The sequence below is a fragment of the Stegostoma tigrinum genome, chromosome 9 (assembly GCF_030684315.1).
Source record: "Stegostoma tigrinum isolate sSteTig4 chromosome 9, sSteTig4.hap1, whole genome shotgun sequence".
NCBI classification, from domain to species: domain Eukaryota; kingdom Metazoa; phylum Chordata; class Chondrichthyes; order Orectolobiformes; family Stegostomatidae; genus Stegostoma; species Stegostoma tigrinum.
The window spans coordinates 59,337,106-60,449,297 of NC_081362.1; the positions used below are offsets into that span (position 1 = coordinate 59,337,106).

Below are 1,112,192 nucleotides of genomic sequence, written 5' to 3' on the forward strand. Positions count from 1 at the left end.
CATTGGATGACCAATGTAGTGTTGATCTTGTTTGGAGTAGCACTCTTGGATATGCTTCCATGATAAAAGTACAGGGGAAAGTGTTCCCACTTTTCTGCAATTCATGGGTATGCTGTTCTAAAACTACAATTGATAATGTAAATAAAAAGCAAAAGAACTGGGCATGCTGTAAATTGGGAACAGACACTGGAAAATCTCAGCAGGTCTGTCACCGCCTGTGAAGAGAAAATCAGAGTTAATGTTTCGGGTGCGGTAAACCTTCCTCAGAACTCTTCTGATGAAGTGTCACTAGTTCTGTTTTGGTAGTGTTCCAGCGTAATGAGCAGTTATATATCTTCAGGGAAAAATGTTTATTCTATAGAAACTTTTTTTTGGTTAAATCAATTTTGCTTTTTAAATCACTGTGGTACTGTAGGTCTAGATCATCTCGCATAATTAAGTATATACGGTTTGAGCTCTTTGCTGTACTGTCACATTTGCTGAAATTTGAATACTAATATATGTCACTAAATTGAGAAAATAGCCTTGAGCTCTTTATCTTTTCTATCTTTCAGATACACACATGTTCATGTTTTGGTCCTGGGACATACCACACTTGATTGCTCAAACTGAGCATTAATACTAGTTTACTGGGCGCAATCGTACTTCCAATTTAATCTGCAATTTCGGTGGTACAACAATGGTCACCCATTATGGAAAACTGCAAGCTGAACGCAAGTTCTCTAAATGTATTTGATGTAAGATTACCTGACTATAAAATGGGTATTTTCAGTTATGTTATCTCAGAGCTTCCGTTTCAATATTATAGCAATATCATGTAGGGTGGAAAATTTTCTGCACTCAATTTTGGGCTTAGAATCAATACTGCGCAACGCCAAGTGAGTGGTATGTGGTCAGTACAAAACTGGATCTTAGGCCTGAGTATGAACTCTGCATGATCTACCAGCAGCTGTCATTTATCCATGTGTTGGTCATGCATTTGCCACTTTCTTCACTGGCAGCAGCCCAAATTTAAGTCACAGGAGAACATTCTTAGTGAACAATTGAGAAAATGCATTAGCAAAAACTGCACAGTCACTGAGTAAACCTTTTTTTCTCTAATATACAGGAAGGTTGTCAAAGTTTTCTTTAAATTGACCGTCAGCTGCTGACCACTGCTTAGGGTACATTGGGCATTGTAGAATCCCTTGCACAGCAGATGTGACGACTGCCTCGATACATTGCTCATTTACAATGGAAGTAATCCAACAGCAGTTATAGCTGGCTGGCTTTAGGCATACCTAACGAATAGTCTACATCCAGGTTGGACATTTTCTGATGTCCTTGGGATATTGGGATATTACTTCTCAATATATAGCTGAATTGTGAGAGATAATGGGAACTGCAGATGCTGGAGAATTCCAAGATAATAAAATGTGAGGCTGGATGAACACAGCAGGCCAAGCAGCATCTCAGGAGCACAAAAGCTGACGTTTCGGGCCTAGACCCTTCATCAGAGATGGGGTTGGGGAGAGGGAACTGGAATAAATAGGGAGAGAGGGGGAGGCGGACCGAAGATGGAGAGTAAAGAAGATAGGTGGAGAGAGTATAGGTGGGGAGGTAGGGAGGGGATAGGTCAGTCCAGGGAAGATGGACAGGTCAAGGAGGTGGGATGAGGTTAGTAGGTAGATGGGGGTGCGGCTTGGGGTGGGAGGAAGGGATGGGTGAGAGGAAGAACAGGTTAGGGAGGCAGAGACAGGTTGGACTGGTTTTGGGATGCAGTTGGTGGGGGGAGAAGCTGGGCTGGTTGTGTGGTGCAGTGGGGGGAGGGGACGAACTGGGCTGGTTTAGGGATGCAGTAGGGGAAGGGGAGATTTTGAAACTGGTGAAGTCCACATTGATACCATATGGCTGCAGGGTTCCCAAGCGGAATATGAGTTGCTGTTCCTGCAACCTTCGGGTGGCATCATTGTGGCAGTGCAGGAGGCCCATGATGGACATGTCATCTAGAGAATGGGAGGGGGAGTGGAAATGGTTTGCGACTGGGAGGTGCAGTTGTTTGTTGCGAACTGAGCGGAGGTGTTCTGCAAAGCGGTCCCCAAGCCTGCGCTTGGTTTCCCCAATGTAGAGGAAGCCACACCGGATACAGTGGATGCAGTATACCACATTGGCAGATGTGCAGGTGAACCTCTGCTTAATGTGGAATGTCATCTTGGGGCCTGGGATAAGGGTGAGGGAGGAGGTGTGGGGACAAGTCCCCAGAGGAGCTCGAAAAGTTCATCCACTTCACCAACACCTTCCACCCCAACCTTCAGTTCACCTGGGCCATCTCCAGCACATCCCTCACCTTCCTGGACCTCTCAGTCTCCATCTCAGGCAACCAGCTTGTAACTGATGTCCATTTCAAGCCCACCGACTCCCACAGCTACCTAGAATACACCTCCTCCCACCCACCCTCCTGCAAATATTCCATCCCATATTCCCAATTCCTCCGCCTCCGCCGCATCTGCTCCCACGATAAGACATTCCACTCCCGCACATCCCAGATGTCCAAGTTCTTTAAGGACTGCAACTTTCCCCCCACAGTGATCGAGAACACCCTTGACCGCGTCTCCCGTATTTCCCGCAACACATCCCTCACACCCCGCCCCCGCCACAACCGCCCTAAGAGGATCCCCCTTGTTCTCACACACCACCCTACCAACCTCCGGATACAACGCATCATCCTCCGACACTTCCGCCATTTACAATCCGACCCCACCACCCAAGACATTTTTCCATCCCCTCCCCTGTCTGCTTTCCGGAGAGACCACTCTCTCCGTGATTCCCTTGTTCGCTCCACACTACCCTCCAACCCCACTACACCCGGCACCTTCCCCTGCAACCGCAGGAAATGCTACACTTGTCCCCACACCTCCTCCCTCACCCCCATCCCAGGCCCCAAGATGACATTCCACATTAAGCAGCGGTTCACCTGCACATCTGCCAATGTGGTATACTGCATCCACTGTACCCGGTGCGGCTTCCTCTACATTGGGGAAACCAAGCGCAGGCTTGGGGACCGCTTTGCAGAACACCTCCGCTCAGTTCGCAACAAACAACTGCACCTCCCAGTCGCAAACCATTTCCACTCCCCCTCCCATTCTTTAGATGGCATGTCCATCATGGGCCTCCTGCAGTGCCACAATGATGCCACCCGAAGGTTGCAGGAACAGCAACTCATATTCCGCCTGGGAACCCTGCAGCCATATGGTATCAATGTGGACTTCACCAGTTTCAAAATCTCCCCTTCCCCTACTGCATCCCTAAACCAGCCTAGTTCGTCCCCTCCCCCCACTGCACCACACAACCAGCCCAGCTCTTCCCCCCCACCCACTGCATCCCAAAACCAGTCCAACCAGTCTCTGCCTCCCTAACCGGTTCTTCCTCTCACCCATCCCTTCCTCCCACCCCAAGCCGCACCCCCAGCTACCTACTAACCTCATCCCACCTCCTTGACCTGTCCGTCTTCCCTGGACTGACCTATCACCTCCCCACCTATACTCTCTCCACCTATCTTCTTTACTCTCCATCTTCGGTCCGCCTCCCCCTCTCTCCCTATTTATTCCAGTTCCCTCTCCCCATCCCCCTGTCTGATGAAGGGTCTAGGCCCGAAACGTCAGCTTTTGTGCTCCTGAGATGCTGCTTGGCCTGCTGTGTTCATCCAGCCTCACATTTTATTATCTATAGCTGAATTGTGTCTACTTCATGTCTGTTGATTTGGTGCAACATGGACAATTCCTATCCCTATTCTTTTCATTTGAGAATACATGAGAATGATTGAAATTAATACAGATCAATTCCCAAATCAGATTTTACTAGCAATATCTCCATATCTGTTGCCTTCTTTAATGTAGAAGGTTTCGTATTTTGTAAAGCTACAAATATACAAGCTGCACGTGAATCTTTAATTGTAGATTAGCAGTCATATTGACTGGTTTACAGAAACCTACTTTCAATGTTGAGTTAATTCATAAATTTCAACCTAATTATAGGTAGAACAAAATTTGACTCCACATCTTTCTCATAATATTATGGCTTCTGTCAATAATTTTATTGTCACATTGCATGAGTAATTAGGAAAGCCAACCCATCGATTTTTTTCCCCTGAAAAATCAGATTAATTCCATTTAAATCCTAATGTTTTCAGGCCCGCTGTCTACTATGTCAATGTTATTTTCTTTTCATTCAGATATATTATACTTATTTATCGATTTTTCTTAACATTGATTCTAACTCATCGTACATCACCTATTAACTGCACACATGCTCATCACCCCATATATGATACTGTGATTCCATGCCTCCCCACAGCTTTCATTTCTTCTATTCATCATCCAATCTCATCTGCAAGTAATTCCACTCTGCATTACTCAAATTTAAATTCCTGCACTGTTAGCTCTCACAAGCACTTTTCTTCTCATATTGCTAAATCAGAATTTCTGCTAATTCTCTGTACTCTTCATTGTCTCAATGAATTTGCTTCTTTTCTTCTTCCCAGAAGTGTTCATATCCCTCACAAATCAGGCCAAAAATAAACATTTCTTACCTCTGATATAACAAGGTGTAGAGCTGGATGAACACAGCAGGCCAAGCAGCATCAGAGGAGCAGGAAGGCTGACGTTTCGGGCCTGGGCCCTTCTTCAGAAATGGGCATTTCTGAAGAAGAAGGGTCTAGGCCCGAAATGTCAGCCTTCCTGCTCCTCTGATGCTGCTCGGCCTGCTGTGTTCATTCAGTTCTACACCTTGTTACTTCAGATTCTCTAGCATCTGCAGTTCCGACTATCTCTGAAACATATTTCTTATCTCTGATTGTTTAATTAATGGTCGTGCATTTATCAACATTATTGACTTCATGCTTTTTCCCATATTTATTCACTTCATAAAACTACTTCCAAAATGCTTAATTTCCTGAAAGCATGACAATCACTTCCTCTGCCTCCAGTTCTGAACTCTTTGCAAAGATCACAACTGACCAGTTTTGAATATTGTTATTAATTGTTAGGACTTTTCTAACTCTATCTTTGCATATATTATAATAAAAATTACCATATCTATACATGATTCCTTTCACTTCCAGATCTTCCAACAAATGTTGAATATTTTGTGTTTTTCTCAGTTTCATTCGTACACCCATGCCCAGTACTACTTCCCTCTGATTTAACCTTAGCTCCAAATATGCATATTAAATCTGTTTCCTTCACACTACATCCTGATCAATTTAACTCATTCTTTGGAATTAGTCAAAAATTCCTCATCATTGTCAATGTTAAGGCTGTTAAACTGAGCTTTATAGCACAGAATCACTAGTTCTCAATTTGCTTGTCTTCTCTTTACTCTTTTCAACCTTGGTGGTGTCTTGGTATCTTGTCTTGATTTCTTAATTAAAACAAAACACTTAACCCATAAACCATGATTACTCCATAAATCATTCTGTAATATTATATAGCCCCCTTTCACCCCATGCATGTTTCTTTCATACTATAAATTGTTAACTAAATCTATACACTCCTCTCTAACTTCATAAACCACTGCCTATCCCACACACCTCTCTTTAACCCTGTGTAACTTTTTTTATTCTCATATATCATTCTTCATTCCCATACAGCACTCCCTAAACATATTAAACACCCTAACACTGTATACTAATACAACTTTCATCACTCATCACTAACTTAACACAGCATTTCCTGGATCAATTTAAATCTATCACAGCAAATCAGTTTCCCTGCATTATCTGAGCTGCATTTTCTAATATATACAATTTTACACTTGTAGGACCAATATAAAAAGGGTTGTATTCTTCTCAACAATGAGTTTATAGTCAACCACATCACAGACATTATTGTTTTGAAGCGATAGGATTATCACAGGAGATCACTTAACTGAAGCCTTCATATTACTAATAAATATCATAAGTCCTCAGTGAAAATTGGCTCATAAACATATTGGCATCATACCAATTCTGGATAGAATTAGTCAGTTGGCCTCAGGAGATGTCAATAGTGGATACTTGGGACCAGAGTTGGGTTGGACGCTGCAGAGATCTGTGAAGTCTACATTGCGGAGACTCCAGAACACATCTGGTCTGACAACTACACCCACCATGGAAATATGGGTGCCCCCTGGCCAGTGGCAATAATACAATCAGGTTACAACTTATGCATTTTAAGTAAGCACCTTCTCCCTTGAGCACAAAATCTAGGCTGATAATCCAGTGAAGTACTGAGTGACTGTGATACTGTTGAAGGTGTTATCTCTGCAGAGAAGACCTGAAACTAAGGTCCCATTGAACTTTTCAGAGGGACATTAAAGATCCTATTGCTCTATCTTGAAGAATAAATTTGAGTACTCTCTGATAGACTGAAAAAGTATTTGTCCGTTAATTAAGATCACAAGAGAATAGCTAACCTGGTCACTTGAAATTGTTGTTTGAAGGAGAATTTTTTAAATTCAGCCATGAATAGGCAATGCTGGCTGGCCAGCACTTACTGCCTGTTCCTAGTTGCCCTTGAGAAGGTAGTGGTGAGCTGCATTCTCGAACTGCTGCAAGTTGGCACACAATGCCCATAAAGAAGGATTCCAGGATTTCGGCCCAGCGACGTCAAAGTATTACAAATTCTTTCCAAGTCAGGATAGTGAGTGGCTTGGAGGCAAACTTGCAGGGGGTGATGTTCCATATATCTTCTGTCCTTGTCCTTCGAGATGTAATTGGTTGTCAGGTTGAAAGGTGCTGTCTAAGGATCTTTGATGAGTTTTAGTGTATCTATGTGTGCAAATTGACTGCCACATTTCCTACATCACAAGAATAAGTGAGGTTTATTTGCTGTGAAACAGTTTGGAGCATCCAGTGGCAATGGAAAATGTTACGCAAATACACATTCCTTTTATTTTATAGCCATAGGTTATTGTCAGCCTGAAGTACAGTGGCTAATGTTATGGGCAAGTTGGAAGTAAAATAATGGTTTTCAAGATTGTATCCTCTTCCCCTATCCTTTCATAGCTGAGGGGAGCAAGTTGAGACAAAACTTAGGAATCCAAGAAAAAGAAGAAGCTGAAAACATCCTCTTACAGATAAATGCTTGGAAGATGAGGTTTAAGAAGTCTGTGATATTGGCTGGATGTTACAAATTTATTATGATTACTTTGGTCTGTTGTTTGACTAACAAATCTCCCAGTTTGGTCAAAATCTTCAAAAGTGCTGATGAAGATTTTGGTGGTCAAATGAGCTGTAATTTGATGAGGCTTGGTCTGATTTGATGTCTCAATTGTTTCAGACATAGCCATTAAACATATATCTCACTCTGTTTTATAGCTGTTATTGTACGTGTGACTCCAGACCCACAACAATGTGGTTGACTCTTTACTCCCATGTGAACAATTAAGGATGGGAAATACATGTAAGCCTGCCCATTGATGCCTGTGTCCCATGGGCAAATATGAAAAAAAAGTATACAAACAAAATTTTAAACCTTCATGTAACTGTATGGTTATATATACCAGACTCTGTCCTCACACATCAGCCATCACGTGAACGATCATGCATGTGTCACTTGTCTTGCCTCATGTAACCATTACAGCTCCATGCATTTTTCACTCACTGAGTGGTCTCAATGTATAGAAGCAGGCTTGTCAAAAAATGGTTATGAATTAGCAGCAAGCCAACAGGATTCTTTTGTTATTGAGTGCTAAATGAATAATAAGCTAATCTACTCATTATAATTAATTATTTTCAGTTTATACTAATTACCTGTCCTGTAATGAGAAAATATATCAGAATTTTAATAATAGCACATGTTCAACCAAAAAGGCATATTTTTGGCATACAATTCAAAAAGTCTCACTTGCTAGTAAATATTTAGATTTAATAGCAGCTGGTTAGTAAATGTAGAAATTATCTTGGGGCCCTTTGAAATGCATAACTTCAGTTTTATTTTTGTAATAAATTGTGTGATATGATGCTTCTGCAGGTTGATAAACTTTATTGTTCCCTCTGTAATAGACTAAATGAAGCCTGTGAAACGTGATGTTCTGCTAGACAATGCACTGAATCTCATTATAGTATGTTAAAGACCTCTCACTTAAACTTAAATGGAATGAAGAATAAGGTGAAATTGTCATTGTGGGTGTTAGGAAGAAAATACATTGCAGACAATCATCATTTAATATCCAGTGCTGACTTTTTGAACATGTGCTTTCTCTAAATGATAAATCGGATGACTTACCTCCAACAATAATGTCTAGAATACAAATGAGGGAGCAAGTGTATTGTTAAGACACAAACCAGAGGCATTCTCATTGTAAATTGTCTCAGTACTAATTAAAACATTTTGAAACATAAAGCCTTAGCTGTACAAGCTAGAAAAGCTGTATTTAAAGGGATGGTATTAATTTAATTAGGCAGAGAAGGGATACTTCTTAAAAAAAAATCAGGAATCAAATCTGCAGACCCTTCTCTTTTACATATTCCAACCTTGTCATGAGGAGAAGGGTACTTTGAGCAGATTGTCAAAGAAGATAACAGCTGTATCACATAGAATAACTCACATTATCATTTGAAGCCCAGCAAAACCTGCCTTTGCTGCATTAAACAGTTTTTTTTAGGTGTAGGGAAGCCTTGTGGCACTGCTTGTAACACCAGAGACTTGCGTCTAGAGGGTTGTCAGTTTTAATTCAACCTTCAAGAAAAATTGGGAATCAACTGTATTAGGGCTAGTTGGGACAAGAAAGTTATGCCACTATCCTTATATCGCTAAGAACTGAATTATAACCTATAAATAGACTAAATAGATGTTCGTTTTAAGGTGAAAAGCTCATAGATTCAGCATAACAGTTATTGAGCCATAGAGTTGTACAGCGCAGAAACAGACCCTTCGATCCAACTGGCCCATGCTGACCAGATATCCAGGTAAATCTAGTCGCATTTGCCAGCATTTGGCCCATGTCTCTCTAAATACTTCCTATTTCTGTACCCATCCAGACGCCTTTTAAATGTTGTAATTGTACCAGCCTCCATCACTTCCTCTGCCAGCGCATTCCATGCATACACCATCCTCTTCATGAAAAACCTGCCCCTTTCGGTCCATTTTAAATCTTTCACCTTTTGTTTCAACTCTTTGCCGTCTAGATTTGGACTTGTCCATCCCTGGGAGGAGACCTTGTCTACTTACCCTATCCATGCCCCTCATGATTTTATAAACATCTCTAAGGTCACCTATAACCGTCAATACTCCAGGGAAAATAGTGGCAGCCTATTCAGCCTCCCCCTGTAGCTTAACCCCTCCAATCCTGGCAACATCCCAATAAATCTCCTCTGAACCCTTTCAAGTTTCATGACATCCTTCCTCTAGTAGGTTGAACAGAATTGCACACAGCATTCCAAAAAGTGGCCTAAACAATGCCCTGTACAACCGCAACATGACCTCCCAACTCCAATACTCAATACAATGCCAAATAAAGGCAAGCACACAAAATGCCTTCTTCACTATCCTATCTACCTGGTACTGTATTTTCAAGGAGCTATGAACTTGCAGTCCAACGTCTCTTTGTTCAGCATCAGTCCCCAGGAAGTTTTCATTAAGTGTTTAAGCCCTGCCCTGACTTGCCTTTCCAAAATGCAGCACCTCACTTTTATCTAAATTAAACTTTATCTGATCAAGGTCTCATTGTCCTCAGAGGTAAACTTCTTCACTGTCCACTAGACCTCTGATTTTGAAGTTATCTGCAAACATACTAACCATATCTCTGATGTTCCCATCCAAATCATCCAAAACAATTATTAAGGTCCTTTTCACAAAACCATTGGCTACCTTTTTGAGTTCCTAAGTTCTGATGTCAAAAATACAGTGAAATCAATCAAAATATTAGTCATAATGTGGAATGTGAAAATGTAATACTCTTCTTTGATAAATGGTTAATCTCACTTCAATTGTTGGTAATCTCTTATGGAAACTTCACTGTCAAGACGTAAAAGATTCAGATACACAATTACTCAGAATTACTCTGTGCACAGGTGAATGCCATGCAAACTTATAAAAACACCCCTCTGAAACCCATGGACAGGATGGAGAACATTTAATTTTAAAAGAAATTAGCAAGTGTGTAGGTGGAGGAAAAATGGTAACTGTTGCATATGTGAATTTTCAGAAATCATTTGATACGATGACATATTTGGTAGAAAAATTAAGGCAATATATGAATAAAAGGTAAAGATAAAGTAACTATGCTCTTATCAGCCCATAGGCCATTCTCTCTAATGAGGGAGATGACTGGTAGTGGTTTAATCAGTAGTTCGCCACACCTCAGGCAAACGGAGAAGTTGGGAAAGAAAGTTCTTCATGATAATATCAGCTGGTATAGGAATTGAACCAACACTGGTGCTACTCTGTATTGCAAACCAAACATTCAGTCAAATGAACTAACCAACGCATTTATTAAAAATGACCAGATGCCATAAATTGGTGTGCCCTAGACCGCTTAAAATTTGGGTGCTTATAAAGATAATAAAACAACATAATGCAAAAACTAGAAGCAGAAGTGAGCAATTCAACCCCTGAATCCTGCTCCATCATTCAACACGATCAAGTCTGATTTAATCTTGGCCTCAACCCCACTTTCTGCTTGCTCTCCACAACGCTTCATCCTGTTACTAGCTTTTATCTATCTCCTTAAATTTACTTAATGTCCCAGCATTGACCACACTCTGGAGTAAATGAATTCCATAGATTCACAATCCTTTTGGAGAATTAATTTCTCCTCATTTCTGTTTTAAATCTGCTATTCTTTTTCAAAAACTATGACCTTATGTATAGATTGTCTACCAGAGGAAACATCCTTTCTACACCTATTTCCCTTAAGCATCTTATATACCTCTGTTAGATTTCCTCTCATTCTTCTAAATTCTAGAGAATATAGGCCTAAACTGCTCAATACCTCTTCCTAAGTCAAACTGTCATCTCTGGAATCAATTTAGTGAATCTCCTCTGACTGCATCTAATGTGCTTACACCCCTCCTCAAAAAGAATAGGAAGTAAACTTGTACCTGATAGTCCAGGTGCAGTCTCATTAATGCCTTGTCCATATGCAGCAACACTTCCCTATTTTTATGCTCTATTCCTTTGGTAATAAATGCCAAAATTACATTTGGCTTGCATTTGCTGTACCTGTGGACTAGTTTTCTGTGATTCATGCAGAAGACATCCAGATCCATCTGCACCAACACAATATGAAGTTTGTCTTCATTTAGATAAAAAGGTACCTTTCTATTCTTACAATCAAAATGGATAACCTCATAAATGGTATCCATTTTAAATTCCACCTGCCAAATGTTGGACCATTCATTTCCATTTCTTGTTTCTTTATTCTAACTGACTTTCTTACCTATTTTAGTGTCATCTGCAAATTTGACTATAGTACCTTCTATCCCTGCATTGAAGTCATTAATATAGATTGTAAGTAGTTTCAATTCATGGATAGAACCCTGTGGCACCCCATTAATTGCATCTTTCCAAATAGAAAAAAGATCCATTTATCATCACTCTCTGCTTTCTATTGGTTAGTTGTCTATCCAAGATAATAAATTATCCCTAACCCCATGAGATCTTATCTTCCATATTAACTTCTGTATGGTATCTGATCAATTACCTTCTGGAAGTCCAGATATACTACATCTACATGATCCCGATTATCCGTTTTGCTTGTTACATCTTCAAGAACTCTAGTAAATTAGTCCAACATGGTTTATCATCCATAAAACGATGCTGACTGATGGATTGCATTTTGACTTTCCAAACATCCAGTTATTACTTCCTTAATGATGGATTCTAAAAATTTCCCAATGACAGATGTTAAACTAACTGATCCTATAGTTTCCTACTTTCTGCCTCCCTTCCAGTTTGGAATAAATGCAATACATTAGCTGTTTTCCAATCCACTGGAACATTTCTGTATCAAGAGTATTTTGAAATATTATAACTAGTGGATCCATAATTTCTGCTGCAACTTTTTTTTTGACCCTAGGATGTAGACCATCAGGCCCTGTGAATTTGTCTGCCTTCAATTCCAATAGTTTGCTCAGTAATTTTTCCTCAGTGATGATGTTTGTTCTAAGCTCCAGTCCTCCTAAAACCTCTGCAATACCTGCTTATGCTGTGAGTATTAATGTTTCCCCACTGTTAAAAATGAGGCAAAATATTGATTTAATGTCTCCACTATTAACTATTATCATTCTCCAAGGGCCAACATTCTCTTGAGCTACTCTCTTCATTTCTTACATGCTTGTAGATGCTTTTGCTATGCATTTTTAAATTTTGCATTAGTTTTTTTATAACTTATTTTGCTCTTTTTATTACTTTCTTGGGACTTTTTGTTGATCTGCAAAAGTCTTCCAATCTTCTAGACTGCTGCTGCCCTTTCCAATAAAAGACAAATGATATCCAGATTACTGATTATAATAAATTACTAGGCAACAACAAACTGTTAGGCAAACAGTTCTATTAACAAAATATATAGAGATCTTGCATATACAGTTTAGTACAAATAAATGAGTAGTTTATTTTTGACAAAGCTGCTAAACAGATTAACCAGTAAAACTCTCGAAGATTCAATGAGAAGAGAGTTCTATACTGCAAATCCAAAGATAGACAAGGATGTCATATGAAAGACCAAAAAAGTAACTTTGTGTCATTGGATGTAAAGGAAGGAGCAAAATATTGATTAATTCATATTCTGAGTTCCTCCGTACTGTTTGGGCATCCTATTATATAAAATATATCAAAGCAATGGAGAGTGTACAGTGAAGTTTCATTAGAACAATATCTGAAAAGTTCTATTCTTAAAGAATGGTTTGAAAACTTCCTTTCCACACCAGATTAGTAAAGGTTCTGAGTGAAAGCTAACAAAAGTTTAACTATCATGGAAGGTTTTGAAAGGGAAAAAATAAAGTGTTAAGCTGTGTGCATTCATTGATGACTCAGTCTTCAGGGGTAATAGACTAAAGGGAAGAACAATAGTGGGGTTAAGCAACTTTAAGCATCCACAAGGTTTTCTGCAAATAGAATGTTTTGCTACAAGTGGGTACTGGAGCAGAAACTATTACATGAATTGAAAAGGAATTGGATATATATCTGAAGAAGGAAAAAAATTAAAAGGGCATAGGAAAATTGAATTAGAGTGAATTGAGTTGGAGCCAGTTGAAAGACATAACCAGCAAAAGTATGGTAGGCTCCACTTCTGTGTTGCAATTTCTCTGATTCTATCAGCTCGCCACAATTCAAATCAAATTGTCAATTTTCTTTGTGTTAAGTCACTAGACGGTGGATATGGGTAAAGCATGGGAATGAAAATTAAATGCAGCATGTTCTGTGATTTAACTTGCTGAGTTGGTTAACAATGGCGAACTTGTTACTTGTAACAGCACTGAGGCTAACCTCTGTTTGGTAATTGCAGTATGTTGCATTCTGCACAATATGGAAAGTGACATATGCAAGGAATGTGTGTGTGGTTAATGGGGTGATTTGAATATTGTCCCATTTCTTACAGAAAATTTAAATATTTCTGAGCTAGTTATAGTAAAGCCAGATTCAGAGTAAAGCTATCACTTCACAATGGATATTAACACCAACCCCAGAAGGCTGGTCCTCTACCACATTGGCATGAATATTTTTGTTTGTCATAACTACCTCCAATGATTTCTCTGAGTAAGTTCTCCAATTTTAATAATGGGCAATTTTGTTCTAAAGGTCTACAACTTACTGAGAACTCAGATAAAATTGACCATATTTATTTTCATTTGGGTTCATTAGTGCACAGTATGAAGTAGTCTGCATGATCATTTTTTCTAAAAGCAGTCACCTGTACTAGCATTGTTGAAACCTGAGCAAAGATTTGACAACAGCCATAAGAAATCAGGCACTAAACTTTTTACTGGGATGTAAGAAGCAGATCCTGGGGGAGGTTGAAAATGAACAAGCCTTGAGTGAGATTAGGGATAAATTTTACTATTTAGTATTGTTGTACTTTCACCTTGCCTAATGGGAGCACATATCCATGGTGCACCGAAAATCATACTTTCACCTCCCTGCCCCAATTCTTGATATATTCTGCTATCACATGAAGCACTGCATTGAGACTACTAAATCATAACATATGCCCCTGAAGAGGTTATCTTTCAGAGAATAGTGGATGTCGAGAGCAGATTCAAAGCAAGAACGGATTAAACAGTAGAATTGTTGGGATAGCCAGATCATCTGCAGTTCAGTTCATTAGCCTTGGCAATCAGATATTTCTCATAGGAAGTTAAGTGAAGGATTAGAAACTGTGATGGGATAGATTACAAAATAAATGGACTTGTTGGGGCAAGTGGCATTTCTTACTTCATTGATTTTTTTTAATGTTCCAGTGAATGGCGAAAGCTACAGAACACGCAGCTAAAGAGAGTGAATACTGAAGCAGATAATGCTAAACCCATTTATGATCTCCATCCAGAATGTTAATCTTTAAAAAGAAATTTCAATTTTCAGTTAATAGCTGAAGGGAAGACACAACAAAATTTCATATTTTAAGACTTTTCTGCAACAAGCAAACTAAAATCACCATTGACTAAAGATAACAAAGTGTGGGTCTGGATGAACACAGCAGGCCAAGCCGCATCTCAGGAGCACAAAAGCTGACGTTTCGGGCCTAGACCCTTCATCATCGCCTAGGCCCGAAATGTCAGCTTTTGTGCTCCTGAGATGCTGCTTGGCCTGCTGTGTTCATCCAGCTCCACACTTTGTTATCTTGGATTCTCCAGCATCTGCAGTTCCCATTATCTCTGATCACAATTGACTAAACGCTATTTTGTTGGCATACTTTAAAATTACATGGCCAAACATTCCTCTACTACATTTAACACAACTGAAAAACATGTTTCACATTTATACTTATTATTTTTCCTAATCTACTGGACCCAATCCTCAGTGATTCTAAACTCTCAAAAGTTGACTTTAGTTTCTTTCTCTTCTTAACCTAGTAACTCTTAACTCCAGAGTTGCCTTTCACAGAGAAGGTTCATTTTCTGGAGAGTTTCCTTCTAATACAAAGTAAATTGCCCAGCCCTTGTTTCAAATCCTCATGAACTGATCTTTTCAAACTGAGCACAATGTCATAATTGTAATAAATCACTGAATATAGATTTTCTACAGATTTTGTTAGGGTCCAAGGCAGCTGAATGGTTTGGGTGGAAAAAAATCAGGGATCTACTTTTCCTGATTTATTGCAATGTTCAGGATTTTCTACCAAAAGAAAATGTAAGCTAAAACTTTGTGACAAACTGATTAAAGTTTGTGCTAATGAGCAGAAAGTGAATTGGATGGTTTTCCTAATGGAGCTATGTAGAAGTATAAATAAATAAGGTAGGCTAGAGGAGATTGATGTTAGTAAAGAAGATGTGCAAGGAATTCTGAGGAAGTTGAAGATTTGCAGCTCAGGTTGAGGTTCTGGATGTGAGTTTGCTCGCTGAGCTGGAAGGTTAGTTTTCAGACATTTCGTCACTTTTTTTTATTTGAGAAAATATACTTTATTCGTAAGATGTACAAAAAAAACCATATTTACACACCTACCCAGTCATGCAAGCTGCTCCGGGTTACCCAGGGGGTACGTACACCAACTAAAGGAAAAACAAAAGGAAAAAATAGCAGAGCAAAGAAAACACCCCGGCAGTCGTCACCCTGCACAGTCCCAGTTGGCCCCCTGACCAGTTGGGGAAGGCGCCAGCTGGGCCCAGTTACCAGAAAGGGTTCTTTTCTCTATTCTGGACAAGGGGTTTCATACGGTGGTCTTTCCCCACCGTGCCTTGGCGGTGGCTGCCCCAAGCTTTAGCGCGTCCCACAGCACGTAGTCCTGGACCTTGGAGTGCACCAGTCTGCAACACTCGGTCGGGGTCAGTTCTTTCAGCTGGCAGACCAGCAAGTTGCGGGCAGACCAAAGAGCGTCTTTCACCGCATTGATGGTCCTCCAAGCGCAGTTGATGTTGGTCTTGGTGTGCGTCCCGTGTCACGGAGCTGCTCGGGACATACCTCAACAAATACCACTGCATCCCCCTCCAGACCTCCTGCGCATAGGCACGCTCCAGAAGGAGGTGATCGACAGTCTCGTCCCCCCCGCAGCCACCTCGAGGGCAGCGTGCGGTGGTGCAGAGATTCCGGGCATGCATAAAGGATCTCACTGGCAGAGCCCCTCTCACCGCCAGCCAAGCAATGTCCTTGTGCTTGTTTGAACGTTCTGGTGATGAGGCATTCTGCCAAATGACTTTGGCAGTCTGCGTGGGGAACCACACGACGGGATCCACCCTCTCCTTTTCCCGAAGGGTCCCGAGGATACTACGTGCTGACCACTGCCTGACGGCCTTGTGGTCAAAGGTGTTTCCTTTCAAAAATTTCTCCACGAAGGACAGGTGGTACGGGACGGTCCAACTACTCGGAGCGTTCTGCGGCAACGAGGCCAGGCCCATCCTTCGCAACACCGGGGACAGGTAGAACCTCAGTAAGTAGTGACACTTGGTGTTCGCGTACTGAGGATCTACGCACAGCTTGATGCAGCCGCACACAAAGGTAGCCATCAGGGCGAGGGTGGCGTTCGGTATTCCCTTTCCCCCATTTTCCAGATCTTTGTACATGGTGTCCCTGCGGACCCGGTCCATCCTCGACCCCCAAATGAAGTGGAAGATGGCCTGGGTGACTGCAGCGGCGCAGGCCCAGGGAATAGGCCAGGCCTGCACCACATACAACAGTACCGAAAGCCCCTCGCACCTGACAACCAGGTTCTTACCCGCGATGGAGAGGGACCGGAGCATCCACCTGCCCAGCTTCTGCTTCAATTTGGTGATACGCTCCTCCCAAGTCTTAGTGCACGCCCCAGCTCCACCTAACCAAACACCCAGCACCTTCAGGTAGTCTGTCCTGATGGTGAAGGGGATGAAGGAGCGGTCATCCCAGTTCCCAAAGAACATGACCTCGCTCTTACCCCTATTGACTTTGGCACCCGAGGCCAGTTCAAACTGGCCGCAGATGTCCAATAGTCTACTCACCGACCGACTATCGGTGCAAAAGTCGGCGACATCGTCCATGAACAGGGAGGTCTTGACCTGAAGGCCTCCGCTGCCTGGGATAGTCACTCCCTTCAGGGTCACGTCCTTCCTGATGGATGCGGTGAAGGGCTCCACACAGCACACGAACAACGCAGGAGAGAGCGGGCAGCCCTGCCTGACTCCAGATCTAACAGGAAAACTGTCTGATTCCCACCCATTGATCAAGACTGCGCTAACGATGTTGGCGTAGTGCAGCCGGATCCAATTGCGGATGCCCTCCCCGAACCCCAATTTGGAGAGGACGTCCCTCATGTAAGCATGAGAGACCCTGTCGAAGGCCTTCTCCTGGTCCAGGCTGACGAGGCAGGTGTCCACCCGCCTGTCCTGTATGTAGGCGATCGTATCCCTGATGAGCGCGAGGCTCTCAGCGATCTTCCTGCCCGGCACAGCACAGGTTTGGTCAGGGTGAATCACCGACTCCAGGACAGACCTGACCCAGTTGGCTATGACCTTGGCCAGGATTTTGTAGTCCACGTTCAATGGTGAAATGGGACGCCAATTCTTAATTTCTTCCCTCTCCCCCTTCCTCTTGTAAATGAGGGTGATGATGCCCTTCCTCATGGACTTGCACATTTCCCCTGCCCGAAGCGCACTATCATACACCTCCAGCAGGTCCTAGCCGACCAGGTCCCACAGAGCGGAATACAGCTCGACCGGTAAGCCGTCGCTTCCGGGAGTCCTATTCCTCTTCAAGGACTTGAGGGCTCTGGTCAGCTCGTCCAGGGATATCGGCCGGTCCAGCCACTCCCTCGTGCCGTCGTCTAAGACCTCCGTGATAGACGACAGGAATGACTCGGAGGCCGTGCTGTCCGTGGGCTTCCTGTCGTACAGTCCGGCATAGAAGGATCTGCTGATCCTCAAAATGTCGGGCCGAGACGACGTCACCGAGCCGTCATCCTCCTTCAGCCGGATAAGCACAGAGCTCTCTTTGTGCACCTTCTGAAAGATGAAACGCGAGCACGTCTCGTCCTGCTCCACGGAGCAGACCCTGGACTGGAAGATTATCCTGGAGGCCTCCGCGGCGAAGAGCGAGGCTTGCTGGCCCCTCAGCTCGCGGAGGTCCTCCGTGACATCGACCCCCATCAACTGCAGAAGGAGCAGGTTCTGCACCCTTTTCTGGAGTCGCGACAGCTTTCCCCGCCTCTCTCGCCTTCCGAACACCCTTGAGGACAAAGAACGTCTTGATGTTCTCCTTCACCGTCTCCCACCAGTCGCCCGGAGACTCAAAGAGGGGTTTCACGGTTCTCCAACGGGCGTACTCCCTCTTAAGCTCCTCGACGTTCTCTGGGGTCAACAGAGTCATGTTGAGTTTCCACGTCCCCTTGCCGGCCGGCTGGTCATCCTGTAAGTGACAGTCGGCCAGCAGGAGGCAGAGGTCAGAGAAGAACACCGGCTCGACGCCGGTGGACCTGACCGAGAACGCCTGTGACACAAACAGGAAGCCTATCCTTGAGCGGATAGACCAGTCTGGCCGCGACCAGGTGTACCTCCGCTGCGCTCTGTTAAGGTATTTTGCAAGAACTGTGACAAACACTACATTGGACAAACAGGCAGAAAGCTAGCCACCAGGATACATGAACATCAACTAGCCTCAAAATGACATGACCCACTATCACTCGTATCCTTACATACAGATGAGGAAGGACACCACTTTGATTGGGACAACACATCCATCCTCGGACAAGCCAAACAGAGAAACGCACGAGAATCCCTGGAAGCATGGTATTCCAACCGGAACTCCATCAACAAACACATTGATTTGGAGCCAATCTACCATCCGCTGAGAAAAAGAACAGGAAATGACATCACCAACCCAAGGAAACCTAAACATATAAATAGAAAGCGGGACATAACATCAGCGCTTCGTCAGAAGCTCACTGTTGATGTTACCTAGAATGGTGACGAAACGTCTGAAAACTAACCTTCCAGCTCAGCGAGCAAACTCACATCCAGAAGTTGAAGATCACCCGGGCCTGATGGGATTTATCCAAGGATTCTTTGGGAAGTGAGGGATGAGATTGCTGGGCCTTTGGCGATGATCTTTTCGTCCTCACTGTCCATGGATATAGTGCTGGAAGATTGGAAAAAGGCAAACATCATTCTCTTGTTCAAAAACAGGAACAGGGATAACCCTTGGAAATTACAGGCCGGTTCGTCTTACTTCAGTTATAGACAAATTATTGGAAAGGGCTCTGAGAGATAGGATTCATGATCACTTGGAAAGGCACAGTTTGATTCATGATAGTCACAATGGATTTGTGTGGGTTAGATCATGCCTCATAAACCTTTTTGAATTCTTTGAAGAGGTGGCCAAACACGTGGATGAAAGTGGAGCAGTGGATGTGATATACATGGATCTAAATAAGGTGTTTGATAAGGTTCCCCATGGTAGGCTCATGCAAAGGGTAAGGAGGCATGGCATTGGGGGTAACGTGGCAGACTGGATTCAGAATTGGCTGACCCTTAGAAGACAAAGGATGGTGGTGAATGGAAAATATTCAACATGGTGCTCAGTTATGAGCGGTGTACCACAAGGATCTGTTCTGAGTTCTCTTCTATTTGTGATTTTTGTAAATGATTTGGATGAAGGAGTGCAAGGGTGGATTAGCAAGTTCGCAGATGATACGAAGGTGAGTCATGTTATGGACAGTGCGGAAGGCTGTTCTAGGTTACAAAGGGACATTGATAGAATGCAGAGCTGGGCTAAGAAGTGGCAGATGGAGCTTAACCCTGAAAAGTGTGAGGTGATTCATTTTGGGAGGACAAACTTAAAAACAGAATACAGGGTTAACAGAAAGATTCTTGGCAGTGTGGAGGAGCAGAGGGATCTTGGGGTTCATGTTCAAAGTTCCCTGAGAGCTGCCACCCAGGTGGATAGAGATGTAGTAGATACTAAAAAAGTAGAAAAGTAGATAATTTTCCTGGGACTTCAGTGCCACCTAAAGTATAGATTATATAATAATTCAGTGAATCTTCAGCAAATTCTTAACTAATCTAATCCACACCATAAAAGGCTAGAACGTACTCAATACTGTTTCTGGGTGTGAAGAAAATGTATGTTTAAATGATCTAATAATTGAGTGAATCTGCCTATTCACTGCTCAGAACCTCAGCACATCAACAACATTTGAACTAAGTTTCCAGAAATTTTGATGTTCACCACGAGCAAAGTAAAATAGAAAGATGAAAAGTGCCATTGCAAAACTAGTCTAAAACCACAACAAAACCTTATCAAATCTGTTTTTATTATCTGATTTTTAAAAAAAGACACAAAACATGACAGTTTCTGTAAAGTAAACACATATGCGTTGATGTACACATGCACCTTATTGTTGGTTTGTGGAAATTTATTTCAAATTTATGACATTACTTACTGTCCCTCTTCAGGAAATGGGCTCATGTTTGTGCATTTCCATGCAATGTTGCCGTGAGTTTATGGCAGAACATTGAAGGAGCAGTTTCACTCAATCCTCAACTTCTGAAATTGGGTTCAAACCAATCTCCCTCAGTCACTATCCTTCAAAGATGAAACATAATGTTTTTTGGAATAGAAAACTCAAATAAACAGTAAAATCTAAGATTATTTTCTTCGTTTTATAAGCAGGCTAACCAATTGAAAGGGTCACAAGAGATAACAATGAAAAAGGCAATTTAACCTACCTTAACTCATTCATTCAGAAGACTGCAGTCTTGCCATCATGGCATCCAATTGTTCTTACATTATTCATTGGGCTTTTGCTATCTGGAATTCTATTCTATCTGGAATTTCTTCCAACAACTGGTCATGCTTAAAATGAAGACCATTCTAAGCTATAATGCTGTTACATATTGTTGATATGGTACATTTTGTAAAGATTCATTGTTCAATTTTGAGACTGTTTACGACAGTGCAAGCTGTCCATTTACTAGGTCTAATATTGATTTGCATCAATGCACAAAATAAATATTATTTCCGCAATTTGAAACAGATCCAAAAATAATAAATTGCATTTGAAGTGATATAGAAGAATGTTCAGTCTAAATATTAGCTCTTTACTATAACTTAATGCTTTGGGAATCTGCAACCCATTACTTTTTTTTTCTAAAGTCTGCTTCTTGAATGTTGTAGCTTCAGTGTTTGGAAGGTTTTCTTAAACGGAAAGAAAATTAACTTGAAAGATAATCTACAATTATAGCCGAATTTTAGACCTATTTGTGCAAAATCTCCCATTGGATTATTCATAAAATAATTGGCAGAATTCTCATGTAGTGAATGCATTATTAGGTGTGATAAATAAGTTGTATAATCAGCCTTACGCTGTGACAATTTATCTAGGATGCCTCAACTAATCTCATTGGGCCAATACTTGCGTCACCTCCTCTGGTGAAGGCTCTTCAAAACTGAGCAAACCAGTCAGATAAGAGACTAATGGTGGGCCTTTAGATAGGTTCAGGAACCCAGGACCAGAGGTTCCACTGCTGAGTGCTGTTGGTTAATCAGAGTCCAGCAATCTTTATTCTCAGCAATATCATGAGGTAGGTGTACCTGCTGCCAGAATGATAGCCATCAGAGGCCCAGGATCGTGCAGGATGGTTTGAGCAGTAGGTAGTGCAGGAGAGTTGGCAAGGGTGAGTAGAAAGGGAAGGTAGTGTTGACTGTCTGTGGGACCTCCCATCTTTCCAATGCTAGGTCCATCCATTGAGCACTGCTGGGTTTTGAAAGAGGAATGCACTGCTGTCCCTTGGGAGCCAACATATAGCCTACACTGGTTTACTAGTTGTACACAGCACATGGTCATTTCCTCAACAGGTGGCAATGCAGGAAGGACAACCATGGCCTTCCCATCCAGAATGTTATTTAGTGGAGTTTGGAAGGTGGGAGTGGATGTGTACCTATCATGCTCAGAAGTGATTAAGTGCACTCTATATCTCAATAGAGCATTAGGGAGAATAAAAGATTCTGCTCATCATCTCCAACAAGGAATTGCTACACAGTAATTCCTTATTTGAAGCCATTAGGTCAACTTTATAACTGGCCTTATCCATGATGGCATTTGTCGTCTAATAGCCTTAAATTAACAATTGGCTAGGTTCACATATGAAGAAGTGAAAAGAGGATTGTGGATAATTGATGGTTCCCATGTGTACCTCAGAAAAACATAAGAACATGAGAAATAAGAGCAGGAGGAGGCCAATTGTCTCTTAAGCTTGCCTGACATTCAGCAGAATTGTGGTTGATCTGCCCCAATTTGTAACTTCTGTTTTGTGTCAGCTCATCATAGCCCTCAATTTCCACATCTTTCAAAAATCTATCTAGCTTCTTTTAAAATTCTTTCAGCTTTCTAGATTCCATAACTCCTTGGGATAAGGAATTCCACACATTCTTCATTCCTCTGGGTGAAGAAATTCCATCACATCTCCATTTTAAATGAGTGCCTCAGTTTGTAACTATGACCCCTAGTTTGAGATTTCCCTGCTGGTGGAAACATTTCAACATGTAACCTGTCAGGAACCCTCAGAAACTTACATGTTTCAACAGGCTCACCCCTCACTCTTCTAAACTCTAATGAAAAAAGGCCTAACCTGCTTAGCTGTCTTTGACAAGTCAAGCCCTTCATCCCTCAGTGGAACCTTTTTTGAATTGCCCCTAATGCCAGTGTATCCTATCTTTTAGAAAGGAACCAAAGCTGTACATGAAATTCCATATGTGGCTTAACTAACATAATGTAAGCTTGTAACAAGATTTTTTAAAAATTTAATAACCAACTCCCAAGCAATTAAGGGCAAAATTCCATTTGCCATCTTAATTACTTACTGTATCTGCATGTTAACGTTTTGTGTTTCCTGTGCAAGAGCACTCAGATCCTGCTGTATTGCATTTTTTTGGAATCTCTCTACATTTAGGTAGCAATATCCCTCACTAAAGTGCACATCTCACACTTTCCTGCATGAAACTTCGCCAGCCAAGATTTTTGTCCACCTGCTGAACCTATCTATATCCCCTCGTAGATTCTTTGTGCTCTCATGCCACGTGCCCTCCCAACTACATTTGCATGCTCACATAAATTTAGATGCATTACACTCAGTCCCCTCTTTCAAGTTACTGATATAGATAGTAAATAATTGAGGCCCTAGAACTGACCCTTGTGGAATTCCACCAGTTACGTATTTCCAACCTGGTTAGATTCTCACTTAGATCATAAGATCATTAAAAGTAGGAAGAGGAGCAGGCCATTTGGCCCCTTGAGCCTGCTCCACCATTTGATAGGGTCACGGCTAATCCGACACTCCTCATGAAAACTTACCTGTCTTTTCCCCATAACCCTTAATTTCACCTTTGCTCAAGAATCTCAGCCTTAATCATACACAAGAACTCCACCCCCATAGCTCTCTGCAGCAAAGAATTCCAGAGATTCATATCCCTCTCAGAGAAGACATTTCTCCTCATCTCAGTATTAAGTTTTTAATTTTTAGTTGGAGATGGTCATTTCCTGGAACTTGTGTGCCACCGATATTACTTGCCATTTGTCAGCCCAAGCCTAGACAATGTCCAGGTTATGGTCCATTTGGTAAAGTCACACATTGTGCCAATCTGTCATTTTGCCAATCACAAACTGGTAATCACGCTAGTATAATCACAGAATGGGACATTAATGGACTCATACAGTGACAGACTTGTACAGTCACAAACTGGTGCCGTCACAGATTGCATGCTTGATTCCTCAAATACAAACTTCCCAATCATTCACATAATCACTATAATAGGTAAAAATGGCATTGACATAGACAGAGAAAGAGAATGAGGTCTTCTTGTACTTAAGTTAATGCATTTAACTGGATGTTTGGAGATCTGCAAACATTCTGCGTTGAATTGCCATTTGATTTTGCAGCTCTTCTGTCCCCATGGGATGTGCTATGTCTCCACTTGATCCCTGACTGATTTAATTTCACAGTGCTGCTTTTATTTATGCCCTGCTCCTAATGTATTTCAAACTATTTATTATTACTGTTTATTTTGGCAATATGTCTGCTTCCTAATAAGAGTAATTACAGTATAATTATAAAGAAATGCTATATTAGTGGTTGTACTTGTTAGCTGAAAATTACTAGGAGTAAGTCAAAACAGAGGCCACAGGGTTAATAGACCAATTCACATTTACCTGACCCAATGCGACCTATGGCATTGCAATAGCACATAAGGGAACAGCAAATAGACACCTTCTATTTATCTAAATTAGAAAAAAAAAGGACATGTAAATTGCATGACAGTTATAAAAGATATTGCTTACCTTGGTCCAATCATTTTATAAAATATTAAGTTAGAATATATTAAATCTTCAAATTTGCCGGTACCCTGTATATGACTTTACATACTAAATTCTTTGCATTTTTGATTTTGATCAACATATCTATTTGGGATAGCTACAGTATAAAGCAAAGCTATATAAAATACATTACACATTCTAATAAGAAACTGTAAAAATATAAATTAAAGAACTTGGTTAGCTAAGTAAACAAATAGATATTTGTCACTTAGACACATAGGACACACTGATGTTAAGGGCAACAAAAAGTTAATTAATTACAAATAAGTTTTTGAAAATGCTTAAGTGCTTTGTTCTTGGTGTTAGAAACTTGTCTTATATTTTAACCGTTCATTCGGAATATACTGCTTAATTGAGGTTTGAAGTGCTACACAAAAAAAAAGCCAGATACATTACCTCAAAATGGCTGAGCAATAAAGTTTAGCATTTCTGTTTTATTTAAAAATTTAAATTCCTATTTCAAGACCTAGAACGGATGTCCAGAGGCAAGGTTCCGAATAGCCAATAACTGCAAATGAATATATTTTAATAGGGGTCATGCTTCGCTCAATCTCAACAAATGCATTGGGCTATGCCACTGGTAAACTCTCCCTGTGTGATTTAAAAGATCTGTTTACACAAGAGGAATAGCGTGAGTTAAGAACAACAATGTCAGAATTTGCCAGCTCGATTTTGATTCTATGTTTGTTCAAATGCAGAGTTGGTTTAGTGCAGTAATGTTATATAAGGAAAGCTTTGCATGTTTCATTGGCCTGGATGTTGTTGTCAGTGGTCAAGTGATAACACTCATGGTCAATCTTGACGAAAGCTGCCCATAATGATTGAATGATCTACTTGACATGAATTTTCCTTTTCTGCTATTCCTTTGACTCTAGAACTAAGTCAACAGGATCACCAGGCATACAGCAACTGTGTTATTTAAACAGCGTACACAGCCAATTGTCACAAAGTACTTCCATTGACAGCAAACCAGGTTGGAAAATACACTGAATTTTTCACTTTTAATGGAAATGTCACAGAAAATTAAATGAATGATTAAACTCCACAGCTATAAGATTATGGTAGATGCAGGTATATCATAAACAATGTTTTAAAGAAATATGTTATCTTTAAAATGTGTCTTTTTTCCACTGTAATGAAGAAATTTTATATTCCATAAACAAAAAATAAGTCACATTTTTTCAGGACCAATGAGGCAGTTCAGTCGCATTTCAGCATTTATTAGGCTGTTAAACTACCACTACACATGACTCAACAAAATAACAAAGCCAACTGTTGAAGAGAGAATGTTCTCATCGGTTCAATGATTTTCAATTAAAAGCAGCTTGGGCCGGCCTCAATACCGAATCCTATGGAGAAGTGTAGAATCTCTTTGCCTATCTTTACTGGAATTTTACCAGCAGTGGGGTCAATGTCAGACAGTGCAGCCATTGACCAACTGTGGCCTGATTAATGGCTACTTAAAAGTTTGCTCCTGCCACTGCTAACATGGTATTTTACCAGTACTATGTTCACACCATACAAAGAGCAGGTAAATCCTGGTAATCTGACAGTGAATTTGGGTTTGGTTGCCCTGCTCAGGACCAATAGAGACCTTCCCAATGACAATCTCACTGTGTTTGTTCCTCCCATATCTGGTAAGCCAGTGGCAGAACCCCACCGCTCACCTGCCTGCCTGGCATCAGTGAAATTTCCCTGCTTACCTTGACCTCCAATAATGAACCTAATGGGGTACTGGCTGCATTCCAAACAGTATCCTCCATCCCCAGTGGTGCTGCTAGGTCTAGAAAGCAGCAATCATCCAATGGATCAATATCTTACAAAGGTAAGGCTTTATCCCAGGCAGGGAAATTGGCTAATCAACAAGTCAGTTGCTGCAATACAAGGTTAAGTCTCCTCTGTCAGGCAAGGATGGGCTCACAACTTACTTTAATGGACACTAGAAACAGCTTGGAAGTCTTGTGCCAGCATCCTTCTTTGATCAATATAAGGGTGATACAAATGCACCTAACTGTGTTGGATGTCATTCAACAATTGCATGGCGAGTAAAGAGATTGTAAAAAGGAAGAAATAGTGGGGATTGAAGATGAATGCTCAATTACAACACGCATAGATCATTGAAACCAATTATCCTAGATGGAATCTTACCAGAAATTGGCAATTATCATTTTCGTCGAGATTTATAGAAAGGTGCACTCTGTAAGCCCTAATGTGTTTTCTGGCACTCTCAATCCAAAATCATGTCATTGATTATTTACCATGCCCCTTTCAGCCAAGGTTAGCCCATTCCCTCACTCACTTCTGGCAAAAGTATTTGCCATAGCCAGGAAATTCTGGGAACTTTGGCACTGACTCCATATTTAAGTGACCATTACATAACTGGTCAAGTGCTTACAGTCCCAAGCTGCCCTGTACAGGTGCAGACATTTGCCTGCAGTGTGGCAGACAAGGGGAAATTTCTGCCCTACTTGGCAGACAAGGACCTGGAGGTCCTGATGAATTGGGTGGGGCAGAGGAAGGATGTTTACTTGCTTCATAAACGATAGAGGAGGCCAACAAACCAGGCTGTTCTAATCTCGTCCAATGTTGCCTGCTGAGTCAAGGCAGTCTCGAATGTCTGAAGGAATGCCCAGCAATGTTGTAGCATGGTGCCAGACAGCTACATGTGTAACACCTGAATCATGTCCAGCCATTTACATGCCAAAGGCATTGCACATGCTTCAAACAAACAGCCACGTCTCAAAGTCTAAGAGGAGCCATCCTCAGTCAAGTCAGAACGTCAAGACACAGAGAGTTAAGGGCAGCCTCCTACAAGCCCAGCATGGTTAGGCTGCCACATGGGACTTTGAGGGTCAGTGGTCTATCCCTCTACAGCCCAGAATGGCCATGCCAGTTTCATGAGTCTAGTATTAATCAGTCAGTTGAGCATCATCAAAGAGCTGTAAGGGCATCAGAAGGGATCTGGTCACTCATCATTCAGGGCTTTGCAGCTAAGTTGCTCAAGGGAATGGGTCACAGTCAGTCCTGTAGCTCCATCTACTAAAAGTTAAAGGAGTTATTAGGAACCTTTGCTTTTGGCAGGAAGCTTAAGAATATAGTTGTAGGGATTGGAGTCAGAATGCTGAAATGGAGAGGAGATTACAATAGGCAAGAGGGGGACAACTGAATATAAAAGTGGGGGAAATAATTGAGCATGAAAGTGAAAGCAGTAATGTGGAAATCAATTGTAAGTAACACTCTGGCTTTTACAAGGAGACAACGGATAACTAGATCTGGCTGTTTACTCTATGTACCTGTTACTGGGGGGTAAAGTGGGCACAGAAAGATTTAGATAGGCAAGTTGGCCATGTTCAAATCTGACTGTTGAACGTCTGGGAAAATTCTTTTGCATGCCTTTGTTTTCACCAATTTCTTTTGCGGATGCATGGCAAGTAAAATAAGAAAGCGGAGTGATTGTTTCATCAGCTGCACACTGTACATTCAACCAAAAGTAATAGTGGCTTTTACCTATTTCCACCAAAAATTAAGTGAACATATTAATATGTGTAGTGATGAAAGGAATACTTCATTCATGATGTTGGAACACTGGACAATAGGAATGCCCAATATTTTATGCACATTGTAGTTATGAATTAGCACAAACAATTTTATTTTAACACGCAAAGGAGACATATATTACACGATATGAAGGCATGCTACAGCTCTTGGTCTTTTTATACAAATGGTGGATGAAGTCTGTTTCAGTAATTTTTACCTCCCACTAAGGTGCACTGTCCAGGGGAGGTAGAAGTTCTCCAAGTGCTTGGCAGAAATGCTTAAACTGATCCTGATCCAGGAATTCAGTAGGGACTAGTGGACATAAATCCAAAAGCATTCTGCTTTTGGGGGAAGGTTTGTTCTCTGGGACTATGCTGACTTTCACTTATTGGCCACCTCCAAAGAAACTAATAGTGTTGAACGACTGCAGCTAATTTCATGCAGGTACACCCACAGTGGTGCAAAATTGGAGTTTGAGAATTTTGTAATTGTGATTATGAAGGAGTGGCAATGTAGTTCCAAGTCAGAATGGTGTGTTACTTTGTGAGAAACTTAAAGTTGTTAGGGTTCCCATTTCATCTGCTGCCTTTGTCCTTCTAGTTGAGGTCTGGGCTTGGAAGGTGCTGTTGGGGAGCATTGGTGAGTTGCTGAAGAGCATTTTGTAGATGATAAATACTGCTGCCACTGAACATCAGTGGTGGCACAAGTGAATCGTTAAGGTGGTGAAATAGGTGCCTATCAAATAGGCTATTTTTTTCCTGAATGGTGTTAAACATCAACAGTGCTGTTGGAGCTGCATTCATCCATGTAAGTAGTGACTGATCTATCACACTCCTAACCTGAGCCTCGTAGATGATAGAGAGTTATTGGAGCATCATGAGGTGTGTTATTCACCTCAGAATTCTCAGCCTCTGATATGTTCTTGTAGCCAAGTATATATTTATGGCCAGTCCTTTTCAGTTTCTGGTTAATAGTAACACCCAGGATGTTGATTGCACATGATTCAAAGATGGTAATATTATTAAATGTCATGGAGAAATGGTTAGTTTGTCGCTTGTTTGAGATAATCATTGCTTGGAACATGAGTGGCATGAGTGGTACTTGCCATATAATAACCCAGAAAGGTTTACAAAGCTTGCTTTATATTACCAGGGACTGCTTCAGTATCTGGGAAGTTGCAAATGGTACAAGACATTGCACAGTCACCTCTGAACATCCTCACTTCTTAACTTCTGATGGCAGGAAGGTCACTGCTACAGCAGCTGAAGAAAATTGGCCCTAGGATAGGACAATGAAGAACATTTGCAACAATGTTGTGGAGCTAAGATGACTGGCCTTTACTAGCCACAGCCATTTTCTTTTGTGCAAAGAATGATTCCAGCCAGAGGAAAGTTTTCTTCTGACTATCTTCGAATTCAATTTTGCTAGGAGCGAACCCAGCGTGGGGGAAGGCGAGCCCAGTGTGGGGTAGAGCAAGCCCAGCGCTGGGGAGAGTGAGCTCTGACGCAACTTTGGCAAGGAAGGGCCAGTGGAGAAAGATGGTGTCTGAAGATTGGTGACTTTATAGTTTTTGGACCTGGTGCTGGAAGGGTTGAAAGAGCATCACGGCAACATTGCTGTGGTGGGCCATGGTGAGGGACTCTGATGGTGATGGGTACAGAGCAGGCGATGGCAGAGGTGAATCGACCTAATGGCAAAAAATGGTGCCTGAGGACCGCAACTTCAGCATAGGTTGGGTCTGGCAAAGCGTTGGTTGTCCTGGGCTAGAACTTGAACATAGATGGACTTTTCTTTAAATATACCATTTCATTTTTCTCTTAATCTTAAGCTATCAAAATGGCACCATATTGTGGTGATGAAATGACTGTATTTCACTGTATTTTATTGTATTCTTTGCTACAAAATACACGTGACAATAAAATCATTCATTCATTCATGTCGTACTCAGTCAAATGTTGGCATTATGAGAGAAACTGTTTCTGTTTTCACCTCTAGAGTTCAGCTCTTTTGCCCTGGTTTAGGCCAAAGTTGTGGTTTCAGGTGATTCTAGTGGACTTCAGGCTGAGTATCAGTGTTCCAGTTATTATTGTGTGAGTGCTGCTTGCTATTACTATAAATGTGATCTGCCTCATTCACTTATGATCAAGATAGACTTGTTTCCTTTATGTTAATGCAGTGACTCTCTAATCTATAACCTAAAAAAAAATCTGAAAAGGAGAATGAGCTACCAGTGAGTAACAAAGATGGTGAGAGTGTCCAGGTCAAAAACTAAGACATGCAAAGCAGCAAAAACTAGTGGAAGGACACAAGATTGTGTGTGTTTTTTAGGCGCAGGAAGTGAATGACTAAAGAGGCAGATAATGACTATCAGGGCAGAAAAATGATTATGCAAGTAAATTGGTAAAAGTTATAGAAATAAACAGCAAGGGTTTCTTCGGGTTTATAAAGCAAATGGGAATGACCAAATTAAGTGTGTGACCCTTGGAAGATGCAACAGTGTAATTAATAGCAGGGAACAGGGAAATGGCAGATACATTAAGCCTATATCTTCTGTCACTCTTCAGTGGACAGCATCGCTGTAAGTAGCTCAAAGGTATCAGATAATCATGTTACTCACAGGAGGCCTTGATTGAGAGGTGTAAAGTATTTGACAAACTATAGAGGTTGAAGGGCCCAGTGTTGATCCTTGTGGAACACAGGCCTTCTGTCTGTGGAGTGACCCTCCGCCTCCACCTTCCGTCTCCAATTGGCACGCTCACCCTGAATCCCTCGTGATATAATTTTACTAATTACTCCACCGTGTGGAACCTTGTCAAAGGCTTTACTGAAGTCCAAGTAAACTCCTACCTCTCTGCCCTCATCAATCTTCTTGGCATCACATGCATGTAAATCTTATCTTTCAGAAACACCTCCAACAGCTTACCCATCACCAAATTCAGACTCACTAGTCTATAATTTTCCGGCTTCTCCTTATAGTCTTTTTTTAAATGAAGGCACAACATTAGCCAACTTCTAAACCTCCAGCACCTCACTTGTAGCCGTAGATGATTCAAATATTTCTGCTAGGGACCTCACAATTTCTTCCCTGACTTCCCACAATGTCCTGGGATAGACTTGATCAGACCCAGCGATTTATCCACGTTTATGTTTTTTAAGGCCTCCAGCACGTCTTCTGTAATGTGAACTGTTTTTAAAACTTCACCATTTATTTCACTGCATTCTTGAGCCACCATTTCTTTCTCCACTTTCAAAACTGACTCAAACTATCCATTTAGTATCTCTCTCATCCCCTGAGGTTCAAGACATGGACAACCTTGTTGATCTTTAAGGGGCCCTACTCTTGCTGTAGTTGCTCTTTTGCCCTCAATGTACTTGTAGAATCTGTCTGGATTATCCTTAACTTTATCTGTCAAGGCTATCTCATACCCCTTCCTGATTTTCCTCTTAAGAATGTTCCTGCATTCTTTATTTTACATTTGATCCATGTTGGCTATATCTAATACATAATTCTTTCCTTTTCTTGACTCGAACCTCAATATCTTTCTTCATACATTCCTTACTCTTACCAGCCTTACCTTCACTCTAATAAGAACGTAATGCCTCTGAACTCTTGTTATCACTTTTTTAAAGCCTTCCAGTTGTCAGTCATCTTGTAACCTGTGAATAGGCTATTCCAATAAACTTTTGAAAGTTCTTGTCTCATACCATTAAAATGAGTCTTACTCCCATTAAGAATTTTTTTTATGAAAGGCTTATCCTTTTCGATAGCTATTTTAAAACTAATAGAATTATGATCACTAATCCCAAAGTGTTCCCTTACTAACACTTCAGTCACTTGCCCTGCTTTATTTCCAAAGAGAAGATCATATTTTTCTCCTTCTCTAGTTGGCACATTGATATATTAATAAATAAATTTTTCAGGAACACATTTAACAAATTCCTCATCATCCAAGCTTTATCTGGCAATACCAGATAATGTTTGGAGAACTAAAATCCCCTAATTTATAACACTATTGTTCTTTCATATATCTGAGATCTCGCTACACATTTGGTCCTCAATTTCTCTCTGACAATTAGGGGGGCCTATAATATGATCCATTCAAGATGATTGTCCATTTCTTATTTCTAAATCCTATCCATGTAGTTTCACTGCATGATCCTCAGAAATATCCTGTCCAGTTACAGCAGTAATGATTTGTCAATTAAAACACCACTCCCCCTCCTCTCTTGCTTCTGTTTCTATCCTTCCGTTAGCATCTAAAACCTGGAATTTTGAATTGTCAGTCCTGTCCTTCCCTCAAACAAGTTTCTCGAATAGTTATGACACCCCAGTTCCATGGTCAGACACATGCCCTGAGTTCATCAGCCTTACCTGTAAAACACTTTACACTGAAATAAATGCAATTTAATTCTACAGAGTTATGTCATTCTTGTCTGCCTTTTCTAATTAACTTTCCCTTTTTTTGACTCAGAACCATTTTCATCCGCCTTTTTATTTTCCATGCTACTTAGGAGCTTATCCACCACAATCCCCATTAATTTACAGGCTCCTGAAATTGAACTAGCAAATCTCTCCAGCAGGATATTGGTCCCTTTCCAGTTCAGGTGAAATTCAACCCTTTTGAACAGGTCTTTTTTGCCCCAGAAGAGATCCCAATGATCCAAAAATCTGAAATTTTACACATTGCGCCATCTGTTCCACCTTGATTTATCTGCTGTATTTTTTTATTCCTGGCGTCACATTCTAATGAGAGTAGGAAGAAACCAGCAATTGCTACCTTTAAGGTCTTACTTTTTAATTTTCTTCTTAATGTCATATATTCACTTAGTAGAGCCTTAACCCGTTCCCTAACTATGTTGATCCTACCAATGGGGTAGGTTCCCAACAACTTCCGACTTCTCACTCTCCCCCTTAACAATATGCTTCAAGCATTTTGAGATGTTGTTAGCCCTGGCACCAGGAAGGCAACATACTATCCCGGATTCATAGTCTCGGTCGCAGAACCTCCCGCCTATGCCGCTGTTGGGAGAGTCTGCTGTGACAATTGTTCTTTTAAGTCTTGACAAACCCCACGTAACTTAAGGTTCTTTCTTAGTTCCCACAATCTGATTGCCACTTTCAGTTTTCTCTGAGAGACTATCACTTTCAAAAGTACCCAAAACAGCATATCTGTTTGAGAGAGGAATGGCCACAGGAGCTTTCTGAACTACTTTCTTACTTTTCCTGACAGACACCCATCTATCAGACTGATCCTGCTCTGTAATCAACTATCTAAATCTACTTACCATCACGTTCTGTGTCTCTTGAATGTCCTCAGTGTCATTAAGCCTAAATTAAACAGCCAAGGGTCTTTTCCTAAGGGTGAGAAGTTCAAAACTAGGAGACATAATTCTCAGATGAGAGGAGAAAGTTTTAAAAGGGCATGAGGACAACCTTTTTACATAGCAAATGGTTCATGTGGAATGAACTGCTAGAGGAAGCGATAGATGCAGGTACGGTTACAACGTTCAAAAGACTTTTGGATAAGTACCAGAATAGGAGGGATATAGGTCAAATGCTGGCATGTGGGACTAGTTTGGTTTGGGAACATGACTGGCATGGACTAGTTAAACTGAATGGTCTGTTTCCATGCTGTATGACTCTATGACTCTATGAAAGACGCCAAATCAATTCACCAGGAGCTGGTGGCCTGTGCTTAAGGGTTTTAAAGGAAACGCTGCAGAGATTGTGGAAGTATTATTCAAAATATTCCAGAACTCACTGGATTCTGAGATGGTCCAGTACATTGAGAAACCATAAATGTGACATTCCTGTTCAAGAGAGAGAGAAAGCAGTAAACTATAGGCCATTTAGCCTACCATCAGTCATTGAGGGAATGTCATAGTCCATTATTGATGAAGAAATAGCAGGACATTTGGAACAGCTTAATGCAATCAAACAAAGTCAATATCATTTTGTGATAGGAAAGTCATGTTTGACAGATTTTCTAGAGACCTTTGTTATAAACTCCTCTACAGCATATAATAAGCGGAGTTGATAAAAGGAAAGTAATACTATATATTTGGGTCTCCAAAAGGCAGCTGATACGATGCTATTTAAATTTTATTACATGTTAGGAGCTCACCGTATTGGGGGTAATGTATTAGTGTGGACCAAGGAATGGTTAACACAGAGAAGATAGAGAGTTAGGTTTGTGTGTCTTTTTCAGATTGGGAATATATAACTGGTAGAATGCCAAATATTCAGTCTGAGGGCGTCAATAATTGCTCTCGATATTAACAACTGGGGGGAAGGGGCAGAATTCAATGAGCCCAAATTTGCTGACAATACTAAAATAGGCTGGAAGCCATTTTCTGATGACAACATAAAGAATCTACAAAGGGGATATTAACAGATTGAGAGAGTGGCCAAAACTTTGGCAGATGGAGTTTAATATAAGAAAGTATAACTTTGCGCACTTTGGTAAGACAAATGAAAAGGCAGTGTATAATTTAAATATAGAGAGACTCCAATAAAGTGCAACACAAAGGGATCTGAGTGCTCCTGTGCACAAAACACAAAATGTTAAGATGCAAGCGCTGCAAACAATTAGTGAAGGAAATGAAATTTTGGCATTTTAATGTTTGGTTCCTAAAGTCCAAAAATATTTATATGTTATTACAAGTGCACAGTGTGGTAGTGAAGCCAAAACTGGAGTACTGTGTACAATTTGGTCTCCATATTTAAGAAAATATATTGGCATTGTAAATGATTCAAAAGATATTCACTAGGTTGATTCTTGGTAGGAATGCATTGACTTATCAAAGTCAGCTAAACAGATCACCCTTTATTCATTAAAGTTTAGAAGAATGAAGCTGATTGTATTAACACATTTTAGATATTGATGTGGCTTTACAGGGTGAATGTTGAGAAGGTAGTTCCACGTGTTGGTGGCGGGCTGGGGGGGCAGGTGGGTTTTCTCCAACTACAGATCATGGTTACTGAATAAGGGGACATCCATTTAAAACTGAGATATGAAGGAACTTATTCTCTCAGAGGGTAGTGACTGTGTGGAATTCTTTAATCCATTGAGCTGTGAGGGCTAGATCATTGGAAGCATTTGAAAAGGAAGTGGACAGATCCTTTGAAATATCAAGAGCCAAGGCTTAGAAAGAGCTGGCATGAAAGAGGAATGAAGGCTTGGGGCAAATCAGACAGGATGTTACAGAATGGCAAGGTAGGCTTGAGAGACCAAATGCTCTGCCCCTATTTCTAATGTTTCAGGACATGCCCAAGCATTTTTTTTATACTGGGATAATGGGAACTGCAGATGCTGGAGATTCCAAGATAACAAAGTGTGGAGCTGGATGAACACAGCAGGCCAAGCAGCATCTCAGGAGCACAAAAGCTGACGTTTCGGGCCTAGACCCTTCATCAGAGAGGGGGATGCGGAGAGGGTTCTGGAATAAATAGGGAGAGAGGGGGAGGCAGAAAGAAGATGGAGAGAAAAGAAGGTAGGTGGAGAGGAGAGTATAGGTGGGGAGGGGATAGGTCAGTCCAGGCTCTTCTTTTCTCTCCATCTTTGGTCCGCCTTCCCCTCTCTCCCTATTTATTCCAGAACCCTCTCCTCATCCCCCTCTCTGATGAAAGGTCTAGGCCCGAAACGTCAGCTTTTGTGCTCCTGAGATGCTGCTTGGCCTGCTGTGTTCATCCAGCTCCACACTTTGTTTTGTTTTTACACTGTCAGATTTAGAGTTGTACTGCTTGTCTAGCGGTACAGCTTGTATAGGAGCACTAGTCTCTAGCACTATTTCGGGAATGTTGTCAGGGCCTATAATCTTTGTAGTTTCCAAAGCCTTCCATTGTTTCTTGATATCATGTGGAGTGAATTGAATTGGCTGAAAACTGATATCTGCAATGGTGGGATCCTCAGAGGTGGCTGAGATGGATTGCTGTCCTGGTATTTCAAGCTGAAGATGATTAGAAATATTTCAGTCTTGTCTTTTGCACTGATGTGCGGAGCTCATCCATCATTGTGGATGAGATATTCGTGGAACCTTTTCCTGCCATTGTTAGTTGTTTGACTGTCCACCTCCATTCAGGCCTGGATGTAGCAGGATTGCAGAGCTTAGATCTGATCCATTGGTTGTGATATTGCTTTGATCTGACCATTGTATGCTGTTTGGTATGCGAGTAAACTTATTTTGTGGCATTGTCAGGTGGACAGCGTTTTTTTAGTATGTGCCTGGTGCTGCTCTTTACAAACTGCTGCTGAGGCAAGCTTGATGGTAATGGTCGAGTGGATAATATGCTAGGCCATGAGGTTACAGATTGTGGATGAATACAATTTCATAGCTACTGATTGCCAACAGCACCTCATGAATGAAGTTTTCTGAAGAAGGGTCAAGGCCCGAAACGTAACCTTCCTGCTCCTATGATGCTGCTTGGCCTGCTGTGTTCATCCAGCTTTACATCTTGTTCTCTCAGATTCTCCAGCATCTGCAGTTCCTACTATCTCTGAAACAGATTTAGTTCTCGTAATATTTTAGGTCATTTGTTCTGAATTCCTCTCTTGTTACTGTCAATTGTATTCATCAGAATCCCCATTACTCCACTTAAATGCAAGGGAGGTGATGGCCTGATGGCATTATTGCTGTGCTGTTAATCCAGAGACCCAGATAATATTCTGGGGATCCAGATTCAAATCCTGCCACAGCAGATGGTAGTATTTGATTTCAATAAATATCTGGAATTACAAATCCAATGATGACCATGAATCCGTTGCTGATTGTCAGGAAAAGCCCATCTGGTTCACTTTAGGGAAGGAAACCACCATCCTTACCTAATCTGGCCTACATGTGACTCCAGGCCCATAGCAATGTGGTTGACTCTCTACTACCCTCTGGGCAATTAGGGATGGACAATAAATGCTGCCTTAGCCAGTGACGTTCTCATCCCGTTAATGAATAAGGGAAAAAATGTGAATTAATTTCAGTTTTTTAAAATTCTCATATCTGCTATGGACTTTCTGTAAGTGGGACTGAACGTGACAGCTAAGATTTCTAACAGCACAAAGCCCTAAGACAAAAGAAACCAAGAGGTTAATGTTTTAAGACAATCACGTTTCTGAGTAACAATTCCTCTATTTACAGCTGCTCTGCTATTCAAAATGAAAATTAATCTTTCAGGCACTAGTATTTTTAAATGGGTATTTGTCAGGATTAGAGGATTTTGCAGTCCATCTGAATATAAACCAAAATTTATTTTTTCCCTGCATGCTATGTAATTACCAAGCCACAATAACAAAAGTGACATGTTTGAGGAACAGATAAAAAGCTGTAAATTGGTCAGTAATGGTGATATTTCCTCATCTTCCTAAAAACCCATTTATACAGCCTTTCAGCAAATCAAGCCACTGTCATCCTCTACTCATCTCCTGGCCAGAGGGGGCTTAACAATTTATATGTGTAAGTGAATAGAAGAATGTAGATGAGGTCTTGCATCTAAAGCTTTGAACACAAGCAGCTGGTACTTTGCTTGCCTGAATTTCTAAATCATCCGTAATGGGGCCAAGACCTCGAAGCACTAAAAAGAAGGAGATGACATGCTGGACAAACTGTTAATTTTTCCTGAAGAAGCTGCTATATTACACATCTGTCACTGCTGTGCAGACAATCACTCACACAGTGGAAAAAAAATCTGCTTCTTCTGCTAGCGCAGTGGTTAACAAAGCAGCCCAGGAAACTAGAGAGTTCCAGCTCAAAGAAAGTGCCTTAAGTTGCATGCTGTTTCCTGCATGCTCCCAAATCCAGCTTTTAACCAAGTACATGTACGACAGCAATACTCCTGGGCTTAAGCCTTATAGGTCAGAACATCATTAAAAAGCAATAATCACCCTTCATGGGAATTTTTAAATCTTCTGTCCACTTGCCTGGAAGCAAAGCAGTGCCTCTGTTATACTGTGTGGCTCTGATTCAGTTTCTTTCCCCATGAATTCATATTAGAGTGAGTTGGAAGATTAATGAAATTGAAGCATTTGGCTGTGTCACATGATGCTATCAAGACAAGACCTTGTAATTCCTCTCTCTTTTGTTGTGTACATAATTATGATTAAACAAAAGAATACTAGGACATACAGGGTGTACAATCAGACCTGAATGCTGGAAGCCAAATTTTCCATGTTGAACCACCTTACAAGCTCTGATATTCTAAACCTGCACAAAATGAAATCCTTTAGTATCATAAATGTTTTATTAATCTAATGATCATAAGATAGTTCTTATCTAATGTAAGTAGATGTTTGTAGCATCTCATGCATCGGTCTAGTGAATTTTATACTTCTGATTTACAGTGTATTTTTGATGGAAATGAACAATTTACCATTACATTTTCACCCACATTGCCTTCACCATTAGCAAACCACCTCAGACCTGTCCCATCTTAGTAGCATTATCAGGATAGGGAAAAACAAATGCACAGGAACTCCCAGCTCCAAGATGTAGCTTAATATTTATAAAACACACTTCCTGTAACTAGTTCTTTGCATTAATTAACTTTTAATATTTCACCGTTCATCAGTATAAACAACGTTTTCCACTTAAGGGAGAGCCGCCTTGGATTACATTGGGGAGAGATCATTAGTAGCCTTTTGTCACCAAGTCATGATGACATACTGCGTGCTGCTGGCTGAAATTAAATGGAAATCTTCTTCTGTATGTTTTACATCCCATTTACCATCCAAGGCTGCCTTTGATGGTGAGCTCGCCATTTGAAACAACCCTCTAGTGCAAACAATGGGGAATATGTGAACATGATGCACCAAAATCCTACTCCCCAGAGGATTTGCTGCCTGTCTTTGGAGGCAGAATTACTGTCAGAGGAAGGTAAGTGTCACTTCTGTCAAGTTTGCTGTGTTCTATTTCGAAAGGTTATTTAATAATATTAATGAAACATTAATTTCAATTGTTTTGTTACAGTGCAATACGGTCAATCATAAATAAAAATCTTCTTTTGTGACTAATGAATATTAAAAGCCTGATTTTGTGAAATCACCAAATTAAAATGCACTGTTTTATTAGTATTTATTGTTTCCTAATGCATTTTTGTTAATAGTAGCAAGTCAAGTGACATCATCAGCTTTTCACGGCACAGTTAACTTAATACTGCTGGTGATCCATCATTTTCAGCCTGTATGAGTACCTGTATATCTTTTCTCCTCAGTATTCCAAACACTGACAATGTATCTAGATTGAATTTAATTGAATTTTGGTCAGCTTCAAACAACGGGTTTACCTTCCTTTCTGATTAGCACATACCCCGATCTGTCAGACTCATAGATTGAGTTCCATTGTTTAGGGTTCAAAATGCAACCTGTTAAATGGCAGATTTTAATCTGTATCTTGTATGGTGACTCATGGCCTCTCTTTAGATACTAGCTTAGGATCTATTGTACTAGCATAAATCTTAAATGCTTAGAATTCAATTCAAGAAACAAGAGAGTCTGAATAACAACCAACATAATAGCATCAACTTGTAACCCTAGAGACTTTGCTGATGAGATGAAATGTACTAGTTTTGCGCTTATTGGTGACCTGCTGACATGATGAGGGGTGAGTGAACATCCAACATGATAATAATATTGGGGAGTTTAGTGTGAAAAGTTCAAGGTTACTTTTGCAACAATCTCATTATATAATCTCTTCAAAAAAATTTGGAAACATAAATGTCTCTCACACAAATAGGCAGAACTCTGCACATTTGCAGGTTTTGGACTCAGCTTCAATTTTTGAGCTCTTAATATCTCAAACATGAATATTATTCTGTGGTTAACAACTGCACCATACTCCAGTTGAATAGGTGTCCAAATTGTCCACTATTCCACACCTAGAGCAATCTGTTACCAGCTGAAGAGGGGAACTTGATTTTTTTTGTTTTACTTCATTTTCTTCCATATGCTGGTTTACATGTTGAAATTTCAACTGCTAAGAGGCTGCCACTTTAGACCCCAGATACAAACCAAAACATATCAGTCCAGACAAGTCAGTATTTGACATGCAAAAGCAATTGCACTTCATGACCTACTTCTTTATGAAATGAAAAAGAAACAGAAAATGTTGCAAGTAGACAACAGACCAATTGGTATCTAAAAAGGAAAATTGGATTAATATTTTAATCTTCATGACTGGCATGGTCAGTATAGCTAAGTCCTCTTTGTAGAATTGACAAGGACATCTCAATAGACACCCAGGAGAACAAAGAATGGAGGAAAGAACAACAGGTAGAGGTCAAAAGTTCAAATCTACTAACTACTTTTGCAGAGAGGCAGCTAATGGATTTTATAGCCTATTAACAGATTTTAAAATGCTGTACACTATCTGAAGGTCATCTCAAATGGGGGTTAGATACTGAGGCATTTGAAAGACAGAGCCAAGAACGACCATTTCTTCCTGCTTTCTCAGAGTTCTAGTTTCAACAAAATTGAATAATAATGTTGCCTTTTTAAGGATACAGTTTGATAAAATGTTTCCAGAGAGAATAATGGAGACTTATTTCACACTTCAGATGTGTTCATCATGTGTAAAATACAATAAACTGGGTCTCAGAACCTAACAAATCAAAAATCTAATGATCCAGATTATAACTAATCATCTGGCCTGAATGCCTTATTCTCCCTTTTAAAATCAATTCAAATTTTCCCCATGTATTACTGCCCAGAATGATATCTGTAGTTGCTCATCTGACTTGCTTGACTTCAGTCATTGCATGAAATTGCAAAAGAGACATCCAATGTCCTGTGATTGCTGTTTTGGGTCTGACATTGGATCTAATGAATACACTGGAGTTCAATACAAAACAAGGTACAGGGTGCACAGAAAATACTGCAGATTTCGTTCAACCTCATTTTTAGTGTCTCACTGTCGCTTTCAAAGTGAATGATTGAAGAGCTCCATAACAAACACGTATGACTAGATTTCATTCTATCTGGTAACAATAAATTATTGTCCAAAATTTAAATGATCATCCCTTGACATTGCTATGTAAAATAACAGAAATGTATAGGCATGGCTGTTGTTTTCCATGCAAAGTGAAACAATTTATGGTGTTGAAAAATACAGAAACAGATAATATTATTTTTTGTTGTTTGATGTTTTCGATTAAAAAAGAAATGAATGGCTGTGATCCTGTCTTATGGTTAATAACTGCAAATAGTCAAATAGAAACAGGAAAAAGTTCTTCAGCCCTTTGAGCCTATAGGTTAGCATGTGTGGGTAAAATCTGCTTCCAGCTAGTTTCATCTTTCACATGTTAAGGATGAAAATTGGAAGTTGATGTTTAGGAACTGTTGGATGTTCCTTTTCATATATTTCAACTAATTTTCAGCAGATTCAGGCATCGATGGTCTACTAGTGGAGGAAAGATAGTTGAATTTTCTCACTGTTGGACTTGTTTTACTGCTGACTGTTGCAACTTAAGCCAGCAGTGAAATCCAGATGAAAAGATAATAATAATAGAATTGATCAAACAGGGAAAGGAGTTAATGGAAACATCAGGAGATAGCTAATCCAATCCCTCCTAGTAGAACAGAAATTTGTGTAGGAAATTTGTTTTCTCTTATGTAAAGACATGGCTGATTCATCGTGATGATATATTGACCACAGAGTTTTCTTTTGCCTGTCTATAAATTATTTTTGATAAACATGCAATAGGACATTGTGAAGGTGATCCTGTGGTGTGAAACTCACCACACACCAACAGCAAAGCCAAGGAAATTCACCTCCCTCATGTCTTTAAGGACTGCTTAGATTGGCAGTGACATTAAAGAGTGATTCTGTGATCCAAAATTAATAGGGATTGTACACAACAAGACCTAACAAACTCTCACCCTGTAATATTCCATCCATTATATATTGGAGGACGTATGCTACAACTACAACTGTCCAACATGTCTCCCTATGGATGCTGCCCTCAGAGCATCTGATAATTGAATAAAGTCTGAAAAGCTTAAGACAACATTCAAATGAATTCACTTACATTTGAAATGTCTGACATTAACAAATCTCAATCTGCTAAGCAAAGGACTACTGACATTTAATTAACTTGTGCTCCACTTGCCATATTGAATGCTTTGTTACTGAGTTTGTGTTTGAAGAATGGACACAGAACTATCCAAATGATACATGAATTAGTTTTGGACCTATTGCAGTCATAACAGGCACGAAAAAATGTTGTGAAATCCTTCAGACAATTACACCATTCCCTCTTTGGCATAAATGTATAGTAGGATTTACATTGATATTTTCTTTCTTTTTAAATAAATGGAAAATACCTTAAATTGGATCAGGCATTATATGAATTTTTATGAGAAATAGATAAGGCTCAGTGAAAGTAGACAGAAATAGATTTTCTTTTCTTCCCTTTGGAGAAATAACATTTGTCAGCATTTAAGACTTGATTCCATTAGAAACTTAACATTTTATGTTGCTATTTTCTGACAATAAAGCACATTTCTAATTTTAGTCTTCAGTCTTGTTTTGTGTAATGCCAATGCTAATCATATTTCATAATTGGCAATGAGAAATGGTTAAAATCAGCGGGTCGTGCAGTCAAAGATTAAACCTTGGACTTTTCGACAGTGTATAGATCAGTTAGACAATACTCATAACAGCTGAACCACAGACAAAGAATATTCTTGCTTCCTTTTGTAGTTATTTGAATGCAGATGTCACTCCAAAGTCCCATCATTAGCAGCACTGGCATTCAATCTCATATGTCTCACAGTCAGTATTAATGCATGGAATTTGTTTTGCCCCTGCATTTAAGCATTTAACATTTTCAGGCTCAGGCTTGACACTGTGCAAGTCTCACTGAAGCCCAAAGATTAATGGAAATTCACCTCAACAGTCAGTGTATTTGAAGTGTATTTGCCAGTACTGCCTGAAATGTGAAAAGCAACTTACCCGAGGAAAGGTGAGAGAGCCAGGCTGTCTGATTCTGGCAATCATTCTAGTTTGAATTCTCGGAGAGGCGAGGGAGAAGCAAGGGTGTTGGTGTGAGATATGGAGATTGGAGAGAATTGGGAACATTCTGGCTTCTCCTCACTTTGCAGACATGATTGTTTCTGTTATTCATGCAGAATGCCAGAAGAAGGCCCACACAAATTTAGCTAAATATGGTCTCCCAATGAAATAACTCAATGGAGGCGGAGGCTCCACAAATAGCCCCATCCTCAATGCTGGGAGAGGCCAATACCTCAGTGCAGAAGATAAGGCTGAAGCATTTACAACAACATCCAGCCAGAAGTACTAGATGCATAATTTCTCTTGACCTCTTCCAAAAGGGCCCAACATCGGATGCCAGTCTTCAGTCCATTCAATTCTCTGTACGGTGTCTTAAGAAATGGCTGGAGGGACTGGTTATTGTAAAGGCAATGAGCCTTAAAAGCATTCCAGCAATAGTCCTGAAGATTTGTACTCCACAATTCTCCACACCGTGAGCCAAGCTCTTCCAGTACAGTTACAACAACTGCATTTACCATGTAGAAAGTTTTCCAGATATGTCCTGTCCATTAAAAGCAGGATAAATTCAACCTACCAATTGCTGCCCCCTCAATCTACTGTTGATTATCAGTAAAGTGATGAAAGGTGTCATCAATATTGCTATCAAGCAGCAAATGTCTAACAACAACCTTTGCAGTGATGTCCAGTTTGGGTTCTGCCAGGGCCACTTAGCTCCTGACCTCATTGCAGCCTTGGTTCAAACATGGACAAAAGAACTGAATTCCAGAGGGAGATCAGAGTGACAAGCTTTGACATTAAGGCTGTATCCAACTGACTGTGGCATGAAGGATCCCTAACAAAACTAGAACAATGGGAATTTGGAGGCAAGCTGGTTGGAATCAGCCAGGCAAATGAGAAGTTGGCAGTCATTGTTGGAGGTCAGTCATTTTAGCTTGAGGATAAATTTGCAGGAGTTCCTCTAGGGTAGTGCCCTAGGTCTAACCATCTTAAGCTGCTTCATCATGATGTCAGAAAGGGGATGTTCGTCAATTATTGCATGATGTTTAGCACTGTTTGTGACTCCTTACATACTGATACTGTCCATGTCCAATGAAAAGGATTGGACAATATCAAGTTTGGGCTGACAAATGGCAAATAACATTTGTGTCACATAATTGACAGACAATTACTACATCGAATAAAAGATAATCTAACCACTGCCCCTTGATATTCATTGGCATTACCATCACTGAATTCCCCGATATCAACATTCTTGGGGTTACTATTGATCAGATATTCAACTGAACTCACCACATAAATATCAGAGATAATGGGAACTGCAGATGCTCGAGAATCCAAGATAACAAAGTGGGAAGCTGGATGAACACAGCAGGCCAAGCAGCATCTCAGGAGCACAAAAGCTGACGTTTCGGGCCTAGAACCTTCATCAGAGAGGGGGATGGGGTGAGGGTTCTGGAATAAATAGGGAGAGAGGGAGAGGCGGACCGAAGGTGGAGAGAAAAGAAGGTAGGTGGAGAGGAGAGTATAGGTGGGGAGGTAGGGACGGGATAGCTCAGTCCAGGGAAGACGGACAGGTCAAGGAGGTGGGATGAGGTTAGTACGTAGGAAATGGAGGTGCGGCTTGAGGTGGGAGTAAGGGATGGGTGAGAGGAAGAACAGGTTAGGGAGGCAGAGACAGGCTGGGCTGGTTTTGGGATGCAGTGGGGGGAGGGGATGAGCTGGGCTGGTTGTGTGATGCAGTGGGGGGAGGGGACGAACTGGGCTGGTTTTGGGATGCGGTGGGGGAAGAGGAGATTTTGAAGCTGGTGAAGTCCACATTGATACCATCGGGCTGCAGGGTTCCCAAGCGGAATATGAGTTGCTGTTCCTGCAACCTTCGGGTGGCATCATTGTGGCACTGCAGGAGGCCCATGATGGACATGTCATCTAAAGAATGGGAAGGGGAGCCTCAAGCCCCAAGCCCCAAGCCCCAAGATGACTTTCCACATTAAGCAGAGGTTCACCTGCACATCTGCCAATGTGGTACACTGTATCCATTGTACCCGGTGTGGCATCCTCTACATTGGGGAAACCAAGTGGAGGCTTGGGGACTGCTTTGCAGAACACCTCTGCTCGGTTCGCAATAAACAACTGCACCTCCTTGTCGCAAACCATTTCCACTCCCCCTCCCATTCTTTAGATGATCTGCTTAATATGGCAAGTCATCTTGGGGCCTGGGATGGGGGTGAGGGAGGAGGTGTGGGGGCAAGTGTGGTCTCTCCGGATGGCAGACAAGGGTGGGGATGGAAAAATGTCTTGGGTGGTGGGGTCGGATTGTAGATGGCAGAAGTGTCAGAGGATGATGCCTTGTGTCTGGAGGTTGGTGGGGTGGTATGTAAGAATGAGGGGGATCCTCTTGGGGCAGTTGTGGTGGGGGCGGGGTGTGAGGGATGTGTTGCGGGAAATGCGGGAGACACAGTCAAGGGCGTTCTCGACCACTGCGGGGGGAAAGTTGCAGTCCTTGAAGAACTTGGACATCTGAGATGTGTGGGAGTGGAATGCCTCATCCTGGGAGCAGATGCGGTGGAAGCGGAGGAATTGGGAATAGGGGATGGAATTTTTGCAGGAGGGTGGGTGGGAGGAGGTGTATTCTGGGTAGTGGAAGTCAGTGGGCTTGAAATGGACATCAGTTTCTAGCTTGTTACCTGAGATTGAGACTGAGAGGTCCAGGAAAGTAAGGGATGTATTGGAGATGGCTGAGGTGAACTTGAGGTTGGGGTGGAAGGTGTTGGTGAAGTGGATGAGCTGTTCGAGCTCCTCTGGGGAGCAAGAGGCGGCGCCGATACAGTCATCAATGTAACGGAGGAAGAGGTGGGGTTTGGGGCCAGTGTAGGTGCGGAAGCGGGACGTAACCTACAAAGAGGCAGGCATAGCTTGGGCCCATGTGGGTACCCATGGCCACCCCCTTTGTCTGTAGGAAGTGGAAGGAATCGAAAGAGAGGGTGAGGGTGAGGGTGAGGACGAGTTCGGCTAGGCGGTTGAGAGTATCGGTGGAGGGGGACTGGTCGGGCCTGCGGGACAGGAAGAAGCGGAGGGCCTTGAGGCCATCTGCATGAGGAGTACAGGTGTATAGGGACTGGACGTCCATGGTGAAAATGAGGTGTTGGAGGCCAGGGAATTGGAAGTTCTGGAGGAGATGGAGGGCGTGGGTGGTGTCACGGACGTAGGTAGGGAGTTCCCGGACCAAAGGGGAGAAAATGGAGTCCAGATAGGTGGAGATGAGTTCGGTGGGGCAGGAACAGGCTGAGACAATGGGTCAGCCAGGTCAGGCAGGCTTGTACCAATCTTTCCCACAGAGGAAATGGAGTTTCAGATCCATTTGATGGTTTAGCAAATTAACATATGTGGAAAACACAATTCCTAAGCTTTCAAGCAACTTCAGAATTGGACACCAAATCAAATGCAGAACTGTTTAACACATTTTCCCGCTACATGGGAAGAGCATCAGTTCACATGTTACGCAGACAAGAGATTGATGAGAAAGAAATCACATTTGGCAATCTTATAACAACATTTGTTCAATATTTCTTGGAATTTCACAGAAGCTAGTAGAGAAAAAGGAAATTCACCAACTTCAACCCCATGTGTTTCCGTACCCCATTACAGATTTTCGTTGCCCACTATCAACACAAATGAATGAAGTCAATTGATGATGAGGAGCTTGAACAGTTCATCCATTTTACTAACACCTTCCACCACAACCTTAAATTCACGGATTATCTTCGATACCTCTCTCTCCGTCCTGGACATCTCTGTTTCCATCTCTGGCAACCACCTGGAAATTGATACCTATTTCAAGCCTGACGACTCCCACAGCTACCTAGATTATACCTCCTCTCACCCACCTTCCTGCAAGAATGCCATCCCCTATTCCCAATTCCTTCGCCTCTGCCACATCTGCTCCCGAGATGAAGCATTCCACTCCCGGACGTCCCAGATGTCCTCCTATTTCAAGGACCGCAACTTCCCCTCCACCGTGGTCGAAAACACCCTCGACCGCATCTCTTGCGTTTGCTGAAACTCATCCCTCACATCCCCTTCCCGCATTAAGAACAAAGACAGAATTCACCTCATCCTCACGTATCACCCAACCAACCTTCGGATTCAATGCATCATTCTCCACCACTTCCGCCACCTGCAATCTGACTCCACTGCCAAAGACATTTTTCCCTCCCTACCCTTATCTGCTTTCCAGAAGGACCACTCTCTCCAGGACTCCCTTGTCCGCTCCACACACCCCACCAACCCCACCACTCATGGCACTTTTCCCTGCAACCACAGGAGGTGCTACAACTGGTCCTACATCTCCCGCCTCACCCCCATCCCATGCCCCAAGAAAACCTTCCACATTAAACAGATGTTCACCTGCGCATCTACTAATGTGATATACGGTATCCGCTGTTCCTGATGTGGCCTCCTCTACATTGGGGAAACCAAGCAGAGGCTTGGAGACCACTTTGTGGAACCCCTCGGTTTGGGACAAATGATTGCACATCCTAGTCACAAACCACTTCAACTACCCCTCCAGCTCCTTGAGTGACATATCCATCCTAGGCCTCCTCCAGTGCCACTACAATGCTACCAGAAGGCTGGAGGAACAGCACCTCATATTACGCTTGGGAACCCCGCACCCCAATGATCTCAATGTGGACTTCACAAGCTTCACAACCTCTCCATCCCTGACCTCATCCCAAGACCAGCCCAGCTCGTCCCGCCTCCTTGACCTATCTGTCTTTTCTCCCACCTATTTGCTTCTCCCAAACACTGACCAACCTCCACCCCAACTTCCTATCTACTTGCCTCATTCCCGTCTCCTTGACCTGTCTGTCTTCCCTCCCACCTCACTGACCAACCCCCATCACAACTCCCTATCGACACTCACCTTTACTGGCTTCATCCCTGCCTCCTTGACCCATCCGCCTTCTCTCCACCTATCTGCTCCTCTATCCACCTTCCATCATCGCCTCCCCCCTCTCTATTTATTTCAGATTCCCCTTCCCTGCGCATCCCCTCCCCACCTTTTCTGAAGAAGGGTCCAGACCTAAAACCTCAGCTTTCCTGCTCCTCTGATGCTGCCTGGCCTGCTGTGTTCATCTAGCTCTATACCTTGTTATCTATGAATGAACAAAATGACCTGGCAAACAGTTGAAGATATATGTGAGAAAAAAGCATAGTTTTAATTTAAGTCACTCAATTGTAAATGCATATAACTGGTAACCCACATGTATGACATAGGGGAGCTGGGGGAAAGTTTGGCAAGGAATGTTTTATATAAGGGCTTTAAGACCCTGGAGAAATATTGTGATGATATAAAAGGGCTGCTCCCACTGACCATAAATATCACAGTGTAGGTAGAGAAGGAGAGTGATTGGAAGAGTGGAGACAGAGGAACACAGGGAAAATAATAATAGTCAGATTCCAATGACTATATTTCAGATTACCATATATTGCAGTAGATAAGATGCATACGTAATTACCACAATTCGAAAGAAGCCTGAGCCTGAAGATAGCTTTTCACCTTCCCTTCTCCTAAACCAACCTGTTTTGAACACAAACTCTCAGATGTGGGTATAAACTCACACACAGAAGATGTATGGACGGCTAGCACTGGCATGAATCTGGAAGGTCTTGGTCATGGACAGCAGCTTTTCTGCTTATTGGTAGAGGACCTGTAATAGGGTTTTGATTAATATTGATATTTTATTTCATACTTACTTCACTGTTTTTTCTCCTCATCAGTTCTGAAAGCATGGCCTTCATGGGCACTAGGTTATCTCTTGAATTTCAAATTTGCGTTCTGAATTGCTGCAACACGGGATGAGGCCAAGGATGGGCATGTCGGAGGGGGCGTTATGGAAATGAAATGGGCAGTGACCGGGAAGTTAAGCTGGCCATTACGGGCCAGGCAAAAATGCTTGACAAAACTGTCACTTCGCCGATGTTTTGTTTCACCAATGTAGAGAAGACCACATTGGGAGAGCAGATGCAGTGAATTAGGTTGGAGGAGATGCAAGTGAAGTTGTATCCCACCTGGAAGGGCTGTTTAGGGCCCTGGATGGAGGTGAGGCAGGTGTTGCATCTTTTACAGGAACAGGGGAGGGTATCGGATGGGTTGGAGTGATAGGTGGGGAGGATGGTGGTAACCAAGGAGTGGTGCAGGGAATGATCCTTGCGGAAGGAGACAGGGGTGGGGAGTGGAAGATGTTCTGGGTGGTGTGTCTAATGGAGTTGGCAGAAGTGTTTGTGGATGATATGTTGGATACAAAGATGGTGGGCTGGAAAGTGAGGACAAGAGATCCCTAACTTTATTGTGTTTGGAAGGGGGGCTGTGAATTAGAGCTGTAGAGCAGGGAATGGAAGAGGTATGGTGGCGGCTGCCTGGATGACAGATGGGAGAGAAGGATGTTGTTTGAAAAAGGAGGGCACCTGGGATGCTTGGGAATGGAATGTCCCTTGTCAGAGCAGATGCAATGGAGATGGAGGAAATTGGAAAATGGGATGGAGTTTTTGCAGGATACAGGGCAGGAGGAAGTGTAGTCTAGGTAGCTGTGGGAGTCTGTTGGTTTATAGTAAATGTCGGTCAGTAAACTGTTTCCAGAAATGGATACAGAGAGGTCAAGACCTTTCCATTTCCATTTCAGGACCCTACCACCCAAAATATCTTCCACTTCCCACCCCTGTCTACCTTCTGCAAGGATCATTCCCTTCGCCACTCCTTCGTTTGCACTATACTCCCCACCTGCCACTCCAAATCCACCGCGCCCACCACCACTCCCACCAACCCCCCCCCCCACCCCACCCCTGCCCTGGTACCTTCCCCTGTAACCGTAAAAGATGCAACACCTGCCCACATACCACCTTCCTCACCTCCACGCAGGGCTGTAAACAGTCCTTCCAGATGAGACAGATTTTGCAGGATACTGGGTAAGAGGGGGTGTAGCCTAGGTAGCTATGGAAGTCTGTGGGTTTATAGTAAATGTCTGTCCGTAAACTGTTGCAAGAAATGGAACAGACCTGCATCTCTTCCAACCTAGTCTATTGCATCCGCCGCTCACAATGTAGTTTTCACTACGTTGGTGAGACCAAACATTGACAGGTGACTGTTTCGCTGAGCATTTCAGCTGGCCCTTAAGGATAAACCTAACCTCCTGGTGACTGCCTATTTCAACTCCCCCTCTGACTACTCTCCCCACTTCCCCTCTGACTAGTCCGTCCTCGGCCTCCTCCAGTTTCGCAGTGACTTGGAATGCAATTTTGAGGAAGAACACCTTATCTGCCGCCTGGGCACCCTACAGCCTGGAAGACTCAACATTGAGTTCTCTAACTTCAAATAAACTTCCCACTCATCCCCCTGCTCCCTTTCCAGCCCAGCCTCTTGCCTTCCATTCTCTCCACTGAACCTCCTTTCCAGCTACTAACCAGATTCATCTCTTCCATTGACCAACCAGGTCATATCTACTACTGGTCTCCACATATCATCGCCATTCCTCTACTCCCTTCCCCCCGCTTTATCTGCAGCTTCCCCTACCTCTACATCCTATCCTGAAGAAGGGTCATACCTGAAACATTGTCTTCTCCTTTCCTCCAGGTGCTGCCTGGCTTTCTGCCTTCTTCCAGCCTCCTGTTTATCTACCTTGGATGCCAGCAACTGCAGTTTGTTTTTGTCTCTATCTCTTGTTTCTGCTTTTAGAAACACCTATCCATGATTGGGCCTTTACAGCAATCTGCGTATCAGTCAGCTTTGAGTGTGTTCATTCCCAAGACGAGTTGTGTCTTCAATCAATTTGTACTTCCAATAGGGGACATCAGAAAGTGTTCAAGAAAGGAAAGCAATGGCTGATTTTCCTCCTCCTAACCCAGGGACACTGAAGATTACTGTAGCACTCGACAGGTTTAGCTCAGCCCAACTACCTCAGCGGAGACTATTGATTGAAAATGCTAACTGATTGCACAGTGGAGCTCACTACCCAGTGAATAAACTTGATGGGAATGCACAATATCAATTTTCTCTTTGTTGCATATTATTGGTTAGCCTCCTTCCTTAGCTTTAATACTAGGAATTGAGGTATTAGTCCATGAAATGTTTTGAAATAAATTTGATAAATAATGATTAGTATGTAGTAAATATAGGTTATCCACAAATTAAACCAAATACAAACTTTAAATCACGAGTGAAGTTGAGCCTTTATCAATGCAGCAACCCGTCAGTGGCTCTGAAAGGGTTAATGATATATGTAGTGGATTTATAAAGTGCGTGAACTGCCAAAGGCATCACAATATTTTCCCTATTATGTTCAGGCCTAACCTGGTCGGCTATCAGTTTGTTCAGATGCATACTTGCCATATTTTGGCAACAGCTAGCACTGTCAAATATGATTATTTATGAAGGAACACCCCCCTCTTTATAATAGTTCACAGATAATTTATATCATGATGAGTTCCTTCACTGTAGTTCAAACACATACTCTTAATGTTCTCATAGCCCTGAACAGTTGTCCAGAGTGATCAGACTGCAACTATCTTTAGCACCATTTGCTGGTCCTGTCATAAAGTTCATTATTTGTTTTGGAAACAAATTATAAATGTAGCAAATTTTCTGGAATATATCTGGCAGGGAAAGCAACAGCTATATAACACAGCAGGCAGCCGGCATTCACACTTTTCAATGCTACTTGCCATTAAAGGAAGGGTCCCATGTAAAGCATTTTTGATGTTTTGAATAGGATTAGATACATAATACATACTTGATCTTTAATTAATTGTTTAGTTTGCATTCTACACCCTTACATTTCCACTGGGATCAGTGACACTGTATTTAGGGATGCTTTCACTAGTAACCTGATATTACTGAGTCGATGACATTCAGTACACATTCTAGTCTAAATGATAATCAAGCTTGTTAGTATGTATCTGGTTGTACTTATAAAAAGAATTCCCCTTCCTTTACTCTAATCCTATCCCTGTAATAAAGCAGTAGTAATAAGTTGTTGTACATTACTGTCTTCTCACATCCATATTGTCTTCCTTCACCAAGAATCACAGACAAGCTTGTAGACTTCTTCATGTTATCCTGTACAGTCTGGTAGATTTCAGAGTTCAGCCATCTCGGAGATTGTCCTGAATTTACACCTTCTTCTCCTGTGAGTGACTGCATTCCATAGCCTAAGTCAAATCTCTCCCACTGGACTCATCCAAATTCCAATGAGACTAAGATGATATTTTAAAATTCAATCACCAGTATTAATCTATCACTCTTTCACCACGATTGTTGCTCCCTGCTAGGGCTAATAATGTATGTGTACTTCTACTGTAAATTTATATATTCCAGAAGTCTTGTAATAACACATTCATATCACATTTAGTTTCATAATTCAGGATATTTTTTCATGAAATCATGAAAATAAAATGTTCCTACAAAATACCAGCTTTCTAAGATGAAGTTTGGGCAGAATCTTACAGATCTCTGAGTAAAGTGGGTACGGCTGAGATGAGCGGCAAAATCAGGCAAGAATTTTGCTGAGGAGTAGCTCACGCTTTATAGAGTTTCATGTGTGGCGAGGTGAGGTACTTGCTAGGCAGCGGTGAGGGGTTACTACTTCTTAAATGCCCTACTGGTGGCACAACTTGTCTCATTAAAATTTGCCCTCCCATCTTTTCAAATAAGCTAAACATCAGGAAAATCAACATGGAAACCAGAGCATGTATCTGGCAGATTCAGCTTGCTGCTCGCTCAGTCCATACTACAGCTCACAGCGTAATGCCACATGCAATTTTCATCCACAGACATTTTTCATCCCCTCATGATGCACTGCCAGTGATGTCTGCAAGCACAGACTTGCATTGCACTGACACTTGACATTGAAAGGCTACAGTGGGCACAGGTCATCAGCTCATAGACTGGACTGAGCTGCATCTCAGAGCAGCTTGCTTGCTCTTTTGCCCCACTCGCTAATTAATGCCTACCTGCATGCCAGCATCTTCCATGTCTTTTCTTGCTTTGCCATTGCCAATTAGCACTGTCACACAACTGGGCAGCTGGTCTTGCTTCCAAGCTGTCCTCAGTGTCAGGGATGGGCATCTTGCTGTACAGCAATGTACTTTATAAAACTCACATTTGCACCATGTGCTAGCAGCTTACATGGCAAACAAACTGCAAGTGCAGCAATTAGGCAACAATGTATCAACCTCTTAGTGGAATAGTCCTTGGTGTGGTCCATGGAGCCAGTCAGGTGATCCTGGCACAGTAAGTGAAGGCAGCCTCCCACTGTCAGCTGTCTGGTCGAGGTCATATTGGTTGGGAGTATATGCTTTTGCAGTCTGGGGAGTGAATCATGGTCCGTCCTGTGGCTCCATAGTTGTCCTGCCAGAGATTAGGGCAATCGTATATAGGGATATGTGCCTTCTGTCACGACACAACTCAAAAGTGTTTAATGGGAAAGGAAATGGCTGTGACCACATATGAGTGGGAAAGATAAGTGAATTAAACTGTGAGGGAAGTGCTGCAGGAATCACCAACCAGAGGATTTCAAAAGTGAAGGAACATTAGGTATATGCCTGTGAAGGGTAGGACAGATACAAAGGAACCTAGGGTGCCTATTCCTGGGAAATCCTACAGCATTGGCTCCCTCTGTACGTTTTACCACCCTGGCACTGTCACTGCCAGGAATTCCATCAATTCTACACCTTTGTGCACAGAGGGAGCTAAACATCAGAGATTCGGGTAAGGAGGACTAAAGGTCTCAACATGATCCAATACCATGTCTGTGCATTGTGCTCACTGCTCTAGATGCTGAAGACACCTCTCAGCACAGTCCTCTATCCACCAAGTCTTGAATGTGGCTACGATTTGACGTCAGATGGTGTAACAATGAGTTTCAAACCTAGACAGTGAGATTGATAGTAGCACGTATAGATTAAAGGAGAAATGTTTCTCTGTAAGCTGAGAGACACGTACAAATCATTGTAACCCAAATGACCAAAGTGTCTTCGCAAAGTTTTCTTCATCTTCTCTCTCCCTTTATAAATGCTAGAACTCCAGTGTATGAGTTGATACTTACTATTTTCTGGAGCATAATAAATTATAAAGGCTATTTAAAAAAACAGCAGAATTTAATTCTCCTGGGAACAGTATTCGATTGGGTGAAAGAGTGCAGAGCCATCTTCCACCTGATGAAGTCTGGGCTGAGACAGCTTGTGGATTGGATCCCTTTCCAGATGCTACTTGTCCACATCATGGCCTCATTCAACAAGCAGGGGACAAACCAAAGACTGTAGCCTCCCAGCAGGAAGTCTCCCGCCCCCCACTTTTGGAAGCACCCTGTGCCTGGTTGAAGGACTTGGCATAGAGGCAGTAGGGGCTGAAAGCCACAATTCCTGTTATCCTTAGGAGGCAACCACAATCCATTGTTGCCCATCCCACCTTCACTCAGCTGTGACCTTGGCAACCCTGGGCCACTTCTGAGAGATGTTTTAGCAATTGCAGTCACTGTTCCTGGTGTTGCTGCTGGCAATTAAGACCTGTTGACCACTGACTGGCAGGAATAAATTCTGCCTTTATTTCCAAACTGCAAATGCGATGGAATCAATTATTCATTAATTACAGAGGTCTTTGTACTTACAGGTCTTTTAAATACAGAGTAATAAATAGCTTAACATTTCCTTGCTGGAGAACAGGGTGGAATACCAGGAATTACAGGAAAAACTGAATTTGTATGGAAAATACATTTAAATGTGGCTTGTGACCTTAGGAAGTACCTAGAATGATAAGTATGAATTCCTCTCAACATTGCTAAATATTAATTCATATGACACCATGACATGAGTCTGGAATAGGACTTTTATTCCACCCTCCCCCCAACACAATCTGTTCAGTTCCGAAAATTGCACTCATGACTGGTGAGCTAAGTCGCTAGCTCTATTTGAACCCAAGACCATTTTCTCAGAGGCAGGATAAAGGCTTGATTTCTTACCCATAAGCAGTGGATAGCCAATTTGAAACCTATTTTAAGAGGAGAGTAGGATATTCCAAGTCCTTGTAGATTGTAAGGGACAGCTTCCCTGTTTGGAAGTGGCTTCCCATTGGAAAACTGCTTTGGTACAATGGGGGAGGCAAAGCATGGAGGTACAATATTTCAGGCAAACTGAGCATTCCTGCCTTGCCAAGTAGGCACGACGAGGTACCATGAGACCATTAGATGTGGGTACAAAAGAGGGCAATTTGACTCATCAAATTTATTCCACCATTCAATGAAACCATGGCTGATCTGATAATCCTCAATTCTGCTTTCCTGCCTTATTCCCACAACCTTTGATTCCCTTACTCATTAAACATCTGTCTATTTCAGCTTTGAATATGCTTAACGACCAAACATCTACAACCGTCATACAATTACAATAAGGGAGATCAAGGGTCACAGAAACAATTTAGAACAAGGTCATCTAATTAGAAGCTTAAGGAGACAAAATCTAATGGAAAAAGAAAATTAGGAGATGATTGAGGTTACAGAAATTACAAGAGATCTATTAGTTAAATTGTAGTAAAGATGGGAAGAATTTGTTCAAATCACAGACTGCAGGATTCATCCAGGAAATAAAAATGAAGCAATACGGATTATTAGTATCACCATAGGAAATGGGAATCATCTATGGAAAGAACTAGGAAGAGCAGTTTTCATCTAGTAAAGTCATTAAAAGCATGGGAATCATTTAGCAAAGCCACAGGTAGTGGAATTAGTTCAGTAATGCTGTTAAAAGATGGGAGTCATTTGTTAAGGGCATGATTGGAAGGGTTCATTGAGAGAAGCTACAGAAAAGATGGGACTGACCATTATACTCATAAAAGGCAGGAATCGTTCATTTTGACACACAAGTGCACATGTAACAGTTCACAATATAAGCATTGTTACATTGCAGATGTAGAAGTCATTAAAGCAAGGAAAATAAATAATCAGATTAAGAAGATATGGTGGCAGAAATGATGTTGTCAGGAAGATTTAGCTTCAGAGATGGACCAAATAGAATAAATGATTTGACACCTTAGAGAAATATACTTAAGACATATAATTTCTTCCAAACTCGCTACTAAGTCAGAAAGTGAACATGTAAATACATGTGTGATAATGGGAACTGCAGATGCTGGAGAATCCAAGATAATAAAGTGTGAAGCTGGATGAACACAGCAGGCCCAGCACCATCTCAGGAGCACAAAAGCTGACTTTTCGGGCCTAGACCCTTCATCAGAGAGGGGGATGGGGTGAGGGTTCTGGAATAAATAGGGAGAGAGGGGGAAGCGGACCGAAGATGGAGAGAAAAGAAGATAGGTGGGGAGGAGAGTATAGGTGGGGAGGTAGGGAGGGGATAGGTCAGTCCAGGGAAGACGGACAGGTGAAGGAGGTGGGATGAGGTTAGTAGGTAGGAGTTGGAGGTGCGGCTTGGGGTGGGAGGAAGGGATGGGTGAGAGGAAGAACAGGTTAGGGAGGCAGAGACTGGTTGGACTGGTTTTGGGATGCAGTGGGTGGAGGGGAAGATCTGGGCTGGTTGTGTGGTGCAGTGGGGGGAGGGGACGAACTGGGCTGGTTTTGGGATGTGGTGGGGGAAGGGGAGATTTTGAAGCTGGTGAAGTCCACATTGACACCATTGGGCTGCAGGGTTCCCAAGCGGAATATGAGTTGCTGTTCCTGCAACCTTCGGGTGGCATCATTGTGGCACTGCAGGAGGCCCATGATGGACATGTCATCTAAAGAATGGGAGGGGGAGTGGAAATGGTTTGCGACTGGGAGGTGCAGTTGTTTATTGCGAACCGAGCGGAGGTGTTCTGCAAAGTGGTCCCCAAGCCTCCGCTTGGTTTTCCCAATGTAGAGGAAGCCACACCGCGTACAGTGGATGCAGTATACCACATTGGCAGATGTGCAGGTGAACCTCTGCTTAAGGGGTGAGCAGTGTAAATTGTGTGAGATAGAACTCACAGCCAGCAACCCTCCGTGGAACTCCCCTGAAATTGACATGTCGGCAATTTTTAGTAAAATTCCCTCCTCCGTTTAAATACCGATCTGACCTGACATTCCATCAGCATAGACTTTTGGACAGATTTTCAGATAAGTGAAGCAGAGGAATCTGATCTATCTTTCCAATGTAATCCATTGGCATTGAAGTTAATTGTAGGATTAAAATTTGTTGTGAACCAGATTACCATTGTATTCGATATAGTGCTGGGTCGAGAACGTCCTTGACCGCGTCTCCTGCATTTCCCGCAACACATCCCTCATACCCCACCCCCGCCACACCCGCCCAAAGAGGATCCCCCTCGTTCTCACACACCATCCCACCAACCTCTGGATACAACGCATCATCCTCCGACACTTCCGCCAACTACAATCCGACCCCACCACCCAAGACATTTTCCCATCCCCACCCCTGTCTGCTTTCCGGAGAGACCACTCTCTCCGTGACTCCCTTGTTCGCTCCACACTGCCCTCCAACCCCACCACACCCGGCACCTTCCCCTGCAACCACAGGAAATGCTACCCTTGCCCCCACACCTCCTCCCTCACCCCTATCCCAGGCCCCAAGATGACTTTCCACATTAAGCAGAGGTTCACCTGCACATCTGCCAATGTGGTATACTGCATCCACTGTACGCGGTGTGGCTTCCTCTACATTGGGGAAACCAAGCGGAGGCTTGGGGACCACTTTGCAGAACACCTCCGCTCGGTTCGCAATAAACAACTGCACCTCCCAGTCGTAAACCATTTCCACTCCCCCTCCCATTCTTTAGATGACATGTCCATCATGGGCCTCCTGCAGTGCCACAATGATGCCACCCGAAGGTTGCAGGAACAGCAACTCATATTCCGCTTGGGAACCCTGCAGCCCAATGGTGTCAATGTGGACTTCACCAGCTTCAAAATCTCCCCTTCCCCCACCACATCCCAAAACCAGCCCAGTTCGTCCCCTCCCCCCACTGCACCACACAACCAGCCCAGATCTTCCCCTCCACCCACTGCATCCCAAAACCAGTCCAACCAGTCTCTGCCTCCCTAACCTGTTCTTCCTCTCACCCATCCCTTCCTCCCACCCCAAGCCGCACCTCCAACTCCTACCTACTAACCTCATCCCACCTCCTTCACCTGTCCGTCTTCCCTGGACTGACCTATCCCCTCCCTACCTCCCCACCTATACTCTCCTCCCCACCTATCTTCTTTTCTCTCCATCTTCGGTCCGCTTCCCCCTCTCTCCCTATTTATTCCAGAACCCTCACCCCATCCCCCTCTCTGATGAAGGGTCTAGGCCCGAAAAGTCAGCTTTTGTGCTCCTGAGATGCTGCTGGGCCTGCTGTGTTCATCCAGCCTCACATTTTATTATCATGTAAATACATGCTTGTATTTGATTTGCAGTACAGTCGACATTAATACTTGCCAAGCTGTAAAAGAAGCAGAAGATACTTCAGTACTCAGGATACAAAACCACTAAAGACTCAAGTTGGACACCAATCATAGAATAAGACAGGCATCAGATACTAAATGTCAGTGTTAGAATTGTGGAGAAAAGAAACCTCATGGGCACAAGCAGTGCCCAGCTATTAAAAAAATCCTTTAAGAGGAACATAATATGCCACATTGAGAAAATATGCTGACGTAGGACATAGGGCAGCAAGAAACCAAATAGCTACTCACAAAGAAATTCATGAGCTAGAACCCTTTACAACAAACATTAAGCCAAAGGTATTCCAAATGGAAATATGTGAAGCAGATCTGTTTTTGTTGGAAAAGAGAATATTAATGTCAATGGGTATCTTATAATTTTAACTTTAAGCTCGATACAGTGGCAAGTGTCAGTATATTATCAGATTGTGCTTGAACAAATCTAGTTTATAGCCTACAGCAGTGTAACATCATTATTCACGATGTACAAGGGGCTTTGCTATAATGTGATAGTTGCATCCAGCATAACATTGCGTTGCAGAAAATCATGCTATACAAATAATGGGACCTATGGGAAAAGTAGGGTTTGGGGCACAAAGGACTCATAACAATTACATTTTCCAAAATTACTTCTCACCTGCGTAGCTTCATTCTTATAGCAGCAGTTATAACGACAGCTTATTAGACAGATGAGGGTGCAAAGAGGCAATACATTAATACATTTACAAATCTGACCTTGTATTTGCAATGAAGTGACAGCTGGGCTTTCAATGGAGTTCCGCCACTGGAAATCCCAGCAATGGTCAGTACTGCCTGACAGTATAAGCATGATCCAAAAGAGGTGAGCAGTGTAAAATTGTGTGAGATAGAACTCACAGCCAGCAACCCTCCGTGGAACTCCCCTGAAATTGACATGTCGGCAATTTTTAGTAAAATTCCCTCCTCCATTTAAATACCGATCTGACCTGACATTCCATCAGCATAGACTTTTGGACAGATTTTCAGATAAGTGAAGCAGAGGAATCTGATCTATCTTTCCAATGTAATCCATTGGCATTGAAGTTAATTGTAGGATTAAAATTTGTTGTGAACCAGATTACCATTGTATTCGATATAGTGCTGGGAAAGAGCAGGTTGTAACACAGATAACTTTTGGTACAAATGGTTTACATGAACAAGTTCAAATATTAAATATGTAACAAAATCTAGGCAAATAATACGATACACAGAGGTGCATGTTTGAACAGCACTCATCATTTTAAATTATAATTCAATTTTTTACTAATACCACCTATTTAGCATTGGAGTCCATTCTTCTAATTAAATGAGTTGCATTTTAAAATAATACTGAATCGTGTTATAGGCGACACAAGTTTGCATTTTAGAAATAGTGTTCCCCTATTCATCAATCACGTTACAGCCAATTTGTTTTGCTGGAACACATGTTATAGGAGAATCCCCTCTATAGCACTTAAGGCTAAAGGAGTGCTAAAAGCAACACTAAAACAGTCAAAAAAGTAGAAAACTTACACTTTTGAGCATGAATGCATGTTTTCACCTGAATCATATCCATATGGCAGAAGGTGTCAAATTAGTTAAAATCAAGAAACCACTGGACAAGAAATGGCCAATTTTTTGATTAAATGTTCAAGCAAGAGCCAATCAGGCAAAAATAGGTCAAAGAAATTTCAGTTCCTGAACAACTAGATAAAGGATAACTGGTAAAAGATTCATAGGGCTTCCTAGACTCGTAGCTGAACTCAACTAAAGCATAGAATCCATTGAGATGAACTGTATTGGCATAAGGATATGTTTTATACAGTCAGCAAAACTGTACGGCCTTACATGCTGTGACTATATAGGGTTGGCAGAAGCGTTTTACATTTCGAATAACTCTGGAAAGAGTTCAGATCATCAGACTCAGAAGAAATGTTTGCACAAAACAGATAACCGAGGTACAGCAAACTTCACTTGAACCAATTAACACATCTTTAACTGACATAATTCAGATTGCAATAAGGCTTGGTGAATAATCAATAATGAAAGAGTTGAGCCTGATGATCAGTGCCGAGAAGATATAAATTCAAGCAGAATGTTTTATTTCTGTTCCTTCCTAGGAATCCAGAGAACCTGTGAGTGAGACCATGCCAAGGGGATAAAAGAAACCTTAACAAGTATAATTGAGGAAGTGGCCATGTTGTGTTTCCTCAACAGTGCTATCAGTGTAGATGAATTAATGCATCCAACCAAGTAGATAAATTGAAGTAAATCATCTACACTTTTTGTATGGACTTGTTGGTAGATTGAGAATGAAAATCTACTCACATAGATTGAGCATGTGGTATACAGAACATTGTCGAGGCCAGAACTGAGATGGAACAAATACTGTTTACAGTTTCAGAACATGGTCAAAATAATTTATGGGTAAAGAGCAGAGTTAATATTTCAGATCCAGTGACCCTTCTTCAGAATGGAAGCAGATACTGTCAGACCTGCTGAGTTTCTCCAGCAACTGCTGCTTTTGCTTCTCATTTCCAGCATCTGAAATTCTTTGGTTGTTTTGCCAAGGAGTATTTGCCTGGCTCAATGATCCAGCTGAAACTAATGAGGCTAATGCCATTGAATATCAAGGAATGATATATATGCTCTCTTTTTAAAGACAGCACTTGTGTGGCATGTATGTTACTTGGCACTTCTCAGCGGATATTGTCCAGGTTTGCTGAATTTGGAGATGGACTGCTTCAGTATCTGAAGAGTTGCGATTGGTGCTAAACAATGTGAAAACATTGGCAAGCGTCCCCACTTCTGATCTCATCATGGAGGTCATTGAAGTAGTAACTGAAATTGGTTGGGCATCGGATATTACACTGAGGAACTCCTGCAGAGATGTCCTGGAGCTGAGTTAACTGACCTTAAACAACCACAACCATCTTCCTTTGTGTCATGCATGAGTCCAACCAGCAGAAAGTTCACCCCATGTTGATTGAAGTGACTTTGACAGGCATCTTCTGGGCACTCCAGGTCTAAAAGGCTTCATGCTGCTCCAGACACATCTGTTGGTAAAGCACTTGATTTGACTACAATAGATAAGATAAAACAAGTACAGTTGAGCATCTTTGCTGTGCTAGTGAACTGAATAATAGTAAAATTCTCCAACTGCCAACATATTATGATCTGAACTGCCACTAGTCATAGTTTCCACATCTGAAGAGTTCAATTATTTAACTGACCCACTCCTGTTCACACTAAACATCAGAAGCTGTTTTTTCAAAAGCAGTCACATATGATACTGTCCTAATCCCTCTACAAGTCATGAAAGAATTGTTGGAATAGTTAGTCTGTGATTTCATGTGACTCTGTATTTTTGCTCTGAGACAGCATTAAAGATGGAAAGCATTGAAACTTTAGTACCATCAACAAGTCTGATGAAAAAAAGGCACTGAAATAGCAGTTGGAAGGGACAATTCAGGAATCTGTTACACTGGCAGCTTCTTTTAACATTTCACATTTCTGCAGAGTACAAAGAACAAAGAACAACACAGCATAGGAACAGGTCCTTCAGCCCTCCATGCCTGCACTGACACATTTTGCCCTTCCATCTTAAAATTATCTTCACTTACAGGATCTGTATCCCTCTCTTTCCTTCCCATTTATGTATTCATCCAGGTGTTTCTTGTATGCTGCTATTGTCTGGTTCTACTACCCCCTCTGGATGCATGGACTTATTTACCTGGATAGTTATTAGGAAAGACAACACCTCTTCCTTTTTAATAGCAATTTGGCTTAGAAATTCAACACTCCCTTCCCTGAGATCATTCTCTACTAATTCCTTCTCTTAGGTGAATACTGACACAAAGTATTCAATTAGGTACTCACCTATCTCGTCTGGCTCCACACATATATTCCCTCCTTTGCCTTTGAATGAACCAACCCTTTTCTTGGCTACTTTCTTGCTTTTTAAATGTACGTACAAAAAAACTTTAGGATTTTTCTTAACCCTATTTGTTAATGTCTTTTCATGACCCCTTTTAGCCTTCTAATTCATTGTTTAAGTTTTTTCCCATTTCCTTTATATACTTCAAGGGCTACATCAGTTCACATCCTCCTACACCTTACAAATGCTTCCTTTTTCTTTCTGACCATGGTTAAAGCATCCTTGGACATCCAAGGTTCACCTAACTTGCCATACCTATCCTTCATTCTTACAGGAATGTGCTGCTCCTGAGCTCTTATCAACTGCCATTTGAAATACTCCACACGTCTGGCAATAGATTTACCCCCAAACAGCCACTCCCAATCAAAGCTCTCCAGTTCCTGCCTAGTACTATTGTAGTTCACCTTCCTTCAATTTAACACAACCACCCAAGGACTACTGTTATCTCAATCCATAAGTATGTTAAAACTCATGGTATTGTGTTCACTACTCCCAAAATGCTCCCCCACTGAATCTTTACTTATCTGGCCTGGTTTATTTCACAAAATCAGGCCCAGCATAATCCATTCTCTGGTTGGACTGTTTACATGTTGAGTCAAGAATCCATAAATAATCTTTACAAATTCTGCCTCATTCAAGACCCTAGTAATGAGTCCCAGTTAACATAGGGGAAGTTAAGATCACCCATCACAATTTACATCTTTCCAAAATCTGCCTACACATTCTCTCCGCTATCTCCCACAGGCTGTTGGGATGCCTATAGTATACCCCCAGCATTATGATTTCACTTTTAATATTCCCGAGTTTGAACCATACTGCCTCACTGCATGAGTCCTCTGATGTATCATCCCTCAGTACAGCTATGTGATATTCCTTTACCAGTAATGCATCTCCCGCATCCCATTTACCTCCCATTCTATCACACCTGAAACATCTAAATCCTGGGAAATTCAGCTGCCAGCCCTGTCTCTCTTTCAGCTAAGTCTCTGTAATCTCAGTAATTTATAGATCCAAGTACTAACCGAAGCTCTAAGTTCATCTACTTGGCATATTATACTTCTCACATTGAAACACATGCGTTTCAGACCATCTCCCCTGCTCTTTTCAGCAAAGTTTCCCTGCCTGTGCTTGTTCTTAATAATGTTTCTACCTCCCCCTCAATTTCTGCATCTACTGCCCTACTCTCTGGTTCCCTGCCACACTAGTTTAAACCTTCTGCAATCATTCTACCAAGTATCCACCCCCACCCCCTCACCCCACCAAGGCCATCAGTCTGGTCCTGACCAGGTGTAACCCGTCCAGTTTGTACAGGTTCCACTCCCCCAGAACCAGTTATAATGCCCCCATGAATCTGAAACTCTCCCCCTTGCACCAACTTTTCAGCCATATCTTCATCCAATATGTTTCTGTCTAGCTTGTGGCACTGGTAGTAATCCAGAGATAACTATCTTTGAGCTGCAACATTTCAATTTTCTTCCTAGTTCTCTATATTCTGCTTTGAGAACTTCATCCCATCATTTTTTGCCTGTGTCGTTAGTGACATTGTGTAATAGAACTACTGGCTATTTGTCCTCCCCCTCCAGAATGACCGGAAGCCACTCCAACACATCCAGGACCCCAGCACCAGGGAGGCAACACACCATCCTGGACTCCTATTTGTGGCCACGGAAATGCCTTTCCATTCCGCTTACAATTGAATACTCTATAATTATAGCATTTCTATGCCTATCTCTCTCTCCCCCTGCAGCAGAGCTAACCATGGTGCAACAAACTTGGCTCCTGCTGTTATTCCCTGAGGGGCCATTCCCCTTAACAGTATCTAAAATGGTATATCTGTTTTGCAGGGGAATAGCCACAGGAGATTCATGTACTGAATGGTTAGCCCTCCTGCTCTGCGTGGTGGTCACCCACTCCCTTCCTGCCTGTGGAGTCTGAATCTGTGGTGTGACCACATTTCTATATATGCTATCCATTGGATAGGCCAGCATCTTCACTGTCCTTGAAAAAGTGGTTATGAGCTTCCTACTTCAATTGTTGCCATTCTTTGGGAGAAGTGGCACACACAATGTTCTTAGGAAGTGACTTCCAGGATTTTGACTCAGTGACTTGGTGACATAGTTCCAAGTCAGAGTGGTTTTGTGGCATGGGGGGGATTATCAGGTGTTCTCATACATTTGCTGCCCTTGTCCATCTAGGTGGTAGAGGTCATGGGTGTGTAAAGTGTTGTTGGAGAACACTTGATGAGTTACTGCAATGCATCTTTGAGATGGAGCACACTGTTATTACTGTGCATAGATGGTAAAAGGAATGAATGCTGAAGGTAGTGGATGGTTGCCAATCAAATGAGCTACTTGTCCTGGACAGTGTCAAGTGTCTTGAGTGTTTTTGAAGCTGTACATTCAGGCAAGTTCAGTGTATTCCTTTATGGCCCTGACTTGTTCCTTGGGGATGGTAGTCAGGCATGGGAAGTCAGAAGTTGAGTTGCTTGCTACAGCATTCCCTTGCATCTAACCTATTCTTGAGGCCACAACATCTATAAGGCTGGTCCAAGTCAGTTTCCTGTCAATAATAGCCTTTGAGACAGGGATAGTGTATCTACATAATTTAATTATGTATCATGTCCACAATACAACCTCAATGGAGGCGAAGAATGCATTTTTAGTTGATGGACAGATTTCTATACGATGATGAGTTTTGTTTTTTGAGAAGCTATGAAATAGACAGCAACAACTAACTATACCACACTTACAAACTGTTTAATCGTTTTAACTTTACATGGAACATAAAAAGTTTGAGATGAAGTATTGTTTATTATGTGTACTCCTATTCTGGGTTATGTTTAGTTGGTAATGATTGCTGTTTTTTAGATTGGGGAATGTGTTGGTGAGGTTAATGTATGTTGCCCTGGGTGTACTGTTGCTATGCGATGTAGGAATAGAAAGCAGGGATAAATGTGTATTTGCTATTAGTCTCATAAACTGACTATTTATTTCAGTTTGTGACTAATCTAAATGATACCTGCTAAAGTTGATAAAATGCTGTGCAGAACAGATCAGACAGTAATTATTACACTTCTTTTCATGTTTATGTTTTATGTTTAAGGAAAGGCTAAGAATGAGTGTTGAATATTTCGAGATGAATGTTTAATATTCTCATCTGACATTCCTTTGGCTATTATTTTAATAAAAGAGCTTGCCCATTTATGTGGTGTTCAAGAATTCCTTTATATTGTCAGTATTCTACAAATTTCTTCCCCAAACTCCTTCAGCAGTCCTCCATCGGATTAAAAAGGTAAGAAATCTTGTAAATGTCTGTCTGCCAATGTGATATATTGTATCCATTGTATCCCACGTGGCCTCCTCTACATTGGGGAAACCAAGCGGAGGCTTGGAGACCGCTTTCCAGAACACCTCCGCTCGGTTCGCAACAAACAACCTCACCTCCCGGTCGCGAACCATTTTAACTCCCCCTCCCATCCCTCAGATGACATGTCCATCATGGGCCTCCTGCAGTGCCACAATGATGCCACCCGAAGGTTGCAGGAACAGCAACTCATATTCCGCTTGGGAACCCTGCAGTCCAATGGTATCAATGTGGATTTCACAGGCTTCAAAATCTCCCCTCCCCCCACTGCATCCCAAAACCGGCCCAGCCTGGCTCCGCTTCCCTAACCTGTTCTTCCTCTCAGCCATCCCTTCCTCCCACCTCAAGCCACACCACCATTTCCTACCTACCACCTCAACCCGCCTCCTTGATCTGTGTGTCTTCCCTGGACTGACCGATCCCCTCCCTACTTCCTCACCTATACTCTCCTCTCCACCTATCTTCTTTTCTCTCCATCTTCGGTCCGCCTCCCCCTCTCCCCCTATTTATTCCAGTTCCCTCTCCCCATCCCCCTCTCTGATGAAGGTCTAGGCCTGAAACGTCAGCTTTTGTGTTCCTGAGATGCTGCTTGGCCTGCTGTGTTCATCCAGCTCCACACTTTGTTAACCAAGAAATCTTGTAAATCTGTTTTGCAAACCTCCTGTGAAAATAATGTTTCAAAGATGGGGAGGCAACATGACCAAGGAAGAACAACATTATGGATTGGAGAATGTTATGGAGCAACTTACCATTTTTCCCAGGGACTTTATTATTCCCATGTCTTTTTAATTTATGAAAAATCTCTACCATTCCAGCATAGACAAGATTGGGTCTTGAGTATTCTTCGCTTCAGTGAATGATTCCATAAAATATCCATTTGGTATCATTCAGTTTTATTCGGACAGAAAATCCTGCTGCAGAAGACTCTGCCAATTTTGCTTTCAACTTGGTCAATAGGAGATGCTTTGTATTGAAATCAGCTGCTTGTGACAGCTCACTCCTTGTAGATAGAGCATTCAGCCATAATAGGCCCCTACTTTTGCCAACCAAGCAGAAAACTGACAAAATGTATTTTGACAAGTAACAGGACAGGGTAGGGGTGGGTTGGTGTGGTTGGGAAGGGGGATGGTGAGTGAGCTCAAATGGCAGAACTCCTGGATTTGAGCACTTGGCATTCTGTTTAGCAGAGACGCTACACTGCCTGCAGATGAGTGCCACTTGTTAGTTTTGGTGCACTCGAGGTTCATCCCAGAAAGTGAACACAGTTAATACTAAAACTCAGTGTTACAGATGCTGTATTGTCAGAGGTGCCGCTCTTCAGACAAGAAATTAAACAAAAACCCCAACGTCTATCCTAATGGCTCACGTACATGCAAAGATTCCATGCCTTTGTGAAAAGGAAAGAGAGCTGATTTGTTCTCTAACCAGCTCTGTTTCCTTTATTAACTCTTACAAAATTATCACCACCAAAAATAGTTTTCTGTTAACTATTTATCTATCCCAACACCATTTGTCAGATATAGACGTGTTCAAATTTTATTAACAATTATTTCTATACAAACTACATATACTAATGTTTTTCTTTGAGATGTTTCAGAAAAGGTGTGACAAGCTGCTTTATAATTGCAAACCTTTCTTCCTATGCACCCTGGTATTTGACTTCATACAGTGTTGATGGACTGCCATGGGAGAGCAACTGGTGATAATTTGAAAGTTTAATTTTGACTGTTCTTGAACTCTAAATAATCTGAAATTCATTCTTGACTTTTTGTTTCTATTAATCCAACACTTCAGTGAATTTCGCTGATGCAGCTGATATATTACTACTGCCATTGATCACAATGACAGACAGTGATGCTCAAACTGATAGTCAAGGAGCTGCATCCACGCACCTGCTTTCAGAATTCTCTAAAAATCATACAACGCGCTCGCTGCTTCTGTCATTGTCTCATCTTGACTATAAAATAATTTAACTCCAACTATAATTTAATCCTTCTCAATGATCATGAAATTTGAGTGGTTGCTTAATTTCTCATGAAAGAAGACATCCTAAAGATCTGTCGCTTTAGTTTCTATGTTTACCACAGGTGAAATATAAAGAGACACTATAGCTTTGGAATGGCACATATGTGAAGTCTAACTTAAGATGCACCGCTGATAATATTAATAGAACACCAGTATGATTTATCTCATCTGGAAATTTAAAAATGGATGCAAAGACTCAGAGGAATGAGCTGCAAGTATGGAAAAGGCCAAGTGCTGCAATACTAGATCATAGAAATGGAGAACTGGCATTTAGTGTTGCTGACTGTGAAGAATGGAAGCCAGGACAACTCAAAATGTCAGGTGCGTCTGTGCTTCATAGGAGACTAGCAGAAGGGGCCTTCATGGTCCAGTTGACAATTGCATATCAACTGCAGCAAAAAAGCACAGCAAAAGAAATGGGTATTTAAAATGAGATGCCGCTTCCAGCGCAGAAAGCACTTAAAACAAACCCTTTGGTCTCATGAGTCACCAGCGTGTAAATATATAGCATGATTCACAGGGCTCACAACTTGATATGTTTGTGACACAGTGTGGCCCAAGCATGCTTTTAATGGTACTTGTTTGTCTAGTTAGAGGGTAAGAGGTGATAGGCAGGTGGTCTATATCCAGTTGTGAAAAACATCGTCCATCTTGAAGACATAGATAATGTAATTAAATTGGCTGCCAGGCAGCCATTATTCAAACTTACATTCTAAGACTGTCATTTTAACAGTAATAGCCACTAAATTCCAGGAATTGACTCTGGATTCAAGCTGGCAGCGTGTGCATTGTAATAAATGTATCTACTAATTGCTATAGTGCCTGAATGAGCAAACTGATTAATTAGGCCTTTGTCACCTATTCCAGTAGAGAACTCTAGCTTTAGACATTTGAGACAAGTGAATGCTTTGTTTTAGAAGTGCTTTTTAACTGGTGCCCCAATCTTGCAACTAAAGCTATGCAGAATAACAGGGGGAAAATAATTAATCTTTTAAAACAAAGCTTAAAAATTCAGTTAAAGCATGGACAAAATGTCCTAATTAACTGTATTGAAATGTCAGTGTCTTGTTATGGATAGTCAAACGTAAACTCGGGCTTTAAGTTATTTGCCTGTTTTGCACCAGGGCAGATTCTGTGACTGCTGAGAAGGTTTCACTATTAGTAACTGTAAACTTCATTTCCATGAAACACTTTTTTAGATCAAGTAAACAATTACATTTTTTTATCTTCACCTGTACTATTGCCACAATGGTCATTTTACCTTTAAAAAATGAGTGCATGACTGAACAACAGCTCTTACCTGTTTTAGAGTTGATCCTATTAAAGGTAGTCAGTTGGTTGGCCATGAGAGATTGGAAAATTGCTTCTTTTGCGACTTAAGAGTTCAGCAAATGTCCATTTTGTACATACTACTTTCATAATTGTGCTTTACAAATGTTGGAAAGCTAATTGTTTTGTACGCAGGCATTTTTCATTGCTGCTGTGTATAACTTGCAGTATATAAAGCATAGGAATTGTGAATCTTTTGGAGCTTTCTGCTGCTTTAAGTAGATGAAGTGGACACTTTGTTAAGCAATCATCTCATGCATGTGTGATGACTTTTCCGAGAATATGTACACACCTTGGCTCTGGCAAATTATACTTGAGCATGTCTTGAGAAATTTGTCCTCACCTTCAACTCACTAAAAACAGCCTGTGAGAGGAATGGGGCTAAATGTTTGATTCCCATTATTGGCAGAATGAGAGGAAACAGTGTGACTAGTTGGTTTGTGGTCATGTTCCTGCCTCAAGCCCATTTTAGTAGGGATAGCTTCAAGTGGGTAGAAGTTGCCTCCCTGCAAACAAACAGTAGTCTATTAAGGCAATTAAAGAACAATTTGAGGCCGGGGTTCTGAGGCCAAATAGCATTGGACTCAATGGCAGCAGAATCCTAGCCAATGTATTGAGATGAACTCCTGGGGGCAGACTGCAAGGGGCACGGAAAGCAGAAGGGCAAATGAGCTGGCAGCATTTTAAGCTCCAGTCCTTGGCCCTTACATATCAGGGTGACTGCAGCAACAATGACAGACAGCTCTGTGGGGCCAGGTAACGTTTTCCACAGAGACAATCAGGCAGCTTTACTTTAGCTTTACAAAATGTCTTCAGAGTGTGCCTCAAGATGGTGCTGTCCTCTTGCACATACATACAGCAGTAACTCCCATCTCTCACAGTGGGGGGGTGGTCAATTTCCCAGCGGGTCCTGTTGGCCCTCCAGCCTCGGAACCTGCCTACCATCCTTCATTGACAGTGAGCCCCGCACCCAGGCTCCCGATTGCCAATTTCTTAAAAGGAGACTTGTGCTGGGATGTGGAGGTGTGCTCAACATCACGGTCACTTCCCCAGGACTAGAATCTGGTTCATTGTATTTGTTTCAGACACATATTCAGGCAATCCAACAGCTGGGACAGTTCTTCATTCGCTGTAAATTTCATCGGTATATTCACCTGCTATAGTACTGCATTCTGCCCGACTACTACAGGAGACATCCATGAAGATAGCCAGTGTGCTATCCCTCAATGCGTGAAATGAATGACAAGATACTCAGGGTGATTTCCCCAGCTACGGTTCCAAATAATGCCTGAAAAATATATGCAAATATCTTTGTTCACATTTTACTTCTAAGTAGCACACAAACTTCCTCAAAGGTTTATTTAGTGTCTGTACCTGACTGTTCCTGAAGAGGGTGCAACAATAAAGATTACATGCAACTAAGTATCAGAGATCTTGCTCAGAAATTTCCCCTCCCTGTGCATAGCAATACTACAAAAGCTGGCCCTATTGCTTACTGTGCTGGAATTTAGCTACTATTTCAGTTAGCGGGACAGCCAGTTAGACTCTCGTAATGCTGAGTTTTGGTAAACTGCTTTCAAATGCATTTTGCTGTTATTTGAATGTGTCAGGAGTGGCTGCAATGATGCTTTTTGTATATAAGAAAGTTTATTTTACAGCTGCCCAGAGGTAAAAATAAGGTAAACCATTTGGAGATAGCAGGAACTGCAGATGCTGGAGAATCTGAGATAACAAGGTATAGGGCTGGATGAACACAGCAGGCCAAGCAGCATCAGAGGAGCAGGAAAGCTGACGTTTCAGGCCTAGACCCTTCTTCAGTATAGGGGAAGGGAAGGGGGTTCCGAAATAAATAGGGAGAGAGGGGGAGGTGGATAGAAGATGGATAGAGGAGAAGATAGGTGGAGACGAGACAGACAGGTCAAAGAGGAGGGGATGGAGCCAGTAGAGGTGAGTGTACGTGGGGAGGTAGGGACAAGATAGGTCAGTCCAGGGAGGACGAATGGTTCAAGGGGGCAGGATGAGGTTAGTAGGTAGGAGATGGGGGTGGGGTTTGGGGTGGGAGGAGGGGATAGTTAGAAGGAAGGACAGGTTAGGGAGGCAGGGACGAGCTGGGCTGGCTTTGGGATATGGTAGGAGGAGGGGAGATTTTGAAGTGCGTGAAGTCCACATTGCTACCATTGGGCTGCGGAGTCCCCAAGCAGAATATGAGTTGCTCTTCCTGTAACCTTCAGGTAGCATCGTTGTGGCACTGCAGGAGGCCCAGGATGGACATGTCATCTGAGGGATAGGAGGGGGACTTGAATAGGACGGTGCACCTCCCGGTCACAAACCATTTCAACTCCCCCGCCCATTCCTCATCGGTTTGCACCAAACAACTGCACCTTGCACCTATCCCCTCCTCCCACCCAAAGCCCCGCCCCCATATCCTACCTACCAACCTCATCTTGCCCCATTAACCTGTCTGTCCTCCCTGGACTGACCTATCTCCTCAGTACCTCCCCACCTATACTAACCTCTACAGGCTCCATCCCCACCTCTTTGACCTGTCTGTCTCCTCTCCACCTATCTACTCCTCGATCTATCTTCTATCCACCTCCCCCTCTCTCCCTATTTATTTCAGAACCCCTTCCCCTCCCCCATTTCTGAAGAAGGGTCTAGGCCTGAAACGTCAGCCTTCCTGCTCCTCTGATGCTGTTGGTCTGCTGTGTTCATCCAGCCCTATACCTTGTTAAACCATTTGGGGTATCTTTGACAATCCCTCAAGATCAAGGATGATTTGCTTCCAATTCATTGAAGGGACTGGAAGGTCCAATATGTGATCTGCAGACTCTGCTACACGTGGGGCCGATGATACTGAAAGTGTTGGCCGGATCAGTTGTTCAAATGTTTGGGCACTCCCTGCCTCAAGCTTGTCTCTCAATTTGTTCAATGTCTTCCTGAATAAGCATTCTCCATTTTGTTGGCCAGAAGTCAGAGTTTCCCATGAATTGGTGGGTATGCTTGACACCTTGAAGGTTGCTTTCAAGACATCCCGAGAAAATTTCTGCTGGTTTTCCAATAGACTTCCAGCATGACCGAGTTCTGAGTCGAATTGTTGTCCAGGCCAAGTAACAATGCATGGCTGTGGGCATTGCATGCATCCCAGCCACGTCTGTCCTGCCTAGCTGAGCTTGTTCTCAATTTTCACTATTTCTCTCTAACTCATCCCACTTTATCCAAGTAAAAGGTGTGAGCATGCTTACCTGAATGGATCTCAGTCATGCCTGTGGCTTTGTGGGATTTGTGTAACAGTCTTTGCTTCAGATCCTACTTGGGGGCCTTACCTCAATGAGACCTTTGATACAATGACAACATTGTTAGTGCTGTGTCTTGTTCTTATCTGGAATTAGAAAAATTAGTCAATTTTCCAACCAATTTCTATCCTTTCTTATCTTTGTCTGGTCTATAATTAATCCTTTACCTTCATTGACTTTTCTATTTCTGAAGGCAGACTGTCCACCAATATCCATTACCATCCCAGTGACACCCACAGTTACCTCAACTACACCTTCACACTGTCTACTTCCAGTAAGGGCTGCAATCCAGCCCTCAGTTTTTCCCATCATATCTTCCACAGCAGTGCTTCTGACATGTACTCACTTTCTTCTCAAAGGAGGATCCCCTCCACTGTGGTGGACCGGGTTCCTAGCCTTTTCCAATATTTATCCTGCATTTTTGTCTTCACCCCATCCCTTTCTTCCATAACAATGATAGGATCATCCTCATTTCCTAACTCAAGAACTTGTACCTTGATAGGAACACCCTTCACCATTTCCACCGCTTCTGTATTCCAAAGAGACCATGCTCTCTGCAAGGTTTCAGGTGCGTCTTCTGTCACTCCCAACATCTCTTTACACCTATGGCCAATTCCAATGCAATAACAAAATATGTAACAATTACTCTGTTACCCCTTTTCTCTTCACTGTTGAAGGTCCCAAACACAATTTACCTGTACTTCTTGCAATTCAATCTATTATATTCACTGCTCACAATGCAGTCTCCTCTGCATTTGGTAAGACAAAACACAGACTGGGTAATCACTTTGTAGAAGATAGCAAGAACTGCAGATGCTGGAATCAGAGTTGAAACAGTGTGGAGCTGGGGGAACACAGCAGGTCAGGCAGCATCAGAGGAGCAGGAGAGTCAACGTTTTAGGTCTAGACCCTTCATCAGGACTGGTGAAAGAAGGGTCTAAGTCCAAACCATTGACTCTGCTGTTCCTTTGATGCTGCCTGACCTGCAGTGTTCCTCCATCTCCACACTGTATCAAATTGTTTTGTAGAACAGTTCTGCTTTTGTCCACATGAGGTGATCCTAATCTTCTGGGCACCTGCCACTTCAATACACGATCCTGTTCTTACATGCCCTCTGTAATGTTCCATTGAAGCCCAATGCAAGCTAGAGAAACAACATTTCATTTCCTACCTAAATTCTTTACAGCCTTCAGGATCTACATTGACTTCAAGTTCAGACCATGAATTCTGTCCTCCATTTAGATTACACCACTTCTGCATCACTCCAAAGTGTTTTGTTTGCATGTGTTCTCCCACCAAAGTTGGCTAATTTTCTGCTTTTAAGACTGACTCTTCAGATATATAGAACTCTTCTTAATACCATTAGCACTTATTTTGTCCTTTGCTCTGGGGTATCTTTCCCATCTTTTTCATCTATTCCATTTGTTCCTTCTCCCCACTGCTCTAGCCTCCTTAGTTCTGGAAAAAAGCCTCACATTGAGGTGAAACCATTAAAACGCGTCTTCTCTCTCCGTAGATGCTGCCAGAACTATTGAGTTTCTCCAGCAATACTTCTGTTTTTATTTGGGATTTCTAACATATACAAGACTTTTCTTTTATCTGAATGCCTTGTCCAGTCCAATGGAGCTGGCTCTGTATAATTTATGATTTGACGCTGGGAGATTTGGCTTGGGAGAGGATGCTGTGCATCGGACAGCTTTTCTTGCTGCAAGAATTGGAGGATCTTTTGTCGGCACTGCTGGCAGTACTTCCCCAGGGCTTTGAAATGTCTGTTAGAGGTAATTTAAGGCTCCAAAATAGGAACCCAGTGATCACTGCTGCCTGTAACCCAGATCCTTTGTCTCAGGTTTAAGATGCTGATACTTGAATATTCTTTATCCTCAGTTGGCTAAAGCCTGAGTTAGCTGCTTAAATAAGACAGGAGGATCTAAAGATACACAAAACAATCCAGATTTTATCAGTTCAAACTTGGGTTATATCTTGCTCTGGGAGCCCAATGGAAGGGGACCATAGTTACTTATGTTTAGTACGAGGCACATTTTCTCATATGCTTCAGAGAAGCTATCAACAATAACCTAGAGCTCATCTTTGGAGTGAGCACATGCTCAAATGTCACCTGCATATTGAAGTTCAAAAGCTGAAGCTGCTGTAATTTTGGACCGTAAGCAGCATAGGCTGAACAGTTTCCCATCTGTCCTACAAATTATCTCCAAGCTTGTAGTAATTAGCTGGAGGCCAGGTACAGAATTGCAATAAGAAAAATGGAAAAGTTGTTTAGTGCAATGGCACAGTCTTGTTTGGCCTCAGTTTCCATTTATACATTGATACAGCTGTACCCACCTAGGAATATGGACAGTGACTGTCAACTTCCAGAGTTTCTAGGTGGTAGAAAGACGTTAAAGAACTACATGATGTAAAATTCCCTGTCACTGACCTGCTATTTTAGCCAAAGTTTCCACAAAGGTAGGGTCTGTAATGGTTCCAGTGATAAAGAGCATGGCATATATGTCGTGGTAAAATGACAGAGAACAGTGACAAATTTCTGATTGCTGCTAAATTTGAGGAGCATTCTCTATAAGCGAAATGGCTGAAAGATTGAGGACACTTCTAGATACGGAACACCTAGAACTTGTGAATGAAGACGGAGTGGCTGAAATGGCAGATATTGTGGGTGCCGATCTTCTTCAAGTTGGTCACTAGATTTTATAAAAAAAAACTTTGTAATTTATATTTTTCTTCATTCACACTATAGGATTTGAGTTTCTTTGACAAGTCCAACATTTATTGTCCATTATTAAATGCTCTTGATAAGGTAGTGGTGAGAGTATTTATTCACTGCAATGCTTAGAGTAAAAGGACTCCAATTTTGTACAGTTAAAAAGGATGCTCCAGGTTACTCACCCAGTGACAAAGAAGATAAGTCATGCTTCCAAGGTAACTACTACACTAGGTTAAAGGTAGTGATCTCCCATGTTGTTATTTTGCTATTCTTTTAGGAAATAGAAAAGACTGGTTTGGAAAGCTATGCTGAAAATGGTTTGGCAAATTGCTGCAGTGCATCCTGTAGATGGTACAGATATTGCACTGTGAATGCAAGAGGGAGTGAAGATTTAAGGTAGTGGATAGAATACCAATAAAGCAGGTTGCTTTCTCCTCGATGGTTTTACGCCTCTTATATATTGATACAGCTGTACCCACCTAGGAATATGGACAGTGACTGTCAACTTCCAGAGTTTCTAGGTGGTAGAAAGACTTTAAAAGGACTACATGATGTAGAATTCCCTGTCACTGACCTGCTATTTTAGCCATAGTTTTGGGATGACTTGGCCAGTGATTTTATTTATTTCTGCTCAATGATGACACGCCAGGGTGTTTGTGGGGAAATATCAGTATTGATAGCAGTATTATTGTGACACAGGGACAGCAAGCCAAATCAAATCAGCCTCACTCACACTGGATTCATAACACAATGATCATCAACCATTCAATGGGCCTCAAAATGTTCATTTGTTCCTAACCAGACTTTGCAAATAACAAATCACCAAGATTATAACTTAGACAAAAGTTATTAATGATGTAACTTTAGCAGAATATAGACAAATACCAAAGCAATGTAATTAAATATCAATGATCTAAACTCAACATCCTTTGATTACACACCTTCATTCTCAAAAAAAAACTGACTGACAGAGTTAAGGGATGAGCTTCTGTTGAATATAAAGGATAGTAATTTGCCACTTTAATAACAGACTCGATAATCAATGCCAGGCCTTCATGAAATCCTTGGACAATGGGTTGTCTTACAGCCATATAGGAATGAATATCTTGCTTGAATTCCAAAGTCATTGATCAATGGAAAAAGCTTCCATAGATTTCTGGAGATATTTACTTATTTATTCCAGACTGGGGTTATTTTCAATAAATCAGTAACTGAAGAATAACTGGTCAGAGCAAAACCAAAAATTAGCCTGCCCAAACCTAATGAGAGCCAGTTCACTCTTTGCTTACTCTTTTTCAACATTCTTTGTGTTTGGCTGGCCAGCACCAGTCCTCCCTGGATTGACCAATTCAACATTCAACTAGCAGCCAGACCCTGGGCCTAACAACATTTCGGCGCTAAATTGTCTATAGTGTTCTTAGAGCAGTTATTAACCTATGTTATCTTTCCAGGCCAGTTCCCAACAAATTTTTTTCTTTATTTTATTCTTTATCTTTTATTCTCCTTTTTTGAAAACAAACTGCTGTTCAAAGTTCAATTCTCAACTGCAAACCAAACAGTTCCAAACCAAAAATGGGAAGAAAGCAAAACCCTTCTGATGAAGAATCTAGGCCCGAAATGTCAGTTTTTGTGCTCCTAAGATGCTGCTTGGCCTGCTGTATTCATCCAGCTCCACATTTTGTTATCTTAAAAGGAACATAGAGATGGTCTTAACAGTGAGAAAATCAAGGGGTAAGATGGTCTAAATCTGTCTTGTTGGAAATATTCATTGACTGACCCCAATGAGGCATGAACATTTCTTGCTACTTCTTGGCCAAAGATTGAATTTTGTCCAAATCTTACCATGGGTGAGTAAATGCCTCTTGTTTCCGAGGAAGTACAAATGGAACTGAGAGATCATCGGCGAACATTTTACCTCTGAGTCGATGATGAAGGAAAGGTTATTGGCAGAGCAGCTGAAGATTTTTAGACCTAGGACACCATCCTGAGGAAGCCTATGTCAAGGACTTGGGATTGAGATGATTGGTCATGAACAAACTAAAATATTTGTTTTTTCGTTCAGTGTGACTCCATCCAGTGAGAGCTTTATCTTAACTTGCAATGATTTTCAGTATTCGCTGAGTTCCTTGGTGCCAAAGTTCAAAGCTGCATGGAAGTGAAGAACAGTCGCTCCAGTGTCACCTCTGAAACATAGCTCTTTCATCTATAAAATAAAACAAAGACCTGCAGATGCAGGAAATCAGAAACAAAAATAGTCATTGCTGCAGAAATTAAACAGATCTGACACCATCTGTGGAGAGAGAACAGAGACAATGCCTCGAGTCCAGTGACCAGAGTACAGTTCCGAAGAAGGCTCAATGGACTCGAAGCATTGCCTGTGTTCTCTCTCCACACATGCTGCTAGATCGGCTCAGTTTTGCTGACAATTTCAGTTTTTGCTCCTTCATCTGAGTTTAAAATAAGGGTCTAGTGAGACCTGCAGTCAAGAGATACTAATGTAACCTCTTAAACATAGTGCAATGCCAACCACCATGAGTTTGTTATCGGGATATCTTGCTGCCAACCCCTCTTTATTTGACTGAGTTTTCTGCAGTAGAAGAAAATAACTAGAGTCTTAATAAGAAGAGGCACTTTCCTTCACCAAGGTGAAATTTATTGTCTGACAGCAATCAGATGCTAGTCACATTGGTAAGTGCGAGCTCGTGTGATGCAGTGGTGGTGCTGCTGTACCTGTGCCAGAAAGTCCATGTTCAAGGTCCACCAGTCCCGAAGGTGTGTCACAACATGCTCAAACAAGCAAGTTACACTGACAGTGGTGCAATCTAGGATACACGCCTTCACATTTTAAGAGCTTAAGCTATTCTGGTTTTTCCCCAAACAAGTCCTTATGAAATCATCAGATTGGGTGTATTTTAACGCAGTATCTAAAATTAACTCTTTTAAGAACAATTACCTGACACACACAAGCTTGGGCCTTGATTAGCACATGGCATAGGCAGTCTCTGGGAGGGGTGGGGGGAGATTATGGCCATCAGAACTTCTCAGTCATCTTTTCTGTGGTGAAGGTGTAGAACAATTTTGCATTAAAGATACATTGTAGGCATGATTAAAGGGAAGTTTCATGGAAATTGAAATTCTGGTCTCATTACTGAGGTCTTATCAAACAAGAGGGTATTGATTATGCTTTACAATTGCATGAGAGACTTTGGCACATGTTATGATGCCCACTGAGATAGCACAAATTATTCCATTCCCTATTATCCAGACTTCAAGCAGTAATCCCATTTTACCTCTGCATCAACTTGGACTAACTGGCATTATCCACGCAAATACAATGGAGCTAGCATTCTTGTTCACTCAATTACAGTGTTCACAGTTGCCTTAGCATGAAAAGTATTTTGAACTAAAATGTAGCCCAATAAGACTGTTTTGGATCATTTGCATCAATGCAAATACATTTTTTTTTACTGTGATGGCCAAAGCCCTACGGAGTATAGGATGTAGCACAGAGTCAGTCAATTGAGGTAAAAGGTACATAAACTTGAGGCAGAGGATTAAAACTAGTTGCAGAAATAGGTTGGGTTGAGCTCACCAATGAATGTGTGAAAAAAAACTTGTTAAAGCAATGTTATTGGGAACTAGGTCAATAAAGATAGACATAATAGACTAGCAGAACATTTTCTGTAGAATGAAGGGGTGGAAGATGAGTATAAAAATGGAGCTGCGGTTATTTTAGGTGAAGGGTGAAACTAGCAAGCCCTATGTTGGAGAGTTTGATTCAGAAATAATGAAGCTATCTATGAGATTCAATGGTGTTAGGGAAAACATATAATAAAAACGTAAAGATGACATTACTAAAATGGAAATATGAAACTTGGTTCAAGGATAAAAACACCAAGGTTACTACCATTGGCTTCCAACTGGAAACCAACCTGGGAAGGGGAGAAACTTGCAGAGGGAGCCTGTGGGGTCCACTCTGGGAAAATATACAGGTAATTTTAATTTTAATTATGAATGTTATGTTGTGGAAAACTCTGCTTTAACTATAGCCTATTCTAAACCAGCAATGGAAGTGAAAAGATTGACTACACAGAGGTAGAGCTCGATATTATCAGTGTACATATGGCAGTTTGTTATTTCCTTATAGATAATCATCGCTGAAGGCGGACTATTGATAAAAATAGGTGATTGAGGATGAAAAAGTAAATTATTATCTTTCATTGTCCATTCCAACACATCTTCCTCCCTTGCAAAAGAATAGCCCTGCAGATGTCTGTTATGTTCAAGTTAAGTGGGATTGTAAGATGAAAAAAAAAACTGGGCATCAAACCAACTGCTTGCAGTCTTTTGTAGCATAATTTTTGAGAGTCACAGACCACCTGCACATTCAAAGAACAGAAACCTTTACCACTGAAGTGTGGAATCAGGTTAATGGACGGTGTGAGTATCTCAATTTGGGTTCAGTCCACTGGGCTCAGCTGTGAAAGGCTGCAATAGCTTAAAATCTTCAGTCTGAGGCCAGCTGTTTGCTTTTAGAAAAGAAAATGAACCTCACAGCATTTCCAAATACAGTGCACAGAAGTGTCTGGCTAATTCTATTGGAAGTCACTCCGGCTTTCTGGAATGATTGCCCAGAACCGATGAATGCTGTCAATTTCATAGTCAAAGGTAAAATACGTAAACTCTTCGCATCAGATGTTTCAACTTAACATAGCTCAGCAATAACCTCCCTGCTGCTTGTCTGGTATATCTAGGTTGTGTAAACAAAGTTGGGGCATTCAAATTCACAGGGAAATAGGATCTTTTTAGCTTTTTGACACTACTGCCATAGCACTCTTACACCAGCTGCTTCTTTAAACAAAACCAGGATGAAGATAAGCATTAAGGTGAAGGGTCCTGACCCGAAACGTCAACTTTCCTGCTCCTCTGATGCTGCCTGGGCTGCTGTGTTCCTCCAGCTCCACACTGAGTTATCTCTGACTCCAGCACCTGCAGTTCTTGCCATTGCTGTAGTTTAACATGACCAGATCTGTCACAGTTGCAGTTGAACTGACAACTTACGGACCAGTTACAGCAGCTGAGTGTTATTTACTACCAGATGGCCTAAAAGTTAGAATAAAAATGAAATTGTACTATACCTCATTCCTTCATTGTTTGGTCTAGTACTTGTACATTTAGGTAACTGTATTGCTGGCAGTGGCCTGCAGGTGGATTTTGGCTGGGCAATGGTGGGGGGTGGGGATAGGTGATCAAGAGGGAGGGGTGACTGCAAGGAATTGGTCAGGATTCAAGGGTGTGACTGGGACAATAACAGAAAACAATTGTGGGAGTTGCTGACTAGAAGAAAGAATGGCCTTGGAGAGTGCAGATATAATTGAGAGGGAGCGACCAAGTAAATGGAAGGTATATTCAACAGGGAGACAAGTAAAGGAGAGAAGCGGGTGGGTGGGGGGCAAAATGACTGGAGATAGGAGTATGAACATGAGAGGGAGTGCCCTGAAAAGCAGAAGAAATGAACTCGGAGAATGGAAGTGTGTAGGAGACGATATGAAGGTGAATGGGACTGAAGTGGCTTGGCAATTAGCGCATATGATTTGGGTGGGACAGACTGGGAGACAAAGGGCAAGTGCTCTGGATGGAGTGGCCAACTGGATAATGGTGAAAGCGATCAGAAGGGCAAGGTTACCCAGCACAGTAGGAGATTCCAGTCTGGGCAAAAAAGAGGAAGGAGCGAGCGAAGAGCAGACTTGGAGGCAGCAATAGTCTACTTTGGCAGCCCAAGCTTGCAAAATGGGTCTCAAACATTACTTTCACAAATAGAATAGGCAGCAGGCTAATTAATGCTATCAAAAGAAATGTTCACAAATTTGTCAAATTTAAAGATATGTTAGGGTTGAATTTCTCCATTAGTACAATTGGCAATCTGTAAGTAAATTGCACTCAAAATTACAATAATTTTCAATGTGTGCTCTTTTTGCTCAAATTCCTGTCATGAACCACCATAATTAGGCACTGTATTAGGACATGTCTTTTTTTGCATTGAATCAATATTCCTTTATATATTGTTACAACTGGGTGAGGAGGGTATGATGGCTCCCCTCTTAAAATGGCTTTGGAATTTACACTGGATAATTTTACAAATATTCAGCCATTTTAGATGTTGACATTTCAAGTCACTGGAGCGCTGCTTCAGTAATTTTTATTAAGAAAAATGCATTTTCTTTTCAATAGAGCTTTGCTTTGCAACAATAGTTAAGGACAGTAATCTGGTGCACTTCTATTAACGCAGCTAAAAATCACAAATAAGGAAGTGTGCTTAATCAGTGTTTAGTCTACCACTTACTTGTGAGTAACTAGATCTCAAATAACTAAACATGGCATAAAATTATGTACAGGATCATTCGCTGCTTCCACGGAGATCCAAGAATCAATTTCTTATAAATTATTATTTTTTTAAAATTGAAATCATTTTCAAGGCAGACATTCCTGTGCCTCAGAAAAAAGAAACACAACTTAACTTTTACATATCTTTAAGGTGCACTAATCAACACAACTGATGGAAATGCACCCTTGTGACTAACTTGATCTGGGGACTGGCTTGTTGGGCCAGTTAGTTTCCATCATGGAGTTTTTTGAACAAGACGCAAAAATAGAGGACATTCAATTCACATCGTACATTATTAGTGCTTAACTCTCTCTACCATTTGCTCTGATTTGGCTAATTATGACTGAATTTTCTTAAAACAGCAATATAATCTAATGGCAACTCAAGACCAATTTGTTTTTACAGTGAATTAGGAAAGTAAATTAGAAAACTAAGAGATGTTTAATATGAAGAATAAGAATACTAATTTATAAATGGGAATAATCACACAAATGGGAGGTGGAAGTCCATTTATTTATTTGTCAAACGCCAGATGAGAATTAGCCCATTTCATATGGTATTTTTACAGTTTTAAGTTATTGGGTAATTTATTTAATCCAAGAACAGCTATATTCTCTTAAACATTTCGTGCAGAGAAATAATGCTAATTCTTAACACTGTTATGTGAATATGATATTCTTACGGAGAAATTTGAGGGTTTACACATCATATTGCAGTAAGCACAAGACATTTCACTAGATGCACATTTAAAGCAAGAACAAGCACAAAATACGTAAAATATAAAAGATAAATCAATTTATATGCAATTATGATATCCAATTGAAACCATTATTAGAATTTGAAGCAATAGTACGATGTGAGAGAATTTCCCTATTCAAGAGAGAAAACACCTTGAACTTCATTCCTGACTCTGAATGTTTGATGCCATCATCAGAATTGTTAGACTGAAGGAAAAAGCTCAAACTGCATAATTACAAGTTTTCTTTCCAATATAACGTTGCTAACAAAACAGGGTCTGGCTTTAAAGACACATGCAAGATAGGCTGGAAACTTGGCCTGTTGCCTTTTCATTCATAAGATGCTTCAGTACTTAAAAAAAAAATCAGTTATACCATTTCAACAACAGATAACTATCCTGTTATGGGTAAATTATCCCAATCATCCTTCCAGATAATAGTTATTAACATAATACTGTTTTTTATATATTGGTTTTAAGCAGTTTTTGTCAATTCAGATCTATTGCACACCATAATGTCCCAATGTTATGTCATTTCTTTGCATTAGAATTGCTTGTGATTTACTCCATTACTTCTCACAGAATGCAAAATGACTGCCTCTGGAGCAATAACAATATGCCTATAATTGGGCTCATTTATAACAGAGGGCAGATTTTCTTTTATCGCTCATATCACATGTTTCAGCCCGATGATCCTGTAGCTCTGTTTTTTTAAAGATATGTCACGAAGCAGAGTTGTCCAATTAAGGCATTTGACATAGATAGGCCTGCTCTGTTCTTAAGCTAATACTCTGTGGAATGTAAGATAACAAAAATCACCTTTCAAACAATAACTGCACATTCTAGGGAACATCAAACTGGCTTTTCCCTTCTTGGTCCATTAAAGGGCTCTCATATCATTCTCTCATTAAGAATTAGAAAAGTGTTAAACCGTCAACAGGGTAGTGCAATTTAGATGCAAACAGCTAGAATTAAGAAAAGGGGAAAAACTTCAAAACTAAATTAGCCCAGGAATGAAATGGGAAGAAAGATTGAAAATTAGAACAGAATTGTCAGTCCCTTTCACTGTAGTTCTTTCACATGAGCTTAAATTCACTTTTACTTGCGAAATCAAGAAGCATGAATTTCAATTTAATTAGCTACTGCATTAAGTAAATCCCAAACCTCACGTAAATTTCTATTTATACATATGATCTCAGAAATCCCTGCAAATACTGCATGTTTTCTGAATCTACTGTCTTTGCACAAACTGCGCATGGGGTGGGGGGGGTATAGATCTTACCTTTGTAATCCTTTCATCATTATGCAACATTTTACATAGCTTGTCTTGATTTGCAACTGCACAAAAATTACACAAATTATGACACTGCTAAAAGTATATCACAGTTTTGACTGTAGAATATGCTTTTTGGCGTGACATCTGAAGTATGTTTCAGACACATGTTCAGAACCTTGGCTGTTGTATTGAGATAAGTGTTGGTACTGTGGCCTTATGCGATAGAACAAAATGACAAGAAAGCACTACAAAATCTGTGAAAGAAATATAACTCTAGATCAGACATTTAAAACTGTTTTCTGTTTAATAAAACAGATTTTTGAAAAATTTAATATCATTTACGACATTAAATTTGGTAATTTCTCGGAAACTGTAGTACAGATTAATGGGTGAATTAGCTAAATCAAGAGATCTGATTTGAGACAGCAGCCATTAAATAGGTTATATTTCTAAAATGCACAGCATGTTCAGAAACTGGACTGTGTAAGGATTTTAAAAAGGCTGTTAGCTGCTGAAATCTGAGAAGAAATCTAAAACCAGTTCTATTTACTAGAATTTAGTACATTAAACTGATTAAAGAACAAGATAGGGTCAAGTTCAGTAATCAGCTGTCTGGTGGCTCTCCTTTTCCAGACTGAAATACTCGAATGCTCAGTATAATCACACTGATCACCATCCAATATGGCAGAGCAACTAAAACCTTACCAAAGTAGGTCATTGTAACACATGGTTTCTATTTGACATGTGTAAAAGTTCTGGCAAGATAGAACATTCAACAGACAAGACGAAATTAACTGAAATTTAAGTAAATATTCTGCAGTGAATAGCATATTAAACAATTCAGGCTCTCTTCACTTTTTTGTCATGCAAATAAAACCCTTTTATTTTCAAGTAATGAACATAATTTTGTTTGAGATGAAAGAAACACAACATGGAATTTGAAAGAAATTCACTTCAACAAAAACAAAAAGGTTTCCAGATATTAAGGAATCACTAGAACTATTTCTGAACTGCCTGAACAGGTTGTGTTTAGTCTGAGTCTCTTTGCAGCAGTGTTATTGCCATTCAAAACATCTATCTCTATCTTTTCAATACAGCAGTGGCAATATAATGACAAACTTGCCAATCATTCAGAGATATTCATGTTATGGGGATTGGAAGAGTCAGACCATTGCCATATTTCATAATAAATTTACATCTGCAGCCTCAGCCAACTTGCAGACACATTTTGGATAGAATGGCATTATGGCTGCTAAAACCTTTGACCTTGTGTATCAGTGTACAGCAATTAAATTCACTTCCTAATATCTAGAAACCTCCGTAACAATTAATACAGTAAATCAGCATTGACAACTGCTCAAAAATAAGCACATGTGCTGAATTCAAAACACAAATTAAGGATAATTTTAGAAGGACGTAGTTTTGTGGCCACAAATACCATTGTCTTCACATTCTTTTGAGTTAGGGCTGGAGTTCTTTCCATTGAGCTGAGTATTTTCCTGTCAGCAAAAGCCAAGTCCAACCCCTTTTGGTCGCCGTAAAGCTCTAATGGGTTCAGCAAGCCCTTTGCCGTCTGGTCCGAGACCGGTGCCAGGAATCCAGCCCATGCTTTGCAGCATCTGGTTGCCAATGTTGGTTTCTGGGATAGGCTGGGCATTTTCACCAACAATCCCTAGGATTAAGACACAGAGGGATTTAATCATCATAGTCATGTGGAAAAGAACAGGATAATCTGAATAATAGTCTAAAACCATTAATTATTTTAATTTATTTGATGAATTGCTAAAACATTCAATCTTATCCTGTAATGACCTGATGATATCACACCTAGACTCACAAAATGACGGTGTGGTTTCTCAACGTTTAAAAACTGATTTGGAACTGGTAAGAGGTTGCATTGCATGCAAAAATAATATACACTGTTAACTTCCTAGTCTCAAGTGTACTCTCCTTTGAAAACAGAAGGAAAAAAGATTTTGATGGATTGCTTGAAGGATTGCTGATCTACCTGAACATAAAGGATCAAAATTGCAGTGTTGAAACAAAGAAAGAAGACAAAGACTTGCATTTATATATAATCTTTCACTCCCATGATGATCCAAAGCAACCTATAGCCAATGAAATGCTTTTAAATTATAACCACTGTTGTAACATAGGGAACAGAAACCAAAGGATTTGAAGCTAATGCTTCATTTCTCTCATAGAACAACGGATGAGAGGAACACTGCTGCCAAAAACCCCAAGGTTTGTAGATAATAAAGTGAATATGGAGTAAGTATAATTGTTATTCGTTACCTTGGAGCATTTCTCTTTTTCAAAATTAGGTAGGTAAATATACCAAACAAATTACTACAAATTCCAACAAAATGGTAATTAATGGGAGGCATAATAGAAATTATTAAACAGGAATAAATTCTTTCTGAACTAGGAATGGCTACATCACAGAAAGGGGCCATTTGGTTGGTTGTATCCACACCAACTCCCTGCAAAAACAACCCATTCAGGCTCATTCCTGTCCGTTTTCTTGCAGCACTGCAAATTTCTCTTCTCCTATCCTCCTGCCTCCACGCAGATTTCCCCTTGCAATCCACAATCAAAACTGCCTCCTCACCATTTCCAGGCAGTGCTCTTCAGATCTCAAATGCTGTGCAAAGTCTCTTCACGTGTTGTTGTTGCTTCTTTTACCAAGCACCATAAATCAAATTCCTCTGGTCTCAATACTGCTCAGGCCCCTCACAATTCTAAACACTCTAAGCTCATATTCAGTAAAATGAGCCAGGGATTATTCAAAGTTACATGGTTTAATGCCATCAAAGGAACCTCTCATGTAGTTACATATGCCAAAGAACCTTTTGCAGACAATTTTGATTCTGGTCATTCAAGAAGTTTATTTTATGTATCAAGAAGTACTGTAGGGATTCTATAGGAGAAGTTCAAGTTAAAAATTCAAAAGACCGAATTTTAAATGATATCTGCAAGTACAAATAATTTCTATAATAAAACAAAGAACTGCAGATGCTGACAATCTGACACAAAAATAGAAATTGCTGGTGAAACTCAGCAGGTCTGGCAGTACCTGTGGGGAGAAAGCAGAATTAACATTTCAAAGTCCAGAGAGTCTTCATCAGAACAAACAAGTTTGAAAACCTTCATTCCCCTCTCTCCTACCAAATTATGTTTACTCACATCCAGTCTCAGTTAAGTTCAACAGGAATGCAAAATTCCTACACAAAACTGGCTGCCAACATTTCTTTTGCTGAGTCTGGGTGCTTCATTACTCGAAGCAGTCTCAGCACAGTCTGACCAATTGAAGAAACTTCTCATCAAAGTAACTTATAACTGAGAGTGTGCTGCAGATATGAATTTTGAATCTATGACTTTGAGGTTTTGAAGCAGGTAACCAGCATGTACTTTTCCAGGTACTGTATATTAATATTCAAGCATTTCTAAAATTAATTTCTAAGCAGCACTGGTAGTAAACCTTCAAATAACAAATAGCCTTACAGTGTAGCATTGTTGCACTAAATATTGCAACTGCCAGAATATTGTGACATTTAAGATAAATATTAACAGCAAAAATTTCATTTGAACAAAATATAGTTAGGCAATATTTCAGTTATATATAATAAATTTATTTGAAATGCTGAATATTTGCTCAAAATGAATCAGACCTGTATATATGCATAAAGCAGGTTGGTTAAAGATAAACCTAAACACAACCATTTAGTTATGTCTTCTAGACTACCACAGTTCACATTTTTCTCCAACAGACTATAAACTGAATGCCAGATCATAGGTCTACAGCTTCCAGAAGCTAGAGATCTGCTTAATCACCCTCTGATGTTATAACAGCTTAATGGATGGATGAAACACAGTTATTAAACAATATCCTATCAGACGGAAAATTATTCTAATGGTTTTGTTTTTATCTCTGTCACAGTTACTGCTATGAAAACCTGTTTCAGGTAAGCCCAGATACCTGCCATTCTAACATCAAATAGGCCATAAAATTTCTGGCAACGTTTTATAAAGATCTGTGACTGTATGATGAAATGAATTCTGTCAAGGTTTTACATTGAATAAATACAAACTAGCCTTTAACCAAACTATACCTTTAGGACAATTCGATACATTAAAATGCAGGTAAGGGCTTAGATATCAAATATAAATGACAGACTGCATTGATTTTCACTGAGCATTTCATCATGGATTTCCTTACAAGGCAGAAGAGTAAATTCCCAGAAAATCCATTTGAAAGTATAATACTGGTCATTCAGCAAGCACTCTAGTTTCTAGGCAATAGGGGAAAATAAATGTTCATACAAACAGCACACTAGATCCCTTATCCCCTGTGGCTGCAAAACAAATGAAGTTTGCTTCAGTTCTGAAGACACAGCTGTATAAAGTAGACAGATATTGAAACAATAACATCAATGATCTTCACATATATGCATATTGTACATTCTATTTAATATAAAATTAGTTGAATTGTTTTCCATATGTTGGTCTAAAAGTCAACACTAATCAATGCAAAAGCCCAATTTGAATAATCTCAGATGCCTTTGTAGATGGAATCAATAAAGTATTTTTCTGTCTTCTATATCAATCCTTGTTTGTTGGCTTGTTCTGCTTTTAGACTTAACTAAATGCTCTTAAAGTGAGGTAACATTCACTACTACATATTAATGGAATTTCTTATAATTACAGGTTTATGAAATGTAGATAACTGAATTTAAATTAAAATGGATGCCTAGTAGTAAAATTATGGTGCAATTCGCTTGTTAGCAAGAAAAAAGTTAAACGCTCCAATTTGAAATTACCTACTTGCAGCTTTCAAATAAACAATGTGGCAGGAGACAGCATTTGTCCAGACCACCACCTGATGACTTAAACAAACAAAACAGAAATTGCTCAAGAAACTCAGCATGCCTGGCTACAGCCCAGTGACTCTTCATTTCTGAAACAAGGATTCAAAATGTTCCCCACCCCCGGCCTCATCCCAAGACCAGCCCATCTCGTCCCCGCCTCATTGACCTGTCCATCTTTTCTCCCAACTATCCACTCGCCCTGCCTCACTGATGAACATCCACCCCCACTTCCTACCTACTAACCTCATCCCTGCCTCCTTGGCCTGTCAGTCTTCCCTCCTACCTAAATCACCTCTCCCTCCTCACTGACCAACTCTCATCCCAACTTCCTACCTACACTCACCTTTACTGGCCTCATCCCCACCTCCTTGACCTGTACATCTTCTCTCCACCTAGCTGCTCCTCTCTCCTCTTCTATCATCACCTCCCCCTCTCTATTTATTTCAGAGCCCCCTTCCCCTCCCTCATTTCTGAAGAAGGGTCCAGACCCTAAACGTCAGCTTTTCTGCTCCTCTGATGCTGCCTGGCTTGGTATGATTATCCAGCTCTACACTTTGTTTCTCAGACTCCAGCATTGTCAGTTCCTACTGTATCCTCCAAAACGTTAAGTCTGTTTTCTCCCCACAGATGCTCCCACACCTGTTAAGCTTCTCCAGCAATCTCAGAGACAGTAAGAACTGCTGATGCTGGAGTCTGAGATAACAGTGTGGAGCTGGAGGAACACAGCAGGCCAGGCAGCATCAGAGGAGCAGGAGAGGTGATGATTCGGATCAGGACCGTTCTGAAGGGTCCCGACCCGAAACATCAGCTTTCCTGCTCCTACGATGCTGCCTAGCCTGCTGTTTTCCTCCAGCTCCAGCAATCTGTTTTTGCTTGTTTCAGATCATCAGCATCTGAGATCTTTGTTTAATATCACCCAAAGACCTATTTCAAGATGATTTACAGCCATTTCTTCCAAAGGGCCATTCTTGGCCTGTGTCTGTAAAAGCAATTGTTTATACCATCTGTGAAGCTGGATGAACACAGCAGGCCAGGCAGCATCTCAGGAGCATAAAAGCTGACGTTTCGGGCCTAGGCCCTTCATCAGAGGGTCTCGGCCTGAAATGTCAGCTTTTGTGCTCCTGAGATGCTGCTTGGCCTGCTGTGTTCATCCAGCTTCACACTTTGTTATCTTGGATTCTCCAGCATCTGCTGTTCCCATTATCTCTGTTTATACCATCTGTTTATTTCAAGCTTCATTTGGGAACATCTAACTGTGCATGTGTCATCACAGCGAACTTGCACTCAATGGTAGCACTGAATACGTCATGGATATCCTTTTTGCCAAGGCACACAATTATGGATGGCTCTGGCAAATGAGAAATGGGATTTTGTTGCAATCGTACTAGGTACCAGCAGACACTGATACAGAAAGTTGCAAAGGAGTTCTAGTATTTTACATATTAGTTAACATAAGAAAAAGTAGCAAAGCAGATCATTTGGCTCCTCAAACCTGCCGGTGATCGTGGATCGAATAAATTAGGAAGGGGTGATAATTAACATCATAAGCTGTGATTTAACATTGCTACTGATTTTAGGTCAGCTGTGGAAAACAGTTTAATTAACTCCGCATTGAGGTATACGGATTCTATACATATGTGTGAAGCAATACACACTTTTCATTGTCTCTTTATTTGAGATAAAGATTTTTTTTGTGCCACAGTACTCCAGTAGAAAGCATAGTCTTAAAGAAAAAAAGGGGATAATTTGAGTGCAGTTAAGAGAAAAGAAATATAATACATTTTTATATAAACACAATGAAATTAAATAAATACATGCATTCAAAAGCACCTTTCATTCTTTCATGATCTTGGAAGTACCAAAGCATGTTGCTGATAGTTACACTGAAGTGCAGTCACTGTTGCAATTCAGAGAAAAGGTTATCTGTGCAGAGCATGGTTACACAAATAGCAATGTGATAAATGACCAGATAATCTATTCTGCACTATACCACATGAGGAATATATATTGACCTCTGAACACTAGGAAAACTCCTACACATCTTCCAATAACAGCTTTGAGATCTCTTACATTCACCTAATGGGGCACACAGGACCTCGGCTTGAAACTTCTTCCAAAATTTGGTACCTCTGACAGTGCAGTGTTCCCACAGTCTTGCTTCTCTACCTGTATAAAGCATTCTAAGTGCTGGATTAGATTAAGGGCTTTAGTCTCTGCAGTAGTGTAGACACAAGCCATGACTATCTAACTCAAAGGTGGGAGTCAGATTGCTAATTCCTGTGTTGTTCATCAAATAAATAATCATAAACTAAAATAATCATACCAGTCTTCTCCTTCTCTCCCAAAATACTTCAGCTAGATGGTCTTAGAATTCTTTGAAATGGATTTGAATTCCTATGCATACATAAGTATTGTCCCATCAAATGACTGGAATCACAACGATGATGTGACAGATCAATTTCTTTTGGGAGTGAAGCCTGCAAGGTTTGCTTAGTCATTAAAATAATCAACCTGTAAAACAAATACTTAATATTAGTGTCAGAAACTGTGAGGGAAAGAAGATAGGAACTGTGTATGAGGAGAATGAGCTATAGTTGTAACAACCTCTCTAATCCCTCAAAGGAAACATCAGACCACAAAATTGGCCTCTATACAAATGTAGTTTAAATGCTAATGGTGCATTTTGATGTCAAAATAGAATCCACACCACGTACATACATCTACAGTCATCTTGCTGAGATCATAAGCGTGTGTGGTAGGAATGTGTAACAGAAGGATGCAGAATAGGGATGCCAATCATACCTTCTCAGCCAATAAAACTGAGTGTCAACAGCACTATTGTTTTTTTTAAGCTCATTGCTGTGCCTGATGTACTTTTAATAACAGAAACCTGAACATGTGTGTAACAACTGGAAACCAGCCTATTTAATTGAATCAACAGAAACTTGCAGGTTAGTCCGCCTGGCATTTGCTCAGATTGTGAAACTGCTTGGTGCTTTGAAGAGATTAGTTAAAGTTACTGAAGTCAACACTGCAGATGGAGAAATCCTTAGCTGTGAACAAGTATTCTGATCAGATCATTTTCTCCAAATCACTGGTGTTTAAGTAGCAAAACATTTTGGAGTGCAGCATGAGGAAGATGGAGCAGCAGCAGCAGCAACAAATAGGCAGTCACAGGAACATTTCTTGTTCATCGTGCCTCTGCAAGTGTCAGGATCTGAAGAACAGGTGCAAGCATGGGTCAGAGTGCTGGCATTTCTGGGTATTTCAAAGGTAAAAAAAATAGGTTTGCATTAAGATGAGGAAAGTAGGGGGAAAGAAGAAAAGAATCTTCACGCCATTTGAAGCCTGTACATGACAGGATATAGTGCAACTGGGGAGATGTGAGAAAGTGTCTTTGAACGGAACACACTATCAACCTTTATGGTTTTACCTCAGTTACTGACCGCAACCTCAATCATACCTTCACCACGAGATTAAAGGCCTACAATCCTGTTTGTACTTTGTCGGTCAGCTGCTGTTACCTTTGAATACAGGCTACCTCATCTTATGAGAGAGACGTGTCATAGTAAGTGCAAAGAAATATGATTTTCTATTGCCTGCAAATTAAATAGCTGGAAAAGGAAGTGATGAATGGAGTGGTGTGTGGTTAGTATGTTAGGACACAGGCATGTAAAGATGCACCTACTAACCTTAGTTACTCCAGAGACATAATCAAACAATTTTGCGGCACTATGCCCAGATCCTCAGAGTTAGGCCATCATTGGACCCCAACAGTTATTTGCTCTCATTGTTTTCATAATGCCTGTCTGCAGGGCCTTTTTGCCCCACAGACAGAAAAAGAATTTTCTCCTTCAGCACTAAGACTTTTAATGATACTGAAAGAGTGTGGGGGTTCCCTTTAATGCCTATCCGGCCATTTCCATTTTGCTTTCTGCTCAAAGACATTTTTTTTTGACCTGTTCTGGCAGCTGCTCTCAGCAACATGCACCTTTCTTTTAAGATGTTTGAGCTGGCTTTAAGTAGTGTAAGCTACTTTTAAGTGGTGCTGGCATTGTATAATGGTGGGTCCAAATGCTGCGTTGTGTCCCAAATACCACAGTAGGGCAGGAAAGGGAAAAGATAGAATAATTTCTGAAAGGGGTGAGAAGTTAGCCAGAACTCATAGTACAAGGAGGAACCAATGGCATGGGAAAGTCAAATACGGAGGTTTGGAAGGAACAGATAATTGCAGTACAAGGCATTAACAGTAACCATCCGAGAATCACTTTCACTAGGTTACAGAGGTATTGATCAGGAAATGACAGGTTCAAATTTTTGAAAAAATGTGATGAGTTTCCTTAAAGGAGGAGCTTCTACAGGTTGATAGACTTCATCCATACTAAACTGATATGAAGGTCTTTTGAAATATGGTGAATGGAGTCGTATGGAAAGAAATAAACTAATAAAGACTAGTCTAGGAATACATGGAAGAAAAAAGAAAAAAATGTCTATTGGTTCAAAATGGTTTATGACAGCACATATCTAAGGGAAAATATGAATAAAAACAGCAGGTCTGGCAGCACCTGTGACGAGAAATCAAAGTTAACGTTTCAGATCCAGTGACAGGCTCAAAATGTTAACTCTGATTTCTGTTCACAGATGCTGCCAGACCTGCTAAGCTTTTCCAGCAACTTCTATTTTTGTTTCTGATTTACAGCATCTGCAGGTGTTTCAGTTTACATAAGGGAAAATAGGAATGGGGTATGGAGAGGGATAGAGAAGGAAAGAATAAATTATAGAAAGGGAAAAAAATGTATACAAAAATTAAAATGGATCTTGGAGCTGCCCTTGTACAGTAATGTGCAAAGTCTTGGAAATAAAGCTCGGAGCCAGAGGCATTTACCAGAATGGAGGAGCATAATGATACAAGTGTGATGGATTGCAGGTTTCAGTAACAGTATGATTTTAAATATTCCTGGTTTATAAAAACAGATGCAAAGAAAGTTACAGTAATGATTTTATTCATCAAGGACTCAATTACAGACACAGAAATACTATGTTTTGGGTTTCATAAATGGCAGTGAGGTAAGTGACCAGATAATGCTTTTTAGTATTGCTTTCCGGGGATAAATACTGATCAAAATATCAGAGTCATTGCAACCCAAACTGGCTTTTCTTTCAATAACGTCATGGGATCAGTTACATTTACCTGAAATGGCAGGTGAAGTCTTGGTTTTACATCTCAACAGAAAGATTACATTTCCAACAGTGCAGAACTCAGTTCTGACTCAGTGGCAACAGTGTTCCCACTGATCCGAGACTGACATCTGAGATGATTTAAGGTTTGCATTATCTGATGGTAATGGATCTCTTTCACAGCTATTTATACCATCTTTTTATGCCATACAAATCCCCATTTGACCTAGAGAATTTCCACATCCAGGTGGAGAGATATAATTTGAACAATCTCAAAATGACTTGAGTCCTGAGTAATACTGCAAAATGAATTTCCCATTTTTGTGAGTAGTTTAACTTCTGTAGTCTACTCTATTCACTTCTATAATAAAAATGGATAGGAGGAGAAACATTTATGGATGGACTCGGAATAGTTCTCGCCACCTGTTCAAAAATATGAATTAATATTGTTGACAAATTGGGCCATTTTTGACCTTTCCTAACAGAACAGCCAGTACCTTATTAAACATAAACATTTTAATAATAATGCATGCAATTAGAGCTTCATATTTCTGGAGTTGACATTGTCTAAACTACTGAGTTCTCATGTATTATGGGATGTCTTGGAATTTCTGATGTATTAAAATTATAGTACAATTGGGGCATTGGTTGTAACCTGTTACAGGATAGGGTCACTGATTAACTACTTTGAAAAGATGTGTTCATATAGTGAAAGTTGAGCCCAGTCGATGAAAAAAGGTTCAATGCAGTCTTAAAACATTGTCTTTCAAATGCAAAACAACACAAATGCAATTTAACCATAACAATTGGAGTAAATATTGGTCATAATGTGGGAACATGAATCCCTAAGGGCATAATCTTCCCAGTCCCTGCACAATGTGGGCAATAATGAGAAATGTAGAAAATCAAATGTGATATCCAGGGAACCCCTTCTCGATGTTGAGACCAAGTGTTGGACAATGACGCAAGATTCTCTCTAGTGAATGACAACAGGCCAATTAGCAGGGATTATCGCTCATTTAGCCCCCTCATCATTACTTAATCTCACTTCATTAATATGCAGTCTCCCATTCTACTACTCACCAGATAGAAACTAGATGCAGAGAATTCCCGGCATGAAAATCAGAGTGATGCATGTTGACTCCAGCTCATTGTTTCTTTCTCTGACCCCCAGTGAGTACATCCAGCATCAAATCATGGGGCACAATTCTCAGACAGTGACTGCATGCAACCCATGTCCATGGACATTATCATCTGAAATGTATCACTTCTCCACGTTCAGACTGGGATTCATATGCATCCTGCATTGCCTTCCGTAATCTCTCAATTCACAACTACAATCTAAGAATGGAAAGAATGGCTGGGACAACACCCGGAGAATATGGAGTTAGAATCTGATTCTGCTCCAAAATATGGGTTTCATTTCTGAGAAACTGGAGACTCTTCAAGGGACAATTGCATCAATCACACGCATGCAGAGTACAGTTTGATGTTATTTGTCTAACTGTAGGGGTGTAAATGCTGTTCACAAACAATGTTGAACATATCATACAGATCGATTGTGAAACAGTAGTCATGTATGAGCCACGAAGCCCGAAACTCATGCGACAGCTCATAGATTGTACAGGGATAATTCCCTTCCAACTTGAACTGTACTAATAATACAAGATGATCTTATGATCTCTGATGCCTTTCATAGGTAGTGATAGGCTAGGAGAAGTGTTCAATACATTATTTACAAACGCCTACCATATCGTTGTGACATGAGTGATGCTGCTTTCATTGAAGACATTCCTGTGCCCTCCTTGTCAGCGTGGTCCTTGTCCCACTGAGTAGAGAAGAGTGCTAAACCATCATTTGAAAGTGATGTGAATGCTGGTTGCTCACAATCCTAATAATTTATCTGGTTCTTATATTCCCTATACAGCTTCATTTTCAAACATGTCTGATACAGCTAACCACACAAGGGTTATTGGTACTATTGCTGGGAAGCAATGAAGGCAAGGAGAAATGGAGAAGAAATATACATGCCAGCAAGCCCAGGACAAGAAGCAACCTCCAGTACATGCTGAACAGCCTCCATGTGAAGAGGTCACAATTGAAATTTGCCTCAGGACGTGCAGGAGGTATAGAAGGCCAGAGATTTTTGTCCTCAATGCCATTTTCTCCAGATGAGTGACACAGAGTCGGCTCAGACAGAGGGTGCCCTGCAACACTGTCACAAGACCTTGCAGTGGGACCTATGACCTGAAAGAGTGACTGGCCATTCTATCTCAATTGCTGTCAAGGTGATAGCTGCCTTGCCTCAAACTTTTATGTAACTGGATCCTCCTAAGGAAAGGTAAGAAAAGTAACCTGTGTGGTCTGGTGTTTAAACAGGAATAGGTGTAAAAATGTGCAGTTGCATCTGCTATGAAGTGTCAGCCATGTCACCTATAAGCCGTTTGAAGTGTTGGTCTGTTGATGTTCATCCCATTCTATGCGCTGTGAAGTATAACTCTCGATTGCCAATGCTGAACCGGGGCAATGCTGGGTTTCTCAGATAATGCTGGGACCAGGGATCCCAAGATATCCCAGCTGTTGGAGAAGCGGCCTAACTTTGAACAAGAGGGTGATAACTAAGTTAATTAGATGATTGTGTAAGGAAACATGTTTAGCCTGGAGACACCCTCAACAAAACTTTCTCGGAAATTTATATTGTTGTGGTCAGTGACGTCCGAGTGCTCTGAAAAAGAAAAGGTAAGGGTGAGAAATTTGTTTGTGTAGCACTACTTCTATTGGCACTACACAGATGGGAGCAGGTAGTATTGCAAGCCTCTATTTACATGATGCTTTCCACTGACAGTATCGAAGAATGTGACATGGCCTGGGCAAGTAACATCCTGCGCACAATTGACTTAAGTCTCGCAAACAAGTTTTTTCCCTAAATTCCCCAACAGTGTTAATTTATAATATTCCTGCTGCTAAAGAAGGATGTTTATAACATAACAGCAGCAAATGTTGAAGGAGAACAGCTTACATTCAGTGTAAATTAGCTTAAATCCCCAACTCCACCCACTTTTGTCACTCCAATTACATTTTTAAGACGTCGCATCTGACAGTAGTCACCTTATTAATAAAGGTTAGTTTTTCATGGCATCAACATGTTACTTCAGGGACAATATCAACAATAACTTTTACATATCATTTTATATATATAATATAACATTTAATTATATATCATTTTGCCAACAGAAAACTTCCAAATGTTTCAACTGGATGTATTCACACCGAAATTGACGGCATGCCGAAGACAATATTGGGATGATTGGGAAGACCTCTTTAAGTGGCTTTCTGTGATTCATTTCAAGCAACAAAATTTGCTTATTGTACTGAATTTTAATTTCTGTAGGCTATTTTGTCGTTTGCTGGTTATTTTTAGACATGGGAAAGTTTTAGTTTGTGAAGTAAATTTTCAGTTACTAAATAATGCAGAATTTAAAGCAAAGACAAATTCCATTTTTCTTACTTAAAGATGTCTTTGATAAGGCTGTGATACAGCTGGAGCAGCCATTTAAGGAAAATGGTATTTAGCACGGCTGGGCAGCCATGTTTTTCTTCTGACAGATATAGCTAAGGTTAGACATTAAAGGTGATCACTTTATTCTGGAAATTATTCTTGACAATGGTCTCATTTAAACAGACTGGGCAGAATTTAACACCATCTTCCATGATGAGTGGTTGGTGGGAATGGTTGGACATTTAATCAGGTGGAAAGCTAGCAACTGGAGACACCACAATCTTCCTGCCTCCACCTTGATTAAATTTGTTGGAGTAATTCTGCCCCATTGTGAAGTGAGGCAGTTAGCAAGGGGCAAACTCCATCTGAAGGTGCATACCAACACAGCAGGTATTAACTTAGAAGTGGGTAGGATGCTTGCCATCAAAGAAGCACGGTTAGTAAACACATGCAGGAATGTTTCCAGGCTTTGGACTGGGTGTGATGGGGGTGGAAAAACACTCAGTGACAGAATTCACATTCCTACCCTCCCTTTCCTTGCTGCTCACATCCCTTCCAGCCTGAAACCTTCCCCCCACGTCATCACCAATTGCTCTGTACCTGTGCAGCTTCACAGGGGTGTTGGATTGGCAGTCATCACCGTTTTACTGGTATTGCTAATGTCCAACAGTGTTACTGGCTTCTGATCAACTGGCAGCACATGACAGACAGGACTTCCACCTTTCTTCATCCTTAAGTACCAGGGAAGACTTGACAATGAGCAGTTAAAAGCCTGAGTGGGACTTGACAGAGCAGTCCTTCCCTAAAAGACGTGGCACAGGGCACTTGCTAAATAGCAGGCAAAAACACCATCACCTACTGCCACTCACTGAGAATAAACAAACTGGAAATGTAACTCTGTAATTGTCCTCTGAAGGGTTAAGAAAGCAAAAACACTATTTTTAATGACTTCTTCATTGTTTGTAAAATAAATTCTTTATAAATCCTTTCTGTCAGGGGCTCATATGAGACAATAGGTCCACCTTTACCATTATATTAATTTTCAACTGTCATAACTCAGTCTTGTTTTCCGTCATATTGTCCAAAGTAAACAGTGGTTGGTAATTCACTTGCATAATTGGCTCAAGAGATGAAAATCTTGCATCAGCCTCTATAGCCACTAATCTATCCAACTGACTGCAGGCCTAATTGGCAGTTTGTTTAGCAATTTGGATTCTAAAGTGGCTGTATTGATGTTGAATAAGCAGCCATATTGTGGTGATGTGAGATGCTTTGGTGCTTAAAACCAGAACTACTGTTTACTAAATAGTATGAGTTTTATGGTTACAGGATTTTCTTTCTCTCCTCCTGATCTGTAGATGGTATTGTTCTAAATTGTGAATTATGCACAATTAGTATGTAGGATCAAAGAAAATATTTTACAATTGCATAACAGAATTTCAGATTAATTGCACAACTGAGTCGTATATCTTTGTAATCTGTTTCACATACTCCAAGTACATGTAAAACAATTTTGCACTGTGACCTTTTTTATTACACTTAAGACAAAAAAATCTTTTCTATTACCAGAATAACTGAATCAAAACATAATTCTGTTTTACTTTTTTGTACAAAAGTTATTTGAAATGAAATGATTTCACCAGCCAAACAAATGGCCAACACACGCTGCATGAGAAACTTTCAAATCATTTATTAAGGTTACAAATGTAATGAGGGCTATTCATTACTTAACTAGCAATTTCAAAAGTGACACTGACTTTGATTCAGAGCTGAAAACTAGCTTCAAATTCAGAAATCAATATTTGAGTATATCAATATTAATTTTGTTGTTCAATATAAAGAGAGAAGCATATTGAATATCAGCAATAAGAAAAGTACTATAAATCAAATGTCCGTATTGCTTTTCAGATGGCTGAAATTAATTGTGTTCTCCCTGAAGCATGTCTTTTTTCTTTAAGTTGAAATACATAACTGACTTTGAAGAAAATATGACTAACTTTTTAACAATTCTACTATACTCATTAATGAACTCAACTCTGGAAATTGCTCTTGTTGAGATAGTCAGGGATAATGATGGGTTCCTATTAGCTGATTTGATTTGTCTGTCCATTAGCGGCCATGTGTGTAGCTGTCTAGGTCCTAAACTTCTTCAGCATCTCTAAATTTCTACCTTGCTTTCCTTGTATGCATCTCTCCTTAAAACCTGTTTTCCTTAGTTTTTGGTTACTTGTCCTTATGTTTCCTTAAGTGTTTTGATGTGGGTCTTTATTCTGGAGTGCTCCATTGAGACTTTTCCATAAAAGGTGCTAGATAAATGCAATTTCTTGTTACTTCTGAGAGAGTTATCTCCAGTTCCTTGTTGCTTTAAGTTTCTAGCTTCAAATGTGCACGTTTCTGCATGCAAACCCATCTCGCCAATGATGTTGTGACATTGGTTAGGGAACTGAGTAACAGTTAAATAGATTAAATTCATTTGAATGTCTGCAAGTGTGCAGGAGAAAACAGGTTAGGTTTAACTTTCAATAATGCCATTGAGCATAATATGGAATCTTTGTTAAGAGTAGCTAAGTACTTGCTGCACCTCTTCCTGATACCATAATTTGGTAAATATGTTGGTTTAGTGAGGAAACACTGCTCCTGGCAGGTTACCATACCTGAGAGTGATGAAAATTCAAACTTTCAGTGTTTAAAAAAACAATGTCACTTAAATGAACATGGATGTACGAGGCAGTAGTCATATAAGGTAAACATAATGGTTGCCCTGAATATACTATTGTTAGTGAGTCAGCAATCCATTCAATGCTCCACATATTACTGTTCAGAATAATTTCACAGCCACAGTATCTGAAAATACAATACCCAGCACAGCCAACAGACTTTAAGCTTCATCCATGAAAATTGGTGGTTGAGGCATTAATTTGAACATAGCCTTCCCTACTTAAATACTGCTGTACACTGGAGAAATAGGATCAATAACCTGACCAGGGCAGGTGAGCAAATCCAGATATTTGCAACTACTTACATTTCATTCATTCATTTCCTTATCCATTATTCTCCTCCCCTACTAGTCCTTGGATCTCGTGGAAACTCATTCATGCAAAGTTCAATATTTCCAACACTATTAACTATCACATTGTAAACACGGTGCCTTTTACTTCCCTTTTATACAATCACGGGATGAGGGTGTCACTGGCTAGGCAGCATTTATTGCCCATCCCTTATACTCAGAGGGCTGTTAAGAATCAACCACAGTGCTGTGGGTCTGGACTCACATACAGGCCAGACCAGGTAACGATGGTAGTTTCCTTCCCTATGGGACATTTGTAAACCAGATGGGTTTTTCCCGACAATCGACAATGGATTCAGGGTCATCATTAGATTCTTAATTCCAGATATTTATTGAATTCAAATTCCACCACCTGCCATGGTCCCCAGAACACTATCTGGGTCTCTGGATTACCAGTCCAGCGATAATATCACTAGGTTGTTGACTTGCTTGCTGAGCTGGCTTGTTTTTGTTCAGACGTTTTGTCACAATGCTAGGTGACATCATCAGCCGGGCCTCTGATGAGGCTTCATGGGACGCTCCACTGATGATGTCACACAGCACAGCGACGAAACGTCTACAAAAACAAACCAGCTTGGCAAGCAAGTCAACAACCTTGCCCTCAACCTGAGCTACAGATCCTTGCCAAAACTTTAAATAATACCACTAGGCCATCGCCTATTCTATGATGTCCTAGAGCATTTCTTTTAAAGGGAAATTTCACCTGTGCATTTCATTGTCACAACATTCATCACATCAGGAATCACAACTGTCGCTATTTCATTACTAATGGCATTATGACACTCAGCCACTTCTAATGTCAATGCAATTATCCACTCAGGAAAAATCACCAATTTATTTATAATAGTTGCCACTAGTGAAACATCTGAATACTAATGAGAATGAAGACCATCTTCAATTTTGGACACTGCAAGGCACCAATATTCAAAACAGCTGCATTTAGGGAACATTAATCTCCCATAAATGCAGTGGAGATAGTTTATAATTTGAAATAATAACAGTTCAGTGGGACGAGTCCTGTACTCTCAAATTTCAGGAAAGTTCCCATGATTCTGACATACTGGGAAATGTCAATGTAATCAAGCAGTAGGAATAGCTCCTGAAGATACGTTAATTAGCAGTTAATGCTTGCTTAATAGATGGGTCAGCTGAGCGCCACAGTTGCACATGGCTTTCAAGACCTGGCTGGAATTATTTAATCTGTGGTGTATAGTTGTATCTCTGAACTTTTCTAGCACCGAGAGGCTGCAAATAGCGTATGCAGATATAGCAGACTTCCAGAGAATGGGACAAACACTGCTTTCTTTAAGCCCCCTTCAGTGTCGGTATAAAAGGCAGCCAGAGTCATGGGAGAGCACTCATTACTAACCATCCTGCCATTCTTACTGACTTATTTCATTTATACAATAAACACTGCAATGTTAGGGTAAAAGTATAGAGCACACCACTAACTGAGTCTGTTTCTTCAGAGTAATCTGAATCCTAAATTACCTTGAAGTAAATGGAAACTCGTGGTTCAGCAGAATTTCCAATGCCTATCCTAACTCCAGTCAAAGTTCTTCAATTTATTTATGAGGTTTTCTTTTTGAGTTATTGTATTCAATTCTGTGGACCTGCAAAGTCCGTTCACTGGTAAAGTATGCTATTCTCAGCCTCTCTATAACTTTTCAGTAATTATCATTTACAATGCTTGAACACAGAAAAAATTAACCAACCACAATAGCATGGATCAGTTAGTTGCAAGACCATTGTCTGCATGTAGAATTGATCAACGTGATATTCCTAACGACAGTTTTACGTACGAGAAAATTTATTTAGAACAGAAAATTAATGAAGAAATCTAGTAGAGACATTCCATATTTTGAAATATTTTGACTGGGAAAGAATACATGCTTTGGCTGAAAAGTCAGTGATCATCATTTAAAACTAAGTAAGAAGAGAAAGTCATCACTGTGTGAGAGAGAAATCAGCTACAGAGAAGTTTTATTATCTCCAGGGTTGCTGGAGTATGAAGTAGGTTACTACAAAGAGTGATTTGTTTATTTATTTTTATTTATGTTCATGTGTTTATTAAATATGTTTATTTATTTTTAGTAGCAGCATGAAATGTCTTGCGTTACCTGATGCAATGCCAGTTGTAGTTTCTGCTGACAGGATACTTCTGTCAGTCCAAAGAGATGTTCAACCATCTACACATTTGAGTGACACCTTGTATGAGTTTCAGTGCTAATGTGATGTCAGGCATGCAGGCTGTATTTTTCAGTGAATTGTTGATTGAATCAACAGCATGCTCCTTCAGTTGTTCATAAAAGGCTGAGTATAGACAGTACAATGCCTGTCATGCAAAACCAAAAAACAAAATCTCTACTGCTAGATATGATTGAACAGCACTTGCTGAACAACCCTGACTATCCTAATCTCTAAAACCAATTTAAGATAACCAATCAAACCCATAACATAGCTCATTTAGAAGGAACACGTGCTCATATACAGAGACCCGTTGTCTGCAAACAAAAGGAATAGGTTAAGCTTTGCACCTATATGGACAGACTACAGATCCTGTGGGCTTTCTCCACAGTGTCATATCAGCTAGAGTCAGCTTGCAAATCAATCTGTACCTTTTAGTCCTGTATAATAAATTGTTGCAATTGTTTGAAATTTGGCATTTGTGTTTGCCTAATGATTGCAAAATGGAAAGATTTGTCAATTTGTCCTTTTTTCAGCAATATTCAAAAAGTTCAAAATGATTCTGATGTTGTATGGGTTCAGATACCTCAGAGTTCTGGCCTGTACTTGGATGCTACGAGTGTCTCAGGTGGCCAACCTTTGATCTGCAAATAGACAACACTCAAATTTGCTTTTCCCTTTTAATAAAACTAGTACGGTTAACTGGCATAATATGAAAGTAATGCCATGGCTACATGATAACAAGGCATTAACCTTCTGGCAGAGTTAGCAGTAAGTGACCAGCTACGTGTTGATGCAACGACATTTCTTTCAGTCCATGTAGGGTTTTGTACACTGCCTAGACAAGATGGTTTATGTTCAACAATCAGCTTCTGTGCTTTCAGAAACCTGAGTTAAAGGAAATGTGTATGTTTAAGGGCAAAACAATCAGTTAGCTTGCTTTAAGCTAATATGACAGACCTCCATATTGTTTGCTTTAAATTTGATGAGTGTGATCTGTTTTCTTTGCTATAGACAGAGAAAAAGACAGGTGTAAAACATAAAGGGGGTAATAATGCTGAAAATATGATGACAAATATTTTCACAAATTATGTTGCAAACAGAATCAGTGTTATGATTTAATCTCCTCTACAGTGTGGCAAACACTTCAATAGAAAGTAACACATAGAAACTTCCTAGGTTAAACTATTAAGATAAATAGTCCATTAAAATGGTTGTATTATTTTTCATCTCTAGCAAGTTTTAATGCCTCAATTTTATTATGCTGCGCACAGTACCTGCTGTCGAAGGTCCAGGGTGAGGTGCTGCTTTTCTTCTACGTTTGATATCTCCTGTACACAGAGATCCGAAATGAATGCTTTTTTGTCTGCAAGTAATTATCAAAGAAAGTTATTAACTGGGACAAAATACCACTGCCTGTCTCCATACAAACAAAAAGCCTGTATGATCTAATGCTGAATCAAAACACCCACAATGAAGATGTAGCTGCATAATAAAGCTACCAATCTTGTTTATATCAAAACATAATTATGCTTTTGGACAACTACTCAGCAGCCAAGCTGCATCATAAATTGTTACCAGAATGAATAATATAAAAGGAATGCTTTTTAATTTTCAAAACTGGCAATCTTTCCAGCTCCACATAAAATCAAGCAGCACTGCTTTGACAGGCAAATGTTGGAGATTAATTATCTATAGGGATTACAATACAGTTGCTGAGATTTCAATTGGCCACTAATACTTCACTGTCAGCATCGCATTCATTAACGCACAAACGGGCAAAAATTGAAATGAATCTTTTAGATAGACCTCCAATTGAACCTGAAGACCCCATGAGCACCCAAGGTACAGGCTTAGCAGAGAGCTTTGCTTCAGTAATTTTGCAAAGAATTGATTATCTGTTATGCTGCATTGAGATATCTACACTATTGATCACGGAGATTAAGGTACTCAGGCATCTTTTATTTTCTCATAGAAAGACATGCTATACTTGCAACAAATAACACTAAGTAAGGACTACTTTGTTATTGTTGTCACTCTTCATGTAGAACACAGCAGTTACTTTTTAATTTAAAATCAATGACAGCCTGAAAGGCAGCCTCGTTCCATCAGCATAAATGAATCATTTATCTTTCTAAGGAATACTAGTTTGATCATCATACAAGGTGAGAGCAAGAAGTATATGTTTTAATAACATGAAATGCTTCTGAATCACAATTGTCAACAATTATAATTTTGGAGGATTTGTTTTTCTCGTTTTCAAACAAATACTAGCATGTTACACTTTTTTTAAACTGGATACAGTGGTGGAAAATGTTACAGACAAACTTTATAGGAGCACATTTCAAATGCTATTCATCTACAATGAAGTGTTCTTTTATTTATTAACTCACCCAAATTTTGAAAGATACAAAATAAATGTGAGTTTCTTTTACACTAATGTCAGCTGAAGGCCCCCTGTAAGTTTTATTTGTACTTTGATATTTAACATCAATCCTTATGATCGGGCCTTGCTAACTACAAAATATCGCTTCAAGATCAAAACATCGTAACACTTCCGGTTGGAAACCTATGCTTCACCTAACATGTATGAGAGAAAATGTCAAAAGAAATTTCTAAAAGTAATCGATAAATCAATTCTTAATGATAAAAATACTAGATTTCCAGCATCTCATTTTTATTAAGTTTTTTGAAATTCCAGTTCACCAAAGACAACTTCTGCAATTTTGAAGCTTAAAATACATGCAAGATAACAACTTGGAAGCAGACGTCTGAATTACACAAGGTACCAGATTCGCCACAACTACCTCCCTTACTAATGGGCTAATAATAGAGCGGAGATGGGATTTCTGCCTCTCAAGGTCAAGAGGGCTTGTAAAGGAGGGTCCCCAACCCCCTGCCCACCAGCAGCTACTGAAGGGCCTCAACTGACCTGTTGGCTGTCAGCATTGGTATAATTTAGGTGATGCAGTGCAGGTGGGATGGCAGCGAGCAATACACCCATTGGATTTAATGAGTCCCTTACCTTCAAATCCACTGGTGGGATGGTGGGGTTGTGGGGCGGTGGGGCGGGGAGGGGTGATGACTAAACCCAGCCTATTATTCTTGAGAATGACAAAAGGAGTGCTTGTGCGTAATATTACGAAAATACATTGAAACCCTGTTAAATTATTCTTAAAATAAACAACGTTGCATTATAAAAAGGCAGCCTATTGTAAACCATATATGATGATTAAGAACATCCAATTATCATGAGTCATAGCTATGAACAATATAACACCTGCAGGAATCTCTGAAAACATGCCCCTTTAAGTTTTAGGGCAGTCTTCCTTCTAATGAAAAGAACACCTCTCTCTTTCTACCGTGTATTTCACAATAATGGCAAAGGATAAATTTCAATGTCAATCATTTTACATATTTCAACCCCAACAACAAAGCTGAACTGGTATGTTATGGGTGGAAGGTATCAAACATCTGTGGAAGGCTATATCTGGAGAGGAGGTGTGCAGCATTGAGTACCAATCGGCTATTTGAATGTGAGTTGTCTCCTTGCATAGAATAAGGGGAAAGAAGATACATTTTATTCACATAATTAATATTATAAAGTCGATGCAAGCCATAAAATCAAAGAATAATATAGCATCAAAAGAGACCTAATGGCCCGACATGTCTGTCAGTTTTTTTTTAGTATACCTACGGACCAAAATCCACTTCTCTTACTTCTCCAGTGCCCTAGGGCCTTTCTTTTTGCCTTCAAGTACTGCATCTACTTAACAACTTTTTGCAGGCAGTACATTTCAGATCACAAGGTTCTGGGTCAAGTAAAATGTCTTCTTATGTTGCCTTTGGCTTCTTTCATAATCACCTTAAATCTATTTACTTTGACTACCAACACTTCTGTAACCAGACACAACTATTCCTTTTTACTTTACCAAATCTCATCATAACTTTGAAAACTGCTGATAAACAGGCTCTAAAATTTTCTGAACAAAATGTATCACTTTCCATTTCTCTGCGTTAAATCACATTTGCTGGAAATTTGCTCAACTCTGAAGTTTGTCTACATTCTCTTGAAATGTTAAAATCCTCCACCATGTTTACTACAATTGCAGGTGTCATTTTATCGGCAAACTTTGCAATCATGTCCTACATAACCATCTTAAGGTAATTCAAATATATGGGCTTAACTGTTCTGATCTAGACTGGAATCGCTATTTCCAATCTAGTTCAAATGAAAGGTTTCCACGAACCTTTCCAGGATTTTTCAAGTTGGACTTTTGTTGTGGGGTCCATCCCAATAGAGGTCCAGCATGCCATGCAGTTAGCACTGGAGTGAACTGTTGTCTAAGCCTCAAACATTGACACTCCTACTCCTCTGATGCTGCCTGACCTGCTGTGTTCTTCCAGCTCCACACTGTGTTGAATCTGACTCCAGCATCTGCGGGTCTTGCTATCTCTGGGTGAGAAGTAGGTTGGCAGATATTGTGTCAAAGTGTATGGTAGAGTTCTGAGAAGTCCCGAGAACCTCTTTCAGGGTAAGCATGGTCTCTAACTATTCAGATAATGGAAGATTTGGGCTATGAATACAGCAGTGGTCCTAATACCCTCTAAGGACCATCACTGGCTCTCACTGTATGCTGGTGAAAAACAACTGTTTACCACTACTTTCTTGCCTTCTATTCATTAGCCAATTTTGCACCCACATTACCTCTATCATTGTACTTCTAATGTTAGCAAACTTAAAAGCCGTTATGAGTCTAACAAACAATTTTTCCCTTTTTTTAACTTTAGGCTTCTCCTTACATTATTGATCAACATTCTGGAGGCACAATCTCTCGGGGGTGGGGGGTGGAGATGATGTTATACTGAAATCTTTGCTGTGCAGTTCACAAGAAAACATTAAACAACAACAGGCTACTCTGCTCATTAAATCATTTCTTATAATAGGCCATCTTTCCAGCAATTCTATGATGGATTTGATCCAATAATTTCAGGGGAAATACATATGTTTATTGCATGGGAGTATTTGACAACACCTTCTTCTTATTTGAATGATGTAGAAAATCCTGTACAGTATAAACACAGTTACCTTCGAACAACAAACTTGAATGTAACTAATTTACATCAGCGACAAAGTAAAAATCAATTTTATGTTTTAACTAATGGTTTTGAAAGGTATGACCTCTTCTCAGAGATTAATATGTGCTACTTTGGTTTAGGTTATAGTTATGCTGTCAGTTCTGATACAGCTAATAAATTCCTATTTTGAACACTGATTGTAATCAGACTGGCTTCAGTATTAGCAAAGGTCCATGATATGCATTTCTGATGCACTCACAAAGCATTACACTTTCCAAATATTATAACAAAGCAGTAAGAATATCCAATTTTTGCCTAACATTAAAATTATGCAATAAAAAAGTTTTAAGTCCGCAAAGCTGTCCAATGTAATCTCGCTGGACTTGTAGCAGCTACGTACTAAGGTGCCAAATTTGACAACTGAATTATTTTGTTGTCTTTCGTGTAGCACACCTGAAACTACTTCTCATCAATGTAAGAGTGGCAGTTAAAGAAATGTCTTTGAATATATATCTTTCAATTATTTTAGTCCAAACTAGAGTAATCTAAGCATTATGATCACTGGAAGTATAAAGACAGAGAAAGGAGAATATTGCCTAGGGAACACAAATAACCTTTGACATTTTGAACAGTCTGATGGCTCATCCTTGGGAACACTGGACATTCCAAGGCATTGAAGCCTACCTGGACCATTTTCAGCTTACCAACCAATAATTAGAGTGTATTAGGTGGAGTCAGAGTAAGAAGGAATGCAATAAGTTCCAAATTAGATTTAAAGTACACGTGGGTGAACACATGAGGTGTCGTAAATAAGATTGGTGAGCTGCAAGCATAGTTAGAACATAGAACATAGAAGATTACAGCACAGTACAGGCCCTTCGGCCCTCGATGTTGTGCCGACCTGTCATACCGATCTCAAGCCCATCTAACCTACACTATTCCATGTACGTCCATATGCTTATCCAATGACGACTTAAATGTACCTAAAGTTGGCGAATCTACTACCGTTGCAGGCAAAGTGTTCCATTCCCTTACTACTCTGAGTAAAGAAACCACCTCTGACATCTGTCCTATATCTTTCACCCCTCAATTTAAAGCTATGCCCCCTCGTGCTCGCCGTCACCATCCTAGGAAAAAGGCTCTCCCTAGCCACCCTATCTAACCCTCTGATTATTTTATATGTCTCAATTAAGTCACCTCTCAACCTTCTTCTCTCTAACGAAAACAGCCTCAAGTCCCTCAGCCTTTCCTTGTAAGACCTTCCTCCATACCAGGCAACATCCTAGTAAATCTCCTCTGCACCCTTTCCAAAGCTTCCACATCCTTCTTATAAATGCGGTGACCAGAACTGTACTCAATACTCCAAGTGCGGCCGCACCAGAGTTTTGTACAGCTGCAGCATAAACTCCTGGTTCCAGAACTCGATCCCTCCATTAACAATAGCTAAAACACTGTATGCCTTCTTAACAGCCCTGTCAACCTGGGTGGCAACTTTCAAGGATCTGTTTACATGGACACCGAGATCTCTCTGCTCATCTACACTACCAAGAATCTTACCATTAGCCCAGTAGTTTGCCTTCCGGTTACTCCTACCAAAGTGCATCACCTCACACTTGTCTGCATTAAACTCCATTTGCCACCTCTCAGCCCAGCTCTTGCAGCTTATCTATGTCTCTCTGCAACCTACAGCATCCTTCATCACTATCCACAACTCCACCGACCTTAGTGTAGTCTGCAAATTTACTAACCCATCCTTCTACGCCCTCATCCAGGTCATTTATAAAAATGACAAACAGCAGTGGACCCAACACCGACCCTTGCGGTACACCACTAGTAACTGGTTTCCGGGATGAACATTTCACATCAACTACCACCTTCTGTTTTCTTTCAGCAAGCCAATTTCCGATCCAAACTGCTATATCTCCCACTATCCCATTCTTCTGCATTTTGTACAACCTCTGACTCCCTTACATAAGAAGAATGTTTTGGGCTTACCTACAACAGGAAACATCCTTCCTGAGTCAACCTTATCAAGGTCACTCAGGCTCTTATACCCTTCAATCAAATCACCCCTCACTGTTCTAAACTCCAGATTAAACCAACCTCTAAGAGATGATTTCCCGTTCACAAAACTATGCTGGTTCTTCCTGGTTACATTGAGATTTTCCAAATACCCAGTTATAACCTTCTTAATGATCAATTCAATGACCTTCCCCTACAATCTCAAAATCATTGAACAATAGTTTACCCACTCCCACCTCCATCGCCTCTTCTTGAATATGCAGTATGAAAGAACATTTGCAGAAAGCATTAGCCAAATGGAAATATGGGGCTAGAGTTTACGCTCTCCTTCTGGCAAGTTTGAAGGCAGGGCACTTGTAAAATCAAGAAGGTGGCATATTCCCCCATACTCAATATGTCAGACATTTTACAGGAGAGTAGGAGAGTCATCAGATGTCCCCCTGCCCTTGGTTCTATTGAAGCCACTGATGACCAATTAATAGAAGAAGCAACCAATCACAACAATGTCTAAGACCTTATTACAGGGCATTACTGACTGCTCTAGGCCCCTGACTCAGTGCCCTTTGAGTCTGTGCTTTCTCCATGAGGTTTTGTGTTGTCTGACATTGGTAGAGGGCATCTATGACTTAGATGATTCTGCAGAAGTCAGTTGCTGATCACGGCACTGATGCTTGTAATAATCTGCCCAAAGAGTCACAGTCTTTTTCACAACTGGCTGTCAAAGTGTCCCAGCAGCTGGTCTAACAGCGAACATTTACTAAGGTCCAGTTTCATCCCTGAAAATCTGAAAAGTTCTTGGAAATTGGCCTTTAATGAGCCCACAATGGCTTTAATTTCCTGCTATAAAAGGACCAGGCAAGATCGAGGTCCTACTCCATGCTTTGCCTTCAAGAATGGATGAGAGGGTGGAAATGGAAACTAGACTTCTGAGTGCATGTTTTTTACTAGCGAGTTTTTACTATTGGGGCTAGTAAATTATAGCCCAAGATGTTCAGGAAAGATAGGGAAGGAAAGGAGAAAGGATAGCTATATTGATTAAGGAAAATATTATCCTGGACAGTCCATCTGGCGTTGGGGGGGTTAAAGGCCGAAGCTGTTAAGTCGGAGGTAAGAAACAACTGAGGTTTTGCCACATTGCTCAGCGTGTCTGATAGATGAATAACTAGTGAGAAAAAATAGAGGAGCAAATTTGCAAGGAAATTATTATAGAGAAGCAAAAAACTATAAAGTTGCTATAACAGCAGACTCTACTTATCTTATTGTTGGCTAGAACAGTAATAGCGTAAAGGGCAGGGAGATGCGGAAAAGGTTTTGGTATCCATTCAGGAGAATTTTCTCAGTTAGTAAGTTTACAGACTAATAAGTAAGGAGGTACTGTTGGATTTGGGAAATGAGGTTTTACAAATGGATCAAGTGCCAGTAGAAAGTATTTAAGATACAGTGATCATAGTAAAAGGTTTATATTAACTACACAAAAGAATAAAGAGAAGTTCACAAAAAGGACAATTTAGTGGGGTGAGAATGGATCACTTCCAGGTAAATTGGAATCAAAAGCTGGCAAGCAAAACTATCACAGAACTACAGGCTGCCTTTAAAGAAGTGATTGTTCAGGTACAACTCAGATTTGCTGAAGAGGGAAAAGGTAAGACAACCTGAGCCAGAGCTTTCTCGATGATGGATGCCTGTGCAAAAATGTGAATGAGAACCAGCTTAAAGTTCAGAGGCAAAGTGAGAAAAGAAGCAAACAGAAAACATGAAAAGAATTTGGCAGCTAACCTAAACACAAATATAAATTGTATACTGCATCCACTGTACCCGGTGTGGCTTCCTCTACATTGGGGAAACCAAGCGGAGGCTTGGGGGCCGCTTTACAGAACACCTCCGCTCGGTTTGCAATAAACAACTGCACCTCCCAGTCGCAAACCATTTCCACTCCCCCTCCCATTCTTTAGATGACATGTCCATCATGGGCCTCCTGCACTGCCACAATGATGCCACCCGAAGGTTGCAGGAACAGCAACTCATATTTCACTTGGGAACCCTGCAGCCCAATGGTATCAATGTGGACTTCACCAGCTTCAAAATCTCCCCTTCCCCCACCGCATCCCTAAACCAGCCCAGTTCGTCCCCTCCCCCCACTGCACCACACAACCAGCCCAGCTCTTCCCCCCCACCCACTGCATCCCAAAACCAGTCCAACCTGTCTCTGCCTCCCTAACCTGTTCTTCCTCTCACCCATCCCTTCCTCCCACCCCAAGCCGCACCTCCATCTCCTAACCTCATCCCACCTCCTTGACCTGTCCGTCTTCCCTGGACTGACCTATCCCCTCCCTATCTCCCCACCTATACCCTCTCCACCTATCTTCTTTTCTCTCCATCTTCGGTCCGCCTCCCCCTCTCTCCCTATTTATTCCAGAACCCTCACCCCATCCCCCTTTCTGATGAAGGGTCTAGGCCCGAAATGTCAGCTTTTGTGCTCCTGAGATGCTGCTGGGCCTGCTGTGTTCATCCAGCCTCACGTTTTATTATCACAAATATAAATGTTTTCTGTTTGCATATAAAAAGTAAAAACGTAGCACATTGAGAATGATGTAAATAGAGTCCACAAAGGGGAAATAAAGCCAGAGGTCATGGCTAAGCTACTCAATGAATACCTGTTTTTAAGGAAGATGATGCTGCTAAAAGAAAAGGATTGTGGAAAAACGGTTGTGGAAAAGAAGGTAGCTGATGTATATAATGGGCTAAAATTTGATAAAGGGCAGAAATCAGGAATGTTGGATGTACTTTAAAGTTGATAAATCACAGGATTGCATCCAAGGATATTGAGGTAATTAACAAGAGAAATTGTAGAGACACTAGTTATAAGCCCTCAATCCCTGTTAGACACAGCGATGCTAACTCAGCAGTGGGAAATTTCAAAAGTTGCAATCTTGTTCAAAGTGTGTCCCAGTGTGGGAAAGCTTCAAGAGACGTTAATAAGGGACAAAATTAGTAGCTACTTGGAAAAATATAGATTAATTAAAGAAATTCAGGTTGAAGGAGAAAGGAAAATTGTGTTTAACTCAGTTGATTAAATAGTTGAATATGTAACAGAGACGGTTGATGAGGGCACTGCAATTGATATAGTATACATAGCTTCCAAAAGGCACTTGGTAGTGTCACAAGCATGTTTATGTATATGCTAAAATGCTCAACCAGCAATAACATTTTTTGAAATGTAAGCTACGCTTTGTAACGTAAGGAAATCTAGCAATAAATGTGCACACTAAGTACTGTGATATAATGACCAAATAATTGGTTTTAGTGATATTGTTTTAGAGACAAATACATTAAGGTGAACTCGCTTGGTCTTCTTTGTAATTACCCTGAAACCTTTAATGTTTCTTAAGAAGGGAGAGGGAGCTTCAGTTTACTGTCTCCTCCTCAATTATGTAGCATTTCTTCAGTCAGTTACTTACAAAATTAAAAAAAAATACTTGATTCCCTATATTTCACTTGACTTTATCTTCGAACTATTTATCAACATTTCTAATATCCTCACATCAACAAAACCTTCCTTTTAGTAAAATTTACTGTTTACACATGGCAACAAAAATGAGAAAGAAAGCTGGAAATACTCAGTGGGTCGAATAACATCTGGGGAAATAAATTCCAGGCAGTCGTTGGTTCAGCTATTTAGATCTTTTCTCAGGACCACAGAAAGATCTTAAGGCATGAGCCATTGACTGGATCACTGCTGTGTAATTTCAACTTTTTATGCTAACACCAGAAGAGCTGTAACTAAACTAACTGCTGCCTCCATCCAATGCAATCCTCGACAGGAAAGAACATTCCAAACTCCATGCCATGTTTATTTTGAAACTTTGTGATGAAACAATGAGGCAGTGAAAGGAACAAAAGAAGGGGTGTCACAATATAATCAGGGAATCAATTACAGCCGTAATGAGGGATGATAAATTGGAAGTCTCCTCAAATGGAACCAAATGGGTAAAACTTAAAAACCAAAAAGGAGCAATTAAATTGTTGGGAGTGTACGAAAAGCTCCCTGACGATCTGGGAGAAACAGAGGAGCAGATACATATTCACGTTTTAGAGAAGTATAAAAGTAAAAAGTTAGTGGCAGAATGGGATTTCAACTTCTGTAATATTAACTGGGGTAATATTAGTGTGAAATGTTTAGAGGAGCAAAATTCTTAAAATTCCTGGAGGCCTGGTATTCCAACTGAAACTCCATCAACAAGCACATTGAACTAGACCCTGTGTACACCCCAGCAAAGCAAGGCACATAAATAACAGGTGGGACTGAACACCAAAACTTCACTGGAGGCGTATTGACGATGTTACCTAGCAGGGTAATTGTTTGCAACCAAACCCACTGGCTCGGTGAGCATGTCTACAACCTCAGAGTCTCCTTAGATTTCAGCAAGGCTTTTGAAAAAGTCACACATGGGAGACTGATAGCCAAGGTAAGAGCCCATGGGGGCCAAGGAAACTTGGCTAAATGGATCCAAAATTGGCTGAGTTGCAGGAAGCTGACGGTGATGGTCATGGTCGTTTTTGTGTCTAGAAACCTGTACCTAATGATATTTGGCAGGGATTAGTACTGGGGCCCTTGCCATTTGCGGTGTATGTAAAGGATTTTGAATGTAGGATGATGGATCAGTAAGTTTGGGTCTGAAATGCAAATTGATTGAGTGGTTAAAAAGTGAGGAGTATAGCCTTAGATTACAGGAGGCTATGGAGGGGCTGGTCAGATTAGAATTCAGTCTGGATAAGTGTGAGATGATGAACTTGGGTACAGCAAACAAGACAAGGGAATAGATTATAAATAGTAGAAACCTGGGACGCACTGAGGATCAGAGAAACCTTGATGTGCATGTCCACTGGTCCCTAAAGTGATTAAGAAGGCAGATAGTATTGTTGCGTTTATTAGCCAAGACAGTGTACGTAAGAGCTGGAGGTTACATCGGAGCAAAGCCAAAAAGCTGGTTAGGCCACAGCTTCAGTATTGTGTGCAGTTCCAGAATCCATATTGTAGGACAGATGAGATTCACTGGAGAGGACGCAGAGGAGTTTTACTGGGGTGTTGCTTGGGCTGTGGAGTTTTAATAATGAAGACACTAAGATTGTTTTCCTTGAAATAGAGAGTGAATGAGGAGGGTCATCATTGAGTTGTGCAAAATATGAGTATAAACAGGGTAGACAGGAAGGAACTTTTCCCCTTAGTGGAGGGATCAATGACCAAGGGCCTAAGATTTAAAGTAAGTGGCAGGAGGTTTTGGCAGGATATGAGGAAAACATTATTCATTCAGTGTGCGTTGGGAATCTGAAACTCACAGCCTGTAAAATGTGGTGGAGGCAGAAACCTTCATAAGAAGCATTTAGTTGCACAAACGCAATGGCAAGGCTTGCAAGGCCATGGGCCAAGTGCTGGAAATGGGGTTAGAATAGTTACATAGTTGCCTTTTACTGGTGTAGACTCAAGGGGTTGAAGAATCTTTTTCTGTGCTATACGCCTCTACGGTTATGGGTCTATGGAAATGACACTCCATTGTTCATGATCATCCTGCATAACAATGTCAATGCCTGGCTTCCATACACAGTAAGCAAAAGTATGCAGCTTCTGGTCTTCCTTCTTAAATATGTTTAAAAATAATTTGTTTTAACACTCAATGCCTTAAAATAAAATGGAATATTTCTATGGAAAAATGGTCTTGAATTCTCTTGAAATATGAAGTATGTTAAGGGTTAAAACATTCGCTCCACTGGAGGCACTTAGTAGAAGTAGTGCATACCAGTTACAAGATGCACGGCAGAAATTCACCTTAGAATGCACCTTTAAAATAAACAACCATTTCTATTACAAAGGGCAGGGGCAGCAGAAACACAGGAAACTTACATGGAAACATATTGATATTCCTTCAGGGTTGTTGTGACAAAATTGTGGAATTCCCTCCATAACTTATGTTCAAGAGGCAGTCCATAATCAAGATATTGTTTGTAGTTATGATGAATGAAACATTTTCTTAGCATTTAGAGTCAACTTAATTTCATTTTATCACAACAGAAGAGAATTGAGGCTCAAATATTTTGAGACTTATAGCTTACCTGTCTAAAGATAGGGATTAGGGTATAAGCAACAACATATAAGTGTGGTCAAAACGGAATCTTGTGGGCCAAACAAACAAGCAAAAGTTTCATATCTCGAGTTTGCATTGGTCCCGGCTTAATCTCAACTCCACACAAAATCTTCATGTACCAATGATGCCTCCTGCTAGTATCCTTTAATTTCATGTATAAACATATTGGGGCATAGGTGAGGTAGATAGAAAGAAGCTTTTCCCCTTAGTTAAATGTGTTAATTACCCAGGGACATAGTGATGGATTTGAGGAAAAGATTTTTCACCCAGAGTGTGGGGGTATTCTGGAATTCACCACTTGAAAGGGTTGGGGCAGGAACCCTCACAACATTTAAGAAGTATTCAGATGGTCCCTTGAAACCTATGTAATGTTATGGGCCAAGTACTGAAAAATGGGATTAGGGTAGAAAGAGTAGTCACAGTGCAAGTAACCTGACACATTAAAATGAAGTTGGTGACGAATTATAGCTATCAATTTTATCAATCTGGAAGGTCCACACCATCTCCCTAAATCCTGAAATATTGTTTGAACTAATGAGCTCTGAGGTAAAGGAGGAGTACTATCAATGTGGCAAATTTAACATTTATTAATGGCTCCACTAGGATAAATGTTTGATTCTGTTCGTCTGCATGGAAGGAATAGAATGATCAGAGAAGCCACCTAACCCTAACACAATTGTCTGATGCGTCTTTACGCAGGATTTGTCAGACCATTTACCCATGTCAGGCTAGGTTAAGGCAGGAACAGTAAACTTCAGAAAAATATTTCAAAAGACGAAAGGAAAAAAAATACAAAATTGAGTAAACTAAACTTAAATGAATAAAGTGTCCAGGGTAATTGTGAAAGTGAATATGGAGTTTGAAAACTCTGCTGCAATCGCAGCTGACATCCAGACATTATGAATGGAATGCAGGCCTTAATTGATTAAGTGCATCTGAAACAGTGTACTGTTTGAGTTTTATCCCAGAAATGCACACAATTGGCCAAAAGCCACTTCTACAATAAGGTTTTATATTATTTCAATGTTCTAAAACAGTCCAGGTCTCTTAAGAAAATTATTTTGAATCTGGGCATTTCGATTTCCTTAGGCAGAATGGTCTTCAGTCCCTTGCTGCAACTTCCAATAAATAAGCTATATTAAATTTTATTGTAGACTAGTCTTTGATTTTGGGTTCATTCTCAGGTGAAGCATTGGAAATTAAATTATGTATAAAATTCAATCCCAGTACATTCTTATCCTAATAAATCTGGACACAAGATACAGTTTAGAAGATGAAGGGCTAGATATTAGATGTTGCAATGCGTATGTTATGCCTATACAATGCGTGCAATTGATTGATCCAATTGATTAAATGTTTAGCTATTTACATATGCAAATGAAAGGCTGAATGCTCGTTCTGAGAAATTGAACATCACAGAGGTTTTAAATGACATTCATGATTTGTGGCAAAGCAGCATTTACTGGCCAGCCTTAATTGTTCTCGAGAAGGTGGTGATGAGCTGCCTCCTTCAAATACCGCAGTTTCTGTGATAACTGTAATTCCTCTGTGACTTTTTCAGAACAGTTTGGTATGACACCTGGTTCTCGAGGCATTTTAAAAGGGTAGTTAATGATCAACCACACTGCTGTTGTGTCGAATCATGGGGAGCTCAGGCCTGGTGCTCAGACAGCAGATTTCTTAAGCCAAAGGAAAATAGTGAACCAGAGAGAATTTTATGCGATGAACTCACTCCTTTAAGAGAGATGTACTCTGTCTTGTTTCTCTTACAGAGAGGTGTTCCCACAGCGATACCAAATATCTCCTTCAGACAGGCAGTTGCTTTACAGCTTCTGAAATCTTCCTGCATGTCCATTTTTTAACTGAGTCAAAAGAAACAGGAGTGGATGGGGTTAGGGCTCACACACACCCGGGAAGGTTATTAGTTTTACTTTCAGTTAGTTGAAGGTTTGCTAGCTGTTGAAAGCTGCTAGATGCAAGTCTTAGATGGAAAGTTTCTCTTCAAAATCAAAAGGAGAAGACTGCTTTTTCCTTCTGGACCGGAGAGAGACAGCACGTGAGAATGCTAATTGTTTTGTTGAATTGTATTTTTGCCAAAGGGTGTGCAGCCTATATTGAAACAAGCGATAATCAGTGGTTAAATAATACATTATCTTGTAAGGTACTTCAATAGAGTTAAAGTTATGCCAATTCTTTTTTTCTGTATTTTAACCGCGTTGTAAGAAAAAGAAGTATTTTGACAAAGCCGAGTGGTGGACCAATTGAATCACATCTGTAACGCAGCACTTTGCCCTTGCTTTAAAATAAATATAAAAGTTAGGGTCTTGGCTAGCTCCTTAATATATTTGGAGGGGGGTGGTGGTCTGATGTGGTCCTTAACATTTACAATAGTTAGGTGCATGGTCACCTTTACAGAGAATAGATTTCTGTTCCAGATTTATTTGATTAATTGAATAGTGCCACGCAACATGATACAGGTTATTCTCAATGTGAAGGTGGGATCCGTCTTCACAAGGCCATGGTCACTCTTACCAATACTATCGTGAACAGATGTATTGATGACAGACAGGCTGGTCAGGATGAGATCAAGCATGTTTTTTCCCTCTTGTTGGTACTCTTACCACTGGCTGCAGATCTAGCTGAGCAGTTACGGTCTTTGGCAGATCAGTCAGTAGTGGCAAAGCTGAGCCATTCTTGATGGTGCACATTAAAGTTCCCCATTCAGAGTACATTCTGTATCCTTCCATAACCTTTTGGAGGGGGCAGTGGTGTTGTGTGATATTAAGGAGATTGCCTCACGCATGTTTGACCTAAGAGACATCATGGGGCTCAGGGTGAATGCTGAGGACACACGGAGAAATACCTTCCTAAGTGCATGTCACAGTACCACCACCTCTGCTGGGTCTACCCTGCCAGTGGGATTCATAATACTCATGGATGATGTTGGTGTAGTCTGGGACATTGTATGATTCCATGAATAGGACTACATCAGGTTACTGCTTGCTTAGTTTGTGACACTACCTCCCAGATATGGGTATGAAGGACTTTGCAATTTTGATAGGGCTGAGTTTGCTGAAGTGATTTCAGGTGCCTCCGTCGATGTCAGATAGTCAGTCCAGTTTCATTCCTTTTTTTGGAGATATTCTAATCATTGATACAATCAAATGACATTTCTCTGTTGTGAACCACAGCCCATCTATAGCTGCTCTCCCTTTCCTGCATTTTGGCAGATTTTCTATGAATGGGATATTTCAGGGATATCTTCTGGCCCTTGCCCTTTCAAATGTGAATCATACGGGCTTTCTACCAAGATAGTTAATCAACATTACCGTCTGTGAGATCTCAACGTTCTTTCACCTTGTCAGTAAATGGCCAGATCAAACAACTATTTGTGACCAGAAATAATGGGAACTGTTATCTTGGATTCTCCAGCATCTGCAAAGTGTGAAGCTGGATGAACACAGCAGGACAAGCAGCATCTCAGGAGCACAAAAGCTGACGTTTCAGGCCTAGGCCCTTCATCAGAGATGCCCGAAACATCAGCTTTTGTGCTCCTGAGATGCTGCTTGGCCTGCTGTGTTCATCCAGCTTTACACTTTGTTATTTGTGACCAGACTTTCTTTTGGGACTTCAGAGACTCACAAGGGTGAATCTAAACTTCTTTGTTCAGTGCTTGTTTCGTTGAGTTTCATGGAGTGTTTCTCGTCTGAAATCAAGTAAGATACCTTGCAGTATTGTACTGAATTCACCACATTAACTACCTGCCTTGCCCTACAGCTCTCCTCTCTCTCAATTCTAGCCCCACTCTACCACTTTCCATTCCAGGAACAAGTTGCCACAGCTGGGATATCCTGGGATTGACCAGCATCCCTGGTGTTGGTGCCAACTTTACAAGGTCAGTGTGTACTCTGACTATTAGTTCAAAGTCCTCTGCCTGGGTTATGACATTTGGCCCAGACATGGTGGAGAAGGAAAGATTGGCACCCTATTTTATGAGCAGGGCCTTGGTGAACAGGGTGATGCAGTGGTGGGATCCTCTTATCTACTAGAAGCAGCAAAGTAAGCCAGGACACCACAGCATACTACCCTGGTCCAAGGTGTCGCCCCGCCCCCCCACCCCCGCTCCAGCATTGCGCTCCTGGTTCAGTGCAGTTAGGTCAATTGACTGGAGGCTGGTTTGTGATGCACAGTAATTGCCAACAGCATGGGTTCAATTCCCACACTGGCTGAGGTTACCATGAAGGACTCTAGTTCTCAAACTCTTTCCTCAACTGAGGTGTGGTGACCCTCAGGTTAAGCCACCACCAGTCATCTTTCTCTAATGGGATAATTAAAGAAATCAGACTACGGCAAATGTACTTTTTATCTGCAGTTCCATGAACTGGAGCAATGACCAGCAGCACAGGAAGGTCAATGACCTTTTCCATTCTGCCAGCGTACCTGCCACCATCTTCTCTCTGATCTCTACCGGACACACGTCCCACCAAGCAGCATATTCACTGCTCTCACTACCATCTGCAACAGTTCCCCTCACTGGCTGACACCTATTCCAATTCTGAGCCCACAAACCCTGTATGCTGTCTGGGTTTGCCCAAACACTCACCTGGGACATCTCCACATCTGTGGCAAAAGTAACAGTTGCGACACCCACTTTCATCTCCCTTAATACCTGCCTCCTTCATTTGTAAATGAAAACAGCTCATAATTGATAGAAATACCCAACACAAGTGATGGACTACCTGACATTTGGTTCTTCGTCTCTTGAAGGAAGAGGATCCTGACTGCATCAGGTGGTTGCCCACCGGTCTCCAAGATTCTGGACTGGCATTGGTTGTTTCACTTTCTGGTTTTGTGTCTGCACTAAGTGGCATACAGCAGTACTGTGATCCTTGGGTCTCTAGCTGAAGGAGCAAAGTGCAAAAACGCAAGGCAAGGTGAGGCAGGAATTCTGTGAGCATTCAGATTGGCTCAGAGTGAGTGAGTGAGTGCTAAAAGAGCACACAAACAGCCCAGAGATGTGGCTGCTCCAGTCCACGTATTGGGTGAATCCCTGAGTGCAAGGTATCTTTGCTGAAACATTACAATGACAGTTGCTGTTACGCTCTGAGGTGCTGCATTAAAGTGTAGAAGCTTGCAGTAACAGTGGCAGAGATGTACCATGAGGTTGTTGGAGGTTCACATGTCATATGTGTAATTCGGGCCCATAGAACGTGTCCTGAAATTTTGATGCCTTATGACCAAGTGACAATCTGAAGTCACCAGGTACCTGCTCTGACTCCATTTTAACAAAGCTGCATTGTATTGAGGCAGGGTGTGCTGTAAATAAGGTTGTAATAATCCCTCTCAATAGGCAAAACTCGCCATGCCTGAGCAAGAATCTTGCCTCAACACTTGGAACTTAGTTAAAAGATGCAGCAAGTTATTCTTGTGTAATTACCACCTTTCTCACCATAGCCGACACTGTTCAGGTCCCTATGAGATTCCACTCACAGTCCAGGGACTGTTACCATACAGACGGCTGCTACTGTCTCCAAACGTAAACACCTTGCACCAGGCAAACTACTTGGGTCCCCCTCAATGTCCAGCAATCAAACCAAACAGTTTCATTGTCAAGAGGACTCCAGAATAAATTAAATGATCTCCCATCTTTTCATTTTTAGTTTAAAGCCACAGCTAAAACACAGCAATCTTTAAACCTCACAATTGTAACAACAAGTGTCAATGCAGGTAGGTTCTGAGAACTGCACAAATTTCTCTCAGTCAGTAAAGGAGTCTGTAGCCATAGATGGCTGCTTGCAGTACCTGAGGATCTTTAATTTTCCTGAAGATCTCATAGTGATGCATCTTTGTAAAATATATTCAAAATAATCAGCAATCCAGCTAAGGGCCTCTTCCTATTGCTGCTAATACTTTACCAGCGGTGATGGTCCACTAGGGACTTGGGGATGGGCGGTGCCTTTGATTGATTTATTGTCATGTGCACCGAGTACAGTGAAAAGTTTTCTTACGAACAGTACAGGCAGATCACAATAAGCAAGGATGTACAGATCAACGGTTGTAAAATAACTTAGATACAGGCATACAGGTTACATTTCACAAGGCGAGCGCTAGGAGAGATTAACATTAGCAAGATCAGCGTTATTTGAGGCGAGGCAGTCCATTCATCAGTCTTATAACAGCTGGGAAGAAGTTGTTTTTGAAATTGCTGGTGCATGTGTTCAAGTTTCTGTATCTTCTGCCTGACAGAGGAGGTTCCACAAGTTCATTATCAGGGTGTGATGGATCTTTGATGACGCTGGCAAACTTTCTGCACTAATGAGCTGTGTAAATGGAGTCCATGGGTAGAAGGTTGGCTTCTGTGATGGTCTGGGCTATGCACATGATCTTCTGTAGTTTCTTATGGTCCTGGGTAGAGCAGTTGTTATACGAGCCCTTTATACAGCCGGACAGTACGCTTTGAATGGTGCATCTGTAGAAGTTGGTGAGGGTTCTTATGAACATGACAAATTTCCTGAGCAGGCTGTTGTGCCTTCTTGACTGTTGCATCTATGTGGGAAGTCCAGGCCAGGTTGTCAGTTATTATCACTCATCTCCACCCTTCAACCTCAGTTCTGTTGATGTAGATGGGAACGCGTTCTCCTCCTTCCTTACTGAAGTCAATGATCAGTTCTTTAGTTTTGCCAACATTGAAAGTAAGTTTGTTCTCATTGTGGTTTGCCACCAAGGCCTCTTTTGACTCGTCATTGTCAGATATCCGTTCTACTATGGTGGTGTCATCAGTGAATTTGTAGATGGCGTTCATTTGGAATTTGGTATAACAGTCGTGGGTGTACAACGAGTACAGTTCGGGGCTGATAACGTATCCTTGGGGGGCTCCAGTGTTAAGTGTTGAGTGTTATTGTGGAGGAGGTGCAGTTACCTATCCTCAGCGATTACGGCCTGTGGGTCAGAAAGCTGAGGATCCAGATCTACAGGGCAGAACTGAGATCAAGGTCTCAAGTTTTGAGATCAGTCTGGAGGGGATAATGGTGTTGAAGGTGGAGTTGTAGTCAATGAGCAGGTGTCTGACGTAAGTGTCTTTGTTGTCCAGATGTTCCAGGGATGAGTGCAGGGCTAGAGATACGGCATCCACTGTGGAGCTGTTATGCTGTTAGGCAAAATATAGGGGATTGAGGCAGGCTGGATGACTGGAGTTGATGTGGGCCATGACCCTTGATGGTCTTCTTGAAGCAGGTGGGGACCGCGGCATGTATAGATGTTGGTAAATATCTCTGCCAGTTGGTCCACACAGGATCTGAGTGCTTGAGTAGGGACACCGCCTGGGCCCGTCACTTTCCTTGGGTTGACTCCCAGGAAAACCGATCTGATGTCTGCAGTGGTGACAGAGGGCACAAGTGCGTCCGGGGCTGTCAGGGCAAGTGTCACCATGCCATTGGCATTGTGCTGGAACCGAGCATAGAAAGCATTGAGCGTGTCAGGAAGGGGTGTGTCAATGTCTGCTATCTTGCTCTGCTTCGTTTTGTATCCTTTAATGTTGTTTAGGCACTCTGTGGTCCCAAGGCAGGAAAGGGCTCCCGCCACTTACTCACTCCCCCTTACAACTATAATACCATTCACCAGGGTCTCCTGTCAAATTCCACTGAGCTTGTATCATTTACTTGCTTCTCTGGCTTTCACTGCTTCTCCAGACTGGGGTTGGTTGCAGTTCCAACAGTGCTTCAGTGGGTAAAAATCACAACCCCAGGTAACTAGTGGAGTGGTTTTTGGCCAGTTTGTGGTGGTCTCTGAGCCTGCTATTGCCTTGGCATGGACGTTTGGTTTCGAGGTGATTTCAGAGCAGCCTCCCAAACCCTGAGGTGAAGCCAGGCGTGGTCTGCAGTCAAGGCTTGGTGTGGATTGGAGGCTAGGTGCTGGCATGGCTTGGGTCCGAAGACTGTTGTTCTGACTGTATTTTTCCTCCATTTTCTAATTTATTCTAAAATCTGTAATGCTGGACTTTTTTACTTCTCTATTTTTCCAAGAACTGCAACTGAAAAAAAAACTATACCTAGGGACCTTAGTACCTAAGATGGTGCCTAAGCAGAGACTTGCACACTTTTCAGTGTACTCGCTTTAGTATATTTGACAATATAGCTAATTCTAATTCAACTAACTGTCTCCGTAGGAACATAAAACAGAATTGGATGGTAATGATATGACTGGTTTATTGCTTTCAGCATTCTGATGAACAACCAAATTGATGAGAAATATTGGTCATGCTGTTCCACACCCACTAGTGAAAACTTGTCAAAGGCTTTTGGCATAAGAATTTTGCTACCTGACTTGGAAATTCCATTCAACCATGTACTTAACAAGTGGCAAAGATATCTAGAAAATGTATAAGGGTGGGTGTATACAACATATCTTCAAACCTATCCATCAGTCATAACGTTTAATGTTTTACTTGTAGCTCCACCTGTAATCTTGTAGCTTTGTTTTGCATGCTGCAGGTAAAATATTTTTCTGGATTCGCTATGGTCCAAAACTATAGCATGCTGCTGCTGATGGTGCTTAACTCTAATCCAGATAAATATAGTCTGGCTGATGATATGGGAAGAATTGCCAACACTTGTAAGAATCAAGACGACTGGACCACAATCTAAAGTCTGCTTAAATACCCAGATTAAAGTTTCAGATTATGGAGTGGAGGAACACAGCAGGCCAGGCAGCATCAGAGGAGCAAGAAAGCTGACGTTTCAGCCAAAGCTATCTCTTAAAGTTTCAGATTGCTTTTTTCTTGAGCACTTTGATAATATGAAAGGTAAGACGCTGAACGACTGGATTACCTTTGTGAAAGTCATCCTGGTTAAAGCTCAATACTCAGGCAAAACAAAAGTTCACTGGCTGTGATTGCAGTATAATTCCACTCTACTACATAGAACATAGAACATAGAACAGTACAGCACAGAACAGGCCCTTCAGCCCACAATGTTGTGCCGACCATTGATCCTCATGGATGCACCCTCAAATTTCTGTGACCATATGCATGTCCAGCAGTCTCTTAAATGACCCCAATGACCTTGCTTCCACAACTGCTGCTGGCAACGCATTCCATGCTCTCACAACTCTCTGCGTAAAGAACCTGCCTCTGACATCCCCTCTATACTTTCCACCAACCAGCTTAAAACTATGACCCCTCGTGCTAGCCATTTCTGCCCTGGGAAATAGTCTCTGGCTATCGACTCTATCTATGCCTCTCATTATCTTGTATACCTCAATTAGGTCCCCTCTCCTCCTCCTTTTCTCCAATGAAAAGAGACCGAGCTCAGTCAACCTCTCTTCATAAGATAAGCCCTCCAGTCCAGGCAGCATCCTGGTAAACCTCCTCTGAACCCTCTCCAAAGCATCCACATCTTTCCTATAATAGGGCGCCCAGAACTGGACGCAGTATTCCAAGTGCGGTCTAACCAAAGTTTTATAGAGCTGCAACAAGATCTCACGACTCTTAAACTCAATCCCCCTGTTAATGAAAGCCAAAACACCATATGCTTTCTTAACAACCCTGTCCACTTGGGTGGCCATTTTAAGGGATCTATGTATCTGCACACCAAGATCCCTCTGTTCCTCCACGCTGCCAAGAATCCTATCCTTAATCCTGTACTCAGCTTTCAAATTCGACCTTCCAAAATGCATCACCTCGCATTTATCCAGGTTGAACTCCATCTGCCACCTCTCAGCCCATCTCTGCATCCTGTCAATGTCCCGCTGCAGCCTACAACAGCCCTCTACACTGTCAACGACACCTCCGACCTTTGTGTCGTCTGCAAACTTGCTGACCCATCCTTCAATTCCCTCGTCCAAGTCATTAATAAAAATTACAAACAGTAGAGGCCCAAGGACAGAGCCCTGTGGAACCCCACTCACCACTGACTTCCAGGCAGAATATTTTCCTTCTACTACCACTCGCTGTCTTCTGTTGGCCAGCCAATTCTGTATCCAAGCAGCTAAGTTCCCCTGTATCCCATTCCTCCTGACCTTCTGAATGAGCCTTCCATGGGGAACCTTATCAAATGCCTTACATTGCTTCAATATTACATTACTACATTGTCATCAATTATCTACTCGCACCTCAACACATCCCACACAAAAAACAAAAGGATTCAGTCTTCCTTGTTCAGCAGCCAAATCATAAATCAAGGAGGCCAGTAGTGACAACGGAAATGTTTTCTGCCTGGAACAAGTTTTGGTCTTTAAAGAGATAAATAATTTTCTTCTGCATGAATTTTCCAATTGCCCATAATGTTACTTAGCAGGTCAAATTCAAAAGAGTAAAATAAGAAGGAAAAGAAAACATGGCCACCCCTCTTAAGATGTTTTGCTGTAACAATTATGTGATTCATGTCTTTCCATGTCCTTTTCATTTTGCCCTTGAGCAACTCCTAAGGACTTAAAGACAATTGGCATCTATCTATATAATGTATGCATATTTAGATACATAATGTGAAAAATATGATCACAAATTCAAATCATTAGAATGGGGATGAAAGAATTAGTACAATAGTTTGGTTGAACGAGGGTAAAATTAAAGTCTTATTTTATTCAATATCCAATTTAGCAGAAAAAAAATCCTGATTTAAATTTGGTCCAAGAAACTTGTGAAATGTTATTTCATGGAATTCAAACAATTGACTGAAAATTTTCACAAATACTTAGCAGCCTTATAAATTCAATCTGTGAGAGCCTTTAAAAATGGTACAGATGTGTTGACAATTCCATCAGAAAGGTCCTTAATTAGCTTTAGAGATCCCCCCCTCACTGGTAACAAGACAAAATAATTTTCATTAATGACGTAGCTGGCTATTGTCTAGAATTAGCCCTTCTCATAATCGGGGATTATTTAAAATTGTTTCTTGGTTTCTTGATAGGAGCAATACAGGGTGAATTGTTTTTTAAATGTTAACACTGAAAGATGGAAATTGTAAAAGAATGGACAGCCGTAGATTAAAACAAGTATAATTCAGACACAATGCATTTAAAATTTGTGATGGTCCTCGCATGTTTTTGGGGACTAATATGGACACTTAGTTCAATCATGATATGGTTGAGCACTCGATAGGCATCAATGGGACTAGCTACAACAAACAAAAGACCATTTCAATATTACAAACATGAACACGTGGAAGGTCTTTGTGAATTGCAGCAGCTGAGCTCTATTTGGTGGGTCTCTCATGTCTCAATTTGCACTGTTTGCAATAGAGCCAGGAGGTAAGCTCTCCCTCCGATGAATAGGTTCCTGCTCTCTTGTGCTGGATGAGTCTCACATGCAGACCCTTCTAATAACCCACTGTATTACAAATAGCATTAATCTCTGAGCTGTAGAATGGAAGCATATGGTCAAATGATTGCTTTATGTTTATTTTTAAATTATATTTTTATGTCCATTTTTAAAATGCTGTCATTTGACTGCCTGGACTATTCTGTTTTTTTTTCTCGTTTTCTGAAGATTCATGTGTCCACATTCATAAAAGAAACTTGGCATGTTGCAATTACACCTTACCGTCAATGTCTCCCAAGGGGAAAGGGAGAGGATGTGGGAAGGAGGTGGGGGAACAGGAAGATGCAATTACTGTCTGACAACTTCACATCGGCAGGAGTACACATAGGGATTAAATAAAGGAACATGTTGATGGGACACGTTGACAAACGTGCAGAAACCTTATATTAAAAAGTACAGAGTTCTTGTGATGTTCTTTCCTGTAACATTTTAAATTTCTCTTGTGGGGTGTGGCCTTGCTAGCTGGTCAGCATTTATTTTCCATCCCTTGTTGCCCTTGAGAAGGCAGTTGTCATCTACATTCTTAAACTCCTGCAGTCCATGTGCTGTAGGTGCACCCACAATGCTGTTCAGATGGGAATTCCAGGATTTTGCCCCATCGACAGTGAAGGAATGGCGAGAAGTTTACAATTCAGGATGGTGAGTGGCTTGGAAGGGAACCTGCAGGTGGTGAGGTTCTGCTGCCTTTATCCTTCTAGATGGAAGAGATCATGGGTTTGGAAAATGCTGTCTAAGAATCATTGGTGAATTCCTGCAGCTCACCTTGTAGACAGCACACATTGCTGCCATCGAGTGTCACTGGTGGAGGAAGTGGATATTTGTGGATGTGGTCTCCAAACAAATGCACTGCATCCTAGATGGTGTCAAGTTTTCCGAGTGGTAGTGGAGTCATCCAGACAAGTGGGAAGTATTCCATCACACTGTGTGTCCCATCAACATGTTCCTTTATTTAATCACTTGTGTCTTGAAAAAGATGGACGGGCTCTGGGGAGTCAGGATGCGAGTTACTAGCTGCAGCAATTATCGTGTCTGACCTGCTGTTAGAATTATAGAATACCTACAGTGTGGAAACAGGCCCTTTAGCCCAACAAGTCCACACCAACCCTCAGAGCATCCCACCCAGACAAATCCCCCCATAACCCCATTAATCTACACACCCCTGATCACACCCCAGAGACCGGAGTACCCAGAGGAAACCCACAGTGACACGGGGTGAATGTTTGCAAACCCCATACAGGCAGTCGCCCGAGGATGGAACTGAACCCAGGTTCCTGGTGCTGTGAAGCAGTAGTGCTAACTACTGGGCCACCTTACTGCCCCTAGCTACTGTATTTATATGGCAAGTCTAGCTGTGTTTCTGGTCAACGTTAACCCCCAGGATATTGATAATGGGTAATGCTATTGAATGTCGAGGGACAGTAGTTAGATTGTCTTTTATTGGAGACAGTCATTGCTGGCATTTGTGTGAAATGAATATTCCCATCACACTCTTCAGATACACCATGACAAGTGCCTTGCAAAGTCCTATATATTCTGCATCTGGATTTTCTAGGCTGACCAAATCATGAGATGAGTTGAAAATCAAATTTTCCTGCCCTGGTCCCATGAAACAGTATCAATGGCTGTGCTAATATCGTGTTTGTTTGGTGTTCTATCTGAAATTCTTTCCCAACGCTTTGTAGTTGTGTGCACAAGTGTCCAACAGTTAAGTGATTGGAATGCTCATGAGCTTGCTCTTGCTCTGCACTTGGCTGTCAGAAAGCATGGTGGAGGCAGAAGTGCTTGAGAGGAATGTGGAAAATGTTTGAAGTAAAACAAAATGGAAAAGAGCTAGGGAATGGAACCAGTGTTTTCCTACAGTGCTGCAAAATTGCATGAGCTGAGGATATAATACAGATTTATTTTATTCAAAATACATTGCTGCAACTCTAGGAGAAATGTTGTGTGTATGCAATTTGGATCTGTAGCAGTGCTGGAGCTGAGCAGGCTGGAGGATCTCACAGAAGCCGTGCTATGCCTCCAGTAGTTTTTGGGAAGAACACTTTCAAGGGCATCCTTTGTGTGTGATGGAAACCTCTAAACTATTGCTGTCATGATGTTTCTCAGTTCTGTGGGTGAATGTGAAAAACAGGACCACACAGGCAAATTTTAAACCCACACTGGCTTCTGCAAGTATTGCTTTTAGTTGTTATGAGTGTAGGATCAAGAGACTAAGACTCTTCATCATAAGCGGTGAGGTGTTGCTCTCTCCTCCTCTTGGGTGTTGCTCTGCTGGGCAGCTAGCAGTTCTGGGATGTCAAAAAGCAGAAGGGGAACATTGGAATGAGAGGTAAAGCAAGATACTTATCTTCAGCTTGGATATTAAGCAGGTTGAAGCTGAGCTAGAAGCTGATAAGGACATAAGGCATGATCATATTATCATTGTCAATATCCTCCGTGATCTAAGACGTCAAATGCTTTTTTGGAGCCAGCACCATGATATGGAGAATGATCTCGGTCGGGCTAAGTCTGCTGGATCAAACTATCTTGACATGAAAGATGACATCCATGCTTCAAAAAATGGCATGAACAAATTTGTACCCCTCTAAATTATGGCAGCATAAAAACAGTGAAAGACGGGCACCCTGTACTTTCCACAGAATGTCACTGAGAAAGACTCAATTGCAGGAATGTATCTACAATAGGACACTCAAAGTATGATAAGGATAGGACCCATTTTTGCTTATGCTGTAATCTTTGCCAAATTCCAAGAGTTTTTAAAAGAAAAACACTAGAATGAAGAGATACAACAGTTGAATACATTCTGGACAGAAGTTTTCTCTTCTAACATGACTTGCGCAAAATGGCGAGAAAGGTGAGAAAATATGGTGAGTATGAAAAAAATTGTCTCAATGTTGAGAAAAACATTTTCAACTTATCTTCAAGCCTTAAATGATGACTTCAGGATCTCACAACTGATGGCAGTTTCCTCACTTCCATGCATTTGTATCTTATTAAAGCTCCATCTTACCTTGCTTATTTGTGCCATTTCCAATTCTACTCTCTTCCACTGAGAACCTAGATGGCACAAATTCCTGATGTGTAAATCAGCTGACAGCTGCAACTTGCTGATGGCTTGTCCGGACCGTCATCTAAATGCTTCTTTGGAATAATGTCTCTGCATGTTCCTTGGCTGCCATTCTCCTAGACCCCTCATCCATGTAAGGTGCATCACCAAGCCACCAGAGTAACCACATCAGCATGCCTGCTCTTGGAGTGACTCTCGTGCCACTTCAGCCTTCCAACACTTTTTGTCCATGCATACCAATGATGTACGTGTTTCTGCCAGGTCACTTTGCATACAGGGACATTCACATGTACACAGGATGCTTCTGTGACTCTTTGCGCGCTTTCTTACTACCCACTCACTTTGTGGTTATTTGGAAGCTGCCAGCCTCTGTATCATTCACATTGCGTTCTTAGTGTGCAGGGATTTTAATGTTTAGTTATATGATTCCTGCCTGTGGCTTGCATTGCATTTTAGCACAAGAGAAATATGCATCTAGAAATGGTGAGAAGCATTGAACAGTTAAGGGGGTGGATATGTCACTGTGTGGCAGCACAGTATTATGTTAATATTGTACCTTCATGTGCTTCGAGCAAATGGTCATGTGTGACAGTCAAAGGGGAGCTGTCTTCAGTTGGATAACAGGAAACTACAATTACTCATGGGGTACTCCCACAGTCAGTCAGGGGGCTCGACTGATTTCAGTTGACCATTGGGCCAGGTTTTCTTGTACAGGTTCAAAGGGAATGATTGAGCATGATGGCAATGGGTAGGACAGCACGTAATGATGATACACAAGCAGGAGAAGTGTCATCGATGAGTATGTAGGAAGCACACAGGATGGGAAGGGTTGGTAGTTTGGACGGATGAGGCTGGTGACAGCCATTGACTGTACATGATACATTCAATGGTGATGAGTGTAGGCGATGAGCCTTGATAAGATGTAAGTGCAGTGACAAGTTTAGACTGAGTGTTGACACTACTTGAGGCAGCAGAGAGAGATGGTAGCACTTGCCCTTGCAGAATACAGAAGATAGTAACTTTCCTCCTGCACTGTCCCTTTTCACGTGGGGCACAGCACTGGCCCCAGCTGCAATCTGCATCCAAGTTGGCTTGGTCATGTGACATGGCCTACCGAGATGGTCAGCTAATTAAAGGACTGCCCCTCCCACCACCCCATCTGTCAAGAACTCCAGTTCCCTATTGTAAAGTAGGCAGTGAGCTTTCTTTTTCTCTGGGCCATAACCTGAATGCAGAGGTGCAAGAACCAGAATTTGAGCAGTTTACGTCCAGCTTGCAACATATAAAGGGCTGTGCAGCTGAGCTTTAATTAGAATGGCAGCAACACGAAGGCTGGAAGTTCCCGGAAGTGGCTACGTGACTACTCGAAACTGTCGCCCAAGAGACTGGTTATAAATTACTGAGGTAGAGAGTAGAAGATGGCATGAGAAAGTCACTCTGAGCAATGCAGATCAAGCACCATAAATCTCACTGGACAAAAAAGTAAATGAAACTGAAACAATTCCACCTTATGTCAGTTAGCAAAAGCTAAAAATAGTTGTAAAAATTGTTTCTTTCTCACGTCTGTTTTACTAGCATTTGGATTGGGCACTAGGTATATAGGATTGGTATATTGCATACAAAGATTTACGTCAATTCCCTGTGGGCAGGCAGGACCATGGGCCATCAACTACACAGTTTGCTCAACATTATTCATTGATAACAATAAAAGCAGTACTACACAAACAAATTTCTGTCCTGCAATGAACATAAACAAAAAAAGCTGTTTTTAAGAAAGTTCTACATTTCTGAGGATTCAAAACCTATCATTATTTTATGTTAAAATAAATAATATCTGAATATCCTTATTATGAAACAACCTAAAAATCTAACCTGCAGTTATTATAGTATACGTATTAATAGTGAACCCCTCTTGATAATATCACTATAGGAGTTTGTAGATGAGATTTTATCAAGGAATAATTTCATTGAGAGTATTAGATTAATTGATTTTTTTTACTGGAAGAACTCTTAAGAGTTCCCTTTTACAAAGAAAATAATATACACCAATACACACTAAAGTAAAACCACAGTTCGTCTCTTTTGTCATTTGTTTGCAAACCACTAAATTTTATTTGATCGAATAAAGCTGAAAGATTAATATTCAAATTGAAATGAAAATTGAAGCAGTTAATGCAGACGTACTTTATAGTGGTGTGCCGAGCATTGAGTCCGACCTGACCTTTAATTGGTCAGGTTATAATCAGTAATACATTTCTGCAAAAAAACATTATTCATGGTAATTTTTAACCCTTTCTCCCCAGATTTATTTGTTGTCTGCTCTAAGGCATCATTTATAAATACTTTTCAAACACGTCAAAAGAGGCAGTAGGCAAGATTATGGATAAAAATTAAAAAAAACTTTCAACTATATAGCCTAAAACCTTGACTTTTGATGCACTGCTTACGGGACCGAACAAAGCAATGCCAAATAGGATAACATTTAATGTAACACAAAGGTAACATGTCCTCCTCTTGTAAAGAATTTCAAACAGCAGCATGTCAGCATATCAAGTCTAGTTAAAAGGTATCCTCTGGTAAAAAGCTGTTCTCAAGTAGCCCCAGATGCAAGCTTATGCTTGGGAGACAAACAGATGCGACTATGGTTGCTGGGGTTTGGCATTAACACTCATTGTCAATATGGAATATATACACATGGACAGGACATCAGCTGCACAATAGCAAAACAGGCCTTGAAGTGTCAAAACAGAACTAAAGTTGTGAGCGAGGAAGAGATCCATGACAACCAGTTGGCTGTTAGAATGAAAAAGTCAGCCAGGATTACAGTCTGTCACAAGGAGATAAAAAGTGCATAGCTAATTTTAAATGCACATTACCAAACCGATGAAACCACAGCAGAGAAGACTAGATATTATGACATTCTTTTAAAAGTGTTGGTTTATACTTGTCACTGCTAAGATGACTATTCAGTCATTACATGTACTGTGTAAATCACTGCACACACCTGGCTAATTGAAATAGACCACTGCATTTCAGAGACATTTATTGTTATACATCGATGAGCTTGCATCTTCAGCACATGCCAACTATCTTTAAGGTTGGGTAAATTTAAAGTTAAACAGTACTTTATTACATATTTAGATTACAATAAATTTCATTAATTGTTTCCTGAGTTCTCCCATAGACAATTGTTAGCCTATAATCACTCGAATAATTTCCTTCCAAAGTACTAACATTTCTGAAAATAACCTGGTTAATTAGGGCCAGGATTCAAGGCAACAGGAATCAAAAGGAAAAGTGTCAAAGATGATGTTTAAAGCTACCAACTTCAAACATTTGAGAAGTTTGGAGTTAGATTAAATTTGAAGTTTTAGAGGTCTATTATGCCAGCTACATATAAACATGGGTATCACTGAAAGGAGACATTTTATGAAACCTTTTCATTTTGCATCTGTCAAGACAATTTGCAAGAAATACTAATGTAAAGGGAAAACAGCATTTATTCTTTGAGAGGACAGTGTGTATTGGTTGGCAAGTTCACTCTGATAAGAGGCCAACTCGTCTGGTTTAAAATGTAGACAATCCTTGGCAGTTAACGATCATTCATCATCTAACTGATACAGTCTCTATGGTAATCTTTCTACCAATCAGAGTTCACTTGCCAACCAGTCAGCACCCTTCTCTCATATGGTATAAATGTTGTTCTCCCCACACTGGCATTTTCTGCATTTTATGCTGATAAGGCAAAAAGGTTTTGGCAAAGTGTGTCATTTTACAGTATGCATGTTCCGTACTACAAAATGATTATAGATAAATATATTGCATCTTGAGAAAGACGAGCAAACAAATTTTAAAACTGTAAAAAAAAGTCAAATACCAGAATTATCCAACAACATGTAAGAGAGGAGATAACTATTTTCTACTTAAAATTAGATTGATAATTAATTGTGACGTTAACGTATTGGTGGTCCAAACTGACACTAGATACTTGTTTTATCTGGTTCTTCAAAACTTAGAAAAGAGTGGTGAATCTGCAGAGTCAAGATGGAATATTATATAGAAGTCTTAATGTCGATAGTTACTATATTGTCTCTTCTCACCATATAAAAACCTGCCACATGTATTGCTTTAAAACTAGAAAGTAATGGAATTAAGTAAACATAGATATTTTGAGTCAGACGAGAGCTCATTTTACAAAAGGTAATCTCAAATTCAAATTAATATTGTAATGCATTAAAATAAGTAAATATGTTTGAAGTAGAACACATATTTGAACCTTGAAATTTTGCTGGGGGATAATAATGAATGAACTGCTTAAGCTTTCACCAGAAATTCCTGTTATTTAAGATGATTACTTAAAATGATAAAAAAAAGTTAGCACCTCTTGCAAGACAGTGGGCAGAACAATTCTAGATAAATAGTTTAAATATTCATATGTTAAGCTTCTGTATTATACTTGCAAGCTATTAATATCTTATTCCTATATGATGTCCTATTCATTTCTGACCTGTTTCACATATACATTTCCATTTCATATACATTTCATGAATGTGACAGAATATTTCTCACAAGTCTGGATGAGTGCAGTTACAACTTTCAAGAAGTTCAACACCATCCAGGCCAAAGCAGCTTGCTTGATTAGCACATCCACAGATCCACAAACATCTGTTCCCTCTTCCTCCACTGTGTTCAGTAGCACCAGTGTGTACCATGCACAAGATATCCTGCAAAATTCATCAAACCTCCTTAGACAGCACCTTCCAAACCCAAATCAGTTCCACCTAGAAGGCCGAGGGCATCAAATACATGGGAACACCACCATCAACAAGTTCCCCTCCAAGGCACTCACCATCCAGACTTGAAAATATATCACTGTTCCTTCACTGTCACTGTCACTGGGTTAAAATTCTGGAATCCAGTCCTTAAAGGCATTGTGGATCTGCCTACAGCACAAGGAATACAGTGCTTCAAGAAGGCATCATGTTCTCAAGGACAGCTAAGGGTCAGTGACAAATGCGAGCTCAGTAACTGAAGCTCACATTCCATGAGTGAATTTTTAAAATCCCAGTAAGACCACGCAGCTTAGTTACCATTACAACACATCATACTCCAAACGCAGTCTCATCAATGCGCTCTATTAATGAAGAATAAGCTCCCCACTTGTAATAAATTCCCCTTACAATAACCTATAAGTCTATTAATTACTTACTATGCTTGTATATAAACCTTTTGTAGTGTTAAGGCGTACAGATCCCACTGCATCTCAGACATCTGCAATATCTCAACATTTATATAAAATAATTTTTTAAAATTCTTTACAAAAAATGGACACACTTATACTTTCATAAATTTCAAACATCGCTCCAATTGTCACATCTTTGGTATTCACTTAACCGGTCTACATCTTTTTGTAGCCTCTGCACATCCTCTTCACAACTTGCAATCTTACCAATCATTGTGTCATCAGCAACTTTGGCAACCATACCTACTGTCCATTCATCCAAGTCATTATATAAATCTCAAATAGTTCAGATCCCAGCATCGATCCTTGCAGCATTATTACAAACTGCCAACCTGAAAAATACCCACTAATGCCTACACTCTGCTTCCCATTTGTCAGCAAAATCTTACATCTGTGCCAATATGCTACCCCTAATCCTATGAGTTTTTACTTTTCAGAATAACCATTAATGTGGGACTTTATCAAATACAGTCTGGAAGTATGAGTACATGCACTGATTTTCTTCATTTAAATTGGGATAGACAGGTTGGCAGAGGAAGCCATGACAAAGAATTCACAGTGTCTATTTGGGACAGTTTCAAATAACAATATATTGTGGATTGAACCATTGATCAGGCTATTTTGGATCTGGTTACGTGTATTGAGGAAGATAATGTGACGGCAAAAGATCTCCTTGGAAACGGTGACCATAAGATAGAATTTAGCTTTCAACTTGAGACAGAGGAACTCGAGTTGGAAACAACTGTACTAAGCAAACACTAGTTTAATTACAAAGTAACAAGTCAGGGTTAACTGGGATGAATTTGGAAAGGATTTTAGCAGCAAAGATGTTTGGGAGATAATGACGGACATTTCAGAAAACAGATCATACCTCAGAGCAAGGATATAGTTCAGTGAGGAAAAAGGATTTTAGGAAGGATATAAGGCATGCACGGCTAACCAAAGAAGTTAAGGATAGCATCAAATTGAAAGTAAAAATTTAAAAAGTGACAAAGATTAGTGATATGTCAGAGGATTGGTAAAGTTACAAAAACTAATAAAGGATTCAAAAACCATCAAAAAAAAGAAAATCAGCTTCAAGGGTACTCTTCCAAGTAATTTCAAGCTGGACTCCTTTAAATTTATAAAAAAGACAGAAGGCAAAGTGAACATAGACTTGATAGAGAAATAGGCTTGGGAAATAATGATGGGGAACCAGGAAATGACAGAGGAGTTAAATAAATACTTTTGCATCAGTCTTCATGGTAGAAGACACTAATAGCATGCAAAAGTTACTAAATAATCAAGAGGCAAATGCAGGATAAGAAATAAATACAATAACTGTCACTGGGGAAAACATGCTAGGGAAACTAATGGGACCAAAGATGCATCCCAGGATACTAAACAAAGTATCTTCAGCGATAGTAATAGTAATTTTTCAGAATTCCTTTGACTCTGGAAAATTCTCAGAGGGTTGGAAACCTGCCAGTATGACACCTATATTTCAAAAGAGAAGGCCAAAAGCAGACAACCATGGCAACCAAAAATAGAAATTGACAGAAAATCTCAGCACGTTTGGCAGCATCTGTGGAGATAAATCAGAATTAACGTTTCAGTTCTGGTGACGCTTTTTCGGTGTTCTGCACCTTAAACATTAACTCTGCGTTCTCTCCAAGATGCTGCCAGACCTGCTGACATTTCCCATAAATTTCTGTTTTTATTTCAGATTTCCAGCATCTGCAGTTTTTTCGGTTTTTTGTTTAGCAAATAATTATAGGCCAGATGGTCCATTGTTTGTTATTGGGAAAATGCCAGAGTTTATTATAACAGACGTATTAGAATAGCAAATAGAAGTACAGAAAATGATGAAGCCAAGTCAGCATGGCTTTACCGAGGGGAAATCATGCCTGACAAATTTTCTATAATTCTTTGAAGAGGTAACAAGCACTTTAGCAGTGGATGTAATGTATTTGGATTTTCAGGAGGTGTTTCATAAGGTGCCAAACATTAGGCTACTTAATGATAAAGAAGAGATCTCATGGTGTTAGAAATAGTACACTGGAATGGATAGAGGATTGGCGAAGTAATAGAAGATGGAGAGTTGATATCGGGTGCATTTTTAAAATGGCAGCCTATAACTAATGGAATGCCTCAGTGTTCGTGCTGGAACCACGATGATTTTCAATATATATTAATGAATTAGATGAGGAAAGTGAATATGCTATAACCAAGTGTGCAGAGGACACAAAATAAAGGTGGGAAAGCAAATGGTGAGGATAATACAAAGAGCCTGCAGAAGGATATACACAGGTTAAACTAGTTGGCAAAAGTGTGGCAGATGAAATATAATGTGCGAAAATGTGAGATTATGCACTCTGACAGGAAAAATATAGAAGCTACATATTATTTAAATGGAAGAAAAGACTGCGGAAAGCTCTGAACAGACGGATTTGGGAGTCCTTGTACAAGAATTATGATAAGCTAGCATCTACAGTCAGCAGGTAATAGAGAGGCAAATGGAATATTGGCCTTTATTTCAAATGGAATGCAGTAGAAACATAGGGAGGTTTGGCTACAACTGTACAAGGCATTAACCAGGCCAGAGCACGAATACCACAAACAGTTTTGGATCCTCTATTGAAGTAAAAATATATTGTCATTGGAGAAGTTCAGAGAAGGCTCCCGGGGCTGAATTCAGCTGTGAAGGAAAAAGAGCAAAGTTGCTGGAAAAGCCCAGCCAGTCTGGCAGTATCCATGAAGAGAAAAACAGAGTTAATGTTTTGGATCCGTGACCCTTCCACAGAACTCTAGACCCAAAACGTTAACTCTGTTTTTCCCTTCACAGATGCTGCCAGACCTGCTGGACTTTTCTAGCAACCTTATTTTTGTTCCTGATTTACGGCATCCGCAGTTCTTTTGGTTTTAATTCAGCTGTGGAGGGCTGTCCTATGAGGAGAGATTGAGTAGATTGGGCCTGTACTCATTGAAAAATAGAAGAATAAGAGGTGGCCTTGTTGAAACATGTAAGGTTCTTCGAGACTTGACGGGATAGATACAGAAGGACTGTTTACCCTTGTGACAGAGTCTAGGACCATACAGTATAACCTTTGAATAAGGGTTCACTGACTTAAGGCAGAGGAATTTCTTCTTTACGGAGTAATAAATTTGTGGAATTCTTTTCCACAGATGGCTGTTTAGGTTTGGTCATTAATCATGTTCCAGGTTGAGATGGACATTTTTAGTCGGTGTGGGAATTAAGAGTTATAGGGAAAAGGCCGGAAAATGTTAGAATTATCAGATCAACCATGGTCTCACTGAATTGAGGAGCAGACTCGATGGTTTGAATGACCTACTGGTGCTCCAGTATTATGGTCTTTAATACATCTGTCAAAATCAGCTCCTATCACAAAACAGTACATTGTCAAAGAGAACAATTTTATTTTACAGCAAAAGGGGTGTCATATCAACTTTGTGAAGACTTTTCATTCGCGAGAAGAGGAACAGTTCAAACTGATAAAACTGCAGGTAAATGGGCAATGGGCATCCTATGAATCACAATTTTTCTTAAGCAGTCAAATTGTTGCTTGCCAGCTTTTAATTAACTAAAAATAGGATATTTGCATTTTTAAATGCCAAGCTTGAGTTCTCAAGACAGCTCAATTAAACTATGATATTACAATGGAGCAAGTAGTCAAGGAGATGCCCAAACACCTCTGCTCATACAAAAAATAAACCCACATTGTTGGGTGTAAAAAGCAGCACACACAATCCAATTGAGCTAATACGCCTTAATTAAAGCTTGATCAGATTTGTTTTTATAAAATTACTTTCCTCATGTTTACTTTGCAAACCATTTAAACATAATCACATTATAGTAATGCCATGCTGTAAATAGAAACTAAAATATAATGCTTTTTTGGCAATCTACTTTCTAACTTTTAAGAGATCAACTTTAGAAACAGTCCACGTAAACCATTTTCAGATCTAATTAAACTAAGGGGAAGTGGATGTCAAGTTCCTTCGCTATGATACATACAAATATGTTTTTACAAGAAAAAAAAATGTTTGTAAGCATGCTAACCAAAGTATTGAAATTTCTTTACAAAATCTGTTCTGTCTTGTTGGATTGACTGAAAGCTGATTATAAATTGCTTTTAAAGTTGATAAGGAGCCAAGGCGTACTGGACTCGTCAATTAATATCTTAACAGTTGATTTAAAACAAAAAGAACTGCAGCCCTGCATATGCAGGAGCATGACACAAATAGTTCTTGGTCACAGTATTTTGTACCTGGTTGTGATCTTTCCAGGCTGCAGGGCAAAAGCAAAGGCTTTGGGAGTAAAGGGATAGATTTTAATAACACCATCTTTATGAGCATGTGCTATCACATGGTCGTCCAGTACGTGCATTTTTGCCATTAAATAACTACTACAGGCTATACTGTTGTTTTCGGTTATTTAATGATACATTTTATGGGATATTTAAGAGTCCTCACTAACTCTTTTATGAGTTTGATTTGAGTGTAAACAAGCATTCAGCTTGAAAATTTCCATTGCCAAGGTGGTTGTTCAAAAAATGCACGCTAAGTAGCTTCATAGAACACTTTAGTTCAAGGAGAATGAATCTTTGTATGACAAAAATATGCAACAACTTAAAAATTATCATAAATGTGGCAGGGACTCTTCCTACTAATTTTTACAACTTCAAAGTGGATTGGTTGAAAACCCAAAGAAGTGGATTTTTCTGATGATCTTAAGATTGGGGAACTCCAGCGGAAAGTCTACTCCATATCAGAAAACGCAATTTTTAGACTGATGAATGGTCATATCCAGTTGCCCCATGTTAATATCGACATGTTAATATCGACTTTACATGCGTTAATCTGCTCTATAAATTCAATAAAAGCGGCAGGGTATAATTATCAACCCCATTGTCAAAATGAGGATTTGAGCCGACCAAAGTGCTTCATAAGCGTGAGTCAACATGCATTCTGTTTGCTTCTCTGTAGGAGTCTTGGGATTAGTAAATTTAGCCAATGACTTCAATGCTTAAGGGAGCTAGTACTGATTATATGGTTTGAGCTGATCATATATTTTGCAAAGAAAGCTGCCTTCTTTGTTGATTGTTTCAGCATTAACATGTTCAATAAAGCCAGAAGTTCATAATTTGAAACCAAATAACCATATTTTTTCTGAAGAAGGGTCTAGGCCCAAAACGTCAGCTTTCCTGCTCCTCTGATGCCGCTTGGCCTGCTGTGTTCATCCAGCTCTATACCTTGTTAACCACATACAGATAGCTAGGCAGGTGGTTTTCTTTCAAAGAGGTATTATTTGGCTTTAAACAAAAGTCACACTTAACCATGGTTCTCTGACACATTGGCGTCAAAGCAGGAAGGATAATAAATATATCTCAGAATTGGTAACAATGAAGAATCACTGATGTAAGTGATACTCACTCTTGGTTATGAGGATTCTGGGAAACATGACTAAGTCTCTCATTACTGCCAGACCCAGGAGTGTTAATCTGAAAAAGGAAAATAAATTGCTTAGAAAAGTACATGATGCATGTAGGGCTGTGAAAGCCAAACATATCGTGATTTTCTGTGGACAGTCTACACCCCACTTATGGAAGTGAATATTTATCATAGTAATGAAAAGGCCAGCAGTCAACTGAAATATAATACATAGGCAGAGTTGAAATAATTTGATTAAAACAAAGCAATTATTTTTTTAAAACTCTTTTGCCTTTGTGTCAAGAGCAACTTTTATATTTTTGTTTTATTTTGCATGTTGAAGAAAAACAAAATTAAAAAAAAAGACAACATTTAAATTCAACATATCCATATTTAAAGAAATGGTCCACAAGACAAAAATTCCAATTGCTAGAAAGCTATTTGTCTGTAAGGTTTTAATTGTTTATTTCTATCAAGACTGTGAAATCTAATTGCTTTGTTTTAGTGCATATCAGAAAGCCTGAGTGTTCTGGTGCCACAAAACTATAGGGACTAAGTAAGCCACAGTGTAAAGAACAACATAATAGATTACTAGGCAAACATTTTCCATTCCTGAAAAACATATTCTATTTCATTAAATGCTTGGAAAATGATAACTTGTCCCTACTTAATGAAAGCATTACACCATTTTAAATTAAAATTTCCAAACGGCTTTAAAAACAAAACTGAATTAACTCTCACACAGTTCATCGAAAATTACCATCTGATCTCAAAATAATGCTTCATATTAATGTGATCCCTATATTTCACAAAATAGTGATTTGGAGCTGAAAAAATTGTCTTATGTAAAGAGTTAACTGTATGATACTTGTTAAATATATTCTTTGTTTAAAAATATAATTTAATACATCAAATGGTGCACCTAACATTTGCTTTATGGGGTGTGGGGCAGAAGTGAGGAAAAATTATGCTATAAATTAATGTTTCATGTTGATAGTTTATATTCCATAGTTTATACCTGAAAACTAATTTCTATTTTGGATATAAACAATATTTTCTCCTGCCAAGAAATAAATAATCTCATAATCTTCGTGTAGAATTTTTCATTTAAAAATATCTGCAAAAGAGATTTTCATACTGTATCATTGACTCTTATTCATGGAATATATCAATCCATTTCCTACACCATAGTGGCAAGGCAAGCAGTCTATGCATGTTTCATACTGAGTTAAGGTTTCACAATCACATTATCTCATGGTGGACACAATGTTTTTATTCAGTTGCATATTATGAAACATGTGGAGGGAGAGCGTTTCCCCTTGCTCACACTGTTGACTAGCCATTTCACTGAATATTAATCCTGTTTACTGTCATGCCTTCATTAAAAGATATAAATTCTAAAAGAAATCATTCTGTACCAATTCTGTGATTTCTTACCATCAATGAAATTAAAAATAAAATGCCATAGAAATGTTATACCATTTACTTGCAGGGGTTGAGTTATAATTAAACAATCTAATGTGAATGGGACTTTTGCTGTCGAGGAAAAAGCTGCAAGGTATTCCCCTTACGCTCATAATTCCAGCTTAAAACTCTGCTTTTAACTTTTATAAGACTATTTCCATTTGAATTTTTGATAATACCATTGTTAACCAGTTTTATAAAGTTAATAAATTACAACTGTTACATTGGGGATTGTATTTCACTGTGCGACTATACACCAACTGAGACCTTCACCTACAGCTGTACAGCCTTAACGTAATATAGTTTTAACTGAACTTTCTACTTTCTTCAGTGCTCCTGAGATATATTTCACCATAGGGATTTAGATCTGCCATACCACCTTTTCAAACTGCAATTACAAAACAAAAGTATACTGAAGATAGTCTTAAATACAGTTTGTTTTATTACTAAATAATGTTGGATTACCAGCAACTGAACACTACAATTAAACCAAGCACAGGCGTCAGCAAATGAATCAAGATGACTAGATATGAAATCTCTACTTCCCTTTGAAGTATAGCATTCCAGCTCAGAAAAGCAAACTGGGTAATTGAACAGTGTGGTCTATGCAAAAACAATGGCACATACCAGAAGTGAAAATTATTCATTAATAAAAGGGAAAAAAAACAAACGTATTTGTTCCCTCAAATCAAAACAATTTGTGGAAACTGTTCAATTTACTTCCCATCGTCTACATTTTATTCCATGTTAGTGTTCACTTTCATAAACATAACCACTAAATTACATTTCTGACAATATATTAAATACATTTATTGTTGAACATACGTACGGCTGTATCACATCACGCCATTAATATAATTGCAAGTGCTGCTGCAGTTACATAAATGACTATAAAATGTGTGATCAATTGCCTTTTGGAGATGTAAAATAGTTTTTATTTGTCTCAGCCATGTCAAGTTTTAAATGCTAGCTTGTACTAGAAAGGTATATTAGTCTAATAAAAGCCAGCATCTTGCCTCTAACTACTGTCCAGTTGAAGTGAGTGCACTATTTTGTTTCTCTAAATTATTTCTAATCTAAATTCATAAAAATAGAACTTATTTTCTTAATCCATCATTCATGGCTCATTTCATTTTTAGATGACAGTAAAGCATTACATATCTCCACTGAATAACTGTATACAAATGTTTTGTGACCTATAAGATTATCAGTATGAATATGAAAATAGATATAATAATTCAAACCAAATATTAAAGAGGTGGTCTTTCGCTGGCTAACCACGAATATGGTAAGTAAGTGATGATATTATTTAAAAAGTGTGGAGAGGAGGTAGAGTGATGAGAAGAGAAAAGTTGACTGAAATAGTATCAACAAATGGAGGCAGCCAAACTACAAAATTATTTTTCGAGCATTTCACTGCTATTGTGGTGGGTGGGAGGACAGAAAGGATCAGGGTAGAGTTGGACAATGTGTACACAAATATTCATGCTGCTATACTTACAGATAAAGACACCTACATGAAGTATAGAAAATGAATTAACATTCTAAGATGAGCTAGCCGTTGTCATGTAAACCCTATTAAATAAAAAATGATTTCCATGTATAATCAAACATATCAGAACTGATTTTTTCCCTCCAGAATTAATATGCAATAGGAAAAGCTGAAGGTATTCAATGATAGAATGGGAATCAGAAGGCCTCTAGTGTGAGTTAACCATCCCAACACTGCGAGGAACAATAAATTTCTATGAAAAGGGAAGCATGACTGCTTCTTTTATCGTATAGTGGAGAGGAAATCATAATTGAGTTTCATCAGGAGTTTATGAGCTCATTTCAAATTCAAGTTTTGAGGTGATTATTATACTCTTCAAATATAAAGACAGCAAAATAAGTTTGTTGCTTTTTCTTGACAATACATCAGTTATAAATTTGCCTATATCCAGAATATTAAGATAGGAATTGCTGCAAATCAGACTCCCTAAAGTGGGCTGACCATTACTCAGAGTTGCATGACTCAGTCAATTTCCAAACCAAGTGCTAATTAACTGTGTTTTGTGTCTGTGCATGTTGAAAACGGAAAGGGAGAGGGGAAATGTGTAATCTACTGCACAGAACATAATACCGAGCAGATATACGAATGAAATATTTTTTGAATTGTAGTTTAGAGAAAAGCATTGTTTGCAGTTTTGCAAAAAAAATCAGCAGTCATCTTATTTTATTCAAAATTTATGGAGGATGTGTAGGCTAAGCAAGTTATGGTAGTTTGTATTTGTATTTAATACTATTTAACATTTCTTATCATAAATATGATGAGATTTCACTATGGCATGACTGTAAAGGATAACTACGTTGATGGATAATGAGGCAACCTACATGTCATATTTCTTTACGCTCTTGATTCTTATACTGATGAACTCAGTGTGTATTCCGGGAATAAGGAAAGTCAAGTTGCGAAATCACCATGGAAAAAGGTACTCTGTTGCACTACTGAAATAATACAAGCTTTACATTACAAAAAATTTATATTATACTTGAATGATTACATAATTAGTAGCTCAAAGGGCAGAATTGATATTTAATGAAATTTCAGATATATATGCATCACTGCAAAATGTTTGGAATGCACAATAATGAGTATTTCTAGATAATGATCAAAAACTTCTTTTAGATTTGTAGCCCTCAAAATTTGGTAAAAGAAAATCTTCTTCGCAAACTGCCAATCCTCATTGCTAATTAGTATAGAAACAGTTCAATTGGAATATCTAAAATTCATCAATACATTTAATTAAGTAAACCATTGTTTATATTCCAAATGAAACTGATTTTAACCACTTCTAAGTTCACACAACTTCACATTTATCAAAGGAGATCAATTGTCCAGGCCCCAGTAAATGTTTTTCATGCTGAAATCATTTATCTGCTTTCATTACTGTGTGAGATGATTTCCTCATCAATCTCCATGATCAATTTATCATTGTACCTGTAAATCAAAATTTGTCTCATAAATTCATTTCTAGATAAATTATTTCCAGGAACAAAAATATTGCATTTTCAATAAAGAACAAAGCATGATTTTTGTTACGCTGCATGCAAAATGCTTTTAAGTATATTTTAGTGATCTCTTTGTATTGTTCAGGTATAATTCTATTTTGGCAGATACAATCCATGACAATACTTTAGAATTAAACCACTAGCTTATAGCTGCCATTTAATGAACAGAGTTTTATAATGGAAGTCTTCAGAGTTATTACTTCTTTCGTACAGGCTTTATTTTTTTCTATTGCAATCTACAATTTTCCCATGTACTTTCTCAGGAAACATCTGCAATAGTTTCACTGGTGCCACAGTGCAATTCAATGTTCATTCCATGTTTTTTCTACACTGAACGTGGAAGTAAAAGGTAACTGGTTACAATGGTAAAAAGTAGGTAATGGCGTTCCACAAGAATCTTGACTGGAATCAAAATAAGTATTTTTAAATTTGTAGATGACATCAAATTACAGGAGGTAGGGGGTGGGATGGACTTCGGATACTGAGAAAGATGGCAACAAATTACAGGATGACATTAATAAACTTGCAGAATAGAAGAATAATTAGAAAATGACACTGATAAATGTGAGGTAATACATTTTTTTTTAGAAAGAATAGAGGCAATTTATTATAAGATAACAAGGTGTAGAGCTGGATGGGCACAGCAGGCCAAGCAGCATCAGAGGAGCAGGAAGACTGACGTTTCAGGCCTAGACCCTCCTTCAGAAAATGACAATTTATTGCCGTTTATTTCTTGGCAATTTATTATTTGGTCTGTGTGAGTCTACTTGAGGTCGACAAAGAGATCCTGGTGTACAAATATACTAATCATTAAATATTGCACTACAGTTTGATAAAAAAGCAGAAAACCAAACAAGGCTCATTTCTAGAGAGAAAGAACTGAAATGTAAGCAAGTTGTACCAAACCAGTACTGAAACTTGGCTGGACAACACCTAAAATACTGGCTGCATCTCTAGCTTCCAAATTATAAAAAGGATATACAGGCACTGGAAAGAGGGTAGAGAATATTTACAAGGATAATGCAGGAAATCGGAGGATAAACATATTGGAAAAGATCATGGACATGATTTTTTTGCAAAAGGGATGAAGGGATGATCTAATAGATATGTTTAAAATTATGAATGGTTTTGAGAGAGTGGATGCAGGAAGAACGCTTCAAATTGTGAGCAACAGCATAATAAGTGGCCATTGATAAGAAACACGCACCAAAAATTTAGTAAAGAATTCAAAAGAAATATGGAGACAGAAGGGACAGCAGATGCTGGAAAAAGGACTGAAGAAGGGTTCTGACCCGAAATGTTGACTTTCCTGCTCCTTGCATGCTGTCTGGCCTGCTGTGCATTTCCAGCTCTGTACTTTTTGACTCAAAAGGAACCCCTTTACCTGAAGAGTAAGGAGAATGGGGAGTTTTCTGTCACAGGAATAGGTGAAGTGAATAATATGGCTGCATTTAGGGGAGCTGATAGACTTAGCTGAAGTGAGGCAGGAGAAGGCACGTATGGATAAAAATGCTAGCATGGACTGGCTGGGCTGAATGGTTGATTCTGTGCTGTATAGCAATGCCAAACTACACAAAATTAGCAGACTTTGTAACCACCTCATTTAAATGCACCTCATTTTTTTTCCTAAAGCTCAACAGTCCAAGTAAATTTTTATCTTTTTTTTCAGATATTGGATTATACAAATCTATTCGCTTTCAATTTGAATTTGCATTCAGGAAATGTAGCTGATTGCCAGAGCCTTACAGGAAACTTTATGAGCTGCAATTTAATTTTTTAAACGTTACAACAGTTCGAAATGAAGTTTTTCAGTTGAGAAACAAGCCAGTGCATTCAAACATGAATTTCTTTGAGAGCATTCATTGCTTTCATTGAAAGTGTAATTTGAAGGGTGTGTTGTAACATCATGAGATTCCAATATGTTGCTGAATATGAAATATACTATTTTTGTATATTGTTATGAACCCTGACCATGCTGCAAAATTTATGCTGTGATTCTGGAAAAGACATAATTATTTTATGTACAGTTAGGGACCAGTAAGCTTTTATTATTAAAGTAGACAAAAGTTGAAATCCAGGGGTCTAAGAGAATAAAGCCACAAGATTACACAATTTTGAATAAAAACAATACTTTATCATGTAAATTAGTACTATAATCTGCAACACATGTACAATGTGTTCCTAACACCAAGAATTAACATACTGTGATTGAACACCTCACATAGCACCTGAAATGTACAGATCCCATGGATTTCTCAAAAACCCCATCACTAACGTCAATGCCATAGTGAATTATTAAATCTCAAATTTTACAAGAGATTATAATTCTTCAGTTCTGTTGATTTGATTTGAAACACTCTCTCAATAGCCCCTCCGACGTGGACTGCCTAAACAACTGCTCCTGTTCAAGTCCATCATCCTCCTGTTCTGGATTCACACTCTGTTAGACTCTGAAAAATACACTCAAGTATTTATTTACAGGCACAACTTCAGGTTTTCACCAACTGCTAGTGTCACCAAGTTAAAACTTTCCTGTGCTTTCCCTGAGTTCTATTCTTGCCTTTCTGTGTCAAGCAAATAAGGATTGTGTCCTTTCTCAGGCTACACTGAAGTCAGATGCTTGGATTTCAGGAGTCAGTCAGTGTGGTTTATCTCCTCTACATCTCATTGACAAATGAATATCCCCTGCAAATAAAGGTTAAGTCATGTACATACAGTCCCATGTAATACTGCATAACTCCATATTGATGGTCTGGCCAGAAAAGTGAATGGGAGGTCATTGGTGCAAAGGGAACAGTTACAATTCATGCCAAAGTTGCTTAATGTTTTAAAGTTAAAAACCAAGGACTGCCTTGAGGGCAGGAACAGCATTGCAACATGAGTTGCTTATAATTCTGAATATCTTCATTCGTCAATACAAACTCAAATTTAGCCCCTGTCAGGCTCTCTTAAGACAGTATGCTTCATCTCACAACAGCCCTTCCGGCGTCAGCATCCTCATCAACAATTTTGGAACCTCAGCATCCCTGTCAGACTCCCTTCCTTCCTTGTCCAAGAGCTAGGTTGTACAGGGTGCAATAACAATCATTATTCTACAGGCGCTGTTCTGCAATTAGTGGAGTGTTCCTCCTCAGCGCTCCAGGCAACAGAAGTGTGTTGCTTCTGTTGCCAGAAGATCAATTGTTTGTTTGATGATGACCGTAGGGGACGGCTGGGAAACATTGTAAAACCATTCAACATTTGCCTGAAGATTTTGTACTTGGGTCATTAGTCATACCTTTTGAGGGTACCATTTGGTGCAGGAGGGAAAACATTTGCTTGGGGAGGTTAGTAGGGCTGGTCAACCCTTTATCCCTTGCACAGTAAGTATTTAATTAATACAAGAAAGACAATGTATTTCTTAAATTTCTCACAAGCTGGTTAACATGGACATGCTTCATCTCTTATACTGTATGCAATTAATTACAACAAACAAGACCCCATATGACTCATGAACTGGTTGATTTAGTCATGCTTCACAGTTTATACTGTAAACTTTTATACAAAGAAATGGCTTAGTCATGAAGGAACCAATGGGACTTGGTGGAAGAACTTTACTCCACAGTATATAGTCGGATTTGTAGATGCATCTGTTTTCTATTTTTGGTAAACAAATTGCCCATAAATCTACTTGAGGCAAGCTGTGACATTAATAAGTATTAATAAATTGATAAGAATTCACAACAGCCTAATGAACACAAAAGTGAAAGGTCTGGAAAGCTGAACTGCCAGAAAGGCAGTTGAGAACTTCATAGTGAAATCTTAAACCACTATTGGGAAACTATATTTTTATCTTCCCCATCATTCTACAGATTCTGGGTGAGCTTGGAAGATCTGCCCTATTAGACCTCATCTGGCTTATTGAACATATCCAGTCCAACTTACCATGGTGAACTTCATGCATTGTCCATTGAAGCTAACAATGTATAGTAATCTTACCACAGATAGCTAAAAGGCTATTTTAGTACAAATGGGAGTCTCAGCTTACCGATATTGTTGAGAAAGAATGAAACTGTTCCATGTTTTTAACATGATTTTGAACTGGTTTCATTCTTCTAACAGTGATTATTAACATTTTCTTTCAATAACATAAAATTTACTGTTCAATTTTCAGAGGAAATACCTAAACTACAGGTAGGAAAAACAAAATGAGGAGGTAATGAATAGTAAATACTATCACTGCAGTTTCTCCAAATCCAAGTGACAAATACGATGGTTTGTGTATGCCTATACCCTTCAGATTCCGGATAGCTTACACTATCTCGGTTAGATTCATTTACTATGACTAATCAGGTGTATATTAGTCAATGGGATGGGGCCATATTTTTACCCATGCTGGAGAACTACGACAAACTGCTTCACAGCTGGGTCAACAATAGTTATCTCTACTTTGGAATAAAACTGAGGAAGATTTCTCTGCACACTGCATATGTTGAAGTTTGAATTTTTTTTCCTGAAGTGTTTTTTATGTTTTTATTCCAGATTGGCAGAAGAATTTTCACCAAATATGTGAACCTTGAGAAATCTGTTCTTCTGTATAGTGGAACTTTTTGATTTGCAATGTCTTATGAATTTTGTGGATCGGAACGAATTCAGAATGTCTACTTAGTGCAGTAATTGGCATTTTTGTTTCGTGGAATTTGGTCTACTGTGAACTTTTTTAAGGTTTTTAAAAAGATGTTCTAAGGATGTGGTGTCACTTTCAAGACCAGTTTTGTTGTTGATCTGAAGCTGTCCTGGGAGTCAGACAATAGATCCTTTGAACCATTGGTGTGCTATGACTGAGTGGCTTTTCTGGTAACATAAGAAGTCAGAAAGTTGGCCATGCAGTGTGGGGCTGCAGTTACATACGTCAGATTGGTAAGGATGGCAGGTTTCATTCACAAAATTATGTCAGGTGAGCCAAGCTGAGCTTTGATAGTCACTTTTACAAGTGTAAATCTCTAAAATTTCCAAAATTTGCCTTTGTATTTAACACAAATATTCAAGCCGCCTTGGAAGTAATTGAATTCATGCCCTCTGGCTTACTATTTCAGGTGTCAGGATTAATAGTTCTTATGAAGATTCTCATTTTCTTTTAGGATTTGTGTTAAAAGGGTTGTGAACCAGCTCATTTGGGAAGTGTGAGGAGGGACCTGGTCTCCTTTTTTAATAAGGGTCATAAAAAGGACACATTTGGGGTTTTTTTCAACAAACACGGTATGGAAGTCAGATAGTTTAAGCTAATTATCATCTCAGAATCCCGACAGTGCACAAAGAGGACATTCTATCCATGGAGTCTGCAATGAACTTCAGAAGAGCATCCCACCCAGACCCACCTCATCCCTAAAGTCCCGCATGAGGTTTTTACCTTGGCAAACCCAAGTAACTTGTACACTACAGGTCAATTTTTTTTTAAACATGGCCAATCCACCTAACCTGCACTTCTTTGGAATGTTGGAGGAAACTGAAGTACCCAGAGGAAACCTACACAGACACGAGTGTGCAAACACCGACAGTCACGGAGGTTGGAATTGAATCCGGGTTGCTGGTGCTGTGAGGCAAGCAGTGCTAACCACTGAGCCATCATACCACCTATTCCCTAGAAGTATTTGCTGGAAATCACTTGACTGAGTATATGGCTGCTCATAATGTGGTCTCCTCTAAATTGGGAAAACGAAATGTAGACTGGGGTGACCGCTTTGCAGAACACCTGTCCACAAAAAAGACCCTGAGCTTCCAACTACCTGCCACTTTAACACACCATCCTGTTCCCTGGCCAACAGTTCCATCTCAGGCTTGCTGCAGTGCTCCAGCAAAGCTCTGCACAAGCTAGAAGAACAGCATCTCATTTTCTGTTTGGGGACATTACAAGGGCTCCATGTCAAGTTCAATAATTTTAGGGCTTATCCTAATCCCAACACCCCAGGCCTTGTTATCACGTAGCCTGCCATTACACACAACCCATTGTTAACCACTAACTGTCCCCATTAATAGCTATTTATCCTCCAACCCAGAGCATTATCTACTCCTTTGTCTGTCTGATTGTTCTTCACTCCCTTGGGCTCTATCCCCACCGATCATTTGCTCCTTACCCACCCCCACGCTATCTTCTGCATTTAAACCAATATTTTCCTAGCCAACATCAGTTTTGAGGGAGGGTCATTCAGCCTCAAGATCGCCAATCTCACCTTTTGCATTTCGGAGAACGAATTTTTGGGGATTCAGTCTGATAACACAAATCCAGCTATTCCCTTGAAAAGTCTCTGGAAGAGTTCTTCCAGTGTTTCCTGAATTAAATGCATCTAGGTCTCAGAGACAACTTCCTGCATTTACTGACACCTATTTGCATGTGCCAGGTCACTAACTGAAAGCCATTTTGAAACTTCCTATCTTATGCCTTTACATACAAAAACTAACAATTATTTGCCAGTTGTCAGAAATAAACTTTGGGAGCAAGAAAAAAAAATCTCCCCTACTTTGTTTTCCCTGATGTTGGATGTTACTTCAAAAGATAAATATTTATTATTATATGCTTCAAATTCTGAGTTGTTGTGATTTTCATGCTTGTCAAATGAGCCACTCTATAATTAATAAGCAAAACAACTATTAATTTAAGAAACTTAGTTGATGAATTTTATATTCTAAACAAAAAGTATAGAATTGGATGAACTGGTACCAGGGTAGAGCATTTAAATTTATTTTGACACCGGGGAATGGTGGGATTAGGAATGAGACCACACTCCTCCAACCTTGATTTTGAAATAAGCAAGTAACAAGTTACATTCCCTACCTCAAAATTAGCTGGCAGTGGAAGAGGGCATTCATTCCAACAGTCTGAATGCAGGACCCTGAGGTGAAGTAGCAGAAGTAATACTACTTTTCAACTATTCTGATATACCATCTATGTATTCCTTTTTGATTTGACTTCGGGCAAATGCATTACCTTTATTTTGCAATTTCAGATCATTGTACTGAGTGCAGAAAGATATCACGTGGGTGTGATCCCTGTCCCATAACTGCCCAGTGCATATGCTTTCAATGAATAAAGCTCCTGATACAAAGATTCTACACAATCCAGTTTTAAAATAAAAATAAAACATATATTGTATTTTCCAATTTAAACTCTTAGCCCATGTGGCAAATTTTTGAATGCATGATGAGCAGTAAGCAGTTTCCACTGGGAGAAAAAGACAAATGTATGAGGCAGTTCACTCTTCACCAAGATGAACTCAGATAAAGAAGATTCTACAACACATTTTATTACATCATTTTGGAAGACCAAACTTTGAGTACATTGCCTTAATTCAAATTATGTTATCTTATTTTGCTGTATTAGTATATATCTATATGTGGAGGTAATTTGATTGGCTATTTTTATCCAGTTTATTTTAGATGCTTTGATAAATGTATAAGTGTGATAACCTATCACACCTTTTAAGATATCGCTTTTCAAAGCTAAAGATGCTGAGCATATTATAAACATATTCCTTACTTCTAAATACTGAGCACTGGCTACATGATTAACTTCTAGGGGTTAATTCAGTTTTCACTCTAGTTTTCATTCAAACTCAGCAAGTCTGGCAGCATCTGTGGAGAAGGAAACAGTTAACGTTTTGAGTCCAATGTGACTTTTCTTCAGTTAAGTCATGTTGTTTTTGAACCGTTGACATCATTGCTGTTTCCACGGATGTTGCCAGAGCTGCGCAGTTTTCCCAGCATTTTCTGTGTATATTTCAGATTTCCAGCATCTTTAGTATCTTGCTTTAATTCATTCTGGACTGCCCAGGGTGTTGTAGAGCTCCAGGAATGGCTTCTGGGGTATATGAAATTAACTTATTTAACAATATCATCCGAGTATGAGTTATCATTATCAGTTAAAGCACTGGACTAGGAACAGGCTGTTGTCAACTTAGTGGTAGATGGGGTATAGGTGGAGGGCTATTTTGCACCAGGAAGTCAGTTTCCAAGGCAGAAGAAATGATCACTTGTCATTATATTATTTCCTAGCGAGATATCTTAGTGTAAAACATAGTACCATATAGAAATATTATAAGAATTATATAAAAGCTCCTTATTACCACAAAACTGTTGTTTGAGGCATTAATTGACAACAGACTCAAACTTGGGTTAATGGGTTATGAGACAAGTGTCTTAACTGGTACGCTGCTACATTGCTGTCTTAAACAATTATCTGTAGAAGCTGCACTGTCAGACATCAAAGCCTATTTTGTGTCTTATGCCAGAGGTTACAGTGTTTACCAAACCAAAATGTCCTGCAGAACACTGATGTCATTTAACATTATTCAGATACTGATGAGGTTAGAAAAGAAATTCTGCTAAAATGGCACTCATTCTTAATGAGTTTGCTGTTTGTCATTTGCTACCTACTTGACCTAATACTGTTCACAAAAATAATTGATAAGATGATACAACATGTGTCCTTGTAACAATGAACTGACCCAACCTCATAACAAAGGAGTTACTAAACGAGTGAATGAATCAAGGATGTGAATTGCAAAAATGCAGTCCTTGTGACACATATGAATTCTATTCATGCTTTTGCTGTACTTATGTATTCCTATACTTAGTATCTGTGACAAATAAATAAATCTAAATCTAAATATGGATACATAATGCTCCTGGGGTGGCATGGTGACTGAGTGGTTAGCACTGCTGTGTCACAGTGCCAGGAACCCAGGTTTGATTCCAGCCTTGGGGAACTGTGTGGAGTTTGCACATTCTCCCCATTTCTGTGTAAGTTTACTCCCGGTGCTGTGGTCTCCTCCAACCGTCCAAGTATGTGCAGTTGAGGTGGATTAGCCATGCTAAACTACTCATAGCATCCAGAGATGTACACGCTAGGTGGATTAGCCACGGCCAATGCAGGGTTATGGGAATAGGGTGAGAGTGTGGGTCTGGATGAGATGCTCTTCAGAGGACTGGTGTACACTTGGGCTGAATGGCCTGCTTCCACATTGGAGAGAGTCTATGATTCTAAAACACAAGCTGGAGAACACGCTTATCTACCAACTCTTCATTTACGTTCTACTATCTGTAAATACAGGCTTAGATTTTACTATAAGCATTGTCAACAATATTTTACCAAAAGACAGCAATTTTGGGATAAAACCAAACTTGCTGGAGAGAAGCTTCTGTCTTGGCAGTATCTATGGAGACAGCAAGAGTTAATATTTTGAGTCTAATACAACTCTTCTTTTGAAATTCAGGTATTTTACCTTAAAATCAAAGGAACTTAGATTTCATTATCCAGAGGCTCAACCTGGAAGGCAAGGTGATCCTCTGACATATTTCTAATGAAAACCAATTATTTAAGCCTCTTTCCTCTGTTTCCTCCACTCTAATCTTCAGGAAATACGTGAATTAATGGATTGCTTTATTCACCAAGATTGATCTACGTAATCATTGGCCTCTGCCACTTCTCTTCCTTCCAAAGCCCATGAGGCTGAACTTCCTCCATGGTATCTATCTGTCTTAACTCTGAACTTGGTTCCTTATCTTTTTCTCCTCTATCTCCTTTTATGCTCTCTCCAAACTCATCGTCCATTAGATCTATCTCCTGCTCTCTCAGCTCCATTCACTCAACTTCTCTTCCAGGCTCACATGTTTGTTGACATTGTTAATTTTTTTTTCAGGTTCTGTCCCTATCTCCTTCAAATCTGCCATGATTTCTGGTGCTTATATAACCTGTCCTTCACTCCCTCCATCTTTGGAAACTATTGCCACATTTCCACCCTCCTTTGCCTCTCTGAATTATGTTACTCTTTATTTAAGTACCTTCAATCAGATTCCCATCCCAGTCACAGCATCAAAATACTTTTCACAAAAGTGACAAATTACATTCCTGTGAATTTGACAAAGGTAAAGTATCCCTTCTTGCTCTGTAGCCTTTTGCCCATTTGATGACAGCATCTTTTGTTCACCACTGCAATCCAGTGGTTCAGAACAACACTTCTCTAGTTTCATTTTCATCTAATTCTAGCCAGAGACTAACGACCAAAGGTTTCTCTTGTCTTTCCTGCAGTAACCCTATTGTCATCCAAGGGTATATTCCTATCCTCCTCCTGCTTTTCATCATTATTGTGCACCTTAAGACATGTTCAAAATCACACTGATTTTCACATGTACACAGAAGACATCCAGCTTTACAGAAGACCATCTATCATAAGACCAAAAGATGTAAGAGCAGAAGTAGGGCATTTGGCTGACCGAATTTACTCCACCATTCAATGAAACCATAGCTGAACTGATATGCCTCAATTAATTCTTCCTGCTCATCTCCACAGCCCTTGATTCTCTTAAGAATAGCAATCTGTCTATCTCAGCCTTAAATATACTTCACGACATGGCCTCAACAGTCCTAGTGAATTCCACAGATTCACCACCCTCTTAAAGAAAAAAAAACTCCTCCCTCCATCTTAAATGTGTGACCCCTTGTTCTTAGAATATGCCCTCTGGTCCTAGAGGGCATTATTATTGTCACCCACAGAGGAAACAATTTGTCCACATCTATTCTTTCAAACCCTTAAGAATCTTAACCATTTTGATTGTGTTTCGTCTCATTCTCCTTGACACCAATGAATATAATCACGACCTACTGAACCTCTCCTCATAAGACAGTTTATCCATACCCAGCATCAACCTTGTGAATCTTCTCTGGACTGTCTCCAATGCCAATATATCTTTCCTTAGACAAGGGACCAAAATTGTTCATAATATCCCAGATACAGTTGGACTTGTGCTTTGTATAGTTTTAGCAAGACTTACCTATTTTTATGGTCCATTCCCTGTTGACATCTCTATTCTCTCCAAATTGCCTGACTTCTTATTCAGCGTACAGTATCAGGTAAGCAGTCATTTCCTACAGTTAAATATTGTGAAGGTTGAAGCTATTATCTTTGGTCCCTGTTACTTCCCCATCCCTGACTCCACCCCTCTCTAACAAATGCCTGAGGGCAAATCAGTGTGGCAACCTTGGTGTTATTTTTCAACTACATATTTGTGACAAAAACAGAAATCGTTGGAGAATTTAACTAGCATCTGTTGAGAGAAAGCAGAGTAAACGTCCAGTGACCCCCCCTCAGATGCTGCCAGAACTGCTGAGTTTATTCAACTATTGCTGTTTTTGTTTCAGATTTCCAAGACCAGCTCTTTCCTTTTGTCACATATTTGTGATGTTGCTTATTTCCACCTCAGTAACTCCAATTGTCACCACTCCTCCTCAGCTCTTTTGCTGATGGAATTCTCATGTACAGTACCAAACATGTCCTCGAAATTTTTCGGTTTAGACAGAAAAATAATTTAAATAAGCACAGCATCACGGAAGCACACATCACAGAACACATGGTGTGGAAGCAGGTTATTTGGCCCGTTGAGTCTGCACTAGCTCTTCAACAAGCATTATGACCTAGTGCAATTCTCCTGCATTTTTCCTACACTGTTGTACATTATTTCTATTTATGTTAATCATTTAATGCCTTCTTGAATGCCTCAATTGACTCTGAGTCTGTCAAACTTCCAAGCAATGCATTCAAGAACCAAAGCACTTGTGTATGAAAAAAGCTTTTCTTCACGTCACATTTGCTACACTTGCAAATCCCATTCAGTCTGTGCCCTCTCATTCTTGATCCTTTTACAAGCAGAAATATTTTCCCTGTATCTTTTCTATCCAGACCTCTCTTGATTTTACAAACTTCTATTAGATCTGTCTTAGTTTCTTATTTCCAAAAAAATGAGAACTAACCTTTCCAATCTACCCTAATAACTGAAGTTTCTCATTGCTAGAACTATCTTTGTAAATCCCTCTCTGTCATGCATTCAATTCTTCTGATAGTGTGGCACCTAGATCCGGACACAGTACTCTAGTTGATGTCTAACAAGTGCCTTGTTAAAGTGCAGCATAACCATCTCACTCTTGCACTCTGTGTCCCTATTAAAAAAGTCCAGGGTACTGTGTTGTTTATTAACTGCTGTCTCCATCAGCCTTCCCACTTCTAGTGATAACTGCACATAAACATCCCAGTCCTTTGGTTCCTGCACTCCTTTAAGTATTGCACGCCATATTTTTAATTTCTGTGCATAGTCTTTCTACCAAAATGCATCACCTACCACCTGTCCACATTAAACTGCATGTGGCAACTATTTGCATACTCTACCATCTTGCGTATGTTCTCACAGTTCACAATACTTCCAAGTTTTGCTTCATCTACAAACTCTAAAATTGTTCCCTGTACACCAAGATCTAGATCATTAACATGCATCAGGAAAAAGAAGGGTCCCATTACTGACCTGTGGTATGAATTTCGGCTAATGGTTGTCATGGTCCCTCTAGAGTACTAGTTGCTTCGGAAGATGTCAGGTTGACAAAGTCAGAGAAATTTGATAATGTCCATTGCTAACAGACTGTTGTTGAATACTGAGACTGGGGGCCAGGCTGGGGAAAGCATGGGTGTGTAGGCAGCACTGTAATCCACAACTTATGCCTTTGCTTTGCTGCGCTCCTGAATCATTATGAATTTGTTCACTCAAAGATTAAAAATAGGGCAGTATTTTTTCTTCTCAACGTAACAGCAAGTCTAATCATGTCTGCCATTTATTTACTTCCTAATAGTACAGTAATTTCAAGTGAGAGACAGGCATTCAGTAAAACAGAAAAATCTAAAGGTATTGTCTGGGTTTGCCTCTCCATCATTTGCTTAATTAAAAAAAAAATAAATTCTGATCATCATGTCTTATTTGCAGGACTAAATGATGCTAGATCTTGTAGGACAGTGAGCAGTGCCCTGCCTTTGACTCAGAAGCTGTAGTTTTGAGTACCACCTAAAACCTGATGACTAAGGAAGGTGAGCTAATAACATGGCTAACAAGTTGATTATTAATCTAAAAATCTTCCCATGATGTGCTAATGGTTGGTTAAAATGATAGAGATTGCTAGTTAACCATGTAAAGATAGTTGGAGTTTCTCCCACCAGTATTCATAAATCCAAACCATCATATGCATGTTAAAACAAAAATAATGTTGCCACAGCAACTCGGACACGTGATCTGTAACAAGCCACCACAAATGGCATGACATTACAATTACTGACTATCATACTAATCTATCTCAGCATTTCTGTTTCCACCAATATCCTAAGTCCTTTTTCATTTTATGATGAGTTAACTTGCTTTGTTTGTCCAATTGTTTCTATTTTTTTTTCATATTCTTCCTTCATTTCATCATTCTTAGATACATCTTCCTTCCAAATATGGACATTTTGGTCACACTTTTTCTTGACTGGGCTATTTCTAATACAATGCAATAATCCCTGCCAGAACAGGTAGGGGTGATGACAAGAATCTGTCATAATTTACTACCATCAAAATTGTAATTACCCGCAAGCGGGGTACCTAAGGTTCAGCAACACTGGAATGTACTTCTACTTCTCCCATCTGGCTCTGGAAAGATTTTTTTGCTCTGCTTTCCAGTTTGCCAAGTGTAAGCATGTGTGTGGAATGTACAATGTATTGAAATATCATCGAATTGTGAAAATGCTCTTCATTTCACTAGTTTTTTGTAATATTCTTTTGCTTCCATTATATTTTGCAAATGCTTAAAAAATAAAATTCATGCAAAACTGATGCTTTTCATATTGTAATACATGCACCAACGGACTCTTAAAGAAATGTAACAATAAGCATAGCTTGCTATTAACAGATAACTGAGGAGTTTTGCTTAAAATTAATGCACAAACAGTTCTGCTGCCTTTGTATTTTTTTATTTGAAATTTTAAGGCTGAACGTACAGGTAGTATTTTAGAAGGACAAGTCTGTAATCTACCTCTTTAGCGAACATTTCTGTTTGATGAAGCACATCATGAGGTATAAAGGTGAACAGATATGCTATAATTGCTGTTGCCCTGTGATTACTAAAGTTTGTAATCTGTTACTGCGAATGGAGCTGTCTTGAACTGAGGGGAAGCATTGTGTCTAGAAACAAACTGCACAAATTCTGGGATTAAAATGAGCTAGCTTCACTGATCAAAAGAATTTTCTTGTATATTCACAACATTTGTTCGTTATATGGATTATTATTACCTGGTTCATAATTTTTCAGTCTGTGTGTAAATCTACAACGTTTTTAAACTAAGTATAAATTTGGTATTTCATTTTGCCCAACTCCTCAAATAGATCCATGTCAACTTCTTAAATAAAATTAGTTTAGTGCAATAATATTTGATATTGAAATAGGGAAGTACGGGTGAAAAAGGTGAGGAAATCAATAGGACTAAGCTTTTTTCCCCCAGCTAGCAGGACACGTTATTCATCACAAATCATTTACTTCAAAATTAGCTTCACTGAAACTGCTGTTGCAAAATGTACTGAAATAGAACAGTATAACACCATACCAGAATAAAGTCCACCATGCCATGATTATGTTATAAACATATAAGGATACTCTGGAAGAAATTTTGCAGAGGCAGCATGAGTCTCAGCCGCCAAATGAAGAATCAGCGATCGTCTAGCATTAAATCGTTAAAGGAAGGCCGGCAGGTACATGGACACGTCAGCAGGATCAAGGATCATGCGGACAATGTTCTGTCAGTCAGGGGTCTGCCGATCTAATGACCAGTCATGTCACTGGGGAGATAATAGTTGCTGTAAAGATTTAACTGATGCTGGGATGAGGGGGTGCAGGCTTGTGGTCATAAAAGAAGGTACTGGCAGCAGGAGTCGAGGGCAGGTTTTTAGTGGGTCTTCCTTTTCCACATGTCATGTTGTCCTATTATCACTAGACTGTTAATCCAAAGACCCAGGTAAAGTTCTGGGGACCTGGGTTCGAATCCTGCCATGATAGATGGTGGAATTTGAATTCAATAAATATCTAGAATTAAGAATCTAATACTCACTATGAATCCATTGCCAATTCTCAGGAAAAACCCATCTGGTTCATTAATGTCCTTTAAGGAAGAAAACTGCGATCCTTACCTGGTCTGGCCCATGTGACTCCAGACCCACAACAATGTGGTTGACTCACAACTGCCCTCTGGGGAATAAATGCTACCTAGCCAGTGGCTTCCTCATCCCGTTAATGAATTAAAAACAACCTATGAGTGGATTTTTGCTTCATTGGTCAGCATTTCATTCTCCTGCTATTTTAATGAGGTAGCGCAGAATATCAGTGGATTCAGTCTCTCACTTAGCTCAAATTGGTTTTTCCAGTTGAGAAGAAAACATCTCATGGCAGTTTGGACCTAAAAGAAGAATGTGCATTTAACATGCAAAATAAACAGCAAATGCAAGAATCATTATATTAACAGGTACAAATAGACATAATATTGATATAATAAGCGTCAAATTAAATTGGATCTATTTGAATATATGGCCAAATACTTCTGAATCACAAGGAAAACCACATGGATGCAAGATCTGTGATTTTATTTGAGTTTATACAAGCCACAAAATAGAGGTGCAGTAAACAGAACATTTGTAAACTGGACATGCAACATTTATTTTCTAAATTTTCAAACAAACACTAAATAAATGCTGGGTTTTAAATAATTTCCTTTAAGGCTTAAATTACATCAAGATCTTTTAGTTTATCTTTCTAAATGAATCAACCAGTGAACAGGAAGGTGTATTAATTCTGCCTTAACACATTGCAAAATGCTTCAATTTGACTCACAATTAAACATTACAACAGATTTTTTTTTCAATTCAGAACAGTAAAAAATTGCTATCAATAAAAACAATACTTCACTATTTCATGAATGAATTAAATTAAATGGTATTACTCCATAGGGAAAGTCATATGCTATTTTCAAAATTATGCACTGTAAAATTTAAAGATGTCACAAATACGGTGTACATGGTATGAAATGGGTTCTTATTAGGAATTGTTATTCATGATTTGAATTGTTACTGGTGAATTTCAGTAATTTATGGTTTAGAAGACATAGTTAAGTAGTAATTATATACCTTCAAACTACGTAGCATTTTTTTTTAATGCAGTCAAAAATTTAACCAAGTATATTTCAGCTCAAAACAATGTCCATATCGTGTAGGTTCAAGCAACGATTCCCTGGCTGACATGCAACTTAAACTCTCCTCTCACGGATAACGACTAGGATATGGCATGCTGACCTAAAATAAGCAAATACTAAATTGCCTTCGTGAAAGCTACCAATCATGGAAAATAATAGTGACGATGTCTGCATTATTTTTTTCAAAACCAGGACACTACATAATAGACAATGCATATTTTTATAGTTTTAACTAGCTCAGAGAATTTCTGTTCCCAGACCATCTTTATAACTTTCTCTTCTTTCACAAAAACAACCAAGTCTAGCTTGTAAAAGGTGTGAAGAATTATTGTTCAGCTAAAATTAATCTATAAAAACACCTTCAAAACAGTTCAACAAAGTAACAGAGATAGTAGGAACTGCAGATGCTGGAGAATCTCAGATAACAAGGTGTAGAGCTGAATGAACACAGCAGGCCAAGCAGCATCAGAGGAGCAGGAAAGTTGATGTTTCAGGTCTAGACCCTTCTTCAGAAATGGGGGAGGGAATGGGGATTCTGAAATAAATAGGGAGAGGGGGGAGGCGGATAGAAGATGGATAGTGGAGAAGATAGGTGGAGAGGAGACAGACAGGTTAAAGAGGCGGCGGAGAGCTAGTAGAGGTGAGCGTAGATGGTGAGGTAGGGAGGAGATAGGTCAGTCCAGGGAAGATGGACAGGTCAAGGGGGCAGGATGAAGCTGGTAGGTAGGAGATGGGGGTGGGGCTTGAGGCGGGAGGAGGGGATAGGTGGGAGGAAGAACAGGTTAGGGAGGCAGGGACAAGCTGGGCTGGTTTTGTGATGCGGTAGGGGGAGGGGAGATTTTGAAGCTTGTGAAGTCCACATTGATACTATTGGGCTGCAGCATCAAGCGAAATATGAGGTGCTGTTCCTGCTGTGTGGACAGTGTCAAGTTGAATGCTGAAATATTCCAGTTGTTTGGCTCAGTATCAACTGTTCCTTTGTCAATGTGTGCATGTTGTGTGCCTGTACATACAGCAAGCTTTTGAAACCAGAATATATCAGAAGTTATGAAGCAACCAATTTTCACTGAGTCAAGGAGAGAAAAATCCTTCTTGGGCAATGGCACAAAACAGTTGTATCAGATCAGCACCCCCTGTGCCCCTTTCATCCCATGCAGCAGTAATGGAGCTGAAGATCAGGCACAACATCTAACAGGCAACGAATTCAGTACTGTGTTTTGCACCACTGCCTGAGATGAATTTCCATCCCAAGGTCTCAAGAAGATATGGTAACAGCATGATGCTTTATGTGATAAGTGGCAAAACAGGCTTCTAAAAACCTTATACATGTCTTTCTTCAACATTTTCTTTCTACAGCTTTCTTTGTATCTTACGTAACTGTAAATACAAATTAGACAGAAGGAAACCCACGTATTCTGCATAATATATGCAGATAACCATATTTTAAATTTGAATTTATTTACACTTCAAAATACAAGTCGCAAATCAATTGTAACAGAAAGTAACAGATGCAATGTCACAATTGAAAGCACCCTCACTTGAAGGTTTACCTGAGTTTACATCAACAATGTTCAACAATTTAAGACGGTTTGCATCATACTGATACAAGTAAAATAATAAGCTAACTAAACTTCAATAGAATTTTACTGTCCCTTTGAAATCTGTGTTTAAATATGGTTCTTTAGGAACAGTTTTGCAGCTTGATTGGGTTTTTGGTACTGCTAGAAAATGAAGCATGGGCTACTCTGGCATCAAAAGTATAGAATGGAACAGATGCTCAACCTTTTCAGTTGAGGTCACCCTTGGACATTCATGCTTCATTCATGTGCCCCATCTTTCACACCTGCTCCTTTCTAAGAAATAGTAATTGGACGCCTCGAAGAAAATGGTAACACTTAATTGCATTACTTTCAAAAATAAGCAAAAAATTGAGAGAACTCAAAATGTTAATCCTGCCTCGAGTCATGCAAGTTTAAAAGCAGCAAACTTCTTCAGGAATCTTTTAGGCAGCAATCAAAAATTGCCAAAAATGTCTCATGTTAATTCAAAAACTTGCTTTGCCAAAGGATGTACAGAATGGGGCCATCTCAGTACAGGCAATTAGCAGTGTTCTACTCGCAACACTTTTCTGAAAGCAGACATTAGAATTAACAGGGCTGCCTCAGGTGCATAGTAACTGATTACTGCTGCACCAGTAGCAGTTCAGATTGGTAATGTGATACAAGATTCACCTGAATGGTTATAAAAAATGGTATCCGAAAGTCCTTCACTAAGTCATCACAGAATTTCTTCTCAGCCCATGGTCATCATATGTAAAAGCTTCTTGCTTTCTTGGTTTCATTGAAAAAAAATGTTATGTTAAATCAAGTGAAGACAGTGACACAAATGTCATTGGTATTGAAGCGAGAAACGAAGAACAGTCCTTAATCTAGACCAGTGATAACGGGATTATATAATATTGCATCCATCAGTGGCCCAGAATTGTTGAGACTCCAGGTCAAAATTGGGTGTGGATGAGAAGGGGTCATGGGTAGGGTGGAAGTCTGAGGTAAGGGGAGGGATGTATAGCTTTCAATGGCCATTATCCTGCCCTCTGTTGGGTTCCTCATAGGATACATTGTGGGTATCAGCCATTCCATGGGCACAGGAAAGTTGTTCAGCTCCCACCTCCAGAAACCATTAATAATTTGCAGTGGACTCAGGGATAATGGATGTCAATTGGATCATTAATGAACTTAATTGGCATCTTGCTGCCAATGGCAGAAACTTCACAAGTACTTCTACTGCCATCCCACTTAATCAGGAGGAAGGGTTACTGAACCCGAAATGTTAACTCTGATTTCTCTTCACAGATACTGCAAGACCTGCTGAGCTTTTTGCACAACTTCTGTTTCTGTTTCCATTTAATCAGGTGTGGGTTTGCCATAACTGCGAGACTGACATTGGGTCTCACCTACGATTAAGTGTGCCTGCTTGCCACATTTCTCACTGTGACAGGCTGAGCTAATGGAAGCATGAAGTTGCACAATAAGTAAACCATGGAAGGTCATTGAAGTGCATAGCAGTTTTGGGGAAGGAAGGAATTGAGGGACTGGTTGAAAAGATAAACTGTTGAGACTGATGCTCAAAACTGCAGGGTAACTGTTCACTGTTGCTCGCAAAACAGCTGCAACAGGTCCAATGTTCACTTCTATAAATGGATAGGATTCAAATATCCCTCTTTGTTTTGCGTTGCTTTCAGCTATGTTAGGCTGCATTGGTGAGTCTTGCTATTAGCTTATCTTTTTTCCATGCGTGTCTGAATTTTGGTGCAGACCCAGTTTGATTTTTTTTGAATAGAGCAGATAAAATGCACTGCAGTTAAAAAGTAAAATAGGATTTATTAACATTTTATGGATCAAAATTCACATTTGTGCTGATGTGGCTTTAAAGTAAATCAACTTTAGCACAAAACAAATTGAGTGCTGCTATACAAATCCATCCTTAGTTCATGCATTGTCTGTACAAAGTTAACGTTTGGACACTTTAATCTTAGATTTTGTAAAGAATTAATGAAGGTGTTCCATTAAAAATTATGGCTTCTGCAAACATAGTATTTACATAGAGAGCAACAGGTATCTGGAAATGAGATACAAGTTCTCGCTTAATTAAAAGGTTTAGATGATAGAATTGAGGGGACTGCACAAACTATTTTTGAGCCCTGGTAGAATTTTGAGTTCAGTTTATAATAATGTACATTTTGGTATTTTTCATTTTTAAAACATATTTTAGCTTGTAGACCATTTAAAGACTTTAAGTGTAATCTTTACTGCTACCATGTCCTTGATGCACAAGACTGTTTATTGTGACATTGACAAAAGAGTGTTCATGATATAACAGCTCTCTTGAAATGCATTTTTGAACAGATCACATGTTACAGGCCGTTAACAACTAACATTTGTTACATTTATTTTTGTCACCTTCCAAGTAAATGAAAATTTTAATACCCTTATAAATAAAAATGTTATTATATCTTTCAAAGGCTGGACAGGGATGGCTTAAAAAAGTTAAACTCCTCAAACACCCTTCCCTCCCTTACTCAACCTCACCTTATACATGAAGAACAAGAAGTCTGTTGATGAGAAAATCACATTTAAAATGTGTCAGATATCATCCAAATGTCTCCCCCAGCTGTTTCAGGCATTGCCCATATAGTATCCAATGCTCAGAATAGTGCTCAGGCTGGCATCCATTGCTTGTGTCAGAAGCCTCTAAACTCTGCACAATACCCCTCATCAAGATGGGGTGAAGCTCCTCCTGCTTAATTTTTTTAATCTAACCTACATTCTATTCAAGCTGTTCAGAGATGTTATCTGGAACAGGTGAGACATGAACCTAGCCCTCCTGGTCCAGGTGTAGGATCACTGCCACCATGCCAGATGAGGGTTCGCTCCTATATCTAACTTTTGCCCCCAGTGCTTTTTGTTTTTTCTTAATTTAACCTATTTTTCTAATCAATCTGTTCACAGATGTTATTACACACCTCCAGAGTGGGTGGGGCTTGAACCTGAGCCTCCTGGTCCACAGGTAGGAAAATTATCACTACACCACAAGAGGAGCCTCTCCTGCTGCTCATTATTACAAACATTCATTAAGAAGCAGGTGCAGACCATTTGTCTCCTCAATCTGTCATTCAGTAAAGATCATGGTTGATCTGATTGGGACTGCAATTCTACATTTCCATGATACCTATTGATTCTCTTGTTAGCCAAGAATCTACAACCGCCTGTTAAATATCCAATAATCCTGTCTCCACTACTGTCTAAGGAAGAGACTTCCAAAGACTCTCAACCTAATGACGGAAAACAAGTTCTCCAGATTTCCATTTTAAATCAGAGATTCTTTATTTTTAAACTGTGTCTCCTAGTTCTAGTCTCACCCAGAAGGGGAAACATCCTTTCAGCACCTACTCCATCAATTGTCCTCAGGATTTTATATGTTTCATTAAGAGCATTTCTTTCCGTTTTAAATTCCAGTGGATATAGATGTGGCCTGTTCAACCTTTCCTTCTAAAATTATCGGTCCACCCAGTTATCAGTCAAGTCGGCCCTCTCTGAACTGCTTCTAATATAGTTATGTTCCTTCTGAACTCAGACTCAAATTGTACACTGTACGCCAGCTATTACTAACCAATATCCTATACAACAGGAGCAAAATATTGCTACTTTTATATTTCACTCCCCTTGCAATTAACAATAGCATTGCATTTATCTTGTTAATCATTTGCTGTACATGTATACTAACGTTTTGTGATTCAAGTATCAGGACAACCAAGTCTCTCTGCACTTCAGCGGTCTGCGACTCACAGAACATAGAACATTACAGCTCAGCACAGGCCCTTCGGCCCTCGATGTTATGCCGACCTGTCATACCGATCTGAAGCCCATCTAACCTACACTATTCCATGTACATCCATACGCTTGTCCAATGACGACTTAAATGTACCCAAAGTTGGCGAATCTACTACCGTTGCAGGCAAAGCGTTCCATTTCCTTACTACTCTGTGAGTAAAGAAACCACCTCTGACATCTGTCCTATATCTTTCACCCCTCAATTTAAAGCTATGCCCCCTAATAATTCTCATAATTTAAATGATAATTTAAAGAAAATCAAGTTAAACAATCAACTGACAGTGACAGGACACTTTCTGACAGACCTGCCAATACATCAAGCATCTTGGGGACCTTCCTCAATGTTGTCCTGTATGCCGTCACATATCAAGGTCCTTATCAGAACCTCCAGAGCAGAAATCATCTGCAATCTGCTGCACTTCTGTGGTGGCACACAGACTTTCCTTTTCCCCTAGCTCTGCTGCAGTCTATTGTTTCTGGTGACTCACTACATGCACATGTCAAACTCTATTTGTGTTTGAGGTATGAACAGTATCTGAGCTTATAGCTGTGAATGTAGGTGAAAGTCTTCACCATAAGTCATATACTGTCTCCTGTTGCGTAATTTGGTTAATTACTGGCCAGGCAGCAGTTCCTGAATATCTTAAAGCAGGAAATCAGGAGATGATGTTGAAATCAACAGTGTACGGTCACACAATCGGCAGCTTGTTTATCATCCCAGATAGCAGGATTAGGGTGTGCTTGGATCTCAATGTTCTCAGCAAGGTGAATGCCTGCCATGAACTAATTCCTCCTTAGATTAATTCAAGGTGGCAGCAGCAAGGTAGGAAGTATTAGGACTCCTGAGGCTGTTAGGGCTGAGCCAGCACACTCCCATTCACCGGGCCGGCCATTCTTCTTTGTTCTTTTGTTTTTGTTTCTTCATGTCTCATTCATATTAAAGTTCACCTTTTCTTCTCTTCTGCAGCTACAGCAGAAGGCGGCAGTTGTGGGGGTCTGCTGCGGTGGTGGTAATCTGGTAGATCGGATGTCCATTCTCTGTGGCCATGGTGGCCATGACTTGAGTGAAGACTTTATTGTTGGTGACTTGGTGCGTCTGGTCTGTTCCTCCTGGCGGCAATGTGTCAGTTTCAGCAGTGGTGGCACGATGGTTCCAGTTCGTTCTTTGAGGCTGTGGTAGCATGTTGTAGCTTCTGCAGTGATGGCTTGAGCAACAGCTTCAGTGTCAGCAATTTGGTGGGTCCGGTCTGTTCCTCCTTGCTACATCGGCAATCTGGCAGCTTTGGTGTTGATTTCAGTGGTGGCAGGGTGGTGGGTTTGGTCTGCAAATCCACACTTTGGTGGAGTCAGGGACAGCCTTGTAGCCACTTCAGAAATCCAGAAGCCATGGAAGGAACAAAAGATACACTCTGTCTTATATGTGTTTCAATTATTCCTTCTCATAATTTATGTAATTAAAATGGTACCAGATTATGGCGACTTATACACTTTTCACTGTATTTTCATAAATACAAGCAACAATAAATGACTATTCTATTCTACACTGGAGATTTGGGCACAGCTGTTCTGCATTGTTTCCTTCCGACATGTGCCACCTTGACTTGCAAACGAGAGGATAGAATGTCAATGATTGTTTTTGAACGGTGTGCCTGCCTTACCTGAATAACTGGAGATATGTGGAAACAACAGGGGCTGAAAGAGATGCTCACAGCATTAACTTGTTTATGACGGTAATATCTGGGCATTAGGCCTGACTCCTAAGTTGCTAGTGGATGAGGGATGGCGGTGTGGGACCTTAAGCAGTTTGTGAAGCTGATGCTGTGGTGAGTAGGGCATCCAATGGTCCAAACACTCTTGTTCTCTCCCGCTGAGAACAAAAGAGAACTCATCAAAGACAGTAGTTCCTAGGGGGAACTATGAGTTCCTCAAACAAAATTTTATCTTTGACCAGGATATCCTAAGTTTTATCCCTCAGTAGACGACTAGGGGTTTACTACTGGCACTGCCCTCGCCCAGAATGAAATTGAAAAATCCATTAATTAGAGGAAAAACAACAGGTGGAATTCTTGCAGCATCCTAAAATACAATGAGTTTAATACTCCTGGTGCAACTGCACAACCTCATATCCCTTACCTAGGCCCTCACTCAGGAAGAGGAACACATGTTAGGGACCTCAGGAGCATTTTAATCATAACCATCTTCAAGAAAGGAGTCTAGTATGTTTGCATTAATCACAGGGGACTCTATCTGGTTTGTGCCATTGGGAACATCATGCCAAGGATCTCCTGCAACCGTATCCAGATCTAAAACAGTTGAAATGTGTACTGTAATCACAGAGGAACTAAAGACGTAATCTTAACTGTGCAGTAATTCAGTAAAATTGCAGGGGATGGTAGCAACCATTGTACATGATATTTTTCAATCTCACAGAAGCTTCTGACTCACAAATTGCAAGAGTTTATGAAAAGTAACTCCTAGCCTCCGCAGACTTGGCGAAGTGTCCACTTGGCCTGACATAATGGCTTGGCAATGGAGGCCTTCTGGCCCAGCATGGTTGTTGCTCGGCCTGACGTGGCGATCTCCCAGTGGCCCAGCACGGTTGTCCCTTAGCCCAGTATGGCCTCAGCGGGGACTTCAGTCTCAAGGTGATTCCAGAGCAATGTCCCGGCTTCGCGAACCCTGAGGTGAAACCTGGTCTGGCCTGCGGTCAAGGCCCCTGGTCTGCAGTCAAGGCCCAGTGCAGACGAGAGGCTAGGTGCCAGTATGGACTGGGCTTGAAGACCTTTGTACTGAACATTTTTTTCCTCCATTTTGTAAGTTATTTCTAAAATCTGGAATGCTGGACTTTTTTTAAGAAATGTAACTGAAGAAGCTGTAGCTGGGGACCTCATACCTAATATGGTGCCATAACTAGCGACTTATACACATTTCACTATAATTGTTTGAGTACATATGAAATAAAGTTAATTCGAATTCATATTTAGCTACCCAGAGAAATTTGTTACCATTCTTTGCCTAATAATTATAAACTCAAAGCCTGATCCTAAGCTGTGGAGTCACCATGACGGACCCCCTGCGTCAGTAACAACTGGGGTCAAATAAGACAGTATTATCTCATTAACTCTCTTCCCCATTTTTATTGGTGTAATATTCCACCTCACTTCCAGCAAGATCTCATGGGAGTAGAGTTAATCTACAGTGCTAATGGAAAATTATTTAACTTTCATCTCCAAAGTTAAGACCGCTTCAAACTCTGATATCGACCTTCAGCAGGCAGACAATGTCTCAGCATATGCTTGCTCAGAATCCGAGCTCCAGGTCCTTCACTGAAGCACTTGAGGTTGGGGAACACTTCAGATGCTCGACAGCTAAGATCTTCTTCCAACCTGCTCCTGCAGCAAATCATTAGTTATTCTGATTAAGATCCACAAAAATGCCTTCTAATCTTGGTTCAGCCCTCTCGATTAAAGCTGACAAAGACGTCAAAATCTATACCTCATTAAATGTGCCAGCTTTGCCTTTGGCTAACTGAGAATAAAGGATGGCTGAATACCAGAACTTCAAGAAGAGGACTAAGGCCACATTTACCAGGAAACAGCAACTGCAGTGCTCTTAAACACAATGGAGACTTGGACAATTCAGTAGGCACCTCAAGTTGTTGCTTAAGTAGGGCTAATGCTGGTTCTGCAAAATCTTGCAAATTTGTTTGCAGAAGTTACAGGATAAATGGTCTAATGCCAGTGTTTTTTTCTCAAGCTAACTTTCCCAGCATTGAAGTGCTTATCTTACAAAATCATTCTTGCTGGGTAGATCATGTTGTCTGTATATCTACCACCTGGCTCCCAAGCAACTGCTGTAATCCAAACATGATCATAGCAAACTCTCAGGAGAACAGAGGACCCATTTTTAAGAATGTTTTCAAAGCATCCTTCATGATACAAACTATTCCAGTTCATGAGAGTCCTTGGACCTCGAAAAAAATAGAGAAGGAATGCTTGGGAAAGCACTAAGTAACCTGAGAACCCCGAGGAAAGCATGATAAGGCCAGGTCCAGGCAGATGAAGAAATACAGTTCCCCACAACCATCTCGTCTATTTGATCCTTCAAACATTACCAGCTTCACGTGTGAAGTTTGTACATCTTACTCTGGACTTGGTAGCCATCTTACAGTGAATAGAAGCAACTCGGAAGTAAGTTAGTTTTGATTCTGAGGGATGGCCGATAGATGGAGATAGATCACAAAAGTTGTGTGATGTGCCAAATGATAACGAGCACAAAGTCATGAGATGACTTGTCGCAACAGGGTATGGTTAGTAAGTTTGCAGATGACACTGAGATTGTTGATACAGTGGACAGTGATGAAGGTATTCTGAGAATGTAACAAGATCTTGATCAACTGGACCAGTGAGCTGAGGAATGACAGATGGAGTTTAACTTAGATAAATGCAAGGTGTTGCATTTTGGTGGATCAAACCATGGCAGACTGATACAGTCAACAGTGTTATTCGGCAAAGAGATTTAGGGGTACAGGTTTGTAGCTCCTTGAAAATTTAGTCATGGGTAGACAGAGTGGTGAAGAAGGCTTAGGCATGCTTGCTTTCATTGGTCACAGCATTGTGTATAGGAGCTGTATAAAACATTTGAGGTTACATTTGGAACGTTTCATGCAGTTCTGGTTGCCTTACAACAGAAAGGACATGATTAAACTAGAAAGAGTGCAAAAATATTTACTAGGATGCTACCTAGACTGGAAGGTTTGAGTTAAAAGGAGAGGTTGGATAGGTTCGGACTTTTTGCTCTGGCATGTAGGAAACTGGGGAGTGACCTTGTAGAGGTCTACAAAAATATGACAGGCATAGATGAGATAGATAGCCTACAGCTTTTCCCCATGGTAGGAGCGTCTAAAACTAGAAGGCATGGGTTTAAGGTGTGGGGGGAGAGATACAAGAGGGTCCAGAGGGGCAATTTCTTCACACAGAAGATGGTGAGTATCTGGAACAGGCTGCCAGAAGTAGTGGGGGGAGCAAGTACAATTTCGTCATTTAAGAAACATTTCCACAGGTACATAGATAGGATAGGCATGGAGGGATGTGAGCCAAACAAAGGTAAAGGATGAAGTTGGTTGGCTTGTCGCGCTGGTTTGTTGTTCCGCTGTTGTGAAACTATGAGTGCCAGGTCTATCCTGGTGTTCCATTTTTCCTTCTTCAAATTGCTACAACAGTATGCACGAGAAACTGCCAGTGGTTCAATGCCCTCTTTGTTTAAAAGGGGAAACTGCCAATAAGAGTAGCTATAACCTATTGCAGAGCAGCACTCTGTTGAGCACCCAAAACAGACAAGAGTATGCGCTACACCCAGGCCACTGTTACAATCAGGTAAATGAGAAGGCAGAACCAAATTTGAATGCTGTGTACCTCCATAACATTGTAGGCCGATAGAACCGATTTGTAACCCTATGAATTTTTTTTTGTCTCCAAGATCATGGCCATTCCAAAATGCCTTTTCTACTAGTTTTCAGCTTGCTGTTAGATCCAACCTCTCCCATAACCTACATATTCTAACCTTACACTTGTCTTTTCTCCCACCGACTTCCCTGCAACTCATATCTTTCATGGTTCTGATTTTCTTTCTTTATTAATTGCCTCCTGTTCAAATAGTCAACCAATTCTTCCTGGTACCATGGTAACCGCAAGAAAACAGCCAGATATTGACAGGGATATGATATGTTAGCAGAACAGTGGTACATTTAAGCTCCTTGTCAAGTTCCAAATATTCTGGAAAAGACCACAGGGGCAGCTGCAGGAAAGAGAGCTGCTACTGTGCTAGAAGGGACAATCTGATTGGTATCTGGTAGGGGAATCTAGAGAAAATATTGTTTTTCCAAAAGTTATGACTTACATTCTTTATGACTGCAACTTTTGTAGATTGTTCCTTCTTAATATATTTACAGCAGTTGACATGGTTAATTAAACCATCCAGTTATAATTTGTTGCCACTGTTATCGAGTTCTGTCAACAATAGAACATAACAGTTATGGATTAGCCTATGTAAATTCCTATGTGCAATCTGCTCATCATAGCTTAGTTAAAGCTAATCAGCTCATTTTTTTTAGTGCTTTCAATGAAGTTGTCTCTCCCATCGGGATTAAATTTAGTGGTGCTCTTGGAAAATGCAACATGTGCTCTGAATAAGGGAAACTCACAACTGTACTTAGATTTACAGGTGTCACATAGGTTACTGTGGAAAATGAAACCTTATGGCATAGAAGGAAACATATAGGCATGGATAGAAGATTGATTAGCTGACAGAAAACATAGAAAACAGGTCTTTTTCTGGTTGACATGGTGTAATGAGTGGTATGCCACATGGATCACTCCTGGGGCCTTAACTTTTCATATAAATAGATTGGAGGGTCTAGGCCCGAAACGTCAGCTTTTGTGCTCCTGAGATGCTGCTTGGCCTGCTGTGTTCATCCAGCCTCACATTTTATTATCTTGGAATCTCCAGCATCTGCAGTTCCCATTATCTCTGGATGAAGGGACTGTTAATTTTGTTATTTTTACTGATTACGAAAAAGTAGATTCGTAAATTAAAAGAATTAAATTAAGAAATAAAAGAAATGTAAATTTTGAAGAGGACTTAAGCAGGCTATAAATGGATATAGATATACTTTGAAAGTGGACAAGGACCTGGCAAATGGAATATAATGTGGGCAAGTGTAAAATTGTTCATTTTGGGAACAATAAAACAAAAGGATATATCATCCATATGTGAAAGATTGTAACATTTTGAGAGACAGAGGATCTGGGTGTGATTGTGCATGAATCGCACAACATCAGTATCAGATCAAACATAATCTTATTGCATAGTATAACAGGCTGAAAAGGCCAGGTTGCCTACTGCTGTTCTTAATTTGTGTTTTGTATATCTTACTTTAAACTATTACACACTCATCCAATCCTGACACTGATTTGTTTTGATCCTATCTGGTGTTGCGACTGGACAAGTCAGATCCCAGAATGAAATTTGGCTTGATAGATCATGCTTTGTTCTTTATAATTTAATATGATGGTCTTCCACTGAAATTTAAGCACACACGGCTGCAGACTTGATGTTAAAAATAAAACAGAAGTCATTTGTACAAAGTAGATAAAAGTAAAATAAACAAAACCCAGTTATCCAAATATAAAATAATTTAAATGATTTCAAAAATTCCAGAGAATACTTCCTGGTCTATCTAATCTGTAGGTTTGATTTAACTGATCCCTCTCCATTCCAGTTCTGAGCCCTGAGGCTTTTGCCTCCAAATGCTGTCACAACTGAAAATTTAGATTTACACTGTCTACTAATAATCTGAAGAGCTTTAACTTATAGTTTCAAAAATATACACCTTTTCACTGGAGTAACTTAATCCTTAAATACTCTGAACAATTTTCTTTTCTTGGGAATGTATACTCGTTTTTGACTTCAGTCAGGCCTCATTCCAAATGAGCCCATAAATTTTTCAACTAATCTCTTTAAAAAATTGCTCATCTTAGGTCCTGCTAGAGCTGTTGGTTTCATGTGTTTTTTCTTGCTTGCTGTAAATCCCCATAATAAAAACAAACTTTGGTCAAGAGTCTAGGAGTCCTTGAAGTCACCTGCTTGCTGACACATACTGGTTTAAAATCATGGCTCTGGAAAGACAGAACTAATTAACTTTTCTATCCCTTCACAAAGACAAACTAACACCCACATGCCACTCGTTTGAAAAATATATATGTGTATATATACATACACACATATACATAAATAATTATAAATAAATCACATACGTTTTATCATAAACTCCTTTGGCTGTGCATATACACTTTCCTCCAACAGCATGGCAGAGAAAGCATTTTGCTATAACGAGGAACTACATTTCTGCTTATTGATATGCGACACACATTTCTTCTCGACTGTCAACACAATCATAAAATCTAAGCAACACTGCAAAATGACCAAAATGCATGACTTTAAAAGGTGGAACGGTTTAGGACTGTGAGCCCTCATGTAATTATTCATTTCTCTAACTAATTAATAAGTCTGTAGATAGCTACAGTGACATGTATTTCAAATGTACTTCCGACTACGGTGATGCATTCTGATAAAATAACAGGTAAACTGTTTCATGCTCAGCGATGATGGGAACTGCAGATGTTGGAGAATCTAAGATAACAAAGTGTGGGGCTGGATAAACACAGCAGGCCAAGCAGCATCTTAGGAGCTCAAAAGCTGATGTTTCAGGCCTAGATCCTTCATCACAAAAAGGGGATGGGGACAGGATTCTGAAATAAATAGGGAGAGAGGGTGATCTGAATATTTCCGATCCCTCTCTCTCCCTATTTATTTCAGAATCCTCTCCCCATCCCCTTTTTCTGAAGAAGGGTCTAGGCCCGAAATGTCAGCTTTTGCACTCCTAAGATGCTGCTTGGCCTGCTGTGTTCATCCAGCCCCACACTTTGTTAACTGTTTCATGCTATCACTTTTCCAAATGATGCTGGTACTTGTTAGGTCACATGACTCAATCAACAGCAAAACAAATTTTTCAGATTGCTAAAAAAAGGGACAGAAAACAATTTTATTACTACATACTGTTATAAATTTATATGAACATTTTGAAATAAGAAATTTTGAAGATGTTAATAACTAAATGTGTGTTCTTAAAATGATTGAACACTGAAATTCAATACCAATATTTCTGTCTTTGTGCCCATTTTTCATTACAAGTCTCTTGAAGATAAACTGAAGGATCAATTTTGTATTAAAAACATCTTTGTGTGAGTAAGAAGTGCTTTGTGAGTATAGCACAATACAGTAACTGACTGAACTTTCAGGTTTTCTTGTCCTGCAAACAATTTTCAGGCACACGCTCAATAAATAAATTTGGTCTCTGCAATCCCAATCAGGTCTGCAAAATCCCTTCTGTAGCAGGCCTATGATAAATGGACTTATTTTCCCAAATCAAACACTTGAATTTAAATTTAGATGAGTTAATGCAAAGGTCAACATTGTAATCAGTTCTTTTGATCTTTATAGAATTTCTAGAGTAATACATAATAAATCTGAAACAAGGCAATTGTGCTGCTCTGTATGTGTGGCTGGTAATAAAAATCTTAACGATTAGAACCTTTATGTACTTAGAGAGCGTTTTATAGTAATAGCTACTATGAGGGCTGTGATGTACAGAAATGACGACAACAGATTTAACATTGGGGCACGCAACCAATAAACAAGCATACCCCTTTTACAGAGCCTTATCTGACCTGAATTATAATTAACACCAGAAAAAGTCTACATCATTTGTTCAAAGCTATCTTTATAAACAAAACAAGACGGACTTCATCTAAACAAATGACATTCATTCACACATAAGATGCATTACAAAGCCTTTCTCCACTCCACCATCCTCCCAAAATCCCACAAAAAATGCTATTTCAATAGAGAATTTCAGAGCTGGACAATGATGAAAAGTCCATGTTACAGTATTCCCATAAATTATGTCAGAATATAAGACTGGACCACAGAGGGGCTCCAAAAATAGACTGGAAACTGTTGTGGCTGCCTGGAAATAAAGTGCTTAAATTTCAGCATGAGAAAACAGTATTTCTAATATACATTTTTCAATGGCTGCAGTAGTATTGAGTTGAAGCTCCACAGATGATCGATGATATCTAAAGCTTTTAATTTATCAAATGCTATTTCATCCAGAATACTTTGCCAAAGTGTGCCTGCATTTGCTAATAAAAGTAGTTCCGGGGGATTGTAAGATTTATATTAAAATAAGGAGGAGCTCATTCAAAGAAATAGTGTACCAGCAGTTCTGGCCAATGGCCAGAGAGAAGCTATTTACAAAACTAATTTGGCAGGCTCAATCATAAACATTTACCCTGGAGACCTCAGGTGTTCAAATTCGTAGTATTTTAAAGCAAATGTTCCTCATAGCATGTCTTGCTTAGTGAAAATTCTAAAGCGAGTACTTCAATTTGTTAGAAGAAAAAATACTCATATTTATGTAATACCTTGTGTGAACTCAAACTGCATTAAATATTTTATAATCTCCAACAATTTAAAAGTAAAATCACTGCTATAATGCAGGGACATGGTTTAGTATCTCGCTTAAAAGATTGTATATCCAGCAGTGCATCACTTCTTCAATACCAAGATGAAGTGTCAACTTAGGTGAAGTGTTCAAGACTCTACAGTGGAACATGAACCCACAACCATAAGAAAAAGGAAAGAAGTATAGAAAATGCCAAAGAAAAACACAGGCCCTAGCAAATGAAAACAAAAATCTATAAAGAATAATGAGAGGTGATAAATGGATAACATGGATATTGAAAATGGAGCATGGAAAAAAATTTAGAAGGGATATTAATAGCAACACAAAAAGATTTTTGCTTTTGCACTTAAAATATATTAAGAAACACAGTGGTTCCTCTTCACTAGTCCTTGGGGAAACATAGCATATACCTTCTTCCAGTCTACAAAATAACTATTCAACATTTGCTAAGTGTTTCCTGTTGCTTGGTATCTAAAATGTTACCAAAAATAACAGTAATTAAGAACATGTGCGCTCCTGAGATGCTGCTTGGCCTGCTGTGTTCATCCAGCTCCACACTTTGTTCTGTTGGATTCTCCAGCATCTGCAGTTCCCATTATCACAGTAATTAAGAACACAGTGTTACAAAGCACAAAAATGTTAGAAATCCCTAATGTTGCTTGTGTATCTGGGTTCCTTTAAATAAACACAGACAGGAGTGGTAAATTATAAGTGGGTTCAACTTATTTGAAGACTTCAACTGATCATAAATACATATTACAGGATGGTAATTTCTGAAGTTCACCTTTACACAAACTGAACCTCCAACGTATTCCGCAATTTAACGGGGTCATTCTGATCCTCCTCAGACAGACCTCAAGTATTAACTCGATCATTTCCAATGGTTATCTGCACTTTTACCACTTGTTGATCCAGGGGAGTGACATACAAATCTAAAAAGCATAATACAGTTCTGTTTTAAAAGCCTAAATAAAGAAATCACATGTGGCCTTCCAATTCATGTTGGGGAATGTTCTTCGGTCACTGTAATATTCCCAGTCTTTTTCAGATGCTTAGCTAATAGGAGATTTGTAACTTTTAGAATACATTATACAGATACAGATGCTTTTATTTAAAAAAATGTTCTCTTCCTTTATTTTTGGCTGCAGTTCAAATTTTGGCCATATTAATCCCAGTGATTCCGTTTGCTCATTGTGTACTTGCCTGTTTCTGTTTCACAGGAAGGGCCACAAGATGTCTCAATAAGCCTGTGGTTTTTCTGCCCATTGCAAAGCAAACTATACAGTACAACTCTGAATTGACATATTGTTCCTATTCACATCAGTATTCCCCTCCTCCCACAGTTTTAAAACTCATGCCAGCACTACCATATTATAGTTTGAGATTCATTAAAACAAATTTGCCAATCACATGCACAGGACTGGTTGACTGTAAGCACACAATGCATATCATAGAATGGTTCAACAAACAGATCTTTCTGAGAAATTCAGGAAACATGACTCACAGCCACAGCAAAAGATATAACTCCTGGCTGCTGATCACATGCTGCTTTACATTCTGGTTCCAGAACAAATCCCATTTTCACTTAAAGTGATATATAAAATGCTGGATCAGTGGCTTCCATTTCAGAATTCTAAAAAATGCTGAAAACATTATATTCATCTGAAACTTCTGATTGTGGTGCAATTATTTCTGAAGGGTTAATGGGAGTTATGCAGTGGGACCATGTGGAAATCCTGATCCAGCCAACTCTGAGAATTGCTCAGGCAATTAAAAGTTCCTTGTGGCAATTATCCTGTGTCTGCAACTATCCGAGAATCTCTTGGAGTCAGAGATTTTGAAGAGTTATGACTCATACATATTTTCTAATCAACCTATTCAGAATTGTTATTGTACACCTCAGGAGCAGGTGGGACTCGAACGCAGCACTCCTGACTCAGAGTTAGAGACACTTCCACTGAGTCAAAAAAACTCTAATAAGACTCATCTAAGGTTAATAATCACTCCAGAATTATAAAAGGATCAACAATCTGCTGTAAATCCTGGGTAACTTAATTCACCACTAATCTCCACTACAAATGCCCCACTGCCATTCCTGACATGTCCCAGATTACCCTGCCCAGACAGAAGAGCCCTGGCTCTTCCTGGCTTGATATTGCTGAACATGACACCCATCCCCCAATCTTACTCCTTAACTGACCTTACCCCCTCGTACACTGAGCACCCTACCCCCAAAATAAATCTAGCAGCCTAGGTTCACTCAAGTTGGGAGAGATATCAGAATACTGAAATGAGATGGGTCCTTGAAATTTTTGAAGAGGTTAACTCAAATACTAGATAGGGGAATGTCTAAGAATATTATTTCTAAGGACTTCCCGTAAGCATTTGATAAAAATCTTTCATAACCAAAGCTGAAGCTCATGGAATTCAAGTAAATATTGCGCTGGTTTGAAAATTATATTTTCTTCTCTGACTATTCAACCAATGAGTAGGCATTCTAATCAGCTGATTCCAATCAATGTAGCCAGGGTCTGACTTGGACTTGATCTGAACCATTGATAAAAATAAGGAAGAGTTAACAAGATTAAAAAAAACATATCCAAAGTTTGCTGATGGTACACGCACTGTTTGCACTGTAAGCAATACAGATGGAAAAATAAACCAATAAAGATTATTGATAGATTAAGTGAATGGAAGAAACTGTGGCAAATGGACTTCAAAGCACATAAATGTTTGGACATTAACTTTAGGCCTAAACCTTATGATCAGGTACTTAATGAATGGTGCAAAGTTAGAAACAATGGCGGGTAAATGGGATTTACAATCCAGGAACATGGATCATTAAAACACCCTGAATAGGTACAGAAGATAATCAAAAGAGCAAATGGACTTGGAGTTCATATGTAGCAGACTAGAACATGATAGAAATTAGTTCAGAGATGTCTAATCCAAATATCTCCAGGTAAGGAATTTCCGTTGAATCAGAATTCTCTTCACAGTGAATCTACTGTCACCATGCTTGAGACCAGTTCTCACTGCGCTTACTGACTGTTCAATCTGCAATATTTCTAGTTTGCATGGCTCAATTCTACATTTTGTAACAAAATTTTGTCAGTCCAAATGGAGTGGTAGGGAAGCCATTGGAAGCAATTCTGAGGCACAGAATTAATCTAAACTTGGAGTGTCAGGGATTAGTCAAGAATAGTCAGCAAGGTTTTAAGGGGTGGTCATGCCTGACCAATTTGATTGATTTTTTTTTGAAGAGGCAGCCAGGTGTGCAGATGAGGGCAATGCATTTGACATAGTCTACTTGGATTTCAGCATGGCTTTTGATAAGGTCTTGCATGGGAAGCTGAGAGCAAAGTTAAGAACCCTTGGGATCCAAAGAAATGTCACTGAAAGCGACATGGTCACGGGTATTTTTCTCACTGGAAGCCTATGTTCAGTGGGGTTCTGCAGGGATCAGTGTTGGGGGCTGTTTGTGGTATATATGAAGGATTTAGACTTGAAAGCAAAAGGGTTGATCGATAAGTTTGCGGATAATACAAAAAAATCGTGGGGTGGTAAATAGTGAGAAGGTAGCCTGATCAGATGGGCTGATCAATGCAAATAGAATTTAATCTGGATAAGTGTGAGGAGATGTGCTTGGGCAGGTTAAACAGGCAAAGGAATATGTGTTGAATGGTAGGATCCAGGAAAGCTTTGAGGATCAGAAGGACCTTGGTGGTCATGTTTGCCTGTCCCTTAAGGTAGAAGTTCATGTAGATAAAGTCATTAAGTAGTCATATGTGTGCTTTATTGGCCAAAGTATAGAGCTTAGGGGCAGGCATGTTATGGTGGAACTGTATAAAAAATTGGTTAGGCCACAGCTAGAGTATTGTGCGCAGTCTGAAATTGACATTATAGGAGGATATGACAGCACTGGAGAGGGTGCAGAGGAAATTTATCAGGTTGGTGCCTATGTTAGAGAGTTTTACTTATGAAGAGAGATTGGATAGACTGGAGTTAATCTTCTGTGCTGCAAGAGAAACGAGGGGGACAAAAGCGGAAGTAGCTGGAAAAGCTCAGCATCTGGTGGCATCTGTGAAGAAAAAAATCCGAGTTAACGTTTCAGATCCAGTGAGCCTTCCTTGGAATCTTCCTTTATTCAGAGATGCTGCCAGACCCACTGAGCTTTTCCAGGAGTTTCTATTTTTGTTTCTGATTTACAGCATCCTTAGTTCTTTCGGTTTTTATGAAGATTGAGGGGGTATGTGATTAAGATGTGTAAAATTATGACAGACATAGACAGGGTAGAGGAGAAGGCCTTGGTGAAGGAGTCAATGACCTGGGAGCATAGATTAAAGGTTGGGGTACAAGGTTCAGGGGGGATGTGAGGAAAATTTCTGTCCCACAGAAAGTGGTAGGAATTTGGAATTCACCGCCTGTGAGGGTAGTACAGGCAGAAATCCTCACAACATTTAAGAAGTATTTAGTTGTATATTTGCATTGCCAAGGCTTACAAGGTGTTGGCAAAGTTTTGGAAAATGGAATTAGAATAGTTAGGTGATTATTTTTAACTGGTGCAGGATGAATGGGCTAAAGGGCCTTTTCTTCTGTGCTGTAGATCTCCATTACTTTAATGGATCATCATAAAAACCCATCTGTTCCATTCATATCCTTCGAGGAAGAAAACTGTCATCATTACCCGATCTGGCCTTTATATGACATGAGATCCACAGCAGTGTGGTTGACTCTAAACTGCCCTCTGGAATGGCTCATCAAGCCACTGCACAAAATGACCACAGAAAAATAAAAGCACCGTGGGTAAATCCACACGGGGTATAGACTTCATAAAATGACTCAGCATCACCTTCTCAAGGACAATTTGAGATGGGCAATAAATGCTGGCCTTGCAAGTGATGCTACAGCCAGAGGGAATGAATAAAAAAGGTCAGGCAGCATTCGTGATGAGAGAAACAAGAGTTAATGTTTCAGGTGAATGAGTTCTGATGAAAGGTCATCAACCTAAAAGCTTAACTCCATTTCTCTCTCCACAGATGTTGTCAGACCTGCTGAGTATTTCCAGCATTCTCTGTTTATATTTCCAATGTCTGAAATATTTTTCTTTTGTAATAGAAATAACTGTGTTTATTCCATCCATTCATCACTGACAGGGGGAAAAAAATCTTTGTTAGTTCAATTTTGTACTGCTTTCTGTGGGAAATACACTCATAATTCAAATTAATCACCTTGCATCTTTCACTTTTCTAGGCTGAGCTGCCTATTTCAATTTTCTTTTCTTCAGTGAAACTAAGGTGAACACTAAGTTAATCCTCAGGACTCAGGAATACCAAGTTTCCTTGGGTTAGATTTAACAGAGATGATGGGGCTGGAGAGCTGGCAGGTACCCTATGTTGCTTCTTTTAGGAACGACCTACTCAGGCATATCATTGAAAAGTGGCAGGCTTTCCCCAGGATCAAAGACTTGGGAGCAGAAGTTCTACCATACATAGGAGCAGAAATAAAGAGTTTGGTCCATCAAATTCACACCAATTTCAATGGGATTATGGCATGACTCCACTTTTCACCTTATTCTTACACCCTGCAATTCCCTTACTGATTAAAAATCTCTCAACTTTGACAGCTCTATGCAGTAAAGAATTTGACAGATTGACTACTTTCGAAGAGAAAAATACCTCATTGCTGCCTTAAATGGGTGACCCCTAACAGTGAGACTGTGCCATCTTGTCCTAGACTCTCCCATACAAGGAACCAGCCATTCGACATGTACCTTGTCAAGCCCCTCAGAATATGTTTCAAAAAGGTCACCTCTCATTCTTCAACACTCTAATGAGCCTAGGCTCAACTTATTCAACTTCTCATCATGTGAAAATACCTCTGTGCACAGGATCAACTAAGTGAATCTACTGTGGACTTTCTCCAATGGCAGTATATCTCTGCTTACACAATTGGACCAAAGATATTCACTGTATTCCAGCTGTAGTCTGATTACAGCCTTGCACAGTTCAGCATAATTCCCTTATCTTCATACTCCATCCCCTCTGAAATAAAGGCCAGCATTCCATTTGCCTCCCCTATTACTCATGAACTTGGATGCAAGCTTCTTGTGATTCATGTATGAGGACCCTCAAATCCCCATGCTGCAGCTTGTTGCAGTCTTTATCATTTAAATAATATTCAGCTACTCTATTTTCCTGTCAAAGTGTAACTTCATATTTTTCCATATTATATGCCATCTACCATGATTTTGCCATAATTAATCTGCATCCCTTTGCGAACTCTCTGTGCCATCTTCACCACTTGACTTCCTACCTATTTTTGTGTCATCTGCAAACTTGATCATATATTCACTTCCCTCACCCAAGTCATTAAGTTACATCATAAATAAGAATGGCATCAGCACCATCCTTCTGATATTCCACTAGTTACAGGCTGCCATTCTGAATATGACTCCTCTATTCCAACCCTCTGTCTTCTATGAGTTAGCCAATTCTCTATTCATGCTAATGTACGAACGCCAACATCATGGGCTCTTATTTATTGCATAGCCTGATATGTGACACCTAATCAAATGTCTTTTGGAAATTCAAATATATTACATTTACTGGCTCCCCTTTATCTATGCTGCTTTTTACCTCCTCAAACAATACTCATAAATTTGTCAAACATAATTTCCTCTTCATTAAGTCATGCTGACTCTGCTTGCTCATAATATGCATTTCTAAATGCTTTTCTATTGAATCCTTAATAAGAGAGTCTAACATTTTTCAAGTGACAGATGTGACTGGCTTATTGTATCTTTCTCCCCTTCTGAATGAGGATGCTATATTGGCAATTTTCCATTCCTCTGGGATTTTTCTAGAATCTAAGGATTATGATCAGTGCATCCACTGTCTCTTTTGCTACTTCCTTCAGTTAAGAAGGATGCAATCCATTAGGCCAGAGGTCTTATCAATGTTTAGGCCCATTCATACTTCTCTAGTGATTGATAATGTATTTATTTCCACTTTGATTTAGAATTTTTGGAATGTCATTATCATCCTTTACTGTGAAGACCAAAGCAAAGTATTTGTTTAACTCCTCTATCATCTCTGCGTGTCCCAATCTTGTTTTCCCAGCCTGATTCTCTAACGGGTCTTTGATCACTTTGGCTTTACTCTTCCTATTTTATAAATTAAAGAAGGTCTTACTATTGGCTCTTATATTACTTGCTAGTTAACTCTACATCATAGAATCATAGAATTCCTAGTGTGGAAACAGGCCCTTCGGCCCAACAAGTCCACACTGGCCCTCAGAGCATCCCACCCAGACTCATTCCCCTATAACCACCTAATCTACATACCCCTGAACACCATCGGCAATTTAGCATGGCCAATCCACCTAGCCTGCACATCTTTGGACTGTGGGAGGAAACCCCCAGAGCACACAGAGGAAACCCACGCAGAAGCACGGAGAATGTGCTAACTCCGCACAGATAACCACCCGAAGGTGGAATCAAACCCGGGTTCCTGATGCTGTCAGGCAGCAGTGCTAACCACTGTGGCACCTCTCCCGGTTTATTTGTTTCTTTTTATTATGTTTTACATATTTCTTTATCTTCCAATTTAATATACTGCCATGTCCTGGCAACTAAAGGCTTCAAACCAATTAGAGATCTGCCTGCATTGGTTGGCATGTACCGATCCTCACATAGCATGCTCCCTACCCACAACAAGATTAGTACCAGCAGCAGTAGAACAAGGCAGTGTGGGGACTTTGTTACTTTGTCAAGCTCAAAGTAGGAAGGAAGCAGGGTCCTCAATTGCCTTTTTCATGCCAAACCCACTACAGCAGAAAGTATTAAATTCTGCCTCTTGTCTTTTTTTTGTTAAGCCAATAACATACTCTTAATCTTTGTACAACATGGAACTCAAAAGTTTTCACAGTATAGTATTCCAAATGTGGCATCAGTAAAGATCTATCTAAGTTGGAAGTAATGCACTTTGTTTTAAAACAATTGCATCTTTTAACTGCACTAAGTTTTTCTGAGGCAGTGTCACATTGAATGGAAACTCTTGGCAGTGAAGTTCATCAGAGCTGCTCTATTTTGTCACTGGAACTTTTACACGTACAACTGGTGTTTCTCCCAAATATCCTGTGGAGCAAATGGTATCTGGTGAAAATTAATCCTGACAATGCTTACTGTACAAAAATATTCCCTGTCTCTTACACATTTGCTGAATGCTCACGGTAATTCTGGACACTTTTATGAGTTTTTTGAATCATGTTCCATTTATATACAAAAACTCTACTTTCATTTCTCAGCTAATGTGCTTATTTGGCCTAGATTCTGTTTTTTTTTAAAAACATACTCATGGCTCAGTATTATTAGGAAACATATATCTGCTATTAAAATGACGTTGACTCAGTTTGAATCAAATTTATAAATAAAATTAGATATTCAGTTCCCACATTTAAGAAACATTTAAGTGATCAATTTTCATACGGCCAACGTAAAGGCTCAGAATCAGTGTGCAAGAGGGTGCAGATCTGGGTAATTATAGTAAGACGAAATGTTAAAAACAAGGCAGAGGAGAAACACATCTGTAAAGTAATTAGAAAATGAAACAAGGGAAAAATATAGCGCAGAAGGTTCAAAGTTTAAACTTTGACTTCTTGAAAGGCTTTATAAAGGCAAATACAACATAATAGCAGGATATTTGGCACTTTGTGTAAGAAACATACATAAAGGACGATTTTGAAGGTGTTCGAGATAACGGGTAAAGTGCCTTATTTCGACTTGTTCAATTCATAACAGAATTGAAAGAAATCTTTAAATTTTAAAGAATTATGAAATTCAACATTTTGATGCCTTTCATTTTTAAATTCGGATTCATACATTTTCTGAAGTTGAAATTCAAAACAGACTTTTTTCATTATTGTTCATGGTTCACTTTCATGTAATTATGGACAAAATCCTTTGTTTAATTCAGTTGGTGATTTATTTCTCAGTGATGTATCGGAAAAGCTACAGCCAAGCTATGTTCTAGTTCCAGAACAAAGTTAAATGTATCGTACATCTGGAAATTACCCATAAATAAAATAAATGTGAGTTTTCTATTCACCAGATGGAAGATGCAGATTTCTCAACTGTTTGCTAAATGAAAGAAACCAAAGATTTTCATGACAAATATCAACATAAAACTACAAAAGATTCATTCTGTAATTTAAGACCGATCAATACAAAGTATTATGTAATTTAAAACATCTAAAAAAGCGGCTTCAAGTACGTATACATAATTTCACTTTTAATTATAGTATAAAACATGCCTAAAAATGATATGTCAATCTGGTGAAGTTATAACAGCAGTTCCAAGTATATCATAGATAGAACTGAGCAATCTACAAAATTTAAAAATCAGACCAAAGTATTGCAGTCCGCCATATCTAGTCTTGAATGAAGGTGTACCATTGAAAAACTAACAGATGGATGAGGCTCCACAAATATCCTCATCCTCAATGACGGAGTAATCCAGAACGACTGTGCCAAAGGCAAGACTGAACCATCGCAATCAGAGATCCATCTTACCCAGATCCTTAGTCTGAAACAACAGTTATAAATCTTAGGGATAGTAGGAACTGCAGATGCTGGAGAATCTGAGATAACAAGGTGTAGAGCCGAATGAACGCAGTAGGCCAAGCAGCATCAGAGGAACAGGAAAGCTTTCCTGCTCCTCTGATGCTGTTTGGCCTGCTGTGCTCATCCAGCTCTACACCTTCTTATCTCAGTTATATATCTTAAATCAATTTGGTTCAATCCATGTGATATCAAGAAATGGATGAAGCCACTGGGTATAGCAAAGACTGTGGGTCCTGACAAAACCTCACCTATATTATGGAAGTGCTGTGGTCCAGAACTACCCATACACTTGGTCAAGCTTCTCTAATATAGCTACAATACAGGGATCTACCAGGCAATGTGCAAGATCATCCAAGTATGTCTTATCATAGCCCTTGAGATGTACAGACACAGATACAGATCCTTTGGTCCATGCCGACCAGATATCCCAAATAAATCTAGTCCCATTTGCCACCATTTGGCCCTTATCCTATTTATATACCCAGCTAGATGCCTTTAAATTTTGTAGTTGTACCAGCCTCCACCATTTCCTCTGGCAGCTCATTCCATAGACACAATAGCCTATGCTTGAAAACATTACCCCTTAGGTCTCTTGTAAATCTTTACTTTGTCCATTAAATTCAGGACAAATTCATAATTACTATGCCATCACCTTAACTCTTGACCGTTAGTAAGTTTTATAAAATTGTTCTCAATAAAGAGATATCAGGCAACATTTATGAAACAAAAATCTACTTACCTATGGCCAGTTTGATTTCCACCACAGCAGTCTGGCTCCAGGCCTCATTGCAGCTTTGGTGCAAATATGGACAAAAGAACATAAGAAATGGGAACTGAAAGTAGTGACTTAGCCCCTCAAGTCTGCTCCACATGATGATGATGACTGATCTGCCCCAGGCCTCAACTCCTTTTATCAGTTCAGCATAATGGTCAACTTTTCAATATTTCAGAAAAAAAAATCTTGCCCCTCTTCAGAAACTTGCAGTGATGCAGCCTCTACAACTTTCTGTGGTAGACAATTAGTGATATTTGTTGCTTTACAAAAAGAATTGAATTCCTGAAGTGAGGTGACTGAGAGTGTCTGTCCCTTTCATCTAGGCAGCATCTGATGGAGTGCAGCATGAAGGGCTTCCAATGAAATTAAAGTCAGTGGGAATCAGGGGAAAAGTTTTCACCCATTGGGCTCATACTTAGCACAAAAGTTGATTAATTTTGGTTGTCCTAAAACAATCATCTCACATCCAGAACATCACTGCAGGAGGGTCTCAATTAGCATTCTATGCCCAAATAGTTTTAGCTCCTTCAAAAATTAAAGTTCTTCCAGTAGAAAGTCAAACGTGGAGGCACATGCCGACGACTGCACAATATTAAGTATTACTTACAACTGCTCAAATGTAGAACAGTCCATGTCCATTCTCAGCAGAACTTAGACAATGTTCTTAATGTAACTATTTCATCCTGACATTCAATGGAATTACCACTGTAGAATCACTCACCATTGACATTATTGACCAGAAATTTAACGGATCAAGTCATGTGAATACTGTTGGCAATATGAGTAGGTCAGAAGCTAAGAATTCTGCAGGGAATACCAAATTTCTTGAATCTACAGAGTTTGTCCACCATCTACATCAGGAGTGTGGAGGAGTACTTTCTATTTCCCTGGCTGAGTAATATCCAATAACATTCAAGAAGTTCAACACAAGTGAGGACAAAGCAGGTTACTTGATTAGCACCCCATTCGTCAATATAAACATTTACTTCCTTCACCACTTGCACACAGTGGTAGTGTTATGTATTCACCTAAAATACCGTAGGCTCAGTAAGCCCATCTCAACAGCACATTTCAAACCTCACAGTTAATCTACCTAGGAGTACAACAGCAGCAGATGCAGGAGATCCTCACTGACTGCAAGGTCCTTCTAAGCCACACTGCATCCTGATTTGGATCTATATCATAATTTCTTACTGTTGTTGGGTCAAATTCCTAGAATACCTTCCAAACAGCACTGTGGTCTACCTAAACCAGATGGACTGCAGTCGTGTAAGATGACAGCTCATTATCACCTTCCCAAGGTCAGTTAGAGATAGGCAACAAATGCTGACCTTGCCAGCAATGCCCATATCACATGAAAGAATGAACAAAAGTTCTGATGGAAACTCCTTTGCATTTACTTAAGCAAAAGTAAAGAAACTATTTAATCAAATATTTTTTATGGAACAGAAGAGCACTGGTATTTTAAATTCAGTTACTATTCTCAATCAAACAATCTACCTAAAAGAAAATATTTTCAGTAAATGAAGGATCACTAAAAGTATAGCAAGTATTTGAGCTCCATTCTATAAATGAACAAGGTTAAAGCACCTGCTATTTCTTAACCTGCCATAAGGATTCCATAAATCATTTTACTTTAAATGTACCTTAGACACACTGATGTATGCGTGACACTGGATTTTTTTTCTTCAAGTACGATCACAGCTTGAACTGTACTACTGATGGCATTATGTTGGATGCCAAGTTTGTAATGTACAGCATGATGCCATATTGTCCCACAGTGAGGTGTGATCAGATACCTGCCGAAAATGATAGACAGCTTTGGCCTGGTGAACAGGCAAAAATCCCATTTACTAGCAGCCAGATGGGACCAGCTGGACAGTTCAGAGCAAACACCTCATTCTTCTTTGGGCTTGCTTGTCTGGCTTTTGAGCAAGACCTGACTGATAATGATGAATATCAAGACTACAGTAAAGTGGGTGACAACAGCAGCCTTGTTATAGCTGCCACTCTTCCTATCCTGTCATTACTACAGGTGAAGATTTATTTGAGTTTATTGTTCTGCACTGTGTGCCAGCTATTTGCAATTTATCACTTACGATGGAAGTTTCACGATAACGGCTGCAGTTATAATTGCAACTACACCTGCTACTGGAAATTATGAGGGTCGCCAACCAGGGCAAGCCTGCTCTCCACCATTGCTTTTCCCATTCTCGTCCAAGTCAGAATTGCCATTTCCTGTATTAAATCAATACTTTCTGTGCCATTGCGCATGAAAAGGTTGGCTCTTCTCTTGTTGCTTTTTGTTAAATATTAGCAACAGATCTGCTTTAAAACATAAATGGAATGTCTTGGCAATTGCACAAGGTTACAGCTATGCCAAACAATTAAGATGGAAACCAAATAGGCTGTTGACTGCTGAGTGTATTTGAACCGAGTGTATCTTCTGCTCTGATAAGTCAAAGCATCACAAAAACGAGGAAGTATTCTGATTACATTTGCATTCGATCTCTTTTACTATAAAGTAATGCGTAATCATCCTGAGCAAACAGATTATGCAGACTGCATTTTTCAGCATATAAGCAGCAAAGCTAATAAAGATGAACTTGCAAGCAGTACGTGCAAAAATATCACCCATCGAGAGTTAAAATATCAGAAGTGTATACACAGTGTCATTGCAGAATATAAATTCGCAGCTTTTGAAACACAGTATCACAACTTTCAGTGTGTCAAAATTTAAATTTTCTGCTTTGCTTGCCCTCCTCGCTATTTTTAAAATCTGCTCAAGTCAACTATTTCTAACTATTCATGAACAATGGCTCAGAACAAAACACATCATTGAATATATTTGTATTACTGAGTTAGTGGGAAACCGGGGCTTTCTGGTGTGCACAGAGCCTTTTGATCCAGAGAGTAACTGATAAGAGGGCTACCTGCAAATCTTGCTTCACTGACAAGAGTTCCCTCCTCTTGTTTTCCATGTATGGAAAACACTAGCCATCTGAGCTATCTTGTTGCAAATGGCCAGACTGTAGCAATAGCATGGTTAGAGATCATTGGAGATTTATGTCCTGCAGTCAGTCAAAACACATACAAAGATATCTTTCCAAACTTGTTCACTGTGGAATCCATCCACAGCTCTGCGTATTCACCCTTCCCTTTTAACATCAGCTTGTGGTGAATCAGAAGACAGACAACTAAACAGATCACCTATCCAGTCATAGTTTTCCATATTTGTTGAGGGGAAGTAAAATACAAATTTTTCTTACTTTGAGATGTTTGAATATGAAGATGTGCATCTTGGCAGCTGTGTCTGCCACTGACAATGCTGGTGGAAACATCTGATTTCTTGACATCTAGCTTGCTAGGCTGATTTGGTCAAACAGTTTGCTGAATATTGATGAGGCAGGTTGGGCTGTTAACAAGACTTGAACAACAATAATCCCCTTAATTGTTAACTCATGCTGCCTGATGAAAAACTCATCTTGTCCCTCGGCAAAAGCATAAAAGATGAAGTGAGGTGCTTGTGACATCGAGATGGACCTTGCCAGATTTCTTGGCTGATTCTGCCATAAATTTTGCCATAACACGTGTGGTTCAGGCCCCTACAAGATTCGGTTGATAATCTCCATTATATTGTTAGGGCTGCTCATGACAGAACAGCATAAAATAGCTGACGAAAGCCTCAATAAGCTTTGCAGTAACAGAAATTATATAGTGTGGGAAACATTTGCTTAATGTGGTCTCAGCACAGAGGACAATGGCTGTCTGTTTTCTCAGTATGATTAGATATGCAACTCTTGTTGCTATCGTAAAGATAAGAACATTTCATACCAATTAGTTATTTTTCTTAATTTTTTTAAAATCAGTTATAATACAAGTAGGTTTTATTTAAACTTCTTCAAGATAATCATACATATAGTTTCCAATTTTAGATTTAACTTACACACACACACAAATCACCAATCAAAGCATTACAAAGGTTTAAAAACTAATTATGAATAATTATGAATATAATGGAGAGGGACTTCTCCATCACTAATCAAGGACTAAGAGAGTTGGAATGGTGGAAAATCTTGAAGAAGACTGTTTCAGCCTTGTATTAGATAGCAGACACAGTCACCACAGTTGAGAGATAAAAGGTCACAAGTGAACATGGACAGTTCCATTTCTCACATACTAAAATGGCCCAATCAGATCACAGCAATAACCAATTACTAATATTGACAGAAGTACTAAAAACCCAATCATAGTTGGACAACCTAGCCCTAATAAACCTATAGTATACAGGGAAGGGATTATGTGCCACCAAGTTAAGTGAACAGGAAAACATATAAAATGAGAATTGTTTGTATTGAAATTACAGTGTCATTGACTTTTCTTCTGATCTGAGCTGGAAATTAAGCTGGCGACCGGGCCCCATGTTAAGCCTGATTCGGAGTAGACTTTGGCCTCTACCTGCATTGTACTGGTAGGTGCACGAATAAATGGCACATGCTTTGAATTCTGCTGTCTCCTGAATATTTATTACCTCCGTAAGCTCGCTCCTACAGATGTGAAGCATCAAAAGCACCAAAGTGCAACAAAATATTTCGGTTTTGGATTGTTTTTTTCAGTTCTTTTGGAAAGTGACAACAGGCAATGATATTTATGAGAGTGTGTTTTTTCTCTGTTTATTACGATGATGCCAGCATGTTATCAAAGCATAAACATATACAGTTGCAAATTAAATATTGCTGCAGGATGTCCTACACAATATACATATAAGAATCTCTCGTTGGACTACTTTTGTGCAGCGCATGAAAAACACAACAGTAAGTGTTCCACAGTCATTGTAGTCATTCGTCTACCCAAACTAAAACAATTCTCCAATGAACGGAGGTTCCAATTTTTTGTTACCTAAAATGTTGTAATATTAAATAATATAAGTCACTCAGCTATAAATGTCATTGTAACACACTTTACAATGACAGAATACAATGAAATCAGCTATGTGGCACAAAGAAAAATACTGATCAAATATCTGTTCTATAAATATAGAATCATCATGGAGTTGAAGCAAAGTAAACACATTACTCTAATGTAATTTTGTGGCAATGCCTTTAGCACAGTCCACATGTCAACCAATCGGCACTCTTCTCACATAATATGAAATTATGGTTCCCTTTCATTAGTATTCTTGTGAATGCTCGGATGATTGCAAGAGTGCAAAAAGAGAGCGCAACCTCAACAAAGTACATCTTCAAAACACTCAATTTAATTTTAGGTTGAATCTTAGATCTATTTACTTAGTCTTCATAGTAATTGAGTCTAAGGTGTGTAGGTTATAGTGCATGATATGTAGTATACAATCTAACTGCTTCCAGATTCTGCAGTAAATTTCTAGGATTAGTTTTTCCTACATTTGTCTGGAAACTGGGTACAATGATATTGTTTATTGAATTATTTCAATTTTGTATGGGATTGAATTTCCGAAGTCCTCTTATGCAAACAAAAGAATAAGGAAATAATCAGAATCTTTAAAAAAAGGTTCATATGGAGTCAGCCTTCAAGATTATAGAAGTAAATAAAAACAAGGAGTTCTGCTTTGAGGTCTTTTACCAAGAATGAATTAGACCATGAAAGATGTTGCATAAAGTTACAACTATTTCCATCAGTGAATCCCCACTCGGCCAGATAAATCAACATTTGCTACCTTGTGATGCTTATGCTGACACGAACATAAGCAACCAAGATTTTAGGTCAGAAAAACACCCATTTGTCCACAGCAAAGATTTATTACTGAAATTATACATGAAAAGTATTATGTTGGTGCACTATTTAATGTTTATACTTAACAAAAACCATCGTATGCTCAACAGGAGTAAGTGACGATTTCTGGCATTTTTCGCAACCAGCTCTGTTCTACTGTTGGGAACTGTGTTACATGACGTCCTAATGGTGGTTTATGTTATTTACATAGGTCAAATTACTCTAAGTGCTGACGCAGTGGTTTTTCCAAGACTAAGGGTCACATGTGGAACATTCAAGTATGGTAGCAATTTCTGAATTCCTTGCTCTTGGTTCAGTTGAAACAACTTGTACAAGCTCGAGAGCCACAGGAGATGAAGGCTTTCATGGAATATACAGACGTACATCACATGTCTCAGCTGCCATATTTAAAATTAGGTTACACAATTTCTATCATGTTGATTATACCATCCTGGATGTATCCATTTATGACAAGTCTATGAACACACAGACCTAAAAAGATTCTTTGGGACAAACATGAACCTCCTGCTATTTCATCCTCCCCATTAAAGAATGTCCTGCAGCTGCTCACTGACGTAGAACAATTGAACCAAGGTAGAGACAAAACACACAAAATGGCCATTTAGCCTCTTGTACCTAAATTGTTTGAATAGACGACACCCTCATTTCAATCCAACTTTCTAGCACCATAGCTCTGTAGGGTACAGTACTTCAGGTGCAGATCCAGCTTTCTTTTAAATGAATTGTGGATTTTTGTCTCAACCACCAAACTAGGCAGCAGATTTTCAGATATCCATTGTCCTCTGGGTGAAAATATTTCTCACCGGGTACCATTAACACCTAAAATCAGAGACCCCAAATAACTGATCTTTCTGTAATAGAAAGCTATCCTTCCCTGTCCACTCTATCCAAGCCCCTCATTATTTTGTACACTTCAATTAGGACACACTGCTTAGCCTCCTCTGTTGTAAGGAAAACAACACTACCCTATCCAATATTTCCTCATTTGTGATCCGGCATCAGGGAAAGAACACAACATCCTGCAGTCACGTTTACGGTAATTGAAAATGCCTGTTTCGCTAACCAATGAATCCCTTATAACTACTGCTCTCCTATTCCACTTTCTTTTCTCTACAGTATTTGGGCTACCTATGGTGTCATTGGTTTGGGCCTTGTTGCCCTCCTCTGAGGAATCATAGTCATCATTACAGTCCAGAATGGAAGATTGATTAGATTCAATTAGATTAGATTCCCTACAGTGTGGAAACAGGCCCTTCGGCCCAACAAGTCCACACCACCCCTTGAAGCATCCCACCCAGACCCATCCCCCTATAACCCACACACCCCTGAACACTATGGGCAATTTAGCATGGCCAATCCACCTAGCCTGCATATCTTTGGACTGTGGGAGGAAACCGGAGCACCTGGAGGAAACCCACGCAGACACGGGGAGAATGTGCAAACTCCACACAGACAGTTACCCGATGCTGGATTCGAACCTGGGTCCTTGGTGTTGTGAGGCTGCAGTGCTAACCACTGAGCCACCGTGCCGCACCCCACCACCACCCCCACCCCATGTGTAGTACCCGAGAAAGTTCCTGAGTTATTTACCTGGCTCTCTCCCACTGCCTGACAGTCACCCACAGTTCTGTTTCCATGCTCCTAGCCTGTGGTGTGACCAAGTTTCTGAATATGCCATCTCCAGTTCTTTGTCTCATGAATGCATTACCGTGACTGTAGCCACCGCACCAGCTCTGAAAACTTTAACCGAACCTTGTGCAGTTGGCAATAATTTCTGTACTTGTGCCTGCCTAGGCAATGTGAAGTGTCCACGACTTCCCACATTCCCCAGGATGGTCACTGTATTTGGTTGGGCCCCCCTGCTACACCATAATTTTACTCTTCTACTACCACGTATAAACCAAAGGGCTCTGCTTTGTATCACTTCAAAGTACAATGATAGTCTGCCTCTTAATGGCTGTGTGGTTCAAAAACTCTCTTGTATATAGGTTTTGATGAGGTGCCAGTTAGCTTAGCTTCCTGATAAAATATGATATTAGATACAAAAGACTAAAGATGCCATCCACAAGAAAGAATTTTTTGTACTGAATGTACAATCTGATTCTTTGTACCAACCAATTATTAAAAGCTAAATGGCAAAAAGAAACTGAAGGTTAACATTTCAACCCTACACCATTACCATCGTTAAATACAATATGAAGGTTCAAACAATGAAAAGAATTGAGAAACTGGGTAGATAGTGAAGGATCTGGGAGACAATGCTCATTATAGATTGAGAGTGGTCAGAAACAAAACTGTTGGAGATGCAACAGAAGAGATAATGAGTGTGGATAGGAAAACAGATTAAAAGGAATAAAAGGCATATAGGGAAGGTAAAAGGCATAAAGAAGAGAGGGTAGTGTAGAAGAACCTAAACGGGAAGGGTGAGGGAAATTACCAGTAACAGACATAATAAAGATCAAATAAAGAGACAATTGGAGTGGACACACAGCAGGTGCATACCTGTGCCTCACTGTGTGTTAATGCTACTGTATTACAATTGCACAGCTCTTCTGAGTTTTTCCTTATCCGTTTGATGTTTAATGTTTGATGTTATGTAACTACACAGCTTAAAAAAGAACTGAAAACAAAACTAAGAACTTCAATCTCTTTAAGACGCTTTCAGGCCACAACCAACAACCTACTTTAGAAACACTGTTCACATTTTGATAGCTCTGACGATTTTACTGGGTTCTCCAAATTCATGTTAATAGAGCATCTAAATAGTCCAGGATCCAAATCTCCATCTTCAGGAAGAATTAATAAATTCCTCATTCAAGTTTTGTTGAAATTGTCTACTTGCTTTTCAAATATATTGTTTGCAGGAAAATACTCGAACAAATATGGCTGCAAACACTGCAACCGCGACTGTCGTTAGTTGAAGCAAAGTGAGAAAAGCAGGACGCAAAGTATGGAAGTGTGAAAAAAAGAGAGCTGAGACTCAAAAGAAATTAATTAATGTCAAACAGAGATAAAGTTTCAGGTTGAGAGACAAACTTACTTTTTATTTTTCTTATGAGCAATGCCATGGGACATCAACTGGAATGACTTGAATTCCTGTAGCTGATTATCTACACCATAATTAATTTTTATTCACCTGTTCACATAATGAATGGTCTAGCACTTCTACAAAGGAAAACAACGAACCAATTACTTAATTCTCCACCTCTCATTCTGACTTACAATCTACTGGGTCATACATTCTAGCTATAATCATGTGTTTTCCATTTCTCTGTGGTTCAGTTATCATCACATTAAAGCTGCAAACGGCAGAACGATGCCTCCACTTAAAAGTGTAAGATCTTGAGCAACATTATGCATTATAGAAATTATTTCATTGTGGTACAGTTATCTTTATAGCATGTAATAAAATTAAACTATATCAGTAATCTTATTCCCAGGGGTCGTTTTTTTTAATATGCATATAAAAAAGCAGCTTTAATATGTCAGGTTTGGTTTATTTGTGGATTGCAGAACAATTCATTTTTATAATCGTTTTGCACTTTGCACACACATTAGCAACATTATAATTTACAGAACAAAACTTCAAAAAGTCCATGACATAATCACCGCTTAATAATTGCATCCACTTTGGCAGAAAAGCAAAATACGGTTATCTGCTGTAACGTTGCTTAGAAACACATTTTGTGAAGTCTTTCTATATCTTTAACAATGTTTCTTTTTCATACAGCTTGCATTTGTTTGTTGCTCTTCTTATACCAAGTCCACCCTCCTCACTACATCAAATGCTTCACCATGTTGTATCTTTGCTACTGCCATATTGCTACTGCATTATTTCCTGTGCTCTATGTATTCTCTTCTACTCTCTATGGCATTCACATATTACTGATCCTTTACTTATTTCGTCAATTACCTTGGAGTAGCACGAGTGGCTAGCTCATTCAGCCAGTGCTGACAAAATAAGCTGAACAGCTCTTCTGTGCAGTAAGTTATCTATGGTTCTTTGGATGGTTAATTGCTGATGAGTTTATACAAAAATATGCAGGCAATATGTCAGGCCGGAAGTGGATAAGGGGGCTGAGGTGCAGCAGAGAAAAGGATAAAAAGCAGAGGCTAAGAATAACCAGCAAGAGGCCATTTGGAAACGCTTGTAACACAAGAAGATGAGCTTACATTCTCACTCTTTCTCCATATTCTATTCCTTGTTCATTCCCTCTCTTCTGCATGCTAGACAAGTTGCCTGCACAAAACATTAATCATGAATGCCACCACAAACAGCAACAACAGTCATAGAATAGTATAGCAGAAAAGCAGGCCAATTGACCATTGAGTTTGCACTGGTTGTTTCAAAGAGCAACAGAATCATAAAAAAAATTATAGATCTACATTACAAGATTATATTTCAAACATAATTTGCTGGCTCTGAAAGTGCTTTGGAACATCCTGAGGATGTGAACAGTATTAAATAGATGTGTGTTTTTTTTAAATGTACCACCCACTTCTGGGAAATGTACCATATATTCCTGTCACACTTCGTTGTTTGGCTCAAACTCAAACTGCAGCAACTCAGAATTGAAGAGGTAATAAATCTGAATGAAAAGTGATAAAATTGTCTCGAGAACAACCAGTGAGGAATTACTAAGGACTGATGAAAATTCCCAATGTTCAGTAAGGTTGTGCTACTACTTAAAAAAAGATTAACCAAGTTACAACCAAAAGTACAAAACTTACTTAGCCCTCGGGAAGTGAAACTTAAAAATGAGAAAATATGTTCACTGAATAACTAGAAAATAACTCACAATATGATTAAAAATCATAATAATTTATTGTTTATATTTGAGTGTCTTCGTACTTTTAGTGGATTTGAAACCCCTTCAAGATAGCCTTCACTGAGACTATAGCTGCATTTCTAATTCTAGGTTGACATTCAATAAGACGCTTGTACTGTAGTTGTTCCGCTCAGCTTATGCAGTGGGGCTGCCTGTGAAACACTCCTCCCACGAAAAAGTAAACTTGTTATCATCTCATGTAAAGATCATTCTATTCAATGAGAGAAATGTTTTATGGTGCAGGCTTTCAAACTGCATGTGAACCATCACTTTACAGTACCATCCAAAATAACGGTCAGTTGACACAAAAATAACAAAATTCATTCATGTCTCACTCAAAAGCAAAAAAGCTCTTCGGTTGGAAGGCAGCCTTGATGAGTTTGGGAGCGGCGGCGTCTTCAGAGGCAGTGCGGCGACAGAGTCAGCCAGCCTGTGAAGTCTGGAGTAGGACTCTCGCTTCCACTTGGCGTGGGCTGGTGCAGCCAGGAACGGCACTCTGACCGCCGCATGGCGTGGGCTGGTGCAGCCAGGAGCGGGTCTGTAGCAGTGGAGAAGGAAATGTTGGACTCGCTTTATTTTTTTTATTTTAAGTCAATGTGAATAGCGCCTATGCATGGCAACGGTACACACTTTGCACTATATTTTATATTGAATACACATGACAATAAATAGATCTATATCAATTCAAGAAAGTGCCAGCTCTCTCAAAAGCCTAGCGTGCAGGGTAAACAGGCTTATTAGAGATAGCGGAGCCTGGAAACTGCAATCAATGACTCTCTAAAAAATTCTTTAAAGACTCCAAATAGAATCTTGATTTGAAAAAGACTGGTTTCAAAACACGTTCAAAACTACGATCATGGTTTTAAGTAACTATACGTTTATTTCAAAGGGAGCTGTCGATCAAACACTGAACAGTACAATTCACACGAAATGCTTACTATTGGAAATGACTGCTCTGAGCTGTTGAACACTTCATTTAGAATATGGAAAATCTAACAAAATGAGTTGAAACAGTTTTCTCAGGCCGAACTATGTTTTAATCTCATATCCTGCAAGAAGACAAGCTCCCGATTTCCGATGGCACAGCACAGAGGGACATCGTAACAATGAGGCATATATATGAGACGGTATGTTATCAGTGGCACGCTCTTCCCAATGGCAGTGCCTAAAGTGGGTGACACTTTTGCTCCCATGCTGGGTGACAGCTTCTAGTCAATTTTAATGAAAATTTAAGATTTGTTGACGGCGCAAGGATGTCATGGGTGTTTTACAGATTTTTTTACTGTATTTCGTTAAGGTAAATCAGGCCAGGACTTATACACTTAATGGTAGGGTCTTAGGTAATGTTGCTGAATAAAGAGACCGAGGCTCTCAGTTCCTTGAAGCTGGAATCACAGGTACACAGGGTAGTGAAGATGATATTTGGTATACTTGCCTTTATTGGTCTGTGCATTGAGTATAGCAGTTGGGGTGTTATGCTCTGGCTGTGCAAGACATTGGTTAGGTCATTTTTGAAATAGGGCATTCAGTTCTCGCCTCCTTGCTTTAGGAAAGATGTTGTTAAACACGAAAGAAAAGATTTACAAGAACGTTGCTGGGGCTAGACAGTTTGAGCTAAAAGGAGGGCTGAATAGGCTGGGGCTATGTTCCCTGGACCATCGGAGGTTGAGGGGTGACCTTGAAGAGGTTTATAAAATCATGAGGGGTATGGATAGGGTAAATAGACAAGGTCTTTTCCATAGGATAGGCGAGTCCAAAACTAGAGGACATACGTTTAAGGTCAGAGGCGCAAGATTTAAAAGCGACCAAAGTGGCAACTTTTTCACACAGATGCGTGTGTGGAATGAGCTGCCGGGTGAAGTGGTGGAGGCTGGTACAATTACAACATGTAAAAGGCATGTGAACAGGTGAATGAATAGGAAGGGTTTACAGGGATATGGGCAAAATGTTGGCAAATAGGACTAGATTAATGTAATATATCTGGTCAGCATGTGTGAGCGAGACCCAAGGGTCTGCTTCCTTGCTGAACAACTCTGACTCGTAAATACTTCAAATTACGAGTTCAGAACATTTCCTGCTTTGTGGGGAGGAATGATGTTGTGTTTTTGTGTACACAAATTGGAAGTTCATGTTAATTACCAGTATTGTATTCAGTATGCTGAGACATGATGAACTTGAAGGCTCAGCTGACCCTCCCATTTATAGTTTGTAAAGAAAGATGCCTGAGATCAATTAGCAGCCAAATTAATATATTGTCAGTCATGTAAAGGTGGTGGGGGGTGGGGGCTCATAGCTCCTGGTCATGATGGGCTTATATGTTCAAGTGCAACAGCTGTTGTCAGGACTAGTATTAATTAGTGAATGTGTTTGATAATGCATTGCTCCATTATGACTAAGTGGTAGAAGATGCAGGTTCAGAGGGAGTTCTGCCAGGAATTAGTTTATGTGTCAAATTGGGGATGAGTTCTGGCAGAAATCATGGTCATGGAGGTGGCCCATCCTTGGCTGTATCTGGTGTATATTAGGTTATCCCCAGCATCTTGTACACTTCTGTCCTCAGGCACGTTCATGACTCTTCCTCAGTCACATCAAATTCAATCTCATCTGAGCAGCAGTATTGGTCCTCCCGCTTTTCAAGGTGCAAAGTTTTAAGTAGACAGCAGACCACGAGTAGTAGTGACAGCCCCTATGGTTCAAACTGCATAGCCCCTCCTGCCCAGTCGAGGTAGCAAAAGCAGATCTTCAACAAGCCAATTTTTAAAAACAACAGCTCTAATGGACGTGTGAGCTGAACTGTAGCACTCTTCTGCTGTGCGTTGGGGTATCTCCCTGGTGTCATTCAACCAGGTCTAGAAGGGATAGTCCTCGTCACCCAGTAATCAGCCATCAAACTGAGCATAAATAAAAGGGAGAGGCTTTGTGCAAATAAGAACTTCGTTACAATCACACTGGATAGACCTGGTTTTGACTTTTACAAGACAAAAAAAGTGTTTTCTGAAATATTTCGACATCATGTGAAAAGCGATCAGGATTGGAAGCTTGGTTTACAAACTGCATGTCCAATGTGGTTGCTTTGGACAGTAAAATTAACCAACCTGAACTCAACTCCAAAGATAACAGTGTGGAGCTTCTGATGAAGGGTCTAGGCTGGAAACGTCAGCTTTTGTGCTCCTAAGATGCTGCTTGGCGCTATGTTCATCCAGCTCCACACTTCGTTATCTCGGATTCTCCAGCATCTGCAGTTCCTATTATCTCGCACCTCCGAAGAGATTACTTACTTCAGTTCAAAATTCAAATTGCTCCCTGTTTTTACTTTGAACTACAAGGGAATAAAGGCTTCCACAAAGAAAATTACATGGTGAATACTCATTTCACTCAAAAGTGAAAGAACCATGAACTACATTTGAATCAGATTGGGATATGTCAGATTAAATATATTTCTGATCTATGTTAAATAATTACCTGTTTTCCTCTGCATTTTTAATGTTTTTATACATCAGTTATGTGGAAGTGAGCAATTTGAATCTTTTTTTAAATAAATGCTTCAAAAAATGTATTTTAGAATTTTGAGGCAGATTCCTTTCAGCATCTTGAATACATAATCTAATTTTAAATAACCTTGTCTTTAAGTATAATATTTTCATACATATAAAGTACAAAGGGAGTTTGAATAGTGGGCTATGTGCTGTTATTCACGAGCACACTGAAGGGAAACCTGACATTTGGCAATGTTCAGCAGGGGAACCACAGCAACCATGAGAGTCTAGGGTCCTGGTAGCACTGTTGAGATCTGAATTGACTTCCAAGTAAGAAGGTGCATTTTCATGTGAAGCTTAAGTGCAAAATAGCTTAATAAAGTAATTTTGTTGTTACTAAATTCAACAAAAATAAACAAAAACCGCACTACTAGTTGAAATCACACTACTTTCATTCAAATATATTTTCAGTAATCAATCAATAAAGGCAAAATGTGCAGACACAATGACTCCATTATGAACTTCATTTTGTCTCACCCAAACAATAAAGGAAATCATTTTCTAGCTTTAAATCTGAAATTTTAAAGAAAATAAATGAATTACGTTAATTGAATTTTAAAATTAGTTCTGTGGCTTATTTCTGGTATGATATAAATATATGGTCTTCCTTTAATGGCCCAGTATTATTTAAATGTGGACTAGTGTATCAAGCATGGCCATGTTCAAGCCATCGATGGATGTTTAGGACCTTCACAAGAATTATGAAATTGACTTGCACAACAACAACAACAATAATAATAATTTATCTCTGAGAACAGTCCGTTATTCGTCGTTTACATTATTGTATACTTACTACAAAAAAAAAGTTTATCCTCTATTCAACTAATAGAATGAAACATGTTTGAATCATATACTTACAACGTTAGAAACCTTAGCACTGTAAAACTCTTGGTAGTGAAGCACGTTTGAAATATAGTTGCTACTGTAATAAATACAAGGGTAATTTTGTGCAAAAATCAAAGAAATTGCATGAAGAAAATAACCAATTAATTCATTTTTAATGTAATAGGTCATGGACAACTCTTCGCCAGCACACTAGAAGACAGTCCTGATCTTGTTCTTTTACAAGAGCTTTTATAGCTAACTGAAAGGGCAAATATGTCTCAGTTTATAATCTCATTGGAAAGGCCTCAATTTGAGTCCTAAGTGTCTTTGCTGAAGAGAAGGGGAACTGTTATGTTCTACAGAATTTAACTGCAAAGCTGATATATTTACTTTTCTGTAGGGATTCCTGCCTTGAGTTCTTTCAGGTGGGAAGCCAGTTTCACAAGATGAAGGCCTTTGGGTAAATATATGTAAATACACTGGGGGAGTGAGAGGGGTCAGAGAGAGAACAACGTGCTGGGGATGTCATTGGTGGTGAGGTCTCAACAATGGTTCTTCAATGTTAGTCTGGCAGGACCCGATTTTATGGGCAGGGTTCCAGGGTATTTGGAGCGGGAAACCTGGGAACACTTAGATAGAAGGTATCTGGGAGTGGAAGGACAGAGGGTATTGTTTTCTGGATAGTTAACTGGGTTTCAATAAAAAACTATGTAAATATAATCACACAGGCATCCCTTCTTGCTTCTAAGCTACAGGTTTTACCAACGTCTGGGAAACCCAATCACTAGTGCTTTAAAGAGATAGTAGAAACTGCAGATGCTGCAGAATGTGAGAACACAAGGTGGAGAGCTGGATGAACACAGAAGGCCAAGCAGCATCAGAAGAGCAGGAAGGCTCATCCAGCTCTATGCTTTGTTATCATCAGTGCTTTAAAATACAATGACAGTTAAAATGAAGGCGCATAGCTTCATTTGATATTAAATGACCAAGCTGTTCCTGGTATGTGGATTAGTTGCCCACCCCTTGTTCCAACCCCATTAAAGACAAAGTGGATTGGTTTCAGGAAGATTTGGTTCCTGGTCCATTTCAACATCCAACATCCAACATCTAAATTCAGCCATTTTTGGGAGTTAGGATTCCAGGTTTAGGTTCTACAAGTACTGAGTAGTTACCACTACTATTAATGTTGTCATGAGCAGAATGACCAGAGGTAGATAGATATGAGGAGGTTACTTCACCCATTTATGAACGACATTCACCAATATTGCCTTTTGCACCAGGTTAAAGTGGTACTTAACATGGTGTAGTATTAATTTGTCAGCAATGTGCAATAATTAACAAAGAGAATTGATTTACTAGCTGAAGAAAGGTGTGAGATGATCATTTGCATAACATTTCCTTGCCCCTTTTCATGAGTATCAATCCACTTGATGACTTTCTTGGCAACTGGAATGGCCCTAATGCCTATTGCACAAACTCACTCGGACCCACAGAATAAGGTCTGCCCTAAAAACACGAGAGCCAATTACTTTTTATAGATCGGACACAGTGCACAATTTGAGCAGTTTATGTGAAAAGAACGCTGATGTTTAGCAGCGGTTAGGTGGCAACTTCATTAATTTTCCATCAACAAAGAGTATAGAAAGAGAAATTTCATTAAGAAAACTGTAGTTTATTCATTTAATTATTTTCTATGTAATAAACATTTCATTCATTTTGATTAGCTTTATTATTTGCCTTTTGTTTTATGAGCTTCGTTTAAAGGGTTACCTACCTTTATACCTGGTTCTTCATTTCCGTCTCAATAAAGAGAGAAGAATGCACACTGCAGCAAGTGTAACATTCCTGTAACTAATATGTGAAGCAGCAAGTCAACTTTTAGCAATTGTACAGTATCTTTAATGTTGAAAGATGTCCTCTGGCCATTTCACGTAGCAGGAATTTAAGTTACAAACAGTGATCATGTAATCATTCAACTAAATGCATTAAGCAACTAAATTCCAATTTGTTTGGGGGAAAAAAAACAAATTTGATGTTACCCATTGTCTAATCCTTTACCGGAGCAAAAATACTACAAGCTAGAACTGTTAAGAATCACCTTTGACTAACTGAAGTATTACTTTAATACATTTCGTAATTTTAACAACAACACCAGATTATTACAAATACATTTATACACTTGCAATTTCCCAAAATTTTTGTTTGTCATAGATATTTTGTTAGTCAAAATGTGAAAATTTCATTTAAAAAAAACAGTTCAGATTTATTTCCTGAACTATTATAGGACACATCGATCACAATTTGCAAGAATTAACTACACAGCAATTTTTTAACCTTTTAAAAGATAATTTTCTAAATAAATTTTCTCCTTCCTACTAACTTTACAAACTGTGTTCCTTTTTTCAACCTTTGAACTCTTTCCTGTTTTACTTTAAGCCCTCCTTTCTTTTCAAGCCTCTTGACACTTTTACTATTTTGTACTCCAAATATTCTCCTTTGGCATATATGAGCTGTCAAAGCTCTAAACTGTTGTTGGACAGCTGCATAAATATTCAGCTGTGGATGAAAGTGAGTGTACTGAAGTAGTTACGTTTAAGATTATTTTGGCTGGTGAAAGACATACTTAAATTTGCAGTACTATTGTTACAATGTAAACATTTGTGGACTACGGATAACTTGCTAAATTTTGGAAATACAGCTCAATTAAACATTTAACTGAAACTGACAAATGACAAAGGATTGCAGATAATTCAAATTCAACAGCTCTTTTAATCCTTGCATCTCAGTTTTAATAATGATTTTCAAACCATGATTTATGTAAACAACAATTAACATATATGGTTAATGTTTGTATTTATGAAAGAAATCATGTTCAGTTGAAATTGGAAACTAATTTCCCTACTTAATAATCACATAATACGAAAATCAGATAAAATTAATGAGAACTAAATTGTGAGAAAGTGTATCATTAAAGTATTTGTGTTTAAAACATATGCCTAATTGCTGCTTTGTGGAATTGTTTCATTCGACAAAACCAATAATTTTTAAAAAGGTATAGATTCAGATATACAGTACAATCTAGTTTTGATGCAAAATTTAGTTTTGCAACTTAATTTGTTACTTGGACTGAAAAAGCAAGATTTTCAATTATTAAAGTTAACAAAATCATATTATGACACAAAAGCAAGAATCTTCCATTTGGTCCCACTGTAATTATACTGTATGAATTGTCTAGTAAGATAAAAATCTTTAACCTGTACATTACAAAAGAGCCATTCTAGCAAAATCCTGCCTATAGTACCAGGGGAAGGTAATAAAAAAGAATGATTGGCTCAGAGATTTGAATCAGGTCATTTGCTAAAGAAAATTAAGATTCTGAAGGAGGTGAAGCTTGCCTGAAGGTCATCAATTAAAAAAAAACTGCATGGAGCTGAGGGTTAACTAGAAACTTAAGAAAAGAATTGTTTCCATAACTTCAGGCAGCACATTCTTTAATCAATAGCCTTCAAAAATGTTAACATTCTCTTGTTAAAGCTGGAAGCTAGCAGGAAACGATTGTTTTATAGTTATAAGAGCTTAGAAACGCAGGTATTATGTTTCACATAGCTTTCAACATCACCCACACAATTTTATACAGATTGTGTTCTAAAACACATTTGTTTGCTTGAATTAGGCCCAGCAGCATTTACATTTAATTATTATCCAAAGTTGCACTTTTGCAGATTCCTTATCGAAGTATAGGTTAAACATCCTAGATTCTTATGCTTAGAGGTACAATGGAAATTTACTTTAATGTAGGACTAAATTTAATATCCAGTATTGTTGATAAATAGAAAATTGTGCCTATAGTGAACCCTAATACCTTTAACAGGGATTTACACTGGTTAACTAAACTGAACATATTACAGAATGAATAGTGGGAATATCTATTTCAGGAATTCCTCAGATGATGCAATTACAATATTAACCAGATCGCTACTTAAAGTGCAACATTGATAGGTAGCCTTTGCGCAGGAAAGATGATCTTTTCATGGTAACTCAATAACAAGATGTATCTAAATATGGTATATTAATTTTTAAATAAGTTGTCATGCCTGATATTGGGGCCTGGGATATATTTCCATACAACAGGAGAAAGTAAGTTTCTAACTTAAGGAGCACAATTCTACAGGTGATGCAGTAACAGGAGTCGTGGGGGTGGGGGCTATGTGCAGAAATCACTAAAGGGGGATATTGAGAAAGTGGTTGGAAAAGCATGCAGACATACAGATTTTACAAATACAAGCATCACATACAAAAGCAGTCAAGCTATGATGAATCTTAATAAATACTAGTTCAATCTTAACTGGAGTACTGTGTCCAATTTGAGAAACCCTGCTGTAGAAGGTATGAGAGGGCTTTAAAGAGGAAAAGATTTACACAGCTGATTTTAAGGATGAGGAACTTTAGTTTACTGGTTGTTGGAGTTGTTCTCTCTGGAGAACTGAAGGTTGAAAATAAAAGGACACCACTTCATGATGATTGGAAAAAGAAAAATTGTAAACTTTTTTCAATACAGTAATTGCTTAGGTTGTAGAAGTGTCCATCTCAGCTTTTGGTAGAGGCAAATATAACTGAGCTTACAAAAGGGAATTGGATAAATACTTGTAGGAAAACATTTGCAAGGCTACAGTGAAAGATTGAGAGAGTAGGACCAGTTGAATTACTCTTGCAGAGAGCTGGCATGGATATAAATGACCTCATCAAGTTGCAACCATTTTATAATTCTATATTTCATTCATGAACTATATGAACTTGAGAGACGTACTTTGCCTATTTTCACTCTCTCCCCATATGTAGTACTGTGCAGCTCTGTGGTCATTTCCCCAACTCAATATTAACTCTAAATTTTATATACATTTCCTGATCAGGTACAGAAATCTTTTCACGCTCCTTCTTGTCAAAACAGTGAAGTTCATTGTATAATGCACAAAATGAAGAAAACTTATAATGATGGGTTTATACAACATCAAAACTGGTTAGCTTCTCTTCTGGACGATCTGGGATACACAAACTTTCTGAACATAGAAATTCCAACACTATTTGCACCTCATTAAAACTACAGGGATTCGCGAATTTGGTTCTAGCTGAAGATCCTATTTTTCATAGAACATTCTCCTTCCAATTATCGCTTGCAAAGATTTTTTACAGTAGATTTAACTTGTCTGATATCTGGGAAAAAAAATCACTTGAGATTTATCCAAAAGTAGCATGTATATTGTGTCAAATCCTTCAAAAAAAAGCAATTTGTCAGAAGAACTTGGTACAAACTATGCCCCTTTTCTAAAAAAACACAGGGCTGACTTTAAAACATTTTTTAGTTGGAGACTAGATCAACATTTTCAATATTTCATATTATTTCACAAAAATGTGCATTTGCTTCTCTGTAAATAACTAAATTGAAATAATGTGTGTTGGGCAACATATGTGATGGCAATGATACGGAGACCCTATGTCTATATTCAATTGTTTGTAATTGTGAATGAAGGTAAAAGGTAAAGTCGCCATAATCCCATGAGACCCGTAGTGTTTTTCTCTCTCATTAAACTGAGACAACTGGTGGTGGTTTAGCATAAGGGTCACTATGTTTCAGGTGTGGGAGAGGTTGAGAAGGTGATTCCTTCATGGTAATCTCAGTCGGTGCAGGAATTGAACCCATGCTGCCGGTATTACTTTGCATTGCAAACAACTGTCTGGCCAACAGAACCAGCCCAGCTCGTCCCCTCCCCCCACTGCATCCCAAAACCAGCCCAGCCGGTCTCCACTTCCCTAACCTGTTCTTCCTCTCACCCATCCCTTCCTCCCACCTCAAGCCACACCTCCATTTCCTACCTACTACTACCTCATCCCGCCTCCTTGACCTGTCGGTCTTCCCTGGACTGACCTATCCCCTCCCTACCTCCCCACCTATACTCTCCTCTCCACCTATCTTCTTTTCTCTCCATCTTCGGTCCGCCTCCCCCTCTCTCCCTATTTATTCCAGAACCCTCTCCCCATCCCCCTCTCTGATGAAGGGTCTAGGCCCGAAACGTCAGCTTTTGTGCTCCTGAGATGCTGCTTGGCCTGCTGTGTTCATCCAGCTTCACACTTTGTTATCTTGAATTGAAATGGATTTTGCATTGATGTGAAAGGTTTTAGTTTGTGTCATTTTTGAAACAAAGTGACAAAACATTGTTTTTATAGACCTCTCTTTGCAAGCTATTGATATAACTAGGAGTCTTTTCTCCCTGAATAATTATTATTAGACTCAAGGTAATAGTGATGCCTGAAAGGAAGGGTATATTAGATGTGCAAGTTAACCTGCACACTTAACCACCTTGTTCTTGTATTTTTACTTTGCATGCCGTATAAGTGCTAAAAACTACTTGCTTAAAAAGTGCACATTATTTGCCAAAGGACAAAACTCCTACTATCAGAATATATAATACATTGTCACCTTGGAGCTCAATTAGCACTCATGTAAAAACCAGGCATGTAAGGAGGAATGAGGTGCTGACATTATCTCTGCCAGCTAGATAATTACACCACCTTCATTTAGCAGTAGGGCAACACTACAGTAGCAACAAATTAACTCAGGCCCATTTGCAATTCATGGTGTGCTTCCTCATTTAATGCCATTTGTCTTACCCCAAGTGAACAATTTTGATTTTTTTTTGCTCTGGAAATGTAATAGCTCAGTGTGACTCCAAACATTACATCACCATCTTCTAGCTTCACTGTAAAACACATTCCAGTACAATTAGATAACTTATTCCTGCTCACTTTAAATGGAAAGTGATGGCGCATTATCAGTCCCATCATGCTGAACCTTATCCACCAGATGTCCTCTCCTCTCACCCTCTGGCTATTCTTTGTGTGAAAGAGATTAGTGCAATAGCACACTGTTTCACTGTATTACTTTGCCTGTTCTATTTGTAAAGCTCTTTGTTGATGCAAACTATGGAAAGTTGCATTTGAAGCAATAAATAATCTTTGTCAGCTAAAAGGACATTTCAACAATATTCAGAACCTGAGTATTGAATGAGGCATTGAATGCAGAGGCTAATGAAGTGACTGAAATATACAGTTTTTGAAAAGACAGGCTCAGTTGAAATCTACCCTTTCGTTGGCTTTGAAAAGAAACTCATGAATGCTCTGTTGAAAGTCACCCTTATCTTATGAGACTAGATGACCTGTGATAATCCTTCAGCAACTCTGAGATGGCATTTGCTTTTGCTTATTGCACTTACACACAAAAAACACATTTCTCACTAAGTTTTTAGAAATTTCTACACATTTAACAAATGACAAATTAAATGGATTCAATAACTAGTCATTTCATAAAACTTTTTCTTATTGAAATAAACAATAGAGCAATGCTTTAAAAAAAGTTAATATAATGTAGGCATCTTAAAAGGGTATTAGCCAAACTGAAATGTCACTTTTGCAAGGTATCAAAATTATTATTACTTATCATGCAAATGACCCAGAACTTCAGCAGTGATGCCCACCTGTTCATATTGAGGCTGCAGGAATCACACTTTGCACGTCCATGACTATGCTAATATGTCTCTGAGCTCCTTTTACAATTATACAAGGTAAGTGACATGACAAATTACATTATTATATAATACCAAAAATTATATATACACTTAATTGTTTAAAATAAAGTATCCTTGTCAAAGCACAGATTGTTGATTTTACACTTGCAAACGTTTCTGTAAATCTGTAATAAAGACCACCCCCCCTTCCAAATTGTAACAGCTTCCAAATCAAACCTTATTTCAGTTCAGTACTGCTTGAGCCCTAAACTTTGCCTCAAAACTGCACTATTCCTTCACATCCAGGTCAACCTCCTAGCTTCCATCTTCCATTCACTGGAACTCGAAATGCTATTGCCGATATCCTGTTCTTTTTACCCATCAACCTTAATTTGGGAACGCACATTAACCTGCCAAATGAGCAATGCCTTAAGTTTAAGATTCTCATCGCTGTTTCCAAATGTGTACCTGGTTTTGACCCTCCCTGTATTTTTGCTATACTCCAGCCCTGAAATTTCTGCACTCCAATTCTAGATCACTCTGGACTCCAATATTTGTGGCTGTGGTTTCTTTGGTCAAACCCCTAAGTGATAACGTTTTGTCCCTAAATCCTGCTATTTCTTCACAGAATCAGAGATGATATGGTGGAAAACAAAGCTATTCATCGGTGTATCTGCACTGGAAATCTGAATGAGATTCATTCTTTGCTCTGCATATTATGTCTATTTAAATAATCATCTAGTGCTCTTCTGAATACCTGATTTGAACCAGCCTCCACCACACTTCTAGGCAGTGCTATCAAGACTTAAACCACTTGCATGAAAAAGTTTTTTCTTGTGTCTATATGATTCCAGCTGATGTCATTACCAGACAAGTCAGATCCCATGAAAGACACCTGGCTTATAGATCATGGATAATGGGAACTGCAGATGCTGGAGATTCCAAGATAATAAAACGTGAGGCTGGATGAACACAGCAGGCCAAGCAGCATCTCAGGAGCACAAAAGCTGATGTTTCGGGCCTAGACCCTTCATCAGAGAGGGGGATGGGGGGAGGGAACTGGAATAAATAGGGAGAGAGGGGGAGGCGGACCGAAGATGGAGAGTAAAGAAGATAGGTGGAGAGGGTGTAGGTGGGGAGGTAGGGAGGGGATAGGTCAGTCCAGGGAAGACGGACAGGTCAAGGAGGTGGGATGAGGTTAGTAGGTAGCTGGGGGTGCGGCTTGGGGTGGGAGGAAGGGATGGGTGAGAGGAAGAACCGGTTAGGGAGGCAGAGACAGGTTGGACTGGTTTTGGGATGCAGTGGGTGGGGGGGAAGAGCTGGGCTGGTTGTGTGGTGCAGTGGGGGGAGGGGATGAACTGGGCTGGTTTAGGGATGCAGTAGGGGAAGGGGAGATTTTGAAACTGGTGAAGTCCACATTGATACCATATGGCTGCAGGGTTCCCAGGCGGAATATGAGTTGCTGTTCCTGCAACCTTCGGGTGGCATCATTGTGGCACTGCAGGAGGCCCATGATGGACATGTCATCAAGAGAATGGGAGGGGGAGTGGAAATGGTTTGCGACTGGGAGGTGCAGTTGTTTGTTGCGAACTGAGCGGAGGTGTTCTGCAAAGCGGTCCCCAAGCCTCCGCTTGGTTTCCCCAATGTAGAGGAAGCCGCACCGGGTACAGTGGATGCAGTATACCACATTGGCAGATGTGCAGGTGAACCTCTGCTTAATGTGGAATGTCATCTTGGGGCCTGGGATGGGGGTGAGGGAGGAGGTGTGGGGACAAGTGTAGCATTTCCTGCGGTTGCAGGGGAAGGTGCCGGGTGTGGTGGGGTTGGAGGACAGTGTGGAGCGAACAAGGGAGTCACGGAGAGAGTGGTCTCTCCGGAAAGCAGACAGGGGAGGGGATGGAAAAATGTCTTGGGTGGTGGGGTCGGATTGTAAATGGCGGAAGTGTCGGAGGATAATGCGTTGTATCCGGAGGTTGGTAGGGTGGTGTGTGAGAACGAGGGGGATCCTCTTGGGGCGGTTGTGGCGGGGGCGGGGTGTGAGGGATGTGTCGCGGGAAATGTGGGAGACGCGGTCAAGGGCGTTCTCAATCACCGTGGGGGGAAAGTTGCGGTCCTTAAAGAACTTGGACATCTGGGATGTGCGGGAGTGGAATGTCTTATCGTGGGAGCAGATGCGGCGGAGGCGGAGGAATTGGGAATAGGGGATGGAATTTTTGCAGGAGGGTGGGTGGGAGGAGGTGTATTCTAGGTAGCTGTGGGAGTCGGTGGGCTTGAAATGGACATCAGTTACAAGCTGGCTCCCAGTCGCAAACCATTTCCACTCCCCCTCCCATTCTCTTGATGACATGTCCATCATGGGCCTCCTGCACTGCCACAATGATGCCACCCGAAGGTTGCAGGAACAGCAACTCATATTCCGCCTGGGAACCCTGCAGCCATATGGTATCAATGTGGACTTCGCCAGTTTCAAAATCTCCCCTTCCCCTACTGCATCCCTAAACCAGCCTAGTTCATCCCCTCCCCCCACTGCACCACACAACCAGCCCAGCTCTTCCCCCCCACCCACTGCATCCCAAAACCAGTCCAACCTGTCTCTGCCTCCCTAACCGGTTCTTCCTCTCACCCATCCCTTCCTCCCACCCCAAGCCGCACCCCCAGCTACCTACTAACCTCATCCCACCTCCTTGACCTGTCCGTCTTCCCTGGACTGACCTATCCCCTCCCTACCTCCCCACCTACACCCTCTCCACCTATCTTCTTTACTCTCCATCTTCGGTCCGCCTCCCCCTCTCTCCCTATTTATTCCAGTTCCCTCCCCCCATCCCCCTCTCTGATGAAGGGTCTAGGCCCGAAACGTCAGCTTTTGTGCTCCTGAGATGCTGCTTGGCCTGCTGTGTTCATCCAGCCTCACGTTTTATTATCTTGGCTTATAGATCATACTTGGATTTGTTTCAGTTTTCATAGAAGTATTCTGTCATTGAAACATAACCATGCAATGCTACAGATTTTGCTTTAATAATAAAAAATGTTTATAAAATAAATAAAGAACAGAATAAATAAAGCCATCTACATATACAAATTTGAAGACCTTAACCACACAGTAGAAGTACATTCCTATTCATCCCAAAACCCTCCTTTATAAATTAAAAGGAAACAAAGTAGCTTTTGCACAGTAATCAAAATAAAACATCCCAGTATTCAAAATACCACTCACACAATGGTCACCAAATCCCAGGATCTACCATATGTCGAGTCGTCTTTTTATTCCTAAACTCAACCTACAAAGCCTTGTTAGCAGACCTTTTCAAGATATCATATTTCCTTACTTCAGTCACTGATTCCATAATTAATGTGTCACTACCTTATCTTTTACACCCTCTCCCGTACTGCAGGAAGATCCTTTTCTGAGAACATTGAATTGCCGGTACGAATCCCTCCTTCAACCACATCTTTGTGATGGCAGCAACTTGGCAATTTCATGTGTCAATCCATACTCTTAACTCATTTGTCTTTCTCCTATACTCCTATCATCAAGGTCGAGGCCATCCAGCCTCGCCTTACTCCCCTGAAACTCAACATGGCTGAGCTTCTACTGCCTTGGTTCCTTTACTAAAATATGCTGTGTCCCTATTGTACTAATACTCTGTCTCTCTTATCCTGCTGAACGAGTTTAAATTCCACCTACCAAAACTAGCAGACCCACTGCAAAGTCCCACTCTGGCTCAGGTACAGGCTATCTTGCTTGCATAGGTCCAACATTCCCAGAGACAATCCTCATGATCCAGGAATTTAAAAATCTTCCTTCTGCAACTCTTGAGCCACGCATTCACCTAACCTATTCTCCTATTTTTGTACTCACTAATACATGACACTGGGACACGTGGCATTGGAGTAATCCAAAGATTACAACTAGTCCCAAATATATCAAAACCTCTGTCTTATCACCCTCCCCCCTTCAGGATGCCCTGCTGTTGCTCAGTGCCATCCCTCAACCGTAGCACCAGGAAGGGAACATGCCATCCTGAAGTCACATCTGCAACTGCAGAAATACCTATCTGTTCAGACAGTTCCCCTACCGCTATAAAAGTTCTGATTCCTTCTTCCTCCCCTCCTGCTAGCAGTGCCATAAGCTTTGATCGGTCTGCAATCCCTTGAGAAACCAGTTTCCTCATCAGATTCCAAAATATAAAAGCAATTTGTGAGCAGGTCTGCATGGGGGTCTTACACTACCTGCATGATTCGCTTTGACTGCCTGCTGATTACCCATTATGTTCTTTCCTCCGACTTTCTAAAAGCACTATCCACATAACTTTCAACCTCATGGATGTGCCACATTTTCTCCAGCCACTGCTCGAGCTCCAAAACACAGAGCACAAGCTTCTATAGTTAGAAGCCCTTCCTGCACATGTGGCCATTTACATGCGGATGGGGTTGATGGCATGTCACATATGAAAGGTCACACTATCACTTGGGTGACTTCACCTCCCATAATTTAAACTTGAACTTTAGTCTTACTTGCTAACTTTTTAAATTAAAGATACTCCCCTTACCTCAACTTCATTCTCCTCTTATTCTCTAACATTAATTTGTCCCTTACTAATATCTCAGCTCTTGGGCCTTGGCCTGTTCGTGCAACCACCTTTCTGCATAAGTAGTTAGGAAAACAAGACAGCAGAGAAAAAGAAAAAAACTTTCTCCCCATTTAACCTTTCACATTTACCAAACTGTCACACTCCCAGTCTTCACAAAACTTTAACAAGTTCATCAAACATGACTTCCCATTTACAAATCCATTATGTCCAATTCGTTTCATTATCAACCAGGCCTTTACTAATCCCATTCTTTAAAACATAATGTGGCACTTATCCTCTAAGCTACCTCCACTTCAGGGAAAATAGTCCCAACTTCTCCAATCTATTTTCATAAATGGAATTTCTCAACCTTGGAACCATTGTTCTGTTTGCCTTTCCTCCTTTTTTTTAAATGTTCCTTTTTCATTAAACATTTGTTTAACTGTCTGCATGCCTTTTTAAATGTGTCAAATTTTATTTGACAGCACTTATGTCAAGCAAGTTTGGACACCCACGATGCTATGCAAAGGCAAGTTGCTAACGTTATATGAGGAAAACAAATTTCAATTGAGATTACAGTTAATAAATGCAACAAATACTGGGATTCTTTTTAAATAAAAATTTAACACTTAGTAATTTAACTTCTCATGTAACATACTGTGATTCTTAGTTGACTAACTTTTTTTGACATTAGCCTAGAAGTACCGGTCATATTCAAAACATAAAACATAAAGCAACCAGTCTAGCTATTTACAAAATTATGAATGAATAATTTAATGCTTGTCAATAATGGGCTAAATATTGCAGTGTTAGGAAATTATTACTGCAGTCAAAGAACCTGTGAACATCTGAGTGGTCTGTGCCTAAATGTATGCCATCATATTTTTGTCAGCCCATCGACATTCATGGCAGGTTGTTAGTACATTGAAGGAATAGATACAACCATTGACTGTCAATAAGGAGCTCTGAGATGCTGTTCTGTGAGAAGTTATAAGCTTCAAAGGATTAAATAATCAAGTCATCAGACTTTCAAGGTATTAAAGCAGCCAATCTTCACTATTCTCGGAGTCTAAGTCATGCAAGTTGTTCATATGCATACCCTCTGGCTAAAATAGCAATTGTGCTGCTACGATACATATAAATATTTCTTCTTTTCATAATTTGCACCAGATACAAAATTCAATTATATTTTTATGAAGGAAAAGGCACCTCAAGCTTATGCTGTGCATATTTCAATATTACAACAAGCTAATATCGTACTTCCCTTCAAAGAATTCAAGATTTCTTTTTAAACCATGAACTGACACTACATCAATATAACATAAGAAATAGGAGCATATATGTTCATCAAACTTGCTCTAACATTCAAGGTTGATCTGCAGCTCCACTTTCCTGCCTGCTTCCTTACACCTTGATTCCCCGCTCAGCTTTAAATAAACTCAGTAATAAAGCATCCTCTAGGATAGAAAATTCCAGAGATTTAAAACTCTGAGTGAAGAAATTATCCTCAAATCAGTCCTAAATGATCGGCCCCAATCCTGAGTGTCTGCATCTGTGTTCTCGATTCCCCATTGAGGGGAAGGAGCCCTTCAGTGTCTACTTTGTCAACTCTCAAGTGATTTTTTCTTTGGCTTCCAGTCTTTTGATTTTGAAGGCAATCTTGCATTGAGTCAAAAGCCAGTAAGTGAAATGCTCTTCCAACACCATCTCATCTGATATGTCTTTGATTTCATTCTGCTTTATGTGGTCCTTTTTGTCTTAAAACAAAAACAAAAGCTGCAAAGATTAGATTTAGGAAAAGCATGGGAAATACCTAAACCTTGCAAGTCAACTTGTGCGATTCAGGAAACATTTTGCCTGTGATTGTAGAATGTTCTAATGAGTATGTAAGATTGGTATGTCACTATGAGTAAACAACACCCAATAAACAATATGACAAATATGTGAAAAAGCTGAACGGTTGCAAAAGTGAGACTTGTGACTGTATCCTTTGAATTGGTGAAGTGTGTAGTTTTACCTTGACAATCTTTTAGAGGTCTAAAATACATTTTCCTCATTTGCTATGAGCATGGAAGACTGAACTCATTTGTTTTGCTAGGAGGAGTCGACTATATGGTCGTCAAGCCAGCTCTGCCATTCAACACGATCCTGGCTGAACTTAGCCATCAACTCCATTTTATCATCCTCTCTGCATATTCCTTGATTTCATGACAGACCACAAATCTGTCTATCCCAATGTTAAAAATAATCAATGACAGAACATGCACAATCCTCTGTGATAGACAATACCAAAGGTTCACAACCCTGCATATGAAGAAATTTCTTCACATTTCTGCCCTAAATGAGTGATGACTGTGTCTCGACTTTTTAGCTGCATTTAGTGAAAACAATCTGCCCTTAGCATATCAAAAATCAAATTACATGAACTTCTCTCAACTGGCTGTACTCTATTTGCTGTGGACAATGCAGACTGTCTAATACTGGGGAGACCAAATCCAGATTGGATTGTTGTTTTGCAGAACACCTCCTCTGAAGCCCACAAGGCTGAACATAAGCCTCTGGTCACTCGCGATTTTTTGAGCTTTATCTATCACTGCCTCTGCATTAAACCAATGACATTTTTAATTTCTCTCAGTTCTAATGAAGGGTCATCAAACTGAAAAACAACTGCCTCTCAACAAAGACATGGCAGATTGGTTGAGTATTTCCAGCATTTTCTGTTTTTGCTTCAGATTTCCAGCATCTAGAATATCTCAATTCCTTTATACCTTCAAAGAACATCTTGGAAAACCTACTTGGTGGCATTCACAAAACCTGAAAGTGAAGAATTCTTATTCTACATTCTGGAACCAAATGAATTGCACTTGCCCCACGATAATTGACATGAACTTCAATCAATTGTGAAAAATTGAGGCATTTGCAGAGAAAACAATCTGTTGACAAAGCCCAACTAGATAGTTCAAGATCTAGCAATTCCAGTTTGAGCTTCAGGATCCTATTGGCATTCAACTATTGAGAACAATAAAATGCCTATTCACCGAAGTAAAACAAAAAACTGGCTGCTGTCTATCTGAAACAAATACAGAAATTGCTGTTCTAAAGCAGGATGGTCACTGGGCTCAAAACATTAACTCTGTTTTCTCTCTACAGATGCTGCCAGAGCTGCTATGCTGCTCCAGCAATTTCTGTTTTTGTTTTAAAATGGCAATTCACTCAAGTTTAAAAAAAATTAGTACAACAAACAAATGTGTTCATAGTTTAAAAACATGTCCTGTCACTGATATATCTTGTATAACTTCAGATATCATCAGCTTAGCCATAAACTAAGCTTCCCTTACTTAAAAAATCCATATAACTCCCCAGGAATCTAATTACATATGTCTCATCTGTAAGTTCACAGTATTGTAGAGATGTACTATAATTTTTAAATAGATTATTTTTATTCACTGAAGCATAAATAAAACATGTACAGTCTCTTTAGCAGACTTTAATTTTCTTTAACTATATTTTCATAACAGCATGAATATTCTCACATGGCTCACACAGAAAAACTACTCCATGAAACTGCATATTCAAGCCGTTTGCTAGGCATTAAACAATGCTCTTAAGATGTTACATTTAAACTGACTGAAACTAGGTGTCTTGTTTTATGTATTCACAGTGGAATGCATTTTATTAACTCATCACAAACAGGGGATAGTTGGGGGTATGGAGTTAAATCACTTAAAATGTTAAATTTATACCCAATCCATGAAAATCTCAACTACTTCCTATTTGATCAAACACCAATGGCTGATCCCTATCCAGCTCCTCATATATATCAGGGCATCCTATATGTGGGAGTCTGAGAAATCTGCTCTGGAGTGGCAGATCTATGGTTATTAAAAACAAGGGGCCCTTCATTAGATTCAGGCAATTTAACAGCTGAAGGAAAGTGGGAACATTAGCAATGTCTGTGGGTCAGAACCAGGACTGCTGTTCTATCAAAGTGTGGAGCTGGATGAACACAGCAGACCAAGTAGCATCTTAGGAACACAAACACTGACGTTTCGGGCCTAGACTCTCCCATTATTTCTATTGCTGTTCTATTAAGATGTCTCACAATTACTGATCAGCCTTCCTTGTCCCCACCCCTCTCATCCGGTGATCTCACTTTCCCCACCATGTCCTTTTTTTTTGCTGGCTGCTCTAATCCCACCCTGCCCCCCTTTTTTCTCCCTGGGTGCCCAGGCAGGGCTATTCTCAGCAAACTCTCACCACTACCTTTCCTGCTCAGCAGTGTGCCATCCACATAACCTGGACGTTTGACATCAGCAAACAGAGTAAACAATTTGTTACATCAGTCCTGTTGCTTCAAGTTCCTCCCATTTTCATAATGCAAAGATGCACTGCTGTTCTTTATCCATCTGCCCATAAATTGTGGGGTGCATTTGCACATCTAGTATACAATTAAATGACTAGTCATTACGTTAACTAACTGGAAGTGCTTCTGACGATAATATGAAAACCACTGAATCATGGAAAACACACCTCTAGATAACATTTTTGGGAGTATCTGTCATCTGGAAAACATCAATAGCATAAAATAGTGAATGTAAATCCAGGAGAATGGAGAATAATGTATAATAATTTGAAACACAAAGTGATCAACAGTGAAGTAACAAGAACTAACTTCTGTATAACAGCAGAAAACTGACTGCACCGAGAGGGATAAGCCCAGTATGACTGAAGATCCAAAATCTAGGAAGATAATGCGGCGAGAGCAAACTTTGGAAAGCACTCTATGAAAAGTCAAGAAGTAATGAAATAGCAACAACATAGCAGCTCTTGAATTCACAGGCTTTCCCAAAGTACTTCAAAGCCAAATAAATGTTATTTGAAATGTTGAAGAAATGTTGCTTTACAAGAAGTCATGTTCCACAACTAGAAATAAGATGAATGACCAGTTAGTGTGTTTTGGTGCTATAATTGATGAATAAATATTGGTGAAAACACCGGAGAAATCCCTCCTCTTCTTGAAATAGAATAGTATAACAGGTTCCTTCATCTTCACCTGAACAGAAAAATGTGGTTTTAATATTATCATAGAAATGCTATATTTGTGAAAACAGGCCCTTTGGCCCAACAAGTCCACGCTGACCCTCACAGAATCCCACCAAGACCCAACCACCTATAACCCACCTAACCTACATATCCCTGAACACTATGGGCAATTTAGCATGACCAATCTACCCAGCCTGCACATGATTGGATTATGGGAGGAAACCAGAGCACCCAGAGGAAACCAACGCGAACATGGGGAGAATGTGCAAACTCCATACAGAGTTGCCCAAGGGTGGAATTGAACCCAGGTTCATGGCACCGTGAGACAGCAGTGCTAACCACTGAGCCACTGTCTTGCATAAAATGTCTTGCACCCCAAATTGTTCAATCAGTATGCCCTTAAGGAGGTTTGAAACATGGATTGGCTGCTGTTGAGTTAAACTTAGAATCAGGAATATCAAAATTGGAAAAAAAAGATTACTGAATGATAACTGGCAGAAGGAACAACGCAATATTTTATGTTCACTCTCGACTGAATCAAGTGAGCGAGACAGTCCCGTCACTATTTTGATTTGTTTTTAGCCAAAAATGGAATTCATGGTGTGTATCTCATGGGCAAAAATCAAAGTTATGCAGATCCATTCTGATGAAATTCTGTATTTTTTTCTCTGCAACTGTCTGCTGAAATAACATGCATATGAAGTTATGAACATATGAACATGGAATAACGGTAGGCCATTTGATTATGCGAGCCTGCTCTGCCATTCAATTAGATAATGGGTGATCTGATTTTAACCTCAAATCTACATCACTACAGGGCTATCCAGGAGGTGGCGACAGCCTAGGGGTATAATCACTGGACTGTTAATCCAGAGATCCAGTAATGTTCCAGATTCAAATCCCACCATGGCAGATTGAATTTGATGTCCAGTTTTAAAAATTCTGGAATTAAGAATCTAATGATGACCATGAATCCACTGTTGATTGCCAGAAAAATAAAATCTGATTCACTAATGCCCTTTAAGGAAGGGAATTCTGAAGAATCAAAGCCCTCAGAGGAAAGAAAAAAGTTTCCTTACCTGCTTTAAATAGGTGTCCCCTTATTTTTAAATTATGATCCCTAGTTCAAATTCACATTCTATTTCATAGACATCTCCTCTTTCTTCTGGATATCTCCTACCATATTTCTGCTGTCATCCTGTCATTCTGAATTCATATCCTTTACATTTTTAAAAGAGAATACAGCAAGATGGCAGTCATCACAATTACATATTAAATAGGTATGAGAGGTGAATAGACGTGGGCCAGATTTAGGTGCTGAGGAACTGCTCAAGAACTGTTGCAACATCTCTCATCAACCACAAAATGAAAGACTGGGAAGTAAATGGAGGAAGGAAGAGGAACTGAAAAGGAAGGAGATGCTTTGGTTCGATGTAGTGGGTCCAAAGGATTCAAGCCTAGAAGTCATGACCTGAATGAACAATAGCAGGAGCATGGCTTGGGATGTGCTTGTGCCTTTTAGAACATAGAACATTACAGCTCAGTACAGGCCCTTCGGCCCTCGATGTTGTGCCGACCTGTCATACCGATCTGAAGCCCATCTAACCTACACTATTCCATGTACATCCATACGCTTATCCAATGACGACTTAAATGTACCCAAAGTTGGCGAATCTACTACCATTGCAGGCAAAGCGTTTCATTCCCTTACTACTCTGAGTAAAGAAACCACCTCTGACATCTGTCCTATATCTTTCACCCCTCAATTTAAAGCTATGCCCCCTAATAATTCTCATAATTTAAATGATAATTTAAAGAAAATCAAGTTAAGCAATCAATTGACAGTGACCGGACACTTTCTGACAGACCTGCCAATACATCAAGCATCTTGGGGACCTTCCTCAATGTTGTCCTGTATGCCGTCACATATCAAGGTCCTTATCAGAACCTCCAGAGCAGAAATCATCTGCAATCTCCTGCACTTCTGTGGTGGCGCACAGACTTTCCTTTTCCCCTAGCTCTGCTGCAGTCTATTGTTTCTGGTGACTCACTACATGCACATGTCAAACTCTATTTGTGTTTGAGGTATGAACAGTATCTGAGCTTATAGCTGTGAATGTAGGTGAAAGTCTTCACCATAAGTCATATACTGTCTCTTGTTGTGTATTTTCGTTAATTGCTGGCCAGGCAGCAGTTCCTGAATATCTTAAAGCAGGAAATCAGGAGATGATGTTGAAATCAACAGCGTATGGTAACACAATCGGCAGCTTGTTTATTATCCCACATAGCAGGATTAGGGTGTGCTTGGATCTCAATGTTCTCAGCAAGGTGAATGCCTGCCATGAACCCAGTCCTCTGGCAACATGATGTAGGGAACTAATTCCTCCTTAGATTAATTCAAGGTGGCAGCAGCAAGGTAGGAAGTATTAGGACTCCTGAGGCTGTTAGGGCTGAGCCAGCACACTCCCATTCACCGGGCCGGCCATTCTTCTTTGTTCTTTTGTTTTTGTTTCTTCATGAAGAACAAAGAAGAATGGCCGGCCCGGTGAATGGGAGTGTGCTGGCTCAGCCCTAACAGCCTCAGGAGTCCTAATACTTTTGATGGGAGCTTTTCCTGTTGACGATATGAAGGATCCAAATCATGACCCTGACCAGTAGCAGAGCTTCTGAAAAGTACTACAATATTAACAAACTCTAAGAATTTGGATGGAAATGAAGCAATGGTATACTAGGGTTAAGAACGGTCCTGAAGCTCAAGGAAGTGCAGTATGTTGTAAAGGCTAGAATAGGACAAAGAAGAGAGGAAACTGCTGGTATGAATCTAGTATGAATAAGCTCAGCCAATGAATCTCTGACAGAGACTTCAGCACGGCCAAATGTTAGCGGTTTATGAGGATACTAATTGTAGTTTTTGGGTATTTAGTGGGATAATGAATGAGCTTTGCATTTCAAAGACATCATTTTACTCAAATCAAATAGTACTTTGTTCTATGAAGGAATGCAGAATGAAAATTTAAACTGGGCAGAAAGAAATTGTGGAATAGGATTAGAAAACAAAATTAGAAGACAATAGAGTTCTTAACATTGACTGAAAAATCAAGAAATACAAGGTTGATGGTAAAATACACACCACAATTGACTAAAGCAAGAATCACTTTGAGAATCAGCCAAATGTGCAAATGTACTTTCCATTATTAAATACAAGTGGATAGCATTGCTGCCTTATAGCACCAGGGACCCAGATTAGATTTCAGTCTCAGGTGACTGTCTATGTAGAGTTTGCATGTTTTCCCTGTGTTTGCATGGGTTTCTCTGGTTTCCTTTCACAGTCTAAAGATGTGTTGGTTAGGCAGATTGGCCATGCTGAATTCTGTAGTATCCAGGGGTGTGTAGGCCAGGTAGATTAATGTGGGACAGGGTGAGGATCTGGGTCTAGGTGTGGTGCTCTTTGGAGGCTTGGTGCAGACTCGATGGCCTGAATGGCCTCTTTTTGCACTGTTGGGATTCTATGATTTTAGGCTGGTGTGGAAACAACCTAAAATGACTAGTTGATTCAGCGCCAACTGAAGTAATACTATTCTATTGGGGAAAACAAACAGAAAGACTGAGAATCATGTACTTAGTTGATGCTCTTGTTATATATTTCTAGTCCCATAGCTGTTTTAGAGGTACAGCTTTATTGCTTTAGAAAATTGCAAATTAAGATCAGTGGAGGGGGAAAAAAAAACTTGGTAGTTATCTGGAGACTAGTAAACCACACAGCCTTGCAATATAATTCAACAGATAAAACATATGTTTACTGGATAAAATCAGAGTAAAGGGTGGCAGTTGTAAAAGGCAGGCAGGTTTGCTTGAGTAAAGAACAAAAGACAGCATGCCTGCAATTATTCCAGTGAAAAAAAAATTAGATGATTTCCTAGAAGTAAGGAAAGCTTTGGAATTACAAGATGCTTAATTTGTAATTCTACTTGACATGAGTGTCACACTGACATGAAAATGGGCAGACTATCACAACATTCTTGATTTCTAAGTTTACCTTTGTGAATTCAATCAGCGTGCAGCCAACAGGCAAGACTGGATGATGTTTGGAAAAGCAGCTAAGAGCCAGTGCCAGTTTTGTGTCTTCTGCAGCTTGTAGCTCCTAATAAATCAAATGATAAAAGCCAGCCCTCCATGTGAAGGAGAGTAAATGTCAGATCTATCATCCATGACACAAGATGTGATTGAGAGCTAGTAGTATTCAATAAAAGATCAAACCAGAAGTCACATAACACCAGATTGTAGTCCACCAGGTTTATCTGAAATCACAAGCTTTTGAGGCGCTGCTCCTTCATCAGGTAAGAAGACTGTTGGACCGTAACCTGGTGTTCATGTGACTTCTGACTTTGTCCACCCACTACAGCATCAGCAATTTCACATTAATAAAAGGCCAAACTGTAAAGGGGGAAATTGATTGGAATGTTCATTTAGCTGGAAGCTAAAGGAAAAAGCCTCCAGTGATCATCCCAATAAATAGTTGCTAACATTGTTGCAGTTGACATTCAGAAAATAATAAACTTGGTTGCATTTCAAAACCACTGCAACTGGTAACCAACAGTGTTTTCTGGTGTTTTAAACTGAGCAGGAGTTTCAGGGACGTCCATTAAATGACTCGTGGAATCCAGTGTCAAGAGCTTGGCAAAGCATTTGGAAATTGGCAAAAATAGCCAAAAGTTATTGCAAGGTCCAAATGAACATACAAACAACACAGGAGTCAAAGTAGGCATGCTGCTATTGAACAAGATCATGGCTGGTCTATTCCCATTTACCCATAATAACTTTTGATTCTCTTGCATAATAAGGATCCATCTTCTACTGCCTTCAAAACATTCAATCACCCTGCTTTCACCACCTTCTGAAGTAGGGAATTCCAAAATCATACAAGTGCCTGAGAAAACAAAAATCATGTGCCCTGAAAGAGAGACCATTTTAAAACAGTGCCCTTAATTCTGGACTAACTCACCAGAGGAAAAAATCTTTCCTGCATGCACTCTCTGAAGACCATTCAGATTCTTATATATTTCATTCAATTCACTCCTAATTCTTCTAAACTCTTGTAGAAATAAACCCAGCGTCTAGTGATAGAATTCCTACAGCGTGGAAGCAGCTTGTCCAGTTCACAATGACCCTCCAAATAGCAATCCAATCTTACCACAATCCTCATCCCATCCTTATGACCGTGCATCATCCATGGCCAGTCCACCTAACCTGCACATCAATGGACCATGGGATGAAATCAAAGCTTCAGAGGAAACCCATGCAGACAAGAGGGGAATGTACAAACTCCACAAAGACAGTCACGTGAGAATGGAATCAGAATTGAGGATGACCTTCTTCCACTCTGGAGTTGTAGGTCTTTAAGTGTGTAAATAGACCCAATGCTTGATTTCTCACACGTCACATGTAGGATAGATAGTGGCTGATAAATCAGGTAGCTAGAATGCTTGCAAATTTCACTCACTACCTTTGTTCTGTGTATTTGGCATCCACCTGGGCTTTTTGGAGATGCTTAAAGTAGATAACAGTTTTATAGATTCTTCCTTTCAGTTTGGGTGGCATTAGGAAAGAGATTCTCATGAGTCTGTGGGAATGTTGCATTTTATTCAGGGAGGTTTTGAGGATGTTCCCAAAGTGTTTCTTCTGTCTCCGTGCTAACTGTTTACCAAGTTGAGTGTGGTAGTGGAGTGCCATCTTGTCATTCAGATTTGCAGGATTTTGTGGAAGCATCACTAGTGATAATCAAGGGATTGGAGACACCTGCTGTACACTGTCAATGTCTCTGGTGCACACGCCAGGAGAGGTAGCACTGTTGCTCTGTAGGCCATGAGTTTGGTGCCCTGTTTGAGGTCATTGCCATCAAGCAGTCTATTCCTCAAATAGCCAAGGCTGCCTTGGTGAATTGGAGGCAGTCATCATTGATATCCACCATTGGTGAAAGGCGGCTCCCAGGCTATGAGAACTATCTACGTTATCCAGTGGCTTCCCCTGGATATTGATAATCAGAGAGCTGTGTTGTGTGGTGGGAGCAGGTTGGTAAAGGAACATTGTCTTCCAAATTTTTTCTGAAGGTTCATTCTCTCGTCCCCTTCTACAAATGAACTGGCAATGGTTTGGAGCTCAGCCTCTGAGTTTGCGCACTTCGTCATCTGCATACTGCAGCTTGATGACAGAGGTTAGGTTAGCATTGTATCTTTATTACAGGTGGTGTATGTTGAAATTTTTCCTGTTGTTCTTTGGAGAAACTGTACTCTTGGGAAGTTTCGGAGTATGGGGTAGAATTTTGTAGGGGGTGAGGAACCTGAAGAAGAATATTGGTCTAAGGACACTGCCTTTCTTAACTCTAGTTTGTATTCACATTGACTGTCTGAAGGATCTGCTGGTGAGAATCATGGTCAGCATTTGGCATGACAATGAAGGATGGCCGCTCATTTCTGTTCACAGCCAAATTTAAAGACGACATTCTACAATTTGTCCTGGTTGATAGAGTTGAAGGCTTTTGAGAGATAACAGAAGGCCATGTATAAGAAGTTTCTGTGCTCTCCACATTTTTCCAGGATTTGTCTTGCTGTGAAAATCAAGTCCATTCTGCTTCTTGATTGGCAAAATCTATCTTTTGACTTCCAAGAGGGGCTCTTCAACCACTGGGAGGAGACAATTGAGAAGGGCTCTTGCAATTACCTTCCCTGTGGCTAATATCAGTGAAACTCTTTTCTATAGTTAACTGCAATTAATCCTACCTCCTTTCTTAAAGATGGTCACCATAATGATATCTTGGATCTCCCTGGTATGCTTTTCTCCTTCTAGATGATGTCAACAATCAACAAGATTACAAATACAGATGAAATCCCCACTAAAATATGGTGTGGAAGCAGTCTCACTACAAATACATGATCTCACCTTAATAAGTTATAGGCTGAGCACTGCTTACTTTCTTTACATTTTCTCAATTTACAATAAAGTTTGTTAAAAATTATGCAATTTTCTGACTTTGTTCTAATTCCTGGGTTTTCAGAAATCTTCTGTGGAATATCATGGTCCAAAAAAACATAATACAATGCAATTCTCATCCAAAAGGAATGAATTCATACTTTACAGGCTGTTTTGATTCTGTCTACATGCCGTTTTGGCGGGGGGGTGGGTGCTGGTGGACAGGAATTGTACTTTCTCCCTGTGTCGCAGGAAGAGGTGCAACTGAGTGATTACAGGCTCCTGCTCAGCAGCTCAAGCCACCTTTGAGGGTCACATATAGTTAAGATTTTTATTACAAACCACCACTGGAGTAAATAACCCCCCATCATTGAGAATTGACCATCTGCTACAATTAAGTAGCAAATTTGCAACAACTGTGAATTTGCACCTTTAGTATAAATGGGCAATAGAATGACTTAATTTAATACTCAATTAATTGAAACTGGCACTGATGTGACCATTCAACTAGACACAAAGGGATCACTTCATGGCTGCCTGGCCAAACTATGCTGCATTCAACATGAGAACAAGCAACCCATCATAGGGAATAAATTTTTGCTCATGAAAAATTATTGTTTTAAATTGGATTCCTGGTACTCTCAAATTGAAAATAACTAATTAACCAAAATGTCTTCCCAATCACTGCAACAAAAATCATGGTTAAAAGGGAGTCAAAATAACTCAAGATTGTGCATTCCAATTAGATTGATAAAATTCTCAGGATAGCTTAAAAAAATACTTCCTGTCTTTCTGCTTCCTGTGGTAGCCTGACATTTTATTACGTTAAATGTTAAGCTTTTTTTTAAAAACAGCTTTTGGGTTTGCAAAAACACAGAACACTAACGTACTAATTATCATTCTGTACATGACCACTGCAACTCGATCTGTTTGGGATCATCAATCAAAACAATTTAGAGTTCCAATTAATTCCATAAATGTGAATAAACATCGTAAGATTTGTTTTTGTTCCCAGTAGATTTTATCAGTCAAAAAATTACAATTCACAAAATCTTCACTATAGACTTGTGCCCATTGAATGCTAGCAGTACAATTATTCACACACAGAACTGACTCCAACTGAATTAAATGAGTTCTGATATAATGGAATGAGCGCAAGACGCAAAAGAATTGCCTACAATTGCTCATACATGAAAAGGATAGCTAAGTCTAAATTAAGATGTTAGCTATGAAGTTTCCAATAGGACCTTGACATGACTGTTGACCTACTCATGACATGATCACACCAGCGAGGATTTGGAATTCTATTAGTATTACCAGAAGAAAAAGTCAAGGAGTCATCAGGAAAATAAATCCATACCTTCTACTCTATCAGCCAATTACTGTTGTTAAAGTGGAATTAGAAGTGTATTGACAACGTGAGGGGGAGGGGAGTTAAACAGTGAACTGAAGATGATGTTAGAGAAAAAGTGTTTTGTAATCAAAGACAGTTCTAAAAGACAAAATCCATTTTTGGTTATCTGTATCTGTGAAAGGATATATTTTACTATAAAGAATAAAAGACGACTGGGAGTGTTACAAGGCATCAACTGAAATTTCTGATGACAAGATGTGCGAATGAAGCTCAGATATTTTAAAAAGTCATTTAAAAAATCAAAGATTGACATTGTTATTGTATTTTCTGTATGTATACATTTACATCATAACATGCATGAACAATTACAGTTGCACGCTCTAGGTTTTTAGCATATTACATATTAACAAGATATGCAGGATGCACTTATTTTGATGATACAACAGCAAAAGATTTCAAACGGAATTTCTTCATATACTAAAACAAAATTATGATTAACTGACTCAGACATAACTGACTCAGACATAAAAGCCTTCAGATATGAATGTCTACTGCTAGCATATTTATTTTACAGAAAATAATCAGTATGATTTTTGAAGAAATTATGCATCTCTTGAAATGTTAGATTGAAATCTGATATTGGATTCAATAAATATATAGTTATTACAATTTAAAAACTTGAACTTTAAATGTAGTAATTCTAATTAAATGAAACTGAAGACAAGAAATAAATTATGATGGTTGGAGTTGCAGTGCAAATATTGATCATAGATCAGTAGCTACAGAATCAATGTTATTGAAAGTATACTGCTTATATATCAGTTACAAATTCAACATCTGTGATCAAGTTGGAGAAATTTAAATGTTCATGCTGCCAGTAAACTCAGAGAGAACATAACTGTAAACACATTTTTTCCAACGGGCAGAATTCATTAGGAGTCTGAATAACATGGCCTATGGACAGATTTGTGGCAGAATCAGACCTGCTGCTTTTTTCACAATTTGAGTGGCAAATTTCTTGCAAAGCAGTACCAAGTTGCCAACTGAGGGGGACTATCGCTGGCAAAAAGCCTTGAGGAGGGCCCAACTTGATTCAGTTTTATTCAGGTTTCTATCTCACCAAAACTCTTCAAGCAAGCCTTATGTTAAAAAAATTCAATATAGAATCCACAGTGAGCACGTGCTAAATTCAGCTCGCTGCTTGCTCTGAAGGACCTTCATGTTGGACACTGGACACAAACTTCTAAGGGCATGCTCCAAGACACTGGTTACATACATTCAATGTCAATGGCATCTGAAATACATCAGCTTTTAGGAAGCCTCATGCCACATCTCCAATCCAGTTAAAGGGTGTCTCTGTACTGCAATGCTGCATCAGCAACAATCAAGGAAACTGTGTTCAGGGACACGCACCCACTCATGGACTGGAACAGGCTGCATTTCAAGCTCTTATGCTCGTTGTCATAGCACACCCTCAATTTGAGCTCACAGTATCCTTGCTTTGAATGGCTCTGCCTTGCTCTTTTACGCTTTGCTCCTTCAGCTAGAGATACACAGAGCTGATATTACTTCTGTCTTGCTTTACCATTTAGCACAGACACAACACCAGGAAGCATGTTACGGTCTTTAGCAGGCCTCAGTCAAGGGGGAAAGCTATCACTCAGGGCTTCCGACACAGTAGGTCAAAGCCTCTGATATCAGTTGAGGGGCTTGAAAAAATGGCAGAGACAGGAAGGGTTTTACACAGGGTAGGGAGCTGAATGTTAGGTAGTTGAATTTTGGATCTATTAGATGCTTTTGTCTTCAAGGAATGAGAGACATGTTTAACGGAGATTAAAGTCTCTGATGTAGCAAAGCTTTTTTTTTGGTCCAGGTAAGGAGGTGCCCTGAGCGAGTGATCAGGCTGTGATGAATGCATTGAGGATTAGTGGTGTCAGGGAGGTGAGATGGGTGATAAGTGGAGTGATGATGTTGCATGCAGCAATCAGAGTGATACAGCATAAGCCTTGGTGAGAGGTGGGCACAGCAGCTGAGATAGAGTGAGAATAAGGTATTGAAAAGAAGATAGTGACACTTATGCTGGAGCATGTAGAAGGTCATTAATCTTCTTCATATGGTGCTAGGCATTCTTTCAGACAGCTGAGACTTATAGTCATGGTCTGGTGTTGTGGTCTCCACTCCCAGTTCTGAGGTAAAAGGAAGTACTATTTCTGCACTGTTTCAATCAGCAGAAGCCAAGTCCCTGCTTGGACAATAGAGCACCAATTTTTCCAAGTGCTGTGACTTGGACAAAAGTCAGGAAACATGCAGGCCAACTCTGGACTGACAGTATTTGACCGGGTGCACAATGGGCTTTTAAAAGATGGCGCAAGGACAAGACGTGGCAGTTTTTTTTTTAGCAGATATCCTTAAGTGCTGAGTTGTTCTGGGAGAGGCATTTTGATTGAATGGGGCTTGAATTAGATGTGATGGATGTCACAGGGACAGGGCAGGCAAATTTGGTAAAATATGGTGAGAAAACTCACTCGGCCTTCTGGCAGAAATCCCTCAAAAACTTAGTGCAACTCAAATTTAGTCAAATAAAAAACACAAGATTCAGTCCAATACATTGAAATAAGTTTTTTCAACTTCAGCAAAGCCAATTGTATAGGTAGGAGGGAAAACTAATAATGTTGATTGGATAATTAGATTAAAAGCTACTATGATGATTAAACGGTGGAAAACATTTAAATAAACAATTCAAAATATTCAAATACATGCCACTGAAAACAGAAAGCTCAGTGAGGAAAATCTACCTGTGGCTTGTTAAGGAGCTCAGCATCGTATAGATTAAAAGAGGTTATAACAGTGGCAAAGAATAACAGTAAATCTGAGGACAGGGTGTGTACTTTGGAAACGAGCAAAGGGTGATCATAAGTTGATAAAAACAAGAAAAAATTGAGATGACAGAATAAACTAGCCAGTAATATGAAAGCTCTTGCAATAGGTTTGTAGAGTATATAAAAAGGAAGAGAAGGTCTTGTGAAATCGTGGTACTCTCTCTAGCTCTAGGCTAGAGTGTCCATGTTCAGGGTACTCTGATTTACTAAGTGCAATTAGACATAGTCAACATGGTTTTACAAAGGTAAAATTGTGATTGACAAATGTATTAGCTGTTTTGAAAAGGTAACTGGTCAGGTTAACAAGGGGAACCAGTAAATGTACACCTGGCCTTCAAGAACGCATAAGAAATCACACAAAAAGTTAATAATAAACAAAACAAGGGCTCATGGAGTTAAAGAAATACAATAACATGGAAAAAGGGCTGGCCAATACACGGAGACCAAAGTAGGAATAAAGGGTCATTTTCACACTGGCAGACAGTGACTGAGAGTACCACAAGATACACATGCTGGTGTCTCAGCTATTTACATTCAAAACTACTAACTTTGATGAAGATTCAGTAAGCAATTTATGTAGGGCTGATGATGAAAGAAGGCTAGGGGAGAATGCAACTTGTCAAAATACGAATTGGTTGTATGCAGAAAAGTGAATGGTCAACAAGATGGCCGATGGATAAGATGGAAAATTGAGAGAATTCTTTTGGCAGTGGGAATAGAAAAACAGATTCTTTTAAAAATGACTTGGAAACTTGAAACTGTTAATATTCAGAAGAAACTTTACAAGAGACAAACTTATCTTGCAAGCACATCAATAAAAAAGGCAAATTACATGCTGGCGCCTATTGCAAGGGAATTGCGGTAGCCTCTACTGTAAGGAGTTAGGAGTTAAGAATTAAGAATTAAGAATAAAGAAATCTTGCTACAATTGCACAGATATTTAGTGGGTTCACATCTGGAATACTGTGTGCAGTTTTGTCCTCCATAATTAAGGAAGAACATCTTTATATTGGACGTAGGATTGGGAAGCGTTGCTCAACTGGTCCTAGAAGCAAAGGATCACTTCAGAGCAGGAAGAGGCCATTTGGCCCATTGAGGCCCCTCCAAAGATCATCCCACCCAGACCTGGCCCCCGACTCTATCCTCATAAACCTGCATTAAGCACGGCTATCCCACCTAACCTGGACAACGTGGGGCAATTTAGTATGATTGATGCACCCATCTGTAAATTTGGCTATATTACATTTTATCCCCACATCCAAGTCATTAATGTACATTGTAAATAGTTTTCATGAAATCACAGAATCCCTACAGTGCAGATAGAGGCTATTTGGCCCAGAAAGTCTGCACAGACCCTCTGAAAATCATCAATCTTCCCCCATCCCTGTAGCTCCACCTCTATCATGGCTAATCCACCTAAACTGCACATGCCTGGACATTAGGGGCAACTTAGCACAGCCAATCACCTAACCTGCACATCCTTGGCCTGTGCGGAGAAACTGCAGCACCCAGCAGAAATCCACACAGACACAGGGAGAATGTGCACACTCCACACAGTCACCTGAGACTGGAATCAAACCTGGGTCACTGGCACTGAGAGTCTGCAATGCTAACCACTATGCTGCCATCCTTGCATGAAAGGATTGCTCTTTGGAGAGAGTGTGAGGAAATAGTGTCCATATTCTTTGCAGTTTAAGAAGACTGAGAAATAGAACCATTGAAACATATAACATTCTGCAGGGGACTAACATGGTAGAGGTTGAAATATTCTTTACCCCTGTTCTCTACATTTCTTAGCTAGAGAAGACTCTTATAATGGGATAGGACCTATCAGAAAATGGTAAAGGAGATTTCAGCATTGACTGTGAGATACACGTCAGTATAATTAAAAAGGTTTCAACTGGTCTGTGTCCCAAAAGTGAGATAGCTATCCCAAAGTCCCAGCTGTTAGTTAAAAAAAAATAAAGAGAAACTTTTCTGGGTTGACTGGGCAATATTGCCTTTTATTATGTATTGTGCCCAGGTCAATGTGGGGTAATCTGTTTTATATTTATTTGGTGTTTCTACAAGTTTCATGCAACATAATCACTCAATAATCCATATCAGAGTTTCAAAGGACACACAGTGCATTAGTCTGGAGTCACATGTTGGCCACAACAGGCAAAGATGCAGATTTCTGTTCCTAAAGGAAATTAGTGAACCAAATGGATTTTTACAACAATCCAACGGGTCATAACCACCATTACTGACAGCATCTTTTAATTCTAGATTTATTAACTGAAGTTAAATTCCACCATCTGTCATGGTGGGATTTGAACCCACATTCCCAGAGCATTAGCTCTGACTCTCTAAATTACTCATCCAGTAATGTTATCACAACACTATAAACTAAAAAATTTGGAGGGTTACAGCGAAATGGCGGGGAGTAGAACTAGCTAATTTTTTCTTTGCAGTATGCCACCATCAACTCGGTGGGTCAATTACACTCCTATGCTGTCAATGTTCTATATTTCTTTGAACATGAGTTCCAGATGTCTAAGCAGAAAATTTACCTTTTTAAGAAACACAGTTGTCTCAGATTTTCAGTCAGTTGAAATTGAGTCCCTAGTCTGATTTCACAAGATCGAGACACAAACTTAAAGCGAAGTGACATCAACACTCTTACACACGGTGCAGGCTAAGAATAGGTCCTGCTGCACTGGATCTGAGCAACTTGGTGCAAGTCACACTAACTCTCAGCTCAGCTACTACAGAAAGTATGCTTCTTCCTGTGACATTTCATTATTAAACTTGTTTCAATTTACAGTTACATAATTTTCAACTCATTGCTAAAATACGTATCTACATATCTGTGATTGACACAGAACATGAATTGTAGCTCTCCTATTTGATGGCTCCTAATAAGGTAGAACTAACATTTCAGTTTCTTAAGTACATTACATGGTGTTTTTTGTACTGTTAAGCACAAAAGGGTTTTCAACTGGATTGTCTAGGCAAGTTTATCCAATAACATTTTTGGCTGAAAATTGTAGCAGAATTGCAAAAACAGAAGCTTTTCTTTTCAATAAAACAGTTTGGCTTAAGGGTCAAGTTTTTTTGGGGTCTCGTCCATGCACTGCTCCAAAACCAGTATTTGAGCTGTTCAACTTGCTCCATGAAGCAAAACGATTTGCCTCCTCTGCTTGGGAAAGCCAAAAATTGTCTATCATGCAAAAAGTGAGTTGCTGCATACTTTATTGAATGAACAGTATTTGGCAGAAATATGAACTCTGAAATATTGCTCTGGCAGAACCTTGCAGCAGCCAAAGTAATATATCGAAACTTTTCGCAAAAAGTGGCTAGGATCTGAATTGCACCATTCAAGTTTGTGTTGGAGTTAGGATCAATTGAAGATATGAAAAAGGGAGTTAGATAGTTAACTGAAAAAGGTAGATGTGCAGAGTTACGGCGTGAAGGCAGGGGACTGGCAATCAGATGAGTTGCACGTTCAAAGAGCCAGTGCAGATATAATGGGCCAAATGCCCTCTTACTGCACTGTAAAAAACAAATCCATGATTCAGAATGGGGATGTTGTTGATCATGTTAATAATGATGGTCTTAGAGTAGGTAGAAGTTGCTGATAACTCAAACTAAATATTTCGGAACTGAGAGATGGGAACTGCATGTTGGAAGAAAATGAAACAACTCTAATGCTTTCTGGCTCCAGGAATTCAAATCTTTATTTCAAACTCTTCTCAGAAGTTTTATTTGCTTTTTATTTTGACTGTAAAAGAAGTTGCACAAACATGTTTGAACAATTAAATACTGTCTTGCTGAGGAGGTGATTGATCAGTCTTATTAATCCCTTCACAATTAAACAAAGACTTTTAGTTTTGTGTCAGTTTGAGGGGCCAATGAAATATGGGATAATTTAAGGCTATGACGCATTTGGAAGTGCTGAAGCATGAAACAATATGAGACAATCCAAAGAGTGTCAGTTCAACCTCCTTTTTTTTGCAATTGTATTTTTGCAATATAATTGTGCATGTGTTTGACATGCAGTCATACCGTGCTAAACTGTGACTAAAAAAATCTCCACCCACAAAAATATTTTACAATCCTCCTATCACAAAATCAAATGGTAACATCACATTGTGGGAAGAAATGGCCTAGTGGCATTGCTGGACTGTTAATCCTGAGACTCAGATCTGTGCTGGGAAGCTGTGTCAAATCCTGACACAGCAGGTGGTGGACTTTAGATTAGATTAGATTCCCTACAGTGTGGAAACTGGCCCTTTGGCCCAACAAGTCCACACTGCCCCTTGAAGCATCCCACCCAGACCCATCCCCCAATGACCCACACACCCCTGAACACTATAGGCAATTTACCATGGCCAATCTGCTAGCCTGCACATCTTTGGACTGTGGGAGGAAACCGGAGCACCCCGAGGAAACTCACGCAGACACGGGGAGAACGTGCAAACTCCACACAGTCGCCAGAGGCTGGAATCGAACCTGGGTCCCTGGCGCTGTGAGGCTGCAGTGCTAACCACTGAGCCACCATGCCGCCCTTAAACTCTGAACTCAATTAAAAAAAATCTGGAATTGAAGAGAATAATGATGACCATGAATCAACTGTCAATTGTCGGACAACCCATCTGGTTCACTAATGTCCATTTGGCAAAGAAACGTCCCCACCTGGTCTGACCTGTATGTCACTCCAGACCCACGACAACATGGTTGACTCTTACTACCCCCGGGACAATCAGGGATGGGCAATAAATGCTGGCATAGCCAGCAACACCCTAATCCAGTTAATTAAAAAAAAGTCTACATGGATCAGATGAGTAAAGCTTTTAAAAAGTACAAACCCCTGAAGAAACTTCATACAGTCAACAAACAAGAACTGCTTCCCCCTTTTGAGCGGCAATGAAAAATCAATTAAAGTCCTTTACCAAGAATGAAAGGCTATTATAGTATTATGGAGAAAGGTGACTGCTTTACCACAACAGATGGCTAAAAAAAAATCCATCACTATTGTTAAGGAACAATTGAACAATTGTTTGAAGCAGAGATAGATACTGAGCTATAAGAGACAAGGCAGGGTGGTGGAATTAATTTTAGATTACTCTGGCAAAGAGCCAATGCTGTTAAAATCAAATAGCCTCTTTCTGTCCTGTAATCTTATGATTCTCTGGTTCACACATCCAAATTTGGATTTTTTTTCCTCTGGATAGTGTATTATAGCTCCAATATTGTGCAAGGCTAACTTAAAGATTTCCAGAGCTTACCTATATATCTGAAAAGAGAAGCAAGGTTAGCTTTTCTACTAATAGGCCAATTAATCTGATGTCTTTATGAAAGGCAACATAAAGGGTAGTCTTGTAGTGCCAGATTTGGACATTTCGGACAACAGAATTCAATATATATATGTCCAATTTATCTTGGGATCGAACGCATTCCGCATCACATTTAGATTCAAAATCAAAAGTACTGGAAAATACATCAAAAGTGTCAAAAATCCAAATTTTTTGGTGTCTCAATGAAATAAATACTACACCCTTTTATTCTCACCCCTTTCAGTAATGGCTAAAATACACCACATAGAAAATACATTTGTAGCTCTTTAATATTTGTACTACTATTATTTTACTGAATTACCAGTATCTCAATTTATGATAAGCTCACAACAAATTATTTTTGGTGCTCTGGTGGTGATGTTGTTAGATTTCAGTTTTCAGTGAAAAAAGAAACTAAAATTGTACTAGAGGATACTAAAGCACTAACAAGAACCTTAAATTAAGATGTCATTAAAAAAAGGAATTTGGTTTATTTTGTCACCTTAAAACAGCAGCTAAGATCATCAGCCTGGTGACTCAAATAAATCAAACATTTCTTCAAAGTTTCTGATTATCTTTCTTTGACTAAACATAGTGACTTGAACCAGGTTCTCCGTTCATTTAAAAGGACTTCCAAGAGGGACTGCTCCAATAAATATAAATAATACTGATGCAGACATGTCCTCCACAAAACACAGCTGTTTGTAAAACAAGGAATTCAGAGACCTCGAGCACTTGCTTCAAACAGCCTTGACAATCCTACCCTGTTGTCATAACACAATACAGAAACTGCAGACAAATTCTACACACTTTTTTGTTGGAGCCATCATTTAAGAAAGACAGCACTAATGCACTGTGGATTTCCTTTCATGAAACTCCCTGCAGGACAGTGCAAGAATAGATTAGAAGAGTTAAGGCCGGCTGGATAAAGCTCCAAGATCAAGAAAGTCCAAGTCAAGTTAATAACTTCTGGACATTGGTATATTTCTGAGGCGTATAAACAAAGGAGAATTAAAAAAAACAGTAGATTCATAATTTGAAATTTGTCATAACAACAAATGCATCAAATAGCCAACTTTCAAAAAGTGAAAGGACTGCTGCCTTAGATATGGAGTTCAGAGAATCTTACGTTGGTCCAAGAAGTAACTAGGTTTGAACTGGCTTTGAACTTTCAGTCACAGCCTTGTAATTGATAATGAAACGGTAGGGATGAAAGGGAGGAAAAAGTGGATATTAGATTTTTGTTAAGAATGCATTTTCCTGATAATCCTTGAGGACACAAATGGATTTGTTGGCACTCTGTATAAACCATTACATTGTAGATTTTCAACTGTCGAGCAGTAAGCTCGTGTGCTAACGATTTTAAACCGATAATTTACCCAAAGTTTTAATGTTCTGAATAGAAATTAAAAAAAGTGAAATAATCCTGAATTTGAGGAAATTTGTGGCAAAAAGCTTTGATAAGCAAAAGGAAGACCAGATTTGAATAATTGCCATGTCATAGGACACATAACAAATAAAATTCTTCATTACATTGAACAGTCTCTACCTCTGTTAGAAATTGAAATAATAGGGATTCTAACGGCAATGTTTCATCCTTAGAATTTTACAATGGAGGTAGGAATAGGATAAACTGAAGAACCTACTCCACAAAAATTTGGGAATTATCCCAATAATGTCTTCCAATCAATTCTATAATAAATTTAAAGATAAAAGTTGTTGCATGAATAAAATAACTGCAAAACTAATCTTACATATGACATAAATAAGGTGGTGAATGGGTCAGATTACACCAGTGAATCCTTGGGTCAGATGGGCTGTAGAGCAATCATGGACAGATGAGGAAAAGGTAGAAGCAGGGATTCTAATTGAAGCAAGTTTGCGAAGTCTCAAACGAGTTTAAAATCAAAGCAAAAATATCAAGACATCTTACTTGGTCAAGCGATTATGGATAGTTATGAAGCTATCGACAACCACTCACTTCAGAGAGAGATGCCTCATAACTGTTATAATAATAGTGAAAAATATAGAATTTCCACTCTTGTCCAACCTCTGCAATATATAAATGATCTAAACAAGTCCACCAAAGAATAATATGGAATGCAAGCCTTCCTAGATTTGTGTGTGATATGAAAATACTGTGTCATGAGTTTAAGGAAGAGGAGGAAAGTACTGTCTTTCAGTTGTATTCTCTGCCTCCTTGTTGCAACAGCAAACACAAGCACTGAGATAAGAAATTAGACATGCAAAAAGCACCCACACAAAATCCATCACTTGATGGAATAAACTTACACCAAGTGCAATATCATAAGGACCCATATGGGTCGACCGGGGCAGGCAGGTTTGTGGATTTTGGGAAGGAGATAGAAACGGGCCGTGCGGGGTTGGGGAACAATGAGGTTGGAGGCTGTGGGTGGGAGGTCCCCTGAGGTGATGAGGTCATGAATGGTGTTGGAGATGATGGTTTCTATCTCCTTCCCAAAATCCACAAACCTGCCTGCCCCGGTCGACCCATCGTCTCAGCCTGCTCCTGCCCCACCGAACTCATCTCCACCTATCTGGACTCCATTTTCTCCCCTTTGGTCCAGGAACTCCCCACCTATGTCCGTGACACCACCCACGCCCTCCACCTCCTCCAGGACTTCCAATTCCCTGGCCCCCAACACCTCATATTCACCATGGACGTCCAGTCCCTGTACACCTGCATTCCGCATGGAGATGGCCTAAAGGCCCTCCGCTTCTTCCTGTCCCGCAGGCCCGACCAGGCCCCCTCCACCGACGCTCTCATCCGCCTAGCGGAACTCGTCCTCACACTCAACAACTTCTCTTTTGACTCCTCCCACTTCCTACAGACTAAGGGGGTGGCCATGGGCACCCGCATGGGCCCCAGCTATGCCTGCGTCTTTGTAGGTTACGTGGAACAGTCCATCTTCCGCACCTACACAGGCCCCAAACCCCACCTCTTCCTCCGGTACATTGATGACTGTATCGGCGCCGCCTCTTGCTCCCCAGAGGAGCTCGAACAGTTCATCCACTTCACCAACACCTTCCACCCCAACCTTCAGTTCACCTGGGCCATCTCCAGCACATCCCTCACCTTCCTGGACCTCTCAGTCTCCATCTCAGGCAACCAGCTTGTAACTGATGTCCATTTCAAGCCCACCGACTCCCACAGCTACCTAGAATACACCCCCTCCCACCCACCCGCCTGCAAAAATTCCATCCCCTATTCCCAATTCCTCCGCCTCCGCCGCATCTGCTCCCACGATAAGACATTCCACTCCCGCACATCCCAGATGTCCAAGTTCTTTAAGGACCGCAACTTTCCCCCCACGGTGATTGAGAACGCCCTTGACCGCGTCTCCCGCATCTCCCGCGACACATCCCTCACACCCCGCCCCCGCCACAACCGCCCCAAGAGGATCCCCCTCGTTCTCACACACCACCCTACCAACCTCCGGATACAACGCATTATCCTCCGACACTTCCGCCATTTACAATCCGACCCCACCACCCAAGACATTTTTCCATCCCCTCCCCCGTCTGCTTTCCGGAGAGACCACTCTCTCCGTGACTCCCTTGTTCGCTCCACACTGCCCTCCAACCCCACCACACCCGGCACCTTCCCCTGCAACCGCAGGAAATGCTACACTTGTCCCCACACCTCCTCCCTCACCCCCATCCCAGGCCCCAAGATGACATTCCACATTAAGCAGAGGTTCACCTGCACATCTGCCAATGTGGTATACTGCATCCACTGTACCCGGTGCGGCTTCCTCTACATTGGGGAAACCAAGCGGAGGCTTGGGGACCGCTTTGCAGAACACCTCCGCTCAGTTCGCAACAAACAACTGCACCTCCCAGTCGCAAACCATTTCCACTCCCCCTCCCATTCTCTTGATGACATGTCCATCATGGGCCTCCTGCACTGCCACAATGATGCCACCCGAAGGTTGCAGGAACAGCAACTCATATTCCGCCTGGGAACCCCGCAGCCATATGGTATCAATGTGGACTTCACCAGTTTCAAAATCTCCCCTTCCCCCACTGCATCCCTAAACCAGCCCAGTTCATCCCCTCCCCCCACTGCACCACACAACCAGCCCAGCTCTTCCCCCCCACCCACTGCATCCCAAAACCAGTCCAACCTGTCTCTGCCTCCCTAACTGGTTCTTCCTCCCACCCATCCCTTCCTCCCACCCCAAGCCGCACCCCCAGCTACCTACTAACCTCATCCCACCTCCTTGACCTGTCCGTCTTCCCTGGACTGACCTATCCCCTCCCTACCTCCCCACCTACACCCTCTCCACCTATCTTCTTTGCTCTCCATCTTCGGTCCGCCTCCCCCTCTCTCCCTATTTATTCCAGTTCCCTCCCCCCATCCCCCTCTCTGATGAAGGGTCTAAGCCCAAAACGTCAGCTTTTGTGCTCCTGAGATGCTGCTTGGCCTGCTGTGTTCATCCAGCCTCACATTTTATTATCTTGGAATCTCCAGCATCTGCAGTTCCCATTATCCCTAATTGGAATAGATGGATTGAATGAGAGAAACAAAAATAGTAAGTTGCCAAAAAGGGAAGTAGGAAACCCAAGGCAAAAAAAAAGACACTGACTAATAACAGTAACGAGTAAAACATGCTTTGGTGTTTGAGAAATATACAGTTATGAAATATCCCAACATTTTAAATAATTTCAAAGTTGACAGTACCTGCCTGCTGTTAAAAATCAACAGTTCTGCCTCCAACAGCATCTTCTCAAATCAGGTTTAATTTAGTAAGAAGGAGTGCGTATTACTGTTATGGAGGCACACTCAGTAGGCAAAGGAAAGTTGGCACACATCAACAGAAGAATAAAATGAGGAAACCTTTAGGCAAACACCACATGTACTTCAAGACTGCAACTAAATATGGGCACCTGCTGTCAGTGCCACATAAAGCATTACCATATTATACTGCAAATTACTAATTTTACTATGTAAGAGTAGATAAAGCAAAAATGTAATCAAACCTGCAAGTTACCAGACAACGTCAGGAATAAAGTTATGAGTTATTAAATGTTTGCAGATATATGCATCGCTACTGCAAGTGAACCAGTGGCATCTAGTGACAGAAAGTAGATTCTGCATTTTAAATGTAACAGTTAATGAAACAAAAGACAAATGTTACGTGCAGTCCTAACGGAATTAAACTTTTTCTTCAGCAACAAAGAATTAAACTGAAGGATTCATTTAATTAGATTGTCCTACTTAAATTTTTAATTACATTTCAGATATTTTTACAAATGAAAGGTAATTGTGAATAAGAGCAAGTTCATATGTATTACAAGCCTGCTACAAATTATTTTCCTAAAAATGACAGTTTTTTTAATCCACACAGCATCATACATGGAAGGCAGTGATGAATTGCTGCTAATTAAATTTTAATAGACATCACATATAGATCGAACTTCATTATAGCAAGTATCTTTGCAAATTCTTAAAAAGAGCCTTGTAAGAATGTCAAAATTTGAATTCTATAGGCCATCTAAAATCATTTGGAACAGCTTGGCCAATTCATGACCTATGATTGGTTTATTAGCTGATGAAGTTGGCAATGTGAATCTGAAACAACTCACGGTGGTAGAGTGTTAGAGTTAAAAATAAGCCAAGATACTCTCATCTTCAAAATGATCTTTCCAAAAATAAAAACTTCCCCTCTCTCCATCCTGCTGTGTAAGATTACCTGTCCCAACACAGATACAAGTTTTAATACTAAGACATCAACTAGAATTATAAAATCTGAGCATCACTCAACAAATGATCAAACCTGCAGAAGAAAAGCACCAGAAATAGGAAAGAAGACAAAATACTACTGAAACCACACACTGATGAAGTCAAGCCGCAGTGGCAGATCCTTATTAGTTATTGGAAAAATTGTTGGAGTTAATATTGACACAGCAATGTGTAAATCAATATATCTAGAGGGGCAATACATTTTAATTTAAAGAAATGTTCAAATTGTAGCAGCAAATCCATGCACTTAGCACATATGCACCATCAAAAGGTTTGCTCAGAGAGACATTAATTCTGCATAGAACAGAGGATGGTAGCCAGGGTCTGTTCAGAAATGTGTGGCATGCGGCATTTGCTCAGATTCTCATTTTACAAAGAAAGCATCATAAATCACAAGTGAAGCTTATAATAATCTATTTTCAGTTATGTTATGAAGCATTTTACCCTTGATGCAAAGCGCTTGCATTTCAGTGCCATCGGTGGCAAGTTTATCTATTGCTGAACACACTGTAGCTAAGAGGGTTTATACAAATATACAACCATAAAATTTGAACATTTTATAAAAAGTGCAAATGAAAGAAAAAAGGGCATTTTGAAATTGCAATTCAATATTATTTTACTTTTTATACAATTTTCTTACTGACTCAATTTTATTATTACATTTTATTTATAAGGGTTAAACTCAAAATATATTTTGAAATTATTCCATCATTAAATCAATGTCTTTGTAGTCTCATATTAAAACTGTAGCATAATTTCACTATCACTGCACTATATCAATTTTGGGCCAAACATTATGGTAGCAGTGAAATATAAAAACTGAAATTATATTACTTGATATGATTACAAGATGCCAACAAAACTTAAACATATTATAAACATATCACTTGCATCGTAGTAACTAATCATATGCAGAACTAGTTTTAAAACGTAACATGCATTTGACATATTAAGATAAAAGCTAGAATTATAGTTGTATATTTTATAATCAATATACACTTAAAATAACTTGTAATTTAGCTCAAATATGGATTCTTTAAATACAAAAGCAAGTTTCTCAAAAAAGATGACTGCAACATTGAGTGGTTGACAAAAAATGTTCAACTCTGTAATGTATTCACTTCATTGAGGTTGAACTCCTCATAAGCTTTGATGGCACTTCCACCAAAATCAAGTGAGGGTGTTTGGGGAAGTTTTTCGTAATGAAAGGTTTGCAATAATGAGATTCCATTGGATTCACAGCACCTGTCAAAGCTAAAGCCTTTGGTATTGATTTCATTAAAGGAAACTCCTTGGATCTTTGTAAGATGATTATCAAGACAGATTGGGAGACAATTTTAACTCCTTGGTTGTCAAAGGTTACTTTGATTAAACAGTATCTATGTGAATAAAAGTTCCTTTCCTGGTTTAGGGGCATGACTAACACAATTCTGTTTAGCGACGAAACGCAGCTTTTGATTTCAAATATGCTTATTTACTTTCAGAAATGCAATCTTAAAATCTAACCACACGGCCATCTTTCCTAAGAAGCAACACATTGTTTTAGAGATAGACTTTAAAATAAATATGTACGTCTTCCCAGAAATAACTATCATGCTAATTAAGGCTGGTAAAATTAGGAGAAACTACATACTGGCATATCTGTTGTATAAATAGATGTTGGATCAGTGAGTGAACTGCAATGTCCATATGCTTTCGTTCAGCAATAAATCACTTTTGAAAATCAAAGTGTTTAAGTGAAGAGAAAAATGATCCGAAAGATCTGGCCTCAGCATGCAAACAGGAAGTTTATCTGTTAGGAGGTAATTTTAGCTGCATCGTAATAAAATGAAACAATGTCTGCTGACCCTCAGATGCCATTCCCATGTGGTTACTTGAATTCTCGCCATGCTACACAGAGAGCCAGCTCTGAAAGCTGATATGTCATGGCACAGTGACAGTTGAGTCTCATGAAAAAAAAGTTTCCACTACCTCAAACCTCACAAAGCAGCTGTCAAGTTAATTCTCGTACATTACAGTTCTGCTAAAGATTGTAGATGCCACATTCTTTAATATATAGTGATATTGCACATTTTATTTCTTCAATGGAATCAAACTTCTATGTGAACACAAATATAATCTAAGTTTTTAAAGCAAACATGTCAATCCTAGTGACTCTTTAGAACTCAAGACATCAGTAATGGTGTTTGAGTATTTTGGCAAATCATTTCAAATGCAATCTTAATAATAATGTGGTAAAAATGCATTTTCCTAATTCTTGGTTTACAACTAAGTGAAATGAAATATAAAACCAGACAGGTTTGCCTTTTTTTTCTTCGCGAGAAAGGAGCAAGAGAGAGAGACAGAGAGAGAGAGAGAGAGAGAGAGAGAGAGACACACACACAGAGAGGCAGAGGCAGAGACAAAGAAAATTACAGTTCAGGAACAGGCCCTTTGGCCCTCCAAGCCTGCGCCGATCGAGATCCTCCGTCTAAACACGTCATCTATTTTCTAAGGGTCTGTTCCTCTTTGCTCCCTACCCATCCATGTATCTGTGCAGATACATCTTAAAAGACACTATCATGTCTGCGTCTACCACTTCCGCTGGTAACGCGTTCCAGGCACCCACCACCCTCTGCGTAAAGAACTTTCCACGCATATCTCCCATAAACTTCCCTCCTCTCATTTAGAACTCATGACCACTAGTAATTGAGTCCCCCACTCTGGGAAAGCGCTTCTTGCTATCCACCTTGTCTATACCCCTCATGATTTTGTAGACATCAATCAGGTTCCCCCCTCAATCTCTGTTTTTCTAATGAAAATAATCCTAATCTACTCAACCTTTCTTCATAGCTAGCGCCCTCCATACCAGGCAACATCCTGGTGAACCTCCTCTGCACCCTCTCCAAAGCATCCACATCCTTTTCATAACATGGCGACCAGAACTGTACATAGTACTCTAAATGTGGCCGACCCAAAGTCTTATACAACTGTAACATGACTTACCAACTCTTGCACACAATACCCTGTCCAATGAAGGAAAGCATGTCGTATGCCTTCCTGACCACCCTATTGACCTGCATTGCCACCTTCAGGGAATAATGGACCTGAACACCCAGATCTCTCTACATCAATTTTCCCTAGGACTTTTCCATTTACTGTATAGTTCGCCCTTGAATTAGATCTTCCAAAGTGGATCACCTTGCATTTGCCAGGATTGAACTCCATCTGCCATTTATCTGCCCAACTCTCCAATCTATCTATATTCTGCTGTAATCTCTGACAGTCTCCTTCACTATTTGCTACTCCACCAATCTTTGTGTCATCAGCAAACTTGCTAATCAGACCACCTACACCTTTCTCCAAATCATTTCTGTACATCACAAACAACAGTGGTCCCAGCACAGATCCCTGCGGAACACCACTGGTCACAGGTCTCCAATTTGAGAAACCCCCTTCCACTACTACTCTGTCTCCTGTTGCCTAGCCAGTTTTTTTAAAGAAATCCATCTAGCTAGCACACCCTGGACCCCATGCGACTTCACTTTCTCCATCAGCCTGCCATGAGGAACCTTATCAGAGGTCCATGTAAATGACATCTATAGCCTTTCCCTCAATCTACTTTGTCACATCCTCAAAGAATTCTACTAAGTTGTTAAGACATGACCTTCCTGCACAAAACCACATTGTCTATCACTGATAAGCCCATTTTCTTCCTATCCATCAGTATCTTTTCCAGCAGCTTCCCTACCACTGACATCAGGCTAACCAGTCAATAATTACCTGGATTATCCCTGCCACCCTTCTGAAACAAGGGGACAACAATAACAATTCTCCAGTCCTCCGGAACCTCACCCGTGTTAAAAGGTGCTGCAAAGATATCTGTTAAGGTCCCGGTTATTTCTTCTCTTACTTCCCTCAATAACCTGGGATTTGTCCACCCAACACTTCCTCACTCCTTATGCCGACTTGACCTAGAGTATTCAAACATCTATCCCTAACCTCAACATCCATCATGCCCTCTCCTTGGTGAATACCGATAGAAAGTACTCGTTAAGAATGTCACCATTTTCTCTGACTCAATGCCTAACTTTGCTTCTTTGTCCTTAAGTGGGCCAATCCTTTCTCTAGTTACCCTCTTGCTCTTTATATATGAATAAAAGGCTTTGGGATTTTCCTTAACCATGTTTGCTAACGATATCTCATGTCCCCTTTTAGCCCTCTTAATTCCTCGTTTCAGATTCACCCTACATTCCCGATATTCTTCCAAAGCTTTGTCTGTCTTCAGTCACCTAGACCTTATGTATGCTTCCTTTTTCCTCTTAGCTAGTCTCACAATTTCACCTGTCATCCATGGTTCCCTAATCTTGCAATTTCTATCCCTCATTTTCACAGGAACATGTCTCTCTGCACGCTAACCAACCTCTCTTTAAAAGCCTCCCACGTATCAAACGTGGATTTACCTTCAAACAGTTTCTCCCAATCTACATTCCCCAGATCCTGCCGAATTCTGGTATAGTTGGCCTTCCCCCAGTTTAGAACTCTTCCCTTAGGACCACTCTCATCTTTGTCCATGAGTATTATAAAACTTACGGAATTGTGGTCACTATTTCCAAAGTAGTCCCCTACTGTAATTTCAACCACCTGGCCGGGCTCATTCCCCAACACCAGGTCCAGTATGGCCCCTTCTCGAGTTGGACTATATACATACTGCTCTGGAAAACCCTCCTAGATGCTCCTTTTAAATTCTGCTCCATCTTGACCCCTAACACTAAGTGAATCCCAGTCAATGTTGGGACAATTAAAATCTCCCATCACTACCACCCTGTTGCTCTTACACCTTTCCATAATCTGTTTACATATTTGTACCTCAATCTCACCCTCGCTGTTGGGAGGCCTGTAGCCCCAACATTGTTACTGCACCCTTCCTATTTCGGAGATCTGCCCATATTGCCTCACTGCTCGAGTCCTCCATAGTGCCCTCCTTCAGTACAGTGACAGAGTGACAGATGCAGTTCTTTACCTTCCTCACTACAGCTGTTTGCTTCTTCACAGGTTGGATATTTCTGCTCTATATTCGACTCAAAAGGCTGTAGGACATTCGCCAAGGAATCCATCAAAAGTTGTTAATATATTGAGTGTTCTTGACCAAATACAACTGGTCCTGGTTGGAAAGACAAACAGATGTTTGTCACTTTACAACCTGCCCTGCCCAGAGACCCATGAAGCTAAGGAGTCTCATATCTTTCCCCACTGCTTAAATAAGGCCACCTTGTTGATACAACAGATAATAAATTCTGGTAATTTTTTGCAACGTCTACTTCCAAAGTCCTTTGGTTTAAAGTATTATCTTTTTCCAAATTTTAAGTTCAAAATTTATAAAGTAAAAGTGATTGCTAAGCAGTGGAGAAAAAGGTTATCATTAGGCACTCTTCATTTACTCATGGGAGACAATGGTGTAGAAATGTTACTGCATTTGTAATCTGGGAATCCAGAAAATAATTTGGAGACATGCAATGGAGGAATTTAAATTCAATTAATAAATCTGGATTATCAGGCTAGTTCTAGTGATAGTGATCAGGAAACTATTATCAGTTGTTGTCAAATATCCACCTGGTTCACTAACATCCTTTCTCAAGTAAGGATTTTGCCTTTTCTGGTCTGGCCTATATCCAACTCCAGATGCACAGCAATGTGATTAACTTTTACCTTCCCTCTAAAACAAACCCTAACAAATCACTCAGTTCATTGAGAACAGGCAACAAAGGTTGTGATACCCACATCCCATTAAAGAATTAAAAAAAAAACTCAATTCTTCATGATTTTTAATGACACTACTAAATTTCTCTACTTTCTGTGCTGAGGAAAACAATCCTAGCTTGCTTCCAGGTAGTCACATAATAAAGTATCCACACATTCTGACAGCTCACTGCACCAAGTATGCCTACATTTTAACTTCAAAGCAACAGTCCTACTGCCTTAACTTGAACGTAGCCAAAAGCACATTAGCTTTTTACTGAGAAAAGTCAATGTGTTTTTTTTTCCCTGGTATTTAAGGTTGATGTTGAAATGACCAAAACAATTAAGAATCCTCTGCAAGGGATCTGTGTGAACAGAATGTACTTCCTCAACCAAACAGATTGAGGCCTTCTCTAAAGGTCTTCAGCATCAGAGATACCAGCCTTCAGCCAATTTGGCTCACTCCTTGTAGATATAATAAACTACTCCAGGTTCCAGACAATCCACAGGCTATGGGCCATGAGAATATTCAAGCGAGAGTACTGAAGACTTGTGCTCCAAACTGGTCATGTTGCTAACTGGACAGCTGTGACATTGGCATCTGACCATGTGGAAATTCGTCCAGGTATGTCCTGTATTCAAAAAGCAGAACAAATCCAATGCAACCAATTACTGTCTCATCACTCTATTCTCAACTATCAGTGAAATGATGGAAAGTATCATCAACAGTGCTATCAAGCAACTGCTTAGCACAATCTTCTCATTGATGCCCAGTTTAGGCTCCACTAGGACCACTCAGCTCCTGACTTGGTGGATAAAAGAATTTAATTCCAGAGCTGAGGTGAAAGTGGCTGCACTGGACATCAAAGGCATATTTGACTAAGGGTAGCATCATGGAGTCCGGGAAAATTAGAGTCAATCAGATGCATAAAGAATACTGTCTGCTGGTTAGCTGGAGGTCAATCATCTCAGCTCCAGAATATCTCTGCAGGAGTTCCTCAAGTTAGTGTCCTAGGCCCAACCATCTTCAACTGCTTCATCAATGACTGTTCCTCCATCATAAAGTCAGAGATGAAGATGTTTCCCCATGATCCCACAATTCGATTTGATTCCCTATGGGAAACAGGCCCTTCGGCCCAACAAGTCCACACCGCCCCTTGAAGCATCCCACCCAGACCCATCTCCCTATAACCCACACACCCCTGAACACTACGAGCAATTTTAGCATGGCCAATCCACCTAACTTGCACATCTTTGGACTGTGGGAGGAAACCGGAGCACCAGGAGGAAACCCACGCAGACACGGAGAGAACGTGCAAACTCCAACAGACAGTCGCCCAAGGCAGGAATCGAACCCGGGTCTCTGCCGCTGAGAGGCTGCAGTGCTAACCACTGAGCCACCGTGTCGCCCAATGTTCAGCAGCAATCACGACTCCCCATATACTGAAGCAGTCCACATCCAAATTCAGCAAGACCATGACAACATGACAAATGGCAAATGGCAAGTAATATTCGTGCCTCACAGACAAATGATCATCCCCAACAAAACAGAATCCAACCATCACCACTTCAAATTCAATGGCATTACTGTGATGTGGAGGTGTCTTTTTTGCCTTAATCAGTTCATATGTCATCCCTTCACTTGCTAATCAGTTGTTTATTCACATCATTTGATACCTGCAAAGACTTGTTACTCAGCCTGTCAACATTCCATTCACACTATTTGCGCTTATCTGCTGACACTTTTAATTTCATGAAATTATCTTACCATTATCTCTCCACCTATATATTCTGTGCCTGTGCACATCCCTACCCCCCAACCTCCCAGTTCACCTGATGAAGGAGCAGCACTCAAAAAGTTTGTGATTTCAAATAGATCCGTTGGACTATAACTGGTGTTGTGTGACTTTTGAAAATGGCATCATCATAATTGAAATCCTGACTATCAACATTCTTGGAGTTACCATTGAAGAAAGTGATCTGGACTAGATATACAAATGCAGTGGCTGTAACAGCAAGTCAGGCGCTAGGTACCCTGGGGCGATTTAAATCACCTGACTCCACAAAGCCTGTCCACCATCTAAAAGGCACAAGTTAGGAATGTGATGAAATACACCCTACTTGCCTGGATGACTGCAGCTCCAACACCACTCTGGAAGCTTGAAACCAGCCAGTACAAAGCAGCTCGCCTGATTGGCACCACATCCATAAATATTCACATTCTCCGCCACCATCTCTCAGCTGCAGCAGTGTGTACCAAGATGAACTGCAGAAATTCACTAAGACTCTTTAGACAGCACCTTCTAAACACATAGCCACTAATATCTTAAAGGCCAAAGGCAGCAAATACCAGAGACCAATACCTGCAAGTTCCCTTCCAAGCTATCCACACTTTGAAATGCCATTCCAAGAGTGTTACTGGGTCAAATACCTGGAACTTCCTTCCTATCAGCATTGTGAGGTAGCTACATTAAATAGACTGCAGTGGTTCAAGAAAGCAGCTCACACTCACCTTCTCAGGGCAACCAGGCATGTGTAATAAATGCTGGTTCAGCCAGCGCCGCCCACATCCCATGAGTGATTTTTTAAAAAAAATCCTAACTGAATCATGTAGGGCCTAAATTAGGAGACATCAGGTATAGTATTAGGTACAGAAGGCAAAATAAAAGAAAAGAAAAAGTTAAGACTGAGACAGTGTGATAAAATAGATTGAAAGAAAAGGTTAACAGAAAGTTTCAGGAAGTTAACCGCTGAACAATAATTAAGATCTAAGAATAAGACCTCACACCTCTATAAATTCATTTTCAATGTTAGATGTTGCTTGGCAGTAATTTAAGTTTTTTTAAAGGCTGTCAAAAATGTACTTACACTTGAATGGATGAACCCTAATGTCTTCTGTCACGTTTAGCAGATAGTTACCTTGTTTTATAAAACAACTTCTCACCTTCCCATGTATTTGAATATCTCTTGTCAACTTGAGGTATCAGAGTGACAAAGCTTCAGAAGTAGCAACGCAGAGTAAATTCCTGATTTTCATGCTTAACTATGCAAGTACAAACATTAAGTATGGGCCATCATGTTGAATATACAGCAGACTTGCGTAGTGGACAAAAGCCCATTGAGAATTGGATTATCAAAGAACAAATCTATCTTAACTATTAGAAATAGCTACGAGAAAAATAGTAACAAGACAACAAAAAGTCTTCCATGCAAATGAGCTGCAATTGAACACAGTTCACCAAGGTGAAAAGGAAACTCGTGATTTTTGTTTGAAAAAAAAGAGACAAATTTCTTGCATTCCATACTGTAAAAAATTCACCACTTAGTTTCACATTTCCAGGACAGAGCTGGATCTTTTTCATTACTAGTCATAAAATTAGCCAGTCAGAAAATTTATTAGCCAGATTTGAAGTTCATCAGTCAACCCATTAAATACAATGATACTGTGACACAGTACTTTTTCACCAGGTTATTAGCCAAATGAAAATATATTTCACCACATAAAGCCTGCATTAGTTACTAGAAAGTTGGCAAGTGGCCAGAACGATCCCAGCTAATTTTTTTTTCCCCTGTGAGTTGAGATTTTATGAGCATATTCAACATGTTCAAAACAAAAACTGTAGATTTTTAAAATTGAAAGAACTTACATTTACACAGCTTTTTCTTTAAAATAAACTCAGCATAACTCAAAGCACTTTATTGTTAAGCACTTTTGAAAAGGAGTCATTATTGTGATGGATGAAAACACATGCGATATGGTGACTGTCAATGACCTAGTAAACGAGAGAGCTCAGCTAATGCTCTGAAGACACAGGTTCAAATCCCACCAGGACAGCTTCTGGAGCCTAAATTCAACTAATAAATCTGTCATTATAAAGCTAGTCTCTGTAATAGTGACCATATCATCCAGCACAAAAACCCATCTGGTTCATTTATGTCCTTTAGGGAAGGAAATCCACTGTCCTTACAGGTTCCAATCTACATGCGACTCCACAACCAAAGCAATGTGGTTGACTCTTAACTGTCCTCAGAAATGATCAAACCTGCAGCCCTGCGCATTCTAGCCTTGTCAGTAATGCTCATATCACATGAAAGAAAAACAGAACTAAAATTCAGCAGCCAATCTGCAAAATTACACGAACAGCAATTAAATCAGATAATCCATTTTGCATGATGGTTGAGTGATGAACACTAAATACCAGCAAACCTCCCCTGAATTTTGGAACTGATGGGGCCACAATTTAAGCTCACATTTGATAAATAGTGTCTTCAACGGTCCAGCATGTAATCTCTTCTGCACTAAAGTACCAGCCTAGATTATATGCTCAAGCCTCTGGAATGGGGCTTAAAATCACAACATTCTGCCTCACAGGAGAGGGAAAGATTGTTGCTACTACTAAGCCAAGATTGACACATTTATCTTAGATCACCAAGGATGCACAGAAATATTAAACTCATCTGTTGGGGAGCATGTAACTGAAGTTCTATCAACTACAGTAGACAGTTTTACAATTTGCTCATGAGACATTGGCATTGCTGGAAAGGCCAGCATTTTCAATATAGGCAATTGCCTTTCAGAAGATGATATTACGTTACTGTCCTGAACTGCTACAATCCATGAGTTGTAGATACATTCCGACTTTTGTTAGTAAGGAAGTTCTGGGAATTTTTGATCAATAGCAAAGGAATTGCAATACAGTTCCAAAACAAGATGGACTGTTTGATAGGCTGACTTGTGCATTCCATCTTGTCTTTCTAGGATGTACAGGTCATGAGTCTGGAAGGGAAATTTGAAGGAGGCCTGCTAAATTGTTGCATGCACCTTTGTCAACAGTGCACAGATCCTGAACAATGATGGCAAACATTTCAGGTGGTGTATAGGTTGTCAATCATGAAAACATTTTTTTTTTCCCCTGGCAGATGTCTAGCGTCTTGAATATTATTGCTGCTACATTTATTCAGGCAAGCACAGGCGTACTCTTGACTGCTGCTCTGTAGATGCCGAACAGACTTTGGGAAGTCAGGAGGTGAGTTAATTGCTGAAGAATTCCTTCCCTCTGGCCTTCTTATAGCCACAATATTTAAATTGGTAGCTCAGTTAACTTTATGATCAATGGTCATCCTCAGAATGTTGATGGTGAAGGATTTAACAATGTAATGTCTTTACTATACTTTTACATTTAGTCAGATTCTCTCGTTTGAGACACATTGTCACTGCTTGGCAATTTTATGACGTATTTGTTACATGCCACTTTTTAGTCCAAGCCCGAGTGTTGTTAAAGTCTTGATGCATTCTTCAGTGTTGAACCTGTTCCAAATGGCACTGTACAACGTTCCCTTTAAACTGTGTGGTCATGAAGCTTTTGTTTTGGAAGGTGCTATTTTGCACATCTTCCTTATTGTTAGATAAATGTCAATGTTGTAGCTCTACTGAAATAGCCTAGCAAGGGATGTAGTGAGATCTGGAGCACAAGTCTTTAGTCCTACATGGAAAATGTTGTCATAACTCACAAACCACCTCTGAATTCAGCGCAAAAGTGAAACCAAAATAGATGTACTGTAACTGTACACTACAAACATCAGTAAAAATCTCATCTTACAATGGAGGGAAGCTCATTGATGAAGTAGCTGAAGATCAGTGGAACTTGAACAATACTGTCAGGGACATCTAGTAGGGTGGCCGGGGATTAAGATAGTTGACCTTTAACAACCACAAGCTTTGGGCTTGGTATGACGCCAACAAGAGGATAGTTTCCACCAACTTCCATTGAATTCAATACTGTTTGGTCTGTATAATGCCACAGTGGGTTAAATCCTCCTTCCATAACAAACTAAATCACTCTCGCCTTGCCTCAGAGATTTAGCTTGCTGTCTATGTTCAGATTGTGGGTATAATGAAATATAAAATTGAGTGACTCTGGTGAAACCAAAACACACACTGCTGAGCAAGTCATTGACTAGTGTTGTTTGATAGTGCCAATAATGCCACTTTCCATCACCACTGATGATGGCAAGTAGAGTGAAAAGGTGGTAACTGACCAGATGGAATTTGTCCTGCTTTTTATGTACAGAAAATACTAAGTAATCTTCCTTATTGTCAGGTAGATGCCAATGTTGTAGCTCCAATGGAATAGCTTAGCAAGAGGTGTAGTTAGACCAAGTTAGCACAAGTCTTCAGTACTACAGGTACAGTGTTGTCATAACCCATGAACCACTCTGCATTCAATGCTTTGAGCTGGTTCTTGGCATAGGAATATAAAACTTAGGAATAGGAGCAGACCATTTGGACTTCAGACTTGGATTCAATAGGATCTTGGCTGATCTGGTTGTTTTGCAGCTCCACTTTCCTATCCTCACGTCATCAACCTCAATTCCTTTGTCAATCAAAAAATGTAACTTAGTATTGAATAGTTTTAAAGACATGGCCTCCTCCATCTTCAGTCTCAGAGAAACAATGTTTTCCTTACTTCTGCCTTAAAAAGTTACTTATTCTTAAACTATGTCTCCTAGTTTTAGTTTCACCACAAGTGGAAATATCTTTTGGGTATCTACCATATCCTAACCCCTCATGGCCCTATACGTTTTAAGAGTGATAATCTCTCATTCTTCTAAACTCCGAAGGTGGTAGGCCTAACCTGTTCAAACTTGTTTCATAGGATAACTCGTTTATCACAGGAATGAGTTGAGTGAACATTCTCGGAGCTGCTTCAACAGCAATTATATGTTTTTACCAAATTTAGAGACTGAAACTGTACATTGCTGCTAAGAACACATCGAGATGTAACAAAAGTCACTTCTTTATATTCCATTTCACTTGCAAAATCTCCACAATATTCTGTCTTCCTAATCAATTACTGTACTTGCATGCTAAACTTCTGTGACTCATGTACGAAGACACCCAGATCCTTCCCTACCAATGAGTTCTGCAACCTCTCTCAATTTAAACTGCATGCTGCTTCAGTACTTTTCCTGCCAAACTTGCCAAGTCTAGGCCCAAAGCTTTTGTGCTCCTAAGATGCTGCTTGGCCTGCTGTATTCATCCAGCTCCACATTTTGTTATTCTACATCTGCCAATGTTTTGTTCAGTCACTTCATCTGTTTATATCCCTGTGCTGGCTTTCTATCACATATTGACAACTTTCCTAGCTATCATGGTGCCATTGGCAAACTTAGTTACCATACATTTGCTGATACCAATGGTAAAGTTAAAGACCTAGAACTGCTACTTGTGGCACTCCACTAGTGACAGAATGCAAACCTGAAGAAGACCCATTTATCCCTACTCTCTGCATCCTGCTAGTTACCCAAATCATTTATCCATGTTAATATGTCACAACCCTCCATCCCCCACTATGCGCTCTTATCTTGTGCAGCAACCTTTGGGGTGAAGTGTAATCAAAAGCCTTTTTGAAATCAAAGGACACCACGTCTATCGATACCCTTTTCTCGCTGAATGGGTTTGGCAAAAAAACTCCAATGGATTAGTTAAACAAGATTTTTCTTTCAAAAAGCCATGTTGGTTCTGTCTGTTCGAATTATGATCTTCTAAGAATTCTGCCATAACCTCAGAACAGAATTCCCAGACAGATTCCCTTAATAAATGGCTTATTAGTTTCCTGCTCTGTCTCTTTACTTTCTTAAATACTGGCCATTTACTACTTTTGAATCTGATGGAATGCTTCTTATGCTTAAGGAATTGGGCAAGTTTACAACTAATGCACTTGTTATTTACATCTTTTAAAACCCTAGAATATAGGCTGATTGAAAGTGTCCAGAATCAACATTCAGGTTCAGAAGTTTTACCAGCATCTCTTCCCTGGCAACGGTCGCTGTTTTATGCCTATCCCTCCTTATTACACTTTGATACTCAATTATTTTTGGGAAGGTTATGAATTCTTTCTCTCTCTCTTTCTTTCAAAGATCAACACTAGCTTTAGCTACTCTTCTCCTTTTCAATAGGTGTGTCAAATCTCTTAGCTTTCTTTTAGGCTACATGCTAATTTTCTTTCAGGATCTTATTGCCCCTTTATTATCTTTTCAGTCATAATTTGCTGCTTCTTAAAGACTGCCCAATCCGCTGATCTACTGAAAATCTTTGCGGAATGTTTTCTTTCAATTTAATACTGGTTTTCAATTTCTTATTTACACACAGATGTTTCCCAAAGAAGCTTACTTTCTCCAGGGGTAAGTCCTTGCTGAGGGTTTTTAAATATCTCAAAATTTTGCCATGACAGGTCTACTGTTCTCCTTTTTAACCCAGCTTCTCTGGTCACCTCAGCAAGTTCCAACTTATTACCTTGAGGGATACCTTCATTTGAGTTTAAAACATCAGTCGGGGGACACACTCTTCTCCCTTTGAAACTGAACATGGCATTCTTTTAAATGGTGATCACCACCACCTCGAGTTTCCTTTACCATGAGGCTAATTAATCAATCCTGTCTAATCGCTCATTACAGACACAGGATAGTCTCATCTAGCATTGGCTCTAGAATGTACTGATCTAAGAAACTGTCCTAAAAATTGTCCTGCTGTTTTTCCAGCCTACTACTGTTAATCTAGTTCTCCTAAACTACACGGGGATAAATCATACATAATTGTTGTGGTATGTATTTATATGCCCTTTTTATTTCTTCCTGTATGCTCTGTGCTGCAGTGTAGCTACTGTTAAGGGGCCTATAAACCACACTGGTAAGTGGCGTGATTTCTTAAGTTTGGCCAAAAGTAATTCTACATCTAGAATTTTCTTACCTCCACCCAAAATAATTTAATGTTTTGATCTTTCAAGTTAAAGTCGTTTCTCACAATTCAACTAACGCTATTCTTAATTTAAAAAGAGGTACATCATTCTTCGCGAGCTTCCTACCATTGCAATAGGTAGACTATCCTTCCATATTCAGATCTCTGCATTGATCACCTTCCAAGTAACAATGTCCTATTAGCTCTCACATAATTACCTGTATTTTCATTACAAATGCTGCATACATGCAGATATAGAGCCTTAATTTTTTAAACCATGTTTTGTAAACCCTCACATTATTTAGTGGTGCACTCTTACAATATGTATTCTTGTCACCCTCTGGCAATCGTTACCCAAATTGTAGACCTCGTCTATGAATTTGTTTCCCTTTATGTTACCATACCTCCACAACATGTCCACAGAAGATGGGGTCTAGGATAATGTTTGTAAGGTTTATTACAGTGTTTGAGAATCTCAGACTGGTGCTTGACTATCTCTGAGACAGCTCTTTCAATTTTGTCAGCTTCCAGATGTTAAAACGATGACTTTTGCAAGATCGACAGTGGTATGTTTTTGTCACCTGGTTTGTGCAGGGTGGTCTGTCCAGTATTATTGTTCTGCAATGCCTTGCTGGTCAATTTCAGAAGACATTTGAGAGTAACAGATAAGGATGGCAGATACTTTTTCTTCAAGGACATTAGTATATGAAGTGGATTTTTGCAATAATTCAATAATTAAGTTCATAATTGAGACTTTTTTAAAAAATTCCAGTCAATGTTAAATTCTTTTCGGCTGTCTTGAACGATGCAAGTACTTATCTTTGCAGCATTAGTCCAGGCCTCTGGATTACCAGCCAAGTAGCATTACACAATCACACTTTTTCTTTTGGAGACAACCACTATCAGAGTATACTTCAGATTAGGATTTTGAAAAGCAAAGTTTTTTTTTAAAGTTAAGATTTATATCCCCTTCTCAAAAAAGTTTATTTGTCCTGGGATGTGGACTTCCTGTTACTTTCATCAATTTAGCAAAGATATTTTCCCATCAACTGCAGCCTGCTCCAAGTCACAGTTTCCAGAAGGCCGCAGTCAGTGCAAATAGTTGTCATATCCTTAAGCGGCAATTAGTCACAAGTCTTAAAACAGAAAAATATGGGTATATTTCTGCCACATTTTAAAAATCATAATATTATTGTGAAAGGCATCACAGGGGTTAATCTCAAACAGCACATCCAATCTGTCTTCAATAGGCAATGGACACAGGAATCTTTATTACTTAGATTTAACAGTATAGGGCTTATGATGTATAAATAGCTGCCACATGGTCAATGGATCTGTTCACAGCCAAAGCCTGCAAATGGAGAAGTTGTAGCTGGTGGATTAAGTCATATCATACCAAAGAAAGGCAAGAACTGACAGCTGAAGAGGGAACTTCACAGCATGAGAATTGGTTTTTTTTAATGCTCAGCCAGTAGGTTCTGTAGCCATGAGATGTGAAGCCAGTGAATAGCTGGCTTTGGTTCCTACATGTACTGCAGTATGCTAACACCAAACATTAGTCTACAACAGCACATGTTAAAACCACAACTAATGATTGGCTTTGCTGGGTTCCAAGATGGAGATACGCCAGTACAAAAGAGATGCAGTTACAACAAAGCATGTACACTCCAGGCTTCTAAGACCGGCAATCTACTGTCAATAAATAACGAATTGACCTCAACTGCTTGCAAGTTGTTCAGACATTATGAACTGATCAAATGAATGTGTTCTTTTGAGGAGTGCAAAAGGCAGTTGATTTTTTTTATAATGGTAGAAAAAAAGTGTTAAAATTGGAATTTGAAAATCCTGATTCATTATTTGAACAGTATTTTCAGAATGAAAGAGAATTAAAAACTGCTTTTTTTTGCCTTTACTAATATTCCTCTCTCTTTCATGTTGAATACCTTACCAAACCATACAGGGTAAGCATATTCCTTATGAAACTGTAAAACAGAACTCTGTTATCTGCACAATCTAGAAAAAACAAAACAGCCTCTACAACACAGTACACCAATCTACGAAAATTATCCTGGTGAAACAAAACTGCAATGAAGAGTTCCACACTGATGCAATTCAGAGCTGGAACTCCAACATGTGATGTTTCTAAACTTTGCTGTTCTAAATTCAAATTGGACAGTATAATTCAAGATATATGGTTAACTTCGTGAGCACATGCCTTTTATGGCAATATACAGTAAATGTCATTCAATTGTGTATTATTTACAATGATTAAGTAATGTATATCTACATCATTGATACCTTAATTCTTTCAACAAACCAAATTGTAAGATTCCAACTTGATGCTTCTTGCAACTTATGAAAGATGTACACACCACCGACCCTCAAGTGATGAGCACCAAAGGTTGCACAAAAATAGGTCATCCATAAAATTTCTATTTAATATCAGCAATTATAGTTTTAAATCCAGATGGAACACAAATGCCAACATAACTATATATAACATTTGCACATTAGAATGTCAATTCCTCAGGGACAAAGGAATCAATTATGTTTCCTCACTCATTTTTCTTTTGACTTCATGCCTTCTCCACTCCATACATCTGCTTGTGTGACTACGCTTAATTTTTATCTATTTCCAATTCTCAGCTTGCCAAGGTTATTCCACCCGCAACATCTATTCCAAGGTCACCAGTGATGACACCAAAAATTTGTGCTACTTTCATTAGCTTTATGAGAAAGGCAAAAATTGGTATGTGAAAGAAATTTGCCCCAGAATCTGCAGAAAACTAGTTCTGCCACTACAATATCTTGCAGATTTTTTTGACTATGGATGCTAGTCAGGCTTTTCAGCACAAAATACGAAAGTAATTGAAGCCTCAGCATAAACACAAAAGGAGCCAATTAACAGGAATGTTTCTGAAAATAAAAGGATGCTAGGACATGAAAGGAATGTATCTACATCAAACTTTCTCTCTAAAATCATCAGGGTGTGAGCACAGGATGAATTGAGAGAAGAGGCAATGGAAAGAATAAGACCACGAGACAGGAGAGCAGAAGTCAGTCATTCAGGCCATTGAGTCTGCACTGCACATTCAATGAAATCAGGGCTAATCTGATAATGCTTAACTCCATTTCCCTTTCTTTTCACTGTGACGTTTGATTTCCATACTGACTAAAAATCCGTTTATCTCAAACTTGAAAATACTCAATGACCCAACATCAACAGTCCTCTCTGGTAAGAATACACAGTTCGTTATCCTCTGAAAGAAAAAAATTCCTCCTCATCTAAGTCCTGAATGTGCAACCACTTGTTCTAAAATTACATGTTCTGGTCCTGGACTCTGCTCCAAGGAGACATCTACCCTGTCAGGTCCTGTAAGAATCTTGTGTGCTTCAATAATGTCACCACCCACTCATTTTTTTTTATTCATTTGTGGGATATTGGCATCACTGGCTGGTCAGGATTAATTGCCCAACCAGGCTGCCCTTCAGAAGGTAATGATGAGCTGCCTTCCTGAACTGCTACAGTCCACCTAGTGTGGGTTGACCCACAATACCATTAGGGAGTGAATTCCAAGACCTTGATCCAGTGACAGTGACGGAGCAGTAATATATTTTCAAGTCAGGATGGTGAGTGGCTTGAAGGAGAACTTGAAAGTGGTGATGTTCCTATGTATCTATTGCCCTTGTCCTTCTACATGGAAACAGTCATGGTTTGGAAAATGCTGTCCAAGGACTGTTAGTGAATTTATGCAGTGCAGCTTGTACATAGTACACCTTGCTGCTACTGAGCATTGGTGACGAAGGGATTGGATGCTTGTGGATGTAGAGCCAATCAAGCAGGCTGCTGTGTCCTGGATGGTGTCAAGCTTCTTGAGTTGGAACTGCATCCAGGCAAGTGGGGAATATTCCATCGCACTCCTGACTTGTGCCTTGTAGATGATGGAGAGCTTTTGGGAGTCAGTAGGTGAGTTACTTGCCGCTGTATTCCTAGCCTCTGACCCGCTCTTGTACCAACTGTGTTCATACGGCATGTCTAGTTGAGTTTATGGTCAATGGTACCCCCCAGGATGTTGACAGTAGGGGATTCAGTGATGGTAACACCATTGGATGTCAAGAAATTACAGTTATATTGGTTCTTATTGGTAATGGTCATAGCCTGGCATTTGTGTCATGAATGTTAATTGCCACTTGTCAGTCCAAGCCTGAATTTTGTCCAGAACTTGTTGTATTTTAACATGGACTGCTTCAGTATTTGAGGAGTCGCGAAGGGTGTTGGGCATTACGCAATCATCGACGAACATCCCCACTTCTGACCTTATGATGGAGAAACGATCACTGAAGAAGCAGCCAACCAACGATGGCTGGGCTTAGGACACTACGCTGAGAAGCTCCTACAGAGATCTCCTACAGCTGAGATGATTGGCCTTCAACAACCACCTTCATACATGCCAGTAAGACTCCAACCAATGGAGAGTTAGCTCCAATACCCACTGATTCCAATTTTGCCAGAGCTCCTTGACGCCACACTGAGTCAAATGTAGCCTTGATGTCAGGTGCCGTCACTCTCACCTCATCTCTGGAATTCAGCTCTTTGTCTTTGTTTGAACCAAGGCCGTAATGAGGTCAGGAGCTGTACAGCCCTGGGAGAACCCAAACCTAGCGTCTTGATAACAACTTCCACCACTTTACTAATGATGGAGCTGAAGGGGTAGTAATTGGCTGGGTTAGATTTGTATTTTCTTTAATGTTCAGGACATACCTGGAAAATTTTCTACATTATCAGGTAGATGCCATTGTCGTAACTGTACTGGAACAGCTTGGCTAGGGGAGCAGCAAGTTCTGGACCACAAGTCCTATTGCTGGAACCTTTGCAATACAGTGTATCCAACCATTTCTTATTATCATATGGAGTGAATAAAATTGGCTGAAGACTGGTATCTGTAATACTGGGACCAGAGGAGGCTTTCTGCAAACCTTCTGCCTTATTTTTTTTTAAAACACTGATATGCTGGGGTCTGCCACCATTAAGGTCAGGAATATGTGGGAAGCCTCCTCCTCCAGTGAGTTGTTTAATTGTCCACCACCATTCACAACTGGATATGGCAGGACTGCCGATCCATTGGTTGTGGGATTGTTTAGCTATGTCTATCACTTGTTGCTTACACTGTTCAGCATGCAAGCAGTTCTGTTTGGTAGCTTCACCAGGTTGATACCTCATTTTAAGTCTGCTTGGTGCTGCTCCTGACATGCCCTCCTGCATACTCTGTTAAACCACGGTGGATCACCTGGCTTGATGGTAATGGTTGGGGGTCGGGGGGGGAATATACTGGACCACGAGATTACAGATTGTGCTGCAGTACAATTCTGCTGCTGTTTATGGCACACAGCACTTCAAGGCTGCCCAGCATTGGATTGCTTGGTCTGTTTGAAATCTGCCCCATTTAACATGGTGATAGTGCCATACAACACAACAGAGGTTATTGTCAATGTGAAGGCAGGACTTGGTCTCCACAAGGACCGTACGGTGGGTGCTCTTACCAATACTGTCATGAACAAATACATGGTAAGGAGGAGGTCAAATACAATTTTCCCCTCTTGTTGGTTCCCTCACCACTTGCTGCAGCTCCAGTCTAGCAGCTACGCCCCTTAAGGCTCAACTAGCTTGATCAGTAGTACTGCTGCCAAGCCACACTTGGTTGTAGATACTGAAACCTCCCCATCCAGAGTACATTTTGTGCCCTTGCTATCTTCAGTGCTTCCTTTAAGTGTTTCTCAGCATGGAAGAGCACGGATTCTAAAATCGAGGGAGGACTGTTTGTGGTAACCAGCATTGTAATCAAACCAGAATGAGCACAGACTTAGCCTCAATCTCCTGAACCTCACCTCCATGGATAGTTCATCCATACCCATTATCAGGCTATGGAGGCTTCTCTGGACTACCTCTAATGTTGCAAGATCTTAGATAAAAGGGGCCTTGAAATATTCACAGCATTCCAGCTGTGGCCTAACTCATACCTTGTACAGTTTTAGCAAAACTTCCTACTTTTATACTTCATTCCATTTGAAATAAAGGCCAACATTCCATTTCCGTTCCATATTACCTACTGAATTTGGATGGCGGTTTTTAAGTGATTAATAGATGAAAATTCCAAAATCCATCTGTTCTCTAGTTCTCTGCAGTCTTTCTCTGTTCTTCCTGCCAAAGTGCATAAAAATCACATTTTCTCACGTTATATTCTATCAGGTTTTCCCCCCCAAATCGGCTAACCTCTCCACATCCCTCAGCAAGCTCTTTGTGCCATCCTCACCACTTGCCTTCCCCCTGTTTCTGTGTCATCTACAATTTGGCTACCATACATTCACTTTCCTCATCCAAGTTATTATTGTACATCGCATGTATAAGCCTTCTCACATTTTAAGATTTAATTGCAGTTTGTGCAATGTCAAACAAGGGCCTCCCTTTCTATATCCAAATACTTACATCAGAAGCTCTCCAGACAAAAACCTCCAGGTCTTGTTACAACGTTGCCAATGAAACGTAAAGGCCCCACTGATGTCAAGAACTTCAAGATTAGAAAATTGAAGAGTGTATCTAAGATTGTGATTGAGCTGGGTTGGTGTCTTCACAAAAGGAGTGGTCCAGAAATCGGGTGTCAGGAGAGAAGAGCAGGTGTGTTACAGTATTAGATGTCCAGAGGAAAGAATTGAGGAAGGAAGCTTTGGTGGTCAGAAGCAGGAGACTTACCATTACTTATCTGCTTTGCTGTGTCTAATAGAGACATTGATTGAGTATAACCCTGTGACGCTGATTGCTTTTCCAAGATTAATTTGAACTAAATCAATTTCAAGACGTATTAGAACCGCTTTATGAGAAAGTTTCTGCCTGAACCAGGCATCGAGTAACAACTATCTTTGTTTATCATTAGACAGTTTGAATCCCACCACAGCAGATAGTGGAATTTGAATTCAATAAATATCTGGCATTAAGAATCTAATGATGACTAAGAAACTGCTGCTCATGGTGGGATAAACCCACCCGGTACCATTCAGGGAAAGACATTTCTATATTCACCTGCTCTGGCCTTCATGAAGGTTTCAGACCACACAGCAATGTGGTTGACTCTCAAATACCCTCTGAAATGAGCTAGGAAGACACTCAAACAACAAAGTGTAGAGCTGGATGAACATAGCAGGCCAAGAAGCATCACAGGAGCAGGGGTGCTGACGTTTCGGGTCTAGACCCTCCTTCAGAAATGGGGGAGGAGAAGGGAATTCAGAAATAAATAGACAATGGATGGCGAGGAGACAGACGGGTGGCAAGGAGGCAGACGGGTGGCAAGGAGGCAGGGTTGGAGACAGTAAAAGGTGAGTGTAGGTGGGGAGTTAGGGAGAGGATAGGTCGGTCCAGGGATGGCAGACAGCTCAAGGGGGCGGGACGAGGCTAGTAGATAGGAGATGGGGGTGGGGCTTGAGGTGGTAGGAACAGATAGGAGGGAGGACAGGTTAGGGAGCAGGGTACGAGCTAGGCTGGTTTTGGGATGCGGTCGGGGGAGGGTAGATTTTGAAGCTTGTGAAGTCCACATTGATACCATTCGGCTGCAGCGATCCCAAGTGAAACAGTTCCTGCAACTGGGAGGTGCAGTTGTTTAGTGTGAACCGAGCATAGGTGTTCCACAAAGTGGTCCCCAAGCCTCCGCTTGGTTTCCCCAGTGTACAGGAAGCCACAACGGAAACAGTGGATACAGTATACCACATGCACAGGTGAATATCTGTCTGATGTGGAAGGTCTTCTTAAAGACTGAGAAGTGGGTGAGTGGGGAGGTGTAGGGACAGGTGTAGCACTTCCTGCGGTTGCAGGGAAAACTGCCGTGGGTAGTGAGGCTGGTGGGGAGTGCAGAGCGGACAAGGAAGTTCTCTCTCCGGAAAGCCGATAAAGGTAGGGAGGGAAAAAACGTCTTTGGTGGTGGGGTCGGGTTGCAGATGGTGGAAGTGTCAGAGGATGACCCAAAACGTCAGCTTTCCTGCTCCTCTGATGCTGCCTGGGCTGCTGTGTTCATCCAGTTCTACACCTTGTTGTCTCAGATTCTTCAGCATCAGCAGTTCCTACTATCTCTGTAGGAAGACACTCACTTGTCACAATTGTGACAAGGAAATGAAACCAGGTGGACCATCTGACATTAAGAAAGACATTAGAAACTACAATAATAAAAACAGCCTGTGAACCCTGCTAATATTTGGGGGCTAGTGCCAAAATTGGGACAGCCACCTCACAAACTATTCAAGCAACAGGTTGACATAATCATATTCAAAGAATCATACCTTACAGTCAATGTCCCCGACACTACCACTACTATCCCTCATATGATCTGTCACAGTGACAGATTCAGCAGAGGTGGTGGCACAGTGGTTTATAGTCAGGAGGGAGTTGTCCTGGGAGTTCTCAATATTGACTTCATCCAAATTAAACATGGGCAAGAAAACCTCCTGCCTGATTACAACAAAGAGTCCTCCCTCAACTGATGAATCTGTACTCTTCCTTGTTGAGCATGTAGGAATACTGAGGATGGCAAGGACACAGAATGCACTCTGGCTGGGGGATATCAATGTCAGCAGCACTAGTAACTGAGAGAGTCAAGTTCATTCACTCAGCACCTATCTGGATGATGACAATATTTTTTGCCTTGCACTGAGTGGCTTTTTGTGCTTTAGCAAGAGCTAGAACGCTCATATCACCTCTGTCTTGACTTGCTGTTTGGCGCACAATCCAAACCAGGAAGCTTGTCATGGTGTCAGTAGGTGTTAGTCATGTAAAGGGGAATAGTCTTTGGTCAGGGGATCAAGACTGACCTGATTGTGGCTTCAGTTCTATTTTCCCCCATTTCCTTTGAGTCCTTTGTCGATCAAAAGTGTATCATACTCAGCCTCGAAGACATTCAGGGAATTAAGAAAAAAGGCACAGCAGAGTTGAGGAGCCAAATTGCCCATTCCTATTTCTAATGTGTATACAAGTTCATATACTTCCTTGGTCCAAAAAAAAACTGGCAGGTAATGGAAGCAGGAGGTATTGGCTTCTCAAGGTAAGTGTCTCTTTCAACACTCCTCTTTGCCAGGATGTAGGACTGTTTCCCACATAGTCCTCCAACAATGCCTTTAGCAGCCCACATTCAATAATGCTTTTCTCCTTAACTTAACCAGTAACTGTTTCACATATTATATGAACATCTTAAGACATTACTGGTGCAAATGCTAAGACAAAATTGCTGGGAAACAGATTGATTAACACTAGCCTTTTCTAAAAAGAAGCTAATTCAAATTGTAAGTATTGCACTGAGAAAGAATGGCACAGATTTTTTTTTGAGTCTTTCCATCTCTTTCCTGTTGTGATAGAAACTTAACATCTTTGTTAAGCTTGTGAAAATACACCTGTATTTGTAATAGGTCTTCTAACTAATTAGGATGAGTACATATTTACATGTGCTTTCTCAACATAATCTCAAATTGTATTTGTCTTAAGTCTTTAAGTTTAAACAAGTGAATCCCAAAACCCAAAAAGCACCCTTAACAGAAGTTGAACTTTGCAAAAGCAAAGAAGCTACTCAGTTTGCTGGACATTTCTCTCCTCTGTGGAAAAAGACTCTTCCAGAAGCAAACCTTGGTTACTAAAACTAAATCTTTAGTTGTGTGGATTTTATAAACTAAAACGTTAAACTTTAAAACAAAACTTGCAAAGAGTACAATCAACGCAAAGGTTTAGTGGACTGTCCAATACAATTTTGCAAAATGTAAAATAAGTCTATACATGAACTATAAATTATACTGAATTTTTCCAACTTACTTAAAATAATCTGTGTACTATAAACTTTACAGAGGAATGAACAAATACACAAAGCAATGCACAAAAAATTTGCAAGCATGTCCTGACATAAATATCTGTACAACAATATCCAGACCAACCTACAAAAGCTCTTTTTCTTTAATGACCATGTATGCATTTTTTTAATGTTGAGCATTGTCTGGACTGAAGGACAGTTCTACAAGCATCTTAAAGAATATTTCAACAGAGTGTGTAACATTATGCATTTAAAATTCCTTAAAACTCATCGTTAAAGACTAAGTATCCACTTATCAATTAACATGTCAACGCTGAGTCCAACATTGGCCTAACATTGAATATTTTATTACTGGGCTTTCAGAGATCGTAGGAACTGCTGATGCTGGAGTCTGAGATAACAAGGTGTGGAGCTGGAGGAATACAGCTGGCCAGGCAGCATCAGAAGAGCAGGAAAGCTGACATTTTGGGTCTGGACTCTTCTTCAGAAACGGGGGAGGGGAAGAGGGCTCTGAAGTAAATAGAGAGAGAGAGTGGGAGGCGATGATAGAAGGTGGATAGAGGACCAGATAGGTGGAGATGGACAGGTCAAGCAGGCGGGGTTGAAGCCAACATAGGAGAGTGTAGGCAGTGAGTTGGGATGGGAGTTGGTCTGCGAGGAGGGAGGGGCAGCTGGGTGGGAGAAAAGACAGACAGGTCAAGGAGGTAGGGATGAGGGGGGCTGGTGTTGGGATGAGGTCAGGGGTGGGGAGATTTTGAAGCTTGAGAAGTCCACATTGAGACCATTGGGCTGCAGGGTTCCCAGGTAGAACATGAGGTGCTGTTCCTCCAGCCTTCGAACGGCATCCTGGTGGCACTGGAAGTGGCCCAGGATGGATATATCGTCCAAGGAGTGTTAGGGGTAGTTGAAGTGGTTTGAGATTGGGAGGTGTTGTCGTTTGTCATGAACTGAGTGTAGGTGCTCCAAAAAGCAGTCTCCAAGCCTCTGCGTAGTTTCTCCAATGTCGAAGAGGCCACATTGGGAACAGCGGATACAATATACCACATTAGCGGATGTGCAGGTGAACTCTGTTTAATGTGGAAGGTTTTCTTGGGGCCTGGGATGGAGGTTGGGGGGGGGGGGGGGAGGGGAGAAGAGAGAGAGAGAGAGAGAGAGAGAGAGAGAGAGAGAGAGAGAGAGAGAGAGAGAGAGAGAGAGAGAGAGAAACGTAAGGGCAGGTGTAGCACCTCATGCAGCTGCAGGGAAAAGTGCTGGGTGTGGAGGGGCTAGTGGGGAGCATGGAGCAGACAAGGGAATCGTGCAGAGAGCGGTCCCTACAGAAGGCAGATAAAGGGTGGGGAGGGAAATACATCCTTGGTAGTGGGGTCACATTGCAGGCGGCAGAAGTGGCGGAGAATGATGCGTCCAATCCCCTATGCATACTATACAAAACATACAGCAATTAAAGTTTTTCAAATTTATTTAGTCTCTTTAGGATTTATGTCACATTAAAATGAAAATATTTTGTTATGAGCAAGATGACTGATAAATCAGATTTTAAACGTTGGAAAAACTGGAGAAATCGATAATATTCTAGTCATTCAAATTTAAACTTAAACCATCCTTAAATGTTATATTTGTAAAAACACCAAGACAATAAAGTATGAAGCTGGATGAACACAGCAGGCCGAGCAGCATCTTAGGAGCACAAAAGCTGACGTTTTGGGCCTAGACCCTTCATCAGAGAGCTCTCTGATGAAGGGTCTAGGCCCGAAACGTCAGTTTTTGTGCTCCTGAGATGCTGCTCGGGCTGCTGTGTTCATCCAGCTTCACACTTTGTTGTCTTGGATTCTCCAGCATCTGCAGTTCCCATTATCACTTTGTAAAAACACCACTGCTTCTACAATTCAAGACAATGGATACTGCTGCTTGTAGATGTAATACAGTTTTACTCACAAAAAGGAACAGTTGTAAAAATACTCAAGTACAGTAGTAAATGCAAAACTTGAGAAGTACCTTTATGTTTATTGATTTCAGCTAATTAGAAACATACACTGAAGGTTCCAAACAATTATTCTCAGATGGATATAAAAGAATCCAAGCCATATATTGAAGAAGTTTTCCCATTATTATGGACCATCAAAACACAGTATGAAGTCCTCTATATCCATTCTGTTTACGACACCATGCCATATACAAGCAAGCTGCCACTTAATCCACAATAGAACAGTGACTACACTTTAAATGTAATCTATTGTTTTAAAATAATATCAGGATGTTTTGAAGTCATTAAACAGTGTGATACAAAATATTTTTAGTTACATGCATTCAAAACTGTCTACATTCATATAAAACAAAAATGAATTAATGAAAATAACCTAAGTTTTGGGGTACTAGTTCTTTTCATGGTCACACCAACCTTCCAAGATGAGCCAAAACATTGTAGAAGACATCCCTAACAAAATCGCTACTAATATCAAAGCAAACAGCAATATCTGGAAGTTTTCAAATTAAAAAAGGAGGGATTCCATGTTAAGGATAATTTGATCCTCAAGATGCCCTTGGACTCCTGATCAGGTTCATAATCACAACTGCCTCTGCATCACAATGAAGCACCAAGGCATAGAGACAGTGCTATCTAAAAAGTGGCACCGCAATGGAAAGTGTTTGTTGAGTGGTTAAATTAAACTTTTTTTTTGTTTTACAGTCCAGTACCAATCATTTTTTTAAAAATTACCATAAGTAACTCTCCTTCACAAAAATTAATGGCCCAGTTCTTGTGATGGAAACTGTGGACAGGGCTTCTGCAATGATGTGGAACTCCTTATGTAGCTATCACCTCAGGAACTACCCCATAAATTGAATCTTCTAATGTTCAGAAAATTCCTCATTTAAAATTAAACATATTGAATTATTCTGATGGGCTTACCTTAATAGTTATCCAGAGGGGGAAAAAATATTAGAGGAAGTAAACCTGCCTCATGGGTAAATAATAATAGCAAAAATGAACTATCAATTTTTGACTTTCATCAGATTTTAATAGTCAGGACCTCATGTGGAACTAAGATTTTTAAAATAAAAAATACTGACCTAAAATAGCCAAAATTATTGTCTGACAAGTTTAGCCAAGCTTCGTGGAACCATCAATAAACAAGACCCAGACTGAACTGAAATTGACATGTCAACAAAATGAGTGGGGAAAAAAGCCAGACCCAGGAATATGTAAATGAAGTACATTTCAGCCAACAGCTTTCAGACAGAGCAGAGCAGAGAGGGGGAAAATTGATTTGTAATAGAAGAACTATGAGTATCTCTCTCTCTCCCGATTTTCTTAGCCTTTCAAAAGAAGTAACATCCAGTAATAAAGAAACTGGAGAAACACCATTCACTGAACTCCGATATCTACAAATTATCAACTACACAACTGTGGTCTCAAACTAAACAAAGGACTCTCAGGACTTCTTTAAACTGCATATTATTGATCTTGCTTTTACACAAAACACTCTCCCCTTTTTAAACTTCATACTTTTGTTTAGAGATTGTGTGCGCTTGATATCTTGTTTTGCTTTCTTTCAACAGTAGCAAACCATGAAAGGAATGAAAAATCTTCACTGCAGCTACCCAAGAGAGTTAAAAAGAAGAGAACTGATTGACTTCTCCTCATTCGGTAACTATTAAACTAACACCCTGACCCCGCCTCACCAACCTACGGCCAGATCTGAACCAAACCTCGGGCCTGATCCCCAACTCCTAGCCCAATTTCACTCTTCCCACCTCTGGTCCTGCACTCGCCAGCGAGGTCCATTTGATATAACCGCATACCCTATCGGACAAACCCCTCCCTGACCTTGCCAACTGCATCCAACCCCACCCCCACACCAGCCCTTGGACAAATCCATATGAGCAGTCCCACCCCAATAATGCAGAAGTCCCTTGCTTGACAAGGCAACACTAACCCTGACCTACTATACAAACCCATTTACTTATCAGTCCCCCTGCGCTGCACTAGCCCATCTGGCACCCTGTGCCCTCACCCACCTAGCAACCCAAACTCTCATCCGCCTGACACTGCACATCCTATTCTCTTCACTCTGGCTCACTCAGATTTCTTGACTGGTACAATTCAACAGATTGGACTGTTGGCCAGGATAGGGTAAGTGAGGGATTGGAGTTCAGTCTGCACAAATTTGTGTATGATCTATGGCCTAAAGGTTCCAACTTAAACTTACTCATCTGTAGTTTCTTGCAACATCTGACACCCTCTCCACGATTCCCACCACGTGATCTGTCTGATAAGATACCTGCCAGACTCAATGTTCCTGTATTTATGGGTTGTTGTGCCTACAGCAACCACGGAGGCTTACAAGGCATTACTGCTCACAGGGGCTGCCATTCTGGATGACTGGCAGCTTCATGCAAAGCAGGACAACACTCTTCCAGGAACAAAAAAAAGTTGCTGGAAAAGCTCAGCAGATCTGACAGCAACTGTGAAGTAAAAAAATCAGTTAACATTTCGGGTGTGGTGACCCTTCCTCAGAACTGATGGTAGATGGGAAAACATTAGTTTATATGCAGAAAACAGGGAGGGGGATGGGGTGGGGAAGTAAATGACAGGATAGAGCCTAAAGAGAGACAACAGTTGAAGATACAAAAGGAGGTCATAACAATATGGCTGGGAGGATGAATAGCTGTTAATGGGGACTGTTAGTGAGTAATGGCAGGCTATGTGATAACAAAGCCTGGTGAGAGAGGTAGGGGGCTAGGACGTGGGTGAGTTTAGGCCCTAAAATTATTTGTCTCGCTATTGAGTCCACAGGGCTGCAGGGTCCCCCAAGTGGAAAATGAGGTGTTGTTCTTCCAGAGATAACAAGCAGTGAAGAAAGCTAATGGCATGCTGGCTTTCACAACAAGAGGAATTGAGTATAGGAGCAAAGAGGTCCTTCTGCAGCTGTACAGGGCCCTGGTGAGACTGCACCTGGAGTACTGTGTGCAGTTTTGGTCTCCAAATTAGAAGAAGGACATTCTTGTTATTGAGGGAGCGCAGCATAGGTTCACGAGTTCAATTCCCAGAATGGCGGGACTATCATATGTTGAAAGATTAGAGTGACTGGGTTTGTATACACTTGAGTTTAGAAGGATGAGAGGGGATCCGATTGAGCCGTATAAGATGATTATTAAGGGATTGGATGCTCTGGAGTGAGGAAGCACGTTTCCGCTCATGGGTGAGTCCAGAACCAGAGGACATAGTTTAAAAATAAGGGGTAGGCTATTTAGAACAGAGTTGAGGAAAGACTTTTTCACCCAGAAAGGGGTGGATATATGGAATGCTCTGCTCCAGAAGGCAGTGGAGGCCAACTCTCTGGATACTTTCAAGAAAGAGATTGATAGAGCTCTTAAAGATAGTGGAATCAAGGGTAATGGGGATAAGGCAGGAACAGGATACCGATTGTGGATGATCAGCCATTGATCATAATGAATGGTGGTGCTGGCTCAAAGGGCCAAATGGCCTACTCCTGCACCTATTGTCTAACAAGGAGTAAAGCTGGATGAACACAGCAGGCCAAGCAGCATCAGAGGAGCAGGGCGCCTCACGTTTTGGGCCTAGACCCTTCCTCAGAAAATGATTTTCTCTGTGCTCGTCCACCTCTACACTTTGTTATCTCAGATTCTCCAGCATCTGCAGTTCCTACTACCTCTGTTGTTCTTCCAGCTTGTGTTGAAACATTGCAGGTAGCCCGAGATAGAGATATTGGCCAGGGAACAGGGTGATGTGCTAAAGTAATAGGCAATGGGTAGTTCAGGCTCTTTTTTTATGAGCAGAACGTAGGTGTCTGCGAATGCAGTAGACTAGATTCTGGAAGTGCAGGTGAAGTGTTGCTTCACCTGGAAGGTATGTTTGGGCCCTTAGATATTGGGGAGGGAGGTAAATGGGCAGGAGTTGCACCTTTGCTGGTTAGAGGGGAAGGTGCCGTAGGGCTGTGGAGGGGCGGGGAGGGTGGTTGTTGAGGGTGAAGGAAGTGTGGACCAGGTTGTCCCAGCGTGAACGGCTTCTGCCGAAGACGGACAAGGGAGTGGAGAGGGATGTGTCTCTAATGTGTGTCTGGTGGTGGCATCTCACTTGGGGTGGCAGAAATGGCGTCAGATGATCTCCTGGATGTGGGTGCTGGTGGGATGGTAGGTAAGGACAAGAGAAACCCCATCTCTGTTGAAGGAGGGAAGAAATGGGGTCAGGGCGGAAGTGCGGGAGATGGGTTGGATCTGGTTGAGGGCCCTGTCGATAACAGCGCGAGGGAATCCTCGGTTGAGGAAGGAGGTAGACATTTTGGGGGCTACCTTGTTGAAGATGGCCTCATCTGCACAACTGTGACAGAGATGGAGGAACTAAGAGAATGGTAAGGAGTCTGTACAGGAAGCAGGGTGCGAGGATGTATAGTCCAGGTAGCTGTGGGAGTCAGTGGGTTTATAGCAGATATTAGTGGCCAGTTTAATCAAAAATGGAAACAGAGATGTCAGGGAGGAGTCGGAGATTGACCAGGTGAAAGTGAGAGCAGGGTGGAAATTGGAAGCAAATAAAAAAAATGAACTGTTCCAATTCTGGTCGAGAGAGGGAAGAAGTCATCCTAGCAGAAAGCCCACAGCATGGCTACACAAGTGTCTGATGGTTAAGGTTTGGTGGGCTTTCCTGTTTGTGGCAACTGTTCTGTCCTTTATGTCTATCATCAAAAAGCAGAAGACTCCATGTGATGTTATATTATACATGTGATTAAGATTTGATTCCCTACAGTGTGGAAACAGGCCCTTCAGCCCAACAAGTCCACACCGTCCCTTGGAGCATCCCACCCAGACACATCCCCCAACAACCCACACACCCCGAACACTACCGGCAATTTAGCATGGCCGATCCATCTAGCCTGCACATCTTTGGACTGTGGGAGGAAACCCACACAGACACGGGGAGAATGTGCAAACTCCACACAGACAGTCACCCGAGGCTGGAATTGAACTCAGGGCACTGGTGCTGTGAGGCTGCAGTGCTAACCACCGAGCCACCGTGCTGCCCCTTTTAAAAGATTGACAATGCCACTTGGCCATCACTTACCCCTGAGTTGACACAGAGATTGAAATAAACCAGTTCAATCATGTCATGTCTAAGAGCGATTAAGGTGCATCTAAGGTACAATTTACATGCTACAAACTAGAACGCCCAAATAACAAACAATAAACTTTCTTATTAGCACTGATGGTCATGTATAAATTGACTCAGAATTCCATATTGTGCACATTTTTCCAATAAGTTATACAAACATATTTTAAATGTATACAACACTGCTGTGCAAATGTGGACTATTTCCAGTTACTGTGATCATTTTCTGACCGTTATTATTTATCAATTATAGTTCTATTGTCATTACTACGATATACAAGTCATTACACAAAAGAAATTGTGGTATGTTACTATTATTTTGGTACACTATATTTAAAAAAAGAGAGGCTGGTGAGTTTCAATGTCAAGGAAGCACTTATATCTTTAGCTAGAAATTCATAAGTAATTTATTTGTCATGCAACAAGTGCTTGCCAGATGCAGAAATCAAAACCCAGTGTTGTACGTCAAATCTAATAATGAGGTTGACATATTGTTTTATTTCTAAACATTTTGCTGTTTTAATCTCCAAGGACAGAATTTTCCCATGTTATTTAAAAGTACATGGGCAAGCATATTAGGTGGTGACTAATGCTGCATCACTTCCAATGCCAAGAGAAACTATATTGTCTGCCCATCAGCTTATTAACAGCTGACTGATCATTTTGTCACTGAGTCACAAGCCCTGGCACTCATGTCTTGGGTTGTCAGAAGTTGCTAGCTGATCAGAGGCCAGAAACGTCTGGATCCTAAAGTCTGCTAGACCAGATCTACTCCTCAGGGAATCTACAGCAAGAAGTGCTTTCAAACTCTTCTCAAGAGGTGGGAGGATGGGGGCAAGTGTGTCAGAGGTCGATAGCATGGGCAGGTAGGTGCAGTTTTCAGAAGTCTGCCCTGTTCCCATTCATGCCTCCAGTTGTTTCCAGAATGGACCAATTGCCGACCTCTCCAAATGTGGCATGCTTATTTTTGTGAACTTCCTCACCTGCATGGGAAATAAGTGATTAGGAAGGCGGTGTGTAGAAATCCTCAACTTAACTTCTTAAGGGTCTTAATTAGTTGTGGGTCAATAAGTCATCTATGGGCCTTCTCACCATGAGCTTAAGTAGTGATATGCTGAGAATGAGTTAAGTTTCTCTCCAAGGCCAACCTATTCCATTATTTCCCCTTGTCACCAAATCTGAGGGGGCGGCGGATATTGCACCAAAGTGAACACACTTGTCATTCAAACTTACATGGGAGAAAACAACAGAAATCAAAATGATTCCTTACTTAATTAACTTATGTACTGCTATACTTATGATGTGCATGCTCAGTTCAGGAGATGCAAATATCAAAAAAATGCTTGTACCTCAAGGGCCTAGAGAGTTTGCTATTCGATGGCACCTCAAAGTGTGCCCAGTTAGTTGGATTTTTTTCACTGACCTTTGCTGGAAATTGTTTTGTCACAAATTGCCAAATATGTGAAGACAGAAAAGAATCAGGAACCTTGGTAAACGAGGGCACTAATAGTCTAGCCCTTTAATCAATGAAATTTAAGCAGAGAGATAGCAAGAAACAAAGGAATGACAAAGAAAGAGTTTGAATCAAATTAAATTACAATGCACGCAAAACATAACCATGTTTCCAATTTTAAGTATTTCAAAAAGTAGCACACAATAATAAATGTTGTTATTTTTAGTTAAACAAATAGGACTTGCAATTCATTTCTAGTCTTAGCTCTAAAAAACATCTGTTTGCTCGCTAGATAATTAGCATAATTAATTAATACTAATCAATCCAAACAAATGATTTTTTAACTCCCAAAATAAATCATTTTGATATCACAGTAGCTATTGACTCAATAATGTACTTGCAGGCAATATATCACCCCTCCATTTACCACATGCTGGAAAACTGCTATAACTCTTTTCTACAACTTCAGTTCAGTGCAACGTGTCCACTCTCAGAAGCATTCATACATTTGTTTACAAGACATCGACAAATTCATGATGTGTAGGTATCCCTTAGGGTAGGATAAATTTAGCAGACTTGTCCACTGAGTCGTTTGCAATAGAAATCACACATTTTGCATCTTACTAACAGATATAAATTGGATGAAACATGATTATGCTTCATTTGTCTTGAATAACCTATCCTGATATCCTATGTTAGAGACAAAAAAAGCTGCAGATGAAGGAATCCAACGTATCATTCAGGAGGGTGGGAGAACACAGCAGGCCAGGCAGCATCTGGAGGAAAGGAACACTCAATGTTTCGGGTACTATCTTTCTTCAGGACTGGATGTGGGGTAGGGAAAGCTGCAGATTAAGGCTGGGGCGGGGTGGGGGGGGAGGGAATGGAGGTGGAATTGTGGTGATTGGTGGACACTGGTGGTAGGAATAGCCTGGTTGGTCGATGGGAGGGATGAATCCAGGTTGGTGCCTGGAAGAGAGAGAGAGTCAGACAGTGGAAAGGAAGGGAGGAGGTGGGGCTGGAATGGAAGCTGAGCAGATGGGAGGCAAAGTTATTTAAAATTGGATAATTCAGATAAGACCGAACTTCACCTGCATCTTCTCCAATCTAGTCTATTGCACCCAGTAAACCCAAATGTGGCCTTTTCCACGTCGGTGAGACTAGACTAGGTGACTGTTTTGCCGAGCATCTCTGCCTGGTCTGTAATGGCCTACCTAACCTCCTGAGCACTACCCTTTGACTCCCCGCCCCAGGCCCCCTCTGACATGTCCATTCTTGGCTTCCTCCAGTGTCAGAGACTCAATGTAAATTTGTAGACCAACACCTTATCTTCCACCTGGGCACCCTATAGCTGGAAGACCCAACAGTGGAGACTCAATTTCAAATAACCTTCCCATCCATTCTCCCCCACCAGCTTCCCTTCCAGGGCCCCCTCCTTCCTTCCATTCTACCTTCTGACCCTCCCTTCCAGCCAGCAACTGCATTCATCCTCCCAACCACCAACCAGGTCATACCTACCACCAGTATCCACCTTTCACCATCATTTCACCTCCACCTCTCCCCTTCTTTATCTGCAGCTCCCCCTACCTCCACATCCAATCCTGAAGAAGGCAAGTACCCGAAACTTTGACTTCTCCTTTCTTCCAGATGCCTGACCAACTGTGTTTTTCGAGCCTCCTTTTTGTCTACTGAGGTCCAATATATAGGATAACAAGGTGTAGAGCTGGGTGAACACAGCAGGCCAAGCAGCATCAGAGGAGCAGGGAGGCTGACGTTTTTCGGGCCCAGACCCTTTTTCAGAAATCCTAGCTACCCTTGTTTCATGTTTCAATCCTTTAATTTTCCCTGGCTGTTATGCGTGAGTTGGAAGCCCTCAAATCTTTCAACATTAAGGAAGTATCCCAGAGGCTTCCAGATGAGAGTGAAATTATCAGTTGGAATTTTCAATTTCCCTTCAACTCAGCAGTGTGGGGATTTCTGCAAAAATCCAGTGCACAACTCCGAAAGAACTATTTTTTTTAACACTGATCAATACTGCTTTTCATAATACCTTCACTGAATAATAATAGAGCAACATAATCACGTTTTTGTTAATTCTGCTTTTAATAGAGTCCTTAATGGGGGTCATCACGTATTATGGTATTGATACTTAATAATCAATCACATAGAGACTGGGAAAATAACATTGCCAAAACGTCAATGAATTCTAGGAATGTCTATCAAGAACATCCTTGTTTCGAGGAAAGGAACAGCTTTGGATGCAGTTCACTCAGAGATAGTTAAGAACCGCAGAGGCTGGAGTTAGCGATAACACAAGGTGGAGCTGGAGGTACACAGCCGGCCAAGCAGCAAAATAGGAAAATTGATGTTTCACGTTGAGACCCTTTTTCAGAAATCCATTTGATTCAGAAATCATTTCTGAAGAAGGGTCCTGACCCAAAACATCAACTTTCCTGCTCCTCTGCTGCTGCCTGACCTGCTGTGTGCCTCCAGCTCCACACTTAGCTTTGGAAGCAGTCATTGGAAATAAGTGCCAGATGGAGAACCTGCTTCCATTGGTCAGCACGAGGAAACTGTGATTATAACATAGGTCAAGAATTGTTGTGGAAAAGATCAATGAACAAATTAGCAATAACATTTAAATGAAGATCTAATTTTAGTAAGGTCAAATGGGTCCAAGCTAGTGGATTAGAATTTAAAATAGTAAACAATGGGAGGCCTTCAAAGAGGAAATAGTATGGTATGGAATACATGGTGGGTTAAGGGGGTTGGTGGGCGCAGGAGAGGAAGGATAACCAAGTAAAGCTCTCTGGATAAGTAAAAGGTTGGAAATTAAATGAAGCAGAATAAGGCAAATTATGATGAAATGCAAGGGAGAGGGGTACTCTAGTGGCAACATTACAAGACTAGAAATCTGGAATTTCAGACTTGTTTGGAGGGTCAGGATAGAAATAACACTCTGGCAGAAGTTGAAATTTCAATTCACTAAAAAAACAACTGTAATAAAAGGCTAGCCAGATAGTAACCCTGTAACCACTGCTGATGGTCATAAGTACCCATCTGGTTTATTAGTGTTCTACAGACAAGGGAATCTGCCATCTTTACCTGATCTGCATTACATGAGACCAGACCCACAGCACAGCAATGTGACTGTTCCTTAATTCTAGACAATTAGAAAGATGGGCAGTAACTACTTGTCTAGCCAGGGACACTCATTTTCTGTGATTGAATGAAGTAAAGATCTTCAGATTGAAACTTAAAATGAATATAAAAAACAGAAAAGCTCTCAAAGAGGAAATAAAAGATGTATAGAGTCTCTAAGCATGGCCTGAAACTAACATAAAACAACACAAAAATAGTCAAAGGGTGGCATCTATTGGCAACCAAGAAGAATTCTTGTGCAGATGTTTTGCAATCATGCCCTCTGTTTGCTTCTATCTTCACTAGAAAAGGGGATTTTGTTAATGTAGCAGTGAAAGATCTGGTTCTGAAAATTGTATAGGATAAAAATATTTAAAGAGGAGATACCTCAAGTGGTAGGCATTACTCAAAATAGAAAAGCACTTGGCACAAATGGGATGTGTCCTAGTTCACAGAGGTAAGTAAGGTTGAAAACTGCGCTCAGGGCATTCAGTCCTCCTTTAGATACAATTGTGATGCAAGAGAACTAGAATTTTGAAAATGTTTAACCCCTGTTCAAGAACAGGAGACATATAAATCTGGCACCATAGACCAGACAGTCTAACATCTGTGGAAAGATCTTCAAATACAAAATTAATTAGCACTTGAATTTATCAAAGGCAAATTGTGTTTAACTCATTATATCGATCTTTGATTACTTTATGGAGAGGATTGATTAGGGTAATGTGGTTGATGGTCTGTATATGCACTGCAAAAAACATTTTATAAAATGTACCACACTGTAGATTTGTCGTCAAAGTTAAAGCTCATGGGATTAGATGGACTGTTGCAGCGTGGATACAAAATTGGCTAAGACAGAAACCCAAGAGTGGCAATGAGGGGTTGTTTTTTTAAACTTGTATAAGGCATAGAGTGATATTTCCCAGGAGTCTGCAGCAGGACCACAGCTCTTTTGGATTGAAATTATGCTTTGGATATCTAAGTCTGCAGATTACATAAAATTCAGAAATGTAATAAACAAAGTGTAAAGAAATACCTCTTCTCGAAGACATAAGCAGATGAATGAAAGCTCAGACATACAGCAGATGAAATATCATACAGACAAGTCTTAAGGGATACCTTTTAGAAGAAGCTTAACGAAAGGCACTATGAACCAAATGGATGATTCTAAAAGGGGAGCAAGATTTGAGACAGTTTAGGGATGTATATACAAAATAGTTGAATGTGTAAGACAAAGTTGATAAGGTTTATATTAAAAAAACAAGACTGCTGCCTTTATTATAAAGATTATAAAAGCAAATACCTTTTACAATTTTTTTGAAAAGTCAGATTCAGCTGGAGTATTTGGTTCAATTTTGGCCACGTATTATAGGAAGGATATCAAGACCTTTGGTGGGGTGCAGAAGACATTTACTATAATGATGTCAGGGGTGAGTGTGTTCAGTTCTTGGAGAGACTAGATACATGGATTAAAGATGAGAGGGAAAATGTAAAATCCGGACAAATGGCTGCTATGATCACCTAAGTTCATGAAACCATCAGTAAATGAAGATCAGTCTGAGTCAAAATTAACATCATTATAAAAGGACACAAATCCCCCCCATTTTCTCACACCTTTCCGGAAGTTAGGCTTTGGGATGAAGAGTTTTGTTTAAGAGTACTCGGCTTAGGAAATCAATGAGCAGATGTAGGAATATTGAGTTCTGAAGGGTCAATGGATTCAAAATGTCAACTCTGCTTTCTCTCCCCAGATGCTGCTATACATGCAGAGTTGCTCCAGCAATTTTGGTTTTTGATAACAGCTGCTTCTCCTCAACGATACTAAAAAAATAGTTGCAATTAACTATATCTTCCTGGACGATTCCTGATACCCTTCCCTGTCTTTCTTTGGAATCTCATTACTTGTATCCGAGTTTGTGCTTACTGTCGTGTTTTCGTTTTCTCATAATGGAACTCTACTCTTTTTCACTCAAGACAACTTTGGAACAGGCTCCCGCTTCAATTTTGATCATTTTTTAAAACTTGCTCACGGATGTGTGCATCACTGGCTAGACTAAACTTAATTTCCTTCACCAATTGCCCGGAGGATGTGATGGGGAGCTGCCCTCTTAAAACTCTACAGTCCTTGGGGTATAGGGGCATCCATAGTGCTGTTAGCAAGGAAGCTGTAGGATTTGACATCGAAGCAATCGTGATATAATTCCATGTCAGGATGCTGTGAGTAGGAGGGATTCTTGCAGGTGATGTTGTTCCTATACATCTGATACCCTGTCCTTCTAGGTGTTAGAGGTTGTAGTTTAGTTGGTGCTGTCAATGGAACTTTGATCAGTTATTGCAGTGCATCTTGTAGATGATGCACATAAATGGCACTGTGCAATGGTGGTAAAGGGACTAATTGTTGAAGGCATGAATGTTTCCTGCCACTTACCGACCCAAGCTTGGAAGCTGTCCACGTCTTTTTGCATATAGACGTATACTGTTTCAGTTTCAGAGTTGCCGTGAATGGTGACGACCATTCTGTAATCATTAGCAAACATCACAATTTTCTAACAGAATGACAGAGGGAAGGTCATTGTTGAAGAATGCTGAATGAGATCTGGCCTAGCACACTCCTCTGAGGAACTCTGACAATGATGTCCTGGAGGTGAGATGACTGACTTCCAACAAAAAGAACAATCTAACCAAGTTTAACTGGAGTACGAAGCTACATGCTAAACAACTATAAAAAGAGATAAATATTTGTTGTGACTGGCTAAAGTGTTTTTTTTAAATAAAGTGGAGCAATGATGCCTTTACATCAAGATGTAAAATTTTGAATGGAGAAGTTTGAAATTATAAATGGTCAACATGGATTTGACAGCATAAAGAAGGAAAAACTTATTATGCCAGTGACAAAAGGACTGAAAAAAAACAGAAAAGAGATGACGGGTTGCAGGGATGCTTTGATTGTATTTCTGTGCCCTTGAAGTTATGATCTGTAAGGACAGTGGAAGCAAATTCAATAGCACCTTCCAACAGAAAATTAGACAGTACTTTAAATGAATATTGTTTTAGGGCCATGGATTGGTAGCAATTGGGCAGCTCTTTCAAACAGCCAGCAGAGGCATGAGTGGCCTCCATTTATGCAGTATTGTTCAGAAAATCATGCAACCTATCAGGCCATTCTGACAACCACAATCATCTGATTTGACCCAGCTTGTTGAAAGAGACATCTAATTCATGGTATTTCTTTATTCCTCATTGTCCTGTAATATTTTCCTTTTCAAATCAATAGGCTACTATTGAATCTGTGACACCAGCTCTTTAGGATGTGATTCCTAGATCTCTGCAATTTATTGCATTAAAAAAAGTTGATTTTAAGTATGTATCATTGAATTACTGATCTTCCTGCCAATGGGAAAAGGATTTCTTTAACCGCGCCGTCAAAATCTCTTAAGTTTATAAACAGCTGTGCTTTGTTTTACTGAAAATAATTATTACAATCCACCTGTCGCTAAACTGGACATTCAGAATTGGCAATTTAAATGCAAATAAGGATTGAATAAGAAAACAAACTTAAATCTCTCTAGAATCAGATTTTAAGTAGTAAGAAAATGTCAAGTCAATGTAATAAGTAAACAAGATAAACAAACAAATCAAATCTGTGAAAAAAGGCAAAAAAACAGTAACAACCAAATTCTAAGAGCTCAAGTGCTCAAGTGTTGCAAGACCTGCCTATCAAAAAATTAGTTGATCCCATTAATGACAAATTATTCACATATTGTGCTGTAACTTGGAAATAAGTTTGGTCAATGAGCTAATAACTTCACTTCTACAGTCACCTCAAATCACAATAGGTCATCCAATCACTGATGAATAAACAACAATGATAGATGTTATACATAACCCAGTTATTGACCACTTCTTGACTATGACAGACAGTTTGAGACATTTCATTAAAAAAAATACTTGCTAAGAACAAAAAAATCCCAGGTAAAGGCACAAAAAGCAGGGGGGGGGGGGGAGGAGTCAAAAGAAATTGGAAATAAAAACAAAAACACTGTAGGACAATGATGATGATGCAAGGAAATCAAAGTCAGAAACAAAAAGAGAAAGAGCAGGTCAAAACAAAAATGATATGCTAAATAGTCCCCGACTAGCAAACAAATGTTAGCTTCTGAAGGGTGGAAAAAACACAAGACTTCCATGTATTTCCATAGATTTAAAATGCAGGATTGCAGGCTTGAAAATAGTGTTGCAGATGTATCAAAAAGATGGATCAAACATTAGGTGAAGATTTATTGCAAGTAGTTTCATCTAATGCAAGAAAGATGAATTGATTTTGGTTAAATTAGATATAACTGACAATTCATTGGTAGAGAAGATGCATTATTTTCCAATTGTTATCCTCCCATGGTTTAAGTGATTTGTGCTCTATTGTATTTTACAAAAAGAACAGAGGAACTTTCAATGATTTAGATTGTATGTATTAATCATACCCAGTGGCTGTGAACCATATATCTAAACCAGAAGAAGATTTTTGACATCTAATTCTGTGACAAGACTTTGGTGCTAGGTACCCTACTCATACCCATGATCTCAAATCCATTTACAGATACAGTTGAACAATTTTCTGTTTTAACTCTACGAGGCTTAAGGTATCAATCCATTTCTTGCAACCAAATAGAGCAAGCGTAGGGATTTTTTTCTAATTTCAAAGAACAGTAAATAGAATTAAAAGTAAATTAAAATGTAGATTTAAACAGCTTTGGTAAATTTGTGCCCTTGCTTCCCATGGCTAAATGTGCAATGCAAGTAAAATCCTCAAAATAAAATTGAATACATTAAAGAAAAAAAAAGATAATTGAGAAAGCTTTCATAACACTTAACATGTACTGCCAAATATCTATTAATTTCATGTGAACATTTTGGTAAAAATATTGTAATCAAAGCCACTAATAATAATCCAGTATTATCCAACATAATTTCTGCTGGATTAATTAAAATGCAGTACACGACATGAAAGCATAGCAAAACAACAAAGAAAAAAATCATAATCCATATTCATTAATTACATATTTAGAAGAAAATAATTTCAAATTTGCTGATTTACTTTTGTACTCTGCCAAAAATTGCACAAAGACAAAGACAAAAGAGTCACATTTTTTAAACAAAAACTGGTCAGTATGTGTGAATTAAAATGAACATTCATGCTAATCGTATTCTCTTAATTTAAAGAAATTTTGCACTGGAATAAAAGAACTTTTCATAATCCATATGGGAGTTTAACACAGCTGATTTAGTTCATTAACATATTCCAGCTAGCAAACTATGCATCTCTCTCATCAACAGCAGTTCACATTAGCAGCCAGTTTCTAGATGCTTAGAACAATTTTAGACTAGATTGCTAGTGACCAAAAAAGAAGACAAGCACAGCACCGTGTAAATGCACGTCTCTCACAAAATAAAGCTTAACACCCTTCAGGTTTTGGAGGAGGAATCAGTTGTTATTTTTCCCCCCCTTTCTTCATGCCCTTTGCTGGTAACACCATGGGTGCGTCATATGTCATAAATACCATGAGAACTAATCCATCAGTTGTAATGGCTCCTATAAAACACCACTGTGAGATTGCAATAAGACTGGAAAATAGGCTACAAATCCCAGTTATGCTCAGGCTCGCAATGAAGCGAAACAGAAAGGAGGTAAGAAAGGGATCAAGAGATAGATGGCCACCTGAACCATGACCAGAGAGGGCAGAGGTCACAGGCCAAGGTCTTTATAACATCTTCACTACCTAACTTCTGTGAGGTACCAATCTAAACTATCACAGCAGCAACACAAGACAAAGAGAAAGAATAAATGTGATTACCTCTGTGGATATCTTCCTGGACTCCTTTCTGCCATTTCTATTTGCCATTCCAGACAGTCGAGTGAGTCTCGCTTGAAAACCTATCAAACCAGCAATAGTTTAAGAGATTTTGATATGACCTATTTGACAGCTATTTCAGTCAAAAGGAGCATGTGGTACAGTTTGACCTCAACTATGTGAAACACTGCCAGTCAGGCAAAAAGTAATTGGCAAATCTAATTGTTATTTTTTTTATATAATTGACAAAGTACTGTCTTAATTTGGTCAAGGATATGTATTAACACTTTGGAAACTGTACTCACATTTTGACATTGAAATAAATGGCGTGACAAATATAAAAAATTTATTCAGAGAAATTTAAATTCATAAATTTCCACTGTTCTATATTGTCAGCAAATTTGAACATAAGATTTAGAATTATTTTTGAAGATGCTATTTCACAGAAATAGATTTTGATTACTTGATGACAATGATTTTTACTTATTGTCAATTTGCTTCTGATTTCAGTCCCTATTTTCCAATACAAGAATTCTCCAGGGAGGCGAGTCCAAAACTAGACAGCATATGTTTAAGGTAAGACAGAAAAGATTTAAAAGGGTTCTAAGAGGCAACTTTTTGCACACACAAGGTGGTGCGTGCATGGAATGAGCTGCCAGAAGAGGCGAGTACAATTACAACATTTAAAAAGCATCTGGGTGGGTATATGAATAGGAAGGGTTTACAGGAATATGGGCCAAATATTAGCAAAATGGGACTAGATTAATTTAGAATATCTGGTCGATATAGGCGAGTTGGATCGAAGAGTCTGTTTCCATGCTGTGCATCTCTATGGCTATAACTTAAACTATTCTTTCATTTGAAGATTTTGGGCAAAGTTCCATTTTTTTCAGAGCAGCAATTGGTTAATAGTTATATCAAGTACATTTAGTCATTTTTCTTAATATATGCAAACTTAACTTTATAATATGGACCAATGTGAATCACTCTTACCTGGAAGTCAACAAATTGTAGCTTCTTATACTCTCTTGCAGAGTATGACATCACTGGCCATGCCAGCATTTATTGCTCATCCTTAATTGCCCCCAAGGAGACAACACAAGCTACTTACTTGAACACTACAGTTCTTAGTGGTGTACCAATTTGCAACTTAAAACTGGCACACCCAAGGTGCTGTTAGGGAGGCATTTCCAAAAGTTTGACCAAGTTACAGTGATGGTATGTGTGTGTATATAAAATATATCCCTCCTGCCCTCTAAAATAGTCTAGCAAATCTAAAGAAAGGAAAGGAACTAGACAGTATACTTGGCACCAATCTAAGCACAGGAAACAACAACAAACAGCCCTATTGATCCTAGAAAATCTTCCTTACTGGAGCTTGTGCCAAAATTTGGAGAGGTGTCTTGTAGAATAATCAAACAACAGTCCGACAGTGATACTCACAATGTCCCAGACACCATCGTCACAATCTCTGTGTCTGCACTGTCCCACCAGCAAGTCAGATTGACCAGTGGTAGTAGCGGAGTGGTATACCTTCGATAAGGAATTACCCTAGCAGTCCTGAACATTGATCCTATGAAATTTCATGGCATGTAGCTGAGCATGGGCAATGAAACATCCTACTGATTGGGACCTCCATCATCCACTTTCCTGATGAACCAGTACTCTTCCGTGTTCAACACCACTTAAGGGAAACATTGAGAGAGTGGTAAGAACACAAAACATACTCTAGCTGGGGCATTTCAATGTCCATCACCAAGACTGGCATAGTAGCACTACGAAAGCTGGCGAAATCCTCAAAAACATAGCTGCTAGACTGGGTCTACAGCAATGACGAAGGAGCCAAGGGTAAAAACTACTTGAACTCATCCTTACCTAATCTACTGGTTACCGATGGATTTGTCCATGACAATGTCAATAGGAGCAACCACTGCACTGTCCTTGTTGAGACAAAGTCTCCACATTGACGATACTCTCCATTATGTTGTGTGGTATTACCACTGGCTAAAATGGGGCAGATGACTAACAGAACTAACAACTCAAATATCCATGAGGCACTGTGGGTCATCATCAATAGGAGAACTGTATTCAACCACAAACTGTAATTTCATCACCTGGCACACTCTTAACTCTACCACTGATAAAGCTGAGAGATCAACTCTGGCTCAAAGAAGAGTGCAAAAGCAGCACCTGGCAGACCTGAAAATGAAACGTCCACCTCATAATGCGACAACTCAGGACTATTTCCATGCCAAACAATGGCAGCAGCATGCAACAGAAAGGATTAAGCAATCTCACAAGCAATACATCAGATCTGAGGTTTATAGTCCTGTCACATTCAAATGTGGTGCAGTGGTCAATTAAACAAGGATCAGAAGTGATAATTCCACAAATATCCCCATCCTTAATAATAGGGGATGATGAGCACATCACTGCAAAACATAAGGCTGAAGCATCTGCATCAACTTCAGCCAGACAATGTCAAATGGGTAATCCAACAAGATCTCTTGCCACAGTCGCCAGTATTCAACTTACTGGACTCATTCTACGTAATATCAAGGAATGACTGAAGCATTCGAGTAGTACTGATGACTTATGTTCCAGAACTAGCTTAGCCCTCCGTGAAGCTGTTCAAGTGCAGCTTGAAGATTGGCGTATTACCGATATTGTGGAAGACTGTCTAGGTATGTCCTGTGTAAAGCAATCAGGACGAATTCAATCCAGATAATTACGGCCTGAGTTTATCAGAGGAATTCCTCAGCACAGTGTTCCACAACTTGCAGCTATTTCAACACTGACTCCACCACCATCCCCGCCCCATCCCCACCCCAGCCTCTCCAGTCAGGTCAGAAGCGGGGATGTCCCCTCATATTTGCACAATGTTCAACACAATTCATGACTTCTCAGATATGAAAGCAGCCCATGTCCAAACGAAGACAGGCCTGGACAACACTTAGCTTTGGCTTAGTAAATGGCAAGTGACATTCAGACCAAATTAAAGGCAAGCAATGACCACCTCCAAAAAGGAAGAATCTAGCTATCTTCCTCTGACGTTCAATGACAGTACCAGTGCTGAAATCCACACAAGCAAAATCTTGGGGGCTATCAGTGACCAGGAACAGACTAGACCAACCATTTAAATGTTTTGTTCTAAGAGCAAGTCAGAGACTAGGAATTCTACGACAAGTAACTCATTTCCTGTCTTCCCATTGCCTGCCCACTGTCTACAAGGCACAAGTCATGGCTGTTGTGGAATACAGTCTACATTAATGCATGATGCATCTCCAACAACACTTAAAATGCACATCATCAACCAAGAAATAAAGCAGGAAATTTAACAACCTCCCCATCCATCAACTTCAACATCCACTCCATCCACCACTGACCCGCAGAGCAGTGTACAGCATTTACAAGATGCACTGAAATGACTCTCAAATGCTCTTCTGGTACCACACTTCCAGCCCGCGACCACCTAGAATGACAAGAACAGCAGGTGCACAGGAACACTATCACTCAAAAGTTCCCCTCCAAGCCATTCTGGTTTGAAACTGTGTCAGGGAAAAACACACAAGTTCTTTTTTTTATTCTGAAGGTCAGTTTTGTCCGAATAATTTTGTTCATTCGCTGTTACACAATGTTAGGTCAAAGACTCCAAAATGGTTATATTAAAAAGATAATCGTCATACAACATTTGTTTAAAAAACCTTTGAAAAGTATTTAAATTAAGCTTGTACATAAAGCATTAAACATGTTCTGATGAAACAATATCAATTTATAACAATAAAATATTCTGTATTCTTACAAAATATATAATTAATATTGAATAACAATATGCAAGTGTGAAATATGAAACAAAAACCATCTTCCCTTACTGTGTATAATTCATTTTCAGTCTTGCTTCTTGTATTTGTTCAAGCAAATTGACTTAACCCAATTTCTTCCTAATACAATTATACACTGGGCAAAGGCATGAAAAGAAATAAAATTGCCAAGTACAATCAAAATTTCAATTACTTAAACTTGATAGTCTAACAGCTATGAGCACCAACAACTGTCCTCTCAAAAAAAAGTCAAATTATTTTTTAGTCCGACTCCTGCAACTAGAAACAAGAATGGTACTGACCTCTTTGAGCTGTTTTCGACATGAGTGGGAAGGTGCCAGTTAAGATGCTTTCAAATACCGGATCTGGCAATTCTGTCTCAAGTTCCAGGGCGTCATCTTGCTCCCACCAGGGAATTATCCCTGCAATACCACATGCACCACCAGATTCACCCTCAAGGAACCAGTCACTTTGTTCATCATCACCTTTCAGGAAAAAAAAATCAAAATCTTAAAACAAACAGATTTAAATAAAATTGTACAATACAAATATTACTAATCAAACAAATAAATTGTCATTTGTCTGATATCTGAGCTTTTCAAAACATTCATGGTATACTTGTTTTAATATGCTAACAGAACTATAATTGTGCGGTTTAAATCTCAAGATACAAACCAAAATGAGTGAAAAAAGGAAGGAGCTTTATGAACAAATTAATAGATTAAAAACAGAAAATACTAATAAGAGTCAGTGATCACACAACATTCTTCAGACAGAACCAAAGGTAGTGTCTCTGGCTGAATATTCCTCATCAGAACCCAAGAGAGACAGAAGTGTCATAGATTTTCCACAAACAAAAGTTGGGAAGAAGAATAAAAGGGAAGGCCAGTGAAAGAGTGTCGTTATGAAGCCAATTGATTAATAATATGTTCCAATTGCCAGGTAATCAATAGAGCACTGCAGACTGCATACTCGGGCCCTATGTAATCGTAGTTCCCACTGCATCAGCAGTGTCTGTTCGGGAAATTGATCCGCCTGCATCTTGGACAAAAAGGCAAAAGTCCTAACATTGGAGGTTTTCACTTCTGATAATAATTACTCAGTAAACATTAGATGATTAAAATCCTAATCAAATTTCTTGGAAACTATTAAGCTGACAACTCCAACTCACAGAAACCTCTATCCTCAATCACAAACCCCAGACCCTCAAAATCACCCCAATGACCAAACCAGCCCCAACCCTACACAATTCCACTATCCCTTTCCCTTATTAATGCTGGCCTGAACTGCCACCATAGGGTCATAGGGATATTCAGCACGGAAACAGACCCTTCATTCCAACTTGTCCATGCCGACCAAATATCCTGTATAAATCAAGCCCCATTTGCCAGCATTTGGCCCATATCCAGCTAAATGCTTCCCCAAGTAAATCCATGTACCCATCCAGACGCCGTTTAAATGTTGTAATCGTATCAGTCTCCACCAATTCCTCTGGCCGTTCACTTCATACACACGTGACGTTCTGTGTGAAAAAGTCGCCTCTTTAGGTCCCTTTTAAAATCTTTCCCTCTCACCTTAAATCCATGCCATCTAACTTTGGACTCTTCCTCCCAGAGAAAAGGCCTTGCCGATTTACTCCATGCACGCCCCTCATGATTTTATAAACGTCGATAAAGGTCACCCCTCAGCCTCCAGCGGTCTGGGGAAAATAGCCCCAGTGTATTAAACCTCTCTCTATGGATGTGAGATTGCTCGCTGAGCTGGAAGGTTAGTTTTCAGATGTTTTGTCACCATTCTAGGTAACATCATCAGTGAGCCTCTGATGAAGCGCTGATGTTATGTCCCGCTTTCTATTTATCTGGTTAGGTTTCCTTGGGTGGTGATGTCATTTCCTGTTCTTTTTCTCAGAGGATGGTAGATTGGCTCCAAAACAACGTGTTTGTTGATGGAGTTCCGGTTGGAATGCCTTGCTTCTAGGAATTCTTGTGCGTGTCTCTGTTTGGCTTGTCGTAGGATGGATGTGTTGTCCCATTCAAAGTGGTGTCCTTCCTCATCTGTATGTAAGGATACTAGTGATAGTGGGTCATGTTGTTTTGTGGCTAGTTGATCTTCATGTATCCTGGTGGCTAGCTAACTGCCTGTTTGTCCAATATAGTGTTTGTCACAGTTCTTGCAAGGTATTTTGTAGATGACGTTCGTTTTGCTTGTTGTCTGTATAGGGTCTTTTAACAGACAACAAGCAAAACGAACGTCATCTACAAAATACCCTGCAAGAACTGTGACAAACACTACACTGGACAAGCAGGCAGAAAGCTAGCCACCAGGATACATGAACATCAACGAGCCTCAAAACGACATGACCCACTATCACTAGTATCCTTACATACAGATGAGGAAGGACACCACTTTGAATGGGACAACACATCCATCCTACGACAAGCCAAACAGAGACACGCACAAGAATTCCTAGAAGCAAGGCATTCCAACCGGAACTCCATCAACAAACACGTTGTTTTGGAGCCAATCTACCATCCTCTGAGAAAAAGAACAGGAAATGACATCACCAACCCAAGGAAACCTAACCAGATAAATAGAAAGTGGGACATAACATCAGCGCTTCGTCAGAGGCTTACTGATGATGTTACCTAGAGTGGTGACGAAATGTCTGAAAACTAACCTTCCAGTTCAGCGAGCAAACTCACATCCAGAACCTCAACCTGAGCTACAAATCTTCTCAAACCTCGCTACCTCTCTCACTATAGAGATAAAACCCTCCAACCCTAGCAACATCCTTGTAAATCTTTTCTGAACCATTTCAAGTTTCACAATATCCTTCCTATAGCAGGGTGACCAGAACTGCATGCAATACTCTAACAGTGGCCAAATCAATATTCTATACAGTCACAACATGACATTCCAACTCCGATACTCAATGCATTGACCAATAAAAGCAAGCATACCAAACACACTTCACTATCCTATCTACATGCGACTCCACTTTCAAGGAACTATGAACTTGCACTGCAAGGTCTCTTTGTTCAGCAACACTCCCCTGGACTTACCATTAAATGTATAAGTCCTGCCCTGACTTGCTGGTCCAAAATGCAGCACCTCACATTTATCTAAACGAAGCTCCATTTGCCACTCCTCAGCCGATTGACCCATCAGATCACGATTCCATTGTACTCTGAAGTAATGTCCTTTTGTTTCCACTCCACCTCCAATTTTGGTGTCATCTGCAAATTTACTAACCATAACTCTGAAGTTCACATCCAAGTCATCTATAAGTAGCAAGAAACAGTGGACGTGGCACCAATCTTTGTGACACACTGGTGGTCACAGGCCTCCAGTGTGAAAAGCAAACCTCCACCACCACCCTTTGCTGTCTTGAAGGTAGAAGACACTATTCAGATAGCTAATTCTCCCTGTATTCTGTGATCTAGCCTTGCTAAACAGTGTGGTATGAGGGACCCTGTCAAACATCTTACTGAACTCCATATAAATCATGTCCACTGCTCTGCCCCATGAATCCTCTCTTACTTTGATAGAACATTACAGGCCCTTCAGCCTTCGATATTGTGCCAACCTGTCATACCAATCTGAAGCCCATCTAACCTACACTATTCCATGTACGTCCATATGCTTATCCAATGACGACTTTAATGTACTTAAAGTTGGCGAATATACTACCATTGCAGGCAAAGCATTCCATTCCCTTACTACTCCGAGTAAAGAAACTACCTCTGACATCTGTCCTATATCTTTCTCCCCTCAATTTAAAGCTATGCCCCCTATGCTCACCGTCATCATCCTAGGAAAAAGGCTCTCCCTATCTACCCTATCTAACCCTCTGATTATTTTCTATGTCTCAATTAAGTCACCTTTCAACCTTCTTCCCTCTAACGACAACAGCCTCAAGTCCCTCAGCCTTTCCTCGTAAGACCTTCACTCCATACCAGGCAACGTCCTAGTAAATCTCCTCTGCACCCTTTCCAAAGCTTCCACATCCTTCTTATAATGCGGTGATCAGAACTATACACAATACTCCAAGTGCAGCCGCACCAGAGTTTTGTACAGCTGCAGCATAACCTCTTGGTTCCGGAACTTGATCCCTCTATTAATAAAAGCTAAAACACTGTATGCCTTCTTAACAGCCCTGTCAACCTGGGTGGCAACTTTCAAGGATCTGTGTACATGGACACAGATCTCTCTGCTCATCTACACTACCAAGAATCTTACCACTAGCCTAGTACTTTGCCTTCTGGTTACTCCTACCAAAGTGCATCACCTCACACTTGTCTGCATTAAACTCCATTTGCCACCTCTCAGCGCAGCTCTGCAGCTTATCTATGTCTCTCTGTAACCTACAGCATCCTTCGTCACTATCCACAACTCCACCAACCTTAGTGTCGTCTGCAAATTTACTAACCCATCCTTCTACACCTTCATCCAGGTCATTTATAAAAATGACAAACAGCAGTGGACCCAACACCGACCCTTGCAGTACACCACTAGTAACTGGTCTCCAGGATGAACATTTCTCATCAACTACCACCCTCTGTTTTCTTTCAGCAAGCCAATTTCTGGTCCAAACTGCTACATCTTCCACAATTCTATTCCTCCGCATTTTGTACAACAGCCTACTGTGGGGAACCTTATTGAACGCCTTGCTGAAATCCATATACACCACATCAACCAGTTTACTCTCATCTATCTGTTTGGTCACCTTCTCAAAGAACTCAATAAGGTTTGTGAGGCATGACCTTCCCTTCACAAAACCGTGCTGACTATCCCTCATCAATTTATTCTTTTCTAGATGATTATAAATCCTATCCCTTATAACCTTTTCCAACACTTTACCAACAACTGAGGTAAGGCTCACTGGTCTATAATTACCAGGGTTGTCACTACACCCCTTCTTGAACAGGGGAACCACATTTGCTATCCTCCAGTCGTCTGGCACTATTCCTGTAGACAATGACGAGTTAAAGATCAATGTCAAAGGCTCGGCAATCTCCTCCCTGGCTTCCCAGAGGATCCTAGGATAAATCCAATCTGGCCCAGGAGACTTATCTACTCATACTCTGTAGGATTTCTGATACCCCTTCCTTGTGAACGACTTCAAAAATCTCAAATCAAATTAGTGAGACGATTTTCATGCACAAAGCCATGTTGATTATCGCAAATCAATCCTTTCCTTTCCAAATACGTACAAATCCTGTCCCTCAGGATTCCCTCCAATCTGCCCACCACCAATGTCAAGGTCACCCGTCTATAGCTCGCTGGTTTTTGCTTTCTTAAATAAAACAGTGGTACAACATTAGACAACCTCCAGTCTTCAGGCACCTCACCTATGGCTATCGCAGATACAAATATTTCAGTAAGATGCCCAGCGACCTCTTCCCTCCCTTTTCAGAGTTCTAGGATACAACTCATCAGGTCCTGGGGATTTATACACCTGTTTTTTTTTTAAGGTGTTCAGCACCTCCTCCTCTGTAATATGGATACTTTAAAATGTTACTACTTACTTCCCCATATTCTCTATCTTCCAGATCTTTTTCTAGAGTAAACACTGATGCAAAATACTTGTTTATTACCTCCAACTGCTGTGGTTTCACACATAGGTGGCCTTGCTGAACTTTAAGGGGTCCTATTATCTCCCTAGTTAACCTTTTGTCCTTAACACATTTGTAGAATTTGCGCTACCACCAGCCTTGATTACATCCTTGTCCACTGAGCCACGACCCCATTGCCATTAGCTACGCACACCCTCACAAACCCCCTTGACCTACCCCAAGCACTCCATCGCGTTAACATTGCATACTATCCACCTAGCATCCTAACTCGTTAACTAACTGTCACACTAACCTCACATTCAGGCTTTCAGCATAGCTGTGAAAATTTCTGGCTGCATTACTGGACAGTTAAATTTCAAAATCTCAACAACATGCTGCAAAAGGAATTGGGGTTTGACCCCTACTGATTTTCCTACATTACTGAGAGCTGTAGGAATTTCAGCCAGGTTTTCCGTTTCTGAAAGAGTCAGGATAAAAATTCCCCAAAGAAATACAGACCTCATTATGAATGCTCAAAAATGAGCTGCATAGTAATCTCACTGATTTGCCACTCCTCAGAATATCCGGGACAATTTTTGAGGTTTTATGTTTAAAGAATTGTAGACAGCAATTCATTTGGAGTTTTGAGATAACGTCCTTCTTCAAAATAAAAAAAAAGATCACTGACAAGACAATGAGTCACTCTTGTTTTCAAAATCAATTATTGGAAATCACAGTTTAAGCTAAGTAAAAAGCAGAGATTGCTACCTGCTAGATTTATTGGAAGGCATGTGTCGCCAAAGAACTCCCGGTTTAACTGGAAATCACACGTCTAAGTACCTTGTGGTCAAGAGCGGTGGCATTTTTAGTATTGTTGGGAATTTAGTTGAGCTACAGCAAGCTGAGAGAGAGATGTTACACAGCTCAGAGTCTGTTTCCATGCTGTATGACCCTTCAGTCCAACTTGTCCATGCTGACTGTAATCCCAAACTAAACTAGTCCTACCTGCCTGTGCTTGTACAATATCCTTCCAACATTTCTGATTCACATACTTAACCAAAAATATCTTTTAAACGTTGTAGCTGTGCCTGCATCCAACACTTCCTCTGGAAGTTCATTTTGCATCCTTTACATTTCTGAGACAACCGTTTGAGGTCCCAAGTGATAACTGAAACACTGATCCAACTGTTTACCCATAAGCCTTTGAAACATCTCTTCTGCACGTTTCCTGAATGAACTGCCTGTGAGGATCTTCATGACAACTGCCTTTGCTGTATAACATCCAATTACCGAAAATTTTGTACCTTGTTTTTTTGTACCCCCCTTCAAAACTAACAGTTATTGGCTAAAATGTTTTTTCTTTCAAAGTCACTACTGCAGAGAAAATCTATTTGTTTTAGTTACCTGTGTGCATATTTGAGTGTGTTCGACCTGAAATTGCACGCAGAACCAATTATAAAATAAGACATTAAACCAAGATGAAAATAAGTCAATAATTTTGTTGGTTAATAAAGATAACCTGATCAATGGATTTTTTAAAATTCAAACCTAATGTGGTATAATTGCTCCCATAAGTAACTGGGTGAAGTATTTAAATTTACATTGTGACCAGTGTCATAATTGGGGTCAGTCAGCCAAGTTGAGTGGGCAACTGGTTTGCAATGTAGAATGATGCCAACAATTAGTGTTCAATTCCCATACTGGCTAAGGTTATCAAGAAGGATTCTCCTTCTCAATCTTTTTCCTTGCTTAAAAAGAAAGTGGTGAAACACCAGTTGTCTCTTTCGGAGAGAGAGCAGCTCTTTGGTCTGGTAAGATTATGGCAACTCTACTCTTAATGGGACTAGACAGAAGCAATGCAATCCTCCAAGCTTAATTGTAACAGTTTGGAAGATGAAGGCAAGAGAACTCTATCATGAATCTGGAGGGGGGGGGGGAGGGAAGAGGTAAGAGCAGATGTGTGTGAAATCGACGAATCGAACACTGTTGAGTGTCTATCAATCACGCTGAGTGGAGGAGTCCTTGGCTGAAGAACATTACATAATTGGAAGTGCTAATACGATAAAGTTGCACCTTCTTAACAGATGAAATGGTACAGAAGAATCTGGGATAAGTAGTAATACAGTCCTCAGTGGAAGCAGCAGTCAACGTAACTGTACTTGAGATAAGAGGCAACATTGATACAATTATCAATGTACCGGCTGAATGGCCTACTCCTACACTAAGGTTTTATAATAACTGTAGTGTTAGATGAAATATTGTTGGACCTCCATTCACAGAAGGAGCAGACAGCTCCCAGACTATACTGGTAACAGATGAACACGTAGAGGGAGCAGACTCTTTCCCGTCACTTCCTCACATCCGCCTCTCTACTTCTGGTGACATGTTACCAACCGTACCTCGAGTTCAAAGGCACACACCATTACCTTGCTGACATTTCCTCGCAATCTGTCCTGTGAGGACATTATTCCATTCCCCAGTACTTCTATCTTTGTTTCATCTATTCAAATGATGTGATCTTCCAAACTAGCACTTCAGATATATATTTTTTCCCCCCCTAAAACAAGTATGTTCCTGATTCAGCACACTACAGTTCAATCATCTAAAGCCTCCAAAACTCCCTCCAACAAAACAGCAATTTACTCATTCACCTTTTAATACAGTATATTGTATTGACGGACCACAATATAGTCTGCTCTATACACGAGAGACCAACTGCAAACCAGATGATCCTTTTGCAGAACACCTCCATCCAGTCTGCAATGATGACCCCAAGTTTACAGTCACCTGTTATTTCAGTTCTCCACCTTACTCCTGCCGTGTGCTTGTCATTTGGCATTTCAATTCTACACGTGGTTTCTACCATGAGCTTCTTGCCATTAGGCCCATCAGTTGTTCATAGAACATAGAACATTACAGCACAGTACAGGCCCTTCAGCCCTCGAGGTTGTGCCAACCTGTCATATCGATCTCAAGCCCATCTAACCTACACTATTCCATGTACGTCCATATGCTTATCCAATGATGACATATATGTACCTAAAGTTGGCGAATCTACTACCATTGCAAGCAAAGCATTCCATTCCCCTACTACTCTGGAGTAAAGAAACTACCTCTGACATCTGTCCTATATCTTTCACCCCTCAATTTAAAGCTATGCTCCCTCGTGCTCGCCGTCACCATCCTAGGAAAAAGGCTCTCCCTATCCACCCTATCTAGCCCTCTGATTATTTTATAGTTTGAGTCACCTCTCAACCTTCTTCTCTCTAACGACAACAGCCTCAAGTCCCTCAGCCTTTCCTCGTAAGACCTTCACTCCATACCAGGCAACATCCTAGTAAATCTCCTCTGCAACCTTTCCATAGCTTCCACATCCTTCTTATAATGCAGTGATCAGAACTGTACGCAATACTCCAAAGTGCGGCCACACCAGAGTTTTGTACAGCTGCAGCATAAAATCTTGGTTCCGGAATTCGATCCCTCTATTAATAAAAGCTAAAACACTGTATGCCTTCTTAACAGCCCTGTCAACCTGGATGGCAACTTTCAAGGATCTGTGTACATGGACACAGATCTCTCTGCTCATCTACACTACCAAGAATCTTACCACTAGCCTAGTACTTTGCCTTCTGGTTACTCCTACCAAAGTGCATCACCTCACACTTGTCTGCATTAAACTCCATTTGCCACCTCTCAGCGCAGCTCTGCAGCTTATCTATGTCTCTCTGTAACCTACAGCATCCTTCGTCACTATCCACAACTCCACCAACCTTAGTGTCGTCTGCAAATTTACTAACCCATCCTTCTACGCCCTCATCCAGGTCATTTATAAAAATGACAAACAGCAGTGGACCCAACACCGACCCTTGCGGTACACCACTAGTAACTGGTCTCCAGGATGAACATTTCCCATCAACTACCACCCTCTGTCTTCTTTCAGCAAGCCAATTTCCGATCCAAACTGCTATATCTCCCACAATTCCATTCCTCCATATTTTGTACAAAAGACTACTGTGGGGAACCTTATCAAACGCCTTGTTGAAGTCCATATACACCACAACCGGTTTACTCTCATCTACCTGTTTGGTCACCTTCTCAAAGAACTCAATAAAGGTTTGTGAGGCACGACCTTCCCTTCACAAAACCGTGCTGACTATCCCTAATCAATTTATTCTTTTCTAGATGATTATAAATCCTATCCCTTATAACCTTTTCCAACACTTTACCGACAAGTGAGGTAAGGCTCACTGGTCTATAATTACCAGTGTTGTCTCTACTCCCCTTCTTGAACAGGGGAACCAAATTTGCTATCCTCCAGTCGTCTGGCACTTTTCCTGTAGACAATGACGAGTTAAAGATCAATGCCAAAGGCTCGGCAATCTCCTCCCTGGCTTCCCAGAGGATCCTATGATAAATCCAATCCGGCCTAGGGGACTGATCTATCTTCACCCTCTGTAGGATTTCTAATACCTCTTCCTTGTGAGCCTCAATCCCACCTAGTCTAGTTGCCTGTATCTCAGTATTCTCCTCGACATCTTGTTCCCACTCCGACCATTCTACCCTTGGCCTTTCAATGACACTCAATGAAAGCTCGAGCAACAACACTTTATCTTTCAGTTCAGCACTCAACAACATCCTGAACTCAACACTGAGTTCAACAATTTTAGATCATAACATCTGTCTCCATTTTGTTCCCATTTTGCCTTTTCTAGTTTCTTTCCTTATTTACTTTTTTATATTCAGGTGGCTAGTGTTTAGCAAATCAGGTATCACCTTGACACACCTGTTTCTTATGTTCACTCCCTTTGACTTTTGTTCAAGTCTTTTGTAATTTTATTTCTCCTGCTCCCCAACTTATCACTTACCTTCCATTCTGTTCTACCTCTCTGTATTGGCAATTTCATTTGCTGAGCTGCAATTATATTTCTATCTTTCTTGACTTCTGATAAAAGTCATCAATCTGAAACATTTAGCAGAACTTTCCCAGTTCCTGAACAATGTGGGCAATGGTGAGTCACTTAGAATAATGTTGGGAGAACAAAAAAAAACTTGGAGAAAGAAACTATTTTGCACATGAAGTTTTAACATCTAGATGAAAACCTCACTGGTGAATGGAGAAGGACCTATCTACGTGCATTAACATCTTGTTATTACTTAATTAGGCTTCATTCATAGGCAAGTGCACTGTGTCAATGCTCGTCATGAAACTCTGAATGGGTATCTGACATCTGCAGCCTACCAGAATCTTTGCTAGGCATCTACTTTGATCAAAATTCCTCAGCTTTGGAGCACACTCCATGTGCAATAATTGTCTGCAGCCTCCATTCATGGAGGCTGGCATTGGACAGGCATCAACATTGCCACATCTGCGCAGCACGGCTCACTAATATTACAGTTCACCACTTCAGTACTAAGCTTTGGAGCTCAATGATGTCTTACATTTCAATGTTGCTGTCATGTCACTGTGTGCAAGGAGTGACCCATCTCACAAACCAGAACAAGAGTACAGAATCTTATTTTCCATTTTTTAGCACTCACGCACTTTGCAACAACTTGGAAACTCACAGCATCTGTCTTGCTAAGCCTTGCTATGCACTGTCCTCTCACTTAGAAACGGCTCACAGTACTTATTTCTTGCCTTGCCACACTGGTTAGCACAGGCAGAATGCCAGACAGTTTTACATACAGGCCAATGATCATTCAAAGTGTGGACATGTTGCTATACAACATTGGGCTATATCAGCATCACACCCATAATGTGACAAGCACACTGAATCCACTTCGACCAAATGGCCGTGACACAATATCTAAGGGTAGTATTCCTCAGTCTAGTTCAGGGGGATGATTAGTGGGTGTCACCACAACAGTCAAATGTGTTGTCTGATCTCAGTCCATGGGCTTGGATATGGTCAGTTGGCCGCTTTGGAAGTACACATCAAACATTGGGTATCAGTGTGGGTTGGGCTAATGTCCTATAAAGTGCAGCACAACAAATGGGCATTAATAGTAAGTCAGTTGTGGAACTGCACAGAAATTGCATAGGAGTTGGCCACTCATCACGCAGGCTGGCATTCAAAGCCAGTCAGGGAGGTAAGCCATGGCCGGTACTTGAGATCTGTTCATTTCAAATCAATGGGAGGTTATCAGGGGCTGCTGCTTTGGTGGACAAGTTTGGGAGGTTAATCGTGGGGATTAGAGACAGCGTGCTGGTGTGCAGAATAGAGAATAATTGTGAAGTGAAGCAAATTGACATAAGTGAAGGAGATGACAGCATACTCGAGGGCATTTGAGGAGAGGAAGTGCACTATGATGATTTGCAGATGACTATTTTAACTGAATTACAGACCTGGGTCTGAGGGGATAAAGCGAGGAGATGAAGACTTCAATGAAGGAACAGGTAGAAATGTGTGGAAACTCAGAATTGATGGGGTTAACAGGGAGTGTAACATGAAGATTTTTTTATTTGGAGCGCAGTTACCTAGATTGCCATAACATCTCAAACGCACTCCATGAAGCACAACCTGTGTTGCCTGACATTTTTATCTGAATACAAATGTGCAGTGAACATGAAAAATTGTTCCCAAGGTCTCATGGGCTGCACAAGGGCATGGAGCTGCTTTTCTCTCGCATCAAACTGAAAATATCTGACAACATGGCCTATACACAATGTTGTCTTTTTGGCTTGACATGGGTGGGGGGTAGGGCTTGGAGTGAGGAATCGATGGTTGAGGTTTCACTAATTCTCCTGCACTTACCATCTCCTACTGTAATTGCACGACAAGGCTTATGCAATGTACTTCATAATGAGGTTTTAAGTTGAATTTAGGCTCAACTGCTTTCGATTTTGGGCATTAAGTACATCCATAATGCTGTTTGGAAAGGAGTTCCAGGATTTTGATACAGTGGCAGTGAAGGAATGATGATAAACTTCCAAGTCAGGATGGTATATGGCTTGGCAAGTGCTTGCAGGCGATGGTGTTCCAATGCAATGCTGCTCTTATCCTTCTACTTTTTGTGTTAAATTTAATTTTTTTAAAAAATCAACTTGTTCAGAGGTGTTACTACATACCTCCGGAACAGGTGGGACTTGGAATCCAGGCCTTCAAAGTGATAGAGGTCACAGGTTTGAAAGATAGGTTAAAGAGTTTTTAATTGGCCTTTTCACAGTCTTAATTACTGACCCAACACATCCATAAGTGTTGCCTAATTACCTTTGATCCTGCGAGTGAAAGCCAGACTTGGCAACATGACATGAACATTCCAAACTGATGTCAATTTTAGCCAACACCTCGCAATTGCATCTACTTGGTTGTGAAAATTCTTCCCAAGCTTTTACTTGCAATTGACACTTTCTTAAAGCTCACGTGTATCATAAGACTATCAACAATGAACAACAGAGTATCTGTGAACTGCTCCCCAGCAAGAGTCAGTGCCTCCAGGAATGAGTAAAATTATGAGACAAAAGTGGTTGCAGCAGAAACGTTCTCCCAAGTTCACCCACTTCAGCTATGGAATTTCACTGAGTAAATTCATCTAGCCTGCTCTAATTTTTATTATAATTCTTCTGCACTTTCGCTTTGCCACTTCTTTTTCTGATCTATACATACAGATCACTCCCTCATACATGCCATGTCTCCCCCATTCGTCTGCAAACTTTTTCTTTTTATATCTTTGTTCTAATGCACTTCTTTTAAGAGGGCTTCCATTTATCCTCTAATGCATTTTCATTTATCACCTTGTCCTAGCTGCATTCAAATTTCTAGGCCAGCCATCATGCAGACCAGATTTCATGGTGAAATTGCAAGCTATGATGTCAACCATGACTCTTAGATTCAGCTGGATACAAAAACCTTACATGAAATGTATTTGTAAAATATCAACAATGTAAATAAATTCACAATTCAGCATGAGACACTAACTCGAGAGGTTACAAGAAATGGATAAGATTAGATAGGTGTAGCGAGTAATATCCGGGAGGTTATCATTAAAACACATCTTTGGGGAAGCTCTTTGGAGCCCGAGCTGACAAATAAGATGATACCAACACTCTGGTGCCTGACTCTGTATGAAGCAATATTGTAGGCAAGGACTGTTAGTGTGTAAATAAATGGTGACGTGATGAGGGGATACCAACCTCTGTGCAGTTATTTCACAGAGTCCCTGAAGTAGAAACATATTCCAATCACCCTGCTAATTCTCATCACTGTTGCTGCTCAAAGAACATTTGAAGCAGAAAGTAAGTTGGAATGCAACATTTGAGAGTTTCTCCTCTAAAAGGGAAAAAAAATTATCCACTAGAGTCAGAATGAACTACTTTGACTCTATAATCTAAGACTCTTGCAATATTCATCTATACTCCTCTAAACTGAAAAGCCAAAGCAACTTAAAGATTTAAAGAAACATTTACTAAAGAAGTGCAAAAAAACAAAATTAGGCAGGAGCATGCTTGAGGGCATCTACCCAACAATTAGCCATACGCTATTCTGCATACTCCATACTGAAAAACTGTAAAGTTTTGAATCCCATATTTAAATTTTATATTGCTTAAGGGTCTAAATTTTATGGTAATTAGAAACAGCTATACAGCTACAGCACTAGAATAGTAAAAATAAACTTTGAGGTAGACAAGTAGCTGTTTGGTGGGACAAAACCTGAGTTTTTTTCATTTTGCTTTTTCATTTTTCGTGCATCAGGACAATTCACAAGAATGCCAATGCAAGCAGAAAACCAATATTCACACTGCATGTCAGAAGTGCCGATTTGTAGAGGCATTGCCAGGAAAATACACTTGTTAATGTGGATTGATTGTTAACTAACAGGGATTGTTTAAAATTTAAAATCAGGCAAGTTGACTCTTGATAGTCCAGGGCATGACTCAAATAAACCAGCTGAAACAGATACACTACATGTACCAACCCAAGTAAAAATAGGATTGTTGAAAAAACCTCACAGAGTCTGACAGCATCTATGCAAAGAAAAACAACTAACGTTTTGGGTGCTGCATGCTAATATGCGTCGCTTCTAGCACATCTAAGTGGGTCATACTGTGAGCCTGACTGACAATCTTAAATTGATTATCAACCTAATACCTCACACATATATTGAGGATTATCCAGAAAAGGCTGTCCAAGTGCAGAATCACATCTAATGTTGGGCACTGCACTGCAAATTTTGCAAGCGTGGGCTGGTTGGTTATGGTTAATACTTTGCTTGTTTCAAGGCAAACTTTCTTATCCTAAGAAGGTACGAAAGGTGGTCACTGTCTCAAAAAGCATCTACTTCAGAATACAGCAGAAGGTGAAGGAATTTCAAACATTTGAGCAACAGGTGAAGCTAGCCATTTGAATTTGCTACTGTACAGTGCCTATCATACAAATGAGTAATGGAATAAGAAATTCAGTGCCAGCGTGATGCCAGGAATGTTGACCATAGTTCTCAAACTGGTATATTGGCCTTATTACTCACAGACAACAGCAAGAACATGTACTCACTGAGTCTGCTTTAACTCAACAAAACAGATGACAGCCACTCTGATTAATTTCTCACTATAATGGCCTGACTAATCAGTCATCTTGTCTGGTTTAAAGTTTAAACGTAACTGGAAGTTAGCTGTCAATCTACATTAATGGGTGTATTCTCCATGACAATTCCTCTAACAATCAGAATTGACCTGCCAACCAATTAGCACTCATGTTTCATGCAAGCTACATGTTGGCTTTTCTCTCAAATTTGTATTCTTGCAGGTTGTCCTGATGAGTTTAAGATGAAAAGCTTTGATAAATTCTCTTTTCAGTAAAATGTCTAAAAATAATTTATGCCTTTCATACATTTAAATATTTTGCAAAATGATCAAAATAGCAAATCAACCAATACAAACAGAATTAATTAGATTATTACCACTGGTAAATTATGAACAAGAAGTGTACTACTGTTTTTTTTTAAAACTTAAGACAAGGTGTCAATTACTACTGATTTGGTTATCAAAATTTAAATTTGAAAGTTAGTTAGTTATTAATTCTCCAAAAAGATATAACATTAAATGGAAAATAACTTTTCAAAAAAGTTTACAAAAATCAATAACTGCAAATTTACTGACCTTATACTCCTAATAGGGATGATTGTTCAAATATAATACAAATTGGGAAACAGAGCAACATTACAATAAATAAAACAAAGAATTGTGGATGCTGGAAATCGAAAACAAAAACCGGTGACAAAAACTTAGCAGGTCAGGTAGCATCTGTGGGAAGAAAGCAGAGTTAACGTTCTAAGTTTGGTAGCTCTTTAATACTGGTCAGCCCATTTCTGCTTTCTATGAAACTATAATTGGCAAATTTAGGCTAGAGTTGGTGTTCAAAATTCAGGCATTTCAGACTGATATCAATTATCAAAACTTAATTTCACCACAACTCTATAATTTCAATTGTAATATTCAAAAAGAAAAATCACAGAACCACTTATTTTGAATGAACTAAAAAGCAGGCAACCTTTAAATGGTGTTATTCAAAACTAAAAATGTACCCTCTCCAATAATTGTCTCATTGCTACTTACTTTTCAATGCTTCCAACTCCACCTTTGTCAATTTACCTTCTAATCTTGATCTTTTTCAGAGTGGTTACTACCTCAGCCACCATAGGTAAGTAGAAGTGATGTTTCAGGTTTGTTTGTCAATTTCTTTATACATCTCAAACACATGGTCAGACTTCAATAACAGTATACAGAGTACAGGTGAAGGAAGAACATTTTGGTGAAGAGACTGGTTTGGATCAGGATCCAATTTTTGTTTTTGAAAGATCAATTAATTTTGGGAGATGATAAATACAACCACCTTATACCTAAAAGCAGTACAATGGGCAAAATCACTATGTGCTTTAAACTACCTCGGGAATCTATGATTGTTTTGAAATATTGAGTCATGGAGGCATAGAGACGTACAGCATGGAAACAGAGACTTCGATCCAACATGTCCATAGCAACCAGATATCCCATTTTAATCGAGTCCCATTTACAAGCATTTGGCCTATACACTCTAAACTCTTCCTATTCATATACCCAACTAGATGCCTTTTAAATGTTGCAACTGTATCATCTGCCACCACTTCCACTCGCAGCTCACTCCATATACTCACCACCCTCTGTGAAAAAGTTACCCCTTTGTTTCCCTTTTAAATCTTTCTCCCTTCACCTTAAACCTATGCCCTCCCTAGTTTTGAACACCCCCCACCCTGGAGAAGAGACCTTGTCTATATAGCTTAATCATGCTCCTCATTTTATAAACCTCTCCAAGGTCACCCCTCAGCCTATGATGATCTACGGAAAATAACACCGGTCTATTCAGCCTCTCCCTATAGGTAAAACTCACCAACCCTGCCAACATCCTTGTAAATCTCTTTTTTACCCTTTCATGTTTCACAACATCCTTCCTATTACAGGGGGACCAGAGCTGCACACAGTATTCCAAATGTAGCCTAACCAATGAAGAAAAATCAGAGGAAGGATCAATGGACCTGAAACGTTAACTCTAATTTTTCTTGACAGATATTGCCAGATCTGCTGAGCTTTTCTAGCAACTTCTGTTTTGGCTCCTGATTTACAGCATTTGCAGTTTTTTTTCATTTTTAATGTGACCTAAGCAATGTCCTGTACAGCTGCAACATGACATCCCAACTCCCATACTCGATATGCTGACCAATAAAGGCTAGCATACCAAATGCCTTCTTCACAATCCAATCTACCTGCGACTCCATTTTCAAAGAACTATGAGCCTGCACTCCAAGATCTCGTCACACAGCAACACTCCCCAGGACCTTACCAGTAAGTGTAGAGTCCTGCACAGATTTGCCTTTCTGAAATGCAGCACCTCTCATTTATCTAAATTAAACTCTATCTGACACTCCTTGGCCTATGGGCCCATACAATCAAGATCCTGCTGTACTCTGAGGTAACCTTCTTCACTGTCCATTACACCTCCAATTTTGGTGTCATCTGTAAAACTTACTAACCATACCTCCGATGTCCACTTCCAAATCATTGATATCAATGCGAAAAGCAGTGGGTCCAGCACTGCTCCTTGTGGCACAACATTGGTCACAGGTCTCCACCATCAGCCATCAATCCTCGAGCCAGTTCTATATGCAAATTGCTAGATCTTCCTGTATTTGATATGATCTAACCTTGCTAACCAGTCTACCGTAAAGACCCTTGTCAAATACATCACTGAAGTCCATGTAGATCACATCCACTGCTCTGCCCACAATCCTCCTCATTACCACTTCAAAAAAAAGGTCTCAATCAATTTAGTGAGACACGGTTTCCCATGCACAAATCGTTTTAAGAATGTGCATCAATAGTTCAAGGGAAATTGTTATTTGTTTGAATAACAATTGCTGTAACATGATAATCTTGGAAGCAGTACCAAGTGGAAGCAAGTTTGCATATAAAAAGATACAAAGGGCATGTAGCCTGTAGACAAAAAGGAGGTACAAGGGATAGAAAAGTGTGGAGCTGGATGAACACAGCAGGCCAAGCAGCATCTCAGGAGCACAAAAGCTGACGTTTTGGGCCTAGACCCTTCATCAGATGAAAAAGAGTCTAGGCCCGAAACGTCAGCTTTTGTGCTCCTGAGATGCTGCTTGGCCTGCTGTGTTCATCCAGCTCCACACTTTGTTATCTTAGATTCTCCAGCATCTGAAGTTCCCATTATCACAGGTACAAGGGATAGCTGTTTCAGGTTGTGGGTGGGGAAGCAAGGAAGGCAAATTCACAAGGAGCTATGTCTGCAATAGCATTTTTAAAAAAGGCAAAAATGTTCAAAATAGAATGAGAACGTAGATTGTGAAATGGACAATTCTATGACTTATCTGCCAAAGCATTTAACGAGGTTTATTAAAAAAAGTCAAATAAAAGAGTCTCCCAGGTATCTGTGCAATCAAGCGCATCATGAAGTTAGCTTAGAAAGTTATGTAGGAGTGTGACACTTAGTGATGACTGTTTACCAGTGACCTAGTTGGGGTGGAAATACTACTACTGGTGACTCAAGGCCCAAATCCATCAAATAAGGAAAAGGTGAGATCTACATTCCTGAAGATACATTTGAAAGTTTCTCATTTTACAAGATGCCACAAATACTTGTGATCTCATGAGAGAGCCTCTGTTCACCTGCTGTTAATGTGTAATTAGAGTTCATACCAAATATAATTTACCTGTTAACATAAATTGAGGATTCTGATTACTTTTGAAGAACAGCTACAGAAAGTGGAATCCGGTTGCTAGTTTAATTTGCAGGTTACTCAGTAAGTTTGGTTATTTTAATTTGCTAAGAATCATAACACAGGCAAGAAAGGGCTACATAATCATAATAAAATGAGCTAACCCAGTATGGCAGGGATATTTACTCTATTGAGTGCTTTCTGCATTTGTTAAATACTACATGACGCAGAGACTCAGTCATACAGCATGGAAACAGACCCTCCAGTCCAACTCGACCATGCCAATCAAATTTCCCAAATTAAGCTAATCACATTTGCCTGCATGTGGCCCATATCCCTCTAAACCTTTTAAATGTTTGAGCTGTACCCGCACCTACCACTTCTACTGGCAGTTCATTCCACATACGAAGCACCCACTGTGAAAAGTTGTCCCTCAGGTCCCTCGTAAATCTCACCTGAACAAAATGCCCCATACTTTTGAAGTACCCCCCAACCCAGGCAAATAAATCATTGCTACTCACCTGATCTTTATGCCTCATGTTCTATAAACCTCCCCTCAGCCTCCTATGCGCCAAAGAAAAAAGTCACAGCCTATCCAGCCTCTTCCTATAACTCAAATCTTCCAGTCCTAGCAACCTCCTGGTAAATCTTTTCTGCACCCTCTTCAATTTAATAATATCCTTCCTGTAGCATGGAGACTAGAACAGCACACAATAATCCAAAAGAACCCTCACCAACAACCTCTACAAGACGATAACACCGTAAGACCATAAGATATAGGAGTGGAAGTAAGGCCATTCGGCCCATCGAGTCCACTCCGCCATTTAAATCATGGCTGATGGGCATTTCAACTCCACTTCCCTGCACTCTCCCCGTAGCTCTTGATTCCTTCTGAGAAGAAGAATTTGTCGATCTCTACCTTGAAGGCATTTAATGTCCCGGCCTCCACCGCACTCTATGGCAATGAATTCCACAAGCCCACCACTCTTAGGCTGAATAAATGTCTCCTCATTTCCGTTTTAAATTTACCCCCTCTAATTCTAAGGCTGTGCCCACGGATCCTAATCTCTCCACCTAACGAAAACAACTTCCCTGCGTCCACCCTTTCTAGGCCATACATTATCTTCTAAGTTTCTATTAGATCTCCCCTCAACCTTCTAAACTCTAATGAATACAATCCTAAGATCCTAAGCCGTTCATCATACGTTAAATCTACCATTCCAGGGATCATCCGTGTGAAGCTCCACTGGACACGCTCCAACGCCAGTATGTCCTTCCTGAGGTGTGGGGCCCAAAATTGGACACAGTATTCTAAATGGGGCCTAACTAGAGCTTCATAAAGTCTCAACCTCAACATGACATCCCAATTCCTATACTCAATGGTCTGAGCAATGAAGACAAGCATGCTAAACACCTTAAGTCCATAAGACTGTTTATCTGTGGCTCAACTTTCTAAGTATGTGAACTCCAGGTGTCTCTGTTCGTCAACACTACTCAGGGCCCTACTACTAACTATGTAAGGCCTGTCCCAGTTCGCTTTACCAAAATGCACGACTTACAAATCTCCAAATTAAACTCCAACTGCCACACCTCAGCTCAATGGCCCAATTGATCGGGATCCCTTTGTAAACTTAAGATAACCTCTTTCACTGACTACTCCAACATCAATTTTGGTGTCATTCGGAAACTTACCAATTTGCCTAAGTTGTCATCTGACTCTTTTATAGAAATGACAAACAATAGTGGACCCAGCAGTGAAGGACATAGTTTTTTTGCATCACTCGCTTAAGAATAAATTTGCCTGTGATAAACATGTCATTTAGGAGCTTATTAGAAGACCTGGTGAGCGTCTCTTCTGTGCTAGTTAACAGCAATGAGAGAGAAACAAATTAACCATTTTTGGTGATTGAATTACACTTTTAATCCAACTTGTGGAGTAATGGGGCTCAATTTCTAGTACAGAATTCCTATCAGAGTCATAACACGGGTACCTCTCAGGCATCTCTCCCTTCCTGGTGTTGTACCTATAATCGGGTACTGGGCACCATTGAATAAGGACCTCATTTCAGGAACCTGCAAACAACACTGCTTGGGTTTTATTGTCATGCTCCCCATATACCACCCACTCTCACACTGCTGGGTTAATACCATTGTCAAAAAGATAAAAAGGTAAAGAATGTTTCCCGGCAGCTGCAATCTTACGATATACCTCCTTGTTCTCAGTTTCTCTACCAGAGAAAATAGCATGTCTTCATCTCCAACTCCATTCATCATCTTAAATGCCTCAATTAAATCACCACTAAATCTTGTATGCTCGAGAGAATACAAGACAAGTTTAGGTAACCTGTCCTCATAATTAAATATTTAACCCTGGCATTATTCTGGTGAATCTGTGCTCCATTCAAATGTTTATACATTCTTTTTTCAACTGCAGTGCCTAGAATAGAGGCACTCACAATGTAGTTGAGCCAAGCTTTATATAATTATAGCACCATTTCCATCCTTCTGTATTCTAGTTTCTATGAGAGAAGGCCAATGTTCATTATTCCTTGTTGATCATTAGGGTGCCTTAAAAACTGAATTTTTCTCTTATTACTGTGCAGTATGAGATTTCATTTAACAGTTATTACAGCAGCACATGCCTTTGAAAAATTCTACTAACTAAGATAAAGGGAAGAACGGCAGAAAAACATGGAGGTCACAATGCACATTAAACGAGCATCAATTTATCTGGTGAGAGATAACAAGGTGTACAGCTGGATGAACACAGTAGGCCAAGCAGCATCAGAGGAGCAGGAAGGCTGACGTTTTAGGCCTAGCTCTACACCTTGTTATCTCAGATTCTCCAGCATCTGCCATTCCTACTATCTCTGATTCAATTTATCTGGCAACACACACACACCCCATCAGGGCATGGTTTTAGAAAAAAAAAGAACAGTTCTTATCCCTCTGAGAAATCAGATGAAGGCAGACAAGAAGACAACAATCATCCACCATCATGAATGGCTGTCGAATTGCCTTTGGCCAAAAGGGTTCAAACAATTAATTGACATAGCAACAGTTACCTGCCCCTGGAAGTAGAATATAAAAATATGTACCAGGCTCAAAGAGGAGTATTCAGGCCAGGGAGCACTGGGAGAAAGATGTAGAGGTTTGGCCAATTACGTGTTGAAATAACTGTACTGACACCAGGCATGTAGGGAAGCCAAATCGGCATTGGAAAAGCCGCACAAGGGTCAAGAGAGGTCAGGAGCTACATTCCATGCTGGAGTAAACATGAGAGTTAGGCCAGATCCATGCTGGAGGATCCACACAGAGACCAAGAATAGAGTACGCCATATCCATGCTGAAGTAATCACACCAGAACAAAGGAAAGTTTATTTTCAGATGGGAGGTCTCATTGAAGACTTTGTAAGTAGAAATCTTCATTCAGCAGTCCTCGCCAGGCAGATGGAAGATGGTCCAGAAGAACCTGAGGAAGATCTTGGTAAGATTTCCCCAATACTTCAGCTAGAGAGCAGGGTGCTGAATCATAAATTTAACAAGAAAAATATTTTGTATTGGCAGCCTTTTTGCTCATGAGTAATCGGTGAACCATCCCCAGTTGTCATGGTTGTATACTTTCTTTATCTAAATGTCATAATTAAATGGCTGTTTCTTAATAAACTCAATAAACTCAAAATTAATTAAAAATCAACTGCTTATAATTGAGTAACCTGATCACAAACCACTAAAACCAATAGCCCTTTTATTAATTTATCGAATCTACTCAATTTTTTGTAACGTCTGTAAAAGGCCACCTAAATCCAACAGCTCTTCTAAAATTCCTCAACCCTGCTCATAACTCAAATACCTTGATATCTATCTTATGTTCAAATAATTGCACATTGTCTCATATTGTCCATTATTCTGGTTTTGGCCACTCATTTAATCTATCAGTGTCTCTTTGCAACTTTCTACTGTTACTTACATATCTTTGGATGTCACTTAACTGGGGTATAAACACTCTTCCTTCAAACTCATTAATAAAGATAATAGAAAATGGAATAATGCTCCCTGGACATATAGCTAGTCACATGTTGCCACATACACATGATCACTTCCCTTGTGAGTGTACCAGTTTCCAACCAATTTCTTACCCTTGACAAAAAGGCTGCAACTATTTTCAGCACTTTGAATGATCCCAGATGTTATTGTAAGACCAGATCCCACACTGAAATCTGGTTTAATGGACAATGTTTTGCTTTTTTTTGTTAAACATTTAGTGGGTTGGACTCTTACTGAAATATGAGCACACAGTACTGCAGACAACACGGTGTGGGCTGGATGAACACAGCAGGCCAAGCAACATCAGATGAGCAGGAAAGGTTGATGTTTCGGGTCGGGACCCTTCCCGAAATTTCAAGCTTTCCTGCTCCTCTGATGCTGCTCGGCCTGCTGTGTTCATCCAGCTTCAAACCACGTTACCTCAGATTCTCCAGCATCGGTAGTTCCTATCTCTAACACAGTACTGCAGAGTTGGCTTTAAGAATAACAGAAATCTTATTATGCACAAGGAAAGAAGATAAAACAAACTATTTTCGTATTGCACAAAGATTACAAAGCGCACAGTGTCCCAATACTATCACCTTATAGTACTCAAACAACCAGAAATAATTTGTCCTATATGGCACCTATAATGTTTGACTTAACTGTTCACATCAATCCCAGTCTTCAGCATTTGATAGCCTCTTCCTTGATGAGTCACATAACTGAGTTTAGACTTTTTCAGTTTTATATAACTTGAGTTCTAACCAAACACTTCTGGTCTGGAACCTTCACACTAAATTCCTTTTACTGAGTTAGCTTATTTCCCACAAGTTCCAAACTAACTCATTTCTTGGTGAGAAACTACATCATGCATCTAACAGCAATCACAACATCTGTGAACTGAAACCAAGAGCTTTTTGTCCCCCACTTTCTCAAGCAAAAATAAATCTCAATCTTTCTAAACGGAAGCAAAGTAATACTCCTCAATGTTTACATGGGTTTATTCATAACTCTTCCAATACAAACAGATGTCCATCATCATCCCAGGAATTTCACCTTTCATACTGGTTTTAAAAAAGGCATCATTATTAACAAGCTACTCATTGAAACATACTTTACACAGACCAAAATTTACATGCCACCAGTTCAATTCTAAAAACAGACACACACACACACAGGTTTGTGCTCTATACTGTACATCATGCTTGAATTGAATCTCTACCTGTTTCTTAATTCTTTTATATGTAAGAATGTCACAATGTGTAAACATTACATGTGAAATTACAGATGGTATACAGATCATGGGGTACAAATGTAATATTCAAGATTTATTGGAACACATTTGAAATTTTTAATATCGTGTTGTTGCTCACAGGGAATCAAGTGTTTTTCAGGTGAAAGGAATACATCGAGGATGCAGAAAATATAATTAGAGTATACAGATGTACTTAATGTTGAAGAAATAGACTTCGACTTCCATTTCATATAATATTTTGATTATACGTACAATTAATTCATACTATCAATTTGGAAAGCAAAGTAGAAGAGTTCTTCAGAACATACGAGTTATCCTATAATATGGGTTGATGGGAGGTGAAAAACTGGTTGCAAGGTATAATTACAGTGTGACACATTTACAAAGCCAATTTCCATATTAAATGTAAAAATATAAGAATTTAGTTGAAAAACTGACAGTAAACATTTGCACATGATACATATCTGTAATGTCTTTGTGAGGAAGGTATTGGATTACTCAATAATATATTGAGCATGAAAATAGAAATGTTGTACTATTCATTTAACACAGTTAATATGTTGCCATATTAAAACAGCTAATTAAACTATACTAGGTGATGAAGGATTATGATCTCCACAAGACAAAACGTCTTGCATAAGATCCATTCAGGCATTAAATTGGGAGGGTTTGAGGCAGTAAGTAGGCCTCATGATCATAGAGTTCAACAATATGATTGATCTGTAATTTGAACCTAATATTGGTCCATTGCAACAACGACACAGTGGATCAATTTACAACAAAGAGTCCTTATGATACGACCAGACAATATTACAGAAACAGCACCTGCACACCAGCATAAAGGTGAAAATGCTTTAAAGTCTCATCTATCTAATACGTGGTATGTTACCTTGGAAATATATGATGCAATTATAGGATACATAGAATTACTTTGTTTGCATCACAGAAACAATCCGTCCACTGCAGCAAGTCTAACTTCACGTAAGGCCCCTCTACATTACTTCACCTCACATATCTTTGTAAAGCAGTCAACCACACAAAGGAAAATCTGAGGTTAGAGAACTGCGATTACAGTGTTGTCATTGCACATGAAACAGATTTTTCCAGAAGCAAAATTCTATTTGTGCAAACAGGATTCCATAATTTATCCTGTGGTTACAGGTATGAGAAAATTATCACAACGTATTCATGTCCTTTCTTGGTCACTTGCTACTTATCTTCTAGATAATATTTTTGTTTTACAAAGATAAAGGGGCATTTGTCTGATCTTTTCCTCTTATGGATACTCTTCACACTAAGCACCTACCCCAGTCAATGCTGCCAAACGGTGGTGAGGTGTGCCAAGAGTGGCCTGGGTGGCTGGCCCTCCGATTTCCCCTCTCCTAGAAAACAGTGGACTTCAATTAGTCCAGCTTTTCTCCATGACTACCCTGCCCTTTCTCAATGTTTTATATAGTTTCATTTAAAAATCAGCCTTAAAAGTATTTACCAAAAAATTTTCACAATTGTGAAATAAAGGGATGGGGAACAAACACACTGGAGAATGTTTTATCTTACATTACATAGCAGCTAGCTATCAGCTGCAAAAGTTTTCTTGGACTGAGTCATTAGATCTAAATATCTTGCCTGTGCAACATATGGCAGAATACTTCATTGCATAAAAGTGTGTCTCCATGTCAGTAGATAAATATATTAGCTGGGGAAAAAAAAAGTTTCTAAAGAAGAAATCCTGAATTGACAATATGGAAGACAGTGGCACAGTACCAACTTCACGGAAGGGACGACAGAGGGGAGGGAGGGAAGAAAAATGTGCAACAATAAAAAGGTATTCTATGTTCAAATCTTTATTACAATTAGCTTTTGCTGGTCACTACAGAATATTGGGCAAAATATATATTTTAAAAAAGGTATTTATTTGTAAACTTCTCTCTCAGTGGAAAGGAAAAAACAGAAACAAATAATATAAGCAACACCCACACATTTAATTCAGGACAGCCAGTTTGAACCCCACCACTTCATTCTCTTCTTTGCCCCTAAACAAAATTTGTGGAAAATTATTTAATCACAGATTGTGGTAACCGGAAGGTTTTATGAAGTTAGGTCAAAGACTAGATACCATACTGCAGAATGCAAAATTGTAATTTCATGCAGTTGCATTAAAGAGGAAAATAAAACTCTGTACCTTGTCTTCCTTCATCGTTGGTAAACAAGCCAGCATCACTACTGCTGAGGCTACTGGATTCACTGCAATAAGAAAAAGAATAGATCAAAAGAACAATTGATCTCTGAATCGTAAAATTTTAAAGAGACAAGGCAGCAGTCAGATGGAAGTTAAGCCTGACAAAGATTTGAGCAAAACATGATTTTTTTTGAAGCAAACTGCAAATATCATGATTCTATTAACTACAGAGCATATTATTTTTGCCATATAAAACCACAGGCATCTAATGCAAAACTGACTGTAAGCCAGATGTGGCTGCAGCAAAGTGCTGACACAATTGATGCATTTCATTATTTGCTGCCATCAAAATGTTTTCCTCTTTTTCCATTTGCTATGTTATTCAGCATGATCCAGGTCAAAACAGAAATTATCAAAAGTAAAGGAAACCTTTCTTCTAGAAATGCAATAAAAGTAACTCTCGATGTCATTACTTTTGATAGCACACATTTGCAAATAATAAAAGGAAATAAATTTCATTGCAGAAAATTCCCTCAACTCAAAATTTTACAAATACTTTGGACTTTATCTTTAAAATGACTTTAGGTATCCACATAAATTACTTCAATTTGTATCCACTTGTATGCCAAAAAGACAGTTGAAGATATGCCTGTGCGGACACAATTAGCCAAAACAGCCTTCTGCACCATAACAATTTAGTTACTCTCTAATATCATATTGTTATTAGTGAAAACTTGCTGTATACTTTATCATCGTAATCAACGTTTACATTGTACAACATGGATTGTGGGTACCTCAGTTTTTAATTACATATTTAAGATAAACACTTAAATAAAACGTCTTTAAATGTTTGCATTCAGTAATATTAGAGCTCCCAGTATCACCAAAGTTCATTCACGTGTAATTTAGTCCTGCTGCAATAAACACCATTATGTCTTGTTTCATAACATGTCTAAATTACCAGTCTTATTTCAGATGGAGAGCATCAGCACGTGTTCAACCTACATGTTGAACCCACACTGTTGGCATCATATTGGTTCACAAATGAACCATCCAGCCAAATGAGCTAAACCAACCCCCAGCTTGCCAACTATCCAAATGTCAAAATGACTCAGATAGCTATGATTGTTGGTTTTGAGGTCAGGGAATATGATGAGTAGGCCACTGGAGTATGAACATAAAATATTCAACATACACAAAACAAAAACTGCATCTAATGCAAATTAACTCCAAGTGATGAATATTTTATTTCTTTTTTTTTACAGGAACTGATGTCGTTCTCCTTCAGTATTCATTGTAACCCATTATCATACCCATGAATTCATATCAACTTGCATTCTTGTCCTACAGCAATTTGAAATTGGAGGGTAGCAATTTCCCAATTGGATGTTTTTTGAAGACTTCATCTACCAAATTAGTTTATTTAACTATGACCATCACTACTTCAATATATCTACTTTCAGTCATATAAAAGATAAAACTAAAACAAAATAAATTTTCACAGCATCATTTTACGAACAAATAAATGTCAATAAAACTTTCCGGTGGTCCATCCCTTACAATGTGTATTTACATTTTACTCCTGAAGTATCTGCAAGTAATTGTATGTAATATATTGTTAAACTATATTTCTCATAGAAGTCTGGAATAGTTCAGTGTTAATTGGACTGATGGGATTGTGATTTCATTTTATGTTTAGAAATGTCACAGAAATAAAATATAAAAAGCTAAACTAAAGTACATTTCAGACTACTAGTATGTTTGTGAAAAGGTTAAGAATTGTGCCAGGTATTTGACATGTTTGTATTTTCCCAACTATCACATCTAATGTAGTTGTAAAGTTGTCCATCCACTTTTGAAAGGTTGCTTTCCTGCCTAAAAGTTAATGAAAAATCCTGCTGACTTCTATGTTCTAAATCAAACCCGAATTAGGTCACATGCTGAACCATAAACACGATCACACTCCTCAGCCTTCCAGGTGACATCTCATCTGTGCAGGGGGAAAATGATTACTTACACATATCTGTGTTGTCAAAATAGTACTTCCAAGGTAATTACCATTGTGGTATGCCTCGTGCCTGGGCTGGATGGATGAGACCTGCTGCCAAAGGGTCACTATTCTCCCATATTTCTAACCCCCAGCTCAGGTGTTTCAACACTGTAAATTGGTTCAAACATGTCAGCAGTTATCTGTATTCCAAGCAACCTCCAGCCATCTTCTACCATACCACACACAGAATATTTGACTGCTGCGTAGAGGCTGATAATGTTTTGATGAAGAGTGATAACCACTAAATATTACACACTGCAAGTTAGTGAATGGTAACTAATCAATTCTGAAGGTAACTCTACATGTCTCTGTGAACAGGTCAAACCTGCCAATCCTATTGATGTAAGTTTATGCTTTTTATAAGTAGCCTAAAACTTAACATACTCAATTTTAACAGGTCATTCAAAATTGTAAAATTCAAACAAAGCCATTGCCATGTCTCTAAATTGAAGTATAGCCTCTCTACCAATCAGTTGATTAAAAATAACTGCATTCTGTCTTTTTAAATGAAGATGGAATAATTAAGTTCCAATTCTCTTTGCTAAGTTCATTTTTGAAATACATGGAACAAGTGAGTTAAACATGCAGTTCTGTCACACCATAAGCGGGATCCATACATACAAATTCATTACACTAAAACAGAGGACTAACACGTTTCTAAGATCCTTAATTTACAAAACTCTCACAAGAGGTCAGAATTGAGCATGCACACTACAAAACTGATTTGCAAAATAATCAGCCCTCATTTTAGGTGGATTATTAAATTCACCACTGAATGTGGACAGAGACCAGGCATGTTTATAATCAATACTTAGGTTGCATCTCAATTGACACTGTGATAAGGATAGTCTAATGGGCATCATTACTTCTGAGTTGTGAAATGGGGGAAAATACAGCAAGTATTCCCACTCCAAATTACCATCTAGCATTGCCTGCTAAGAGATGTGTATGCACATCAGATGAACACCATTAATTGTCTAAAGTTTAAATGTGTTGTCTGACCAAGTAGGTAGGATGAGATGAATAACAGACACTCAATTTGTTGAGTAGGTGAACAGCAGTTGGTGCAAGCTTAAAGCAGAGCAGCAGCGCTTTGGACGGCTATCGAGATCAGAAGCAGGAAGACAGGTTAGTCAGCGGTGAGTCAAAAAAATGTTAGGTGTGCAAGTCACAATGGCATGGATGAAGATTTCATCAGATGGACTGAAGCAGGTTGAAAATGAAAAGACAGGATACTGGGTCTGAAACTTAGATCAGTCAGGTAAAACATGAACATTGGAAACCAACTGTTTCAGCTTGAGAGTGTGGAAATGGAAAGGGCCAGAGTGAACCAAAGACTTTAGACTTGGCAGTTGAAATGTTCCATTGGATTAAATCATGGCTCATCCAGGACAGACAGTCTGACAATATAGTCACACTAAAGGACTCGAGTGACTTGTGGAAGTATATGCTGGTGTTTTCAGTATACATGTGGAACTCCATATTCTAGTTTAGGGTTCTTTTTCAAGATCATCAGAAAGTGGATGCTGGAGACAAAGCAATAGACAGCAATGATGAATGGGTCCTAGCTGGACTTGAGGAGACAGATGTGAGATGCTCAATTCAAAAGCAAGACAGATAGATTGGAGGAGACAAGATATTTAAAGTATCTGATGGGCATACATAAGGAAAGATGGTCCAGCTGTTTAATGAGTCAAGGGAGGAGGTGGCACATCTCATAAGATGAATAAAAGCTTAGTGGGAAACCAGGCTAAACAAGAGAGAAACTAGATAAAGGCAGTTTCAGGATAATGGTGGGGGGAGCTAAGGTATGGCATGGTGAGCCATAGGGAAGGAGAAGAGCAGCATAAGCAGCTGAATGGATGTTTTCCACTTCAGTGACCGAGTCTATAAGCTTCGCATAATCAATGTCAGAGCTGAAACACGTACAGGGAAGCGAAAGTCATTTAAAGAGAGTGCTGGACGCAAAGAAGAAGTTGGATGAGTTCTCATCATTCCAAGATGACGCAATAAGAAACAAGAAACAAAATTAAGGAACTTCAGCAAAGAGTTGTGCTAGACATGCTCCAAAGACATTTGGTAATAAATTTGTCATTACCTTCAAACCCGAGAGTTCCTTTAATTTAAAAGCAGCAATGATGCGGCTGTGCCATGATAAATAACCAACGTGGAAGTGTAATTTTTTTTTAATCACAGTTAAGAGCATCAAGGTTTGAGGTGAGGCTGATTGAGTAAACCAGTAGCTGCAGGGAAAAATGGTGAATGGAGATCAAATAGTTAGACTGAAGACAATTTTAAAACCACTGTTATAAAGCGATTTGGAAGATGAGTTCTTCCCTCAGGTCAACACTGGAGGAAGTGGAAAACGGTTCTAAGTCTACAAGGCATTATCGGAGATTATCTTCTTTAGGACTGAAGCAATGGGAATACACAAGAAAATATAGTTATAGCAAAACATATCAGATCAAGAGATGGTTGTGAATACGAGTTGGAGAATTTATATGGGAGAGATTTAGTAACCTCAGAAGAGAGAAATACATGAGTTGGAATGGAGTTTGAAATCACTGAGGATGTGAAGTCACTTGTGCTAGTGTCTGAGGAAGGAAAACAGCTTACGTCTGAAAAAAAAAACGTAGGGTGGGGTTTAAAAGAGCAACGAGAGAACAAGGACTTCAACCTCAGACCTAGGAGAGGTGGAACAAGCTGATAGCTCAAAAGAAGTGCAAGCAGAGTATGGAGTCAGACGAGATGAGATTTAGTGATAAACCCCGCACTTCCATTCCAGCAGATTGAACAGAATGATAGAAAACATTGCTCGATGGTGATGCCTCAATAGAGGATTACAATCAACAAACAGCTACATTTTCTTCATGATCATGATGCCAATACAGATCGGTGGCAAGCACAAGGCACGAGAAAGTTGGTTTTCATTAAAACGGGAAATTTAAAAAAAGTAGTACTAACCTACGAACTCTGACATATTCTATCAATGAGGCACAAAGTAGTAATGGTACATTTCTTAGCCAATTAATAGTATATAGGGAATGTGGGAGGAGTCAAGGAGGAAACTCATTTCCAATCTGAGATATGTAATTACATTGAAGTCAGGGCTGAGCATGAAATCAGGGTCAAAGAAAGTTGTTCATAAAAACAGTGATCTTTTGGGCACGAATTCTCCCTTTCATGATGTCAATCTGAATCTGGGGTCATTTTCAAGGGAATCTCCAGGCATTCAGCAACAGAGAGATGCCATCAAGCAGCCAATTGCATTGAAATATTCTCAGACAGCAAATCAGGAAGTAAAACAGGCAGAATTTTCATTTTTAATTAAAATGTTACAGGGAGAGTACAATAATGGTTGGGACATACATTTGGTATTAAGGCTGAAGTTGACAAACAGTAAACAAATATTTTAAGAAATATGAATTTTAAAATCATATAGGAGAAATGTGACAGTGTAAATATGAAGCTACATTTCCCAGGACCGATGAGATTATGTAGCTATTAGAAGGCCAATCACATCATCCAACATGGTGGTGGAAGATTTTCACGTGTTTCTCCAGTAAGACCAATAGTAGAAAGGACAACTTATCATTAGCTCTTTGATTTCTATTTGAATGAAGCCAAGAAAGGGCTCTTCAAAAGTGCGCGCTATGAAGAAATCACAGACTGCAACTTCTGGATTTAGCTGTACAAATGAGGATTCCAAAAGATTTACATTAACTTCAGAGCAGTAATGATGGCGCTCACAGTTTACTTTCATTACAACTGCAAAATCTGGGCTTTTCAGTCATGCAACATAATTATAATCCGTCCTCGCCCCCAAGTTGCCAACTATATTCACTCACCACAAGAATGAAAGAAACAATCTATTTACTACTCCAAAGGGCTGTGAAAGGATTCTGTATAAATCACTCATAGGACAGTAGCTCTTCTCTCCCCTGAACGTAAGTCCCTTAGACAATTGTAACTCATAGCTGTTGTGGTATTAGGATTTAACCCTTTAAAAACTGTCCCACAAAACAATACCTTTTCAACATCCTATCTAGTTACAACCCTTCAATGCACCACAATAATGGAACATGTATAACTTTGAACAATCATAGGATTATTTGGGGCACAGCAGCAGACAAAGGCTGATCATGGCTTTATGTAACATGATTGGTTACCACTCTGTCATTGTGGATCATGTATCTAAACAATTTAAAGATTTAAAGCTATCTTTGTTTTAATTCATAAGTGGGATAATTGCGTTAGTAAATTTATTGTTTAGTTTTTAAACATAGTAGGTCAGCCATGAAAAATTGTAATCATTCCACAGCTAAGCATAATGTATTTCCTTCCTCTACGCTAAAACCAAAAGAAAACAATATTTACATTGATCAAGGTTTACCTCATAATCTGTATCAAGATATTATGTCTCATTATGCTCATCTGAAACAACTACAAGGCAATTTTACAAGTTTTCCCCTAATATCAGTAAAAAGTCATTAAAATTAGTATAGCTATTGAACTGCTGCTTCAGAATATTTTGTGTACTAACGTACAGGGATTGAAATACTTTATCTATGCAGTTACACTTCTGCATACAGAAGTAGTGAACATTTGTGTATATTTATTGCCAAGTAGATTAGGTATATCCAAATGCCAAGAAAATCAATGATTATTCAACAGTAGTGGTCAGAAACTGCGACTCCACAGTTTTATTGCAACTTGAGTGCTCCCTGGTGTGCAGATTTGAAATTCAACTTGAACAAGTGCTGGCACTTCTGCCGAAAGTATTTCAAACCCTGCAGTTATATTTAAATACGGCAACTTGTCTCAGGATAGATAACCTGCAACTTAATCTTAATAACCTGTCACTCATGTTATCATCTGAGCCTTTTTGTTCCTCATACTCCATTTTGTTCTTATTTGTATTGCACATTTCTTCACTTTCCACAACAACTCCATCATCTGGGACTTCTAGCCGTTTTCTCTTGATGATCTTGTCCTTACTGATCTCCTGGACTTGGAGTTGGAAGCGGAGCTGGTTTGATTGTGACTGGTGTCTGTCCAAGTCCAAAATTGGAGATTTGCCCTGGGGCAGAAGGTGAAGTACATTATTGACCTCTGCTGGTGGATCTACAGCCATACGTTTGACCTTCCTTCTCCTTCGCAAAGATCTACCACCCAAGTTACTGTCGGTGACAGAGTCAGACTCATGCCACGAATGCCGTTTTCCCCTAATGGCTGTTACATTCAGGGAAGACAGACGTTTGGCAACTATCAAATGGTCATCTGAATCACTGTAAGTGTTATTTTCTTTGTAGTCCCGGACTGCCTCATCCAAGCTAGATTCAGAGCCTTCGCTCATGCAGTGGCCATGCTCCCAGATATGATGTCCACTTTCTGACCGCCTCTTTTTGCCTCTCCTTTTCCTAGCCTGGCGCTTTAGAAGGCAAGCAGCTGAACTCCGCGATGCTTCATCTCCAAACTCTGGACATCCCCTTGTGTGTTCAGAGGTTTCTTCCAGAGCAGAGACCAAATCATGAACCAGCTCCTCCATTGCTCTGCAGGGCCTTAAATGGGGGAAAAAAAATTCATTGGTGATTAAATAGAGAAATACTGTTTGGCATTACTGCTTTAGTTACAACATGAAAAAAAAACAAGCATGGGCTAGAAGGAAACCAATTTTTATATAAATACAAACAAGACTAGTGGATGAACTGCATTTCCTAAAAGGACAGCAAACCAATTTGGTCTGATTCTCTGGCAGTGTAAGACAAAAAAAACTTGCTGTAAATACACAATAAGAAACAAGGCTGCTCTGTCTGATTATTAAAGTTGTAAAATACTTGTTACAAAGCACATTTCACCATAACAGTCTCGGTATTGCTCCCAGAGGAAGCATTATTCCAGGGAGTTGCTAATCTTTACAGAGTTGTGATTTCTACTGAAGGCCACCACACTTAAAAAGGTTTTTTTTCACGGAAAAGTCCCCTCTAATTGTATTTCTTTTCAGAAACACATCATCCAGCCCATAGGCTTATGCCAGTGTTAATGTTCTTTTCATCCTATCTATCTCTGCCATATCCTTCTAAAGGAGATACATTTCACAATTCCCAGCCAAACCAATTTCAGACAGAATATTGGTTGGAGAAAGAGATTGTAATATGGCAGTCCCATCTCTGACCCACAAAATTTTGAATTACAGCTCTCCTGCTGTGAGCTTGGCATTGCAGTTTATCCTGTGGTTCCAGAGTGTCAAATGCCTTCCCTTACTCAAATGGCCTTATTTAAAATGGAGGATTATCTGACTGTGGAGGACACTGTCGCCAAGCTGAAACCTATTCTGATACAAAGTTACAGACATTAACTTTTCAGTGGGATGGATGGACAGTGGAATGGTAACCAGTTATGCTGATATTCCCCTCCCCAGACTAGGAAAATAAATCCAATTCTTGTATCCAGTTTTAGCAATTTTTAAAACTCTTTTTCACACTGTTACCAAACTACAAAGTTTAAACACCTCAGGCAGAAGTTGGGTGTTGTTGCTCCTATTTTAAGCCCACAGCATTAGCATAATAATGTACATGATCAATGTCCTATGCTCCAAGGATGCCTACCAAAAGTTAGAGAAGGATATGCATTTTTCTTATAAATATTGTCCTAAATACTTTCTGGAATAGTTACATATATGTTTTTGGTGTTAACATATTTATCCGTTAACAGCTCAGTTCAATTAAATGTGTTCAATTTATATCTCTTACTTCTGAAGTAAATCTAATTTTAAAAGGGCATTGAAAGTACGATGCATACAAATTTCAACGCAGGTGGCAAAACTCAGGTGAATTTAAGAGCCATTTGATCTGAAGACACTTTCTCCATCCTTGCCGAAATCTGGCTAAATCCGCTACCAAACTAGTGGATGAAAGCCAGGAATTCAAACAGCAGGAACAGGAAGTCAAGGTCCTGCAGAATTAAACAGAAGCAGTCGAAAAGTAGTGGACGGTGGTTGGAGACATGATTGGAGGAGGAAAGGGCTCAATTCAATAAGGACAGGTATGTCTCTTTGATAACTGGGAAGGGCAGTCAGTGACAAGAAAAGCCCAACTCTTTATGGACTTGAGGAGTACAAACCTCCCTTTTCTGGCCCACCGGGCTTCTCCTGGCTTGTCATAACTTTTGAGGTCTGCATTGACAGTGGAGTCTTCACTGGTCTCCTCAGACATCAGTCTGTTATTTCAGTCTAAGGCTCAATAGTGCAATTGGCCCTGAGCATCATATTGGAGCTTGATTTATTGTTGTCACATGTACTGAAATAGTGAAAAGTGTTGTTCTGCATCCAATACACGCAGATTGAAAGAAGAATGCTTTCTTTGGACAGACATCCTATTCATCTGCTCAAAAGGAGCAAGTTAACAGTCGTACTATTGGGAAATCAAAAAACAAACAAGTAAAGGAGGTTAAGTTACAAATTGCATTGTAAATCCTCAGCAGTCAGGTTTCCAAATAACAAAAGAAGTTAAAAATCAGGATCATAGCTTTCAGTATAATCTACAAATTCAATATATTTACAAATTGAACTGTCTGCAACTCTCAGTCCACATGAAATTAAAATTTCCTTGTTTTTTTTAAAAATAAAATGTTTCCGGATGTCCGAAATTACGCATGCTATTGCTCATGGTTGTTAGGCCTTTAGATCCTTCATTACACAGTATTATACCTTTTGTTTTTTTGGAAAAAAAAATTCTAACCAGAGTAAAATTAGGGCTCCTTATGTTTAATAATAAAGAGATTAAAAATACTTTTAGGTCCGCTCAAACATATTGGACTATTTCCACTGGAGCAGGCATCAGGCCTCCAAGTTCTACCAGGAGGTTAATTACTTCCCCAAGTTCCACAGCAACCCTTTCAGCTGTTGAAAGTCTTTGCTGTCCTACCACCCCAGCTGATTTACCTGAAGGCTACTCTTCGCGTAACAGAGAGTATAGTCTGAAACTGAGCTCTTCTACCCAATCATTGTCTTTAGTTAATTAAAACTGGCCTAAAAGGCCTTCACTTTTGCATCAATACTAAATCTAAATTCCATATATTCTCGTCACTGCAGGTAAACTAATAAAATGGCTTTGTACAACCGTAACTTGCAAGTCTCCAGGTGTTATTAATTTTTAATTATGGTGTCTGAAAACAGGTGAAATTTTAGATAATCTGTCCTGTTTACATTTCCACAATGTAACTGATATTCTAGCTTTGCTGATATTAAATAATTGCAGTTAGAAGCAGCATATGTAATTGATTAAAAACTTAACAACTTGAATCAAGTATTAAATCTCTAACTAAACTCATTAAAATGATAATTAACATTCACTCCTTATTTAACCACTTGTGAGCATTTGTCTATTATTGTGGTAATCCTCTGGTGTATCAAGGGTATGGGCTGCAAAGTGTTCTATCCTCTTACTCTGTCGCATGCAACAAATATACTGGATCATTACACTGCAGTTAACTCCTTACATCTATCAAAGTAGATCAGAATGGACTTAATTTCTTCACCTCACCCTCCAAGATACTGATTTGTGATAAAGTTTAATGTTATGCCTAAGATTAGCTGACTTGTATCTGCCTGTAATTTTCTAACTACATTTAATGCTAGATAGGCAGAACTAATTTAGGAATTTGGTAGTGTGTGCATATACCAACACCCTCAACGCCTTGAATTTTTGGTTACAGCATTTAAAAGATCCTTAAACAGCATCATTCAAACCGACAAGCACTTCCACGTAGAAGGACAAGAGCAGCAGCTGCTTGAGAACACCACCTACCTGCAAGTTCCTGTCCAAACCACTCACGATCCTGATGTGGAAATATGTTTTTGTTCCTTCATTGTCACTGGGTCAAAATGGTGGAATTCTTTAAATGCATTGTGGGCCTACCTGCAGCACATGGACTGCAGTGATTAAAGAAGGAAGCTCATCACCAGCTTCTCAAGGGCAACTGGGACATTCAATGCTGGCCAGCCAGCAACACTCATGCCCTGCAAGTGACTAAGACTATAGATTAGATACTGGAAATGGAATTAGAATGGCAGCTGCTTTATTCAACTAGTGCAGATACAATAAACTGAACAGCTTCTTTCTATGATCTAACTTTTCCATGTCTCTATAGTTCTACTCCTGATAATTCTAACGATACACTTCTTAAAAAGGTCACTTTCAAAACAAAGTCATGACTGCTGATTAAAATAGGTGCTATTGCATCCACGTGTCAAGTCTAAACAAAATCGATAGCGTAAACTTGAGTACAACTGTAAGTTTCCATAATGTTCAGGACTGTTAACCTGAGACAAGGTTCCTTTTGTTAAATAGTATGAGCAATCTTTTATCAGAAGTTGCTAGCAATTGAGTGGGGAAGTCACTGTAAACACAATTCTGTTCTGATATTCAAAATCTGTCATTTAGAGAAAATAATGTTTATGTGATGATTGCTTTTGAATCAAGGTGAGTACATAGAACATAACAGCACAGTACAGGCCCTTTGGCCCTCGATGTTGTGCCGACCTGTCATACCGATCTCAAGCCCATCTAACCTACACTATTCCATGTACTTCCGTATGCTTGTCCAATGACGGCTTAAATGTACCTAAAGTTGGCGAATCTACTACCGTCGCAGGCAAAGCGTTCCATTCCCTTACTACTCTGAGTAAAGAAACCACCTCTGACATCTGTCCTATATCTTTCACCCCTCAAATTAAAGCTATGCTCCCTTGTGCTCGCCGCCACCATCCTAGGAAAAAGGCTCTCCCTATCCACCCTATCTAATCCTCTGATTATTTTATATCCTGCAATTCAGTCACCTCTCAACCACCTTCTCTCTAATGAAAACAGCCTCAAGTCCCTCAGCCTTTCCTCATAAGACCTTCCCTCCATTTCAGGCAACATCTGAGTAAATCTCCTCTGCACCCTTTCCAAAGCTTCCACATCCTTCTTATAAATGCGGTGATCAGAACTGTACACAATACTCCAAGTGCGGCCGCACCAAAGTTTTGTACAGCTGCAGCATAACCTCTTGGTTTCGGAACTCGATCCCTCTATTAATAAAAGCTAAAACACTGTATGCCTTCTTAACAGCCCTGTCAACCTGGGTGGCAGCGATCTACTTCTTTATACATAGAAGATGTGCTATAATATCACAAAAATCATTATGGAATTTTACCATAAACCCAGTCTACAGTTTGACTGCATATTTACAGCCATTAAGAGACAGTGTAGTAAGATTTATTCACATAAAACATTGGTAGTATTTCCAAACGATGTGTGAAAACTTTTGATGCTAAAAAACTTCTAATTTTCAAAGTCAAATAAATGGGGTATGATGTACTGTTAACTCAATGGGCTGAATACTGCAAGGCACCAGTCTTTCCATTGCAACCTTCACATCTCAAGTGTCAGCTGGCCCACCCACAATCCTCACAGCTGCCCTGCAGCAATTTAAAGCTGGGAGCATCATTAATTGCTTTAAGACAAGATTTCTACCTTTATCTTTGGAGGAAATCCTGCCTTAGAGAGGTGCTAACTAATCTAATCGGCTTTCAGCTCTGTAGCCCGAGTAGTGCCAGCCAGGAGTGACTGCTATTGCTGGGACTACGTGCAATTCCATCAGGGTCCAGGGTCAAGGTGAGGAGGATCGTTGGGACGCAATGGCAGGGTTCAAAAGGCCAGGGAAGTGAAACATACATGCACTTATACAAGTCATGAATAATAAAATTAATTTCACTCAACATAGTGATTTGGGGATATGTGGATTTAAAGTAGGATACACAGCGCACGAATGGGATGCCTCAGGAACATATGCCTGGAAGAATGAACTGATCTGCTACTGGGCAACCATAGTCAAGTAATTGGAAACGGGCAGTTTGTTCTTTATGACTCCACAAAGCTTTATCAGAAACAAACACAATTTCACAAAATGTGTGTTAGCAAAAGGTAGACAACTGGGTTGATGTGCCTCAACAATATTTTCAGAAGATCTCATGTCAATCCAACAAGAAACATATCACTCTTTTCCACCCTTAGTCTGAATAGGATTAAACAGTTTGATATCTATGTCTGTGTTTCGTCGGAACCCCAAAAACCCAGAAATTCAACCAGTTACAAGAAGGTAAATACTTTGGGAAACAAAATGAAACTCATTTCACTTTAAGATTCTTTTTAAACTATTGTCCATCATAGCCTCCAAGTTCTCTGCGTTTTTGCATTCTTGGAAGATTGGTTGCAAATACTTTTGTTAGGTCTTGCCTTTCAGCATTCAGAAAAATAAAAGTCCCAGACTAAAACCTGAAGGTGTCAAATCCATTTGGTAATCCAAAAGTCACGCATATTGCCACTTCATAGTTTTTTTTCTTGTGAAAGTAGAAAAGTAAGCGCTTCTGCAATCAGATTTTGATGAGGTCCTTTAGAACTGTGAAGCAGTACTTCTGTTCTGGCAGTTTTCTTGTAGTGCAGAAGTTGCATTTCACAATAGTCAGCTATGATAGTCTGAAATATAGAGATCCAGACAGCCATTTTGACAGCGACTGTCAAGAGGCAAGATTATAAAGCTATGATGCTACAGTGTTGAGAATGTAGGCTGTTAGATGGGTAGAGGTGATAGTGTGGCAGGGATAAGCTTTTAGATCGGTACAGCATAGGGTGCTAGATTGGTGATAGGATGTTTAGGATAAGACAGAGCAGGTGGGAGAAATTGCATTCAGCGTGGAGGGTGGGTTGGGTTTAGAACAGGAAGCATATCCATGGGGTTTTCATTCATTTTAAAACATTAGTTGCTGCTCTCTGCCACAGTTCCTTTAAAAATTCCTAATCCACAAAACCCTTGTTTGGCTTCTCAGGTAAACAAAGATCCCATGAAACAATGTGATTTACAGGAAAGGTAGATACTAACCGACAGCCAGAAGATGGAAGTCTGAGAAGTGCTCCAACAGGCAATTGCACCCAAAGCTGATTGTGCAGATTTCCCATGAAGGGCGTGCTTAATCGAACACAAATTACAAATGGTGACAGACAAGTGGCATCAAGGAAAGCAATAAAGATTGATCAATTAGTTCTCCTCACAGTTTCCAGAACTTGCTCAAGGAATAATTGAGGCACAAGATAACTTTTTTTACAGTCAAAAGAAATAGAGAACATGAAAAATAGCTTATAAAAACAGGGGAAACATGTCGCAATCTAAATTTAGCATATGCATGACCTCACTCTTCTCCTAACTAATTTTGAACAATATTTCAAATGCCTCAGCAATGCAAGATAAATAAAAACTAAAATCTCATACGCTATTATTGACATGATTAGATGTTTTACATAAAGAGACTGACTACAGGTCCAAGATTTAAAAGACTCAACTTATGATATTGTCAAACGTTAGGATAGGAGATTCTTTAAAAAAAGTAGGAAGACTGAAACATTTAGGGAATGAATTTCAGACTATGGGACCCACACAAGTCCTAAAAAAAGTCATTAAATGAAGATTTAGCCAGAAGACCGAAGGGAGATTGCAGAGTTGGGCCAGTTGAAACCACAAAAGGGAGTTGTAAACAAGGGTAAGAATTCCGGATTTGGTAATGACCAGTAGAGGTCAGTGAGGAGAAAGACGACAAATGAATGAGACTTAATGCAAAGCAAATTGCAGATGGAAGAGTTTTGCACAAGCTGGTATTTTGTATAAAGAGTAATTTGGAGGTCAACAAGAAAGGTATTCCACTAAAAATGTTAAATTGTGAGCTAACAGAAGCAGAGACAAGGGTCAGCTGAAGAAAGCAGAGCAGGAAAACAATACTGCTGAGGCACTGTTGTGGCAATGGTAAGAATAAGGTTGAAACTCAGCAGAGTTCCTGATGCGTGTGCACTATCCAGTTTGCCCTGTAAGAGCAATCGGGAGGGAAGAATTAGGAGCAAGAGAGACGTGGGAAATGTTTCCTTCTTAATGAATGGTGATCAGGTTTTATTTATATATTCTTGCTGAAAAATCGTTGTGAATGATGAAAAGAAAAAATCTTTTCCAAGAATTCCTCATATAGTCCTTTAAAAAGACAGCTTAACTTAATCATTCACAGAACGCAGGCATCTCTAGCAAGGTCATTTATTGCACATCCAGAACTGCCTCTGCAAGATGTCGGCAAGACCCTTCTGGATCCCCTCCAATTCATATGATGAAGGTACTTTCAGTGCTGTTAGGTGGATGATTCCAGGAGTTTGAATCAGCAACGCTGAAGGAACAGCAATATACTTCCAAGTTAAGATGCTCTGAGAGTTGAAGTAGATTTTGTACATAATGTTGTTTCCATATGATGCTTCTCTTATCCTTCTAGAGAGGTTGAGGTCACCAGTTGGGAGGTACTGCCAAAGAAGCCTTGGCGTGTACACACTCTGATCCACAAATGGCACACACTGTGGCTATTTTGTGGAAGGAAGAACATTTTTAAATGTAAAATGGGCCGCATGGACAAGTGGACTTGTTTTTTTTTCTGGACGGCATCCAGCAAATTGAAAGTTCCTAGAACTGTAATCCATCTGGTAAATGGAGAGTATTCCTTCAAACGCCAGGCATGTGCCTTGCACATCGCATAAAAGGTTCTGGGGAAGTTACTAAGTGGGTAATTCACAATAAAATATCTAGTCTCTGGTCTTATGGCTGCATACTTAGTGGTTAATCTAGTTAAACTTCTAGTCAATGGTGCTAGATTTGAAGTCAACCTGCAAAGAGATTTGCCTCTAATTCCCATTCATCAGTTTTGCTAGGTTCACATACTGTTAAAAGCTACCTTGTTATCAAGGGCATTCACCCTCACTTCCTCTCCTGAGCTCAGCTGTTTTGTTCAATGTCTGGACCAAGGAGCTGCTTTGGCTTGATGGGACCCAAACAGAGCATCAGGGTGCAGATTACTGTTCCGCAAATGCCACTTAATACTATCATCCATCATTCTGCTGATGATTGACAGTAGACAGATGAATCAGCAAAATGGCTTGGCTGGATTTGTCATGTCTTTTGTGGACAGAACATACCTGGGGAATTTTCCACATTGCTGACTGGATGCCAGTGTTGTATCTGTACTAGAATAGCTTGGGCTAGGGAAGGAAACATAAGCGTTCAGTTCTATTGCTATCTGTTGCCAGGGCCCACAACCTTTGCAGTGTCCAATGCCATGACTGACGCCAGGGTCCTCAAGAGAAAGATCGAGGTGCATAAACAACTTGGCACTTCTGGCTGAAGATATTTACAAATGCTTCAGCCTTGACTTTTTCAATAGCGAGCTAGGCTCCCCATCACTGAGGTTGGAGATATTTTGGAGTGTCCTCCTCCTCCTCCAGTGAGTTTTTAAATTGTTCATCAACATTCACAACAAATATGGCAGTACAGACCTTAGGTCCCATCGTTTAGTTGTGGGATCACTTAGTTCTACCTACCTTTCCAGTGACATGCATGTTGGATATTAAAAGTAGCTGCTACAGAAATAGTAGATGCACTGGTAGTAATCTTACAGGACTACTTTGATTCTTTTAAGTCCCAAAGGACTGAGAAGGACACAAAAAAGTAACTAAAGGGCAGTTAGCTTAAATGACTACATTTGGGAAAACGTTACAGTTGCTTACAAAACAATGTAATAACAGAATGTTTGGAAATACATAATCTGACCAGCAGAAATCATCAAGACCTCAAAACAGAAATCATGGTTGACAAGTTTATTAGAATTCTGAGAGGAGGTAACAAGTGGGATAAAACAGAAAACAGTAGATGCAACAGACCTTAAACTCTTGAAAATCCAAAGAGACCAGGGTTTTGAAGGTACTACATTAACATGGATTGAGGATTGGCTACCTAATAAGTTGAGAGTGGAGATAAAAGGGACATTTTCAGGATGTGTACTGTAACTGCAGTGCCACTGATATTAGTGCTGGAATCACAATTACTTAAAATATATAAAACGGGCCAAGATGATGATAATGAATGTACTTTAGCCAAGTCTGTGGATAACCCAAAATAAGTGGGAAGGCAAGTGATGAAGAGGTACAAGGCACAAATCAGGAGCATGATGTTATATTCTACACTTTCCTGGGTGAGTGCTACTTCAACTCTCGAAGTTCAACACCATTGTGGAGAAAGCACCCTGCTTCACTGGCATCTCAGCCATTAATATTAATAACAACATCACTGTAAACCTATCACATACACACCGGTGTCAGTGTGTACAATCTTCAAGATGTAATACAACAGTTAATATGACTCCTTTCACAATTTCTTCAAAACACATAGCCCCTACCATCTGGAAGGGTGAGGAGCAAATGCAAGTTCCTCTCCAATTCACACACCATATGACTTGGTGACTGTTTCATTCCCTCAATGTCACTGGATCAAGTTCCTGGAATTCCCCTCCTAATAATACCAGGGTGTGCCAAAAGCAAATGAGCTGCAGTAATTCATCAACAAAACAGCTTACTTTTTTTTAAGGGAAATTAGGATGGGCAATAAATGCTGGTTTTGTCAGTCATATCTGCATCTCATGAAAGAATTTCAAGAATTCTTGGGGTACACAATTATCTTATATCCTCAGTCTGTAAGGCAGCTATTTATCATGACTTGTTATTTTAGACATTAAACAAGTTTTTTTTTAAAAATCCAAACCAATACTGACCTTCCAACTCCATGAACCTTAAATTTTGCTAATCAGTCTTTTGTGCAGAGGTTTATCAAAAGCTTTCATATACAACATCCTCTACATTCCACTCCATCAGAAAATGGTCTTAGATTAGTGAAACACAACTTACCATTTATAAATACTGCCGGCTGTCTTTAATCAATTCAAACTTTGCCTGATACTTGACAACATTTTGCCCAATCATTGATGTTAAGCTTACTGGTCATGACTACTTGAAGCACCTCAGTCTCTTCTGAGAAAATGATGTCATGTCTGTCTCCATCTAACCTTGTGGCCCCTCTGCACTGACAAGGAAAACTATGGTAAGGTTTTCTCTAACTGCCAACACATTTCCCTTATCAACACTGAATGCAAGCCAACCAGGCCTGCCAATTTAACCTGTCTAAGCAAAGCCACCTTTTCCAATATATTCTGCCTATCAATTTTCACTCCATTTGTAATTTCCATTGCTACAGATAATTTTACCTGCATCCTGTTTCTTAGTTGTGACGTGAGTTGGTTACTTCAATCGTTTTATAGCAATAATGTGCAGTAGAATAACACAAACAGCCTGGGTTCAATCCCTGCATCAACTGTAAATCATTCAAGGAGGCCTCTCATGTCACTTAATCATTTAAATCTATTTTTATCCTTGCCAATTAAATAATTATTCAAGTACAAATTGTGCAATTTTAAACATTTATCCCCAAATTTATTCAACAAAATCCAAAAAATTCATGGCCAAGAAAACAATAATTGCTTACAAACTTGAGTAAAAGTACTTACTTCTAAAAACAAAATTTTACCCCCAGTTAACAACTGAAAGAATGACACTTCAAGGTTTTGGATTTTAAACAAACTTTAAGCATAGAAGAAATTTTGTTAAAAAGCATGAATACGAACAACATATTTCATAAACTTATTTTTTTAAAACCTGAAAATATAAATGGGTCATTTACCTTTCTATGTTAAGTTTCACTCAAGAGTTCCCTATACTCCAAGACCGTAAACATTCCTTTACTTTTCCTGGGACCAAACCAAAAGATGTGCTGTAGCTATTAGGAATCCATTTTTGAGTCTGCAATCGTCTTGCTATTGTTCAAGGTTTGAGATTTCTTGGGGTTCTTTCACTGACACTCAGTCAGATGAGCTTCTAACTCTCCTTAAGCTACTCATAATTGAGAACACCTAAAAGACAAGCATTGGGCTGAATGCCTTCTTGCTCGTGGTTGACAGCTCTTTGGGGCTTTTTATTCTCTTACTGGTTTCCAAGCCATCCACCTCCAAACCTGTCCACAGCAGTGACAATTCACAGGTAAACATATATCAAAAAGGGGACCACTCCCACAACCTGTCCGTACAATTGTCTCGCACATCTGCGATGTTACAGATAAAGATTTCAACTCAGAGTGCAAATCCCAAACCTATCCTTTGATCTGAAAAATGTAAGGATGTGTTTTTGTTTACTTATTCGTTTTCAACTTTTCTTTGATCTTGGCAATTACATTAAAATTATTCAACACTCTAAGATGGGTAATTGCCACCTTATCAGACTCCTTGATTCCTTTACAATGCTAACAGAAATCCATCTATTGTTTAAGATAACAGTGTGAAGAAGGGTCTCAACCCAAAACATCAACTTTCCTGCTCCTCTGATGCTGCCTGGCCTGCTGTGTTCATCCAGCTTCACACCGTGTTATCTCAGATTCTCCAGCATCGGTAGTTCCTACTATTTCCATCCATTGTTTTCATATCTCAAAGTCTAACCCACTTTCAATAAACATGTACCATCCTTTAGATGATAATTACAATAAAAAGTGTTTATCAGTCTCTGAAAGTCAAAATTCCTCCCCCATCCCACTCGTCTTCATTAACATTTCAATACCCCACCTTAAAGATTATTACTCCTAAAACAAATCATGAAATTGGACATTTTCAGAACACCACACATAGAGACACATGAAAGTACACTGGTTACAGCACACACACGAGAATAATCTTACTGTTAATAGTGTCACCCACTACCATGAATAACATAATCCAGAAAATGGACTTCTGAATGTCCTAAATTATCACCATACTTTGCAATCGCTTATCAATTTCCATCCAGACAAACAACATCCTGCATCAAAAATTCCCTTACATACACAGACCAGTTCCCAGGTGCTACAATGCAGATTGGACTTCCCTGCGTGCACGTACAATTAACTGGCTCTCAAATTTTAAAGTCTTTCCAACGTACAAGCAGTCCAGCAGCTTTCTTCTCACAGATAACAAAGTGTGAAGCTGGATGAACACAGCAGGCCAAGCAGCATCTCAGGAGCACAAAAGCTGATGTTTCAGGCCTAGACCCTTCATCAGAGAGCCGCTTGGCCTGCTGTGTTCATCCAGCTTCACACTTTTATCTTGGATTCTCAGCATCTGCAGTTCCCATTATCTCTGATACAGCTTTCTTCTCACATGCTGTTTCCTAATGAGACAATTCCTAGTAGCATACTTGGGTTCAAACACAAATCAAACCACTTGACTGAATTAGTATCAGAGATAATGGGAACTGCAGATGCTGGAGAATCCGAGATAATAAAGTGTAGAGCTGGATGAACACAGCAGGCCACGCAGCATCTTAGGAGCAGAAAAGCTGACGTTTCGGGCCTAGATCCTTCATTTTAGTATTCTGGTTAGCATTTATGGTTTTTAGTACTGGATTAGTAACTTAACGAGTCTGCGTGTGCATGCATGTACATGTACATGCTCAAACCTTGCCATGAAACACTGTATAATGATTTTCAATTGTGATAATAGTATGCAGGCTAGCACCACATAGTAACAACTGCAAAAGCTGAATCCTTATCAAAATCACTCAGTAATCTCTTAAGAATCCTGCCATACAGTTAACTAGCCTATTTGTCAGTATCAAATGTAAGGACTGAGTTGGTTATTTTTGTCTTTAAAAAAACTGTGGACTCCAATGAAAAACAACAGTTGTTCTTAAAAACAGGTATTCATCAGGATGGCTGCATAACTTAACAGCAAGGAATTTATCTACTGGAGAACTGGTTTTCATAGTGGTGTGTTCCTACATTGTGCTGACTATCAACAGCAAAGGCCATGTTTACAAGTGAAGCTGATTGTGCAGTTCCAACTTTCTCAGCTGAAACCAGCGAGAAAAACACACACAGTCAGTTCTGCTATAACGCAATTGACAAATAGAGAAACGCTATTTCTAAAACGTACACTTATGTTGGCTATGATGCGATTTAAAGAGGCTAATTGCAGCCAATGAGGGGGATAAGGACAGTCCTCTTCAATTTTGGAATAGCTTTAACTTCAAGAATGCAATTAACCTTATTGTGGAGGCCTGGAGTAATGTCAATAAGGACTGCTTGCATGCAGATTAAGAGAAGCTTCTCCCAGACTTTTTCTAAGATTTTAAAGGTACTGATCCAGAGGAGCTTCCAAGAATCAAAAAGAACACTGTACTGATCTTGGAAAGCAAGTTGCATTGGAAGAAGTGGAGAGTAAAGATATTGAAGAACTGCTTGAGTACCACCGTGAAGACCCCTCTACAGCTGATTTACAAAAAAAAACTTGAGACTGAGGGGGATGTGGAAGCTGGAGATGAGCAAGCTGAAGTCCATGATGCAGCACCATGAGAGCTTTCCACTTCTGTTTTGTCTTCTATCCTGAGGGAGATTGAGAAGCAGCTGCAGCTGTTAGAGGATAATTACAATACAGAATGAAGCAGGGTAGCAGTTCATGGAATAAGATCTTATTTGGCATGAAAGAAGAAAAAAGGCAAGGCAGCAAAAACTGCATGTCAACCTCCAACCCCCAAGAAGCAATCAGAAGACTAATGAACCACAGCCATCCACTTCTGGGTTAACTATTTTTCACCGAAATCCTGCAACCACAACCGCACCCGCACCTGATGATGACGACAATCCTCAGCCCCTGCATTAACAACAAGGTAATTTCAAAACCTCCTCCCCCATCAAGTTATCTTGACAGTTTGAGGCAAGATCTTAAATTTACTTTTATTTCATTATTAGATATGAATTAAACCTTTATCCAAACTGTGCTATCCATTATGTTAGGCTTTTGAATGATTTTTTTTGATAGTCTGCCCCAAGCCCGATTTTCCCATAGCCCTCATTATTTCTATGGTGCAATTTTCTATAATGCGATATTGCACAGGAACACAACTATCACTTCTTAGCAGAAACAAGCAAATGTGTACTGCTGTTCTCTTTAGCTGAGGTCACCTGTTCTCTGCTGTAAATAAAGCTGTTTAAACTTAAAGTAAACCGGCTATCTTTCCTTTCAATTAATAAATAAGATGGATTCTACAAGTGAACTCTACAGTCAGCTTCTTACACCAGTTCATCCAAAAGAACAGCAATAGTTTATCTAGCCCTCGAAGAATCATTTCAATATCAGAAACAGAACGCAAAGACCACTGAACTGGTTTTCTACTTCTCTATTTGTTCATCTATGTCTGTATGTAATGGAGAGTTTAAGAGGATTAGAGTTTCAGTTAGTAATGTTATATGCTTATGTTTTCATAACTATTTACCTGTAGCTATTGTCTAATTACTTTTAATTAATAGTAATTCTTGGTTAGGCCAAGGACATGATAAATGCTTAGTATCAACCTTGGTCTGAAAGCCAGCAAATTGAGATACCATGCATATGTTTATTACAAGAAATATTTGTTATGACTCCAGCTTTAGCAGGGCTCAACTTACAGTGCACTACCGCACTAGGTCATAACAAGTACAGCTATGACATCTTACTTTCCTAAAGTGGCTTAACAAGCCTTTCGGCTATAAAATCAAACTCATTAGAAGTTCTGACATTAGGCTCTCAGGACATCAGAAGAATAGGCAATAAAGCAGCCTTGCTTGAAATATATTCAAATAACACCTCACCAAAGCCACCCACAGAAAGATGTAACAACTACTTGAACATTTACATATGTTGTTTTGATTATAAATTTGGATAAAGAAATTTATAATTGGAATACATAAAAACAGCAGGACGTACAAGTGTATCTATAGAGAGAAAGAGAGTTAATATTTCACATGCTGATGAAAGAAAAACTCAAGAAATGGGAGCAGTAATAGGTTATTCCATCCCTCAAAAGATTCTAAAAGATTATGGCTGACCTGCTCCATGGCTTCAACTCCTCTTCTGTACCAGCTCCAATTAGATTTGTGAAATATCAAGAAATTGAGAGCTATCTACCTCCACTATAAATATTTATTTTATGGCCTCCACAAGAGTCTGCAGTAAAGAAGTCCAGACACACAATCACTATGTATTGGAAGAAGAAATTCCTTTGTGTTGTTCTATAACTATGTTGCCCAGTTTGTGATTTTTCCACCGGGGAAACATCTCATGCAAAATTCTGAGGGTCTTTGAGAGGATGTATTTGCCAATAAGACCATCTCTTATTCTTCTAAATTCTAATGAATGAAGGCCTAACCTGCTTAACTGTTAATGATAAATTCAACCCCTTCTCCCAGGAATCAGCCCAGTGAATTTCTTTTGAACTGTCACCAATGCAGTGTATCCTTTCATACGTAACAGGAAAGGCTAATTCTGTTTCTATCTCCACAGATGTTGCCAGACCTGTTGATATTTCTAACATTTTTATTGCTATTTTAAAGCAACAATATTGTGCAAAGAAAAAATGACCACACTCCAACAGTTTAACTTTTTAAAACCTTACACACAGTGTACAGTTCCTTTAATGAATGTCAAAAGAGTGGTCTTACAGGGAGATCTTCCTGTCTTTTCCCAACCAATTTTCTTTTGACCTTACATTCCAAAACGTGAAGTCATATTTTCATACATGTCCAGAATTTAACTTCAAATGAAGATTACTGATATCAAAAAGAAATCAAGAAAAACATAATCTAGATTCAGGCTCAGCAAAATCTGACCAGCATACACTTTCCAAATGAAAATGTTAATTTCTTTCCCCGGTTGACACATGAATGTGATGAAAAACTAATTTGTTTCATAATTTTAGCAAGCTTGTTAATCAGACATATTTTATCCTGCTTTCACCATTCCAAGAGTATCATACATCGAGAAGAAACTATTCAGAAATAGTTCCCATCTCGAGTCGTAACTAATAATCATAAATCGATAATCTTAAAGTAATTTGAGTAAAAGGATTAACTCATCCCAATTTCTTTTCGAGTATCCGCGGTATTCTGCTTCCATTTCACCCAACTTTCTGAGGTTGGGTGCAAACTGCACGTTTTCCTGTGATCATGCTACAAGGCCTGCAAAGGTAGTGAGGTGGGCCGGGGGCAGGTGATGCAGAAGTCCAATATTACTTTCAATAACATCCCTTCTAGATCATGTGGTGGATCGAAGTTACTTACGAGAAGCAGCAAAGCAGACAGCAGGCCTCCACCACTTGCCCCGGCTCTGCACACTCATATGAGCCAAAAGGTGCAAAAACACCGCGCAGGATAGAAACGGACGCTAGGGGAGTACAGTACTCACCAGCCGCGAGCCGGATTGCACAGAGCTTGTTGGCTCGTCGCGGCGAACATCCACAGTGTTTCAAATAAGAGCCCCGTTAGTGTAGTTACTAACTGTCAGACACTTGCCTTCAACGGACTCCAAGAGCCACCATGTCCAGCCCAAGGGACGACGGGAAGGGGAAAAAAAAAGCCATCGTCCGGAAGGAGGGAGGAGGTTCCAACCATTCAACTGTCAGCCCTTCCTCATATTTTCATTACAACGTAGATGGCATTTTGGAAAGTGTCTGCCTCCATCCCGCAACAAAACCAGCCCGACGGTCAGATATCAATGACTTGCCTGTTTGTTGCAGCTGCGTTGCGCTCGGAGTTGCGTTGGTGCAGTGGACTCGTCCGGTAACCATAGCAACAGCCACAACGAAAGATGGCGACTCTGTTCACACTGAAGATGCAGCTGCAGGGACTGAATGAGGAATTTTTCAGCAGAAACTGGTAAGGAAGGAAGAGAAACCACTTTGCAAAAAGGGTAGAAGAAGGACGTCCACTGCTGTTGAGGAATTATTTACAGTTGCATCCCTTCCCCGTCAACTGAAATTTGTTTCAAAAGTAGAGGAATAGAACAGAACTGAAAAGTTGAGCGACAGCTGTCATAAATACCATTGAGTGTCCGAATGCGTTGGAGATTTGCTGATGTCGTACTTTTTGTTAAATATTTGCCGCTGGTCAATGCCTTGGTAAAGTTAATCGAGAACGATATTAATGCCGCTTGTCACACTTTTGTGTGCTGCACCTCAACAGTGCTCAGCGTGGACAGTGGAAGTTAAGTGGGAAGTGCCGGATGGCAACATCCCGAGAATATAAACATGCTATTGTTTAATTTGAATTAAAATGCAGTACCTCATAGTTAATAATATATCTTGTCACACGTAGGGAGACCAGATTAGACGGTGAAATATTTGGATGAAGGAGTGGTGTGAGAACTGTGAGGTTTTGATTCAGGAAACATTAATACGGGTACGAGTGAGATACGGAGCTGTTCCTTTGGAATGGGTGGACATTTAATAAAACAACGATCTGCGGACGCTGAAAGTCTGAAACAAAAACAGAAACTCCAGGGTGTCGCTGGACCCGAGACGCTTACTCTGTTTTCTGTCCGCAGATGCTGCCAGACCTATTGAGTTTTTCTTTTTTAGGTTTGGGCAGAAGTTTAAGGGGCTGGGACCAGTATCCTGGTAAAGAGAAAAAGCTTGAGTGTCCATCGGGCTTTAATAACCTAAAGAAAAAGTGTAGGCGTAGGGAATGAGTCGGGGGGGTGGGGGGGGGGGTGGGGGTGGGAGCGGAATCCAATGAAATGTAAGTTATAAGACAGTAGGGAGACATGTAAAGGCTACGGATTAATATAGCAATTTCGTTTGAGTGAGCAGTCAGGAACGAGAGACGGGGCTAAACAAGAGTATGATTAATTAGTGACTAAATAGCGTCCCACAAAAATAGTAAAATTTAAAGATAATGTGTGAATATATGAATTCGGTAAAATTGATTCATTTAAAACACAACATAAAAGGGTTTGATTCAATATTTTTGCCTTGTTCACTCTCTCAGGTGTCACACGTCATCAGGTTACAGTCTAACAGGTTTATTTGAAATCACAAGCTTTCGAATCACTATTCATTCATCAGGTTCACTCTGCAACTACTTAAACTAAATTCAAGGACAATTGACTTCTAGCTGTGAAACATAAACGTAAAGCTACATTTTCTTGTTCCACTGAATGACGCTGCTGTTGAGAACTACATTAGCCCAAATTATTCAAGTATTCTAGTGTTGCTAGGAACGGAGTTCCAGGATCTTGATCCAATGATGAAGTAGTGGTAATTTAGTTGCAAGTCAGGAAGATGTGTAGCTCATAAGGGTACTTGCATGTTGTTATACCCATATGACTGCTGCCCTTGTTCTTCTCTGGTGCTAGAGGTTACCCCTCTTGTATATGACACATACTGCTGCCAATGATGCGTTAATGGTGAAGGGAGTGAATATGTAACATAGAGTATGGGGTGCCAAAAATAGTCTTATCCCAGATAGCGTTGGAGATAAGCTACTGGAGGCAAGTGGAAAATAGCTGATATTCCTGAATTTTACTTGTAGATGATGGACAGGCATTAGAAAGATGGAAGGCAAGTTACTTGCCGCAGAATTCCAAGTCACTGATCTGCTCTTTTACCCATGATTTTTTATGCCTTGTCTAGTTCAGTTTCTTGACAATGGTGATCCTCAGGAAGATGGTAGTTAGGGATTCAACAATGCTAATGTCCTTAAGGGGAAACGGTTTTTGCCTGGAACTTGTGGTTATACCATAATACATTCGATGTGGCAAGAATGGCTTGCCCAAATTTTTTCACACGTTTTTGAAAGTGGGAAAAAAGTTGACTACTATGTTCAGGCAGTTCGCTTTCCATATCATGGGTGCCTACACCATCCCATCTTTAGAGACCTTGAAATTCATCACACCCAAGAAACCTAACTTACCTGAATCTGAGATAGCAGACTGTGGAGCTGGAGCAACACAGCAGGCCAGGCAGCAACAGAGGAGCAGGAAAGCTGACGTTTTGGGTCGGGACCCTTCTTCCTCCAGCTCCACACCACGTTATCTCTGACTCCAGCATCGGCAGTTCTTACTGTCCCTTACTTGGATCTGAGATCAGTTGAGACTTTCACCCTGGGAATGGTTGCAGGCCCAACAGTAATGGGTGACATGGTGGCTCAGTGGTTAGCACTGCTGCCTCACAGAACCAAGGACCCATGTTCAATTTCAGCCTTGGGTGACTGTGGAGTTTGCAAATTGTCCCTGTGTCTGCATGGGTTTCTGCTGAGTGCTCTGGTTTCATTCCCACATTCCAAAAATGTGCAGGTTGGCTGGATTTGCCGTGCTAAGTTGTCAGTAGTGTCCAAGGATGTGCAGGTTAGGTGGATTAGCTATGGTAAATACAGGGTTATGGGGATGGGGTGGTGGGCTTGGTCTGGGTGGGATCCTTTTAGGAGGGTCATTGCAGGCTCAATGGGTAAATGACTTTTTTCACACTGTATGGATTCTAATTCTACCTACTAGAAAGTAGGTGACAGGTTTAGATAGAGGATCTGGATCAGCACAGGCTTGGAAGGTCAAAGGTCCTGTTGCTGTGCTGTAATTTTCTTTGTTATTTGTTCCTTGTTCTTTGTACTATGAGCTCTGGTGCTGCCAGGGCCACTGTCTTGTGAGATTGACTGACAGCTGCAGAAGATAGGTATGTCCTGGCACTTTAAGGTTTCCCACTTTTGTCCCCATGCAGTGTGAATTGTCCTTCCTCTATATGTAGTATATTTAGATCTTCAGATAGCATTCAATAAATCTCCATTGAAGTTTATTACACAAAATGAAACTAGGAATTGTGAGCTGTATATTATGATTTGAGGATTAGTTAACAAACAGAATAGGAAAACACAGGTCAGCTTTAGGCTGGCAGATTGTAACTAGTATGATGCAGCAAGGTACATGCTTGGCTCTTAGCTATTTACATTTATGTTAATAACTTGAATGGCAAAACTAAATACGATATGTCCATATTTATTGAAAATTCAAAGTTAGATGGCAAAGTAAGCTGTAAGATGGACGTAAAGCTGCAAAGGGATATAAGGGGGTTAAATGAATGGACAAGAATGCTGAAGATGGAAGACAATTTGGAAAAGTATGAAATTACCCACTTTCACTAAAAAATAGAAAAGCACCTTATTTTATGAACGATGAGAGCCTGGGAAATGTTATTCACAGGGACCTATCCATAAATCACAGAAAGTTAAAGATACCACAGTTACAAAGTTGTGCAGTATGCTAGTCTTTATTTCAAAAAGATTGGACTAAAAAAAACAAGTAATTCTTAATGTAATTACACAAGCCTTGGTGAAACCACATCTAGATTCATACTGTAAATATGTTTCCAGTAGCTGCTGATGTTTCAATCAAATAAGCAGCTTGCAGCTATTGTAGAAATGAGTTTGTAAATTGTGAATACCTGGAATATTATGTACAGTTCTGGTTCATTCATCTAGGAAGGGATGTGTTTACCTCAGTGAATGGGGGGATTGTTTTATTACGGAAGATTAAGTAGACTGGGATGACAAAGTGTGAAGCTGGATGAACACAGCAGACCAAGCAGCATCTTAGGAGCACAAGAGCTGACGTTTTGGGCCTAGACCCTTCATCAGAGAGAGGGATGGGGAGAGGATTCTGAAATAAATACGGAGAGAGGGGGAGGCGGACCGAAGATGGATAGTGGAGAAGATAGGTGGAGAGGAGAGTATAGGTGGGGAGGGGATAGGTCAGTCCAGGGAGGACGGACAGGTCAAGGAGGCAGGATGAGGTTAGTAGGTAGGAAATGGAGGTGCGGCTTAAGGTGGGAGGAGGGGTAGGTGAGAGGAAGAACAGGTTAGGAGGCGGGGATGAGCTGGGTTGGTTTTGGGATGCAGTGGGGGGAGGGGATGAGCTGGGCTGGTTTTGGGATGCGGTGGGGGAAGGGGAGACTTTGAAGCTTGTGAAGTCCACATTGATACCATTGGGCTGCAGGGTTCCCAAGCGGAATATGAGTTGCTGTTCTTGCAACCTTCGGGTGGCCTCATTATGGCACTGCAGGAGGCTCATGATGGACATGTCGTCTAAGGAATGGGAGGAGGAGTTAAAATGGTTCGCGACTGGGAGGTGCAGTTGTTTATTGTGAACCGAGCGGAGGTGTTCTGCAAAGCGGTCCCCAAGCGTCCTCCTCTATTCATCTTTGGTCCATCTCCGCCTCTCATCCTATTTATTTCAGAGCCCTCTCCCCATCCCCATCTCTGATGAAAGGTCTAGGCCCGAAACGTCAGCTTTTGTGCTCCTAAGATGCTGCTTGGCCTGCATTGTTCATCCAGCTTCACACTTTGTTATCTCGGATTCTCCAGAATCTGCAGTTCCCATTATCTCTGATCACAATTAAGTAGGCTGGGTATAGATTCTATAGAATTTAGAAGAGTGGAAGTCAATCTGATTCTTAAAGGGTTTGAAGAAACAGATGTTTCCCTTGACTGGGAATTTCTGAATTTACTGATTCCAAATAAGAAATCTACCATTTACTACTGAGATGAGGAGAAATTTCTTCATTCAAAGATTTTTTAGAATTCCTTACCCCAGACACCTGAGTATGCTTCAAAAACAAAAAAAAAATGAAAGAACTGCAGATGCTGGAAATCTGAAACAAAAGAGAAATATCTGGAAGATCTCAGCAGGTCTGATAATATTTGTGGAGAGAAATCAGAGTTTACATTTCAGGTCTAGTAACCTTTCCTCAGAATTCTTTAAATATATTCTGCATGAAAATTAATAGCTTTTAGATACCAGAAGCATTAGGAAAATTGGATTTGAGGTAGAAGATTAGCTGTGATCGTCTTGAATGGTAGAGCAAGCTGAAAGCCAGTGTGCAGGTGGCATCTTGCTGTCTTTACATTATATAAGACCCAACAACAACAATCCCTACCCTACCCATTCACCTGCATCAGTCACATTTCTCATTCGATGATCACCCCCCCACACATCGCTCCCAACTTGTTGTTTGTCATTTTTTTTAGAAGATTGCTGCACCTAATATTACTGCAGAACAAACTAACATACAACAACCAAGTGAGGACGAACTGTGAGAGAAGGTGCTCTCCCTGTAAGCCTTTACCCAAATAGACGAGGAAACTTTGCTGATTTTTGTCACAGATAACAGGAGAATCATTAAAATTCTGTCCTTTTGCACAATTAAACGTGCGGCTGATTTCATTTACCAAATCTGTAGCCCTCCCTGTTCTGGTTTTGTGTAAAACCAAAAATATCATAGAACTGCGGATGCTGGAAATCAGAAACAAAATCAGAAATTGCTAGAGAAATTCAGAAGGTTTGTCAGCATTCGTGGAGAGAAAACAAAGTTAATGTTCCGGGCTTGGTAATCCTTCTTCAGAACATGTTCAAGAACAGTCATTTATGTAAATGAGATAACAAGGTGTAGAGTTGGATGAACTGAAGAAGGGTCTTGGCCCAAAACATCAGCTTTCCTGCTTCTCTGATGCTGCTTGGCCTGCTGTGTTTATCCAGCTCGACATCTTGTTATCTCATAGGAGGTGTGATGATAAGTTTGCAGATGACACTAAAATCGGTGGTGTAGCGGATAGTGGAGAAGGTTACTTCAGAGTACAGCAGGACCTTGATCGGATGGGCCAACAAGCCAAGGAGTGGCAAATGAAGTTTAAATAAACATGAGGTGCTGCAGTTTGGAAAGGCAAATCAAGGCAGGACTTAAACATTTAATGGTTAGGTCCTGGCAGTGTTGCTGAACAAAGAGACCTTGGAGTGCAGGTTCCTAGTTCCTTGAAATTGGAGTCACAGGTAGACAGAATTGTGAAGGAGGCATTTAGTATGCTTGCCTTTATTGGTCAGTGCATTGAGCAGAGGGAGTTGTGAGGTTATGTTAGGACATTGGTTAGGCCACTTTTGGAATACTGCATGTAGTTCTGGTCTCCCTGCTACAAGAAAGATGTTGTGAAACTTGAAAGGATTCAGAAAAGATTTACAATAATGTTGGCAGGCCTGGAGGATTAGAGCTATAAGGAGAGGCTAAATTGGTTGGGGTTATTTTTCTTGGAGTGTTGAAGGCTGAGGAGTGGCTTTATTAAGTTTTATAAAATTATGAAGGGCATGAATATGGTAAATAGGCAAGGTCCTATCCCTGGGCTGGGCGAGTCCAAAACTAGAGGGCATATGTTTAAGGTGAAAGGGGAAAGATTTAAAAGGGATCTAAGTGGCAACCTTTTCACACAGGGCGGTGGCTGCATGGAATTGTCTGCTAGAAAATATGCTGGAGACTGGTATAATTACAACATTTAAAACATCTGGATGGATATATGAATAGGAAGATTCTAGAGGGATATGGGCCAAATGCTGGCAAATGGGACTAGATTAATTTAGAATATCTGGCCGGCATGGACAAGTTGGACCAACGGGTCTGTTGCCATGCTAAACAGCTTTATGACTCCATGACTCTATAATAACACCTGCTGCATTTTTCCAGAAATTTCTAGATTTAAAATATGTGTCCTTTGTTGTTATGGGAGATTTTCTAAAAATATCAATTTTTAAAAATTATATAAGCAAGGCAGTTTGGTTCTTCCAATTTGGTATACTGTGATCACAACCAATATCATTTTTCAGCATTGCAGAAGAAAACCGATTTCGTGAACACTCTGCTGCTGTGAAAATCCAGAGTTGTTTCAGAGGGTTTAAGGTTCGAGCACACATCAGGTACAGTAAACCTAATTAAACCTAAATTAGTATTTCAACAATTACATCCATCTATTAATGTACCTTTACTGTGTATAATACTTTACTTCATATTTATCAAACTTTTCCAACACGTCATGTTAATAGTTTTCTATTATAAATTTTCATAGCCACATTGATAATAAACACTGCTCATGTATGCCATATGATGTGTCTCACATTTATCTGAAAGAGTTCTAGTGCATAAAATTCCGTGCAACTATAAGCTTCCCAAGCTGTGACAGAGCCACCTATATTTTGGAATTGCTTTGCCCAGTCTGGCTACAGGAATGTGAGTATCTTTGTTGTGGCATCTTTCTAGAATTTCATGTATACAGGCAAAATACAGAAGGCTGGTTTGAATGGAATTCCTAAGGTGCAAATGTATAAGTCTATAACTCCAGATCTTTGTTTTGCAGACCCCTGGAATCATAGCTGCATACAAATTAGATTATTAACAAATGCATCAGTATAAACAGAACTGTGAAGAGCCATCATGTAGATCAACAGGGCAAAAATGACACTGCGACCGTGTGCTGCTAAAAACGATTCAGCAAAAATAGTTTTACCAACAAGAATTTAATTGAAGAGAGCAATGCTTCTGTGCAGCCTTTCATTTGCTGCCTGGATTAGAGATCCCATTATGGAGATCTCTTGTTATTAGTACACGAATTAGGTCATTAATGAATGAGACAGACAAATACCCTCAAATATAAAAAAGACTTAGGACTAAATTTGGACCACATGTTAATTTTGAAAATTTAATAATTTTAGTATTTACAGTTATGCTTTGGTGGTTTCACACCCTTTGCTCAAATCCAATTTTAATGACTTTTGCATCTGATTGATACAATACTTAAACTGCCTATAATTAATGTGGGAGAAAGAATTTAGTGTCTTTTTCTTGAGCAGGGTATTGATGAAATTGTGCACATTGAACATTTGTCCTAAAATCTAATGTGAATTTAATTGGTATAAAAAAGATAAGTACAAGTGGTTTAACACTGATTATCACTCTTTGAAAAGTTATGTTAGTCTGCTACACTCACACGTTGTGCTAAGAAGCTACTTTCCTTTCAAACTTTGATGTCCGGAATTTATTGTACTTGAAATTCATGCCTAGGGTCTAATAAAGCAGACAGTGGAAACACAGGCAGGTTGATCAGCATCGAAAAGGTTAAAACACAGGCATAAGACCATGTCTCAAAACTTGTAATGGTTATCCACTCTGTTACAGAGCTTCTCTTTTATTCTCTCTTCACCTCCCACCCAGCCAGACATCACTTGTCATATTTCTAACTTTCCTCAGTTCCAGTGAACGATTCCATACCTTACACATTAAATATAATTTAATTTCATCAATGCTACATAACCTGCTGAAATTTTGCCAGCATTTTTGGTTTATTTTCTACTGCAACTTTTGATGCAACATGGCCTTTTTCTACCTCCCTTGTCGCCATGCAAAGCCCAAAATGTTTCTTCAGAGCGAAACAACAATATGTTTATAACCCTTTCAATTAGCATGCTGTACTGACTACTTGTTGGTAGTCTACCTTATTTTGGAGATCAAACCAGCTGCAAAAATCCTCCATTCAGTGTGCAAGCATGATTCTTCGCTTCCTGCCTTTTAACACTTAAATTCTCCACTCTGTACCAACTCTGATGTTTCAGTCCTTGACCTGCCACAGTATTCTACAGAAGCTCAGTATAAGATTGAGGACAGCATTGCATTTTTCACTCTGCCTTCTGCACTCAGTATTGAGTTGAGCGATTTTGAATCATTACGTCTATCTCTATTTTGCAATTTTTTTCTCTCCTATTTCTTTATTCCTTTACTTTGCATTCTGCAGCATGTTATTCAGCCATTCATGTCTCATCAATATACCTTTTTTGTTCCTCTATTTTACCTAGTATTCCACTTCCTTTGGCTTTTGTATAATATAACTTTTTGTCATTTAAATTTCTCCTGCCCTCTAACCTCTGCCAAACCTTCTGTTTTGTTGTTCTTCTCGCCCATCCCACCTTTCAATTGATGAAAAACTATTATGTTGTTCACTTTCCTCAACTCTAATGAAAGGTAACAAATTTGAAATGTTAAGACTGTTTTCCACTCAAGTGACCTGCTGACTATTTCCAACACTGACTGTCCTTATTATGAAATGTTATGAAAACAGTTTGCAGTATGGATCGTTGGAAGTTTGTCATTTTTGAATTTTTTGGTGCAATCCAGAGCTAATCTCATTAGACCGGTTTTTCCTAATTTCTCTGCATTCATATCCACTTCAAGTATTTATTGTTTTTTTTAGAAAAGGTATGATGGTGTCTGTCTTAATTATTTGTTCTTGTAAAACCACACTTTCCAACAAGCAACAAGAGAATTTCTCGAAGCATTCTTCTCCCTCTCTTACTTACAATTTTAAATTGATTACACTCCTCACTAAAAGGAAATTGTTCATCCCTAATTACTTCATCGAGCCCTTCCTAATTGTTAAATTTTTAAAAAAAGGCTGTTTGGCTTTCTGTTTTGTAGCTTTAAAGATTATTGATCACACCATCATTTCCAATAGCTCTGCAGAATTGTTCTGCCAGGAGGAACTGTTCTCACTTGCTTCCATGTTTATTTATCTAATTACAGCCAGAATTTTGTTGGCAATCTGTTCTCCTTCCTGTTACCACATAATTATTTTGTGTGGCCTCAATGATGTATCCTTCATCCCTTGCTGTTTCTCATCTACAAGCTGCCCCTTGGCAACAACATCTAAGAAGCCGAAGTTTTTATAAATGCATTGATGGCACCCAGTGCTGTCTTATCAGCATCGCCTTTACCCCCGCCAATGTTGCCCAATTATCTGACTGCTTATCTAACATCCAGAACTATTAAATATTGGAAAGACTGGAACCATTGTTTTCAGTCCCCAATCAAAGCTCAATTTCCAAAGTTCTAAGTCCATCTGTTCCTGGAAAGAGCCTGAGGCTAAATCAGTCTATTTGCAAACTTAGGACCATTTTGACCCCCAAGATGAGCTTCTAGCCCTGTGTTCGTACTATCTTTAAGAGCATCTGTAGCATCATCTAACTTCAAGCCTGTGTTACCTTGTTTTTCTTGTTGCCCTGAGATTAGTCTATTCCAACATACTTTCAGTTGGCCTTCCACATTTTTCTCTCTCCAGACATGGACTATCCACTGCCTGTATCTTAACTTACGCTGTATTCCATCACCTCATTTTCAAATTCCCCCACAGCCTCTTCCTTCCCTTTCACCTCCAGCACTGCTAAGCACTCATTTTGTGCATTCCTGATTTTAACTGCTTCACAATTCATAGAATCATAGAATTCCTACAATGCAGAAATAGGCTATTTGGCCCATTGAGTTCCCTCCGAAGAGCATCCCATGCAGACCTACCCCCTACGATATCCCTGTAACCGTGCATATCCTGTGCCTACACCACCTAATACTTTTGCCATAGTGTTGTCTTTCTAGTATCCAGTGCTTCCAGCTGTTTCTTGATTCCAAGTGGAGTGAGTTGAATTGCTTGAAGCCTGGTATCTGTGATTCCAGTGTGCTCTGGAGGAGATAAAGATAGATCATCGAGTCAGAACTTCGAGTTGAAGATTATTGCAAATGCTTTATCTTTTGCACTGATGTGCTAGGCTGATCCATCATTGAGGCTAGCAATACTTGTGTTGTTTAGTTGTCCACAACCATTCCTGAGCGGTGTGGCAGGACTGCAGAACTTAGATCTGATCCATTGGTTGTGAAATTGCTTCGATCTATCTATCACTTGCTACACTATGATCTTTGGCAAACAGGTGTTTTATAGCTTCATGAGGTTGATAGGTCATTTTTAAGTGTACACGTTTCTGTTTCTGCCATACCCTCCTGTTTTCTTCATTGAAACAAATTGGTTCCCCTGCTTAATAGTATTAGTAAAGTTGGGAATATGTCAGGCGAAGACGGTGCACATTACTTTGGATTACAATTCTGCTGTTGCTGATTGTCCACAATGACTCGTGGATGCCCAATGCACAATCTGGACTGTCTACATGCCAGTATTTCTTTCCATTGATAAGGTGCCCAAAACTGTTCACAGTATGCCAGCTCTGGTTTGGCTAGTGCTTTGCATGGTTTTAGCAAAACTTCCCTACTTTCATATTCTATTCCCTTTGTATACCAGGCCAACATTCCATTTGCTTTCCTTATTTTCTGCTGAATTCCAAGGCTAGCTTTTTTTGATTCATGGATGAGAACTCTGAAATCCCTCTGTCCTGTAGCTTTCTGCAGCCTTTCTCTATTTAAACTATACACAGGTTCTCTAGTTTTCCCCTTATATTCAACTGATTAGCTTGTTCCTCCTTGCTAAACCAATCCTTATCCCTCTGCAGACTCTTTATGTCATCCTCGCCACTTGCCATCCCACATATTTTGTGTCCTCTGCAAATTTGACTTGAGTGCATTCACTTTCTTCATCCAAGGAACTATCACATATAATTGTGGGCCCAGCACTAGTCTATGAATCTCAGGTTTTGGACTTGAAAATGACCCCTTATCCCAACTGTTTATGAATAGAATCCCTACAGTGTGGAAACAGGCTAGTAGCCCAACTGGTCCACACTGACTGTCCAAAGAGCAACCTATCCAGACTCACACCCTACCCTATTCGTGTAATCCTGCATTTCCGATGGCTAATCCACCTAAACTGGACACCTCAGGACACTATGGTCAATTTAGCATGGCCAATTCACCTAACCTGCACATCTTTGGACTATGGGAGGAAACTGAAGCACCCAGAGGAAATCCATGCAGACATGGGGAGAATATGCAAAATCCACACAGACAGTCGCCCAAATCTGGAATTAAACCCAGCTCCCTGGCATTGTGAGACAGCAGAGCTAACCGCTGGGCCACCATGCTGCCCCCATATCTTCTATAAGTTTGTCAGTCATCTACCTATATTAATATTCTACCATCCAACATCATGAGCTGTTAAGTTATTAAATATCTTCTAAATCCAAATATACTACCTGTACTGTTTTCCATTTATCAATACCAATTGTTACCTCCTCAAAGAATTCTAGTAAATTTGTTATGAAGCCATGCCGACTTTGTTTGATTGCATTATGTAGTTCTACATGTTCTTATTAGATTCTCTTATAAAAGATTCAATAGTAGACATTAAGTTAACGGGCTTGTATTTTTTTGTCTCCTTCCATTTTCAAATAAAGTGCAGTATTACCAGTTTTCTAATCCTCTAGGACTTTTCCAGAATCTAAGGGATAGTCTAAGAATACCAGCAATGCATCCAATATCTCTGTAGCCAGTTCATTTAATATCCTAGGATGCATTCCATCAGATCCAAGTGACTGGCCTTTCATCCCGTTAGTTTCCCAGCACACTTTCTGCAAGTCATCCCTCACACCCTCTCACTGCAATAACAACCAAAGAGAATTCTCCTCATCCTCACGTACCACCCCAACAACCTCTGGATCCAACACATCATCCTCCGACACTTCCACCATCTGAAATCCGAACCCAACACCAAAGACATTTTTCCCTCCCCACCCTTACCTGTGTCCCAGAGGGATCACTCTCTCCGTGACTCCCTTGTCCGCTCCACACTCCCCTCCAGCCCCACCACACCCCGCACTTTTCCCTGCAACAGCAGGAAGTGCTACATCGGCCCCTACACCTTGCCCCTCACCCCCATTCCAGACCCTAAGAAGACTTTCCACATCAAGCAGATGTTCACTTGCACGTCTGCTAATGTGATATAATGCATTCACTGTTGCTGTTGTGTCCTCCTCTACATTGGGGAAACCAAGCAGAGGTTTGGGGACCACTTTGCAGAACACCTCCGCTCGGTTCGCACTAAACAACTGCACCTCCTAGCCGCCAACCATTTCAACTCCCCCTCCCACTCCTCAGGCGACATGTCCACCCTGGGCCTCCTGCAGTGCCACAATGATGCTACTTGAAGGTTGCAGTAACAGCAACTCGTATTCCGCTTGGGGCCCCTGCAGCCAAATTGCATCAATGTGGACTGCACAAGCTTCAAAATCTCCCCTTCCCCAACCACATTCCAAAACAGCCCAGCTTGTCTCCGCCTCCCTACCCTGTCCTTACTCCCACTTATCTGCCTCCTCCCACCTGAAGCCCCACCCCCATCTCCTACCTACTAACTTCATCCCGCCCCCTTGACCTGTCCATCCTCCCTGGACTGACCTATCTCCTACCTACCTCCCCACCTACACTCACCTTTACTGGCTCCATCCCTGACTCTTTGACCTGTCTGTCTCCTCTCGACCTATCTTCTCCTCTATACATCTTCTATTTGTGATTCCCCTCTTTCCCTATTTATTTCAGAACACCATTCCCCTCCCCTCTAAAGAAATGTCAGCCTTCCTGCTCCTCTGATGCTGCTTGGCCTGTTGTGTTCATCCAGCTCTACACCTTGTTATCTCACATTTTCTCTAATGATAGTTTTTGTAATTATTTCCTCCTCTCGTTTAGCCTCTTGATTATTTAGTAATTTGAAATGCTATTATTGGTTTCTACTGTGAAGATTGTTGCAAAGCATGTACTCATCTCCACTGCCATTTCCTGGTTCCCCATTCCCTAACCTTATTATCAAAGGGGCCTCTGTTTTCGTTTTTTACATTTTAAAGAAGCTCTTGCCATCTGTCTTGCAAGTTTACCCTCAAATTTTATTTCCTTTCTTTTTTTTGTCTTCCCTTATTTGTTAACACTATCTCAATTCCATGGTTTGCCACTAGTCTCTGTCACGTATGTTTTCTTCTCTCAATTTGATACTATCTTAACTTCCCTGGTTAACTATAGCTGGCGTATCCCCTACGTGGGATCTTTCATCTTCACTGGGATTTTATTTTGCTCTGAGCAATGAATTTTTTAAACATCTGCCATTGTTCCTCAACCATCTTTGCTGCAAAACTCCTTTCCCAGCCCAATCTAGCAAACGCTGTCCTTATTCTTTCATAATTATCGTTATTTAAGCTTAGCACAGTTATTGCCGACCCACATTTGTCCCTCTCAAACAGAATACTAATTTTTTTGCCTTATTATGATCTCTGTTTCCTAGGGAATCTTTTACTCTCACAGCGTTTATTAAACCTGCTACATTACTCATCAGCAGATCCAAAAAAAGCTTGATCCTTTGTATCAGTGATAATGGGAACTGCAGATGCTGGAGAATCCAAGATAATAAAATGTGAGGCTGGATGAACACAGCAGGCCCAGCAGCATCTCAGGAGCACAAAAGCTGACGTTTCTGGCCTAGACCCTTCAACAGAGAGGGGGATGGGGTGAGGGTTCTGGAATAAATAGGGAGAGAGGGGGAGGTGGACCGAAGATGGAGAGAAAAGAAGATAGGTGGAGAGGAGAGTATAGGTGGGGAGGTAGAGAGGGGATAGGTCAGTCCAGGGAAGACGGACAGGTCAAGGAGGTGGGATGAGGTTAGTAGGTAGGAAATGGAGGTGCGGCTTGGGGTGGGAGAAAGGGATGGGTGAGAGGAAGAACAGGTTAGGGAGGCAGAGACAGGTTGGACTGGTTTTGGGATGCAGTGGGAGGAGGGGAAGAGCTGGGCTGGTTGTGTGGTGCAGTGGGGGGAGAGGATGAACTGGGCTGGTTTTGGGATGCGGTGGGGGAAGGGGAGATTTTGAAGCTGGCGAAGTCCACATTGATACCATTGGGCTGCAGGGTTTCCAAGTGGAATATGAGTTGCTGTTCCTGCAACCTTCGGGTGGCATCATTGTGGCACTGCAGGAGGCCCATGATGGACATGTCATCTAAAGAATGGGAGGGGGAGTGGAAATGGTTTGCAACTGGGAGGTGCAGTTGTTTATTGCGAACCGAGCGGAGGTATTCTGCAAAGCGGTCCCCAAGCCTCCGCTTGGTTTCCCCAAAGTAGAGGAAGCCACACCGGGTACAGTGGATGCAGTACACCACATTGGCAGATGTGCAGGTGAACCTCTGCTTAATGTGGAAAGTCATCTTGGGGCCTGGGATAGGGGTGAGGGAGGAGGTGTGGGGGCAAGTGTAGCATTTCCTGCGGTTGCAGGGGAAGGTGCCGGGTGTGGTGGGGTTGGAGGGCAGTGTGGAGCGAACAAGGGAGTCACGGAGAGAGTGGTCTCTCCGGAAAGCAGACAGCGGGGGGAAGGAAAAATTGCAGATGGCCTCAAGGCCCTCCGCTTCTTCCTGTCCCGCAGGCCCGACCAGTCCCCCACCACCAACACCCTCATCCGCCTAGCCGAACTCGTCCTCACCCTCAACAACTTCTCTTTTGATTCCTCCCACTTCCTACAGACTAAGGGGGTGGCCATGGGCACGCCCATGGGCCCCAGCTATGCCTGCCTCTTTGTAGGTTACGTGGAACAGTCCCTCTTCCGCACCTACACAGGCCCCAAACCCCACCTCTTCCTCCATTACATTGACGACTGTATTGGCGCCGCCTCTTGCTCCCCAGAGGAGCTCAAACAGTTCATCCACTTCACCAACACCTTCCACCCCAAACTTCAGTTCACCTGGGCCATCTCCAGCACATCCCTCACATTCCTGGATCTCTCAGTCTCCATCTCAGGCAACCAGCTTGCAACTGATGTCCATTTCAAGCCCACCGACTCCCACAGCTACCTAGAATACACCTCCTCCCACCCACCCTCCTGCAAAAATTCCATCCCCTATTCCCAATTCCTCCGCCTCCGCCGCATCTGCTCCCACGATGAGGCATTCCACTCCCTCACATCCCAGATGTCCAAGTTCTTTAAGGACTGCAACTTTCTCCCCACAGTGGTCGAGAACGCCCTTGACCATGATTCCCGCAACACATCCCTCACACCCCGCCCCCGCCACAACCGCCCCAGGAGGATCCCCCTCGTTCTCACACACCACCCCACCAACCTCCGGATACAACGCATCATCCTCCGACACTTCCACCATCTACAATCCGACCCCACCACCAAGATATTTTTCCATCCCCACCCCTGTCTGCTTTCCGGAGAGACCACTCTCTTCGTGACTCCCTTGTTCGCTCCACACTGCCCTCCAACCCCACCACACCCGGCACCTTCCCCTGCAACCGCAGGAAATGCTGCACTTGCCCCCACACCTCCTCCCTCACCCCTACCCCAGGCCCCAAGATGACTTTCCACATTAAGCAGAGGTTCACCTGCACATCTGCCAATGTGGTATACTGCATCCACTGTACCCGGTGTGCCTTTCTCTACATTGGGGAAACCAAGCGGAGGCTTGGGGACCGCTTTGCAGAACACCTCCGCTCGGTTCGTAATAAACAACTGCACCTCCCAGTCGCAAACCATTTCCACTCCCCCTCCCATTCTTTAGATGACATGTCCATCATGGGCCTCCTGCAGTGCCACAATGATGCCACCCGAAGGTTGCAGGAACAGCAACTCATGTTCCACTTGGGAACCCTGCAGCCCGATGGTATCAATGTGGACTTCACCAGCTTCAAAATCTCCCCTTCCCCCACCGCATCCCAAAACCAGCCCAGTTCGTCCCCTCCCCCCACTGCACCACACAACCAGCCCAGCTCTTCCCCTCCTCCCACTGCATCCCAAAACCAGTCCAACCTGTCTCTGCCTCCCTAACCTGTTCTTCCTCTCACCCATCCCTTCCTCCCACCCCAAGCCGCACCTCCATCTCCTACCTACTAACCTCATCCCACCTCCTTGACCTTTCCGTCTTCCCTGGACTGACCTATCCCCTCCCTACCTCCCCACCTATACTCTCCTCTCCACCTATCTTCTTTACTCTCCATCTTCGGTCTGCCTCCCTCCTCTCCCTATTTATTCCAGAACCCTCACCCCGTCCCCCTCTCTGCTGAAGGGTCTAGGCCCGACACGTCAGCTTTTGTGCTCCTGAGATGCTGCTGGGCCTGCTGTGTTCATCCAGCCTCACATTTTATTAAGGTTGATCCTTTGTTGGATCCACAAGATACTGTTCTGGAAAACTGTCCTGCATACACTCTATGAACATTTCCTCATGATTTCCTCTACTGATCTGACTACCCCAATCTACATGAAGATTAACGTCACCTCTGATTCATGTATTGCTTTCTTTTTACAATGCCCACATCATCTCCTGATTTGTTCTCTCACTACTGATATAGGGCTGATAGATAACTCCTACCAATGTATTCTTTCCCTTTTTATTTCCTGCCTCTACCCATATGGATTCTATATCTTCCAACCCAAGATCATTTCTTGCTATCATGCTTATTCCATCCTGTGCCATCAATGCTGTCCTGCCAATTCATTCCTACCTGTCCTTTCCAAACATCCCTGAAAATGACCCGAATATTTAGCCCACAACTTTGATGTCCTTGTACATATGTCCCTATAATGGCTATAAATCATACCTGTTAACCTGTAATTGTGCGATTATTTCATTTTTTTCTTCAGAGGTCATCCCTCTAAACATCGGGGATTTGGGGCAGAAGGTGTCGCACAAATTTGTCCTGTAAAACTATAGGTTAAATATCTGCATGGACTTCCAAACTATCTGTAATTTTTTGCAGTCTCAAGTGGTCTGTGAGCGTAAGGAGGGTCTAATGTTAACTCTTTGTTTAAGCTTAAGCCCTCTGCACCTGATCTTTGATCTTTGCATTCCTGGTGCAGACTGAGGGTTGGTAAATTGGAGAAGTTTTTCAGTGTCTGTTCCTGGGCCCTGCTGAAATGGGCCATGCAGGAGGTCTTTGTACTGGCCAGCCTGTCTCTCTTCCCTGGTTCCATTCATGCTAAATGCTCTTAGGGAGGGAGCACATGGTATCCGTTTATGCTTCAGATGTTCTGTGGTTGCCAGATAGGGTATGTGCATCTTCTCCACCCAAATTAACATTCTGATCTAAATTTGTCAGTTTCCTTTGACAGTTTGATTTTTGTTACAATGTCCTTTTGTGGCTGTTAATTCTAATTTTGTTTAATTTGATCAATTGTCTTACGCATTTCTAATAATGGAAAGTCGGTAGCTCTGATTACAAACTGCCAGCGGTTGGGACTCAGAGCTCAAAATGACAATTGGCTATTCTCTAATCCATCCTTTTTAACCCAGGAGGCATGCAGTACGAAAAGAATACAAGGAGTGAAATTCGAGGAGAAAATTGTAGTTTAAAAGAAATGTTTGCCAAACCGAAAGGAGCACTTTATAGGTTATAAACTTGAAAACACAATACAACAATCTGCAAAATGGCATAAATTCATAACATTACATAAAGATTACATTAGCAATCTTTCCACAGCCAACTAGGACCTCCTCACTAGGTGCTGAAGACTCAAGCCAGAGTGGCCAAAAACAGGTCCTGGTCATGGGCAGTTAAGGAATATGTTTAATCTGACTCCTTGCCCTTCTTCTGGGACTGTGTACATTCGCTGTTGTCCTCGGGGAGGCTTGTGGTGTCCACTGGCACACTTGAAGACATGAATGGCCAGTTGTTACTTTAGGACTTGCATTATTATTATAAATACCTGCAATGAAATATTTTAATTTTGATTTTAATTTTGAATTATTTGTTGCAATGTTCCTTTAAGGGATTGGCATTCTTTAGTCCAGTTTAATTTGGTTTAATTTGGTTTAACTTTATTAAATGGTTTTTAAAAGATCTTCCATGTCTAACCAATCATTTTTTTACCAAAACTTGCTGTCTTGTTATACTAGAGGTAACATGGTTTCTTAGTAAACTGAATCATTGATAGAATGGGACAGGATTTTCCCCTGTGACATAGGACCCAGATGTCAGTGTCAAATAGGAATCATAACCTGCACTGTGTTGGTAACACTCACTTAGCTTTGATTTTCCTAAAAATGGGACAATTAGTAGCTAGAGGGCAGACTCGCTGTCCAATTAAGCAGGCTGGCTTTCAACTGAAGTGCCAAGAGGTTGGTCTTTACCTTGGAAGAAGATTAAGCCTGCAGTTTAGAATGATGGAAGGAGAACATTCTGTTTAAAAGTGCGGTCTCTGCATTGTTCAAACTTAGAAATTGAAAGAAATAGCCTTACCTGCCAGACTACTACAGTGAAAAGAAAACTCATTCCACAAGTGATGATATGTAGCTGAACCCAGAAAGATAGAGAGTCTTAAATTATCTGGACCAATTCAAATTCTAGCAATCCAACCAGCCCACCCTCCCAATCCCTTCTGGCCTAGACCCAGATGTATCAGTGAGCCTGTAGGCCACTAGAAAATTCTACTTCGTCTCTGACAATCAGCTGTAATGGGACTTCTAATCCCTTTAAGTGATTACCTGTGTTTGCAGGAGTGGCTCTTCAGTTGCTGATCCTGCTCCCAAAATATAGCGAAGAAGCAATGATGCCAGAAAATTGGCATGCTAGCTAGTATCATAAATTTTCAAGCCCACCTGACTCTGTAGCTGTTCCCTTCTAGGGCTAGAAATCCTACCACAGTGTCAACAAAGAAAGGCTTGCAATTGAGCATAGTACTTTGTTGAATTCTTGTAAGATTATTCTGTTCTGATTTGACGTAGCTGCCCTACATCTTGAAACGTAGAGACTGTTTAAGAAAGCTACTTTTAAAATAAAATTTTCAAACCATAAATTTTATAAAGAAATTAATAACATAAAATCTGTTTTCTTCAAAAGATATGTACAGAAAGTAGCAATCTTCATACAGAAAACGTGGAGAGGTTATCGGAGTAGAATGGATTTCAGAACCATGGTGCAGGTAAAAAATTTTAATTAATTTAACTTTCGACAAAGATGCATTAAAAATGGAATGATGTATTATGTTCAGTTAAAGAACCTAAACCTTTATGTTAATTTTAATTTTAATTTTATGGGCAGAACCTGGATATGTTATAACCATCTGGAATGTTAAGTAGAAATATTTGGATATGTGGGTCAAGCTAACATGCCTCTAGGATTGGAAGTGCCCAGTTTTCTGGACTTACTCGGATCTAGAGTGGTTTCTGAGCCATGCACATGTACTTGTGGCAAGAAGTATCGTGAACACTTCTTGGTTTTAAAAAAGTATCATTTGTGCAATTAGTATCCGCTAGATATGTGCAGAGTGGGCAGATTATGACAGCAATCAATGTGCAAGGCTCATTTGATGACAGAGCTGTAATTTTTGGAGCTCCATGTTCCAGCCAACACTCTTTTAAGCTTGCAGTTGTGAACACATTAAGCACCAAGCAGAATCCCACTTTTCTCCACCTTTCCTCCCAATGCCTCATTTCCATTGCATAACTTAATGGAACCATCAAGTATTTAGAGTTTTCTTGTAAGGTGTTTTCTTAAATACAATTACATGGAATATACAGCTCAAAAACAGGCACTTTAGTCCAAAAAGCATTTATACGCGTTCTAGCATTTTGTCTTTCAATTGAAATTCCACCCCTTCTTTGTTATTCCATTCTCTCAGGATAACTTCCTATTCCCAATACCAATTAAACAGAAAGCCAATATTTAGAGGAGAGTGTTGATTGGTTGGCAAGTGGACACTGATTAGTTGAGGCATTGTCATCAGGGATGTATTAATTAGTGATGATTGACAGTTTTAATGTGATTTCTCAGGGCAATGCCTTTACCAATGAACCAGTGAATGGCTGTCCCCCACTTTGTTGAGTTGTAACAGGTGAAGTAAATTCTGTCTGCAAAGAACAAGGCATTGTTTATTAATGCACAAAGTGCTGCCAACTGCAAGTCCAGGTAATAATCCTAAATCAGTTGTTGATGTAATTCTTTGCGCAGTCTGTATTATCAATAAAATGTTGCCCAATTGTGGAATCACACCTCATGTTGGATCTTATGTTGCAAGCTTTTGTAAATGTGCAGTGGTTGAGTATGACTGCTTGTTCTGAACAGCTAAAGGGATGTCCTGTTTGTTAAGATCCTCCAATCCTGGGGGTGTTCAGTCCAGATACTTGGTATCGTATGAACCCTGAAATTCATTTACCATATTACTCACATGTTTGATAGGTAGAATGTCTTTTTGGTTTGACATCTGCATCCTGTTAGTGGCAGACACCATTCATATTGCTCCTGCATTGCTGCTGTTTACCTGTTGCTCAAACTTTTGAGATACCATCCTATTCCAGAATAATATGCATTGGATTAGGCAGTAGCAAACTGATTCCTTTTCTTCAACATCCATTCTGACTGCCTTTTTCCATCCTCCTGCTCCTATGTGCTCTCAGTAAATGCAGTATGGCTGGTGGAAGGCTGCTAATTTCAGTAGAGTAGATTGCAGATAACTGTGGAGAACTGTCTTGAAGACTTGACTGCAGAATTCAGCATCTCTTCCTGAATGACAGGCACCAGATCCAGTTGTTTGATGGTCAACAGCAAAGTCATGACTGGAATGATAGGGTAGCGAGCCCAAAATCAGAACTGCTGAGAGAACAATGCAAGTTTTTGTTTAATGGTGCCAGCTCCACTTGATCAGGGTGGTGCTTCAGCAATCTTGGTAATCTGATGGAGAACAAGGCATCCTGCAGTATTCACAATCATATTTCCAGTTGTTGAACCTTACACGACATCAGTTTGAGCTTGCTTTGAGGTTAATTGACTTGATATGTAATGAATCTCAACTTCTGAACCACCCAGACTTCTGGTGGCAGAAACCATGATCTGCTTCATCATGTTTGGGACCACCAAGTGAGCAAATAGGACTGATCATACTGGAAAGAATGGAGTTCTAGCTCTGCTCAAAGTATTGTACCAAGTTGGTGCCAGAAACATCCATGTCCCCTGACTGCTTTCTGGCAAATCTTCCATGCACCAAGTGTTTCATTGTACATGCTCATCAGATTTTTTTTTTCCTCATTGAAATCCGTAATAGCAAAACATTACAACTTCAACATCTTGATGAGCTCACCTCTGCTTTTATTCCTGTCACCTGCCATTAGCACATTTGTGGTGCACATGGAATTGTTTAGGGAGAAGGTAGAAAAGCTATATTCTGAGCATAAATCTAGAATTAAGGAAAAGAATTGATCTCTAGTTTCTCACACCATCATCAGGTTTTGTATGTCTTGACAGATGCAATTCATTTGTAAATGGTGTCTCAACAGATGCAGACCCTGCTTCTAAGCTACCCTCTTGATATGTTATGCAAATATGGGTTGTGGTTGCAAGCATTTAATTTGAAATACAACATTGTGCTCTTGTCCCAGTGCCTAGTGAGGTTGCGCTTCTTGGGCATTTGATAAGTCAAAAGTCACAGGGAAAAGGCTTCAATGAGAAGTTAGGGATTAAAGTATTTATGCTATCTGCAACTTGTAGGCAGAAGAAATTCTGAGATGAGAAAATGTAGGATATGAGGAGAGGGATTAGCTCTGAAGATATCATTGTTTTCATTGGATTCAGCCAAGGCTACTGTTGTGTTGGTAATGTTTCTGGTTTGCCCCCATGTGAATTACAGGATAAAAGCCTGCTTCTCCCCTTCTGGTTAGTTCCTGCTGCCCTTGTGTACAACCTGTTCTTGACACGGGAAGAGGAACTGTGTCATTGAGTGTGATTTGATGTAATTTGAGCAGTGACTGAGTCTGGTTCAGTTTGTTGGATATGGTATTTGAGGAAGCATTCACTGAGCTTGCCTCCCCACGTAAGATCATTAAGCATCCTACAGTACTGCATTCATTGCATTGACCTCCACTGTTGTCTGCTCCCACTTGCTTCTAGCTATGTGACTGCATGATTTCCTGACTCCCCCTGGGAAAGTTTGCCACTCCTCCTTTCCACCTCCAGGAAGCATTAGGAAACCCCAGTTCCCATCCACTCCTATGTTCACCTATACTTTTCTTTTTCATAAGTTACTTAAAGCTCGCAATGGATTCCCAGTGAAATAACTCCACAGAGGCCAGTATCCCATCACTAAGTCACCCTTTATTTATATGTGCATTGTATTTGACGCTGGTCTGGCTTCTTCAGAGCCAGCTTTCAGAATAAACAGAACCTCTGACACTGCTATTTATATCTGTTAGCCAGGGGTCCCTGATTGGATCAGGTTAGCTGTCCCAACTAGGGAACTCAGATTCTATAATGTCCACCTGGCTGACATAATTACAAACTCTGCATGCCTACCCCTCTAAGTCCGGGAATTTGGGCTTGTTTTTCTCCTGTAGCCTCTCCTGAGGTGTTTTCACATGGGGTCCAGTTCCTCTGACGCAGCATCTGCTCTGGGCACAAGAGCAGTCCATATCTTTGGAAGGATTTCGTCTTCTTCAGGTGGTAAAGGTGTTGGACTGTGATATCCGCCATGACCATCTCAGACTCCAAGATTTCATTGTTGCTCAATGGAGGTGTCTAACAACCTTTTCAGCTGTTCTGAAGTCATGGTATATTTTTCTCCTATCCTGTTTGTGAGTTTGCAGCTTTCATGTGGTTCATGTACTTGTTCAGGACTGCCTCACATACCCGAACTTTGTACATATGGTTGTGTTGACCTTGTGTCAACTGTGCCTTTTGTAGGATGCAGGGCCATTCCCCTGGTTGCAACACCAAGCTTCGTCCCCTGAAGTAAACTGTCTCTCCTGCTTAGAGGAGTCTTATTTCCAGCATTGGTGTTCCTGATGTTCACCCTATCCCAAGTTGTGGAAAGATCTGATTTAACCTTCACTCCATTAGCACTCTCCTGGAGCTGTGCCTGCAATTGCATGAGGGGTGACCCAATAACCTGGTCGGTGTGGTATAAAATGAAGCTGTGAGCTGTTTTTTTAAGCCTGGCTTCAAAGTTTGAACAGCTCTTTCCACCAGACCATTGGATGATGGATAGTATGGAACTGTCCTTATATGTTGAATGCCATTCGACTTTAAGAAATACTTAAATCTCCTACTGGTAAATTAAGGCCTTTTGTCTTTGAGCAACACTTCCAAGAGTCCAATTATTGCAGAAGATGTTCACAGCTTTTCTATCTTTGCCCTATTCTTTGACGAATGAACTCTGCACATCCATCCAGTTTGAGTGGGCGTCCACAACGCCTAAGAACACTGAGTCTGTGAAAAAGCCAGTATAGTCAATGTGAAACCAATTTCAGAATTAACCCGAGATAGTAGGAACTGCCACTGCTGGAGAATCTGAGATAACGCGGTGTAAGGCTGGATGAACACAGCATGCCAAGCAGCATCAGAGGAGCAGGAAATCTTGACGTTTTGGGTTGGGACCCTTCTTCAGAAATGGGGGGGAGGGGAAGGGGATTCTAAAATAAATAGGGAAACCGGGGAAGGCGGATAGAAGATGGATAAAGGAGAAGATAGGGTGAGAGGTCGAAGAGGCAGGGTTAGAGCCAGTGAAGGTGAATGTAGTGGGGAGTTGGGGGGGATAGGCCAGTCCAGGGAGGATGGTCAGGGGGTGCAGGATGAGGCTAGTGGGTAGAGGATGGGGGTGGGGCTTCAGGTGGGAGGAATGGTTAGGGAGGCGGGGACTAGCTGGGCTGGTTTTAGCATGTGGTCAGGGGAGGGGAGATTTTGAAGCTTGTGAAGTTCACATTGATACCCTTGGGCTGCAGGGTTCCCAAGCGAAATATGAGATGCTGTTCCTGCATCTTTTGGGTGGCATCATTGTGACAATGCAGGAGGCCCAGGATGGTCATGTCATCTGAGGTGTTGGTGGGGTGGGAATTGAAATGGTTCGCGACTGGCAGGTGTAGTTTTTTGTTGCGAACAGAGCATAGGTGTTCCACAAAGGGTGGGCCTCCTGTCCATCCTGAGCCTCCTGCATTGCCACAATGATGCCACCTGAAAGTTGCAGGAACAGCATCTCATATTTCACTTGGGAACCCTGCAGCCCAAGGGTATCAATGTGGACTTCACAAGCTTCAAAATCTCCCCTTCCCTGGACACATGCCAAAACCAGCCCAGCTAGTCCCCGCCTCCCTAACCATTCCTCCCACCTGAAGGCCCACCCCCATCCCCTACCCACTACCCTCATCCCGTGCCCCCTGACCTGTCTGTCCTCCCTGGACTGACCTATCCCCCCCTAACTCTCCACCTATATTCACCTTCACTGGCTCTAACCCCGCCTCTTTGAACTGTCTGTCTCCTCTCACCCTATCTTCTCCTTTATCCATGTTCCATCCACCTCCTCCTGTCTCCCTATTTATTTTAGAATCCCCTCCCATTTCTGAAGAAGTGTCCCGACCCAAAACGTCAAGCTTTCCTGCTCCTCTGAAGCTGCTTGGCCTGCTGTGTTCATCCAGCCTCACACAGTGTTATTCAGGATTTATCTGGCCATTTCCACAAATAGGGATGTGGGATCTGTTGGCAGTGATATTTATCCTTGTTAGCACTCAAGGCACCGCCCCACCAATGTGGTTCTATCTGTATCCAATCCTGACTACCATAACTTATCACCAACCTCTTCATTTTGGACACCTCTTGATGACCATGAGTGGAATTCAGCCACCTATGCTTGGGACAATCACTCTTGCTCCCCATGATAAAATGCCATAGCCTACAATGATCTGATCTCACCAAATCCCGAAAGTTTTCAATTCTGGTTGTGATGACCCGTTTGTTTCTCCCATCATCATCTATTTAATTTTGCCAGGATGGGATCTTTTTGCATCCACAGTCTGATATTGTCAGGGATGACTAGAAGGGTGTCCAGACAGTTTAAAACCAGAATGGACTCATCTAGTGTTGGCACCACCAGTGATGCATCTGCCAGAGGGAGGCAATTCAAGGCATCCGCATTTGCGACTTGGCTTCCGAGATGATGTTCCAACTTGTAATTGTACGCACTTGGAATGAGAGCCCACTGCTGAATTTGACCTGAAGCTATGGGCCTTGCCGTCTAAGTAGCCACAGCGGGCATTTGTGGTCTGTTATTATTACAAACTTGCATCCGTAAAACTTTTCACACCAAAGATTACCGCTGAGCCTTCCTTCTCCATCAGGGCGTATTTGTGCTCTGTGTTAGCCAAAGTCCTAGATTCATATGCTATTGGGCATTCCTCTCCATCAGGCCACATATGAGCCAACATTAACCAACAACTTATGGGGAGGCTTCGCATGTCAGCACCAGATCTTGTTCGTAGGGTGTCACCGCCTTAGACCTTGATAGCTGCTTTTTCACTTCCCTGAAGGGCTTGGCTGCGAAACCATTTCCAAGGCTGACCCTTTATCAGTAACAGATATAAGGGTGCCAGGATGGAGGCAAGGCTACACATGAACTTTCTGCAATAATGGCTAACACGAGGGGTCATAGTTTTAAGCTGGTTGGAGGAAAGTACAGAGGGGATGTCAGAGGCGGGTTCTTTACACAGAGAGTTGTGAGAGCATGGAATGCGTTGCCAGCAGCAGTTGTGGAAGCAAGGTCATTAGGGACATTTAAGAGACTGCTGGACATGCATATGGTCACAGAAATTTGAGGGTGCATACATGAGGATCAATGGTCGGCACAACATCATGGGCTGAAGGGCCTGTTCTGTGCTGTACTGTTCTATGTTCTATGTTCTATAATTCGCCAGCCAAAGGAAGGACCTAGGTACCGTTGCAGATATGGGAGCTGGGACATCTTTGATCACCCTCACTTAATCTTCCTCTGGGTGTAACCGGCCTTGTTGACTCTGTAGCACAAGTCGGTCACTTGAGTGTGTCTGGAACTCACATTTTTCCCTTATAAGGCATAAACCCCCTTGGAGAAACATCTAATGACGATGTCCAAATGCTCTACATGCTATTTATTCATCTTCCCTGTTGAAGGAGCAGTGCTGTGAAAGCTTGTGATTCCAAATAAACCTGTTGGACGACAACCTGGTGTCATGTACCATCGACACTATCCACCCTAGAGCAACACCAGTGTCTCCACGTCATGGCTATTATTAGCATATCAACCAGATAAAGCGTGACCTGCAGTAGACTTTGTGAAATGTTCTCCATCGTCCGTTAAAAATGGCACTGGCAGACAATAGCCCAGATAGCAGTCTTGTATATTGTTAAAAACCTTTAAGAGTATTAGTGGTAGTATACCTCTGGAAATCCTCATCTAAATGCAATTGCAGGTCTGCTTGGCTCATACTCAACTTTGTGACGGACAGCACACCCTCTACCCCCCAACGACCACCATCGCGACCCCCCACCCCCACCCCGCCATTCTCCAACTTTGCGTGTAAGTCCTCTATGCCTGGGATTGGGTATTTATCCAAATGCCAGAAGTGATTTACCAATTGTTTAAAATCCTCCACAAAGGCTAACCAACCTCCTGGGCTCCACAATTGATATGACTGGAGCTGCCCATTTTGCAAACTGTACAGGTTTGATGAATCCTTGCTTTCCAATCTCCTGATTGCTGTCTGCACTTTGGCATGTAAGGTAAATGGCACTGGGTGGGCCTTGCAGAACCATGGAATTGCTTCATGGTCAACATGTAAGGTGGCCTTGGCCCCTTTGATAGCCCCTAGACCTTCCTGAAAAACATCCAGGTATTTATTTAGGACTTCCTCAGGTAGCCATTTTCTAACTGAAAAACGTTTGGCCAATTGAGATAAATCCTTCTCTATCAATTTTACTCCTTTAGAATTAAGCCCAAGCCTTTTCCTACAGCCAGTGTTAACCGAACCAGTGGCTTCTCAGAAAAGACTGGAACCAAAGCTTTACCCTTCAATGTAAAGGTTGCCCAGTATAGGTTCTCAGCCTAGCCAAGGTCTCAAGCAAACTTAATCCAGAGCGAATTTTGCTAAAGACTGGTTCTGCCTTCACTGATACAGCCACGCTGGTATCAACCTCCAATAGGAACATTTAATCAGACATTTATTCTGATTGGTTCAGATCTGGATGACACTAAGCAATTTAATTTTTCCGCAAGATGTAAGTAGGTTTTCTAGGATGTACACTCTCCCGAATATCAGCTTATGAGTTCTGTTACTCAATTCGGTCCCTAGTGGGACTCTTTTGCTGTCTTGAGTCCACACACAGGCAGCAACTACAACTATTTGCAGGCCTGGACCCTGAAGAAAATGTTAACCATTTGACCAAAGCATTGCTGTGTTTTGGCGTTTTGCTACGGGCTGACCTAGAGTCCTCTGTTCAGGATATGTCCTGAGTAAGGCTATGCAGTTTTCTTCACTCAAGTGATGACCCCCCCAAGTTCAATCGGCCTGGCAGGAGTGTCCATTTCCATCGGCGTGTCCTGTAACTCAAATGCTCCACATGTTGTATTTTTTAACAACAAAGCCAGTTGTGGAGCCTTTTTAAATCCAGTCCAGCTTCAGGTAGCATGCTCTTTTACCAGGTGGCCTCTCAGATCACATTAAGGATTAAATCAAAGCCACATGCCTCATCTAATTATCTTAAACTCGTCAAAAGTCCGGTCACAGATTCCCCTGTTTCTTGAAATGCCGAGTAAAACTGATAGTGTCTCAGACTTGGTGGGCAAATTATTAGAAAGGGCTCTGTGGGATAAGTATATGATCACTTGGATAGGCACAGTTTGATTCATGCTAGTCAATGTGAATTTGTGAGGGGTAGATCATGTCTCACAAACCTTAGTGACCTCTTTGAAGACGTGACCAAACACGCGGATGAAGGTAGAGTAGTGGATGCGGTATACATGGATTTAAGTAAGGCATCTAATAAGGTTCCCCATGGTAGGCTCATGCAGAAAGTAAGGAGGCATGTGATAGGGGAAAATATGGCAGATTGGATTCAGAATTGCCTGACACTTAGAGGACAAAGAGTAGTAGTGGATGGAAAATATTCAACATTGTGCTCAGTTACGAATGATGCACTTCAAGGATCTGTTCTAGGTCCTCTTCTATTTGTGATTTTTGTAAATGATTTGGAAGTGTGGATTAGTAAGTTCGCGGACAATACGAAGGTGGGTCAAATTGTGAATAATTCGGAGGGCAGTACTAGGTTACAAAGGGACATTGATAGGATGCAGAGCTGGGTTGAGAAGCAGCAGATGGAGTTTAAACCTGAAAAGTGTGAGGTGATTCATTTTGAAAGGACAAACTTGAAAGCAGAATACAGGGTTAATAGAAAGATTCTTGGCAGTGTAAAGGAGCAGAGGGATCTTGGGGTTCATGTCCACAGTTTCCTAAAAGTGGATAGAATTGTTTGAAAGGTGTATGGTGCGTTAGAGGGATTGAGTTCAAGAGGCGTGAAGTTATGCTGTAGCCTGGTTCAGCTACACCTGGAGTATTGTGTCCAGTTCTGGTCGCCTCATTACAGGAAAGATTTGAAAGTGATAGAAAAGGTGCAGAGGAGATTTACCAGGATGTTGCCTGGAATGGAGGGAAGGTCCTACCAGGAAAGGTTGAGAGAGCTAGGGCTTTTCTCATCAGAACAATGGATGAGAGGTGACTTGATAAAGGTGTACAAAATGATCAGAGGTATAGTTAGAGTGGACAGCCAGAGACTTTTTCCTAGGGTAGAGGTAGCTATTATGAGGGAACATAGTTTTAAAGTGAGTGGAGGTAGATATAGGGGAGACGTCAGAGGTAGATTCTTTACTCGGAGAGTGGTAGAGGCATGGACTACATTGCCGGAGAGGGTAGTGGAGTCAGCCTCATTAGGGGCATTTAAGCAGCTATTAGATTGGCATATGGATGATAGTATAAGGTATGGGTGGAGGTTAGATAGACCTTAGGTTTAGGGTAAATGTTTGGCACAACATCATGGGCCGAAAGGCCTGTACTGTTCTATGTTCAATGTTCTAATTAGTTCAGGCTTGAGGTCATAATATTCCGAAAGCAAATCTGTCAGCTCTTGAAAGGTTTTAGTATTTGGTGCCTTAGGAAAAGTTAGGCTCCAAATAATCGAGAAATGATCAGCATCTAGCAGGTTCACAAGCCATCAGGAGAATTACTTGTTGCTTTTTATCTATCCCAATATCTCTTGCCTGGAAAAAATAATGCATTCTTTCCACACACTGGGCCCAGTCTTAGACAGCAGGGTGAAATGAATCAAGCTTGCCAAAAGACATGATACTAGAAATGCTCACTCCAACTTCAGGGCAGCATGGTGGCTCAGTGGTTAGCACTGCAGTCTCACAGCACCAGGGACCTGGGTTTGATTCCCGCCTCAGGCGACTGTCTATATGGAGTTTGCACATTCTCCCCGTGTCTGCGTGGATTTCCTGCAGGTGCTCCGGTTTCCTCCCACAGTCCAAAGATGTGCAGGTTAGGTGGATTGGCCATGCTAAATTGTCCATAGTGTTCAGGGGTGTGTGGGTTATAGGGGGATGGGTCTAGGTGGGATGCTTCAAGGGGCGGTATGGACTTGTTGGGCCAAAGGGCCTGTTTCCACACTGTAGGGAATCTAATCTAAATCTAAAATTCAATGATGACTGATGACTTCAGAAGCATCTTTTTTACTCTCTCATCACCACTGAAATAACTCCAAAGAGGCTGGTATCCAATCACCAAGTCACCCTTTATTTACATCTGCATAGTACTTGACACTGGCCTCGCTTTCTCAGAGCCAGCTCTCAAAGTGAACAGAACCTCTGTCAATCCTGTTTATATCTGTCAGCCAGGGCCCCCTGATTGAACCAGGTTAGAAGCTTCAGTAAAGGAACTCCTATTCTGTGTGGTCTACCTGGCTGACCTGTTATAATCACTACACCCAGTACCTCTCCAGTAACTACGTACATCCTTTTTAGAGCTATAAGCTAGTTTTCAAATAAAGTCAGAGTTACCAGTTTTGAATACCTGCTAATGCATGCGACTAATCAACAGGATGGTTTTCATGGGCTGCATATATACCTCATAATGACGAGGCCATATCCAGGTGCTGTGCAGCCTGTGTCGTTAGCAAATCACACAGTACGATTCTCTGGCCTGTTTAAGGGCATTCCCCAATTTAATACCTTTCTGTCTGGTGAAGCTTTTTCTGAATTTCAGGCTCAATAATTAATATAGGAATCTCTGGATGCCATAAAGCACATCGTGGCAAACAATTTCATGTTGTTGAACAGCCAAAATAAAAGGTGTTAGAACATGGATATTGCAAATCACAGTACACTGCTTCAGCAATATAGCCTAACACCAAACTCAAATTTGCACCCACATCCCAGCTCCATACAATATCCTGACAATTTCTGCAGATGTCATGTTAATGATTTCTCTAATTCTAAACTTAAATAGTTTGTATGGCAGTTTTCTCCTCATCTATATTTGGTTTATTCAGTATCAAAGTCTGTAGAGTATAAAAGAAGTAGCAACATGGTGACCAGTTGTTCCAGTGTAAAAGCATTGAAATCACTATTTATTTTCAAAATACTTTCACAGCTAGCATATTTGAATTAACATTTTATTAATTCTGGCTGAAACAGACAATGCATCCTAATTTGGACTTTCACATGGCAACCAAAACACACTTTATTTAAAAATAAATAAAGAAGCAGTCTATGTTCTTAAGCTTGACACTTGCTTTTATTTTCTGTCATTGGATGATGAACATTGCTTGTAAGGTCAGCAAGTATTGCCCATTCAGATTGGCCATGAACTGATTGGTTTTCTAGATAATTTTAAAGGGCAGTGTTGTGAGCTTAGAGTCAGGTGCAGGCTGGACCAAGTAAAGGGCATTAATGAATCAGATGGGCTTTTTTTAAACAACAATCAATGGTAGTTCTTATGGATATCATTACCAGGACTTGTTTTATAAACCAGGTTTATTGATTGTATTTAAATTCCACCAGCTGCCAAGATGGGGATTAAAACCTATGTCAGCCGAGAATTAGCTGAGTCCTTTGGATTACAAGTCTCATCACATTACCGCTCTTCCACAATCTCCTCAAATGCCATTAAAAGAATTAACCGCGACATTTGAAAAAAGTGAACACTCAGATTGTAAATGTCAGAACAATTGGATAATGGGCAGCAGAATACATACAGAAGAATTGCTAGAAATAAACATAAGTGAGATTGGTCAACATGCTGCAACATTATTTCCATGAGTCACCTCAAGGTTTAATAAGGAAGGAAACATGATGCTTAATTCAAGTCAAAACGCAAATTTTCTCGGTCTTTGATTTATCATATATTGTTTGTATTTACCAATAATATGTACAAAAATTTAAACGTTGTCTTGCTGCTTTTCAGATGACATGTTAATGTGGGCTGAGTAGCTGAATTGTTGTAAGTGTTAGAATACAAAAAAAATTATGTCAAATGATGCAAATTCATAGGACCCTAAATTGTCCTCATGAGACTGTTTGTGGTATTTAGTATAGATAGTTAGAAGGCATAATTTTCATTTTTAGGTATGGATATTCTTGAAGGGTGGAAGGTAAAAAACATTATTTCTTTGAAATTTTAATTCAACCCAGATGTTGTGAAATGTAAATTTTATGCTATAGTGCAACTCCTACTTTAAAAGAACTATGGCTCAAACTCAAAAATACAGATTGCCATCAGCACTTGTGGATATTTTGTCTTTTGTAATTCTGGCTTTAGTAGAGTAGCATTGATCATAAAACTCAATGCAGATCTTTTCATCACAATTTATCTCCAACAGCATGTAATTTGAATATAGTATGTTTTAATGGTTACGTTTGCATTATACATAAAACGATAGCTGGCTTTTGAATGTACAATTGGAATTTTTCTGTCTGTCACTGCATTTCTTATTATGTATTATTTATAAAGATTTTTAACTTTTATATGTCAACTTTGAGCTATATCTTCCTGTAACTACAGTGTGTGCTATCTTCTTTAATTCACAGAGAGCATATTTTATTATGAAGATGAATTTCTACAATGAAATGGCTGTCAGGGTAAATAAATCTCCCTCATTATTCAACAAACGATGGCATCAAAATGTGCTCTAAGTATGCTTTTATACTATATTTGCTAATCTAAATCAGAAGCAAAGTGAGTATCCTTCTGGAAAAATGCCAACCTCTTTCATTTAATATAGTTCAGACAAAGGAATTCAATATATAATATAAATTGTTCTTAGAAGTATATTTCTACATACCAGGATGGTTTATAAATGTAATAGAATTTAACAATGTGTATGGTTAAACTTTAATATAGACAGGTGTATGTTATTTATTGATGCATTTCTTTGTCACCATTATGCCATCTTGTGGGTATGAGAACAGTAGATACTCGTTTGCATTTTGCAACTTTAGAAAAATAAATACTGTTTAATGCTGGCAAATGGAATTAGATCAGTTCAGGTTATCTGGTCAATGTAAATGAGTTGGACCAAGGGATCTGTTTCTGTGCAGTATAACTCTATGATACTATTATTACTAGATCACTTACCACATTATCATCATGTGCATCAGGAGATGAAACCAGATTGACATGAACATTAGTATTTATTCTGAAATATGGCACAGCTGAGGCTCGTCAGAAAAACATTAAATGGGTTTCGAAAAAAATCAACTCAGATCGAGTAATTGGTATCCAAAGTGAAATGCAGCACTTGAGGATCTTGATTATGAAACAACATATTAGTGTCCTAATGGAGTATATAGCAGAATGTTAGAATGTTGGTTTTGACTTTCATTCCCTCATTTAGTGAGGCTTTGGTATAACCTGAAATGACTGGGTTTAAGCTTAGAGAACAGTTAAAACCAGGACAGAAAGAAAATTGGAAATGAAGTCATTTTGTATGACAAGTGGAATCTGACTAAAGAGTATTATTGGTGTGCCTGGAGATCATTTGCTTTTCTTTTGGTTGTACAGGCAGAATGTAGTCAAGATAATAACAGATTTGAAGATGAAAGATAGCAAGCAACAACTTCAATTCAATTGTTTTAATGTAGCAATGCATCCATGAAACAGTTATAGTAGTGTACGTGAACCTTGTGCAAATAAGCACACTAAAGAACTTTGTATTTTTAGGAATTATGACAAAATATCAGTGAAGCAGTCAGAAGCTAATCTTTGTATGTGAACTTTGGACTCAGATTTGAATATAGCACATTCCATCTCATGAAGAACTGAAAAGCAAATCTTTTGAGTATTCTAATAAGATATGTGTCATGTGTTCACATTTATATCCAAAGTTCATACAAGAAGATACATTCATTTTTTTGATCTTCTATGAAGTCTTTTAGTCCTGATTCAAGCCCTATGAAGGCCTGCCTGGCTTTCCCGGGTACAGGATGTTTTTTCACCAGCTACTTGTGTAGTATTTGCCAAGGCTATGACTTCACACAGGTACATCCTTGATATATACCTAAATGTGTTAATTTTACACCATCCTGATGTCACATTGTACAATTGGCTGATGTGATGCCAGGATCCTAAATCTGCAGATTACAGGCTCAGGCAATGCCTGTGATGTCCACTCTTGGAAAACAGAAGCAAGATGAACAAGGTGAGCGTGGCAGCGGAATTGCTTAAAGGACCAAATATCCTGATTGAACATAAGGTATTGCTTGGAACTTATTCACAAATGTTGTGTCTGAAAATATTATTGGTTTTTTATCAACTGTTTTGTCAAGTTCTTAAATTTGCCAGTGTTTGGCCACATCCCCACAGGAACGGCAATGGAGTAAATGATCTGTCCAACAAGAGATTACAACAGGATTAGGGGCAGCATTGCCACTGCCTCTGTGTCTACAGGATGATAGGGAAAGGGAGCAAAGTTTCTGAAGATGGCTGGTTCTATTCCAGATCTTCTAGCAGGTCTGATTGAGAGATATCAGTACCATTAAACAGAATGGTATTGCACATACTGCCCATTAATACCAGCACATAACAGCCTAAAAAGCAGTCCTTAGGATGACTGTGAAGGTGCTCTTTTTCTCAGTGCCATTTTTGTAAATTGATTTTGGGTCAGGAGGAACATGAGTGTTCTTCCTAAACATTTGAAATGTTAAGGCCTACTGATAGCCTTTCAATAGTTCTCTCCAAATGTCTTACTTTCTGTTTTGGACTCGACACTGCTAGTATGGTTTCAAAGGTGAACTGAAGGATACCCTTCCTTTCCTGGTGCTAAGCTGTCAGCAACTTGGTTCCTTTTTGGGTGAAATTTGAAAATTGCCCCCATGTGGTTCACTTGAAATATGTGATTTGCTGTCATGTAAAAACTGGTTAGAAATTAATATAGTTCAACAAAATCACCTAGGAACAAATGCCATGATACATGAAGTGTCATTTTCTGTAGATTGAACAAATTATTATTTATTTGCAGGGCATTCTGGGGATCTTCAATTTGATTGCCTTGCAAGCAGCATGGAAGGTTCAAAGTAAAGCTGCAGTTAGCCACTACTTCTTCATTGGTACAAAGTTTTGTACACACAACAATGCAAAAATAGTTGATTAAGTCAAAAATCAAATCAGTAATTAAGTATAACAAAGCGAGAGTTTGAGTCTCGCTGTACAGTTTGATCTTCAGTTTAATTGGAATTTCTTTAATGTTGATAGAAAGCAAATCTTCCCACCAGTGCTCTCATAACATAATAGTTAATTGTCATTCTGGGTGGAGCGATCTGTACATGTGCAGAGGTTTCACCTGGCTGTGGAATGTACAATGTGCAGTAAAGTGGATCTACAGCTGAGCTGTATTAATGTAGGTAGAAAACTTTAGCATCTACTTGTGGTGCGTCTTAGTGTCCCTACCTCCGAACCAGGAGTCCTATGTTCAAATCCCATCTGCTCCAGAGATGTAATAACACAGTGTTCATAACCCACCTCAGAGCCAGAAGATCTGGGCTACTAGTGATGTGCAATAAATGCTGGCCAGTCAGTGAAGCTCACGTCCCACCTGCCCTAAAGGTGTATCATGGAATATCCAAACAGGTTGGTTAACTTAACTAAGATAACAGGGTGTTGAGCTGGATGAACACAACAGGCCAAGCAGCATCAGCTGAGGAGCAGAAAGCTGACGTTTCGGGGCTGGACCCTTCTCTCGGCCCGCTTTCCTGCTCCTCTGATGCTGTTTGGCCTGCTGTGTTCGTCAAGCTCTACATCTTGTTATCTCAGATTCTCCAGCATCTGCAGTTCCTACTATCTCTGATTAACTTAACAAACTGTTTAGGTGCTCTTATGACATAGTGTTAGTGTATCTACTTCTGATTAAGATACCCAAGTACCAATCCCACCTACTTCAGAAGTATATAGTAACATCTCTATGCGGGTTGATTAGGGAAAAAAGCTTGAATGCAAGCATTTCATGCTGGATTGATATTTGACTGCCACTATGTGAAAAAATATTTTAATTGATCTTGGCTGTGCAATGAAGTATTGAGGTATTGTATATCTTGTTTTTAGAAGGATGGGAGAAAGATGATAACACTGGAAGGGAAAACATCCTTCAGACAAATGTTAAGCAAGGATAGGTCTGCAGATTTCTGCTCTTCTCTCTGATGCAGGAAAGTGTGACATTGTGATAAATACTCGGCAGAAATCTAGGTTAGAACAGTTGGTAGTGGATATTGGGCATTTGTGTTCAATGCCTCATGGAGTAGAGCCATAATGGAGGCTCATGTCTGTGTGAAGGATCTGGAGCCTTCCCCTTGCATGCAAATGAGGTGCCCTGAACACAAACTGCGATGGTTCAATGATGAAAGGCCAATGTTAACAGCTATCCTTGTGTAACTGCAAAACTTGCATTCTGAGGGTCAATATTTGACCCTCAATACCCTTTTAATTTTGTTGGTGTTTTGCATATTGACTCAGCGACATTGTGTAACTCAATTTTTATTTCTACAATTTGAAATACCAGTTTCATAGATTAAATGTCATTACAGTTGTAAGGCATTGAATTGGTTGGTTTTAGACTGACATTACTTAATGAGCAATCTGCATAATTGATTGGACGATTCAAAAGGTCACTTACAGCTGACTTTTGGAACAGGATATGTTGTGCTGTTGAGGTGACATTATCTGCTGAGCACACATTTGCTTCCATTGAAATCTTCCAACAACTATTAATCAATGGCAATAATTTTGGCATACAAATAAGGGCTCAAAACTAAATATCAATATATGCCCAGAGTAATATCAGAACAAGTTGAAGTTTCAAACACCTATGTTTGAAATAATCAAAAATACCTATCTAATTAGTTAAATTTCATTTCCAACTGACACAATCAAGATAAGACTCTTTTCCCCAAGATGTTGTCACAGTACAGTTAAGGAACAATAACTTTAGTTGTAAAGATGATGAGTGTCTGTGATTTGACATTGCACTAAGAGAACGAAACCACAAGATTCACGGTTTGAAAGAAACAAAAAATTTTATCATTCAAGAGTCATCAAAGCAAATAGCCAGCATGCTTATCTCAGATTCTAACCTACAGGACCAAGACAATGTTAGCTAAAGTGAATAGATCATGTGTAGTCGACTGCACCACAAACTGCACATTAAATGAAAGACACACGCAAGTTCCTGGACTTTGCTGAGCCTGAAATCCTTTCTGCACCAAGTAAGTACGTATATTGGACTTTGTTCAGCCTCAACTCTCAAACATGACAGACTATCAGCTGCCGCTCAACTTTTAAGGACCAGGTCTGGTTGAATTTCGACGATGCACCAAATGTATGAAATCTCATTTATAAACGTTGTATTATTTTAATTGAATTCATTGGATGAATTTGAACCTATGACCCCAGAACATTAAAAGGATTATTAGACCGGTGAAATTACCACTATACTATTGACTCCCGATAATCATATGGTCCCGATAATCATTCAGCTATTCTATCTCTCTTGTTTCACTCTCATAGTCTTGGTTTTTTTCCTTTCTTGAAATTGTTTTTACCTTTCCAAATAACCAGGTAGAATTCATATCTAGGATTTGTGCAGAAGGTTATTTTACAACTTATCTCATACTGCTTTGTCAGCTGCAACAGCTATATCTCTGTAGTGGCTTTTAATGTAACAAAATTTCTTAAGTTGTTCACTGAAAAATTATTAATCAAAATTTGACAACAAGCCACATAAGAAGAGTGACCATAAGAAAATGACCAAAAGCTTGCAGCAAAACTTTGGACATTCTCAAGTTTACAGAACACAGAATGTAGGAGGGCATCTAGAAATGCTTTGCAATAGTCATGCTTTTGCCATCTCTAGACTTAAGTAAGATTTCAATGTAAAACGAGCTGAGATCTGGTTTAAAGTCAAACAATGTTACAGAGGTGGAAATTGAAGATCTTAATGACGGCAGGAGTATGAGTTCAGAACTTAACTTGCATTCAGATGTGACAAAGGTTGCAAATAAGCTGGCTTTGACTCAGACAATTGACACAGAAGAGGCAGGAGTCATAAACTAGGGAGTGGTGTCTGAAGTGGAGACAGGAAAACAATGACTTCAGTCTTTTTAAAATTTAATTGGAGAAAATTTCTGTTCATCCAGTACTGGAAAATGTAATTGAAAAGGCAATGAAATACCACTATAATGTACCTCTAGATTCAAATTATAATTTATTGAACTGAAATAGAACAAAATAGTAGCAGTAACAAAATGTAATTAAGAATTAGCTCAATAATCGCAGACTTGCTTCTGTCAGAAGCACAAGGTTTCAAGTTTCATTTTATATCTTCAACACGTATTCTGTTTAAAAAAAAGAACAATTTTCAAATCGACCTGTTCAGAGATGTTATCACACACCTGTGAAACAGATGGGATTTGACTCCGGGCCTCCTAGTACTTAGTTGTGGTGGTAAGAGAGCACTGCATTCATTGTTAGTAATGTTATCATAACCAGCTGGAATGTTGGTTTCCAATGCAGTGACAGCAACAATGCAGGATCAATTCCTACACTGGGAAGATTAAACATAGAGGAGCAGGAGCAGGCCATTCAGTCCTTTGAACTTGCTCCACCATTCATTGTGATCATAGTGATCATCCAATTCAATAGCTTGTTCCCACTTTCCTCCATTTCCTTTGATCCCTTTGTTACAAATGGCTATCTGCAACTTCTTCTTGAAATCATGCAGTGTTTTGTCCTTGATTACTTCCTGTGGTTGCAGATTCCACAGACTAACCGCCTTCTGGGTGAAGAAATTTCTTCTCATCTCAGTAATAATTAGTTTACCCAGTATCATTAGCCTGTGACCCCCTCGTTCAGGACTCCCCTGCCATTGCGAACATTCTTCTCGCTTGTACCATTACGAGACTGGTTCAAGTTTTCTAGGTTTGCATGAGATTCCCCCTTTTCATCTGAACTCCAGCAAAAATAATCCAAACTGATTCAGTCTGGTAACCCTTTTCTGCACTCCGTCTAAAGCAAGAAGTAACAAAGCAATAGACGTGAAGCTCCCACCTTCTCAACATTGTCTTTTGCCTGAGGCTTGGTGACCCTCAAGTTAAACTCACCACAGTCATCTTCTCTATTGAGGACAACCTTAGGATCCTCTGGGACTATGAGAATTACATTGTACATCTTCCATCCTTGCATCTGGAAACTACACAAAGATCTCAAAATCTTTGAGATTGAAACCATCTCATTGGCTATCTCCATGTCTTTCCTCTCTGCCTCTATCTTACCTCTTCATCAAAATCCCCCATACTCGAGCACTGATCTCTGAATTTCTATTGTACCTCCAATTTCTCCACATGCCCTCTCTGACCTCAACTTGTCCATGAGAGCCACCTTGACACAATTCCTATTAACCTGCAGCGAATCTAACTTCCTTTCCCACACTACACTATCTGATATAAGTTCCAAGATCTCCATATCTCATTTCCTTTAATTAGACTCACATCTATGCTACAGTGCTAAAATGTTTTTGTCAGTGTCACAAGGGACATTCCTCATGATTATGACAAAGGTACCGTATCCCTCCTCCGCTTTTATGACCTGCCTGCAGCCTTTGATGCCAACTTCATTCAAAACCTCTCCAATGTCATCCAGATGTTTGAGTTTATACTTGTTTCATTCTTAGATATATAATTGTAGCCAAAGAATCACCGTTTGCCCCCCTCCTACTTCACATACATGTGTTGTATCTCAGCAATGATGCCTGAAACCACAGCAATATTTTCTGAAATTAGCCTCTGTTGGAAGGGGATTATTTAATGAAATTGAATTGAATTGAATTAGCTTTATTGTCACGGACACTTGAATGAGTGCAGTGAAAAGTTTACAATGTTGACACGTATGGCACCATCTTAGATACAGGATACCTAGATACAGATACTTAAGTAGTAGTACAATATTAAAAGAATAATAAATAAAAGTCCAGCATTAGAACCAAAAGAGGGAAAAAAAAGCACTCAATTTTCAGTCCTTTCACCATTGACCGTGCCAGCACCTAGGGCCAGATCACACTGGGCCAAGTCTCCAGACCATGCCAGGCTTCAAAGCTTGAGGCCTCAACTCCAGTCTGCAAGCGCTGGGACTCACCTCCTCCCATAGGCCCCCAGTCCGGGATTTACCTCTAGGATTCCCCTCCCACGCTGACCTCCAATCTGTGACTTGTCTCCCACTATTGCCTTCATTCCAGGACATGCCTCTGGGACTCGCCTCCTGCGTTAGCCTTAGGTCTGAGATTTGCCTTACTCTTGGGACCTCCAGGCAAGGACTCACTGTGCTGGCCTCCCGCCTGAGACTTGCTTCCTGCACCAGCCTCTGGCCTGGGACCATAGCCTCATCCATTCTCCTCCGAGTAATTTTAAAAAGTTAATTTTTTTAAAAACTCGCAAATAAGAAGAAAAAGAATGGACGGAGTAGAAGAACGTTGGCTGCACTATCCAACTCTGCTGCCATCTTTATTCGAATGGGTGGGCTTTTCCAAAGACCCTTAACTTCACTATTGCATTAGCACTTCATCTCCAAGTTCCCTCACCAGTTAGTGAAAGCAGGCTGGATAACACATAATTCTGTCAGGATTCTGTCTGAAAAGAATTATAATTAAAGGGACGATGGCATGGGCTATGAGAGCTCACCCCATGCCTTTTAGTGCTTAGATCTGCTACAGGAATGGAGGGGTAATCTGGAAATACTGTTTCTTGATCTCTTACTGTCACTCTCACTCTCACATACCTGGAGATCCTACTAGATGATCTGATTGATTACAGTGAAGTAATCTTTTCCAAAGATGAGAGGAAGAGGGTGGCCTTTCTAACCAAATAAGCATGAATTTAAATGGGCAAGCAAGTCTTAAAAAAAGTGTACACACTCCAGCCTCCAAATAGTGCACCAAGAGGATCCAAAACTTCAAGAAGTTTAAATAGCAAGTGGCACAATTATTTCAGGTGTTTGGGGCTTGAGTCCCTTCAAGTTCAAACTCAGTTGTAAACACAAACAGAATGTCCTATGTTATATCTTTATATTTTCAATCGAACTGTATAGAATTCACTTCCAAGATAAGTGCTTCTGAATTTTTTAAAAATCAATCAAGGAATCATAATGGGCTCAACCAGCAAAAATAAACATTTGTAACTAACGGTAATAGAGATTATTGAATCTGAAGAAACATATAGCTAGGCTTTTTCTAAGATGCATTAGATGTCTTCTCAATCAAATGAGTCCAGGAGCCTATGGTTTTTTCTTTAATCTAAATAAAATGTGCAAGCCAATTTTCCTTTATCAAACTTGAAGAGCTGTGAACCTTTAAGTCACTTCAAATCATGACACCTGAGTTCCAAACCACAACATTCTTCAATTTTGAATACATTTTTGTTTAAATGGGAAGAGTACTATAATGCACCTCAACAATTCTACAAATGCTGATCGAAGTAATGGTCAAGCTAACTTTCCAGGACTGAGTAAACAGATACCTAACATTTAAAAGAAAGACATTTGAAATTGTCAGAACATGTAACACTTGTGAGATGGTGGGAACATTCTGATTGACAAGACCTTTCCCCAAGGTTCTTAAGCTCTCATACATGGTAAGTTTTCAGTATTTTTCAAAACCCATTTGTCTTGATGAAGACACATATGAGGCAGGAAATTGAAGGTTCCCTTTGGTCTGTCAATGCCAGGCCGAACATCAGAGGGTACACATGTGGTCCCAATCCAGCCATACTTTAAATCTCTGACTGTGAAAAGATTGTATGGGCACATTTTATATGGGGAATTTAAATCTAGCGACATAAGGACACAAAAATCTAATCCATAGAATGCAAAACAATGAACTTTTATAAAACACAGGTACAACTTCAATTAGTGTCCACACTTTAGAAAGGTGAAACTTTAGAGAATATACTGAAGAGATATAGGAGATGGATTTCAGCCGTGAGTTACAGAAGTTAGCATTGTTCTACCAAGAGATGAGAAAGTTGAGAGGATATTTGATTGAGGTTTTCAAAATCAGGAGGGTTCCAAATGATGACTTAGTGAGAAACTATTTGTAGAAGATTTGAGGACTAAATAAGACTTATTACCAGTGATAGCCTAGACCCTAACTTTTTCTTATTTGAAGGCAAGTGTAAGGTGCTGTGTTCCAGATGCAAATTGATTGGTTACACTACTCAGTAGACAGCAAAACACACTTTATTCTTACCCAATAGCTAAAATACACACCAAAGAAAGAAGAATTGGAGTAAGAGATAGCAAGAACTGCCGATGCTGGAGAATCCAAGACATCACGGTGTGAAGTTGGATGAACACAGCAGGCCAAGCAGCATCATAGGAGCAGGAACGCTTGACGTTTCGGGTTTGGACCCTGCTCCTCTGATGCTCTTTGGCCTGCTATCTTAGAATTGGAATGACTTTACTTCATTGGAAAACTTAAACAAAAGTAGATTATTTAACGACTAAACAGCAAATATTCCAATATAGTAACATCTTATAAACACACCATTGGCAAAGAGAAATTCAGTAAAACATATTGTAGGACCTGCAACTTTGCCAAAAGAAAGAACTTCAGCTTTTAGCTGTAGTAAAGAGAAATGTAGCAGCATTCACAACAAGCTTCCAAAAAGCCCCAACAAATGTCGAAAGCTAAACTAAAACCCTCATTCTGTGGGAACCTGATTTCAGCCTACATGGGGCTTCTATTGTTCCAACTTCAAAAAGAAAGGCCTGATAAGCTATTTACTTTATTAGCCTGGAACCTCTGGCTTAAAACCTCTCTTCAAAAAAGAAATCAGGACTAAATATACCTCTTCAAGCTATAGGATTGTCACAAGGTTGTCAGTTCATAAAATTGTGACAAGTCTGGTTATAGTCTTAATGCCATTTTCTTGCCTGCCTTTCTCCCCCACCTCCACCATAACCCTTGAGACTCTTATCAATCAAAAATCTGGCTGACTCGGCTTGGAATATATCCAATAACCAAGTCACCACAGCTAGCTGAGAAGAGAATTCCAGAGACTAATGGCTTTCTGTGAGAAAAAATAAGTTCCCCTCAACTTTTTCTTAAATAGGGATCCATTATTTTGAAACTGTGCCTACAGTCCTCGAATCTCCCACAAGAACAAATATCGTTTTCAGTATTTGTCCCATTAAACCCATTCAGAATATAATGCTTCAATAAGATCATCCCCCTTTCTTCCTTATGGCCAATTAATTGAAGCCCAACTTACTTGGCAATTTAATAGAACAGGAAAAAAAGTAGGATGCAAAAGAGAGATAGCAACCCATGAGGAGGGAATTCTCATCTGTTAAATAACTGTAAGACCACAAGACCATAAAAAATAGGAACAGGTGTAGGTCATTTGGCCCCTGAATCAACTCCACAGTTCAATAAGATCATTGCTGACCAGACATTCCTCATGTCTACTTTCAAGTGTTTTCTCTGTACCCTTGATTTCCCTACTGATTAAGAATCTATCTGAACCTTAAAATAAACATGAGTACTCTGTCCCCACAGCTCTCTATGGCAAGAAGTTCTCAAACCTTTGAAAGAAGACATCCCTTCTTGTTTCAGAGTAAAATTGGCACTCCCTAATTCTGAGACTAGGCCCTCCGATCCTAAATTCTTCGGTGAGGGGAACGTCCTCCCAGCACCTTACGAATCATATTTGGGTCAATGAGATCACTTCTCATTCTTCTAACTCCACTGAATTTTCTTAACCTGTTTAACCTTTGCTCATATGACAATTCCTCCATACCAGGGATCACCTGAATGAACCTTCTCTGAATTGCATCCAATGCAATGATATATTTCCTTAAACGAAAGGATCAACATGGCTCACAGTATTCCAGATGTGTACTCACCAGCACTTTATAAAGTTGCAATAAGACTTCCCTACTCTTCTACTACAACGCCTTTGAAATAAGGGACATCATTCCCTTAGCCTTCCCGATTACCTTCTGCAACTGTGTGCCAGCTTTGCATTTCATGCACAAGCACCCCAAGTCACTTCATGTTTCTGCTTTCTGGACATTTTTTTCCATTTAAATAATATTCTTTTCTGTTGTCCTTCCTTCTAAAATAAGCAATGTCACATTTTCCCACACTACACTGTATTTGCCAACTTTTTGCTTACTTATATAACCCATCAATACCTCTTCGTAAACTGTTTGTGTCCATCTCACAACTTGCCTTCCCACTTATTTTGTATCATCCACAAACTTGTCTGGGGTACATTTGCTTTCTTCCTCCAAGGTATTAATATATATTGCAACCAATTGCAGGACTTGATAGATCAGGCACAGAGATTCTTTCTGCTCGTCACAAATTCTAAAAGATGGAGATATAATCTTTGAGTAAGAGGCTGGTCATTTAGGACTAAGTTGAGATGAATTACTTCACCCAAAGGATTGTCAAGTGTTGGAATTCTCTACACCAGAGGGTTATGGATGCTCCAACAATGAATGCATTTTAAGGCTGATGTTTACAGGCTTTTGTTTTTCTTGGGGGGAGTGATAGCATATGGGGAGCACCTGGGAGGGAGCAGTTGAAGTGCCAGGTCATCAATAAATGTATTGATTGGCAGTGCAAGCTCAGTTGACCTTATGACTAATTCCTGCGCCTAGTTCTTGTGAGTAGTTAGAATCTGAAACAAAGATGCCCAAAAAGGAGGTGGAAACAGATTCAATCATGTCATTCAGAAGAAAGCTGGAACTCAAAAGGGATTGCAGAGGAAAGATTTGCAGGCCTGTGGAGAAAAAGCAAGAGATTGGGAACAACAGGCTTCCTCTTGCAGGGAACCAACAATGGCTGAATAGCTTCTTTCTATAGTGAACTCTGTTCTGTAGTTAGAGTCATAAAGCAGTACATCACAGAAACAGACCCTTTGGTCCAAATTGTCTGCACTGACCAGACATCTTAAACTGTTCTAGTCCCATTTGGTAGCATTTGGCCCATATCTAAACCCTTCCTATTTGTGTACCCATCCAGATACCTCTTAAACGTTAGAATTGTACTCGTTTCCAACACCTTCTGTAGCAACTTATTTCATACATGCACCACCATCTGCATGAAAAAGTTGCCCCTGAGGTCTCTTTTATATCTTTGCCCTCCTACCTTAAACCTATGCCCCCTAGTTTTGAATTCCCCTGGCCTGGGAAGAAGACCTTGGCTGTTCACCTTATCCATGCCTCTCATGATTTTGTAAACCTCTAAAAGGTGTCCCTTCAGCTTCCACCACTGCAGGGAAAGAAGCCCCAGCTTATTCATCCTGTCTCTACCTCCAAGCCTGAAATATCCTTATAAATCTTTTCCACAACCTTTCAAGTTTTAAATCTTTACAATAGTAGGGAGACCAGAATTGAACACAGTATTCCCAAAAATTCTGTCATCTGACTCCACCCCTACCTCAGCCTATCAATTCACAACTTTATTATTCCCTTTCTTGTAACTAGACTAGACTTTTCCACTGCATTTATGACCAGTTTCACACTTCCTATCCCTTGTAAACCTGAGGTCAACCTTATCTCTGCTGCCTTTGTCTTGACTCAAACCAATACCAGTGGCCCATCATTCTTCTGTATGTTGATCTACATCAGTGTTGTTAATGTAACACCTCAATTTTACAATTGCCACCTTAGTTTTTCAAATCCTTTCACAACATCACATTTGACCTCTACTAATGGCTGTAGACCAGCAACTGTCCAAGATATCTGCACTCCTTTAATTCTGACCGCTTGATATCACCAGATTTAATCATTCTACCATTGATGACCATGACTGCAGCTGCCAAGAACCAGAGATTTGGCATTCCCTCCTTAGGGCTTTCTGTCTCTAGCTCTATTTTCTCTTTTTAAACATTCCTTAAAATGTTGACCAAATTCTTGATCATCTGTCCTAACAATTCATTATGTGTAAAATTCTGCTTTTAAACTTCCTGAGACTTGCTTTGACCTAATGTAATACACTAAAAACGCTTCTCAAATCCAAACTGTGTGTCAGTGATCATGTATTCCAAATAACATATAAAAATGAAGTTGCACTCTATTGCTTGAGCAGATATGAAAGAATTGTTAATATATGAAAAAGAACGACACGTTCTCCAATGTTTATCCTGTGATAAATTATCCATTCACTCATTTCATTGCTGTTTGTGGAACCTTACAGTTTCCAGATTAGCTGATGTATTTACCTGCATAACTACGAAGATTACACTTCAAAAAGAACTTCTTAGGTTTTGAAGCTGTTCAGATATATTGAAGAATTGAAAGGTATGTTTTATAGGCAGGTTCTGTCTGATATACTTTTATTAGAGTCCAGTTTCTCCCTCATTGTAAGAAAAAATTGGTTTGAAATTCTTGAGTAAACTGTGCTGCATTCAACTATGCTGTCTATCCACTGTACCCAAAGATGTTGTGAGGATACATTCTGATAGATCCTCGAGGAAGTTGTTATTGAAAGAGGAGAACTTGGAAACAAGCGAGGGATGAAAACATATTGGTAATGTTTCTGAAATGTACCACTTCTCCATGTTTGACACATAACTAATGGTGGAACTATGGAGCCTTGGTCAAATACTGCACATCGTTTTGATTAAATCCCTCCATTCTTGGCAATTACCACTATTTTTTCTTTCATTATACAATTCTACAATTGTACAATTCTACAATTAAAATCTTTCTCAATGCCTAAGGTTAGAATCACCTTTGTAACTCATGTACTAGTAGTCATCATAGTCTACAGATTTGCTCTCTCATGAGAGAGAAATGATTGGTGGTGAGCTTAAGCTGAGGGTCACCATGCCTCAGGTAATGGGCAAGCTCAAAAATATGGGACCTTCATGGTGACCTCAGCTGGTGTAGGAATCTATGTACTATAGATGCTCCTTTATCTCTTATTTCTTTTTTTTAATTTTGCCCCTTTTTTCTTAGCTTGACATGTTTTCTACATCGAGTGCAATATGTATAATAGCTACTGCTTTGTTGATGTTTTGGGATGGGATGGCATTTAAAGAGCCAACTCCAAGCAAAATCTTAGACTAAAATGCTTAACTTTTGTCACAACTTTATCCCTCTGACTTATTGAAAGCCCTTCCTAAATTATACCAGCTGTGGGAGGTTAGGTATATTCTTTTTGGAATGAAAGGATATAAAGATATCAGAAAGTGATCTTACTCAGTTATGGAAGTTTATCCCAAATTGTTAATGATGCATTCCGTAGAAGGAATAAAACTTGTTGCTCATTTGAAAACCAATACTTGAAGAATTAACATAGGTCAATAACTCTCACATTTTTAATTACTTTGCCAGATCCAGAGAAGGTGGCGTGGATATTATGTTCGAAAGTGCATCCATAATTACTATGACATGAAAAAGTATTTCAAATGTCTTAGTGTGAAAAATGAGATTGTAAGGTAAGCTCCTCCAGTTTAAAATGCAAGTCTATGATCATGATTTATTTTTCATTTGCACTTGTTTAGAGACTTACATAATTAAAGATCTGAACAATTAAAAATAGTACATGGGAATTGAAATTCAAAATATTTTATAGAACGATTATATCTATGTCAGATTTGAAAAAGGTAATGGCCTAAATCTTCCAATCTCCAGATAGTATGATTGTGGATAAGGGTCAGGACTCTATAAAAATCCAACTCGGTGGTTTCCATGGAAACTGCCCAGGAAATTTGATCTTCTGGTGAAATTTCCCTGTACTCCAGTACCATCTGCAAAGGTTTCTGACTCTGAGCAGTTCGAAATATGGGAGTAAAAATCTAGTCTAACTTTGAGGGAGTTACACAACTGACCCTGTAAGATCCCTACCTACCCAACTACAGTGCTCCTCGCAAGTAACTTTTTTTTAATCACTTGATTGCCCCTGACTTATTATAGATTATAGAACATTACAGCACAGTACAGGCCCTTTGGCCCTCGATGTTGTGCCGACCTGTCATACCGATCTCACGCCCATCTAACCTACACTATTCCATGTACGTCCATATGCTTGTCCAATCACGACTTAAATGCACCTGAAGTTGGCGAATCTACTACCGTTGCAGGCAAAGCGTTCCATTCCCTTACTACTCTGAGTAAAGAAACTACCTCCAACATCTATCCTATATCTTTCACCCCTCAATTTAAAGCTATGCCCCCTCGAGCTCGCTGTCACCATCCTAGGAAAAAGGCTCTCCCTATCCACCCAATCTGACCCTCTGATTATTTTATATGTTTCAATTAAGCCACCTCTCAACCTTCTTCTCTCTAATGAAAACAGCCTCAAGCCCCTCAGCCTTTCCTCGTAAGACCTTCCCTCCATACCAGGCAACATCCTAGTAAATCTCTGCACCCTTTCCAAAGCTTCTACATCCTTCTTATAATGCGGTGACCAGAACTGTACACAATACTCCAAGTGCAGCCACACCAGAGTTTTGTACAGCTGCAGCATAATATCCACGCCACCTGGCTCCTGACCCAATCTATTAGCCACAAGTCAGCAAGCACCTTTAAAAAATGGAACATTGTCTTGTCTTTGCTCTAACTGAACAGTATAATGATGGTGATCTCTAAGGATTGCCCTGCTCTGCATTCTGGGAATGTTTGACTCGGAGCACTGGGCAGGGAATGCAGAGCAACATTGCAGTGGTTTAAAAATTGAGCACAGTAGAAGTCAGATGAAGGACAGTCCTCAAAAGATCCTGACTCATGCAACAGTCATAATTATGTACAATTATTACATATTCACAACAAACAGAGGAAAAAGATTGTCTTCTGGCGTTTCTTGTCCATCTTATTGCTGATAAGATACAGTACTCAGGTCTTAGCTGAAGTGGAGAGTAATTGCACCAAATAATGTGATACTGAGCCATATGAACAAGGAAGTTTCCGAAAAAACAAAAAGGAGGTACTGTATAACCAAACATCACCTAATTTCAGCATAATGCATTTACCTGAAGTTTGCCAGGAATTTATGACCTGCCAGTCTTTGGGACATACATAACAATACTTCAGCACTGAAATTTAAGTAGTTGAAACAGGGTGCATCAAAGCCATCTTGCAGAATAATGCTAACTTGATCAGATCATTTCTTGCTATAAATAGCACAAACTCATGAATGGCTTTTAGGTCATTGCCTTTGGTTTTGAAAAGTGCCCAGTCGACCCTAGGTTGCCCAAAAACGATAAGATACCTTAAAAGTTTGGACAATTAGTGAAGCTGGCTTTCTTAGACTGCTACTGTATGGTAACAACAAAAGTAGTAGTTGCTGCGAACAGGATGCTGCTGTCAAGCCAAAAAGGTCTTTTACTTACCACGTAAATAAAAACATGAATTTCACTTCCAGTTTAATGCCAAGTATATAGTCGGGCAGGTTGTATCAAATGGCATGTCCCTTTGGCTGTTTGTAGTGGGCAAGTTTGCGGATGAGCTATATACAACAGGCCTAAGCTTCCCAAATTCGCAACACAGTGCCCAACATTAAACATGATTCTGGAATTGAACACCATTTGCTGGACAATCTTGAATATGCAAATAATTATGCTGGCAACCAACTTCGAATGTTGTATACCAGCATATACCAGAGGGTACATATGTAAATACACTGGACCCTATTGTTTCCAGACAAAAGTTACTGCACCTGTTCCAACTCAACAAAATAGGTGACAGCCATTCAGAAGTATGTTGATTAATGCATTGCCCTGACAAATCACAATCAACCTGCTGGTTTAAAATTTAAACAAGGCCTGACAGTTAATTGTCAATCATCATGTATTGTATTATTTTTTGGCAACGCCTCTAGCATTCACAATCTGCTTGAAACCAATCAGCATTCTTCTCTTGTACAGTAGACATGTTGTACTTACCCTTAAATTGTTGAACCTGAATCATCCTGATGAGTTCAAGATGAAAATCTTTGACAAAATAATCTTTTTTCAGCAATATCCAAATAATTATTGGTTACTTATGGTCCCAGTTTCACTAACTTATCATTCTGTGGAGGCAATATCTTATGGATTCCGCTCCATCCCAATCATTTTGGTGAAATGCTTTTGCCAATGGACAAATCCTTGTTCGGCACATTATTGTAAGTGGAACACTTGAGCCAAAAGGTTCTGAGAATGTATCACCATAGCAGCTGGCAGTAGTCCACTCACTCTTGGATATGTTGCAGTTGAGTTTGTTTTTATGTTTTCTTTTCATTCAGGAGCTTGCAAATGAGCTCAGCAGGATGTTTATGCATACATTCTAATAGACAAGATTGGCATAACTAGTAACTTCTGTAACATTAAATTCAAGAAACTCCTAAACAGTCCCTTCATAAGTGTTATTGTTTGCACAATACAGACTTTATGGAGTGTAAATTCATATCAGGCACGTTAGTTTTATGAAACAAATAAAAAACATATACTCTGCTTATAAATTAAAATGTAAAGACCAAGTGACTGTTCCTTTTCAGGCTAATGTACACCGAGTTACACAAGGCCATGGAGTTAATCTTCATGTCTGAAGAAGACATTCAAATGTAAACAAATTTTCAGGACATCTCATTTCGAAGGCTTTAAAATACAACAAAAAGTTTTTTGGGATTAACAGCTAACTTTGTTCAAGTAATTACAGAAGCTTCTTCACAGTGGCCTTGCAAATTTTCAGCTTTGGAGTGGAATTGCAAATAATGGGTTTGGATAAAGCCCCACAATGTCACAACAAAATGTGAGTGTGAAACTATTACGCATCAGTGCCAAAGTAATCAGATATCATTTTTAAATAATGGAAGACAAATACTATGGTCATGTGGAAGAAACCAGGTTTCTGATCAGGACATTTAATTAGGCAGCAAATGAAGGAGGTCCAGCTAATGCACCAGACGGTACCTAAGATCCAATAGGAGGCAGAGCATTTGGGCTGTTTTTACCCACATAATTGAAGAGCAAATGCAATTTTTTTGCAGTAGTGTTTGAACGTACTTCAGCTGGAGAAAAGCCAAGGAAACCTTGTCCTGCAGGTAGTTAAAATTTGTGGATCCATCTTCTTCAACCTGCAAAATCTATTTCTTCAGTGGGCCAAAACGAAATCACAAGTCTTCAATGTTTCAAAACTTCTCAGGAAAAGCAAATGCAACGGTGACTTTTTTGCAGAATTTTAAGGCAAATTGTGTATGCATATATATTTGTAATCACATTTTCTTGAGTGTGTATCAGTTTGTGAGCGAGTGCTATTTGCAATAAATTTAGGGTATGAGGCAATGAACATTTATACTGTTTAAAACTTGAATGAAAACCTATTATTATCACTCCTTGAGAGTCAGATCAGTCAGAGGCTGTTGAAACAGTTTTCTCTTTTAAATTTTTTGTTTCAATTGACTAGAAAAATAAGAAAACATCTTGCTATGTCTCCGCTGTCTATAACATATCGTGGGCTCATCTGAGATTTGAAAGATTACATTAGTGAATTGAAGGCACAAAGTAAACTGGTTACAGCAAAAATTAATCAGCAAGATTTCTTGTTGTTTCGCTGTGATAAACACTTAAGCTGGACAAGTTTGACATCAAAACCTTTGCACAACAGAATGGAAAAGGATCATTAACATGGCTTTGTGATTGAGAAATTGTATCTTACTTACTTGATTGAGTCTTTTGAAGAAGTGACAAAGAAGATTGATAAAATCAGAGCAGTGGATTTTGGGTATATGGACTTCAGCAAGGCACTTGACAAGGTTCCACATGGTAGACTGGTTCAAGATTAGATCACAAGGAATCTACGGAGAGCAAGCCATTTTGGATACAAAATTTGCGTGAAGGTAGAATAGAAACGGTGTTGGTGAAGGCTTTTTTTTTGGACTGCAGGCCTGGCACCAGCAGTGTGCCAGAAACATCGGTGCTGGGTCCACTCTTTTTGTCAGCTACGTAAATGATTTGTCTTTGAATTTAGGAGGTGGGACTAGTAAGTTTGCCGGTGATGCCAAAATTGGTGGTGTAGTAGACAGTGAACAAAGTTATCTCAGAGTACAATAGGACCTTGATCAGATGGGCCAAGGGGCTGAGGAGTGGCAGGTGGAGTTTAATTTAGATAACTGTGAGCGTTGCATTTTGGCAAAGCAAACCAGAACAAAACTTATATACTTAATGATGAGGTCCTAGGGATTGTTACTGAACAAAGAAAGCTTAGAAAGCAGGTCCATAGTTCCTTGCAAGTGAAGTCACATTTAGACAGGGTAGTGAAGGAGGCATTTGGTATGCTTGCATTTATAGGTCAGTGTATTGAGTATGGAAGTTTGCATGTTACGTTGCAACTGTACAGGACATTAGTTAGGCCACTTTTGGAATACAGCATTCAATTTCAGTTACCCTGCTATAGGAAAGATGTTGTTAAATTTGAAAGGGTTCAGAAAAAATTTACAAGGATGTTGCCATGATTGGAAGATTTGAGTTATAGGGACAGGCTGAATAGGCTGTGGATTTTTTTTTTTCCATGGAGCATTGGAGGCTGGGGGATATCCTTGTCGAGGTTTATAAAATCATGAGGAGCATGGAGGGATGAATAGTCAAAGTCTTTTTCCCAGGGTAGGGGAGTCCAAAACTTGAGGGCATAAGTCTAAGGTAAGAGGGGAAAGATTTAAAAGGCACCTAAGGGGCAACTTTTTCACGCAAAATGTTGTGCAGGAATGGAGTGAGCTGCCAGAGGAGATGGTGGAGGCTGGTAGAATTATAACAGTTAAAAGGCATCTGAATGGGTAAATGAGCCATCTTCTGGAAAACGGGACAAGATTAATTTAGGATATCTGGTCAGCTTGGACAAGTTGGATGGAAGGGTCTGTTTCTGTGCTCTACAACTCTATGACTGAGACTGTAAGTAAGTTTGGAGCATTAATTCCATTAGTGCCTGAAGAACAAGAAGATGTAGCAGATAGGAGCAAAAGTAAGGCCAAAAGTAATGATTCCTGAGATACTTAAAATAATAGCCACTATACTATCCAGGATACTGTCAAAATAATACTCCCTCGCACACACAAAGGTTAGATATGGATGAACGTAAAATGCTATAGCAGGTTATAATTGTCTCTGTCTCTCTTGTGACAGGTGTGCAATTTCTCAGTTAAAGTTGATGCTTTAAGGTTGAAGTGAAAGCCTAGCAAAGTGAAGAATTTGTTGGAGCAGAATATCTAGGTGTTTCATTTCCCCAGATGAGGTGTAAGTTGGAACAGATTGGGGAGAGTTTTCCTCCTTGATAGAACCATTTACAAGGCATTGGTGTTACTTACGTTGCTGCTTCATGACTTGCAGTTAGATCAGTAGTGTTCAATGGAATTGTCAATTTGCAGATCATCATCTAACAGATTTTAAAACAGACAGCAAAATGGCTTCATTCTGACTTCCAGAAGTTCAAAATCATTTTTCATACAAAAATTGGTATGTATAATGACTCAAATAATCCTATATTGTTGGTTAATAGCTAATGGGTTTAAGACAGTCAAGTTCCTTGGATTTATATTCAACTTAATAATAGCCTTTTGAATTAGGGTCTCAAAAAGGCTTCGATATAAGATCAAAACTGAAAGAACTGTGGATGTTGTATATCAGAAACAAAAACAGAAATTGCTGAAAAAGTTCAACAGGCCTGGCAGCATCTGTGCAGTGAGATCAGAATGGAAGGGTCAGCAGACCCAAAACATTAACTCTGATTTCTCTTCACAGATGCTGCAAGGCCTGATGGCTATTCTGCAATATCCATTTTTGTGTTAGATGTAAGCTCATTCTGGAATGTTTTTGTTATTCTCTCTTGTAGCAGGGTATTGTTTCAATTTGTCAAAAGTCAGGTGACACTCTTAAAGCCATTTTGAAGCATTTAATATTCAGTTGTTAAATATAAAAACTGACAAACTTAAGAACTGGACCATGACAATAACCATTTGAGGTACTGATCCTAAGTGATCCAAAGAAATTTGAACCCACCCTTTGCTAGGCAGATTATACAAGAGAGGCTGTGAAGTTTATTCCATGTGTTGTGAGGAAAATTCTTTGAAATATGAACAGATTAGATTACTGTTATCAAGTTGGAACCTGAGGCACTTATCAAATATTCAACAATATCTGAAAAAGATCTGCTGAAACCGATGTTGAATTTGGCAGGTAAATTGTTGGCTTTTAATTGCCAGAAGCTTGGAAGATTGTTGGATGTTTGAAATTAGAACTCTCTTAGGAGAGTAGTAAACAATAATAACCTCATAAGCAGCCCTTAAATCAAGAAAAACTCTTTCCTAATTATCCCCAGAGGTCTGGGAAGGACAAATTGGGAGAGCAAAATGATAGTCAAAGCACACTGACGTCCTTCTTGGGTGAAGGTGCAGTCAGTAAGTACAATTGCTAAAGACTTGTGTCTTCACTGTAATAATACAAGGCATGTGAAAACTAGCTACCTGAACTTGAAGGGGAAAACCAGTGGGCTTTGTTAGGGATCACAAAGCCAGTTCAGGAAAGGATGCCCTAATAAATGGGTATGTTTGTCCCTCAGTATGATGATTGACCTATTCAGGAACACTTGATTGATACAGTAGGAATAGACAAAATCCTCAGGATTACCAGGTTTTTTCTTCTCTAGACGGGTACAGTGACATCTTTCCCTTAATGAGGTAAGCAACTCTATTATCCTGCTCACAGATACAGGAGCTAACCAGCCTTTTAATACTGGTTAAAGACAATACTTTAGAGAACTTTGGTGAGTTAAATTGATATAAAGTCCTTTGAAAGTGGGTACATGTCAATACTGTCATTTGATTCACTCAGATTTAGACTGAGTCTCTCAACTGGTTGCAGTACAATTGTCCACACTTTACATGTAGCTGGGATAGGTTGGCTTCGGATAATGATTTGGTTGGGGATAAACTGTTAACATCTGCAGTAGCCTTAGACAAGGGAAACAAAGCCAGGGGCACAGAAGGAAGTCCATGGAGTATTTGCTGGATCAGCCATTGATTGGGTAACTTGAAAAGTAAGCTCCACCAGAGACAGTTGAACCAGTACTTTGGATAGAAAGCCAGAGGTCTGGCTGGCCAGAAGTTTTTTGGGGAGATTTAAATGGGAAAAGGAGGTGTTCAGCATATATTCTTTGATGAGGCTCAACAGGAATTTATACATAGTCCGGGCATCGGCAGTTGAATTCCCTAACATACCAGTAACAAAGGGCTCTGGAACAATGTCACCAACTTGTGAGAGCCATGAATACCGTTTCTTACTGTGAATACTACCATGTTTGGGATGAGAGATTCATGTTTTCTGTTATTTATGACTAGAAATATTCAAGTTTTATTCCATTAAAGTTGGTATGTAGACATTAGGGAAATGCTTCCTTTAAACTGATCGAGGGAACATGCCTGGATCGGAGGGAGGAAATCTCATAGTTGAATTATGTTTGCCTTCAGCAAGGAACTCACTAAACCTACTGTGAACACTTTAAGGCCTCCAAAATGACCATGAATCAACAGGCAGACAGACATGCTGAAGCACAAACATTCAACAAGCACAAACACAGGGTATTAGATTCTTTTGCTGTTGAAGTGCAAAACTCTGAGCACTGAGTTTGGTCTTGCATCCTCTAGAGGGAAGATAATTAGCAAGGTCATTTACCACCACCCCTACCTGGAAAAAGAAACGACAACTATGTCACACAAACATATTAAAAGGGACATTGTAAACCTAGAAAAAAAAAGTGCCTGCATGCCAAGACATGAGAGTAGATGGTGACATGAAGGATAGTGAGGAAGGGCTAAGGGAAGAAAGAGGTGTGGAAAATTGCCAGATTGAACTCCTTACTGTGAAACTAAGACAAATATGTGCAGGGGAAAAACATAACAGAACTATTAGGTAAATTGGATGCATGTGGAGACAAACCAGGTTGTACTACTTTGGCCCTTCAAGATGTGGACAGTGAAGACCTCACCTATTAAAACAGAATCAATAATAACTAAGGTCTGAGAAATTAACTTGTTGAAGATGTTTGATGTGTCTTAGACAATGACCCAATCAAAGAAACTGGAATTGTGCTATCATGTTAGTCCCCAGGGTGAACAGTTCCAAGAGACTTTCAGCTGACAATCAAAAAGTTAATGCTTGATCTGAAATCTTGCGTATTCAATTTTTCACATTGAAGATTGTATTAAGTGAGTTGGCTACACCACTATCATCAGCAAAAGTTATTTATCAAAAGAGTACTGACATGTTCACAAAATTACTGAAGAAAGGAAATCTCAGTTTTTGTATCACTAGATGACTTATTTTAATATGAAGTAATACCATTTGGTTTCAAAAATGCTCTATCACCTTTTAAATGTTAATGAATCATGTAGTAGCTGTGAAATAACGCCACAAAGATCAGTATCCTGTCATCAAGTCATACTTTATTTACATGTGCATAGTAGGGCCAGCTCCTAGAGTGAACAGAACCTCGGACACTCCTATTAATGTCTGTCACCCAGGGCTCTTCGATTAGACCAGCTTAACAGCCCCAGTCAGGGAACTCAAATTCAATAAAATCAACCTGGCTGACATCAATCCAATCACTACAGGCTGGTTTATGTAGCTGTAGTGTGTATTTTGATGATTTGTTAGTTTATAGAGACATTTTGGAAGATCACATCAACCATTTAAGGGCATTATTAAAAAGCTTGGAAAATGCTAACCTCATAAGGTAGTTAGCCAAAATTGAATTTGCCAAGGCACGGTGACCTACCGAAACGTTTTAGGTCATATATTGATTTTGCCAAAAATACAAGAGGTTTTTTTTTCCCAGGTACTGAACAATATCAGCAATGCAAGTCAATTGAAAAAACTTACTGCCTTGTATGGGGTTCATATGTGGTATAGTACTAAGGGTGTGTAGCCTTTATAGATTGACTCTTGTAGCTGATCAGACAGGTAACAGTGTAAAGTGACAAAACATTTAGAATGTGGCCTTCTATTTGCATGTAAGAGCCACTCTTGTCATGTTACCGCCCTCAAAAAAGAAGAATTTTCTTTGTTTACTTCCTATTACATGAATTATGTAGGGCTATTCACAACTGGCAGGCCTTTTAGGGTTGGAGTGGAATTCTGGACAATGGGTTAGGAGATCACGTTGGTGTGTTTGTCGGTTCAACTCAAACAGCATTGTGTATCAATGCCAGGATTTCAGACAACACTTGTTGGGAAAAATTAAAATACATACAATGGATAAAGCTGAAAAACCAAGTTCCTCAATTAGGACACATTTAATAAGGCACATTTTTGAGCAGAAAAAGAAAAAAAGAGATCAAGAGCTGCAAAGGAACAAGACCCTACTGAGGATCCATCTGTAAACAGCCAGGAAATTTGGTTTGTTTTTACCTCACTATTTAAAGAGCCAAACCTGCTTTTTGAAGAAGGATTTCAGATATACTTCAAGTGGACTGAAAGCAGAGAACCATGCTACTGCAAGCGGTAAATCAATGCAACGTCTTCATGAACTTTCCTTACTCCTCAATTTCATTATGGGCCAAAAAGGAATCACAGTTCTGCAAGGTTCCAAGGTTTCACCTCAACACAAACAAATTTGATGATGAACATTGCATTTTTAACTCATAAGTGCATGCTAACTATTTTGTACTCTGTGGGTGCAGTTAAACACATTTCAGGTATTGCCTAATAAACCTTTAACCTTTATAAAAACTTGTAAGAAAACTTGCCATTTGTCTGTCCTTGAGAGTTACATCACTCGAGGTGAGGGTGTTGTTAAACATGTTTTTTTTGTTTAAAAACATCTCTCTTCGATCGAATGAGAAGCGAGAGCAAAGGGAATCATCCTATTATCCATTCCATCTGTAACAAGCAGATGATCAAAAATCTTGGTAAAATTTTTTGATGGTATGTACAAAGCTTACAAGAAAAGCATTTTGATTATGTGTCATAAGTATAATTAAAGAGAGTACAATTTTTCTAAATTTGATATCCTTTGTAGTACTGTTAAATTATGCAACATTTATGGCATCATACAATATAAGATGAAATGGGCTGTATAATGGATGCAGAACATGACTGCACCTAGTGCTGTTTAGAAGAACATCACATTAGCGATAAACCGTGAAATTTAACAGACAATATAGTACAATTTTGAATAATATTCTATTGGGAGAAGGAAACTACTAATTTTCATTGTGAGCTGTTTATATCAACCACTCTTACCTGAACATTGTATTATTCTCCATGTACAATATTTAATATGCCTTCAAATTAAGACTTGTGTCGCTGCAATGATAAATTGATCTGATTAATTTAAAGGCTGAGTATGCAATTGGTAAGCTTGTACACTTCTAACCTCTAGCTAGATATGCAAAAATAGACTCCTGTTTGCATCAAACAAATGATATCATGAAATTAAAAATTAGCTGCCCTGTTGCTGAGTCATGACATTAATAAAACATTATTAGCTTGAAGCTCAGAAAGCTACTGTTATTTATTGCAAAAGTCAAACCAAACATTTTATTCATGTGCACAATCTTGAAATACTCTTTCTTTTAAATTGCTCCTGATTTATTCCGGAAGGGACCTGACTTGGGAATACTAAAAGTAACATAGTAATTGCATCATACAAGACTGTTGCTCTTAGTCATTTCCATAGATGGATATATTGCAGTGTCCATCTTCTTCAACTTTCCTGGAAAATCACTTAATGAAGTTAGGAGACCCAAGTTCACTATCATAATTTTGTAATGCAGTTTTGCACAATATAACAATTTATCACTTGTCAAGCAGACAGTTTTAGTTTATACATTTAATAAGGGCATCCTTTAGTATGGGTAATTAGGACTGAACAGTTTGCATATTTACTAAATGCAGAATGTCATTGCCACCACGGCCTATTGCCTACATGAATTATTTCTCTATCTGTGTTAAACAGCTGTGCAATTATTACTGCCATAATCAGATAATTTCCCCAATGTAAGTTTTCTCTTGTGAGACAATTAATTTAACCCTCTAAAGCTAAACAGAATCTTTACATAAACACATGAGCTAGTATGTCTGATCAGTATGCATGTATATTCAAGCAAAATTGGATTTTGGAAAACCTGATATTTATTACTGTGTTCTTTAGTTTTAAAATTTAGTATATACGTAAGAATGTTTAATATTTTATAAATAACGAATTGTTACAAAGTTCCAACTTTATTAAATTTAATCAGGATATTTTTGTAATATTTTAACTAGTTGGGAATATATTAGAATAAATTTAACACTTATTAAGCAATGCAGATTGACATTCAAATATATTGAAGGAAACTGCACAGAATATTAGAATCTAAATATTAAACATTACAATGAAATTGTATTTTCTATGTATTAAGAAGAAGTTGCACTTTATATGTTGTCTATACCTTTTTACATGTATATTTGATCTAATTTCTGATAATCAGAATTGGAATTTTCTTCATTTAAAATTCTTTTTAGTCCTTTTGAACAAACATCTTTTAGTATTTTATCCAGTATGTACATTTAAGTGGCAATTTAGAATAATTTTGTTTTAAACTCAATATTTTTATGAATATGCTTTTTGTGAGGTAGATTTATATAATGTCGAATATGATTTCCACAGCAGCACTGAAGGGCATGCTGAACATATGTAATTAAAATTGTAAATCTGGTTAAAATTGTCTTTAGTACACAGGGAAAAAAATAGTTAATTACGAAAATTTGATAAAATCTTAATAAAGCAATTATGTGACATGTTGATTTGTGAAAGGATTTTGTAAGATATCCTCTAATCAATCTACTGTTCTTTTGTTTAATTTTACATTCTGTCACATGAGAAGGATTTTTTACTAACCCTGTCCCTCTTGATTTTGAAAACAAACTGATTTTTGCTAAAACATAATTAAATTGTTATTGTATTTCCTCATATAAATACTCATTTAATATAATTTAATACATTTTCTGCAATAGACTATCTTTTGAGATTCTTTTTTAAGGACACAGAGGTCATTGACGTTACAACCACCTTAAATCTAACATTGGACAGATTCAATAAGGTTTGTTTGGCACCACATAATGCAAATTGCATGAAAATTCATTCTTTGAAAATAATTTTGTTTAGCTTTAAAAATCCACTTAGCAGTTCATAATAGGTTTGAAATGTAAGTCAAGAAAGGTCATTTTTCTAAATGTTAGCACAGTGGAAAAGGTGAGTACAACTTTTTGATCTCTCAGCGCTGAAAAACTATCCACAAACATAACAGATTATTCTCTTATTTGTATCATAATAAATAATTTCAGAAGTAGGATTTTAAAATGGGGTCATGTTGCTACAGGTAATTCATCTATTTTGCGGTTTAACCTAACATTAATTAAAAATTCACCCAGCAAAAACTAAGCAATGTGATTTTTTAAATGACAATATATTCACCGTTGTAACCTTGAATAATATAATATGTTTTAGGGTAATTGAGAACTATTGAAACTGAAAGAGTTGCTTATAAATTGTGCTTTATTCAGTTCATCTGCATCGTAAATCTCTGCTTAACTGTAGGAAAGAACTGGAGGAGTATGAAGAGACAAAGAAGAAGGAACAGGAAAAGAAAGCAATAGAAGAGGAAGAGAGAAGAAAGCATTACCAAGCCCGAAAGATGCATTACCTCCTCAGCACTGAGCAGGTCTGTGTACCTGTCCTGACAGCTTGTATAGTCGCCTGGGTCCCTGCCTGACAGAGATAAACTATCAGGCTGAATGGGACATGACTTGCTGAAATGATATTACAAAGACAATACTTCTAGTTCAATTTAGTGTTTTTCTATTGTGGAGTGCAAGTACCATGACTACTAGGTGACAGCATCTTCATACAGGCAGCATCAGCATTGTTGGCAGAAAGAGCCCAAGTCAGCAGTTTGATCTGCTGGCAGATAACACAACAGGAAGGGCATAACCTCAGCCTAACAACTCATTTTGACTGCCTCGTTTGTGTTGTAGTATTGTCAAGCACAGCCAACAAGCTGTTAAACTAAGATGGTAAAGCATTTTTTTTAATTGTCTTATCTTTTTTGCAACTGTTTCAGCAGGGTAGAGTTCCGAAGCGTAGGTTAATTGCAACTGACAGACTTGTTTTATGAAGGCTGCTTTAGGTTCATAAAGCAGCCGCTTTTCAAAATCAATGTGTCTAGAAATGTCTGGAAGAATTTTTTGATGAGTTGCTACAAGCAAACAAAGCATCCTCTGTTTACATAGTATATTTAGCAGAATGGGTAGAAAAAATCAAATAATAAAAGGACAACAAAACCATTTTTTAATGTCTATCTGCTATTCAACTGATGCTTTGTCTTTGCCGTATACGTATTGTACAGGTCAATTAGTTGACAAGGACAAGAAACTGAGCTTATATTTCAAATAACACATTACAAATGTGTACATTTTGTGATTGTTTTTAAAAATTCATATTTTGAAGTGTAATGCACCAGTAATAGAAATACAGATATTTATGTATAGTTTGATATTAATGTTTGGTGAAACCCTTAACCTTGCAAGGGCTGAGATATAAATCAGGTCATTTATATGGTTTGTCCATTCATGAATATATGCTAACAAGTATGTGCTGTGTCAGATATTGGTGGACCAGACTATGTCATGGTTAGAAAAGTAATACAGTATGTAATTCTGACCCACTTACTGTAGAAGCATTGTAGAGCTCAAATAACTAATATTTTTGTAAGATGGTTCAGACCTGTTTTTTAAGGTGAAAGTAACTTTCATAGAGACATTTGCACGTGTAATATCCCTGTCCTTAAAACTCAGAAGTTGCACAATAATAGTTATGGAAAGATATTACATAATTTCAAAGCTTTACTATACATGTTATTTTTAAAATAAGGCGAGAAAGCAACTCAGCATAGCATGTGAATGAATGAATTAATAGCATATTGATAAGCAATGGGACTAGATTTGAAGAAAATAATAGGGAAATGTATGAACCATTCAGCCTTAATATAGTAAAATGAAAAGCCTCAAAGAAGCTGAAGTACTGGAGGAGAAAGACATCTCTAAATGTACTAAACAATAAAATTGATAGAACACATGCACAAATGTGCATTCAATATAACAAAATCTGTAAAATGCATATTGTAGTGATTTATTAAAGCTCAATATGGTATACTTAAGTTTTGCACTTTTCATCAAAGCTACAAAAAGAAATGAATCCAAATTATAATCCATGTAATAGGTTGATATAAATTATTCTCTGTAATTCCTGTGGAAATGTATTTTTATTAAAATAAATGTATTTTACCAAGTTACCCAGTCATTGTGAAACAATCACTACTGACACCTGGGTGAACGTAGATGATATCCAAGGGCTATAACTTTCACATCAAAGACCCTCTCCTAAGATCCCAATACGTTATGTCGTTAGTACTATTACAGACAACCAGGAAAGGAACAGACTTAATTCTTAACCCTGGTGCCCAAATGACAGGCATCAGGCTCATTCTCAAATATCGACACACTGAATAAGCTGCTCACATACAAAATTCATTATCCTTTTAGAGTTTCTTGAAAAGTTAAAATAGTTATTAATTTTAATAAAGATGAACTAATTCCGCACAGTCACAAGAGCTGTCAAACAAAGTTTTATTCTCAAAGCATGACGAACCCAAAATTTGTTAATTGGCATAACCTGTCTAAACGAACTCCGAAATACCAAATATGGTGACAATGACAATTTAATTTATGCACCACCTTTAACATATTTGCAGGAGATAATCAGACAAAAAGATTTATCTGAGACAAAGGGTGAACTATTAGAATCCATTTAGAAATTTGTCAAAAATGTAACTTTTAATAAACATCTAAAAGATTGAAGGAAGTGAAGATGTTTTGAGAAGGAATTTTAGAGCTTTGGATCTAGACGTCTGAAGGCAAACTCATCAATGATAGTGCCATAAAAGTCAAGGATACATGAGAGGCAAACTTTAGTAGAATTAATAAGATTATAGGGTAGACTATAAGTGATTAAGACCATGAAGTATTTGGATAGAAATATTTAAATTTTTAATTCAAGAATTTTTTTAGTTTGAGAATCATTTTAGAAAGCCAAGTGTGATACATTATGCATGGGTATTTTTTGTTAGTGTACTTCAGTCTCCTGGAACAATGAAGGTGTAATCATATAACTCATCTCAAAACCTCAAGGCATTCCCAAAATATATTAGAGCTACAGATTTCTTAATTCCAATCCAGGTACTCCCTCCCCCTCCCCCACTGTTACTGAAAATGAAATGACGTAAAAGCAAACTGAAGATGAGCAGATGAATTAGACTGAGTAGGCCACTTGGCCCCTCAAGGCTATTCTGCCATTCAGTTAGGTCACGGCTGATCTGGTTGCCTTGTATTCCCTGTTAATCTTTCACCCCCTTGCTTGTCACAAGTTTTTAATTTTTGTCTGGCCATAGGGAAAATGCCAGAAGACTGGACGATAGCAAATGTAGTTCCATGTTTTAAGATGGGTGGTAGAGATGAACCAGGAAATTAAAGACTGGTTAGTCTCAAGTCAGTGATAGGGAAAGTATTGAAGAAAATTCTGAAGGATGAAATTAGTACCTAGTTGGAAAGGTATGGGTTAATTAGGGAGAGTCAACATGGCTTTGTCAGAGGGAGGTCATGCCTAACAAGTCTGTTAAATTTTTTTGAAAATGCGATCAAGTGTGTAGATAAGGGAAGTTCAGTCGACGTGGCATATATGGATTTTAGCAAAGCTTTTGACAAGGTCCCACATGGGAGACTGACTGAGAAGGTTAAAGCACATAGAACCAAGGTGGTGCACTTTGGAAGAAGGAAACCCACCCTTTGCAGGTATTAATCTAGTAGACATTCTCTGTACTGCTTCCAATGCATTTACATTCTTCCTTAAATAAAGCAACCAACACCATATATAGTACTCCAAATGCAGTCATACCAATCCCTTCATAGCTAAAGCATAACCTGCTTACTCCTGTATTCAATTCCAAATTCTGTTGGCTTTCTGAATTACTTGCTATACTTTCTTACTAACTTTTTGCAATCCATGCATGAGGGCACTCAGATCCCTTTGGATTAAGGAGCTCCGCAGTCTTTCACCTTTTGGATGGAATGTTTTTCATTCTTCCTGCCTAAGTGGATAATCTCACATTTTTTTGCACATTCTGCTACACTTTCTAGATCCCTACCCATTTTCTTAAACTCTCTATATTCCTTTGTAGTCAGTTCCTCACAACATTTTCTTTTCCTACCTGCCTTTCTGTCATCAGCAAATTTAACAATTATGCCTTCATCCAAATCAGTTACATAAATATTTTAAAAAAAGACCCAGCACTGGTGGCATACCATTGTGGATGTTGGAAATCTGAAATAAAAACAGTAAGTTTTGGAGAATCTAAGTAGGTCTCGCAGCACATATGCACAGGGAAACAGAGTTAATGTTTTGAGTCCGGTATGACATGTATGAAAATGAATGGAACTGGAAAATAGTGTTTTCTTACATTATTTCTAATATCTTCCCTGTGTCAAATGGTAAACTAACTGGCAAGTATTTCCGTATTTATTATTTCTTCTGCATTTTTGTTTGAATGAAGCAGTTACTTCCACTATTTTCCAATCTAACAGAATCTTCCTAGAATCTAGGGAGTTTTGGAAAGTTGAAAACAATGTATCAAGTTACCTTTCCTTTAATACTCCAGGACAAAGTTAACTAGGAATAAGGTAGTCATCAGCTCACAGCTGCAACAATTTGTACAATGCCACTTATTGGATTTTCTCCTTCCCTACCTTTTACTCCTATTTCTAAGATATTAATTGTATACTGTATAGTAAAGACCAATGTCTGTGCAACCAGCTGCCATTGCTTTATTTTCTATTATTAATTTCCCTTATTCACATTCTAAAGGACCAATGCTCACATTGTTACGCCTTTCCTCTTTGAATATCTATCTCAACTTTTGCTGTCTGTATTTATCTTTCTTGTGAGCATTCTATCATACTGTAATTTTTTTTGTTCTCATTAATGTTTTAGTCATCCTTTGCCTTTTTAAAAATATGTCATCCAATCTTATGACTTGTCTCATCATTGTGTAATTATATGCTTTTCCTTTAAATATTGTATCTGCTTTAACATTTTTATTTAAACCATCTGTGGTGGGTTCTCTTGGAATTTTTCAGTGTTGATGGAATGTTTCTATTTTTCATGTTATGAAATATTCCTTAAATGTCTGCAAATGCATCTCTATGGACCTATCCCTTAGCCCAATTGGCCAGTTCACTTTAGCCCCGCTTTCGGGTAGTCATAATTTCCCTTGTTTAATTCTCAAATGCTAGTCTTGGACCCACTAGACTAAAATTATATTTAATTATAATCAAACTCTTGAGCGTGAAGTTTCCTAAACTGTCTACTTAAGATCAGTGCAAACTGTCACAATGTGATATTGGGATTTTCACAGCAGTATTTTGGAAAGTTTCTATAATTTTAAATTGACAGTGCCTGTCTCACTTAGGTTTGTATAAGAAATTTGGATACCATTTCAATTCAATTCCCATTTAGGTTGAAATTGGAAGCAGTTTTGGCCACACTGCAATACTTCACTCCAGTTTCAAGAAGGTCAAGAAGCTGCTTTCTACTTCACAAGTAATTCATCCTCCTTCTGATTCCATCACTGCTATAATGATATAAATTGGCCTTGACTAGATAGGTAAGTAAATTTCATGCTCAGGTAGCTGATTTACTTGCCCAATCTGGCATAAAGGAAGGCAATACTTCTCTTTCATCTAAAGGTGCTGTGATTTTTTTCTCTCTCTGCCTCATGGTCACAGGTCTTCAAACTGCACAACTCTAACCCTTATTTAAGAGGAATGGTACCTCCACCACAAAGAATATTATTAGGATATCAAAACCATTTTTGATTATAGACACATGGCTTCAGGCATGATTTCCAGCAAAATTTTGAAATTCTTAATGTTTTACACAGTTTCTTTGGTGCCAGCTTGGATATTTTAACACTTAACTGGATCCAATTGTTCTAGATTGACAACTGTGTTGAGTATTTTACTTTAGCTTTACAAACTGTTTTGCACATAATCTGCAGGCTATAATTTCACTTCATGAATGAGGAATGCTTTTAAAATAGCTGCAGCATGATATTTTTCTTGGAGATTCATTTTAATACCACAGATATTTTAGGTATACACTCCAGTTTATATTTATATAAATATTAGGATGTTCCTTACATATAAACCACCTAGAATTTTTAAGATCGCAATGACACATAAAATGATGAATAACAGCACTGTATAGAATGTTAATTTCTAAATTAGACATGGAAAAAAATGCAGTTATATATCTACAACATTAAATTGGCCAGTTTTATTAAAGGCTCAGTGCTCCTGAGAGAAGTATAATGTCAAGACTTTCTAGAGCAATTTGATAACTCTCACCTTTTGCCGCACAAGTGGAAAAATGAAGTAATCTGTTAACAAGTTCCAAAAGAGATTTGTATTGGATTTGACTATATTGGATGAACTTGGTTTCAATAAAAACTGAAAGAACTGCGGACGCTGTAAATTAGGAACAAAAACAGAAGTTGCAGGAAAAGCTCAGCAGGTCTGAAAGCATCTGTGAAGAAAAAACTCAGAGTTAACATTTCGGGTCCAGAGACTCTTCCTCGGAACTCGGAACCTACTGAGCTTTTTCAGCAACTTCTGCCTTTATTAACTTTGTCTCAGGCCCACAGATGTTGCCAAACTTGCTGAGTTTCTCAAGCACTTTGTTTTTATTTCAGCCAAAGCCCAGACTGTTTTTCAACTCCAGCAGAAACCATGAAATAATGGATATGTGTGGATACTAAATGGAAATTGATTCAGCTTGGTTTGCTTGACCTGCAAAATTAAGTACTTGTATCTTTTATTCTTTCCACAGAAAATTATGTGGTGGAGTGCAAGAATTCATAAACTAATTAATAAAATACACTAAAGTGAGCACAGCTAAATGGTTGTAACGTCGATATACCAGACATTATGATTATTTACATAATTTTTTAGTTGGGGTGTGGGGTTTAGTGCACTCTTGCAGTGTCGACAATATAGCATGTGAGGTTCTGTGTGAATGCAAAGCTTGATTTCAACAATGAAGCTCATGTATACTGCCAAGACTTTCTGGAGCAAGTTTGATAACCCCATCTCTTCTGCCTCACAAGGGGAAAAATGAAGTTGTCTGCTAACATAATTCAGTGAAGAATTTATATGGGAAAGGACCATTTGCATTATGCAGTGTAGGGTTCTTGAATCTATACGTGTGAACCTTTTAGGAAGAGGTGGGATTAAAGAAACATCTTGAGAAAGGAAAACAATTTGTCATTAATATTGTTTAATAAGAATGAGAACATAGCACAATCTTATAGTGGATTTTATTTTTGTATTTTACCACATTTGATTTCTGGAGTAAATTGCCAGGAAAGCTAAAAATCATATGATTGTTTCTGTGCTTTCCTCTTTTTTTTAAGATTGTTACTGAAAATCATTATACTAGGTACAAATAAGCCAATATGATTCCTGTCTTTACTGAACCATTTTTTTTTAAGTGTATGGCCACTGTCAGATTGATTGTTGAAATCAGCATGCCTTGTTCAGCAATTGATTTTTGGATCCTATTCACTCATTGAAAACAAGTTCTTGACGGAAACACATCTTCGGTGTATGCCATTTCAGGCCCATATCATCTGACTTTGAATTATAAATTCCTTAATGGGTGTTCATTATTATTCCGTCAATTGCCAGGCTTGAACTCATTTCAATTATTCCCTTGTGAATGCAGTTGAATGATCTTTTCACAAATTTTTGACATTTTTCTTAAGGAGAGAAAAATAAGTTCATAAGACAAAATATGAAAGAAAAGTCAACTGTTTGCAACAAAGCAATTTAATGTGGTTCGTGCATATCAAGAATACTTTGGCAATTTCACAACTGAAAAATGTTAATCTCTAACTCAGCCAGAGATAATTGCAACTAATTTAGAAATGTAATTCATTTTTTAAATAATTGTCCTCCATTTATATTAATGAGCCAAGATATTGTTATATAATTTAAAGGAAAAGTAGCCTCTGTTGTGCCACATTCCAAAAGATGAAATGTCATGAATGTGGTTATTTGTGCCTGTTCAGTTTTGTTTTGCAGAACTCAGCTGATAATATATTATAAAAGTGAGTTGATTATGTGATAATCAGTGTTTAAAGGAAGATTTTAAATTTCAATTCCACATTGTGCTGAATTAGATCAGATTTGGGGAGGATCTGTGGGGGGAAGGCTTGGAGGAAGGAACATACCAGATTTGGTGGCAAAAGAATCCAATTCTGTTTACTAGAGATAATGGGAACTGCAGATGCTGGAGAATCCAAGATAATAAAGTGTGAAGCTGGATGAACTCAGCAGGCCAAGCAGCATCTCAGGAGCACAAAAGCTGATGTTTCAGGACTAGACCTCTGATGAAGGGTCTAGGCCCGAAACATCAGCTTTTGTGCTCCTGAGATGCTGCTTGACCTGCTGTGTTCATCCAGCTTCACAATTCTGTTTACTGTCTAACTATCACAGCTGGAAAGTGCATACTTGCAGTGCTATCCTAAATTGTGATACAGGCCAGCAATGACAATAATCTAATGATACTCACTTGACAAATTATGTGAAATTAAACAAACCACCACTGAGTTTGAAATCAGAAAAAAAGACCTGGGGGTTAAAGGTAATTTAATTATGCACTTGAGAGTGCTTTAAAACTTATTAGTTAAAAGACAAGTCTGTCTGCTAGAAGTATTTATTTAGGTTAAAAAAACTCTATTCTTATCTCCAAATTGTTACCATGCACACAAGTAGATTTCTCATTCAATAACTCGACTGTCTTGGAGTGAAATTTCACTTATATTGACAGTGCTTTCCTACCTTAGTCAAGTGCTTTATTTCATAAACACAGCATCATAGTGAATGTCAGCAGGTTATTCTGCCGCTTCCCAGTTGAACTTTATTGAGTATTAAACTGATGCCCTGACTTCCAGAGATGCTCAAATGTGACTATCAAAGATAACCAAGTTCAGGAATCAGAGTATCAAACAGTATTCCAATGTAAAAAAAAAATCAATTGAATAATTCATGACTTGCCAGTTTCAATCTACAAAAAAGGATCAATAAATGGTGGTCCATGATTATGGATGAAGACTTGGAGAAAGTTAACAATTTAAAGTACTTGCGGTCAATGATAGTACAAGATTGAATTTTTAGAAGTGGCAGTTAAGTGACGGATTAGCTCTGGTTGAAGTACTAGTGGAGCATCATGTAATAGAAAAATATCACTGAAGCTTACAATGGTAGTGATATCAAACTTGTTTAATTGTGCAGAAATTTAGGCAATATCTAGAAGAAAGAACAATGACTAGATATGGAAACTGAGACGGGTGGATAGAGTAATGAAAAAGAGCAATGTCAGGAATGAATATATCAGAGGCTCAGTAAAGATTGTGGGAGCATAAAAGAAAGTAGCTGAAGTGATACAATCATTTGTAATGGAAAGACAGTAAATGTGATGAGGTGTATAATCGGACTACCAGGAAGCAGAAGAGGAAGGCCAAAGGCTAGATTGAAAAACACATTTTGATGATCAATTTAAAAAAGCAGGACTGGAAGAGGATTGGGTGGTTGCAAGGAGATGGAGAAGTGTGAATAACCAGTGGTGACCCCAACTTCCCCAACAGGGGAAGCCAAAGAAGATGCTGCAAATCCTGTAAGATGGACATAGTAATATGAATCTATAATGCTAAAAATTACAACTTCCATCAGTCTAGGAAAGTAACTAAGTTTACATTCTAAAAGAGTTACATATTTGTAATTTCCCTGTGAGATCGTAATAATGTTGGAGATTTGATGAAGGTGTGATTCTTCTAAGTGTTTCTTGCTTAAACCCATTATTATGTTTAGTGTAAAGCTTTGTTCCTATTCCAGATATCAAGTCCTGCCTATGCTTTCACAATTCAGTTCTTAACGACCACTATGTAAATCATCAGATCTTCATTGGATCTGATATGGGTTATGTTAAAATATTTGAAGCTTCTAAAAATATCTCTGACACTACTTGGAAAGATATTTCCTTTTATCACCCTACTTTTAGGCTGGATTTGTAGGGCTGATTAACATTTGTATATCATCTACATTTATGATCAGTCTTGTTGATCTTTTGTCCAGGCTCTTAACATTAATGAATTTCAAGGAACGTTGACGTAGATATAAGGTAATAGCTTTTTGAGAATTCAGTAAAGTTCAGATCTTATTAACAGCTCAAATCCTTAGTAATTTGAATGTTTAACTTCACTTTAACTGATTCCAATTTTATAAAATCCTCAGTTTACTGTATTAAAGTGAACAGATAATCAATGTTGACAGTGATGGATAGCAAAAAACCAGGGTACGAGATGCCTAAACTCTCTGTAGTCTCGGTTTCAAATTTATAGTTATTGTTGTCATTTGATTACATTCTCTGAAGTAACATCTCATAAATACTCCAAAAGGATTTGTGCATGTGAGTGTAATTTTACGTTATTATTCAATAAAAATGTTAATGTTTCCTTTTTTACCCAAACTTTCCAAGCTGAGATGTAAACTAATTTGTTGAATTTCAACACCTCAGAGTTTTACAAATATGGCGTGGAATATTTTGGGGCAGACAAATTAACTAAGTTGATATTTCTTCAGTCACACTCAATACATTATAGCATCATCAGACTTGGACAGCATATACTCTGCAAAGAAAAGACTGAGCAGTTAGCACCATTGCTATCTCAGTCATAACTTCAGCGGAGCAAGGGGTATGCTAACAGGAATCATACATACATTCTAATTTCATTGGCTTACAATCAATGCTAAGCCAATGATGCCGGCACTGCCTTAACCATATTGATGAGGTGGGTGATGGCTATATGCTGAGAGGCCTACCATGTGGTGAACTGGTCAGTGGGCCCAGAGAAAACAGAGCCCAGCAAAAACTCCACCTTTCCCAATGTCGTATTCTGCAACAAATACTGCAGAAAATATGCACCAAGACACATCTTGTTTTACACACAGTTGACTACCACTGCATAAACAATCATTTTATGAGATAAGACTGTCAAAGATACTAATTTTTCATATAACCTTGCATAAAGTCAAAATGGTGAATTATTTTACCTAGCACTACTCTCCTTCACAGAAAACTTCATACTGAACAAAATGATGTACAAATTGCTCAACGTTATTTGGCATCAAATCAATGTACCACATTCAAATACATGTTCCTTACCAAATGATCCTCTAACCTTGGATCAAAAGTATCTGTTACCCTTCCCAGCTGATGCTAAAATCTATTAAAATGTGTATGTTTGACTTCCAGTCTGTCATTCCCAAATTTGTGCTGTACATAACATTTTCAGTGAGCATTCAAATCATTTGCCTATTAAAACTGGGAATAAGTAGTTAAATATATTCCTTTAAAGGCAACACGTAAACTACATCCAGGAGTGCTGTATTCAATCATTCTGTGTACAGAAACTGAATGATTTCACATGTAGTATAGAGCTAAGATGATGTATTTATAATTGTGCTATCATTTCAGCTATCCCAACAGCGCTTTTTAGAAACTATGCATCTTTTATGGAATAACTATTAGTTTAATTGTACATACAGCATCAGCTGAGCTGTAATGTTTTTGACTTAGATGTTAAGTTAGGCACATCTGATGTACAACGACAGCAGCATGTGCGTCTTTTTTATTTTGCAGTGCCTTAAATTACACTGGCATAAATTAGGCTTTAAAAAGCCAAAAATCCTCATTTGCAAATCAGCGTCATGTGACAAGCAGAAGATTATCCTTTTAATACATTACTAGAGCTTCTAAAATTAGCACATAGAGCTGTTTGTTGAATTGCAAACTACAAAGCATTGTGTGCAATAGGTACTATGTATTTGAACAGGTGTATTGTAAAGATAGGCACTTCAATCAAGTAATCAGTTTTGAATGCTGCTCATAGAAAGCAATTAATTGTGTCTGTTAACATTTTTTTCATAGAATTTTGAACAAGCTATAATAAAGGCTAATTTGTTGTAAAGCAAAAATTATAATAACACAACAATTGCTGCTTGTCAACCTGTTAAAATAATTTGTGGCATAAGAGCACAATGCAGCCAAATATATTCTTCAAATCTGCAATATCCATTTTGAGTAGATTATGTATCAACTTAAGTTTAATCAATTGTTACTTCCAAATCATTTTATGATATAGCCATTCTTAAAGGTAATTTTAAAAAATTGCCAAAATAACTAATTATAGTGAAAAATTAAATAGCTTTCAAGAAGATATTTCAATTAAGTACAAGTGACTGAAATTGTTCCTAATTGGATATATTTCAAAATAATTTTTAAAAATTAATTTTGGAATGTAATGCTTTATATTTGCTATATAATGTCTTTGCTAGAAAATGCCAACAGTATAATTAGTTGGGAGTAGCTCAACTTGTGTGAATTTAAATTTAATTATCTTCCTAGATTAATTATTGGTATTGGCTTGACAGTATCATGAATATGTTCCTTTATATGTGCTGTGTTGCATACTTTAATGTTCAGGACAACTACATGAACATTGTAGGTAATTTGAGTTACTAAAAAAGTTTGTGCACTCTCCAACGACAAAATTTCATTAATGAAAACAAAGAATGAATCTGAAACAGCAGAAAAGAATGCAAAATATAACATGAAAATGCATTTAGCTCCAAAGATAGTTTAATAATGTTTCAATGCAAAACGTAACAGCAAATACAGCATAGAGTTTCTGATACTTAAATTACTATTATCTATCTCAGGAAACAAAACAAAAACAGATTATGGTAGAAATATTATACCTTTAGTTTAGTTATTATTTAGTATATTGTAAAGGAATTGATGTAATGTTAAGAATAACTTTAATTAGGGGGTTAAAGATAATGACAAAAATGATGGCTATTCATAGAATCTCAATTGAAGCAATACTTATTTTAACTTATAGCTGAGATTGCACACAAAAACTCTGCCTCTCTGTAAACTGCACATTCAAACCATAACATTTTTGTTTTCTTCATAGATTAACCAAAAGAACCAATTATAAAATGCTACTGATCTTCCTGCTCTACTTAATTCTCATTACTGTAATAATTTCAAGTATTTGTAATAGAACATTTAGGTACCCTTTAGAAGATTGACTAGTTCTAAAATCAGTTTCCTCTTCCAGTAGGCATATTTATACATAAAATGCATAAGATTACTTGTGATTGATATGTTTTAAATTTAATTCAAATTTGGCTTAATTTTCAGGGTTTTTTGGGAAGTATATGGTTTATCTCCATGTTTCAAACTGTACCTTTAGTAATTTGAAGAAGTAAAAGTCATAGTATTAGGTCATCTCTACTTCTCAAGTGGCTTGCTTGAGCAATTACTTTCTGCATTAATTATGGTATTTGTTTAATTAATCTTTACAAAGCATTTGCGTGATGAAAGAATGTACGTGCATGGCAATGTATAATTTCAGTTCTCTCAGGAATACCTGTAAATGTTTACAACTATTCAGTTAAAAGTGTAATTGTACACTTGGCAAGCAGAAATGCTACTTTTTGAGTTTTCACTGAGAATAATTAAATCTTGAATATCTTACTGCATGTTGGAATGTGACAATGTGCTAACAATCCACCTTCTTCTTAACATCAGGTCAATTATTTGCTGAGCGGGATTTTTGTAAATCTCGTGGCAGTTGCATGTCTTGATAATTATGATGAAGTATGTTGGTCAGTGTTGATTCAGCAATCCTATCTCTGGCAAATACTTCATTCACTGATCTCCTTCATGCTCTTCTTTACGGTCATTAAACTTCTTGTGCCTTTTCTTCCCATCCCCTGTGGCCCTAATTATAAAAGGCCTATATGAAAAACATCTAGATCGGGGAGGAAGCTGATTGATGGATTGATAGCTCTGCAAAAGAGTCCAGACTTTAAATGCTATTCAGTGGATGACTAGCCAACAAAAGGCACGTTTGCAGATATGCTTGACCTGGTGCAATTAATATTCTAGTTCATGCATGAATTCCTCTGATGGAGGGGGACTTAAAGTGCCAAAAGTGTGTCTCCTGCATAACTCATTTTCTCTTACATGACAATCAGAATTTTATACTTAAAAATATCATTGTTTTCACAGCTCATTTGCCCCACTGTGTGATCAGTACACTAGCTAGAAGTAGAACTTGATGCAGAGAGGTCAGAAGGAAGCTATTAACAGGGTCGCTCCTGAGAATTCAACAGCTTTATTGAGTTCAGTTTTAGCTTGAATGTACAGCATGAACCCAGGTGTGTTTTTTTTTAACAGCAAGTGCAGATTTCCCCAAAGTCTTTATCGGTTTAGAAAATTGCCAAAGAAAATAGATTCCCAGGCCACTGCTGGCAAAAGGCTGCTCAAGTTTGTGACAAAACTTGAATGGTTAGGAAGAAATATGTGACTTGCGCAGAAGCATTTAGCATATGGTGCTTTAGAATTTTGACACAAATCTGTAATTTCTTCTGATTGATTAAACTTGATGTGAGGTTGTAATATGCCATTCAGAGTTTGTATGAATAATAGTTTAATGCCAAATATAGTTCCATTTTCATTGCTCCAATGTATTTATGGAACTATTTATTGGTACATTAGTTCATGAAATACATCTAAACATGGTTCTCGTAAGTTGTACAGTTCATTTTCATTTTCAGGTTGTTGCATGTTTTAAGTTTAAATTGTTATGCATTGCTTTATAGCTGTGAGTTAATACTTGCTACCTTTCTACCTAGCTTCCAGGTATATATAACTCTCCATATTTGCTGTGCCCAAATGAGATGGAGTGCAGGTTGCAACAAGTCAGGCCATTGACTCCCAATGCATCTCGGAAAAAGGACATCACTGAGGATCTTGTGGATCCATCAATACCTGAAATTCCATGCACCTCTCCTCAGTTAGGGCTACTGCCACCTGTAGGCAGGAAGAAACCACAGGTATGTTCTTCTGTCATGGAGCAGTGTTGACTTTTTTAATAAAAAGGGTTATTTTAGTTTTGTTTTTTTCCAGTTAATGTCACAAATGGTTCTCAATTGATCATAATACACATAATCACAGACTTATACAACATTAATGATTCATAGAAAGCCCCTACATCATCTTTGCTTATATTAATGTTAAATGTAATTGTAAGAACAAAATAGAGGTAAATTTGATGTTAGGTATTTTATACTCTTACGTGATAATATTAAGTCAAAAAAATATGAATTATTGACAGAAAACATGTTGCAATTTTTTCTTTAGTTTTGCATCATTACCATGATTCGCTTTAAAGCTCATTCTATTGTTTTTCCTCATGTGAGAGTTTAGTTCAATACATAAAAGGCATTGTTAATTACAGTGTGGGGAAATCAGTTTAGGAATTAGATGAAATATTTTTCAGTAGTACATTAAAACTAGTTTATGTGCTTCAACTGTCAACAAAATATGTAATTGGTGATTGATTTCATTACTATCAACTAGTGTAAATGTTCTTAAGTAATACAAGTAATATCATTTCTAAAGTCACATGGGGTCCAGGGTGTGTTAGCTAGATGGATAAAAAACTGGCTGGGCAACAGGAGACAGAGGGTAGTAGTAGAAGGGAGTTTCTCAAATTGGAGACCTGTGACCAGTGGTGTTCCACAGGGATCTGTGCTGGGACCACTGTTGTTTGTGACATATGTAAATGATCTGGAGGAAGGTGTAGGTTTTCTGATCAGCAAGTTTGCTGATGACACTAAGATTGGTGGAGTAGCTGGTAGTGAAGGGGACTGTCAGAAATTACAGCAGCATATAGATAGACTGGAGAGTTGGGTAGATAAATGGCACATGGAGTTCAATCTGGGCAAATGCAAGGTGATGCATTTTGGAAGATCAAATTCAAGGGCGAACTATACAGTAAATGGAAAAGCCCTAAGGAAAATTGATGAACAGAGAGATCTGGGTGTTTAGGCCCATTGTTCCCTGAAGGTGACAACGCAGGTCAATAGGATGGTCAAGAAGGCATATGGCATGCTTTCCTTCATCAGACAGGGTATTGAGTACAAGAGTTGGCAGGTCATGTTGCAGTTGTATAGGACTTTGGTTCGGCCACATTTGGAGTACTGTGTGCAGTACTGGTCGCCACATTACTAAAAGGATGTGGATGCTTTGGAGAAGGTGCAGAGGAGGTTCATCAGGATGTTGCCTGGTATGGAGAGTGCTAGCTATGAAGAGAGGTAGAATAGATTAGGATTATTTTCATTAGAAAGATGGAGATTGAGGGGGGACCTGATTGAGGTCTACAAAATCATGAGGGGTATAGACAGAGTGGATTGCAAAAAGCTTTTTCCCAGAGTGGGGGACTCAATTACTAGTGGTCATGAGTTCAAAGTGAGAGGAGGAAAGTTTAAGGGAGATATGCGTGGAAAGTTCTTTGCACAGAGGGTGGTGGGTGCCTGGAACGCGTTGCCAGCGGAGGTGGTAGACGCAGACACGTTAGCGTCTTTTAAGATATATTTGGACAGGTACATGGATGGACAGGGAGCAAATGGACACAGACTGTTTGAAAATAGATGACAGGTTCGACAGAGGATCTCGATCGGCGCGGGCTTGGAGGGCCAAAGGGCCTGTTCCTGTGCTGTAGGTTTCTTTGTTTCTTTGTTAAAATATACTCCAGATTCCCTGGCCCATTAATGGTACCAAATATTAACTGTTTTTATTTTCCATTTGATTTTAATGTAAAACTAATTTTAAAAGGAATTTAAGAACAACCCAGTATGAATTTTGATTATTATAACCAGATTAGGAGAGATGTTGATGTACTGGACTATTAAACCAATGAACCAGGCTAATGTTGTGTGGACATTAGTTCAATGTTTAACTCAACAGCTGTTGGCATTTAAATTCAATAAGTAATCAGGAAATATAAAGCTAGTGACCATGAAACTGTTTTTGATTCTCACAAAAATCTACGTGGCTTACTAATATCCTTTAAAGAAAGAAATCTGTGATTTTTATCTGGTCTGGCTGATATGTGAAGTGAGAAGTAACATATTAGACTTAATGTTGTTTGCTTCTGTCTGCATAGATTCAGCTGTACCTACTGAGTTTCTCCAGCATTTTCTTTGTTTTTATTTCAGGTTCCCAGCATCTACACTATATTGCAAATATCACACTTCAAATTTATTTTGTTACTTATGTATCTATCTGGATAATGCGCTCAAGTCTCTGGACTACAACTTGAACCTATAATCTTTTAATTTAGAGGCAAGAGTGCTATTTATGCATCATATAAATGACGTGAGGTTATCAGTGTTGCACCTCTAGCCAAAAAGTATTTTAGCACTCAACTAACTTTGACAAATCTAGTAAAATAATTGATTGTTTTCTCTTGCTTTGTAGCCACCTTCATGGCAGTGCTTCTGACATTGATGCTCTTAATCAACTCTTTCCATTGCTTCCCAAGTAGATGTTTGGAGGACTTTCTGACCCAAGCAATGAAGGATGTCTATTTTTCATTCCACTTCCTGTACACAAGACTTTTGGTGCACCATCTGAGAATCTTGGTTGCCAAGTGTTTCTTTTATTTAGTCATCCCTTCCAGAAATTATGGCAGTTTTTGCAGTGACATCACAGCTGTCATTTGAGAGATAACAAAGTGTGAAGCTGGATGAACACAACAGGCCAAGCAGCATCTCAGGAGCACAAAAGCTGATGTTTCGGGCCTAGACTCTCAGATGAAGGGTCTAGGCCCGAAGCATCAGCTTTTGTGCTCCTGAGATGCTGCTTGGCCTGCTGTGTTCATCCAGCTTCAAGCTTTGTTATCTTGAATTCTCCAGCATCTACAGTTCCCATTATCTCTGTCATTTGAGAGATGATGGCTGACTTCTAAGTGGTATCCTGGATTCCCAACATTACCACTAACCCTACCCTTCTCTTCCCCTTTCCAACAAGTCTATAGTCATCCTGAAGGAACATCATATCAAACTCAAAACATTACCCGTGTTTCTCTCCCTGCTGAAGCTGCCAGTCTTGCTTTCTCCATTTTTTCTGTTTTGATTTCAGATTTCCAACATCAGCAGTATTATACTTTTATTTAGCTGTTCTTTTAGATTTTGTTTTTAATAAGTATTCAGATTATCTAATTGAATTATGTTTTCGTAAAATAGAGACTGAATGTTTAAATTTACTTTTAAAATACAGTTTTCTCCACACAAATGTGCTAAGACATTATTTGTCTATCTATATGGAATATTTGTCTTTTAAAAATTAGTTCATGGGATGCAGGCATCCTGGCTGAGGCAGTATTTATTGCCCATGCTTAATTGTCCAGAGGTCATAGTGGTATAATCACATTGCTATGGGTTTGGAGTCATGTAAGACAGACCAGATAAGATTGGCAGATGTCTATCCTTAAGGACATGAGCAAACCAGATGGGTTTTTAATCATGTCTTTGACATATAACCAGCTTTTTATCCCAGATTATTAATGAATTCAACTTTCACTATCTGCTATAATATGTTACGGACCCATATCCCCAGAACATTGACCTGTGATTCTGGATTACTAGTCTAGTGACATTACTACTGTGCTACCATCTTTCCTCTTATTCATGTTGCACTTACTCTTTAGAGTATCTGTAGTGATTGTAACAAGGTCAGCCAGCTGGACATCATAGAGAATGAGTTCCCTGTTTGGGGCTGTTAATCTGGTCCAATCAGGAAGCTCTGGCTGACCGATAAAAAGAGAAATGTCAGAGATTCTGGTACTCTGTGTGCTGACTCTAATGACGCTGTGCCAAAGTTAAGGACATTACACGTATAGATAAAGAGTGACTTGGTGATGGGATACCAGCCTCTGTGAATTACTTCAGTAGCAATAAGAGTTAAACAGATTCCTAAAGAAACTTGCTTGCAACAGTTGTCTTTGAGTGGAGTAAGCATTTTTGCATTATGCCATTATTTGGCAAGCTTGACTCGTTCAACCCTGCCATCGAAGAATGGGCCCAGTATGTGGAAAGAATGCATTATTTTTTTCTGGACAAACGATATTGGAGCAGATGAAAAGCAACAATTAATTGTCCTCACGGCTTGTGGATCTGCATTTTTTTCAGTTATTAGTACCCTAACTTGCCCTGAGGCATCAGGTACTAAATTTTTTCACAAGGGGACAGATTTAGTTATGACTCCAAGCCTCCTTCAATACTGAGACACTATTGTTTCACTTTGCAATTCAAGAATCGGGTGAATCCATGCCAGGATTTTTGACTAGATTAAGGTGACTGGCAGATGCAGTTGGCTTTGGTTTATCCCTGAATGAGATGCTTAGAGACCAATTGCTTTGTGGGATTAATGATGCAACCATTGCAAAAGAACCTACTATCTGATGCCCAATTGGACTGCAAGCAGGCACTACAATTGGCATTATCATTGGAGAATGTAGCAAGTAAAACGTATGAGTTGCAGTATATTCAAGGATATATGTCCCATTGAAAAGATAGGCAGGTGGGCAGAGAGGATGGGGTTGCCTTCTTAGTAAGAAATGAAATTAAATCAACAGTAAGAAACAAAGTAGGGTCAGATGGTATAGAATCTATGTGGATAGAGTTAAGGAACAGCAGAGGTAAAAAAATGTCCGTAGTTGGACTTATGTACAGGCCTCCAAGCAGTAGTCAGCAGCTGGGGTGCAAGATTCACCAGGAGATAGAAAAGGTGTGTAAGAAAGGCAGTCACAGGGATCATAGGGGATTTCAATATGCAGACAGATTGGGAAATTTGTGGATTGCAAGAAAAGGGATTTGTGCAATGTCTATGAGATGGCTTTTTGGAGCAGCTTGTGGTTGAGCCCACTAGGGAACAGGCAATACTGGATTTAGTGTTGTACAATGAGGTAGACTTGATAAAGGGAGCTTAAAGTGAACGAACCCTTAGGAGGCAGTGATCATAGTATGATTGAATTTACTCTGCAATTCAAGAGGGAAAAGATAAAATCAGGGGTGACGGTATTACAGGTAAATAAAGGCAACTATATTGGCATGAGGGAGGAGCTGGGCAGAATTGACTGGGAGAGGAACCTAGCAGGGAAGACTGTGGAACAGCAATGGTAGGAGTTTCTAGGAGTAGTTCAGGAGACCCAGCAAAAATTCCACCCTAGGCAAAAGAAGCATGATGAAGGGAGGATGAAGCAACCATGGCTGACTAGGGAAGTCAGGGATAGCATGAAAGCAAAAGAGAACATTTATAATTTGGGTGATGGGCAATGAAAAAACAGAAGATTGAGAAGCTTACAAAGACCAACAGAGAGCAACAAAGAAAAGAAATAAGGAAGGAGAAGATTAAATATGATGGTAAAAGTGGACATTCTAGAAAATGATGCTGGAGCGACAGTAATGGGGAACAAGGAAATGGCTGAGGAACTGAATAATTACTTTGCATCAATCTTCACAGTGGAAATATCCAAGTAATATCCAAAAAATTTAAGAGAGTCAGAGGCAGAGCTGAGTTTGGTGGCCATCACCAAGGAGAAGGTGCTAGAAAAACTGAATGGCCTGAAGGTGGATAAGCCACGAGGACCAGATGGACTACACACCAGCGTTCTTAAGGAGATAGCTAAAGAGATAGTGGAGGCGTTCGTCGTGATCTTTTATGAATCTCTAGAGTCAGAGAGGGTCCCAGAGGACTAAAAAACCATTAATGTGATACCCTTGTTGAAAAAGGGAATAAAGCCAAAGACAGAAATGTATAGGCCCATTAGCCTAACCTCAGTCTTGGGTAAGATTTTGGACACTGTTGTGTAGGATGAAATTTCTAAATCCTTAGAAGTGCATGGTAAAATGGGGCAAAGTCAACATGGCTTCAACAAAGGAAGTCCTGCCTGACAAATCTGTTAGAATTCTTTGAGGAAGTAACGAACAAGATAGACCAAGGAGAGCCAATGAATGTCACCTGCTTGAACTTCAAGAAGGCCTTTGAGAAAGTGCTGCACAGGCGGCTGCTGAGTAAGAGAAGGGCCCGTGGTGTTCGAGGCAACATAAAAGATTGGCTGTCCGGCAGAAAGCAGAGAGTGGGATTAAAAGGGTCTTTCTCAGGATGGCAGCCTGTGACAAGTGGTGTTCCGCAAGGGTCAGAGTTGGGACCATAACTCTTCACTTTATACATTAATGATCTAGATGAAGGAGGTGAGGGCATTCTGGCTAAGTTTGCAAATGGTACAAATGTAGGTGGAGGGCCAGGTAGTATTGAGGATGCGGGGAGGCTGCAGAGGATTTGGACAGGTTAGGAGAGTGGGCAAAGAAGTGGCAGATGGAATACAACATGGGAAAGTGTAAGGTCATGACTTTGGTAAGAAAAATAGAAGCGTGGACTGTTTTATAAATGGGGAGAAAATTCAGAAATCTGAAGGGCAAAGAGACTTGAGAGTTCTAGTCCAGGATTCTCTTAAAGTAAACTTGCAGTTAGGAAGGCAAATACAACTTTGGCATTTATTTTGAGCGGACTTGAATATAAAAGCAGAACGTACTTCTGAGGCTCTATAAGGCTCTGTTCAGGCCACATTTCGAGTATTGCTTCCTGTTTTGGGCCGCATATCTCAGGAAGGATGTATTGGCCCTGGAGGGGGTTCAGAGGAGCTTCACAAGAATTATCCCAGGAATGAAAAGTTTAACATATGAAGAACGTTTGAGGACTCTGGGTGTATACCCGATGGAGTTTTAGAAGGATGAGGGGGTGTCTAATTGAAACTTACAGAACACTGAATGGCCTGGACAGAATGGAAGTTGGGAAGATGTATCCATTGGTAAGAGAGACTAGGACCCAAGGGCACAGCCTTTAAGTAAAGGGAAGACCTTTTACAACAAAGATAACAAAAAACCTCTTCAGAGAGTGAGTGGTGAAAGTATAGAATGGACTGCCATAGAAGACTGTGGAGGCCAGATCATTGAGTATATTTAAGATGGAGATTGACAATCAGCGATGTGTCTATGGGATCAAGGATTATGGTGACAAAGTGGGGGAATGGACTTGAGAAACTCAGAAGCCATGATTGAATGGCGAAGTAGACTCGATAGGCTGAATGGCCTAATTTTTGCTCCTACGTGTTATAGTCTTATGGTCTTGTTCTGATAGACGTAGCACTGCCCATCAGTCTGACTAAGCCTTGGGAATGCTGCTTGAGTACAAGCAAGTGTATTGCCTCACTCAGGACGTATCCTGATTGGAGGAACTTTATGTCGGGCCACAGCAAAACCCCAAAGCAATGCCAAGCCTCTGCCAGATGCTTAAAATTTTCTTCAGAATCCAGGCCAGCAAGCCATTATTGTTGCTGCTAGTATGCAGATTTGAGACAGCAATAGAATCCTATCAGAACTAAATTAAGTAAGATGTTATAAGTCAAAATCCAGGAGAATGCAAACCTTGGAACGCCCACCTATGTCTGGATTGGAACAGTTAAATTGCTTAGCAACATCCAAACTAGAACCGATCAAAATAAACATCTAGTTAAATGGTCATCTGTTCCTAATGGAATTCAATACCAGCGCGGCTGTTTCAGTGATTGCAGAACTAGCTTTTAACAAGATTCGCTCTGCACCCCAGGCTTTAAGCTTGTGTGAGGCCTTGGCTAGGCTGAGAATCTGTAACTGCAGAACTTTTACAGATTAAGGGGACGACTTCAGTTCTGGTCTCTTACGAAAAGCAGTTTGTTCAGTTACCACTGATTGCAGTAAAAGGCTTGGGGCTAAGCTAGGTAGAGTGAAATTGATTGAGAGAGATTCACCTAGATAGGCTCAACATTTTTCAATTAGAAAATGGCTGCCTGAGAGATGTTCTAATGAAATACCCAGACGTCTTCCAGGAAGGTCTAGGGTCTATGAGAAGAGCCGAGGCTACCTTACATGTTGACGAGGAACTGTTCCACAATTCTGCAAGGCCCATCCAGTACCATTTGCCCTACTGACAAAAGTAGAGGCAGAAATCAGAGGACTGGAAAGTGATGGAATCATCAAACCTTCCCAATTTGCAAAATGGACAACAACAATCCTACAGATTTTGAAGGCTGATGGGGCAGTTTGCCTTTGTGGGGATTTTAAACAAATAGTAAACCACTTCTAGCAACTGGGTAAATACCCAAACACTCAAATGGAGTATATATATACAAAGCAGACAGGAGGGGCTGTCATTCATGAAGCTAAACATGAGCTCCACTTACAATTGCTGTTAGATTAGGATTCCCAGAGGTGTGCTGCAATTAATACCCATGAGGGTTTGTATGAATATATGAGATTGCCATTTGGGGTATTGTTAGCCTGTTCAATTTTTCAGCAGATGATGGAGAACATTTTGCAAGTTCTACCTCAAGTTGCCATTTATTTAGATGACATGCTACTAACAGGGAAGGATAATAGGAACTGTTGGAGAACTTAGGCATAGTCCTTGGATGATTTTCTGAGGCAAGCATATGCCAAGAAGCGAAAAATATGTGTTCAAAGCACCTTAAGTGACCAACCTGGGCCTCAGAGTCAACAAGACCAGGTTACACCCATTGGAAGATAAAGTGGAGTAATGAAAAGTGCCTCAGCTCCCACGTCAACCCAGGAGTTTAGTCATTTCTTGGGCTGGTAAATTTATTATGGAAAGTTCAATCATAACCTGGCCCCTAACCTGGCACCTTTACATCAACTCCTAATAAAGGCTAATGCAAATGTAAATATGTCCAGGTAGAGAAAGAAAGATTGGCGGTCATAATGGGAGTTAGGAAGTTCCACCAATACCTTTACTGACAAAAATATGTGATACTTACAGACCCAAAACCATTATTACGTCTACTTTAAAAGGACAAAACAGTGCCGGTCATAGCTTCAAGTTAAATTCAATGTTGGGCTGTCATACTAAATGCCTATAATTACAAGTTAGAATAACGTCTGAGAGGCCAAGTAATGAATGCTGATGCCTCGAGCCATCTCCTATTGGCAGATACGCCATCAGTGGTACCGCCAATAGAAGAGTCTGTAATGGTTTTAAGTTTCCTGGACATATTTTCAGTCACAGCTGATAATATCAGACTTTGGACTCAGAAAGATCGGTCCTGTCAAAAATGAAACAATTAGTGGCGACAGGGGAAACCAATAGACCATCACAAGCACAACTGAAACTTTTTTCAACGCAGAGAGACCAGCTCAGAGTAGATAATGGCAAAATGTTATGCGGAGCAAGAGTGATTGTCCCAAGCAAAGGCTGCTGCCAGATACTAGCTAAACTAAACCAGGGTCATTTAGGGGTCTCCAAAATAAAGATGCTGGTGAGAAGTTATGTCTGGTGGCCAGGTTTGGATGCAGACATAGCCATGTTGGTGGGACACTGCCCAGAGTGCCAACAAGGACAAATATTGCCTCCAGTAGCTCCTCCACATTCGTGGGAATGGATGAGGAAACCTTGGACTTGGTTTTGTGTTAACTATGCAGGTCCTTTCATGGGCTCAATGTTCTTAGGTCATCGTGGATGCCCACTCAGAGTGGCTGGATGCGCGTAGAGTTCATTTTCAAACATAGGGACAACACTGGAAAAAGTGTGCGCATTGTTTTCAATATGCCAGTTCCCAGAAGTATTGGTCACATATCAAGGGCCATACTCTATCAGCAGGGAATTTAGGTGCTTCCTAAAGTCATTTCAACCAATGAGGACAGCTCTATGCCATCCATCATCCAATGGCGTGGCAGAAAGAGCAGTGCAAACTTTGAAGGTATGCTTAAAGAAACAGCTTACCACGTCACTCGATACCAAGCTGTCACAATTCTTATTTGATTGTAGGGCCACCCCTCATGCAATTGCAGGGATAGCATGGATAGAGTTGCTATTGCGTTGAAGACTTCATTCCGGGTAAAATCTGACCTTCCTTGATCTGGTGGAGAGGATGAAAAGGAATCAAGAACACCAATGCCAAACCCAAGACTCCACCAAACAAGCACAACAGTTTACTATAGGTGATAACATTTTGTGTAAAAACCATGGAAATAGTCCTACATGGGTAAAGAGGCATGGTTGATGTGAGGCCAGGACCAGTGATGTACAAAGTTTGGGTTGGTGTGATGGTCCCGAACAAACACATAGACCATATGAAAGTCATGAACTCACAAATGGTGTGAGAGCAAAATGTGCCCTGCTCCTTGGAACATTCGGAAAGGCTGTTGGAACCCATGGGTTTACCCTCTCCATCAAGCATCGAAGAGACTTCTGAAACCAAGATGGCCAAGACGGATGTAGCCACATCGACGTCTTTGCAGAAGTAGAGTGCAAGTCTCCTGACGCACTGCTGGTGCAGGAGGCAATCTCCTGTGTGTTACATGTCACCGATATTAATGCCGTGTCAGATCTATTGCTACAAAGCCCTAGGGCACAGTCCAAGAGAAAGGAGCAGCCTATGGCTTCATACTCTGAGGTGGAGGGATGTCAAGATTGTAATGAGATTAGTCAGGTGGACCTCGTATAATATGAAGTCCTTGATTCGGCTGTTAATCTGGCCCAATTAGGGAATCCTGGCAAACAGACTGAAGGGGAGTGGTAGAGTTTTTTTTTCTTTACTCATTCACAGGATGAGGGCATCACTGGCTAGGCAGCATTTATTGCCTGTCCATAATTGCCCAGAAGGCAGTTAAGAGTCAACCACATTATTATGGGTCTGGAGTCACATGTAGGCTAGGCCAGGTAAAGATGACAGTTTTGTTCCCTAAAGGACATTAGTCAACCAGGCGGGTTTTTCCAACAGTCGACAATGAAATCGTGGTCATCATTAGACTTTTAATTCCAGATATTTATTGAAGTTTTAGAGATTCTGGCACTCTGGGTGCTACCAGAGTCATGCCAGAGTCCAGGACTTTCTATGTGCAAATAGAGGGTAACTTGGTGACAGGATATTGACCTCTATGGAATTATTTCAGTATCATTACTTCCTTTGCCACTTTCTTGTGCCAACATTTGTGGTGTCAAAATCCTATTTTCCTGCTATCTTTTATTAACCTGGTATTACATCTCACTAGGGTGGTGCACAAGAAATCAAGTCCCCCTTATTCCTAGAGTCAAAAGTCAAAGTTTTTGTAAAAGTAAAAAAAATTCCCAATATGCCTGTCTTTTAGATCCAGTTTCACAGAAATCAGGGATCATGTTTCTGTTCTTAGCAAGAATGACTGCTTATTATAAGCAAATAGAATCTATCTACAGGTAAACAATTATGAACCATTGACATACTTTTTCCTGGTTAAAACTCTAAACCTCTTATGAAACCCACTCTATGCAGGCAAATAGTCACAGACAAACATAAATAAATAAAAGGGTACTATGAGCAGAGGAAGACACTGGTAAGGCAGTTCAATAGTCTCTGTCCATAGCATTTTCTGAGATGATTCTTGGCTTGTTGGGACTTTCTGCTCATTAATCTTCCTTCTCCAGGTACCTTCGCTTACTTGCACGAGCCACAGAGTGACTAGTTCTCAATTATAAAGTCTCTTATACATTCATGGCTGACAACAACTGATTAGGGGTAATAAACTGGCTTTTTTTTCAGACTTGTAGTGTTTATTGTTGTAGAGAAAAGGACAGCTCCATCCCTAATGGATTTCTGATGGCTTTTGCCCAATTATGAAATCTTCCAAACAGTTAGCTACCTTGGAGTCAATTACGTAGTCATTAGTAGGCAGAAGGCATTTCTCCTTGACAATTGGTCACCACTTCTCAGACCAATCAGCACTTTGTTGCCAGCTAAATCTCTTTTTGTACTTACTCCCTGGTTTCAGCTCTCTGCAGCTAAACCTCCCCACTGTTTGAACAAACAGCAGTGCAAGCAGCACTTCCAATACAAGTTGATAACATACTTGTATAAAGTACAATAATCCTTTCCATGACTCTTGGTTTTTTAAAACAGTCTTTTTCCTATTTCAGTCCACAATCGAAAATACAGAAAAATTGAAATAAGAACAGTCTTTATATTGGAACCACCTGTTGTTGTGTTTAAGATCATGTTTGTTAGTTACATAGTCCAGTCCTGAATTTTATTGTGCTTATACCTAGTATGTTTTTTTCTGACTGATGACCCTGACTTTACTTTTGCTTCTCTCCACTCTTTTGGATTGTGTCGATTTTTGTAAAGTTTTTGTCATCATCAAGCTTTATTTTTTCTTAGGCTTTGTGGCCTCATCTGCAGTTAAAGGCCTGGGAATGTATCTGTAAACCTTGATGAGCTTCCTCCCTTGTGGTGAAATATTAGTTTTGGGTTTATTTTACCTTCCAATTTAAATTTAAATAACAGCCAGAGAGTAAAATTTGACAGCCTTAATAAGACAATTATTCACATTCAAACTATTATCAACTTTTTCAGTTTCTTCAAAGGTTCAGCCTGTAACACTGCATTTACTTGTTGTATACTGATTAAGGTGATTTTTCCTTGTATCCAATAAAGCCGAATAGCATAAACTGTTTAAAATTTTGATCTGATGAAACTGCTGGAAATTTTCATACAAGGTTAGCCATTTAGTGCAAACCAGAAATAAGGTGTAAAATGAACTTTCTTTTGTCAGGAAGGAATACAATGACAGAGTCAATTTTGCCCTCTGTTTACCTTCAGAAATCATAATTAATGTTAGCAGAAAGAAAATGCATTGATGGGTGTTTCTGTTAGATCTATAACTAGCTTTCATTATGATTTTCCAAAATAATGTGATTCACAATGTTATGTTTGAATTTATATTTGATCCAAAAGCTATTATCAAATTGCAGCTTTTCAGTTGACTTAAAGAATTAAATTATGGTTAAAAAAAACGAAAACTTTTGATTAAAATAGTTCCTCACAATTTTACTTTGCAATTTTAAAATATCAGCAGATCTTTGACATTTTGTTATAATTATGAGGTTTATATGATTGTTATGTTTTGAGACTTGGCCTTTAAATGATGGGCCAGTGAAGGGGTCATGTAGCCTGTTCTGAAGTCTGCCTTACAGCATTAGTTGCCTGTTGGGGAAAGTTATGATTCCTTCTCCTAGGGTACAAGGCATTTATCCTTGGAAACAAAGGCAGCAACCCATGTGTTAAGTGGATCCGAAGAGTCTCCAAACTTCCAGAAAAGTGTCGAGAATTTTGGGTTGTAAACATTGTACTTTTAACAGTCAACATATGGCTCTGAAGGAAGCTGATTAGCATTTCTGCTGAGATTCATTCACCATATAATTCATGTTGTTATGGGGAAGGATTCGAAAGAAGCCATTGCAAAGATCAGGTTATAGGATTTCCTCAAATATCTCTAAATGTCACAGGTAGTATATTTTAATTTGTCTGTAACTGAGAGGGAGGTAACAAATAGAAAAAACCTAAACAATTCACCATTCAGGATGCCTTCGAAGCTCATGTGTACTGAAAAACAAAACGCAACAGGAAAAACCTAAGGATACAGCTGTAGTCAAGACTGGACACGACAAAGAAAGCAACAAAAATTCATAGCAAAGTTAAATTGATGGAGCACATTAAAGTGACTAATGTCATTTGATAGCCATTACAGAAGCGTGGCTGCAGGAGGATAGGGATTCTGAATTTTGAAGGGTGTATGAAGTTCAAGATGAAAAACAAGCCAAGTAAAGGTTTGGAGATAGCTATCAGCATCAGAGATGGCATTGGTGAATTAATAAGAGATGACTTAGTTCAGAAGATCAATTTGCAGACTCTGGGTAGAGATGAGGAACAGTAGGGAAAGAAATTTATTTGTAGGAGTGATCTGTAGTCCCAGAACAATAGTCATTAGTTGAATGATGTAAGAAGAAATATGAGGTGCTTCTGTTAAATTGTGGGTGATTTTAATCTTTCCAGAAACTCAAAAAATCAGAGTGGTTGTAGTAACCTTGATGAGAGGTTCATAGAAAACTTTCATGATAGTTTCTTAGAGCAGCACATTCTGAAACTGACCAATGATCAGGCCATACTAGACATGCCACTGTGCAATTTGACAAGGTTACTTAACAACTTCACACTAAACGCACCTCGAGGAGGCTGGTACAGTTACAACATTTAAAAGGCATTTCTACGGGTCCAGTTACAACATTTATTAATTTGACAAGATTACTCAACAATTTGACACTAATAGCACCACTAGGAGGCTGGTACAGTTACAACATTTAAAAGGCATTTCTATGGGTATATGAATAGGAATAGTTTAGAAGGATATGGACCAAATGTTGCCAAATGGGACTAGATTTATTTAGGATGTTTGGTCGGTGTGGACAAGTTGGATCAAAGTGCCTGTTTCCATGCTGTGTATCTCTATGACTTCATACAGAAATAGAGGACATAGATGCTAGACTGGATATGCAGCAGATAGCGTGGGAACCAACAAGGGGAAACCAACAATCAGGGCTGCATGGTGGCTCAGTGGTTAGCACTACTGCCTCACAGTACCAGGGATCCAGGTTCGATTCCACCCTGAGGCGACTGCCTGCGTGGAGTTTGCACATTCTCCTGTGTCTGCGTGAGTTTCCTCCGGGTGCTTCGGCTTCTTCCCACAGTCCAAAAATGTGCATGCAGGGTGGATTGGCCATGATAAATTGCCCTTAGTGTTCAGGATGTGTAGACTAGGTGGGTTACAGGGGGATGGGCCTGGGTAGGATGCTCTGAGTGTCGCTGTGGACTTGTTGGACTGAAGGGACTGTTTCCATACTGTAGGGATTCTATGATTCTAACATATTTGACCTCATTCTTAGATGCAGATGCATCTGTCCACGGCACTATCGGTAAGAGTGACTGTTGTGCCTTCTCCTCCAATGTGTTATATTGCACCATGCTAAATGGGACAGACTTCAGACAGATTTAGCAACTGAAGACTCAGCATTCATGAGATGCTGTGAACCATCAACTGCAGCAGAATTAACCTCTCGCGGATTATATAATCTTCAAACTTGCGGCCAGATACATCTCCCACTTAACCAGTACCATCAAGCCAGCGATCAACCGTGGTCCTTTGGAGAGTGCAGGAGGGCATGACAAAAGCAGCATCAGGCATACCTAAAAGTGAGGTGTCAGCCTGGTGAAAATAGCAAACAGGGTCACTTGCATGCCAAACGGCATAAGCAGCAAATGACAGACAGAGCTAAGCAAGACCACAATCGATGGATCAGATCTAACCTGTGCAATTCTGCTACATCCAGTTGTAAATAGTGATGGACAATTAAACGCCTCACTGAAGGAGGAGGCACATCAGTGCAAAAGATAACAAAGTGTGGAGCTGGATGAACACAGCAGGCCGAGCAGCATTTTAGGAGCACAGAAGCTGATGTTTCAGGCCTAATGGTCTAGGCCCGAAACATCAGCTTTTGTGCTCCTAAGATGCTGCTTAGCCTGCTGTGTTCATCCAGCTCCACACTTTGTTATCTCAGATTCTCCAGGATCTGCAGTTCCCATTATCTCTAAGTGCAAAAGATAAGCTTGAAGCATTTGTCGCAATCTTCAGCCGGAACTGACAAGTGAAAGATCCATCGTGGCGTCTTCCAGTGGTCCCCAGCATCACAGATGCCAGTCTTCAGCTGAGTTGATTCACTCCACGTGATGTCAAAAAATGTTTGGAGGCACAGGATATTGTAAAAGCAGTGATTTGTGACAAGATTCCAGCAAGAGTACTGAAGACTCGAGCTCCACAACTTGCCACTACCCTAGCCAAGCTGTTCCAGTACAGTTTCAACACTGGGATCCAACAAACAATGTGAAAAATTGCTCAAGAATGTCCTGTACACAAAAAGCAAGACAAATCCAACCTGACAATTACCACTTCATCAGCCTACTCTCAATCATCAGTAAAGTGATGGATGATGTCATCAACAGTGCCCTGCTTAGCAATTATCTGCTCACTGATACCCAGTTTGGGTTCCACCATGGCCACTCAGCTGCTGACCTTATTATAGCCTTGGGTCAAACATGGAAAAAAAAGTGTTGACTTCCAGGGGCGAGGTGAGAGTGCCAGCCCTTGATATCAAGGCTGCGTTTGACCAAATGTGACATCAAGGAGCCCTAGCAAAACTGGAATCTCTTGGTATGAGGGGGCAAACTCTCTACTGGTTGGAGTCATACTGGCACATATGTTGTAGTTGTTAAAGATCAGTCATCTGAGCTCCAGGATATCTCTGCAGGAGTATCACAGTGTAGTGCCCTTGGCCCAACCATTTTCAGCTACTCCATCATAAGGTCAGAAGTAAAAATGTCTGCCGATGATTGCACCATGTTCAACACCATTTGCGAATCCTCAAATACTAAGATAGTCCATAAATACTTTGGGCTGCAAGTTCATAGTTCCTTGAAAGTGGAGTCACAGGTAGACAGAATGATGAAGAGGCATTTTGGTATATTTGCCTTTATTGGTCAGGTCGTAGAGTATAGGAGTTGGGATGCCATGTTGCGGCTGTACAAGACATTTTTAGGCCATTTTTGGAATACTGTGTTCAATTCTGGTCTCTTGGCTGTTGTTAAATTTAAAAAGTTGCAGAAAATATTTACAAGGATATTGGTGGAGTTGGAGAATTTGAGTTACGAGGAGAGGCTGAATCGGCAGTGACTATTTTCCCTGCAGTACCAAAGGGTGAAGGGCGACCTTACAGAGGTTTGTAAAATCTTGAGGGCCATGGATAGGGTGAGTAGCCAAGGTCTTTTCACCAGGGGTTAGGGCAGTCTAAACTGGAGGACAGAGGTTTAAGGTGAGAGAGGAAAGTTACAAAAGGGATCTAAGGGGCAACTTTTTCAGGCAAACAGTGGTACATGTACAGTCTGAACTGCCAGATGAAGTAATGGAGGCTGGTACAATTATAACATTTAAAATACATCTGGACGGTCTTATAAATAGGAAGGGAATTAAATTGAAAGAATTAGAATTAGCTTTATTGTCATGTGCACTTGAATAAATGCAGTAAAAGGTTTGCAACATTACCACTATTACCATCTCAGGTACAAGGTACTGAGGTACAGACACTTACAAAATTGAAAGGATATAATCGAAGTCTACCATAAGAATAAAAAGGAAAAAAAAAATTCGAATTACAGTCCTTTTCACCCAAGTCCGTGCCAGCCCCTAGTTTCTAGACCACACTGGGCTTCAAAACCCAAGACTTTACCTCAACTCTGCAAGGGCTCCACCTCCTCATAGCAGCCTCTGGTCCAGGACCCACCTCCAGGACTCGCCTCCCATTCCAGCCTCTAGCACCGGCTTCCAATTTGGGATTCATCTCCAGGACTTGCCTCCCATGTCAGCCTAGTCCAGGACTCACCTCCCGCATTGACCTGGTACGGGACTCACCTCCGCAACACACCTCCCCGTGCTGACCTCTGGTATGGGACTTGCCTCTTACACCAGCTTCCAGTCCGGGACTCATCTCTGGGACTCACCTCCCATGCCAGCTTTGTCTGGGACTCGCCTCCTGCACTGACCTGGTATGGTACTCACCTGTAATGGCCTCTGGTCCGGGAGTCACCTCCTTCATTCTTCTCTGAGTGAGTTTAAAGTTAGAAGTTTGGAAAGAAAGGAGATAAAGAAAATGAATTGGTAGAGCAGAGGAGCAGTTGGAGCTTCCTACTCTGCCATCACCTCGGACCGGATATGGTCAAATGCTAACATATGGGACTTGATTAATTTAGGATATCTGATCAGCATGAATGAGTTTCCAGGCTTTACAACTATATGAGTCTCCAAATTGAACAAAAATGGACAGATATTGTGCTGCAGTTACGCAGGGCACTGGTCTGGCCACATCTCAAATACTGTGTATAGTTTGGCTTCCCAATTTAAGGGAAGGTGTAAGTGCATTGGAGGTGGTTTACTGGACTGACACCTGAAATACAAGGAATGTTTTATGTGGAATTATTGAACAGGTTGGGCTTGTTTTCACAAGTGTGATTTGATTAAAATGTTTAAGATCTTGAATGGTCATGACAATGTGGACTTGGACAGGATGTTTGCTCATGTGGTGAGTCCATAACCATGAGACACCTTTCTAAGATTAGGGATTCACACTTTTAGGGCAGAAATGAAGTTTTTTTTTCTTGAGATTTGTTTAATTTTTGCGACTGTGTCTCAGAAGGTGGTGTAAATGATGTAAATGGTGTAAATTCTCCAGGAATTTCTATTTTGTTCCTAATTTTATGTATCTGCCTGAGAAAAGTCCAAAAAATACTTTCTATGAACAGACATGAAAGGTTCAATTACTCATTTCTGCTCCTAATTTACATGTTTTCATGTTAGGCCCTAGGATTCTGCTATATTGAGCTAGAGGACAAGTATGAGGGAAAAGAAAATCTCATTGTGTAAGTCAGTTCTAAAATTGCTTGTTATCATGCTGAGAAAAGAAAAGAGCTGGGATAAATCCTTGGGAGCTAGGAATCACTTTAGATTGATTCCAGGAAAATTGAATGTCTATGTAAGGCGCAGTGGAAAGAATACCTGTAACCTGTGTGCTTTTGGTTGTTTGTAATGAAAAAGGGGTTATTCTGATCTTTGATTTAAACTATAAGTTGCCTATAAATATAATGTTTAATTAAACAGTATTTCACTAATTTATTGCAGTAAATATCTTAAAATATGAAGCCTTAATGCTATTCTTTCAACTATTCTTTTAGATACTCAAATTTCTTTTTCAAAGTTCTAAGTCCCTGTATAAATCATTAGAATTTTTGATAATCATCAGTTGTCAAAACATTGCGAAGAAGAATTATCAGCTTTGGTAGTAGTTCTGGAATCCAGAACCTCTGGCAGCAAGTATTGTACTGAATACTACTGACATGCAGTTGCTACACCCAGCAGTATTTTGAAGGGGATCTCTGAAATAGGGGTCCTAGCATTCTGGGAATACCAGAAAACTACAGGATGTAAGATTTTTGATTAATGAGAGAGAAATAATGAGGTCTTTGAGTGTTCAGGACAGAAATTTTAGCCAGTGTGCCCTGGAAGTAGTTTGGCTATCAATTGGGAATTGGTCAATTTTTTTTTTAAGTCTGGAGAAGTAAGGAGAGTAAATCTTTAGAAAAAATTTTGCCGTCCAACATGATTTGGAAAGCAGATCTAAAGAAGCAAAGATTACTAATCTGGCAGTTGGAAATTGCTTGAACATGGCAGTACTGGATATTGTTAGATTAAATAGTCTTGTGCAGGAAATGTTAGAGGAGTAGTTCACAAGAGGCATTCGTCCCTTTTAAATCATCAGGTATCAACCTGTTGTTTCCTGTCAACCTTTATAGCAAACATATCAATAGCTTGTTTGAACTTTCAGGGAGTCCAGGAAGTCTTCCCCCATTTCAGCTGACTCCCATTTTTATATTGAATTCTGAAGACGGATCACTGGACTTGAAACATTATCTTGAAACATTGCTTCCTGTCCACAGATGTTGCCAGACCGGCTGAGTTTCTCCAGGAATTTCTATTTTGTTCCTAATTTTATGTATCTGTCTGAGAAAAGTCCAAAAAATACTTTCTATGACCTTATCTGAATGGAACTTCACAGGCTAGAGATTTACAATTTCCTGACAGATACTGATCACATGTGGTTTAAGCAAATGATATTGCAAGCAGATGTTAGTTATGGTGATCATGTAGGATCAGAAGCTCGACTCAAGTTTAACTAGACTATTCTGCAGGATCAATCAAGGGCAGTCTGGTTCAAATGAGGATTTTGGCAAGGGGGATGATGGAATTAATGGAAAGGCTGTACAGTATATAATAAAACCTGAAGATGATGGCTTTGATCAAAGCTAATGGAAAAAATGGTCAGCCCATGATTCTTTTCACAAAGAAAGATATGATGGAAGCATTTGGTAGGCTTCATAATGATTATTAAAGGACTTGATAGGGCAGAAGTAGAGAAAATGTTTCCACTTGTTGGAAGAAACAAAACTAGGAACCACAAATATAAGTGAGTCATTAATCCAACCAATAGGAATTTCAGAAGAAACTTCTTCACTCAGAGCAGAGTTAATATGTTGAATTCACTACCATAAGGAGTAGGTGAGATGAATTTCATGAATTGTGCTAAAAGGAAGATACATAAATACATGAGAGAGAAAGGAATAGAAATTTCTTGTCTTTAGGTAAAGAAGTGGCTACTGTGTAGCAGCAACAATGGCAGATGTCCATTGGATTGAATGGCTTATTTCTGTGCCATACTCTCATGATGAATATGTAATCCTCATTAAAAAAAATGGAATTGTGGAATTAAATATCAAGCACACATTTTAAAATCCCAGCATGCCATAAATGCAAAAATGAACTTCTGCGTGCCAATGGACTTCCTTCCAAATGATCAATGCCTGAAGCCATTAGAGGCCAGTGCTAGCCTTTGGCCTCACATTTTTAAATTGAATTGAAAGAGTAAGAAAATACAAATCAAAATAAAGGAAACTTTAAAAAAGGTTACACTTGTTGGAACTCAGGAGCATGCATATAAGCCTCTTGTGAATATAATTTTAAAATCAATGATAAATACCTAACAAATTTCTGGAATTGAAATAAAAGAAAGCATGTGGTGTAGTGAAAATGCTTAAAGTGTTATGCAAAGTAGGATTATTTTTAAAAGTCAGTGTAATGTCACACATGTGTGTGCACATACACAGTTAAAAATTGGCAGTGATCATGTGCAGTCAGCAAACATAAAGGGATCGTTAATGTCAGAGAGCATATTATTAAAAATATCTGCCAACAAAAGGAAGGAAAGCCTTGAATTATAGTTCCATTCACAACCTCAAGATGCCCCGAAGCACTTTACAGCCAATAAGGTATTTTGAAATACAATCACTGATGTAACAAAGAAACATTAGAAAAAATTTGCACACAGCAAGCTCCCACAGACAACATGATTGACTAGATACTCTGTTTTTGTGATGCTGATTGAGGATAACTGTTGGCCAAATCACTGGGATTAGGACCAGTGCAAATCTTTTCAAAGAAAAGCAAAGATTTCCAAAGCATCCAATTCTGAATGATTAGATAGCTGAGCTGACTATTTGAAGAAAGAAATAAGTGAGCTGATAACGTAATTTATAACATTTTTTTTCTGTCAGTAACTGAAGTTCCTGTTACCTGAAATATAGTTTTAAAGCAAAATTCGTTGTCCTTTGCTTCTTCAACTACCTCCATTATTGTTTTCATTTCAAGATGTCAGCATTTTCCAAAATCCTGAGCTTGGCTTCAGCAACAAATATGAGTGGCAGCAGTTTGAACATTTACAGAGTATGGAGCAGTAGCATTTAGCAGCCCAATTTCTTCCCTTCGCATTCAATTCCTGCACACTATGTAGTTAGATGTCCTTTTCGTGAAAATTATTTAATGGAAACCCTGGTGAGAAATAACTTATTTAGTAATATCTACTTGATCGTATTTCTGAGCAGGGTGGTTGACTACATATATAAATATGTTTGCATGTCAGAGACTGAGAAAAACAGAAGTAGACAGGCAATTTTAACCCCACCTACCCCAGGTGTATAGAATGTTAATAAAAACAAGTTGTACTTCTATTGTGTCATTCCTACCACCCACTGGATTTTAACACAAAATCATTGATCCCCTTCCAAGCCTCACACCAGCTAATGGGTCCTGGTGGAATTGGTGTTGAGTATTAACTATTTAATATTAAAGGCCACAAAAACAGAAGTTCCTAGAGAAACTCAGTGGGTCCTGCAGCATCTATAGAGAGAGAAAAACAGCTAATGTTTTGAGTGCAGTGATCCTTTGTTGGAACTCAATTAGAAGTATCACTATTCTTCCTGTTGCATACTGCAGTGTGACCCAATAACTCCGATTTTATAATGACAGCACACATGGATTTAACAAAACTTCTTAGCTGTTTACAGTTGCAGTCTCTAGCCACTGGATGACTCTGCGGAGCAATTTATGTTCTGAACCAGTTTCCTCGTCATCCATGTTGCTTTTTGCCTTTTAAGTGCCATATTCTTCACGTTGTCATTTATTATTTTCACTTTTAAGTTTTATATTTTTACTTGTTTCCAAATCATCTTAAATCTTTAGAATCTCATTGGTGCTTTCTTGATGGGGCATCAGTGGCATTGGTTTGCCATTTGGTTCTCGCATAAAATGTTTTCTGCTCCCTATCTATATTTATTTACTGCACGTATATCTACAACTCCACACCAACCTAATGCAAACAAACACAATTGACTGCCTCTTTGGGAACACGTTTGATCTCCTCTCTACTACAAATGGAATATGGCCTCCTTTTCTGTGTTTGATAGTACATATTTTGAAACCATTCTCAACTTCAGCTCTCCCATGCCCAACAGTTTCCAGACAAGCTTTTGAAAACTGGGGTCCCCTTTATACCTATGTTCACTCAGTATTCCCTGTGTAGCATAAGACCACTTTTAACTGTGTTACTATAGTAACTAACCTTTCTACTCATGTCAGCAAAGGATTTATCTGACACCATACTACTCTATTATGAGTGCAATGGTTTTGCAAATAAGCAGGTTTTATTCCTTGAAGTATTCCCTTCAAATGGAAGTGAGCAGGGGGTACGTGACCAATTGATGCCATGAGTTGTGTCCCATGGTCATTGACCAAGAGGATTCATTTGATGGATGGACATATAGTAAGTTACTTGCCCCCTAGAAATAGGGTATTTCCTCAACTGTTCAGGGGCAGAGTGCCGGCATTACCAGGCTGTCCTCATTTGGTCATCCTTGTTTGCAGCAGTCATTATCAAGCAGTTCTCATCAGGTGGTCCTTGCAGATAAAAGTCCTCATCAGGCAGTCATCAGGCAAATGTCTTCTCGAGACGGAAGATAGACCAGAGAAATTGGAGTAAAACCCAGGGGACCGTACCTGCACACCTCAGCAAGACAGCAGGATGCTGTCTTCCTAACTTTAACAAGACCAACATCCTGCTGTCATGTACAATATACATTTCATTGTATACTTTCTTTATCTAATTAATGAATGTATCAGATTTAAATTGCTTTTCAACAAACTCAATAAACTGTCAGAAAATTGCTTACAAATTGTTGACTATCTATTTTAAGTAACTGTGGTGATTGAAGGCCCCGAGATCCACAAAGTCAGTGATCTGTTCTGCATCTCTTTCCTATGATCAGTGCGCCATCCATTTCTTCAGTGGCAGCTGCCTTGAATCAACAACTAGTCAAGGTTGACATGACTGTGAGGGATGTTTATATGGTCACAGGTAGCCACAAATTACTCAGTACTCTCTTTTTTTTACCTTTCTACACATCTGTCTCTGTCTTTCTTTCTCTATATTCTTTAGAACTATTTGTTGTATGAATGTATACTCTTTACTTAATTATTGCCTCCCATCCCACAGTCCTATCTACTTGGTATCTCATTCCCTGTAAAATTCTGAAGGGCATAGGTAGGAGAGACAGGAAGGAAATTTTCCCCTTGGTGGAGAGATCAATGACCTAGGTGATAATTTAAGGCAAGGGGGAGGAGGTTTAGAGGAGATATCGGGGCCAGGTATTTTCACTCAGAGGATGGTAGGAATCTAGAACTCACTGCTTGCAAGGGTGGTAGAGGCAGAAACCCTCATAACAAATTAGAAGTACTTAGATGTATATTTGCAATAGGCTATAGGTCAAGTGCTAGAAAATAGCATTAGAATGTTTAGGTCATTTTTTTAACTGCATAGACTCACTAGGCAGAAGAACCTTCTTTCTGCACTGTTGACCTCTCTGACTCTATGAGCTTTGTTCCACATGATTATCACCCTAATATATTCTGTCTTCTTCTCCTTCCACACATCCATACTGTCTCCTCCATTCTTCTGTGTTAGCTTCCCTATTATCATTTCAAACAAGATTGTGTAGATCCAACTTTCCAGCACTCAAGCTTTTCCCTTCTGAATCATTTGCACAGAGCTAAGAAAATATCTGTTTCTGCAACCTGACTTGGTAGAAACTTCCTTAAATGGTTAGAGTTTTCTGGGGGGTTTGGGGTTCAGTACTAACAAGAGTTGGGCTCACCCCCATGGAAATAGTGCTATCAAGTGCCACATAGACTGTTTAGAAGATCCTCTTCATATTCTGGGACTTTGGATAAATTATAATAAAAACAATCGTAGTCATAGAGATGTACAGCACTGAAACAGACTCTTCGGTCCAAGTCATCCATGTTGACCAGCTATCCTGAGTAAATCTAGTCCCATTTAATGCATTTGGACCATATCCCTCTAAACTCTTTCTATTCATATAATGATCCAGGTGCCTTTCAATTTTGTAATTGTACCAGCCTCCACCTCATTCCATACACCCACCACCTGTGAAAAGATTGCCCCTTAGGTCCCTTTTAAATCTTTCTGCTCTCACCTTATACCTATGCTGTCTAGTTTTTGACTGCCCCAAACCAGGAAGAGACCTCGTCCATTTACCCTATCCATGTCCCTCTTGATTTTATAAACTCCTGTAAGGTCACCCCTCAGCCTTCAATGCTCCAGCTAAAATAGCTCCAGCCTATTCAGCCTTTCCCTATAGCTTAAACCTTCCAATCTCGGCAACATCCTTGTAAATCTTTTTTGAACTCTTTCATGTTTTGCAACATCCTACCTATAGTATGGTGACCAGAACTGCACAGTTTCATACCTCATATGACCTCGAACCCTAAACATTTTCCATGTTCCATCCCTGCCAATTCATGCACCTAATGTCCTCATCAACATCCAGTGACTCTTCATATCCTCCATGGCAACCAGCGCTCCTTTCCCACACCCAAAAACCCTCATGAGTAGTCATGAAAGTGGCGTACAACTTACACTAATACCATAATGATAACATTATATCAGGAAAAATCTATTCAAATTGCAGGGACTGATTTTGCTTTTGAACTGAAAGGCACTAGCGGCTTATTTTCAAAATTTAAAAGACAAATTATTTAAAGTTAACTATTTCTATTAGCTTTATCCATCTTGTACACTTAATGATGTCTACTGTTAACAATCCCAAAGGGGTACCTGCGTCTCTCCAAATAATTCAGCAAAGTTTAAACATTTTTTAAAAATGTATAAAGCTCACAAATCATGTTTGACAAACCTGGGTGATGAAAATTGCTTCTGAGTCAAGTCAACAGAAGGGCCTAGGCCCGAAATGTCAGCTTTCCTGCTCCTAAGATGCTGCTTGGCTTGCTGTGTTCATCCAGCTTTACGCCTTGTTATCTCAGCATTTTTAAAAATTCTGCTGCTTCTTTGAACTGCAGATATGTGAAACACACCCCACTATTGTTCTACCCTCTCCCAACTAAGCTGAAATAGCAGATAATGAGTTAAGTTTGGAAATTGCATAAACTGGAGCTCTTCAGCAACTTCCAACTTGGTGAAAATGCAGGTCTAAGTCATGGAGCCATAGAGTTGTACAGCATGGAAACAGACCCTTCAGTCCAAATTGTCCATGGCAACCAGATATCCTTAAGTAATCTAAGTCTATTTGCCAGCATTTGCCCCATATCCCACTAAGCCATTCCTAATTCATGTACCCATCCAGTTGCCTTTTAAATGTTGTAATTGTACCAGCCTTCACCAATTCTTCTGGCAGCTAATTCCATACAAGTACCACCCTCTGCGAGAAAATTTTGCCCCTTAAGTCCCTTTTAAATCTTTCCCCTCCTACCTCAAATCAATGCCATCTAGTTTTCCTCTCCTGGGAAAAAAAAACCCTTGGTTATTCACTCTATCCACGCCCCTCATGACTTTATAAACCCCTATAATGTCACCCTTCAGCCTCTGACACTCCAAGGAAAATAGCCCAGCCTATTCAGCTTCTCCCTGTTCTCCCAGCTTGAACTCTCCAACTCCAGCAACATCCTTGTAAATCTTTTCTGACCCCTTTCACGGTTAACAATATCTTTCCTACAGCAGAGAGACTAGAACTGATTGCAATATTCCAAAATTGTCCTAACCAAAGTCCTGTGCAGCTGCAATATGACATCCCAACTCTCATGCCCAGTGCACTGATCAATAAAAGCAAGCGTACCAAACGCCTTTTTCATTATTACCCTGTCTACCTGTAACTCCACCTTCAAGTGTCAAGTTGTGCTTCTAACAATAAAAATGAAATTTTTTTTTTAAAAATTGACACTTCACTTGTTGATAGGAAACTGGCAAGGGATTAGATGGTGACCTAAAGTAGGGTTTGGACAAATGAGCTTTCATCAGGAAGGGTAAAGTGTAGACAGGAATGGGAATGTTGCCCAGAGTAATGAAACAAACATCGAATGAAGAACAATGTTCTTTTTTTTTCTCGTACTCAGACGAAGAATTAAAAAGGCCCCTTTACTTAAATTTATTTTGTGCTCACCCTACATAGAAAATTTTTGGCTGATGTGCGACACTGCAGTTTAGAGGAAGCATTACTAAACAGTTAGCAAATGTGTGAGAGGAAGGCAGATTAGAGATCAGAATTGAGTGATTGAGCATTGGTACAGACTTGTAAAGCTACGGGTTCCAATATGGATAGATAGATACCAGGTCTAAATTATAACCTGCCGGTGCATAAACAGGAGGCTGGATCAGCAACTGTGGCCAAATAATGTTCTGTTATCCTTAGAATTAAGCTTTAGATGTAATTAAATTTCATGTTTAATTGTATAAATTTGGCTTCGATGTAAATAAAGTTCTCGAAAGAGGGAGCTGGAAACATGGCTGTTTATGCCACAGGCGTACCTAATATTTGGATACCTATTCAGTAGTGACAAGTGTAGAAATGTATGCTAGTCTTGCAGTTTATTTCTAGGCATCATTGCTAGTGTGGCTGCCAGGAATGATCAGTTTGTAGCATAGGTGGAAAAATGTAACAAGGAGCAAATGTAGATTCTATAAATAATTTCAGATATAGTTGCATTGATTTAAATGCACTATACATAGACAAATACTAATTTGTAAAACTCCTGGTGATATTTTGATAAATAAGCTATGACATAGTTTTTTTTTAATTAAAAGAACTGCTATCTAATTATGTTTGACACTTGCTAAGTAGACATCAGCTAAACAAAAATCAACCAGATTAATTTTTGTAACCTCTCCGAAATGGTAATGATTTGAATTATTTTGCAGAAAATAATTGATCCTAGAGAGAATTTACTACTGTTCTCAATGGATACAAAGGAAATGGCGATTAAATTTGAAAGACATTCTCTGGGCTGAATTTTCACATTTTGTTAGCAAAAATTTTTTCACAGAGATTCATGGCGGGCAGTCCATTGTGACCTATGTTGATTTTTCTCATGCTATTTTCTGCTGCTGAGCCCACTGATTATGTAACCAGTCTCTGGAATCCTCTGACTCCTGGAATTGCATGGCGGATGTGCTCACCACTGCCGGGACTTTACAGTTTACACAGCTGGCATCATACAGAAACCTTAGCTGCATAGCACCTCAGTCACTGTAAACCAGAAACTACCCTTTATAATACAATGTGAGGCTGGATGAACACAGCAGGCCAAGCAGCATCTCAGGAGCACAAAAGCTGACGTTTCGGGCCTAGACCCTTCATCAGAGAGGGGGACGGGGTGAGGGTTCTGGAATAAATAGGGAGAGAGGGGGAGGTGGACCGAAGATGGAGAGAAAAGAAGATAGGTGGAGAGAGACCAGGTCTTCCCTGGACTGACCTATCCCCTCCCTACCTCCCCACCTATACTCTCTCCACCTATCTTCTTTTCTCTCCATCTTCGGTCCACCTCCCCCTCTCTCCCTATTTATTCCAGAACCCTCACCCCATCCCCCTCTCTGATGAAGGGTCTAGGCCCGAAACGTCAGCTTTTGTGCTCCTGAGATGCTGCTTGGCCTGCTATGTTCATCCAGCCTCACATTTTATTATCTTGGATTCTCCAGCATCTGCAGTTCCCATTATCTCTGATGCAACTGCCCCTTATACTCTGGTCCTGCACTCTTATCCCAAAGGATAGGGCAAGTTAACTCCTTGGTTTACCCACAGGGACTTAGAGGTGCTCGTGGACAGGTTTGCCAAAAGTAGACCAGTGCTTTTTACTGCTGTCCAGCAAGAGAGGCCATGCCACTAGATACAGCAACCTGGATCGAAATAGCAATCCGAGCCAGAATAGTTTCATGGGGTAAGAAAAATATCCATCAGTGCAGGAAGAAGCTGAGTGACCCTTTTTGCTCTGCAAGTGTACCTGCCACCAACTTCTTTCTCCACCCTCACACACACAAGGTCATACACACTCAAACTTGGCCACTTCAAATACCTCAAACCAAGGCTCATGGACTGCGAATCACGCTATTGTATCTAATTAATGGCTCTCACTTACCGGATCCTCCCAAACTCTCCCTGCCTTCTGCATTTCCTATTACTCACTACTCCTAACTAATACCTTTCCCATTCACTTTCTGCACACTTAATCCCTCCTTCTGTATCATTGCAGGAAAATTGTCTCATAATTGGACAGGGAGGACGAAGACCATCAGTGGTCTGGCAGACATTAAGGCCCTCACCCATATGAAGAAAAAATGTTGGAAGGGGCTGGAGAAAAGGGCAACCATTCATATGGAGATATGGAGATCTCCTTGAGAAACCAACATGCTATCATTGTGATGTCCTCTGCCAAGCCGCTTTCCCATTAATGCCAATGCTAACTGATTCTTATCCTGAACATGCTTTTAGCCCTTTTCCATAACTAATTCCTTCTCTTTTATGCAACTTCAGTGGAACCTAGCAAACGAAATGTAAAGAGGCTAGCACCAGAGACTTTTAGCTTCATCTCCACTTCTGAAGAAGAAGCCTTTCAGAAAATGCACTGACAAGGGTTTCGCCCACATCCTTTACCAGCCCAGAAACTTATAACTCGGTGGTTGTCTTTTTAGATTAAATTCAGGAGAACATTCTCATGAGCACAACACTGACATGTTTCTACAGCTGCTGAAGAAGAAATGACCCAGTTCTCTGGCATTCAGAGACTGTCAGAGATCAGGTACATGCTCAGCTCTTGAGAGAAAATGATCCCCACAGTCTTAGCCATTAATTTCTTTATCAAAATGCATAGGGATGCTTACAAACAGGCAGATTTTTTGGAGGTATTCAGAAACCTGACTGAAGGACAGAGTCTTCCATTATCAATGCTGCGTGCACGCTTCTTCAGCATGTGTCCATCTGTCCTGCACCATATACAAGGCCACCTTTGACACCCAGGTTCAGCAAAATGCTCAGTGTGTACAGACATGCACTCCATCACTCCAGCTATAGGTTCTCAGCATCAATGCAAGCTGAGAGGGGGATGACGGACCTCAACCTCACTCCAGGTAATCCTTCCTCTCAGGGAGACAAAGTGGCATTAGCAGGCATTTGGGGGAGGGCTGTTTCCCCCAGGCCTTTGAGCATCCTGTCAGGACATTCCAGAGGTGCTTAGCCTTTCCACATCCCCCACCCCATGATACTAAAGCCTGCAGAACCCCAGGCTAAGGAGGATGAGCCTATATCTAGGTAATACACACTTAACCATGCTGGGCCCTCTAGCCCAATTGCCCTTGAAATGACCAGCCAAGTCTTCCAGGCCAACAAGACCAAGTACAGAGGAGGCTTCTCCCAACATTGCTATGGAAGTCAGGATTGCACTTTGACATAGAGGGAAAGGAAAATAAAACCTACTGTGTGTACATTGCTAGTGCAGGTGACACTTAAGTAAATAGTCCTGTACTTTTATAAAGGTTTGCTTGCTTACATCATAAAATGCTGTAATCTCCTTTATAAATGCTGTAGCTGCCCTGGTGAAGTTGCACCTTTGTGAGATATGCACAGTTTTATCAGACATCCCCATTTACAATGGCCATTATTGATCACCTCTTACAAGCAGCTAACTTCTTACTGCAGATAGGTTCCGATGTCATGGACTCTTGATGACTGCAGCCAAGGCATTGCACTTTAATGTGGACAACAAAAAACAAATAGAATAAAGGGTAAAGAACAGTATAGCACAGGAACAGGCCCTTTGGTCCAGTAAGACTGCACTAACTAAACTGAACACCTTTTGCCTCTACGTGGTCAGTATTCCGTTATTACTTGCCTTTTCAAATATCTGTCGAGATGCCTCTTTAATGTTGCCATTGTATGCCTCTTCACCACCCTATCCATCAGCGCATTCTGGACACTGTGGAAAATAAAACTCACCTCTCACATCTCCTTTAAACTTAGCCTATTTTACTTTAACCAGGTCCTTTAGTAATTACCATTTCTCTGCCCAAGCCACCAGCCTATCTATATCCTGTTGTATTATCTGGCAATTTTCACTATCCACAATCTTTGTGTCATCTACAAAATTACTAATCAGGTCACAAACATTATCCTCTAAATTATTTATATATATTACAAACAATAGGGATCCCAACACTGACCCCTGTGGAACACCACTGGTCATAGATCACGAGTCAGAAAAATTGCCTTCTGTTGCCACTCTGCATCTTCTATGACCAAGACAGTTCTGCATCCATCTTACCAGCTCACCTTGGATCCCATGTGATTTCACCTTTGGTATCAGCTTGCCATGAGGGACCTTGTCAAAGGCCTTGTTAGAGTCCATATAAATAACATCTACCACCCTGCCCTCATTAATCATTTTTGTCACTTCCTCAAAAAAACTCAACAAACTTTGTGAGACACGATCTTTCCTGCACAAAGTCATGCTGCTTATTGCTAAAATGTCCATATATTTATAAATGTAAGTAAATACCATCCCATAAGGCTTACTGACTTTTAATTTCCCTGATTATCCCTGTTGCCCTTATCAAACAAAAGAACATTTCTAGTGACTATTCTTCAATTCTCTGGGACCTTGCCTGTGATTAAGTGGGATACAAGATTTCATAAAAGGCTGTAGCAATTTCCTCCCTCATCTCCCTCAGTATTCTGGAATAGATCCCATCGGGTCCTGGGGAGTTATTTAACTTAATGCTTTTTAAAACATCCAATATTGATATGCCCTGGAATTTACCTCAAGACTGATCATCCACCAGGTCTTCCTTTGTGAAGGTACCTTGTTAAGGACCTCACCCACTTCCTCCAGCTCCATCCAAAATTCCAACCGTTATCCTTAAGTGGACTAACCATTTTCCTAACTACCCTCTTACCCTTCTTTATGTATAAAACTTTTTGGGATTTTATTAATCCTGTTTGCCAAAGACATTACATGGCCATTTTTTAGCCCTCCTAATTCCTTGTCTGAGTTCTTCCCTGCTATCTTTCTCCTCTTTGAGGGCTTTATCTGTCTTCTACTTCCTAAACCTTATGTATGCCTCATTTTTCTTTTTGACTAAGCTCTCAGTATCTCTTGTCATCCAAGGTTCCTGAATACTTTTATCGTATCCTTCTTTTTCACAGGAACATTCTAGTCCTGAACTCTAATCAACTGGCGTTTAAAAGATTCCTACATGCCAGATGCAGATTAATAGCTGCGCTAAATCTACATGCATTGTCACAGTTAGCCTTTCGCCAGTTTAGTACTTTCATGCAAGGACAACTGTTCTCCTTATCTGTTAGTAACTTAAAACTTATACAATTATGGTCACTATTCCTGAAATGCTTCCCAATTCAAACTTTGATCACCTGGCTGGGCTTATTTCCTGATACCAGATCTGGCATTGCCTCTTCCCTAGATAGACTATTTAAATGTTCTTTCAAAAATTTTCCTGGACATGCCTAACAAATTGCAAGCCCCCTGGAACTAAGCAAGTTCCAGTCAATAAAAAGGAAGTTAAAATCACCCGCACAGTAACCCTATTACTTTTGTATTTTCTACAATTTGTCAACATATCTATTCCTCTCTCATATTCTGGCTGTTGGGAGGCACATAATACAATTCCATTAAAGTGATTGCATCATTCCTATTCCTGACATCTACCTGAATGGTCCTGCTGGGTGAGCCTTTCAAGGTATCCTCCCTCAGTACTTCTCTCAGATATCCTCCCTAATCGTAATACAATGCCCCAACTCTTTTACATTCCCCTCTATATCTAAAACATCTAAGTCCTGGAACATTAAGCTGCCAGTCTTGTCCCTCTCTGAACCACAAAATATCAGGCTGACTCTTTTTGGTGGCCTTGCATTTTTCCTCTTCCATCTTCTTCATGGGATGCAGGCTCTGTTATTTTAACCCCTTGGAATTTAAAAGTATTGTGCAAAGATTCCATTTGGTCCTACCCTGCATAGATCATCCTTACTTACACCCACCTTGTGAGTGAATGAGTGGAATCAGTGATAATTTCAAACACCTCTAGAGACAATATTCCATTCCATCTTTCAGCTTCTCAATGGAGTGCTATCATTCAAGACTGAGAGGTGTACAATGGGAAGTTCATATTGCCGCTCCCCCTCTTAATGCAGTGACCTGCCAAGAATAGCTGCCCAAAGTGCTGCCTCAATCAGGTTAAGAACTGTCCTACAGGATGCTCAAGCATTTTTGACAACTTAGCAATGTATGTGAAATCTGAAACATTGAAGGCTGAACAAGTGAAAAAAAGGTGCCTCAGTATCATCCCCAACCTGCTGCTTATCATGTGAGCCTTCACAGCACAACAATTAGAGAACATATACTGGCTGAAGCCTTCAAAGCCACCTAACTTCAATGCTCTAAGATATTACTGCCCTGTCTCACTGACTGCTGCTTTGTCCTGAACAGTGACAAGGACATGTAATGTACAGATGCTTTAAGGTGGGAATCAGCTGAAGATTCAAAACATACATTCACCTTGCAAAGTAAACACGAATCAGGGAATATTTAGCATATAAGCTACAGAAGGTGAAACAATAAAATGGTGTCCAAATCCAACTCATTCATTCTGAAAGCAGGTTTCAATTAGGTTTCATGTTTGATGATGCAAAGCCCCGTCAGGACCTTCAGTAGCCCTCCTGTGAAATATTCTCGAAGCAACATGAGTGCAGTCTGTAGCACTTGGGTGAAGGCAGTGATATTGGAAAATTCCACTGCCTGAGCTGCTTGACTGTCATCATCATGGGGTAATCGTATAAACTGCTCTGGTCTGGAGGAAACGCAATCAGTGACATCCGTATGCATTTATGAATTGAGGTTTGGAAGATGCCTCCAGTAGTTCTCTGAAAATGCTGCTGGCAAAAACATTGAGGGCCAATGTAATATTGACAACACAGGGATGGCTAACCAATCCTTCTATGCACAAGTCCTGCTCCAACAGACTATAATGTTGTAGTGATGGCTCCTGATATCCTTTGTCTCCACTTACTCTGGGTTGCTGACAACGGTAGATGATACCAGCAAGGTTAGAGATTCAAGGTCTGATCTTTCTCCTCCACCTCCTTGGTAAATCGTCACAAGTTTTGTCTCCCTTTTGAAGCAGTACAGGATCCACTAGAGATTAGTGTTCTTGCTGGGATGGAAAACAATGTTGTAATTCGTCTCATCTTTGATGCTTTTGTTATATGTCCAACAAAGTCACAAGAAATCCTCCAAGCGAGAGTTGCATGCTAAATTTGTGAGCCACTTATCTGTGGGAAATGATGTAAGATTGTGAGAACTCTCCTTCCCACAGCTTTCTGGCTCTTCCTACTCTCTATGACACCTCACACCTCTTTCCTGAGTTGCCCTTTCATGATAATCATTCCATCAGCAACCCAGCCCAATAAAGTCCAAACCCAGACTTGAGCTTCCCACCTTTGCCAGGACTGCATGGACTTCCCCCTAATAAGCCCTCTGCCCAAACTTTCAGGGCTGACCATGACTAAATTTCCAGACTAACTTTTCAGGACAGTCCGAACCTAGAATTGCCCAGCCCCCAAAGGGATGCCTCCAAAGCAACTTGACTGATGTACCTATAATCACCAGATGGTTACACTTATAGGATTGACCAAGGCCCAACTTCCTGGTCCCTGCATAGACACTGCTCCCTGGTGTCTGGTGGAACAAAGCACCCGACTCCATGTAGTGGTATCCCTGAATGACCACAGTCCTCCTACATTCTACTAAAGACAGGTCACCTTTCAAACATGGCCATTTACTGGAAGCATATGCTGTGTGTGTGCCACATTAGCTGTTAGAACATGCTGCTGATGCAATTTTGACCTTGCATGGTTTTGCATGGCATATGTCTGCTCACTTGACTGTTCAGTGTTTTGAAAGTTGCCTAATTCTTCCTTTGCACTAAAAACCAATGTAAGCCATGGAGACTGGCACAATCCAAGTCAACATGAAGTGAGTGACTGCTAAGAAAGTATTACAAGAACCATAAGAAATAACCTTTTGGATACATGAGATGCATGCATCCATGTGCCCAAATAGGCTTAACAGAAACATGCAGGTCAGAAGTGTTCCTGAGCTCCAAACTGAACTCTTGAAGAGCTGAAGTGTGTGTGAACGAATCCAAAAGCAGTCAGGATGATGTGGTGAGACTAGAGGCTTAGCAATGCCCCAATTGAGCTGCTGGATGAAGGCCTAGTGAAGCAAGCAGCAGGCTGTGACCATCATGTAATAACTTTGACTTTTGTAATAGGAATTGGTGTTGTCAAGTTTTTCAGGAAAGGAAAGAAGAGTTGGGCAGTGTAAAGAAATTGGGTATGATTAGCTATTAACGAGATTTAAATGCATTGAAATAAGGTGGATGCCACTTACTGTGCGATTCAGAACCCACCATTTAAATCATAAGGGGAAAAGTGAAAATAAAATCAACATCAGGCATTAGAATTTTTCATTTTTGCCGTATTTACCCAACTTTCACCCATTAGCCATGCTGGTCAAGGCAGTAGAATATTCAACCTTCTGTGTGAATTTTATAACCTCACTCTCTGGGCACTGATTCCGACCAACCAGTAGCGCATGTTTGTATTTGTATTACATAGTATTGAAACAAATGGGCAGTAAAGTGTTTAATTCAGCAAAAACAACTTTGTATTCATGTACTTAAATTCTTGATGTGTTCTACCAGAAAGTGAAGCCCTAGCTTTATGTGCACATTTGCATGGTCACCACTTTAATTTGCTCACTAAAATATACATTCAAAATTTTAAAAAAACTTTCTTTGACCGAAAAAAGTAAAATGTTAATGTTTCTCCACAGTAAGGTGTTCTATATCAGAAGTCATTTAACATGCCTTCTCCAACATTACTGATCATCCAACCAGTATTTAGTTCACTGCAACAGTGATTAAAGAATAGAGAAGGATTATTGGTTAATCAAAACCATGAAAGCTAATGGATAATACATGAAAAATTAATCTGAACTGGGTTTAGGATAATATGAAGAGATTAATTTAAACAGACAGCATATTGCTATTAAACATCATATTAGTATTCACTTTTACACATTATGTAAAGCAATAATGAATGAGAACGTGGGCTGAAACCAAGATAAATGCACACCTTCAAGTTCACCGTAGGTTTTACTACTTTTTTGATGTTTTCTTATCATAATCCAAACCAAATTATACATTCAGGGTGAGATCCAGTTCCAGCCTTTGCCATTTTGAGTCCTTGGCATCGAAATCTGTTTACATTGGACTTAGGGCATATAGCAACTGAAATAGCAACTAAAGAATATTACACTGAATTTGATGAGCAAGAGGATCACATGAAATTGGTCCTCTGACAGAATGTGACCTGCTTTCTGAGAATGCCAGTCTTTCCTCAAGGCAATGTGTCAATCATGAAGAACATAAAAGGTTAGTATGCAGGTACAGCAAATAATTAAGAAAGCTAATAGAATGTTATCATTTATTGCAAAGGGAATTGAATACAAATGTGGGAAGGTTCTGCTTTAATTATGCAGGGAATTGGTGATACACAATCTGGAGTGCTCTGTGCAGTATTGGGCTTCTTTCTTAAGCAAAGATATCAATGCTTGGAAGCAATTTAGGGAAGATTTATTAGACCAATTTCTTGGTTTGCGGTTTAATGAAAAAAAGATGGACAGAATTGTCTGGTGTCTACTGAAGTTTAGAAGAACAAGAGATGACTTGCTTAAACATAAAAGATCCTCTGGGATCTTGACAGGATGATGTATAAAGGACATTTCCTCTGCTGAGAGAATTTGGAGCTGGGGGTATCTGTTTAGAAATTAAGGTCACCCATTTAAAACAGAGATGCAGATTTTTTTTTCTCACAAGGGTACCAAGAATCTTTGGAATCTTCTTTGCAAAAGATGATATAAGCAGAGTCTTTTAATATTTTTAAGGCAGGGATAGATAGATTCTCAATGAGCCAAAGGATGAAGAGTTACCAAACCTGGTTAGGAATGCAAAGCATCCAGATTAGCCATGATCTTATTGAATGGTGGAGCAAGTTCGAGGGTCTGGCGGACCTACTCTTGCTTCAAATTTGTTTTGATCACATAAAGAAGATAGTGAGAATACCAGCAGGGGCCCTATTTGAAAGGGAGAGTGAGGAAAAAAATCAAGGGATGAGAAGTGAGTTATAATTTTTAAGTCACATCAGGGATGAAAGTACTTTCTGATTCCACATTGAAGTAACTTAATCATATTTAACATTTTGCTGATAACCTCCAGTGGTCTCTTTAAAATGTATTGGTTGGGATGTGGTTTGCCTGAGAAAACTGCTGCATGCTCATTGGATAATCAGATCAGCTAACACCTTATTTAATGGCATAATGAGCTCACAGTCTATATCAGCTCCTAATTTGTGTGTTTGTAGGTTGAATTTGAGCTGCTGTTTGCTTAGAATTGGTGGCTAAATCCCAGAAGGAATGGAGCTGGAATTCTAATCAAGTAAGATCAGAGCTTTGAAGGATATTGTGGCTGAAATTGTTGCTAAGTGGGCCACTTAAAAAATCTGAGTGATCTATCTTTGTGTCTAAGGACCATGTCTTTTTGTTTACCCCTATTTTTAAAAGTGGACTGAAATGAAAAAAAAGAACTATTTTAAAACCAAGAATTGTTATGTAACAAGGTCTGGAGCTGAAGGAACACAACAGGCTAGGTAGCATCAGAGGAGCAGGAAAGCTGATGCTTTGGGTCCGTACCCTTCTTCAGAAGAAGCTTCCAGACCTGAAACATCGGCCTTGTCAAGGACAAAAGGCCTTCCACTTGCCAACAACTGTGTGATTGGTTCTCAGATAGCTGAACAGCTTGGACCCATGAACAAGGGAGAGTGAAGATACCACTAGCTCAGGAGTTTTCTTTGTTCTCTGCTGTAAAAGCCTGAACAAAACCATTTTACCTTTCCTCCAGCAGTTGCTGTAAACTGTGATTTTTACTTGACAAGTCAGAAATGTTTTAGAAGTGAACAAGCCACCCTGTGCCTCTGGCAAGCCAGTGAAAACATCTGGAGAAGCAAGAATGAGAATCAGCATTCTGACCAGCACAAGAACCATTTCAGTAAATCCTCGGAGCTGAGACAACTGAGCTGGTTTCCTAGGTTTCCTTCTATCCACAACATCTTTATTTTCACTGTCTATGGCTGTTTGTGTGTGTGTGTAAGAATGAATTATTTAAGGGGATTAATGCTTTATTTAGAAGAGTTATATGCTAGTGGTCCATAATTATTTCTCTATTGTTAGAGTCTAATTACTTGTAATAAATAATATTTTTATTGAGTACTGGAACCTGATCTGCTTTGTCTTCCAACCTGGGTCTAAACGATAAGTAAATTGGGGAATTCTCACACTTTTCAAATCTTTAACTTTTGTGATGACTCTGAGAATAGCATTGTTTCAGGCACACCATATTGGTGAGGTGTGACATGTGTCTGCTCTTTAATGTGTCATTTATAATTTGTACTGTCAGTAATTCCCTATTAAATTATGTTTGTTTTATGCTAATTTTAATTTGACTGTTAAAGTAAAAGTTATAAAAGATGAAATCATGGGGTCATTCGATAAATTCAATTCTTTTGGTTTGTTGATCTCCATAGGGATCACAACAAGATAAAATGCTGTGTATCTTTGTTTTCATGTTTCAAAATTGCTGCAAGTTCTTTGAAAATGTTTAATACACTATTTATTTAACAGTTTTCTCTTTATTCCTCTTATTTACTTACTCCATGGGTTTTATCAAATAAACCCACAGAAATTTGTTACTGCTTTATCATGGTCAGTCAGCAGAAGGTGTGTTTCCACTTTTTTGATTTGATTGATTTATTGTGAAAAACTTTGGTTGTGAGCACTACAGCCAGATCATAGTAAGCAAGGACAGCCCAACCACGGACTGGGGAAAAAAAAACTAGACAGAGGCATTCAAGTTACATTGCACAGGGTGCAAGAGGCAAGATCAACATTAACAGATCAACATTATTTGAAGTTGGAGAGTCCATTCATCAGCCTAATAACGGCAGGGAAAAAACTTGTCTTGAACCAGCTGATGCATGTGTGTACAAGCTTCCGTATCTTTGGCCTGATGGAAGAAGCTTTTGGAGAGCGTTGTCAGGGTGCAGTGGGTCTTAGATGATATTGTAAGCCTTTCCATGGCAATGGGCTGTGTAAGTGGAGTCCATGGATGGAAAGTTTCGTTCTCCGTCTATTTTCTCCAGGTTTAGTTCCAAGCTTCCCAACTGAAGTAAAGAAATTAATTTTTTTACGTATCTGATATACGACTTTGTGACCAACAATTTTAAAAAAAAAACATTGTGTATGTTTCATATCTCCAATTTATATCACAGCCATTGAATTCAGTTCAGCAATTCAAATCTGTGAATAAAACATTAAACTTTATTTGTACTTGTAAGCTTTGGAATGAAATAATTAACTGTTGGTTCCTAATGTTTGCACTAGGCCTATGGCCTGAGCAATGGTCAATTTCATTTAAAGCGTTTTAATGTAGTTTTATTGGCACTAATGAAGGAAACTCCCTTTCTAGCGAAATACTGTGAATCCAAAATATAAAGATTTAGTCAAAGAGTATGGATAGTAAAAGAGCTAAAAGTTAAAGGGACACTGACAAATTTCAGAAGCAAGATTCATTTCATAGCCAGGAAGATTTGGGAACTAACAATAAAGGAATTTAAACAGAAAGGACAAGAGATAAAGAGAGGCCATGAGGAAAAAAATCAGGCATTATTAAATTGAATCCTTACGTATTTTATAAATGTACATATAGTTAAGCATATTAAGAAATCAAAGGGAAAACTTCATATCAAGATGCAGGGTATGGATAAAGTATTACATGGATAGGCTTGTTGTTATCTTCACAAGGAAAGTTGATGATATGAAGCTTATATTCAAAGTAGAGAAGGCAGTTATGGTCAGGATAATAGCTGGAGAAAATTGTCTAAAATGCTTAAGATTACTGGAAATTAGTAAGTAACCTGGCTCAACTAGAACACATCCTTTTGCTGAAGAGAAAAAAAAGTAGAAATAGTAGTGGTATTGATCATATTTTTTCAATCCTTGTTAGATACACAAGTGATGCTGGAAGACTGGAGAGTTTTTAATCTACATCATTGCTCTACAAAGGCAGAAGGGATAAATTGGGCAACTAAGGCCAGTCAGCCTAATGTTGATGGTGGGGAAATATTGGAAAACATTATTTGAGACAAAATAAACTTGCATTTGGAAAAACATGGATTAATCATGAAGAGCTAGCATGAAATTTTTAAAAGTAAATTACTCTCTGACTGAATTGTTGGAATTTCTTGATAACATAACAGAGAATGTTGCCCTAGGCAGGATGGTGAGTGTTGTTTATGTGGGCTTTCATAAGGCAGGTGGCAAAATGCCACATTGAAGGCTTGTTAAAGTATTGAAGCCCATGCAACTCAAGAGAAAGTAATGGTTTGGATCCAAAATTAGCTCTGTGACATGGAGCAAAGTGTGATAGTGATACTGGATGAATGGTTTTCAGACTGAGAGGTAGGTTGATGTAGTTTTCCCAAGGAACAGTTTGGGTCCATTGATGCATTATAAAATTTGCAGATGTAATGAAGGCTTGTCAATGTAGTAGGTAGTGGTGACAATAATTATAGGTTTCAAGGCAATATTGGGAAGATGGTGAAATGATTAAAGCCATTGTGGCTTTAATTGAATGTGGAGAAGTGTGAAGTGATGTAGTTTGGAAGAAAAAAAACAGTACCCAATAAATGGCACAATCTGAATGTTCTAGATGAACAGAGGGACCTTGGCAGTCATATGTACAATTCCTTAAATGTAGCAGGACAAGAAACGATGGTGTAAAAGTATAAATGCGTTTATAAATAGAGGAAGTGAATATAAGAGATTGCACTAGATCTTCATAATTCATTAATTACACCTCGGGTGATATAATGTAGTCAATTTTGAGAACCACATTTTAGGAAACATGACAAGACCTCTGACTGAGTACAATGGAGTCTTTCCAAGATGTTACTAGTGATGAGGAATTCCAATTATGAAAAATGGTTAGAAAAGCTATGACTTCCTCTATTTTGATCGAACAGATAGCGACAAATCATCCCTCTGGTGAGTGGATCAGTAGCTAAAGTTAGTTGTGGTATTTAAAGAGGTGATGGGGATCTTATAGCTAGCTAGGAAGGCGGTGAGACCCCCCATGTTGCCTGAAATGGGATGCTTTGATTGCACTAAAGAAACAAGGACCAAGGCAATAAAGAGTCAGCACATGTCTAAAGCCACATACCAACAGTCATTAGGCAGCATAAATGTCTTTATTCAATCTCCATTACAGTCTTTTGAGGAAGACTCACCACTTTTAATGCCACTCAGACATTTAACTTGACAGTGACTGCCTTCCCTGGATCAAGGACCTTCTGCAGTGTACTAGGGAAATGGTGGCTTTTGTCGGGATCACACCATTCAAAATCTATTATTCACTACTAGATACTAGGCCATAAATAGTGATAGCAGGAAGCCAATACAAAGTGGGTTTTACAGGGGATTGGTAGAAAGGTGTTTGACGGCAAGAACAGGGCAGAGCTCTTAGTGGGCTCCTCCTTCCTTTCCAATGCCTGGTACCTTGACCAAGCACTGAGTACCTTTTGAGGAAGTAACTGCTTGGAACCCAGAAGTAATCTACCTAAAACGTTATCTCAGATTTTCCAGCATCTGCAGTTCCTACTATCTCTGAAGTAACCTACCTCACAGATTTGCCCATCATTCTCCGTGCCTTCCAGCAATTTAACTTCACTGGGCCACGAGATGAGGCTCTTATGTGGTATTCTTTGCCCAAAAAGGTCTGAATTGATGACAGGAAAGCCAGGCTGTCTACTGGGCTTCCCACAACACACTTATTCAGAGTGGAGGCAAAAGGCCACAGAGCAAACACTAAGTTCAACCCATGGATGGAAAATTGTTGGATAAAAGTTTGGAGGGAAGATGAGAATTATTTATCTCTGAGAGTTGTAAGAAATTGGAATGCTGGATTTGAAAAACTGGAAGAAGTTGATTTCATATTTAATAAATAAGGAAGTTGAATTTATAAAATTTACAGGTTTAGGAACAAAACATTGGGGCATGGGACTAAGCATAATTTCTTTTTCAACGAACTGGCACAGATGCTATTGGTTTGGTGGCTTTTAAATTTATATGAAAATTGCCAACCTGTTGTGAGTTTTGGTGTGGAAGATAATCTGACCTCGTCCTATTATCTCTAAATTAGTGCATCCTATTGACTCGTCATGATACAGCATTGATGGTGACTCTGAAAATTGTGGTTTAGTGATGAGAGACACATTGAAGAACAATTAGAATGTAAATTACAAAGGGTTAAGAATGACCTGAGTCCAAATTTTCATTCTGCAATATGCTGGGAAGCATTTATAACTCAATATGATATTGACTAACAGTTTCAAAATCAAACTGCTTTTTCCAGCTCCGGACACTTTTGAATTCTCATCTATCAACAAAATGTTATCAACTTTCAATGTTCTTTGTAACTGTATATCAAAAGGTATTATTTTTATAAATAATTTACAATAGAGAAGCTGGCAGCACTTACACAGACATGCAGGTTCCTCAGTCATCAATAATGTGTCAAAAAACATGACAATAAAACATTTACCTTATCCTGTTCCTGTCAGGGTCCCTTCCGTGATACTGCTGAAGTATTGCAACAGCGCTACAAGCCTTTGGAGCCAACCTTGCGGGTGGCGACATCAATCATGTCTGAGAAGGAGGCCAGAGAGGAGATGAAAAGAGAAGAATGGAGAAATCGTATACATGATGATATGTAAGTCATAGTCTCCAACACTTCTCGTATACATTTTCATGTAGTATGCAGTTGTTGCTAGTCTTGAGCATTAATTGTAGTTTTTTTTATTGGTTCAGTAAAGTAATATTACCAATGTTACATTTCAATTTAAAAAAATTTCCTTCAATTTTATACAAATAATTGTGTACAGTGGAACAGGGAGACTTAACAATTCTATCAGGCCCAACTTGGACTGCAATCTGGATAAAGTACAAGATGCATAAAAGTCATAAGTAAAGTCATATGCAGAACCATGACAAGTTAATCTGCCAGCCTCATTTGTTACTATTATACTTGCCAGTTGTAGCCACAGAGGCAACTTGCTGCTGAAGGCGTACAATAACTTTGGCCTATAGGAATGTTGACGAATGACCTAAGGCATTTCCATGGAGGAAGGAATCAGAAAGAGGAAGAGAGGTGGCCAGAAATACGTTTGTCCCTTTTTGATCTACATTCATATAAGTTTACTTTTTAAATGTACTTTTTTGTTGGTTTCCAGCAATTTCTTTAAGAAACAGGTAGACCTACTAATCATGAAGGAAACAAATCCAGAATTTTTTTTTGTTTGTGTCCTAGAGTGGCAAATGGTTTTGACACACTCTTTACAGGTTTGAAGGTTGTCTCACTATGTTGGACTTCTTTGGACCTGTTTACTGCCAGTAAACATACATAATGGAGTCAGATTGTACGGATGCAGTTTGGTTACCATGAAAATGAAGTCTATACAGCCCAATAAGGCCATCAGACTGAAAAATGACTCAACTTTAGAACTAGAAAACATGCTATTCTTTCTGAATTATGTACACTTAATTATGAGTTCATGTTTATCTTTACCCTGTTTATCAGGAAAACCGTTTATATTTGGGCATGAACAAAGGCATTTCAAGAAGTAAGGCTTTATCAACTTACTTGTTGATATGCATAAATATTGAAAATTTGATTGAAGCATGAGTCCTTAACTATACATCGTATACATAGTAAATAATATATTCTAAACAATGCTAGGGAAACATCCTTTTCCTATATTTTCTTATTTCTGTATAAAAACTACAATTCGCACTAGTCTGGTCTACTGTGTGCCAACTTCATTTAGCAGTTTTCCTTGAGGAGTGCATTGAAGAATTCACTTCTGCAATACTCTGCACAATCCAACGTTCATGAATCTAAAGTTGAGACCAATAATGGTTTACTTTCTTTGAATATGAAACCTGTCAGATTTAGACGTTTGTGTCACTGCTTTATTCTGGCAGTTGCTTCGTGCAGATACTTGCAAAACGATAGAAAATTGAGAGCTGTATCTTTAGGGAACTGATGACATAACTAAATATAGATATTACTACTTGAGCTGGAAATAGGAATTCCAACCTAGATCAGCTAAAATGTTGCCCACTTAACTTTTAGAAGCATTTTCTGGGTGAATATCTGAGACAGTTTTCCCAGTTGAAGCAATTCAGTCCACTTCAGCAATCCATGCATGTTCAAGGGAGTGCCTCGTAAATGAGGGGTACAAATGTGTGAGAAATAATATGGTAGATGGGTGTAGGGGAGGGGTAATTGGTGGATGGATGATGGGGTACAAGCGACAGATTGCTGAGGGACTAGTGTGGAGCGTTAGGTGGGTGAGGTGGGAAATCATTCTGTGCAGTAAGTTGGGATGTTGTAGTGAACTGGAGAATGGGGGAGGGTGTGGAAGTGAGAAATCAGGGAATTGTCCGTGGGTCATTGGAGTTGGTGTCAAAGGACAAGTCAGGGCTCAGACTGGGGTCTGTGTCTGGTATCTGTGGGAGATCTGGGGTCAAGTGGGTGGGCTGTGTCAGGTGTCTGTGGAACGCGGGTCAGTTGTCTCTCGGATCTGGATAGGGATCTCAGCTGCAAGTTGGCAGGGAGAAAAGGTGGCTGTCATAAGTTGGGAGGGTCAGTTTTGCAATTAGCCAGGAGTTAGAACTATTAAGGTACATCAGAATCCTCTGAATCTGAACCCAGACACATGGGAAAATCACAACCTGCCTTCAAGCCACTCACTATCCTGATCTGAAAATGTGTCACCATTCCTAGGTTGAAATTCATCAATTCATAGAACCCCTATAGTTTGGAAGTAGGCCATTCGGACTATCAAGTCCACACCGATTCCCCAAAGAGCATCCCAACCAGATCCAACTCCTGGCCTATCACCCTAGGCCACATTTCCACATGGCTAATCCACCTAGACTGCACACCCCTGGGCACTATAAGCAATTTAGCATGGCCACTCCACCTAACCTGCACATCTTCAGATTGTGGAAGGAAACTAAAACACCCAGAGGAAACCCACACAGACATGGGGAGAATGTACAAACTCTATGCAGTTGTCTGAGGCTGGAATTGAATTCAGGTCATGGGCACTGTGAATCAGCAGTACTAAACACTGACCCACTGTTATGCCACCCCCGTAACTCCCTCCCTAATGACATTGTGTGTCTACTGACAGCACATAGACTGCAGTGGTTCAAGAAGGCAGTCACTACCTTCTCAAGGGCAACTAGATACAGGCACTAAAATGCTGGCCAAACAGTAACATCAATGTCCTATGAGAAAATTAAAGAAAAACTTGCAACTCTAACTCAGAGTTGAGGACTTTTTCAGAGTAATCGAGAGGCCACGTAATTTGCCCTTTGGCAATTTCTGCAGTCATCCATGTCAGGACTTCTGCATGATGTTAACATACAACATGATGCTTCAGCAGTGACCAGCTCTCTATTGGAAATTCTGAGGCATTTTCTTTGCTGTAGCCAAGAAAGGTAGAACCTATAACAAATTAAGCAGTGTTGTCCAGCCTTTTCTCATTAGGGTCACAATTCAGACTTTCTCTTGCTCGGTGAACCAGGAAGATTATATCAGAAAAAGAAGAAATTCTACAATAGTGAACATGAATTTCAGGAGAAAAAACAATAAATTGATAATTTAATCCAGTAGTAATTAATAAAAATGATAATTGAAAGGTATTAAGCAGCAAACCAGAGGAGAGGTAGTTGTGTTGTGCTATTGTCATTAGGCTTGTAAAGGAGAGACCTGGACTAATTCTCTGGAGACATGGGTACAAATCTCATTATGATAGTTGGTGATACTTGAGTTTAACAAATTTGAAATATCAAAATAAGCTAGTGTAATAACTAACTAATAAAACTATTCTTGTGTTTTTGTCTATTAAGGAAACAGGGCTAGAGGAAGAAAAAGTCAAGGCCCAAGTCTTGGTCAGCAGGAAAGGGAATGAGGCCAGAGCCAAACAAAACAGTGGGGTTTAGCTAGTACTGGCCTTAGTTCTGGTGGGGCACATTCTAAGCTGGCCTCAGCAGAATTCACATTGAAGCGAAGGTCACAATCTGGATGCCAATCGACCTGAGTTCTCCTTCTCTCCCACCCTGCTTTGTATGTGGATTCCTGGAATCCCTACATTTCAGAAAGGGACCTTTCAGCACATCAAGTCTGCATTGACCCTCCGTAGAGCATCCCACCCAGTCCAAGCCCCCTCCTATCGTAACACTGCATTTACCGTGGCTAATCCAACTAGCCCGCACACTCCTCAGACACTATGGGGCAATTTAACATGGCCATCCACCTAACCGGCACATCTTTGGACTCCTTTATGCATTCAGGGGATGAGGGCATTGCTGGCTAGGCAGCATTTACTGCCCTTCCCTAATTGCCCATAGGGCATTTAAGAGCCAACCACATTGCTTTTGGTCTGGAGTCACATGTAGGCCAGATCAGGGAAGGATGGCAGTTTCCTTCCAACAAGGCATTAGTGAGCCAAATGGGTTTTTCCGACAATTGGCAATGGATTCACCAGTATCAATCCTAATTTCAGATATTTTATTGGATTCAAATTCCACCATCTGCCATGGTGGGATTTGAGCCCAGTTCCTCAGGATGCTACCTGAGTCTCTGGATTAACAATCCAGTGATAATACCACTAGGCCATTGCCTCCCCATACTGTGGCAGGAAATCCACACAGACACAGGGAAAACGTGCAAACTCCACCAAATAATTACCCAAGACTGGCAGTGAACCTGGTTCTCTGGCTCTGTGAGGCAGCAGTGCTAACCACTGAACCACTGTGGGGCAGATGGAAAAGAAGGTAGCTGAGTGTGGGCCTTGCTCAGTGTCATATACTCATACAGCCAGTTGCTCACTCACTTACTCACTCACTCATTCATCCAGCCATTTCCTTGCTCACACATTTTTTTGACTCAGCCAGCCACAAACTCCTGCAATCACACATTCATCCAACCAGCCACTCAGCCTCTCACTCAGGCAACCAATCACCCACTGCAAGATGTAGGAACAGAAGTAGGCTATTTTGCTGATTGAGTCTTCTCCATCATTCAGGGGCTGATCTGAAAATCCTCAATTCTATTTTCTTGCTTTATCCCCATAACCCTCGATCACTTTATTGATTAAATCTGTCTATCTCAGCCCTGAAGTATTGAAAATGGCCTCAACAGCCCACTGTGGGGAAAAAATATTCACAGATTCACTACCCTCTGAGGGAAGAAATTCCTCTTCATATCTGTTTTACATGGTTGGTTCCCTATTCTGAGATTATGCCCTCTCATGCTTGACTCTCACTTAAAATTGGATAAATTCTGAGGCCCAGATGAGATGTATCCTCTATTGCTGTGGAAGGCAAAGGAAAAGATTGCAAAGGTAAAATTGATTTTCAAATCTTCTCTGGATGCTGGTGATGTGCTAGACGATTGCAAGACAGCTAACGTAGTACCATTTATTCAGGAAGGATGGTAGGGATAAATCAGGAAACTAAACTGCCAGCAATTCTATCATCAATAGTAGAGAAACCTGGGTAAAATTCCAAGGGACCGAATTTATCTTCACTTGGAAAGACAAAAATTAATTGGAGATGGTCAGCATTGCGTTGTCAGATAGAGATCATGACTGACAAACTTGATCGAGGGTTTTGAGGAGGTGACTTTGTGTGTGGATGGATTTGCAACAATTGACATGGTCTCCATGTTCTTCAGTAAGGTTTTGGACAAGTTGTACCATGGGAGTCTGGTCAAGAAGTTTTGATCCCTTGCATTCCAGGCAAATTGACAATAGGATCCAAAATCATCTTAGTGGTAGGAGGCAGAGGGAGCTGGTTGTAGGTTATTTATGTGACTGGACACTTATGTCTAGTAGTGTACCACAGGTTCATTAGTAGTTTGATTTCTTTGATTAATTATTGTCATGTACTGAGATACAGTAAAAAGTCTCGTTTTGCATGCTAACCAGACAAATCATACCTTACATAAATATATCAGGATAATGGAACAGAAAGCAAAATATTGTGTTATAGCTACAGAGAAGGTGCAGAGGAAGATCAACTCTAATAAATGAGAGGCCTGTTCCTAAATCTGATAACAATGGGCCTTAAATCTATTGGTAAATCTATAGTTCCTGGATTGTTTGTGTGTACATTAATGATTTGGTCACAAATATAGGAGATTTTATCAGTAAATTCATAGCTGACACTAAAATTTGTGGTGTGGTAAATAACAAGGAGAAAAACTACAGGAGGATACAGGCAGGCTGGTTAGAAGGGCAGACCAATGGCAGATGGAGTTTAATCCTGAAAAGTGTGAATGATGCAATTTGAGAAGACTAAGAAATCATGTGAATATACAATGAATGGAATGACTGAGATTCAGCGGGACCTTGGTGTGCAGGTAGATCCTTGAAAGCAACGGGATAGGGGGAGAGGACTTTTAATAGGGCATTTGGGATATTTGCCTTTTTAGTACAGGTAAACAATAGTTGGGAGTTTATGATGGTTCTGCAGAGGACATTGATTAAGCCACAGCTGGAGTAATGTGTCTATTTCACAAGAGGAATGATGTAAGTGCTCTGGAAAGAGTGCAGAGGAGATTCACCAGACTACATAGATTAGGGTTATTTCCTTGGAGCCGAGAAGGCTGAGGGGGCACCTATAAAACTGAGGGGCATTGTTAGTGTTGATAAGAATAAACATTTCCCCTTAGCAGAGGGACCAGCTACCAGGGAGCATACATTTAAACTAAGTGGCAAGAGTTTTAGAGGGAATTTAAGATATTTTTTCATCGAGAGGACAGTGGGTATCTGGACCTCATTGCTTGAAAGGATAGTAGAGGCAGAAACAATTTCAACATTTAAGAACTATTTGATGAACAGTTGAAATGCCATAGCATACAACCCATGGACCAAATACTGGGAAATAGGATTTAAGGAGATAGATACTTGATGACTGTAGAGAGTCAATGGGAATACCTACAAGGGGAAACCAACTCTCCATGTCCACCCTATCAAGTCCCCTAAGATTGTTACATTTCAATAAGTTCTTCTTTCATTCTTCTAAACTCTCATGAGTACAAGCCCCACCTGCCCAACATTTCCTCAAACAAAAATCTGTACATGCCCAGGATCAACCTAGCAACCTTTCTCTGGACTGCCTTCCAAGCCAGTATGTGTTTGCCCAGATGAGGGCTCAAAACTTCAAAATTCGAGGTGTGGTCTTGCTTGTACCTTGTATAGTTTCAGCAACACGTCCTGTTTTTATACCCCATTCCCTTTAAAATAAAACATTCGATTTACTTTTTCTATTACCCACTGAACTTGGATGCTAATTTATTCAAACAGCCAGTTATTTATTCACTCATTCACCCAGCCAGCCACTCACTCACTCATTCACCCAGCCAGCCGTCACTCATTCATTCGTCCAGATGGCAACATTGATAAAATCCCTTCCTGTGGCCTGGCAAAATTTTCCATCTGTCAAACAGCACTCGAGCACCTATTAATATTGCTTTTCTAGACTCTCATTCCACTTCCCAACGCCAATGGTAGTCTAATTCCCAAGCAATACCGCTGTTCTGCCAAAGCAGCCGACACTCACACCATCCTCAACTTTTGTCTTGTGCTGATTTCCCTTTCCAGCTCAGTTCTCATTCCAGCTACTGCACCCCAAAATTGTTTGCCTCTTGTCTCTCACTCTTCACATCCCCCATTGTGATGTCCTGACTCTGTTTCCTCACAATGCCTATGTACCACTATCACCCAAGTTGCTGAAATGGGCAGAAAAATGGCAAGTAAAATTTGATGCACAGAAGTGTTAAGTGATTAATTTTGGTGGGGAGAATATGGAAAAACAATTTCAAATAAAGGATGACTTCTAAAGAAGATATCGGAGTAGAGGGGCTTGGGTGGTATGTGTGCACAAATCACTGAAAATGGCAGAGCAGATTAAGAACAAAGTTGGTAAAGGTTTGGGCATTATAAATAAGGAGCTGCTATAAGTAAGGATGTAGAATGCAAAAGCAAGAAAGACATAAACCTGTTTAGAACACTGGTTCGCTCCACACTGCCCTCCAACCCCACCACACCCGGCACCTTCCCCTGCAACCGCAGGAAATGCTACACTTGTCCCCACACCTCCTCCCTCACCCCCATCCCAGGCCCCAAGATGACATTCCACATTAAGCAGAGGTTCACCTGCACATCTGCCAATGTGGTATACTGCATCCACTGTACCCGGTGCGGCTTTCTCTACATTGGGGAAACCAAGCGGAGGCTTGGGGACCGCTTTGCAGAACACCTCCGCTCAGTTCGCAACAAACAACTGCACCTCCCAGTCGCAAACCATTTCCACTCCCCCTCCCATTCTCTTGATGACATGTCCATCATGGGCCTCCTGCACTGCCACAATGATGCCACCCGAAGGTTGCAGGAACAGCAACTCATATTCCGCCTGGGAACCCTGCAGCCATATGGTATCAATGTGGACTTCACCAGTTTCAAAATCTCCCCTTCCCCCACTGCATCCCTAAACCAGCCCAGTTCATCCCCTCCCCCCACTGCACCACACAACCAGCCCAGCTCTTCCCCCCCCACCCACTGCATCCCAAAACCAGTTCAACCTGTCTCTGCCTCCCTAACCGGTTCTTCCTCTCACCCATCCCTTCCTCCCACCCCAAGCCGCACCCCCAGCTACCTACTAACCTCATCCCACCTCCTTGACCTGTCCGTCTTCCCTGGACTGACCTATCCCCTCCCTACCTCCCCACCTACACCCTCTCCACCTATCTTCTTTACTCTCCATCTTCGGTCCGCCTCCCCCTCTCTCCCTATTTATTCCAGTTCCCTCCCCCCATCCCCCTCTCTGATGAAGGGTCTAGGCCCGAAACGTCAGCTTTTGTGCTCCTGAGATGCTGCTTGGCCTGCTGTGTTCATCCAGCCTCACATTTTATTATCTTAGAACACTGGTTTGCTGTCTTTCCTGTGAAGGAACTAGAAAGGGTACAGAAAATATTCATGGGAATTGATCCAACAATGAGAACTTCAGTTACATTGATGGATTGGAAAAACTGGAACAGTTGCCTTTGGAAATAAGAAGGTTAACAGGAGATTTGATGAACATGTTCAAAACTGAGAGGTCTAGATAGAGTAGATAGCATGAAACTGTTCTCATTGATCAAAGGGTAAAGAACCACAGGGCACAGTTTTAAGGTAATTGGCAAAAGAAGCAATTGAGACACGAGGATCCTTTTTATGCATTGAATAGTTAGGATCTGAATGCACTGTCTAAGACTGTGGCGGAATTTAAAACATGGCATTCAACAAAAATTGGATCATTTTCTAAAACAGAAAAAAAATTCTCAGCTGTGGAGAAAAGGCAGAAATACACTGAGTGAATTGGTCCTGCAGAGAGCCAACATGAACACAACAGGCCAAATGGCCGCCTTCAGTATTGTAATCATTCTACAATTCATTCAATGACTAATCCGTACACTCCATTTAATTGCCTAATTTCTAAAATCTTAATATTCATGTCACATAGGCCTGAAACAGCAGCTTTTGTGCTCCTAAGATGCTGCTTGGTCTGCTGTGATCATCCAGCTCCACACTTCCTTATCTTGTTGTACCAGTAATGTTTCATTTTAGTGCGAGCTGTAGAGTGGCTTTAAAATTTACTTACATTACAATCATGACTATTCTTTAAAGTAATTCACAGTATGTGATTTGAAGTGTGGGTACAGCACAGGCGTTCCCTAATTTACAAATGCTCAAACTTGCAAATAGGATCCCATATCAATATTAACTCTACAGATCTTAATTGCTTGTACTTACAAATGACTATTTTATACTGTGTTGCATTGTGATCTGACTTGCATACAAAATGACTTATGAACATATTCAGGAATGGAGCCCATTTGTAAGGTGGGGACTGTCTATATTCAATACAGTGTGGACCTGGAGGAACTCAACAGGTCAGGCAGCATCAGAGGAGCAGGAAAGCTGAAGTTTCAGGTCGGGACCCCTGAGGAAGGGTCCCGACCCCAAACCTCAACTTTTCTGCTTCTCTGGTGCTGCCTGATCTGTTGTGCTCCTCTGGGTCCACACTGTATTATCTTTGACTTCAACAACAGCAGTTCTTGCTCTCTCTGCCTATATTCAGCCGTGACAGAGGTTAGATTTTCAACATCTATGCAACTTATGTGATTGTTTAAAGTTATAGCCAAATTAATTAATGGAAAGAGCATGAAGATTGGAAAAAAAAACTAATTCTATGCCAACTCAGTGTCATTGACTGCGACAGGTGCTAACAGTGTGCAGCAACAGGCATTATACCAACATGAACATGGTCAAACTGCCCACATATACCTGCTGCTTCAGCTCCAAGTTCAATCAAGGCACGAAGAGCCGCAGGAATTCAGCAATAGAATGTCAAGCAGTATATGAACTGACAGTGTGAGCCAAACTGTGAGTCTGAGCTAATCACAGTGACTGTAAAAAATTAAAAGCACAGAAGTTGTAGACAGCATGGAATCAGAAAATAATATAGCATAAAAACAGATAATTTGGTTTTTAAAGGCTGCATCTGTTATTAGTCATGTGAATCACTCCATTCAATTTGAATTTAGTATGGCCATGCATACCTTTTAGCACACTACGCTTTGAAGCAATTATCAAACTGCTTATCGAAAAAGTTGGCGGACAGTTCTAACAATCATTTTAAGGTAAAGAATTCCAAATACTGTCTTTTCTGAATGAAATAGCTCCACAGAGGTCAGTGTCCCATCACCAAGTCACCCTTTATTTACATGTAAAAGCCCTAGACACTTATACATCTCCCTCAGAGCTAGATCTCAGAGTTTCAATTCTGTTTTTATCTGTCAGTCAGAGTTCCCCGAATGAACAAGATTAACAGCCCTAATCAGTGAACTCATATTCTATGAGGTCCAGTGATAAGGTGCAGAGCTGGATGAACACAGCAGGCCAAGCCGCATCAGAGGAGCAGGAAAGCTGATGTTTCAGGCCTAGACCCTTCTCCAGAAATCTGAATATATTGACTATCTATCTGAATTCTGAAGAAGGGTCTAGGCCCAAAACGTCAGATTTTCTGCCCCTCTGATGCTGCTTGGCCTGCTGTGTTCATCCAGCTCTATACCTTGTTATCTCAGACTCTCCAGCATCTGCAGTTCCTACTATCTCTTCTATGAGGTTCACCTGGCTGACCTCATTACAATCACTATATCCCTCTCCCTCTGAGTCTGAGGACATAGGCTAGTCTTTCTCTTGTTGTTCCTCCAAAGGCATTTTAGCACCAGGTCAGGATCCTCTGATTCTGCCTTGGATACAGGTGCCATGCAACTCACAGTAACTCACCTCTTGCACCTACAGCATCTTGGAAGAAATTCACGCTCTTGCTCAAGTAGCAAGGGCATTGCCATGTCCATCTCAGGTTCTAAGGCCTGTTCAATGCTTGACAGAGAGGTAAAATCCATAGCCTTTCTGACTGTTGGTTCCTACACCAAACTTTGTCCTCTGAGGTAAACAGTCTCTCTTGCTTAGCAGAGTCTTATGTCCAAAATTGGCATTCCTGATACCGTTTCACTCTCATCCACAGATCCAGGATTTAATCTGGTGTAGAACCTTCTCCTCATTAGCAACTCTTCTGGAGCTATCCCTGGAGTTGTGTGTAATCATTCTGAAACCAGGACAGTATGGTATTTAGTGAAGCTGTAGGCTGTTTCTTTAAGCCAGCCTTCAAAGTTTGGACTGTTGTTTTTTGCAAGATCATTGGGTGATGGCTGGTTATGGAGCTGTGATTATATGTTGAATACCATTCAACTTTAGGAAATAGTTAAATTCTCTGGTAAACAATAGTCTGTTATCTGTGACCAACGCTTCTGTGAGTCCTTGTATTGCCAAAGATGTGCGCGATTTTTCTATCATCATCCCCGTGTTTGATGAATGAATTCTGTGCATGGCCTTCCACTTCAAGTGGGCATCCACAGTGAACATTAGGAACATGAAAGATCCTGCATAGTCAATGTGCAGCAAGTGCAGGATTTACCGAGCTGTTACCACAAATGTGGAGGAGCTGCTGGCTGTAATTTTTATCCTTGTTGGTACTCTGGGCACTGCCCCACTAACTGAGCTGTGTTGTATCCAAGTGTGGTCACCAGACATAACTTCTCACCAACATCTTCATTTTGGAAACCTCTGGATGACTGGAGTTCAGTGGTGACCTTCACTCAGACAATCACTCTTGCTTCCCACAACAATATGCAGTCCTCCGTTGTGAACTAGTCTCCCCAGGCCCAAAAGAGCTTCAATTCCGGTTGCGAAGTCCCTTTGCTTTCCCCCATCACCAACAGTTGTTTCAGTTTTGACAGGATCGATCTTCCTGCGTCCTGCGTCCAAAGTCTGATATTGTCAACTGTGACTGGAAGTGTGTCCAGAAAGTTAAAACCCTTATGGACGCTTCCAGTGGCTGTACCAGCGATGGTAGATCTGCCAGCGCTAGGTGACTCAATGCATCCGTATTCACTAAATGGCATCCCAGACAGTGTTCCAACTTGTAATTGTATTGACTTAGTATTAGAGTCTAGTGCTGAATTTAGCCTAAAGCTATGGGTGGCACTATGTTGTCCTCTTTCAGTAGACCTAACATGGATTTTTGGTTTGTTATTATTACAAATTTAGGTCTGTATAGGCATTGGTGGACCCTGACTCCAAATATGACTGCCAAACCTGACATTAGCCAAAGTCTTGGATGCATATGCTGTTGGGTGTTTCTCTCCCTTGGGCCACCTATGAGTTAATACTACCTTGATGTCATATGCCATTACCAGATCTCACTAGATCGTAGTGTGCCAATGCCTTAGAGAATGATAGCTGTTTCTTCACTTCCCTAAAAGCTATGGCTTGGCTATGTAATCACTTTGTCTTCTAATGGGCGTAATCCAGTCTTGTCAAATATGTAGCCCAAGTAGGTCACTTTGGCTGATCGAAACATACACTTTTCCCTCAAGGCATTTGCCTTTTTGGGAGAAATATCTAAAGACTATGTCCGAATTCTCTAAGTACTCCTTATTGGTTTTCCCTGTTATTTGCACATCCATTTAGATAAATAATGATGTGGGGTAGACATTAAAAAATGTTCTCCATTGTCCACTGAAAAATTGCACAGGCTGATGATACCCCAAATGGCAGTCTTGTATATTGATACAAACCCTTATTGTTATTAACTGTAGCATACTTCTCATGAGGAATCCTCATCTAACCACATGCAAATACACAAGAATCATGTCCAGCTTCCATTTCCAGTGCCCCCACCAACTTTGCATATATATTCTCTATGTGAGCTGTGAAAAACAATTGACCATCTATTTAAAACCCCCACAAAGGCAAACCAAGCCATCAGCCTTCACAGTCCATATGACTGGTGCTGTCCATTCCACAAACAGGACTGGTTGGATGATTTCTTTGCTTTCCATCCTTCAATTTCTGCCTCTACTTTTGCACATAAGGCAAGTGGCACTGGGCAGGCCTTGCAGAATTGTGACATTGCTTCCTGGTCAACATGCAATGTGGCCTTGTCTCTTTTGATAGTCCCTAGACCTTCCTGAAAAACTTCCAGGTGTTTAATTAGGACTTCACACAGGCAGCCATTTTCTAAACAAAGAAACGTTGAGCCAAACTAGGTGAATCTTTCTCAATCAATTTCACCCCATCAAGCTTGAGCTGAAAACTTTTACTATAATCAGTGGTAACTGGACCAACTGCTTTTCATGAGAGACTGGAACTGAAGTTATACCCTTAATCAGTAAAGGTTCGCCGGTGAAAGGTTCTCAGTCCAGCTGAGGTATGCACAAACTTAAGGGTTGGAGTCTAGAGTGAATTTTGTTAAAGACTCATTCTCTGATCACTGAAACGGCCGTGCTGGTATTGACCTGCATTACAAGCAGCTGACCATTTAACCAGATGTTTATTTTGGTTGGTTCTGATTTGGATATTGTTAAACAATCTAACTGCTTCAAACCAGAAGTAAGTAGACTTTGCAGGGTGTACCCTCTCCTGGATACCAGCCTACGGGTTCCCTTATTCAATTTAGGTCTAGTGGGACTCTTTTGCTGTCTTGAGTCTACATACTTGCAACAACTACAATGACTTGTCAGCCACGATCATGAAGAAAATTTTAACGGAGGCATGGCTTTGCTGTGAGGGTTTTGCTGTGGGCTGATCTAGAGCCCCTCCGTTCAAAACATGTCTTGAGTGAGGTTATGCAATTGCCTTCAGTCAGGTAGCGTTCCACAAACTCATTCAGACTGACGAGGGTGTCCACATCCTTCAGAATAACCTACAACTCATAAGTGCCGCATTTTCCAACGAAAAAGCCTGTTCATGAATCATAGAGATCTATGGCATGGAAATATGTCCTTCGGCCCAACTTGTCCGTGCCACTCAGTCCTCACAATTTAATCTAGTCCTATTTGCCAATGTTTAATCAATATCACTCCACAGCCATCCCATCCACATACCTGTCTAAATGTTTCGTAAATGACAAAATTGTACTTTTCCACCATTACCTCTGGCAGACACTCACCACTTTCTGTGTGAAATAATTGCCCTTTTGCATCTCTCCCCTCTCCCCTTAAACCTCTGCTCTCAATTTACATTACCTATGCTTCTTGTGATTTTATAGACCTCACTAAGGCCATACCTCAGTTTCCAACACTCTGGGGAAAATGTCCCAACCTATTCAAACTCTTTATAACTCAAACCCCAGTCCAGAGTGGATCCTAGTACAGCTTTTCTGCACTTTGCTTAATAATGTCCTTTCTATGGTAGGGTGACCAGAACTGCTCACAGTACTCCAAATGTGGCCTCACTAATGCCTTGTACAGCTGCAACAAGATGTCTCAATTACTATACTCTATGCTTTCACTGATGAAAGCAAGCATGCCGAAAGCCTTCTTCACTGCCCTGTCTACCTGTGACTCCATTTTCAAGGAGCTATGAACCTGTACCCCTAGATCTCTTTGCTCTGTAACGCTCTCCTACCATTGACTATGTAAATCAATGCCTATTTGTTGTTCAGTTGTGTTTCAGTTAGTAGGTGCTTTTGCATGGCTACATCATTAATCCCACATACAAATTGGGCTCTCAACATCTTACCAAGAGTTAAACCAGAGTTACATGGCTTTGCCATTCTTCTTAACTTAGCCAGAAATCCCAAAGCAGATTCCCCTGGTTCTCAAATTGCCAAATTCTCAAATTCCTGAGTAAAAACAACAGCAACTCAGAATTAGAGGAGGACTTAGTAATATTCCTTAATTAAATCTGTCAACTCTTGAAAGGTTTTAGGTGCATCAGGGAAAGTTAGGCTCCCAATAACCAAACATTTTACAGTTCCTCAGGCTTTCAGGAGATTGTTCATTGCTTTTCATCTGTCCTGACATCATTTGCCAGGAAAAAGATAACGAATGGTTTTCAAAGACTGGGTCCAGTCTTCGATGGCAGGCTCAAATGAGTCAAGCTTCCGAAATAAATTCGTGATGCCAGGAATGCTTATCTCAACTTAAAGAAAAGTATTGTGAGCAAATTTCTTCAGGAACATGCTTTGCTCTCATTGCCACTGACATAACTTGAATGAGGCCAAGATCCTGCCACCAATTCACCCTTTATTTACATGTGGAAAGTCTTTGACACTGATCCAGCTCCCTCAGAGCCAGCTCTGAGTGAACAGGATCTCTGATGCTCCTGTTCTCATCTGTCAGCCAGGGATCCTCCTGATGGACCAGATTAACAGCCTCAATCAGGGACCTCATAGTCTATGAAATCCGCCTGGCTGAACTTGTTTCAATCACTACATCCCTTTCCCTCTGAGTCTGAGGACATAGACCAGTCTTTCTCTTGTAGTTCCTCCTGGGGCATTTTAGCAGGCATGCATGGGCACAGAGCACTCTCTGCCCTCTTAATATTGACCAGGCCAATATGACATATTTGTACTGTCAGCTAATTGTTATGAGCCAAGCGTACAGCCAACACTATCTATGTCTCACTATACACGGCAATTTGGGATTCCTTAGGTTTCGCTGTCACTTACCTAGACCAGCCTCCTATTCAGCTTCCTACCCTCTGTGCCCAGCATCTTGCTACTTCTTGACTCTCTGATGCTATTTTATTTACTGCACTTGAGTTACAGTTCTTAAAATAAATCCCCTAAAAATGCTTTTATTCAAAGCAGGATGCACACCTTTGCTCTGGTTTTGTTGCATTTTCTTTTTTCCATTTGATTTAACTTCCTCCTAATATCTTCCTATATCAATTTCTCTTTTTTTTTCCCTCCATCTTCATTGCTTTTTAATTTCTATCCTTCTCTATTTAAGTCTTCTTTTTATTCCAATATTTCTTGACCATTTTAACTTAATTTGTTTTATTCTGTCTTTTGTTTCAGTTTCTTCATGTGTCTTCATATTTAGATGTAGTAACATTTTCGTTATTAATAACAACACAATACCTCTTCAACTGAATATCTGTAATGTTGAAATATGATCGGAAACTGCATTTTTGCGGCATGCTGTGTATTGTACAAGAAAATAGTATTTCAGAATATTAAGATAATAAAATGTGAGGCTGGATGAACACAGCAGGCCAAGCAGCATCTCAGGAGCACAAAAGCTGACGTTTCGGGCCTAGACCCTTCATCAGAAGGGTCTAGGCCCGAAACGTCAGCTTTTGTGCTCCTGAGATGCTGCTTGGCCTGCTGTGTTCATCCAGCCTCACATTTTATTATCTTGGAATTCTCCAGCATCTGCAGTTCCCATTATCTCTTTCAGAATATTAAGTTTATTTATGTCATTGGTCACAAGTGGAATAGACTGCCTGAAATACTATGCTAAACTACCCTTTTTGGTTTCTACAGTTCTTCAAAACCTTGCTTTTGTGAGAGGCTATCTAGGCTGTGTTATTATTTAGTGAACTGAGGACTCAGCTCTGCATGCCCTTGTGAAGCCATATTGTAGGAATTAAATTGTGAGCTACTCAAAATAAGCAGAGGTAGTAGGATTCATTCTCAATGTTTTATCTGTCAGTTCAAAATGCCCTCTGCTTCACTTGGTTTTTAATATGACCCATGATGTTTAAATTGAGTAGCTATTTATTTCTTCTAGATATATAACAAAAGATGCACTAATCTACAGGTCAGAAATAGGGTTAGAACACTAAAGTATGGATTCATTAATCTGCATTCTGTTCGAGTCGAGTTCCTTACCAAGAAAATGAGATCAGTGATTTTACCCTATAGAGTTTAATAATGTGATTTATAACACTTTAACAAAAACGTCATTTGTGAAATAAGGATGATTTATATACATATATGTAGTTTGAAATACTGAGCAATTTTTATTTAATATTGTTCTATACTATTTTACACTTGCTTTGTTCCATCCAGCATTTACAGTATTAAGGGTTGGTAGGAAAGTATAGGACTTAATTGATTTCACATTATTGTATATTTAGCGATGATCCCAAGATTTTTGTAATTGTTACACACTTAAAGTGGACTAACTTATTCTTTGTCTTTACTATTTCAGTGAACGTAAGACATAGCTACCTTGTACTCAATGTTTGAATTTCATTGTAAGTTGCCCATTTCTTTAATGCTTTAGTAGGAAGGCAGTTATCATTATTTCCGATTAAATAGGCTGGAGTAATCTCAATTTGAGTAGAAATGGTTTCTGCATATTCATCTGTGATTCCTTTTGGTAAGGTTATTTTTACGCTATTTTGTCAAAAATGATCTGGGCAAAGGTCCAAAATGAAAAATCCATTCCAAAGAACTAATGATTTTGGTATTATTTAAGTAACTGATGAAAATTAATTTTATATGAGAGCTTTACTCATTTCAGGATAATTTTTGTGGTTGTCAAGCAGAAAATCCACACTCAATAGATAAATCCTGTCTGGTGGCAAAATGCAAAGAATTTTAATACTACCATTTAAAATATTTTCAAAAGTTTCAAATGGTCCCTAAGAAAGGCTTGATTTGAATACAAGCTACTTAAGAAATTCAAAATATCCTTTTTTTTTCAGAACTAACCTACTTTAAACATTTTGATGTCAAAGTTATTCTACATTTGAACCATAACTTGTCATCATTAATAGATCTGTGCACTGCAACAGTACACAGTCTTTTTTTTCCTGCTTATTTTAAAATGCATACACTCGTTCTGAATGGAGACTGCGATTATAGCTATTAAACCAATACACAACCTAATGTTCAAAATAAGTATTCAAGTTTTATAATAACAGCAGCATGTACATTTTATTCATTTTTTATATTTCACAAATCTTGGATAAATTACTAATGAACTAAGAAACAGGATATCTTTCTTAAAGAAATTAATGGAGTAGAATCATATATATTACCTTAGATATAGGAAAGCAATATGCAATATCAATATTGCTTTACTCTCCTACTATACTATTTTTACTAATTTCATTGTTTATATACACTGGAAGGTTGTATGATTTTATTGTTAACTTATAAGGAACTGTGATACGTTCTGACTTGGCTGTGGTCTGTCTTTTTATTTAAAACTGATAATCATTGGTTACTCATATTCAGATGTGAGTTATTTCCTTTTTGCAAGAATGTTTCCATACTAATTGAAAAAGAAATTTCAGTATTCTTGCATTTTAATTCTGCGAATATACACATTTTTCTTGCAAAGTCTATCGATTTAAATGTTATCAAAAGAGCAGCTTTGACATTTCTTTCACTAAAGTGTCCATAAAATTCAACTGTATGAGTACCCCAGATGTGGTTTAGTATAATGCAGTGAAGGAATGGTATTGAACAGGCTTGACAATGATGGTTGGCAAATTGACAGCCGCTTATGGAGTGGATCACAGCCTTGAATGACAGACGTTTGCATCTACTTATGCTGTGTGGATATTTCACACACCAATATATGTCGAAATTATCTTAAAAGCAGCAGGGATTCAAACAGGCATATCCATTCTTAGTTCTAATGATGAAGCTGTGACTCTGACGGATTTAGAACTGTCCTATATATTAAGCTTGGATCAGCAGTATTGAAGGCAAGAGGTAGAAACAAATACTTCTGAAGCATTATGAAGAAAACTAAAGTCTTTTCTTAGCCATAGTTTATTATCCATTATCTCCTGCTACTTCCTATTTTCTCATCTACCTTACAATGTAGCATCAATTATGTGATGGAAAGGGTAATAAACAGTGTTATCAACCATAACCTGCTTAGCAATAACCTGCATACTGACACCCAGTTTGATTCTGTCAGGGCCAGTCAGCTCCTGACTTCATTGTAGCCTTGCAAACATGGACAAAAGAATCCTGAAGTGAGGTCAGAGTGACTGCCCTTGACATCAAGGCCACATTTGAGTGAGTGTAATATCAAAGAGCCCCAGCAAAATTATATTGGATGGGAATTAGAGGGAAAACTCTCCACTTGTTGTCGTCTTCCCCAGCACAAAGGAAAATGGTTTTAGTTGTTGGAGGTCATGTATCTCAACTCCAGAGCACCACTGCAGTAGTTTATTAAGGTAGTATCCAGGCCCCATCGTCTTCAGTAACTTCATTAATGATCTTTCCATCATAAGAATAGAAGTCAGGAGATTCACTGAGCAATGTTAAGCTCTATTCACCACTCCTCAACAAATGCAGCAAACCCTGGACAATAGTGAGACTTGGGTTAATAAAGACCAAGTAATATTTGAGCCACACAAGCATCAGCAATACCAGCCTCCAACAAGAGAGAACTTAGCATTCCCCCAATACATTCAATGATATTATTACTGAATTCCCCCACCATCAATATTCTAGGCATTATCATTGGCCAGAATATGAACTGCAGTAGCTATATAAATATAATGGCTACAAGACCAAGTTAAAGGCTAAGAATCCTGCAGTGAGTAACTTAAACTCCCAACTTCCCAAAGTCAGCACCTTGTAAACCCACAAATATTACCATCTAGGAAGATAGGGGCAGTAGATATATAGAAATACCACTACCTGCAAGTTTCCCTCCAAAACAGTCATCATCTTAACTTGGAAATATGTTCAGTGAAAATCCTGGAACTCCCTTTGTAACAGCATGTTGGGTGCACCTGCACCAGATGGGCTGCAGTGGTTCAAGAAGAGATCTCAATGCCACCTTCTCGAGGGTAATTGGGAATGGTCAATAAATGCTAGACCAAACGGCAACATCCTGATATCCTGAATGAACTTTTAAAAATTATTCTTAAAGTTTCAGTTAACTTCATGAAATAAATCAAATAGAACCAGCGTGTATATGTCCAATGGATCCTTCCATTGTGAATAGTGGCTCTGAAGAAGTGTCACACTGGACTCAAAACATTAACTCTGTTTCTATCTCCATTAGTGCAGCCAGACCTGTTGAGCTCCTCCAGAATTCCCTGTGTTTGTTGTATATACGGTGTTCTCTTCATTTTAGAAAGTGCTAGAAAAATGCAACAGGTTTGACAGTATCTATGGAGAAAAATAAAGCCAATGTTTCAAGCCCAAGTTTGGACCTGGCTTTGATTTGCAATTACAGTCCTTCCACTCCAAAGATAATTTGATGGCATTTACTCTTACATTTGAAAAGAAAAAGAATAATTTGCAATTATATTCTGCCAATTATATTCCCCTTGTTTACTGAGAATCTATCAAGACTATACGATTTTGGAATAGAATGTAGCCATTCACCATTCGATCATGGCTGATTTGTTTCTCAACTGCATTCCGCTGCCTTCTCCCTATAACCTTTGTTTCCCCTTACTCATCAAGAACCTATCTTTGTCTTAACTCCACTTAGTGACTTGGCCTCCACAGCCTTCTGTGGCAATGAGTTCCACAGATTTACCACCCTACACCTGAAGAAATTCCTCTTCTTTAAATTCTAAAGATTCATCCCTTCACTATGTGTCTGTGCCCGCGGGCCCTAGTCTCTCCTGCTAGTGGAAACATCTTCACATCAATTGTATTCAGGCCTCTCAGTATTCTGTAAATTTCAGAGAGATCTCCCCACCCCCGCCTCATCTTTCTAAACTCCATTGAGGACATACACAGCATCCTCAACCACTCCTCATATGACAAGCTCTTCATCCCTGGGATCATTCTTGTTAACCTCCTCTGGACCACCTCCAATACCAGCACATCCTTCCTCAGATATGGGCCCAAAACTGCTTACTATATTATAAATGCTGCCTGACTAGAACCTTATTCAGTCTTAGCAGTATATTCCTGTTTTTTGTATTCTAGACTCCTCAAAATGAATGGCAACATTACATTTGCCTTCCTAACTACTGAACTAGGACTCCTAATTCCCTTTGAGCTTCAGATTTGCAAAGCTTTTTCCTTTCAGAAAATAGTCAATGCCTCCATTCTTCCTACAAAAGTGCATAACCTTACACTTTCCCACATTGTAACCCATTTGCCACTTCTTTATTGACTCTCTTTGTCAGTCCAATTCATTCTGCAGCCTCCCCAATTCCTCAATACTACCTGTCCCTGCACCTATCTTTGACATCTACAAGGTTAACAACAATGCCCTCAGTTCCTTTGTCAAGATCGTTAATATATAACATGATTAGTTGTGGTCCCCACACAAACCCCTGCAGAGCTCCACTAGTCACTAGCTGCCAACCTGAAGGAAAATCCTTTAACCCCATTCTCTGCCTTCAGCCAATCTTCTGTCCATGCCAGTACTTTGCCCCAGTACCTTTCACCCTTATTTTGCAAACACCTGTGCAGGACCTTGTCAAAGGCCTCTTGAAAATCCAAGTAGATCATGTCCATAGATAATTCCTCAGAGAATTCCTACAGATTTGCCTGGCAAGACGTCCCCTTGATGAAGCTGTGCTGATTCATCCCTACTTTACCATGCACTTCTAAGTACTCCATAGTCTCATTGTTCATAACGAATTCTAAAATCTTACTATCCACCGAGATCAGTCTATCTGGCCTATAATTTTCCATCTTCTGCCTCTCTTCCTTCTTAAAAAGGGATATTACATTAGCCATATTTTGGTCCACTGGGGCACTCTCTGACTTCACTGTATGAAAAATCACCATCAATGCCTTCACAATTTCTTCAGACCCTGGGGCAGCTGGTCCAGGTGATTCATTCAACTTTACCCCTTTCAGCATCCCCAGCACCTTCGCTGTAGTGATGGTCACTGCACTCACCTCTGCCTCCTGACCCTCTGTTCAGGTATGCTACTGGTGTCTTCTACCATCTTCCACATTTGCTTAATTATTCAAAGACTTTGTTTCTACTTCCGTTGCAGGAAGGCTCATTACCCTCTGAGATTTTATGTTTGTATTCTCTCTGTTTAAAATGGGTAACCCCTTATTTTTAAAAAGTGATCCTTAATTATAGATTTTCTCATGAGAGAAAACATCCTCTCCCCATCAAGACCTCTAATGATCTTACATGTTTCAGTCAAGTTAACTTTTACTCTTCTAAATCTGATGGATGAGAGTCTAGCCATGTTCACCCTTTTCTCATAAGGCAACTCACCCACGCATGGTATTAGTGTAGTAAATGTTCTCCAAAACAGTTACATTCTTCATGAGGTAAGGTGATGGCTACTGTGCTCCACATATGTCTCAGCAGTATCTTGTATAGCTGTACAAAGAGAAGTGAGTCCTTGGTTTAATGTTTCATTTGAAATGATCTCTGTCTGTGCAGCACTCTCTTGGTATTGTACTGAACCTTTATTCTTGTACTCACGTCTCTGGGGTGGTACTTGAAACCACAATCTAATGGCCACGATTTTAATGTGCTGCAGGAGCCCCGTCCACAGGCTAAAAAGTCAGGGAAACACAATCTTGACCATTTCTGGGAGCCCCCTTTGGATTTTACATCTATCAGGCAATTAACTGTCAGAAGTAGAGGCTTCCATTCCTTGAAAAGACAAAATCTACCTCTTGCATGGTACCCATTCAGATTGACCTTCCACTGAACCCCAGTAAAGTCAACTAAGTATGTATCTGGAACTCCCTTCATGTGGTGGCCATTTCTCACTTCCCCACTACAAGGAAAGTATGAGCAAACTTGAGAATGAACAGCAAGCCAGACTGGGCAGTCTCTGACTACTCTGTCTATTGTTTGGCAGTCCCTGCCTTTGCAAAATCCCACCCAATGTGTCAAAGGTGAGAGTGCTGCCAACTGAAGCATGGCTGACAAATTGGACATTATATTCATTGCTCTTTGAAAACTTATCAAACTATCGAGCTTTTTTAAAATTTGTCAACCTGTTGAATTGGAATGACTGTAAGTAGACTCTAGTTCAGACTGTCATTCCATGTATAAGTCAAAAGATCTAAATCTGATCTGATCTGAGTTCAGACTCAAAGTACAATTTCATAGCTGATCATTTTTATTTCTTCATGTATGGGGTGTGAACATCACTGGCTGGGAGTATTTATTGCCTGTCCCTAGTTGTCCTTGAGAAGGTGATGGGGAACTGCCTTCTTGAACTGCTAAAATCCACATGAAGTAGGTTGACCTATAATGCCCTTACACAGGGATTTTGATCCATCTAAAATGAAGGAACAGTGATACATTTCCAAGTTACGATCGTGTGTGGCTTACAAGGAAACTTGTAGGTAGTGGTGTTTCCATGTATCTGCTGCCTTGTCCTTCTGAATGGAAGTGATCATAGGGTTGGAAGATGCAGCTACTCTGAAGTCCTGCAGGGATGTCCTGGAGTTCGACTATCTTCCCATATGGCAGGCATGACTCCAACCAGAGGAGAGTTTACCCCTGAAACACATTAATTCCAGTTTTGCTAGGGCTCCTTGATGCCACACTGGTTTAAGTGCTAAGCTGAAAACATGATCTGTGGTTACAAACATTAGACCATGACAAATGGCAATTAATCCAATTAAATGACTGTGGAGTGAACCTTCAGAGAAGTACATTTCAGCCAAGCAGTTTTCTTAATTCACTGCATAGTAATTATCATAAACTGAGAATTTAGTCCTGGGAGATGAAATTCCTACATATTAACAATCGTGCAAAGTTATAATTTGGGATAAATATCTGGTCCCACTGAGCTTCTGCTCAATTTGTTTCATTTGAAAATCCAACCTGGTCAGGTGTGAAGATGGATGTTTGCTCAGCCTACAATCTCCTTATGAGTTGATGGCAGCAGTTGGGAATCATTCCACAACCCTCAGCAGTTTCACACAACTCAACCTAGTTAGGGCCCAGGCTATGCCATTCCTTCTGAGATTCCAATTGTATGCATCCTGAAAGCCTGAAATGCATGTGCACTGCAGATAATTAATCCTTCAGGGGAATTAAAATTATTGAAATGTTTTAATCTTTGAAGTAATGAGAACTCAGGTTCGATGTTACTTCCCATCACTTTAAGCTTTTAGTGGCAAAGTGGAGAGGGTGTATCTATTATCCATCTTCAGGAACAAATCACTGTTCCAATACTTAGGTGACCCCACAATTTCAAACAGGGTCTAGAGGAGGACTTCCACATTAAGCAGAGGTTCACCTGCACATCTGCCAATGTGGTATACTGCATCCACTGTACCCGGTGTGGCTTCCTCTACATTGGGGAAACCAAGCGGAGGCTTGGAGACCGCTTTACAGAACACCTCCGCTCAGTTCGCAACAAACAACTGCACCTCCCAGTCGCAAACCATTTCCACTCCCCCTCCCATTCTTTAGATGACATGTCCATCATGGGCCTCCTGCAGTGCCACAATGATGCCACCCGAAGGTTGCAGGAACAGCAACTCATATTCCGCCTGAGAACCCTGCAGCCTAATGGTATCAATGTGGACTTCACCAGTTTCAAAATCTCCCCTTCCCCAACTGCATCCCTAAACCAGCCCAGTTCATCCCCTCCCCCCACTGCACCACACAACCAGCCCAGCTCTCTCCCTCCACCACCCCCCCCCACCCCACCCACTGCATCCCAAAACCAGTCCAACCTCTCTCTGCCTCCCTGACCGGTTCTTCCTCTCACCCATCCCTTCCTCCCACCCCAAGCTGCACCCCCATCTACCTACTAACCTCATCCCACCTCCTTGACCTGTCCGTCTTCCCTGGACTGACCTATCCCCTCCCTACCTCCCCACCTATACTCTCTCCACCTATCTTCTTTACTCTCCATCTTCGGTCCGCCTCCCCCTCTCTCCCTATTTATTCCAGTTCCCTCTCCCCATCCCCCTCTCTGAAGGGTCTAGGCCCGAAACGTCAGCTTTTGTGCTCCTGAGATGCTGCTTGGCCTGCTGTGTTCATCCAGACTCACATTTTATTATCTTGGAATTCTCCAGCATCTGCAGTTCCCATTATCTCTAGAGGAGGACTTTGTCTTCTTTCAACATCCAAGATAGCAGTAGAGTACGAGGGCTGCGTCAGGCACTTGCATGGAGCTCATCCACTCCCATTTGCTTTCCTTGTTATTTACTTTGTTCTACTTCTGTGCTTTTTCTTTCATTTTTATTTTCTTTGGTGGGATGGTCAATGGCATGGGCGTGATAGCAAGAGTGCCTCCTTGTGGTCAGAGGAAATGACAGCGGTGGACACAACACCTCTCATGGATGAGAGGCAATAATGTCCTCCTGGTATTTGAGGCTGGCAAAGGCAGCAATACCCTCCTACAATCAGCAGCAGCGAACTGTTGAAGATGGCAACATCAACAAGGTGACATCTCAAAGGAGGGTGGCTAGAGCCGCACTCAGTGTGGCAGTGGCCTGGCCTGACAATGGAGCCAGGGACTCCTGGTTGCAGTACACTTAAGAGCAAGGATTCCTGGCATTGGCAAGACAATTGCTGCAGCGGCAGCAGCGGTGTTATGCCCTGAGTAGGAACTTCTGGCTTCCTTTGAGATGGCAGAGGAACCAGGGACTCCAAGTTGCGGTCTTGGTAAGTCCAATGCAGGAGCAGGCACTCCTAGTGGTGAGGCAGCAGAAACACCAAAGCTAAAGGACTCCTGGTTGCAGGGTGATTGTGGGTTTAGCATGGAACTTGGCAGTGAGCTGGATCCAGCGGGGAAGAGATAGCGCTTAAAGAATGGTGACTCCTATGTTGCTGGGTTAAGCGTAGACAGCGGCAAGGTGGCAGAGGAGTGATGGCAACTTCAGTGTTGCTAGTGAGCCAGCTCAGGACTCAGGACTTATGCTGGAGGTGGCAGAATGAAGATAGGCTCTCTTTAAGTTATGTCTTTTTACTCTTTTTATTCTTAAATTATTCAAAATGATACCAAATTGTGGCAAGAGTTGAAGCTTTTAATTGTATTTTACTGTATTAATCACTGTAAAATGCAAGCGACAATAAATAAACCATTCAAGTTCCTCATTCATCCCTGGCTGACAGTTTTTACTTACTGTGCTTCTGATAAAACTTCAATGCACAGTTTATTTGTCAGCGTTATTATGCTGTCAGGATACCAGAGACAAATGCATTTTCTCCTGTTTCCTCAGCCTTCATCACTGTTCCTTATTTTCCATATCAGAACCATTTTCCATATCAGAACCACTTTCCACTCTTTTGATCTCATTTCCACTCGGCTGCTGAGCACACAAATTTATTTCTTGGCCCCAATACTGTAAACATTGTGAAAAGTTCCTTCTCCTCGGGTATTGTCCTACTTTTTAAAAACTGCAGCATCACCTCCCTCCTTTCCAAAAAAAGGAATACCCTTGTCTCTTCCTCTGTCCTCCCTGCTCTTGTACTTAATGTTTCCATTTATGAAACCAAAAATACTACATGCTTTATTAACAACCCTCTCTTTATCCTGTGACCTTTAATGACATTTACATATACATATACATTTCTTTTTTTGCTCCTGCATACCTTTATCACCCTTATTGCACAACTCCACACTTCATTATCTGCTTATCTCTCCAGCCCACCTAAGATATTGCCATCTTCTCATGTCATGCAATTAAATCTGCAATCCGATTTCTGCCCTTGCTACTGCATTCAAATAATCCTCACTTTATGTGAATTAATAATTGTTGTGCACTATTGTTCCTTCTGACTTCTTGAAATGGTGTCAATATCATTATTCTTACAGCACTGTGGCATGTCTGTTGCTCTTAAACCTGTTATCGATTTAGCAACACTCTGGAAAACCTTCAGTGCATATTTTCTCTTTCTGAAACCATGGCTCAGATATGAATATCATTCATTTTAACTGGTCAGTAATCCAAAAGTTTGTAATGGACACTCTGTCCCTGAAAAGCCCTCCTGCTGAGGGAACTCCATGGTTTCTGTGCTTTGGAGAAACTTTCAATGACCATCCTGTTCTGCTGTAACATTTTGTGACTCATATCCACCGCATTCTCCTCCATGGTTCATCATTGCCCCATTTATTCATTATAATCCCCTCAAAATTTAGAATGGGTACAGCATACGAAAGGGTTGTTCAGCCCATCAAGCCGTAGTTAGCAAATCAGCAGGAACAAATTAACTAGTCTCAACCACACCCTTCCTCGTAGCCTTGAAAATATTTTCCCATTCAGATGTTTACGCTTGAAAGCCATGATTGAATCAACCTCCACCATTCTTTCAGCAGAAGACTCAAGATTGCAACCATTTGCTGTGTTAAAGCTGTTTTTGCTTATGTTGTCTGTTTCTTTTTTACAAGTCTCTTGTGTGCTCTGTGCTCTGCGTCCTAGTTCTTTGTTCCCTTCTCCATCCATCTCATCTCCCTGCCTCTTCTTGATGTTTCCTCTTCTTCCCTTCCCCCTTCTCCCTTGTGAAGAAATTAAAATTATAGTATGGTTCCAACGCAGCATGGAAGGGAATCATTCAGTCCATTGTCTCAGTGCTGGATCTCTGCAAGAGCAATTAATGTAAAGTGCCTTTCTCCTATGCCTGTGTAAATATTTCCTGTTCAGATTATGATCTGGATCTCTTTTGAAAGCCATGATTGAACCTGCTCTATCAAGCAGCCCTTTCCAGATCCTGCATAAAAAGATTTTCATCACGTTGCCATTGATTTTGCCAATTACCTTAATTTAGTGCATAATGTCAAAGAATAAAAATAAAAGTCATACTGAAGTTCTCAAAATGCTATATAGGGAGGACCCACGGTTTTTTTGAAGTGTCATACTTTCAAACAAACAAAATTTGTAACATTTGCATCAATTACCATCTCAGCATGCTGCTGTTATCATTTACCATTACTTCTGAGTAAAGAATACTGATTCTTCTTTGCCTATTAGCCTTAAACAACTAATAATAAGAGAGACAGTAACTGCTCAAATCACATTATGTATGTGAGGGCTCTGGGGCATGGCTAGGCATGATTAAGTTTCCTTTGATCCAGTGTCACACTACTTAATCCAGCCAATTTTCAGTGGAAATTTTCAAAACAAATTTTATTACTTATTCTTGTTTGCTTATATTTTTCTAATGAAGGTTGTTGTATTCTAACATTTTGATAAAGATAATACCCTTTGCATAACTGTTCCAGAAGGTGAGTAAAACTGAACCTTTGTGAAAATTTAAGTAGTGTCGTTTTCTTGGTATTGTGTAATCTTAGAAATAAATTTGATAATGTGCTCTTTCATCTATCATAAAGTGTAAAAGCTCTGAATAACCTATGAATTCTTCAACAGAGTGCAATTTTAATTGGAATCAGATTACATTTGTTACATTTCACAACACGTTACTTCTGTAAAATATTGTGATTAAAATCATAAGGTTACATGGCAAAAATGGTAGATTTCGTGATTTACAATTTATGAACCATTTTAGAATATACTGCTCACAAAAGAGGTAGATTTTTTTAGATATGTGTGCCGTAAAGTACGGCTTACTTTGCTCAAACATTCAACAATATTTTCTAATTGCATTTCTCCTAAATGATGAAACAAAGTTGAGGAGTTGGTCATGTAGATCCTGCAATTTATTTTCATGAAAGCTTTAGTGTACTCTGTAAGCAGCAAATTGCAGACTTTTGTGTCTGTGATTGCAATATAATGTTCAATTGCTCTATAGGGTGGTTTTATAGTTTGCAAAATCTCACTCCATTCCACTGACTTTGAATTCCTCATGAACTATTAACAGGCCTAGCAACAGCTTTGTGGTATTATCACTGGACTGTTAATCCAGAAACACTGTAATATTCAGGCAAAAAAAAGAGAAATTTTTGTAAAAGCTCAGTTAATCAGTTAATGCTTCGGGTCGAGTGACCCTCCTTCAGAACTTAACCTGAATTGTTAACTCTGATTTCTCTCCACAGATGCTGCCAGACCTGCTGAGCTTTTCCAGAAATTTCTCCTTTTGTTTCTGAATTAAAGCATCCACAATTCTTTTGGATTTTACTTCATGTTCTGGGCACCTGAGTTTGAATCCCAGCATGGTAGATGGTGAAATTTGAATTCAATAAACATCTGGAATAAAGAGAATTAATTTCATTGTCAGAAAAATGCCCTTTAGAGAAGCAAACTGCCATTTTTACCTGGTCTGGCCTGCATTTGACTCCAAATCCACAGCATTGTGGTTGAATCTTGTCAGCCCTCTGAAATGGCCTAGCAGAGCACACAGTGGTAACAATTGCTTGAAAGTCTCAAAAGAGAAAGAAAACTTGACAGTCCACCTGGCATTGTCATTCCCAGTGCATAGATCAATGGCAAAAATGACCTTATATGTGCGTTAATGCCAAAAATGGGAAACCTATCTCATAGATTACATAGCAACAGTCTGTAGTCATACCCATAAAATCATATGTTACAGACAATGTCCCTTACACCAAAATCACCATCTCTGGATATCTCCTGTCCCACTTGCAGAGAAGACCCATCAGAGATGATGGCGTAGTTGTATAGAGTTGGGAGGGAGTTGCCCTAGGAGTCCTCAATGTTGCCTGCAGACAAATTGAAGTCTCATGGCTGCAGGTGAAACATGGCAAGAAAACCTCAGATACTGAAGAAGTTCATGCAGCAAGACCTGGACAATATCTAGGCTTGGGCTAAAAGGTAGATGTAACATTGCCACACTAATTGCACACAATGATCATCTTCACTAAGAGACAATCTAACCACTGTCCCTTCACATTCAATAGTACTACTATCACTTAATCCACCACTTCAATATCTTGAGGTTACCATTGACCAGAAGCTGAACTGGACTGGCCATATAAATACAATGGGGTACAAGATCAAGTCAAAAGCTAGGAATCCTCCAGTGAGTAACTCACCTTCTGTCTCCTCAAAGCCTATCCCCCACAAGGCACAAGTCAAGAGAGGGAAGGATGGACATGGGATGAGGCTGGGGTGGAGAAATTTTGAAGCTGGTGAACTCTATGTTCAGGCCATTGGACAGCTCCCAAGGCAGAATATAAGGTATTGTTCCTCCGGTTTATGTGTGCCTTGATGTGACAGTGAAGGATGCTCAGGATGGACATATCACCAAGGAATTTGGAGGTGGTGTTGAAATGGCTGGCAACCAGAACATGGTGTTGATTGGAGAGTACAGAGCACAGATGCTCCACGAATTGACCCCCGAGCCTGTGCTTGGTCTTTCCAAAGAGCAAAGAACAAAGAACAAAGAAACCTACAGCACAGGAACAGGCCCTTCGGCCCTCCAAGACTACGCTGATCAAGATCCTCTGTCTAACCTGTCATCTATTTTCTAACGGTCTGTGTCCATTTGCTCCCTGCCCATCCATGTACCTGTCCAAATATATCTTAAAAGACTATAACGTGTCTGCGTCCACCACCTCCACTGGCAACACGTTCCAGGCACCCACCACCCTCTGTGTAAAGAACTTTCCGATAGAGGAGACAACATCGGGAGCAACAGATGCAATTGACCAGGTTAGAAGGTGTACAGGTGAGCCTTTGTCAAATTTGGAATGATTGTTTGGGGCCTTGGACGGAGGTGAGGGAGTGTGGTGTAGGAGCAAGTGTAGCACTTGTTGCAGTTGCAGGGAAAGGTACCAGCTGTGGTGAAAGGGTTGCTGAGGAATGTGGAACTGACGAGGGAGTCATGGAGTGAGCAATCCCTACAGAAAGCAGATGGAGTGGGGTGGGGAATATCTGTTTGATGGTGCGGTTTGACTGCAGGTGGTGAAAATAGTGAAGGATGATGCATTGGATTTGGAGATTGGTGGGGTGGTATGTGAGAACCAGGGGGACTATTGGGGGGAATGAGTTTGGGCAGAAGTGCAGAAAATTCAGGAGATGCAGTTGAGGGCATTATGAATTATGGGAGAGGGGAAGTTATGGTCCTTGAAATAGGAGGACATCTGGGAAATCCGGGAGTGGAACACTTCATCCTGGGACCAGATGTGGCAGAGGTAGAGGAATTGGGAGTTTGGGATCACATTTTGGCAAGCGGGTGGGTGAGAGGAGGTGTAGTCGAGGTAGCTATGGCAGGCAGTGGGTTTGAAAAGGATGTCGGTGCTAAGTCTGTTGCCAGAGAAGGAGACAGAGGTCCAGGAAGGGGAGGGAGGTGTCAGAGATGGTCCAGAGTTTGTGAAGTGAATGAACTGTTCTCCTCATGGGAGCATAAGGCAGCACCATACAGTTGTCACTTTACTGAAGGAAGAGATAAGGGATGGTACCAGTGTAGCTGCGGAAGAGGGACTGTTCGACATGTCCTGTGAAGGGACAGGCATAGTTTGGGCCCATGCAGGTGCCTATAGCCACCCCTGTAGTTTGTAAGAATGGGAGGAGTTAAAGGAAAATTTGTGGGTGAGGAGAAGTTCAGTCAAGTGGATGAGAATGTTCATGGAGGGGGACTGGTTGGGCCAGTGGGAAAGAAAGAAATGGAAGACTTTTAGGGCTACCTTAATGGGGATACCAGTGCAGAGAAAGCATCTGCACTTTGTACGCTCCAATTAACACCATTTTCTGGTAGACAGCCATTTCAACTCCCCCTCCCACTTCTTTGGCAACATGTCCATCTTGAGCCTCTTGCACTGGCACAATGAGGTCACATGTAAACTGGAGGAACAATACTTGATATTCTGCCTCAGGAGGTTATAGTCCAATGGCTTGAGCAGAGAGTACACCAGCATCAAAGTCTCCACATCCAATGTCCAGCTCTCCCTCTCACCCCCACTTCCTTGACTGAACAAAACCTTTCCATCTTCCTTCTCACCTATCCACCCCACCCTTCCCACTGACCAATCTCTACAACCACCTAAATAAAAACCAAAACAATTGTGGATGCTGTAAACCATGAACAAAAACAAAGTTGCTGGAAAAGCTCAGCAGGTATGACAGCATCTGTGCAGAGTTAACGTTTCATGTCCAGTGACCCTTCCTCAGAAAGTTCCTCAGTTCTGCGGAAGGGTCACTGGACCCGAAACGTTAACTCTGTTTTCTCCTCCACAGATGCAGACAGACCTGCTGAGCTTTTCCAGCAACTTTGTTTTTGTGTCTACAACTCCTACTTGCATCCACATACCTTCCCCCCAGCCCCACACCCTCTCTCTTTTTATTTCATAGAATCATAGAATCTCCACAGTGTGGAAACAGACCGTTCAGCCCAATATGTTCACACCAACCCTCCAAAGAGCATCCCATCCATACCCATTCCCCTATCCTACCCCTGTACCCCTGCATTTCCTGTGGCTATTGTGCCTAGCCTACATGTCCCTGACACTATGGGCAATCTCAGCACGGCCAATCACCGAACCCTCACAACTTTGGACTGTGGGAGGAAACAACAGTAACAGTTCTCAGAAAGGTGGGCTCAGTGGAAAGGAACAGTAAGGATTATTGCTTAAAGGCATGGTTGTAATGGACATTGGAATGATCGTAGAGAATGGGAAGAGGTGCCTGGGTTTCAGAGGAGAGAGGCAAGTGATGGGCAAGGGGGACAAGGAAGGGCTGGAACTGTATATTAAACTTGGTGAACACAAGGGGACAATTGGGTTTGCTCAGGATTGATGAAGAACAGGTGGACTGAATAAAAGGTGTGTAAGAGTATGGATGGACATGGATCTAAATGAGATTGAGATTGGGGGAAGAGCAGGAATGTCAATGGAGATTGTGGGAAAAAAAGTTGTAGCCACAATGAAAGACTGAAGAAGACTGAGTATACACCAAAGGAAATGAGATGGTCATCTACAATTATTGAGGAAAATGTGTTCTAGAGAGGAAGGTTAGAAGATGAAAGAGCTGGAGGAAAAGTTTAGAACATTCAGGGAGTTTAGGAAGTATTGTTTCTTAAAATAGATTTTTTTACAAGAATTTCAGAGAATGCACAGTGTAAATCAGAACAGCTCCAGAGCTGTTTGCATGTGATCCTGTACATTGCAAAAACAGGCAATCGGCAGAATCAAAACAGTAAGTTGAAAATACTATTATAAGAGCACTCAGTTAAAAGGCTTTGTTCTGAAGGAAAACACTAAATGCAAAATAAATGCAATCAAGTTCTGTAAACTCTAAACAAAAACATTGCAAGCCACATCATTCATTTACACTTACAAAGACCACATTACCTTATCTTCTTTAATTTTTGATTGTGGAACTAAAATGAAAAAGGCCTATTTTTAAAACCAAAGACTGAGGAAGGAGTTGTGATCGGAGATAATGGGAACTGCAGATGCTGGAGAATCCAAGATAACAAAGTGTGAAGCTGGATGAACACAGCAGGCCAAGCAACACCTCAGGAGCACAAAAGCTGACGTTTCGGGCCTAGACCCTCCTTCAGAGAAGGAGATGGGGAGAGGATTCTGAAATAAATAGGGAGAGAGGGATGGTGGACTGGAGATGGATAGAGGCGAAGATAGGTGGACAAGAGAATATAGGTGGGGGTAGGGAGGGGATAGGTCAGTCCGGGGAGGAAGGACTGGTCAAGGGGGCGGGATGAGGTTAGTAGGTAGGAAATGGAGGTGCGGCTTGGGTGGGAGGAGGGGATAGGTGAGAGGAAGCACAGGTTAGGGAGGCGGGGACGAACTGGGCTGGTTTTGGGATGCACTTGGGGGAGGGGAGATTTTGAAGCTTGTGAAATCCAAATTGATACCACTGGCCTGCAGGGTTCCCAAACGGAATATGAGTTGCTGTTCCTGCAACCTACAGGTGGCCTCATTATGGCACTGCAGGAGGAAGGAGTTGTTGCCTTTTTGGAAACAATTCGCTTGAACGCATTGTGAGTTGTGTTTACACTATTGCTTTGCAAGCAGGGGGAAGAGGTGAGATAAGACAGCACGGTGCTATGGTGTTTTTGCAGAGTGAGAATAGGTCAGTATAAGATAGCTGACTCGTTTCTGCAGTTTTGATTATTTATGATGTCAAAAGTCATCAGCCTGGTGACAATTCTGTGATTGATTCCTGATCGACTTATGGGTGTGAATGATACAATAGGAGACAATTTTGGACTGACAGAAGAGCAGGTCCAGTGCCTCTATGTCCATGTAATAAAAGCACCTGAAGCCATGAAGAAAAACAGTTATTTTCTCTCACCACTTGCACAAAGCTGTTACATTTAACCAGTAACTTACAGACTTTGTAATTAGTACACCCAATGCTCTATCCTTCTTGTAAAGAGAATGAACCTGGGGACAAGAAATTGAAGAACAGAAGATCTTGGGAAGTAAAAGGAATATCTCATCAATCCCTGTGGCCTGACGCTATTGAACTGTGTTTCCCAGTTCCTTTCCCCTCCACCTTTAACACCTTTTTTCGTCTGCCTACATCTGGCTGTTAACGTGTATAGGAGTTTAAAGAGGGTTAAGAGTTTGAACTAGAAGAACGAGACCTTGACACTCCATATCTGTTTACTTGTGATTAGAACATAGAACATAGAACAGTACAGCACCGTACAGGCCCTTCGGCCCACGGTGTTGTACCAAACTTTTACCCTAATCCTAAATTGTATCTAACCTCCATCCCTACTTTATACTATCACCCATATGCCTATCTAATAAGTGCTTAAATGCCCCTAATGACACCAACTCCTCTACCCTCTCCGGCAATGCGTTCCACACCCCGACCACTCTCTGAGTAAAGAACTTACCTCTGACGCCTCCCCTACGTCTACCTCCACTCATTTTAAAACCATGCCCCCTCGTAACAGCTACCTCCACCCTAGGCTGTCCACTCTATCCATACCTCTGATTATTTTGTACACCTCCAGCAAGTCACAAACATCCTTCGTTGTTCTAAAGTTAAAAGCCCTAGCTCTCTCAACCTTTCCTGGTAAGACCTTCACTCCATTCCAGGCAACATCCTGGTAAATGTCCTCTGCACCTTTTCCAAGACTTCCGCATCTTGTAATGAGGTGATCAGAACTGGACACAATAGTCCAGATGTGGCTGAACTAGGCTTTTGTATAGCTGGAGCATAACTTCACGGCTCTTGACTGCAATCCCTCTATTAATGAAAGCTAACACACCATACACCTTCTTAACAACTCTATCCACCTGGGTGGCAGCTTTCAGGGAACTGTGGACATGAATCCCAAGATCCCTCTGCTCCTCCAAACTGCGAAGAATCTTTCCGTTAACCCTGTATTCTGCTTTCAAGTTTGTCCTTCCAAAATGAATCACCTCACATTTTTCAGGATTAAACTCCATCTGCCACTTCTCAGCCCAGCTCTGCATTGTATCAATGCCCCTTTGTAACCTAGAACAGCCCTCTGTACTATCCACAACATGACCCAGCTTCATATCATCTGCAAATTTACTAATCCACCCTTCCACTCCTTCATCCAAATCATTTACAAAAACCACAAATAGAAGAGGACCCAGAACAGATCCTTGTGGTACACCACTCGTAACTGAGCACCATGTTGAATATTTTCCGTCCACTACCACCCTTTATCCTCTATGGGTCAGCCAATTTTGAATCCAATCTGCCACATTTCCCCCTATCCCATGCCTCCTTACCTTCTGCATGAGCCTACCATGGGGAACCTTATCAAACACCTTACTTAAATTCATGTATACCACATCCATTGCTCTACCTTCATCCATGTGTTTGGTCACCGCTTCAAAAATTCAATAAGGTTTGTGAGGCATGATCTACCCCTCACAAATCCATGCTGACTATCACGAATCATACTGTGCCTTTCCAAGTGATCATAAATCCTATGTCTCAGAGCCCTTTCCAATAAGGGCTCACCACTGACGTAAGACTAACTGGCCTGTAATTTCTGGGGTTATCCCAATTCCCCTTTTTGAACAAGGGAATGGCATTTACCTCTCTCCAATCTTCTGGCATCATAGCCGTGGACAGTGAGGATGAAAAGATTATCACCAAATGCCTTGCGATCTCGTCCCTCGCTTCCCGTCGAATCCTTGGAGAAATCCCATCAGGCCCGGCGGACTTCAAGTTCCTCAAAATCCCTACATCTCCTTTACTAACAGCGACCCCCTCCATCCTACCAGCCCATTTCACTTTGTCCTCCTCTACTGCTAGGTCCTTCTCAGTTGTGAATACCGAAGAAAAGTATTCATTAAGGACCTCTCCTATCTCTTTAGGCTCTGTGCACAAATTCCCTTTACAATCTTTGATCGACCCTACCCTTTCTCTGGTCTTTCTCTAATTCCTCACATACGTATAAAAAGCCTTGGAGTTTTCCTTGACCCGATCTGCCAAGGTTTTCTCATGCCCCCTTATAGTTCTCCTAAGCCTTTTCTTCAGCCCCTTCCTGGATAGCTTGTATCCCTCTAGAGCCTTTTTCATTCCTTGCTTCCTAAATCTTATATAAGCCTCCTTCTTCCTCTTAACCAGTCATTCGGCCTCTTTTCAGAATCAAGGCTCCCTCACTCGACCACATCTTCCCTGCCTGCCGGGGACAACCATATAGAGCACACACAGTATGCATTCCTTAAACAATTTCCACGTTTCAATAGTGGTCTTCCCTGAAACATCTGTTCCCATTTTACGTTACCCAGTTCTTGCCTAACAGAGTTGTAATTACCCTTCCCCGATTGTAAACCTTACTCTGCTGTATGTACCTATTCTTTTCTATGACTATTGTAAAAGTAATTATGAGTTAAGAGTTATGATTGCTACCACTAAAATGCTCTCCTACCAACAGGTCTAACGCTTGGCCCGGTTCATTGCCAAGCACCAAATCCAAAGTGGCCTCTCCTCGTGTAGGTCTATCTACATACTGTGTCAGGAATTCTTCCTGAATGCACTGGACAAAAGCCATTCCAACTAAACTATTACAAGTTTCCAATCAATATTTGGAAAGGTGAAGTCACCCATGACTACAACCCTGTGACTTCTGCACCTTTCCAGTATCTGCCTCCCAATCTGCTCCTCCACTTCTCTGCAACTAATTGGGGGTCTGTTAAAAAAAACCCTAAAAACAAAAGCGACTGCTCCATTCTTGTTCCTGACCTCAACCCAAAATGACTCTGCAGACATATCATTCTCAAAGTACCTTTCAGTAGTTGCTATATTAGCCCTGACTAGCAATGCCACTCCCCTGCCTCTCTTTCCACCCTCCTTGTTTCTTTTAAAGTATCTAAATCCTGGAACTTCCAACAACCATTCCTGTCCCTGAGTTACTTTTGTAGTGACGCCAGGAATGAGAATCAGTGCACTTTCTGAGGAAAGGCGACTCAACATGAAATGTTAACTCTGATTTCTCTCCAAAGATGCTGCCAGATCTGCTGCGCTTTCCCAGCAATTTCTATTTTTGCTTCACTTTCCCAAGTGAGTCGGTACACATTTGACAAAAACTATGCCTAAGAGTGACCAGCAATATGGATAGTTCTGGGGGATATTGATCCACACTTCACCAGGGAAAAGTATTCTTCAGCCTGTGTACATGAACATTGAGAGTGTGGAGAAGAAATCATTATGCCGGCTTCACACACCGAGACTGCAGGGCTACAATACATTGTTTAATCAAGGCCACATAGAGTCAGAGTGTACTAATTGCCATGATTTTTAAAACAATGTATTGGTCAAAGTTACAAAGATCTCGCACATGGCAGCACCAGGAAGCTGCAAAGCACTAATGGGTCATGGAGAATGCACCTCATCATAACAAGACAGCTGTACAGCAGGCTTTCAGCCAGGACATGAGCAACTTAACAAGGGCCCAAAGGATACATTAGGTATCGAGATCCCAAATGAAAGAAAAACTCAACTCTTATATTTGTTTATAAACCAGTACTTCCATGTCAGATATTTGATTACTTAAACCAGAAGCTCTGTTAGTTTTATGAAGGGTTCTTTTTATCCTTTCATGTGATCTGGGCATTGTTGTCAAAGCTTGTCATTAAACTGATCAGTTGCGAAACCATTTGAGAGGGAAAATGGTCAACCACATTGCTATGGGTCTGGAGTCACATCTAAACTAGACCAGATAAGAATGGTAGATTTCCTTCTCTAAAGGACATTATTCAACCATTAGTGTATCCATAGATTAGATGACGCATTGGTGCTACCCATACATAACCAGCAGATATTTACTGTTCTTCAGGATCTAGCTGTCCGCAGTGGACATCACTCTATCAAGGGAAACAATGTTGTGCTTACAAATCAGAGCCACAAGATCAAACAGAACTTTGAAAGACTCCTCTGCTCTTCTCTCCGGTCTGCACATGATCACTGGCATCTTTGCCTAATGTTCCCTTATTTATTTCTTCATCTCCATCAGCTCAATAATGGTTAAGTCCAGAAACTTATCATCTGTGCTAGAATCATCAGGGGTCTGTACTCATGCCGTCTTTGAGTTTAAAAGACCTTGTTTGTTTCTTCCTCCTGAATATGTGGGCCTGTGTCAGCACTGTGGTAACAAGAACCTGCCATTGAGCCTACTCTAAACAGGTTGCCCACCAAGATAAGTGCCTCTGCAGATTGGAAAGCAAAACCTTGATAATACAAGGTTTGTGACTGTTCCTCCTCAGGGATGTGCTGCAAAGTGGGATTAACCTGGGGTCCTGAAAGTCCCGGACAATCTTCTGACAAACATCTAGTAAGATATCCCTAAACTGTGCTGCAGTTTTTTTGCTCGATGTTTGACATCACCAGGGATGGGTGGGGTGATGAGCAGAACTTGGGTAATGCTCATGGCTTGCAGATAGTATAGTGCTGTTCAGGTGCCTTTTAAAATGGTCCCCAGAATTTGGAGCTTAGAAGATCCCTGTGAGGAATTATAACTTGCTGCACAGAATACATGATTTTGCCCATGGTTGCCTATAAGAAGTTGAATAACCATATCAGACAAGGTAAGAGTTATCATCCAAACCTCAAAAATTGCAATGCACTAAATGTACAGTCCACTTCCAATGGTTTCCTTTGCTGGAGGGAGCTTGAAGTGCAACTTACCAATGTCAATTATGTATTGTTAAAGGATCCTTTATATACCCCACCTTTAAATATTCCTTCAGTCACAACTTGAGACAGTGGTACCCCACTTAAAGACTGATATGTATAGAAATATTTGGTACCTTGGCCTGTCATTCCCCTTCGGTGTACACTGTTATTTGTGTTTGATGTTATTTCATTGCTAGGTCATTCTCACTGTTTGCGGTTTGCTAAAAAGACCAAATAAACCTAACGTGAGAGAGAGGTTATAGATTATGGACATAAACAGCCACTCTTTCAAACACTTCAGGAGGTGACAGGTTATGGACAACTAGAGAATTGCCTTTTCCCTACTCAATGCTACATCACGTTTCATTCTAGAGACATTACAGATTGATACATATAAAGCACATAACATGGCTGGGGAAGAGAAGTCAGAGGTTGAAAAGTTGAAAATGAAAATATTGCTGACTTGAAGGGTCAGAAAACTACTGCATCCTGGTCTACAAGTTCTGCCTTTAAATGAAGAATTCCTGTAGAACATCAGAAGTATGTGCGGGCATTGGGGATGTGTAGCAGATGGTGGGTCAATTGGAACGGTCCATTACCTACATCTGTGACACTATGATAGATGACTTCCCAGGTCTATAGCCCCCCATGAGCATGCGGCCAATCTGCAGCTGTGACCCCCATGATAGAGATCCTAAGGGCAATCTCAGTTTCTGCTTGAGTGCTCAAATTGCTGCTGTAGAGGCCTTCGGCATCAAAGTGGAGAAGGCGGCTTTATCTTGCAGCCTCAACAGGCCTAGCAAACAATTAGAGATAATCATCTTAAAGGACTTCATTAATCTGATTGCTAGCATTTTGTCTGTTTTCCTCCAGTTCACTGGACATGAAGAGCTGGAGTCCGGTATCAGTGGCATTCAGGAATTAAATCAGCGTGCTACAATTGCTCAGGATATGAACATTGTGTGTCCCTTTACCAACCTTTGTTATTTGTGCATATGGTGCAAAGGAAATGAGGTTAGGCTGCCCATCCAAGAATACATGAGATTCTATATATAGCAGATCCATTTATGATCCAGGTGTTTTGAGAAAAGTTCAGTTCAGTCCCAAAAGACCCCTGGAAGAACACAGCAGCCATTCACTTGCATCGCTACTTAGTACTTTATGTGAACCTTTGGATTCAGGCAAAGATATCACACATACAAAGCAATGGAAATACTTGTATGGAAACACTGAAGCACATAGAGCAACTGATGGATAACATAATTAAATGCTGGGGAGTCTGTTATAAAATAGGACTAGCTTTTCCTTGAGGTGTGCAGCAGGATCTGGGGAAGTACTGAATTGGAATGCACAAGCTTCATTGTGGTGGTAGTGGGAGGGGCAGCTGCAGCCAGGCTGGCGAAATTTGGCAAAAGTTTGTAGGTATCCATGGGCTAACTTTTAAAAGTTCTTCTTCAGTGCTGTAGGATGTTTTCATAGCTGCACTGAAAACAGACACAGTACCCTGCTAATTCCACGTGTTCTGCGTACCCCATTCATGGAATCTCATAAAAAGCACTGATTGTCTGTCGTACCTCCTGAAGACTCCTCCAAATAACCCTTATGGCTCCTCTAACTCCCCCTTCTCATTCCTCCAATAATCATGAATGACTTTCATCTTCAAATAGATTGAATAAATAACATTTGCAAAAGTAGCCTGGAGGATAGTTCACTGAGTGTATTTCCGAAAATTTTGTTCGAAAAAGACATTATCAAATAGTAATAATGAAACTGGGCTAACTAATGTCCATGTAGTAAAGGAAGTTTAGACAAGTGTGATCATACATGATAGAGTTTAAGATTCAGTCTGAAGGTGCGAAATATGGTTCTCAAATTAGAGCCTTAAACTTAAATGAAGGTAATTATGAGGTAATGAAGACAGAATTGGCTGTGGTGAGTGGGAAAATAGGTTAAAAGATAAGCTGGTAGAGAAATAGTACCAAACATTTAAGGGGTTAGCTCAGAACTCTCAAAGATATTTTCTATTGTGGAAGGAGATGCTATTTAAGGTTGCCTAATGAAATTAGGGATAATATCAAATTGAAATAAATGGTGTAAAATTCTGTGAAGCTTAGTGGTAGGCCAGAAAATTGGGATATCTTTCAGAACCAGCAAAAGGTGACTGAATAGAAACATGGAAAATTTAATATATGTGAAAAAAAGCAAAAAATATTTTAAAAAGACAGTAAGACCTCAAACATATATAAAAATGAAAATAATAGTTAAAAGTGAGCATTAGTCCCTCTAGGATGTAACTGGTGAAGTAATAACCTCTCGAGAGAGATTTAAACACCCCATGATTAACTGACAGAAATTATACTACAAAATTTCAAATTTATAAACAAAAACAAACTTTACTGTCAACACAAAAATAAGCAGCACCATTAACAACATTATAGTTTGTCAAGACTTAAAGTACAAATTGAGTTCTCCTTTTATTTTCTAATACCACCCATGAGTTCCCATATATGTTACGAGACCTTAAAGATACATTAACTTCTTTTGAAGAAATTCAAATTATGCCACAGCTCTGCAGACTGAGGATTATTTCAGTTTTCTCCCTCTAGTTCCAAGTTATGCAAATTTTCACCCTGTCTGAGAACTCTATTTATAAGCTGAACATGAGCTTTCACACATTCCAAGCAGCAAACTAATTTTCTTTTTGCTTAAGGTGCAGGCCTGGCTAAAAGTTAACTGTTTTGCTGTCTTGACTTGGTGAACTGCAACCTGCACCACACACACGATACAACTGACTAACTGCTTCTGTGAGCACAAAATGGACATGGCAAAAGCAAATTAAAATATATCCCATGGCCTAACTCCTTAGGAACAAGGGCATGCTTTGAATATTCCAAGCTGAAATAAAAATAAGCTATCTTTTACCTTCAAAACAATTCCTTTGATTCTGGTACTTACATGAGTAATTTCTATAATTTATGTTATTAATGGCACTCTGTCTGAACTCCTTGGCTCCTTACTGAATTCCTTTATTTACAAAGACTCTCTTAGTTTCTTTGATCTGGGAGCTACAAGAATATTCCAAAGTCTATTGTTGAATGAAAATATTCAATACTGCCTGGAATCATGCATTTGCATAGTTGTGTGCAGTTGCAGGTGTCAGCAAACACTACCCTGAAATGATTATAGCCGTGTTGTCTCAAATAAAAACTAAAAAGTGGGTTGTTCATTGCTGAAGATTTCTCCTTTCTAATTATGACATCATGAAATAAATATAGATTACCCTCTAAACCTTAATTAGCCCATGTCTGTTTGAATTGCACTTATTTCAGGGTTTTCTCATTAAGATAGTTAAATTTCTCTCATATTAAACCCTTTAATACTCAATCTTTAAGTTATATTTCTGAAACAAAGTCCACACCTCTAAAACACATGAATTGTGGACTCAGATATTTGCAATGTAATGATAAACAAATAAATAACAGAGACTTTGAACAACTATTTTGTATCTGTTTTAACAGTGGAAGGTGCAAAAAGAACCCCAAGAATGTCAGAAAATCAACAGACAAAAAGAAAGTGGAGCTTAAAACAATAATGATCACTACAGAAAAATAAAACTGGGAAAGCTAATTCTTCTGGACTCGATGGCCTGCATCTTCTTATCAAAAAAGAGTTGGCATTAATTCCAAAATTCCTCAGATGTTGGAATTTCCATTTGATTGGAGAACCATAAATTGACAACTCAATTCAAGAACGAAGGGATATAGAAAGCAGAAAAAGTCTAACACTTGGCATTGTTACAATACTAGCATTTATTCTTAAAAAGGCAATAGCAGAATAATTGGGAAATCTTAATATGGAGAGGCAGAGTCAACATGGTTTTGAGAAAGAAAAATTCAGTTTGATAAATTTAGTAGAATTCTTTTGGGACTGTCGTAAGCAAGGAGAATGAGAATTAGATTTTATTGTCACAGTAGTTTATTTAGAAGTAAAACAGGCATTTGATAAGGTGCCACATAAAATTATGTTACACAAGACAAGAACTCATCATGTTGGGGTGATATATCATCCTACATTGAGGATTGCCAGGAAACAGAAAGTCAGATAAATATTATCAGTTTCAGGTTGGCAAATTGTAACTAATGAGTGCCACAGAGATCAATGTTGGGACTTCAACTGTTAACAATCTAGATTAATGACTTGATTGAAGGGATTGATTAAATTAAAGCCAAATTTGATGACAATACAAGGATTGGTAGGAAAGCTAATTCAAAGAATGATACAAGGTGTGAGAAAGAATCCATAAAAGAATATTGATAGATTGAGTGAGTAGTCAAAATTTGGTAAGTGAGAAACTGATATTGTTGACTTTGGAAGGCAGAGTAGAAAGAAGAAAATTATTTAAATGTATAGAATCTGCAGAATGTTCCAGGAGAGGAATCAGCATGTCCATGTGCATGAACATAAAACATCTGTCAGTGAGTGCAACTGAGAATGAATGCAAATTGAATGCAAGCATTTATTGCAGAGTGTTAGAGTGTGAAAGGGTTGAAGTGCTATAGTTGTACCAGGCAATAGTGTGACTGCACTTTGCCTTTAAGAGAGATCATCATTAAGGACTTTATGTGCTGTGTGTACATACTGTTGTGGCAAGGAGTTCTATGCTAACTTTCAGAGGAAGTACATATATCTTTGTTCCAGCTTTCCCCCAGCCCATATAATTATACTTGACCAAATATAGTTGTACTTCTTGCTATGATGCAATAAGCTTTCCAGTTATTTAAGAACAGTGCTTCCTCTGTAGATGCTCTATGATGGTGTATTCTTCCAATAATCAATCAATAAATCCAAGATGAAGCATTGACAAGGGACAAATGGCAACAGCAATCTATCTCAAACAGCCCTTACCCAGAATTGTATAATGACAGATGCAGCAAATGCAACAAATACCAAGAGTGGCTATTTGGGAAAACACCACAACAGTCGTCACCAGTTTCAAAAAGTGGAATGGATCATTTACTTTTTGTGTGCCCCAAAGCTTCGTGGTCCCACAAAACATCTATCTGAATGGTATCTGACCTTTCACAGCCCTGCTCCAGAATAATCTATTCACTTTAACATCATTCAAAACATTTGGCTTTGAGCAGATTTTCCATAATCTCATGTCCTGGACCCCTGAACAGTGCACTGCACCAGATGTTCAAGCAGGGTCTTACGAAAATGTTTATGAGGCTCAATCATCGACTTGAATCTGGCTTTCAACTACTTTTATTTTCATGTATTTCAAAAGTTTCCCTGACTTTCACCTGCATAAGTGGGTCACCCCAACATTTCCTCTAAGATATCTCTGAATTTTGTAGTCCAATTTGATGGTTTTATCTTCATAATCAAATGATGTTTTTAATGTGTTTTCTGACGTTACGAGAACTTAGACAGCAGCTTTATTGTAATTCATGTTGCCATCATGGTACCTACCGGCCATCACTCAAAAATCTTTAGAAAAATTAACACAACAATATATGACAGATTTGCTGCTTAGATAATTGCTTCTTTAGGTTAAAGGCTAAGCATAATTGCCATGATTTCTTTTCACCAAGTAGCATATTGTATTGTTGTGTCCTGTGTTTAATCATTGTGATACATATGTGCAAACTGTTGCATTCTCTTTGACTAAATAGGTTGTACTTAGTTTTCATTATACGCTAACTGTTTATCCAAGTGTAATATCAATATTGAAAATAATATCAGGAAAACCAAAACTGCTCTTCCAAGATCATATTTTTTGCTATAATTGAAAATTAGTTTCCAAATTCAGGTGAACTTCTGTTCACCCTGGCTTGCAAATAGGTGAGGGAGAGGGTGAAAAACAACAGTTCACCTAGCTAACGCTATCCTTGTTGATGACCTTTGATTTTGGATGTCACAAAGAACATTATTTCCCTCTGAGTTATGTCCCCGTTGAATGAACTTTGGCTTCTGATGTCAAAATAAATACCGTTGCTTTCTGAACTAACTGACAGTGTGGCTGAAGTACTGGTAAATGACTCAAGGCAAAGGGTATGATGAAATAAATATTGATAGGACTTATGGCCATAAAATTGTATAAATATTATCCCTTTGGTTATTGAAGTGACCTTGAGTATATAATGCTCTTAGCTTTTTGCTTGCAGCAGGATAACACCTTTGCAATCAACCCTTTAATCCTTGATGCTTTTGCAGCTTTCAGGAACAGAAAATGGTTTTATATTATCCCGAACGGAAGTGAGTGAGAAATTACATTGTTAAACTTGCAAACATGTTACAAAGAATTTTCTGAATCTTAGAGGAAAAGGCATAGGGAGTAGAGTGATTGCTGAAAAGTGAGTATGTGACTTCACCAATTTAGAGTCAGTTACCGAATAATTTTCACATAATCCCTGCACAAATTTTACTTTTGCTGGATGGTGCTGAGTTTTTTGAGTCATGTTAAAAGTTCATTCTCCGAGGTAAGGGACAAGTATTCTGACATACTTTGGACCTATGCATTGTAGATGATGTTGTTAATCATCAGCTACAGCATATTAATGAAAGAACAGACAAGGCTTTGCATTATGCTGAGAGACATATCAGGTCAAATGACAGGAACATCTAGGAAAAGAAGGAAGAATATTTACAGAAGGGCCAGCAGGAAGAACAAATCAGGGGACAATATGTCAATAGAGATAATGGGAACTGCAGATGCTGGAGAATCCTAGATAACAAAGTATGAAGCTGGATGAACACAGCAGGCCAAGCAGCTTCTCAGGAGCACAAAAGCTGACGTTTCAGGCCTAGACTCTTCAGCAGAGAGGGGGATGGGGAGAGGGTTCTGGAATAAATAGGGAGAGAGGGGGAGGCGGACCGAAGATGGAGAGAAAAGAAGATAGGTGGAGAGGTGAGTATAGGTGGGGAGGTAGGGAGGGGATAGGTCAGTCCAGGGAAGGGGAGATTTTGAAGCTGGTGAAGTCCGCATTGATACCATTGGGCTGCAGGGTTCCCAAGTGGAATATGAGTTGCTGTTCCTGCAACCTTTGGGTGGCATCATTGTGGCACTGCAGGAGGCCCATGATGGACATGTTGTCTAAAGAATGGGAGGGGGAGTTAAAATGGTTCATGACTGAGAGGCGCAGTTATTTATTGCAAACCGAGCGGAGGTGTTCTGCAAAGCGGTCCCCAAGCCTCCGCTTGGTTTCCCTAATGTAGAGGAAGCCACAATGGGTACAATGGATACAGTATACCACATTGGCAGATGTGCAGGTGAACCTCTGCTTAGCACGGAAAGTCATCTTGGGGCCCGGGATGGGGGTGAGGGAAGAGGTGTGGGGGCAAATGTAGCACTTCCAACGGTTGCAGCGGAAGGTGCCGGATGAGGTGGGGTTGGAGGGGAGTGATGCCACCCGAAGGTTGCAGGAACGGCAACTCATATTCTGCTTGGGAACCCTGCAGCCCAATGGTATCAATGTGGACTTCACCAGCTTCAAAATCTCCCCTTCCCCCACCACATCCCAAAACCAGCCCAGTTCTTCCCCTCCCCCCACTGCATCACACAACCAGCCCAGCTCATCCCTTCCCCCCACTGCATCCCAAAACCAGCCCAGCCTGTCTCTGCCTCCCTAACCTGTTCTTCCTCTCACCCATCCCTTCCTCCCACCTCAAGCCGCACCTCCATTTCCTACTTACTAACCTCATCCCACCTCCTTGACCTGTCAGTCTTCCCTGGACTGACCTATCCCCTCCCTGCCTCCCCACCTATACTCTCCTCTCCACCTGTCTTCTTTTCTCTCCGTCTTCGGTCCGCCTCCCCCTCTCTCCCTATTTATTCCAGAACCCTCACCCCATCCCCCTCTCTGATGAAGGGTCTAGGCCCGAAACATCAGCTTTTGTGCTCCTGAGATACTGCTTGGCCTGCTGTGTTCATCCAGCTTCACACTTTATTATCGACAATATGTCATTGTTGTGCAAAGCAATGAAAAGAAACCACATCCTGCAGAGGGGAAGCAGTGCTCTAATTGCAAGAAGCTGAATCACCTCCCACACAATAGTTCAAGAAGAAATGCCAGTCTATAAAGATGGCTGCAGGAGAGATATGAGCCAATATTCTCATGAGTCACTTTACTCCAAACAACTGGATGCTATCATCAGGTCTAAAGGTGATAAATGGGCTTATGATTGTTACACTGATGACTGCCGAAGGAGAGCAACAAAATGATTGTGAAGTGTCAGATAGATAGTGGTGCTTTGTGCAACATCATAGACCAGTGCAAACTGGTTGAAACTGGTGATCCTAGAAGATTACAAAGATGTTTTTACAGATCTTGAATGTTTTCCTGTGAATATTATCTTGGAGTAGATGAGAGTGGGAGATAATCACAGCCTCTGCAATAGAGAGTTCCAGCTATCACCAAGTACAACCAAAAAGACAAGATAGAAGAGCCGACAGCTCACTTGACCAAATGGTTCAAAAAATTGGAACGAAAGATAAATAGGCCAACAAATCAGTCTTTGAGGAGCCTACAACTGATGATAAATAAGTGAAAGCAAGAGAGGCTGTCATTGCAGAACAACACGTAAAGTATGGTAAGAAAAAGAATGGAACATGAAGAATAAAATGCAAATGAAGATGCCTGAAGTCAAGTTAAAGTCTACTAGCTTGAAGACAAAAGAAGAAAACTCAAAATTACTTGAGATAAAGCAAAAAGAAATAAATAATTCCTTTTAACTTATGCCAAGTTTCAACTTGCAACAAATTCATGATTTTAACACCTTCAATTAAGTCACACTTTATTCCTTAATCACTATATCATTCACTGATCTGCTGTCAAGAGTCTGCTCAACTCTGTGGCAAATATTCTACTTTTTCTACCATTAATTTCATTCTAGCATAAAGTTTAAAAAAATCACCTACATCAAGCAACAGTGATATCATTAATCAGGGAAGTCAGCCAATCTTGTTGAAGAATCTACACAGACAGAAAACCTGAAAGTAGCACATGGGTTTTTCGTTCAATTTTATACTTTTATAGAAAACACAGTTAAGGTTGAGACATTTAATACAGTTAACATAGCAGCTGAAATATCATACACCAAAGCAAAAATTTTAACTGTTTTAAAATATCTTCTTAGGGTATGGCAAAACCCTTGACTTTGCACAGTTCAAGAATAATTATGGTTCAATATACAGTATTGTTAAAACACCAGTTACCCTTCACTCAATATGTTAAAAGCTTTTCAATTTTTCTTTTTACATGTACAATGATACTGTTAAAAGGTGCAAGTTCATATCAATTTTGCAACTTCTACTTGATTTCTACCTGTGAGGAATTCAGTACTGCATAATTCTGAGGACCAGAAAATTACTGACACCACCTTCTTGATTTCATTGTTTAAATACATATTTTCAGATGGCTTTATGTTTTATAGTGCAATGGTGATGAATTCTGATGGACAGTTTAGATGTCCTAGCAACCCCAAACTCTAGCTCTATAACATTGTTTATAAAAGACCAAAATTTGGATTTTAAGGGAATTTCTGGTTATATTTTCCATTTCAACTTCCTTCTATTCTTCTTCATCATTTTACCTTTCATCTGCCAAAGGTGCAGACCAACCTCCTGGCCCAATGACTTGTATATATTTTCTTTCTAAATTACAAAGTTATGCATGAAACAGCAGATTTTGGAGAATGTTGCACCTTCTGAGATGCACGGAGCATCTCAGAAGGTGCAAGTTAGTTTGCCCAGACAGTGAAATCTATTTCAACAATCCAACCATATATTTGAATAAGGAAGGGCTAAAGTTAAGGAATAAACCATTTTTTAAAATTCACTTATTGTTATTCTCTAGTGTCCATAGCTAAGGATTCAGAGGATAACTGTCTAATCAGCATCTTTTTGACATGGCATTCCACAATGGGCCAGCACAGAATGAAGGCATTTTGACCATCATCATATAACAGAACATACCAGAGAGACAACAAAATTCACAAAACTGGTGAAACTTATGCTAAAACACCTCAGGAGGATTAATGTGGAATATATTTTCTGTTTTCATCCATATATTCTAGTTATACGGTCTGCAGTTAATTTAGATAAATGTGAGGTGCTGCACTTTGGAAAGGCCAATTAGGGCAGGACTTATGTTCTTAATGGTATGGCCCTGGGGAGTGTCGCTGAACAAAGAGACCCTAGAGTGCTGGTTCATAGTTCCTTGAAAGTACTATCACACGTATCGGAGTTGGGAGGTCACATTGTGGCTGTACAGGACAATGGCTAGGCCATTTTTGGAATACTACATTCAATTCTGGTCTTCCTGCTACAGGAAGGACATTGTGAAACAGAAAAGATTCACAAGTATGTTGCCAGGGTTGGAGGGTTTGAGCTGTAGGGAGAGGCTGAATAGGCTGGGGCTATTTTCCTGTGAGCATCAGAAGTTGATGGCATAGACATAGACATAGAACATTACAGCACAGTACAGGCCCTTTGCCCTGGATGTTGTGCCGACCTGTCATATCGATCTCAAGCCCATCTAAACTACACTACCCCACCCCCGAACACTAAACCATCATCTCCAACACCATTCATGACCTCATCACCTCAGGGGACCTCCCACCCACAGCCTCCAACGACCTTATAGAAGTTTATAAAATCATGAGGGGCATAGACAGTTTGAAAAACCAAGGTCATTTTCCAAGGGTAGTTGAGTCTAAAACTAGAGAAAATAGGTTTAAGGCGAAAGGGGAAAGATTTAAAAGGGAACTAAGGGGCAACTTTTTCACACAGATGGTGGTCCGTGTTTGGAATGAGCTGCCAGAAGAAGTGATGGAGTCTAGTACAATTACAACATTTGAAAAGCACCTGAATAGGTATATGAAGAGGAAGAGTTGAGGGGGATATGGGCAAAATGCTGATAAATGGGGCGAGATTAATTCAGGATATCTGGTCGGCATGGACAAGTTGGACTGAATTGCCTGCTTCCATGCTGTATGACTGTATAACGCTATGCAGAAGTGATTAGCTGAAAGATGTTCTTATGTGTAATGCTAGTTAGTTCACTTATTGAGGAGAGCCCTTTGCTTGATTGCCTCACACTCAGATGGTGCCTTTGAAGATTACAAACTAAATTATTAGTTGAAACTGAAATAAGAACCATGAAACTAATTCAGCAATGGCATGAAACCATTTATTTTACATAACAGCGCTTTTAAATCATTCTTCTTATTACTTCTGAGGCCATAGCAATGCTGGCTACCTAGTTTTCTAGGTGTATTTTGCTAGAGTCATCCTGCATGGTAGTCCTTTAGGTAAAAATGTATAATATCTACCCAGAATGCTTCAGATGGAAGCTTTTAACATCTATCCCAACAACAACCAAAAATAAAGAATAATAGCTTACATTTATAGACCACCTTTCATGGCCTCATGATATCATAGAGTGGTTTACGATAAAGTCAGTACTTTTGAAATGTTTAATGGAGGACATGCACCACCTTATTCATGAGTATCAATGTCCAACAAAACTAACGAGACAATATCCAGACAATCTGTTTATTTCAGTAATGCGATTGAGTGAAAAATATTGGCTAGAACACAGGTGAGAACTCGCCTGTCTTCTCAAATTGTGCCTTTTGATCTTTTACAACCATCTAAAAAAACAGATGGAGCATCTGTTTAACATCTCATTTGAAAGTTGATACTTCTGGTAGTCCAGTGCTCCCTCAGTAGAACAATGAATTGTCAGCTTAGATTATGTGCTCAAGCCTCCAGAAATCAGAAACTTGAACTGGGCAGAGAATAGGCGGAGATTGTTGGAACTGATGTCTGCCAAATTTCACACATCATTACATCCCGTCGGCAACCATTTTCAGATGTAATGAGTCTAAAATTGGCCCCTATAATTCAACTAACAGTATGACCCATGATAACTGAACACAAAGACAGTGGTAATTGTAACACAATTATTTATCTGACAATCTAACAATTTTTCTTTACAGGTGATAGACTGAGGCACTTATGTTTCAATTCAGTGGAGGTTACATACTTCAGAGTCTACATAGATGCTTTTTGATGCTTACTGTGGTGAATTGCTTACACTATATGGAGTGTCAGAGACCAGAGTGATATATTTGGGATTTTTGACAGAGGTTGGCTGATCTCATTTCACTGGAAGCTCTTAACAGCTATTTGGAAGAGATGACCTTTGTCACCAACTCCTGGGCTGGATTCAAATCTCTACCTTTATGTATGAAGAACAGTGTCAGACTGTGTTCCTGGGGTACTGCACTAAGCAATCCACTAGAGGAAAAACATACTGTTTTAAATAGAGTTGAAAAGAAAGAAAGATGGACTGTTCCGATTTGAACAGGATGGCAACTGCTACTAGAGCAGCCGGCTCACAGCATCAGTTCTATATATTCTGGGACATTGGACCACATTAATTTTTGGTGATGTCTGTCCCATGTGCAAATTAGCATTCCTAGCACTGTAATCTATCTTGTGTGAATGCCGTTTTTCTCATGAGTATTTGTATACCTATATACTTCTCAGAATTTAAAAAGGCAATGCTCAACTTGCATGAGATTTTGAATTTATTTTGTTTTATTTCAAAACTTGAATACTCAACTAGAAATTTAATCGAGAAAATTAAAGTAACCTTCTATTGTCAAAGAATATTTATATATTAAGATTTATTTTATTCCACAATTGCATAATCTGATGGGGTCCACAATACCTTCCTTATTTGGAATTACATCACCATTCTTTCACTGTTGCTGGGGCAAAATGAAATTCCCCTCCCAATAACACTGCACATAGAGATGACCTTCTGCTGTTCCAAGTTTGTGCTCACCTTTTCAAGGGCAATTAGGAATGGACAACAAATGCTAGCTTTGACAGCAATTTGCACATCTTGTGAAGGAAAATTTTGGAAGAAATATGCATATTTAGAATTTAAAGTATACAATCAAACTATTATGCAAATGGCATTCTTCAAAATCAAGAGTTTTTGAAAGTGACAAATTAAACTTGACATTTTTAGGAAAAAAATCTGAGCTCTCACAACAGTTACAGTAGATTTTCAATTGCAAAATCAAATCAAAAAAGGTATAATCAAACATCAAAATGCATTTATCACTTCTAAAACATTGATTCGTTATTATTTATAACAGTTTCTTTTATGTATAAATAGTACTGCACAAATGTTACTTGAAACTCATTCTTTTTCTTTATTAATAATAGGATTAAAATCATAATCATTATATAATAACATACAATTTTGGAAAAAATAGAACAAAGTAGAAATGAGAAATGATGTGGAATTGATATCTGATAAAAATCACAATCTGCTTAATGCTAGAACAATGGTACACAGCAGAGGTTTGTGTTTTACATAAAGTATTACTTAGATTGGAAACATGCTGATATTGTAACCATGGAAGCAAACCAATTTTGTCTAGTTTACAGGTGGAAACAGGAGGTAAAACGCTACAATTTGCCAACTCCTGCTGGGGAGAGAAGAAAATATCCAAACATAAGAATCGATAGCATCTAATTCCAATAGTTTCCATTTTCTAATATATTTCTAAGTTCTGTTGATGGCTACTTTTTAGTGGCATAGAATGCTGAGAAATGTTTTCTATCGCTAAAGTTGATTTATTATCTAGAAAAGTAAATAATTATTCATCGTAAAGCACACTGATTGTATCACAGTATAGAAATATATTGCCCCTCTGCATGCTACTATCTTTTTCGAATAATATTGCTAAAAAAGTAATTTGTTTTATTATCATTATGCCATTTTTATCAGTCTTAAATCCTTTCAATTGATTCTGCTGTTAATATTTTCTTGCTGAAGAGAAAAACATATTGCTGAATCTTATTCTTTTTATACTTATCAGAATATATGTAACAATGCCAAATTTGAAATGATCACAGCAGGTTGTATGAGAGGAAAAGAGGGGCAAGTCAACTCTAATTAACTAAGGTCTTGCCATGGAGAAAGCACAAGAAACTATAGGCTCCTCAAGTTTATCATTTGCAAAATCCAAAACCATCTTTTGTTAGATATGGTTCTGCAATTATGCTACATTTACTAAATAATCCAGCTTGTGCTTGTACCAACACTAATAGCCAGTATAAAATAATCATTTGAGTTTGTAATGTGGCTCATTTATGCTTTCCTGGAAGTGGCATTCATGCATTAGGAGGAATTTACTGTCTACAAATGAAAGGAATATGTGGAAGTCTCGTTCTTTTCTTTGAATTACACAGGAGCTTAGGGAGAGTATAATTCCTCATCACTTTCTCCATGCAAATACCTGAACCAATTAGCTGAAGTAGCAACCAATCAGTGCCCTTTCCTCCTGTAGTATAAATTATTGTGACCATTTGACATTTAATATTTCTGCATTTGTCCTGATGAGTGCAAGATGGAAAGGCTTAGCAAGGTGTCTCTCTTTTCAGGAATACTACTCAAGTTCTGTACTACCATACAACTGTTATTAACATTTTGTTTACAAAAATATTTTAGAGGTTAATTTTTATAATCAAAGTAACAGCATGTAACTTAAAACTGCAGGAAAAATAAATACAGATAATTATCTACTATCGCTCAAAGAAAATTGAGGCTTATTAATCATGAACATTATTACTATTTTTTGTTTTACTTTCATGATTACGTGTTTTGTATGATAGAAATTTACCTTTGTTTAAAAGGTGTATTGTCCATACATTTGTATTGAAAATGTATTGTCATTCAGAATGTCTTGCCATTTACAGCATTATGGTTTTGTACGCAGGATTATGTTTATTTTTAAAATTATAGTGATTCACAGACATGGAACGTGTAGTGCCTTTATATTTTGCAATGTATTTCAAAGTACTTCCCTTTCACCCAAAATTGTTCTGACGATGGACAATGACTTATAATGCTCGAAAACAGAATAACTCAAAAACCCTCAAAATCAGTACTTTATTGCTGATTTTAGAGGTACATGAATCATTTTAGATCTAGTTTCCTTTATTTATTAAGAAGCAAATGCATGAAAAATGACCTGCCTCTGTTCTGCATTGCAAAACCTGATGCATGGGTATAATTGCTAGTTCTAAAAGCTTGTTCAGGTAAAGCATAGTAAGTAACATATTGCGGACAACATGCAAATGTTGATAATGATGGAAAACAGATATATATTCAGCTGAGGTTGACACAAATCTGGTTTTATAAACTTCATGATTTGAATAACTTTACCAGAAATGTAATAATGGTGTTCTGTTTTGTACCCTCATTATGTTTACATTCCTTTTAAATGAGTTGTGTCAATAGCTTGCTGTTGTTCTTTTAAGCTACCTAGTCACACCAGTACAAGTCTCTAAGTAATAATATTTAAATCTTACATGTGTATTTTCATGTACTGTTCAATAACATTTTATTAGTAACATTTAGTAATAATTTAATTTTGGAATATTGGAAAATTAAGAATACCAGGTTGGGTTTCCTACTCTTGAAAATATAAGTATTGAATTGGATAATCTACTTGCCTATATTAGAAGATTCTTGGTAAAATGCCAGAGAAGAACTCAAAATTACACAAATTAGTGCATCTGATAATTAATCTGATCAGTTAGGAGCCTTTAATAAGACATAGTCACAGGTCAGTTTTGTTGTAGCGAAATAAAAACATTTGTAAAATGCAAAGAAATAATTTTTCACTGAAAATCAATGCAAGACATTAAACCTGGTATTTCTAAGGTAACCAACCAGTTTTTATTTTAAAATGTTAAACAAGTTTAGCTTTTCACTTGTGAACCTGCGAAATGTCTTCTTCTAGCATCAACATCAGCACCAGCAAGCCCTATGGTATTCAGAACTCCTCTGACACTCCACCTTTTCATGTTGGTTAAATCTGTTTATAGAATACTCCCAGCTAAGTGTCTAGGGTGTAATTTGCAAAATCAACATACACTTTAATTAACATTTGGCAGTCTTCCTAGAAATCTATTGTTTACACAATACCACACCTTTATGTCATAACCCTTCTGTTAAATTCTTGACTTAGTTTAGATTTTCTTTTAATAATTGTTGTCTGATCGGGGTTGTTGGACATTTTCTACATTGCTAGTTCTTTGAGATATTGTGATAGTTAATAAGACATTTATTTTTCTATTGCCACTTCTTCAAGCACCTTTGAACTAAGTTTTACTGGTTTGTGCTTGATATTTATATTTTCTCCAAAACATCATTTTAATCTACAATGTTATTAGTAATGTCAAATACTCAGAATCTATCTCTGAAAAGTCATGTCTTTAAGTCTGCATTTTGAATGTCAGTGACCATTAATTTCAATGTTCTTTTGTCATTGAAATAATTCCTAAATTTCTCTTCTTTGTTTTTGCATAGTACAATTTTGATTCTTTCAGCAGTCCAAATAAATAGAGAATACACAAGAGGGACAATGAAATAGCCAGTTTATTCCATGAGTGAGAAAGACCTAATAACTCATGAATGACAAAGTCGCCAGTGAGTTATCGAAGGTCTTTTCACGGGCCCATTGCATTCGTCACTGTCGTATGGGCAGCCTGTGAAATGGGGTCAGGCTGTTGGTGGGTGTGAAAGTGCAGCTGCAGTCACTCATCCCACCCACGTTGAAATTGGCAGCTCTGTAGGGTAGCAGGAATGGCATTCTGCTCGCAACGACGACTTATGTTTATAAAGCATCTTTAATGTAGTAAAATGTCCTGAATTGTTTCTAAGAACTCATTCTGTGAAATATGCTTTACATTGACAAGTTGTTAACTTTAGTAATTCAGTTTTGGCAGTTACTAAAAGCAAAATAAGAACATTTCCTTTAAAGCTTAACATGAAATTAGTGCCCAATTACTAATTTAAAAACATGGAATAAGAAACTATGCTATCCATCCTACATTCAAAAAATAAAAGGATGAAAGTTAAATATAAGATTTTAAAAATAAGGTTAAAGAAAATGTCTACAAAGAAAGAATAACCTAAGATTTTAACTTTACAGTCATATACGTTGAATATTCAACAATTTTCATTCAACAGTGCATCTAATTGAGCTCTTACACACCATTATTTAAATGAACAATTTTACGTTCATAAACATGAAACAAAAATAGTTACATTGACTTAAAATTATTATAATCAAAATCGTAATTTGATCAGATAATGGCGGCTGATTTTCCAATAGCCAGATACTTGCTTCTGAAACATATTTGGGAGTTACACTTGATGACCTTGCAGAAACCCCAGTATAAAAAACATTGAAGAAATTGTCAGAATACTGAATATTCCACTGAGCAATTCCCTAACACTTAGAAGTCTCTGAAAGTTTTCATTTAAATCCAAGGGTTTTGTTGTCAGTTAAACAATTACTCAGGATTAAACAAGCATTCTAACTCTTGGGTAACAGTATTACTGACCTCTGCAAATTACCTCACCCACCATCAAGTATCCTTTGCCTCAGGCCTTGAACACTCGCAGAACCTGATCTGGCACTACCCTCTACCCTGGCACTGAGCATACCTCAGAACTAAATACAAAAGCCTCCACCAACAGCTGGACCTAATGCCCCCTCACCTCCATGAATCTGAGGACACATTCCCCTCCCATGCTATTGGACCTGACTTCCCTCCTCCACCTTCCCTGGGCCCCAGCCAATCCTATCCCATTGGAGCTGATACCCTTGGTGCTTGCTGCCAGACCACAGCCTCCTTCCCCTGCAGTCAGACTCTATCTTCTAATGCATACCTGGCTCCTGTACCACTTTGCAACCTGGTACTCTACTTACCTGACACCCTTCTGACTTGGTACCGTAGCTTCTTGGCAATCTTACCACATGATGCTCTATTGTGCTGGCACCCTACCCACTTGGCACCCTAGCCCCCCACCCATCTAGTACTTTACCCTCTCAGCCCACTAATATCACATTTCTATATGTACTTACTCTTTCACAATATCTGTCAAGAAGGTTGCCTGTGATGCTTTGGATTACAGAAAACAGCAACTAACTCTTCTGAAAAGGTGGCATGGTTTGCCTTCCTGTGATGATTGTGCAGTATGTTCGGTTTGCCAAAAAGGAAATACAGCTCTGCATTTCTGAAGAAGCACAGCTCAGAATCTCCTGTCAAAAATGCAGATGTCTTTTATTGCATTAAATAGAAGTGTAGTAACAAACTGTGATCTATGATTGTCAATAATCAGGATGTCTGGCTCTACATTTCTTTTGATATTTCATTTTCTTTAATTAGCTTTAGTTTACTTAACTAGATATTAATTAATTTATAAGTTTTCACTGTATGATTTCCATTAACATCCACATGCCCAATGACACTCTTAAAGTCCTATGGACCAAAATCTACATCCACACCTATTTCAATAGTTTGTAAATATTTTGAATATTTCATCATGATTGTCAAAGACAACATGTGTAGTATTACACTCAAAATTTCAAGTTTATTGTCTGCCTTCTTGGTGATTACTGAATCATGAAATATTTCATGATAGACCACGTTAAAATTTCTTCTGAGCCAATAAAAATAGATAGTTTGGAGATTCTACTTAGTGTTTTATTTTCTGATGCTTTTCAAGAAGAGTTTTAATTTTGTTTTGTCATTTTACAGCGGCAGTTATACTTTAGCATTCGAGCAACACATTAAAGGTGGCTGTTTTCTCAGCACCTTTTAACACCACAATATTCACATATTTCTGAGTTACTTTAAAGATAATATTCTGATTATAGTTTATAATTATGGGCGAGGATCATGTGCTCCCTTCAGCAGCATTGGGCTCTCATTTGCATTCTGTCATTCTCTTGTCAACTTTCTTGCCTTTTGCTGTAGTCTTTTCATCTCCTCTGCCTTTGCATGCTGCCTGTCGTTTCCCCTTATGAAGAAATAATATTTAGTGCCTCGGAACATAACTTGCAGGAAACAAAAAAGACATGAGAAAAAAATGAAATATGAACAAAGGTTGTGTATTTATGACTTATGAACATAAGAACATGGAGCAGGAGTCGGCAATTCAGCCTTTCGAAACTGCTCTGACATTTACGAAGATCATGGCAGATATCACCTCAGTCTCAACTTCACTTTCCTGCCTGCTGTCCATAACCCTTCAACTCAGAACTAATTAAAAATCTGTCTATGTTCTCCTTAAATTCATTACAATATTTTTGCAACGTATGTTAATGGTAGTTAAAGCATGTTATGTCACCAGGGGCAAAAAAAAAGCAGATGTGGTTAGATGTCAACTTCCTCACAGCATGCCCTTTTGTTCAAGATGCCATGTTACAAAAGTTGGTTCAGATTGGCTGAAGATCCTCAAATGTGTTTGCCAACAAACAAACTGTTAGTTTTCAGAGAATTCATGACTTGCAAAAAATGCAAATAAAGTGAGCCCAATAATGATACTGATATTTATTTTATAAAATGATAGCTGTAACACACCTCAATTCATATTGAAAGAAAGTATTTGTATTGTAAAGCTCACTATTACAACTCAAGACATTAACCAACATGTTATTACTTTTGAAGTGTTATTATGCTAACACAGGTGTATTTTGGTAAATAAGGCAGATTTATATACATTGTGAGCAAAATGAATGACCAATTAATTTGTCTAACGTGAAGAAAGTTGGCCAAAATATTCCCTGAACTTTTTCCAATGGTGTCGTTGGATCTTCAACACAACCTAACATGATTACTCACACCAAAAGAATGGTTGTTGGCTCTAGGAGTATATCACTGCCTTGGTTGAATGGGCAGAAAAGTGGCAAACTGAATTCAGGCCAGAGAAATATGAGGTATGCATTTGGGCAAGGAAAACAAAGTGATCAAATAAAAAATATTGGGAGGCTATTGAAAAGAGCAGAGGAAGTAAGGGACCTTGGAATACATGTTCACAAGTCCCTAAAGATGGCAGGACACATAAATAAGGTGGCAAAGAAGGCACATGGGATATTTACCTTGGTTAATCTATTGGTTGAGGTATTAAATACAAATGCAAGGATATAATGCTGCAAGTACATAAGTACACTGGTTAAGCCTCAGATGGAGCTTCATGTATGGTTGTGGTCGCCACATTACAGGAAGGGCACAATTACTCTAGAGAGAAAAGAGAGTAGTTTCACAAGAGCAATTCTAGGTTTTGAAAATTGCAGCAAAGAGGATATATTGGATACATTAAGGTTGTTTTCTTTAGAACTGAGGAGGCTAAGAGGTTACTTAATTGAGGTACACAAAATAATGAAGAAGACATGCAATCAGCCGTAGTTATCATCAGCCAATAAAGTTACCAAATGAACCCAGGTGAGGGTTTAAAGGATTTAAAATTGGTCCAAGATTATCGAGAGCCAGCCATGTTGTCAAGCAGGCACAGATTGGGAAGATGTGTCAGTGATAATGGGAACTGCAGATGCTGGAGAATCCAAGATAATAAAGTGTGAAGCTGGATGAACACAGCAGGCCAAGCAGCATCTCAGGAGCACAAAAGCTGACGTTTTGGGCCTAGACCCTTCATCAGAGAGGGGGATGGGGTGAGGGTTCTGGAATAAATAGGGAGAGAGGGGGAGGCAGACTAAAGATGGAGAGAAAAGAAGATAGGTGGAGAGTAGAGTATAGGTGGGGAGGTAGGGAGGGGGTAGGTCAGCCCAGGGAAGACGGACAGGTCAAGGAGGTGGGATGAGGTTAGTAGGTAGGAAATGGAGGTGCGGCTTGGGGTGGGAGGAAGGGATGGGTGAGAGGAAGACAGGTTAGGGAGGCAGAGACAGGCTGGGCTGGTTTTGGGATGCAGTGGGTGGAGGGGAAGAGCTGGGCTGGTTGTGTGGTGCAGTTGGGGGAGGGGACGAACAGGGCTGGTTTTGGGATGCGGTGGGGCAAGGGCAGATTTTGAAGCTGGTGAAGTCCACATTGATACCATTGGGCTGCAGGGTTCCCAAGCGGAATATGAGTTGCTGTTCCTGCAACCTTCGGGTGGCATCATTGTGGCACTGCAGGAGGCCCATGATGGACATGTCATCTAAAGAATGGGAGGGGGAGTTGAAATGGTTCGCGACTGGGAGGTGCATTTGTTTGTTGCGAACTGAGCGGAGGTGTTCTGCAAAGCAGTCCCCAAGCCTCTGTTTGGTTTCCCCAATGTAGAGGAAGCCACACCGGGTACAATGGATACAGTATACCACATTGGCAGATGTGCAGGTGAACCTCTGCTTAATATCCATATTGGGGAAACCAAGCGGAGACTTGGGGACCGCTTTGCAGAACACCTCCATTCGGTTCGCAATAAACAACTGCACCTCCCAGTCGCGAACCATTTCAATTCCCCCTCCCATTCTTTAGATGACATGTCCATCATGGGCCTCCTGCAGTGCCACAATGATGCCACCCGAAGATTGCAGGAACAGCAACTCATATTCCGCTTGGGAACCCTGCAGCCCAATGGTATCAATGTGGACTTCACCAGCTTCAAAATCTCCCATTGCCCCACCGCATCCCAAAACCAGCCCTGTTCATCCCCTCCCCCAACTGCACCACACAACCAGCCCAGCCTGTCTCTGCCTCCCTAACCTGTTCTTCCTCTCACCCATCCCTTCCTCCCACCCCAAGCCCCACCTCCATTTCCTACCTACTAACCTCTTTCCACCTCCTTGACCTGTCCGTCTTCCCTGGGCTGACCTACCCCCTCCCTACCTCCCCACCTATACTCTCCTCTCCACCTATCTTCTTTCCTCTCCATCTTCAGTCCACCTCCCCCTCTCTCCCTATTTATTCCAGAACCCTCACGTCACCCCCTTCTCTGATGAAGGGTCTAGGCCCGAAACGTCAGCTTTTGTGCTCCTGAGATGCTGCTTGGCCTGCTGTGTTTATCCAGCTTCACACGTTATTATCACAAATTGGGAAGATGTTGGCCTGTCGGCAATGTCACTAGACTGGTAATTCAGAAACACGAACCAAAACACTCTGGGATCCTACCATGAACGCTGGCGGAATTTCAGTTAACAAATCTGGAACACAAAGCTGATGGTGACCATTTGAATTATCATTGGTTGCCATAAAAATCCATTTGGTTCATAAATGTCCTTCAAGAAAAGAAATCCATCATTATTATCTGGTCTGGCCTACCTGTATCTCCAGACCCACAGCATTGTGGTTGACTGTTAACTGCACTCTGAACTGATCAGTTCAAATTAGAGATGGATAACAAATGAAATAAAGAGATAAAACACAAAGGGGCTTGCATAGAGTGGACAGGGAAGGCCTATTTCCCCCTAGAGAAGCACAGATTTAAGGAAATAGGAAGAACAACTGGAGACATGAGGAAATGTTTTTCACAAGTGGTTGGTGTTATGGCTAGTTTTTGGTTGATGTGGAAACCTTCAACCCAACTCAATTCAACTTGACAAATAAAGTGAAAGATAATCCAAACAGATTCTACCAGTATGTTAAGAGCAAGAGAGCAGAGAGAGAGAGAGAGAAGGGCCCCTTAAATACCAAAGAAATCATCTTTTTGTTGAACCTCAGGAGGCAGGAGAGATATTTAAATGAATACTTGGTGTCTTTTTTTTTACTGTGGAGAAAGACATGGAGGCTAGAGAACTCAGGGAAATAAACACTGATGTGTTGAAAACAGCTCGCGTTACAGAATAGGAAGAGCTGGAGAAAATATGATGGTGGATAAATCTCCAAGATCTGTTCTAGTGAATCCCAGGAGTTTTTGTGAAGTTAGTGAGGAAATTGCGGGGCCCCTTTCAGAAATATTTGTATCATCTGTAACTACAGGTAAGGTGCCAAATTACTGCAGAGTGGCCAATGTTGTGCCTTTGTTTTAAGAAAGGATGTAAGGAGGAGCCTCAGTGGTTGGTAAAAAGTCGTTGGAAGTGATTCTGAAAGGTAGGATTTAAATGCATTTGTAGAGGCAAGGAATGTTTAGGGATAGTCAGCATGGTTTTGTGTGAGGGAGATCATGTCTTACAAACATGATATGAGTTTTTTGAGGATGAGGGCAGAGCGGTAGACATTGTTTACTTGGAATTTAGTAAAGTCTTTAACAAGGTTCTGCATGGTAGACTAATATTCAGAGTGAGCTTGCCAATTATATACAAAATTGGCTTAACAGCAGGAGAAAGAGAGTGGTGGTGGACTGATGTTTCTTGGACTGGAAGCCTGTGACCAGCGGTATTCTGTGAGGATCAGTGCTGGGTCCACTTTCATTTGTCAGTTATATAAATGAATTAGGTGAGAATATGAAAGGCATTGTAAATTTCTGGATGACAGCAAAATTGTTTGTATTGTGGACAGTGAAGAGGTTGCCTAAGATTACAAAGAGATCTTGATCAATTGAATCAATGGGCTGAAGAGTGGCGATGGAGCTTAATTTGGATAAATATGAGGTATTGCATTTTGATAAAACAACAAGGGGAGGAGTTACAATTAAAACTAGGGCCTTGTTTAGTATTGTACAACAGAAGTGCAGGTGAATAACTCTTTGAACTTTGCATCACTGAGAGATAGGATGGTTAAGATGGTATTTAGCACGATTGCCTTCATTGCTCAGACCTTTGAGTACAGGAGTTGGGACATTATGTCAAGGTTGTACAGGATGTTGGTGAGTCCTATCCTGGAATACTGAGCCCAGTTCTGGTTGCCCTGTTGGAGGAAGGGTATTATTAAGCTAGAAGGGTTCAGAAGAGATTTACCAGGATGTTGCTGGGAACGGAGGGTTTGAATTATGGGGACAGGCTGAATAGGCTGGAACTTTTTCCGTTGGAGTGTAGAAGGTTGAGGGGTGACCTTATAGAGGTTTATAAAATCATGAGAGGTATAGATAAGGTGAATGGCAGCTGTCTTTTTTGGGGGGAATTTTAAGATTGGGTAACATATTTTTAAAGTGAGAGGAGAAAGATTTATAAAAGACAGAAGGGGCAATTTTTTTATACAGAGGATGGTCAGTATGTGGAATGAACTCCAACAGGAAGTGGTGGATGCAGATCAAGTGACAATGTTTAAAGGCATTCAGATAAGTACATGAATAAATGTTTGAAGGGTTATTGGCCAAGCACAGGCGGGTAGTTTGGGATTATGGTCATCATGGACTGGTTCAACTGCAAGCTCTATTTCCATGTGTGAGACTCTATGACTGTACTAAAAGCAGATTGGCTTTGCACCTGCACTGTAATCTGCAAGACAATGGACCAGGTGCTATGAAGTAGGAATAGAATGGGCAGCTATTTTCTTCAACAATGGCACCTTCGAGGCATAACTTTAGTAGTCTTAAAATGTCACCAGCAGCATTTCATCGTTTGATGGATTGGGGGTGGTATTTTAGCTTTAATAAAGGGGTTGTAGCCCACAGGTGTACAGCAGATTGTTCCTCCAGTGAGTTAGCAGAAATAGATAGGATTTAGTAGGGAATTTTCTTTTGAGATTGAAAATGATCATAAGGCCTATTGATGTACTCTGTCTGACCAGTGAGTATCCAGTAGTTAATTTTCTCAACCTTACTATTCTTTCCGTAAATCATTGATTTTTTTTGTACTTTTATAGCTAAGGTATAATTACTTGTTTCTGTTTTATGGGTATAAATTAGCAGACAAGGTTTGCTACATTAGTTTGTATTCATACCATTATGCCTGGGCAAAATCAATGTGCAGAATCAATATGCCAACTCCTGCAACCCAGAATGCATTGCCACTCCCAGTCAGGACAGGACAGATGGCAAATCTGCTCTTTCATTGTATATTGTGGCCCTTAACAACAAAGTAAATGAACATCCAACATGTGAGATTCCAGTTAACATTCCTGTCAGTTCCATTCAAACTCAATGAAGCAGAGGTCTAACTGAGTTTGGGATGTGTCTACAAATGATCAATCCTAACTCCAAAATAAACTGTATAAATTTTTTTTTTGAAGCTCCAAGTCTGAGGCATCATCATGCCTTGCTCCCAACAAGTCTTCTTCACTTTCCTCTGATCTGCTGCGAGAAATCTGAATAACACTAAGATTTGATGCACTTTATTTCCAGCCAGAAAAAGCCCAGCCATTTCAGCCTCCCAAAAGAATTATTCTGTCCCAAAATATTTGCTGATTCTGTCCTTTCACATTCAATTCAAATTTTTGCTCAGGTGAATCACTCCATTTCCAACTGCTGCCTCCTTTTTCAATCCTTTATGAAATCACAAGAGTTTTGTTTGCTTTCTCAATTTCAATGCAACACTTCTTCAGTGCGTATTTGTTTATGTTACTAATTATAAATTATGTTGATTTAACACCACTGGCGAAAGTATTGCTCGGTGCTTGTTTTTGACAGATCTTTGAAACCTGCTCATTTACTTGGAAGGAGCAATGAGTCTCCAATTGTTACTCCTATTGTAGTTTATGCTCTAAATTTAGTTTGTTTTCAAATGAAATACTTCATTTTATTTGCCTTAGAAAGATTATCTGAATGGTGAATGTACATGTTGCATATACATGTAAGTTTGTTTGCTGCAACTAAAGGATAAAAGAAAGATTATCTTTGGAAATTATGAAGACAGTTCTTCGGTTACCACTGATATGAGAAAATATCTATGAATCTAATGTGTATGTATATGTATGTATGTATATGTGTATATATATACATATTTATATTTCCGACTGTAAGAGTTGATATAAACCTTTAAGGCACAGAAGTAAACAACTCAGTTCATCGAACTTGCCTGGCCATTCAAGACAATTGTGACTGATTGAACACTTTAATGTCTTTTACCTACCCCGTCTCCATAGCCCTGTACACCACTGTTAATTAGAAATCTATCAATTTCTACAATAAACATACTCAAAGACTAAGCTTCTGCAGCCATCTGTGATAGACAATTCCAAAACGTTCACAACCTTCTGAGTAAAACAGTTCTTTTCATCCAGTACCTACACAGCATCCACTTTGTTTTTAAATTGTGGTCCCTGGTTATGAACTCCCCAGTCAAGACAAATATCTTACTTGCATCTACCCTATTCCTTTTAGTGTTTTGGAAATCTCAATGAGCTCACCCCGTGTTTGACGAAGCACCAGAATACAGGCCTGGTTTGCTCAAACTTTCTTTATAGGACCGATCCTATCACCAATAGTAGACAATCTAACCACTGCTTCTTGACATTCAGTAGTGTTACCATCACTGAATCCCCCACTATCAGCATCCTGGGAGTTATCATTGATCAGAAACTCAATTGGACTTGCCACACAAACACGTGGCGACAAGAGCAAGTCAGAGACTAGGAATTCAGTGGTGAGTAACACACCTCCTAACTCCTCAAAACCTGTCAACCGTATAGAAGACACAAGTCTGGAGTGTGATGGAATACTCCCCACTTGCCTGGACGAGTGCAGTCCCAACAACACTCATGAAGCTTGATGCTGTCCAGAACAAAGCAGCCCGCTTGATTGACACTACATCCACAAGCATCCATTCCCTGCACCATTGACATTCAGTAGCAGCAGTGTATACTATCTACAAGATGCACTGCAGAAAATCACCAAAGAGCCTCAGGCAGCACCTTCCAAATGCACGACCACTTCCATCTAGAAGGACAAGGGCAGCAGATATATGGGAACACCACCACCTTCAAGTTCTTCTCCAAGCCACTCACCATCCTGACATGGAAATATATTGCCATTCCTTCATGGTCGTTGGGTCTTTATCCTGGAATTCCCTCCCTAATGGCATTGTCGGTCAACCCACAGCAGGTGGACTGCAGCAGTTCAGGAAGGCAGATCCCCACCACCTTTTCAAGGGCAACTAGGGATGGCCAAGAAATGCTGGCCAGTCAGCAATGCCTACATCCCACAAAATGAATATTAAAGAAAAAATCAATCACTCCAGGAACATGTATGACAAATCTTTACTGCATTCCCTCTATGGCAGTAATATTTTTGCTCAGATAAAAAGATCAAACTGTGCAGAGTTTTCCAGGTGCAGTCTAACCTATACAATTGAGGCAAGACTCCATTACTTCTGAAAGCAAATCCTCTTGCAGCGAAGATTAAAATTTCATTAGCCTTCCAAATAGCTTGCCACATCTGTATGTTAGTCTTCGGGGCCATATCGATAAAGACACTTAGGTCTCTTTGTGTTTTGACATTTTCCAGAATCTGTAGAATTCTGGAAAATAATCACCAAAGCATGAACTAGCTGTAGATCTACCACATTCCACCTCAGGTATTGGTTGTAGTCCATGAATAAGGCCTTTGTGAATTTGGGACCGTTTGTTTAGAAATTAAAATGTTAAAAAATGCTTTAAGAAAATAATTGGGGATATAATTGTTATGTTTATTACTCTGTGTTGGCTTCGATAGGCTACATATCAGTTGAAACCAAGAGCATGGACAAGCATATGATCTGCATCCTGGTTTTCATCATCCCCTGTGTGAATTTGTACCTGATAGACATGTGCAAAATGATTTTCCATTCCTTCTTTGGGCATAACTAATATTTCGAATAGCAGTCATACCCATTTCCACCATTCATTGATGCAAGTATTGGCACTACAAACTGTAACAGTTTGTCATCTTCAGAAAGCTACATCTAATTATGAAATGTAGTGAGGTTTTTCAACGTTGACTGTTTTATACATGTTCAATGTTTCTTTTCTCACAAATCCTGTTTAGATTCCTGCCATTCAGCAATACAAATAGATACAGAACCTATGAGCCGCTTCTTCATACCAGCACCAAATATGAACCTATTGCTTATGGAACTAAGCATTTTAGAGCAACTGAAGACATGCCAAGCAAGAATAAGGTAGGCAAGCAATAAAAAAACATAACTGACTCTTCATGTATCTGAATGATCCAATGGCAATTGCCTATTAGCTTTTCATGATCTATAATCAATGAAAATATAAAGTGAAAATAAAATATAAAATATAAAGAAAATATAAACCAATTGCATCTGGACTATATCTATGAATGAGTATTCTGACTTAAGGCCACTCTAACACCTTTCCCCTGTAACTAGCACATTGTTTCTGTTTAAGTAATTATCTAATGGCCTGTTGATTACCTTAATTGAACCTGCCTCTGCTGCAGCAACAGGTAGTGCATTCCAGACTCTAAGCAGTAACTATATGCAAAAGTTTTTCTAAAATTGCATTTACTTTTTTTGCATATTACTTTAAATTTGTTGCTTTTTGTTCTTAATCCTTTTGTGAGTGGGGAAAAAATATCCTTATAAATTCTGCCCAGTCCCTAATGATTTTGAAAAGTTTATCAAATCTCTTTTACGTTTTCTCTTCAAGAAGAACAGTCCTAACTTCTTGAATCTATCTTTATTACCAAAGATTCTCATTTCATCACCAATTGTTGTAAACATCTTCTGTATTATCTCCAAAGCATTTGCACCCTTCCTGAAGTGTAGTGGGGAGAGGTTACACAATTCTTCAGCTGACATGTATCTAGGTCTCTCAGAATTTCAGCATAACCACCCTCCTCTTTGTACTTGGCACAGATCAAAATACAAGTACAAGTACATATTTTGACATATCTTTGACCAGTAGACTACACTGTTGTTAAGCTGGTCAGAGTTTCACCATACATAACAAATTTAAGTTGATCAAAGCTATCTTCCTACGTGAAACCCAAAATCTAATATTTCTGTGATCTTCAATATTTGTATGAGTAAGCAGCTGCTTGGAGTCTCAAGAGGTTAAAACAATGGAACACTGCTGTATTACATTGCATCTTATAAAAGCTACTCCAATGGGAACATTAAATGAACGTCATAACTTTAAGATTGATCACGGTACATATAAAATGCTGATTCACTGAACAATGTTGAACATTTTTGGTAGAATTAATTTAAAAATTCAAACTAATTTTCCATAATCATTGTTTGAGAACTTGTCTGAAAGTTTATCTTGTAAACATTATCCTACTTGTTACGACTAAAATCAAAAAAAGTTGCAAACAATAGATTTACGACCACAACTGAATGATATGATACAAAATTGTGCATTAAAACAATTGAATTAGTTGTAGTTAAACCCTGAATGTGGCAAAAAGCTAACTTAAATTTCAGCAACCCCAGCCACATATTATTTTCAGGCTTCCAAGATTCATTTTAGAATAAGTAAATCAAACTGTATTCATTGAGTGGATTTTATTTATTGCTGCTGCTAACTGCACATCTTTCCTTCTGGCTCTGGGCTCTGAATGTCTAAAACTGAAATTGAAGGGGAGAGGGCAGTGACATCAATAAATAAATTTGTAGTCATAGAGTGTAGACCCCTCTACAAAAATGTAAAGTTCTCAAAACAGTTTTATTTCAAAGGCAATATTACATTGTGAGCATATTTTCATATTAAACTCTGAAATTATGCTGTTAAAAAGTAATAGCGGAGCAAAGCAGGTTTAAAGATCTCAGTTAATCATTCACTGAGGAAAAAGCATTAAAACAAATCAGTAGGAAACTATCTTAGTACATTATGTAGAACATAAAGTCAACTTTTCTTCCTCAATAGTTGTAAAATAGAGTGGGAAGTAGAACAGATCATGGATTTAATGTTGCAAAACCCTGGGTGCAGAAACATAGGTGCAACTGCGACTGCTTGCCCATTGCAGCTGATGATTGAAACTGCTGTCAGTGGCATCCTGACAGTAATGAACATTCGGCTTAACGACCGTGATTATGATTATCATAATTGATGTGCAAGTGCAATGTGCAGGGATCATTACAGCTGAACTTTACAGCTGTGAAGCAAGCTTTGGTTATGGATAATTGTACTTCTACATGTTGATTGGGATGAAATATGCTTTCAACAGACAACTTTGCATTATTCTTCAAAGCTTCGTCCATCTTGTAATTGTTGGCATCGTCCAGGCAAGACCACTGCCATAAAACTCTGATTTTGACCGGTTTTCACTTAGCACTTTAATGTGCTTCTTTAGAGTACTGTGCATCTGCAAGATGAGTTAAAATGTGAATGCAATCTTTTGTCCTTCAAGTAGTGTAGCAGAATTATTTAGAATTTGAGATGATGGTCTTATGCTGGAACTAATGCATCTGACTTGCCATTTGCTCACATTAAATTATACCTCATGTATTCTGAAAGCTTGTAGTGTCATATATAGATTAGTTGCTTTTCCTGTATATTTTACTCTTGCATTTGTCCAGTTATTTAAGGCAATATATGAAAACATTTGTCTATGAATACAAGCCAGCTATAATATTTTTAATGGGATTTTGTTACAATGGCCATGTGGAAACCATAAACCAAATTACTCCCAAACTACCAACAATATTGCACTTGCTGTAGCTATTACTTTGATGTGACTCAGAGCCAACACATGAGTTAGTACACAAATGATACTTCAAATCAATGAAGGTACGTCTTGCACAACAAGAGTTCCCATTCAGTTTGCATGGCATTAGATAACTGTACATTTTTACATAAAATATGTTAATTTTAATTCAGGCAGAGTAGATTAGGAGCCCTATCTGACAGCAGCTCTCACCTCCAAGTTTCACAGTTACGATTATCAGTAGCAAAGCACCTTTCCACGAATCCTCTTTCCATCAGATCACAGTAGGCCTGATGATTTTGGTTATCCATGTTTCCCTTTCAACTGACTAACTAATAACACTTGGGTTATAATGAGTTTTGAGGAGATTTGTAGCTCAGGTTGAGGTTCTGGATGTGAGTTTGCTCGCTGAGCTGGAAGGTTAGTTTTCAGACGTTTCGTCACCATTCTAGGTAACATCATCAGTGAGCCTCCAACGAAGCGCTGGTGTTATGTCCCGCTTTCTATTTATCTGGTTAGGTTTGGGTAATCCAAGGAAACCTAACCAGATAAATAGAAAGTGGGAAATAACACCAGCGCTTCTTCGGAGGCTCACTGATGATGTTACCTAGAATGGTGACGAAACGTCTGAAAACTAACCTTCCAGCTCAGCGAGCAAACTCACATCCAGAACACTTGGGTTATGGTTTGGTAATTTCTGCAAAAACACACATCACTTGAGCACTTTGAAACTATTCACTCAACTTTCCATGCTTTATAAATCACAGTTAACCACCTCACACATTGTCTCTCAGAGCTGCTGACTGCTTTCCTGTCAAACAGTAAATCTGACTTTTTGCTGAGAACAGTTTGCTTGCTCACCTTACAAGATTTCGTTGTGTACCTGTCCTATGAACTTGGTCTTGTAGTCTCCCTTTTTTGCCTTCACTTTCTAGCTTCTTTGCCTATAGGTTTCCTTTGTGTCTGGCCACATGGTATCCATATCTTAACTTCATTCTTATTAGCACTGCTTCCTGGTCGAGGGTAATATGAATCAGTTTTTTTTTATTATCCAAGAAAGGTACAATTGACGCTTACAATTGATTCTTAAAGTTGATGCAAACATTTGAGTCCTTTTTAAACATTCTGTAAAATAATTGCAGATTCCAGAAACATTTTAAACAAATTACAAATTTTCTTTACTGTACAAGGCACAGCACTGCTGATTCCAGTGCAGGTAACAGTCTGTATGGAGTTTGTGCATTCTCCCCTTGTCTGCTTGGGTTTCCTCTGGGTGTCCTGGTTTCCTCCCAGAGCCTAAAGATGTGCAGATTAGTTGGATTGGCCATGCTAAATTGCTCCATTGTGTCCAGGATTGTGCAGACTAAATGGACCAGCTGTGGGAAATGCAGGATTACAGGGATAGAGTAGGGAGTGAGTGCGGGTGGGATGTTCTTCAGAGGGGTGGTGTGGACTCAGTGGGCCATATGGCCTGCTTCCACACTGTAGGGATTCTATGATTCTATAATACAGCTTTGAGGTCAAATTCTGCCAAGGCATTTTACTGAATTAATTTAATACAAAATGCTGTAATGTAATCAAGAAATAAGAGCATAAATAGGCCATCTATCACCTCACACTGTGTCACCAATAAGTAATAATAGTTCCTGAATTTCACCATCAACTCTACCAATACCAGTTCATTCCCATCTCTTCCTTCCATTCATTGAAAAGCTGGAAATCTGAGATAAAACCGAAAGTGCTGACAAAAACCAAGCTGGTGTAGAAAGAAAAAAAATAGAACCAATGAGTATACATTTCAGGTTGTGACCTTTCTTCAGGCCTTAAACATTAACTCTTCTCTCTCTACATGGCGCATAGCTGATATGTTATCACCTCTGAGTGATTTCTGAGAAGGTGACTCCTTGGAGAAGATGAATATCTATTCAGTAGTTACACTATTCAAGTGATTGAGTAGATGGTTGAGAAGTTGTTTGAAATAACATTTCCACTTTTTCAGACATGCAGGGTCTACTCCGTGTCTAAGCAGATGAGGTGGCTGCATAGTGGAGGTATTAGATTTTCTAATATTGAAAGGGGAAGTCAACAATCAGGAGCTCGTGTATATCCATTGACTTGCCATGGGTAATCTCTAGAGTTAGAACAGTGACTTAGATGATAGGACTTGGAAAACAGCTCATTCTTCGAGGCATGAGGAAACTTTAGTATTTGACGTCTTATTGACTGAGGCTGTATCTGAATGTTGGGGCACCTACTCAAACTTGGGCAGTGCAGAATAACAGTGGACCCAGCAGCCTAGCAGTCACATGGTGCGCATGAATGTAGATCAAGTTGGGTCAAGGGTGAGCTTTGCTCCTGTAGCAGTGGGTCTTTAGAGCACATGTTATGAGTTGAGGTAGTTGCACCCTTTCCTCTCAGCTGCCGGTCATCCTCCGTTATTAGCAACATTTAAGACAAAAGGTATCAGTTACTCCTTTCCTTTATTTCAGCAGCTAATTCATCAGATATCAGTTGGTACTAGCAGTGCCAAGGTATATTTATGAAATATTCACAAAATCCTCTACTATACGCCAGTCTCAAATTTGCTGACAGATGAGACAATGGCCATCTTTTCAAGATAAAGGATAATCCCTGATAATAATACTGCCAGGTTGGTCATTCCATTTGCTGGACCTCGACTCTTGCAGACCATTGTATAATTTAAAAAAAAATTTCTTCTGCTCTGAATTATTCAACAACAGTTAATGATCATTGACCATCATGATTCACACAAGTAGATGTGATGATCCTGCATCACCGGTTGGTTAACGCTAACATCCTCCCAAATTTCACGCTGCTGTTTTTAGTTGAGGGTTGCCACTAGATACATATCCATTTGGTGAACCTATACATTGGTTGTATTGAGTCACTCCTGTTCAGATGTGTCCTGCCCCTTTAAGACCTTCATGGCTGACAATTTGGATTTTAATGTTACTTTCGTTGCAAAAACTCAGAAGGTAATTGTGATTCTTGCTGTATTGAAACTGCTAACCACATCCTCATTGCTGTAATTATCTTTGGGTGATCTACAGCCAAATCTCCTTTATTTGCCTGATAGTCTTCATCTTGCCACTCTATCTAGAGGTTAAATATTCCAATTCGCTTTCACTACTTCTGCATGACCTTCAGGAAAGTGTCACTGAATTGTAGGGGCACACTAACCTAACAAGCTGTCCTATTAATACTATGAAATTGTGTTCTCTCTGAATTGACACTGTCTGACTAACAGGCTGGAGTATGAATGGGACTTGCCACTTCAAGCTCCTGCCTCATGATTATCCTCAGAGTCCATGATTGACCAGGTCTCATGGAGGCACCTCACTATTTTTGTCACCTCCAGCAAAAGGCAGACAAGTATCTCACTCCAACCTCTAACTTGCTCAGAAACTGCAAGTGATCCGGTGTAGTGCTGATGATCTCGACAAAATTCAACTCTATAAATCCAATACGTAGACTCTCTAATCAGAGTAAGAGAACATTGAAAAGTCTGCAAACAAGAGGGAAGTCTCATCATTTCTGCCTGTGAAAGACAAAACAAAGCAAAATAAAAAAACGGTGACATTAAAGGAAAAATTCTAATGCAAGAAAAGGCCTACATCTGCCCAACCAGCTATTGAATCGAAGATTGACCTTTGTCCTTTCGATCATGTTGTGCCACTGTCACTAAAAGAATTTTTAAAACTTGTGAAAAATAACTCTTGTTTGTTATTATCTGTACTTTGCATCTGCAGAATTTGTTTTCCTTGTCTATACTGCTTCCATCTATAATATTTATGTCAAATATTGCATGTTTTTGTTTGTGAATGAATCTGTGTGTTCATTTGATGCTTTTAAAAAGGTTTCGCTTAAGTCACAGTCGCAAATTACTAATATTTTTTGCTGTTTGTTTAAGGATAAGTTTGTTTGCAGTAAATAGTTAGTTTCCTACCAATGATCAAATCTAATGTGAATTACTTTAGTCCTGAATAGAAGTCAGTCAGGCAAATTGATTATCTTGCTGGTTTAATTGTGTAATTACTTATTTGTGATGGCTTATGGAATTGTAGAGCTTGAATATCTATGCATACTTCCCAGTTGAGTCGTGGCACACTTTTATGTAGGCAATTAATGGCCACTTAAATAACTCATCCCAAAATATCTGGTATGAAGCCAATGGCTAAATTAATAAATTATGAAGCCAATGGCTAGCAAGGAGCTCTTTGGCAGGACGTGTGATGAGAAAAAACGTGATGTGTTGATTTTGGTCTCCCATGAGAGTGCTTCACTTAGTGCTTGTGTAAGTCACCCAGCATTGGGTAGAGGAGGGGCACTGAGAGACAACATTTTCTCTTGTTGGTGACCACTATCCCCCTCCTACCATCACACAGCTCTGACCTGGATCTCTCCCTCATCCAAGACTTTGGGTGGGTGCAATACCAACAGCAGACACTACCTCTCTGATGGCACTGCTGAATACAGGAGAGCTGCCAGCTTCTGAGTGGCCAGCAATCCTCAGTAGACTGACTTTTGATGTGAGGGCACAATGATCCTGGAGAAACCCCTTCTGCTGGCCTATTAAGTGCGTGAGTAACACAAGCCCTAGTGGGCTTTCCTAGAAAGAGATGTCATGAGGGGATCTCAAGATAACAAAATGTGAGGCTGGATGAACACAGCAGGCCAAGCAGCATCTGAGATGCTGCTTGGCCTGCTGTGTTCATCCAGCCTCACATTTTGTTATCTTGGAATTCTCCAGCATCTGCAGTTCCCATTATCTCATGAGGGGATCTCATTGGTTCTCCAGCTGGTGCCAGATCTTCATTGGGATCTAGAAATTGAGTCATGTGTTAGCCTTGTAAAAATCATGCAGTGCAAATTAAACCATTGCTACATGTGCGAATGAAAGGAAAACATTTAGAATGGCGGGCAAACCTAAAGGATTTCTTACAGAATGAGGAAAAGCGTAATGGGGAAATGTTGCCAATATGAAGCATATGATCTTTTTGAACACCTTTAATAAAGTACAATTCTGAAGGTGATTAAAGAAATTTAGGTATTCTAGAATTTTAGAGAAGGCATCAAATTAGATTAATAGAATGAGGAAATAGAAAGTTGGGGGCTGTTTCTCAGCAGTTATAATTTGGTACAGATGCTGTATGGAATTCAGCTCTGGAATCACTTCTTTTCACGTACACCAATGATTTGGATGTAAAGCTAGAATAAATGTTTAATTTATGGAAAAATGTATGTGGGAAAATGTTATTACACACCTCTGAAGTAGTTAATTGCATTACAGCAATCAGGTACAATTTACATTGGTAAAATGGTCAATAAGACTTTGAAGGTTAGGATAGTATGACTCCTAAGATGTTTTGCCCTACTCCACCCAAGTTCTTAAGGCATCATCAGATTTACCCTTTCAGAGCAATTACCTTATGAAACACCCCAAATTCAGGAGTGAAAAAGACAGGGTGGAGAGCCCAGCCCTTCCTGACTTGACGCATTATCTCAGTGATAAAAGAGGTCATGAACAGCATTCCCACCTAGAAGACAATTGAGGCCCTAAAGTGGCCAGGTGTAAGAGCCTATTCCTCCCGCTACTGATATTCTTCCATTATCATATTATTCTGGTTGGTACTAATATGTCCAGCATTATTCCACAGATTCAAGTATGATGTCCACGATGCTGTGCTTTCCCTAATGCAGTTCCAGCAGTGGTCATTGCTCATAGATATGCTGGTGAGACTAAAAGGCATCAGCCAACTTGGAGGTGGGATCACTGTCCTTAAAGTAACAAAAGCCTTCAGCGCCATGTTGTCAATTGCTTGATGGAATCAGATCAAGACCCTCAGAAAATACCATGGCAGCAACGCTCCTGGCTTTCGAGCCTGCTGTCAGATCCATTGCCACACATGAAGCTCAGCCTAAACAATCTATCCTTGAGTATTTTTCTTAACCAGTGATACTGTATATATGCTCATGCATGCAAGACAATGGTAGGGAGAGACAAAGCTACAGAAAGCTAATTCAAATTAGGCTGTTTTGCAATGCCTTTTAACATTAGTTTTTCATTATACATTAGTATTCATTTTTCTTGCTGGAAGGGCCAAATGATTTTTTTGTCCATCTGGTACTTCAGTTCGTGTGTTTCAGGGAATCGTTTGATTACACTTTGGATGACATATTTGAGTAAATTTCCAAGTAAATCGTTAAATCAAAGTTATGTCACTAAACAATTAAATAAAAACTGTTGATCTCTGAAGAAAGCAAGGGGCAGAAACATCGATCAAATGTTTGCGCATAATCACTTTGGAAAAAGATTTACTTATGCAGCTGCAATGATAGAATACTAATGATATGTTGTCAACTGGAAATTGCTGGAACTGTGGAAGGTATTCTGTTTGTAAATTAATCTGCTAATGATGAAATACAATTCTTTGTTCTCAGATATTTTACCTCCCTTTTAAAAAATATCTCCTGAGGTAGTTTTCGGGAGAGTTTTGGGTTGACATGGCAGCTGTCCATGTACAAGCTTGCTGAGCAGAAGACTAAATCTCACTCCTATTTCCCCTCACACCAGAATCCGAAGACACCCGACCACTTCCCCTGATACCTGGCCCCAAATACACCCCACCACTTCCCCCAATACCTAACCACAAGTACACTTAACACTTTCCCTGATACCAGACCCCAAAGACACCCGATCATTTCTCCCGATACCTCACCCCAAAGACATCCGATCACTTCCCCAATACCTGACCCCAAATACACCCGACCACGTCCCCTGATACCTGACCCCAAAGACACCTGATTACTTCCCCAATACCTGACACTAAACACTCCCAACCACCTTCCCTGATGTCTAACCACTTCTCTAACTCCTGACCTTGTATCTGACATCTGATTGCCTTCCCCAGGCAACTGGCTGCCTTTCAAATGCTTTCCACTCCTGAGACAATGAACCATACTTCCCTTGGGCTTCCAACCACCAGCTTTCTAACACCAGAACAAAAAATTCCCAAGTGCAAGTAAAAATCTCTCCCCCATCCATCAGAACATCTGATCCTCAACACTCTATAAACCCCATATATCCCATACCCCACAGGAAACTGAAATCATCCCCCCCTTGACTCAAACACATGCCAAGATATGACTCACTCTACCTTTTTACACATTCATCTGCTACCCTACTCACTCGACCACTAGTCAACCTATCTGTTCACCCATTTTGTTTCCACCCTATACCCTCAATCACCTACCATCCTACCCCATGTTCCACTTTCCTTCCACCCTGCCTTCTCATCTGTCTCCCAGACTATCTTTTCATCTGTCACCCTATGCATTTGGCACCTATCCTATTGTTCACTCATCTAACATCCCATCTCCTCTTCCACTTATCTGCCACACTACCTCAGTTGTTTTCCAAACCCTTACATAGTTGACACTTTATCTCCTTATCACCTGACACCTGACCACTTGATACTTAGCACATTGCCCCCAACCCGACTCCCACCCTGCACTCTTACCCACATATGACCCTAGCTTGTTACCCACCATACCACCCACACTCATTTACTTTATACTCCTTTCTTAGCCCAATGACTATTGATGAAACTTTGGGAGCTTTAAGCTATGTTCAATTATTGGAAGACATTTGTTACTGCTGTAACAGAGGGGGCATGTCTTTTGTGATAACTCCCTATAATGTTTCTGACATAGTTGTAAAACTACATATATTATAGTGGATCCTGCATCAAAGTGAGGCCTAAAAATGCTATGAGGCTAAATAAGTAACTTGTCTGATCTGATTTTTGAATCCCAATTTCTGACCCTGATCATACAATTTGGGCTTTGTGCTAATTTACATGTGCAGAGAGGAAAAGGTACAAAAGGTTGATTTGAACATGAAGGGGATGTAATATTAACAGCCTAAGACTCAAAACATTTCACACTTTACACATTAATTTTAGCCCATGTTCAATGAACCTGTTGGTGGTTCAGTTTCCACCAAAAATGAGGAGAGAAATTGCCAACCATTAGAATAGGGAGGATTAAAATGCCATCTAATTACACTACCTCCATCACCAACCCTAATACCCACCCCACCCCCAATGATTGCCATTGGCATTAATGATGCTCAAAAATTAATTTTGCTATGTCTCATATCTGTGGTTTACAGCTAAAGTAAGAAGAGTGAGTAATGCAGCAGAGTCTCCAAAATAGATCTTCCACACTTTGAGTTATGAGGACACACTGTGACTTTTCTCCTGGAGTGTAGAAAGCTGAGAGGTGATCTTCATCGAAATTTATAAAATTCTGAGGGGCATAGATAAGGTGACTAGCCAAGGTCCTTTCCTCAGGGTTGGGGAGTCCAAAATTAGAGGGCATAGGTTCAAGGTAAGAAGGGACCTGAGGGCAGCCTTTTCACACAAGGGGTAGTGCATGTATGGAACAACCTGCCAGAGGAAGCGGCAGAGGTGGGTACAATTAAAATATTTAAATAACATTTGGGCAAGCGCCTGGATAGTAAAGGTTTAGCTTGATATGGGCCAAATACAGGCAAATGGAACTGGTTCAGTTTAGGAAACCTGGTTAGCATGGATGCGTTGGGCTGAAGGGTTTTTTTTTCCTTGTTGTATATCTCAATGACTCTACTTACAGAGAAACATAGAGATCAGTCCTATTGGCCTGACAACTGTCTTCACACTCAGCACTCGACCATCTCTGTATGCTGTCAAACTGCTTTTCCTGCTCATTGTTCAGCTACTTTTGACAGATCCCAGAAATATGCAAGGCAGAAATTCACCACTGCTGCTAAACTGTAAGGTAACTTTGTTCCCTGCCCTCCCCCAACTAAAATACCAGTCTGGAGAAATTTTGCAAAAAAAAAAGCTGACTGCCTACAGTCATTTCATGCTTGGTGGGCCAGCAGGGATGATTGCTTTAACTCAGCTTGCTGGACAACTGGTTGGTGATGCAACAGTATGGATTCAATTCCCACTGCAACAGAGGTTACCATGAAGGAATCTCTTTCTCAACCTCTGCCCTCATCTGAGGCATGGTAACCATCAGGTTAAGCCACCACCACTCTAATGAGAAAACAACCCTATGGTCCGTTAAGATTTTGGTCACCTTACCTTAGTGCAAGCAGAAGATGTCCAATTAATTAACTGTAAATGGGCCTTGAAAGGCCCAAGGGAAAGAGACTGCTTGACACTTCCATGACATGCCATAAAATGGGAAACAGGTTTCAAAATCGCAGAATTGCAATACTTCTTGCAGAAACATTTGCATCATCTATAACTATGGGTTTGGTGCCTGATGACTGAAGGGTGGCTAATGTTGTATGTTTATTTAAGAAAGGTTGAAAGGAGAAACCAGGGAACTATAGACCTGTGAGTCTGATTTTGGTTGTGGCTAAATTGTTGGAGGTGATTATAAAAGATAGGATTTGTGGACATACAGAGGGGCAAAAATTGATTAGAGATAGTCAGCATAGTTTTGTGCAAGGAAAATCATGTCTCATACAATTTTCAACATCAGCCTCAAATTCAGTTGAGTTGGTTGAGGAAGGTACCAGAAGGATGGATGAGGGTAGACCTGTAGATGTTATTTGCTTGGACTTTACTAAAACCTTTGACAAAGTTCCACATGGTAGACTGATTTGTAAAATTAGAGCTCATGGGATTCAGAGTGAGATTGCCAATTTGATACGTAATTGGCTTAACAGCAGGAGACAATGGTGGTGGAGTGTTGCTTTTTGGACTTGAGGTCAATGACCAGCAGTGATCTACAGGGATCAGGTCGAGGTTGTCTTTTGCTTGCCATTTATATAAATGATTTGGGTTAGAATACAAAAGGCAAGGTTAGTAATTTTGTGGGCGACAATTAGTGATATAGTAGACAGTGAAGAAGGTTTTCTAAGATTACAAAGGGATCTTGATCAAATGGGTCAATGGGCTGAAAAATGGCAGATGGAGTTTAATCTGGATAAATGCGAAGTATTGCATTTTGATACAACAAACAAGGGTAGAGTTTATACAATTAATGGTAGGGCCTTGGGTAGTGTGGTTAAAATAGAGGGACTAAGTCTGAAGTTTGCATGACATATTAGATAAAGAGGCATTTGGCACACTTGCCTTCATTGCTCAGTTCTTTGAGTATAGGAGTTGAGACGTCATGTTGAGGTCATACAGGAATACTCTTCTGGAATACTGTGTCCTGTTCTGGTCGTCCAATAGGAAGAATATTGTATACTTATTGTACTCATGTACTATTCTAGAATCTGGAGATGGTTCAGAAGATATTTACCAGGATGTTACTGGGTATGGAATGTTCAAATTGCAAAGAAAAGTTTCTAGGCTGGGATTATTTTTCACTGGCACGTAGGAGGTTGAGACTTGACCTTATTGAAGTTTATAGAATAATGAGGGGTATAGATAGATAGAGTTAATGGTGGCTGTCTTTACCCCAGGATTGATGACTTCAAGACTAGGGGGCATATTTTTAAGTTGCAAAGAGAAATGTTTAAAAAAGCAGGAGGGGAAATTTTTTTACACAGACCGTGGTTCATATGTGGAATAAACTGCCTGAGGAAGTGGTGGATGTGGGTACAATTACAACATTTAAGAGACATTTGTTCAAGTACATGAATAGGAAAGGTTCAGAGGGGTATGGGCCAGATGCAGGCAGGTAGGACTACTTTAGTTTGGGATCATGTTTGGCATGAATTGGTTGGGCTGAAGAGTCTGTCTCCATGCTGTCTGACTCTATAACAACAGTGTCTCAAGCCAAGTACTGTACATTATGAGCCTTCTACTTTCAAAGAGACTGATGGATGTTCATTAAATCCAGCCCCATGTTGCGTGCCCAGTTCTGCCAAAATCCAAACTCCATTTCGGTAGACCTGGTCAACCGCAGGACAATCATTCTTGAATTTTCAGAGTTAACTGCTCTTGTATTGTCAAATTCCAGAATAATTCCCACTGTGTAACTGCAACCCAGAATTGTTTATGATGCTGATAAACAAATGAGTTTCCCACCTTTCTCCTCGCACCACCCACCACAATACTACTAAACACTATGTGCAGGAGATTGCTATGGTCCCATCATACTGACTCAAATTGTCTTGTAGAAAATGTGATCTAGCTTTGCAGCAGATACTGTCTTCATTCCAAATTGTGGCAACAGGGCCAAGGTGAGTGGATGGCTATAAGTCTCACAATCCTTCGAGACCATTCAGACTCACCAGAAATTATAGTAAAAGTTAATACTATGTAGTCTTTCAGTTGGAATGAGAGCACAGATTATTGTAAATAAAGTAATTAATCCTCCCTGGGCACCAGGCAGAAGATCTACCTATCCCCTCTGCCCCCCTCATCCAGAAATGGTAGGACCTAAAGAAACAGAATCTTGGTGGAACCTGCTTGTGCAGTTCAGCAGTATATTCCAATGCCTGATTCTCAGGGGTTAGTTCATACATAAAAGCAACCAGTCTGTGTGGACAGTTTTTCAGATATAAGACTATTTAAGTGGAAGAGAAAAAAAAAGACATTTCTGCTAGAAAATGACAGTTATCAGATTGCTAACTGGGGAAGTTAACTTCATTTTCAAAGAGTTTAGAAAAACTATTATTTTGCTTTTAGACTTGCCAAAAAGGGACAGATTGAAAAAAAAGCACTTTGATACTTAGTCATAGTTTGAAATCATGCATTTTTGTGCTGGAGCTGAATTTAACTGAGAACTTATATATTAACTTATATATCAAGTTATATAATAGTAAATGACAGATATTTAACTCTGTAAATGCCAATTAAACACCACAATAACTATAGCAGATGCTGCATATGCTTGATTTTTTTGCATGACTTTAAATTCACAATCTTGCTGAAAGAATTTTTAGCTCGATGTATTTTAATGTAACTTAATGCAAGAAAAGGTTGTTGTTGTAATCTAGGTATTAAAATCAGCAGTAGTAATTTAAATTGGAGCTCTGCCAGTTACACATTACAGCTATATTCTGTAACTTACATATGCTGAATACATTTGCTAGGCCAAACAACTGATTTGATATTTGTCACAACTAAAAAGATAAACCTGATGAATAGCAGGTACCTTGCCAAGAATTGGACATCTCCATCATATGCGTCCACATCTTCTTTAAAGAACATAGGTATCCCATCTAAACTGAATATCTGATAATTTTGTTGAGAATCATCATGTTAGATTTTATAATACTAATTCTAGATAATAGAAAAAGATTATTCCCTTTCTCGACATTCCTACTGGATTTGTCTTTGTATAAGTTCAATTCATTGCTACAGTATTACGACTTAAAATTTTCAGAGTTTTGTCATCTGTATAATATATTGTCATTCTAAAGAGATTTTTTTAAAATATGCTTCTTCCTGCAGGGAATAATAAGATAGGATCTGAAGAGAAAAGAATTGTGTGTGTGTGTGTGTGTGTGTGTGTGTGTGTGCTTGATTTTACCTTGAAAAGTTGAGTGTCTTTTTGATGGATTTCTGCTCTTAGTGTACTCCACATTGGTATCATGTAGACAGATGCTAACTTAGGAATCAATATTAAAACAATTTTGGTGGAGCTGCTAGGAATCTATTGTCCCACTGTTGTTTTGAAATATATATTGCAAAAGTAGTTTGTCATGAGAGATATTAAAATAATCTCCTGGAAAAGCATACCCTAATTTCTACTGTCACGGTTGTTGCATGTGATAGAAGTTGAAGATGTCTGGTTGGAACTCTTCCTTTCTTGTATGTTATATTGTTTGAGAAAGAAGTGACTTCTAGTGAATCCTTGTGTATCTTTGGTATTGCCCAGTTCACAGAATAGGAGACTTATCTCAATTAGAACTTGCATTTCCTTTATCATTGTGCAATATATACAGTTTCTTTTTTATTGGACAACTAGAATCAGAACCAATCTGCCTCAGTGTTTTGGCCTATGCGATCCCACTGAACATTGGTACGACAATCTACGTGGTCTTATAGACAGGTTTAAATGACTTAATTCTTGATATTGAGAATCCTAAATATTGGAAATCTGACACTTCAAATTGTGTCAAAATAATCAGACTTTGGTTGAAGGATTCTAAAGAGTAAGAATGGGATGATAACCAATAAGCCTTACTCCTGTCCCCCAAAATCAATTAGTTTTATAAAATGGTCCCAAGAAAGAATTTATTTGGAATATTTAATATTTTGCACCACTGTCCCCATGCTGATAATTCTTAGGATATTTTAACAACATGAACTATTTAAAATGTGTGTGATTGGAAGATATTTATATTGCAACAATGAAGTATTTTAAAAGAAATGAACTGTCTTTGAGTCTAAGATTTATCATCGTGTTGGGTTCACAAATTGTATCAGGGAATAGAAATATAAACATTTAAAAAATGAGTTGCATTCTCAATAAATTTGATGCATTTGTCACAGATTTTTTTCAGCATTTTCTGTGCCTGATGTTTGAGAGTCCAAGTTTTCCAATTCAAGTACAATTATCTTGTGGATACCGTTCAATTATCACTAACAGCCAATTAAATTGGGCCGGTCCCAGTATTTGAAGGCATTCACTTCACTATTTTGTGACAGTCCATTCACAACTTTCAAAGAGATATAGACCTGATATCTATTTTAGAAAGTGAGTAAAGAAAAATAATTGTCTTAGAAAAATATTACTGACTTTAATAGTAAAGCACAGCAATCTAAATAACAATTATCTTTGAAGCACTGATTGGGATAAGTAAGAACAGGTAAAACTTAAGAATTATTAAAACATAGATCAACTGAAACTACAATTTGTTTATTCTTTTACCCTTTAATACATTATTTGTCAGTTAAAGTCCAAGTCAGAATCTATCTTTTCTTTCTGCTGAGGGATGGGCCATGGGCTCTCACTGTATTGGTCCATGTTTATAGGCAAAGAACTGCAGTCGTGCAAACATGAAACTCTCCCATTTACCATCAGTTGCGTAGGAAGGATGATTACAGGCTGCGAATCAACTTATTTGGCTATGTTATGAACGTTCCTTCCATAGCCAACCTGTTTAGTGTGAGACTTGAAACTGCAGCAACTGGCCCAGAGACAGGCAGGCCTACACTGCCATCACAGAATTTCCCACTAAGTTTGATATTGTACTATTTTTCATTTTTTGAAAATGAGATACAGTAAAAGCATATGGTGAAACAAAGCGCACCCAGAAGATCATCAGCTGCCATTTTCGCCATCTCCAGTGAGATGCCACCAGCAGACACATATTCACCTCCCTCCCCTTGTCTGCCTTCTGCAGATACCATTCCCTCCAGAACACCCTACTCCATTCTTTGGTTCCCCACAGCCCCATTACACCTTCCGCTGCAACAGCCGAAGGTATAACACCTACCCATTTACCTCCTCCCTCCTCAGCATCTAAAAGCCCAAATTGGGGGTAACAAAGCATAGACTGGTTGACAGCTTTGCAGAACATCTATGTTCTGCCCACAAAAAAGACTCTGAGTTTCCAGTTGCCTGCCACTTTAACACTCCACCCTGTTCCCTGGCAACATCTCTCTCTCAGGCTTGCTGCAGTATTCCAGTAAAGCTCAGGGCGAGCAGGAAGAACAACACCTCATTTTCCACTTGGGGACCCTGCAGCCCTCTGAACTCAATATCAAGTTCGATAATTTTAGGGCCTGAACTCTCCCATGTCCTAGCCCCCAACCCCACACCAGGCTCTGTTATCACAGTCTGTCACTACACACTATCCATTGTTAGTCACTATCAGTCTCCATTAACAGATATTCATCTTCCTAGCCAGATCATTATCCACTCGTTTGTCTATCCAACTCTTCTTCTCTCTCTTTGGACTGTATCCCTACCTGTTGTTTACTCCTTACCCCCCTCCTCCCAGTCTATCGTCTCCATATAAACCAACATTTTCCTAGCTACCATCAGTTCTGAGGAAGGTCACCAGACCTGAAACGTTAACTCTGGTTTCTCTTCATAGATACTCCTAGACTTCTTGAGCTTTTCCAACAACTTCTGTTTTTGTTTCAGATTTACAACATCTGCAGTTCCTTCCATTTTTATTTAGTAAAACAAACTTCTTTGTTTGTTTCCTGCACATGCTATGAAAGTGCCATGGAAGTAATAGGTTATGGAGCTTAAGGAGTTCAATGTTGAAAGTGAAAACAGCCTCTGTGAGATTTTGGAAGCACAGACTCAATGGGGACAATAGTTTTGTCTAAATATCTAAAGTTATGAAACTGTAAAAATGCCCACAAAAATGTAATGCCAAAGGACTTTTTTTTTCTTCAGGTGATTTGCTTAATTTCAACATCCTCTCTACAATGGCATGACAAGTTATTCGTTGTGAGCAATGCTATTAGTCATCTGGAAGTTTTTGAAAATTAATTCCATATTTCTGGAGCAATCTTTAATTAATATCAATAATATTAGTTTTGTGATTACAGTATAGTATATTAGATTGTTTTTTTTCTTGTGTTTTAAACTTATGCTGCTACCCGTACATTTACATATTGGAGTATATTGTGTGTATGTTCACTGTCCTGAGGCTATTTGCTCCTTATCTCTCAGTAAGGTTCCTCAACTTCTAATATATATTAACATTCCTTTGTATATATCTATATGTGGCAGGTTAGCAAATGCATCTCTCAAGTGCAGTGTCCAAGACCTCTCTCTTCAATTGCTCATTCTAAACATGACTACATTTTCACTGATGTCAAAGTGGCATCATCAGTTATAAAGTTATGACTTTCTTGGGTTTCATTATACTACATCTAGCCCCAAGTTTCTCTCTATTTGATCTACATTATTCCTATAGTTTACAACTACTCACTTGCATGGTCTTTATAATCAGTAATCTCACTATTTCTTCCCATCTTCTCCTTTTGCTCCCACACCTCATACACACCCTGACCCGCTCAAAGTCATCAAGTCATAGACTCTGAGTCATACAGCATGGAAACAGACCCTTCAGTCCAGCTCATCTGCGCTGACCAGATGTCATAATCTGACCTAGGACCATTTACCAGCATTTTGCCCATATTGCTCAAAACATATATCCATTCAGAAGCCTGTTAAATATTACAATTGTATCTGCGTCCACCACTTCCTCTGGCAGCTCATTCCATACATGAGGGTGAAAAAGTTAACCCTCAGATTTTTGTCTCTCACCTTAAACCTATGTCCTCAAGTTAAGTCACCTGCACTCCTCAGAAAAAGACCTTGGCTATTCATCTTATCTATGCACATCATTATTCTATGAATCTCCATAAGATCACCCCTCAGTCTCCGATGCTCCAGGGAAAAAATGCCCCCGCCTATTCAGCCTCTCCTGATAAGTCAAACCCTCCATTTGCAACAACATCCTTGTAATTCTTTTTCTGCATCTTCTCAAGTTTAATGACATCCTCCCTATAGAAGGGGGACCAGACTGAATGCAATATTCTAAAAGTGGCCTTGTCAGTGTCCCATACAGGTGCAACATGACATCCTAACTTACATACTCAGTGTTCTGACCAATGAAGGCAAGTATGCTAAATGCTTTCTTTACTACCCTGTCTATCTGTGACTTCACTTTCAAGGAACTATGCACGTGCACCCCTAGTTTGAGTTCGACATGAAGGTTATGGTATTTTACTCCATGGAGTAGTTGTATCACTCTGCACTTTGTCTGATGTAGTACAGCTCTGGCTGTTCCACATCCTATGATAATAATACTCAGTCTTACACCATAGCTGGAATAAGGTAAATGCCTTCCTGTTCCTTCCGAATGCCCCTTCAGGTATTCTGACGACATAATATTTTTATGATCTATTTGCCCGATGACATCCTGCCGCTTAATCAGACTTTCTGCTCTGGTTTTAAGGTTGATAGAGTTTTCAGTCTGTAACTAGAATAGTATTAAATTTTGCTGCTTTTTTTGCTGTAGCTTTTTTTTCAGGTTGGGGGGTTATGTATGGCCTGAGGTTGTCTTCTAAAACTGGTCCATCTGTTTTTAACCTTCTTCCCATCAACCATTCTGCTGGCAAGTAACAATTATTTAATGGTCTTGTTCTTAACTGAGTAGAGCTAATTCCATGTCTTGAATGCTGTTTTAATCTCACTTTTCAACTCCTTAATACTCAATTTTAAAGTAAAACTGCAACTTCCTAAAATTGTCATTCATGAATTGAGGTCCTTTGTCCAACATTAATTCTGTTAGGACAACATGTATGACAAAGATACTTGTCTATCCTCCAATCATGGAGTATGCTGTGGTTGAAGGAAATTTTGCCACTTCAGTTCATTTTGAGTAATAGCTGATTGTGGCTAAATACATCTTCTGTCTAAAATAGTGTAAACCCATTGCTAGCCTTCCTCATGGCCTTTCCGGAAATCTTGACAAAATCATTAACTCTGTAGGCACTTGGCTGTGTGTGGCACACATTGCAAATAATCCTGTATATCTTTCAAAATGCCTGGACACTGCACTGGTTGTTGAGTTCTTGCTCTGTGCTTTGTGACACCTAGATGCCCACCACACCCCACCTGCCTGCCCCCATCCTTACCCCGCAGAGTTTCTGCAAGATTTCTCTTTGCATTCTTTGGTCATAAACCAATAAATCTTGCACTATTTTCAAGTGATGTCTCTGCTTGTAGTATCTTACAATACTTGGTCCGCTGGACTATATTTTGACCACTGTTGCAGACAGACCTTTGTGCCAAATAGTTTGGTGTTTGTCCTGTCTCTGTTAAATCTTTAAGCTGCTTAAATTTGCCAAAGTTTGCCCTTAGCTGCTGGTGAAGTGTTAATTATGACCATAGAATACAATATTGTTTCTTCTACAAGAACAAGATTTTTTTTTGCTCAATCCACTTCTCTCTCAAGTGTGTTTCAACCATTACTTGCACCTTTCCTGGAATGTAGACTATTCCATTGTCATACTTCATCAGTTTAAGCCTGAATCTGAAGTCAAAGCAGTGTTTTTGAGATTTCTTTAATCCCAATAATGTTGCTAAATGGTTGAGATTTGTCTTCACCTGGAATTTCAGCCATGTTGGGTAGTCTGCCGACTCTTCATATCTACATATAACTGCTAATGCTTCCTTCCCTGTGGTTGTGAAACTGTAACTGTTCAGACTTTGTCAGTTCTCATTGTAAATTAGATTTTTTTTATATTCTGCCAATTTACACTGGATAAAGACTGTGCCTAGTCCCGGAGTTGATACATCTGTGGCTAGTTGACTGAGTAATCCTTGACTGTAATGTGCTAAAACATCACTACAGAATAGCTTGTCTTCAATCCTTTAAAAGCTGCAGTTTGTTCCTGATTTGAATATCATTGCTGAGTTTTTTTTTCTCAAAAATCTTCCTGTTGAGTCAAACTGACTAAATTGGGAATAAATGTTCTGACTTGATTCACCATGCCTGAAAAATGCTGCACTTTGGTGCCAGAAATTCATTGATAGCGCTTTCCTTCCTTTGAACCACTGTAATGCCTTGTTCTGCATTAATGTGTCCAGAGAATGTAATAATTGTTTTAGATAATTGACATTTCTCATTTAATGTGAAGCCTGTATTCTGTGGTGCCTTTAACATATCCCTAGCCCTTTGATTATGGAAAATAATACTCAGCTTCCCTTCCAGGGTTCAAGACATTGCCCTTTGTAAATCTTTGGTAGAGAGGGGAATCCAAAACTGTCTGTTGTCTTCATTCTGAAGTCCTATATCCTCTCTCTCTGGGAGAACTAGATGAATACATACAGTTATGTTCAACAATCATGTTCAGGCTATACCATCTGAATCGAGCACGCGGGTCCAGCATTTCTGTGGTCGGGTACCTGCAGTACTTCTGGTTTTCCCTTCTCTCTGGATCCGTATTGATCTTTATTCAAAATAACATTTTGTTACATTTTGTCCACTTTGGATACCCTTAAACCTGGTCGTGTCGTCAAATTAGAAAATCATTCATCAAGTCATGTGATTGATACAGGTCAAGGTGAGGTCTTTACTTTTAAAATGTTTGTGCATTGAATTTACTTAGCTTCCATCGAATACCCTGGTTCACCAAAGCCCCAGTCATGAGGCTGCCACATTAGTTAGATACAATGTGTTCTGAATCCTCAGTATGGTATCCACCTCCTGGCTGGTGCAAATGCCAACAGGTGCATCACAGCATTGTTTAGTTCTGAGACTGTTTCCAGAGCACCACCTTCTAGCCTAAGTTTGGATTTTCGATGCATTAAATGTTTGAGAAAATGGTAAGGTTTCTACTGAAGTTTCCATCCCTACAGACTTGTCTGACCTGAGATTTTTTTCCATTAACGTTGAAGTGTTCTGATTCTGTACTACTTTTTTCCTCCACGACATTACAGGTTTGTGGTTAGGCTTCAAAGTCTTTTAAGGCTCTTCAACTTGACCTTCAGAGTCTTCCCACTCTGAAGCCTTGAAGTCTTCCAAGGTACAGTTTCCGACATTGGAAATCTTTTCCTTAAAGTCTCGTGAGGTCTTGGCCAGGCTTAGGAGTCTTCTCGTCTCTTCTTCATCTGAACTTTTGAAGTATTTCAAGTCTCTTGTCCAGACTTTGGATTCTTTCCTTTTCAACTGTGTTCATTGTATTCTGTTTTATCTTCAGATCCTGGCTTTAGGGATATTTTTCTCCCCTGGCTAACACCATTCTTTATCTTTTACTTTAAGTTAAAATATTGTCAGTTCTCATTGTAAATTAGATTTTTTTTATATTCTGCCAATTTACACTGGATAAAGACTGCGCATTAAAATATCAGTTTGGAGTGTTTCTGAGCTGTGTGTGTCTACACATACACTATCCCTGAGGCTACTTGATCGTTATGTCTGAGTGAGGCTCTTTAACTCATTGTTTTACATCTGTAAACAGTAAGTTAACAAATATAGCATCTAGTGTGATGTCTAACACCTTCCTATCCATGTGCTCATTCCATACTCTTAGAGATGTAAAAGTTGTATCATCAGTTACTTCATGATTTATGAATCTCATTATACCACACTATGCTCAACAAAATGTGGAGACTAATGATGATATCATGTTATATCAGTCTCCTTTTTGATTTAGTTTATCACATAATCCTTCAAACACGCAGGACAGCCCTATATTTTCATCCAATTTTTATTAGGATGAAGGCTCTCTTAGATCTACTTTCAAAAGACCATAAGAAATGTAATCAAAAGTAGGCCATTCAGGCAAGTTGCATTTAATATAATCATGGCTAATCATCTACCGTAATTCCACCTTTCCTCACCAACCACATTCCCTGACTATCCAGATGTTTATCAATCTCTGTCTTGAACAACTGCAGCCTTATGGGGTAGGGAATTCCAAAAATTCACAACTTTTGAAAACCCCCCCTGATCTCCGTTCTAATTGTTTGACCTTTCTTCTGAGTTCATGCCTTCTTGTGGTAGACTCCCCAGCGAGGGGACACAATCCTACTAGCATCTATCATACAATGCTTTGTAGAGCAAAGTGTGCAGAAGACACTGAAAGTCTGCAGAGGGATATAGATAGTCTAAGTGAGTGGGCAAAGGTCTGGCAGATGGAGTACAATGTTGATAAGTCTGAGGTCATCCATTTTGGTGGGAATAACAGCAAAATAGACTATGTTTTAAATGGTAAAAAATTGCAGCACGCTGCTGTGCAGAGGGACTTGGGTGTACTTGTGCATGAATTGCTAAAAGTAGGATTGAGGTGCAGCTGGTAATTAAAAAGGCAAATGGAATTTTGTCTGCCATTGCTTGAGGGATGGGGTTTAAAAACAAGGAGGCTATGCTACAGCTGTATAAGGTCCTGGGGAGGCCACACCTGGAGTACTGTTTGCAGTTTTAGCCTCCTTACTTGAGAAGAGATAGACTAGTACTGGAAGGGGTGCAGAGGAGATTCACTCAGTTGATTCCAGAGTTGAGAGGGTTGGATTATGAGGACAAACTGAGCAGACTGGGATTATACTCATTGGAATTCAAAAGAATGAGGGGAGATCTTATAGAAACATATAAGATTATGATGGGAATCGATAAGGTGGGGGCAGGGACGTTGTTTCCACTAGCAGGTGAAACTAGGACTAGAAGACATCACCTCAAAATAAAGGGAAGCAGATGTAGGACTGAGGTCAGGAGGAACTTCTTCACCCAAAGGGTTGTGAATCTGTGGAATTCCCTGCCCAATGAAGGAGTTGAAGCTACCTCTCTGAATGTTTTTAAGGCAAGGCTAGATAAATTTTTGAACAGTAAAGGAATTAAGGATTATGCTGAGTGGGCGGGTAAGTGGAGCTGAGTCTCAAAAAGATCAGCCATGATCTTATTAAATGGTGGGGCAGGCTCGAGGGGCCAGATGGCATACTCCTGTTCCTAGTTCTTATGTTCATGACAATTCTATGTGCTTCCTGAAAGACTATAGCTAGAGCCTGGAGAATTTCTGGGAAAACTGGATATTTCAACATATCTGTAGCATTGGAAGAAGCAAAAAGGAGATGAGTATCATTGTTTCAGATCATGCTTTTCTGTTTTAATTTGTTTATATGTTATGAAATCAGTGAAATTTTATAGTTTAAAGATGGATGCATTTGATGTCTAACCTATGTGAACACAACTCTCATTCCTTGTTTTTATTCACTTGGACAATGTAGATTGCCCTCTTGCACTCTGTTTCTGATTTTCCATTTGGCTATTGGCAAAATCAGGGAGTAAATTTATTTATTTCCAGCTTTGTTATTGGTCTTCACATATCATGTCATAAATCTGATATTTTCATAGATGTTGCCCACGCTTCACCATTTAACTTAGTATCATAAAATACCTTATTTTGCTTTATTGCCTTTAATGAAATCTTGGATGTGTGAGAATTGTTGGAACCCAGCACCATTAATAGTCAGCTATATCAGTTTTGGCAACTTCCAGGATTCTATTAAGCACAAGTATTTTGCCTCAGTATCAACCTATTTACCCTGGCTAATTGAGAAGTTGCGACAATAAACTGTGCTCAGAATCTTAGATTATCCAAAAGTATTTCAAATCAGTATGGTACATGAGAAGTGTTGTCACTGTTGTAATGTAGGACAGAATACAACCAATTTGCAGATAACAAAGCCCCAGGGGCAGTAATAAAATAAACTACCAGATCATGTGTTTTGAGGGAGTGCAACACCTAGGGAACGTGTTTATTCTTTCTCTGTTCTTTTTACATCAGTGGATTAACTCAACATCATGGCTGAAAAATGGCGTTTCTGAACATCGTACAAATGCTGTTTTGAAATGCAAGCTGAGATTATATGATTATCTCTAGAGCAAGATTTGCATTTAAGATTTGGTCTTAAACATTCTGAGTGTTATTGGAGGTGCACTCATCCATCAAATGCCTGATTTGTGAACAATGAGGGGGAATTATGTGAGTTACTGCAGGAATAACAGACACTGACCTTTTCTTGAGGTGGTCGTATGATTGTGTGTTGGGTGACAATGATTAGATTTTCCATATTGTAGGATATAGTTATTTCTTGCCATGTGTGTTGTGTAAATGTTAATTGCCACTTATTAGCCGAACCTGGATATGTCCAGTCTGGCTAAATATGGACACAGACTGTTTCAGCATCTGAGGAGTCACAAATGGTGCTGAACATTGTGCAATCATCAGCGATCATCTCCACTTCTGACCACAGGGTGGAAGGAAGGTCATTGATAAAGCAGTTAATATGGCTTGGCCCAGGACACCATCATTTCTGCCATCTTGTTGATGATTGAAAATAGTTAAACAGATCATGAATCAACTAGGTTGGATTTGTCCCAATTGTTATGATCAGGACATGCCTGGATAATTTTCTATATGTTCTGTAGATGCCAGTGTTATAACTGCACTGGGCTAGCACCCATTTAGTTTTGGAGTATAAGCCATCGGTATTGCTGAAGGTTGGCATGGCACTTAAACTGCTGTATCCAGTACCTTTGGCTCTTCCATGATATCATCTGAAGAGGATTGAATTGGTTGAAGACTGGCATCTTTGATACTGGAGACTTTCAGGAGGGGCCAAGTTGAATCATCTGTTCGGCACATCTGGCTGATGATTTATGCAAATTATTCACCCTTATCCTTTGTATTGATGTGCTAAACAGCCCCCATCATTGTGAAGCTGCCTCCTCATGTTAGTGCTTTTTTTGATTGCCCACTACCAATCATGGCTAAATCATAGAATCCCTGCAGTGTGGAAGCAGGCCATTCGGCCCATCAAATCATACTGACCCTCTGAAGAAATTACCATTTATTCCAAGTAAATAGATTTTAATTTCATATGAACAACTACAAACTATTATAATATTTATTTTCCACCTTCTTGCAGGAAGAACAAAACAACTGATTCACACATTATAAATTCTCTGACTTATTTGTTGATTGAGAAGCACTTCAATGCACAAAGGGTGGTAAAGATTTGGAACTCTCTTCCACAAACCACAGTTGATGCTAGATCAGTTGTTAGTTTTAAATTTGAGATAGATAAGTTTTTGTTAAGCAAAGATCACAAGGGATATGGCCAAAGATATATGGAGTTAGGCTACAGATCACCATAATCTCATTAAACAAGGAACAGGCTCAAGGGCTGAATGGCCTACACCTGCTCCTATGTTTATGAGAGCAACAGCTTACAGCAACTTGTGAGAAACAACATATGGGTTCCTTCAGGCTTGAAATGGTCTTTTACCACAGAGACAAACACCTTCCTCTCCAGAGGTCTGAAGTCTTTTGTCCATCTCATTCAGACCTACAAACTGTTGAACGACCTGGGAGGAAATCATGAATATTAGCATGCAGAATGCCTTTGTCATCACTCCATAGACCAATCAGTTAATTGTTGCTAGCTGAATCTCTTTTTGTATACACGACTGGTACCAGTTTGTCTGCAACTAGGCATCCTCCACTGGTTGAACAAACAAAAGTGTACACAACATCTACAACAAGTACTTGAAGCTTGCTTTTAAAAAGTGCAGCGATCTATTCCACAAACCTCGGTTTTTAAAACAGTCCCTTTCCCGTTTCTGTCCACAAATAAAAATACGGGAAAACAAGAAAGATACGGATTTTATACAGTGTTGATCTCCTTTGTGAATAGTAGTAGGAGAGTTGGAGATATTTCAGGCCATTTTGGTATGTACTTTGCTTTTTAGTGACTGCTGTACCATCAAGAATTCAATAGATGATATTTCTTTCTTTTTACATATGTTGATTCTAAGTCCCTGATGTGCACAACTCTATCATCAATTACAAATAGTTCCACAGCACTTAGTGCAACTTTTTTTTTACATGGTGAAATGATATTGAAGCTTGTAGTGCAACAATTTGCTTTTTCCTGTCAGTATTCATCAAGTATGAGTACCTCTGGGAGTTGCATGTCATGCAATGAAGCTGATGAATTTGTCCATCAAGTTTGAAGAAGAGCTCCCAATAGAACCTGGGATTGGGCATAGTGACATGTAATCTGATGGATTTTCTGTTCCTGTATCATACTGTACAATAATGTTGTGCATTTGCAATTTCAATTTCAAAAGCCACTTCTGGTTCTGAAGCAAAGGATTTGATGTCGTCTTTTCATAGGTTGTGGTCCTTACAGATGAATATTGATGTGTTACATGATTGTACACTATGCTGTTGCAAGTGTCTATCATTCAATCTTGCTACACAGTTGTCTCTGAGTCATTTTAACTTAGTGGGTAGCATCTCGTTTCTCAATCAGAAGTTTTTTATTATTTCTCAAGTACAGCTCCAACTCTGAAATCAAAATTTTGCTGTTGTCTATCATGCAGTACTGATTATGTACTGAATAGTACCAGTACCATCTTTTGAATGAAATGTTTAACTTGAGATCCTTCCACCTGTTCAGACATTTATCAAATAACCAGTGAGACTGGTTAGAGAGAAGGAAGGTGCTCTTCAAGGCTAGGTCAATATTACTTTCACAAATAAAGCTGAAAAACTGATCACTTTGGTAAACTGCACATCACCTCCCCACTGGCTATTAGATCCTGTGTGTAAACTAGCTGCAATATTTAGCAGTCTGATAACTGCCTTTGTAAACCTGCATCCTTAACTGAACAGTCCTGGCAGAGAATAGCATTTCCAGAGAATGCTGGCTCAGAGATCAGGGACCTCTGTGTCTGTAATTTCTCAGCAGTGTTTCCTGACAACAAATAAACAACAGCATCTTTGGAAACTAAATAGTTATCTACACTCACTTATAGTTTCTCACTGGTCTTTGGAATTGCCCGCTGTTAATTTGTGAGTTACCGCAGTGAAGAAAAGTATAAATTGTTACTAGATCACCGAGGGAATCCATAAACCACAGTAATCAAGTTTACTGAATGACCCCCAAATGAAGAAGTTGCCAGATAAAATTTATTTTTTGTAACTTGGTTTCTGTGTATGTTGAAGTAAATGCAAATCACATATAAATAACTGACAAATTACAGTTGGTACAAACATAAATTGTATATGGAATAGTGGACGCAGCAAAGACTATCTTACTGACCTTTTAGGTACTCCATGCTGCCTATATTATCCCCGTTGCAGCTACAGGGTTCTTCCCAGCAGAGGTCCTGCCCCTCTCTTAATGGATGGAGCTGATTCCCTGCAGACAACAGTTTCTATGTAAATAGGGTTTCACCACTGCAATTTTGTGCACAATGACGTACTTCTTTTTGGAATTTTCTTAATCTTAGCTGCAGGGAGTTATTGTATCTTGAGTATACCAGAACCACCACTACATTATGGTATGGTAGATCCTAAGCAATCAGTCATTTAGAAGTTAAAACAACTGTGGTAACAGTCTGAAAATTGCTTTCTGACTACTCAGGATTCAGCTTTTTGAATCAACATATTGACAGCTATCAGTACTTCTCTATTTTAACTTCCTTTTCATTGGTATTCCTTCCAGGTCTAGGGTCATAAAAACCAATATTTCTCATTATCCACAAATCATCATTGGTCCCTTTTTCCAGTTATACAAACTGTTAAAACACCTTTTCAAGTTTCTTTATTTTAAACAATTAAAACAATTAATGATTCCCTAAAATGTTTTAAAGTGATTACAATATTTTCTTACAGTTACTCCCTTCAGGTCAAAGGTTGTCAGTGTGTGCACTGTATGTGGACGTCCCTGAGTGGTAATTTCAGTTCTTCTATAAAGGGGTTGCTTCTAGCTATTCTCTAGTTGCTTTAGGTTTGGAGATACTTTGGATGGAAATATTAACCCCTACAAAAAGAAGTTTATTTGATTTTTGTCTTAAGAATCAGAGTCCTGATCCATACCTGCCTCCAACCTAGCCATTTCTACTTCTTACGTAGGCAGGATATGAATGAATAATAACCTATTCCCAAGCCCTCTGTTGGCAATTAAATTTGATAAAGAGTAGGTGGAGATTTTATTTATCCATCATTTCAAATTTAACTCTGACAGCAGTTCCCAAACCTTAAGATACAAATGACATACAGAAAGGCCAAAACTGTCGGGTCCAGCAAGAAACTCCCTTTAAATATTTACTGAATCCAATGTATCTGATTTGCTAACGGCTCCATCAGTCTCATCCCCACAACCAGATAAATCCCGTTCTAACACTTCAACGTCCCGATCCCTACTGAGCCTACTATCGCTAACATCCCTGTTAATGTCCTGTATCTGTGCCTCTAATCTGTTTATTAAGGCCTCTAATCAAACATCAAGGCCACTGGACACTCCCATCATTGGCCATCTGATCTCTGACTATCTAACCGCCCAGTTTTCAATCCATAGATAATTCCCGTAATGATTTGTACAGATTAATGGGAAAATGTGACTGCGGACTAAGCTTCTATTAGAGACGAAATTGTTTGCAGGAATTGACGGTGAGTCTTTGTCAGATTTATTTAATCCAAAGAAGACCTAATCTAGAAGAAAACATTCAGATGGTGAGTGAAGAAGAATTTAAGAAGCAATAAAGATCAATCTTAAAAACAGGAAATCAACCTTTGCACAGGAGATCGGCATGGTCCATTCAGTCCTTAAGGTACAAAGTCACAAATAGTGCATGTGAGAAATCAGTATAGTCATTACAGTAGCATGAGGCACTAAAAGTCCTTGTCAACGCTGTGGAACAAATAAGCATCACAGACATTTTTCTTCTCTGGAAGAATCCTCTGTAACTGTCAGAGATCACACCAAACACGAAGTCATCCTCAAATAGCAGAACTGAGAAAGCAAACATGTTGGTTTCACCAATAATGCAATTGCTGAAAGGGAAACCAATCAAAATGTTGAGTTAAGAAGTTTACATACTTCAACACAAATCTCAGGCCAATTTGAAATTAAAAATCAACTCCATGGAAACCATCACACTGAGATGGGATAATCATATCCAAGGGAGAGGTGATGGCCTAGTGGTTTTATTGCTAGGCTGTTAATCCGGAGACCCAGGTAATGTTTTGGGAACCTAGGTTCAAATCTTGCTATGGCAGATGGTGGAATTTGAATTCAATGCAAATCTGGAAGTAAGAGTCTAAAGAAAACCATGAAGCTGTTGCTGACTGTCAGGGAAAAGAAACATTACTGATATACTTTTAGGGAAGAAAACTGCCATCCTTATCTGGCTTGTCCTACATGTGACTCCAGACCCACAGCAATGTGGTTAACTCTTAACTGCCCTCTGGGCAATTAGGGGCAGGTGATAAACGCTGGCTTGCCAGCGATGCCCATATCTCATGAAAGAATTCTTTTAACGTCTGATGATTCAAGATACTGCAAGAAAGAAAGTGCCTGATTTGGCTGGGAAGCTATCTTATTTTGAAGGAGATTCAAAAGAAATTGAAGATCCCCTAGGTTAAAGGGAACTACAAACTTCAGTTTATCCATTTCTCTTACCAATAAAAGCTTAATCTTTTCACGTCCGTTGCTAATGGCACTTTCATATGTTGTTATGTTCCAGAACATGCTATTGATGGTGTCAAGCTAGTTAGAAATATTGCTTGTTTTGCTGATGACCTTTCCTGCTTTTCCAGCACAGGTATATAGATGCAGTTTCAAGAACAACTTTTGCTGTGTTCTCTGCTGCCCTGGCACCTGTAGCTTTATAACACTTTGCAGCTCAAACAACAAAAATTTCCTTAACTCTAAAGACTCTCAGTGGTGCTCAGTTCCAAATTCTCCCCCTCACTTCAAAGATCAACATTGTATTGCACCGGTCCTCCAGATGCTCCGATTTCCTCCCACAGTCCAAAGATGTGAGGGCTAGGTGGATTGGCCATGCTAAAATGTCTATAGTGTTCAGGGATGTGTAGCTTAGGTAGGTTATGGGTTATGGGCCTGGGTGGGATGCTCCAAGGGTCGGTGTGGACTTGTTGGGCTGAAGGACCTGTTTCCACACTAGGATTCCATGATGATGATGATTTTCAAGTTGCTAACTCTACTGGTATTTAAGCTGTGTTGCAGTCTAACTTCCATTTCAGTTTATAGTCACAAAAAAAGGTGTGGTTTTTTTACAACAACTACTTTGCAAATCAGGCATAATTACTAATATTGTCCAGAGCTGTATAGATTACATTTTCTGCCAATGAAGGCAAGTGTATAACTCATTGTCACCACCCGCAGACTGTGTTTGTGACATCATTGGATTGGATAGAGCTCAATGTAACACAAACAAGAGCTCTCCTGAAGCATTGCACGATACATCGCTCCCAATCTTTTACCCCATAGGTAGCTATATATAGCTATATTTCATTTGCCACTACCCCATCTCTTCCCAGGCCTTTAACTTTCTAGACCAAGATGGTGTAAGCATTTTAGCTTTCTTCAAGAAAATATTCTCTTTCGACATGGATGATCAATAGTTTTTATTTGTTGGAGGACTATAAGTAATTCTGCTGGTGATAGCCATACTGGAGTGTGGTAGGCTGGTAATTTAACAAGGCTGTATAAAAGTCAGCATTCTTCGTCAGAAGGTATTTGGTTGTCAGGAATCTGGGCTCAGCCTTCCATTTCATCTGTAGCTATGTTGGTGAATTTGTTAATAAGGAAAATCCCAAAGCCTTTTATCCATATATAAAGAGCAAGAGGGTAACTAGAAAAAGGATTGGCCCACTTAAGGACAAAGAAGTAAAGTTATGCATTGAGTCAGAGAAAATGGGTGACATTCTTAACAAGTACTTTGCATCAGTATTCACCAAGGAGAGGGACATGACAGATGTTGATGTTAGGGATACATGTTTGCTTACTCTAGGTCAAGTCGGCATAAGGAGGGAGGAATTGTTGGGTATCCTAAAAGGCATTAAGGTGGATGAGTCCCCAGGTCTGGGTGGGATCTATTCCAGGATATTGAGGGAAGCAAGAGAGGAAATAGCCGGGGCCTTAACAGATATCTTTGCAGCATCCTTCAACACGGGTGATGTCCCAGAGGACTGGAGAATTGCTAATGTTGTCCCCTTGTTTAAGAAGGGTTGCAGGGGATAAGCCAGATAATTATTAACCAGTGAGCCTGACATCAATATTAGGGAAGCTGCTAGAGAAGATATTGAGGGATAGGTTCTATTCCCATTTGGAAGAAAATGGGCTTATCAGTGATAGACAACATGGTTTCGTGCAGGGAAGGTCATGTCTCACCAACTTAATAGAATTCTTTGAGAACGTGACAAATTTGATTGATGAGGGAAAGGCTATAGATGTCATTTACATGGACTTCAGTAAGGTGTTTGATAAGGTTCCCTAGGGCAGGCTGATGGAGAAAGTGAAGTCGCATGGGGTCCAGGGTGTGCTAGTTAGATGGATAAAAAAACTGGCTCAGGAACAGGAGACAGAGAGTAGTAGTGGAAGGGGGTTTCTCAAATTGGAGACCTGTGACCAGTGGTGTTCCGCAGGGATCTGTGCTGGGACCACTGTTGTTTGTGATATATGTAAATGATTTGGAGAAAGGTGTAGGTGGTCTGATTAGCAAGTTTGCAGATGACACTAAGATTGGTGGAGTAGCAGATAGTGAAGGAGACTGTCAGAGATTACAGCAGAATATAGATAGATTAGAGAGTTGGGCAGATAAATGGCAGATGGAGTTCAATCTGGGCAAATACAAGGTGATGCATTTTGGAAGATCTAATTCAAGAGCGAACTGTACAGGAAATGGAAAAGTCCTAGGGAAAATTGATGCGCAGAGAGATCTGGGTGTTCAGGTCCTTTTTCCCTGAAGGTGGCAACGAAGGCCAATAGGTTGGTCAAAAAGGCATATGGCATGCTTTCCTTCATTGGGCGGGGTATTGAGTACAAGAGTTGGCAGGTCATGTTACAGTTGTTTAAGACTTTGGTTCGGCCACATTTGGAGTACTGTGTACATTTCTGGTCACCACATTACCAAAAGGATGTGGATGCTTTGGATAGGGTGCAGAGGAGGGTTCACTAGGATGTTGCCTGGTATGGACGGCACTAGCTATGAGGAAAGGTTGAGTAGATTAGGATTATTTTCATTAGAAAAATGGAGATTGAGGGGGGACCTGATTGATGTCTACAAAATCATGAGGGGTATAGACAAGGTGGATAGCAAGAAGCGCTTTCCCAGAGTGGGGGATTCAATTGCTAGGGGTCATGAGTTCAAAGTGAGAGGAGGAAAGTTGAGGGGAGATATGCTTGGAAAGTTTTTTACGCAGACGGTGGTGGGTGCCTGGAATGTGTTGCCAGCGGAGGTGGTAGACGTAGACACATTAGCGTCTTTTAGGATGTATCTGGACAGGTACATGGATGGGCAGGGAGCAAAGGGATACAGATCCTTAGAAAATAGATGATAGGCTTAGACCGAGGATCTCGAGCGGCGCAGGCTTGGAGGGCCAAAAGGCCTGTTCCTGTGCTGTAATTTTCTTTGTTCTTTGTTCTTTGTTATATATTCAAATCCGGAAGTGGCTACAAACTGGCTGAATGTCTTCTTAGCAAAATGTACTCTATTGTCCAACACAACCACATCGATGACCCCATGTGTAATGGATATTTCATGTAACAGCAGTACATGTAGTGGTGGGTATATGTATTTTGCCTCTATATAGCAAGAAAAAAAAAGTTGATAGCAAAAAATGTGGGACTGTCCATCAAAAATAAATTGCATGGTTCTGATGCCATAGTGGAAGCAAATGTAGCTCTGTTAAGTGTAAAGGGTGGGTTATAGTGGGCCAGGACATCTATGTATCTCAGTATATCCCTGATCCTTTGGAAAGTATCCTCCTGTTGTGAGACCTCTGTACCATTCAGGAGTTGTACCGAATATTTCTGCTCCCTGTGAAGGCTAGTGAAAAATTCACTGTCTCCACCCACTATGACTGTGTATGTGTGACAGAGATCAACAGATTGAGTAGAGTTCAGTGTAACATGAACATTAACTCTTCTTCAGAACCGTTACATTGTTCAACATTTAATTGTCTCCTTCTTCCCTACGGTGAAGAATTGAGCCCAGGACAAGTGTCATGGACAGATTTATAGAATCCCTACATTGTAGAAGCAGGCCATTCAGCCCATCATGTCTACATTAACCCTCCAAAGAGCATCTTACCCACACATGCCGCCCCAAATTTATTCCCTTAATCCTGCATTTCCCATGGCCAGTCCACCTAGTCTTCACAAGGCTGGACACTGGGATATTTCCCATGGCTAATCTACGTAACCTGCACTGTGGGAGGAATTTGGAGCACCTGATGGAAACCCAGACATGGGGAGAAAGTACAGACTCCACACAGAGAGTCACTCAAGGATGGGATTGAACCTGTGAACCTGGTATTGTGACGCAGCAATGCGAGCCAATAAGCCACCATAGAATCCCTACAGTGTGGAAACACCAAACCTCAGAACATCCCACCCAGACCCACCCCTCTAATATACACCCTCCACCTCCTTGAACACTACAGACAATTTAACATGGCCAATCTACCTAACCTGTACATTTTTGGACTGTGGGAGGAAACCGGAGCACCTGGAGGAAACCTACGCAGACACGGGGAGAATGTGCAAACTCTGCACAGACAGTTGCCCAAGGCTGGAATCGAGCTCGCGCCCCTACTGCTGCGATAGGGCTAACCACGGTGCCACCGTGCCATCCCCTGCTAACCAACGCTGCTCTGTGTTCATTGTCTACCACTGCTTTGGCAAAATATTGATCTGCCCTATTTTTCTACTCTTTCCACCTTACAACTAACCTCAACCAATCCTTTACTTTTCTCTTTCTCTCATCCAAAGTTCCTCTAATTTCCTTTGCTGTGTTGCCTAATTGTTGCATTGTGTAGTCCTTTTAAAAGTAGTGTGTGGCCACTCATGCAAGCATCTTAAAGGCACATCTGTTTAGATGTGGTTTGTTTGTCACTTTCCAAATTGCTACAAGGCCATGGATCTGTACAGTTTAGAGGTAATTTGACCCCCAGTAACTGGGGTCCAGTTACTGCACCACTTTCTAACATGTTTGACTTGTACTCTGGGCAAAGTTTTGACTTTCTTTGTGTAGCAATACAGGAGATTAGCTCATTTTACGTTGAAAATGTTTCTTAGAAGATCCCTCAAACAAAGGGTGGGCCTGTCATTGAAATGTATGACTTGTGCTCTGCTGAAATCCCCAGGCTCTTAAATGAACAGGTTCAAGCAAGCAGGAGATTTGTAAACCATATCAATGTCACTCTGCACGGGAACTTCCAGAATGCACCTGTGTAAATGTGTGGGCTACTCTGATGGACTGGAGAGTCCAGAATGAGACTTCTTATGAAGATATTACAGCACCTTACAACTAAAGCAGCCTGTCTTGCACTCTGTGTGAGTGGTCAGTCATGCTGTAAAACATGTATTTAAAACATCTGCTTTTTAAAACAAAACGTATCATATTTGTGATAACAAGGTATAGAACTAGATGAACGCAGCTGTCCAGGCAGCATCAGAGGAGTAGGATGGCTGAGGAGACCTGAAACGTCAGCTTTCCTGCTCCCCTGATGCTGCCTGGCCCGCTGTGTTCATCCAGCTGTACACCTTGTTAGCTCAGACTCCAGCATTGGCAGTTCCAGCTATCTCTGATAACATATTTGTGACTGTGCAAACAAGCCTCATTTTGTTTATCTCCCAAATCTCACATTTCACAACTAAATAGTAAAATCCACTTGCTATAGTGTAATTTTAATTGTTTATTCCAAATTCTGTGACTCTGTAGGCTGTGTCTCTCATCATGAAAGGGAACAAAGTAACTATCACAACTAGACTCCCAACCCCAGAATCCTCATGGATAAAGCCACAAGAATTGGATAGTGTCTTTATGAAGTTTAGTCCTCACTTCAATTTTAATGAAAAGCTTTCTATTTGGGTCACTGAATTACATAGTATTTAAAAAAAACTGTCTTTGTCAGAGAGGCTTCTCTTGAACTCAGCAAAATGTAGCTAGCATTATTAAAAGTTAACATGGCATAAAATATACAATAAAATATAAATCTCTGTAGTGGATATTCAAGAGATTAATAGTAAGTACACAAGAAAAACTGGTGAACCATCAATAAAATAATTTGTTAGCGGCTACAATCCAAAAACAATCAACGCTGCTAGCAATTACATACCACATGTCTATCACAAACTAGTTGGAGATTTAAGAAAATCAAATTCTTGACTCTATAATTTCTCTGTAGGCAAACAAAATCCCTTGATGATGATCTACAGCTTTAGCAAATAAATTGATTTCTAAAGAGAAAATTAGATGGTACTTATTATACTGTCTAACTAGCAATCCAGTGTCATTTATCTGTCGCATGATGAATGTCTACCCTTTGTCTACATTCCTCATTTAACAATGAGTGCTGTGGATTTGTGGCACAGAAGGGATGTTTAGTTTTAATGAACATGTTCTAGTCGTCTCTCAAATCTCCACTCACTGTAAAAGAACAATGAATGCTCTTTGTGTAGCTGATTTTTAAAAGGAAAACCAACAATCAATTTTTGAATGCATCTCAGGTTAAGAGTACCTATGCTGTTCCCTTCACATTTACTCATAACAATAAAGAACCTGCTGATGTTGATTATGCAGCTTTCATCACTGCCAAAGGGTATCTGTCCATTACGTATTTCTTTCAACAAAACACCAGCAGAGCCATTACATGGAAGGTCAACAGATAGTCAGCTTTTTAATGGATATTATAAATGCTTTTTCACAGATTTCAGAAGAAATATTAAGACTATTAACATTTGCTTTACTAGTTTTGTCACAATATCTCTTTGTAGTAAGAAAGAACCAAATACAATTTGTTTATTTTATGTCCCAGTTCTGTTCATTTTAAAATCTGCTCACTGAATTTTGTTTTTGTTTCACTGATGCCCACATACAAATTGAAGATGAGTCAAGTACCTTCACAAAGCTCTGTAAAAATTAGAGAACATGTATCCAAGAATAGCCATTCACTTTACCTTAATTTATAATAAAGCTGGAACTTTGTATTTTCTGCAAATAATCTATGATGTTAATGTTAAAACAAATTGTACCAAAATCCGATGTTGTCTGATCTTGGAATTGGTCTTGGTTTGAATTAGAAGTTAAAATTGCCAAATGAGATTATTGTTGCTAGAGAGGATAGCCCAGATTGTATTTTAAGTATTAATGCTTTCCAGCATAAAAATTCAAAGAACCTTCTGCTAAACAACAGTTTTCTCCCATTCACTTGTGGCATGTTTGGTAAAATTCCTCAAAGAAATGGTAGTTTGTCTAGAGATTCTGTTGACCTTCACACAAAAAGAAATGCCATGGAAATTCAAAATGATCCAATTTAGGGTGGAATCCTCACCTGAGAAGGCAATAAGATAAGACACTTCAGTATAATTGAAACTCAAATTTATGTTCCCCACAGTTACAGATAATACATACAAAACTATGAGGATGCAGGGGGTAATAGGTAAGTGGGACTTGTATGGACAGAATAGCAACAATTTTGAACCACTTAGAGTTAGAAGTGTGAAGATTTGGAGCTTGACCATTAATAAGGTCATCAGAGAAATTAAGGGCTGGATTTTTGTGACTGAAGTGAGTTGCTTGGTGTGAGAAATTTCCCCTTGCGCTAAACATGCCTTGCTTTAACAATTTGTTTATTTTATTTCCCAGTTCCATTAATTTAACATCTGCTCACTGAATTTTGTTTTTCTTTCACTGATGTCCACATACAAATTGAAGATGAGTCAAGTACCTTCACAAAGCCTGATAAATATGAGAGAATATGTATCCAAGAACATTTAGACACAAGTTTTACACCAGGGAATTGAGTTGAGATTGGATTGGATCTGCCAACACCTGAAGCAAATCCAAGGTGGCCTGGGTAGAAAGCCCATTTTTGCTTTCTAGGAGTTTGTCCCAGTTGTTTTAATCTCTGTTAAGCCGCCTAGTCATGGTAATTCATACACCGTTAGCCTTTCACTCACCTGCATGTTCCCTCATAGGTCCACAGCCATTTCCATACACCTTATAGCCCAATACAACCATCATAGTCACTTTCCATGGGCAGACATCAGGATATATGTGGAGATTTTAAAAGTTATCTTCTAAGAATCTAAAATACCTCTCACTCACATACATATGATGAAAAGTACATTAATTTTTTTAAAAATCCATTCAAAGCTTTTTAATTTCTTGTAAAAACAAACTTATTTCCAGACCCCACATCTATTCCTTAACAAACCTCTTGAACTGACAATAAAGCTGTGCACTCCAAACACTTTCTGTGATAATAAGTTTTGAAACACAAATAAGTAATCATAATGACATAATAATGGCCCTATGGAAATATCATCAAAGACTTCAACTGAAACTGAATGTTCTGATGTTAATAGTCCTTTTGAAATTGCACCAAATAGTCTGCCAATCAAAGCAGTTTAGCAGAGGGTTATTTCAAAGTCTGGCAGTTTAAACATTTTTGGTGTGTTTAAAGAGCAGAGGATTTGAAAACTTGTTTATAACAATTAATTTGGCCTCATCTATTCTTCAAGAGTGTTTATGTTTACTCATCAATTTGTGTCTACTACTCTGCATGGTAATGATCAAAACAAGATCTCTTTGAACTCAGCACTAAGTGCCAATGTGTCTGTCAAGTATAGGTTTCTCACATGTGCATCATTCCAATGCAATCCCCCACGTCCAGCTCTGGCTGGGAAAATAAATGATTCAGTCAGAAATGGGAACAAGAATTCTGCATCCAGGTACTACCGACCTTTGTTTTTAAATGTGCAGAATTTTTCCAACTCCACGAAAATCCAACTATAAGCCTTGTGGAGATATGTATAGAGATGATTTCCAATTACAGTGGGAATGTAATAGTGAGTCAAGGCAAGAGACGTACATTATAGACTGAGGAGAGCATGCTAGGGCAATGTGAGTGGGAGGCCCAGAGAGATTGCTGACTGTAACAGACATCAAGGGCTTGGGATCATCTTTTGAAGTGGGGAGCAGTGTCTGACATGTGGGGGAGTAGCAAAGTAACTTGTTGAGCCTGGGCAATGCATTTGGATTCTTGTGACTCTCAGAGGCGGTGCTGGAAAGGCTATGTTAAGCAGCCTTTGCTACATTGCAACAAGTCAGAGTGAGTTTTCCCACAGTGCTGAATGACAGAGGGATATGTTGATACAGGGTTGACAATTTCAAGGAGTGATTAATTGTATCAGAGGCATGAATGATATAAATTTGGAAGGACAAGGTGAAAAGATGCATTTGATTAGAATCATTTTAGCAAAAATGCAATTCTTTATAAAACCCCTTTCCATACACTTGGAATTTATAACAAAGCAAGTTCCTGATTATTTAATTTCTCCTCCAAAAAAATGTGGGAGGGAGGGGAAAATTCAATTCTTTTGATGTGGGATAGCTAAAACACCTATCTATGCTGTTATATTTAAAGAACATTTGTTCAATGTCATTGTACAAATAGGAGAAAATGTGCCCAAAAGGCTTTTTAAAGGAGATGGCATACTAATCAAAAACTTAACAGTGTCAAGTTGGCTAAATATGTTGGCCAAATAAATAGGTCCTCCCAGTGTTACACCACTTAAATATTCTGCTGATGCTAATAAGACTTGGGTCGTGATTATTACTAGTTTGAGTCAGATACTACAATGCTATATTATGCTGCATATATTTCACTCTTTATTGTTCATTTTAATTAAAAGTTTATATTGCTGCTTTGTTTCAAGTCAATGGAATAAAATCTGCAGTGTTGGAAATACAAAGTGATAGTTTCCAAATATCTAAAATAATATATGATCTATATTTGAACAATGATTTAAACATACTGTACACAAATTGTACACATTCCACTTATTTGATCATTTGACCTCTGTGATTTATTATAAAGTGAATTTGATGATAGGCAGTAAATTTTCCAATCACTGACATATGGCCAATGGTGCACATTTGGACCTTGCAGATGTCAGATGCACTGACGTACATTTGAATATCCAATGTGGATCTCTCTTGCTACGCTGGACCCTATGCAAAAATCTGAACAAGTGTTGCAGATTTCAGCAGTTCCAATATTTTACCTGGATAGATACCCAGTAATCCAGATTGAAATCTTGTGTCCCTCCTGGATAACTCCAGAAGTCACTCCCAATCTGTCCTACTAACCTACTTGAACACCTGTGTACCTCCTCACCCCAAACTACTTCCAGACGTGACCCAACCCACACTACCCCCAGACCATATGATTATTTTCAAAAAATTATTTACTGGACATGCAAGTCACTAGCTAAATCATCATTTGGTATCCATCTCTATTTGTCCTTGAAAAGGTGATTTGAACTGGCTTCTTGAACCGCTCCAATCTTTGGGGTGCAGGTGTACTGTCAGTGAGTGAGTGTAAGGATTTTGGTTCTGTGACAGTGGAGCAGTGAAACAGTTCCAATTCAGAATAGTAGATGATTTGAAGGGAACCTTGCAGGTGGTGGTATTCACACTCATTCGCGGCCTTTTCCCTTCTAGATAATAGAGGTCACAAGTTTGGAAGATGCAGTCAGAAGACCATTATGATTGCAGCAGTGCATCTTGTAGCTGGTACACTGCTGCAACTCTGCATAGGTGGTGGAGGGTGTGAATGTTGAAGCCGACGGATGTGGTACCAAATAAGCAGGCTACTTTGATCTGGATGGTGTCAGGCTTTTTTACAGTTGTTGGAGGTGTACTTATTCAGAAAATGGAAGAGTGTTCCATTATTCTTCTGACTTGCACATTATAGATTGACAGGCATTGGTGAGACAGGAGGTGATTTACTGTCATTGATGAAGCAGATGAAGATGGTTGCACAGAAGACACCATCTTGAGGTGTAAGAGTGTGAAAGGTTAATATTGAGGAGGCCCTTAAGCATGTTTGATTGTGATGGTGATGTCATATGGACTTGATGAAAGGACAGCTTAAGATCCTGAATGGGCGAAATTGAATATCCAGGTCTTCCCTGTGGTGTCCATAACAATATCTACCGTATTAATGTAACCTGTAGCTAGTTTGTTTCAGGCAAAAATTACTTCTTAATCAATACAAGACCATCTTCTAATTAAACAAGTAGATGATTTTCTTCAATCACACTAAAGCAAACAGTTCCTGTAGATCCCTATATCCATAGGACATGGTGGTAGCAAAGTAATCACGTGATGAAGTACAGACCAATTTAGTTGCAAATACAATGTGATACACCATGGTGAAGATTCCATTTAACTGTTTTATGCAACATGCTGGTAGGTATGGTAATCAGACTGCACTATAAGTTACCTGTCCATAGATACAGGAGGTAGCAGAGAAGAGCTGAAGATGTATGAGCTGTACAGAGGAAACAAGGTTTCGCAAGGTTCAACAAGAAAGCATTTACGATCAATGTTAAAAGTTCTTCAGGTCTGGGAAGAGATGTGCTGCAACAGGACAGTTAGGAACTCTCTGGAGAAGACAATGAGTTACTCCAAAGTATTGTGTTGCAGTGGTCTGTAGGAATAGCTTGAGAGCGAATGGATGTCAAAAACTCTGCTGGTAAAGTTAAAGTATCTGCTGGCAAGGGAAGCCCTTCAAAAATGCACTTTACAGACTGGAAAAACAAAGTAAGGAAACTACTTCCAGCTTAGATCAAGTGTTAACACCATCACAGATAGGCATGATGAGGCATGCCGATAGCAAGGTACATCAAGGACCACAAAAACAATCTAACCAGAGGTTGTAGAGCTTGGGATTTTACTAAGCTTGAGTAATGAAACAGAGCTGCAGATTAGAAACCTAAACATCCCTGGTCTAATGGAAAAAGAAAAAGGTGGAACGTCCTTCATTAAAATTGCATTAAAGCTGGGAAGCATCTATTTAAACCACAAAGAGTGGGAATCATCTTCAAAGAAATTTTTAAAATTATTGGTTCCACAAACAGTGAAAATCATTGAAAATAAAACATTAAAGAAACCAGATTCATCTCTTAAAGCACCAAGCAGCAGGAGTCATTTGATAAAAGTATGATTGAAGCAGGCATTATTTATTAAAAGTGTAGATTGTGGGATTCATTCAGTTTAACCACAAAGAAATGGGGATTATTTATTAAGGCCATGAGCAACAGGATTCATCTACACAAGCTGCAAAAAAAGGTAGGAATCTTCCAATTAAGCTGGAAAATGCCTCCACATTATCCACAAGAATGTGGGTATACTCCATGCTCGCATCAAAATGAAGTAAAACCTTCAAAAAAGTAGCACAGATGAGTAGAATTGCTATCACAGCATAACTAAAGCCTGTCAAGCAGGGAAATTATTTACATTACAATGACATAACACGGAATTAATATTGCCAGGAAGGGTTAAATAGAAAATTGCAAAACAGAGCCCAGAAACGAACATTATGAAGAAATGTAATTCTTCAAAATAGCATACAAATTAAACACTAAATCAGAAGCTGAATAAGTAAACACGCTCCCCTGTACAATTAAGAATCGTTAAAAATGTTATCACTCACTAAGGTGGAAAAGAAGCAACAGATACTTTTTACGACTATTACTTTAATCTCAGAATAAATAAGATTCTTGAAAGAGCAAGATTTGACAGAAGAATAAAGGTGAAGTCATCATAGCCCTAATAGACTGTAGGGTACGCTTGTGCCCCTGAGATGCTGCTTGGCCTGCTGTGTTCATCCAGCTTCACACTTTATTATCATACATTAATCCTAAAGTGAAAAGTGAAATATCTCTGCCAGGCTGGTATCCCATCATCAAGTCACCCTTTATTTACATGTGCATCATACATGGCACTGACCCAGCTAACTCAGAGCCAATTCCTCAGGTAACAGAACCCCTGACACTGATTCAATGAAATATCTGGAATTAAGAACCTAATGATGACCATGAATCCATTGTCGATTATCAGAAAAAAACCATCTGGTTCACTAATGCCCTTTAGGGAAGGAAACTAACATCCCTACCTGGTCTGGCCTACATGTGACTCCAGACCCTTGGCAATGTTGTTGACTCTTAACTGCCCTCTAGGCAATTAGGAATGGGCAATAAATGCTGCCTAGCCTGTGACTTCCTCATCCTGTGAATGAATAAATGAAAAAAAACTCCTCTTTGTATCTGTTAGCCTGGACTTCCTGATTGAACCATGTTAACAGCCCCAATCAGGGAACTCATATGCTGTGAGGTCCACCTGGCTGACTATAATTTCTACAAGAAGATCAACCTGGGCACAGGAGATCAGCAGAATGCCTCCAATTCTAAAGATCAAAACCAAAAACGATGCACACGAGAAACCAATACAGTGACTAGGACAAACACCAGAAACTAAAACTTCTTGTCATTGCTTTGGAGCAAAGATACCTCACAGGCACAGAGAATACCTAGCAATTACAAGTGAGTGCGTTATCCATCACCCAAAAGATCACTTTTAGAAATGTGCAGTGGTTGGGCACACTCACACAAAAAATGAGAAATCTAATAGCTGCCCTCATAGAGGTTAATGAGATGGTCTGTAATAGAAGAAAAACCTAAGATGCTGGACATTATTACCCTTTTGTGTGTGTTTTTTCCATATGACATGTAATATAAGGTGGGGTAGCCAGCCAAGTTGTTTCCACCCAACCTTGAGCTCATCCACATAATACCAATAGCTGGCGGCTGCCAAAATTGGCAGCTTGAACATCATCTGTATATAATGAAGAGATAATTGTGATTGTCAAAACTTATTTGACCTTATTAATACGTCCTATCCCACCATAAAATTGGAGTGGATGGGTAAGCAGAATAGTGAGCTCACTTTTTTTCATTGTTAAAAATGGGAAATAGGAAGAGGTATACTATTTTTGCCTGTTGTGGGGTAACTCTGAGAAGCTAGTAACCGGCCTATGCTTCAAATCCCACTTATTGAGATGGGCAAACACATTGTACCAAAGCCCCCTAGATTTGCCTGGATCTGATAAACTTCAGGTCTGCCTGCAGTTCCAGTAATGGTTCTACAGAGCTCTAGCACTGCGTGGTCTGTTGAACCTACCAGCCAATCAGATTGTGTGGCACCTCCAAGCTTGGAGGTAGTGCTCTTGTTGGACCATTGAGGTCAGTTAAGCCTCAGAAAGCATTATCTTGACACTGAAAACTGGAAATACTATAATTGAGAAGGAGGCACTGTGATTACATAGGATTGCAAAAGATTTTCAGAATGCATCTTTGGTCTGAAATTGGCCACGGATGTGAATCATAAACCACCAGTTTTTCTACTGGATGAGAAAGAGCTGACAAAGATGCTTCTAAAACTAAGCCTTCAACTCATGATTTTTGCTCATGTAGGGGGAGAAATGGTGGAAGTGCATGATAACACGGTGTGAAGCTGGATGAACACAGCAGGCCAAGCAGCATCAGAGGAGCAGGAAAGTTTGACATTTCGGTTCGAGACCCTTCTTCAGAAATGGGGGAGGGGAAGGGGATTCTGAAGTAAATAAGGAGACGGGGGAGGCAGATAGAAGATGGATAAAGGAGAAGATATGGTGACAGGAGACAGACAGGTCAAAGAGGCGGGGTTAGAGTCATTGAAGGTGAATGTGGGTGGGGATTTAGGGAGGGAATAGGTCAGTCCAGGGAGGACAGACAGGTCAAGGAGGCAGGATAAGGTTAATGGGTAGGTTGAGTTAGTTCACAAAATTGAGTCAAGTTCTCAGTCCAAGTCTAATTAACTCACCCAAATATGACAGGGGAAGAAGAGGGAATAGAAATACCTCACCATCTGTCCGTGTTGTGTTAAAGGTTGGACAGATCCCTGTGGGATGGTCATGAATACATGTTTTGTTCAGTGACAACATTTCACAACTGGGGACAGCTTACTGGTGTATGATAAACAACTGGTCAATTGTGCTTCACCTCAACAAGCCATTTTGGGGGAGCACCACCAGGGAAAGTTCAGAATCACCAAGTCGTGAACTAAAGCTCCCTCTGTAGTGTAGTGGCTTAGGGTGTCGAGGAGGAATTTGAAGATCTCATCTGATTATGAAACATGTGCTAATCGTAGACCAGAGCAGTGAGTGTTGCTGTTACTCATTACGTTCTCTAGTGGACCTATTCATTTTTGAAAGGAACTCTTACATTTTTGCCATTGATTTGTACCTTGTGATAAATGGAGGTTAGGAAGCTGAATACTCTATCTACAGATGTGATCATCTAAATGTTGTGTCACATAGTATGCTTAAGGTGGTAGTGTCAGATAATGGACCACAGGTTGTTAATGAGTGCATAAGGCATTTTACAGCCTGCTCTGGACTTGACCATGTCACAAGTTTATGGAGACACTAACAGTTGAATGGGAAAACTGAAAATGGGGATAAGTCACTTTTGAGAAAAATGGCTGACTTATACATGGCACTGCTAAATTATAAATATATCATGCCATCTATCACAATCAGAGTTGCTGATGGACTAGAAACCTAAGACACAGCTCACATTGTACCAAGGAAGTTGACTCCACATTTATATCTAGAGGACTCCGAAAATGTATATCAGGAACAATCCTACAGTGCACATCAGGCCACACCCTATAACAGATGTCACCATGTGGTTGGCTGACACATTTGATCCAGGGGTTTCAGTATAGATAAGGGATCTTAACAGGAGAGGCACAGTTATCCAAGTAGCTTCAGATCAGCAGAGTTCATATATTATTCATGCAGTCAAAGGAGTGATGCAAAAGAACAAGGGGAACATCATTCCATCATGGATTAATTGTCCACTATGGCTAAATTTGGATTAACCTGATAAGTAACTTCCTAACGTAAGGAACTTATAGACCCCGCACTGCGAAGAGAAGATTCAAAGTCAATAGTTTTCAACCATGAGATCAACTAGCCTTTCATATCCAAAGAGAATGCATTCTGAGAAAATAGTGAAACTTTTAGATCGCCTTAATTTGTGATGTATGGAAATGTAAAATATTAATGGAACATAAACATCAATGAGTACAGCACAGGAAGAAGGTCTTCAGCCCTTCATGTCTTTGCTGACTATGATGCTATTTTACACTAATCCTATCTGCCTGCATCTGGCCCATATACTTTTAATCTCTGCCTGTTCATGTGTCTAAATGCTTCTTAAACTTTACTATCATATCTGCTTCTTCCATCTCCCTTGCTAGTGTGTTCCAGGCCCCTTGTACCCTCTTTGTGAAAAAATACTTTCCTTGCACATCTTGTTTAAGCTTTCCCCCTCTCATGTTAAACCTATGCCCTATAGTATTTAACATTCCCACCGTGGGAAAGAGACTCTGACTATCCACTCTATCCCTGCCCTTTATAATTTTATACTTCTATCAGGTCACCCCTCAGCCCCGATGCGCTAGCGAAAATAGTTAAAGTTTGCCCAACCTCTCCATATAGCTAACACATTCCAGTCCAGTAAAACTCTTCTGCAGTCTCTCCAAAGCCTCCACATCTTCCCTGTAGTGCGGCAACCAGAATTACATCCAGTACTCCAAATATAGTCTGAGCAAAGTTTTATAGCAATGGAAAAAAATGCTTGAGGAGTATGTTTAAAAATGTAAAGGTCTGAGGGGGTCATATCTGAGGAATTCCATAAGCAATGCCCATTCTGAAGATGTCACAAATAAACAAAAAAAACCTGCAGATGTTGGGAATTTGAAACAAATTTGAGACAAACTCAACAGGCTTAGCAACATCGACATGGAGAAAGCAGAGTTAATGTTTCAAGACTGGTGACTCTTCATCAAGAACTGATATATTTATGGCTGGAACATCTTGAGATTGCAGAGGAATAAGACTTAACATCCAGGTTCTCTTCATATTTTCTCTAACCAATGTCAGTTGCTTCAATGTAACCTGTAACTAATTGCTATAATGAGATATTATTTATGAATTTCTGAAGAAGGGTCCCGACACAAAACGTTAACTTTCCAGCTTGTTTGATGCTGCCTGGTCTGCTGTGTCCCTCCAGTTCCACACTGTGTTATCTCTGACTCCAGCACCGGCAGTTTTTACTATCACTGAATGGGTTAAACTACTTCTTTTTCAATGCAATGCCGCTTCTAATTAGACCAGTAAATGGTTTTCCTCTACCATATCTTATCAAACAGGTTTGTAAATCCCTTCACCCTTAAAGAGGATTGTGGCAGTAAAACTCTCACATGGTGAGGTATTGGGTCTTTTAAGTCACACATGCAACAGAACTGGCCATTTCAGAGGCAAAGTACTGCCAAATGAAGCACAGCTGACACAGGGACTAAAACATTGCACTTCCAGCAGACCAGTTCGTTTTGCTTTGTTGTAAGTGTGCAAGCTTTTCTTTTTCGGAAGCTATTCTCTAATTTCTTTTCTTCCACTTCTGTTATCCTGTTGCTGGAATGTGGGTAACACTGACAAAGCAATATTTATTGTCTATTCCTAGTTAACCTGGGGATAATAAGAGTGAGCCAATTGATGTGGGATTAGAGTCAAATCTCAGGCAGGACAAAACCCCTTCTCTGATGGATAATAGTGAACTAGTTGCCTTTCTACAAATGTTATAAAAACTTCCATTATCAATTTCTATTGTGCAAGCAAACAAATCTTAATAGTCTTTGAGTTCAGTTTTGAGCTTTATGCTGGAATTATGAACTCATAAACTCTGTAATGTTAGTGGCTAGCACCATAACTACTTAGACCCTCACAGGCTAGCTATTTGCTAATTTGAGTGGATAGATTTAGACAAAAATTATAAAATTTTTATTACTTAAATTCTCTCAACATTTTGCACAATGTATTATTGAGTGGACATTTTGGAATTAGCAGAAAGCAATTTTCTACATTAAAATGCAAAAGTACTTGCAACTTATTAACCGTTGAATAATCAGATAATCATCATACCCCAGTCTGAAGACTATTTTGCAGCCATCACACTGTCTACCATGTCATTGTTCTAGTACTTTATGTAATGTGGGCAGACAGACTGACAATTGCTACGCAGGCTCACATCTACTGTAATTAGTCTTTTAGTTAATGTACACTAGATTAAAGCCGCTCATCATTGCTTTTCAGAAGTCTGAGGGCCTGCATTTTGATGTTTGTGTTCTGAGAGAATTGTCAGCACCAGTTCTAACAAATTGAAACACCAGGCTAATTATGGTACCTAATGAAGTGTGTGGAGTGGTTACAGCTCACTGCAAAACTGTTCCTTCGGCTTGGATTAGACTTTCATCAATCACTTTTTTTAACTGATCCAGAATTGCTTCTGCTGCACTTGGCATTTTAATGCTGTTTCTGTAATTGCTTTCAGAGCTTAGGCTATTTTGAAATATTATGTGTGCAGAACTGTATTTGGAGATTCTAATTTAAAATATCATTTCATTATAACTGCTATCGGCTGATCAAGTGGTGAATGATTCATGAAAAAGATATCAAAATTAAATAAAAACTTTGATATATTACGTTTTTACACACTAAATATATTTTTCTTATTTAAGCATTTTAGCTGCAACACTTAACAATTATTGTAATGCAACCCCTTAAACTCATATCACTTATTGTGCCTGTCAGTTATAGGAAGAATTGTGCACTTCACATTTACAACAATGGATTTGAAATGAATTCTTTCTCATGGAGTAACTCCAACCTTAACATTATATATATCATAGGAAGATATCAATAGGGTGTTTCTAAAAGGCTTATGAATAGCGTGAAGGTTTTGGCATCATGTGTAAAGGAAATCTGTGATAAAGTTTCTAAAAAATGTGTTTCACAACTCAACTTGCTATGTTTTATCCCTGTGTAATTCTCTTGATGACTGTTAATTTTGAAATTAGTTTGAAAATACAATGTGTAAAAGTCAACAAGATTTGACATCACATTAACAACTGAATAGTACAGAACAGGGAAGTTGATTGCCGTAGCCTTAGTCTCTTGGTAAATTGAAATAGTTAGTTAGGTTGTGACATTGTGTGACTTAACAACAGGGAGGTGATGCATTATTTAAAAACACTGATGTGACAGTTCACAACAGTTATATTTATTAAATGAGCGTATTAGTAGAATTTAATGAAAATTTTAGATGTTTGTACACAAAGCACATTAAGCTCTATTTCACGAACAGGTCTCTAAAATATCAAATCATAGAATTGGATGACACAGGTTTTCTAGCTCATTGAGCCTATGCCAACTCTTTCAGAGACTTCCCTGCTCTTGACTGATATCTCTGTACTTTTTCTAATTTAAACACTTATTCAATTTGTTATGACCAACATAAATTGAGTGAACTGTCTTTCTCTAGTTCCATCATTTCACAGTCACAACACAAGTTGCATTGTTTTATTGGTTTCCAATAAGTCCAAACGTATAGTCATAGAGATCTACAGCACAGAAAAAAGTCCTCTGGTCCATCAAGTCTACACCAGTCAAAACAAATATGTGTTGTTTTCTAGATAATTCCACTTAAAGTAAAACTGTCCACCAAACTGGTGCTATATTTAAAAACAAAAGTTATTCAAAGAAGATGCAAAACTGGTTAAACATTTAGTTTGTAATATGAAAATTTAAATGTTTAACTCTTTAAATAACTGAGAATACAGATGAGGTAAAGGGAGAAAAGAAAAACCTGATACTTTACTACAGTGTTTCCCTCTTGGGGAAGAAATGAGTTCTGGCAATAAACCTTTTGTTCTTGCAGGTATAAACGGATATCCTACTGACATTCTAGTAAGTGTAAATGGATCTCACCCGTATTGACATTTGTCTGTGGGATCTATATAAACATAGCTTGCTCAGAAAACACAGTATTGGGCATTCCTCAGAAGGACAATCAGGCTGGACCAGTGTTCCATCTACCACACTGGACAAACAGCAATACTTTGTTCGGAACAGTAGTGCTGCAATCTTTCCCTTCCCTAGGCTAGCCACAAACTGAAAAGTCTTAACAATCTCCAAAATAAAAGCTGCAACCTGGTAGTCATGTACTGCAATTAACAAGCTGTAATCACAAAACATGTGACTTTCAAGAAACCGCCTTCTTATAAATAATGTTCAATGTACTTCAATTGACTTTAAAAACCAAGCATCCCAGGCATCCAGAATCCTCCAAACTCAAGTACACAAATTATTAAATATGAAGTATCAACTTGGCAAGTTCACTTTTGCAGAATGCTATTTAATCTATATCTAGCCTGTTTGGTAAAGCATTCCAAATTTTACCCTCTGAATTGTGTTTTTTCTTTATCATCACTGGTTCCTTTGCCAATCAGTTTTATTTTATCCCTTATGGTTACTGACCCTTCAGCCATAGAAACAGTTTCTCTTTTTTTACTCTACAAAAGCCTTAATGATTTTAAACAGCTTTATAAAATTTATTTTACATTCATTTAGCATTCAATCATTTAGAAAGTATGTTTGGTCAACTATTTGCTCCATTTTTGATGAAGATTAGTTTTTACCTGTAACAGTAACATTTGAAAGAAAAGGTTGACTTCCTGTGATTGGAGGACAGATTTGTAAGTTTATAAACTCTTACCTCTCATTTGATTGAAGCTTATTATTAAAGCAGACTTGTTCTGAACCATTGGGTACTAATATCACTGTGTTACTCTTCATGGGTTCAAGTAACAGTTTCACACAATAGAGGAATTTTACTTTAATTTAATTTACATGATAAAGAAATAGATAAAATATTACAATGAAAATTATTATTTTCTCCAGCAATGTTCTCTCTTTTCATCACTTGAAGGCATTTTGTCCTTGCACAAATGCTGATTATTACTCTGTAATCATAAGTGATATGCAATTTAATAATGGACTATTTTACCAAGAGGGAAACACCACAGCTCAAACAATTCTATTCTTATTAAGAAGTCACCTACCTGTACTTTCAGTCGTGATTGTTAGACCATAATGCTAACTGATTCTCCGATCATCCCAACCCAGAAATATTTAGCCCAATCTTAGTAGTCTCACTTTCCCACCTTTTATTTACTATGCCACCTGGTGTAGATCAGCTAACACAACACAAATGGAACCTGTGAGACTTTTCATCTATATAGCTGAGTAGTTTACTGATAAATGAAATGAGCCATTAGAAAAACCCAACTAATGAGTTTAGAATGCACTACATTTGGGCTTTGTGTGACCATTATATCCTAACTCTTTGTGCCATTTAAATGTCACAGATACTGTCGGAGCACTCTGGAAACAAAGCCCAGCTATTCCTGGAGCCACCACAAAAGGCAAAGATTTTAAAAATAAAATGCAAAATCCTCAAACTCTCTGATTTTCAGAACCAGATTGATAGAAAGCACAGAACAGGTTTCAGTCTTAAGAAGAATCACTTTTTTAACAGATCATTGGATTTTAGCTATAGAAAAAGAATTAAACAAAATGAAGTAAACTTTACAAATTTAAACTCTAGACCACTTATAAGCTCCACTTTGCAAATGCACACATAGGCAAATACACACAGGGAGAAAAAACATGTTGACGTAGGGGGAACTGAGCAAACAGCTCTGTAGTCTTTGTCTGCAAGATCTGTTGGGTTGGTCATGGCTGATATGAAGATTTTTCCTAGACCTTTTTCTAAATATTTCCACCGGTTTACAAGAGACACAGGGTGCTCTCACTTTTCAAAGTGAGCTGTCTTATCGAGTTCAAAGCCACAACTTGCTGCATCCAATGAAGGAAACATAAGCTTGCTTTCATCAGGTTTAAAGTGGTTTCCTGCAGCTGCTGCCAGACTTGCTGAGTTTCTCTGGCATTTTTTTTTGTTTTACATAATGGAAATGCCGTGCTTGGTGCATAAATTGTAATTACTGTTTTTACAAGATCATTAAGCCATTTAGTGCCAAAAATTTATGTTACAGATTTAAGTCAATCTGCACTTCTACTCATTAAGCACTTAAGCAACCGACTTAAAACTTGTTTTTAGAAATATTACGGTACATTTTAATTGTTAAACTTTATTTTTATATTCTCAAGAAATGTAGATTTCAGAACATTGCTCGCATGATTTAGTTAGTAGATCAATGAAAAATATAACCCAACATGATGAATAATTGTTTTGTCAAGTGTCACACTCAAGCATTTTATTATTCCATACCTTTAGTAGTTATTCTCTTTAATAGTGATTCTTAAAAGACAAAAGCCCCAAAATTTCTGGAAGGTTTTGATGCAATTATAGTTTAAGAGACAAATTGCAGCATATGTTTAAAGAGGCAGTTCATGCATAACTGCTTTATGCTTTTTTTGTGACTCTTTCATCCTTGGCTCTGTGATAGAACTTTCAACAGTGAGTTGCAAGATTGCAGATTCAAACCACTGCAAAGATTTCAGCAGAAAACTTCATTTGACCCACCAGCATGGGGATGTGCTGTTCACTCTTTTGAATGAGATGTTGAAGACAGGACAGGATGACCTAAAAGATCCCAAGGCACTATTTTGGCAAAGACCAGAGAATTTTCCCAATGTCCTGGTCAATAATCATCCTTTAAACAACATCACTAACAAAAAAGATAACCTTTGCCTTGTCACACTGCAGTTGGGAGGACTTTGCTACGTGCAATATAATGCTGTGTTTGTAACTTATGACACTAAATACATAACAAAAGTACTTCATTAACAGTGATAGCCTGAAGTTGTGAAAGGTTTTATTAAAATTCAAGCTTATCTTTTGGTGTATAGACTTCTCAAAATGTAGATTTACTTCATCATTAGTGCCATTTTTGAGAAATCCATGGAAATTTCAGTTCACTCATTTAATACTTCAACATTTCATGAAAAGGACAAGAGGACACAGGTCTGTTGTGATTGCACCTTTTCTCAGTTGGTGTAAGTTTATGTCCAAGATTTCAGGTGGAGGAAAATTGAAAGTAACTACATTTGGTGGACTATATTAATTTTGTAAGCACTTTTAGATATTTTCATGGAATGTGGGCTTTGCTATCAAGCAGACCCACATTCCTAAATTTAAATACATAAGACCCAAAGGGAGAAAATAGTGAAAGACCCCTATGCTTGGAAATTAGTGCACCGGAAATACTGGAGCTCCATTTTGACGATGTGACAAGTCAGTCCAGTGTATCTCATTTACACATTTTAGTAGTTTTGCCTTCAAGCTTCGACCTCACACATACAAATGAACATTAGAACAGGAGTTACTTATTCAGCCCTTGAGCCTGTTCCACCATTCAATGAGTTCATGATTGATCTGTGGCCTAATTCCATATACCTAACTTTGGCCCATGTCCCTTAATACATTTGCTCAACAAAACATTATCTACCTCCAATAACACATTAGCAACTGATACAGTATCAATTGCTGTTGTCGAAGAGGCCTAACCCTCTTCCACTCTTTGTATGTAAAAGTGCTTCCTAACATAACTACATTCAACAATCCAGCCTCAGTTGTTCACTGGGGTAAGGTATTTCAAAGATTAATGACCCTGTGTAAGAAGAAATTCTTCCTCATTTTGTCTGAAAAAGTGTCCTCTTACTTTTAAACACTGGCCCCAAGTTCTAATTGTCCCACAAGGGGAAATACTTTCTCACTTTGTCAACCAACAGAAACCTCTACCCTGATGTTACCTCAGCAACTTCTTTGTTTTAATTAAGATAATTTCTCATTCATCTAAACTCCCCTATTATAGACCCAAATGCCTAATCCTTCCTCATAAAACAATTCCTTTAATGCTAGCAGTTAACACCTGAAATATTTTAAAATGCCCAAAATGCCAATGTTTTCTTACTTAAATAAGACAACCAAAACTATATGTATTAATCCAAGTGTGCTCTCACTCGTGCCCTGTAAATTCTCTATTTTTATGCTCGACTCCCCTTGCACTTAAGGCCAACATTCCAATTACCTTGCTAATTAAGATTACAGAGGATGCCCAGAACAGGAGTTCATTGAATGATTTCAGGACAATTTCTTAGATTAATAGTAAGGGAAGCAAGCATTGAGCTAGCTAAACTAGACCTGGTAGACTAGTTATGCGTAAATTGCCTCTGTAAAAGTATGGAAAAATCTGCTCTTAAACTGGAGTTACTTCAAAACCTTCTAGGAATTTCAAGGTCATTGTCTTGTATTAAATAGAATACCTGCTAAAAATATGAAAGAGTAAAATGCTTGATACTTGACCAAACAATTATCCAACCATCTCATTAATCTATTAACTAAATCACACACATGTAAAGTTCTGAAATATGCATTTGTTGAGAATATTTAAAAAAACTGCGAGAGCAGGATAGAATTAATGATCTCACTGCAAATGTGTCTCTAGATAACAGAGATCATAGCATGATTGAATCTATACGCAGTTTGTTTGACAGAGAAGTGAGTCAGAAGCTATATTTTTAAACTTAAATAAGGGTAATTTTGAAGACATTAAAAGCAGAACTGGCTAAAGTGAATTGGCAAATTGAGTTTAAGATATGTCAGTAGAGATGCAGTAGAAAACATTTCAGGGAATATCTTAGAATACACAGAAGCGAAACATCCTACCAGTTAAGAATAACACCCAAGGATGGATGCCAGCGGTGATTATCTAGAAAGGTTAAAGTATTGAACTTTAAGAAAAAGACATATAATTATACAAATATGGGTAACCGGTCAAAAAATTGGTCAGACATGATAAACTGCAAAGAATAACTGAACAATTAATGAGGTGGGAAAAGATGAGGTGGGAAGAGTATGAGAGAAAGCTAGCCATAAATATAAAAATGAATAGTGTTTCTATAAATATTTAAAAGAGAAAAATTAACAAAGTAAGCATTGGTCCTGTAAAAAATGGGTCTGGAAAAGGAATAACAAAAATAAAGAATGGCTGATGAATTGAACAATAGTTTGCATCTGTCTTCACTACAAGAATATAAGGAACATCCTAGAAGCAGTTATACATCAGGAAATGGAAGAAACATCAAAATTCTGTTAAATTACAAACTCCAAAGAAATAATATTGAGTACATTGTTGGAGATGTGAGTTGACATATGCCCAGGTCCTGATAGATTTCATGCTTGTGTCTTAAAAGAAACGGCAAGTAAAATAATTGATGCATTGGTTTTAATCCCCTGAAACTCCCTAGACTTCGGGAAGGTTCTATTAGCTTGGAAGATAAAAGTATTCAAACACAGAGGGAGATGGAAAGCAAGAAACTACGGGCTGGTTAGATTAACATTTGTCATAGGAAATATGTTAGAATCCACAACTAAAAAAGTTATAGCAGGGTACTTTGAAAAATCCAAGGCTTTCAGACAGCATCAACAAGGTTTTGTGAAAGGGATATCATGTTTGGTAAATGTAAGTAATAAATTTTTTGGATAAAGGGGAACCATCTATGCTTAGATTTTCAGAAGGCATTTGATAAAGTCCGACCTCAAAGGTTATTGTGGAAAATAGAAAAGCTCATGGGGTAGGGGACAGTAAATTTCATGGAAAGAGAACTGGCTGACTGAAAGGAAGCAAAGAGTAGGCATAATTGGGACATTTTCAGGTTGGCTAAATGTGAAGAATGATGTGATATAGGAACGGTGCTAGGACTTCAATATTTTACAATTTAACAAATAATTTGAATGAAGGGCTTTGAACGTATGGTGACGATGCAAATATAGGCAAGAGAGTAAATTATGAAGAGAGCACAAGGAGGTTACAAAAAGATATTAGGTTAAGTGAGTGGGGGAAAAGAAATCTGGCAAATTGAGTATAAAGTGAGAAAAGTGACATTGTACATTTTGATGGGAAAAATAAAGAAAGAATTGGACTGGATTTTCCGAGAAGTGGCAATCCTGTACAAGAGGGCAAAGGCTATGATAGATGGTTAGGAATGTGGATTTTTGGTTATAATTAGATCAGCCATGATCTCATTAAATGACTGAGTAAGTTCAAGGGGCAAAAAGGTCTTCTCCTGTTCCATGTTTCTATGCTCATAAGCCAATTTTCCACTGTTCGCGAACTCCCTTCCTTTTACAGGAAGAAGCTATTGTGACATGTGTGGAGGCAGGCGTTAATGAAATACTTAGGGAAAAGCATGTTCTCCACTATGGTTGGGATCCTCGGAGTTTGAAAGCTGTTTGGTGTCTCACCTGTAGAAGTGCTGAAATAACTGCATTCACTTCGAGAAGGAATGCCCACCAGAGCAGTGTAGAGTGACCAGGGAGAGTGGCTGTGTGCGTTAGAAGCAATGGCTACCTCCTTTGTCAGGCCATGCCCTCAATCGTGCACAGTTCAGAGCCGGTCAAGGAAATCTACGTCCCCACCCGGCCAACATGCAGGCTGTATTTAACCTACCATTTCGCCTGTGTTTTGACCAGCTTGTCTGGAGCTGGGAAAGTTTCAGCTGGGTGGAAACAGGCTCTTAAGTGACCACTTTAGGATCTTGTGGCTGGCTAGGATGCCCATGCATGGGTCTTCCTGCACAGAACTTACATACATGAAGGTAGAAAGGCATTGTGTATTGATCCCAATAACAACCCACCTAATTTTCAAGGTCTGTTTCTTCCTTCCTCACCTTCTGAGGGCCCAGAGGATTATGCCTTATAATCTCATTGTAACTTCAGTTTTGCACAATGCAAGAAAAAATATACTGCAAATGTACTTATATATCTTTTACATAATATATTTACAAGGATGTCTTGAAAGTAAAAGCATATTCAGAGGCAAAATTAACAGCCGTGAAGATCAGGATACATTCAGAATCCAGCAGCAGAGGACTAAAAAGATAATAAAGACAGAAAACATAAGCTACAAGTGCAAACTAGCAAAGATTTTCAAGACTGATGATAAGAACTTTTTTTCAATCTATAAAAGGGAAGAAAGAGGTCAAAATAAACATAGACCCTTGAAAACTAAACCTGGGAGGTAGTTATGGGGAACAAGGAAATGGCAGAGGAGTTAGGCATACTTTGTATCAGACTTTACAGTGGAAGATACTTAAAATATCCCATTAATACTAAAGAATATGGGGGAGAAGTAGTATTGGACAATCTAGTGGGGCTAAATACAGATAAGTCCCCTGGCCCTAATGGCTTGCATCCAAGGACACTAAAAGAAGGAGCTACTGAGATAATGAATGCTTTGGTTGTAATTTTCCAAAAAACTGTTGGCTTCTGGAGAAATACCAGAGGGTTGCAAATCTACCAATGTGATACCCCTACTCAAAAACGGAGGAAGGCAAAAAGAGAGTCACTATAGGCCAATCAGCCTCACATCTACTGTTGGAAAAATCAATTATTAAGGAAGTAATAGCAACATATTTGGAAAATCATGACCTAATCAACTAGAGTGAGCATTTGAAAAGGGAAATCATGTATGACTAAATTCTTAGAGATTTTCGAGGAAATGCCAACCAGAGTGAATAGAGGGGAATATGTAGATGTGTTGCATTTAGATATCCAGAAGGCATTTGACAAGGTACCTTACCAAAGGATACATCATAAGGTAAGACTCCATGGCGTTGGAGGTAGTATATTGGTGTGGATAGAAAATAAGCTAATAAAGTGGGGGTAAGGTATTCTTTTCCAGCTTGACAATCTGTGAACAATAGAGTTCCAGAGGAATCAATGCTGAGGCCGCAACAATATATGTTAATGATTTGGAGGAAAGAAGCAAAAGTACTATAGCTAAACCTGCAGATGATGCAATAATAAGTAAAAAGATAAGTTGCAAAAGGAAAAAAAAACAGAAAGATATTGATAAGTTAAGTGGGAGTATAACGTGGGAAAATGTGAAATTAGTCATTTTGCAAAGGAGAACAACCACAGAAAACTACTACACAAAGGGACTTGGAGGTACTTGAGCATGAAACACAGAAAACTAGTACACAGGTAGACTAATGGAATTTTGTGCCTTATTTCAAAGGGGATTATCGTATTAGAGTATGGAAGTCATACTGCAACTGCACAAGGTGCTTATAGGACCGCATTTGGAGTATTATGTGCAGTTTTGATCCCCTTATTTAGGGAAAAGACATGGTTTCATTGAAAAGCCCATAGAATGTTCATTAAAATGATCCCTGTTAAGGACAAATTGTCTTGTGAACTAAGGCTAAGCAGGCTGGGACTTGCTTTACTTTAGAAGAATGAGGGTGATCTCTTGAAACATTGAGGAAACTTCAGAGGCTTGATCTGGTAAATGATGAGAGGGTGTTTCTCTTCTGAGAGAATATATTGCCAGAGGGCATAGTGTCAAAATAAAGGAGCACCAATTTAAGACTGAGATAAGAAAGAATTTCTTTTTCAGAGGGTTGTGAGTTTTTGGAACTCCCTACCACAGAGAGATGTTGTGACAGAGTCCTTGGATATATGTAAGGCTGAATTAGATACTTGATCAGGAGGGTATCAAAGGTTAATGGAAAAGGCAGGAAAGTGGATGTAAAACTATCAAATCAGCCATGATCCTTTTGAATGGCAAAGCATGCTTAAGGGGACAAATGGTCTACTTTTGTTTCTCTTTCTTATGGTTTTATGGTCTTATGATCTTGCAGTCCAAAAATATCTCAAACCCAAATTGAATATATAATTGTATGAATTCTGAGGTTGTTGGTATCGAGGAGTTACTGGACCTTGTATTCCTGAACATCTGAAACAAGAAAAAAATTATTTTTATTGGAGTGCCAGATCAGCCATTTCATAGAACTCATTCAATATTTGAAAGTTTTTTTTATGGATCATTTATATAATTATGTAACTTAAGTGCCTTACACCTATTAAAGAGCCTCCTACTGAAGGTAAGATAGCAAGGCAAGCCTAGGGATTTCAGTATCTTGTTCCACAGCACAAGAAAGACTTGCTATTGAATCTTCACATTGTAATAAAGTGGAAATTTTTGTCATTGCTCTCCTGGCATTAATAAAACCATATGTGCACAAGGTCAAGTCCATCAAGTAGTATAACTCTGAGCATGCTCATAGTAGTTAGTAGAACAAAGTAAATGCTGCATTTTATTACATTATCTTATACAAAGTAAATTTAAACAGTGTGGTAATGATTGGATCATTGAGGTATTTGTTGTGAATGAATTACTAGGTTGGCCATGTAAAAGAGTAAATGGGCACAGACAATTCAACTAAATGCAAATTGAATTAACAACTACGTCTCAATTGATACAAATTTTACAACACCAACATAATGGGCTCTGCAAATCCTCCTACTTATGACTGAGCCAATGACATGAGCACTTAACATTAAAGAATAATTGTATTCAAGTCAATAGAATAGGTAGAGATAAAGTACACTAATGGTTTTCTAAAAGAAATGTTGTGATACAAATGGGTGGTGCAAAGGTTTAGCATAGGGATTAACAATTTCTGGCACCTCAGTTTGATGAGATGAATGCTCATTCTGTCTTTCTCTTTCTGCCACTTACAAGTGTACACTTCACATGCTATACATTTAAAACAAATGTCTCAAACTTCCGATTGGAATTTTCATTGTTTCCAGCGACATGGTATATTAAATCAAAAGATATAGGACCAAAATTAGGTTATTTGGCCCAACAATTAGCTTTGCATTCAACCCGGGTTATATGTTTCTCAGCCCTATTTTGCTGCCTTGTCCCGGTAACCTTTGATCCCCTTACCAATCTAGAGCCTATCTTTCTCAATCTTAAAGACACTCAATGATTTGGCCTCACCAGCATTCTGTAGCAATGAGTTTCACAGATTAACCACCCTCTAGCTGAAGAAATTCCCCCTCATCCTAGTTCACTCTGAGGCTGCGCCCTCTGGTCTTAATCTCTTCTACAAGAGGAAATATCTTCTCCATGTCTGTTATATCCAAGCCTCTCAGTATTTTGTATGTTTCAATGAGATTCCCTGCTCATCCTTCTAAACTCAATTGATTGTGGAGCCAGAGTTCTTAACTGCTCCTCATTTGGCATGCCATTCACCCTGCGATCATTCTTATGAACCTGCTCTGGACCACCTCCAAGGACAGCACATCCATCGTTAATACAGAGCCCAAAATAGCTCATAATATTCCAAATGTATTCACTCTCATCGTTTTGCAAACATTCAATCCTAACATTCTGCCTTCCAATCTATAAATGCTTTACCCAACTTCTCAACACCTTACCCTTTTTAAAAATGAAACATCATTATAAAAAGATAGCTTCATTTTCTTTCTAAATCTTATTGCCATTATTACTAAATAGGCAGACCATTAGTCTAGAGTTACACATTTTGTACTAATTCTATATATGTATACATAACATTGAACACTACCGTTTCTATCTTATACACACATTTTCCTTTTAAACCCATGATAATGCATCCACAATAACATTTTCATGACCTGCAACATATGCAATATGTTAATTAGGTGCTAGTAACGTAAGACTCCAATGAATTAGACTGGTGTCCTTGTCTTCAAATCTTTCCAAAAATGTCAAAAGATTGTGATCAATGTGCGCAACCATATCCAATACATTGTTTGCAGCATAAACATTAAAATGTTGTAAGGCCAGTACCAAACTCAATACTTCTTTTTCAATGTTTGAACATTATCACTGGTGGATTTTGAGTTTCTTTGAAAAATAACTGATTAGCCTTTCAATTCCACAATTATTCCCTGGTAGCAACACAGCTCCAACCCCTACATTAGTTGCGTCACTAGTGACTTTAAAAGATTTCAAGACCTGGCTGACGAGGGAAGTTAAGGACTGTATAAAGATAAAAGACAAGAAGTATTACATAGCAAAGATGACCGGGAAGCCGGAGGATTGGGAAGCTTTTAAAGAGCAACAGCGGATAACTAAAAAGGCAATACGCAGAGAAAAAAATGAGGTATGAAGGAAAACTGGCCACAAATATAAAGTATGATAGTAAAAACATTTTTTTAGGTATGTGACAAGAAAAAAAATGGTTAAGACTAAAATTGGGCCCTTGAAGTCAGAAACGGGTGAATTTATTATGGGGAACAAGGAAATGGCAGAAGATTTGAACAGGTACTTTGGATCTGTCTTCACTAGGGAAGGCACAAACAATCTCCCAGATGCAATAGTGGCTGAAGGACCTAGGGTAATGGACGAACTGAAACGAATTTATATTAGGCAGGCAATGGTGTTGGATAGACTGTTAGGTCTGAAGGCTGATAAGTCCCCGGGACCTGATGGTCTGCATCCCAGGGTACTTAAGGAGGTGGCTGTACAAATCATGGACGCATTGGTAATCATTTTCCAATGTTCTAAAGATTCACGATTAGTTCCTGCAGATTGGAGCGTGGCTAATGTTGTCCCACTTTTCAAGAAAGGAGGGAGAGAGAAAACAGGAAATTACAGACCGGTTAGCCTGACATCAGTGGTGGGAAAGATGCTGGAGTCAATTATAAAAGATGAAATTACGACCCATTTGGATAGCAGTAACAGGATAAGTCAGAGTCAGCATGGATTTATGAAGGGGAAATCATGCTTGACTAATCTGGAATTTTCTGAGGATTTATATATGAAGATGGACAAGCGAGAACCAGTGGATGTAATGTACCTGGACTTTCAGAAAGCCTTTGATAAAGTCCTGCATAGGAGATTGGTGAACAAAATTAGGGCACATGGTATTGTGGGCAAAATACTGACTTGGATTGAAAATTGGATTGCTGACAGGTGATAAATGCGTCCCTTTCAGAATGGCAGGCGGTGACCAGTGGGGTAGCACAAGGTTCGGTGCTGGGACCGCAGCTGTTTACAATATACATTAAGGATATAGATGAAGGCATTAAAAGTAATATTAGCAAATTTGATGATGACACAAAGCTGGGTGGCAGTGTGAAATGTGAGGAGGATGTTATGAGAATACAGGGTGACTTGGACAGGCTAGGTGAGTGGACAGATGCATGGCAGATGCAGTTTAATGTGGATAAATGTGTGGCAAGAACAGGAAGGCAGATTACTATCTAAATGGAGTCAAGTTAGGTAAAGGGGAAGTACTAGATGTAGGTGTTCTTGTACATCAGTCAATGAAAGCAAGTATGCAGGCACAGCAGGCAGTGAAGAAAGCTAATAGCATGCTGACCTTCATCACAAGAGGAATTGAGTATAGGAGCAAAGAGTCCTTCTGCAGCTGTACAGGGCCCTGGTGAGGCCACACCTAGAGTATTGTGTGCAGTTTTGGTCTCCAAATTTGAGGAAGGACATTCTTGCTGTTGAGGGAGTGCAGCATAGGTTCACGAGGTCAATTCCTGGAATGGCAGGACTATCATATGTTGAAAGACTGGAGCGACTGGGCTTGTATACAGTTGGGTTTAGAAGGATGAGAGGGGATCTGATTGAGACGTATAAGATTATTAAGGGATTGGACACTGTGGAGGCACGAAGCATGTTTCCACTGATGGGTGAATCCTGAACCAGAGGACACAGTTTAAAAATAAAGGGTAGGCCATTTAGAATAGAGTTGAGGAAAAACCTCTTCACCCAGAGAGTGGTGGACATATGGAATGCTCTGCCCCAGAAGGCAGTGGAGGCCAACTCTCTGGATACTTTCAAGAAAGAGATGGATAGAGACCTTAAAGATAGTGGAATCAAGGGTTATGAGGATAAGGCAGGAGCAGGATACTGATTGTGGATGATCAGCCATGATCATAATGAATGGTGGTGCTGGCTTGAAGGGCCGAAAGGCCTACTCCAGCACCTATTGTCTATTGTCTATTGTCTAAATTTGGCATAGCTAAAACAGGTGTGGTGGGTAACACTGCTTTGAAGTTCTCTCCACTGGAATTTTGTGTTCGTCTTTAACAAATCCATGAATGGTGCCACCATGCTACTAAAGTTCTGTATAAATTTCCTGGAGAATCTGCTCTGTCCCAAAAATTGTAACACCTCCTTCCTCAATGATAGTCTTGGAAATTCCTCAGTAGTCTTCATCTTCATTTTCCTTTGTGTCACCCATCCATTTTCAATGTTGCATCCTAAAAACGTCACTTCCGCATTTACGAATTCTGTTTTTGCCAATCTTATGACCAACTTTGCTTTCCATTGCCTCTCAACAGCTCTGCCAAATGCACCATGTGATCTGTCCGCGAGTGGCTAAAGAATACTAAGTCATCTAGATAGGTGGCACAATTAGTCAATCCTGCCACAACTCTGTTCATAAGTCATTGAAATGTGACTGGTGCCTACTTCATTCCAAAGGATATTACTTTAAATTAACATAGGCTGTTTGGGATTACAAACACAGAAGCTTCTTTCACTCTCTCTGCCAAAGGTACTTGCCAGTAATCACGAAGTAGGTCCAACATTTTCCACACAGCCTTCTAGCCTTGGAATTGGGTATGAATCTGATTTAGTCATGGTGTTAACATTCCAATAATCTATGCAGAATCATTGAGTATCATCAGGTTTGTGAACCAATATGATCGGAAAACTTTGCTCGCTTTGACTCGGCTCAATGATGTCTTCTTGGAGCATTGCTTCCACTTCCTTCTGTACCTCTGCTGCTTTGAAAGGATTAAACCTGTTGGGGTGTTATTTTGTTGGAACAACATTCCCTACATCAACCTCATGTACTATAATATCAGTTTTTCCATTTCTATTTCTTTACATGCCCTCATAGTGCTACAACAAATGTTACATTTCAATTGTCTGTTCCTGATACCAACAGCTTTCTGCTCTATCCCATTTTTAAAGACTTCCTCATTATTCAATTTATTCAGAGGCACAACAAAATCCGAATTATCTGGATTTGATTCTGCACTCTGAGTGGCAGTAACTAATATTTATTTCTCCAGTTGTTTTCCCCTGTCATAGCAAAGTATCAGCATGTTCACATGACATACCCGATAATTCCTTTTCCTATCTGGCTTCTTTACCAGGTAATTCATCTGACTTAACTTCTTCTCAATCTGATAGAGACCACTAAACCTTGCTTTGAACGGATCTCCTGCCACTGGTAATCATGCCAATACTTCATTCCCCATGGGCAAACGTAATAATTTTTGATTTCTTATCTGCTTCTTGCTTCATTAGAAGCTGTGCCACCTTCAAATGTTGTCTATCTAATTCGCCTACTATGTTTAATCTTTCTCTCATCTCAGATGCAGAGTGAGATCTCTGACTTTGGAACCATCAACTTTTCCTTCAATAATTTTAAAGGCCCTCTTTCATAATGTCCAATTATTAATTCAAATGGAGTGAACTGAGTTGATTCATTTGGAGCATCTCTAATAGCAAATAATATAAATGAATTCTCTTTATCCCAATCATTTGAGTAATCCTGGCAATAAGCCCTCAGCATGGACTTTATAGTCTGATGCCACCTTTTCAGTGCTCCCTGGGATCCAGGATGGTATGCACTTGATTTAAAGTGTTGGCTTCCTAAATTGTCTATGATCTTCTTAAACAATTTGGCAGTAAAATTGGGCCCTTGGTCTGATTGAATCTCCCTGGGTAGTCCATAATGGATAAAGAAAGCAAGTAACTCCTTCATAACCATTTTTGCCTTGACATTCAGTAATAGAATTGCCCCTGGAAATCTGGTAGACATGTCCATTATGATTAGCAAATATTGGTTCCCACTTTGGTTTTAGGAAGGAGACCTGCACAATCATTAATAACCTGCATGAATGGTTCTCCAAATGTGGGAATTGGCATCAGCGGTGATTTTATTACTAGTTTTATTACTGCCTGTGTCTTACCTACTTGGAAGGTAAGGCAAAATTCAACACATCTTTTAGAAATCCAGGCCAATAGAAATGCTTTTGTATCTAAATCTGAGTCTTCCCCATTCCGAGATGATCTGCCACAGGTAATTTGTGTGTTGCCCGTAATACTTCCTGTCTGTGTGCTACGGACGGCACAATCTGATGGGCTTCCGGCCACTTTTCTTTTGCACTAACCTGCCAAGGTCTCTACTTCTCAAGATTTTATCCTTAATATATTTATATTCTGGAATACATTCTGATTCCTTTTCCGAGAAGGGTTTATGCTATAAATCTTTTATTGCCTCATATTTTTGTTATAAACAAAACGTCTTCTTCGATAATAAAGACAAGGTCCCTATACCAACTGGAGCCATCAGTGTGTGCCAATCATGAGATTTGCTTTTAAATTTAGCTTTCATGTGATACAAGTCCCCAAACGTGGTAATGCCCACATAAATTTTGAAAAAAATCTATATACAATGAATGTATTTCTAAATTAGCTGTCTTTGTAAAGGTCATCTTGAAACTTTTGTGCTCAACACGATTTAAGATTATGCTGTCTGGAATTTTGACACTGAATCATCAGCTGAAGCACAGGCAATCTGCTTTGCCACTATATTGCCTTGGATGACTATTGTAGGTGGCCTTGAGGGATTGGCTTTGGAGTTCTCCAGTACTGGGACAGGGAGGGGTCAGTGACGACTGCAATGATGGGATGTTGCTAACCCTGGGAATTTCCTAAGGGCCTGAGTCAGCTGTATGCCTTTTTTATCCATGTTGTTGCACAATGACACCTCCCTATCTCCCTGAGAGGAAAGCAGTCCTGAAGGAAGGTCCAGGTTCCTTATTTACCCTCTTGTATGATCAGTTCAGTATCGAGCTCTTGCAATAAAATGCAGTCCTGAGTGTAAATGTAATGAATGCTCAAGATAGTTTTCCCCAGCAGTTTTTATATGCTCAGTGCTGTCATGTCTGTGACATGGCAGAATTCCTGGCTGGCATGGAATCTCTGTTACTCCACACAAGTATCTCTACCATATTTTCCCCAAGCCTCTGCTGCATGTTCAGCAGTCTTCTTGTGACTTTGACTGGAAGCCCATTATCAGAAGGGGGTCCAGCAGGAGTCTAGCCTCCAGCATTCTTCCAACATATTGTGAATACAGCTATCACAGCCTCACTTAGGCTGCTGGATGTTTCTGTTCTATCCTCCCAAAACCATATATGAATCCTCTGCAGACAAAGTGGGAGTAATTGCATGAGCGGAGGTGCATCCTTGAAAATATTGGCTTTATCATCCTCAAAGATGAAATCTTCTAGCTTTTGATGTTGTGGAGCCTTGACCTTTTATGGATACGACCTCTGAGAGAACAAACTCATTCAGAATTGTTTCCCTTGACATGCTTTATATTTAGTTGTGTGCTTCTTGAACTCATAAAGCATTACAAGGATTGTTATCAGAAACAAAAATGGAAATTGCTGAACACACTCAGCAAATCTGGCAGCATCTGTGGACAGAAATCACAGTTAACATTTCTGGTCCAGTGACCCTTCTTCAGAACTGATGGTAGGTAGAAAAGTTGTGATTATTATACAGAAGGTAGGGTGGAAGCAGCGGTAAGGAGTAAACAATTGGCGGAGTGAGGAATTGGGCCTCAAGCCCTAAATGTGTTGAACATAATATTGAGTCCAGAAGGCTATAGAGTTCTCAAGCGCAAAATGAGGTCCTGTTCTTACAGCTTATGCTGAGCTTCGCTGGACCTCTGCAGCAAGCCTGAGACAGAGAAGTTGGCCAGAGAGCAGGGTGGTGTGTTGACATGGCAGGCATCTGGAAGCTAAGGGTCTTTTCTGAGGGCAGAACATAAGTGTTCTGCGAATTGGTCACCCAATCTGTGCTTCATTTCCCCAATGTAGAGGAGACTGTGTTGTGAGCAGCAAATGCAGTAGACAGATTGACTGAAGTGCAGGTAAATTGTTGCTTCACCTAGAAGTATATTTGAGATATTGAAGAGTGGGGAAATAAACGGGCAGGTGTTACACCTTCGGCGTTTGCAGGGGAAAGTGCCATGGGGCTGTGGGGTGTGTTGGGAGTGAAGGAAGAGTGGACCAGGGTGTCCCAGAGAGAGCAACCCCTGCAAAAGGCTGACAAGGGAGGGGAGGGGAATATGTTCCTGGTGGTGATTTCCTGCAGGAGGCAGCAGAAGTGATGGCTAATGACCCTTTGGATGAGGATGCTGGTGGGATAACAATTGAGGACTGTTTGGGAGGGAAGAGAGGGGTTGAGGGCTGAAGTTGGAAGATAGGTCAGACCCAGCTGAGGGCCCTGTCAACTATGGTGCTGGGGAATCCTCGGTTGAAGAAGAAGGTGGGCATTTTGGAGGCCCCCAAATTGAAGTTGGAATCATCAGAACAGATATGATAGAGACAGAGGAACTGGGACAATGGAATATAATCTTTCCAGGAAGTAAGATGTGAGGATGTATGGTCAAGGTAACTGTGGGAGTGAGTTGGTTTATAGTGGCTATTGATGGCCAGCCTATGATCAGAAATGGAAACAGAGATGTCAAGGAAGGGAAGGGAGTAGTCAGAGACAGGCCAGTTGAAGGTGAAGGCAAGGTGGAAATTTGAAGCAAAAGTGATGAACTCTTCCAATTTTGGATGACAGAGGGAAGCTGCACCGATGACATCATCGATATATTGGAGAAAGAGTTGTAGGTGGAGGCTGGAATAGGCTTGGAACAAGGAATGTTCTACGTACCGCTCAAAGAGACAGGCATAACTGGGACCCACGGCCATCCCTTTGACCTGAAGGAAGTGAGAGGATTGAAAAGAGAAGTTGTTGAGGGTGAGGATGAACTCAGCCAAGCAGGGGAGGGTGGTGGTGGCTGCGGACATTTCAGGACTTTGTTCCAGGAAGAAGCGGAGAGCTCTGAGACCATCCTTGTGGGGATGGGCTTGTAAAGGGATTACACATCCATGGTAAAGAACAGGCAGCTAGAACCTGCAAACTAGAAATTCTGAAACTGACACAAAGCATCAGAGGAATCATGGATGTAAGTGGGAAGGGACTGGAAGGAGAAAATATTGAGTTGAGCTAGGAAAAGAGAAATTCTGTGGGGCACGAGCAGGCAGAAACAATGGGTTTGCCCGGGTAGTCCTGCGTGTGGATTTTGGGCAGGAGGTAGAAACAAGCTGTGTGGATTGGAATACCATCACCTTGCGGAGACAGTGGGAAGATCACCAGCTGAAATGAGATTAGTCACCCTAGTGGACGTAATGACCTGATGCTCTGTGGTGGGGTCATGGTCTGGGGAAAAAGAAGGAGGTATCTGAGAGCTGGTGGCCAGCCTCTGCAATGCAGAGATCAGTCTACCAGACAACAACAGCATCTCCCTTGTCTGTAGGCTCCAATACAAAGTTGAGGTTGGATCTGAAAGCAATCAATTCACGGGGAGATGGGTTGCAATGGGTTGGTAGTGGGGGGGGAGGGCAGAGAAATTGAGGTAACCAGTGTCACATTGACATTTCTTGATGGACAGTCAAGTGTAGATAAAACGCCAGAGGGAGGGGCCCAGATAGAGGAAGAGTGTTGGATATGGGCGAAGAGGACTGTATGATAGGGTGAGGCCTCTTGTCCAAAGAAATGGGCAGGGAGGTGATGGATGAAACGTTTAACATCATGTCGTGCCCAAATTTCATTAAGGTGGGGACGCTGAGGGATAAAACAGAGACCTTTGCTGAGTACAGAACATTTAGCATCAGATCCCAGGAGGCAGGAAGAGATATTTAATACATGACAGGAGGTAGGGTTGGGAGAGGGAATGGATTCAGAGAGCAGGAGAGAGAGAAGGAAGGTTTCAGAGGGACAGAGTAACTCTGAATTGTTGCATTTTATGTTCCTTGATGCCTGAAAAGAAAAAAAAAATTCTTGATTCGCACGTTAAATGAGCTGGAGGATGAAGTGTAACTGGGGAGCAGTGCCGCTCTGAACTGACGTGAAGTGGTGCTGGGGAGGGAAAGTGAGTGTGTGCATATGACAGTGCATGACCAGGATTGCTCTACATTCCTCCAGATGCCTGGCTGGCCCAGGCTCAGCAAGTGCAATGGATCTCAATTGTTGTCCCCTCTGCTGTAGTTCAAAGCTTCCAACTGATACTTCAACCTCCTGGCTATCTCTTCTCCTTCTCATTGTGTCTGTGTATCCTGAATGTTTGTGACATTTTAAGTGATACCTTGGCTGCATGCATCCTCATCAAATGTGCTGGCCTGCTACTCAGTCTTTGAATCCAAGCACATTCAAAAGTCAAACTTTTCCACATTTCATGTCTTAACTGTCACATGACACTAAGGCCAATCACATTTTCACTGTTCTTACAAAGCTGCCTGCTCACATAATTGCTACTGATGATGTTATGAGAGACTCTTTGCAGAGATATGACACCAGCACTTACACTGGCAGGTCATGTGTAGGTCATTGATCCATTTCCTGCATTGATCCAAAGTTTTCTTACTTCTGAGGCCTCTGTTAGGACAGGTCTTGTTCAGGTAGGAGAACCGTCTGATGCCATTGTGGGAAAGAGCACCTCCTGCCTTTTGGCAATAAACTTGACACGAATCGACAGCATATACAGTTAAGGTTTTTTTTCAGGTATGTCCAATGTTGAAGAGCAAGCCATTAAGATTTGCTTAGCAATTCAGAACAAAGCTGTGCACAGACTTAATGCTTCAAGATTAACAGACAAAAAGCCAAAAGATTCCCAAAAGATAGGGATGATGTTAGAAGACCAAACATAGTCAGAGTAAACTTCCATATTTATTAACCAGAATTCATGTAATTTAGACAGAAGCCTACAGAACCCATTGACCGCTGGGCAGCAAAAGGAGCTCGTGGTGTGATTTTTCAGATGGGGAGCAATCAAACGGAATTGTTGAGTTAGTGATCTTATCCAGTGCTATGCAAGTTCTTAAAGAACAGAGCAGTACATACCAAGAACATTTGAACTATTCAAAACAGTGTTAGGAACGAGATTGGTCAGTGGCTAATCTGGAATAAAATTTGGGTAGAGTGCACCAGGAATCAGCAAATCCTGGAACAGCAACTGCAGTACAGGAAACAAAAACTTGACAGCAGCTCCAAAAGGAAGCAATAAATGTTGGCAGATTTTATGCAAGTTATCAAACTAACTTTGGATTATTCTTTGTCTTCCGATCTCTATTATGCAAATGAAAACAATATACTGCAGACACAGTTTGAAATACAAGTGCAGGAAAGTGCTCAGCAGGTCAAGTAGAATGCATGGAGAGAGCAAAAATACAGAGTAAATGAGCCAAATCATTCTGCCTCTGGATTGTCAGTGATTGGAAATGTGGGACTGAGACTGATATCAGGACCATGTAGAAGCCTGACTCATCATCCCGCATGGGAATTGCTTAGGAAATTTCAATTTCCAGTGGGTGATTGCCCTACTCTACAAGTTTGCTTGTTAAAAGTTAATGATTCTGAGTGACAGTCAAAGAACTCGGAAAGCTCCAATGTACTTACATGAATTGATACCCAGGAAACTTTAGACTTGATAATTTCAGAATTGTCTACCCCTAAAATATGCTCCTGATCCACCAACTCAAGAAGCCCCTTGACTATTTAACTGACTCCCCTGACTACCACTCTGGCCTGAGCCTCCCAAAACCAAATTACCTTTGGACCACTATTACCCTGACTTATCCTCCTGACTACCGCAGACCTCGTGACCTGACATTCCTATCCACCAGGCCCTGATTGCTCCCCAATTACCCAGGTAACCACTTACCTACCTTGCTCACTTTTCCATTCATTTATTGATCCATTCACTCATCCACTCATTGGTGTTCATGCTAGACCTTAAAACTTGCCATACAGCTGCTATTGTTGTAAAGAGGGAGTACGTCTTGTGTTCCACCAACTCTATCTCAATGCCATGGAGTTCCCCAAGAGATGGTTTGCTATGTATTTCTGTCAAAATTGAGTACAGAAAAACTGGCAAGAAATATGTGTTCAGTCAGAAGAATTTATGAACACGTTTAGACAAAATTTGCTGCTGCTCTGAAGACCTTAGCTAATATTTCAGGTAGATAATATTTCATTAGAATTCCCACTATTTGTCCTTACTATCTGAACAGGTAGTATTTACAACTTAAATGTATTCTCAGCAACATAGGAACTTTTAGATTCTGTGATCAGCATAATATATACCTGCACCTATAGTTTCCAACTATCTTAATTCTAAACAAACATAGTTTCAGGCTCAGGTTAAAATACCTGCTGCTTTCACATAGAAATCAGTCTCTTAGTCCACCTGCTGTAAGGTGGCATTGTTGTAATAGCTTTTTTTAGTACATATATATTACTTTGTTTTTATTGTGGAATGTAAGTTGCTGATCAACTGTCTCCCTGTTAAATCTTCTAGTATCTCTTAGAATAATATGATTTTGTGACATAATTTGCTTTTCCTCAAAATTTGCAATGTCAGCAAATTAAGGAATTCCACTTCTCAAGGTCACCTATGAAGATTATGAATAGCAGAAGCCCCAGGACTGATTCCTGTGGGACTCTATTATTTGTAACCCTTTGATCATATGTTTGAATCCCATGCCTAGCTGATAGCTTGAACCTGCCTGCCACAGTCTTGATGAGATTTATCAGCCACAAGGTGTGGATTTCTTGTAAAAAGGATTTTGTAGAGATATGTTACCTTTGCCCATAACAAATATAACTCCTAAGTTAAATATTGGTGGTTGAATTTTGGTGATTTATAGACAACTACCAGCTATCTGTCCCACTTCAAAAATAAAGTTTTATGACAGCAAAAGTAATATGAATAGTGAAAAATAATATGGAACATACAGGGAAAATTAAAGTTAAAAAATTGCCTTGAAAGCCTTTTCAGAAAAGACAATTATAATTCAATAAAGAATGAATTAAAAGGATATATGCTGTTGAGATTTGTACCTGGGTTTGCCAAAGGGAAATGTGAGCCACTTGAATGGTTTTATCCGGCTTGAGATTTAAAAAAAATGCTAATAAGGTTTGTGTGAGGTGAACCAATGGAAATCTGTATGTGCAATTTGTCTCACTATATACTGGATATCTTTCAGCTGTCTCTCATGTAACATTTTGTTCATTAATGTAGCTTTGTGTCACTATTATGATTCCAGCTAATGTTAATTCTGGACAAGCCAGATTCTAGAGTGAAAAAAAAGGTTTGATAGACCATCAATTTTATGATTGCGCTTAGGTTACTATCAAGGTGAGCCACTGAACATATTCACACAAGGCGAACAATGTATGTTTAACAAAAGTACATACGCTTATAAAAGATAAAAAAGGAAATAAAAAGCCATACATTACTAAAGATAGTTTGTAAAGATCTTATCATATGCAGCAAAATGAAAAAAATCAACTCCTTTTCACAGCAATGTCCTTTACAGACACTTAACCCCAGTGAAGTGTCACTCCTATCTTCACTTTAATATCTCTTATTGATCAGAAGGGGTAACAAGCATTTTCTTTCAATGACTTTTCAAATATTCACTACATGTGATTCTCTCAGTTTATGTCTTTCCTTGAGAAAGATAGTCTAACTCAATAACTTTTAAGCACCTGAGCTCTAGGAAAGAAAACCATAGGTTTTCTTTTAGTCTGATCTACTTGACCAGCTAATACAGTTAAGACTTCTTTCCAATTATGTTGTACTGGAGAATTCTGCAATGAAAAACCCCCCTTCTACTGGGATGAATCTTTTCTTCTGAGCTTAACTTACCTGTGTTTTGGATCATTTGTCTTTTTCTATGAGTTATAAAAACTCAAGGCAACAATAAGCAGCAGTTATTTTACTAAGTAGCTTTTTGAGTATTTCTTTTGGGTTACATATATTTTTGGAAATGCCATCTTTAGTCCATTGTTCCAAATTAATTCTGACCCATTGTTGAAAAAAAGATTATACTGTTATAGCATTAAAAACCCAAACCCCACTTACTTCTACTTTAAAATCTAAGTTCCTAAACATTCTAATGTGTTATAAACTTTATCACAGTTGCACAGACTAGAATGGCTCAAGAAGAGTCCCCAAGATCACTGAATTAAAAACAACTTAAGACGGCAACAAATGGTGGCCTAATTTCCATCAAATACACAACATGATGGTTTTCCCCCTTTCAGTAATAAAATCAATGTTTATCACTGGTCACAAAGCTGCCAACTTGGATTTTATTCTTGTTTCTACTCTATCTCTATCTGCATTAGAAAAAATGATCTTGGAAATAAGAAGAAAATTTAGAAGACTCAGCGGAATCTTCTTGGGGTGTTTGGAGTCTTGACTCTTGCCTGGAAAACCAATCAGAGATCAGTGCTACCTCTTCTGACAAACCACAAGCTAATGGCAAGGCCATTAGAGGATCTCCTAGAATCATATCCATATGGGTCAAACCATGAAGAGCTTTTTTTTATTCATTCATGGGATGAGGGTATCGCTGGCCAGGCAGCATTTATTGCCCGTCCCTAATTGCCCGTAGGGCAGTTAAGAGTCAACCACATTACTGTGGGTCTGGAATCACATGTAGGCCAGATCAGGTAGGATGGCAGTTTCCTTCCCTAAAGGCCATTAGTGAACCGGATGAGTTTTTCCAGCAATTGACAATGGATTCATGTTCATTGTTGGATTCTTAATGCCAGATATTTATCGAATTCAAATCCCACCATCTACCATGGCATGATTTGAACCCAGAACATTATCCGGGTGGTCTCTTGTTTAAACAGTCCAGTGACAATACCACTAAAGAATTGCCTTTCTGCCAGAGCTGGCAGCTCATCAGAGGCAAACAGCTTTTGTCCTAAGCAGTTCCATTGCAGAAGTGGTAGCTGCAACCAGTATGGCAATCCCAGATCACAGAGGACCCCAGACAAATCTGAGTGATGTGAAGAAGAGATTCTCTTGGCAGGGGCTTCAAGAGGAAACAGGGTACAGGGATGTCAGATGCAAGTGCGGGCAGGTGGTTCTGAGTGATTACCCATCTGCCTGACATTCAGACTCTCAGTCAGGCACTGATTTCCCTGATCAAGGTACAATGCCCCTCCAAGGTGGCAAGTTACCACAGAATAGCAGTGATTGTAAATGTGCATGATGACAGGGTTAATTGCAGGAGTGATAGGCTGAGGCCCAAGTGGTCTGTAACTGGCCACCTAAGGGCCTCAATGGGTGACAGACAGGAAGGTCGATCGTGGGTCTCCCACTAAGAACAAAATTCTGGTGAAGGCCGGAAGACGGGTATGCCACCAATGTGTTAGCTAAGTAACTGCCCTCTGGCCTTCAAGCTTCCCATGTCCATGAATAGAAGATTCAAAAGAGACAAATGTATAAGTGTGGATACAAGAATAAAAGGATCAGCGATGTTATAAAAAATACAAAACAAGGCACAAAATCTAAGAGATGAATAAACCACAGTCTGGAGGATAGACATTCATGACATCATGCTCAAAAAAACATTTTCTTCTCCTTTATTAAGATTGGTGGCAATAACACTGCCCTTGCAAGTGAGAGAGAGGTTTTTGTCTGAAGCAGTATCGCATTAGTTTTCAGTCTCAGGAATTATTTTCAGGATAGTGAGTTTAATTTCACACTTAATATAATTCTCAAAACTCCAATTTATTTGAAGTTCTAAATTTTAAATCTGTCAATGTGGAGAAAGCTTTCTGTGCAACTATGGTCATGAGTGGTGTCTTCCCACTAATCATTCTTATTCTGTTTTTGAGACTTGCTGGAAATGTCATGAACAGGCCAAAACAGAAGGGCTTCCAGTGACTTGAACAGCTGGTGACATTGGGAATGACTGAAACACTGACTGCTCTTCAAGTCTGAGAATCGCATGATATTCTCTTTAAGATTAATTTCAGCAGTTCACAAGTTCATAAGATATCGGTGCAGAGTTAGATCGTTTAGCCCATCAAAGTCTGTTCTGCCATTCAGTCATGGCCTGATATGCTGCTTACTCTCATTTCCCTGATTTACAAAAAATCATGAAAATATGTACAACAATGCCACGTTGCATAAACAGGTATGATATCTTTCAGAACAGAATGCACATTTTAACGACAAAGTACCAACACCAAATGCTCCTGCTCAGAGGTGCATTTGGTGCAATGGCAAGAAAATCTGGCACCCATATTAAATGGTACACAAATCATATCTATTGCTCGATGTGTTTGGATTGCTTTAATCTACTCTTAAAATGAGGATTTAGAAATTTACCCATGCAGCACTATTTTTGAGCACTTACTTATTAAGGTCCAGAAAGGAAACATTTCCAGATGGACATGTGCTGCCTGCTTTATTGCTTAAGATAACTTGAATGGTATCAGAAATGCACATTGAGATTATTTATTGTGTAGACTATTTTACTTAAATGAGGATTTTCGCAGAAGCTAGATTCCAGTGCTGAACCTGTCCATCTTCTTGCCGTCCTATCAACCCCTTCCACCTCACTGACCAATCCCCACTATTCCTTACCTGCACTCACCTATCACCATCCCACCTACCTTCCCCAGCCCCACCCCTCCTATCTCAATTTATTTCCACATTCCCTTCCCCCTCCCCATGTCTGCAGAAGAGTCCCGAACTGAAACATCAACTTTCCTGCTCCTCTGATGCTGCCTGGCCTGATTTGTTCCATCAGCCTCACACTGGGTTTATCTCTTAATCTAATGCTAGTGCTTTATTTGCCAATGCAGTAAACTAATGCAGAAAAATGGTGCTATCTTGCAATAAGGTCTCTGCAGTGGTGATACTTTAAGAAACTCTGCAGTTGCAGTTTGTCATTTTGGGTTGTTTGCTAATTTTTAGTTTTTTTTTGGTGCGCTTTTATCAGTTTGAAAAGTTCACTTTGATGAAATGGAACAGACTGTTGCTGCCATAATACATTTGTTAACTTTCTCAAAGATGGTTTGGCTGCAGTATTGGCATACTCACATTTGAGGTGAGAGGGTGAATAGAAACAATAAGGAAGATAGGAAAGAGTAGGACAGTTGCCAGAAGCGGGTGTGAATGACACTTCACAGGATGTTATGTCATACCAGTCTTACCCTCGCAAGCAAAGTCTCAAGCATCTTTACTTTAATACTAAAGCTGCAACCAAATTATTTAGTGCATGCAGTTGTAACTCAATCCCTGAACCAGGATATTGCTAATGTTGTCTGTGAATGTCTAGGTTGCTATGGCCCCTAACTTATCTGTCAGGGCTCCTTTAGGCCTGCAAAAGGTAATCTCAGTGATACCTCCCAAGGTGCAATCGACTGATATATTGGAAAGATCATTTAAGTTCTATATGCCGTACGAAACACATACATTTTCAGTCCCATGAGCAGATAGACAAAGGAATCACTAGGCTTTTCCCACATTGCAGACTTCCCCAACATGCCAAAACTGTATGCGCATTACTTTGCATGGCACCTGACACCAATCTGCCATCTTTATTAACCAAACGGTATTTTACTCTCTCAACCTACTGTTGGTTTGTGACTAAAGGCCACACATGATACAGATCTGTGCCTGGTTTCTTGTTAGAAGTGTCTTCATTTTGTTTCAGTCCTCTATGTTGCTCTTATTCCAAACAAGCTGCTAAATTGCAGACTGGCTTATGGATAGCAAGGGCTAGCTGCTCTGTACAAAGCTTTTGGCTCCATTTGGAAGCCTACATACCACCGCAAAGAATGTATAAATGAAAGAAATTTTGCCATAAAAAGACAATCCAGCATGGTCAAGCTAACGCTGGTTCTGCCTGGACTATTCAGAAGATACTTAGAATACTCCCAAGCAGTTATCCATATTTGTGACAGTTGTTTTATATGCTGCACAACATTGCCATCATGATGAATGCGTCTTTAACATCATGTAGGCGGCAACATGGGCATAAGCTGCTGCAGGAAATGGAGGAAGAAATGGAGCAGGCAGGAGGAGTGGAGAAAGAGAAGAAACAGTCACTGGTGCCATTCCATGCCAGACAGCTCCAAGACCATCTCACGGAAGACAGCTTCACTTAAATCAACATCCTTATCATAAAAAGATAAACAGCGCTGCAATCCTTATAACGTCTCTGCCACTAGGATCTAATTGCTTCCCTTCATTCAAGATTAGTGGACTTTCCCCTGCTTCACTGCAAGATAAATGCCTAATTCTGAACAAAAAGCTCAATCAGGCCTTTCTGTAATAGTCAATAAGAAACATTTAAAGGTTTTCTTTGTGCAAATTTTAGCACCTAACTTGTGTGCTGGTTTTCTCATTCTGGTACTTTTCCCCAGTGGCTACACCTGGAGAGCAGTAAATAGCCGAAATTCAATTGAAAATACTTGTTGATTTTGAGCAGTATGGGGCAAAGGCTGAACAGTCAATGAACACAGAAATTTAATCTGACTCTGAATTGGTCTTCAAATGTGCTCCTATCCTTTTGGAATCTTTTAACTTTTCAACTTTAATCCTGAAATTTTAAATGCAAACTAGAGCCGTTGGGAATTGGGGGAAAACTCTCCACTGGTTAGTTATATCTGGCATATAGGCCAATGATTGTGGATCTTGCAGTCAGTTTTAATTCCTCTCTGGTCACAGGAGAAGTGCCAGAGATCTGGAGGATGGCTAATGTGGTTCCACTTTTTAAGAAGGGTGGTAGAGATGAACCAGGAAATTACAAACCAGTGAGCCTCACATTAGTGGCAGGGAAAGTATTGGAGGAAAATTCTGAAGGAGCGAATTAATCCCCACTTGGATAGGCATGGGTTTATTAGAAATAACCAGCGTGGCTTTGTCAGAGGGAGGTCTTGCCTGACAAATGTGTTGGAATTTTTTGAAAATATGATCAAGTATGTGATTGAGGGAAGTTTATTTGATGTAGTTGATGGATTTTAGCAAAGCTTTTGACGAGGTCCCACAAAGGAGATTGTTAAAGCACATGGAACTGAGGGAGCCTGGTGAAGTGGGTCAAAAACTGGCTAAGTAATAGGGTACAAAGACTAACGGTAGAAGGCTCTTTCAGTGTAAGGAGGCTAGTATCCAGCAGTGTACCACAAGGACAGTACTGGGACCCTTATGGTTTGTGATAATGGGAACTGCAGATGCTGGAGAATCCAAGGTAACAAAGTGTGAAGCTGGATGAACACAGCAGGCCAAGCAACATCTCAGGAGCACAAAAGCTGACGTTTCAGGCCTAGACCCTTCATCAGAGAGGGGGATGGGGAGAGGGAACTGGAATAAATAGGGAGAGAGGGGGAGGCGGACCGAAGATGGAGAGAAAAGAAGATAGGTGGAGAGGAGAGTATAGGTGGGGAGGTAGGGAGGGGATAGGTCAGTAGGGAAGATGGACAGGTGAAGGAGGCGGAATGAGGTGGTAGGTAGGAAATAGAGGTGCGGCTTGAGGTGGGAGGAAGGGATGGGTGAGAGGAAGAACAGGTTGGGGAAGCAGAGACAGGCTGGGCTGGTTTTGTGATGCGGTGGGGGGAGGGGAAGAACTGGGCTGGTTTTGGGATGCAGTGGGGGAAGAGGAGATTTTGAAGCTTGTGAAGTCCACATTGATACCATTGGGCTGCAGGGTTCCCGAGCGGAATATGAGTTGCTGTTCCTGCAACCCTCGGGTGGCATCATTGTGGCACTGCAGGAGGCCCATGGTGGACATGTCGTCTGAGGAATGGGAGGGGGAGTTGAAATGGTTCGCAACTGGGAGGTGCATTTGTTTGTTGCGAACTGAGCGGAGGTGTTCTGCAAAGTGGTCCCCAAGCCTCTGCTTGGTTTCCCCAAAGTCGAGGAAGCCATACCGGGTACAATGGATACAGTATACCACATTGGCAGATGTGCAGGTGAACATCTGCTTGATATGGAAGGTCATTTTGGGGCCTGGGATGGGGGTGAGGGAGGAGGTGTGGGGGCAAGTGTAGCACTTCCTTTGGTTGCAAGGGAAGGTGCCGGGTGTGGTGGGGTTGGAGGGGAGTGTGGAGCAAACAAGGAAGTCACGGAGAGAGTGGTCTCTCCAGAAGGCAGACAAGGGTGGGGATGGAAAAATAGCTTGGGTGGTGGGGTCGGATTGTAGATGGCGGAAGTGTCGGAGGATGATGCATTGTATCCGGAGGTTGGTGGGGTGGTATGTGAGAACGAGGGAGATCCTCTAGGGGCTGTTGTGGCGGGGGTGGGGTGTGAGGGATGTGTAGCGGGAAATGTGGGAGACGCGGTCAAGGGCGTTCTCAACCACTGCGGGGGAAAAATTGCGATCCTTGAAGAACGTGGACATCTGGGATGTGCGGGAGTGGAATGCCTCATCCTGAGAGCAGATGTGGTGGAGGCGGAGGAATTGGGTTATGGTTGGTATTGTGCATAAGTGAGATCGATGAAAATGTCGGGCGGAGTATTAAGCAAATTTGCAGACGACACCAGGATTGGTAAAATGATTAATAGCAAAGAAGATAGTTGTAGGTTTCAGGAAGGTATAGATGGGTTGGTCAGAAGGGCAGACCAGTGGCAACTGGTATTAACCCTGATAACCGCAAGCTGATGCACTTTGGAGGAAGAAACAAGATGAGGGAGTGTTTAATGCATGTCAGGACACCACATAGCTTACAGGAATGGAGGGATCTTAGGGTAAATATTCACAGATCCCTCAAGTTGGCAGAGCATGTGAATAGGATAGTTACAAAGGCATATTGGACACTTGCTTTCATCAATAATGGGATAGAGTATAAGACCAAGGAGTAATGTTGGAGCTGAACAGAGCATTGGCCAGGCCATAGTTGGAGTGCTGTATGCAGTTCTGGTCACCTCACTACAGGAAGGATGTGATAGCATTGGAGGGGCTACAGAGGATGTTCACCCAGGATATTGCCTGGGATGGAGAAATTGAGCTATTTGGAGAGACTAGATATGCTTAGCTTGTTTTCTTTAGAGCAGTGAAGGCTGATGGGGTAATGATTGATGTGTATAAGATTATGAATGGGTATGGAGAGGGTGAATCGAGAGCAGCTATTCCCCTTGGTTGAGGAGTCAATCATGAGAGGGCGTAGTTTCAGGTAAGGGGCAGGAGGTTTAGGGGCAATTTGGGAAAAAAACCTTTTCACTCAGTGGGTGGTGGGAATCTGGAACGGACTGCCTGGGAAGGTGGTAAGGGCTAGAAACTTTACAACCATTAAAAAAAATGGATGAATATTTCAAATATTATAACATTCAAGGATATGGAACAAGTGCAGGAAATTGGGATTAACACACTTTTTAGTGGTAGTTATTGTCGGTGCAAACTCAATAGGCCAAAGGGGATTTTCTGCAGTACATGATTTAAAAATCTCAGTTTCAGAGCAGTTCCTCAGGGTGATGTCGTAGATCCAATTATCTTCAAATACGTTGTTAAAAACCTTCCCTCCATCTTAAGCTCAGAAGCCAGCAAAGCCTACAATGCAAGTCTATTTCCAGAGCACCTTGCCAGTGTACTAGAGAGGTGCTGTGAAGAATTGATGTCAGTGTCTGTAGATGAGAGATATGTGTGGCTCATTCCTGTGGACAATGCTCTGCAGTTGTATGCAACAGAGGAAATGGCAAGCTGAATCTACAGATACCTACTTTGGATTCTATGTGATACTTTCTCAACGTCTAGCTTGTTTTGCTACTTTGGCAAGATAGAAGTCTGAAAGTCACTGTGGGTAGTTGAGGCATTAACAAGGCATTTAACAAGCAATTATCCTTCTTAATAAGTAACTCACTGTTGCATAGCATGAAACTACCATGCTATTGTCAAAAGTATTAAAGATGAAGCAAGGTTCTCTCGAGATCAAGATAGACCTCACTGGACCCCTTGTCCAATTTTGCCACTAACCTTGCCATAGCCTACATTACTCAGAATGCTCTAAAATTCTGCCCATAATTCAGAATGGCAAATGACTCAATGACTGGCATTGCCATGCTCCTTCTGCCTTTGCCCTCTTAGGTGTTCAAGGTCACAGGTTTATTAAATAAGCCTTGATGAGGTGCTGCAGTAAATTTCTAGATGTACACACTGCTACCATTGTGTATTGCTGCTGAAGGAATTCTATGTTTAAGGTGGTGAATATTGGTACCAATCAAACAAACTACCTCTAAGGGATGATGATGGGCCTCTTGAGTATTGTTGAAGCTTCATTCATGAAGACAAGTGGCCAGCATTTAATCACAACCCTAGATTTTTACGTTTAAGATGATGAAAGAGCTCTGGGGACTCATGACATGAGTTACTTGCTGTAAAATTTCTAGCCTCTGACGTGCTCTTGCAGCCGTAATACTTAAATGGCTGATCCAGTTAATTTCTGGTCAGTGGTAACCTTAGGATATTGGTGATTGGGGGATTTAACAATGATAATTCTATTAAACACAAAAAGCAATAGTTGAATTCACTTTTGTTGTCAAATGCCAACTGGCACTTGTGTGGTGTGTTGCAAATCTTACTTGCCTCTACAATCCAAGCCTGACTGTTGTTCAGAGACTGCATAATTATCGGCTTGTTGCAAATACTTCTGAAAGCTGTGAAATCAATGGAAAAAAATCCCCACTTTTGACCTAATGATGGAGAAGAAGTCATTAAAGCAATAACAGAAGATGTTTGGATCTAGGATGCTAACATAAGGAATTCTTACAGCAGTGTTCTGGGCACGGCAGAGAGATGCTATCTTTTTCATTAAATAAAAGCGTGTGAATTTTGTATTGTGTTCTTTCTTTAGAAGCTGTACACATGCAGAAATTGTACTGTTAAATAATTCTCATCATACTAATTGCTAATTATATTATAATGGGGAATAAAACAACTTATAATTTATATCAAATATCACCACTTCTACTGTTAACTCAGTCAGATTTTGAGTGATGAAGGACTATAAAAGTAGGGGATAGAGATAGAGTTCAGTCAGATTGTTAGACTTCTGACTCACTCTTTCACAGATATGTCTTGGACAGAGAGAATAAACCTCAGTTTAATATTGGTGCTCAGACTAATTAAGAAAGTGACTAACATTACTTGTTCCAAAATGGTATTTAGGACATTCCCATTTTTGTGATGACAGAAAGGGCATATTTGAGGATATATATTTTTCAGAGTCACATCTGGGCATTATATCAGACAATATTTGTTAGGCCCCAGGAGATGATGTATAGCAGGATGCCTGATTAGCATCTGCATATCATGTGAATTATGATGTTGAGGCCTAAAGATTAATTTAGTTGGTCCTTGGGCCACTGCCTTCTGATACACAGTCATTATGTGCTGCCAGAATAGTGTGCTTTTTATTTGGTGCATTAATGAATTTTGTATCTGTAACATCCAATCCAGAAACACATTATAAAATATAAATTTACTCTTTCTTTGATTTAGCCTTTCGGTTTATGGTTGCTTACAAATCTGACTGTGGACACTAGACTAATCTTAGTTTACAACAGACTATTTTTTCAAATAACCTTTGTTCGCTTCAATTGACACTTAGCAGTGATAAATAAAAAGAAAAAGGCTCACACCCCTTGGCAGGGTGAACAGACGTAAGCATCAGTTTCTGTCAATAGAACACAATCATTAGTCCAGCACTTTGCCTCACTGCACTCTTCTAAAAAGATTGATTTATCTGCTCTCACATTTCTTTGGGACAAACTTTTTTTTTCACAACTGAAACCAATTAGTGGGCATGGCACTTGTAGAGCAGAATGTAGGTCAACATCAAGTAATAAAAAAGTATCGACTTTTTTCCATCTGTAAGCAGCATGAAAGGGGTGCCATGGCCTTGTCCTACATGAAAAGAGGTCCATTAATTTCACTTATTTCAAGAAAGCCTGTCAAATACTAATGCTTCCATTGCACTTTTCCCATAAAGTATATTGACACAAATCCCAGCCCCAGTAAAACAGGTTTACCATATTTCAGCTGGGAAAATGCCTGCGTAATGATTTTTAATTCCCACCAGCACAGAAATTGCCACTTAGATGGCTTTAAGCTGCTTTGCTTTGGAGACGAAATGTTACTTTATTAATACCAGATGACTCTCTAAAGAGAGACTGATCTCTTCATCATCACTGCTAATGGAGTGAGTGGAAACTGCAGCACTTGTATGACTTTCGTGGAGGTATTTCGATTCATAGGCAGAATGGTGGGTGCAGTGAAAGAACTAGATTATCCAGACACAACCTAAAAAGAGAAACTTGCCTTCATTTAATTCATCCGCCTGAGTATGGCAATTTATGGAATATGCACAATAGATGTATTATTCAGACTGTGTTCCTAAACAATGAGAAAAGGAAGTACCTAATTAACGCTAAAGTGGTATTACAGCTATCTTAAAAATATCTAACATTCACACTGTTTTAATTCTTTTTCAATTATTATCAGTCCACATGCACTTCCATCCACATCTGAGGGTCGCTGTGGACTTGTTGGGCCAAAGGGCCTGTTCCCATACTGTAGGGATTCTATGATGATAAAATAGTTGAAGGGCTGAGAAGTAGAAGAGACTTTGAGTCAGAAAGCTGTTGGAATTATTCCTTTCCACTTTGTTTCTTCTCTACAAATTTTCATAATAATACAGTGTTAGTAGGTGGAGGTGTGCCCAGGTTCACATTGCTCCTGTATATAATGCCAATGTATGGCTTTGTTTTGAGTTCTGACAAAGGAGCCCAATAAAAGAACATTTTTTCCTGACCTACAGACAGAATTTCTGAATACAATTCAAAGCGTAGGGGTTGATAAAAGTTTGGATGATGGCTACATAGTGTAGTTTCAAACACTCTTGCATGTTAATGACCTAAAAGTGATCCAAAAGCATTGGATGTTATTACAGATGCTGCCTGGCCGGCTGTGTTCCTCCAGTTCCACACCTTGTTATCTCAGACACTTCATCGGCTGTTCCTATTATCTCTGAGAATGTTATTACAGTTGCATACCACACAAATCATTAAAAGTGCTTCCACGTTTGACCACTTCTGTGACATTTATGGAACTGTTTCCTGTTTTCCACAGTATACTAATAACCCTTTGAATGAATTGTATGTGAAAAGAAAACCTTAAAGCTTTGCACAGCTATTTGGACAGCCTTTCTGTAAAAGTGCAGAGTTAATTACAATAACTGTAATGCACTGACCATCGTCCTTGAAACATCAAATGTTACAAAGACTATTTCCATGATAGGAATTTCAGGGCATATTTGATAATTACTTTAACATTCAAGACGTAAGGTCTGATTAGCAATAGTTATAACCTTATAAGATGTCTTTATGTATCAAACAATAAAACAGAGTTTGTTTTGACTCAGCTTACTTACATAATTCTGTAACATGGAGTTGTCAGGAATGAAACCTGGTTTAGTAGATCATTTTTATCTTTTTTCTTCAGTTAGTTAATGTGGTGGGTGTTCACTGACACATCTTCACACAAGGCTGCTGGTATTCTTTAATAACTGAACATGAATTTATAACGCAAAGTATCCAGATATTGAAGACAGTTCAGAACAATCTTATCACAACAACAAAACAAAGTCTCAATCAGTTTCTAACGCTATTCATTGCAGAGACTTAAATCCAGAGAAAACAGCCTCCCATTCTCAATTCTTTAAGTTTCTATTTGACAGACTCCTTCCAGCTTGTTTTTGCTATGGAATCTGCAGGCAATTTTATGATTTTATTCTGAGTCTACTGGTATCAACCTTTCATAATTCAGACGTCCTAAAATTTCTGAATGTTAATAATTTAAAAGCTTCCAAGCAAGATCTATTGGCTTGGAAATGCCAGAGATTAGAAAACACACCTTCTCTGATGAAGGGTCCAGGCCCGAAACGTCAGCTTTTGTGCTCCTGAGATGCTGCTTGGCCTGCTGTGTTCATCCAGCTACGCACTTTGTTCTCTAGTGGTTTCTTCCCATGAACTGAACTGAGAAAGCTACTGCTGAGAAGAAAATATATATCCCTTTGAACTACACTCTTGTTTCTTCTGAACTGAAGTCAAAACAGAAGTAATGGCTTTGTTCAGTTTGCTCTGCCTGTCGGAAACTCAAATATAAAAATCTTCTCTATTAACACTTCAGGGGCTCGATCAGGCATTTGAATGCAATCATGTGGTTTCTTAGCAAAGATGTATTTAGATCTGTATTCCAGAATGAGTTTCTGGCCTTTTAAGAGAAAACATTTTTATAAGATTCTATTTTAAGATCCAAATTACAATATTGATAATAATACATATATATGTTGTATACTTCAATCACTTTTGACCTTGCAAAAAAGCGTCAGCTGATCCAATACTTTGTGGTAGACAGGCAGTTGGGTAGCACAGCATAGTTGTGGAGTCACAGGCAGAAGGAGCTGGTAGAACTGGATATCTCTAGTATATGTATAAAAGCTGACCCCTTGCCTGTGGGTAATTTCTCTGAGAAGTGACATTTTGATGGGAATTAGCAGGGGTTGATGAATCGAAGGCAGAATTGTGATATACTGTATGTTGATAAATATATATCCTCATGTCATGTTAATTGCATAATTAGTGTTGCTTTCACATCAATATATTTCATCTGGCACATTTCTTTGGAGAATGCTGATTAAATGTACATTGCCTTATTCATGCTGGAACAAAAATCTGTTCAGGGAAAATAAGCAATTGATTAGGTCTGGTGAATAAAATATATGATAATTAACAATGGACAAAGTAAACATCATCAAATTAGCCACACAGCAGGAAATCTCCAGAAAATGTTTCTCTAATCTATGTCCTTTAAAGCATTACTATCTTTCAAGCACAAACCTATAATTACAATTTCATATATGCAATTAAAATTTGCACATTTTAATTAACTTTGAAGAATCTGTAAAATGGGATCCAAGAGACTTTGATTAGTTCAATATATTTACAAAATAGCAACTACTGGAATAAATATTATTTACAGTGGCTGAATACCAATGATGTTAGACAACTTTATTTGATTTACAAATAAAACTTGAGATTTCAGAAGAAACAGGTTGTTTTTCCAAAGAGAAATTACTGTTGCAGCTAGATAATTTTTCCAATGAAGTAAATTATGTTTTAAAACGTGAATGGAGCTATATGAATGCGTTGAAATATTCACTCATCAAAATTTACAGGTATGATTTGAACATTTAGCATATAATATTCTATGAATGTTTAACATGATTGGGTTTACTAAAGCATTACAAGGTCCAACTGGTCTAGACAAATTAAAGTCCAATTTTGATATGAGTGTAGGAGCCTCATTTTAATATCAGAATGAAACTATTGCACATTTCAGAATTCCCATGCTGATTGGGCACAGATCTCTACCCTGCTAAATTAGTTCCCGTCACGCCTATTTATTGGCCAGATAGTCCCACTTATATAATTTGATATGCTGAAAATGAGCATTTTTAACATGGAGATGAGACAAACATTCAGATTGTAGCCTTTGAGAGTTGATTTTATTAGTGTGTAAGATGCTATTTAACATTGTATTTGCTTTAGCATGTTCACAGAATCACAGATACATTACGGTTAAGAAGGTGGCCATCCAGCCCAATGTGTCTGCACTGGCTCTTCGAATTAGCATCATTACCTTCTGCCAACTCCTGCTTCTTCCTCCCCATATCCTTGCACATTGTTTCTGCAAATCTGTCTAACCCTAACCCTAATCCTAACCCCCTCAAATATCTAAACTTACCCTGCCTCTACCACACTTCCAGGCATTGCATTCAATCTTTTAACCAATTGCTGTGTGAAAAGATATTTTCTCAACACATACTTGCATCATTTGCAAATAAATCACTTTAAATCTACACCCTTGCATTATTTTTCCTTTAATGAGCAGGAACAATTTTTCTTTTGTTATCTGCTCTTTCCAGCCCATTCATGAATTTGCAAACCTCTACCAGATCTCCTCTTAGCCTTCTTCCCTTCAAAGAAAAAAGCCTCAACTTCTTCAGTCTATTCTAATAACTGAAGTCTGCATCCCTACCATCCTTCTTGTACGCTCTCCAGTGCATTCACATCCTTCCTAAAATGTTATTGGAATTTTGCAAAAAAAGTAAAATGTGATCATTAGATCTTTTCTTACACAGCTAATGATGGAAGGCATAAAAGATCTCACATACCAGATGTCCATATGATTATTGTGGACCTATTGGAATGTTGCATTGAAATACCACAGATACATGTTACTATTTATGTAATACCGTTTGCAAGGCATTGAGAGTGGGGAGATGTCTGATTTTATATCTGCACAATGACTTTTGTCAATATTTTACTCAATAATTTACTTATTAAATGTGGCCACAGTTGTATTATTGTTTTAAGTGTGATGTCCCTTCAAGATGCTCAGTGTGCAGATGACCCAGGTACCTGAATGTCAACACATGACTAGAAGCTGTGCCACACTACATCTTAACATCATACACAATAATCTAGCTAAAGATTACACTGGACTGTTTAGTTTTAGCTTTAAATGAACTCACCAGAAATCTTCAAGTAAACAGAATCCACTCAGCTAATATATGTCACATTTAGCAAACACAAGAATGCTACTGCTGTCATCACTTGAAGGCTTCCTTAGGTAATTATCAGGTGCAGTTTATCTCCAGGAAATCAATAGCTTGCATGTTACTGTGAAAGCAATAATATATCTGTTCCTTAATACAGCTAGTTAATTTAGTTGAGTTAGGTAAAAGAACAGTCACATGAATTGCAAAAATCAGGAAAACAAACTAAAAATGATAAAAGTCTTATTTATAAAACAGCCAAATGAACCTTTGTCAAGATTTGAGTTTCTAAATCATTTATTTGAAGATCAGGTGATATGTTCAGAAGAAAGTTCTGACATGAAAAAATAATTATAATAGTTAATAAGTACACTTATTTTTATCACAAACATAACCTTGTAGATTTGCTAACTACTGGGGTATCTTCTTATATTGCATAAGCCATTCCATTGCATTTCAACAGATAAAGGGTTCAACTGTGTTTTTACTCTTTCTGCTTATTCTCCACACAAGCATTTATCCTAATTCTACAAGTTACTCTGTTCCATATTTTTTTTCTCTTTTTATCATTATCCATATAATCTATGTTTAAATGTTGACAAAGTTTGTGTTTCAATCACTAACTCTGATAGAGGGGAGACAGACTGTGGAATGTACTAAGCAAAAGCTTTTCCTGCTCCCTGTCCTAAATTGGTTATATTTAATGTTCCATGATTGGTCCATTTTCTCAGGTAGATGTGGAGAAACTGGAGGATGCTAGTAATCAGGCACAGAAACCAGAGGACATGATTATCCCATGATTGTCTGGGGTGTAACAGTACAGATAATTTGAAAGTTTGAAAAATATGCAATACAGCTCAGTGCAAAGCACACTTTTGAGTGGCTGTATGCCTTAGAAAGAGCCTAAAGCACATTTGATCACTTAAAACTAGCCTCCTCGACATAAATATAATCTGCATCTTTTGGAGGAAAGTGTATTCTGATTGTAGCAGCTGCTGGAGCTACAACTGGAATGTAAAGATTATTTTATGAATAGAGGGAAGATTGGAAATGGTACAACAGGGAAGAGTGAGAATGTGATTACGTTCTCCAGTGCAGCTCGAGAGATTTTGGCACAGAAGGTGGACTTAAGGAAAGTGGTCCCTTCCTTTAGAGTCCAGAAAATACTCCAGGCACATATTACACAGGTGGTGGAGCCGATAGCCATCATTGCCAAAAACAGCAGTGTAGCTCTGAGGGCCGAGCAGTAATGCTGCAAAACCGTCAATTGACTTGATGCATATGGTCAACATAAGTGAATGCACCTCCACATACAATAGCCTTAGAAATGAACCACCAGCATCTTGCACTGCTCTTTTACCACCTCCACCTTCACATGTCTGCAAACAGTCTCATACCCAATGTTCAGGGGAAGGTGATGGTCTAGTGGTATCATCACTAGCCTATTAACCCAGAGACCCAGGTAATGTTCTGGGTTCCCATGTTTGAATCCAACCACAGCAGGTGGTGAAATTTGAATTCAATTTTAAAAAAAGCTGCAATTGAGAATTTACTGACGACCATGAAATCATTGTTGATTGTTGAGAAAAACCCATCTGATGCCTAATGTCCTTCGGGGAAGGAAATCTGCTGTCCCCACTGGGTCTGGCCCACATGTGACTCCTAGACCCACAGCAATAATATGAATCTCAATTGCCCTCTGAAATGGCATAGCAAGCTGTTAAGTTGTACCGATCACGATAAAGTCTCAAAGAAATGAAACCAGATGGATCACCTGGCATTTGCCTGGGTACCAGAAAAGACAGTGACAGAAATAGCCCTGTTGATCCTGCAAATTCCTCCACACTAACATCTAGGGGCTAGTGCCAAAATTGGGAGAGCTGTCTCACAGACTAGTCAAGCAACAGCCTGACTCCATAGTCTCACTCACAGAATCATACCGTACAGACAATGTGCCAGACACCACCATCGCCATCCCTGGAAATGTCCTGACTCACCGCAAGGACAGACCCAACAGAGGGTGGCACAGTGGTATATAGTCGGGAGGGAGTTGCCCTGGGAGTCCTCAACATTGACTCCGGACCCCATGAAATCTCATGGCTTCAGGTTAAACATAGGCAAGGAAACATCCTGCTGATTATCACATACCATTCTCTCTCAGCTGATGAATCAGTACTCTTCCATGTTGAACAACACTTGGAGGAAGCACTGAGGATGACAAAGGCACAAAATATACTCTGGGCAGGCGATTTCAATGTCCATCACAAAGAGTGGCTCAGTAGCATTATTACTGATTGACCCATTCTGTCCACAAGGACATTGTTGCCAGACTGGGTCTGCGGCTGGTGATGAGTGGAACCAACAAGTGGGAAGACGTACCTGATCTAATCCTTAACAAGCTGCTAGCTGCAGATGCATCTGTCCATGGCAGTATCAGTAAGAGTGACCACCAAGCTGTCCCTGTGGAGACAAAGTTCTGGCTTCACATTGAGAATAACTTCTATCGTGTTCTGAGGCACTATCACCAATCTAAATGGGACAAACTTCAAACAGATCCAGCAAGTCAAGCCTGTGCATCCGTGAGGTGCTGTGGGCCATTAACAGCAGCAGAATTGTACTGCAGCACAATCTGTAACCTCATGGTCTGGTATATCCCCTACTCAACCATTACCATCAAGCCAAGGGATCAACCCTCATTTAATGGAGAGTGCAGGAGGACATGCCAGGAGCAGCACCAGGTGGCACACCTGAAGACGAGGTGTCAACCTGATGAAGCCACCAAACAGGATTACTCGCATGCCCAACAGCATAAATAGCAAGTGATAGACAGAGCTAAGCATTTCCACAATCAATGGATCAGATCTAAGCTGTGCAGTCCTGCCACATCCATTCGTGAATGGTGATGGATGATTAAACAACTCACTGGAGGAGGTGGTTCCACAAATATCCCCATCCTTAATGATGGAAGTGTCCAGCACTTCAGTGCAAAAGATAAGGCTGAAAATTTCACAGAAATCTTCAGCCAGATTGTGCTGAGTAGATGATCCATCTTGGCCTCCTCCAGTGGCCCCCAGCATTATAGATATCAGTCTTCAGCCAATTCAATTCACTCCTCATGATATCAAGAAACGATTAGAGGCACTGGATACTGCAAAGGCTATAGGTCCTAACAACATTCTGACAACAATACTGAAAGACTTGTGCTCCAGAACCTGCTGCTCCCCAAGCCAAACTGTTCCAGTGCAGTTATAACTGTGGCATCTACCCAACAATGTGGAAAATTGCCCAAGTATATCCTGCACATAAAAGCAGGGAAAATCCAACTCAACTAATTGCCGCTCCATCAGTCTCTTGTCCACCATCAGTAAAATGATGGAAGGTGTCATCAACAGTGCTATCAAGCAGCATCTGCTCCGCAATAACCTGCTCGGTGACGCCCAGTTCTGTAAGGGCCACTCAGCTCCTGACCTCACTATGATCTTGGTTCAAAAATATTCAAAAGAGCTGAATTCCAGAGGTGAAATGAGAGTATCAGTCCTTGACATCAAGGCTGCATTTGACCAGATGGGTCATCAAGCAGCCCTGGTGAAACTGGAATCAGTGGGCATTGGGGGCAATCACTCTGGTTGTTGGAGTCAAATCTGACACATAGGAAGATGGTCATGGTTGTGGGAGATCAATCATCTCAGCTCTAGGACATCTCTGTAGGAGCTGCTCATGGTAGTGTCCGAGGGCCAACCATCGTCAGCTGCTTCATCAATGATCTTCCCTCCATCATAAGGTCAGAAGTGGGGATGTTGGTTAATGATTGCACTATGTTCAACATCATTCATGACTCCTCAGGTACTGAAGGTTCATGTCCAAAGGCAACAAGTTACATTCATGTCACACAAATGCCAGGCTATGACTGTCCCCAAAAGGAGACAATCTAACCACCATCCCATGACATTCATGGTGTTACCATCACTGAATTTCCCACTGTCAAAATCCTGGGGGTTAACGTTGACCATACACTCAGCTGAACTCACCACATAAATACAATGGCTACAATAGCAAGTCAGAGGCTAGGAATACTGAGGCAAATAACACACCTCCTGACTCCTCAGAGCATGTCCACCATCTACAAGGCACAAGTTAAGAGTGTGAGGGATTACTCCTCACTTGCCTGGATGAGTGCAGTCTCAACAACACTCAAGAAGCTTGCCACCATGTAGGGCAAAGCAGCCCGCTTGATTGGCACAAGCATCCAATCCCTCCAACCACCAATGCTCAGTAGCGGCACTGTGTACAATCAACAAGATGCATTGCAGGAAATGAACCAAAGATCCTCAGATAGCACCTTTCAAACACACGACCACTTCCATTTAGAAGGACAAGGGCAGCAGATATATAGGAACATAACCACCTTCAAGTTCTCCTCCAAGACACTCACCATCCTGACTTGGAAATATATCACTGTTCCTTCACTGTTGCAGCGTCAAAACACTGGAATTCTCTCCCTAAGGGCATCGTGGGTAAATCCACAGCAGGTGGACTATAGTGATTCAAGAAGGCAACTTCCCACCACTTTATCAAGGGCATCTGAGGATGGGCAATAAATGCTGGCCAGCAAACGATGCCCACATCCCACAAATGAATAAGTTTTTAAAAATTCATTGCCTCACCTGATACACTTAGCCTGCTGCAAGCCTCACAACCCCATCTCACAGCTTGCCTACATTATCAGATTTTTGAAATGTACGATGCACATCACCCAGTTACCTTCCACCACAGTCCTTGCCATATTTCCCTGTCTCTTGCAGGATAAGATAGCCTCTAATTGAAAGCCTCAGCAGGATGCATGGGTTGAATACCTCCATCCCATTGTGGCTAAAGTGCTTGCAATTAATGGCCTATTGATTGACCACTGCCTTCCTATTTCTCCTCCTACTGATTGCTCTGACTCCCTCACCCACACTCAACACCCATCCCCTGTTTTGAACTTAAATGCTCCTGTGGCCTTCACCAATTCATTCACTACTTAACTGGAAGCCCAGTGTGCCAACCAAGTCGGTGTCCACGTGAGGTACTGATTGGAGCATTACACATTCCGTATAGAGTTAAAACTGTTCAGTATGCTAATAAAGCATGAATTCCAGATCCCCAATGACTTGTTGACTGGCCCAGCAAATGATCTAAATGGTGATAGTTTGCAGAGCTCTGAACTGCAGAGGGATTGGTGTCCTTGTAAATGAATCACAAAAGGCCATGTTACAACTCAACTTTCTCTACTGGATCACTCTCTTATGGGAAGGTCATGCCTTTTCCCAGCAAGTGTGGTTTGGCTGGTCCCATATCCTTCAATATGACTTCAGACTTGTTCACCTCAGCCTGGGGGAAAGATACCTATCTTTGGAATAAGCAATCCTAGTAATTCTCAGATATTTGTTTAACCTCTTCTTCCACTCGCTTTGCAGGGATTTGCAGGGCAGTCAGAGCCATAACCTGGTCTGCTATGTTCTCTGACTGACTCTCTTTCTCAGCATGCGATACATGTGTCACTAGTAAATCACAGTGGTTTTTCTTGTAGCTGCTAGTAGTTGACCCAGACATGTCCTATCTTTCAGTATATAAAACAAACAAGTTTATTGGATATACTTTTCATCTCAGGATAACCCATTCTATCCTGAGTAAGGTTCTTAGCGTTTCTGTCTCTCTCGTGGGTGCTGAATTTTCTGTCAACTCCCCACCTGCATCCTTTTCTATTGGTTGGGAAAATTAGGGGAAGTTTTTTTTCTGCAACAGGGGTTTCTCTCTCTCTCACTCTCTGTTCCTCATTATGGATTTTTACGGGAAAGGTCTGAAGTTTTTAAATTCATCAAGGAAAATTGTTTCACAGACACTTTTGTAAGTACCTTCTGTCCTAAGCACCCCATACCTCCTAGTTGAAAGCAAGCTGCTTAGCCTTTCAAGTTCCAGGCATGTCCAATCAAGTTGTTTCCTGAGGGTACAAAATGCTTCCACCACTAAAAAGCCTGCATTTTAGATGGCCATTTATACTGCGTCATAATCAGTTGCGTTTTCCTCAGGCAAGAGGAGTAAATCTCATAAGCTTTTTCCGAATGCTTACCCTTCAGCAATAAGAACCAATATCAGACTGGCCATTTAACTGCTGCTTTACCTGCTTAAGAGAAATGACAAAGGCTCTGCCTCCTCAAACTTTGGAACAAAATGACCAAACTGCAGCATCACCATCCTGAAGTCTGAGCCAGTGGTATCTTCATGGTACTCAGGTGTATTCCTGCTTCTCAGCTCAAGTTGTCATAGCTCAAAGTATGTTTCCTGCCATTTTTCTTGTAATTCTGTCTTCTGTCCTACTCTTCCCTTTCTTTTCCAATTTCTCTCTGTCGCCGTCTGCTGTCCATCTCTCTCTCTCTTTCTTTCTCACTTTTCCTCTCTCCCTTTGCCTTACCTTTTTTTTGAAGCTCTACGTTCCATGCTCAATGCTTAATCTTTCTACTGCTACTCTAACCATTTCATGGTCTTCAGTTCCTACCTGTAAACTGTTGGCCATTCTTTTAAAGTTATGGGTTTTATGGCATTCAGGGAAAATTTTCATCCCAAGTGTCTCTCTAATTCTTTTGACATTTTAAGGGTGTCATGATTGGAATGAAGTCAGCCAAGTGGATCCATGGAATATGAGTTCCCTATTTGGGCTTTTAACCTGTTCCAATCAGGGAGTCCTGGCTGACAGATGTAAACAGGAGTGTCAGGGGATCTGCTCACTGTTGGAGCCAGCTCTGTAGTAGCTGGGTCAGTATCATGTGCTATGCACATGTAAATAAAGGGTGACTTGGTGACAGGATACCAGGCTTCATGGAGTTATTTCAGAGGGACAGAACTTTACTACCTTCAAACATAACTCTTGCTAATTCTGGTGCGAATGAGCTTGCATAAGGGCTTTTGAGGTTTTTAATAACTGATTTCAAAAGTGATAATTTACCTGCTCTAATTTTTTTTATTTTGGTTTGTCAGTACAAACTGCAACCGCAAGCCTCTGATCTGTTATGAGCAGACCCCAGGCAAGTTTCCCAAAGTTATTATGATTCCAGGCAGGATACCTCAAATTGTCATGCTCCTGTGTAAAAAGAGATGAATTGGCTCCTCTTCTTGATTCTAATGCCCCATGGCTAGTCACAGCCAGATTAATTTACAAAAGATCCCCTCCTTTGTAGTTAGCTTGCTTACAGACCAAATAAATTCATCTTCTAAATAAGCCAATTTAAGCAGGTTTTATTGAGTTGCAGAATTACTCACCAAAACAGCTGCTGGAATTACATCCACAGTCATGTTGGCAGTATCAGTCTGTTTGAACAACATCACATGTTGGAATTTAAAAGTTTACTGTGTTCTTAACTCTTCCAACATTAGGATTTGTGGTCATGGCAATTAGTATGCAATTACAACAAGTAATTAGGAAAGCTCATAGGCTGTTCTTGTTTGTTGTAAGGGGAGCTGAATGCCAAAATAGACAAAAAAACAGATACTGGTGGAAAAAATAGTCGGTTTGGCAGCATTGTGGAAAGAAAGAATTTTGGATCCAATGGCTTTTGTTGGTCCATTGGACCTGAAATGTTTATTCTGCTTTCTCCCCACTGATGCTGCAAGACCTGCTGCGTTTTGCCAGCAATTTCTGTTTTTACCTCTGATTTCCACCATCCGCATCTTTGATTATTTTTACAAATTAGGGAAGTTATGCTTCAGTTATACAGAACAATAATAACACAATGTGTACAGTTCTGGTCTCCTTATTTAAGGAATGATGTAAATGCACTACAAGCAGTTCGGAGAAGTTTATCCAGACCAATGCGAAGATTGGGTGGATAATCTTATGAGCAAACGTTGAACGGGCTCAGCTTTTATCGACGGGAGTTGAGAAGAGTGGGATAAAGCATGATCGAAACATATGAAGTGTAATCACATGAGCAAAGGGAGAAACAGGTGATATTTCAGCTCAGTTACCTTTTATTGGAACTGTATTGATCTGAAATGTAAAAGTTTGTTTACTCTACCCAAATGCTCCCTTACCTGCTACATATAGCCAGAATCTTCTGTTTTTATTTTGGCTTTGCAGCTTCCACAGTATTTTTCTCTTCTCGATTTTATGAGTTTCAATTCAAATTTAAATCTTGCAGTAAAATGTATTGAACATTGAACAGATCAAAAAAAATTTTGAGTCTGAAATGTATTTTTGTTGTAATTACAAATTTCTAATAATCTCCATGAAAAGCCAAAAATAAAACAAGCTCCCACACTAATCATCAAAACCTTTTGAACATAGAACATAGAATGTTACAGCGCAGAACAGGCCCTTTTGCCCTCGATGTTGCGCTGACCTGTGAACTAATCTAAGCCCGTCCCCCTACACTATCCCATCCTTATCCATATGCTTATCCAAGGACTGTTTAAATATAGTTGAAACAATTCCATGAAGTTACCATGTTGACATTTCATGTGTTTAGTATTTTGCACGAGTTGACATACTATTTCACGAGAATCATTTACAAAGAAAGGGGTGACTCTAGACTCATGCAGATCAGCAACATCAAGACTGCAGCAGCCTAACTGCAGTCAGCACCGTCACAAATACAATTCTATAACTATTTACAAAGTCTGTTCAATCATGGGCCAATTTCAATATTTCAACAGATTAAATTTCTAAATCGTCTTAAAGATAAGCAGTTGCAGGCACGTCTGGACAGCAAACAGCAGCCAGGCCTTTTTTTTTCCTCTAAGATCAAAGCACTCCATTAAATGGTTTGGTTGAACCGCACAATCTAAAACTAAATAACTTCAAGGAAAACTTGACCAGTCAGAATCAAGCAACTGTTTCAGATCTCAAAGCAAAGAAAATCATTCCTGAACCAGGTTATGATGCATAATATGATTCCTTTCAATTAAAATTGTTGTTAAAAGTTTACAATTAGCTTTTGTGCAGTAGTCCTCGCATTCAGATGCGGAAGCGGAAGAACCTGAGGAAAATACCAAGGAGCAAAAGCTATTTAAGAACAGCACGGAGTGTGAAAAGTATTTGAAACAGCGCATAAATAAAACAATTTGCAGCTATTTCTCGGTGGCTAATACCGAGAAATGGCCTTTATTAAAGACTAAACTTGGATGAATGATACATGGTACCACAGAGCAAAGCATATCAGAAGCTCTTACAGGCCATCTGAGGTTGGGCTTACTTGCAGATTATCACTTACTGCACATGTCAATTTCTCCGTGTAAGCTTGAATGGGGATGGAGTGGTGGGAGAAAGAATCTGAACAGAAAGAATCTGAAAAAACATCTCTGCCACTGGCATTTGAAGAGGAAGGGACCAGGTTATCATTCAACAGTTGATGTATCACATTGGGACTCTTAGAAGTATAAGGGAGAATATATGGACGCTGTCAAAATTCTGATCAGATTTTGAACCAATCTTCCATTTCTTGGCAGCGCATACATAGTTCATTACTTTTTCTGTAATGAAAATTTCTAACCAAATCTATATCACTGATTGAAGAACTGGGAGCTACAGCATTCCTGTACTAGAGCCATTTATTTGGTCCTTTATTTCTTACATGTACGATCATTGCCATAGGCACCTCTGGCTTAGCTCACACTCTTGACAAATTCGGATTAACTAGTGACCTGAGGACAAGGAGCCATATCTAATCCTATAACGTACTGCTACTGCCTGTAGTGGTGTCTGTCAAAGTGCAGAAAGGATTGTGCCTTCTTTTGCACATAACTCTTATTCAAGACTTCAATACAGTCAACAGCTGTCAATCAAATATATTTGTTTAAAATAATTCCCAAGCTGTCAATCATTTTGGAAGTTTGTATTGAATAGGATGGTGAAGTTCATTGATCAGTCCAAAATACTCAATGATCTGTGAGACAGGTCCCATTCAAGGAAAATTGTAGTAATCAACCTAGGTTACTGAAGCCTAGTCCTGAGGCATGTACAATCAGCCAAGCTGAAAGGTATATAATTTGCAGCTTGAAAAGTATGTTACTAGCATATGTTATAATGCTTGCAAGTTGTGGCTAGCAAGAAATAATCCAAAAAGTAACAAAGTTTTGTTACACCCATTAAGAGAAGATGCATTTTGATAAACTAATTGAACATTTTCATCTCCTCAGTGCCTGATGCATTTAGTACGTAAGCAAGAAGGAGGGAGGAAAGATCATCCAGACACTCTAGCTCACTTCAATTTGTGCCTGTACATGCCAAGGACCAGCTCATCTGATTCTTCATTGCAGAAAAGATTTACAAGGATGTTCACAGGGTTGAAGCATTTGAGCTATAGGGAGAGGCTGAATAGGCTGGGGATATTTCCCCTGGAGCATCAGAGCTGAGGGGGTGACCTTATGGAGGTTCATAAAATCATGAGGAGCATGGATAGGTTGAATGGCCAAGGTCTTTTTCCCAGGTTAGGGTGATCCGGACAGGTTTGAGGTGAGAGGGGAAAGATATGAAAAGAACCTAAGGGGCAATTTTTTTCACACAGATTGTGGTGCGTGTATGGAATGAGTTGCCAGAGGAAGTGGTGGAGGCTGGTACGTTCATAATATTTAAAAGGCATCTGGATGGGTATATGAATAGGAAAATTTTAGAGGGATATGAGCCAAATGCTGACAAAATGGGGCAAGATGAATTTATTAGTATATCTGATCAGCATGGATAAGTTGAACCAAAAGGTCTGTTTCCATGCTGTATGACTCTGTGACTTTATGACCGTATTCCCCTTTGTTCTAGCAGCATGATCCAACACACGGTACTGAATTACTTTTGAATGCCCCAATATGTTACATGTTCACTCAGGTCCTCCACAATGCTTGATGAGTTGTGATGAATGAGTATGGAGCTCTCAAATAATAAATAGTGCATGACCAGTTAATAAGTAGGTATGAAGAATTTAAAAGGACAAATTTCATTGGATTATTGGACCAACAGTGCAACTAACTGGTTATATCAAGAGAGAGTTTGACAAACCTCTGACTTTCTGTTTCAAACTATTTAGCTTTCATTTATTCTCATTCTGTAGAGATTCCTGACAAAACTCTATTATCCAGCCTTAGATAACAAAGTGTGGAGCTGGATGAACACAGCAGGCCAAGCAGCATCTCAGGAGCACAAAAGTTGATGTTTCGGGCCTAGACCCTTCATCAGAGAGGGGGATGGGGAGAGGGTTCTGGAATAAATAGGGAGAGAGGGGGAGGCGGACCGAAGATGGAGAGAAAAGAAGATAGGTGGAGAGGAGAGTATAGGTGGGGAGGTAGGGAGGGGATAGGTCAGTCCAGGGAAGACGGACAGGTCAAGCAGGTGGGATGAGGTTAGTGGGTAGGAGATGGAGGTGAGGCTTTGGGTGGGAGGAAGGGATGGGTGAGAGGAAGAACAGGTTAGGGAGGCAGAGACAGGTTGGGCTGGTTTTGGGATGCAGTGGGTGGAGGGGAAGAGCTGGGCTGGTTGTGTGATGCAGTGGGGGGAGGGGACGAACTGGGCTGGTTTTGGGATGCGGTGGGGGAAGGGAAGATTTTGAAGCTGGTGAAGTCCACATTGATACCATTGGGCTGCAGGGTTCCCAAGCAGAATATGAGTTGCTGTTCCTGCAACCTTCAGGTGGCATTCTTGTGGCACTGCAGGCGGCCCATGATGGACATGTCGTCTGAAGAATGGAAGGGGGAGTTAAAATGGTTCGCGACTGGGAGGTGCAGTTGTTTATTGCGAACAGACCAGAGGTGTTCTGCAAAGCAGTCCCCAAGCCTCCGCTTGGTTTCCCCAATGTAGAGGAAGCCACACCGGGTACAATGGATACAGTATACCACATTGGCAGATGTGCAGGTGAACCTCTGCTTAACGTGGAAAGTCATCTTGGGGCCTGGGATGGGGGTGAGGGAGGAGGTGTCGGGGCAAGTGTAGCATTTCCTTTGGTTGCCGGGGAAGGTGCCGGGTGTGGTGGGGTTGGAGGGCAGTGTGGAGCGAACAAGGGAGTCACGGAGAGAGTGGTCTCTCGGAAGGCAGACAAGGGTGGGGATGGGAAAATGTCTTGGGTGGTGGTGTCGGATTGTAGATGGCGGAAGTGTCGGAGGATGATGCGTTGTATCCGGAAGTTGGTGGGGTGGCGTGTGAGAATGAGGGGATCCTCTTAGGGGGGTTGTGGCGGGGGCGGGGTGTGAGGGATGTGTTGCGGGAAATGTGGGAGACCCGGTCAAGGGCATTCTCGACCACTGCGAGGGGAAAGTTGCGGTCCTGGAAGAACTTGGACATCTGGGATGTGCGGGAGTGGAATGCCTCATCGTGGGAGCAGATGTGGTGGAGGCGGAGGAATTGGGAATAGGGGATGGAATTTTTGCAGGAGGGTGGGTGTGAGGAGGTGTATTCTAGGTAGCTGTGGGAGTTGGTGGGCTTGAAATGGACATCCGTTACTAGCTGGTTGCCTGAGATGGAGACTGAAATGTCCGGGAAGGTGAGGGATATGTTGGAGATGGCCCAGGTGAACTTAAGGTTGGGGTGGAAGGTGTTGGTGATGTGGATGAACTGTTTGAGTTACTCTGGGGAGCAAGAGGCAACCCCGCACGGCCAGTTTCTATCTCCTTCCCAAAATCCACAAACCTGCCTACCCTGGTCGACCCATTGTCTCAGCCTGTTCCTGCCCCACCGAACTCATCTCCACCTATCTGGACTCCATTTTCTCCCCTTTGGTCCAGGAACTCCCTACCTACATCTGTGACACCACCCAAGCCCTCCACCTCCTCCAGGACTTCCAATTCCCTGGCCCCCAATACCTCATTTTCACCATGGACGTCCAGTCCCTATACACCTGTATTCCTCATGCAGATGGCCTCAAGGCCCTCCGCTTCTTCCTTTCCCGCAGGCCCGACCAATCCCCCTCCACCAACACCCTCATCCGCCTGGCATTTGGGGCTAGCAATGACAGCAGCAGCTGCAGCAGTGTTGGTAGTGTCAGGTCTCCTCCAGCAGTCAGGGGAAGCAACATGCATACCTTTCAGGATGGCGGCCATGGCAGGACTCTTGCCGAGATGGTGGCAGTTGCCTGGTTTAGCAGCAGACCCAGGGACTCGTAATTACAGTGGGTCCAGGGTGGGTACTCCTGGTCATTGGCGAGCTACAGCGATGGCAGTGTGGTATGCTTGCAGCCGGGATTCCTGGTTTCATCGAGTTGGCAATGGAGCCAGGGATTCCTGGTTGTGGGGTGAGTGTGGGTTTGGCACAGGACCTGCTATTGGCATTGGGAGTGGCATTGGTGATGTGAGCACAGCGACAAAGAGACGATGCCTAAGGAATTGTGACTCCTACTTTGGTGGGTCTGGCGCAGACAACAGTGAGGCAGTGGAGGAGAGTTGGTGGCTCAGGATTCAGGACTCTCTTTCAGTTATATCTTTTATCTTTCTTATTCCTAAATTATTCAAAATGACGCTGAATTGTGGTGCCTGTTAAAGCTTTTCTCTGTATTTTACCATATTATTCACTAAACTGCAAGTGACAACAAATAAATAATATTGTGCTACTGGATTTTTCTCTCATCTGCAAAAACTATTATCTATTTCAGGACCATTGTGTAATGAAAGGTAACCTTTGGTGACTTTTTTTCTGTTCCAGGATTTCTTCTTGCTCCCTTTCCCAACTTGTCTACTCTGACCTTCAGCAAGAGTGAGGAACTTATCCATTGTGCATTGTGAAGATTGAAACCATCTTCCTTCATACGAATAGTGGGAAACAATAATCTTATGCTGATATAGGTAGACTCAATAGATTCTTTCTTCTGTTTCTGTTCTGCAATGAGACTCAGAAGCTGAATAAAATCTTCTACTGGTTGTGGCTTTACTGATTGATTGACAATGAATTGCTTCTGAACCAGTTGTTCTCACATTACTAGTTTAACTCTTTCTGCTACTATAAAGATGTTGAGGGGCAAGGCATGTTTCAAAGTGAGGTGCATTAATTGTGAATCACATTCATTTTCAACTTTTGAATACTGTGTTGTGGCATTACCTGTCACAAACCTTTAACCTTGGGAGTTTTTCCACCTAGACCTTGATGCATCTTGAGGATGCTGAACCTTTTGTTTCTGTAGCCAGAGTATCTTATCTGGCAGGAGAATGACGCTTGCTCCTTTATCAAGCTGATCAAGTCAGGACAGCATTACAGTAGTTTTAAGGGTGACTGTAGTCATGAGGTTTTCATGTCACACTTCTTCAAGATTGGTGCAAAGACACCTTCAACATCTTGCAATTTTCAGTCCAATGCAGCACGGTGGAGGTGATTAATGATCTCTATACAAGGAAAGGCAATTTAATTGCATTGTCATTTTCAATGGAGAAGCAGACAAAATGAGCATTTAGCTCTGCCAGGACAGGAGGCTATCCTATCGCGTAGGGTGCCTTTGACTATACACATGCCACCTTGTCTTCTCTGCATTTAAATTCTGAAATCTGCTGCAATACAAAAGATTTCATTCCTGAAATACCCATCTGATGTGTATGCACACTCAAGAGCATCATGCAGGTTAATGTCCAATATCCTGGTAGCAGAAATCCCCAAATCCTTTATTTTACTCTAGGAATATTTGGTAACATCAACATTTGAACCACCAGGATAACCAAGACATAACACGGGCAGTCCTGACTTATAAATCCAGAGTGCAACCCACAACACAGATGAGAAAGAAGCATAGAATAATGCTGCTACATGAAATGCCATCAAAAAGACCACTGTGCTGCTTAAATAATACTCTAATGCCTGGATTGCTTTGGAAGATCCCTGTAGAATTCTCCATCTCAAGATTCCTCGTGGTCTCTTGCAGCTTCACCATCATGACAGCGCAGCCCTCAGCACCAGCTTTATGCCAAACAACTTCGTGGAATGTACAGAGAAAGAGCTTTTGAGTCTTGGTACCTGTGTCACCATTTTGGACATTTTTGTAGATTCTAATTTTGTTTATTGTATTGTTTTAATTAGGCCTAAATGGACACTTCAATGCTTTCATCTGATATTAGAAAGATTAAAGTTACCCAAGTATAGAAGAAGCATACATTTGTGGAATGGTTTCAGATAGTGGAAGGGTCTAGGCCTGAAATGTCAGCCTTCCTGCTCCTCTGATGCTTGCCTGCTGTGTTCATCCAGCTCTACACCTTGTTATCTTAGATTTGTGGAATGTTGCGTGCACTTCAGTTTTGCCAATCAGATCAAAATCACTGATCAAAATAAGAACTTGGGGACTATGTCCCAACTGACAGTACAACTGAGGCATAGGCTGATGTTTCCATGGCAATACCATAGAAATTGTAGCACATTCCCAAACCAGTAGTTAAAAATTATCACTGTTTATGTCTTTGTCAATGATGTACATTAGTCAAATTAAACTCACTGTTTAAAGATAAAAGTTTTTGATTTACAATTTTCTATTCCACTCAAATAATGACAAAAAATGTGAATGGTTAGCATGTTCTAATACTTCCATGTAATGAACTGAAATACTTCCTCTAAAATTATTGAATAGAGTACATTAAAGAATGGTTTCTGCATGGTCCATGAAAAGAAATTATTTGATGGTTGGATCATTGTGTTCTTGCATTATTCTGTCTTGTGAGCTAATCTTAAATGCTTTAATTTGCCTTCGCTGCAATTTTTCAGTCAGCAGAGGAAAATGGGGGCAAGATTAGCGGTCCAGCAGCTTTGACTGCCTTGCTGACTGTGGGGAGGATAAGGTACACCTCCTTTTTGGGGCTTCTGCTTTGCCTATTAAAGTCAGTTCCACTCCAGGATCATGCCCACACCCTATTCTTCCTCTCCCGGCCTTTCTGACTGGACTACCACAATGCTAACTGGGGGTTTCCCAGCTAAACACAGCTTAGATTCTGTGTATACTTTTGCTGACTACACAATTAATCTGGAAAAAGTTTCTGAGGAGATATAGAGGAATGTTGCCAGGGCTTAAAAATTGTAGCCATGAGCAGAGATTGAATAGGCTAGGGTTGTGTTCCTTAGAGCTGAAATGGCTTAGAGATGATTTAATAGAAATGTACATAATTAAGTGGAGGCCGAGATAGAATAGAGGGAAAGGCCTGCTTCCCCTTGCAGTGAGGTCAATTATCCAGACCTAGAAATTAAAGTGATTTTTAGAAAGATTAGAAGGGATGTAAAGAAAGAGAGTATTGGAAATCTAGAACTCATTTTCTGGTTTGGTGGTGACAACTCATTTCAAAGGTATCTGCACCTGAAGCTTTGTAATCCACAAGGCTACAAACCAGATTCTGGGAGGTGGGATTAGAATGGATAGCTAATTTACTTTCTTTTTTCAGCCAGTGCTGACATGATGGCCTGCATGGTCTCTTTCTGCACCATAATTTTTTCCATGGCTCTGTGGTTCTGGAGAGATATCTCTTCCACCTGTAGACACAGCAGCGGCCACAACTCTCTTCTGGCATTACTGGGGCCGTAGAGCTGTCAGATTGGTCTATTGGGCAGGATTTCTCCCTTCATGGGGTTGGAAGTCTCAGTCAAATGGGACAGCTTGATTTCAAATCAGCCAGGTTGCTGACTAACTTTTAGATCACACTTTAAGCTGAAGCTTTGGCCACATACCCAACATCCAACCATGTGCAGATCCCACCTCTTAAGCTACCTACTAAATGATGGGCAGGAATAGTATCCAAGTCAGTGGCGGCAAGTAAGAGAGCGAGTGATTGTGCTTCATTTTCATCATTGCGTACCTACCATTGCACCTCTTTCTCTTCTACCACTTGTCTAGCCACATGGAAACTCTTGTATATCTGAACCAAGGATGAATATACTGCCGTGTATGTTGCTTTTAGCACTGCCGGTGGCCAAGACTTCAGCCACAAATGCTCCAAAGATAGCGACAGATCTCTCTCTTCAACAGTAAGTGGAAAAAGGTTTAAAAGTAGTGAAAACCAAATGAACTGCAGATGCTGTAAATCAGAAACAAAAACAGAAGTTGCTGGAAAAGCTTAGTAGGTCTGGCAGCATCTGTGAACAGAAATCAGAGATAACATTTCAGGCCCAGTGACGAAGGGTCACCAATCCCAAAACGTTAACTCTGACTTCTCTTCACAAATGTTGCCAAACTTGCTGAGCTTTTCCAGCAACTTCTGTTTTTGTTTTTGATTTTGAAAAGTAGTGGGGCAGATACAGAAAGCTAGTCAGGTCCGGCAAACATTTCAATGTCAGTCGGGTTTGTGAACAGGAGTTGCAAGGGCAACCAGGCCTGTCGTGGGCTATGATAAGGTTAGAATACTGGTTAATCATTTCAAGTTATTTTTTGTAAATCAGGCAAGGCAAACCACTGATGTGGAGAAACGTATTGCGTTCATTACTTGGTGTCATTACACCAAGTGAGTTGTACTGAATGAACTAAATGAATCTGTATGTTCATTTGCTGTGAAATAACATAACTTAATGAATCATATCTAGCCTCATCTTACCAAATGTTCAGTCCACTGTCAGAGAGCTTGAAAGAGCACCTGGGGATACTGCTGTATACCCCTGGGATATGTAATACATTGTCAGATATTACACAGTATGGGCACACAACCTATTGGATTACTGGGAGGTTTTAGCACTTATGTACCTATGAGAATGTCCAAGGCATAATACAAAACTTGTTAGAAGTGGGTTATCTTGAAACAAAAAGGTTCCAGCGATTGGCCTAATTCATTTCAACATAAAGAAATCCTGCCATTTACAGGGTCAACAATACCAAGTGTTACTGGTAGTAGAATCACTTCAACCAATTGGAAGGGTTTATCATCAATTTTAGCCATACTCAAACTGTTAGAAGACGAGGACTTCTCTTCTAATGTTTTCTTTCTGAGTTCTTGACAATTTGCAGGGGTGCAATTTCTCCATATCTTCTTTTTGAGTGCTCTCCCTTGAGATAGGTCTTTGCTGACTGTTCATCTAAGCACAGTTAAGTGCATTTTTTTTTAACCATGATTTGGATGGTAAGGCAGGCTCTGAGTCCATCTCAGCTGGAATAAAGATGTGCTGTCAGCATCAATCTGGTCCAAATGCTAGCTGCCTACGCCAATGAGCTAACTGGCCTTGCATTTCTGCATGCAACAGGGAAAATAGTGAATCCTTGGTTAATAAAAATTGCTGAGTTTTCATGGCTACAAATTTTGATCATCAAAACTTGGTATTGAATATTTTCTAAGCGCCAAGTAGCTACAAACAGAATTCTTCCTTGCACATTTCATTAAAGTAACAAAGTATATTTGAAAAAGTGAACCAGCTTTTAAGCTGATAGTTATAAGCCTTTCTAATACCTGAAACATACTTCATGAGGATTGGAAAATGCACTACAAATTTGGCTTGGTACAAAGACATCTGTTTCGATGCTCCCTGAAGAAGTAAAAGAACAGCTGTAGTCTGGAGTCCAGCTTTCTGCGAATACGCTTTCAAGATTGATTCTTAGGATGCTGTAGTGAGTGAAGAAATATTCAATAGCATACAACAGTTGGGGATAGTCTCTTGCCTCATCCTACCTGGCATCCCTTTCAGAACTACTGCTTTATCATCAGTACCTGAATCTTGAGCCTTTTGGCTCTTAGCTGGGAAAGGGATGCAAATGTTTTTGAGAGTTTTATGTCACATTGATGAGAATTGCTGTCAATCTTGTGATTGCTCAGAGTGCTGACCTTTGGCAAAAAGTTTTTGAGTACTTTTTGTTATTTATGCTATTGAAATGAATGTTATAAACAAGGATTAAGGACCTTGAAGGCAAACTGCATGAATTAAAACTTGGCACGTGGTGGAAACGAGGCACTATAGACAGCATGCTAACACAATTTACCATTAATTATTTCTACTGGGGGGAATATCATGTAGGATATTCTGACCTCAAATTTTGATGTGCTGTCCTGTTATCTGAACTTTTGCAACTCAGTACTAATTCTTGCAATCTACTCTGTGGTGAGAAAGTGGATGGAAGGCAATGATCTATGAAAGAAGAAGTGCTTGTTTGGCCTAGGGCCTTTTCATGTTTCTAAAAAAATCTATGTCAGCATTCATCCTGTAGTCTCCGAACTATCTTAAGCAATGATTTATTGATTGATTGGTCGACATGATATTGCCCAGTGGGTTGATGATTTTGATGTATCGAATGATTAATCTAGCATTGCCCTATTGAATTAAGTAGAATTATGTAGAATGCACAGCACAAAGAAATATTCATTCGACACAACTGTGTACTGGTGTTTAAAGTTACACTTGTGTCCTCCCTCTCTAATTACTTTTTACCACGCTGTCCCAAAATCTCTTTATTCCCTTGCCTCTCTGTATGCATAAAGCCTCCCTTTAATTATGTCAAAGCTGCCTGTTTTAACAATCTGTAGGGCAGAAAATTTCATGTACTCACCATTGTATGCAAATAATTTTTCCCTAAATTCATTTTTTTATCTCTTAGTGGTGATTGTATGTTTATATATCATTGTCATTTGATCATGCATAGGCAGAAATAATTTCTCCAAATGTTGAACTCCTTTGTAATTCTAAAGACCTTACCAGATCTCCTCTTAGCATTCTTTTTCGAAGAATCCCAGCCTGCTCAATCTTTCCTAGTTGCATCATTTCAGTTCTAGTAATATCCTCATAAATCTTTGATGTACATTTTTGTATTATGGAAGCACAGAATTCCACATAATAGTCTCAAGTAGTCTAATCAAGATTCCATGAAAGTGTCACATTACCTCCCTACTTTTGTATTCAATTCCCCTAGTATAGAACTCAGCACTTTGTTTGAACTCATTATAGCATTATCAATTTGTATTTCTGTTTTTAACAACGTATATACCTGTATTCAAAGATCGCTTTGCTCCTCCATATAGTTTTTTTTAAACAATTGAATAAATTACCCCTTCATTTTTCCTACCAAAATTGATCATGTAACACTTTGTTGCATTGAATTTTATTTCCTATGTACCTTTCTGCTGTGCAAGCTTGTTCATCTCTTAACATATTTTGGTGCAGTCATTTTTTTTTCATTATTACATTATTAGCTATGAACCTTGATTTGTTACTATTTTCAAATTTTGGGACCATGGGCTAACCCTTTGGCAAATATACTGGAAACAGGAGGTGGGCCTAATTTTAAGGCATGAATTCATCTCCAGTGTGGAATTAATTAATGGTTTGATTTTTGTGTGGGTGAGATCTTAATTATTATGGAGATGTGTTTCTTGGCCACTTAGAACCATTAATGATTGAAACAGAGGTACGCACTTGAATGTATTATTTAAATTAACCCATGGCAGCCATCATGAGGCTTCTGGTTTTCCTAAGGGACAAATCTGCCAATTGTGGCGAAGTTTTTTTTCACAACAGAGGGAATTGAGATGTCACTGGAAAGCTGAAGACCTAACATCTGGGAGAGGCTACCCCTCATTTTATTGATACCAACCTGGATCCAATGTTGGAGCTTTACAGGAAATATCCTCTTCCCAGAGGGAAGCAGGAGAAGACCACCTCACCAAGCCTTAGGCATTATCTCCCTCTGCCTCCAGTTCTTCCTTTTCTTTCACCCCCTCCCCCACCCTGGATGGGTTTTCTCATCCTAAGGCATCATCAATCTCATCATTTGCACCTCGAGTCAAATTATATTATGGAGACTGCACAATGATGGATATTTCTTGTCTCCTTAGATCCATCTACACTTGTTGGGAGACTAAAGTGAATCTTGAAGGAGTAGAAGCCCTTTCTTCTGATAAATCTGACTGAGCAGTAACTGGGTGTCTTTATGACCATTAGAATGTCATTGATGATCCTCTGCAAGTCAGTGAATCCAGAAATGGTGACAACACCCACTGGTAACGCTGGCAAAGAGGGCATCGCTGAACTGTGACATACAGTCATGTGCAGTTGTTGGGAAAATGCGGATTCATAAGAGTAAGTTTTCAAACACAACTGGAAGTCCATTTGAACACATGGAAGACAACAGTTGGTATTGAGACCACCACTTCTTTGATTCGAGTCCAGTACTGATAAGAAGCAACATATTCCAAAAGAAGGTACAGCCCTGAGCACAACGAAAACAGCATAGAAGGATGAGGGGTGGGAAAGCAGTGGAGACCATGCCCCAAATCTGGGGCGTCAGTCGCCTTGCATGAGTGCAGGAAGTCAATAAAACTTTTGTGGCACTCTTCCGGTTCCTTTGAGCGCATTTTGAGTGCTCACATTCTCAGCCATTTCCATCCATGTATTCTGTGTTTAGTTCTGAAATCTTCCCCTGTCATTTTCTGCAATAAACAGGACCTCCATCATTGAAGGCAAATGACAAACTCTTCTCTCAGTTGCCTCACACTAACTCAATCTCCGCTGGCGCATAGTGGAGGCATGAAATTGATGTAGCACACCACTGAACCTCTTGACTGAGGGCTGCCAACCAGAAAATTAAGCTTCCTGGGTGTTTGACTGCACTACTAAGCATGGATGATGCCAATATGCCGATACATGCTAAGAGAGTGAGCTCTAAGAGAGCAAACAAGCAGCCCTGAGATGTAGCTTAGTCCAGTCTGTGAGCTGGGTGCCTGTCCATGTATCCAACTATACTTGCAGTATCCTTTTGATAATGTTTGCTTGTGGACCTCGCAATGCAATTCTGTGCTTTCTAACTGGATCCAAGAGGTGCCACAATGGTTGTGAGGGGTTGTCGAATGTTGACATCAACATCCATATGCAACTAGTGACCATGGATCATGCCTGAAATGCTGTTTTGTGCTGAGCAACATGGAGGCTGTTGGCAACCAGTGGCTCTGAGTTCCATGACAACAATTCTTAATGTCTGTCTTATTTGGTGAGTTTGATAAGATTGAAAGCAGAATATTAATGAAGCAAGTTGCTATTTTTAACAAACCATAATCCCCTTTAACTGATGGCTCACTGCTATCCAGTGAAAAATTTTCCGTACCACTCAGCAAAAGCATAAAAGTTACACAAGATGTTCCTGACATCAAGAAAGGCCTTGCTGGAATTCTTGTCTGATTCTGACTTAAGTAGTCCACATCACTCAGCCTCCGACAAGGTTCTGTGCTTGGATTCTCAGGGAATCAGGATGCATGGATCCGACAGTAAGTGCATTAAGGTCAAAGATCAGCATGACTTTACCAGAAGTCAAAAGAGGATCAAGGGCTCATAGTTCCCACTTCAACTTCTATTTTGTTTCTTTTCTACTAGCCTTAACAAAATGTCACTAACTGCCTAATAACGCATGGACTTCACTTGAATTAAAAGTTAGAAATAGAGTTTTACAACAATTTCCCACTCTTGTACAGTGCAGCAGTATCTTGATTATGATTGGAAGACAGTTATTTATATTAAAGTATTAATTTAAACATAGCATTGTTTGACAAGTGAATAGTAAGCAAATCTGGGACCTAGTTTTGTCTGCAGTCAAGCTTTGAAACATTTGAAAAATTATTGCCACCTTGCTAATCAAACTTTTGCTCCAATTTGTGCTCTAACAGCTCATCAACATATGCCCTGACATACTACTAGTCTTGTAAGGGTTATAATTTTAAAAAAAATCTCTCTCAGGGGTGGCTATAATGTAAGGCTGACACTAAGGGAACACCAGAAGGCCCACAGTTTCCATAGCAACCATAACAGTTATAAAGCCTGAATCCAGCAAAACTAAAAATATCTAGATTTTCAAACAGAGCTAGAAGGAGGTCACGATTGCTGTTGTGCTACTTGCATTTATCATTAATGGTCTGACTGCACCTTGTGATAAATGTATTACGGCTGTGATTAAAAGCCTCGTCAGTTCCAGAAGCAAGACCCTGAATTAAGCATCTATGGGTTACAGGAACATTCTAAATACCTGGCACTAAGAACCTACAGAATTTCAACAAAATATGCACTAACATTTAGTTCAAAGTTAGGATCAAAATAATACAGCACCCCTTTTGCTAAACTATATTCTCAGACTCAGTGTTTTGCCTTTTTATCCATTTCCCATGTTTGAGATCTTACAAGCAGACAACTGACACAGCAAATGAATCAACCAGTCTCAAATCCTTCTGCCTTTTCTGCTCTTCAGTTAACTGTTTAAGTGCAACCCCAGGGTGACTCATTTGCTAATTAACCAACCCTAATGATGAAAGTTACCAACCTCTTTTTACCTTCTGCCCTCAAAGGTATAGGAGAGATTAGGAGCTCATATTGAGATCAGGCAAAGATGCCACCTCACTCTAACATTGAGCAATCTAGTACATTGTTTTATTAACTTTCTACTTTGACCTTCCTTTAGCACACACAATTCTATGATTTGAATGTGTTTTCTGAACATAAATTGTATACACTTATAAACATGTAGAGTATACTGAAGTCAGATAATCCCTCTTTGGAAACCTTACTCTCAAGCAATTATATTGCTGTGTCTCATGAAGTCATCTTGCTCAATGAATTTCATATTCAACAAATTCTCTGACTGGGAATTTGGACCTTGTCTGAAAATGGGCATGGGGATTATCGTGCGGAATTACCATGTACCTGTTGCTTTTGGTGCAGGAAGAATGCAAATTTTGTATGATTGTATGAATTGAAATGATTGTTGTTTGCAACATAAGCATGCTGTTGAGTGACGGAAGTGAGTGAACAATTGTGAGGGCCCAGCATCAGTTAAAGCAAGCCTGTGTTGTCTGAGGCTATTTGCACTAATGCTCATCATGTGGTTGATTTGCTGCCACCGTCCTCATTTAGGAAAGGGTTCCACAAGACCCACCTGACACAATGTGAACAAGGAAAGCCATTTGGTGATCTAATGAGAAAGATGCTCTTGTTTTAAACATGAAGTAGTTTGTTGCATATTTGTAACTGTCTACTATATACATTTGTATGATAGATATTGTTACAAAGACTACAAGGAGAACCTGTTGGTACCTTTTACTCATTTAAGACCTGAAGTTCTTCTCCCACCAAGGCATCATCATAGTAGGTGGTGCATAAGGACCCCCTGAGTATTAATCCTTTCAGAGCCTAATAAACAGATTACAACCTGCACAACATAAACTTAAAGGGGAGGTGCATGTGATGGAAGCAAGTGCTGATTCTAACTTAGGAACCCCACGAAAATGACATATGCCAGATAGTGCAGTCCAAGATTTTCTGAAATGCACTTAGTCCAGGATGTGGAAAGGAACTAAGTTGTCATTTGTTCACACAGGCACTTAGGAAACCCACCAAATTTTGAGATAGCCATGAAGGCCAATGCCAGGCATCCAGTCCTGAGGACCTGGATGCAATATTATAAAACATTCACTGACCTCACGTGAGTGGTCACGTTCAGGAAGTCCATCTTCAAATTCCACATTCTACCAATTATACCACTAAATATCGACACTGTTTAATGCATTACACCTTGAGAATTCACCTACAAACCCACCCTATTACTCACAACTCATACCTAACAGTTACTACTTCAATTCATCCTCATACACTGAGCTAGCTTCACATCCACATTCTACTTTCTGCCCAAACCATGATAGCCATATCGTCTCGACAGTTGCACCTCCCAAACACAAAGGGCAAATTTTAGTGGTTGCATGCTAGCAATTTTGGTTGTGGGAGTGGAGAGGAAAGTGGCCAAATGGGTCTCAATTTTAAGGGCGCAGAAGGAGTTCAGGCACACTGGGAGGCTCTTGTTGGGTAGTTGGGTGAGTGAAAGTTCTGGCAGAGATTAGATTACATAGATGCCAGTCAGTCCAAAAGGTTTGCCCCCTCCCTTATTCTTTTTCCTCCTTACGTATAACCCACCATTAATATTGATGCATCCTGCTGGGTTCCCGCTGGGTTCCTCCAGGCAACAGAAGTGTTTTTGAAAGAACAGCAACATTTGGACTATCATATTTCATTTTCTGCATGCTGCCCACATGTGAGTTGCGCGTTAATATCATGTGCCATGTGATCACATGACAGCCCTTGCCACCATCTGGTTTGTTGTGGTCACTCAAATGCTCTTGGTACTGTGAACAAATGAAAAATGGTTGCTTCTAGGTAATGGTGCATGGTATGCTTTGTATAGTCACACGCCAGCTGGACATTGAGAAGTAGAATTTGCTTGGTTGCGATACATTTGAAAATTGCCATGTAGTATCCACTAACCAATATGCATGTAGTCATTGACACCCTGCAGCATGAAAAGGACTGTAATCTACTCAAAGTTGTGTATCCACTCTGCGACTGCTCCCTAGAAAGTGAATGCAGAACTTATGAAGAGGGGATGAGAGTAGGCCACTCAACCCTTCTAGCCTGCTCTGCCATTCAATAAGTTCGGCTGATCTGATTTTAACCTTGTTCCTGCATGCCCCCAATAATCTTGCAACCCTTTGGTAATTAAGAATTTACCTACCTCAGCCTTAAAAATATTTAGAGATTCTTGATCCACTGCCTTTGGAAGAAGTGAATTCCAAAGATGCATAGCCATCTGAGAAAAAGAACCTATGTCTATCTTAGATGGGTCACTCCTTATTTGTAAACTACAAAATGTATATTCTACAAAAAAGAAAATATCCTTTTCACATGCACTTACTCAGGATCTTATATGTTTCAAGTAACTCACTTCTGACCCTTCTGAACTCCAGAGGATACAGGCCTGGCCTGTCTACTCTCTCCTCATTAGGCAATGTGTTCCTTCCAGCACCTCAGTGATCTTCTCATTAAACAATGAATGGCAATCGGTGAGATGTTCCTAACAGACACTGCTTGCTCCTGGAAACTCACAAGCCTCTGTTCAACCATCTGCAGGTAGGGAATGGCTACCCCTTCTGCCTGCTTTCGGGTAGCCTGGATAATAGCCTTTTCGCGACTGGTGAAAGGTAACAATATTTGCAATCTATTTTAAGTAGTCAACATAATCCAAAATTTTCAATCAGTTGCATAAACATTTTTGGCCTTTCAAGTGGTAAAGGGCTTTAATGGACACCAGAGGAAGAGGTGCCCCTTCTGGTCAGTGTTGCATGGTGCAAATAATGGATAGTATTTCATACAATAAGATTCCATTTGTTTTTAAAACACCTTGCAAACAAGTAGTCTACTCACTCATTTGGCTTTGCTAACAAATCCACGAAACGACAGGACCAATAGTAAGAAGACAGAGTAGCTCCGAAGAGATATTCCATTACTTCGTGTTATGTTGGCTCCCTGGCATAACTCCAAGAGAAAATCTAGGCCATTGTTTTGAAGGTTTATTTCTGATGTAGTCATAATTGTTGCTTCATTTTCCGCAATGCAACACTGGAATGTCTGAATATGTCAGTTTATATGTTGATATTTATGTGTCACATCTAAGAGAATTCCTTCGTATAATTACAGTCAATAAAGTATTGAATATAAGGTCAAGTGAGAGTTACAGATAAAAACTATCAATTTACTTTTTGGAAATGCTCAGCAGGTCAAGCACCATCTATGGAAAATAAATCAAAGGGTGCAATCTTATAGGACCTGAGTGATGTGGGCCATGGTGAAAAATGTGGCAGAATCATGTGGGAAAGTCCACAGAGACATAACTGAACATCAGGACCAATTTTCCGCATCTTTTAACCAAATTCCAGGCAGCAAGGTGAACTCTCAGTAAAGACCATAGGTCTACAGCACAGAAGAAAACCCTTTAGCCCATCAAGTTAGTATTGTTCAAAGGCAAGCACTTAACTGTGGGTTAGCATTACCTCCTAAAGAAGATTATTACATGTTAATGTTATTAACTACACACCTCATCTCATTAATCTGCAGCTCCCTACCCTACTACCAGCCAGTCAAAATTCTCAACAAGTAAGTCAGATTGGTTACACGGTAATGTCAGATTGCCACTGACTGCAAATGGCTGCCATCTTGCTCAGAATGCAACAGCACCTCAGGCATGATCCACGGGCACCAGCCACAGAACCTCTTGAACACAGACATTGGCATCTGATATTTGCTAACCTTGAGGATCCTCATGGCATCCCCCCAGTACACTTGCAGAATGCTAAGGAAGTGCAGACTTGCATTGCAGGAGGCACCAGCACCTGGTGTTGAAAGGTTGCTGCACAGACAGTTGATGCACAGGAGCAGGCATCCAGCTCATGAACTCGGAAAGGCTGCATTTCAAGGCTGTTTGCTCAATTTCTTAGCTACATTGACTTAGCGGCTAACCATATGCTCACACCACCCCTCCCTTGCCTTCCTGTGCCTATTATTGCAGTTACACAATGAAGTAGCTTGCCTTGTTAGTCAGCAGTCTTCGGTCAAAGGGGTGTACATCTTATTGTAGGGCAGTGGATAACGCCAATCTCACATGTAACCACATGCCTGCAGCTAATAAGACAATCACATGACAAGTACAGCAAGCAGACAGCCACACATCAAACTCTTAGAGGAGTAGTTCTCAGGGAAGTCCATAGTGGCAACCAGTCAGAGTATTCTGGCTCAGTAAGTCACAAACAGTGCCCAATACCAGTCCGTGATCAAGACATCCAGTCAAGGTATTCTCAGTCAGGGGTTCCACGCCTCTGCAGTCCAGGGAGTGGGTCACAGTCAGCTCCCTGACTCCATGGTGACCAGTCTGAGGGTCAGGAATAACACAGGGGACACGTACAAGCACCGGTCAGTAATCTGACAACTGCCAAACTAGGTTGTCTACTTTGGTCGCAAAAGAGGATGGGTCGTAGTCAGTCCACCAGATCCATTCACAGAAACAAGCCGAAAGAGGGACAGGTTGGATCAAAGAGGACTGCAGCCAAAGGAATGAGGATTGGGAACCTATTCTTCAAGATTAGGAACAGCAGACTGGGGAAAGGGGTGATGACAATTATCAAGGGGAAAGCTGGATGTATAAGGAAGTGACATATACAATGGACGTAAAAACAGGTAATGCAGGAGGAATGTTCTGCCATAGTCAGGAGCAGCCTAGCTTCATGCTCAGGACAGTATATGAGCAGGTTTGGGTGACACAGAGAAACAAAATAAACACATGCAGTGAAAAACCCATAACATACATGTAAATGGAAGACTTTATACATAGTGTCACCAATGTACCCTCAAAAGGACTTTTTATTTCTTTCCCTCCCACTACATTTCAGTATTGCCCCAGGCTCTACAGCTGGTATAGTGACAGTTTGCTCAAAGTGGACACCATTGGCCTTGGAGGTTTGGTTGGGCACTACAAGGGCATTTGTGCCTGAAAGCACCAAACTTACTGAAGGTCTTCTTGTCACAGGCATTAAGCTCTCAAAGGACAGATGGTGCAGACAAGGTAAAGTTGGAGGGTCTGGCAACTTTTGGTTGGAGATTTCTGTGGGGCTTGTGCGAGGTTCTTCCTCCAGCGAAGAATTGTCAACTTGAAAGTCAGAGTGGTGATTTTGTGACTCCAGCTCACCATTTGCTATTCTGAATCTCCATCTTGGACATCTGGTACCTCAGGGAATGCTCCATGGGCAGGAATTGCATCCACCCCACACACATGGATGGCGGCATTGGATATATGCTAGTTCCTCTGCATCTTCATGGCTCATCTCTGATCCATTTACAATAACTTTCTGTATTGCCATTTTGGAGTGCAGCCAACACTGAAAAACTGCTGGAGGACACTTTGCATACAAGGACAGGCACCCAGCTGACAACAGGAAAGCTGACATTTCGGGCCTAGACCCTTCATCAGATTTTTTTTTCTATTATCTTTGACCCAGCTGACAAATTGGACCAGACTGCATCTCAGGGCTACTCGCTTCCCCTCACTCACTTTGTACACAAATGGGTGCTCACAGCCTCCTGTCTTGCATATTAGCAGTTTTCCCCCTCAACCAGATTTTTCAAGGTTCACTTATTTGCAATTTTGTGCAGATACATGCCTTTCAGCAGTCATAATCAAGGCGGCAGGCCTGTGCTATATGGAACAATGTCAGTTCTCACACCTGCACCATGTGCCAGACAGGTACATGGCAAACACATTGCATTGTTGCAAGCAAATGACAGTATCTCAAAACCTAATGGGTATAGTCCTCAGGCAAGTCCAGGGAGTGAGCCACAGTTAAACCTGTGGGCCCGGTGCTACCAATCCAAGAAGTCATGGGAAGGCAGTTAGGGAGTTGTACAGGGTCTGATCAAGGGTCTGGTCACTCAGCATTTGGGGCTATGGCTAAATCAGTCAAGGAGTGGGCCACAGTCAGTTCCAAAGCTCCGTCTTCTAAGGGTCAAGGAGTGTCATCGGGGAAGAAGAGGGGCGAGGGAACTTAATTCCCACAATTACTGTGGGGTGAGGGCATTGCCAGGGTGGGGGGGTGGTTGGTGATGCAACTGAATATGTAATCGACGGGGGGAGACAATACAGCATAACAGGGAAATAGGTTCATATGAGGGAGGGGAAATCATTGACAGTAAATAACACCCTTGCTTCAATGTGAGATGGTGCACTACTATATCTGGCATGTTTGCCTGAAATGGCTGGGTGTAGGGTGTGGGAGTGGTTTGTAAATTGGGTAAATGAAGGTGGAGATCCATGGGTTGATGAGCACTCAGATATGAGCAATCCCTATGGGATTGATGGGGAGGGCTACCATGAAGGGTAAGTTTACATTTTGCAATTTACTAAAACGGAGGGGCTGAGCCTGAACTCAGTTTGGCTATGGCAAATGGGCAGGATAGGTCTGAGGTTCTGTGAATGAAGCGTCTTCAATTTCAAGTGATATGATGCACTTCAAAGGCCATCACCACACAGCACCTATATGGTGAAGCTAAAACACTCCTGTACAGGCTTTGTGAACCTAAGGTATTACCTACAGTGTGCAGTCCAAATCTTTATCCAATCAGTCCTCACCTTATCATGCAAGATAACCAATTAATTCCATTAAATCTGTGATGCAGGAGTACCTGGGATGATGGAGCCTGAGTGCCAAAGTAGAAATAATCTGAAATTCACCTGTTGCCTGCACATGGTATAAGAACTGCTCACCTCACACTCTGGACAATTAAATGTTATGTAGTGCAAAAGATGGATGGGCTCTATATCTACAGTGTACAGAGAGACACATGTAGCTTCTGACGGTGAAAAGTGAATAAAAATTTACAAAGACAAAAACATATTCACAGTATATCACCCATACCACCAATATGACCTCAGAAGATTTTCTTCCTTAGCCACCCACTACATCTGAGCACAGACCTAGCACCTGCAGCTCAGTTGGAGGGAGCCTGCCCAACAGTGGAGAAGTTGGCAATTGAGATTTGGCCAGGCAACTCGGGTCTGGTTCTGTCTGGAGAGTTCAGACATGCTCAGGGTGTATTGTTCAGAGGCAAATGCCCTCTTCAGTTGGACCTCCCTCAAGGTGGCAGGCAGGATAGAGATGAAAGACTTAGCTACCTCTGAAGGGACCTGAGAGGAGAAGTCTGCAGACCTCTGTGTAGTTCTTGCAACTGCTGGGTGTCTTATGACACCATGCTGTCTCCTTGTGAGGGAGGGACATCTGGAGTGAACTCAAGGTTCCTTGTCCCCCTATTGTTTTACCATTGGTTCTGAGCACCAATGGCTGGACCATGTCTATCCAACAAACTGTGAGACTGCTGGACCTAGGTCTCCATGGCACCTGTTAACCTGTCTGTGGAGGTAGTCAGATGCTTGCATGCCTGAGGCAGCAGAGTCTAATCACATTAGTGCAGACTTTGTGTCCAGTTGGCCGGTGCCCCAACAAACCAACCTACTATGTTTGCCTATGGATGTAGATGAAGTTCCTGACTGTCAAAACTGTTGGGTCCCCTACTGCCTGGAGCTGAGCAGATGCCTGTTCTCTGGCAGGCGTCTGAGCGCCAACGTCTAGGGGATTTCTTTCTGCATACCATCAGAGTTGACGTGAAAGTAATGTGCTCATCAGCAGATTCTCCCGACTCTAATCTAGATAAAGTGCCAACTTTTAGGTGGTGCAACAGGCAGCCTTGCCTGTGCTTCTTCTGAGGCTACTGCACTCTTTACCTCAGGGGTGGAGGATGGCATGTTTGGCATGGCTGGCCTCTTGATGGCACATCCTTTGAATGCCCTGATGGTGCCTGCAGGAGACAAACAGCGACGGTCACAGCTGAGAAGCAGAAGTTGTGGAATCTTAAAAATAAATGTATACGGGGAGATGGAGGGTGGCTAATGGGAGGGAAGCACAACATTGACCAATGCTTCTAGTTCGGTTACTGGGACATGGAGGTTTCAGCATGTACATGGAGTGATCTCAGCTTTTGCTGGCCATGACCAGGATTATCTCCTCATAGGGGAACCCCACCAACTGCTCTGCCTCCTTCAGCTCTTTTATAGGCTGTTTTATCTTGTAAAGAGAGAAGGCAGGAATTGAGTGATATAAAAATGGCTGGCATGGCTGCTAGTGCAGGTGCAGGTGCGGGAAAGATAATGAGTGAGTAGGCAGTGCACAGGCTAAGCAGATTTGATGGTGTGGGAGGTTGGAGTGGGTAAAAGCCAGCAAAGGAAGATGTTGCATTCAACAGTGAGGATGGTAGACCTTGGTGGGAAATGGGTGCAGTGACATAAATCAAGTGAGTGTGAGCTAACAGAGAAGATCATTGACTTTCTTCCTGTACTGCTGAGTATTCCTCGTGTCCATCAACGGCAACCTGACCTCATCAGTGACCTCGGAGCAGACTGCCTGGGTCTAGTATCATAGCCTCCCCTATCAATCCTGTAGGAAGAGGACAGCTCCACTCTTCATACCCCATTCACCAGGACGTCCAAGTCCTTGTCCACAAAAGGAGGTATCAATTTACCCTTCTCAGCCAAAACCAGGGCAATTGTCTGCAACCTTGCAGGTTAGCTCCAGACTGTCAGCGCTTGACAAGGTAAACAACAGCCTTTTAAATATGGTGTGACACCATGGGTGCCTGTATGTGGGAGGCAATGACATCATGGTAATGATACTGAGTTAACAATCCAGAACTTCAATCTCTGGGGGTAGGGGTTTCAATCTCACTCACAGATGGTGAAATTTGAATTTGTCAAGAAATTGATTTTTTTTTGAAAGCCACGTTTAGTAATGACCATGTAACCATTGTCAATTGGCATAAAAACCCATCTTGAACAAAAACATAAGTTGCTAGAAAAGATCAGCAGTTCTGGCACCATCAGTGAATAAAAAATCGGAGTTCGTGTTTCGGGTCCAGTGACCCTCCCTCAGAACAGCTCCAAACACCGGACTCAAAATGTTAACTCCGATTTTTTTTATTCACAGATGCTGCCAGAACTGCTGAACTTTTCCAGCAACTTCTGTTTTTGTTTCTGAGTTACAATATCCGGAGTTCTTTCGGTTTTTATTGAAAAAAAACCTATCTGGTTCACTATGTCCTTTAGGAAGCGCACCTGCTGTCTTTACCTGGTCTGGCCTACACGTGACTCCAGATGCACAGCAATATGGTAAATTTTTAACTGTGTTCTGGGCAATTGGGGATGGGCAATAAATTCTGGCCCAGCCAGCGGTGCCTATATCTTGTGAATGATTTTTTAAAAATTTGTCTCTGCAGTGGTAAGTATATTCATCTGCTGTGAGTGGAAGGATCATAGAGCTGTAGAGGTATACAGCACAGAAAAGAGCCCGTCAGCCCATCGTGTCTGTTTTGGTCAAAGTCAAGTGCCTGTCTATTTTAATTCCATTTTCCAGGACCCGGTCCATAGATCCATAGCTTTGAAGTGCACATTAAAATTCTTCTTAATTGTAATAAGGGCTTCAACCTCCATCATTCTTACAGGGCAATAAATTTGAGTTTCTCACTATCCTTTGGGTGAAGAATGTTTTTGTCACATTCCTTCTAAACCTCCTGATTTGATTTGATTGGTTTATATATTTACTGTTACATTATTTGTTATAAAACCAGTGAAAAGTGTTGTATAATGTTGCCACTCTCCGATGTCAACTTAAAACAGATTTAAACCAGACATACAGTATAAAGGTCAAAAAATAAAGGAATAAAGTTAAAAATTCAGCAGTACAGTCCTTCTCAAGTGCTTACACATGGGCTTGGATATGGGGTCATCCACATTGACGCTGATCCCAATAGCAGTACGTAGCAATCCACTAGCCTCAAGTTCCTTTGTTGCGCCAATGCTACAAAAATGTGTCATCATTCTTTGACACTATCTAGCCTCTACTGATGATGCAACCATGAGACCGCGGTTGAGCCAATCTCTGCAATTTGACCCTTACATTAAATCTATGAGCCCAGTCATTGATCCCTCCAACAACGGGAAATTTCTTTCCTGGCTACTCTGTCTTTGCCCCCTCATATTTTTGCCCAGTCTACCTAACCCCTCTTATTAATAAAAATTCTCCAGCCCAGGCAACATCCTGAGAAATCTCCTCTATAAATTCTCAGATCCCTCCTATAACATGGAGTCCAGAGCTGGACACAGTACTCAAGCTGTGGCTTAACTATTGTTAAATACAGTTTTTTCCAGCATAACCTGCCATCTGTTAATCTCACTTGTCCGGTTTGTCAAAACGTAATCAGACTAAAGAGGTGCATAAGACCATGGTTGATAGTTTATTCAGCAATATTGGGACAATGGTGCAAGAGAATGTGCTAAGCCTCAGAAAACATTCAATTTGATAAATTATGGGAAGATTCAGCCTATTGTTTCAGGTTGAATGCCTTTCCTCAGTTCTGATGAAATGCCACAGATTTGAAGCAGTAACTTGTTTTTCTCATCACCAAAGATGCCATCTGACTTGTTGAGTATTTCCCGTGTTTGTACTTTTTATTTCACTTTTTATAGTAGTCTGCTTGTGAAACGTCTTTCTGACTGACCTAATGCTAGCCGATCATCGTTAGACAAATTTGCCAATCAGTGAATTGGAAGAGGTTATAAACCCAGAAAATCTGAACCAGTAAGCATAATTGATGTGAAAGCAGCCTTATTCATTTTTAATAGAGGTGGAGCATGGGGTGAGCAACCAGCCTATCACAGGATTTCTTGACGTTATTACTTTCTAATACTGTTCACTTCTGGGGCTTCCCCTTGATGTCTATAAATAACCATATCGTGGAGCAAGTAATGGTATATATCACCCAGACCTTACTTTTAGCATGGCCACTCAACAGAAATATCTCTTTGCCATTCTCGTGGAAGGTAATTGTGACTGAGTAACCATGGAGTTAGCTTCACATGAAAGTGAGAAAATTATGATACAGTGGAAGGCCATTAAGTCCATCATGTTGTTCCTAGCTGAGAAAAATAGCTATCCAACTGCCAGTTTTTCATCCATATTCTTGGAGGTGCAGCACTTCCAAAGTATCCAAGGATTTGGATCTGAGGGTAATATCCAACTAGCAGCTAACGTAAAGGGAAATCTCAAAGTCTTCCGCGGCATATCATTATTAAAGCATGGTTTTCGGAGGAGTAGAGCCAATTATAAATCAGAAAGGAGATTTACTTATGGAGGTGTGGGCATGGCTGAGGTGTTAAATGAACACTTTGCATCCGTTTTTACAAAAGAGGAGAATGCTGCCCTGGGCCTGGTGACAAAGGAGGCAACTCTAACACTAGAATGGTTCAAAAAATGGCTGAGGTGTTAAATGAACACTTTGCATCCGTTTTTACAAAAGAGGAGAATGCTGCCCTGGGCCTGGTGACAAAGGAGGCAACTCTAACACTAGAATGGTTCAAAATTAATTAGGAAGAAGATAGATTGTTAGTTCTTAAAAATGGGCTCCAAACACAGGAAAGGTGCAAGAAAACTGAGAATTGCAAACATTAGGCTCTTGTTCAAGAAGGGTTGTAAGAATAATCACCACAAATACAGACAGTCAGCTTAACTTTGGTGGTGAGGCGGCTTATAGAAACAATTATTAGGTATAAAACTAGTATTCACGTTGAAAGAGGTGGGTTGATTAAGAAACATCAGATTGGATTTCTAAAGAGGAAATCATGTTTAACTAACTTGAAGTTTTTTGAAGAGGAAACAGAAAATTCAAGTAAGATAATACTGAGACGGTATACATGGATTTCCAGGAGGCATTTGATACAGCGCCCCCCACAACAGACTTGTGAGGAAAATTATAGGTCACTATATAAAAGGGACAGTAGCAGTGTGGATGCAAAATTTGCTGAGTGATATTAAACAAAGAGTAATAGTCAATTGATATTTTTCAAGATGGAGAACTGTTTTCAAGATGGAACTCCCCAAGGGTCTGCTTGCTTTTCCTGATATGTACTGATGACCTGGAACTTGGTGTGCAGGGGACAATTTCAAAGCTTGCAGATGATGTGAAACTTGGAAGAATTGTAAACTGCGAAGAGGACAGTGTGTAACTCCAAAAGGATATTGACACATTAGAGGACTGCATGAATGAGGTTCAAGGAGAGAAGTGTGAGGTGGTGCACTTTGAACGAAGATCATTAAAAGGCAATATCAAATAAGGGGTACAAGTCTAACAATTCTGTGATTCTGTAATTTTCTAAATGAGATGAGGGTTTGTGAATCTACCAGTTTTTTTCAGACTGTGAGTTTCAGACCCTAATCATCATCTGGGTGAAAAATAATTATCTTCAATTTACAGTAATCCTCATGTAAGTTACTTTATTTATGTGTTCCTTTGGTTATTGACCCCTCTGCTACAGAATTAGACCCATTGTTACCCAGTCTATCTAGCCTCTCATAACCCTGTGCAGCTTAATTAAATATTCCATCCGTCTCCTCTATAACTAAGAAAATAATCCAATTTAGCCAATTGTTCTTCCAAGTTAAAATTCTCTGCAATTGGCAACATTCTCATAAATTTCCTCTGCAGTCTCCAGAGTAATCCATTCTCCCTGTTATTTGATGATTAAACCTGTATGCAGCGTTTTATCTGTAACCCACCTGGTGTTTTATTTGGTACTCCTGCTCTTGTACTTATTGCACCAGCTAATAATAGAAAACATCATGTCTGCCAATGTGATACACTGCATCTGCTGTACCTGTTGTGGCTTCCACTACATCAGGGAAACCAAGCGGAGGCTTGGGGACTGCTTTGCAGAACACCTATTCTGGGTTTGCAATAAACAACTGCACCTCCCAGTCATGAACCATTTTAACTCCCCCTTGCATTCTTTAGATGACATATCCATCCTGGGCCACCTGCAGTGCCACAATGATGCCACCCGAAGGTTACAGGAACAGCAACTCATATTCCGCTTGGGGACCCTGCAGCCCAATGGTATCAATGTGGATTTCACAAGCTTCAAAATCTCCCCTCCCGCTACTGCATCCCAAAACCAGCCCAGCTCGTCCCCACCTCCCTAACCTCTTCTTCCTCTCACCTATCCTCTCCTCGCACCTCAAGCCGCACCTCCATTTCCTACCTACTAACCTCATCCTGCCCCCTTGACCAGTCTGTCCTCCCCGGACTGACCTATCCCCTCGCTACCTCCCCACCTAAACTCTCCTCTCCACCTATCTTCTCCTCTATCCATCTTCAGTCCGCCTCCCCCTTGTTATCTCTGTTTTGTTAATCACCTTGTTTTCCTGTCCTGCTACCTTCGGGGATCTGAAGACATTTACTCCAAGGTGCCATTGTTCCTTAACACTTCTTAATATCTGACCACTTATAATGTGTTTCAATGCCTTGTTCGCCTTCCACAATTGTATTCCTTCACACTTCTCCGTTTTGAATTCTGCATGCTACTTTTCTACCCACCCAACCAGTCCAATGATAGCTTCCTGTAGTCTGAAAGTTTCTTCTTGACAATTCTCCACCTGGTCCATTTCCATATCATCTGAGAACTTGTTAATAATGCCAGACACATTTAAGTCTAAATCATTGATCTATAATATGAACAGCTGGAGATTCAGTATTGAGCCCTGCAGAACACCACTGGAAACAGCATTTTAGTGACAGAAACATCTGTTGGCCATTACACTTTGTGTCCAGCCACTGAGCTAATTTTGCATCCAAATGCCCACTTTCAGCTGGATTCCATAAGTTTATAATTTTCTGATCCATCTGCCACATGAGGCCTTGTCAAAAATTGTTCTAAAGTGCATGCAGGCTAAATTGAAAGAGCTATCCTCATTGATTTTCTTTGTGACCTCCTCAAACATTTGAGTCAAGTTTGTCAGACCATGACCTTCCTTTAACAAATACATGCTGACTGCCTTTGATTAATCCATGTTCTAACTGCTGACTTACTCTGCACATCAGAATTTTTTCCAATGATGTGCCCACCATTGAGATTAGCTTGCCTGGTCTGTAATTACTTAGTTCATCCCCTTCAAATAGTTTTAAATAATGCCACAACATTAAAAGCCCTTCAGTATGCCTGCAACTTAAGTACAGTGAGAGAGGATTGGAAAACAGTGATCAGACCCTCTAGTATTCCTTTTTAGCAGCTTGGAATATGAGATTGCTATGTACCTTAATATTTTCTTCCTCATAATGTTTATTAAGAACCACAACTTGAGTGCTTCCACACTCAAGTTATCTTTTAGCCTCTAGCTCCTCTGTTTCCTTAGTTATCCTTTTGCTTTTTATGTCCTTGTATAACATTATAGGTTTTCCTTGATTTTACTTGCTGATATTTTCTCAGGCCCTCCTTCTGCTTTCTGAATTTCCTTATTAATTTCACATCGGCAATTTCTGTACCCCCCAGCATTATTGAGCTTTTGCCTCTGAGGTATGCTTCCCATGAAAATTATAATATTCTCCTTCGAGAGTATAATGAAAGTTTACTAGGATTTTCTGTGATGAAAGAATTGTCTTTTGTGGTAAGATTAAGTAGACAGGTTCCACTTTCCCTAGAGTTTAGAAGAATGAGAGATGATATACTGGATTAATACCTGGATTGGGTAGGTTGTCAGATGAGGAAAGGTTTGACTGACTTGGCTTGTATCCATGGGAGTTTACAAGAGTAAGAAGTGACTTGATTGAGACATATAGGAACCTGAGAGGTTTTGACTGGTTGAATCTGGAGAATCAAGAACTAGGAGTCACTATAAAAATAAGATATTGCCCATTTATAACAGAGAATAGATTATTTTCACGGTGAGGCAGGAGTTGGTGGGGATGGCTGTAAATCTTTAGAACCCTCTTCCTTCAAAAGATGATGCAAGCAAAGTCTTTGTATGTTTTTAAGGTAGAGGTCAGTAGATTCATGCTAAGCAAGAAGGTGAATTGTCATCAGGGTCAGTGCATATGTGAAGTAATCAGATCAGCCATGATCTTTTATGAAATGGTGGAGCAGGCTCAAAGGATCTACTCGCCTGTACCCGTTCCCCATTCATTGATTCATTTGCGTGTATGATTTCATTGAAGTATATATATAACACGCATGAAGAGCTTGACAGGGTAGATGCAGGAAGGATGTAACTGATGAAAATTAGCCATTATCTCAATAGGTAACTCGGACTTGAAAGGTTGAAAGGCTGAATGGCTCATTTCTGTTCCTATTTGTCCTTAAGTTTTAATGTCTAGAAGTGAAATCAATGAAAATGCTTGACAGGCTGTATATTAGCCTTCTGCATTTTACCTAGAATTTTGTAGATCTCAAATGGCATCACTACCTATTGTTTAAAAAATTTATTTTTCCATCTTTTACCAGAGGAGTTGCTTTTTTATTGCCAAATATGATGGGCTTTATCTATTTTCCAGGGACATAAGATTACAATCAGCCCACTGTGTATATTACACTCAATACTGATGTTGCAACGATTATTGTAATAGTCAAAGTTATTAAATGTCAAAAGCCTTTACAGTAATAAATGTTGTAATAAATTCCCCATTGATTTTCATGATTTTGCATCCCAGTGTTGATAAAAGACTGCTGGAACTCAAAGGAAATGATATAAATGACAGAAGTTGCAGCAGAGGACCTGACAAAATTCCTTGTGATTTCTGTATCCACTATGTAATGATAAATGTAAGAAATAAGCCTTGAAATACTGGGAAGATCCTGCTCGTGTCTAGTGGAATACCAGCAAAAATAAAATGCAATTTCAGTGCTATGGTGTACATCAGAAGATTAGATTGCCTACAGTGTGGGAACAGGCCCTTTGGCCCAACAAGTCCACACCACCCTTGGAGAATCCCACCCAGACCCATACCCCCATAACCCACACACCCCTGAACACAACAGACAATTTAGCATGGCCAATCCACCTAGCCTGCATATCTTTGGACTGTGGGAAGATACTGGAGCACCCAAAGGAAACCCAGGCAGACATGGGGAGAATGTACAAACTCCACACAGATGGTTGCCTGAGGCTAGAATCAAACCTGGGTCCCTGGAACTGTGAGTCTGCAGTGCTAACCACTGAGCCACCGTGTCACTCTTTTTCTCTGGCCCTAATTCTCAGATTATGTCCCTTCGCTCTAAAATGCCCAACCAGCGAAAACAATTTATCTTTATCTACCCTGTCTTGAAAACTTCAATCAGATCGCCCCAAACCTTCTATATTCCACCCAAATGGGCCTAATTTGTATAACCTCCCTCATAACTTGTATAACCTCCCCCAGAAGCAAAGTATTAATATCCTAATTATACTATCGGATGTTGCACAATATCACCATAAGTATGTTCTGAGAAAGGGTCACCAGACCCAAAACGTTAACTCTGTTTTCTCCTCCACAGATGCTGCCAGACCTACTGAGCTTTTCCAGCAAGTTTGTTTGTGTTCCTGATTTACAGCATCTGCAGTTCTTTTGGTTTTTATCGCCATGAATATTATGGCACACTGGGGAGGTGTAGGCCAAGTGGTATTATTGCTGGACTATTAATCAAGAGACCGAGGTAATGTTCTGGGGTTCTAGCTTCAAGTACAACCACAGCAAATGGTAGAATTTTAATTCAATTAAGATCAGGAATTAAGAGCCTCATGATGACCATGAAACCATTGTCAATTGTTGGAAAAACCTAACTGGTTCACCAAAGTCTTTTAGGGAAGTAAAATGCTAACCTTACCTGGTCTGGACTACATGTGACTCCAGACCCACAGCAATGACTCTTAACAGCCGTCTGAAATGGCCAATAAACGCTGGCCTAGCCAGTGAATGAATATAAAATGAAGACCAATAGTCCACAATATGTAGTGTTGAGATTGCTGTAAACTTGTAATCAAAGTTTTCCATAATTTTAGTTTAACTTTCCTGAAGAATTACATTGTTTATACAAAGAATCTTGAAAGTTACATAATGATTGTATTCATAACCCACTCAAGCATTATTTCTATGGTACACATTTCTGTAGGCTGACTGCCTGCAAACTAAGCGTTTTGTTTGTCCTTCAGTTCTAGTTCTGCTCAAATGTATTCTGTCACTTACGTGGTCTACTGGAAGATTTCAAATCAATTGTGTAACCCTAAAAGGTGTAGTTCAAGCTGCAGATCTCCTAATGTTTGTCCTGTATTGTTAATAAATATCACAATTGTACAAAACAAAGATTTGGGGCAATCAGCTGCTATTTCGCTCATTTACTAAATAAGCTTCAATGAAATGACCAATTTTCGGGCACTATACTTTGATCATCAACTGCTGGATCAGAAGAGTGTATGAAATGTGCCAGATGATTTGACAGTTATCAATAAAAGATGAGAGAAAGGGTAACCATCCCCTTGGTCCCCCCTTCTTAAATACCTTTAATTCTGCCATTCTTGCAAACTACCCCACATCTCCAACTTGCCTTTCCCCTCTGAAACCTTTGAAAATGTTACTGCCTCCCAAATGATGTTCATTTGTTTCACAACTCCATGCTTAGACCCCTCTAGTTAGGTTCCTACCCTAGCCACAATATCAAAAATGCACCTATCAAACCATATGTGATATCCTATGTGACTGTGTCAAAGTTAACTGTGCTCTCTTTGTCCTACTTAATGTATCTACAGTCTTTGACAAGCTGGTACAGTGGCTTAGCGGTTAGCACTGCTACCTCACCGCGCCAGAGGCTCGGATTTGATTCTACCCTTGGGCCACTGCCTGTGTGGAGTTTTCATGTTTCCTCCATGTTTATGTTGGTTTCTGCTGGCTGGTACAGTTTCTTCGCACAGTCCCAAGATGTGCATGTTAGGTGGATTGGCCATGTTGTATTACCCATAGTGTTCAGGGATTTGTAGGTTAGGTGAATTAGCCAGGCTACATTAACCATAATGTTCAAGGATGTGTAGGTTAGCTGCATTAACCAAGGGAAATGCATGATTACAGGGAAAGGGTAAGGGGATGGGTCTGGGTGGGATGCTATTTGGAAGGTCAGTGTGGACTTATTGGACCAAATGGCCTGTTTCCAACTGTAGAGATTCTATCCTATTCTATTAAACATCTTCCTCAAAGTTCTCCAGTTGAATAGGAATCTACTTTCCTGGTTCCATTCTTATTTATCAAATCATAGTTGGGAAATCATTTGCTATAGTTTCTCTTCCTACCCTGGTACCATTGACTGTGTTGTCCCCCAGCAATCTATCCTTCGCCCCTTTATTTCTCATCTACATACTGCCCTTTCACAGTTCATTGAAAACCAAGGTGTTAATTTCCATGCATAGTGTTGGCTCCAGTTCAATTACACCAACACATCTTTCAGCTCCTTTTATGCAAGATTTTGCCAGCCTCTGGGTGGCAGGACAGAATGAGGGCAGGGAGGCTGATAAAATAACAGGGGCTGCTGCCGCTGCATTTTTCATCCCACCATCCCCTCACCCCCAAATTATTATGCTTGCTTGACCCTAACAGAAATGTTATTTTCTTCCTCTCCTGTGAAGACATCCCAAAATGGAGACTCCACCTCATTTTCCATGCAGTCTCAACAGCAGTCATCGGTGTCCAGAACCACTCTCTATCCTTAATTGGAAGCCTCACTGGTAGCCAATTAGGAGACTGCTCCTGGCAAAATTGCCACTTGTGGTCCTACTGTCCACCTTCATTTAAAACTAACACTTGCACCCAGTCCCTAATAATGGTTTTCAACCAGTCTATGGACAATTTTCATTAATGATGTTAGCTGATCATTTAGGATTGTTTCTCAGGCTAGGATGTTTGCTCCACAATTAGGTAACACAAGTTGGGAAATTTACCGGCTTGCTACACCACCTCAGGAGAAACTTCCCAAAATGGTGTGATCTTCGTTTCAAGTAGGAGTGGGGTGCGTGTATGATTGAATTAAAATTGCTATCCTCAAGCACACATCAAAGGCTTGCCACACTGAGGCTGTTAAGCATTTAGACAGTCTGTTCAAAAAGCTGGCCTTGATTCTCTGGGGATTTATTTATGGTTTTTGCACAGTTTTTATATTCTCTAATCCTTTTCTAGAGCACCTTCACCTCCCAGGCACTCTCCATTGCCCATTCATGCCAACTCATACCACCTTACGCTCCTCACCTATCTTCAATAGCACCTCATAACAACAAAAATCTATACCTCTCAACCACCTACGGTGCTCCTACCCTCCAAGTCAACTTATGCCTCTCAACCTTATTGCCCTAATACCAACTTTTGACAAGTCAAGCCAATCTACCTATCAGCCTTTAGTCTTATACCCTTTATGACATTATCACCAAGCACAGATCTCAACAGCAATTCTGAAATGAAACAAAATATCTTGCTAAATATTTGTTACAGCTTTTATCGCATTGAAAAAGCATTCATGGGACCTAATTCAAAACTTTTAGATCCGTTTAATTACCTCATATTTTATAGAAACAAACTGACTTGTATCCATAACCCTGTATCAACAACAACTAGTCCTTTAATAAACTCTTTGAGGAATCAGTCAATATTTATTTTGGATACCCGTTAAGCTAACAAGACAATTGACTGAAACCAGACAAGCGGTAGTGCTGTCATATCGGATGCCTTAGGATGCTATCAACAAACCATTGTTGTCGGATTTCTTTTTAATTTTCATAGGCACAGGCAACCAAGTTTTGTGAAAATGTTTAAAGGCTAAGGTTTTAAATAACTTCACAGGTTGATAATTCAAAAGATTTTCTTCATAGTAAACAGCATTTACATCTACCTTCAAAAATTGTAACTCTCGCACCACAGGGACAGTTTCAGGAGCTCCTTGCATTGCAAATAGGGTTAGTTGAATTCAATGTTGATTTCATGGACCCTATTGATTCCCCCTTGTGTGGTGAAAAAGAGATCTGTTGGAAATAGGAGCAGGATCTGAATCTGGGTCCTGCTAGCCATTTTTGAAGTTCCCATGATGCCACGAGAATTCAGGCCTTCAAGTTTGACATACAAGTTGATTTGTACAGAACCAACAAGAAAATGAGCCTTTCATGTCAAGACTCTAGTTAAGGTGTTTGGGTTTGCATGCTGTTTGCATAGGTCCTAAAGGCTTAATACTGAGCAGTGCCATGTAGCAACTGAATTGTTGAACTGTTCTGAAGAACGGACATATTGGACTTAAAACTGTAACTTTGTTTCTCTCCCCACAGATACTACCAGACTGGCTGAGTTTCTCCAGCATTCTATGTTTGTTTCAGATTTATAGCAATCAGTATTTTGCTTTTAATTATCTAAAAATATTATGTTATGTCAGAATGGCTTCTGGTACTTCTGGTTTCTTTCAGATGGTTCCATATTTTCCTGTTGACTATGACTATTGACAGTTTTTCCTCAGTTGGCTTTACTGACATGAAAACAACAGGATAGAATTTCCCGCAGCCCAAGAGACCTGTCATTGACCCTGGAAAAGTTCTAGTTTCAATAAACATTAATAGTATTTCCCAAAATTGTGCTGGGTTGAGGAAATCCTTTACAAATTGTGCAATTTAGAAATAAGCAAATTGCAAATCAGTGGGGTACTGCAATTCGCTACTTCACAAAAAAAATGTAAAAATTAAACCAGTTACCGGGGAAGATAGTTGCAGTGCATAATACAAATGACCTACTTCAGAACTTAAAAAAAGGGGGGAAGATTTGTGACATGGCAGGAAGATAGATGTGAAATCAATGAAAAAGAAGCTAACATTCTGCAGTGATCTTCCCTAAAATTAATTTCTTTTTTCCCCATTTCCTGATACACCAAAGGATTTAATCCACTCCTTTCACCAAATTCTGATATCCCCATATTCACAGATACATCAGGAATAACTCAATCAGCTCCTGTTGTGACTGGGGCCTCTGTATGGAGTCCCAATTTTATGTATTATTTTCTGTTTGGCCTAGAGGTCAGAATGATTAGTTGAATAGAATTCTAGATATTCTTCAGGCCAATTATCCTGACCCATTTGGTAGAATAAAAGCAATTTGATGTTAGAAAATGTAAAACATTTGGAGGCCTTTGACATTGTAAGACAAGTTTTCAGTCTCTGTGAAACATATTCCCGAAAGATGTTATTTTTCCCTACATAGCTGACTTAACCTTTGCCTTTACGGTAAGTCCAGATCTTAGCCAATGACGTAAACCATTGACGGGCATATGATTTTAAATCTACTGTGCCATCAAGATGCAATTTAAGCCATTTGTGTCAGTGTGCAGAAAATGCAGCATGAAATAACATCAAAAAACATTTTCTATTCTGTTTGTTTAATTCTCTCCAGCTCCTTCAGGACTTTACCTCGTGAGACTCATATTACAACCAAACGATGTAATTTTTGAAAAAAGAATGTACATGTACTGAAGTGAAAATTAAAAAAAACAAAATTTAATGTGAAGGTATTATTCAGCAGAAAAATAAACATTTTCAAATATATATCAATGAAAAGCAAATTCAGTGGCTTGTTTTGTGGAAGATATTGTCAGAAATGTTATATTAATATTTCAGATGTGTGTTTATCTCAGTCAATATTTTCCATTTCATCCTATTACTGAATTAGTCAAGCAGATTCTGAACAACTATAAATGAAATGTCTATGACATTGCAGTTTATCACCATCTTTAAAACAGACAGAGATGTTACTTTGGATTGAATTATTTTATTTTCTCTTTCTAGCCATTCAGAACTGTTTTTAAATCCATTCACCTTTTTGAGAAGTTTCAAAAATCCTATTCCAAAGCTGGACAAGTGTGCTAAGGATGACGGGGATTCTGTTACACTTCCTGCTATAATGTGATAGGAACAACAATTGTTTCATTCATTTTTGATAAGTGAACGCTATTTGAGAAATGAAAAAAATTGTAAACTCCCCAGTATTAACATCATCTTACAGAAAATGTACTAATGCATTAAAAATATATGAGCGATGTACTTGTGATTCACATGGTAATGTTTTGTTTTGAATGTGTTAATTTTGAGTATGGTTGCTAAATTAAGTTTTTTTTTCTCTTCAATTTTCATTAGTACCTTTAAAGCTATTGAAACTCTCACCATTATACAATTAGTGTAACAATTGGTTTAAGTGCAGCCATTTTTGGATTTGTAGAAACTGTTGCAGAATTATTATATTTTTCTAATTATCTATTATCTTCAAAATACTGCATATTTTTAAATGATACTGACCAAACAAAATTGAAAATATTGAGTGCATGGCAATCTTTTAATGGTATCTAAATTGTAGTCTATTCAAGTATTAATACTTTTACTGTTAGGAGCATTAAAATACACATTGTTAATGATTTGATTAATATTATTGCAATTGATCCAGACTTAGTTGAATTTTGATGAGAATGTCAGCACATAACTAATTTACACCACTTTATGTCTTTTCTATCCTTGTAAAGGTGTTAATGATCTCGATTGTAGCATCTTAAATAATTTTTAAAAATGATAGCTGATGCAGCTTTACGGTTGCAGCAAGAGACATCTTTAGCTCTTCTACTTGAGTGACATGCTTATGCACTAAAGGTTTAATTGAGTATTTTATCCCAAATTGTTAAAGAAATCAACGAGAAATGAACTGGTCTTTGACTGCTGCAGTACTGCTGTCATGTCTTTGACCACCTTTAGGGAATCTCCTAAATGCTGAAAGATCTTTATAAATTTCATCAAATCATTTCTGTCACTTTTTTTTACAAAGAAAGGATTTTCCATAAACAGTAATGTTTAATATTTTAATCTTTATCTGGGAATTTAAGTATTTTCTGGGCCAAAACAAAAATGATGATCTTAAGTAAATATTGAAGAAAAAATACAGCAAGACATTCAGGAATCAAAAGAGAAAACGAACAGATTAATCTTTTGGATAAAGATGTTTGACAAAATTTAAAATAATTTTGTATAAGTTGTTCCACTTCACAAATACTATCATGGCATGCAAAGGGTTAACACAAACTGACATTTGGAGCAAAATGCGTAAATTATATGTTAGGTTGACCTTTGAATACTGTGCCAACTAAATATACATACGCTTGCTATTGCAAAAATTATATTGAGCCACTCTCTTTATCCGAGTCAAAGTTCTGAAAGATTATAGAATTTATTAACAGTACACTGATTTTTTTAGAACAAAAAAATTGCTTTTATCATTGATTAAAACTACACTTAATATCGGAATGTTACTTCAAAAAAGTTCATTTTCACAGCATGTGTTCCTTGGAGAAATGATTGTGAAATGGTTCTGCTGTACTTTTGTGGATTCTTTCTAAATTAAAGGCTGGACCACTGTTGAAAATAAATGTACTTTAATTTCAGAGAGTGAAAAGGCGAACCCAAGCTGAACCCCTATTGAGATTTAATTTTAGAAAATAATTCTGAGTGCTTTATTCTATATGGGAGCTGAGCAGCAGCCATACACAAAGCTGGACAGACTGTTGATGAATAAAAACGCCACAGTAATTTTGGATGTGAGTGCTATCTCTTTGATTACTCAAGCTCCAAGGCAGTCCATCACGCCACAATAATTCACCCGGCATTGACTCTCACCTTACTACTGCATTTTTCCCATCAGTCCGATTAGAAACAGCACTGCCCTTATGAGATTAATCTCTTACAATTTTAAATCTGACCTCTGAATAAAAAAAGCCTTCTGATGCAGAATATCATTGCAGGCAAGAAAGCTTCAACAGCTGACAGCATCGGCATGGATCATCCCAAAATGGTTTGTCTAACACACTTCTGCTATCCCATAACATTGTCTGAGAACACCATTCTCCTCCGTGGATCTGTTTTGCTGTGCTGCCTTTGTACTCGTTTTTTCAAGCAGAAAAGAGGTGGTTAGGGTCAATAGTGAAGAGATTTAGCTCTGGGTACAGAGACTGCTTTTTTAGAACTGATGCTGGGGGGAAGGGAATAAATATAAAATAATCCAGGAATATGCAATCAAAAACAAAAAAAAATGAATTCTGGCTTACAAAGTTTTGAGCCATAATTCCTATTTTTCAAAAGAAGGTGAAATGCTGTCTTTTTACAGATTTTAAAGACTTACAAAGCAAATAATGAGCATGGTGAATTTTCTTCAGGGCAATTTTTGCAATAAAACTTTAGTATTTTAGTAATAAAAGAAACATCCAAAGTACATCAACGTAATGTTCCTACATGGTTTTTCGAGTAACCAGCTCAAACACTATAAATGCCAAAAAAAGTTTGTTCCTTCAGTAATGGTTTCTGCATAACATGTTGAGAAATGATTCCGCAGCCAATTTGTAAAGCAATTTTTAATTGCTTAGTCTCCTGGTAGCTTTCTGGTCCAGCAAGATGGCACACAAAAACAGATGGAGTATAACGTTGGGAAGTGTAAGGTTATTGAATCTGTTTATAAGAAAAAGAAAGCTGTATTTTTTTAAAAAGGGTACAAAACTTTTAAATGTTCATATTCAGACCCGAGTACTCTCAAAAACCAAAAGAACTGTGGATTTGGTAAATCAGAAACAAAAACAGAGTTGCTGGAAGCTCAGCAGGTCTGGCAACATCTGTGAAGAAAAATTCAGAGTTAATGTTTCGGGTCCAGTGACATTTCCTCAGAGCTCATGTAAGGAACAAAAACTTAGCATGCAGATATAACAAGCAATTACAAAGGCAAATGGTATGTTGGCCTCAACTGCAAGAAAACTGAAGTACAAGGAGGAGAAAGTCTTGCTACAATTGAATAGGGCTTTGATGTGACTGTACCTGGAATGCAATATGCAGTTTTGGACTTCTTATTTACAGAGGATAGTACTTGCACTGGAGGAGGTAAGATGAAGGCTCTTTAGAGTAATTGCTATGAGGAGAGCATTGTCCTTTGATGCATGGCTGAGTAAATTAAGCCTATAGTCTTATTAAAGCACACAAGAAGGAGATTGACTGGATAGACAATGTGAGATTGCTTTCCCTGCCTGGGAAATCAAGCACACAGTATCAGGTATGAATCATTTTGAAATGAGCTAAGAAGGCATTTCCTCACTCAGAGTTTTGAGCATCTTTAGAATTGTCAATTCCACTTCTCTTGACTGGGGAAGCTCATTCATTGAATGCACCATAAAGCGGAAATAGATATTCTTTTGGTTTTAGTTTTATCAAGGTGTATGAGCATTGAGGCAGAATAGTAGTCATAAATGGCAAGGTAGACCAGAGGGCTGATATGATTTACCCCAGCTTCTATTTCTTATGCACTTATAACATGGCTTGGAGTCAAGGTGCCGAGCAATATATTACACATTATGTGAACTTGGACTAATGGAAAGACCAGGAGAAGTTGAAAGTGAGCAGCCAGAAACGTCAGCTTTTGTGCTCCTGAGATGCTGCTGGGCCTGCTGTGTTCATCCAGCCTTACATTTTATTATCAGCAATTAACATAGGTCAAAATTACAAAATTGCAACAGGAAGTGGGTGCGGAATCAAATTTAAACGAATATTGTTTCAGACATTGTCATTGAAACATTTCCTGTAGACAAAGAAATGTTTAGAGGGAATAGCAAGGGAAATAGTGCAAATAAAATTACAAGCTAATATAAATGTCAGTACATGTACTGTAAAGCAAAGAGAAAATACTGCAGAAAGAATCTGCCATGAGCAGAATCGCCCTGACTTAATGTCCACTCATTTACGTTTAAAAGCAAAACTGACAGACAATAGCAGGAGTGCATAATGAATTAGATAATTAGCCCTACCTGTGGTAAACTTGCAGAATATGTAAAAAGAAATGAATAGGAGTGTTAGTTATTTAAAAGATTATATCTGAGAAAATTGGATGGATGTGCAGGGGAGAGATTCAGTATTTTAATCAAGTATTCTATGACTTGCATCATATTTTACATTGACTAGGTATGAATACCCAATAGTTATTGCAGTTAAACAGAAAAACTGATCATACATACTCATTGTTGTCTGTCCATTCATGTCTGTCTTCGTGGAGCAGGGAGATTCAGACAGACAGACATCAGGAATCATTTAGAGAGGAATATCAATACAGCATTTTGCTTCAACATATGCATCGGCATTTATCAGCAGCACAGGTACAAACAATTGTTGACAAATATGTATTCCTGATTATCAGCAAGATCAGGAAGGTGTAGCGGTGGTAAATGATTACAACATGGTAGTTGCTACAGGCAAAGTTTCTCATGATATAGATCTTAATATTCAGGTTTTCCAATAGAGAACATATAACAAAAGCTGAGAAATTGAATAGATTCCATTGAAAGATTATATTGTTTGGTTGGACATGTGCTTGTGGGGATGACAGTTCCCCCTCATGTAAGGGAAAAGCTAAAGGAGAAATTGATAACATCCAGGCATAGGCTAACATGGGCAGATGAACCAGACAATACACAATTCTTTTAAGGAAAGGCTCAACCACTTCTCTTGACCTTCAATGACACTACTGTTGATAAGATGCACACCGTTAACATCTCTGGGACCACCATTAACAAGGTGTTTAACTGAACCCGCCATAACAAAGTAACAGGAAGCTAGAGATAGACAATCTGGTTTGTTTGGCTTCAATATCTCTCAGTTACATTCAAAGCACAATTTAGGAGTCTAATAGACTTCTTGCCTGAGTGGGTGCAGACACAACAATGTTCAAGAGCTTTGATATCAACCAGGAAATGTCTACTTGACTATTGGTCCTCTTCATGAACTGGCATTCACTCTGTCTACCATTTATACATTGTGCTTGATGTGTGTACCACCTACAGGATCTAATGCAAAAAAAATCACCAGACTTACTTTATGCTTGAATGACTTCCAGCTCCATGATCATTGAAAAAGGACAACAGCAACAAGATCATTGTATCATCTTCAAATTTTGAACTGAGGTACACAGTGCTCAATCTGGTTCTTTATTATCTGTGGGTCAAAATCCTTGAATTCCCTAACATCATCACCATTGTGCTATCTTCACAAAGACAGCAGAGGTTCAACAAGAGGCTAATATTGCCTAGTGACAAAAGATTAAAGGGTGATTTAGAGTTTAGGATGATTAATACTTGATAGCGTGTGTATATATAAAGAGTGCGAGAAAACATGAGAAGATAGGTTATTTTCTCAGGTGGAAGAGATCAGAACAAGGGGGTCTAACTCTAAAATTAGAGTTAAACTATGACACTGAAAAACTAAGTGATGTGAAATTGCCCTTCTTCAAAAAATAAGTCTGTAGGAACATCCAACTTCCTCCCCAAAAAGCTGTTGAAGCTCGGTTAATGGGGAATTTTGAAACTGGAATGAAAGACTGAACTTACATTGTAAATCTAAATTATGACACTATCCCAAATACACAATTTGAAAATGTTACCTGTAAAGATTGTGCCAACAATGATTTTAAAATAACAGATACCACTTTGAGATTAAGCATCTATTACTTAAATATTTTAAAATAGAACTTCCTATATCTTGAAGAAAGCTGAATTCACTTGACATCCATCACCATCCATCCATCTAACTAGAGATCTTTCTGCCAACCTCATGCAGGCCACTTCCATGCAAACTCCTTTCTTGGTTGAAAAATCAGCGTCTGTATGGCATGTGTGATGGCATGTACACTCCACTCCTACCTGCCAGCACACTATTAGTCTACCTTGGTAGTCTCTTACAGATTATTTTCTAAACATCACCTGCCACCCCTCCGCCAGCAAGTCTGTAAGGACATCAGATGAATATTACTGATCCAAGTGAATGGTGAACATGTTCAAAGCCTGAATGCCCCTCCTTCTGCTCCTTTGTTCTTAGGGTGTTCCACTGACTGTTCATGGCATAAAGAACTGACGATTCACCAGTGCCACCCACATGTCAAGAATATATTTTCTTAAATCAAAAGCACTTTACAAATTTTTATGTTTTATGCTAAGCAAATAAAAAAGTCATTTTTTAATGCTATGATTGTTTCAAAAATTCTCCTGAAACTTTGCAACAATGTTTGTTATTTAGAAGCTATATTGAAAAGCACTCTGTCATAACGTGCACATCTTGCTGGTTGAAATTTTAATATTGGCAGCCTTCCCACACTCCAACCCGGTTATCATGTTCAAAGTGACAGTTTGCAGTCAGCCCAGAGGAGCAGCATTTTCCCACTGGGCAAAGGCAATTGGGAATCTATCTGTTCTGTACGCACATTTAGTTAAATTAGTCTTCTCTTCTCTACAAACATCAGCAGCTAGCGATGTCAGAGATTTAGATGCACCAGTATTACTCTATTCTTCTTTCTCTAATTAAGACCTTTAAAAAAAAAGGAGTTCTCATGGAAGAAAGGAAGCAGGCTCCTGTAAAAATGGCAGAATTTCTTCACAACCTGTAAACTTACTTGTGAAAATATAAACACTTGCATGGATCACTTGGATCAAATGACCTATTTCTAGGCTGTATATGTTATACCATTCTGTGTAGAATGATTTTGAAAACCCTGGTATCAATTGCATAGTGTACCCCCTTGCATTTTATTTTGTGTGAAATTCCTCTCTCGGTAAAAAATGCTTGAATGCCCATACTCTCAGAATCACAGAAGTACCGCAGTGCAAAAGGAAGCTTTCCAGCCTATCTTGTCTGCGCCAGCACTACAAATGAGCATCATGACTTTGTGCCATTCTCCTGCATTTTCCCACATCCTGGCACATTATTTAAATAGAAACAATCATTGGATGCCCTCATGAATACCTCATTTGAACCTACCTTCACTACACTTTCAGCAGCGCATTCGAGACCCAAACCATTTATTATGTGAGATAACAAGGTGTGGAGCTGGATGAACATAGCAGGCTAAGCAGCATCTTAGGAGCTCAAAAGCTGGTGTTTCAGGCCGTGACCCTTCATCAGAAAAGGGGGATGGGGAGAGGGTTCTGAAATAAATAGGGAGAGAGGGGGAGGTGGACCGAAGATGGATAGAAGAGAAGATAGGTGGAGAGGACAATATAGGTGGGGAGGTGATAGGTCAGTCTGGGGAGGACGGACAGGTCAAAGGGGCAGGATGAGGTTAGTAGGTAGGAAATGGAGGTGCAGCTTGAGGTGGGAGGAGGGGATAGGTGAGAGGAAGAAGAGGTTAGGGAGGTGGGGATGAGCTGGGCTGGTTTTGAGATGCAGTAGGGGGAGGGGACGAGCTGGGCTGGTTGTGTGATGCAGTGGGAGGAGGGGAGATTTTGAAGCTTGTGAAATCCACATTGATACCATTGGGCTGCAGGGTTCCCAAGCGGAATATGAGTTGCTGTTCCTGCAACCTTTGGGTGGCATCGTTGTGGCACTGCAGGAGGCCCAGGATGGACATGTCGTCTAAGGAGTGGGAGGGGGAGTTGAAAGCATTCGCGACTGGGAGGTGCAGGTGTTTATTGCAAACCAGTACGGCAAAGCAGTCCCCAAGCCTCCGCTTGGTTTCCCCAATGTAGAGGAAGCCACAACGGGTACAGCGGATGCAGAATACCACATTGGCAGATGTGCAGATGAACTTCTGCTTGATGTGGAAATTCATCTTGGGACCTGGGATGGGAATGAGGGAGGATGTGTGGGGGCAGGTGTAGCACTTCCTGCAGTTGCAGGGGAAAGTGCTGGGTGTGGTGGAGTTGGAGGGGAGTCTGCAAAATTATGTGAGAAAACTTTTCCTCATATTGCACTTTCTTCCTTAGAAAGTACTTCAAATAGGTGTTCTGTTGTTCTTGACCCCTTTAAGAGTCGGAAACATTTCTCCCTATCTATTCTACCCAGCCGCACTCATGATTTTGAAAACTTCTGTCAGACCTCCCTTCAGCCACCCCTCTCCAAGAAGAATATTCCCAATCTCTCTGATCTGTCCTTGTAACTGCATTTTCTCCTCCCTAGAATCTTTAATGTAAATCTCTTCTGCATCCTCAACGCATTCACAGCACTCCAGTGTTGTGGTGCCCAGGTCTAACATGTGCCTTATACACTTTCAAAGTCATTTCCTTGCTTTTGGTCTCTATGTGCCTAATAATGAAGCTGAGGATTCTGTATGCATTACTTACTGCTGTTGCCACTTTCAATAATCTGTGCAGAAATACATCTAAGATAATAAAGTGTGAGGCTGGATGAACACAGCAGGCCAAGCAGCATCTCAGGAGCACAAAAGCTGACGTTTTGGGCCTAGACCCTTCATCAGAGAGGGGCAAGGGGTGAGGGTTCTGGAATAAATAGGGAGAGAGGGGGAGGCGGACCGAAGATGGAGAGAAAAGAAGATAGGTGGAGAGGAGAGTATAGGTGGGGAGGTAGGGAGGGGATAGGTCAGTCCAGGGAAGACGGACAGGTCAAGGAGGTGGGAAGAGGTTAGTAGGTAGGAGATGGAGTTGCGGCTTGGGGAGCGAGGAAGGGATGGGTGAGAGGAAGACAGGTTAGGGAGGCAGAGACAGGTTGGACTGGTTTTGGGATGCAGTGGGTGGAGGGGAAGAGCTGGGCTGGTTGTGTGATGCAGTGGGGGGAGGGGACGAACTGGGCTGGTTTTGGGATGCGGTGGGGGAAGGGGAGATTTTGAAGCTGGTGAAGTCCACATTGATACCATTGGGCTGCAGGGTTCCCAAGCAGAATATGAGTTGCTGTTCCTGCAACCATCGGGTGGCATCATTGTGGCACTGCAGGAGGCCCATGATGGACATGTCATCTAAAGAATGGGAGGGGGAGTTGAAATGGTTTGCGACTTGGAGGTGCAGTTGTGTATTGCGAACCGAGCGGAGGTGTTCTGCAAAGCGGTCCCCAAGCCTCCGCCTGGTTTCCCCAATGTAGAGGAAGCCACACCGGGTACAGTGGATGCAGTATACCACATTGGCAGATGTGCAGGTGAACCTCTGTTTAATATGGAAAGTTATCTTGGGGCCTGGGACAGGGGTGAGGGAGGAGGTGTGGGGACAAGTGTAGCATTTCCTGTGGTTGCAGGGGAAGGTGCCGGGTGTGGTGGGGTTGGAGGGCAGTGTGGAGCGAACAAGGGAGGCACGGAGAGAGTGGTCTCTCCGGAAAGCAGACAAGGGTGGGGATGGAAAAATGCCTTGGGTGGTGGTGTCGGATTGTAGATGGCGGAAGTGTCGGAGGATGATGCGTTGTATCCGGAGGTTGGTGGGGTGGTGTGTGAGAACGAGGGGGATCCTCTTTGGGCGGTTGTGGCGGGGGCGGGGGGTGAGGGATGGGTTGTGGGAAATGTGGGAGACGCGGTCAAGGGCGTTCTCGACCACTGTGGGGGGAAAGTTGCGGTCCTTGAAGAACGTGGACATCTGGGATGTGCGGGAGTGGAATGCCTCATCGTGGGACCAGATGCGGCGGAGAAATTGGGAATAGGGGATGGAATTTTTGCAGGAGGGTGGATGGGAGGAGGTGTATTCTAGGTAGCCGTGGGAGTCGGTGGGCTTGAAATGGACATCAGTTACAAGCTGGTTGCCTGAGATGGAGACTGAGAGGTCCAGGAAGGTGAGGGATGTGCTGGAGATGGCCCAGGTGTGGGTCCCTTTGCTCCCCCACTCCTTTTAGAATTATGCCTCTAAATTTATATTGTCTGCCCATGTTTTTCCTGGCAAAATGCATCACCACACGTATCTACATGGAATTTTGTCTGCCACCTATCTGCTGAATCCACCAACTTATCTATGTTCTCTTGAAATTATACACTGACCACCTCATCATTTACAATGTTCCCAAGTTTTGCATTATCTGCAAAATTGTCCACTATAGAACTAGTTAATTAATATATATCAGGAAAAGCAATAGTCTTAATGTCCATTCCTGGGATATTTCACTACAAATCTTCATCAAGCCCAAAAAATATTAATTGACCATTACATACTGTTTCCTGTCACTAAACCAAATTCTATATCCATGTTGCCCCTGTTCCTTTTACTCATTGAGCTATACATTTTCTTATAAGTCAGTTGTATGTCACTGTATCAAACAGTTGGAAACTCATCAACATCATTACCTTCAACAGCCCCTTCTGTTACTTTATTGAAAAACTCTAGCAAGTTTGTTAAATGCAACTTTTGCTTCAGGGATCTATGTTGGCTCTTCCTGATCAACCCAACCTTTTCCATGTGACTACTAGTCTTTTCCAGAATAATCCTATTTAGGAAGTTCCTCACCACTGAGGTTGAACTGACTGTTCTGTAAATGCTTTACTTATCCTTAGAATGTTTTGTTTTGAACAAGGCTATAAAGTTTTCAATTTTCCACTCATCTGGCTCCTCACCTAAGTCTAGGGAAGATTGAAAGTTTATGGCCAATGCCCTACAATTTCCACTTTCACTCCCTGCAAATTCCAGGGTCTTCTCAACTTTAAGTACAAATAGTCTCTCTAATTTTTCCTCCTTATCAAACTTCTAATGAGTTTCCATTCTGTCACCATGGTCTGGGTAGCATCGATCTCCTTCTTTCTCCTCCCCTCTGAACCTGCTGCATATTACAATCATAGGATCATAGGTCATGGAGCTGTACAGCATGAAAACAGACCTTTTGGTCAAACTCGTCCATACCAAAAAGATGTGCTAAATTAATCTCGGCCCATTTGCCAACATTTGGCCAATATCCCTCTTAACCCTTCTTATTGGAATGCTTTTTAAATGTTGTAATTGTACCATCCTCCACCACCTCCTCTAGCAGCTCATTCTATTCATGAACCAGCCTATGCGTGACAAAATTGTCCCTCAGGTCCCTTTAAATCTTTTCCCTCTCACCTTAAAAATGTTCCCTCTAGTTTTGGACTCCTCTAAACTGGGGAAAGTCATTGGTTATTGACCCTATCCATGCCTGTCACAATTTTATAAGGTTCTATAAGGTAACCCCTCATCTCCGAGGCTCCAAGGAAAATAACCCAGGTCTATTCAGCCTCTCCCTATAGCTCAAACCCTCTAACCCTGGCAACATTCTTGTAAATCTTTTCTAAACTCTTTCAAGTTTCATAGCATCATTCTTGTGGTAGAGAGAGCAGAATTGCACATTGTACTCCAAAAGTCGCCCAAGCAACCCAAGTGGTCCTGTACAACCACAGCATGGCCTCCCAACTCCTATAGTCAATGCACTGACCAATAAAAGCAGGCATATCAAAAAATCTTCTTCACTATTCTGTTTACCTGTGACTCTACTTTCAAGGAACTCCGAACCTGCACTGCAATGTCTCTTTGTTCAGCAGCACTCCCTAGGACTTACCATTAAGTGTGCAAGTCCTGCCCTGATTTGCCTTACCAAAATGCAGCACCTCACATTTCTGTAAATTAAATTCCATCACCACACCTCAGCCCATCAGCCCATCAGATCAATGTCCCATTGTATTCTCAGGTAATCATCTTGGCTGTCCACCACCAATTTTAGTGTCATCTGCGAATTTATGAACCATACCTCCTGTGTTCACATGCAAATTATTTACATAATTAATAAAGAGTAGTGGACCGAGCACCGATCCTTGAGGCGCACTGCTGGTCACAGGCCTCCAGTCCAAAAAGTAACCGTCCACCACCGCTCTCTGTCTCCTACCTTCGAGCCAGTGCTGTTGCTTCTCAGTTGTGTTTACTACCCGAGACTTGCCATAAACACTAATTTTCTTGTTTATCTTAATTCTTAACTCCTTTGTCATCCTGGGAGCTCTGGGTTTGTTTGTTTGACCTCTCCCTTTTGAGAGAACATGTTTTGTCTGCAATGGAGCCATCTCTTCATTGCTCAGTTACAGTTTATTTCCCACCAGTCATTCAAGTCTATCTGCCCAACTCTGTTCTTTACTCATTTAAGTCAGGTCTCTACCAACTGATTTGTCTTATGCTGGATTTGCACGCGGTATCATTCTAATCTTTATGATAAAATGATCACTGTTTCTTAAATATCTCCCTCTGACACTTGATCCTCTTTGTCCATTTCATTCCTAAAAACCAGGTCCAACAATGCATTCTTTCTTGTTGGACTCGACATATACTACAGCTGGAAATTCTCCTGATCACAGTTTAGGAGCACTGACCCCTCGCTACTCATTACACTTACAGTATTCAAATCTAAATTCAATGAATTAAAGTTCCGTACTCTACAATTGTGGCATCTGCCTCTAATTTCCCTGCAAATCTGTCCCTCTAATTCCTTCTCACTATTTGGTAGTCTATGGACTACAATGAAACATCTTCTTTCTCAAGCACTTCAATGGTCCCCCTAATCAATTCTGCCACCCCTCCTCCTTTCCTTCATTTTCTATCCTTTCTGAACACATCGTACCCAGAGCCAGTCATGGTCTTCCTTGACCAGGGCCTCTGGTATTGCCACAACAATACCTGTAATTCCCCAGTCTTGTGTAATATACCCCATGCATTCACATATTGCACACTAACCCTGATTTGGACTGAGTTACTTCCTCCCTTACTCTTGCTTCAGCTAATAGCTTACTCTATGCTTTGAGTTAAAAGTGCACATGTGCTCAATATATATATTGTCTATGTTAGTGCTATCTGTATGCAAGTGTTTTATAAACCCTAGTATTCTTCTCCCTGCAAAGTTTGTTTAAAGCTCTCTCAAATGATCCATCAATTTATTTATTTTTAAAATTTCCATTAATTAGTTGTTAATTATGATAAAAATGATAAATTTTCCAATTTTACAACTATTAAATATTGTTAATGAATAATGTACATCTCATGTAACACTAAGATTCAGTTATCATCATAGTCTGCCATTTTTGCCTCTCACATTTGTGGAGGATCATGGAGCAGAATTGCCTGATTCCTTGAGCAGCATGGGCACTGACAAGAAAGTTGAGAAAATGCGGCTAGTATGAAAAATGTTGGAATCTCAACTTTGAGAAAAGCATTTCCCAAATTTCCCCTAAGTTTAAATAGTAACATGAGAATCTTGTTATTAAGTGGCAATTACTTTATTTCAAAGCCTTAGTGTTTCATTATTAGCCCATCTCACCTCATTTCTATGCAGCATCTCACTCTCCTCCACTTTTGTGAAAAACCAGACAGCACCAATTCCTGCCATAAAGTTAGAGCAGTTATCCGGCAGCTGTAACTTAATCACTTTTTTCTCCAGACCATTATTGAACTCTGTTGTTTCCATAATCATGCACTGTAGTCCTCTAGCCATTGTCCATGAAAGTCAGCATCAGCAATCCACCAAACTCAACACATCATTACACCTGTTTCAGAGATAGTAGGGGCTGCAGATGCTGGAGAATCTGAGATAACAAGGTGTAGAGCTGGATGAACGCAGCAGGCCAAGCTGCATCAGAGGAACAGGAAAGCTGATGTTTCGGGCCTACACCCTTCTTCAGAAAATTCTGAAGAAATTTCTGAAGAAGGGTGTAGGCCCGAAACATCAGCCTTCTGCTCCTCCGATGCTGCTTGGCCTGCTGCGTTCATCCAGCTCTACACCTTGTTATCACATCATTACACCTGCTCTCAATCCTACTGTCACACCACCTCAGCTCTTCAACACTTCACTTTGGAGCTTAGGATCACGTATGATATGCGTAGGCTACTTGTTGCACAGTGACACACATGCATCTATGTTGATGCATTTTATAACTCAGGTTCATTTCTTGGCACTCACTCACGTTGCGATTTCTCAGAGGCTGCCAAACTGTGGCCAGCATTGCTTCTTAGCAGAGAGGGAGAGGCAGACTCCTTGCTACATTTGTTAGAACTGGACAATCAAGGGGATGGACATGTTGCTGTGCAGCACTTTTCAATGTCAATGTTACACCCACAGCATTTGCCAGCCACTTATGCAGCAAACACACTGCATGCGATTCCAACATATTGCTATGTCTGAAAGGAATGGAGGGAAACAAGTCCTTAGAAGAGTTGGGGAGACTACATATAGTCAGGTGATGGCACCATCTTTAGTCAAGAGGATAATCCTGATTCCAATCCAGGTGTTTGGCAACAGTCAGTCAAGTGCTTGACCCCATCAGAGTCTGGAGATGGCTGTGCAGCTCTTTGCAGTCCAGGGATTGTGTTATCATCACTCCTGTGCTCCAGTGCAACTTTTCAGTGATTACTGTACATCAGCCAGGGTACTGAGGAGACATTCTAGGGTTTGGGTCATATTTTTATTGCATTGAGATAAAGAGAGGGATGACTGTGATGGAAGTGGACTGGAAAACAGTTAGTAGTGATGCAGGAGCAGGAGAAGTGGTGAGGAAAGATATCCTAATGAATGAGTAGGAAGCGCAGAGGGCAGGAAGGATTTGTAATGTGTAAGGGGGAAGGGCATTGTGATGGCTTAAAACCATTACCTGGCCATGATGATACAATAATACAACATGTAATCCGTGAGCCTTGGTTAGTGGCATTGCATTGGCAGAATTAAAGTGAGTGGTGAGCCTGTGAATGTGAGGTAGCAAAGAGGTGATGGTGACACTTTCCATTGTTGAGCACAGAAAATCAACCTGTCTCATGCACTGCTGTGCATTGTGTTTTACCTTAGAAACAACATTGACCTAAACTGCTCGCTGGGTCTAGTGGAACAGCCTGCTTAGCTGTTCAGCAGAATGTGACCCTTCCCTCCTTTCCACCACACCATCCACCGGTACGTCCAGATCTCTGATGGTAAAATGAGGTACTGACTTCCCTTTGTGGGCCAAGACCTCATTGATACTCAATGAACACCATAAAGTTTCTGACTTGCAGTGTCTTGACATCATGTGCAGCTGGACCTGAAAGATGGTACAGGCAGTATGAACACCAGAACGTCCGAGCAGTGATGTGTGCTTAAACCTTCCTGCCATCTGATCTCACACAAAGGGCATTGTAGTGGACAGATGCATAAATCAATGAGCTGAAGAATGGAAGGTTGTGTGAAAAACTTCTTGTTAACCATTGCAGACGAGATACCATGGGTCTCACTTGAGGAAAAACACTTTGCCTAAAGATGAGAAATTCCACCCACAGTACTTTCAGATTTGTGGCTCAACTTATTCTTTTTTCTCAACACCTGCATCTCAGTGGCTGCGGTACTGAGGTTGTACAATTGGCGCATGTGTAAAATGATCTTCAATGAAGCACTAACACCTTGGAGTGCAGGGGGAGTTATTTAATATCAGTAGCTGAAAAACTGGGATCCTGCGGTATTTAATCTACCCTTTTAAAGCCTTCTGGAAACACTGTGATGGAAACACAGAGATAGGTTGTAAACTAAATACATGTCTTTTTCTAACTTGCCAGGATGTCACAGGACTGGTAAAGATTGTAATCCTGCCATCTTTAGATCCACTTACATGTTTTTAGAAATTCAGAGGGGTAAAAGTCACAGAACTAGAAATTTAAACTAGCACTGTGACAAATTGGTCAATTATAATGCTATTAAGTCTGTGCTTGCCTGTGATTTTTTTTAAACTGAACTCCTCACTGAGGGGATTCTCAAGATGGCAGCCAGTCACCTCTGGAGATGTGAGAGACCACTCAAATAATTTAGTGGAGGGTATGAAAGGGCCCTCACCCTCATAATAGGCTCCATTAACATTAATATAATGATACAACTTGTGGGATATACAATCTCTATAATGGTCAGCAAAGTGATAGAATAAAAATGTCCTCTGGTGAGACTGGCCATAACTCATCCAATTCTTGTCACTGGGGGGTTATCTGGTTACCTGCACGTGGGAAAAATAATTATTACATTTCACTATCAATTCTGACACAGCTGCTATTTTCACTGTAGATTTTTAAAAAATACTTCTTAATCTGTATTATCACTATCATTTGCTACACATTTATTTTTCAATTTCCACTGCAGTCTTCTGATGCTTAGCTGTATAATACCACAAATATTGTATAATCCTTTGCTTTTAAGATCATCAATAATTCACAGACACTCCTACATGCAAATTAGCCAGAAATTCCACAGCATTGTCTTAGTAATACAGTCAATGTGACCTTACCTTATTTCTTTTTACCTCTGTTTTAGTTGCATTTCATTTGAACTAGTTGTCCTCACCTTACTAAATGGCAGCCTCAAATGTAATGGAGCTGTGAATAAAATATATGCATATATATTGCTTCTATACGTTCATTCTGTTCCCTGCCCCCACCAGCTGGTTTCAGGACAGGTTTAATCTGCCGGTTTTTGAGCAGTTAAAAATAACTGATGCATTTACCAGATTTAAATCATTCGGCACTTAACTTATTTTTGTTTTATTCACTGCTCTCCTCTGCTTTTAACCCAAGCTACTTAATGCACAGCCAGGTTACAAAAGCCTAATGACCACTGACACCAACTCAAGTAAATTTTCCATTATTATCAAACTCCACCATGTCAGTGTCATTGGAAGCCTGCGCTTCCTTAATGTTTTCTGGCCCAGACAGTGATAAATGGACTCCAGTAGAGCTCTCACTACATTTATCATAGCCTGTAAAAAAAAACCATGCAAAAATCTAAGCAAAATGAAGGGATTTTTTTAAAGGGCTGGAGTCATACAGCACTGAGCTGACCTGCTAATCTGTACTAGCTAAATTGGTTCTGCCTCACAGGCACAATATCTCTGCAGAAGTAATTATTATCCCATTGGCAGTGGATTGTACTTATGGATCACAGAAAGCATTGTCATTTAAAGATCATAAAAATTCCCCCTCCTGCTGTGTTTTCTCTTCCCTGCTTGGTGTCATTTAGAGATCAATTTGTGATGGGCCATCCAGTGAGAATTCACCTTGGCTCAGGTTCTGAAACGGCCCACTGCCAAGCAAGAGGAAGTGCAATAGGTGGGACAGTGGGACGCCAGTAGTTTACTCACTAACAGACTGACAGCTGTACGCAGAGGAAGTAAGCATTGGATTGAGATAGACCTGTTCACTGAAAGACCTTTATCCACAACGAGCCCTGGGAAGAATTGAGTGTAAATGTATTTTCGAGCAGAGATCAAATGACACATCAGTCCTGCTTGTACAGTCATCTGGGGAGAAATAACACAAATTCAAGGAGCAATCAATAGTATTGTGGCTGATAAGTAAGAGATATAGAACTATTTGAATCAGTTTTTTTTAATGTCTGTGTCTACACAAAGTATCTGATTCCCATTAAATAGAATTAAGGAGAAAGTTAACATTTCAGATATTCTCCCATCAAGGCTTTGTTTGAAATAAATATAGATTAAATCCATACCCATGTATTTCAGCTTGATGAAGGATAATAAAATAGCAGTATAGTGAAGGTCTTAAAACAGTATGAATTAAAAGATAATTCAGAGTAAAATACCAGTTAACTTTCAAAACTTTGATGTCGCTTCATCAGGTCTGAATGAAAACCGACAGCTAGCACTAGAATATCAACAATATTAAATATGAACTGACATCAGAGGAGGTTTTTCAGTAGATATGGAGACCGCAAAATCACATGTGACTTCAAAGTCATTCTTTAAAATCTATAGTGAAGTAAAATCTGTCATTTAGCTATATAACCTCATGAAGAACTAGCTGTCTATTGTGACTCTAACATAACTGGAACTTATTTCGTGAACACCTACCTATGCTCCATCAAAGAAATGTACAAATACTAGGAACTATCCAAGTCAATTTCCACAACAACATTTTTGAATTTAGTTGTGATTTAGTCTAGAATAGGACATGTGGGGGTCTTACTATGACCAAAGGGTGAAAACAGAAGTTAAATGGGTACAGTGCTGCTAAACCTAATCTGTTTGAAAGTGCTGATTTAGCACACAATTTTGAGATTAATTGCTGATTACCATAATGTGAAATTGCCTGGAGGTGCTAGACAGACACCTGCAGGTTTTGTACTTGAATGCTGATTAGTTTTCATGGAACAGTGTATGTGGGTTCTTCACACACATTTCCATTGATGGTGTGGAGTGCCCTGGCTAGCGCAAAGCAGCATATTTCAAAACGCTTTAGGAAACAAGACAAAAGGTGTACAGGCCTTTGGATATGACCATACAGGATACTGGGTGGTCAACTATAGCTCATTGAGTAGCATTCTCAGTTCTAATTTAGAAGATTGTGGGTTTAAGTCACATTACTCCAGATAGTTTAGCAGATAAATCTAAACTGATGTTTCAGTGCAGCATTGAGAAAATTCTGCATTGTCAGAGATGTTGCTTTCAAGTAAGACGTTAAATTGAGGCCCCCACTACATGGTGGAGCTAAAAGATTCATAATGTGCAGGTGCTGGTGTTAGACTGGGGTGGACAAGGTCAGAAATTACACAATACCCGATTGTACTGAAAGATTTGTGATACTACTTTACTGAAGAGAAGGAGATCCTGGTTGATATTTACCCCTCCATCACTAAAACAGATAACTTCCTCATTGTTTCAGAGACAGTAGGAACTGCAGATGCTGGAGAATCTGAGATAACAAGGTGTAGAGCTGGATGAACACAGCAAGCCAAGCAGCATCAGAGGAGCAGGATGGCTGATGTTTCAGGCCTAAACCCTTCTTGCTTGTTGGAGCTTGTGTTGTGCATAATGGCTGTCATGTTTCTTACATTACAACAGTGCTTACACTTCAAAGGTACTTCAATGGCTAAGTGCTGGGGAACATTCTGAGATGGCAAAAAGTGGGACAGGAATGCAAGTCTTTGTTTTGTTAAGTTGGAGGGGTAAAGCACTCAGATATTTAGTGAGGCCTCAGAGAATTTCAAGAATGATCATCACTCAAGTGTTGAGAGCCTTGACAAAACATCTCATTGTGCTTTAAAGGTGATCTTCACATCCCCATCTGCAATGTTGATGAAATGGTGAGTACCACTTCAAATAGTGATTATCCCTTCAAGTAATGCTGAAAATTAATACATGTTTGCTTCCAGCTAGTTGAAGTTTGAACCAGCAAAATGCTGTGTAATTTTTTTAATGAATGCAAATGTTTTAAATGTGACAATCAACCATTTCACCAGCATTTGATCAGCCATTCTTAGTGCTGGCTTCAACTCTTTGTCACGTTCCAACTTGGACGAAACACGGATTAAACCAGCATTGAGGTCCAATCTTGGCCATCTTATTATCTTGTCAGCACCTGAAGTGCTCTTTGAAACTCATCCTCATATTTTTTTCTATATAATGTTTCTTATCTTTCTTCCACTTTTTTTAATAAAACAAACTTTTAACAAGTCCTTCTACTTTTAAAGATTCTGTATTTAATGGTTTATTGAATCCCCAGGATCTGAGAAGAGACCATTCAGCCCAACCAGCCCACACCAACCCTCCAAACAGCATCCTCCAACCCTACATTTTCCATGGCAAATACACCTAATCTACACATCCCTGAATACCATGGTCAATTTAGCATGGCCAATCCACCTAAGCTGCACATCTTTAGTGTGGGAAGAAACCATATCACCCAGCAGAAACCCAATCAGACACAGAGAGAATGTGCAACCCCCACACAAACAGCTGCATGAGTTTGGAATCAAACCCAGATCCCTGGCAGTGTGAGGCAGCACTACTAACCACTGAGCTACCATGCCACTCACCTCACAGAGGGTGCCTTGTGGAGGTCTCCTGTACAGTCATGATGACTGTGGTGATGTCTCCCAGAATTCCATTGATATGACTCTCAGCCACCCTCTGGTTCCCTCTGATTCAAAATTGAAGTCAGAAACTAGTTCCACTCAACTTCCTGATGAATTCTTTCAGCAATTGTTTTTTGGAAAGGTATGTATAGAATTAGTTAAAGAAAAACTCGTATAGCGCTTTACATTAGCTCCAAAGTAGTATACTCAGACAATTTTGTGGTTCCAAAATGCATTGCCGCTGTATTGTGGAAATAAAAATAAACCAATTTACTCATAGCAAGGTGTCTGAAACAGCACCGAGAAATGACCAGAAATTTGAGCAGTTTTTAGTACTGCTAAGTGAGGGATTAGTGTTGTCCTTATTTGGGAGAATCACCCTAGTCTTCTTTAAATGTTGCCTTGAATTTTTTTATGACTACCTGCGAAAACAATGTTTCACCTCAAGAATAGCAACTCTGACAGCACAGTGCTTGCTTAGTTCTGCATTCTATACTTGTTTTTGAACAGAAGCTCAATGAAATGATGTCGCCTGCCCTGAAGTCTCGGGTGCACCTGTAGAGCCATCGCTGCAGATGTCAGATCAGTCTTGTTGAGACTGAGCTCACAGAAACCAGCTGGCCCAGGTGGAATCCCTGGCTGTACGTTCAGATCGTGTGTGGACCAGCTGGTGGAAGTATTGCAGACATCCTTAACCTTTCCTTACAGCGATGTCAGGTTCCCACCTGCTTCAAGAAGACCACTATCATTCCGGTGTCAAATAAAAATTAGGGAAAGTGCCTCAGTTATGACTAGCTGGTGGCTCTGACATCTAACATTATGAAGTGTTTCAGTAGATTAGTAATATCAAACATCAGCTCCAGCCTCCCAGATTGCATTGATCCACTACAATTCATCTACAGTCGCATTAGGCCCATGGCAGACACCATCTCCCAGGTCTTACATGGGACAACAAGGCCAGCTGTGTCAGATCCCTATTATTGACTTTAGCTCCGCCTTCAACGCAATAATTCTAACCAAATTCATCTCTAGAATCCGACCTAGGACCCTAATCCCTCCTTTGCAAATGAATCCTCAACTTCCTGTGACACAGGCCACAAATAGTAAGGAAGGCTACAACACCTCTTCCACAATAATCCTCAACATTGATCCTCCGCAAGGCTGCATACCCAACCCCTTACTATATTCCTTCTACACTCACGACTGCGTGGCCAAATTCTGTTGTAAATTTATTTACAAGTTTGCTGTTGACACCATTGCACTGGTTTGGATCTCAAACAAAGATGAAACAGGAAAAAAATAGACAGCTTAGTGGCATGGTGTAAATATAACAATTTTGCCCTCAATGTCAGCAAAATGAAGAAGCTGGTCATTGACTTCAGGAGGTGGAGTGGAGGGGACACCCCTGTCTGTATCAGTAGTGCTGAGGAGAAGATGGTCAGGAACTTCAGGTTCCTAGGAGTGAACATCACCAACAATCTGTCCTTGTCCATCCACGTCAATGCTACTGTCAAGAAAGAGCAGCAATGCCTCTACTTCCTCAGAAGCTAAAGAATATGCACAGTGACACTTACTAATTATTATAGATCTGCCATAGATAACATCACAGCTTGGTATAATAACTGCTCTACCCAGGGCTGCAAGAAATTACAGAGAGTTGCGAAAGCAGCCCAGTACATCACAAAAACCAGCCTTCCTTCCATTGATTCCATTTGAAATTCCACTGCCTTGGGAAGAAGCCAACATAATTAAAGACCCCTCCCACCCCGGTTATACACCTTTCCACCTTCTTCCATTGGAAAGAACATATCTGAAAATATGTACTAACAGATTCAATAACAGTTTCTTCCCCACTGTTATCCAGTTTATTAATGGACTCCTCGTTATTAGAGTTGATCTTTCTCTGTACTTTCTCTGTAGTTGTAGCATTATAATTTGCAGTCTATTCTATTACCCTTATGTCAGGTATGATTTATCTGGTTAGCACGCAAAACAATACTGCTCACTGCATTTCAGTATATGTGACAATCATAAATCAAATCAAATCAAATCTCTGAAATGTTAATAATTTATATGTATAAGAGTATGCATTAGGATCTGAATTCATAGCCTTCTGACACAGAGGCAAAGCACCACTGCTGGCCAATGCGTTTGGCACAACATGACATTTAATCTCATTCTACTCAATCTGATAAACAACTACTATGAACAAGTCTTCTCACCTTGGTCCCTGCTGGAATTGCAGGATGATTTTCAAATTGAGAACCTGACTTACTGATTTCTATGTTCTGCCATAGCTCTTTCCCAAGACAAACTAGTATTCATCCCAAACCCATGTTGCCCTGTCAAAAAAGAAGGTTTTCTAATTAAAGTGAGTTCAGCTTGGGTTTCAAGGTTTACAAGTACTTTGATATTTGAGACTTCAACCACAGGAATGGGGAGGTGCCCTGGGAAGGTTAATGCCCAGGTCCTTTGCTCTTACCCAGAGATCCTGCAAAATAATCTGAAGGATAGCAGGGAGCTGAGTACTCCTAAGCCTGAGGGTCAACAAACATGGATGGAAGTGGCTGATGAAGACAACAGCAGAAAAGTAGTCCCTCCACCTTCAAGACAAAAAAAAAGAGGCTCCAGGACCCAGGAGATTAGAAAAACTGAGTGGCATAACTGTTAGAATGCTCTGAGGAGGTAACAAGAAAGTTAGATAAAGGAGAGCTAATGGATGTGATCAGTTTTGATTTCCAGAAGCCCTTTGACAAGATGCTGCATGGGCGGCTACTAAATAATACGAGTCCAAGGTTTTTAAGGGCCAAGGTATCGGCATGGAACGAAAATTGGCTGATTAGCACAAGGCAGGGAATGGGGATAAAAGGGTCTGTTTCACATAGGCAGTGATGAGTGGGTTTCCACATGTGTCTGTCTAGGGGCCACAAGTATTCACATTATCTGTTAACTATCTGGATGAAGGAACTGAGAACTTGTTGTTAAGTTTGCAGATGACGCTAAGGTAGATGGCGGGACAGGTAGTGTTGAGGAAGTGAGGAGGCTGCAGAAGGACTTTGACAGGTTAGAGAGGGGGCAGAGAAGTGACAGATGGGATACAAGGTGGGAAAATGTGAGGTTATGCACTTTGGTAGGAAGAATAGAGGCATGAACTACTTTCAAACTGGATCAAGGCTTTGGAAATCTGAAGCAAAAAGAGACTTGGGAGTCTAGTCAAGGACCTGTGCTCATCATTGTAACTAAACAAATCCTTCCCAGCTTGTTGGCTGTAAAAGAATGAGAGGGGTTTCTCATAGAAAGCTATAAAATCCTAACAGGAATAGACAGCACAAATGCAGAAAGAATGCTCCCCATGATTCGGGAATCAAAAACCAGGATCACAGTTTAAGGATATGGAATAGGCCCTTTAGGACTGAGTTGAAGAGAAATGTCTTCATCCAGTGAGTGGTGAGACTGTGGAATTCTGTCAGAGAACATGGTTGAGGCAAAAGCATTAGATGTTTTGAAGAAGAAGTTAGGTACAGCTTTTAGGGCTAGAGGGCTTGTATCATGAGAAATCAGGAATAACGTACTGAGTTGGATGATCAGATATGATAATATAGAATGGTGGAACAGGCTCAAAGGTTGACTAGCCTTTTTCTCCTTATTTTCTGTATTTATATGTTTCAATGAAAATTTTCTGATTTAATTGCACTTTTCTTGTGATGCTGATAAAAGTGTGAGCATAGAATAGAACTTATGCCCTGTTGGAACAAAAATAATCCTTACATATATGAAAGCATACAAACAAGCAAGAGGAACTACTCAGCACTTCAGTTGGACAATTAGATAAGCCATGATCTTATTGAGTGGTGGAGAAAATCAAATCTGCATTCTCACCTATTCCTAATAACCTATCATCCCTTTGCTTAACAAGAATCTGTTTGTGCTTTAAAAGTATTCAAGGACTCTGCCTCCACCATAGAGTCATATTTTCAGGAAGCGAGTTCCAAAATCTCACAACTCCCTGAATGAAAAGGCTTTTATTAATCTCTGTTTCAAATGGGTGATCTCTGGTTCTTAAACAGTGACATCTATTCTGGATTCTCCCAAAAAAAAATCACATCTACCTTGTCAAGATCGCTCAGGAAGATATATGTTTCACTCATGTTTCCTCTTATTCTCATGAACTCCAGCAGCTACAAGCCTAGTCTGTCTAGCCTTTCTTTAAGATAACCCACTCATTCCAGACATTAGGGCGATAGACCTTCTCTGAACAGCTTCCAAAGCATTTACACCCTTCCTTAAATAATGCGACAATACTGTGCACACTACTCCAGACATGGTTTCATCAATACCCTGTATAACTGAGTCATAACCTTCCCATTTTTGTAATCTTCTCACAGTAAATAATAACACTATATTATTTTTCCTAATGACTTGCTGTACCTATTTATTAATTATTTTGTAATTTCTATGCTAGGACTCCCCTCTGCATTTCAGAGCTCTGCAATCTCTCACCATTCAGAAATGTATGCCCCTTCTTTATTCTTCCTGCTAAATTGGACAATGTCACATTATTTGCTGAATATTTATCTGCTCACTTAGTTTATTTACAGCTTCCTTTAGCCTCCTTATGTCCTCTTTAGCATGTTCAAGAAGGCGCTTGAATGCCTGTTTAATCATATCAACCGTTTTCCTGTCAGACCCATGGTGGTTCCCCTCTGGACGTCAAGTGTCCCAGGAAGAGACTAGAATCACATTGGGACCTGTCATTTTCCAGAACTTGGTCATCCTGCATGTTCTCAAAACTATCCATGCTATGCAGGGAAATTCTGCCTATGTTCAAGAGTTTCATGATTTTGCAGGATTTACTCTTCCCATTGTCCAATGCCCAGCTTCCATGTAATATATTCATCTTCAATAGCAAGACATATGATTTAAGGTAATAGAAGCTCTTAAAACTGGACATGTGATCATGCTTCGCACTGCCCTTCGGGAGTAGCTCTGATATTTTGGTTCCACATGAAGCTACCTCATTTAGATGGGTTAATAGTGCCATTCAGGTGCCTGACTGCCTCATGCAGCCGCAACTTCAGTGCCTGGCCATTGTTGTGTGGCTGAGTTGTGTTTTCACATTCAAAGACATTAGTTAGAGCTTGCCCCACCCACTATGAACACATTTCATCCCAAGTAATTTTTCTTTACTTTTTCCTTTTTTTAAGCAATCTACTCATTCAAATTAACTGGGTTCCAAACTTATAATACTCAAGTTCTGACAATCTCATCTTGTCTGTTGGGAAAATGATAACTTCCAGCACAGGGAGGCCTGACCTCTCTTCCATTTGCTCTGCCATGACTGATCTTGTGAAAATGTGATTGAAACTCCATTGTCTTAGATGACAAATGGGAATTACTCATTTAAGGTCAAGTCTTAGTGTAACGGGGCCCTTCTATTCCATCTAGCAATTCTACAAGTTACCTACTGTAGTTGTGGGAGCAATCAGTAGAAATTCACCTCTCCAATGAATATCTTTCATTGTGAGACTGAACAGGTCTCAGGAAATCAGAACATCAAGGGGTTTATGATGAGTCTGTAAATAGAGATATTGATTTTAAACAATGGAAAATGACTCTGGGCAATGCATTATATGTATTGCAGCAATATGGCTTGGCAAAAATAAAATATCAAACCTCAATTGTAGATTCTGTTGGGTATCATTTTGAGGCAGTGAACATTGAAATATTTGTTACAAAAATGAAAGTATTCAGGAAATCAAAGAATACCTTTTGATATGAGCTTTAAGCATTGGTACTTCTTAGCAGCAAATACATGTTATAAATAAATTTACTTTATCTGTTTCCTTAAATCTATGGGCAAAACTAGGCAAAAATCATTGGCTTCTTTTCCACATGTAGATAATGTAAATTATGAGATTATTCCAAAAATTTGGTAATTCCCTGGATCATTCTTGTTTCCTCAGATTATCTCATGTCATACATTTACACTTAAAGACACACAATATTTTATTGTATTTATTGAGACCAAGTGAGAAGAGGTGAAACAGTTTCTCTCTTGGCAACCTCCTTGATGTGTTACAACAAAGATTTAAGTTTTTTTTTCAGCATGTAGCTACATCATTGTCCAATTGAAATGTAGTTAGCTACTTTTACTGTAATCAAAAAGAAGGTATTCGCAAGGTTTCCCTAAGTGAAAGACAGACCTGTTGACTACCCCCCCCAAAAAAAATTTAAAATGCCCTGATTTCAAACTTATGGTCTTCATGAATTCACTTTGATCCTTATAAACTATTAAGATAAAAGAGGGCAATGGCTCGTAAAAAGAAAGAAAAAAGAAATATACAGTTGTGAGCCCATTGGGCCTCCTCAAATTTAACCTGAGACCACAGTTCATTGCAGATAGTAAGAACTGCAGATGTTGAAGTCAGAAGTAGCACAGTGGGGAGCTGGAGGAACACAGCAGGCCGGGCAGCATTCGAAGAGCAGGAAAGTTGACGTTTCGGGTCTTTAGTTGTTTTCAGCAGTAATCCTTTTCCTTTAATTGCTCTTTTCCCTGATGTTTCTTTCCAGTCAGTCTGTTAACAGAGAGAGCCTGGTTAGCCCATGTTCAGTTCTGCAGACTTAATTCCATCACTTCCGGGTCTTTCAAAATGAGCTGCATGAAGTAAAAGCTTATTTGTACGTTGGTTTCTGCTGGGATTGTGTGTTAAAGCTTAGTGATTGCAGTTGAGGTTTCACCTCTTAAAATATGAAAATTCTCAGAACAGTGTAAATCAAATAGGAGCTGTGGACCTGGTTCTTTTTAAAATCATTTCAGTTTTTGAAAGGTCGGATCAGCAGATGGGATCCAAAGCTTGTATTTACATATTGTTGAGATATGTTACAAAAATGGAGTGATAAAAAAACTAATTCCCAAACATATAGTCGCTGTGAGATGATACATTAAACATTCATTGTAAATGTCAAAGTAATCTCTATAAGGTGGACTAAAACTGACCAGTCTTAACTCTATCTTGAGTAAATCATTTTAAACAGTAAAATTATTTTAGGTAAGTAAGGTACACAGTACATTTTTAACAAAAAGACAGTAACGTAACAACTACATTATTAACAAACAATCAAATTACTTGATGGCACTATAATTCTAGGATCTGTAATTAGAAGGTTGACATCTAAAACTATCCACAAATTTGTATTCTAATAGAACTGATTTCTAAAAATTATTTGAGTAGGCATTATGTTTTCATATGAACTCATCTGGAATTCTTACTGTCTACTTATGATCACCATGACAAATTTCTATGCCTTCTTTTAAAACTGGAGGGTATTAGAGATGCAACAGTTTATAAACACATATGGAACGGGGAGGGAACACAGACACATAACAAAAAGAGATCACAAAGTGTGGAGCTGGATGAACACAGCAGGCCAAGCAACATCTTAGGAGCACAAAAGCTGACGTTTCGGGCCTAGACCCTTCATCAGAAAATGTGTTCATCCAGTTCCACACTTTGTTATCTCGGATTCTCCAGCATCTGCAGTTCCCATTATCTCTGACTACATAACAAAAAGGCCTAGGGTAGAAGGCCTGAGTAATGAAAAGACAAAAGTAATCATGGTGAAAGACAATAAAAGGATGTTTTGGGGATAAATAAAGAAACAAAATATTACTGTAGACGAAGTGTAAATGGCATCTGCACCAGACATATAAAAACAAAATGGGAACAGAAGTTATGGTCTTAAAAGTTTAAATTCAGTAATGAGCCTGTAAGGCTGTAAAGTGCCTGATTGAAAGATAAGGTGTAGTCACTCCAGGTTTGATTGTACTTCATTGGAACAGTGCAGTCAGACACAAGAACAAAGTGGTTAAAGTGGGAACACAATTGAGAATTAAAATGACAAATGACTGAAATATCAGGGTCATGTTTCAGGAATGAATTGAGATGTCCAGCAATGATTTCCGAATCTGGGGAAAGGCATCTCATTACAGTGCAAGCCCCATTATGCCCAGCAAATACTAAATTGGAAAAGCACAAACAAAATCAATTTTTAACCTGGAAAGGCTCTTTGGGGCCCTGATCAGTTGAAGGTAGGAATTAAAGGGGAAGTTCTTGTCCTTTTGGGCACTAATTAAATACATTATGCAACTTCAACAAAAGAATTGTCAAAAGGTATTTTTCAGTTGGTCTTTCCCTAAACTCAAATATTCAAAACCTTTTGAAACCTGCAAATAAATCTTTAGCCTGATTACCCTTTATCTTGCGCTTGGATGATCAGACTGATATGTTACAAATGGCCTCAGAGACCAGCAACGTAGTTCCCCTTGTCAGGGCTACATATTAACAAACTCCTTTGAGATTATAATCAGAAAAGTGGGGACTAAACTGGAGGTAGGGAAATAAAGAAAAAGGTCCACTGTCAAAAAAAGATTGCTTGAATTATTTAATATTCTCCATAACAACTGAAAGCACTATGTAAAAAAACAGATTAGCATTTGAAAATGAATGGTTACGGTGGCAAAGTATAAAATTTCAGTAGTGTTTGGAACAGACCTGTAACAAGTTCAAAGGTAACCTGGGAATTTTCCATTTTCAGAGGAAACAACAGCGCAGAATGCAATTTCTGTTTTTCTTTTAGCAGTTTCAAAGGCTGCCAATGATATAATAACTTATTACACGCTAAGTGAAATCAATAGGGACCCCGAGAAAGGAATGCTTCTTGTTAATTCATAAATATTCTTAATCAAAAAGAAAATATCAAAAGTGAAAAACAACCAACATAATTCTAAGGATAAATGAACTATGCCTGTCTGGCTGCTGAGTTTGAGAAATCGGGCAAGCCCCATTCAGCTAACCAGATGACTTAAGATGGAACAAGAGTTTGGGGAGCTCTAGTTGATGTCAGTTCATCCAGTGATATTGAAAGGGAAAAAAATCTCATTCCTACTTTGAAATGGGGTGACAATTGACTCCACAATGGTGCACTGTACAACTTAAATAGCCAAAGACGCTTGTGCACTGGCTCACAAAGATGAACAATTGTTTTAGCACAGGGCTGCGCAGCTGTCAGTGGCTGCTATCAAGATATACCAGGAAAAGACAGGTGAGATGAGGGCCAAAAGTGGTTTCTCTCACAGTGTTGTCCCACCCCTGTCCGCCCAAGAAAAGGACGCCTTATCGTCAAAAAAGCTATAGCTTTTCTTTTCCAACTGGCACAATTGACTTAGGCTTCATGTGCACAGAAAAGGCTTGCTGTGACATGACAATGAAAGATTAATTCCAAACATAAAAATCTCGATAAAGAATTTCAAAACATGGGACAATTTAATAAAAATCTGGAATAGAGCCATGCATGTAAATTCAACTACAAAGTTTTGTCATGCAGCATTTTATGAAAAAAGGAGATAGACAGACAAGGAAGGCTAATTACTCTTGTGCACTATGTTGGTTTTGTTGTAAGTGCATTTCGGGACATGTAAATTCTAGCAATGAGTCCTTCCAAATTATTTTCAAAAATTATTCGGCAAAATGCATTGCTTCATTTTGGAAGAATTTAGTTACTATGTGAGGACAGGATATCAATATTCTGACAAAGGTTTCCACTGGTCAATTGTTAAACCAAAATCATAAATCTATGTAAAAAGGGAATGCCCCTAAATGCACTTACAACAAACCAACATGGGGCACAAGAGTGATTAGCCTTCCTTCTCTGTTTATCTCCATTTTTAATAAAATTCTGCATGACAAAACTTTGTAATTCTAAGTTACTATGTCGGGAGACTGAAATTAAAATGCTTCAATTTGAGGGTTGATCAAAGATGGAAATATAAACATTAGAAAAATAACATTTAATTCAAACCCCTTTAGTTAGGCCTCATTACAATTAAAAACTTTTCCATTGAGTAGATGATTATAAAATATTTTATTGACATTAAGGTTTTATTTCAAGCTTGTCGGATTGATTTAATACTTTATTTAAATACAGAGAAAAGAATACTTCTTAATAATGCCTTCTGCCATAAAGTTGTCACAAAAGCGAGACTTGCATTGTTAACACAAATCGTTACTGGTATTTTCACTTTGAGAATTCCCAAGTGCCAGTTGTGTTTGACTGACATCAAGGACGGACTTCCAAAGCAGTAAGCAGCCCATGTAAAGCACAGCAATTCTTTCCGCATCATTTTGATCTGTGTCTGCTAAAGTTCAAAGATCAACAGCCGAATGACAAGCCTTCTTCAATCTCTGTGGTGTCACAGCAGGAAGTGTGTCAGAAAATTCTGAGCAAGTCCTTTGTGAATTCTTACCTGTCTGCCTCTCTCTTATCTTCTAGTTGAGAACAGATTGGTGGGCCTGTTAGAAAATTCTCAATGAAGAAATACTTCAGAACCTTTCTTTCTTTGTAATTTCACACTCCAACAGATAAAAGTCAAAAGAATTATCAGCTTTATTAGTTATAATTTTACTAACAGTACCATCAGTCCATTTGTTTATAACTGGCGTCCTAAGTAATAAAACATTACAGGAATCATTTGGAAGATACTCTCGAAATTATTTCAACAGCACTGCTCTAACTGGAAAAGCTGCTACACTATAACAAAAGATAAAGAAAAGAGGTCCATTGTAACACACTTGTGTTAAAACAGTGGCCATTTGCTGACTCATTTGCAACTTGTACAGTGCTCTGAGACATCTACATTTTATAGAAGGAAAGGGAAAGACTCTCAAAATGGCACAGTTGTCAATGTTAATGAATTATATTAAATGTATTATATTACATTATTATATTAAATATGTGTTTTAGTAGAAAAAATTAAGACCAGTCTATATTCAATATCTGCACACAGTCTGACAGTGAAAATCAATACTTGAGAATTTTTAAGAAGAAAGAAAAACTCATTTAATGTAATTTATCTTAGTAGCCTGGATCTCATTTTTAGTTATTAAGCACATACATGCATAGGGATTTCTATCCTGATATAAATAAACATTCCTAAACATAAATACACACAAAGAGCTATGTGCCTATTCAATATTTAAGTCCAAAATAAAATTGTAGATTTCTGAACTGTAAACATTATCTAAACTTTTGCTTTAAAGTATACAAATTAAATAAAATATTCAAAACCTTTGAAGCTCATTTTCCTCCCCTCCATGGCATTTTTGGGCATGTATACTTTGGTGAAATGCTGTCAAGATGTTCTTTTCCTAACTTCATTAAGATTCAAATCCTAATGTTATAGAATAAATACAAAAATTTTGGAATTGTGTCTCATTTTGAAAAGATAATACATCTTAAACTTCTGTACATTAAATTCCTGCTGTATTCTTACCAAATTATTAAGAGATATTTTTCACTCTAAGTTAAGACAAAGAAAGGACTCAGTCAGTTGTTGATAGTTTTTTTTGATAAATCATAAGGATTTTGTTCTCATATTGAGTATAAAACTCTGGTAGGGAAAAAAATTGCTAAAAGGCTGATCTATGGTCCTGTGAAGAAATATCTTAGGATGGCACAGTGGCTCAGTGGTTCGTACTGCTGCCTCACAGCACCAGGGACGTGGGTTCAAATCAAGCCTCAGGCAATTGTCTGAGTGGAGTTTGCACATTCTCCCTGTGTCTGTGTGGGTTTCTTCTGGTTCTTCTGGATGCTCCGGTTTCCTCCCACAGCCCAAAGATGTTCAGGCTAGGTCAATTGGCCAAGTTAAATTTCCATATTGTACAGGGATGTGTAGATGAGGTGGATTAGAGGGGGATGGGTCTGGGTGGGATGCTGTGAGGTTCAGTGTGACTTGTTGGGCCACAGGGCCTGTTTCTGCCCTGTAGGGATTCTATGATTGTTATCTAATTTCAAAAGTAAGTAGCCTAGCACATTAACAGTGATAAGTAAGAGGAGAAATTCCAACTGGCTAAAATTGTAAATGATTACATGTTCATTCCAGAAGCAGTAGGGGAGGCATTTGGATCAAAGCTTTCTTGTACCTGAATGATGTCTTCATTGTCTGTTCGGATCCAGTGTTGATGCACAGACTGGTTACCATCTCGACAAAAACAAAGTTGCTGGAAAAGCTCAGCAGGTCCGGCAGCATCTGTGGAAGAGAAAACAGAGTTAATGTTTCGGGTCCGGTGACACTTCCTCAGAACTGAGTTTTTTCCTTCACAGATGCTGCCTGACCTGCTGAGCTTTTCCAGCAACTTTGTTTTTGTTCCTGATTTACAGCATCCGCAGTCCTTTTGGTTTTTATCTGGTTACCATCTGTGACCAGTTTGACCTGTTCTCAAGAATCATGGTAAATCAAGGCAAGTGTGAGGCCATGTTCTTTTGGAACTGGCCCTATTTCCCCATTTCCCCTCTTTCCCCATTACTGTCAGATCAGATGACCTGAAGGTGTTAGAAATTTAGGTCAGAGGGGGCCTACACCATAAATTGAACAGAATAAGCAGATATGGTCAAACAAAAGCTGAACATATGGGAGAAATGCTCCGCCTCCGTTATAAGCAAAAATCTGGTTATCTGGTGCACGGTGCTCTCAGTGTTGCTGTCCATTAGGCACCACATATCATCATGACCGAAGAGAAAGGACCGTGGTAAATCTTGTTAGTTCTCAGAGTTGATTGCTAAAGCCTTTTGGGACAATGCCTCATTGCCAGAACTTGCAAACACCAAGACTAAAACAAAGGCCTTTCCCACCAGATCTTTCCTACTTCCCAGATTCTCACCTCCTCCACATATTGCTCTTGAGGTAGCTGTGCTGGCAAAGAGTCTACTGTCCACCACCTTATGAAATGTTCCCTTGTAAAAAACGGTCTAGTGAAAGATGTAATATTCTTGTTGGAGTTCATCCGAAGCAGCTCTGTGATTCAATACTCAATACTCTATGGTCTATTCCCAGTGATGCATCCTCAGGCAACACTTCAATTATCCCTGGATGACCTTGCCTTAGTGAAAGATATTCTTTGCTCTACCCAAAAGATGCTGGTCTTTTAGGGCAAGTTTTCCTTGCAGTTGTATTATGTCTAACAATTAGTATGCAATACACATTTAAGATGCATGCTAATGCCATCATCACCCTATTACAGAATGTGGCCTGATGGCATAAAGGTCTCAGTCTCCAACTGATTGGGGCTACATGTAATCTTACACACTGATGGGCGAGGCTAATGTTACTCCTATACATATCACGTTCTACTAGACATTTGGTTTGTCTCTAGCACTATCTTAGTTTTGATTTTTTTTGTAAATATCTCTCTGTTCTAATTAATTGGATCATTCATCATTCCCTGACTTGTTATTCGGCTGTTGACGCTTTACACATACTGTCTGACACTTTTGATCACCTGCAAATACATGTTATTCAGCCTATTGACGTGCCACACACACCATTTGTGCTCTATTTTAATACTTTTAATTACCTGGAATTATCTTGCAATTAAGTCTCCACCAATAAATTCTGTGCCTATGCACATCCTTCTACTTCATCTGATGAAGGAGCAGCATGACAAAAAGCTTATCATTTCAAATTAACCTGTTGGGCTATAACCTGGTGTCATGTGTCATAAGTTTTGTCACATGAGATATAAATACTACAGAAGTAAAAAGCCCATCACTGAATCAACACCACATCACGAGGGCAGAACATATCAAGGAATATGCTTTCAGGGACGCACTAAGGCTTATAGTAACCACCGCACATTTGTAATGGGGAAACTTCCCTGTTAAGGCTTTTCGGCCATAATGTACTGAAGTGCTGGAAATTGCAGAACTCCTCAAACTGTGCGCCTCACAAAGAATGTACATTGTAAAATAAAAGAATATTGAACTTTTTTTTGAGGGACATGGTGCCATGGTAGCATGGTGTCCAGAGGAAGATTCAACATATTTGCATTTGCTGTAATTTCTACTTTGACATTCAGCCTTGGTCTCCTACCTGATATGGAATGTGTTTTGTAAAGTAAGTCTATTATATAGTGATCATATTGAGTGGAACATGCTGTATTGGGACAAGCTGAACATTATTACAAATTCTGTAAGATTGAAGTTGAAATGATTTTGTAATGTTTTTGACAAACTTTAAGAATAAAGTACACTTTTTGAAAAATGGGCATTGATACCAAACCATATTCAAGCATGCAAATGGTAAGCAGGAAAAGTAAATTTCACCAGGCACACATAATGTTACTTTACCTTAGATTTCACTTCTGGTCAATATTCATTTCTCAGTCAACAACACAAAAAAAACACATCATCCAGTCATTTTCATTTGCTGTTAGTGGGAGTCTGCTTAGCTCAAGTTAGTTACTGGATTTTCTGCATTACAACAATGGCTGTGTTAGACTCCAAAATAATTGTACTTAAACAGAATTAAAGTCCACACTTACATGGTTTTTTTTATTTTCGATAGCCACATTCCATTAAATTCGTGCCCACTGATTATATGTTCCTCATATCCATACAAACAATTCAACTCCAATTAGCTCTTCATAATGATATCACCTGATAGTTCATTCCATTTGATGTCAGGCATTTCCAAAGACCAAATTAGATGATAAAAAGATTCCCCTTTCTTTTCTTTCTAGATAAATGTCTATAATAAAAATGCACAAAATGACAGATTATATTTTGATATTTTTCTCTGTTTTTGAAGTTCCAATTTTTCCAGTACATCAAAGTTATTTTAGAACTTGCAGCTTTCTTTGTAAAACAATCAGATAACTGACTGCTGCTATTCAACCATTTTAACATGGAGACCTCTCTATTCTCCACCAACCTGTTGTAAAACGCAAAATTAAAAATTAGTCTTTTTTCATTCTACTTTTGTTGAATATATGTGATCGCATAATATATTATCGATTGAGGATTGAATGATTATTGCTGCTCAATCCCTTTTTGATTTTTTTCCAATATTTTGGAATATAAAACATATTTTCCAATATTACATTTAATGGTGGAACAGGCATGAAGGGTTGAATGGCTTGCTCCTGTTTCTATGTATAAGTTTGACCCATTCTGCTCGATTTTCAACCCAACATAGTTAAAAGTCCTAGAGATCTGACTTCCAGTTTTGAATTCTGCTTTAAGCCCATTTATGACATCATTTTCAATTCAGTGCTCTCACCATACAAGAAGTCATTGATACCTATCGGAAAACTGTCTGAAAGCTGCCTTTATGATGCCAGTAAAACAAGGCAGGGTCTGTTTTTAACTGAAGACAACATTATTTTAATAAGGCAGAGCTTACTGAGATATACCAAACTCTAGACACATCAGTCAGGCCATATACATGTTTATTTAGCTTCCAGAGTGCACGTTCTATTTGGTGTCTCTTCTGCAGGATGGAATAACACTTCATTCTTAAGCTGATCACCCTGTAAAAATGAAGCTTTAATGTTAGTTGATTTACAATCACGACATTTGATGTTAACCAAGCCAAGAATATTTTCAGAATTGTGTTAACTGCTCTAAGTGAATCTACCCTTAAACCTCGATAAGCCTGTTTTTCTATAGAGCCTTGTGCAACTAGGCTTGATTTAGCCTTATAAGTCCCATCAAGGTACACCTTTTCAGCACATACATAATAGGGCGAGTTGTCATATCTTTGGCATCTCCATATCCACCCCAAATTCTCTCCAGGTTTGTAGTTCTTGTTGTTTGGCATCTTTTACTAACTTGTCTTATAGTTTGTTCTTTTCTACTAAGATCACATCGGCTTCTTTTTCTGGTTTGTAGAATTGGCTTGTCCTAGTTAAACTGCACCCTCTATCTTGTCTTCTCTCTTTTGCTGGACTGTAACTGTTTGAACACCTCTTTCACTGGCTTGTGATATCTTTTGGGCCGTGTTCACTCCCAGACCCATGATTTAAGTTTACACTACATTTTCTTGCTTTCCACCTTTGTACTTCATGTTTCCAGTCCATGGGCATAAATTCCTTTCCCTTATTCTGCACATGCATCCAGCTTTTCTATTTCAATGGCTTCCCCTGCTGCACTCTTAGTGTAATCTAAGTTATCCATTGACTAGCCCCTTCTAATAAAGATTTGACTTTGGTAACCAATTTTGGCAGTTGTCCTTGGGGAATAATGGTATCATTTTGATCATCAGAACTGATCCATCGATCTTCAGACAAACTGTCAATTGTAAGATTTTGATCCTCAAAGCTTTGCAACATTTGAGACTGAGAAGTTTCTGGCCTCTCATTATTTTCTATAACTCCTTCAAAATCTATAAATCCATCGGCCATATCGAGCAATCTTGAGGAGTGTATCTGAGCAGCTTGGTTCCCATGCTGTCTAATTATTAATTTCCTGTCTTTACTAATGAACTTTAACCTGAATCTTTCCATTCTTTAAGCCTCTCTCTCTTATAGTGAACCATATATTCCAGAGCACAACTGGCTCCGGATAGTTTTCCTCATATCTAAAGACTCAGTGAATTCTTCCAGAGGCTTTGGCTTTAATGAAAGCCTTTCTATCATATGCAGTGCATTCAAGTGCTCTGAGAAAGTAGAACTGATTGTAGCTCTTTCCCAAGTTGGGATCTGACCTCATAATTTAGATGGAACTTCAGGATTCCCATCAAAAACTAACTGATATGGACTATATGTCTCTGCAACAAATCTGCAGCAAATTCTCAGCACATACAGCCCACATGAATGCAGATAATTTAGTTTGGTTGATCTGTCAAATCTTTATGAACCATCTTGTCTGTTAGTGCATAGTTCCTTTCACATAGCCCATTGCAAAACGGGCTTACTGCTGTTGTATTTATCCATAACTATTTGTTCATATTTGCACACATATGCCTGAATGTTTCATGAAAAAAATCCTCCCATTGTCAGTAAGAAATTTTGCTGGTAGTCTAATTCCAGGCCTTATCCAGATTCTGATTACATTATCCACAATTGTTTTCTTATCTTGGCTGTGTTGACTGACAAGATCCAGTTACCAAATCTACAAAATGTATTTTTTTTAATCAATACCTTTAATTCGATGGCCACTTCATCATTGAAATCTCTTGTTTGGGGCAGGCTTACCCCATGCTACAAACTGTGTCCTTTGATATTTTTTCCAAATCTGTCATCTCTAAATTTTCCTTGAGCTTATTGCACTCTCCATTACTTACTCCACCTTCCATTACTATAAGTTTTAATCTTTTAGAAGACAGATGAACAAACTGACCATGCAATTTTAACACAATTAAATTTTAATCTTCTATATTTCTTCCCACTGTTACCAATAACAATTCTTTAATTTCCTTAATGGAAATGTGATGTTCCATTAAGCAAATACAATAATATCCTGATCGTGAAAATTGCAAATTCACAGATTTTCCAAATGCAATTGTTTTGTCATTTTCTATATCCTATTTCATCTGTGCTTTCATCAATGGTCTACTTAATAACAAGGATGGTTCACTGGACACTACAACCATGCCAATATAATGATTGATTCTAGTTATTTTAAAAGGAACAATGACATTTTTCAAAAAAATTAACGTGTTATCATTCTCAACATGAAACTGGTAGAATTCTCAAATTATTTAACCTTTTCCTGATTCTTTCTAATTCCTTAGAATTTTAACCAGTCTGTTCCACATGTAGAAAACAAGCATACTTGTCCAATACTGCACAACTGAAGCATTTTTTGTCACCAATATTTTCTAATGGTTAATATGATGGCCTCCATTTGATTTGTATCTCCTTCTTTCTTTGATTCCTCCATTTCATGTTTGGTTTTGAATGCATTATTATAGCACTGGGTCAGTTCATGGTTTTCTGAATTGCACCTGAAACATCAGTTGACTACACTCTGAACATTTCTGGGTTCATTCGCTTATTGTAAATTCCAAATTCTCTTCACTTGTCAAAATCATAATAACTTTTCTGTCCTCATTTCTATTAGTTAAGTTGTCTTTTCATGCTGTCACCTATATCCGAGCAGCCTTGTCAATTTGTTAATATTTTGTCCTTCATTTCTGTCCTATCCCCTTCATGCTACTAATACTGCTGGAAAATAATGCCTTCCTAGGAAACTATGTATTGCTTCTGACATTTGTTCTAGGTGTGTACGTCTATCCACAAATTTAGTTCTCATGAAAAGTAGAATTCTGTCTATACTCAATACTTTGGCATTATTTCTTTATGAATCTGTCTAATAACTCAAATGCCAGCACAGAGTGGTGAATTTCCAAATGAAATTAATGCAATCTCAAATACAATCGACTGAATTCCATTGTCTCATGGTACTGCCCTTCTGTATTTCTATGTTTATCAACATTAACTACATATCAAAAATGGTGAGTAGATCATCTTTTTCATGAACTTTATTCATGCGAGTTAACAATCCGTCCAAACCTTTATCTATATTCAAGTTACCAGGCTCTAAATTTGAAAAAAATGTTCGTTTATGTTGCGCTGTGTGGTAACAAAAGTATTCAGACCATATAATAAAATGTGAGGCTGGATGAACACAGCAGGCCAAGCAGCATCTCAGGAGCACAAAAGCTGACGTTTCGGGCCTAGACCCTTCATCAGAGAGGGGGATGGGGGGAGGGAACTGGAATAAATAGGGAGAGAGCGGGAGGCGGACCGAAGATGGAGAGTAAAGAAGATAGGTGGAGAGAGTGTAGGTGGGGAGGTAGGGAGGGGATAGGTCAGTCCAGGGAAGACGGACAGGTCAAGGAGGTGGGATGAGGTTAGTAGGTAGCTGGGGGTGCGGCTTGGGGTGGGAGGAAGGGATGGGTGAGAGGAAGAACCGGTTAGGGAGGCAGAGACAGGTTGGACTGGTTTTGGGATGCAGTGGGTGGGGGGGGAAGAGCTGGGCTGGTTGTGTGGTGCAGTGGGGGGAGGGGACGAACTGGGCTGGTTTAGGGATGCAGTATGAGAAGGGGAGATTTTGAAACTGGTGAAGTCCACATTGATACCATATGGCTGCAGGGTTCCCAGGCGGAATATGAGTTGCTGTTCCTGCAACCTTCGGGTGGCATCATTGTGGCACTGCAGGAGGCCCATGATGGACATGTCATCTAGAGAATGGGAGGGTGAGTGGAAATGGTTTGCGACTGGGAGGTGCAGTTGTTTGTTGCGGACTGAGCGGAGGTGTTCTGCAAAGCGGTCCCCAAGCCTCCGATTGGTTTCCCCAATGTAGAGGAAGCCGCACCGGGTACAGTGGATGCAGTATACCACATTGGCAGATGTGCAGGTGAATCTCTGCTTAATGTGGAATGTCATCTTGGGGCCTGGGATGGGGGTGAGGGAGGAGGTGTGGGGACAAGTGTAGCATTTCCTGCGGTTGCAGGGGAAGGTGCCGGGTGTGGTGGGGTTGGAGGGCAGTGTGGAGCGAACAAGGGAGTCATGGAGAGAGTGGTCTCTCCGGAAAGCTGACAGGGGAGGGGATGGAAAAATGTCTTGGGTGGTGGGGTCGGATTGTAAATGGCGGAAGTGTCGGAGGATAATGCGTTGTATCCGGAGGTTGGTAGGGTGGTGTGTGAGAACGAGGGGGATCCTCTTTGGGCGGTTGTGGCGGGGGCGGGGTGTGAGGGATGTGTTGCGGGAAATACGGGAGACGCGGTCAAGGGCGTTCTCGATCACTGTGGGGGGAAAGTTGCGGTTCTTAAAGAACTTGGACATCTGGGATGTGCGGGAGTGGAATGTCTTGTCGTGGGAGCAGATGCGGCGGAGGCGGAGGAATTGGGAATAGGGGATGGAATTTTTGCAGGAGGGTGGGTGGGAGGAGGTGTATTCCAGGTAGCTGTGGGAGTCGGTGGGCTTGAAATGGACATCAGTTACAAGCTGGTTGCCTGAGATGGAGACTGAGAGGTCCAGGAAGGTGAGGGATGTGCTGGAGATGGCCCAGGTGAACTGAAGGTTGGGGTGGAAGGTGTTGGTGAAGTGGATGAACTGTTCGAGCTCCTCTGGGGAGCAAGAGGCGGCGCCGATACAGTCATCAATGTACCGGAGGAAGAGGTGGGGTTTGGGGCCTGTGTAGGTGTGGAAGAGGGACTGTTCCACATAACCTACAAAGAGGCAGGCATAGCTGGGGCCCATGCGGGTGCCCATGGCCACCCCCTTAGTCTGTAGGAAGTGGGAGGAGTCAAAAGAGAAGTTGTTGAGTGTGAGGACGAGTTCAGCTAGGCGGATGAGAGTGTCGGTGGAGGGGGACTGGTCGGGCCTGCGGGACAGGAAGAAGCGGAGGGCCTTGAGGCCATCTCCATGTGGAATGCAGGTGTACAGGGACTGGACGTCCATGGTGAATATGAGGTGTTGGGGGCCAGGGAATTGGAAGTCCTGGAGGAGGTGGAGGGCGTGGGTGGTGTCACGGACGTAGGTGGGGAGTTCCTGGACCAAAGGGGAGAAAATGGAGTCCAGATAGGTGGAGATGAGTTCGGTGGGGCAGGAGCAGGCTGAGACGATGGGTCGACCAGGGCAGGCAGGTTTGTGGATTTTGGGAAGAAGATAGAAACGGGCCGTGCGGGGTTGGGGAACAATGAGGTTGGAGGCTGTGGGTGGGAGGTCCCCTGTGGTGATGAGGTCGTGAATGGTGTTGGAGATGATGGTTTGGTGCTCGGGTGTGGGGTCATGATCGAGGAGGCGGTAGGAGGTGGTGTCGGAGAGTTGGCGTCTGGCCTCGGCGATGTAGAGGTCAGTGCGCCACACTACCACTGCGCCACCCTTGTCTGCGGGTTTGATGGTGAGGTTGGGGTTGGAGCGGAGGGAGCGGAGGGCTGCCCGTTCTGCGGGGGAGAGGTTGGAGTGGGTGAGAGGGGTGGAGAGGTTGAGGCGGTTGATGTCTCGACGGCAGTTGGAGATGAAGAGGTCGAGGGAGGGTAGGAGGCCTGGGGGTGGTGTCCAGGAGGAGGACTTGTGTTGGAAGCGGGTGAAGGGGTCAGTGGAAGGAGGGTTGGGTTCCCGGTTAAAGAACTAGGCGTGGAGGCGAAGACGGCGGAAAAACTGCTCTATGTCCAACCGTGACTGGTATTCGTTGATGTGTGGTTGTAGGGGGACAAAGGTGAGCCCCTTGCTAAGGACTGACCGTTCGTCCTCAGTCAGTGGGAGGTCTGGGGGGATGGTGAAGATGCGGCAGGGCTCAGTGTGGCTGTCTTCTCTGGGGTTGCTGGCTGTGGAGGTTGTGGGCGGAGCGATGAGGTCGTCGGCCGTGGGCGGGGTTCCGTCGGCCGTGGGCGGGGTTCCGTCGGCCGTGGGCGGGCCATATTCAGACCATATCTTGCTTCCTCTTTAGTAAAGAAGTGAGCCAGCTCCACTTTTTAATTTTATTCTTCCACTGGTCATAAAGCTCATTTTCAGAAAACAGGGATGGGTAATCATATCCTGAAACCTTACATGTTGACTCAATCATCCTCTGCAACCAATACTATTCTCCAAAAGATTACTATATTTTCAAATCCACACTTTTACACATGAAAGCTATTTTTTCAGTTGGTCATAGTCTCACACCCACTGATTATAATCTCCTCACATTTACACAGCTAATTCAAACTCAATTAACTTACAATTACATAGTCATCATCTGTTCCATCATTCCAATAGCTCTCAGACATTAGGGATCTTGTGGTCTAATGGTAGTATCACTACCTCTGATTCAGGGCAACCTAGGTTCAAGCTCTACTTGCACCAGAAAGTGTTTGGTAATGTCTCTGAACAGGTCAATCAGGAACATATTTAGATCTTAGATATTCCTCTGTAACATGTTAGATAATAACAGAATAAATTTGTAAATGCAAGTATTTTTAAATGTCCAGTGTTTGTGAAAAGGGTTAGGTGAGTAGACACTTCACTTTCTTTTTTCAAGTTTTAACACACCTTAAAGACTTGACACTTCTTAAATCTGAGATAATGCCTCCATCTTTAAGCACTTGTAAGGGAATATAGTAGCTGGAGAAGTTTAAAGGAAATAATCAGGAAGCTAAATTGGATTTTTCATACTTGAATTTGTGCACTTTTGTTGGTGTGTATTTTGTGGCCAACCAATTAGCTTAAACCACAGTGCATTGAGACAGGGCAATTCCAATCTCTCAGACTGAGCATTAAGATTTATAACCACACCTGTATAACAACATGTTTCTGATAGCCATTACTTCTCCCTCTCGTATTCACCAGATGAAATTTTAGTGCTCGAGGGGAAGCTAATTGGACGTAATGTAAGTTTACCGGTTTATGGGGAAAGCAAAAGGCAATTTGGAGAAAATGTGAAATGAAGTCTGTCCTTGTGAAAACCTGAGTTTGCATTCCATCCGACAAGTATTTGCGACATAACGTTCCATTTATTTTAAGGAATTAGTATGAGTGAAGTATAATTAAGTCAGGTTTGATTTTTATTATTCTTCAAAGGATAAGCTGATTTATTGGTTCCAGAAAAGGACATAATCCGCATTTTTGTTTTGTGTCACCTTGGCACAGTTAGGGTTATGGTCAGGCAATTTGGTAATTCCACCTATCACTTTATGAAGCCGAAATTGATATTTTCCTTTCATTTGTATCAAACTTTCACATTAAAACATATTCTACCAAATTGTAATCAGAAGCAGCATTTATTCCTAAACATATGTTGATTTCTGAACAGTCACCTTCCACAGGTTCTGAAAGATATTTCAGTTCAGTAAACAAGGGAAGGGGATTTAACTTAATTTAGCCACTGATTTAGGGTGTGGGTGAAGGGTAAACTGTGGTTTTGCAGGTGAGGCACAGAAAGCAGCTCTCAAGAAAACTGGAATTCTGAGCTTTCCCCACAAGGTCTGGAATATTAACTCCACGTTGCGAACGGGACATGACTGACATGGTACCTGGCCAGAGATCAGCCTTATCGACAATCTTGGCTTCCTTTTGGATGGGAATGGCTGGTCACAGGACTAGGTTATTCCAGACCCTGATTGAGGATGGTGGGGCCAAAGAGTTTCTGAGAAAATATAATCCAGGGGATGTGCAGGTTCAATCCTAAGTGGGGAGAGATGAATGTTGGAAACTTCAGCCGCTGCTAGGGTTGGAGACCTCCATGGTGAGTAGGTCAGAGAGCTGCAGGTAATCAGAGTCCTGGGGACTGGAGGAAATTCGGGATGGGAGGAATGAGGAGAAACAATCAAATCATAGCAGAGACTGACATTATCTCCAGGATTCAACAGTTCTTACTTCCCCGTAGCTTCTAGCTTCTAGCTGTCCTGAGGTCTAAGAATCATGGTCGTGGGAATAAATTGAAAATAATTCATTAAACTGAGGTAATGAAATGTGAGGCTGGATGAACACAGCAGGCCCAGCAGCATCTCAGGAGCACAAAAGCTGACGTTTCGGGCCTAGACCCTTCATCCGAAACATCAGCTTTTGTGCTCCTGAGATGCTGCTGGGCCTGCTGTGTTTATCCAGCCTCACATTTCATTATCTTGGATTCTCCAGCATCTGCAGTTCCCATTATCATTAAACTGAGGTGTTCTGTTTCATTATTGTATTAAACTTGTCAGCAGTTCTCTGGGAAGTGAGGTCTCTGTCCACTACACCCAATATGCCACTGAACGCTACCTTTGTTAAAAACATAAATGTGATGGTTACATCAGTCAATTGGGATTGGGATTCAGCATTTTAATACTTTATTACTGTACCCGATCTAAATTCCTCTGACCCCATTCCCCCAGCCCATTGATTTTGGGACTACATATTCTGTTTGGAGATGTCCGTCTCTCTGAATTAACCAGGCTAAATTAGCAAATCCCATGGTTTGTATTCCATTCCTTTGGGAAACAGATGGTCTGTTGCAGCTTATTTCATTTTTAACTTAGGATGAATTCAAACCTCATTGCCTAGAGGTGAAAATCAGCTTAACATTATCCCCAAAATGATTAGTTTTACTCTTAATTTGCAAAATAAAGAACTTCCAACACCTGGCACTATAATTGTCCATTCAACCAAAAATATGAACTGATATCAAATGAACAATTTACAAAACTGCCTTTAAGAATATTATTAAATGATCATACATCCTCTACTGAAAGTGAGCATTCAATAGCATTCAGTATATAAGCAGTCTCTGCTGATCATTAGCAGTTCCATGAGTGGGCCTTTCAGGGACAAAAATAACTCATGTTTAAATGTCACAATTAACCTTTACCGACAGCAGTGTGTATTTCTCAACAAATCTGACAACCGAATTGAACTGGAAAGTCAAAAGTCATCCATATTAGCTAGTTTAGGTTAATTCATCAAATAAGCAAATTCGAACAATTGACACCACTTTAGATATCCCTCTATCTTTAAGATGACCGTATTATCTAAGCAGAGAGAAGCAGAACATTTCTATGTACATAGTAGGTAATGGTGTCTCATTAAATGATTCTCATTCATAGGGTGAACTGGAAACACAGTAACATTTAAATATGCCAATCTTTTTGTTGATGGTTTATATTTTTGAGTATTTAAAGGGGTTTTGTTTTCTGTTTGACGTTGGGTAAATCTCAGTCCTTGCAATTCAATGACTTTTACAAGAATAACAAATACAAAATTGGAAATGCACCTGGGGCAAAATCTCAGCTGTCAATGTTCAGTTTCACTCCTGATTGTTACATCATTCAGTATAAGGATAGTTTGTTGCTAGTAGTTTTGGAGGTAAAGATGGAGGAAATTGGGGAGGCTTTTCGGTTGTACTGACACTTTACAAATTTTTGCCAAATTGTTCCTATGCCCAGAGAAATGAAATCTGAACATCAGGCTGCATTGTACATTGGGACCCGGTGGAAGTCCTGTATGCACACTTGCATTATAAGTGCCCTTAAAAGTTTCAACTTCTAATGGGCTGATTTGAACTGCTGGGGATATTCGGTGTAAGTCTCAAACTTTAAGCTCAGGGTCAAAGACTTAAGAAATCCTGGCAGACCTGTTGATTAGCAATCTAAGGAACAAACTTACATAGAAATAAAGAAACAGAGCATATAGGAGCAGGAATAGGCAATTCACCCCTTCAAGCCTACACCACCGTTCAATATGATCATGGCTGATCATCCAACTCAGTACCCTTATTCCTGCTTTCTCTCCATATCTTTGATCCCTTTAGTCCTAAGATGTATATCTACCTCTTTCTTGAAGGCTTTCAATGTTCTGACTACAACAGTTTCCGGTGGTAGAGAATTCCATAGGCTCATCGCTCTCTGGATGAAGAAATTCTTCTTCATCTCTGTTTTCAAATCTTACCCCTTATCATTAGACTCTGACCACTGGTTGTGAATTCCCCTATTGATAACATCCTTCCTGCATCTACCCTGTTTAATCCAGTTAGAATTTTAAACATTTCTATGAGACCCTTCCCTCACCATTCTTCTAAACTCGAGAGAATAGAGTCATAACCAATCCAATCTATCACTATACATCAATCCCACCGTCCCAAGAATTGATCTGGTAAAATTTCTTTGCACTCTCTCAATGGTCAGAACATCCTTCCTAGGAAAATGTGGCCAAAATGCCCACAATATTTCAGGTGTGATCTTACCAGTGCCTTTTAGTGCAGTAAGACTCCCCTGCTCTTGTGCTGAAATCCTCTCACTTTGAAGATCAATATGCATTTGTCTTCTCCACCACCTACTGCACCTCTGCACTTACTTTCTGCGACCAATGTACAAGAACACCCAAGTATTGTTGCACCTCTCCCTTTCGCAATCTATTGCCATCTGATAATAGCCTGCCTGCCTATTTCTGCCACCAAAGTGGATAATCTTACTTTTATTCGCCATTTCTGAAATTCATCTAAACCACTCTGAAGCTTTCTGCATCTTCCTCACTGCAGACTCTTCTACACAGCTTTGTTTCTTCATCTAAATCACTAATTTATTGTGAATGGCTGGAGTATAAGCATTAATCCCTGTCCTACCCTACTAGTCACTGCCTGCCTCTCAGAAAAAGACTACTTTATTCCTTCAAATTATTTACTGTCTGCCAGTCAGTTGTCTATACATTTCAGTGCACGATCCCCAATCATTGGTGCTTTAATTTTCCATGTTAATCTCTTACGTGGGATCTTACCAAAAGCCTTTTGAAAATCCAAGTAATCCACATCAACTGGCTCTCCATAACTGCTCTACTAGTTACATCTTCAAAAATATATTCCAAGTGCCCTGCTATTAAACCTTCTATAATGGACTCTAGCATTTTCCCAATACCAATGTCAAGCAAAGTCATTTGTAATATGTTTTATCCTCTTCCCCCAACCTTGTTAAATAGCGAGGTTACATCAGCTACCGACTAATCCATATGAATTGTTCAGAGGCTTTTGAAGATAAAAGACTTGTGCAACCCACCTTTAATTCAGACTGCATAACTACAACAAAATCAACCCTCAGGAGCTCCTGCTTATCCTGAAAAAGGCCATCATACCCTTTTGGTGTTCAATGCATATTTTAAACCCCCTAAAATGCTTATTGTAAGTAAGCAAAGAGACTAATAAATGCAAACAGCAGAAACAAAAGAAAGACAAGTAAATCCAACAAAAAGATTGAAAATGTTTAAAATTCCATTCCACTTACAAACTATTCAGGTTTACTACAATATAAGTTTAAGAAAAAGATATAAAAAATACCAGGAAGCCATTTTCTTTATTTTTCTTTGGAAACCCACAGCAGACAACATCAGTAAACTGTAGGCCAGGGATATTAGCATATTTTTCTTCAAGAGCTTAATGGGTATTTCACATTTCTTCAACAAAAGCCTGTGTCAAGCTGTGAGCAGCCTGATTGGATCATCACACACAGTAGTCACAAGGTCTTCCACTAACCCTATCACTATCATGTACAAACATACACAACCCATCAGTCCATTTGAGCCAAGCTCTGATGGGATGTAGTGCATATGCAAAAGTGTAGAGGATTGATTCTCTGTAGGGCAGAGAACAGCAAACACTAGCACAAGCAGATGCACTGATCACCAACTTTCAGCGAGGAAGATGTCCTGGGATTGCTCAGAATCTGCCCCCATTATTACTTCATGATGAGTTGCTTACTCATTCTTGTCCCAGTGGTGGAAGCACACAAAAGGACAAGGTGAGAAATTGTGCAATTTAGTTGAAGGAAAGGAGGAGCTCAAATGATGACATATAGAGTGGGAAAACATAAATTTGTAATCTTTAGTAATGGCTACAAATGTTTCCCTGACATTTTTGAGCCTTTTGAAAGACAAAGATGCTGGTAAACAGAATGGTTAACAAAAGCAATCTGGGAATGAAAGAGAATCCATGGGAAGTCAGTAGTCTCTCAATTGATGGGCTAGAGAAGTGAAGCTTCTGACGAATGTTGTCCCAGATATTTCAATTACTATGAGAACAGATTCAACCAGTGTTAATCCTCTTGAAAACTATTCACTTAACTGTGCTGACTTTTCAGGATAAGATTTTCATTTGGCCTGTCCCAAGTATATCCATTGGAGCAAACCAGGGAAAGAACTATTCTGTGGATTTCAGGCCACAGCACACTCCTTGTCCACAGCATTTGCTGCTCTATTTCAGGAGTTAAAGGTCCTAAAGGCACTTTGACTATAGCTGGGAAAAGGGAAGTGCATTGGATACGACAGGGTTGTATTCCAGGCGGTAGATAAGGAGATCATGTGTTTAGTGGGTGTGAAGGTGCAGGGTGCCAGATTGGGTGGTGGGTAAGGTATCAGATGTTTGGGGAGTGGTGGGATATTAGGTAGATGTTTAGGTTAGGTAGGAGTGTTGTGTCAGGTTAGACTGGGTTGGGTCAGTTGAGTTGGTGGGTGGGGATGCAGTTGTCTAGTAGCAGATCCAGCAGGGTCAGGCCATGCACAGTGGATGGAAGGTTGAGAAAGGGTGTCAGTCATAACAAAGCCAGGCCAGGCTAGTCCTGGAGTCAGTTCAGGGGGTGTCAAGGTTCAGAAGGATGTAGTGGGGTAGATGCATGAAGAGTCAGGGATTTGGTGTAATAGTTACCCAAGAGTTTTAGTTGGTTTTTAATCCTCTAACTTTTTCTGGGTAACTTTGAGTTTAAGTGTGTCAGAACCCCTACTGAAATATCTGACTCTTATGAGTTCTTATTAACAGTTCTAGACAGAGGAAATTAACCAATGGAAAATTCAAGTCCCATGGAGTCTGCTGCACCAGAGATTCCACATGGTCCCAGCCTGCAAAATCCAATCTATGCTGCTCCAATGATCCTCCGGCCATGGGAATATCTGGTATTAGAATTTTTCTTTGCTTTATTCATTCATGGATATGGGAATTGCGGGCTCAGGTAGCCTTTATTGCCCATCCCTAGGTGGTAGTGAGCTGTCTTCTCGAGCCTGTGCAGTCCTTGGCATGTAGGGACACTCCAGCGCTGTTAGGAAGGAAATTCCACACGACAGTAGTTGCAGTTTAGGTGCAAGGTGGCATAAAAATAAGACAGGAGAGGGCAGTGCTTGATATTTGTGACAGTAGGCTTTTAGACTGAGCTCAGTCTGTTGTAGTCACATATATGCAATAACCTGTATGTATGACAGCGGGACCAAGCTTTTCAGCCAATATTAGGTATGTGTGCAGGGATCTAATTTGAGATAGAATGACTGGAACCAAAAGTTTGTTCCAGTTCCACCCTATTTTTCTTGCAAATTCTTATCATTTTAACCAGGCAAGAGCTTGTATAAGACACATGAAAACTACCTGTCATTATGAAGGTTACTTTCCAACCAGGTATTAAATTTGCAGTCACAATTTCTCAATAGAGGTATTGGATCATCCTGGCCCAGGACCCATCTGGTAGATTTGCTGCTATTATCGTCCTACCTCACAAGGAGCTACAGGGCTGCTTGATCTTTTGTGGTATGGGGATAAAGTGACAAAAGGCTCTTATCTTAAAGAAGATGTAGCTCATTGCATGATAACAACTAGGTAGTAATTACATTGGTATAATAGTCCTTGTTACTTAGACTATGAAGGACACCTTGATGTCGGGCCAAACTCATTTGAGGTCCAAAACTGTTCTCCCAATTCAGTTCCTATAGCAGCTTCTTTTGGGCAGTTCTTAATGCCCTCCTCAGCATTAACCCTTTCAAACATTTACACCTTTATACAACTACATCTTCTACATCTTATGCATCATTAATGAAGGGAGGCAGTGGCCTAGTGGTCTCAGGACATGGATTTGAATCACCACAATAGATCATCAAATTTGAATTCCCTAAAATTTGGGAATTTGAAGGGAAAAAAGAACTAGTCTAATGATGATCTTTATTGTCAGGAAAAACTGACTTGCTTCACTAGGGAAGGAAATCTGTCTGTTTACCTTATCTGGTCTACATGTAACTCCAGACCTACAGCTATGTGGTTGACTGTTAACTGGCCTCTGACATGGACTTGCAAACCACCGAGTTGTATTGAGCATGATAATGTCTAAGCAAAGAAAGGAAACAGGCTGACCATCTGGCAATGATCCAGGCAAACCCAGCCATATCCATTCTGCAAAGCTCTGACATAGCAGCAGGCCAACACAGTCATATTCCTGGAATCATTTTTTTAAATGTCCTCAACACCACCATCACTATCCGTATCACTTACAGGACAGACTCAGCAGAGGTGACAGCGTAATGATTATGTAGGAGGGGAGATGTTGCCCTTGGATTCCTCAGTGTTGGCCCTGGGTCCTGTGAAGTCACATGATATCAGGTCAAATGTGAGCATGGAAACCTTCTGCTGATTACTACTCACTGTGCCCCCTTAGCTAACTAACCAGCATTTCCCCAAGTTGGACATCACTTGGAGGAAGCACTGACAGTGGCAAGGGTACAGAATGATGGGGGATTTCAATGTCCGTCACCAGGAATGGCTCTGCAACATCACTACCGACCAAACATGGCAAAGTGATAAATGGTACAGTTACTGGACTATGTCTGTAACAAGAGGGAAAATTTTCCTTTACATTATCATTTCCAGTCTCCTTGCTTCAAATGCATCTGGAAATGACAGTATCAATAGGAGTGACCACTGCACAATCATTCTGAAGACCCAGTATCCTCTTCGCATTGAGGATACCCTCCATCATGTTGTGTGGCACTATCAATGTGCAAAATGGAACAGACTTCAAACAGATCTCGTAATTCAAAACTGAGCAGCAGTAAGGCACTGTGGGCCATCAGCCGTGGCAGAATTATGTTCAACCACAATCAGGAAACTCAGTCTGGCATGTTTCCCAACTTTATCATTACTTTCAAGCTAAAGAACAGCTTGGGATCAATGAAGAGTTCAGGAAGGCATGAAGATTTTAACCTGGTGAAGCTACATCATGGAAGTACTTACATGCCAGATAACATGCAATAGGCAAATGTTAAGCAAAGGCGCAATTGTCTGGTAAACCTTAAACTCTGCAGTCTCAGAAAATTCCATCATGAATGGTGGATAGTTTAAAAAGATTTGCTGGAAGAGGAGGTCCAAAAATATCTCCATCCTCAATGATGGCAGCGCTCAGAATTCACTGCAAAAGACAAGGTTGAACCATTTGCTTCAATCTTCAAACAAAATTGTAAAATGGAGGATCTGTCTTGTTCTCCTCCTCAGGGCCCCAACAGCATATTTGCTAACTTTGAGCCAATTCAATTCACTGCAATTGATATCAAGAAACCACTCAAGGGCCCTGACAACATTTCAGCAATTATAGTGAAGCCTTGTTCTCTGAAATTAGCCACGTCCCTAGTCAAGCTGTTCCAGTACAATTACAATGCTGGCATTTACCCAACAATATGGAAAATTGCCCAGGTATATCCTGCACAAAAAAAAAGGACAAATCCAAACTAGCCAATTACCACCATATCAGTCTGTTCTTGGTCATCAGCAAAATGATAAAAGTGCCATTAAGCAGCACTTGTAAAGTAATAATCTGCTAGTTGATATCTGGGTTCCGCTAAGGCCATTTTGCTTCTGATGTTTTTTACAGGCTTTGTCCAAACATGGACAGAAGAGCTGAATTTCAGCGCTGAGATGACAGTGAGTCTGAGCAAGGGTCACTGGATCCAAGACGTTAACTCTGTTTTCACTTCACAGATACTGCCAGGCCTGCTGAGTTTTTTCTAGCAATTTTTGTTTCTGTGTGTGTGATGACAGTGACTGTCCTTGACATCAAGGTAGCATGCAATTGAGTATGGTATCAAGGTGTGCAAGCAAAATTAGAAATAATACAAATCAAGGGGAGAAGTTTCCATTGGTTGGGATTGTATCTAGAACAAAGGAAAATAGTTGTCATTGCTGGAAGTCATCATCTCTTCTCCAGGGCATCTCCACAGGAGACCTTCAGGCTAGTGTTCTAGGCTGCTTCATTACCTCATAAGATCAGAAGTGGGGATGTTCACTAAAGATTGCACAACATTCAGCAGATAGAAAAGCAGTCCATGTTCCCATGTAACAAAACCTTGATGACATCAAGGCTTGGGCTACTGATAAGTGGCTAGTGGCATTCATGACACAACTGCCTGGGAGTGACCATCTCCAAGTAAACAGAGCCTAATTATCACCCTTTGATGTTTAATGATGCAATGGAACATCCAGCAACAACAGAGATAGCCAAGGAGAACGGCTAGCAGGGGAGCTTGAGTCAGAACTTCCAGCCGGAGGTGATGTAGAGGCAGGCCAGCTGGAGCTGGAACCTCTCTGAAACAAAGGTGAACTTATGCAAAGGAGGCTTCATGGGAAGAAAAAATAGATAGAAAAATGATTCCTCAAACCAGTGTAGTCCACAGGCTTTCTTCCAAGTTCGCAATGTTCAGTGCTGGGTCCACTGCTATTTGTCATTTATATAAATGATTTGGATGTGAATAAAGGAGGTATGGATAGTAAATTTTCAGGTGACACCAAAATTGGTGGCGTAGTGGACAAGAAAGAAGGTTAACTCAGAGTACACTGTAACCTTGATCAAATGGGCTGATAGACTGAGGAATGACAGACGGAGTTTAATTTAAATAAAAGTGAGGTGCTGCATTTCAGACCGACAAATCTGGGCAGAATTTATACTTTTAACAGTCAAGTCCTGGCGAGTATTGCTGAACAAAGAAACCTTGGAGTGCGGGTTTATAGTTCCTAAAAAAGTGGAGCTACTGGTGGATAGGATAGTGAAGAAGGCGTTTGGTAAGCTTGCCTTTATTGGTTAGTGGATTGAGTATAGCAGTTGGGAGGTCATGTTGCGGCTGTACAGGACCTTAGTTAGGCCACTGTTGGAATACTGTGTTCAATTTTCGTCTCCCTGCTGTAGGAAGGATGTTTTGAAACTTGAAAGAGTTCAGAGAAGATTTACAAGAATGCTTTCAGGATTGAAGGGTTTGCGCTATATGGAGAGGCTGAATAAACTGGAGTTATTTTTTCTGGAGTGTCAGAGGCTGAGGGGTGACCTTATAGAGGTTTATAAAATCATCAGGGGCATGGATAGGGTAAATAGTCAGGGTCTTTTCCCCAGGGTAGGGGAGTCCAAAACTAGAGGGTATGGGTTTACGGTAAGAGGGGAATAAAAGGGACCTAAATGGCAACATTTTCACATAGAGGGCGGTGCATGTGTGGAATGAGCTGCCAAATGAAGTGGTGGAGGCTGGTACAATTGCAACATTTAAAAGGGATCTGGACGGATACATAAATAGGAAGGGTTTGGAGGGATATGGGCAAAATGCTGGCAAATGCGACCAGATTAATTTAGGATATCTGGTCGGCATGATTGTGTTGGACCAAAGGGTTTATTTCCATGCTTTACATCTCTGTGACTCTATGAGTCTTTGTTTATATTGTACATACCTAGTGTCTCTGGGCCAGGCATTTGATTACTAGCTACACAAATAGCCCAGAGGGTAAGAATTCAATTGCGAGTAACCTACCTCCCAGCTCTCTAATTCCTGTTTGCCATCTATAATTCACAAGCCAGGAATGAGATGGAATACTCCTTTTGCTTGGATATGTGCAGCCACAACAACACCTACGAAGCTCAACACCATCCAGTACCAAACAATTCCTTGATTGGCATCGATAAAACACTTTCAACATTCACTTCCTTCATCCAAACACAGTGTCTACCAACTACAAGAAGCACTTTCGTATCTAACAAAAGCTGCTTTAGCACCCTATATGAAATCCTGTCCTCTACCATTCAGACGTGGCAGGTGCATGGGAACACCCAAATCTGCATGTTCCATTCTAACTCACTATATTTGCACCATGTTGCTGTTTCTTTTCTTTCGCCAAGTCAAAATCCTGGATTATTCTTCCTAACAGCAATGTAAATTTTGCTATACACTGAGAACTGCAATGGTTGAAACCCAGGAGTATCTACTGCAAGGCAATTAAGGATGTGCATTAAACATTGGCCTATCCAGTGGACCTGGACTCCGTGAATGAATAATAAAAAATTGCGCCCAATTTTTGTCCTATTATTAATGTTCATATGTATGTGTTTATAATTACATTTACCATCCATCTTCCTCCTAGCCTCTGACTTAACAAATTCAGGTGATTTGGGGGTTTTGCAATCCCACTAGAAAGATTCTGTTTGAACTTTGAAGGCTGGTAGTGTTGTATAGGGAAATGATTCTGAAAGCGCTCATGTTTCAGCTATACTAGCCTCCACCCAATATGGTGCCATCACATAATCTTTGTGCAGGGAATTAGTTGGAGCCTTGTTTCATCACCTTATAGAGATACAGTGTGTTGTTCACTCTTATTGGTAAGAAATATATGCTGAAGAGTTAATGTAACTCATATATAAGCTATGTAGAATAGAATCCCTGTGGTGTGGAAACAGGCCATTCATCCCAACAAGTCTTCACTGTCCCTCTGAAGAGCATCCCACCCAGATCTGTTTCCCTACCCCTTCAGTTCCCATGTCTAGCCCAAACTTCCCCGGACACTACATGGGCATGGCCAATCCACCAAAACTGCACATCTCTAGACTGTGGGAGGAAACTGGAGTACCTGGGGGAAACCCATCCAGACATGGGGAGACTATGCCAACTCCACACAGACAATCGCCCAAGGGTGGAATTGAACCTGGGTCCCTGTTGCTGTGAGGCAGCAGTGCTAACCACTGAGCTACCATGTCACCAGTGACTCTGGTGAAAGAACAGCTTCTTCTATTGAGACATAATTGTGATACATCTTCTGCCACTGCAAAGCCCCTTAGCATTATATAGGAAGGAGGGTTGGTGGCAGCACTCTGTCTTAAACGCAAGCCATCAGTGTTTAGTATCACACTGGGATACCTCATGCCGTCAATGGTATACATCAATGCTGAATGCCATATACTGGCAGTTGAGCACGCTTTTTTAAAATCCATATGAGACCAACAGTGAGAGAACACTGAGCTACCTGAAGAATAATTGAAATGTGAAGCATTATTTTAAGAGCATTACCATTTTAAGAAAGGATCATCAATTTGCTCAGCAGTCAAAAGCCTTTAAATTGATATCAGTCAGCACAGGCTCTTGGCAGCTGTAACAGGAAAGGACACAAGCAAGCCGTCCTCCAAGGCAAAAAGGAAGCCAGCCCTGGGGATTGAAAGCACAATGTAGCCAGTGGGAGCTGCAACAGTTATGCTTGGACAGGAGGGAGTGGATCTGAGTTGAAGTTCAGCCAGAAAGTGAACAGACATTGGGGATTCCAGTAGTAAGTCAATTCCTTCTGGGCAAAGAGTAGAAAATTGAACTGAACAATGCAAAGCCCACAGGTGGGAGGCTGGGATAACAAAGTAATGCTGCAGTTACAAATGGGTCAACAGAAAAATTTATTGTAGTACTATAACTCTAATTTAGATTAAGTCAATGATATCAGAAACAAAGTTAAGCATCTTAAATGTACAACAAAAGTAACGGCAAAGCATTTCAGAGACACTTTTTAAAAATGTGATTTAATTTTAGGTGGAAAGAGCACACAAATACACCATTTTGTCAGTGAAAAGGCACTAAAGCAGACAAGTGGCCTTGATGGATTACTTGGAACTTGTAAATATTGAGATTGGTATTCTGAGAGATACATTGTTGTTGGATTGTTTGATCTGTCTTGATCAAATTGGTTGCAGTGTACAGAAAATCTAACTTTGGAGAAAACTATTCAAATTGTGCTTGAAGTGGGGGACAGGAAATATCTTGGACAAATTCTGAGATGCCAAGAACAACCTTAGCATGGAAAAGCAATAAAACATATCAACTTTGTAAGGTGCAAATGCTCTTAACAGCCCCATGATAAGCCAAAACAAAAGGTGGGCAAAACATCATACACTAAGTGATAGTGCCAGCATTAATGAACAGAAACACCTCACAAGTAAAAAATTGTCCAGCTATATAACAAAAGACTGTTGAAAGAAAATGTCACTTCAAAAGGACATGCACAAGCCAGAAGCTGTTCCAGAGCAGTGGCAGCCCTCTCTACTCAGATCACACACCTCCATCATATGAAATATCCTCATTTGTAAATACACTGTCATTAGAGGAAATACCCCAAGCTTGGGGAAACCGATGATCCACCTAAACCAAGTTTGACAGAACCTATTTATGTCAATGACCATCTCACATGATACAGGGATGAGGCCTATCCTGTCAGATCAAGTACCATGGCTGAAAGATAATTTACAATTCACACAAGTAATGCTGCATTATCCAGTTGGAATAAATGACAAGGCTAAATGTATGTTCCAAGTTATACTGCAACACAATGTCCTTAAAAAAGTTGAAAATGTGTAGCTGATCAACAATCAACCTGTCTTACTTTTAAACCTGCAGGCGTGCTTTGAGCTCAACACCCTGAAAGTCACAAATGGAGTTGAGCTGGTTTCAATAGTCCTACTCCTTCAGAAACATAGTATTGACCAACCAGTCATAGTCTTTGAAGAATGATAGCTGAACATGTACTAATTAGTTATGTTGTTGTCCAACCTCGTTCAATCAAAAGAAGAAAACTCCAAATGAATTACCCATGTTGGTATAAGAGAATTATTTCTTATCCTTGACAGAGAGGAAGTGACAGATTGAGCCAGGAAATGGCTCCAATTATATCACAGCAGAGAGTCTTCAGATGACAACTGCCAGCAACATTTGGCAGAACAATCAAATACTGACTGCAAGAGTGAGAAGTGACCCAAGTTCATTGACCAGCTGTTAATTGAAACTGCCCAGATCGTGTAACAGGCTGCCGAATACATTGATAAAACAAAGCAGTCAATGCCAGCGACAGAGTTGCAGCTGAGTTTTCAGTGAAATGATTGAGAATTTGTTAAAGTCCATTTCACAAGTCAAACAATCATATAGGGTAACTGAAGTTGTCCAGTATGATTAACATCTCAAGGATGTTAACCTGCATATCCAGGGAAAGATCAGAAGAAGAAACTGTCTGGTCTAACAATCTAGGATACCACAAAAAGGAGTCCACCTCTTCCAATTGGAAACAGATTTCCCTCTTCAGAAATCCAGGACTGGACAAGAAATGAAGTGTCTGCTTCATTTGCACAATTATCCTCTATGATAGACATTCATAAGATTAGAGGCCCTCCAGGTAATATCAGAGACAAGCATCAACATCTACAAAGAAGGTTGACCTCTGCAAAGGATATCAACAAGATAAAGGGTCATCCAGCTGAGACATTTATATCATAGTCAAAGGCAACTGTCCTTAAACCAAAGGCTTGCCAATCTTCCAAGTCTAAAGTGAAGAATTATGAATTATGAATTATGAAAGTATCTGGCTGCTTGAATTTATGAAATCAGAAACATTGGACCACCACTACAAGGGAATAGTTCAGAAAGAATTACTGTTTGAGAATTGCTGAGCTTTGCTCAGCCTGATGATGTCTCAGCCTCTAGTGAAGTATCATTTGGAATCTGCCAGTCGCCTGATACAGAAAAGCATGCCTCCTCCACCTCTTGTTAGTAATGGTTAGTGTGCCTGTTAACATAATCTGTATTTAGTTACTGAAATACAGTAAATTATATCTTGTTACATAAGAGTCTGCTCTGCTGACACTTCTGTTCCTGCTATATTTGCTTGAGTCTATTTTGGCTTGCTGACCATTATGTCAACATGGCCTGCGAATATAACTACATGAACAATCACCAAATCATGCCGATTAAGACAGTGGGCTGTAGCTCTAGAAAGCACATCTTACCTCTTACGTCTATAAGTTTCTCCATCCATCTATCATCTGAGAGGGAAACCACTTAAGGCAGTCACAATCTCTGTTTTTGTGGAGACATTTTACCACATCTTTTTCATTTAGAAGGGAGACTCATCGTTTGTGGGCATAATGAGCACTTTCAGGCCAAGGATTCAGTTTAAAAGTCTCTTGCAAACTCATGTAACCAACAGAGCCAACTTCTCTATGACTGCATTGAGTCCAACAATGTCTTGTGGCAGTGTGCACTGATTTATGACATCTGACTGTTTGCTTTTGAGAGAGTAGTGCTCCTAAGTCTGTAGCTGAAGCAACAGCAGCAATGATAATTGGAGAGGACAGAATGTAATGGGCCAGGGAATCAATGGACATCAGCATGTCTTGTGGAAAGCATTAGAGGTCATGAAACTCCAAGGTCATGGTCGACATGGGCATAAACAACATAGGTAGAAGGAGGGATGAGAAAGCAGAATTTAGGGACCCAGGCAAGTGACTGTAGTAAATGACTTCAAAGGCAGTCATCTCAGGATTCCTGTCAGAATGACTTCCTCTTGAGAATAGAGAGAGGAAGATTGAGCAAATGAACATGTAGCTTGAAAAATGGTGCAGGAGGAAGACTTTAGATTTCAAGAGCAAGTAGGACCTGTACAAGGAGGACAGATTGGCCTTTGAAGACTGGAAGTAACATCTTTATGGGAGGAGTTGCCAGTGTTGGGAGAGTTTAAACCAGTTTGTCGGGAATTGGGAACCTAAGAATGAATTCAGATAAAATAAAAACAAAGCTGGGTACAGGAAGCAAAAATGGTGCCAGTGAAAGTGGAAAGCAACAGAAGCAAATTCTAGAATCCACAAATGAAAATTACAAAATAATGTTAAAATGCAGAATGATACCACTTTGTTTGACAATAAGATAGATGGCATGATGACATTAGCAGAAGTAAGAAAACGCGATTTAATTACCATTGCTGAAAGGTGCCTGTCAGGTGAACTGGGAACTGAATATTCAAGGATATTTGATATTTAGGAGGAATGAACAAAAAGGAAATAAAGGTGGAGTAGGGTAGTAGGGACAGGATAGTGTATTAGTGAGAGAGGAACTCCAATTGTTCGAACAGGATGTATAATCTGTTTGGATGGAGTTAAGAAACAGCAATTGGAGCAAATATTGGTATGAGAGGTTTATATACCATCAAACAGTAATTGCAATTCTAGATATGACATAAATAAGGAAATTAGAATTGCATGCAGCAAATGGAATACAGCAATCATAGATTATTTCAAACTACTTATAGACTGGATAAATCTAATAAGCAGCAATGCTGTGGGGGAAGGATGTCCTGGAATATGATTGAGATAGTTTTCTACAGCAACATGTTGAAGCATCAGCTCAGGTACTGGTTATGTTAGATCTTGTATAATTGCAGTGATAAGGGGATAATTAATAATCCAGTTACAAAAAAGACCTTAAAGAAACAGCGACCACAGTATAATAGAATCTTCCACTATATTTGAAAAAAAGATATAGTTCAATCTCAAACATTGGTCTTACATTGAAACAAAGGCAATTATGAAGATATGAGGGGGAATTCGGCTGAGGTGGATTGAAGCATATATTGAAAGGGATAACAGTAGACAGGCAATGGCTAGTATTTAAACAAAAATGTTTGATTCTCTAAAAACATATATTCCTTGCAGACAAAAATACCCAACAGGAAAAGTGAGAGAGATATAGGTTACAAGGTTGAAGTATTAAAGGAATAGGATTATAAAGTTGCTAAAAATAATGTAAGCCTGTGAATTGGGAGAATTATAGAATACAACAAAGGAAACCAAAGAAATCAAAGGAAGGATAAAATATGAATATAAAATAGCATGTGACATAGAAAGGATTGCAAAAGCTTCTATAAATTTGTAAAAAGGAAAAGGTTAACAAATGTGGGCATTTCACAGGTGAAGACAGCAGAATTTACATAGAAATTGACAGAGAAGCTAAATGAGTACTTTGTGAATATTTCCACCAAGGAAGACAGAAGAAATCATTCTGAAATAATTAAATTGTAATAATCTTGTGAGAGTGAAGAACTAAAATAATATAGTGAAAGAATAGACTTGGAGAAAATAATGGGACTGAAAATTCACCAATCTCAGTTAAATGATGACTTCATACTTGAATGATGAAAGACGTAGCTACTGAGATAATGGATGCATTGCCATAGTCTTAGAGCCATCAAAGTCTACAGCCAGAAAAAGGCCCTTCAGCCCATCAAATCTGCACTATAACAATACTGTTTAAGAAAGAAGGGAGGGACAAAGTAGGGAACAACAGACACTTAACCTGATGTCAGTAGAGGGGGAAGCACGAGAATCTATACTGAAGGATGTCATTACTGGATATGTGGAAAATAACCGTCTGATTAGACATAACCAAATGACTCTTTGAAGGGATAAACATATTTTTAGACACTGAAAGAGTTTTCTGAGCATGTTATTAGCAGAATTCATGAGGAAGAGCCATATGCGTGGTGTTTTTGAATGGTCAGAAGGCCTTTGATAATGTCCTACACAAAAAGTTAGTAGACTAAATTACAGGACATTGGATTGGAATCAATATGTTAGCATGGATTCAAGATTAGCTAATAGGCAGAATATAGACCGCAGAAATAAATGGGTTTTTTTCGATTGGCATGCTGAGATATATGGTGCCTAAAGGATTAGTGCTTTGGTCCCCATCGATTCAAAGCTTGTATCAATGAGTTAGATATGCCAGCAATTGTAATACTTTGTAGTTTGCGGTTATAAAAAACTTGGTGGGAATGTGAGTTCTGAGGAGGGTACAAAGAGACTTCAAGGGAATTTAGACAGGCTGAATGAATGTACAAGAATGCAGCAGATGGAACATAATGTGGATTAGCGTGAAGTCAGTCACTCAAATAAAAAGAAACAACTCGGAAGCTGGAGATTTAAAATAAAAACAGAAAGTGCTGGGGAACTCTCATGTGGTGGTATCTGTAGAGAGAGAAAGCAGAATTGATGTTTTGAGTCCAATGATTATTATTTACAACTGTTCATGGACATCCTGGTCCGTGACATCAGCCATCTCCAAATATCATAGCTACATATTCCTCAGCACCACTCTAATTATTTTCAACAGCCTCTGCTTTAAGAGAAGTACAGCTCATGTGAGCCGTTCAGCAGATGTCCTGGTTTCCATGTGATTGCGCTACACACTGTCCTACTGACATTTTGTCACACAATGGCAGTACTGCACCAATAAGTAGAGATCTCCTTTGTTGGGCACTTACTTGGGCAATTGTGTTTCTGTTTCCCTCTTACTTTAATGAAAATTGATATTAATTTAGCAACAGGCTTAGCACAGTGCTTTTGTAGGAACAAACAGATTGATAGATGTCATAAACTGGTGTTTATCAGCCCACTATGTCATGCAATGGATACTCATCATGGTCTAAGGTACATTTGGCAGATTCGTTGTCATAAGCCTCTTTCCTGAGACTTAGAGGATCTATTTGATCTCATGTGACTAGGCAAAACTAAAACGTACACTTGTCTTAAAAAATATTCAGATTATTACAAGACAGCCACGAGGTACGAGTTACATTGATATGATAGACATTGCTACTAAGACAATGAGAGAGACATCAGTGTTATGTCTTCTTTCTTACTCCTTCAAAGTCCGAAGTTGTTTCCCTGCCTGAGCCCAAATGACACCAACATATTGGCCAGAGCTCAATGTACTCCTTAGTATTAACTCTTCCAGAACTTTAAACTCTCATACAACACTACCTTTTCTTTCCTCTCCCTGCTCTTTGCTAATCTTGTAAATGATTTGCTTTCTGGCAAAAAGAAGACAATTTTCTCAATTTTTTAACAGACATTCTAAATACAAGTTTATTTAATGTACAAAAATAGTTATGATTTGAAAAATACATAAAATATTAATGGAAGATTCATAAACTTGAACTGACTTTCCTCGCAGCTTAATGTAAGGCAATTCTGGTGGTAATGATTGAATTTGTGACCCTGTTACTTTGACCCTCATTGATAGGCCTCATAGAATTTTGGGCCTCAAGTCTTGGAAAGATGCTATGATTTTACCTTTTTACATATATACATGGGTTAGAAATTACTGTCCCTAAATCTGTTACTTCAAGAGATAATAGCCCCATTTAAGATACAGATTAAATAGCTGACAAATGACAGCCATACGAGTCATAGAATCATAGAGATATACAGCACAGAAACATACCCTTTGGTCCAACTCGTCAATGCCAACCAGATATCCTAAAAGATATTATCCCATTTGCAAACATTTGTCCCATATCCCTCTAAACCCTTCCTATCTATATAGCCATCCAGATCCCTTTTAATTATTGTGATTATACCAGCCTCCTCCAGTTCCTCTGACAGCCCATTCCATAAAAACGTTGCTCTGTAAGTCCCTTTTAAATCTTTCCTCTCTCACCTTAAATCTATGCCCTCTAGTTTTGGACTGCCCTAACCTGGGGAAAAGGCCTTGGCTATTTACTTTATCCAATGCCCTCATGATTTTAATAACCTCTATAAAGTCACCCCTCAGCCTCTGACACTTCAGGGAAAATAAACCCAGTCTATTCAGCCTCTCCACATAGCCAAAGTCTTCAACCTGGAAACATTCTTATATATTTTTTCTGAACCCTTTCAAGTTTCACAACATCCTTCCCATAACAGGGAGACCAGAATTATATGCAGTATTCCAACAGTGGTCAAAACAATGTCCGGTACAGCCGCAATATGACCTCCTATCTCCTATACTCAATGCACTGACCAATAAAGGCAAGCACACCAAAAGCTCTCTTCACTATTCTATCCACCTGTGGCTCCACTTTCAAGGAAATACAAACCTGCACTCCAAGATCTCTTTGTTCAGCTACACTACACAGGACCTTAACATTAAGTATATAAGCCCTGCCCTGAATTGTCAGTCCAAAATGCAGCACCTCATATTTATCTAAATTAAACTCAATCTGCCACTCCTTAGTGCATTGGCCCATCTGCTCAAGATCCCATTGTACTCTGAAGCAACCTTCTTTGCTGTCCTCTACAGCTCCAATTTTTGTGTCCTCGGCAAACTTACTGACCATATCTCCTCTGTTCACATTCAAATCATTTGAATGAATGATGAAGAATTGTTCAGTGTCACCAGTAGGCAGTGCCAGGCCTTTAATGTTAAAATGGAGGGGAAATTTATGCTTTGAGTAGTCACACTGGTGTGCATGTAGATTGCATTTTTTTACATATTTTGAATCTTGATGTGAATTTTGATCTTGAAAATGATACTTGAGATTCTGTTACAATCATAACAGTATAGCAGCAGAGCTGAGGTGTCTTATGGCACAGTCTTAGTGCTCCTATCTCTGAGTTAGGAGGCTCATGTTCAAGGCCTCACCACCCCAGACATGTGTAGGACTTTATCTGAGGGGTTGATTAAAAATATTTGCAGGACAGTTGGTTTATTGTGGCCTTGGTGACACAGTTGGGCCATAGAGAAGGATCACAACTTAGAAGGCTCCTCAACTGAATACACATGGATAGAACTTAAAAACCAAAAGTGAGCAATGGCATTGCCAGAAATGTACAGTGGGATCCCTGACAGTCCATGCCAAATAGAAGAGCAGAAATGCAGGCAAATTTCAGAGAAATGCAAAAGTGGGGCAGCATGGTAGTGCAGTGGTTAGCACTGCAGTCTCACAGTGCCAGGGACCTGGGTTCGATTCCAGCCTCGGGGGACTGTGTGGAATTTGCACGTTCTCCGCGTGTCTGCGTGGGCTTCCTCCAGGTGCTCTAGTTTCCTCCCACAGTCCAAAGATATGCAGGCTGGGTGGATTGGCCTTGCTAAATTGCCCATAGTGTTCAGGTGTGTGTGGGTTATAGGGGGATGAGTCTGGGTCTGGCTGGGATGCTGCCTGGGGCAGTGTGGACTTGTTTCCACACTGTAGGGAATCTAATCTAATAGGGCAATGATAGGAAGGGATTTCAACTTAACCAACATTAAACTGGGTCACAGGAGAGATGCCAGAGAACTGGATGACTGCCAATGTGGTATTGCTATTCAAGAAGGCATCAAATAGTTTAAACAAGGAAGCTTTAGGTCTGCCAGTATGGGGGAGATTATTGGAAACAATTCTGACGGACAGAATTAATCTGAACTTGGAGAGTCAGGGGCTAATCAAGAATAGCCAGAGATAGTAGGAACAGCAGATGCTGGAGAATCTGAGATAGCAAGGTGTAGAGCTGGATGAACACAGCAAGGGTGATGCTGCTTGGCTTGTTGTGTTCATCCAGCTCTACACCTTGTTATCTCAAGAATTGACAGCATTGTTTTGTTAAGGGGAGGTCACGGCCGACAAACTTGATTGAATTCTTCAAAAAGGTGGCCGGGTGTGCAGCTGAGGTCAATGCATTAAATAGTCTACTTGGCCTTTCGAAAGGCTTTTAATAAGATCTTGCAGGGAGACTGATGATGCAAGTAACAGCCTATGGAATCAAGGAGCTTTGTGAATTGGATGCGGAATTGGCCGAGTGGCAGGAAGCGGGGGTAATGGCCAAGGAGTGTTTTTGTGACTGGAAGCCATATTCAGAGGGGTTCTGCAGGGATCAGCATTGGAAACCTTGTTTGTAGTATATGTAAATGATTTAGGCTTGAATGTAGGAGCGTGATCTGTGATGATATGAAAATGGTGGATGGTAAACAGTGAGCACGATAGCCTCACATTACAAGTGGAAGTACATATGCTGTTCAGATGGGCTGACCAGTGACAAATGGAATTCAACCCAGATAAGTGTGAGGTGATACATTTGGGTAGGACAAACAAGTCTAGGGAGTACATAACATACAGTGGGATCCCGAGAAGTATTGAGGATCAGAGGGGTCTGGGTGTGCATGTCCACTCGTCCCTTAAGATAGCAGGACAGGTAGACAAAGTGGTTAAGAAGGCATATAGGATATTTGTCTTTATTAGCTGAGTTTAAGAGCAGGGAGGATATACTGGAAGTGTATAAAATGTTGGTTAGGTTATAGCTTGAGTATCATGTGCATTTCTAGAATTCACATTAGAGGAGGGATGTGATTGCAGTGGAGAGGCTGCAGAGGATATTTACCAGGATCTTAAACAAAAACTGAAAGAACTGTGGATACTGTAAATCAGGAATGAAAACAGAAGCTGCTGGCAAAGAATCTGAGGAAGGGTCATTGGACCCAAAACGTTAACCCTGCTAGACATGCTGAGCTTTTCAACCAATTTCTGTTTTTACCAGGATGTTGCCTGGGATGCAGAGTTATGAAGAGAAATTGAACGGACTGGGGTTATTTTCTTGAAGCAGAGGAGACTGAGGGGGACATGATCGAGGAACATCGAAAGTGTAGACAGGAAGAAGCATTTCGCTTGGCCGAGAGATCAATGATCAGGAAGCAAAGATTTAAGGTAAAAGGCAGGAAATTTAAAGTGGATGTGCAGAAATTGCTTTTTACTCAGAGGGTGATGGGAATCTGGAACTCATTGCCTGTAAGGGTGATAGATGCAGAAACTTTCATAACATTTAAGTAGTATTTAGATGTACACTTTTGATTGCAAAGCACACAAGGCTATGAGACAAGTGCTGGAAAATGAGATTAGAATAGTTAGGTAACTGTCTTTGCCTGGTGCAGACTTGATGGGGCAAAGGACCTTTCACTGTTCTGTAGATCTCTATGACTCTGTAACTTTATGATATATATTTCCAGCTATTTCTGATCCACTTTTTAAAATGCACAGGGCTTTCACTCTTCCAAATATAAATAAACATGAATCTTGTTTTGCTGGTGTAATATTTCTAAGTTGAAAGTTACAAATAAATCATTACAATGCATATTGTTTACAGCAGATTGGTTCTGTTATTACCATTAATGAATCTATCAGGACTTACATATTAATCCAAATGGCCAAAATTGACCACAGGTTTTCTTTTCACATCAAATTATAAAGAATTATTTGAAGATATAGTCTGTTAATTATTGATTTTTAAATATTAATTTCATTTAATAAAAAGACTGTGTAGGTAGTGCATTATTACAAAGTCACTGTCTCCAGTAATTAAATGATCAATTTTATAAATTCCAGTCATTCTGCTGATTAAGGACATAAAACAAATTGCTGCAATGGAATATTAATAACATTTAAAGCTGATCCATCCCAGAATTCACAAGGGGTCAATCTTTTTGAAGCAATATTGGCCTGGAAATTGTGATTTCATACATATGTTAACACATTTGTATTAAATTCCTCCAAGTGCTTTTCTTAACTTTCACTGAGCATGTTTCTTAACATAGCAGACAGAAGATTTTTATAAAAACACATTGAAGATTCACACAATAATATCATGTGACAATAACTTCCCTTCAATGCTTTAAAAATGCTGATTTCTATTGTGTTAAAGTTCAGCGGTTTGTAATTTGAATGTGCATTTATTTAAGCAGTAGCAAAAATTTCAGCAACAAAAGCTACTTTTACGTATGAAGTGCCTTTAACGCAGTCAAATATTTCAAAGCACTTCACTGAATTGTAAAGTAACCAGGCACCACGAATGGAGTTAAAGGGATAAAAAGAGGTTCCCAAACATTTTGATGCCGTGTAGTCCTTTCCTTGATATAGGGTCATCATTATTTATTGTCCATGCATTTCCTCTAGTCGACACTTGCCAATCTTTTCAAGGAACTAATAATCCATTTGGCCTCATGGTTTCAGAACTCCACTAAACACAAAGTGTGAATCAAGACCTAGACTGACTCTTAATTGAAACAGAGTAAAGATGACTACCTCAAGGGAGTCTCTTCCTTCTTCACATTGATGTCAGATTGGGCCCTAACTCCATATAAAAGACTGCAGTTGTATTAGAGGGAAGAAAATTATCCACATCACCAACATGAAACAAGCTAGAATTGGTGCTGATTTTTTTGTTCCACTTAATTTTCTTTCTACGGAAATTCACATAATTGTAGTTCAAACTCTTTATTGGATTCTTGTTTTACTGTCACTTTGGTTGGAAATGAAAAATCTTGGCTATATTTTGCACATCAAAAGAGGAACAAAAGATGCTCGGAGTAAAAATGGCAATGGATTTTCTACAAGCACATTTTGTGGGTTGTTGTGGAAGAAAATAAATTATCCCTCCTATAAAGTGCAGCATAAATATGAAATGTAACTATTTTAAACTGAGTGCCCAGTGGTTGCTGGCAGTGATGCATTTTGAGATTTGTGAGGCACAACCTTCTGGTCCTCACTCCCAGGACATTATGCGCGGGGAACATCTGAGAAGCGAGCTGATTTCACATTATGGTGCAACGGCAGCTTATTTGGACCCAGGCACAGGCCAATATTTGATGAACAATGATCTGGCAAAGCCACATTATTGACCCACATTGTGTGAGGAACTGCCTTCTGAATTTAAAAAAAGAAGTGGATGTAGTTTGAGAGCAGCTAGATCAGCTAAAGAATTAGGACAATAATATTTACAAATTGAAGACTATTTCCACTTGAAGATAATAAATGCAAAGAAATTCACACGGACAGAAACAATACAGGACCCGTATGAACTCCATGGCAGTTAGAGGACATTGAAATAATTCCTGCCTTCATAAGACACGTGAGGTTTTATTTCACAATTTTCATGCTAGAAGCATTCTCTGAGCACTTTGATGACCTTCCTAGCTCCCTCCCCATCACACACTGACACATCTAGCCTAAATTTGCGTCTTGCATCACCTCAGGAAACTCATGGCTAATTTCATTATTTCTGAGAAAAAATGCAAATGAGGCCAGACAGCTGGTGCCTTCCTTGTGGCCAAGAGTGATGGAAGAGCCGGAGGCCCTTCTCATCAGAGGCTCTAATACCCTTCTGCTCAGGCAGGCCCCTTCGGGGATAGAGCAAGGAGGCTGCTAGAGCAGCATGAACAGATGGAAAGAAGGCAGAAAGGGGGAAGAACACTCACTCTGGTTTGTGGGGAAGTCATGATGTCAGTTACCTGCAAAGCTGGATATGGTTTGCGGTATCATTAGTTTCCAGATTCCTGTGCTTTCCAGGTTTTCATTTGTAGAGCTGTCAACCAAAGTTTACATCTGTCAATATAGAGGATTTAGCACCAGTGTATTGAGGTGCTGTGTCACTATATTTCTAGAAGGTTTTCAGTGTTATTTTTAATCTGCACAATAATTCTTTTCAGCCTTCATCACAAAAGTGAAAATGAAAATAAGTGTCAAGTTTCCTAAACACTAAAAATGCTGTCTAATATTTCAATTCACCTCTCTGTATCCTTGCCTTATTCTGTCAATAATCAATATAATTTCAGACTAAAAAGCATTATTATAGGTACTTCTATGCTAATAGCTAATGTTTTTCAATAAAGTTGGTTCTGTCTCCAAGATGTGGATACTTGTGTGAAGTTAGAAGCTTTAGTATAAGTACAATATTTAATCTTAATGCAAACAGTTCTGCGTGGAAAGTCACACCAAGAAACAGCTGCAATTCCAATCTCAAGAAAGATTATGATGACACTTTTAATTCCGTGTCTGCTATCTGCTCAGGACAGGCATACAAATAAAAGAGAAAGATTAAACAAAACTCTCTTCAAAAGCTTCCATGTTATTTTTCTTTAGTTCCCCAGTTACAGACTGCCTCATTCATGTTATAGACAGACAGGTAGTTAGGAGCACTGCCAAGCATACATATCTTGATGTGGTGCAGTGATTGAGCTCAGTTTATCACAGGAAGTTTATTACCCCATTTATAGTACAACCCCACAGAGATCACATCCAGTTCAAATCAGGATAACCTGAGCAGAGTACAATCTCCCAGGGTTTGTACTGAGGACTGTCCATGTTCAGTTGATAGGCTGGACAGTCTGACAGTATTAAATTACTACCTTGGTGCATACACAAAAAGGACAAGAGGTGCACATCAAATGTTTTTACATCAACTTAACATAAGTCTCCTGATTTACAGAGCACACCAGCCGACAGCTCCAGAGCTGGGAGCTTGCAGGAAATAATTCAACAAAGCTCCCTTATTATTTACCTGCACTTCAACAATAGAACTTGATGCATGTGTGTGATTATGTGAACATCCAGAACAGGAATCTTAACAAAATTCTAAAATAGTTGTCAGAAATTAATAAAAAGAGAAACAATAACCTGCTTTTGTATTCAATGAGAAAATAATACTCCTCACCATTCACTGTGCTTGTAGCTGCCCCCAGACTGTTTGCATCTTTTCTCTGGAAATTAGTGGTCATCAGGCATCCATCAGTGCAGCGCCCTCTACAGAAGACTGGAATCGAAATCATCAGGGGAAGCAACAGCATACGTTTTCTACCTAACAGACTTCAAAATCCATACAGAGGCATATTGGGTAGTGATTTTCCTCAAATCAGTGACACAAATGCCTGTTTTCATATAGGCCACCTGCATATGTACTGACTGGTATTCAGTTCTATTACTGCCAATGAAATTAAATATTAGGTGCTGCGTATAATAGGCAGCTGATCCAATATTGCCCATTTTATGCCATAAACTGAAACAAATTTCTACCCCATAGAGTCTAAGCCAAGAAGCCTAAGTTAAAGCAGTTAATATAGCATAGAGAAAAGAGAAGGAAAGCAGGATAAGATTGAGGGAGAAGAAGAGTTGAAAAAACATCAAAATCTCTAACAATAATTTAAGCCTGAAGTAATGACATGCTGCATTTTGGATAACTTTTCAGTGTCAGAGAGATTGTTTGTTAATAAGTAAAATTTATTTTATTGTCTCAAATTCACTTACACTTTTTATGACATATTTAATGGCAATCAAATGAGAATGTGCTCTAACTTTACACCGATCACATATGTGAATGATGAGTCTCTGAAATATTGGGAGGGCAAAGCTGGAAGAACAGACAAACACAGGAGCAGGACCTGGTCATTCAGCCCTTGGAGCATGCTCCTTCAATCAATACTATCATGACTGGTCAAACATTTCAATGTTTTTTATTCGGATATCCTCATAACCCTTTACGTCACTGATCATCAGAAATCTATCAATTTACTAAAAACACAAAGGCTGAGTTTCCACAGCCCTTTAGATACAGAATTCCAAGGATTCACAACATTCTGATTAAAATAAATATATTCTTCTCATCTTGGTCCTGAGTGGTTTCCCCCTTATTCTGGAAATCCCTCAGCTCTAGACTCCAAAGCCAGAGGAAAGATATTATTTGCATCAAACCTGTCTTTTCCTTTATGTATCTTGTTGATTTCTATGAGATCACTTCTCATTCTTTAAAACTTTAGACAATACAGGCACAATTTTCCCAATTTCGCTTTGTAAAACCATCACAAAATAAATGAGATGAACCTCATCTTAATGCTTCAAAGGCAATAATATCCTTCCTAATGCAAGATGACCAAAACAGCAAGCAATATGCCAGCTGCTGTCTAACCCAGGCTGTACACACACCTATAGAAATCATTTCAATCCATTTTTATGTTTATTTTCGAGTTTTTCATTTCTTTATCAGTTTCATAACCCTCCTATGCAGCATTCTAAAATTCTTTCAATCTTCAGTTTGTTGATATTTTTGGTAACTTTAGAAAGCTTTTTTTTCGTTTTATCCAAATCTTAATTTTCTTTGTTAGCCATGGTTGACTGACAGTTTTTGTGTTTTTTTGCCTTTGAGAAAAGTACAGTTGCTGTAAGCTATGTAAGAATTCTTTAAAGACTATTCATTGACTATGTACAAGATATCTTTAAACAGATTGCCCCGATCCTCCTCAAACAATTTGCCCTTCATACTTGCTTAATTTCCTTTGTTCAGATTTAATACGCTGGCTTCAGGATGAGCTACCTCACGTTCAAACATAGAGAAAAATTCTATCATATTATGGTCATGAACAATGATTTGCAGGGTAGCTGGTTAAGCAGCTTCCTGATTTTCATGTTTCACAACAATAAGCGTACATATCCAGTTGCTGTCCACTCAATGCCATAAGGACAATGAGTGTTGGTATGCTTATCATTGTTCCTCACATAAATCAATGAGAGATTTCACAACTCAAGAATTCAATTCAAATAAAATTATTCCTGCCTGAGTTGATAAACATAATTGTTTGGATTATCTAACAACACTGGATAATTAACTTTAACAAGTATCATCTCACCTGAGCTAGGAACAAGTGCCAAGTAGAGGTATCATTTGCAGTAAAATATCTTTATGCTCCACATCTTTTAATTTTTAATGTCTTTGGCAAAGTCATATTGAACCTGCTAGAGCTTTATTGAGAAGTCTTTTTATAATTTATTATGTCGTATATATTTTATTTTCTTCTGCCCTGAAATGTTTCAATATAGAAATTAATTCCAGAGTTACTTCTGTTTTTACGCAGCAAAGGACATTTTAAATTTAAATAAATTTGAGGAACCTGATTGCCTGAAGAACTCTAGCTTCACAACTTGTGGTTAACTTGTCATTTGTGTCCCTTTACAACAATGGCAACAATGTGTGCTCTAAATCAAGTTTTCAATCCAGTTATGCCACTGCTATACAAATCAGAAGAATTGCAGATGCTGTAAATCAGAAACAAAAACAGAAGTTGCTGGAAAAGCTCAGCAGGTCTGGCTGCATCATTGAAAAAAAGCCAGAGTTAACATTTTGGGTCCAGTGACCATTCCTCAGAACTTTTGTACCTGAGAACAGTTCTGAGGGAGAGTCACCGAACCCGAAACGTTAACTCTGTTCTTTTCCTTCACAGATGCTGCCAGACCTACTGAATTTTTCCAGCAACTACTGTTTATGTCATTGAGAATGTTTGTCTCCTCGTCAGAGTAGCCTGCTGTCAAGCAAGCTTCTATCCCCTTTTGGAATGGGTAGCTCTGCAACAGGGGCTCTTTACTTCTTACATCATGACCTTCTCCTCAGGAGCTATTGAAAATCAGTGTGCTTTACTAAGTTAGGCCCAATGTCATTACCACATATACCCAAGCCATAACCCCTTTAACAATTACAGTGGTATCCATGCAATCAAAGTTTCTTCAAAATGCCTTTTATTCCCAAAGGAATTTCAGGGGAAATTACTTCCCTGCTACAGGTTTTTTTTAAGACAGGAAGCTGTACTTTTTAAACATTTGAGGAAATATCTTCTATGCCTGGGAAAGATCAAAATGGATACTGACACAGCACAAAAATCCAGCACTGAAATGTTAATACAGTGAATGCTTCTTAAAGAAAGGTGTGCAGAAAAACTCAAAAATGTTCTATAATCCCTTTAAATGCAGATCAGGTATGCTGGCAGCAGCCTACCTGTAACAACTTCAAAAGCAAACAGCCATTAGTTCAAGACCTCGGACCATCTATAGTTCAGAATTACGAGTAATGGTTATAAATTTTTTTGTGAAGTTCTCAGTGGCACTGGCATGGTGAGCAGACTATTCCGTTTCAAAGTTGTGGCCAGTTGACCCACTCAATAGTAGGCATGCCTTCGATTTACTAAGCATGCAGCAGCATTAATTTTACAAATAGAAGTTGCTTGGTTGACATGAATCTTATGGGAAAATTTATGATTATTTGGAATGTAGAAAAAGGCAAGAATAGAAGAAAAAGATGTTAAAACAAAATCACTTTCTGGCACTGTGAGATTTACAATATAGATTCTATATGTCATTATGTAATGATTCATATTCCGTAGTATTCAGTACAGAAGGTAAGTCACTGTGAAAATGAATCATAAGCAACTTGTCATCTGAAAACTGAATGATTTTTCTTTTTTGATACGGCAGAAGAATCATTCAGTTCCAGGTGTCTATTTAACATTCTTTGTTTTCCACTATTAACATCAGCCTTCTCGGCAGCATGACTATTAACGTGAAATAGAAATCTATTGGGTAGAATAGAATGCCGTCCCTGACTTGAGTTTGGGACAAGTAATACTTACTCAGGCAGCAGGGTGGGTCTTGGGTTGTCTCTGCCCCCAATTACGTTCGGGGCAAGAAAATCCATTGCCAAACTTCCTGCCTGGATTCCAGTTGAGGTCCTTAAATGGGCAATTAATGCCTACCTATTGCCTACGCATATGAATGTTAGTATTCAACCAGCAGTCACCATGTAGAAAATCCAAACAGCAAACCCTTTTGGATTTGATTGTCGACTTACAGGATGGCGTGGGTGGGTATTCCTCATTGTCAGGTCGCTCACTGTCTGATTTAGGGACCTGGCAACAGGAAGCAGGAGGTGGGGAGTTGCTGACAACCACACGGGCTGCCTTTGTCTCCCATCTCCACTCCATCTCTTTCCTCCAACTCGTGACCCCCATTCAACTCTGACTCATGCATGATCTTGGTTCCTTTCTGATTCTGGTCATCATGTGAATCAGTTTCAGGCAGGTACCACTGCTCTGTTTGTCTTCAAACTCTCAGGGGCAGGACTTCCACTCCCCAGGATCCTTGCCAACCACTTTGTTGACATTTAATATGGCAGGCCTTTCCCAAGGGAGGTAACCACGGCCTCTCGCTAGGTGGAAAGTGAGAATCTTCATTTCAGCCTGTCAGCCTTATCATGGGTTCATTTCTTACAGAATGAAGTTCAACATTTGCTCTCAATGTAGATTTTTTGATTTAAATAACATACTGCATTCAAGGTATTCCTCAGAAACAGGAAAGTGCATTATGAAACAGTTAGATGCTTTGCATCTTGATATCTTTAAAAAAGAAAGCGGCCCATGGAACTGAATGTACTCCTTTAACAACCATTTGTTGGTTTGAAGTTCTATGTTTTAAAAAATCAATTTCAATTTTATAGCTATCCAACTTTAATAATTCCAAATGGCTACACATATTTATGTTGTTTTGAGATGTATAATATCAAGAATTCCTGTATAAAGTCGACATAAAATGACTCTCCAGTAGGTGACCCAAATTATTTTCTTGCCTCCAGAAGCAGCACTGTAAAATTCATTGTGTGATACCTCCCCAGCTAAAGCTGTACGTATTGTAAAAGCCATGAGGCAGTTCCATGTCTTGCATGTGCACCAGCAGTTGCACTATGAACTGAACATGCAGGAACAATTCTTCCTGACACCTTTCCCATCAGCAGCAGAATTTACAGTAATAATTAACAGTATAGAAAAGCATTGTTCTTTGACTTGAGATGAGGTCTTACTTCTTACAATAATAATATAAACTTGCTGAATAATCAAGAGGTTGCTGGTTCACTCCAATGGGAGAGGAAGATCAGGAAGTAGCCAAGCTGCAGTTCCCACAAAATGACAACATTGCCAAAAAAGTTCTCCAATTGGCTTCTTAGCTTTAATATAGAGTTCAAGACCTTTTTTTGTTTCCCATCCAGTGAGCTAATGATCATTTTAGCACCTTCTATCCTAACATTTCTTCATTACTAAAAGTACCTGACTAATATGTTACATCCCCATAAGACAGCTAATGTTTACGCTTTTCTCTGAAATTGATTTGAACACGCCCAAGCTGTTTTAGATGCTTAACAATGCTTATGATCTTTAAGCTAAACTTGTGCATCCAATGATAAACCTGAAACAAATACAAGGCGTAATAGACCAGGAAATGATAGCTAACTACAACTGTGTTCTCAAAAGGCAGAAAAATCCATGCTAGATATGCAGCAGATTCATTTAACAGTGCTGGATAATAGAGGTGACAGGAATTAATGAAGGCCACACAAGTTATGCTGTACCCCACCTCTTGCAACTTTACCCTTTCCATAATTACACTGCAGTAAAATGTAAACCGCAACAATGTAACCTATGTCTGATAATGAGTCTACTAATGCAAATGGTAATTAAAGTATAACTGTGGTGAAATGATTCACTTCTCGAGCTTTATTTTAACTTCTTCCACTTCCACTTGAATCAAATTTATTTTAGAAAGTTACCTGACAAAATAGTGGAAATTATTCACATGACATTGAGGTGTTAAAATGTCAAAATGTTAACCAAATATTAACAAAATTAACAAAAAATTGTTAATATCATATTGAATGTGAAATACTTCACTGGAAACCTGTTAGGAATGACCTCTATATCCTTGACATATTGTGACCGACTATGAACACAGGTAGCTACGTACCCGCAGCCTATGTTTTCCTCCTTAAACCATCCGTCAGTTCCATTTTACTGAAAAGGTTGAGCAGGCATTTGTTTCACATCCAAAATTTCTGGTTAAAAAAAAACTTTCCACTATTTAGATGTCAGGGGGTCTTAAACTGTCTGTTAACATGTTGAAAGTTCCCTCAGTTGCTTTAGTCTGATACCGAATGGGTCATCAGAAAGCATCAAAAAGCTCTTTGTTCCTACAGGTTAGGAGAGAGGGACTCCAAGTAGAGGCAAGAGGTGCTTCATCAATGCAGAAGTCATGTCAAGACTACATTTTAAACCTGTAATCCTGAATTTAACTATATGTCCTAAATTTAAACTGCCTTTTGCTTGGATCAGAGAACTAATCGACCTGTTTGACAGAACACTCTTCATGTTTGGCTAAATCCCATACAGACAACTTTTCATCTGCCAAAAGGTGATATTATGCTGAAAACGTAAACTGTAGAATGCAAAAGATAATAAATAAGGAAACTAAGTAGGTTGGGTCAGCGCACCTTCTCTCAAAAATAAGCATACCCCACTCTCCGTTCTATTTAACATGTTGTAGTTTGTCTGGAGAGCTTTATTAATGTTAAGATCATGTTCAAATTCAAACAATCCAATCATTGCAATCTCTTTTTGAACTCCATGTGAGCCAAGCAAAAACTGAGAGCTTGCATCTTGGACATATAATAGTTTGCAGCTATAACTTGTCATGTTTACATGATTGGGTATCATCATCTATTACCTTGGTGTATTTTTAAATGGTTCTTGCCTAAAAAAAGTTAAAAGAAAAGCACTGGGTGAGAAGCCTTTTTGCAGAAGATTCCCATGGTCCTTCACCTCAAGGTCTTCTGATGGAAGGAAGTAAAGAATGTCACTTACGGGTTGGAATTCTGCAAAGTGCAGAAAGCAAATATCCATTGCAATATAGAGAAGTCTCAACAGGAAGGAGTTGTTATAATTTCCTGGTTTCAGGATTTATTCACCATTTATGAAGACAAATATCATTCACAGAATGAACACTATGAAGCAAACGGTAAGTGACTTTATGCAAATTTTAAATGGTCTGATTACTTGATCCATGCTTTATTGTGAAAATAGAAATTTCCTTTCAAACATAACCGGAATGCCTGGAGTTACCTGATTAGACCACCTTCTGTAAAATTGCGTAAAAACATAGGTTAAAAGATTCAGTAATAATGAATGAAAAATGTTGCAATTATTTTTATTTCAGCACACTAATGATTATTGCAAATTTAGACTAAACATATATCAGCTTTGGGTGTCAAAGTTAGAAGATTATAATTCAGTAAATGTTTAGCCTTCTCTCATCATATAGTCAAATTAGCTTTCCTTTACTGGCTGTGATTTGCTTTACTTTCAAAAAGCAGATGTATAACAGTGAATTTTATTCAGGGATTTGCCAATGGCCCTCATCCAATAATAATGCTCCTTTAACTTTACCTCTAGCCTCAGCATATTCTTACATTTACTTTAATCCTATACACTGGAAAATATTTGAAACAAAAGCCCCACAGTTTATTGGTGTGCTCTGGTTTCTGAGATACCTGGGAAAGCATCACTTATGCAGCGGCTTGGTGACACTTTGTACAGCATCCTTTAGTCACTTCTGTCAACCTGCAGAGAATAGTCACCAACAGAACTTGTAAACATATATTACTGTCATATTCCCATCTGCTGTGTTTGCTCAATGCACAGCCAGACTTCAGCGAAACAAACAACATTCGTGTGATGACAGAACTACTTTCATTTGAAAGCAGGATCCTAAAGCAAGCAACAGCTTGATGAAAATAACACGTCTGTTTGGGGAAAACATAATAAATAAACCTGTCAACACACAACCCAACAACCACCCCACAGGAGTCATCTGGATGAGGTGTACTCAATTGAGCTGAGCTACAAAAATCACAGTATTAGAAAATTAATGGTTATTCTTTAGGAGAAATTACAAACAAATAACCTGTTTGTCCTTGTTAGGCATAGAAAGAATGCTGAAAACTGAGTGCATTTGAACTCACAGGTCAGGTGCAGCCTGTAGAAACACTTAGAACTACAGCATTGACATTGTCTCAGGAAGTCATCTATGGTCTCAAGTAATATTAGCATTCTTCACTTGTTTAAAATAAACCACTCATGACTAAAGCTTCAAAAGTAAAATAGTTTTAAGAAGTATTTCATCAAGAAGTTTATGGTGCATTCACACAAGTTTAACATCAATGTTGAGCAGTTCCAGCTTTTCACAGATCCTAAATTGGCTGTCAAGAACTGAGACTCGTGTGAAGTGAAACAGTGTGAGGCCAACTTTTGCAGTGACTCTTGAGTAACCTAAATTGAGGCTCCAGTGGAGTGGATAATGAAACCAGTGATGCACCATTATAATTCACGTTGCATGAACCATAAGTCATTTGCATACTATTATTGGTGCTTATTATTACTTCCGACTCTCAGAATGTGGAAAATTGTCACAAAACTAGAAAGAGTTTGATTTGAAACAAACAATTAAGTTAGCTCCAGAAATTATTGAATTAATTAAAAAAAAACACAGTAGAGACTGGTCTTCAGTCCATTGAAACTGTCTCAGCTCCTTCAAGATCAATCAATTTTACTCTTTAGAGATAATGGGAACTACAGATGCTGCAGAATCCGAGATAACGAAGTGTGGAGCTAGAAAAACACAGCAGGCCAAGCAGCATCTTAGGAGCACAAAAGCTGATGTTTCAGGCCCAGACATCAGAAAAGGGGGATGGGGAGAGGGTTCTGAAATAAATAGGGAGAGAGGGGGAGGCTGATCGAAGATGGATAGAGGAGAAGATAGGTGGAGAGGAGACAGACAAGTTAAAGGGGCGGGGATGGACCCTGTAGAGGTGAGTATAGGTTGTGAGGTAGGGAGGGGGTAGGTCAGTCTGGGGAGGATGGACAAGTCAACGGGGCAGGATGAGGTTAGGAGGCAGGGAATGGAGGTGCAGCTTGAGATGGGAGGAGGGGATAGGTGAGAGGAAAAACAGTTTAGGGAGGTGGGGACGAGCTGGGCTGATTTTGGGATGCTGTGGGGGGAGGGGCCATTTTGAAGCTTGTGAAATCCACATTGATGCCATTGGGCTGCAGGGTTCCTAAGTCTAATATGAGTTGCTGATCCTGCAACCTTTGGGTGGTATCATTGTGGCACTGCAGGAGGCCTAGGATGGACATGTCATCTAAGGAATGCGAGGGGGAGTTGAAATGGTTCGCGACTGGGAGGTGCAGTAGTTTATTGCGAACTGAGCATAGGTGTTCTGCAAAGCAGTCCTCAAGCCTCCGCTTGGTTTCCCCAATGTAGATGAAGCCACACCAGGTACGGCAGGGTTTCACTCCTTAGCCCTCTTTCCATATCACAGCACTTTTTTTTCCCATCATATATTAACTCAGTTTCCTTTTCAAGGTCACAATTGAATTTTTACTCACCACACATCATGCACTGAAATTCAGTTCCTAAATATTCGGCTTGTAGGCACATTTTCTCTGATCTCATTTCTGGGTTCTTCGCTAATCAGCAGAAAGCTATGCCTTTTGGTGGCTCACTCTTCAGCCATTGGAAACTGTTTCTCATTATTTACTCCTTTGAAATACTTCCTAATTTTAAATACCACTATTAAACCTTTTCTTAACCTTCTCTGCTCTAAGGAGAACAATTCCAGTTTCTTCGATTTACTTACATATCTATAATTCCTAGTTGTGAAATCTTCTCTTCTGTACTGTGTCTGAAGCCTTCTTATTCTTCATAGACCGTGGTGCTCAGAGTTGGATACATTCCAACTGGAGCTGAGCTCATGTTTTTGGTTAGTTTCACACAGAAGGTTAGTGTATATCCAATGGGCTGGATGGCCTGCTTCCACACTGTAGGGATTCTATGATTCTATGATCTTTATGGCTTTTGTACTGTGTGAGAGAAACTCATTAATTTAGTTCCTAGTGTAACAATGGCATCATTTTCAGGTTCAGAACAGGACTTCTCAATGTACAGGCCTTTTCATTACTCTTTCTCAGAATAAAAATTAAGCCTCTTGGCTTGCTCGATAATTTGGGAAGGTGAATGGGCTGACACAGGCATTTTGTCTGTTTAAAGATATGATGGTATGTTTCAGGAAAAGCTCTTCGTTTTCCCTCAAGCTTTGGAAAGCAGCACCTAGATTTTTCCAGCAACACAACACCTACAGAGAGTGAGAGGAGACATAGGAAAGCTGCCCCCTGAGTCTTTCACTCATGCCTGAAGTTCCAGCTGAAGGTGCAGAAGGTTTACAATGAGGATGAGCTTCTTAAGGAAGGCAGGAGGAAGGGGACAGACCTTCCAATAGAGCAGGTTTGGACAGAAATCTCCATCCAAAATGTGTCTTCTCCGAACTGAAGACAGTGAACCAAAAGGATTCAGGGTCACAGGAGCACTTTAGACATGAGTAACATTACACTTTCAGATATGAATGCTTCACACTCAGGCCTTCTTAGTATTTTTATGCACATCACATTTCAGAAGAGTATACCTTGCAGTTCCACTTATTCCTTTCCCTGCACACATACTCAATGACCCACAGTTGACAGCCCTTTTGTCTCCAAGCCTCACTGTCACCCAGCACAAGTAGCACCAGACAAGCGATTATGCATGCTTACACCTACAACCTTTCTTGCCTAATAGGAGAAGACAGCTACCACTTCGCAAGAGGAAGCGAGCTGTGATGGTAGGGACTGGGTGGTGCAGTGGTTCTCCAGGGGTTGGCCCCCATTCAGCTGTTGACAATGTATGTCACTCTGGCCTTGTTTTAGGTGACTGCAGATGCCATAAATGTCTTGTCATGGGAGTCCTAGCTTTCCTAGACACTAGTGCTCAGAGATTTGAGTGCATTAAATCTCTGCCTGTAGATCCTCTGCTGGGGGCCTTTTCCCTTCCAGCTAGGTCTCAATGTCCATCCCCTGTAGAGCTGAGAAGAAAGTAGTTGCTGCTGCTGGAATTTTCAGCAGTAGTGAAGTCCCTTTCTTTGGCCCTCAGCAGAGGTGAAATATAGAGCTGCACAAGCTGTGTCTACGTGAAGGCTGACAACATGGAAGTGCGTCTGAAGGGCACTGGAATGTTTAACCAGGTGAACTGCCTTCCAACACATTGACAATCACCTGACAAGCAGTGATGGCAGTTTTCAGCGTGAAGAATGCTTCGATCACTGGCCTCTCAATGGCCAGGAATGGAGGCCTTTTGTTAAACACATCCAAGTGTTTCGAGCTTCTCAGTTTGATTGAAGACAATCTTCCTTTTGCCTTTTCAAATGTGTTGGGAGTGGACACAGCTTGGAGTGCATGGGCTGTTGGAGTGGAATTCATGCACAAATTTGTTTATAATGACCTTCTAAACGACTTCATTTGTCGTCTTGCCTCAGCCACATAAATTTCCCATTGTGTTCTCAATCTGCTAACAGAAAAGCCAGGTGGAGGTGGGGTTATGTCAGAATCCTGATTTGATGTACATTTTTCCATTTTCCTCAGATTAACATCCCCATATATACCTCTAAAAGCCTGGGAAAATCATGCCCTATTGCTCCATTCATGACACCCAGGGCCCCTCATGCACTATTTACACTTTATTAATCAGTCCTGCCAATATCAATAATTACACACATTTATCAGCACCCTACACACATTTATCAGCACGTTACACACAGTGCCTACCAGCAACCAAATCTCACCTTGCCATTTTCACCTTGAGTGACCTTTAAAATTATACCATTTCAAATGAACTGGGTGGAATCATTTAGGCCTAAGTCTGGTCAGACACAATTCGACATTGAGAACGACTCATGCCATCTTTTACCCATTTCACAAGCAGGATGGCAAGATTCTTGCTGGGCTGTGGCAAATTGATAATTGATAAATATTGCTTGTTAATCACTTTGTTAACAACACATCTCACCTCATTAATATTCAGCCTGCTACGTCACTAAACAAACTCAACGGGAAAGTGTGACAAGGAAACTACAATGAACCCCCGGTGCGTTCATCTTGCTATTTGCTCCAAACGGCCACCTATCGCCCACTATGAAATAACAGTTTAGGGCATAATCCATGGGTACCAACTGCATGTACCCTTCCTCCACAAACATTGGCATGTGGCACCTGACACATGTCTGACGCTCTGGCTGTCCACCTGGAAGCAGAGACTTGCATTGTGGGGCAGCTAACAACTCAAGGCTGCATTGGGGGCACCTTACATGCGGGAACTGGCACCCAGCTAACACGCAGTGAATCTTGCTAGCTCACTTGCTGTCTTAGCATTCACTCATATTGCACCTGCCTACGTGCTCACATCATTTGTGCCCTACCATTTAGTCTCATAAGCATGAAGTTTGCATTGCCGCTCAGCTGTTGTCAGTCCAAGGGGTGCACATACCTGCTGTTTGGCAGTGTGCTACATCAATCTGACACCTGCTCCATGTGTGCAGTGATCAAGAGTGAAAGCAGGGTTAATGGTTGAGTGGCAGTGGCATGCAGAGTTGCACTTACTTATTTGGCAGGATGTGAATATTTCTATATCCATGCAGGAATGGTCCCATTCTTCTCCTGCAAGGGCCAGGGTTCACCCCTTGTAGGGCGTGAGGATTCAAATGTCAAACACTTTCCTACCATAAGGGTTCATGTTGCTTTTAAATGGGTTGTCTTCTCCTGTAATGACAGAATGTGGAGTGGTGGGGGCAACATGGAGGGAATGTAGTGAGGTTGGGGGAATGGTAAGAGTAAGCGAGGAAGGTAATTAATTGCAGTTGTGAGAGCAGCTGACTATGAGGTGAGTGCATTAAAAGAGATGGACTGAGTGTAAGGGGGTGAACTGAAGAATGTGGCACCTACCCTGGCAGAGTAGAGGTCAGAGACCTTCCTGCAGCATTCCTTGCCATTCCTCCACACATTGGGAGATGGTACCAATCTGGTGGCAAACTTGGATCAGGCTGGCCGGGGCTGGTGGTATAGTCTCCTCTGCCAGTCCCCTGGAAAATTGATATCTCTCCTCTTGAACACCCCATCCAGCAGTATGCCAGTGGCCATTGTGTGCACAGGGACCTTTCAAAGGTGGTGTAGACAGATATAATGCAGGTTTTTCAGCCGCTATGCACTGAATGGTGAGTTGTTCAGGAATGCTGTATGATAGGATGGGGCCCAAATCTGATGTAAAAGATGTGAAAAAGGCATCGTAAGTAATTAATGTGGCATGCTTTTAAGACAAAGCAAGAAGCCCTCAAAAAAAACTCAACATAGCTAGAATTTAGCCAAAAAAAATTCAACTTTGATTTCTCCTCATTCTTGCCACCAAAATGTATAACCTCATATGTTTCAGCACTGTTTCATTTGCCATACGGTTGACAAGTCTATGTCATCTTTGATGTCTATTAGTATAATTTTCAATATTTATTACAATAAAGCCTTTGTGTTACCTCTAAATTTCAAAATTGTACCTGCAAGTACCCTGTGCCTGCAAGTCCAAATCGTTAATGTATATAAAAACAGTGGCTATCCCTGATCTGAGCCTCAGAGATCTTTACTCTATAACTCTCCAGCATCCAAAATTAATTTATGCTAATTTGTAGGCCTCAATTTTCCTTATCTATTTGTTTCAGTTGATGAAAGAACTTATAAGGACCATTTACCCATGTACCTTATTAAATTCTCCATCGAAATATTCTACAAATGTTCTCCCTTCACAAAAGGCAAATCAAGAAGAATTCTGGAATCTCCCTCTAATTTTGTATTTGGCATCATCAACCAAATGTCCATCTTGGCCTGAAATGTGTTTCATTACTTTAGGAAACATCATGTCAACATTCGTTTAATCCTGACTGATTATCCTTATCCCTCAAAGGCATTCTGTCAATGGCAATGTAACTGAGGCCTGGCTCCCTCCAGATTGAGAGATAATGGGAACTGCAGATGCTGGAGAATTCCAAGATAATAAAATGTGAGGCTGGATGAACACAGCAGGCCAAGCAGCATCTCAGGAGCACAAAAGCTGACGTTTCGGGCCTAGACCCTTCATCAGAGAGCTCTGATGAAGGGTCTAGGCCCGAAACGTCAGCTTTTGTGCTCCTGAGATGCTGCTTGGCCTGCTGTGTTCATCCAGCCTCACATTTTATTATCTTGGAATCCCTCCAGATTGAACTAGGTTTATCTGCTATTGGGAAGATTGCAAAGTCGTGGACTCTCCTTCATGGTTTCCTCCCCCTGTTTCCATCCTGTGAGACATATTTGAGACTCCTCCTACAGCATTTGCCTGGAACCTGGTAGGTGATGATTTTTCCCTGTCAACAGTCATCGTCCAGCTTTTTTCCTGGCATACCAGGCAAGAATTGGACATGTGGCATTTCCATTAACTAATTAAAAATGCCTCCTGTTATATAGCGAATTTTTCAGAAGAATTTCTTTCAGAGACCTGCTGTGGGTTTGAATCTACCATAAAGTCTGCTTGTAGTGATTCCTCTCACGAGTACAATGTCGATATGATCAGCTTAGTTTCATGATTTAAATCTCTAAGATTGAGAATCACTATCACCCCTACTCTCCTCACCTTCTCTTCGGCATCAATGTCTTTCAAAGGGAAGGGTGCTAGTGGCTGCTCACAACTTCTCAATGTATTTGATCAATGATCAATATAAGGTGGGAATAGATTGTTTCCACTTACAGCCATATGCCGATGTCAAATTAAAATTCATGATTAGTTTTGATAGCAGCTATATATTGTTTAGGCATTTTCCATGAGTGATTAATAATCATATCCCCAACTTTTACCTTTTTAATGGTCTTACTAATTTTTTTTTGCTTGCCAAATAGAATGAGACAAATAGGAAAAGCACAGTTAAGCATCGGATTTAGGTATCCTTCAGACGTTGCAAATTTGACCTTTTTTTGTCAAGAAATCTAGGTGAAGAGCCAAAGCTCATCGAGTGGGATACCAGCAAGGTGTCCTGGAACATATTTCAAGTAGATCAAACCCCTTTATAGTGTTTCAAGTGGTTCAAAAACAACCCCAAACATCAAAGGGTTGCCAATATAGATTTTTTAAAAAATTCAATGACATTTCATATCAAAAAAGCGCTGTCAATTCTTTTCTTATAAAACAGGACCCATTTTAGGGATGTCAGTCTCCATATGTTCATCACTGTGGCTGATAGTTGGCATGTGAAAGATGATTGACAAACTTGTCTTCCATCTGTATGGTGAATGTTGAACATACAACCTGAGAAAATCCACGCATTTATCAGTAGAACTTTAATCTAATGCTAATATTATTTTAGATTAATTCAAGGCCACTCCAAGTTGATTTTCAAGTGCTGTGTAAGGTGACTTACTCTCTGATTTTACCCTACTTTGTTCTTTTGTGGGAATTGCCTGACCTCCATTCAGTAACCGTTCTTCACATGAAAAAAACGATTCCGAGACCATCTTCCTTTAACTGAGGTATTAGCCTGCCCAGATTCACATGAGAGTTTGGGACCCAGTGCAAATGAACAAAATGCTACAGTTTTCACCCTTCTCATCATTCAGGCTGACACAACATGACTTGTTCCCGAACAAACTCTAAGGAAGTCCAGATTGAACAATTAACTCCTAATCACTTGCTGGTGTGCATGTAGAATATCCAGAATGCTCTTCTGCCACCTCTTAAAATGGAATATATTGCAGTCATTCCACATGACACAGTCTTGGCTATTGATTTGTATTAGTAGGGAAATACACAAATACACAGAAACCATTTAGGAGTCTCATTAAATTTCCACAATCAATCTGAATGACTATTTACTTTTGATATCTAGATTTTCAAGATTCTCTTGGCAAATAGAATTAAAAATGTAACCCCTGCTTTTAGTTTCACAACTAGAAAAGGGTTAGATGAATTTCTGCTGCCTGGGGAGCTCTAAGTGGGAACCCCGCTGTGAAAGAATGCACTGGAAAATTGTTACAGTTGTTCTGAAGAAGAGATAAAGTTCCAACAAGGCAGGACATACCTAAACATCCAGGAGCAGGCTACAGTTCCTAATGTCAAGAAAGTTAAGTTTAGGGAAGAAAAGTGACGGTAAACCTGCTCCCTCAGCCGTTATGCATCATCTTTTCCCACACAATTTGACCTGATTTTTTGCATTGTGGATGAGGAAAATCCAGGCAATATTTCTGGCAGAAATTATTACTCACTGAACCTCACCATCAGACAGAAAACAAAGGGAAAGAAAAAGACTAAATTGGGAAAGAGTGGTTAATTTGCATCTGGAATATGAGAATTACACAAATGGGAATCAATGCCTTTTAAGGCACCCTGGCTGACCAACTGAAACTGACATGGGGCTTTTTCCAATGAAAGATTTTTTTGCTAGTTTCAGGGCCTTTCAAAAATTGGTTTGATTGAGTATAGCAGGAATTTGAATCACACTTCTTTGGTTTCCGTAAGCTGTTGATCCAGTCAATAGTCATCATATATTTTAAAAATCTGTGGAGCCAGGAAGAGTAGAGGTGCTTCCTAAATCCATGATCATTGTGATGAATACCCCATGGAGCTTAATTTCAGGCAGATACTGATGTGCCAAGTGAAGTTTGAGGGCTGCCTACAGAGATGTGACATACATCAGTAAGTTGTGCAAAAAAAATTAATGAATCCCATGGACTGATATCAGTCTGGCCTCAGGGCTTCTGCTTCCACCTCTGATCATGAGCTGACGATGTGTTCCTTGTTACAGACCTGAAAACACACAATAAATCAGTTCCACTCCAGTCTGTGCAGTGGTGAATGAAGCATGAAGGAATGGTTGTAGGATCTGCTATTGGTTTGCTCAATCTCATTCATATATAAGAATGTTTTATTTTTACACATTGAATCCGAGCAGATTAATACCTCAGCAAAAAGAAAATGGTCTAGGAATTCTTATTTTTGTGAACATTCACACATTATAACTAGAATGTTGTAGAAGAAGTAACTTAAAATTGCTTTTAAAATGTCCAGAGATGTTTTTAAAAAGAAAAACTGCTTTTACAACGGTCCTACTGGACACCCAAAAAGTACACAAAGAGTTAATGGAAAGAATCATAGGTATTCAGTGGACAGAGTGGACAGAGCAAGCTTATAAAGAAGGCCACCCTGAGCTTGAAATGAATACAAAATATTACAATTATTGTAAATGTGGAAGTCAAAGGAGTAAAAAGCTGCAAAAGAACATAACAGTTACACGCTTCCGTCTCTATACACCTGCTGTTGGCTACTCACAATCTTTCTCTTTCTTGTATATGCTTTTTAAGTCTTTTCTCATGTTTCAGCTTGTCTTATGATAATATTGTTTCCGCTACCCAATTATCCCCTATTTCCATTCAGAGTTTTGTTTGCATTTGGCGTTTTCCCTTCTGTCTTTTATCTGTATGTTCCTTTTCCAGATGCTTTCTAATCTGTAGTATTCTCCTATCCTGAGGAAGTACGTTTGATTTGAAATCAGATATAGCAAGAACTGCAGATGCTGAAGTCAGAGATAACAGATTATGGAGCTGGAGGAGCATAGCCGGCCAGGCAGCATCAGAGAAGCAGGGTCCCAACCTGAAACGTCAACTTTCCTGCTCCTCTGGTGCTGCCGAGCCTGCTGTGTTCATCCAGCTCCACACTGCATTATCTATGATTTGAAATGTCACCTTAAGTTTTTCTGCAGATTTTGTCGGATTTGTTGAGTAATTATACCATGTGCTGCCAAACTTGACAACATCCCATCTTAAGCCATCTTCTCCACGTAAAGTGTTATGGGTTTTCACAATCAGGTATAGGACTTCATCTCCATTCTCATCACTCATATGTAAAACCTAAAAATATCAATATAATTTTTGTAATCAAAGAACCAATTTTAATCTGAACAAGTAATTCTTATTTGCTAATGAGAATTCTTAGTTTATGCCTGTGTAATGTATTGACACCAAATAAGGTAATGCTTATAATAAAGTATATCACACAGATTAGTTTATGCCTGTGTAATGTACTGACACCAAATAAGGGAATGCTTACAGTAAAGTATATCACACAGATTAGTTGAAGTTGTACTGAAAGCATTTACTTGATAATCAAAATGATGCTGTGGCAGAAAAGGACAGATTTGAGCCATTTCATAATGGTAGAATCCCATCTTCTGGCTGGTAATACTTTGCTCATAGTTTGCTACAAAGATGGACTGGAGTCAGCACTCCCAAAGATGGCCCAAGGTCCATGTCTGAGGAAGAGTCGCCAGACCCGAAACATTAACATTGATTTTTCTCCAGAGATGCTGCCAGACCTGCTGAGCTTTCCTAGCAACTTTTGTCTTTGTTTCTGATTTACAGCATCCACAGTTCTTTTGGTTTATTTCAATGCCTTCACCAATGCCCAGACTTAAATCGATACAAAAATTGAAGTGCATGCTAAAGTTTACGCATAAATATCTTATTCCTAATACTGTTAAATTCAGAACAGCAATTTATCTACTAGTGGGGCTAATGGGGTTAATGCATCAGGGTACTCACAGAATGCTAGTCAATTTACTAGCCACTTTCCATTTAAGGATAGAGCCCTTAATGCAACAATCAATGTATTAGTGACATATCTAACCTGCCAAACAGCAACTATCAATGAAATTTGAAGTTGACACTTTTGAAATTACCTATCATAAATTTCCTGGCTCCACAACAGGCATCCCTCAAGGTTCACATCTCCTCTGGCTTGCTGTGATCCAGGTCTTCTGACAAGATGGGTCAGAATCCATAAAAATAGCAGGATGTCTAAAATTCCTTCTCCTGCAAAGGAATAGACAAGGATGGGATTGCTGCATGTGGATTTGCCTGTCACGGTCTTATCCTCGGGCCATAAAAATCACACATACTGGGAATGAGGAGAGGAATCCTGGCAGCAGATTACAGCAGCCAACTTTAAATGTCCACCTTTGTTCCAACCCAGTGTAAGGCATGAAAATCTAGACCAAAAGGCCTGAGAGAAAGAAGAAAAGCTATTCAAGTGCGAGCTTAATAGAATCATAGAAAGGTTATGCTCATATTGGATGCCATTTGGCCCATTAACTCTCTGCTGGTACCCTACAAATTTCAGCTAGTCCTATTACCTGCCCTTTGCTCATAGAATTTTCAATTGAGTTTAAATTTGCAGGAATTAAGAAAGATTTTCACCTGAAATTCCATTGGCAGAAACAAGGCACAAGGGCTATTTACACACCTTCTCGAGGTTTCTGACAATCTTCTCCTGAAGTTACATTGGGTGATTACGCAAACATTGCTTTTAAAAAATCATATAAATTCAGGATGGATAAACGATTCCACCTATCAATAGGATGTGAGTGCCAAGTTTCTGAGAATGGACAGAAGGTTAATGCCACTCAAATAGAACATTTTGAAAGAATACCAAAATATCATGATGACAAATGGAAACTGATAACACTGATATACTAAAGGTTTTCCTAAATATCCTAAATGAAGACTGAAACATCAATCTTATCACTCCAACTAAGAAAGATGAGGTTATAATAACTCTTGGAATCATTGCCAAACTAACCTAACTTTAATATACCTGATACAATTGCAGTTTAGAGCTGTTTATTAGTCACCCATTCGTGGAAAAATGTTTATTTAATACTATTGATAATGGATCAATCTTGGCCATTGTACGTAATACCAATTTGTTAATAAGTATAGCCTAAATGATGCTAATTTATCCGATACACCTCTGGCACCTTCTTCTATTTGTAATACTTTCTTCCTGAGTACTTTGTGTACTCTTATTATTCAATATTAAAATGCTGCTAATTGTATTTACATAAATGAATTATTAAAGAAATGTCAGTTCAATACTTCATGGTATGATGTCCCTTGATGATTTTGTCAAGATGAGGTTAAATCATTTATTTGGTGTCTTGCTTAGACCCTGATAAGGAGGTGGCAATGTATTGTTAATATATTTTAACCATGAGATGTGAAATAGCCTTAGTGAGACATATTTAGGAAACCATTACTTCCCTAAATATGACAGTAAATTTCCAGATAGTTCTTTGATGGGAAGTTAAAGAGGAAGAGCGTAAGGATTTATCTCATATTCTTGATTAATATCCCTTACAAAGTTTATTGATTTACTGATCCCTGTGTTCTTATACTATCTTTAATCATTCTAAAATTATATTTTAGACTGCTATTAACCAGGTGCATTCAGATGAAGGCGTCCAGTAGTAGATTAATAGAAACAAGTAATTGGCTGTTTCAGACACAACATGTGGTTACTCAGTTGACACTGAATAAGTTTGCAAAGTCAAATGTATTGTATTCAGCCACAAGGATCAGACATCCACGGAATAACTTTGCTGCTGAACAAAAAATATTTTGTATAGTTTTCTGAAAAGCCTCAAGCATGCGGAGATAGTCAAGTTCTTTACAAAGATGCATTCCTAGAGAGACTACTTCTCACTTCTGTTATATTTGCTCCCATTTTTGTAGCCACAATTGTGCGTTAAACCTAAACATATAGCCTATGAGGACAAAAGACCTGGTTGCAGTCAAATTCAGATAAGTAGGTGAAATCAAGGGTCAAACCAAGGTTAGAAAATTATCTTTCAGCATTTTAGCAAAAATGATTAATATTCCTTGTAAAGTTTATTGATTTACTGATCAAAGTTTTCTTATACTATCTTTAATCATTTTGAAATTACATTTTTAGACTGCCATCAAACAGGTTTATTCATATTAAATCGCCCTGCAGTGGCAATTTGGAGCAAAGGGTGTTGATGCTTCATTCTTCTTTTTTATTGTTTCTTTCTCTGTTATTTTGCGGTATATGAAGATATGTTGTACATTTGGTAGATGGAAACGTGGTGCAGTTCTTCCCCTGTTCAATGACTAATTCTATATCTAGAAAAGGTAAATTTCACTCACGTTTAGAATTGCTAGCTTCTGGTAAAGCACAACTGCTCTTTGTAGAGTGCATAACTAATATACTGAATTATTAAATCACATCCTCCTGCTAAGTTCTGAGTGAAGAATATGGCTTAATGGAGGAGTTCCAGAGTACTCAAGTTTGAACCAACTTCCTCATCAGATATGTGATGCTAACTGTGACGGAGAAAATCTTTGACAACAAAGAATAATTTCTGTATCAGATGTTATTCTATCAAATAAGATGAAATGGTTTCAGTGTAAAATGTTGTTATTTTTAAAAGCTGTATCACTAAATTAAACAGTTCAGTAGATATGTAGGTTAATAATGAAAAATGTAACGAATTTTAAAATATATTTGATGCAGGCTGTAGAATATTCATTTCTTTATGACCATGAACTGCTGATGATCTAGTTAACAATACTGTCAAGCTTCCCGTGGTCTTTTCAAACACAAGACTTGTCCACGCTGCCCTCTGGCCAAGTTCTGTGGGACTCAAGCACAAGCACAAGCCATCAAACCCGCTGACAGCCTGTCACCAGTGAGGGTCCATTAATTTACACAATTTTTTGACTGTTTGGCATCTGCCATGATAGGTTTCTTCTGAGCAGGCCTGTTTGCATTTAACACTTGGGTTAATTTTCATCATAGTTTAAATTTAGCCATCAGTTATTTCCGGAGCTGTCAACCAACATATGGATAGCTGTTCAAAAAAAATCTTTTGGAATTCATAATAAAGAGAAATCTGTTGAATGTGAAACAAAAACTGCTGCAATATACTGCAAACCCCTGTTGGTGAGACCCGGGTCAAGAGAGAATAGTGGAGTGGATTAGTTGCTGTATTCACCAGAGTGACGGCTGAGCACCTCAGGAGCTTCTTGATATATCAAAAAATGATGGAAAGACACAGTTCAATTTGTCCCACTTTCATAAAGGATAATTAACCTGTCATTCTTGCTGCTTTAACAGCTTCATTAAATGGGAACATAAAATGGGCACAGCAAGCTCTGTGTCGCTCCAAAATGGAACAGTTTGGTCATGTTATTTTTATTTCTAAATTAACCATTAATGACTGACTTAAGACTTGATCAACAAATCCTGCTCTTTTGAAGAGTAATCTTCAGTTGTGCAATCAAAATGCATCAACACATTTAAATCGCATCACAAAATTATGAACATCTTTAGTTCCTGTCTGCTGTTCACTGAAAAGATAAAACTCTGATGTGCTTCAAGTGCTATAATTTTAATGACCATTTTTCTGCTGCTAAAGTGATGTTTGACAGTGGTGAGAATAAAAATCTTATACTTTGCATTGGTTCCTCTTCAATTTTCTTTATTATATAAGCCTTTGCCACAATAGTACCATTTACTAAATGGAGTGGAATGGATGTTCATAGAAGGAGAGGGCAATGAACAGCTATGGACTTCTCTATGATTTCAATGTCAGAGGTCTCTGTGCCCCACTAAGAGAGTAAGGCTTGCTGTCAGATAAAATGACTGATATAGTAAAAAGAAAAAATTCCAATGCAGCAATCTAAAATGAAAGCAGAAAATGTTATAATACACAGATGCTCAACATGCGTTTGTAGTTAGATAATGTCTTTACTGTAAAAATGTCTGCAAGACATTTCACAGAGAAATCATGGAAAAGATGAAATGCTCTGTCAAAGAATATTAGATATGGAATCTTATAGGGACTTGAGCGACATCGGCTTTGGCGAGAGCTGTGGCAGAATCATGCAATAAGTCCACCGAGGCCTATCTTGTTGTTGAGGGCAATTTGATGGATCTTTTATTCGTTTAACAAGCGAAAGGTGAGTTTCTCGCTCGGCGATGGCGAGTTGCCAGTTAAGGGAGATTACAGCTTGTTAATCGTTTTATTAATCAAACATTCCGAACAAACTAGACATTGAGAACTCTCAACATGGAGCTCAGAGTGGGGATCTGATGATGTCAGATCACTGCTGGCTGTGAGGAGCTGCAATGTTGCCCAGCAGAAAACAGCAGCTCAGAGCATAATACATGGGCACAAGCTGTATGTACCCCTCCTTCACGGACATTAGCATCCAACAGTAGCCAATGCCTCATGACCACTCGTGGCACCTTTCCAATCTATGTGTAAGCCATTTAGGAAGCAGAAACTTGTATTGCAGGGTGCATTGGTAACAAGCATTAAAAAGCTGGAGTGAGGACACTTTATGTGCACAAACCTACACCCAGATTCATGGATTGAACCAGGCTGCATCTCACAGCTACTTGCTTGCTCTCTTATTGCTCGCTACTAAGTATCTGCTTTCATGGTTGCAGCATTCATGTCTTGTTTTGCTTTGCTATGACTTGTTTGTTAGTGTATTGGCGACTCCTAGTGCAGCACTGCCGTATTGACAGGCTCTTTTCTGAAGGCATACAGACAAACTGCTTGTCATTAAGAGTTTGTTGGGGTGGAGGGGATCATATTTATGAATGGTACATTGAGACTTCAATTTGCCTTTTACAGTATGTGCTAACTACCTGTGTGGTAAACCCACTGCACTGTATTCAACCAAATGGCCATGTCAGAGACTGGTGAGAGTTAGACTCTCCAGTCAGAACTGGTGTCTATCATGGGGTCCTGAAACAATCAGCCACAGGCACAGTCCGCACACAGTCCTCCTTGTTGACAGTGGACAACAGTCAGTCCTGTAGGGCCAGCACAAGCAGTCCTGAGAACTGCTCAAGAACCTGGTCAGTCCTGTCTGACATTGAAGGCGGTCAGAGTTGTGGGGCGAGTGCAATCCTGGGACCCATACATTGAACATTGTTGTTGGAGGCTGTTGACAGACAGAAGTAAGGGCTTGTGTAGAGTTGGGGACAAGCACATTGAGGTGGGGGGAACTCCAAGTGGCTTGAGGGCATGCAGAACATTACTGAAAGGCATGGTAGGTTTGCGAGGGGTATTATTGGCATTAACCAGCACCTTGGCCTCCACAAGGGATGCAGAGAGGAGCAAGATGGACATCATTAATGTATAATGTCAGAGTTCAGGAGACATGGACAACAGTGAAAGTGAAATGAAGGTGCATTGGGTCTCCACATTGGAGAGTGGTGGGTGGTAATGGGCTGTCAGTTGTGCAAGGGCAAAGGGAACATGAAAGTTCTGGGGAAGCACCTGTTGACCAGGAGGAGCCAAATGCCGATGGTGTCCACCGTGAGCTGTGTTCCCTGCCATCATTTGTCATTCTCTTGATGTGAAATGCTTTTGGAAAATGACTAGAATGAAGTTCAGATTGGGGGAGTCAAAATAATGAGATCCATGTTTGCTGGATGCTAGGACATTGAAGAGACAAATGTGCATTTGCGAATTCTAGCTATATTTCAGTTGTAACCAGCTCTTCACCCATTTCTAATGCTTGCAGAATGAATGTGCTTAGGCTCAAATACTGCAGAAATACAAATTTCACATTGCCAATGGTACTTACAAATGTCTAATTATAAAGTCAGTGTTAGAGAACTTAGCAGTGATGACTTCAAGTAGGTGAATATTAGCCAAAAATGTCCCATCACTTAAGAAACTTCCAAGAAGCTGTGGGATGAGGGGAACATTGCTGCATCATCTATTGTTTAAGTATGATGATGGACTCCATTGAATTCAATTATAATTTTATGGTTGTTGTGGGTCTGGGAGGCAGTAGACTCCCTTTTTGGTGTAAAGTGTTGCTCACTCAGTCAGTATGGCATATTCTACAAGGTAGTGCGCATGCTGTGCCCAAGAGCAGTGGGAGAGCAGACAACAGGGCTCTTGAAGATTCCTGCAGGTTGGATTGATCTGGAGGTATGCCTTCCAGGAAAGCATGGACAGTCTGTGCTATATTGTTGCTGTGTGCTGTGCCCTGCACAGTTGGAGCAGGTAATAAAGCAAAGTGATAGATGCTGAGGAGCTGAGGGAATGGGAGTTGTCTTGCGAGGAAGAAGCCAAGAATATGGGGAGAAAGAAATTCTTTGGGTCCATGAAAGAACTCAGCAGTTTCAAGTGCTACAAGCCAGACAAAACCTGACTGACACTCAGTTCCAGTGGATGAGAGCTGGGTACAGAGAACTATTATGGAATTTCGAAAAGTCGTTGGTCATCATATCAGAATTTGACATAGTGGTGATGAACTGCAGCTTTCATTGGTTTTGTTTGTGTTTGCTTTGATTAGGCATTTGATAAGGTTCCCCACGGCAGGCTGATGGAGAACGTGAAGTCACATGGGGTCCAGGGTGTGCTAGCTAGATGGATTAAAAAAACTGGCTAGGCAACAGGAGACACAGAGTAGTAGTAGAAGGGAGTTTCTCAAATTGGAGACCCGTGACTAGTGGTGTTCCACGGGGATCTGTGCTGGGACCACTATTGTTTGTGATATACATAAATGATTTGGAGGAAGGTGTAGGCGGCCTGATCATCAAGTTTGCAGATGACACTAAGATTGGTGGAGTAGCAGGTAGTGAAGGGGACTGTCAGAGATTACAGCAGAATATAGATAGATTGGAGAGTTAGGCAGATAAATGGCAGACGGAGTTCAATCCGGGCAAATGCAAGGTGATGCATTTTGGAAGATCTAATTCAAGGGCTAACTATACAGTAAATGGAAAAGTCCTAGGAAAAATTGATGAACAGAGAGATCTGGGTGTTCAGGTCCATTGTTCCCTGAAGGTGGCAATGCAGGTCAATAGGATGGTCAGGAAGGCATACGGCATGCTTTCCTTCATCAGACGGGGTATTGAGTACAAGAGCTGGCAGATCATGTTACAGTTGTATAAGACTTTGGTTCGGCCACATTTATAGTACTATGTACAGTTCTGGTCGCCACATTACCAAAAGGATGTGGACGCTTTGGAGAGGGTGCAGAGGAGGTTCACCAGGATGTTGCCTGGTATGGAGGGCACTAGCTATGAAGAGAGGTTGAGTAGATTAGGATTATTTTCATTAGAAAATACAGAGATTGAAGGGGGACCTGATTGAGGTGTACAAAATCATGAGGGGTACAGACAGGGTGGATAGCTAGAAGGTTATTCCCAGAGTGGGGCACTCAATTACTAGGGATCATGAGTTCAAAGTGAGAGGAGGAAAGTTTAAGGGAGATATGCTTGGAAAGTTCTTTACGCAGAGGGTGGTGTGTGCCTGGAACGCTTTGCCAGCGGAGGTGGTAGACGCAGACACATTAGCATCTTTTAAGATGTATCTGGACAGGTACATGGATGGGCAGGGAGCAAAGGGATACAAACCCTTAGAAAATAGATGACAGGTTAGACAGAGGATCTCGATCAGTGCAGGCTTGGAGGGCCAAAGGGCCAGTTCCTGTGCTGTAATTTTCTTTGTTCTTTGTTCTTTGCTTCTGTTTGGTATAATTAAAATCGCATGTTTGGGATTGTCCAATAGCTTGCCTCGAAATGACAGTTGTCCTATTGAATGATAACAGGATGTGGGTGTCCAGTGGGCATTGGAGACAGACTAGCAGTGACTCAGAGAGGTTGTTTTCGTGGAATTAGGATGATGATTGGTAACCTGTGTAGTGTGGAGGTTAAGCGGTGACTATGATGAGAGAAAGGGTTGTATATGAGAGGGAGTGTGTCAGCCGTGAGGGATGTGTTCCTTCAGCAATAAGGCTTTATGGTGCTGTGTCATTAAGTTGTCAGTGAAAAGCAATGCCAGATTGCCAAAGGTTGTTCAGGTGCACGGCAGCCTTATAAAGATGGTGTGAGTGTTTTGGCAGATACCTTGTGATTGACAAATTGTTCCAGGAAAGGCAAGTACTATGCTGGGTTAGAATCAGATTAGGGAGACGTCACTGGGGCAGAGTAGGTCATTTGTCAAGATACGGCCAGAAATATTGCTGGGCCTCGCATTGATAAACCCTCCAAAAAGCTTGACTCATCTGGCACTTAACCAAAAAGACATAAGATTCAGCCTTGCATGTCATAATCAAATGTTAGCTAATTAGGTATGATATAAGGATAGATTTAAAAGAAAACAAACATGAACAGGGTGTTTGAGGAGGGAAAATAAGAGCCGTAAACCTGGACAAATAATGGCATAACTGGCTGTGGTTGAACTTGCAAGGGAAGATGACACAGAAGATCAGAAAGGGAGAGGTGCAAAGCTTGAAAGGGGAGTAGTTGAACTTGAGGAAATTGTAGGGAGGGTGAGGGATGATGGGTGGAGAGCTGAGACTGTAAAATACTTAATAGTACTCATGCCGTAAAACCTCCAAACACACAAACAGCAGGTCCAACAATTAACAATAAGCTGAAAATAAGACATAATTGTGAGGTGATGCACTTGGTTAGCACAAATAAGGCAAGAAAATATATGATGAATGCTAGGACCCTGGGAAGCACCAAGGATCAGAGGGTCCTTGGTATCATGTCTGCTGATCCCTTAAGCTAGCCAGACAGGCGTATAAAATGGTTAGGAAGGCATATGGGATTCTTTCATATATTAGTCAAGGCACAGCTTAAGAAGAGAAAGGTTATGCTGGAACAATATAGAACATTGTTTGGGGAAGAGCTAGAGCATTGTGTGCACTTCTGGAATCCAGATTATAGCACAGATGTGGTAGTACTGGAGAGGGTGCAGAGGAGATGTTGCCTGGGCTGGAGAGTTTTAGTTCTTAAGAGAGATTGGATAGTCTGAGTTAATATTTTGAATCCAGGGATGCTTTGTCCTGAAGAAGGGTCACTGAACTTAAACTCTGCTTTCTCTCCCGTAATTTCTGTTCGTGCTTCAGATTTTCAGTATCCTAAGTTCTTTATATTATTTTGGATTGTCTGGGGTTGTCTCCCTTGGAGCAGGGGAAGCATAACTGAGATGTATAAAGTTATCAGGGTAGATCAAGGACCAAGGGCAGAGATTTAAGGTAAGGAGTAGGAGAGATCAATGACCAAGGGCAGAGATTTAAGGTAAGGAGTAGGAAATTAAAGGGAATGTGAGGGAAACTTTTATTAGAGGGTGTAAGAGATCCAGAATTCACTGCCTGTAAGGATGGTAGAGGCGGAAACCTTTATAAGATTTAAGAAGTATTCATACGTATACTTACATACATGATAATGGGCCACGTGCTGGAAAATGCTATTAGAATAGTTAAGTAAATGTTTTGGACCTCACAAATTCAATGTACCGAAGGGTCTTTATCTGTGCTGTGGACCTCTATGAGGCTATAAGAGCCCTAAGTTTGTCTTCAGATATAAGCACCATCAGTTAGATTGCTTTAGGTGTTTCTATGGATGGGCTATTCATTCAGGATGTTGAATTGGTGGAATATGCTCTAATTTCAGGCCTTAAACTTCAGACTGCTCCAGATACACATCATCATCCACCCAAACACACGTACATTCATATCCGGGCTGTTTGGCCTTATGCATAGGAGCAGAATTATATGATTTAGACAGGAAAGAAATGATAAGGGAACAAAATTTGGAGCAAAATAGATATTGTGTCCTCCTTCAGAAAGACTCCTCCAAATGGCAATATGTTGAAGTTCCGTTCTTAAGGAAGTATGGAATACATGCTCACCATAATACTGTGCAGTTTTCTTTTATTCATTCACAGGATGAGGGCTTCACTGGCTAGACAGCCTTTATTTCCCATCCCTAATTGCCCTGAGGGCAGTTAAGACTCAACCACATTGCTGTGGGTTTGGAGTCATATGTAGGCCAGACTACATATGTAGGCTAGCAGTTTCCTTCCCTAAAGGACATTAGTGAATCAGATGAGTTTTTCCAACAATCAACAATGGATTCACAGTCATTGTTGGATTCTTAATTCCATATTGAATTCAGATTCACCATCTGCCGTGGCAGGATTTGAATCTTCGTCCTCAGAATGTTAAATAACAAGGTGTAGAGTTGGATGAACACAGCAGACCAAACAGCATCATAGGAGCAGGAAAGCTGATGTTTTGGGCCCAGAAGAGTCTAGGCCTGAAACATCAACTTTCCTGCTCCTAAGATGCTGCTTGGCCTGCTGTGTTCATCCAGCTCTATACCTTGGTAACTCAGATTCTCCAGCATCTGCAGCTCCTATTATCCCCAGAATGTTATCTGGGTCTCTGGATTAACAGTCCAGTGAGAATATCACTAAGCTATCACCTCCCCTTTTTCAGTCCGTAGCGGAGTGGTGATTCTCAGTGAAAAAGAGTACTTCCTAAAAATCTTGCCTTTTTACGTGAGGGTTATTTATTGAAACATCTTAGAAGCTCTTTTGTAGTTACTAAACTTACTGTATTTGGCTATTGATTCGGCATGTATCCATTTGATATAGTTATCAGTCAAAACAAGGTATTCTTTACCTTCCACTTCTAAATAATCAACATGCACTTGTTCTCATGGTTTTCTTCTATTTAGCATGGATTGAAAGGAATGGTGTTTGGATCATTTATCAACCCACAAAATTTTCACAAACCTGCTTTGGGGTATCAAAAATACCTCTTCCTGCTGCTTTCGTACAGACCATCCCTATGTGTTCTTAATGAAGTTCCTCAAATAATCTCTGTCTAAACTATGACAAAATAATGATTCTTAAGTGCCATAGCAGACAGCCCTGATCTACATGTGGTTCACTTCTATGCATGAAATACTTTTGCAATAGCTCATTCTTACACTCTTTCAGCTAATTGCACATAACATAATTGAACACTTTATCGATGACCACATGGTAGTGAGTTTCATCTCCAATTTCTCCGACAGAAAATTACATATGATTTTGTTTGAAAAGTAAAACACAGGTAATTCAGTGGTTATAAATGAATCAACCTTTGTGGGAAATCTTGAAAATAATCTCTATTAGCATGATCTGCTGACATTTGATATTTAATATCGAACAGATGGTTAATTTTATCATTTGTTCCTACTTACTGAAGGACCGCTTTTAGTTCTCTTCACACTTTCTCAATAGCAGATGCACTCTTACTAATTCTTATAGTTTACAACTCAGCCCAGTTGAACAAGACTTTTTAAAGTGATTTCTTTCCTATCGGGGAGAATGTTTTCTTTGCTGCTTCTAGCAAGTACTTAAATGGATCATTGTATTCCATCCAAATGCTAACTTTGCCAAACACTGAAGTACTGTTATTGGAACAACCAATTTTGTACTCTCTTTCGGAGATAACAACATAGTTCCAGATGCATCAATCATTAATGTAAGCTATGAATATCTAATTTTGATTTCTACTGTAAATGTTTGGAATAATATCTTCACCTTTAGCATTCTCATCTGTCGTGTGTATTTTTTTCCGTGCTGTCTGACCAGGTATAACTCCCGATCTTCCCACTGATAACTTCAGGTTCTGTTTCCATATTTAAAATGTATGTATTTGAGGATTGCCAGACTCCTGAATTAGTTTCAGACCTCCAACAATACAGACCTGGTACATGACCACAACCTGGATCTTTACAATGACCTGGAGTGTTGCTGTTTCCTCTCCTCTGGCACTCTGTCTAAATGTAACTGACTTTTCCTCAAGTGCACCATTTTTACTGGAAACATGAATAGTTAAATGATTGGTGACTGCCCTGACAACGGTAGCACCTAAATTTCTCATTCTGACACTGTGAGCCGAGCTATTGTGGCTTGGATATTGCTGAAATTTGGTAGACTTCCCATGCTGATTCAGGGGAATTTATTTGCAATCTGCAACTATTTCTGTCAAATCTCTAGCTTTGGCTTCAATGCAGGCCTCCTTTCATATCAGTTTATCATCTTTGCTCAAACGCTAGATCTGCAATTTTTGTCCTTAATGCTTCTGTGACTGTATTGCTATGGTTGATCCAAAGTTTGCTCCATACAAACGAGAGATTTTGTTTTAAGTTTATCAATGCAATCCAAGCAGTGTCAGTTGGCAACTCCTTCCTTTCATTGTTTCTAACTTTCAGCACAACCTCATTCTTAGTTTTGCCATATCTGATTACGTACAGAATTTTATTAATCACAGAATTCTTCGTAGTATTGGTTTTGCAGGCATCTTTTTGGTTTCTCATTGACCGCATTATAGTGAGAAAAAATGTTTATTTTGTCTTTGTCCCCCATTTTGTCCACTTTCAGCCAAATGTATAATTTTCCAAATTGCTTAGACTTCCTCAAAATCAGCTTTAAGAGTTCAACAAATGTTTTACAATATCCTTCAGTCCTTAATTTATAAAATTAAATCTGAATGAAATATCTGTCTAGGCCTCATTGCCATACTTTAGTTGTGGATTGCACAAAAAATAACTTTTTCATGAACACAGGAAAGAAGGGACTTCTGATTCAAATTGCTCTGGACTCTGAAAAAAATTAATGACTCTCTTTCTTATATATGCTTTAAAATTACTAGTCACAAATAGACTTCTGGCAGGCATTTGAATAACTTCATAAAGTCTGCTTCTGTGTCATTATAGTAAGGATAAAAAGCATCTGAGCAGCATTCACTGCTCACAATATCACTAATAGGGCAGTTCTACACAGGAAATGTCCATTTGCAACTCTGCATTGTGTGAGAAATCAAATTAGCTAACTTCCCCATTAAAAAAGGACCTTCTGTAATCTCTGTTCACACAGAGAAGAGATTTGCCCTCATCATAATCAGTCCTAGTCAGTGTTCTTTTCATATTTGAAGTTTTACTATTTGCTTAGTGTACATATAAACAAATTCTACAAAAATATTTAGAAATAAAAATGGCACTAGTTTAGACTGACCTATATAATTCATTGAAATCATTGCATTAATTTAACATCTGCCAGGATCTTTTCTATGAACCCACTCTATAAATAACAACAACCAGCAAATCAACCCCAATTCCCCAAATAGCTTTTACAAGAGAGTTCAGTACAATTAACCAAAGCTGTTTTCCAGAGGCTTAGGTTATAACCTATGCATTGTGCTGTGTAGTTCTAAATCAGTTGCAATTACAATATTACTGCTATTCTGTCCCTAGGCTATCACTAAGCTTTCTACAATTCCAAACCAGGAGAGAACAGACTTCTGGCTGTTTTTAACACTTTAGCCGATACACAATCCTTTGATGCTGCTCACTTACTTCCTCTTTCACATCGCAGGAGACTAACCCTAACCCTAACCCTAACCCTAGCCCTAACCCTATCGCAATGGTCAGATATATTTCACTTGGGAACCCTGCAGCCCAATGGTATCAATGTGCACTTCACCAGCTTCAAAATCTCCTCTTCCCCCACCGCATCCCAAAACCAGCCCAGTTCGTCCCCTCCCCCCACTGCACCACACAACCAGCCCAGTTCTTTCCCTCCACCCACTGCATCCCAAAACCAGTCCAACCTGTCTCTGCTTCCCTAACCTGTTCTTCCTCTCACCCATCCCTTCCTCCCACCCCAAGCCGCACCTCCATCTCCTACCTACTAACCTCATCCCACCTCCTTGACCTGTCTGTCTTCCCTGGACTGACCTATCCCCTCCCTACTTCCCCACCTATACTCTCCTCTCCACCTATCTTCTTTTCTCTCCATCTTCGGTCCGCCTCCCCCTCTCTCCCTATTTATTCCAGAACCCTCACCCCTTGCCCCTCTCTGATGAAGGGTCTAGGCCCGAAACATCAGCTTTTGTGCTCCTGAGATGCTGCTGGGCCTGCTGTGCTCATCCAGCCTCACATTTTATTGTCTTGGATTCTCCAGCATCTGCAGTTCCCATTATCACTCATCGATTGGAGACTGCCACTGGCTGGTCAAATGGAGTTTTTATTGCGACATATGTGAGAAGTCAATGATACATTGCACACGTGGAAACCCAGCTGGGTCAGTGAAACCTAAAGACCTTTCTGCCTAGCTGTCAGAGCCTGTGTTATGGTGTATAATGTCAATAGGTCTATTGAACAGTGCACTGTTGATCTCCCATAAGCTTTTGGAAGATCCCATTCATGCTTCTGGCAGATCCAAAGGGATGAAAATTGATCACTGCATCACTTTGAGTACTGCTGACATAGAGCAATCACCCAATTCATGGCACCCATGAATTCATCCTCCTTTATGGCACATAGCTTGATAACTGAGGAGGCAGAGCCTTTTCCAGTTCTGCCACTCAATATCAGCTGGTAGTTCATCCAGAATCTACACACTCAAAGTTGCATCACTACTCTCCTTACGCCCTTCTTCTGCTGACAACCCATCTGGCCCTATGTGCATCTGGCCAGCTGCAGCTGGTATCTCCTACTGAAGCTGCAGTTTTGAAATAATGTATCTGCACCAGGGAAGTGCCTCTCTGTGTGCTCCACCTTCAGCATTCTTGCGTGCTGCAGAATTGAATAGATGATCCCAATACTTGTTAAATATCCCCGTTAGTTGTCTGATAGTCTTGGATATGTTGATGTTGCTCTGGCAGCTCAGCTCCTCTGTTCCTATCTTCCCCTTTAACACTTGCTCACCACCTGTCCCCCTTAGCCTCCACCCAGTGCCTCAAAGCTTTCTGAGTCTTTTCAACATATTTTTGAAAGTCCCTCACTTCACCTTGTTTATCATACACTCCCTCCCCAGCAGATCAAATTGTTATGGGTGCAGTGAGGAAAGTGTATAAGATGATAGACAAGATGACACAGTTTTGTGGGACAAGATGGATGAATCAAAAAGTTTGTTCCTGACTCTTGTTTAGGTAACTCTGACCAGGTAGTGCTGTGGTAATATTAGGTTAATAGTGCACTATAAAATCAGATTCCCCCTCAATCAAAAATTTGCCATTATCCTAAACACTCTGCAATGATAATAAATAGGATCTAATGTACTTTAATGCAGAAGATGAAACATATTTTTGATGCCTATTGTTATGCTATGCATAAGAATGCAATTAAATTATTAATGTCATGTTGATTTCAATCAAAGAATCCCACTCATCTTGAGGTACATTTATTTGATTCATATTGTACTGTACAGTCCTCAAAAGTGGAAGAAAACCATGTCCATATGCAGCAAGACTTAAACAATATCTACATTTGAGCTGATAAATGACAAGTGATACTTGGACCATTCAAGTTACAGGCAATGATCATTTCCAACAAAAGAAAATCTAACCATAATCTCTTCTTTTGTTCAATGGTATTACCATCGCTGAATACCCTACAATCAACATCCTGGGGGTTACCATTGATCAGAAATTGAAGTGAATCCTCCATATAAATATTGTAGCTACACAAGCAGGTCACAGGCTCAGAATTCTGTGGCAATTAACTCGTCTCTTTCTCCCAAAAGTCTATCCACCATCTACAGGGCACAAGTCAAGAGTGTGATGGAGTATGCTCCAATTGTCTGGAACAGTGTAGCTCCAAAAATATTCAAGAAGCTCAACACCAGCCCAGGGCCAAGCAGCCCACTTAATTGACATCTCATCAATTACCTTCTCCATTCACATCCCAGAAGGAAGAAAAAAACAGGAAACATACTGTACTGGTGTGACTCATCTTTTATGCCTCAAAATGGATGATTAGTATGACTGGTACTTTCATTTCTAAGTATTGTTGTCTTTTTGTTTCTAATTTTTCCTCTGGGCCCTTCAGCATTGACACCAAGTGACAGTAGAGTGTACCATAAACAAGATACACCGCAGTAATTCAGCAAATCTCCTTCAACAGCACCTTCCAAACCTGTGACCCCTACCACCTAGAAAGACAAAACAGCAGATGCATGAAAATAGTATCACCTGCAAGTTTTCTTGTTCAGTCCATAAACTGCCCTGACTTGGACCAATATTGCCATTTCTTCATAGGCGCATGTGGTCTTAATGCTGGAACTCCCTTCCAAACAGCATCATGGTTATACTCACACCCCAAGGACTGCACTAATTTGGGAAGGCAGCTCACTATTACCTTCTGCAGAGAAATTAGGGATGGACAATAAATGTTGGTGTAGCCAGTGAAACCCACATCCCATGAACATATTGAAAAAAAAATTAAGCAGCAGCGTACTCTGGGGAACTAAGCTTCCAATTGCATTTTACAACATTCTTCAACAACTCAATATTAGCAATTTAGTATACTATATCATTGATGGTAAATCTTCACTATGTGACTAACCAACTAGATCATTCTGTTTCTGTTCATAAGGTGCATTTGACATAAAAGACAGTAGTTGATTCCGTGCAATAACTCTGCTACCTCAAGTTACAGTGGAGGAGCCACATTTATACTCCATAAGTAAAAAAGAAATTTGGCTCTCAAAGAGTTAAAAGAATCTTCAGGTACATTAAGCTGAAATGAATAAGCAATAATCAAAGGGTAAAACAAGCAACACATGCCTCAAGCAGGGAACAGATGTTTCTCAATTAAATTGTCAGATATATGTAGGTTGCACCAAATGTAAGATCCTTGACAAAAGACAATCAATGCAAAACTTATGTTCTCTTACATACAGAATGTAGAGTCTTCATTTAGTTCCCATCCCCCAATCCAATTTGACATTAACTTCTCATTTCCCCATGAAGGCTCTTTACCACATAGCTTCATTAGTCTGCGATGATAACTTAGAAATTAATATTGGTGTAAAGCACTACGCCAACGGCATCCGAGATCTGCGGGGGAGGGGGAAATGCTGAAATATTGGGTTTCGGTGCTGTGCTTACTTACCACTTTTTTCTTGACATGAATAAAATTGCTGGGAGGCAAAAATGGACTGTGAGCGTGAATACACTCAAATCACCAAGAACATTAATTTAGATGCCAGATTGGATATATTAGGGGACTCGCCCCACATTGTTACGGTCTTGCATCGCTGATGTGAGAGAAAGGCACTAGCAGAAATACAGCTTTGGGAAAGTTAATAACTGACTTCTCTTTCGTTTACATCAGTGAAAAAAGCTTGCATTTATACTGCACCTTTCACAACCATCTGAAGTCTCATAGCATTTATAGCTGATGGAGTACTTGTCAAGGTACAGGAAATGTGGCATTCAATTTGGGTTCAGCAAACACCCAGAATCAGTATAGTGATATTTCTTTATGCTTATGATAGCAATGGAAAGCTAAACTTTAGCCACGGCCATCTGAAATAATTCTCCTAACTGGTCTTCAAAATAGTACCATGGGAACATTTATATCTGTCCAAGTGGGGAACTGGGGGCTCAGGTTGACGTTGCATTTTAAAGATGGCACCTGTGACAGTGACCCCACAGTACTGCACTGGACTACCATCCTTGATTTTTGTGCTCAAGTTGTGGAGTAAGATTTAAACCCAGGACCTTTTGGCTTCAGAGCTCCATCAGTGCAACCTGGCAAAAATCATTCAATAAGCAGTAGAAAAGATAAAGGATTCTGAAAATCAATTGAATTGAGGCCTTTTCCACTATGTTTTGTGCTTATCATGATCTTTAATTTTAGATCAGCATGCAATGCACCTGGATCAGGTCTCATCCACAAAACCGACTACGTCCCTAGGCCAATATTATGGCTTTCTGCCAAGTGCACTGTTTTCTTAGGCTTGCAGGCAGTAGCAGGGTTTTTTTTTAGCAAAGCGTTTTCATATCAAAAGATATTCAGTTTACTAAGAAAATAAACTAGTATAACAAAAGAAGCAATTAAATGGTTTTATAGTTATTTTCATTGATTTTACTCACAGCCGGAGGCTACAAGACTTATTGAAATTGCTTCTTTTTGGTGATAATAACCATTTTCAGCTATATTAAATAAACTGAACGAGGTCACCATTCATAAATACATCAAGGACTACTTTGTAGTGGAAGAAGAACAAAGAAATGATTATGTTCTATTACATTGCTCAATTGTACTAGTCCATTGCAGATTTTGCATTTGTAATGACGCTATTAATTTTATTGGTAACTTAGACTGTAATCTATCCAGCACAGTTTTAATTGCATTTTGGACACAAATTCCCAATTGTAACAAACAGGAAACTCTATCCCACATTCTCTGTATCAGTTACCAGGTTTTTATCTTATTGGTGAATTGAGTGGCTCTCTGGGCCACTTCAGAGGGAGGTTGAGAACTGGCTACATTTCTGTGGCTCTGGAGTTATGTGTGGGCCAGACCAGGAAAGGATGGCAGATTTTGTTCCCTGTAAACCATATTATCAAGCATATGCCTGATAATGAGGTAGTGACTGAAAGAAACATGGGATACCTAGTTCTACTTGATGAATAGAACTTGATTGAAATTTAACAGACAGTGAGGGGGTTTTTTGTGGCATAGTGGTAGTGTCGCTATTGCTTGGCTGATAGGCCTGGGTTTAAGTCCCTGTGCTTCCCACAGGTGTATAATAACACCTCTGAACAGATTGATTAAAAGTACCTAAAACAGACGGTGCAGAAAACGGCCGTACTGCAATGAACCTGGTGTTGTGTTACATCTCACAGGCAGTTTAGAGTAGAGCTTGTGATATATCACCATTGCATCAAAGCCTGTGATCTGTAGGTATAAAGGTCTCAGTCTCTATCTTAAGTCGTGCCATTTGAGCATATCATGCTGATGTAAAATAGTTTGTTATTAGCCCCAACACTGAAGTGCCTGCAATTGTAATATATGTATATACCAGGAGCTGTGATAAACATCTGGCTAATCCTTCATCATTAGACAGCCCAAATCCAGTTCCTGCATTACAGGAGCTAACATAAGTATTACCGCATCAGGTACAATTACCCTGCTGGAGGTAAAAACCCATATCAAGGTATCAGATCACCTTCCAGAACATCTGCATTTCAAAAAAATGGACAGGACTATACTGTGTTTCTGGTGTTGGCATGGTACACAGGTGTCATATGTGAGAAGGGAAAGATTTAAAAGAGGCGTGAGGGGCAACTTTTTCTCACAAAAGGAGGCACATTTATAGAATGAGCCACCAGAGTAAGTTTTAGAGGTGAGTACAATTACAACATTTAAATGACATTTGGACAGGTACGTAGACAAGAAAGGTTTAGAGCGATAGGGGCCAAATGCAGTCAAATGAGACTGGTTCAGTTAAGGAATGTGGTTGGCATGGATGAATTGGGCCAAAATGTCTGTTTCCATGCTGTACGACTCTATGACCACTGAAGAAGTGCATATTTAATGGTCCATTAATATTAGAGAGAACAGTAAAATGTAGCAAGAAATGCCTCTAACATCTAATGCATTGGGTACTATCAAGACTTATTGCTTCACAAGATAGAATCTTGCTGATGCTAGGCAAAGATACCTGTTAATAACAGTAAAGGTGAAACAACGAAGTTTGAAGTTTGGCAGAAAGGCATTGGTTGATTGATTGCCATCAATGTAAGGAGACTTTTGCACAATGTGCAACATTATGGCACTTCCAACACCAATCAATTTTTATTAATTAAGCTCCTTCCAATTAACATTGGGATTGCTGCCGTGTTAGCCTGTTTGTCACTATGCTGGCTATCCACACTCTGAAGAGTCATCTACTGTATCCATGTTGTCATTTGGTTTCTCTATGATCTGATGTTCATTTTTTTTAAAAAAACAATGTGAATATTAAGTCTTCACCCACCAAAGAGAACTCACTTGGAAAATAAGTGGCACTATCTCCTTTTGATTGAATGGCTACCACAGAGAGTGAAAACAGCACAATTATTTGCACATCAGCATGTTGATTCTTCTTGGCTATGGTAATTAGCCCACAGCTAGTGTTTGAATAGCACATGAACAGCAATTTCTGAGCTGGAGGGTGAGATTATTGCATATTTCTTTAAGAAAGTTGTTTAAGCAGTTGTACTGCTCAGGTAGTGATACTTACTATGAAACAGGCCTATGCGTGCTACTTTTCTGTGAATGTGGAGTAAATGTTAACTAGCTATTAATGTGAGAATGGCGACTGAGCATATACGTAAGAGCTATGTTATAGTAATGCCATAGCATAGGGAGCTGAACATAAGTTTGCAGGCTTCCAGAAAATGAATTCCTTTTATTTTGTTATGTTAAATAAAGCATGCGATTGTTGACCTACCTGAATATAGACTGGCAATTATTACATTGAGGCAGGCAGCAACCAGATGTGGAGAGCTAGGCAGTAATATCAAGGAATGCAAGAATTGAAGCCTGGAGATAGCACAGCACTGTCGGTGCTGAATGAGGCCAGCCCAGTAATCCAACCCTAGAGCAGGGATGAGATGTCCAGTATTGACAGGCAACAATGGGTGACGGACTTCAAAGTCCACTTAGGCACTGGACCACAGAAAGGGAAAAACTGCACAATATAATTAAAAGTCCTCAACCGATTTAAGATTAATACAGAGGAATTTAATTCCCCTGATCAGGAGAAGGAACCAAGAGAACTATCTCCCCAAGAGCTATCTGTACAGTTACCTCTGGAAGAGAGATCCAAGAGAGTGATTTGCCTCAAAAACTATCTGCACAGCTATCATCCCTGAAGCTTACTAACACAGGCCTGTTCCGTATCAGGGGAACCAACGACAACTGAACGCAACCAGCAGTTCTGACAACTGATGACCTCCGAAAACCATGAACCTGACCGGCAAGGCATCAGACACATTCTGAGCTAAAAACTGGCTCGCAAATATGCCACAAAGTAAGAAAAACCACGTACTTGATAAATCCAGAACACTTCCTACTGCATCAGTGGACTCAACCCAGACTGAAGGCCTAAACCATCTGAAGTGTCCATCGAAGCATTGGCTATGGCAAGCAGGAACTGTCAGTTGTATTTCAAAATTGCGTTTCTCCCCACTGGTGATCTTACATTCTCAAGACCCTAAAGTATCCAACCGTAGCCAGCAGTGAGGGGAAGGTGGGTGGTGACAGTGTCAGGAACCCCAAGGGTAGGAAGACTGACTAAAACTACCGTTTAGCATGTGTTTAATTGTATAGTTGATGATGTAAATTTCACGTTTTGTTTTGTATTTGCTTTTATTTCTTATAATATACTCATCTTTTATATTTAATAAACACATAGATTCTTTTGCCCTGAAACACCTGTCTACTGCCTTCTTCATTTCACATTCCCTGAATAAGTCCAGCTTCAGAACCAGGGATATGGAAGTGATCTGAACCACCTAAAAATCAGCAAATTACTGATCGCAAACCAGAACTCCTACAGATGTTTCTTTTTATTCAGATGCTACACCATGGTAGAGGTTCATTATACTTAAATTGTGATTTATGGTCATGGCTCACCATCCCAAAGCACTTTGAATACTTTCAACTTGTAATTCCATTGTGTTTTTTAAAGAGGGCTAATGCTGCCAAAAAGTGCTCCAGATGTAAATCGGTGATAATGGGAACTGCAGATGCTGGAGAATTCCAAGATAATAAAATGTGAGGCTGGATGAACACAGCAGGCCAAGCAGCATCTCAGGAGCACAAAAGCTGATGTTTCGGGCCTAGACCCTTCATCAGAGGTAAATCATGAGTTTATCTGAAGAGGGAGAGAAAGAGAGAGAGAGAGAGACCCATGGAATGTCACTTTCTAAGATGCAAAGGGAACTTCATGAAAGTACCTTTCAAAAGGGGAAGAGAGAAAAGACAAATTAGACTGAACTGTGATCTCTTGTGAGTATAAAGATAATAAAATAATGCTGTTTAACATCAAGGCACACCTTATGGGTTATATCCTGAACTGCAGACACATTTTTCTGTGTTTGTCTTTGGTCAATACACATGGACAAGGGTTAAAAAGCCAATTCAACTCTACTGGATTGTGTTTGTGTGCTGAGTATTCTTATGTGTGCCAATAGATTAAGTTACCTGTGTATACTCATCTGGGTTCAAGCAAAAGCATACTATGATGGTCACAGTGGAAGAACTCTCCCCTCTGCAGTCCTGTATTTCAGGTAAGGAAATTCTCTCCCTGAATGCTGGCAGTCAGCTAACGAGTAAACCAGCAAAAATGAAACAGGGTAACAAAAGAATTATATCTCACTCTGAATGTCGGACTTCAATCATAGTTTAAGGGAATCAGAAAGCTCCACCAACCTGCAGAGCTAAGAACTTTGAAATGAGTTTTCAACAGCAATAGTACCAGTAACCTCTACTATATTGTGTCAGTACTGAGAGTAATATGTTTCACAGTACCTGTCATATTCATTAATCTATCTGTCTAAAACTACAGAAAGCAATAACTTCATATTCAGTTTGGTCCCATAAAGAAAAGGCTCCCTTAATTCAGTTTAATTTAAAAATGAAATGGTGGGCATTGAAAAACAATGATTTTGCAAGTTTTAGAAGGGTTGATGTTATGCTTAATAAAACACACGCTTCTTTCAAAGCCTTAAAATAATTTCAGATGAGAAAGCCCATTTGGCCCGCAGGAAATATGTTTCCAATTATATCGTTAGTAACCCTGGAATACATTGTGTTGTTGACCTTTTGGGAAGGAAACTGCCATCCTTACCAGGCCTGGTCTAGACGTGACTCCAGACCCACAGCGATGTGGCTGACTCTGAACTACCCTCTGGGCAATTAGGAATGGGCAATAGATGCTGCCCGGACAACAATGCCCTCATCCTCTGAAACAATAAAAAAAACTCTCAAAAAGATGGTATTAATTTTGAGATGGTTAGATGCCATCATGCAGCATTTGAAGAACCAACAAGGAAATATAGAGAAGCCAAAAAAAATCATAGTGCAACATTGATCATTTATCAAGACAATTTCAAATGTCTGGAAAAGAAATGTCTGAAAAGAATTGCTAATCCAGTGACATTCCATTTGAATTTCAGCTGTTCAAAGAAAGAGTTAAACTTTACTTCAAAATCAATAGATTGCTGATTATGAAAGACATGCAGTTAAACTTATTATCAATTTTGGAAACAAGAATTAAGAAAAGTTCGGGATTCCTAGTGATGACTGCAAAGTTCTTGATAAAATTTTCCCAATTTTAAGAACATCAGCTATGGCCCAACTAAATATCAGGATACACCAGTCATATGACCTATAGTCACTAAATTAGCAATGTTTTAGACAGACATTGACATAAAGGCATGAATTGTGATTTTACTGAACATATGTAAACTAAAAGACTTATGAAACTGGTAATTGCTTTTACATCTTTCATTAACTTAAATAAGGTCAAAGCATCAGAGTTTGAGCTTTTCAAACGAATACATGGGTTTGTGGAAAGATTGTACAATGTTGTATCCGCCCAAAGTCATACAACACTGTCGATAAACAACAGTCCAATGACATATTAATGTTGTAGATTATCATATCCTCTTCATACAGGATATGGACTCTGATACTAAACACACATTACTAGACAAGAAACATACATCTCCAAAACATTATACATATTCATCCACAATGTCAGATAGCTCACTGCAGAGTGATAATACGCAAGCAAGTTGTGATAACTGTATAAGGGCTAGACCCAGTTAAATTGTACTTCCATCAAAGAGTTATCTTAATGTATAAAGACACTGTATTGACATGTATCCTTGTACATATCTCTTTACAGTGAGAAAAGAAGGATGTTATATTATTGTTCTGATGTTAGAAAGTCACTCCACCTTTAAGATAGCTGAATAACTTTGCAACATATGATGCTCCAGTATAGGGGGGTCTTCATATTACTCTTAATTATTCAGTTAGTAAGTAAGCAGCTAATCCAATAGTCAGTTATCAAGTAAGCAAGCGGTCAGTTATTCAAGTGAGAGTATATCTACTAAGAGGCCACAAATGTTCTCAGTACACAAATATAAAATACACGATACCCTTCCAGTGATGTCACTCTGCGAAGTTTGCTCGTATTAATTGGATGTTGACCTTTTATTTTTAATTGGTGGAATGTTTCACAAAGTGTTTATGTGCAAAACTTTATGTATTCACGATATGAACCTTTTGAGGGTGTCAGAAGACAATGTCATACTGTTATAGTAACACAAGAAACCAGGGTATATGTTAAGTCTGAGATGTCATATCATTGTTCATAGTTAGTTGTTAATAAACTTCCAGATACTGGGCTCAACAAGAGCCCTGAAGTTTGAATTATATGTTACATGAACTAATACGTATCACAATCAATCAGACAATAATTTTCACCTTGACTGCTCTTCCAAGCAATGTTCACTCTTCGTGTAAAAGAAAACTTGCTGTTGCTGGCCTTCAATATTTTAAATCAATGTTCCCTTGTCTGGCCATTGCTTACCATCTTTAAATATTATTCAGGATTTTCCAATTCCTTTCAAGTTATTATACGGTATGCTGCTCTGAATTTGCCTCTCAGACCTCACATTGCCAGGCTGAAAGCTTCAAGTCTCTCTAGTCTTTCCTCATTATTTGGGCCTTTCATACTAGGGATTAACCATGTGACTTGATTCCTCCAGCTTCTGAATTTCTCTTGCATTACTGTCCTTTTACTGTTGTTCTGATTAAATAAAAGTTAAAAGCTGCATTGGCGTTTGAGAAGATCTTGGTACAACTGAATTTGATTTAAAGTTTGCCTTTCTTGGCTTTGTAAATTGTTTGAAAAAAAGGTTTCTTCTTATTGAAGTATTTTTTGAGATCCATCATATCAAGGTGTCTGCATCTGGAGTGCACTAAAGATGAAATCTTGCTGACTGCATATTAAATTATATAATATTAGAAGTAGTGTTTTGCCAGGATTTTTAAAAAATGTACTTTCTCCATTTCTCTCTCTGTTCAATTTGTGCTATCAGGATGAATGCAAATAGGACTTCATTTTACTTCTCCAGTGAAAACATGGAAATATCAGAAAGAAGCATGATTTGGCAGTCAGCCATTGTTTAACAGGATGAGTTTTATTAGGCCAGTCTCAGCTTACTCTTGATACATTTGGCCAATCTGGATTGAATTGGGCTAAGCAATGCCCCTGGACTGTTCACTCTCTGTACTGCCCTGTGCTATTTAAATCTAGAACGATTTCTGTGCTTGTGAAGAGGTGAAATTAAATCAATACACTTTAACAGTGGTTCTAAATAATATATTTTGCAAACTTCCACTGCAATCACATCATATATGATGAAACAGAATATTCCTTTGTTAAGTAGCCGATATAGTATTTTGAAATGAAAACGGAGTTGACCTTCATACTCTTTCAAGTAGCACTGAGAAAAGACGTATTAGGTCTAGTGTTTTGAGTACTCCACTGTGCAGGCTTTCACTTTCAGTACACATTTACCATTTTCTCTCTCTTTCCTATGGCTGCAGGCACTCATACCAGCTCTTCTGTTTATGAACATTGGTTCAAGATTAAGATGGGGCACAGACACCCTTTTACCCTGACCATCAATGAGGACTGATGCAGCTTACCAAGCATTTTCCGAAAGAGTCCAAGTGTTGATCAGGACTATGGTAGATACTATATTATTTTACCATGGCATTTTGTTGTGGTACTGTTCATTTGGTTCCTTCTTTTCTTCTTCTACCTATCCTGCAAATGAAAGGAACACAGCTCCTCAATGACATGCAATAAAGGAAGAGTTGGGCATAGATTTAAACTGGTGTCTCAGCTACAATCGCTGCTGAACATGCATGTTTTTAAGGAGTAGCACCAGATTTGAAAACATGGAATGAAGTTAACATCAATGGTACTATAGCACAAAGTTCTAGTTCAGAAACCTGAAATAAGAGTATGGATACATGTTCACAAATCTTGCCACTACATCTGGGGAATTTAATCTCAGTTACCGAAATCCATCTGCGAAAAGTAGTGAGTATCTGTAATAATCATGATGAAATCACTGAAATATTGTAAAACTTTATCTGCTTCAATAATGTGCTTTGGAAAGGAAATCTTCATCCTGCATGAAAATAAGAGCCCACATGATAAAATTTCCAAACATGCCAGGGGTATATGGTTTGGTGGCAAGTTCTCGTTTTATTATTATTTTTTAAAAATCATTCACAGGATAAGGGCATTCATTGCCATTGATGGTCAGGGGAAAAGGTCCCATCTTGATCTTTAACCAATGCTCATAAACAGAAGAGCTGGTATGAGTGGCTGTAGCCATAGGAAAGAGAGAGAAAATGGTAAATGTGTACTGAAAGTGAAAGCTTGCACAGTGGAGTACTCAAAACACTAGACCTAATACATCTTTTCTCAGTGCTGCTTGAAAGAGTATGAAGGTCAATTCTGTTTTTAATTCAAAATACTGCATAGGCTACTTAATTGCCAGCCAACCCACATTGCTATCGGTTTGGAGTCACAAATTGGCTGGACCAGGTAAGGATAGCAATTTCCTTCCACAAAGGATATTAGTGAACCAGATGGGCTTTTCTGACGATCAAACTTATAGTCATCTTTAGACTCATAATTCCAGATTTTTATTATAAATCAAAGTCAAATGCCATCATCTGCAAGATAACAAAGTGTGGAGCTGGTTGAACACAGCAGGCCAAGCAGCATCTCAGGAGCACAAAATGCTGCTTGGCCTGCAGTGTTCACCCAGCTCCACTCTTTGTTATCTTGGATTCTCCAGCATCTGCAGTTCCCATTATCTCTGCCATCCTCTGCAATGCTGGATTCAAAACCAGGTCCCAGAAACATTCCTGGGTCTCTAGATTAATAGTCCAAGCGTTGAAACCATAGGCCAATACCTCCCCTGTGTAGGTTAGAGGTAGGTTCTCAGGGAAACAGTTACTTACTCATATCACAATTAAAGTTCAATTCTGAAGCTGACTGCAAAGTGTTCAGTATGCATTTCCTCCTGATAGGAGTACTGGGACCGACAACTAAAAATTTACTCACAGTATCATGGTTGACATTTAGCTATCCTCAAGAAACAAGCTGCAAGTCACTCAGTTGTTTCAGCTACAAGAAACCATAAAAATAAAACCAAATAGATCTCAAAGGCACACAGAATGTGTCTTCTGGAATGCTCTGCCTTCTCCATTGTCTCTCCCAGTCAAAAACACATTTCTTCTGCTGTTCCCAAGTCATAAACAACTTCCTTCCACTGATCCAGCTTTTAGAGATGTTTTCTCTGTGAACACTGTAAGCTAGAAGTGCCATGGCAACTTTTAATGGATAAAAGGGTGCTTTCTTAGAGAGCTTAGTGATTTCACATGACAGCTGGTAACTTATTTCTCAGATGGTGTTTCACCCTTACACCAATTTTCAAAAAATCCTCTCCTTATATACTTCGGATGATATATCAATTTTCTTACAATAGCATTAGCCTGATGTTGGCAAAACCATCATATTTAAATTCAATTGGCTTTCAATCATTAAGTGCTTGGTTTAATTTGATTGGCTGGCTCCAGCTCATTGCCAAAACACCAAATCAAGCCTATGGTTTCCAATCACACAACCCACCCTTTGTGTGCAGAAATATTTCCTAACATTTCTTTAACTCGTCTAGCCTGAACTCTCAGACTATGCCCCCTAGTTCTAGAATCCCCACCCATTGGAAATAGTTTATCTTTAATTACCCTGTCTTTCCTGTCAGTATCTTGACGATCTCAATTAGATCATCCCATAACTGAATCAGCTGAGTTGAGTCAGCACAGCTTTGTCCAGGGATATCATGTCTGACATATCTGTTCAAATTATATGAGGAGCTAACAAGCAGTTTAGACAAGGAGAGCCAGTGGACATGATCTATTTAGCTTACCAGAAGGTCTTTGATAAGGTGTTATACAGGATACTGCTAAATAAGATAAGAGCCCATGGTGCTGAGGGCGAGGTACTGGCATGGATAGAGATTGGTTGACTGGCAGGAGGCAGAGAGTGGTGATGAAGCGATTTTTTTCAAAGTAGCAGTCCATGACTAGTGGAGTTCCGCAGGAGTCCGTGTTGAGGCCACAACTTTCAAGTTATACGTTAACGTTCCTGCTCAAGGAACTGAGGGCACAGTTGCTGCACTTGCTGATGACACAAAGACAGGTGGAGAGACAGGTAATGTTGTGAAGGTGGGAAGACTGCAGAAGGGCTTGAGCAGGCTAGGAAAGTGGGCAACAAAGTAGCAAATGGAATACAATGTGGGAAAGTGCGAAGTAATGTACTTTGATTGGAAGAATGGAGGCATGGGCTGTTTTCTAAATGGAAGAAGGCTTTAGAAATCTAAAGCACAAAGGAACTTGGGATTTCTTTAAGATTTAACATGCAGGTTCTGCTGGTTCAGGAAGGCAATGCAATGTTAGCAATTGTTTTGAGATGGCTGGAATATAAGAGCAGGGATGTACTGCTGCGACTGTATAATCCTTTGGTGAGATCTCATTTGGAATATAATGAGCAGTTTTCAGTCCTGTACCCAATGAAGATATGCTGGCATTGGAGGGGCTCCAGATGAGGCTTACAAGAATGATCCTGAGGATTAAAGGAGTAATTGAAGACTCTGAATTGATACTTGGTGGAGTTTAGAAGGATGAAAGGAGATCTCATTGAAACTTACGGAATACTGAAAGACCTGTATAGAGAAGATATGGAGAAGATATTTCCATCAATAATAGAGACTAGAACCCAAGGGCACAGCATCAGAGTGAAGCGTAAATCCTTTAAAATTGAGATGAGGGGGAGTTTCTTCAGCCAGAGGTAGTGAATCTGTGGAATTCATTGCACAGGAGCCTGTGGAAGCCAAGTCATTAAGTGCATTTAAGACAGTTCTTGATTAATAAGGTGATCAAAGTTTATGGGAAGCAGGCAGAAGAATGGGGTTGAGAAACATATCAGCCATGATTGAATGGTGGCGTAGATTCAATAGGCTAAATTGCCTAATTCTGCTCCTATATCTTATGGTCTATCTTATTAACTGTCTAATTTCTAGAGAAAACAGACCTAATTTGTATAATTTCTCCTCACATTTTAACCCCTAAAGTCCAGATATTCGTTGTGAAAATTCATTTCTGCTCACACTTCTGCTAGAATCCCTGTGAAACAGGCCATAGGCCTCCTAATCATGAGGTTTTAATGCTTAGATTTCTCCAACAGACCCTTGCAGTATGGCCCGAAAGGGGTTCCACAAATAGGGCATGTCCTGGACAGCAATCTTCTGAAGGTAAAAATGAGGATGAGGTCTGGATATTGCCCAGGAGAGCCATTCAAGAAAGAATGATGGAGCAATGTATTATCGAGCATGAGAATCTAGAAATAGCCTCATTGAAGAGTGTCTTCAGGATGAATGAGCTGTTTGTGGCCTTTGTTTAATTGGTTTCTATTCTGTTGGTAATTTGCTCAGTGCAAAAGACATGGGGACATTGTTTTCTTCGTAGTCCTTGATCTTTTCTCTTTCTGAATACACGTGCTTTGGATTGTATGCTTGATGGCTTCAGCTGATCCCACTTCCAAGCATATACACATTACATGTCCTAGAGACCATTAAGAAAAAAGCAACAGTCAGTGAATTAACACCACGTGGTATTAACATTAGGTAGCTCTTAAGGCTTTTAGTGAGTTAAACGAGTGGTGGCCCTGTGAGTGGGAGTTAGCAGAGAGCACATAGTGACATTTACCCTCATGAACACAGAAGAACACAGCCCCTCTTCCTGCATTGCTGAGTTTGATATCCCACACTGGACTCAGGATTGATAGAGGCTACTTCTTAGGTATAGGTGGGCTTGATCTCTCGACAAGCTGTCTGATCACAGTCCATAGGTAAGAAGACAGCCCTCTTTCCACCATCACATCCAACAGAGCCTCCTGATCCCCATGTATGAAGCAGGGTGTGAGATTCCCTTTCCCCTGGGCCATAACAGCTAACTACAACAATGTGGACTCTGCTCTTAGCTTGTCCTGTCTGAAGCGGTGTGTTAGCTGGGCTTTAAGTATGGCACCAGTGGTAGAAACATGTTAGCTCTCCTGCACCTCTTATCTTGTGATTCCCTCAGAAAGATACTAAGGGACCAGGTTGTATAATTACTGACATGAAGAGCAGAGGCTTTTGTGAGATAAGTCACTCTGAGCCATGGTGGGCTCATTGAAACACTTTAATTGAAAACAGGAAAATTCCACCCCTAGAGATAGACTTTGCTGTGGAATGGTGGTAGTTATTACCTGATGAATGTTCGCAAATAAATATTGTTTTTGTGCTCCTGTATATGAAATAAGGTGACACATCTGCTCTCAAAATACTGAAAAAAAATCCACATATCAGACTTCCATTTCTCAGCATGAAAATATGTAAAACAAGTTATGATCCTCTAATCAAATAATATAACAACAGAATATTATAAATTTCTTGTACATTAGGTAAAAACATTCATCTTCTGATTAAACTTATCAGTCAACATCTTCATGTAAGTTTCATGATTAAAATGCTCTTTCTGCCCTGTGTTGATTCAATCTACAGTTAGTCTGAAGGAAAGAGACTATTTTCATCTCTCAGCTTTCAAGAAATGTGATCCTAAATCAGTGTACACTTTCAATCAGTTAAGATATTAATTTAGTTTGCTGATAGTCCTCAATGTGTACGGATAATCTCAACCTCTGCGAAAGACATTCAAACCTCAGAGATTCAGATTTACAAGTCTTATAACACCAACTTCAATGATTGAGAAATGAGTAATTAACAGATATAAAAGGTGAATGAAGAACATGATTGAAAGATTTACTTGCACTGTTGACATTGGGACATCTGTTTCAGCATAAAATAATCAATAAAAGCCAGGAAATCTGAACAGCAAACGTTTGGAGTGAAATAATAAAAAGAGGCAGAGTACATGTAAAGGATGTAGACTCCACATCAGGGGTGCAGCCAGTGGTCTTTGACCATAGATTTATTGTATAAAATGTGACCACCATTTCTCAGCTGATCAAGTAGACATTTAGATCTGTGCAATGTCATCCGAAGATAAAAAGAATCTAAATGGCTTATTAAATGTACTAAATAAATACGTTGATTTATGGAACTCAAACGCCAACCTCTGAAGCACATCCCAGGCCATTCCACCTCTCCAATTAGTTGCATTGCTCTTTGAGGTCAAATCTATTATGAAAAGTTTGTATGACAAGCACAACCACATTCTCTTCTGAGGAACTTGCTCGCACTGAGAGACATGCGCTATTTGACAGAAATACATTTCTTAATTTATTTTGCTCAGTTCTGGCAGTGTTATAGATATGGAGACATTTTCACAAGTTTTGTTGTTTGATTATATCATTATAAAATCATGTTATCATATGCATTGACTTTTTTGAGTTTGATAAAAATGTTTATAGAAGAGCTAAGAAGGCAATATTTTATTTATTCATAATTTCATGCATTATAAATCCTGCCTATAAGGTGACAGTTCTATTCTATCCAAAACAAATGGTCCACACATCAGTTACTCCACTGATCAGCATGAAAATATGTGAAACAAGGTATGGCCCTTTAATCAGATCTTAGAATTTGATTAGGTTTAGCAGAAATAAATTGCCATAATTTTTGATTGATTACATCAGATTTTTGTTTTGGGCAACTATGAGTGTAATATCAAATATGGATTTTATTCAGGGTGTTTATTTGGATAGCCTTATTCACTCTACATCCATTAACAGCAGAATGAAGGGTGGGGTGGGTGGGTGGGTGGGATCACTGACACACCCAGTCCGAATTTTTCCTCAATTCAACATCAATAAGGTTTGGTCTCTGCCTGCCAACTTTTTGCTCTTTACATAGATGACATTGTGGTGTTGAATGATCCATCTGGGGCCCTTAAATGGATTATCCAAAATCTTGAATAATATACTAACCAGTGGAATACTGTGGGGAGTTTCACCAAGCGTGGTATTATTGTATGCTGTGACTCAAACAGGGATTCTAAACTAATAGAATAGAACCTGGAAAGATACACCAGTTCTTTTCTTATTAATTTCAGTTAATCTTGCAAAGGAAAGTTTAAACAGGGATGTTGGAGTTCTACACCCGGTGGGAAACAGACTATGTACTACGGAGTAGTGTCATGTACTGGAAGGTTGCCTCATGTGAGCTATTTGTACTCCAGCTGCACCATTCAAAGTTCCTCAAGCTTTCGCTTTGTTGACCTCCACTCAATTTCTTTGGACAGAACTAACACTATTGTGGCCTATAGTCAGCAACCACCATTCCTCCAATCTAGTAGGCATGGAGTAAAGTGCCCAATGATGCCAACAACAGATGTGTAGCCCCTCCAGACTGAAACAGTGCATTGAGGATCCAAGTCTTCAACAGGACAGGACAGATAAGTGTTACAGCAATTTACAGTAATTGCCTGTACAAATATCTCAGAATAAAACACTTTACAGCTCCAGATATTCTTCTCTCATCGGGTGTTGCACAGCCCCATTTGAGTATCATCATGCATATTACTGCTCACCTTATTACCCTCTTAATCCTGTGCTGCTCAGTCACAATGTAGGATTGGTTCACCAGTGACAGCCTCCAGCAATGAATGGCTACCTGCCTCACTGGGAAGGAGGTCTTGCTCCAGGAAATAGCAGATGTCAGGAATGAGTTGTGTGAGAGCCTGAGCATCATGAGGCACAGCTGTCCACATATGTTGAAAGAGTTGATTCTCTGCCTGTCGACCCTGTGTTGGGGTGTTATATCCTTCCATTTGGACTCTGTGTCTGTCGCCTCCATCCTACACGGTGACTTGTGGCTGTCATTGCTTCCCTTGGCCCTCATCAGAGGTGCAAGTTAGAACTACATGAGTTACTCCCATGCTGCGGTGAAACCTGCTGGCAGGGAAGTGCAGTTGGAGCTGAATGAAGTTCAAACCAACAATGTAGCGGCAACCTATCAAAACCTGAAAGCGCTTTCAGAAAAGGAAAGTCTCACCTCATCAAGGATTGAACTCTTCAGCATCATTGATCACAGCCTTCCTACCTGTTGCGTCACTGAACAAGCTCTTGCTGTTCTTTAATCGCCTGACTGATTCTAACCAGTTGTTGGCAGTGCAAGAAATAGGTTCACCACATAGAAAAGATAGAATCTCTCGAATATTTCTTATTTCTATATACATCAAACCCTTTTTCACAGATTTATCCTCGTAATTCTTGGTATTAGCATTTTGTCCAGATGGATAAAAGGGGTGGTTGAGGAAAGGAAGGCATCAATGACTGAATACTTGGCTGAACCAGGTTTGAAGACAGAGAAACATAGAAACCAGGAGCAGGAATAGGTCATTCTGCTGTCAAAGCCTGCTCCACCATTCAAGATGAGCACAGTTGATCATCAACTCACAACTCTGTTCAGGCTTTCTCCCCAATCCTAAGGATCTTTGATGAATTTGTATAGTGTATCTTGTAGATACAACACTACCACCATTGTCAATTGTCAGTAAAACATATCTGATTCATTAATGCCCTTCAAGGAAGGACAGCTGCCATCTCACCTGGTCTTGCCTACAAATGACTTCAGACCCACAGCAAGGTGGTTGACTTTCAGTTGCCCTCTTAAAATGAGCTAGCAGGTTATCCAGTTGTGCCTATCACTACAAAGAGTCAACAAATATTCTTTAAAATTTAAGAAATCAAAGTCCATTTGCCAAGTAATCAATATTTTCCTCACATGCAGTGTAAATGCTGATTATCTCCAGAATTTGTATACTTATAAAATATTCTTATGACTGAAAAATGAAAAGCTTTGATAAAATGTGACTTCTTTCACAATATTGGACAGGGCTGGAAGGTGGCTGTAGGCATTACACTGTGTAATGAACCCACACCTTTTGCTTTTGAAGCAGCAAGCCAACTAGTGCTTACCAGCTGATTTGCATGACATCAGTGTGCAGGCCAGAGCTAAATGGGCCACTGAATAGTGCACACCTCTGTAGACGGCCCAGGTTGGTGCAATACTAATAAATCCTGAATCTAAGATGCAATTCTTAAGAGAAAAAGCATTCAAGTTGGAATAGGAACTGTTTCTGTTGTAACAAAGAATGTGAGAAAGAAGAGTACTGAATTATGGTGCAATAGGCATGAAATCATACTCCAGAATTGCTGGAACAGTTTCTGGCACATTGAACTTTGAAAGAAGAGAGATTTTCTCTATTCATGGAGGCCAAGATGTTCTCCAGAGAAGCTTTACGAAAGAAGTGCAGTTTAACAGCTCCCAAAATTAACATCTAATCTCAAGGACCCTGATACACTCTTGCAAGAAGTTGAATGATGTTACACAAATAGTCAAGAGTTATACTGGACCTGAAATGTTAACATAGTTTCTCTCTCTGCAGATGCTCCCAGACCTATTGAGTTTAATCAACGCTTTCTGGCTCAGATCTCCAGCATCTGCAGGTTACTGCATTAATTTCAGAGGCTATTGGTAACTTAGCTCCCCACAGACTTTGAATTAAAAAGCACTTTTAGCTAATGAAGTTAATTAATTACTGAAACCTGTAAATAAAACAAAACTGGTAAACCGTGAATGCAATCAAACCAGTAAAAAAGAACATATATCTCCATAATGTCTCTCCTTTTGAAAAGTATTGTCATGACTGTAGATCATTACCTTGGATCATTTACAGATGTAACATAAATGCCAATGTGTTTTTTTTAAGAAGAAGATGTACAGGTGAAGGTTGGCTGTAAATCTAAATTCAGTGACTGCAGAGAGAGAGAGAGACTCTGTAATGTCATGCTTGATGAGTTTTCAAAGAGGCCTTAAAAGGTGGAAATGCACCATAAACTGAAATTTAATCTCCTGGGAGCATCTCAGACACTGAACATGACAATGTGGAAAATTAGCCAAGTATGTCTGTATATAAAAAGCAGGACAACTCACAGTGTCAGGGACCCGGGTTCGATTCTACCCTCAGGCAACTGTCTGTATGGAGTTTTCACATTCTCCCTGTGTCTGCGTGGGTTTCCTCCAGGTGCTTCCAGTTTCCTCCCACAGTCTAAAGATGTGCAGGCTAGGTGGATTGGCCATGCTAAATTGCCTGTAGTGTTCAGGGATAAATAGACTAGGTGGGTTATAGCAGAATGAGTCTGGGTGGGATGCTCTGAGGCTCGGTATGGATTTGTTGGGCTGAATGGCCTGTTTCCACACTGTAGGGATTCTCAATTATCAGTAAAGTGATGGAAAGTGTCATCAACAGTACGATCAAGTAGCAGCTGCTCAGTGACGCCCAGTTTGGATTCTATCAGGCCCTCTCAGCTCCTGACCTCATTACAACCTTGGTTCAAACATGGACAAAAGAGCTGAATTCCAGAGGTGAAGTGAAAGTGACAGCCCTTGATATCAAGGCTGTATTTGACCAAGTATGGCATCACAGAGACTGAGCAGAACTGGAATGAATAGGTATCAGGGGAAAACTCTCCAGTAGTTCAGGGATTCTATCATATTTGACACATAGGAAATGGTCGTCGTTGTTGGAGGTCAGTCATCTCAGCTGCAGGACATTTAGAAGAATTCTTCAGGGTACTTCCCCAGGCCCAACCATTTTCAGCTGCTTCATTAATGACCCTCCCTCCATCATAAGTTCAAAAGTGGGGATGTTCACTGATGATCACACTATGTTTAGCACCATTGGCAATTCCTCAAACACTGAAGCAGACTGTGTCCAAATGAAACAAGATTTGGACAATATCAGGCTTGGGCTGACAAATGGCAAGTAACATTCGCATCACACAAATGCCAGGATATGACCATCACCAACAAGAAACAATCTAACTATTGCCCATTGACATTCAATGGTGGTACCATCACTGAATCTCCCACTGACAGTGCCCTCAGAGTTATCATTGATCAGAAACTCAACTGAACTACCATGTAAACAGTGGCTACAAAGGCAAATCAGAAGCTAGAAATATTGTGTTCGGTAACACTCCTGACTCCTTAAAGCCTTTCCACCATCTACAAGACACAAGTCAGGAGTATGATGGAATACTCCCCACTTGCCTGGATGAGTGCAGCTCAACAATACTCAAGAAGATTGACACCGTCCGGGACAAAGAGCCAGCTTGACTGGCATTGCATCCATTAGCATGCATCCCCTCCACCAGCAATGCTCATTAGCAGCGGTGTGTACTATCTACAAGATGCACATCAGAAATTCAACAAAGATCCTCAGACAGCAGCTTCCAAACTCAAGACTACTTCCATCAAGGAGGACAAGAGCAGCAGATACATGGGAACACCACCACCTTAAAGTTCCCTTCAAATGCCTTCCCTGAAAGCATTTTTAGTCATCCTACAACACTTGGTCTCCAACGGTTCAAGGAAACAGCTTACCATTATCTTCTCCAGGGAAACTAAGGACAAGCAATAGATTCTGACAAGCCAGCGACACCTATGTCCCAGCAATAGATGTTAAAATAAGTCCAATCAACATATAAAGCTAAGAATCTCGAAATTGACCTTTCAATTACCAAAGTCAATGTTATCATTGTCGTTCACTATGACAGTCGTAGCATTCAATGATCAACACGTCATGAACAGTTCAGGGACTAAGCTGTATTTTGTTTATAAACTTTTTTTAAACTCACCTTTATCTAATCTTTGTGTATTACTTTATTAATTCTTCTCACATTTAGTATTTCATAAGCTCACTGTTTTTGTTAATTCAAGAACTCCTGACTAAATTTGTTACTTTTGAAACATGACTATGTATTTGGAGCTGGGAGAAAGCTGTCAGCAAGGAAAATAATCTTTTTAAAAATGATCATGTTGTGACCAACCAAGGGCGTGGGTAAATACCAAAGGGGAGCCAGTTCACCCCTCCTTATCTGGGAGCTAAATTGTTTAACATATTCAAGAGACTGGTTGTAATAATCACATTTATCCTACTTTCCTTGGAAGACCGATTCTGCAGATCAGAGAACACTCAACATATTGGATTGGTTATTGAAATAGAGTGCTGTGCTATTATTCCTTGTGTGTCCTTCAATTGTTTAAAGTTAGTATCATGCACTTTAGCTTATAATGAATGACTGCATACATTGATACATTGAAATCTATACTTTAGTTCAAATGTCCATTGGCAATTAGAGAACTGTCAATCCCAACATACAAATGCTAGATAAGCACCATTGACGCAAATTATTCTCTGTTCAGTACTACTACAGTGATGGTGTAGCAATAAAATGTTAAGTGGGGCATCTATATAAATACCACTGTGTTTATGAATGATGTTAAGGTGCTGAAATGTATCAATGGTGGTTAATTATGACCAGACCCCAGAAGAGGTTCCCTAAGTTATATTTTCCACACGGGATTCACCAAATTCTCAGGACTTCAGGTGAGGAGTTGTGAACTGGCTCCCAGTTCAGAGGCATTGTCAGACCTCTTCTGGTACATTGCATTCGATTTTGGGCACTAAGATATATTGACTTTGGAGTAGAAAAGCACAAAAACTTCCTGAATGATACCAGGGCCTGAACAAATACATTATGACAATGGGTTGTATAAACTAGGCCTGCACTCCCTTGAACTTAGAATGTCATGGTGTGATCTAGCCAAGGTGTTTAAAATGATTAAGGCATTGTAACAATCAGATGATGAAAGGTGAATCAGCTCTCTGCTTTTTAATGCTAACAGTAGATCAAGACAAATATAGAACATAGAACAGTACAGCACAGGAATGGGCTCTATGGCTCACAGTGTTGCGCTGAACACGATGCCAAATTAAACTAATCCCTTCTGCCTGCCTTTGGTCTCTGTCCCTCCATTCCTTGCATATTCATGTGCTTTACTAAAAGTCCGTTAAATGCCCCTATCATAGCTGCCTACACCACCACCTATGGCAGCACATTCCAGACTACTACCACTCTCTGTGTAAAAAACATGCTCCTCACATGTCCTTTGGACTTTCCCCCTCCTACCCTAAATGAATGACCCCTCTTATTAGACATTTCAATTCTGGAAAGTCCATTTTGCCCATCAATCCTATCTATGCATCTATTAATTTTGTAGGCTTCAATCAAGTCTCCCCTCAGCTTCCACTGTAACAGAGAAAACAACCTTTATTTTTAGCCTCTTCTTATCGTTCATACCCTCTAATCGAAACAGCATCCTGGTAATCCTCTTCTGCACCCTCTCCAAAGCCTCCACATCCTTCCTGTAATATGGCAATCAGAATTGAACACAATACTCTAAATATGGCCTAACCAAAGTCTTATAAAGTTACGACATGACATGCTGAGTCTTATACTCCAATACCTGGCCAAAAAAAGCAAGCGTACCATATGCTTTCTTTACCACCCTATCTATTTGCGTGGCCATTTTCAGGGAGTTATGGACTTGAACCCCAAGATCCCTCTATATATCAATGCTGCCCAGGTTCCTGTCATTACCTGCATTCTTTTTCTGAGCAAGCCATCTCCCAAAATGCAGCACCTCACACTTCCCCAGATTAAACTCCATCACCATTTCTACCTCCATAGCTGCAACCGATCTATATCTCGCTGTATCCTTTGACAACGTTCTACACAATCCACAACTCCATCAATCTTTGTATTGCCTGAAACTTACTAACCCACCCATCTACATTTTCATCCATGCCACTTATATATTTCACAAACAGCAGAGACCCTAGTATGGATTCCTACAGAAAACCAATAGTCATACATCACCACCAGAAAAATACCTTTCCACCACTACCCTCTGTCTTCTATGGGCAAGTCAATTCTGAATCCATCCAGCCAAGTCACTGTGGATCCCATGCACCCTAATCTTCTGAATGAACCTACTATGAGGGACTTGTTGAAGGCCTTACAAAAATCCATGTAGACAATGTCCACTCAATCCTCATCGATCACCTTTGTCACCTCCTCAAAAAATTCAAACATGTTAGTAAGATATGACCAGCTCTGCACAAAGCCATGCTGACTGCCCCTAATTAGGCCATGTTTTTCCAAATGGGCATAAATCCTATTCCTAACAATTCTCTCCAATAGCTTCCCAACCACTGATGTGAGACTCACCAGTTTATAGTTTCCTGGATTATCCTTATTTTCTTTCTTGAACAGAGGAAAAACCGTAACTACTCGCCAGTCCTCCAGGACCTCTCCAGTGGCTAATGAAGATACAAAGATCTCGGTCAAGGCCCCAGCAATCTCCTGTCATGCCTCTCTCAAAACATGGGGTGGTTACAATCAGGTCCTGGGAATTTATCCACCATAATGCTCTTTAAGGGACACAACACCACTTTTCCTTGATCTCAAAATGCCCTAAGATATTGATATGCTTCACACAAATCTCACTGTCCTCCATATCGTTCTCCTGGTTGAACACAGTAGGATTCATTTAGGAGCTCGCCCACATCCTCTGCTTACAAGCAAAAGCTCCCTCCTTTGATTCTTTCCAGATACGTTTGATTCCTTTTACTATTCAGCTATATCACACCAGTTGAAACTTAGGAGATGTTGTGAGATCTGTTATTATTCAGAATGGCTTTACTCACACAGTCCTCTGCTCTTCACCTCATTAATTATGCCACTGAGTTCTTTGGTGCTTTTCTGAGGGAATCTCATGGTAGGCGAGGCGAACTTGCTTAGCACTGCTGGGCCTTCTGGTGTTCATATCGCTACTGCCTTCTGGGAAAGCCAGCACTACATCATTTCAAACACTGCAAGCCAGGAACTACCCCTCATTCTGTTGTACTATTATGACACAGAGGATAGAGAAACTCACTCTGTGCTTCAGAGACAGAACTTGAAGGTGCTGGTGGGCAGGATGGTGAAGAGAAGGGATGACCTATTTCCTGTAGACTTAGTTGGGAGGCCATGTCACAAGATCATGCCAGCCTAGACGTGAATAGTAGCCCAGCTCAGTATTGCATCCTGTGTCAGCAGGGCACCCAGCAGTGCAGAAGAAAAGTCAATGGTTTTCTGTAAGGCTTGGCACCATCAACTTCTCTCGGTTCCGTCATGCTCACAGGGCCACGACTGACCTTAAAACTGCCACTGCACTCACCTCTGACCAAGGGTCATGTACTGCAACTCTCACAATTGTATTTGTCATACATTCAACATATCCGGTCAATGGCTCTCATCCACCCCATTCTCCAAAAACATTTAACCCTTTCTATCCTCTGTCATTCCGATCTCTCAATAAGGACAACTCACCATTTTTACTGCTCAAGCACCAGTATTGATTTTCTTCCCTCCAATTCCATCATGCTCAATGCTTCCTCAGATAAGGTCAAAAATCACATGACACTACTATCGCTGTTGGACTATAATCTGGTGTCATGTGATGTTTGACCTTGTCCACGCCAGTCCAATGCCTCCATATCATGTCTTCTTCAGATAGTTGCTGACATCGGTGACCATTGAACCTTGACCACATATATTTTTTGTCATCTCAGCCCCTCACCCACTCACTTGCCACTCTACACTCACTGACCAATCTGCCAGCCTACACTTACCACCTCATCCATCTTCCCAACTATTCAACTCACTTATCCACCTGCTACCCTACTCGATCACCAACGGCTATCCTACTTGATCACGTACTGTCACTCTAATCCCTCTCTTATTTCCCTTATACACTTGCCTTTGCTCCATAACTATTAAGATGGCCCTGAATCCTTTAGCCATTTTATTGATTGGAATGTAGCAGCTACTGTTTTAAAAAGGTGGTGTATCTTGACTCTGGTCTTATGCTGAGTGGATTACTAGCCAGTTTCCTACAATGGGCACATCCAGGAATGGCCAGAGTTAATATCTGGCTGCAACGATAGCTTGGCATAGAGTGGGCAATCTTTACTAGGATTACTGTCAGTCAGATTTGTCCTGCTCCAAATCAGAACTCTGGGCCAAAGAGTTCCAGGAGACAGAATCTTGCACTGTTTAATGAAATTAAGCTTGATCACATTCAGAAGAATTGCATTCTGAAGTAATCAGGAACTCTAAATGGTTTCTACCCAGCCAGGTCTGGGAAATAACACACTGTCATTCCAAGTAATTTGGTCCATAACACAAAGTAAATTGTGCCAGTGTCATTGTACGCTTAATGAGGAGTACACAAATTTGCAAAACGTCGTAATGCGACTTGTAACATTCTTCCATATAATTAAATATGTTATGTCTAACAAATGTCCACAGGGCTGTTTGGCTGTGCATGTGGGAAGTGTCCTACCTGTAGGGTTGTATGTAGGACACCAAGATGCTGATCAGTTTAAATTTCATATTTATCACAGATGAACCAAGGGACTAAAAGTACTTGGGGGTAGAAATTCATCTTGGGCGGTGGCACAAAACAGCAGCATTTGATCAATCACTTTCATGCACTGTGACTGATTTTTCAGTTCCATTGCAGGCAATGGAATTAAATATTAGCCTCTATGCTTAATGCATTGTTGATCTAACGCCAACTATACTGCACCACCACCCAAGAAAACATTTCCATCCTTTAGTCTTGTCTTTTATCTCTGATAAACTTTTCATTCACAATAAAAGGAACAAATCACTTTGAGTACATTGTTTTTGTTTTGATATACTGTTTTTCTGCTCACACACTTTATATTTCTATGTATACAATAACCAGACACAAAAAAAGGAAATATCAAATTACTTAATCTGCCTTCTAATTACTTCATCAGCTTCCTCATTGACAATGGAACATATATTGGGGCTGAAAAAATCCCAGACCTTAACTTGCTGGCAAAGCTGCATATAGATCTAATTTGATTTTATCAGATCAATCCTAGGTGCTCAGGATTGTTCAAGGCACCTGTTCAAATCCCTCCAGATATTTTTATTAAAAACCTGTTCTTGCTGCTTTAAATGTGATATTCTTCTTCTGTCCCCATCCCCCTAAACCAGACTCTGCTCGTGCAGGCTTGAGGTGGTAAAACACTGATTTGTTAACTCTGGCACAGTGTAGCAGGCCATTAACAAGATTGGGCAAGGTACACAAATCAAAATATATTTTGTCTTATTTACACAGTGGAGGAAAATTCAAATCAACATTTTAAATCAGTAGGAGGAGTCGAATTAACCTTATCATGTATTTGAAAACAATCCAAATGACACATGCGCATCATTTCTGTGTCTTGTCTCAAACAGCAGCTGTAAAACCAAGTAATTTTAATACAAAATGAGTTTCCCAATAATTGTGAATTTGGGTTTTGTTCCAAAATGGCACTATAAAACACAAATGATAGATTTTTTTAAAAGTGCAAAACATTACTTGTTTGAAAACCAACACATCCAAGTTTGGAGGAGAATTTGATTTCAGAAAACAGATAGCTGCACGGTCAAATACAGAATCTACTTGGTTAGAATTAAGGAATGCTCAAAGACCATATAATTCCTTTGCATAGATATAAGCAACCAAATAATCGAAAGGGCACAGAAGAGAATGCTGCCAATGTAAAAGGAAAGGAAAAGACAGTAGCAATGTTGGATAAAAATGACGAAGAGAAAATAGCACAATCAGAAAAATCTTATGGTGCAGATAGAGGCCATTCAACCCATCATTCCTGCATCATGCCTTCAAAATAGCATCACTGCTTAGTACCATCTCTTGCTTTGCCCCATACCTTTACCTTACATATTATTTTTATTCAAATAATCATGAAATGAGCTCTTGAATGTTTCAGTTGAATCTGCCTCCACCACACGTACAGGCGGTCTTCTCTAACTACTCGCTGAGTGTAAAGGTTTTTTTTTCTCATACCACCCTTGTTTTCTCTGCACCTTACTTTAATTCAAGACCTCTTGTTCTTGTCCATTTCACAAGTGGGAACAGTTTCCGGTTTCTCCCTACTCTATCTATTCTATCCAGCACACTCATGATTTGGAAATCAGTCTCAGCTGTCCTCGTAGCCTTCTTTTCTCCAAGGACAACAGTCCTTTTTTTTAATCTATCCTGGTAACTGAAGCTTCTCATTCCTGGAACCATTCTTATATATCATTTCTGCACTCTCTCCAATGCAGTCACATCCTTCCCAAATGGTGACAAAGACAACTACACACAGTACCTCACTGAAGTCTAACATTGACGCGAGTTCAACATCACTTCCTTGCCCTTGTGTTCTGCATCCAATGATCTGTGCACACATACACCTAAGTCCCACAATTGCAGCATCCCCTTTAGAATTGTGCTCCCTGTTTTATAGTGTCTTTCAAAGTTTTTCTTATCAAATTGAATTAGCTCACACCCACTGCATTGAAATTAATCTGCCACATAGTCACCAACTTGTCAATGCCATTAAACATTTGGCAGTCTCAAAGCTGAAAAGTCACCAGGTCTGGATGCATCCTTGTTTATTGAAGGGATGGCTAATCTGACTGTAATCTCAACTCCACATTCCTGCCTGCCCCCAATAACCTTTCATCCTTTTACTGATCAATAACCTATCTACCTCTGCCTTTAAAATAAATTCAATGATTCTGCTTCCACTGCCTTCTAAGAAAGAGAATTCCAAAGGGTCACAACTCACTGAGGGAAAATATATTCTCCTTATCACTGTCTTAAAATGAAACACCCCTTATTTTTAAATGATGGCTCCTATTCTAGATTCTCCCACTTGGGGAAACATCCTTTTGATGCACCACCACCCCCCCCCCCCCCCCCCACCCCCCACTGCTGTTAAGCCCACTCTAGGAGCTTCTATATTTCAATCAAGTCACACTTCACTCTGCTGAACTTTAATGTATACAAGCTGACTATTTGATCTTTGTTCAACTCATTCATTTCAGTAATACATCAGTAAACTTTCTCTGATCTGCATCCACTGCACTTATACCCTTGTTTAAATACAAAGACCCAGTACTGTATACAATACTCCAGTTGTGGTCTCACCAATTCCCTGCATAGCTGAACACAGCCCTCCTACTTTTGTCCACAATTCTCCTCAGAAAAGACAATAACAGTATATTTGCTTCCTAATTACTTGCTGCACCTTTTGTAATTCATGCACTTGGATACTCAGATCTCTCTGCATCACTGAGGGACAACTTCACACTTTTGCACATTATACTCCATGTGTCAGCTTTTTTAGCACTCATTTAGTCTAACTATATCTATTCATAGCCTCCTCATATTTTCTTCACAACTTCCTTTCTACCCGCCTTTCTGTCATCAGCAAGTTTAGCAATTGTATTATCAGTGGTCTTCATGAAACTGATGAGAAGAGGATGATGAACCAGAACAGGTGATATAAAATAAGTAATTTCTGTTCCTATGTGGCGAAATGGAGCTAGAGAGATCATCACATTACACAAAAGGACACTTCATGCTTCCATTGAGATTTTCCCTCAAGCCAGTTCCCGGTTGAAATCTACCCCCAGCTACAAGGTTTCTTTTAGAGTCTGCCTGTGGCCTCTTACCACACCCTCCAAATTACTGTTGTTGGTCACTAGTCTGCTGCCAGTTGCTACTCCCCTCAGATGGCTAGTTGACTAGGTTGCTGAGTTAAGTTTTGAGACTTTAAGATAATTTAGGGGCCCTACACTATTCTAATCTCATGGTAAGTTAAAACTGGAGGCTACTCTCTTTCCATGGTCTCTACTGTCCCTACAGTCCATCGGAAACTCTGCTTACAAGCATCATCAGAGTTTGCACATCGCTCATAACCATGTGAAGTTTGAAGGGAATATCTGGCCTTAGTGTATTTCCAATTCAAAATGAAAATACCAAACTTTTGCTCTGCACCATCTTTGGAAGCAATGAGAAAGTGTAAACACAAATGTAAGGAAAGATTGGTAAAACCAGTTCTACAAACTTTATATTTCAGCCTCTAAGATGAAATAACCTTATACCTTCAATATTATTGACATCAAAAGGAAAAATGCAATGTTTAGTAAATTAAAGGAGAATTGTACTCAAGGAATTTCACATGATGCTTACCATGGTTTTATTTTCGATAAATGTGTGCTTGGTAACACTAAGTTAACATAAGTGGCACAATTTCATGAATCCTTCACATTTAGCAGAGCATTTTGTGCATTGTTTAATGTTGATCCATATTTGTATCCATCTTACTTTAGCTAATCCCAAACAGAACTGGGGTTAGTTGATTCATTTTAGCTTAGATTTATTACCTTTGAACTTGGTCCCCTTTATTTGCACGCCTGTCCCTCTACACCACTGGTGACAGAGTGCCCAAAGCTCCAGTCTATGTCCCTGGTGAGCAATCCATAATGAGGATTTTTTTTCTGTTCTTGCCTGTACCTTCAGCAAGAGCAGCTCCTCTGAGAATACCGACTAATAACAATATCCTTTCTTTATATCCATCCATTTGAGGAGTTCACCAATTACCTCTGATAGTTGAGAAGTTTTACAAATGTGACTTAGCCTTTCTTGTGTTTGCATTCAAAGTGGCATACAACAGGGTGCAGCTGGCTATCACCACAACAAGTGCAAACACTTCACAAATTTAATTCAAATGGTTTCTGAGAGCACTAAATCTTTAGCAAATTAAATACAAGCTGAGGGCTTAATCCAGCAACCCCAGCTGAGCAGATGTTGGCTAACTCTGAGTTTGAGGAGCAGATTATTGCCTTCACCACCTTAAGCAGCAATCTAGCAGAGTGGCTCACCTGCCTTTTATCGAAGCTGCCTGACTGTAGCACATATGCTGTTAGTGCTCTATAAAGGTCATACAATTCAATCTACAATATTACTGCCCAGACAGTGCAGATAAAAATCCACTGTGTTTCTAAATATAAAAGGCAAAACTGACTTGTCAATAATTGTCTTGGAAAGAGCTCAACAGTCAGGAGCAATAATTTTTAGTTGTTCATGTTCACCAAACATTTTGACCTAATTATATTGTGTGTGTGTGTGTGTGTGTGTGTGTGTGTGTGTGTGTGTGTGTGTGTGTGTGTGTGTGTGTGTGTGTGTGTGTAATAATTACAAAAATATTTCAATTACAATTAAATATATGCAGAAAAATAATTGGACAACTGTATGCAGCTTGGTGTTACATTTCACTTTTGCAGGGAGTGCGCAGTATAGGCTTATCAATGTGATGTCAAGGACAGGAAACGCGCTATTTCCAATACAACCAAGAAGCTTCAGAGGAGACGTAATAAAAGTTTCTTGTCAAAAAAAAGGTTTTGCGAGGAATTGTAGACAAATTTCATCTGTTTTAGAGATTTGGATGTTGTAAAGCATACCATACTATTTTCATGGTGGGATGGTTAGTATGGGCTAGGGTTGGGTCTATCAGGCCCAAAGTAGGAATGGATATGGGTGGAGGCTGTGACGGATGGGCTAGATGTTCACTACAATATCAGTCCCGTTCAAAACATGAATTTTAGTCTTGCTAGCCCTGGCCTCTCCTTCCTTAGCCAACACTCATGCCTCACCCATAACCCATGATGCTCTATATTCCCTTGTTTCCTCCATAACCTCGTGGCCCTTCAAAACCAAGTGTTCCCACACCACATACGAACTTTTACAGTATCCATAATGGAAAGAACACATGAACATGATAATAACTTTGGAAAGTCTTTTGGATACCTGTAGAAGAGTCAAAATAAATAACAATCAGTGAAAACCTCTTCAAAAATTGTTAATGTGATGAGCCTATTGAACTGTCAATCAAATACACAACTGTTAAAAGTATTAAAATTAAATCTACTTAAAAATAAGCTTTTTTCTCTTAAGTCTTCTTAAAAATAATAAACAAAACAAACATGCATTGTCTCCAAAAGTATAATCCTATTAGCTGCTCATAAAACTGTCAATCAAGACAAAACTCAAAGTTCGCTTGACAGCTACAACTGCACCCGTTGAGCTGAACTATTAGTGGAATTCAGAGTCAGATGAACATTCAGAATGGAATTTCGTTGTGCATCTGTCTAAACAAATCCTCCAAAGTTGATTATGTTAAGATATTTGAAACAGCCTACTAGATAGTATCAATTCCATTCTTCACAGGCTCAACAAATGGCTGGCTATCACTGAATGCAAAGCTAAAGTAACATATTGAAATCTGAATCTGAGTACTATTGTAAGCAGAAGATCATTTTATACACTGGAGAAAGTATTTCATTGCATCTGAAAACTTTTCTATTTTCATAACGCTGATTACCTACTCTTCTTAACAAAGCCCTATAATTAGCCATTGCATTAAAAATTACTTAACATACCACGTGGCATCTAATTATGATGTGTGAAGTTGTCAGTGCATTTAGAAGGTTTGTAAGGGGAAGTTTCTAACTCTACCAAACAACACCTAGTTCATAGCTCCTCCAAGGTGTCATTAATCATGCTGCCCACCAAAACAGTGCCAACTCCGTAACAGCAAAAGGGATTATAAAATACTCACCTCCACAACAGAACTGCCAAGGGAAGGATTGCAGTGAGTAGACCTATTTCTCGTCTTCTTATCCCATGCCATTAAAATTGCCGTTGCTGGGAGTGGGTTTGGAATATCAGAATCCTGTTTCACCCAACATTTTTAAAACTCCTTGCCTCTGTATGAATAAAGAGGCATAAAAATCCAATCCTTGGTGCTTAATTATCACCATGAAAGGATAAAATAAATGAAATGCTTTAAACAAAGGAAGGCACAAGACCATTGGCGGAGCAGAGGGCACTGGATTAGTTTTGGGTTCATTTTGAAAAGAGCTGGCAGAGTCATGCTGGGCCAAATATTTTCCAAATATATGTCATAATTGGATACAGTACTGGCTTCATACAGAATATTAAGCTGCAGGTATTCCTGACAACAACTTGGATGTCTGGCTTCAATGAAAATTCTTTTCATAGTCTTGCAGATAACCGTTAGTGAGTCTACATCTCTGGAATAAATAGATTTCTTACCCTTAGAAAACAAATATCTGGCTTATCATACTACAGCATTAAACAGACTTGTAACAACAAGCCCCTGTATTTCAAGCTCCTGGCCTACACAGGCCAGACTGTCAAAAAAAGAACTGAATGTAGGTAAGGAATCTAACCATGTTGACAACAAATTACAACTTCCAAGCACCTATTCAGCTGCAGGACAACTCTAACAAAGGGAGAGCATAACAACTTGTACACAAAATATGTTGATTCAAGGGACATTAAGGAAATAATTTAAAATGGGACTAAGAGAAAGACAAGCAGGAATTAATAATTAGAAAACAAAAGTCATGATAGATCTTAGATAACAAGTTGCAGAGCTGGATGAACACAGCAGGCCAAGCAGCATCAGAGGGGCAGAAAGGCTGACGTTTCGGTCCTAGACCCTTCAGCATTTCTGCAGAAGGGGCTAGGCTCGAAACATCAGCCTTCCTGCTCCTCTGTTGCTCCTTGTCCTGTTGTGTTCATCCAGCTCTGCTCCTTGTAATCTCAGATTATCCAGCATCTGCAGCTCCTGCTATCTCTGAAATAATGGTAGATCTTGTCCTTTTAACACAGTAATTGTACCATCTCGATGCACAACACTGAGTGTTATTTGTTTTTGATGTCAGACAATTTTCTCTGGCACAGCTCAGTGTTGTTCCTACTTTCTGAGGACAAATACAAGAGGATTTGTACTGATGGTTAAATCACATGATATCAGAAACTGAAATTGAAACAATGGTTTGTGACTGCTTACCCACTCTTCCATCCAAAGGTTTCAGCAGCTGTTGTAACTGGCTGCTGATGCGACAGCAGCAAAATTACATTTCTTTTTTTTTCTGAAAAAGAAACGATTAAAATAAATAACGCCTGTTTGTGGCCTGTGTGGAGAACTGCACGTCTGACAGGAAAACCAGCCTGAATCTGACATAAGAGCAAAGAGTGGCAGAGTTTCAGTGCAGCAGAATGAAGCTTTGCGCCTGGGTCAGAGGCACTGACCCATGCAGACCTGCCAGAGTCAGTCTCATGTGTAAGTGTGACCACGGCCCAGTGCATGGGCTCTAAGGGACAGGAGAAGGCACCTGCAATGACAGGCTGAATATTCAAATGCTTTTGAACCTTTTGGTGAAGGTGAAGAGGGCTTGTTGAAGACATCTCAGTGAGCAGATGGATCCCTGAAACCATCTGCTTGCAAAGCAACTAAATGTTCAATGATGCATTGCAAAATTATTTAGCTCTCAAAGAGCCTGAAAGTATTTTGTAATTATAGCATCAGCGATGAGAACAGACAACAGATATTTAAACATCTTTTAGAAATGATCTATCACCTCAGTTGATGCACTTATTCAATCCCCTTTTGTCTTAAAGAGGTAATGCCCCCCAATGGGTTTTTAATAATTTTCATCAATTTGCTGCTACATTTTGATGAATTCAGATAAAATTTGACTGTCTGTGAGATCCACAATGAAGAAAATTATTGGTTTATATGAAATAAATAAAGTGTACATCCTTGCATAAACTGCTGAAAATTACTAATATTTCTTAATAGCTTGAAAACAAGGTGCAGTTTCATTTGAAGTAATGAACCCTGTCCTTTATAAATATTGTATATTGTCCAGCTACAGACTGAGTTAATGTTTATTTCTGATAATTTTATGAACAGTATCTGTATTTTGTTTATAACTGAGACATCTTTCTTCAGGCAGGTGATTATGTTGATTCAGGAATAATAAAAGTTAGGGAGTTTATAAGCTGACATTTCACGTCTGGAGAGACAACAGTAAAATTAAAACTTTAATTTCTTTCAGAAAGTAATATAAAAACTTCATTTTGTATTGCATTGATCAAAATATGATGTTTGAAGTGCTCAAGAGCTGAAAGATGCAGCTGTCTGAGAGTCTAGAAGATTAATTCAATAACTTTCCTCACTTTGGTGCACTTGATGTTTCAGTCGTACCAAAATTATGGCATTTAACAAGCATTATCAAAATTGGTTTCATTAACAAATACATTTAGAGGAAAAACCTATTAAGACAAGGTGGAAGAACAAAATGTATCTGTTAGGCAAACTTTGCTTAAATAATTCTGAGAATCATGCTGCATCAGTTTATTTAACAATGTTAAATTGTTGATTAACATCTGATTCTTAATAGCTTATAGAATATGAAGAAACTAGTACATGGGAGCGTATTTGTATGCTTAGGACGTTACATATTCTATAGCTTTGAAGGATAAGTGAAAACAAATGACGACAGAAACCTTACATATGTGCCTTGTTAACTTGTTCAATTATTTCAACTAACTGTTTGTTTAGAAGACATGCAGAAATTGCTTTGTGTTGCTTTTGTCCTTGTATTCAGTACCTTTGCTATTAAACATGAAGAATTGAACCAATCTCATGCTGCTGTACAGAAAGATGTAGGGCAAGAAACAGGGTTAGAGTCAAGGGCACATTTGTATAAAATTAATGATGAATGTAAATGGACAAATTCATATTTTAAGAATACAAAACATTCATGTTGACCGAGTGAGGAATCTCATTAAGAATCTAATACAATAACTGACTTGTCATTCCTAAGGGTACATAAATAAGATTATCCATATCACTTTATTATGCAGTGTGCAGTGCTACAAAAGGTGGACAATTGCATTAGATCAGTGATGAGATCAAGCCGTGGATGCTCTCCAGGAATAATTTTATTGATTCTTTGTAAAACTGCACCAAAAACAATGTTAAAAACACTTCCGATAATGTAGGAAAAAGAAGACTAATTTCAGCTGTGGTGCTAATGACCTGCGGAGGAACAGCGCAGCAGTAATTTTGCAGATACTATGGCAGGTCACTGCGACAGATGTTCCCAACATATGTGAGGAATTAATTACCCACTAGTAAACAAAATCTGTGATGCAGAGAGTCATTTTGTCCAAATTTCTTTGTATTTTGCCTTTATTAGCATCGCAATTTTTCTTGATCAGCCACAGCTTCAAACTAAAGTGCTGTATAATAGGCATCAGTGAATGTTCTTTGAAGTGCAGGAGGCTTCTTAATTGTGTGAGCTGTTTATGATGCACTACAGTAGGGATGCGATGATTATTCAATTAAAGAATAATCTTCAACCGTACTCAATTAAAAAATGTTTTATTTGATTTTTATGAATTTTATTTGGCATCAATCACCTTCCACTCCTCATTACATTAGTTCCAAAGACAATTGTTAGTTGGTGAGCTGAATCCAACTTTGTTCTCTTTCTTTGTCTTCACAGAAATGCATCATTCATAAAATTACTGCTATATTGTAATGTATGGAAAGAGGTTTACAGCAAGATTATTTTGTTTTTTAGAACGTTTTTTCTGATGTTTTATGCAGGACAGATATACTGAACAAAGATACCAGAGGCTGCAAAAGGTTTTTGTAATTGTACCATTGAGTAATTGACACTAATAATTATTTAAACCTTCTAAAACGGACTATGCTGCTTGGGCTGTTTAAAATTAGGTTGCTGTGCCTCACAACAAACACTTGCTTTAACCTTATGATAGTTAGTTATTTAGCAGTCTATTAATCTCCATTTCAGAATTTTGTGTCCTCAAGCACATCCTAAGTTTGTCAGTGATAGAGAGCAGATGTACTTAATATGAACTTGTATTATGAGCTGCTTAAGAATTTGTGAAGTTTGTAACCACACAGGACAGCACATTTCCTAAATCTATTCAAGCATTGAGAAAGCATTCTGAAATGACTACCAAATTGAACATCAAATCATTGCAGTATGAGCTGGTAGCACAATAGGGTTTTCCTTAGCAATTAGCATTAAATTGGTCTATATGTACATGCTGTGGAAAATGGCTGATATCCATGCCCTGGTATGGACTCCAATAATTCTGAAGCTGGATCTGCTCACATTAAGAGTATAATGGCAGACACAGCTCTATAACAATACAGTGGAAGGTAAGATGCAAACTTTTTACATCGACTTTCAGAAATCCCTTGTATTTTTTTCATTTGTATGTTTACCATGTTTTCTGGGCTGGAAGATTTCAAAGGCTGAATTTTAACACATTTCAATTAATAGAAGAGGAACCTTTAAAAAGGAGCTCTAGTTCTCATTCACTTCTTTCTGACTCCCAATTTTAATGCCATGGGCTTTGACAGCAAATGAAGTTGTCTCATAAATCAGTAAGTTGTTTGAGTCTGGAGTGTACTGAAAGGATAATAGTATCATACTCAATATTAACGTGAGTTGAGATTGGGATGGGGAGGGGAGAAGGGGAAAAATGGGCTGCACGGTGGCTCAGTGGTTAGCACCACTGCCTCACAGCATCAGGGACCTGTGTTTGATTCCACCCTCGGGCGACTCTGTGCGGAGTTTGCACATTCTCCCCGTGTCTGCGTGGGTTTCCTCCGGGTGCTCTGGTTTCCTCCCACAGTCCAAAGATGTGCAGGCTAGGTGGGTTGGCCATGTTAAATTGTCCATAGTGTTCAGGAATGTGTAGATTAGGTGGGTTTCGGGGTGATGGATCTGATGATGCTCTGAGGTTTGGTGTGGACTTGTTTGGCTGAAGGACCTGTTTCCACACTGTAATAATTCCATGATTCTATGATAACATTCAAAAGAGAAATGGAAAGCGATAAAATTTCAAGGCTACTGAGAAGTATTAGGCAATGGAATTAATTAAAGACTCCTTCATGAATTTGGCACTTGTATTGATGGCAGCATCAGAGGAGCAGAAAATTTGACTTTTTGGGCCAGGACGCGAAACATCAGCTTTTCTGCTCCTCTGATGCTGCCTGGCCTGCTGTGTTCCTCCAGCTCTACACTGTGTTGTCTCTGACTCCAGCATCTTTAATTTTTGCATCCCCACTTGCACAAATGGCTTGAATTATTTCCTTCAGTTGTTATTTCCATCCTGAAATGAGCAGGAAACAAATTTGTAGCATTCAACTGAGACTTAACAATTCAGATTTATTGAACATCTAATGAGAAATGCAGGATTACCATCTGTTCACATTGGGTGTTAAAATTGGAACATAAGTTTCCAAGAGACCAAAAGTATGCACTGAGTTACTAAGTTGAATATTGACGACACTCATCTGAATTTTTTTGCTTGCAAGCAAGGTTCCCGCATCAGGAAATATATCCTTATCAGAAAATCCTCACTTTACAGTTTATTACATTACGACAGTGGCTCAATTTCAAATGTATTTCATTGTTGTAAGGGATCTTTGGATGTCCGGGGTGCTTAATCTCCTACAGGTCACTTTATGAGTTTGGTACTAGAAGGGGCTAAAGAGTAACAATGGATGATATGCTTTTCAAATTATCCTTCTTTCATTCCAATAGAAAATCTTTACAGTTACTGTTTAAGATTGTGGCTGACCTTTCCATTATTTCCAAACATCAATCCTTCATAATAATGCTTACCATGTGCAGTATTAGATGATATGATGATACATTTCATTCACCCACAACACAATGTGCAAGACATTTTAAAGCAAATGCAAAGTTCTCGTCATGTTCCACTTCCAGATGTGGTCCAAAGATGCTGTTGTGTCCTTTTGGAAAGATTAATTAACATTCTGGTTTAGCAATTATAGCTTCTGGAAACTCGTATTAAACCATCCAACTGTTTCTGGTGATTCAAATTTCCGAGCAACGTGTTTAGGCGTTGTAGTTTGTATAGAGTCCTCAATCAACACCTGCCAATGCATTTAAACAACTAAACTCATCTATGGTGGACTCTTTATGAACCTAACCCCTTGTTAACCACTAATATAAATGCATAATATCATGCATATAAATGCATAAAATCAGTATTAAAAAGTAGACAATGCCATCCAGCCTTTTCCCACCTTTACTTACTAGTTACCATAATAATAGAGTAAAACCATGTAATATGAAGTGGGAAAGTATGTGTCAACTTATCAAGCTTGTCCTCTACAATTGTAATATACAAACATGTCATAGACCCAAGGCAAACCTAATGGCGGAGTTGATGAATAACAAAGCAACTCTATAAGAAGATAAAGCTTTGAGCAATTTCTGACCATGTTGTATAGGCACTGGTGGAATATTTCCTTCCCAGGTGCGATGTGAGCAATGGCAAGAAAGGTGAGAATGAAAAATGTCAGATTCTTGACATTGAAAATAGTTATCCGATTGTCAGCTCAAGTCACAAATGGTGACTTCAGGATCTTACCATTGCAAAGTGATTACTTTATTTCCATGCCTTTGCATCTCATTATAGCCCTAACTTGCCTCACTCATATTATTTGCTCTTTCTTTGCCTGAAGAAGTAAACATTGCAAATTTCCAATGTGTAAACCAGAGCTGGTAATGGCAGCTACAGCTCACTGAATTCTGGTCCTGCCTATCTTGCAACCGCTTCTTCATAACAATGTCCCTGCATGTTTCATGGTCACCACCTTCCTCAGTCTTTTGTCCACATGAGCAGTCCCAGCAAACCACCAAACCTTACCATATCATCTCAGCTTTTCAATACTTAACTTTGGAACTCAGTGACACCAATGACTCACATGGTTCTGTCAAATTGCATGCAAGGATACATTTGTATCTCATGCATATTTTATGGCTGTTAGTTTGCTTTTATAGCACTCAATCAGTTCCCTTGGAGCCTGGCAGGTCTGTGTACCTCACATGTTTCTTAGCACATGATCACTGACTTCAGAACTGATTTCCATGGCTGACAACTTTTATGTGACTTTCATTGCTTTTCGGTGCAGAGGGAGAGGCAGGCAGCTTGTCAAAGTGGGATTTACTGATCACTCAGTCTAAATGTGCATGTCTCTGTTAGACCCATGCTATGCCAGGTCAACCCGTGTAATATGGAGCAAACAATTTATGGGTCAAAATACTACATGTGCTTCAACAAAATGGCCATATGTGAAAGTCAAAAGGGAACTCTTTGGGTGGTGGGGGATCACAGTCAGTCATCTATAGGGCATTGACCAAACTGAGTCAGGCACTTGGTCCTAACAGAGTGTATGTCCTTGCAAACTGAGGTTTGACCATAGACAGTCCTCTAAGGCATGTGCAAGCATCTGGGGATGACAAGTCACTTGGGGTGCTGTGGAAACATCATTTTGCCAGTTGGATCAATTTTTCTTTAAATGTGAGAGAGGTTGAGTATGATGGAAAAGAAGGAAAGAGCAGTTTGGAGTGATGCATGAGAAGGAAAGGTGGTGAGGCATCCTCAGTGAGCGAGTAGGAATCATAGCGGCCAGGAAGGATTAGGAGTTTCAGAGTAAGAGGTGGATGAGAGCCAGTGAGTGGACGTGAGTCTTGGTGAAAGGTGCATTATCTTTTTCCAGTACTGACTGCCATCCTACTTCACTCAGGATACAGTACTGAGCTGAGCTGCAATTTGTGCTGGGTCTGGTATCATAGCCAACTGTGACAATCAGATGGAAAAATGACTGTCCTCCTCTCCATGGTTCCATTCACTAATACCTCTAGGTCCTTGTGTGAGTTGTTGTTCCTGGCTTGCAATGTAGTCTGAAATGGTGTGCAGCTGACCTGTAACTATAGCAGCCGTGGCATGAATGTCAGAATGCCCTGGTTGTGGTAAGCACACCTCCCTGTTTGGCAGTGTGATTCCCCAGGAAATGCACCCAAAGACTGGGCGTCCAACTAATGGGGCGAAGAGTGGAAGATCACATGTGAAAACTGGATCCAAGTCATGGCGGATCATGAGTCCTGAATCTCCCTCAACGAAATCCTTTAACTGCAAATGCAAAAACTCAATGTCGTTATTAACAAATAACAAATAATATCATATCACTAGTTTTATATTTACATCTTTATTCAGTTCCCTAGACTGCCAGTCTTCCAATTCTAAAGTATTGATGCCAAGAAAAGAGGTGAGTGCTCCTTAAAGCATGGAACAGTGGGTTGGTGTGAAGAAACCCTAAATAATAACATACAGCTCTGGGTGGAGATGGTTTAAGGGACCAAACAATCCCAATGCATTTTCTTGCATTGGAACTTGCTCTTTAAACTGACATTTAGTTAAAAGTCAATGGTTAAGATTTTATTTTAATCCTTTGTGTATATTCCTATAGCTTTGAAAACATCCTGATCATTTCTGTCACAAAACAATACAAAAACATAAAAGATGATATTCTGAAATTGCTTTAGACAACTGAGTACATCAATTTCAAAATCAGTATATTTCAAAGTATTCTATAAAGCAAAGCATAAAATCATATTTTAGATTTTCAATATAGTCATTTTACCTTGTATCTTCAACAGTATAAATGAACATACCATGGGTGTGATACATTACTACAGGGCTGAACTTTACCTAAAATCAGCTGAATGTCAATTTTGGGCAGTTTCATGGTGGCTTTCTGTCTCTGTGCTCTATGAGTTGTCTCACATATTCTCTATCCCTCTCCTTGTTAGGTATCCACCACATCTTTATGGCATCATAGTCAAGATATCAAGGTGGAAGTATTCACCACTGCTGGACCTTCTGCAATTTGCAGCACTCTGCCATATTTAAGACCCAGATGTGCACCATGTTAATCATTGCCAGCTGCAATTAACCCTTCACAGTACTTATAATTGGAGGGGCAGACATTTGTTCCTCCTCAATTTCTCTGTGCCTTCATATCTACATTGCCACAGTGATGATAACTCATGTTGTGGCTCGATCCACTGATCATACTCCTAAAGAGCCTGTGTGGGGAATACCAGAAAGAGAACTTGTTCTTAGTAATTGAGCAGTCAGCAAATGTGTCACACACAAATGACAGGTTAGCCTTGTCCTTGAAAATAGTGGTACATGGTGGACTCTGACTAGGTGGTCTATGGAATGATTTTACCTAACCTTTGATATAATGGACCTTATTCCGAAGTATGTAACATAGGCCATGTTGCACAAATGCTGTAGGAGATTGTAAGATTGGTAGGATTGCTGAAACTTTGCCTCCCACAGAGCCCCCACCTCACCCAAGAAATACAACAACATGACCACCCTCTCGACTGATCATTGCTGGCAATCATGATAAGCCATCTGGTGTTGTGTCTGTTTTAAACAGCGAGGCAAGAGAAAACTACCGTGAGTCTTTAAGTACTGAATAAGGTGCCAAGCACAAAACGCATGCCAAGGAATGGCACAGGTTCTTTGAGCTTCCGAGTAGGTGCGAAGTGAGTGAAGATTAGGAAAGCAAGCGAAAAGACCCGAGATGCATCTTGTTCCTGTGCAGAGGATGGATACTAATCTTTGTGGATGTGAGTTTGCTCGCTGAGCTGGAAGGTTAGTTTTCAGACGTTTCGTCACCATTCTAGGTAACATCATCAGTGAGCCTCCGACAAAGCTGAGCTACAAATCTTCTCAAAACTCACTAATCTTTGTGCGCAAAGCAGATCCTCAGCAGCATGACAACATAAAGTGTCAGTGTGCTCTAAAGTGCAGCATAGAAGTGGAGAATTGTGTGCTGAGTAAGGCAGAAATGTGCCATGATGATGTGCTGACGGCTGGATCATGTCCATTGCTGACCTCGGGTAGAGCCAATGGATTGTGCAGGTGGCCACAGCCCTTGGAATATGCCCTGGCATGTTAGGGCCTGTTGACTAAGAGAGAGGCCTAGAAGAGAAAGCAGTGAGTTACAGCTGCACTTGCATATTCAGAATTTTAGCTTCTCTGGACCACTGCTTATGCATGAGGTGAGATTTGGCACAATTGAGATGTAAGTTGATGCAATTAAGTCTCTCACCATTCACAAGCAACATTCTCATCTCACCATTCAAACACAGAGTGGAAAACCTCAACATCAAGAAACTAATTTTTCCAATCTCCCCATATTTCCCTAGCAACGTGCCATTTGCCACATTACTCAGTGGCTGAGAAAATCCAGCCTAATGCTGAATGAAGTAGCCTCCACTTTCCAGGCATTAAAGGTCCCCTGAGCTCCCTGTATGGGCATGAATTGAATATGTATTCCCAAATGAAAATATGCTTGACCTGTTGTATTGGTAAAGGAAATAAAAGCAACCAGGCTTCAAATCTGAAGGAAACATTAGGCTATTTGTGTGTGAAAATGAGTATCCATTTAAGGTCCCCACTATTATAAAAGCAAATTGTCCTGTGGCCTCTCATCGCAAGAAAACCTCGCGACCTCTTAATAATGAAAAGGAAATTCTTCAAAACATATTTTAGCTGAATATGAGTTCAGGGGAACAGCTCTCTGTCCAATTACCCCTGCTCTCTCTGCAAACTAAACTCCAATACCCTGCCTCATGAAGCCCCCTAAATGCTGACTGATTTAGCTAAGGACTGTTGCAATGCTAATCTTGGTTTAATCTTAATAAAAATCAAAAGAACTGTGGATGCTGTAAATCAGGAACAAAAAACAAAGTTGCTGGAAGAGCTCAGCAGATCTGGCAGCGCCTGTGAAGGAGAAAACAGAGTTAATGTTTCGGGTCCGGTGACCCTTCCCCAGAACTAAGGAAGGGTCACTGGACCAGAAAAGTTAACTCTGTTTGCTCCTTCTCAGATGCTGACAGACCTGCTGAGCTTTTCCACCAACTTTGTTTCTGTTCTTGGTTTAATCTTGACTAGTTGGTTTTTCAAACCATGCCACCTCCATTTAAATGAGAGTCAAGGGTGACTATGAATATCTATGTTGGCAAATCTAATTTTGTTTCTCGAATCAGTGTTTATAAATTCAATGTGGTTAATTCAGTCTTTTAAATTTTCTTGAGTATTTCTGCAAAAAAGATGCATGCGTTTGAAGCTTTTCATCTTGCACCCATCAGGATAGAACTGCAACAATGTCAAATTTCAAGAGGTGTAAGAATGTATGCGACATATATATGGCTGTTGCCTTTGAAATTTTGTAATCTTGTAATTCTGCCTTGATGAGTGCAAGATTAAAAACTTCAAAAGCATGTCTGCTTTAATGTTGTGTACTACCAAGAGATTACTTGTTATTTTCTATACAAAAACAATGAAAGCACTCCGACAAAATTTCTCCAGAAGATCCTCAAGTTAGCCTGATCTCTGTACTGAGTCTATATCTCAGCTCTAGCTTCCTCACAGCTTTCAGTGAGGATTATGTGGAGTTGTGGAGTTGAAAGTGAGCACAGAATGTCACATTTTAGCACTTAAACTTCCAAAACTGTATGAAAATGGCCAAACAGAAGTTTAGATCAGAAGGCGGAGTAATCACGTGTTGAAATGTTTTGACTAAAAATAACACAACTTTAAATAAAAATTGAACAGGACTCTTTCTTCCAGAAATACATACGGATAAGATTGTAGTAAAGCTATGTTTCTGCTGTATTTCTTTAGACTAAAAAACAGTTCTCCATTGCATATAAATAATGTGATGATATTATATACAGTAAATTTGCATTGATTTTTTTCTTTTCATTTATACTTTTATAGATTTTAAGCAATGATTTGAACTCAGTAAGTGAGTAAGACCTAAGGTATCTACTAACCTTTCGCCCCCATTTTCTTGTATCACATTGGCCATATTTACATGCAGTCGATAAGGTTATCTTCTTTGTTACCAGAACAAATCTCATCAATAAATTTGAAGAATCAATCTTATAGAGCGTTTTCATAGACCCAATGTTTTCTTGGCTAGTTTAGTGTCATCAAAGATTTGTTTCAGAGCCTATAGAATATTTAGCAAGCTTGGAATTCCTTGACATTTGGAGCATACATAATGCCATGAAATCTATTGACAAATCTCAGCAACAAAACTGTTGATTAGTTGAGTGGCCAGTTTTTGTGATTTGTTGAGGACATGCAAAGGCAAGCAACATGTTTTAATCACTAGTTTATCGATCGATCTTTTGAACTTGTCAACAATTTCACCAGTCTTGTTGATTAAGTACTGACAAATCCTTAAGCTTCTTTCTACATTACAACCTTTCTTGTCTTTCTCAGTGTTATCAATATTAATATGGCTATTGTGGCTCTGAGGTTTGTTTCATGTTCCTCCAACATCTCCCATTTTTTTCTCAAATTCCATCTCTTTTTTTAAGCCAATGCTGTTTACATGGCCTCCTACTCAAACTTAATCTTTCCCAGATATCGATCCCAGCTTGTAGGACTTTCGAATAATTAGTATGGTAACAATTAGAATTTTAGTTTAATTTGAAGTTGCTGTAGAATGGATAGAAGTATGCTATGCCATTCACTGAACTTGTTGAAATCCATTCATTTTTGATGGTTTGTCAATTTGAAAAATTGCTGCATTCAGAAAATTAATTAAAACAGGAAAATCAGTTGACAGAAAATGTATGACTTTGCAAATGAACAAATATTGAGAAAATGAGATTTGTCTATGGCTTGATGTTGGTGTACTGGTAATGTTACTGGACTAGTATCCCAGGGGTCCTAGCTAATGCTCAAGAATACAGCTTCAAATTTGACCTTGGATTGTGGAAGTTTAACACAGATAACCAAAAATCTGGAATTTGAAGGATGCCCTCAGCTCCAAGCCATGATATTATTTGAATTATTGTAAAAACCCATCTAGTTCAATAATACCCTATAAGAATGGAAAAAATGCTATTCTTATTAGTCTGGCTTGCAAGTGATTCTACAATTATAGCAATGTGATTCACTCTTACTTCCTCTTAATGGCAACTAAGACTGAACATAAAATTCTGGGCCTATTATTAATGCCCACCTCTTATGACTGATTTTTTAAAAAAAATAACACAGGTTTAGTGAAAATTATGAATTCAGTCAGTTTCAAATGGAAGTGTATCAAAAGTGAACTACAAAATTGAAATAAAGACAATTGTGTAACAGCGAAGGCAGGTCAACGCAAACACCCTGAAATTCTACAGGTAGTAAGCCAACAACTGCCCCTGCCAATGCCTCCCATATTACTGTAGAATTTAAAGGATACCAGAAGGGCTTTTATGGGTGGTGCTCATTTTGGATTGATTGTACCCACTCAATCCATGCAAACAGATGATTACAACTGCTCAACTGTGTGGTCAGGGTTTTTTTCTCCTCAGGATTCCTGTTCCCTTCAACATCTCTGACCTCAGAAATTTTGATTGTCACCACCCCTGCCCTCACCCCCACAACCACCACACTTGATCCAAGTCAAAGTTGCTTTGTTTTCCTTCATCGGGTCCCAGCAGCTTGTTTCATCATTCATTGAGCATTGGCTGCTCTTATTATTGCACTGGCTTTCCCGTGGGCCTCATAATGCTAACCCCAGCTTGGAAATCTTGTAAGGCAACCAAGCAACTGCCAGAAAGAGGGACGTTAAATGTTATCAGTTCCTTGTGGCCTCTGAAGGAGTTTTACTAGTCTCTTTCCAAAGTTAGGTCTCAAGGCAGTTCAAGGCCACAGGTTGGTGAGACCAAATTGTGGAAAAGAGCCACTGATGATACAGGACCAATACTTGTTCCTGATATAATGTACATGGTTTACACATGTAACTGTTCCCAGATGGTTTATTATAGTTCCTTCACATGAAATGTCTGGATCAGTACAGTTGAAAGTACCATGTATACATGCAGTGCCAATTTGACTTTCATATACCTCTTCTATTTTTTTCCCTTTTCCCAACTCCTCATTAATGTTTTTTTTCTAAACAATATTCTTCAACGAGAACGGATAAGCAAGTCTTTGCAATTTCAGCCAACCTTATGCTTAGGTTCCTTTAAGCTTGATTTGTCAAAAGGGCTTGTGTAAGTGTTACTGTGAAACCTCTTTTTTCTTCTCTCCCCAAGGTGAGACTTGAAGCCTCTTTTGACCCGTGGCTTCCATCTGGTAATGTTTTTGGATTAGCTGTCATAGAATGAAGTTATATTTTTCCAGCAGCCAACTTTTGTTTCATTTTAATTTACAAAAACCTTGTATCTGAACCTGTCAGCCAGAGTGACACTATCAGTCAATCAGCCATCCAGAAGTGGCAGAAGAATACGATGACACATGGCCTGAATCAGTGACAGCACTACTTTGATTCACTCTCTAATCAACTTATTTCTTTTTCAGCTTTACAATGGGGCCTTTTTAGAATCATCACTGATTATAGGATATGTTGCTTCAAAGACTGTGTTTTCTGGGCATGCAGTAATCAATTGCTTTCAACAGAAATTCATTCCTGAAAATAAATCACATTTATCTTAAAGAGACATTCATGGCAGAAATTTTATAGTGTGCAGACAACAAAGAACTGAAGAAGGTCTCTATTTGGAGGGAAGGGCTAACATTATAAACAATTGTTTATAGGTCAACAAATGTCAAAGCTATGATGTTGCCATGTGCCAGTTCGAGGTTAATTTCCACCAAAATTGACTACTTATATTTATTACTGACATATTATTCTGATTTTAAAATTAATTTATGTGAACATATATAACATAAATATGTTTGGGGACTCCAGGCACTGAATGCGAGCATTTTTAAAGTGATTTACTTCAGCGGTGAAGGAACCACTTGTAAGCTTGTGATATGTGGTAGATTTAACATGGAGTGAAAAACAAATGGCTCATTAGAGAAGAATCACTCGTTCGGAATTTTTTTCACTTTCGATACAGCTTGTATTCTGTACAGGATCACTCAGTCACTCAGCACCAGACATTCCACACATATAATGCAGAGCTCACAGACAACCCATTCATCAGCAACTAACACATCCAGCAATAGATACAATGCTCTAAAATCTGTGTATAACAACCACCTTTGGGACCTGCTTCAGGTGGTCTTAATACACAGACTCCTAATGCGGCTTCAGGAGTGAGGCATTAGTTTACTGTTGAGATTGATGTGAGTTGGTCACCATAGCCAGGTGGTCGCCTTAGAGGTGATGTCCTTAGAGGTGGTTTTCAAATGCACATTTCGTGTTACAATAATTTTGTGGCTAGATGCACTTGTTTTGCACTTAATGCTTCATTGTCTACTTGGTCCAATGCTGCAAATGAAAGCATTAATAATCTTTTGGCAGTATTACAATACCAAGAATATGTAATATCTCAATGATGTCAATTGGACACATAAAAGACTAAGGAGTCTTCAGAGTGTTTTGCTGCTCTTAAATTGCAAGCTTTTCAATTACAGGTTCCATTTCAGTCAAATTTCAGTTGAATAAAACAATGAACAATAGAGTTATAGAATCATAAGGTTTTACAGCACGGATACATACCCTTCAGTCCAACACGGCCAGATATCCTAAATTAATCTAATCCCGTTTGCATGCATGTGGCCCATATCTTCCTAAACTAATTCACGTATCCATCCAGATGCCTTTTAAATGTTGTAAGTGTACAAGCCTCCACCACTTCTTCTGGCAGCTCATTCCATACACTCACCACCCTCTGCATGAAAAAGTTGCTCCTTAGGTCCATTTTAAATCTTTTCCCTTTCACCTTAAACCTATGTCCTCCAGTTTTGGACTCCCCTATCCTGGTGAAAATACCTTGACTATTCGCCCTATCCATGCTCATCATGATTTTATAAACCTCTAATAGGTCACTCCTCTGCATCTGACACTCCACAGAAAATATCCCCTGCCTATTCAACCTCTCCCTAAAGCTCAAACTCTCCAACATCCTTGGACACATTTCTGGACTCTTTCAAGTTTAACAACACCTTTCCTATAGCAGGAAGACCAGAATTGAACACAGTCATCCAAAAGTGGCCTCACCAGGGTCCGGTACAGCCACAACATGACATCCCAACTCGGATACTCACCAAATGGTTGATTTTCTCTCAACAGCTTTCTTTTGAGATGCTTAAAAAATAAAGATTCAAAAAAAAAATTGATTCATTCAATGTAAGTACAAATGCTAATGGATTATAAATTCTGGTAGAACTGAGCACCATGCATGGGCCCAATGTGATTGCAGTCTTGGACATGTTGTCCACCTTCTGGCTTCCCTTTAATTTCAATGGTTCCATGTAAGTAAAGGGTTACAGTAAGATACATTTATGCAAACTTCTTTCCAGTTGAATCTAATGTCTCATATGGAAAAGATCAAGTGTCAAAGGGATCAATTTGTAGTTTATATTAATGTTGACATCTATCAATATCAAATATTTAACACTGTCTAACCTACTAAGTATTAAGTGAACAATACAGAAATAAACAAACCTTGCACTGTACTCCTCCACCTTTCATAAGCTATTAGTGTGACATAGAAAACAGCACCATGTTATCATTTGCTGGTCTTCAGCCATTTGACAGACTTACTAAAATATTCTTGACTCGGGTTTTGATTTGAATATCTACAAAGTGAGTTAAACTTCCCAGTGGTCTGAAATTAGTGCCATGTTTCCAATAGCTGTCCATACTGGATTTTTTTGAAAGAGCTTTGTAGGTACTCTAATCTGCACTTGATCACAATGTCAACAGCAACATAGACATTAGAAATAATTATGGAAGCAAAACTTTCGTCCTTTCTTTTAGTGCAGCAAGGCTGGAAAATTGGTTGTGGATTGAGTCTGTAAACAGCTGGTCATAACCCAGGAAAGCCATATCACATTTGGTTATTCTTTGGTCATTTCTCCTCTGAACCTTTTGCTCCTCATCAATTTCAATTATTTTGTCCTTCATGTCTTCCTCTTTCCTTGGCCAGCACAGCATAATGGTTCATTGGGACACATATCTGACTTCACCTCAAGGTAATCAGATGGAACAGAGTGAATCATTCACCTATTATAGAAGCCAGTGTTGGACCATCAGCTCCACTAGTTTACTACCTATTGGATGATGTCAAAGATTGAACTCTAATGTATATTCTGCTACACTTACTCCTAAACCTGTTCTTTCTGTCAGTTTTGCTTTCCTCCTGCAAATCACAAGCTGTTAAAACTGAAGCACAGTGTCACCTGAAAAATGATAATTAGAATTAAAATTAATTTAAGAGTAATATAAAACCGAAATATATGTGACATGTCTTGTCATTTATGCTCAGCACACCCTATCAGTTCAGAATAATGTTTTTACAGTCGCTGATGCAGATAGATATTTCCAGATACTAACGTAGATTAACTCGATGATGATGTTACAGGTGTGGTGAGTTGTGGAAAAATTTAAAGGTAATGTTAAAAAGGAATTATTAGTATGGATACAGTTTAAGCTATGATTAAATGGTAATTATGCAAGAAGGAGGGCAAAGAAGTTAATCAAATGTCTCACATGTCTAAAGAACGCATGATAACAAACATTATCATCTCAACGTAGCAGTGGAAGGAAGAAGAACTTGTGCCATGGAGAATGCTTGCCTTGATGGATAAGGAGAGTGCGTTTTTAAAAGCGGGAGTGAAGTGGAATTTGCTTTGGACACTTGTCTTTCGACCAGGAGCTGAAAGAAAGAAAAAGGGCTTTTAAAGGGCGAGCTAGTGCTTGATGGTTGCCTGTTTAAAAAGAGGTCTTAAGCAAATAAGCAGCAAAGAAAAAGGAAACAGACAGGATTTTGACTGCCTTGTTGTATCTTCAAATTGCCATCACTCCACATTGCTTCACCTATGGAATGGTCACAAGTTCTACTCCAGACACCCAAAACCACTGTTCTATTCAGGATTTGGTTGAGGCAGGGAACTCCCAGGAGGACAGTGGAAATGTTTGAGGGTTATCTTCATGGCATTCAGAAGATATAAAACATACTCATCAATACCTGGGAAATCACTGATTTGTGACCGACCATTTGGAAAGGCACTGAATTTGTTGAGAGACTTCATCACGAACATGCAGAAGTAAAATCAAGGCTTTGGAGAGAGCACACAAACCTCCAAACCCATTTGCCTGATTCTTCAAGCATTATATGTGGCAGATTTTGCTGTCCACACATTGAATTATCAGCCATCTCATAATACATTGAAGTGAGTCAAACACAAAGAACTGAATCAAACAATGAGCACTTCAAACCTTTTTTATACTGGACTAATTTTTACCTTGAAAATCAGTGTCAATGCAAATTGTAAATATGTAACCTCACAGGAAAGCCTGCATATATTACTTTTCATTTATTAATTGTTCTCTTTTAGTGTCCAATTCTCATTTTCTCAACTCCTAATCTTTGGCTTATTCCCTGTCTATTACTTTTAGCTACTAATAAATGCAATCAATGTTATAATATTGTCTATTGTTTCATAAGTGTGAACCAGTTATTTTTTGCGGGTTCATTACAACAATTATTTTTCAAAGCTTCGAATCAGTAATTTCTTTTAAAATGTTGTAAACAGTGATACATGTTGGATAAGCTGTTTAATTTTAATTTCACAGAATCATTGTCACAAGTTAGTTTTTACACTTCGTAATTAAAAAAAAGTAACCTCATTAAGTATTTTCTTCTCAGAAAATAGATGACAAAAAATCCCATGCTTGCAAGTAATTTCAAAATAATATTCAACACTTTTTAAACAATGTACATACATTTTTAAATTATATATAATATATGTTTATTGTGTGGAGAAATTACATTGCCTAAAGGATTAACATTGCCACAGATCTGATAATGACAACACAAGAAAGCAAGCCTGTTTGGATTAAGTCACAATTCTATTCTGCATTTCATTTTCCATTACATTTTATTCTACCGTTGAAATCTCTTAAAAGACAATACTGCCCCCATACAAGGCCAATGGTTTTCTTTATGCAGTTATTAAATATAGAATAGTACATATGAGAAATAGAATAGTGCCTAAGGAATGTGGCTTTTCAATGAAAATTCTGATTGAGAGGGTGCCTATTAATTGGCATGTACAATGCTACTAAATACAGTTTTATGAGTGGCAATTACTCAGAACACTATAAAAAATCCATGCAGTGCCCTTTAATTTTGAAGTATTTTACTTTATGTATTAGCTTTTCCTCCACATGCCACTGGTATGGGTCCAGGTTCCTTTGTGGTGTGTAATTTATATTTTAGGATATACTGTACACATTCTACAATTTAATGACATATGCAGCAGCCTGTCAATTAAAGCTTTTGAAGCGATTAGATGCCACTCATTGCCATGTTTCAAAAGGCCATCCTGAGAAATGTTGGAAATTTGCAGGCAAAAACTGAATGAAATTGCAATAATAAATTTAGTATTTTTGAGGTGTTATGACTTCAAATAAGGAGTGTGAGTAGATTCTTAAACTTCAGAGGACAATTGTAAACACAAGTATCTCACAGCACCGATATACTTTGCTAAATTAGAGTTTCACTGTATTTTAGAATGTTGTTTCAAAGAGGCAATAACTCATACAGCAATCAACTGTCTCTGACTGTTTACTTAAATGCTGTCTTCAAAGGGTTAAGTGTCACTTGAATTAAACAATTACTGCACTCCCTCGGTTTTCAGTGCATATTATCACAAAGCATTTTTTATTGCTGACAATTATTCTTGCACCTGAACTTTAGAGTAAACCCAACCGCTGCCTTTTTTTTATTCTCCAACATTTCACTCCATAAATCAGCACCACCCTCCACATCCTGATTTCGGATCACCAGATGTAAATATGTGACAAGGGTATCTATATATAATATTAATGGTGCTGAGGAGGTTTTGTCTGAACCAGGAGAGCTTGCCAAATAAAGAGTGATCTGAGTAAAGCAGTTCATCCTCCACAGCACACTCTACATCATTCTGAGGACAAATGTAACATCATTAGGCAAAGAAACTTTGCTATTCTGTAAAGAAACATCTAAGTTGGAGGTACGAATCAATCTAGTGAATTCAGGTTCATGCGGATACTGTCAGCCTCCCCAAATAAAATGAATTGCTGTTCAGAGCACAAAGTAGTCTGCAAATGGTGTTCTTTACACTAGGAGGAAGATAAAAGCCTATACAACCATCCATTATCACTCTACTTGTGTGGCTTTGTTTTGTTTTCAGGCTTTTTTTGGTGTTGGTGCTTTGAGCCACCAGCTTACAGAGTTTTAATTTTTTTGCTGCTCAAAAGCATTAGTGTAATTTGCAAAATCAGGGTTGGATTTTTTTTTCCCAGTGTCACATGAGCAGAAAATCAAACTTATTTTAATAAATGAATGTTTAGTCTATTCATTCAGAAGAAAATCCATTAATGAGCCTGGAATGAGAAAGGACATTTGAAAAGTGGTTTAGTTTGTGGAAGAAGAATGAAAGTAAACCTGAGTAAAGTATGAGGGCAGAACATGAAAACATAGATTGTCATCAGCAGGAAAGGATGTTGATATTCTCAGTCTGTGCACTGTTATTTCTTGCCTATGTTTAAATCCTTGAGCAGCCTTTCATAAATTCAGCAAAGTAATATTGTAAAAGATTAAATATGATTCAGAAAAAATGGAGATGGTTGTCATTGGCACATTTATTTTAGCATGTATTATTAACTGATACTCTCCTGAAGTGTAAGGATTCAAAAGGTTAATTAATTGTGTTACAGTTCATGATGATATTCATAGCGAGAAGCTTTTTCTAGTCCTTGAGAACTGCTGTCATAGTTGTACCTGTGAATACTTGATTTGTTTCATGTTAGACAGATTTCACGGTCTCTCCCAAAGTTGTTATTCACAGAGAAAAATACAGAAGAATTGATTGGCCCGTTTGTTATGTTAATGTCAGGTAGACAAAACCTACAGCAATATTTAAATTAAAAATACTGTGTGTCAAATAGATATAGAAGAAAAGAATAGAGCCATATTACTAATTCTACAGGAGTCTATTGATAATCAATGGAAATGCAAGAGAAATTGAAAAGCTGTCTGCTTCTCAATTCCCATACAGTTTGTGAAACAATTTTAAAGTAATGACTAGTACAAAGAGATTCTGAAGCAGTCAATATCAACTGCATCTGAAGGACAAATAGTCATTCGGTAAACACAGTATTGCATAGCTTCTGCTTTTCAGACCTTATCTGCAGAGCACAAAAACTCCAGATCACTGTGTGAAATCAAACAGCAAAGACAGCAAAAAAAATGATTTTGTGAAAGATGAAAGTTAATTAGATAAATGGGTCTTAGGGCAGTAGAGCTATTTTAAAAGGGCAAGTCATTAGTGAGAAAAATAGCTTTCGCTGAAACTACTTAAGGAGTTGCTAGATTATGAACAAGGTTCAAAGACAAGTTCTGTAGCAGTTGAAATATTTATCCAGTGCTGTTTGTAAATCGAAAGCTTCTCCTGCAGTAGAATATCAATAATAAATGGCGTTAAAAGTGATACATTGAAATATTTTATTTAACAAAATGTAGTTACTTCTAAAAGGACTTCAATATTAAAGCTTGCTCTTAAATAATGTCACATTGTTGTTAAATTACATTGAAAAAATTATACTAAAAATTACTTGTGGGATATTACAGAAATGAAACATTAAGTATTGCTATTAGATTTTTTTAAAAAGTTTGTTTTTTGTGATGATGCTGTATGGCTTTTTATGAGATTTTTATAAATGCGTTATATATGCAGAATGTCTTCTAAAATGAATGACTTCTCAAAATAAACAAAAGTAATGTAAAAATAAAATGTAGTAATAATTTATTTGAGCAGCTTAGCATTTAATGTAAATACCAAAAAATATGATTTCAACGCACCTTTTATTATTTAAACTTCCTGGCTAAAATGTAAAGCCAGTAACTAATAGTTCTGTTACTGCTACTCTTGACCTCAGATTTAGAGTTTTCCTAAGACACCTACTTGTGTTTTGTTTTTCACAAGGGGACGAGTAGGCAGAGGACTAGGACTTGTTAGCCTGCCGTTTGCCAATCTGCTGAGACGATTGTGATTAAAGTGGGACTCCCTCCTGTACTTCACAGATCACATAAATCACATTGATCATCCCCGAGAAAGGTAACATATTGCCTGGGAATCAGCCGAGGAGGAATATCAATTTCACCACAGCAATGCTGTCTTCCAAACATCTCTCTCTTTTTTCATTGTGGAAATGGAGAGGGGGAGTGGGGACTTATCTGATGTCTATAAAGCTTTCCTATTTTTCCTAAAGAATTATTCAGGGATTTCCAATCCTTTCTGCTAAATTGCAGAACGTTCAAATGTTTAAAATTAATGCTAGTATCAAAAGCATTCATAGTTTTACTTAGTATTTCTCAAAATGTATCCACTATATGCAATACAGAATTTTGGGCTTACTCTTTACAGTCTGTTACATTCTCTTAAATGTGTTGTTTTGATTATATCTTAACTATTGATTACAAATTGCTTAATGTAGTCCAAGAAAAGAAAGTACCTTCTTTGTGCCAGTATGAGACACATGTTCTGCAAATTTATTTACAGAATCCTTGTTATCTCAAATATGTGAAAGCAATTTGCACTCATCAATGCTCGTTCACAAATAGGGCACTGTCATGTAAGGACTGATGATCAGAAGGAAAAACAGCTGAGAAAGTTACAGATCATGCATTTTTGATGTCGGCAGTTTTATAGTTTTACCCTATAATTACATTGAAGACATATCAGTGTTTCATTTCACAGTGAGCTTAATTTAATTAAAATATATTTCAATGCATAAGTTTGCACTAAAGCTTTCCAGTCTATTCAGAAACAGAATCAAGGTCTCTAACTGTTTCCTTGTCTAGTTAAATAATAGTACTACAATCTGCTTCCCTTGAATATGTTGAAAGAAATACATGATCTTTTATTCTCTTTGAATTTTTTGTCTCAGTTGCACCTATTTTATTCTACCTTCTTCATTCCTCAAAAGCACATCCATATTCTCTTGATTCATCTTATCTTTTTTCTGTCTCTTTGCTGCTGACCAATTTCCTCGCTGACAGTGCCATGTGTCACATATTATATTGAGCAATGTGCTTTTTGACAATAGAGCATTTAACCATCTACAACCTAATGAAAGACTTTAACCACCTCAGCACTTTCTGCCTATTTCACACATTTCAATTTTATATGAACATACAAGGCTCCCAGTGTCCTTTTCTGTACCTTTATCAATGTTAATGTTACAAATTATGGTTCGTATTAATAGCTGAGACCAAGCAGAAACTGCATCATTTTCTAACTGCTAACTTGGGATTTCCTGAGCCATTGTCATGTCACCTGAACCCAAACCAATTCCATTGTGATGATAATGGATTCAGTGTTGTTGCCTCAGAGGTCAAGGGGTCACAGTAAGCTCCTTAATGGACTGTGAAATAACTATAACTGCATTAACCTCCCAGAATCACATGGGCAGTAAACTTGTGCCCAAGCATTTTCACTCTCAAAAAAATCTCATTCATTTTAACAAGAAATACAATTGACTTAAAATGTTTTCCAGAATGAAGTTTAGGAAAGATATTTTTCAGGTGACACTTTGACTCACCTATTTATGATAACAATTAAATTTAAGATATTTTATTAAAAATCATCAATGAATAAAAATATACTATTATGAAACATCAAAATATTTTATAATAAATTTAACTACTGACAATGCAAGTCTTTATTTTAAATAATTATACAAACTTCTGTACATAGGAGTTGCAGATCAACATTTTGAAACAATTATCAATATCTGCTTTTAGAGACATAAATTTCTTTCACAGAAACTTCTGATTTGTTTTTTTGTAGCTAATCTTCAGACCTGTGTAATTGTACTTAGTTATGAGTCAAATGTGGAACATATATGAAACTAATTTTTCTTTCACATGAAATCTGCTGATGATATTAGACGGAACAGAAAATGTCAAATGATCTTCTTCCTCATTGTGAGTAAATATTCTTGCATCATGTTAATTAGCTTTTTCTCGATTGCAATATTAAAATGATGTATAGCCTGTTGTCATGTTATTGTTTATACTTTGATTATATTTATAACAAAATGGAAGCAAAGGCTAAGATTACTCTAGTTAGTGGTATTGAAACTGAAGAAGCAACACGTCATATTCTGCCTCAGGAGCCTACAGCCCAATAGCCTTAACATAGAAATCAGCAGATTTAAAATCTCCCCACCTCCCATTCCTACCTCCTTGACCTGATACCACCTGTCCATCTTCTTCCCCACCTATCCACTCTACCCTTCCCACTGACCAATCCCCACTGCCTCCATCAGCATCCACATATCACCACCCCACCCATCTATCCCCAGCCCCATCAATTCTCCCTTGTGCCTTCTTGAAATTACGCAACCTGTCCATCTTCTCTCCCACCTATCCACCCCACCCATCCTTCTGATCAATCCCCACCATTCCCTACCTACACTCGCCTATCACCAACCTACCTACTTAACCCCAGCCCCACCCCTTCTCCCTCTATTTATTTTCTGGCACCCTTCCCCCTCCTCATTTCTTAAGAAGGGTCCCGACTCGAAATATCAACTTTCCTGCTCATCTAATGCTGTCTGGCCTGCTGTGTTCCTCCAGCTCCACACAGTGTTGTCTCTGACTCCAGCAACTGCAGTTCTTGCTATCTCCAGTACTGCAATAATTTTGTGATTTAGTAAATACTCTATCATTGCATTTAATTGTATAATTTTACAGTGTAACAATAAAAACTGAGTGAAGTTTCCAACTATTAAATGATACAAGTTGTTGGCTTTAAGGGCTAAAAGGGCTCAGCACCAAAAATGTTTTGTTTTGAACTGACATTTCCATTGAAATAAACAATAACTACAAATCAAAAGCTGGTTAAACATCATTGATCTGACCATTCAAGGCTTGATTTGACGCCTTTAAACTACGTTATGAAGCATTTCTCATTTCTTTGAAGACAACATATTACTTTCTTATTGTATTAACATGTATAATTCAACTTACATTATGAAATTTGTAAGCCATTATTCTGACAGAATCCTGTTATCAATGCTAAAATATTGGTAGGTAGACAGGGTGACTGCCTACTTTTTCATCTTGTTCGCACGAGACTCTAATCATCTATATGAGAGTAGCCCAGTTCATAACTGATAGATCAGTCTTTCTCTGACTTACATGTCTTAGTTAATTGTCATATTTATCAAAGCAAAGGATGTCGAAATTGGGAAATTAAACACTGAATCAATACTATATATCTTAAGCTGGACACAGACTATATCTCACTCTATTCTGTTGCAATAATACATTCTATAAAGGTCACAGTTTACCTGTCTGCCCTGACCTCAGAGTTGGTTGGCACCATGCTAATGTGAAGGCTCGCTGTCTCACAGTGGTATTAAACCAGGGGCATCCTTAATTAGCTGAGAATGGGACATCCACCAATCAGGAACAGGACGTCATGCCCTGGAGGACTGCCAGCCAATCAGATTGGTTGGCAGCTCTGTAATCCCAATAGCACCAGAAGACAGTCATTACCACTGCTGGGACCAGAACAAATCCTCACAAAGAAGTGAAGATGAATACCACACTTGAGGTAAGTCAAGGGATTTTAATGGTCCCTGCTGTGAGACCCTAGCGAGAGGTGGGTGAGAGTCATGTTAGAGACTGGGGGGGAGGGTGGTTGGGCATAAAGGAGGGTGAAGCCTAGGGGGAGAGGGATGAACACAAGGGACAGCCCCTGAAGAGGAAATACCGTCCCTTTTTCACTGTCAGCAGAAAACACTGCCAAAGCTGCAGGGCTGATTATTTTTCCTTCTGCTTTGAAATCAATTTTAAAAGAAAAGAACTGCAAACTTGTTTTTGAGTTTGCAATGCTAACATATAGCAATGTTTACAGTCATTACTAGGGAATTCTTAAAAGAATCGTGTTTTTAATGCTTAACTGTTCTGTCCCCTCGAACAGCTAAAAGATTTAGGATTGGAATTTGCCTAAATGTCAGGAAACCTGAAATTTTCAAAGGGGTGGCCGACAGTTCACGAGTGGAAATTGAAAGTGGTGAAATGGATGGAACAGCAATAGGGAGGTTAAAATTGGAGCAGAGGAAAAAATAGAATTTCAGGAAGAAGGAAGAGAACAAGAAGGACAGAGAGAAAGAATAAAGAGAGGAAACTGCAAAGAAAGAAAGGAGAAAGCTGCAGAAAAATTGGTTTGAACTTAAGGTAGCTCGAGCTGAGGAGCAAGAATTCTGCTGTGCCCTATGAAAACATTACTGGTTTAGACTTGAAGACAGAGGCAATCTAGTTTGCTTAATTCCTACGTTTGAGGAGGCAAAGGTAGAAGCTCCTTTTACATCTTTTGAGCAGATGGTACAGCCATTAAAGTGACAGTCCAATATTGGTCCTTATTACTACAGAGTAAACCTCTGGGGAAGTCACACAAAGGGTATACCATCTTGCCTCAGGCAATTACTTCTGACTGTGAAGCAGCAAGAAAAAAGATATTTTAAGCGCATATCATTGAAAATTCTGGATATGTACTCTCTAAAATCCCATACTCAGGAAGCAGCTTGGTCACATATACCCAGACATCAAAATGCGAGAGCAGTTTGCTTTTGTATGTCAGAAAACAGTGCAGGGAGACCAGAGTTTATACTGACTGTAAGCTGTTAACTTTAACAGAATGGTTTAAGGCTTAGAATGTCAGGTTATTCCATTAGAGTTTATTCCTTCAACCATACCACCTGAAAATCATCCACATTTCTGGGAAATCAAACTTGATCATCAACACCCTGTCCTGAACACTAAGAGATATTTAGAACTAAAAAAGATGACATTGACCAAACCTAAGACTATTTGTGAATGAGAGTGTGTTTTGTTGTTTCATGTGTTTTGAATTTGTCTTCACTCCTTAACAATGATATCAAAACAAATCTCATTCCTAATGTCATATGAGAAAAGTGTCATGAACACAGGTCGGAGCTCGAAAGCACTGTGGATATTTTAAAATTGTAATTCTATAATGTTTTTTAAAGATGTCTGACATCATCAAAATGGCTCCAGATTTAAATTAAACAGCTGTGTGGAGAAACAGAGAGAGAAACAGAGAGAGAGGGGAACAGAGAGAGACAGCGAGAGAGAGAGAGAGAAAGAGATCTGTTTCAGATTTATAGTCCACACAGTGGTTTGCTTTTCATTTAGAGTCTTTGAGATTGTAACTAGAAGGATGGTTAAGTGAGGACCAATGGGTGCAGTACTTATGGATCTTGAAAAGACATTTTGTAATAAGCCATTAGAAGAGGATTCAAGTGTTATTTACTGTTGCACTGACAAAATGCTAGATGGGACTGTAAACTGTATGGAGGCTGCAAGAAGTCCTCAGATAAAATCAGGGCTCAAGCGCTTAAGCTAAAATTGAGGCTGGATGTTGCATACACTGCTGGTGGAGAATAAAAGTGTGTTGGCTGTAAAATCCTTCTTGTGACTTGCAGGCCACCTCCATGCCATCAATCTGTCTCACATTTTATGAGTGAGGGGGATGGTGAATGGAGGCATTGGAAAGCCCACCCACACTTGGATCAATAGTGTCCCTTCAGTGGCTAGTTGATGGCCACATGAGGGCCTCATCCCAATCCTATCCCTAATTTACCAGAACAGGAGGAAATACATGCCATGTGGGAAGCCTGGCATCTTTAGCCAAATAGGTTGCTGTTGGGCAAGAGACTTCCTCCTTTGCAAATGCCTTTAGCCCATCTGAAACACTTCCCTGCCAAGGTCACCCTCCTTCCTTTATCTATGCCTCTGATCTCATTAATGCAGTCCTCAGCCCTTGCACTCCACTCCATTTACCAGGTCCTGCCAACCTGGCCATATTGATAACTCAGGCTTGCCTTAAGTCTGGGCTACTCTTCATTGGAACTGCCCTGTGCACCAACAGTGGCTACCCATCACACCCAGTGCTGCTGAGAACCACGGAGATGTTGTGCATCCCATTATCTTACTGCAAAACAATTAACATCATGACCAGTTTGAGATTGCCGAGGGGTAGTTGTCATGCTGCTACTCTTGGGGTGCCATAATCATTAATGCTTGAGCCTCAACAATTTACCGTTTATGCTAATGACTTAGACAAAGTAATGTATCCAGGTTGCTGATGATGTAAAGCTGAATGGGCAGGGAACTGGGGAATGCAAGAGGCTGCACAGGGATGTAGACAAGTGATGGACAAGAATGTGGCAAACAGAATATCATGTGGGAAATGGGAAATTATCTGGAAAACAGACGGCTGAGGCTCAAGCACTAAAGCTTGTGGTGCCTCATTAGTAAAAGCATGCCAATCCAAATACACATGTATTCTGACTCCCTGTTTTCTGTCCATTAACAAGTCCTCAATCAATCAACTTGGATTTTACTTGGTGCATTGTCCTTGACCACTTGACTAAAGCATTGGTGGAAAAGGCTGCTCACCAGTATGATGTCAATCCCCCAGCAATCTAAAGTGGGAAACAGGGTTAACAAGAAAACAGAAGATTTTATAAATGTACTCAAAAATATTTATTTTTAGAGGGATTATCCTTGTACAGCAATGACAGGACTCTGATATGCAAATGTAATGAGCTATTAGACATGTAATTATTATTACAAAAGAATTGAAGCATAAGAGATAAGAGGCCTTGCTTCAATTATGCAGTGTTTTGGTAGGACCACAGCAGAATGTTGTGCACATCCTTAACAATGTAAGGATATATTTGCCTCAGGGGAGTGTTGCAATGGTTCACTGGGCTGATTCTAGGATGAGAGGATTGTTCTATAACTTGAGATTAAATAGCCTAGACCTAGTTTCCCTAGCATCAGAAGAATGACAGATGTTTTTAATGAAACATGAAAAGTTCTCAAGGAGCTTGATAGGATGAGAGGACATTGTTCCTCATTGGGGAAACCAGAACTAGAGGTCAGTCCCAGAATAAGGAGTAAGCCATTTAGGACTGAGATGAGGAAAAATTGTTTCATTAAAAGGTTAATGCATCTTTGGAGTTCTTTAGCCAGAGACCTGTGGATGCTTAGTTGTTGTGTATATTCAAACCTAAGATTGATAGGCTGACAGATAGACTTATAGATAGTAAGGAAATGAATGCAGGCAGATCGAATTAGGGATGTGAACGGACATGATCTTATTGAAAGTCAAATCTGTTTCAAAGACCTAAATGGTCAACTCCTACTCTTACTTAAGAAAACCAAAAGAATTTGGATTCTGAAAATCAGGAACAAAAACAGAATTTGCTTGAAACGTTTAGTAGATCTGGCAGCATCTATGAAGACAAGTCACAGTTAATATTTCAGGTCCAGTGACCCTTCCTGTGATGTTATAAACAAGGGTCACCAGGTCAACAGATCTGAAACGTTGATGCAGGCTAACCTGCTGAGCTTTACCAGCAACTTCCGTTTTGTTCTCACTCTTAATTCGTTCAAATAGCACATTAGCATACAAACTCATTTACTCCATCTTAATATTGAAGAGCTGAATCTTACTTTGTTTCAGCTCAGTACAGGTTGCATCAAGCTGTCTGGAGGCTTTTTCACCATGAAGCCTAGCAGGCGTCTCACTCTATTTTACCAAATTCTCCTCTATCACACCTCTATGGTGACTCTCATGTCCAGTTTCCATTCCCATCTTGCAAGGTTCCCAGAACAACTCGCCAATCAGCAGATATCCCAAAATTCAACTGCATCTCATGTCCACACTATCATTAAAAGACCTGGTGTGTAGGGTAGGGGGCTAGGACATGGGAGAGTTTAGGCACTAAAAATTATTGGAAACAACACTTCACCTGCATTTCCCATAATTTAATCTATTGCATACACTGCTCACAATGTGATCTCCTCTACACTGGGGAAATGAAGCATAGACTGGGCGACTGCATCACAAAACACTTACACTCTGCTTGCAAAAAAGACCCTGAGCTTTCGGTTGCCTGCCACATTAACACACCACCCTGTCCCCTGCCAAACATCTTTGTCTCAGTCTTGCTGCAGTGTTCCAGCAAAGCTCAGCACAAGCCAGAAGAACAGCATCTCATTTTCTGCTTGGGGACCCTGCAGCCCTCTGGACTCAATATCGAGTTCAATATATCAAGCCATCCCACCAATCGGCCATATACTTGTAATGCTTCAAAGACTGCGCAACACCTGTTTAATATTTGGAAAATTAAACTCAATGAAAATTATAAAATATTCTAATATTTTTGCAATCTTACTGTTTAACACGGGCCTGCTTCCTTCAACATAAATATGTTCATTTCTTCCCAATCCATTGCCCCATAGACCATTATTTCTGCAGCAATACCGACAATGATCAGATCTCTGAGAGTCATGTAAACATGCCAAAATATCACTAAAATAACAATCATAATTTTAGCCACTAATATTGGTTTTAAATCTTAGGTGATCGTTTGACATTCGAGGTAATCAGTAATTCTGAGTTATAATGTCACCTTGTCATCACTGTCTACTGAATGAAAGCAGAACAAATGTACATAGCTCCTTTCACATCAAATTAGCAATGAAATCTTGACTAATAATGATCAGTAAAGTGTCCTGTTGGCTAAAGGTGAACACTAGAAGTTATCCAGTGAGCATTTTGTCATCATATTACATCAGTCCAGTTTTCAAATCATTCTACAATTGAAGAGATCTCAGTATGCCTAGGCTTCAAATTAGCCAATCAGAAGTAGCAAGCAAAACAACAACATCTTGTTAAAAAATGAGTTGTAATGATCTTTGTCTATAATCATTTTCCAGTTAAACGATCTTGCTAAAGGGGTATAGACATCTTGTACGACAGGAGGTTTGCAATTTGAGGTGTGTGCAATGATGTGATCAATAACATGCACGTGCCATCACTTCACCAATCTCATCTGCTGCTACCACTTAAAAAACCGAGGTTACTGAGAATTGACAATAAAACTGAGGAGATGGAAACTACATGGAATATAACGTCCATAGCAGTCACTTCAGGAAACAACGTGACAGCATCTCCCTGGAATTTATTTTGTAAACTAGCTTGTAAATTGTAGTAGGAATGATTTAAAGGGCCAATTGCCATTAAAACTATTCTGAAAGGACTACTTTACTGGGGTGCTGTTGTTATGTTGGACTGTATAGAATTTGTCAACAATGTTGAAGTTTAAATGAGTTTGTACTGAAGCTGTTTTTTCTGCTCCAGCACAAGTCCCTCTAATTTACTTCCATGTTGATTTTAAAGTGTAACCTTTTTACAGTTTTATTTTAAAAGGTATTGATTCAAATTATTATCTAATGTGAAAAGTTAGCAATCACTACTAGTGACAAAAGAGCTTCAAAGCCTATTCCAAAAAAAAGGTATTAATGGCATGACAACAAAAATCCTCACTATCTTTTCCTTTGAAAATTCCATACGAAATATTAAATAGGCAATAACGTTCCATCACTGTGGAAGTATTTTTTTTATTGTGCCCCCAGTGTTTGCTGAAATGCTGGGTTCAAGGAGCTCGGGCAGGCCAGCTGGGTAAGATGATAATCTTCAGCAATCACTTGAACCCTTGGGGATGCATGTTGCACTCTTGAAAAAAACCCAGTGAGCAAAGGCAAGGAGCTCAAGATGCTTCACTGTATTAAAGGTAATGGGAAAGACTGCTAATGTTGTGAGTTCTGGTCAAAGACACTAATCATTCAGATCTCTGAAAAACTCATAGATGTTGGTTAGTTTTTTCAATTCTGCTATAGTTTTGTTGACCTAGTATTATGCATTAGGCAGAAATACAGGCTGTGTTCAATCTCCAGCAACCAATTTTCTTGGAATGGAAACATATGCTACAGTGACATCAATTCAAATATATCATGACAGCGTGTTTCACATCCCTCCAAATGTTAAAAACATTAGAGCTATAGATTGATAATGATGCAATTTTGATGTTTCTGAGATTTGATGTAGTTCAATAACATTATTTGGGTATTTGACTAATTACTGACAAGACTCAAGATGTGAATTGTGTACCATGTATACAGTCTAGTCTGACAACACACATCAAAATGTTACACCTAAATCAGCTGCTTCTGCTCTGACATGCCAAGGAATACAGTTCGAACACGCACCTTTTTTCACTTTGCTCATTCATTAATTAATGCTGTTGGTATTTTTCGGTAACACTAGGTTCACCATCTAATAATAGAAGAGAGATTTGAGTCTCTTTACCCCTCTGTCATTGTAAATGCTTTTGGCCCAATGCTAATGGGCTGAGCTAATGAAAATATTTTCTGTTTTCTATTCTGGTATTTCTATTGTTTACAGCCTTGTTTAGAATAATCCAATGCGTGGCACAATCATACACCAGTGAAACTACCATTCAGTGAAGAGTTATAGTTTAATTCCTACAGGCTGTTACAGCTTACAACCTGAGCTGCTCTTTGGGTTTTGCGTGATGCTGGGTCAGGGGAGGGTTAGATGAGGTAGTTGCAGAGGATTTAGAGCAAAACTGAAATACCAAAATGCAGCATGCATGGAGATCTGCCATTGGCCTGTCCCATTACAGCCTTTTGCCTGCTCCTCTCTTTTGGTCCTGTATAGCCTGTGATTAGAGGAACTGAAGAACATTCTTTGATTTCTTACCCAACTGACCAGGTCTCAAGTATTACCTCTTGGCAATTCTCTGCCCATTCATGAGGTGTGATTCCCTCCTCCACCCCCTAACATACACAGAAACATGCTAAACCACTGGCTTTTCTCACTGAACTTTAGGTGGAGCTAAGGGTTTTTTTGTCATCCTATCCTTTTGGTCAGAACAGTGTAAGACTTCTTTCTAGCTAATGATGTATGGAAGACTGCCAAAACTAAATTGCCTTTCTGCTGGTATGATTATTTTCTTCTGAACTGCTTCTGGTCTTTGAACCCTCTTCCTGTAGGTCATAAAACCTCACCAAAATAAAAATTTCAACAACAATCTCATATGGTAACTGATCTTGTAATTTAGTTCAAATCAATATTTTTTGGAAATGATATTTTAGTCCATTCCAAAAATAAATTCTGACCCTTAAAAAAAAACCTCACAGCACTGAAAACCAGACATCCATTTAATTCTATGCGTATGCTCTGTTGGACCTAAGCCACTTGACTCACACACTTCATCCCTGACCCATCCTCTGCCTTGACATGCTGGACATGACACCACATCTCAATCCAAGCTGACCTACTCAGTGATCTATTCTAAGCACACATCCACTTACCTGACATTCTACCCTCTAATGCATTTACTACCTTAACCCCTCACACACATTCACCCACATACCATCCTAACACTATCATGGAGCTGCCACCCATCCTCTAAGCCACCTACCTCTAAGCCCTCATCTATTTTCCAAAGTATCTCCCTCACACCTGACAACCATACTCTTCACATATCTGCACCCTATGCCCCTCCCTCACCTGCCACCCTACCATCCTTATCCACCCTCCTTACATATTTGCCTTCTTTTTGTAGTTTTCAAACAGTTTCCGAGCATTTAACCTACTTATGTGGCACACCGACTGCTGACAGAGACGCGTGATTTCAGCACAGATGCACAACACAGCTGGATGTAAGCATTCCTGAATAGGTCTCCATTGTTTTCAACAGCAAGCTCCTGGCCGGAACATTCAAGTGCAGAACTGATCAAAACATAAGCGTGTATTTATTGTTCAGTCAGGATTAGAAACGTGGCTTCTGGTCCCAATTGGAAACTCTGGGCCAACTATTCATTTTGCTCGGGCAACATGATGTTTATTCTTTTTTGGCACCATTCGGCTAATGTGATGGGCTCCATGGAAGGTTCTCCCATGTTGAGAACGTATATGGATGCAGATGTTGCTTGATGGGAGTCTCCGTTTTATCTAGAAAAATTGGCGAAGTTCTTTGATTTTACAGCCTGAGTGTTAAGCATCATCTGAATTGTTAAAAAAAAGTATAAAGAAAGGTCTGACAGTGACATTCACTTGCCTTCAGAGAAGTGGGTGATTTTTTATTTAACATTACCTTGTCGGCGGGCATCTTCTTTACTGCAGTCTCTGAGCTGCACCCAGACTAGTGCAGTTATCACACTGCCCACGAGTCAGGTGGTGGTTATCCTTTCAGCCCTCCACCCCTCATGATACAAGACTCACTTAACGTTCAATCTGTTACTGATTCCCAGCCAGCCAGGCAGCCAGCTTGTCATTCTGGCTGGTTGTCAAATCAGAAATGTACTGGAAGTATTTAAACAATGCCCTTCCTTTCAATTCAGCATGATTCCCATCAGAGAAACATAACCCACCTCCATTCTCAGAGATAATAGGAACTGCCGATGCTGGAGTCTAAGATAATAAGGTTCAGAGCTGGATGAACACAGCAGGCCTGGGCCTAAAACGTCAGCTTTCCTGCTCCTCTGATGCTGTCTGGCCTGCTGTGTTCATCCAGCTCGACAACTTTTTATCCTACCTCCATTCTCTTTCTGATGCTGGGTAAGATCATTCTCCTCATCACAGGCAAAAATCAAATAATTGGTGAAGTATACTCTCTCACGTTCAGCTGGAAATCTGTTACATGGTACTTTTGGTAGGAACATAGGAACAGGAATAGAAGGGTCAATCCCTCAAACCTGTCCTGCCATTCACTGGTCAATCTGTATCTTACTTCACTCAACTGCCTTGGATTTATCATTCTTAATATCCTTGCCTAACAAAATTCTAACAAACTCAGGTTTTATATTTCTTATTGGCCTCCTATTTCCTACTGAGAAGTCCATGTTTCCATTAACCTAGTACTTAATGCTTCCAAAGTTCCAGGTCCAAGTGCAATTGATGTATACACTGTGAATGAAGCTGACACTGCCACAGCAGCTTAGGGGGAAGGTGACCAATATTACTGTGTTCAGCAGTGACAGCTTTTAAAATCCTGTTGTCATTTATACTTCTGCATAATGTATCTTCATAACATGGACATTTTCAAAGACAATTCATGACCATTGATCCTATTTGTCAATTTGCTTCTTCCTGAAAAGTTAAATGTCTATTTATTTTCTTGTCTTTTTACCTAATTTCATTAATCATTAGTCATATTCTGTAAACCCCACTTCTAATTTCAATTCTGTTTCATTCGCATCCTTTGAAATCGGCTAGAGTGTAAGTTTCTCATGCAATCAATTATTGACTAAAATTAAACTTTATAAGATCATAAACACATGACAAATTGCTTTGAAATAATACAAACTGATCGGAAAAATTCAGTTCTAACAACATGTCATTTCCTCCCCAACACCTTCACAAGTAACATAGATGCTTTGCTGGATCTCTGAATAATCACAAATTTCAACTAGTTCACTTCCACCAAGCAGAGATGAATATTTCACATTAAATTTGCTTGGCAATATTTCCAGGATTATATTTCCCAGGATCTATGGTGGATTCCTTCAGCAGATTAACACCAGGAGCCTCACTGTTGTTTCTAGACATGCACCAAGTCAACTGCTGGAGTTTGATTGCCTCACTCTGAAGCTTGACACACAGGACTATAAAGGCTTGGAGCATTGATCAATGAGATTAGCTTGGTTCGCTCCCATCTGATTTCTCTGTGCTGTTCTAATGACCTGATGTGGTATTGTTACATCACCTCTCGTCATATCCCAATATGGCAATGTGAATTTGGCAAAAATAGCCACCACAAAGGCCTGCAGAAATAAGCAAATCGAAGAAATAAAATAGAAGAATAAGAAGGACAAGTAAGGATGGAGATGAAAAATAAATGAGGAACCAAGTAAATGAAAATATTGGAGAAGTTAAATGATCGTGGAAACACAAAGGGCAAAATGGAAAAGTGTGAGACGGGGTGGTTGGGTAAATAGAAGTGCAGCAAAAGAAGATGAGAAAAAGCATATACATCTCTCGGCATGGGCTGTAGATGCATTCATTTCCATGTTTATTTATTTGATAAACAACGCTAATTTAATAAACAGAAATTTCAGAAAACAATGCTGTTGTTCTGGCTATGGTGGGACGACAGAGATGGGGAGACAGATAGACTGTTGGGAGAGTGAGTGGCCGAGGGAAAGAGGAAGTGATAAAGGCCTGTGCAAAAGCTAATTAGAGAAAGAGACATGCACCATGGTGGTGCAGACAGAAAATCTGTTCAGTGAAAAGAAGTTGTTGAGGCAAGATTTGAGAGAGACAGGGGAGCACTCTGTTCAGTGGTTATGGTGCAAAAAGAAAGAAAAAGAAGAGAAACCATGTTATGGGGAAATTCTTGAAAAATGTCTACAGATGGACACCAATATTTCTATTATAATACTAATAATAAAGGAACTATAACAGCATGAAACCTTCCTGAAATTATTATTAAGGCTATAATAGCCTTGTTCCTACTCAAATTGACATTTAAATCATTCAGCTATGAAAGCAATATTATTATATTAATGCTAAAAATATAAGGCCAATTTTTGGAATAAGTCACCACAACACTATAAATACTGACTACTCCATAGGGATCTGTGCAGCACAGAACTATTCCACATTGAAGCAGATCTGGTAACTCAAAGTGACAGGATTACAAGTGAGTTATTAAGGCTTTTCTCGAACAAATTCAACACTTCAAAAGTCCCCATTGAGCACTGTGTTTATACACAGTGAGTTTTATGCAATAAAATATTACAAATGAATTGTCAAATTAATTATGTAAATGCTGGAATATGTGTTCAGCTTTCGCTATCATACGTAAATGTGAAAACAACAATTTATCAGCCAGCCAGTACACCAGTGTGTTGTATAATTGTTGTTAATGACTAAATGAGCAATTATAAGTTAAAAAATGATTGCAGATGCTTTTCAGAGCATAATCCCAGAACTCAGTGACATATGAGGTGCTTCCTAGCACAATCTATTTAGAAGCATCTGGTTCAGTATAACCATTGCTTTGTGCTGGCAAATTAGTTCAGCAGAAATGTCAAATTAAACATCATTTATGTATTTGAACTTTTATTACTATGAAAAATGCATGCAGTCATTGCTACATTTTTATTTGGATATGTTTATTTTATCCTCTTTGTGGTGTTTTAGGTTGCAGCTGAATGTATGTGAGTAGTGTCATGGACTATGACCTCCATCATTGGTACTGCAGGGCCAGCCAGTAGGCATTAAGGTTAAGGCCAATTTTTAATTTAGTCAGTACATAATAGGTAGCCTAACAATAGGGTGCACCTGTAGAAAACTGAAATCTAATATTACTGATATTTGGCTTTAATTGTTGGCAGGAGCACAGAAAGACCTGAAGAAATAGTACTAAAGCATGAACATTTTTCCAAGTCAACTGATAATTAGCTATGCATCTGAACTTCTTTCTCCAATAAGAACATATAAATTTACCCTCTTAACAATAAATATAAGTTTCTTCATCTTTATAAAGAGACACGGTAAACAGGACAAATTCATCTTGAAGGTGAGTAGAAAATTATTACAAAAGAATGATATTATTCTTCCTGCTATCAGAGTGACTCATTAATTGACATTGCAGATGATGAAAGCAGATGTGATTTCAGGAAAAGAAATATTCATCATAGAATCCCCACAGTGTGGAAACAGGCCCTTCAGTCCAACAAGTCCACACCGACCCTCACAGCATCCCACCCAGACCCATCCCCCTAATCTACATATCCCTTAAAACTACAGGCAACTTAGCATGGCCAATCTACCTAACCTGCACAGTGGATTGTGGGAGGAAACCCACACAGTCACAGGGAGAATGTGCAAACACCACACAGTCATCCAAGGGTGGAATCAAACCTGGGTCCCTGGTACTGTGAGGCAGCTGCCCTTCAAATTGTTTAAAAGAAAAATAATTTATAAGCAAAATGTTTCCATCAGAATCAGGCTTGAACAAAGGCATTTTATTGATGTGTACCATTATAAGGCAAAAAAAATCAGCAAACAAATTCCTCAAATTAAGCAAAGTCAATTTGTTAAGAGAAATTATGTGAGGGTCAATGTGCTGATGAACTTTCTGGAAACCAGTATGTAAATTCAAGGGATTTAGTTTATCAGGACTCATTTGAATGCCTGGAGCTGGTGGGAGCAATGTCATCATTGGGACGTGGGAGTCAGAAATTTGAGGGAGTTTCGGGTCACCCCCTATGGAAATAGTAACTGAGGCAAGAGGTCAGTATTGTTCATGTTGGCATCAACATGGGTGCCAAGCAGCAGGGGTGCGTGGCGGGCAAGTAATGGAAGGGATGGCAGAAGAGGCCCCTAATATCACTGTGGAGTGATGAGAAGGAATCCAGTTTGTTAAATACATCAATACAGGGTCATATATCAGCAGTATGGGACAACATTCTTTCCACCAACTAAATCTTTCTACTTGCACTATTCACAGTGGGGAAGGCATTAAAATCCCTTCAATGGATCAGAAGTAAGGAAGGCATTTGGAAAGTGAACTTGTTGTTACTTACCACACAGTGACATTAAGGTTGATCTAGTAACAAAAATAATACAAAAGAGAGCTTGGTATGATTTTGCTGCCATCTATTTTGCTTCACACAAATTAATTAATGTAAATGATGGAAAACTCACCAACTAGAAAAAATGATTAACTGCTTTTCTAGTAACTGATATGAATAGGATTCAGCTGCTCTCTGCCCTATTGCACATGGTCAAGCTACAGTGTGATCCTAAAACTGGAATGTAAAAATCAACAATGTAAAAGAAAAACGTCAATACAGGCTTCAAAGGTTTGGCAAAGATCTGTAGCTTGGGTTGTGGCGAAGTCGTTGACTTGCTTGCTGAGCTGGCTTGCTTTTGTTCAGACGTTTCGTCACCATGCTAGGCAACATCATCAGTGAAGCCTCCAATGAAGCAATGTTATTCTACTCCGCTTGGAATTGATACTGTTCAGTCCGTTATGGTGCGTGGTGCCATTTCCGGTTTTGATCTGAATGGGTTTGTATATGGGGTCCAATTCTATATGTTTGTTGATTAAAGTATGGGTGGAGAAACATGCCTCTAGGAATTCCTGTGCATGTCTATTTTTGGTTTTGGATATTATGGTTACCTTGTCTCAGTTAAACTGATGGCCTTCATTGTCTGAATGTATCGGTATAAAGGAGAGAACTAGGCTGGGAAGAGGAGGAACACTTATACAAGATCACAAGGTGTAGAGCTGGATGATCACAGCAGGCCAGGCAGCATCAGAGGAGCAGGAAGGCTGATGTTTCAGGTCTGAACTCTTCTTCAGGGATCAGAAGACAGAGTTAGGACCCTCTACTAGCTCTGAAAGTAACAAGATGTATTAGTGCTTTCCTTTGGTTGATATTAGTGGTAGCATTATTTATGGGTAATATGGTGGCTCATAAACCTTTGAGCATTCTATACATGCATTAGATTCAAAATATATAATTCTTTAAATGGCCTGGACAACACTAGAAACCACAGTTTATATCTTATGTAAACATGGCACGTTACTTTTTGAAAACTAAGATATAAATGGCAAACATGTCACAGAAAGAGATTTTAGGAGAATTGATCAATTGATAAAGGAGTTAGATCTTAAGGGAAGTCATAATAGAGGAGAGTTTGTCGGAAAGGCTGAATGGTTTGGGATGGAAATTCTAGAGAATGAAGCCCAGGTAGCTGATAATAAACTCTCCCATTGTAAAATGCACTTAGTTTTGACCATCAAGATAGTAGCTCAAGTTGGTCAGTTTCACACTCTGTGGTATTGGGGTGTTGATGGAAGAAACAGGGGTGGCACAGGAAGAATGTGGGCCCAATGACTGCAAAAGCAGTTTTGAGGATGATACATGGACTGCCATACGTTGAGGTCGGCTGGTTAGAAAGCTCACTTCAGCACTCTAGGACTTGGCCACTTCACTGTTTGTTTTAGATGATTTTTGACCCTCTACCCCTTACAGATCCTCCTTGCCAATGCATCCCCCACCCATGGCCCCTCATGCACTCATGCTCATGTAATGCTGGGGCAGACCTAAGGAGTTATGAGAAGACAATAAAGTAAAATGCTAAAAATCTAAAACAGCTCTCACCATAGAAACATGATAGTGAAAAGCTCCCATTAATGGAAACATCAAAACTTATTAATTTAATCAAGGGATTAATTTCTCATAAAAACAAATACAATTTTGTCATAGTTCTAATCCTCTCATAATCACTTTGACCTGTCAATCAAACTATGAAATCAGAACACGTAACGAGGAATTTGTAACTATTGAAACTCAGCCAAACATTCACTTAAATTAGTCTTAGGGAAACAGGAATGAATAGCCCTGTTGAAACTGCTTGAATAGATGTTACATTGACTGATCTGTCAATCAAAGCAAAAACAGAAGTTGCTGGAAAAGCTCATCAGGTCTGTCAGCATCTGTGGAGAGAAATCAGAGTTAATGTTTCAGGTCAGGTGACCCTTCCTCAGAACTCCAGCAATTTCTGTTTATGCTTCTGATTTATAGCATCTGCAGTTCTTTTGGTTTTTGTTAATCAAAACAGTCTAGCAGAAAGATTTAGACCAATCTCTGATAGACTGAAGCCAATATTTTATAGGTCAAAGAATGGGGTATTAGGAATAACTTTAGATATGAAGTATAAACTGACATTATCATTGAATCATTTGTTGTTGGATCATTTATTATCACATGCATTCAATGTAAAAATACAGTGAACATTGTGTACCTTCACTGTGCATACATGTCAGATGTCAAATGGCTGTGCTAGTTTGTGTTTCCCTTCTGTGAGAGTCATGACCTTCCCCTTTTATTCCTTTTGGTAAAAATCATATCTGTCAAAAATAGGGGCTAGACCACAGCATGTAAGTCCTGTTTTCCATTTTGAAAGTTCCAGAGAGTTGTCCCCATTTTGTGAACGTCTTGCCCAGAAAGAACAAAGTCCCAGAAAAGGAGCACGGAGAAAAGAAAGGGAAGTTGAATTGTTAATAGTCTGGCTGAGCAGGATTAGGTTTCCTAAATAATATGATTTATGAGCAGACAGGAACATAGTAGAGAAACTAGAGGGAGTGACCGAAGTTTGGGCGAAGATAAGAGGGTTGGAAATTGGGTCATTGTGAAGAGAAGTTAGTAATAGAGGAAAGGAGGTTATCAGGTTATTTTTTCTCTCCAGGATGATTCCTGGGTAGTGGGTGATTTTAAAAGATGAAACTAAGGCCTATCATCACTTCATACATTTTTTTAAAATGAACAAATGATGTTTATTGCAAATTTTCTAGTGCTTCAAAATCATTCAAAACATGGCAGTCACACAACGGCAAGATGCTGATCGTAACTATTGTTGCACAACATTTGCAGAATCACTGCATGGCTTCCAGTGCAACCTCACTTCACAGGAACAGTATTGTTTCAAATGATTAGTCCCAAAGACTGCCTGCAATAGCTACAACAAGCTAAACACTCTGAAATGAAATAGCAGTGACAAATCTGATTTGTACATTAATAATTCAGATGCTTCTATTTTTACAAAAGCACCACTCTAATATTCATTGTACATTTTCTGTCCGGATATGGAGACCTTTTTCTCACACTTACAATTTGTATGACAGTTTAATTTTTGCCATTATTTCTTTTTGTCAAAGCTTACAGTTTTATTTTTACTTCAGTGTCATTGTACGTGAGAGTTTTGAATCCATATTTCAATACTGAATAATGATTGTGGCTCTTTTCCATGTGATGATGTGGAAAGCAAAAAAGTAAGCTTTTTATAATAAAATTAGTCAGCGCAAAAATAAAATTAAAAATCACGAGGGAAAATCAAAGGGGCATTGTTACTATATGGAAGAAATGTGCAGTACTGGCTTAACTGCATAGCCGAATGTGGTGACCATCATAATATTGTATTTTGTATCATTAATTTAAACAATAATTAACAGTGCACCCAATTCTGATGAGCAGCATGTGACAAATGCTTTGATTAATATCTATATTTTGTTTGATGTTCTTGGAGTTTTCTTGAGCCCAGGAATCATCATTAACTTCCTCAGCCTAGAAAATGAAAGGCATGCCTCATCTGAATCTCTGCTACTTTTACTGAATTGCAAGTGACTTACTGGAGGTGTTTCACTTCATAATGCTGATGGAGAGAGTTACACATGAATGAAGGATAAACAGCGATTAATTTCAGTCAATAAATAACGGTTTGCAGCCTCTCATCCAAGAGGAACAATCACTTTTCCATTTTTCCTGCCAAATGAGCTGATGAGGAAAATAGGGAGTCGACCACATAAATCAGTCTTAATTTCGCCTTCCCCATTAAAACCCAACCATTAAGACCATCCTCGGCTCATTTGAGCCTTTCCTGTTTCATACTTTCAATTTTTGCAAAAGGGGGGAGTTCACTCATCATATAATTTCACTTTGGCTGGCTTATCATTTGCATTTGAGTCAATAAATTGCAATTAGCATAAACAATTAAACTAGAGACTGTGACAATTGCACTCCATCAGAAAGAATATCATCCCCTTGCAGAATTGATGTGTAATTTTTATTTATAACCCACAACATAGAAAATATCGAAAGACTTTTCAATAGGCTTCTGTAGAATGGGTTTTAGATTTTAAAAGGTAACTTCCTGGAAATTCCTGATATGTTAAAGTTTACATCAAGTTTTAAAATAATTGTCAAAGATTTTAATCTCACAAAGGTTTGTTTTGCTGGAATTTCAACTTTCACTGCAGATAGCTCAGTCGCAAGGAGTAATTTTGCTACTCTGTGCATCTGGAACCAAGCAGGAGTGGCATATTAATTTTCATGATAATTGTACGCAAGTAATAGTTCAACACATACTTAAAGCCACATGGTGCACTTGATCTGAAAATGGCTGCTGCACCCAAGGAGGGAAGGAAACAGCTGCTTAAACTGAGGAAAAAGAAGCTGAATCTCTTATAAATTAGATCTCAAGCTATTGGGGCCAGCTTTTAGATTATAATCAGATTTACAGGACGTCAGTGTCAATTCCAGTACGGTCTCCCAAGTGAAAAGCTCAAAGAAAAATGATTTTTAAAAACAGTTGGGATTTTATTAAGCATTGTGCAGAGAGATGATTCACTTAGCTTGAGCTACACTGGCCATTCTAGGGTAGAAGTGTTTATAGACTCAGGTTTGCATCACCAATACCTTGTGTTAGACATCTGATATTATCTCATGAAGAAATCTAAAGTAATTACTAGGAATTTTCCATTTGACATTATTTGCAGGAAAATACATTGTTATCCTTGTGATATGAATCATCTTTACAGCTATGGTTACAGGTGGAGAATGCAGTTCCGACTTCCACTGCTCTGTTCCCAAAAACTATCCAAAATGTGCAGGTAGCACAAAAGAAAAATGAGCACTGCTCCTTTGTTCTAATGTTACTTTTCAGTAGCGTACCGTGCAAATCTCATCTATGACTTATCTAGTGCTTGCAGCTGATTGACCGTGTGGGTCAGAAAAATGACTGTCGGGGGTCTTTGCCGACATATTTCTTCCAATGGCACTAAACTGCTTCTGACCAATTCTTGGAACTACTGTTACCTCACTGTCTTAAAGTGGCAGACTCCTAAATTCTAGTCAATGCTGATACCTCAGTGAAATTCTTGCCAATTCATTCTGCTACATTTTAAGGTATATTGTAAAGGCTGTAATTGTACTCCTATTATGAGAAGAGTCAGTTTATTTATTTTGCAATGCTCTTTCCTCATAGGAAGGGTGTTGCAAAACCTGAGAGGGTACAGAACACATTTACAAGGATGGGCTAGGACTGAAGGGTTTGAGTGAAAGCGAGAGGCTGAATAGGCTGGGACTATTTTCTCTGGAGCTTTGGAGGCTGTGGGATGACCTTATAGAAGTTTATAAAATCATAAGGGATATGGATAGGGGGAATAGCCACTGTTTAATCTACCCACTAATACCCCATCTGAATGGTGTCACTCATTCTCCAGTGGGTTTCAATCTTTAGGACTATCAATCATTTGGAAAGCATGCTGGCTGCAGCAGGATTGAACATTTTACGGTTGAAGTGACCCTTCCTGATGTTATATATCCCCTCCTTGCCCATGCTGCTATATACTTGTGTACAACCCTGAAGGTGTACTATCTCTATGAATAATAATCCATTGACTATCACACCTCTACAACGCCTTCGTGAGCACTACTGATTCTGCTACTTGGGCAGAGTATTCCCCCATCCAGAGCTCCTTGTTTCACTATTTTCCCATTCCTTCTTACAACACCCCAACTTGTATCTCTTAGAGCTGACTAGAAATAATTCTTTATGTCCTCTTCTAAGGGAATGTCCTCAACTTCACATCCTTCCTCATCTTCAACCAATACTTCATAGAGATGGGCTTCTCCCCCGCCATGTCCAGTGACAAGTATCATTGGGGAAACTTTGGCTCAACATGTTTGCCTCAGTTGATGCCACTTCTGTAGTGGTGTTTGGGGCAGACTTCACTTGTTTTAACACCTCTTACACTTGCAAGATGGTTTCATAACAATTATGAGTGGAGCTAGGATTCTTTAACAGTTCTGACTATATTCTTCTTTTAACATTTGAAGATATACTAGACATTCCGGTTGGGATTCTGTGCCCTGGAGAATTTCTGGTACGCAATTTGCTTACTTTTGGTAAATTCATCAGAAGGATCTCCTGAAACTTGGTCACACCTAGTCCTGCTTTCATTTGGCCTGTCCATTGCCCTATAAAGTAAAGTCAGCATAGCCCCAGAGACCATCAGGCTGAATCTCTCATTAGACAGAGAGGAATAGAGAGAGAGATAGAGAGAGAGAAAGAGAGATGACTGGTGGTGATTTAATCTGAGGGTCACCACATCTCAGGTGAGGAGTGAGGCTGAGAAGGTGGGACCTTTGTGGTAACCTCAGCTGGTGTGGGAATTGAACCCATGCTTTTGGTGTCATTCTGCACTACAAACCCGCCAACTGAGAAAACCAACACCAGCCCCACCCCACCTTGCTCCAAAGATCATTTTTTTTTGTCGGATTGAAGTGTTTGCTGCTACTGCCTGCCATTATGAATATTAACTAGATACATAGTCTATTTCTTTTGGGGTTATTTTGCTCATAACTGGACATTTACATCATTCCTACAAATGTTCTGTATCTTTTACACTTGCCTCTAAAACAATTGGGCCACAATTGGGCTTAGGAGAGCCCAATCATTTAATATCCTCTGTGTGTTTGTGCGGGGTGAAAGATTTGTGTGTGATTCTGGTCAAGATCATGTTTTACCCAGGGGTGTTAGGATTGGGCATCTATCTAAACTTTTTTTCTAGGGGTGCCAACTTTACATTGTCCAGACCCACTCCAGTCCAGATGGAAGGGCAGGTACCTGGACATATCTAGGACCATCAGTTACAGGGCCTCTTCTGGACTGTAGACAGCAAGTTGGGTCCCAGATCATAGCAGTCCCGGTGTCCATACTTTTAGGCCTCATTTTATAAGTTACCCCCAAGCTGCTTCATCCAAATCTATAATATTCGGAGGGAGCAATCACCCTTTGGACACCCTGGCCACATTTTGGTGAAGGTAGGCAAGTGTGGCCTTTCTCCTTTAACTATCTCCCTTCTCCTGAGTTAACCTACCAATTTTAGACTTTCCTCATTGGCATATAACAAGGTAAACTGGCTTCCTCTCTCCTTCTTTAATTTTGCTTGATTTTCCCACCATCCTTTACACTTACCTGAGTTTCTTGCAGGCTCCTAGCCTTCCTTAGTCATTTTACCCAGAAACCTTTCTGTTTATCTACCAAAAATTTGCTGAATGATCCTGAGGGTCCCCAGTCTGAATCCTGAATCTGTATCGTCGTTCAGATTAGTTTGGTGTCTCTTTCTGAAGGGACACAAATATGGTAAAGTAAACACGTTCACTAATGTTAAACATTTGAAGTGAAGCCAGTGATCGGCCTTTGAGGATCCCATTAACTATGTCAATTGTTGTGGTAAAAAGTGACCACCCTCAACTTTGTGTGATCCAAGCAAGCAAAGATTTTATTCAAGCATACACAAGGGAGAAACCCAACTTTGTTAACCAATGAAATTCTAAAAAGTACAGGGTTTTCAGCTCAATTTTATAATTCTCAACCTCAAACTCTCTCAACCTGCTGCCTTGAGGCTGCAAGTAACTGTGATAACTCTTGTCAGCTGTCTTGTCACGATTCCCAGTTCCCTGAAAAATCCGTGCACACCAACATCCTCCTCTGTTTGGCCGAGCTTGCCCTCACCCTCAACAACTTCTCCTTTAACTCCTCATATTTTCTTCAGGTGAGAGTGTTGGTCATGGGTAATCACATGGGCTCTAGTTATGCCTATCTCTTCATGGGGTATGTGGAACATTCCATGTTACATGTTTTGGCCCCCACCCACAAATTTTTAACCGATACATCAATTATATCATCGGCACTGCTTCCCACTCTCATCTGAAATTGGAAAACTTCATCAATTTCACCTCCAATTTCCACCTTGCCCTCACTTTTACCTGGTCTATCTGTGACTCCTCCCTTCCCTTCCTCGATATTGCAGTGTCCATTTTTGGGGATACACTGGCCACTATTATCCACTACAAACCCACTGAGTCCCAAAGCTACCTAGACTATACATCCTCACACCCCACTTCCTGTAAAGAGTCCATCCCATTCTCTCAGTTCCTCCATCTCCATCGCATATGTTCAGATGAGTCCAATTTCAACAAGGGAGCCTCCAAAATGCCCACCTTCTTCCTCAACTGAAGATTCACCAGCTCAGTTGACAACAGGACCCTCAACTAGGTTCGACTCATCTCTTGCACTTTCGCCCTTACCCCTTCTCTTCCCTCCCACAACAGGAATAGAGTTCCCCTTGTCCTTACCTACTATCCCACTAGCAACCACATCCAGAAGATCATCAGGCAATATTTCTGCCATCTCCGGCAATATGCCACCACCAGACTCATATTCCCCTCCACTCCCTTACATATTCCCCTCCACTCTCTTGTCCACTTTCCACAGGGACCATTCCCTCCGGAACACCCTGGTTCACACTTCCTTCACCCCCAACTCCCACCCACAGCTGTAACCAGCGAATGTGCAACACCTGTCCATTTACCTCCTCCCTCCCCAGTACATAAGGGCCCAAACATTCCTCCCAGGTGAAGCAACACTTCATCTGCACTTCCCAGAATCTAGTCTACTGTATTCACTGCTCACATGTGGTCTCCTCTACATTGGGGAAATGAAGCTTTGACAGGGTGACCGTTTCACAGAACATCTACGTTCTGCTCACAAAAAAGACCCTGAACTACCCGTTACCTGCCACTTTAACGCACCAGGCTGTTCCATGGCCAACATCTCTGTCTGTAGCTTGCTGCAATCTTCCAGCGAAGCTCAACGCAAGCTGGAAGAGCAACATCTAATTTTCCGCTTGGGGAAAATATCAAGTTCAATAATTTTAGGGCCTAAACTCTCCTATGTCTGAGCCCCCTACCCCACACACCAGACCTTGTTATCACATATCGTGCCATTGCATGCTACTTGTAATTAGTTACTAAAGTCCCCATTAAGAACTATTCACCCTCCCAGCCTGATTGTTATCAACTCTCTGCCTGTCCAACTGCTCTTTCTCCCTCCTTCGGCCCTTTCTATCATTTACTCCCTACCCCATCTCCTCCCCTTTTTTCTGCATATAAACTGATGTTTTCCCAGCCACCATTGGTTCTGAGGAAGGGTCACCGGGCTCAAAAAGTTAACTCTATTTACCTTCACAGATGCCGCCAGACCTGCTGAGCTTTTCCAGCAACTTTGTTTTTGTTCCTGATTTACAGAACCTGCGGTTCTTTTGGTTCTTAACACAAGCTGTTATTATTAAAACATGCAAGAAATAAGCGTAACTATATCACTTATAAAAAGAGTATCATGCACAACTTAGTAATATAATTCCTTCACCCTATGCCAAAAAACTACCACTTTGGAACACTCTTTCCATCCTTGTAGTCAATTTTAATTAGTCTACATTTCATGGCTATTGTCCAGATCAGTTTCTAGTTCAGAAGGACAGCTTATCTTTAAGAAGGGTGGGATGATTGCACCACATGGTATCTGCCCAATGTTTGGCTCTCCAATGAACACAAAGGCAGGCCACACTAGAAAGGAGAAGGAACTACTTCAGGACCCATTCAACTACATGGTAAAATTGTGTCATTGGTGTGGATGCACTGAATTTATAAGATGGCTGCCTCGATCTGAACTGGCATGGACAGGCGGCAAATCACACCTTTAAAAAAAATCATCTTATTTTATCCCGTGGACAGATGAAAGTACACACCTCATACATGCGCATTGTCACACAACACTTCATTTTGGCACTTTCTCAAATGCACTACAACCCATATGCACAAACTCATTGATACACAGACTTATAATTGCTCCCATAAAGTTCTGGAAGAAAATAATTGTTTTTTGTATCTTTTGAGGCACCAGGGAATAAAGGCTCTCATACACACTATTGTCCTGTTAAGTATTCATGCGATAACATCACTCGGCGTATTGCCTTGGCCGAAGCTTTTCATTAGGGAATGACAGATATTTACTTTAGCAGGTAGTTATTGAGGAAATTCCTAGAGTGCTACATATCGCTGATATGTGAGATGATCACACCACCCCCAATGATGTTTTGTTTATTTGACAAATTAATGAGTTAGCACATTCTCAGACTGGTCAACAAGAAAACCCTTCTAGGAACCCAACAGTTACACTTAGGATACAATAATAATACAACACAATACCTCACAGGACCAGGCCTACAGCCCACCAAGCCTGCACCAATTCCTAGTCCTTCTATATACTTACTACTTATTGTCCATGCGTGGTTTCTATTTCTCCGTTTGCCTCCTATTCGTATGTCTATTGACATATGCTTTAAACATTGCTAACGTGCCTGCTTCTACCACCTCCATTGGCACTGCATTCCAGGCAGCCACCACCCTCTGTGTGAAAACTTTCCCCTGCACTTCCCCATAAAATTTTCCCCTCTGACCTAGAACTTGTGCCCTCTTGCAGTTGACCTTTCTACTCTGGGAAAAAGCCTCTGACTATAATCTGGTGTTGTGTGATTTCTGATTTTTGTCCACTCCAGTCCGACACCAGCACCTCCACATCACCTCTTAACTTTGTAGAAGTTAACCTCTTAACCTCTATCAGGTTGTCCCTTAGCTTCCATTTTTCTTGTAAAAGCAATCCTAGTTTGTCCAACCTCTCTTCATAATTAAAATCCTCCAGGCCATGCAACATACCTGGATCACCGCTGCCAAGATCTCAGCCACTGACCTTGAAATTTTCATGAAATGAGAAGAAAGAAAACTGAATGGATCTTCGTTGGTCAGGGGGACATCAGTGGTCAAGACTCACAACTGACAGTTAGAACAAGCTCAACTTCATGCAGGGATGCTCGACTCCCCCTTGAACAGCAGTCTCTCCCCTAACATTTTTCTTTGGGAATCTAGACCTTTACTGTACGAAAAGCTTGAAAACCTTAATACACTGAAGAATTTAGAGGAACAACATTACATTTCTGAAACAAGTTTTACTGTCTAATGATATGGATGTAAATTTCATTTAGCATGGGAAACCAGAATCACAATACTCCGATGATATAGCATTTAGTGAGGTTAAGTAGTTGCATATTGATAAATAATCAAATTCTTTGGATCAGGACTCCTCCACAAGTAAGTGAGGGGATAGCTTTTCTGATGAAGGGTCTAGGCCCGAAACATCAGCTTTTGTGCTCCTAAGATGCTGCTTGGCCTGCTGTGTTCATCCAGCTCCACACTTTGTTATCTTGGATTCTCCAGCATCTGCAGTTCCCATTATCTGTGCGGGGATAGCTGCTGCTTTTTTATCAATAGGCAAATAATCAGCAAAGTAGAGTAAGGCAAGTTGAACAGGCACAAGATTACAGGAAATAAGTGGATGAAAGGAAGTGTGCAGTATATGCAAGGAATTTCATAGATTATAGATGATTCTAGTCCTTCTGGGATATACATTTGTCATTTATGAAAGTAACTGTCAGAGTTCAAAATGTAGCTTGTAATGTTAGATTTATATCCAGCAATTTAGTCGGATTATGTTTAGGATCAGCTGGAAACTTTACAGAACTTTTATCTCATTGGAAATCTTTATCGTTGGTTGTTCATTTGCCTCAGGAGACAAGCGAATTGAGTAGATTCCATGATAACAAAAGCTTGAGTGACTAATGGCCTTTTCCAGTTCTGTACTATATGCCCTTAAAAAATGTTTTGTGGTCTATTTTCCACATAAGGATGCTGTCGAAATTAGATTGTTTATACTGAGAGAGTAATGTCAACCCTGCAAGATAGTTGTAATCATGTGGGTGATGTAATGATTTCACACCTTCCTCCAAACCACCTTAGGCCCACTCGCTCCTGTTTTCTTTCTGAAAGCAGTTTAGTGGTTGACAATTCTAGTGTTCTCAACAGCCAGATCGCAGAGTTCAGTAAAACCTTTTAAAGGGGCTGTCCAATGTGAGAGTTAATCTTCCTCTCCCAGTGCTATCTGGGAGCAAACTTCTTCAGTGCACTGCTTTGGGTGGATGTATCCATTTTAGCAATGTTTTATTTTTAACTCATACTGGCCAGGTTTTCTGGGTCTCAGGAAACTTTGCAGGTGAAAGAAGGTGTGTCAGGTAGGATGCACAATCTCTCTATGTCACAGCTCAGAGTCTTGGAGAAGCAGGAGTGCTTCCTCTAGGCTAGCACACCTACCAGTAAAACCTCATGAATCTCTTTATTGGCCAGTATTTCTAATCATTAGCAATGACTTCTCCCCAGTCACCAAGACAACAATTGTTCTGAATCCCTGCTGGAACCCTTTCTTTCCTGCTTCTCAGCTGAAACCTTTTACTGCAGGCCTTTTTTTACTAGACAGGCTAGCCTTTGTTTGGAAAAATGGGGAAAAAATTTGAAAGGTGTCACTCAGAAACCTAAGTTTTCTATGTAACTCCTCCTCCAAACTCCAAATGCACATTCACTTATTTTGGTCCCCAAGTACTAAATGGGCATATGATCAATTTGGTTATTTTGTCAATTTTTAAGGGCCAGGCCAAACACCCCTCAAATATTTCAAGGAGATGGCTGAGATTTTATCTTTTTCCAATTTAAAGGCAAGTGTGATGTGTTGTGTTCCAGACATAATTCGATTGCTTCCACAACTTGGCTTTAAGCAAAATATACTTTATTCTTCATCTGTAGTTAAAATACAAACAAAAGAAAGAAGAATTGGTGTAACAATAACTCTATTGGAAAACCTAACAGAATTGTAGATTTTTAGCTATTAAATAGCAACAGTTCCAATATAGCAACGTTCCATAAACACACTTTTGGCAAAGGCAAATTCAGTAAAATAGATTGTCAGACATGCAATGTTTCTTCAGTTTAGGATGAAAGAACATCAAAAGAAATTCTGACAGAGAGAGAGAAAATGCAAGCATTTTGCTGTAGCATGGAGAGTTGTATGGCAGCTTCAAACCCCCAACAATTACTGAAAGCTGAACTAAAACACTGGCAGCCTGATTCTACCCATTCATGTTGTTCTTATTGTTCCAGCTTAAAAACAAAACCCAAGGCCTCACAAGCTGTTTACTTCATTGACTTGGAACAGACCACTCTCCAGATCCGTCTTAACCTTTCTTCATTAAAAAAAAGGACAAAATACACCTCTTAAAGCCATAGTATTGTCCCATCATAATGTTACCTTGGACCAATAGATTGGAGCATTATTTCAGCGTAAATAACAATTCAAACATATAGATTTGATGTCCCATAAATTTGCTTTGTGACAAATAATATATACAATTTAAAACTTTATAATACAGGATAAGACCTATTGGTCCACTGTGTCTTTGTTGCGCTTTTGATAGAAGATTCTCATTATTCCCATTCACTTGATTTCTTCCCTTGGCCCTGCAATTTATTTTTCTTTTTAAACATCTATCCAAATTCTTTTCAAAACTATCAAATTTCTTTCTGAAGAAGTGTCCAGACCCAAAATGTCTGCTTTCCTGCTTCTCTGATGCTGCCTGGCCTGCTGTGTTCCTCCACCCACCTTGTTATCTCAAATTTCTTCCTAATACCTTTTTCAGACAATGCATTCCAGATCAAAGCAAGTCAATGCATCATTTAATGTAAATCATTGAATATAGGTGAATTTATGAATCCTTGAAAAACCCTTCTAAAAACAGGAAGCAACTTTGGGGCCACATGTAAAATGTGTTTGGGTGCAGGAAGACCCTAGTTTTTGTTTGGCTGCTTGTGCCTGCCCTGTGAAGTTCTCTCCCCACGTGCGTATGACGTAAGCTTTGGTGCATCATTTTGGCAACTGAATCACTGACTTGATTAAATGCACCAGTTTTATGAAGTGACTATAAATTTAAATATATACCTCTTGAGCTGAAAATGCGAAGCCAGCTTCTAATGTGAGTATAATCCCAAACATGCATTTTTAGGCTGAAAAATGCCAGGCTGATTTATATGCCAGTATCAACCTAAATACACTTTTTGGCAACAAAAAAAGGGTGATTTTATATAATAAAGTGTGAAGCTGGATGAACACAGCAGGCCCAGCAGCATCTCAGGAGCACAAAAGCTGACGTTTCGGGCCTAGACCCTTCATCAGAGAGGGGCAAGGGGTGAGGGTTCTGGAATAAATAGGGAGAGAGGGGGAGGCGGACCGAAGATGGAGAGAAAAGAAGATAGGTGGAGAGGAGAGTATAGGTGGGGAGGTAGGGAGGGATAGGTCAGTCCAGGGAAGACTGACAGGTCAAGGAGGTGGGATGAGGTTAGTAGGTAGGAAATGGAGGTGCGGCTTGGGGTGGGAGGAAGGGATGGGTGAGAGGAAGAGCAGGTTAGGGAGGCAGAGACAGGCTGGGCTGGTTTTGGGATACAGTGGGGGGAAGAGAAGAGCTGGGCTGGTTGTGTGGTACAGTTGGGGGAGGGGACAAACTGGGCTGGTTTTGGGATGCGGTGGGGGAAGGGGAGGTTTATATGCCAGGCTGATTTATATGCTGTGATCTATAGTATTTTATATCTGTGTCTTCTGCTTACTGACTGTTCCACCAGTTGAAATAGTAAAGGCCAAAACATTGTATTGATTTCAAGAAGGAGTTAAATATAGCCTTTGGTGCTAAAGGGATCAATTGACATGAAGGGAAAATGGGAACAGGCTATTGTGTTGGATGATCAGCCATATTCATAATGCTACTGATGATCCAATTTTCTATATTGATATGTCCATGTTTCTATATATACATACATACCTATATATATTTACACGTAGGCATTCCCTTCCATCAAAAATAATAGCCTTCCATAGAAACGGTGGCCAAATCACCTTACTAAAGATAATTTGCACCAATATCTGTAAGTAAAGTTTTATGAATATAGAAAGCTTTGCAAATGCACCTTTAGTCAACATGAGTACATTGTTTTAAATAATACTCATGCTGATTGTGCATTTTTCTCCATCTCAATATATTGTTTACAATAGATTCCAATGTTTGTCCTAAATGGGATCTACAAAGTGAAGCAGTGTGACCATGATAAATCTGCTTACCATCATAGAAGTGCTTCTGATGCAAACTAAATAGATTAACATCATTTAAAAACAATTATGTTTTAAGGGAGATGAGTGAAGATTAAATGAATAGAGAATTACTGATGGGATTAAACCATTTGCAGTACAAATGTCAAATCCAAACTGATTAAAATTTGGCCCAAATCATGAATAATGACCAATTCTAATTATTTAGATTTGGATATCATGACAAACTTGCCGATGTGTAGGAAATAAGCCAATTTAAATCTGTTGGTTACAGATGCAATACAATTTTACAATGTGTACGTACTCTTTTTCAACATTAGGTTCAGCCTAATGCACTTCATTAGGTGACAATAGCTTAACTTTTTTCTTTAATGATAATAGGTTCATTGTGCACCTGACTCCTTAGCAGTCCAGTAATCTAATTCAATTCGCTTGTAGAGGAGTAATGCGTATGATCCCAGGCATTTAGTAGCGGATCATACATCCAATTTCCACAAGTCCAATGTTGATAATGAACTTATTCAGTGATGGTCTGGAGCTAGATAGTATGCCTGACACCCTGAGATTACCTTGGCAGAATGCAAACCTTAACATTTAAAAAGATCGGGCCAGGAATTAGACCTCCAAGCAAGCTCTTACCTTGGTGATAAGAATCTACAGTATAACAAGTGGCTATTTATAGATTAGATCAGTTCTGTTAAATGCAGGTTGCAGTCTGTAGACATGTAATGAGTACAGAAAAAGCAAAGAACTGCAGATGTTGGAAATCAGAAACAAAAGCAGAAATTGCTAGAGAAACTCAACATTTCTGGCAGCATCAGTGGAGAGAAAGCAAAGTTCACATTTTGGGTCCAGTTCTGAAGGAGTGTTACTGGATCTGAAATCTTCAAAAAAAAGCAAGATCTCACATGCTGTTCACCTTATTGGCTTCAAACAGACCAAATTGGCATGTCTGTCTTAACCTCTCTTCACAAAAAAAACAGGACAAGATATACCTCTTAAAGCCATAGCCTTGTCACACCAGCATCCTGAGAATTTTGCCCAATAGTAAAATAAAATTAGAGCAATTGGACTTTTGCCATTCATCAGCACTTCCAAAACTAAATCTTACAGATTTAAGGAATCAATAGGATATAAATTCCACAGCTTCTGAAGTAAGATTGTGCATGGTCACAGAGCATCAGAACAGAAAGGCTCAAAGTCTGGACTAAATCCATCCCCTTAACATGTCCTGACACCATGAGTGACAATCAGATGACTGATAGAACTCACTTGCTGAACCATTGCGGGTGCAGAAATGGGAGGAGACACTGTTCAGAGCAGCCAAGGTGTTATGGTGCTCAGTGTACACTAATAACAACCATCGGTCATCTTTGAAGCCAAGAGAAGAATTCTAACTGTTCTGATCCCAGAAAACACAAATATTATCAAAGGCTTTGTTCCCTTTTTTTGGAACGGCCTTGAGCATTTTCACCAGATGTCAATACAGAGAAGAAAATCAATTGTGGTATAAAATAGCTGACGCTGTGAGCTTCCTAATACTATTGATGTAGACCAATTTCACTGAGTAGACCCCCCACCCCCCAACACCACCACCACCACCCAACACTCCTGGCCCCAACAATCTCACCTACGAGCCAACAAGAGGGTCATGGGTAAAATGTGAGCTTGCACAGCTCAATAGTTTGGAAACTGCATTTGCCCACAGTCATTTAAGCAGATGGACTCTCCATTAAAACTATTTGGGAGACATTTTGATATAGCATTTTAACAACGTGCATGACAATATCATTAAGTGCAATTTTAAGCCTCACATGTAACGTTTTCATCTTGAGCAATGCAATTAATTAGGTGCTTGACTTGGTAATATTTGTAATTATTTACTCCTCATTTTATTGTTAAAAACTATCTCAAACATGTTATTTTGGAAGTATTTGCTGTGAATGTCGAAGATCGTCATGGTCACAGAGCTAAGCAGTGCAGGAGAAGGTGATATAGGACAAGCAATTAGGCCACCAGGGACCACACAGGTAACAAATGAATCTTGCTCTTTCACAAAGAATGGAAAAAAAAACAAATAATAAATCAGTAATGCTTTGTAACATTCTTTGATGCAGGTAAATGTACTTTGAGTTTAAAAATAGATCTATTTTCCCCTAACTCTCCCTCAACTTTAGAATTCTTTCAGGCCCCTTGCAGTCCAGCAGAAGCAATGTCTGAAACTTGTTCTTGGGCAAACAGAAGCATTTTGCAAAGCTGACATTGTAAGAACATTGCATGCTCTGTCTGGAAATCAGAAATGTGAAAACTTGGGAATATAGTGTTCAGTCATATTTAACATTCCTGGAATATTGACATGGTTAAGTGGGGTGATAAATTGTCCTGGGCGAAGTAAAGAAGAAAATCGGCTGAGTTACCACCTCTGATTGAGGTAATGAATTTTCTCTTCATAAATAATCATCCCCTGCAATCACCATCAGTTCTGCTCTAGAGTTCTATTTCTAGACACAAATATGCTCGTACATGTGTGTAACATATCAATATATGAACGTCAGTCTGCCGTCTACACCACTGGGGGGTTCACTGGACTTGATATATTAACTTTGTTTTCTCCCTACAGATGTTGCCAGACCTGTGCTGCTATGATTTTCCAGCACTTGGTTTTTGTGACAGGATCCAGCCTGGTTGGGAAATCTTGAACAATGAAACATTCTTCCAAAACAAAAAGAATCAGTGCTCGTACATAAACAGTAGATATTTGAATAATACACAAGAGCCTTGCTAGTAGAACAGTGAAAGATTGGTTCACTCAGTTTCCTGTCAGTTGGCTTGCAATGCAGGCTGATGCCAACTATGTAGATTCAGTCCCTACACTGGCTTAGATTACAATGAAGCCCCCACTTTCTTAATCTATTGCCTGAGATGTGGTGACCCTCAGGTTTAAGCACCACGAGTTTTCTCTCTATTGGGAGATCAATCGTCTGGGATTCTAGTGACTTTTACTGCTTTACTTCAGGAGAAGAGGAGAAAACAGTAAGAGGCGAAAACAATTAAATGAGTCAAATTTCCTTCATTGTGTGTTGTCAAGCTAAAATGTCTTCGGTATACAAAAGGGCAGCATGCTTAATGGTCATCCCTGCATTTCAAGAGGTGACGTGAACATCAAAGTCTATATCCATTACTATCTAATACATCTAAAGAGAAAACCATTGCGTTCTCGGCCCATGTATTAGCCTTATGATTTGACAAAAACACAGCACAATAGTGAGTTCAGCACGTTCATTGATGACACAACGGCTCATTCATTCCCGGGTTGTAATTCAATTCAAGAAAGTGAATGTAACTTGAACAATGCTTAGCACAGACTCTTACAATTTTATATGCTAGGATATTTATTTGTATCCATTAGTATACAAACTAGGAGCTAATCTAGGTTAAGAGACTAATAGTGAGTGAAAGAGGACGCTAATTCAGCTTTTCCCCGAATAATTTAGCTCAATCTGCTTAGCTTCAATCATCATACCATTTACATAGCAAACTATGGTATGCCACATGACACCAATATAACAGTGATTTTATAACGTTTCTGCTTATGAATTTGTCTGCCCCTATTAATCATCCTGTAACCACTGACACTGCAGAATCTTGATGCTTTGCCCAACAAAGCATGGACTAAGGACAGAAGAAGCCAAAAGCAGGGATACGAAATTGAGAACTGAAAGCTTTTATTAACACCAGAGACCCATTAGAGTGCTCTGTTCACCTTCAATGGAGCAATAAATGAAGAGTGCTTTCGAGGAGAGGACTCCTACTGTCAGTGCTTTGGTAATGCACAGTCAAACTGTAGTCATGTTGTAACGCTTGTAAGAAACAGATGTTCTTTCCCTGACAAATCTCCTTTCTTGATTTATTATTCATTTGCTCAAATCACAATGGAAAGTCTTCAGACCATTAATTAAATTCCAAGCAAAATAAAATTCCGCAGAACTCATTACCAGTAAATGACTTTGACACATCATCAAATTTGAAGGTAAAATCTGCGACTTTAAGAAGTTAAGGTGGAGCACTATAAGCCCTGTTTTGCAACATCTGCAAAATGATAAAGATTTTGGTGTTTTCTTGGATATTTTTGCATGTAATGCGATGGTGCAACATTTTCCCTTATGTGTTTCTGCCTTCTCCAGAGATCTGTTGTGTTTTAAATAATATTTATAAAATGATATGGTCAGTATGTATTAGCCGGTGGTCTGTTCGAGTCTGCACAAAAAAGAATTACAGTTTAAAATAAATAGGAGAACAACTGCACAAACAGCTTTGAAAAAGACTAGACAAGGCTGTACTCACTTTGCATCAATTGTAACCATTGGTCATTTTCCTCACAAAATTTGTTGGTAAAAATTACTGCTGGTTGGTTAAGTGTAGCAAAGTAAGGCCCTGACATTAATTTTCCTGGCAAAATTTCACTTTGATAAATGGAAAATGCCTGATTCTTTTAAATAAGAACTGAAAGAACTGTGAATGCTGTAAATCAGAAACAAAAAATAGAAACTGCTGGAAACATTCTGTAGATCTAGCAGCATCTATGGAGAAAAGTCAGAGTTAACTTTTTGGGTCAAGTTTCTGAGGAAGAGTCACTCAAACTGAAATGTTCATTCAGATTTCTCTCCACAGATGTTGCCTGACCTGCTGAGCTTTCCCAGTTATTTCAATTTTTGGTTCCACATCAAGCAGATGTTCACCTGCGTATCTGCCAATGTGGTATACTGCATCCACTGTACACGGTGTGGCTTCCTCTACATTGTGGAAACCATGCGGAGGCTTGGGGACCACTTTGCAGAACACCTACACTCGGTCCACAATAAACAACCACACCTCCCAGTTGCGGACCGATTTAACTCCCCCTCACATTCCTTAGACAACATGTCCATCCTGGGCCTCCTGCAGTGTCATAATGATGCCACCCCTAGGTTGCAAGAACAGCAACTCATATTCCGCTTGGAAACCATGCAGCCCAATGGTATCAATGTGGATTTCACCAGCTTCAAAATCTCCTCTTCCCCCACCGCATCCCAAAACCATCCCAGCTCATCCCCACCTTCCTAACCTGTTCTTCCTCTCACCTATCCCCTCCTCCCACCGCAAGCCGCACCTCCATTTCCTACCTACTAACCTCATCCCGCTCCCTTGACCTGTCCGTCCTCCCCGGGCTGACCTATCTCCTCCATACTTCCCCACCCATACTCCCCTCTCCACCTATCTTCTCCTCTATCCATCTTCAGTCCGCCTCCCCCTCTCTCCCTATTTATTTCAGAACCCTCTCCCGCTTTTCTGATGAAGGGTCTAGGCCTGAAACGTCAGCTTTTGTGCTCCTAAGATGCTGCTTGGCCCGCTGTGTTCATCCAGCCCCACCCTTTGTTATCATCAATTTTTGGTTCTGATTCTTTTTAATGTGGGATGGCAGTTGCATGTCAACCACCTCATGGTTTTGCCAGGGCAGGGAATTTGGTCCAGTGACAAGGGCGGGTCCAAGATATTTGCCAGAATCTGCTGTGATGCATGAGTAGTCTGTGCATGATCGTAACAAGTTACATGTATGGACAAGGGACACGAGTTAATTCCATCATCATTCAAACCCCATTACTCTCTCACTCTTACCTCATTTCTTAATACTAGTGAATAAAATGATTGTAATGCCCAGCACAGTTAAACAGGCTTATTATTTTATTCTCTGGAATGCTTTATTTGCATCCACTCATACACGAAATAGGAGGTGCCTAGATGTAAAGGGCTCATTGCAAGAGAAATATTTTCCAAATGATAAAGAACTCAACTATGCTCACTTTGTGTATGTAAAGCAACTGGAGATATATTTTGTCCTAAATGTTTTTATTCTGGTTCAACTTGGCATGGCTTGTACAGTATGCCAGCAGAGACAACTAAATATGATAAAGTCAACCTATCTGGCTCAGATGAAGATTCTCCTCAAAAAAGCGTAATGACATAGTGTTCACCTAGCTATACCAGGAAGGTTTGTTAAAGAAATCCACAGCACACCTTCAGAGATCAACATTGCTTTAGGCCGAACTAGATGCAAAATGAACAATTTGACTGAGTAAAACTTTGATGGAGAGTTATGACGCTTTTATCAGTTTTGATATCTAGAAAATATGGCAGCAGAATTAAAATGGAACAAAGAATACTGGAACATGGCCCTTGAATGGTTCGTTTCCCCAAAGATTATGCTAAAACTTTTCAATGCACAGGCTTGGCTACACAAGCAACAACATGTAGAATGTTGCCAGCCTTCTGGAGGGATATTAGGAGGTAACGTCAGAAGAAATCCTGGGAATTAACATGTTTCTGCTCCTGGGAACTAACATGTGTGTCTGCTCTTGGGTATTTTTTCACTTCTGACTGATCTTGCTAGAAATGGGGTCAATGCAACAGTGTCTGATAACCAATTAGGCTCATTCAAAGGTTGCAGCAAGGGAATGACATAGCTAGTGTCTTCTAGTGGCAGATATTGTTATGGTTGAGGTTGGAGCCCAGCAGGTAAACGTAGGAGTCCTCTTGGTAACAGTATGAGGCAGCTATCAGTGCTTCTTAATCAGCACTGAGTCACAACCAATCCTATGGAGTGCTCTGTCTGTGCCTGAATGCTTCACTGATATCCTGACTGTTATGTCCTTGTGGTTTTCCTTAATGCTGCAATGAACATCTCTGTTAACAATTCCAAAATGCCTCACCCATACCCATTTCTCCTTCGGGGGCTGCTAACTCTCAGGTTCGGCCTCTCAACTCAGGAAATCCACGAATATTAATTGAAGGTCAAGTGCAAAGATGATCTCTTATTTGGCTGGATTATGTGATAAACTGATGTCTTCAAGTTCAGGACCTGCATGTCATCCCATAAAACATTTCAAAAACAATAGGTTCCAGAGCACTACATTTTATTCTGGTCACTATCCAGAAAATACTTAGAGGGTAGCATTGGGGAATTTTGAGTTAGAATGAGCAATCTCATGCTACAGTATGTTCTTGGAAAAATAATGCTTAAAGGGCATTCAATTGTGTTTATAAAATGTTACAGAGCTAAGGTATAAATTTAAATTGCAGCTGGGACAATAGGACTGTTGGGATACGAGATTGATGAGCTTCTGTGAGCCAAATATACTTTGCTTATCCTAGATTTTTCACACATTTTTATGACACATGCTAACAAAGGTGAAGACAATTGAAATGAAAACCAAGAGAGATATGTAGCAGTTGACTGAATCGATATCTCCCATTTTACACAATCACCCAAAGACAAAATGATCCCTGTTGTTTCAAATCACAAAAGCTGCCACAACATTGGTTTTTTTTAAACTAAAATAAAAACAAAATACCGAGGATGCTGATAATCTGGAAGAAAAACAGAAAGTGCTGACAAAAAAATCACCAGGTTAGGAAAAACCATATTGAATTCCAAACATTAACTCTGTTTATCACCTCACTATTTCCGGCACTTTCCGTTTCTTTATAACTACTTTTCATTCTCATCAAGAATAAGAATATTCATGTTTTACACCATTGTGTCACTCTATTTTTTATCCTCCTCCCATTTCACCTCTTAAATCAAATGCATCATCCTCTTTTGAGAGGAACTGTCATAATGTAAATTACTGTTAAATTAAGGACTGTTATGTGTTTTCCCTTTAATATATATTTTTCATTTTTAATATTGTTAATTACTGAATTCCAAAGCCTTACATCTTTGGCTGAATGTCTATTGCACCTGGAACATTAGTGCATAACATTTTCTGCACAAAACCTAAGGTTGCAGAGTTAATCAGGACTAATATGTCATCTGAGTTCAATGTGGAATTAGAGTTTTTGAAAAGGGGTCTGGTTCATTGAGTTTTTCCGTCCTTTAATCAATTGTGGGATGTGCGCATTGTTGGATAGGCAAGTATTTATTACCCATCCCAAATGGCCTGGGGGCAGGATTAAGAATAAACTGCATTGCTGTGGATCTGGAGTCACATGTGTGCGGGATCAGATAAGGACAGCAGATTTCTTTCTCTAAGGGATGTTAGTGAATCCAATAGGCTTTCATGACAACCAACAAAAGCTAAACTGGTTAATAAAATGTGAGGCTGGATGAACACAGCAGGCCAAGCAGCATCTCAGGAGCACAAAAGCTGACGTTTCGGGCCTAGACCCTTCATCAGAGAGGGGGATGGGGGGAGGGAACTGGAATAAATAGGGAGAGAGGGGGAGGCGGACCGAAGATGGAGAGCAAAGAAGATAGGTGGAGAGGGTGTAGGTGGGGAGGTAGGGAGGGGATAGGTCAGTCCAGGGAAGACGGACAGGTCAAGGAGGTGGGATGAGGTTAGTAGGTAGCTGGGGGTGCGGCTGGGGGTGGGAGGAAGGGATGGGTGAGAGGAAGAACCGGTTAGGGAGGCAGAGACAGGTTGGACTGGTTTTGGGTTGCAGTGGGTGGGGGGGAAGAGCTGGGCTGGTTGTGTGGTGCAGTGGGGGGAGGGGATGAACTGGGCTGGTTTAGGGATGCAGTGGGGGAAGGGGAGATTTTGAAACTGGTGAAGTCCACATTGATACCATATGGCTGCAGGGTTCCCAGGCGGAATATGAGTTGCTGTTCCTGCAACCTTCGGGTGGCATCATTGTGGCAGTGCAGGAGGCCCATGATGGACATGTCATCAAGAGAATGGGAGGGGGAGTGGAAATGGTTTGCGACTGGGAGGTGCAGTTGTTTGTTGCGAACTGAGCGGAGGTGTTCTGCAAAGCGGTCCCCAAGCCTCCGCTTGGTTTCCCCAATGTAGAGAAAGCCGCACCGGGTACAGTGGATGCAGTATACCACATTGGCAGATGTGCAGGTGAACCTCTGCTTAATGTGGAATGTCATCTTGGGGCCTGGGATGGGGGTGAGGGAGGAGGTGTGGGGACAAGTGTAGCATTTCCTGCGGTTGCAGGGGAAGGTGCCGGGTGTGGTGGGGTTGGAGGGCAGTGTGGAGCGAACAAGGGAGTCACGGAGAGAGTGGTCTCTCCGGAAAGCAGACAGGGGTGGGGATGGAAAAATGTCTTGGGTGGTGGGGTCGGATTGTAAATGGCGGAAGTGTCGGAGGATAATGCGTTGTATCCGGAGGTTGGTAGGGTGGTGTGTGAGAACGAGGGGGATCCTCTTGGGGCGGTTGTGGCGGGGGCGGGGTGTGAGGGATGTGTCGCGGGAAATGCGGGAGACGCGGTCAAGAGCGTTCTCAATCACCGTGGGGGGGAAGTTGCGGTCCTTAAAGAACTTGGACATCTGGGATGTGCGGGAGTGGAATGTCTTATCGTGGGAGCAGATGCGGCGGAGGCGGAGGAATTGGGAATAGGGGATGGAGTTTTTGCAGGAGGGTGGGTGGGAGGAGGTGTATTCTAGGTAGCTGTGGGAGTCGGTGGGCTTGAAATGGACATCAGTTACAAGCTGGTTGCCTGAGATGGAGACTGAGAGGTCCAGGAAGGTGAGGGATGTGCTGGAGATGGCCCAGGTGAACTGAAGGTTGGGGTGGAAGGTGTTGGTGAAGTGTCCAAGTTCTTTAAGGACCGCAACTTCCCCCCCACGGTGATTGAGAACGCCCTTGACCGCGTCTCCCGCATTTCCCGCGACACATCCCTCACACCCCGCCCCCGCCACAACCGCCTCAAGAGGATCCCCCTCGTTCTCACACACCACCCTACCAACCTCCGGATACAACGCATTATCCTCCGACACTTCCGCCATTTACAATCCGACCCCACCACCCAAGACATTTTTCCATCCCCACCCCTGTCTGCTTTCCGGAGAGACCACTCTCTCCGTGACTCCCTTGTTCGCTCCACACTGCCCTCCAACCCCACCACACCCGGCACCTTCCCCTGCAACCGCAGGAAATGCTACACTTGTCCCCACACCTCCTCCCTCACCCCCATCCCAGGCCCCAAGATGACATTCCACATTAAGCAGAGGTTCACCTGCACATCTGCCAATGTGGTATACTGCATCCACTGTACCCGGTGCGGCTTTCTCTACATTGGGGAAACCAAGCGGAGGCTTGGGGACCGCTTTGCAGAACACCTCCGCTCAGTTCGCAACAAACAACTGCACCTCCCAGTCGCAAACCATTTCCACTCCCCCTCCCATTCTCTTGATGACATGTCCATCATGGGCCTCCTGCACTGCCACAATGATGCCACCCGAAGGTTGCAGGAACAGCAACTCATATTCCGCCTGGGAACCCTGCAGCCATATGGTATCAATGTGGACTTCACCAGTTTCAAAATCTCCCCTTCCCCCACTGCATCCCTAAACCAGCCCAGTTCATCCCCTCCCCCCACTGCACCACACAACCAGCCCAGCTCTTCCCCCCCACCCACTGCATCCCAAAACCAGTCCAACCTGTCTCTGCCTCCCTAACCGGTTCTTCCTCTCACCCATCCCTTCCTCCCACCCCCAGCCGCACCCCCAGCTACCTACTAACCTCATCCCACCTCCTTGACCTGTCCGTCTTCCCTGGACTGACCTATCCCCTCCCTACCTCCCCACCTACACCCTCTCCACCTATCTTCTTTGCTCTCCATCTTCGGTCCGCCTCCCCCTCTCTCCCTATTTATTCCAGTTCCCTCCCCCCATCCCCCTCTCTGATGAAGGGTCTAGGCCCGAAACGTCAGCTTTTGTGCTCCTGAGATGCTGCTTGGCCTGCTGTGTTCATCCAGCCTCACATTTTATTATCTTGGAATCTCCAGCATCTGCAGTTCCCATTATCTCAAAAGCTAAACTGGTTTTCATTCCAGATTTATGTTTGACTCAAATTTCACCATTTGACTTGGTAGAATTTGAAACCCATATTCACAGGATAGTGGCCAGAGATTCCAGCTTGATAACCCAGTGGTATTATGGGGAGTGAAGAAAATATTGAATGTGGATCGAGGATGTGATTACTTTTCGTGCGTCTTCACACTTGTTTTTGCCTTTGGGGAAGAGGAAAATGGTGTTTAAAAAAATTCAGGACTCATTGTTCACTCCTTGAACTCCATAATGAAAGCTCCTTCCATGTTAACAAGTCCTATGTGTGGCCTTGATGAGAATTTGAACATTGGCATTATAAACCTCAGTTCAAATCTGAGTAGATTTCTGAATCTAGGTCTAAGTATGAACTTCTCATCTGTATTCTGATCAGTTTGAGGCTGCTACACACAGAGAAGACATATATTTCTAGACTTGAAAAATCATACATCTATTGAGGTTTGTATCTAAAATTAAATGAATCAAGTAAAATAGGTGGGTCATTGGCATTAAAGGCATCAGGTATGTATGAATGTTCATGGCTGCCTGATTTGCTCTAGCTGACTATACTGATAAATTATGAATTAAATATTGTGCAATTTAGAGGTTGAGATATATACCTTTTCCAAAAGTACTTACACGCCTTAAATTTAATACAGAGTAGAAGTTCCCATGCTGTTCCAACTGTAAATCACGTCATATTTAACATGGAAATATTCTGGCTTTGTTATAATATCCTCTCACTGCATCTCTATTACACCTCACTGAGTCTAAATTTGCCTTCAATTTGTCAGAAGAGTAGCAAAGTTGCACTTGATGTCTTGAATAGCTCTGAATGTGCAGCTATTTGTAATGAAATGTGTTCACAATGCTGCTGTGTGATTTTAAAATCTTTCATCTTCAGTGGTGCCACTTTGTGTCAGTAGGAATTTATTCATCAGGTATAAAGGATAGTAAGGGCAGCAACACATCATTTCAGTGAACACTTACAAAATTTTTGACTTGGTCGCAAACCTTTTCTCTGGTTCTGGAATGTCAACGTTGATGCAGTTACATAAAATATAAATCACCAATACATTTCATTGCAAGCTTAACTATGCCAACTTATTTCACTTTCTGATTTTTAACAGTTACATAGTTTCTAACATAAAAGAACAGTGGAATAATTTCTAATTTATGTGTTACCCCTTAAGGGTTGACATCCAAAATCCAGCTGTTCAAAAATAGAATTGTCTAAAAACAGGACATTTATGAAAATATTACATTCGATATTTAGTCAAATAAAATTCAGACTTATTGTCCAAATATTGTTATAATTCGGCTAGTCGCTAGTTCTCAGTGGCATGCAGACGATTGATTTTGCTGCTTTGTTCACAGTAACACTCCAGTCTAGCTCCCATGCCTTAAGTTGAATCAAATGACATTTCATCCCATCCAACCCAGGGTGTCTGAAATCCAGGATAATCTCAAAAATGTCATGGCCTCAGTTCAAAGGACATTAATTTTTAACATTCAACCTGTATTGGGTGGGCTCTAAACAAAAATAAAACCAATGAACTGCAGATTCTGGAAACAGAAACAAAAATGGAAGTTCCTGAGAAAAGAAAACTGCAGGCCTGGCAGCACATGTGGAGAGAAAGCAGAGATAATATTTTGGATCCAGTGACCCTTCTTCAAAAAGGTATTAGTGAATCAGATTGTCATGAAAACCCAAGATGTTAACTCTGCTTTCTCTCTACAAATGCTGCCAGCCCAGCTGAGATTTTCCAGTAACTTCTGTTTTTGTTTCTGTCCAGTGTAGGATCTGACTAAAATTGGGAATGATTGCGTATTTTACAACTCAGAACTTTTTAGCAAGAAAAGAATCTATGGAGCAAAAGCTCAATTATCAGCAATTATGAAGGGAGCATTCCCATTCCTGCGCAGATGATGGAAATTTCAGGTAATCAAAGCTCCTCTCATGCTTAACCTGAGAAAGGAGGATATTTATAGTTTCAGAAGAAATATGGCCTAATGTTGTGAATCTAGAAAATTTCACTCCATTCTGTGTGATATGTGCTCAATAAGTAGACAGTAGAAGACCCCGACTAGAACCGGCATAATTATCCTTAGAATGCTAAAGTGTACAAGAGATTAGATGTTAGTGTGATTTTGCAAGGTTATTAATGTGGTTTCACTAACTATTCATCCAGAAATCAATGGTTTCAGATAATAAAACATTTAAAGGGACTCAGTGGCAACTTTCCATCTTGTGAGATGATAGTTTGCACAGTGGTAGTTAAATCAATGTTAAACATTGCTTGGACAGCATCACAGCAGTCTCTACTGCTTTTCGTCTCTACCCCCAGCTTGTCAGTGATGATAGCCCCTTTCTGGTCTAACTAGAACAGTTTCTTTTAGTAAACATGATACAAGTTATTACATCTCTGAAACTTATGACACGTTACAAGGATATGGTGCATATTATTAGAAAAACTGTTAAAAGGACAGTCATATGTTTGGCTCCTTAAAGATCTAAACTTATTCATCCCTCCAGTGCTTATGGTATCTTTACTACGGGTACTGCAAACGGCACTTAGTCAATATTATTTAGATGCATATACAACACACCACTTCCAAATAAAACAGATATCCCTGAAGAAACCCAGTAGGTCTGGCAGTATCTATGGAGAGAAGACACAGTTAATGTTTTGGGTCCAGTAACCCTTCTACAGAACTGACTGTAGCTAGGAAAAGTGGTATATATGCTGAAGATGAGGGCAAAGTGGGTGTTGGTGGAGAAGGAGTAAATGATAGGTGGAAATGGAGCCAGAGAAAGAGAGGATAGCAGTTGTGCAGGAATGGTGAGCATGGGAAAAAGTGAAACTGATAATAGGAAGCATTAATAACTCAACATGGGTCGCTGACCTGAAAACAGTCCATGTGAGGGCCTGGTGTGCGGAGGTGGGAGAAGGAAAAGGAAGAAGATGCTGAAGCCCTAAAATTATTGAACTTGATATTGACTCCTGAAGGCTGTGGGGTCTCCAAGTGGAAAATGAGGTGCTGTTTTTCCAGTTTGCACTGAACCTCATTGGAGCACTGCAACAGGCCCAAGACCAAGATGTTGGCCAGGGAGCACAGTGGTATTTTGAAGTGGCAGGCAACTGGTGGCTCAGGTCATTCTTGCGGACAGAACGCAAAGAAGTCACCCAGTGTTCTGTCTCCGCAATGTAAAGGAGAAGACATGGTGAGCAGCGAATAGAGTAGACTAGATTCAGTCTAGTGCGGGTAAACTGTAGCTTCACCTGGAAGGTGTGTCTTAATCCTTAGATAGTAAGGAGGGAGGAAGTAAACAGACCGGTTTTAAACCTTCTGCATTTGCATGGCAAGGTGCCATTGGAGTATTAGCCATAGAGGAGGAGTGGACCACTGTGCCCCGGAGGGAATGTTCTTGCAGAGCACTTCCAAGAGAGGGGAAGGTAAGATGTGTCTGATGGTGGCATCCTGCTGGAGGTGGCAAAAATGGAGCTAATGGTCTTTTGGATGTGGATGTTGGTGGGTGGAAGTGAGGGCCATTGGGACCCTATTAGAGTTCCCCAGACAATATTTCTTTCTTGGGCTTGCGGCAGACCTCCAGCGAGGCTCAGTGCTAGCAGGAAGAACAGCATCTCATTTTTCATTGGAATCCTGCAACTCTCAGGATTCAGTGTTGAGTTCAATAATTTTAGGGCCTGAGCACCTTCTTCAGTTGCCTTCTCCCAACCCCCATGTACCAGGCCCCTTCATCACATGGGCTGATTTCAGCACAGTCATTAGTGGCCCCTAATGCTCTGCAAATTGAGTCATCCAGCATAGCCATTTTCTCCCATTAATGGTACCTATTAGCACCTATTCTTTCACACACACACACACACACACACACACACACACACACTCACTCTCTCTCTCTCTCTCACTCACACACACGCACACACACACACACACACACACTCTCTCACACACACACGCACACACACACACACACACACACTCTCTCTCTCACATACACACGCACATTCTCTCTCTCTCGAACAGACACACACACACACACACACACTCTCTCACACACACACACTCTCTCTCTCTCACACACACACACACACACACACACACACACACACACTCTCTCTCTCTCTCTCTCTCTCTGTCTCTCTCATACACACACAAAACTTCAGAATATCTAGTACCTTTTCCTAGCTACAATAAGTTCTGAAGAAAGGTCACTTGACTCAAAATGTTAACTCTGCTTTCTCTCCTGCCAGAACTGCTGAGTTTCTCCAGCTCTTTCTGTTTTCATTTCAGATTTCCAGAACATGCAATTCTTTGTTTTTTGTTTCTATCTCTTCCAGTGCTTTTTCAAACAGTCAGTGTCCAGGCACTTTGGCTGTCAGTGAATGAGTCCCAGTTGTAAGTGTCAATGACCAGCTACTCCATATCGCACTTGCAGATGTCCCTGTAGTGGAGGCCTAGACACACAGGCCATGAGCCAGTGGCCAGTTCACCCACCGTACTGGACATCTTTGAATGCACAACCACAATGGAAGCTGAGTGAGCATAAATATTGCACTTAGCAATAGGTGTATGATGGTGAAATTGGCCCTCTCCAAAACTACCGAGATAGTGAACATATATACAGACAATGTGTGAGAGAAAGCAGAGGTGGGAATTGGTTAGTTGTTTTTCTCCTGCCTGGTGTATATTGTCCAGGCGTCGCTACAGCAGAGAAGTGTTTGGAGGGTATAGGTTTGGCAGATTCACAGGTTAGTGTTCTTAAAGAGATTTCTACTGCTTCAGACTCACTTATACAGTTTGGACATAATATTTGCAATGTGTGCGTTGATCAGGCATCAAGTGACAGGTTGACAGTGATTGTGGAGCTTAAATATATGAAGCAATCAACAACTTTCACCATCACATTGTCAATGCTGATAGATAGCAGGATAACAGCATGCTGGAGCATAACATTTGTCTTCCTGAGTCTGATGGTCAAATCAAACCCTTTACTGGCATGAGACAGTTTGTCTATTTACAGAGGAAGGTCTTCCTTGATATCAAATGATAATGGAGCATCACGGGTGTAGGGTAACTCAATTGAGCTCTTGGGACACCTTTGTGTTGTATTTCAGGAAAGAAACATTATCAGTTCTAATACGCAAGTAGGTACCTTCTGTAGATTTTATTTTGTTTTTTTTGTGGGATGTGAGCAACACTGGCAAGATCAGCATTTGTTGATGCCAGAACACAAGTCTGTTTGACCTTACTGAAGATGCCAGAGGGCTCTGATTGTCACCCCACCATTAATGATCTTTCCCATTATATCATCATGAGAAAAGGAAGTCACATTTCCGCAGCGTTGACAAGCACACAATTTCCCCTGACCACCTGTTCTCATATACCTTTGTGAAAGTGACAAAGGCAATATGGTGGTCCAGTTTGTTCATGCCATTTCATTTGCAGCTGCCAACTGAGAAGGTCATGCCAATTGTACCCTCTACAGCCATGCTGGGATTTGGGCAGATACATTCAAGCTGGATCTGCAGTCTGACAAGGGCAACTCAAGTAAATAATTACATTGTGATGCTGAGCAGGAAGATGCCTCAAAGTTGTTGCAATTGCTCTAGTCACCCTTGTTTGTGCACAATCTTGGCATCATACATATTCTGAGATGTAAAGGGATTAAATGGATTTAAAGGAATGCCCTATCACACACATTTATCATCAAAACTTGGATTTTTTTATTTTGTGTAAATACATTTCATTATCACTTGTGCATTTTAGTTTGAAAGGTAAGTGTCGAAAAGATGTTGGTGACCTCATGTTTACACATTTTCTACAACACTTAGGATTTCAAATCTCCCCCAGGAAATTTCTGTATGTTTAAAGGAAGAAAAGAAAGTAAGAATGGCCACATTTTCCTCACAACTTCCCTCAAGAACAAGAAAGTCCTGGATTTATAGCGATGAGTACAAAGGCTATGTTTCAACAAAGTGACAGGTATAAAGAATAACATAGGTGACGATCTCCTTGCTTGCTGGAATTAAAGCTTAATAATAATTTTCCCACCAACATTGAGAAAAGGGAGGAAAAGCTTTTGTGTTTTACTCAGGTTTTGGCATTCCCAGAGTCCAAAAATGAACATATTGCACAAATTTGTAGAATCATCATGATCCATTAGGAGTTTCATTCAATCTGTGTCAACTGCACAATAATGATGATCAATGCCCTGTTTTCTGGTAGTTCTCAAAATGCATTTTGACTGTTCTCTATTTCTCCGCTATTTAATGGTAGACAAAAACAAACAAGGAAACGTTCCACCCAGGTCGATCTCGTGATACCTGATTTGGCATTGAAACACACCTGCAGAGTAGACTTTTTTTTATCATGAAGTGCACACATGAGTAATAGTGACCAATGAATATGCAATAGTCAAGCACAAATTCTGACATTTTGACAGATTCTGAACCTTCCTCCAACACCCCACACCAGTGAACTATGAATAACTGGGATTTGCTGTAAACTACATCACTTGGCTGATTCCATGGAGAAATATAAAGCGGTCAATAATAGTTTTCAGAGGGTGGTAAGGTCCAAAGGACTAACGATATCTCGGAGGTTGGTAGCGAACCCCAGTTATGCAGCCACCAGAGGGGTCATCAGGTTCTACCCCAAACAAGGCCATAGAGAATTCTAAATATAGAAGTCAATATCAGGAAAGGCAATGACTTAGTCGTATTATCTATTAATATAGAGGGACAATGTTCTCGGATCGAGGGTCCAAATCCCATTGCGGCAGCTGGTGGAATTTGAATGCAATAACAAAAAAGTCTGGAATTAAGACAGATGACTGTGAAACTATTGCTGATTATCAGAAAAACCCATCTGGTTTACTAATGACTTTTAGGGAAGGAAACTTGCCATCCTTACCAGTATTGGCCTACTTGTGACTCCTGACCCACAGCAAAGTGGGTGAGTCTTAACTACCATCTGAAAATGTGTAGTTAGCCATTCGACTCACGATCAGCTCGGAATGGGCAATAAATGCTGGCCAGCCAGGGGGCCCATGTTCGCAAGTGAATACAAAAAAAATTCCCAGCAAATTTGAAGCAATCCTTGAGACTTTAAACAGAGCCCACTTCCTCATTTCCCCACTCTCTGGCGGCTGCTTCTCAGCTGAAGTGAATGTTGACCCACTCGGATTGCTCCCCAACTTACTTACTCATGTCTCCCTGGATACATTATGATCCATGCACTTACCAGCCTTTTCAGTCCGAGTAGCTTCTGACCACATTTATCAAAGTGCTTCCGAAGCTGTCCGCTCATTTAATCTAGCCCAAGTGACTTTTTGATGGGCTCAGTCATCTGACCATGTCTATATAAGAGAGTGCAGTGAAGAAGAATGAAAGAGAACTGGCTGTGGAATTGTAAAGGGGCCTGAACAATGTGGGCAATGGTGAGAAATGTGGCAGAATCATGAAAGAATTCCAGCAACACCGATCCCGATGTGGAAAACAACTTGTTGCAACTTTCAACTAAACTCCAGGTGCAAGGTGGGATTATTACTGGGCAGTGGCACGTTTCTTGTTAAAGAGAAAAGTGGGCAGTATTCTATCACACTCCTGACTTGTGCCTTGTAGGTGGTGGGCGGGCTTTGGGCAGTCAGGAGTTTGTATAGGATGGGCCAGAGAGCTAAAAGTTAATGAAGATATTTGACAGCTGCATAAGAAAATAGATTGTACAGGATGGGAAAATAGGCTGGGAAAGTTCAGAATAATATTAAACAGGCTGCATGGCCTCGAATGGATGCTGTGAATGTTCCTTTACAAGCCGAAGATGACATTTGCACTTGTTTTCCCGCCCCGAATTGTCTGTGCCAGCCAGCAATTCTGTCTACGGCATCTGTTTTCTGTACTGGTTGTGATACGGCATAAGAGAGAGAGAGTTTTGTTCCAATCTGCTACTGCTACTGCTGCTGGACTTCACCTCAGACTGGGATAGTGAACGGTGCCAGGAACGAACCTGAGCCTGCAGACCAGCCATCAATTGATGGATCCCCAAACAGCAGAGGGATGTGAGATTTTATTGCTTGTATTTTTTTTCCCTTTTTTTCTTTTCCATTTATTACTATCACTATAATCATTTATTATTGCCATTAAAATCATTTATTATTACTTAATAAGCGCTCATTGCAACTAAGTAAATTACTGTTGTTGAGCCTCCTCTTAATTAAATTTACCCAAGTCTGAGAAGAATGATGAGGGTGCTAGTTCCTCAAGGAAGCACAGTCAGACCCAAGTTGATGGCATCTTGACTGGCTTGGCTGTACAGCAGGGGAGAAAGAAAGAAGCAGTGAGAGTGATGGAGGATTCATTTGTTGGGAGAACAGATAAGTGTTTCTATGGGTATTGCTAAGGGGATGTAGCTGGAATTATATAGGGCAGCATGGTGGCTGAGTGGTTAGCACTGATGCCTTTCAGCGCCAGGGACCCGAGTTTGATTCCAACCTCAGGGTGACCGTCTGTGTGGAGTTTTCATAGCCTCCCTGCGTCTGCCTGGGTTTCCTCCCACAGCCCAAAGGTGTGCAACTTAGATGGATTGACAATGCTAAAATGCCAATAGTGTTCAGGGGTGTGTAGGTTAGGTAGGCCATAGGTCTGAATGGGATGCTCTGAGGGTCGGTTTGGGCAGAAGGGCCTGTTTCCACACTGTAAGGATTCTAAGATCTATGAACCACTTGGATACACCCTGTGATCCAAAACAGAGGTGTGTTACTTGCCACAGTAATCCTAGCCCCTCCTAATCCTAATCCTCCTTCCGTTATAGCCACTGTGTTTATGTGGTGAGTCCGCTTGAGTTTCTGGTCAATGACAACCCACAGGGTGTTGATAGTGGGGGATTCAGTGATGGTAACACCATTGAGTGTCAAGTGGTTGTGGTTAGATTGTCTCTTATTGAAGATGGGCATTGCCTGTTACTTGTATGGCATGAATGCTACTGCCACATGTCAGTCCAAGCCTGGATATTGCCCCAATCTTGTTGGACTGTTTCCATATTCAAGGAGCCGAGAATGGTGCTGAACATTGTGCAAACATGCTGACTTCTGACCTTATGCTAGAGGCAAGATCTTTGATGAAGATGATGGGGCCTAAGACACTAAGGCTAGGATTGGGAAAGGAAGAAGCATGTGTTGAGGAGAGCACCAGTCAGGCACCCTCGCTGGTTGGTACACATGCTGAGGCTGAAAAGAATGAACATTGGAGACAAGACCATCCTTAGTGGAGTACAGCATGTCTTGCCATATGGAGGAGTGTGCACAGCCCTCATCTTCACTGACTCTTCTCATTGTTAAGAAACTGCTTTGTTCCTTATATTCCCAGCACAAGACATTGTCAGCTAGTGTGATATGCCCAGCCGTGGTTGGAATATTGATATTGTAACTATATATCTAAGAAGCTGGATGCAGGATGAATATGGTTGATAGCCATCCCAGGAAAAACAACAGGAGGATAATGAGCAATCAGCCCAGGCAAAAGTTGCAGTTACAGAGCTCCTTGGGATCCTTGAAAGGAACTTTCCCAAGGATGAGAGAAGCACAATATTGTGCAGGGTCCATATATCCCAAAACAATGATGGAAATATACCAGCTTCTAAAGCAGGACCTGAGGGCTAAGGAATGGGGGGACATTGTCTCCTGGCAACTGTGAAAGTGACAACTGCTTTGAACATCTATGCAATTGGCTCCTTCAAGTGATGGATGATGTGTGACATCTGTCGGTCATGCACCCACAAGTGTATCAGAACAATGACTGACACTCTCTATGTACGATCAAACCAGTTCATTTTATTTCTCCATGCTGTGGTCAGTGTTGCAGCCCAGGTAGTAGCATTTCAGCAGCATCGGTGGCTTTCTTGAGGTTCAGGCTGTCATCAACCATCCACGTGGCACAGAGATGGACATATTACAATGCTGAAGAATTCATCAACAGGAAGGGGATCCATTTGATTAAGCCTGAGTGATCTGCCATCACCATTATCCATTCCTGAGGGTGTATGCCTGTTAAGGGTAGAGCTAAGAAACACTAGGGGAAAACAAACTTTGATGGGAGTTATTTATACACCACCACAGTAGTGATCATGTAAGTCATTGTATAAATCAGGAAATTATAGGGGCATGTGACAAGAGTAATACAGAAATTATGGGGGACTTTGATCCACATATACAGTGAGTAAACCAAACTCATACCAATCCTGGATAACAGAGTATGGAGCTAGATGAACACAGCAGGCCAAGCAGCATCTTAGGAGCGCAAAAGCTTTTGTGCTCCTAAGACGCTGCTTGGCCTGCTGTGTTCATCCAGCTCCACACTTTGTTATCTCGGATTCTCCAGCATCTGCAGTTCCCATTATCTCTCATACTAATCGTGTGCAGGACGAATTCATGGAATGGTTACAGGGCCGCCTAAAATAGTATGCCAAAGAACAAACCTGAGAACCGGCAATTTTAAATCTGTTATTGAGCAATGAGAAAAACTAAATAATAGTCTTATGGTAAATCAGACTTCTAGAGAGTTTATAAAAATGAGAGGTAATCTCACTGAAACACTGATCAATAGGGTAGATCAAGAATGGTGTTTCCCCTGGGTGGCGAATTGAGAACAAGGATGCAATCTCAGAATAACGATCATGCAATCTTGGATGAAGAGAGGAAGAGTTTGTTCACTCAGATGGCCATGAATCCTTGCACTTCCCTACCCCAGAGAGCCATAGGGGCTCAATCATTGAGCATATTCAACAACAAGACTGATAGATTTCTAGATATTAAACGTATCAGACAAAATGGGGACAGTGCAAGAAACCAGTGCTAAGGTAGAAGGTGAGCCATTATCAAGTTGCATTTCAGACTGAGCTCAAGGGGCTGAATGGCCTATCCAGCCTCTATTTCCTAAAACTGTTCAGAACAGTTACCAATAAAAACAAGCAAAACATGAAACAATCCAAAGATTTCCCTACGATGCTGAAGGCTTGCCTTTCATACCTGTTTAAGAACCAGGAGTGGCTCACTGGGAAACACTGATGTTGAACCTGGTGTCTTTTTGGAGTTGGTAAAGTTTGCTATTGTAACAATGTCAGCGGGGAAAGGCTGCATAATGCACTTGTGATGTCAACCTCCCAGCCGGCATGCTTATTTCTCCAATCTAGATGAGCCCCTTATACCCTCACCCTTGATGTCTTTAACATTTAAAAATTCTTCTAATAGGCTTTTGAGGAAGCTCCTTTTCAGCAAGATTGTAATGAATCCAAAGCTACGTTAAATAGTTTGACTACCTCTGGGAAACCAGACCAATTCCCACACCTGCTGAAGTTCACTGCTGCCAATGGACAGACCTCATCTTGCTGAACCAGAGCATTGCCAAGCCACAGATGAGGATATTCCAGGTATGGGCTTCCCCTGTCTCAGCCACACTCCCTATACAGTGGGCGCCCTTTAGACACCGATTCAAATTACCTCTTGCAGAATCTAGCTGGGAAGGTTAGTATCCAGCAGATGCTAGGTCCTGCTATATTTTCCAGCTCTTCCATCACACCTCTGCCAGACTCAAAGTGACAGAGTGCCCTACTTTCAGTCCACAGCTTGCAATATAATAAAGCAACAACAAAGTAATTAAACTCAGTGAAACATCCTTGACCCAACCCTCTCTGATTGCTTAATTATGGCTTTCTGTCTGTAAGAAGTGAAGTAGTTTGCTGACATTTCCGTAATGTTCTGTTTCATTCATTACTCTTCAATAACAAAGCAAGCCATGCAGGTCCAGAACAGAATCTGGACAAAATCTAAGCTTGGTCTGACCAAGAAATAATCATGCCACATAAGTGTGAGTTCGGCAAAAAGAAAGAAAAGTGTAAAGAAGAAAAGATTAAAGTTGATCTAATATATCCTTGCATTCTTTATAAACAAAAACTCTCCACAAGCTGATGAATAATAGAGTTACATACAAATGTTTAGCTTCATCTAATCCTCAGCAAAGCATGTGTGACATGTAAATGGACAAAAATAATTGTCTATGAACAGTTTAAGAAAATGTATTAATTTATTTCAGATACTAACCAAGAGCTATCACTTTTTTATTATTTTGCAACAATAGAGAAGAAGTGTGATTTTGGGTGTTGGTCTCATATGTGCAATTGCCCCATATCTAGTACTATTGAAGCAGACAGATGAAAATTGTGTGCCTGCTCTTTACTGAAACTGCAGCATGTGGTTCGATACAAAGTATACAGCTGTCTGGTTGCACACTCAGTGGGGGACCCAGCAGTGACTAAGGTTAGGCAGTTCTTCAGGCTTCAGCCTTCCACAAGCAAACAACCTTTCCACATCTAAACAAAAACCAAAAGAACTGCAGATGCTGGAATTAGAATTAGAATTTGACCATCAATGCCAAAGTTTGGAGGCTTACACCAGATATTCTGGGAGCTGCCATGGACTCTTACAGAAAGAAGAATTTATAGGCTTTATGCCGCATTCTAAGGTCCTGGAGCCATACAGATATAGCTCCTGGGAGACAAGGGCTATCCTCTTCAACCATGACTCACAGCATCTTTACAATTCCTTCAGAGGACACAGAATGAACAAACAGCCTCCACCATTTCAGCCAGTCATTGTAAAACAGCCAATCGGCCTCCTGAAGGTGAAGTTTCAATGCTTTGGGCTGCTGTACTGGAGCTTGCAGGATAGAGCAGGAAGGATCCCATCCAGCACTCTGGCATGCTGTGCCTTTCACAACTGGAGCCAACAGAGGATATATGCCCTGGGTACAGACAAACTGGGGGATTGACTGATGAAGCTCAAGATAGGGATGAGAAAATTGACCAGGAGAGCCACTAAAATAGCATGGCAAAGCAATGTGTTTTGAGACCGAGAGGCCAGAGACAACCTCACTGAAATTCATTTCCAGGCAGAATGAAATGTGAGGCTGGATGAACACAGCAGGCCAAGCAGCATCTCAGGAGCACAAAAGCTGACGTTTCGGGCCTAGACCCTTCATCAGAGAGCCTATGGAACGAGATCATCCCCAAGGGACTACAGTCCACATTTCAGCCTTCCCAATTTGGCCCCAACCGTGACCACCTCTACACCCAGAATATTCAGACCCTTCAGAAGCGTTTCTCCCTGCGATTCCTGAAACAGACACTTGCAACCATGCGCCGGCACCTCCAGGCACTGCAATCCAGCCTGCCCCAGCTCAGAGCCTCCCTCTCCCAGACCTGCAAAGGACCTCTGCTGTTTTTCATCCTCCGCAGGATCCACAGACTGAACACCCAGTTCCACTCAGCTTTACAAAGCTCTCTGATGAAGGGTCCAGGCCTGAAACGTCAGCTTTTGTGCTCCTGAGATGCTGCTTGGCCTGCTGTGTTCATCCAGCCTCACATTTTATTATCTTGGAATTCTCCAGCATCTGCAGTTCCCATTATCTCCAGGCAGAATGATCTGGGTTTGGACTTCATTTAATTGCATAGCATTCTATTGGAAATCTTACAACACCTTCAATTAGAGAAAAAGTCTTGTGAATCTCCATTGTTTTGCCATTCTTGTTCCTTTTTCTTGGTGTTTGAATGTTCAATATTCACTCGGCTGATTCTGGGTATGGAGGGGCTGTCCAACCTGAAGAAGTTGAGTAGATGCGGGCCTGTACTCATTGACGTTTAGAAGAATAAATCTTACTGAAACATACAGGATTGTTACAGAACTTAACAGAGTCGATGTGGAAAGGTTCTATGGCCTGCAGGAGAGTCTAGGGCCAGATAAGCATAAATTAAGGGGTCACCCATTAAGGCAGAGATTATGCGGAATCTCTTTTCTCAGAAGGTTGTGTTTTTGTGAAATTCTATACTAAAGGTTGATGATGTTGGGTATTTTCAAGGCTGAGATGGGCAGATTTTTAATCAGTAAGGGAATCAAAGGTTATGAGGAAAAGACAGGAGAGTTGAGGATATCACATTAGTCAAGATCTCATTGAATGATGGAACAGACTCAATGAGCTGAATGGCATGCTGCTGCTGCTACTTCCTAGGGTCTTACATCTCTTTGTATGTTTGATATCTTCAGTGATCCTATTTTAAAGTGTCTATACAATACAGGCTTTACTAACTGTAAGGGGAAAAGCAGCAGTCAGTGAGACGGTGAACTAACATGGAATGGTGCTAAGGTTAAGTAGCTTTTAAGGCTTCAGTCAGCATATCATGACTGAGTGCTATGCAGTGAAGCCCTTCATGATAGCCAGCAGGCTGAGATAAATCCTGAGGAATCCTCTTTTGACCTTTCCATCATCAGTAATCCTTCAGTATTTCATATGTGCGTAGACTGTAAAACTTCCCTGAAATGCATGAGCATCCTATAGAATAGTTTTTAAACTACAAGATCAAACTTACAACTGGATTCAGCAAGAAACATCTAGCCAAATTAAACAAGAAAATTTCTGACCCCCTTGACACACCTCCATGACACTGTGGGATCTTTTGTTAGGTCCCAAATCAAAATGTAAATCAATTATCTTGCCATAAACGTAAACACAACTCTTTGTATCTTTAACATACACAGATAATGTTGTTGATGGATATGACTGCAACTATCTAAGTTTATTTTCATCTACGAACCTCATAAAGAATGTAAATCTCTCGCTGAGATAACAATAGACCTTCTGTCTCCATAACAATCTTCAAAATGGATCACTCATTGTTCAACATTCGAATAAAGGCAAAGTACTACAGATGCTGGAAATCTGAAACAAACACAAAGCAAGAGTTAATGCGGACATGAAATGTTAACTGTTTCTCTCTCTGCAAATGTTGCCAGACCTATCAAGATTCTCTAGCTTTCTCTATGTTTGTTTCACTCATTGTTCAAGTTCTTTTTCACTATCAACTCTGACTTGTAAGATGGACATAAGTTAATTGTTAAATGTAATTAACTCAAGTTTGTTTGAGTACATGTGTGTTAGATCCTTTCCAGTTTCTTAACCAAATGTTTCCACTTACCTTTCATTAGCCCCTTTAATTCCGAAAACGAAAAGTTATTTTTCAAACATATGAATCGTAATCTGTGTTGCCACCGTAAGAGAGAAAACAAAGAATCATCCTGTCCTACTGTATAGAGTTTTCACTGCATCAATGACACAAAAATGGATAGTGAACGGTGAATACATAAATAGGAACTGCAGATGCTGGAGAATCCGCAATAACAAGGTGTAGAGCTAAATGAACACAGCAGGTCGAGCAGCATCTTAGGAGCAGGAAAGCTGACGTTTCCAGCCCAGACTTTTCATCAGAAAAATTTTTCTGATGAAGGGTCTAGGCCCGAAACTTTAGCTTTCCTGCTCTTAAGATGCTTTGTGAACTGTGAAGTATTGGAGTTGTCCCCTCCACCTCCTTCTGAAGCGTAGAAAATGAGGCCCAAATCTTTACTGCGCTGTATGGCTATATGTTCGGTTGTAGAATACACATCATTCAATGGTTACCACCCTTAACTCTGATCCTGGATAAAGTGGAGATAACAATAATGGTCTCTATATTGAGTGCTTATGCATTGGCACTCACTTGTACCTCCCGCTGTGCACTGTCTCCTTTACTTAGGCTGCCTGTGCTATGTCTCCAAGTCATAATGTAGCCCAAGTAAAAGTGTATTTAAAGCCCTCACTGTTGAAAGCAAGCTTTCTCCTAAGAGGCATTTCAAATCCTCTGATAGCCTTGTAAGAGGGCCATATCATTCGCTTCCAAAAACTCTTGTCAGCTCCACCAGTAACTTTCAAAGCAGTACTTGCTCTCATGTTGCAGCAGTAAAACATAGTCAAAGCATGTTGCCTGGAAGTTGAACAGTGATCCCATTAAATAACATGAACTTGGCATATGAACCCTTTTACAGCTGAACACAAGTTTAAGATTGTAGTGTTATGGAGCCAAATTTCCTGATCAATGTGTTTTGAATTTTTTCTTCAAATTTTTCAATAGAAGTACACACTCAACTCCTCCACCAGTAATTCCAATCTTGCAAAACGTTATTGTCCGATTCAGTACAAAAAATTTTGCAAGGATCCACATAGGTGCCAACAGCTCTGCAGAATTTTCAATACCATAAATAATGGCACAGTTATTGAACTAATGCAATTTATTTCAAAAAGAACTGAATTCCTGTGATGAAGCAGTTGTTTTATCACACTATGCACTATTTGCTCTGCATGTAGTTATTGTAAATGGTATTTAGTTGTTTTGTCTCTTTGACAGACTATTCAGCACTCACTTCATTAGAACTGCTCAGCAGACATGTAAAATTCCTTCTGGGTTCTTTCTGTTACTGAAGATATTCTTTCTGAAGAAAGCACTCCTACCCACGCATGAAGTAATCTTTGTTTAAATATTTGAACAGTTTGGAGCTTTATACCATTTTCTTGGATTATTTATTACAGTGTTTGTAAAGAAACAGAATGTTATCTCAACCACTGTGCAATCAATCAAGTGATCACCTGATAATCTCACAGAGGAACAGAGAAAAGCTGAGAATCATGTATGGTTTTATTGGAGAAGGAGAAATTGTTGTCAGTACACAATTTCCTTCCGTAGTTTTCATAACGGTTTTAAAGTGCAAGATTACATTTCAATGCTTTGAAACATCTGAACATTCCAAAGTCATATTTCTTCTTGTCCATGCCTGCATTTAAGTTGATTTATTCTAATGGCTATCTATGTCCCAATTATAACACGTTCGAGTCTGCGGTAGTCTTCAAGCATTATAAATCCTATGTGTCTCCAATGATTGTCTTTTTTTAAAAAATGCTGTAAGGATATGGAGATAACTAGCAAATCCAATATTGATTGCTCATTCTTAACTGCCCTTGAGAAGATCGTGACAAGCCTTCTCCTTGAATGATTGCAGACAATGACATAAAGGTACTTCCTCAGAATGGTTTGGGAGTGAGATTTTGTCCCAACAACAAGGCCACTATGACGATAATTGATCAAGTAAGGGTGGTGTCTGAGTAAGAGGGAGATTTGGAGGTGATGGTGTTCAAATATACCTCCTGTCTACCAACAACGTGAAATCAAACAAAATCTTTAAACTGGAATGATGTTGAGAAAAGGAGCTTGATTTTTTAGGCCAAAATGGGGACAAAAATGGAGCTGGGTGGGCATGGAATTTCACACTGCCTCTTGGCATTCTGATTTGCAATGACACCCAGCTCTCAACCTATTTTTCTGGAGGGGGAACTAGGCAGACATATTCGTTTAGGAGTGTGAGTAGGGAATGAATGTTTTTGCAATGAAATAGTAAGAACTGCAGATGCTGGAGTCAGAGATAACACAGTGTGGAGCTGGAGGAACACAGCGGGCCAGACAGCACCAGAGGAGCAGGAAAGTTGCTGTTTCGGGTCAGGACCCTACTTCAGAAAATGCTTTTAATGTCTTTTTAAGACTCATTAAGAATGAATTTTCCAGTGGCCTGAGGTATCAGAAAACAATTCAAGTGCCTTGAAGCACCTTATTACAAAATAAGACTAGAGACACATAGTGTTAACTGGGAGGCTACATATAAAGGCATGTCTGAGGTTTTTGGAGTAGATTTGTAGCTCAGGTTGTGGCTTCAAGGGAGGCTGCACTGATAATGTTACTCAGCATGGTAACGAAATGTCTGCGGAACAACAAACCAGCTTGGTGAGCCAACCAGACTCAACAGCATAAATGCATGACTTCAATAATTGCTCCTATATTCTGAGTATAGAGTCAGAGAGTGCTACATCATATCTTGTGTTGAGTTAAGTAGTAATTGATAGAAGATTAAGAAATGCCCCCAACAGGGAATTATGAATCATATCACTTCTGGTTGCTGCCTGAGGGCAGCTCAGGACACAGCACAGGGTCTAATGTGTGCACTCTCTGTTGGCTTCAGCTAAGTTGCACGCTGCTCTGTGGAGGAACTTCCCAACAACCCCACATAGAAGGTTAGAGAGAGAGAGAGATTCTCCAACCCGAGATGATGTTTCATCTCATCTCTTACCTTTAGTTTCTTCAAAGCTGCAGATTCTCCTTTTGGTATGATGTAGTACTCCGATGAGAGCCCTCCTGCCATCCTTAGGTAAATGACAGACTTGGCCTATGGTCACTAATTTTCTAATTCAGGAAAAATCACAGCCAGGTGACTGCTCTCCACACTACACTTGCTTTCTGATGCCTGTATGATATGGGTTATGGGACCCTAAAACCCAGGGTGAAAATCCTGCCCCAGTTTATTTTCTTTGCGAGAAATTGCAGGCCACCAAGACCTCCCACAGCCCCAATATGAATGATAATTTATCTGAAAATCAATCTATCTGCAAAGTTTAGCCATGGACTCCACAGTGGATGAAGGCACCAAAGATTTACCAGATGAAAGTGGGGTGCTCTGTAAAAGCAGTTCTCTTTGTATTGACAATCATATCAAATAAGACCTGAATGTACAGGTAAGATAGTGTGCAGTCTCAAAATTCTCAGTTTACAAAGTATTCTATTTAAACTTAAAATTTCTTGCATTGTTCCCTTGTCTATGAGAAAATTACACCTCAGAAGATTAAAGCAGCATGTGACTGGTGTTGGAAGTCTCAAAAAATATGCTGGAATAAAATTCAACCCATCAGGCAATGTCTGCAGAAAGAGAAATAGAGTTAACATTTCAAGTGATTACCTTTAGTCAGAACTGAAAAAGGTTGTGTTTAATGAATTTAAGTTAAGGACAAGTCTTGAGAGTGGCTGTGTGGGAGGGCAGAAGATCAAGGGCATGCTCAGGTAGGAGTGGTATGGTCAGTAAACACTCTTTGTTATGTGCAGAGGAAGCAGGATTTGTCATTAGACCTGAAAATCTTCTACAACATGAATTAGGAGCGTGAATCAAGGGCCAATTTTCTGACCTGTATCCTCCCCCCGACATCATTGATGCAGCCTCACAAATCTATATCATGTTGGGAGGTAGTAGGCAATCAAAATTATCAGTTCAGAAAATGATCATTTTCTTCTTCAGCATTTGTCTTTTGTTCCAATGAAAGCTGTTCTCTTGCTCTGTGAAAATGAATATTCACTCTGATTATAGGCTCAATTCAACTGTGAGCTTTTGTCCCCAGGCATTACTTGCTATCTCAGGACACCAGCAGCTGACACTTCTCTTAATGATGGAAGTTCACCAACAAGGCCAAGTTATCTGAGTTCAATAACTCTTGGGTCAGCAGTGTGCAGTAAAGGGTTAATTTTATCTTTACTCAAGGAATAACTATTAAGCATGTGCATTAGGTGCTATATTGTAGTGAGACTCATTCTGAACATTCCAGAAATATCCATATTTAACATCCCTTGTAAGTATTTTCAATGAAGCCTGCTCCTACTTAATCACTTGAGTGCAAACCTGATCTTTCTCCATAATCACAAGTGGTGCCAGGCTATCAGTCCTGGAGGCAAGAAACTTGTGAAGTAAAGCCCAGCAGCAGTACAGAGCTGCAAATGAAGGACCTCAAGCCAACCTAGGCACCACATCTCAGAGCAGGAAACCTTGCGCAGCATTAATAGAGTATATTTAAGATAGCAAAAAATCACTTGGCCATGGCATACTGTACATCAGAGGTATTTACAGAGATTGGAAAGAAAAGAGCAGTCAGAAAATCTGCCGGCAGAAAATGCACAACAAAACAGAGGTGGTTAAGGCTATTAGGGGTCACTGTAAATAAGGTTTATGTGCAGCTAGTGTAATAGACAGTTAGGAGGGCCGAGAAAGAGTCCATTTTACAGCTGGGCCAGCAATAAGTTAAAAACAGATTATATTAGAACATCAGAGGATACTGAGGGACAGCACGGTGTTCTTCTTGTGGGGACAAGAGACCCGCCACAGACTTTCAGCATAGCCCTTCATGCATCCGCCACCCTCCCAGCCATACATCCATACCCACCCACACACCCACACTCACCCTGCCTCACAAACATTCACATACTGCTTACTTATAATTCAAAGTCATAGTTTAATTAATTTTGAACTGGATGCAAGGGCAGCTGTCTCCATTCCTTTGGAGAGAATACCATGATCAGACTCATAGAATCCCTACAGTACAGAAAGAGGCCATTTGGCCCATCAAACCTGCATTGACACACAGAAGAGCATTCCACCCAGACCTTTTCCGTATCCCTATAACCCAATGTTTACCATTGCTAACCCACCTAGCCACTACATCTCTGGTCACTATGGACAATTTAGCATGGCCAATCCACCTAATCTCCACATCTTTGGATTGTAGGAGGAAACCGGAGCACCCAGAGGAAGCCTTCACAGACAGGGGAGAAAGTACAAAGTACAAACACTATACAGACAGCTTGTACAAGGGGGCATAGGACTGTATGAGGGGGCATAGCTACAAATTGAGGGGTAATAGATTTAAGACAGATGCCAGAGGCAAGTTCTTTACTCAGAGTGGTAACGCCTTGCCTGCCAATGTAGTGAACTCAGCCACATTAGGGGCATTTAAACAGTCCTAGGATAAGCATATGGATGATGATGGAATAGTGTAGGGGAATGGGCTTAGATTAGCTCACAGGCCGGCGCGACATCAAGGGCTGAAGGGCCTGTTCTGCGCTGTATTGTTCTATGTTCTATGTTCTATGTTCTATGTTCTATGTTCTATGTTCTACGTCACCGGAGGCTGGAATTGAACCTGTGAGGCAGTGGTGCTAAACACTGCACCACCATGCTGCTGACTGTACTGCCTGAACCCAAGAATATTTCAACAGTCTTCCATTAAAATCAAGTAAGAGGAAGGATGCAGGCTATATTTGCAAAAATGGAAGAGAGATAAACAGAACTTTGTATGCTCTTGTTGATCATTGTTTTTTACCTTATTAAGTGGAAATGCTTGTATGGCTTTGAGTTGTCTTCATTTAGCAGTTCCAGAAGACACTGAAGTTGACTCAGTTTGCTAGGAATCAGGCTGCACTATAGAATTTCATCCCTGGCGGCACAGGCAAGTAACAGAAATACTGCATCTCTCCTAGAAGAGTAGCTGAAAATTACTGGGTGAACAAAAAATGCCAAAGATTAAGATGACCAGCCACAAGAGAGCAGAGAATAAGCCTGCCACCCATATCGTTCACGTAATGGAAGCAGGTATCCTGGAGCTGCCTGCACCCCTTGATTTGACTGGCAATGCTCATGAAGGCTCTACTGCTTTCTTTATTCATTTACAGGATGAGGGCATCACTGGCTAGGCCAGCATTTATTGTCCATCCTTAATTGCCAAGAGGGGAGTGAAGAGTCAACCACATTGCTGTGGATCTGGAGTCACATGCAGGCCAGACTAGGTAAGGATGGCAGTTTCCTTCCCTAATGGACATTAGTGAACCAGGTGGGTTTTCCAGCAATCAGCAATGGATCCATGGTCATCATTAGATGAATATCTTATTCCAGATATTTGTTGAATTCAGATTCCATCTGCCATGGTGGTATTTGAATGCAGGTCCCCAGGACATTACCTGGGTTTCTGGATTAACCGTCCAACAATAACACCACTAGGCCAATGCCTCCCTTTGCTTCTTTTGACAAAGATCAACCTTTGTTGAAGAATGTAACAAAGAGATTAATTTGTCTGCTTATTTCAATAAACCCACCTAGTGATATGCAACAACAAAAATAGCAGTGGTGTCAACAACTTGATGTATACGTTGCTCCCTGTAATGAGGTTTGGTAGACTACAGGGAAGCTGAACAAGGCTGAAATCCTGAAATACCAGCTCTGTCAACTGTACATCAACACCCTTCATTGATGAATGGAACGTTAACAAATTTGCAGGAATCTAAACCATGCTGCAGCCTATGTGCAATGTATACCCATAAAGTAGACATCTTTGCTGTTAAAGAGACGATAGCTGCTGATGAGGATTTTTTAGATGTTCAATCTAAATTGAATACCAGAGACATTTCAGAATTTTCTACAAGCAGCAAGAAACCCACAATATCTGAGAGATGTTGGAGTATGGAGATATGAAGAGATCTACAATCATGCTGATTGGGCCTCAGAACTTTGACAATCTTGATGAGAAACTAACATCAGGCAGGGTGGATCATAACCATTTCTATTAACAAAAATCAACTGTATGCAATGCTTGCATACAATAATGTGTAAATCTTATCAAGGTAGACTTCATACATTTCAATAAAAAACTTCAAACCTCAAAATCAGACCCCCAAGTGATCGTACAGAAACTGAACCAAGCTAGTGCAAAGCTATCCAGTGGAAGGAATAGGCTTATGTCCAAATTAAATCAAGTCAATATTGACCTTTCAGAAATTATTAATTGAGAAACAATGACAGATGCAATTCAGTCTCATCAGCAAGCCACAGAAGTGTTCAAGTGTTCTTTCAGTAATAGACAGAATATATGTAGAATTTCTAAAACTGACGAGTACCTTAGAAAAATTTAAAGTGGAGCATCAAATAGAGTATGAACAATTAGAATTAAACAAGAGTTGGAGAAATATACTTGCTTAAAAAAGACTGCTAAACTAGGAGCACATTTGTAAGAGATGGAAGTAAAAGTTGAATGAAAGTTGTAAGTAACAACTATTGAGTTAACAATTTGTAGGCAGAACAAAATAAAAACAGGAAATATGGAGTAACTCAGAAAATCTGGCAGCATCTGTAGAAAGAATGCTGCAATTAAACTGTCAAAGCACTCTAATAGTTACTCCAATGGTTTTTATGCAAATTTTTGAATAACCAGTCCCAGACTTTGTGAACAATTAATTTCCAAACATCAGTTTTGAATCTGAAATAAAACTCTTAATAATTTATTAAATACATAATAACTTTAGCAGAGAAAAATTAAACAATGAGGTGATTAGCCAACATACACACAAAAGACAGGTAGACAAACAAACAGATTTCAGGGATAAATAAATCTCAGCACAGATGTAGATTTCTTGTTGCTTTTCTGAAGTGTTGAACAGGGTCACTTTTTCAGCACGCTCAGATAAAGATGACAATACCTCCTACTCAGCTTTCTACTCGTTGGGTTTCCAAAAGTTGTGAAACTTTCCCATCTTCATGCCATGTTTCCAGCAGCCATTCTAATCTCCCGAGAAAACACAGTTCAAAAACTAACTTCAACTATGATCCCGCCTTGAGACACTGACAATCTTTTTGTGAGGTCTCAATTACTATTCAACAACAGTCATCTGCCCAAATGTACTGTCTCTTCCAGACTTGTGGGAACCAATTCCCAAATACTGACCTCATCCATAGCCAAAGTGTGTTATCTGTTTCAATACAATTTTCTTCTTGGGGTGGTTGTGTCTATAGGAATCCTTTTATTCAAGAATTACTATGCAATTAGCTCCAGGTCTGGTCTCACAAATAAACAAAAGTTTATTGGTCTGTTCTTTTCCTTTTACCACAGGATGTTTCACAAAGTCCACAAATCATCTTCAGCTCCAAACTAATACTGATAAAACAATAAAAATAAAGCTAATAAAACATCAGCAAGGAATCTAACAAGGGAAACAGCTTTACCATTTCAAGTCTGACATAGGTTTTGAGCTGAAGAAGAGTCATATCAGAGTCAAAACGTGAACTGTTTCTTTCCTCGTAGATGTTGTCAGACCTGTTGAGTTTCTTTAGCATTTTCTATTTTCATTTCCAATTTCCAGCATCCACAGTATTTTGCTTTTATTTATGTCAGAAGAGTGAAGCTGAGGATAGAAATAGAGTAAAAAGTCAAACAAAACTTTATACCAGGAATCACTATTAAGTACCTGCATAAAGAGTTATGTCTTAGTGATGGAGAGAGAGATAACGGGAACTGCAGATGCTGGAGAATTCCAAGATAATAAAATGTGAGGCTGGATGAACACAGCAGGCCAAGCAGCATCTTAGGAGCACAAAAGCTGATGTTTCGGGCCTAGACCCTTCATCAGAGAGGGGGATGGGGAGAGGGAACTGGAATAAATAGGGAGAGAGGGGGAGGCGGACAGAAGATGGAGAGAAAAGAAGATAGGTGGAGGGAGTATAGGTGGGGAGGTAGGGAGGGGATAGGTCAGTCCAGGGAAGACGGACAGGTCAAGGAGGTGGGATGAGGTTAGTAGATAGATGGCGGTGCGGCTTGGGGTGGGAGGAAGGGATGGGTGAGAGGAAGAACCGGTTAGGGAGGCAGAGACAGGTTGGACTGGTTTTGGGATGCAGTGGGTGGGGGGGAAGAGCTGGGCTGGTTGTGTGGTGCAGTGGGGGGAGGGCGCGAACTGGGCTGGTTTAGGGATGCAGTTGGGGAAGGGGAGATTTTGAAACTGGTGAAGTCCACATTAATACCATTAGGCTGCAGGGTTCCCAGGCGGAATATGAGTTGCTGTTCCTGCAACCTTCGGGTGGCATCATTGTGGCAGTGCAGGAGGCCCATGATGGACATGCCATCTAGAGAATGGGAGGGGGAGTGGAAATGGTTTGCAACTGGGAGGTGCAGTTGTTTGTTGCAAACTGAGCGGAGGTGTTCTGCAAAGCGGTCTCCAAGCCTCCGCTTGGTTTCCCCAATGTAGAGGATGCCACACCGGGTACAGTGGATGCAGTATACCACATTGGCAGATGTGCAGGTGAACCTCTGCTTAATGTGGAATGTCATCTTGGGGCCTGGGATAGGGGTGAGGGAGGAGGTGTGGGGGCAAGTGTAGCATTTCCTGCGGTTGCAGGGGAAGGTGCCGGGTGTGGTGGGGTTGGAGGGCAGTGTGGAGCGAACAAGGGAGTCATGGAGAGAGTGGTCTCTCCGGAAAGCAGACAGGGGTGGGGATGGAAAAATGTCTTGGGTGGTGGGGTCGGATTGTAAATGGCGAAAGTGTCGGAGGATGATGCGTTGTATCCGGAGGTTGGTAGGGAGGTGTGTGAGAACGAGGGGGATCCTCTTGGGGCGGTTGTGGCGGGGGAGGGGTATGAGGGATGTGTTGCGGGAAATACGGGGAATGCGGTCAAGGGCGTTCTCCATCATAGTGGGGGGAAAGTTGCAGTCCTTGAAGAACTTGGACATCTGGGATGTGCGGGAGTGCAATGTCTTATCGTCGGAGCAGGTGCGGCGGAGGCGGAGGAATTGGGAATAGGGAATGGAATTTTTGCAGGAGGGTGGGTGGGAGGAGGTGTATTCTAGGTAGCTGTGGGAGTCGGTGGGCTTGAAATGGACATCAGTTACAAGCTGGTTGCCTGAGATGGAGACTGAGAGGTCCAGGAAAGTGAGGGATGTGCTGGAGATGGCCCAGGTGAACTGAAGTTTGGGGTGGAAGGTGTTGGTGAAGTGGATGAACTGTTCGAGCTCCTCTGGGGAGCAAGAGGCGGCGCCGATACAGTCATCAATGTACCGGAGGAAGAGGTGGGGTTTGGGGCCTGTGTAGGTGCGGAAGAGGGACTGTTCCACGTAACCTACAAAGAGGCAGGCATAGCTGGGGCCCATGCGGGTGCCCATGGCCACCCCCTTAGTCTGTAGGAAGTGGGAGGAGTCAAAAGAGAAGTTGTTGAGGGTGAGGACGAGTTCAACTAGGCGGATGAGAGTGTCAGTGGAGGGGGACTGGTCGGGCCTGCGGGACAGGAAGAAGCGGAGGGCCTTGAGGCCATCTGCATGTGGAATGCAGGTGTATAGGGACTGGATGTCCATGGTGAATATGAGGTGTTGGGGGCCAGGGAATTGGAAGTCCTGGAGGAGGTGGAGGGCGTGGGTGGTGTCACGGACGTAGGTGGGGAGTTCCTGGACCAAAGGGGAGAAAATGGAGTCCAGATAGGTGGAGATGAGTTCGGTGGGGCAGGACCAGGCAGAGACGATGGGTTGACCAGGGCAGGCAGGTTTGTGGATTTTGGGAAGGAGACAGAAACGGGCCGTGCGGGGTTGGGGAACAATGAGGTTGGAGGCTGTGGGTGGGAGGTCCCCTGAGGTGATGAGGTCATGAATGGTGTTGGAGATGATGGTTTGGTGCTTGGGTGTGGGGTCATGATCGAGGGGGCGGTAGGAGGTGGTGTCGGAGAGTTGGCGTCTGGCCTCGGCGATGTAGAGGTCAGTGCGCCATACTACCACTGAGCCACCCTTGTCTGCGGGTTTGATGGTGAGGTTGGGGTTGGAGCGGAGGGAGCGGAGGGCTGCCCATTCTGCGGGGGAGAGGTTGGAGTGGGTGAGAGGGGTGGAGAGGTTGAGGCGGTTAATGTCTCGACGGCAGTTGGAGATGAAGAGGTCGAGGGAGGGTAGGAGGCCTGGGGGTGGTGTCCAGGAGGAGGACTTGTGTTGGAAGCGGATGAAGGGGTCAGTGGAGGGAGGGTTAGGTTTCCGGTTGAAGAAGTAGGCATGGAGGCGAAGACAGCGGAAAAACTGCTCTATGTCCAATCGTGACTGGTATTCGTTGATGTGTGGTTGTAGGGGAACAAAGGTGAGCCCCTTACTAAGGACTGACCGTTCGTCCTCAGTCAGTGGGAGGTCTGGGGGAATGGTGAAGATGCGGCAGGGCTCAGTGTGGCTGTCTTCTCTGGGGTTGCTGGCTGTGGAGGTTGTGGGCGGAGCAATGAGGTCGTCGGCCGTGGGCGGGGTTCCGTCGGCCGTGGGCGGGGTTCCGTCGGCCGTGGGCGGGGTTCCGCCGGCCGTGGGCGGGGTTCCGTCGGCATCGGCCATGGGCGGGGCTCCGTCGGCGGTTGGAGTATCGGGGTGGGCGGCAGCAGCTGTGGTGAGGGTGGTGTGTGAGGTGTTGTACCTGGAAGTGGAGGTGGTGACTGCAGCAGCGGTTCCGGAAGTTCTGTGGCCGGCGGAGGCGGATGTGACGTCATCGGTGGGGTCTCCGGCCGTGTCCTCATGGTCAATGGCGGCGGGTGCATGGTGGGGTGCATGGCTGCCTCTACATTGGGGAAACCAAGCGGAGGCTTGGAGACCGCTTTGCAGAACACCTCCGCTCAGTTTGCAACAAACAACTGCACCTCCCAGTTGCAAACCATTTCCACTCCCCCTCCCATTCTCTAGAATGACATGTCCATCATGGGCCTCCTGCACTGCCACAATGATGCCACCCGAAGGTTGCAGGGACAGCAACTCATATTCCGCCTGGGAACCCTGCAGCCTAATGGTATTAATGTGGACTTCACCAGTTTCAAAATCTCCCCTTCCCCCACTGCATCCCTAAACCAGCCCAGTTCGTGCCCTCCCCCCAATGCACCACACAACCAGCCCAGGTCTTCCCCCCCACCCACTGCATCCCAAAACCAGTCCAACCTGTCTCTGCCTCCCTAACCGGTTCTTCCTCTCACCCATCCCTTCCTCCCACCCCAAGCCGCACCGCCATCTACCTACTAACCTCATCCCACCTCCTTGACCTGTCCATCTTCCCTGGACTGACCTATCCCCTCCCTACCTCCCCACCTATACTCTCTCCACCTATCTTCTTTTCTCTCCATCTTCTGTCCGCCTCCCCCTCTCTCCCTATTTATTCCAGTTCCCTCTCCCCATCCCCCTCTCTGATGAAGGGTCTAGGCCCGAAACGTCAGCTTTTGTGCTCCTGAGATGCTGCTTGGCCTGCTGTGTTCATCCAGCCTCACATTTTATTATGTCTTAGTGATGTCAGGTCACATAGGGGAGGGGCCTATGTCTTCTAGGGTCCCAGAAGATTCCTTTTCTTGCCACCCTTTATATATTACAATGTTAAATAAAACCTGTTAATGTGCATTCACTTGAGTGCAGGTCAAGCCTTACTGCACATAACACAGTTCTAAATTAGGCAAAACGGGTCCCCATTGATCCCAATTAAGTTACGAGCCGGTCTGATTGCTGCAGAAAACTCAGAGATTATGTTTGGATGTTATATCAACCCATGCACTTTCATTTCAGCAATAATTTCAAATTCATGTATTTTCAGAGTCCGAGCATGTTGCTCCTTATGGAGAGAGGTGACTGCTGTGGTAATATCAAAAATACACAGCACATTCGATCTGTCTGCTGCCATCTTCAATATTATTGTAATTGAGCTGCATGAACAAAAACACTTCGAGGCAGTATTCAAATAAAATGTCTGAATCATTCCTGTTCACAGAACATGCATGAGCAGAAAGTTGTCACGCTGTAGACTAATTCCCTCAGGTTTATGCCAGATTTTTGCTTACAGGAGAGAAATTAGAGCATACAGCCATATGTGTTTTGTAAATTAGCAATGGATTCTATGCTGAATTTGCCAGTTCTCCCTCTAGACCCAGACAATACTCTGTATATTGTAACAGAGAGAAACAAAACCATGCTGCATAAAATGTAATGATGCAATTTAACTTCTATTTGCTCCCATGAAAATTACAGAAGTGACAAATTCTGTCTTTTCTTTATTCTTTAAATTACATGGCCTAGAAATTCTTCCACTTCATATTTATTTTCCACGCACTAAACAGCTTCTTAATTTTCAAGATGATGGGCTGTATTTGAGCTTATTTCCTAGGCTGACAACTCACTGCCATTCCAACACAGTGCAACATTGTTGGAGATGTTTGCTTTTGGATAAGCTGTTAAATGAGGAACTCATACAGGTTGGCAAAAATATATCTTGAACAACATTTGAAAAACAGGAAAACGTTTCATCATAATTGATCATCATTTCCCTCAGAATAAAGTCCAAAATACAGGAACTCGACATTCATTTATTGCTCTTTGTCAGATTACATTGTGTGCACAATGTGTTCCATGTCTGACATCCAGCAACAATGACTGCATTTGAATAAAATATCATTGGTTGTGAAACACTTTTAGATATCCTGACAAGATACTAAATAAGCACAAGTCATTCCTTTTTCTGATAAATGTGCATTCTCAACTTTCTAGATACAGGTAGGCTTTGCATTTACATGTGAAAAATAGTTAAGATCAAGCATACCAGCATCTCTTATTTGTTCTATGATGGAGGTGCAAATTATCTGGCTTCCTGTGACCACTCACTTCCCTGTCTTATTGGTGAAGCTGACCCATTTTTTGCTGTCTTTTGATCTCACCGCTAATAAGAGGAAAGAAATGCAGCAATATCGTAGGACAATGGTTGTCAATAGCCTGCTTTCCTGCTAATATTCCAGTAATTGCCCTTCGAGTGTGCTCATTAAGATCTATCTATTCACTCCACTGGGTGCTTCACAGAAGTGACAATAGACAGGACATGCAGTGAAATGAATGTTCACATTGTATTTAAGTACACGTGTATTTCTTTACTGCTGCTTTAAATCTTTTGAGGAGCACTGAGCTGGAGTGGATTCAAAGGGATGGCAGATTGAAAGTGTTACAACTTTCATCAGAGAGGGGAGAGTAACAAACCTAGTGACTGCAGGCTAAAGACTCAAATATTGCTGGTAAGAAAACTAGAAACAACAGTTGTAAATAAAAATGATTTAATTTAATTTAATTGGAGAAACATTATTTAATATCATATGGATCAGAAGCACTGAATTGTTTTAATACACCTGTCGAATTTGATTGAGTTCATTGATGAAGTAACAGGGAAGGTTGATGAAGGCATTTGTATGTTGTAACAAAGACATTTGATTAAACTACTTATACTAAGACATTCTGGAAAAATGGCAGTTATTAACGGGATGGCGATAACCAGTGAATAAAATTGCCTGAGGAATAGGAGGCAGAAAGTGGTGGTGAACCGAAATTTTCTGAATGGAAAGAATATTCAGTGTGTGTTTCTAAGATTCAATGTTTGGGTTACTGCTTTTCTTGGTGTGTCATGTAAATGACAGGGACCTGAATACTGAGAGAATAAAAACCAAAAGAACAGTGGATGCTGTAAATCAGGAACAAAAATGAAGTGCTGGGAAATCTCAGCAGGCCTTGCAGCATCCTTCACAGATACTGATAATTTTGAAATATGCGGACAATACAAAATTCTGTAACTTAGTAACAAGTTAGTGTGAAAGTGGCATATTTTAAGAGGACACATGCAGACTGGGCAGGGATGTGGCAGATACAACATAATGCTGAAAACTGTGAACTTATGCACTTTGGAAGAGACAAGATGATGTCGGTATAATCTAAATGTTACTATTATGTGGGGGTTGGTTTCAAGAACAGAATGATTTGTGTATGCATTACAAGCCTCTGAAAGTGGCAGGACAAGTTGATGATAAGTTAGCTAACAAAGTGTACAGAAGGCTGTGTAAACTGAGGCACTGGATACACAACATGGAATTCTTTACAAATAAAAATAAGGTACTGTAGATACTCACAATCGGGAAGAAAAAACAGGAAATGCTGAATTTCTCCAACACTTTCTGCTTTTCTCTCAGATCTATACAAATCTTTGATTCAGACTCAACGGGAATATTGTGAATAGTTCTGGAAAGCTAGATGCCAAGGCCCTGAAAAAGATACTAATGTTGCCAATTGTGATTACACCTTTGACCAGAGGTTCATCACATGAGTTGGCCCATCGTCCTGCCAGTTGTCAACCAATATATTTACCTTTGGGATGCACTGCCTTCCTACACCAATTGAAAAGCAGGAAGGCTTGTTGTCCAATTGTTTGACTGTCAGCCAAGCAACCTTTCCTTCTTTCATATTCAATATTTTTAGATTTGGTAAAGAGGAGTGTTCTTGCCTTTATCATTTTTTCATCTCCACATCTGGTTTCCTGAACTTAGGTCATCTCTCTCTGCTGTGCTAATGACATTAATTAATTGAGTTGCCCTCGACCTTTTCTTAACTTGTCTTTCCTAAATATCGTGTAACCATCAATGTTCAGTCCCAAGCCATATTTTTCTGCAGCCATGTCTCTTTACCAAAGCATATTTCATTCCATTTGCGCCATTAATTATGTTTTGAATGCTATGTGCAATTATGTATAGATTCTTCAATTTTGTTTTCTTTTATTTTTATGACGTCTACCCTTATTTACTGTTGCAATCTTAGATATGCACTTCTTATTCTTTCTGTCATACTCTGTTTAATCTTTCCTCTATTAATATCTATCTTCAGTGCCTTGTCTCTATTCTTTGAATAACACGTCTTCCCAACTTTGATCACTTACCCCCACTATTTATATTTAATCTTTCTCTACTTTCTCAGTTATGCAGTTCACAAGAACATTGGTTCCCAGTATGGCTCAGGTGTACACCATCCCACAAGTATAGGGCCCACGTTCTCCAGTCCTGGTGCTAAACCCCTACAAACAGGCTACCATTTCTCTGACACCAGTCTTTGAGCCACACATTAATATTTGTAATCTTAGTTGCCCTGTGCAATCCACATGATTAAGATCATAATCCAGAGATTATTACCTTTGTATTTCTGTTTTAGTTTTGTGATTAGCCCCTCACACTGATTATGCACAATCTCTTTCTTGTCCTGCTTACATAGTTACCTACGTGATAATTTCTGGATTCTCCTGCACTGCTGCAGAATGCCTCTCTCCATCCCTGAACAGTACTTATGCTGCAAATAAAGTTCAGACAGACATCATCAAACTTATTTCTGCTCCCATGCAATCCCAGCTTGGCGGTAAGTAAGCTCAGTCTGCTTCAATGTGGCTACAGATATCAACCTGTAAATGGGCCTACAGATCCTCATTGCAATATGTGCCTTATTGGTGATTATTGAGATTGGTGAAGGGCCACCTGAGAGGATTGCCAGTGGTTGCATAGAACATGAGGCTATGCCCTTTCTCAGGATGACAACATTTGTGCTTTCTGCAGTATAAAAATTTTGTGTATATCATGACGCTGTAACTGATCGTATGACTGATATCAGAGAAAAGATACCAGTCTGGAGTGAATGTCTGATGAGAAGGCCTGTACATTATATTAAAGAGCTATGCTTGAGAAGCTACTGTGTACAAACATAAGTCAAGGAGTTTTCCAAGAAATAAGAAGCTGAAGAGTCATAAGGAGCAAGCAGCCTCAGGGACAATATCCATGCAGACGCCCACAGTCCAAAGATACTCCTGACCAGTATTCCATGTGCAGCTAGTAAGATTGGATTGAAGCACAAGGTAACACACAGATAGGCAAACAAGTGTCATAGCTAGAATCTGAAGTTAAAAGAGAGAAACACAGCTGAAGAGGGAAGATTTCTACAGCAGGATAGGGTTGTAGAAGACTTGAAGGTGTTGTCAGGTTAACAAGGAGAAAGATTCTTGAAAATCTTTAAAGCCTAGTCATGACTCAGCCACACGCTGGCGAGAAAAACTACAGGATCAGAACATAGCCACAATGACAGGCCAGTCAGTTATGATAGCCTGTAATGATGATAATTCCAGTTGAGATCTCAATATTACTCAACTGTTCAATAATGCAGAAGATCCAGAACGAGGCCAAAAGTGGGCTGCTCTGGGAGTGGCAGTTTCAACACTGTCAAACACCTTGAGGGTGACATCTGAAGGTACAGCATCATCAAGCCAACTCATTTTTATATGCTGCAGGTTTAATAGCTGATAATGTTTTGGTAGAACAAAGCATGGTCCCGAAAGAAATTTAACAATAGAACAGACCATATTTAGTCAATGATCTCAACATTTGGGAGAATCAATAAACATTGCTTTTTTGTTCAGAGGCTTATATCATCTAAAAGGATGTTGCAGCTACAGAGCTTTTAAGGATGAATTGGTTGAAGACTGTGTAGCAGTTGTCATGAGGTATAAGAAATTATCAGGCTTTCTCTAATCAGTGGAGGATTTAACATATGAACAGTCAATTTAGTTCACTTTATAGATGGAAATCATAGCCTATAATGAGTCAGTAATGTATGGAAACAGTAATGTATGAAGAGATCCTATGATGCCATTGCTAACCTCCCAAAAACTTGACAAAATGCCAAAACAGCTGGAATGAATGTCATCGATTATATTAGGTGCTTCAAGATGTAACAACAAATATAAGCACAATCCATGCCCAGCAGCAAGGTACTGTACAATAAGCGTGGCCAATTGTGCCAACTTTAGAAAATATTGTAAGCAAACAATTACCTCCAAAACAAAGAAAACATCTTACAAAAGCAAAATTTCCAGACAAATAGATATGATACAATTAGGAAAGAATTCAAGAAGTTAAAAACATAGAACACGGGTGAAGACAACATTCCTAAATGAGGTCAAGGAGCATCAAAACAGATTCTGGACCATTAGCGCGAAGGCACAAGGATTTCAAATACAATTTACATGTCTCCCAGGAGCATTGTTTCAATACTGGCAGTCAATTTACCATGACTGAAGTTTGTTAGAGCCAGAACATTTAAAACTCCAAGGTCCAGAAAGGGCAGATCTTCAGCTGCAAGGGCAAATCACTACGGATCTTAATGACACAGAGCAAAATGCTAGTGAAATGCTGTATATACTTTCAAATCAAAATATCTCATGAGTGAGCGGAAATGCATTCATCTGTCTAGGTCTTTTACAGAGACTGCATTTGGTACTTCAGAATAAAAAAAGGAGAGAATTTCAGCGAGCATTTCCAAACTCTTTCAAGATTTAGGCAAACTGAAGTAGCCGTACCACATTATGCTTTATGAAGTCAGGGGCAAATCTAAGTACAGTGGCCATCGCCAAGGAAAAGGTGCTAGTTAAACTGATTGGTCCGAAGGTGGACACATCACCCGGACCAAATGGACTACACTCCAAAGTTCTAAAGGAAATAGCTGAAGCATTAGGGGTGATCTTTCAGGAATCGCGAGAGTCAGGGAGGATGCCAGAGGGCTGGAAAATCATTAATGTGACACCCCTGTTTAAAAAGGGAGTAAGGCAAAAGATGGAAAATTACAGGCCGATTAGCCTAACCTCAGTCACGGGTAAGATTTTGGAGCCCATTGTAAAGGATGAGATTTCTGAAAATTTGGAAGTGTATAGTAAAATAGTGCAAAGTCAGCATGGTTTCATCAAGGGGACGTCATGCCTGACAAATCTGCGAGAATTCTTTGAGGAAGTAACAAAATGGGTAGACCAAGGAGAGCCAATTGATGCTATCTACCTAGACTTCAAGAAGGCCTTTAACAAGGTGCCGCATAGGAGGCTGCTGAGTAAGACAGGGGCCCATAGTGGTAGATGCAAGGTGCTAGCATGGATAGAAGGTTGGCTGTCTGGCAGAAAACAGAGAGTGGGGATAAAAGGGCCTGTCTCAGGATGGCAGTTGGTGACAAGTGGTGTTCTGCAAGGGTCAGTGTTGGGACCACAACTTGTCACTTTATACATTAATGATCTAGATGAAGGAACTGTGGGTATTCTGGCTATGTTTGCAGATGATACAAAGATAGTTGGTGGGACAGGTAGTATTAACAAGGTGGCAAGGCTGCAGAAGGATTTGGTCAGGTTAGGAGAGTGGGCAAAGAAGTGGCAGATGGAGTATAACATGGGAAAGTATGAGGTCAAGCACTTTTCGAAGAAGAATAGATGTATGGACTATTTTCTAAATGGGAGAAAATTCAGATGTCTGAAGTGCAAAGGGGCTTGGGAGTTCTAGTCCGGGATTCTCTCAAGGTAAACTTGTAGGTTGCGTCAATAGTCAGGAAGGCAAATACAATGTTGGCATTTATTTTGAGAGGATGTGAATATAAAAGCAGGGATGAACTGCTGAGAGTCTATAAGACTCTGGTCAGGAAACATTTGGAGTGTTGTATGCAGTTTTGGGCCCCATATCTCAGGAAGGATGCACTGGTCCTGGAGCGGGTTCAGAGGAGGTTCACAAGAATGGTCCCAGGAATGAAAAGCTTAACATATGAGGAACATTTGGGGTCTGTGGAGCTCTACTCAATGGAGTTTAGAAGGATGAGGGGGAATCTAATTGAAACTCACAGAATACTGAATGGCCTGTACAGAGTGGATGTTGGGAAGATAATTCCATTGGTAGGAGAGACTAGAACCCAAGGGCACAGCCTTAGAGAAAAGGGAAGACCTTTTAGAATGGAGATAAGGAGAAACTTCTTCAGCCAGAGAGTGGTGAATCTATGGAATTCACTGTTACAGAAGGCCCTGGAGGCCAGGTCATTGAGTACAGTTAAGACTGAAATAGATAGGTTCTTGATTATCAAGGGGATCAAGGGTTATGGGGAGAAAGTGGGAGAATGGGGTTGAGGAACATATCAGCTATGATTGGATGGTGGAGCAGACTTGATGAACCAAATGGCCTAATTTCTGCTCCTATGTCTTATGGCCTCATGGTCAAATGGCCTTAAAATGCTAAAACTATCTGCTTGTACACTCCCAGGAAAATATCTCTTCCTTTAGGAAAAACAAAATCTCAGTTAGACAGCATGATTAAAAATGGGTTCCTATCGCTAATGACAAAATCAACATAATGGGGTCAGGGTTAGTAATTGTTCCCAAGACAAATGGAGATCTAAGATTATATGTAGATTTCACTCTGTTAAATAAAGGAGTATGGGTCAAAATCCATTCTATTTTATCTGATAATAATAATTTTGAAAAATTGGAAAAAGCAATAAGGAGTGGTACATCTGGTGAGAAACCGCATGCCCAACATAGCCAGTTTTATTCAACCCAGAAGAGAATTTTTGGAAAAAAAGGCCAACAATTAGAGTCAGGTACAGTCACAACTTTTGAAAAGAATAAAGAAAAGTTATTTTCTATTGATGTTTTAACACATTACAATTCAGGCATTAAATTATCCATCACACATTATTCATTATAATATCTACAGATGGATTGTGTAGGCCAGACTGGAAGTGAACTCTCAATGCAAATTGATAGAAAACAAAAGTTAATCTATTTTATGTTGACATCTTTGATGGCAACTAAAGAGATTCAACCACAGAGAAAGAAGTACTCGCAGTTACATGGGCATATGAAAGATTCATAGATTACCTATGAGACTGAAGTTTCTGGCCAAGACAGATTGCAAAATTTTGGCAATCTTATTAGAATCAAAAGAAATCTCAAAATGCCTCTATTCACATGAATATTCAGACTTAGGCTGATGAGATATATCTAAGATACCGTCCATGTCCTAAGCGAGACATTAGCAATGCTGGATACACTCTTGACAGCAACATTAGATTGAACAGAAAAAGATAATCTAATCTTGTAGAAATAGTCTTATCCTACAGCTACAACTTGTACTTCATCAGCCACCAAGGGAAGACTCAAGACAAATTTGTGCAGCTCAGTAATTCGCCAGGAGCGCAGAGATCTACAGAATCCCGTCTGCAAGGGCAGTTGAAGTATAGACCACAAGTCTATGTGCTAAAAAGGAATGACAAGCAGAAATAACACTTGACATTAGTGAAATGTTTATTGATGTACGACTATAGAATGCTCACTGCAAAATCAATATGAAGAAAAATCGTACAGAAAATCCATAGCGAACATATAGACATCACAAAAGTGCAAAACAAGCGCACAACAGTCAGTGCGGTGGCCAAGCATTTCCAGAGATATGCAGGATTACACTTTGCCATTCCTAACAGCCAAGTGCCTACATGGGCAACAATTTCATCAAGATTTCTAGAAAAGTCATGAGAACTACGAGCAACGGGTTTGAGACAACAAGGTGTAGAGCCAGATGAACACAGCAGGACAAGTAGCATCAGAAGATCAGGAAAGCTGGCATTTCGGGTCTAGACTCTTCTTCAGAAAATTGAGTCTAGACACAAAACTTCAGCTTTCCTGCTCCTTTGATGCTGCTTGGCCTGCTGTGTCCATCTATCTCTACACCTTGTTGTCTCAGATTCACCAGCATTGGCAGTTCCTACTATCTCTGCAGCACTGGGTTTGTTTGATTTTGGAGGGAAGATGCAGTGATTCTCAGTTGGCTATTGCTCAAGATGGATTGCTCAAGATGGATTCATTCAAAGCAAACTCAATGTTCGGAATGCTAAACAGGATGTTTGTGACACATGGTTTCTTGGAAGATTTAGTATGAGACAATTGATATCAATTCGTGAATGACAATTTCAGGAAGTGCACTCTGGAGAGAAGAATCAACTGGGTGACAAGTTCTGAACTTTATCCTCACTGCTGCAGGCAGGCAGCAAATATTGCTGCCACCCCTTCTAATGTGGTATAGTTTGAGGTTGGACTTTCAAGACCGAAAACTGCCCAAATTGCTTCTTTAAGGCATCTGCAATTTCCCTGATTGAAGCCAGCAGCCTTCCACCTGCCATTGAAGGGGCCCTGTGCAGAAACACAAGGCCAAACAAAGATATTCACAGTCTAGCTACACTGGAATGTTTACGGTCAAATTTTGTTTTTTGCTTGTATCATTCGATGTCTTGTTCATTAAAGATGGTATAGCAATGAATTTCTTGGTGCTTTTATTTGCAGGATTCTGGTCAAGAAGATGCTGTGTTTGAACTTTGCAAACCGTTTCATGTTGGGTGCAGTGAACCAGATATGAAGGGAGCACTGGATTTTAAAGGAAACTGGAGTGTGGTTAGGGACTCACAGGCGTTACCCCTCGCCCCGAAGACCCACTGGAATGAAGGCACCTCATATTCATCCTTGTTCCTAGTACTTGTTCCTTAACCCTTTGCAAGGGTATTTCCCTCTCTAAATCCATTCCCTCTTCGTGTTGGAGACCCAGAGGCACTTAAACTGCAGCTTTGTAACCAATGTCACTTTTATCTGAACAGGTTGCCAAATCGTCTGCCATCCCCATAAGAATGTTGGAACATTCCAACTTAAATCCAACAGCACAGCACACCTCCAAAAACATGCCACTATGTTTGCACTTATGCTTGTGCAATAGTAGAAGTAAGTCTCAGTTTGCCTTACCTGCAGCTTGGATGCTGGATCTTTAAATAATGCTGGGGTAGGGGTTAGGATTTGCTTTTGCAAGGAATCACATGTACTTTGATGAGTGACAAGTAAATATATTCACAAGCTCCGGATGTTTCCATTCCAACAAATCAACGATGATGCTTTTCAATGCTGATTGTAAAACATGCAGTGATGTAACTACTGTCCCTTTAAAATCTTCCTCTCTGACTGGTAGCAATTGACATCCTTCTAACTTTTGGCTCCCTAGATCAGTGTCAGATAACAGACAAAGACAGGCACAATTATACGATTAACAGAAAACTCCCCTGGGCTTCTCCATCTCAAAAAAGCACAGACTCTTATGGTCTTCTGGGAATGGGCTGAGCACAGATATCTTTAGACCACACCCGAAATAAATACTGATGATATTTTTTGGTTGGAATGCACAGCAGCTCAGCTAATGTCCCCGACAGTATATTCATTACAGGCTCTAGAGAGTGAATGTCTGCAGTAGGAAGATTAAATACCCATTTACTGGCATTAGAGGGAGAGTCTGGTTTTATAATCTATTGTCCCCATTCCCCATGTGTATGCTTTATTTGACGAAATGCTGACAGTGATGTAAAAATATCTCTCTTGCTGTAACTCTTGCTCATGTCCATCCAGATATTTTCTTCCCACAAAATAAAATTGAATGCTGCTAAAATTAAGTGAAGTGTCTTCTCAATGATACTAAATGATGCTGGGCTAGATGAATGGAAGGGGTGCTACAGAGTTAAAGATAGTTTCTAATGTCAAAGACAACTGATTTTTTTCTGGCAACTATTGATACTTCTTCCCAGACTTGAATTGGATGTCATAAAATTATTAAAATATTCACCTAGAAATTCATTGGCACAGTGCCAGTTTCACAGGTGTAAACCCAATGTAAATGGTCTTTGGGGCCAGGGTGAAACTGAGTTGGGCACTTCTGCTCCCCCCAGTTTACTATTCAGATGTTTGTTTTCGATTTATCCTTCGAAGGACTCATTAAGACTGCCTGCAATACTGCATACAGTCTGGTTATTTTGAATGTAGCTAGTTGGGTTCAGGGCTGCTCAATTTTAGGAAACAGTGTTAAAATAAGGATCATCACCACTCATTCATTCACCTGTTCTACATAAGCTGCTCATATTTTTCAATCAGGATCATCAGGTAGGTACTAGGGCACCACTCATTTATTTGTATAATGAAAGAGCTTTGTGCTTGTTTGTGTTGAAGGACCTAGATTGAGCACTGAGGGCCTTTACCAATATTGAAGGCAGAGTCTTTAATGTGGAATTTATGTTTGAAGGCCCTTACTTTGCCCCCCCAATTGTTACCCCACCTTAGTACCTACCTGATGACTCTAATTGAAAAATATGAGCAGCTTATGTAGAACAGGTGAATGAAAAGAGTTGATATAACCCAGAGACCAAAGCTATTGTTGAAATCTAATGTTATTGCTATTCTGGAGTCAGGAAAGACTTTGCAGCTATCGCTACATCTTTGAGTCAGCTAAAATTATTTTTTTTCCCAAAACAAGGTTTTGATACGTTTTCAGAGATAGTAAAAACTGCAGATGCTGCAATCAGACTTTGCACAGTGTGGAGCTGGAGTAACACAGCAGGCCAGGCAGCCTCAGAAGAGTAGGATGCTGTCTGGCCTGCTATGTTCCTCAAGCTCCACGTGGTGTTTTCTTCGATATGTTTTTATTGCGATGAATAAACTGCCCCTTTAAAACAGAAATTGTCTATCATTGCTCTGCAAGTGGTACTGTTATGGAAAATCTGTGTGCACAGCTATTGACATTTATTAAATGCAATTAACATTTCTGTATCTCCCTCAGCTAGAGTTAGGTATGAACAACAATGCCTGACCTTCCAAAGGATTCTCCCAATGTCCAATTATAATTTCAGTAAAAATCCTGACAAAATGATATGAGGTTTATCCCAATTTTAGTCTTTCTGCCAATAGCACCAGCGCCTTCATCTGCAAAAGCCTAAAGCTGTGGACTTTTGTTCCCAAACCTCTGTTTCTCCAACTCCTCTCCTCGTTGTATTTCCTTGTATGGCTCGGTTTCACGTTCACCTTGAGACTAATTATGAAAGTAAAGGTGCTGAAAATATGCAAGTTACTGATGTAATTTTTTGATAATGTATATAAATATATATAACAATAATAGTGCCCTCCTAGAGGATGTTGTTTTCATCATAGAGTATATGCAAAGGTTGTTAGTTTGTAGGACAATGCAAGTGGTGATGTAAATTCAATTAAGAATTTGCCAATCCTCTTCCATGGCAGATTTTCACAAGGACAATGTTGTCCAGCTCTTTCAATTACTTTTCCTTCATAAATAACTGGGAAGTAATTTGCAGTAAAAGATGTACTGCTTTTATTCATTGTCAAACAATTCCCTACAAAGCCTGGTGGATGCAGCAGCTATTTAATAAAAGTGAAATGATAAAAATGACTAAGGAATGGAAAGAAGATAGTTAAGTTCCACTCTGATTGTTTTCTTTTTCTGGGAAGATGGCATTTAAACTCACCGTAAAATCTACATTTAATTATACACATAATCACCTCCCTTAACTCTTCGCCCAACATCTGCTCGGTACCGTTCTCTTTATGAAGTGTCTTAGGACAAAACCATGGTTTAATTCTTTGTGCTAGTGCGTGAGAAATGTGAACAATACATTTGACATGTTGTGACCAGCAGATGAATTGATATCCCTCTCCCTCCCTATACCAGCTTGAAATAAGCCTGAGGTATAAAAGAGCAGCTTCACCTTGACAGCCACTAGTTATGCCAAGTTGACTGAAGTTCAAAACTCAGAAGGTGGTACAACTCTATCATTGCCTCCTACATAAGAAGGAGCTCACACGTTTAATTTTCTCTTATTGTTTTAAGGTGTACCTTCACTAATTGATACAGCTTCACTGTTACTCTGACTTCAGCTACAGCTGAAACAACTTGACTTCTCGCACATCTTTTCTTGCACTATGAAAACCAAAATAGAGCACTTCCCAGTGAAAATAAAATATAATTATTGGATTTGAAAATTTGACATGCAAACCTTTTGAACAAAACCTCTGAGCACAACTAAAAATAGCACTAAAAGTAAGACCTAACATAAATATAAAGGGAAACTGTATTTCTAGACATTCTTATTCAAATACTCAGGGATCCTCTTTAAGCTTCTCTCTGAATTCATGTTAGCTCAGAATGTGCCTATCCCCAAGAAAGCCAGCATGCACTGACCTTCAAGATTATCATTTACATTTCAATCCTGCATTTAAAAAAAATTAATTTAAAATTCAAATTGGCTTCTTGATAATCTCACACATTCTGAAGTGAGCATTAGTCACTCCAGCACTGATTAGAAATTTTAAATGGACAACCATTAAAAGAATGAAAGAGTGAAAGATAGAGAAATGGGAATCAACTTAATACAAGACACAAGATTGAGAGCTTTTCTCCAATTATAAAATAAATATTTTGCCTTTGTTCTCTATTAATATAAATGTAGCCTCCAAGTTATTTTTGTAATGGCAACAACTAATTACTTGCATAACACACCAACTTATAATTTTTGATCCATGATATCAACTTCCTTCATGAATTCTAAGAAGTCCTCTTTCTACCTTGGTTTAACAAAATTCTCAACCAAAACTCTATTATCATGCCTAAACAGACAGGAAGTTCCATTACTCTATCACTTACGTGATCTGTGAACTACGTTCCTGGTCAAGCAATGTTTTGATTTGAAAACTCCCATTCTTGTTTCCAAATATCTCCATGGCCTTTGTAGTTCCTATTTCTGAATCTTTTCTAACCCCACCACTTCCCATGATACCTTTGTTTCTCTAAACCTGACCTTTTGTATATTCTCAGTCGTAATAATGCCACTACTTTAGACCGTGACTTCAGTTGTCCAGTTTCCAAGCTCTGGAATGGTCTTCCTTCTCCTCTGCACTTTTGTTTAAGGTATTTCTTAAAACCTACCCCAAGGTTTTGGTCATCCAGCCTAATATTTCCTTAAGCAGTTTGCTATCTTTATAATGCTCTGTGAAGCACCTTAGAATTGTTGCATTTTGTTAGGTACCATGTAAATATAAATTGCTGTCAAACCACAGAGTGATGGGAAGCCAGCTCAGCAAATTTGAAATACTATGAATTTTTAGACTCAGGTAGGCTGGAAAAAATGGTGATAGTCTCACACAAGATGTATTCATACTGGGAAATTGGACTTGTTAGACTCGGAAGACATGTCTACCTCTGGCACTCTCATATTAACTACAGAGTAGCATGAACAGAAACCTAGGCTTTGAACTGGAAATTGTAATTTGGCATTGAGCTACCTTAAAAAAAATCTTAAAAATATGAACCTTTTTCTTCTTAATCATGTTGCTGAATGAATAGAGTGGTAGCACATGATAATTTTGTCATGCCTGAGGTATTTGGTGTTCCACAGTGATGTAATACAGCGCATGTTTCATCAACTCCCATTGAACATGTTCTATGTATTAATAAATGTGCTTCACTTGAGTTTAAGTAATTATCATTTATCTGATTTGGCCTCTGATGTCCCTGATCACTTAGTCTCAATGGACAGCTAGTCTAAGGATCTTGTTATGATTGTTTAAAGGGCTTTTTCTTCATTTTAACAAAGTTAACATCACTCTGTGATCTGGACTTTGTAGCTGCTGTTGTTTCAGCATCGTGTTCTTCATTCATATATGTACACATATGTATTTTTCTCACATAATCCTCTGCAGTTAACCTTGTAAGAACTAAATCTAGTCCATTGATTATTGTGTTTCTCAACATTTAATGATGAATTAATCCTCATTACGGCAAACAGAGGGCCCGTTTAACAATCAGCTCACTGAGTCACTTATCCATCCAATCAATTAAATCTAATACAAATTATCTGTCCTTTTATTACCTGAGTTAGTTAAGTAAACTTGGAATTCACAGAATATAAATGACACAACCGATACACTGTTACAACATGTTGTGCTCAATTAATCAATTCTGTAACTACTTCTGGTCATTAGTTGGTATATTTGATGTTGCGATCATTTGGAATAATAAACAAATATCAACATATGCTGTTAATACTCATTTATTATCTGATAGAATGTATGGAATGACATATTCACTGGGATCTTACTGTCATTTCAAGCACTTTTCATTAAATACAATATGAGATATAGAAGGAGCTAGATCCCAACAGATCAAACAACTGTCCATTCCAGATCACACCCATAGTGGGTGGAGTCAGTTTTTCTTCTACCCAACACACAGGCTCCATTCTGAGGAATAGGAGGCCCCTCAAGGGGCATAGCATCAGTTACACCTTTGCAGAATACAAGCTAATGTCATTTGCAATCACCTCACTGTGCAGATGAAATGCATATAGTGTCCAAATGTGAGGGGGTCAGATGCTAGTCACAATCAATCTCAAACATATCATTGGTCCTTGCAGATTGATGATAGACATCTCTGTGAAACAGAAATAATCCTATTTGACCTTAAAAGAGTGGCCTGCATGCCACAACTAGCAAAGCTAACGTAAGACCTCAGTGGCTACATACTGGCATAGAACTGAATTACAATTACCTTGAAGTGTAAAAATAATGCAATGTCATCTTATATGCATCTGTAACTTTCTTTAGGTGATGTGGGGTAGGAAGCACAAGGTCTCAGTACTCAATAGCACTTACAATCTCCAGCTGTCTCTCTACAAATGGCTGATGCTGTACTCATTGAAATAAGGGGCAGTTATGAAGTACAATGTGGAGGCACTCCATAGCCCTCCTTACTGGAATGCTACTTGTGTTAAGGTATTAACTGATGTTATTACGGGATAAGTCAGATTCCAGAATTGAACCTGGTTTGATAGATCATGTTATTATTTGTTTTGGTTTTAACAAAGTCGTCTCTCATTGAAACACAGGCGTGCATCCTGGAATTCCTTCTTTAATAGCACTGTGGGTCAACCCACAGCAGGTGGACTGCAGCAATTCAAGAAGGCAGCTCACCACCACCTTCTCAAGAGCAACTAGGGGCAGCTCAGTAAATGCTGCCCAACCAGTAATGCCCACATCCCACAAATAAATAAATATACACTACTGTTGACAATCCTTTAGCAATAAAATTGAAGTTCATTAATAAAAGAAATGAAGATAACATAACATAACCAAAACTATCTCATTCAAAGATTTGTTAAACATGGTAAACATGTACTCCTATTAATCCCAAAAACTCTTCTTTGTAAAGGAAAGGTGGTGGCTTAGTGGTATTGTAGCTAGCTTAATAATCCAGAGATATTGGGGGATAACAAGGTGTAGAGCTGGATGAATACAGCAGGCCAAGCAGCATCAGAGGAGCAGGAAGGTTGGTGTTTTGGGCCGAGGGTCTTCTTCAGAAATGGGGGGAGTGGAAGGAGGTTCTGAAATAAATAGGGAGAGAGCGGGAGATGGATAGAAGATGGATAGAGAAGAAGATAGGTGGAGAGGAGACAGACAGGTCAAAGAGGCAGGGATGGAGCCAGTAAAGGTGAGTGTTGGTGGGGAGTTAGGGAGGAGATAGGTCAGCCCAGGGAGGACAGACAGGTCAAGGAGGCGGGATGAGATTAGTAGGTAGGAGATGGGGGTGGGGCTTGAGGTGGGAGGAGGGGATAGGTGGGAGGAAGGACAGGTTAGGGAGGCGGGGGTGAGCTGATCTTGTTTTGGGATGCAGTATGGGGAGGGGAGATCTTGAACCTTGCGATGTCTACATTGATACCATTGGGTGCAGGATTCCCAAGCTGAATATGAGTTGCTGAACCTGCAACCTTTGGGTGGCATCATTATGGCACTGCAAGAGGCCCAGGATGGACATATCATCTGAGGAGTGGGAGGGGGAGTTGAAATGGTTTGTGACTGGTGCAGTTGTTTAGGGGGGTCGGGGCTTGAATCCTGTCACGATTGAATTTGAATTCAATAAGGGGAAAATGTCTGGAATGAATAGTGTAATGCTGACCATGACACCACTACTGTTTCCTGGGAAAAGCCCATCTCATTCACTAATGTCCTTTTGAGAAGGCCTACAAACCTTACCTGGTCTGGCATACATATGATCCCAGACCCACAGCAATGTGGTCGACTCAGAACTGCCCCCTGCACAATAGATGCTGGCTTAACCAGTGATACCCACATCCTATGAATGAATTTTTAAAAATTGAAAAAGCAACAAACCAGCTTTTTGTAAAATACACAAAACACTCCACTAGAATGGTACCCAAAACAACACTCACATAATATTTGAAACAGAGTCCCTGTTTCTTGCATCACACTAAAGTTGCCACTTGTGTTTCATATATCTGCTCAAGTGTACTCAATACTAAGTAATCTTTTTTAGGGTTTTATCCCAACATTTCTGGCCTGGGGTTGAAAGTAATTTTTCACTCTAAGGTAACCTAGTTCACTATATGTACTTTTCATTTTCAGGAGCACTGCTCAATACAACCATCCTAAAACAGTTAAGCTCCAAAATTCTTTAACAAACATTGAGGCCCTACTATTTATCTTGCTGGGTTAAAAAACAGTCTATACAAACAAAAGTCTATTAACTCTGAACCTAGGCTTCAAAACTGTTTTTGAGATAAATTACCGTGGCTACAAAAATGATTACAAATGAATTATTAACTTCAGACAGACAGAAAACCCACCAGTTACTAATTCTAAAAGCAGAATCAAGCCTCACAATAAATAACATTTAGAATTATACTTATAAATCCTACAGTTTACGTCACACCCATCTCACTGTATGGACAGCAAGCTAAACCACCAATTGTGAGTGATGTGAATGTTGAGTGATTGTATCACTGAGGACATGTTCTGTTTCTTAAGATTCCCACACAAGTAGATTGGAAGGATGATTGATGTTTCCAGCCAAGGCAGGGGTTATCGACGTTGCTGTAGCAAACAAATGAAGGCTCAGAGAAATGGAAGTTTCAGCTTTGCCACCTATCTGCCCTAAGAAGCATTGGTTTGTCATTACTACCCCAATATCAGCACAATGAAGGGCAATGCTTGAGCGCATGCACTATTGAGGATCAAAGATGGCACCAGCACCAGGGATCCTGGAATATCTTGGAAGTATAAACGGATAGCTCCACCTTGGATGTGTGAAAGAATCACATGAGCATCAGAGAAGTGAGCACTATGATGGGTGATGCATAGTTAATGAGGTGAGTTGGAAATAATTGCTAAAAAATCTTGCCACGCTTTGCGGAGAGAAACCCTCCATGAAACTTAACAAAAATTACACTGAACTAATTTTGGCTAAGATTCAATCCAATCTCTCTTTGGTAGCAATTAAATTAAACACCTTTACCTCTGCTATGCTGTTAGTTCACCTACCATATTGCAAATGCTTTGTGCATTCAGCTAAATTTATTTTGATAATGTCCCCTGCACAATTAACATTAAACTCTGTCTTTTCCTGCTTCACTTTATATGTCTTTGCTGATATCACTAGTCCATTCCTTATCTTTCATCTTTTACTTTGGATTTCTAAAACTTCCCTCACTCCAAATCTTTCCTGTGGTTTCAGTTAGTTTAATGCCCTAGTTTTCAAACTGCAGAGTACACTCGTCCCAAACTGGTTTAAGTAGGGCCCATACCAATGGAATAGGTGCCTCTTCCCTGAGTACTGATGTCAATGTTCATTGAATTGAAATCCTTTCTTTCCAAACCTGTCTCTGAGCTGTGTGTTTCATTCTCTAAACTTCATGGCCCTGTGCCAATGGATGAGAAGCTCCAGCTATAATCTAGAGATGATTATCTTTGGTGGTTTGCATTTTAGTTTGGACTCAAACCCTGCCGGCAAAACATCATCCCTCATATTACCTGTAGCAACATCAATAAAGACACCACATTTTCTGCTGTTGTCCAGTTAACACTAAGCAGAGATAAGCAACAGAAGCAAAATGACCAAAATAATCCAGAAATAACAAACAGTAACAAACAGAATTCCAGGGATAACATACCTGAACAGATGACTACTTCATTTGTGTCAGTCTGTGAAGTTACCTTAGCCGTACAATGACACAGAATATAACTTAATCGGCCAGTGAAAGACAACGTTTGACTTGGTAAATCCTGGTAAGTAGTGAGTTGACCTTGAGGGGGCAGTCTCATACTATTCTGGCTTTCTACCACCCAACAAAAGCATTTTCCAACTTTCACAGCTCTTTACTGTTAATAATTCAGTGCTTTATTAACATTTAAAGAAAATATACTTGGGAGTTAGAGAGAGAAGCTGGTAGCAAGAACACAAGCTCAGTATATAGACTTTATCTGGCCAGAGGATGATGTGGGCCTGACAAGGTTATCAGCTTTCGGTATTATTCTATGTACATCTTGCACAACAACACCGTAATCTGTTATTTTGTAGATATTTTTAATCAAACTGTTCGGAGATATTATTACATACCCGTGGAATGGATGGGACTTGAACCCAGGCCTCCTAGCTCAGAAGCAGGGACATTACAATTGCACTGCCCCACTTCATTTATAAAGTTGAAAAACACCTTCCTGCCAGGAATGCAGCACTTCCCAAATTCCTTTTGAGTGTAATTATTGTCATTATTGAAGATTAGACTAAAGCAGCCAGAATCAGTTCTGAATATTGACAAGATGGATGATTGACATATTGCAACAATTTTAATCCCAATCCAAACACTCTATTGTTTCACTGTGAGGAAATTGAATAAGGATTAAGTGCAATGTGAGATAAAGCCTTCATTCTGCAGGATAGCAGCACACAGTGTTTAACTAACAAGCATATGTAATATAATTAAATGTTCCAAGGAACTTCACAGGAAGGCAACTATCAAAATTTGATACCAAGCTAAATAAAGAAAAATTAGGACAGGTGAGAAAAAGCTTGATTATTGTGTTACTTTTTCAGGAATATTTTAAGGGAGGAATGTAAAGATTTAGGGAAGGAATACCAGGACCTTTGACTTTGGCTGCTGAAGATACATTCACCAATGATGGAGCAATTAAAATTAGGAATGCTTGAGAGAAAATAATTCAGACAGTGTAAATATTTAAGAGGGTTGAGGCATTGGAGGAAATTTCAGAGATAGAGAGAAGAGAGACTATAAGGAGGGATATCAAAAATAAGGTAGAAAATTTACAACCATTGTTCAAACTGATGCAGGTTACAAAGTAGAGATGCCACGAGTGAACAGAAATTAGTGGGATTTAGACAGGGTAAATCAAGAAGACATTCGAAATGACAAGGGAGTCGAGTCCCAGGCGACACAGTTTAAGGGTACAGGGCATGCAATTTAGGACTAAGATGAGGACAAAATTCTTCATCCAGAAAATGGTGAGCATTTGGAATTCTGTGCTGCAGAAAATTGTTGAGGCCAAAACATTGGCTATTTTCCAGAAGAAATTAGATACAATCCTTAGGGCCATATTGTGGGAGATAATATGGGAAATATTACGGGAGAATGTGGGACAGGATGGTGAGTTGGATGATCAGGCAGCATAATATTGAATGGCAAAGGAGGCTTGAAGGCTGAATGGCCTACCACTGCTTCTATTTTCTATTTTTCTGCGTTAAAACGAGTGATAGCATGGCCTAAACAACTTCAAGTTAACCGAGGATAGAACGTGGGGAATCTGCCTGAAACACATCAAAATAATCAAGAGTAGACTTAACAAAGGCATGACTGAAGCTTCCAGCAGTAGATTAGCTGAATGGAATGTTGTAGAGGTAGAAAAAAGTGGCCTTTTTGATAATGTGAATATACGGTTGGAAGTTCATTTCAAAATCAAATAGGAAACCAAGATTGCAAGCAAACTAATTCAGTGCCCAAAAATTCCCAAGGTAAAAAAAGATGAAATCAGAGGCTAGGAAATGGCATTCATAGCAGATACTTATTTAGGTAGAGGAAATTTGACTCATCCACTGTTGAACGTTGAAAATACAGTCAAATAATTTTGAGCCACGGAGTGGTCAAAAGATGCAATGGTGACATACAGCATAGTGTAACATCCAGAACTTTACTCCTCGTGTTTGTCTGTGAAGAAGAGTTGCCCAACTTTAGACAAAGAATGTTTTTCCCAAGTTTACGTTTATGGTATTCATCCTACTATTAATTGTAAATTTGAACCAGTGCTCCAAATTTACTTGAAATAATTTACCAGAACATGTTTCACTTGGTTGTTTCTTTTCTGGATTGAAAATCCCACATTTTTACGCTGATGCACTGCTTCAGTGTATTATACAGTCTGAGCAGGACTTCTTCAGCTTGCAGTCTTTTGATTTGGCAATGCGTAAATTTGCTGCTTGCTGCACCACAGTAACAGGATATGCCATGTGTTATGTCTGATGTTATTCTGTGAAATGACTATAGCTTGGAATTGGCTTGTCTCTTGGTGATTGGTGAAAGCTCTGGTGGCAACATGAGTGAGTGCTGGAACTGCAGTGAATAAACACCATCACTTGTCTCCCACTGAGATGAAGCTGAAGCTGAGATCAATTGGGAAAAAAAAGATCAACAGACTGGCTTGGTATTTCTTAGATATAATAATCCTTTACAAAATGTTAAAATAAAGATAAGAAAGAGATTTTTTTTTAAAGATAACTGATGATACTCTGATAGTAATGCTCCAAATCGAAACTGAAATTCCAGCTGATGCTCAAAGCCACCAAGTGACAGGTTATAACCATTTATGGAACATATACAGACAAGGAAATTTTAACAGTACATTTCCTGACCCTGTGTTCTGAACACTGTTACAACTGGGTGAGACATTATTGCATCAGTTACCCAGCCCTTTGTGATTGTGGCTTCCTCCAGGAAGAACAAGAGGGCACAGGTTTGAGGTGAGATGGGAGAGATGCAAAAGCGTCCAGGGGGGCAATTTTTTTCACACAGAGGTGTTGAATGTCTGGAAAGGGCTGCTAGAGGTAGTGGTGGAAGTGAGTACAGTTTTGTCACTTATGTTTACCCCTTCTTAACAGATCATAATAATGTTCACTTACAATGAGTTACAGTTGGTGTTTTGCATTTGTGCCAACTTAGCTGCGAAACTCACTCATGTAGCTCCACTATGTTATAGAGTCATAGAGTCATACAGCACCCAAACAGACCATTAGGTCCAACAAGTCCATAACGACCATGTTCAACTACTAAATCAGCTCCACTTGCCTGTGTTGGGCTCATATCTCTCCAAACCTTTCCTATTCATTTACTTATACATATGTCTTTTAAATGTTTTAATTGTACCTGCATTCACCTCTTCCTGTGGCAGTTCATCCCACATACCAACCATTCTGTGTTAAGTTTCCTCTCGTGTCCCTTTCTCCTCTTACCTTAAAAATATGCCCCCTAGTTTTGAACTGCCCCACCTTAAGAAGAAAACCTTTATCTATGCCCCTCATGATCTTATTAACATCTATAAGGTCACTCCTCAACCTCCTATGCTCCATTGAAGGAAGGGCCAGCCTTTCCAGCTTATTTTTATAACTCAGACCTTACATTCCTAGCAACATCTGGTAAATCTTTTCTGAACCGTCTCCAGTTTAATAATATCCTAATAAGGTAAACAGAACTGCACACAATACTCCAGAAGAGCCCTCACCAACATCATGTACAACATCAACATGAAGTCCCAAATCCTATAATCAGAGATCTAAGCAATGAAGGCAAGCATGCTAAATGCCTGCTTAACCACCCTGTCTAACTGTGATGCAAATTTCAAAGAATTATGTACATGAACCTCTTGGTCTATTTTACAACACTACCCAGGGCCCTACTATTAATTGTATAATGTCCTACCATTGTTAGTTTTTTGAAATATGTCATACTTACTCAAATTAAACTCTATCTGCCACTCTTCAGCCCATTGACCCAATTGATCAAGGGCTCTTTGTCATCTTAGATTACCTCCTTCATTGTCCATTATTTCACCAATTTCAGTGCCATCCACAAATTTACAAACCATATCTCCTATATTCTCATCCAAATCATTTATGTAAGTGACAAACAAAACTGGACCCAGCACTGACCCCTGTGGAACACTGTTGGCGACAGGCCTCCAGTCTGAAAAACAACTCTCCGACATCACCCTCTGTCTTCTAATATACAGCCAGTTTTGTATCCAAATGGCAAGCTCTCCTGAATCCTGTGTGATCTAACTTTACTACCATGCAGAAATTTATCAAAGGCTTTACTAATGTCCAAATATACAACATCACCCTTTCTGCCTCATCAACCTTTTTGGTTCCTTCCTCAAAAAATTCTAACAAGTTTCAGAGAAATGATTTCCCTTGGACAAAATCATGCTGACTGTCCGTCATCATTCCTTGCCTCTTCAAATGCAAGTAAATCCTATCTTTCAGAATCTCCTCTAACAACTTATGCACCACTGATGTCTGACTCATAGGTCTAATAGTTCCCAGGCTTCCTTTCACAACCTTTCTCAAATAAAGGTGCAATGTTTATCCACCCTCAAGTCCTCCAGCACCTCACCCATGGTCGTAGATGATACAAATATTTCTACTAGGAGGGCCACAATTTCCTCCCTAACTTTCCACAATGTCCTGGGATACACTGTTCAGGCTCCAGAGATTTATCTACGGTTATGTTTTCTAGAGCCTCCAGCACTACTACTTCTGCAACATGAGCTGTTTTCAAAACAACAAATTTATTTTAATGAGTCCTCTAACCTCCATTTCTTTCTACACAGTAAAAACTATCACGAAATATTAATTTAATATCTCTCTCACCTTCTGAGGTTCGACATAAAGATGATTTTATTGATCTTTAGGGAACCCTAGTCTCTCTGAAGTTGCCAACCTTGTTAATCAATTGCAACTTTCAGATTTGCAGTAAAGTTGTTTGGGGCCCTGTCGAACATCACTGTTGGTGCAGCAGAATGCAGTCCATTATTTCTCAACTGTGCTAAGGCAGGAGAAATGCTCTCTGAATGCTGATATGAGCATGATCTTATAAACATTATTGCTGGCCTTAGCACAGGACGAGAATCAGACCTGAAATCTATTTGAATACAGCAACATAAAACTATCTCAGAATATGTCAAAACCAGTAAATGGAACAAACTAATCTCATTTCCATAGATCAACCTCACCTGCCCCCTCATTCAAATCTGTGCCTTTCCAAAAACGTATCCAATTGACTCTTGAATGTACTCCATTACAGATTTTCCTTGGTAATTTATTCTGAAATGATGACATTGCGAGTAAAAGGGTTCAACCAGATTTTTCTCTTTACTTGCAAATGTGTAATTAGTTTATGATTTAGCTCTACAACAGGCATTGAGGCACCAGGGAAGCTCCCAGTGAAATACTGTCTGATTTGGGACAATCTGGAGTCTCTGACCCAACCTCATAAGCTGTAATTCAAGGCCTTTTGTATCAGAAATTGAATTCTCAAAAATGAGGAATGAGAATTCCTCTGACCACCATGCACTTTAAATGCATTTATAAAGATTTCTCTACTTGCTATTTCAAGCAGAGGCTGAGCACACTCAAGATATATATATGTATAAATTTCTTGAAAATATGGACAAGAGAAAACTTTCTCAAATATTTTCAGAGATTGCTACATATAAGACAGAATTTTACTGATCCACGCAAACTTGATAAATGCAACACATGAACTGCCTGTCATCTTCCTACACATTCCTGATCTAAATCTTATTTCATGGAAGGTACAATGTGCATTGGGTGGCCCTCCGATGCCAGAGACAACATTGGTCCTTAAGTGATCTTAATTGTCCCATTCAACCCAATGTCCTATCCATGGCAGGGTTGGCCCACACCAGGTTGGTAACATGGCACTTGTACTTGACAGAGGCAGCAAGAAGTACAGATGCTGAAAGTCAGAGACACCGCAGCGTGGAGCTGGAGGAACACAGCAGGCCAGGAACCATCAGAGGACCAGCAACATTGATGTTTCGAGTCAGATCCTTCTTCAGAAACGGGGAGGAGGAAGGGAGCTGGGAAATAAATAGACAGCATACTTGACAATCAGGTGTCGGGCAAGGCAGAGTGAGCTTGTCAAAATAATCCCAGTACCCCCCTCACAGAGTCATCTGAGCCCTTTAACCTCCTTTGTCCAGCCCCTCAAACCAGACCCCACCCCGTTGCCCTCACCAGGGCCTTCCAGAAGTCCCACCTCCATTAATGTCTCTTATTCTGTAATTTCCTGCATTACCAGCACCAGCCACCATCCGGATCTGGTGCCGAGGGCACAACACTGTTGTCAACCAATCAAGTTCACTGTACAGTTCTCTGAAGTGGGGCTTCCTTACGGTGGAAATTTCATTCTTTGAAGACGGATTCCCTCCTGACTCTTTGGATAGCAGGCAAGTGGGAAATCAACCATCCAGTAATACTGTCCATAGTTCCAGGAGAAAATTTTGCCTCATGTTGTCTATTCTGACCTAGTTAGTGCAACAGTTTCTCACTCTTTTTGAGTAGTAATTTAAGCACACAAATGTGTCAGCCGAGATCTCAAAGTGTGGAGCTGGATGAATACAGCAGGCCAAGCAGCATCTTAGGAGCACAAAAGCTGACGTTTTGGGCCTAGACCCTTCATCAGAAAAGGGGGACAGGAGAGGGTTCTGAAACAAATAAGGACAGAGGGGGAGACGGACCGAAGATGGATAGAGGAGAAGATAGGTGGAGAGGAGAGGAGAGGTGGGGAGATAGGGAGGGGATAGGTCAGTCGGGGGAGGACGGACAGGTCAAGGAGGTGGGATGAGGTTAGTAGGTAGGAAATGGAGGTGCAGCTTGAGGTGGGAGGAGGGGATAGGTGAGAGGAAGAACAGGTTATGGAGGCAGGGACGAGCTGGGCTGGTTTTGCGATGCAGTGGGGGTAGGGGAGATTTTGAAGCTTGTGAAATCCACATTGATACCATTGGGCTGCAGGGTTCTCAAGCGGAATATGAGTTACTGTTCCTGCAACCTTTGGGTGGCATCATAATGGCACTGAATGAGGCCCAGGATGGACATGTTGTCTAAGGAATGGGAGGGGGAGTTAAAATGTGGGGGTGCAGTTGTTTATTGCTAACTGAGCGTAGGCGTTCTACAAAGCTGTCCCCAAGCCTCTGCTTGGTTTCCCTAATGTAGAGGAAGCCACAACGGGTACAGTGGATGCAGTATACCATATTGGCAGGTGAACATCTGCTTGATGTGGAAAGTCATCTTGGGGCCTGGGATGGGGGTGAGGGAGGAGGTGTGGGGGCAGATGTAGCGCTTCCTGCGGTTGCAGGGCAAAGTGCCAGGTGTGGTGGGGTTGGAGGGGAGTGTGGAGCGGATAAGTGAGTCACGGAGAGAGTGGTCTCTCCGGAAGGCAGGCAAGGGTGGGGATGGAAAAATGTCTTTGGTGGTGGGGTCGGATTGCAGATGGCAGAAGTGTCGGACAATGATGCATTATCGCACATGCACAAACTTTTTTGTGGTCCATGTTGCATGGGTTAACATTCAGTAAATGATAAATGGCATCATAGTGGCAGTAAATGGGCTCTGAAAACCAGTTATGACAGTTGGTTAAGGGCAGTAATTAAATACAAAGTGCTGAAAAATTTACAGTAGCTTGATGTTTGTGAAGAGTCGTTTTTTTCCATGCACAGTCAATAATTAGTCAGCCCAAGTCAGAGCTGAAGTTTTAACTACAACCAAAGCCAAACTGCCACAACTAAAACCGAACCTGTATTGAAGTGTTGCAAATACATGTCCTATCTCTTTCTCCCTTTAAAAGAAACAGGAGATCACTGCAGACCCAATTTTACAAAAACTGAGTTTTAATAGTCCTGAATTGACAGCTGTAAAATGTTCCTCGACAAAAAATCAGCTTAAAGTACAGAAAATCAAGAACATTTTCTGTACTGAACAGGTTTTACTTGTGTACAAACATTGGTTGTTTCCACCATTTACTTTTTCTGAAATGATTCAAAAATAAAAAAAAACTCAATGTCAACATTCCTTTTTTGGTGTAAATGCTTCCTACAGGCAAAAAAAAGCTTCCATTACGAGATTAGAGCTTTTAAAAGCATATCAAGTAAAGAACGGAAAAAGCCAACATTTCCCATGAAAGCAACACAACCAATGAAGGACAAGCCAACTGCTACTTTTAAATCTTTAACAAAAAAAAGAGAAGAGGAGTTCTTTGAAGACAACAAGAAGCTATAAAGCGCCATAAGTAGCACTTAAAATGGGAAAGGGACCATGAATAATAAGGGGAATTCAGGGTAGTATTGGATCTAAGGAAAGACATCTAAATTGGTCAATAAAAAAAGCAGCAGACTCAAGGATTGGAAGCAGTTTAGATTTCAGCAAAAAAGAGGACAAAGGAATTGATTAAGGGAAAATAGAGAATCCAAGTTTATGCTAGATATTTAACCTGAGAAATAGTGGATGATTGTGGTCATTTTCCACAATTTTAAAAACTCTGGAACAGTTCCTATGGCTTAGAGGGTAGGCAATGTACGTCTACTGTTTAAAAACAAATGGAGATAAAGAGAAACTAGAGAATTATTGGCAAGTTAGTCTGACATCAGTAATGGGGGCACAGTTAGATTCCATGAGAAAAGGTTTAAGAATAGAGTACTTGGAAAGCAATGGTAAAAGATTGGAGAGTCATCATAGATGCACAAAAGGGAATTAATCAAGCATGTAACTAGAACCGTTGATAAGGGGATGGTAGTGAATGTGGGTTTCAAAAGGCTTTCAGTAAGTCCCACAACAGAGATTAGGATACAAAGTTAAAGTGCATGGCTTTGGGAGTTGTGTACTGATATGGATAAGGAACTGATTAGCAGACAAGAAAAAACACTTATAACTGGAGCTTTTTCCAAGTGGCAGGCAGCGACTAGTGGGGTACGACAGGGATCAGAGCTTGGACCCCATCTGTTCTCAATATATATTAATGATTTTGATGAGGGAACTAGATACAATATCTCCAAGGAGTTTGCAGCGAAGCTCCAGGATGAAGACAAGCTGAGTGAGTGACAAGCAAATACAGATGGATATAACATGGAAAAACATGAGGTTATCCATATTGATAGCAAAAACAGAAAGGCAGATTATCATCTGTAAGACAGTAGATTGGAAAGTCGGTGGGGGTGGGGTTTGCAAAGAGACCCGAGTGTCCTTGTATACCAGTAGCTGAACATAAGCTTGTAAACGGAACAGGTAGCGAAGCATGAAAATGGTCTACCGGCTTTCAGAGCAAGAGAATTCAAGAACCTGAGCAAGAATGCCTTTTAGCAATAGTACAGGGCTTTGGTGAGACCATACCCCAAGTATTATGAGCAATTTTGATCTCCTCATCTGAGGAAAGATGCCCTGGCTATGAAGGGACTGCAGCAAGACATTACCAGACTGATTCTTGAGATGGCAGGGATTGATGTGTGAAAAGAAACTATGTTCACTAGAGCTTAGAAGAATGAGAAAGGATGTCATAGAAACCTATCAAATTTGATTAGGATAGACAGCATAAATGCAAGAAGGATGTTCCTGGTAACTGGCAAGTCCAAAAGCAATGGAAACTGTTCTAGGGATAAGCCATTTAGGACTGAATTAAGGAAACATTTCTTCATCAGACTGGTGAGTTTGTGGAATTCTCTGCCACAGAAAACAGGTGAGGCTACAACACCAAATATTTTAAAACAATATAGATAAAAGTTCAAAGTGGAAAAGGGATCAAAGAGAGCAGGGAGAAAGTGAGAATAGGATCCTGAGTTGAATGATCAACCATGATCTTTTGAATGGGAGAGCAGGCTGAAAGGGCTGATTGGCCTACTCCTGCTCCTATTTTGATGTTTCGACACTTGTTATTCTGACATTTTTAAAAAGCATCAGGATTTCAATAAAAATGGAAAGCAAACATTTAACAATGGATTGACGTTTCATCAACATTCTCTCCAATATGCAATTATTTAAAGAAAGAATCAATTTTTACTGTATGGATCAGAGATAGCTGAGAAAGAATGACGGGCAACTCTGCCACAACCTGTACAGATAGCAATAGGTTCAATAGAACATCCAAGTCTAGAGTGAAATGTGGCCTGGCTCACCAACCAAAACAGTGTGTAACATCTTTGACATATGCAGATTATGTTCTATTAGAGGACACTGTGGTAAAATGCTAAAATGTGTTGGAAGTCCAATCACCCAGAGAAAACCACAAGACAGTACAGAATTCAACAGCAGCAGATGAATCAGAACTAATTGAAGAATAATGTCAAAAAAAGGTTCCAACATAAACATGTCAATGAAGTCCAAAAACTATATGTAATGTAACAGTTTACAGGCCGCAGTCAGACAATACAAGAGGTACGCTTGACGCACCATGTCAATGCTATCCCAAATATTGAAGCCTTTACTTCAATCCAGGTGATATTCCCCAAAAGGAATGGACAACACGTGCTATAAGCCAACATCAAAACTGGTGCAAGTGCCAATATTATCTCTTTATACACCTTACATGCGATATGCTTGGGAAACTGGAGCAGCATGATGCAGCCTGCACAAGATAGGCTAACTGCTCACAACGAGACGGACATCACATCCATCTTAAATGTCAATACAAATCCTCAGGATGGAAGCCTGTAACCATGCACATCATTGAAACAGATGGACCACCTTTCAATGGTTTTCTGGTAAGCATGGATCCATACATTACCACAAACCATAAGACGATAGATCTATCAGTTGCAATATCAAGGATTCCAAACTACAAAATTGAGTTTATTTATTAGCTGACTAGCCTCTTCCCAGGAAAAATGTGTTCCTTTTAGCACCATTTTAACATAATGTAATGTTACATCTCAAAGATGATACTGAACCCAACATCGATCCTCCTTGCCGTTATCACATTCAAGAACAAGTCATATGGGAATTGGATTCCATGTTACCAAAACATTGTCCAGAAAGCTGACCATCAGATTGGAGCATCCCTATTACCAGAAGAAAGAGAGCCCTAGACATTGTACGTTTTGATCCAATACACTAAAAAGATATTTATTCAAGATTCTGACCCTAGAAGAGGTTAATCTAAAGTTCTCAGATATAGAGATAGTAGGAACTGCAGAAGCTGGAGAATCTGAGATAACAAGGTGTAGAGCTGGATCAGCACAGAGAACACCCTTCTAGGCCTGAAACATCAGCCTTCCTGTTCCTCTGATGCTGCTTGGACTGCTGTGTTCATCAGCTCTACAACGTCTTCTCAGATACTCAGTGTTTTTCCAGGTTCAATGCTAAACGTGGATATTGGTCCAAATTTCTTTCCCAGAGCCAAAGGAAGTGACAATTCCAAGAACACCACTCACTGAATACTGTTTGCTCAGATTGCCATTTGGATTATCCATTAATGAGGACACATTCCAACAACATATGGATTGCTTCATCGAGAATCTACCAGATCACTCTTGTATTGCAGGTGACAGCACAGTTCTCAGGAAGAATTAGTTATGAACATGACCCACCCCTCCATCAGTTCACAGCAGTGGCAAGGAAACATGCTTTCAACAATAAAAAATATCAAATCAACTTGAGCCAAATTAAGTTGTTCAGTTCAACTTGCTTAGCGTCTGTAATTAGATCTGATCCTACCAAAAAAGCAGCTGTACGGAAGGTATCTACACCATAAGACAAAGGTGATTTATAAAGGTCTCTCAGTTCCTTTAGATTTTTATTCTCACACTTTCTGACCACGCCTCTTCAAGATATTCTCCACAAAAATGCACGACACATACATGAGGAAGATCCCCTACAAGTTTCTCAATCTCTCAAAAATGTTCTGTCATCCATTAAGTGTGGTCTTTAATATTATGATCCACCCAAGCTCACCATGTTAAAAGTAAGTGCATCCTAGAAAGATATCAGAGCAAGTGTACTACAAGTGGACAAGCCAATTGCGGTTGGCTCTAACATCATTACAACAACTCAGACTAGAGATAATGGGAACTGCAGATGCTGGAGAATCCAAGATAACAAAATGTGGGGCTGGATGAACACAGCAGGACAAGCAGCATCTTAGGACACAAAAGCTGACGTTTCAGACCTAGGCTAGACTCTTCGGGCCTTCAGCTTTTGTGCCCGAAACATCAACAACTCAGACTAACTATTTTAACTCTGAAAGGGAGATTCTTGGTCTAGGCTTCACAATACAATAGTTTCATGCATATCTAATTGGCAAACACATCATTGTTCATACCAGCGTCAAATAAACTGCAGGCAACAATCTGGCGAAAAGTTCTCACAAATGCACCTCTATGACTACAATGTTATCCAAATGTATAAAGACAATGCATCCATATGCACTCCTACACAGCTTATTGGAAAGAGTCCCTATACTTTAAAGGGAAATGGGTATAGGATGTTGTAGTAAGACAAGAATTTAAAATCAAATAGACCTGTACCTTTAAATCAGTTGCATGACATTGTATGTGATATTGTGGTATAAAATACTTACCATATCTGTAGTCACTTTTTTGGTGTCGTGGAGTCAGTTATAATCAGTTGGTCATGTGTTTGTAATAGGCAGTAACATCGGTTAGCGCAGATACTTGAATATGTGTATGTATCTGTAACGTTGTAGCCCAGCAGATAGTGTTGCAAATAGACTTCTGTCTGTCAAGGACCCGATTCTTTGTGATGTTCGTTACACAGGCTAAAATGCAGTAAAGCTCAAATGGCATTAAAAAGAACCACAGCTCTCATGCCCTAAGAAAAGTAAAACAAAATCTTGAGCCTTTATGCCAATCTTGTCTTGTTCCACTGTTGTAACAATTTTAATATAAAATGCTTGAAACGCCTATCTGTTGCATATCAATTCTGGTGACACACTTAACAGTTCTTTGATGTCAGTCCTGCATAATAGAAGCCCCTTTCACAAGTCTAGAAAGCTGTTGCAGTATACATAAGCTCCAGAGACTAAAATAATAGTCACATGCAAGAGGAAGAAAAAAGATAATATATACAATGTTCCTTTGCTTCTGTTGTTTGATGGCAGTGTACCAAAGAAAAAGTTTCAAGTTTTAGAAATTTGAACAAATAAAAATGATTAAGATCAGCTCTAATGTTCTTCCACTTCATTATTTATTTTAAATTTCTGATAATGCTATCTACAGAACAGAGATTGACATTTGTGTAGTAACACAACCGAACTGACGTACCACAAGTCATTATACCAGAGTGCTTCAATGATCTGGGTAATTCAACAACTGAGAACTAGTAGGTTTACTGATTTCTTCTCACCAGTTATCTAAGTATTGCCATCAGAAATCACTGCCTAAAACATGGTTTAAAATCGATAGAAATACAGAAAAAAATTAAAAGGCTACTAATGCAAATTATAATTCATTCTGAACAGTTTGTAAGGGAAGGACTAATGGCAATGCTTGCAGTTGAAAAGATGTTTCCTGCAATGAACCATCATGTTAAATTTAATGAGTGCTTCTATCCAGTAAATTTAACATTGAATAGGATACTATACCTCATTTATATAATATAGAGAACATCTCCAAATATTCAAATATCCATTACACAAGCTCTTGGTATCCAAACGAAGGCTCAATCTGGTGTACAGTTACATTAAATGAAACGTATCCCTTCAATTACCCAAACTCTCAATTATCCAAACTAATTCGGTGTCTCTTGAGACAGTTGGATAATTGAAAGTCCACTAAATGTAACAATGAATAACCTTGTACCACAGCTGAAGAAACAGCATTGTAATACCCTTCTAGCTGTCACACAATTGATAAGTGGCTCTCTCTGACGTCAGTGCACATGACGTGACTGATAACTTGCATGTTCGTACATAACTTTCCATATCATGAGGAAAATGGCTACCACTCAAGAGCACGGCCTAGTAATTTGTTCAAACCTTGAAAGAAATAAAAAAAATTGACAGAGCAAATTGAGTGAAGTATAAAGAAATAAAAAGCACAAGCATAATGGACTAGGTCAATCGAGCAGGTTGATATAATATATCACAGCTTAAACGATTGATTAAAAAATCCCAATGAGAATTTAGTTGGCAATACCCATGGATCAACAATAAGCCAAACAGTCATAAGGTACAATAAAATAAACCAAGAACTGTGGATGTTGGAAATCTGAAACAAAAATAAAAATAGCTGGAGAAACTTGGCAGGTCTGGCTGCATCTGTGGGGAGAAAGCAGAGGCAACTTTTTATGTCCAGTGACCCTTCATCAGACCTTCCTAATGAAGGATCACTGGATCTGAAATATCAACTCTGCTTTCTCTCAACAGATGCTGCCAGGCCTGCTAAGTTTATCCAATATTTAGATACAGTTGCATGGTAAAAGCCAAAATGAGTTGATGTAAGTGCAGGCCTGATGGCAGAAGTGATAAGGTGATATACTCTATACCAATGGAAATGGATTCCCAGATTATTCTGCTGATAATTGCTTCTTGATGTGGAGATTAATAATAAAAGACCAGTTCTGATCTATATCCAATGTTGAACAATCTTAGCTAGGATTTCAATATCAAAGCTACAGGTGGCTCAAAAAGCTGTGGGCTGAGGAGAGGAATGGATAGCCAGGATTCCCATCCCATTTCACATTGCAGTCATTCCTGGTAATCAGTCAGTACATGTAGATGTAAGATGAGGGCAATCAGAATACTCATTTATTCTCATCTTAACAGTCTTACTTGCCATTGATTTTCTTGTACTTAAATTTAATTTGTGCATCATTTATCACTTTATATAAATTATGTTGACATGTCTAGATTATCAAATAATTAGCACAGTTGTTTTTACTGTCTTCGCAATGTGTCTTGGCCTCTCTCCATTTCTCTTGCATGTTTTCACCTCATTGTCAAGTATAATTATCCTTCTGTATGCTGTTTAAGTTTATATTTCATGCTTACACTTTGTCATTCTTCATCTACTTTATTTTTGCCTCTCTTTTTTGTTTCTTTAATCGTTACTCTTTCATCGGATGTGGGTGCCAACATTTGTTTCCCATCCTTACTTGTATTTGAATTGAGTGACTCACTAGGCTGTTAAGCATCAACCATATTGTTGTAGGTCTCGAATCAATGCAGGCAAGATCAAGTAAGGACAGCAGATTTCCTACCTTAAAAGGCATTAGTGAACCAAATGTCATTTTTACAATAATTACCGATGGTTGTCATGGTCACCATTACACACGAGCCATACATTCCAGATTTATCAATTGAATTTAAATTCCACCAGTCATGGGACCATTGTCCCCAGGCCATTAACATGGGTCTCTGTATTACTAGTCCAGTAGCATTACCATGAAAGCAACATCTCCCCTCCCTCCATTTTATTTATAATTATAATTACTTATGCATATTTTATATCTCAGTGCCTTCTGTCTTTAATCCCAGCTGCTAGATACTCTTGTGTTTCCTTTCTCCTCTTTTCCACACTGCTATGTTCCTTTACATCCATTAATGGATACCCCCACGCCTCTTTCTCTCCCTCTGCTACATAATCCTGTGACATATCTCCTGCCCCTCCCTACAAATCACAGTTTTTGTTTGTCATTTTAACATACTATTAAAGAGAAGTTTTGCCGAGACAGACTATTCATTCTCTTCACTGTGTAATCTGGTGTTAGGATTGGTGATTTTGATTGCAAGGTGGGCAGCCCTCTCCCCAGTTGATAGTTATAGCTTTGACACAAACCCAACAATTAGCAGTCAGAAAGCTGCCAATGATTTTAGGGATTCGCAGCCAGGTAGGAGTCTCAGAAAAAAGTTGTCAAACCCAAGTTAATGCTTAAAGGGGTAAAATAACACATTTGTGAAAAGCAAAATGTAGATATACACTCATAATGAACATATATTGAAAAAGTGCAGCTGAATAGATGTATGTTCAAATCCATTATTCCTGGTAATTTAGATAATGCTATGAAAAGGGTAATAGAGTTGCAGATTTCATAAATACGAACAGAGTACTGGGTAAATTAGTACAAATGATTGATTAGGCCATGGGTAAGTAATGTGGGGAACTCATTGTCTTCCATTAAAACTATAGACAGTGTACAATATGAAGTCACAAGTAGAAATGATGAGAAGCTATAATTATGGGGAGAGATTTGATATGAGCACTCATTTCTCAGAAAGATTTTAAAGTCCTGGCAAGATCTGATAGTGAATAGAGAAAAATTAGTTGATTTAGAAAAGCCACCAAAAGAGCAAGAGAGCTTAGGAGAAAACATTTTATATGAGGGATTTGTAGAGAATGAAATGCTCAAGCACATGCTTCAAAAGCAGTGCAGAGAAGGTTCTTTTTTCAAATTGATCACAGATTGCAGGGCAATTCTGGCTAGGCCAGTATTTTTTGACCTTCCCTAACTGGACAGATGGCAGGTGAGAGTCAGTCACATTGCTGTGGGTCTGGAGTCACTTGTACACTAGACCAGGTAAGGATAGTAGCTTCCTTCCCTGAAGGAAGTTAGTGAACCAGTTGGATTTTTTCTAACATTTGGCAACATTTTTATGATTATCATGAAACTCTTAATTCCAGATTTTTATTCAAATCAAATCCTGCCCTCAGTATTCAAACCTGAGCCCAAGTATATTCTCTAGGCCATTGGGTTAATAGGTTAGTCATAATACCTTGAGATCATTGCTTTTCTTCAGCTACATTAATATGTATGAGCAGATTCTCTTACGTTGAAATGTTTGTATCTGTTGGAGTTTTGACAAGAAGTTATGGCATGATTGAAGCATGTAAAATCCTGAGGAAATTGGCAGGACAGACGTAGATAGCACATTTCCTCTGGTGGGAGAAAGTTGAACTAGCAGCCACCATTCAAAGATGAGGGGTCACCCATTTAAGACAGATATGAGGATTTTTTTTTCTCTCAGAGGTTTGCAAGTCTTTGGAATTCCAATTTTGAAAAGGTACTGGAAGCTAAGTCTTTGAATTCTTTTAAGGCAGAGGTGGATCAATTCTTTGTTATCAAGGAGTTGGAAGGTTACCAAGGATAGGCTAGAATATGGAATTGAGGTTACAATCAGATTAGACATGATTTTATTCAATATCAGACGAGATGTGAGGGGCTAAATGTCCAACCCTGCTCTTACCTTATACACTTGTATGGAATTGGTGTAGATTTTCAGGGATGTAGTCAGTGATTGACAGAAATGTAAAGCTGTAAAAGGACACCAGAGCAGTGAGATCAGGATTGGATAATTCTAAGGAAGGGTCAACACAGACACTATGAGCACAATTATCCCGCCCTGGCAGTGGTAGGAAAGATGACAAGAAGGACAAATGATTGGGCAAATTAGCCTTGAAAAGATACTTGTGTCCCCTTCCCCTTCGTGCCACCTCAGCAATTAACTTGTGGGTGAGAATGTCTAAGGGCAGCTTTCTCAATTTAACAAGATTTAAAGTCTATAAGGGGTCAATTCATGGGCATTCCAGAGCCTTGGCTCACAACCAGCCCAATTCAGTATTGAGGCATGTGATTTGCCAAGAAGCTTGCCAGTCAACTTTTAAGTGGCTGATTGGAGCTTGAGCTGGCAGGCTTTCTTGTTGGTGAAATAAGCCTCCATTGTCCCCGTAAAGATCCACTGCCACACTTACATAGAACACTAAATCTCAGCCTATGGACCAAATAGCATTTTCTTGTGCTGTAAATTTCTATATCTCACCTCCTTTGCTGTTCCACAACCATGCCACTCCATTGTTAAATATGCACTTTTCCACTGTTCCTTGGGTTTGCAATTTGATTTTTTTATTGTTTCTCATAATTGTGTGGGGCAATGATTTTCTTCAAGTTGCAGAATATTTTCAAATACATTTATGCTGGAAAAACATGCTTTATGATCTGTTGTGGCTTGAATTTCATGTACCAGCCCATTGGTTACTTGACGAATGTCCAGTTCTTGAAATAACCCATTACTGTTTGTCTTTAATTGCAATCGGAGCTATTGTCAGTAATTAATTGTCTTGGGTTTACTATTTGGGTAAATGGTAGACACAAAGAATGAAATAGCACAGAGGGCAACAATTGGTTATCTAATTCATACAAGTCTCCTGCTCTTTTGGTAAAGTCCAGTAACTTATTTTCTTTTCAGTGAAATATTTAGTGAATATTTTAGGGATTCGGCAGGACAAGCGAACAGAAAGATAGCGGATACCAATTACATTTGTTCTTTTGATAAAAACAAACAAAGAAATAAAGTTAAGATAAATGTCCAAGAGGCAATAAAGTCAAACAAATACATGACTGTGGCATAAAGAAGAAAGCAACAAATAGGATAAGAAAACTGGAAAAACTCAGCAAGTCAGGCAACTTCAGCAGAGAGAAACAGAGTTAACGGGCTACATTTTCCTGATTGTTGTGGAAGTAAACTGGAAACTGAGTTTGCGATGTTCAATCCATCATAGCCCACAATTAATTTTCTGCGTGACTTCCATCCTTCACCTCGTTAATTACGCAAGTTATTAATTATGCAGATGTTGCATTTCTTGGGGAATTTTGTGGTGAGCCCCTTCGTGTCTCTGGCACCAAATGCACAACCCAGCTGCACACCACTTCAGATGCTGCAAGCTAGGAACAGCCCTTCAACCTACATAGCTCACCTCTGCTGAAAAAAATGTCTCAGAAGAAGCTAGTTTGTTGCAACCAGGACAAAGGCCTGGATGCGCTAATGGAAGGGAGAGTGGCCCTTTTCCCTGCAGACCACCAAAGGAGGCCATACCAAGTGGCCCAGCCAGCCTGGACAGAAATTGTAGTACAGGTCCCTTTTTAAAAGGTCAATAACTTTCTGAGCCCTTCTAGGGTTGGTGCCACCATCCTCTCTCCCTCCTGCCTCACTATCGCAGGGATACCACTCACTCTAATTCTAACATTGCACATGTATTTGACCTGGGATCGTCGGCTACAATACTCACTAATGCAAGCATCTTATCCATTCAATGGTTCTTATCCATCTCAACCACATAAACAGCAATCCCTTCTTCCCTCAGTGCTTCCTATTCAAGCACTTGGGACTCCTCACCACCTCTCTTGCTCATGCATCACCACTAACTTCTCTTCCACCCACTTCCAACATCCTGAAATGCTCCTTTTGTCTCATGGCAGGAAGTACTGGCTCACAACCAGGTTGAGATGAACAGGAGATGGTGCACTTCGTAGTCCTTATTCCTTAGGAGAGGAACATAGTGGGATCAGAACTGATTGCACCACACCTCCAGGACTGGTGGTGATGCAATACCTGGATCGCAAAGACACGGATCCACTCTGAATAGTGCTCTCTGATTGGATCAGGTAACTGTTAGACCTTCTTCTGAAGGAGGGCCCCGACCCGAAATGTCAAGCTTTCATGCTCTTCTGATGCTGTTTGGCCTGCTGTGTTCATCCAGCCTCACGCAGTGTTATTTCAAAATTGACCATGTCTTGTTTCTCAGGCAAGAAGGAGGGAATGGGGACTGCATGAAAAATGAGGCAAGATTACGCTTAATGAAATGCAAATGCATGGGAATAAGGTAGTCGTCACTCTTCTTGAGACTCGGAACTCGCCACTGAAACCTTAAGGAGAAAACCAGAAAACCTTTCTTGCATTTGTTGAGAAATTGACTTTTCTGTCACCAAATTTTCCACTTCTCTCATCATTGCCCATGCCTGGGAAAACTCTGCCCACGACCCCTGTTTCTCTTCACACAATCTGCCCAACTCATTGAGTTTCAGAAGCAGGCTTGTACAGAAGCAGCCCTTCTAATTTCACACAAATACTTTGGTTCACTGCCAGCTATTGCACTGGACGTAGCACTTGTACCTCCGTGTAAGAAAAGTTATGTCTTCAAACCCTGTTCCAAGATTTGAGTACAAGCCCGGAATTCAGTGCAATACTAAGGGAGTGCTGCACTATTATAAATCTTTTAGGATGAGATGTTAAGTTGACACCAGTTTGCCTTCCCAAAAGAATGTAAAGACATCCTGATATAACTCTGAAGCATAGCAGGGAAAGTCACTCTGATCCTGATTAATATTTATTCCTCAATCAAGATCCCGGAAAACAAACAATCTTCTCAATCGTACAGCGTTAAACACATGCATTCAAAAATGTTGGAACAATGTGATGTCGGCTTGTGTTGTTTACATGACTGAAACAGAAGAAACAGATTTGCTAATGTGTTTTCTACATTACAATAGCTCACATTTCGAAATAACCTCACTAGCTGTATATGTCCTTTGGTTGTGAAAAGTGCCATATAAATGTAAATCTTTCTTCCAACTTTCTTTCTCTAAAGCTGTATGGGACTTATCAATATGAAATTTGAGCAAATTGAAACAGTAATATGAAACACGCATATGAAAATGATCTTGTTTCAGATTTTAAAAGATATAGAAGATACAAAATATCTATTTAGGTTCGCTGAAATGGAACGAAGTGATTTTCTTTCAAAATCTCATCAGTATTATGGAATTACTGCTCATAGCTGGAAGGTGCACCAACAATGCTCACACAGTCCCATCCAGACACTGTCCAGGAGAGTTACATATCAATCTACCTGAGAATGTTCACAAAACTGCAATGACACAGTAAGAAAGATCCAGCCATAGTATGCTGAAAAAAACCTCATCCATTAGACTGAACCTTCTGTAAGAGTCTGTAAAAGTATTCTCCCTGGCCCTCTATATTTCTAACTGAGCCAAATCTTATGCATACTCAGCCAATATAACTACATGAACAAAGTTCAAAATATTGTTCTGAGGAAGGGACACCGGACCTGAAACGTAAATTCTGATTTTTTTCTTCACAGGTGCTGCCAGATCTGCTGAGCTTTCCTAGCAACTTCTGTTTTTGTTCTTGATTTACAGCATCTACAGTTCTTTCAGTTTTCAAAAAATTGTTATTGCAAATATTTGTATTCCATTAGTGCCTAATCTCACGTCATTGATATTTCATATTCGCCTATGCGCTAGATGGAAATTAGGCAACAATAATTCCCGACATGAAAGCCAAGCCCAGCATCTCTAGTTCCCAACTTGTTCCTCCAGGCCTCCATCTTGGACAGTAGTTCCCATCGTTTCAGGTTATGCTTCTTGAACAGCACCTACCTCCACCTCTTATCCTTGAAGGTTACATCAGACATGCACCAGGGTCAAACATCATGGCACATCTCCAATTCACTTTCAATACAATTCATTTCAACACTGCAACATTTCATTGTAATGCTGATGCCTTGACACTTTGTACACAGAAAGAAGCACTTCAGGGATTAGGCCAGGTTATCATCAAAGCTCCGTGTTTAGTCTCTTAGCCCTCACTCACTTTGCACTTACTTGGTTGTTGTGGCAGAGACATTAGTGAAATCACTTTCACACAATGAAGTGATGATGAGACGCAGAAGGGGCAATAATTGTGAAGGGAGGCACCTCAACGCATGAGACTGGGAGGAGGCTGTTGTGATGCAATAATAGTGTCCCTATCTCTAAGCCAGAAGGTTGGGGTTCAAGATCCCCTGCCCCAAAGGTATGTCAGAACAGATTGGCTGCAAATATATATAAGGGTGAAGGAAGGCAGAACAGTGAGGACATGGGATACTGCTCGAAGGGCTGAAGGGCTGATCATCGAGATTCACAATGGAGGGACAGCACATCACAAGGGTTCAAACAGCTAAGGTGTAGGGCTGGAGTTCAGGAGGCAAAGTTGGGTGTTGAAAATGTAAATGTGTGGGAGAGTACGGAAACTCAGTGCTGATGGGATCAACAGGGAGTGAAAGTTCAAAAGTTTGGGGATCTCCTTAATTACAAGTCTGAACCTGTGACTCTCTCTGCCAAGCAAGTATACATTACCTTGTATCCTTATGCAAATCATAAATATGCAATGGGAGCAGAAAATAACCAAAACCTGGACTGGACCTGGCATGTAAATGTTTTCTGTTCAAGCTGTCGGATTTTAACTGTGAGCCAGGGGCAAAAGCCCTTGTAGTAATCATGCACGTGTGCAGTACAAACAGGAGGCCAGAAAGACACGGAAGGCCGGAAGCATCTGGAGGAACGAAGCAGTTAATGTTTCGAGTATTACTTATTGTTTCTTATTACTACTGTCGCAATGACAATCAATCATGTGACTGCATAAAATAATGATACCTTTATGAAAAGGAGCTTGCATTTGCAGTGAAGTGTCAGCCGTATCATTCACAAGCTCTTCTATCTTGTTCAGGTTATACTTGAAACGTTGACGGCTCTTTTCCTCCAGATGCTGCCTGGCCTGCTGTGTTCTTCCAGTCTCCCGATTGTTTGCCTTGAATTCCAGCATTTGCTGTGTTTTTGTCTCTAACTTGTGCAGTATAAGTTGAAGACATCGTTAAATTATTGTAACCTACATACAAAATGGAAATGGTGTCCAACTGTGAAGCGTACAAATCCTGATCAGAAGTAACATTGATTGTTGTAGAGATGGCGACTGGGAGATGAGATGACTACCTTCTGGCAACAATGGTTGATGAGTGTGTTACGCAACCCTATTACTGAGGCTGGGCGTACATACAATGCAGCCCATTCTTCCATCAAGGCCACTGTGGAGCAGACGATAGGACTGCTGAAGAAGTGGTTCAATGCTTAGATCAGTCTGGAGGGGCTCAGACGGAGTTTACCACATAATTCTAGCGTCCAGTGTCTCTGCTTAACTGGAGCAGGCAAGGAGAGGATGTGCTGGACATTAAAAAGCTGGGAGAGCAGCAGCAATCATCCAAGGAGGAAGCTGAGGACAGTAAGCACCTTCACCATGATAGAAACCAAGCAGGACTTAATCAACACCCAGTTCTGAAAGATGTGAGCTGGGTGCAGCAATCAGTCATGAACTGTGATTTATTTTTTGTTGCTCAAAAGGCAAGCAGCCTCTCTCTGCTCCCAGAAACAAGTGCAGATTTTAATTTTTTTTCTTTACTTTTGCTGTTGGTAATTAAAAATGACCATGTTCAACCATTTACAGGTTATCCAACATATGGTGCTTCAACGATGAGCAATGAGAAGATGTTGAGAGTGTTAGTGAAAGAGAAGGACTCTTTTAGACAGGGTTCTAAGAGTTAAAGATGGTTAACCCATGTAACTTGTTTCTTATTACTACAGTCACAATGACAATCAATCATGTGACAGTGTAAAATAATGATACCTTTATGCAAATGAGCTTGTATTTGCAAGGAAGTGTCAGCTGTATCACTCACAAGCTCTTCTATCTTGTTTCCCTCACACTACTTGCACAGTGAAGGGCAGCTCCTGATTGACAGCATTTGACCTGGTGCACTGCTAGGCTTTAACAATGGCACTAGTGCCAGAAATCCCACAAGGTGCTGGCAGTAGTGAATAATTCCTTCATTGCGACAGCACGAGAAGGGCACATAGAGGGAGGGGAGCACATAATGAGGCAGGCTATGGAGAAGTGCCTGAGATGCTCGCTATAGATCACAGAGAGCAACCCTCCATAAAACTCCCCAAAATTGCAACTTAGTTGAGTTTTGGTAATGTTCAGCTCCATGTCTCTCTTACCCAGATAATGAGCCTTATATAAATATATGACTAAAGGACAGAGATTTCTTAACGTGTCTTCAACAATTCATTTTAAATAGGTTAATGAGCTTGTTAAATTTCTATCCCCAGGTGTTATAACTCAGAAGTATCTAAGGACCAGTTATCTGAGATATTTGCTTCGTTGGCTTTGGATATGATTATGTGTTTCTAACAGATTCATACCTAAAAACAGCAGCTCATCACAATATAGTGCGTCACGTCTCATTGTTGTTTTCACCTCCTTTAAGTAAATGAGCAATATTGGTAACAGTGTTCCTGGCAGTTTCAGATCAGTTTTACTTGCAATCACTTTACTTGCTAAAGAAGAGAATAATAGATTCACAAAGGCTTGTTGTACATTATTCAAAATACAGCTATAATATTGTCTAACTCCGTTCTCAAAGATGCTTGTTCTGCACAATAAACAAAGTACAGTAAAAGCATTTTCTTTTCCCTTTCAGTCCTATGACATCCAGCATGTGTAAGCCACCGAAGGGAATCCTGTCTGTTTAAATCATAAGAAATAGACTAAAGTTAAAAATCCCAAATTAGTCTGACATCGTCATTTCTAATGAGGCCAGAACAGCACGATAAAGAGAGAACAGAGTTTGTGCTTGAAACAGCTGCAAGAGCATCAAGTGATAGCCTCAGGAGTTGTGGCAGCTTATTTTGCTGAGGTGACATCCGTCTGCAAATGAAACGAGTGGACAGCATGTCAGAGGCACGGGAGGCCTCTTCATCCTCACTAACATTCCTGAAATGGCAGTTTTCCCCCTTGGTCACAATACAAAGAGACAAGGCAAGAATGTTCTCTTTTTAAAAAGCGTCCGAAGTAGCTCATTTGCTTGTTGGCACAAAATCATGTTTTGTGATTTTACATGTCACATTCAGTTAATTTTTTCTTGCCAGCAGTTGACTTAATGAGGACTGGTAACTTCTGTTTATTTCCAGCTACAGGTACAATTTTCAGAACTAATACCTTTTATTGATTTTGACTTTTTTCCCCCTCTTAGTCTTAAATCATGTTCATAGCTGTAAATGCTTGATTTTCTGCCCTGCTCTTGGCCTTTATTTGTGCTTGTGCATTGTGAAAGGCTAAACTAAAGTGTTAGAGCTGCTGGCAAAGCAGCAAGTATCTGTCATATTCTCTCAAGAGTTGGCAAAACATAGTCTCATAAAGTTCTTCTTAACAAATGTGTGTGCTCCTGTCAGCTATAGGCACTGCCATTTTTTCTGGACAATTCCTTTTAATGCATTGACTTCTTATTGCTGTACTCTTATTAGCACCAATATCTTGCACATGTCGCTCATTTAAGGAATGCTGATGGACATTCAATAGTGAGCCATCAGAGCTGAAGTCAATCCTATCCTCATGTGCACACGGTTCTAGCAGGAGTCACAGAAATGTGACTTTGAGTGAAAATTCCAGCCGATTTTCCTCTTCTAATTGTGAAGTTGTATCTACAACCTGATTAAAGCTTAAAATTGGAATTCAGTTTTTCTCACTGGATAAACTAAATGTGCCATAGTGGTGGTTGTGGTTTTGTCTTTTAATCATTTATATGGGATCAAAAATATAATGTAAAACCTTTAAATGTCATTTTGAAGGAATGCTTCCTAACTTAATTCTTCTTACTAGGCACAGCATGTACTGAGATAGCCATTAATTAAGCAATCAGAAACTTGTTGAAACATGAAAAAAAAAGGACCGAAAGCACTCTTAGGTGCAGGTATAATCATCTATTAGATATAAAATGATCCATGATCTTTCTATTCTACAATGTTCAGATGTGTTGAACCTAATGGCTGCTATGTCAGAACTAATATAACAGGAATTGTTTGCTACATTTTCAAGGCCTGATGAAGTGCTGACTCCAATACAATCATTCCTTCAGTAGAGGGAAGAAAAGGGACAGGCAATAAGCGATGACAACAACCGACACTTTGTTGTGGTTTATCGAGTGAAAAAGGAAAGAGAATTAACTAAGAAAAATGAAAAGGAAGCAAAGCCAAACAGAAACCTGAATCCCACAGGAAATGCCATGACTCACAGATGCAAATGTCACAATAGCTTTTGCAATACCATATGATTTGAAACAAGAGTGGACCCATTGTTCAAAAAATTGCAACTGATAACAAAAAAAGTAAACAGTAAAGAACTAACAACACCTACCTCTCCTCCCAGCAGATACTGAAAAGTTTTCAATGCAATTCCAAGAGAATATAAAAATAAACTTGCTCCTCTAGATCTCCTTTTGGGAATAAGTCTTGTCATCAGCTTTATTTTTATAATGTCCCAGAAGTTGTGTTGATTAAACTGTGTGAAAGCACAGAAGATAAAAATTGTACAAATATTAATCTTTTTGAGTTATGTGTCACCCAGAAAAGATTAACCTGAAATCAAAATGCAGGTAAAGTTTGAGGGGCAATTTATTCTAATCTGGTGTAGCTCAATGGCTACCAGAATATTTGTAAAGTAGAAAAACACTCCTAACTTTAAAAAAAGAATCATCACAAAATGTAATCCATTTCTTCAATAGCCTCTCAAAGAAAATTCCCATCAGATAATCTTTCACAACATTTCTAAACTGATTGAAATCCTGTTTTATGCACTCCAGAAACATACTTTTCGGATTTTTTTTTCACTAAAGCATCAAAGGCTAAGGGGTGAATTGGTAGAAATGTATAAAATTATGAAAGGCATGGGTAAGGTGGATAGGCAGAGTTTTCTTCCCAGGATGGAAATATCAAATACTACGATACATAGGTTTAAGGCAAAAGAGGGAAAGTTTACAGGATATGTGTGAGGAAAGTTTTTCACACAGCGGGCAGCAGGTGCCTGGAATGCACTGCCAGAGGAGCAGGTACGTTAGCAAAGTTTAAGAAGCATGTAAACAGACAGAGAATAGAGGGATACAGGTCATGTGTGGGCAGATGAGAATAATTTAGAATGGCATTGTGGTTGGCACAGACATGGTGGGCTGAAGTGCCTGTGTTTGTGCTGTACTGTTCTATGTTCTATTTCTATTAAAAGATTAATGGTAAAATATAGCAAACTGCACTGTAAAAAATTTTGTTGAAATAAGACTGCTCAAATTAACAAATACCTTTTTAGAAACATCTTGTCATGAATTACCATATCTGTGTTGATTAGAAGGGAACAATGTAAGAACTTTGATCTATGAATAACAAGTAAAACTACAAACCAAACTAAACAAAACAGTGGACTCAACACTGAATACACCAACACCAGACAAGTGCAGGAAGATTTGCCTGAGATGGAGACAAATTGACTTTTGAATTCCTGCTACATAAAAAGCGTCATTTCCACTTCTTTGGAAAGGCTGCTTGCCTCTGCACAAATGTCAATCAGTGTGAGCGGTTTCCAGGTTTTCCTGTAGTAAGAGCAGGGTTATTGTCAGCACCCGAGTTGGACCGAGGTCTGTTGTCGTGAAGTATTTACAGTAACTCTGTATTCCAGGATGAAGGCAGACACGCATCAAACACCCCAAAGTCAAAATAATAGCCACTCAGTCCTATCACCAATAATAACAACGATAATAGATTTTTAAAAATTTTACAAAATATAATATATTAATGCAGCGAAGGGAAAAATGTCTCAAAGTAAGATGGATTGTAGATTTTGAGATTTACGTGTTAAACTACTTATCCCAGCTTATCAATCTTAGCTGACTATGATCTAATTCTAAAACTGTTAGATACAGTTTTTGAAACCCTTCGATTTTCTTTAGACATTGAAAACATTAATTGATCACCTATATCAATTAATCAGTTTTTTCAAATGTTACAAAAACCTTTCATGGTATTTCAAATATTCATTAGTTAAAGCTGTACTGTAAAGAAATAAAGCTCAGATATGCTTCAAAAGAATTTTGAAGCTGCCAAGATAGATTTTTTGACCCAAATCTTGTCCAAAAAAAATTTAAACTTCTTCACTAATAATTTTGTGAAGTGGCTAATTATAAATTCTTACTTACTTTTTTAAAGATCTCAAAGAATTTTTTGGGGGGTGAAGAATAAACCTCTACATTAAATCCTATCAGAAACAAAAAAAAATGTTAATATATTCATAGTCTCTGACCCCCATTTATCTTGTGGCAAAATTGTTCTTCTGTACCTAGACGTGTTAGGCCGTCCTATTCTCCAATGACATTTTTTTTTGCAAAACCATTAACTGAAATTGTAAAGTACAATGATTTTATCCCACCTTCTCTCAGAAGTTTATATGTCACTATTGTGTACAATAAAAATTGTATATTCATGAGCTTCATTTGTTTTGTGCCCTTCTCTCTGTCAAAGTCTCGCACACAGCATATGCTGGCTCTGTTGAGAATAAAATCAAATTTGTCTGTCTTGTCATATTGTCATCAAAGTGATAGTATCACAATTAGATTAACATTTTGTCAAGGAGCTGAAGAGGGAGCGGAGATGGTAACACATTACTTACGCATGTCCCTGAACTGAGCTGAATATTTTTTTCCTCACTGAACGCACTGGTAGTGGCAATTCCCAGCCATTCGTTATACCTGATCTCTTCAAGGACATGCAATTGACATCAGATGTCTATCTGCATGTCTGACTGCTTCAGGCCAGAAAACCGGTCTATGAAATTGTCCGTATTTGCTTAAATCAGAACTGACAACCTGTTCCATTATTTTTTCTAAGCAGAGTTTGCAAGTTTGGTATATCAGTATTTGGCTGTAAAGAAATCTGGCATGTTGATCTGTGCATGCTCTTGGCTACTCCTAAAAAACTTTTTAAGCTTTGTTTTTCTCAATTTCCTTTGGCATATATTGTCATAGCATCTGTCATGAAATATAATGCTAAGATTGTGGTAGAAGGTCTTCTGTCTAAACTGGTCCTGAAACACAGTCACAAAATGTTTCCCACATTGATGTAAATAGGACATTACACAGATGCCACCTGGAATAAAGGTCATGGTCATGGTGAAAATGTATGACACAGCTCCTTAATCTGTTTAGAATATAAATAGAGAGGGAGGAAAAAAAGGATTTTCAATGTCATGTTAGAATTTGAAGTGGAATAATTGTACTTTCTAATCCAGAGAAACCAAAGGTAGGAATTGTAAACATTGCTTTGAAGTATGAACATGCAGCAATTTATGTCCACTTTTGTTCTTGGTTGTTTCAGCACAGATTTTATACACTATCTCAAATAAATAGTTTAATACAATTGTCAAAGTGAATGAGGAAGGAATTTAACACAAAGATGTTGAAGATTTAGATAGAAAAATTGTTAACTAGTAAGTTCTACCCTTCGACTGCAAGGCAGAAACATATTCATAGATTTAAGGAAATTGTCAGGAACACAATCTTTCAGAACAATAATCTCTCCAAACAACTGGCTAAACTGTTACTATTAATGACTAATCCCTTTACTAACTAAGTAACACTGTATTACAATGACAAGCAGAAGAAAAAGAAATTTGGATCCACATGAAAAGAGTTTCTGAGCATTTCAAATCCATAGATAGATTATCACAAATTGGTTCTTACAAGTTTGCATTCACATATTAGCAATGCCTTCTGGATATTGATTTCAAGAAGGATAACATGCAGCATTTTCAGCAAGATTGTGAAACAGAATATATCTAGAAATGACAAGTACTTAATACAAATTCCTCTGCTCATTGTTTTAACTAAATAAAGTCCGTTTCAAGAATTTGAAACAAACACAGTAAGCATTATTGCTATGAGATAACAAGTGACTAAGGTTATGATTGTTTCACAAACTGAGAAAATATAATTTTTCATCATGAGAGATACTGGGTGGCCATTAGAAAAATAATTATTTCATCAAACATTATCACTATTAGAGGATTTTTTTCCTTATTCAGTCATGCAACCTGGGCATTGCTGGCTGGGTCAGCATTTATTGCCCATACTTAGTTGCCCCAGAGAATGTGCTGGTGAACTGCCTTCTTAAACCATGGCAGCCCATGTGCTGTAGGTGGACCCACAATGATATTAAGGAGGGAGTTCCAAGATTTTCATCCAACGACACTGTAGGAATAGTGATGTATTTCCATGTCAGGATAGCAAGAGCTTGGAGGGGAACTTGTAGATGGTGGTGTTCCCATGTATTTGCTGCCTTTTTCCTTCTGGATGGAAGTGACTATGGGTTTAGAAGGTGCTGTCTAAGGACCCTCGGTGATTTTCTGCCGTGCATGAAACAGATGTTGCACCATGCCTCTAGTGAGCATCAGTGATGGAGGGAGGAGATGTGGTGCCAGTTAAGTGTGCTGCTTCGGATGGAGTCAAGCTTCTTGAGTGTTGCTGGAGCTGCACTCATCCAGGCAAGTGGAGAGAATTCCATCACAGACAGACTTTGGGGTGTCACGAGATGGGTTACTGATGATAACCATTATGCTGTATCACTGTAAAAGATCTGGACAAAAGCAAAAATGGAAAAGAAATCATAGCCAGTTAGCAAACATGTACAGAGAATATTAGAACTTTGTAGATCACATTAAAATATTGGGACTCAGCCAGTATGGGCGGTGGGGGGGTGGGAATAAATCCAAATTTGTGCAGAGATTTAGATGTCCAAACTGTGGATTTTACTTCCATATTGTGTGCATAACATTACAGCTAGGTTCCTTCCACAGAGTACCCCTGATTTGGATTGAGAATTCTGAAGAGATGCTTCAGAACTAGGTAGGTTTGATTCCCTGGACCCGAAGGTAGGATGGCATTCAGGTTGCAGTGATACTAGGTATGGCAAACAGATCCAATGATGGACAGGGATCTAATTCCTGGGCTTCCAATGGTCAATGAGGTTGGGGCTAGGAGCTTGAGGAGGAGCAACTTGGAGCTCTCTTTGCCCCACAAGGAGCGTTTGCTGAAGGGAAGTAGAGTTTAAACCAAAGATCAGTATGTTGGGATTGAATGGCTAAGTATTTAGTCTATTTCTGCTCTTACTTCTTACTCTGTGATGTGGAGTTTCTAGTGTTGGACTGGGGTGGACAAAGTCACAAATCACATGACACCGGTTATGGTCCAACAGGTAATTTGAAAACACAAGCTTTCAGAGCATTGCTCCTTTTTCAGGTATTGGTGCGAGGGCGAGAATCAGGTACAGAATTTGTAAGTAAAAGATCAAAGCATCACATCACTGATGAGGATGTATTAAACTGCCCAAGATGCTGATAAATCTTTGATCAGTTAGAGGGTTTTAGATTATTAATATGTATGTGTAAATCCCTGAATTCCTTTCAAATCACTGCCCTGAGAGAACTAAACATTTTATCAGTGTAAAGAGGTGGTGATGTTATAGGTCAGACAATGCATGTTAGGTGTGAGGGCCTTGTTTAGAATCTGTTTGTGTTTTGGTTTGGAGAGAAACTGGTTTTATTTATGAAGTAAGAATTTATAGTTGACTTGAGTGTGTTTGTGATCAGTACTCCTTTTGGGATCAGAGATACTGGGAACTGCAGATGCTGGAGAATTCGAGACAGCAAAGTACGGAGCTGCATGAACACAGCAGGTCAAGCAGCATCCTAGGAGCACAAAAGCTGCTGTTTCGGGCCTAGACCCTTCATCAGAACGGGTCTGGGGCTGAAACGTCAGCTTTTGTGCTCCAAGGATGCTGCTTGGCCTGCTGTGTACATCCAGCTCCGCACTTCGTTATCTCCTTTTGGGATCTTTTGTGTTTTCTTGCATTTCTGTAGAAAATTGATGTCTGTGTTGATATGCACAATCTTCTTGGAGATCCTTTCCACTTGGAGCCAGCAGCTGGTGGTGTCGATGGTAGCCATGATGTGGAGGTGCCGGTGTTGGCCTGGGGTGGACAAGGTCACAAATCACATGACACCAGGTTATAGTCCAGCAGGTTGATTTGAAAACACAAGCTTTCTGAGCCCTGATCCTTCTTCAGGTGTTAGTGAGACAGGTCTGACTCCAAGCCAAAACACAAACGGATTCTAAACAAAGTCTCACACCTAACATGCATTGCCTGACCTAAAATGTCACCCCTTCTTTACACTGAAATTAAATTTCAATTAAAACCTTCAAACTGATTAAAGGTTTAACAGCATCTAACATTTGTTGAACACATCTTCGTCAGTGGTGTCACCCTTTAATCTTTTACTTATAAATTCTGTGTGTGATACCACCTCTATAACCCAGTGTCACATGATTTCTGACCTTCTCAAGCTGCTTTTGCTCTAGCTGCCAGTTTCTTGAGGCTGATCTGACCAGCCACCAGTAAAGTGGTTACATCTGAAGCTTTCAGTTTCCATTTAAAATTCTGTCCTGTCACCTGGTATTTGAAATGGAGTCAAAGTCAAAGACCAGTACTACATTGAAATGAACATACTGGCGACACTGGACCTTCATTGTGAGTTCATCATTCACACGCTTTGCTGTTTGTTTCTTTTTGACCCACCCCACACTCCCTCAATCCTGAGTAAAAGCAGGAAACTGACAAGGTGGAGCTAGCTTCCTAACATGTTTCCAACTTCTGGGGACCTAACACTTTGCCCTTGCACCCTTCTATTTGTTACCCAAGTTAAAATGAATAACCTCAATAAAGACAAAATACTGTGGATGTTGGAAATCTGGAACAAACTCAGAGCATGTGAGAGAAAATTTTGAAGCATACTCAACTCAAAACATTAACTCTGTTTCTCTCTCCACAGATGCTGCCAGACCTATTGATTTACCCTTGTGTTCTCTGTACTTGTTTAAAATGACACCTCCTGTTCCAACATGTTTATCATGTATTTTTTATTTAATGTTAATTAAGAAAATGATTGTTGGTGATGCATTTTCTGTATCCTCGTTTCTGTTATTTGCATCCAAATTTCCATTTTTTAAAATCACTATGACACAACTTGTGTGGGGATAAAGGGAGAGCATTCTGTACAAGAATAGTTGGTGGGAAACAGTGGTGTACAACAATATATCTGATAATTGTACATCATGAAGCTATACCCCATGAGTTTAATGGATTATGCCTTCTCAACATAACAAATTGAATAATATTAATCTCAAGTGTAATCATTAATGCTCGTTCATCTTATCAATGATAAACATGTACTTCTATTTCAAATATTTGAGAGTCAAAATCTCTGGTTGAACATTATTTATGTTAAAAATGAAGTATTTCTCCAAATGACATGAATGTGACAAGAATAATGTCTCACCTCCTCTTAATTACTTCATCATCCCTAATTTTAAGTTGATTGCACTTGTTTTCCTTTCAAGCTGTGAGTCAGCATTGTAGGTCGGTATGAAGAAAGCCAGATAGCCATTCTGACAACTGCCTCGAGTTCAAAGATAGTCTGAAAAGTAAACAAATGTCACCAATACAGAAATAGAAATATTATTATTATTTACATTCATACATTATTATTTTCATTTCTTACACTGCAGGGTAGGGGAGTCCAAAACTGGGAGGCATGGGTTTAAGGTGAGAGAAGAAAGATTTGAAAGGGAAGTAAGGAGTATTTTTTTTTCGTGCAGAGGGTTATGCATGTATGGAATGAGCTGCCAGGTGGAGGCTGGTACAATTACAACATTTAATAGGTAACTGGATGGGTACATAAATAGGAAGAGTTTAGAGACATATGGGACAAAACTGATAAATGGGGCTAGATTAATTTAGAACATCTGGTCTGCATGGACAAATTGGGCCAAAGGGTCTGTTTCCGTGCTGTACATCTCTATGATTCTATGACTCTGAAAGAAGATACACATAAAAGGGAAAAGAATAAGCTTGTGCTGATAGAGTTAGATGAAGAGATGTGGGAAAAGGCTTGTATAGAACATCAACATCAGAATGGAGCAATTAGGCTGATCAATCTATTTTTGCACTGTAGACCTTGTGATTAATGTTAAATGGAAGCTCAAAATTAAAGCTTGCTATTTCATTATTTCCTTTGTGTAAAGTTCAAGAGTATTATGAATTTGCAGTCAAGTCTTTTATAAATGGATGAAGACAGAATCTTATAATGGATGCTGAAAATTATCTGATCCTTGCATTTTGAGCTGCAGATCATTCTAAGACTCAAATGAATATCTAATTAAATATTGACTTCCTTGGTCAGTGTATTGAGTATTGTAGTTGGGATGTCATGTAGTGGCTGTACAGAGAGGACATTGGTTAGCCACTTTTAGACTATCGTGCTCAATTCTAGTCTGTTTACTATAGGACAGATGTTGTTAAACTGGAAAGGGTTCAGAAAAGATTTGCAAAGATATTTCCAGGGTTGGAGGGTCTGACCTATAGGGAGAGGCTGAATAGGCTGGGGCTATTTTCCCTGGAGTGTCAGAGGCTGAAGGCTGACCTTGTGGAGATTTATAAATTCATGAGGGATATGGATAGACTGAATAGCCAAGGTCTTTTGTCACAGGGTAGGGCAGTCCAACTCTTGAGCACACAGTTTTAAGGTGAGAAAGGGAAGATTTAAAAAGGACCTGAAGGGCAACCTTTTCATGCAGAAGGTGGTGCGGATGAAATTACAATATTTAAAAGGCATCTGGGCTATATGAATAGAAAGGGTTTAGAGGGATATGGGGCAAATTCTGGCAAATGGGACTAGATCAGTTGAGGATAGCTGGTCAGCATGGACAAGGTGGACTGAAGGGTCTGTTTCTGTGCTGTATAACTCTGACACTATAATACATTCTCCTGAAACGGGATCTTCAACTGCATAAATTGGGAAAAACGGGAAACCACGGTTGTATTAATTTTGTAAACAAAAAATAGTAGGAGTACATTAAGAAAATCATAGAAATTTGCATTCTTACAGTTCATTTTATATCTTTGGAGGATGTTTACCTGAAGATCGAAGGCTGAATGTCCTCAATCGCTGAAGTATTTCCTGACTAGGAGGACACATTCCTGTCTGGCAATTGTTGTACAGTGACCATTTATCTATTGTCATAGTGTCTGCATGGTCTCGCAAATGTTCCATGCCTTAGGGCAGCCTTACCTGCAGCATATGAGAGGGTGAGTGATAAGTGGAGGGCAGAGACCATGATGGGATTACGTATATTGTGAAGGTGTTGATTTCATTATAAAGGAAAGCAATGGAGTTGTTCTTGCAAACAAAGGAACCTATTGGCCAATATGAGGAGAATAAGAGGGAAGGGGCACTTGATGCAGTGATGGTGCTGGGGCCCTTATGAACAGCAAAGGTTGAAAGGAAATGCATTACTTTTGGGCAACTATTGAATTTTTTTCCTCATGCATGTTACGTTGGCATTGCTGGCTTTCATTGCAGCATTCATTGCTCATCCCTAAACGCCCTTTGGAAGGTGATGGTGAGCCACCTTCTTAAACTGCCAGAGGTCCGGTTATGTAAGTATGTCCCTGGCACTGCTCAATGGAGGCGAAGTGATGTCTTACGCAAAGGTCTATACTTTAATTGTGGAGGAAGGCCAGAATATTTTCTTCTTGATGGGCTGTTTAACATATAGTCAGGCTATTTATGTGTAGCAATGTATATGCTGGGGCATTGCACATCATTGTACTGAGATACATGTTTGTCCCTGATTCAGAGGGATCAGACACTGCCTATGGGTAAATTCACTAATATATGAGCACAGCCTGCTTTGCTTGAGATGACACATCATGAATATATTGAATACCAGTCTGATGATACTACCTGTTCTCAGCTCAGAATACCGAGGATTCAGTATAGCCTGGCATCTCTCACTGCCGTAGTTATTTAAGATATAAGTTTTGCGAATTAATTGTTGAAAGTAAATTTCAAATTTTTTGATGTTAATCGATATTATAACCATGTCCTGAAGCTTGAATGGAAAGCTAGGGCAAGGAAACTGCTTCCCACTAATGGATTTTGGAAACAGCTATAAATAAACAAGTCTCAGGGATGGAGTGGTTTCAGGACAAATTATTATAACCATGGTTTGTTATTCTGGAGTTCCAATGACTCAACAATGTCTTTACGGGAAAACAGTTAACTCATACATACATAAATCTTATTGCTCCAGTCATGTTGGAAGAGGGAATATTTAATTACATTTCCTTACTGCAAGTCTTATTGTGATGAATAAACATTCTTGTAAATGTCAAGTATTTTGTTTCTGAAGCAGACAAAAGTTTTCAAAAATTTCCATCTGCTAAAATGCCAACTGCGCGGCAGAAGGCTGTCAGAGTTGATCACAATATTTTGTCTATGAAAGTAAACTACAAAGGAAAGTTAATAATTAGATCAATTGAGACATCCCTCGGTGTCATTAACCAAGTGCCCTTTCACAATCACAAGAGCAACTTTAGGCTGAGAATGCTGGGTCTTGGCTTTTTATCCACTTATTTGAATAGAGTCAATATTAAAGACCAAGGAAAGAAAACACAGTAAAATAGGAATGTGCTGGAATGCCTATTCCTTGTGATCTGCTTAGCTGACAATACAATGGATGGCAGGTTTAATAGCTTGCATAGTTTATACTGGTGGATTGGGTGAGCTGACTTTATCAAAGAGGCCAGTTTATTTAAATAACTGTCACTTATATCAATGATTTGGATATGAATACAGGAGGAATAGTTAGTAAGTTTGCAGATGACACCAAAGTTGGTGGTGTAGTGGACAATGAAGAAGGTTATCTTAGAGTACAACAGGACCTTAGTCAGGTAGGCCAATGGGCTGAAAACTGTCAAATGGAGTTTAATTTAGATAAATGTGAGATGTTGCATTTTGGTAAGACAAATCAGGGCAGGACTTATACACTTAATGATAGTGCCCAGGCGAGAGTTGCCAAAGTGACCTTGGAGTGCAAGCTCATTGCCTTTATTGGTCAGTGAATTGAGTATAGTAATTGGCTACAAGACATTGGTTGGGCCAATTTTGGAATATGGTGCTCAGTTCTGGTCTCTCTGCTATAGGGAAGATGTTGTTAAACTTGAAAGGATGCAGAAAAAGGTTTACAACAGTGGGTGGAGTGCTTGATTTATACGAAGAAGCAGAATAGGCTGGGGTTATTTTCCCTGGAGCATTTGAGGCTGAGAGATGATCTTATAGAGGTTTATAAAGTCATGAGGGGTATGGATAGGGTGAATAGCCAAGGTCTTTTTCCCAGGTTAGGGGAATCCAAAGCTAGAGGGCATTGATTTAGGGTGAGAGAGGAAAGATATTAAAGGGACCTAAGAGGCAACATTTTCACGCTGAGGGTGGTGCATGTATGGAATGAACAGCCACTGGGAGTGGTGGAAGCTTGAGCAATTACAACATTGAAAAGGTATCTGAATGGGTGCATGAATGGGAAGGGTTTAGAAGAATATGGGCCAAATGGTGGCAAAGGGAACTAGATTAATTTATGACAAAGTATATTTGCATGGACAAGTTGGATGAAGGGCCTGTTTCCATGCTGTACAACTCTATGACTCTTATGACTGCAGACCCTACATTTATAAGTCATCACAGGAGCAAACAAATGTTTAGATTTCAGCTTGATGAAGCTCCAATGAAATGAGTGCATTCTCTAAACTCATAATATGGAGGCAGTGCCCCTGCCATTGCAATTTAAGCTTCCAAACTGCCCTGTCTGGAGTTGCAACACTTAGCTGTTATCGTTGGAAAAGGTTTCCAGTGCATGTGTATTTTGTCACCAAGTTTACGTGGCTTCTTAAACCACTTGAATACTGTGCAATTTTTGCACAAGTTGGAATGCTGATATTGAATTGCACCTCCTGGCACTACCAAATGCTGAACCACCTGTTTTGTCTGCTTTTAACAAAAGAAAACTGCTGATTCCCAGGGCAACAGTGACAGGCCATCCACAATGGTTGTGAGCCTACAACTTCTTACATGACAGTGCACAAGGAAGGTGCCTGTAATTCACAGCACTGAAGGCGATCGATCATATTTGTGAAGGAAACCTTGACAACTTTATGCTTCTCCAACACAAGAAGAGTTGTTTCTGGATTCCTCTTGCCTGTCCTTTAAGCTCACTGATTCAGGAGAAAAGGGGCACCTCGACCCAGCAATCACAGGGTATCACATTGATGTTGCTGATGTGTTAGGTTTTACCGCATGGCCCGTTTGTCAACACATGTTTCTTTTCATCTAGCATTGTGGCCTCCAAAAGGATGTGCTTTCTAATGAACACAAACAGGAGTTGGGATCGCACCAACACACAAAGCTCCAGGAATACTAGAAAACTATTTCAGTTTCTGAAGGACAGAGTCAGGAGATTTGATGTTTTGAGGTGCCCAAGGCTATTGAGGAGACTAAGGACAGGTGGCAATAGGCTGGCAACAACAGGAAAAAAAATAGACTTGATATCTGTGTACAACAGTTGCAAAAGCAAAAGGCATGTGATTGAAAACCTTTCAACCCTCTAACCCCAGATAATAAAATGTGAGGCTGGATGAGCACAGCAGGCCAAGCAGCATCTCAGGAGCACAAAAGCTGACGTTTCAGGCCTAGACCCTTCATCAGAGAGGGGGCTGGGGTGAGGGTTCTGGAATAAATAGGGAGAGAGGGGGAGGCGGACCGAAGATGGAGAGAAAAGAAGATAGGTGGAGAGGAGAGTATAGGTGGGGAAGTAGGGAGGGGATAGGTCAGTCCAGGGATGACGGACAGGTCAAGGAGGTGGGATGAGGTTAGTAGGTAGGAGATGGAGGTGCGGCTTGGCGTGGGAGGAAGGGATGGGTGAGAGGAAGAACAGGTTAGGGAGGCAGAGACAGGTTGGACTGGTTTTGGGATGCAGTGGGTGGAGGGGAAGACCTGGGCTGGTTGTGTGGTGCAGTGGGGGGAGGGGACAAACTGGGCTGGTTTTGGGATGCGGTGGGGGAAGGGGAGATTTTGAAGCTGATGAAGTCCACATTGATACCAGTGGGCTGCAGGGTTCCCAAGCGGAATATGAGTTGCTGTTCCTGCAACCTTCAGGTGGCATCATTGTGGCAGTGCAGGAGGCCCATGATGGACATGTCATCTAAAGAATGGGAGGGGGAGTGGAAATGGTTTGCGACTGGGAGGTGCAGTTGTTTATTGCGAACCGAGCGGAGGTGTTCTGCAAAGCGGTCCCCAAGCCTCCGCTCTGTTTACCCAGTGTAGAGGAAGCCACACCGGGTACAGTGGGTGCAGTATACCACATTGGCAGATGTGCAGGTGAACCTCTGCTTAATGTGGAAAGTCATCTTGGGGCCTCTCAGTGACTCCCTTGTTCACTCCACACTGCCCTCTAACCCCACCACACCCGGCACCTTCCCCTGCAACCGCAGGAAATGCTACACTTGCCCCCACACCTCCTCCCTCACCCCTATCCCCAGCACCAAAATGTGGGGGCAAGTGTAGCATTTCCTGCGGTTGCAGGGGAAGGTGCCGGGTGTCGATGTGGTGTTTGCACATTCACACCGTGTCTGCATGGATTTCCTTCAGGTGCTCTAGTTTCCTCCCACCGTCTAAAGATGTGCAGGCTAGGTGTATTGGCTACAGTAAATTGCCCATAGTGTTCAGGGATGTGTAGATTCGGTGAGTTATAGGGAGATGGGTCTGGGTGGGATGCTGTGAGAGTCGGTGTGGACTTGTTGGGCCAAAGGGCCTGTTCCCACGCTGTAGGGAGTCTAAGTGTAAATATAGGAGCGTGGTGTGGTGACTTACAAACATGTTTACTATGTTTTTCATGTAAAAGTATGTGACAATAAATTTCCATTCTGTTCTAAATGTCAAATTGCTTCCAGTTTTAGAACAAGGAGTAATGATGAATTTGCAACATGCTTCTTTCTCACAAAAAGCAACTACTAGGAAAATAAACATAGAATTAGAGATACAGAACTTGGGTGGCATATGGATTTTCCTTGGAAGATCCCTTACGGATTTATTGTGCGAAGTACATATCTCAATTGAGGACAGCCAACAAAAGCAGATGAGTCGTTGTTATGATCTTTGTACAAAGAGGAAAGTTCTTAGAAATTTTTCAAGTTCCCTGTAGCCAAATAAAAGTAACTGCACAAGAAGATGTCAACTTTTAATGCTTTTACTATAGCAAACAAACTAGAAGCAGTACTGAAAACTCTTCATCGGAGTCATCTAGACTCGAAATGTGAGCTTGCTCTCTGTCCATGGATGCTCTCTGACTCACTGTGATCTCTAGAATTTGTTGTTTTGAGAACAGATTTCAGCATCTGCAGTAATTTGCTGCTAAACTAGAAGCAGTAGTGTCTCAACAATATTTCATATACTCTAAACTACCGGAAAAATTGCATGAACACAATTGAGAATTTCCATACTTGTGCTTTATTCTGATCTTTAATTCATAGAACATAGAACATAGAACATAGAACAGTACAGCACAGAACAGGCCCTTCAGCCCACAATGTTGTGCCGACCATTGATCCTCATGGATGCACCCTCAAATTTCTGTGACCATATGCATGTCCAGCAGTCTCTTAAATGACCCCAATGACCTTGCTTCCACAACTGCTGCTGGCAACGCATTCCATGCTCTCACAACTCTCTGCGTAAAGAACCTGCCTCTGACATCCCCTCTATACTTTCCACCAACCAGCTTAAAACTATGACCCCTCGTGCTAGCCATTTCTGCCCTGGGAAATAGTCTCTGGCTATCAACTCTATCTATGCCTCTCATTATCTTGTATACCTCAATTAGGTCCCCTCTCCTCCTCCTTTTCTCCAATTAAAAGAGACCGAGCTCAGTCAACCTCTCTTCATAAGATAAGCCCTCCAGTCCAGGCAGCATCCTGGTAAACCTCCTCTGAACCCTCTCCAAAGCATCCACATCTTTCCTATAATAGGGCGCCCAGAACTGGACGCAGTATTCCAAGTGCGGTCTAACCAAAGTTTTATAGAGCTGCAACAAGATCTCACGACTCTTAAACTCAATCCCCCTGTTAATGAAAGCCAAAACACCATATGCTTTCTTAACAACCCTGTCCACTTGGGTGGCCATTTTAAGGGATCTATGTATCTGCACACCAAGATCCCTCTGTTCCTCCACGCTGCCAAGAATCCTATCCTTAATCCTGTACTCAGCTTTCAAATTCGACCTTCCAAAATGCATCACCTCGCATTTATCCAGGTTGAACTCCATCTGCCACCTCTCAGCCCATCTCTGCATCCTGTCAATGTCCCGCTGCAGCCTACAACAGCCCTCTACACTGTCAACGACACCTCCGACCTTTGTGTCGTCTGCAAACCTGCTGACCCATCCTTCAATTCCCTCGTCCAAGTCATTAATAAAAATTACAAACAGTAGAGGCCCAAGGACAGAGCCCTGTGGAACCCCACTCACCACTGACTTCCAGGCAGAATATTTTCCTTCTACTACCACTCGCTGTCTTCTGTTGGCCAGCCAATTCTGTATCCAAGCAGCTAAGTTCCCCTGTATCCCATTCCTCCTGACCTTCTGAATGAGCCTTCCATGGGGAACCTTATCAAATGCCTTACTGAAGTCCATATACACCACATCCACAGCTCGACCATCATCAACCTTACTAGTCACATCCTCAAAAAACTCTATAAGGTTTGTAAGGCATGACCTACCCCTCACAAAGCCGTGTTGACTGTATTTGATCAAGCCATGCTCTTCCAGATGGTCATAAATCTTATCCCTCAGAATCCTTTCTAACACCTTGCAGACAACAGACGTGAGACTTACCGGTCTATAATTGACATATAATTCGACACACTATTCTCCTGGGACAAGCCCCATATGATTCTTAGCACCCCAAGGTCTTGTTTTCCCGTCATCATTTCCTCACTGGATAACTCTAAACCTTGAACTGGCTTGGAGATTAAGGTTAATCCAGAAAATTCCTTTTCTTTCAGTAAATCTAAGCAAATCTTCCAGTCCTGTTTCAATCAAGACAAACATAGTCCTTTTCAACTGAGTATGAGCTCCTACCCACATTCCTTCATGGTGAGCTATCGAGGCTTGGTGCCCCTGGGCTCTCAGATTCTGGCAGACCGAATTCATTTATGAAGTTTAGTGACGTGCATCAGAAAACCAGTAACCCAATTCTACAATGACTTTCAATGGACTAACTCCTACTCAAGGCATATCTGCATAATTTATCATACGAACCTTGTAAATAAGTAAAAATGCAAATTAGATGGTACTTTGACTCCCAATGTTATCTTGAAATAAAACAGACACTTTAAAATATAGCTATTTCCAAAATTTGACATTCCTACTAACTTCCTGAATCTTTGGAGACTAGGGGATTGATTTTTTGACAGAACTTTTAAATGGCAAGCAGGACTGAGATTGGCAAGTCCCACCTTTAAGGCGATATTTGGGGATGTGGGTGTGAATTAGCATTAAATTAGCGTAGCGGGACGATGGGCTATGTGTGGTGCAGGGTGTGGACATGTGGGATTGAGAGAGATGGAGAGCATAAAAATTTCTAAACCATGAGACATAGCTTCTATCCAAACCATGTCAACAGCTTCCTAAACCTGTAGCAACTTTGACTTCATTTCTAATGTCAGTGGACTGCACTCCATCCAGCACCCTTCCCTCTACTTGGCTTTGACATCTTCAGCATCTTCCTCACAAAACAGAGTGACACAGTGGCTCAGTGTTTAGCGCTGCTGCGTCACAGTAGTAGAGACCTGGGTTCCATTTTGGCCTTAGGTGACAGTCTGTGTGAAGTTTGCACATTCTCCCTGTGTCTACGTTGGTATACTTCGGTTTCCCTCTGTAATCTAAAGATGTGCAGGCTGGGTGGATTGGTCATGCTAAATTTCCTGTAGTGTTTAGGAGGGTGGGTCTGGGTGGAATACTCTCAGAGTCAGTGTGGACTTGTTGAGCCGAAGAGCCTGTTGCCACACTATAGGGATTTCATGATGACAACCTGGGCCTCCTTTCATCTTTAATACCTAAGTCCCTCTGGTTTGTTGTCAGCAGAGTTCTGAATAGTCCACTTGACCCCACTCATTTCTCTATTTTACCTGAACATAAAAGCATAGTCCCAAAACATAACAAACTTTTAAATCCTCTTATTCGTCACGCATTTTTGTTTAAAAGAAAGCTGCTAAACAAAATGCTGGTTACAAATTTATGTAAGTATTTAGGGTTACACTGCCTTTTTTATGTTAAGTCACAGATAGAAAATTGTGCATTTCCCTTGCATATGAATGAAAGCAAAGTCTAAAGGGAAATCTAAATTTTGAAGTCACAACACCATGTTATGTCAGGAGTGGGATCGAGGAAACACTGCAGAAGCAGGGCATGGGAGCATTCAGCACTAGAATATAGAAAATTCTACATTAAAGTTAAGTAAATTTTAAGAAATGTCCTACTTTGGAATTCATTGATTTTTAAAGTTTAAAACAAAAGAAAATAAACAAACGTTGGAGATAACAAGGTGTAGAGTCTGATGAACACAGCAGGCCAAGCAACATCAGAGGAGAAGGAAAGCTGATGTTTCGGGTCTAGACCCTCTTCAGAAAAAAAAATTTCTGAAGAAGGGTCTAGACCGGAAACTTCAGCTTTTCTGCTCCTCTGATACTGCTTGGCCCGCTGTGTTATTCCAGCTACACCTTGTTATCTCAGATTCTCCAGCATTGGCCATTCCTTCTATCTCTGAAACAAATGTTGGGACTTGAATCAAATGAAACTGAAATGTTAACTCAGAAATCACTCTGATATTCAACCATAACATCAGTCCCCAGTTCACTGGAACATCAGCACCTCTGGACTGAGTTCATACAGGCACAATAGCAAATCCAACTCTCAAATTTTTTCATAGAGGCTCTCCTCCTTTAACTTCCTGATTCATTCTTGCACATTCTTCCATCCTTTCCCTTTACTTCAACCTACTATTCTACATGCATTCACTACTCAAGGTGACACTCTTTCATTCTACAATTTAACAAGCTCCTCTCTGTTTAATTACGTCTATTCTCCCATCTCAACCCACCCTCTTCCCTAATTCAAACAGATTCTCTTCTTACCTCAGTTGGTATAATCTCCAGAAGGACTGATACTTTTAAGAAACAAAACAAAACAGACTTTCAGATGATGTCTAAAGGATGCCATGACAAGATTTCACATTTCTTGTAAATGGTACTCATTGATGCCACTGTGCATTAGTGCTGAAGGGAGTGAATGTTGAAGATGGTGGATGCATAGCCAATCAAACGGTCTGCATTGCCCTTGTTTGTTTTGAACTTCTCGGATATCGTCGGAGTTGCATTCATCAAGGCAAACAGAGAATATTCAATCACACTGTGCTTTGTGGATAGTCGACAGGGTTTGGGAAGTCAAGAATTTGCCACAGGTTTCCCAACCTCTGATTTGCCCTTGTAGCCACAGTGTTTTTAAGACTGGTCCAGTTCAGTTCCTGGTCAAAGGTAACCCCAGCATACTAATATCGGGCATTCAATGATTTTAATGTCATTGAATGACAAGGGGAGATGGTTAGATTCTCTGTTGTTGGTGATAGTCATTAACACCAACATGCGTGGCATGATCAGTACTTGCCACTTTAAAAGCCTAAGCGTGTGCATTGTCTGGGCCTTGTTGCAAATGACCACACACTACTTCAGTACCTGAATCATTGTGAGTGGTGCTGAATAAGGTGGAATCATTAGCAAAATCCTCAGTTCTGATATTATGATGGAGGGATTGATGAAGTAGCTGAAGATGGTTGGACTAGGCCACGAGTTTGGACTGCGAGGATATCCTGCTCAAAAATGCAAGGACCGAGCCAAGAGGCCTCTAACAATATTAATTTTGTGCTCAGCATGGTTTGAATCAATGGAGAGATTTCTCCCTGATTACAATTGACTCCAGTTTTTTTAGGCCTTCTTGATGCCACATTTAGTCAAATGTTGCCTTGTTGTCGTGACCATTCACTCGCACTTGGCTGGCCCTGTTTGCATCTCCTTTGCCCATGTTTGGGCTAAGGTTGTAATGAGCTTAGGAGTTGAGTGGCTCTGCTTGAATCTAAACTGAGCATCATGGACAGGTTATTGCTGAATAAGTGCCACTCAATAGCAATGTCCATGACCCCTTTCCACCACTTTGCCAATTATCGAGAGTAAACTGATAGTGTTATTTAGCCAGGTTTTATTTATCTTGTCTTTTGTGGATAGGAAATAACTGGACAATTTTCAAGTCTTCATTCTTATTGCCAGGATCTTTTGCCTTTACAGCACCAATTGTTTGTAGCCATTTTAGTGTAGTGGGATTTCTAAATTCTCAATTTATAACATTTAAAGAGTAACACTGTGGCTCAGTGGTGAGCATGACTGTCTCACAGTGCTAGGGACCTGAGTTTGATTCCAGTCTCAGCTGACAGACTGTGTGGAGTTTGCATGTTCTCCCCATGTCTGCTTGTGTTCCCTTGAGGTGCTGCGGTTTCCTCCCACCGTCCAAAGTTGTGCAGGTTAGGTGAATTGGCAATGGGAAAAACAGATTATTTATCTCAGCCAACATGACTCTAATTGCTGAGTGTAGTGATTCCAGATAACTCTCAGCCTTAATCAATGAAAGCATTAATTCTGGCTGGCTCTCAAGAAGACATGGAAAAATCTCAGAATTAGAGTTTATGTTGGAAACTCAATCTTCTTTGGTACAGCTTTACTATTGCTTCTATGGTGTGGTTCTTCTACGGCATTGTTCAAAATTACTTCTAAAACAGAAGATGAAAGACACTTTCCCGTAACCCATCAGCAAGGAAACCTGGGCCTTGAGAGTGAATAAACTTTCTGTCCTCACGTGTTTTCGTTCAGTTGAAAATAACGTCTTACTGAATAAATTCTGCTTGATTCATAATTACTGGTCAATCGTGCCTTGTTAGGTCAAGCACAAATGAAGACCTCGATATTAGTATAAATTGAAAATTTAGAAACAAGATATAAGAGTTAAAAAGAGTTTTATAATTCAAAACCCTTGAAAGTTACAAACCAAAACACTGCTAAAATGATGACTACATCCTACGTTTTTGCACTGAATTTAGTAAATGCATACATCTAGTGAACTCATATCCAAATGCAATAAAAGTCACCAGGCAGCTTTCTGAAAGCCATGTATCTTCAGCTATGATAATATCACCTATGCCTTGTCTAATTTTACCAGCATATTCAATCAGATATTTTCAAAGAGTAAATGAAAATTGTCTGGCCAACAGAAGACAGCGAGTGGTAGTAGAGGGAAAATATTCTGCCTGGAAGTCAGTGGTGAGTGGGGTTCCACAGGGCTCTGTCCTTGGCCTCTACTGTTTGTAATTTTTATTAATGACTTGGATGAGGGGATTGAAGGATGGGTCAGGAAGTTTGCAGACGACACAAAGGTCGGAGGTGTCGTTGACAGTATAGAGGGCTGTTGTAGGCAGCAGCGGGACATTGACAGGATGCAGAGATGGGCTGAGAGGTGGCAGATGGAGTTCAACCTGGATAAATGCGAGGTGATGCATTTTGGAAGGTCAAATTTGAAAGCCGAGTACAGGATTAAGGATAGGATTCTTGGCAGTGTGGAGAAACAGAGGGATCTTGGTGTGCAGATACATAGATCCCTTAAAATGGCCACCCAAGTGGACAGGGTTGTTAAGAAAGCATATGGTGTTTTGGCTTTCATTAACAGGGGGATTGAGTTTAAGAGTCGTGAGATCTTGTTGCAGCTCTATAAAGCTTTGGTTAGATTGCACTTGGAATACTGCGTCCAGTTCTGGTCGCCCTATTATAGGAAAGATGTGGATGCTTTGGAGAGGGTTCAGAGGAGGTTTACCAGGATGCTGCCTGGACTGGAGGGCTTATCTTATGAAGAGAGGTTGACTGAGCTCGGTCTCTTTTCATTGGAGAAAAGGAGGAGGAGAGGGGACCTAATTGAGGTATACAAGATAATGAGAGGCATAGATAGAGTTGATAGCCAGAGACTATTTCCCAGGGCAGAAATGTCTAGCACGAGGGGTCATAGTTTTAAGCTGGTTGAAGGAAAGTATAGAGGGGATGTCAGAGGCGGGTTCTTTATGCAGAGAGTTGTGAGAGCATGGAATGCGTTGCCAGCAGCAGTTGTGGAAGCAAGGTCATTGGGGTCATTTAAGAGACTGCTGAACATGCATATGGTCACAGAAATTTGAGGGTGCATACATGAGGATCAATGGTCGGCACAACATTGTGGGCTGAAGGGCCTGTTCTGTGCTGTACTGTTCTATGTTCTATGTTCTATGAGACTCATGAGCAAGTTGTCCTTGGGGAAGTGTTTTTATATTTGCATACATCTTGCAGGTGACTAGCATGATTTTACATGGCCATTAATCATTGGAAAAGCAGATAGAAGGCATGACTTTTGCTATTGATGTGGGTGCAGTTTGGAAATTTCCGAACTCCCCAAACCAGCCTTGGGAAAAACAGTCCCAAACGGCTAGACTTTGGGAGGATTGGGTGCTAGATAGAGTTGGAACCTGGAAGTAGTAGAATTGTGGAGGCTGATCCTGCAATGGGGAGCACATCACAGGCACTGCACAAAAGGAAAACACGTACAGACCTCCCGCTGTGAATCAGTAAATTGGTAAAAATGTTTCTGCTCTTGACAGGAGATGTCAATCAAGAGTCAGGTAAGCACCAACTCTAACACTAGCCCAACTGGTGGAGTTCTTATGGAACAACACATAGCTGTTGTGGAGTTACAATTAGTTTTTGCAATTAAATGATAACGATAGGTTTTAGAGAACAGTCAGGTGCATCAGTTGGAACATTTGATATGCTAACTAAATCACTGGGAAGTGGCAGTACATGCTGTAAGTAGATGCATAAACTGGTCTACTGGTCCCACCTTACCTTACTGACATTCTATCAAATTGGTAAATAAAGAGGAAAAAAGTCTGCTATAAAAATGCTGATCTTACAAAGAAATTGACATTGCAAAGAATGAATTTGGAGACAATTGGAAGCAATGACACAAAGAAGCCAATTAGGAATTGGGCAGACACTGCCTAGCCAATCCAGGATTGACCATGAACAATTGGTGCACTAATACATCAAACAAGTTCAGGATGTCTCTGATCATGACCAGAGGCTGTGGCTAGCAAGGATTAGTAAATGGTCAATGTTCTTGACTTGGTGCATAAGAAGGAAGCCTGAAGTCAGAGGGAGAACTTCAGTCAACATACAAAATGAAAGTACCTATGCCCGGTCAATTAGTCACTCCTGACACTCGACACCATGATGGATGATGTGCAGCGAGTAAGGAAGAATGTTGCATCACTGTGAACAATGTGTTGCCAGAGCAATACTGTTACTACCTAACTCAAGGTCATGAGTCCAAAATCTTATTTCCAACTGGCATCTTCACAAAGTGGACACAATTTGACTTGGCACAAGGTGATGTTTTTCTGGCTTATTGGCAGGCTCTGACATATATGTGCAAGATCCAGAATTGTGAAGGACTTCTCGAAATAGATTTGTGCACTAAGTTGAGGTTACGATATATGATGGTTATGGTTTCAGCCATTTTGAAAGCACTGACTTTCCATATGAGCTGCTAGATTTCTTTCTTGACGGGGATGGGAATTTCCCTGAGGAAATGCAGCTTCCATGTTAAAGAGTTATTACGTGCAAGCTGTTTGTTTCAGACTGAAGTACTTGGTAACATTACAAGAGTGTAGGAGAATCTGCTCTGAATTTATCAGCTTCTGATGATGACCTCCTCCTATAAAGAATCTTCCATGAATACATGGGCTTGCTAATCAGTTGTCCTCCTATTACCGCCCGCTTTCTGTTCTTCCACCTCATCTCTGGGAGCCTGAACATCTCCTCAACATTCTCATCATCCTTTTTACTCTTCTTGAGACCTTCACTGGGGAATATTGCAGTATTCTTCCGGAACAGTCAAGGCATCTAAAGTTTATTTCAAAATGCCAAAGTAAAATCATCACAGAGCTGCTGCTGTGATGCCTTTTGGTTTCCACATGCAGCTATCAAAGGAGGTCATCAGTACCTCCTTAAAGGAGTTTTACCCAGAAGCCAACCACAGTCCCATGTTGGTGTCTGAAAAAGCTGAGGCAGTTGCAAATTCCTCAGTAGAAGAGAATTGTAACAACTTCTAGGGTACCATGCACATACATGGAGGAATACCATGGCATGGTCACAAACCATCTGCCCATGCAAAGAGTAGAAAGGTCTCTTGTTTAAGCTCTCCAGTTGATGACATGGTACCTTTTGTTGCAGCTTGGATGCAGTCAACAACTCCTATACTTGAGGGAAATCCAAACCCTGGGCTTCTGTGTACTTTATCTATCATCGCAAAGAGAGAATTGCAAAGTGACTTAATGCAGTTGAGGGCAGCTGACTGTAATACGCCACAGAGGACTGCAGCTGGTACTTGAAACAAGCCAGTATGATAAAAATTTAGAGTTGCACAAACTTAAGTGCCACTAAAGGGTACGTAATCTTCATTTATCTCTATAACCAAGTCCCAGGTTAATCTAACGTAGAGCCAGATGAACACAACAGGCCAAGCAGCACCAGAGGAGCAGGAAACCTGATGTTTTGGGCTTAGACCTTCTTCAGAAATTCTGAAGAAGGGCCTAGGCCCGAAAAGTCAGCTTTCCTGCTCCTCTGATGCTGCTTGGCCTGCTGCAATCATCCAGCTCTACACCTTGTTATTTCAAATTCTCCAGCATCTGCCATTCCTACAATCTCTGAACCAGATTAATCTGAGCTGCCTTCAACATTGGTTTCATCTATAACCTCTGCAGTTGATGTGCTCTTACCTTGGGACAAAACTTTGTTGTCTACTCCTTCTGTATGGTGCACTGAATAACCTCAAACTCTTTGCATTGTTCCCTCCCTTTGGCTGTAATTTGCTTCTGTTCATGAGCCTTTTTATGGTACAAATGTGTCACAGTGCCATTCCTATTTTGCAGCTTCTTCAACAAGTTGTACATTTGCTCCCTTATCTGGCAAACCTGCCTTCACCACACTAGATTCAGGGAGGGCCAAAAGCAGTCTCTTCCAAGGTCATAAGCCCCACTGCCTTTGGATATCAGCCTGTGTTTGTAATGTTTGAACTTCTGTGGAACTTCTTGAAACTCCTTGGATACCTCACCTCTGCAAAGAACTTCTGCTGGTTTGCATTAAGTCATAATTCACTCAAGTTGAGCACTGGAAGTGCCAATGATGAAAATCACATCTGCTTAAGGTCAGCTGCACTTTTCAAAAACTTACGCTTCTGTATGATGTGCATGAGAGAAATCTGTCTAGCTCCCATCCCACCCTGACCAAAATGGCAAGTGCGAGACATTGGATTCAGACTTCTGGTTCAGCGTACCACCTCCATTCCAAATGACGTGGAAGTCATTCCAACTGTGCAAAAATCTGTGTTTGTTTTTTTTTCAATCAGATGTACAGATGGAGAGAGTAAGAGGCCAGAAAGCAAAACTGGCTTAGTGGTAGTGAAATGGCCAATGCCTGTCTCAGTTGGCTTAAACTGTGCCTCTTGAGACAGATTCCTAGGTCAATATTGTGATAATGGTGCCTAGCATTTTCTTGTAGTAGATTATTTTACAAAATAACCTCGGGAACCTTCAGGTAAATATTTTTTATTGAACCAGCATTGGGGCACTCACTCCAGAAAAAGTTCAAGGTAGCACTCTAACTCAACGAGGATTCATCAGATATTCATACATTGCAAATCATGTAGTATATTCCTCAAATTCCAAAACAGTCTGTTTTATATAAATCTCTTGTTTTTCACATATTCCAGAAGTGGCAGTGTGCCACTCCCTATCCTTGTGGGTGCCCATCCTATCTCATCTCAAAACTTGTGCTTCACTCCCATCGTTGACTAAACCTTATGGCTTTGTCTTTCTCAGCATGGTACAGGGTCACCCTCACATTAATTTCCAAATAAGGCCTCAGGAACTGTGTTGCACCTATCTGTTTGCCACGTCAGCATCCTACGTGAGCCTACTTGTGTAAGATTATTTAATTTTCAACCTGACTACTTTTCTTAAATAAGAACAAAAGAAAAATGATTCTGAAAAAAAAGGTTGCTTACACAATTTGGAGTCCTTTAGTGGCCTCTGCTTTGTGTCCTAAAGCTCAAATGTGGAATTTACCATGATCTATTATATGGCTAAACATCTATGATCATTTACCTGTTGAACCACAGTTATTAAATGGTTAAACTATAGGAAAACTGTGCCTTCTCTGTTGGTACTCCAATCCACTTTTTCCAAGTCTTTTATGTTTCCAGCCAAAACCAAGGTTTTCTTGTGTGTATGCCCTCACAACAGCCATCTCCACTTCTACTGTATGCTCATACCACCAAAAGAGCGTTTTTTTAAAAAAGTAAACACTCATGTTGAAATTTGACTGCTACGGATGATCATTCTAATACCTACTGGCACTTGCAACTTCCTACTACATTTGATCATATGCACGATCACACACAGGCATTCACTTTTGGCTGCTTGATATTTATTTTCAATTTGACAAATAAAGGTGAGAGATGTTTCATGATATAAAAACAGAAATTGCTGGGAAAACTGAAATTTGTGCTTCATGATAGATTGTTACATAGCCTATAAATGTTATCTCTAACTTGGCTAGTGTGCAAAGTACAGTTCAAAGCCTTGCCATTTTTAGGATTCAAAAACTACAATTCTATTTTAGTTAGAAATACTACTGGATGGTATATGCTCTCTCTATATCTAATTTAGGATGCCCAAGAGAAAAATAGATTTAGTTTGTTACATCATGCCGATGTTGCTATTGACGACTGCTTTGCATCATCTGCTCTGAGAAGTTATTTAATTTTTAATTACAGAATAATTAAGTTCCAACTTAAACCAGTAATAATAAGAAAGTTAATTAGATACTGCTAATTCATTTGAATTCCAGTGCAACAAGTCTGTATTTTCTCATACCAAAATGAATTAAATGGCACGATATTCAGCATGTTGTGCACATCCTACATGAAGAAGCTTTGTGAATTACTAACATTATGTGTTGAGTTTTACTGGGAATTTAAAGAGGAATTATATCTCAATCTAGAAAATATTCCCACAGATTAGCACCCAAGACTTATCTTGGCTATCAAACTTTCTCCTCATGGATGGCACAGCAGTTATGTAATCTTATTTAGTAGAATAAAAACCAAAAGAACTGCGGATGCTGTAAATCAGGAACAAAAACAAAGTTGCTGGAAAAGCTCAGCAGGTCTGGCAGCATCTGTCGTGGAGAAAACAGAGTTAACATTTCGGGTCCGGTGACCCTTCCTCAGAACTGAACTCCACAGATACTGCCAGATCTGCTGAGCTTTTCCAGCAACTTTGTTTTTGTTCCTTACTTAGTAGAAACCTATTTTCTAGTAAAGCATTCAGTTCCACCATGTAACCTATTTATACTCCCAGATATTTATAACATTTTTGTATGCATCCCAATACATCCATTCATTAAAATCACTATTAAAATATTCCACTAAGTAAAAGTGTTGATTGTTAGGCTCAATTTGCATCTCACTTTATTCATGAGAATTTGAAGTAGAGATGGCAGCCTTCGGGGAGTTTGCCAATGATGATCAGGTGGAACCAATGAGAGGTAATATGTTTGGAGGAACAATGTCAACATTGAAAAGAATAAATCAGGAGGGAGAAATTTCTGCTGGGATGATGAGCGGAAACGAGAAACATGGAGGAACTGGACAATTATTGACCCTGTGAGCACCAGTGACATTGAACAGTTGTTACAAAGGGAAAAATTAGAAATCAATGTGCTCGGTGACGAAGAAGAGCATGCCATAATCACAGGAACATTTTTGCATATAAACAAGAAGTATTATTGGGATAATAAAATGTGAGGCTGGATGAACACAGCAGGCCCAGCAGCATCTCAGGAGCCCAAAGGCTGATGTTTCGGGCCTAGACCCTTCATCAGCGAGGGGGATGGGGTGAGGGTTCTGGAATAAATAGGGAGAGAGGGGGAGGCGGACCGAAGATGGAGAGAAAAGAAGATAGGTGGGGAGGAGAGTATAGGTGGGGAGGTAGGGAGGGGGTAGGTCAGTCCAGGGAAGACGGACAGGTCAAGGAGGTGGGATGAGGTTAGTAGGTAGGAGATGGAGGTGCAGCTTGGGGTGGGAGGAAGGGATGGGTGAGAGGAAGAACAGGTTAGGGAGGCAGAGACAGGTTGGACTGGTTTTGGGATGCAGTGGGTGGAGGGGAAGAGCTGGGCTGGTTGTGTGGTGCAGTGGGGGGAGGGGACGAACTGGGCTGGTTTTGGGATGCGGTGGGGAAAGGGGAGATTTTGAAGCTGGTGAAGTCCACATTGATACCATTGGGCTGAAGGGTTCCCAAGCGGAATATGAGTTGCTGTTCCTGCAACCTTCAGGTGGCATCATTGTGGCACTGCAGGAGGCCCATGATGGACCTGTCATCTAAACATTGGGAGGGGGAGTGGAAATGGTTTGCGACTGGGAGGTGCAGTAGATTATTGCGAACCGAGCGGAGGTGTTCTGTAAAGCGGTCCCCAAGCCTCCGCTTGGTTTCCCCAATGTAGAGGAAGCCACACCGGGTACAGTGGATGCAGTATACCACATTGGCAGATGTGCAGGTGAACCTCTGCTTAATGTGGAAAGTCACCTTGGGGCCTGGGATAGGGGTGAGGGAGGAGGTGTGGGGGCAAGTGTAGCATTTCCTGCAGTTGCAGGGGAAGGTGCCGGGTGTGGTGGGGTTGGAGGGCAGTGTGGAGCGAACAAGGGAGTCACGGAGAGAGTGGTCTCTCCGGAAAGCAGACAGGGGTGGGGATGGGAAAATGTCTTGGGTGGTGGGGTCGGATTGTAGATGGCGGAAGTGTCGGAGGATGATGCGTTGTATCCGGAGGTTGGTGGGGTGGTGTGTGAGAACCAGGGGAATCCTCTTTGGGCGGTTGTGGCGGGGGCGGGGTGTGAGGGATGTGTTGCGGGAAATGCGGGAGACGCGGTCAAGGGCGTTCTCGACCACTGTGGGGTGAAAGTTGCGGTCTTTGAAGAACTTGGACATCTGGGATGTGCGGGAGTGGAATGCCTCATCATGGGAACAGATGCGGCGGAGGCGGAGGAATTGGGAATAGGGAATGGAATTTTTCCAGGAGGGTGGGTGGGAGGAGGTGTATTCTAGGTAGCTGTGGGAGTCGGTGGGCTTGAAATGGACATCAGTAACAAGCTGGTTGCCTGAGATGGAGACTGAGAGATCCAGGAAGGTGAGGGATGTGCTGGAGATGGCCACATTGTATAGGATGGGCCAAAGGGCTGAAAGGTAATGATGATATTCGACAGCTGCATGGATTGTACAGGGTGGAAAGATAAGCTGGGAAAGCTGAGGATGATATTTGACAAGCTGCATGACCTTGAATGAGTATTTTCAGGCATTTGTTTTCAGGGCAAAGTTGGCACCTCCAGCTTGTTTTCTGTACCGGCCAGCAGTTTTGTCTATTGTATTTGCTGCTTTCGGTGCTGGCTGTTTGCTCTACTGTATAAGAGGGACAGAGGTTCGTTCGAATTTGTTTCACATTGCTCTGGCTCGGAATCACGAACGGTGCCAGAAATGAACTTAAACCTCCAGATCAGCCTTCAATCAAGGGGCCTTCGATGGGCAGATGGGTGTGAGACCTGTTGTTTTATTCTAGAAGGGCATGAAGCTTGTTTTTGTTTATTTTCTCTTCCATTTATTATTCCTCTATAATTACCACTATAATCCTTTATTATTACTTCATAAGCATTCATATTTAAGCAAATTGCTGTTAGACAAGCTTTCTCTTAATTAAATTTAGCCAAATCTGAAAAAAACTGTTTGGATACACGCTGTGATCCAAGACACACATCTATAAATCTGGATGTAAGATTAGAAATTAGTTCTGTTGCTGCTTAAGCTTTATGTTTTTCTGGAGTTCTTTTTGCATGAATCGTAAAAAAGGTTTTCACATTTTCGATAACCTTCACACTAATATTCGATCACAATCATTGCATTTTATCTAGACCAAGAAATAAGAATAGAATAGCCTTTATTATGTTGGGGATAATATGTATACATTAATAATACACCTGCCTGAAAATCTTCTTTCATTTTAAACAGATTAATAACAGGGATTTCTCAGCAATGTGGTTACACATATACCAACAGAATAATTTCAAGCCCCAAGAATTTTGTGCTTATTTTTCATCAAAGCAGGACAAAGAGATCCAATGTCAACAAAGACAATAGTATTTAGACAAGAATAACTAGCCAATATGATTGAAGAATAAACTTCATGGGGTTGAAAATCTTCAATGCTATTTTTAGATCACTTCTAATGTGTTTGCACCAAATTTCTGAGTGCTATTTTAACAATATCATCCCATTTATTTAGAGAAACTGCACGGCTTCATTTACACAGTCCACTCAGAAATTTGACACAAATGAATGAAAGACTAAAAATAGCATAGAGAGGAAATTCAACCTACAGAAGACTTATCCTATAACGGGACAACTATAATGGGATGTAAGATGACATAGTGTGGGGCTGGATGATCACAGCAGGCCAAGCAGCATCTTAGGAGCACAAAAGCTGACGTTTCGGGCCATCAGAAATCCTGATTAAGTGTCAAGGCCCAAAACATCAGCTTTTGTGCTCCTAAGATGCTGCTAGGCCTGCTGTTTTCATCCAGCCCCACACTTTGCCATCTTAGATTCTCCTGCATCTGCAGTTCCCGTTATCTATAATGGGATGTAGTTTGCTTGTCTCAACCTATCTGTGGCTTTTCCTGTTGTTGTGAATGTGGGGTGTTCTGAAAATTCGGGCACTGTAATTCAACAAATTTAAAGGAAGCATTAAGTACCCCAGTGCAAAAATAGACTGAAAACAACTTGGAATAATAATCCATTATTAGTTTTGCAGGGCATCAAATGATTAAAATAAGTTGTGATGTATAATGTAGACCATTTCAAACCAGAAATGTTTTGAGAATAATTTTCCCACAGGTGTTTTACCATTGCACAATATTAAACAGTCAAATGTAAATACCGAAAAATGTGATAACTATCCAATCAAACAAAAAAACTGAAGTTGTAAACCAAGACTTCCCTAGGGAATGCAACAGAAAGGGAACACAGTATTGGCACCAATATTTTTAACTTTCTTCAAACCTTGACATAAAAGTATTTTTTCATTATTTTCTATGTATACTACCATTTGAAATTACATTGCTAAATCATCCCATGAACATCTAATGATAGCAAAAGGCTACATTGAAAAATCCTCCATGAAACTACAAGTAAGAATACATTTGTGACTATTTTTAAGTAAATATTGCTGGTGTGTTATTAAACTCAAGTTGCAGTGGCTTTTTATTCCATAAACAAGAGCTATTTATTATAATAGGTCAGTAACCTTCCTGGATATATCATAATCAGCAAGTAAATAATCTGTAATAATGCGTCTTTGGAAGTGAATGCCATTCACCAATCACAGTACCGGCTGATCCACCCTGATATCACTCAGTGTCATGATTGGGTATTAATCTTCAGTAGGGAGCATTACTGTGCTGGGTGTTAGCATTGACTGGTATGCATCAATTGATAAACTCTGGCCATATGACATTCTCAGAAATGTAGATTCCAAACGTGTTTGCCAATTGCAGCATTTACAGAACTTCTTGCAATGAATAGTTGAAGATGAAAAGAATATGTTTGGAGTGGGGGCAGTGAGGTATTAACAAAACATCATCCTTTTGGGTAAAACGCTTTTGCAGATATTTACTGTTCTTTCTCAAAGAGGCTACACACAATTAAATTCTCTTGTAAATTATTATTTTCTTTCTCAAATTTTTCAGGCCAGCTCTCAGTGAAGTATAGTATAATACTCATAAATTTCATTGGCTGGGAAGTATGAAGCAATAAACAGCTTCTGTACTGATTAAATGAGAAGCCCGCAGGCCATGGTGGTTAATCAAAATGCAGGAGCATTTATTGCTGCACATACTTAAAACAAAAAGAAATGATCATTTAATTTAACAAAATTCCAGGTCAACGGTATCATCCTATCTTTCACCTTGCATTACTGACTGCTTGGCTTTGTGCACATGCAGCTAATTAATGCAATACTATGTCCATGTGCATGCTACAGGGTAACTGCAAGGAAAGGAAATGCAAGCGAACCCTCATGACACCATTAAATAAAGAGCTTTTCCCTTGTAAAATCATGGAACCTCTAAAACAAAGTCAGTAAATCTTAGAACAGAACTGCTCAGTGATAATGGGAACTGCAGATGCTAGAGAATCCAAGATAATAAAATGTGAGGCTGGATGAACACAGCAGGCCCAGCAGCATCTCAGGAGCACAGAAGCTGATGTTTCGGGCCTAGACCCTTCAGAACTGCTCAGGCAGTTCCATATTATTACCTTGTGGAAGAATTCCCATTTAATTCGCTTTTGAAATTCACGAGACTGTAACACAGGCATGTCTTATCTCTATGTTCCAAAATGCTTAGTTCTCCACTTATTTGGCAATTGGGTGGGGTCTTTCAAGATTCCAAGGATCTACAAGTTCAGGAACATTTTGAGAAAGTAATATATTTATTTGCCGATGCTGCATCTAGAGGTTGCCTTTCAGCATTTTGTGGAGGGGGTCTTCTAGTATTTTAGTTTTTGGTGTAAATTTTCAGGTGGTACTTTTCTCCACCCACGCCCACCTTTGTTTTTCATCGTTGGACTTTAACTCTTTGACTGTTGGCAAGCCCTGGGAAATTGCAATTTGCTTAGTCAAGCAATTTTAAGTTTTACTTAACATGCTTTGTTGTTGAAACAAATTATTCCAGTAATGAAGTTGCTGTAATGCCTAGAAAAGTTTGCCCCTGCAACATGATGCTGGACTACATAACATTACATACAGAAGTTTGAGGAAAAATGTAAACACTTTGCTGTTTACTCATTCTTCGCACTTTATTTTTATTTAATTTCACCCATTGTAATTTCAATTTTTATTAGTGTGGCTAATCTAATAATCAATTTGATACTGTACTTTCTTTCTTTAAAGCTAAACTGTTTAAAACACTTCCAATCTTCCTCTTGCTTCTGGCTCCCAGCATCTATTTTAAAGGTGGGAGCAACTTGTAGACAGCAACTGATTCCATTGATTTTTCTTTTAGTTTAGCACATCTCCATAATGTAAAGATTGTCCTGAGCTTGTCCAAGAGTTTTGTAAAATTATCAAGCTGGGGTGAAGAATAATCCAATCAACAAGACATCACATCAGCAGTCATGGAACCCACTGAACAATGTAATATATCAGTGTTGCAGTATGAGTTGTTACAACAGTTAAACCACTAAGCTTAGGGGACTAAAAACTGCAGTACAAATCCACAAATCCAAAACGTGCAATAAGAATCATGTCTCATCATATTTTAGGTACAGCAGTACAAGAACAGTGACAGCCAATTTGCTCCCATACTGTCACACTCAGATTGCCATCAAAACTTACTTATTCCATTAACAATTCCCATTTACCAGTAAGTCCTTCATTCAAATTCCCCAGAATGGCAACCTTAGCCCAGGCAAATTTAAACTCCCAAAATGTTTTTTATGTATTTAAATTAAGTTAGAAATAATGGAATTGGGTTTAAAAGTGGTAACAGAACCTTAGCATTTAGATCGACTTCTGAAATATTTGCATTTTGCTTTGGTTGATTAAGATATTAACAAATCCCTTTCACTGCGTCATGCCTCTAGAAACACATCCAAAGTGGTATTGAATACTGCAAATGCAATAAAGCAGAAGTGGAACTCAATAACTCGTGTTCTAAAAGCCCATATAAGAAATGTCAGCACAAATAGGTGAAGTAAGTGAAATGGTTAATCCCAAGTTTGCTCACAGTACCTGTTTACGCTTTGCTGAAAAACAGTAAAGTGGAACCACTGTTGACCAGATTGATCATAGGAACAAATCTGCTCCTTGTAACCTTGTTTAATGATATGTTGCTGGGCTCAGCACCTTGCTGTAGCTGTGATTCTTCACTGGCCTGGCCCGCATGATAGATCACAGTGGGAGGCTGATGGCGCAATCACTCACGAGCAGCCACTGACACCTGTACTGGTCTGACACCCGTCCCCCTGGACAGATCAACCAGTCAGCTCAGCCTACCGGGAGATGAAGGAGAGCAGTGACAAAACGATTCTGCAAACCAGCTAAATAAAAGTTCTGCCCATGTAAAAAAACTTTTATTTTCCCCCTTCTTTAAGGACTAGGTAGCTGAAGACAATTCTGATAGCTCTAGTCTTGTTGATTTAGGTTGCAGATTTTCAGGGACTGTGAATACATAGGTGCAGCATGAACCCAAAAGCCTATGATATATTTTGAATGGCAAGTTTGCAATCCAGGTATTTCTCTCTGCATTTTTTTTACTCAGGTTTGCTGAGGCTACCACACAGATCACAGTAATTTCTTAAGAGGCAAAAACAAAAGCATGCACAGTTGTCCATGTCAAATCTAGAAAGCTTATAAAATCTACCAAAGAACCAAGCAATTATTTACATTTAAGTATTTTATTGGTAGTTTAAATTGTTTTTGGCTTTTCAAGTTTCATATGAGCAGTTGACATAGAAGTTATCAAAACTATCATTCGGTTGATTCTAACCTTTTCACAACCACAGTAGCTTGTAGTTATTGCATGTTTTTTGCAATTAAACATTTTAAAGCATTTCACAGAAGCATTATGTAACAATATTTGACAGTGAACATATAAGAATAAGAATAGATGTGCAGATGCTAGGTCAAAAAAGTAACTTTTAAGAACCATCTTAAGTAGGAGAGATAAAGAGACAGATACAGACAGATTTGTGGATGGAAATCCAGAGTTTAATGAATATCAAATTTGTTAAGGCTATCACATGCATATTCAAATGCTGAATTTCCAATACAATGCTGACATGATGAATAATATGCCAGAACACAAAATGGTGCAATCATAGGTTGAGCAGTACAGTTCTTTACATGGAAAAGTCCTGATTTTCTTTCCGAGAGGCAGGAAGATCCTTCCTTCCCATAAGGAGAAAAAACTAAAAACCAGTCAAGTGTTGAAATGTTCACACAGCATTCAGTGGTTATTACAGACAGGTACGTGCACAGGACTAGAGACCTGTGAATGGCCTCTCTTCAATCAGGAATATTCTGTGGAGATCAAAGTTAAAGACAAGGAAACACTAAAAAAGGTAGCTGAAATGGAATGTGTATGCAAGTGATGCATTATTGTAGTTATGTCAGGTATCGCTCATGATGGCATAACCCTTGTACGACAACAATGCATGCAAGCAACATTATTTACAATGTCCATTTCATTATTTTGATTGAATAACTCCATGCTAATTGGCCAGGAGTTTTTGCCCATTTAAGAAGAGGTGCATTTCTTTAATATTTACAGTATTATCTAAACAGAATATAATTAGAAGTAGACATACTAAACGATGCAGTTATCATTTCAAAATACAAAGCACCAAATGAAATCTTCCCAGGAACTATTTCCTCTAATTCCACCTCCATATGTTATTATATTGTTTGAAACTGAGAATTTTGGTAGATAACCTGCTCTCAGACATCATTTTACATTCTGTATAAGCCAATCATTCTGTCACTGAGAATTTCAATACGTGAATAGTCCTTCCAGTGAAGAAGCATCCAAGATATGATTCTGTGCAATATGGCAGATACAAGCCCAATTCTTTATATATTATTACATTTACAGCTGTAAAATAAAAATATTTTACCTCTAGTATATGTGGCATTCATGAACCAATATAGGTTGGAATATTTATAATGCTTTTGTGGAGAAATAAATATCAGATCTCCAATAGCATGGAGCCCAATGCATATGACCAGGCAGTTCCTTTTGATTCTCCGATAGTAAGTGACTAAAATTCTTTTTAAAATTGTTTTCATTTTTAAGTCAAAAACATACTGTGTCATAGACAGATTATGTTGTGGTCAGCAGTGAGATATGATGAATATCTCCACTCATGAGACTGACCATAATTCATTGGTGACTTCTTCAATCGTGAGTTATCTGATCAGCCTCAAGAGTAGAGATATTTATCATATCTCACTGCCGCGAATGACACAGTCTCTATTTATAACCATTTGTGAACTCAACCACTGTTAGCTGTGAAGTTAGGTTCCCTCAAGAAATAAATATTAAACCTTTGGTGAGAAGCATGCTTCTGTAGGATCTGTTACAATTTGATATCAAAATAAAAGGGAGTAACATTTTGTTCTGTTCTGAGTTTAGAGCCATATTTTCATTGGGAACAGAATGGAGGTGAGGAAAACGTCACATACATACTCAAACTTTGCAGGAAGTGCTATCTACTACTCTTGGATTAGCTGCGTGGTTCTAATTTTTGAAAAACACAGATAAGGCAATCCATTTTATTTTAACTATTAAAACATCAAGGGCAGCAGACTGAGCTCCTTTTTTTATTTTTAATCTGTAAATTTCATTAGGTAGAGCTTTACATCAGCTGCTTTTATGCTAGTTACTCTATGTTCTTACTAATGTAAGACTACCTTTCTAGTCAGAAAGTGAACCAATATGTGTTGGCATTTAGAATCAATCTGTTAATCAATCTGTTCAGCTGTGTTCTGACACAGCACGAGAACAGGTGGGAGCTGAAAACTGCATCACAAGAACACTCAGGTTTGCATATTATACTGCCTCTTTTCATACTTTACATACATTATGGAAGCTACCCTCACCAACAGCTCGATTTTGTTTACACATAGGGGTAAACTGAACAAGCTATGAGAAAATTTAATACAAACTCCTGTAGCGGGCACTAATATTGTATGGAAACTAAATACGATCAATATTCAGGTTTGGTGCTGAGGCTGTGCTCGTTAAAGATATGGAACAGAAATGGATGATTGCCTTAAGCCTGTTCCATCATTCAATTGGATCATAGATAATTCATATCTGAACTCCATTTACCTAACTTTATTCTAAAACCATTCATATTTTACTTAACAAATAACAAACTTCAGTTTTGAAATGTCTATTGGGCCAGCCTCAACAACGTTTAGACAAGAGAAATTTAGATTTCCACTATCCTTTGTTTGAAGAAGTCTATCCTGATATCACTACTAAATAGATTATCTCGAACTTTTAATCTTCAATATTCAAAATAATACGGGTCTAGTCTATGGTAACCTGTCCTCATAAATGTAACCCTTTTAGTTCCAGTACCTTTCTAGTTAATCCATGCCACACCCCTTTTCAGGTCCATATTTTACATGTGAGGTGTAGTAACAGGATTGAATGTGGTGCAGTTGCTGCAACTGTAGGATAACTTGGAACACTTTGATTCCAGCCCCCTCGAGATAAAAGTTAGGGTCCCATTACTCTTCTATTTTTTTTTGCATTTTTCCACAAGTGATTTCTATAGGTTCACCCAGAACTCTCTGTTTTTCCAAGTTCTGAGTTCCTCACCATTTTGAAAATAATCTGTTTTGTTTTTCAAACTGTTGGAAATCGGTCAGTAGCTTTCAGACTGATATCCAAATGGGCCTTGTCAACAAAAACTACTCACCCACATTCACTGGAGCTCGTGAGCTTAGACTTGTTATCTATGCTGAAGAATATCATGTTTTGTACATTTATAGACTGTATCACAAGTCTACGAAAGGATTAAGTAAAATTATTATCAATAACAACTATGGCATCAGTAACAGTGCTGCATTTGTTAGTCATCTCCTGGAATCTGTAAAGCCAATATACGCAGGATTGCAAATTCTCATCTGTGGATGAAGTTTCAGGTAAGTACAATTAGTTACAGGGAAGATGGCTTATGCTGTGAAGTGGTTGATTTACTCTGTTCCAAGCTATGCTGGATGGTACCACTGCTTACTTTGAAGATCTATTAAATATTTTTGGTGATGGAAATGTTTCACTTGTTGTGTTGTAATGATAAAACATAGGGTTAGAATCATTTCTCCAGTGAAGTCATTGGAACTTTTGTTTATTGATTTCTGTTTTGATCACACCTGTTTCATTCTGAAAGCTATTGAGATAAAAGCCGATGAAAGTGATGTGCTAAATACTGTACAACTACCTGTCCGATCTGAATGTAACTCCAGTTCAACTAACTTGAATAATTGTGCAAACAAATCACAACTTATCTTAATTTCAAGTTAAAGTGTGTTTGCTTGTCTGTTTATATTTAATCAAATCCAGTCTAATACAGATAATATGCATCCTTACAAGGTGCCGGTTATCAGCAGTTCCTGACACTTGAAGAGATGCAGGTCCCCAGTAAATGTAATCCAGGAATATAAACAGTCCTGTTGCAACTCCACAGCTATATTTTTATGCTGGAAGACAAAGTAAAATCCCATTTTAGAATGAGAAGTGATTGTTGCAGCATTTAGGTGCTGGATCAAGAGTAGTTCGATGGAATTTCTGGGCCATAGACCACACAATTAGCAGCACTTGAGCAGCACAGTGGATCATTTGTTAGCACGGCTACCTCACAGTGACAGGGACTTGGGTTCAATACCACCCTGGAGCGACTGTCTGTGTGGTACCTGCATGTTTTTCCTGTGTCTTGCATGAGTTTGCCCCTATAGTTCAAAGACATGCAGCTTAAGAAACTGACCATACTAAAGTGCCCAGGATTGTGCAGATTAGCTGAAAACGCAGGGATAAGATAGAAGAGTGGGTTTGGATGGGGTGCTCTTTGCAGGGTAGGTGCGGACTTGATTAGCTAAATGGCCTACTCCGACACTGTAGGGATTCTATGCTAAAAGGGCATTTACTCACGTTTCAATTAGGGGTCACACTGATGATGTTCCCTAGAAAGGTAACAAAACGTCTGCATGCCATAGAATAACTGGTTCAGTGAGCTAACAAACAACTGCATAAAGAGGAATTAACCATTTACTGAATTGTTTCTGCTTTAGAAATTTCCTGCAGGAACCTCTTCTTCCATTTCTCCTCCTTTAGAACACTTGTCAAAACTTTTTTGTTGCTAAATTTATGAGTTCTTATTGCAATATCTCCATGCGTAGCTCGGAATCACATTTGTTTGCAAATGTTTGGTGTCCTATTTTGTAAGATAATGCTCCTTTAATATGTCTTAACATGGTTACCAATTTTACCAACATTATAGAAATATAAATTGTTGTTGTAGAAGGTTATCAGCTTTTGCTAAGGAATAATTTTATGGGCCTCTGATGCCTTTTGTTCCTTCATCCAAGTGATCATGCTTCATGTATTTGCCAAGATAATAAATGTCAGCAAACTGAGCTTGACAAGCAGAAGGTGTTTGCTCAATTGAGCCCACATGCAACAAACAACTGCATACAGACCTTCCAATACAAGCGTGGACCTTCTATTTTATTCAAATTAGTTGTACATCAGATGTCAATTCTACCTAACTAACTTTTTGGTTCAAATGAACATATGTTGTGCTATGATGAAAAGATCAAAATAGTGGAAATCTCAGAGAAGGTTGGTCAGAACCTGGAAAAGAAAGTAAATCAATGATCTGAATAGGATCTTTCAAATAAAACTAATTCTGACATTACGTTTCATCCAAAATTTTAATCTGTCTTTTCTCGTTTACACAATGCCAAAACAGCCTCATAATTCAATGACTTTTTTCTGTTTCTATTTCAGATTTCTTATTTTTATCTGTTCCTTTGGTATATAAATCATAAATATATATACTCAGTGGTTAACATGCATCTGTTCTGATTATCATCCAAGCTGTGTAACACGGGTGAAATGGCTGTGATAGAGCTCAATTATAAGGCATATGTAGAATGCAAATTTGAATGACAGTTATGCTCACACTGCTCTTTAGTGTTGGTCAAAATATTCTAAAAAACACGGATAAATTCCTCCTGGACACAAAAGTGTTTGCAAAAATTGCCAATATTTGTGCCAATTTACCTAATCTTACATCCAAATCCTCAGTGAGAGGCTATGTGGTAGTTACTCATTACTCCGGCTCATAAAGTACGACTGAAAGTTCAGAATCAGAAAAGATAGATTTCAGATCATTCAAGCCTAAACTCAAGTAATTAGCGAGTAATATATATATTCTAACTTACGTCCACTAAACCAACAACATTTTTCCTATTTCAGCTGAAATTCAACTTTTAAATGGGCAATTTGCTAATCAATAAATAAGAGATGAAGGCAAATAACTACATACCACAGCTACTGGTTAAAATAAATGAGTTGTCCTATTAATTCAGTTTTTGTCGTTAAGGAAGTCTGAACTTCAGATGCTTCACACTGAAACCTTAATTTTAACTGTTTCTGTATGTAAATAAACATTGCTGCCATGTTCCCATGTGGGTTTCAGCGCAGCTTCCCCTATATTGAAAGGAAAAGATAAGACACTATAGCATTTTAACATGTTTATTGCCATGAGTCTGCTTGTTCTGTTTCTGTTCAACTAGCAATAATTGGATAGATGACTATTCACTACAGTTCTGCATCTTTTAATTCCATTAGACTGCTGAGATTATACAGGCACTCATGCAGTTTGAAACCACCTCCCCTCCCCATTCTCAAAGTTCAGGCAGACAGTCATCTTCAAAATCTCACATAAAGAAACATTTTGTCACTGTGAAATTACCAGGATCAGATGGGCTCTCACTCAAAATAAATATAGGACAACACCCACTCCATTAGCTCCCTAGGAATCAGATGATGCTTACCCACAATACAAGTGCATATCCTCACACAACCTGATTGTGAAAAATTGGACAAATATGTAACTCCTTCTTCAATACGTTTTGAACTTAATTTTTGAAACATAAAAATGAAAGCTCTATCTGTGATAATGGTTCATTTGCAGATGTCAGCTACTTGCGAAAGTTCCCTCTGATTGGGAAAAGTTAGGGCAAGGGATGCAAAGCGTTAACATTGATTTTGTCTGATTGTGTGTACTGTAATTTTGTTGTTAAAGTATGGGCTTTCTAAAGACAACGTGACTGAATTTGGTGTAAAGTTTGGAATTTTTGTGTCATTCTGAGGTAGTTCAAACTAATCATTGTAAGTTTGCAATTTCTATCAGGTCCTGTGATGTCAAGACATACATGCTGCTGCATTGCAGAGCTAGTGCTGCCCCAGTACCTACTGTCTTCTGAATCAAAAATGAATTCAACCTAGATGGCATTCAAAAAAGGTAATTCAGCTGGGAAAAAGATTATTCAGATTCTGGAATTCCATAAAATTGCTTATTAACAATGCATATTCAACTCGTCATGGGTTTTGAACATATCAAATTTGTTTTTGTTTCGTTCTCTGACAACATTGTGCCATGTGCTAAAGAATTGCATTCTCCCCTATGTTTGAAACCTGTCACCACAAAATAACGAATAGGTACTTAGCTTCTGCTTAGCATAACTTGGTTTAATACAGTTGAAAACAAAAGCTCACAAAACGTTTGAGGGTACATCCTTAAATTTCTTTCAATCTCTACCTCTGTCTTCTTAAAGATGTTCACTAAAACCTGCCCTTAATATCACATCAAGCATTGTTCGATAACATTCCTGTGAAAAATGTTCAAATTCTGTTCTCGTAGACCCTATTCTGAAGAAGGGTCACAGGACTTTACATGTTAACTCTGTTTTTCTCTCCACAGATGCTGTCAGACCTACTGAGTTTCTCCAGCAATTTCTGTTTCAGTTTCAGATTTCCAGCATGTTAGGATTTTTTATGTTAGAAAAATTATAATGATACTTGTTGGCGCTGTTGCCTGAGCTTTTCCTCTCAAATAGTCCTTCACCTCAAACCTCCATGACACTGCACCAGATAATCAGCAAACATTCAATACCCAATACCATTGGACATATGTTATTTTTACAGAATCCTGTTTATCACTATCCTCTGAGACATTCATCAAATAAACTTGGTGAAAATGGAATAAAATCTCTGTCAGAAGGTAGTATACTATTAGATGGAATAGCACAATTTGGAAATTGCTTCTGAGCAAATAATACGTCTTATGCTTGTTGATTATGGAGGCTTCTCAATCAATCTACATGCTCATGTCTTCTAGCACACTTCAATATGCATATGCAATACAGAATTCTCCTTGGTTATCTCAACATCTCACACTAAGGTTTACTTTACAATTAAAGGCACATTGATGTAATTGATAAACTGTGCAATCCATTCTCTCGAGTTATTAGTTACAACATTTACAGTATCCTCATGAGAAAGAAGTATGTTTAAAAATATAATACCATATGCACAAAATCATATTACTGAACATGTTATTGTGACTCATTAGGCATTCAATCTATTGAACGATAACTTTCCTGGTTAAAACAATTAAAATGAGGGAAAGAGTTAGCTGGGCTATAACGCACAGGCACCTCATGAATAATATTTTGAACCAATTTTGTCTGTCTACACACAGTAAACAAAAGAATTCTTCCCAAAGGTAAGCTCAGTCTTTTTCAGAGCAGGCGATTCCGATTTAACCCAAAAAAATCTATGCAAAATCTCCACCGTATTTGTTCTTGTTCCTCAAAGTTGTCAGTCAGATTTTGGCCACATGTGAAAGGATGATCCTTACGGGCCAGAACACAATGTCCAGTCGCACCCATCAAATTAAGGTTCACCGTCATGGCTGCGTATACTGGTGTAACTTTTTTTTGATAAAAATGTATTTTAAAACAGCAAAGTAGAAGTACTGTAAGCAGTGAGCACGTGCAATGTGCTGTGCAGTCTAACCGTCGAGTCTCCCCCCGAGCTGTGCCCAGCTCCCCAGCCTGCTCACTGCAGTCTATCAATCACTACGGGATAATGCATAGTGGCTGCACCTATGACAGGTTATGATTGAGTGCTGTGCCCGAGTCCTATACATGTGGTTCTGTGCTTTTGTCTTGCTTTGGGCCAGTTTGGGGTGGGGCTTTTTCACTGTACTCGACGAGATCATTTATGTAGGTATGCGCACTTCTTTTGCCCATTACATTGACAATACAAGTCAGCAACAGTTAAAACGCTAACGTATTGAATCCTGCTCTGTTAATGGCTCACAACATGGACTTTGCAGAGTTCAGTAATTCAGTTGAGCACGCAAAATCTGCGACCAGCAAGTGCAATTTTTCTTAATGAATTATTTTTGATTAGATCCATAAACGAATTTCCTACATAGGTTTTAATCTCATCATATTCTCGGACATACAGTGGGTAGGAAAATAGTTTCTGGCAAGTTTGAACGTTGAATATTGGAAAACGAAGAAGCAAAACACATCGAAGTTCTCCCCTGCCCCCCTGCCAAATGAAACATTGGCTGCTTTGGTTTGAGTCGCGCTGGGGGAAGGGGTTAAAACTGTCCTCCTCCAATTTTCGTTTGATCTTGGATGACAGTTTCAACCCGATCCATCCCCTAGTCATTTCCAAAAGCTTCGTACGTTACGAATGATTAAAGCGAGGCAGGAGCAGGGAGAATAGAGCTTTAACTTTAAAGTATCAAAGCACGAACTCGTCAGCTACGACGTAAATTACGAAAAGACTTCCAGTCAGATTCAAGCAAGGGTCCAAATTCCTTCCCCATCTCTGACTAATTGATGTCGACTTGTTGATCTGTAATGACACGAACCGTCAGATCACTGCAGACAAATTTGTTTCTTCAGTTTGTCAGTAGATAGAGATTATTATGTGGGCTAATTATATATTTTTTCAAAATGTAAATAAATAATAAAATTCGTGCTTAGAGTTTGGAAGGACAGAAAATACAACAGTCGTTAAACGAGGTAACCGGTTTAATATGGGTGTACCACTTGATCCTGAGGGAGGGATATTGTCATAATCAGGTGGTCAAATTGTGCATACTGTAATTTACTAAACAATGTTAACAATTCCTTCACTGACCTCTTACTTAAAAAAGAATGTACGTGCTTGCACTGGAAATATTGCAACAAATGATGAATGTGCATGGCGGAATTACCATTTTCAGCTAAATGTTTCAGCAAATCGCTGATAGGCCGGCTTCCCCCTTTTGGGAAGCTATAAAAAGGAACAATAATAGCTGATAGTCGGCTATAAGTTTTCACAATCACCGCCGGTTTCGAAACTGGCCGTCTTTAAAAAGGAACATCTGGGGAATGTGCCATATGTTAAAGCTTTGTCTTGTCCTTCAAAGTTAGACTGCCCTTGAAGTGATTTGTCAGTGGGGCTAAAGTGACAGAAAGAATATGTGTTGCAGCGAGCTGGGTGGAGAAAGTGCGCTTGTGGCTGCCTTTGCAGCCAGCCACTGAACTGATTAGGGTGTAATTAAAGCCTTAAAGCTTTCAGATGATCCACCTGGTTATTTGCTAAGTCACCAGCTAATCAGCCAAATGAGCTGTTCCAGTGTGCACATCGGGCCAAGAGCTATACTGATTAATGAAGTTTATTGGGAGCTGTTAACGGCATTAACTGGAGAAAATCTATGTAATTCGTCATATTTAGTGAGGGAAATTAAATCTCTGCATGCAAATGAGAACTGGCAACACGCACACAAAATCTTTTGGAGGTTAAGAATCTGCAAGTGTGCAACTGCATCAAGAGAATTCCGTTTCTTTTTTAGCTCGTGAGAACATGTATATTTTTAAATTGTGTAAATGTCCATGTATCACATATGAGGTTCGACAGACCTATTTGTGCAGCAAGCTGCAGGTAAAGTGGGTTGGTGAGGGAATGAAATTAAAACACTAGACGTCGTTTCATTCTCCAATTCATTTCTTTGCTTGTTGCTGATTTTAAGACGATTGTAAACACTTTACACTACATGAATTGGTTTTGCCGACGAACAAAGACGCGTGGGAGAGGCTCCTTGGAGAAGCATAGTTTATTTATTGAGGCTGATATAGGTTAGCCACAACTAACAGCGAAACGACGTTCCTGGCTATGATTTGATTCCCACTCCAGCATTCGGGGTTACAATGCATATTTTGCACCATAGTCAAATTAATTCGCTCTATTGCTCATCACTAATGCAGTCTCTAAATATTTATTGAAAAGTTGCACTAGCCAGTCATGGGCAATAGTTCCGTGTCGTGGAGGTTTGTAAACAGACACTTTAGATCGGAGTAAGTTGCAGGGGTGTGGGTATTTGAATACACACAAATAGTAGGAACAATGCATTAGGATGTTTCAACAATGATAACGTTTCATAAAATTGTTTTGAGAAGGTAAACTGAATGGAATTTAACAGAATCTTTAATTGTAATATCTGTTCTCAAATGAAAGTTTAATACGTGAATTTTAGAAGAAGGGTCCTAATTGATGTAAATAAATCATGACTGAGGAGCAAAACTCTCCTTTGGAGGATGTATCCTTTTCCTGCCACATAACCAAATGCAGGTAGAGCTGCATTTTGACAGGAAGATATATATCCAAAATTATAAGACTTTTACATACAAAGCTGATATTCAAATATATTGTGTCTATGTGAACATGAGTGTTAACACAATCAGAGGATTATTCTGAAACTTTACCTTTGTCACACACATTTGGTAAGGGTAGCTACCTGATTCTTTGGAAATCCATAAATGTTATCTTATCAAAAGAAGCTACAACACCATTTAGTAAGTTCAACTTTGTATCGTAAAGATGATTCTATTGGCTTGTTTCGCTGCTGGTTTTGGTTTGATACAATATACAAGTCACACAGGTGTTCACCAAACAACTGGGAAACGGAATGATACGGCCTTAAAAAGAAGCTGTACGCTGACTGATTATGTATCAGAGATAGGTCTAGGCCCAAAACATCAGCTTTTATGCTCCTAAGATGCTGCTTGGCCTGCTGTGTTCATCCAGCTCCAATGAGAGAAGTTCCTTTAAGCGTCCAGTTTGTATTCCCTCACTTCTGTGTGCTGACAATGTCATCAAACAACAACAAGTCAGGCATTCCACTTGGAACCATGCACCCAGACACAAGTGGGAAAGTGGCAAGGGTCTGCTGGCTACAGAAGATAACAAATAGCTGCTGAGTGTGGGTGTTGCAGAGGCTTGAGGTCACTGTTGCTAAGCCGAAACTGGTCACAGGTCTAAAACTTCCTTGAACCAAAGCCAAATGCATTCTTAAGTGCAGGAAGGACAAAGTCAGGGCATTACACTATATTGTATTTCAGCAGATTTGTCAATATTATCAATGTGAAAAGTTATAGGACCTTGTCATTAGGAGGGAGAACTGTTCTTTTATTTTTTAAGTAAACAGCAAGTTTGTTTATTATAGATTCCTGGCTAATGTCTCTTTGAGGAATAAACTTTTTGAGCTCTTTGGAGCACTTGGAAAGCAACAGAAGCAGTTCTGCAACCTCTTCCCCCATGTCTACATTTACAATTACAGGGTAATGAGACAAATATTCCTGCATAATCACACAATTTACAATCCTGGATGGTCCCAAAACAATCTTGCAAGCTGCGGTGGAAACTTTGGACCATATACACCCCGATGCTGCTGCATCTTACAAAAAATTGCCAGCAATTAATTCTACAATAACTTTTATTAGTCTTTACAGAAAGTATTTTGCGAGTATTCTGCACCATGTGTTTTCTAGGAGGTCTACTTTGTCACAATGAATTATTTCATTCAAAAAATATTGTTTCACCTTAACTTCATTTGTTCTGATATATTGTAATTTTTTTCATGGTTTGTATTTTGTAACAATTTGATATTGCGTGTTGGTTTATTTTGTTTCAAAGTTGCAGGATTCAGTCTTTCATTTGATCCAATACACACCATACAATGAGTACACTCCTCAATTTAGACATCAGCCTGCAGTGATAAATTGGTGATCTACTTCTATTCACATGCCACTTCATTTGGTCTAAATTATTGGAATTTTCTACTTCTTAAAATGTGGTTGCTCTTCCCTTTAAGTGAATATTGCCTTGTTAGCCACACCTCCTATTATTTTTTCACAGCTTTGAAATACAGCTGTTGGAATAAAAAAGAAACATGTTTATTTTTTAAGTTATATTACTTTATATATGACAGCCTAACATGAACATTTCATCTTTTTTCAAGTTGGAGAATAAGGTAATGAAGCTAAGTGGCAAGATGCATTCATTTTAAATATAACAGCAAAATCATTTTAAAGGACGCTATAGTGTTTATAGCCCAAGGTCCTGGTTTTGCGAGGTCATTAAAGAAGACAGAGAATCCAATAAATGCTGCAATTATTGGCCTAACAAACTGGTGCAAGTTATAATTCAAGTTTAATGAAAAATTAAAACGCTATAATCTTAAAATGTAAAAAGATTTTGTGTAACTCTTGCTATAACATGCCTTATTAATTTTCAGGGCCTTTTAATCGAGCTTAGGATGAAAAATAAAATTTAAAAAACAGATTATTATTAGTTTAAAGGACATGTCCTATTCAAGGTTGGGCTTCAGGCTGCATTTCCAGGGGAATATTATATTGTCACTTTTTATAACTACTCCACAATGCTTAGTGGCACAACCAAATATAAAAAACAGGACAGATTTCTTTCCCTAATGCTGTCAACTCTTGTCAGTGAATACAGTCATCTGTCTTTAACAACATCATTGGCAGCTGCAGAAATGCTTAAGCTGCATGCTTAAGTCAGAGAGATGCTATTAAAAGCGCACATTATATGGTTTCTTTATTAATGAAAAAATCGTATACAATATATGTAGTGTTAATCACTGGATATCAAATGATAACAGCAGGAAGGACTACTGTAGTTCTCTAGAGATAGAAAATTAGAAGACGATACTGTTCTTATTCATTATGCACATTTTCAACATTACTGTTAGGGTTGTTCTACTTTACCACTTGAAGAATATCATTGTAGCTGTAAAGATCCTATGTTGAGTTAAATGTCATAGCTCGAACAGTCAGTAATAGACATTTGCAAGGGTTGTTGAATTTAACTAACTTATTTAATTGTCATGTACCTTCTGCCTTGGTGCCAAGTTAATATTCCTCAGCTTGCAACTGAACAAAACATTTGGTTATTTTCTTTGATAATGTTTCAGTATTCATTGTTCTAGTTAGCAATCTGTTCCGACCATCATATTATTTCATGTGATTGTACTTTTGTCCTGTACTAATTCACAGAAAGGACTTTCCCTCGACATATTTGCATCAAATATCATCCTATTTCAGCCTATCAAGTACTACCCTAGAGGGATGAATGTCTATTGAGTTTAGTTTTAAACAGTCACAGGATCTGCTTAGACCCAGCACTTTTCTGCACTGCTTTGAAGCCTTCCTAATGTCTTTCCAGAAGTGCGCTGATCAGGTCTGGTTTCACCAGTCTATGTGAAGTGTTTCATTGTGTTAATGTAAATTTCTTCAGTGTGTGTTTTATGTGATTTTTCACTATTTCTCTATCTGCCTCAACAATTATTTTATTCAGTAGAACAAAGCTTTCAAAATTTAGTTGATTTGCCCACCCAAATATGTTTCCTGCTTTGCTTTGCTTTACATAGTCACTAACCTTCTATTGTGATTTCACTTGCTATTTTTGGTACTGAACAACACGGCTTTACGAAGCACAATATTAATGATAATTTTAATTAGATTGTTCATTTCCTAACTCTGTTCACAAATTCCAAATGATATTAATCACTTGGTACAGCCTTTTTGCCCACACAACTTCTAACCTGAAAATAAAGAATATGTACATGTAGTCTTCTTGATTACAAATACACCTAATAGCAAGGGTTCCAGAAATGCTCTTTAGAAAACTATAGTGAATCAGGTATCTGGTTCAAAATATTAACTGATATTTAAATCACAACCACTTTTGATTTAGCCAATTAACATAAATTACAACTTTATCTTTGAATCCCATGATATCTCAATTTAGTCATAAGTCTTGTTTTCTTAAAGTTAATTCATTTATTAACTCAGTGAAACGCTGTTTAGGCACGACTGGCCTTTTATAAGACACGTTGACTTAAAATTACTGTTTGCATATTGTTTTGTACTACTCGTGTCCAAATGATCAATTTTTAGGCAGTAATCAATACATTTTGCAATCTTTTCACAATACCTCTTAGTTTCAGTTTCAATTTATTTTCATACTTTTAGTTTAATCTACTTGGCCCACTACTTTCGGAACAAAGTCTGCTCTAAGTAACGTGGAAGCATCCAAATGTTCCTGTGCAGGTCGGTCACTCGGTCACTGACTCACTTACTCACTCACACACTCACACACACACACACACACACACACACACACACACCCCTGCCCCTTTTGCTCAGTAGGTACCTGTCTCACCGTTGAGTCACAAGACTGAATTTTTTACCCTACCCTAGGGATTGAGCCCAAAATATAGACCAACACCTCAAAGCTATGGTGAAGAATCGCTGCATTGGCAAAGATCCTTTTAGATGAAACACATATGATGTCCACATCACTCTGGTGGATGTGAAAGATTCCACGATAGGGAGAATAAAAGTAGAGTTGTCTCTGATGACTCGGATTATTCTTCAACAAACAGCTAAAATTAAATGATCTGGTCATTACCTCATTGTTGTCCTTATGATTTTGCTATGTGAAAATTGAGGGATGAAGGAGGTTTACAACGGGTGTTGAAATTTTGTAAAATTGACAACAGGTGAACTGAAGACAGCTAGCTGATAAGCACTGGAGCCAATTCAGCAAATCTGAGACCCTATTGGATTCTGATGAATCCAGGAGAATTGCTGCTTATTAAATATCTCTCCAGTATAATCCAGCTGAGACTATTTCAAGTCAAGTTCCTACCAGTTCTTTCTGGAGAACTACTCTTCAATATCAACATCATTGGTTATAAAGATCATGAGTATTGTTATATACCACAGTTTATCTATTTTCCCCTGAAAAACCATGTTATTCCTAACTGTTGTTTGTAGAAACTAAAATGCATCCTCAATAACCATAATGATTGAACTGAAAATGTTCATGCTGATTTTGATTTGTTTTTGCATTGGTACAATGCATTTTCTGTCACATTAAGAAATTGCAATGTCTAGGGTTTGCAATACTCATTGTACAAGCAGTGAATTCAATAACCCTTTCATAACTAGTATGTGCAATAATCATAGGCCATCCTATGTTACAATGCTACACTTCAAAATACTTCAGCCTGCTTGTGCTATCAATCTTTTGATATATGTAGGCAATGAAAGGCACTAACTTCTGAATTTAACCAGCACAAATGCAATTATTCATATCATTAGTAAGGATCGGTGCCAAACTGTTGACACATCAAATTTAACATGGCAGCTTTAGCTTTGTAACAGAAATTTGGGTCAGAGAAGCTGAGATTTTACATATCTACTCGTACATTTACAACATCTGTTTCTGCTCATCAGTAAAAGCTATAACTTCACACAGCTGCTTCGCATGGACTTAAGTGCACTATCAACTGTGATGCAATTACCTGCAAAATAAAATGTGTAGGTTAATCCCTACTCTTGTGTTGGGGTAAGATGCAGATCAAATTATAACAACAGTACATGCTGGAAATGCTCAGAAGGTCAGGCAGCATCTGTGGAGAAGAGACAGGGTTAATTTTTCAGGTCAAAGGCCTTTCATTGAGAAAGTTCTGATCAGAGGTCATCAGTCTGAAACATTAACCCAGCTTCTCTCTTTGTAGGTTCCGTGGAGCTTTTCCGGTATCTCCTGCATTTATTTCAGACTCCCAGCATCCACAGTATTTTGCTTATGTTTCATACACTCTACAGCTCAGGTTCTATGTTATTTAAATGACAACTCCAGTCCTGACTTCCACAGTTGATTTCAATCTCTGCAGTCTCTGTCTATTCTGCTAGTACATTTCTAGTAGAGTCAAGAGTTGGAAGAAAGTTATATAAATATTCAAATACAAGACAGACAAATCCCTTCTGCTTCCACAGTGCTGAGGTTTTAAACAATGTTTTTCAGATTATTTTTAACATCACTTATTCTTTCATAATTGCTTTGTATTTTCTCATTTAAATAAAAGCTGGATTTCTTTTATATTTGTTTTGCTTTTCTTTGTTAGTAATTATGTCTAATATTGACATCAGTATACAGGCACATGGCACAGCACAACTCTATTTGACTGAAAAGTATTTAATTTTTGAAATATTTTCTTTAGTACTAATCCCCATTGTTACCTCCTCAATTCTGTATTCATTGCTTTAAAATTGCCTCTCAATTAATCCTAACTCTAGTCCATACCACAATTTCAAACTTAATGACATTATAATCGCTGATACACAGTTTTATCCAGCCTACAAATTTGCCACTATCTCGAGCTCACTCCCAAATACTAAATCAAGCATGTCTCATTCTCTCATTCCCCTTTTAACCTGCTGCATCAAGAAGCAGACCAGTATTAACTCAATAAATTTGCCTCCTCCTTTTGAAGAGTCTGAACCCTCATCCTGCTTCAATTTCAAGTAATTAAAATCACCCAGAATTAATACCCTCCCTTTCTCTGATGCACTCTTTACTTGCTTGAATAATTCCATATCAGTTTTTCCTTTCACCCTGGTCATCTATAGCAATCTCCAATTATTAATTTGCTTGTGTTGCTGTCGCAGTTTTCCTCTTAAATTGACTCAGACTTTCCCTCAACTGAGGTTAAATCAACTATTTCAATAACTGTCAGAACCTTCCTACCAGCAAGACTGCCCTTCACCCACCCTATGTTTTCCACTTCCATACATTTTAAACTGTGCTAAATGAAACTCATGTAAAGATAATGCCGATGTAGAAGGACTTACACAGGTTCGTTATATTGCTACTGAAAATGATCATTCATTTGGTACTTCTGTGCTGAAGTGATGTTTTTGTCATTACTGACATCTCCTCCACTCTTCAACAACCTGAGGTTATTATTCTATTTAGTTTATATGTAATAATGGTTATCAGTTGTATGTTGTCTGATTGTGACTTTTTATATATAAATTGTAAGTAGCAGGAACAAAAATGTCTTTTCTGTTTAGCAATTAGTATACCTTGTGAAATGGATCCTGTATAAGACCTACAAAATATTTCATCTAACATCTGTGATATGTGTTTATTAATATTAAATATGCAGTTCATTTGCCTGTATTTTTATGCATCATTTAGAAAGACACTGATAATTCAATCTTTATTCTGAAATAAGAATTTTAATATTCAGAATAAAACGGCTTACAGTGTGATACTTACACATACAGGTCACATGTAGATAATGAACAACCTAATATATTAGCACTGCCAACAGTGAGAATGGATTGTGTAATGCAAAGCCACACAAAAAAAAGCCTAAAATGATTAATTTCATAGAACAGGAAACCATAGAAGAGAATGGACAGTAATTTAGCTTTAAATTATATCAGTATCTATTTGAAACAAAAGTGATTACTGAGAAATATTATTAATAACCTTATTATTTTCATTTCTTATTTAATCAATTTCTATCATTAAAAAGAAAAAAAATATATATTTTGTCCAGACAGTTTACTTAATTAGGAGTGGTGAGTAATAGTTTTCAAACCTTGAACAGTGAAAGGGCTTTTTTACTTTGCATTTGGATTTGCTGTTCTTTCTTGTTTGCTATGGTGTATTGCTTTTCCATTATGATGCAAAGGAGCAAAGTTCCAATTTATGTCACTCTGAGGAACTGGAGAAGATTGTCCTTAGCCATTCCTAAGGTTATTTGTCCAGCTGCAATTGAAACCATTACTGAAAACATGATGTAACAGAGCTTTTACTAGTTCCTGACGTGGACAAATTGACCTGGTCATATTACAATACACAGTTTGGCTTGGTAAAGGTAGCCAAGAAAATTGGCTTCCTCATTAATTTGCTACTTTACTAAACTACCATCTGCCACATGCAAACACACAGCCCAGGGATGACACCATTCTGACCTCCTTTGGATCCTCTGATAGTCAAAGCAGTGGGGTTTTTGGGCAATCCTAAACATCCACTTGGTTAATGTGTTATTCTTTTCGGAGCTTGACCCCGTGGAGGATCTTAATTAGTCGCCAATGCTGGCGTTTGCCATCATGTTGTCTACTTCTGCAAGTATCAGCTGCTGCAAAATTAATGATCAACATTTTGATTTTAAAGTGGGCTTTATATTTAAAGAAGTTCTCAGATTTATCGGCTGTTGCCTGACTAAATGATACATCACTTTTTTTCAATGTCCTAAAATTGGCTACTAAATTTTTTAAAAAGTGATGTTGCAAAGGCAATTGTATGCAGTCACTGTTTAATTTTTTTCCCATAATAATGTTCACAACCCAGTAGATCCAGACTGTAAACATCCTGGATTGTTCACACGTCCTAAGTCATCTGTAGTAATTGGCAGTGGATAACAGATTTTTCACCCATTTCAGAAGATAAATAGCAGACTTGTGACAAATTAAATTAAGACTAAGGGAGAGCAGGAACAGCAGATGCTGGAGTCAGAGACAATACTGGAGGAACATAGATGGCCAGGCAGCATCAGAGGAGCAGAAATGTCACTGTTTCAGATTGGGACCCTTCATGAGGACCGGAGGGGTGGGTTTGGGGGAAGATAGGTGGGATAGTGATAGGTGAATGCAGGTAGGGAGTGGTGGGAAAGTTGGGGTAGATAGGTGGGAAAGGAGATGGACAGGTTTAATTAAACCCAACTCAAAACTAATCATCACTGCTCAAAAAGTGCTATCAAATGTGCCATATAAGTGAAAGTCCATAATCTTTTAAAATTTTTTTTTAATTTGACCTCATCATTGAGGTCAAAGTTTGCAGTTAATTCACAGTGCATGTTGTGACAAATGTATTTAGGAAACAAACTTTGTGTGGTGATGCTACAAAGGATTTCAATGTTTGGAATTATTTTAGTTCTTATTTTAAAAAGTTGTTAATGTTTATGAATCATTAGGGTCTACAGCATTGGTGGTTGTCATTGCAGAAATCTAAAGTCTAAAGAATCTGGAATAGTGAGTTTGTAAGCATTTCATTAAGAAATTATATGTCTGATTTCAGGAACAGGCAAATAAACATATTGTCGAGTTGAGACATTTGTATTTAGCTCAACGTTAGCCTTCTCAGCTCAAAGACAGAAAAAGACAAATTCAAGCTTGAACCTGAATCATCCCATAATTTGATAGGACCAGGTGAGGAGCTGAGGTGATCTCTTTTTTCCAATATCTTCCTCTGCTGTGATCAGTTACAACAAATATTTTTAGTTTTTATCTAGGATGTAGCTATCATATGTCAGTTAAAGAACAAAAGAACAAATAAAATTACAGCACAGGAACAGGCCCTTCGGCCCTCCAAGCCTGCGCTGATCGTGAACCTCTGTCCAGATACATCTTAAAAGACACTATCATGTCTGCGTCAAACACCTCCGCTGACAACGCATTCCAGGCACCCACCACCCTCTGCGTAAAGAGCTTTCTACGCATATCTCCCATATACTTTCCTCCTCTCACTTAGAACTCATGACCCCTAGTAATTGAGTCCCCCACTCTGGGGGAAAAAGATTCTTGCTATCCACCTTGTCTATACCCCTCATGATTTTGTAGACCTCAAACAGGTCCCCCTCAATCTCCATCTTTCTAATGAAAATAACCCTAATCTGCTCAACCTTTCTTCACAGCTAGCGCCATCCATACCAGGCAACATCCTGGTGAACCTTCTCTGCACCCTATCCAAAGCATCCACATCCTTTTGGTAATGTGGTGACCAGAACCGTATGCAGTACTCTAAATGTGGCCGAATCAAAGCCTTATACAACTGTAACATGACTTGCCAACTCTTGTAATTAATACCCCGTCCAGTGAAAGAAAGCATGCCATATGCCGCCTTGACTACCCTATTGACCTGCGTTGCCACCTTCAGGGAACAATGGACCTCAACACCCAGATCTCTCTGTTCATAAATTTTCCCTAGGGCTTTTCCATTTACTGGATAGTTTGCTCCTGACTTAACTATAGTTGGCTAGATCAAAAATGAAGTTAAGCCAGTGCCAAGATTTTCTAGTTTAATTTTGTGTTAAACCCAACAAAAACAGGAAGGTAGTTGCAGTTTACAATTTTTTAGAATTCTTCCATTCTAAAGATTTAGTTGCAGCCCTGTTACCTCAGGATTGGAAAAGCTTGTAGTTCTTGAGTTATCAGTGAGCAGTTGTTCCAAGAGATAATGGGAACTGCAGATGCTGGAGAATCCAAGATAATAAAGTGTGGAGCTGGATGAACACAGCAGGCCAAGCAGCATCTCAGGAGCACAAAAGCTGTCGTTTTGGGCCTAGACCCTTCATCAGAGAGGGGGATGGGGTGAGGGTTCTGGAATAAATAGGGAGAGAGGGGGAGGCGGAACGAAGATGGAGAGAAAAGAAGATAGGTGGAGAGGAGAGTATAGGTGGGGAGGTGGGGAGGTAGGGAGGGGATAGGTCAGTCCAGGGAAGACGGTGATGTGACTGTGATACCTGGTTTGCTTCAGGACATGGTCAAGCAGTTTCAAAGCTGAAGAGATTGCAATCCCTCCGGACCAACCTCAGGGAATCTCTCTCCCACTGCAACTCTCTTGCAATCTCTTCAGCCTTGAAACTGCTTGACCATGTCCTGAAGCAAACCAGGTACCACAGTCACATCACCGTCTTCCCTGGACTGACCTATCCCCTCCCTACCTCCCCACCTATACTCTCCTCTCCACCTATCTTCTTTTCTCTCCATCTTCGGTCCGCCTCCCCCTCTCTCCCTATTTATTCCAGAACCCTCACCCCATCCCCCTCTTTGATGAAGGGTCTAGACCCGAAATGTCAGCTTCTGTGCTCCTGAGATGCTGCTTGGCCTGCTGTGTTCATCCAGCTTCACAATTAATTATCTAGCAGTTGTTCCAAGTTGCTTTTTTACTGGCAATGGATTTTGAGGTTGAGAGAGAAGGACAGGAAGAGATAGTGTCCTCCAGTTCTTGTTTGTAAATTCATTTCGTTTTTGCTGTTCCTCAGTTACTCAAAATCAGCTGCCAATAAAGGTCCATTTATATGTTCCTGATTCTAGTTATTGTTTTCCAAGCTAAGTGCTCCATAGACACTCTTTCATCACAATGTGTAACCCCCAGATTGGTGTGTCTCAACTGGGAGATATAGATATGATTTTCAACTCCCTTTTATACAAATGCTAATTTCAGCTCAGGCTGATCCTTTGTTTAGTGATGGTTTCATGAGCTTGGTCCAATCTAGTCAGGTGATCACAGCAGCCATTTTTAGTCTGTTTTGTATTTAAAAAAAAACATTTTTAGTCCATGATGGATCTTAGATGTTAAAATCAAATAATGATAATTGATGTTTACCATTACTGTGACAAAGTGGAGACTACATAATTGTCTCTAAATACGAGCTGAATATTCATGAACTGATTTCTGCAAAGATTAACCATAGGTCAACCATTATTCCCACTTCTGAGTCAGAGGTGGGCCAAGATTACCTGATTTAATATGTTAATGTCCGAGAGTGTACTTGTGCCAAATGGGTGCAGGTAGGACTCCTATTGCAACCATGGAAACATGGAAAGTAGAAGCAGCGGTAGACTATTTAGCCCTTCAAGCCTACTTCACTATTTAATGTGATTATTGCTAATCTCCATCCCCTTTGATCCTTTTAGCCTTAAGAACTAGATCTAACTTCTTGAAAGCATTCAATATTTTGGGCCACAACTGCTTTCAGTGGTAGAGAATTTTACAGGCTCACCACTCTGTAGATGAAGGACAGGTGAGATTCTTTATCCTTGGTTGCAGACCACCCAGGAGAATGTTCATCAAAAAATAAAACTTTTGAGGAAGTCACTTCAGTTATTTCTTCATAGCAAGTATGTCAAAAACCTCACATGTGAGATATGAATTAGTAGAAAACAGGTTGGATCTTTTCTCTCCATTTCGTGAGATCAGGGTATTGATAATAGTCTTAAGATTTTTTTTGTTATGATGATTATTATCTTAACTGAAGAATAAATATTACTAAACTTGTTGGTTTTCCCATTTCTACCTCAACCTCTGTGCATACATTTTGTGATAAAAGCAATTTTCTCTTGCATTTTTTGTAGCTCCTGTTGATGATCAAAACTTAGTTTTTAAAGTAATACAAGCAATTGCAAATAGGTTCCTTTCTTGAGTCTGTTCACAATTCGATCTGCATGCAAGTTGGAATACAATGCAGGAAATTATAAAAGAGCCACACAGGAAATGTTCACTTGTCAAATTTCTATAATTATACCCCTGAATGAGATTGCGCTTCATAAATAAGGATTTATAAGTTGGGCGCTCATAAATCAGTGGACTGCTGTACTGGAAAATTTTTAAAGAAGATTTTTTTACTTGCCATTATCTTTTTTTTCCCCCTGCTGATGAGGTTAACTCCTGTTTCTACATATTCCACAGGTACCAGCAGACGCCTATATCTCTCCCAATATCCCAGTATGCATCAGTGTGGCAGCAGGTTAATTAATGGTGGCGGCATCATAATAAGGTGGGCAGTTAGCTCAGTTGGATAGATAGCTAGCAAATACTTGTGAATGCAGCAACAATTTGAATTAACTTCTCTTTTTGACTGAGGTACATTTGAAACCTGCAATCCCATTGAAAACCAATGGAAAAGACTAATGATAAAATATGGGCCAGGGGCAGGCAGGTGGGACTACTTGAGTTTGGGGTTATGTTTGGCATGGACTAGTTGGACTGAAGGTTCTGTCTCTGTGCTGTATGACTCCATGACTCTGTGACCTACCTTCAGGCAGAACACATATGGATGAATGTGCCAAATCAAACATGACCTCATCCAATGTGCACTAACTATTTTTTCACCCTCAGGTGAACATAGGTACAATGTAGAATAAACATTTTGCTGTATTGGAACTCTGGGTAAGATCAAATTCCTCACCAGAGACCTCGGGAACGAATTTCCCATTTAAGATTGGTCCCCACTGTCAATAATATTTCTGGATCTCAACTCCACTCTGCAGCAGAAGAATATACAAGTTGTCTTTTTCCAGATGGTCAGTCCTTGTAATGATAAGTGTAGGAAAGAGGCAGTGAGCTCAAAGTGTTGGCTTAACTCATTATTATTGTTCGCCATATTACGGCAAACAAATTCCAATGTAATGATTGAAAGAAATGATGAAGAGAAGAGGCAGAGGCTGGGCACTAACTGTAGAGCAACTCCAGGGTTTAGTGATCCCGTTCATTCAGGCCATGCTTGGATTTGAGCGAGAATAACAATTACCTTGTTCTCAGAGAAGAAGTAATGATTTCTGAACCGGGAAACTGAGCATGTTGGAGAGATATGTGCATGTGTTATCATTAAGATCAGAACAATTCTTCATCTTACTCCACCTCCAATGAATTGCAGCAATTTATCACTTCACCCTTTGTCAAGGCCCACAGATTCTGGAGGGGCATGATACGAAGACCACTAGGCATGAGGCCCTATGGGAGGGAACTAAAGGGATACCATCCCACTTGTCCAGGCACCAAAACTGCATTGTCAGAGGTCAATGGTCTGCTCAGCCTGAGCATGCCTGGTCCTTCTGAGCATGTGGTTTCAGCTGTAGCACCTCTATGCCTCTCTCTGAGAATCACATAGAGGTGTGAATAGCCATTTCTTCAAGAGCTGTAGAGATAGCAAGAAGTGCAGATGCTGGAGTGAGGGATAATGAAGTGTGGAGCTTGAGGAACACAGCAGGCCAGGCAGCATCAGAGGAGCAGGAAAGCTGATGTTTTGGGTAGGGACACTTCTTCAGAAATGGGGAGAGGGTTGAGGGGAGTTCACAATTCTCCTAGAGCTATCCGTTGTTCCCAAGAAGCTGTCCATGGAATCTCAGTGACAACATGAACAGCAGCAGCACTCTGGATTACCACAAGAGGAGAAACATAACAGCCAATAGAAAAGCCGTAGACACCTGCTGAAAACATGGTGACTGTATACCAGTGAAATCTTTAGGGAGTGGAAACCCTTCTCCTGCTGGAGAATCTCACTGGCTGCTTACTTGGCGCATTGATGCACATCTGGCTGCACCTCTGGGAAACCAGAAATGGAAGCATTGCCATTTGTGCCTGTCAGGCTCCGTAGGCTTGAAAGATTACATACTGCCCAGGTTTTGCAAATAGGACGTCAGGAACCTGTCAGGTGAATTGGTGGCTTGAGAGACACGACCAATGTCTGCAACTGAGGTGAAGAAACTCAAGGCCGTCACACTATATGCAAAGCAACAGTGCAAGGCCTGAGATTTCCTTCAATTAGACATAAATCTCAGTTATTCAGACCTGCAGAAGTAGGCACTAGGCACTATTATCCAATATGTCCAGTGGCTGCTTCTTCAATGGTAGAATCAATACTAAGGGTATGATCTTTACTGGCTTCTTATCCCTTATTGCTGTCTCTGTCCATCTCCCCCCACCACCCCTACCACCCCCCCCCCCCCCCTCCCATCCTCCAACCCAATGTCCGGGCTGTGCATCTGCTCCTGCGGGTGTTGATCCTCATCTCTACTTGTCATTATCTCTGTGGACCTTAATCCCATGTCCAGCTCTTGCCTTCCTTGGGCTCAGCTGCACTCATACCGTTACTGTACTGTTTTTTTGGCCCCATAAATCTTGGAGTGTCACCATTCCTTCCAGTGTCGGGGTGCACAGACCATTAACTGCACTAACTCTACTCAGGACAGTCAATGGATGACTGCCCTATCTCAGACTGCACCCTTCCCTGAGCCCACCCCTTTGAAAAGCTGGCCACAATTGGCTCTCTGCTATGTTGCCACGTCCTTTTACTTGACCTGTGCCAGATCCAGTGATGATCCCGTGCCTTCCAACAAAAACAGCAGACTACCCTTTAATGAGCTGTCAACAAAAACATTGATAGGGTTGTTTGATCACTCCTCAGATCTGAGTGGCTTGGCAGATCCCATCTTCTCGCTCCTGCCTAAAACCACTGGTTGTTGGAACGATATCAGGAAACCGGCATGAGGACTAATATGAGGAATTGACACATCTGTTTGTCTTAGCTTCTGCCTCTATGTGGCCGCCAAGCCCCTTTCCCAGAAATCAAATGCAGACCCTTCTGTGTTATATTGACTTAATTTGATGCCTTAAGGCACATTCACTTATCAGTAAGCCTGATATTAACTTAAAAGTATTTTTCCTTTGGCTTCCAGTAAACCTCTGAAATGAACTGGCGGCTAAATGTAATCTAGTCTAACAGTTGAAACTGGGTCTGAATTGTACAGGATACATACTGGAACCACGTCCCCCCCCGCCCCCCCCCCCCCCACCCGCCCTGGAAGGAAAAACAGTCATACTATGATCCAGGCAGCCATGTCGGGTTGAGGTTTGGACTTCCGTCATTCAGTGAGTGGGAGTCCTGTTTTTGAGGGCTGCTGTCGAATGGAGCACAGCTGCTAAGTAGGCCCCAGGCTTTGGATGGGAATGGATTGTGGAACCCAACGAGTGTGGGCATCTAAGGTGAGGGTAGGATTTGGAGGCCAGGAAGAATACAACAAGAGGTAGGTGTGTGGTAGTTTTGGGGGCGGTGGGGGGGGCAGGTGCCCTTGATGCACACAACAAACCTACACAAATGATTTGCTTCTCTCATCCTTTCTCAAAGTCATGGAAACGGGCTTCTGATCCCCGCTTGCCTGCCCACGTTGACTCCATTAGAGTGTGGATATCATAATGTTTGAGATTCGGGCCAAGTCACTTATTCACAAGATAATGTCTGTTAATGACTTGTTAAAAACCAGTGGGCAGGATGCTAATTTCAGTACCCAGCACCCCTCCTGATTTATGGAATCTGGGGGAGGGCAGGAGGTCAGGGAACGGCTAGCCACATGACAGATTCTATTTGTGCAATTCTGAAAACATGCCATGTGGATGAGTTCTTGCAGATGCGAAAATCCAGTGCATGCCTATTGGAACATTTTTATTCTATGTAACCTTGGATATACCGAACCTTAGTTTGAGGATGCACATGATATGTTTAGGTTGGCTTGAAAGCCTTCATGTCATCTCAATGTTTTTGATAAATCTGCCGGTGAAATCATTTTGGAATATCAGCAGGTTGTGGATCATATTTGCCTAAAGATTCTCTTACCATTATTACAATAATAAAAATTCTGGTAAAGATTTTACACATATTTAAGTAAGTTAAACTTAAAATAAAACAATGAAGAGAGGAATTTTGGTTGAATTCATTAGCACGCGGTATTCACTTCCAACAAAAGAGTGGTCTTTTATGTGCTTTATGATTTTGCGATCCTTCAGATAATACAAGAGCCAAGACATTTTCTTACAAATTTCTTCTTTGTTTCTCCTCTCATCCCCTTCCGATTTGACTTGTTTGTTTTTGATGTTTTGATGGCTTCTTGTAGACCTCCAGTACTTCACCAAAATGATCATTTTTCACAAGTCAATCTTGGTAACATGTTAGCAGGCTGATCAACTGTTGGTTTTCTGCAGGATTCTTTTGATTATAATCAGGAGGACAAGAGCATCAAAGATAGATTCCACTTTACCAGAAATAATGTTCAAACCTCGGCTTATAGAATGCAATCAGCTCGCATACTTTGTCTGAGTAGGTACTATGATCAGTATTTTGTTTATTTCTGGGGTTTTAGATGACACTGACAATATCATCAAATTAAATGCAAATGGAGCCATTCATCCCATGGTGTCTGCACCAAACTCCAAATGACTGTTATGGCTTGGTGCCATTCTGCTGCCTCTTCCTCAGTACCCTGTAGATTGTTTATATTCAAATAATGATTTAATGCCCTCTTGGATGCCTCAGTTGGACCTCCACTGTACCGCTAGGCTGTGTGTTCCAGACTTTAATTACTAACTGTGTGAAAAAGCTTTTTCGCACATTGCAATTGCTTCTTTTTAAATTTCTTTAAATCTGTGCCCTCTCATTCGCAATATTTTTGTGAGTAGCACCAGATTCTCCCAATCTACTCTATTCAAACTGTTCATGCTTTTAAAAATTCTTTCAAATCTTCTCTCAGCCTTCTCCTCCTCGTCTCTTTCTCCTCCCAATATCTCCAATCTTTCCTCATAACTGTGGTTCCCCACCTCTGGAAACATTTTTGTAAACGTCTTCTACATTCCAGTGAGTTCACATCATTCCTGAAGTGTAGCACCCAAAACTTTACACAACACTCAAGCTGAGATCTAACTAATGACGTATTCAAGTGCAATATAAACCCCTTATCCTTGATGTCCCTACTAGTAAAGAAAAATCTTGGATACTGTAAGCTTTATTACCCACTCTCTCCACCTATCCTGTCACCTTGCAATTACAATGCTGTATTTATTATCCATTCCTACCTGCCCTGAGAAATGTACTTTCTTTTGTTGCTATGTTTACGCTGACAGTGCTCCTATTTTGGCGCTCGAATGTGAACTCCAGGACAGGGATCAAATGATAATCAGGAACAGCCAGGATGATGTGTAATTTAGAGGAGAACTTGAGGAGGTGATGATATTACCATGATCTTACTGCTCTCGTTGTTTCAGTGACAGAAGTCATTGGTCCAGGGGAATACTGTTCAATAAAGCTCAGTGAACATCTGCAATGCATCCTTTAAAAAAATACATATTTCTGCCATAGCACAAGGAATGTGGAGGGGTGCGTCATGAGGTTAAGAATGAGATATTCACATCCCCAGCTCTAGGTGGGAGAAATTGCGGTAAACATTGAACAATGTATGTCATTTGCTATTTGCCGTGTTACTGAATTCTGTTTGGCAATGAAAGGAAATCAAAACCTTCACTAATCCAGTTCATAGTGGGATTTCTTCTATTTTTAAGCTGATTTGTTCATTCATTTCCCAATGAACAAATGACCTTATTTAATTTATTTTCTCAAAATGTTATATTCCCCTTTGGTTTTAGTTTGTAAAACTCTGTCATCTATCAAGTCCTTCAGCCTGTCCTTGGGTCAGTGAACTAAAATCAACATTTGCAGCTACAAAGAAATGAAAACTGCAAATGCTGAGATTTTGAAGGCAAAACAGGGTGACTGGAAATACATCACATGGAAGTTGGTATCCGTTCAGAGGAAAAAACAGGTTATCGTCACCATTGTCGATCCTTTGTCAGAAAAAAAAGCAAAAATAACCAAACAGTTCGGTAAGGATAAAAGAAAGAAAAGGAAGAAGGTGAATATTTAACCAATCAATGGGTTGAATGGCCTGTACACTGTCAAATAGAAAACTCAGATGATATTGAAGTCAATCAGTACAGTGATGGAAAGACATTAAAACACACATTTTTGTGCTTAAAAACCTGAAATGACAGGCTCTGACGAACAAAATAACAAAGACAAATAACATTTTCAAGAAGATTGCAAAGCTCTGAAAATGAAATTCAGAAGGTGCTTCAAAAGAAGGGAAATAGCTCCCTCCCAGGTTGTGAATCTTTCCCCAAGTTCTTGTTTAAAATAACGTCTTTGTTGCAAATCCCAAACTACCTGGTACCTACCTACCTGGTTATGCACCTACACACCCATCCACCAAACAGCACATCGATGTATGAAATACAATTAAAATCTGAAGTTACCAAAGTTGATGTATACGCCATTCAACTACAAAGTGGCCAGGGGAAATATGTTACCCTACTCCTCCAGATGAACCTGATTGCAACGTGTATTGCTAATGACAGAAAGTTAAGTGAAGTGAAATAGTCAAATAATCTGCATTTGGGTATAGGATCATAATATTAAAATGTGTTGATGTCATAAAAGTAGAATGTTTGGCAATTTGAGATAAGGCTGTAAAAGACTTCAGAAAGGTAGAGGTGGATTAGTACAACTGACATGCTATTAGCAAGTGCAATTTAATATGGATAGGTGAAGGGTCTTTGACGCTGGAAGTAAAGACAAGAAATATAGCTAAGCAACATGTCTCGAAACTTGTTGATAAACAGTGAAAAAAAAAATTAAATGTATTCATGTCAGTGTCAGGGTAGATGGAAAATGTCATTTGGAAAAAAACAGATAAGTTTGGATTTTGTGGTTGGGGAAATGAATAATGCTGGCTTTATATAAATCATTGATTGGACCACAATTGTAGCATGGATTGAAGTTTTGGCCATCTCAATACAGAGAGTCATAGAGTCATGCAGCAAAGAAGTAGGCCCAACTCATCCATTCTGATCAGGTTTTCTAAACTGAACGAATCCCATTTGCTTGTATTTGGCCCATATCCCTCTAAACTTTCCCCAACCATATGCTTGTTTAAATGTCTTTTAAATGTCGTAATTGTACATATCTCTGTCACTTCTTCTGGCAGCTCATTCTATATATGCACCACCCTGACTGCAAAAAGTTGCCCCTCAGGTCCCTTTTAAATATTTGCCTCTCAACTTTAACCTATGCCCTCTAGTTTCAGACTCCCCTACCACGGGAAAAGGATCTTGGCTGTTCACCCTATCCATGCCGCTAATGATTTTATAAACCTCTCTATACTACCACATCATTCTCAAGGATAATGCCAGCAATGGGAAACTATCATCACGATAAGAAATTTGAGATATTGGGATTATTTGCATTGCAGTAGAACTGGCCAAGAGAAAGCTAAATCAACTTTTAAGATGGTTTATTTTTAAATTAAAGAGCCAAATTTAACTCACACAGATGTTAGGGCTAAGGCAAAAAGTAAACTGCATAGCATTCTGCAACAAGAGATACAGGAGATTTTAACTCCTGGGCCACACCAATCTTGCACCTCAAGTTGGTGGTATTTTGAGCAGCAGGAGGTTGTTTCGAAAGCCCAAAGGAATAATCTCTGGTAATCGGATAGTGTTTAGAAGGGATTTAGTGCAGCGTGGGAAAGGAGAAGAAATCCTGTAAGGCAAGAAAGACATGGGGTTATTGGTGCCACGCATAAAAGGAAACTAAAATAAAATTAACTCACCTTTCAGTGACATTTTCAGGCCCAAGACAACTTTGCCACACAATTCTCAGGTCAAAAATGCAACAAATTATTTTATTGGCACCTAATCTGCATAATTACAGGTACCCAGGTGCCCATCCCCAGTATAATACAGGTAGAAAGAAATCAAATCTATTGGAAATCAGTTATTTAGCATCTTGATAGAGTAAATCATTTTTTAAAAAATGAACTGGGAGTTGAGTGATGTGGCACAATCAATTTACGTTGGCCTAGATTTTGCAGACGGCAGCATAGCTAGGGCATTCATAGCTGACCACAATGAAAATCTCAATGAGCTATTGAATAATCTCTACATTCGAAAGCATCCCCACAGACATTTTTGCAATCCTGCTTATTGTGCATCCTGCTCAATGTTAAGGTGCAATAATATTTTCCATTTGGTCAAGCAGCTAATCATATTAAAGAGTTTTCACAGACAGCCAACCAAGAAATGAAAGGCATTGATAATCAAATAACTTTGACAATTTTCCAGGGGGTAAAATAAGGTTTAGGACTGAGAATTATGTGCCCTTGCCTGGTTGTGTCTGACTTTAACAGAAGGCTACATGATCACAATACCAAACTATGGGCAGTTGAAACAAGCAGAAAATTGGACTTTCACCCCTCAATGGAAGGAAGACCTGTTTTTGTAGTCCCAACATCACCAAAGAGAGTAGTGGAGTAACTGGACTACAAGGAGGCCCACTGAAAAGTGTAATGAATGCTAGAGACAGGCAAATTAAGTCTTTCTGGGTGGAGATTGGGTGCCCAAGGGAGGAGATGAATGTTAGATTTTGAAATCCAGGGAGGGAGCACAAAGTGAGGGGTAACAACTCTATCAGCCCAGGGCTCACCCTGAAAGAAGTACCCCCTTCCTTCATGATGTTTCCAAAGGTGATGCAGTGGTGTGAAGACCACAGTGCAGGTTGTGCTGTGTCTTAGGGAACCACAGACTTCTCCATTGGCTACGCTGTGCACTTTTCCAAGATATTGGACTCAAATAACAACCTGGACTTCTGAATCTTGATATCGGGCTTAGGTGGAGGTTCTGAGCATTTCCATTAAAAGACCACCCACAGGAGCAATCTATCTCCTAACTGGCCACCTCCATGCTTATTCTCCTATAAAGAGTGGTAGGAAGCCTCCTGATGCTGCAGGTCAAATTGGAGGGTGGGTACTACCAAGGCAGGCAAGTGAGCATGAGGATGCATAAACATCAATGTGTCTTTCTGTGCCAGGACAGACACAATTAATTACAGAAATCCTAAGCTTGTGGATCCTTTGGGTTGGAGGGAAAAAGCCTCCACAGGGCTATTTGCAGATGGAGCTGCAGGATTTCATGCCATAATCATCAAAGGATCTTCAAGCCACCTAGTACTTCCGTGCTATATTTTGTTTCAGCTTCCATTTTCCTGAGGTTATTCAATACAAATGGGTGGCATTGCTGAAGTAGTTTCCTATGTTGACCCAGACACAGCATAGAACCAGTGATGAAGACAAACATCTTGTGGCCTTAGACTCCCAATTATCAACATTGTTGCTGGCCATTGCAAATCTGAGCATTTACATTCCTCAGACAGGTGAACAATAGGATTTATTGACATTGATGTAAAGTAAAAAGTTCTGAAGGATTTGTGACCAGAAAATGTCTCAATTATCACTACCACGCTATATTTTTTTCAAAATCCACTGTCTGAATATATACATTATCTTGCTGCTTCAAGTAATGCAGTTATAATGGACATGTGACTAAATGACGTACCAAAGAATTATAATTGTGTATAAAGTTATCAACAAGAACCACTGAAAAAGTGATTTACCCATTTTCTAAGACATTGCTAAGATATAAAGTTGGATGTGTGAGCAACAGACTTCACACATCTAAATTCAACACCCCATTGTTTTGGAGTCAACAGTTCTATTTGTATCATATGTTTTTGTAATTTAAAAACAAACAGTAATCTTTACAATTAATACTTTGAAGATATAGTGTGCACAGGCAAAGAACTTCTGCCACGAGCAAGGAGTAGTATTTAACAGAAATGCATGGACTCATTGACACGTTCCATTGAATGTAATGTGTTCCTAAAAGACTGGTAATACATAATGCATTCTTGGGGGGATATTTGGGAGGGCTTGTTTAATGAGTCATGAATTTTGAATATATATGTATGTATGTATCTGTCTAGTTTGCCTTGTTTTATGTATGAAAATAAATTAATCTGATCACTTTAATAAATGGAATGTTAAAGAAAAATTGAAGGTCATGACCACCATGTGATCCAATTTGTGACATCATTGATATTACTTCCAGGTTACAAAAATAACTAACCTACTGCACTGCAAATCACATGCGGTACAGTTTTTCAGAAACAGCTCTGGAGGAACTGCATTAATACAAAACACTTTGCTCCTGTCCCCTGCATTCATTCAGGAGCAAAATGTTTCCTTTAAGCATAAGTCATAATCGAAAACAAACCGAATGCTATATAGAGGATCCCGGAATGGTGAGGGCTACTCTTTCTTAAACACACAAGTTTACTAGAGAGAGTATCATGCTCCATTTTGCAGGACTATAGAAGTTAAATAAATATTTGGATCATGATTGACTATTAAAAAAAAAGTGTCACAAATTTCAAATCTAATCAAATCACATATTAAGCTATTTTCACTGGTCGGAAAATATTATATTGAAAGAGCACTTCCTGGAACTCTCTTGAAATGAGTAAGATTGTAGAGCTCTAGTGAAATGAGACCACGTCTAAATATTGGCTTTTAGAAGCTTAATTTATTTGAGTGAACACTTAAGGTATTCTGTTGAAGTATTTATTCAGCACTTTATTCAAAGCTGCACAGCTATGCCATTTTATTCTATAATAGGCTGTTGAAAAATGCAAAACTGAGCAAACTTCGAAACTGTCCCTGAGGAAAACTTGTTTGAAATAATCATTATGAAATGATCTTAGATTTAGTTTCTTTATTTTATAAAATCAGCAACTATCTGAATCATGTTTTACCCCTCATTTCATTCCTGCACTATAAACACAAAACGTTCCACTGTTCGAGCATCCTTTGGGATAACATGCAGCTGTTTCTAAATCCTCCACCTCATGACCTCCACCTGCAGTTCTGGGTCACTGGCAGAGGATGTTCGCTCTCACAAGCTATTCTTAATTTCTGCCTGCTCCGTATAATTTCTCCAAAGAATCCAAGTTATTTTGGCTCACCTTAAGTGGTAGGGTGTATTAACCCAAATTAGACATGGTTCAGCCTTTATGCTCAATTTACTCGTTAGGTAACGCGGCTGTTTAATTTTTTTCTGCTTTTGAAAAAGGCAACATTAGCTTATATGTTGAAAAAGGTCCTCTTTCAGTGGACTTGTGGTGTTAGGGCAAACTCTGTGGCCGTATGGAATTAATCAATGTTAATTAGATTTAAATGGACAGCACAGTGGGTTAGAACACTTTCATTTTTCTAGCCAGAATGATAAGGTGCCTTCTCTATGTATCTTTCTAGATTCTAATGAAAATGAATTGATTCATTCGCAGCCCAGTTTCAAGTAGGTACAAATCCATCAGTCCATAACTACCAACAACCCAATGTAATTTATCTCTTTATTAATCATTTTCCCAACCTGCTTAGAAAGTAAATCTTCCTGGAATGCCAAGGATTAGCACCGTTCATAGAAATTGCTAGGTTCCACATACCTATTCAAATTTACTGAGAGGAAACTAGAATCTTTATTTAAAATTTCATCCTTCTCTTTATCTCATTCTAAAATGTGTTCCTTCAAAACTATGCAGTTTTTGAATTTTTTTTTGCCTAGGGTTTTCTATCTCCGCTGTAAGCAGCTAACCATTTCTCCTATTTAGTTTAGTGGATAGGAAAACCGCAAACTGGCAGGCGAAAAACAAAACAAAAAAATTCCAGCCTTCATCGCTGATTCCTTCCACAAGCTTAGCATCTAATTATAACTTCCTGATTTATCACATCTATGTTATTCTGTTCAACCTTGATGGTGCACTGCCATATGGGCTTTTATCCTTCACCTTGATTCCTCAATAAAAAAATCTCTCATAAACAGAAACCACAAGGATCGTTGCTGTGGGAAATGGCAATATCCCATTATTCTAGGAGGGGCCTCCTTTAGATACTTAAGGACATTAGATCAGATTTTAGTGCTGAAGGAAAACAGATAGGGGTATATTTTTCAACTTTTCTAGTGCAGCCTGACAATCAATAAGAATCAAGATTTCCTGAGGTGGCCAGGTCAGTAGCCAAGTAAGTCATGAGCAAATTATGGGTGGATTACAGGTGGGAGAGGAGTTGACTACAGCCAAAATGTTCTTATTGGGTTCAAAAGAACATCCCAGAATTAAAATTAAAATTGAATTGGGCTCCTATCTAACAATTAGGAGTCCAATTTGCCTGTATTGGTAAGGCTCATGCCTAAACCTGAAAGATGTCATAGATGTGATAAAAATAGTGGTATTAAAATTGCCATGAGACAGGAAATAGACCATAAGCATGTCATTTACATTTTAAACTACTTTCAACCTGATTTCTCGTGGTTGGAGTGAGCTAAAATTGTCCATAAGTTTGAAGGTGGTGTTGCTGTTTTGTCATTGGACGCTTGGAAATAAGATGGATTCCACATCTTGACATCCTGACAAATATTCGTACAGGATGGCATGCAGTAGTGTTTTGAAACTCCTTTGTATAAATCATGGAAGTTTTTTTTGGTGAAAGAATTGTGATGGATAATGAATAAATAGATGCACCATTAAGTCTCTTCACCAAACATTAGTATATTCTAAATTGCCAGTGAGAGTAGGAGGGAATTTAAAAGGAAATTAGATGGTAACACATCCTACAAACAATAACTACCAGTTCCTGATATCACTAGCTGCCACAAGCTTCTCTGTTTGATGCTAACAGTGTGCTCAAACTAAAATGTGATCCATTCTTAAATTCTGTTATTCCTCATTGTTGGACGCAGCCTTTAAATTTTCTTCCAAACTAAATAAATTAATGAAAGCTATGTAGCAACTATGGACCAGCAGGAGGTCACTGGAAAAGAGCAGCAAGTTGTCGAAGTGACGGAGGTGATTTCATCAACTTTTCATTGAGGCCCCTGGACAAGCCTTAGGTACTGTGTGGAGGTCAAGAGTAAGGTCTTCATATTAAGTAAAGTTTTAAAAATTATATTGTAACAATAATGATTTGCGACATTCCCTTACAGCGATGGCAAATATTGGCTGTGAGCCCCAAAGCCTCAAGTGCTAAGAATTAGACTTCAGAAAAATAATAAAACATCCACAGGCTGTATGTGTGAAAGAAATGCATTCCACATAAGGCTTTGTGGAGCCACGCATATTGTGAAAAATAGCCTTGAGTCTTTAGTTCTTATTCACAGAAGCTATAAATTTACTTCCCTTGTAGAATTAATTAATGACTGCAGGTACAAAGTAACCATCTCGCTCAGTTGGGGTCTCAGAGTCTCTGACTAGATGATTTTCCAAGATTCCCAGGGTTCTTGATTGTTGATTTTAAAGAGCTGAACACTGCATGTATGTATTATGTATGAGGGTTAAACTAGTTGAATTAATATCGAGCATAAAAAGCACTGTAAAAACTGCAAAAGGGCCATCCATAATCTTCACCTTTTTCATAAGCATAAAACTATTGCCTATCTCTACATTGCACAATCATGCCAATGCATGATAAATTGATTTTTTTTATAGATCAAAAATTAACTCTTTCCCATTCAAATGTATTTTTGTGGCAATAACTGAGTAAATATATAAGAAACCCTTAAACTAGTTCTGTACTTTGTTTAATTACTAAGTAATAAAGCATTTTCCATTTTTTCCAGAACATAATAATATTTAGTGTTGACCTAGCTGGAATTAATTTCTATTCCATATTTTTGAGTTTTGTTTTCAGAATCTTGCTTTGTTATTGCCTTTCAGTGAACAATGATTATTTCACAAGTAAAAAATGGTAAGCTCATTCTTCACAAAATTCGAGCACACTTCGACTAAGCCACTGATTCTAACTTTTACATTTGCATTTCTAAAATAGGAAGAATTGTTAAGTACTTTTTAATAACATTAATAACGCTACCAATGAGGAAGAACAATATAGCAAAGTGATTGGGATGTAGGAACTAACGCATAATCCTTTGTGTGACAAGACTCAATTAGTGGTTTTGAGAAACATTTTACAATATTTCTTTTTTAAAAATTCCAGCTGTTATTGTTTATTTGTTTATTCATGTATCTCCCTTAGTCCGAAGAGTGATAATTGTACCTACACTTGCTTGTAATCAAAATTGTTAGCTTTATTGTATTGCATAATTAATTACCTGAAGTGTAGCATATTATATTTCATTTCTCAATTATTTACCTGTGTAAAAGGAAAGTCTGAAAAACTTTGTCAAAATTCTGGACTGTTCAGAATTCTGGAGCCATCGTGATATCTCAAGAGGCCCATGGAAAGGATTATAAGAAAATGGATTTATGTACAAATTCGAGACAAAAGAGCACATCATTTCAGACCTCCCTCCCTATTCCTTGTTCAACTTATGAACTGCATAGTTAAGAGCAACTAAATCCCCTTTAAAAAGCATGACAGTGAATTGGAAAATATTAGGAAGTATTTACAAATACAAAGAAAATTTTCTAATGCGTTAACTCACAAAGCCACATATAATTAGGGATCTATTTTATGTGCCATCAGATGTTCTATTATTACAGTACTTTTAAGAGTGGTGCAAATATCGTAAATCTGAATATGACATTACATGTATATTTTTAAGTATTGTGCGATTGTTGAGAGATTCTGCAGGAGATAACAGGCTTTGTAATTTGCATATTGTTAGTAGAGGTTGGTGCATTTCATTTGGGTTGCTGGGTTGGTGGTGGGGAATAGCTTTCTAGTGTTGTTGAGAAGCTAATACTGACAGTAAAGTGCAGCATCTGCTGGACTGACATGAAAATAGCAACACACTCACTGTGCAGCAGGAGTCTTAAGGCATCCACAAAGAAGTTTGGAAATGCTGCGGTCAGTTCTAAGTGATGAACCTCACTGAATCAGTATTCTATGTCTACTTTTATACTTGTTTGAGTTGTTTTTATACTTGTCTGAGTTTTGTTAAAAAAAATATAATGATTGAACTTCATCGAAGTAGGCTGATTTGAATAATGTCTGTCTCTCCTGTGAAATATTATAATTTCCACAGAAACAACAAAAGGAAATTGCTATACACTCTTCTGAAGCTATGTTGTTCCTGGAAATTTGACTTGCAATGTGTTTAAGTTCACTTAGATGGAACGTTCGAAATTGAGCTGAATTATCTCAGTGCTTGGAAGTCTGCCTGTCAGTAGCTATGTCACATTTCAAGCAGAAAATGGAATTCATTGCTCTTCCCAGGAACTTGAAACCCATGATTTGGAATTCTGAAATAAGGAAATCAGAGTTCAATGCCAGGTACCAACTTCTACATCAATTTCAATCACAAATGCCTTTTATTTTTCTTGGGGAAATGAATGGAGAATTCAAGCAGTGAAATAAAACATTGGATAAATCACTGGTACAAGAAGTAATCATTCTTTATTTCAAGTCATTCTGTCTTCCTTCAATCTCAACCTTAATTCAACATTTCACACCCATACAATTCTGTACCAACAGCCCCCTCTCCACCACCTCTTCAGCTCTCTAAAATTTTATTTTCCTGGTATCCCATTCACTGACAACACGATCTCTTGACATTCCTTGCCCCCTTATTACCTTACACCAATCTTTACTCCTCATTTACATGGAACAATAAACTCTCAGAAATTCAGAGATAATGGGAACTGCAGATGCTGGAGAATCCGAGATAACAAAGTGCGGAGCTGGATGAACACAGCAGGCCAAGCAGCATCTTAGGAGCACAAAAGCTGACATTTGGGTCTAGGCCTGAAATGTCAGCTCTCAGAAATTCATCCCTGACTCCTTCATCTTTGATGTTCGAATTATCTAACTCCTCTGCAACTTTCTCTGCAGAAGCAGTGAGAACAAAATGAAGAAAGTATAATGAAAGATTATAAAACACTGGATCAACCTCAACTGGACTATTTTTTCGCAAATCTGGCCACCACACTTGTAGAAGGATGTGAAGACATGGAAAGGTTACAGCAAGGGTTAATGAGACAGGTGCCAGAGATAAGAGATTTCAGTTATAGGGATAGATTAGAGAAGTTGGGGCCGTGCTTGAAGAACAGAAGGTTGAGATGAGATTAGACAGCATTATTTAACATCATAATCTAAACACAGCACATAGAGAGAAACTGGCAGAAAGATCAGCAGTCAGGAAATGATGATTTAAGATGAATGATAAAGGAACAATAGGTGACACGAGAAAAAGGGATAACGCAGTGTGGATGTGGAGAAACACAGTAGACCAGGCAACATCAGAGGAGGATGAAAGTTGACATTTTGAATCGGGACCCTTCTTTAGCATCGGCATTTCTTACTATTTCAGACATGAGAAAAAACCTTCTTATGTATCAAATGATTTGGATCTGGAAGGCACTGTCTGAAAGTAAGGTGCAGGCAGATTCAGTTGTAACTTTCAAAAAAAATGAATTGAATCTGAAGATCTGTCAGTGAGAGGTGGAAATGGATCACCCACTTGACATTGATAATGGAAACTGCAGATGCTGGAGAATCCAAGATAATAAAGTGTGAAGCTGGATGAACACAGCGGGCCAAGCAGCATCTCAGGAGCACAAAAGCTGACGTTTTGGGCCTAGACCCTTCATCAGAGAGGGGGATGGGGTGAGGGTTCTGGAATAAATAGGGAGAGAGGGGGAGGCGGACCGAAGATGGAGAGAAAAGAAGATAGGTGGGGAGGAGAGTATAGGTGGGGAGGTAGGGAGGGGATAGGTCAGTCCAGGGAAGACGGACAGGTCAAGGAGGTGGGATGAGGTTAGTAGGTAGGAGATGGACGTGCGGCTTGAGGTGGGAGGAAGGGATGGGTGACAGGAAGGACAGGTTAGGGAGGCAGAGTCTCTGCCTCCCTAACCTGTCCTTCCTGTCACCCATCCCTTCCTCCCACCTCAAGCCGCACGTCCATCTCCTACCTACTAACCTCATCCCACCTCCTTGACCTGTCCGTCTTCCCTGGACTGACCTATCCCCTCCCTACCTCCCCACCTATACTCTCCTCCCCACCTATCTTCTTTTCTCTCCATCTTCGGTCCGCCTCCCCCTCTCTCCCTATTTATTCCAGAACCCTCACCCCATCCCTCTCTCTGATGAAGGGTCTAGGCCCGAAACATCAGCTTTTGTGCTCCTGAGATGCTGCTTGGCCTGCTGTGTTCATCCAGCTTCACACTTTATTAACACCCACTTGACATGACTGGCTGAAGATGAGTGAAAATGCTTCTGCCTTGTGTTTTACACCAATATGCTGGACTCCCCCATTGTTCGGGTTGGGGATATTTGTGAAGCCTCTATTGTGGTAGTTCATTAATTGCCCGCTACCTTTCACGAATGGATGTGGAAGGACTGCAGAGCTAAGGGCTGTGGGATGGCTTAGCTTAACTATCATATGCTGCTTCCTCTGTTTGACATGAAATCATAAGAGCCCGTAGTGTTGGAGGCAGTATATTGGCATGGAAAAAGAATTGGGATAAGGAGTCCTTTTTCGGGTTGGCAACTTGTGCCCGGTGGGGTCTTACAGAAATCAGTGCTGGGATTGCAGTTGTTTTCAATATATATTCATGACTTGGTGGAAAGAAGTGAATATACTATATCTAAATTGACAGACAACACCAAAAAGGTGGAAAGGTGGATTGTCAGGGGGATACAGAGAGATATTGATGGGTTAAGTAATGGGCAAAAATTTGGCAAATGGAGTATATTTGTGAAAATGTGGAAAAGAAAACAAAAGAACAGAATATTATTTAAATGAAGAAAAACTGCATAAAACTGCAATACAAAGGGACTTGGGGGGTGCTTGTGCATGAAACACAGAGAGCTAACACTTGGGTGCAGACGGTAGTTAGGAAGGCTCATGGAATGTTGACCCTTACTTCAAGACGTTTGGAGTAAAGTAGGGAAATCTTAGTGCAACTATGCAAGGTGTTGGTGAGAACAGTTTGGAGCACGCTGATCTGTCTTGGTCCCCTTATTTAGGAAAGATATCATTTTGTTGGAGGCAGCTCAGAGAAGGTTCACTAGAATGATCCCTGGTATGGGAGGGATTGTTTTATATACAAAGGCTAAACAGGATGGGATTCTATTCACGGAGTTTCGAAGAATGAGACGCAATTTAATTGAAACATATAGGATTCTTAGGGGGCTTGAGAGAGTAAACACTGAGAGGATGTTTCCCCTCATGGAACAATCTATGACAAGTGTGCATAGTCTCAGGCTAAAGGGGTGCCAATTTAACATTGAGGTGAGGTGGAATTTCTTCTCTGAGAGATTTGTGAGTCTTTAGGATTCCTTGCAACAGAGAGCTATAGGGCAGAGTCCTTGTGTATATTTAAGGCTGAGACAGATAGATTCTTGATCAGTAGGGGAATTAAGGGTTACGGGGAAAGGGCAGGAAAGTGGACATGAGAAATGTTGAATCAGTCATGATCCTATTGAATGGCAGAGCAGGCTACAGGCGTGATACGGCTGACTCCTGCACCTACTTCTTATGGTCTAGTTCTATGCTGTAGCTTCATCAGATTGAAATCTCATTTGTAATATGCCTGGTGTTGCTCCTAGAATATCATCCTAACTGGGTCCAGTAACTCATCTCCTGACTCCAAAAGAATTTACAGTATGTACAAACCACAAATAAGGATTGTAATGGAATACTTTGAGTATTGTGGAGGATTCTTGATAGCATCGAAACAAAGAAACCCACTTGGTTGACATTGTATTCGCTACCATAAACATTTGCTCACTCCACCACCTCGCAGAGTGGTACCAGTGTGTATTATCTACAAGATCCACTGCATTCACTCACCAAGCCTGCTTTAACAATAGTTCTAAACTGCATTCCCTGCTACCCAGAAGGACAAAGGCAATAGGTGTATGGGAATACCATCGCTTACAAACTCCCCCTCTAACCCGCACACCATCCTGACTTGGATCTAAATTGACGTTCCTTCACTGTTGCTGAGCCAAAATCCTGGGTTTCCCTCCCAAACACAGCATTGGATGTGCCTACATCTCAAGGACTGGAACTATGCAAGAAGGCAGTTCATCACCACTTTCATTAGGGCAATTATGGATGGGCAATAATGAAATGACCAGCCAGTGATGCCCACATAAAATCATAGAATCCTGAAGTGCAAATAGAAGCCATTCAGCCCATCAAGTCTGCACTGATCCTTTGAATAGCATTCCACCCGGACCCAAACCCCTTCCCCCATACTCTCTCCCTGTAAACCCGCAAATCACATGGCTAATCCACCTATCCTCCTAAGCCTTGGACACTATGGGGCAACTTAACATGACTCAGCCACCCAACCTGCATGCCTTTGGACAGTGGGAGGAAACTGGAGCACTCAGCGGAAACCCACGCAGACACAGGGAGAACATACACAGACAGTCACCCAAGGATGGAATGACACCCATGTGCCTGGCGCTGTGAGACACTAACCATTGAGCCACTGTGCTGCCCATCTTGTAAATTATTTTAAAACAAAGGTCCTGCCCACCTAGGCAGTGACTTTTAAGTGTTCCTATTCTTGCTTGAGGCGTGGAATTTTCAATTTGACAGTAAATTACTTTTCCAAATTTTGGATTAAGTTCACTAAAATATATATGAAAAAAGCTAAGTCCTACCTTAATTTCCTTCATGATAATGTTATTTTTCATGTTGCTGGAGTGAACAAGACTGTAATTGTTAATCTACCTAACTGAATATAGGGATAGTGGTGCTGTAAGGGACAGGGAAGGGTGAGAACAGTTTTGTGGAGACTAAGTCTCACCTTGATATTGACAAAACCTCCAATGTATTGTGAGACATCATCACAGTGCTAAAAGGGATGGAATACAAACAGATGCAGCTACTCAAGACTGGCCATCCACAAGGCACTGTGGGCCATTGACAGCAGCACAATCTGCAACATCATGGCCTGTCATATCCCTGATTCAACCATTACCATCAAGCCAGGGAACCCTGGTTCAATGGAGAGTGCAGGAGGACATACCAGGAACAGCATCAGACTTACCTAAAAATGAGGTGTTGACTTCGTGAAGCTACTTGCATGCCAAACAGCATAAACAGCAAGTGATAGACAGCACTAAAGAGACCCCACAACCAACGGATCAGATCTAAGCTCTGCAGTCCTGCCACATCTAGTTGTGAACGGTAATGGATGATGAAATAACTCACTGGAGGTTGAAGCTCCACAAATATCCCCGTCGTCAATGTTGGAATAGACCAGCAAATCAGTGCAAAAGATAAGGATGAAGCATTTGCTGCAATCTTTAGCCAGAATGCCGAACGGATAATCCATCTTGGCCTCCTCCAGTGACCCCCAGTGTTACAGGTACCAGCGTTCAGCCAATTTGATTCACTCCAAGTGATATTAAGAAATGCTTCAGGCACTGATTGGAGGATACTGCAAAGGCTACAGGCCCTGACAATATTCCAGCAATAATACTGAAGACTTATGCTCCAGAACTTGCCACTACCCTGAGCCAAGCAGTTCCAGTATAGCTACAACACTAACATTTACCCGACAATGTGGAAAATTATCTAGATATGTCCAGCACCCAGAAATGGATGGATTCACCCCGGCCAATTACTGCTCAAACAGTTAACTCTTGATCATCAGTAAAATGATGGAAGGTGTCATCAACAGTGCTATCAAGCAGCACCTGCTCAGTGATGCCCAGCTCGATTCCGCCGGGGCCACTCAGCTCCTGACCTCATGACAGCCTTGGTTCAAACGTGGACATAAGAGCTGAATTCCAGAGGGTGAGTTAAAAGTGACAACCGTCGATATCAAGGCCACAAGTCAACCAAGTATGGCAGCAAGAAGCCCTGGCTAAACTGGAATCAGTTGTGTCAGGGCAAACTCTCCACTGGTCAAAGTCATGGCACATAGGAAGATGGTTGTATCTGTTGGAGGTCAGTCGTCTCAGCTCCAGAACATCTCTGCAGGAGTTCCGTACGGTAGTGTCCTAGGCCCAAACATCTTCAGCTGCTTCATCATTGACCTTTTTTCCGCCATAAGGTCAGAATACTGAAGCAGTCCATGTTCAAATGCAATAAGATCTGGACAATATCCAGGCTTGGACTGATAAGTGGCAAGTGACTGTAGCAGCCTCTTGGCTGTTAGAACACAGTTTGCCAATTTAGCTGAGCAGCAAGGGATGCTGGTTACATCGGCCAAGTGAAAACACTGATATCATAAAACCCCCATATAAGACACCGTGCAAGCAAACCAGCCAAATGCTAACGATATTAACATAATGTAGAAGGCAACAGTTAGTCTGCACAGACGCACCCAACAATTTATCCATTAAACAAAGGGCAGCCCAGACCGAAAGGCACTGGGTCCTGCTACACAAAGAAACTTGACAGTAGCATGTTATCTAAATGATTGACTCTTGTTTCAAACTAGTAAATGTGTACCCCTGATTGGCCAGAACTACAGAAAGTTCCAGAAAACCATCTAAAAGGTATAAAAACGGAGTTCGCCTGCCAGGTTCTCCCTTGGAACGTCTCTTGGAACTGCTCTTAGAATTGTCTGAGGCATTTTGAGGGGACCAGCATGGCAAGAGGCAGAGACCAAAGGACTATCCAGAGAGAGAGAGAGGGAGAAAGCAGCTTCACAGGCCCAGAGACAGAGCAACAGAGAGCCCGACTGTATAAATTTGGGAAGCATTTTAACCATAAACAGCTAAATAAGATTAAGAATAGTATGCCTAGTTTTAAAAGTTATCATAATTTTGTTCATAATAAAGTGAGAATGTTTTGCTTTGGTACCAGCTTGTGTTCTGCTTCAGTATTGTGGGACACCTGGACAAACCCATTGATAACATTCAGGTGGAGTTGTCTGTAACTTGTTTAATGGGGAGCTGGACAACATAACATTCATGCCAGACAAATGCAAAACAATGCCTCTATTGGAGATGGTCAATCTAACCACCACACCTTAACATTCAGTGGTGTTCACCACATTGAATCCCTCACTATCAATCTCCTTAGGGTTAGCATTGACCAGAGACTCACCTGGATGCACCACATAAACACAATGGCAGAGGCTAGGTGTTTAACTCACCTATTGACTCCCCAAAGCCTGTCCACTATCTACAAGGTGTAAGTCAGGGGTGTGATGTATTATTCCCCATTCGGCCTTAACGATGCAGATTCAACAACACTTAAGAAGCCTGACACCATCCAGGACAAAATAGCCCACTTGATTTGCACCACATCTGTAAACCTCCACTCCCTCCACCGCCAGCACTCAGTAGCGGCAGTGTCTACTATTAATAAAATGCACTGCACACGTTCACTAAAGATCCTTAGACACATCTTGCGGACCTATGACTGCGCCATCATGGACAATACAGCAGCAGATTCCTTGGAACACTGCCACCTGCAAGTTTCCTTCCAAGACAATCACCATCCAGACTTGTAAACATATCACCATTCCTTCACTGTTGCTGGGTTGAAATCTTGGAGTTCTCTCCCTAAAGGAATTATCATTCAGACTACAGCACATGGACTGCACTTGTTCAAGAAGGCAGCTCACCACCACCCTCTCAAGGGCAATTAGGGATGGCCAATAAATGCTGGCCAACAAGCAATACCCATGTCCCATTAATAAGTAAACAGAATTTTAAAAAATGTTCAGGAGACTCTCATGCAGCAGCTTGTGTCGAGCCCAAAAAAAGAGGAGCCACTCTAGTTGTTGGGAATGGGGTGGACCAAGTAGTGACAGTGAGGGAAATATAATTGTTGTATCATAGGGTTTAGGATGACAGAGAAAAATTACATTGGTCAATCCAGAGTAAGAATAATCAACTGGTGGAGAGCTAATTTCAGGGGGACAAGAACAGAGCTGGGTCAGATAGACTGGATCCAAAATTTGACAGGAGAGACTAGCTGAACAATGGAATACCTTTTGTTTCATCAGTCATGGATGCAGAATGTGGGGCATGGGTGTCACTGGCTGGGCCAGTATTTATTGACCACCCCTACTTGTCTTTGAGAAGAGGGCTTAGTCGAGGTACATTCCCTGAAGTGGGAAAGATAGGACAGATAAATCCAGAGCTCGCTGATGATAAAGGAGATGTAAATTAAGTTGAGGCAGAAAAAATGTGCTTACAACAGGTTTTAAGTCATAATGCTTTTGAGAACTAAGCTGAATGCAGAAAGTTCAGAACAGGGATAAGACAGCACATATGAAAAGCAAAGATAGGCTTTGAGAAAAGACATGAAAATGTTTGGAAATCTTCTCTCAGCGCATCACCAGGAAAAGGGTGGCAAAAGAAGGAGTAGAGACTATTATAGACCAAAAAGGGTATTTAATAATCCACATTAAGGTCGACATTTAGAGATCTTCTGGATCAGATCAAACACCCTTCAAATATCTCAAAGAGAAAGCCTAGACCCTAAGTTTTTTTTTACAGGCAAGTGTAAGGTGGTGTGTTCCAAATGTGATTCAATTGGTGATACAATTCAGCTTTAAGCAAAACACACTTTATTCTTACCCTGTGGTTAAAACACAAACAAAAGAATATGGTGTATTGAAAAACTGAAATAGAATAGCAAATTGTTTAACTACTAAACAACTACTGTTCCAATATAGTAACATCCCATAAGGACACTCTTGGCAAAGACAAGTTCAGTAAAATAGATTGTTTCACATGGGTGTATTCCCGGAAAACTAAAGCCCTGGTTCTGTGGGAGCCTGATTCCACCCATTCATGCTGCTTCTGTTGTTCTAACATTTAATAAAGAAAATCACCCAGTGCCTCAGAAGCTGTTTACTTTATTGGCTTGGGGGTGACATCTTGGTACCTCTGCCTCAAAACCTGTCTTCACAAAAAGGGACAAAATACAACTCTTAAAGCTATAGTATTATCACAAATACAAGACAAATGATAAGATGTTGAATTAATACTTTGCATCTATCTTCATCAATGAGGCAGATAGTGCCCAGGCCATGATGGCAAAGGAGAAAATCCATTCATTAGAAAAGTTTAAAATTGATTAGGAGAAGACATTGGATAAGCTATTGGTACTTGAAGATTGATAAGACACTAGGATCAGATGAGGGGGATCCAAGGATATTGAATGAATTGAAAGTAGAAATGGCAGAGGCACTATCAATAATTGTTCAATATTCCTTGGGAGGAACGGTAAGGCCAGAGGAGAAGAGAATTGTAAATATTATTGTCTTGTTCAAAAGGGATGTAAAGATTAGCCTAGCAATTACAGACCAGTCAGCTTAATTTCAGTGGTGGAGAAACTTCTCAAAACAAATATTCAAGATAGATTTCATAGTGATGTTGATTGCTTTAGAAGAATCAGCACAGATTTGTTAAGGGAAATATGTGCCTAACTTTCTAGAGATTTTGAAGAATGAAAAAATGGCTTGACGGGAGTGAAGGCCATTGATATGATGTATTTGGACTTCCACAAGGTGTTCAATTCTAATGCCACATAACATGAATTCTAAAGAAAGTCATAGGTCAATGAATACAAGAGAAAGCAGCAAATGGACACAAAATTGGTTGAGGGATAAATAATTGAAAGTTAAAAGCATTTTTCGTGCTTGAAGAAGATTTATTGTACAGTTCCTCAGGCGTCATTATTGGGACTCCTTGCTTTTCCTGATATATATGAATGATCTAGACCTTAGTGTGATGGATACAATCCCAAAGATTGCAGGTGACACAAAACTTGCAAAAATTGTAAAGTGTGAGGAAAACAGTGTAGAACTTCTAAGAAGATTGACACTTTGGTGGAGTAGATGAATAGCTGGTAGCAGCTGAAACTAATTGCAGAGATATGTGAGGTGATGCACTTATGGTGTAAAGAACTTGGAGCGATAGTATAAAAGGAAGGGCACTCTACTCAAGAGTGCACAGATGCAGGGAAAGATGGGTGTATATGTGCATAAGTCATTGATGATGGCAGGGCAGATAGCGGAAGCTGCTCATAAAGCAGATGGTATTCCAGGCTTCATTAGTAGAGGCTTAGAGTGCAAGAGCAGAGAAGTTATGATGAACTTTAGTAAGACACCAGCTAGATCTCAGTCAGAATACTGTGTACAATTCTATGCACCATGTGGTTGCAAACATATAAACACATTACTGAGGGCAAAAAAGAGGTTGGCAAAAATGTTTCCTGGGATGATGCATTTTAGTTGCAATTAATTGGGAAATTTGGAAAATGTTAAGAGCTGATGTGTTGAAGTTTTCAAAATCATGAGGTGTCTCAACAGAGTGGGTAAGGAGAAATGGTGCTCACTTGTAAATGAATTGAGAACCAGAAGCCATAGATTTAAAATGTTTACCAAAAGCAGCAAATATGGGCTGAGAGATAGTTATTTTACACAGGGGGTAATTTGGTTATGGAATGCATTATGTGGAAGTGTGGTGAGAGTAGAATCAACTGAAGCATTCAAGCGGGTAATGGATAACCACTTAAGCAGAAATGATTTAAAAGGCTGTGGGGAAATGGCAAGATCACCATTAAGTTTAAAAGCTCAGAGAGTCATTACGGACATGATGGACCAAATGGCCTTCCTCTGCACCATACCAATTCTCTGATTCTGCGAAGCACATTATTGCTGAATCAACTATTATTCTTCATATTCCTTCATTGCAACTCACCCAAACTTTCCCCTTCATAATCCATTCTCAAACTCTTGAACCACTTTTCTGTGTTGCACAGCTGCTCAGACTTCAATGCATTAGTTTCAATGTCTGTCCAGTAAACTTCCTCTGGTTCTGCACAATAGCTGCCCAGTTCCTTCTCTATCTTTTCAGCCTGTCAGACTTTAGCTGGCAGATATCATAATCGCAATGAGTTATTACTGAATACAGAAATACATCAACTGCATCATCACTGCAATTGATTTAGCTCATAAGAAGAACGGCTTTGATTTATATATTTAACTATATAAGTATTATTTTAGAATGCATGCTGTCTCTACGCTTAGCAATAGAAAACTTTTGCTTCCCAATATCATCTTTCTCATTTTGCAAAGTTATTATATTGATATATAATTGTTATGAATTGTCCTGAATAAAAGAAAGTCAGTAAACAACAAATAATTGTTCCTGAACATAATTCTATTCAATGTTGTAAAGACACTGAACCAGATAGAACCAACTTGCTTCGCAAGTAAGGGAGGAATTAGACAAAATCATTCAGTCCACCTATTCCATAGACTATCTACAATTATCACAAACATAAATTTTCCTTTTGCAAAAGAAAATATAAATACGAAAGCAGTCTTCAGAGTCAGAAATGCAGTAAGTGAAGGGAAATACAGTATATGTGATGTTTAAAAGACCTAAAATAAGAAGAGTATCCCTTGCATGGCTAATTCAGAAAATGAATGATGGTGAATGGGCATCTCGTTAGCATAACACTATCATATACATTTCTTGAATCCGGAAAGAATGGTTCAATTTTGCGCATGGTCGCAAGTCGTGTCCAACGTTCATTTCAGGGAGCAGACACAAAACGTCAAAGGCTCATTTTGTCTACGCACATTACATTCATTTTTATGAGACTGTGGCAAAGAAAAAGTCCTTTAGCTTGTCACTCAAATACATGTGACAATGTTGAATTAGAAAGGATTCTGAATTGAATCTGATCACTTTGCACTTCTTGATTCTGGTATTTGCTGTTTTATTTTAATGAAAGGGAGCCGTTGGTATGCAAAGATTAAAGTTTTCTGCTTTTCATCTGCTAAGTAGATGTACAATGTCTTTTTCTGAGACTGTGCATTGTAAGATCAGGTTTAATTGTTTCCAGCAATGTCAGCATTTTATTTAAGCCAAAACCCCAAAAAATTGTAGATGCTAGAATTCTGAAACAAAAGACAATCACTTGTAAGTCCTTCATCTAATAGACTGCATTTACTCCATCACAGCGTGATCTCCTCTTTGTTGAGCTATCTGGTGGTGGCAAACTAACCATTTTCCATTATCTTCATTCTTGCTCTAAGAGCATCCTACCAGTGGGTCACTATTTCTTGCCATTTCCTCTTTCACCTCTTAATCATTGGTCTCACACAATTCTGATAAAGTTCAAGGAAAGTTTCATGAACAATGTGGGTGAAAGTCTTGGGCTGCAGAAAGGATGGTGACGAGTTGACACGTATGACAAATGTTTTCCATTCTATCTAACCTTTGTATTTCCTTAGGCTATTTCCTATCTTCCATAGCTATTTATACAGGAAGATATAATACATCAACCCAACTAGTCTATGTTGGCACTTATCTCATACACGTATGGGTTTTAATCCAATGTTCCCACCCTGATCTTATGTCTATTTATCCTCTTTTCTTTTCACTAAATATCTAACTGTTTCTGAAATAAAAATGTTGTAAAAGGTTTCTGTGGGACCAAGAGGAACAGCCCTGACCAGCCCTCTTTTTACTGTTCTTGTCCTCTTACGAATTACTGACAAATGCTGCGAAAGAAGCAGACAGCTCAGCAATTTACCTGGAAAGGTATACCAGGAGTTGACAAAGCATCCAGGATATATTGACAAGATCCATGACCCAATATTGGACCAACCTCAAGCATCCAGTTGAGGCATACATTAATGCATCTGTGTACAGAGCTGGGCACTGGCAACTTTCTGTCCCAATGTTTCAGTGTTTAAGTTATTCCTCTTCTTTACATACACAACTTAAATCAACAAAGTGTAATTTTGGTGGAAATATTGGAACTTGTGCAGCAGCAGGATTTGTCTTAGTTAGGCAATAACAATTTATTTAGAACTTTGAATGTACTAAAACATCCCCTGGAGCTTCACCGGAGCATAATGAAACAAAATATGACCTGAAGCTACAAAATATGTTGGAACAAGCAAAAGCTTTGTTAAAGAGGTAAGTTTGTGGGAATAGTAAAATTCACAATGAAACAATTGATCACATGGCTCTAATGATAGTAAGAGAGAAGACACAAGCTAAAATGAACATGTGCAGAAAGAGAGCTGAGACATTACACTGGAGAACTGTGTTTGAGAACCTACTGCGAACAGATTTAAATAAAGGAGTGTTGTAGTACATATGGAATTGAACAGCTTGATTTAGAGATAAGAAGCAAGTAGCCTCATCAACAATATATGTGCTCACATCCATAACCCAAGACACTTTAGACTGGCATCTCTGTGTAAACATAAAGCACAATGTAAACCAAGTTTATCTGCAATTTACATATATGCACCTTAGAGCCAGGTAAATTTCCTGCTAATACACAATTCCGCTATAACTTAGTGCTAATGTAATTTACTGTTTTATATTTCTCTGGTATATATAATGTCTGCTCCAAAATCTTATTTCCCACATTATATTTGTCTCCTTTGTTCCCCATTTTTTAAAATTAAAGTTGATCATTTATTTGCATTCCCTGAAAGCATTTTAGCCAATTGTCAAGCTCATTTAGGGAATAGAAAATATTGTCCTTTCCTTCAAAGATTTCTTTAGTATATTTAAAGTTCAGAGTGTTTTACTTTTTTTCTATTTTCAAACTTAAAGCATGCTCACTTTTTATTGGTTTTTCAAAAACAATATTTTAAGCATTGCACTATACTATTTCTAGGCAATGTGCTCACTTCATGAATGAAATAAAAAATAAATAAGGAAGAGTCTATTTAGCACCTTTCACAACTTCAGGAAATCTCAAAATATTTTATTGATGTTAAGCATAATTTGAAGTGTACACCCTATTGGAATGCAAGAAATTCTATATTGTGAAGTAACCAAACTATTGGCTTAAAGAGCAGCTATCACCTCTACGATCTGAAGGATGATTCAAACCAGACACATTTGGGAGTGACTCAAGTTAAGTCTGTGTCCTTCTGGGAACATTTGAAGAAACAGCAGCCAAGGTTAAAACCAGAAGCAACCTATCACCCAAACTCACTTGATCTATATGACTCTCCGACACCACCTCCTACCGCCTCCTCGATCATGACCCCACACCCGAGCACCAAACCATCATCTCCAACACCATTCATGACCTCATCACCTCAGGGGACCTCCCACCCACAGCCTCCAACCTCATTGTTCCCCAACCCCGCACGGCCCGTTTCTATCTCCTTCCCAAAATCCACAAACCTGCCTGCCCTGGTCGACCCATCGTCTCAGCCTGCTCCTGCCCCACCGAACTCATCTCCACCTATCTGGACTCCATTTTCTCCCCTTTGGTCCAGGAACTCCCCACCTATGTCCGTGACACCACCCACGCCCTCCACCTCCTCCAGGACTTCCAATTCCCTGGCCCCCAACACCTCATATTCACCATGGACGTCCAGTCCCTGTACACCTGCATTCCGCATGGAGATGGCCTCAAGGCCCTCCGCTTCTTCCTGTCCCGCAGGCCCGACCAGGCCCCCTCCACCGACACTCTCATCCGCCTAGCGGAACTCGTCCTCACACTCAACAACTTCTCTTTTGACTCCTCCCACTTCCTACAGACTAAGGGGGTGGCCATGGGCACCCGCATGGGCCCCAGCTATGCCTGCCTCTTTGTAGGTTACGTGGAACAGTCCATCTTCCGCACCTACACAGGCCCCAAACCCCACCTCTTCCTCCGGTACATTGATGACTGTATCGGCGCCGCCTCTTGCTCCCCAGAGGAGCTCGAACAGTTCATCCACTTCACCAACACCTTCCACCCCAACCTTCAGTTCACCTGGGCCATCTCCAGCACATCCCTCACCTTCCTGGACCTCTCAGTCTCCATCTCAGGCAACCAGCTTGTAACTGATGTCCATTTCAAGCCCACCGACTCCCACAGCTACCTAGAATACACCTCCTCCCACCCACCCTCCTGCAAAAATTCCATCCCCTATTCCCAATTCCTCCGCCTCCGCCGCATCTGCTCCCACGATAAGACATTCCACTCCCGCACATCCCAGATGTCCAAGTTCTTTAAGGACCGCAACTTCCCCCCCACGGTGATTGAGAACGCCCTTGACCGCGTCTCCCGCATTTCCCGCGACACATCCCTCACACCCCGCCCCCGCCACAACCGCCCCAAGAGGATCCCCCTCGTTCTCACACACCACCCTACCAACCTCCGGATACAACGCATTATCCTCCGACACTTCCGCCATTTACAATCCGACCCCACCACCCAAGACATTTTTCCATCCCCACCCCTGTCTGCTTTCCGGAGAGACCACTCTCTCCGTGACTCCCTTGTTCGCTCCACACTGCCCTCCAACCCCACCACACCCGGCACCTTCCCCTGCAACCGCAGGAAATGCTACACTTGTCCCCACACCTCCTCCCTCACCCCCATCCCAGGCCCCAAGATGACATTCCACATTAAGCAGAGGTTCACCTGCACATCTGCCAATGTGGTATACTGTATCCACTGTACCCGGTGCGGCTTTCTCTACATTGGGGAAACCAAGCGGAGGCTTGGGGACCGCTTTGCAGAACACCTCCGCTCAGTTCGCAACAAACAACTGCACCTCCCAGTCGCAAACCATTTCCACTCCCCCTCCCATTCTCTTGATGACATGTCCATCATGGGCCTCCTGCACTGCCACAATGATGCCACCCGAAGGTTGCAGGAACAGCAACTCATATTCCGCCTGGGATCCCTGCAGCCATATGGTATCAATGTGGACTTCACCAGTTTCAAAATCTCCCCTTCCCCCACTGCATCCCTAAACCAGCCCAGTTCATCCCCTCCCCCCACTGCACCACACAACCAGCCCAGCTCTTCCCCCCCACCCACTGCATCCCAAAACCAGTCCAACCTGTCTCTGCCTCCCTAACCGGTTCTTCCTCTCACCCATCCCTTCCTCCCACCCCAAGCCGCACCCCCAGCTACCTACTAACCTCATCCCACCTCCTTGACCTGTCTGTCTTCCCTGGACTGACCTATCCCCTCCCTACCTCCCCACCTACACCCTCTCCACCTATCTTCTTTACTCTCCATCTTCGGTCCGCCTCCCCCTCTCTCCCTATTTATTCCAGTTCCCTCCCCCCATCCCCCACTCTGATGAAGGGTCTAGGCCCGAAACGTCAGCTTTTGTGCTCCTGAGATGCTGTTTGGCCTGCTGTGTTCATCCAGCCTCACATTTTATTATCTTGGAATCTCCAGCATCTGCAGTTCCCATTATCTCTGATCTATATGAAGCACTGCTCCACGAATCTGGATTTCAACCCTTGCCCTTTCATACTCCACTGCTGAGTACTGTGCGCCTATCTGATATAGGTCATCACAGACATGCCTTGTTGACCCTCAGTTGAATGCAACAATGCACATCACAACTGGATCCCTCCACTCATCACTCAACTCCCTTCCTTTTCTTGCCTCCAAAAATGTCACATCTGCTGACTGATGAAAACCCACAACCTAGTTGAAACCGTTTGTGAAGCACCTTACTATGCATGCACTATTTAAGTAACAAAACAAATAAATTAAAAATACAAAGAATGAACAGGCATTTCAACATTCTGTACAGCAATCTTTCTTTTGGCACTTTTCTTTTTCTGCGGTCGCTGAGCAATATAAAGGAATCTATTATTCTTATCCTGTTCTTTAAGAAATTTTGGATGATTTTCTTCCTTCAAATTTTGAGAGAAGCTGTGAATATTATTTTGTCTTATATTAGTTAAAAGAACATTTAAAGAATTTTCAGAATGTGAGACCAGAAAGATGAGCGCCTTCATTCAAACATACCCAGATGGCTTGAATCACAGAATGTCTTGGATGTGTTTTTGTGTGCTGACATTGGTAACTGCTCAAAACTGTTTGAATATTTCATCAATCAATTTGATACAGGTTACTGTATGGTCAGAGGATGTAACAGCAGAGATTTGGTCTGTTGCTCAGGGGCAGAGGATAAACAAGTTGCCTTTCTTTGCCCTGTTCCACCTTGCATCAATCAGAAGAATGACAGAATGAATGGCAGTGAGTTTACTGAACGTACACTTGAAAATTTCTCAAGTGTCATATTTAAACAGACATTGTGCTATCCAGCCTATTATTCAGAATGATCAAAGTCTGAAGTTTCAGATCATAATTTCAGAAGTCAAAATGGTGTGTTTAGTTTCCTCAAAAGAGGTCACTCTAGGTGCCAGTCACTGATTTTACATCTATCACTATTTCTATCTCAGCAGACCCTAAACATGGACCAAAATGAGAAAGTGAACTAGACGGGCTGGATGGGACTTTCTCATTGCTGTCTTATATGTAGATTGATCTACCTTTCATCGCATGGATTTGATCGATGGTTTTATACCAGTAATTGGCTTTTATTTAACGTGTCACAAATCCGCCACCTACTGGCACCGAATGGAACACCATGTGCCCCCATTCCACTGTAGAGTAAACCGGATAATGCACAGAAGCCTGTCAATTTGCCATTCATGAGAGAGCTATAACTTAAATATGTCAATCACTTTGAATTCGCAAACCTAAGAATTTCTGTGTTCGCTTAACTCAAAACAATCCTATGTTCATGGTTTGCTTTGTGTTCACTTTCATTTCAGATTTGGTCCTCTGTTTTCTGATTACAAGGCATCAGGATAAAGCGAGCATGATGGATTTTTCTAGGACCGCATTTTCAATTGGTTAACAAGATTCAGCCAGATGGACTGATCATTACAATTTTATACTTCGACAAATCTGGCAACAAGAAATATTAAATTGGCTGTTGGTAAATTACAGTGAAACTTTTAGAGCCCATGTTTTAACATGAGAAAGTTATCACTGCTAAAGACTGGATAAATCAGGTATTAACTGAACAGGTCCTTCAGATTTACTCTGATTCTACATGTGTGCAGCAGTAGAATGAAACAGGAAGATAGGAATGAATTCCACAATCTGGCCATGTTGTTAACTATTTGCTTCTTTTAAAATTTTGAACTGAATTTTGTTGTATTGTGGTAAATGAAAGCCACGATTGTTCAATGTGATTGAAGATGCATGAAAAAGAATCTCTCAGAAGTGTTTGATACTCGTTGCTATACAGTTGTACATTTGTGGAAGGCAATTTAATTTTATTAATGAATCACAATTCTACTACAATTTATTACAATTATATAAATACAGCTGCTGCGAATAAAATTTCAAGGAGCACAATGCTTTACTTTTCCGCCTTCCTCTTATCATTTATGTGCACTAAGTACATCTATATTAACACATTAGATTCAAATTAATTCATTCTGTTTCAGCGCACATGTGATAATGGATTGGGGAGATCTTCTTTTATTGGATTTCTAAGTAACAGCAGAATAATAATAGTCATCAATGGCAGCATATGAATTGCCCAGTTTACAAAGTTGTTAGCTGCACGTTTAAGACCCATATTGTTTGAGTACACATTTCATAAAATGCAAATGTACAATGCTCAATTAGAGCAACCATTTACTCAGCAGCAACTGACAGTTAAGAATATGACTTTGCAAAAAGAAAGTGGAAAGGAAATGACTGAATAACAAAAATGACACTGACAGCTTATCTACAGTCCTATCAACTATCACCCAATCTGTCATAATATACAGTCAGTCATACATTATTGCTTAATTACAAAAGCAAGTGTGCACACTGCTGTTTCGAAGAGCTGCCATTCATATGGAGTAGCAATTTCACTGCAAATTGTTCTTTTAGCATTCAGGCAATGCATTGCTTGCATAATACAGAAATCATCAAGATAACCCAACATAAAAACTTGCATTTATAACATTGGAAACTCAAGAGATGATTTTATCAAGGCCAGCATACCATTGCCAGCTATAATATTAAATCATCAAGAACTCACAGATGTTTAGTAAAGATCTAACATATCTGACATATTTCATTACATGAATCAATGAATGACTGAATTATGGGTAGCAATTTTCACTAAAATGGTTGTTAAACACAAATTTGATGTTAATTAACATCTTAATTTATTAAAGGTAACATAGCAGACAGCAAATAAAGAGCCTGTTAAATACCTCAACTACTTTTTCCTTCCCAAGGCATGTGATGAGATGGATGACAATGAATTGGAGAAGGAGTCATTGTGAACACATCCATTAGCCTTGGACCAATATCCATTTTTATGTTCATATCTCAAAACAACCTCAATCTTTACCACCCTATCAATCACTTCTTAATTTTCACGTACAAGTTCCTGTATTCTTATGCAGGAGAATGTTGGTGCAGATATGGCATTGGCAGAGGAGAAGGAGACTGAAAAAGTGGACATACTGAGACTGTGCCAGTCTCCCAGAAGTGACCAAGGGGAATGTAAGTCAATAACATCAGGGCTTTGGGATCCAGAACTCATGGACATCCACCTGGAAAGGATTTTTGAGGAATATATAACCTTATTGCAAACATCAACAACATTTTATTCTCATGATACTTCACTGAAATTCCTGACTAAGAAGTGGATGGTACCCAGTCATTGCCATTTTCTCCTCAGTAACTGTACAAGGTATCAATAGACAATTCTCAGATGCCAGCTTCTATTCCATAACGGTCAAGATACAGATTTCTGTCTCTGCGGGTGCTCCAGAATGGACAGCTGTTGTTAGACTAGTCAACTCACTGGTCAATGAAGTGTAACCAGAAGAATTTTCTTGCTCAATATGTTTCCTGTCCAATGAGAAATGAGGCATTGCTGAGGAATGAAAGGGGTGAAATGGAGAGTGGTAAAGTTCAAGTGTATTATTTAAGTTCATTATAGACATTAATTCTTTTTTAGAAAGGTGGCTGAATGAGAGCTACATCCACTGAACTGAGGGACAATCTAGCCTGAGTAGGTTAAGTGCAAAGATTGGCCAACAGAAATATGAGAGCTTGGACAGCCTTTAAAGAGGAGCTGATTTGAGCACAGCGGAAGTATGTTCCTACAGAGGAGAATGGAAAGACAATCTAGGCCTTTGCTTGGATGAAAGTTATTAGAAAGCACGATAAAGCATAAAAATGTAGAGTATGATAGATGTTACTTGATAATACAGGAGAGACCTTTCTTTTAAGAGGTGAAGTGAGCCAGGAGGAAAGAGGAACAAAGGGACGGTAGACAAATATATTGGCAGCTGACATGCAACAGACTTTGAAGGTCTTCTTTGACAAAGCAGGGTTGTCAGAACAATGGTACAGCTGTTTAGGGACAGAAGTGAAGGACTATCGATAGAGGCAGAATCTATGGCTGAGGCATGAAATAAACCCCTACTAAGGAAGTGGCCAATTTATGGTGGATGAGGAAATTGCTGGAATGATGGATGATCTAAAAATAGATAAACAGAAATTAAACAAAAGACTCATGGGAATTAAAGTAGAACTATCACCTAGTTTCCAAGTGCTGGCCACCATCCTGCAATTCTATTTAGATACAGGGGTGATGCTGAAGATATGGAAATTTCATGATTTTACAATAGTGTTCCAGAAAAGGAAAGTTTAAACCCAACAGTTATAGACACGTCTGTTTAATAATAGTGATGAAGCTGTTAGAATAAAAAGGCTGGATTTTCTGAATAACGGCAACTCATGCAGATTGCAGCTCTACCTCTTCCTAACGACAAAAGGAGAGAGCTCCATGTTTCCAAGATGTTATTCCAATCAGGGCTCCTTTAGAAATACAATGCCTTACTTCCATTTTGTAGCAGAACTGTCAGAGAAAAACAAACCATGTCCCCTTTCCCAACAGTCAGCTGCTGTGATCTGGAATTGAAAGAGTCTGCTATTAGAGATAGCCGCTTTGTCAGCTGTGATCAAAGGGTAAACATATAAACTAGTTAGAGAGGGCACGATGCCAGTTAAATCAGGTGCCAAACAGTTGGGAGGTAGGTTGCCAGGTGGTTAGGGTGCCAGGTGGGTAATGTTGTTGGTAAATCACCACAAGTTACCTTTCATTTGGCTACTTATTGAGAAATCTCACAGATAATCAAATACTGAAACAATGGGCTGAACTTTATTGCATGTAGCAACAAGGCCAAGCTTCCTCAAGTAAGAAGGTTAAGCCTCACAATCCAACTTGGCTACTGTAATTTATCCTGTAATTTAGTTACGATTCCAACCAATGGTGTCTATCTTTGGAAATGTCCAAGGTTTCATCCTTATGCAGTGTTGTTCTTCCAAGTTCCACTACTGACTTATTCTGGTGTTGGATTCTTATACAATTTTCACTCTTTCAGGCTGTGGTGTGAAATGATGATGATTCAATAGATTCTCCCATCCCCAACATTTATTATTCTTCTGAAGACCTCAAGTCTGTTGTTTGACTTCTTAGCAGGAGTAGCACCCTTCTTCCTTGTTGCATTGGATTTGACTGTCTCTTTAAAAACAGTTTTTCCTTTATTTCAAAACATTTGTTCTGCAGACAGTTTTAATTGCCCATTTATCATAAAGCAACAGAATGTAAAGCTGTTGGTAAAGCAGTTTTCTTTATATAATCTCACCAAGACATGGCTAATTGTTTTCAGCTCTTTGTAACGACTTGTTTTTGTCCCTTACCAGTTTATTCCAGACAAAGTTGTTGCTGCTTCTAACTGCGTGTAACAGTTTACCTTTTCTTCATTCATTCAATCCATAAACAGTTATTAAAGCTCTGAACTCGCTAATATCACAGTTGAAGTATGAGCACGCAGGAGGTGGAGTAGGATGCCAATTGAGCAGGGAGTAGTTTGCCAGCAGGTACAGTGCCAGGTGGTTAGAATGCCGGAATGCAAGTGGCAAAGGATGCTGAGTTCCTGGTGGAGGTACAGGCAGATTAAGTCCAGAACAGGGGAAGGATGGGCAGTGGATCCAGACAGGAAGGGGAACAGCGGGTCTGGGCCTGATGTAAGGGATTAAGGGGAACCAGGTTGGAAGCAAAGGAACAGGGAGGCAGACGGGGTGTGGGTAAAGAAGGGAATGTTGGGGTCCAGAGCAGTCAAAGTGGATTGGAAGGCAAGTCACAAGGGAGGAGCTGATTGTTTCTGGAGCAGGGGAAGGGGAAGGGTGTGTGAGCAGCAGGTCCAGAGTGGGGCTGCAGGGGTTGGGGGGTAGGTGTGTCATCTCTGGGCCAGGACGGGGTGTGTTGTTTCCTGGGGAGAGAAGGGGTCATCAGGTCAGATACTGGGGGTGTAAGTGGCATGCGGGTGCTGTAGCTGTGTGAGTATGTAGGAGTCAGATTATACATTTCATATTCCAACTTTTTGCGAGTAGCTGGTGCACTTAATTTCATCAAAACCCTCCAAATTCTCTAATGTAAATGGATATTTTACAAGGGTTGCAAGCATGGGGGAATTTTCTGGTCAGGTGTATCGAGTACACTATGATGGGGATTCTGCAGGGACTCTGTGCTGAACTTCCATCTACTCTGGAATAATGACTGTCTGGTGTTTGGAAAATCCAGGCAAATGACCCTGGTGAAAATAAATAACCATTTGACCAAATATGGACCAATATTGGAAGACTAGCAAAGATCTGTTAGGGACTAATCATGTTTGACTAACTTCATTAAGACTTTTGAAGAAGTAACAGGGAGGGTAAATAAGGAACTGCAGTTGATAGACTTCAAAAATGCTTCTGATAAATAATTATATATTTGTCTTTTTAGCAAAATTGAATTAGCTGGGTGAAAAGAAGCAACAACAGCATGGTTATAAAGATGGGCGAAGAAATAGAAAACAATGTGTGCTAATTTTTGGATAGAACTAGATGTACAACAGAGTCCTCAAAGTTCAGTACTGTTCGTTTCTAGGACCACTGCTGTTTTTTTTTCCATGTTCCTAACTTGGATTTGGAGCACAACACAATATTTTTATGTTTGCAACTGACAGTTTGGAAAACAGTGAGGAAACTAATTATAGACTTCAAAAGAACACAGACTGGTGAAATAGGTCAATACATGGCAAATTAAATTCAATGCTCAGAACTGTGAAGGAAAACTGGAGTCCACCATGCATACTTAATGGGATAAAAAAAAGAATCAAGACAGAGGCCTAGGAGTGTCTGCACACAAATCTTTGAATGATGCAGAACAGGTTATTGAAAGAGTTAATAAATACATGGGATATTGAACTTTGTCAGGAAAGGTATTGGTCACGTAATTCATATGATCTTGATCTTGGCTGCACCCTCTGCAACTAGATCCTCAGCTTTCTGACCCACATACAATAATCGGTAGTGATAGGTAACTGTACCTCCTCCACAATAACACTCAATATTGAAGCCCCCAGTGATGCGTCTTCAGCCCGCTACTGTAGCCCCCCCCCGTTGTACTCCCTTTACACTTACAACTGTGTTGCCAAATTCTGAACAAAAGCAATCTACAAGTTCACTCACGACATTACAGTGGTAGGATTAATATCTAACAGCGACAAGTCAAACTACAGAAGGGAGATAGCGGGCTTGGTGACGTGGTGCAATGAAAACAATCCGTCTCTCAACATCGGCAAAACTAAAGAACTGATCATCGGCTTCAAAAAGAAAGGAGGAGAACACCCCCCCGTCTATATCAACAGAACTGAGTTTGAGAGAGTGATGAGCATCAAGTTCCTCGCAGTGACGATAACTGACAATCTGTCCTGAACGTCCCACATAAATGCAACAGTCAAGAAGGCTCAACAACACCTCTTATTCCTCAGGCGGCTCAGGAAATTTGTCATGTCCGTAAGGATCCTCACCAACTTCTACAGATGTACCATTGAAAGCATACTGTCTGGGTGTATAGTGGCCTGGTATGGCAACTGCCCAGGACCACAAGAAACTACAGAAGATGGCGCAGACAACCCAGACCATGGAAGCAAACCTTCCATCCTTGGACTCCATTTACACAGCTTGCTGCTGCGGAAAGGCAGCCAATTTCATCAAAGGTCCATCGCACCCCGGTAATGATCTCCTACAAATCTTCTGTCAGACAGAAGGTACTGAAGCCTGAACACACACAAGCAGGCTCGGGAACAACTTCTTCCCAGCCGTTATCAGACTGTTGAATGGACTGTCTAGCCTGCTCTTGCTAATGTTGATCTCACTAGCACTCACCTTGTGCAATGTAACCTGTATGCCCTACTCTGTCTTTTTGATCCATACATCCTTCACTTACTATGATATGCCTGCACTGCTCGTAAACAAAGGTTTTCACTGTATTTTGGTAAATGACAATCAAGCAATCAACCAATCAATCATTTATATTAGACAGACTTTTGGGGCTACAAGGATCATTTTGCAACCAAAATGATACTTCTGGTATTGGGTTCATCAGGCAAGATTTTGGCAAGGGAGTACTGAGAGAGTCTGCCAAAAGTATACAGAGTACACAGATTGTGAGGCCAGCCAACATGCAATGCTGATTTGATGCGTTTGCTGCTGTTTTGGACCTCAGCAATCCAGTTAATGCCATCTCAAACACACATTTGAACTACTTTGATAAGCTCTGAATTGGGCTACCCTTTGATAACATGGTTTTGGATTCCAGTTCACAATCCAGTTCATTCGGGTAGCATGCATATACCGAAACAGCAAATGTGGTAGAAGGAACCAGTTCATAAACACTTAAAATGTTCTGAAAGAGCCATGATATGCTGAGCAGAGTGAATGTTAAGAGTTGTGATAGTTTGTTGCATGCTGACCTTTCCAGTTTGGGGGAACAGACAGCTGAGGAGGAGTAACAGGCAGAAGTAGTGGGAAGGTAACGATGAGGAAACATTTTGCTGGGATCATCGAGGTGCCAGTCAGTGTGAGTGGCAGAAATCCTGTGGAGCACCTACATGCTCATCCTCACTCGTCACGCATTGAGTACCTCCTGCTGTGTTGCAACTGAATCTGAGACATTGGTTATTTGGACACTGAACTAGATCAAGTCATTTTGGAGCAGGGGTAGGTCATTCAACCCTTCAAGCCAGCCTAGCCATTCAATATGAATGTGGCTGATCATCCAACTCAGTTGCTTGTTCTAGCTCCCCATGCCCTTTGACCCCTTTGACACTAATGACCGTATATGAAGACCTTTTTGAAAACATTCAATGTTGTGACCTCAACTGTTTTCTGTGGCAGCAAATTCTACACACTCATCACTCTCTGGGTGAAGAAATTAGTCCTCATCTTGGTCCTAAATGATCTGCCCAAATTCTTAGACTATGATTTCTGGTCCTAGATTCCCTACTCATCAGGAACAACCTTCATGCATTTAACATGTCTAGTCCTGTTAGAATTTTATAGATTTATATGACGCTCACCCAACTCCCCTACATTTTTCTGAACTCCAGCAAATCCAGTGTTAACTGATCCAGTTTCTCTTAATACATCAGTCCTGCCACTCTAGAAATCTGTCTGGCAAATATATGTTGCACTCCGCCTGTAGCCGGAACATCCTTCCTCATTTAAAGAGACCAAAAGGCGCTGTACAATTGCAGCAAGACAACCCTGCTTCTGCACTCAAATTCTTTCCCAATGAAGGCCAACATACCATTTGCCACCAATTGTATAGTGACAGGAAGATGCGAAGGAGTTCTGAAGGTGTCATATTTGACTTGGAATGTTAACTCTGTTTCTTTCTCCACAGATGTTGTTGGATCTGCTGAGTTTCTTCAGCACTTTCTGTTTATATTTCAGATTTCCAGCACCTGCTATATTTTGCTTTTGCCAATATCCTTGTTAATTGACTACTATCATTGACCATCACAGTAATCTGGTCCCAACGGCTTCTCAGATTTGTTTGTAAGGCTCCCTAAGGTAGGTGACATCTCGCTTTCTCTCCACCTCCTTCAGCAAGGCCTTCAGTGGTGTGTCATCAAATTTTGAGTCTATTTGCTGACATATGCTATTCTTTCTCAGTTCTAGTTTCATTGTGGGATGACTTGCAGCTCCTCCTTCCTTTCAGATATGTAGACTTGTTTATTGTAGAATGGTGGAACAGGTTCATGATGCAAAATGATCTCCATGCCCCCTTTGTACATTGTAGCCCTTCCTAGTCGGGAAGATGTGTTATCTAAAATGGATTATGGGGTGAGTGTTGATGAGAGATGCAAATTTTCTAGCTTAGGAAGTCATAATGAACATAAAGATATGAAGAAAATAATCAAAGGTTGTAGAACTGTTGTACTAAACAGTAAGTTATTCACTGGGATAACAAAGTGTGGAGCTAGATGAACACAGCAGGCCAAGCAGTATCTTAGGAGCACAAAAGCTGACGTTTTGGGCCTAGAACCTTCATCAGAAAAGGGGATGGGGAGAGGATTCTGAAATAAATAGGGAGAGAGGGGGAGGTGGACCGAAGACGGATAGAGGAGAAGATAGGTGGAGAGGACAAGAGAGTTGCAGTGGGAGAGAGATCCCCTGAGGTTGGTCCGGAGAGAGGAGGTAACTTCTTCAGGTTAGGCATCCTGGAAGAGGCTTCGCAGTGAGTTTAAAATTGTGATCAGAGATAGGGAACTGCAGAAGCTGGAGGATCCGAGATAACAAAGTGTGGAGCTGGATGAACACAGCAGGCCAAGCAGCATCTTAGGAGTTTAAAAAAGTTTAGGCAAAATGAAAAGCTTTGAAAGATCATTTTTCCCACCAGTTGCTGGACCTCATTAAGTACATGTTTTCCTGAGCCGTCCAAATCCAGGAAGTTCAGATGTGCTTCAACATTGACTTTCATTTTAATGTAATAAAATGTGGGTAGTGATGGATCAGCAAACAGATCATAGTAGATATGCAGAGTAGTGAGGAAATGCACGGGTAGGAAATTATTCACTGAAAATATTGAGTGGAAATCGCTTTCACACAATTTTTTCATCAAAAAGCTTACCTGTGTTGTCTCTATATGGCATATATGCCAGAAATAGCAAAGGAATTCATTGCTTTTGACTTCCTAATATCGAATTCCATGGGTATTACAACTCAAAATCAGACAATTCACAACAAACCATTGGTATTGCTGTTTATCCCCACGTGAATACTAATCTTATTTCCTTACACCAGATTCTCAAACTCTTTGATTCTCTTCGTATTGGCTTCAAATCTAAACTTTCTCTTTACATTTTGATGTGGTTTCTGCTTCAGTCATTAGTTCTGAGAGAGCATGCTGCTGCCCACTGGGGAATAGGTCACCTTACGAAATGCTCCAAACCTCATTGTTTAATGTAGCCTACATGTTCTATACAAAGAAAAATTATCTTTATATCCCAAAGGTGGCCTGCCTCTCCCAGACAAGAAAGTTGTTTAATTAAATTCGGAACCAACAGGAAAAGGCTGGGATACTTGCTGTGATAACGGAGACAGCAGGCAAGCTAGAGGAAACCGATAAAATGTATTCATTTTCCAGCCAGGTTTCAATCATATGGGAAAACTAAAATCCTCTTTGACTATTCCATTGTGGAATGAAACCTTTATGTTCCTTTCAAAATATCAACAAAGGGAAAGACAGGTGCTGTTAATCACAGGTTTTTTGTCTCACCTTCGCTGAGGTGAACCGGAGAAATTCATATTAAAAGCTGTGCATTTCTTAATATTGTGAACATGAAATATGCCTGAATTAAAGTCTTGAGTGTCCGAACATCAAATAGCAAAAATAATTCTCATGTCCCACAGAATGAGAATGAGATTCTGCTGCTTCAACTCGTACTGAGAGCTTTTGCAAACGGCACATGCTCACATTTCCAGTATGTAGTTAAAGTTGTGTTATGCCTCATGGCCAGTGCTCCTTTAAGAGACATGCTCATGATATCGTCACTGTATCATAACATATGACCCAAGGGTATGAAGATACCAGACTGCAAGTTGACCATGGTGCTTACAACTTTAGATGATTGCGCATATAAGTCAAACTAAAAGTTCTGAAAAAGCAGGCCATTTTCTGTTACCTTGGATTCCCTTCTCAGGTCTGTTTAGTGCATTCATGCTCACTTTTGTCTTCTAATAATAGTATTATCAGGCTGACTGTCAATCTGTTGAATCATGTAATAAATGCATCATACATGGCAGGCAAATAGAAGCTTTTATAGTGCAGTGCAAGTGTCTCTATCTGTAAACTGCAAGACCTGAGTCCAAGTCTTACTTGCTCAGAATTGTGAAGCAAATCCTGAACAAGCTTTTAGAAAATTATTCCACAAAATAGAAAAAAAATTAGAAAAAGTGATTAGAAAATATATCCGAAACAGACAGAGCCTGGACTTCGACCCAGGACTTGTAGAGCAACAGCAGACGTATTCCCAACTGAATCATAAGACTTCACTCTTTGACATGTCATTAAACCTCTTTTAGCACTGCAGCAGTATTGGAGATTGAGAGGTGACATTAACTACCAAAGATACTTTCCTCAAGAAGTCCTTCAAAATAGAAAATTCTGAGTCCACACAGGTTCAGCTGTTGAAAGTTACTACAGGAATTTTTGGCTAGCCAGTGGCTCGATTGTACTTTTCAGCTCTCATTACCCCTGGGCTGTTACTGCTGCTGATGGATTTGGAGAGTGATTAGTCTGTGCTGGTTCCTCCTGATGCAGGCAAACATCCGTGCTAAGTGCTAACCTAAACAAAAAGTGGTTTGCATCTCAATGCCTTGTTGAGTAGCTGTACACCTTCGATGGGCTTGAACTTGTGCAAGATGAGCACCTGTCAAAGTTAGCAGGACTATTTACATCAGCTTGCCCTTCTGAAAGGGAGGATTATTTTTGACTACAGCAGACCCTAATCTGGTTGTAAAAGGAACCCTGAGCCAAAATAATAATATCTAATAGTGGCACCAGCATGCTCACAAATAATTAGGCACAGCAAAAAAATTCTTGATGAAGGAATTGGAAAAGGGAAAAGAGATCCTCTGTCCAGGGCAAAACAGGAAGTCCACCAAATAGACATTGTGAAAGCAGTTAACCATTGCAATCTAGCCCCAAGATCTAAATGTACAACCGATCAATCAGATTGCCCAATTTACATTCACTACCTCACACACAAACTTTCTCAAGTTTGTATGTTAGCCACATCTCACAATTGGCACATACCTCCAGCTATTCAACCAGGTACTGCCATTCTCGGCCTCACGAGCTCAGGTTGCACACAGCCAGACGTAGCAGCACCTACCCAGTGGTTATGTTTCAAACTGTCATCAGAGAACAATCAGGAAGGATCAGAGTAAAATGGCACAAAAGGTACAGTGACAGAGCCAGCATGTAACCGGAGGAGAAAAAGGTACAAGATGGGATCAGATGGGTTGTTGGTGTAAGCAAAAGGAAGATTGGGAAAGCAATATTGCTAGGAGATCTGACAGGGAAACAGATTGGTATTTCTGTAGCCACTAATTTGATTCCACATTGGTAAGTAACTTTCCTGCTTCCATGGTTGTCACGGAATGAGTACAGAGCACCTTGAAGGGGGAAGGTGATAGCCAGCAGTCATAGACCATAGCATAGGGAGAAAAAGAGTGAGGTCTTGCTGGTCTATTTCATGAACTAGGAAGTAGAATAAGAAGCAAAACTGCAGAGCTATTATTAACTTCAAAGCTAGTCACTAGCAGTGTCATGTGCTGGTGTGTACATAGATTTTTAAAAAATCAAATGGATGTGTGGCTGGAGAGCTCTGGAACTGGTTCTGAGCAGATGTGAATGGTTTGCATTTCTGCAGAATTGAAACCAAAGGCCGCATGCAGTAGTGTGATAGTGCAACTGAGAATGGTTTAAACTAACTTGGCAGGGGCCTGGGAGCCAGAATTTGTCTTAATAGGGAGAAGCCAAATGGTTCTGGGTAATAACGTTGGTCAAATGGGTTCCCTGCCATCTAGGGAGTTTTTAGTGAACTGTGATCATAATATCATAAGATTAAGAACAGGCAGCAACCTAAAATAAAAGTATTTAATTGGAACAGGGCAAGTTTCAATAGAGTGAGAATGGATCTGTCCTAAGGTAAATTAGATTGAAGAATTCACGGGCAGAATAATGGTTGTCTTTTAAGGGTGGGGGCTTGGGTATAGTTGAAGTATATTCCCATAAGGGAAAAAAGGTAGGACGATCAAAGAAAAAATATCCTAGATGCTAAAAGATAGAACGTAAGATACAGCAGAAACAAAGTGCATATGGCTGAAGTTACATTGATAATACTAGTAAGAAACAGTTTTAATGCAGAAACTTCAGACAGAAAGTGAAAAAGTAAACAAGAAAAAGAGAAAGTATGCAAAGTGACTGGCGACCAAAAGAAAATTCAAAAGACTTTTGTAAGTATATAATTGAAAAAAGAGAGAAGAACTGTACAAGGAGGGGTAGGGTGTTTAAGGGCCTAAAAGGCAATTTATGCATGGAGGTGACAGGCATGCATGGGGTTAATAGTGAATACTCTGCACCTTGCATTTACCAAAGCAGGAGATACTGTTAGTAAAAATGGAAGTAGTTGAGGTACTGGATGAGCTAAAAATTGTTAAAATTGAGGCATTAGAAAGATAAATTATACTAAAGTTGATCAGACTTGCTGAACTTGACTCCAGACCAATTGGTCCCTTTATTGCATTGCGTCAGTAGTACAGGGTTGTGGCCTGGAAATGGTCTGAATGTCAGGTTCGTGACCCTGGATTGAAAACCTAACATGATACTTTAAGCAAAGCTAAGCACCAGCCCATTCCTCTAGTACTAAATAGCAGGTATTCATCTCCTTTGCTAAATCAGGCAGACCACCTTGCTATGTGCTTTCATGCAGTAAAAATGCACAGGAAATCAAGTCAATGAATGTACCAAAATAATGCCATTCATTTACAATACCACCTTATGGTAGAGTTGTTGAATTTGATTGCCAGACCACTGGGGAAATCCCTGATCAGCGTGTATTAGCAATCAGAAGAATTCAATCACCGATATTACATTGTCTCTCACGTTTGAACAGGCATACAGTTATAAAGTAACTGCTCACAATGAGCAAAGGCCACAGGAGATCTGATGATACTTTTTGAAACTTAGTAATTTTCCTATTGCTGCTTTCCTGTTCTCACAGCATTCTATCACAGGCCTACAGTATTTTTAATAAAATATGAGATCCCAGATGTTCATAGACTTCTGAAGATCTTTCAAACACAAAACTGAGAATTAAAAAATCAAAATATTAAAATAACTCACTTTTATTCTATAATCTAAGTCCTGTGTAAATTGACAATACACACATGAACATTCAGCAGACGAGGAGCATCAGGCATAGTGTATGAAGAGGAAAATTAATGATCAGTGATAGCAATCTTGCCTGTGAGTCAGAAGGTTACTGGTTCTAGGGATTTGAATACATTATCTGAGCTGATGCTTTAGTTTAATATTGAGGGATCATTGCACTGCTGAGAAGTGTCCTTCAGATGAGACATTTAACAGCCTGTCTTCCTTGTTACCAGTTCCCCCCAGGTGTCCTGTCCATTATTTATCCTTCAAATAACATCACATAAAATAAACAAAGGATCTGATTCTTATCACATTGCTGTGTGTGGAATCTTGCTGTGCACACACTGTTTCTTCTCCTTCATTGGAAGCACCTCAACTTCAAAGTACAGTGAAGCAGTTTTGGATATTTTTGTGCTCATGCAAGGTATTAAATAAATCCAAGCTTTTTTTCTGTTTGGATTATTCTTAAGTTAATGCTGACAAAATGATATTAAGTGCTGATGCTCATGTGACACTGCCCAATTACAATTACAAAGGTAAGAATTTAGAATAAAGAAGACACCTCTGTCCATGTAAATGTAGCTTCTATATAATGGCAATGTAATTGGAGGCTTGGTGAATGTCAAAATATGCTCAAATTGTTTCCAGTGCAATATAGATTCATATTCTGCTGTTATAAGAATGCAGAATTTACACATGTCGAAATACATTCCCAATGAGACTTTAACTACACAGAGCTGATGTGTATTATTAAAATTCACAGGAGCAACGGTTGTGGAGATAAACACTCTGATGTTCTAAAAACAGCTCACATACATAGATATAGAAACCAATCTGGAAGACCGTCTTATGCTAGCTAACATAATGTTGATCATTTAAAATGGGACCGTATAAAATGCTGACTTACCGAGAATGTCAAAATAAATGTTCAGATAAAACTCACATGTACTTGGAAAAAAAGTACCCATTTATTTTACATATAGAAAATCAATTAAATTACCTAATATTTCATGATATCTTAGTTCCAATTATTGTTATTCTTTCATCATTTATCTAAATGGGATGTATCAGTTCTCACAAAGGCTTTTTTGTATCTCTGTCTTCCACATTGTGCTTTCACCTCTAGCGAAGAAATTGTGCAGGTTTATTCAGTGGGCTGGGATGCTAGGGGCAGAACCTCCATCAAGATATATGAAGGTTCATGCAGGAAATTTGTATGCAAAGCAAGAGCAGCTGGTTCCACCCTCCAGGTAAGAGTGGCCAAGTTTTCACCTTCACATTTACTCGCAGCTCTTCTCCCCAAATGATCAACCTAAGGAGCCGAAGAAAATAGGAGACAGGAGCGGTGCAGCCGTGCATGCCTGCTCAGCTTATTAAAACAGGGAGAGGAGGCAATATTTCACCCCAAGAAATATAAAAAAAAGATGGACAAGTGAGGGAAGCTAATCCATCTGATGAAATTAGCAGGCAGAGTATGTAGCTGTTTGAAATGATAAACGAGGTTGAAATAGCTACACAGGGTAACATCCACTGGGATAATTACTCCTAGCTCTCGGGCTAAAATCTGTCTTGAGGAACTTGCAGCTTTGATGACTCAATTTCAATGGGCACGCTTATGAAATACATAGTAAAAGCTATTAAAATTAAAATTGTTCTTGGGTGGTATTTGCCGCTTGCTGCTGACCTTATCAGCACTTTCTTAATAAGGTGCAAACTATTTTGGCTGTCTCACTGGCCCACGAGCTTGAGTTGCCCACCCAAATAGCTTATAGGTTGGTGGATTGAGTTACCGCTTTAGGGGATTTTGGATACAGATATTGAGACAAAAGAGCAAGTGAGCAAAAAAGAAAGAAATAAAGACAAAGAGAGACATGCATGCACAAAATATAATTAACTCCATTCCTGTACACTCAAATGGAAAACTTCATACCCCCCTCACCCCCCTCCACACTCAGCACAAAGTAGTAGTGTTCCCTTGTCAATTATTGCTATAAGACAGCTTTGGTTCTGAGGCACAAACGTCAAGTGAAATGGAAACAACCTGCCTAGATTAATGTCACTAGATCATTAAGGAGCTACACGAATAGCCCAGGATTGCCAGAAAGCATTTTATTTCAGAACTCCAGGTTCTCCTAGCACTTTGAAATTGATAATTACCCACCACTAAGAATGAATGGGTAATAACTCTTTATCTGCCTGAGTTAGAGAACCACCACCATCTCCTAGTTTCAAAGACACAAAAATGGCTTTATAGTTTAACCTTTATGATCCTATTTCCATTTTCTCATTATGCTTTGTACAGAAAGTTTAATTTCAGCCAGCGTATTTTAAAACTAACAGCTTTTCACCGTCATTTGCTGGTGATAAACAGTCATTTGGTAAATGTCTGAGTAATGGCGCAATTTTGCAGCTTTAACCCAAGTCCAAATAGAACCTTCACTTTCACTTTTAATTAATCTGTGTTTTTTTTAAAAAAAGCATCGCAGTGTGCTCTACATGTATAAATAAAACAATTTGCTAGCGGGCACTTTCCCTGTTAGCTATGCTGCATCTTTAATGGCTTTGTTAGAATTTAGATGTTAAGGTTCTAAGGAATGCAATATTTCAATAAAATATTCAGATATGTGGATTGTTGGAATTAATTCTTGCCATAACCATCCTGATTGTACTGTATAATGATTTAAATAAAAAATAATATGGCTGTAGGGAAAGCAGCAGCAGCAGTAATATGAGCTTTTTTTTAATTTTGATTAATCATATTCCAGATAACCCAGAGGAAACTAAAAGGGAATAGTTAAAGGCAGATGCACTTCAAGCTGTGGGATACTGATTGGTATAGCTTCTTTGTCTCAAAGAAACATTTGTGATTTCTCCTTGACTTGGATCCAAGTTTCTGAAGTTAACCTCGAACGTGAACATGGAGATGAAACCTTTGGTGGCACTCCTCATCACTGGTATGGCTACTATGACCAACTTTGTAAGATAGATCCAACACAGGGGTTATCTTTCTTTCAGCAAAGCTTCCCTGAACGAGCCTGACAATAAATGAATGTATATTTCCAAATTTAGACCTCTGTCTACTTTCCTAACATACAAGAAAGCAGTCTGTCACAGCTGGCTGAGGGTCAAAATGGCAGTGCACATTAGCGGGGAGCTATAATCCTATCCTTCACAATGTCTATCAATTTTTCATTGGTTTTATCTTAAGCTTTGCAATATCTACTTGCTTTTAAATTATTTCTACACACATAAAGCAAGGATTCAATTATATGGCCTTTTCTACTCGTGTTCCTATTTAGCTAAAAACAGGCCACATTTCATTTAATTCAATATGCCAATATATTTGCCATAGGTCTCTTGGTTGATATGTTTTAGGATTAAGGAATTTAGTATCACAGCAAATTGCAATTTAGCCCATTCTGCCTTTGAGATTTTTTGTAAGATCTATACTAATAGGCCCACACCACAGCCCTTCTCTTGAAGCCCAACAATTTTTTTTTGTTGTTTTTAACTATATGTCTACTTTAAGTACATCAAATGTTTCTTGTGAATCCATATAACCCACAACCATTGCATTTTCTTGGTCTATATTTTCATTTCTTTGAAGAATTCTGCAAAGTTAGTGAAGCTGATGATCTTGTAAAATCCATGATGACAGGTTTTGATCAATTCACATTTTCCAAATGCTTAGATATGTTTACAATGATAAACTCTTCAATAACAGTAGTAATACTAACTGGCTTACTTTCCTATTCTTTTTGATGACTGGTGGTCCATCCTATGCACACAATGGTCATTTCTGCAGAATTTTGGAAAACTTTAATCAAATGTGTCATCAATTTCCTCTTTAATTTCTCTCAGGACTTTTGAATGTGACTGATGAGATCCCAGTGATTTGTCTGCTTTAAGTTTGACTATCTTCCTTAGTATAACTTCTCTGAGCACTAACTTTCACTAACTGTTTCACACATTTTGTCAAAACTATGATAAAATGTTTGTTCAGCTACTGTCCAGTCCAGAAATTATTATGAACAGCAGTATGATACTCTTCTAGATCTACTCAAGATTGTGCTTCTGTGATCTCCCAACTTTTCAAAAATGCTTGGTGACAATTAAGTCCAGTGGAGCATTATTACAGAGGCTTTGTCGTGCACCAGCTGCATCCCTAACTCTGGGACAGAACTCTGGGTCTCGTTCCTACACCAAGTCTATTTGGCATGGAAAATGCATCTGGAGTGTAGCTAAACAGGTTGATTTACAGGCTGTAAATAGTTTCAATTAGCCCAACAGCAGATGGTAAGAGCAAGAGAGTCACTGGTCAGCCATCTTTCAGGAGGGAATAGCAAACCCTGAGAGTCCATTGACCATAAACTCAGAAACAAAGATGAGGAGACAAGACAGAGGGCTGAATCTTACCAGAAATCAGAGAAGTGTCATTTTCATTGAGTTTCATGTGGGGTTTCCCTTCAAGAGATTCAGCAAGTTTTCTCAATGTATCATCCTGAACTCACCTCTTTAATCAGGTACAATAGACCCTTATGCAATGCTAGCTGAATTCTCCCACTTCCCACCACCAAGACATCCTGGGATATCTGGCACCAGTCCCATCTTTGACTCCCAGCAATAAATTTGAGATAGATAACTTTTTGTTAAGCAAAGGTATTGAGGGATATGGGCCAAAGGCCCATATATGAAGTTAGGCAATGTATCAGCCATGATCTTGTTGAATGGTAGAAGAGGATCATGGGGCTGAATGGACTATTCCTGTTACCACACTCCTACGTAACCTGCTGAAGCATTGGAAATCCAGTGATGACCTTCACCATGCATATAGTGGCACACCCACCACAGGCCAATTATTCCCATACATTTAGGTGGTATAGTTGACAATGCTTTGCATGTACAACTGCACATTTCTACACCCTATGCTGTTTAATCAGCAGGTCACACAGCTCACCTGTCCTTAGCCACATCCCATCTTACAACCCTTTCTAAGTCATTTCCACTCTTGCCCCAATGCCCAGTGTAGTATAGCATTTAATCATTGTTCAATGTAGAACCCATACATACAGGGAAGTCTTCAAATTGCTCAAAACAGTCACTTTTATTCACCGAGACCAAAAGCAAACAAGAATTAAATAAACAGAACCTGCATTTGTCTCTCAGAACAGAACCAAACTGTATGCATGTCGAACACCAACCAGCTAAGCAAAGGTATGCTGGCATTTGAGGTAGTCCGGAGAAGGTTCACTAAGCTGATACCGGGTATGGAGGAACAAAAACAAAGTTGCTGGCAAAGCTCAGCAAGTCTGGCAGCATCTGTGAAGGAAAAAAACAGAGTTAACGTTTTAGGTCCAGTGACCCTTTCTCAGAACAGGTATGGAGGGCCTGTCTTATAAGGAGAGGTTGAGTAGATTGGGCCTTTAATCATTGAGGTATGGAGAAATAATGTACAACCTGATTGAAACATTCAAATTTCTTAGGGGACTTGACAAGGTAGATGTGGAAAGGTTGTTCCCCTTGTGAAAAAATGTAACAGCAGTGAGAATAATCTCATAATAAGGGATTGCACATTTAACACTCGCACCGAAATAGGGTTCATGTTTTGACCCAAAAATAAGAAACTGACTCTACCCACTCCAGACGTGCGCACCAATATTTTCCATTCATGGGTAACAATTGGGAGTCACGAGATCATAGAAGGAAACACAAGTTGTGCAGGACACCTTGAGGTGCAGGCTCAGCCTAGTTATCCGATCGTCACTTCCCTCTCCCTTTCCTAGCCCTGTGTCCCTTTCCACCTGATACTCACTACTAACTTCCCACTCTCTACCTGTCACTGTGGTTATAATTGTAATCCTTAATCCTTAACTTCTGAGTCTGGTTGCTGGAATCTAACCCCGCCCACCATCATCATGCACACTCTCCCTTAGTGGCCACAATAAAGGCGACTGCCTATAACCACCACCTATGCTCCCAACAGATCCCATGCCCACTCATGCACTAACTAATCTGCCCCTTCTTTTTTGAATTTCCGTGCACTTCATGTACACAACCCTTTGCATTCCAGGTTGCTGCTTCCAAACCTTAGCACTGAGTCCCCAATTCCTACACTACAACAGTGTGCTCTAATACACCGCTCCCCACCTCTTTAGTGTTTATCCTGCTGACCTCAGGACTGATCATTGCTCAATCCCTTGATGATTTTAGATAGATGGACCCAACTGTTTACACCGGACCACAGGACTGATGATAGCCCACATCACTGTGAGTGGATGCTACCTTGGACTGACTATACTGGGTCCCCTGGAAGACAAACAGGAGTCTGGAAGAACACAGCAAACCAAGCAGTATCTGGAAGAAAAGAGAAGTCAAAGTTTTGGGTGTTATCCTTCTTCACGACTGATCAAGGAATGTCACATTGAAGAAGGGTATTATCCAAAACATTGACTTCTCCTTTCCTCCAGACACTGCTTGGCTTGCTGTGCTCTTTCAGCCTCCTGTTTCTGAGGATGGACCACCGGACCTGAAACATTAACTCCAATTTTCTCTCCACAGATGTTGCCAGACCTGCTGAGCTTTTCCAGCAAATCCTGTTTTTGATGCTGTTGTCTACCTTGGATTCCAGCATGTGTCATACTGGGACACATGACTGACAGCAGTTCCCCGTGACTTGAGGACGACTTCTTTGTAACTTTGAAACACAGTCATTTGTCTTATGCACATATAGTATGTCTGCAACTTAGGCTGCGAGCACATGCTGCAGGTGTGAGATTGGCGTAGGACTGTGCTGTATAGCAAATTATCCAACCACCTTGATTGATCACTGTTAACAGCCATAACAAGGTGCCTAGTTTTGTGCCTGTGCTAAACAGCAAGACAGGCCAGAATTACTGTGAGCGTTTAAGGCCTGACTGAGGGGTTAAGCCCAAAAAAGCAAGGCAAGGCAGGGATGTAGTGAGCAACCAGGTGAGTGCAAAGTGTGTGTGCGTGTAAAGTGAGTGAACAAGCAGCCCCAAGATGCAGCTTGGTCCAATCTGTGAGCTGAGTCCCTATCCCTCTATGTAAGTATCCTTGGAACAGTATTACAGTGAAAGATGCCAATGTGCTCTGAATAGCTGCATTAAAGTGCAGAACCATAATGTAAGTGGCTTGGAGATTTGCCATGATGATGCATTGAAGCTGGTATGTATTGGATAGGATGGACTGGGATATGTGTGGTCACTGTCTGTGGAACATGAACTGAAATTCTGATGCTAGATGTCCAAAGTGGAGGTCTGGAGTAACAAGCAGCAATCTGGAGTTGCTAGATATCGACTCTGTTCCAGTCAGGAATTCTTGCCATCTAGTTTCAATCCAGCAGGTCGGAGAGTGGAAGTCTGCATATTAATGTGCAAGACCAGATAGTGAGAATGGTAATGAGTGATAATCCATGATAAAAGGCCATTCACTTTTCCTGAGAAAACATCTCATCCCAATGCCCAGGACTTGGTTGTAAAATGTGACCTTTTGCTCTCAACACCAAGGGGACATCTTACCCAATTTTCCAAACTTTCTTGCCAAAGTCCATAATTGTTCAGGAACTGGGAAGATTCAGCCCAGAGAGACAGTAGCATTATTAGGGAGTAGCAGACATACTGACATGATACCCTCTGGTGTCAATTTCAGTATGCATTAGAAGCAGATACAAAGAAGAGTTTTAAATTCACATGGAGAACAAAAACCTTCCACAGGATATATTTCCCTAAACCTATATTCTGGACTGACCCTCTATGGCAATGCTTCACCATTAGATAATTTACCATTTTACCCCTTGATAAAATATTAAACTGGTGCATTATCAATCATTTCTGATGGCTCAGATGGATGCAAAGTATACTATCATTCTGTTCAAAGGAGAGCAGAGTTTTTGATGTAAAGCCGACATAATAAATTAATGTCAGCAACAACAAATGAATTGGATTTCTTTCGTTGCTGCCTATTGGATGTTGCTTACAAAGCTACCACAATTACATTCAGTTTGTCAAGTTAAAACACAAGAACTCAAGACATAGGAGTGGTAGTAGGGCCTTTCAGTCCATCAAGCCACTTCATGAGTCAATAAAATCATGATTGCATCCAATAACTTTTGATTCCCTTGTCAATCAAAAATCCAGCTAACGCAGTCTTTCACATAAACAATGACTTTGCCATCACTGCTGTTTGGTGAAAAGTATTCAACAGACAAATGACCATTTGAGAGAAGATAATTGTCTGCATTTCGGCCTTAATGGGAGACTCCTAAATTTTAAACGATGTCCCTTATTGCTAGGGTCTTCTACCAGGGGAAACATCCTCTCAGCATTGATCCCGTCAAATCCTCTGAGGATCTTATATATTTAACTAAGATCCTTTCTCATTCTTCTCATTTGCAATGTGTAGTGGTAAAACCTGCCCAACCTTTGACCAGTGAAGACATTTTTGTGATGGACCTCACAACTAAGCACAAGCTTGCCTCCAACTGTGTACTTCGGACAAGATTGCATACATAACTGTCATTATTGAAAACCCCTAACCTAGAATCAAAAGATCAATTGTGCATCTGCTGCTTTAGCTGCCTACACATAAGACTTTGATGGTAGTTTAATTTAATACTCAATGGATAAACCTGGTGGACCATCAGACCTTAGATATAGTAACCTAGCAGAGGACAGGAAGCAAGTCTCAGCTTGACTTTTGCTTCTGACTACAAGTGTTTCAGGTTCATAACTTCAGAATCTGACTACATACATGAGCAGCAATGTTAGAGGAATGTTACAAATGATCAGTTGAAAGCAACTTTAATTCAGAGCCCAAGCATCTTGAGCAGATCTATGCAAAAAATCTCATAGTGAGGAAGGGAATGGAGTGCTCCTAGCAACCTAGCGAATGAATTTATTGAAGCCTACATCACCTTGCAAAGCAGATAGGTTGTTCATATTCTATTGATGAAAGCTTGGTGTGTAAAAGTTAGCTGTTGCATTTAAATACATAACACTTACTGCCATCTAGAAATAAATTGATGGCTTTGGGATATTCTAAGGCTGGATAATATGACATAGTAAATGCAGGGAAAAAAGAACTGTTAAAAATTTATATATAATGTCATTGAAATTCACTCTCCAAACTACTACCTGTAAACATTTCTCCACTTTGTGCTATAATTTTTCTGAATCACGCATCTCAAAGAGCCAAAATTAACCAGAATTAAATCTGCAAAACTTATTTCCCCCTGAATTTGGAATGAATTTTATTCAAATTAGTCCTTTTGAAACTTTGTACATGATCACCTCTGCCCCTTAAATTAATCCTTTCACCCACTTTTGTATTATGCTGTCATAAGTTTAGTTAGATTTTTACAGCTCAACTCAAGCTCAGTTCTCTTTCTTTACCTATCCCTGATTTCATTAGTTGTGGGAAGAATACTGGTTTGATTTAATTTGATTTATCCTAATTCCAAAATACCTTAGAAAGACATATCACTGTTAGGTAACATGCCACTGAAAAATGCCTTACCTAACTTTCTCCTGAAAATCTATTTTATGAATGCTTTCATGAATGGCTCACTTCCCATTGCTTTGCAGTCCCAGAGCTACCCAGCATTCCAATTCACTACCTTGGATGGGTAAATATTGTTAATTTTTAGCTGGCCCAGCCAGATGAAGCATTAAACAGAGATCGAAAATATGTCACTTAATGAGATGATAGGGATGGAGACGGAGTGGAGGGAAGAAAGGGCTGACATTAGTCTGCAAGATGTGGTGAAATTGTGCTTTTTGCTGGCAAATGAAAATTCTGTTATGACATTTTGAGGTCTGGAGCTTAAACCTTCCCAGCCTGCCTGTGCAATCTCCATCTTAAGGACTGTTCGTTCTCCAACGTGTTACTAATAGATGGAAGCTAATTGGTAAAACAAAAATAACAGCACTAAAAGTCATCCTCATCCTCACAATTCAAAAGACTAGCTTAGTTTTTAGTTTGATATTTCAAAATTATTTTCTTCCACACATATACGCAGAATTTTAATCTAAAATGTTAGATCTGTACCTGAGGAAAGAAATTCACATCAACTTGGACTTGACTGGTATTTGAACCCTGAAACTCCCAGTTTATACATTTCCCACTGTCATCAGCAGAGACTGCCACACCTTCTGAGTACACTTGATGTCTCCAAGTGTATGAGACAACAGTCTTATGAAGATTTGCCATACATTCACAAATACATCTTCACTTTTATACACATAACTCTTACCTTAAAATCCAGTATTGCTTGTTATATACACGTGAGATGTGTGTGTCACTGGCTGGCCAGCATTTATTGTCTGCCCCTAGTTGCCCTTGTGAAGGTGGTGGTGAGCTACCTTCTTGATCTACTGCAGTCCACACATTAAGGGTTGATCCAGAATGCCATTAGGGAAAGTGTTCCAGAATTTTTACGCAACAATGAAAGAACGGCAATATATTTCCAAGTCAGAATGCCCGAGTAGCTTGCAGCGGAACTTGCAGGTGGTAGTGTTCCCAAGTACCTGCAGCCCTTGCCCTTCTAGATGGAAGTGGTCATGGATTTGTAAGATGCTGTCGAAGGATCTTTGGTGAATTTCTGCAGTGCACCTTGTGGACAGTACACACAGAGTATTGATGGTGGAGGGAATGGATGTTTGTGGATGCACTGCCTATCAAGCATTTTTCTAGCTGATGTCAAGCTTCTTGACTGTCATTGGAGCTGCACTCAACCAGGCTAGTGAGGAGTGTTCCATCACACTGAATGTGCTGCCAGAATACTAAATCCATCCTCCCAGTTATACCATCTAGTTTACCTCCATTAAAAATGTGATCATTGTGAACAGACACACCTCTGCTTAAATGAACCCGCCCTGCTCTCAAATTCATGTAATGCTATCCCTTTCTTCAATGTTTTGAGAAACAGGGCATTCTCTGATACTATCAACCACAAACCTACCTTCACTGATCATTGGGACTCCTGCTTCTGTACTACCTGCAAGATAGTGGCTCCCCTAATCTGATCATCTCTTGTTAGATATAGCACTAACTCATGGATAGCTTTGAGATACCGCCTTTGGTCTTGAAAAGTGCCCAGTCTATCTTAGATTACCCTCAAAGGTCATGTTATCTCAAAGGTATGAGCTATAGGTGAAGCTAGCTATTTCGTGTTGCCACAGTGTTTATCACTAACAGAATGCTACCATCAAGCCAAAAAGACGTGTTGAATGTTTAAACTGAACAAGGTTTGTGACAGCCACTCACTGGTTCATTTCTCAGGGCAATAGCTTGACCAATCTGAGTCAAACTTCTTGGTTCCAAATTTAAACAGAGCCTGGCAGTTAAATACCAATCATCACTAACTGGTGCACTCTAATGGCAATGCAACTACCAATCAAAGTCTGCTTCATAACCATCAGCACTCTCTTCTCATACATAAATATTGGTTTTCCCTGTACATTGGATTTGTGGCAAATTGTCCTGGTGAATTCAAAGGAAAATAAAATCAACAAAATATGTATTTTTTTCAGCAATTCTCAAATTCTGTACTATCAGATTAGTAAAAATATAGTTGTCCTTTTACTCGTTTTAACCAAAATTTACTACTTCTCAGTTAATGATTTTTTGAGACTCATCTAACGTTTTTTGCTTGTTCCAACAATTTAATGATATCTGCTTGAAGCTATTTTTGATCTTCAGAATGAATTCCTGTGCCTCCTATTTTAGTATCATCTGCAGATTTGCACAGAACACTAGTTTATTGCCATTGACCTACATAATGAACAGAAGTGATCTCAGAAAACTGATATTTGTTCCTGGCTACACTGAGAAACTGCTCCTAACATGAACTTAAGGCCCTACATCTAGGGAGATGATGTGGACCTCAGCTAATGGCTGGAGAGCCAGAAATATCCCTAACACTGCCTCCTTTCTGCATCTTGTGGCACTCAGACACGTGAAAGGCCAACAACAGGCCTGCCTCTGGTATCACAAAGACGGCAGATACAGAGATCCCACCCCCACTGAGACCTACTGTTCTATCAGGGCCCAGCCTGCGGCTCATCAATACCTAGCAGCCCACCTGGAAGCCGGCTGCTACTGCTGGGTGTAACATTTCCTCAAAGCCTTTGATCAAGAAAGAGTCTGGGAGCTGATAGGTGAGATAGGCAGAGGTGGTAGTCTCAGGGTGGAGGTAATGGGGAAAGAAGCTTGAGCAAGCCAACAGCAAGGAAAGAGGAGTACCTTTCTGTCGGACACCCTCTTCCCAATGCCAGCTCTCTTGATCAGCCACTGAGTGGCTGTATTTCTTGTACTTCTCCCCGCATGGCGAGCCCTCTACCAACTGCTAGCCTAGTGCCACTAACAACCATTTTCAGATAATCAAGTCAGCATTAAGGGGACCTTCCTGTTCTGGGCTCAGTTGGGATTGAAATAGGAACATACTAGGTTACATACTGGCATATACCTCATCAAATTAAGTGACCCTTGTCCACAACCAAATTCATCATAGATGAGGGCACACTGTTTCTTTCCTTATAACAAATTTTTCATTTGCTCAATAAAATTCCCCATATTTAATTCTGCTTTGTCTGTTCCAATAGTCCACCTTGCCAGAGGCTTTATGAAAGTCGCATCCATTGCATTTTCCCACCAACAGAACAGTGGAACTTCGTACAAGTGAAAAATTTGAGGGAGATAGAGAAGAAAACAGACAAAAATAAACATTGCTACATACCAATCTCAATCGTATGACAGAAAACAAAAAATGCCGGAAATTACAGCAGGTCAGATAGCAATGTGGTTAAAGAGCAAGGTAGCATTTCAAGTCCAGATGCTCTGTTGAAGATGCATCTCAAATTGAATTGTTAGCGTGGCATCTCTCCATGGATGCTGCCTGACTCACTGTGATTTCCAGCATTTTTTGTTTTCAGTACAGATTCCCGCATCTGCACAAATTTGCTCTTCAACAGGCTAACCTAAAGCCCAACATATCCAGGTGCTTGATGGAAATATTCACTTTACCATTAATCAGATTTAAATGCACCATTAGATTTTGATTTTGCTCTGCTGACATGCTCAAACTTTGCATTATTACAAAATGAAAGGTGAATTTCATTCATAAAATATGCAGGGCTCAAAGGCTTGATTTTTTGCGTTGAATTTTCCCGTGAAGTTGGATCAATTGTTCAGGTGAAATCAACAGAAAGCAAATTGGTGACTTTTTGCAGGCCTAAGATGAAATCAAGATGTTAAGTTCAATTAGAAGAAATACTTCCGAGAAACAAATAAACTGCAGTTTTTAGAAAAAATCTTGGACAGAGCAGCAACAATTCTTTAGGCAAATGTTACATTTTTGCAGCTGTCTTCACAAAATGCCCAGGCTCTTGAGAAGAATCATTAGCTGCATTCTTAGCGTCTCCTCTCCCATGAAACCTTGTTGAGTCATTTGTGACATAGTGAACTGATGGCACATATTGTCTATCACATTGCAAGAAGATGAAATATAGCCTGCACCAAAGTATTAGCTGTATGCTGTGAAAGAACTGCAATGTATTAATATTAATACTTCTAGTTTAATCTCAAAATCAGCTTTTGAGGGGCAGTCATCAAACTTGGCCCTAAAATCAGAAAGCATAAACATAACTCTAATAGTTGATACTGCAACACTAAAGATGGTAGCAGGCTCCTGACCGGAGTTCATCTGCTTGGTCCGCTTTTACATGTTTTACTTAACTCTCCCTTCTTTTTATTCTTACTTTCATCTACTTGCCTTCTGTGGAGAACAAGTTTTGCAGTGGGGAGGAGATCAGTGCAGAGGAAAGCGAGTCCAATGCAGTGGAGTCAAGTCATCACAGGCAAGTGAGTCCAACATAGCAGAAGATCAGGTCCTCAGTAACCGTAGTGGTGCAAAGGACAAGCAACCCTAGGTGGCGGCAAGAACAGGCAGCCGTTCATTGAGCTCAGTGTGGTCTGGTAGTGAGGCCCGGTGCGGTCTGGAGGTGAGGCCCGGTGCGGCCTGGTGGTGAGGCCCGGTGCAGTCTGGTAGTGAGGCCTGATGCGGTCAGGTGGTGAGGCCTGGTGCGGTCGCTGGAGGTGAAGCCCAGTGCGGTCTGGAGATGAGGCCTGGTGCGGTCTGGAGGTGAGGCCCAGTGCCGTCTGGTGGTGAGGCCTGACACAATCTGCATGAAGGACTGCAATGCTGAACTTTTAAAAATTTCTTTATTTTTCAAATTTATTATTCTGTCCATGGTGGAGAGCGTGGATGGTGACCCGGACATAGGTTGGGAGTTCCTGGGCCATGGGGAGAAAATCAAATCAAGGGGAGATGGAGGGCGTGGGTTCCCAACCCAAAACGTCATCTTTCCTGCTCCTCTGATGCTGCCTGGCCTGCTGGGTTCATCCAGCTCCGCACTGTGTTATCTATGATGCCATGAGTGGCGACTTTGTAAACTTTTATCTGCACTCGTGCCAATACACCTAGTTCAATTCAATGTAGTTTAATTTAACTCAGAGCAAATTGTAAAGAAAATTCCCAGCTTCTTCTGTCTTAACTCTGCCATTCTTTGCTCACCAATGCAATATGGCATAACTTTGCCCAGTTGAATCAGCATTAACCAGAGATTTGGTTTCAAGCAGTGCCTCATTTATGGTGTGCAGCACCGGGAATGATTAACAAAATGGCATTTTTTAAAAAATTATTCATGACTTTGTTGTTGCACTATTCCAAGTATATATTTTAAATAAAGTCTGCAATCAAAGACAATGTGTATCTTCATTTCTTGATTCTTCACAAAACAAAAGCCGATTTAGGCATTCCTCTTGTGCAAATGTATTCTCGTCCAATGTAGAAAGGAATGTGCATTTAAATTTGTCATTGATGTATTCTAGGAAAAACATTTTCTTTCCTGCATTCTCATCTATTTTGGAAGTCAGACTGCAGTTTTGCAGCAATGTGTAAAATAAGTAGTAATTGCTCTACTGTAATACATTTTAAACCTATTAAATTTAAGTCATTTTTAGTGGCAATTAAGCGCTGGACAATTCTCAACAACTGGTATAATTGGAATTTAAAAAGGAGGATTATTAACAAATGTGACATGTTATATCTTAAAAAATGCATACGATGCACTTTCCACTAGCTACTCACCTACATTGCGGAAAGCTGAGCAAAGTAAAACTTCTGCGCATTGCTTCTCAAAGTGTAGCCATGAATTGAAAGGCTGAGAATGTTGTGCACTTGTAAATAAGAACAAAAGGATATATTATTATAATTTCACCATGGGTTTCTTCCTTGCCTTTTTTTAACTTCCTATCAAATTGCACCATTTTTTCATCAGTAACAGAGGTGGGGGGGGGCGGTTAATCTAATGAATATTAAAGAGACCCAAGGGGTTAATCTAACACTATTAATCAGTCAACGTGCTGTCAACTGTGAAGGCTGCAGATAACAAACAGTCATGGACTAAAGCGCTATCATTTGCCAACAACACATTCTTAAAAAGCTTTACTCTTGCAATTAAAACCTTGGATTCCAGAATTTTATCAAAAATGACATTGAGAGAGATGCACTCTTATAAAGGGAAAGTATTCTTATTTGACCTTCACAATGATTCTGTGTGAAACAACTGTAATGTTTGATTGAAGGCAATATCTTGACTGTGTCAATTCTGGGGGGAGCACAACAATACAAACATGAAAAAATAATTACAATTGTGTTACAGTTACGCCTCCCACCATTCATTGTGAGCTGCACACCAAGATCCTAAAGATCCTGCCAAATCTGCAGCTGTGCAGTCATTCACACGTGGACATCACATTTAGTCTAAAACAGTCATCTTAGCGGGATTTGTTTTCAAAATTTCCTGTTTCTCCGTGGAGAACATAAACATTTCCTCCCAAATCTAATCAGTTCAAACTGAGTCAAAGAGGAGAAAAAAAGAACTGCAATCAAAATTACCAGGAAGATATTAGAAAGAGTTGAAATGCGTTAGAATGACAGACAAGGGCACAGTCAATCAAATCTTTAACTCCCTATGGGAGGTAATAATAGATGGATGGAGTGAGTTACAAGGAGCACAGCCATTGAGGGAGTCTAGGTGATGTCATAAAAAAAACAGCTTGAGAAGCTCATAAACATCTTCTAAACCTCACAAATTGTGCATGAGTCCTGCAACAAATATTGTATCTCATAACACACAAAATGCTATTCACCTTTGATTAAATGTGCTTTTGCATCAATTACTGCAATATCCCAAAACCTGTAATGTGCATACTTTGTTATATAATCTATAGAAGATAGTCTAATACCCTTTCACATTGAAATATCAGGAATTTGTTGTATTTTCTCTGTTATGTAAATTTGGCACACCAAATACTTTTAGCTCATTTCAATGAAGAGTTCAGAACTGACAAGATGTGGATTTGCTGGCAGTAAGTTTAAAATATTTATTTTAAAATATGAATTAAGGTACATCCTGTGATATACTGGGGATAAAACACTCTTTTGACACGTGACATCACAGAAGCACAATTTTTTACAGTGCAGAACAAAGCAATGTGGCCCAACATGTCTATACTGGCTCTCTGTCAGATCAATTTAATTAACACCATCCCCCATTCTCTTCTCATAGCTCTGTTCATTCTTCCTTTTCAGTTAACATTCCAATTCCTGATTGAACGCCTCAGCTGAACCTACCTCCACCAGATTGTCAGCCATCACTTTTCAGATCCTAAGCACTTGTGAGGTGAAATCTTTTTCCTGATGTCATCATTTCTTCATTTACCTTCGATCTGTGCACTCTTCAAAGTACAAAGTTAAAGAATTGGATGAAAGTCTTGTCTTCTTGCATCCGTCATAAAATTCATACTTGAACAAAATTCAGTCAATGACATGGAAATCAAAAACAAATTACGTTTTGTGTATCCATTTATAATCTTACAGCAAAGTATTTAAGGGTGCAAAAAAACCCAGAGAACTGTGGACGCTGGAAATCAGAAACAATTTTTTTCAACAATTTCTGTTTTTGTACTGAAAGAGGAATATTCTTCAGTGATAGCCTTTGGCAAAACCTTTCTTACTATCTATAATTTAGCATGTTATGATGTATAATATGAAACTGAATGAATGTATTATTTGCTGGTATTGTCATTGTGATGAAAATAACATGCAGCTTCTCTGACCACTTGGCATCACCAAAAAAAGGAAAACATTTTCCAAACATTTTCTCTTAGAGTCAGGAGCTGTAAATAGTAAAAATAATTGAATGCACTTATTGCACATTGTTGACATAATTCTAGTGTATGTGTAGTTTTAAAACAAGAACAGTTCTGCAAACTTAGCTGATGTCCTCTGCCGATATTATTCTATCTGTGAGCAATTCCTTTCTTAAATTTATCAGGTCAGTTTAGTTGCATAACAAGGCAAAACACTCAACCAGTCAACTAAATCAAACTTGTTATTGTTCATATCTGCATATTCTATCATGTATTTTCCAAACATTTCATGATGTGATCATCAATAAAATTGGCAACAACCCTGACTGAAATTAACAGCCATAGATAATTTGAGATGGGGATGGGGGTATGTGATTTGCTGGGGGGGGGGGGGGGGGGGGGGTGCAGCACATTGCAGTCCTTGTTGCCTTCCTTCCACAATCAAGCTCCACACAGGGAGGGTGGAGAGAAGCCTTTTGGGGCTTCTAAAGGCATTGTCTTGTCACTGTTGATGTTCACTATTTATGGAGGCTTCCCAGCAAATGCTGTCAATTTTACCTTCGAGATGAGCCCCTCATACTGAGGCATTCTCTGCCTGAGTGAGGCACCTCAGCTCCCCAGGAAGGCGAGAGTCACCTTTATGCCCTAGCTTCCAACCATCTCCTCCCATACCAGTGACTCAGCCCCATCATCACCATCTTCTTCACACTCATATCTACCTAGGGATACATGATTGATCCTTCATGAGGGCACAAGTGTTCATATTGGTCATTGGCACCACTGCCCTTAGCCCTGCTTAGGTGAATTCCTGGCTTCTGATTGGACAGAATGCACCCTACCCCCACCCCTTATCCCAAAAATAGCACACTTTCTACCCTGCTGGCGGCTTAACCTCATACAAGATCATGATGCCATCGAAATAACTGCATGATTGGCTGGCAATTGTATCAGGTATATCTGGAGATAAGACAAACAAGATTCCAACTTGATTTCCAATATGTAGGTGAGGCTCATCATCCTGAAGGAGCAGATCATCTACTTGTTCAAGAACTTGCCCAATTTTCATTCCATTACAACAGTTTCTTTGTCATTGACACTATTTTTGTTCGGGGTGGGGGACTCAATTTCGTTCCTTGGAGTGAACAGTTTTAATATTGTGAGACATGACACTTCTTTATAGGCATCACTTACTATCAACAAGAAGGGCTTCTGCATTAGATGCCACATAATCTAATGAAGAGTAGAACAGCCTCTATTTTGCTGAACTGATAAGCTAAACTGCAAACTTTGCAGAACACCTACCACCCCACAGCTGCATTTTCCAATCATCCTTTTGCCTTGTCCAACTGATCCTGAATTTCCAGGACCCTTTTATAATGGTAGTAGGCTCAAGCTTTTTAAAAGCTTGAAAGTCCCCAGATTCATTCAAATAGGCATTTATATTTAATAGAAATCATTGTATCAGTTCCAGAATGGTTTTAAACCAACTTGAATGATACAAATGATACAAAATATGCCATTCTAAACAGCTCACTTTTCAAAAGCAATTGGGCTTATTTTAATTTACTCGTGGCCACATGCAACCTGGAAATTATCTGAGTGATTGTTAATTTTATCTTATGATTTAGATATAGCTTTAGAAAATGCCAGAAGCAAATTCTCTGACAATGATTATGAGGATGACATTTATATCCCATAATGCCAGAGGCAAAGTATGATACATAGTTTTCCTCTGAAGGTTAAACTCAGATAACCTGCCTGTGGCATTTAATTAGGTACTTATTAAATACTCTTTTAGTAATAAAATGATTAAAAATTTTATTACTCCACAAATGAGGCTATTTTAAATGGATTTAATGACTCGATTACTTTGTGGCTGGAATCACAGCTCAGGTTGTATTAAAGTGCGATTGAAACATTACTGACAAAACATAGCCAGAAAATGATGGTTTCGGAAGGTATAAGGGTTTAACTATACATGTGTAATTAATTACCTTTTCCTGAAAAATGGCAATGTCTGATTTCAATGGGAATTTTAATACCATTTCAATTAATATTACGGTTAACTGAGATAAAATAAAACGTACGGACCTGTCTAAAATGCCTTATTGCTTATTGATCCATATATTAAATTGTAATTATATGTGTGTGAGTCTCACCAAATTATGTGATTATGATTTCAAACGAAGGAGCAGCATTCATCTTCCAGTTGAAGTACTTTCTTTGAACAATTTGTCTTCATGTTGAACATCTAAAAAAAGCAGAAATGCGAATAAGAAGAGTTAACACTCCTCATGCCATAATTTATTTCCAGATGTTTGTAATCAACAAGTCATATGATCAGAAAATACAATGCCAAAATCTTTAAAATGGCATTAATCCTTTGCAACTCTCCTCCATAGGCCTTGGCAAAAAAGAAGTTAGATTGTATTAATCTCAAATCACTCCACAAGACAATTCTCCCTTCCCATATCAATTTATCTTTGTTACCAACACTAGTACTTCTGAGCCACAAGCTTATGTGTTTAAACCCCAGTTGTGAAATTTAAATATCATCTCAGCTGATTATCTAAGTCATGTTCTGAGATGTTTGGTTTTGGACTGAAGTGCTGAATTGAAGTTTATCAATCTCTTCCTGTCATAGTTATAACCGACTACATGGTAATACTTGCTGCATAAGTAATGATCTTCAATTTAGTGTTCCTCCCTCAGACAAAAAAAAGCAGCTTAACATAACAGCATTTTCTGTGTCTGGGATCTTCCTGTGTGCAAATAAGCTATCAAATGAAAGGTGACCAGACTTTCAAAATCAGTTCACTCGGAGTTCTTGGAAATAAATGTGAAAATGTGTTGCATAAATGCAAATTCCTTCTTCTTCTGTGTGATTGCCTCCAGCATTCAGTAAAAATCTGACATAAATAAAACCGTGGCTTCGTTCATATTTCTTTGCTCTCCTTACTGTACCATTGGCAGCTCACTTCAAATAACAATGGGCTAACCTCTAAAGGTTCCACTTTAAACAATTTCACTTCACCATTTCAATCAGTTCTGACAAAGAAGGCTTCTTAGAAACCTAATTCCTTTACTGTGTTATTGATTATTCACCACCTCAATAACCCTCTCCATTCCTCCACATCCTCTATTTCCATTTCTCACCACACTGTTACATCTTTCTTCTCATTGTTAAATCCATGAAATGTTCTTTTTTTTTGTAAATATCTCCCTCATATCAACAATACATTTTCCTTTTACTAGTTCAAAATTGTGTCCTCTTATTTTACTTCTACAATTGACTTTCAATGATATTCTGCATTTAACTTTCTCATGCCATTATCTGCATTGTACAGCTCTACAGGATCTCATCATAGTCATCGTGAAGATTTCATATTGTTCATGTCTTTCTTTATAGTTTAGACATCTAACATGTGGACCAGTCTCCCACCTCTCTTTCTCTGTAATTATTCTGATATTTGAGTATCTCCTACATTTCTTGATGATCAGAATTGATCACAGTCTAACAATTACATTCTGGATTATGATTCAACATTTCATTTGGCTTTATTAACTTGCTGTTCTGTTTTGGTCCCACATATGGCTTTTTCATACTTCTAGTTCTCTTCCGATTGATCCTTTGGTATTTCAACACTGTTCATACAGCACATCTGTCGGTTATTTTTCCTTCCTGTCTTTCTCTATCCAATTAATTAAATCAAACACTGACTTACCTATGTACATATCTTGTTTCTAACTGTAAAAATTTTGGAACTTGGGATGTTAGTGCCTGAAGGATGTTAAAGAGGTTCATCAGGCTATTACTAAGTTGTTTATATGATTACTTATGTTTACTCCTAATAATCAAGTTTGTTATTGTACAAGTAATGAATGGAAGACTAATAGATTATTTGGCCATCTATGTCTTTTATCTCCCATTTTGAATATGGACTCTACAATTTACCTCCACCAATGTATATATCCCCCGCATATGGCTCTCAGTGTCACCCATATTTCCCTTTTGGTCAATTTTCTGGGTCGGTGCCTTTCTAAGCAATTTGTTTATTTTGAGCCAAGTTAGCCTGTCAAAAACTTACATCTGATATACATTAAAGTTCTGAAGAAATATCTGTGGACCCGAAATGTTAACTCTGATTTCTTTGCACAGGTGCTGCCAGACCTGCTGAGCTTTTCCAGTAATTTCTGTTATTGATGTAGCAAAGTTGTTTTGACTTTGGCCATCACAGTTCGGGAAGACCAACTCATACATGTTCCCTTGGAGGAAGTAATTCGTCAGTATGATCTGCTAACTAAATAAATTATATTGGAACACATCCTTCTGTCACTTACTTATCACAGTGATTGAAGAAAATAGCACATTCTATTCCTACTTCAATTCAAAAGGGACTTTCATGACCTTTTTCTCCACTGATGCTGTTGATGAAAAGTAGCATCTAGAAAGCTTCAGGAGCAGTCAGATCAAACTTTCCATTGACAGTATATAATTCAGAATGACAACAACTTGTATTTATGCAGAGCATTCTAAAATGAAATCTAACGCCCAACTACATAAGAAAATATGAAATCGCTTGATCTGAAGCTTGGTCAAAGCAGTTTATTTTAGCAAGTGTCTTAAAGGGAAAAAGAGAGTAGAGAGCAGGAGTGTATAGAGAGAAATCTACAGCTTGATGTCCAGGCATCTGAAGGCACCAGTGGCACTGTAATCATTATTGGGACAGCAAAAGTGACTGAAGTTAGACTAATGCCAGTATCTCAGAGGGTTATGAATTTGCTGCCAGATACAGGTAAGGAGAGTAGAAGCCATGAAAGAATTTGAAAACAAGGATGTGAATTTTAAAATTAAGATGTTACTTGCCTGGAAGCAGGTCACAGGGATGATAGGGGAACAGTATTGGGTGTGCTATGATACCAGTGGTATAGATTTGGATGAATGTAAGATAACAGAAAGTAAAACTTGAGAGACCAGCCAAGATGTGATGGAGTCTAACAAAGACATGGATGAGGCTTTCGCAGCAGAGCTCAGAAAAAATGTTCACTATTTATATTCCTTTAAACCAACATCATCATATCGATAATCAACAGGATAATAAAATTTAAATATTACCTGCTGCAGAGTAACGAGCATTTTACAAACGGAAAAAGAAATTCAGAATTTAATGACTTAATCCAAGCAATTTTGTTTCTTCAGTATTGTTATTTTTATTCTGTTTCATCTTACAAGCAGTGCAAATGAAGTCAGACGGGACACTTACTTATTTGAAGATAGTTAACCAATAGATCCCAATGAGATTGCATATCTCATTTACATTGAGCCTTGGGGGTAGCAGTCATTTGAACCTAACTTGGAAGGGTTTTCTTGAGAGAATATTGACCAGAACAAAGTTACAGCCTGTGCTTTGTAATTAGAGCCATGGGATCTTTATCATTCAACCAGGACAGACAGAACCTTGGTTTAAAATCTTATCTGATGCAGAGCGCCTACAGCAATGCAGTGTCCCCTTTGCACTGCACTGAAAAATCAGTCTTAGGTATGAGCTTGAATCCCTTATATGAGCTTGAATCCATAACGCTATGATTCAGCGGCAAGAGAATTATCTCCAATACTTTTGACTTCTCTGATACATTGATGTATGGTGCATCAGTTGTTTAAATGATGCCCATTTGTATTAGGACCAACAACAGTATACTTTGACCAAGAAAATAGAAAGTACAGTCGGGATTGGTCTCAGCTTGGAGAAATATATAAACTGACGATTATATGGTGATATTAAAACAGAGGAGAAGAGGTTAAGATCTAAATTATCCATCCTTTCAGCAGCAGGTTGGAATGTGGCAATGGAGGATCAGTCCACTCATAAAAGTAGGAAAATACTATAATGGCAGCTAATTAGCCAAAGGATATATGTGCCATGTTGTTTTCTGCCCTATTTTCATTCATAAGAATTGTGCTGGTAGATATCAAGAACATATTATTTTAGCCATTTCTGAGTAGGAAATAGTTACGTCTGATTATTGCTTAAGGAATTGGCATTATCATATTTGTATGAAGATATTTTCAAGTATAATTCAGTTAATTTCCAAATAAACAAATATCTTATCCAAAGTCATTCCAGTTGAGCATGGACCTTCAAACCAAACACTTTCACTTTTCCTACATGGATCATTGAATCCCTACAGTGTGGAAAGAGACCATTTGGACCATCGCGTGTCCACTGACTATCCAAAGAGCATTCCACCCAGATCCACACCCCTATTCTATCGTCACAACCCTGCATTTCGCACAGCTAAACCACCTAATCTGAACATTCCTGGGCACGATGAGGTAATTTAGCATGGCCTATCCATATAACTTGCGCATCTTTGGACTGTGGGAGGAAACTGGAGTAGTTAGTGGAAACCCTTGCCAGCGTAGCTCCCTGTGAATTTTCCATTCGCTATGCCAAACATTGCTATTATCTCTCTGAAAGAAAGTTGGAATTCCTTTCGATTGGTGCAGAATTCAGAATAGTGTTGAAATGTCAACTTACATTCCCGAGGATACTGGATTGAAATCGTCAGCGTTTCATCTCAAATCCAATTTTTACTTGATGTAATCCACCTATTTTAGAAAAAAATGTTAGATAAGAACAAAAATTATTGTGGGATGCAAGAGGCTATGATACATGGATAAATGTATCAAACTTGATTGAATACAGCCTGATATAAATTTAGAAATATTTGGCTGAATTTTACCAGAAATTTGCTGAGTTAATTTTGGCGGGTTTCTTTGAGGGTTTCTCTCAGTAAACTCCGCTGAAATTTCTCATGCTATCTCCTGAAATGTATCTCATTAGCCATGAACCACACTTCTATGGCAACCTGCATGTCACATCTTCTCTCTTGCTGGAGATGGAAATACTTGTCATCGCCAGAACATCCCAGGATTGCCAGTGGTAGGGACATTTCTAAAGCCTAGCCACGTACTTGGTCAAGAGCTGCCAGCTAACAATTGACCTTCACAGAGCACGAGACGAAACAAAAATAAATACTTCTCAAGGCACAATGATGGCAGGGTTGACACCTCAGCGCAAATACAAATGTAGGTTCATAAATCTGTTGCTATTTACACACCCAGTACATATTTTATTCAACCTTTGTGGCATCCCATCTCAGAACTTATTCTAAGGGAGCACTTTGCCCAATGCTCAGTGTAGTCTAACATCCTTTTTATTGCAGCAAATGTTTTATTAACCAGCACCGATGGGTCCAGGAGCATACTGATAGATCAAATATTCCAGTTGATCAAGAGGTCCACATAATCGGTGTAAAACCATAACCTAAGTAAGAAGAAACACAATACAGAGGGTATACATATCATTGTTATACTTTATTTACAGCATAAAACACTTAAATCAAAATGCAACTGTGCTTTAAATAAAACTTACCAACAGAAAATCTTCTCATTCATATTCTCAACTGACTGCTTAGACATCACAGGGGTTGTGGCGACAAATCAAAAATTTCTGGAAAAGTCTGGCAGAGTTTGTGTTTCGGGCCGGGTGATGCTTAGAACTGATGGTAGGAAAATGTCAATTTATATGCAGAGGATTACTAGGGGGAGGGAGTAAGGAGTAAACTATAGATGGGGATAGAGCCCAAAGAGACAGTAGAGCATTTGGACAGCCAAAGGAGTTGATAATGATCTGGAGGGTGAATAGCTCTAAATGGACACTTTTAGTGGATAATAATGTGTTGTGTAATGGCAGACTATGTGATAGCAAGGCTTGGTGTGTAGAGTAGAAGGCTAGGGCACAGGGGAACTCAGGCCCTAAAATTATTGAACTCAATATTGAGTGCGGAGGGCTGCAGGGTCCCCAGATGGAAAATGGGGAATTGTTTTTCCAGCTTGCAGCAAGCCTGAGACAGAGATGTTGATCAGGGAACAGGGTGGTGTGTTAAGGTGGCAGGCAACTGGAAGCTCAGGGTCGTATTTGCGAGCAGAACATAAATATTCTGTGCAGCAGTCAACTGGTTTACGCTTTGTTTCCCCCATGTAGAGGAGACAAAATTGTGGGCAGTGAATGTAGTAGACCAGATTGTGGCAAGTGTAGGTAAAGTGCTGCTTCGCCTGGAAGGTATGTTCCATTAACAGCAATTTACTCTCCTAGCCAAATCATTGTCAACTCTTATGTCTGTCCTACTGCTCTTCTCTCTCTTTGGGTTCTATCCCGACCTATCATTTTCTTCCCACCCCTTCCCGCACCTATCTTCAGCATATAAACCAACATTTTCCTAGCTAGCATCAGTTCTGAGGAAGGTTAGTGGGGCTGAAATGTTAACTCTGATTTCTCTTCACAGATGCTGTCAGACCTGCTGAGCTTTTCTGGCAACTTCTGTTTTTGTGTCAATCAAGCCCTGCCTGGCTTGTTGTATCTGATGCTGCAACACTCTATCATATTGAACGTGATATTCTTCCTCCTCAGTGACCTCATCTTCATCTTTGGAGGACATCTGCCACTTTCCCAGCTCTTCAGAGTCCATTAAATCTCTTCTCTGCCCTGCTCCAGTTGCATAGAGCTCTACAGTCCACTCCATGACACCCTGGTTCAAGAATGATTTACCTTGTATCTATATTCAGTCTCAAGCAGTGGGACATAGCATAGTCATCAGCTGTGGTTGGAGACCAGAGGCCTTGTTTCCGAATTAGCATCCCTGTAAAGTATCCAGCCCTTGATGGTTTATTGTACTCCTCCTTATCATGGGTAGACATGTTACACTATGGCACCATCCAATGCCCAGCTGCAAGTGCCAGGTGTTTACATGCTAACATACTGCATGTGTTTCAACCAAATGACCAGGCCTCAGCCTCTAAGGTGAGTAGCCCTCAATTAAGTCAAGTGAGATAGCTTTCAGTCAGTTAGTCCTGGCACAGTAAGTCAAGGTCAGCATCTGATATCAGTCCAGGATCCTGGACGTGGTCATTCAGCTACTTACGGCAGTCAGGGTTCCATATACTACTGCCCATGGAGTAAACAGGTACAGTATGACCAGTCTGGGGATTGGTGACGAGTCACTTAGGAACCTGCACAGAGATCAGTCATGGGTCTGGTCATCTAACACTTAGGTGGGTTTGCAACAGTCATTTGCAGGGTTCAACTCAATATAAGTCAACAGGATTTATCAGAGGGCATCACTGTAATTGGGACATTGGGGAAGTCAATTCTGGGGATTGATGGCAGCACGCATTAGGGAGAGGTGAAGGTCTTGTGATATTATCGCTAGACTATTCACCCAGAGCCCTAGGTAAAGTTGAGGGGGCCTGAACTTGAAATCCTGCCATGGCAGACAGTGGAAGTTGAATTCAATAAAAACCTGGAGTTAAGAATCTAACAATGACCATGAAATCATTATCGATTATGGTAAAAAACATTCCATTCACTAACATCCTTTAGGAAGGGAATCTACTGTCCTTACCTGGCCTGACCTACTTGTCACTTAAGACCCACAGCAATGTGGTTGGCTCTATATGAGCAATAAATGCTGGCCTAGCTAGTGATACCCACATCCTGTGAATAAAAAAATAAAATTCTAGGAATCAGAGCAGACAATAATTGTGAAGGGAAATCTCAACATTTTACACAGGGAGGCTAGTGTGCATTGGTGGACAGGGGTCACCACAGGAGGAGGTGACAATGAGGACCACAACCACTCTGACTTCAGCGGGTAGACAGTGCAGCATGATGGTTTGCAAGACTAAGCTGTAGGACCATGGCTCAGTCTAATGAAGCCATAAGTCAAAAGATGTGAAGGAATGTTTGCAATCTCAGTACTAAAGGGCTTGCCTATAATTGCCTAGAAGAAAGAAACTTGGACGTTTTGCACTTGTGAGGGCCTTGATTAACATGGTCCTGCAACTTCCTGCATCTAATGCAACCTGTATTACCTTCCATGCTCATGCAATTTGTAAATGCATACTGCAAATGGAAAATGACTGTGGCCACATCCAAAGTGGACAGAGCATGTGTTTTATTTTCTGTCTGAGTATGCAGGCTCTACTTGTGAGTGATGTGAAGCTCTTCAAGGAGCAATTGCATCAATCAAGCACTAAAACGGTACAGTTAAAGACATCTATAATCAAAACATCCTGCATGCAAAATGCATGCAGTGTCCAGTAAAGTGGCGTACAAATCTTGGTCACAAACAATTTTCGCCATGTCATTGGTCATTACAAGTTGATCACAGTCAACTTTGTGAAGCAAAGTTGATTGCAGGCAACATTAAAAGAGATACCTGAGGGTTATAATTCACGAAGCAATCCAAGGTCTCATAGGTTGTACAGAGCTACTGATTTCCTTGCACCTTGAGCTGTAAGTATTCACCAAGATCATTTCCATGCAACGCAGCCTTTTTTGGGTGATGTGAGGGAGTGGGTGAGGAAGAACAAGATATCAGCAACCATACAGCACTTACAAACTCCTACTGCATCTGCACCCAATGAATTGTGCTGCATTCATCTGAATAAGATCTCTATGTTAAAGATCTGTGTAGAGTGAATCCCGCCATTTCAGAGTCCTCCATGTTTCACTATATGGGGGAAAGAAGTCAAGCCATCATTTCATTGTGATCTGACTGTCGACTACTCATATTACTGAGGGCCTGAAAATTCTGATATTCCCAACGCAGATTCCTTGGATCCATTACTAATGGAGCCTGAATGGAAGGAGTCACTGTGGCTGTGGCCATGATGCTATAAATGTGCGGAGAAGTTGAGAAGGAATAGATGTTCCAGCACATTCAGGACCAAAATCCTGTTGCTGCTGAATAGCATCCACATGAAGAAGCTGCTGCAGAAGGTCCCTCAGAATGCACAGCAGGTTTAGAAGGCCCAGAGTCTCGCAGTGCCAATGGTATTTTCTCCAGATGAGTGGGGTGCAGTGTGACTCAACCAGAGGATGCCCCAGATTACAGAACTACGGCAACTGCTAGATTGGGGCATGTGACTGAATGGTTAGATAGCCATCCTATCACCATGACCATCAAAATAAACAGCTGCGCTAAATATTACTGTAACAAGCTGCTCCCAAGGATCTACTGGAGGCAAGTGTGTATTCTGTCAATCATCAATCCAAAAATGTATCAAGATTATTAACAACGCAGATCCCACCACATCATGTCATTTTCCTGTGATGAAGTTGGAATTTGCAGCCCAGGCAGTCAGCTTCTCCCAGATGTAGAGCAATATAGTCTGTGCACATGTTACATTGAGAGCAGCAAATCATAACACAGCTGACTTCATCAACAGAAAGGATCCACTCCATCAATGTATGAGTCATCAGCAATCATTAGTACCATATATTAGAAGCCTGTGCCAGGTAACCTGGAAGCTGTCATTATGCTTATTGCATTGAAAGTCTCTCTGATTCTTGCTTCATTTCAGAAATGATTAGTAGGTGACAAGGGCTACGCTTCTGTTACCATGGCTGATGACTGTTATGTATCCCCTTGACTAAGGCTGAGTATATTTCAATGCAGCCAATTTTTCAATGACGGCAATGGTGCAATATACTATAGGTGCCTTGAAGATGATGCCCTGATGCTTGGATCTGTTTGGTTGTGCCTTGCAGTACAGCCCAAGCCAAGTGTGCTGCATTATCCTAGCCTGCTATGCCCTGTACAACTGGAGCAGGCAAAGAAGAGAAGTGATGGACACAGAGGAGCTGAGAAAGCGTCAGCAGTCTTCTGAGCTAAGAGGTGAAACATAGAAATGTAGAAGCTAATTGCCATGTGGCTTTTTGAACCTGCTCTGTCATACAATATACTCAGGGGTAATTGGCTCCCTCAATATAATATTTCTGCCTTCTCTCGACACCTCTTGTTGCATTTAAATGCTATAAAAACAAAAACTATCTCTTTCTTGAATATTTTCAGTGACTTGACCTCTGTAGCCTTCCATGGTAGATCATTCCTCAGGTTCACTACCTTTTGAATGAAGAAATGTTTCCTCCTAGTCCCAAATGATTTGTCCCCTGGTTCTAGACTTTCCAACCAGGCAAAACATCTGCCCTGAATCTAATCTGTACAGCTCTGTTGGAATTTTATTTGTTACAATTCGATCCCCTCAGATTCTTCTAAATTCTAGGCTCTTTCAAACTAATCTCTCCTCATAAGACAGTCCTGCCAAGCCTGGTATCAGCGTCATGAACCTCTGTTGAACTTTGTCTCCGTCTCTAGCAAATATATCCTTTCTTATGTAGGGAGATCGAAACTGCACACTCTAACTTCAGGTGTGACCTCAGCAAGCCATTGTACAACTACAGTGAAACATCCCTACTTCTCAACTCAAATCCCCTTGCAATGGAAGGCCAATATGTCATTTGCCTTGTAATTTGCTTGCTGCATTTTTAAGTCTACTTTCATTGACTGGTGTATAAAGGCACCCAGATTGCTTTGTACATTCACACTTACCAATATATCAACATTTAAATAATATTCTTCCCTTTTGTTTTTCACGTTGATGTTATAACTTCACATTTAGCCATGTTGAACTGAGTTTTCTACCAACCATATTTCTCTGAATCACCTTGAAACTATCTGTACCTTTTGCACAACTCACAATCCTGCCTAGTTTTATGTCATCAGCAAACTTGAAAAGGCTGCATTTGGTTCTCTCATCTAAGCTATTTACAAAAATAATGAATAGCTAGGGCCCAATCACTAATCCTTGCAGTACCATACAGCCCCTGCCTGCCACTCAGACAAAGGCCCATTTATTTCCATTCTCTGTTTCCTATCTGTCAACTAATTCTTAATCCCTGCCAATATATTATCCTCTAACCCATGTGCTTTAACTTTACCCATTAATTTAAATCGGGGCAATAACACAGTCTGTTAAAGAGGGCTGGGAAAATAAACTAAGGGGAAGGTCAGTAAATGAGCAGTGACGAACATTTAAACAGATACTTCGTAATACTCAGCAAAATTTTCTCTAAACCAGAAGAAGGACTCCAAGATGGATAAACTGCATCTAGTTAACACAGATAGTCAAGAGAATCTTCAATCAAAAAAGTGGCCTAAAAAAATGGAAAAAAAACAAGTGATAGTGTAGAGGACTTTTTATGGACTTACAGCATATGACTAAAAAAATTAACGGGAAAAAATTGATTATGAAATAAAATTAGCAAGAAATATAAAGATAAGCAAGAGCTTGTGTGGATTATACAAAAAGGAAGAGAGTAACTAAAATAAATGTGGCACATTTGAAGGATGCAACTGTAAAACTGATAACAGGAAACAGAGAAATGGCAGAGAATTTAAACAAAAATTTTGAACCGGTCTTCACCATGGAGAACATGGTAAAACTCCCAAAAAATCAGATAAGCCAAGTGGAGGAATGATCTTGTAACAGTCTCAATCATGGGGGAATAATGTGTTTCCCAAAATAATGGGACAGAAGGCAGACTAGTCATCAGAGCTCGATTACGTGCACCTAAGGGTTTTAAAGAAGCGGTTGCAGAGATCATTGAAGCTTTAGTCAAAATATTTGAGAACCCCAAAGATTCTGAGAGCATTGCAGTGAATTCAAAAACTGCTCATGTAGTACTCCTGTTCCAGAGAGAGAGGGAAGATCAGAAAACTGTAGGCCAGCTAATCTAACATCTATCATTGTTGATATACTACAGTGAATCCTTTAGGAAAACTCGCCAGACATTTAGAAATGTGTAATGCAATAAAACAGGATCAATGTGGTTTTGTGAAAGGGAAGTCATGTCTAACAAACTTGCTACATTTCCTTGATGAGAGATTTCTGGTAGATGTATCCTATTTGGATATCCAGTGGCATTTGGTAAAGCATCATATAAAAGGTTATTGCAGAAGATAGCAGGTCATGGTATTGGGTGAATATACTAGCATGGATTGAGGACTGATTAACACACTGAAGACAGACTTGGAGTTAATCAGACATTTTTTCAGATTGGAAAGATACAAATGGTGGAGTGTCACAAGGATCAGCCCAAGGGCTTAATTATTTACAATCAAAATTGAAGGCTAAAGTTTAATGTGAGTGGGGAAAAAACTCGGCTGATGGAGTTAATATAGTAAAGTGTGAGGTCACGTACTTTGTAAGAACCAAAAACCCTACTATTATTTAAATATAGAGAATTTCCAAAAAAAAGCAACTCAAAGGTATCCAGGTGTTCTTTTGCATGAAATACAAAACATTTTCAAGCAAGTAAGTAAAAATGGAAATTAGAATTAAACCACTTATTGCAAGGGGTTGAAGTTTAAAAATAGCGATGTCTTGTTCCAACTGTACAGGGAGTTGGTGTGGTGCCATGTATAGTACTGATACGATTTTCATCCCTGCATTTAAGAGAGGATGTAATGGGATTGGAGGCAGTTCAAAACAGATTCATGAGGCTGATTCCTATGATGAACTTGTTGATTTATCAAGACTGAACAGATTAGGGGTCATTATTCATTTGAGATTAGTAGCATGACAGGTGGCCTTTTTAAACATACAGTATTTTTTGAGAGGACTTGATAGTTTAGTTGTTGAGAAAATGTTTACACTACTGAGGGAGTCTCAGACTAAGGGACAGAGCTATAGAATAAGGGGACACTCATTTAAACTGAGATAGAAAGGAATTTCTTCTCCTGAGGGGTAGTGAATATCTGGAAATCTCTACCCCAAAGATTTGTGGAACCTTGGTCACTGAAAGTATTTAAAGAGGAGGTTGATGAATTTTTGACATTTGAGGAATTGAGGGGCACGGGTAGCTGTGAAAGAGGAGCTAAGGCCTGGTGCAGATCATCCATGATCTTATAGAATGGAGTGTAGTCTTGAGCAGCAGGCTGGCTTATTCCTGCTCCCATTATTTATGTTCACCAATCTTTCTGTGTAGCTTAAATCCTTCATTCCCGTAATCATGCTTGTGAATCTCTTCTGTACCCTTTCTAACTCCTATTCATTTCCCTGTCCAAATATCTTTTCAATGTGTCTACCACTTCCATTAATTCCATGAACCATTCTCTATTTGAACGAGGTGCCCCTTTTATACCTTTTAAATCTTTCTCTTCTCACCATAAAATTATGCCATCTAGTATTGAAGTCCCCAACCCTAGGGAAAAGACCTTGGCTATTGACTTTGTCTATGCCCCTCATGATTTTATAAATTTCTACAAGGGTACCCCTCAACATCCTTTGCTCCAGTGAAAAAATGTCCCAGCTTATCCAGCCTCTTCTTGGGCATATACCCACATCCCTTTGATCCAGTGCTGCTTTTATCATTGCATGCTGACTTTTATATTGTCTTTCTGTGTTGTTCCTACCAACAAATCACTTCACATTTCTCAAGTTTAAATTTCATGTTATTATCAGCTCATTCTGCCACCCTGTTCTCATGGGTCACCAGATCCAAATTTTGAATTAAGTACAAATTTCGAAATTCTGCCTAGAGACCAAGCTCTAGTCATTAATAAATATCAGGAAAAACTGTAACCCTAACAGCAATCCTTGAGGAAATCCACTACAAATATCCCTCAAGTCAGGAGATAACTGTTCATAACTACTTTCTGTTTTCTATCACTCAAGCAAACTTTGTATCCACATTGCTACTATCCTGTTTATTCCATGAACTCTGTCTTTACTCACAGATGTGTCATACGGGATAGACTTTATGAGACTCAAATGGACCTGGTTGTCTGAGTGTATGAATTACAAAATGAATTTGCAGGAATAGCAAGGGATTAGGAATACAAATAGACCATTATCAATTCATGTAAGGTCATGAGGATCATGGATACAGTGAACAGCCAAGGTCTTTTTTCCAGGGCAGGGGAGTCCAAAACTAGAGGGCATAGATTTAAGGTGAGAGGGGAAAACTTTAAAAAGGACCTAAGCGTCAGCTTTGTCACGCAGAGGGTGGTGTGTGTGTTTGCAGGTAGAGCTGGGTACAATTGCAACATTTAAGAGGCAACTGGATGGGTACATAAATAGGAAGGGTTTAGAGGGTGATAGCAGGAACTGCAGATGCTGGAGAATCGGAGATAACAAGGTGTGAAGCTGGATGCCAACAGCAGGCCAAGCAGCATCAGAGGAGCAGGAAGGATGACGTTTCAGGCCTAGACCCTTCTTCAAAAATTTCTGAAGAAGGGTCTAGGCCCAAAACTTTAGCCACCCAGCTCCTCTGATGCTGCTTGGCCTGCTGTGTTCGTCTAGCTCTACACCTTGTTATCTCAGGGTTTAGAAGGATATGGGCTAAATGGGACTAGATCAGTTTAGGATATCTGGTTGATACAGACAGGTTGCACTGAAGGGCCTGTTCCCATGCTGCATTACTCTACAACTTCACGAGAATCGAATACTAAGGTACGGAGTTATGCTTCAGTTATAAGGACTACACCTGAAGTACTGATTACATTCTTGGTCATGTTATAAAGCATACATCCTTCATAACGTTTTCAAAACCCGTCAGAGGAAGTTTAGCAGTCTAATATTTGGAATGAGCTTGTTGACTTATGAGGAAAGGTTGGGCAGGCTAGCCTTGTGTCTAATGGACTTTAGAAGAGAAGGAAGTGACTTCACTGAAACATATAAGATTCTGCAGGGTCTTGACAGGGTTAAGTTTCAAGAGGCTGATTCCTCAAATAGGAGAATCAAGAACTGGGGTTGGGATGAAAAAGTTAAGAGTTATCCATTTAAAACAGAGATAAGGTGGATTTTTTTGAGTGTTGAGAATCTTTGGAACCTTCTTCCTGAAAACTACTGTCCTTCAATATTTTTAAGGCACAGGTAGACAAGCAATGGGGTGAAAGCTTATCAGAAGCTGACAGGAATGTGGATTTGTGGTAACAGTTAGATCAAATGATCCTATTGAAGGGAGCAGCAGGTTAAATGGCCTACTCCAGTTCCTTGTTCATATGTTTATCAGATGTTATTTGAAATACATTTATACCATATTAACAGCATTGTCCTCATTAATCCTCACTACTCCTCAAAAAATACACAGATAGGTTAGCTTTTTGTCTTTAACAGATATATAGTGTCTTTTCTTAATTTTCTTAATTTCAGAGCCTTTACCTAATGACTATTAATTTTGTCCTGAATTATCATCTCTAGATGCTCCACAACACAAGGCAAAAGTGACTGGCAGTATTTGCTGGGTTTATCTTTACACTATTTTTGGAATAATGGTATGACATTCTGAATTCTCTCTTCCTCTGGCATCAACTGGAGTCTAAGGACATTTGGAAAATTGTGGTCAATGCCTCCACAACTTCTGCTGTCAATTTTTTCAGGATCCTTGAATGCATCTCATCCAATCCAGGTACTTTATCCACTTCAGAACAGAAAATCTATCCAATACTTGCTGTTACCAATTTTAAATGCTTCAGATGTCCAGACCACCTTCTTTTTCACAAAAATCTGGAGAATATCTATCTTCGTGGCAAAATCTTAATTTATAACCTCAGCCATGCCCCCTCTCCATGCGATAAATCCCCCATTGTGGTCTAATCAGCCTCACTTCTCCTCTTACCATTTTACTACTTATATGCGTCTAGACCATTTTTGAATTTCCTTTTCTTTTAGCTACCAACCTCTCCTCATACTCTTGTTCCTTGTATTGTTATTTTAATTCCTCCTTGAACTGTCTATGTTTGCCATGATTCTCAATTGTATTATCCACATCTAATCTGTTTTAAGTACATTTTGCTTCTACTTTATCGTAATCCATGTAAATTCCTTCATCCAGGGAGCTCTGGATTTGTTTGGTTTCCTTTCCCCTTTCATATACATTCCCGATGTTCAAATACTGTACTTCAACTATTTCTTCTTTAAAGTTTCAGATTCAATACAATGCTGTTAACACAATTCAATTGTTAAGATTAACTTATGCCCCTAAAATTTTGTTCCAAATTAGAAGGGCCAGATCCATTCTCGTTTCATTGAAGTTAGCTTTTTCACAATTAATTATTCATTCTCTGGATTGTCTCTTGATCTTTCCTATTACCAACAGATGCCTGATGATAAAATGTTCCCAGACTCCTCAGTGTTCCTCTACTGTTACTTGATCTACTTGGTCCATTTTATTCCCAAGGACCAGGCCCAGCATGTGATCTGTCCACCCAAGAAATGTAATTGCAACTTTTTCTGTTGTTTAATCAAATAGGTTATGTTTTTGATCCTTCTGCCCACTGCAACATTCTCCTTAATCAGTACTGCCATTAGGTTGATGGATTATGCATACAGTACAGTAAATGCAGTGATAAAAACAGATTCATAACCAATTCTTCAGTTAGAAGATTGTACTCATATGGTGGGAAGTGCTTCATTTATTGAAGTGGCAAACAGCATTGACATCTAGAGCTAAGACAATTTCAGCTTTTGTCACACCAAATGAATTTTATAAATGTTGAGTCATGTCATTCAGGCTCCTGTTCCAGATAGTTTTCAAAGATTTATGAACCAAGTCATAACCAATGCACCTAATTGTGCAATTTACTTGAATGATGTATTGATATACAGTAACATCTGGGAAGGACATATAACACAATTGAATGCCTTATTTATACCAGTATAATTAGCTAGCCTTGTGAATTATCTTGCTAAGAGTGAGTTTGCAAAAGTTGGATAAATTACCTAGAACACATCATAGGGCAAGGACAAGTTTTACCAAGGACATTGATAGTAAAGGTTTTGACAAAGTCCCTATTCTTAAAAGTAAATGGGAAATTATGAGATTTTTGGGAATGTGTGGCTTCTTTTGAAAGTTTGCCCTAAATATTAACATGATAGCTGTTTTCCTAATAGATTCATTGCAAAAGCAATATAGTCAAAAAAGTACCAAACAGCTTTTGGGAAGTCGAGGCAATTCTAATAATGAACGCTGTAAGAAATTTGGTCCTAGCCCTATTTAGATGCTACCTGTCGAGCTTGTACAGGTCTCATCTTCCCCTGAACTGACCCCAGTATCCCAAGAATGTAAAGGCCTCCATTTTGCCCCAATTCTACACTTCTATTTCTGGACTCACTAGTGTGTGGTACGGGAATTAATTGATAGATTACTTTGGAGTTTTAGGATCCTATTGTCCCCCACTGGTAACACCTTATTTGCCAATCAATCAACACTCCTTTTCTCAAGCAGTAAATTATCTTGTGATCATTTGAAATTTATCATCTTTGCCATCAGCTTGTCCTGTTGAGTGAAGGTACAAAGTTTTAGCGACCTGTCTCTCTGTCTGCAATCTACAAGTTCCATACAACCAAACAATTGAAAGAAGAAATTACTACTTTTGATGTCCTGCATGCTAACTTCCTACTTGGATCCCTAAGTTTTGTCTGCAATGCCACTTCCCTCTTGCTGCTAATCATTGATGCTGGTATGGATCATGCTCTGTTGCTGCCCAGTGACACCCTCGACTCTAGCACCAGGGACATAACACAGCAGGCTTGACCCGCAGCTGTAATTGCAGAAACGCTTGTCTGTTCACACAGCTGTTAAATCTACAATCCACATTGCTTTTTCAGCCTTCTTTGTGTCCACTTATTCAGCTGAGCTAGTTGTGGTGCTGTGGACTTGGGCTGGCTGCACAGCACTTCCCAGTGGACCATCACTTTCATCAGTATTTAGAACTGAATGCAGGTTACAGAGTGACATGCACTTGGGGGTCGCCTGCTCTTCTTGCCTATGTCTTATTGCCTGCCTGATGGTCATTCATTCTATCTCTCTCTGCATACTCTTAAGTTATGGGCTGACCAAATGAATAAATGAGCTAACCACATGTGTTTAGGTTCTATCCTCAGAGAATTTTCTGAATAAACATTGCTTCAGTGTTGGTGAAAACTTTATCAAATATCCCAGAATGTTCTCCTCATCTGTTTCAGAGGCCCTTTTCACAGTAGCTAGCAGACGAGAAAGATGAAATACTTAGGTGACTGTAAGTAACATTTTAAATCAACGTCAGCGCTATTGTTATTACCAAATAATTGGTTGATCTAATTGAAGGGCTAACTACCAAAATGCCTTATTGACTTGTAAATGTATACTACCAAAAGTTTTAAGTGACAATTGGTTGTTCAGCAAGTCTTGGGATAGCCATTCCTGGTGTTACCTTTACCAAGATGATATTTTGTGGTAGCTGGAGGATAAACCAGCAAGGTAGCTCAAGACCCCATTGTGACCACCTCAAAGGCTCCTTAGCACCTAAAGTATGAGCAAAAATTACTCCAGTGAATGGAAGAAAACAAATTTGAAAAAGGCTTCATTGTTGTATTTGTGTGCTAAACATGTGTTAGCATGGAGCCATTGAATGGTGGAGCTTAAAAGTACCTTCAAAGCAGTGAAGGATGAAATAGAAGCTTTGCTCTCTCTCTTATCACATGGTTACAGAGCAGCATTGGTGATTCTACTGCATGGTTGATGATGATGGGTAAAGAGCAGAGAAGCAAACTGAGAAATTACTAATCGCATTTAAATCATCTGAGAAATCAACCCTTTTTGGTAAATAAAAGGAAGTCATGCTGTACTACGCAAGAACTTTCAGTCAGAACTTTATATTTGTAAGCAAACTCAAAAAGCTTCAAAAGATGGTTGCCTAAAGGTCAATTGTCGGTTTTGTAGAGGAAATTAAGAGGAAATATAAGAAATATTTCTGTCTGATGTTGAATCAATATCCTTTTTTGAAGCTATCCCAAAAACGTATTATCAAATTAAATTGGTCAAACAAACACTGGCTGTGTCAAACACTCAAATTATTAAATCCACAAAATAGGATATGGAATCAACATCACCACTCCTCTCGCTGGAAGAAAAGACTTTGAAGTTGTAGAAGTCACATACTCTGGAAGTCATATAATGAGGAAGCCATTTTAGAACATAGAACATAGAACATAGAACAGTACAGCACAGAACAGGCCCTTCAGCCCACAATATTGTGCCGACCATTGATCCTCATGTATGCACCCTCAAATTTCTGTGACCAAATGCATGTCCAGCAGTCTCTTAAATGACCCCAATGACCTTGCTTCCACAACTGCTGCTGGCAACGCATTCCATGCTCTCACAACTCTCTGCGTAAAGAACCTGCCTCTGACATCCCCTCTATACTTTCCACCAACCAGCTTAAAACTATGACCCCTCGTGCTAGCCATTTCTGCCCTGGGAAATAGTCTCTGGCTATCAACTCTATCTATGCCTCTCATTATCTTGTATACCTCAATTAGGTCCCCTCTCCTCCTCCTTTTCTCCAATTAAAAGAGACCGAGCTCAGTCAACCTCTCTTCATAAGATAAGCCCTCCAGTCCAGGCAGCATCCTGGTAAACCTCCTCTGAACCCTCTCCAAAGCATCCACATCCTTCCTATAATAGGGTGCCCAGAACTGGACGCAGTATTCCAAGTTGATTCTTTTTAAATTCATCAGAAGCTGTTTGAGGAGTTCCATCAGAAGTCATCAAACAAGCTATAAAATACCTGACCAGTCATGATTATGAACAGAAATATTTTGAAAGAACAGGAAAAAAAGACTTTCCCAACGAGTGATTTTGTTCTCACCTGACAACCAGCCTTTTGGAAATACATAATGAGAAACTTCACAGCTACCTGAGAATTATTTGCTTTATTGGGCCTTCACTTAAACATTAAATAACCAAATTAATCTGAAGCTAGGCTATGAAAGGGACAGAAATAATTATACGACATAATGTACCAAACATTCATGGGTATGGCTTGTTATTTTTGGGAGAATTGAGTTAGAAAAAATAAGTTTCGTTATGTTTAAACTCTCAGAAGGTTTTCTACTGAATTCATTCGTTAAGATAATTTGTTGTATGGATAAGAAATAACACAGCTCTTATATACAAAAATACTAATCATGAGCACTTAAGAGAACACATAAATAAAGCCAATAACAGTAGTAACTCACCAACATAAAATTCATCCAGAGATGGCAATGGTGGCTCAGTGGTTGGCACTGCTACCTCTCAGCACCAGGGACCTGGATTCAATTTCACCCTTGGGCAGCTGTCTGTGTGGAGTTTGCACATTCTCCCTGTGCCTGTGTGGGTTTCCTCCAGGTGCTCTGGTTTCCTCCCACAGTCCAAAGATATGCAGGCTAGGTGGATGGGCCATGCTAAATTTTGCCCATAGTGTTCAGTGATATGCAGATTTGATGGGTTATAGGGAGATAGGACTCGGTGGGATGCTCTGAGGGTCGGTGTGGACTTGTTGGGCCATGCTGTAGGGATTCTATGATATGATGATCCTATAATTTGCTTTCTGCTGCATTGACTATAGATGAACATTTTACACATAAAAAACCACTTTAATGGCAATCTTCCTGTGGACTACCAGCTGAAATGACCAAAGCATCAGTATTTCATTTTAGGCAGCCAAGTCTGTTTTTATTGTCACACTAAATATTTTATGTATATCATTATGCTCTGAAGACTTGGGTTGTGTAACAGATTTCACAAAATTTATTTGTAATTCTGGTCAACCACATTCAAAAAAAGTGCTGACTGAGTTTAATCTATTAACTGTTTTTGTCACATACGCATATTGTAACAGTAACGTGATTGCATACTGGAGTTCCAGAACTAAATTATCACAGGATTTAAAACCTCTGTTTCCTCAAAGTTTTAGCAGACATTGGATTTATATCACCCTTCCCCTTTTGGCTGTAACAGATTACTTTTCCTGAAAAAAAACATTTTTCGAAGCAAAGGTTAAAAATATCCATGATTATTTGGGGGCTCTGATACATTATTATCACACTTCCCCTGAAAGTTGAATGAAATTAGATTCATTCTCATATCATTAGAAAGGCAAATATTTTAAAAAATTAAACATGAAGTAATAATTCATTTCCCAAGCCTCGATTAGTATTATCTTTTCAGTTCTAACCAGGTCTCTTTAATTTCTGGCCAAGAAGTCTGCAATTACATTCAATTTCCCAACAATATGGGTGGCTTTTAGGTTGTATGATTGAAGGAACAAGCTCTAATAGAATACTCTGGTGTGTTTGGGCTTATATCTTACCACTAAGATTAATGGGCTGCGGTCAAGAAAATGTGGTCTCTCTGTATCCAGTATGGAAATGTATATTAAATCTTTTGAAGGCAGTAATAAACTGAGGGTTTCCTTCATTATGGTGGATTATAATTTTTGATGTTTGTTTAGTTTGTTGAATTGGTTTCACTAACCCAGGTTTGGCTTCCTGCTGTCAGTTTCATCAATGACTACTTTAAATGCTTTGTTAAAACAGGCTTGCTTGTTCGAAAGGCCTTCAGCTTTTCAAACGGGGTTTAGCATTTCTCAGTCAATACTATTGTTATTTTTCACTGACATATGTCTAGCAGCAGTACAATAATTGTTCTGGAGTTTGTGACGAATGTTTGGTAGAATCCAAGAACCTCATCATTTGCCATTTTATTACACAGCTTTTGTCTTTTTTAATGATCTGAGTTCTTAAATCTCTTTCTGGCAGCTCTGTAAAAGCCACTGAACCAAGCCTTTAATGATTGGTAGGAGTACTAACATGCTGTCTCCTTGCTGAAAGGTTTGGCCCTGAAATGTTTAACTTCTTTTGGTTTCATCACCGTTTGGGAAATTTTCAAGTATTCACATGCTACTTTACAGGTTCATGAATCTTGGAACTCTGCTGTGCAGTTTAACATGGAGACCTCTGTTCTAAAAGCCCCTTGTTGACTAATTTCATAAGCACTCATATTTTGTGTCCATAAACTAATTCAAACAAAGTTAAAATGTGAAATAACTCAATTCATAGAGCCTGGTGGCAAACAGAAAATCTAGTTCTTTGTCCCAGTCGCTGGGGTACTCATGCCAATTTACCCTGATCATTGTTTTTACTGTCTGATGGTATCATTCAAGCACAGATTTAGAATTCCCTACAACATCGTTATAACAGGTTTAGGAGCCAAAAACCTTACGTCACCATTGTGGATGGGTGGCAGTAAAACTGCTGACTCATGTGCTGACATTCCCAGTCATCAGAATTTCAAAAGCAAGCATAAAATTTCTCAATTGTAGTGAGAAAACAGTTAACTGTTTGAATCCAGTCTCTGAACTCAAAACAGTAATTCAGTTTTTCTCTCTACAGATGTATGCCAGACCTGCTACATTTCTCCGGCACTTTCAAGTTTTGTTTCAGATTTCCAGCATCTGCTGTTCTTCATTTTTATTTCCATACTGGACCTGGGGGACACCATTGGATCGCTGTCATTCATCACTTGCAGGTCTGTGAGGAGATTACCATCTCCTCAGCAGCACCCCATTTTATTAATATATAACAATCAAGGACTACTTCTGCATTAGCTTCAGTGTAAGCAGTTTGAGCTAACAATGGTGCAGTATTTGACAGTGATGCAGACTGGTCATCTATGTTTGAATAAGTTCTATGTATTACCTCATTCGGGTCTTCTAGATAGATTTCAGCTAACTAGACTGGAGAGGTTTCTGTTTGCATTTCCACCTCTGACTGCTCTGGCTAAATTTGTCTGGCCATAGACTGTGTACTCACAGTCGAGGAAAATGCCAACAGTCATTCAGCCTCCCTGACCTCAATAGGATTCTGGAGACCACTGGGAAGCTTTGATCCCCATGACATGCTGAGAAGCAGGTTAATCTCATCCATTGGCAAGTTGGAGACAACACACATGGTCACAGATCCTGACAAGAGATCACATTCTAGGTGCAGCAGTAATGGGAAATGGGTATGTATCCTGTTTTAATTCTTTTAGCAGTACCTGGCACTTACTGTACTCTCTGGTGTAAAGGTCATGCCTTTTCTCAGCGGTAGAGTTTAGTTGGCACCAGTACCCCCTGTATCACTACAGGTTTTCTGGCAGCTGAGTTTCTGGGTTTGTGAATAAGTGCTATGAGCACCAGCCTTGTACTTAAGCAGCTCAGCAGCTATTCAGTTTCAAATGTTGGAAGTTTTTTTAAGTCTACCTGATAGAAATTGGGAGTGCCATAAAAATAACTTTTCTAGTATTTCCTGCATAGCAGGTTACCTATATAGAGACCACTGCCACGGTAACCAGTTTTCTCCACAAATTATCTGATTGCTAGTAAATAAAGGATTACTAAGATCATGATGTTCCACTGAAATACACCAAAGAACTATACTGCACAATGTGTACGCCATTATCAATGCAGTGTTTGGGAACATAGATGTCTTGATCTCAATTGTGTTCCAAAAAAAAGTAAAAATTGATCTTCAGATAGAGGACAGAACTGAGGACTGTTGCCCTGTTGTCATGAATAGCTGTTCTTTTTGAAGGTTCTTTATATATAATCAACAGCATATAAAAAGCAAATGTAGTAATAAGCACCAAAAATCTAACAAATAAGTTTTATTGAACAATTGTTCTCCACTCCATCTTGGTGATTTCAACAACTTCTAAGCAGTTAGGGAACTATGTTCATTGGACATTAATGTTAGAAGTCCGCATCAAGTTTAATATGAATTAGTAATTTAAAGATTGAAATTAAGTTTCTGGTGGCCCCACTGGATTTTTTATTTGCCGGCAAATGTCCAGGCTAAAACTGAAGTGGATCATGTTGAGTTTCAGGGTTTTAACCTCATGTCTACCTCTAGATCTGCCTCTACCCACGAGTTAAAACTCTGCGTCAAATGCTTTGAACAAACCTCACACCACAGCCACGTGACAGCATCCAAAAATTATTTGCCATTGCAACAATCATTGAGCAAATAGAGAGGAAAAGATTTAGGAGTTGCAAAATGCAAAGCAAAGGCAAGAATGAGGAGCTAGAAGCAATTCTTATCAAAACACCTTTATAAACAGCAAAAATCATTTGTCAGATTCTCAATGACAATATCTTAATCTAAGTTCCTCCTCAGAGCCAATCTACAGTCCTTTGAAAACTCAGACATTCTGCTGCTTTGTGCAGGCATCATTGCTTTTCTGCACAGCAACAATGAAGTGCGCCTTTTAGTAGCAGCCTTTACTTGCTATTTTCTACCATTCACTGAGAGCTAATTGCTGCAGGCATACCCAATCTAGGCCAGGAACCTGCTATGAATAGTCAGTGATGCTGACCTAGGAAAATCCAATGACTTTGGCCCAGTTTGGCAATTGCTAAACTCATTGCTCCATGGCTTCACCAATTTAGTGCCTATACTGAGAATTTCACCCTTACATACACCTTCAGTTTTTGTTTTAAATTTTACATGCTGGAAATGTAAGAATTTAAAGAAAAGGACCGAAAGAACAGATTGAAAGAAAACCAAGGAAGAGGCAATGAACTATCAACAGGGAGAAAATAACAGAAAAAGCAATACAAAAATGGGAATAGAAAGAACTTCTTTTTTGTAACTACTAAAATGGGGAGTGAGTAAAACTGTATTGGTGGTGACATTTCATTTGCTGTCAATTAAAATCTGTAGCACCCAGATAGACATGTAGAAAACAATGAAGCAAACACAAGTTTTGATGCAAACACTTAAATACAGTAACTAGACCATTTTGTTCAAAGCTTTTTTTTCAGTATCAGTCAATCCATTTAATTTAGAAATCTTGATTTCAAAGTAAGAGTTGATTTTTGATGTGACAAAAAGATTAACATATTAAGGTTTCAACACATCAACAGACCAGATGGTACAAACTCATTGTGGAGTAACATAATAGAGCTCCCAGGAGAGAAATGGGAAATTTAAACTTTGGTGAACTGATTAAAGATAGCAATGATTCTTCTGTTGTAATAATATTGGATGTAATGAAATGAACCTCACCAAGATTATTGCCACAAGTCGATCATCAAGCTCGAACAAGATCTTCGTGAACGTGGAAGACACTCCTAATAAATTGCAGAACTTTGTCTTACCATCTGCCCTGGCTCATCTACATTCAGCATTTCATTGCCTATCATTTGATTGCATCCTCCAGACATCCCCTTGTTCATCTACTATTTAGGTGATCTGAGTGATATCTTAACAGGATTAAATCACACATGTTGACAGTTCACCTAGCTAATGAGAGATACATTTCAGTAAACTGTTGACAGAGCTGCCTGAAAGCTTCTTTAATTTACCAACATGTAACAACACATGAACATCATTAGTCAAGAGGATGAAGACAAATAAGCATCAAGGTCGAGGGGCACTTCACATTAACACTTGACAACCTGCAAGTGCTCCTGTCACAGAAGCTGATTTGCCCAAGGCAGTCTCTAAAATGTGGTGCCTGTCAAAGAAAAACACCATCAATAAAGGAAGCAAGTCAGGATTTTCACTGAGTGGCTTTTGAGTAAGTTAAGCAGAGATTTATGGACAAATCAAATAACGTGTGATCCTTTTTCAACATGGTGCATCTTACATATATTGTTATTGCACTAATTGCTTAATGTTAACAGAATTGAATAAGAATGTGCTTTTACTTTTGTTTATGCAGCCTGAGATATATGTGTTTGATCAAAGACTAAGACGCAGTTTTGTAGTTTTATTTATCTTCCGACATGTGACGCCAGATGGTTTACGGTGAGTAATATTACAGTCAACAGTGGCTCCCTGTCCATAACATGGATTTTTGACATAAAGATTGATCACTAGCTGCACAAAAAATTCTCATTACTGTGTTTGAGGGTACAGGCATATCTGAAAACTAATAGTGACTCCGGAAAAGATTTTTCTTTGAGATACATCCGAAAAACCAACTAAACCACAATTACTACAGGAAACATATGTCTCATAAATCAAGACTTGCAATACACAGAAGTGGAAATCTTAAACCAGATTAATAACCAAACTATTGTTGACACTAAATCTGAAGACCACAGCCTATTTTCAGCCTTGAGAGTAGTTGTGCTCTGGTTCATACCATATCCTTATTAGACCAAAGCAAAGAGAGAAAGAAACTGTGAGATCCCACAAGTTGAAGATTAACAAAAGCCAAGTAATAGTTATCAGAAGACTGTGAACTTTTGAACCCAAATCTTTTCTTCCTTAGAATGTTAGGCTATGAGAAAAGAAACGTCTAATTCTAGCCATTTTACATAGAAAGTCTAAAACTATTTTTTTGACTTGAGGGAAAGTGAACTACTTTATGAATACCATTGTTGAAATTCATCAAAGCAATGTACGCATTGCAGACTTTGAAGGATGGAGTCCACTCGCAAACCAACTGCCATAAGTCATACAGTCATAAATCCAAGCAGTTAGGAGAAACAGATGGGCACAGAACCATACTTATCTCTCAAAGTAAAGGCTCAAACATTCCTTCCTGTCATACAGCAATATAGTTCTAACCATTCTCACAACGAATTTACAGAAATGATAAAAATGGTCAGTGAAGACTGAATGGCTCAGTGCAGTAATTTATTGGGATCATTTATGCTGCAAGTAAGAAGCCATGTTCATCAATAATACCAACTAGAAATGCACTGTTATAGTCAAACGCAAATCTAATTTGAATTCTGTCTCTCATCTTCTGCTCATGCTAGCTGTAAGGATTTCTCCAAAAATAACTCTAAATCCAGCTCTTAAAGGGGTATATGTTTATAGTGCTAAATCATTCACAGAAAAACAAAAATAAGATTTAAGTTAGCAATGATAGGCAGAGAGGTCAGCTGTGGAAACTGATATCAGCTCTGTGAGACGGGGAGGGGGGTGGTTGAGATAGTCAGGGGTTCTGGTGGCATGGGGTCATTATCAGATTGTAATTGAATAACATTGCTGATATACATAGAATGATGGAATGATTTATATATATCTAGATGTTATATATCAATGATGATGCAACATGTGGAACTGGGTCTTTTTGAGTGTACGATTTCCAAAGATGCCCCCAACCCTGCTTTTTCTTGTAAATGGTGCCGTATTCACAAAGTTTATTAATGTTCATTAACCTAGGTGTAGACATGATCTTTCCATAGTGACAGTAGCACATAAATACTCTGTGCACAGTGGACCATTGTGGATTCAACATCTTTGTAGCGAATTGAGATACTGATATATGTATATGATCCTGTATCAGCACGACCAGCAGTCTTGTGCCTGACCTGGGAAGACAGAAGCAACAGTCAGGCAGTGCTTGAGCGTAATGTACTCCCTCAGAGTAGAGTAGGCATAACCCTGCAAATAAAATTTACAGAGTTTTATAGAAACCTATCTGAGTCAAACTACAGACACTCTTAGGTAGAAGCAGGCCTCTGGTACTAGAAAATGCATCCATGTAAGATCCAAGTGTTGCACGCCAAACAAGAAATTATTTTCATTGTTGAGAACAGGTTGTTTACTGAGTTCTGAGAAAAAGTGTCATGAAGTCAGAAGAATCACAAAAGGATGATGCTGAATATATGGAGATTAGGAAATGCTGCCAAGAAAGTCGCTGAAGGTTTAGCCAAATTGGTCAGGAAGTACCACAAACAGAGAAAATATGACAATAAAGGTCAATTATTGAGACTTTCACCATAGATTCGTAATACTCAGGATTACAAGGGAGGAAATAATTCACAGAATTCAAGGTAATCACTTCGAAATAGCGAAGTGTAGTACTTTTGCACAACAATTTGACGAGTGGCCCAGAATTCCCAAAGCTAATTAAAGATTTTATATTGTCCTGCCAAGTAATAACCAAATACTGTCAAAACCATCTAGTTATCTAAACAGTCCCTGGCAAAGATTAGGACCCCTTTGACTTTAGAGCAATAATGCACTTGCTGGAGTGGATTAAAATTTAAGGTGGTTGACTGAAACTATCAGTCTATACAGTATGACAAATAAAACATTAGCAAAAAGACTAAAGAATATCTTTTCAATTGATGGTACCATTGAACTTATTCAAGACTTAGTTCGATAGATACTTCAAGGACAAGGGTATCGAAAGCCATGCGTTGGGGGCAGATAGGATAGTTAAGTTGAGGGCACATACTTAGTGAATGGTGGAGCTGGGTCAAAGGGCCGAATGGCCTACTCCTGCTCCTGAATACTATGTTAATTTCTTAATTTATTCCTGTTCAGGAAATGGGAGACAGTGAAGACTAAGATGTATATGTCTTCAGAAAGTAATAGAGCCTTAAGATGACATGCTGGACTAGCAAATGTTCTTTGAGTAAACAATACATGGGAATGCAAATGCTACTGATGTTAATGATATGGGACAGAAGGTTGTTAAGAATCTTTCAATGCTTTTTGAAAACAGTGAATGGCATGCTTACATCTGCAAAGCAAACTCTTGAGAAAAAGAAGAGAGATCTTAGTTTAAGTTCACAGAAAAACATCGTCAAACAACAAGCCTTTGTTAATCATTGGCAGAATAATTATGAACTTCTGAAGAAGGTTTTAGAAAAAATATTGCTAAGAAAAATGAAGAATTTAGTTCTCAACACTGGCCCAGTCTGAACTCTCAGATGAGAAAAAGAATTGTTTTTGCCATGATCCAAGCCTACCATCAAGCCTACAGATCACAGTTTTGCAAGAGGACTTCCTAGGGATCACACAATTGGTGATGGAATCCATCAGAAACTGATGAAGGAATCTCCCCATGTACAATTTCCTCAGCTCTTCTACAGTCTTTGATTGTTTATGATGATATGATGCATTTTTAAGAATCTCAGGAAACTTGTCCGACGTTGAGGAATATTTTCCAGTTGAAGTGTATGACGTTTTGAGTCTTTCTTTGCTGTACAATGCAGCACCAAACTGTACAGCAGTAAAGTTTTCTGGCAAAGTTGAAGGATTACCATTATATTCAGGTCATTGTCAGTACCACAGCTTAAATCCCAGTTGTTGTCAAAGACTGGAACCTCAGTCTTCCATCACTTATCCAAGGACAACAATATGAGAATATATTCATCAAAACATTTCACAGAAAGGGCTGAGAATATTGTTGGAAATTGACGCCTTGGGTGGAAGGGAGTATTATGGGGGTTGGAAGAATAGAAATAAAATGAAAATGTCAATCGTTGAATGTCAATGGTTAGAAGAGTTAGACTAAAAGACATGGTGGAAGTTGTGTTATGGGGGCTATGTTAATTAAGAGATCATATCATCAGTGATGGTAGAGCATGTGGAGCTAGGTCCCAAGCAGGTAGAGTGCTCAAAATTGCCCTGTCTTGCTTTCTCATTGCAAACAATGTCATATTCAATAAATTTTATCAAAAGTTAATGATCTGGAAGTGGGTATGACATTACTACAACACTAATTAAATTGAATTATATCTTGCATCAGGCACTTATACACTTAAACATTTCTCATATTAGTAAGCAGAAAAACAATCATTAAAAATTCATGCAATTGCGAAAAAAAGACATGGAATGCGCTTTTTGAAGTTGAAGAATTTGAACTGAATATTTCCATGTGTGTTGGGGCCCCAACTTCATGAACATATGCAGGTCCTGAGCCTGCATAAAGCTTTAGCACACCCACTAGTGCAACTTTAGGTAAGGCTGCCTCCTAATTGCCTGCCTCTCCTCTTCTGCACCTTTGCTGCCCAATTAAGGGTAGCAGGTCAGACACTAATAAGGCACAGGAAGTTCAATGAGAGTGTTTATAATTACGGACAGCCAACAGGCTGCTTCATCAGGAAGCAGTAGATCCTATTGAGAGAGGTTGGAGGCCATGCTACTCCACAATGGACACATTCTCAGATGTCTGTAAAACACCTTCTTAAAAAGGCCGATGAGAGTTGGGGCCATAAATGTTGAGGAACAATCTCCACACCAGCTGGAAGGTTATGCAGCTGTGCTGGCCTTGCCGTTCAGTTGTCATTAGCCACAGGTTCGGCCAGGCATGATAAGTATCTTAAGGATTTTATGTTTTTTATTTCATCTATCAACAATCTCTACCAACAATCTGGTTAACACAGATTTATTTCACCCTCATGCGCTGTCATAATGGCATCTACTTAACTACCTCGTAGCTCACACACACAGACAGATCTTCAACCATGATAATTCTATCACCTAAACATATTGTGACAATCACTGAACAAGGTAGTGTACAAACAGAGGCCATAGAAGCTATCCAGCAGGGACAGCACATTTCAATCCCCTGGAGGAGAATACTCTGGCTATCATTTCAGTGTTCATGACCAAGATATTGGTCAGATTTTTTTAAAAATTATTCGGTAGATTTGGGCTCTGCTGGCTGGGTCAGAATTTGTAGCACATCTTCACTTATCTTGGGGAAGCTAGTGGTGAGCTGCCTTCTTGAGCTGCTGCAGCCTTTGAGATGGTGTCAGAATGGGAGTTCAAGCAACAATGAAGGAATAGAAAAAATTTCCAAGTCAGGATGGTGAGTGACTTTGAGGGGAACTTATAGGTGGTCGTGTTCCCACAAATCATCCGCATTTGTGCTTCTAGATACTAGTGGTTATGGGTTTAGAGAGTACTATCTAAGGAGACTTGGTGAATTTCTGCAGTGCATATTGGAGATAGTACATACTGCTGTCACTGAGCATCGGTGGGAGGGGGAATAAATGTTTTTGGATGTAGTGTCAATGAAGCAACTGCTTTATTCTGGATAATATGAAGCTTCTTGAGTGTTACTGAAGCTGCACTCATCAGGCATGTGAAGAAGTTTCCATCACATTCCTGACTTGTGCCTTGCAGATGATTGATAGGCTTTGGAAAGTCAGCAGGCAAGTCACTTGCTAAATGATTCCTAATCTCTGACCTGCTTTTGGAGCCATTGCATTTATATTGGTTGTCCACTTCAGTTTATGGCCAACGATTATCATCAGGATGTTGATAGTTGACATTCCCTTTTGTAGTGTGAAGGGTAAACTGTGGTTGGTGCCGGCAGAAAGCATGGTTTATACTGTCCTGTTTAAAAAAAAGTAAAAGAATATTTTAAAATGTAAACGATGCTTTAAAAGCTATAGTAAAACATTGAATAGTTGAATGAAAGTGATGTGTACATTCATAGCTCTGTACAAATCCTCACACCAAGCTTTAACAGTCTGTTACATTGTGGTTGAACCAGTTACAATAAAAACCAAAAGAACTGCAGATGCTGTAAATCAGGAACAAAAAAAAAGTTGCTGAAAAAGCTCAGCAGGTCTGGCAGCATCTTAATTCATTAATTCTGAATAAGGGTCACCGGACCCGAAACAGTAACTCTGTTTTTTCCTTCACAGATGCTGCCAGACGTGCTGAGCTTTTCTAGTAACTTTGTTTTTGAACCAATTACATCGCTGTTTTACACAAGGTGCTTGAAGTACATGAGTAGCTGGATAGAATTTAGGGACAGATCCACGCTGCCAAGGGTAATAGGTTGCTTCGGGGATCGTATTTCCTCATAATAAAAGATCAAAAAGTATTTAATTTCCAATACATATGGTTCAATACTCTATATTTCTATCATTTCCAATTGAGAATGATAGTAGTCATTTAGGTTGTTAATAAGATAAGGAACTTCCATAAAGACCCTATTCAAAATCACAACACTTGACAGAGTATTGCACAAGACAAGGTTGAAGCATCTGCAGCAAAACCTATTGTATGATTGATCCAACTTTACTGCTCACTGATGCTAATGTTCAGTTTTCTCTTTCATTCCATGAGATACAAAAAAAACTGGCCACCATACACATCCACTTGGCAAGGGATCTTGACATTATCTTGTCTATAATGTTGAATACTTGTACACTAGGCGTACTACACTCAATCCTTATTCCATTTGAGCTGGGCTTATTTTGCATCTAAAGCACTATCATTAGCAGGCCAATTTGAATAGCTGCCCTGTTGTGATATTTTCAAGCAAACAAGATCTAATGTTGCCATATTAACTCTCTCAGTGATCAGCAAAGTAACAGGGGGATACATTAATTGTGCCATCAAGTGACACCAATAAACCATCTCTAACACACTGCCATGACTACTTAGTTTCAGGCCTCATCACAGCCTTGATTCAGTAAAGAAATCAATGCTAAAGGAGTATTGAAGTAGCTATCCTTGACACTGAGGCTGCCTTCATTTAGTTCTGGCATCAAGAGGGTCAAGAGGTCAATGGGAAGCAATGGGAAAACTCTCCAGTGGCTGAGGGCAAAGATGGCATGCAGGAAATTAATTCATGGTTGTCGGAGACAAAATACCTCAATTCTAGGGCATCAGTATAGGATTGAAACTGATATGAATAGTCATAGACTGGAGCAAACTAAAGACAAGACTCCCATTACTACTGTAGAATGCTGACTTTGCAAATTAAATCAATCCTGCTGTAAAAACTTCATGAAATTATCAGATATCCTTGCATCCTCTCGAATAAATGAGCTTAAAAAAATAGAGATTTTACAAACAATGATCACAAGGAAAGCTCTGTGATAAATAACAATTTTTTGGCCATCTATGCAATATGATTAATACTTCCACTTATGAGACTGACCTGTGAAAATAAATTTTAAAGAGGTACAGTATTTTACAGCAGGCCATGACTTACCCTCAATACATTTCACTCCACACAAATGTTTTACAAAAAGTATCTCATCCAATGTTTCAACACTTAGAGATTCAGACATATTTTCTACCGTTCAACATCTTGTTTTACTGCCCTGCAATTTTGACAACCTGAATGAAAGAAATACATTATTCTATAAATCATGGCTCTTCTGCATACACAGAACACGCAAGTTCATAAAACAGTATTTTATAGGTCAGATCTGCATGGAAGTGGCACACAGTTGCTTCATCTTGGTAAATTAGTAATGTGTTTTTAAATTATTCATATCTTTCAGTCCTGAGGAATTTAATGATATAGTACATACACTGATAGTAATTTACTTCTTACAAGTACATTTATTTAATTATGCCACTAAACTTAGTGCACCAATTGGTCATCATGAGGGCTTTAGGCAGGGTAGCTAGGCTAATCAGAAATAATGGTATGTGTTATTTTGTCCCTAGCGGCTAGGTTCTGAAATGCTATTTAGATCACAGAAGGTTAATGTCCTCCTTATGTAAATTGTCCAATTTAACATTCACTGGCAGTATCATAAATCCTAGCTCCAGGATTTCATTAAACCTATGTTCAAACTAGTTGACCTCGGAGGTTAACAATCACAAGTCACACAGGGCAATTATTTAACTCTCTTCTTATCACAAGTCTGAATCGTGCTAAACATTCTGCAATTATTCATACCTCACAGATAGAGTTTACAAAAGTAATTGCTCAATCTATGGGTCATGATTTTCCTAAAGACCACATTTGCTAGGGTCTGCAAATGGGCAAATAGTGCATGTTCTGCAGCGTTAAGGAGTGCCTTTGATGTTGTAATCCAATTACAAACCCTTGTAAGGGTCAATTTATATCATAGTATAAACGTGTAAATGAAAAGAGCCTTTTCATTTGCATACAAGCTCAATTAAGGCCTGATCCGGATTAAACAACATTGTGGGAATGATTTTGGAAAACCTTAATTCAGAATAGCCCCAAATAACATTTCTCAAGTTGATCCTGCCAAATGAGGAATGATTTTGTGTTCTGAATGTCTATCAGGGTTAACAGCTTGAGGTCACGAACGAAAAGGTAATCCCCAGTTTATATGCAAGTTTAATTTAATAATCAAACAATATCACCACATATTATTTTTTTATTTTATTGCCATTTTTATATACTCAACATGAAAGTTGTTTTTTAAAAAATTAAGTCTATAATTATACATTGAAAATTTCAATCCAAACAAGTAAACTTGACGAACAACAAGTTGATATAAATTAATCTTAGACGCAGAACAAATTAACGAAAAATCAAAAATGTTTTTGGCACCCTTGGGAACACCACAAGCTAAATAGGAAGTGAACCAATTCCAGCTATTCTCGTTCTTTCACAAAAATAGAAATTGGATGTAGTACGAGGGGAAGGGTCGGGTCATTCAGAATTGCTTTTTGTTGCCTGATAGAAATATTAGACAGGATAGAATAAGGAAAATTTATGTAGCACATCAGGCATGTTTCCTTTGCTAACTACAAACAAATTTCCAAAAAATGAATTGGAACTAAAGCCTAATTTCCGAACAGAGACAACTAGTCACTGAAATCACCAAAAAATGCTCTCTATATGCTCTGAAAAGGAAATTGAGGAAAATTCTGATGTGAAAAATGAAAGAGCCGTGGATACTGTAAATCAAGAAACAAAACAGAAATTGCTGGAGAAGCTCAGCAGGTCTGGCAGTATCTATGAAGAAAAAAACAGACCTAACGTTACGGGTCCAGTGTCCCTTCCTCTGATGTATTAGATTTAGATTTATTTATTTGTCACATAAACGAAGTATAATCTACTTCAGTTTAGCCCGACTATCCTCTCGTAGCAGCTGCATGCTGAAGATTGGTCTCAGAACTGCTGGTGCCATTCTGGTTCTTTTTTAGATGACACTAATTCATCTGAGCAAATGATGAATTATGGATTTCATTATTTTGCAATGGTGTCCTCCAGTTCTATAGTAACATGATACTTCCATTCACTTCGAGCACAATCTTCTGCTCGCTTGAGTCATGTGGGCAATGGCAAGAAATGTGGTGAAATATGGAAAAATGAAAAACTCAGAACCTGATCCTTGAGAAAAAATTCATGATTAAAGTTTTAATGATGAGTTCAGAATCTCACTAATAAACAACTAACTTACTTCCTTGTATTTGCATCCAGTTGTCCATTCCTTCCCTGAGTTGATCTGGCAAGTAGTAACTAACATGCATGCAGCACAAGTGACAAGAAATAACCATCCTCTAGTAAAGAGAATCTCATCCTCACACCTTGACTTTGAATGGCATAAATATCACCCACTATCAATATCCTGGGGTTACCACTGACCTGAAACTGAACTGGACTAACAACATACATATTGTGGGTATAGAGTAAGTCAAAGACTTGGCATCCTGCAGTCAGCAACTCACCTCCTGACACCTCAAATGCCACCCACCATCTGGAATTCATGAGTCAGGTATGAGATTGAATACTCTCCATTTGCCTCGATGGGAACACTCAAGTAGTTCAACACTATTCAGAACAAAGCAGTCTGCTTTATTGGCACTTCATCTACTAACATGCACATCCTCTGCCACCAATAGTCGTGTCTGCAATCTTTGAATGCATCACACGCATTCACCACAGTTTCTTAGACAACACCTTTGAAACCTATGATACTTTCATCTAGAAGAACAAGGGCAATGAATATATGGAAACAGCGCCACCTGCGACCATCCTCGAATCCATGTGCCATTATAACTTGGAAATATATCACTATTCCTTAACTATTGCTGGGTCAAAACGCTGGTACTCCCTCTGTAATGGCATTGTGGGTCCACTTACTGCACATGGAATGCAGCAGTTCAAGAAAGAAGCTGATCATCACCTTTTCAAAGGCAGCTAGGAATGAGCTATAAATGCTGGCCAAGCCAACAATATCCACATTCTGTGAGCGAATGAAAAAAGACTAGTTAGCACCAATTCTCAACATGAAAGTCAGAATTGCAACCCAATATCACAACTTACCTCCTGCTTCTCCAGGTCTTCATCACATCATCCCTAAATGTTCCATTAACACTGTCTTTTTCCATCATTCATTCACATGAGCCAGTGTGAACAAAGCAGCTGCCTCACTACATCATCATGCCTGCTCTTGGGCCAACTTGCACCACTTCAGCACTTCAAGACCTCACTCTGAAGGTGCTCAACAATACCTCCAACTTGCATGCTTCTACTGGGTTCCTTTGTTAACCCGGAATACACACAAATCTCATGAATCTGCAAAGGATATAGCTTAAGGCTCTTGGCTTGATTCCTTCGTGCTGATATATGCTATTCTTACTGCAGAGGCTGCCAGCACCAGTGGCTTGCATTGCTTTCAGTGCTGATGGAGAGGCAGGTGGCTTGTCACAGCTTGTTGCACTGAACAATGAAAGGGTAGGTATGTTGCTGTATGGCAGCACACCTACACCATGTGCCAGCAGCTTGTATAGCAAACACATTGCATGTGCAAGAAGCAACTGGATGTCTCCAAAAGTCAAAGATGAAGAGGGTCTACAATCAACCAGGGGCTACCACCTTAGTTAGTCAAGGGGCATATCTGATTCCAGTCCTGGAAGATGGCTGTGGTCAGTCAGGCACTTGGTCCTACTAGATTCAGAGATCTGTGTCTTTGCAGTCAGGAATAAGACCACAGTTGATCCTACAGCCAGTTCAGGGATTACAAGTATGTTATTCAGTGTGAAGAGGAGTCCAGAGTGTTGAATAATTTGAGATGCAGGGAGGGATTGAATATAGATGGCAAAGCAGTTATTAGTGATTCCTGCGTAGGAAGATGGTGAAGTGCCCCCAGTGAGTGAATAGGAATCAGGGAAGGCAGGAAGGGTTTTTCAATTAGAAGAATGAAGTAGGTGAGAGTCATTGAGTGGACATGATGCATATAACAATGAGAGTTGAACAAAAACAAAATTACTGGATAAGTTCAGCAGGTCTGGCAGCATTTGTGAAGGATAAAACAGAATTAACGCTTCAGGTCCGGAGACAATGAGAGTTGTCACCCATGAGCCTGGGAGAGGTAGCAGAACCATGGCACATTGTGTTTCTGATTCTAATCTCGTTAAAATATCTAGTGAATGTCAATATCTGAGCTGGTGGAGAGTGTAGGAGGAAAGCTTGCTGGTGCTCCCTCTGAGAGACCTTTACCTCTATTCTCAAAGGGGCAGGAGGAACTGGTGTATCCAGGACAGAGGCTGCGTGAGAGCTGTTCTTGCCTGCAGAAGACAAAAGCAGGAATGAGTAGCATAATAGGGGTGAAAGCTTATCTATAGTAAGAGTACATTCATAATGATATAATGAGAAGACAGAGCAATACTTGATGATTGAACATGACTTTATTGCCAAGATATGGAGTTCTCAGCATTGCCACACACTCAGTCATGGTCCTCATCCACGAATACAATGATTTAATCCTCATGGAGGGTAGACAATAAAATGTTACTGCTCATCAGTGTGTATACACCATGATGGCATGCAGGACAAATGGGGAATTCTTAAAAAGAGGTACACAGGAAAGCCACACACATTGACTAAGTACTGAATTTCTTCCTAACACAGACAACTGAAGTTGTATAAGAACGTTGTTTAAATGGGCAACAACACACTGCAGCAGCACAGAGCTACACCAAAAAGAAGAAGAGTACCTCTTCCAGGTATTCAAAGGTGATGGATACGCGAAAAACTGGGTCAGACGATATCTATCACACGCACGACAACAGGAAAATACTACACGCCCGACACACTCACCATGGTACCTTACATCAGGAACACATCTGAACTGACCACAAGACTCCTGCGACCACAGGCCATCAGAGTAGCACACAAACCCACGTCAACCTTATGACAACTGCTCACCCGCACCAAAGACCCACTACCCACTATGGACAGGGCCAATGTCATGCACAAGATTGCCTGCAGAGACTGCAATAAACACCACATTGAACAAACGGGAAGGAAATTCTCCACAAGGGTACACAAACATCAATTGGCAACAAAAAGACACAACCAATACTCACTTATCTCCATGCACTTGGATAAGGAGAACCATCAATTCAATTGGGACACCAACATCCTGGGAGAAGCAAAGCAGAGACAAGCACGGGCATTCCTAGAAGCCTGGTACTCCACTAAGAAAACCATCGATAAACACATAGAGCTAGACCCCATATATACTATTGCGAAGGAAGCTCAATGGACACCAGAGTTTAAGTAACAGGTGGGAAAACACAACCGCGCTTCATCACAAGCTGCGCTGATGATGTTACCCAGCAGGGTAATAAAACATCTGCAGTGCAACAAACCAGCTCAGTGAACCAACCATCCACAATCCAAACTACAAATCTACTCTAAAATCTTAAAGAATTCCTCTGTCAGAGGGTAGTGAATCTGTGGAATTCTTTACTGTAGAGAGCTGTATTAGGTGGGTCATTAAGTATATTCAAGCCTGAGACAGACAGATTTTAATCAGTAAGGGAATTAAGATTTATGGGAAAAAGGCAGGAAACTGGAATTAAGGATTATCAGATTATCCATGATCTCATTGAATGGCAGAGTAGACGCAATGGACTGAATGGCTGACGGCTGCTCTTACAGCTCATGATCTTATGTTCGTACAATTTGTAAGTCAATTCAATAAAATCTCCTGAAAATGATCTATTTTACAGATTTTAAAGCATCAGTGATGCCAATTATCCAGAATTTGAAAATGAATTTTCTATAATTTCATTGAAAGTAAATGGTAAAACCTTCAGTAGTTCTCTTTGCTTGGTGAGCGTTGTCCTCAGTGAAATAAGTTAGAGCTGAAACTAGAACATGTTTAATCTCTTCTAGAGTGTGAGGACATAGGTGCGTGTTGGCCACAGAAATTTGGTGGCTTTTTCCATGCAGCCAAACTAGGAGAAAAAACTTTCAAAAATCATCTTTGTGAGGGAAGAAGGGAGAAGCTCGACTCACTAAGCAGCTATCAGCGGGAAAACCTTTGTGAGGTCACAGGTTACGTTGGGGAACTTAGAAGTAGCCTCCAGTGATTTGATTAAGGTACGCATTGGTGCGTGAAATTGCTTTGGGGGGTCCTAAGAGCAGTGCAACATCCTGATTTAAATATTTTATTAAGGCACACACTTGCTGGGATAACAGTGCTGGCTACCCATTTCAGGGCTCACTTGGAAATTCAATCAGGCAGTCTACAGGGAACCATTAGACAAGAAGTGATTTTACTAAAGCATTATCCACCTACCTTTTTGGCTTATGCACTCTTAGAATGGGAAACAGATTGAAATCACTGGTATTGGCATTGCTTAATGCCTCTGTGCAAAATAGTGCTCTGAAGTCGGAAGCTGGAATCTTGAAGGGTGCTGTATACTTCGACTTTTGTGTCAATGCAAAACAATTTGGATTCTGTCACTGGAATGCACTAAAGTTGAGTTGTGTGAAGCTCCATTAGGTAAGTCATTTCACAACACTTGGCCTTGATATTGCAGAGTATAACGGCAGTTCAGTGTGAAACTGGTTTTAAAAATACTTCACTTGTGCATTTGGAAACTTTGTAAATAAAATGGGAGGTTTATTTTTATCATTATTCTACCAATATTATGAACTTTAAAAATCAGTGTAAGCCAAATTCCTTCAGAGGCAGACTAGATTCATGGGTCTGAATTTTCATAGAAAAATAGGATTGGAACCCCATATCTGGAAGTTCAGTTCGTGTAGCTGGTAACCACCATTTTTGCTGAGGGGTGGAGGAGGAATGGGGCATGGCGTATACTTCACACATAAACTGTTCACAGACATAGTGACATGTTGATAAGTCCTTTCACTCAGAAGCCATATTTTAAAGTCCCTGAAATATGCCTCCTAATAAATTTGAGAATAAGGTTTAAACTTGTCAGAGTTCTTTGGAGAGGTCAGGTACCCTTTTGGAATTGATAAGTGTATCCATAAACGTGCATTAGAGTTGGATAAGGCCCTTGGAATTAAGTTATCAATTAAATTTCCACCCTTAAAATTTTGGAAAAGACCAGAGTGCTTTGATTCTCAGATAATACGGTGCGAAGCTGGATGAACACAGCAGGCCAAGCAGCATCAGAGGAGCAGGAAAGCTTGACGTTTCGGGTTGGGACCCTTCTTCAGAAATGGGGGAGGGGAAGGGGATTCTGAAATAACTGGGAGACGGGGGAGGCGGATAGAAGATGGATAAATGAGAAGATAGGTGGAGAGGAAACAGACAGGTCAAACAGGCGGGGCTAGAGCCAGTGAAAGTGAATGTAGGTGGGGAGTAATGGAGGGGATAGGTCAGTCCAGGGAGGATGGACTGGTCAAGGAGGTGGTATGAGGTTAGTGTGTAGGAGATTGGGGCTTGAGGTGAGAGGAATGGTTAGGGAGGCGGGGACAAACTGGGCTGGTTTTGGGATATGGTCAGGGGAGGGGAGGTTTTGAAGGTTGTGATGTCCGCAGTGATACCCTTGGGCTGCAGGGTTCCAAAGTGAAATATGAGATTCTGTTCCTGCATCTTTCGGGTAGCGTCATTGTTGCAACAAACAAAACCTCACAGTCGCAAACCATTTCAACTACCCCTCGACTCCTCGGACGACATGTCCATCCTGGGCCTTCTGCATATCACAATGACGCCACCCGAAAGATGCAGGAACAGCATCTCATATTTCACTGGAGAACCCTGCAGCCCAAGGGTATCAATGTGGATTTCACAAGCTTCAAAATCTCCCCTCCACTGACCACATCCCAAAACCAGCCCAGCTCGCCCCCGCCTCCCTAAACATTCCTCCCACCTCAAGTCCCACCCCAATCTCCTACCCACTACCCTCATCCCACCTCCTTGACCTGTCTGTCCTCCCTGGGCTGACCTATCCCGTCCCTAACTCCCCACCTACATTCACCTTCACTGGCTCTGACCCTGTCTCTTTGACATGTCTGTCTCCTTCCACCCGTCTTCTCCTTTATCCATCTTCTATCTGCCTCCCCCTGTCTCCCTATTTATTTCAGAGTCCCCTTCCCCTCCCCCATTTCTGAAGTAGGGTCTCGTCCCAAAACATCAAAATCTCCTACTTTTCTGATGAAGAGTCTAGGCCCAAAACATCAGCTTTCCTGCTCCTATGATGCTGCTTGGCCTGCTGTGTTCATCCAGCTTCACATCGTGTTATCTCAGATGCTCCAGCGTTGGCAGTTCCTATTATCTCTGCTTTGATTCTCAGTTGAAAATAAATTGGTACTTGCAATTTCAATAACTGTTTGTTAACATAAGTCTAATTATGGCATTAATTCTACTGGTCTGCTTCCACACCACTTCTTTGTTACAGTGGGAGGCCTATAATCTTATAGGTTGATTGATAACTTCAAGTGATTATAACATAATTAGATGCAATGCAATAAATGTGATTTTTTGTTATGTAATAAATGTTTAGAGTGTTTTAAATATATTGGATTGGCTTTAATTGATAAGAGTACCTTTAATGTAATAATGTTTGTAATAAAGTTTTAGAACTTCATTTCATCTGAGCAGACTCCTGAGATGTGCCCAAGTTAGATATTGGGTCAGATGCCATGGTGGGTGGGTGCATTTGTGGCATTAAGGTGGAATAGGGGCTACAAGGACCCACAGGGATGGTTGGCATTAAGTTGGTATAGCAGCCATAAGGAGTCACGGTAGAGGACCACAAATTGGTATGGACGGTTATAAGTGAGTGCATATAGGATGGGAGTTAGCATGAATGGGGGGTGGGGAGTGTGTGGGAGGAGCTGGGGCTGGTTGCCGGCAGAGGTGAGGAACGTGAGAGATAAGGGCTAGAGAGATTTATTGTTTTACTTGTAAAACAACCTTTTAAATAGACTGCCTCACTGTTGGGCAATCCTTCTGATGCTGCTGTGTTGTTTCTAGGGGCAATGAGTGCAACTCTTAGAAGAAAAATCCAATGAGGTAGGGCAGTTTTTCTAAATCAGGTTCACGAAGCAGGAAATTTCCAGACTCTGTCTCTGGCTCAGAAATTCAAATTTAAGCTACAATCTATGACATAAGAAGGGCGCTGGGTATTGTACTTTGCATTTTGCATTTATCAGTCTCATGGTGATTAAATCATTATCTAACATTACTTTATAGGAATTACCGGTTTTGAAAATGCACAGGTATCCATGGATTCACTTCATCTCTGGGCCCATTGTTTATGATATTCAATGCATTGCAATATATTAAAAGGATCTGAAGGCTTTTCCTGATAAAGTATTGGCATAATTTCTAACAATGTTCACCATTTCCTCACAATGCCCGCAATAATTAGCTCTCCTTTTTCTCAGGGGTTCAGTTGTATCTTGTCAGGGGTTCACACTTAAGTGTCATTGATGCTTTCTGAGCAAATGTTGCAGTCTTGCACAGATGACACCATGTGATATATTTTCCATCACTTTCCATGGCTGGATTACTGGGCTTTAAAGTAGTGCTTAAATCCAAAAATCGCTGAAGGGCATTTCGGACATCTCTCCCTGCGACAGTTTTCAAAAGATTCCCCAGAAAATACTTCAGGTGTTATGATTTAAGTTCATTCGCACCTTAAAATACAACAGTAAAGCCTAGCCTTCAATTCTGTATGGCCTGAAACATGACCTTATGCATGAATTAATAAGAGCTAACAGGCCAAAGGGCAAATTAACATTTAAGCATTATTATATACTACGGAGTTGATACAGCATTGTACCACAATTCTGTGGGTCATGATGTGGAGGTGCTGATGTTGGATTGGGGTGGAAAATGCCAGTAGTTAGAAATCTTCTGTGATTCCAAATAAACCTGTTGGACTATTACTTGGTGTTGTGTGATTTCTAATTCTATGGGTGACAGACTGAATATTGCAGTGGCACCTGACCACTTGACTTGCAGAAGTCTAAGAAGACAGTTTACCACCACCTTCACAAAAGCAATTAGGCTTCAGTAATAAATCCTGACCATGCACACAAAAGCCAAATGTTCCAAAAATGAAACAAAATACGCTGACCCTGTACAACGTGCAGTCTTTGTACTCACCCAAAACATATCTGAAAATTATGGCCTGTGTGCAGGACCCCAGTGATAGTCAGCAATTTTAAGGAAAAGTATTCCCATATCTCAGTTCATATTACAAAGCAAGTTGTATTGACAGAGAGAGTCATAACTATATAGTAGATTGGCTATTTTACAAATTCTAAATTTATGTTTTCAAAACAATAACATTTTTAAAAAGCAATACATATCTCAAATTTTGACGAATCCACAGTAGTAACAATTGTTATAATTTTCTACACTTATACAAGAGGTATCTTTTGATTTTGTGTGATGGTGTAAAATGAGTGAAAATCTATCAGCAACTGATTTTACATACGTCAACTCCTAGAAATTGGAAGAGGCAAAAAATGGGCAATCAATTCACTATCATCCATTTTACACTATCACATAAAGTCATGACATAGCCCAATAAGTTTGGATCAAGCATCTGTATTAAGACGTTTTACAGTAGGTGAGCTCATAAGGACAATGTGCACAGGGAAGTCGACAAAACCAGGGGGATGGAAGAAAACAAATGTTCAATTTTAGAAAATTTTTGCACAAGAGTTGTTAATAAAAATAGCTTAATCATATTTAGGGCATCCTCCCCTTTGTTCATCGGTAGACCCAGCTTCAGCCAGGCACCTACTTCCAAGATGAAGCAAGTTAACCAACCATCTTTCATTTAATTCTTGGGAATTGGATTATGTCAGCATGGCCATATTTATTGCATTTCCTTGGTTACCCTATGAACTTGGCAGTGCACACCCTCCGAGAACTATCATTCCTTAGAATTATTTCATGAGTCACTTGCTAGAACACTTCAGAGAGAAGTTAAGAGTTAACCAGCATTGCTTTGAGGCTAGAATCAAATACAGAACAAACCAGGTAAGAATAGCAGGCTTACACTACACCCTCTATTAGGCTAACATCATATTTCCAGAAAAACGGAAGTTGCAGATGAAACTCAGCAGGTCGAGCAGAATCTGTGGGGAGAAAGCAGAGTTAACCTTTCGAGTCTTGTGATGCTTCATTTAAATGGATATCAGATCTGCAAAGTGTTGCCACAATTTCTGTTCTTGTTTCAGATGGTCAGCATCTGCAGTTTTTTGTTTTATTATACTTTACTTTCAATCTCTTCAAAAGCCTGATATGATAACCATGCAGTTATTATAGTGTGATAAATATGCATTAGACTATAAGTGCCAAAAATCAATACTTATTGTGGAATTTCTTTCACATTGTCAAACAACAAAGTAAGAGAATTCCCATTCCTGTCACATATAATTAAAGATATCAGACAATAACAAAGGAAAATGTGGATTACGTAGCTATTTTTAATTTAAATTGTGGAAAGTAATGGCCTGATGAATGCAAGAGGAGAGAAGTGCAGTTATGTATATTCCATCGACACAGGCTGCTTTTACTCACCAGTAACTAATAGCACAGCCTCAAATTCTTTCTCCCCAACTAAAAATATGGATGACAAAGACTCTTATGATATTAGACAGGACACATTGCCATCAATCTCTTACACACACTTGATTTATTTGTTGCATTACTTTCAATGACTAGATATTTTTCAGGATCTTAATGTAATGCTCCAAGAGTCTGTAAAGGACATTCTAAGCTTTCATGCTACAGTGTTTAAAGATTCCTTAATCAGTACAATTCATCAGGGTTCCCCAACAAGTACTCCAAGCTTTCTCACTCATAATACCCAGGACTCTATTGCAATTTGCAGATATCCACAAATAAGTCAGGATCAAATTCCTTTCACTGCTCCTAAATGTGTCTATGTGAATTTATTCAAATTGTCCAACTGCACTATTCCTTATTGGGATTGGTAAGCTGTTTATCCAATGTGATCTATACTCTCATCTGTGCATTATAAATGAAAAGGCAATAACAAAGTATGTTCTGGGGAAGGATATTTTTGTTCATAATTAGATTATGCCTCACGATACCTCACTTGTAAACATGCACGTTTGGATGCAATTGAAGTTGATGACATAATGGTGTTTGAACAGTTCTCCATCAAATACATTCCCCAAAAATCTGTTCACTGACGTTCAATTTAAGTTTCACAAGGATCAGACCCCTCCTGCCTTTTGTATAGGCTTGAGCTATTCACAGATGTTACAGCCTAATTCTAGAGAGTCAGTGAGAATAACTGTGCCTTAACATAGAGTTATAGAGGTTTAAGCATTGAAACAGGCTTTTCGGCCCAACTTGCCCATGACACCCAGTTTTCACAATTGAAACAAGTCACATTTGCCTGCATTTGGCCAACAACCTTTCATGCCTATCATATCCATGTACCAGCCTAAATGACTTTTAAATGACAAAATTATATTCACTTCCACCACAACCTCTGACAGCCCTTTCCAGACCTTCACCATCCTCTACTTAGAAATATTGCCCTTCTAGACCCTTTTGTATCTCTCTCCTCTAATTTTGGAATCCCCTACCATGGGGAAAAGCTGTCCACTATCTACCTTGTGGGTGAATGTCATGGCTTTACATGCCTCTATAAGGTCACCTACTTTCCAGGGAAAAGAGTCCCAGCTTATCCGACCTCTCCTTATAACACAAAACATGAAGGCAACATTTGCCCACTGTGACATTGTGTAGCTCTAGTAAAATTGGTGTCATAGAGTCATATGGCATGGAGAAAGGTTCTTCAGACCTACTAGACCATGCTGACCATGTTCCCAAACTAAAACTAGTCCCACCTGTTGCATTCGGCTCATATGTCTACAAACCTTTGTTATTCATGTACTTATCCAAATGTCCTTTAAATTTGTAATTTAGGAATAGAACATAGAAATATACAGCACAGTACAGGCCCTTCGGCCCACGATGTTGTGTTGTGAAATAATCCTAATCCAAAAATAAAATAACCTAACCTACATTCCCCTCAATTCACTGCTGTCCATGTGCATGTCCAGCAGTCGCTTAAATAATTGTACCTGCAAACACCACTTGCCCTGGCAATTCATTCCACACATGGGCAACTTTGTTTAAAAAAATTGCTCCTCATGTCCTTTTTAAAGCTTTCTCCTTTTACTTTAAAAAATGTCCCCTTGTTTTGAACTCTCCCACCCTACGGAAAGGATCCTTGCTATTCCCCCTATCTGTGTGCCTCATGATTTTATAAATCTCTATAAGTCACCCCTCAATCTCCTATGCTCAAGTGAAAAATGTCCCTGCCAACCAGACTATTTTTATGATCCCAACCCTCCGCTCCCAGCAACATTCAGGAAAATCTTTACTGAACGCTCTCCAATTTAATAACATCCTTCCTATAGCAGGGCAACCCAAACTGCAGACAGTAGGGATCAGTAGAAAAACTTTCCATTTGCTAGGATCATTTTGAACAAAATGGAAAATAGTTGTGGTTGTTATCAGTTAGACCCAGGATATTATGGTTGGAGCTCTTCAGGATAGTATCCATGGCCCAACTATCTTCAATGATCAATGATCTTCTTCACTAATATAAGGTCAGAAGTGGAGAAGGTTCACTTCTTTTTCTCCTCTTTGCAGTATTTTTTTTGCACTCCTCGCCACTCCTTCACCAAATTTTTAATGACCCCTAAATTTTAATGACCCTTATCTGAAGAAAGGAATCAAGGGAGAAGAGTTGCAATCAGTTCGAGTTGGCGCTCGAATCCCAGAGTGGCGGCAGCAGAATGAACATGGGCCAGGCTGAGTCCCTGAGTGATAGAGGGCCTGAGTCCCAAATGAAGACAGCAGGGGATCCCCGAGTCCTGGAGCAGCACGTGGGAAATCTCAAATCACTCAGACTTGGGGAATCCTGTGTTCTGGAGTGGCACGATGTGAAGCAAATCCCAGTATAGCGTGGCTTACCGCGTTGCTGCAAAGTGTCAGTGAGGAGCGGACTGGAGGCCAGAATGATGCTGGACAGTTGATGTACTTTGACTTTGAGCCATGTGCTGAGCTGCTGCTGTTTGGTATGCTTTACCGGGGTGTAATTTAAATCCTTTTCACAATGTTATAACTATCTCATTCCTAACTCATTCTCTTTTGATTAACAACACTTCTGTTTTACTTTGTAAGATTTGTGCCTAGGTATTTGTGCCTAAGCTGGTGCTACTAAAAGGCAGCCACTGGAAAAACTCTTCACTGTATTCTTGTACTGGAGTATACATGTGACAATAAAGGGTATTCTATTCTATTCCATTCTATTCTATTCTATACATGGCAGGAGTAAATGCTTGATGCTTGTAAGACTGCATTAGTGACACTTACATTGAATCATCAGTAGATTATTAGAGCAATGTTCTATTTCTCTGATAGTGAAAGAAACATTAGATGAAGATTGCAAGAAGTCCCTCTATAGACTTTCTATCTACAAGCAGCAAATATGGTTAATTACTTTTCTTTAGTGACTGTATAGGACTCTGTTCATTCACCTCACAATTCCTGAATTACCAGGCACACATAAGATTTTCCACCCATTCTGATCTGAGGAATAATGTGGTTATTATAATTGGTTCAGGGTTTCTATACAGGGTGAATGTGAGAAACGACAAATTGCCAAATCTTGATTCGATACTCCTTTATTCAATAACTGAATACTAATTCAATCTAATTTAGGAATAATAGAATCTAAGTGTAAAACATTTGGTGAAGGAATGTAGACTTCAACAATTCCCTCAATTAGACTGTGTGCCACAAAGATCCCTTAATGAATCCCACCAATCTTTTGATCTCTGGCTGTCTAAAAATTGCTCTTCCTTTCTTTTATCCCTTCCCCTTGTTCCATGCAGAAGTCCCAGGTATCACTGATAAATATCTATTAGCCAGAATAATTAATGGTTCATATTTTGGACATGTGTATGGGATATACTAAAGCCCAATATTACTACATTCTATTTAAAACACTAAGCAGGTTGAAATACTCACATTTATTTATTAAAACTCTGTAATGAAACAAAGAATCTGGAAATCAAGCATCTCAATCACTCTGTTCATGAGCACTTGAGAGGAGAGAGACTTTAAAAAGACATGAAGGGTAAATTTTTTTAAACACACAGGGTGGTTCACATGTGGAATGAACTTCCTGAGGAAGCGATGGACGTGGGCACAATTACAATGCTTAAAAGACATTTGGATAAATACATGAATAGGAAAGGTTTGGGGTGTTATAGGCCAAGAAGAGGCAGGTAGTTCTGGCGTAGTTTGGGATTATGTTTAGCATGGTTGGACCAAAGGGCCTGTTTCTCTATGACTCTGTAAAAATTTGTTGAATTTTTTTAACTGAATCTGAATACAATCTAGAGATGCTGTTTGCAAAACTAGACTCTTAACTGTTTAGATAATCAAATTTGTATCACTGGACACATATTAAAATAATACTAACGCGTGGTTTTCAAATTCCAATTCAAATTAGCTGAATGAATAAACTTAAAATAAACGTGTGCATTAATAACACATTTAATCTGTATCATAAGTAGGAACACATTTGAAACGGAAGGTTTAAGTGCAAATATGTTCAAATCATTAGAATAGATCAAAAGTGAAAATACTTTGAGGAAGCAAACCCTTTCTTGACAGAAATGCTCAGAGAAAAAGAATTCTCCCCTGCTATGCAGTAGTTTTTCAAGGAAGGCCATTTTGCACATTTAATGAACTGGATATTGTTGGTTTGCCTTCTATTATCTAGATCATGGGATAAGCTTTGCAGGTTCTTGCATTCATTCTGCAAGAATTCTCAACATTTCATTCATAGCTGCAACTCACTTTCTCTTCTGACTCCAAAGAAGCATTTCTATGTGCAAGAACCCAAGATAGATCATGGCAACCTCTCATTCTGCCTGTTTCTCTGTATATTTCTCATGGTGTTGCTCTGTGCATCATTTCTTATGCTAACCCTTAGCAAAGCACACAAAACCATGAACAGCGAACCATTTTACTTTTATATCTGATTAATGGTTTATATCAGAATACCAGTTTATGAAAAATGAAGCTAGACAGTGCTTATTAAGTAATACATTCTTAGCTCTCAGGTAAGTGCCTATAAAATAGAAATTCAAAGTACTGTAATTTATATTTTAATGTTCCCAGGAGAAACCAAACGCTAATATTCTTGTCTTTTTCTAACAGCCAAAATGGATTCTATAAAGTACTGATTATGGAGAACGGACAGATAAAGTTTGATCAAACCTTTATGTTGCATATCATCAAATAAAGAGTTGTACACTTATAAATATACTGTTTTAATTTATAGCTTAAGGGGTTAAAACTGTAGTATATTATAAGTACACTTCATAATGATTTTCATTTTCATTTGTAATAGTACATTAGAATATTTACTGTCTGAATCTAAAGCTAAATTCCAGGTACTGCTTGGTGGAGAAATATTTACAATAAACCAAACTGTCGACCTGGTGATTGAGCAACTTCAATCACATCGGTTCCATTTTACAAGTTTCCTTTTAGCACACACATAGTTACAGCCTATAGTATGAGTAATGCTGGGATACAATGAACCTTGAATAAGGTTTGTAGCAATTATAACTAAACATGAGCAACTACAACTAAAATGGCAATGCGTTGAGTTTAATCAGTTTAAAATAAAATAGAACTCATATTTTACAGTAAAAATATACAACTATGACATATAGAAAATACCAGTCCATCCTGAACAGAATGCCTGATATCCACCAGCGGCTCTTTCTTTTGTTTTTACTGAATCTCTTTTCGTGCTCCATGACTTCTCAACTTCTTGAGCCATTCAGGAATGTTGGATTAGGGTCTTCTTTGAGGGATCTTCTAATTGCCCAAAGTTTCCTATATCCTCTTACTTCATGCCCTTAATCAAGACTGGTGAATTACTAACAATAACTTTCCCCAAAAAAGATTTACTCTATAATGAATTAGTCTATAAATTGTTGAGTTCTTTATCTAAAACTTGGTTGGAAACCTTACTTTCTGTACCAGTTAACCACCATCATCTATTTGAGCCTTCAAATGCATCTTACGTCTTTGCTCAATCACATTAACTCAATCACTTAGTTTCATCCTTCTAAGAAACCCCCAGCCTGAAACTAAATCTTGGAAAATCCATACCTATATCTGTCATATCTCTATATACTATTGCCCAAAGCCATTCTTTAGGCTTGTTAATGAATTCTATATAATGGCTATTGACTCCAGTGTCCTTGTCTATCATCAAACAATTACTAGTTCACAGAAATAATTTATTTTTGACTTCCATGAATTAATTAACTTATATTCCAGTAGTCTTAATTGAGCAAAGTGAAATTAAGAACCCAGCATTGATTTGTAGTATGGTTGTTATGAATATGTGCAAGTTGGTCTCTCACTATTGCAGAGGCCGTGGTTATCTCTAGGCTCCTTTTTAGGCTTGGTACAGCGGTCATTACCTTAGAATAATAATCCACTGATTAGTTTCTTGAGAACTAAAATCATGGGCAATTTCCAGGAAAATTCAACCTACTGATTTATCCTATTGCTTTATTTATTTCAAATTGGTGAAGTGAGTTTTAGGGACTTTGTATAATGTAGAGAACACTTTGGCCACCTTGTTGTTGCCAAAAGTCCTCATATTTGAAGATCACATATCAGACAAAAAGAAATTTCATTTCCTGATGATAAAAGCAGATAAATCTGTTTGCCCCCACCACTGCACCCCTCTTGCACCCCCTCCTACCTAGCCCCAGGATATCAGCTCTGAACATTCAATGAACTCAATGCTGCTGATTTCCCTTATATTGTCTACAACAACAGTTTATATAATACTATTGTTAGGCTCTGTTACCCATAGGCTCTGGCTACTTGCAGGCTCACTGATGTTGGTTGGTCATGCCGCAGATGTATCTTCAGGAAGTAATTGCTATTTATTTTCCAAATGTGTTACTGATTTACATGTATCATTTCAGTACCTGAAGTTAAGCTGAATTCCCTGATAAAGTATGAGGGACAGTTTCTCATAGTAGAAACAAAATATGCTGATTCTGGGTCAATGTATGGTCAGGATTGTTTAAAAAAAACACTGCCTCTGATTATTATAGTGTACTATTGGTATTTGTATAGAGCCATCATGTTAAAACAGCATATCATGAATTACCTTTGAACGGCAGTATGCAAATATTAATGAAGTCAAATAGGTCCCTTTTATCAATTTACTCTGAGCAACAATGTGTCTAAATAAATAGCTTCTTCCTGAGTTCACTTATGTTGTTTGCATTCAGCTATGCACTGCAGTATTAAAATAAATATTCATCTTGCTGCAGTGGAATTGTTAGAATATGAAAACTCTATAGCTATTACTTAGTTGAACCTGATTATTTGTATTATTCTAAGCTACGTACAGTAGGTAAGGTATTGTGTTTGTTATTAATCTCAACTACAGGTGTATACGTGTGTAAATATTATAGGCCAGATTTTCTAATTTGGTCATAGCAATACAGAAAGAAAACATCCTTGGGTTAGAAAAGTGATGAATATTGGCAACCACATATTGCAATCACACATGAGCAAGGGACTTTGAAACTGGGAGGAGTTACCAACTTGTGTGTCATTTCCTTTGAGTTTCTCCCAAATGACAAGCGATCATTCTCAGCTACGCTGTTAAATGCAACAGTTATAGAAGTCAGCTGACAGGAGGGAAATGATAAATAGGTATTTAATGATGTGCTTTATATTGAAATGTCTCTGTGAAGATATAACCATTAAATACTGTTTTGATCATTCCAAATTTGGCATTAGTTTATGTCCCTCCACCAGGAGCTGATTCATGCAAAATCAAAATTGCAACCCTGTTTGAGTCATGTTGTCATTTGTTCTTCCTTTTTCACAGATGCAGTATTCTGTCTAGGAATAGGCATCTTTATATTGGCACTGTTACACTACAGCATTGATATTGATGTGAAACAGTCTGAAATGCATATTGAGTGAAAATGTGGAGAAAGAGAGGAATTTGAATTTACACAACGCTTCTCATTACTTCTAGGCATTTGCAGGTGAATGAAGGACTTTAGAAGAGAAGTCATTGTTATAATGTAGGAAGCATAATATTCAATTGTACACGATAAAATCTCCCAAGCAACAACGAGATGATGAGTGAAAAAGATTATCTGTTTTTAGTGATATTGGATGAGGGATAGATATCGGCCAGGATAGTGGGAGAAATTCTCTTCTTTAAATAGTGCCATGAGATCTTTAGCTTCTGCCTAAGATGTTTAATATCCCATCTGTAAGATGAGACCTCTAATAGTGCACCATTTCCTCAACACAGTATTAAAGTGTCATCCTTGACTATAGACTTAATTGTCCGCTGCAAGACTTACACCCACAAATTTCTAATTGAGAGATAAGTGTGTTACCTGAGACAGGATTGACATATATCTTAGGAGTGAAGAAATTATCAGATTCCCAGATGCACCAAAACCGATATTCAGTCACAATGTTTAAGTTTATACTTTCAGACAGAATTTTATAAAGTATCATGTAATATATGTGTTAATAAAATTGAAGCCCAAGGGATGAGAGGAATAGTGGCAATATAGATGTGAAATTGGCAAAAAGACAGAAGACAGAGAGCAGTAGCTAAAAAGGGAGGTATTCAATGCTGTACCTCAGGAATTGGTGTAGACCACTGAGACTTTTGATATATATTAGTGAGCGGAAGTAGGTTCAAAAGGCATAATTTCAAAGTTTGGAGATGACACAACTTGAAAATATAGTAAACGTGAGGATACTCATAGACTTCAAGATGATTCATAGAAAATGATGAACTTGCAATTCAACACAGAAAAATATTAAATGATACATTTCTGGGTTTGAAGAATGAAGATAGACAATATAAAGTGAATAGTACAGTTCTTAAAGTGGTATAGGAAAATAGAGACCTGGAGGTGTATGTATGTAAATTTTTGAAGGTGACCAATTAAGTTAGGAAGACTGTTGAAAATATACAAATTTACAGATTAGGAACTGAAGTGGGCCATTCAGCTCATGAAGCTAGCTCGATCGTTCAATAAGATCACAGCTGATCTGCTTGTTAGCGAGTTTTGAGAAGATTTGTAGCTCAGGTTGAGGTTCTGGAGGTGAGTTTGCTCGCTGAGCTGGAAGGTTAGTTTTCAGACGTTTCGTCACTATTCTAGGTAACATAATCAGTGAGCCTCCGACGAAGCGCTGGTGTTGTGTCCCGCTTTCGATTTATCTGTTTAGGTTTCCTTGGGTTGGTGATGTCATTTCCTGCGTTGGTGATGTCATTTCCTGTTCTTTTTCTCAGGGGATGGTAGATTGGCTCCAAATCAACGTGTTTGTTGATGGAGTTCCGGTTGGAATGCCATGCTTCTAGGAATTCTCGTGCATGTCTCTGTTTGGCTTGTCCTAGGATGGATGTGTTGTCCCAATCAAAGTGGTGTCCTTCCTCATCTGTATGTAAGGATACCAGTGATAGTGGGTCATGTCGTTTTGTGGCTAGTTGATGTTCATGTATCCTGGTGGCTAGCTTCCTGCCAGTTTGTCCAATGTAGTGCTTGTCACAGTTCTTGAAAGGTATTTTGTAGGTGACGTTCGTTTTGTTTGTTGTCTGTATAGAGTCTTTTAAGTTCATTAGCTGCTGTTTTAGTGTGTTGGTGGGTTTGTGGGCTACCCTGATGCCAAGGGGTCCGAGTAGTCTGGCAGTCATTTCGGAAATGATCTGCTTGTATTTCGAATTCCACATTCTGGGACAATCCAGTCAACTGGATAGAGTAGATAGGGAGAATCTGTTCCTTACTGTAAAAGAAAAAAAATAACCAGTGAGCATAGATTTAAAGTGAAGTTCAAAAGAGGCTAGTGTGATGTGAGTAAAAACGTTTTCTCACAGCATGTAGTTAGAGACTTGAATGTACAGCCAGGAAATGTGGCAGGGGCAGGTTCAGGAGATTCACAGGACATTGGGTGAATATTTGATATAAATAGTCTGAAAGGATATGGGATCAAAGCAGAAGATTGGCACAAGGGAATGATCCACATTTGAAGAGTCAGTACAGGCATGATGGGCCAAGTGGCCTTTTTTCAGCTCCATAACAAATCTGTGATTTGGTGATTCCCATATATCTCTGATAACCTTTATTTCCTTGCCTAACAAGAATCTATCTACCTGAAACATTTTGCTCTTTCTTCACTGCCACTGGGCAAAAATTGTGGGACTCTCTACAAAATTACGGGTGGACTACAGCAGTTCCAGAAGGCAGTTCACTTACAACTTATCAAGGACAATTAGGGATGGGCAATAAATCCTGGCAGAACCACCAATGCCCACATTCTATGAAAGAGTGAGAAAAAATTGACAGTGAATCAGGCTGATGTCAATTTGGATAACAAAGTGTGAAGCTGGGTGAACACAGCAGGCCAAGCAGCATCTCAGGAGCACAAAAGCTGACGTTTCGGGCCTAGACCCTTCATCAGAGAGGGTCTAGGCCCAAAACGTCAGCTTTTGTGCTCCTGAGATGCTGCTTGGCCTGCTGTGCTCATCCAGCTCCACACTTTGTTATCTTGGATTCCCCAGCATCTGCAGTTCCCATTATCTCTGATGTCAATTTGGGTAAGCTCTCAACAGCAAAAGTCACATGTTGTGCAGTCAAACATTTTGCATTCTGTTCTGGATACAAGTTTTAGCAATATGCTTTTTCTGAGCAAGCTGGTTTTTTAACTTTGTCAAGCAAAATCCTCTTTTGTATTAAGAACTTTGTTAAGGTTACATTGACGATCAGAAAACAAAATCAGAATATAGTTTCTTTAATCAAGAATTCTTTTAAATTCTTGTTGCTTTTTATCTTTCAACATATGACAATTTTTATCAAATTATTTTATTGTAAGACCAACTATTTAATCATTTTGAAGCTTCAATTGATGTTCAAGAATATATGTCCTTGCTCATAGCTCTATGCAATTGCTAACTGTTTAAGCTGAGACTTTCCGTTTCAATGCAATTTTTTCCTTTGTTCTGTCATCAGCTTTGGATACTGTCGCTGTCTGCTTTGATATCTCTTTCTCAGATTCTGTCTGCATGTTTGATTTAGGCAATTTTAATTCACTAAAAATTGTCAGAATCTATTTGTTATTAGTAACATCAGCATTCTGAAGTTTTGACACACAACAAACAAGCTGGACATTGTAAAATCTTGACATGGAAATCAGAGTGAGTACCTGGTGAGTTCATCTCACCTTCGGCTATGAAGAGCCTCCATGTTGATTAGCACCAAAAAGCATCTCAAGCCACATTGCATAGGCACCAGCCACATACATCCTTTGTCCATTGACATTTGCACCTCATATTTGTCAGCCCCTCATGACGTTTATGGCACCTCTCCAATCCACTGGCTGGCCTGTTAGGAAGCACAGATTTGGATTTGAGGGCAAATTAGTAACTAGGGTCGAAAAGTAGTTGCAAGGGACCATTTTGCACAGGGCCAGGCACCCTGTTCATGAAATGGAACAGGCTGCATCTCAGGACTGCTGGCTTCGTCTGTTTTTGTTGCCTCAATTGGAACCCAGAGATAGTAAGAACTGCTGATGCCAGAGTCAGAGATAACACAGTGTGGAGTTGGAGGAACACAGCAGGCCAGGCAGCACCAGAGGAACAGGGAAGCTCAACTTCTTTGTTCTGATGCTGCCCAGCCAGCTGTGTTCCTCTAGCTCCACACTGTGTTGTCAATTATCACCCATCTGTGTACTTGCGACATCCTTCCTTTACCATCCAGTGCGATGTGAACAACTGCATTGCTACTTCAACCAGAGTCAAAGTGTATCAACAGTGCCATATTAACAAGTTCCCTGCACAGCCACAGACAGGCAGCTTGTCAGTGGGAATCTGCCCAGGAGTGCACTGAGACATTCAACCATCACAGGCACAATGTTCTTTGGGCAGCAAACACACTGCACGTGTACGCAACCAAATGGCCACATTGGAAACTGGGTAGGGGCTGACCCTCAGGCCAAGCCAGCTGGAGTGGTGGGGTGCTGCATGGCAGGGGTCCTGGTTCCGTAAATCAGAGGCACAGTCTGCACTCAGTCTAGAGGTTTGGTGACACTCAAGTCATTAGCTTCAGATACTCACTAGCAGGGATTCCATTTGACTGCCATCCAGGGAGTGTATAACAGGCCCTGTAGGCCTGGCAGCCACATTCAGGGAGGGACTGGGGTAAGAGTACCAGGGTGAGCATCGTATAATATCAGAACTCAGGGGTCAGAGGGGCAGTTGGAGGTGCAGTTTAATGTGATGAGTCTCTACTGGAATATTGATAGAAATGGCTGAAGGGGTAATGTGAGATAAAAGGGGTCAGGGAGGTTTTATTGAGTAGCCAGCAACTGAGCAGTTTCTGTTGTTGACAGTGTCTGAACTGTGTTTGCTGCCATTATTTGCTGTTCTCCAGATGTGCAATGCAACTGGGAAATGGCTCGGATTAAACTCAGCTCAGAGTGGGAGGAGCCTCCATGTGTGCTGAACATTAGGACACTGAAGGGCGAATACAAGAAGCATGCATTTGGAACCTCCACCTACATCTAATTTACAACCATTTCCTTACACTTATGCAATGTATGCCGAGTGAATGTGCTTAGGTATCGGATAATGGTCAAATACAGATTGCTTCATACCATTGTTGCTAGCCAAACTGACATTGTCATGCCCATGGTGCTGAAGGTCATGGCAATAAATTTGAAAAAGGTGAATACTGGAGAAAATCACCTCATCATTTGTGGAACACCCAAGGGTACTGTGGGATGATGGTAACATCGCTGCACTGTATGTCATGTAAATATAATAATGGACTCTAATGAAGGCAATGGAAAGTGGAATGTTAGCTGTGGTTAATTCATTTTCCTATTCGGTTTCTGTGCCTTAGAGAAATGGATTTTTTTGCATACCATACTTTAATTCTTTAAATGTAAAATTGCCTGCCTACCATCATACTTTTCAATGTATTTCCCAAATTGGTCCCAGCCAATTTGTCCTTCATACATTCATTGTTTCCTTTCTTTGAATTTAAGACTCTTCTTTAAGACTGAACTATATAATTTTCAAACTTAATCAAAAGTTTTGTCGCAAGCTTGACCCACTGGCACAGCATTCTCAAAAAATACACTGCACTCTAACAAGTGCTGCTGTCTTGGTCCCTAATTTCTAATGATTTGCCTCCATGTATCCTTTCTTATGACAAAGATAACATATTGGCCTCTTGAATCACACCTGATTTCCCGTACTGTCTTTCTTTTGATTACTCCAAAAAGTGTCTGCCTTTTCAGTTCTGCTTCCTTTCTCACTGTAACTAGTGTTCTGCTCATTATCAGACTTCTTTTCCCTCCTGTTTCTTTGAGGGCTCATAAACAATTATCTGCTACTAACATGCTTGTGAGACATTGTGTAATTATTAACCATTATGGCAGATCCTCTTAGAAACTTTATGGTCTTCCAAGTGAGACATTATTCCCAAGGGGACAATATTTTAAAATTTCTCCATTAGCATTATCTCCCTAAGGTCTTCAAAATTATGTTCAACCTTCAAAGACCTACACTATCTATTAAATATCATGTCCTTTTCTCTACAAAATTCCACAAATGTCTGATTGGTCTCTTACTTACATTTCTTAACATCTGCCTATAAGCTTCCAGAACGAACTCATCTGCATCAAGAACTGCAGTTTTCACTTTAATGCAATAACTAGACTTATATCTCGAAAAGCAATGAGTACACATCTAATGCTTCCCTATGAATATATTTTACTGTAAAATCATCCAACTTTCTTTTGGCCATTGTACATTTGAAGCAATTTTGACAATTAACATAAAGTACATTTCAATTCCTCCTTCATTGACACAGTGACAAAATTCAATATTTCTCGCTACATCTAAGTCACAAGTTAAAACTGAATCTTTATCAAATTTTCCAGCCGCTCCCCAGTTGGCATATTGCTAAGTTGTTTTTTGTCAGAATCAAATTTCCTCATTTTTTTTTCTCTGGAATGTAAGGTTTTCATTTTCACTTCCTCTTTGGAATTCAAGTCCAAGTTTACATTTATCTATTTTCTCTTTGATATTCAAATTCAAGTTTATGCTTTTCCTTTCTTTACATTTTCCTATTTTTGTAATTCAATTTCTTTTGTTATTTCTCTCTCTCTTTGAACTCAAATGTTTGTTTTTTTCCTATGTTTTTCCAATTCCAGTTATTACATTTGTAATTTAGTTTAGCCAACTCAACACAAATACTACTTCAATCACTTCTTTCTTCCTCAAGGCTCAATGGTGAACCAATATTTCAACAATCTTTCTCTCTGTAAATGCTACTTTTAAATCTACTCCACCTATCTTCATCACTGCATTCAATTAACCATCCTTAACTGTTGTAAAACATTCATAGATAGTAGCTGATCCTTTTCCTGTATTCATATTAACTTTTGTCATTTGTAGAGAGTTGTAGTGGAAGGGAGTTTCTCAAAATAGAGAGCTGTGGCCAGTGGTGTTCCACAGGAATCCACATTGGGACCACTGTTGTTTGTGGTATACATAAATGATCTGGAGAAAGGTATAGATGGTCTGATTAGCAAGTTTGTAGATGACGCTAAGTTTGGTGGAGTAGCAGATAGTGAAGGGGGCTGTCGGACAATGCAGCAGAATATAGATAGATTGGAGAGCTGGGCAGAGAAATGGCAGATCGAGTTCAATCCAGGAAAATATGAGGTGACGCACTTTGGAAGATCCAATTCAAGAGCGAACTATATGGTAAATGAAAAAGCCCTGGGGAAAATTGATGCACAGAGAGATCCGGGTGTTCAGGTCCATTGTACCCTGAAGGCAGCAACGCAGGTCAATAGAGTGGTCAAGAAGGCATACGGCATGCTTTCCTTCATCGGACGGGGTACTGACTACAACAGTTGGCAAGTCATGTTACATGACTTTGGTTCAACCACATTTGGAATACTGCGTACAGTTCTGGTTGCCACGTTACCAAAAGGATGTGGATGCTTTGGAGGCAGTGCAGAGGAGTTCACCAGGATGTTGTCTGGTATGGAGGGCGCTAGCTATTATTAGGATTATTTACATTAAAAAGGCAGAGGTTGAGGGGGACCTGATTGAGGTTTACAAAATCATGAAACAGGGTGGATTGCAAAAAGCTTTTTCCCAGAGTGGGGGGCTCAATTACTAGGGTTCATGATTTCAAGGTGAGAGGGGAAAAGTTTAAGGGAGATATACGTGGAAAGTTCTTTACGCAGAGGGTAGTGGATGCCTGGAACATGTTGCCAGTAGAGGTGGTAGAGGCGGGCCCAATAGCTTAATTTAAGATATATCTAGACAGATACATGAATGGGCAGGGGGCAGAGGGATACTGATACTTGGAAAATAGATGACAGGTTTAGAAGGAGGATCTAGATCAGCGCAGGCTTGGAGGGCCAAAGGGCCTGTTCCTGTGTTGTAATTTTCTTTGTTCTTTGTTCTTCGTATTTAACACAGCAAAATGATGTTTTTAAAATTCTTGTAAATTCTAAGGTAACTAGTATACAACATCCACATTCAGTTCTGAGGATGGATCACTGGAACTGAAACGTTAACTCTGATTTCTCGCCACAGATGCTGCCAGACCTGCTTAGCTTTTCTAGCAATTTCTGTTCTTGTTTCTGATTTCACGCATTCCCGTTCTTTCAGTTTTCTTTAGCTTTATGTCATGGACAAGGCCTCATTTTATATGATTCCAGTGAAGACTAATAACACTTAAAATCAGCACCAAATTCTGCGTGGCCAATTCAAAGAAATGCATGAGAGGATTTCATGCTTTAAGACTTTCCCTATAACACTAAAATCAACATCGACCAATTGTTATTTAGTAGGATTGCAAAGCTGAACCATGAATAAGTTATCCACCATTAATTTCCTAATATGACTGAAAGCCCACAGTGTCACCCAGCACTCCGTGTAGGTTGTCTTTTTGACAGGACTTTCTCTCCTCCATTTCACTGACAAATAATGTTCAGTGTCAAAATTTCTTTCCCTCTACTTTTTGCAAATCCCCAAATAAACTTGCATCAATATGGTCCACTCCACTGACTCCTTCTCCTAACCACAGTAGGACATATCTTCCAGTGTCCTTAAATCTCTAAATGTTCCATCTCTTCCAACAGAGAACAAGATCCCCCATGCAGTCTGCCTGGTGGCTAACAGAGAACAGTCTTTTTTATGCCTGTGTGGAATATCTGCTGTCTCTCTCTCCCTGCCTCTAACTCTGTCTGTCTGTCTCTCTCTGCCTGAGTTTTTAACACTCTGTCTCTGTCCAGGATATCTGAATCTAGCAGCCTGAGAGTCTGTAACCTGCCCGTAGCAAAGACAACAGCTCCTTTCCTGTACCTGGATGTGAAAGTTGACATTTGTGTCTCAATGGGATTTGATCCAGGGTTCCAGTTCTCATATTGATTTATTCAAGCACAACGTGTACCAAACCACATGACCCTTTCCATTTTACATCAAAATGAGGAGATGGTTTTATGCATAACCATCTATAAAAAAAGCCTTGCCAATATGAGACAGTAAATTATTTTGAAGCCGATACTTACCAATTATGTAGATCAATACACTAGCTGTTCTGATCACATTTGTGAGGGTAGACTGTTAAACAAGACATTAGAAGAACAATCCTTCAGATAGTGCTGTGAATTCCCTAATATGCAATTGAATAGGCAGAGAGGGTCTTAAGTTAATGTCATCTAAAGGATGACAATGCTGCCTGAATAATAAACTGGAGCTGCAAACTTCATTATTTTCTTAAAACTTCAGGTAAGACATAAAGCTTTTATAAAGACAGCATGCTGCTGACTGAAACAATCAATGTACATCTGGATAGTCTCAATTGTGGATGAATTATTCAAAAGTTTTCAATTTAAACTGAATACCAGGATTGGCCAACTTAATTGCACACTTTAATATGAAGGGACTAATCCTACATGCAGCATTTGTTCATGATGTGTGCTTTGGGCAATTGCTACATGTCAACTTGGTTAGAAGCTCCTGCCGCCCACATGAAAGTAGAATTAAGGCTGATCCCATTGGAAGGCACCTTTGTGAAATTAGATCATAACTGCCTGATAAACAAATCCTGCTTGCTCTATTCAGTTTTCTCAAATCTAATTAACTAGGCCAGCAGTCCTTGAAGGATTGTGGGAGGTTGACACCAAAAATATGGTGACACAGTGAAATTGTAATCTGCTGCTGGCCAACATCTAGCTCCCCTTCTGAATTTTGTTCTCATCCTTTCATGACCAGTAGCTAAAGCACTGGTCCTCAATAGTGAGCACTAACGCACCTTGCTCCTTTCAATGCCTGATTACTACAATGGCAGAGCAGAGAAACAAAACCTATTGTATATAATGTGCATTTTATATATAAAGGCCCATTGCTGCCATCTCTGCTAGTGAACTTGCCCTATTTGCAAATGGTCCATCACATCCTGGTAGTGTGGGTTTTCTTTTGCACACTGTTCTAAGCAGTAAGCATGACCGCTGCTGAGTTTGTGTGTTCAAAAGTAGACAACTATCTGCACAATGACGTCTAATTTAAACTATTTAATTTATATTGTGGGCTCAGTTTTCATTTATATTTACGGAAAGCATGTTTTTGGTTTAATATACATGTATACAAAGATATACAAGTACGCATGTGCATTTGTGTGAATATATTTTTATGTATAAAATTCACATTATATACAGTAGGTTTTGTTCCTCTGCTCTGTATTCGATGCAGAAGCGCGTACCTTTGCCATATGTACGCAGCACCATTCACACTAACTTAGAATAAGAGAATAAAAAGATAACAAGAGAGTCCAAATTTTCTTTCCACTGCTGCAGTCCCACTCAGGGATTTCCAGCACTCGCTATCCCACTGCCAGTGTCCCACTCTGGGCTGCTTCACCAGCCCACACGCAAAATGCTATTGCTGCAGTTCAACCCACGCATTCAGCTCCCACCATGTGGTTCCTGGTTGTGACCCAGCATCTTCCTGACTCCTTAAGTAGTTAGCCAGGCGGGTCTTAGGGCTCTCCGCTTCTTCCTGGGGCAAAGACCTGAACCGTGCCCACCCACCACCACACTCCTCTGCTTGGCCGAGCTTGTCCTCACCCTCAACAACTTCTCTTTCAACTCCTCTCATTTTCTTCAGGTGAGAGGGGTTGCCATGGGTACCCACGTGGGCCCTAGTTATGCCTGTCTCTTTGTGGGGTACATGGGACATTCCTTGTTCCAATCCTATTCCAGCCTCCACCCAAAACTCTTTCTCCGATACATTGATGATATCATTGGTGCTGATTCCCTCTCTTGCCTGGAATTGGAAAACTTCATTGCCTCCAATTTACCCCCGGCCCTCACTTTTACCTGGTCTATCTCTGAGTCCTCCCTTCCCTTCCTCGACATTTACGTTTCCATTTCTGGGGATAGACTGGCCCCTAATATCCATTAAAAACCCACTGACTCCCACAGTTACCTGGACTATACATTGTCACACCCAACTTCCTGTAAAGACTCCATACCATTCTCTCAGTTCCTCCATCTTCGTCGCATATGTTCAGATGAGGCCAACTTTGACAAGGGAGCCTCTGAAATGTCCACATTCTTCCTCAACCGAGGATTCCCCAGCACCGTTGTCAACTAGACACTCAACCAGGTACGACCCATCTCTCCCACTTCTGCCCTCACTCCTTCACTTTCTTCCCGCACAGCAATTGAATTCCCATTATCCTCACCTACCATACCACCAGTATCCACATCCAGAAGATCATCTGATGACATTTCCGCTACCTCCAGCAAGATGCCACCACCAGACACATATTCCCCTCCTATCCTTGTCTGCCTTCCACAGGCACCATTCCCTCCGGGACATCCTGGTCCACACTTCCTTCACCCCCAACACCTCCTACAGCCCTATGGCACCTTCCCCTGTAACTGGCAAATATGCAACACCTGCCCGTTTACTTCCTCCCTCCGCAGTATCCAAGGGCCCAAAGATACCTCCTAGGTGAAGCAACATTTTACCTGCACTTCCAAGAATCTTGTCTATTGTATTTGCTGCTCACAATGTGGTCTCCTCTACATTAGGGAAGCAAAGTGTAGACTAGGCGCCTGCTTCGCAGAACATCTACATTCTGCTCGCAAAAAAGACCCCAAACTACCTGTTGCCTGCCAATTCAATGCACCATCCTGCTCTCTGGCCAACATCTCTGTCTCTGGCTTGCTGCAGTGTTCCAGCGAAGCCTAACGCAAGCCGGAGGAACAACATCCCACTTTCTGCTTGGGGATCCTACGCCCCATCCGTACTCAATATTGAGTTCAATAATTTTAGGGCCTTAACTCTCCCATGTTCCAGCCCCCACACAACAGGCTTTGTTACCACATAGCCTGCCATTACATACCCCCTGTTATTAGTCACTAACAGTCCCCATTAACAGCTACTCACCTTCCCAGCCTGATCGTTAGCAACTAGTTCTGAGGAAGGGCCACCGAACCCAAAATGTTAACTCTGTTTTTTTCTTCACAGATGCTGCCAGACCTGCTGAGCTTTTCCAGCAACTTTGTTTTTATAAGCTGGAATTTGGTATGAATATTGCTTGCCACTTTTCAGTGCAAGATTGGATATTGCCCTGGTCTAGTTGCATTTGTATTTAGTCTTCTTCATTACCTGAGGAGTTGCAAATAGTATCGAAAATTGTGCAATCATTGGAGAACATCACCATTTCTAATCTTATGGAGGGATCATTGATGATGCAGGTAAAGATGGTTAGGCTTAAGGCATTACCCTGAGGAACTCCTGAGGAGACGTCCTGGAAAATTAAATGACTGACTTCTAACAATCACTTCCTATCTGCCAGGTATGACTCTAACCACTGGAGAATTTCCCCCTTGCTTCCCATTAACTTCAATTTTGTTAGGGCTCCTTTGATGTCACACTTGGTCAAACATAGTCTTGATATCAAGGGCTGTCACTCTCACCTCACCTCCGGAATTCAGCTCTTTTGTCCATGCTTGAAACAAGGCTGTAATGAGGTCAGGAGTTGAGTGGTCCTGGTGGAACCCAAACTGGGAGTCACTGAGCAGGTTATTTCTGAGCAGGAGCTGCTTGATCGCACTGTTGATGACACTTTCATCATGTTACTGATGACTGAGAGTAGACTGATGGGTGGTAATTAGCTGGGTTGAATTTGCCCTGCTTTCTGTGCACAGGACCAGCCTGGGTAAACTTCCACTTTTTTGGTTAGATATCAGTATTAAAACTCCACTGGGACAGCTTGGCTTGAGGAGCAGCAAGTTCTAGAGTGCAAGTCTTCAGTGCTATTGCTGGAATGTTGTTTGAGTCCATAGTCTTTGTGGTAGCCAGTGCTTCCAACCATTTCTTGGTGTCTCGTGGAGTGAATCAAACTGGCTGAACGTTGTTATTTGTGACACTGGGGACCACTGGAAGTGGCCAAGATGGATGAACAACATTAGACAATTCCTTGGTATGCAGTTTAAAATCAAAATTCTTCGAGTGGGGAGAATGTCACTGAAGGAATATACACTGATATCTATTTATGTCAAAGATGTAAATATAATGAAACACAGCCAGTTGCATCCATTATGCTGATAAAGGGATGACAAGCAGATATTTTATGTTATTTTCTTCTTACATTTCTTATCCTCTGTCTTTTCCTCTGCATTTCTCATCATGGCCCATTTTTATTGTAGGATCTACCATAAAGTAAAACAAACCTCACTATAGACAGCACACTGCCATAGCATTTGATATGAAGTTAAATCACAGATCTGGCACTTAAGAAAAGATTTTTAATGACCAGCATAGATACTGGATTGACTCATCTTCCATAGTTTGCTAGAACTCTCTGCTCCTCCAATCAATTTGGCAACATTGAGTCTCGCAAGGAGCATTGTGGTCTTCAATTAACTCAACTGTCAAATGGAGGAGACATAATAATCTAGGCTTTCTATGTCACTGTACAATAAAACATCGGGCATAGTGACTCAAAATCAGAGGCTGTTTCGATCATATTAAATGAATAAGTTGAACAAGACTTGTGCAAGTACCTCCTGGGGGCAATGTAAAGAAAATCAGAATTTCAAAGGACTCTTACGAAATTTAAATCAAAATATTATTGTTGGAGATTCAAAGTGCACAGGAGCAGTTGCAATAGGGGATTCCATCGTCAACGGCACAGGCAGGCATTTCTGTGACCATAGAAGGCACTCCACGATGGTGCCAGGGTCAAGGACGTCTCTAAGCAGGTACTGGATATTCTCAAAAGATAGGGTGAGCACCTATAGGTTGTGGTATACACTGGTGCTAACAACACAGGCTATAACAGTGACGCGGTCCTGCAACGAGAGTTCAGAGAATTAGGTATTAAGTTGAAAAGCAGGACCTTTAAAATTTGTAATTTTGGGATTACTCCCTGTGCCACGGTCCAGTGAGACTAGGAATAGGAAGATATTGCAATGAAATATATGGCTAAAGAATTGGTGTAGGAAGGAGGGCTGACTGGAGTCATTGGGATATCTTCCATAGTGGGTGAGACCTATATATGGAGGGCAGGTTGCCCCTAAATCTTACAGGGAGGATTGCTACTGCCGTTCAGGAGGGTTTTAGTAGTGTGGTAGGGGGATGGGAACTACAGCAGTAGTTCAACAAGTGAAATAACTGAGGAGGAGTTTGATACTAAGGCCAAGAAGGCTAAGAGGAAGAGACTATTGAATACATTGAGACTGGTGGTGTGAACTGTATTTGTTTTAATGAGGTATATGACAGGCTTGAACTTGGATTAATGCATATAACTATGATGTCGTAGCAATTCAGAGATTTGGTTAAGAGAGGGACAAGGCTGGTAGTTTAATGTTCTGGGATTTGTTTCAGGCTTGATGGAGATGGGGGTAAAAGAGGGGAGGGTGTTGTGTTAGAGAGAATATTACAGTTCCATTGAAGGAAGACACAAAGCCACACACTCCGCTGCGCAATCCCCTCCAGCTCCCCCACTTCCGGCACTTTACCCTGCCTCCAAAGCAAGCGCTACACCTGCCCCTATACCTCCCCACTCATCCCCATCTCAGGCCCCAGGAAGACTTGTCACATCAAACAGATGTTCACCTGCACATCTGTTAATCTGATATACTGTATTCGCTGTACCCATTGTGGCCTCATCTACATTGGGGAAACCAAAAGGAAGCTTGGGAACCACTTTATGGAACACCTACACTCAGTTTGCAACAAACAACTACACCTCTCAGTCGCGAACCTTTTCAAATCCACCCCATCAACTCCTTGGATGACATGCCCATCCTGGGCCTCCTGCAGTGCTACAATGACACCAGCTGACAGATGCAGGAACAGCATCTCATATTTCGCTTGGGAACCCTGTAGCCCAAGGGTATCAATGTGGACTTCACAACCTTCAAAATCTCCCTTCCCCCCGACCACATGCTAAAACCAACCCAGCTGGTCCCCGCCTCCCAAACCATTCCTCCCACCTCAAGCCCCACCCCCATCCCCTACCCACTAACCTCATCCCGGCCCCCTGACCTGTCCGTCCTCCCTGGACTGACCTATCCCCTCCCTAACTCCCCACCTACATTCACCTTCACTGGCTCTAACCCCGCCTCTTTGACCTGTCTGTCTCCTCTCACCCTATTTTCACCTTTATCCATCTTCTTTCCGCCACCCCCTGTCTCCCTATTTATTTCAGAATCCCCTTCCCCTCCCCCATTTCTGAAGAAGGGTCTCGACCCAAAACATCAAACTTTGCTGCTCCTCTGATGC

At 40.0% G+C, this 1,112,192-nt stretch overlaps 2 protein-coding genes across 4 annotated transcripts; one reads left to right on the forward strand and one right to left on the reverse strand.

The window, feature by feature from the left end:
- Positions 1–81,997: 81,997 nt before the first annotated feature.
- Positions 81,998–337,804, reverse strand: LOC125455096 (G patch domain-containing protein 2-like). 3 transcript variants are annotated; one of them, XM_048536660.2, is made up of 8 exons: positions 337,704–337,804; positions 320,264–320,968; positions 313,361–313,422; positions 287,433–287,615; positions 283,313–283,392; positions 140,596–140,663; positions 103,576–103,664; positions 81,998–85,171 (listed from the first exon to the last, which is right to left on the reverse strand). In XM_048536660.2, exons 2-8 carry the CDS (start codon positions 320,953–320,955, stop codon positions 85,002–85,004), a joined length of 1,344 nt encoding a protein of 447 aa, XP_048392617.1. In that variant the 5' UTR covers positions 320,956–320,968; positions 337,704–337,804; the 3' UTR covers positions 81,998–85,001. The 3 variants fall into 3 exon arrangements, with proteins under 3 accessions (XP_048392617.1, XP_048392615.1, XP_048392618.1); XM_048536658.2 differs by having other exon boundaries at positions 337,597–337,782; XM_048536661.2 differs by lacking the exon at positions 103,576–103,664 and having other exon boundaries at positions 85,043–85,171; positions 337,597–337,786.
- Positions 337,805–337,998: 194 nt separating this feature from the next.
- On the forward strand, positions 337,999–655,408 carry spata17 (spermatogenesis associated 17). The gene is made up of 10 exons (XM_048536385.2): positions 337,999–338,066; positions 344,824–344,913; positions 357,561–357,642; positions 370,591–370,641; positions 385,385–385,488; positions 398,597–398,720; positions 412,933–413,133; positions 455,097–455,245; positions 521,481–521,613; positions 653,644–655,408. The coding sequence occupies exons 1-10, from the start codon at positions 337,999–338,001 to the stop codon at positions 653,722–653,724; spliced, it is 1,083 nt and encodes a 360-aa protein (XP_048392342.1). The 3' UTR covers positions 653,725–655,408.
- Positions 655,409–1,112,192: the final 456,784 nt, after the last annotated feature.

Coding starts and splice junctions, on each gene's coding strand:
- LOC125455096 (XM_048536658.2), bottom strand. CDS start 337,646: ATGTTCGCCGCGACGAGCCAACAAGCTCTGTGCAATCCGGCTCGCGGC. Junction 283,393..287,432: donor GTCGAAAACAGCTCAAAGAG/GTCAGTACCATT, acceptor CTGGTTTGATAG/GTTTTCAAGCGAGACTCACT. Junction 85,172..103,575: donor CCCTGGACCTTCGACAGCAG/GTACTGTGCGCA, acceptor TCTTAATCCTAG/GGATTGTTGGTGAAAATGCC.
- spata17 (XM_048536385.2), top strand. CDS start 337,999: ATGGCGACTCTGTTCACACTGAAGATGCAGCTGCAGGGACTGAATGAG. Junction 338,067..344,823: donor GAATTTTTCAGCAGAAACTG/GTAAGGAAGGAA, acceptor ATCATTTTTCAG/CATTGCAGAAGAAAACCGAT. Junction 344,914..357,560: donor AAGGTTCGAGCACACATCAG/GTACAGTAAACC, acceptor TTTCTTCAAAAG/ATATGTACAGAAAGTAGCAA.